The 1,111,997-nt window shown below is 40.2% G+C and overlaps 8 protein-coding genes across 17 annotated transcripts; 4 read left to right on the forward strand and 4 right to left on the reverse strand.

Moving 5' to 3' along the window:
• Positions 1–74,837: 74,837 nt before the first annotated feature.
• On the reverse strand, positions 74,838–81,767 carry LOC124607000 (probable prefoldin subunit 4). Its single transcript, XM_047139148.1, has 4 exons — positions 81,607–81,767; positions 81,370–81,474; positions 75,586–75,702; positions 74,838–75,504 (listed from the first exon to the last, which is right to left on the reverse strand). Exons 1-4 carry the CDS (start codon positions 81,637–81,639, stop codon positions 75,352–75,354), a joined length of 408 nt encoding a protein of 135 aa, XP_046995104.1. The 5' UTR covers positions 81,640–81,767; the 3' UTR covers positions 74,838–75,351.
• LOC124606999 (N-alpha-acetyltransferase 60) lies at positions 81,720–191,982 on the forward strand. 2 transcript variants are annotated; one of them, XM_047139147.1, is made up of 6 exons: positions 81,720–82,329; positions 82,404–82,512; positions 106,300–106,464; positions 130,774–131,000; positions 178,236–178,340; positions 190,761–191,982. In XM_047139147.1, exons 2-6 carry the CDS (start codon positions 82,438–82,440, stop codon positions 190,921–190,923), a joined length of 735 nt encoding a protein of 244 aa, XP_046995103.1. In that variant the 5' UTR covers positions 81,720–82,329; positions 82,404–82,437; the 3' UTR covers positions 190,924–191,982. The 2 variants fall into 2 exon arrangements, with proteins under 2 accessions (XP_046995103.1, XP_046995102.1); XM_047139146.1 differs by having other exon boundaries at positions 81,722–82,314; positions 190,761–191,976.
• Positions 191,983–341,743: 149,761 nt separating this feature from the next.
• LOC124605662 lies at positions 341,744–441,781 on the reverse strand. 3 transcript variants are annotated; one of them, XM_047137497.1, is made up of 8 exons: positions 441,480–441,781; positions 441,130–441,202; positions 438,041–441,035; positions 437,393–437,598; positions 405,687–405,862; positions 386,818–387,028; positions 384,352–384,495; positions 341,744–344,566 (listed from the first exon to the last, which is right to left on the reverse strand). In XM_047137497.1, exons 3-8 carry the CDS (start codon positions 440,832–440,834, stop codon positions 344,378–344,380), a joined length of 3,720 nt encoding a protein of 1,239 aa, XP_046993453.1. In that variant the 5' UTR covers positions 440,835–441,035; positions 441,130–441,202; positions 441,480–441,781; the 3' UTR covers positions 341,744–344,377. The 3 variants fall into 3 exon arrangements, with proteins under 3 accessions (XP_046993453.1, XP_046993454.1, XP_046993452.1); XM_047137498.1 differs by lacking the exon at positions 441,130–441,202; XM_047137496.1 differs by lacking the exon at positions 441,480–441,781 and having other exon boundaries at positions 441,130–441,323.
• LOC124605664 (U-scoloptoxin(11)-Sm2a-like) lies at positions 358,878–376,243 on the forward strand. Its single transcript, XM_047137504.1, has 4 exons — positions 358,878–359,108; positions 359,237–359,425; positions 363,983–364,201; positions 375,946–376,243. The coding sequence occupies exons 1-4, from the start codon at positions 358,893–358,895 to the stop codon at positions 376,135–376,137; spliced, it is 816 nt and encodes a 271-aa protein (XP_046993460.1). The 5' UTR covers positions 358,878–358,892; the 3' UTR covers positions 376,138–376,243.
• On the forward strand, positions 441,520–555,520 carry LOC124605665 (enoyl-CoA delta isomerase 2-like). Of its 2 annotated transcripts, none has more exons than XM_047137506.1 (7): positions 441,520–441,692; positions 442,545–442,739; positions 442,854–443,026; positions 496,742–496,862; positions 513,446–513,535; positions 544,697–544,837; positions 554,298–555,520. In XM_047137506.1, exons 2-7 carry the CDS (start codon positions 442,635–442,637, stop codon positions 554,451–554,453), a joined length of 786 nt encoding a protein of 261 aa, XP_046993462.1. In that variant the 5' UTR covers positions 441,520–441,692; positions 442,545–442,634; the 3' UTR covers positions 554,454–555,520. The 2 variants fall into 2 exon arrangements, with proteins under 2 accessions (XP_046993462.1, XP_046993461.1); XM_047137505.1 differs by lacking the exon at positions 441,520–441,692 and adding an exon at positions 441,709–442,329.
• Positions 555,521–555,560: 40 nt separating this feature from the next.
• On the reverse strand, positions 555,561–892,518 carry LOC124605663 (DNA repair and recombination protein RAD54B-like). 5 transcript variants are annotated; one of them, XM_047137499.1, is made up of 17 exons: positions 892,298–892,518; positions 876,447–876,675; positions 876,227–876,326; positions 847,656–847,751; positions 847,350–847,538; positions 756,478–756,680; positions 739,945–740,092; positions 722,782–722,946; positions 712,900–713,023; positions 704,180–704,385; positions 672,654–672,800; positions 672,381–672,533; positions 663,280–663,406; positions 631,277–631,436; positions 599,698–599,824; positions 590,608–590,841; positions 555,561–555,738 (listed from the first exon to the last, which is right to left on the reverse strand). In XM_047137499.1, exons 1-17 carry the CDS (start codon positions 892,395–892,397, stop codon positions 555,670–555,672), a joined length of 2,577 nt encoding a protein of 858 aa, XP_046993455.1. In that variant the 5' UTR covers positions 892,398–892,518; the 3' UTR covers positions 555,561–555,669. The 5 variants fall into 5 exon arrangements, 4 of the variants coding, with proteins under 4 accessions (XP_046993455.1, XP_046993458.1, XP_046993457.1 ...); XM_047137502.1 differs by lacking the exon at positions 722,782–722,946; XM_047137501.1 differs by lacking the exon at positions 672,654–672,800.
• A 51,645-nt stretch (positions 892,519–944,163) lies between these two features.
• LOC124605154 (ERI1 exoribonuclease 2-like) lies at positions 944,164–989,016 on the forward strand. The gene is made up of 5 exons (XM_047136635.1): positions 944,164–944,336; positions 944,631–945,055; positions 986,701–986,801; positions 986,876–987,058; positions 987,137–989,016. Exons 1-5 carry the CDS (start codon positions 944,305–944,307, stop codon positions 987,629–987,631), a joined length of 1,236 nt encoding a protein of 411 aa, XP_046992591.1. The 5' UTR covers positions 944,164–944,304; the 3' UTR covers positions 987,632–989,016.
• LOC124605155 (uncharacterized protein C16orf52 homolog B) lies at positions 988,731–1,063,205 on the reverse strand. Of its 2 annotated transcripts, none has more exons than XM_047136637.1 (3): positions 1,062,911–1,063,205; positions 1,052,612–1,052,824; positions 988,731–989,501 (listed from the first exon to the last, which is right to left on the reverse strand). In XM_047136637.1, exons 1-3 carry the CDS (start codon positions 1,063,011–1,063,013, stop codon positions 989,314–989,316), a joined length of 504 nt encoding a protein of 167 aa, XP_046992593.1. In that variant the 5' UTR covers positions 1,063,014–1,063,205; the 3' UTR covers positions 988,731–989,313. The 2 variants fall into 2 exon arrangements, with proteins under 2 accessions (XP_046992593.1, XP_046992592.1); XM_047136636.1 differs by having other exon boundaries at positions 1,062,905–1,063,205.
• Between the last annotated feature and the right edge of the window lie 48,792 nt (positions 1,063,206–1,111,997).

Below are 1,111,997 nucleotides of genomic sequence, written 5' to 3' on the forward strand. Positions count from 1 at the left end.
AAAAGAAAACGCCTACAGTCGTTCTCAAGGTATTATTTATTGTGTAGCTACAAGTTTCGGCGCTTCAAGTGCCATCTTCAGGCCTTAGTTGATGCTGAAGGGGTTATCACGATCCATTTATAGGCTGCATCAGTGGCCAACATAACTGGTTTACGCAGACCAAGCAATGTCAGCACTCCAACCATTAACTGCGGTTGATGGTTGGAGTGCTGAGATCACATTTACAGTTTGTTACCACTGATGCAGCGTATATATGGACAGTCAGTTCTTCACCATCGACTAAGGCCTGAAGATGGCGCATTGAAGCGCCGGAGTTGGTTGTTACATAAGAGATAAAATCATAAGGACGGCCGTAGGCGTTTCATTTTCTTACAGTTCATTTTGAGGGTCAACTGCCAGTTCCACAACAAATCATCAATCCTTTGCTGTTCTTCTTCTGTTCACTACATTTTCTGGCGTTCCAATGACAGCATCACCTGCGGAGCATCGCCCCAGTATCAGCTGTTATCCACTAGATTATTTATAGAGGGTGAACACGAACTCTAACGACAAAATTTCGGAGATGTTCGGGACATTTTATAAGTATTCTGGTAGAAGGAACATATCGTTTCCGGTAGCTCATTACAAGGTAATAATGTAGTTATGATGTATTCGGTTTGTTATCCCACTTACCTTTGTTTACGTGAAAAAATATACACAGCCGTGAGAAGCTCTGCAACAATAACTCACCTAACAGGTACAACACAAAACACATAGTAATAAACTGTGCCAGAAGTCATGGCATAGCAATACGCATATTTATAAATGGCGTTAGTATCGGGTACACAAGGTATAAAAGGACAGAGCACTGGCGGAATCGTCATTTGTACTCAGGTGACTCACTTGAAAAGGTTTCCGACGTGATTATGGACGCACGACGGGAATTAATAGACTTTGAATGAAGAATGGTCGTTGGAGTTAGACACATGGAACATTCCATTTAGGAAATCGTTAGGGGATTCAATATTCCAAGATGCACAGTGTCAATACTGTGCCGAGAACACCACATTTCAGGCATTACCTCTCACTACAGACAACGCAGTGGTCGACTGCCTTCACTTAACAATAGAGAGCAGCAGCGTTTGTGTAGAGTTTTCAGTGCTAAAAAACAAGCAACTCTTCTAGAAATAACCACAAAAATCGAAGTGGGACGTACGAAGGACGTATCCGTTAGGACAGTGCGCGAAATGTGTGGCGTTAATGGGCTGTGGCAGCAGACGACCGAAACGACTGCATTTGCTTTCCGTTAGTAAGAGCTGACGGCAGAGTTCGAGTGTGTCGCAGACCCCACGAAGCCATGCACTGAATTTGTCAACAAGGCACTGTGTAAGCTGGTGGTGGCTTCATAATGGTGTGGGTTGTGTTCACACGGTATGGAGTGGATCCTCTGTTGCAAATGAACTGATGATTGACTATAAATGTTCATGTTCGGCTACTTGGAAACCATTTGCAGCCATTCATGTGGACTTCATGTTCCCAAATAACGATGAAATTTTTATGGATGACGATGGGCCATGTCACCACTCCACAATTGTTGGCTCTGAGCACTATGGGACTTAACATCTGTGGTCATCAGTCCCCTAGAACTTAGAACTACTTAAACCTAACTAACCTAAAGACATCACACACATCCATGCCCGAGGCAGGATTCGAACCTGCGACCGTAGCAGTCGCGCGGTTCCGGACTGAACGCCTAGACTCCACAATTGTTCACGATTGATTTGAAGAACATTCCGGACAATTCTAGCAAATACTTTGACCCAAATCGCCCAGGGAGAGGTCAGTTCGCGCACAAAATCCTGCACCGACAACACTTTCGCAGTTACGGACAGCTATAGAGGTGGCATGGCTCAATATTTGTGCAGGGGACCTCCAACGACTTTTTGATATCATGCCTCGTCGAGTTGCTTCACTACACCGGCCAAAATGAAGACCGTCACGATATTAGGAGGTTTTCCATTACCTTCGTCACCTCGGTGTATATGAGTACACTGTGTTCATTAGTGGCCGTACAACATGCATCGAGTAAGCCGGAAGTTACTTTTACATCTGACGGTGCAAAAGGAGACGCATCCCTGTCTATGGTGCAAGATCGCTAGCAGCACACACATTTCTACCAACGCGGAGTAAAGCCGTCGGCACACGGACCGTGCAACCGAACGTTGAGCGTGCCGAGTTTCTGACGTCATAGCGTGGAGTAGCACGTTCGGGAGTCTTTCCGAACGTGCAGAGCAATATCTAGCGTGTCAGATATTCTGAGCGTGCGTCTGAGCTTTGACCAATGAGATGGCACAACGCCACCTACGTCACACGCACGCCGTCTCCCTTCAGTACAGAGTTGTGAGGCGCCATATTGGCACTCATTTCAAGCCTATACGTATATATGCCGTTTCTGGGCACTAGCAAATTGAGAATCACCGGAAAACCCGTAGTAAACTGTGTGATTCGTTCCAATAAAAAAATGATTAACATCATATTCGTGGCAAAAGAATTATTGTAACTTGCATATTATAAGAGTATGCCATTTGAAGGCAGCGACACACACTGAAAATCCACCCAAAACGCATTCTTCTTGGTACAATTTGTTATAATTAAATTTCAATTAGTAACATATCTACGATTAAGGTTTTCACCAAGTGTTAACATGCTATGATTGAGTGTCACTACTGTGTTGATGGTTTAGCGAAAAAAATTGCGTCAGTGATTCGCATGAAGTAGTAAGTTTGAGCAGAAGTTCGCGACTCGACAAGTCTAAATTTTTTTCATAACATTTGCGTTTTTATTACGTTCTGATACTTCATTATTAGTTGAATATCAGTATATACTATAATATTTGATTTTGTGTAAATATAAGTTCACCTTTTTTGAAGGGTGACTTTGTTCGGTTGGCTTCATTTATAGGACAGCTTGCGCTACTTGTATAAAGATATTTTGCTCCTTTTTCTTTTCCGCTTCGTAATTCACATGTTGCAAAGATTCCGCTATGGGTAGGAACAGTGATCAAGTAAGGATGACCTTGACGTTTTACTAAAATGTGGGAATGATGTCCTTATTAATTGGACATGGCACTTTCCTTTTCGTGGACGATGGAGCAAAATGTGCGTTTTCCTAGAGCTAACGTGGGAATTTTACTCGCGCCCGTTTATTAAACAGTGTGATTTACCAACTAGAAACCTCCCGCAACTGCCGCTGGAGTGCGTTGTGATCGCGTATACCACGTTGGGGACCACGTATCGTATGCACAAGTCGCATTATTTCTGAGCGTTCAGCAGCGTGTTGAATTTAGCACACTCAACGTTGGTGTTCGACAGCACGGCCCTAATGCCGATGGCTTAAGGCAGCCTGGACTGGGGAATGTGCCTCGGTCACTGGGATGTCTTCGGCTCTCACTGCAGGATATTCGATTCCAGGTGCCGCGAGGTGGAGCTCTCGGGGTAAGCCGAGGAGGCCGCTTACTCGTGGTAAGGCTACAGCCCGTCCCTCACGGCACTTGCACACGCTACCGGAAGACATGCGGCTGCTTCCGCCATATGGCTGCAACCTGTCTGCGATTACCTTCTCTCTGTTCCTCGCGAGCTACCATGGCTACCAACTTAGCTACCCTGCTCCCATTCTTTTTCGTACGAAGGTTCTCTGATAAATAACGCTTTCGCTTGTAATACACGTCGACAGTTGACAGCACGGACATGAAACGCGTGTAATGAAATTTTATGAAATGATAACCGCTAATCATTATAAGGTATTCACATAGCATCGAACTGTTCCACTCTCAGTTTCGAAATAACACAACATATTCAGTTCACTACATCTACGTAGAAACACTTCACTAATCGCAGATATAACACATGGTGAGGGGATAATACACTACTGGCGATTAAAATTGCCCACCAAGAAGAAATGCAGATGATAAACGGGTATTCATTGGACAAATATATTATACTAGAACTGACATGTGATTACATTTTCACGCAATTTGTGTGCTTAGATCCTGAAAAATCAGTACCCAGAACAACCACATCTGGCCGTAATAGCGGCTTTGATATGCCTGAGCATTGAGTCCAACAGGGCTTGGATGGCGTGTACAGGTACACGCCATCCATGCAGCTTCAAGACGATATCACACTTCATCAAGAGTAATGACTGGCGTATTGTGACGAGTCAGTTGCTCGGCCACCATTGACCAGACGTTTTCAATTGGTGAGAGATCTGGAGAATGTGCTGGGCAGGGAAGCGGTCGAACATTTTCTGTATTCAGAAAGGCCCGTACAGGACCTGCAGCATGCGGTCGTGCATTATCCTGCTGAAATGTAGTGTTTCGCAGGGATCGAATGTAGAGTAGAGCCACGGGTCGTAAAACATCTGAAATGTAACGTCCACTGTTCAAAGTGTCGTCAATGCGAACAAGAGGTGACCGAGATGTGTAACCAATGGCACCCCATACCATCATGCCGGGTGATACGCCAGTATGGCGATGACGAATACACGCTTCCAATGGGCGTTCACCGCGATGTCGCCAAACACGGATGCGACCATCATGATGCTGTAAACAGAACCTGGATTCATCCGAAAAAATGACGTTTTGCCATTCGTGCACCCAGGTTCGTCGCTGAGTACACCAACGCAGGCGCTCCTGTCTGTGACGCAGCGTCTAGGGTAACCGCAGCCATGGTCTCCGAGCTGATAGTCCATGCTACTGCAAACGTTGTCGAACTGTTCGTGCAGATGATTGTTGTCTTGCAAACGTCCCCATCTGTTGACTCAGGGATCGAGGGCGTGGCTGCACGATCCGTTACAGCCACGCGGGTATGATGCCTGTCATCTCGACCGCTAGTGATACGAGGCCGTTGGGATCCAGCTCGGCGTTCCGTATTACCCACCTGAACCCACCGATTCCATATTCTGCTAACAGTCATTGGATCTCGACCAACGCGAGCAACAATGTCGCGATATGATAAACCGCAATCGCGATAGGCTACAATCCGACCTTTATCAAAGTCGGAAACGTGATAGTACGCATTTCTCCTCCTTACACGAGGCATCACACCAACGTTTCATCAGGCAACGCCGGTCAACTGCTGTTTGTGTATGAGAAATCGGTTGGAGACTTTCCTCATGTCAGCACGTTGCAGGTGTCGCCACCTACGCCAAACTTGTGCGAATGCTCTGAAAAGCTAATCATTTGCATATCACAGCATCTTCTTCCGGTCGGCTAAATTTCGCGACTGTAGCACGTCATCTTCGTGGTGTAGCAATTTTAATGGCCAGTAGTGTAAATAGGTTGGATACTTCGAAATTGTGAGGCGTCCGTATTGACAATAACTTAAACTGGAAAAAGCACGTTTTGAAACTCCTAATATAACTTAGTTCATCACATTTGCGCTTGGTCATTACAAATCTTGCGGACGGAAATTAGTAAGTTGACATATTTTGCACATTTTTATTCAGTAATGTCAAATGGAATAATATTCTGGGGTAACTCATCTTTAAGAAAGAAAGTCTTCATTACGCAAAAATGTGCTGTAAGGATGATATGTAGTGCTCACCCACCATCGTCTTGCAGACATCTGTTTAAGGAGTTAGGCACCTGTGACCACAGATTAACATTGTATTTATTTCCTCATAAAGTTTGTTCTATATAATCCACTTTAGTTCAAAAGGAGCAATGATGTATATAATCAGAATATCAGAATAAACATTGCATTCATTACTCCACATTAATGTTGTCTTCAGCACGGCCAAGGGTACAAAGTCTGCAGCCAATATTTTTGATCACTCCTCAGTGATAAAAAATGTCTGACAGACAGAAAATTAAAATTAAAAAAAAAAACTGAAAATGTTTCTATTTGACAACTCCTATTCCATAGAATAATTTCTATTGTTATAATATCTAAAGGAGGTGGGATAGAAGTTACTAACTAATATCTATATTTTTTTTAAAATGTAAGCATGTAGCCACATTTACAAATTTATTTTTTGGACATAACATAACTCGCTCCACATCATTGCCATTTATCATGCAAATGATCCAGGGAATCTGAAACTAACTGGTTTTGGAACGCCCTTCCTATCAGCAGATGTTGTATGAATTCTCACAAATATATCATCGAAAGCTGTGAAAACAGTTCTGTGAATATGAGCATTGACGATAATGAACATAATGTTATCAGAATACACTGGCGTCCAAAATTATAGCAAGAAACCATTATTTCCCCACTCTACGTCAAACTCTCAATAGACGCCCGTACGATCGCGTTCTTCACAGAAGGTGGCATTCTGGTCAATGGACAATCACGCAAAAGATGACACCAGGGCACCTACCAAACGAGGTGTTTTTGTCGGGTAGTCCGTCATCCACAGTTGCTGCGTACACAGTCACAGACGGTGCAGTATAGCACAGAGAAGACGCCTACCAGACTCTGCGGTGGAAGGCCATAGGAAGAATGGAAGTAGGACAGTCGCAAGTGTGGTCCGATGACTTAACGTGAATCGTTCTGTTGTTTCTCGGATGCGGCAATAGTTTATACAGATGGAAACTGTATCCCAAAGACCAGAGCGGGGCCGACCATTTGTAACAACAGAAAGAGAGGACCGTTATTTGGCTGTGAGGGCATGACGGTATTGCCGAAGTACTGCACGGCAACTGGCATCTGACCCAACAGCATCAACTGGACGTGTTGCATCGAGACAAATGGTGTACAGGAGGCAGAAGTGGGCAGAGTGGTCTTTACTGTCAGAGACCTGCTTTAGGTGTACATCTGATGCGTCTTCACAGAAGGGAACGTCTAGAGTGGAGCCGTCAACATGCCACCTGAACAGTCAAACAGTGGGCCAATGCTCTTTCACAGATGAGTCCCGATTTGGTCTGTAGAGTGATTCTCGACGGATTCGCATCTGGAGAGAACGTGGAACTCAATTTTGCGACCCAGACATTGTGAAAATGGACCGAGATCAAGGAGGATCCCTAACGGTGTGGGTAGGGTTTACGTTCATCACATGAACACCTCTTCAAGACATTGTACAGATGGACTGGCAATGATTAACTACTGTCAGATATCGTGACGAGATCTTGGGACCTCATGTGTGGTTGTTGTGAGGTACTGTAGGCCCAGACTTTGTATTGATGGTCGATAATACACAAGTTCATAGAGCGCAGGTGGTTGATGTTTTCTTGGAAATGGAAGATAATATACCCCTGGCGTGGCCTGCTCGCTCTCTCGATTTGAATCCCATAGAGCATGTTTGGGATGCGCGGGGAGGTGGGTTGTATTGCATCAGCTTCCATCAACCACTCTCAATGACTAGCAAGCAGCTCTGCAGGACGATCAGGCATCGTTGCATCAACATGAGATTGATGACATCATTCAAAGCACACCCTATCTTGTCATGCCTGTATTGCTGCCAGAGGTGGTCACACCTCACACTGAGCACATTAACCAGTTGTCAGAATGTGTCTGCAAAACCGTTAAGTTGGAAAACACGAAGAGAATTTTTGTCTATTGTTATGTATGTAGCAGTTGTTTACATTTCTGTATTCTTTACGTTGTTTCTGCTTTAATATCATCTGTCTATATTTTTTTGTGGCAAAATAAACGCAATCGTGGAAAATTTTCGTTTGTTGTTTTAATTTTGGACACCAGTGCACAAATGATTTCTATGTATATTAGTCAACAATGATAACATAATTTTATCAAAATAAGAGCTGATATGTAAAAGTTCCCTAAATTTTTCGAGTGCATGTGGTTACGAGTACAGTAAAACACCATATGGTGCCTCCCACACAGCCTTCTATTATCAAAGTAGCAAATGCCTGTGAGCCAAGCTGTTTGGTTGCTGATTGGTGCTCATATTTTTACCGCCCTGTTTCCATGGGTTAGTGGTTTTGTGATAGCTGACTTGAGGGAACAATGTTTTTGTATAAAGTTCTATTTCGGGAAAACAGTTGCAGACTTGCACAAAATGTTGAAGCAAGTTTCGGAAAGAATGTTTTAGGTCAGACACGGACTTACGACAGGTGATTAAAAATACACTTGGACAGATGTTATTTACTGTACCAGTCGACAGCAGTTGGACAACCTTCGTGCTGCTCCACTCTACATTGTTGCCAAATTTATTCAAGACGATGGCCACAGATATGGCAACATTGCAGTGACATCATGGCTGGAAGTTCAAATTTTGGGGGGAAAACAGGTCAATTGGGCTACACCCACTATCCTAACGCCCTCCACTCGCCTCCCTGCCACCCCACTCCTCCCCCTCCCCTTATCTCCCCAAATTGGTGGGAAAAGGTCTCAGGCTGTGCTGGGCAGCCAGATAGGATGGATATAAGTCATTATTTTGTATGCATTCCTTATTTAGGAACAATTGAGTTGCCATAGAGGGTAGCTCCATCCAATGTCTTCACCATAAGTTCTGGAGTGCAACTGATCTAGTTCACAGCACTGCCACCAGAGGAAACTGTTGTCCCTCCCCCTCTTCCCTCCTTGACGTAATACAAGATGGCGGTCTGGGAAAATGGCGGGAAAAGGACTCAGCCTGTGTCTAACTGGTGGACTGGGAGGATGGACATAACTGTTTACTGTGTTCACAAGACAAGATGTCTATGCTGGACAAGGAGGAGTATATTAGCATCTGAGGACTGTGTCGATAGCAATGATATTTGATAAAGGCAAATATGCTTCATGAAATAATAATATGGGGCTAAGTTACGCATCCCAATTCATACTGATAAACGAGTGTGCTGCAACTGTAGATAATTCGATAAAAGTCCAGTCAGTCAGCCTTCTGAAGCAAAAGAAGCAAGATGTTAGTAGTGGGACAAAGGATGTATGGGGACACTCTGCATTGTTCCCAAATTTATTCAAGATGGCGGCGATTACGTCATACAAGATGCCGGGCTGTAAACTTCATAACAGTGCAGGGCATAATCCAAAATGGCGGGTTTGATGGGAAGTTTGAAATTTGGCAGGAAGATAGGTCAACTGGGCTACCTCCACTAACCTAACCCTCCAGAAAGAAATTGGCGCGAAATTCAAATTCCAGCACGATAATGCAACACACAACGAAAATAGCGGGAAAATAGACCAATTGGGCTACGTCCACTAACCTAATCCCCCAACCCCTAGAAAATGGCGGGAAGTTCAAGTTCCAACAGGGTAATGTCTCCGAAACTGTACTTCCCTTTATTATTATCATTTATTATCGTTTTCTATCATTTATTGTTATTATTTATTATTATTTATACCATGCACTTGTGTCCACTACGAGGTCCAGAGTCCAACTGTGTTAATTCGTACCCTTGCCACCAGAGAGCGCCGCCGTGACGTTAATCAAGATGGCAGACTTTGGTCGGGGAAAATAGGCCAATTGGGCTACCACCACTAACCTAACCCCCAGAAAACTTGCGCGAAATTTGTATTTTGGTGGGAAAATAGTTCAATTGTGCTATGTTCACTAACCTAACCATCCAGAAAAATTTTTCATCAAATTCAATTCCAACAGGATAATGGCTATAAAACCGTACTTTTTTTTATTATTGATTATCATTTATTATCTTCATTATGATTTATTATTATTTATTATTATTATTATTTATTATTAATTGCATCTAATTCAAATTCCAAAACGATAATGTCTATTTCCTATTATTATTATCATTTATTATTTATTCAAGATGTCCGATTTCGGCGGGAAGAAAGCCATTTGCGTTACATCCATAACAAAAATCTGTCACAAGTTCAAATTCCAAGTTCAAGTTTCAAGGAGTACTGTCATCACTTGTTCCCCAGCAGACTTAGTACACATCTTCGAGATGGCGACACCCAGTGCACTCGCCACTAAGTCCAGACGCCAACTGACTTAGTTCAAATCATCGCCAGCAGAGGAGGCTACCCCTGGCGCCACCGGTCAGCAGTAGCCCGCGCGCATGCCTCTGGTCCAGCGCCCGCTCGGATCATGCGGGTCCAGTGGCACAAACATGTTTTGCTCGTTCGAACCTGTCCATTCTGACGTCACAACGGTATGTTGTCCGTTCACCACGTGCATTCGGCCCTCTCACACGTTTTGCACCAAAATTGTACGCCCAAGAGTGGAATCTTCCCCAACGTCACACAACCGCAGGTCCACCACATGGCTTGCTCGACAAAGAATGCTCTCGCTAAGTTAACTGTCACAACGTCTATTCTCTCTCGAACGCGCTCGAGTTATAACCGGACATGCACCGCGCCGCCGCCCCACGGCCGTCTGATCGCTTACGCAACACACCCTCGTACGCCACCTCCATACACGTGTTGGACATAGTCTTCTGTAAATATGCAGACACCCACATCGTGCATCTAACCTATCAATTACCTAAGTACCTTATTCCATTTCAATTTTAATCATATTCAATAATTCAATTTACAATTTCATATAGGTATGCAAAGGTCATCAACTACATATTTTCAACTACTTTTCAAGGACCAGAGCGCCACCTCTTCCTAAGAACCCTCGCCGAGTTTGAATTATGGCAGTAGAGAAAGGTCACTTGCGCTTTCGCTACCAACCTAAGAAAATTGCGCGTTTAGAAAGAACACTTGTACTAACCTCAGCCACCCGACTGCCACTTCCTCCACTTCCGCCACTTCAGGCGCCAAGTATGAAATCTGCCAGTAAAACAAATCTCACTAGCGTTTTCGCTACCAACGTAAGAAAATTGTTGCAAACGAAGCTCACCACCACCACTACTTCCTAGGGGCAAGTGCTAAAAGGACTCAGCCTGCACTAGGCTGAGGAGGGAGGAAGGAATGTACTTTACATATTTCCGAGCAATTTATTTAGGGATGGATTATATGTATCAAGACCACATGCTCTGACATGCCCCACAGCATACAGACCTGCAAACCACTCCCACATAACTCATGTATACAGCTCTAACACACTCTTCCTAATTGTAAACCGTCAAAAATAACACATTGCACAGCCTACAGACATGCGAACCACTCATAAACAATGCACAGCATTTACGTCCATTTAGTCATACAACACCTAAATTGTCAAAATAATAATCCATGTAAAAGACTCTGCTTGCTAATTGTCAGCTGTTGCAATCATACACTAGCCTTTATTTAAACAATTAGAGGCAACACCACCAACTAGTGTATTCACCAATGAGTCCATAGCCCAGCTGATTTAGTTCATATCGATGCCACTAGAGGATGCAGTAGTGACGCAAGTACCACAATCTGAGATGGTGCCACCTAGTGTGCTCACCACAACCTCCAGACCCCAACTGTCTTAGTACATTTCCTCGCCGTCAGAGGACAACACAGTAACACCAACTGTCGCGGAAGTACAGTTATCCATGATGGCGGTAACAGGGTGTTCTCCACGAGATCTACGATGCTGTCATCTGTTTCGTGACGTAAATCAAGATCGTGAGGCAAAACGACTCAGTCTGCTCTGGGCTGCTGGAGGGAGTACAGAACGAGTTCACTCTATTTAGTTTCAAACATTCTCTTTAGCGATCGAATATACCCATCACATTGACACAAAACATCCACCCTCATGTGCTTGGCGTCACAATACACAGACTGCCGACATGCAAACAACTCCTACAGGGCCGCTCGTAAAATAACGCAACAGACACGCACAAGCACCCAACACCACAGCGTCTCCCCCGCGAAGTCACATGCCTGACAGCCCTCAAACTACACACGGGTCCCTGCTCGGCTTCCGTAAACATGAGGTGGCGACAGCCGCATTCATACGCCATGCTCGTGAAATTCCTATCCAAATACGAGCTCACCTAGACACAGCTCCTGGCGCAAACAGCCAGGGACGCACGCGCCACCAGACACAGCAGCCGTACACTGACGAAACTTGCATTCCTCTATACAGTCACCGTTATACTGTCATAGCACTCCAAAGGGCATTCACGCCGGTCTCATATTCGAGGCATCTCCAGGCGCTACTTGTCTATACCATTGAATGCAGAACAGCACAGTGTGTGTTGACACACACGCTCAACCGCACGTACCCAACCCCCCAACATGACCAACACAACACAGCCAAGTGCACACGCATAATTAAAAACTCATCTAACAACCTTCCCAATCTTATTCTTACGTCACATCACTTTATATATAAAAAAAATAGCCATCATGCTCTCAACATACGCAAATGTTCTCACCGCTCCTGTATCGCACCACAATCAATCGAGCATTCTCATTTGCTCTTATCGAATTTACAAGTCGAATTACTTACTCCGCAGGTATTGGAGCACCATACACCTTTTCTTTCTCGGACTTCTAGCAGTTATTTGGCAAAGATTGCTAAATTGGTCAAACAGTTCCTTCATCTATACATCTCCAACCTCTTCATTCTTTCTACCGACGCTACACTCAGTGGTAATAAACTATTTTACACTGATCACCATTTTGCATCAACAACTAAACATGCGAAATTTGTCTACAAGTCATCAAATACATACTATACTAGCAAGAATATTGGACCATCAAACCGATCTCCAACCAGGGAATATATCACCGAATCCCGTCTCGATCTAGTAAACATGCAATTCATTTCCCCAACCACACCAAATCACCCTCTTTACATCGGCGAACCAAAGTCACTCTCAGAACTGACGTTCAAAGACATGCTCCTCTCCCTTTGGCATAAACGCTCTGCTCATTCCGCTTTCTTGTTCGCTTTCTACAGTCATCTCCAGACTAGTCGATTACAAGAACACTATTTTCGCCATAATATTATACAATTTTCGCCGTACTTCTCGATATCAAGCGCACAGCACTAGCCACCCGATCACTAACGCAACATAATGCGCAAGAAATAGACAGTAAATTATTTCTCCAGAAACACCAGACTTCAGCAAGGTGCAGTGTGCTGTAAACCACTGACTAACAAGAAACAAGTAGAGTAAATTGGTATTCGCACTCTCGAATACCGAAGTCAGTGATCTAACAAATCTCACATGATCAATTTGTTTACAAACCAACTATGATCTTTCCCACGTCTAGAGAACAGGCAAACTTGTGTCCAACACACGACAATCCATATTCCCTCAACTAAATAAAGGCATCAAATGTGCAGAAGCAGTCGACCGAACAATTTACATGGGAGGGAATAACACTCCACCGCAAACGCACCATCTTCTCAAAGTTACACTTGATCACGAAAGCAGCCCAGCACGTACTTAGTTCTCTGTTCGGTCATCTAGAACAGAGTAAAGTTATCTATCATACATTCCTACACTCCAACAGGCCTGTGCATTCGGAAGAGCGCTACCATTAACGTGGGAACGCGAATCAATACCACCACATACTTTGCTTACGCGAACACATTCTAGAAAACGCCTCACATATTTCTTCTATCATTATACTTACAATTAAATCTTATGATCTAGGTCTCAACTGAATGGTAATCAGCAATGAGCGAAGTATTGGAAATACACTCTGTTGAATGTTGTGGCTCTGGAAATACCTGTACCTTCCTTAGCACCAGACATACTCTTCCCTTCGCTATCACAGAACCGGTACCCTAAGTCAGATCCACACCCTCCCTACAACAGCACATAGACATTTCCTTCACACAAACAGATACACTTTATAAACATGATCCTCAAATGCGGACATATCACACACTCACCTGATGAATTCTGAAAGTCATTCGGCTAAGGAACGCAGTATGTGACCGGTATTTGCAGCTCCCTCACGCCGCTAGATATTTATCCAGTATGTGTAATGCATTCTGTCTCGATACCATGTCAGTTGCTCCGTTGTATATCCACTGAGTTAAAGGTGATGACTGATTGAGAAGGGTCACAGCCACAAGTGAATCATATCTCGAAACGAGTCACTATTCTCGAACCTATATGCTACAGTAAAAATCCAACATGATCTTAGTCAGTCCCTAAACATCTTGCAACTGCTCCCATTTATATAGCTATGCGCATGTGATCATACCATTTTAAGTCGGAACTGAGCAGAAGTCGGACAAAGCCATATCCACCACCTTCTGCAGCCTGTCTAGAAACAGAGTGAACTGAGTTACTGCGACAGGACCGTGTTTTGACCATTCAGCGGAAATGCGAGCATTGTGGTGCGTTCCCAAACTACATACAAGTACTACAGATCCACGTCCATTCAAATCTATAAGCCCAACATCCTATCATAGTAATTCTCAACCCCCTCAGCAGACAAAAATTAACAACTATAAAAGCTCAAATAACTTCATCCGATATAGAACTTACATAGACGCTGTGTGGAAGCAAAGCTGCGTTGGGGGTCCAGCGCGGAGAGAGAGCCAGAGGCAGATAGAGGGAGACAGAGAGAGAGATTTCGCAATGCTTCCCAGAATAGCACAGCGTGCACCCCTTCAGGCATTGCTAACGGCATACTTCGCTCCTTACTGAATTTACCCCTCAAACTGCTGCTGCTACTGCTCCCTGTATCGAACAAACCTATAAAATACACACTTATTCATACACTACAGACGGTATTTTCAAGTGTCATCACCCTACTCTAGGAGAATGATCGTGTCCCACGTACTATACTGTACATTGCAAGAAACGCCCACAGTGGCCCTGTTTAGTTCTTTGAATCATTGTTTTATAACGCGCTTTGTACACTGCCAAACATTTCTTTTTTCCTCTCATTTCTTCGACCTCCATGTCAGATTCTAAACCGGCGTTAAGTCGCTCTGATCCACGACCTCTCACAGAAAACTAGACATCACACTATGTAAATTATATTCTTACCGTGGATATCATAACACTGAATTATTTTTAAATAAAACACACTTTCAACATAAGGAAACTAGTAGCGTTTGGCAGCGTTGTGGAGAGTTTCCAAACTACCGTGCGAAAGTCTTTCATGACCTCTACATTTAAGTTCATATGTCGCCGTGACAGAACAGATGATGTCTCGGCGATCCATTTCGAGTTATTGGTAATTTTGCACTCATGTACGCGATCGCTGTTTAGCTGCTAACAACCCCCAGAACTTGTCTCCCACCCACAAAACTTCTCCCCCAACTCAAACAAGCTATGTCCCTCAATCACTATGTGGTAACCGATGCGCGGATGTGATGGAAAATACACCTTCGATGTACTGTAATATTAAGCAACAGACTTGATAGTGTGAAGAATTTTACACTAAGTTCAGCACCGGCCATTGATGTGACAGCATCTCCCCCAATTTCAGTATCACAGTTAAACCACCCCTTTTACATCACTTTGCGAGTATGATTGCGAATGTGGGTAGATTACTGTTCAGTACGTGCATTCATTGGAGTCAGAGAGCATTCTCCCCGTCTTAGGGTAAAAGACCAACCTCACACAGTCATTGACCATCACACCCTGCAGCACCGCTAGAGAATTAATCTCCAAGGAGCAGAAGAAGAGCGCTACACTCCACGTCTCGTCGTGTAACTAGGACCTCCCGTCGGGTAGACCTTCGCCAGGTGCAAGCCTTTAGATTTGACGCCACTTCGGCGACTTGCGCGTCGAACCACGTCTCGTGAAGGAATATAGCTCTCCAAGCCCCAACCCATCCAAGTGCACGAGATTTCTCGAGATGTTACCATGTCGAGGAGCTTAGCACTCGTTATCGATGTATAGTAACAGATTTCAAAGCGACGCAATGTAGTAGCATACAGTTAAGAAGAACAACAAAAGACTTATTTTTATACGCGATGGAGTTCGAGACGAATTGAGTTGGATACATTTTTACCTAAATGAACGAAGCTATCAACTCTAAATTATTGTTCTAGAGTCTAGGATCTGTACTTGGAAGGTATTCATAAGATAGAGAATATAAATCGAAAACCTTTCACCCCTATCAGACATACATCCTTCTTCACATGCTGAACTATCTTATCGAATCGTAAAACATTTGCTGTTCATGATACGAGCGCAGTATAGCTTTGCAGAGACGTAAAGTGTTCACTTTGCACATCCGATCACAGTTCAAAAATTGTACGATGCCTGCATAAGGCCTACATAAAATGATACTTACTAGCGGGGGATATATCCTACAAGGAAACAGATAAACGCAAAGCAGCAGCGCGCGACATGTGAAAATTACAACTCATTCCATCACTAACTCTTGACACAGTGCATTAGTAGGGCAATGCGTACACAGCGATTGCAGCGCATCACAAGCTCTTACCGCTTAGTTATTTATGACCCTGAAGTCTCGATTTTTCACCCATGATGCGACAGGGGTGATCACATAAATGAAAGCTCATTTCGAGGAGTGTGTCAAGTTTCTTCACACATGATATGGAAGTCCTCTGATGAACGACAGGCTTACCGTTAACGATCGGAAGTAGACAGTGCTTTAAAACACATACAGAACACGTAGCTGTATACGAGTAGAATGCAGGCTATGTCACGTGACTGATGCATCTGGAATCACTGGTATCTCAATAGACATACAGTATAATGCACCCTCAATGGGAAAAAAATTGACTGTCTCGCTTATTTTTCCCTGATTCTCCTAGAGTAGGGTTGATGAAACTTTAAACTACCGTCTGTAGTGTATGAATAAGTGTGTATTTAATAGGTTTGTTCGATACAGGGAGCAGTAGCAGCAGCAGTTTGAGGGGTAAATTCAGTAAGGAGCGAAGTATGCCGTTAGCAATGCCTTAAGGGGTGCACGCTGTGCTATTCTAGGAAGCACTGTGAAATCTCTCTCTCTCTATCTCCCTCTCTCTGTCTCTGGCTCTCTCTCCGCGCTGGACCCCCAACGCAGCTTTGCGTCAACGCGCGAGTAATGGCGCCTACGTCAGTTCTATATTGGATGAAGTTATTTGAACTTCTATAGTTGTTAATTTTTGCCTGCTGAGGGGGTTGATAATAACATTGATAGGGTGTTGGGCTTATAGATTTGAATGGACGTGGACCTGTAGTACTTGTATGTAGTTTGGGAACGCACCACAATGCTCGCATTTCCGCCGAATGGTCAAAACACGGTCCTGTCGGCAGTAACTCAGTTCACTCTGTTTCTAGACAGGCTGCAGAAGGTGGTGGATATGGCTTTGTCCGACTTCTGCTCAGTTCCGACTTAAAATGGTATGATCACATGCGCAAAGCTGTATAAATGGGAGCAGTTGCAAGATGTTTAGGGACTGACTAAGATCATGTTGGATTTTTACTGTAGCATATAGGTTCGAGAATAGTGACTCGTTTCGAGATATGATTCACTTGTGGCTGTGACCCTTCTCAATTAGTCATCACCTTTAACTCAGTGGATATACAACGGAGCAACTGACATGGTATCAGGACAGAATGCATTACACATACTGGATAAATATCTAGCGGCGTGAGGGAGCTGCAAATACCGGTCACATACTGCGTTCCTTAGCCGAATGACTTTCAGAATTCATCATGAGTGTGCGTGATATGTCCGCATTTGAGGGTCATGTTTATAAAGTATATCTGTTTGTGTGAAGGAAATGTCTATGTGCTGTTGTAGGGAGGGTGTGGATCTGACTTAGGGTACCGGTACTGTGATAGCGAAGGGAAGAGTATGTCTGGTGCTAAGGAAGGTACAGGTATTTCCAGAGCCACAACATTCAACAGAGTGTATTTCCAATACTTCGCTCATTGCTGATTACCATTCAGTTGAGACCTAGATCATAAGATTTAATTGTAAGTATAATGATAGAAGAAATATGTGAGGCGTTTTCTAGAATGTGTTCGCGTAAGCAAAGTATGTGGTGGTATTGATTCGCGTTCCCACGTTAATGGTAGCACTCTTCCGAATGCACAGGCCTGTTGGAGTGTAGGAATGTATGATAGATAACTTTACTCTGTTCTAGATGACCGAACAGAGAACTAAGTACGTGCTGGGCTGCTTTCGTGATCAAGTGTAACTTTGAGAAGATGGTGCGTTTGCGGTGGAGTGTTATTCCCTCCCATGTAAATTGTTCGGTCGACTGCTTCTGCACATTTGATGCCTTTATTTAGTTGAGGGAATATGGATTGTCGTGTGTTGGACACAAGTTTGCCTGTTCTCTAGACGTGGGAAAGATCATAGTTGGTTTGTAAACAAATTGATCATGTGGGATCTGTTAGATCACTGACTTCGGTATTCGAGAGTGCAAATATCAGTTTACTTGTTCTAGTTAGTCAATGGTTTACAGCACACTGCACCTTGCTGAAGTCTGGTGTTTCTGGAGAAATAATTTACTGTCTATTTCTTGCGCATTATGTTGCGTTAGTGATCGGGTGGCTAGTGCTGTGCGCTTGATATCGAGAAGTACGGCGAAAATTGTATAATATTATGGCGAAAATAGTGTTCTTGTAATCGACTAGTCTGGAGATGACTGTAGAAAGCGAACAAGAAAGCGGAATGAGCAAAGCGTTTATGCCAAAGGGAGAGGAGCATGTCTTTGAACGTCAGTTCTGAGAGTGACTTTGGTTCGCCGATGTAAAGAGGGTGATTTGGTGTGGTTGGGGAAATGAATTGCATGTTTACTAGATCGAGACGGGATTCGGTGATATATTCCCTGGTTGGAGATCGGTTTGATGGTCCAATATTCTTGCTAGTATAGTATGTATTTGATGACTTGTAGACAAATTTCGCATGTTTAGTTGTTGATGCAAAATGGTGATCAGTGTAAAATAGTTTATTACCACTGAGTGTAGCGTCGGTAGAAAGAATGAAGAGGTTGGAGATGTATAGATGAAGGAACTGTTTGACCAATTTAGCAATCTTTGCCAAATAACTGCTGGAAGTCCGAGAAAGAAAAGGTGTATGGTGCTCCAATACCTGCGGAGTAAGTAATTCGACTTGTAAATTCGATAAGAGCAAATGAGAATGCTCGATTGATTGTGGTGCGATACAGGAGCGGTGAGAACATTTGCGTATGTTGAGAGCATGATGGCTATTTTTTTTTTTATATATGTAAAGTGATGTGACGTAAGAATACGATTGGGAAGGTTGTTAGATGAGTTTTTAATTATGCGTATGCACTTGGCTGTGTTGTGTCGGTCATGTTGGGGGGTGGGTACGTGCGGTTGAGCGTGTGTGTCAACACACTCTGCGCTGTTCTGCATTCAATGGTAAAGACAAGTAGCGCCTGGAGATGCCTCGAATATGAGACTGGCTTGAATGCCCTTTGGAGTGCTATGACAGTATAACGGTGACTGTATAGAGGAATGCAAGTTTCGTCAGTGTACGGCTGCTGTGTCTGGTGGCGCGTGCGTCCCTGGCTGTTTGCGCCAGGAGCTGTGTCTAGGTGAGCTCGTATTTGGATAGGAATTTCACGAGCATAGAGTATAAATGCGGCTGTCGCCACCTCATGTTTGCGGAAGCCGAGCAGGGACCCGTGTGTAGTTTGAGGGCTGTCAGGCATGTGACTTCGAGGGGAGAGGAAGTGGTGTTGGGTGCTTGTGCGCGTCTGTTGCGTTATTTTGCGTGCTGACCTGTAGGCTGTGCCATGCGTTATTTGGACGTTTTACGAGTACTGAGCGTGTACTGCATTATTTAGGAGCAGTTTGCTATTGTGTACTGAAATTAGGAGTTGTTTGCATGTCTGCAGACAGTGTATTGTGACGCCAAGCAAATGAGGGTGGATGTTTTGTATCAATGTGATGGGTATATTCGATCGCTAAAGAAAATGTTTGAAAGTAAATAGAGTGAACTCGTTCTTTACTCCCCCCAGCAGCCCAGGGCAGGCTGAGACGTTTTGCCTCACGATCTTGATTTACGTCACGAAACAGATGACAGCATCGTAGACCCCGTGGAGAACACTCTGTTACCGCCATCATGGGCAACTGTACTTCCGTTATCAGCTGGTGTTACTGTGTCGTTCTCTGATGGCGAGGAAATGTACTAAGATAGTTGGGGTCTGGAGCTTGTGGTGAACACACTAGGTGGCACCATCTTAGATTACGGTACTTGTATCACTACAGCGTCCTCTAGTGGACTCGATATGAACTAAATCAGCTGGGCTATGGACTCATTGCCGAATGCACCTGGTGGTGGTGTTGCCTCTAATTGTTATTTAAAGGCTGGTGTATGATTTCGACAGTTGACGATTAGCAAGCAGAGTCTTTTACATCGATTATTATTTTGACAATTTAGGAGTTGTTTGGCTAAATGGACGTAAATGCTGTGCATTGTTTATGAGTGGCTCGCATGTCTGTAGGCTGTGCAGTGTGTTATTTTTGATCGTTTACAATTTGGAAGAGTGTGTGTAGAGCTTTTTACATGAGTTATGTAAGAGTGGTTTGCAGGTCTGTATGCTGTGTGGCATGTCAGAGCGTGTGTTCTGTGATACATATACTCCATCCCTAAATTGCTCACAAATATATAAAGTACACTCCTTCCTCCCTCCATCAGCCTAGTGTGGGCTGAGTCCTTTTGCACCTGCCCCTAGGAAGTGGTGGTTGTGGTGGTGTGCTTCGTTTGCAACAATTTTCTTACGTTGGTAGCGAAAACGCAAGCGAGCTTTGTTTTACTGGCAGATTTCATACTTGGCGCCTGATCCTAGAAGGAAGTGGCAGTCGGGTGGCTGAGGTTAGTACAAGTGTCCTTTCTTTAGGCGCAATTTTCTTAGGTTGGTAGCGAAAGCGCAAGTGACCTTTCTCTACTGCCATAATTCAAACTCGGCGAGGGTTCCTAGGAGGAAGTGGCAGTCAGGTGGCTGAGGTTAGTACCAGTGTTCTTTCTTTGTGCGCAATATTGTTAGGTTGGTAGCGAAAGAGCAAGTGACTTTCCTTTACTGGCAGAATTCAAACTCGGTGAGGGTACTTAGGATGAGATGGCGGTCTGGTCCTTGAAAAGTAGTTGAAAGTATATAGTTGAAGACCTTTTTATACCTATATGAAATTGTAAATTGAATTATTTAATATTAAATTATCATGACATTCTTATTTGGGTTTTCGGGTTTCTTGGGGTGTTGCGATATGTACCAATATTCCACAACACCAGATTTATAAATTCCTGAAACAGTTCGCGTACATCAACAAAGGGTATCCATACACTGGGGATGGGAAGGAGAAAGGCCGCAGGTATTTCCAATGCGACACGAAGTGCCTAGCAGCTACCGTGTGACCATGTCATAAGTCAGCATGCTCCCTGGCCATACTGTAAGCTAGCATGTTGTCTCTCTTCCATTGGCACACGGAGACTCTGGGGTCGCATGTTTTGCGTCTTTCACTTCAGAAGACTGACTGACTAGCATGAATTGGGATGTGTAAATTAGCCCCATATTCATTATTTCATGAAGCGTATTAGTCTTCATCAAATAACACTGCTATCGACGCAGTCTTTAGATGCTAATATACTCCTCCTTGTCCAGCACAGATGTCTCGTCTTGTGAACACAGTAAACAGTTATGTCCATCTTCCCAGTCCACCAGTTAGTCACAGATTAGTCATAGACTGAGTCCTTTACTCGCCATTTTTTCCCAGACCGCCATCTTGGATTATGTCACAGGAGGGGAGAGGCAGAGTCCTCTGGTGGCAGTGCTGTGAACTCGGTCAGTTGGTCTCTGGACCTTATAGGGAACACGCTGGATGAGCTGCCATCTACGATGACTCAAATTGTTTAAATAAACAATGCATCCAAAATAAAGGCTTACAAGCGCCCTATCCAGCAGTCCAGCACAGACTGGGTCTTTTTCCCGCAAATTTCCAGATGGGGAGTGGAAGGGATGTTGGAGCTAGGGTGGAGGGGAGAGGAGAGGGTTAGGTTTGTGGAGGTAGCCCGATCGACCCATTTTCCCGCCAAAATTTGAACTTTCCATCATGATGTCATTGCAATGTTGCCACATCTATGGCTGCCATCTTCGATCCGCCATTTTGAATAAATATGACAACAATGCAGAGTGGGGCAGCAAGATGGTTCTCCCAATATTGTCAAATTTCAGCTGGTAAGGAAGCAGGAAAGTGCAGGAACTGTGGGATCTGATTTCACAAGATCTTACAAACATGATCTAAGATCTCCACAACACCTTGGAAATAAGTTGTGGTACACATGGACGTATTTTGCAGGATGAACTGTATAAGAGAATGCTTGTGACGATATTTGGGCAACAACTGCATCAAGACCATCAGAATCAACATTGAGTGGATGTCTACAGGGAACTTGAATAGCTTTTCCAAGACCACCTAAATTTTCTTTCAAAGTATGTGACTGGAGATAGGAATTCGGTTTATGGGTATGACCCTTAAACTATGCAGCAATAGTTGCAAAGAAAATGGGTGAAAACACTGAAGTCAAGAGTAACATCATGTCCTTGTTGATCTGTCATTTTATTTATGTCTTGATGGGATTGTTCACGAAGATTTCATCCCCTTTGATCAGACGATCAATGAATTATTCTGTTGCATTGTCCTCAGACGTTTGAGAGAGCATGTGGGATAAAAGTCAACAGATCCCCATCAGACTGTCAACAAAATTTTCCAGAGTGATATTCTACACTGAAGTGATAAAATTCAAGGGATACCTCCTAATATCATATTGGACCTTTTTTTATCCTGCTTAGTGCAGCACCCCGACGTGACATGGACTCAATAAGTCGTTGAAAGCCCGCTGCAGAAATATTGAGCTGTGCTGCCTTTATAGCAGCCCATGATTGCAAAAGTGCTGCCAGTGGAAGATTTTGTGCACTAACTGACCCCTCGCTTACGTCCCATAAATGTTAGATGGGATTCACGTCAGGCAATGTGGGCGACTAAATCATTCACTCAAAGTGTCGAGAATGTTCTCCAGACCAACAAACAATTGTATTCCACTGACATGACATTGTTGTTTGAGAACGTAAAGTTTATGAATGGCTGCAAATGGCCTCCAAATAGCTGAACATAACCATTTCCAGTCAATTATCGGTTCAGTTGGACCATTGTGGAGCCACCATCAGCTTTCACAGTACCTTGTTGACAACTTCGGCCCATGGCTACGTGTGATCTGCTGCACACTCGAACCCCACCATCAGTTCTTACCAACTGAGATCGAAACTCATCTGGCCAGGCCACGCTTTTCTAGTCATCTAGGTTCAACCGATATTGTCATGAACAGAGAGGTGCTGTGCAGTTAATGCCGTGCTGTTAGCAAAGCCAATCGCATCGGTCGTCTGCCGCCATAGCCCATTAACATCAAATTTCGCCGCACTGTAGTTATGGATACATTCATTGTATGTCCCACATTCATTTCTGCAGTTATTTCACGCAGTGTTGCTTTTCTGTTAACACTGACTGCTCTATGCAAACGCCACTGCTCCCTCTCATTAAGCGAAGGCCGTCGGCCACTGGGTTGTATGTGGTGAGAAGTGATGCCCGAAATTTGGTATTCTCAGCATACACTTGACACTGTGGATCTCGGAATACTGAAATCCCTAACAATTTCCGAAACCAGCTACCATTCTGCATTCGAAATCTGTTAATTTCCATGGTGCGGCCATAATTAAGTCGGAAACCTTTTCACATGAATCACCTGAGTACAGATGACAGCTCCGCCAATGCACTGCCCTTTTGTACCATGTGTACCCGATACTACCGCCATCTGTACATGTGTGTGTCGATATCTCATGACTTTTGTCACCTGAGCGTAAAGCTGCATATCTGCTGAGCGCAGCAGTGGTCAGTGGCGATGTGCACATTGCGCAGCTATACCTCAGATAGTCGATACCATTTTGCAGTCCCCAGCTGAGCCGCCTGGTCGAAATTGCTTTGCTGGAACCAAAGCAGAATGGTCTACCTTCCCATAGCAAAGAGATTTCACAGTGCTCTGCGATGGTAGTCCCGCTGAGCATGCGCGGCAAAAGTGAACAGCGAGATGCATCTTCTTCTTGCAGAATGCTACAAAACAGAAGAGGTGATCTGAAACGCAAAGCACAGAGACTACCACAACAAAAATATGCATAAGGATGCATGGAAGGAATAAGAACCGAAATGAAAAAGCATGTTTACTAGCTTCCTACAGTAACCACTTCCCGAAACTGGGGGTCTCTTTTTCTTATTTTTGGATCGATCATCGCATTTAATTATTCAAAATCATGCAGCGTCAATCGAGTAAAATTTTTAGTTGTATCTTATACCACCTCCTGCCCAAGTCTGATTCCAGAATCCATTCTTTGACAACACACTGTTCGTTTTGGTTTCCTATTGTTTGCCACGTTAAACATCATTATGAAGGCAGCCGCTGCACTTGTCGTGTTCATGGTGTCTCACATGCACTGAGTAACCAGTGATTAGCAGCAAACACCTGCAATGGAATGAAGCCGCATATCTATGAGAGTAGCTGCCACATGCGAAGGTGGACAGATGCGCTGTACACAAACCATCACATTGGGCAGCTGTGCTGTCTTTTTTTCTTAGGGTGTTTATAACTAATAGGGCATGCCCTCTACTAAGAATCTCTTCCAGTTTCAACAAAAGCACACCGGTTGTCCTAATAGTGTGGGAAGTGATCTGCATTTACACGCCCAGACATCGTTCTGCCAATCATAAGGTGAAAGCCAGTACACTGCCATCTTTTAGTTTGTAGACAAAGAATACGTCAAGTGCTAGAGGAGAAAATTCTGTAAGCCTTCCCTGTGTGCAGGAAGAGAGAGAGAGAGATTTCCTGTTGTCACTGTGGCAAACCTTTCGATGGCCTCCCCTTCTACAGTAATTTTGAGAAGTGTGTGAGTAGAAGTGAGTCGTCAATTTGGACGTGAACACGCAGCAGCAGTTCATGTCTCGTCATTGGAGAGTCGCTGTTCTGTGACCTGCTTCAGCTTGGCACTTCTTTAGCTGTTTTGCAGCAAGTGACGCGTTTAGCATTTCATAGTTTATGCACCGCATAGCTCACAATTTGCGGGTCTCTTTCACAACTTCTGATTGCCTGTTATCGTTAATTTTCTATCATACTGGGATCAAAAGTCGATGCTATCCAGTATACATCCATTCCGTGAATTGCCTAGACTTTGGAAAGTGATATGCGTCTCAGTTTATAGTCTTCCAGAGAACATTCAGGTGCCTTCCGCATGGATACAGTGTTCATAAATCTAGATATTATCGTGTTAGTAATTCACAAAAGTCTTAACGTTCTATGCATACTGCTACTTACATTTTGATGAAAGTAGTACTAGATCAATCCCACTTCAACTTGAACAATATTTATTGAGAGCAGATAAATTAGTATTTTTGAGAAAACTTTTTCTCTCACGATGTTCTGATGAGGCGAACCGTTTCCATTAAAAATAAATATCATCAGATGATCCTAGCTCACAGAATGCAGTCTCACTGTGACAGTGCTTCCAATGTAATACAGGTGCTATTATGAGAAACATTCTTTTTTTCTTTTAATCTGGAAAGAAAGCTGGGTGCATTTAATTATACAATGAAGCGCCGAAGAAACTGGTATAGGCATATGTATTCAAATACAGAGATATGTAAACAGGCAGAATACGGTGCTTTGGTCGGCAATGCCTATGTAAGACAAGAGTCTCGCGCAGTTGTTTTATCTGTTACTGCTACTACAATGGCAGGTTATCAAGATTTAAATGAGTCTGAACGTGGTGTCACTGTTGGCGCATGAGTGATGGAACACAGCATCTCAGAAGTAGCGATGAAGTGGGGATTTTCACATATGAGCATTTCACGAGTCTACCATATCAGGAATCTGGTAAAACATCAAATCTCCGACATCACTGAGGCCAGAAAAAGATCCTGCAAGAACGTGACCAACGACGACTGAAGAGAATCGTTCGATGTAAAAGATGAGCAACCCTTCTACAGATTGCTGCAGATTTCAATGCTGGGCCATCAACAAGTGTCAGCATGTGAACCAATCAACGTATCATCATCGATATGGGCTTTCGGAGCTGAAGGATCACTTTTGTACCCTTGACGACTGCATGACACAAAGCTTTACCCCTCGCCTGGGCCCGTCAAAATAGACATTGGGCTGTTGATATTGGAAACATGTTGCCTGGTCAGACGAGTCTCATTTCAAATTGTATTGAGTGGATGGATGTGTATGTTTATGGAGACAACCTCATGAATCCATGGACCTTGCGTGTCAGCAGGGGACTGTTGAAGCTGGTGGAGGCTCTATAATGGTGTGAGGCGTGTGCAGTCGGAGTGGTATGAGACCCAGGATACATCTAGATACTACTCTAACAAGTGACATGTACGTAAGCATCCTGTCTGAACACCTGCATACATTCATGTCCATTGTGCATTCCGACGGACTTGGTCAATTCTAGCAGAACAATCCGACACCCCACACATCCAGAATTGCTACAGAGTGGCTCCAGGGACACTCCTCTGAGTCTAAACAATTCTGCTGGCCACCACAGACATGAACTTTATTGAGCATATCTGGGATGCCTTGCAACTTGCTGTTCAGAAGAGATCTCCACCCCCTCGTACACGTATTGATTTATGGACAGCCCTGCAGGATTCATGGTGTCATTTCCCTCCCGCACTAATTCAGACATTAGTCGAGTCCATGCCACATCGTGTTGTGGCACTTCAGCGTAGTCGCAGGTGCCCTACAGGCAGGTGTACCAGTTTCTTTGGCTCTTCAGTGTTTGAATTGAAGTAAATCTTATTTCTTGGATAATGAAGCTTCAACTGCATTGGCACTTAGCAGCGTGAATGATTATCAATTTAACATTTGTGCGATTGTGTTGGGTTCTATATGAGTACAGAATCGCTTGGTTGGTCATTTGTGTTCAGTTTGCTAATGTCGCAGGCATTTTGCACAAACAACGGCTAAAAGCAGTCGACCCACACATAGTACAACAACCACAACAAAATACGTATACATTCAAGTTGAAGAGGTGTTATGCAACATCCGCACAGATCAAATGACGAAGAAACAGATAGACAGAACACGAAAAAAAGGAAAGTGAAAGGTGGTAAAGTGCATGCTTTTAGCTTAGCAATCGTCCTCAATGAAGCGGAGATTCAGAAGAAACAAAATGTGTTTCAGATTCCACGTTAAACTCCAGGTCGCCTTTCCCTAGTTGGATAACTGGCTAGGGAGATGAAAGTACATTTGCACCAGGACACTGACCCAAACAAAATTATTATTACAATAACCTCTGCCAAAAAATAAATAAATAAATAATTTAAAATAAAAACCACTATCCCAAACTGCAACTGAATAAAGAGGTTGTGCCTCTCTCAGACAAATCCATAACCAATTTTTGACTTTCTCTACTGATACATTCCAATATAAATACATCAACCAATACAGAGTGTTTGGAAGAAACGAACTACGATCATTACCAACATTTAAAGACTGTTAAAATGACTGTTGTTTAAATCAGAAGCAAAATAATGTTTACAATTTAATATTGTCATCAATCAACAACAAAAAAGGTAAAATATTTTTTTAAATAGTCCTAGAGGCATGGCAACACATTTTTAATTAGTCTAATACTTGCAAAAGTCTTACATAGTGGAAAAATTGGCCTCACTGTGCCATTGTCTAGCATTGCTCGTAGAGTACCAGTGTACGTTCTAGCCACCTTTAAATGACCTTTGGTGCCATATTACACCTAATTTAGTTGTGTATATCATATTCAAGGTCACTAATGACATGTGTCAGTGTCATCCAGGGGAAGGAGAGGAGAAGGTCAATCAATGGGTAACAAGCTCTATCCCATCCCACACTCCCCACCCCCATTTTGCTCTCATCCAATAGGAATCATTCGAGGTCTACACTCTGCAGTGTTAAGATCAGCCTCCCACCCTTTGATCAATTTTTTTAATAATTTGATCGCTGTCTGCACTTCGTGGACCACACTGCTTATAGCAAATTGCTCCCAAGACAGGATTCTGTAGTGAGTATAAAATAATGGGACATAGCATAATCTGCAAAACGTTAGTTCAGTGACACCAAGTGCAGTGGCCAAAAGTATACGAACAATCAAATGGCATCACATCAATATTATGCTAACATCGTACCGACATTACACCAGTGTCACACTGATGTAACATTATGCCAATGTCATTATTTCTCTCCATTCGAGACCTCTGTTCTGTAGTAAGATGTCAGTCGAGGGACCCCCTACAATCGTGCTGTTTTCCTCAGAATTTTTTAAAAAAATGATATTGTTATTGGACTATCACATCTCATAGGTAACATATCTGTAGAATGCTAGATGAGCGGTGTATTAGTTTTTTGTGATGATGTGTAATATGGCGCAAATACCCTGACAAATAGCGTATATTCAAACACATACACAGTAAATATTTCGATGCTTGATGTATATCACCTCTGTGCAGGAGATTGTTGTTTGCAACATATCCCAAGCACCACTCTGACCTTGGCATACACATTATTTTTTTGGCAGACATTGCATGACACTCATTTGATCTTGAAAGATGCGCCATCGGTGCCCTCCAGCACACACCAGCCTTGAAAAGCATGCCACACTCGATGCACTGGATGAGGTTGGAACTGGATAAAGAGAAAGCCGCTGCAGTGTGCGTTTCCTAGCAAGAGTGTTGCAGTGTCTCAGTGAGGAAAATAAATTTTGCATTAACAAAGAAAAGGTCCCCCCCACCCAATGAACCATGGACCTTGCCGTTGGTGGGGAGGGTTGTGTGCCCCAGCGATACAGATAGCCGTACCGTAGGTGCAACCACAACGGAGGGGTATCTGTTGAGAGGACAGACAAATGTGTGGTTCCTGAAGAGGGGCAGCAGCCTTTTCAGTAGTTACAGGGGCAACAGTCTGGATGATTGACTGATCTGTCCTTGTAACATTAACCAAAACGGCCTTGCTGTGCTGGTACTGCGAAAGGTTGAAAGCAAGGGGAAACTACAGCCGTAATTTTTCCCGAGGGCATGCGGCTTTACTGTGTGGTTAATGATGATGGCGTCCTCTTGGGTAAAATATTCCGGAGGTAAAATAGTCCGGGAGGGGACTACTCAAGAGGACGTCGTTATCAGGAGAAAGAAAACTAGCGTTCTACAGATCGGAGCGTGGAATGTCAGATCCCTTAATCGGGCAGGTAGGTTAGAAAATTTAAAAATGGAAATGGATAGGTTAAAGATACATATAGTGGGAATTAGTGAAGTTCGGTGGCAGGAGGAACAAGACTTTTGGTCAGGCGAATAAAGGGTTATAAATACAAAGTCAAATAGGGGTAATGCAGGAGTAGGTTTAATAATGAATAAAAAATAGGAATGCGGGTAAGCTACTACAAACAGCATAGTGAACACATTATTGTGGCCAAGATAGACATGAAGCCCACACCTACTACAGTAGTACAAGTTTATATGCCAACTAGCTCTGAAGATGACGAAGAAATTGAAGAAATGTATGACGAAATAAAAGAAATAATTCAGATAGTGAAGGGAGACGAAAATTTAATAGTCATGGGTGACTGGAATTCGGTAGTAGGAAAAGGGAGAGAAGGAAACGTAGTAGGTGAATATGGATTGGGGGTTAGAAATGAAAGAGGAAGCCGCCTGGTAGAATTTTGCACAGAGCATAACTTAATCATAGCTAACACTTGGTTCAAGAATCATAAAAGAAGGTTGTATACGTGGAAGAAGCCTGGAGATACTGACAGATTTCAGATAGATTATATAATGGTAAGACAGAGATTTAGGAACCAGGTTTTAAATTGTAAGACATTTCCAGGGGCAGATGTGGACTCTGACCACAATCTATTGGTTATGAACTGTAGATTAAAACTGAAGAAACTGCAAAAAGGTGGGAATTTAAGGAGATGGGATCTGGATAAACTGACTAAACCAGAGATTGTACAATGTTTCAGGGAGAGCGTAAGGAAACAAATGGCAGGAATGGTGGGAAAGAAATACAGTAGAAGAAGAATGGGTAGCTTTGAGGGATGAAGTAGTGAAGGCAGCAGAGGATCAAGTAGGTAAAAAGACGAGGGCTAGTAGAAATCCTTGGGTAACAGAAGAAATATTGAATTTGATTGATGAAAGGAGAAATTATAAAAATGCAGTAAATGAAGCAGGCAAAAGGGAATACAAACATCTCAAAAATGAGATCGACAGGAAGTGCAAAATGGCTAAGCAGGGATGGCTAGAGGATAAATGTAAGGATGTAGAGGCTTAACTCACTAGGGGTAAGATAGATACTGCCTACAGGAAAATTAAAGAGACCTTAGGAGAAAAGAGAACCACTTCTATGAATATTAAGAGCTCAGATGGAAACCCAGTTCTAAGCAAAGAAGGGAAAGCAGAAAGGTGGAGGGAGTATATAGAGGGTCTATACAAGGGCGATGTACTTGAGGACAATATTATAGAAATGGAAGAGGATGTAGATGAAGATGAAATGGGAGATAAGATACTGCGTGAAGAGTTTGACAGAGCACTGAAAGACCTGAGTCGAAACAAGGCCCCGGGAGTAGACAACATTCCATTGGAACTACTGACGGCCTTGGAAGAGCCAGTCCTGACCAAACTCTACCATCTGGTGAGCAAGATGTATGAGACAGGCGAAATACCCTCAGACTTCAAGAAGAATATAATAATTCCAATCCCAAAGAAAGCAGGTGTTGACAGATGTGAAAATTACCGGACTATCAGTTTAATAAGTCACGGCTGCAAAATACTAACACGAATTCTTTACAGATGAAGCCGATCTAGGGGAAGATCAGTTTGGATTCCGTAGAAATATTGGAACACGTGAGGCAATACTGACCCTACGACTTATCTTAGAAGCTAGATTAAGGAAAGGCAAACCTATGTTTCTAGCATTTATAGACTTAGAGAAAGCTTTTGACAATGTTTACTGGAATACTCTCTTTCAAATTCTGAAGGTGGCAGGGGTAAAATATAGGGAGCGAAAGGCTATTTACAATTTGTATAGAAACCAAACGGCAGTTATAAGAGTTGAGGGGCATGAAAGGGAAGCAGTGGTTGGGAAGGGAGTGAGACAGGGTTGTAGCCTCTCCCCGATGTTATTTAATCTGTATATTGAGCAAGCAGTGAAGGAAACAAAAGAAAAATTTGGAGTAGGTATTAAAATCCATGGAGAAGAAATAAAAACTTTAAGGTTTGCTGATGACATTGTAATTCTGTCAGAGACAGCAAAGGACTTGCAAGAGCAGTTGAACAGAATGGACAGTGTCTTGAAAGGAGGATATAAGATGAACATCAACAAAAGCAAAACGAGAATAATGGAATGTAGTCAAATTAAGTCGGGTGATGCTGAGGGTATTAGATTAGGAAATGAGACACTTAAAGTAGTAAAGGAGTTTTGCTATTTCGGGAGCAAAATAACAGATGATGGTCGAAGTAGAGAGGATATAAAATGTAGACTGGCAATGGGAAGGAAAGCGTTCCTGAAGAAGAGAAATTTGTTAACATCGAGTATAGATTTAAGTGTCAGGAAGTCGTTTCTGAAAGTATTTGTATGGAGTGTAGCCATGTATGGAAGTGAAAAATGGACGATAAATACTTTAGACAAGAAGAGAATAGAAGCTTTCTAAATGTGGTGCTACAGAAGAATGCTTGAGATTAGATGGGTAGATCACATAACTAATGAGGAGGTGTTGAAGAGGATTGGGGAGAAGAGAAGTTTGTGGCACAACTTGACTAGAAGAAGGGATCGATTGGTAGAACAAGTTCTGAGGCATCAAGGGATCACAAATTTAGCATTGGAGGGCAGCGTGGAGGGTAAAAATTGTAGAGGGAGACCAAGAGATGAATACACCAAGCAGATTCAGAAGGATGTAGGTTGCAGTAGGTACTGGGAGATGAAGAAGCTTGCACAGGATAGAGTAGCATGGAGAGCTGCATCAAACCGGTCTCATGACTTAAGACCACAACAACAACAACAACAATGAAAAGGTAATCAAAACCATAATTTCCCACCAAAGTTTTTAAAATGTTGCTAAAAAATATATTAACAGCTATCGATAAATCACAAATAATGCCATTTATGGTCAGTTACAGCTTAAACAAGAACACCTGCAGACATGTTAGCATGAAGGTAATGTCGGATTATAAATTTTATTGGTGATGTGTTCGAAAATCTGTGATATAGGGCATTGAAGTAATGTTACCCATATGTGAATGGAATCGTTTATGTAGTGTCTGAGTGTAGATTGCTGCTTTATTCCACAGAAACACCCTAATCCCCTTAGTGGTACTAGGTGACAATACTATCACAGTAGGAAACTTCTCACAAACAGTTCGACTATTTAATGAGAGATAGAGTACACTCAGCTACAGGAGCACACTTTTAATAATTTAATTTATTCCAGTTCGCCAAGCTGGTAGCTACATAAATATATATATATCTAAAAACTATATCTATATATATATATAGACACACACACAGGGTGGTCCACTGATCATGACCGGGCTAAATATCTCACGAAATAAGCGTCAAATGAAAAAACTACGAAGAACGAAACTCGTCTAGCTTGAAGGGGGAAACCAGATGTCGTTATGGTTGGCCCGCTAGATGGCGCTGCCATAGGTCAAATGGATATCAACTGCGTTTGTTAAATAGGTACCTACATTTTTATTACATACTCGTGTAGTACGTAAAGAAATATGATTGTTTTAGTTGGACCACTTTTTTTGCTTTGTGATAGATGGCACTGTAATAGTCACAAACGTATAAGTACAGGGTTGTTACAAACGATTGAAGCGATTTCACAGCTCTACAATAACTTTATTATTTGAGATATTTTCACAATGCTTTGCACACACATACAAAACTCAAGAAGTTTTTTTAGGCATTCGCAAATGTTCGATATGTGCCCCTTTAGTGATTCGGCAGACATCAAGCCGATAATCAAGTTCCTCCCACACTCAGCGCAGCATGTCCCCATCAATGAGTTTGAAAGCATCGTTGATGTGAGCTCGCAGTTCTGGCACGTTTATTGGTAGAGGAGGTTTAAACACTGAATCTTTCATATAACCCCACAGAAAGAAATCGCATGGGGTTAAGTCGGGAGAGCATGGAGGCCATGACATGAATTGCTGATCATGATCTCCATCACGACCGATCCATCGGTTTTCCAATCTCCTGTTTAAGAAATGCCGAACATCATGATGCAAGTGCAGTGGAGCACCATTCTGTTGAAAGATGAAGTCGGCGCTGTCGGTCTCCAGTTGTGACATGAGCCAATTTTCCAGCATGTCCAGATACACGGGTCCTGTAATGTTTTTTTCGCAGAAGAAAAAGGGGCCGTAAACTTTAAACCGTGAGATTGCACAAAACACGTTAACTTTTGGTGAATTGCGAATTTGCTGCACGAATGCGTGAGGATTCTCTACCGCCCAGATTCGCACATTGTGTCTGTTCACTTCACCATTAAGAAAAAATGTTGCTTCATCACTGAAAACAAGTTTCGCACTGAACGCTTCCTCTTCCATGAGCTGTTGCAACCGCGCCGAAAATTCAAAGCGTTTGACTTTGTCATCGGGTGTCAGGGCTTGTAGCAATTGTAAACGGTAAGGCTTCTGCTTTAGCCTTTTCTGTAAGATTTTCCAAACCGCCGGCTGTGGTACGTTTAGCTCCCTACTTGCTTTATTCGTCGACTTCCGCGGGCTACGTGTGAAACTTGCCCGCACGCGTTCAACCGTTTCTTCGCTCACTGCAGGCCGACCCGTTGATTTCCCCTTACAGAGGCATCCAGAAGCTTTAAACTGTGCATACCATCGCCGAATGTAGTTAGCAGTTGGTGGATCTTTGTTGAACTTCGTCCTGAAGTGTCGTTGCACTGTTATGACTGACTGATGTGAGTGCATTTCAAGCACGACATACGCTTTCTCGGCTCCTGTTGCCATTTTGTCTCACTGCGCTCTTGAGCGCTCTGGCGGCAGAAACCTGAAGTGCGGCTTCAGCCGAACAAAACTTTATGAGTTTTTCTACGTATCTGTAGTGTGTCGTGACCATATGTCAATGAATGGAGCTACATTGAATTTATGAAATTGCTTCAATCATTTGTAATAGCCCTGTACATGGTATCACATAACATTCCGCCAGTGCGGATGGTATTTGCTTCGTGATACAATATCCGTGTTGAAATGGACCGTTAACAGTTGCAGAAAAGGTCGATATCATGTTGATGTATGGCTATTGTGATCAAAATGCCCAACGGGTGTATGCTATGTATGCTACTTGGTATCCTGGATGACATCATTCAAGTGTCCGGACCGTTCGCCAGATAGTTACATTATTTAAGGAAACAGGAAGTATTCAGCCAAATGTGAAACGTCAACTCAACCATGACCTGCAGCAAATGATGATGCCCAAGTAGGTGTTTTAGCTGTAGCAGACAAATTGCACGAGAATCTGGAATCTCAAAAACGTCGGCGTTGAGAATGCTACATCAACATCGACTGCACCAGTACCATAATTCTATGCACCAGGAATTGCATGGTGATGACTTTGAACGTCGTGTACAGTTCTGCCACTGGCCACAAGAGAAATTACGGGAGGATGACAGATTTTTGCACACGTTCTATTTAGCAACGAAGCATCATTCAACAACAACTGTAATGTAAACCGACATAATATGCACTATTGGGCAACGGAAAATCCACGATGGCTGCGACAAGTGGAACATCAGCGATCTTGGCGGGTTACTGTAGGGTGCGGCATTATGGGAGGAAGGATAATTGGCCCCCATTTTATCAATGGCAATCTAAATGGTGCAATGTATGCTGATTTCCTACGTAATGTTCTACCAATGTTACTAGAAGATGTTTCACTGCATTACAGAGTGGCGATGTGCTTCCAACATGATGGATGTCCTGCACATAGCTCACGTGCAGTTGAAGCGGTATTGAATAGCATATTTCATTACACGTGGATTGGTCATCGAAGCACCATACCATGGCCCACACCTTCACCAGATCTGACGTCCCCAGATTTCTTCTTGTGGGGAAAGTTGAAGGATATTTGCTATTGTGATCCACCGAAAACGCCTGACAACCTGAGTCAGCGCATTGTCAATGTATGTGCAAACATTATGGAAGGCGAACCACTCACTGTTGAGAGGAATGTCGTTACATGTATTGCAAATGCACTGAGGTTGACTGACATCATTTTGAGCATTTATTGCATTAATGTGGTATTTACAGGTAATCACGCTGTAATAGAATGCGTTCTCAGAAATGATAAATTCACAAAGGTACATGTTTCACATTGGAACAACCGAAATAAAATGTTCAAACGTACCTACGTTCTGTATTTTAATTTAAAAAACCTACCTGTTACCAACTGTTCATCTAAAATTGTGAGTCATATGTGTGTGACTATTACAGCGCCATCTATCACAAAGCGGAAAAAGTGGTCCAACTAAAACATTCATATTTCTTTACGTACTACATGAATTTGTAATAAAAAATGGGGGTTCCTATTTAAAAAAAAAAAAAAAAACGCAGTTAATATGTGTTTGACCTATGGCAGCGCCATCTAGTGGGCCAACCATAGTGCCATCTGGTTTCCCCCTTCAAGCTAGACAAGTTTTGTTCTTTGTAGTTTTTTCATTTGACGCTTATTTCGTGAGATATTTGGCCCGGTCACGATCCGTGGACCACCCTGTATATATAATTTTCTATGAGAGAACATGGAGCAGACTGTTGGCATGCAAAACTCGTCACTCATCAGAAGAAACCATCGCTCAACTCTATGATTCGTTTTTCACATTGATGCAAGAAGAAGACAAAATTTGCAAACTATGTGTAGATGTAGAACTATCATCTTGCGTAAGTGTCTTCACCTTCATATACTGTGATATATGTAAGAGGTTATAAACAAAGAAGTGTAACTCTAAAAGCCTCCTGAATGCTCAGTAATTGTGTAGTTGTCACCATGACTGAGTTGATGAAGCAGCCCTGTCACAGTAGCCTCATGGTAACCGACTGGTCCTGCAATGATACTGGAAACCAGGAGAAGACAAGGAATATAATATATGTGCTTTGATTGTTGGGCCTTCTGATTATGGGAAGACTAATCTTGTTCTGTCATTGTTAATAAGAGATGGACGATCCTCTCCTAAATTGATTCAAAGAGCCAGCCCCTTCTAAGGAGTGAGTGATAGGTGATTCAGTAAAAAGAAGTGTTTCAAAATGTCTCTCTGGTGTCAGTAATTGGTCAGATGAAGACAGTACCCTAGGCCACAAACTTAAGAAAACATTTCCCAAGCTACAAAAAAATTTCTACAGACCATGTGCACGTGTGTATTTGTGTACCTTACTAATATATGCAGGTTCTCTCAACCATGATTCGATCAGCATGTAATTATTATGAAGGTGTTTTGGGAACTCAATTGGGAAACACATGAAGTGTTCTTTTCAAGGGACACTGTTGAGGAAATTTAGAGAATGGGCACTGCAGAACGATTCTACTGCTGCAAACATACATTTCATGTAAGGACAACAAAGATAACAGAAATTGGGGTTCTTATGGAGGCATATAGACAGTCGTTTTCCCTGGCTCTGTTTGCGAGTGCAGCAGGAAAGAAAATGACTGGTAGTGGTACACAGTACCCTCCGCCTCAAACTGTATGGTGGACTGTGGACTGTGTATATACATGAAGATGTAGAACACAGAAAATGATGGATGATCAGTTCTTCAAAATGCTGCATTAATGCAGAAAATACTTTGCAATATCTTATTTTCACTCTTGATTTGAAAAGAAAATCTCAAATTACAAATTCCCAATAAACGTTTATGTACTTTTGATGAGTTGCAACTTCTTATCCTTTGATATGGCATCGCACTTTGAACATGTTGTCAGTGATCATGTGACTAGGACGAGCTGCGGTCTTCAGCCAATGTGTGCACTGATCGGATAGCAAGTGACCTGGAAATAACCCCCTCCCCATGGTTCACAAGGATTGGATCATAAAGCACCTCAACGGTTCACCATTCCCCACCACTCCCCATCATTCTCGCGGATTGGATCACAAAACGACACAGGAATCACTCCCCACCCCGCGGTTCATATGGAGCAGACTGCAAAGAGACTTGAGTCACTCCACTGTCTGCGCTCTTGTTGTACGTGCATCTCGTGAGATCGTCATTATTCTCTCGTTCTCTTTGCACAAACTGTTAGTGCTAGAGGAAAAAATTGCAAAAACTAGAAAACTGTAGCAGCTATCAAAAATGTGTTGCAGTGTGATGTGCAGCGCCTCCGAGATTCATGAGCTGTTGTAGCTCTTCTGTTAACCAAGGTGCAGGTTTTTCCTTTAGGTTTCCAGTCTTTGGGGAAACATTCATTGAGTAATAGAGTTAATTCGTCAGTAAATGCATGGAGTTCTGCTGTTATGTCCAGGAATGGATTGGAATTCTTCTTTCAAATTATCCGTCGTGCCTCCACTGCCAGTTCAGGTACACTAATGCACTTAAAGCCTCTTTATCTTTCAACATGATCGAGTACCTGTTCATAATGCACAGCCTGTGGCAGAGTGGCTACATGATAATAACATCCCTGTAATGGATTGACCTGCACAGAGTCCTGACCAGAACACCCTTGGGACATTCTGGAACCCCAATTTCGTGCCAGGCCTCACCGACCGACATCGATACCTGTCCTCAGTGCAGCACTCCATGAGAATGGACTGCCACTCCCACACCTGACTGAACATATGCCTGCGAGAGTGGAAGCTGTCATCAGGGCTTAGGGTGGGCCAACACCATATTGAATTCTAGCATTAACGATGGAGGGCGCCACAAACTTTTAACTCATTTTCAGCCAGGTGTCCAGATACTTTTGATCATATAGTGTATATTCAACTTGTTTGTTTTCTTTTCCGTTGGATGTGTGTAGCAAGCTCGGTAATAAGTCAAAGAATTTGTATGCTTGTATTCCACTTCCTTATCAGTTATTTCTGTGATGTTTTGGGGCAGTAGAGTCTATATTTATGGAACTAGAGTGTATGTTCGGCTTCAGCCAGCCTTCCATATCCTATACAAGAATTATGTGGATGTCACATTTTGAAATATATGTTCGTTGAATTGACTTGAGAGTGACTGAACATTTACATGAGCCACATGGAGTACTGTACGTTTTGTTGCAGAAGACAGAAGAATATCGCTGGCAGATACATCTGACTTAGCTCTGGCTGGTCTGCATGCCCGGTAGTATAAAAGTACGAGGAATGCGCTGGGAGTGTCTGGGTTAGGGAAACAGTAGGTGGGAATGCAAGCGGGGCTGTGCAACCAAGGCTGGCTGATTATGCAGCAGTTGTGGGGCAAGGAAAGTGGAAGCATGGCAACGAGCCTCAGTACCAAGGGAGGGGACCATATGATCTTTCTCTCACCAATTTGATTCATATTGACAGGCTCTGTAAGGCATGACTTGGACTTCCAACAGATTTAAATAGGAAGGTGTAGATTTGTTTTCGAGAAAATCGAGTTTGAAGATTTTACGCGTACTTACATGCATCATATTGTCGAAAGTAATCATGGACTCTGCAGTTGAATGACTAAGCATTTATTTTCTTAAGCCGAGGTCTGTGGATCTAATTGCGCTGTCAGTAATTTTCCTTTTCTTTCTTTTCCTATTTTTTATCCCCACATAATTCTAACAATAGTTATGCGTGGTACACTGTGAAGTTGTACGGTGAGCAGGAACCGTTTACAAATGTAAACCAAGTTTATTTTGCAACAGACACAATGAAGAAACTGTCCACAAGCAAATATTCGACTTATGTCGCAATAATTACACAGGCCAACGAAAAAAAAAAATTTTTTTTAACTTTTTTACTTTGAGAACTGATCTTTATAGATATTTATGAGTTGAATCCAAATCTACCCTTAGTTTTTTTGTATTGCCCATAGTTTTTCGATCAATATGCTTTTTATTATATAGTATAAAAATCCTATGCTATATGCTAAACGGGGAAATTAATGAAATGCTTTGTTACAACATAAGCATGGTTTATATTTACAGTAAGCTACTTAAAACAATTATGTGTGTTAATGGAGGTTTCACTTGTCAGCTGGAATTGGTTTTTATTTTCTCTTTCTTTTTTATTTGAAGCTTCTTGTGTAGCTTTTTCTACTTCTCGGTGAAGTCCTCGTGAAAACTCTCCCCTTGCTCCTCACTAACATATCCCATATTGCCCAGGAAGTAATAAAGGAGACTGTTCAAAAAGTGAACATTTAGGCTCATTAAACGTCCTAAAGCTTTAAAATTCTTTAACGTTGTAGCTAAAATAGAAACATATTCTGGGTCTTTTTCATATCCTAGGAAATTTGTAACAACTTGCTTGAATGATACCCATGCTTCTTTCTCATTTAAGGTCATTGTGGATTCAAAGTTAACATTAAACGTCAATTTTCTAATGTCAGGTCTGACAAAGAAGGCTTCTTTTAGTTTAACTTCTGAAAGCTGTGGAAACTTTTGGCAGAGGTGCTTCAAACATGGTCCATCTTTAGACAAAGCCTTTTAAAACTGTTTCATTAGGCCTAACTTTATATGTAAAGGTGGTGGGAGCACGTTTTTTGGATCTACAAGGTTTTTGCTCCGAATGTTCTTCTTACCAGATTTTGAAGACTCCCTCACAGGCCAGTTCTATCTGCCTACTGTTCCATTCACGCAAGAAATATGGAAATTTGGTAAAGCCACCTTGTTGACTAAGAATCAGGCATGTTACTTTTAGATCGCCACATATCATTCAACCATGAGAGGAATAGCCTATTTCATTTAGCACTATTTCTAGGTTTTCATAGCTTTCTTTCATATGTACAGAATGTCCAACAGGTATAGATGGATACATGTTATCATTGTGTAATAAAACAGCCTTTTAACTAGTTTTAGATGAATCAATAAACAGCCTCCAGTCTTCCTTTTTGTATTCAAAACCAAACTCCTTCTCAGACTGGGAAAGTTGGATTCCCTTCCAGGTGGTAGTGTGATACTAAATTTTGCTTAATGTTTTGGTCTTTCAAAAAGGAGTTCTTCTTATGGCTGGTGAAATTACTGGCATTGTCAGAAAGTATTCCTGAAGGCTTTCCTATCCTAGGGATGCAGTCATTAGCAATGCATTTGATTATAGGAGCAGAAGTAGTGGTTTTCGTAGGATGCAATTTCACAGAGGGGAGGGGAGAGAGGGGGAGGGAAAGGGAGGGAGAGAGGGGGAGAGAGAGAGAGAGAGAGAGAGAGAGAGAGAGAGAGAGAGAGAGAGAGAAAGAGAGAGAGAGAGAGAGAGAGAGAGAGGTCTCATTACAATGTGAAGGCGCTCCAGAGTGCTACTCGCAGTGCACTGCTGATGCATGTCTGCCCACATCAACGTGGTTCTGCTGGTGGTACAACCGTAAGAAAAAATAAACAGTTTGACTTCTCCTGTCCTGGGTAATCCAGCCATAAAGTAGGTTACAGAACATGCTACAGACAAAATTTTAGAAGTATATCACCAGTATTTGAGGTTCCTTACAGTCACATAGTGTTGTTCATTTAACTAGTGCCAAAAAACAAGGACTGTCTTTTCATCATCATCAGTCAAGTAGTAGACAGCATGGCTGTATATCCATGTCACAGAATTCGTTTTTACTCTCAGAAAATGCACCTCATCCAGGAAGACGAGCAATTGTGCAATTATCTGGTCATGAGTCATAAGAGTGAGGAAAGCCAACATCCGGCACACCAAATGCCAGCCATCTTTCGCCGATATGCAAACAATTTGACAGTCATCTGTATCCATCACTCCCAGGTGACATACGGTGGAGAGCCCTTGAGATGAATTTGATGTAGGCAAGACGGAACACCTGCTTCCCATTAACCATTACGTATCAAGTGGACAGAATGTCAATATCATTGGTGGCTGTGCTGACCACCTACCACACAATGTGACACTCTATGTGTGGGTCCTTTCTTTCAGTCGCTTTCAGCGCCCTACTCAGTGGCAGATTGGTGTGCATCACCCTCGTTGATGTCAAGCATGTGGGCAATAGTGCAATGCCATGTGGGCAATAGTGCAATTCGGATGTAACTCAGTTCAAGGAAGAATTGACCAATGTAGAAGAAAGGCACTGGGATATCCAATAACAGCACTGGTGGAGAGACACACACACACACACACACACACACACAGAGAGAGAGAGAGAGAGAGAGAGAGAGAGAGAGAGAGAGAGAGAGAGAGAGAGATCAGTGCTGAGGTCTCCAGCAGCAGGCTTGTAAGACGGACAACATTGCCACATCTTCATATCAGAGCTTACAAATAGGTCCTTTACTCTGTCCTCAACATCAAAAAGCCCTAAGCCCTTCTGTCTCTCAGGAGGGTGAGGAAATCATAGTGGATCTTAAGAAATACGCCCATACGAAGTGCATTCAAGTTCTAAGGCCTCTGATTTTTTTTCTCCAGACTGGAAAGAGATAGAAACATGCGCATTGTTTTAAAATGAGGCCGCGTTCATTGTCAATACGTCCCAGAGATGGCAGTACCATACGGCAGATGGAATTTTACTGCCAGCGGCGAGAATGAGAACTGTTTTAAATACTTAAAATGGCGACGTTCTCCTTACTTGAACAGCGTGCAATCATTCGTTTTCTGAATTTGCGTGGTGTGAAACCAATTGAAATTCATTAACAGTTGAAGGACACATGTGGTGATGGAGTTATGGATGTGTCGAAAGTGCGTTAGTGGGTGTGACAGTTTAATGAAGGCAGAACATCGTGTGACCACAAACCGAAACAACCTCGGGCTCACACAAGCCAGTCTGACAACATGATCGAGAAAGTGGAGAGAATTGTTTTGGGGGATTGCTGAATGACTGTTGAACAGATCGCCTCCAGAGTTGGCATTTCTGTGGGTTCTGTGCACACAATCCTGCATGATGACCTGAAAATGTGAAAAGTGTCATCCAGGTGGCTGCCACGAATGCTGACGGACGACCACATGGCTGCCCGTGTGGCATGTTGCCAAGCAATGTTGACGCGCAACGACAACATGAATGGGACTTTCTTTTCGTCGGTTGTGACAATGGATGAGACGTGGATGCCATTTTTCAATCCAGAAACAAAGAGCCAGTCAGCTCAATGGAAGCACACAGATTCACCGCCCCAAAAAAAATTTCGGGTAACCGCCAGTGCTGAAAAAATGATGGTGTCCATGTTCTGGGACAGCGAGGGCGTAATCCTTACCCATTGCATTCCAAAGGGCACTACGGTAACAGGTGCATCCTACGAAAATGTTTTGAAGAACAAATTCCTTCCTGCACTGCAACAAAAACGTCCGGGAAGGGCTGCGCGTGTGCTGTTTCACCAAGAGAACGCACCCGCACACCGAGCTAACGTTGCGCAACAGTTTCTTTGTGATAACAACTTTGAAGTGATTCCTCATGCTCCCTACTCACCTGACCTGGCTCCTAGTGACTTTTGGCTTTTTCCAACAATGAAAGACATTCTCTGCGGCCGCACATTCACCAGCCGTGCTGCTATTGCCTCAGCGATTTTCCAGTGGTCAAAACAGACTCCTAAAGAAGCCTTCGCCGCTGCCATGGAATCATGGCGTCAGCGTTGTGAAAAATGTGTACGTCTGCAGGGCGATTACGTCGAGAAGTAACGCCAGTTTCATCGATTTCGGGTGAGCAGTTAATTAGAAAAAAAATTGGAGGCCTTAGAACTTGAATGCACCTCGTACTAACAAACGACCCTAAAGCCGCCAGCATGTGGTGGGACAGATGGTGGAATCAGAAGCATCAGAGCAACAGGGGGAATGCAAGATGGCAAATAGATGTTGGCATATCGTGTCCATTGCAGAATATCTAGAGTCCTAAGATGGCGATCAGTAAGCCCTGCTCTGATCTGGTTTAATATACACCTACAGTTGATGACTATTGAGCACAGAAGGTGGAGAAATGTATAGTGTCACTCGTAAGGTGACAACACACCCACTGGACAGACCCTTACCTGTAGACACAGCATGCAATTTTTGGACACTGAGACTACTGCCTGATGCATATCATAGGTCGCCAACCACACCAATGCTGCACTGACAGCATTACTGGCATGAAGGAGTAGTACTAGTTCTTCGACATAGGCATTGCAGCAAAAAGAGTGTCTGCCAAGTCTTATCCCTGCCATGCATTGTTGGAGGTCGCAGAGCAGTGGTTCCACAGCGAAGGCGTACAATATTTCTAAAAGAAGACAGTCCTGTCTCATGGAGTGCTGGCCATTGTAAACATCCTGGATGTCAACCCAATAAGATGATGGATCACTACCTCTACAATGGTATCTGAGTGCCGCAGTCAAAAACCCATGGTCAACCATATCAAAGGCCTGGCTGATGTTGAGGGAGGCCTAGACCACAGGCGTTTGGTGAGCCTTAGCAAGTGTAATCAGGTTGGGATACTGACAGACTGCAGTGCAATGCCTAGTCCTATGAAACAACATACTGGATCATCCCTGTGACGCGTGCTGCCAGCAGTCAAGGGAAAATCTTAATGTCACTGTTGAGTAAGGTCAAGGAGCGATAGTCACAGATCCTGAATCCATCTTCTGGTTTATATATATGTGTGTGATAAGTCCTTCAAGGAAGGCTCCAGAGAGCTGCTCTATGGGTCAGAATAGGTCATTGCAGATGTCCATCCAAGATAGCCCCAGCAATTGCTGGAAAACTAGTAAAACTCCAGAGGAAAGCCATCGGGTTCCAGTGACTTATGAATGGTTCCCATAAGTATAGCTTCAAGGACCTCTGCCTCCATTACATCTTCAATCAAATCTGTTATTGTAGCCAGGGGAATTGTGCCAAAAGTGAGTTAGACTTCCATGACCACCTCTAGGGGATGGTGATACTCCGAGTACAGCACAGTGTAGTGTCCCTGGAGGGCATTCCATGTATCACACTGAGTATCTAGGTGTCATCCATTGTCCTTCATGACAGTGTGGATCTATGCCCATTGCCAGCATTGTCTTTCTGCGATGATACGATACATAGATGTTCCCTACTGCCCCACTCTGTCTTGAGTGCATGCCCTGATGATCACCCCAACATGTGGTGGTATGTGAGGGTGGTGACCTCTGCCTTGATGTGATTCTCCATTGTCTGCCATGTGGGCCAATGCAGCAGTGTGGAACACTCCCATAGAATGCAGAAATAAAAGCCTGCAGAATGTTGCCTCCATGGCGGCATGTATCTACCATAGCCAAACAAGATCTTCTAGAGTGCAGGCTTGGTGCAGAGTATCCAACATGAGAGGCCATGCCACCAAGGGCGTGAGTTCCACATGTCCTCTGTTGGTCACTGACATATCAGAGAAGCAAAGTGAGCCAAATGCAACTACCATGGATCACAGCTGTGCCATACCCTGTGAAGGCCAAGGGTGATGGCTCAGATATAGGCTGCATAGTTGGAATATGCTATGGACCACATGTGGTGTCACCGCCAGACACCACACTTGCTAGGTGGTAGCCTTTAAATCGGCCGCAGTCCATTAGTATACGTCGGACCTGCGTGTCGCCACTATCAGCGAATTGCAGACCGAGCACCGCCACACAGCGGGTATAGTCTAGAGAGACTCCCTAGCACTCGACCCAGTTGTACAGCCGACTTTGCTAGTGATGGTTCACTGCCTACATAAGCTCTCATTTGCAGAGACGACAGTTTAGCATAGCCTTCAGCTACGTCTTTGGCTACGACCTAGCAAGGCGCCATATTCAGTTACTATGTATCCTGAACAGATAATATTGTGAATCATGTACCATCAAGAGCGACGTTCATCATTAATGGATTAAAGTTAAGTATCAAACTAATTATGTCCGCTTTCTGAATTATAATTCCTTGTCATGTTCCAGACCTCACGTCAGTATAGTCCTTCCCTCCTCACGCCAGCCTGTGTGAGCTAAAACGCGTGCATTTTGGTCTCCACTAGTAACACGGTGTTGGCTCTTCTGTCAACCCAACACCACACTTTGGCAGCTCTTGTCCCCCTGACAATGGAGCACGAGATGTAAACCCAGTCCTTATTGCTAAGATGAATAGCTAGTACAGTGCATGAAGCCATAATCATCACCATGAATGTTTTCCCATGAGTCCATGAGCTGGAGGTTAGGACAACTGTGGTAAGTTCTGCACATGGAGAGTGACGTGGTAACTCATCCTCGGGTGCTTGAGTGCAGTTCAAGTCCCATAACGAGAAGTGTGAATGCATCCTTGAAGAAGGTAGATCATCCATGACACCGACCTGATCCAGATGGTGCTTCGTTGTTTATGAGTCTGACCTCTAGGATAGTAAGAGCCATACCTCTGGTGTCAGGGAAATATTCATCTTCAGCAAATATACCTTCAGGAAGAAGGACCACTACTCCACTACCAGTGGCAGACACAAGCCATGTATCCCAATGATCCTGTGAAATCTTCGACACATACCTCCTGAAGGAGGCTAATGTCAATGTTCTTTGCACTGAGCATTTTTTGGTGTATGGCCAGTTTATAGCATGTAAAAATGTTATTGATATTAATAGTAAGTAGTTTGGTACAACATTTGCGGCCACCAGGGTCAGTTCTACCAAAGCTGCAGAAGCAGCCACTCTCACTGTGAAGGGATTTTGCTGGACACAGCTGAGGGGACACCTCACCCTCATCACCCATGTGGTACTCTGATTCATCCTTGGTCTCCCAAGAGTCAAATTTGACACTTGGTAGCTGCTAGAGAGTACTGTCAGTGGAGCACTCACATGCATACTCAGCAGCAGAAGTTGGTCCATTGGCGGCAGGTGCAGGTACTGTAACTGTCATGAGCTGTAAGAACGCGATGGGGCAGACGAGCCATCGCGTTAGGGAGGGTGGTAATTCTACCCAACACCTCAGTGTTAGAGTCCTTTGCATCATCTGAGGGCAGGTCATTGTCCTTTTCATACATTCGAAGAAGGCAGTCATCTGATGGTGTGCTCCGCCGCTTCTTGTATTTTTGCAGGGGCTGCTGTTAGCAAATGTGTGGTTCTGTGTCAGAGTGTGGTCAACAGTCATCTGGCACTGCCCACATGGGAGGGAGGGAAGCAGAATTGGGTACAACTCCTGACTCAGCATCCATCTTCTCAGGAAGGTCAGCCTGTGGGTGTGAGTGGTCATTTTCCTTGGGCAGTCCAGCCGAAGACAGTGTGAAAGGAGGCATGTGGTCTGCCATGCTATTATCGACTATTGACAGTGGCACAGTGTGTTGGTATTTGGCAAGAACATGTCACTTCCATAGCTGCTGCGTAGGTGAGGGGGAGAGCAGTGGGTGTCCTAGGAGCTGCAATGTCGCCAATTGCTCTGAAGCAGTCTGTACTGGATACATATCAAACAAAATGACCTTCCTGGCTAAAACTGGCACTAATAGGAAGCTGTCCATCATATATGACAATGCCCCTGCAGTACCCCATAACTAAGTAGGATGGCATGAGCTTTCTCAATTTGATCTTGATTTGCCACACATGGTTTAAGACATAATATGTCTCAACCATTTGTCTCTTTGGAGTCAAATGGCTTATCATGTTATCATAGGGTTTGAACACTGTCATCACACCACCTGGTGGAACTTTGAACTCAGAGTGCAGAGGCCAACACCTACATGACCTTAAGAGTAATTAAATTTGAGATCACGAGCATGTCTGTGCACAACATCTGTTCACATTTCATTTATCAGTTTCATTTAGAGGATGCTGCTAGTAACTGATACGTAGACCCCAGTGATATTTTGAAGTGCAATATGAAGATCATCCCGGACGGTCAAGTGCTCAAGGTCTTGCATGCCTGCTTGAAACAATATCTGAACTGTGGCCTGGTGGTACAAGTGTGCTATAGTGTTCTCAAAAGATAGATGCAATAAATTTGCTGTGGTGAGAAGGCAAACAGGAAACACTTGTGCACATGCTCTGCGTGACAGGTGGGACACAAACAAGATGTCCTTACCCCACCACTGCCTTAAGGCACAATGAATAAATTAATCATTCAGTATTGACAATTGTCAAAATAAATCAGTTGTTAGAAGTATGTGGGATGGTAACAAAAAATTAATAAAATAAAATAAAGTTGCTGGTGGGAAGATTCAATCAGCAGACCTCACTCTTCTGAAACAAAGTGCTTACATTTTCAACAGTGGACTCCAACTGCTAGTGGCCATACAAAACACTGTATAAATGCACATGTAAAATTTTCAAGCTCAGTTTGTTTCAAAAATGGTTGAGAGTTGCTTCTTGTTTGCATATGTTGAAGCCCTACTTGTGCCTTACACATCCAGTAAATATGAATCACATCAGTGGGGAAGTTTGTACTGTTCTCTTGTAAGAACGAAACGAATTTGTAAAAGGAAATTCAAAAGAATGGTAACAGAGAGTACTATTAATGTTAGTGGTGCTAATGACATCAATGATGTCATCATAAATGAGAAGAGAGAACTAAAGGCATACCTTTTACAGTGCTTAAAATATGAAGAAAGGCACACTGCAGAAAACATCTTAAACTGGATGAAGTCCATTACCACCTAATATAATTTCAGTGTCAGCAATCACAGCCATAATAAGGGACAATGTGTCAAATACAAAATTAGCTGCCACGCTTCAGAAACTTCCACACATCCCATGCATTGTAGATACTTTAAACCCAACTGTGCAACATGGAATTCAGAATACCATACAGAAAAACATTGATGAGTCAACAAAGCTGTCATGTTTTTCCAAGAACAGTTCCTTTGCTTTAAGCAATCTAGCTGAAATGCTAGAAGATTAAATGAAATGATTGAATAAAACTGAAACAAGATGCCCCAACCACGTGAAACTCTTACTTATGACATGCTGCAAAGATGTATTTTAAATGAAGATCCCATAATTGCTTGCCCCTCTGTTTTAGGCATGAAATTGATCACTTTAACTTGAAAGACAGAGACTGGTAGATAATACAACACGTTATAAAGATTCTCAGAGTTTCCGGTGAGGTAACTAAAGAGATGTCCTCACAGAAAAGAGTCTCAAAAATTAATCTTGGCAAGATTAAGGGAACAGCAACTGAAATATAGAATTTCCTCAAGAAATAGATTCATTGGTTAATAATTTGCTTGAGGGTTCTCAGAGTCGTTTAGGGTTATCTCCAGCAACTGTACTCAACCACCTCTTCCAAAGGCAAGGATTTGCAGATGACAGAGCATTCCAGGAGTTCTGCAAGAAGATTATTGGAGAAATGAAAGAGTTGGTTGTTCAGCAAGAACAAACACAGCTAAGTTCTCAACCAGTTACTACCGTGATACACGAGACTTCTTCCACCAGGGACAAGGTTAATGAAACTTCTAACTTATTCAGACAATGTGGGACAGTGTGGTACTGAGGTGCAAGACTCACACATTTCTCGCAGTTGACTTACTTATTGTGTGCAGCCGATTCTCTTCTCTGGGTAGTCAGCTACATCGATCTCCCAAAAGCTTCTACTCCAAAGACTCCAGTGGATTACAGGAATTTATTAAGCTACTTCTCTGTTCTTGAAATAATTTGTGTACTTGTGGAACATTTTCAGTTCATTAATGGTATATTTTCAACTCTCAACACAAAGCAACAATTACTCCTTTTCACATAAGTAAGTAAACTCTGGCAAGCCAATTGGTGTCCTTAAATGTGAGACTCGATAAAACACAAGTACAATATCATAGTAACAATCCAATAATTTATGGACATTACATGCATCCTGCCTCATGCAGAGCTAAGACATGAGTGAGATAAAAGTCTCTAGTACCAAGCGAGTCCAATACATGAATGTGCATAGAAATCTATATACAATTGTTCATTAGTCTTTTTTACAATCAACACAGACACTAACACACCAAAGAATATTACATAATTATTCCTTGGATTTTCATCACATCTTCAGTGGTACTGGCAGCAAACACTTGTCGTCGTCAGTGACTCGCCCCTCTTACAGTCTTCTAATAACAAACTTCCGACCTGCATATAGAAACAGGTGGATCAATAGAAATGTTCTCACTCTCCCACACTTGAACCTAAAATATCAGGTGTTCAAGACGGTTGAAGGCTGAGTGTTTCTAGAATTTACACCAAAATTCTTGAGGCACTACAAACTGTCAGTAAGCTCCAAGGAAGTTACGACTGGGGACATTTGGCAATTATCAAATTTAGAAAATATTTATCAAGGCATATTCTTCCAGAAACCCCAGTGAGCCCTTAAACTGGTGGCAAACAAGAAAATTGTGTACCCTACGCTATACAAATTGGCTCTGATAGTATTGCCATCATGTGAAAGCTGATGTCATGTATTTGAGTCAGGCATATTCCAGATTCCAAAGGAGTGAGTGAGAATGTGAATCTTTTTATTGAATCTGAACGGGACAATATGAATTTAAAACCTATTGACCAAATGCAAGTAGGAACCAATATGATGTTCAATGAAATTGTTAGCACATGTGGGGATTGCTGGAATCCCACACAGTACAGCTTTCTGGTGATTGTTAAAACAAGTAAATTGAGTGAAGATCAATACAGATGAAACTTCCTTGAGAGTCTGTTTACTGATGTGTAGCTATACCAGCATACTGTGGACTACACATGAATTCGCACGTGTGCTATATACTTGTTCCGTGGTCATGGAGCATATGCATCTATACATTGTCAGCAAAACTGAGGCAATCACCACAAAGTCTTACTGAGGCAGCAGCTAGAAAAGGTGAGATGTTCAATGTTGGAACTGAAGACTAATGGAGATGAGCAGATTTACCCACACAATAGATACAGAAGTTGCACCCCATCACCACCCGTAGTTTCACAGTATATCGACATCATACGCTAGCTTGAAAACAGTTTAGTATACAACATCTCCACAGTTTGACATGATATTATGGAGGTTTGTGAAATGGACTGCAGAATTCAAAACTATATGACTGCATGTTGGATTATTTTGCACCCCATAGGATTTGGGAATGTCCAAACTTCTGTAGGTGTCATATAGTCGATTTTGGAGTTTCTGAGTGTTCTTCCTCTCTTTTACTGCAAAAACAGGGATTTCTTATTTTCAACTGATTCAATGGATCCATATAAGAGGGTAATCCCAAAAGTAAGGTCTCCTATTTTTTTTATAAGTGCATAGACCTGTTTATTTCTACAATGGTTTACATCAGTTTACAGCTTGAACATTTAGCTATTTTTTGACATAATCACCATTTCTGTTGATGCATTTCTTTTGACGCTGTGGCAGTTTTTGTATGCCCATGTCATACCAGCTTGCTGCCATGCTGTTCAGAAAGTTATGAACCTCTGGTTTCACCTCGTCATCGGACCTGTGGAAGTGTAGGAAACCTCTGTTGATCCTTCCATTTTCCAATCATAACTCCCTTAGAGTACCGTGCAATTGTCTCTCCTCTCCCAAGTTTTGCTGATACAACGTCTTCGGGGGTATATTTCCTATTTAATTTCAGAGTACCTGTAGAAAGTGTTTCAGGTTTAACAGAGTTGCAGCTAAATGAAAACTGTTATAATAATTGTCCAAGTAAATGTGATAACCAACATGCAGCTTTTCTGCCATCAAATGCAAAACGACCTTTTCAGTGTGATCTTTTCCCCCCATATCTCCACTACATCCCGTGTACACAGCGCACTTATTTATGAAACCGTCTGGATTGTTGAGCATGTATATCTTAATGCCATATTTATTACGTTTGCTTGTTATGTATTGTCTAAATGACAATCTTCCCCTCCAAAGAATCATTGATTCATCTATTGATAAATCTCTTCCCGCGTAATACACTTGAGACATTCTCGTGTTAAAATAATCCAATATAGGTCATATCTTATATAAACGATTGTCTGGTTCTGAGTTTCCTGGAAGTGGATTTTTTTGTAAAATGCAGAGAGCATAATATGATCAAATACCAGTCTCAGCTTATACTCATCGCTATTCCTCTATTCTCAAACAGCGGTTCTTTCTTCCAGTAGTCTTGTAATCGCAGATATTTAATGTTACCCATATGTAACGAAACACCCAGGAAAACTAGTAATTCGCCTATACTTAGAGGTTTCCATTTACAGATCCTAGATCCCTCTTTTTTATTTTCGCTCAACAATATATTGACTGCGTTATTGTTCGTTTTATCAACTATAAGTTGCAATTTGTCTGTTACCAATAATCTGAAGAAATCCATAGGAGAATTGCCAACAGGATGAATTTGCAGAGCTTCTTTCTTCGTAAATGGGTGATACTGCAAATTATGTGGTTCTTTATGCCAGGACTCACCTGGATTATCTCCGTGTGACAGGTCGGGCTCTTTTTCATCATCAATTTCCACACAATCGTCTTGATCCGTATTGTCAGATTCAGAACTGTCATGAAACAGATTCAAAAGCTGTGCTTCCACCCTATCATCACTCTGCAATTCTTCTGCAGCCTCTAAATGACAATCTCTGTGGTATGCCTTGTCCTCACTAGACAGAAAATCATTGTCGTCTAGTACACCAAGTAACTGTTCCCCTGTCAACACTTTTCCTGCTCTTTTTCACTTTGGAAGGTCCAGGTGCCAGTTCATTAGCTGCCATTACGAACAATATACGTTCAATAACTGACCACACAAAAGAAAAGTTTATACGCTTTGATGCTGCAACTAGACTGAGTAATCCCACAGTGGGCGCGGACGCTTATGTCAGCTGCACTGATTTGTGGCTTGTTTTCATACTTATCAGCCTCAGCCGCAGCGAAAGTGTTAAACTAACTTACACTAACATCAACACACACACACCCATGCCTGAGGGAGGACTCGAACCTCTGATGGGGGGATGAATGTAATCTCAGCTTCTTTGTTTACAGACAATTGGTAAATTACAGTTGCTTTCAATTTGTGCAGCAAGGAAAGAGTAACTGGGGACATGTTTACTTTTTGAGGTGTGTTTATCTGTCTCTTACCGTATCTTGATATAGGATGTACAAGGAATTGACAGAGAACACTGGGGACCCCATTTCAGCAAGTATCTATAAAGATTCATACCCACTATGCCACAGTAAAAGAGCCAAAACCACTCCCATGATAAGAAAATGGCATAGTTTCTTGAACAGTTTAAACAAATAAACTAAGTTAAGTAGCACTTGCTAATGTCACAGAGTTTCCCAATGCATTCGGTGATGCTGAAAGTTGTAGCCAAATCACAGACGCTCATTTCTAGAAATGCATGAAAAAATCTGTACTCCAGATGCCAGGGAGGAAAGTACCAGCCCTTGCCCCCCCTCCCCCCCCCCCCCCCCCCTGCAGATCCCTCTAAGGTTGTGCTGTGAGAATCATAATGTGTGTCATTCACCTCAATACAGAGATGTGCACTGATGGAGCAAATGGTCTGTTTAATAATAATAATAATATCCACCAGTACATCAAAGCAATACAGCTACATCCAAACTTATATATACAACTACAGAAATCTGTAATTATTGATACTTGTTCAATTACCCGAAAGTTCCTAAATGCAATGTAACATATACCGTACATTTAAAAGGAAGTCACGCTTGATCAAGATCGCGTACTTTCCATTTTTAACCAGACATAACATCTGAGAAAGAAAAGAAATAATAATAATCAGTAACAAGTTTACATGGATATCATTTTGTCTATTGATCTGTTAGGCAATTTTGTAATACTTAATATAAAACATATCTGATGTCTGCTTAATCTGCAATACATTTACATGCATTGTAAGCTATTTTACTCTGCACTACCATAATATCTCATAATTATTTTCAAATTTTGAGAATATTCATTCACATCATACTGTGATATGAACATAAAATTTAATTGACTCCATGAATGTTATGTATACATTGATTATACTCAGGTAAATTTTCTTTTTTGTTCCTTTTATTTCATGGCTCTTTGTCTCTCACCAAATACCTCATTTTTCCTGGGGATGTGTACAGTTTGTTATAGGCTGACATAATAATATGCAGCGTTGTAGCAGCTGTGAGTTGTATTGTTTAAGCCTCACAGTAGTGGCTGGTGAACTCTCTCAGTGCATCTGTTACATGTAAGGTGGGGACGTTACAACAAACTAACTTTTTTCCTGTAAGTTTCTTTAAACTTCAGAAAAATTCGTTTACATGAACTTATTTTTCTGCATAGTCTCCTGAATGGGAAACACATTTTTCCCACTGGCTAGGCAGTTTCTTGATCACATTTTCATACAATTAATGTGGCTGTGACAACAGCCAGTTGCACACAAACACTTCAACAGCACCAATGTTGTCAAAACTATGTCCTCCGACTGCTTCCTTTAGTGGCCTAAAGAAATGAAAGTTGCAGAGCAACAGCTCCCAACTGCAAGGAGGATGTTCTAGTTTGATCCAGAACAATTCCTGAATTTTTTGTTGAGTTTGGGATCTAGTGTTGTCATGAAGCGAGATCACATGCTGCATTGGAAATGTGTGCCTTTTCTGATCATATACGTGTTTTGTGTTTTAAAAGCAAAAAAGACTCTTGCAAGAACTTCCCCCACAGAGAGACAGTTTTTGACTTTGATGGGTGCAGATTCATTCTTTTTGAACCCTTCCACCCTGCCCCCCCCCCTTTTTTTTTCTCCAATTCCAGAGAGTAATGGTGCACTTACATTTCATCACAGCTCACAATCCGGTGCAAAAGATATCCCCCTTCAGTTTGGTAAAGTGTCAGTAGCCATTTACTTACGTCAGGATGATGAAATCTGTGCTCTGTGGTGAGAAGATGAGGCACGCACCTTGTGTACAATTTCCAAAATCCAAGGTCATCAGTAACTGTTTCTCATCCTCTTAAAAACTGTTCGCGCTGTGTATACATTTGAGTCTTTCTCAGGGTGTTGTCCCCGAACTTTTCCACAAGTCTTGTCAAAATTTGGGACTGTATTACCCCCACTGTTGTACAGAACTTGACGAATGCATTGCACAACAGACAGCGGTACGTCATACTCTGACATTGCAACTCTTGACTGAAAGAATGGCATAGCAATGTTCTAACTGTGGAGAACAATCACTGGAAATGAAAGCAACAATAGGCAGAGATCACACCACTCTCTGTTTATAAAAGTTTCACAATACAAAAATTCTGGTTTATGTTTGATTCACCCCGGAATTACTTTGCATTTATGTCTGTCAGGCAGTCTGCTTTCATCTCTTTGCACGTCTGTATTATTTATAACTGTTCAGTTAGTTTATTCTAATCCCTTCCATATTTTCACTTTTCATCAGCATCTCTTTTTTCATATCTTCACTATTGGCACCCCTTTAAACTATGGTACCAGTATATGCGATACTTTATGGCATATCAATTCCAGCTTGACCTACTGTAAAACACAACACCCTAAATACATTTATTAAATACTTTGTCACTACAACATTGGCCTCATCTCCAAACTGTAATTTTTTTAGATTGACAGTATAACAAAAACTTGTCAGGGATTCCTATTTTCTCCAAGTTATATGTTACAATATGAGTGATGAAGTCGCACATCTGGTAAGATTCAGTTCAAGAAATCAGCTAATTTAGGATTCCCAGTAACAGTAACTCATTTCAAAATGTTGTTGTTGTTGTTGTTGTTGTTGTTGTGGTCTTCAGTCCTGAGACTGGTTTGACGCAGCTCTCCATGCTACTATATCCTGTGCAAGCTTCTTCATCTCCCAGTACCTACATCCTTCTGAATCTGTTTAGAGTATTCATCTCTTGGTCTCCCTCTACGATTTTTACCCTCCACGCTGCCCTCCAATACTAAATTGGTGATCATCCCTTGATGCCTCAGAACATGTCCTACCAACCGAACCCTTCTTCTAGTCAAGTTGTGCCACAAACTCCTCTTCTCACCAATCATATTCAATACCTCCTCATTAGTTATGTGATCTACCCATCTAATCTTCAGCATTCTTCTGTAGCACCACATTTCGAAAGCTTCTATTCTCTTCTTGTCCAAACTATTTATCGTCCATGTTTCACTTCCATACATGGCTACGCTCCATACAAATACTTTCAGAAACGACTTCCTGACACTTAAATCTATACTCGATGTTAACAAATTTCTCTTCTTCAGAAACGCTTTCCTTGCCATTGCCAGTCTAGATTTTATATCCTCTCTACTTTGACCATCATCAGTTATTTTGCTCCCCAAATAGCAAAACTCCTTTACTACTTTAAGTGTCTCATTTCCTAATCTAATTCCCTCAGCATCACCTGACTTAATTCGACTACATTCCATTATCCTCGTTTTGCTTTTCTTGATGTTCATCTTATACCCTCCTTTCATGACACTGTCCATTCTGTTCAACTGCTCTATTTCAAAATAATTACAGATATTCTCAGTATTATCAGTTTTGACAAAGACTATTTTAATCACATTAAAACAAAAAGATGAGACTGATCCATATCACAAATTTTTAAGTACAGGGTGATTATAATTAAAGTTAAACTTTCACATCGCTATAGAAATAATACCACTGGTCAGAATGGCATCAAATTGCAACGGAATATTGTCGGAGAGGGGGGAAATCGTATGGCTGAAGAAAAAGAATAGTGTGAAAATTGATCAATGTGTGTCAGAATACATGGATGGAAACGAAACACCTGTCATGCACACGACCCACTGAAGTTGATATAAACGTGCCAGGTAAATGGCTTTTCCTCCTTTCGCGTCTGCGATGTTCGCCATGACTGTCTCAATGTAGGATCACACACTGCTCGTAAAGCTGTATTACAAAAATATGACTATGCACACATTGCTCTGCAGAAGTTCTAGACACTGAAGGGTCTGAAAAAAGGCGTTGGTCCAATGACTGCCGAGGGTCAGGAGAAAACGATTTGCAAATTTGAAGAGACAGGTTCTTTTGGTGTGCAACCTGGTAGAGTGAGGAAATGAATTGATTCGACGTAGTGGAAGCAGGGGCCACAGCAATGCAGGAGGAGGTGAGTGGTGGTGTGCAAATGTGTAGTGCACGGAGAATTGCCCGAAAATTGGACTTACTCATGAGCACGGTGTGTAAAACCTTACGAAACATCCTTCTTTGATATCCATTCAAAATTACCCACGTGCACGAGTTGTTTCCTGTTGGCCTGCCAGCAAGAGGGACATCTGATTAGCATTTCTTGCTCCCATGGAAGTGGATAATGATTGGCCATGGAAGATTTTGTGGACAGATGAAGCCCACTTCCATCTGACAGAATATGTCAATACACAGAATTGTAGAAGATTGGCAACAGAAAATCCACACGCAAATCAACCAGTACTCACCCTGAAAATTTCCCTGTGTGGTGCGGGTTAAAGGCATCATTTATCATAGGGCCATAATTTTTTAAAATGATGCGTGCTTCCGGTCCTGTTACCTATAACGTCACTGGTAAGCGCTATGAGTGCCTTCTGGGCAACCACGTCATTCCAGCTCTCCAACAGTGCGGATGGGATCATTTTTATGCAAGATGGCGCACCTCCGCACATTGCAAATCTAGTTAAGCAGCTGCTGAAGCACCATTTCGGAAATACTAGAATTATCAGCCACCATTTCCCCACAGCCTGGCCGTCCCAATCACCTGATCTTTATCTGTGTGACTTCTGGCTGTTGGGCTATCTGAAAGATGTGTTCAGTGTTCCGATTGCAAACTTAGCTGCACTGAAGGCAAGCATTGCATAACACATTCTGAATGTGACTCCTGAAACACTTTGATCAGTTGTGGAACTTGCTGTTTCTTGATTTCAATTTGTTGCAGAAAAAGGAGGACAGCATATTGGACATGTTTTGCACCAGTCACATGGAAATTAATAATCCGATTTGATTTTGATTGATACTTTATATACAATTTTTGGCCTCAGGACAATTAGAAACCAATTTTTCCCATCCGATGCGATATGACCTTGCCATGGTGGATGGGCTTACGTAACTAACAGTACAACACCTGTACACCCATGCACATTGAGAAGTACAGTTTGTTTAACATCAAACTTGCACCTTAGGCATTGTTGTACGATTCATTTGTTATTTGTAGTCGACTCTTAAATTATGATGCTTACAGCGCCATCTATCGCTACAGTTTATAACTATTTAATTTTCTTCTGCTACACTTTTCCCCTTCTTCGATAATGTTCCGCTGAAATTTGATATCATTCTGACCAGTGGTGGTGTTTCTACAGCGGACTGAAAGTTTAACTTTAATTATAATTACGCTGTACTATGTATGAAGCGATCTACTTTCTGTACCACCAATAATAATTTTAAATCTTTTAAACATTGTTTTGCCACTTTTCCATTGTGCTCTAGGGCATCCTAAGACTTGAGAATTTAAGTAATCGGTCTTTTGACTGATTTGATGCTGGCCTCCCTCTTCTCGTATCTTGAGCTTATCTTTTAAGCTCCACGTAATTACTACATTCCACCTTCCAGTATAGCCTTAATCCATCCATTATAGTCTACTCTGCTGTCCCTATTATTTTCCTTTCTACTATTCCTCCTAGGACTAAGATAATCATTCCTTTTTGAGAGTCTTCCCCACTATATTCTTTTTAGTCATTACTGCATGTTATGCCTTACCTGTCTACTTACTATTTTAAATATTATTCAATAGTATCACTTTTAAATGCTTCCAGTTTCTTCTTCTTTGGATTTCTGATAGTCAACACTGAACTTCCATACATCACTGTGCTGCATGTGCCGACTTTTGGGAACTACTTCCATTTTCATATTAATGGCTGACAGCAGTGAGCCTTTTTTTTTTTTTATTGAAGAAAGCTTTCTTTGCCCGTGCCAATCTACTTTCGATACCTTTATTGCTTCAGCCATTCTGTGTACCCTTACTTCCTAGGTAAAAGAATTCTTCCACTACTGTGTTGTTTCCAGAAGTTACAGCAGCAGTTATTCTCCTTTTTATGATTCTTTGCATTGTTCATTATTAAGCCATTTTCTGAACTGAAAATGCTATCCATTCCTTTCAACAAGTCTAACATCTTACATCCCACCAGAAGAGCTATGACATCTGCAAACCTTAGCACTAACCTCTGTCCCTCTTACAGCATTATTATTCTCACAAACTCTTCATTCATCTCTTTAATTGCTTCAATATTTAACAATGCTACTTGGTTATGTTAATGTTTTGAATAGAGGGAGTTAGAAGGAAGTAGTCCTCAGTAATTTTCTTTCTAGTTTTGCCAAGCAATAAAATGTCTTCTTTGCAAAGATGCAACAACAGTTTGACAATCAGTCTTCGTCTTGGTTATGGAATTGTGCCATATTCAATAATATAATGCTTTCATGAGCTTACCAAAATGTTACTGAGCAGAAAAGCATAATCAATTGGGCTTTTGAGTTTTGTTACTGCCAGAGTTTAGAAAGCTGTACCCCACTTAAAAAATTCTCTGCCACGGAGCACAGGCAGGCTGTAGGCCTCTTCACTCTCATGCTTCCTACTACAAGTGAGGCCACTAGGGTGCCGCATTTTCAACAACATTGAAAGACTAGTTTTTAGCTACTCTGAAGAAATTGAACCCAAACAACCACCAATGCAAGACATAATAAATACTTACTTACAACTCCAGAAGTGGATCCAAATGATCACCTGTGTTCTAGCACTATTTTATACACTGAATGACATTATTACTTAAGCAACAAGAAAATAAGGCAGCCAATAAAGAATTACAGTATCACTTTAGTTCCTTCACTGTTGTTGCTAGCTAGAATCCAGTAAAAGTTTATTGTCTGCTTATTGTCTTCTTAGTGCTATGTTTGATAAGTTGATTCAAACAGACTCTCTACCTGCTAAACTTGTTGGAAGAAGCTGCATGAAGGAGCTAAAACTACAATGTTGGTAATGGTACTAAGGAATATTTTTGTAATTTTAAGTTCCACATATTTTGTACAAAGTTATTTGTATTTAGAAAACATGAACCAGGATTACTAAAATATGAGCAAATAATGTCCTCCAGAAATCTCTTTGCTTTTACTTTGGTAATTTTTTAAGGATGATGGTGGTGGTGATATTCTTCCTCTGCACACTTCTCCAAATGGCACCCACCTTTATCATTGAGACTAATATCTGTGTAATTATTGTAAACCCAAGAGATACAAATTGGAATAACTTAGTTTTAGTAGGAGTCTCGGAGAAGTCAGCCTGGTGAGTTGATGTCTGTATTTTCTCGCATCTACTGTTGCATGTGACCTCCATAAACTGCACTGGTAGTGATGGTGCCCCACTGGCTACTTCCACTCAACTTGGAAACCTTCTCTCAAAGATGCCTTTTGTGGGTACAGTTCCATCACTATGCCACCACTGAGAAACATGCTGATTGATGGTTCTGGTTCAGCTTTTTTCTTTAATAAATTAGCCCATGTGTAGTATGGTACATTTTTATATAAAATAAATCATTATAAACTTTACCATTTACAATTATAAAAAGTGCAAATGTTTAATACAATTAAAATAGGCTTGCTTTCCATCCTCTCACTTCCACCAATGGTATGTTTCTTGGGTTGAATGAAACTCTTCTCACTATTTTTGAGTATTTACTTACTAGACGCCATTACAGTTCTTGTAGAACCTTGTCTTTTTTCACCTGTCTCTACTCATCTCTGTCCATTACTTTCCTTCTCCAGTCCCTGACTTCCATTGCTTTGAGTGTGTCTTATACATCTTCAAGTGGCATTTTCCTGAGTTTTTGTCTCCTTCTGCCCTCGGGCTTACCTATACAGTTTAGTCAATAATCAGCCGCCTTTAGTGAATTAGCAGTCTAGTTAAAAGTTGATTAACTATCTTCAGTAAATTGATTCCTTAGGATGGATAGGATGTGTGACTGCTGTGTGCGGACGCAGGAGGAGCTGGCCACTGTTCGCGAACAGCTGAGCGTGTTGATGGCCGCGGTCAGCCATCTTCAGGCTGCTGCCTCGGAGTGTAGCGGTAGTGGGGAGTCTGGTGCGTCGCAAGGTACACCCCCAGGTGTTACATGCTTCACCTACTGTCCCTGCTGTCGAGACATCTTCGCGCGTACCAGGCGCGGTTGGGCCACCCTCTCCCCAAGGGGAGTGGCGGGTTCAGCGGCGTTCGCGGCGCACGAGGCGGAGGGTCAATGTGGAGTCGCCCGCTCTGCCTGTGAGTGGACATGTGGCTGCTCCTTCAGCAAGTTCCAAGCAGGCACACGGGGGGAGGGGTTTATTAGTTATTGGGAGCTCCAACGTTAGGCGGGTGATGGAGCCCCTTAGGGAAATAGCGGAAAGGTCGGGGAAGAAGGCCAGTGTTCACTCTGTCTGCTTGCCGGGGGGTCTCATCCAAGATGTGGAGGAGCCCCTACTGGCAGCGATAGAGAGCACTGGGTGCACCCGACTGCAAATTGTTGCTCATGTCGGCACCAATGACTCCTGCCGTCTGGGTTCAGAGGTCATCCTCAGTTCGTACAGGCGGTTGGCGGAATTTGTGAAGGCAGAAAGCCTTGCTCGCAGGGTGGAATCAGAGCTAACTATTTGTAGTATCGTTCCCAGAACCGATCGCGGTCCTCTGGTTTGGAGCCGAGTGGAAGGCTTAAACCAGAGGCTCAGACGATTCTGGGGAGATCTGGAGTACAAATTTCTCGACCTCCACTATCGGGTGGAGAAATGTAGGGTCCCCCTGAATAGGACAGGCGTGCACTACACGCCGGAAGCGACTACAAGGGCAGCGGAGTGCGTGTGGAGTGCACATGTGGGTTTTTTAGGTTAGAGAATTCCCTCTCTAGGCCCGACAACACGCCTCCTGAGACGCAGCAAGGTAGGAGTAGGCAGAATGCAACAGGGAATAACAATATTAATGTGCTAATAGTAAATTGCAGGAGCGTCTGTAGAAAGGTCCCAGAAATGCTCTCATTGATAAACGTTTCACAATGCCCATATAGTAACAGGGACAGAAAGTTGGCTGAAACCAGACGTAAACAGTAATGAAATCCTAAACTCAGATTGGAATGTATACCACAGAGACAGGCTGGACAGTGAAGGGAGAGGCGTGTTTATAGCGATAAGAAGTGCAATAGTATCGAAGGAAATTGACGGAGATCCGAAATGATTTGGGTAAAGGTCACGGTTAAAGCAGGCTCAGACATGGTAATTGGATGTCTCTACAGGCCCTCTGGTTCAGCAGCTGTTGTGGCTGAGCACCTGAAGGATAATTTGGACAATATTTCGAGTAAATTTCCTCACCATGTTATAGTTCTGGGTGGAGATTTTAATTTGCCGGATATAGACTGGGAGACTCAAATGTTCATAACGGGTGGCAGGGACAAAGAATCCAGTGAAATTTTTTTAAGTGCTTTATCTGAAAACTATCTTGAGCAGTTAAACAGAGAACCGACTCGTGGTGGTAACATATCAGACCTTCTGGTGACAAACAGACCCGAACTATTTGAAACAGTTAACGCAGAACAGGGAATCAGCGATCATAAAGTGGTTACGGCATTGATGATTTCAGCCGGAAATAGAAATATTAAAAAAGGTAGGAAGATTTTTCTGTTTAGCAAAAGTGACAAAAAGCAGATTACAGAATACCTGACGGCTCAACACAAAAGTTTTGTCTCAAGTACAGATAGTGTTGAGGATCAGTGGACAAAGTTCAAAACCATCGTACAATATGCGTTAGATGAGTATGTGCCAAGCAAGATCGTAAGAGATGGAAAAGAGCCACCGTGGTACAACAACCGAGTTAGAAAACTGCTGCGGAAGCAAAGGGAGCTTCACAGCAAACATAAACATAGCCAAAGCCTTGCAGACAAACAAAAATTACGCGAAGCGAAATGTAGTGTGAGGAGGGCTATGCGAGAGGCGTTCAATGAATTCGAAAGTAAAGTTCTACGTACTGACTTGGCAGAAAATTCTAAGAAATTTTGGTCTTATGTCAAAGCTGTAGGTGGATCAAAACAAAATGTCCAGACACACTGTGACCAAAATGGTACTGAAACAGAGGATGACAGACTAAAGGACGAAATACTAAATGTCTTTTTACAAAGCTGTTTCACAGAGGAAGACCGCACTGTAGTTCCTTCTCTAGATTGTTGCACAGATGACAAAATGGTAGGTATCGAAATACACGACAGAGGGATAGAGAAACAATTAAAATCGCTCAAAAGAGTAAAGGCCGCTAGACCTGATGGGATACCAGTTCGATTTTACACAGAGTATGCGAAGGAACTTGCCCCCCTTCTTGCAGCAGTGTACTGTAGGTCTCTAGAAGAGCGTAGCATTCCAAAGGATTGGAAAAGGGCACAGGTCATCCCTGTTTTCAAGAAGGGACATCGAACAGATGTGCAGAACTATAGACCTATATCTCTAACGTCAATCAGTTGTAGAATTTTGGAACACATATTATGTTCGAGTAGAATGACTTTTCTGGAGACTAGAAATTTACTCTGTAGGAATCGGCATGGGTTTCAAAAAAGATGGTCATGTGAAACCTAGCTCGCGCTATTCGTCCACGAGACTCAGTGGGCCATAGACACGGGTTCACAGGTAGATGCTGTGTTTATTGACTTCCGCAAGGCATTCGATACAGTTCCCCACAGTCATTTAATGAACGAAGTAAGAGCATATGGACTATCAGACCAATTGTGTGATTGGATTGAGGAGTTCCTAGATAACAGAACGCAGCATGTCATTCTCAATGGAGAGAAGTCTTCCGAAGTAAGAGTGATTTCAGGTGTGCCGCAGGGGAGTGTCATAGGACCGTTGCTATTCACAATATACATAAATGACCTGGTGGATGACATTGGAAGTTCACTGAGGCTTTTTGCAGATGATACTGTGGTGTATCGAGAGGTTGTAACAATGGAAAATTGTACTGAAATGCAGGAGTATCTGCAGCGAATTGACGCATGGTGCAGGGAATGGCAATTGAATCTCAATGTAGACAAGCGTAATGTGCTGCGAATACATAGAAAGATAGATCCCTTATCATTTAGCTACAAAATAGCAGGTCAGCAACTGGAAGCAGTTAATTCCATAAATTATCTGGGAGTACGCATTAGGAGTGATTTAAAATTGAATGATCATATAAAGTTGATCATCGGTAAAGCAGATGCCAGACTGACATTCATTGGAAGAATCCTAAGGAAATGCAATCTGAAAACAAAGGAAGTAGGTTACAGTACGCTTGTTCGCCCACTGCTTGAATACTGCTCAGAGGTGTGGGATCCGTACCAGATAGGGTTGATAGAAGAGATAGAGAAGATCCAACGGAGAGCAGTGCGCTTCGTTACAGGATCATTTAATAATCGCGGAAGCGTTACGGAGATGATAGACAAACTCCAGTGGAAGACTCTGCAGGAGAGACGCTCAGTAGCTCGGTACGGGCTTTTGTTAAAGTTTTGAGAACATACCTTCACTGAAGAGTCAAGCAGTATATTGCTCCCGCCTACGTATATCTCGCGAAGAGACCATGAGGATACAATCAGAGAGATTAGAGCCCACACAGAAGCATACCGACAATCCTCCTTTCCACGAACAATACGAGACTGGAATAGAAGGGAGAACCGATAGAGGTACTCAGGGTACCCTCCGCCACACACCGTCAGGTGGCTTGCGGAGTATGGATGTAGATGTAAACAATTTCTTTACACTCCAGGTTTCTGGCATTCTCTGTACATTACCAACTCTTCTTATTCTTCCTTGCTCAATTTTCACTACAATATCAATCTGTTCAAGATTGTGCTGGTGCTTATTCTCTAGCTCTCTTTCCCTTTCACTGCCCCATGTATCTTTCTCAAAATTTTCCTTTCTCATCTCAGCAGCCAGCCTTATTCCTTTGTAGTCATCATCTAGCCTTCCAATCAATATATTACTGTGTCTTAATATGGTCAGGTATGTATCGATTTTTATATTCCCACTAGTGCATTTCTGGAGTTCAATATATTCTGCAGGCGACAATAGCATTTATTTCACCTTGCTAACCTTTCTTGAATTTCTACTACAGTCCTATTATCTTCAGTTATTATTGAATATAGATATTTAAACCCTTCCACACACTTTTTATTGAAGTCTCTCTTCCACCCCTACCAGAATCCTCCATCGCATACTTTCGTTTGCCTAAATTCACTGGCAGTCCTTCTGCACTGCTCATTTTAATATGGCGTAATTATTCTTCAAAGCTCTGACACTCTTTGCAATCAGTGCTACATCACCAGCATTTGTCACAAACTGGACATATCGATAAAACAGTGTTCCCCCCGAGTTTTTTGGCATTTGAAAAATTACCTTCCCTAGGGCTACATTAAAGCTGCAGCATAGAGAGACATCTCTCTGTAGCAACACCTTCCCTACCCAGAGCTCTCCTAAAAGCTCTTGTTCTACTCTAAACATGCAAACTGTAGCTTGCATTGTCATTTGCATCATCCTCAATAATTTTAATGGTATTCTAAAATCTTTCATACTCTGGAGAAGTTTATTGTGTCTATACTGATGTATGTTTGTTTAAAATCAGTGTCAACTGATATAGTTGCTTTTCATAATCTCAGAATTTTCCTAGCAACTGCCTCAATCAAAATGTCTGGTCAACTGAATATCTATTTATCCCAAATCCAGCCCAAAAATGTTCCAGTATTCTTTCTACCCAGCATTCTAATCAAGAGGCTAAAAATCTTACTAAACACCTTATATGTTGATATTCTACCTCCATAGCACTTCCTCTGTAGCTACACAGATGATTCTTTTCTGAACCTCCACTTGATTTCCACATGCCCTTTCTTCCCTGTGCTTTTTCTTGTCTCGAGAATCTAATTTCTTCTTGTAGTCTTCCTGCTTTTCTATAATTTCAAAACTTCCTATACTGTGCTTCACTTTTCCTTTATTGTTTTTGTTCCTTGCAACATCTATCTTCTACATGTATGCGATCCACATTACGTAATGACCTGTCTCTCCGTCCACCCCTCTATGACTACTGACTTCCATAATGTCCAATGTGTGTCATTTATCTATAATTACACGATCTATTTGATTTCTTGTAACTCCATCAGGTGATACCCACGTGCACTTCTTAATATCTCTCCTTGGATGCCATGTGCTTATCAGCACCTCCATCCCAATGGCAGTCTAGCAGCCTTAGCCACTAATTTCATGGAGGCTATCTTTTCCTACTGTGTTTATATAAACTACTACTTTCCCTATTTTGCATTCAGATACTCAAGGATCGTTTATACATCATGCCTTTGTACTTTGCTGATTTCCAGGCTGGAGTGAAATCCACCCTCCTCCTCTTCATCTGCATCATCCACTGGGGCATAGGCACACATCGTAAATTATTATTATTATTATTATTATTATTATTATTTTAAGAAGCTCTAAATCTCTAAGAGCACAACCTATCACTCTTGTTGTTGTTGTTGTTGTTGGTGGTGGTGGTCTTCAGTCCTGAGACTGGTTTGATGCAGCTCTCCATGCTACTCTATCCTGTGCAAGCTTCATCTCCCAGTACTTACTGCAATCTGCATCCTTCTGAATCTGCTTAGTGTATTCATCTCTTGGTCTCCCTCTACGATTTTTACCAACCACCCTGCCCTCCAATGCTAAATTTGTGATCCCCTGATGCCTCAGAACATGTCCTAACAACCGGTCCCTTCTTCTAGTCAAGTTGTACCACAAACTCTGCTTCTCCCCAATTCTATTCAATACCTCCTCATTAGTTTTGTGATCAACCCATCTAATCTTCAGCATTCTTCTGTAACACCACATTTCGAAAGCTTCTATTCTCTTCTTGTCCAAATTATTTATCATCCATGTTTCACTTCCGAACATGGCTACACTCCATACAAAAACTTTCAGACACGACTTCTTGATACTTAAATCTATACTTGAAGTTAACAGTTTCTCTTCTTCAGAAACGCTTTCCTTGCCATTGCCAGTCTACATTTTATATCTTCTCTACTTTGAGCATCATCAGTTATTTTGCTCCCCAAATAGCAAAACTCATTTACTACTTTGAGCATCTCATTTCCTATTCTAAGTCTCGCAGCATCACCCAACTTAATTCGACTACATTCCATTATCCTCATTTTGCTTTTGTTGATGTTCATCTTATATCCTCCTTTCAAGACACTGTCCATTCTGTTCAACTGCTCATGCAAGTCCTTTGCTGTCTCTGACAGAATTACAAAGTAATCGGCGAACCTCAAAATTTTTACTTCTTCTCCATGGATTTTAATACCTACTTCGGATTTTTCTTTTGTTTCCTTTACTGCCTGCTCAATATACAGATTGAATAACATCGGGGAGAGGCTACAACCCTGTCTCACTCCCTTCCCAACTGCTGCTTCCCTTTCATGTCCCTCGACTCTTATAACTGCCATCTGGTTTCTGTACAAATTGTAAATAGCCTTTCGCTCCCTGTATTTTACCCCTGCCACCTTTAGAATTTGGAAGAGAGTATTCCAGTCAACATTGTCAAAACCTTTCTCTAAGTCTACAAATGCTAGAAACGTAGGTTCGCCTTCCCTTATCTTTCTTCTAAGATAAGTCGTAAGGTCAGCATTGCCCCACATGTTCCAATATTTCTACGGAATCCAAACTGATCTTCCCTGACGTCGGCTTCTACCAGTTTTTCCACTTGTCTGTAAAGAATTCGCATTAGTATTTTGCAGCTGTGACTTACTAAACTGATAGTTCGGTAATTTTCACATCTGTCAACACCTGCTTTCTTTGGGATTGGAATTATTATATTCTTCTTGAAGTCTGAGGGTATTTCGCCTGTTTCATACATCTTGCTCACCAGATGGTAGAGTTTTGTCAGGACTGGCTCTCCCAAGGCCGTCAGTAGTTCTAATGGAATGTTGTCTACTCCCGGGACCTTGTTTCGACTCGGGTCTTTCAGTGCTTTGTCAAATGTAGTATTGTATCTCTCATTTCATCTTGATCTACATCCTCTTCCATTTCCATAATATGGTCCTCAAGTACAATACCCTTGTATAGACCCTCTATATGCTCCTTCCACCTTTCTGCTTTCCCTTCTTTGCTTAGAACTGGGTTTCTATCTGAGCTCTTGATATTCATACAAGTGGCTCTCTTTTCTCCTAAGGTCTCTTTAATTTTCCTATAGGCAGTATCTACCTTGCCCCTAGTGAGATAAGCCTCTACATCCTTACATTTGTCCTCTAGCCATCCCTGCTTAGCCATTTTGCACTTCCTGTTGATCTCATTTTTGAGACGTTTGTATTCCTTTTTGCCTGCTTCATTTACTGCATTTTTATATTTACTCCTTTCATCAATTAAATTCAATATTTCTTCTGTTACCCAAGGATTTCTACTAGCCTTCATCATTTTACCTACTTGATCCTCTGCTGCCTTTAATACTTCAACCCTCAGAGCTACCCATTCTTCTTCTACTGTATCTCTTTCCCCCATTCCTGTCAATTGTTCCCTTATGCTCTCCCTGAAACACTGTACAACTTCTGGTTTAGTCAGTTTATCCAGGTCCCATCTCCTTAAATTCCCACCTTTTTGCAGTTTCTTCAGTTTTAATCTACAGTTCATAACCGATAGATTGTGGTCAGAATCCACATCTGCCCCTGGACATGTCTTACATTTTAAAACCTGGTTCCTAAATCTCTGTCTTACCATTAGATAATCTATCTGAAACCTTCTAGTATCTCCAGGCTACTTCCATGTATACAACCTTCTTTTACGATTCTCGAACCAAGTGTTCGCTATGATTAAGTTACGCTCTGTGCAATATTCTACCAGAGGCTTCTTCTTTCATTTCTTAGCCCCAATCCATATTCACCTACTATGTTTCCTTCTCTCCCTTTTCCTACTCTCGAATTGCAGTCACCCATGGCTATTAAATTTTCATCTCCCTTCACTACCTGAATAATTTCTTTTATCTCACCATACATTACATCAATTTCTTCATCATCTGCAGAGCTAGTTGGCATAAAAACTTGTACTACTGTAGTAGGCATGGGCTTCGTGTCTATTTTGGCCACAATAATGCATTCACTATGCTGTTTGTAGTAGCTTACCCGCATTCCTATTTTTTTTATTCATTATTAAACCTACTCCTGCATTACCCCTATTTGATTTTGTATTTATAACCCTGCATTCAACTTACCAAAAGTCTTGCTCCTCCTGCCACCGAACTTCACTAATTCCCACTATATGTAACTTTAACCTATCCATTTCCTGTTCTAAATTTTCTAACCTACCTGCCCGATTAAGGGATCTGACATTCCACGCTCAGATCCGTAGAACGCCAGTTTTCTTTCTCCTGATAATGATGTCCTCTTGAGTATTCCCCGCCAGGAGATCCGAATGGGGGACTATTTTACCTCCGGAATATTTTACCCAAGAGGACGCCATCGTCGTTTAACCATACAGTAAAGCTGCATGCCCTCAGGAAAAATTACGGCTGTAGTTTCCCCTTGCTTTCAGCCGTTCGCAGTACCAGCACAGCAAGGCTGTTTTGGTTAGTGTTAGAAGGCCAGATCAGTCAATCATCCAGACTGTTGCCCCTGCAACTACTGAAAAGGCTGCTGCCCCTCTTCAGGAACCATACGTTTATCTGGCCTCGTAACAGATACCCCTCCGTTGCAGTTGCACCTACGGTACTGCCATCTGTATCGCTGAGGCACGCAAGCCTCCCCACCAACGGCAAGGTCCATGACTCATGGGGGGAAACCTATCACTAACTGCTGTGAAACTAATAACATTTGACTTCACTAACCTACTAAGAAAGCCAGTTCTGTGATGGCCTGAATCCTCCTCCATTATACGTCAGTATACATTTCCCCCATGTAAGCATTCCTTGTCCTTCCCATCATATTTCCTGTACTGCCACACTACTTTCACTCTACACCAGTCCATGTTTTCTCTAATTTTTTGCAACTTTCCAGGTCTCTTGAAGTGTCCTCACTTTACTTTATATCCCTTTTCATCGCCAGGTCTCATCATCCTCCAACTCTTATCCTTCCACTGATTCCGTTTTAGGAGATGATGTTATTCGTATGCCCAGTCCCCAACTTGGATTACCAGACATTTTCAGACTTCTTCCATGGATGGGAGGGAGGGGTGGGGATGTGTTAATCCCCTAGGGAAGTTATTCCCCTAATGGGGTTGGCTTTCCTATACCTATAGAGTCGTTCCTGCTGCCCCATGTGAGACACCCTTGGTTTGGCTCCTCTGTCAAGGTCCATCCAGCTTTGAATACCCTGTCAGTAGCTATGCTACCAGTAGCATAGCCTTCAATTTTACTGGAGGATGCTGACACACTCACCCATCCCTGAAGGCCAGTACTGGAGCACTCTTCCTGTTGAGTTGATTGTATTTTATTCCCACCAGCTGTCGCATGCAACCTCCATTAGTTGCTACAGCAGGGTCAGTTACCTGCCAGCTGGCTCTGTCGGTCCATGCCTAGCTGCACTCAACGTTTACATACATATGTTGAACAAGACATGTCACAACTCACAAAAGCTGCCTTACATCATTCCTAGCATGAACTACCTTTTCTTGACTTTCCACTTTTGATATTGTCACTCGAATGTCGTAGATCATTTGTCTCTGTCTGTACTTAAACCCCACCCTATAAGGACTGTACACGTCTTAATCCACATTACACTGGCAGATGCTTTCTCCACATCTACAAATATTACAAAAGGTCTGGATTGTTCCTCCAGCACCTTTTTCCATCCTGACACTAAGCTCTTCTTCATCCATATGTCTAATTTTTATATATATTCTGGTCAACAGTTTGCAAGCTTGACTTGTTAGATTAATTGAAGGGGTTGATGGAAGAAAGTTATAACCCTTCATTTAGTAAGTATTAGTTTGATCACTTTATCTCTCGTGTTTTTAAATGCACATCATGCTGGTAACACACAGTTCCACATGCACCATCAGAAAATGCTGTTTATTTGGATGAATTGCTTTGTTTTATTGTCTTTATGTTCTTATCTTTGAATTTAACAAAATATATAACATGCAGTAAAGCTCTTGTGGGTCAGCATTTTCTTCCGTCGACACCTTCCATTGTCCCAACATTATTTACATTTATGGTACTATTATGTGCCTTCTGTGGCAATTTGCTAGCTTTTCTGGAAATCTGATAGTAACACACCTGTTTCATAGATTTTTATGCCAATCCAAATAACCAAGTTTATACACCTTCAAATGTATACATCAACACCCTATTTGTTTCTATTCAAATAATTTAATGCACTGACTGCATTACTGGAACATTTATTTCTTCCATTCTTCCACATTTTTCACCAACATCTAATAGGTTAACAGCTTCACATTTTATTTTTCTGAAGTTCTATTTAACCTTCCAGTACACTGTCAATTTTTCCTAAAACCACATTTTCCTCAGTACCTTAACATATGTTCCTCATTCATCCTAATTTAGCCTCTATTCTTCCTGTTAGTGCTCTATCTGGCCTCAATTGTTTCTTTGTTTACTATATTTGACTCTTCATCTACTGAAACACTACTAATACTTTTACTTAGGCCATTAGTCACTACCTCTGAGAACTTCCAATTCCCTATAATTTTGTCTTAAATTTTCTGCATTTGACTCCATTGTATACTCTTTCTTTATCCTCTTAATTGACAACAAACTGTTCACCAAAACTAAGTGCAGCACAGAGAAAAAGAGAAAATTTGAAATAATTGCAAAACTGAAATAATATTACGAAACTTTATTTGAAGCTCAGAATTATGTTGTACAGGACTGGAAATCACATCATTCAGGTGCTGTCCATTTTGAAGTATGTATTCAGTAAGTCATTGCCAAAAGTCCTGGATAGTACGGTTCAAAGTTTCAATTGGTGGTGGGTTCTTGTTCAGTCTGTCTCTTGAGCTGAGCAAGAGTTCTTACTGTAATGTGGAAAATGATACTCTTCGGAGGACCTCATTACAATGAGTCGCAAACAAAGGTCTGGAAACAATAGCGACCAGGTGGTACCATACTTTGAAACTGCATGATTCTCCCTCCCCCCTCAAAACTTTTACTGCTACTGTACATACTCTGGCAGTGTGTAGAGTGGCTCCATTCTGTGGAAAACAATAGCTGAATGTCAAGAAATACATTGAGTCTTTGTGCCAGACACCTCTCTAACAAGTTGATGTAAAGTTCTCACTCATCCTTGTCTTTAAAAGAAGAAGAAGTAGTAAGGGCCTTTCACAGTACAGCACAACACTGTATACTATACAGTAACTTTCCATTTCACAGTATACTTTTTCTTTATTCTCCTGAATTGCATTCATCTGTCCATCAGAACTACATTATGGTCAGCCCTCAACTGGCTATGTCTTTTTTAGAATTTTGTTTCCGTATCTTTAACCATGACGTAGTCCAGCTGACACATATCTGTGTCTCCTCGTCTTGCAATTTTGGAAGAGAGTGGTAATTTCAACCAGTTGAAAACTATTTTCAACCTCCTACTACACTTCATTAGTCCCTCATTTTCTCATCTAGCCTCTACTGTGATGTGGGCTTCTAAATCTGCACAGTCATAGTTGGTGTTAGCTTCATTTCAATCCTCAGAGGACTAATTCTGTCAGTGTGCTGATGGCAATTAGTCCTATCTTTCTACTCACATACTAACATTTTTTACATCACTCATTGATGCCATTATTGCCCTACAATTATCAGAACAGAAATATGTCCTCTTTCCATTTCACCTCAGTAAACCTGACCAAGCCTTGCTTTAGCCTGCTTAACTGTTTTCAGAACAACCAGTTTCCCTACATCATTCCTCCATGCTCACTCAGTGCTCTGTGGAGTATTTTCATTCTGTTGGGAATGTACACCAGAAACTATTTAGAATGGCGAAATTACCCTGAACATCACAGCAGGAGCTGCTGGAAATACTTAGTAAAAGGAATAGCAAGATTTTGTCCAGTCTTTGTTTGTCAGATAAAGATTCTCACTCCTAATCAACTGCATCACATCAATCCTCAACCTCCATATCTATTATGCTTGAAACCATAAGGCACATCATTTTCAAATCAGCTTTTTTTCACCCACGTAAAGCATATTACCCAATAAACACATTCCATCCATTAGCTCATCCTCAGAGAGGGAGAATGCATCTAGTTGCTGGATGTTCAATCTTACAATTTTGTCCACTTACCTGGATTGCATCCTTTGTAGAGTTTATTGTAGAAGAAAGCAATAAATAATTTCTACCCCTCTATGCAAATGCGACCCATTCTTCCCTGTATGACAGGTACGATACAGTCTGTGATGAAATTTACCCTTTTCAAGCATTATGTCCCCCTGTGCCTCAAGTAAAGCAGCACTACATGAACGCTAGTCAAAATATAATGTGATGACAATGCACATTTTACGAGAACTGATGTTAAGAGACCAATTTCATTTGATGGTTTCAATACCTTCTTTGTTTTACTTCATTTTTCGTGTATCTTCAGTGAAGTAACATATAAAAACATCTTCAATAAATGATCAATTCTTGGCATACTTCTATTACTTTTTCTTCTGTTTCATGCCTGTCAATTGATACTGAAATTAAATTACAGCTGGAATAGATCTTACAATAGAGTAATGACTTGTATAGAATAAAGCAGTATACCAACAATACATAATATGGGAAAGCATTATTTATCGAAGACCACAGCTGTAGGTTCCTTTCAGAACACAGACATAGTAATACCTGTTTGCTTTTGTTACGTAAAATTATTTCTTTATTTCATGTAAAAAGTAATAATACAAAATTTATAAGTTAACTCGTACCAGCAGAAATACATGTATAGAATTTGGTCAATGTCAATCCAAAGTCCATACCCAAGAAGGATAGGGCACATGTACTTCATTCCATTGTTTCTAGTCTCATGTTGTGCACATGCTCTCTGACATCATTTACGTGTACAGTGGAGCTGGCTCTCTTTGATGATTCCATAGAACATCAGGGCCTACTGTACAGCTATCACCAGCATAAGCGGATTAATAATTACAAACACTCAAAAGCATTGAAAGCATGCTGTTACGCAGTTCCCTTCTCTCTCTCTGCACATGCCAGATCAGAAGAATAACCTTTCAAAGCTCCTGTCATTGGCACTGGATTTTACCAATGTCCAAACACCCATTCAAATAACAGGTTTTTTGACTCCATTTTGCAGTCATATGTAACTAGAACAATACGGAGCCACTCAGTGTTCCACTGACAAAGCATAGCTTCAGAATGGCAGCTCACCCAGAGTTTGCACTCTTAATGACATCTCAATATTCACATCATGCATGTGCCATTCACCTTCACAGTGAAATTCTATTTCAAATCATCCTTGAGATCTAGGCATTTAAGGCTGTATCTCCAGTTCCTGAGACACAACTTTTAATAAATATCCATGGGGATTTTTAATGTAATTGGATAGTTTTTACACTGGCAGTTCTAAATGGACTGCTTATAATGCTAGCCTCCCTCTGGCAACTTTATTTTATATTGTTAACACAAAGCCAATTTCATTTTGCTTCTGACTAAATGAACCCTGAACAGCCAACCAATTGTATTTGAACATACTGACAGCATCCACAATTGAGACATCATATCACCTATGTTAACCTCCAAGCTCCTGGTGTATCGGTTTTACAGTCTTCAGGTCTTACAAAGTCTTTTTTCATGTTGAGTGTACTGAACCTCCCAGCAATCATGGGCTAATATGTGGCTCTGGAAAAGATTCAATTACCAACCAACAGCAACAAATTTTGCAGTCTTTTGGGTTATGAGGGCAAAAACTACTTTTACTTTTAGAGAAGGGTTAGTGGTATAATATAGGGTTCACTAATTCCATAACCATTCCATTAGCTCACGAAAGGATTATTAAGCATCAGGAAGATTTCTGGAAAACATGTCAACTTAAATAGCACCTGTAGACAGTGATCAGATAATGACTGACCATATTGCCAAGATAACCACCACCATAGGTCTGAAACAGCATCCCCTTGCCATCTTCTAATCACTGAGAGCAGGGAGTTGGACATATCGAGTCCTGTAACTGCCCCTCCCTTATGTGGAAGCTAATGGTGGTGTATCTGGTCAGTACCATTCAGAAACAGCCCCAGACCAAGATAATTCAGTATTTCTTGGTAGGGAGGATGCAGCATGTTAACTTGGATGGACAGTAATCATTGACAAATATAAGTGGCTTCAGGCATGCCATAGGGAAATGTGTTTGAACCCTTGTTGCTTACATTGTAAATTCATGACCTCACTGACAATATTAATAGTAGCTTCAGATTTTTACATATCATAAAGTTGCCTATAACAAAGAAAAACTCCAAACATACCCAGTTACACTGACAAGATTTCAAAGTTGTGCACAGATTGACAACAGATCTTAAATGTTCAGATATATAAAATTTTACATTTCACAAAACACAATAATGCTGTATCCTATAACTACAGTATCAATGAGTCACAGCTGCAATCAGCCAATTTTACATCTATCTGGGTATAACAGTGTTCAGGGATATGTAATGGAATTATCACATAGGCTCAGTCGTAGTTAAAGCAGGTAGCAGACTTTGGATATTGGGTAGGCTGTACTGGGTAAATGTAATAAATGTGCAAAGAGAATGCTTACAATTGGAGACTGATGCCAATTACCCATAAAAGCCTACTTACAAAGTTTCAAGAAACTAGTATTAAGTGAAGAATACAGTGATATTCTTCAGCCCTCTACATATTGGTCCTGTAGGGATTGTACAGAAAAGACGCACTGATAGATTTCAGCAGTTATTCTTCCTGCACTCCCTGTGTGGCTGGAATTGTAACAAATCCTATTGTGGTACCAAGCTACATAACCTCTGCCATGCACTTCACAGTGGTTTGCAAAAAATATACATAGATGCGGAAGTTAGTGAAGCATCAACTTTATCAACTTAACCCATGAAATGTGGCGATTCTCTCTCTCTCTCTCTCTCTCTCTCACACACACACACACACACACACACACACACACACACAGGGGGGAGAACAATGTCTAGTACAACACTGTGGCATTCAAACTAACTTTCAAGTTTATTTTTTAAGGTTACAGAAAAGGATGCAGAAATGTAATTAATATTGCAGGGTGTTCCAAGTATAAGTCAGCTATTTACACAGGTGGTTAAATCAACAGTATCAAACAAATGAATTTTCTAACATAGAATAACAATTCTTTGCAAATCAAAATTATTTAGCATAACAGGCACAGGTATGACAAATGTAACACTATTAAGCACTTATTATTCTAGCACATATTTTTCTAAAAATAAGAGTATATATGTGAAGCCCATTTGGAAGGTATCATGGACATCACTCCTCTCAGATGAAAAATTCAAATATAGCACATATTAAAATAAAGTGAAACAGTATTCATAATGTGAGAGGTAATTCATTTGTTTAATCATACATTGCAGTTCACACAGGAACTACAAAAAATGAAGCACAGTGTTCTTTTGAAACAAATATCTCCACGTATGACAGTGTAAAACAAGAAAATGTAAGTACAAACAATCTCTCACAGGGAATGGCTCAGTCATCATCTGCCTCAAGGTTTATGTGATTTCCAAATTTAGCATAAAGGTAAGTTTTCAGTTCACTCATTTGGTTTTTTATATTACTGCATTTATCCTCCAAATCCTTTGTTTCTGATAATATCTTGTTTTTGGCTTCCTCCAACATTTTCTGGAAATCATTGTAATATAAATAAATTCAAATAATAATAATTCAAAAAGTATAAAATATAGCTTATATTATTCTAAGTACCTCCGTTTGTTCAATATCTTGATTGATGAAAACTTCACCCATAAAATACGGAACAAATTCTGTTTGGTCCATTAGCGTCAATTCATCACATGCCTCCTCCAAATTCTTCAGCTGGTTCTGTAACAAAAACGTAAATTCGCATGCTATTAACTTGACAGTACACAGAAATTTAATGAACAAATGAAACTTCACAGAATTTTAGAGAAAAATATCTTTACCCAAAAATTCCCAATTTACAGCAGTATTCCAGAATGAGATTTTCACTCTGCAGCGGAGTGTGCACTGATATGAAACTTTCTGGCAGATTAAAACTGTGTGCCAGACTGAGACGAACTCGGGACCTTTGCCTTTCATAGGCAAGTGCTCTATCGTTTTACAGCAGTATTGTTTATGTTTGCATTACTCAGTAATCTCCACATCATCTAGATGGAGAACTAACTCCACTGAACGACTCCAAATGTCCATTTCTTCACACACACACACACACACACACACACACACACACACACACACACACACACACACACAACAAATTTTACAATATCCTTGTGGTTCCATTCCAGCAAATGGTAACTGAAAATAGTGATTAACTTATTAATATTACATTGTTGAGGTATTTTTACTATGTATATCCCGCAGGAAACTGAATCAGTTGCAACAATACCTAACACCCATCATCTGTTACACTGAAAGCATCTCTGCTGTTAAAACACATACATTTAGTGCCGAAAAGCCCACCCTATCTCCTGAAAACTTAATATTTCTTGTACTGTTGCATTGTCACATTTGTAATATGTGTGTCTGGTACAATGAGTGATAACATGCCGGAACTGGTACACAACATATCACTTCAAACACAAAGTATCTAAAAACGTATTTTGCTTTAAGTGAGAAGCAGATGCCCTTTCATGTGTTACCATCAGCAACTTGTACATTCACTATTTTTATCATCAGCAGTGGCAGATCTAAGCAAAATATGCCAACTTCGTTCAAATGAGTCTGCACTGGTTGAGGCACTTCCATTTGGAAACTGCAAGTACTTAAAGATTTTGGCTGATAAAACATTTAATTTATCAATTTTTACTACGTCTCACAGCACTGGTTTACATGGCAATGGATTAAATGAGTACAGTGTGTGAAAAAGCAAAATATATTTAATGAGCCCCCCCTCCCAACATCCAGATCACATTAGAGTTCAGAAATGATACAGCAGAAATTTTCGCTGGTGTTTTTTTTTTTCTTACACTAGTTTTGAGACGGTTGTTTTTGTTGTTCTCCAGGAACCTTCAGCATCCAATGTAATAGAGCCATATGCTGCAGAATCAAAAACTACTTTCTTTTGCATTCTAGTTTAACACTTGGGGGGGGGGTGGGGGGGGGATCTTTGGCTGGCATTGTAATCGTCTACTCTCAAAAAAAAAAAAAAAAAAAAAAAAAAAAATCATAAAAATATACAAGTACAAATAATACTGCATATGCACTTGATTCACGAATAACTTCAACAATGTCATTGTTTTAACTAGGCCTAAGCTAAATTTTACCATTAGAATTCAAAATGTTGTTTTTTTTAACTTCTTTACAGACACTATGCGCTATAAAAAGGTTTGCACCATAATCTGGTTGGCTTCAAGAGATTTGCATGCACTGGAAGCTCTTTTAACTAGCATTATCACAACAAAGTACGTATGCTGTGGCCTGGTGCAACATCAGGTGGTCAAAAACCTCTAGGCCTCCAATGACTGAACTATGTGGAACATCAGGTTACTTATGTAATGGCATGCTTCACCCACCATCATACGAGTTCATCGTATATGAGTTTTGTATCACAAGACCGAGGAGAGATACAGAAGTTCAAATGTGTGTGTGTGTGTGTGGGGGGGGGGGGGCAAGATTGCAGTGGCCCACAAGCCAGATAGATTTTACAACAATTACATATGACGAGGTCAATTTACAGAAATGTTAGTATTTGGTGGAAATAAAATGAAAGTACTTAAGATGATCACAATTCCGGTAAATCTATGAAATTTTCTGGCAAGGATCTCTGGATGATAAAGTATTCTCCTGCCAGGAGTCTTGATCAACAATGATTGGATAGAGGCTTGGCAAACCACGTGTATTAGCTTACTGTGACATGAACTTCCTTTTGGAGGAAACATGATTTCATGACAGATACATTCCACAGGAATTAAAAATTCCCAATTGAATGGATGTATCACTGGCAGCTACCAACACCTAATGAAACAAGAGCACTTCTGATAAACCACAAAATCTATTCAGTTTCAAAATCATGTTGAAGCGAAATTTCATAGTATTTCTAACATTCTCAATGGGATGGGTGAATCAGTAGCAGGTATCAACACTAAATCAGACAGAGCACTTATGATAAACCATAGCATCTATCTAGTTTCAAACAGGATGCCTTCATGTTCATAGAAAGAGACCTTCAAGAATTACATCAGACATGGATGAAAAGATTGTGTAGTAACACACTGCTAGTAAATACCAGTACCTCTCATTGAGTCCAGTCAAAAGTGGAACTAACCCAGCAAAGCCGAGCTACAAAATGTCCTTTCCAGTAATACAGAATGACTTGTAAAAAAAGAATGTATATTGACTGTAAAGAGGTGCAAAAATAGTTGAGAAATCAGTCATGGAAATGAACAATTTGTGACATAAGATCCAGCTTTACATAACCAACTGAGAGTATAGTACACGAGCATACCACCTTGACATGTAAAGGCTAGTCCACATGTAGCAAATGTATATGTCCAGCTCAGGGAAACAGTGGACCATATTCACAGACAGGAATGCGAGTTAAATTCTCAGGAAGGCATCCTGCATACCTTTACCTATAAGTGTGTTCTGCAATTACCAGAAAAATCATATGTAAGTGTTCCAAAGCTCTCTACACCAGTTCCAGAAATTGGTCACTTTTCCCCCATCCACTATGATGCAGAAAACGGTGTAGGGGAAACTAAATTAAATAACAAACTATCAGTCCCACAAATCCACTGTGAACCACCGAATCTGATACTGAAGTTCGGACTTTGTTGAGTGGAGATGTGTAAAATGTAAAGAAGAAAATATATCAGAAGTGGAACTGCTGTACATCACAAATGTGAATGACTTTCAAAGCTTTAATGACTTTCAAAGGAGAGAATGATAAAACCATACACTCCTCTACAACAAACACAATGTTGGTTGAAATACCCTCCAATTAACTTCAAATGGAACAACCTCTGTGCTAACGTCTTTTTAAAGATTTCAAGTGGAACCAACATCAAACCAGTTGCTTCAAATTTAGCAATAAAATACTTAAATGGATGCATCTCCATTAGTAACAATGTAATTGGATAATAACTGGTATTCCATGGAAACTGAAAGGCAACCCTGCCTCAAATGTTTTGATGTAACACCTATAAAAACTATTCCACACAATGGCATCCACCTTTTAGGTACAACACACAAATAAATGATAAAATTTTCACACAGGTCTTTAAGAGAGCACCCCGAAGCAATCCAAATCCATACTGATGGCTCCAACAACAACGACACTTGTGTTGATAAGCAAATTCTATATGGTGTCCAAGTAACCCTTCTGACTTTGTACAATTGCAATTCATTTGTAAAAGAGTAGCTGAACTTCAAGTATTGTGATCGTCAATGCATGACCACACAAACAGATTTGAAAAAGAAAGGAATTACATTGATGTTTGTGAATGAATCATCTGAATGCGGCATGGACTAGCAAGTTCCAGCCTGTTGTGCGTTGTTGCACAATTTCCAAATGCCCTGTCTTGTTCGAGAGGGTTTTTTCTAATCAATGTGCAATATATCGCAGCACACACAGGCGGAATGTGGTTTTCTGGTCTGAGGAAAATCCCTAAATGCCAATTTATTCCTGCTTCCCAGATCAAACTGCTTTTGTGTTTCTTTAGTCAGGTGTTAATGCTTCTTTTTGTACTCCCTATATACACCTGACAGCATGTCCAATGGATTTTATATACTCCTTTGGAGCAAGCAGCAGGTATAATTCCCTTGCAGTATTCAAACACTTGCAAGTCTTTCTTGTTAGTTTAAACCAGGTTGAAAACCTTTGATGATCCATAGGCCTGATTCACATATTTACTTAATGTCACAGGCCACCTCGTCATGTGATAAGGACAACAGCATTCGAAGTGTATCAAGTCAAAACTATAGCGCAGTTTTGCGTATTTGTTTTTATTTTGAATATTTGTACACATTTGTGCATCTTTTTCTGTTAACCAGCTCACAATTAACTAACACCTTCATTTGCTCATTTCCTACATCATTTCCCATATTTGTCCCAACACCATCCCTGCCACAATAGACCCCTGCCCTATCTTTCTGCACCCTATCCTCATTCCTTCACAACCTTATCTTCTCTTCCATCCAATTCACCACCTGGTCTTCCTCAACTCAGTGTGCTGCCTCCCTGGATGTTTACCACCTCCTCTCTGCTCCATCTACATCACTGTCCACAATAAACCCACCAACCACACACAATACCTGCATTCCAACAGCTGCCATCCCTTCTGCACTAAAAAATCCCTCCCATACAGCTGGTCAACCACAGATGGCATATCTGCAGAGAGAGCTCCCTTGCCCAGTATGCTGGGCAAAGGCCTTCACAGACAGGACACGGAATGGAAATGAGTCACAGACAAGCACAACAAGAGACTACTAAACAAGTAGCTTTCAGCCAGAAGGCCTTCTGAATGACACACACACACACACACACACACACACACACACACACACACACACACACACACACACACAATCACTGCCTCAATATTTATGGTATTTCCAAATTGCTTGTATATCAATTGTATACAGTGCAACAAATTTTTTATTAAATGCATCTTAAATGAAGGTTATTTGATCTCATATAATCAATGGACAATAACAATCTTGATAGCACGCAGAGCTGCATCAAACCAGTCTTCATACTGAAGATGACGACAAGAACAATATGTATCTAACTCCTTTCTATGCTAATGTTAACAAACTGAGGTCTTTGTAGACATCATTTTTGATCCTAGTGTTGCTTTTAACTATTTTTCATGAATAGAGAAGTATTGGCAATGACTAACGACATTACTGGATATTTGTATTGTGGGGTAGTAGTCAAAATGTGCACGTTTTTAAAAGGTATTTGCAGGATGTTCTTGAATTAACACCAGTTATAATTCTTATAACACACTTCTGCATTCTGAAAATAGGCCTACTATCCTTGTAACTTAAATTTTACGTTCCCAATATATTATTGAAATTACTGAAACTGTTGAATAACTAAGAACTGTATAGCCCACCTGGGTGTAAAAAACCGCGGCGCGCCCAGCTCCAATTTTGGAACAAGAGCAAGCAAATCATTGCTCCTCTATAACTACTAGAAGCAAAGTTTTATGACTGGGTCAAACTACTACAAACCTCATAAACAAAAGCAGATATTGTTTTGTCTGGATTCGGCAGTGGGTGATAAGTGAAATGATAAACTTGTTAAGCTGGAGAGAACTGCATCCACATAACTTCTAATATCAATTTTTGATGAAAAGCGTAAAAATTTGTAACTTTCTCAGTGTAATATAATCAACCATAGGAACTGTGTAGGATCGGTTCTTGGGTGACTGTAACATCAAGTATACATTTTCTAAAACCCAAAGATTGGTACAGGAAAGTGTGTGCCATTTACATGGAGCTTGAGGGAAAATTATCTAAATTATTTTTAGCATAATACTGTATGAATGCTATATGACCCACCTGCTTTGATTTTAGTTCATCCTTATAATCTTCGAGCCTTGCATTATGTCTTGCAAATTCATTTATCTTTTGCTGGTCGTCATACGAGATGTGAACGTCTGAATCCTAGAACGAAGGTAATATATGGAACTGTTATTAAACTGTTTCATGTCACACTACTAAATACGACATTGTACTTACTTAAGAAAGGACAAACAGTAAAAAGAAAGTATTTTGTCATCTATCAAACGGACGTACCGGCTGAAAAGTAGCCGAATTCGAGCTTGCCATTTCCCACGATTAATACGGACTTTAATTAAATCGTAAACACTACCACTACCGCCTCAACCACGGATTATGTGCCACAGAACAAAGATGTTCATAAAGAGAAGATGTCATATTTCCCCTTCGCACCAGAAAGAACGAAAGCCTTATTAGGCAACGGAAATATCGTTTTACCTGGGTTCTTCAATGGGCGATACTGAGATGGGCCATATTTATTAGTTTATGACAGACTTCTTTAGTTAAAGACAAACTTCTTTAAATTCGAATCAATTTATTAACGGTATCTCAAATCATTTACTACTGTCGCACTTGCAGGTTTTCGATGTTTATCTTATCTTTGATACCGTAGAATAGTGTCTTGAATGTTTGTATACAGTTTGTATTTATGTCACATCATCGGTATTAAACTGTTGATAAAAATTGTACCATTGGTTTGGAGTTGGCCTTGACAGTTTGTGAAAACGTTGATAATAATTTTAGACATTTAGGAAGTGATAGAAATGTTTCTCGGAATTCGAAGATGATGACATTTAAGGTTAATATATGTTGCTGCGATACTTAGTGCGTTCTAAATGTGATAAAATTGGAATCGGCAGTCGCAGAGCAGTTTAAAAAGAAAACTATGTGCAAAATAAAATATGCATAGCTGATAAATGGGCCGTTCATGGCCGGAATTAAGTGGTAAGACAGTTTAAGGTACGCAGATATCTCAAAAAATCTTCATTTTGTTTCGAGAAAATATTTTCTGATGTGATTAAAATTTGTTCAAGGTATGCTGGATATCCGTTAAATCAAAAATCCTGCATGACTAAACCGGTACCCCTTTGCAGTTTAACAAATCTTCAACTACGGTTTCTGTGTCCCACAGATCTTGATGAGGTTTGTATTATGCATATGTACATACATTTGTTTAGTGACAGTCTGGTGGTGAGTGTGTACCCAGGCACAAGTGTTGCCCCTTGAATGACTTATTTTTAATGTCACACAATGTAAAGTCCTGGATGAAATATCATATTTTTGTTACCTGGTGATGAATATAAACCAAAAAACTAACACTGAAAAAGTTATACTGTAATTTTGCTTTTTTTTGTATTGCTTTGAATAATACCACATGGATAAGCATCAAATCGTATTTCTTGCAGCTTTTGTTGAAGTCTAGAACTAAGAAAACAATTTGACACAGTTAATAACTAATAATAAAATAATTGTGATCTATGTTCCAATAATATAACCACATAGGAAGGTAATAGTGTATTAAGGAATGATTGTTGTATAGTTTCAGCCTCTATGACAGTGCATATTATTGTTAACAATGCCACTCCATTTGAGGTTTCTCTTGTTTCATATGCATTATTCTGAAAAAGAATGTCCTGAGAGAGACACAACATGTTTTACTAAAAAGTTTCCATCAGTGGCAGTATGAAACATATGTTTCATGTTCCTATAATTTGCTGATGATGCTTAGTAATAATATTCGCACAAAGTTGACACTCAGCTCGGTGACTGATGGGAGCGACTGTAAACGGTAAATGCCTTTACAGTCGCTCCCATCAGCCACAGCGCTGAGTGTCGACTTTGTTTGCATGTGTAGTACACATTATTTATACTTTAGGTTAATTCATAGTAAACACTATTTTTTTTTCAAGTGAGATGAACAGCATATTGCCAACCATTCATAAAATACTGTAGTATATTTCTGTGAGCAGTGACTGTATTAGGTGTCTCTCTAAGGTAAAATATTTGGAACTCATTATATGAAAGTTTCACATATAAGATTATTTACCCAATCTTGTTCGTTCCAGTTAAAAGTCAGAAATAAAAACTAATAATATTTGTGACGGAAGGAAAACACCCACTTTCCGAATGAAATGGAAACCGTTCTGTTGGACAAGCAAATTATATATATAAAGAATGCTTTGCATAAACTATACATGTGTTGATAAATCCAGATTTTTTTTCCTGCAACTTAATTTATATTTTTATGCTTTTGTCCTTTTTTTATTGAGCAGAGTAATGTTTGGGTTCCAGACAAACTATCTGCTTTTTGTGTATTCTATGTGTTTAATCCAGTAGAGTAGTTTCTGAATATTACTTTGCACTAACTGACGCAAATGGCTCCTCATGTCATTCATAGTATATTACAATTTTCTAAATTTGTATTTATTTTTGTGTAGGCCTATATTTATAGGCCTAAAGAAAAGGCTCGCCAGAATGCTAGTGTCACTTTTATTGGTATCTGTCACCACATTCCTTCAGTAGATATTCTGCCATCAGCAACCATATTTTTAAACATATTTTTTCCTGTATTGCACCAAAACTTCTACATACCAGTTTGCACTAATATTGTTTCAAGAAAATGAATAGGCTATGTTTATTAAGTATAGAAGGAAAATTCACTTGAGAAAACTATAAAATTACAAAGAGACGTAGTAGCTGGCTGGTACTTTCCTTCAGTATACCAAAGTCCAGTACTGCCAGTAGACACACATCAAAGTGGAAAAACTATTCTTATGTATCAGAACTATTGGTTCCTTCCTTAGGCAGCAAAGAGGAATAGGCTGGGAACATAAAAGGGCAGGTAACTCAGATCCCAGAATGAGAGGGACTCTGTTGTGAGAACAGGCAGACAAGCGAAAACAAAGTCTCTATATGTCCATTGCTTGCCTGGATTCGATTCCCGGCGGGGTCAGTGATTTTCTCTGCCTCGTGATGACTGGGTGTTGTGTGCTGTCCTTAGGTTAGTTAGGTTTAAGTAGTTCTAAGTTCTAGGGGACTGATGACCATAGATGTTAAGTCCTATAGTGCTCAGAGCCATTTGTCCATTGCTTCACAGATGGTTTTAAGACCTCGGCTGTCGGTACAGAATGTCAAATCAAACAACTTTCAGCCATCTCAATTTCCAAATTATCATTTTATTGGACTACCAGTTTCAGCAATATATTACATCATATTCAGGCCTCCAGACCGACGTGTAGGAAGATTCCCATCTCTGTTCCAGTCAAAATAGGGGCCAGCATTAAATGACTGTTATCCATAGTTTCTACTTGAGGCAGTGATCACTTCAAACATCTTGTACCAAGTCAGTGGTTTGCTAATTTGACATTCAGCAAAAACAAAGTTTCAGTTCAGCGACGGTATAACAACAGAGCAAGGAATAAAGGTGGATAAAGGAACAGAACTGAGAAGTGAAATGAGTAGTTCATTTAAAAACTGAAAAGATTATTTGGGAAGCAATGGGAGAGGGAAATGAAGATATAAAAGAAGTAAAGAAAGTAACTGAATAAATAAATAAAATATGTAATAATAATAGGAGGAGTTATGAGATTGTATGTTAACAGAGGTTATGTCAAGGATATGTTAGAGACCAAGCTATTATCTCTGAGGTTCAGTGAGCCTAGTATTGGCTGCAGGAACCAAATAGCCCATGTAACATTGTAAGCACTCAAGTCCCTGTAATTGTGTTGCAGAGCATGCCCAGTGACGGCATACTGAATGTCCCTAAAATGGACAATTCTTTGTTCACTCTGCACTCAATCAGTTCAGTAGTGATCTTTCCTATTTAAAATACTGTGCAGTGAACACATGTAAATTAGTAAACAACATGCATAGGTTCACATGTTCTGCCTTTCATATTGCACAATTTACCAGTGGTAATGCTGGAGAAAGTGGTAATGGATGGTGGGTGCATGGGACAGGTTTTACAATGTGAGAGACTGTAGGATAGAACCCTTCGGGTTGGGTAGTGGACTGGAATGTCATATGGTTAAAATGTATGTTACAGAGGTTAGGAGTGTGGCTGAAGGCTATAGTGGGTGGCTTGGAGAGGATATTTCAGTGAGAGGATCTCATTTTGAAGCCTGATTAGAGAAAATTGTAGCCTTGGTTGAGTAATATGTCGAAGCATTTGAGTCGTGGGTAGTTCTGGAGACACTTAAAAGTTATTTGGAACTGAGACTTTATTAATCAGAGAATTTTAGAGAAAGATACTGCCAGGAGATTTGTATGTGGATAAGATCTGTGAGGGCATTTTGGGAGATTAAAATCTGTATAAAGTATTTAGTGTAGGTGATGAGGAGGGACTCGTTGGTGAAGCAGATGTGTTTGTCACGGACTTCTGGACTGTGGGGAAGGGAGCATTTCTTGTGAAGGGATGGTAGCTGTCAAAGAGCAGTTGGTGTTGTTTATTTGTAGGCGATACATGAGATGAGATATTAACACCAAGTACAGGCTAAAGTGCGCATATGGTGTCAGCCGTTCTTCCACTGCATGTTACTGTTGGCAGCTTGTTTGTGTTGGCTACAGCTAATGGGGTGACAGCATATAGTAGCTAATGAGAATTGCTGAATCTAATGACTTGTTTTGGCAGAAGATATGAATTGACTATATTTGTTTTTGACATGGATAGGTTGAAGTTAGATATAGTGGGAATTAGTGAAGTTCGGTGGCAGGAGGAACAAGACTTCTGGTCAGGTGACTACAGGGTTATAAACACAAAATCAAATAGGGGTAATGTAGGAGTAGGTTTAATAATGAATAGGAAAATAGGAATGCGGGTAAGCTACTACAAACAGCATAGTGAACGCATTATTGTGGCCAAGATAGATACGAAGCCCACACCTACTACAGTAGTACAAGTTTATATGCCAACTAGCTCTGCAGATGACGAAGAAATTGAAGAAATGTATGATGAAATAAAAGAAATTATTCAGATTGTGAAGGAAGACGAAAATTTAATAGTCATGGGTGACTGGAATTCGAGTGTAGGAAAAGGGAGAGAAGGAAACATAGTAGGTGAATATGGATTGGGGCTAAGAAATGAAAGAGGAAGCCGCCTGGTAGAATTTTGCACAGAGCACAACATAATCATAACTAACACTTGGTTTAAGAATCATGAAAGAAGGTTGTATACATGGAAGAACCCTGGAGATACTAAAAGGTATCAGATAGATTATATAATGGTAAGACAGAGATTTAGGAACCAGGTTTTAAATTGTAAGACATTTCCAGGGGCAGATGTGGACTCTGACCACAATCTATTGGTTATGACCTGTGGATTAAAACTGAAGAAACTGCAAAAAGGTGGGAATTTAAGGAGATGAGACCTGGATAAACTGAAAGAACCAGAGGTTGTACATAGTTTCAGTGAGAGCATTAGGGAACAATTGACAGGAATGGGGGAAAGAAATACAGTAGAAGAAGAATGGGTAGCTTTGAGGGATGAAGTAGCGAAGGCAGCAGAGTATCACGTAGGTAAAAAGACGAGGGCTAGTAGAAATCGCTGGGTAACAGAAGAAATATTGAATTTAATTGATGAAAGGAGAAAATATAAAGATGCAGTAAATGAAGCAGGCAAAAAGGAATACAAACGTCTCAAAAATGAGATCGACAGGAAGTGCAAAATGGCTAAGCAGGGATGGCTAGAGGACAAATGTAAGGATGTAGAGGCCTATCTCACTAGGGGTAAGATAGATACTGCCTACAGGAAAATTAAAGAGACCTTTGGAGATAAGAGAACGACTTGTATGAATATCAAGAGCTCAGATGGCAACCCAGTTCTAAGCAAAGAAGGGAAAGCGGAAAGGTGGAAGGAGTATATAGAGGGTCTATACATGGGCGATGTACTTGAGGACAATATTATGGAAATGGAAGAGGATGTAGATGAAGATGAAATGGGAGATATGATACTGCGTGAAGAGTTTGACAGAGCACTGAAAGACCTGAGTCGAAACAAGGCCAGTCCTGACAAAACTCTACCATCTGGTGAGCAAGATGTATGAAACAGGCGAAATACCTTCAGACTTCAAGAAGAATATAATAATTGCAATCCCAAAGAAAGCAGGTGTTGACAGATGTGAAAATTACCGAACTATCAGTTTAATAAGTCACAGCTGCAAAATACTAATGCGAATTCTTTACAGAAGAATGGAAAAACTAGTAGAAGCCGACCTCGGGGAAGATCAGTTTGGATTCCGTAGAAATGTTGGAACACGTGAGGCAATACTGACCCTACGACTCATCTTAGAAGCTAGATTAAGGAAGGGCAAACCTACATTTCTAGCTTTTGTAGACTTAGAGAAAGCTTTTGACAATGTTGACTGGAATACTCTCTTTCAAATTCTAAAGGTGGCAGGGGTAAAATACAGGGAGTGAAAGGCTATTTACAATTCATACAGAAACCAGATGGCAGTTATAAGAGTCGAGGGACATGAAAGGGAAGCAGTGGTTGGGAAGGGAGTAAGACGGGGTTGTAGCCTCTCCCCGATGTTGTTCAATCTGTATATTGAGCAAGCAGTAAAGGAAACAAAAGAAAAATTCGGAGTAGGTATTAAAATTCATGGAGAAGAAATAAAAACTTTGAGGTTCGCCGATGACATTGTAATTCTGTCAGAGACAGCAAAGGACTTCGAAGAGCAGTTGAAAGGAATGGACAGTGTCATGAAAGGAGGGTATAAGATGAACATCAACAAAAGCAAGACGAGGATAATGGAATGTAGTTGAATTAAGTCAGATGTTGAGGGAATTAGATTATGAAATGAGACACTTAAAGTAGTAAAGGAGTTTTGCTATTTGGGGAGCAAAATAACTGATGATGGTCGAAGTAGAGAGGATATAAAATGTAGGCTGGCAATGGCAAGGAAAGCGTTTCTGAAGAAGAGAAATTTGTTAACATCCAGTATTGATTTAAGTGTCAGGAAGTCATTTCTGAAAGTATTTGTATGGAGTGTAGCCATGTATGGAAGTGAAACATGGACGATAAATAGTTTGGACAAGAAGAGAATAGAAGCTTTCGAAATGTGGTGCTACAGAAGAATGCTGAAGATGAGATGGGCAGATCAGATAACTAATGAGGAAGTATTGAATAGGATTGGGGAGAAGAGAAATTTGTGGCACAACTTGACCAGAAGAAGGGATTGGTTGGTAGGACATGTTCTGAGGCATCAAGGTATCACCAATTTAGTATTGGAGGGCAGCGTGGAGGGTAAAAATCGTAGAGGGAGACCAAGAGATGAATACACTAAGCAGATTCAGAAGGATGTAGGTTGCAGTAGGTACTGGGAGATGAAAAAGCTTGCACAGGATAGAGTAGCATGGAGAGCTGCATCAAACCAGTCTCAGGACTGAAGACCAGAACAACAACAACACATGGATACTACGAGATTAATGATTGTTGATCTGGCTATTATGGATTATCTACCTCTACATCTGTACTCTGCAAACCACTGTGAGGTGTATGGCAGAGAGTATATCCCATTGTATCAGCTATTAGGGTTTCATCCTGATCCATTCACATATGGAGCATGGATGAATGATTGTTTGAATGCCTCTGAGTCATGCAGTAATTATCCTTACCTTATCCTCATGATTCCTCTGTGAGTGATACATAGGGGGTTGTAGTATATCCATTGAGTAATCATTTAAAACCCATTCTTGATACTTCGTTAATAGACTTTCTCGGGATAGTTTATATCTGTCTTCAGGAATCTGCCATTTCAGTTCCTTCAGTATCTCTGTAACACTCTCCCATAGGTTAAACAAACCTGTGACCATTCATGCTGCCTTTCTCTGTATACATTCAGTATCCCCTGTTAGTCCTATCTTCACAATGTCCTGATCTCTGAGGTTATGATTAGGCAGTGTCCTAACTGTACAGTTTAAATTTATGAAATAATCTGTTATATATGACACCATTTCACACAATACATTCCATTATGCGTTCACGTAATGTCATACACTTGACATCATGATGACATTTGTGAAACACTATTTTCTGATTTGTTTTGCCATCTTGTCTGATTATGATTTGTCATATTCACTTCCCATCATTCATCACACTGACAGTTACCATCTGTAGCATGCAAGAGAAAAGCCGCTGACACCGCAAGTGCACTTTTACCTTGAGCTCAGTCCACTCTGTAGTGGAGCGGTCAGTGCTTCTGACAACAGGCCCGGATTCAGTTCCCAGCCAGGTCGGAGATTTTCTCCACTTGGTGTGTGTTTTGTTGTCCTCATCATCATTGACACACAATCACCCAATGTGGCGTCAACTGAAAAGACTTGCAGCTCAGCGACCAGACTTCCCCACATAGGGTCAGTGCCATACAGTCATTTCATTTTAGCCGAAGTACAGTGTTAATATTAAGTGCAGTTTTGGAGCTGCCTTATTATAAGATGCTGAAAAATGCTAATGCAAATTCTTTACAGACAAATGGAAAAACTGGTAGACCCCGAGCTTGTGGAAGATCAGTTTGGATTCTGTTGAAATGTTGGAACACGTGAGGCAATACTGACTCTACAACTTATCTTAGAAGTAAGATTAAGCAAAGGCAAACTTATGTTTCTAGCATTTGTAGACTTAGAGAAATGTTTTGACAATGTTGACTGGAATACTCTCTCTCAAATTCTGAGGTGGCAGGTGTAAAATACAGGGAGCGAAAGGCTATTTACAATTTGTACAGAAACCAGATGGCAATTATAAGAGTCGAGGGGCATGAAAGGGAAGCAGTAGTTGGAATGGGAGTGAGACAGGGTTGTAGCCCCTCTCCAATGTTATTGAATCTCTATACTGAGCAAGCAGTAAAGGAAACAAAAGAAAAGTTCAGAGTAGGAATTAAAATCCATGGAGAAGAAATAAAAACTTTGAGGTTCACCAGTGATATTGTAATTCTGTCAGAGACAGCACCGGACCTGGAAGAGCAGTTGAACGGGATGGATACTGTATTGAAAGGAGGATATAAGATGAACATCAACAAAAGCAAAATGAGGATAATGGAATGTAGTCGAATTAAATCAGGTGATGTTGAGGGAATTAGTTAGGAAATGAGACACGTAAAGTAGTACATGGGTTTTGCTATTTGGGGAGCAAAATAACTGATGATGGTCGAAGTAGAGAGGATATAAAATGTAGACTGGCAATGGCAAGGAAAGTGTTTCTGAAGAAGAGAAATTAGTTAACATCGAGTATAGATTTAAGTGTCAGGCCGTCTTTCCTGAAAGTATTTGTGTGGAGTGTAGCCGTGTATGGAAGTGAAACATGGACGATAAATAGTTTGGACAAGAAGAGAATAAAAGCATTCAAAATGTGGTGCTACCGAAGAGTGCTGAAGATTAGATGGGTAGATCACATAACTAATGAGGAAGTATTGAACAGGATTGGGGAGAAGAGAAGTTTGTGGCACAACTTGACCAGAAGACGGGATCGGTTGGTAGGACATGTTCTGAGGCATCAAGGGATCACCAATTTAGTATTGGAGGGCAGCGTGGAGGGTAAAAATCGTAGAGGGAGACCAAGAGATGAATACACTAAGTAGATTCAGAAGGATGTAGGTCACAGTAGGTACTTCGAGATGAAGAAGCTTGCACAGGATACAGTAGCATGGAGAGTTGCATCAAACTAGTCTCTGGGCTGAAGAACACAACAACAAGATGCTTCATTAGTATTTGATTATTTTCATTCTGCGAAGGAATTTGTATATGTTGTTGTATTGGCTCAGTGTCATTGTGTGAGCTCATTCTGCATGAAATCACCTTCTTTACCCTTTTCTGAAATATGCTTCATTTTTTAAATGTAGTACTTAGGTCTTTTCAACATTTCTCATAGCTATTTTAATACTCATTTTGACCTCTTCTAATGGTATTGTGCAAATTTAATTCACATAAGCTCTTGAGCCATTAGTAAAGAAACAGATGTAACAATATTGTTTTTGGAACTATTATTAACAAAGACATGGAGAAGGGAGGAGCTTAGGACTATTATAGAGATACTTTGTTATGCACCAGGAGGGTTTACAAAGCTGCTCTCTCTCTCTCTCTCTCTCTCTCTCTCTCTCTCTCTCTCTCTCTCTCTCTCTGTCTCTCTCTGTGGCGCAGTGGTTAGACACTGGACTCGCATTCGGGAGGACGACGGTTCAATCCCGCGTCCGGCCATCCTGATTTAGGTTTTCCGTGATTTCCCTAAATCACTCCAGGCAAATGCCGGGATGGTTCCTTTCAAAGGGCACGGCCGACTTCCTTCCCCGTCCTTCACTAAATCGATGAGACCGATGACCTCGCTGTCTGGTCTCCTTCCCCAAAACGACCATCCAATCTCTCTCTCTCTCTCTCTCTCTCTCTCTCTCTCTCTCTCTCTCTCTCTCTCTCTCTCTCTCTTTCTCTTTTTCTCACTTTCTCACTCTTTCACGAATTCTCACCATGTTAGCTTTTTACAGACTGCTATTCACTATTCATTGATCAAATAGTCTCCTTGCTATTTGTTTCCAGTTGATCACTATCTGTAATTTCTTTAAAAAGTGTTCTGTAAGAACTCGGCCTTTAAGATTGCAGAGACATGACATGCCTATAGGCTCAGCACCACTAGCCTTTGTATCAACAGGAAGATCAGCAGTGTACTACATGTGTCCAATAAGAAGGTATTAACCAAATTGGGAACATGAAATCAAGTGCCATCCGTATAATTTGTCGCAGTATGTAAGTCACACGTATTGCATATGTGTCCTAGAACAGAGTTCATCTGCTTCAAAAGAAGAGCTTTAAATGCCAAAATCTGGTCATATAACTACCACTTGTATGGTGAAGGTATGATGGTAAATGTGGATCAACATCCAAGAAGCACATTTCTACACATCTCCATGAAAATATGTAAATATCTCAGATATTCATAGAGTGTGTAACAGAGTTTGCTCTTTTTATGCTGAGGAAAGGTAAATACTAGTGCTGATGAGTAATATCCTATATGGGAGAACCTCATGTACCAAACCTCTCTAGAAACTTTCAACAAGACCAGTGTCACAATAGACATTCGGAGCACGTGCGAATACCTGTGTCAGCACCTGCACGTGTGTGTCTCTGTGTGTGTGTGTGTGTGTGTGTGTGTGTGTGTGTGTGTGTGTGTGTGTGGTGGTGGTGGTGGTGGTGGTGGTGGGGGGGGGGGGGGGGGGCTGGCTGTTGACATTCTGTCTTTTTCCCGTGTCCTTTTAAACATTCTTGAGTGTGAAGCCAGTGCTGACCCTCATTCCAGTGACCATGTGCTGATATAGATAAACATTCCAGATACTGAAATCCCTAAAAGAAAGCTATTAAAATGGGTTTTCAGCAGAACAAATCTGATGGTGTCTAACCACCTGGAAGGACTTAAACACTAAGGTAGTGTTCAGCACTGGGTAAATGACATTACAAATGTAATCCATTACACTGCTAAGTGCCGATGCACCTCTACCAAACAACTCAGTTAATCTTTTTTTTTTTTTTTTGGGGGGGGGGGGGGGGGCAGTCTGCCTGCTGAATGATGAATGTCTTCATACAATGAGAAATTCAGCAAGAATTTATTATTTGTAGATGATTTTTATTTCAGTCAATACTTCAGGGCCTTGAGTGACAGGTTTTTCAGTTTTTCAATTGTGGAAACATTTTGTGTCAATTGTAACCACACTTATCACATTTTAATGTTCTGCAGTTGCAATTACTATTATCTATTTCACCCATTTGGTGAGATTTCTGGGCCTCATATGTGGTGACACTTGTCCTGACTTCGACGTGTAAAGGAGATGTAGCTCGAGGTTATGATAGGACATACATGTTCCAGTTTTATAATGCATTTGCATGATCCATGTTGGATATATCATGCTTGGCATGTGTACTTTTCAACACAGACAGGAATTAGGCTCATCACATAAACTTATAAAACTAGCCTTACTTCAAACTTTCTTGTGGAAGTGGGAGGACACCACTTGCAATCTGTCTGCAAGAAATCTTATTTCTTGGATCATTGCATCAAATAATGTTTAATGCTCAAGTACATTAAGACTGTTTGCTTTATATAAAGTCTCTCCAGCATTTTATAGATCATATAATGTTAATGGAAAACAGATATTTCAAAATACATAGGTGTCTATCCTTTGTGCATCCATTCAGTTTCAGGTAAAATCAAATCAGTAAACTTTATTATTGTCATTTGCTGCTGGAATTCCATTCTTGGCCACAGCTTATTGATATACACATCGGGCCTTCCATTTCATGATCAGACCACAAGACAAAATTGAGAAAATTCATCACTCACAAACTCTTCATGGAGGGACATCTGTATCATTTCTTGCCTTATTTCTCAAGGACCTGGAAACAGGGACTGACAAGACCATTCCCCAAGAAGGGATCTGCCAAAAAACCCTCCAGCTACAGACCCAGCAATGTTTAAGACTTAAGAACATGTAGATCATGGTCAATTTACTAATCACTTAATCTGGGATAACTTTCTAGACAAATACCAATTAGGTATATGCAAAAAACTGCAGCATGACAACTGCTCTTACAAAAGTTCCGGTCGAACTGAAGCTAGCTACGGACACTCAAGAAGACAGCATTATTTGCTTTTTGGACTTTAGCAAAGCTTCCAACATTGTTCACTTGCAAAACACACAAGCCAGAATTTTTCTATAAGTAATGTACATTGATTCCACTCACACATTACATTCTGCCAATAGTGTCTACTGATCAGAGAAAAACAGTTACAGTGGAGAGAAGTAGCGTAAAGGACCCCATAAAGATCAGTACTAGGTCCATTACTTTTCTCATTATATCTTAATACTATGTCACTGATCTCTCCCTCTCTCTCATGACAAGTATCACTGATGACCTCAGTTATACGTGTGTGCAAGACCAACATATTTGCGCACAACCATCAAGCATGTCAAACTGATATAGCTGCCTTATCACAATGGGCACGGAATACAGGTTTGAAACTTAATCCATCAAAAATGCAAGCAGTTTTAGTAGCTTACAAAAGACCTAATACACCTCTGTTCAGAGAATCATTTCATCCTTAATAGTAAACAGAGCAGAAACAATTTTTTGCTCTGTGAAAAGAACTGGGGATAATTTTGGACCATCACTTATACTAGACAGAACCACCAACTGCTGTTTGTAAAAGGTGTCCAAATCTCTTCATGCACTCCATAAATGTAAAAAGGTATTTCCTCCTGAGCTTAAAAAGAAACCTGTAGAATCACTTGCGCCCCCAGTTCTTGAGTATAGTAATACTATTCTTCAAGAACTTTCCTATGAGAGCTCACACCAGACAAGACATTTGTGTATGATACATTTCTAATATTCATATTTTTGACTGTATTACTATTGCCTTTGAACTGTTATCGTGGCTGTGTGTCTTCATCTCCTTCTCCATCAATACTCTGCAAATCACATCTAAGTGCCTGGCGGGGGGTTCATAGAACTACCTTCACAATTCTCTATTATTCCAATCTTGTATAGCGGCTGAAAAGAATGAACACCTATATCTTTCCATACGAGCTCTGATTTCCCTTATTTTATCGTGGTGATCGTTCCTTCATATGTAGGTTGGTGTCAACGAAGTATTTTTGCATTCGGAGGAGAAAGTTGGTGATTGGAATTTCATGAGAAGAACGCCTTTCTTTTAATGATTTCCATCCCAAATCTTGTCTCATTCTGTGACAATCTCTTGCATATTTTGCAATAATACAAAACATGCTGCCTTTCTTAGAACTTTTTCGATGTACTTCGTCAGTCCTATCCAGTAAGGATCCCGCACCATGCAGCAGTATTCTAAAAGCGGATGGACAAGCATAGTGTAGTCAGTCTCCTTAGTAGGTCTGTTACATTTTCTAAGTGTCCTGCCAATAAAACGCAGTCTTTGGTTAGCCTTCCCCATAACATTTTCTGTGTGTTCCTTCCAATTTAAGTTGTTTGTAATTGTAAGACCTAGGTATTTAGTTGAATTTACGGCTTTTAGATTAGATTGATTTATCATGTAACCAAAGTTTAACGAGTTCCTTTTAGCACTCATGTGGATGACCTCACACTTTTCTTTATTTAGTGTCAACTGCCATTTTTCAAACCATTCCGATATTTCTTCTGAATCGTTTTGCAGTTTGTTTTGATCTTCTGATGACTTTATTAGTCGATGAACAACAGTGTCATCTGCAAACAACCAAAGACAGCTGCTCAGATTGTCTCCCAGATCATTTATATAGATAAGGAACAGCAAAGGGCCTGTAACACTACATTGTGGAATGCCAGAGATCACTTCTGTTTTACTCAATGACTTTCCATCAATTACTGCAAACTGTGACCTCTCTGACGGGAAATCACAAATCCAGTCACATGACTGAGACGATATTCAATAAGCACACAATTTCACTATGAGCCACTTGTGTGGTACAGTGTCAAAAGCCTTCCGGAAATCCAGAACTACAGAATCGATCTAAGATCCTTTGTCAATAGCGCTCAACACTTCATGTGAATAAATAGCTAGTTGTGTTTCACAGGAACAATGTTTTCTAAACCCATGTTGACTGTGTGTCAATAGACCGTTTTCTTCGAGATAATTCATAATGTTCGAACACAACATATGTTCTAAAATCCGGCTGCATATCAACGTTAACGATATGGGCCTGTAATTTAGTGGATTGCTCCTACTACCTTTCTTGAATATTGGTGGGACCTGTGCAACTTTCCAGTCTTTGGGTACGGGTCTTTCGTCGAGTGAACGATTGTATATGATTGTGAAGTATGGAGCTAATGCATCAACATACTCCGAAAGGAACCTAATTGATACGCAGCCTGGATCAGAAGACTTGCTTTTATTAAGTGATTTAAGTTGCTTCACTACTCCGAGGATATCTACTTCTATGTTACTTATGTTGGCAACTGTTCTTGATTCAAATTCTGGAATATTTACTTCGTCTTCTTTTGTGAAGGCATTTTAGAAGGCTGTGTTTAGTAACTCTGCTTTGGCAGCACTGTCTTTGACAGTATCTCCATTGATATCGCGCAGAGAAGGCATTGCTTGTTTCTTGCAGCTAACATACTTCGCACACAATCAGAATCTCTTTGGATTCCCTGCAAGGTTTCGAGACAAAGTTTCGTTGTGTGCAGTTAAGTGTAGATATCTTCTGTTTGCTCAGCTCTCTATTCACTCTTGGCTCTCCCTTTTTTGTACCTTCAGCCCTTAACATTACTATCTAAACATCATAGCAAAATTACTGATTTTCCACAAACAAAAGTTTTCTCTATACCACTACATAACACAGCTGTCTTCCAAAATCATTTTTTGCTAAGGGAACCCAAGTTTCAATCTATGTTCCTCAAAGAAATTACGCTCCTTTCCAACTTTGACATGTAATGTTCCACCTTCTATAACAACAGTTATCTCTTACACACACAAAATGTAAGTTAATGCTGATGAATAGGAAGAAAACTCCCATACTGTTCAAATACAGTATTAGTGGTATGCCATTTGAAATGTGTTAATTAAATATCTGGACGTAACATTGCAAAGTGATTTGAAATGGAATGAGGCATGTGAGGTCAATAGTAGGGAAGGCAAATGGTCAGCTTCTATTTATTGGGAGGATTTTATGGAAAGTGTTGCTTATCTGTAAAGGAGACTGCGTATAGAACATTAGTGTAACTCATTCTTGAATACTGCTCAAGTAGTTGGGTTCCTCACTGCATAGGATTAAAGGAAGACATCGAAGCAGTTCAGAGGTGTGCCACTAGATTTATTACTGGTGGGTGTGATCAACATGCGAAGTTTACGGAGATACTTTGTGAACTCAAATTGGAATCCCTGAAGGGAAAAAGACATCCTTTTAGCAGTCACTATTCAGAAAGTTTAAAGAACTGGCATTTGCAGCTGATTACAGAATGATTCCACTACTGCCAACTAATATTTTTCATAAAGATTGCAAGTAAAGATAAGAAAAAATAGTGCTCATACATAATTATATAGAAAGTTGTTTCTCCCTCACTCCATTTGCAAGTGGAACAAGACAGGGAATGAGTAGCAGTGGTACAGAGTAACCTCCGCCACGCACTGTTTGATGGCTTATGTGGTATGTATGTAAATACTTATCTGCAGCTCATTCTAGATAACCTCCTCCCTCACCAGTCTATCCCCTTGTCTTAGAGTGTTCTTTATTGAAACAGTCTGCTCTTTCTTAAGAGCTGCTGTTACTGTCAGTATCTCTGTCTTTTCAGGTTTCTTCTCTGTCCCTATCCCTTTGTCCAGATATATTAAACACGGCTTCAAAAGTGCTAAAGTAATTAATATTAGTGTTGTTATTAATGTCTGCTTATGTTATTATTATTATTATTATTATTGATGTTACGTGTGGTGGTCATTATAATAAGCCTCGTAAGAATATCTCAGAGGTACATAACTGAGCCACAAGTGTACATAAAAGTTGAATGTGTTTTGTAATAGTTTTTGAAAGACTCTGATCTGATCAGGCTAAATAAAACTGTTAATAAGTAAAAATAATCATGACATTCCTGCTTGTTGCCTGTGAGTAGAACTTACCTTCAGTAATTGTTCATAAATGGAGGGACTATTTGGGACCTGTGCTAAGTGTGACATAGTGGCTCTTGATTTGGACTAGTGTGTCTACTTGCAGGATAAGAAATGATTTAGGATTTGTTGGGGTAAGATTGTACTTGAGGCTACATTTTTACATTAATGTAGTTGTTTTCAATATCCATCATTTTCTCATGCCTATTTGTGTAGTGTCACTTTGCTTAGTCTTGTGACACAGGGTTGTCTTTCAGTTGACAACATGCTGTGATCTGGTAGATTAATACTTAACCATTAATTAGACATTTACTAAGGTACATCAAGAAATGACATGTGCAAGTCTCAAAATCGGACATAAGGTAAAGCTTTTAAAATGGTGGCTGCAGCTATTGTTATTATCAATCTAACTGATCAGTTTAAATTAGCATCACAGCTTGAAGGTTGTTTGATAGGTTATCCCTTTGCCCGTCACTGGTAGGGGTTGTATTAGACAGTTTTTAGCTGCTATTATCTTTATTGCAGATAGTTAAGTAACAACATCTCTTTAAGAATGTATGAAGCCACAATATTCTGACTTGGCTGGTGCACTTTATATCTTTTGGATTCAGTTTACTTAGTTTTGTATAGTATAATCCATGTTGTGTGGATCACACTTGTAGCTACTCGCTGTGATGTGAAATATGTCATTATGTGTAGAAATAAGGTACATTTCATTTTTGAAAATGTGGCTACATGCTAGCAATTTAAATAACTGGCTTTGTAAAACTTTTAATCTACACCAAAGTTTCATAATATAATTCAACCATACAGTGGAACTTCAATTTTACAGTCTCCGGTTTTACGTTTTTCGTGATTCTACACCGTAAATTGGTAGCCCCTGTGAAAAACCCACAAGATCAATGCTCAAAATTCCCCAATTTCACATTTCTTCCTGGTAAGGTTTAACTCAGTTGTAAATTCTTATTCGGTGTCCCGCTTGACTTCGTCCCATTTTCTTTCTGTTGATGTTTGATGTGGCACAAAAGACAGATGGTTCGCACCACAGGTGGTGGCAGAGTTATGGGAATATTTTAGGCTGTTGCGGAGAAGGGAAATGTGAGAGAGGAAATGCTAACATAATCCACAATTGGTATTGCCAACACAACTTGCAACATTTAGCTTCACCATACAGTTATGATACAACTACTGCTACGTTGCAGCAGTAGTGGAAAAACAAGACAGTCAATGCAAAGTGTTCTGGACCAAGCCAATATGGGATGAAGGGGCCCAGCTATCACCTTTTCTTATGCCCGTTATACGTCAGTCTCACCTTTTTGCATGTATTTTTGATGTACTGTATTCAGCATCAGTATCAATCGTCAACTTTTTAGATTTAAGCACCAAGTTTCAAAGAACATGCATGGTCATAATCGAGGAAATGTCACCCATTTCTTGCTAGTGAACTCTTATAGGCTGGCAACTTGTTAAGTCACCCAGTAGCCTGTGCAGCCACCACACCACTCTAACATATGTAAAATGAGATTGCCTGCTGGATGTGTGGAGAATGGGAGTGGCCCCTCCCTGATGGGAGTGCTGGTAGGGGTGAAAGCATTTTGTGAAGTCCTGAAAATACACTTTTTGAGCAGATGATGTGCTATGACAGAGATTTCACACAGAAACAGAACAAGGGTTTTGCGATAGCACATTTTAAAGACTATCATGTTCAAATCTGACCTGATACAGTGGCAACAACTATGTACACTATTCATGTATATACTTTGCACCACACACACCATAGATTGTAAAGAATGGCAGCAGTGATACAGGGCATGAAGCAAAACTGTAGCACCTAAGCTTTCTTTCAAATTTAGATTTTGCACAGTGTACAGAAATTCGCTGAGCTGACTTCTGATAAGCTTGTGACATCAATTGGGGAAGTAAACTCATTTTTTTTTAATGTTTCTGTTTCTCTCATAAAGCCTTAAATACCACTTTAACAGTGGTGAGCGTATGAAGTGCGGCGCGTAAGAAAAGTATTACACAATAACAGCAATGGTGACGATGTATGTCATTAGGCAGATGTCCACATTTCTGCTTATGGTTTAACCATTTAGCTGCTGAAGGTTTTTGATTTAATTCAATATGTTCATGAAGTTTTGCTTTTTCCTGGGTTAGCTTAATGGATGATCTCTCAAAAATACATGTTTTGAATGTACAATTTGTGGTCGTAGCATGTTGGAAAAACAGCTTAATTACCTTGTATGTGGATACCAATTTCAACTTTTTGATGAGTTTTTACTTGCTGTTTTACATTTGTGATTTTTTTAAGAACTGATGAAATTCATGACCACAAATTATTGTATAAACATTGTATATTAGATTTAATTTCCTTCACTTAGACAAATTTTATAAAAAGTATTGGATAGGATTGTGATTTTTAATCATATATTCAAAATTTCATGTGGTTTTGATCATATTTTGGGGGTTTTAACATTTCCCTTGATTCTGCAGTTCCCTCAATTTTGTGTTTTTTAAGTCTGCAACTAAGTTAAATACCGAATATGGACAAAACTAATCTGATATTTGATGTGCCAAGTAACAGAACTGTTGACATGAAAGGTGCTGAAACCGTAAATATAAAAACAAGTGGATATGAAAAAATGCACTACACTGTTGTACTTTCCATGTTTTGCTGATGGTACTAAACTTAATACAGTGATTATTTTCAAGCACAAAACAATGCCAGAATCTTCTGAAATACTGTCAGGTATTGGTGTTCACGTACATGACAAGGTTTGGGTGTATGAGGCTGGTTTGAAACTGGGATTAACAGAATGTGGGAGAGAAGGAAAAGTGCTTTATTGAAGAAGAGTTTTCTCCTTCTACTAGATGGTTTAACAGTCATCTGAAAAATTCTGTAAAAGAGAAGTTGAGACAGGGAAATACAGAGCTTGCTGTTATTCCGGGAGGACTGACTGCTCAATTGCAACCTCTTGATGCCTCAATAAATAAACCATTTAATATGTATTTGAAAAAGGAATAGAACAAATGGCTGATGGATGAAACCTGAGATGAATTCAAGCCTAAGGGAGATTTAAAATGATCTGCAATCAAATATGTATGTCAGTGGATAAAATAGTCATGTCTACAGTGAGAGATTGTTAAATCTATCAAGAAGTGTGGCGTAAATAATGCTCACAGTGGCCATGAAGACCATCTTATATATGAAGAGGACAACGATGATGATGAAGATAAGAAGAAGAAAGTTCAGATGATGGTTTTCAGGGATTTTAAAGGTCAGATTTGTTTTACAAACTAAGATTTCTTTTTATTTTATTTTTTACTGTGGCTTTGCAATCCAATAATAAAAAGGTAAAAATGTTATTTTTTAAAAAAATTCTTAAAAATTAAGGTGAAATTATTTAATTGGATACGTAAAAAATCTACTCACCAAGTGGCGGTAGAACACCCACATAAAAAACTGTTGTGACTGAAAATCTGATTCTTCAGGCAGAAGGGTTGAAGGGGAAGGGAGAAGGAAAAGGACTGGAGAGGTCTGGGAAAAGAGGTAGATTTTGAGAAAATCACCCAGAACCGCAGGTCAGGGGACACTTACCATACAGGATGAGAAGGAAAGACTGATTGTTGGGGACTGCATCGAACAAGATTTGAAAACCTGAGAGCTTAAAGGCAGAAGACAGAGTAATATGCAAGACAGAGATTACTACTAAAACATCGTGCCTGAGTTAGTAAGAGTGAGTAAGCTAAGTGCATTGTATGCAACAGAAGTGGGAGGGGGTGGTGAAAAATAGACAGGAAAGTCAATGAAAAATGCGGAATACTAAAATGGAGTGAAATAAAGAGTAGTTACAGTGAAGAAAAGCTGAGATGGAAGAAATTAATGTAAATTAAGACCAGATGGGCAGCAAGAACCAAGGACATGTTGTAGTGCTAGTTCCTACCTGCTGAGTTCTGAGTAACTAGTGTCTGGGGGAAGAATCCAGATGGCGTGTGTTGTGAAACAGGCACCAAGGTCACGAATATCATGTTGTAGAGCATCCTCTGCAACAGGATATTGTGAGCTGCCAGCATATACCCTCTGCCTGTCCGCCCCATTAGTTGAACGGTCTGCTTGTTGGAATGCCACGCACGGGGGCTCAGGTTTGATTCCTGGCTGGGGTGGAGATTGTCTCCCCTCAGGGATAGGGTGTTGTGTCGTCCTCATTATCATTTCATCCCCATTGTCGGCGTGCCAAGTCGCCCACCGTGGTGTCACACTCAATAAGACTTGCACTTCACGGCCGAACTTCCAGTCTGGGAACTCCCGGCCATTGATGTCATACACTCATTTCCATTTACCCTCTGCCTATGCCCATTCATCTTAATTGATAATTTGGTGGTAGTCATGCCGATGTAGAAGGCTGAACAGTGTTTACACACTAACTGGTATATGATGTGTTGTTTCGTAGGTGGCTCTCTCTTTAATAGTATATGTTTTGCCAGTTACAGGGCTATTATAGGTGGTGGTAGGAAGGTGCGCAGGGCAAGTCTTGCAGTGGGGATGGCCACAGGGTTAGAAGCCGTAGGCTAGGGAGATGGGTGCAGAAGGAACATAGGGTCTGACAAGAATATTGTGACGACTGGGAGTGTGACGGAAAGCTATTCTAAGTGCACACCATTGGTGACTCAGTATTATCCTGGTCTGGAATGTGTTAATCAGCTACTTTGACAGGGCCATGTTTTCCTAAAATCATGCTCTGAAATGAGGTCCATTCTGTCTGAAATTTTGCCCACCAAACACACACACACACACACACACACACACACACACACACACACACACACACACACAGAGAGAGAGAGAGAGAGAGAGAGAGAGAGATACATACATTCTGCCACCAAAGTATTTTGCCATTTTGTCACCCTTTTCAACTTCTCATTTGAGTGCATATGCAGTGCTCACATCTTAACTATGCAGTGTGTTGTTGGCTTTAGTGTTTTTATTAATTGTTTGGGATAGTAAATTATTTGTTCAACAGAATTTTGCAGAGGACAATTTGTGTAGCATATTATCAGCCAGTACCTTCAGTTACACTTTTAATAATCTAAATTCTAAAAATATTCTTCATACTATGCACTAGAACAATTATTGTCAAATGACTGTTTTGATATATCTATTTCCTCATGCTGTGATAGTCATTCACTTTTGTTGTTTTTAACACCTACAATTATTGGACCAGTTGTGTGTACAGTATATATATTATCTAGCAGATTACGTACATAGCTTCATGATGTTGTATACAGGTAACACTATTGTGTACAGGGAGATAACGTTGTTAGCAAATTATGAAAAATAGAGACTTCCAGGTGGTCAATGCTTACTGCACACATGGGCAGTTAATCGTCAATGTAAATAAACGTAGTGGGCACAAATAAACAAAAATATGTTGTATAGATTTACTCTAACATCAGTGATTAGTATCTGGAATCAGTCACAAGTGTCTAGGAGTTTCTGTCGATCACATCTTTGTATCCATGGGAAATTCAGAAGCCATACACAGATTCGTTGGAATACGTCTAAAGAAGTGTAATTTTCACACACTGAGGTTGCTTACAAAATTGTAATTTGACCATTCCATACTATTTTAGCTCAACCATTGTCCATTTTTGTAAGTCAAGAACTTTAGAATGATGAATAAATTGATTTTAATGTTTGTGTGTGTGTGTGTGTGTGTGTGTGTGTGTGTGTGTGTGTGTGTGTGTGTGTGGATGTGCATGTGGTTGAGTGGGGGTGGGGGAGGTGGAGGAAGGAAGAACTAGCCGTCACAGGAATGCTCAACAAACTGCAGTCGAAAATATTACAAGAAAATCATTGAGCTTTCCCAGGGAGGCTTAGCAACAAAATGCCGAGAGTGAACATTCCAAAACAAGTTAAGAAACTTACTCCAACTTTCAAATAATGTAATAATTATGATGATAAAATTAGAGAAATCCGTGGTTGGGCAGAGGGGTGTCAATAGTTGGGGATCTACATGCTTAATTGTAAATTTTCTTTTTAATACACAGCTGACCATTAAAATTGCAACACTGTACCATCTGCTTCGATATGCAAATGATTATCGTTTCAGCATAAGTGTATGAAGTGGTTAGGGCTAATGCATATAAGGCAAGATTACAAGTATTTCATTTAGATATTGCATTTGAATGTCAGTTGTTTGTGAGAACATCATGTTATGCCTTCTGTGAGAAGGAGATATGTCGATGAGCACATGTCAGAATCCAATAATGGCTGTATCATTGCCCATGGAGACTGCAGTTTGCCATTCCACCAAATTTCTGCTTGGATAGTTGGATTACATGACAGTCACACAAATATGGAATCAATGGGCACAGGAGGCCCATGCTGATTGCTGTGGGAGATCTCAATGGCCCCACAAGTACAGCTCTTGAGAAGACATACATATTGTCCACTTGGCCATGCAGGATCATACTGCCACATAACTTATTTAGAGACTCACTTGTTGCAAACAGAAAGTGCCATAACATCTGGAGCACCATGGACTGTCAGCATGACAACTGTTGTTGCAGCTTCCCATGATGTGGCAGCAGAGAAAGATGTACTGACAGTGGTGTGCACAACGATAATAGTGGACACAAGAATGGCATCACATTATCTTTTAAAATAAGCTCTGCTTCTGCATAACCATCAAGATGTATGTATGTGTCCATGTGAGGAGCTCCAAGGAGTATGAACGGCGACAAATTGCATTCGTTGTCATCATATAGTCCCAGCACCTGGCATGATAATTTGAGCTGCTATTGTGTACACAACATAATCACCTCTGTTTCACATAGCCAGCAATTTGGACAGCAGCCATTTCTGGTGTCCTAAGGGTGGTGGCTTTTGGCAATGTTGACTGGAATACTCTCTTTCAAATTCTAAAGGTGGCAAGCTCAGCTTGGCTCAATGCCTGCTTGGGTTTGAATGAGTGCTGCTGTCATAGGTGGCAGCTACGTGTACTAAGTTTTGCAACCTGTTTACCTCCAAATCAGCTACATATTTAATCATAGTTTCTACCTACTGCTTTGTTATTGGTCAGCAGTCCATATAGTGCAAACGAGGAGAAATTTTAGTACTAAATAAGGAACGTTGACAGCCGTAAGCAGTTCAACAACCTTTACTTTGCAAGAATGAACAGACAGTCATAGATATTAACAGTGAACGTGGATGTACAGTTATCAACAACGAAGGCTAAAAAAGGGACCTTCTAGAACAAAAATTCAATACTCACATATAACCAGTTATCCACCAACTGTATATTGAATGAAAGCGAAAACAAACTGAGCTAGTGAACGTAAGTTTGATTCAAATGGATCAAGGAGTTTGACTTAGCAGGGAAAACTCTCTCTCTCTCTCTCTCTCTCTCTCTCTCTCTCTCTCTCTCTCTCTCTATGTTAGTTCAGTACATCTGTTCTATCAATATTTCAATATTTAGATTTGCGTTAACACCAGATTCCAATATTGTTTTATTTATTAAGTAATAGATTGTCACAGAAATGTCTACTGTACTTAGAAATCAGTATTACTCTTTTATGAAATTACATTCACACAACAGGAATCCATAAATGAATTCATAATTACTGATTAAAATTATGTTTGCATATCCTGTAAAAAGGTATATCTATATTTATGTCGTTCTAGCTTTTGAAGATTTATATTTGCTTTAGTCTGTTAAAACATCTTTTATAATTATTTGTAAAGTAAATTTGTCACATTGGGTGTCATAGTGTTAATACTGAAAATGAGGGTATGAAGTGAACTACTAAATTATTCGAAAATCAGTAACATAGAAAATTAATGGTAACTTCTAGTTACTGTCTAATATAACATATTATTCTGCAGGAACCTCATGTGTACAGGACATACAAACTGTACTTTTTGCAAGTTGAGTACATTTTATAGCACTGGGGTGCAAGCTTGTGCTAATAGCCCTTAATCTTGTCATTCATGAATAGTAGCTGTATTTTTTTAAGTGTGTACTACAATTCTTTGATGGCTGCAGCTATTAAATAATGTTTGTAATCAGGATGTATATTTAAACTCCTTATTAAGTGGATGTGTTATTTATTTTACTTTAGTTTCATCACTAATGGCCCTTTCATTGATGGAATGTTAACCTTTAATTACCCATTTACTCTAGTTAAATGTAATGCAGTGCATTTGTTTAGAGATATACTGTTTTTTTAATTATTCCTAACCTTTTTTAATAACTGTCATGTGTTTGCCTTGGTATTTAAGCATTTAATGCTGTGTGGAGGGTTGTCCATATATGAGAATGGATGTTTTCTAAATGATTTTTGTCATGCAGGTGCGAACTCTGTGCCAGGATTGGTTTCCAATTGATTATCCCTATTCATGGTATGAGGATATCACTTCAAATCCAAGGTTTTATTCACTAGCAGCAGTTTATGATGGAATTATCATTGGCCTCATTGTGGCTGAAATAAAATCTTATTTCAAATTGAACCGAGAGGTAAGCAGATGTCGTGTATTATGATGTTGAGGTGCATACTCCTAAGGTAAGTCACTTTACTCCTGAGCTTAACAGAGTGAAGCTGTGCAACTTTAACAGAGTATGAAGGCTGGAAGCAGACATTCTAGACTTGCTGCTGTTTGCCGACAGGACCAAGCTTTTCACTGGTTAAGAAACGACTCTTGTACTCGGAAGAAATCGCGATTAAAGTTTTCTGAAAACACCAAATGCTCGAATGTTTCCGTAGCCAGATCAAGGCCAGCCGTGTTCTTGTCGAAATGAGTCAGTGACCTCAACATCATTGAGGTGTTAATTTTCAGGATGCTTGTGATGTGTGAAAAAGTAATTAATTAGCCAGAAGTGCCTTGAAATAATGCAGTAATCTCTGTGTGAAAGGTCTGAAAGTATTGCTATTAGTATTGCTGTGTAGCTCAGCTGATGTGTCTGAAATAATGTCTGCTAACACAAAGCAGGAAAAGGGGTAATCCACACCAGTTCAAAGGAAAATTGAAAACATAGTTCATCAACCATTCCTTACAGAAATTATCAGATTATCTAGATTCAAGAATTGAATATTCTTGTAAGCTTTAGCTACATGATCTTTTTCCTGGTAGCACTTTGATATAACTGAGGAAACATTGGCTTTACTTCTAATTTACTAGTATGCATTTAGCAAGCACAAGCACAAATCATATTTTGAAGTACAGTGGCAATTTATTGTTATAACAGAGCACAGACTAAGTTTTTACGCGGTGTCTATCTTGTTAATGTGCATTTTGATTTGTCCCACATCCTGAAGGTTCTCCTCCTTGAACCCACCTATGGAACATGATGAATGATAGCAGGTGACATCACTACCCATTTTCGAAAATAAGCTTACTATCCAACCTGTGTTTGCATCACTCTGTGTCCTCTCATCAGTGAAGTCATAATCTGGTTATATCAAAGGAAATGTATCATTGCTACAAGTAAATTGTTTGGTATATGTTGCAAGAAAGCTGAAGCAATTAACAAACATTACCACAAAAACATACAACACAACACATACAATTGCTGTCATTCCTCAGATGGAATGCTAGAAGCTAAATGGAATGAACTTCTAAAATCAACAAATAAGTATTGGAAAATTACAATGTATGATTGTAACAAAAATCATCATCATAGAACTGGAAATGAGAAAAGAAAGAAGAAGATTTTTGTTGTATGTGATTGTCGCTGTGCAATGTGGGTGCACCAAATTCAAAATGGCATTTTTAGAAACGAGGTACCTCGCTTCATAAACAACAACAAAATGCTGATCTTCATAAATTCATTTAACAAATCAGACAAAATTAATAAAGAATATTCCATCATGTGGATATAAATTGTGTCTGCAGTAGCAGCAGTAAAGAGGAAATCTTAAGAACTTAATTTGACTGATGCGTTCATTATATTTTATAGATCCCATCAAGAAGTAGAATCTTCAGGGATGTTAAACAAGTCAAAGTATGCATTAACAAAAGATAAGGAAACCACAGAAACTTAATCTGCATATTGTATTAGCAATAAACTATGACTCTATCACTCAGGGAATGGAAACCACTGAATTACAGGCACTTAAGATGTGTCGACGGAACCTGTAATCTGTAAGTGAAAATGTGTCATGATGATCACTCAATTGCAAAATTTTCCAGATTAGTCCCTCATTCGGATCTCTGGCCTGGGGTTTGCAAAGGAGAAAAAGATTGAATAACCTATAAAAGGGTAACAGTACATGACTTTCCAAACAACATACAGGAATTCAGCCAGGTAATATTGACAGCAACCGCCGATATTTCGGTGGGAGCACACCCTGCCACTTTCAAGGCAAACAGTAGAATCCAAGAATTGTGGAATGGAAGCTAGAAAATCTGAAAAGGGGACAGCAAAGGCTTAATCTAGATATAGTAGGGGTCAGTGAACTGTTTAATGGAAAGAAGACAAGTTTAGTGTCAATAGTCAAGGAGTGCAGCTGGTGACAATTGAAATGCATTAGTAGTAGTAACAACTGATTGTTTTTTAACCAAGAAACATAACTCAATACACATTTTGTGGCGACTAGTGTCCACATTACTTGAATACCAACTGAAAAGTCAAACCTTGATGTTGCCTGAAAGGTGCTCACAATGACAGGCTCAGTGAAAGCTGGTTGCTTAAGGACAATTAGCAATAGGGTCTCATGAAGCCATTGCCTCAAGAATGGTTGAGACGAAAGTCCTACACAGCCTTGAGCTTGCGGGCAGCTGAGCTGCAGGCTTAGGGATCCATGACCTCAGCAGTTTGGTCCCATAAAACCTTACCACAAATTTCCAAATTTTTGCCAGCAATGCATTGCACTCGAGGGCAGCTGATGGAAGGCCATTGAGTATTAAATGGCAAGTGTTCATGAAAGTAGTGAAGATAACTTGTTTAACGCTGCAGATGTGAGTGATGCTCAGCCCGGAGCATGCACGATCTACAGAGTTGTCGAACTATGGCCTAAATATCCACCAGCGGATGGATACTGGAATGGCGTTTTGCGAGCATGTAATTTCGCCTAGGAAAGTGGTGATCATGACTGCAGCACCATTTACTCTGATCTTCACACCACATATCGGTGAGGCTGGAGTTATCTGATACCTTAGAGGCAGCGTGAAACATGGTTGTTAACAGCCTGCAAATTTCATTGCTGCTTGCTGTTTACATGCAATTTCCTGAGGTAGTGTTACTTGTAAGACAGGTCATTTACAAAAGAGATGGTGGTGTCATCTGGGAGAGGATGTGGTACCTGCAGGGGGGAGACTCCACAAAGGTGTGGAAGCAGTTCTGAGAAAAGGGAAAGCAGGCTTTGTCGGCATACAGGAAAGATGAACCGGATGCGACATGCAGCTGATACTTTCCGTAGAATTTCGAAGAACGCACAACCTGAGGCGTAGGAAAACCCCCACAAGCAACAGAAGCAAAAGCTCACAGCTGAGAGGTGCCAATGTGGGCGCACATGTTGCCCACGACCGGAGGCATCTGATACAGGTGCCCAGGAAGGGGAGGTCCAGGACAAGAATCAGAGGAAGACATGCTGTGTCCAGGTGTAATGCCAGTTGAAAGACTGGGTGAAAATCAGAGGCACAGTGGTGTCAGTACAGGAATAAGACTATCTGGACTATATCATGTGAGCATTATCGAAGAACAGGTGGTCTCATGAGCAGCTGCAGGAGAACCCAGAGAAGTGGCCAACAGAGAGAGGTGCAGAGAACTAAACGTGTCACACTTGGATGGAACGTCATCCACATCTGGAAAGGAAACAGTGCAGAACGGTGGGGATACCAAAGGCATGGGTGTAGGCTCTGCGATCAAAGGGAAGGAAATTTGACACCAAGGGCAAAACTACAGCAGATGAGAACTTCTGGTGCTCAGGACAGAGAGAAGTGACCAGCAATCAGCACAGGCAAAGGACGGAGCAGCACTGTCACCACCAAACCAATGGGAGAAGCCCCCCAATAGAGAATGTGAACAGCAGATACCACAGACACAGAAGGTGAGGCAAAAGGAGAAGGAGGCACAGAAACCTGAGAAATGGGTGATTCGAGAAGAGAGGTGGTGCCAGGAGTTGGCAAGACAGGCCGCAGGACTGACCTGGGCAACCAGGCTGGCATCGGTGTCAACAGGGGTGGCCACAACAAGGCCAGTGTCATCCAAGACAGTTAGAAAGAGTGTTCTGAGGGTCTGTGAGAGGAGGATTGTCATTGGTGTTTACAGGGCTGGCATCGACCAGCCTGATGAAATGGCTGGCGTCAACAGGGCTGGTCACAACAGGGCCAGGGTTGGCTGGGACAACGATGAGAGGGACGGCAGCACTGAGGCAAGTGGCACAGGAGGCCATGCCAGCATATAAGAGGTGGCCACCACTGCGGTGGTGGCAGGTTGTTACACAGGCTCCCAACCAGCAGATCGCTTACCCATGGAGTTCTGTTTGAGTAGCTGCCATACCTTTTCCTGCTGTTGATGGTGTTGCACGTGCGTCTGTTCCAGACATTGCTGCTAAAATTCCAGAAACTGTTTGTTGATCATGACAAACTATCACACAAGTGAATGTCAGCCTCATCGACAGTTTAATGCCCGTGGCTGAGGGGTAACTGGCAACAGTTGTAGTGCACTGGTAGCTATAACAGCTGTTTATTTTCTAACTGAGAAACAACTTGGTACACAATTTCTGGCAAATAGTGTCACACTATTTTAATGCAAACTGAAAAGTCAAACATAGATGTCACCTATAAGATGCTCACAACAACAAGGTCCACGAATGCCATAGTCAGTGGTGAGCAGATTGGATTGCTTGTGGATGGTTAGCGATATATTCCAACAAGGCTGTGGGCTTGTGGGTGTTTCAGGCAAAAGTCCTGTGAGGTGTTGAACTTGAGAGCAGCTGAGATGTAGGTCCAGCACAGCATGACACACAAGAGCAGCTGGCAGAATCCCATTGGCACATTGCACTCAAGAACAGCTGATGGAAGTCCAGTAGGTATTGAATGGTAGGTACTCCCGGTGATAGTGAAGAGACTCCATTCAATGGGCTGCAGATGTGGCCAGTGCTGAGCCCAGTGTGTGGACTGACCGCAGAGCGGATGGATACTTGTGTGGCATTTAGCAGGCATGTGTCTTCGCATAAGAAAGTGGTGCATGTGACTGCAGTGCTGTTTACTTTGATCTGCAGGCTTCATATTGGTGAGGTTGGCTCTCCCTGATGCCATGGAGATGTGCAGCTTGATTGCAAATAAACTGTCGAATTGTGTTGATGTCTGCTGTTTACATACAATCTTCTGAGGTAGTGTTACTAGCAGGCCAGGGTGCAGCTACCAGCAGTATATGTTTGCAAGACTAGTGGCCTTATCACCAAGCAGCAGCCCTGCATACACAGTAGCAAAGATTTCTGGTCAGGGGAATATAGCATAATATAAACAACAGTGGAAATGTTGTAGTGAGAATGTTTCTCATGAATATGAAGGTAGGGCAGAGAATGAGGTACTGTGGCCATCTCAGTGATTTGATTATTGTCACCGTAATCTACAGAGGACCAATGCCAACAACAATAATTCGGATATAAATTCTGACATCACAAGGAGAAGCTGAAGAGAGATGGAGACACTGAATGTGTTATTCATTGTGTAAAGAGAGGTGAAAATCTAATGATCAAGGCTGACTGGAACACTGTAGTAGCAGAAGAAATGGGAGACAAAGTTACGGAGAATATGTCTTGGTAATAGTAAGGAGAGAGGAGAAAATTGAGTTCTGCAGTAAATTTCATCTAGTAATAACAAATCTACTGTTCAAAAATTACAAGAGGAGGAGGTATTTTGGAAAAGGCCTGTAGACATGGGAAGATTCTATTTGGATTACATTATGGTTAGACAGAGGTTCTGAAATTAGATATTGGATCGTAAAGGATGCTCAGAAGCAGATATGCATTCAGATCACATTTCAGTAATAATAAAGAGCAGACTGAAGTTTAAAAGAAATACCCAGAAGAATCAATGAAATGGAATACTGAAATATTAATGAGTGAGGACATGCAATTGAATTTTCTTAAGGCTGTAGATACTGTGGTAATGAGAACCGCAATCGACAATTTAGCTGAAAAGGAACTGACATCTTTAAAAATGTGGTGATCACCGACAAATGTAAGAACAAGTAAGGTAACAGTGAAGAAATATTGGGTAACACAACAAACTCTTTAATTGTTCAATGAGAGAAAAAAGTACAAAAATATTCAGGAAAAGACAGGATTACAAAAATGTCACTTTGGAATGAACTAAATAGGAAAAAGCACTGAAGATAAGGCAGAATGACTTCAGGAAAAAAGTGAAGACATAAAAATAAGAAATGTTTATTAGAGGGACTGATTTGGTGTTTAGAAAAGTCAAAACAACTTTCATTCAAATTAAAAGCAAATGTGTCAACATAAAGAGCACTACAGGACTTCCACTGTTAAATGCAGATGAGTTGAAACAGTACACTGACACTTCTACAAAGGGAATTTACATGCAAAACGTATGGGATACAGTATTAGAGTCAGTTTAACATGGCTTTGGAAGACTTGCAATCAAATAAGGTGGAAGGAATAGAGAACATTCATTCAGTTTTTCTAACTCACTGGGGAAGTGGGAACCAAATGACTGTTCATGTTGGTTTGTAAAATCTGTGAATCAGGAGATGTGCCATCATATTTTCGAAAAAATATTACCCACACAATCCTGAAAATAGCAAGCCCAGATAATTGAAAGAACTATAGCACAGTGAGCTTCACAGCTCATCCATCCAAGTTGCTGACAAAAATAATGTACTGAAGAGTGGAAAAGGAAATAGTGGTTCTGTTAGATGATGATCAGTTTGGCTTTAGTTGCCAGAGAGGCATCTCTGACATTGGGCTTGATAATGGAAAAATAACTTAAGAAAAATTAACCATCTTCTTCATAATATTTGTCAACCTAGAAAAAGTATTCCATGATGTAAAATTATCAAAATAGGTGCAAGCTATAGGGAAAGACAGGTAATCTGTAATATGACAAAAAAAAGGACTAAGAACAAAGTGCTAGAATTGGAAAGGGTATAAGATAGGGCTGTAATCCTTTGCCCCTACTGTATATGTTGAAGAAGCAACAATGGAAATAAAAGAAAGGGTCAGGAATGGTATTAAAATACAGAGTAAAAGTTTATCAATGATAAGATTCACTGACAACATTGCTACCTTCAGTGAAAGTGAGGAAGAATTACAAGACTTGTTAACTTGAATGAACATCCAATAACTACACACTATAGATTGAGAATAAAACAAATAAAGACAAAAGTAATGAGTGTCAGCAAATATGAGTTAGCAGTAGACTCAACATCAAAATTGGAGACAACAAAGTAGGCAAAGAGAAGGAATTTTTCTACTTTATAAGCAAAATAATATGACGGATGAAGCAAGGAGGATATAAACATCAGGCTTGTACTGACAAAGAAGGAATTCCTGGCCAAAAGAAGTCTACTAGTATCGAACATCAGCCTTAATTTGGGGAAGAAATTTCTGAGGCTGTACATCTGGCACTCAGCATTGTATGGAATTGAATCATGGGCTGTAGCTAAATTGGAAAAGAAGAGAATTGAAGCATTCAAGATGTGGTGGTGTAGAAGGATTTTGAAAATCATATGGACTGAAAAGTTAAAAGATGAGATGTTCCACAGAATTGACGAGGAGAAGGAGGTGTGGAAAGCATTGACAAAAAGAAGGGACTAGGTGATCAGACATGTGTTAAGACATCAAGAAATAACATCCACGGTGCTAGAGGGTAAAATTTGTAGGGGAAGACAGAGATTGGAATGTATCCAACAATAAATACTTAGTCATCAAATTAATTTCAAAGACATATATACTCCTTGATGCTATTCATACCTACACCAGCTAAATTTAATTATGAAACTTAGAAAGAAAGCTACCACTTTGAAAAAAGCTGCTGTCTCCTCAGCTGTATTGAAAGGTTGCCGTTTATCTGCTACTGGTAGCTTGATATTTATTTAACTACAGATTTTTTTTTCCACATAGAAAACATTTACTTACATTTGTAAATACTGAGTGCTATACACTATACAATGCTACTTGTCATTGAGCTTTATGACAAACACTTCTACTTGCCGTGTATTTTAATTTTCTGAACAAGTATGCATATTTGAAAGTTGATACATAGAATTAAAAACAAAGAATATTATAATTAAGTCAGTAGACATAATTATACTAGCCAAACGACACGATTGTTTTAACATAAATTTCAATATCTCTCACAAAAATAAGACAACATGCAAGAAAGTTCTGTTTGCTCAGATTTTGACACTGATAGAGGGAAAGAATCTCATCAGTCAGCAGTGTGTATCGACTTGATTTTACAGGGTGGCAAATGAAAAATGGTCCTGAGTGCTAGACTGCTCATTATCACCCACCAATTCAATTGTCATGTGTTGTTTCAAAGCTGTAGTGGTTACATTTTGTATTTTCAGTACAAAAGCTGTTGTGACTTGGTTAAGATGTGTACAGTAAATATCTCAGCAAGATTTTTTTCTCTTCAGAAAAGAATCATAGTAGGGACATACATGTCTACTGATTAACTTAATGAAATGAAGAACATTTTTGCAAAGAAGTTTCCTGGCCTTTCCAAACCAGCAAAGAGCAGTATACAGGATTCGGTAACAAAGTAGTGTACTACAGGGCCAATTGCAAAAGCAGAAAAGAATCATACCTCACCCATTCATACCTGCTGTGATTGTCAATATTTTAGCACAAATGATCCGGCGTCCAAAGAAGTCAACATGTGAACATTTCACCTAGGCCTTGTCAACATGTTTTACACCGCATTGGAATGAAGCCCCACAGAATGACAAGAGTCCAATAACTAAAGAAGAAAGATGAGGGAAAATGTGTGAACTACTATTTGTGGCTGTGTTAAATAATTGATATGAAATGTTGAATATGCTGCTGTATTTCATGAGTGATGAAGCATGGTTCCGTCTGACAGGACATAACTCCCAGAACACCAGAAAACAATCCCTATGTGATAAATCAGAAACCACTTCACAGTGAAAAACTTGTTTTGTGGTGTGCCGTGTCAGCAAGTTGGATTGTGGGTCCAATATTCTGTGAAACAGCAGTAAATACTGCTGTGTAAATGTGAATCTTTGAGGGATTTTATGCACAGTTGACCTCCCATGAATGTGCATATGATATCTTTCAACAGGGTGCGGCAACGTGTAACACTCCACATGAGTCAATCTCATGAATTAATGAAGGATTCACGGAAGAAAGGACTGTCAGCAAAGGATTGTGGCCACCATGTTCACGAGGCCTAAGAACTTGTGATTTTCATCTATGAGGCTGTCTCTAGGGAAAAGTGTACGCAAATAACTCAGTAATGTTAAAAGACTTAAGGACATTATTCGTAATGAAATTTTGAGAATTGATGCGGCAGAGTTGGGTAAAGTGTATATTAATGTATTAGGCTGCACACAAAAGTGCATTGACGTGCATGGAGGTTATTTCCAGCACCTCATGCAATGTAATGCAATGTAATGTAAAAGACAAGATCAGTTCAGAAAATACAGACCTTTGCATTAGCTTATTCATTATTTATTTATTACCTAATTATTACACACTTATATATTTGCCATTGTATCAGTCGATGGTGGGCAACAATTAGTGCATAATTGGCGAGCAGTCAGTACTTGGGGCAGGTTTTTCAGTGCCATCCCTTACAATATGGCTTCACTCTCAACTTCAGAGATTTTGCAAGCTAAATTAGCGTGCAGCAGCTTTTACAGCTACTTTCTGACAGATTAAAATCTGACAGTATAAGCAAACTGTGCTTGCATTTAGAAATTTCAAATCAGTTTTTCTTTCTTATTACTTGTGTTATCTGATCATTCCATTTGAGATCATTTTGAATAGTTACACCCAGTTACTTGACGGATGTTACCGCTTCCAAAGACTGGACATTTATTTTGTACTTGTACATTAATGGGGATTTTCATCTCGTTATACGCAGTAGGTTACACTTACTAATATTGAGAGATAACTGCCAGTCATTACACCATGCATTTATTTTCTGCAAATCCTCATTGACTTGTTCACAACTTTAGTGTGATACTATTTTCCTGTAGACTAGAGCATCATCGGCAAACAGTCTAATGCCGCTGTCAATACCATCAACCAGATTTTTTATGTAGATCGCAAAAAGCAGTGGACCTATTACGCTGCCCTGGTGCACACCTGAAGTTACGCTTGTTTCTGTTGAAGTCACCCCGTTCAGGATGACATACTGCTCCCTGTCCGTTAGAAAACTTCCTATCCAACCACATATGTCATCGGATAGACCATAAGCATGCACTTTTTGGAGCAAGTGAGAGTGCAGAACTGAGTCGAATGCCTTTCGAAAGTTGAGAAATATGGCATCGACATGGGAGCCGGTATCTAGAGCCTGTTGTATATCATGCACAAAGAGGACCAGCTGTGTCTCCCATGACCGCTGTTTCCTAAAACCATGCTGGTTTCTGCAGATGAGCTTCTCAGAGTCTAGAAAGGTCATTATGTCTGAACACAAAATATGTTCCATGATTCTACAACAAATCAATGTCAGTGAAATAGGCCGGTAATTATGTGCATCCAATTTTCTACCCTTTTTATAGATTTCTATGACCTGGGCCTTCTTCCAGTCCTGTGGAACTTTCCACTGTTACCTATAAGGTGCCAACAACAGCTGCTGAATTATGCTGTAGGCATTCATAGTTTCCCTGAACATCCCAACTACTGTGTCCTTTTCCATGGAAGAGTTCCACCTCACACAACAGTGACTCAGAACTGGGTTTACAATTATATATGAAGTCTTCACAGGTTGTCAGCTGAGTAGCATCATCGTCTCGTAGCGACGATGCTACTCGACTGACAACCCGTGAAGACTTCATGTATGAAATTCGCCGAGAAAGCCTGCACTCTCATTTGGGTTTACAATTGCTGCATGCCTCCAGTGTCTGTTCAGAACTCCAAATTCCTCCATTGTTGCCTCTGGTCAGGGAGACATTGCATCTGCCCCATGGCTTGTGTCCTGACCTCGAATTTGCCTCAATTTCTCCTTTGGTCTAAAAGATTCCGTTGACACCACAGTTTTTCGCCACCTGTTCTTGGCTAGCATCTGGGTTCAGAAGCAGTATTCATCGATGGTTTCATTTCTTGGTTTTAATGCCTTATCTTCATTGATCTTTTAATGACTTGTCTGTGCTGTCTTTTTTTCTGGGCTTTGTCTGTTGTTTTTTGTTTTATTAGTTACACTTAGGCTTTCCAGGATTTGCTTTTCAGCTCCTTCCTGTGACAGCTCCTCTTGGTTTGCCACTTAGTGGATGAAGGTACTGATAATCTTGCAGTTTAGTCCCTTTCACCCCAAACCAACCAACCATGTCTTGCAAATGACCTATTGTTCTCCGCTCACGTCTGGAGCAAGCTTGGTCTTTTAATTAACTTCTGATGGCTTTGTTTTCTGATAAGAGTGTGACAATTATAATGGATATTTTGCACATTTCAAAGAAGAGGCTGACAGGTATTTAGTTTTCTTTTCTCGTATCCATCTTCTTTCTTGTGAAGAAGAACAGTTGCAGCATTTATTTAAGGAATTTTTTCTTCTGCAGACTTTCTGAAGTAGTTTTGGTTGTTCCTTTCATGTTACTTTTCCTCTTGTTTTCATCATTTTCTATAGGTGTCTGTGTCAGCAGTTGACATGGATTGTCACATAGTCAAGGTGCATTTTCTTTATATGTGCGTAGAAGAAAAGAAGTTTTTAACTGTGTCTAAGAGCCGTACAACAAAAGATACAGAAAAGACTATACAATCCATAAAAAATAATGTGTAGTGCAGTGTGATAGAATGGAATGTTTGCCTAGGTAATAAAAGATTTTTCTAAGGAAATAACACATCCTCTGTCTGCAACAATAAATTAGTCATTAAATGGTCTTCTGAAATATGCCAAGGTGAAGCTATTATATAAAAAAAGCTTTGAAACAGAATTTGAAGAAGTTATTGCTCAATCTCTAATCTTCGTATCATTCTGTTTTTAAAGGTGTTCAAATCTTTTTTACTAACCAGATACAAATTCTCACACAAACGTCAATATTCATGTAAAAAGTTCAACTAGGCTTTCAGGAAGACAGTTTAATGATGCAAGCTATAAAGGAATAATAGAGAACACTGGCTGCTCTGTGGATAAATAAAAAACAATCACAGGAATTTTCTATGACATGGCAAAGGTATTTAATAGTGTGAATTGCACTACTGACCTAGAAGGCATGGAGTCAAGGGAAGTGCATTGGAGTGGATTAGGTACAATCTGCCATAAAGAAATCAAAGGGTAACTGTAGAAGTAGTCCTCCAAGGTTCAATTGTAGGCCCAGTTCTCTTGTTCTTGTATGTAAATGACTTACTTATTAATATAAATTCTTATTCAGTACTTTTCAAGGATGATGGCATAATGATCATCCTTTTTTAAAATTTATGTCAGAAGAACCAGTAAAAGAAACACAAAAAAATTGTATAGTGCATTAAACACCTTACTTAATGTAAAGACTTATAGGTAAAAATGCATAACATTACACTGTGAATGATCTAAAACAGGCAACCTCAATACCATTTGAAGCTATAGTAGATCTCTCTTGGTGCAGGATGTAGGACAGAGACAACAGCAGAGCAAGAGGTCAACGGTTTGCATTTCTCCACAATTGCAGTCTGTAACAATGACTGCAAATCCCCAGTTTGAGACCTATGAGGATCATTTGCAGATAGTATTTTCCACATGTCCATTCTCGCTTTGGATGGAGTAATCTGCAACATTTTGTTGGTTTTCATGAGGTTTTCCTGGGCCTCACCCTCTGGATGGTTGATACATAATCATTCAATGGTTAGCAGGGCTTGATGATTAGTTTCTTCTTTCCACACTGAAAGCAACTTCTTGACAGGTATCTGGGACAGTAGTACCTGCCAGATGATATACCTTGGAAAGTAGTGTAGGCTACAGAAATATAGTAATAAGCAGCAAATCTCATTCAGAGTTTGTTGACTTGTTGGATGTGTGCAAATCTGTACCCTGCAGGATGTGGATGTTATGCAATGAAGTATCAGTATAATAATACCAGTATTCTTAAAGTTCATGGGTAAGAGGCCCTTGTACTAACTGATATCTTGCAAGGATGTCATTTATTACTTCCTCTTTCAGCCTTGTGTTATGGCAGTACACCAGTTAAGGTTTGGTCAAGTGTGACACCTAAATATTGTGGATGTGGTGTAGCATCCAGATGTACTCCTTGACATGAGACACTCGTTTTTCTGTATATTTAAGATGGAAAGTACACCATTGGGTTGTAACTGTTTTGGTCGAAGTTGATTGTTATTGTAATAAACACCTATATTCTTTGAAGCACCAGTCATGTGACCTTCCACTTGACTTTGCTGGAGTTGCCAAAGCCAGATCATCTGCATAAAGAAAACTCCTGGTGTGCTCTTGAAGTGGCTGATCATTAGTATAGGTGTTAAAAAGGGCAGGGGCCAGTATGTTTCTTTGTCATCTGTTATGGAGTAATTCTTCAATGAATTTGATGCAATAGTAGTTCTTGGTAAGCTCACAGATCTCCTTCATCCATACATGATAACTGATAGCGTCGTGAGCACCTGTTGTGTCAATGAAAACTACACCCCTGTAGTATTGGTGTACTCAGCCAGTACAGTGCATCTGTACAGGTGTGTGTGTGTGTGGAGGGGGGGGGGGGGGGGGGGGTCATGCAGGAGTGCCACAAGTTCTTGAAATCAGGAAATTTCAAACATGTCAGGGAAATTTGAAAAAAAAAAGAAAAAAAACACACACACGCACACACTGGAAAAATTTTGTTTTTGTCTCAATATATGAAATGGTTTGTTTGCTGAAATGTCATGCATCGTCACTGGCTGGGCGCAGCTGAGAATATGCGCCACTTCTTTACCCCCTCATTGTTACTGCTTCTCTCCTACCTACCACTCCCCTCAGTCAGTGCTGTCAACACTTCTTGCAGCTAGCCTAGTAGCTGCCGACGACAGGCAGGGAGGCATAAGGAGTGGTTTGTTTGGATCTGATTCTCAGAGATTGTTGATGCAGCGGCCGGAGATGGTGGTGATGTGTGCATGACTTGTGTCTGAGTTATTGTGTAAATGTTTGTGTGCTCTCATTTTCGGACAAAGACTATGGCCAAAAATTTAGTTGTGACAGTCTGATTATCTTCTCTATGTGCCTGTCTGCAGCTCAGCAATCATCTTTACTGTGAGTTGCTACTCATCTTCATTAGTATTGATTACACAAGTTATCTGTTGCATAGATTGATCATGGCAGCCTCACTTCATTAACATGCTGTCTGTGACATGTGAATAGTTGGCCACATGAGTGGATTCCTGCAATGAGCCAAAACTGCAGGCCATATTTGCAGGTCAGGTATATCTTACGTATAGGGCCTGCCAATCTGAAGCCCATTGTTTCCCACTAATGTGCGGACCATGCCCGTCAGATGTAGTCTCATTGATCTGTCCGCAGGCCAGGTCTGTTTGTATGTGGCATAATGAGGTGGATTTTCATGGTTTATCTGTGGACCTATTACTGAGGTGCTCCACAGCGGGTCAGAGGCCGTGGGTGATAGGTTTCAGGAATTGTGACTGTCTCACTGCAAGTACATTGTACAGTGTGGTGTTTTATAGACATTTTATTTATTGTAGTACATTTTGACACTTCAAAAGGGGTTTATATATTAGAAAGTATGTATTATAAGAACAAGAAAATTTTGGCAGTTGCTGGCTGTTTGTACACTATATACTAATATATTTCTCGAAAGAAAAATCACACAATACCTGTAAAATAATAGACATAACACAGTGGGTTAAAACCGATAATAATGAACATAGTAGAACCAACATTTTATTGGCCGTCACATGTAGTGTTGGTTTACACAACTCTTCCCTGCCTTATACACTTCTTTCAAGAGGCCAATATTTTGGGCTTTATTGGTATCACACTGATAGCCAAAATTGGTGTTATATTTTTATTATATTTCACCTTAATCTTAAGTTCTCTAAAACATTTAGATGTGTTGTTTCATGTAAACAGATTAAAATTTAACTTTGAGACATTTATACCATTTGGCTTGCTTTCTCCACCTAAAAGCAATTCATTACAAAAGTTGTTGATGTTAGTACTTAAGATTTTTGCTCACACGGGGGAGAAATAGAGAAGTCCTTACACTTTTTGTCAACTTATGTTTTTACTTATCTTTGAGAGCTCACAATTTGTCAGGGAAAAATGCTAAAACTTGTCTGTAAATCAGGGAAATATCGCCGCGCGAGATTAGCCGAGCAGTCTTAAGGCGCCGCAGTCATGGACTGTGTGGCTGGTTCGAGTAGAGGTTCCCAGCGGAGGTTCGAGTCCTCCCTCGGGCATGGGTGTGTGTGTTTGTCCTTAGGATAATTTAGGTTAAGTAGTGTGTAAGCTTAGGGACTGATGACCTTAGCAGTTAAGTCCCATAAGATTTCACACACATCAGGGAAATATCAGGGAATTTCACATGGGGAAACTTGTGGCAACCCTGGTGTGTGTGTGTGTGTGTGTGTGTGTGTGTGTGTGTGTGTGTGTGTGTGTCTAGTGTAAAAGAAGATTTGCGAGAAAGCCAACATGTTTTCAGCTTGTGCCTGTTGACAAAGCAATGCCTCTAGTATTCAGCAAGTTTTTACCTTTTTCTCCTAAATTACTTATACCTGTAATAATGTGTGTTTTGAATGCATTTTGCATGCACTTGGTGTTATAATAAAAACCTAAAATGCACAATCTGCTTATTAGTGAATTACTGATGGCTCCACCAAGTACTGTAAGCCATTCAGCAATGTTCTTTCAAAGATTGTATATAAATGATATAATAGTGACATTGTGCTGCAGCTCTTAGCATCTGGTGGTGGTTTACCTTGCTTCAGAATGGATCACACATGTGATTTCCTCCAGATTTTTAGGAATGGCTTGTTTTGAGGTAGTTACTGTAGAGCTGAAGGATCTGTTTGTTGTCTTGCTTCCTTTCCGAAAAAAGTTAATTTGTTCATCTGTGTCATCAACATCAGCTCCATTGTCATTCTAGGTACTGTAAGTATCTGTGTGCAGTTCAGGTATGCTAAAGCTCTATATCAGTTCATTAGTTTCATCATGAACTATTTGACATACATTGCTGGATAAAGGCCTCCACATGACTTTTCTATGCATTATAGTGCTATATTATATAGTTAGAACTGTGATATTTTGGGCTTTATTGGTACCACACTGATAGCCAAAATTGGTGTTATATTTTTATTATATTTCACCTTAATCTTAAGTTCTCTAAAACATTTAGATGTGTTGTTTCATGTAAACAGATTAAAATTTAACTTTGAGAAAACCCTAGTTACGCAATTTAAGAATAAGTAATCAAGAACAAGTAAATTCTGAATTATTCATAAAAACGTGGAACTGCGGAAAACGGATTACAGCAAAGTTATCAGTGTATACCTCGAGAAACATCTATCATGGGGCCTACATACGTAATTTTTTTTAGAAAATAAACTAAACACTTCGATATTCACAATGTACTATTCAACATGACTACCAACAAGACCAAGAAACATAATGTACCATTATATTTGAATCAGTTGTAAGATATACAAAATTATTTTTTCAGATGAATTCAATTAATATATCATAAATACTCATGCTGTAGAAAAAATAATTAGAAACATGTAATCCAAACCTTTTAGATCCAAGTCATCTACTACTAAGAGATCAGAAATGCTGTTTCTCCATTGTACATTTTGATCTAATTAACATCATACATCAAAACACAAAATTTATGTGAAGATAAAATATTTCCATTGCAAATATATAAATAGTATTAAAAATTTCATGCTTTCAAGTCAGACATTAAAGCTGTGTGCTCAAACTTCATAATGCATGTATATGAAAATATATAACAAATTATAGGGATGAAATATCCAGTGTGTGGCATTAGGAATGCTGAAGAAGACACTACACAGTTTGTTATTATGAAGATGCCACTATTCCATGCAGGAATTTCTGGTTAATACTGTAATATTGTAAACAACATGTAATGTGCGTATTGTCTGCTGAAGTTCAAAATTTTGGTATTATTCTTGTGGTCTTCAGACGAAGACAGTTTTCATGCAGCTTTGTACACTTCTCTAATTTGTGAAAGTATCTAATCTAATAATAATAATTATTATTATTATTGTTGTTGTTATTAATTATTATTATTATTATTATTATTATTATTATTATTATTATCAGCCATCATCTTTATTTGTCCATAATATCATCATCATTTTTGTAGATTTACAATAATGGTATCATGCCATATAAAAGATGTACATCTTATACTATTTTATAAACACTTACCACCACTAATACACTGCAGTATGTAATGCAGCTCAGAAAACTTTGAGCGAATGTAAACACCTTTCAGTTAGCAACTGTTTCAGGTTGCCCTTAAAAAGATTGCCATGGAGTTGCTTTATGTTATTTGACAAACTATTAAAGAACTGACTTCCAGCTCCAAGTGGATTGTGTCCTATAGCTCTCTTCTTACTCAGTATCCTATGATAATCACACCTGGTCCTTGTGTTGCAACTGTAATGTCTATGTTCATTACACTTACTTCATAAGTCTCTTTTAAAGAAGATTATAGACTTGTGGGCAAACAGTGAATACATAGGCAGTGAACTATAATTTTCTGCATAAGTACTCATCTATCTGAACCTACTTACTGCAGTTAAAGCTTAAGCTTCATCACTGCCCCAAAATTTTATCTCCCCCCCCCCCCCCCCCCTCGCACGCACACACACTATTGTCCATTACCAAATTAGCCATTCCGCAGAGCCTCAGATTTGGAACTATTAACTTGAGTCAGCTTGTACTGCAAACCTATCTTCTAAGTTGCTGTATCAGTATTGGCGTGCATCTTCCTACATTTCTCTGGACTCACTAACTGATGGTTCAAATGGCTCTGAGCACTATGGGACTTAACTTCTGAGGTCATCAGTCCACTAGAACTTAGAACTACTTAAACTAACTAACGTAAGGACATCACACACATCCATGCCTGAGGCAGGATTCGTACCTGCGACCATAGCGGTCGCGGGGTTCCAGACTAGCGCCTAGAACCGCTCGGCCACTCCGGCCAGCCGCTAACTGATCTTCACCTTCTTCTGTAGATAATTTAGTTTACTATTTTGCAATCATGACTTATTAAACCCTTATGGTTCGGTAATACTCACACCTTACAGCGTGTGCCTTTTGGATAGCTTTGAAATCTGACAATATTTTGCTTATTTCATGTATAACATGTATCAGGTGGAACAGCTCTGTCATAGTTGGTTCTTCCAATGAACTTGATAACTCTTATTAAGATTTTTATTTTTATATGAATCTGTAACAAATGTTCCAATAGTTGTAGTAGTTTAGTAAGCTAATTAATAAAAAAAATTGATGAGCCTCTCTTGTTTATAGGAACCTGTAACAAGTGTTTCCAGTAGATGTACCAGAATATTGAACTTACCCTGTCACATATAACATTGTCTGAGCAAGACTTTTGTGGAGTATGCATAGATGAGAGAGAAATAACTCCTTAAGCAGAATTTAATAAAAATAAAATGAAACTTTTGTATCCATAGTTAAACGAGGTGGAGTGATCATCTACAGACATTCAAGAAATGAGTTGTTGTTGTTGTTGTGGTCTTCAGTCCTGAGACTGGTTTGATGCAGCTCTCCATGCTACTCTATCCTGTGCAAGCTTCTTCATCTCCCAGTACCTACTGCAATCTACATCCTTCTGAATCTGCTTAGTGTATTCATCTCTTGGTCTCCCTCTACGATTTTTATCCTCCACGCTGCCCTCCAATACTAAATTGGTGATCCCTTGATGCCTCAGAACATGTCCTACCAACCGATCCCGTCTTCTGGTCAAGTTGTGCCACAAACTTCTCTTCTCCCCAATCCTGTTCAATACTTCCTCATTAGTTATGTGATCTACCCATCTAATCTTCAGCACTCTTCGGTAGCACCACATTTTGAATGCTTTTATTCTCTTCTTGTCCAAACTATTTATCGTCCATGTTTCACTTCCATACATGGCTACACTCCATACAAATACTTTCAGAAATGACTTCCTGACAGTTAAATCTATACTCAATGTTAACAAATTTCTCTTCTTCAGAAACACTTTTCTTGCCATTGCCAGTCTACATTTTATATCCTCTCTACTTCGACCATCATCAGTTATTTTGCTCCCCAATGAGTAAAACGTCACATTTCAGAGTGTGCGCTGAAAAGTAATGCCTCCAATTTTTTTAAAATTCTATTCTGTAATGTTCATATGTCATACACATTACTTTGTCAACTTTCCTGATTTGCTGACACAAGTTGCAACCCTTTGCCGCTAGAGAGCTCTGAATTGTAGTGTGTAAAATGGTGGGGCACAGGTAGTGTGTAACATCACTATGTTGGTGCATGAGAAACATCATGCTGTAATCCCTCAGAAAACTGATAGCATGAATTTAAGAGTTTTTCCACAGATGGACACCCTCTTCTTCAGCCTGACAGTGCCAAACCACAAGCAAGCACATGTGACATCTGCAGTAATCTGACACATTGGGTTCACTGTCATTGATCATCCTCCATACAGTACTGACATGGCTCCATCCAATATTCATCTATTTCCATAACTTAAAGAACACCTTCAAGGACTTCACTTAGATAGTGATGAAATGGTACAAGCAGAGATGATGGTATGTCTCCACTAACAAAGGCAAACATTCTACAGTGATGCTATCAACGAAATGGTCTCTCATTGGGCAGTATGTGTTTGTTGTCAGCTAGACTATGTTGAGAAATAAATATCTAGACACGAAGGAAAAAGATATAAAATGTTAATAAAGTTTGTTTTATTTGAATAGCTTCAAGAGTTTTCATGTAAAAAAATTCAGAGGCATTACACCCTCGTACAAGGCTGTAGAAATTATATATAACTCGATATCCTTGACTATTTCTGTTCCACACCATCTTTGATGTAATACTGTGAAACACTGGCTACCTTTTATGGTGTACATTCACTTACTAGCATAGTAGTCTTGCTAGATCAGTAGTCTCATACTAGGTCCTTCTATTCTTACTGTGAGTCTTCTGAGATTTGGGCAGAGGTCGAATGCAGCATCTTAGAAAGACGCATAGAGTGTTACAGTTGCATGCAGTAAGTGGAAGAGAAGACAACATACTCTGGTTGCATCCGTAGTGCCATTTGTAGGAAGCCAATGAGCCCTGGAGAGAGCAAGGCTCACTGTTGTGTGCTGGCAGCCTCTTTAAATATACCTTCTTACACGGAGGTGTGAGTGTTGCATCTTGTGCAGTCAACAGAGGTACTGTTAGTATCATATCCCTCCCCCCCCCCCCCCCCCCCCCTCCCCCAACACAAAAAAATAATAATAAAACAAAAAATTTTGTCATCGCATAGTGTGGATTTGGGCAGTGACAATAGGTAAGCCTGTGGCATGGTGAAGCTGATGGAGTTGGTTGCAGCCCTATGGCGGATAGTGCCAACTAACTCTTGTCCCAACATTCTCCTTGTGAACCACCAGGAACATCTGCCAAAAAACTGGAGGTAGGCTGTCTATCCAACAGCACAGGTGATGCTGCTGAGCACAATGAAGGCTGTGAGGCTGATACAGGCTCAATGTCCATGACTGACACTGCTATGAATGGCAACAGATGTGATGGATGCAGCTATGGCTGTGTAGGTTGATAGAGGTCGACCTTCATGACAATGTCATCTGTTGACCCATGTGTCCTAACCTCAAGCCCTGGCATTGGCTGTGTGGCAGCAGTTTGGCACACAGAAAGTGATTCTCAAACATTAAAATCCATGGCAGAATCACAATAATCATGAAATCGAAGCTGGTTTTGGTATCGTCAGTGGGTGCTTGTTTTGCCATGAATGGTATAATGAGCTCGGCAAGTCCTGTTAGTGATGACACCTGATTTCCCATTGTGATGCTTGTTGTAAACATTATAGAAGACTTTGTCCTTCATGTGGAACTTCATTGCGAAGTTGGCCTTTGAAGCAGCGGTTAGAGGGTGAAACAGATGAAACGAAGTGCGATGACAGTGATCGTATCATAACCCTACTGGTGCAGCATGGTGAAAAGGCAGAGTGTAATAGGGGCTGAGAAACAATAAAAAGCACATACCCTGGCATGAGGTTTGGACATCTGAGCCCTGAAAGTACGGACAAAACATTTTGTTTCACCCTTCGGTTGAGGATAGAATGTAGTAATTTTGATATGTTGAATCCCATTTTGTTGGCAAAATTGTTGAAATTCCAATGAAGAAAACTAAGGGCCCCTGTCTGAAATGATTGATTGTGGCAAGCCTCCTAACAAAAGACAGAAACGAGTGCTTTTATAGTGCTAGTGCTAGTCGCTGTGTTAAGCAGAATGACAAATGGATGTCTATTGAATGTGTCAATGATAATTAGCCACCATGTGTTCTGGAAAGGACCAACAAAATCAGTGTGCATATGTTGCCAAGGACTATCAGGCCGATGCTAGTTGAAAATTTTTTGGCATGGTGCTGCCCGTGGCAGTGAGCAGTCTTCTCATCAGGACTGACCATGTACAATGCTAGCTACTTAATTTTAGTGATTCCCCAGTGTGCTATACATAAAAGTTTCAAAATAGTTTGCTGCAATGATATGAGAATCATGACTTGCATTTGTTCAGTAGGATTATGCAATGAAATCATGTTGTTGGAAAGAGAAAAGCCATTGCAATGAGCATGTTATTGGCATACTACTGTACCTGAAATTGATTTTGGACTTCAAGGCCAACCCATCCAAATGTAGTTCTTGAGCAGTTGTAGTGATTCATCACGTTCAGTAGCTGGGGGGGGGGGGGGGGGGGGGGGACAATCAATGGGTAAAGCTTGCAGTGCTTATGAATCGGTTGATCAATTTCAAGACAAGAAGCCTCCAATGCATAAAATTCTGGATCACATCCCATAGATAGGTGAGACAGTGTGCCTCCCGTTGCATGATGTGCTGTAGGGCAACAAATAATTTCATATTAATAACTGGAAAGAAGTAGTGACTAATTGCAGCTTTTGTGTTGTACAATCAGGTACTGCTTTTGTTGAATGAGCAGTCAATGGCTTAAGATCAGTCACAAGAAAAAAAATTTCTGGTACGTAGATACTGATGAAATTTTCTGCTGCCCTAAATAATTGCTAAGTCTTCCTTTTCCAGCTGACTGTAGTTGAGCTGTCTCTTAGCCATGTTTTGGCAGTGATCATTGATGCAGGCAGGCAGCTTGTTAACAGTCATGCCCACATAAAATGCCGCACAGTGGTTGCAGATAAATTGATAGAACATATGGCTGCTTTCAAAGTTGCTCGCACCTTTGATAAGGTAGGAAATACATGCGACAGTACTGGAATATATGGTAGTGGAAGAGTGTATGGGACAGGCGATGGATCTAGATCTATTACGATGATGTAAAATATGGAGCAAAGCATAGGGAGCAAAGGTGGAACAGGGATGGACAGAGGTGTTGCATAAATTGAATGGTTGGTGGAATACTACCATGTGAGGAATGGGGAGGACATTTCTCATTTCTGAGCACAGTGACAGGTAGTATACATAGAAGCCCTGGTAGAGAAAGTGATTCATTTGCTCCAGTTCTGGGTGGTACTCAGTGACCTGTCAGTCAGTATGTGGGAGATGGTGTGTGACTGGAGAGACACGGCATAGGTTGTTTTATCTGCACTGAGAAGCTGTCCCTCTCCAAATATTCCAAGGGTCTAGCCAAGGACGTCATAGACCAAAATCACCCTCCCTACTTTCTCCAGAAACAAATCTCCTGCACCATGTGTTATACCATTGTGTGCACATACTGAAACAGCAGGGACATAAATTGCAGACCATTATCAGCAACAACTTTGCACAGAAAACCATTCATGACATAGAATTTGGTAAAGACCAGCAGAGTGTATTCTGTGTTGTGGTTATTAGCACACTACTGAAACAGTAAAGTAAAATTAGTCCAGTTGTTCTGACTAACCTCCTCATTAACTTGACTCTTCATCAAAGCAGCTATTTTCTCAGGTTTGGGGAAAAAAATAATCACTGGCAGCCAAATCTGGTGAATGTGGAATTACTTGAAGAAATACAGCAACCAGCCACTTTTGGTTTAGCTTGATCTATGCCAAGACTTGTTTTGGGTCTTCACCTATCTTCTATTGGTTTAGTAACATTTTTGTCTTTATCACTACAGTGTTCTTGTCAATTATATTTTGTGTGCTGCACCTATCATTTGCTCTGTAACTTGTAGCTCCTTTTCTTTCATTTATATGCTTAGCACATACGCTTTTAACTTTATTGTTGCAGGATAGCATTCACCAAATGGCCAATTTATGTGTTTGTTAGCTTTGAAAAATAATTAAATTAAAGACTGAAAGACATTCTGGTTTAAGTAAAGCTATATAAAAAGTGCCTGGTAGCTGTATTTCTTCAAGTAATTTAATCCTCAGTCACAGAGCTCAACAAACATTGCCATGGCTTAGTCAATATGCTAAGGTTCTTCTTCATACAGGAATAAGAGCACTTTTGCAACAGTGATGTGCACATTATCATGAAGGAAGAGAAATTTCTTCTGAAAATTTAGTCTAAATAGCAACCTTTATTTTGACCATTAAATAATACTCAGCAGAGCTTATGGTACAACCCGTATTGTGGTAATCTATGAGCAACATACCTTTGGAATCTCAAAAGATAAACTGTTTTCACTTTTTGACACATTTTAGCCTTTTGTCACCATTTGTTATGACTGGTATTTTGTCTCTGACATTTAATGATGAATCCTAATTTTGCACAATGTTATGAAATATTGGGAACACATGTATGTTGTTTACAGACATAACCTTGCCACATAAAATCTTTATAGTGACCACAACTCCATGTAAAATGTGTCATATTGATTTTTTAATGTCCGGAGCAGTGAATGCAAAATCACACTTAAATTCAGCCACCAGCTGAAAATTCTTTACTGTTGAATCTACATCCTATTTTATATTCATGTGAGTTAAACACTGTAAAATGCAGTTCTTTATCACAGTAGGTAATTCAAATACATAAAAGATATTAGTACATGGTTGTTCACAAAATCACCACAAAAAGCAGATAAGCATACATCTCTGCAGCTTCAGAGAATTTCAGCTGGATATTTATACTTCCCTAAGCCATAATACTTTGGTCACGTGCTTGCTGTTTCTTTGTCAGGGCAAGAACTTTTAAAACATCACTTCTGTACCATGTGTATTGCATGTTATTTCATCTATAATCAGAGTGGAATAGTATATATCCTAAAGAAGAATGTATTTCTTTTCTAAGGTTGTAAAATCATGTGGATTTTTGGTTGTATTGACTACAGTGTATTAACTTTTAGCTGCTATTGAGTTGTTGTATGAATCTAAGCTTTTTATTTTTTCTCCAACCTAACACCTTGTTTCCAGACAAACAATAGTACCATAACCATTGAGACATGAAAATTTTATTTTTAATATTAGCTCCATGTAGCTTATATTTAAATCTAAGACAAGGAAAAAAGAAAATACGGCGAGAAAAATCAGACAACTTTAATTTAGTTTTGATGTTTTGCTGCAGGATCGTGGCATTCTGGCACAGTCATTTGGAAAACAGACAGAAGTGGGATACATTTTGAGTCTTGGCGTCAGCAAAGCTCATCGTCGTAATGGCATTGCATCGCTCCTGCTAGACAACCTCATTTCTCACCTTACAACACTGGAGCATTCAGATTGCAAGGCAATCTTCCTGCATGTGCTGACTACAAATTCAGCTGCCATTCACTTTTATGAGCATAGAAACTTCAGGTAAATCAGAAAATAATGCCTAACATTTCTTGCTGTAATGTCATATATCTGCTGCAATGCAAAGAGGTCCTTTTTTGTAGTTAAACAGTCAGTGGTGGTATTATAGATTGGCAGGTTTGTTAAATTTTCGCAAGTGATTGATGTGTCCAGTAAGAAAGAAACAGTCAATCCAAAACTGTTCCTCTCCTTTTTCATTCCTTCAACAGCTGTACATATACCCTACCCTTTTCCTTCATTATGATGAAGGAATGTTATAGTATTCGAAAGGCTCAAGACCCAGATGTATTTCTAAATTTGTGTATGTGATTCTGCTCGTTTTTGCTATGATTAACTACACACTCCTCTTTAGTATCACATATAGATAACAACAGTTTTTTTACTTTGATTTTCAAAACTGTTTGCATTGGCATTTAGTGAAGCGTTACAGGCAAGAATATATCTGGTAAATGATTACTGTCCAAAAGTTAGAAATAAATTAGTGTTACCAATAAATCAGTTACTCGAAATAGGAAAATTTGATTTAATTTTTTGAAAACTCATTTATCAAATTCCTAAGAAAATCAGACCTCTAAATTTTCAGCAAATTATCAGAATAAGAAAATGTGTATTTAGCAAGCTGTAAAATAGCGAGAATTAAAATTTTATATTTCTGTGTCTTCTTTAAGAACATTGGGAAAGAGGAAGATACACATGCATTTGCATTCACAAAATGTGGTTTGAATTTTTTGTTAGCCTCTACTTATTGAAATCTTAATATATGTCCATTTATCATACCACGAGAGTTGTGTATCACCTAAAAAAAATTTTATCAGAAGGCACAAACCAGTCTCCTTAGCCCCACAGCTGTCATTCACTTTTATGAGCATAGAAACTGAAGGTAAATCAGAAAATAATGCCTAACATTTCATGCTGTAATGACATATATCTGCTGCAGTGCAAAGAGGTCCTTTTTTTGTAGTCTCGGCAGTATAGGAAAAACAACAGATGCTGACAAACATTGCCAATCAAAAGGCTGCTGTACTGTAGTGAAGTATAAATTCGTCCAGAAAACATATGAAAAGTCAAAACAACTAGTATATGGTAACCCATTGTACCTGTGTCTCTGAAAACATTCAGTTTAAATGTACTGATGCCCATGTGTTACAAAGCTGCAGCCATCACCAGAAGATGGCCCTCAGTCGGCAGAGATCTAAATGTGATTATAATGCTACACAACCAAGGATTGTTGATCTTAAAAGAACAAAATACAGTGTCTTGCATGTATTTTAGTTTTGTAACGGTTGAGTATAAGATCACTTCTCCGAAGATATTTCACTACTGTAGGATTGTGGTAATAAAATTTTTCTCAGATAAAGGGTGCTGTAGATCTTGAATTTGAGAATCAAAATTTTCATCAGAGTCACTTAAGATTTTTATGTAGTTGTTGACTACATTGCTGAGTTGTTCAGAGATAACCATTAACTGCTCATTTCTGAGACACACATTAATTATTAAAGAAGTAAATTAATGTTTCCACTCTTAATTATGCTTTTACTCTGTTTAATTACTTATACTTAAATTTTGTATTTATTGTAATGTAAATCTCTCAGTTCGTTTTAACTCAAATACGTTATATAACCTTTCATATTAACCAATTGTCATAAGTTAATAAAACCAAAGATAACTTGATACCCCAAGTTGGCCATCATATTTAGACTCCAATTTTAATTCAAAACTGTTAATGTTTCACAAAATTTTACTTCTATTAGATAACTATGTATAATTTCAGGAAAAAGTTCTCCAGTAGTAATTCACTAGATAACCACTGAACAAGTTTTAACACTTCACAAAGTTTTATTTTGTGTTCTTTATATACTTGCTACTGACCATTTATTATTATGATATTTTAATTGACAGAGGCGTGTAATCAGACATGACTTAAGACATACTAAGCTTTATTGATACATCATTTTAGTAACATCTTATATATTAAATTTGTTTTAATACTCAACAATGTCTTGACATAGTTGGAAGCATCTCCTCACACTGTGTGGCTGTTGACTTGCCGAATGTTGGCCTGGCATCTAAAAGCCAGCAGAGCAGCACCAGAAGACATCCATTTGGTACTTGAAAGAAACTAAAAACATGCACTTTTGTAGCATTTGCAAAACACATTTAATGTAATAAAATTGGTAATCATTTACTGAACAAAAGAACATAACCTACTGTACTGTATATTATGAGGGTGGTAAAATTCATAGTAAAACGGCTTCCAAGTGTAGCTATCTTTGTTAGTAGAACATGTCAGACATCAGTAACCAGTAGTAGTTGGTAGCTATCATCCATTTGAATTGTGATTCATACCTCACCATCACCTTGCAAGCAGTTGCTGTAATTGTGCATTTGCCAGAGGATAATGATATGTATCCTTTAACCTACTATCTAACAGTGTTATAAAATAAAATAAAAATAAAATAAAGAACTTCTTTCTGAAATCAGATATGAACTCCAAACAACTTCTGGAGGTATTTCCCAGACAATGGCAGATCATTTTGCTAAGTCTAGTATTGCTGAACTTCTAGTCCCAGCATCCCATCACCACCATGCATCTGCAGAACGCAATGAATTGGATGTCAGTTACAGTGACTCAGTATCCTATAACTACGTAACTGAAACCCTTTTAGAACTAGGACGAGAAATTCTGCCTTATGCAAGACACTTTTTTTCTGTTTTGTTTCACCCAGACATGTTTCAGTACTTTTTGTGCTATCTTCAGTGGATTATTTTTTATTTTCTAACTGTAAAATTGTTGTTACATATTAACATTTAGTGAAGCTTTTGGTACATAATATTTACAATTACATAAGGCAGAATTCCTCTTCCTATTTTCATAGCAAGTATGGACATAACAAGAACAAGAACAAGAAGAACTGTAACACCACAAGATGATCCTTTTAGAACTATTTGATACAATGTTAGAGAAGGCAATAATTCATAGATGAGTTTGCAGTTCTTTTGTTCCTCCTCCTACACTGCAACAGTAATGTATCAGTTGCAACAACAATAACAACAGCAACAGCAGCAACAACAACAACAACAAATATCAAATTGGCTACAGCTCTGAGTGTTCATTTTAACCATTCTTTTTGTCTCTTTAATTTATGTCTTTGGGTCATTCCATGCCAAGTGGTCTAGAGGCTCCCACATGACCCTAATGGATTTTGATGAAATTTTGCATGAACATTCACACTTGTTCTCAATGAACACTGGTAAAGTTTCAGTTTCAGAAATTCAATACTTTCAGAGATACAGTCACTTGTTTAAGACCATAGCACAGCTTTCTATAGTGCGTCCTTGAATTTTCAGCAACTTTGAGATGAGATATCTCTGTAAGTATTTGCATGAAAGAAACAAAACTTGGCCATCTTATACAACTTTTAGAGCTCTTTAAAGTAAAATATTAAGAAAAGGATTTCTGAGCAATTTTCATATAGATAATTTGAAGCAAAGTTGGGCGAAAAAAATAGCTGTTTAAAAAAATGCGAAATTTATTTTTTATATCTCCAAAAGTAGTTGTGGGATGTACATGAAACTTTGCACACCATAACTCACCAACACAATGTCTTAGAATATAGAATTTCATTCTCCTATTGCTTTCCATTATTTCACAAATCTAGGGTAAAGTTGACGATTTTTCAAAAAGTGCTAAAAATGGGTATTTTTAGTCAAAATTTTCAAAAAAGTGTCCAAACTCTTCTAAACTATGGTCATTAGAAAGAGCATATTTTAAACAATCTAGAAAAGTGGATTTGGTTTTGCAATGCAAACATATAAGGCCCTAAAAAGTAGCATCATCAAAGAGGCGCACTGGAAGTTTGAACACATTTTTCTGGCACTCAAATTATACCTGAAATCTTTTATTTTGCCTTATACATGTTTATTAATGTCTGGGATAAGTGAAATAAGAAGTCCTGATGAATAGGACCTAACTTAAGTCCAAATAGCAAAAGAATAAAAATAGAAACAATGTTATTTCTTAATTGTCACCTCCCCCCCCCCCCCTACTATCTCTCTCTCTCTCTCTCTCTCTCTCTCTCTCTCTCTCTCTCTCTCTCTCTCTCTCACACACACACACACACACACACACACACACACACACACACACACAGTTATTATTAAGAATGAATGTAAATCGTAAAATTTATTTGCATAATCATCTAATTATTAGTTGCCTGTTTAATGAACAACACCAGCTTACTGATGGGAAAGAAGTGTATAAATGAGTTGCTATGGTCCATGGTGGCTTAACCACTGCTAGTTTCATTTCACCTGAGAAAACCAGCATTCCCATTGCCATAGGGGCCACGCCCAATAGCTTAGCAACAACAGCCACGGGTGGGTTTCTTTACCACAGGATCCCAAGCCTGATAGCAAAATTATTTAAGTGCCCTGTGTAAAATTAGAAGGCACTCTTGGGTTCCTTAGATTGTTTCCTCTAACCTATTTCAATTTTTGATATGCTACATTAATTTTCTGATGAATATCAAGAGGAATGGTGTTTTGCCGGCCAGACGAATTTACTGACGGAGCTGGAATAACTGCAATAATGTGGTGTTCCGGAACCCAGCAGTTGTCACTTCTTGGTGGCCAATAAAATGAATTTGCTGGACCATGTGGGTGCATAAAGTTTATTAATGCATCCCTTTGCTCTGTGGAGGTCTCACAGATATTCCCAATCCACGACACGTTTTCATAGATGTATGCAACATATTGTCCTGGTTGGAGAGCAGACATTAATATGCCTCCTTCATTACTGTGACCCATTTTAGCTAGAAAAGATGAGCAATCATATGAAACTCTGCTGACCTGAATTGTTGTTTCATCAATAGGTATAGAGTGATGATTTTCTCTAGTACCTGCTACAGTTTGGCCGAGTTTAAACCTCTCTTCTTGTGACACAATATTCTTTTGAATTTCATCTTTACTGACGAGAACAAATTTAATTCCATTAATGTTTTCAGAGCAGAAGTGAAACAGATCTAGGGGAGTAAGAATCTGTCCATTAAGTGGCCGTTGCAAGCTTGCTCTTGCTGCTAACCGCTTTGTTGTACCTCCCGTCCCATCACAAGGTGATTTCCCGTGACTAGTAGCAAAACAATTCCATTCAGCTGTCATTCCAAAATCACTCTTATGATAGCACAAATTTAGGAAATTCTTGAAATTTTTATATTGAGCACTGGGGCCATCACTGAAATAATGAATGTGGGATATCTGTGCAAACTGTGCTTTTATATATTTGATGAGCTCCTTGATAAAAACGTGAACTGTAATAGTGTCATGCCGCAAACAATTACTGATAATGCAAAAACTTAAAGATTCTACTTTCTCATTTTGACGAAAGTAGATAACAAATGGATGAATTGTTGCATGACTATTGTCCCAGTGGAAGCCTTGCACAGCATCCTGAATGATAAAAGAATAATTTTCTGCAAAATCCATTAGGACAACAAGCTCTTCGCCTTTCAGATGACATTTAAGGCCTTTAAGATGCAAGCTTTGATGCTTGGCAATGTAATGATGGTATGACAGACTCCATATTTTATTTTTTACATCTTCAATAAATTCATCCACTGCCATTTGCTTCGTGTCCAGTGTGGCCCGATCGGTATGTATCCGTTGCTTAAACACAATAACTTCCTGTGGCTCATGATCTAGGAAATAGCTGGTAATTTCAGATGCTATAGCTTCGGGCCCAGGACACCTTTCACAGCGATGTAGCATGCACTGTTTAGAGTTCAAACTGCAAACTGTGTTGCTGAGAATCTCCTTATAATTTTCACGTATACCAGCTCCACTAAGCATAAGCTTAACATTTTGGTGAATTGCACAGATGCAAACTGCGTGCATTCCAGCTGATCCTACTGTTACACACCATTTGGGTCTAAGTTCACAAAACTTTGAGAACCCTATTTCTGGACCATTTGTATTCTTATAGATAACATACATTTCCCATAAATTGCAAAGTAACAATCTTTTCTGCATGTATGTCTTTCTATCTGAAAGTCTAACTGAAATACTATCTTTTTTTCCAGGGCACACCCTACTATACTCATCATCTTAAAAAAAAATTTCGCACTCTACTAGCAACTTCTGCTGGTAATTTCCTGCTTTGCCTATTTTCGGAAAGTGCCAGAATGCCCTTCTCTGCCTTAAGCTTCCGAGCATTCTTCACCATTCTTTCGGACACGCCGAACTAGGCTGCTGTTTGTCTGACTGTCCAACTTACAGGTGCCAAGGTTAAAATTTGCAACTGTTCTTTATGAATTGCATTCTGCATCTTGGCTTCCAGTTCAGTCAGCAAATGTGCATAGTCGGCACAGTTTCCACATTCCTTAATTTCACTAGCATCTTCAATTTGTCGGTTTACTCCCATTGCATTTACAATTCTGTTTTTAATCACATGTGAGACTTTTGAATTTTCTTCTTCACATATTGGGCTTCTCTCTGTAGCTTACTGTTCTCTTCAGGGGTGAAATACCAATAGACAATAAGCTACTATTTAATTCTTCTTTTGGTGTAAAGTCCTCATCAGAATGTGATGATGAGGCTGATAAAGCTTTGTCCAAGAGTGTATTTAATGTAGTCCTGCAAGCCGGACAAATTTTCTGACCTGGCTTTGTTATTAACAAGCTTCTTCTTCAACATATCAGAAGCCTTATTAGCTGTTTCAGTATCAAGAGTGCGAATTCCTGCCTTAACATTATGATTCACCTTCCGAAAGGGATTGAAGCATTTTTTTTGTAACCTCTCATATTGTGTCAATAACAGGGCTTCATGGTGTAGGCAAACTTGAGAGGTATTGTCCAACTTTGCTTCAGAATGTCGGACCAACAACTCTTTTTCCCCATCACCAAAATCCACAAACCATTTTAAAGCAGCTTTTTTGGCAAAGAAAGTGACATGACACTTTGCTCCACTATCTCCTTGCCCAATTGAGCAGGAAGGTATGCTGTTCCCTTCTGCATCCATCTCTAATCAGTAACTAAATAATGTATTTGGCCTCTAAGTGCAAATTATAATCTGCTTAAATTTCAGACAAATTGCTACTGAATGAAATTATACACAATGTATAATACCAATGAAAAAATCTAATAAGAGATATATGTTATAAAATACACAATCAAAACAATTTTTTGTAAATTAGATTACAAACTTTGATGGTCTTATGAATCATTGAACAAGCCACACTCAGTCAAGAGAACCCACTCACTATGCTGGAAACACACCACTGAAATACTGATTGTTCAAACAAGCCTCACAATAATGAAACAATCTGATTGATAAAGTAATTGTTGCCATTATATTTTCTATAAACAGTGAATCTTGTGAATTTTCTCTGTGAAACTAGTGGTTGCGTATTTACCAAGGTAGTAGGCTACATTTAAGTGTGATTAAATACAAAACTAAAACTATCAGATGTTTAACCAACCAATTTCACGTGTTTCCCTAATAACTTTAAGACAAAAATTCACAGGTTACAACACCTAGGTATTAAAATGTCTGCAATATTGATTGGAAAATTTACATCACTTGATGCATGATTCAAGCAAACCGATTCTTTTTTGGAAACATGTTTTATACAATTGAATCCAAAAATTAGGTTTTCATTTTCCACTTGTAAATATTTACAATTTTGAGAAATACAAAAAATATGAAGCTATTATTCATTGAATTCTTTATTATCTCTCCATCTCTCTCCTCCTTTTTTTTTTTTTTTTTTTTATAAAAAAGGGCTACTTCTCATAGTTTTCAAGTTTTTCTGACAGTCTCATTGCGTATTTACCAGATCTTTTTATTTCAATTATTCAAGGCACTAATAAACACTTATTAGGCATAATAAAAGGTTTCAGGTATAATTTGAGTGCCAGAAAAATGTGTTCAAACTTCCAGTGCGCCTCTTTGATGATGCTACTTTTTAGGGCCTTATATGTTTGCATTGCAAAACCAAATCCACTTTTCTAGATTGTTTAGAATATGCTCTTTCTAATGACCATAGTTTAGAAGAGTTTGGAGAAAACACTTTTATGAAAAATTTGACTAAAAATACCCATTTTTAGCACTTTTTGAAAAATCGTCAACTTTACCCTCGATTTGTGAAATAATGGAAAGCAATAGGAGAATGAAATTTTATATTCTAAGACCTTGTGTTGGTGAGTTATGGTGTGCAAAGTTTCATGTACATCCCACAACTACTTTTGGAGATATAAAAAACTAAATTTCGCATTTTTTTTAAACAACTATTTTTTCGCCCAACTTTGCTTTAAATTATTTATATGAAAATTGCTCAGAAATCCTTTTCTTAATAATTTACTTTAAAGAGCTCTAAAAGTTGAATAAGATGGTCAAGTTTTGTTTCTTTCATGCAAATACTTACAGAGATATCTCATCTCAAAGTTGCTGAAATTTCAAGGATGCACTATTGGATGCTGTGCTATGGTCTTAAACAAGTGACTGTATCTCTGAAAGTATTGAATTTCTGAAACTGAAACCTTACCAGTGTTCATTGATAACATGTGTGAATGTTCATACAAAAGTTCATCAAAATCTATGATGGTCATGTGGGAACATTTCTCGATATTAGACCACTTGGCACGGAATGGCCCCTTTTGCAGATGATGAATACTGCCCTAACTTCCATAGATTTGAGAAAGTTTCTGGGTCTTAGTCTAACGGTTTGGACGACTTAAAAGTGTTGAAGTATGTATGCAAACTTCCACTTCTTTAACGAGATGACTTACTTGAGATGTTCGGCCGACCTTCCTCGCTGGTTAGCCTGCCGCTGCAAACCCTCTTTCTCTTCTTCTCTGAAGTATGTTGCTAGTTACAGGAATTTCTCAAGACTTTTGCTACTTATAAAAATAAGTATATGTATAAAGTTTCATTTGATTCAACCAATGATGTATATTTAAACTTCAGACATTTTACAAAATCCCACTCTTCACATAAATAAATACTGGTTAATAAGTCTCTTGTTTGTCCAAACGTCAGAAAGGAAGTTAATTTACATATAAGAGAAGGTTGGCTTAATAACCATGTCCATTCTCAACATGAATATTAATACACGTCTCCCCTTCACCAAGGAGAAGACAAAAGGTTTTTTTTTTTTTTTTCCCCCAACTATTCATGTTACTATAACAATGGTCGAAACACAATTAGAACAGAGTAGCAGAAACACTCCATGGTTCTTCTATCAACTTTCACTAAACTTCCATGGATCAACCGACAAGTACTTGTCGGTGCCGTTTGACCACTGCCTCTACATTCTACTCACGACTCATTTCTAACCTGCACACACAAAAACGTGACGAGCAGTAGGTAGGATTCCACTTTCTAGCACTCATATCTAAAATATTGTGTGTGTGGGATGGCAGAAGACCGAGTGGTTCTAGAATTTACACATAAATTCTCGAATTACTACATTAGGACCTAAACGCAAGGCACTGATCATGCAGGAATGCCTTGGTCTCAGGACTAGGGCAACAGATAGTGTTATGCTGCTTGAGTTTTGTAAAGCTTTTGTGCAATTGCTACTACGATGATGTGCTGAAAATTAATGCCTCTGAAATTTTTATGTGAAAATTCTTAAAGCTTTTTAAACAAAACAAACATTATTAACATTCTACATCTTTATTCTTCATGTCTACAGCCCTCTGACACTAGAGGGCTCCAAATTGTAGTGTATAACTTGGCTGTTTGTAATATAACTGGTCAGTGTGCGAGAAACATTGTGCTATAATTGAGTTTTGAATTCAGAATTTGTACACACACGGAGCACCCTTTCCTTCAGCACGACAATGTCAGACCGCACATGAGTACTGTGATATCTACAACAATCCAACACCTCTGGTTGACTGTCATCAATCATCCTCTGTACAGTCCCAACTCTGCCCCATCTGATTTTCATCTGTTTCCAAAACTTAAAGAAGGCAGATATTAGGTTGTGGCTCCATCAACAAAGCCAGACATTCTATAGTGATAGTATCAACAAATAAATCTGTCATTGGGAGAAATGTGTTCATTGCCAGGGTGACTGTTGAGAAATAAATCTGTAAAATGAAGAATAGAGATGTGGAATGTTAGTAATGTTTGTTTTACTTAAAGGAGTTTAGGACCAAACCATTACTCACCCATCACTTCAATTGATTTTCTGAAATCGCCCATAAGCAATGAACCCTATCGGCAGTCTCACAAGTTTGACCTAGTGGGACATCATGTGCAACAAATACCAACCCAACCTATGATGTAGCAAATTGCCACCATTTTTCCTGACAAGGTCAGCATTATTTTGGATTTATTGGGACTCAGTATAGGTAAAATTATTTGTTGTTATTAAGACAGCTACATAATGTTGCAGTGACGACTAATACTAAGTATGTCGCACTAGCCTTGGTAATATTTTGCCCTGTATATTTTGAAAAATGTGGCATCTGATACATCCTGGGAGACCAAAATGATTGCATGTAGTTGAAATTATAGTTTCCTAAGTACCTTAAACTCTACCATTAATGAACTTACAACCACAAAGTGATATTCGTCAAATGCCACTATGATAAATCACTCTGATTTTAATAACATCTTTCACAAGATACACCTGTGTGGACAGAGATCTTGGTTATGTGTGTGTGAGTTGTGCTTGTGTGAATCTGCATGTTTTTTTCTGCTTTAAAAGAAGGCCTCGTGGCCGAAAGCTCAAATGTGTAGCAGTCTTTTTGTTGTGCCTCTGTGCAACTCAGTGTCTCCTCTGTATGGCAAGTAGCACTCTATCCTTTCCATACTATTATAATATTTTTGCTGACTCTGCTGAATTAGAGATGTTTCTTGACCATACATTTTTTTCCCCCCACATTCAAAAATTAACTTGGGAATACTGGACCACTGCTTACTTTTTCTTCGAATTTAATACACTGGTTGATGTGGTGTTGAGTCATAGCAAATATTTCAAAATCTCCCTAATGCTCTATCTGTGTTGAACCTATGCTTTCTACTCAAAAGTTCTAAAACAAAAATCAGAGCAAATCTTACATGCTCCGCCACTTTTGTACCTACTATAAAGGAGCGGACTTTTCCACTTTTCAGACATTTCCTTAAAACCTCTGTCCAACTCTCCTATTATTACTTACCAGAATATTTCTCAGATTAAACTCAAAACCCATGTCAGCATTTAGATACTGCAAAATTCTTAGGTGTCTATATTGATGAGAATTTAAATTGGAAACTTTTTTTTTGAGACTACTAAAACAATTTAGTTCCGCCACATTTGCACTGTCTGCAGCTCATGGTCTAATGGGTTACGTTGCTTCCTCTGGATAATGGGGTCCCGGGTTCGATTCCCAGTCGCATTGGGGATTTTCTCTGCCCGGGGACTGCGTGTTTGTGTTGTCCTCATCATTTCATCATCATCATTTGTGACAGTGGATAGATTGGACTGTGAAAAAAAAATAGGCTATGAAAACGTTGGGACTTTGTATAGGTGCTGTTGACTGTGCAGTTGAGCGCCCCACAAACCGAACATCATCATCATCACATTTGCACTTAGAATTATTGCACATCTTGGGCGGAGACATATCAGTATCTTGACATACTTTGCCTATTTTCATTCAATAATTCCATATGGAGTAATGTTCTGGGTAACTCATCTTTAAGAAACAAAGTCTTTGTTTGACAAAAAATATGCTGTAAGAATAGTGATGGTGCTCACCTATGATCATCTTTTTGATATTTGTTTAAGGAGTTGAGCATTCTGACTACTGCTTGACAGTATATTTATTCTCTCAAGAAGTTGTAAATAATCCACTACAGTTACAAATGAACAATGAGGTTCATAATTACAATACCAGAAGGAAGAGTGACATTCGTTACTCCACATTAAGGTTGTCTTTAGTACAAAAAGGGGTGTACAGTCCTGCACCAAAAATTTTTGATCACTTACCCAGTGATATAAAATGTCTGACAGACAGCAAAGTAAAACTTGATAACAAACAGAAAGTTTCTGCTTGATAACTCCTTGTGTTCTGTAGAAGAATTTCTGTTATTGTATTACTGTAATGTGTAAAAGGTGGTAGGTAGGAATTAATAACTTACATCTGTAAATCCTTTTTCTTTTTGTAATAAAAAAAACCTTTGAAGTGTTCAGAGTGTAACTGTGTGCACAAATTATTTGCGCTGTGAGTATGAAATGACTCATTCCACATCATCATGATCTGTTGTGTAAAATTATCCATGGAACATGCTTTCAACTGATTTAGCATGACAGTAGTGCACAGCTCCACATGAATGCATTGAGTGACTTGACAGTCCCTCCTAACTCAAAGATAACAGTACATGGTTAACAGATATTTCTGAAACCATCGCATGGTTAATAGTTATCTCTGGAAAATATATGATAGTTATATTTACACTGGTATCAAAAATGGTTCCTGAAACAATTGAGGTTTCCATTGTGACCGTCTCTCTTTTGTACTTTAAGTACATTATCAGATCTTAAGTGGGCAACTGTTATTTCGAGCCATCCAGTCACATTAGGTGTTCCTTCCTTTTTTTCTATGTAGCATCTAAAAGTCATCCTCAATACCTTGTAGTGGGAGGCCTGTCTCAAGCATATGCTTGGCTACTACTGATGGCCCGTAGTTCCCCAGCCTGAAAGCATCTCTGTGATCTTTGTATCTAATTGAAAATGTACGCTCAGTTGTCCAATGTATCTTGCATCACATGAAAAACATTGTATCTCATACCCTCCCACTTCTTCCAATACACTGTACCTCTTCACAACATTGTGTTGTTAACTGTAGTTCACTAACTTTACACTTTAAAGTTAAATATGTCCCGAGTTTCTCTGAGATTTTACCATAATATGCCACTGTGAGAATCCTTATTTTATTCTTCACTTGTTCCACTTTTCTCCTCTTCTCCTCCTTTTTAATAAGACAGTTCACGATATCATAACTGTTGTTTACTGCTATCTGCTTAGCATTTTTTAACTCATTTAGTCTCTTGTCTGAACCCATTGGATAGTTTGCCACAGTGTGAACTAAACTTCTGAATGTAGCTTCTTCATATATACATATATGTGGGTGGCATTATTCATTTGGCATCGCTTCATCTGTTGTAGTAGGCTCTCTCAAGACATTAAAAGCATGCAAGTTCTCTTTGCTTATTACTTCTGAAACTAAAATTTGCACATGCTTACTGCAATTGTGCTATACAGTCAAGTCACTTTTCTCATGGAACTCATTAAATTTTCTAGAATTTTGTCAATATCTTCTTAAGTTCCTTCTACATCTACATCTACATTCATACTCCACAAGCCACCCAATGGTGTGTGGCGGAGGGCACTTTACGTGCCACTGTCATTACCTCCCTTTTCTGTTCCAGTCGCGTATGGTTCGCGGGAAGAACGACTGTCTGAAAGCCTCCATGCGCGCTCGAATCTCTCTAATTTTACATTCGTGAACTCCTCAGGAGGTATAAGTAGGAGGAAGCAATATATTCGATACCTCATCCAGAAACGCACCCTCTCGAAACCTGGCGAGCAAGCTACACTGCGATGCAGAGCGCCTCTCTTGCAGAGTCTGCCACTTGAGTTTATTAAACATCTCCATAACGCTATCACGGTTACCAAATAACCCTGTGACGAAACACGCCGCTCTTCTTTGGATCTTCTCTCTCTCCTCCGTCAACCCGATCTGGTACGGATCCCACACTGATGAGCAGTACTCAAGTATAGGTCGAACGAGTGTTTCGTAAGCCACCTCCTTTGTTGATGGACTACATTTTCTAAGGACTCTCCCAATGAATCTCAACCTGGTATCCGCCTTACCAACAATTAATTTTATATGATCATTCCACTTCAAATCGTTCCGCACGCATACTCCCAGATATTTTACAGAAGTAACTGCTACCAGTGTTTGTTCCGCTATCTTATAATCATACAATAAAGGATCCTTCTTTCTATGTATTCGCAATACATTACATTTGTCTATGTTAAGGGTCAGTTGCCACTCCCTGCACCAAGTGCCTATCCGCTGCAGATCTTCCTGCATTTCGCTACAATTTTCTAATGCTGCAACTTCTCTGTATACTACAGCATCATCCGCGAAAAGCCGCATGGAACTTCCGACACTATCTACTAGGTCATTTATATATATTGTGAAAAGCAATGGTCCCATAACACTCCCCTGTGGCACGCCAGAGGTTACTTGAACGTCTGTAGACGTCTCTCCATTGATAACAACATGCTGTGTTCTGTTTGCTAAAAATTCTTCAATCCAGCCACACAGCTGGTCTGATATTCCGTAGGCTGTTACTTTGTTTATCAGGCGACAGTGCGGAACTGTATCGAACGCCTTCCGGAAGTCAAGGAAAATAGCATCTACCTGGGAGCTTGTATCTAATATTTTCTGGGTCTCATGAACAAATAAAGCGAGTTGGGTCTCACACGATCGCTGTTTCCGGAATCCGTGTTGATTCCTACAGAGTAGATTCTGGGTTTCCAAAAACGACATGATATTCGAGCAGAAAACATGTTCTAAAATTCTACAACAGATCGACGTCAGAGATATAGGTCTATAGTTTTGCGCATCAGCTCGACGACCCTTCTTGAAGACTGGGACTACCTGTGCTCTTTTCCAATCATTTGGAACCTTCCGTTCCTCTAGAGACTTGCGGTACACGGCTGTTAGAAGGGGGGCAAGTTCTTTCGCGTACTCTGTGTAGAAACGAATTGGTATCCCGTCAGGTGCAGTGGACTTTCCTCTGTTGAGTGATTCCAGTTGCTTTTCTATTCCTTGGACGCTTATTTCGATGTCAGCCATTTTTCCGTTTGTGCGAGGATGTAGAGAAGGAACTGCAGTGCAGTATTCCTCTATGAAACAGCTTTGGAAAAAGGTGTTTAGTATTTCAGCTTTGCGCGTGTCATCCTCTGTTTCAATGCCATCATCATCCCGGAGTGTCTGGATATGCTGTTTCAAGCTGATTTAACGTAAGACCAGAACTTCCTAGGATTTTGTGTCAAGTCGGTACATAGAATTTTACTTTCGAATTCACTGAATGCTTCACGCATAGCCCTCCTTACACTAACTTTGACATCGTTTAGGTTCTGTTTGTCTGAGAGGTTTTGGCTGCGTTTAAACTTGGAGTGAAGCTCTCTTTGCTTTCGCAGTAGTTTCCTAACTTTGTTGTTGAACCACGGTGGGTTTTTCCTGTCCCACACAGTTTTACTCAGCACGTACCTGTCTAAAACGCATTTTACAATTGCCTTAAACTTTTTCCATAAACACTCAACATTGTCAGTGTCGGAACAGAAATTTTCGTTTTGATCTCTTAGGTAGTCTGAAATCTGCCTTCTATTACTCTTGCTAAACAGATAAACCTTCCTCCCTTTTTTTATATTCCTATTAACTTCCATATTCAGGGATGCTGCAACGGCCTTATGATCACTGATTCCCTGTTCTGCACTTACAGAGTCGAAAAGTTTGGGTCTGTTTGTTATCAGTAGGTCCAAGATGTTATCTCCACGAGTCAGTTCTTTGTTTAATTGCTCGAGGTAATTTTCGGATAGTGCACTCAGTATAATGTCACTCGATGCTCTGTCCCTACCACCCGTCCTAAACATCTGAGTGTCCCAGTCTATATCTGGTAAATTGAAATCTCCCCCCAGTATGCACACAGAGTGCAAAAGCATTTCGTTAACATTTTGTTTATAATAAATATGCTGAGAAAATTTTTGTGCAATGTATTCCAAATTTTCTCTCAGTTGTTCTGCCATTAATGCTGCTGAGTCGGGAGGTCAGTAAAAGGAGCCAATTATTAACCTAGCTCTGTTGTTGAGTGTAACCTCCACCCATAATATTTCACAGGAACTATCCACTTCTACTTCACTACAGGATAAGCTACTACTAACAGCGACAAACACACCACCACCAGTTGCATGCAATCTATCCTTTCTAAACACCGTCTGTGCCTTTGTAAAAATTTCGGCTGAATTTATCTCTACCTATAACGATTTCAGCTTCGGTGCTTTCTATCAGTGCTTGAAGTTCCGGTACTTTACCAATGCAGCTTCGACAGTTTACAATTACAATACCGATTGCTGCTTGGTTCCCGCATGTTGACTTTGCCCCACACCCTTTGAAGCTGTTGCCCTTTCTGTACTTGCCCAAGGCCATCTAACCTAAAAAACCGCCCAGTCCATGCCACACAACCCCTGCTACCCGTGTAGCTGCTTGCTGCGTGTAGTGGACTCCTGACCTATCCAGCGGAACGCGAAACCCCACCACCCTATGGTGCAAGTCGAGGAATCTGCAGCCCACACGGTCGCAGAACCGTCTCAGCCTCTGATTCAGACCCTCCACTCGGCTCTGTACCAAAGGTCGACAGTCAGTCCTGTCGACGATGCTGCAGATGGTGAGCTCTGCTTTCATCCCGCTAGCGAGACTGGCAGTCTTCACCAAATCAGATAGCCGTCGGAAGCCAGAGAGGATTTCCTCCGATCCATAGCGACACACATCATTGGTGCCGACATGAGCGACCACCTGCAGATGGGTGCACCCTGTACCCTTCATGGCATCCGGAAGGACCCTTTCCACATCTGGAATGACTCCCCCCGGTATGCACATGGAGTGCAAAAGCATTTCGTTAACATTTTGTTTATAATAAATAATTTTACCATTTATGAACTATCCAATTTTAAAACATTCTCTTCTAAATGGTGAATAAACATATCTACCATTGTGCCTGAAATGCTTGATCCCTTGACCAACCCATTTTTTCAGATGTAAAATTTGTTGTTAAATGACAAGTCATTTAATTTTGTGCTCATATGCAGCAGTTCTATAAACTCTTTTAGTCTCATGCCTCAACATGTTTGAAGAGATTATTTTTAAGTATCCCAATTGTCTCGTCCACCAGAATAGTACCATAGAAGTTCTTACTGTCGAGGTACATCAGTTGTGAGCCATGCGTAATTGAATTATCTTTAATTTCATTACTACACATCAAGTATGTTATACTACACACATCTTTTCTCTAGGAAACTGATAGAGCAATTTTGTTAACTTGTATGCTGGATTACCTCTTGCATTAATAGTAAGCTGTACCTCTTGCATTAATAGTCGGTCTTACGGGATGGTTACCTGTATGTACCTTTAATTGTGATCTTAGTTTAGGTGCAGTGGAATTCATAGTATGACAGATTTTCTTCTTGAAATACAAAACATGAAACACACATTTTTAAAAGCTAAATTTATTTCTTTTTGGAACTTATCAGTTGAGTCCTTCAGTGTTTTGGCAATGCCGTATTCTTCAAAAAATGCTAACATTTTCTCAATGTATCTCTGTGCATTCACAATTACTATGATTTTCCCTTTGTCTGCCTTTGTAGTAACTGCTTTTCCTTCCATTATCTTCTTGGCAATGGATCTGATAGAGTTATTAGATCCTTTCTACTTCTCTGATTAATCCTACGACATTTCTGTTTATGTAGTTTGGTGTCAGTAGCTTTTCACAGCTTGTGTCATGCATGTCCAACATGTTTTGTTACATTAGCTGCCATTTTAGCTAGAGAACCATTTATTTTGCCTATTTCTTATTAAATACTGGTTCAGTATTTAGTTTCAGGCCTCTGTTTAGCAGAATGCTTTCCTGTTCATTAAACATTATCTCAGTTTGGTTTGCTAATTTAGTATCTGCACAGGCATGACAGTGCTGCTTTACTACACGGTCAGTGTGGATACTTTGCAGGCCAACAGCGCCTCAATAATAACCGGGGAACAAAACCCTGTGAGAGGGAAACAAACTGGTAGTGCAAGTTGATCTACGGGAAGCAGAGAGTCTGAACCCACATAAAGACAAGCACAGGAAGAACTCAGTGCTTGGCTGACACAGATAGTTAACAGCTAAGCATGCAGCACATCACACGGTGCATGGGCACAGATGAGTTCCGCGGTGGTTGAATTCCGAGTAAGCACTGGACCGGCCATCCTGCTGCTGCCCACAGGTAAACAGCTCCACCTCCAGGTTTGCCCATATCACATGTCACAAGTGCCATCTGTGGCAGGTTTCCACACTAACCCACTGCACTACCCATGCTAGCTCATCTGCCTCCCCCTGAAAAGGGCACATGGTGCCAAAGATGACCAGTCTTGGGCCATGAACTTTGATGCAGAACATGAGAGGCCCCTGGAGTACCTGACAGCAGACCAACCACCACAGGAGGAAATATTGATATGAATGCTCTGTAAAAAGGGCTAAAGGGCACTTAGGCTGCAGTAAGGTGGGGAGGGGGAGGGGGGGGGGGGGGCTGGAATACCATCGTGACCCAACCTGCCATCCAGCAGGACAGCAACGGTGGTGTCCCAACAGGGCACAGCCTTAGCTGATTTACATGGCAAGTCAGCGGCTCACTACCAACACTCACCACTAGCAATTGGTGACATTTGTGGCCCATTACAACACCCAGTAGGTGCCGGCAGCCCAGGAGGAAAGCACAGTGGTCCATGGGATGCAACTCGGGGTGCAGCAAACAAATCCAGGGGACACTATGGCTGGCGCCCATGCAAACATTCCAATAATACATTGTCATATGAAGTGGCAGACAAACTCCCAGGAGACAAATCACCGACTGCTGTTGGATAAGAGAGTCTTGAGATCCCTCAGTTGCAAAAATAACTGACAATGCATGAATCTTGACAGTCAACAGTGTGGACAACTTGGCTATGTATGGGAAATTGAACAATGAATTGATCACCGACAACCACATGTGCACCCTGCCCACAAGGATGCTCCACGACCTCCCAAGGAGGAGACTGGCATGGTGGTGCAGCGTAGTTTACTGTACTAGATTCACAAGAATGTGCCAGATGTTCAATGTCGTGATTTATTGTCAGCCAACAGATGTTATATCACACCATTGTCTTCATACAAGTCATACTCCAGTGCTACACAAGCAGCAACTGGTGTATGCGAGGATGCAGTGCTGGGGAAATGACCACACAACAGCATTGATCCTACATGGCAAGCCTGATAACCCCTTGGATAGTGTTGAGCCAGGAGGGAAAACATATGGCACGCCTGATGCCCACTCAGAGAGACACACTCTGGCTAGCCTAGCTGGATGATCATCTAGGAAAATAGGTCAGCAGGTGTAGCGGTCATGACCTTGTATGCCGCCAGCAGAAAGTCTGACAGGGTTTGCTGCAAGGCATCATCTAACATGAACTCGAGAAAGAGCCTTCTGCCAGTCAGAACTCCAGATTGGGCCCCACTGATAGCTGTGATAGTGCATCATCATTCGCATTTGCATTCAACGGAGGTGTTTTATATCCGGGACCTGAGGAAGATATTGAAATGGCGGAAAGAATTCCATTAACAAATGTTAATCGTTCACGTAGCAGTAATGATATTCGAACAGTGCAAAGAGAGGATGCTGCTACTTGTATACGGTATGGAGATAATCCAACTTTCAACGATTTGGATACGAGTGGCGAAACAGTTGAATTTGAACGGGTGCCAGAATCAAGGCCAAAAGAAAGTAATATTGGCGTGCGACGGCGCCGCCCAAATAGACCACGAAATCGTGGTCGAGGTCACCAGAGGAGGGGGAGGGGGGGGGGGGGTAGTAAGGAATGTCATAACAACAGTTAGCGAGAAAGAGGGCCCACTGCTGCAACCAGTGTACAGTACTAACCAGCAGCTTATACCGAAACCTCCATGTGTCAGACACTCAGATGGATACCAAACGTTGTGTGTCAATAGAGTATCAACCAAAACACTGATTTTGTTTGGGCTGTGTGCTGTTGTCCAGTAGAACATGCGTAAACGGTAATTTAAAGTAACACCAGAACTACGGAGTATAGGAAACTGTGAGCAATTAACATGAAGAGCTGTGGTAGGTGAGTTGGTAGAGCGACAGAGCGTCATACTAGAGGTTCCAAGTTCTAAACCCACTGATATATTTTTTTTAACAGTTTAGGCATGAAATTGTGATATGGGAGAAAAATTTTCTGACTTGTGAAAGGACGTTTCTGAGTTTGTAGCAGTGCTCTTTTGGCAGCCTGCTTTTGCTGCGTTTCTTGAAAGTAGCAACATATAGTGTACATTTGTATAGATAACACCACACCATTCAACACAAATGTACTCTATAGGTTTGCTACTTTCAACTAACAAAATGAAAGCAGGCTACCAAAAGAACATCACTACAAACTCTGAAACGTCCTTTTACATGTCAGAAGAATTCTCTCTCTCTCTCTCTCTCTCTCTCTCTCTCTCTCTCTCTCGATATATATATAAGATCCTGTGACTTACCAAACGAGAAAGTGCTGATAGATAGACACAATAAAAAACATACAAAAACACATACAAATTTCAAGCTTTCGCAACCCAAGGTGGCTTCATCAGGAAAGAGGGAAGCAACCTTGGGTTGCAAAAGCTTGAAATTTGTGTGTGTGTTTGTGTGTTTTGTATTGTGTCTATCTACCAGTGCTTTCTCGTTTGGTAAGTCACAGCATCTTTTTTATATATATTTTTCCCACGTGGAATGTTTCCAAGTGGGTTTCGAACTTGAGACCTCTAGTACAACACTCTGTTGCTCTACCAATTCACCTATCGAACATCTTCATGTTGATGGCTCACAGGTACCCTTTTCCTGGACTCCATAGTTCTGGTGTAACTTTTAATTACCGTTTATGCATGTTCTACTGGATGACATCACATAGCATGAACTAAATTGGCATTTTAGTTGATACTCTATCCACACACGAGGCTTAGTACCGATCTGGAGGTTTGGGTGTTAGAACCAGGGCCAATTAAGGAAACCAACAGCTGGCAATTGAAGATGAGAAGGGGCGTTTTAGCCCCAAAAGTAATAGCTAGCATTTCTTTTTGCACCTCTGGATCATTATGCTATGCAGCTTTTTTGATGCCTAAGTGATGGACCATTCAGTGGGATCCAATGGGAGAGGATGGCACCAATGCCATACTGGGACATATCACAGGCCAGGGTTAAAAGCTTGCCCGACAAAAAGTAAGCCAGACAGGAAGCAGAGCACAGACACGGCTTGAGAGACTGGAAAGCATGTTGACAATCTCCAGACCAGACAAACTTAACACCCTGCTGGTGACGCCAGTTAAGAGGCTGGCAAATGTGCACAGCTGGGGGAATGAACTCAGCATAATACAAAATTGTACCCAGAAAAATATTGGAGTTCCTTCAGGTTCTAGTAGGTTGACAATGACCTTGATTTGGTTGTCAGGGAAAAGAATGTATTTACTAAGCACATAGCCCAAAAAAAACACCACTGGCGAGAAGAACCTGCTCGTCTCTGGACTGCAATGAAGATCATTCTCCAGGAGCCATTGGAAAACTGACCGAAGGTTTTGTAAATGCTCCTTCCAAGTAGGGTCTGTGACCCATATGTCATCTAGGTAGTTGAAGCAACAATGAGGTCCTGAATCAACAGCTCGAAATACTATTGGTAAATTCCAGGCGCAGATGAGATTTCAAAAGGCAAGTGATTAATTTGGTAAGCCCAAAGTGGGTTTTGAGGACCAGGAATATCCGAGAAACCACATCCAACAGGAGCTGTAGGTAACCACTGTGCAAGTCAATGCAGGAAAAAGACGCCCCCCCCCCCCTCCCCCTTTCCCCTCCCAGTGACTTCGCCAACCACTCTACCTGCCACAGAACAGGATATGAATCTGTGACACGTTGCACATTGACCGTCTGTTTAAAATTTTTGCAAATTCACACGGCACCATCAGGCTTCTGAATCATCACCATAGAGGTTGCCCAGTGACTCAACAAAATAGGAGAAACAATGCCCTGATACTGCCAACACTGCATTTCAGCCTTCACCGTGTCATGCAGGGTGAAGGGAGTGGTGCGAGAACTACAAAATTTGTGTGGTATTGCAGTGCCTGTGTTGTTCAGAAGTATGATGCAGTGTTCCTTTAGACACATATGCATGTATTTATCCTCTGACACTGGACAAGCAACTTTCAATTAAAGTGTCTCCCCTGTATGGGAATACACATAATGGATGTACGAGTGCATATTGTAGACACATGGTTGATGATATATGGAAGTTTGGATCTGGCCATGAAATGTGCTCGAATAGCTTAATGTTAAGGTGATCGCTTGCGATAAAGAGGAAATCCAGGTTTGAGTCATGGTCCACCATAAATTTTCATTGTCATCATTCCATTATACAGCTGATGGTTGTCCAGATTTGTAGCAGTGAATACATTTCATGACAAAATTCACATACCACCAGTGGCTTATGACACATGTGCCTCGAAATTTTCTGCTCAGCCCAAAGTGTTCTCAAACAGCTGACTGTAGAATCACAGTAATCAGTCCACGTAAAAAAGATAAGGATTTTTACACAAAATGCACTTTGTCAGTTATCTGGAAACCAGAAAGAGAAAACATATCAACCCCAAAGATATTTTGTGCCAGTGGCGAGATGACCACTAATAAGATAAGTTGTCATTCCACATTCTTATAATGCACAGAAATTAACAATTGCCATCGCGTAGGATTGCACTGTTCACTGTAAGACAGTACGTGGTTGAGCAGCTTTTGCAATTCTGTGCACCCCAAGAGCCTGTATGATTCAAATTTAATTAGGCTAGCTGTCACTCCTGTGTCTACTTGGAATTCAACCAACCATCCATCTAATGCCAAAGTGAGTAAAATATGGTGGGGTCGTATGCAGCCCCAGAGTACAGTGAACATACTGGGACATTCAACGACTGAATCATTGCCCATCAACTGTTTTGGACAGTTGCCAAATGACCTATTTGCTGCTGTACCCCACACATGGCCTACAAGTGCAGGCAGTTGGACCGAACATGCAAGAAATGACATTTGGGGCAGGGCTGCTGGCTCGCCCAGTGAGCAGAAGGAAAATGAGACAGATGATCCAAAAAATGCCACTGCTGGGGGCTATGATGTTGTGGCTGGTGCGAACCCACCGAGCTTGACAAGGTTGGGGACAGACAGTGCCATTAAGCCACTGCACTGACAACATCAAAACCAACTGGGATTCACTGTAGGGCACCAGGAGCTGTTTAGTATGCTCACTCAATTTAGCCACCTACCAGCTATCAGAAAGGACGCCCTTACCACAACTATGAGCCCTTGCAGTTCCACAGTTTGTTCAACATCTGATACGGAAGTTAGGATGAGATCAACGTCCTAGTCTGAACCTTCATATCAGTTGTTAACCTGACAGTGACAGCCCAAATTAGTGAGTCTGCAATATCTGATATAGAAGGTTAGGACAAGGTCAACATCCTAATCTGAACCTCCAGATAAGGAGTAAACCTGACGGTCACAGCCCAAATTAGCAAGTCTGCTTAAGAGGTAACACGTTTGGGACACTCAAAATGTCAGGAGTGTGAGGGTGGCATAGAAATCAGAACAGTAGGCACCTGGCCCTCCACCAGTGAGGCAAGGGTGCAAAGGAAGTTCACATTCTGAGTTATAAGTTCCTGCATCGGCTCCTCTTGCTGCTCCTTCTGTAGACACAACTGTTCGTGGCACCACTGCAGAAATGCTGGATCCATGCTGACCAAAGTGAACAGTAGGAAAAGGAGAGAAAATGCAGGGGTGTAACAGGCATAAGAATGTCCTTTGACACCACTTTAGTAGCTGCACTGGTGTGAGAACCCTGGTCCACTATATGGTCAGTGCGGATACTTCACGGACCGGTGGTGACTCCATAATATCTGGGAGACAGAACCCCATAGGAGGGAAATGAATGTGCTGTGCTAGTCAATCTATGCAAGTAGAGTCCAAAACTGCATAGAGAACACAGGAAGAACTCAGAGCATGGTTGGCAAGGACAGCTACTGCTGAAACACTTGGCACAACACATGGCACGATATGTAAGCACTGGTGTGCCCAACCTGTTCCCACTCACAGTTAAACACCTCTGCCCCGTACCACATGTTGCACGCACCCTGCACAGTCAGGTTTTCGCACTATTCTGCTATGCTACCCATGCCAATTTGTCTGCGTCGTGTCTTGATGTCTGCTGGTGGGTATACTAAAACTAATCTGGGATAGAAGTTAAAGTATTGAGGTTGCTCTACCATTGTCATCTTCCCAGTGAATTATCTTGCTTCATGATTTCCTTAAGAACTGTTTCTGCAAATAATTGTTAACTGAAGTTTAATAGCCACCAAATGCATTCATGCAGCTTATCTAATTTCAGCATAAGGTGTGTCCAGTGGGCTTCTTATTCTGTCTTTCTTACCTTAAAGGAGCTTAATTCCATGTGCATCCATAGTTTTTTCACTTTGGCAACAACTCATTGTTCCTTGCTCGACTTCTGACCACAGAAATTCAGTTTATGCAGCTAGATATATTAAAATGCTTGTGCAGACGAGCCATTAAAGTCTATATACTAATATAAAAACTTTAAATGCAAATTTTTAAAACCAGTTGGGTATATTAAACTTACTGGAGGATATGTTAAAAACATCTTTCCAGATTACAAATTTATAGTTGTACACCAACTGCTTTCACTACATCTACATCTACATCTACATTGATACTCCGCAAGCCACCCAACGGTGTGTGGCGGAGGGCACTTTACATGCCACTGTCATTACCTCCCTTTCCTGTTCCAGTCGCGTATGGTTCGCGGGAAGAACGACTGTCTGAAAGCCTCCGTGCACGCTCTAATCTCTCTAATTTTACATTCGTGATCTCCTCAGGAGGTATAAGTAGGAGGAAGCAATATATTCGATACCTCATCCAGAAACGCACCCTCTCGAAACCTGGCGAGCAAGCTACACCGCGATGCAGAGCGCCTCTCTTGCAGAGTCTGCCACTTGAGTTTATTAAACATCTCCGTAACGCTATCACGGTTACCAAATAACCCTGTGACGAAACGCGCCGCTCTTCTTTGGATCTTCTCTATCTCCTCCGTCAGACCGATCTGGTACGGATCCAACACTGATGAGCAATACTCAAGTATAGGTCGAACGAGTGTTTTGTAAGCCACCTCCTTTGTTGATGGACTACATTTTCTAAGCACTCTCCCAATGAATCTCAATCTGGTACCCGCCTTACCATCTCTCGAAGCCACCCATGAATTTTCTATTGTATTCCATTCAGCAGTTCTCTTTTGTCATTTCCTAATGCTGCCTTTGAAACTCTTTACAGGGTGCGGTTTGTTTCCACATTTGTAGATTCCATTTCATTAATTTCCTATCTTTCTGGAATTTTGCCACCTGTAGTGTATATTTCATAACTAATTAATTATGATCAGAGTCTTCATCTGCTCTTGGAAATGTTTTCCAGTTCAAAATCTGGTTTTCTAGGACTGTATCTTAGAATTATATAATCTATCTGAAACTTTCTGATGTCTGCAGGTCTCTTCCACATACACAGTTGTCATTCCTGATTATTTTGCAATGTGTTAGCAATTGTTAAATTTCTCTGTGCAAAATTCTTCTATGCAGCTTCCCCTTTCAATCATTTACCTCAGTCACATTCTACCAGTATTTTTCCTTCCCTTACTTTTTGCATTGTCACATTCTAGCCCCTACCCTATTAAATTTAGCTATACTGTATCCGAACATGGAAGCAGAATTGCAGCATGAGATGTCACAAATGCAGCAAAAGCCAGCATCATGCAGGTATTTGCAAAACAGTACTTCAGAAGACATAGAGTTTAATTTGAGTCCCAGTCCAGCTTAAGATTTTATTCTCTGATAAAATAGAACTGCCAGGGCTGGCCAAACAGTACACACAGCTCAGTGAATCTGTGGTTTCACTCTGCTTGGCAGTGCTCACAACAGTATCGCAAACTACTCAAACAGTCACTTAACTTTTGAATTGTGCTGGATGAGCGTCTGTGTGTGTGTGTGTGTGTGTGTGTGTGTGTAAGAGAGAAAGTGTAAAGTAAAACCAGTAGTCAAAGGCAAACATGTTTTTGAACCAGTACTATTTTATTTTATCATTAGGTACTATAATGATTTACCAAGTGAACTGCAAACCAGCATTGCAATCCCTCTTCTTGCAATTAAATAACTAGTATAAAAGTTATCAGTTTGAAAATAAGATCCGAAACAGAGAATAAAATTAACTAGATACTAAATGCTGAACAAATAAAAGGTAGATGATTAAACTGAATTGCAATCATGATTGTGAGAATAAATTTTGGCAGTAAGACTTGCTGTGTGACTAGTGCTAATAGACGTCAAAAGGTAGCTACATGACTGAAACCTCAAACCATTCATACAAGCTTAAACAAAGCATAGTAAGTACCCTGTTGTTCCATATTTTGCTGTGACCTCAATGCAGCTGTGTCCACAATCAATATTTTTACAAAAGCAATGTACCTTCAAACTAATGCAGACTCACCTTGATTGTTTGAAAAATTGGGATATGTTACAAAACACTCCTAGCACTCATGCAAGCTATTTTAAGAAACAGTCCAGTCAAAGTCCAGTTCATGCAGTGTCAAGAGTCCCACCAGTAACTGACTGAGTTCACAGAGTAAATCTATAAAACAAACCAAATGACTGATCGGCACGCACTTCCACTGCTTGAATTAAAACTGCCTCACACTGGCCATGGGCTCGCTTATAAAGAGGATTCGTCAGAGGGCATTCCTCGTGACAAATGTTTTCTGATTAGTGGTACTATGGTGGTCAACAGTAATGTTGTGCCAGTGATAGTTGGTTTCTGCAGTGAAATCAGGTGGTGCCACTCTACCATGTTTCATCACAGTCCATGGGCATCACTGTGGAAGGATGGGACAGGACAGGCTTGTTAGAAGTTGCATGATCTGCAACAGGAGCAAAGGGTAATCCAGGGACAGAGTATGAGGCAACTGCTGACGTAGGCAGTAGAAATGAATTTGAGTTTGATGGCGCCACAGAACGCCATGGATGAAACCATAGTGAGCAGCATTCATCGTGTGGATCCAGATTGGATGACATCCAAACTCACAGGCCAGCACTGGGATACCCCACCTGGAAGTTACAGGGCTCGCCGACGACATGTGCTGGCAGTGGGTGTAGTATGTCCAAGAGGACATGTCTGGCCACTCTGCCAGGCTGCAGCCTTCCATTGGGGTGGACTCGTAAATTCTCAAAAAACTATTGAGGATATGAAGTGCAATGGTACCCCTCAGTTCCTTGCAGAACTGGGCCTTGAAAGTGTGGATAAAGCATTTTGCATGACTTGGAGGCTGGGTGAAAGAGCGTGGTATGAAGGTGTTGAATCCCGTTACAGGCACAAAACTGTTCAAAGTCATGTGAGCTAAATGTGATCCCAGCATCTGAAGCCAAAGTGCATGGAGTACTTACAAGGACAAAAATGTTTCCCAAGGCCACAGTAGAAGGGCAGAAGTGACCTGGGACACGTAGAACACAAAAGACAAATGAGAAAAGGAATCTGTCACAGCCCACCACATGGAGCCCAAAAATGGGCTCACAGCTCTGCAGCATTGGGCCAGGGAGAACACTGCTGGGGAGGTGTATCTTGATGGGCCTTGCAAGCAGAACATTGACAGACAAAGTCCACAGTGTTGGAGATAGTACTAAGCCAGAATACTTGTTGCACCAAACTTTTCATTTATGATGTGGCCTAATGGACGATGTGCAGGAGGCGCAGCACTTGTGGCTGAAGAGAGTGAAGAATCAGGACACACCAGTGGTTTTCGCCTGAAACCCACAAGCATTTGAATTTTCCAGGACCATCAGAGGAGAAAACAAGGTCCAGGAGGTGCATCCAGCCACTTGTGTTGCACCAAGTAAGTGAGGCAGTGTAATGATGGGTCTTTGTCAGTGGTGGCTGCAACATTGTGTATGTTGAGGGAAAAGCTGAAATGGCTGAATCCAGATATCAATCAACCTGGAAACACACCAATTTGTGTTGGTCAAAATCTGGGTTGTGTCTCGTGAGGAATCAGGACAATGCATTCACATTCATGTGTAACACAGCTGTCTGATAGTGGATACAACAGTGGAAATTAGGCTAGTACAACACCCAGCACCTTGCATTGGTCCGCTGTGGTAAGCAATGCTTTGGGGAAAATATGGTGAGCACCAGTCAGTGGTCAGTGACAAGGTGAAATTTATGTACATAATAAAGGAATAATTTAAATTTATGGAGGACGTAGATGATTGCAAGGGCCTTCCATTCTGTTTGAGAGTAGTTTTGCTCGGGGGAGGGGGTTCTTATAAGCATATGCAGAGAGTACTCAGTTTCATCAGGGTGTCTGTTTATGGGACAGGGCTGTGCCAATTGTTGGGGGGTCAAATCAGCCACTAACACTTGCAGCAGATGGGGGGGGGGGGGGGGGGGGACATGTTTTGGGGCACAGTGCTGGGTTAAGACGAGTTTCAAAGCCTGGAAAACTTGTTGACAGTGAAATGACCATTCGAAACTTGCACTATCTCATATCTGGTTCAGTGCATAAAACAATTCGGATATGCGATGAAGCAGCCATAATAGTTAATCTTACCCAGAAACACTTGAAGGTCTTTTACGGTTTTGGTGGTTGCATATTGTGAATTGCTGGGCCATAATATTCCATTGCTTTGAGTCAATTGGCTGTTTGCACAGGTTGATTTGACTCCTTTTGCTGCCAGACTCTTGAACAAGAGCACAAACTGGTGAAGTGGCCATCTAGAGTTGCACCTGTAACTAAGGTATCATTGAAGTATGGGGGACAGTTTGGAATACTTAATAGAAATTTATCCATAAACCTCAGAATATAGCAGGGGCTGATGAGATTCATTAAGGCAACCAGCTATAATGATAGAGCCCATATGATGTATTGAGCAGTAGATAAGCATGTGATGCTGCATCCAAGGGAATTTGAAAATATGCTTCAAAGAAGTCGATTTCATTGAATAAAGTACTGTGGTCTAATTGTAGGAAGAGTTCGTTGAGGCTCAGACAGTGGTAAGTTTCCACTTCAGCTTGTGCACTTATTTTCATTATAAAGTCATCATTGAGTTTCAAATTCCCATTGGACTTCCACACTGCTACCAGTGGAGTAGCTCATTGAGTTTGTGAAATAGATGTTAATATATATTCAGTAGTGAAACTGTACAGTTCTATTTTGAGGATACCCTTAGATCGAGTGGCACTGTATGAACTTTGAAGAACTGCGGGGTAGGTGTTGCCTTAAGCATGATGTGAGCTTTTAAATCACTTGCCTTTCCAATCCAAGTGAGAAGATTTGACCACATTTTTCACAGGAAGTCCTTAGCATAGTGCAAAGTCCTTCAGATTGAATGGTATGTGCTGCTTCAGGAACTGTAAACCCAAAAGTGTGGAAAGAATGTACCTCAAAAACATTGTTCGCTTTGGGATCAGCTAGCTCAAGAAAATTTATTGAATGGGTGATTTCTTTTAAATGAGCAAAACTGAAATTTTTCCTAACAATCGCATGTGATGGGTCCATAGGCCCAAAGTTTCATCCCTGCAACATATCCTTCAGTTTTATAACCCACTGGCCTTAATCTTCACTAATCCCTGTCTTCTACCGGCCTATCCCCTTCCTTGCTCCTACTACATCGCTGCACACATCTTGTATCCCCCCAGTGCACACGCATGGTCCTTTCTCCTCTGTTTCTCTACACTCCTCATCCCCCTTCCCCCTCCTTCTCACTCTGCACAGCCTCTTGATGCTACATGTAGTAGCCCATTATCTTGTCCTCATCACATCCCTGCATGCTCCCTCAGGCAGCACTAGTGATCTTCCACCATACCTATCCTGCTATCCCTCTCCCTCCCCATCCCACACCTCTTCTGTAGCCCACTATCCACCCAGCAAAGATCACAGCTATCCTCAGAGGCAACCACATTCAGTCATTGGCACCCAGAGACAACAGTGGCCTTGTATGTGTGAGTTCCAAATGTGTGTGTGTTTTATTTTGTCTGCGTCTGATGAAGGACTTAGTAAAATAGCAAATAAACAAATAATATCTAGCAGTCTCTTTTCGTTGTGCCTGTCTGCCACTCAGAGCCTTATCTGTATGGTGAGTAGTGTGATAATCTGTCCTTTCAAATCTGTGAAAATATTCTTGGCAGTTCAACTTACTGTCGGATTCATTAGTGGCTCTAGTTTCTGTATCAGGTGATACCATTCAGGATTTCCTGACAAGAATATGACCCTCTGTCTTCTCATGTTGGAAATTTGGCAACCTGTAAAATCTAACTGCAATTTTTGCCAGTAAGTCTCCCATTCTTCACTTTTTCCATTAAATAATGGAAAAACCATAAACATGGATGGTATGGAAGACATATTTGCTATATTCACTAATGTTTGCACTGGCTCTAATATTGCTGTTGGTAGCACTTGATGGCCTTATGTGGTTTGAGTTAGTAGTCGTAGTTGTTCCATGATTGAAAAAAAAACTCACTTAAGAATGTTCAAAGTCTGATTTGCATATCACTTGTCTTGTATAGGTTATTTATACTCAGAACTAATGGAGAAACGCCCAGTTTATTTGATAAACTGAGATATGTTACAGAACCATCCTTGGAACTGTACAAGCAGCTTTAAGTAAGGAATCCCATAAAAATTCAGTTCATGCAATCTCGGAGTCACACAAGTAACTAACAGAGTCTGGAAAGTAAACACCCATAAACTAAACCAGTAGACCGATCAGCATGCACTTCCACAACTGGCTTGCACCATCTTCTGGTGACGAGTGCCATCTGGGTAGTGATGCAACAGCAGTTGACAGTAATTTTGCACCAGCTAATAGGTTTCCATACTGATGTTGGGTGGCGCCACTACAGATATTATGGCTGTCGTTTGTACTTTGTGATTATCATGATCAAGTACATGCATGGTGGTAGATGCCTAACCACACAGGGATCGCACTGTTGGAGCAGGAAACTCACCACACATGCCAAGGAATTTGTGCAGTCATGGCTGGGGCACAGGGACTCCGGCAAAGGTGTATTGGTCAAGTAACGGTTGCTGTGGGTGGGTGAGACCCATGGAGAGTGCCCTTGTTCGAAGTGGGTAGCACCATCGCAGAAGACTTGCACTTGAAGCAAATTAAACTTTCTTCTGCTTGTGGCCACACAGCTTCATTAGTCTCTTCAGATGGTAACACTTATTACAATGTAGAGAGATATGATTCCAGAGTGATTCCTTTCCTGACTACACCATGGGAGGGATATAAGGCTCAGAAACAAGGGGTGAAATGCTCCTCCCAGTACTTAGTTTGTTCTGTGACCAACAGGGATTCCCTTTTGCCCACAAACCCACGTTTCTTCGCTGAACACCTCGAGGACATTTTTTGGGGAAGTAGCAGCAATTTCAGAAATGAAAAGTGGCTCTTGATTAAAATGGCCTACCCTCCTCAGCCACAAGCATTCCTCACTGAGTGGGATGACATTCCTGTGAATATAACTCCCCACAACAGTATCAGTGTGGCACAGGGTATCATCTTAATCTTACATCTGACTGATGATGAGTTGTGTGCCAATTTGGAGTGACATGTTATGCATTTTGTCCATTATGTCCAATGGGTACCAGAGGACAATAGGATTGATACTGTAGCCATCATGTTGACCTATCAAGGTGACAGTACATAAATACGATATGAAGCATTATGTTCCTCCTACCATGCAGTGCTACAAATGCATGAGAATGGGCACATGTCCTCACATTGCAACATCAGCCCCCTCTGTAGGGATTGTGGATGGCAGTTGCACATGAAAGCTCCTTGTGCCCTTCCCCTGTCTGTATCACTTGCACCCATTTGTCTGCTACTGCTTTACTGCTTTCCCCAGACACCCTTTGGGGGTCATCGGCTCCCCACTCACCAGGGATGTCATCCCCAACACCCAGTTGAAGAAGCAACACCCTCCTCCAGCATCTCTTACCACGAAAGGGTCCTTCAGGACACTCCCTTCCCAGGATTTTGCTAATCAGCAACTGGATGCCAGCTAGTGGCAGAAGGAGCCACAGGTTACAGGTCATTCGACTTTGCATTCCCCCTCTGTCCAGAATCTGGGGCAGACAAGTCCTCCAGAAGAAGGTGGTTCCGGTAGACACCATGCCACTGAGCTCTACCTGTTCTGCCTCTTGTCTTTCTGTCTTTGAAGTGGCATCCCTGGTGGCCCCTGTGTCCCATACCCTCCTCCCCCCCCCCCCCCCACCACCACCACACACACACACACACACACACACACATCTTGGTTCAGAACCAACGTGTATTGATGCCGTATCTACGCAACTGGTGGCAGCAGGTGGCCTTGAGATGTGACCTGCCTCCTTGGTCCCTTCGTGCCCCCACAGGATATTGATAGCATGATCCTCCAGTGGAACTGTAGCAGTTTTTTCTGCCATATGGCTGAGCAATGTCATCTCTTGTGCATTTCCCTTTTTATTACATCACTCTTCAGGAAACTTGGTTCCCATCAGTGTGGATTCCTTCCATTCACAGCTATCAGGGCTATTTTAAGAATCAAATAGTGTTGGGCAGTGTTTACACTTACATTCTGTCTGCAGTGAACACATGCACTGTAGCTGTTGTGTGTGGATGTCTCTAGAATTTACCGTCTGTAATGTGTCTCTTCCTCCCCGCAGAATTTCCTAAGCTCCCCATCCTTCCTTATACTGGGTGATTTCAATGGCCACCAACCTTTGTGAGATGGAACGTTGATCACTGACTGCAGTAAAGCTGTTGGAAACTTGCTCACAGAGCTCTATCTTTGCCTCTTGGATACTAGTGTTCCCGCACACTTCATTGTGACATATGGGTTTTATTCAGCCATAGATCTTTGCATTTGCAGCTCATCCTTCTCTTGGAGAGTGCATGATGACCTGTGTGACAGCGATAATTTTCCGTTTGTCTTGACCCTCCCTTGATGTCACTCTCCTGGGTGCCACACAGATGGGTTCTGAACAGAACTGATCGGGATGCCTTCACCTCCTCCATCACCCTTACTACCCCACTATATGGAGGTATCGATGTGGCTATCCAGCTGCAGGGCATCTGACTTACCAATATCCTATTTCTTGGGACCTCCTTGTCAGAAGACAGTACCTTGGTGGACCCCAAAATCACTGGCCATTAGAGACCGAAGATGAGCTCTCCATCACCATAAACAACAGCCATTGATGGAGCACCGCCGGCCGAAGTGGCCGTGCGGTTAAAGGCGCTGCAGTCTGGAACCGCAAGACCGCTACGGTCGCAGGTTCGAATCCTGCCTGGGGCATGGATGTTTGTGATGTCCTTAGGTTAGTTAGGTTTAACTAGTTCTAAGTTCTAGGGGACTAATGACCTCAGCAGTTGAGTCCCATAGTGCTCAGAGCCATTTGAACCATTTGATGGAGCACCTCATTCCTTTAAACAGCTCTGTGCCTGCGTCTGTCACCTCACAAAACAACAGAAATGAAATGCTGGGAACAGTTTGTTGCTACCATTTGACAGTTTCGCCCCCCACCCCCCTCCTTCAAAGGTTTGGCCAAAAATTTGACACCTCCATGGACAGCAGTCCCCCACAGGTGTACCTGGTAGTCTACACTGACCCAGGCACTGTCACCAAAGATTTTGCTTTGCATTATGCTCGAGCCTCTGCATCTGAGAATTATCAGCCAGCATTTCGTATCCTCAAACAGCAGGTGGAACAAATTCACTTACCTTTCACTAAACGTCACCTAGAGCAATATCATGCTCTGTTCTATGAGTGAGAATTCATCAGTGGCCTAGGTCTTTGTTCCAACACAGTTACAGGTCCAGACTGCATCTGCAGCCTAATGCCCAAATACTTATTGGTGGATTGTCAACATCAAATCCTCGCTATTGTGAACTGTATCTGGAGGGCAGATGAGTTCCCATCTCAGTGGTGAGAAAGCATATTGTCTCTGTATTGAAACGGAGTAAACACTCACTTCAGATGGACAGCTATTGCCCAATTAGTCTCACTAATGTTCTGTATAAGCTGCTTGAATGTATGGTGAGCCAGCAGCTGTGTTGGTGCCTTGAGTCTCAGGGTCTTTCAGTTCCATCACAGGTCAATGTTTACCAAGGACTTCCTTCTGTTTATTGCTGCTGTCTTTGACTTTTGAAAGGCTTACAGCACCGCATGATGCCACCACATCTTCATTACCTTATGTGAGTTTAGTCTCTGAGGCCAACTCACAATTTTTATCAGGAACTTCTCGTCAGATCATACATTCTGGGATCAAGTTGTTGCTTTTCACAGTACCCCACATACACAAGAGAACTGGATCCCGCAGGGCACTGTATTGAGTGTGCTCCTTCTTTTAGTGGCTATCAATGGTCTAGCTGCAGCTCTGGGGTCTACAATGTCACCCCTCTTGTATGCCAACAATTTTCCCATTTACTGTTGTTCCTCAACTGTGGGTGTTGCTGAATGCCAACTGCAGGGTGCCATACAAAAGGCTCAGTCCTGGGCACTCACCCATGGCCTCCGGTTTTCAACTGCAAAGACGTATTGTGTAATTCTGTCGGGATCATACTGTCCGTCCACACCCATGACTCTACCTTGATGATACTCAGTGTGATGGAGTCATTGCTTTTTTGAGACTAGTCTTCACTGATCGACTGATGTGGCTTCCCCATCTTTGCCAACATAAGCAAACGTGCAGGTCACACTTTAATACTCTTTGATGCCTCAGTAACACTATCTGGGGCACTAATCACTATAAGTACTTGTGGCTCTACAGAGCTCTTATTCTGTCTGATCTAGTTTTTGGGAGCCTGGCTGGTGGCTCAGCACCACCTTCAGAACAGCGGATGCTAAACCCAATACACCATTGTGGGGTCCAGCTTGCAACAGGTGATTTTTGACTAGCCCTGCAAACAGCCTACTCATGGAGGTGGGGTCCACTACCTACGGCTCCAATGCCAACAAATGTTGCTCACCTGTGGGACACACGTTTGCTGCTCTCCTGAGCATCTGAACTACCATGCCCTTTTTCCTGGTGGGGAGATGCACCTCACACAATAGAGGCCCAGGGCTGGATTCACGATCACAGTTCGCATATAGGGTCTCTGCTCTGAAGTCTAGCTATTCCCACTTTCGTCTCTTATTAGGGAGCAATTGCATGCACCCTCATGGTGTGTACACCATTCTTGGATCTGTCTCGATCTGTCCTTTGGACCAGAAGACACTGTTAATCCCATTGTTTTTTGCTGCCTGGTATACACTGATGGCTCTATGGTCAATGGAAGAACCAGTTTTGCCTACACATGTGCAGTGAATTACACTCCCTGCTGAATAGATGCAATGTATTCACTGCAGAATTGGTGGCCATAGCCCAAGCCCTCAGTCACGTTCATTCTTACATAGGTGAGATGTTCTTAATCAGCAGTGACTCCCTGAGTAGGCTTCAGGCCATCAACCAGTGCTACCATCAACACCCATTGGCTGAGACTGTCCAGGATCTCCTTTGTGACCTCTACCAAGCTGAAGCGTCAGTTATGTTTTTATGGACCCCAGGTCAAACTGGGATACCAGGGAACAAACACGCTGACCAGTTGATGAAATTGGCTACAGGATGCTGACTTTGGAGGTGAGGGTACTAGAACTGGACCTTTGGTCGATAGTACACCATCAATTATTGGAGGCTTGGATCATGGATGAAGGGGGCCATGACCAAGTGGCAGTCTTCCCTTTGTGCTTCTGGCAGGGAAACTGTTGTTCTCTGTTGCCTCCACATTGGCCACATTCGTGTGACCCAGGGCCACATTCTCCAAAGTGAGGATCCTCTCCACTGCTGGTGTGGTGCCTGCCTGACAGTGGCCGTCTTCCTATGGGACTGCCTTAATTTGGTGATGAAATCTTGATGTTGCTGACACACTACCTCCTAAGCTAGCAGATGATGCCAAAGCAGCTGATCTGGTTTTACACTTTACCTGTAAAAGTGGTTTCTACTCTTCTCTGTGATGTAGGGCATATTAGCCTTGTCAGCCACTTGAGAAATTGGACGTGTGCTCTGTCACCTGCTCTGACTGAGGGGAACCAAGGCTGCCCTTGCTTGGTGGTCCAACCTGGCTCCTGTCCTTCCCAACTTTTTAATTCTTCGTATTCTTTCACATCTGTTGTTGGTTTACCGTCTTGTCATCATCATTCCATTTTCTGAGATTTTATCAACTTGTCCACACTGCTAGTTTTCTTGTGGTAATGGAGGGTCTGGAGCACTGGTCTGATGCAGAGGGTGTCTCCCATCATATGACATATCCCGAGGGCCTCCAGCTGCTTTCTGGATGTGGCATCTCTCCCACCTTCACCTTTTTATGCCTGTCTGACTTCTTCTTGCTTCTGTATCTTGAATTTCTTGATTCTCAGATGCAGTCAAGTTCATCAAGATTTGTCTTTTGTATCTTTCCTCTCTGGGGACTATTTCTGGCTTGACACATGAAGGATTTAAGGACCAATGACCTCATAGTTTGGTCCTTGTAACCCCATAAATCCATCCATTCAAAGATAACTCACCACCTGTTCGATAACATCTTTTACTACAGGATCCTTCAGTGAGTGGCATTGTTTGTGTCACTCAACATAATGACAGGAGCTGATGATGAGCAGAATTAAGTGGAATCCTAGCAGCACATACAGTAGTTGATTGCCAGATGCTGTCGCTTCTCTGTGCATATCGTGGTTGTTATTTGTACCACATCATTTATTAATGTCCTCCACAGTTGCCAATACATGTTTTTGATAAACAGATGGTCTAACATAATTCAAATCTTGCCAGTTATGATGAGCATTTACCGTGGTCTACACTAATTATTAAAACGCAAAACCATTTGTCAATTTGAACACACTAATCTCCAAATCTACTAGATGAATTTTCATGGGATTTTCACAGGTAACTAACTTGAGTGTAGCTTGGGGAAACATATAGGCTTTATTTGATCAAAATCAGATCATGAAGAAAAAAAGGTATCATGATTTACAGTTTTATCAAAAATCATTGTGTCTGTCAGTTTGAACACGCTAATCTTCAAAATTAGTTGATGAATTTTCATGGGATTTTCACAGGTAACAAGAGCGTAGCTTGAGCAATTTATAGCCTTTATTTCATCAAAATTGGAGCACAGGAAAAGAAGGTATCGTAATTTATAAAGTTTTATCTAAAATTTTCTGCTCAGCTTAGTATTTCAGATGTTTAATCATCACATGTAGTGCAGCAAAGAACCAGTAGATGGCACCCTTAGCTTCATTATACAGCAAAGTTCCAATAGATAGCCATCCTGATTTAGGTTTTCTGTGATTTCCCTAAATCACTCCAGGCAAATGCCAGGATGGTTCCTCTGAAAGGGCACGGCCGACTTCCTTCCCCATCCTTCCCTAATCCGATGAGACCGATGACCATGCTGTCTGGTCTCCTTCCCCAACAACCAACCAACCAACCATCCAATAGATAATGCTGTTAGTTTTTTTTAACTCAAGTACAGGGGGCTCATTCCATCTCAAATCATCTAACAGTCTGAAACTTGATATCTCAGATTTGGATGATTTTTTTTTTTTTTTTTTTCAGGTAATGTATCCACTAACACTAGTTTAAATTTGAAATTTCAAATTTTTCTGACCTTTGGTTTTTGAGTTGCAAGGGTTTAAAAATAAAAAAAACCTCTGTTTTTGATCAATCGATGATTGTTTTAAAATGCTGTAGCTCAAAAACTATACAACCTAGAGAGCTCGAACTTGCACCATTGTTTTCCTTTATAAATTCCCTTCAATTTCATATGTAACATGACTATGCTACCTAAATGTGAAAATTTTAAACTATTCCAAAAAAACACTTTTTGAAATTTCCAAAATACATACCCTCGGATTTCTTTATAAAAATTATGTGTGTTGTCCAGCCTAACTGACTATATGCATGCAAAATTTCAAGATGGGATCTGAATGGGTTCTTGTATAAAATAATATTTTACTACTGCAATACACACTAGTGAGGTGAAAAGCTGACTATTTCTATGCTATGAATACTAAGGTAGGCCTGCGTAATTCTAACAAGCTTAAATTATTATGTTAGCCTTTTTGTGCAACATTACCCGCTTATTGTTTGTTAATTCATTAAATGATATTTTAATGCGAGAATAAAATATATAAAAAATAATAACTTAAGAATCTTACGATTTTGTACGACATTCACTTTTTATTATAAAAAAACGTGAGATTTTCATATAGGTTTTCATATAGTTTTGGCCACTACCCCCCTTGATGTAAAGGGGAAACTACACTGCATCCTTTCATCATATATTATAAATGGGAGGAAAAACTAAAACATCTGCAGTATGTTTTCATATCAGATTGCCTGAAACATAATGCAGTCACTTTCTATGTATTCCAGAAAAAACTGCTAGGAATCATAAATCAAAACTTGCCTTTTGCACTTAAAAAGATTACTTACTTTTCTGATGGCAGCGCTGCACAATATAAAAATAAGAAAAACTTCCTTAATTTGTGTTTGCATAAAACTGATTTTGAAGTTGAGGCAGAGTGGGAGTTCTTTGCAACATCCCATGGCAAGAGCGCATGTGATGGCCTTGGCGGAACTGTTAAGCAACTAGCTGCTAAAGCTAGCTTACAAAGATCATATGAGCAACAAATCTTAACATCCAAATCACTTCATGTATTTGCCATGGAAAACATAAAAAAACATTGACTTTGAATATTGCACAACAGAGGACTATGAACTGATCAAAGAATACTTACTTCCTCAGTTTAATGACTCAAAAGCGATTGTGGGAACATAAAAGTTTCACTCATATAAACCCTGCACAGAGAGTCAAATTACTGTAAAGCCTTATCATTTTAGTCTGGATGAGTCTCTTGAATATGTGACAATACTGAACCAAATAACACCGTCACATATGGAAAACATTACTGCCAGTTTTGTGACAGTAGCATATGACGACTCGTGGTGGCTAGGATGCATTGGAGAAAAATACAATGACATGTACCGAATAAATTTTTTACACCCAAAGGGTCCATCCCAGTCTTTTTACTATCCACAACCAAGAGATGTATTAGATGTCCCAGGAAATACTCTTTTACAAACAGCAAATCCAACAACAGCTATGGGAAGAACCTACACTTTAAGTGCTAAAGAAATGAAGTTGTCTTCTCTTGCTTTGGAAAAATATCTTAAAAGATCATAAAAGAAGCATGTTTAAATTATGTTACATCTGCCCTCACTAAACACTAAGTTGTATAGATACAATGTGTATTAACTTTGTAAATACCAATTGGTATTAGAAATACAGTTCTATCCATGCAGATAACAAGTTAATCTTTTTCCCCAAGCGAAATTACTTATATGCCAATTTCTGATATAAGGAACTTGTTGTAAATGATCACAAATAACACTGGAAAAGCAAGAAAAACATAATCTCTGCCATTTGCAGTTAAGGATGAGGGTGAGTGGCTTTATTCAAAATTTTAACTTGTAGCACTTATATTACCAATTAAAATGTGTTCACTTCCTACTGATGCATAGTTAAAAGAATCATGAACATTAAATTAAAACAACATTATATCATTTAAATGGCGACGGAAACACTTTTCAAAAAAGACTGTATGTTACCTTACTAACACCAGCAAACTTCACTTTGTTAGCACAGCCTTGGACCACACTTGTTGTTGTTGTTGTTGTTGTTGTTGTTGTGGTCTTCAGTCCTGAGACTGGTTTGAAAGCAGCTCTCCATGCTACTGTATCCTGTGCAAGCTTCTTCATCTCCCAGTACCTACTGCAACCTACATCCATCTGAATCTGCTTAGTGTATTCATCTCTCGGTCTCCCCCTACGGTTTTTACCCTCCACGCTGCCCTCCAATACTAAATTGGTGATCCCTTGATGCCTCAATACATGTCCTACCAACCAATCCCTTCTTCTAGTCAAGTTGTGCCACAAACTCCTCTTCTCCCCAATCCTATTCAATACTTCCTCATCAGTTATGTGATCTACCCATCTAATCTTCAGCATTCTTCTGTAGCACAACATTTCAAAAGCTTCTATTCTCTTCTTGTCCAAACTATTTATCGTCCATGTTTCACTTCCATACATGGCTACACTCCATACAAATACTTTCAGAAATGACTTCCTGACACTTAAATCTATACTCGATGTTAACTAATTTCTCTTCTTCAGAAACGCTTTCCGTGCCATTGCCAGTCTACATTTTGTATCCTCTCTACTTCGACCATCATCAGTTATTTTGCTCCCCAAATAGCAAAATTCCTTTACTACTTTAAGTGTCTCATTTCCTAATCTAATTCCCTCAGCATCACCCGACTTGTAGAAGAACAAACATGGTATCAGCTGTGCGCAACTCAGGTCTGTTTAGTGCTAACACAGATATGACTACCAGAGTCTAGGAAACACACACAGCACTAGTGTGGCAAAAGGTAACTAGATGGTGTGCAATATCAGCCATAAGGAGCATTACATAAATATAAAATTATGCAAAACTTGTAAATTGAAATGCATTTATGGAAATCCTAAGAAATAAATAAAATAACAAAAGCATTCAAAATTACATAAAACCAAATACTTATTAAGCTGGCCATATGCGAAGCAAAATAGTAAATGATGGTAGCTTAATACATAATGAAGCAAGTATGCCATGAAGTCCCTCTAATGTGCAGTAAACTGCCAAAAATTTAAAGTGCATATACAGCACGTGCATTCAGTTACCAACAAATACAAACATCAAAGCACTAGAAACAGGGATTGTAATAAAATTTGCAGATCACAAACAGACATTAAAATGAAGAAATGTTGTTGTTGTTGTTGTTGTTGTTGTTGTGGTCTTCAGTCCAGAGACTGGTTTGATGCAGCTCTCCATGCTATTATATCCTGTGCAAGCTTCTTCATCTCCCAGCACCTACTGCAACTTACATTCTTCTGAATCTGATTAGTGTATTCATCTCTTGGTCTCACTCTATGATTTTTACCCTCCTTGCTGTCCTCCAATACTAAATTGGTGATCCCTTGATGCCTCAGAACATGTCCTACCAACTGATCCCTTCTTCTACTCAACTTGTCCCGTAATTCTATTCAGTACCTCCTCATTAGTTATGTTGTCTACTCATCTAATCTTCAACATTCTTCTGTAGCAGCACATTTCGAAAGCTTCTGTTCTCTTCTTGTCCGAACTATTTATCGACCATGTTTCACATGCATTCATGGCTACATTCCACACAAATACTTCAGAAACACTTTCCTTGTCACCGCCAGTCTTCATTTTATATCCTCTCTACTTTGACAATCATCAGTTATTTTGCTCCCAAAATATCAAAACTCATCTACTACTTTCAGTGTCTCATTTCTTAATCCAATTCCCTCAGCATCACCTGATTTAATTCGACTGCATTCCATTATCCTCATTTTGCTTTTGTTGATGTTCATCTTATATCCTTCATTCAAGACACTGTCCATCCCATTCAACTGCTCTTCCAGGTCCATTGCTGTCTCTGACAGAATTAGTGTCATTGGCGAACCTCAAAAGTTTTTATTTCTTTTCCATGGATTTTAATTCCTACTTTGAATTTATCTTTTGTTTCCTTTATTGCTTGCTCAGTATAAAGATTGAATAACATCGGAGATAAGCTACAACCCTGTCTCATTCCCTTTCCAACCACTGCTTCCCTTTCATGCCCCTCGACTCTTATAACTGCCATCTGGTTTCTGTACAAATTGTAAATAGCCTTTTGCTCCCTGTATTTTACACCTGCCACCTCAGAATTTGAGAGAGAGTATTCCAGTCAACATTGTCAAAAGCTTTCTCTAAGTCTACAAATGCTAGAAATGTAGGTTTGCCTTTCCTTAATCTGTCTTCTAAGATAAGTTGTAGGGTCAATATTGCCTCACATGTTCCAACATTTCTACGGAGTCCAAACTAATCTTCCCCGAGGTCGGCTTCAACCAGTTTTTCCATTTGTCTGTAAAGAATTCGTGTTAGTATTTTGCAGCTGTGACTTATTAAACTGATAGTTCACTAATTTTCACATCTGTCAACACCTGCTTTCTTTGGGATTGGAATTATTATATTCTTCTTGAAGTCTAAGGGTATTTTGCCTGTCCCACACATTTTGCTCACCAGATGATAGAATTTTGTCAGGGCTGGCTCTCCCAAGGCTATCAGTGGTTCCAATGGAATCTTGAAATATATATGTAAAAAAATAAGGTACTTACAATAAAATAAAGCCCTTAAAAATCCCATAGCAGTCCTTCCCCTAACTTCTCAATATACCAAAACAGTAATGTTAAAGACTACAGGCTCCTATGCAGATGATTTACTGTGGAAAAATCTATACCAAGCAATGAGGAGGTTAGAGGTTTAATAAAAATGCCCTCAGCAAAATCTAATGTTAGTGTAAAAATCAGTCCTAGTAATCAGAAAAATTGTAGTAATAAAGTTCTTTCTGTTTGCCATCAAAATATTCAGTCAATAACAAACAAAATTTTAGGTGTAGAGATTTTACTAAATATGGAACTCCACTTTATCACTGTTCTGCACATTACAGAACACTGGCTAAATATTGATCAAATTGTCTTTTTCTCTATGCCAGGGTAATCACTCCCAAATTATTTCTGTAGATACAGTTATAAAAATGGAGATACTGTGATGTTCATCAGTCAATGTCTAAAATATAAATCCATTAATAAGTATCAGAATCTCAATACAGAAAGAGACTTTAACCTGGTACTCATTGAATTCTGTGATACAAATACAGTTTTCGCGTGTATTTATCGCTCCCCAAATGGAAATTTTAACTCATTCCCAAATAAATCTTGAATAAGTACTAAACAGGCTCCATCTAGACAGAAAATCAATGTGCTGTGTTGGGACTTCAAAACTGATTTTCTTGGAAGCAACAAAAGAAAACATCTACTGCTCAGCCTCATAAACACTTTCACCTTAAAACTGACTATAACAACACCAACAAGAATTACAAAAACTACTGCCAATGCCCTGGACCAGATGTTTGTGAGTACAGACTGTTGTGCAAATTTGTAAGTAGAAGCCTTAGTGATCATAAAGATCAAGTTGTCACCCTCCAAAGCTACTTGCTCCCCACCCAGAACTGCAAAAGGACTGCAACAGCAAGAAGTTTCAGTACACATAATATAGAAACATTCAGTCCAATTTTATCAGGAGAAAGGCAGGGGGGAGTTTCCCAAATAGATGACACCAACAAAAGGTTCAAGAAATTCTCTAGTATCTTCAGTGATTACTAAGAAATTGCATTCCCTCTGAAAACACAAGTAATAAGAGGCACAACTCCAAAATATAAGAGATTGATAACAACAAGTATCAAAATCTTAAGTTCGAGGAAAAGAGAATTACTCAGATACTGGAAAAACAATAACATACTCCCACTTCTGAACAACCACATTCAGAAATACCTTCAAATTTACAAAACAGTGATATGCTAGGCAAAAAGAATGGCCAATGATAAGTTCATAACAGAGTCATCAAATAAAAACCAAGCAGTGTGGAAAGTAATAAAGAAGGAAGCAAATAAAGTGTCCCCTATTATGGAGAATATCACTCTGGACCATGAGAAGAAGAGAGTAATTGATCCCCAACACATCACACATCTTTTCGGGTGTTACTGTGCAGATATCAGATATCACAAATAATTTAAGAGTCAGTGTGAAAACAGTACCTAGAATAGAAATAGAAAAACAAAGTGCAGTCATGTTCCTTTTCAATCTATGTTTCTGGAATGACTCTACATGAAATCATCCACGTTGCATCAACTCTTAAGAAAATATCATCAGGAATTGATGGTATTCCTGATTGTGTCATATTGTGAACATTTCACTGCCTCTTGCAGATATATAGTCAATTCATCTTTTCTGTCAGGCACATTTCCAGACTGTTTAAAAATTGCTGCAGTGATTTCTGTTTATCAGAAAGGAGATAAATCAAATATAGAAAACTATAGACCAAATGCCTTATTAGCAAGCTTAAGTAAAGCCACAGAAAAAGTAATATATAATAGGCTAGTGAAATTTTGAGAGGAAAACAAAATTCTCACTGATACTCAGCATAGATTTAGAGAAAATAAATCAACAACTAGTGCCATCTATGATTTTATACATGATGAATGCAAACAATGGAAAAAAACAAAGTGGCACTGCAATTTGTTTACACTTAAGTAAAGCTCTAAGCATATGCCATTAAAGGCATTGCACTAAAATGGTTCACATTGTACTTGAAAAACAGAAAACAGAAAATAAAAATAAAACGTGAACTAAAGTAAAATACTAGAATATGTTTCCCAGATGCAGAAACTGAAAGAAAAGGAGCCCCTCAGGGATCCATTCTTAGGCCAAACATTTTTCTCCTCTATATAAACAATTTAATTTAGACCTAAACATTGAGTCACAAACAAATACTTTTTTCGCTGATGACTCAAGCCTCCTTATTACAAGAAACACCTCAAGTCACCTACAAGCAGCTTGAAAATAAAACTACAGCAAAGCTAAATAGATGGTTTGGAGGGAATAAAGTACTGATAAACACCAAAAAACAACATTCCTAAATTTGTGTGCATGCAACACCAGTGTGGCAATAAACTCCAACGACATTTCGTCTTCTCAGAAAAACTAAGTTTTTTGGCATATGTCTTCAAAATAACTTCAAATGGAATACACATATAAACAAAATAAATGGAACATTAAATAAAATATGTTATAATCAACATTTATCCTCTGCTAAAGCAAGTTTTAGCACTGTCTGAATTGCCTACTTTGCTCAATTCCATAGCATCCTACTGTATGGAATTGTATTCTGGGGTAACACACCACCTAGTTCACTCATTTGCTAACCCAGAAAAGAATTGTAAGAGCAATGCAGCAAGCTCAACAAACAGATTCTTGCAAACCCCTCTTTCAAAAGTTATCACCCCACCCACTTCCCTGTATGTACTACTAGACATCTGTAAGAATGTTAGAAAGAACTTAAAAGGCATAAATGAAGTATGTTAGAAAGAACTTGAAAGACATCAATGAAAATTTTAATATCCATGAACATAATACAAAGCAAAAGGAAAAGCTTCATAGCTAGTCAGTAATGACATCAGCCTACAAAACTTCCACAATAAACAGTGGTATACAAATTTGCAATAGTCTTCCACATAAGGGAAATATCTTATAATCATTCACACTCTTTTGTAAAACCTTCAGGGCAATCGTATTAGATCATTGCTTCCATTCAGTAGCAGTATGTTTGGAACATTTCAGATACAAGAGACTTGAGACAAGACAGTGCACCTACTACAAATAGTGCAAGCTCTTTTGCGGATAAGGCTCTACTGAAATAATACTGCATTTTTACTGTATTGTGCTACTGTTTTGTTTTGTGTTTGTTTGTGTCCCACAATCTCAAAAGATTTTTTGGATTAATGAATAAATAAATAAAAGTAATCCTGTCATGTGAAACCAACTAAAACAGAAAACAATGCATAGCATTGTACTAGCATTGTAAAAACCGGTAACATTGAATTGTAATCGACTTGATTTTTACTGATCAGTTGATTATTCAGCAAATTATCCTTATTCTGGAATAATTTTATTGATATTCTGCGCTAGGAAAATATGAATTTGTTAAATTTCTTTGTAATATGAGTATCTACTCATTATATTTTAATTTAGTTTTGTTTCTGAATTAAAATTTCTAGAAAGTGGTTGAGTCTTTCCGAATACACCAGAACAGCTAAAAGAGGGTTGGGTTGTTCGGGGGAAGAGACCAAACAGCGAGGTTATCGGTCTCATCAGATTAGGGAAGGACGGGGAAGGAAGTCGGCCGTGCCCTTTCAAAAGAACCATACTGGCATTTGCCTGGAGCAATTAAGGGAAATCACAGAAAACCTAAATCAGGATGGCCGGACGCGGAATTGAACCATCGTCCTCCTGAATGCAAGTCAGTGTGCTAACCACTGCGCCACCTCGCTCGGTAAACAGCTAAAAGACTTCAGGACTATGCGGTCTCAAGAATCCAATGAAGATCATGAGACAAAACTTATATGAGGCTCTAACTCACTTTTTGGAGACTTCTTCCGAAAGCGAGGTGCCACATAACTCTGATTGAGACCATCTTACATTATCTCACTCTTCAAAATACTTCAATCACAGAGGCTCAAAGTTACTTGCCTCCACTGTAGCATCATAGAAGCAAAAAATTTTAATGTGAAGTGGCACAGGCAAGTGAGTTTTAATATCCCGAATCCTGCTTATTCATAACAGTTTACCATTTTGCTTTAAACATGTAAAATTCCCAGTGAGCTTATGTTATACTGTGACCATAAACAAAGCACAAGGCCAGACAGTGTGTGTTGCTGGCATGGATCTTAGCTCAGTTTCCTTTCGCATGGCCAGCTCTTTGTGGCTCTCTCTCATTAGTGAAGCAAAGAAGCTCTTAGTTCATGTCCCCAATCATACTACATCAAACGTAGTATACAAAGAAGCTTTATAAATCAAAAATAAATTCCACGCATTCAAAGTTTCAGGCTCGGCTGTCAAAATATACCTGGGCAACAGCAGGGCTCTCAGCTAGTTGCAGTAATAAGATACATCTGTATGTGACGGTGATGTTGCTAACAATGTAGCATAAAAAGTTTAGCCGCTGAGAATGCTCTATCTGTTAGTTTATGCTCATTCAATTGAATGCAGAAAAATGAGCTACTTTGATAATTAGCTTTAGAGGTATGAAACTAAAGTTTCTCCTGGCTTATAAAATGTACAAGCAGCATAGAGAAATGCAGCCAGATGACATATTCGACAACTCCCAATATTTCAACCGGTGAGCATCCCATCATTTGCAAGGCACAAATGCAATGAGAGATCACTGTGCAAGAAAATTTACAGAGGGTTTTTTTTATCAGTAAGGACGTTATTAAAAGATTATTGAAGGTGGCACATTATGACGCTAACTTCAGTTGTGCACCTATTTGAATTTTGAAAAAGCGCCTTCATAATCTATATAATTTGGTTTTGGAAAACTATTACAGAAGGCACATGTAATCGTGATAAAATTTAAAGAAAAAAAATAATAGTCCCATTTCTCAGAGCAGTGTTCTTGATTCTTTAAATTTTGTTGTAATGTGATGCCATAAGCTGTATTCTGTTTTCTTTGTGTTTTGTTTTAAAAGAAACCTGTATGCTTTTCATGATAAAAGAAGATTGTATCACAGTGTTTCATATTATTTTTCAGGTTACATTCTTTTCTACCATATTATTATTCCATAAAGGGAAAGTGCAAAGATGGCTTTACATATGTACTATATATTAATGGAGGCCATCCACCATGGGGCATATAATATCCTTTTCCAAATGTGTACAGCTTTTTGAGTTTGAGAAGGTATTTTGTAATTATACTGTTGTACCTGAATAATTAAAGATATTTTATGTTTATAAAACTGTTTATTTTTCTTTGATCTTCACTTCAGTTGCCAATTCCCATCATTTTCTCTTTTATATCACTAGTATTCTTTTGTTTTTGCATATCTTATCCTCATCACATTGATTTTTTCCTCAGATGGTATATAGCTGCAGCATGATAAGAGTGAGCACACTATGTGGCATTTCCTGCTTTCTGATCTTTGATTTTCATTGTTTAGCCTGTGAAGCATTATATGCTCTCAAGTTTTGTCCCATAGAATAAATTTCAGTGAGAATTTGGTGGTACTAACCTGATAGATTATGCTCCTGTTGATATATATGTCTGCTCACGAGACATCATTGACTTAGAAGTGATACACTATGTGCCCAGTTGGAAAGCTTTTCGAATCTGATTTTACACGGGCTGCACCCTCACTTCACATGCAATTCAAATCTGGATTGCAAAGTACAAAATAAAGTGCTATTTGATATTTCACCTAAGAAACTGCCTCCATTTATTTATCATACTTGCACAACCTGTTTACATTGAGCATGCTTTGCAGCATTATTATATAATGCGGCATTATACATCCAAAGATATTATGAACCAATTTGAGTTCATTGCAGTTGTTTTTGTCATATATAGCGCTTTTTGTAACTTTTGATACATTTCTTTCAGCTCTCAAATTCTTTCACAAACTGTTTTGTTTTTGGTGCGGTCCAACTCTTCTCTGCCATTGTTCACATAGAGACATTCGTGCTTTCCTCATTATATACCTTTGTCTCAGATAAATAAGCAACATCAGGAAGAATTCTACTCTCTCATGTGTAGAAACTTTTCAGTAATGAATGACATTCAAAGTCATCATAATTTTAAAAATACTAAATTTAATGCCAACACTCTTGTCTCGTATATGGACTGACTGAAATTTCAAATAGTATGTTATTATTTCTGCATGCCAGTCATTACAAGTATGCACTGTCATAGAAATGCATTGTAGTAAACTCATAAGCAACTGACTTAATGTTCCTAGAGGCATGTAGCATCACTTTTTGATATGATGACAGCAGTGACAAAACATGGCATGGACTAGGAGACACTGAATATGTTGGCAAGCTGTCCCGATCCATGATTGCTGAACTACACCCAAAGTTCAACAGGGCTTATGTTCAAGTTACCTGGAGGGGGCATCTTACAAGCAACCACACACCCATGGAGTGGCACAATTTGGGTTCAGTGGTTCCTTGGGTTTGCTGAAGATACAGTCTCTTGAAGAGTGCTGTAAGTGAATAAAAGGATGTACAGGATCAGACAGTAGGTTGCTGTCTCATTCTTCAGTGAGAGATGATGGCAGGCATATCAGGGATTCCATTTTATGCTGTGCAAGTGCACCCCATGTAAGATTACTTCCCTACCCTGGAGAATGTTGCATTGTTGACAAGTGGAATGCATCTCACGTATAGTTTTCGACATACTTGTATTCTTTCATTGGAATGTACCTTCGTGTACTGGAACTCATCAGTTCAAGTGATATTTTCCATGCTTTGAACATCTGATGGTAACGGTCATGTGTCCTTGCAAATCACTATGGCTTGTGTTGTGCGGGAAGCAGAGGTACACACATTAGGCAGTGGCTTTACAGTGAGGAGATAATTCTGGATGTTGTGACAGCTCATGAATTGTTCAGCATTGAATGTTCAAATGAGTTACTGCACCATGACCCATATACTAGCTGTTACAATCTGTGATAACTGGTGGTGATTCCTGTCAGCATGATATTACTAATGGTAGTTGTCCTTAGCAGTGTTGGTTTTTCACAAATGTAGATACTTACAGTCCACCCTAGCATGGTGGTATTACATAGCTCAGTGCCTGCATAACTTTCAAGATGGTATTGCTCATGCAAAAAGTGTCCATGATGTGCTTACAGTCAATTGTATTTATCAGTGGCGGTCAGTTACCATTTACTAATATCACAATAAAATTATGCCATTTCTCTCTCTTTGAATGCGAACCACAAATCACACTAAAATTACATTGTTTCCCTTCAAATGTTTGCCGAAATCACAGTAATATTACACCATTTCTCTTCAAATGCAGGCTGGTATCCAAATCAAGTGGAAAAAAACATGTTTTGTAGCACTCCCTCCGTGAAAAAGTTTAAAGATGCTAATGTTTAATTATATCAATGAAAACAATCAGTTATTCATAAAATTATTTAATTGGGTAGGTAAAAAATCTACTCACCAAGTGGCAGTAGAACACACACATAAAAGACTGTTGTGATTGGCAAGCATTCGGAGTCAGTGGCTCCTTCTTCAGGCAGAAGGGTTGAAGCGGAAGGAAGAAGGATGAAGGAAAAGGACTGGAGAGGTTAGAGAAAGTGGTAGATTTTGGGACAGTCACTCATAACCATGCATCAGGGGAGACTTGCTGTAAGGGGTGAGAAGGAAAGACTGGTTGTTGGGGACTCAGGTTTTCAAATCTCATCTGATGCAGTCCCCAACAATAAGTCTTTCCTCCATATCCTGTACGGTAAGTCTCCCCTGACCTGCGGTTCTGGGTGACTTTCCCAAAATCTACCCCTTTTCCTAGACCTCTCCAGTCGTTTTCCTTCAACGTTTCTGCCTGAAGAAGGAGCCACTGGCTCCGAAAGTTTGCCAATGACAACAGTCTTTTACGTGTGTGTTCTGCCACCGCTTGATGTTTCATTATGTAAGGCATAGTTTTCTGTTGCAGAACCACAAAATGACTTCAGAATGGCTGAAAATAGCTGTGAACAAATAAACTTAAACCAGCAAAAATGGGAAATGCCATCTTCCTTTAGTATTAAAGTATTGTCTGTAGATGATCTGCTAAAGAGGCTCTTTCTCAGTAGATCGTAGGAGGAGAAAGTTAGGTAGATCTTCTCCATATGTAAATCTAATGACATAGGGTGCGGGACAAGGCTGACCGATTTGGCTCAAACTATGTGAACAGAAGCAAATAGATGCCCCTTTCAAGTTCCTAAAATGTTTTCCATGAATGGGCAATAGGAAAATGATTTACACTCTCTAAATATTTAGGCATAGAGTATGAGGAAATTTTTAACAGTAGGCAGAACGGCTCAGTAGCTAAGGGGTTAAGGACATGGATTGATAGTTCATTTGATGGAGTTTGATTCCCGCTGGTTCTACCAATTTTTTTTTTTTTTTTTTTTTCCTTTAATTTTATTTTATTACTCGCAATGTTCAATGACTCATTATGAAATTTTAATATATTTAAACACTTCAATTTATATAGAGTGAACAATAATAAAACTGAAAAATTGCAGGGACAGATTTCTGACTGGAAATGGAGTGGAAAAGGTTTTATGAACATGTGTCTGGAAATTTATCATTACCACAGTAGATGGCGCTGATGAATGACACTTCCTCTGACCACGTGCCTTGTGTTCCTTGTGTGTTACAGGTGGTAGGGATGGTAGCGATTGTCATACAGGATACGCATAATCATACTTTAGCTTACACCATATTAGGGGACCACTTGCCTGGAGCTTGCACTAGGGTACATCTCAGTATCCTGTTGAACGAAGTCCTCCAGATCTGGTATGCACAGTCCGCCTCCTTCTTGCATGTTCATCTCTCTGAAAGGACCCAAGATCACACAGATGCCCAAAACGGGCTTGAAATGTTATGGAATGTGTTTGGTGTCTTGGAGGGTACCTGTTGTGGTATAGCCGTGCTGCCTCTCAACTTTGTCCATGTGCTTAGCCATACACAAACACCATCTTGGTTTGTTCTCGACATGAATACAGGACCGTTCTGGTGCTCACCGTAAGCTGTGTCAATCACACAAATGTGCAACACATGAAGAACACATGGAACATGATCATTTGTCAGTGTAATCTATCATGCCAAAGATGCATTTCTGGACACATGTTCTTTTTCCTCCATTTCCAGTCATGAATCCATCCCTGCAGTGTGTTGGTTTTATTAATGTTCACCCTGTGTATGTAAAATTATTATATTCAATTTAGTTGCAGTTACTATCATTTTGAGGTCTGTAGGCCACCACATCGTAGCACATTGGTAAAATTTCTCTTGAGTTGCTACACATCCAAAATCCTGTATTTGAATGTCTTCTGTCAACCAGTAGATGGTCTGACTGTATCCTAATCACATGACGCACAGAGCTCTTCCATTCCCTGCATAAACAGGAGTCCTCTTTATTTAATTCAACAGCAGTCTCTAATTCAATTACTCAAGGGTGTAAATTCTCTGTTACAGAAGGAGTGCATTGCTTCCCATTTTTTACTTTTTCTCATAACTGGTATTGCTCTGTCCTCTAGAAGCTGTGACAAGTTCCTTAAGGTAAAAATTGCATTTAAACAATGCTTGTTACTGACAGTCAGTAAACCTCAAATTATTGCAGAATTTCCAGTAAAAAGTTACATAAAGGCATGATGAAAAACAATGGGCTGCAGATATCTTCAATTTGCATTGTGGAATGTATTGCATAGTTTCAAGCTTACCTATGCTTGACACATTTCTGAAAGAGAGTGACACTCAATATGGCATACTGCCTTCCAATTCATGTAATTTATTGTGCACTTTTTTGTCTGTCTTCCTTCATTTGCAACTGTCTTTGGGCTTTTGTGTCTTAGGTTGCTTTCATATTTTTATAGTAATAATGTATTTAAGTGTATATATAGCTAATAGGATAGGGTCTCATTAATATGTGTTTTGGTGGTAACTGATGAGAATGTTACAACTGTTGGCTAATTGCTTATCAATTTTTGGCACTGTAGCATACGAGGGTGGTTTGAAAAGTTCTCGGAACAGAATAGAATAAAAGTACTTACATCACTGAAACTTTTTTTATTTTTCAATGTAGTCTCCATGTCTCTTGGTCCAACAATATTCCAGTGCTTTGATCCCATCTCGAAAATGAGTTTCCTCCAGGCCTGCAAAGTAGTTGTCAACTCCAGCTATCAGTTCTTGTTTGAAGTGAATCTTTGTCCACCAAGAAAAATTTTCTGTTTTGGGAAGAGATGGAAGTCTGGCGGAGCCATATCAGGTGAGTAAGGTGGGTGTGGCAACAATTCATACCTTAGTTCGTGTAATTTTGCCATGGCTACGGCACGTGCATTTTTGATCCAGCATCAAGAGTCACGGCACTTATCTTGCAGATATTTTTTTCATTTATAATTCTTCAGTTAAAATGTGATATACCCTATCAGATGACATCTGGCAAGCATGAGCAATTTCACGCATTTTCAATTGACGATCCTCCATGACTATTTTGTGCACTTTTCCAATAATTTCTGGAGTAGTGACACATCTTAGCTGACCACTGCGTGGATCATGGCCAACCACAGTGTGGATCATCATCTAAGCTCTACCGACCAAATTTAAATTCTTTTGTCCACTTGGCAACAGTTGAATATGAAGGAGTAGAGTCCCCCAGTGTATTCTGGAAATCAGCATGAATTTCCTTTGCTTTCATACCTTTTTTTTACGAAGTACCTAATCACTGCTCGACTCTCGATATTTTTATTTTTTATTTTTATTTCCACCCCCCCCCCCCCCCCCCCCACCACCACCACCACCACCACCACCATCCTCACAAATCACTATGCGGAAACAACATCAGAGCAATGTCACTGCCACAGCTCTCTTTCAAGACCACTAACATGGCACGTGTTTACAGGCAACAGTCCAACGAATATCACGTGAACAACTCATTGTGCTAGTGCTGACCTCTCGTGGTGATTCCAAAATCTTTTCAAACCATCCTCGTAGTTTCATCTTAATACATGTAAGTGGAAAACATTAACTGAAGAAAAATTAATTTTTGCACCAATTAGTGTAGGGAAGATCATGATTGTCTTCAAAAGCACATAAAATGCTGCAACATAGATTGAGGTTGAATTTAGGAATCTGCTAGCAGTTGCAATCAACAAACTGAAAGAACTAGATAGTAATTTGTTGTAGAGGTTTAATAAGAACATACATGCTGCTTCGCATGGAAAGATCCATTGCAATTCTTATACCAAATAATAAACATCTGTGACCATACAGTTTCACTAAAGTGTGTCATGAGAATTACTGAGCTGAGCCTACAGAAATCAGAATATTCTCTTATGTAAACAGTGATGTGAAACACATAGGTGAAAAGAAATACTTTTTTTCTGAAAAGAAAATAAACGATGTAGAGGTAAAATTATTTATATTAAGAATGAAGTCACCTAATACCAAAGAGGAAATATATTTTTGTTATGACTCATCATCAAGTTTCTACTTAAGTAAATAAGATAAAGATAAATGATTTGCAAGTAGCATCTGTTAGTGTTAGTCACACTGAGTTTCCGGTATGTTACCAATCTGCTGAACGTCAAAAGCAACTTTGGGAGAGAGAGACAATAAAAAAAACTGCAGAAATGAGTGAAGTGGAAGAAACAGACAGCATTTTAAAATGAGATAGCAGATAAAAACATATATATTTCAGCCAGATGTAAGGTGCATGAAATATGCTTAATAAGGAAGAAATGGGAACTGAAGAAGCAGTTAAAGGATAAAGAAAGTGAAATTATTAATTAGACAAGGAAACTTCAAGAAAAAAAGAAAGAAAAGAAAAATTATTCAATGAAAGGCGGTGTTTAGAAGAAGATGTACAATGCCTGAAGTTCTAATTATGTGTTGTTTAGAGAAACAGTTGTAGAACAATTACAGGGGGCCAGTTTCATTAAAAGTAAAGTAAAGACCATTTCATGAAAATGTGTTCAAAAATTAGAATATGCTGTTTTCGAAATTCAGAAAAATCTTACTAAAGTAAATGAGAGAAATAAACAAGTTACACTCAATGTGAAAACTGAACATGTATCTCAAGTCGAAGGAGAAAAAATAGTGGCCATAAAGTGAATGTTTATCCCTATCTTCTAATTTATCATCTGCTTTCAGTATGTTCATTGGGGCAGTGGCACACTTCCTACCATGAACAAACAGAAGTGGCCTGTGGAATTGTACTCTTGCCAGGCAGTATAATGATTTTTCCAATGGTGTCAGAAGAATGGGCATGAGATTAATATAAAGAAATTGTGTTCAGAATAGGCAGGCAGTTATCTGCTCAAGCAAATAATACTACGGCAATGCATACACACTTGTAACTAGAAAAAGCAGTGAAGTCACTTCATTTGGGTTCAAAAATTATTAAGACCTGCTGTCAGGTCATGAATTTTCCTTAGTGCAGCAACATTTGGTACAGTTCACTTCAGAGGAAGACTGTAGTGGCTAGATACAATTAAGATAAAAAAATGCAAGATGGAGATGTCCCCCTGAAAGTTGTAAAACAATAACGAATACAATTGAACAACTTGTAATAGGAAAAAAATTGGTTAAAAACAAGCTGTAACTAATCAGATGCACACAAAACACATACAGAGCAAAGTGATCGGTGCTTTGTGTACCGGAAATGTGAGTAAATTTTGAGCAAGATGGTTGAGTGACAAAATTTTACAAAAACTATCCCTTCCCAAACATTTGTTATGGTTCTAAGAAATATTTTGTTATTCTGGATGTAACAATCAATAAGTTAGGAATAAAAATTACCCAAAGATTTTACAGAATTTACTGATGCATGGATGGTTAATAAAAGAAATTGCTTTAGACTGCACAAATAAAACAAGAAACAGTGAAATGGTATGAATAAAACTGTGTTATGAAAATTGTGGCTATTGTGTGCTAATCTACAGCTGTATCAAGTGAAAAGATTGAGTGTCTGTATGTTATGTAAGAATATTGTGACCCAGCTGGAAGATGTGCTAGTTTACATAGATCAAGGAACAATCACCAAAATAATTACTCAAAAAATTGTGTGTCGAAGGATATAGCATAGCTTGAGTTAGTAATAGAAAACAAACTCAGATACATAAATTATGTTTGAACATATATATTTGAAACTTACAAAGTGATGAATTAATTTAGTATAGAACAAGTAACATGAACGTTATTACCCAAGAGAGCCATCACCATCTGGAGGATGTATCAAGCTGTTAATAGGTATGTAAACAAGAAGTTGAACATTTTAGCTCAGCTTCCAAACTTTCTGTCCTCTCCCGCCCGTCTGTCAGTTTGACCAACGCCCAGTCTGCCAATGGCACTTCATCTCAGTTTGTCTGGTTATGATACCCCAAGCCATGTGGTTGGCGGCTATCTCAGTTGCCCCCTCCCCCCACCCCCCACCCCGCAACACACACACACACACAAACACACAAAACCCCCGCCCCCCTCCCTGCCCCCCCCTCTCTCTCTCTCTCTCTCTCTCTCTCTCTCTCTCTCTCTCTCATTGTATCAGTTGCTGTACTGATCTGAAATATAATGTATACTGTGGACAGTGACAAGACTACATTGCAACACAACTGTTTTTCACATGGTAGTTTTGTGCAGTGTTGATGTCGTCTCTGTATCAGTTACTTTAACTTTCCTGTAATTCTTGGAAACCAGTGAAGTACATGGCTATGACTGCATCATCTGTGCTGAAAATTTTAAGAATCCACATTAAAAGCTGCATGATTAAGGATAAACCACATGACATGACAATAAATTTCAGGATGTAAATGATAAAATATGTAAAAATTTAATAATAGTACAATCTTCTATTACACATGACCATTTTTTCTAAACTTAGGGACTTCTCTGCTTGATTCTTATATTTAACTATGCTCTTCCTCAGTAAATTGAATATTAGTTGGCCACACAGTAATTGATTCACAAATATATAGCAGTTATCAAGAAAAGTTGATTAATTTGAATGGTAAAAAAATGTAACTCTTGCCAGTATTAGATTTACTGTATTGTTGCATGTAGTATGTACTGGGTAGTTAGGTGCCCCCCCCCCCCCCATTAAATAGTTATCAAAATTCCAAGGCTCTGATTTAAATTTATTATGGTTTTCATAACTTATTTAAGCAAGACAATTAGTTTTTGGCAGTCGTACTGTAAACGAAGTTTGACACACCTCACAAGAAACACTTCTGTATGTAGACAGTATTTCCACTGTTTTCTCAGCAAAGCACATTTCTATTGAGAATGGCATAAGAATTTGATTGTTGGTGCCATTTAACCTAGGAACCCATATTTTACATTTATCTGTGCTACATAATCCCTTATCAGACCCATGAAATAATGATATTACTGAATTTGCCTTATAGAGAATTGCTTCAGTTGACACAAAATTAGCATATTAGCATTTAAGTGGCAAAACTTGTAGTCTGTATATCAGTGGTTAATTAGATTGCAAAATCAGGAGTACTACTGCTTTACGAGCCCCTTGTGACTACCCACTAGAATTAGGAAGATACAACTGAAGATTCGAAAGACATCAAACTTACACAATGTTGCCAAAGCAAGTGATACTGTAGAAATAGATGGATGTTGTCCAGAGAAGATTTCTTCAGTGAAAGAGCTTTGCTGTTATTATTTAAATGGAAGTGAAATATGTCTTTTTTTTAAGTGTGGGGAGTAGGGGACATATATAAAAAGGAACTAGAAGCATTTGAAATGTGGTGCAGAGGAAGGATGCTGAAAATGAAGTAAGCATGCAAAGTACAAAATGATAAATTACTACAAAACATGGGGAAATAAATCTATGAGACACTCTCTCCTGAAGTCACAATGGGTTAATAATTAACTTTCTGTGGGAAGGAATGGGGAAAAAAAATAAAAGAAAAAAACCTTATTGGAACAAGCTAAGATTAAAATGTTTAAAACAGATTATTGAAGTGGTATCAGCATTCTGATGTCCCTTATAGCACTTACAAACTTCACCTAATGATATGTTTAATTAACAAAATACAAGTATTTGCTTCTGGCACTTTGACCAAATATACAGCTAGTCTTAATAGGAGAAAACAATCATTGCATGTGAATAGAATTTTAAGTATGTTTCAATGAAGTATGGTGAAACTGCTGCTGTTATGCACAAATGATGCAGCAGACGGTGTCAATAACTCTTCAAAATTTGTGTTGAAATAGAGCCTTGATGCTATTGGAGTACAGTGTGAGGGATAATCTGCAGGGTCATGTAGCAGGTGAGATGACACAGTGGTTAAGGCACTGGATTCACATTCAGGAGGATCAGGTTGTCTTATCCCATGTGGCCATACTTATTAAACCCTCCATGATTTCACTAAATTGTATAAGACAAAGGCAAGAATGGTTCCTATGAAAAGGACACAGTGATTTCCTTTCCTATCCTTGTCCAATTTGAGCTTGTTATTTATCTCTGATGACTTCATCATCAATGAGATATTAAATTATATTCTTCTCCCCTTCCTTCTACAACCACTTACATTGATCAGATATTGCAGTGGACTATTAACAGAAAAACTGTATTTGGTGAAGTTCTTCAGAGGGACAGATAAACTGCCAACACAAAAGTGTATTTAATTGGTGAAGTTTTTCAGAGGAATAGATAAACTGCCAAGACTGTTACTTCAGAGCCCTTTGGGTAACCTATTTGTGAATGATATTCACCTGTCTTGATCCTTGCCAAGTTTGAATGACTGAGAAAGAGGTTTTTCAGGATACTTTTATAATTTGCGTGCATTTGCTTAGGGAAAAAAATGTTGAAATATGCTGAAACTTCAGTTGAATTCCTCATGCCACTCACCAGTGTCACAGAACAAAGCATGACTTCAACAAAGGGCTTTTTATTATGTAACTTTTTGTTCTAGGTTTGGATGTAAAAGAAATACTAACAAAGAGATAGAGGGGCTGGCCAGTACTTAGCTCAGTACAGCCGATAGATACACATAAAACAGAACTGAAAATTTACATTCCTAGCTTTCGGAACTTTGTTCCTTCATCAGGGAGGAGAGAGGGGAAAAAAGGGAAGAAGGGAAAGTGGATTCAGTTACTCACAACCCGGGTTATGAAGCAACAGGGAAAGGTAAACAGGGAGGGTAGCAAGGATGGAGGCATGGTTGTCAGAGGGAAGCCAAAGATATTCTTCCCTCTGACAACCATGCCTCCATCCTTGCTACCCTCCCTGTTTACCTTTCCCTGGTTGTCAGAGGGAAGCCAAAGATATTCTTCCCTCTGACAACCATGCCTCCATCCTTGCTACCCTCCCTGTTTACCTTTCCCTGTTGCTTCATAACCCGGGTTGTGAGTAACTGAATCCACTTTCCCTTCTTCCCTTTTTTCCCCTCTCTCCTCCCTGATGAAGGAACAAAGTTCCGAAAGCTAGGAATGTAAATTTTCAGTTCTGTTTTATGTGTATCTATCGGCTGTACTGAGCTGAGGTAAGTACTGGCCAGCCCCTCTATCTCTTTGTTAGTATTTGTTTCACATCTTATATGAGATTTTCCATTAATCATTTGGATGTAAAAGATAGCACAAGTGAATTTTCTCTGACCTATATGTTCAAGGGAGGGCAACAGGGTTCACAATTTAATACTACGAGCATCTACAATATAGATGTTGAAATATTGTTTATAAATTGAGAAGCTGGTTTTCAGAAAACAAATGACAAAAAAAATATTATTTTATTATTATTGAAAGACATTTTAGGGATTTTAATAACTACTTTTTGCCACCTCATAGTTATGTGCCATTGCACAAAAACCAGGCACTTGGACCAGAGAAAAACTTGATACTGAATCATTCACTTTGAATGCTCTTTTGTTCCTAAGCCTAACCAACAGGTTCTACTGATCAGTAAAGTGTCTTCAGTATCTCACTGTTGCATGTTGATTTCTCAGTTTTCACTAATGACTCAGTTCAGAGTAACAGTGCCAGCATTTCGTACATGTGTAGACACTTTGGGAGACCATTATTCAAGATATGTGGTCTAAATGCACTACTGAATAAATATACAGCATATAAGTCCACAATTAATGCCTTAAATTTCACACTCCATCTCTAGGTTCAGTTTTTCATGTTTACTCTATGTTTTTTGCTTGAGCCAAAAGATCTGGCCTTTCTTACGTTGTTGTGTACTGTAGACTTCCAATTATTTCTCTTTGTATCAACAGCTGCTATATTCATCCACTGCAGTGTATTTCACTTTTGAAGTAGCTTTCTGTGGAACAAAGTTGGAATCATGTTGTTTTAGCTTGTCAAATTTTGAATTATGTTAATGGTTTTTCCTTAATATATTACTTTTTGTAAAATGAGTACAATAGAAGACATGTATTTTCAGGACATACTTTTGGATGAAAGACTTGAGTGCTGTATGAAACACACACACACACACACACACACACACACACAGATATATGTGGTTGTAATTTAATTATTGATATCATATGTTTGAAGGTTCTAGATGTAAGAAACCATCTTTAAAGCTGTATATTTGTCCTTGACGTTGTTGCACTGACTACATGAAGCACTACTGCAGCATCGTGTACCGGTCCAATCCGTGCTCCTTTCCAGTGTGGTTGTGGCACAAGATGCAGGCAGCCCTGCAACGTGTGTGGCCTGGACTACGACGAGTTGTTGTACAGAATACAGCAGCAGTCTTCTCATTTTACAGCTAACACCTGTGCTTTCTCTGCAAAACAGAAGATGGTACTACTGGTTTCACAGACAATCCTGTGCTTAATATAGCTCTGAAAATATATTTGGAGCTAATAAACATTTTATTATATTTATGTAGGTCAATTTTATATGAAGTGTTGTATGATTAGAATTTATTCTACACCAAAAACTTGAAGTGCACAAATAGCAGGAGTTGTTTGATTTATTCTGCTCTTTTTCTTGCCCTCTGTTGTAGGTTCTTTTCAGATAATTAAAAGCTCTAAGTTAACGAAGTTTGATGTTTACAGGAGTAGAAAATGGGAAAGTTATACTACTTTAATATTTGCTCTCTATTATTTCAAGTGTTCTGCTGAATCTGAATTGGTCAGGATTATCAGCAGAACAGAGAATACCATGGTTAATACTGTGAATTAAATGATAAAACTTTCTCTAATAGTTGGAACTGTGATTAGTTTAAGAGAAAAATAAGTGAATGTAGGCATTGCTTTTTTATGACTAAGAATGGATTACTAAAGAAAGAGTACTGAAGAAACCACAGCTCAAAAATATAGAGTTGATCTGTGACACAGTTTGAAGTAAGCATGTTCTGTCTGCTTTCACCACTTCACTTTTATTATAAGGCAGAAGTCTACTACGTTATTGAAGGGTCTAGTCAAAACTTTTACAGTTTCTGGAAATTGACTTAGTATTTAATGGCAGTTTTTCATGTGGCCTTATCATGTTTAAAACTTTTTCTTGACAAATCGTTGATTCTATGAGGTATCAGAAGAGAAGTATTCAGTGTTCATGTAAAGACTGTATCTTGAGTATAAAGATGCACATTTAAGTTGAAAAGTGGATTACTGAGTTCTAATCTGCAGAAAAATAGAGTACTTGAATTTTTAAAAATAATGTTAGTTTTATGCTTACAAAGAAGAGCCCAAGAATGATTTAAATGTATTTGATTCCAAGAAATCATTTGGTATCTGTACTAGATGTTTCAGTTATAAATATGTTTTTATTACACATACCATGAAATAAAATTATCTTCAGCAGTACCTGGCATGTATATTGCAGAGAAACCAACACAATCCTGAAAGAAATTAGCAGTGAATATTAAAAATCAGAGGTTCAAATGAAAGCCTTAAATATCTGTTACCAAATAATTTATTACATACATAACTAATTTACTGTTACGCATTCATAAAATAATCCTTATGATGTGTAATGTATATATTACAGTCTTTGGAATTGGGTAGATACTGCTTGAGGAAGGTGTTTTGTCCACAGCTGTAATTACTCTCTAACCGTATTTTCACCCATTCTTTATCTGAAACATATTTTCCTCCAAATGCTTCTTTCAGCAGTAAAAGAAGAAAGAAATTGTAGATGTGGTTTTGTGGTGCGGTGAATGAAGCATACGTCGAATACACTCAGATTCTGTACGTTGTACAGTAGCAACTGTTAATGGACAGTAAGCACCAAAATATTCAATCTCAGAAGCTTACATTGTTAATTGCAATTAAACAGGAAGCCTTCATTAATTATCTGACATGTTACCAATAAATTTTCCTCTCTTGTCTATCAGAGATCCTGGTTATTTTCTATCATCCCAAAGGAAAACAGTCATCCAGTGACTTGTTTTCTGGCATAACCACTCATTATGCCTGTTCTGATCACAGATTTGTATCACTGAAATGATGCTTTTGAAGCTACTTTTGTAAGAAGTGACCATATTTCTATGCCTTTGTTGTTTCTGTGACTTCAACAACTCATGTCATCTCTTAGTGGGCATTTCCATTTCATGTGCTTTTAAAATTATTCTGCACATGTAAAGTTTTCATTCCACTTTCATATTTTCATTTAGATAAGAGAGAAAAGAATCACATGCCTCTAATTTGCAGAAAGACTTCTTGCTGTAGAAGTTTCTATTGTCATTCTTTTCTTCCTATTTTTAACAGATGAAAGTATACTATTAGCAAATTTGTTTTGGCTGCCACATAAAAAATTGACTTGAGTATTCATAATTCTTCATGAAGAAACTTATTTCGGCCTTGCTTTGTATTTGTTGATGACAGATGTGGTAGTGTGAACTGCAAACAAACATATTTTTGCACTTGGTTATCACCAAACTTCTTGAAGTGCCTGTCTTTCAAATTGTTTTATCAAAAGTAAGATAGTGGTTATGAATGGATGGATGTGGTATAAACACATTTACACACAAACTATGTTCACAAAAGGCCTCTAAAAAAGAAATTAGTTACTTACATAACTGTTGCTTGTCACGCACTGATTCAAAGAAACTATTAAATTTTATAAGAGCCATTAGACTTCCAGAGTTTACTAAAAGAAATTCTTTATGCTAATTGTTAGTCTTTTCTGATGCTATGTTGTGGATAGAAAAATGATGTCAAACTACATTCCATTTCTGTTGTAAATAGAAGTGTAGGTGGTGAGGAATCATATTTACAGAAAGTTACTGCCCCAACATTAATACAGCATATTAGGTCATCTAAAGAATTGAACTTCAGTTACATCCCACCGCCTTTTAGGAGTGACAGGAAAAATTGAAAGAAATTTACTTGTCAGTTGCAGCTCAAACAAAGCCAGGTGTAAAATTGAAGTGCCAGGTTTGCTAATTATTTAAACAATATGTACAGGACATGTCTACTTTAACATAACAGCCACTTATATCTATTTTTTATGTATATACTCTCCTTACCTTTTGTGTAAAAAAAATTCTCACTGTTCCCACTAACAGCAGTGACCATGTAGTTAGAAACTGAGAAAGTTTGATTTGTAGACGCTGACACAGAAAGCTTTTGGTCACAAAACGAACTCCATCTCAGCTGTACTCTAAAAAGAAGCAGCTTACTCAGACAACTGTTTCACATATTTTATTGTCCAAGTCCCATTAGTAACATTAGTGCATTATCTCGACACATATCTGGCAAAACAGTTCAATTTATGTTCATATATTATATAGGTAATGATCATATGATTGATTACTAAACTTGATCATTTGATACATCACAGTTCAAGCATACTTCAGATAGACAGGTCATTCCTAACCCACATTAGTAATATGGCAAGCTTTTGAAATGTAAACATCAGCTACAGTATACCCCAATACAGTCAGTCACCATAAATGAAACCACTGTTAATGAATTTTCACAGAGAATAGGAACTTAAGGCAAGTAAGTTTCTGACATCAGTTGCTAGATTAGCTTTTAAAGCTAGAAATTAGTTTAAATGAATTTCATTGAGTGCTGTATTCTTAGAGGAGAAAATCTAGGAACTTTATTAAAAATAATACTTAGAAATCAAATAGTTATTAAAGTTCACATTTTACTTACATTGTAAAAGGACTGAAATATTGAGAGAAATTCATAGCACAGCTGCACAGTTATGACTAAAACCCAAATGAGCCAGTGAGAAATAATCCATTGTCTTTCATGCATGCAGCTGGGATAGTATTGTTTCTTCTTGAGTTGTTCTTTTTTTTTCAGCTGATAACCTAACAGCCTTCTTCAAGAGGGTCACTGGAAGAATTTAAACCATTTGACACAATGTTGTGGAATGAACGAACAATAAAACTTTGTCTGGCTAAGGGTAAAGCAAGCCAGCACAGATGCTGCATATCCACAGTGCTTAAGAATTATGTAGTTGATTATTAAAAATGATGATATGTATAGAAATAACAAGCAGTGAAGACTCTGAACAATGATTCCTCTGAAAGTGCAGATATGAAATGAGTGGTTTTCATGATTTGTCAAGCTCATCTCAATTGAGCAGGTTGTCTGCTAATTGTATTTACACCACTTCATTGACCACAGAATTGCAATGAGTTGAAGGTGTGACCAGTATTTTGACTTTCCATAATCCATAGAAGGGTCAGTGTAAATACAATTGTATGCCACTGAAGACTTGTTTTGCTGTGGAAGGTGGGCATGTCAGTGGTGTTCAATGCACAATTCTTGTACAGTATGTACTGTTTTTCCTATGTACTTTTTACTACAGTGTCAATGAATTTCATATACATTTGCCTTTCTTGAAAGCAGATCATATTTCACAGATCCCAGACGAATTGCTGTCTTGACTGGTGGTAGGTAGCGCATGCCCACTTTATGCTGCTTCATCATTCTATCAATTTTTGAAGATACATTTCCCACATACAAAAGAAAGGCTTTAGATTGTAGGAAATAACTCTGCTTGTGAAAACACTAGATCAATCAAAAGAAGAGGAAGAAGAAAGAGGTGTAAAGTTTGTCCTCTTTCAACCATATTGGGGAAAGTCCAGAAAAAGCATAGACTGCTTCTCATCATATGGAACACTTTGAGTCATAGACAGGCACAATTAAAAGACTGCTACACATTTAAGCTTTCAGCCAAAAGGCCTTCTTCCAAAGCAGAAAATTCACACAAGCATAACTCATATACACAAGACCACGGCCTCAGCCACTCTGGCCGGACACAGTGATCATGTATGCGTGAACAGTGCTTCTGTGAGTGTGTGTGTGTGTGTTCTCTATTTTGAAAGAAGGCTGTTTGGCCCAAAGAGTAAATGTATAACAGTCTTTTAATTGCACCTATAAAGTCTCCTCTATATGCTGAGTAGCAATCTATCCTTTTCATGACATTGTTCTATGTGGGAAATGTTTCATGAAAAATTGCCAGAGTAATGAAAAAGCTTAAAGCGAATGTGACCCTCCTCTTGCCAACCAAGACGGCAGTTCTTCTGGGGTCTGCTTTTAAGAAAGGCAAGTATATGTGAAATTCCTTGTCATTGATGTTAATGGTGCATTGAACACCAGTGACACACCCACCTTCTAGAGTGTGACAAGTCTCCAGTGGCTTACAATTGTATTTACACTGACCCTTCCATGGATTACGGTAAAGTCAAGATCCTGGCCACACCTTCACCCCGGTGCGATTCTGTGATCAAGGAAGTAGTGGAAATACAATTAGCAGATAACTTGCTTAGTGGAGATGAGGAATTCCATCTCAATAAACGACAGAAACCACTCATTTTGCATCTGCAGTCTCAGAGGAATTATTGTTTGGAGTATTTGGAGCCTGGTACTTCAATACATGCTATCCTTTTTAGTAAACAACCATGTATTTCTTAAGAACTGTGTACCTACTGAATCTGTGTTTGCTTTGGTTTACTCTTAGACATAAAAAGTTTTTTTTTTGTTCTGTGATTGATTCTGTTGTTGCTGATTGCTGACAGTGTAATCTCTGTCACACACATCTTTACGCCACAGCACTGTATTGAGTGGTTTAAGTTCTGGCAGCATCTCATCTTATAAAGATGGCTGTAAGATTACCAGTCAAAATATCAGAAGAAGAAACAGCACTATTCCAGATGCTCGCCTGAAAGATGATGGAATAAGCCAGTCAGAGTAATTGTTTTAGCCAACAAACTGAGACAGTGATAGTAGTAGAAAAGTGTCTACAAAAAGCTAGAATGGTGTTGGAAATTACACAATTTTGTTTCTGTACTTTAACAAATTTGAGAAATTACTCCAATAAGTATTTTATTGAAAAAAGTTTTGTGTACAGTTGTACTCAAGTATATTTAGTATGTGCTCTGATGGTGTCCTTTTTTATGATAGATCATATGGTGAGAAGCTTATGCAACATGACCCTCAGTTGTATTAATATATATTGGCTTGCAGGGGTGTTCTTGTTTCCCCAGAACATGCAATGTGCTAAGTTCTCTGTGTCTTTGAAGCTGAAATGAAAACTAATCCATGGCAGAGCACTTCAAAATTTCATAGGCGTTGGCTATAGCATAAGAAGTCAGTTACAGCATTTGATATGAAATTTTCACACACATGAACTAAAAACATTAGATACAGGGCAAAGGGATAACGAAGAGATCTAGTACCCCAACATAAATGGAAGTATTGCATTCTGCATAACTTGTTGGAACTAAAATTGGGTCACTTCCTATTATTTTTCTGTCACCAATTATCTGCTTCCAGTGATTCCAATGTACAAAGTGAGGCATCTCACTTTTTCTCTTCAAATAACTTTTGACTCATTGATGATGTTTGTAATCTCTTTTCATCCGGATGAGTCACAACCAGCGGCTTGTGAAAGATAGACAACACATTTTTTTAAAGACATTAACTGTGTTATTTAGTGGGCCTGTGGTGTTTCTTTCTGTCATAACAGATTTTTTAGGTATTACAGAAAATTACAGATTAAATATATCTTTAAAATTAGGACGTTGAGCTGTTGTGATCATTTGAATGCTGTATAGTTCAGCAGTGTATGCTACTCTCCATGGAAATTTCATGTTCGACCACTAAACTTTGCAGAGGTTTAAACATTTTTGTGCTGAAGATAAGGATATATCTCTAAAACCCACTTGCAACAAACCATTAAAATCTTTGTAAAGTATAACACTCAGACATGACTTTGTGTCTCAGCTGGAAGTGCAGTTTTCTGTTCATATAAGCTAGAACTTCTGGTCACCAAGTCATTCAAACAGGTACATAATAGAACAAAAATCCAAACAAAAGAACTGTATCACTGAATTTGATATGTATACATATGCTATTCTAGTGAAAAAAAAATCACAATTTAAAAAAGAACTTTATGTCTGTAGTGTAGTGAATGATGAAATTATGAAAATGTGTCAATGTTGTGTTTCACGAGCCCTTAGTCTTATTTGTCTAGATGAAAAGAGATTACAGTTATCATTAATGAGTCAAAAGTTATGTGAGATAAAGAAAATTAGGCCCTTTACTCAGTATAAGCTGTTTCTAGCAACAGAGGTCTCATACGGATATTTCTCTGATTGGTCAGAACTGGACATTATTCACAATTGCTTTCTCCAAAGCTCCTTTCAAATGTTTTAATGTTAAAAATAATTCAAAGTAAAGAAAAGATTTTAACAATGGAGCACCTTCATTTACAAATAAAATCTGTAATAATGTTTCAGTACCATGAATCCCTCTGTAAATGACATTTTTCGTTTGGATGCAGTTCTTGAGCTGTTACCTCATAATCAATTTGTAGTTTAGAAACATTGCAGATGTTGTACATAAGCATTTTAAGCTATGGAGGTTTTAGTGACATATATTTAAAAAGAATTTAGGAAATTCTTCAATACAACAAAGCAAAAAAATTCTGTATGAATATCTGTGTAAAAAAAAAGATTGATCAGGTGACAAAAATCTACATAGAATATGTATACAAAAATCGGTTCTGCTGTCCCATTACCCACTTGTTTATTGTCATGGCATTGGTCGAAGTTCATTTCCTGTGTTATAAGGCAAAGAAGGCAGAAAGGGTGGGGGTAGTCTAGTTTTAGAATATGCGTTAAATGTTGCTTAGAAGCGTAATTTTCTTCATTGTTCAAAAGTTATGTTGAGATGGTGACTGACAGAAGCAAGATTGTTGAGATAAAAAATGGCATGTTATTAATTGAAAACAAATGAAGAGTAGTAATTTGTGTGTGCAAATATGGACAAGATTAGTCAGGAAGAAGAATTTGGCATATAAATAAAAGACAAAAACAGTTAAGAAGAAGTAAGATAATTATGACAGAGAGAAATATGATTTGTATAGTGTGAATATCTGTTTCGCTTATCAGTTTTACACTTCCTGTGTTAAGCAAGCAAGGCCTGTATGCGAGGCAAAAAAGTGGTGATGAAAATACTGGAACGTACTGAGCTTTTCAGATACTAGCAAATATACCTCAATAAAAGAGATAACTTGCTTGTGTTGTTACTTACATTTGTAATACATAATGTCATACATTATACTGTTTGTCATTTGCTTCCTTAAACTGATCTAATATTATGACATTGGATCATTAATGTTTTTCATCCCCCCTCCGGTAATCATCCACGCCCCACCCACCGCCCACCCCAAGCATACTGGTCTCACTTCTGAAAGAGCTAAAATCGACATGCTTTGCCTTGTATTTCCTAAAAAAAAAAAAAAAAAAAAAAAAAAAGGCAAAAATAATATATTTGCCACTGTCAGTGTGATATTAAGCCTAAATCTTCCTCGTAGTTACGACACCCCTCATTCTCATCACTGTAAGCAAATTTTTCATCATAATGGAATATCATTTTTTATCAGAGAAATCTTGCGTGATACAAAGACTGTTACTGTCATTTCCCACTGGCTGAAATCCACCCACATGTATTGGTAGCAGCAGGCTCCTTTGATGAAAACCAGAAGTGCTAAACTATTGTTAACAAGTTATCCACATTTTGTGTGTGTGTGTGGGGGGGGGGGGGGGGAAGGGGGGGGGGGGGAGAGAGAGAGAAACCAACATTGTTTTACTGTATTTAGCTTGGCTTTTGGCTCTACATTTTATGTACATTCTTCAATATGTACTATTTTTAATTTTTTATGGAAAACACACCGTCAGTGCAGCTATAGCAGTGCCTGAAGTAACAATCATGGCACTGTATTATAGCAGAATAAATTTAATAGCTGATTTTTCTGGCAGCTTTTGCAGATCGAGGATTGTAAAGGGGTTAGACTGCATATTTATTTTAAAACATTGCTGTTTGCAGTTCCAGAGATGGATAATAAGTGAGTCTGTTCAGTTATACAATGCATATTATTTGACTGGTGAATTCCTTGAAATCTATCTGGTTTGCCAAAAAAAGTGAGGAAATTCCTTTGAAATGACGGGGCTGTGCACTGTAGGTAAAAATTTGGTTCTGTAACACTAATGGTGATATTTTAATACAGAACGTACGTCTAGTCAAATTTAATGTTAAAAGATCAAGGTCGTGGTAGAAAATCAGATTTAGATTTGCAGACTTTAGTAACAAACATTATACATCTCAAGAGGGGTAAATATGTGTGACAAAACAGGTCACTAGTTGTCTTGCAGAGAAGCTAGAAAACTATAACAGGACACATCCCAAGATTGTTTAGCCTGTTTATTATCCAGTTCTGTCCAATGCTGAATGCTAACAGAGATGTAAACATTGTTCCTCAGTTTTGCCCTGACAGTTATTAACAACTGGTGTCTTCAGTGGAAGAAAAACTGCGCGGGGGGAAAAGTGAAGATAGGAATCTGAGAGTAATATGATAAATTATGGGAGAGAGGCCTATGAAGTGTCACACAGGTTTAGGGAATGCAATGACACAATAGGTGTGCTCTTCCCTTTAAGACCCAGGACACTTCTTTCCAAAGAACTATAACTGTACCAAAATAACAAAGAGCTTAACAGGCGATCACATCTGAACATCGCAGGGAGTTTTGTTGTTGGTCCATTTCTCCCCGTGCTCTCAATATGGTTGCTATAACAACAGTTGTGTAGTTTAGTAGTGAACCCATTCAGTCCTATGCTAACATTCATTGTTTAGTTTCCATTGCAAGATCATGATAACCTTATCACTTTTGTGTTAACTATCAGATATAGTTTCACACATTCTGTTAAGCAAATTAAATATTCTTCCATGGCAAAAATAAAGACAAATCACACTGAGAAAGTTACCAGCCACATATGCCATCTACAATTACTCTGCAGTAACCAATAGCAGAACAATATGTAACAGTGAACAGGAGATATACCGTGACCAAACTAGTTCTCTTGTTGTTTGTTGCTGTGGTAGTTGTTCCGTAAACAACTAGCTGTCATTCACTTTGTAATTCTGATCCAGGTATAACGGCAGCTATAATGTTCCAACATGTCATTTTGCATAAGTCCTTGCTTCTTCCATTTGCTATTTCTTCCCTCACTGTACAATTACAGATGCCCTTGAGTATAATGTCTTTTGTTTTAAAGCACTTGGCCTGTTGCCAGTATTCCATTAGTGAAACAGGACATGTTCATTGCTCTATTGATGCTTCTACATACCATTTAGTGGCACTTCCTTGGCTGTATAAAGCTGGTTCTTTTAGTACTACCTTACTTTTCCTTTCATATTTCTTCCACTAATACTACATTCTCTACATCAACAGACATCTTTCTCCCCCTGAATGATTAAGTGAACTGTCATAAAACAAAAAAGTTATGTTCAATTCGTATTCCAATAGTTCAGAATAGATTTACTGTAGCTCCTCTAAACAATACATTGTTTGAAGCCAAGTCTCATTATTTTTATCTTCAATACTTGTTTGACAGAGAAAATACATTGACACTAGTAAACTCACTTTCCATATGAAAAGGCAATGTGGCCTTTCTTTTTCAATCTGTCCTACCATTTTTCCTGTTACTTTATAACAGTCCCTTCCATAAAATCTGTTCATAGAACTGTTGGAATCTAAGAAAGTTGACATTTAGTGTCATAATTAATAATGATGATAGTGACAATAACGATAATAACTTTACAGGCATCAATTAATTTAAATTCAATAAGCTGAGGTAATTCAGTGTCTTCATCACTCATTTATGTGGCTATGAAATGAATAATAAACATGCATGATCCATTAAATTTCTGCTGTGCAGCTAAATGACTTCTCTCCTTTTTCTTTTTTTTTCCTTTTTCATCTTTGTCTTCTAATATTTTGGCTGTATACCTTCAGCCATCTTCATAGTGAGCCAGCAGACAGAAGCTACAATACTCATTCTGTTATTTTAAACCACAGATACACAAATGCCAAAGATGTTGATTGGCAGCAAAGAGAACGCATAAGTTGAATCCATGATGTGCTTCCAGAATTCAGTGGATCAGTCATTGCATCATGAAAATATGAAGATGCAAATTAACAGACATGTTTATTTGTTGTGAAAAATAGGAAATAGAGCAGCATTTGAGGGGAAAATCAGTCTTGAAATGGCTATCACATAAATTACTTAAGGAATTTTGATATTAATTAATTTTAACTGTGAATGAATGTTCCTACATTTGTAGCTCTTCGGAACTCTGTACACCATCCCAGCATTTCCTCTCCCTGCTGCAGATATACCCATACTCATCAAATATGTTGTCTTAGTTTGTAATTCTCAATCTAAATTTTTATTTTTGATTTGTGCGTAACTTGTTTTTTGTAACCTTAATGCCACTTATTTCTACTAACGTAACTAGAACAGACATTGTCTTTCAGTTTGGTGTAGAGATTCCTTCTTTAGGAAATGCTGTTAGATTGTTGATTCAGGAAAACTTTCCAAAACGCTGTGAGAAAGAAAAAAAACGTGTCCTGTTTATACCTTTCTTATTGTACTGGACACAGTGTTTGGTTCATTTATCCCTTACAGATTCCAGATTTTTCCCTGTGTTTTTGTTGCTCTTCTGATTCATAAAGTTCAAATTTATATAAGCTTTTTCGGGTACATTCTACTGTACGTTTAAAAATTATTTTGATAAATATATTACCTTATTTTATCTTAAATGATGTTTAATTTTTATTTTTTGATTGTTTTATGTAATTTTTTAGTGTGTTCAAACCTTATCGCAGTTATTTGTAAAGTATTTGTGTTGCATATGTGTAAACAGCTCATCAGTGATGAATGCATAAATGCAATAGTAATGTTAGAATGGAATTAGATAAAATTGTGTTTTAATTGTAGCACAAGTGAATTGTGGTGAGATATATAGTATCATATTGTAATGATTAAAAAGGTGAAACGGAAGCATCCACAAAAAGCAAAAACTGCCATTTTTATGATTGATTATATATGCCATAAAAAACATTGGGATGCTTATGAGGAACCTATGAAGAACTTGATTATAAATTAAGAGCTGTAGTGCTATAATAAATACTCATAGCAAATGTACTGTTTGTTTTTAAAATGTTTATGACATTTGTTATATGGGTTTTGAAGGAAAATTTATTATGCTGTTGTACATCCTGTTTTCAGGAAAGTGCCAAGATTTTGTGGTGATAATGTAGTACTGTTGTATATGAATTTCTTGACTGAGTGTTAGTGAAGAATTTTTATATTACATTTTCATATGACATATTGTAAATCTGTTATGCCAAAAATGTGGTGGTTGCGAACTGCCATGTTAATAAACAGATAAATGTTAAATAATGTGCTGTTTAATTTCAGATAAATATTACCCTCACCTTTCATTTGTGTTTCTATATCACAGTTCTCTCTCCAAAAGAAATTACATTTTAACTCACTTCATTTTCAGAAGTCTCACATTTTATGTTACTGAGGAAGTGTAAATCACTACCGTAAATACATAGTAAGCTGTATTGCATGAAAGCTTTGGAGCTCTGCTACACATGTCAAAGGGAGAAGGTTCAGAGTTATATGCATGAAACACGTGTAAAGGATATGTAAATGAAATGTTTTACAAAAAGAATAAAACAATGGAAAATCCAGGATGGAATGTAACAATATGAAAAGGATAGTTGTTACTTGCCATATAGCAGTGATGCTGAGTTGCAGATAGATCCAACAAAAAGACTATCAGAAAGTGAGCTTTCAGCCAACAAGGCCTTTGTCACACACACACACACACACACACACACACACACACACACACACACAACACCAGTCTCTGGCTGTCACCTTGTGCATGTGAGTTGTATTTGTGTGTGTGTGTGTGTTTTTTTTGTCTGTTCCTGACATGGGCCTTATTGGCCAATAGCGTACTTTCTGGCAGTCTTCTCATCTTTTTGTTATGCCTGTCTGCGACTCAGCATCTCTACTATATGGTGAGTGGCAACTATTCTTTTCATAATATTGTTACAAAAAGAATAGGTAAGTATGTCCAATAATTGTAGTGTCACTTAAAATTTAGGCATGACATACAGAAGTATATAATCTGTTACCAAATCCGAAATATGCAGACAAGCTTGAAAAGTTCTCACCCTAGCAGTGAAAGGCTGCATTTTCCAGTCAGAACTGGATCTTTTCTTATGTGATACCCTTCTAGGTCAATCCACTTTGTCCAAAGTAGTTCCAGTGAATACACTCTTGCCTTAACTTGTGCACTGGATTCGAAATGTTTTGTACCCACAATTTTTTGTAGATGAGGGAACAACGAAAATTAGGTGCCAAATCTGGTGAAAAGAGTTATGTTCCAACATTTTGTACTTCAAACCCCATAATTTCTGTCATCAAATGACTATTGTGAACAGGCATATTGTCCTTATGAAAGATGTTTTTTGCTTTGTAACTGAAGGCCCCTTTCACTTTTTTAATATTTTTTTTTTTTTTTTTATTTTTTTTTTTTTTTTTTTTTCACTCAGCTGTTCTAGAAGGCATGGCTGCCATTTGCCACCTATTGCTTTAATATTTGCTAGGTAGACAGAAAAGAATCCTTTCTTCACACAAGAAAATTATAGCCCTAGTACTTCTGACAGATGACATGGATTTCATCTTTTCCGTACAAAGCCACCAGCATCCATTCAGCATTTTCAGAGTAGTTTGATGTTTTAACAGATATACCTTTTGTTATCAAACATCCACTACCATTTTGTGCACGTTTTATGTGTTTCCATTTATGCTTGTAGTTCTGTAATGTCATTCATGTGTGTTGCTTTTAAGAGAAGCATGGGTGACTGTGACCTTGAAGACTACAGTAATTAGGGAGATCATAAGAAATCTAGATCAGAATGAGAAAATGCCTGCAATTACAAATGCCTGCAATTACAAATGCAGTATCTTCACCAATGTTCTCAGTTCTTCAAAATGAGATATCATATTTGCACGTTCTCTATAAACACAATTCAAAAAGTTGTGAAACTCATAATGTATCCCACAAAAATGAAATGTAAAGAGTGAATGATTATGTTAATTATTTCAGTGGTGGGACACATCACATTGACAACAGCAGACGTATAGTAATAACATGGAGCTCTAACTTTTTTGTATTAAAGGTAAAACTGAAACTCCTACTGCATCAATTAATATTGAAACACCTGAAAGCTCAAAATCATGAAGCAGTTAGGTGCAGAAGTCGTTAAAGGATGCAAAAGCTTGGTGATGCAGGACCATGATAATACTGAATTGCAATGCAACAAATGACTTGTATATTAATAGCAATGATAACTGAACCTCATAAAGAACATTAGCCCACAGGTTCGACTTGTAAAAATGTAAATGCACATTCGATAACAGGCTGAAGGATGTGGGCGTCACATCACCAAACTGACCAACAGGTTTAACTAGCTGAAATCATATGAATGGTTTACAGTTAGCAAGGCAGGTCAGGATCATAATGATTGCAGTAATAAATAAAACACAGTACATTTCTAGATATTGGGCATGTCAACAAAATAAATACATAACCTTCTCCTGTGCACATCCATTTGAGAGAGCCGACAAGCAGTAAAAGACAAGAGTTGAAGCAAGAGCACGTTGTACATCAGTTTTTTGAAAGCAGGTGATTCATGAATTTTACAGAAATTTCATTATGTATGTTAGGATGTATTCTCTACAGGATAATTACATCTTTGACTTTAACATATGTTATAACGATTCATTAAAATGCCTCCTTGAATGGTGGACACAAAGTTTACAATAGTTTGTTCTTGTCTGATTCACAAAGGGGCCAAGTATTTCTACATCTACACAGATACTCCGCAAGCCACTGCAAGGTGTGTGGCGTGGGGTACCCTGTACTACTATTTGTCATTTCCACTCCACGGATCCCAAACTCTTGAGCAGTTCTGCAGAATGGATTGCATTATAGATTGCACCAGCATCCTATATGCGGTCTCCTTTACAGGTGAACCACTCTTTCCTAAAAATTCTCCCAATAAATCAAAGTTGACCATTTGCCTCCCTACCACAGTTTTCACGTGCTCTTTCCACCTGATGTCGCTTTACGATGTTACACCCATATATGTTAACGACTTGCTTGAGTCAAGCCGGACACTAGTAATACTGTATCAGAACTTTACAAGTTTGTTTTTCCTACTCATCCACATTAACTTATATTTTTCCACATTTAGGGCTAGCTGCCATTTATCATACTAACTGGAAATTTTGTCAAAGTCATCTTGTATCTTCCTACAGTCACCTGCCCCCCCCCCCCTAATCTGCCAAATCATTTATGTATATAGAAAACAACAGCAGTCCCATCAGACTTCCCGGAGCACTCCTGACGATACCCTTGTCTATGATGAAAACTCATCGTCAAGGACAACATCCTGGGTTCTATTACTTGAGAAGTATTTCATGAGTTTTAGAATCAAAGAAACAAGACAAGAGCACTGATGTATGAATTCAGCATAAAATATAACATAGATATAATGTCAATTTGTTAGCATTCCTGAGGGAGTAGTTTTTGCGTGTTACATTTCTAACAAAAGCGTTTTCTGTATTTCTCAAAGAACCTTTGGTTGGTGCAGATTGCATATGTTATTAAATGCCTTTCTTGCATGACATTCACGTAAGCCATTGATCACAACAGATTACTCAACTCCTTAACAACACAATATTAAATGTCATAGCTTAGTGTTAATACCTGAAGTTTTAGCTGTGCTCAGGACTTTAATTAAATATTTGCTTCCCCATCTGGATGTAGTTGACAGGAAACACGAGACAACTGTGGTGGGGACCTCAGATGTTAACACATCACAAGTGACAGATATTATTGTTCATTAGAAAAAATGAGAAAAGCATACTACACTTCAGAGATATGTAGATTTCGAGTACTATTCTTCGAAAGACTGTTTCTCATAATATATGATTTACTAAATTGTCATGTTTTTTAACAATTTATGCTTTAGCAGTCAAAGTCCTTGTAGTTAATTTTTCTTTTAGAATAATAGCTTTATATTCTTTTAATCAATGTGATTATTTTGGAGTTCAGTTCAATTGTTTTTGTAAATACTGCCGTGTCACTGTGGTATGATACGCATGGTGATAATGGGAGTAAGATGACTACGGTTTCTTTCTTTTTATAATAATAAGTGTTAAAATTCATGAGATGCTGGATTGTAGGAATGACAGGATGTTTCTGTAGGCAATGACCTGGTGTGATGGACCAAAGGACTAGGTGCTGTCAGTGTTGTAAGTTATGGTAGGGCCCATCTTGGCAGCCAAGTTCCTGACAGAAAGGTCATCGACCAGAACAGTAGGCAGAAAGTGTCTGCTTGGTTCTGGTTCCATCTCAGAGTGGCCTCAGAGAGTTTTGTTATTATCATGTCACATGAAACAGGTGTACAACAGAATTACTATTACATAATGTATGACCTACATAGGTTGTACTGAAAGAAAATTCTTTGTTAACACACAAGCAAAATTTTTACACAAACAGAAATAGCAAGGATTAATCAAATACATTAGATGGGTCCATCCTTAGCATGGAGAGAACTTTTTTGTATTTTGCCTTCAAAGCATTCTCATTGTCCAATACACTACTAAAGTTTGTGATGAATGAGTTTCTAGAGCCAAAATCACTTTTTTAAATTAATGTCCACAAACAATAATGACAGTGTGCCCAGTATTTACAGCAGCAGTCAGGTCCGGTCCAAGTATTGTAGAACAGTTAGCCCCGCTACTGCATTGTTGTTCCTCCAGCACATCGAATATCTAAGTTCTTATGGTGTGCAAAAAGGCATTCCATATCACACAAGGAAAACTTCATCATCTTGCAGTACACCAGAAGTGGATAGCAGATTGTGGTGTTGATCTCAGGTGAAACCAAAATTTTGTGAGGGTTGCATTGGTGCTATAGTTTTTGTTGTTCATATTGTTGTGGTGACTTCTGCCACTGAATGTATCAGGATGACCAAATGTAGCAGGAAGACACCAAATGTAGTGGATGGGCGCCAGGAGGTGCCGTATTAAAACTCAGCGAGAACTTTCCAATTTTATTTATTTGCTTCCACTACAGTGCTCCATTCATCTCGGTCTGCGTCACATGGCCCCACAGTGCTGAGGCCACCGCCCCAGCAACCCAGTGCAACACGCTGCTGTGTGACAGCCTTGTAGGACCGCGTCATCAGGGCTGCGCTTGCAGCCGGCTCAGTGGTCTTCTTCCCCATTGACTCAGCGCTGCTCCACCGGGAGCCGCAGGCCGGCCCCGCTGCTGCTTCTTCCTCGCTGGCGTAGCTGAGAATGCGGCAGCAACGACCGCCCATGATCCGGCATCTGAATCTGCGGCCCTTGCCTTGGGAAGTCTCCTGCATGTGACGAGAGCCAAGATGACTGCCCGCGGTAGTGTGTCGAAGAGTGGCCCGCCCTGGCTGGCTGCAGACCCCGTGTCAGCCTCAGAGGGACAAACCAATGACCCGCTGTGGACTGGGACACTGACGTCCCATCTATTGCTGCGTGTAGCTTGGTGGTGTGGTGTGCCCCGCCATCCAGGAGAGCTGTCACACTTCAATGAATCTCGTTAGAAAATGGCACCTATTTATACTTGGCTGTGTGCCTCTGTTCTGCCAAGCACACCACTTCGCATCACGTATGCATAACACTTTGGCTGGGCAGTGGCCCTCTTCTGCCTGTGACTTGCACCATGGAAACTGCTGTGTGTGCCCTCTCCAGCAGTTCTACGCCCCTGTGGCCTCTATTTACCTTCACAACTGCTGGTATGCGTAACTTACTGCAATCCGGCCTGCACCTGGCTGTAACTCGTGCTCCGAATGTCACACAAAACTAACTTTCCCTATCCTAAATGGCGGTGACGCTACATTATTCCCCTCTTTGAAAAGACCCAGTCCCCGGGTCGTCCTTTAACTAACTCCTAAACTTGTTTGAATTGACACTTATGACATAATTACTTACTATTAGAAAACTTAGACGTGATCTAGTGCTCCTAAGCAAATGACATGAGGGGAAAAACATTTAAAAAATCCTTAATGGATTACCACTCTGGTGAACACTTGTTCAACCCCTTACCTACGCCCTCGGTATCCAGTCTACTGTGACTTAGACTACCCTTGGTTCCCTCTTGGAACTAGCTCTCTGCCTGATCAGAAAGAAAACAACACATAACAAAGTTAAGGCTGTGATGACACTTGGCACAGAGGTGCTCAAAATGACTGTTATTTGCCGTTGCCTTTCCCTATACTGAGCGACATGTTGCACAAGCTGTTCAGCTGATATGCGCCTCTCTTGCTTTAAAATGAACTGGTTTATGGATCTCAACAGATCTGGCTCCAGAGTTTGATTTAACAAGGTCAGATTCTGCCTTGGCAAAAACTCTAAAGTGACTTCGGGCCAGTACAGCTGTGGCTGCGTAACATTCAATTGTGTGACTCCTGAAACTTATGCTGGCAGGTGGAAGGTTGGTCCTATTATGTTACACTTAGTTCCATTGATTAAAATTCTGCTCCACTCAAGCTCTATACGTTTCACTTCCGTAAACATTCTTTGCTCAAAACAACCTGCTACTACTACCAAATTCTCATAGGTGGAGAAGATCCAATGCATCCCGACCCCTTGCAAGCTCCATTTTGGTTCCATGATGTCTCTTGGACATCCTATTCCTTTCCTCCTGGTTAAAAATAACTGCACCATGCACGTGTCCCATATTGACAGCTTCACAGATTTTCCTCCAACATTCACTAGTTTCGATCCAAACTCAACACCGATTGTGTGACTACTTTCATCCTTAAATTCACATCATATGAACTGGTGCAATAAACTCGACTTTCATGACCCTCCACTGTCGACAACTAAAAATTTAAACAGGGAATCGTATGACTCTGCCATAATTCAACACATATTTAATACAGCTTTGCCACAAAATTTACTCCGATATATTTATTTCTTGAGAACTGCATTTGATTTTTCCTCCAACAATACTCCACATACATCAGATGGTACATCTCCCTTTTCAGTGACCTGAGGACAGGTACCCCCCCCCCCCCCCCCCCCCCCCCATGAACCATGGATCTTGCTGTTGGTGGGGAGGCTTGCATGCCTCAGCGATACAGATAGTCGTACCGTAGGTGCAACCACAACGGAGGGGTATCTGTTGAGAGGCCAGACAAACGTGTGGTTCCTGAAGAGGGGCAGCAGCCTTTTCAGCAGTTGCAGGGGCAACAGTCTGGATCATTGACTGATCTGGCCTTGTAACACTAACCGAAACAGCCTTGCTGTGCTGGTACTGCGAACGGTTGAAAACAAGGGGAAACTACAGCCGTTATTTTTCCCGAGGGCATGCAGCTTTACTGTATGGTTAAATGATGATGGCGTCCTCTTGGGTAAAATATTCCGGAGGTAAAATAGTCCCCCATTCGGATCTCCTGGCGGGGACTACCCAAGAGGCCATCATTATCAGGAGAAGGAAAACTGGCGCTCTACGGATCTGAGCGTAGAATGTCAGATCCCTTAATCGGGCAGATAGGTTAGAAAATTTAGAACGGGAAATGGATAGGTTAAAGTTAGATATAGTGGGAATTAGTGAAGTTCGGTGGCAGGAGGAACAAGACTTCTGGTCAGGTGACACAGGGTTATAAACACAAAATCAAATAGGGGTAATGCAGGAGTAGGTTTAATAATGAATAGGAAAATAGGAGTGCGGGTAAGCTACTACAAACAGCATAGTGAATGCATTATAGTGGCCAAAATAGACACGAAGCCCATGCCTACAACAGTAGCACAAGTTTTTATGCCAACTATCTCTGCAGATGATGAAGAAATTGATGTAATGTATGGTGAGATAAAAGAAATTATTCAGGTAGTGAAGGGAGATGAAAATTTAATAGTCATGGGTGACTGGAATACAGTAGTAGGAAAAGGGAGAGAAGGAAACGTAGTAAGTGAATATGGACTGGGGCTAAGAAATGAAAGAGGAAGCCGCCTGGTAGAATTTTGCGCAGAGCACAACTTATCATAGCTAACACTTGGTTCAAGAATCATAAAAGAAGGTTGTATACATGAAAGAAGCCTGGAGATACTGACAGATTTCAGATAAATTATATAATGGTAAGACAGAGATTAGGAACCAGGTTTTAAATTGTAAGACATTTCCAGGGGCAGATGTGGACTCTGACCACAATCTATTGGTTATGAACTGTAGATTAAAACTGAAGGAACTTCAAAAAGGTGGGAATTTAAGGAGATGGGACCTGGATAAACTGACTGAACCAGAGGTTGTACAGAGTTTCAGGGAGAGCGTAGGGGAACAAATGGCAGGAATGGGGGAAAGAAATACAGTAGAGGAAGAATGAGTAGCTTTGAGTGATGAAGTAGTGAAGGCAGCAGAGGATCAAGTAGGTAAAAAGACGAGGGCTAGTAGAAATCCTTGGGTAACAGAAGAAATATTGAATTTAATTGATGAAAGGAGAAAATATAAAAATGCAGTAAATGAAGCAGGCAAAAAGGAATACAAATGTCTCAAAAATGAGATTGACAGGAAGTGCAAAATAGCTAAGCAGGGATGGCTAGAGGATAAATGTAAGGATGTAGAGGCTTATCTCACTAGGGGTAAGATAGATACTGCCTACAGGAAAATTAAAGAGACCTTTGGAGAAAAGAGAACCACTTGTATGAATATCAAGAGCACAGATGGAAACCCAGTTCTAAGCAAAGAAGGGAAAGCAGAAAGGTGGAAGGAGTATATAGAGGGTCTATACAAGGGCGATGTACTTCAGGACAATATTATGGAAAGGGAAGAGGATGTAGATGAAGATGAAATGGGAGATATGATACTGCGTGAAGAGTTTGACAGAGCACTGAAAGACCTAAGACGAAACAAGGCCCCGGGAGTAGACAACATTCCATTAGAACTACTGACGGCGTTGGGAGAGCCAGTCCTGACAAAGCTCTACCATCTGGTGAACAAGATGTATGAGACTGGCGAAATACCCTCAGACTTCAAGAAGAATGTAATAATTCCAATCCCAAAGAAAGCAGGTGTTGACAGATGTGAAAATTACTGAACTATCAGTTTAATAAGTCACGACTGCAAAATACTAACGCGAATTCTTTAGAGACGAATGGAAAAACTAGTAGAAGCCGACCTCGGGGAAGATCAGTTTGGATTATGTAGAAATATTGGACACGTGAGGCAATACTGACCATACGACTTATCTTAGAAGCTAGATTAAGGAAAGGCAAACCTACGTTTCTATCATTTGTAGACTTAGAGAAAGCTTTTGACAATGTTGACTGGAATACTCTCTTTCAAATTCTAAAGGTGACAGGGGTAAAATACAGGGAGCGAAAGGCTATTTACAATTTGTACAGAAACCAGATGGCAGTTATAAGAGTCGAAGGACATGAAAGGGAAGCAGTGGTTAGGAAGGTAGTGAGACAGGGTTGTAGCATCTCCCCGATGTTATTCAATCTGTATATTGAGCAAGCAGTAGAGGAAACAAAAGAAAAGTTTGGAGTAGGTATTAAAGTCCATGGAGAAGAAATAAAAACTTTGAGGTTCGCTGATGACATTGTAATTCTGTCAGAGACTGCAAAGGACTTCGAAGAGAAGTTGAACGGAATGGATAGTGTTTAGAAAGGAGGATATAAGATGAACATCAACAAAAGCAAAACGAGGATAATGGAATGTAGTCGAATTAAGTTGGGTGATGCTGAGGGAATTAGATTAGGAAATGAGACACTTAAAGTAGTAAAGGAGTTTTGCTATTTGGGGAGCAAAATAACTGATGATGGTCGAAGTAGAGAGGATATAAAATGTAGACTGGCAATGGCACGGAAAGCGTTTCTGAAGAAGAGAAATTTGTTAACATCGAGTATAAATGTAAGTGTCTGGAAGTCGTTTCTAGAAGTATTTGTATGGAGTGTAGCCATGTATGGAAGTGAAACATGGACGATAAATAGTTTAGACAAGAAGAGAATAGAAGCTTTCAAAATGTGGTGCTACAGAAGAATGCTGAAGATTAGATGGGTAGATCACATAACTAAAGAGGAGGTGTTGAATAGGATTGGGGAGAAGAGAAGTTTGTGGCATAACTTGACTAGAAGAAGGGATTGGTTGGTAGGACATGTTCTGAGGCATCAAGGGATCACCAATTTAGTATTGGAGGGCAGCGTAGAGGGTAAAAATCGTAGAGGGAGACCAAGAGATGAATACACCAAGCAGATTCAGAAGGATGCAGGTTGCAGTAGGTACTGGGAGATGAAGAAGCTTGCACAGGATAGAGTAGCATGGAGAGCTGCATCAAACCAGTCTCAGGATTGAAGACCACAACAACAATGAGGACAGGGATCACCATCACTCTTCCTCCCACTTCAAAAAGACTGCTGCCCCTAGCAGGCTCACAATACTCGAAAACACATATTAAATACAATGCCTAATTACTCTACACAAACCCAACGATACATGCCAAAAAAAACTACAAATATTCTACTAGTTTCTGGATCGCAAAGCTTATGGTACTTCATGCTGTACTCTATGTGCCTGGTTTTCTCTGCGCCTAGCACCTCTCTTCACTCTCTCTTTCTTCCTCTTTCCTTCCTGTGACATGCCTGGAATCACATCCCAGCAACCCTTAAATGACCGTAACCACCCAATGTGTACTATCGTCATTCTAGTTGGCAGCTGAAACTTAACATTAACGGGAGATGTGGTTTCAACAGCTTGGCATGGCCCTTGATACCTCGTGAGGAACTTCTTCGTTTTCCCTTTTTGCGTATAGGGGCTGGACAGCATTACCCATTGCCCCACTCTATACTGCAGTAAACTTCCTTTCCACTTTACTGCCTTTTCCTACCTTTCCAAAGCCTTCATATTCGCCTTTTGTACCCATTTCCAAACATCCTGAATTGTCCTAGCAAATTGACGTACAGATTCACCAGTCCTTCCTTTCTGTAGCTTCAGTAAATCAAATGGCGATGGCATTTTTCGCCCGTACACAACCTCATAGGGAGACAAACTGGTATTTGTATGGACTTTTGCATTGTATGCACATACTATATGCTTCAAATACTTGTCCCACGGATGGTGATGAGAATCCACATAAAAACTCAGCATCTTCCCGATTGTTCTGCGTACCCGTTCTGTCCTTCCGTTGGCCTCTGGATGCAACGCACTTGTCTTCAACTTCTTTACCTTCAACAATTTACATGGTTCCTTCATTAAATCTGACATGAAGTTGGTCCTTTGGTCAGTAATTATTGTCTCCGGCACACCAAACTTCAAAATCCAGTTGTTTACTAACGCTTGTGCGACCATTGCTGCCTGTTGATTTGGTATAGCCACCATCTCCACATACTTTGAAAAATGGTGTATTATTGTTCCCCAATGGTGTTTGCCTAAAAGGTCCTAAGACATCAATCCCCAGCAAAGAGAATGGATATGTAGCTTCCAGTAATTGTTGTAGCTGTATCTGTTTCCTGTTCAAATCTGTCTCTGTGCACATGGTATACAACTCTTGACATACTGATACACATCTGTTTTCCTACCTCTCCACCAATACCTCTCCACCACTCTCCTATTCATTGCTCTACACCCTCTACGACCAGATAACACGTGATCATGTGCTTCCTTTAAAACCTCATCCATCAATTTCGCTGGCACTGCTACCCTTGGCCCTAACTTTGCTTCCCTGTACAAAAGACCATCGTACATATTAAACTGTCACTGTGCCTGATAAAGTTTACACTCGCTGTCGGAATTCTGTAATTCTTGCCATACTGCTAGGTCGTAACCTATGACTTCTACTTTTTCGACCTTCCTACTTAGTGCATTCACATTACCGTGCTTCTTCCCAGGCTTGTGCACCAACTCGTAGTTGAATTCACTAAGCCTCACAGCCCACTGAGTGAGTCTAGTGGACGGATCCTTCAACCCCAACAACCACTTCAATGCAGCATGATCTGTCACTACCCAAAATCTTCTCCCATATAAATAACATTTAAAATATGTGATTCCATAGATTACACTAAGCATCTCCCTCTCAGTTGTTGTTTAATTCCTCTCTGCTGCATTCAACTGCCTATACACATAGGCTACAGGATGTTCTTTCCCATCAATTTCCTGACTAAGAACATACCCTAATGCTTGATTCAATGCATCGCATGCTAGTATAAACTCCTTTTCAAAATCTGGAAACACAAGAACCGGACTTGATGTTAACACTTCTTTCAGTTTGTCAAATGCTTTCTGACACTCTTCTGCCCACTCAAATTTTACACCCTTCTGTAACAATCATGTCAATGGCTGTGCTAAATCTGCAAAACCCTTCAAGAACTTTTGATAGAAATTGCAAATTCCGATGAATTACTGCACTTCCTTAACTGTTTTTGGTTCCCGAAAATCCCTTACAGCCTGTACCAACCTCAGATCTGTTCGCACTTTGTCCTTACTGATAATATGACCAAAATATTTTACTTCTTCTAATGCAAACTGACACTTCTCCAGGCTCAATGTCCAAGGAGCTGTTCTTAACCCCATAAAGACTTCCCTTACCCACTGTTTATGTTGCTCCATACTACTTCAAAACACTATAATGTCATCCAAATAGACCAGACACTGCTGTGGTTTCAAACCCCTCAAGTCACTGTCTAGCAATCTCTGAAACATTGCTGAAGCATTTTTCAAACCGAATGGCATTCTAATGTACTGGTAATGGCCTCCAGGTGTAGAGAAAGTGGTTTTTGGATGATCCTCTGGAGCCACCTCTAACTGGTGATAACCACTTGTCAAATCCATTGTAGAAAAGTACTGGCACTGTCCTAAGTGATCCAAAGTCTCCGATATGTTTGAAATGGGGCATGCGTCCATTACTGTCTTATTATTGAGGTATCGGTAGTCACAACAGAACCTGTATTTCTTAGTTCCGTCCGTAGATTTTTTAGGCACAATGACATTGCCCACTCCCCAGCAACTATTACTATGCTCTATTATACCGTCCACAAGCTGCTGATCAATGAAATCCTCCACAATCGGCTGCAAATACCTCGGTATTCTGTATGGTTTATGGTAAACAGGTGCTTCATTCCCTGTTGGTATCATATGTTGAACTAATGGAGTTGCTGGTAACGTCCCTTGTGGAAAAAAACAAATCCTTAAATTCCCACAATAATTCTTCTGTATGCTCTCTTTCTCCTGCTTTCAAATGTTTAATTTTGTCACGCAATGCAGTTCTGTTGGCAGTTAGTGGTTGATCGTTTTGCCTACCTCTCGAACACCAGTCTTCGTCATCTGGCACATCTAAATTTGCTACTAAAACTCCTTTCCTCAAATTCGCATCTACAGCACTAAAATTATCAATGTTCATGGGAACTACTAATGTGTCATTCCCCTCCTCTACATGTACAACACTACGTTTCATGAAACAACCCAATGGACCTAAAACTTCATTATCCTCCAATGGTTCAATAACGCATACTGTACCCACAGGTAGATTCGACTCCATTCTTATCCAAAGCAACTTCTTGGTGCCACTAGACACACACTCATGCGAATTAAGGCTTAATACTAATGTACATGGTTCAATTGGTTTGCTCATTATGTTGGACACCTCTTGCGACAGCTCTGCATTGACAACTATTTCCCCTAGCGGAAATAACATTCCACCAAATTCCACAGTTGGTTGTCCAAGGTCAATGTTGGCATGATGTTGATGCAAGGAATCTACTCCTAGGATCATGTCGTATCCCTCGTTTATGCATGGTACTACCTCAAATGCATGTATTAAATCGGAGTTTCCCTATGCAAAAGTCAACTGTCGCCGACCCCAAAGATGTGACCTCCTTATCCCCCACTCCATGCAACCTATAACGTGGTGAGTCTAGTTTCCTTCATCCCATTATATTCTTAGTAGCCACTGACACTTGCACCCCTGTGTCAAACAAAATCTTAAACTTTTTAGTTCCTACAGATCATACCACTGAACATTCCACCTCTGCATACATATTCGTAGCATTGAAATCAAACGGGAGCTCCCTTAGGTGGGTCTTGGGCCCCCTCTGTCGTTAAACAATTGTCCACCTCTCCTATCTTCACTCCTCCATCCTCCACACTGCTGATTTCCACCCTTTCCTCTATTCCTTGGTGACTGGGTACATTGCCTCTGCACATGTCCTGTACGACCACACTTAAAACTTTCACACCTGCTGTAAACACTGTTTGTCTCTCGCATGCCCCTGTTGCCATGTCTATTTCCTCACATTGAATTGCCACCTGAATGGCCTAATACAAATCATCCAGATTCCCTTCACGCACTTTCCATGACATATGCGCCGGTAACACTCCCAAAAATACATCGGCCTCCTGCAACAGAACACTATTTGCTTCATTGCTCTGACCCAACTTGTAAGTATACTCATTAATTTCCCCTATCCAGTCCGCAAGTTCCTCCACAATCTCCCCCTGTCTCTTTGTCATTGTATTTAACCTCTCTCTAAAGTACTGAGTGCTATTCTGTTTCTTGTACCCTTGTAAAAGCCCTTGCTTTAACTGCTTAAACTGTCCTGCCTTTCTTGAGGCCTCAGAACACCTTACATATGTCTTCACTTCACCCATTAATCTAATCTTGGCTACATGTAACAATTGTTCATCAGACCAACCATTAATCACCGCTGAAGTCTCCAAGTCCTCCTCAAATAAACACATATCCTCAGATGTCTTGCCAGAAAACGGAATAATCAGACTTGCGGCAGCTGGATCAATCTCCTGCACCCTAGACAACAACGACTGATCAGATGTGTTTCCCGCTCACTTCTAGATGTTAATTCATTTCTCAACTGTATATTGTGTGCTGTCAATTGTGCTATCTTTTCCATCAAAATCCACACCACTTCTGGTTCCGACACACCTTGTGTCATTTACTCTGCCATTGTGTTACTTTCATTCCCAGTTAGTCGTTTTGTTTCAGGATGAAGTATAAGAATAATCTGACTTCCTACAGCTCAGTATGATGATACTCAGAATCATCATAAACCAATACAAAAGTAATCAAATGCCACGAAAAAAAAAAAAAAAAAAAAAAAAAAAAAAAAAATCTTACTGCCCCAAATACACCAACACTTAGTCTGACAACAAAAAATACTATGCTCATGCAAAACATTTACGAAGTGGCTTTTGACACTTCATACTCAAAACACAAACAAAAAAGAAAACGTCCAACACTCAAAAGAACAATTTTGACAGCACTCACCACATCTTGTGACAGTACTGCAGCAGTTGACTCGAACGTCATACTGGACAGATGACGTCTGCTATTCTGACGCTAAATGTTGTGGTATCAAATGCCAAATGGGGTGTACTGAAACCCAGTAAGAACTTTCCAAATGATTTATTTGCTTCCACTACAGTGCTCCATTCACCTCACTCTGCGTCACAGGGCCCCGCATTGCTGAGGCCACCACCCCAGTGACCCAGTGCAACGCACTGCTGAGTGTCGGCCTTGTAGGACTGCGTCGTCATGGCTGTGCCTGCTGCTGGCTCAGTGGTCTTCTTTCCCGTTGACTCAGCGCTGCTCTTTTTGGAGCCATAGGCCAGTGCCGCTGCTGCTTCTTCCTCGCTGGCATAGCTGAGAATGCAGCAGCAATGACCGCCCATGATCCTGCATCCGAATCTGCAGCCCTCACCTTGGGAAGTCTCCGGCATGTGACGGGAGCCAAGACGACTGCCTGCGGTAGCAAGCTGAAGAGTGGCTCGCCCTGGCTGGCTGTGGATCACACGTTGGCCTCAGAGGGTCGGACCAACGACCCACCGTGGACTGGGACACTGGTGCCCCATATGTTTCTGCATGTAGCTCAGTGGTGTGATATGCCCTGCCGTCCAGGAGAGCTGTCACACTTCAATGAATCTCATTAGAAAACGGCACGTGTTTATACTCAGCTGTGTGCCTCTGTTTTGCCAAGCACACCACTTCCCATCACGTATGCATAACACTTAGGTTGGGCAGTGGCCCTCTTCTGCCTGTGATTTGCACCATGGAAACTGCTGTGTGCGCCCTCTCCAGCAGTTCTACACCTCTGTGGCCTCTATTTGCCTTCGCAACTGCTGGTATGTGTAACTTACTGCAATCTGGCCTGCACCTGGCTGTAATTTGTGCTCTGAATATCACACAAAACCAACTTTCCCTATCCTAAACAGTGGTGCCACTACAATATCGACACAACCCAACACAGTGCCAGTTTGATTGTGTCATAACTTTTCACATTGTTTGTTCATCATTGTCCGATATCTTCATCGTATATTCATTAACACAGTAACTTTTCAGAAAATGAGTTCACTGTATTATTTACAGTTCATGCTTTCATGTCACCCCATGGATCCCAAGTGGTTTTTGTTAAGCAAAGATAGGTAACACGTTTACAGAAAAATGTGTACATCCTTTTGTAGAAATCATAGCCATACTTCATTACAGAAATAAGTTTACAATCATAAAAATAGTTTTCTTTTGTACACCTCTGGTCTGATTTAATAAAATCCTGCATTGTGACAGAATCACACTGGCATAGGTCAGCCCGACATTGTCTTTTCATAGGACAAAATCAACTTTTGCATAGAGTATTCAGCTTGGCAAAACAAAGAGAAAAAAATGAAGAACATGTTCAAAGCTGAGCAGGACACATACTTAGGACTTGCGAGGAGCTACGATAGCTGTACTCATTCAAAGCCTGCTTACATGGCTAATGCTAATATATACATGGGTTTGAATGCCATTAACACTAAATTAATCTCCCATTGTTACCCAGTAGTAATATGATATGTTAGGGATTTTCAAATAATCGGTAATTAGGGCACATCCTTCTTGTGGCAAGCTTTTGTTTCATTTGTTCCAGAAGAATTGGAGAAACAGACAAAAAAGTAACCTACACACCTAAATATTCAGTATTACAAACTTCATATTAGACTATTCACACAGTGGAGAGTCTAGCCATGCAGATGTATAAATGTCATCCTTTCCTTTCCCAAACATATTCATGCTTCTCTCCAGAATTTCTTCCACTCCCTTAGGCCATCTGGTACTACAGCAACTGCATGTAGAATATCTGAATTAAAAACAGTCTTGGTTGCAACCAAGATTGTTTTTAATTCAAATATGCCACTCTTCCTTGGGATAGTGTCATTTTATTTCTATGGAAGAACCAGAAGTGGTAAATTTTCTTGGTCAGTTCATCAGTCAATGTATCTAACTTGTTGATCACCACAACATGTAGATTGACTTCTGTAGTGCACTGTCCATGCCCTTTGTAATGAATGTCCAAGTATAAAAGTACTAATCACATAGTATTCTTTCAGTTCATTGGTTATTTTGCTAAGACATGGCTATAAAAGTTTCTACAAACATCCCTGGTTAAATTAGTTTGTAGATCACAACTAATAATCAGTTAAGTACAAACACTTTACATAACATAAAAGGATTAATAATTCATGTAGGTACTTTTTGCGTCTTGATGGGTATATAACATCTTACTTTTATTGTTTTTGGGATAGACCAGGAGGTGATTTCCTTCACGTGGAACCCTGACTATTTTATAATTACCCATGTACAAAAGCTGTCATTTAGAATTTCTTTTGTGAAGAAGTGAAGGTTTTGGGCGAGTTTTCGAAAAGAAAACTTCCTCCTACCTGATATCTTTGCATTTGTCATAATTTCCCAACATAGTAGGCCTTTCTCAAGTGTACTTGTTTGGTGAATGTGACTAAGGCTTGTCATACCTTTTCTTCACAAGAACATACTTATCTCAGAAGATGTGGAAAGGGATCTGTCCAGTCACACTTCTCTTTTGTCTTGCATATTAGCTGGAGTGAACAGTGTGGAGTAAAGTGGCAAATTGTTTGCTGTCTGTTTGAATAACTAAATAGTCTGTCCAATGTGTCTGTTGACTATGTACATATGTTCATATAAATTTACTCAGCTCACAGAAAATTCTGGCTATGATGTTTCCTTCCAGGTAAAATTGTGATACTAGTATCTGTTTAATTTCATATGCATGTAGAAATTCTTCCATGCTTGACAAGTAAAATTTGATCCATTGTCTGCAGCAAGGCAGCAGGCTTGGCAATTGTAGGCATGAAATCATTTGTAATAATTCTTTTAATGATCAGACCCGCTGCAGTAGACATTGTAGCATGTTGTTGTTGTTGTTGTCTTCAGTCCTGAGACCGGTTTGATGCAGCTCTCCATGCTAATCTATCCTGTGCAAGCTCCTTCATCTCCCAGTACCTACTGCAACCTACATCCTTCTGAATCTGCTTAGTGTATTCATCTCTTGGTCTCCCTCTACAATTTTTACCCTCCACGCTGCCCTCCAATGCTAAATTTGTGATTCCTTGATGTCTCAGGACATGTCCTACCAACCTATCCCTTCTTCTAGTCAAGTTGTGCCACAAACTTCTCTTCTCCCAAATCCTATTCAACACCTCCTCATTAGTTACGTGATCTACCCACCTAATCTTCAACATTCTTCTGTAGCACCACATTTCAAAAGCTTCTATTCTCTTCTTGTCCAAACTATTTATTGTCCATGTTTCACTTCCCTACATGGCTACACTCCATACAAATACTTTCAGAAACGACTTCCTGACACTTAAATCTACACTCGATGTTAACAAATTTCTCTTCTTCAGAAACGCTTTCCTTGCCATTGCCAGTCTACATTTTATATCTTCTCTACTTCGACCATCATCAGTTACTTTGCTCCCCAAATAGCAAAACCCCTTTACTACTGTAAGTGTCTCATTTCCTAATGTAATTCCCTCAGCATCACATGACTTAATTCGACTACATTCCATTATCCTCGTTTTGCTTTTGTTGATGTTCATCTTATATCCTCCATTCAAGACAATGTCCATTCTGTTCAACTGCTCTTCCAAATCCTTTGCTGTCTCTGACAGAATTACAATGTCATCGGCGAACCTCAAAGTTTTTATTTCTTCTCCATCGATTTTAATACCTACTCCAAATTTTTCTTTTGTTTCCCTTACTGCTTGCTCAATATACAGATTGAATAACATTGGGGAGAAGCTACAACCCTGTCTCACTCCCTTCCCAACCACTGCTTCCCTTTCATGGCCCTCGAATCTTATAACTGCCATCTGGTTTCTGTACAAATTGTAAATAGCCTTTCGCTCCCTGTATTTTACCCCTGCCACCTTTAGAATTTGAAAGAGAGTACTCCAGTTAACATTGTCAAAAGCTTTCTCTAGAAACGTAGGTTTGCCTTTCCTTAATCTTTCTTCTAAGATAAGTCGTAAGATCAGTATTGCCTCACGTGTTCCAACATTTCTACGGAAACCAAACTGATCCTCCCCGAGGTCGGCTTCTACCAGTTTTTCCATTCGTTTTTTTTTTTTTTTTTTTTTTAATTCACTATTACACCTACTCCTGCATTACAGGGTTATAAATACAAAATCAAATAGAGGTAATGCAGGAGTAGGTTTAATAATGAATAAAAAATAGGCGTGCGGGTAAGCTGCTACAAACAGCATAGTGAATGCATTATTGTGGCCAAGATAGACACAAAGCCCACACCTACTGCAGTAGTACAAGTTTATATGCCAACTAGCTCTGCAGATGATGAAGAAATTGATGAAATGTATGATGAGATAAAAGAAATTATTCAGATAGTGAAGGGAGACGAAAATTTAATAGCCATGGGTGACTGGAATTTGAGTGCAGGAAAAGGGAGAGAAGGAAACATAGTAGGTGAATATGAATTGGGGCTAAGAAATGAAAGAGGAAGCCGCCTGGCAGAATTTTGCACAGAGCACAACTTAATCATAGCTAACACTTGGTTCAAGAATCATAAAAGAAGGTTGTATACATGGACGAACCCTGGAGGTACTGACAGATTTCAGATAGATTGTATAATGGTAAGACAGAGGTTTAGGAACCAGGTTTAAATTGTAAGACATTTCCAGGGGCAGATGTGGACTCTGACTGCAATCTATTGGTTATGAATCATAAAAGAAGGTTGTATACATGGAAGAAGCCTGGAGATACTGACAGATTTCAGATAGATTATATAATGGTAAGACAGAGATTTAGGAACCAGGTTTTAAATTGTAAGACATTTCCAGGGGCAGATGTGGACTCTGACCGCAATCTATTGGTTATGAACTGTAGATTAAAACTGAAGGAACTTCAAAAAGGTGGGAATTTAAGGAGATGGGACCTGGATAAACTGACTGAACCAGAGGTTGTACAGAGTTTCAGGGAGGGCGTAAGGGAACAAATGGCAGGAATGGGTGAAAGAAATACAGTAGAGGGAGAATGAGTAGCTTTGAGGGATGAAATAGTGAAGGCAGCAGAGGATCAAGTAGGTAAAAAGACGAGGGCTAGTAGAAATTCTTGGGTAACAGAAGAAACATTGAATTTAATTGATGAAAGGAGAAAACATAAAAATGCAGTAAATGAAGCAGGCAAAAAGGAATACAAATGTCTCAAAAATGAGATTGACAGGAAGTGCAAAATAGCTAAGCAGAGATGGCTAGAGGATAAATGTAAGGATGTAGAGGCTTATCTCACTAGGGGTAAGATAGATACTGCCTACAGGAAAATTAAAGAGACCTTTGGAGAAAGGAGAACCACTTGTGTGAATATCAAGAGCACAGATGGAAACCCAGTTCTAAGCAAAGAAGGGAAAGCAGAAAGGTGGAAGGAGTATATAGAGGGTCTATACAAGGGCGATGTACTTCAGGACAATATTATAGAAATGGAAGAGAATGTTGATGAAGATGAAATGGGAGATATGATACTGCGTGAAGAGTTTGACAGAGCACTGAAAGACCTAAGACGAAACAAGGCCCCGGGAGTAGACAACATTCCATTAGAATTACTGATGGCCTTGGGAGAGCCAGTCCTGACAAAACTCTACCATCTGGTGAACAAGATGAATGAGACAGGCGAAGTACCCTCAGATTTCAAGAAGAATATAATAATTCCAATCCCAAAGATAGCAGGTGTTGACAAATGTGAAAATTACTGAACTATCAGTTTAATAAGACACAGCTGCAAAATACTAACGCAAATTCTTTACAGATGAATGGAAAAACTGGTAGAAGCCGACCTCGGGGAAGAGCAGTTTGGATTCCGTAGAAATATTGGAACACGTGAGTCAATACTGACCTTATGACTTATCTTAGAAGAAAGATTAAGGAAAGGCAAACCTACGTTTCTAGCATTTGTAGACTTAGTGAAAGCTTTTGACAATGTTGACTGGAATACTCTCTTCCAAAATCTAAAGGTGGCAGGGGTAAAATACAGGGAGTGAAAGGCTATTTACAATTTGTACAGAAACCAGATGGCAGTTATAAGAGTCGAGGGGCATGGAAGGGAAGCAGTGGTTGGGAAGGGAGTGAGACAGGGCTGTAGCCTATCCCCAATATTATTCAATCTGTATAATGAGCAAGCAGTGAAGGAAACAAAAGAAAAGTTCGGAGTAGGTATTAAAATCCATGGAGAAGAAATAAAAACTTTGAGGTTCGCCGATGACATTGTAATTCTGTCAGAGACAGCAAAGGACTTGGAAGAGCAGTTGAACGGAGTGGACATTGTCTTGAAAGGAGGATATAAGATGAACATCACCAAAAGCAAAACGAGGATAATGGAATGTAGTCGAATTAAGTCATGTGATGCTGAGGGAATTACATTAGGAAATGAGACACTTACAGTAGTAAAGGGGTTTTGCTATTTGGGGAGCAAAATAACTGATGATGGTCGAAGGAGAGAAGATATAAAATGTAGGCTGGCAATGGCACGGAAAGCGTTTCTGAAGAAGAGAAATTTGTTAACATCGAGTGTAGATTTAAGTGTCAGGAAATCGCTTCTGAAACTATTTGTATGGAGTGTAGCCATGTATGGAAGTGAAACATGGATGATAAATAGTTTGGACAGGAAGAGAATAGAAGCTTTCGAAATGTGGTGCTACAGAAGAATGCTGAAGATTAGATGGGTAGTCACATAACTAAAGAGGAGGTATTTAATAGAACTGGGGAGAAGAGGAGTTTGTGGCACAACTTGACGAGAAGATGGGACCAGTGGGCATCAAGGGATCACAAATTTAGCATTGGAGGGCAGTGTGGAGGGTAAAAGTTGTAGAGGGAGACCAAGAGATGAATACACTAAGCAGATTCAGAAGGATGTAGGTTGCAGTAGGTACTGGGAGATGAAGAAACTTGCACAGGATAGGGTAGCACGGAGAGCTGCATCAAACCAGTCTCAGGACTGAAGACCACAACAACAACACTTTAACAGCATTTCTTTTGATTCTGCATGTTGCAATGAGGCAATAGTATTAGACTCAACAAGCTTATCTTTAACTTGCTTTTCATTATTCTCAACTGGACTACTGTGTGAAGGTGTGTTATCAGTATATATCGCCTTTGTCTTAAGAAACTTTCTTTAAGCCCCGGCAGTATTTGTGATGCTCTATATTTGTTTTTACTAAGTCAACTACAATATTACCTTAGCAAAAGATCTTGCTGAAAACCCAAGGAAATTCTGGTCTTATGTAAAATTGGTAAGCGTGACGAAGGCTTCCATCCAATCACTCACTGATCAGTCTGGCCTGGCAATGGAAGACAGAAAAATGAAAGCTGAAATTTTATATTTAGCATTTGAGAAATCTTTCACGCAGGAGGATCATACAAACATACCACCATTTGAGTCTTGTACAGATTCCCGTATGGAGGACATAGTGATAGACATCCCTGGGGTTGTGAAGCAGCTGAATGGGTTGAAAATAAATAAATTGCCAGGTCCTGATGAGATTCCAGTTTGGTTCTACAGAGAGTACTCTACTGCATTGGCTCCTTACTTAGCTTGCATTTATCATGAATCTCTTGCCCAACGTAAAGTCCCGAGTGACTGGAAAAAAGCGCAGGTGACGCCTGTATATAAGAAGGGTAGAAGGATGGATCCTCAAAATTACAGACCAGTATCCTTAACATCGGTTTGTTGAGGGATTCTCGAACATATTCTCAGTTCGAATATAATGAATTTCCTTGAGACAGAGGAGTTGCTGTCCATGCATCAGCACAGCTTTAGAAAGCATCGCTCCTGCGAAATGCAACTCGCCCTTTTTTCACATGATATCTTGCAAACCATGGATGAAGGGTATCATACGGATGCCATATTGGAAAGCATTTGACTCAGTGCCCCACTGCAGACTCCTAACTAAGGTACGAGCATATGGGATTGGTTCCCAAATATATGAGTGACTCGAAGACTTCTTAAGTAATAGAACCCAGTACGTTGTCTTCGACGGTGAGTGTTCATCGGAGGTGAGGGTATCATCTGGAGTGCCCCAGGGAAGTGTGGTAGGTCCACTATTGTTTTCTATCTACATAAATGATATTTTGGATAGGGTAGATAGCAATTTGCCACTGTTTGCTGATGATGCTGTGGTGTACGGGAAGGTGTCATCATTGAGTGACTGTAGGAGGATACAAGATGACTTGGACAGGATTTGTGATTGGTGTAAAGAATGGCAGATAACTATAAATATAGATAAATGTAAATTAATGCAGATGAATAGGAAAAAGAATCCCGTAATGTTTGAATACTCCATTAGTAGTGTAGCTTCATGAACTCAGGTGGGAGTCTCTGGAGGAAAGGAGGTGTTCTTTTCATGAATCGCTACTGAGGAAATTTATAGAACCAGCATTTGAGGCTGACTGCAGTACAATTTTACTGCCACCAACTTACATTTCACGGAAAGACCACAAAGATAAGATAAGAGAGATTAGGGCTCATACAGAGGCATATAGGCAGTTATTTATCCTTCGTTCTGTTTGGGAGTGGAACAGGGAGAGAAGATGCTAGTTGTGGTACGAGGTACCCTCCGCCACGCACTGTATGGTGGATTGCGGAGTATGTATGTAGATGTAGATGTAGATATTTTGGCTGTCAATGTTTAGAAAGCATTTGCTTGAGGAGAAGTTGATCACTGTGTCCTTCTTCCTTAGGAAATCAGTGCTGAAAATGCATTCACAACTAAGCACTAACTATTAGGAATAGGATTTTATAACTCCCATTTGCTATTTCAACTTCCACCTGCATTTGAATTTTGACATTTCATGACCTAACACCAATAGCTCCAATACCCCTACAATTTTGTACAGAAAACAGGGGAACTTTTTTGATCTGACGAATCTTATTAAATAAATTAGACAACATAATGTTCACCATAGCACCTGTATCTAAAACAAATATAGTGGGTATCTTCCCTACAATAAAGTGTACTGTGACTTGAACAATTGCTTCACTATGACCACTGCATTTGTAACTGTCATTAGTCAATTCTTCCCTAATGTCTTTGTTGTAGTAACATAATAAGTTTACTGGATTATATACTTTGCTCCTGGTCCACCATCCAACAACTTACTGTTTGTTATCAAGCATAGTTTGTTAAACTTATCACCTTAGGGTGGGGCTCTTCCACCACCAGAACAATGTTCACAGTGAGTTTATGTATTCGCCAGTCGTATTAATATTATAATTTGGTCCTGAAATTTCTTTTAAGTGTCATTTGTTGATGCTCCACTGATTATGTTTGTCATAGTCATGGTATTGTCCTACTCCTTAATGATGGCAACTGGTTTGGTATGTGTTACCATCCCTCCTTATTTTAATGAAATTTGGTGGGCTACATTGCTTCAGACCTAATTACTTCTTCCAAAGTGTCATTCTGAGGTGAAAGTTCAGCAGCGGAAGACTGCACTACGTGTGTCAGTTCTGAATATAATTTTTCTTTTCAGTTATTTGACATTTCTGATGACATACCTTCTGGTTTATATGATATAGCATCTGACTTAGTTAACACTTGATTTATGTTAGATGATATTTCCTTACACATAGATGACATTTCATCACATCGAGTGAACTTTACACTTATGGTAGGAGACATTTCGCTATTTTTAGTGGATATTTCATCTATGTTAGTCAATATTTCATCTAACTGAGTTGACATTTCATTACACATTTCATAATATTTAGTTTAAATTTCTTTACACTTAGCAGCTATTTCATTACATTTAAATGACATTTCATCACTTGCTTTAATGGAAATCTCACTAAAATTTTGTTATGTTCCAGGTAATTCATTTTCCATTTGTACAAACGTTTTGGATAATGCAGTAAATTGATCTGGTGTGAGAAAATGGGTTGGATTAATTATCTTGTTACCTGCTTCTGTTTCCATTGTGGTGGATTTTCCCGTCTTTCACTATAAGATATAACATGACAGAAATCACATAAGATTCATGTATTTCAGTTTAATATCAGCACAGTAATAATAATATTGTTGAGCAAGAACATTCTGTCATGAAACAATAAAGAAGCACTGTGCGATAACTTATGCTCACGACACTAAGTCAGCCATCTTGTACAAGTTAGATTTTTACTATTGTTAAAGCTCATTAACACAGAAATTTTAAAATATTCAAATTTCAAGCAAAATTTAGCCTTGAAGAACAGGTGTGCATAAAATCTACTCTACAAGCTGACAAAGAAGAATAAACAATGTTGTCTGTACCTTCTGTGTTAGCTCATAACGTTATTTTTGCCCATTTTATTTTTGAAAATTTAGTTTTCTATTGAATATTTCTTCAGTTACAGTTGTTTTTTAACTTCTTTAGTATTTTCTGGTTGTTCATCAGCTGCTTGTCAGTTTTTTCCTTACTTATACATTTTTAAGTATATGAAATAAATCCAAGAAAATTTACAACAATGTGATGACAATAAGGTTTACATGCAGTGTGCAAAAAAATTAACCCTCAAGCAGGTGCATCATTTTTCATAACACGTGTAAAGAATGTACCTCTTTATATTGGCACATAGAAGAAGGTGCAAGTAGATGAATGATGAACATTAACTTCACTTAACGAAGGTTTATTCAGCACTTGTACATACAAGAGTGCAGAGCGAACAGCCTCTGGCCAAAACACATACAGTATATATACAGCTACAGAACATTCCAGTAGAATGATTCTTGACATTTGTGGATACTCATAAAATGTATGCGAACCAAATATAGAAATTAAAATGGTATGGTCCAGGTGAGTTCTGAACTCATGACTCTCCATTCAACAGGTTAGTATCATAACCACTACACCATGGTACTACCTCCGCCTCTTCTGTGACATTGCTCCCTCCTTAAGAGAACAGTGTCTTGGTGTTACATTGTCCTAGTCCGGGAACGAGTCATCAGTCCTGCATACTCCGACTTCCAATGACTGATGCTCACCCTGACAGTGATCTTCTTAGAACTTCTATTGCCGTTTTTATTTATTTATTTATTTATTGTTCCATGGGATCACATTAAGGAGAAGTCTCCATGGTCATGGAACGAGTCAATACATGAAATTATAACGCGATTGTAGAAACAGATAAAATGAAATATAAGAAACATATTCAGTTGTAGATTGTAGAAACAGATAAAATGAAATATAAGAAACATATTCAGGTGACACGTCGTTAGTTTAAATAAAGAAAATCAAGAATGTAACACTGGAATTTGCTTAATTTTTTAGCTCTTCCAGGGGCTCCTCGACAGAATAGAAGCAGTGAGCCATGAGGAGACTTTTCAGTTTAGACTTAAAAGCGTTTGGGCTACTGCTAAGATTTTTGAGTTCTTGTGGTAGCTTATTGAAAATGGATGCAGCAGAATACTGCACTCCTTTCTGCACAAGAGTCAAGGAAGTGCATTCCACATGCAGATTTGATTTCTGCCTAGTATTAACTGAGTGAAAGCTGATAACTCTTGGGAATAAGCTAATATTGCTAACAACAAACAACATTACAGAAAATATATACTGTGAGGGCAATGTCAAAATTCCCAGACTATTGAATAGGTGTCGACAAGAGGTTTTCGAACTTACACCACACATAGCTCGAACAGCCCGTTTTTGAGCCAAAAACACCCTTTTTGAATCAGAAGAATTACCCCAAAAAATAATACCATATGACATAAGCGTATGAAAATATGCGAAGTAGACTACTTTCCGTGTTGAAATGTCACTTATTTCAGATACTGTTCTAATGGTAAATAAAGTGGCAGTTAGTTTCTGAACAAGATCCTGAACATGGGCTTTCCACAACAGCTTACTATCTATCCGTACGCCTAGGAACTTGAACTGTTCCATCTCGCTTATAACATGCCCATTCTGTCTGATTAAAATATCAGTTCTTGTTGAATTGTGAGTTAGAAACTGTAAAAACTGAGTCTTACTGTGATTTAGCATCAAATTATTTTCCACAAGCCATGAACTTATTTCATGAACTACATTATTTGATAATGTTTCAATATTACACACAAGATCCTTCACTACCAAGCTGGTGTCATCAGCAAACAGAAATATTTTTGAATCACCTGTAATACTAGAAGGCATATCATTTATATAAATAAGAAACTGCAGTGGCCCCAGCACCGATCCTTGGGGAACGCCCCATTTAACAGTGCCCCATTGGGACTGAACATCATTACCACTTTCAATATTGCGGAGAATTGCCTTCTGCTTTCTGTTCTTAAAGTAAGAGGCGAACCAATTGTAAGCTACTCCCCTTACTCCACAATGTTCCAACTTCTGCAGTAATATTTTGTGGTCAACACAGTCAAAAGCCTTCGTTAAATCAAAGAAAACACCTAAAGTTCGCAACCTTTTATTTAATCCGTCCAAAACCCCACAGAGAAAAGAGACTATAGCATTTTCAGTTGTTAAGCCATTTCTAAAACCAAACTGTACATTTGACAGCAAATTATGTGTATTTAAATGCTGCAGTAACCGTGTATATACAACCCTCTTGATAACTTTAGCAAACACCGATGGCATAGAAGTAGGTCTATAATTATCAACATTATCCCTGTCTCCCTTTTTATAAAGTGGCTTCACTACCGAGTACTTTAATCGGTCAGGAAACCGACCACTCCTAAAGGAAAAGCTACAGATATGGCTAAGTACTGGGCTAACATACATGGAACAATACTTCAGTATTCTGCTAGATACCCCGTCATATCCATGAGAGTTCTTGGTCTTTAGTGATTTAATTATTAACTCAATCTCCCTCTTGTCAGTATCATGGAGGAGCATTTCAGGTAACAGTCTCGGACACTTTTTTCTACAAGCGCTATATGATTCCCTGTTGGGACTAGGTTTCTATTTAGTTCACCTGCTATATTCAGAAAGTGATTATTAAATACTGTACATATATGCAACTTATCAGTAACATGGACATTCCCACTACGCACTGATTCTATATCCTCGACCTGTCTCTGCAGACCAGCCACTTCCTTTACGACTGACCATATGGTTTTAATTTTATCCTGAGACTTAGCTATTCTATCTGCATACCACATACTTTTTGCCTTCCTAACAACTTTTTTAAGCACCTTACAATACTGTTTGTAATGGGCTACTGCATTTAGATTGTGACTGTTTCTAACATTTTGATATAATTGCCACTTTGTTCTACAAGATATTCTTATACCTTTAGTCAGCCACCCAGGTTGCCTGTTTGTGCTAGTACCCTGTTTTGAACGTTCTAACGGAAAGCAACTTTCAAAGAGCATGAGAAAAGTCTTGAGGAAAGCATTATATTTATCGTCTACTGCATCAGCACTATAAACATCTTGCCACTCTTGTTCCTTGATAAGGTTTACAAAAGTCTCTACAGCAACTGGATCAGCTTTCCTAAAAAGTTGGTAACTATATTTAACATGTGTTGCAGCACAAAAATCTTTTAGACTTAAAATTTTTGCATCATGATCTGAAAGGCCATTCACCATTTTGCTAACAGAATGCCCTTCTAGTAATGACGAATGAACAAAAATATTGTCTATGGTTGTTCTAATGTCCCCTTGCACTCTCGTTGGAAAGAATATGGTTTGCATAAGATTATATGAATTAAGGAGGTCTACCAGCATCCTTTTCCTTGCACAATCACTTATACAATTTATATTGAAGTCACCACATATAACTAACTTTTTGTATTTCCTATAAAGTGAACCAAGAACCTCCTCTAGCTTTAGCAAAAATGTTGTGAAATCGGAGTCTGGGGATCTATAAATAACAACAGTAAGAAGTTTAGCTCCACTAAATTTAACCACACCTGCACAACATTCAAACACCTTTTCAGTGCAGTACTTTGAAACATCAATTGACTCAAATGGGATACCATTTTTCACATACATGGCTACTCCCCCACACCGCAAAGAGCTCCTAGAAAAGCTGCCAGCCAACCTGTATCCTGGTAAAGGAAGCCTCTGAATTATCTCCTTATTTAAGAAGTGTTCAGATATACCAATAATTTCAGAGTCAACATCTATAAGCAGTTCACTAACTTTATCTCTAATGCCTTGTATGTTTTGATGAAATATACTAATTCCCTCATTAATTGGATACCTAAGCTTTGTCGAAAGTGGTTTCTTTGTTAGAGAGACTTCCCTTAAGCAGGAATACCTGTCAGCTGACTTCAGTCTAAAAAAGGTACAGCTCTAACACCCACAACTACCGGAATTTTCCCATGAGTGATCCCACCACCCTCACCTATGCTGTCACCTATAAGCTTTGCCGACCTCCCCTTTCCATACCTGTTGAGGTGCAGGCCATGTCTAGTGAAACCCGTCCTGCTGATAGACTCCACCGACACCAATGAAATGTGACTCATGCCTTCTGTCATTAGCGCACCCCCAAGTCTCATGTTATTACGCCTGACGGCTGTATTAAGATGAGGCTGATCGTGACGCTGAAACAGTTCCACGAAATGCACATTCGTGTTGCCAGTCTGAGTGGCTATCTTTTCCAGGTCACCATCTATGTCATACTCCCCATTCCTATCAATACTATTAGCAGCCCCACCCACAATCACTACCTGATCCTCTTTTGTAAAATCCCTACATAACCCCCCTATGTTAAAAGTCACCTGAGCCAATCCTGCATTAGGCTTCACAATGCTGGTGACCTGGTACTCACTCCCCAAAACTTCCTGCAACTGCTGGCCTACACCTCTACCATGAGAACTACCTAACAGCAGAACCTTCTTCTTTCTCTTAGACTTTGCAACTGTCCTAGCCACCGTAACTGCTGAGGTCTGCTGCATACTTCCTACATCTACAGCTACTAGAGATTCCTCTCCACTAGACTCTGACAGTTGGTCATATCTATTACAAACACCAATAGTAAAACTATCTGAAAATCTCCTTCTCCTAGCAGATCTCTTTGTCACCTTTCCACTTGTTGCCTGTTGCTGGAGCTTTGAATTTACCCTGGGTGGCAGGATCCTTACAGGCCTTCATTCAAACGATGTGGACCGTATCTCTGATCTTTCGTCGTCTTGCATCAGGGTCGAAATCTTCCACTTCACAAGTAACATCAGACAACTGTCTTACAACCTTATAAGGTCCAAAGTAACGCATGAGGAGTTTCTCAGAGAGACCAACCTTCCGAACTAGAGTGAAGATCCAGACGAGGTCACCAGGCTGGTAAACAACAGGGCGGTGGCTCGCGTCATACCTTAGGCGATCGTTTTCTTGAGCCTGCAGCAAGCAGAGTTGAGCTAACTGACAAGCTTCCTCAGCTCTGGTTAATGCCTGGCTGATTTAGTCGTCATCCATGTCATCAGGATGTAGTGGAAACACAGTGTCCATCATTGTATTCACCCCACGTCCATGCACCAGGAAAAATAGCGTAAATCCTGTGGTGTCTTATTTGGTGGTGTTGTAAACAAACATCACAAAAGGTAGCACCTTGTTCCAGTTGCTCTGCTCAACATTGACGAACATTGATGGCATGTTGGCAAAGGTCTTATTAAGGCATTCAGTAAGCCCGTTAGTTTGTGGATGATAGGCAGTCGTCATGTGATGAGTAATGTTGCACTGACAGTTTATCTCTGTCACAAGATTCAATTGAAAAACTTTCCTTCAGTCTGTAATTATTGACCCTGGGGCATTGTGTTTTAATAAAATGTCTTCCCCGATGAATTTGCCTACCTTGGATGCTTCAACTGTTTTCACAGCTTTTGTAATGGCATAGAGTGTCAGATAATCAGTGCTATTGGCACTAGCAGACACGGAAAATCATCCGAGGAGGTCAGTCCCAACACGCTGGAAAGGCATTTTTGCTGATTTTTTTGGTATGAGTCGGCCAGGTTGTTTCTGAGGAACTGCCTTTCTCCTCTAGCACTCTCGACAGTGCGGCACATACAGATGGACACTCCTAAATAAACCTGGCCAGAAAAATATCTTGTGGATTCTATCGTAGGTCTTAATAAATCCGAAATGTCCAGTCTCAGGTGTGTCATGAATTTCCGTAGAACATCTAAGCACATGTGTTTAGGAATCACTGGTAGCCATCTCTTTCCAAACAGATCAAAGTTTTTCTTGCAAAGTAATCTGTTAGCTACCTTAAATTGTCCTTTCACATCCTCTGACCAATTTAAGGGAAGCATAATTTGAGATATCTTGGCGTCCTTCTTCTGCTCAGCAGAGAGATCCTGGATTGCAGTGAGACAGTCACTATCTTCATCAAAGTCTTTATGGTCTTGCACAGAGTTTCTTGATAGACAGTCAGCATCTTGGTGTTTTCTTCCACTTTCATACACTATGGTAATGTCATACTCTTGAAGACGTAGTGCCCACCTGGTGAGTTGTCCTGTTCGATTCTTAAAACCTGTGAACCAACAAAGTGAATGATGGTCTCTAACAACTGTGAATGGCCTTACACAGAGATACTGTCAAAATCTGCACATGACCCAGATCACAGCAAGACATTCTCTTTCCTTAGTTGAGTAGTTTCTCTCAGCTTTTGTAAATGTCCTAGAAGCATAAGCTATAACCTTCTCTTTTCCATCCGAAATTTGCACCAGAACAGCAATGATCCCATACCCGCTGGCATCTGTGTGTAGTTCTGTAGGTGCTCTCTCATCATACAGACCAAGTTCAGACTCACTCATCAGAGCTTTTCGCAGCACATCGAAAGAATCTTGTTGAGCACCACCCCAGATAAATTTAGCATCAGCTTGCAACAACTCTTGGCCTGGCTTTGACACAAAACCCTCTGATAAAACGACAGTAATAAGAATGTAATCCGTGGAAGCTTCTCACATCTGTAATACTTTTAGGAATAGGAAATTCCATTATAGATCTCACCTTTCCTGGGTCTGGCCACACACCTTTGTTTGACACAAGGTTTCCAAGTATTTTGATTTCTTTTGCTCCAAAGAGACACTTCCTTGGATTAAGTTTCAATCTGCCTTGTTGGAGACACTTAAGAATGGCCCTCGGTCTTTTTATCTATTCATCAAATGTCTCTGAGAACACTATAATGTCATCTAAATAACAAAGACAGATCGCCCACTTCAGGTGATGTAGAAGATTATCCATCATCTGTTCTAAAGTTGCTGGTGCATTACATAAAATGACCGGCATTACCTTAAACTCATACAGGCTCTTGGGGGTGATGAATGCAGTTTTCTCATGATCAGCCTCATCTACTTCGATTTGCCAGTATCCCGAGTACATGTCCATGGTTGAGAAAAACTTAGCCCCCTTCAGACAATCTAGTGTATCATTAGTTCATGGAAGAGGGTAAACGTCCTCTTTAGTTATCTTGTTAAGCTTCCTGTAATCAACACAAAAGTGCCAACTGCCATCCTTCTTCCTGACGAGGACCACTAGAGATGATCATGGGCTATGTGGAGGCTAAATGATGTCATTCTTCATCATTTTCTCTACCTCATAGTGAATTATTCAATGTTCCATTGCTGACACATGGTATGCTCTCTGGATTATTGGTTAATGGTCTCCAAGTGCTAATCCGGTGCTTCACTGTCGATTTGTCTAATTTGCTCTTCGCTGTGGATTGAAGCACTCAGAGAACTCTTGAAGAATGGCAAGTAGCTTCTTCTGTTGTTCCTTAGTGAGATCTGGTGGTAGTCAAGCTAGAAGATCTTGTCTCGTAGTGGTAGCGCTAATTCTGCCCACAGACTCAGCATGGGAGGTTTCTATGACGCTCAGCTGTTCTTCAATTAATGGCTCAGTGTTTGCTATGCACATGCATCTCGGAAGCATCTACAGCTCTTGGCGACAGTTAAGTATCCACAATTCACCGAATCCATTCTTAAATGAAACAACAGAGGCTGGGATGACCAAGTTATTCTTCAGTGGTATGCTTCTCTTACATTCCACTGCAAGATTCAGGGGTTGATGCATGGCATGACACATGACAGTTACATTTCTAGCACTGACTACAGGAATGATCACTTCATCCAGCATTCATAGTCTTCATACACTTGGTTCCCCATTTTCCTGTCCACAGTATCTCATCGAGCATAATCTTCAAGTGACCACAATCTATAATTGCCTGAGAAACTTTCAAAAAGTCCCATATGAGTATGACGTCATGACTACGCTCTCATAAGACGATGAATTCTAAGGCCTATATATGGCCACTTATACCCACACAAATGGTACGTCTTCCTGTAGGTTTACATATTTCCCATTAGTCACCTTCAGCAGAGATGTTTTGTTGTCGATGAATATTGTTTTCTGCAACTGGCGATGGTACATCTCCGAAATGACTGAATATGATGCTCCAGAGTCCACAAGAGCTTGGGCTGGAAGGCCATCTGTGAGGATATTGATGTAGTTTCCTATCATGTTTGTAGTGATCGATAGTGGAGGATTTTTCTCTTCGGTGGCCTCACCTCCAAGGAAGCTCGCCTTTAGTTTTCCAGGTTGCGGCATCTAGTTGATCAGCTGGAGCTTCTAAACGGCAATGGAGACCTTGATTGGCATATTGGGGAGTGTCCTCTCTAGCGGCTAGCTTGCGGTGATGGTGACCTACATCGTCCTGCACCCACATCTTCTTGTTCATCTCCATCATCGTGGAGTTGGCAGTGGCTAAGATTGGTCTGCTGTCTTCTGGTGCGAGCATCATCAAATATCCCCTGCCTTTCTCAACAATAGTGCACCATATGTCTCGGTCATCCACAGTGGAAACATACTGATTCGTTATCCTGGGTCCTCCAGAGGTCAGTCTTGCTTGGTGCCCAAACAGGTTCCTCATGCGGCATTGTAGGAACATAACTCTGCCTGGGTCTCAAATTTTTCACCATTTTAAAGGGAAATGAAGGACGAGAGATTGGGTTCAATGTCTGTTCAACTTCCTCCCTTATGACCTCTTGAAGTGTCTCAGGTTTTTGATCACTGTGCAATCCAAGTGCCTTCTGAACTTCCTCTCTCACTAACTGATGAAGAACACTTGTGAAATCGGTTGCTTCCTCCATCGCAGACATCGATACGACATTTGGAAGCCATTCAAACTTCTTGTGCATAATTCTTTTTTGATGCATTGTCTTGATATACGGGCACAATTTTATGAAGTCGTCTACTGTCAAAACCTCCTTCAGGAATAGGTCTTGATACATGTCCTCAGTAACACCCTTCATGAGATGTGTAACCTTATCTTCCTCCTTCATTCGAGAATCCACTATTTTACACAGCTCCAAGACGTCTTATATGTAGGATGCTTTAGTTTCTTCCGTACACTGTGCCCTGCACTTTAGTTTATCTTCAGCCTTGTACTTCCATCATTGTGTGTTGCCGAAATACTTGCCCAGTTCCATCTGGAATACTTCCCAACTTGTGAACTTCTCCTTGTTGTTCTCATACCAATGCTTGGAAGTGCCCTCCAAGTAGAAAAATACATTAGCCAAACACACGGTGTCATCCCATTTGTTAAATTTGGCTATATGCTAATATACCTTCCGCCACTTGTTTGGACCTTGGCCATCATCGCCAGAGAACCCGGAAGGATGTCTCAGGTGGTGGTACACAGTTGCTGTCATCTTAATGTCCTCTTTTTCTTCCCTCCCCTGTGATTGCATTCTGTTGAATATGACTTGAACTCCGTTTTCTCACCACGTAAACGGCAGCTCTGTAGTGGTCTGATGGGAGCCACTGTGTTGTTGATAGTGTGCGCTATCACAAGTTCCAGTACCCGATGCCTCCACCAGAATAATGTCTACTTAGATGAGTGACAAACACTAACTTCACTTAATGATAGTTTATTCAGCACTTGCACACAAGAGTGCAGAGCGAATTGCCTCTGGCCAAACCACATACAGTATATACAGGGTGGTCCATTGATCGTGACCGGGCCAAATATCTCACAAAATAAGCATCAAACAAAAAACTACAAAGAGCAAAAGTTATCTAGCTTGAAGTGGGAAACCGGATGGTGCTATGGTTGGCCCGTTAGATGGCACTGCCATATGTCAAACGGATATCAACTGCGTTTTTTTAAATAGGAACCCCCATTTTTTATTACATATTTCTGTAGTACGTAAAGAAATATGAGCATTTTAGTTGGACCACTTTTTTTGCTTCGTGGTAGATGGCGCTGTAATAGTCACAAGCATATGGCTCACAATTTTAGATGAACAGTTGTTAATAGATAGGTTTTTTAAATTAAAATACAGAACGTAGGTACATTTGAACATTTTATTTTGGTTGTTCCAATGTGATAGATGTACCTTTGTGAACTTATCATATCTGAGAACACATGCTGTTACAGTGTGATTACCTGTAAATACCACATTAACGCAATAATTGCTCAAAATGATGTCCGTCAGCCTCAATGCATTTGGCAATATGTGTAATGACATTCCTCTCAACAGCGAGTAGTTTGCCTCCCGTAATGTTCGCACATCCATTGACAATGCACTGATGCATGTTGTCAGGTATTGTCGGTGGATCATGATAGCAAATATCCTTCAACTTTCCCCACAGAAATAAATCCAGGGACGTCAGATCCGGTGACTGTGCGGGCCATGGTATGGTGCTTCGACAACCAATCCACCTGTCATGAATTATGCTGTTCAATACCACTTCAACCACACGCGAGTTACGTGCTGGACATCCATTATGTTGGAAGTGCGTCGCCATTCTGTAGTGATACATCTTGTAGTAACATCAGTAGAACATTACGTAGGAAATCAGCATACATTGCACCATTTAGATTGCCATCGATTAAATGGGGGCCAATTATCCTTCCTCCCATAATGCTGCACCATACATTAATGCACCAAGGTCGCTGATGTTCCACTTGTCACAGCCATCGTGGATTTTCCATTGCCCAATAGTGCATATTATACCGGTTTACGTTACTGCTGTTGGTGAATGATGCTTCATCGCTAAATAGAACCCGTGCAAAAAAATCTGTCATCATCCCGTAATTTCTCTTGAGCCCACTGGCAGAACTGTACACAACATTCAAAGTTGTCACTATGCCATTCCTGGTGCATAGAAGTATGGTACAGGTGGAATCGATGTTGATGTAGCATTCTCAACACTGATCTTTTTTGAGATTCCCGATTCTCATGCAGTTTGTCTGCTACTGACGTGCAGATTAGCTGTGACAGCAGCTAAAACACCTACTTGGGCATCATCATTTGTTGCAGCTCATGGCTGGTGTTTCACATGTGGCTGAACACTTCCTGTTTCCTTAAATAACATAACTATCTGGTGAATGGTCCGGACACTTGGATGATGTCGTCCAGGATACCAAGCAGCATACATAGCAAAAGCCCGTTGGGCATTTTGATCACAATAGCCATACATCAACACGATATCAACCTTTTCCGCAATTAGTAAATTGTGCATTTTATCATGGGTAATGTACGATAACTAGTATGGACAAGAAGAGAATAGAAGCTTTCGAAATGTGGTGCTACAGAAGAATGCTGAAGATAAGGTGGGTAGATCCATAACTAATGTGGAGGTATTGAATAGAATTGGGGAGAAGAGAAGTTTGTGGAACAACTTGACTAGAAGAAGGGATCGGTTGGTAGGACATGTTTTGAGGCATCAAGGGATTACAAATTTAGTATTGGAGGGCAGCGTGGAGGGTAAAAATCATAGAGGGAGACTAAGAGATGAATACACTAAGCAGATTCAGAAGGATGTAGGTTGCAGTAGGTACTGGGAGATGAAGAAGCTTGCACAGGATAGATTAGCATGGAGAGCTGCATCAAACCAGTCTCAGGACTGAAGACCACAACAACAACAACAATGTATCACAAAGCAAATACCATCCACACTGGTGGAATGTTATGCGATACCATGTACTTATACATTTGTAACTATTACAGCGCCATCTATCACAAAGCAAAAAAAGTGGTTCAACTAAAACAGTCATATTTCTTTACATACTACACGAATATGTAAAAAAAATGGGGGTTCCTATTTTAAAAAATGCAGTTGATATCGATTTGACCTATGGCAGCACCATCTAGCGGACCAACCATAGCGCCATCTGGTTTCCCCCTTCAAGCTAGATGAGTTTCGTTCTTTGTAGTTTTTTCATTTGATGATTATTTTGTGAGATATTTGGCCCAGTCACTATCAATGGACCACCCTGTATACAGCTACAGAACATTCCAGTACAATGATTCTTGACATTTGTCGATACTTCTAGAATGTTCGCAAACCGAATATAGAAATTAAAATGGTACAGTACAGGTAAGTTTTGAACTCACAACCCTCCATTCAACAGTTTAGTGTCATAACCACTGCACCACAGTACTACTCAGCTTGTTCTGTGACATTATTAGCAAAGTGAACACTAGCCAAATCTTAGTATAATCAAGCAATCACAAGATAAACTTACATTACATGGGATATTGTTTAATTAAATAGTAACAAAATAAAATTTCATTACATCACTCTGTAGCCATACACAATTGTTACCCCACATTAATGATGAACTCAAAGCATTAAACAGTGCAGTTGCATCATATCCTATCCAAAGGCTTATTTGATTCTAATTATCTCATTGACAACTGCCTCATTGTGTAATTGTGCTGCTAGCTTGTAATCTGGGTCATTTTCTTACACAGATCATAAATTTTTCTCACCCAGCTTTTTGTTTGTTTTATATAGCTGATGCTCACTTGCATGTATGAAAACACAATTTATCACTGTTGTTAAGTGAATCAGTAATGAAGGAATCAGTATGGGCTGTCAATTGTAAATCAACAATCGAATGGTATACGACAATGTTATTTGTGATTGGCATACTTTATACATAGGTGTACCCACTCGATGGTTAAAGATGTCCTGTCATGGTCACCACTATAATATATCAAAAAAAAAAAAAAGTAAAGAATGAAATTATGAATTTTTGAATGTTGATTATTTGAGTGGTGGGACACATCATATTAGTGACAACAGCAGTATATTAATGAGATGGAGTTGTAGCTTTTCTGTATTAAGGATAAAAATGAAACTTGTACTGCATCAGTTAATATTAAAATACTTGATAGCTCAAAATCTTTAAATAGTCAGGCACAATAGTTATTGTTGGAGAGTGGAAAAACTTGTTGATGCAGAACTGTGATAATATTAAATTGCAATGCAACAAATGATTTGCATGATAAAAGCAATGATAATTGGACATCATAAAGAACATTACACTTACAGGCTTGACTTGTGGAAATGTAAATGCACACTTGATAGTGCACTGATGGTGCATGACCATTGTGTCACCTAACTGACCATTTCGAACAGGCTTAATTAACTAAAATCATATAAATTGTTTACAATTAGTAGCATAGGATCATAATGATTGTAGTAATCAATAAAACAGAATACTTTTCTAAATATTGGGTGTATTAACAAAATAAATACAGAACTTACTGTGCATGTCCCTTCAAGAGAGTCAACAAGCAGTAAAATACAAGAGTTGAAGCCAGAGTAAGTCATACATTAATTTTTTTGTAAACAGGTGAGTCACAAATGACCACGGCCCTACTGCTATTGATTGCTTCCTTTACCAATGCCTGGCTGATTCCAAACCTCCAACCCACTTTCTGGTCACCATGAAGAATTATATTATCTGTCACAGTTACTTCTCCTATGAAGGTCTAACCTATAAACAAATCTGTGGCACAGCAATGGAAACCTACATGGCACAGTCCTATGCTTACCTATTCATGGGCTATCTAGAGGAATCCTTAACAATACAGGATCCCAAACCCTTCATTTGTTTTTGATTCATTTATAAGCTCTACGACCGCAGCGCCAGAGGAGGAGGAGATGGAGAAACAGCCGCAGCTCGAGGAACACGACCACACCACAACAAGTACACAGAAAAACAGGACACCAACACTCACGAATACAACCCGGACACCAACTCAACAACCCACATAACACACCCACTCACCACAGAGAATACACAGGCGCCCACAACTGCCACACGAACAGCCGACTCTCAGGCCAGCCCTCACCAAACGCCAACACTGGAACAAGCGGCTGCTAACACGACCAATAACTCGCAGGCCAACATGACCAACATTACGACAACATTCCAGAGAATAATTGAAACATTATTCCCCAGATGCACGACCACCGAAATAGTCACGAAGATTATGGGGTGTGTCTCACAACTCTTCATGCAGTTCATGTCGGGAACGCTCAACTGGACTAGCTTCCAAGCCACTATCACACCGCTTTTTACACTACTACATGGATAATACACCACAGCAGCCCCGAAATGCAGACTTAAACACAATCTCACAGATCCTGTTTTGGAATGCCAACGGGATCGCAAGCAAAAAAGCCGAGATGGCCGCGTTCATGGAGCGAAAGGGTATCCGAATCGCTCTTGTGAACGAAACACTGCTTACGCCTCGCAAACAACTAAACTTCCCAGGGTATTGCATCTATCGTACCAACCGAGCGGATGGCAGGAGGGGGGGGGGGGGGGGGGGGCAGCACGGCAATAATCATACACAGAGACATAGAACATACGAACATCGAGCTCCCAGCACTTGAAAGACTAGAGGCTACGGCCATCAGGGTCAAGTTCAACGGGGCCAACACCACACTGGTATCACTATACAACCCTCCTAAAAACATAGTAACACGTGATATCAGCACAGTACTCAACATAGCACTGCGGGTAATAGCCGCAGGAGACCTCAACGCAAAACACCCTGATTGGAACTCACGAATACGAACCTCCAACGGCAAGAAACTGTACAAACACGCACTAGGCCAAAACTACATTATACTTGGGCCAGACGTTCCCACGTTCATGCCTACACAGGCTCGACATAGGCCAGACGTGTTAGACATAGCCCTCATAAAGGGCATCACATGCACACTCAACCTAACGGTTGAAAACGATCTGGACTCGGACCACATGCCTGTAGTACTGCACATGGAAGAGACACTGCAGGACATCGAACCACGCAGGATGCTTAACTACAAGCGTGTGAATTGGACACTGTTCAAGGAAACGCTTGATAGTCGCATTCCTGACACTCACGAAATTAACAACACACAACAAATCAATGAGGCTGTGGAGGCTCTCACAACTGCCGTCCAAGACACAATGACTGACGCCATTCCATTTACAACACCAAGACAACACTCGACGGCCCTGCCCCAGGAAATCCTGGGCCTTATCTCAATGAGGAACCGCCTCAGGAGATACTGGCAGTGTACCAGGCGCCCGTTCTATAAACTGCACATCAACAGACTCCAGGGCATAATACGGAATAAAATACAAACATTCAGAAACGTGCAATGGGGACAGATACTCGCTGGGCTGGATACCGCACGTCCTGGCGTGTGGCAGCTGGCCAGACACTTCACCAGGGAGAATCATTACATTCCCATGTTACAAAGACCAGACAGCCCGGCCTACTCCGCGACGGAAAAGGCAGAGCTTATGGCCACAACACTTGCAGCGTCCTTCATGCCGAATCTGGTTCCTTCAGACCCAGCATTCACACTTGAAACGGACCAGGAGGTTACACGACTTGTAGCCCAGCCCTCGCGCAACGAAATAAGACGTACTAACACAAATGAAATCACATGGGCTATCAAGCACACCAACGCTAGAAAAGCCCCTGGGACTGATGGCATTCAAAACCGTGTCCTCCAGGAGTTCACGGATAAAGCTGTAGAATACATCACACACTTAACGAATGCCATCCTGACACACCAACACTTCCCTGACTTTTGGAAGGTGGCCAAGGTCCTGATGTTCAGGAAGCCAGGGAAAGACCACTCCCTCCCACAAAATTACCGACCCATCAGTCTGCTGTGTTTGCTCAGCAAGATTGTTGAGAAGGTAATACTGAAACGTATCACTGGGCATTGCATCGCCAACGACACCCTAAGACTGGAGCAATTCGGCTTTAGGAATCACCACTCGACAACACAACTCCTCTGCGTAGTCAAACATATAACACACGGCTACAACATGAACAAAGCCACAGGGGCCGTGTTCCTAGACATCGAAAAGGCTTTTGATCGTCTCTGGCACAACGGACTCATACGCAAACTAAGCGAAGCTGGTTTCCCAGACGGACTCGTACATCTCATACACTCATATCTCACGAACAGATGCTTCAACACTAACATGCAGGATAAACAATCATCACAACATGGTATCCAAACTGGAGTACCCCAAGGGAGCATCCTAGGGCCCATCTTGTTTAACCTGTACATTAATGACTTCCCAGCGACACAAAACACGACGTTAGCCGTCTACGCGGATGTCACAGCCATCCTCGCACAAGACTGGAAACCATCGAACATCAATTCACGAATACAGACAGCACTCAGAACAGCTGAGACTTGGTTGGAGTGATGGCGTATTAAAGTAAACGTCGACAAGTGTGAAGCAGTTCTGTTCACATGCAGACCGAAACTACTGCACAAACACCAACACTGTAGACCAATAACTCTACATACACGCCCAATACGTTTCCGAGAGAAAGTCATATACCTTGGTGTCTGGCTGGACCAGAAACTTACATGGGGGGACCACATCAAATACGTTGCCAACCGAGTACACGCGAGGCTCAAACAGCTCTACCCAATGCTCAACAGGGAAAGCACACTGAATAGGAGCGTGTCGAGGTCCTTATACATGACACTGATTAGACCTCTGATGACGTACACAGCTCCCGTCTGGGGATATGCAGCTCCCACACGACTGCGCTGCCTGCAGATCATACAGAACAAGGTGCTACGAATCATTAGCAATGCTCCACGCACCGTGGATCTTCACCATGAATACCGCCTTGATACCCTCAAGGAAGTATTCAAAAAACACGCCACACGACTATACAGGAACTCGAGACACTCGAACAATCCTTTCATCCTCACTCTGGGAAACTACGATCACAACCACAGGTGGAAACACAAGCGGCCAAAGACACTGCTAGCTAGGGCATAGCCACCTATGGTTAACTAACATACGCAAACAGCGACAAACGTCGGCAAGCCCCTGCATATCAGCAACACTGACTGGCAATTACCAGCTGCTATTAGTGCCGACCAACAGGCCACAGCAGGGACCCTGACGAGCTCACCCACAGATGCACAAACCATCTGCCAACATTCCCTCATACTGTGCCTCCAGTATATGACCTGTCGGACACAAGATCGATAACAAACCTAACTGTTGCAGGTTGCTGACGCTGAACGAGGACTCTGTACCAGCACCCAGCGCCAGCCGCCGAGCAGCACAAACGCACAACATCAAGGTATCGACATGCATGATACCCACTACTAACAAAGCCTATCCTTACACAACCTATCGCAGGTAGCAAGACAACCGCTACTGCTCTTGCCGCCCGACCTAACTTTCACAGAGGTTTTTTTCCCTTGGCTCTTGCCTTGGCACTTTTTTTCCTCTGCCCTTCAAACCGCTACCCTTCGTCAGATTTCGACCAATCTATCTCCAGATGAGCATGTATTAATGGTTAATCCTAACCAGATGTACGCAAACATCACAGTACCCATATCCTGCGACACCTCACTTTAGTGAATACTAACCCTTATGCAGAGATGGCAGTAGACCTTTTGTGTTGGCCATCATGCCGGTGTGGGCATGGAGGGGCTCCACCTCTTACTAAAAAAAAAAAAAGACTGTGTGTGAGAACACACTATCCACATTAGTCCGGAACCATAGCACCTTCCCCCAATTTTTTTTTTTTTTCTGGTCCTTCTCAGCCCAACAAACTACCTTCCTTGATGTTGATCTCCACCTCAAGGATGACTACATTGGTACCTCCACCCATATCAAATCTTCCAACCACCAACAGTACCACCACTTTGAAGGGTGCCATCTGTTCCACACCAAGACTTCCCTTCCATACAGCCTGTCCACCCATGGTCATCACAACTGCAATGAGGAGCCCCTCTCCAAACCTACCAAGGGTCTCACTGAGGCCTTCACAGAATGAAATTACCCTTCCAAACTTGTTCAGAAACAGATCTCCCATACCTTGTCTCCCCAGTCGCCTACCACCACCACTGTCTGGCCAAAAGGAGCACCACTCTCATGACTCAGTACCACCTAGAACTGGAGCAAGTGAATTAAATTCTCCACCAAGGTTTCCATTTCCTCTCACCATAACTTGCTGTGATGTTGTTGTTGTGTGGTCTTCAGTCCTGAGAGTGGTTTGATGCAGCTCTCCATGCTACTCTATCCTGTGCAAGCTTCTTCATCTCCCAGTACCTACTGCAACCTACATCCTTTTGAATCTGCTTAGTGTATTCATCTCTTGGTCTCCCTCTACGATTTTTACCCTCCACGCAGCCCTCCAATACTAAATTGGTGATCCCTTGATGCCTCCTACCAACCGATCCCTTCTTCTAGTGAAGTTGTGCCACAAACTCCTCTTCTCCCAAATTTTATTCAATACCTCCTCATTAGTTATGTGATCTACCCATCTAATCTTCAGCATTCTTCTGTAACACCACATTTTGAAAGCTTCTATTCTCTTCTTGTCCAAACTATTTATCGTCCACATTTCACTTCCGTACATGGCTACACTCCATACAAATACTTTCAGAAACGACTTCCTGGCACTTAAATCTATACTCAATATTAACAAATTTCTCTTCTTCAGAAATGCATTCCTTGCCATTGCCAGTTTACATTTTATATCCTCTCTACTTTGACCATCATCAGTTATTTTGCTCCCCAACGTGCTGTGATAATGGGGACATTATCCTCCCCACCCCTCTCGTGATGCACTATGCTCCCCACATCACCTACAAAATCCTTGTCCATCCCTACTCCATGCCTGCTCCAATTTCTGTACTTCATGGCTGATATCATTCCAATAGACCTAGATGCAATGCAAGATCTGTTCCATACATCCACTACTATCTACTCCCGTCCTGCCACAGGTGTCTCCTACCCCATCAGAGGCAAGGCCTCCCGTGAATGCAGCCATGTGATCTACCAACTTAAATGCAATTACTGTGGCACATTGTATGTGGGCAAGACAACTAACAAAACTGACTAAATGAATGGCCACCACCAAACTGTGGCCAAGAGAGAGCTGCTCAGCCCAATTATTGAGCATCCTGCCCTACACAGTGCGATTCACTTAAATGATTGCTTTGTCCCTTCTGGATTCTTCCTATCAACTAGCTTTTCTTAATTGTGCAATTGGGAACTCTCATTTCAACACATCCTTCATTCCCATAAGCCCTCTTGTCCTCAACCTCAGCTAGTCCCTATCCTCCAAATGCCTATACCGTTCCCTGCCTGCACTCCAGTACTGCACAGACCTATTCTGCCAGCATAACTACATAGTCCTTTCTGTTTTCTACTTCATTCCTTTCCTCTTTCCCTCTCCTCCTTCCCCTCACCCCCCCCCCCCCCCCTGTCCGCCCCCCACCCCACAGCACATCCAGTGCTGCACTTAGTAGCTCTATCCTGTCCCTACCACATCCCTGCATACTCCCACAAACAGCACTAACATTTTCTCCCAATTTTATCCTGCTATCACTCCACCTCTCCACCCCCAACTCTTACTTATTCACATTGCCAATCCCATCATCTAGATTGTTACTCACCTCAAATGTAGTTACAATTAGGCCTTAGCACTTCTGAAGTTGGGGCCCTAGTGCCAGGAAACAATAGTAGCCCTTTGTGTTTGTTTTGTGCTTTTGTGAATGTGTGTAAGTGTTCTATTTCTGAAGAAGGTCTTAGTCCACAAGCTGAATATTTCCAGCATTCTTATTCATTGTGCCTGTCTGCGACTCAGTGTCTCCTCTATGTGGTTAGTAGTAATCCAGTCTTCTTTCCATATTGATCTAATTCAGGCAAAATTGATTAATTCCAAAAAGATGTGCAGAATATTATATTTAGAGTGTCATTATACTTAAATCTGAGGAAATTAAATGGAGAATGTTATTGCTCAGATAACTGCATCAAAATACAAGTTGAAGTCTCTCTTGTCCAAACAGTAGACTTCAATTCCTTGTGAAACAGTTCAGTATATTTGATATTTCCTGATGTGTCAGCAAAACTGATTATTTCCAGAGTTTTGAGTTTTCATTCAGCACCAGATTTGAAAATCTAGAAATTAGTGCAGTAATTGGAGAATGGTAGATGAGGTGGCTTGGAAAAGGCCATAACCAGAAGTATTGGTTAAACTACCCTGCATGGCTTCCCCATCAATGAGACATGATTTTGTATATACTCATTTCCATTAAACACATGTACTCTCTCATTTGTTGACATTAAATTAACCTACAAATTGTTAATTATGAAGCATATGTTTAGCAATATACTGTAATTTAAATAATTGCAATATATTTGGTATTATAAGGAGACATTGCTCTAGCTACTGCTTTGTGTATCCTTTTCAATAATGACTTGCATTATGTGATCAAGGTTATATCACATTTTATAAAGGGAAGTGCCATTTTTTGACAGAGGGGAAGGGAGGAGGGTTGTCAAGGAGATGACTGGAAAGACGCTTTGTGGGACCTGTGCCATGCTACATGTGTTAAACATAACCAGAGATATGGAGCTCTGCTTGGGTGGACCTTGCATTTTCTGTGTTGCTCATGGGAAGAACATGAAGCCTAACTTACAGCAAGATGGGTGTTCAATAGGAGCACGTAACTGCGCAGTCCAGGGGAGAACACCAGAAGTTTCTTCTTAGAAATTAGTTCACAATGTAATACAAGCAATAAGCCTGCCCAGCTAGCCATGGGGTCTAACACACTGCTTCCCCAGCAGGAAGGTATGCAGGTCCCTGGCACAAATCCGCACAATGGACTAGTATCGAGATCCGGTGTGGTAGCCAGCCTGTGGATGGTTTTTAAGGCGGTTTTCCATCTACCTCAGCAAATGTGGGCTGGTTCCCCTTATTCTGCCTCAGTTACATTATGTTGGCAATTGCTGTGCAAACATTGTCTCCATGTACACGTACACCATCATTATTCTAACATGCAAACATTTGGGGTTACACTCATCTCTCCCAGGAGGGTCCACTGGAGGCCAAACTGCACAATAGCCCTGGGTTCAGAGTGGGGTGGCAGTGATGTGGGTGGACTCCTGTGGCCTGTTGTGGGGTTGTGAACCACTGAGGGCTATGGTGAGATGAAGCCTCTTCATTGTTTCTAGGTCCCTGGTTAAATACACACACAATATTCAAACAATACAAGCAATTACAGTAACATATACACAATGGTTTATAATTCTTAATGTGTTGGTAACCATAAAACATGTTCTTTTGTACATCTAAGAGGGACAGGGCAATTTAATCTATGACTAAAATGTCTTCTGATCACATCTTGATATCTAGTCTATTTGAACAATGTTCCATATCAAGATATGACTCTTGGCAGGTATTCCACAGTTGCTTGCCTTTGCAGCATGTTTAACATCAGTACAGCTGTTATGCTGAATAGAGATACAGTGAACATAGACGTATCTTAGCTTCTAATTGCACAGCGAGTTGAATGTTTTACAAATGTGTGAATGTTGTGATGACAATCATTTGCTGTGGAATTTAAGATGCAGACAATATATAAGGGTCATCCAAGGGAAAAAAAGTTGAGTTCTACAAAATAAGAAACACAATATTTACTGAAAAAAAAACAGTTCATTACATACATGAAGCTTCCTTCACTTCTCTACATATTCACCTCCTACATTTAAACATGGTCACAAGCTTCATAAATCCGGTATATCCCATATTATTCTATTCTGCCATCAGTTCATTGAGCCACATTGTCAGTGCATTCCCCACCTCTTCATCACTTTCATAACATTTACTGCCCAGAAACTCTTTACTGCCCAGAAACACTTACAGCTTTGGGAAAAAGTGGAAATTGATAGGAGGAAGGAGTGGACTATATGTGTATGAACAAACATTTTCCATGTGAACCAATCCTGACATTCTTGAGTTGTGGGAATAGTGTGATGGTAGGCATTGTTGTAAAGAAGTAAAATTCCTCCAGATAGCATTCCTCACCTCCGGCTTTGGATGACTTGCTGTAGTTTTGAGTCTCACAATGATGACTTGCATCAATTGTAGAGCCTTTTTGCATGAAAGCCACCAAAAGAAAATCTTTATGACCCCAAAAGAAGTTTGCCAAGATCCTTCATGTTGAGAGAGTTTGTTTGAATTTTCTCAGTTTTTTGGGCAATGAATGAGGATGCCATTCAAGTGACTGGCACTTGTGCTCTCAGGTGATGTGAGAGACTCATGTCTCATCACCATTCACAGTATGATCAAGAAGGGCATCCCCATCTGTATGATATCAGCCAAAAATGTCACTGCTGAGCCAATTGTCCGAGTTTTGTGTTGGTCACTTAGTTGCAGTGCTAACCATCATGCACAAATTTCATTGTACCCAAGATGTTACAATACAATTTCGCCAAGCAAAGAACAGGATATTCCTTGAAACACAATCTGCAATTCATCAAAAGTTATGTTCCTGTCTTGCATGATTCTGCTGCTTATGGTAGTCTTCGTGTTTCTGTGACCAGTGGTGACTGTCCAGAACTAGTTTCATCATGCACATTTGTTCATCCATTATTGAAAATTACGCACCATTTTTTTACATTTCTTTCATTTTTTGTGTTATCACCATACACTGCACTCAGTTGCTGGTAAGTTTCTACTGGTTTCATCTTTTGAGCATTCAAATAACACTCATTACTTCATGATCAGCAGGATTTTGTGTCATACAGTTCATGTTGACCAGACCACACACCAATTGCTCAAGGGTAGCTTCTTGGAACTTCACTCACAGTGTTATTTGCACAACTGTTATGGAAGCCAGTTCACCATGAAGAGAAAGAGGAGTGAACTGTGTGGCTGATATGTGCAAGCAGTCTTTTGTTGGAATACAGTGGCCACCTGGCTTAAGAAACTGACAGTAGAAGAGTATAACATAAGAATTCTGACGTTCATGACCATATACAATAAATTTTTAAGTGCAGGAGGTGATTATGTAGAGAAGTGAAGAAAGCTTCATGTATGTAGCAGACTTGTTTTTCCACTAAATATTGTGTTTTTCATTTTGTATAACGAAATGGTATTTTTCTGGATGATCCTTGTAGTAGGCAGTTTAAACATCCTGTTGACAGTGACAGGCAATTAAGATAAATTACAAGTAAACCTCATCAATATGTAGCACAGCCAGTATTTTTGGGGCACTACTGCGAAAACAGCAACCCTGCCGCAGCATCTGTGAGAAGGCTTATAAGTCAGTGGGAGCAAAACACTTTTATGTCAGTTGCAGCATCTGGCCTGTTTACACATCATGAGCCAAGCTGGGCTGAGCATCACACAACCAACAATACAGGGATAGAACAGGGCTACTGCAGAACCAATTGGCCAGTTTCCATTTCTTCAAACAATGGACCCTTTATACTGTATGTGTTAGAAGTGGTACATCAGTGCAATAAATGAGCACTTAACCAGTATAAAAATCCATCAATTACAGCCAAAGGGATCCAGTCTGGAAGCACCAACTGTGTGGAGAGGGCTACACAAGACAATGGGGTGATATGGTTCTGCAAGCAGTGACCATAAATTTGGCTCTTCACCACCATCAGTCCAATGGAGGCTCTGTGTACACCTCATTTGACTTGGTGCCTTCCCACTGGTGAGTCGCAGTATGATTCACATCAGCTAAGACAGACTTCTGCCCTGGTGGGCAGCCATTTGAGACCAGCGTGGTGTACAGTTTGCCCTCCTACGCTGGTGCAGTTGGGTGGATAGTCAGCTGCTGCAAATGAGAATGTTGTAGTTGATAGAAGAAGTAAAAAACTGTGTGAGATGTAAGGAGGATTTCAGAAATGCATGGACATTTGAGGAGTCAAAGCAGGGCCTCCAACAGTGCTTTATAAAACAAGTTAGCTCAAGGTTTTTCAGTGAGCAGTTAGGTTAAATAGCAAAGAAACACAGGCGACAGTGGAAAGTTTTGTTGGTAGAAAATGGAAAGTTAATGTACACACTTATGAGCTGGGGGATAGTGATGACACAAATAGGATTATGCTCCAAGAAGCAGAGCATAGGTCACCAGATGCCTTCCTGAGAGGCCTGCCACCTGACATGTCCAGTAGGATTCCAACAGATGTCCCAAAAGACCTGTACACTACCATCAGGTTGGCTATGGACTTAGAAGAAATGGATATAGCAACATGGGTGCACAATAAGCTTGGGGTGCTTTTCCACTGACATACCATGTCATGCGTATGGCTGATAGGGCATGTACAGAGGTAATATCATCGTCAGCCTCAATGTGAAAAATATGATAAGGTTGGACACTAGTGAAGGGGTTGTACATGCAATAGATGAAGCAGGCTAGAGGGAGGTAGACAAAAATTAAAGACAAGCAGAGGGGAAGTGAGGTGTAGTGGTAAGTGTCAGTGGCAAATGTGGACTCCATAGGAAGACAGCAATTAAACCTATTATGTTATAGTTTTTGTGGGGGTGGTCGGCATTGGTGTAAAATCATATATTCAACTGTACTGAGTTCTTCAGGTTGGGACAGAGAAATCTTAACAGTATGTAAACATATTGCCTCATATGAGTGGAGGTTACTATGCAATCCTGGATTACATTTTCTGTTCAAACATGATGCCAAAGTTAACGTTTGAAGCCATGTGGTGGAACTTAGAGGGAAATGTTTCAGCTAGAAGAAGCTGTCACCAGTGGAGTACACTCACAAAGCTTTCCTGCCTTCATCGAAAAATTTGTTAAACTGCAGACAGAAATGCTAAGGCTTCATTCATACGATATAGTGCCAGGAGGCATTGGGTAGCTGCTTTGGATGGGTTTAGAACCAAAGTTGCCTATTGAAATGTTGTGTGTATAAAATCACAAGGGGAAAATTATGAGTTGAACACATGACTTTGTTTTGTATGGAGAAGCATTTTACTTGTACAGGAGAGAGATGGTGGGAGAGTGTAGCCTTCAGTTTAGATAATTTTGGTGACAGTAAGGTGAATTTGACCAAGAGGCTGTTGATGGCAAATTTGGACATCCTAGATGCGGATGACTGGGACACATCATGTGTGAGCCATGGTCATACACAAACCACTATTAGAACTGTATTACATAGATGGTAGAGTGTCTAAGAGAGCAGAGAGAATAGAAATAGAAAAGATGTTACCAGAATTGGAGGATTTATTTCATCCCCAGGGTCCATCACCACCAATGCCCATAACACAACATGGCACAAAACACAGAATGAAGTACCAGTATATCAAAAACTGTATCAGATACATTGACATTTACAACCAATTATAGAGGAATTCATTATCCAGTAATTAGCCAACAGAATAACAGAAAAGAGCACTAGTCCATGGGAGGCAGCTGTCATGATCATACCCAAAAAATCAGTAGAGGGTTCAGAAAAGTATAGATTCTGTTGCAAATATCAACATCTAAATAATAAAACAATGAGAGATCCATACAAATACCAACATCAGAGGACCATCAATAACTTGGGGCAGTGCCAGTACTTCTCTAAGACAGATTTAAGGAATGGGTACTATCAGTAAAAGGTGGTCTCAGGTGACTGGCCAAAATTGGAATTCTCAGTTCTATAGAATAAAATATAATAGAATAGAATCTTTATTTGCCTTTCAATATGTTTTCCATACAATTGGCATCGTCAGGGTGTTCAATACATTTTTTTTTAATTACAATAATTATTATTGTACATAATTATACCTGTGCAGGGCAAGCAGATACCACGCTAAAGTAATATTGATAATACCACAATTATTCATTCACAATAGTAATAATAATAATAGTAATAATAATAATAATAATAATAATAATAATAATAATTACATATTGGATAACCACAGCGACTGCATAGAAGCGATGGAAAAAACAGATGCCTATAAATATCTAGGATACAGACAAAAAATAGGAATAGATAATACAAATATTAAAGAAGAACTAAAAGAAAAATATAGACAAAGACTAAAAAAATACTGAAAACAGAATTGACAGCAAGAAACAAGACAAAAACTATAAATACTTATGCTATACCAATATTGACCTACTCATTTGGAGTAGTGAAATGGAGTAACACAGACCTAGAAGCACTCAATACACTTACACGATCACAATGCCACAAATATAGAATACATCACATACATTCAGCAACTGAAAGATTCACATTAAGCAGAAAGGAAGGAGAAAGGGGATTTATCGACATAAAAAACCTACATTATGGACAGGTAGACAATTTAAGAAAATTCTTTATAGAACGAGCAGAAACTAGCAAAATACACAAAGTAATCACTCATATAAATACATTGGCTACACCACTGCAATTTCATAACCACTTCTACAACTCTTTAGATCACATAACATCAACAGATACGAAGAAAGTAAATTGGAAAAAGAAAACACTACATGGCAAGCACCCGTATCATCTAACACAGCCACACATCGATCAAGAGACATCCAGCACATGGCTAAGAAAAGGCAATATATACAGTGAGACAGAAGGATTCATGATTGAAATACAGGATCGAACAATAAACACTAGATATTACAGCAAGCATATTATTAAAGATCCCAATACCACAACAGATAAATGCAGACTTTGCAAACAACAAATAGAAACAGTAGATCACATCACAAGTGGATGTACAATACTAGCAAATACAAATACCCCAGAAGACATGACAATGTAGCAAAAATAATACATCAACAGCTTGCCTTACAACATAAACTTATAAAACAACATGTTCCCACATACAAGTATGCACCACAAAATGTACTGGAGAACGATGAATACAAATTATACTGGAACAGAACCATTATAACAGATAAAACAACACCACATAACAAACCTGACATCATACTCACCAATAAAAGGAAGAAATTAACACAACTAATTGAAATATCCATACCCAATACAACAAATATACAATAGAAAACAGGAGAAAAAATTGAAAAATACATCCAACTGGCTGAGGAAGTCAAGGACATGTGGCATCAGGATAAAGTTGACAATATACCAATTATACTATCAACTACAGGAGTCATACCACACAATATCCACCAGTACGTCAATGCAATACAGCTACATCCAAACTTATATATACAACTACAGAAATCTGTAATTATTGACACTTGTTCAATTACCCGAAAGTTCCTAAATGCAATGTAACATATGCCGTACAGTTAAAAGGAAGTCACGCTTGATCAAGGTCCGCGTCACCTTCCATTTTTAACCAGACATAACGTCTGAGACAAGAAAGAAATAATAATAATACATCATAAAAGTTAAATATACAATAGTATCAAGATATATTTATGGTACATCTTACGTATCCATGTAAAAAGTCTTTGCTGGTACATTACTGTCACAAACATATATGTAAAATTCACATGGCAGTTTTTTGTTTCATGTAGCATATCTCTTTTGTGTCACTGTTTAGAAACTCATCAAGTGAGTAATATGGCATACATTTGAGCCACACTTCTATTGTCTGCTTAAAGTTATTCATCATTAGTTTGCTCACAGCTTTTGGGTCATTACCAATACCAGAGGATGCCATTCAGGTTAAAAAAAGGCAGCAGCTAAAATTGAGCTTGATGATTGGGAAACTAAGACATTTGAAACCTGGATAATGTGTGGTGTACCTTGACAATATAATTGTGTACTTGAGGGATATGAAGAGCATACACAATGGTTAAAGGAAGTTTTCAAAACATTAGCCCTACATGCCACATATTAAACACTGAGAAGTGTCATTTTGCCCTGGAGGAAGCTAGTTAGTTGGGGCATATAATTAGTTAAGAAGGGGTAAAGAAGGATCCAAGGCTGATACAAGCAGTATGAGAGTTTCTAACTCCTAGAAAAAGCTAGGAGTTACAGTTATTTCTGGGATTGGCCAACTATTAAATGAAACTCGAGTAGGGCTGGGAGGAGGACATTAAAAATGGTGTTTGGGCCTGCAGACAACAGTAATATGTGAGAGCTGAATGGAACCATGCGTAAGATAAAGGAAGTTACAAAGAGTAACAAAGTAATGACAGAATGGCATACTACACAGTTTTCACTTTGGAAGAGGAAGTGCTAAACAATATAACTGCATTAAAAACAGAGTTAATGGACTATACAAAGGAAATTGTAAACACCATGAACTTAGACATGGGGTTATACACATCCAATTAGATTCAGTGGACACAAAAGTGACAATTGCAAGACTGTTAAAATCATTATCAGACAGCATATAGGATGCACATGTAGTAATGTCAGGTTTGCAGGTGGTCATTCGCCATGCAGTGCACAGTCAGCTAAGTCCAGGACTACTAATACCAGAGGAATATCTGTTTGCCTTAAAAAAAGGTGCACAAAGAGTTACCACCAGAGTTGGGACTCATCAAAAAGTCAAACAAAATGGAATCTTCCACAGTACTACCATATAGCAACAGTAGAAGTTAGGACAGACCAAGAACAACTCTAAGTGATAGTTCACACTGACTGCAAATGATCACTTGCAGTTTATGTGTTTCACCAGTAACCATCTCCCAGTAATGTAGGAAATATTAGAGAAATATGTGCAGGTAAGAACAGGGAAAATGTTTCTGATTTTGAAAGGTGGGGGTAGGCAAGTAGTAATGACAGCAGAGTAACTCCGGCACTGTCAGACAGAACAGATTACAGTGTGTCCAGTCAGGATAACCCAGACTGGCATGGACACATGTGAGTTTTGGTTGTTTCTAGGCAAACTGGACAATCATGGATGTCGACAGGACATATCGGTACCACAGCCCTATTCCCAACATGCAGGGCTGCACTGGATCTTCTCTGTGTACAATGCCACAATGCTGGTAGCAAATTGCTGCATGCAGGGTAGGGTTCAAGCTGACCAATAAAACAAGGAGGTACTGTATAAGTGTATACTGATGTTCAAGTGTGCTGAGTCTTTGCAGATCTGTCAAAGGCGGAAGGAGGCCAGGTCTACTGAAGAGTGGAGGTATGTAGTGCAGCCACTATTTTTTTGCGCACTACTATGAAAAGAGCAGCTCTGCCGCATCAGTTGCAAGAAGCCTTAGAGCCTGGCCAGTGGGAAACAAATCACTATCATGACAGTTACAACAACTAGCCTGTTCATACATCACAAGCTAGGCTGGGATGAGCATCACAATACCAATGACACAAGAAAAGGACAAGGTCACTGCAGGACTGGCTGGCTGATTCCCATTCACCACTGGAATGTGAATGAATTCAGTACTAACTGTGCTGTATGTTGCACTATTGCCTTGGTTGGAACTATTAGCCTAAGTCATTTGTTGGCTGTACTTCCTGGTTCCTTGTGGTGTGTCCTCCCTGTTTGCGGAAATGTCTATCTGGTCACAGTGGGGACAAGGAAGTGGTCAGAGAATCACTGTATGGAGCCACATGGAGAGGCGGCTACTTACTCGCTCTGGAGGAACTTTGGCACAAGTTGTGAATGTTTATGGGGCTGGACACACACACTGAGCAATGGTGAGCCTGCTGTATTGTGGATTCTGGAGGTGGAGCAGCCTGAACTTACAGCAGTGATTACTGCATGTCTAATCAAGTGAGATGCATGAAGTGAGTTCTTGTCATAATGCATGTATAATTTCAGATAAAAGTAAGTACTGTGATTTGGTGTGGCCATATCACCACTTTCTAGTTACCACTCAAAGACTGTGCTCAAAGATTAAATGAAATTCATGGATTTGGCCACACACTGTTTTCATGTGATTCTGTATCGAGATTGACTTTGTTATCCCTATATAGAATAATAGCATTCATCTTATCAATTTATATAGTTTATATGAATCTGACTGCTTGCTGCATTTTAATGTCATTCTATGGAGACATGCTTTGTATGAGTATGCCTTTTTGATGCACAGTTGGTTTGCTTAGAATTGTAGAGAGTGCTGCTATATTGTATGGCTGTGCTGAGGAGCCATAGTTTCCTGTTTCTGTTACTGAGTTGTTTCAGGGTAGTCTGTGACATTTCCTTTTATTTGTATGAGCTGACACAGACTGATGTTCCTATGTTGAATTATATGTTATGACAGAATGAGCACCTGGGATCCAACGGGCTATGGCAAGGAAGTTGCAGTAGTCCTCTGTGTTCTATGTGGATTCACATTTGGTACCAATCTGTTTGATAATAGATAAAATGAACATTTGTTTTCCAAAACACAGTTAAATTGAAATTTTATTCAATTTTGTATCAAACTACTGGTTGTCACTTTAAAGAATTTAACAAGAGAGTGTTTTTGTAAATATTTCATTTTTAAAACAGAGTAAAAATTGGAAGTTCTTGTTCTACTGGTTGTTAGGCTTATGCTTAAGTCCTTGTGATACTAAATGCAACAGAATTTCATTGAGTCAGAGGGTTTAAAGCATTTTACTGTCCTCTGTTTGATTTCAGTTATTAGGACAGGTTTATTGTTCCAGTAAAATTTCCGTTTTGTATTATTCTTGATTCAAGTTATTAATAAATGAATAAGTGTTCAAATATTAACCTGAACTCTATCAATGAATTCCACCCTTTTGTCCTGTCTGTCTAAGCCAGAACACTACATAGTGTAGGAGGATTAGAGTAGCTGACACTTGGTGTGTTTATATGATTGGGTTTATGAGGAACACACATTAAAGTTACACACACCTACAATGGGATATACCCTCTACCATGGACTTTGTAGTAGTTTGCAGAGTATGGACATATATGTAGATGTAGAGGTTAACAAATTCACTGCCACAAGGGAACCATGTTTCTCAGGAGTGGGGTCCTTACAGGCAAGGAGGGTGCAAGCCTCCACAGCTTTCATGACATCAACTCTGAAACAGACTTGCCTGGCAGGAAACCCATATCTGCTTTTTCTATGGCCTTACAATATTAAGTCTAATAGTACATGCAGGGGCCACTAGATCACAGTGTCATTTTGTTTCAGAACCCTATCTTCTTTGTGATGTGCTTCTGATGCATTGTTTTTATTGATATTAAGTTAGATGGCAGCAGTGGTACTGCTTCTGTAATCTTGGCATGTGGTTTCAAAAAAATGGTTCAAATGCTCTGAGCACTATGCGACTTAACTTCTGAGGTCATCAGTCGCCTAGAACTTAGAACTAATTAAACCTAACTAACCTAAGGACATCACACACATCCATGCCCGAGGCAGGATTCAAACCTGCGACCGTAGCGGTCGCTCGGTTCCAGACTGTAGCAACTAGAACCGCACGGCCACTCCGGCAGGCCATGTGGTTTCAGTTCACCACATAGTTTCCCTCTTTTTCAGTTCTACTGAAATATTCTTCTGTAAGCACACAACAGAGTGATTGTAATTGTTGGAAAGGCAGCTGAAGAATATCCAAGGTACCAGTAACTATTTGGCATTTTCTGAGTTATTCTTTATTATATCACCTGATAAATACCAAATTTATTTTCACACACTATTGCTTTGCTGCCTGTTGTATAGTAAATGGCACCTTCTAGTATCAAAAGTGGTGGGCTATGGAAGAAGTATGGGGCTGATACAAGCCCTAGTCCCTCTACTGGTAATCAGAGATAGAAAGATATATCTGATTTCTCAACAGATAATGACTATGTGCTCAGTGAAACTCCATCACACGTGGAACAGTTGTTGTGTGACAATGAAAGTGATGAGGAACTACAAAAAGATAATGAGCCATCCATTATACAACCTATTTTTCCTCATTTTCTAGGAGGAATCGAAGATAAAAATGGAAACAAAGTGGACTGCAGCACACTAACGAACATAAAATTCAAAAGTATGGAAACTTTTGAATATAATGGCCCAGGTTACCCCAAGAATTGGAATGACTTGTAACCTAGATAAGTTTTCAGGACTTTTACTGGGGATGATATGTTCAGGTTAATTGCTACTGAAATAAAAAGAAATGTCACACAGTTCTTGGCTACTAATCAGCCTCATAGTAAAGCAAGGGCTGAGGCTTGGAAAGACACAAACACTAAAGATATGCTGAAGTCCTTTGGCATGATTATGTACATGGTGCTAGTTCCCTACCCAGACACTACTGGCTACTGGAGCTCATGTGTCTTCTACAGTAGCAACTCAGTCACTAGAACTATATCCCACAATCAATGTCAGCTGATGATGAAACTTGTTGATTTAGATGACACTGAAACTGCAGGCAAAAGTGAATATGTATTCAGTTTCCAAAAACTCTTTGATATGGTCCAGAGTATGTGTTGCTCACAATAAGAATCAGGACAGATGCTAGCTGTGGACAAGTCAATGGAGCCTTTTGTAGGAATATATTTAAGCCTACAATCATTTTTGGTTATAATGCTGCAAAGCAAGCAATCAATGTTTCAGACCATATATCAAGTTATTTTTCATCATTGAGGAAAACAATAAGATAATACCATAAATTGGTATTCGAAATTATATTCAATACAGCAATAGTAAAATCCCACTTTTTGTTCAAAATATTTATCAAGACAAATATTCCTATCAGGGATTTTAGTCAATACACTGACTCCCAACCTAGCCTCTAAAAGAGTCAAAAAACATATCCTAGTAGAAATCATGGAGAAGGACAAGAAAATAGAAAAATCTGGGAAAGGTACAGAAGTTGCTACTTGAAGATTTTAACAGAGAAAGGGAGAGAAGGAGCACAGAAACTTGTAACAAAGATAACAACCTGTAAAGAATGTAATGCATTTGTTTGCATTTTCAAAAATTCACAATTTCTATGAAAAACAATTTTTATTCGTATTTTAATATTACCCATACTTGCAATACATTGTTTATTATACTGTATACATCTAATAAATAACATTCAATTGGATGTTTTCAGATAATTTACACCTTGTTTCTTTATCAGGTTATGTAAGAAAGTGGGGTAGCTGGTGTCCTCATGGTCCTCAATGCCAACTTCTTTGAAGGTCGTTCCACTTTTGAGCTGTGAGGATGCCAGCTATCTCACAGTTTAAGCTCTCTTTTGAAGCTTTCATACACCGGAGGTGCTCTTCATGACATTTAACACATTCAACATGTGGTTAGAAACGTAATAACATAAAAAAATTTCTGGTCTGTGGGGATCCCATTCCCAGCACCCTCATGGCAGGGAATGTGTTAAGAGGCACTAGCTATTACAAAAAGAGTGAAGGTGTCTTTTGTTTGTATTGTATGCTACTTCTCTTGAAAGTGGTATAGTAGTGGCTGTTACTAGCTGTGAACTGTCTAAGAATCTAGTGTCCTCAGTCTTTTCATAACATGAATTATATCCACAAAATTCAGTCAGTATTAAAAGAATATGCAAACATTGTCAAAATATAATCTACATTACACATGAATTGTCACCAACTTCAAGGTTTTCATTTTTCTGTGCCCACATAATTACTGAATTTAAATGATATAAAAAAACCTTTTTATGTAGTAATATTACGAACAGGAAAGCTGCTACTCACCACATAGTGGAGATGGTGAGTTGTAGATAGGTCACACTGCAGTGTGGCTTCAGTTGCAGTGTGAGCTGTGTTTGTGTTTGTGTGAATGTGTGTATGTCTACCATCTATTTTCAACAAAGGCTGAAAGAATTTCTGCTATATGGTGAGTAGCAACTTTCCTTTTCATAATATTGTTACATTCCATCCTGGATTGTGCATTGTTTAAAAACTTCTTTATGGGCAGTCACAAATGGAAAGTGTGCTTTATACCAATATTATGTGGCAGAGAGTGTTCCATACCAATGTTGTGTGGAAGAGGGTGCTTCATACCAATACCAGTTTGAGTGGTATGGGTGCTTCATACCTATGTTGCATAATAGAGGGAACTTCATACCAACAAGTGTAATAGAGGGAACTTCATACCAACATTGTGTGACAGAGGGTGCTTCTTACCATTGTTACAGGGATGATTGTGCTTCATACCAATGTTGCATGGGAGTGGGTGCTCAGCAGCAATGGATGTGTGGCAGAGAGTAGATCATAGCAATTTTATATGTCAGGTGGTGCTTCATGCCAGTGTGTGCTAGAGGATACTACGTACCACCTTGCTTGATACAGGGTACTTCATACAACATTGTGCAACAGAGGGTGCTCTGTACTGATTGTGCATAGCAGAAGGAGGTTTATACTAATTTTTCATGGCAGATTGTGCTATGCATCAGTGTAGCAGGACAGAGTGCATTTCTTACTCATGTTACATGCCCAAGGGTACTTCCTACCAGTGTTTCTTGGCAGAGGGTACTTTGGGCCAATGTCGCATGACAGAAGGTGTTTCATACAAGTTTTTTGCAATCTGGGTGTTTCATATAAATGTTTTGTGTCAGAGAGTGCTTCATTCCAATGCTGTCCTGCAGAGGGTGCTTCATACCAATGTTGCATGGCTGACAATGCTTCATGTCAGTGTTCTACATCTACAGCTACATACATACTCTGCAAACCATCATATGACATGTGGCAGAGGCTTTCTTTTGCCCTTATTAGTCATTTTGCTTCCTGTTCCACACACAAATAGAGCAAGGAAAAAATGACTGTCTATATGTCTCTGTAAGGACCCTAATTACTCCTATCTTATGTTTGTAGTCCTTATGCAAAATGAACATTGGCAGCAGTTGGATGGTTCTACAGTCAGCTTCAAATGCTGGTTCTATAGGTTTTCTCAATAGCATTCCTGAAAAGAACATTGCTTTCCCACCAAGGATTCCCATTTGCATTCCCGAATCATCACCATAATACTTCTTGCATGTTGATCAAACCTACTGGTAACAAATTTAGCAACCCATCTCTGAACTGCTTCAATGTCTTCCTTTAATTTGGCATGCCAGGAATCCCAAACACCAGAGCAGTTCTACGGAATGGATAACACTAGTGTTCTATATGCACTCTCCTTTACAGATGAACCACATTTTCCTAAAATTCTCCAAATAAACCAAAGTCAACTATTTGCCTTACCTACTACTGTCTGCATGTGCTCATTCTGTTTCATGTCACTTTGCAGTATTACATCTAGGTATTTAATCAATGCAACTGTGTCATGCAGCACATTACTAATGCTGTATTTTAACATTATGGGATTGTTTCTCCTACTCATCTGCTTAACTTGCATTTTTCTACATTTAGAGCTAGCTGCCATTCTTATGTCATTCAACAACAACACCTCTCATACACCTCAGCATCATCAGCAAATAGCTGCAGGTCGCTGCTCCCCCTGTCCATCAGATCAGTTACAGATCTAGAGAATAATATTGGTCCTACCACACTTCCCTGGGACGCTCCTAAGGGTACCCTTGTCTCTGACCACTCACCATCAAGAACTACATACTGGGTTCTATTAATCAAGAAGGCTTTGAGCCACTCACATACCTGGGAACCTATTCTGCATGCTCATACCTTCATAAACAGTCTGCAGTGGGGTACTGTGTCAAATACTTTTTGTAAATCTAGGAATATGGAATAACAAGGAATCTGTGTGTTGCCCTTCATCTATAGTTCACAGGATATCATGTGAGAAAAGGGAAAGCTGAGTTTTGCATGAGTGATGCTTTCTAAATCAGTGTTGATTTATCGATGGAAGCTTTTCCATTTCAAGGAAATTTATTACATTCAAACAAAGACTACATTCAAGAATTCCACTGCATACCCATGTTAAGATTATGGCTCTGTAATTTTGTAGGTCCAGTCTTCTACCCTTCATTTATAAAGAAGTCACTTGTGCTTTTACCAGTTGCTTGTGACTTGGCACTGGGTGAGAGATTCACAATAAACATAAGCTATGTAAGGGGCCAATACCATAGAGTACTCCCGTAAAACTGAATTGGAGTTCGATCTGGACCTTGCGACGTACTTGTTTTTGATTGTTTTAGTTGCTTCTTGATACCAGTAATGCCTACTACTATATCCTCCATACAAGAGTCCATGCAACAGTCAAATGATAATACATCTGTATGATGCTCCTGCATAAATGATTTCTTAAACACAAAATTTAAAACTCCAGCTTTCTTTTCACTCTCTTCTAATGCCACACCAAGCTGGTCAGTGAGTGACTGGACAAAAGCCTTCAACATAATTAGTGGTTTTACACAGGGCCAGAATTTTCTCAGGTTCTCAACAAGATCCTTTAGTAAGGTATGACGGTTGTAGTTATTGTATGCTTCATACATTAATCTTTTTACAAATCTCTGATAACTTTTGCGTGTCGTCATTTCCATGTTCTTTTTTGAACGGAGAGTGCAACAGTCTTTGCTTCCTCAGCAGTTTTCAAAATTTTATTGTTAAACCTTAATGACTCTCTTCCATCCTAAATCCACTTATTCTGCATGTATTTCTCCACAGCACCATTTAAAAACCGTTTAGACTTTGCCCATAATTCTTCTATGTCCACTGTACTGGAACTAAGGGATGTCATTTCATTGTCTAAGAGGGATGCTAACAACAGCATATTGCTCTTTCCAGCCAAAAATACCCTCCTAGCCTTCTTGATTGATTTATTAACTTTCATAACTCTTGTCGCTATGATGGCATCATGATTACTATATACTGACACTGCCAATAATGTTTGGCCTGTTTGTAGCTACAAGGTCTAAAATATTTCCATTCCATGTGGGCTGTCAATCTAGCTGCTCAAGACAGTTTCTCAAAAACATGTTCAAAATTACTTCATAAGACTGTCTGTCCATACCACCTGCAACAAATCCATAGACGCTCCAGTCCATACTCTGCAGGTTAAAGTCATCTCCATCAAACATTGCATGGTCTCAGTATTTTTGTGCTACTGACCACAGATTTTCTTCAAATGACTCTAAAACTGTCATAGCAGAATTGAGTGGCAAGTAAAACATCCAACAACGGACTTCATTGCATCTAGACCTGTCACAGGCATCCAGATAACTTCATTGTAACACTCTAAGTTGGCCTCAATTGAAACAATATTTTTATCAACTGCAATTAACACTTCCCTTCCTATGGCATCTAATCTGTCTTTCTGATACAATTCCATGATTCACTGAATATCTGTAAGCTTTTTACTTTGGCTTTCAGCCATCTCTCAATCTTGAGGATAATCTGAGTATCAGAAATTTCCTGGAGGGCAGTAAATTTGGGAAGTTTGTAATGAATACTTTGACAGTTTACAGATAAAATTTTGACAGCCAAAGTGCTGTGTGGTAAAGTGTGGTCATACCATGTTGCATGGCAGAGGGTGCTTCATACCATGTTGCATAGCAGAGGGTGCACTGCATCGATTGTGCAACGCAGACAGAGGATGCCTCGTACCAGTGTGGCATGATATGGAGTGCATACTACCATTGTTGCATGGCAAAGGGTTCTTCATGCCAATGGCATGTGACAGAGTGATTCATACCAGTGATCCATGGCACATGGTGCTTCATAGTGGAAAGTGTTTCATGCCATTGTTACTTGGCAGAGGATACTTCGTAATGTTGTTTCCTTCATGCCACCATTGTGTGGCAAAAGGTGCTGCATACTGATATTGCATCGCAGAAGGTGCTTTATATCAATGTTGCATCACAGAGGGTACTTCATATCAATTTTGATGACAGAAGGTGTATCATACAAATACTTAATGCCAGAGGATGCTTCCTAACATTTTACATAATGGAGGACACTCTGCATTGGCTGTGCATGGCATGGTATGCTTTTTACCAATTTTACTTGGCAGAAGGTGCTTTATACAATTGTTGCATGGCAGTAGAATGCATTCTACTGTCATTATGTAGCAAAGGTGGCTTTGTACAAACTCTGCGTACTGACATTACATGGCAGAGGGTGGACCCTATGGATGTTACGTGACACATGATGCTTCATACCTATATTGTGAGCAGAGGCCACTTTTTAGAGGGTGGATTATATCAATGCTTTGTGGTATAGGATGGTTTGCACTTACATTGTGTGGCAGCTGGTGCTTTGTGCCTATGTTGCTTCGTAGAGGGTGCACCTTACCAATTTTATGTGACACAATGGTATTTTGTAACCTTTTTTTGTGATGGAGACTCCTCTGTAGTGATTTTGCATTGTAGAAGCTGTTTCACACCGATTTTTCATGGTAGAGGGCCATTCTTATACACATCCAGAATAGCTTAATGTGATACTTCATTCTTTCAGTTTGTTACCAGTAAGATTCTGATACTGTAATATTTTTTGATTCTCTAGGAGAATACTGTGGATAAGTTACAGGAAATACAAGTTGACAATAATTTAATGTCGTTTAAATTTAGTGTAATGTGATTCATAAATTAAAAAGTGGCATATTCTGTGTAGAGATGCTTTCAAAACTCAGATTAAGACTGACTCAGTATCTTATTTTGGGATGTGTGTTATTGTTCTTGCATGTCTAATTTTTTTTTTCTAGCATCTTCAAGAAGAAGACAAGCAATAGGATTAGTCAGTATTGTATTGTATTGTATTTTATTGTACTGTTATTGGTCATGAAGTCTATAAAGCAGCTTATGCATAAAACATTGGGCAAGTGATGATGTAAATTTTTTCAAAGTTCTTGATGTCAGTATTTGCTTTTATGTTTTTGGGAAATTTGTTATAAAGTTTAACTTCCATGGGAAAAGTACTGTTTTGGTACAGGGATGTGTTGATTCGGGTCTTACAGATGTTTTTCTTTGTCTGGTAAAGTGATCATGAATATCACAGTTGTTTGCAATCTAGTGTCTCTACGTATTACATACATTTTAAAGAATGTAAGTATATCTATAATGCAGATACATGGTAAATGAGGAATACAAGAGATCTTAAACAATGACTTATATGAGTCTCTAGGTTTGCATCCAAACATGTTTCTAACGGCTCTTTTGTGCTGATTGTTGCTTTAGAGCTTCCCTAAAATGTGGTGTCATGCTTTAGATATGCACTCTTTACTGTTTTCTCTCAGCGGCAGGATTTTAGTGAGCAAAGGAAATAGCAGGCTGTGCTCAATTTTCTGTTAATGTATTCTGTATACTTATTCCATTTTGCATTACTTTGCAGTGATAATCCTAAGAATTTGATCTATTTATAGCAACTAAAATGGGATGTACATATCCTTCTTCAGAGCATTATGAAATTTTAGTGCAATAGTTCTTCCTAACTTTCCTTTTTAATAGAACTGCTATCTGCAAATATGGTGGTCTTATGAACATCTTCATTTCAGCTTAGATCTACAATAATGATGTCGGTTGAAGCAATGAATTACAATTTGTATCAGTGCCGGGATTCGAACCCAAGTCTCCTGTTTACTAGCCAGATGCATTTGGACTAGAGAACAAATTGGATATTTTTTGTCTAAGTGAACACTGGGCAACAGAGAGTTAACTTACAGCTATCAGATATGATAACTATAAAATAATAAATGGTTATGGTAGAAAAGTGCATAAAAGGGGTGGTGTGCATTGTATACTAACCAGTCACTCAGCCACTCCATCAGTAGGTTCAATCTAGACTATTTGTGTGACAAACAGAACTTCGATGCCACTGGTATAGTTAGTGACAATTTTCAGTTAGTGATAATAGCCTTATACAGATCACCTATCGATAACATTAGTGTATTTTTAGAAAAACTGGACATGCTGTTAGATGTATTTAGAAAGATAAAATGCTTACATTATGACATTGTAATAGGTGTAGATTTGAATGCAGATTTATTTATTTATTTATTTAGTTTTGGTTCTGTGACATCTTGTACAGAAATAGGACAAGTCATTAAAAGATACAGAAAGTTAAAAATTACACACACACAAAAACACACACACACACACACACACACACACACACACACACACACACACACACACATATACAGGGTGGGTCATTGATCGTGACCGGGCCAAATATCTCACAAAATAAGCGTCAAACAAAACAACTACAACGAACGAAACTTGTCTAGCTTGAAGGGGAAAACCGGATGACGCTATGGTTGGCCCGCTAGATAGCAGTGCCATAGGTAAAAGGGATATCAACTGCGTTTTTTTAAATAGGAACCCCCATTTTTTATTACATATTCGTGTAGTATGTAAAGAAATATGAATGTTTTTGTTGGACCACTTTTTTCACTTTGTGATAGATGGCACTGTAATAGTCACAAGCATATGGCTCACAATTTTAGATGAACAGTTGGTAACAGGTAGGTTTTTAAAACTAAAATACAGAACGTAGGTATGTTTGAACATTTTATTTCGGTTGTTCCAATGTGATACATGTCTGTTTGTGAACTTATCATATCTGAGAAAACATGCTGTTACAGTGTGATTACCTGTAAATACCACATTAATGCAATAAATGCTCAAAATGATGTCTGTCAGCCTCAATGCATTTGGCAATACATTTAACGACATTCCTCTCAACAGTGAGTAGTTTGTCTTCTGTAATGTTCGCACATGCATTGGCAATGTGCTGACGCATGTTGTCAGGCATTGTCAGTGCATCACTACAGCAAATATCCTTCAACTTTCCCCACATAAGGAAATCCAGGGACGACAGATCCGGTGAACGTGTTGGCCATGGTGTGGTGCTTTGACGACCAATACACCTGTCATGAAATATGCTATTCAATACCACTTCAACTGCATGCGAGCTACCTGCTGGACATCCATCATGTTGGAAGTACATTGCCATTCTGTCATGCAGTGAAACATCTTGTAGTAACATCAGTAGAACGTTACGTAGGAAATCAGCATAAATTGCACCATTTAGATTGCCATCGATAAAATGGGGGCCAATTATCCTTCCTCCCATAATGCTGCACCATACATTAATGCACCAAGGTCGCTGATGTTCCACTTGTCACAGCCATCGTGGATTTTCTGTTGCCCAATAGTGCGTATTATGCTGGTTTAGGTTACCGCTGTTGGTGAATGACACTCCATCGCTAAATAGAACGCATGCAAAAAATCTGTCACCATCCCATAATTTCTCTTGTGCCCAGTGGTAGAACTGTACACAACATACAGAGTCATCACCTTGCAATTCCTGGTGCATAGAAATATGGTTCGGGTGTAATTGATGTTGATGTAGCATTCTCAACACCGACATTTTTGAGATTCCCGATTCTCGCGCAATTTGTCTGGTACTGATGTGCGGATTAGCCACGACAGCAGCTAAAACACCTACTTGGGCATCATCATTTGTTGCAGCTCGTGGTTGACATTTCACATGTGGCTGAACACTTTCTGTTTCCTTAAGTAACTTAACTATCTGGTGAATGGTCCGGACATTTGGATGATGTCGTCCAGGATACCAAGCAGCATACATAGCACATGCCCACTGGGGATTTTGATCACATCAGCAAGATATTGACCTTTTCCACAATTAGTAAATGATCCATTTTAACACGTGTAATGTATCACGAAGCAAATACCATCCACACTGGCGGAATGTTATGTGATCCCACGTACTTTACATTTGTGACTATTACAGCACCATCTATCACAAGGCAAAGAAAGTGATCCAACTAAAACATTCATATTTCTTTATGTACTACATGAATGTGTAATACAAAATGGGGGTTCCTATTTTTAAAAATGCAGTTGGTATCCGTTTGATCTATGGCAGCACCATCTAGCGGGCCAACCATAGCACCATCTGGTTTCCCCCTTCTAGCTAGATGAGTTTCGTTCCTTGTAGTTTTTTCGTTTGATGCTTATTTCGTGAGATATTTGGCCCAGTCAATATCAATGGACCACCCTGTATATACACTCCTGGAAATTGAAATAAGAACACCGTGAATTCATTGTCCCAGGAAGGGGAAACTTTATTGACACATTCCTGGGGTCAGATACATCACATGATCACACTGACAGAACCACAGGCACATAGACACAGGCAACAGAGCATGCACAATGTCGGCACTAGTACAGTGTATATCCACCTTTCGCAGCAATGCAGGCTGCTTTTCTCCCATGGAGACGATCGTAGAGATTCTGGATGTAGTCCTGTGGAACGGCTTGCCATGCCATTTCCACCTGGCGCCTCATTTGGACCAGCGTTCGTGCTGGACATGCAGACCGCATGAGACGACGCTTCATCCAGTCCCAAACATGCTCAATGGGGGACAGATCCGGAGATCTTGCTGGCCAGGGTAGTTGACTTACACCTTCTAGAGCACGTTGGGTGGCACGGGATACATGCGGACGTCCATTGTCCAGTTGGAACAGCAAGTTCCCTTGCCGGTCTAGGAATGGTAGAACGATGGGTTCGATGACGGTTTGGATGTACCGTGCACTATTCAGTGTCCCCTCGACGATCACCAGTGGTGTACGGCCAGTGTAGGAGATAGCTCCCCACACCATGATGCCGGGTGTTGGCCCTGTGTGCCTCGGTCGTATGCAGTCCTGATTGTGGCGCTCACCTGCACGGCGCCAAACATGCATACGACCATCATTGGCACCAAGGCAGAAGTGACTCTCATCGCTGAAGACGACACGTCTCCATTCGTCCCTCCATTCACGCCTGTCGCGACACCACTGGAGGCGGGCTGCATGATGTTGGGGCGTGAGCGGAAGACGGCCTAACGGTGTGCGGGACCATAGCCCAGCTTCATGGAGACGGTTGCGAATGGTCCTCGCCGATACCCCAGGAGCAACAGTGTCCCTAATTTGCTGGGAAGTGGCGGTGCGGTCCCCTACGGCACTGTGTAGGATTCTACGGTCTTGGCGTGCATCCGTGCGTCGCTGCGGTCCGGTCCCAGGTCGACGGGCACATGCACCTTCCGCCGACCACTGGCGACAACATCGATGTACTGTGGGGACCTCACGCCCCACGTGTTGAGCAATTCGGCGGTACATCCACCCGGCCTCCCGCATGCCCACTATACGCCCTCGCTCAAAGTCCGTCAACTGCACATACGGTTCACATCCACGCTGTCGCGGCATGCTACCAGTGTTAAAGACTGCGATGGAGCTCCGTATGCCACGGCAAACTGGCTGACACTGACGGCGGCGGTGCACAAATGCTGCGCAGCTAGCGCCATTCGACGGCCAACACCGCGGGTCCTGGTGTGTTCGCTGTGCCGTGCGTGTGATCATTGCTTGTACAGCCCTCTCGCAGTGTCCGGAGCAAGTATGGTGGGTCTGACACACCGGTGTCAATGTGTTCTTTTTTCCATTTCCAGGAGTGTATATACAATAAGTTCAATACAGTGCTGTGGACTACAAATATTTACATTAATACAATGTTACATGTACAACTAGTACACTTTAATAAACAAATAATTGCCATAAATTGTTTATTAATCTAACATTATAAAATTCTGTTCATTCTGAAAGGTATTCATTTACAGAGTAGAAACTTTGGTCCATCAGAAATGATTTCAGCTTTTTTTTGAACAAGCTATCTTGCTTTACCAACTTGACGTTGTTAGGAAGTTTGTTATACAATTGTGTGCCTCTATGAAGGACACTCTTCTGCTGATGTTCTGGCATATGAGACATGAATGTTATTGCCATTTCTGGTTGTGTAATTGTGCACAGAGCTGTTCAGCTGATAGGCTTTGGAGATTATTAAATATTCTTTTACAAAGATTATGTTTCAAATATATATATATATAGGCATGGCAGGTTCAGTATCTTTAGAGTAGGAAAAAGAGAGCGACATGAACCTTGCTTCTTTATGTTACAGACAATTCTGATAGCTCATTTCTGGATTTTGAAAACAGATTGACTACAGGGTGCATTCGCCCAAAATATTATTCCATATTGGATTGCTGACTGGAAATGTGTGTTATATGCCTGTATTACTATTTCTCTATTACAGCTTGTGCTTAGTGCCCGTAGCATGTAACAGATTGATGATAGCTTGGTTGTAAGAGCTTTAATGTGTGTATTCCACTTGAGATCACTCTGCAAATTTTACAATTTTGTTGTTTATTTTCAATGCGTGTTCATTTTGTTGTTTATAGTGGGATATATGAAAGTTCATGGCCACCGTTTTCCCAGTGTTAATTATAAGTTTATTTTTTTCAAACCAGTGTGTTAACTCCAGCAATGATGTATCTGTAGTTAGTCGAAGCTCTTTTTGGTCTGACCCTGTAATCAAAATACTGGTATCATCTGCAAATAAAGTTTTCTGTTTGGCATGGACAGTGTCACTCAGGTCATCAATATACAAAAGAAAGAGGATAGGACTTAATGTTGGTCCTTGTGGCACACCATATTTGATGGTAATGTTTTCTGATGTGCATGTTGTTCTTCTTGAAATGTTTTCAGTTATTGTGTCTTGTTTGAGAACAACTTTTTGTTGCTGGCTAGTAAGATATGATCAAATCCATTCATTTTGAATACCTCTAATTCCCTTTCTTTCCAACTTACATAGTAGGATACCATGATCTAAAATGTCAAATGCTTTGGATAGGTCCAAGAATATTCCAGTAGCCATTTTGATGTAACAACAGCCAAACATAGTGTCACTGAGCTCAAAGATCTTCTAAGGCAGTACAATCTCCACTTTATCAATAACAGACCCCCAAGAGATGAAGCATGTCTTGACAATATCTTTGTCACTTTCAATACTACAGAAGAATCATGTGATGTGACAGTATTTCCATTCTCAGTTCATGATTCTGAATCATTAAATTACATAAGTAGGTTCTGTGCTGATAAGAGTAACATTGATAAGTCTGTCCCAAGACTGGTAATCACTAGATCAGTCACAAATGATAAAATTGACAGATTTTGTAACTCCCTTACTAACAGAGACTGGTTTGGTCAATGGTCTGGCAACAAAAATTATGGTCTATGTAAAGATCTGTCAGCAGAACTAATATTTGAAAGGTTTTTCAAAACATTTTTGAAAATAATTTAATGACTGCATTCCTATAAAGAAATGCAAAATAATTGACAGAGTCTCCAAAGGCAAGGGCATAAACAAACAAAACCCATGGTATACTGCACAACTAACAAATCTGAAAAACCAAGTTATGTTGTTGCACAGTATACATAAAAATCTGAAGACCGACCATGCCAGAAATGCCATGAAAGAAATAAAAAGAATCAGTACATGCCCTCAGAAATTCAATGCTTTCTTGATTAAATCAGTACGAGACGTAGGAAGTCCTATCACCAAACCTGTCATTAGCTCATCTGAGATTCTTTCAAAAAATGTCTGTAAACCACTAGTAAATACAAGTATGTTTACCTTCTCTGAGGTCACACCTAGTCTCATCCTAAAAATAGTTAAAAATCTGAAATCGTCTGAGAGTGTAGACATATATGACATTTCTTATAACATTCTAAAAAAGTAATAGATTGCATTGTGTATCCTTTAACATACTGCATAAATAAGTGTATGTATGATGGATATTTTCCTAATGAGCTAAAAGTGTCTAGGATAGTCCCAATATATAAAAAAGGAGTTATTGACTCACCTTCAAGTTACAAACCAATTTCCATAGTCCCAGCTCTCCCTAAAGTGTTTGAATGTGTAATATACCAACAGTTATCTGTGTACTTTGAAGATGCAGGAATAATTAGTGAATCACAGTCAACTGTTGATGCTATAGACTCAGTAGTCAAACAAATACATCAAGAGTTTGAGGGTAAGGGAATTGCTCAAGCCACCTTTTGTGATCTGAGTAAGGGTTTTGACTGTGTAGAGCGTAAAATACTCCTAGAAAAAATGGAGTACTACGGCATTCAAGGTAACAGCCTTAAACTGTCACAATCATACCTACAGGATTGCAAGCAAGCTGTTTATGTAGGTAAAGAAAAGTCCAGTATTGGATTAGTTAAAATAGGTGTACCACAGGGATCTTTACTGGGGCCTTTTATGTTTTTAATAATGATTAATGATCTGCCATCATTCATCAAGTCCATGACAGTATTATATGCAGATGATACAACTTTCCTTCATTGTACTAATGATTTCAGTAGCCACAAAGCTTGTGTCGCAGAGACAATGGCTCAAGCATCCTATTCATTTAAAGCAAATGTCTTCCTACTGAATGATAACAAAATGCAACAGATGGTTTTTAGTCTAAAAGAAAAGCCTCCATCAGAAGATCTTACTTGTGTTAAATTTTTAGGGTGTATATATAGATGAAAAATTGTCCTGGGGTCAACTTGTACAATATATTAGTGGTAAATTGTCTAGAGTGACGTATTTGCTATGGCGACTGGTATTATTTTATAGGAGAACTCGAGTTCATTGCATGACATCCTAATACCACAAAAGAAAACCACTAGGGTAATTACTGGATCTCCATAAAAATTACACTGCAAACCATTGTTCTGTGAACAAAAATCGTGACTGTAATAAACTTACATATTTACTATGTTTTACTCCACACAAAAAATAAGTTACCAGAAGCAAAATGTAGAGAAAATATACATTTATACAACACAAGAAGGAGCAGATGCATTTATACTGCTTCCACAGACTGTCAAAGTCACTTAACAGCTATGAACTGATGGGGCCCAAATTATTTAATAAGTGTCCACAATGTGTACAGGAACAACCTGAACAATCACTCAAACAAAAACTGTACAAATGGCTAGTTGCTCACCCATTCTATGACATAAATTATTATTTCAAATGTAATATAATTTTGTCGTATTAATGACATGGCTCTTGTTTTCTTTGAATTAACAGTTATATTGTATTATAAGCCTGATGTTTTCTATTGGTGTAATGGCTGAATGACAATAAAATTACTATTATTATTATTATTATTACTACTATTATTATACGGTTACTGTAGCTACCACAGTGGCATGGATTACCCTGGTATGTCTCCCTGCCTGGTACAAATTCCATCTTACACCTCAGCCCATTGCTATTCCCTTTCTAAACTCGCATCAGTATTGCAGAGGCTCTCAAGTATTAGAATAGCACCTTAGCAATGAGTAAAATGGGGTTAATCCTGCCTGTACCTCAAGCATAGATAAAGGTGAGAGTCAAATGTCTCAGGAAAACATCAACTGTATGTGATTAAGCTTAGATCATTGACCTGCAGAAGTAACAGAAAGGGACCCATTACTGATCCTTGGGGTACACCATACGTAATTAAACAGTACTTTGACAAGGGCTCAGAAACAGTTTTAAAGTTGGTATCAGTGTTCTTGGTGCTTACTACCTGCTTATGATTGATCAGGAAGAACTGATTCAACTCTCAGACAGATCTCAAGTACCATACTTTTCAGTTTCCAAAACATAATCTTATGATCCGCCATGAGGAAAGCTTTTGATAGGTCAATAAATGTTCCCACTGACTCATGTTTCTTGTCTGTTGGACTTAGTATATGGAATCAGAATCAGATAAATTGTTGATTTAGTCTACAGGGGAGTCATCAGCTTATAAAAATTACACACAGAATACAATATTTTTTATAATGTAGCTACAAAATCTGAATATCGTTCTTTATTCTGCTCAAATGGTCAGATCACTATTAAAAAATTCATCCACAGAATAATAGTATGTCTGTACAAGACTGCTACATTCACTCACTTTTTCCCTTTCAAAAATGTATGTCTTTTAGCCTGTTCCACATTTTCATTCCCATTTATTGTGGGGTTTGTGCAAGAAGGTTTACTCCATGTGTAGGAAGCATGACACTTTCATTGTTCCCAGTTTCAGATCTGTGCCACAAGTTATTTGGAAGAAATAATTCAGGATTATTATTTGTGAAAAGAATTATTTCATACAAATCTGATAAGGGAACATTTAGTATATTTAGGTCTCTTAATTGTGGCCTACAAGACTCTTTTGGTTTGCACTGCACGTTTTTCTGATACTTTTTTCTGCAAAGTTAATATTCTTGTCATGTTACTAGCATTTCGTCAAAAGGCAATACTGTATCTCATGATTGCCTGAAAGTAACTATGGCACACTCTTTCTTATGTCTATACCCGTTATATTGGCCACAAGTGACATAGCAAATGCCAGACTTTATTTATTTTCTAGATACTCAATATGTGAGGACCATGGCAGATTTCAGTCCATTTGCATTCATAAGAATTTAACATGTTCTGCTTTGTTTGGTCCCTTAATTCTGTGCATAAACTGAATATCAACCATTTTAGACTGTTCTGTCTTAAACTGTGTCAGCTGTGTTTTTTTAAATATTCTGTTTTAGGCCTTTTAGGTGGAGCCAGGCATCTAGGTTTTCTAGTTTTTGTGTCATTTTCAGGAATTGCTTCTACATTTTTATTTTCTATCAGTAGTGATGTCTCATCAGCAAATAAATCTGAATGATAATTTATATTTATGGTTAAGTCATAAATGTTTTAAAAATAGGAAGAGGGTGATACTAGAACTGAGCCTTGTGGTACCCCTTGTGAAATAGTTCTCCACTTTGATGGGGACTTTCCTTTGTTGATGTTGTGCCAACCCCCTGTTTTATTTCTGTCAGCTATGACTTACTCCACCATAAAGCACTACCCATAATTCCAAATTTTTATATTTTATACAACAGTAAGGAGTGGTTCATGCAGTCTGTTACTTTGGATAAGTTTCAGAAGATTTCCAGAGCTTTCTGTGTTTTGATTAAAGTGGAACTAACTGTATTCACAAATTAACTGATTGCATAAGTTGCACTTTTGCCATTTAGGGAATTAAATTGATATTATTAAAATTACATTGAATTTGAGACAGAGATTTTGAATTTAAATTGCAACAACCAGTTCAATTATCTTAGAAGACAAAGTAAGAAGTTAAACTGGATGGTAATTTCCCTTACCTTCTTTGGAGGCGTTTTTAAATTGTAGTTTCACTTTTGCATGTTTCAGAAAGTCTGGAAAGTAACCTTCTTCAAGTGACTGATTAACTGTTTTTGACTGTGTGTGTGCTATTGTATTTGAAGCTGCTGTAATGACTTTGGCAGGTATTTTGAGCCATTCCATTGAATTTATTTTTTAGGTTTAATATAATTTTTTAGCATCTTTTACCATTACTTTGTCAAATTTTCTTCATGCTGAAGCTAGTCATTGACATTCTAAAAAGTCTCACAGCCCTTCATACAAGAAAAGTAAAAAAAACCATCTAAAAAGACTTTTAATTCAAAATCCATTTTATTCTCTAGATGACTCATTTATCTTTATAAAAAGTGCTTTGAAGTATGTCAGCTTCTGGTAATTAGAAAGTGATCTAATAACAAAAAAATATTTGCAACACTGTTATTAGTATATTAACAAATGTAAAATGAATTAAAATGTAAAATAATAGTGTTGCATACAGATCTTCTGTTTTTAATGTGTAAACTGACATTTCCAGAAGAACAATCAGTGGGATGTCCTGAAACTGGTTATTTCTAGGGATTGTATTTGATTATTTGTTGTTGAATAATAATAATTGTTATTATTTAGACATTCAGTCTTGTTCTGACTTGAGCCGTATAAATGTATGTTATCTCAATAAGAGACTTTGTCAACATCATATTTTGGTGCAGTTATGAAGAAATCATTGAAATTTTTTGATATCTGCGCAGGATATACCAGTAAAATTATTTTGTCTTGTATCTATAGTTTAGAAATTTCCTAGTTGCTAGGTGGGATTCATGTTTGATAACTGTCTACCTGCCTTGAATTTATTTATGTGGTTTTTAATGTATTTAGTGTTTGGCATAACCTCACTACTTTCACAACCTTCCTAAACAGTTTTCTATATGATTTAACAAATTGCAGGGGTACACTCATAAATGGCAATTATTATTCACCTCTTATTTCTGAATCCATATTGATAATTACATAGGATTTTTATTTACCTATACCGCAATTATGTCAAACATAATTTTTCTAATATTATTGTAATGCAACAGGAAATTATGATTGGGATCCAGTTCATTACTTTATATCTCACACCAATTTTATGTACTGGAATTACTTTAGAGTTTTACATTACATTAGGAAAAGTTCATGTTTGAACTTGGCAGTCATGTAAGCCTGCAACTAGTGCAACTGGATTTCTAGAACTCTTTTTAAAGACTGTTGCTGCGGCACCATTAATGCTTTCAGATTTGGAGTCATTTAGTCCTTTTATTGATTTTGCTACTTCATTTATGTGACAATGGTGATGTACATTGACCTATTACAAGTACTGTTTTCTATTTATTGGACTGAATATTCTTATTTATCTCTGGCTTTATAATACTATCTATAACACCAGTGAAAAAGTTGCTAAATAAGGGAGATGTAACATACCAACTCAGTGAAGTGATATGTACACAGTATTTATAGTACCGACAAATGCTGGTTTGGTGATTATTCTATGTAGTTGCACCTCTACCTTGGAGAGATGGTGCTCTCCATGGAATAGCATACACTTTGACAATGGACTACATCATGAAAAGAAAAAATAGTATCTGATCTGAATCTCTCCAAGCATATATGATGCTTCCAAGGTTCTCAGGTGCCAACAGCCTTGTCGCAGTGGTAACACTGGTTCCCATCAGATCACCGAAGTTAAGTTCAGTCAGGTAAGGCTAGCACTTGGATGGATGACCATATGGTCTGCTGAGTGCTGTTAGCAAACAGGGTGCACTCAGCCTTGTGAGGCCAATTGAGGAGCTACTTGATGGGGAAGTAGCAGCTCCAGTCAGGAAAACTGACTTCGGCTGGGAGAGTGGTGTGCTGATTATATGCCCCTCTATATCCACATCCAGTGATGTCTTTGCTCTGAAGATGACACAGTGGCTGCTTGGTACCGTTGGGCCTTTGCGGTCTGTTCGGACAGAGTTAGTTAAGGTTCTCAGGTGCACTGCTGAATCCAGTAGTCAAAGGCCCACGATGTCAGCAAACAACCATTCCGCCACCATCAGGTGATGCTGATTGAATGATGCGTCTGCTGCGTGCTAGCTGTATTTATACCTATTGGTCCAGAGTTTGGACCTTGGCAGCCCGGTATCGTGCAGAGATTGGTATTGGCTCCCATGCCTTGCTCAGTTGGAAGCCTGTGTCCCTGTTGGTTAAATTATCAGTCACATGGATTTAAATTGCTTATTTGAAAATGCAGTTCCAGACTCCATCAGTGGTTGTCAGGACTTCTGTTTTCTGGTAATTCACTTTACGTCCATTTTTAATGAACTGTTTTGCTACTGCAAACTTATTGAGCACTAGTAAGCAGGTGTGGTGCTTATTTTCTGTGCATTGATCTCTGATTGTGTGGCTCATTAGCTCAATTTGGACAGTGGCACAGCTGTTATGTGACTCAACAAGTCTCCAATAGCAAGTTCTAGTTATAACTGATAAATTTTGGGACTGTCATTTCAAAGAAGAATCTGTGTGGCTAACAATTTAACCAAAAGGAACATGGGCTTCCAACTAAGCAAGGTATAGGAACTAATACTAAACTCCACCATGCAAAGCATGACATCCAGATGCGTGATATGGCAGGGACCTGCATGCTCCACTCCACCACTGAGCACAGCACAGGACCAGCAAGACCCAAACTGTAGGCCAGCAGGTATAAGTACCATCAGCATGCAGCAGTCACATCATTCCATCAGTACCATCTGATGATGGCAGAATGGATGTTCATCAAAATGTTGTGGGGCTTTGATGATTGGATCCAGCGGCACAGCTGAGAACCCTGGAAGCAAAGAAGAGTTAGTTTGGCTGGAGAGTCTGCTCTGAAGCCTGTTAGAGAATGGATGCTGAATTGTCTATAAATCTGTAGTACTTGATGTAATTGTCAAACCAAAATTGCAGACAGTTGTATATGGGATCTTCCAAAGCTGTATGTGTTGGAAGAATAGATGCACATCTTCAAAAAGTGACTTCAGTTATTTAGCAGCTGGATGGACATAGCTAACCATGATTTTCATTTCCACCACAGGAGACAAAGAACATGAAAAGAAGAATGAAGAATATCAACTGACCCTTAACATAGACAAATGTAATGTATTGCGAATACATAGAAAGAAGGATCCTTTATTGTATGATTATATGATAGCGGAACAAACACTGGTAGCAGTTACTTCTGTTAAATATCTGGGAGTATGCGTGCGGAACAATTTGAAGTGGAACGATCATATAAAATTAATTGTTGGTAAGGCGGGTACCAGGTTGGGATTCATTGGGAGAGTCCTTAGAAAATGTAGTCCATCAACAAAGAAGGTGGCTTACAAAACACTCGTTCGACCTATACTTGAGTATTGCTCATCAGTGTGGAATCCGTACCAGATCGGGTTGATGGAGGAGATAGAGAAGATCCAAAGAAGAGTGGTGCGTTTCGTCACAGGGTTATTTGGTAACCGTGATAGCGCTATGGAGATTTTTAACAAACTCAAGTGGCAGACTCTGCAAGAGAGCCGCTCTTCATCGCAGTGTAGCTTGCTCGCCAGGTTTCGAGAGGGTGCGTTTCTGGATGAGGTATCGAATATATTGCTTCCCCCTACTTATACCTCCTGAGGAGATCACGAATGTAAAATTAAAGAGATTAGAGCGCGCACGGAGGCTTTCAGACAGTCGTTCTTCCCGCGAACCATACGCGACTGGAACAGGAAAGGGAGGTAATGACAGTGGCACGTAAAGTGCCCTCCGCCACACACCGTTGGGTGGCTTGCGGAGTATAAATGTAAATTTAGATGTAGAAGAGGGGAAATGTACTCAAGATAAACAAGTCAGTAATTGAAGATCTGTACACCACAGTATTGGAATTATTAAATTATTACCTTAATCCCCCCCCTGAACATTTGTCAAATGCAGCAGGAAATATCCCAATGTGCTGACTACTTCAAAGGGGTTTGTTACTTTTCTATTTTCTTGTGATTATATTTTTATGTGATGCTCTGTTTTCACCACATTTTTTTAATAACCTTTCACATGCCCTTTGCTTTATTTGTTTAACACTCAACAGGGTGTGCTGTTGTAAAAAACTACAACAGCAGCAGTTTTTATGCCTGATTGATTCCTTAACCTTGAGCTATTGCGCCATTGCTGCCATGTATTCCATTGTCGATGTTTTCTTGACAATTTTAAAGTGGCTTTAGTTCATTTGGTCAGCTTTCTCACTTTGTTTTGTAAGCAATGGTGTGTCAAATGGGAAGCTTTGTTTTTGCTGTCAATACCCAGAGTAACATGTACTAAAAAGTTAACTATACTTGCTCCTTACATATATAAATGAATATAATAGAGGGAAACATTCCACGTGGGAAAAATATATCTAAAAACAAAGATGATGTGACTTACCGAACGAAAGTGCTGGCAGGTCGATAGACACACAAACAAACACAAACATACACACAAAATTCAAGCTTTCGCAACCAATGGTTGCTTCATCAGGAAAGAGGGAAGGAGAGGGAAAGATGAAAGGATGTGGGTTTTAAGGGAGAGGGTAAGGAGTCATTCCAATCCCGGGAGCGGAAAGACTTACCTTAGGGGGGAAAAAAGGACAGGTATACACTCGCGCACACACACACACACACACACACACACACACACACACACACACACACACACACATATCCATCCGCACATAGGGGGTATATACCAAACAAAAGCATTGGTACGTTGATAGAAACAATAAAAAACACAAACACACAAATTTCAAGCTTTTGCAACCCACGGTTGCATCATCAGGAAAGAGGGGAGGAGAGGGAAAGATGAAAAGGATGTGGGTTTTAAGGGAGAGGGTAAGGAGTCATTCCAATTCCGGGAGCGGAAAGACTTACCTTGGGGGGAAAAAGGGACAGGTTTACACTCACATACACACACATATCCATCTGCACATAACAGACACAAACAGACATATGTAAAGGCAACATATATATATGTATGTCCTTTTTTCCCCCTAAGCTAAGTCTTTCCGCTCCCGGGATTGGAGCAGAATTGGAATGACTCCTTGCCCTCTCCCTTAAAACCCACATCTTTCCATCTATCCCTCTCCTTCCACAAAATTCTAGCTTTCGCAACCAACGGTTGCTTCGACAGGAAAGAGGGAAGGAGAGGGAAAGACGAAAGGATGTGGGTTTTAAAGGAGTGGGTAAGGAGTCATTCCAGTCCCGAGAGCGGAAAGACTTACCTTAGGAGAAAAAAAGGACAGGTATACACTCACACACACACACATATCCATCCGCAAATATGCAGAAGATGATGATAAAGTCTACCCTTTTTTTCAGACTTGGAGGAAAATAAAGTAGATTTCAGTGATGAAAACAATGAATAGGGCCATAGCAGTAAATCTGAACTTGAAGATGAGGATGGTGATGATCCCAAAGAGACAGCAGATGTATGATGGTTATTTACTGAAAAGACAAAGTCTCATGTTGGTGTAAAAGCGAGTGTGCTAAAATATCAAAAACCAACGGATAAAAACATTGTACTAATTCTACCAGATCTGCAGAGAAATATGATGGGTATAACTGATGAAGTTAGTGCTGTTTTGAAAATAATTCATCTTGACTTTATTGATGAAATCATAAACTATACGAATACCTGCAAGATGCACATCAATTCTCAAACAAAAGAGGTAAGTTACAATAGGTTTCTGTTTTTTCTAAGCTGTATGCTGTTTGTTGCTACGGAAACGAGAAATGACAGGAGAAAAACTGATAAGTTTGCAATTCGTACGGTATTGGATCTTTTTGCTGCTAACTGCCAATGTTCTTACAGCTGATGAATTCACCACAATAGATGAAATGCTTCACCCCTGCAGCGACCACTGTAGAAGGATTCAGTACATACCCAGCCAACTGGCTAAATATGGGACAAAAATGTTTTCTCTGTGTGATGCAAAAACATTTTAATATCAGATATCTAATGCTCCTGAGGACATAGTGATAAGATATGTGGTGCCTATGCGCCTTTAGAAAATTCTAACAGGAACCTTACAACTGACAATTGGTACAATAGCTACCTCCTTTCTGAATATTTTCTGCAGAAGACTGTCAGTTGCATTGGTACAATGATGAAGAGCAGACGTGAAATTCTTCCAGAATTTCTCCCAAACAAAACAAAAGAAATTGGTAGTGCAATGTTTGGATTTAAGTAGGATCAGACCTTAGTTTCATTTGTTCCTTGTGAAAACTGTGCTATCACACTTCTGTCTGTTGTGCATGATATGGCGACAGTGTATGAAGAAACACACAAACCAGAAAACATAATTGAGTACAACATGAAAAAAGGTGGAGTTGACCTTGTAGCTAAAATGTGTACCTGATTTCAAGAATTACAAGGAGATGGCCATTCGCTACTTTTTAATTTTTCTGAACATTGCCGTAATTACTTCGCAAACAAATTGTCTGTGAAAGGCATTACAAAAGTGAATGTATGTCAGAAAAACTGGCTAAATTGTTATTTAAAGAACAAAAAGAGTGAAAATCCATTCTTGAGATTAAATGTAAAAACAAAGGATACTCTATAATCAACTGCCATGCACCCATAAACCAGGACAACAAAAATAACCCGGAGAAAGTTGAAGAATTTTGGGAGATACTTGAAATGGAACTGGATAGATGCTCAAAGAAGAACATAAAAATGTTAGTAGGCGATTTTAACGCACAAATAGGAAGGGAGAAAAAATACCATGGAACAGTAGGCCTCTTCCCAGGTCACAAAAGAACTTCAAAAAATGGAGAAAGGCTTATAGAGGTATGTAGGCATTTCAACTTGAAAATAATGACAACACATTTCAAAAAACTGAGCCGAAAAACTAAAACATGGAGATCACCAAATCCACTTCTCGGAGAATTCCAAATTGACCATGTGGCTATCTCACTTCATTGTCAAGAAGAAATTCAAAACACTAAAGTGCTGAAAAGCCTTGATGTTGATTCAGACCACTATTTGACTACGATTAAATTCAGACCACTCCCATTTCGAAAAGAGAAGAAAACCTTTTACAAAATTCCAAAATATAACACAGAAACGTTAAAAAATGAAGAAATTAAACAACGGTTTCAAAGAGCATTGCACAAAGATAGCGATGGCATATCCACAATAAATAAGGAAGCGGGATGGGAGGAGATCAAAAACGAAATAGTTGAAATAGCAAAAGAAAATTGTCTCGTGAAAAGAGTAAGAAGACATCCATGGTGGGACAATGAATGTGATGAGAACCTGGAGAAGAGACAGAAATTGTGGCAGAAATGGAACTCCACAAAAGATCCTCAAGATCTTGACAATTTTAAAATCCAGAGAAGAGAAACAGCTAAGCTTTTCCGTAATAAAAAAAGAAGACAATTTCAGGATAACCTAGAACAGATTGAGGAAGACTTTAAAAGAAATAATTCTAGAGATTTCTACAAAACTTTTAGAAAACAGCTAACCAAATACCAATCCCCAAATTTATGTTTTAAAGATGAAGAGAACAAGCTAGGTTTGACAAACAAGACTAATTGTGAAATATTAGCAAAATATTTCGAGAATCTACTAAATTGTGAACCACCCAAAGATAAAATGAGTTTTGAAAACCACCGAAATACTAATACCGAGTCAAAACCTCCAGACGCTGAAGAAATAAAACACATAATACACAGTCTAAAAAACAATAAAGCCCCAGGTGAAGACTACATAGTACCAGAAATCCTAAAAATAATGGATACCAACCTCCCACAAGTTTTGGAACATATGTTTAAGAAGATCTGGGACGAAGAAAGAATTCCTGAAGACTGGCAGTGTGCCCTGATACACCCACTACACAAAAAGGGGGATAAGATGAATGTTAATAATTATAGAGGGATCTCGCTACTACCAGTAGGATACAAAATTTTGTCAAGGAAATTACTTCAAATCGTGGAGCCAGTTCTGGATAAAAAAATAGGTGAATATCAAGCAGGTTTTAGACAAGGTAGATCCTGTGTTGAACAAATATTTAACCTGAAAACACTAATTCGTTACAGAATCTCAAGAGGCCAGAGATTTGCAATAGTATTTGTAGATTTCAAAAAAGCATACGACTCGGTAGATAGAGAAACATTACTGAAAGTATTGGAAGAATTTGGGGTCGATACGAAAACAATTCAAATTATCAAACAGACGCTAACAAACAGTAAGGCCAAAGTTAAATTTATGGGTGAAATTTCAAGGAAGTTCGAAATTAAAACAGGTGTTAGACAAGGTGATGGTTTATCCCCAATCCTCTTCAACTGCGTACTGGAAAAGATATTGAGAATATGGAAAGAAGAACTCAAAGGCACCAAGAATGACATCAGAATTGGAACAAAAAAAGAAAAAATAGAAGTGGACTGTTTAGCTTTTGCAGACGATCTGGCAATAATTACAGAAAACGAAGAAATAGCTCAGAACTACCTGGAGAAACTACAAGAAGTTTCGGCCAGAGCTGGACTGCAGATTTCATTTGAAAAAACCGTGTATATGTCTAATCATAGAAATAACAAGAAAAATCTTATTACTAAATACGGCAATATTAAGAGAGTAGAAAAATTTAAGTATTTAGGTGAAATAATTCAAGTGAATGGTTTAGACAAGAGTGCAAACCAGGCGAGAGCAAGGAAAATGGAATTTGCTTTTCAAAAAACCAAAGACATATATAACAAAAAAAACATTTCGATTCAAGCTAAATTAAGACATTATAAAACTGTCATTAGACCAGAATGCCTGTATGCATCGGAGTGCCTAACTCTTAACAAAAAGGGGGAAATAGAAAACATGGAAAAGAAAGAAAGGAAAATTTTGAGAAAAATATTAGGACCGAGAAAGATTGGAGAAGAGTACAAGCTAAAGAGTAATAAGGAAATATACAAAACTATTGAGAAAGTGAGTGAGGCAATGCGTAAACGCAGACTAACGTTTTATGGTCACCTGTCGAGGATGGATGGAAACAGACTAACAAGAAAAGTGTTTGAACATAGTAACAGGAACGAAAAAACCAACAATAAATGGATACAGATGGTGAAAAAGGATTTGGCCTATTTTAATGTCACCCGTGAGTCAGTCAGGGACAGGGAAAAGTTTAGACAAATAGTGAACGAAATTAAGTGTTTTCCAGAAGAAACGAAACTAAAGAATAATAACAGGAAATGGTCGGAAGAGCGGAGGAGGAACCACTCGAAAATGATGAGGAAATATTGGGAAGAGAGAAAAAAAGATCAAAAAGCCGGGCAAGTGAATTGTTGAACGTGGTCCAAAGATGGCCGAAATCGAAAGAAGAAGAAGAAAAAGAGTGAAAGTTTTTGTTATAAATATTGAAGATAGTAAATATGAACTGCTTTCTTCAGTAAATATAATAGTTTGTTTAAGGCAAGTTTGTTTTTACTGTCAAATGACCATGTTGTAAATTTTACAATGTGCGCCTGGTCATGTGACACAGTAGGCATGCCTGCTGGAGAGTTAATTACAAATGTATTCATTATTAGGAATTATTTTGCAGCTCTCATTACCCTCCTTAGAATTTATGGAATATCTTTAATAATTCGCATGTAACTAATGTGAGAAATTATTCAAGTTACATGTTTTATGTAGTAGTCTCTTCTTCTGGCATTAATCCCTTATTCCTCTTGTGATGCAATTACTTGAACCAGAATTGCCCCTTGTGGTTGTAGGCTGTCACCCCTGCAATTTTAAGAGATCCAACTTGTTGCTAATGGCTTTTAAATGGAGTATGAGGAGAGTGACTTACTTGTCCCACAATCACACAAAAAACTAAACTGTAGCCCACCTGTATCTGGTGTAACTGTAACCATTCACTAAAAAATTAACCACCAAAGTGGGTGAGTTTTAAAATTCTCTCCACTCATTCACATTGATGACACTGACAATTATACAGGCTCATTCACTCGAAAAAAAGTCATGGACAATTCAGCATTCCCAATACGAAAAAATATTTCCCTCAATGTGCTATTATACTCTTTATAATTTAACTTCACATATTTCTTGTTTATAGCTCTTTCATTACATGTTCACTTGACAGACTCAGCCTCACTACTGCTCTCATAAGCTCATCACAAACTCGTTGTGTTGGAACAACAATGAACTGACCTTCCACCCAGAAAAGGTGGGAAACTGCACAAAGCTCTAGAAGCTAAGGCTCACCTGTTGCTATGTAGTTCACTGACAATGATATTTACCTTGGTATCCTTACTGTAGCAGCAGTACCAATTAAGATAGGGAAAGTTAGTTTTGTGCAATATTCTGAGCACAAGTTACAGCCAGGTGCGGGCCGGATTGCAGTGAGTTACTCATACCAGCAGTTGCAAAGGCAAATAGAGGCCACAGGGGTGTAGAACTGTTGGAGAAGGCACACACATCAGTTTGCATGGTGCAAGTCACAGGCAGACTGGGGCCACTGGCCAACCTAAGTGTTAGGTGTATGTGATGCAAAGCAGCACCCTTGGCAAGACAGAGGCGCACAGCCAGTTATAAATAGGTGCTGTTTTCTAACGAGATTCATTCAAGTGTGGCAGCTCTCCTGGATGGATGGTGGAGTGTATCACACCACCAGCTTCACACAGCAACAGATGAGGCGCCAGCATCCCGGTCCACCGCGGGTTGTTGGTACGACCCTCTGAGGCCGACGCGGGGTCTGGAGACAGCCAGCAGTGGGCCACTCTTTGGCTCCTTACCATGGGCAGTTGTCTCAGCTCCTGACACATGACAATGACAGAGACATCCCAAGGTGAGGGCCGCAGATTCGGACACCGGATCACAGGTGCTTATTGGCGCCAAGGCCAAGGCCGGCATGACACAGCATTGTGTTTCACAGGCTGCTGGAGTGTTTACTCAGCATTGCGGGGCCCAGTGATGCAGACTGAGGTGAACGAGGACACTGTAGTTTGAAAAAAGAAATCATTTGGAAAGTTCTTGCTGAGTTTTAATACGGCACCTCCAGCAGCTTCCCCCCCCCCACCCGCCACCCCCCACCACCCCCACCACCCCCTCCACCCTCACCACCACCAGATACATCATTTGGTGTCAGACTAGCGCGGAAGTCATCTGTACAGTACGATGTTCGAGCCCACCGGTGAGTTTTGACCAGTTTTCTTTTGAGTATTGATTGGATGTTTTCTTGCCTTTTTGTGTTTTACGTGTATGGCTCCTGGCAAGCCACATGGTAGATGTTTTGTGTGGGTATAGTATTTATTGTTGTCAGAGTAAGTGTTAGTGTATTTTGGGCAGTAAGTGTTTTTTTTTTTTTTTTTTTTTTTTTTTTTTTTTTTTTTTTTTTTTTTTTTTTTTTCCCCTGATGGCATTTAATTACTTTTGTAATGGTTTGTGATGATATTGAGTCTGATGATACAGAGTTATAGGAAGTCAGGTTGTTCTTGTACTTAAATGTTTTGTTTTGGGACTAACTTTGAATGAAAGCACCACAATGGCAGAGTCAGGGACACGAGGTGTGACAGAACCAGAAGCGGTATGGATTTTGTTGGGAAAAGTAGCACAATTGACAGCAGACAACACACAGTTGAGAAATGAATTAACATCTAGAAATTAGCGGGAAATTGCATCGGATCAGTCGTTGTTGCCTAGGATGCTGCAGCAGAAGATTGATCCAGCTGCAGTGAGTTTGATTATTCCGTTTTCTGGCAAGGCATCTGAGGATGTGCGTTTGTTTGTAGAGGACTTGGAGACTTCAGTGGTGATGAATGGTTGGTCTGATGAGCAGTTGTTACATGTAGCCAAGATTAGATTTACAGGTGAAGTGAAGACTTATGTAAGGTGTTTTGAGGCCTTAAGGAAGGCAGGACAGTTTAAGCAGTTAAAGGAAGGGCTTTTACGAAGGTACAAGAAACAGAATAGCGCTCGGTACTTTAGGGAGAGGTTGAGTACAATGATGAAGAGACAGGGGGAGATAGTGGAGAAATTTGCAAACAGGATAAGGGAAATTAATGAGTATACTAAAGCGTTGGGTCAGAGTGATGAACTGAAGTGTTCTGTTGCAGGAGGCTGAGCAAAGGGCACTTGATGTATTTTTTAGAGGGTTACCGGCACATATGTCACGGAAAGTGCGTGAAGGGACTCTGAAAGATTTGCATTCGACCATTTAGCTGGCAATTCAGTGTGAGGAAATAGATGTGGTAACAGGGGTATGTGAGAGGCAAACAGTGTTTACAGCAGGTATAAAATGTTGTAAGTGTGGTCATACGGGACATGTGCAGAGGCAATGTACCCAGTCACCAGTCACGAATACGTGTGCAGAGATGGAATGTTCAGTGGTAGGATCCATGGTAACTAAAATGTTTAAGATTTTGTTGGACACAGGAGCGCAAGTGTCAGAGACTACTAAGAATATAATGGGATGAAGGAAGCTAGACCCACCATGTTGTAGGTTGCGTGGAGCGGTGGATAAGGAGGTCATGCCTTTGGGGTCAGTGACAGTTGACTTTTGAATACAGAAAGTCTGATTTAATGTATGCATGGAGGTAGTACCATGGGCAAGCGAGGGCTATGAAATGATCCTAGGAGTAGATTTCTTGCATCAACATCATGCCAAAATTGACCTTGGACAACGAACTGTGGAACTTGGTGGAATGTTATTTCAGATAGGGGAAATTGTTGTCAATGCAGAGCTGTGGCGAGCGGTTTTCGACGTAATGAACAAACCAACTGAACTGCTTACATTAGCACTAAGGCTTAATTCACATGAGTGTATGTCTAGTGGCACTGGGAAATCGCTTTGGGTAAGTGTGGAGTCAAATCTACCTGTGGGTACAGTATGTGTTATTGAACCATTGAAGGATAATGAAGTTTTGGGTCCACTGGGTTGTTTTGTGAAACATAGTGTTGTATGCATACAGGAGGGGAGCGATGGGCAAGTAGTTCATGTGAATGTGGATAATTTTAGCACTGCAGACGCGAATTTGAGGAAAGGAATTTTAGTAGCAAATTTGGATGTGCCAGATGACGAAGACTGGTGTTCAAGAGGTAGGCAAAGTGATTGACCACTAACTGCTGATAGAACAGCATTGCATGACAAAATTAAGCATTTGAAAGGAGGACGAAGAGAGCATATGGAAGAACTATTATGGGAATTTAACGATATGTTTTTCCACAAGGGCCATTACCAGCAATTCCATTAGTTCTACACAGGATAACAACAGGGAATGAAGCACCTGTTTACCATAAACCATACAGAATACAGAGGTATTTGCAGCTGATTGTGGAGGATTTCATTGATCAGCAGCTTGCAGATGGTATTATAGAGCATAGTAATAGTTGCTTGGGAGTGGGCATTGTCGTTGTGCCTAAATAATCTATGGATGGAACAAAGAAATACAGCTTCTGTTGTAACTACCAATACCTCAATAATAAGACAGTAATGGATGCATACCCCATTCCAAACATATCAGAGACTTTGGATCACTTATGACAGTGCCAGTACATTTCTACAATGGATTTGACAAATGGTTATCATCAGTTAGAGGTGGCTCCAGAGGATCATCCAAAAACTACTTTCGCTACATTTGGAGGCCATTACCAGTACATTAGAATGCCATTCGGTTTGAAAAATGCTTTGGCAACATTTCAGAGGTTCCTAGACAATGTCTTGAGGGGTCTGAAACCACGGCAGTGTCTGGTTTATTTGGATGACATTATAGTGTTTTCAAGTAGTATGGTGCAATGTAGACAGAGGTTAAGGGAAGTCTTTATGAGGTTAAGAGCAGCTCGTTAAACATTGAGCCTGGAGAAGTGTCATTTTGCATTAGAAGATGTAAAGTATTTGGGTCATATTATCAGTAAGGATGGAGTGTGAACAGATCCGAGGTTGGTACAGGCTGTAAGGGATTTTCGGGAACCAAAAACAGTTAAGGAAGTGCAGTCATTCATCAGAGTCTGCAATTTCTATCAAAAGTTCGTGAAGGGTTTTGCAGATTTAGCACAGCCATTGACGTGATTGCTATGGAAGGATGTGAAATTTAAGGATGAAAGTAGTCACACAATCACTGTTGGGTTTGGATAAAAAATTGTGAATGTTGGAGGAAAATCTGTGAAGCCACAAATATGGAACACGTGCACAGTGCAGTTATTTTTAGCCATGGGGAAAAGAATAGACTGTCCAAGGAACATCGTGGAACCAAAATTGAGCTTGCAACAGGTCAGAATGCATTGGATTTTCTCCACCTATGTTACTTTGGTAGTAGTAGCAAGTTGTTTTGAGTATTTTGTTTATTTCTCATGGTTTTAAGATGGCACTAGACCACATTTAAGTTTTCTAGTAGTAAGGAAATATGCCTAGGTGCTGACCCAAACAAGTTAAGGGCTGGGGACTGTGTCTTTCCGAAGGGGGGAATAATGTAGCGGCACGCCATTTAGGATAGAGAAAGTTAGTTTTGTGCAATATTCTGAGCATACCAGCAGTTGTGAAGGCAAATAGGGGCCACAGGGGTGTAGAACTGTTGGAGAAGGCACACACAGCAGTTTGCATGGTGCAAGTCACAGGCAGAAAGGGGCCACTGGCCAACCTAAGTGTTAGGTGTACGCGACGTGGCAGCTCTCCTGGATGACGGGGTGTATCACACCACCGGGCTACATACATCAACAGATGGTGTGCCAGCATCCCAGTCCACGGCGGGTCATTGGTTTGACCCTCTGAGGCCAACGCGGGGTCCACAGCCAGCCAGCAGCAGGCCACTCTTCGGCTCACTACCACAGGCAGTCGTCTCGGCTCCTGACACATGCCAGAGATGTCTTGAGGTGAGGGCCACAGATTCGGATACCGGATTGTGGGAGCCTTGTTGGCACCGCGACTTGGGCCACATTGGTGAGGATGCGCTGCGCAGGCATCTTGCGGTTGTCAGCTGGCTGTGCAGCGGCTCCCGTCAGAGCAGCATGGAACATCGAGGATGGTGCCCACTGAGTTGGCTGCTGGCACAGCCATCCTGACATCATCGGAACTCAGCGGATCAGCCAAGCGTTGCATTGTGCAGGCCACTGGGGTGCTTCCTCAGCATTGCGGGGCCGAGTGATGCAGACCGAGGTGAACAAGGACACTGTAGTTTGAAACAATAAATCATTTGGAATGTTCTCACCAAGTTTTAATACAGTACCTACTGCCACCTCCCACCACCACATTACATTTCCATGCCAAACTCTTTTGCAAAATGAAGTTTTGACAAATAACAGCTCAAAAATCCCATGACAGTTACAAACATCCCATTTTGATCAAAATACAACAATAGAAATAAAACACCCAATCAAATGTTTGTGGCTTTGCTACAATTTGAATCAGGACATCACTCCAACTCATTCATATTCTAAAATTTTACAGTAATTTACAACTTTGACTTGGATTTATTTATGTGACTGACATCCAGGCAGATATATGATTATACTGTAGATATCACACAAACAAAAAAAATTATCACACAAATTGGGTTCTTGAAGAGCATATGGGATGAGATAATCCACTGAAAAAACTCTGCAAATGTATTATAGTATATGAAACAAATAATGAGTGGTGTGTTTTTGTGCAATTATGTTCAAAACTATTAATTTAGATAAGTATTTACTGTACATATAGCACATCAAATGCAACTAAAACAGTGTTCAAAGTCTCTTCAGTAACATTTTAGAAAGCATATTGAGTGTGAATAATCAAGATTGTTGTTTGTTGTTGTGGTCTTCAGTCCTGAGACTGGTTTGATGCAGCTCTCCATGCTACTCTATCCTGTGCAAGCTTCTTCATCTCCCAGTACTTACTGCAACCTACATCCTTCTGAATCTGCTTAGTGTATTCATCTCTTGGTCTCCCTCTATGATTTTTACCCTCCACATTGCCCTCCAATGCTAAATTTGTGATCCCTTGATGCCTCAGAACATGTCCTACCAACCGGACCCTTCTTCTTGTTAAGTTGTGCCACAAACTCCTCTTCTCCCCAATTCTATGTAATACCTTTTCATTAGTTATGTGATCTACCCATCTAATCTTCAGCATTCTTCTGTAGCACCACATTATGAAAGCTTCTATTCTCTTCTTGCCCAAACTATATATCGTCCATGTTTCATTTGCATACATGGCTACACTCCATACAAATACTTTCAGAAATGACTTTTCTTGCCATTGCCAGTCTACATTTTATATCCTCTCTACTTCGACCATCATCAGTTATTTTGCTCCCCAAATAGCAAAACTCCTTTACTACTTTAAGTGTCTCATTTCCTAATCTAATTCCCTCAGCATCACCCAACTTAATTTGACTACATTCCATTATACTCGTTTTGCTTTTGTTGATGTTCATCTTATATCCTCCTTTCAAGACACTGTCCATTCCATTCAACTCCTCTTCCAAGTCCTTTGCTGTCTTTGACAGAATTACAATGTCATCGGCGAACCTCAAAGTTTTTATTTCTTCTCCATGGATTTTAATACCTACTCTGAATTTTTCTTTTGTTTCCTTTACTGCTTGCTCAGTATACAGATTGAATAACACCAGGGAGATGCTACAACCCTGTCTCACTCCCATCCCAACTGCTGCTTCCCTTTCATGTCCCTCGACTCTTATAACTGCCATCTGGTTTCTGTACAAATTGTAAATAGCCTTTCACTCCCTGTATTTTACTCCTGCCACCTTTAGAATTTGAAAGAGAGTATTCCAGTCAACATTGTCAAAAGCATTCTCTCTAAGTCTGCAAATGCTAGAAACGTAGGTTTGCCTTTCTTTAATATTTCTTCTAAGATAAGTCGTAAGGTCAGTATTGCCTCACGTGTTCCAATATTTCTACGGAATGCAAACTGATCTTCCAGGTTGGCTTCTACTAGTTTTTCCATTCGTCTGTAAAGAATTCGCGTTAGTATTTTGCAGATGTGGCTTATTAAACTGATTGTTTCGTAATTTTCACATCTGTCAACACCTGCTTTCTTTGGGATTGGAATAATTATATTCTTCTTGAAGTCTGAGGGTATTTTGCCTGTCTCATACATCTTGCTCACCAGATGGTAGAGTTCTGTCAGGAATGGCTCTCCCAAGGCCGTCAGTAGTCCTAATGGAATGTTGTCTACTCCCGGGGCCTTGTTTCGTCTTACGTCTTTCAGATCTCTGTCAAACTCTTCACACAGTATTGTATCTCCCATTTTGTCTTCATCTACATTCTCTTCCATTTCCAGAATACTGTCCTCAAGTACGTCACCCTTGTAAAGACCCTCTATATACTCCTTCCACCTTTCTGCTTTCCCTTCTTTGCTTAGAACTGGGTGTCCATCAACGCTCTTGATATTCATACAAGTGGTTCTTTTTTCTCCAAAGGTCTCTTTAATTTTCCTGTAGGTAGTATCTATCTTACCCCTAGAGAGATAAGCCTCTAAATCCTTACGTTTGTCCTCTAGCCATCCCTTTAGCCATTTTGCAGTTCCTGTCGATCTCATTTTTGAGATGTTTGTACTCCTTTTTGCCTGCTTCATTTACCACATTTTTATATTTTCTCCTTTTCTCCTTTCTAATCAAAGAGTAATGTAAACTATTGAACCTTACTACATTTAATCATACTTCCTGCAATATTATTCTATGAATTATAATGTGACATGTTTTGAGAATTATCTTGAGAACTGAATTACTAGATCTATTTGAGCATCAAAAAATGCTGAGCTTCCTCCCAATGACCAGTCACTTCAAAGTGATTAGTCATTAGTTAATTTTGTTATAATCCATGCTGTTGTTCATCAAATTATTAACTCTTTTCTATATTCTACCATGTGATTGCTGAGTGAAAATACACTCCTGGAAATGGAAAAAAGAACACATTGACACCGGTGTGTCAGACCCACCATACTTGCTCTGGACACTGCAAGAGGGCTGTACAAGCAATGATCACACGCACGGCACAGCGGACACACCAGGAACCGCGGTGTTGGCCGTCGAATGGCGCTAGCTGCGCAGCATTTGTGCACCGCCGCCGTCAGTGTCAGCCAGTTTGCCGTGGCATACGGAGCTCCATCGCAGTCTTTAACACTGGTAGCATGCCGCGACAGCGTGGACATGAACAGTATGTGCAGTTGACGGACTTTGAGCGAGGGCGTATAGTGGGCATGCGGGAGGCCGGGTGGACGTACCGCCAAATTGCTCAACACGTTGGGCGTGAGGTCTCCACAGTACATCGATGTTGTCGCCAGTGGTCGGCGGAAGGTGCACGTGCCCGTCGACCTGGGACCGGACCACAGCGATGCACGGATGCACGCCAAGACCGTAGGATCCTACGCAGTGCCGTAGGGGACCGCACCGCCACTTCCCAGCAAATTAGGGACACTGTTGCTCCTGGGGTATCGGCGAGGACCATTCACAACCGTCTCCATGAAGCTGGGCTACGGTCCCGCACACCGTTAGGCCGTCTTCCGCTCACGCCCCAACATCGTGCAGCCCGCCTCCAGTGGTGTCGCGACAGGCGTGAATGGAGGGACGAATGGAGACGTGTCGTCTTCAGCGATGAGAGTCGATTCTGCCTTGGTGCCAATGATGGTCGTATGCGTGTTTGGCGCCGTGCAGGTGAGCGCCACAATCAGGACTGCATACGACCGAGGCACACAGGGCCAACACCCGGCATCATGGTGTGGGGAGCGATCTCCTACACTGGCCGTACACCACTGGTGATCGTCGAGGGGACACTGAATAGTGCACGGTACATCCAAACCGTCATCGAACCCATCGTTCTACCATTCCTAGACCGGCAAGGGAACTTGCTGTTCCAACAGGACAATGCACGTCCGCATGTATCCCGTGCCACCCAACGTGCTCTAGAAGGTGTAAGTCAACTACCCTGGCCAGCAAGATCTCTGGATCTGTCCCCCATTGAGCATGTTTGGGACTGGATGAAGCGTTGTCTCACGCGGTCTGCACGTCCAGCACGAAAGCTGGTCCAACTGAGGCGCCAGGTGGAAATGGCATGGCAAGCCGTTCCACAGGACTACATCCAGCATCTCTACGATCGTCTCCATGGGAGAATAGCAGCCTGCATTGCTGCGAAAGGTGGATATACACTGTACTAGTGCCGACATCGTGCATGCTCTGTTGCCTGTGTCTATGTGCCTGTGGTTCTGTCAGTGTGATCATGTGATGTATCTGACCCCAGGAATGTGTCAATAAAGTTTCCCCTTCCTGGGACAATGAATTCACGGTGTTCTTATTTCAATTTCCAGGAGTGTAGAAAAACTATTCAGCTGCTACACACATATGCTTCTATCCTGAAGTCCGGTGCCATGGGGTCAAGTTTAATAGCAGAAATCAGGGAGGGACATTGCATATGGCTTTGCCATGACAGGACTTGTCTTGTCACAATTAGCCAATTTCATGGTATTTGATCACCACATGATGACTGTTGCCAAAAGGGGTGTTAATGTTAAATTGGTTTCCTGAACTTTGCAACAAAATTGGACGCATTTTCAATAGATTAACTAAATCAAAACAGTATTTCAGCATGGATGACAAGCAAATGTTATTAGGTGACATGGATTGTCTAGAACAAAATGACACAATTCCAAACAAGAACAATGTAGAAGATAGCACAGATAGCACAGCTGAACCAGGAGATGTGTAGTATTAAAGAGTAATGCAGAATTTATTTGAAAAGGATACAGATAATAGTAATGCAGAAGATGATCCACTGGGCACAGAGAAGATAAATTATGTAACTATAAAGCAGGACATAGTAGAAGGTGAGCAAAGCTGTTTATAGGGGGCAACTGCATATCCAACACAGGAAGTAAAGATAAAAGTGGAACCTGAAGTGAAACAAACTTGGGGATCATGTTTCAGACAATGAGTCAAACAATAACAGATACAGTGAATAGATCAATGAATGAATAGACAGGGTCAATAAATAGTTATGTAGGAACAATAAATGGGAAAATAGGTTCATTGAAAGAGGAAATGAATGGAAATATTGGATCACCGAAAGAAGAAGTGAAGGGAAAGGTAGGAATAATACATGAAAAAACAGATTTGGTAAACAAAAATATGGGTTGGGTTGTTTTGGGGGAGGAGACCAAACAGCAAGGTCATCAATCTCATCAGATCAGGGAAGAATGGGGAAGGAAGTTGGCCATGCCCTTTCAAAGGAACCATCCTGGCATTTGCCTGGAACGATTTAGGGAAATCATCGGAAACCTAAACCAGGATGGGCGGACATGGTATTGAATCATCGTCCTCTGGAATGCAAGTCCAGTGTGCTAACCACTGTGCCACCTTGCTCAGTAAACAAAAACATGGAAACATCATTAAAATCAATGAAGCGAAGAATAGGTGACTGCACAGAACATGTGAGTTTAGTTGATAATAATGTAGAACAGCTAAACAGTGAAATTAACAAGATTAAAGAAAGGTATATGATAGTAACTAAAGAAATAAAGACTGAACTACAGGAATCAGTGTCAAGTTTGGAAACTAAAATCATACTGAAACTAAAATGCAAGCAGTATCAGATGCAGTAGATGACAAATTGGCTGTAATAAAAGAGGATGTAGATTATAGGAATAAAATGTTAGCTTCATGTGTACATAAACAAATTTCTGAACTAAAAGTAAATGAGGTTGAAGAATTGAACAGTTACAGCAGAAATTGCTGAATGAGTTGAAGGTTTGGAAAACTTGGAGGGGTTAGCTACCATATATCCATTGGGGGGGGGGGGGGGATCATGTCATGCCCAAGAGGTAAAATACATCAAGTAACATTTATGGAATTTTGTAAGAAATTTATTCCCAAAGAACTTCCTGAGAAAGACAGAGTAATGATAGCAGATATCAAACTAAGTGGGGATGCTAGGAATTGGGTAAGTAAGGCCACAGATGACTTGAGATGTTAGAAGAGCTTATAAGCAAATTTGAACAGGAATTTTCTTCCCCAAGTAATCAAAATGAAATTTATCAGGATTTCTTGAATGCAGCTCCATTCAGACCAAGAGGTAACGACTACTGGACAGTATTGTGAAGACTTACATAGGAAAGTTAAACATGTAAATGGTCTTGTGTTTGAATAACACTTATTGCATGTGTTAGACAGAAAACTAACATTGAATGTACAAGGTACATTAGTTTCAGAAATTGTGATAGGAAAAATTTCTTGAGGAGAGTACATGAACTTGATGTGTGGAATAGGGACAATGAAAATACAGCCCCACAACAAGAACCAGAAGAGACAGCTCTGCTAACGGTATACTACACCTTCCACATCACTGGAAATGGGCTCTACACAATGCTGGTGACTACTTTGAAGGACAGTGCAAACATGTAACTCTTTTGTATCGGTTTTGAATAAATAGTTGCCACTATTTAAGTTCCAATCCCCGTAGTAACCATAATAATAACAGTGTAAATGGTCATAAACAAGAATATGGTGTGAGATCAATGAGAACCAATAGAGGTAGGAGAGACAGAAGAGCTTATGGAAGTGAGATAGTCACAATGGCAGACCACAACACGAGTTGGTAAACGAGGGTCCGCCACAATAAAGGGCCAAGCTGGAGTGGAACATAGGGGTAGGTGCCAACAACAGTATCAGGAGAACCAACATTATCAACAGAATAATTTTAATAACAATACACAGTACAATAGGCAGAGAATGAACTATTGTAAGAAAAGTAAGAATAATGAATGCCATCCTTCTTGCGAGAAAGATATAAATCAGTGGGGAAAAAAGAGAATGGGACTCTAAATTAAAGTGGATATGAAGTTTGCTGGAATTTTGTAGAGAAAAGGAGCCTGACAGATTTTATAAGTTCATAAAAGCAAATCAAGCAGATGTAGATGCTTCCTTGCCATTTTATGAGTGGGAGGAACAGAGTGACATTACCAATAATAAAAAGAGAATACCCAAAGGGGAGAAGATTGAGACTTACAGATCTATAGAGAAAGTAACTGGTAGTAGCACAGGAAAAGAAGTTGGAGAGGTAATTATAGAGAATAATTGCCATGGAAATACTAGTGAAAAGGAAGCATATAATTGGGTAAATGACTTACGCGGATAAGGTATAGGTGTAACTGAGTACAGAAAGGTAAAAGGAGAATACATGCAAAGAAGAAATGAGAAAATTGAATAAAGGGGTAATAATGAATTAGAGGAGAATATTGGGAATATTCTTGAAGCTTTTAGTGAGGAGTTGAAACCAGGAAGTTGCTCCAGTGATCAAAGTGATGATAATAAAACTAGTAGTGATGAGAGTGATGAGGAGGTAATAGAAATGATTGTTACTATTGGTACTATTGACATGTGTAGTGAGAGTGCACACAATAGGCAGGAAATGCAAGAGGAATCTTCAAGTAGGTATGATTCAAGTGAGAACCAGGATGATAATGATCTGGTTCAAACAGGTAATGAAAGTGTTGGGTCAGAAGGGCAAGAAATCAATAATGAATATGATCACGTTATAAGAGTAGGTGAGCCTAAGAAAGAACAGGACATATTATAGGACACCAAGAGGTCAGATTTAAGTGAAAGAGAAGGTCCCATAAATGTTGAACTAGAAAAATAAAGGGGTAATAATGAATTAGAGGAGAATATTGGGAATATTCTTGAAGCTTTTAGTGAGGAGTTGAAACCAGGAAGTTGCTCCAGTGATCAAAGTGATGATAATAAAACTAGTAGTGATGAGAGTGATGAGGAGGTAATAGAAATGATTGTTACTATTGGTACTATTGACATGTGTAGTGAGAGTGCACACAATAGGCAGGAAATGCAAGAGGAATCTTCAAGTAGGTATGATTCAAGTGAGAACCAGGATGATAATGATCTGGTTCAAACAGGTAATGAAAGTGTTGGGTCAGAAGGGCAAGAAATCAATAATGAATATGATCACGTTATAAGAGTAGGTGAGCCTAAGAAAGAACAGGACATATTATAGGACACCAAGAGGTCAGATTTAAGTGAAAGAGAAGGTCCCATAAATGTTGAACTAGAAATGCAAGTTTTTCTAATCAAGAAAGATAAGTCAAGAGGATGAAGATATGGCAGGTGATAGTGAAGATTCAGCAATGAGTTGAGCTGAAGCAGGTGAGACAAACAAGAAATACTCCAGAATGAGTTTGTCACAGAAGGGAAGAAAAAAACCAGATAAGAGTAATAAGGTAGTCCAAGGTATGTTAGTACAGTGGACTACTGAAGCTATTGAACAGGTTCTGCTAACAGAAGAGGAAGCTAGATCCTCAATTAGGTTAGGTCAACCTTTAATTAGTGTACAGTTATATGGTGTGAGTGAATAGGCGTTGCTAGATCCTGGTAGTGAAATAATATGTATTTCTGAAACCTTGTGGAAACACATAAGCAGTGAATATTAAATTCCGCAAATGTCTATATCTGGACTTGGGGTAGTGTGTGCCAAAGGAAAATTAAATAAACCTGCAAGGAAACAAATGCTTTGGCTTTTACAATTGGTAACTTAAGATGGAAAATGTATTGCTGGTAGTCCCTAATTTAAGTATAAACATTATTATAGGCTCAGGTTGGATTATATAAAATCAAGCAATTATTAATTGTGACAAAGAACCAATGACATTTAAGAGTTTAGGAATGGAAAACAAAGTGAATTTTGTAGGATGTGATGAAAGAGATAGCTGCAGGGCCATTTGGAGAATATTGTGAAGAGTGGAAGGAAGATAAAGTTGTAGAAAGTTATGACATATGGCTACACAAAGAGGAATTATTTCAACAGAAGGTGAATGAAATAACTGTGATTACTGAACAGCAGAAAGAGGAATTCTACAATTTATTAGTCAAAAACAAGTAAGTACCCTCTTCCAGAAAGGATATGATTTTGGTAGGAGAGGAAAAGTTAATAAATGAGCATATGGAAAAACAGATGTTGAAGCATGAGCAAAGGCATGAGGAAAAAGCAGAGATAGGAGACCTCATTTTGGTCAAATCCCACATGAAATCTAAAAAAATTACTTCAGAAATTTCTAAGTCTTTTTGTATATACAAAGGCCCATTTGAGATGGCTGACATACCTCATTGCAATTTGTATTGCCTAATTTTTCTTCACTCAAAAATAAAATATGGAATACATAACACAGAACTATGTAAAAACTACATATAAAGGATCCAAGATAGTGATGAAAGTTTTACACTAGGTACAAACAGTTACAGAAATGAGATGTAACATTTACATGAGTTAAGATGGTAGTTCATCTTGTGTGTGTTTCAGCAACCCATGATGAAATAGAGGGGCATATGTAATAAGAGAATGTCATATTAGAGTAATTGTCACAGGAAAGAGGGAGTTAAATTTTAAGTAGTGGCAACTCATTCCAAGCTGTGGATGCAAGGTGGAGAGAAGTGTATGCTCCTGACGTTTACCTGTGTGAAACATGAGTCACATTAGAGTAAGCTACCACCATTTGGTAGCAGCTGGACATATGAAACCATAGAGCAGCAAATGGCCTGCTGAGTGATGCCAACTAGTGGCTAAATATTGAAACTAATAAATTATTTCATATATTAATTGTGTATAAGTAGATACTTGTGATAATATTTGAATATGTGGAAATAGTAGTAACAGTAATCATCATTAAATTATGTGTATCAATAAATGTATTCAGAGAACCTGAAGTAAAGATAGTGTACTACATGGGGAACCCCCATTACTGAGAGAACTTGAGGTGTTGGTGCAGAGTATTCTGGCACAAAGTATCAGACTCTTATGGAAGTTTATCAGAGAAGTGGTAGAGACAAGGTGCTGTGAGTCAGTGTTGCTAACAAGTGAACTTTTGGATAAGTCAGAGCCTTACTTAATAGAGTTACATATTATTGGTTGGCACTTTTATCTACACAACTTTTTCTAAATTTAGTTGAGAGAACAGAGTTACGTATATGGACTATACATAAAAAAAAAATGTTATTGCCATACCTTGATTAAGGAATCTACAGTTTATGACACAGTATTCATATCTGACATTCAAATATTTACAGTTTGCGACACAGTCTAAGATATGAGATTACATATATTTCTAGATAGATGGTCTTCCATCATATGAGTGAACTAAATCTAGAAACTCATCTATTGAATATACAGGATTGTTTAGGAGCCATAATTTTAATTTCGTTTTTAGTTTTGTAATGGGCAATTTGGAGATATTAGGATGGAAGCAATTCAGGAGTTTTATGCCTGCATAGTGAGGGCTTTTCTCATGAAGTGTTGTTCTATGAGAGGTGATGAGGGGTCTCTCTTTACCTCTAGTGTTGTGATCGTGTATTTCTTTATTAAGTGTCTTGTTACTGTTTACTGCCATAATGATTATCTTCAGCACATACAGGTTATGAACAGTTAGTATTTTTAATTCTTTAAACAAATTTCTGGAGGACTTCCTGGCACATTTCTTTCCCATAATTCTAAGTGCTTTCTTTTGTAAGATAAGTACACTTTTCATATTACCTTTACTGCTGGATCCCCATACCTCTATCCCATAGCTTAGATGGGATTCAAATAGTGCAAAATATATTTGCCTCAGAGTAGTGATGTTAAAAAAAGGTTTCAGTTTTCTTAGGACATATATGGTAGTACATAGCTTTTTGCAGATATCATTCACATGATCAGACCAGTTGAACTCAGCATCAAGTGTCAGGCCAAGAAATTTGGTCGAGTATTGTTTTTTAATGTATTCATCACCCATTAAAATTTGGTTTTCATGAGTTTTTTGCCTCCGAAGATCAAATTCAATAGAGACGAATTAATTTGTGTTTAATTTTAGTTTGTTTTCATTAAAATACTGCAGAATTAAGCCTGCTTCAGTATTGGATTCCACTTCGAGCTGCGAATAGCTTGGATTGCAGCATATTAATGTAGTATCATCTGCATATAAGACAGCTGTTGCGCATGGTTTGTTTAGGACTGAATATCATTAACATAAATAATAAAAAGAAGTGGTCCTGATATTGACCCCTGTGGAATACCAAAATTTATGTCAGTGGTGTTTGATTTGTATCCTCCCTCTGTAGTGTTAATAGACACAAACTGCTTCCTATTTGTCAAGTAGGACCTCATCAGATTATGGGCAGTGCCTCGAATGCCATAGTTCCACAGTTTGTCCAGCAATATGGTCGTATCAACACAGTAAAATGCTTTTTGTAAGTCCAGAAAGATGCCACATACATGTTCTTTATTATCTATTGCTTGAGTGGCACCTTTGATTAATTTGGATGCTGCTGTAATGGTGGATGACCCCTTGACAAACCCATACTGCCCCTTAGAAATAACTTTTTTGCATATCAGGAAGTTCCAGATTCTTATGTATATTACTTTCTCAAAGATTTTGGATATTATTGGAATAACAGAAATGGGTCAAAAGTTTTCTACTACATTCCTGTTTCCTTTTTTAAAAATAGATCATCTTCCATATGAGAGTTGATAACTGTTGATAAAGGTGATGCAATTTTATGTATACATTTCTTAAGAGTGTCCAGATTAAGACCATCATATCCTGCTGCATGGGAATTCTTTAAGCTACCAGTACTCACTATTTTAATTATTTCTTCTTTACTTGTTGGCATCAAAAATATACTTCCTGACACTGGTGTTCCTCTGAATTTATATTTATGATTTTTAAGCTGATTGTTTATGCTGGAGCCAACAGAAGCAAAGTAATTGTTAAATAGATCTGCTATCTTATTCTGATCCGTTTCTATAGTGCCGTTTATCAGCAAGTGATTTTCAGTCGTATGTTTCCCAGATTTACCTATTTCTCTATTTACTAGTGACCATGATGTTTTGGAGATATTATTTGAGTCCTGAATGACACTTTCAAAATGTTTCTGTTTTTCTGAAATTAGGTGGTCTACATAGTATTTCTGATACTTTTTGAACTCTTCTTTTAATTTTTAATTGCTCAACTCATTTAACATAGCATACTCATACCATCTTAGTTTTTCTCTAGCCTCAGTGACTGAACTTTACATCCAGTTTCGGGTTACAGCATGTGACTGAATTCTCTTTTTTATTAATGGACAGGCTTGGTTATGAATGTAGAATAGTTCACTTGAGAATTTGCAATAACTATGAAGTATCGTTAGAACACTGTTCCAATCCACATTCCTTAGCATATTATTCAAATGAGTTATATTTTGGTCAGTATTCATCCTAATCAAGACTGCAGTGGTATGGACACATGAAGAGAATGGATGAGGGAAGAATTCCAAAGAGGATGTTTGATCTGCAACTGGAGGGGAAGAGGCCCAGGGGAAGACCAAGAGATAGATGGGTGAAGGGAGTGAAGGAATGTGTGACGAGAAGAGGAGAGAACTGGACGAAGGTGGAAGAGGGGGAATGGTGGAAAGACAGAACACGATGGAGAGGCTTGTGTTCCCGACAGACCCAGCCAATGGCTGGAAACTGTCCAAGATGATGATGATGATGATTCATCCTAATATATCTGTAGCAACTGTGTGTAGGAACCTTTTTTATGTGCATACTTAGTTCTACTGCACGGTGGTCTGACAAAGCACTTATAACAACAGAAGATGTAAGATCATAAAGACGAATACCAGTGATCATGTTATCTATTGCAGACTGGCATGTTTCAGTCTCCCAGGTTGCAGTGTTTATCAGGTATCTTACATTATATTCAAGCAGAGTATTCTTGAATAGTCTAGTGTGTAACTTATCTGCTAATACATTAATGCTGAAATTTCATATAATTACTAACTTGTCCAGGTGTGATATAAAAACATTCTCTATCATGTCACAAAACTTTGTTAAGAAAACTTCGAAGTTTCCACCTGGTGGTCTATATAAACATATAACATAACTTTCATCATTTGGTACCTTTATATGTGCTGCACATAATTCAATTGTTCCTTCTAATGAATATTTACTTACATTTACAGAATTAAAATCAAATGTGCTTTTTACATACATTGACACACCCCCACCTCTGATAGTAGATCTGCAAAACTTATTAGCTAGTACCATGTTTAGAGGTTTAAAAAGTTCTAATTTGGTGTCAGATAGCCAGTGTTCACTAATACCAAGCACATCAGGCATAGTTTCACTTACAAACACGTCTAATTGCTTATATTTCTTGCTCAAGCCCTGTACTTTCTGGTGGATTATTTTACAGTTGTAAATACCTTGTTGTAGATTTCTCTGCCTTACCAACGTAAATAAGGTCATATCTCTGTTTCTCTTGTGGGCTTCCTCCTCTTTCTGGTTTCCATTAAAAATCATTTAGATGGGATGGAGGCACTGGCTTCCATCTGCTATCACATATTCAACCAGTTGTGTGGTTTCAGGTACTACTGCACAACTTGGACAATGCATGGCTTCTTTATAAGCTTTGCTGTTAGAGGAAAATCAACTGCTTGCTATTACAACAAGTAATATATGTGGTTCCAGACAGTATAACAGCTTGGGAAGAGTGTAGCAATCTGCTGTTGGGTGCATGGCCAAGCTCGCTATGATAGCAACAGATTAAAGTATTCCTTTCATGTGTGATTGTGCCTGTAATGGATGCTACTAAGCTGCCATTATGTGCAGTATTATTTGTGCTAGTATTTCTTCAAATTGTGCAGCCAAGTTTTCTTCAGTTTGTGTGTTGTATATATTACTGAATAATAATTTTGTTCTAAAAGTTGTATCAATTTAATTACACTTTGAGAGTTATCTTGAGAAATGAATTACTAGATCTATTTGAGTGTTAAAAAATGCTGAGCTTTCTCCCCATGACCAGTCATTTCAAACTGATTAGTCATTAGTTAAGTCTGTTATAATTTGCACTATTGTTCATAAAATTACTAACTCTTTTCCAAATTCTACCATGTGATATCTGAGCAAAAGTAGTAAAACTATTCAGCTATTACGCACACATGGCCCTATCCTTTTCTGGTGCCACATGGTCAAGTTTCATAGCATTTATTTCAGGGAGGAGCATTGCAATTTTACCACTGCCAATTGGTTTGTCACTTAGTTTAAGCACTGTTTTGTCACTTACTTCATTACTATTCCCAGATGGTTTTGTGTCATTACCCATATTATTAACTGTTTCTTGAATGTTTTTCTCTGGTCATCTTTCATCCTTATATTGTGTCTTCCATTCTTTACAATTTAGAATGCTGTGTTTTGCCCCACAGAATTAGTTCCATGGCGGGGGCAAGCTGAAACTACAAGGGGCGTTTGAAAAGTCAGTGCGGAGTCCGAGAGATGGTACCACCTGCACATATCGAGATCATGTTCAGTTAGCAAGATCTTTGCAAAGAATACACACCAAGTTTCAGCCACATTGGTCTATTTCTTTGTGTTTGGCATTCGTGTGAATCAAGGAAGTTGAGTGATTGTCAAAAAATGGATGAAAAAGAATTTTGTGTGGTGATTAAACATTACTTTATGAAAGGCAAACACCTCAGGAGACTAAAGACAAACTTGATAAACATTACAGTGACACCTTCAATTAGAACAGTTTATAAGTGGTTTCAAAATTTTTGGAGTGGCCATATGGGCACAAGTGATGCTGAACGTTCTGGATGCCCTGTGGAGGTTATGACCATTACTTTACTCTATGTGTGGCGTAACATTTTTGTGCCACTGGGGCACTGTCTGTTCACCTCCACATTCTTGATTTTTATAGTTTGGGCTCCCGTTATTCCTCTCAATACTACAGCCTTCCTGCTGTGCTCTTTCTTCCATGTGTTTTAAAATCAGTTTTGCTTGCTTCTTTTTTGATCATAAGACTGTATGACATATCTCCATATCATGCCAGTACATTGTTCATGACCCCTCTTATTACAGGTTTCTTTCCCAATAGTGTGTCCAAATAGCTGTTTAATTCCAGTGACTTTTCTAACATGCCAACTAGTGACCCATACATCTGTCTATTGTATGCTCATAGTTTCAGCTCATCCTTGAACTCTTCTTGCATTTCCTGTGACCATTATTTCTCCATGGAAGCTTTTTCAAACTCATTGTACTTCATGCTGTCTAAATTCAGTGAATCTGCCCAGCTAGCTGCTCCTTTTTCCATTCGCCTCAGTGCAAAATCTACCTTTTCTGTGTCTGCCCATTTCTCAGGTATCACCCTTGTAAGCCTGAGCAAAAATGCCATTGGGTTTAGTCTTCCACCCAGTTGAAATCCCTGTCAAAAGCTTGTATTTCTTCCAATCCAGTTAATACTATGTTATTTACTCCTGAATTGAGGTTTTCAGCTTCTTCCTATGAAACATCCATTACAAAGTTGCTCAAGCCATTATTGTTATTTTTCACTGTGTTATAAATTATTGTTAATTCCATCTTGACCTTGGTGACCTCTGTCACACTTCTTTCACTACTTTCGGTTACCATTTTTGCTCCGTTTTCTTTTTTGCCTCTTTTTTTTTAGAGAGATTAGGTGTGTCCTTAGCCAGCTAACCTGTCACAACTGCCTCATCCTACAAGATTCTTTGTTCATGCATTGACTCCAGTCCTCACTTTTTTTATTTGCTCATTTCGCTTAGTGATGAATTCTGCTTGCTGAATTTTTACTGCCTCATTTCAGCCACCCACTTTTTCTATCTATTTATTAAGGTATCTAGTGTTTTCATCTATTTCTTTCAAGTAGAATATGTCCTCCTCCATCTTTCCCATTATTGTTGCTAAGAGCATCTGCATATGTAAATGATTTTGATATGTCTGTGTATGAACCTTTTCTATCTTATTGTCTCTCGCTCCTACTGTTTCATCTGTTAGATAAAACTCTTGTTACAGTAGTTCCTGGCATTTCCATGATCCTTGAATCTGCATCTACCTTCTTTATTTCTGCAACCATTTTATGTAACTCAACCTGCCTTGGCCAGTTCCTCCATGTTTTTTTATATCTTAGCCCTGTTACCCTGATTCTCACTTTCTGACATAGTATGTTAGTTTATTCACAGCACACATGCAAAATGCTCTCCTACTCAACAGTGCCTACATCAGCAATGCCACATGCAACCCACCATATCACTAAAGTTTTCTTGCGACACTTACACATTTATATGCTTGAGAACATAGCTCGCTATGCTGCTATCTTTGATATGTTGTGATTTGATGGTTTGCACAAGAGTCATCTGTCTTCTATTCTGCTTAATGATGGTTTTCACTGATTCACATGTATGACACTTCTCCTGCCTATGTCTGTAACCATTGTTATTTCTGCCTGTGGTGCTTAACCTACTGTTGGCTTTCATATGAAGTCTATTAAAAAAATCCTGGGACTTTGTCCACAAAATTTTTCTACATTTACCTTTTACTTATTGTGCATGGTTTCCATCAAAATACTCTCCTCCACAATTGATACACCACTCCCAATGCCATTTCCACTTCCAAAATCAGTCTTAGTACACCTCTTGCAGGATCTCACAAAGTGTTGTCCGTGAACTTTTTAATCTCATCTATCATTGCAAATCTTCATTCTTTCAACAGGGTTTTCAATTTCAGAAATAAAAAAAATTCTGCAGGGGCCAGGTCTGGAGAGTATGGAGGATGAGACGAGTATGGAGGATGAGGCAGCACAGTGATTTCATTTTTTGTGCGATAGTCATGCACCAATAGGGATGAATATGCAGGTGCGTTATCATGATGCAAGAACCATGAATTGTCTCACCACATTTCAGGTCATGTCCTTCTCACACTTTCTCACAGGTGTCTCAACATGTCCTGATAGTGCCATCGATTAATAGCTTGTCCCTGTGGCATGAATTAATGATGAACTAATCCTTAAAAGTCAAAGAAAACCACCAGCATGGCCTTGACATTTGACCTGACCTAATGACCTTTTTTTGGTCTTGGAGAACCTTTCCTGACCCATTGTGGAGACTGAACATTTGTCTCAGCATCATAAGCATGGACCCAGGTCTCATCACCAGTTATGATTTTCTTAAGGAACATCTCATTTTCATTTTTGTAATCTAAAAGCTTTTCACAGATTATGAGGCAAAGATCTTTCTGTTCTTGAATCATGAGCCAGGGATGAACTTAGCAGTAACACAATACGTTCCAAGATGCTGTGTCAGGATTTCATGACATGATCCGACTGAAATGTTACATTCTTCTACAATCTCTCAGACAGCCAGTCTTTGATTGGCATGAACAATTTTGTTGACATTCCTGAAAAGAGCGTCATTGGTAAACGTTGAAGGACTTCCTGAACTAAGGTCATCTTTAACTTCTGTCTCACCATTTTTAAACTGTGTGAACCATTTGTAGCACCAAGTATGGCTTAAGCACTCATCATCATAGGTAGTTTCATGCAAAATTTACTGCAGACACATTGCTCCTCTGACTCTGCCATCTCAAAATTCACAAAATTAACAACACAATGTTCTACTCAATACAGCACTGAACAATACCTAATAGGTATACAATAATGAAACTTCGGGCAGTTACACATTAAACAAAGGCATGTGCAGGGATGTCAATCACAATTTGCTCCATCACACCATTGGCACAAAATTATGAATGTTCCAGGATTTTCTAACAGACTTTGCAATCCAATACAGTTCCTTTCACTAATTTTTAAATTCAAAAATTGGACCATGGCACAGTATGCCTCTTTGTAAGCTCTAAAAGCCATAATTTTGAGAGATCTGACCATCTGATGGCTGGCAGTTGGGCTATGGAGAGAGAGACTTACTTCATCCATGGTTGCATAAAAAACTAAACTGCAGCCTAACTGTATTTGGCATAACTGTAATGATTTACTACCACATTACCCAGCAAAGAGAGTGAAGCTCCTCTGGAATAAAAGATTATGCCCTTTGACTTAATTTATTCATCTTCAAACAATGGAAAATATGCCTAACTAAATTGCACTCCTTCACTTTGATGCTTCTGAGAATTATAAAAGGTGATTCATTCCAAAAGAGCCACAAATGATTCAACATTCCTGTTCCAATCAAATATTTCCTTCAATGTGATGTTATACATTTTATAATTCATCCTCACAAATTTCTGATTCACATCTTTTTCATTACAGGTGTGCTCAACCAAGTCTGCTCCATAACTTCTCTCACATGCTCATTACTAACTCATCTGTTGTGATGACAGTGCGCTGACCCATCCCCCATAAAAGACAGAGACTGCAAAAGTTCTAGAGGCTTAGGTTCACCAGCTAAGGCCTGCTGCCAGCTAGTTCACTGGCATGGATAGTAATAATGGTATCCATCCATGGTTACAGTTTACAGCGAAAATGCAATCTGGAAATGATGGGTTAATATATAATTAACAGTGTTAAATTTACATAAAATAAAAATTGTTTGGGTGTCTGTGTGTGTGAATTTGTGTACTTTTGCTAGCAAAAGGCCAAGGGCTCAAAATCCAGTGTGAATGCTGTCTCCTATTACATGTCTTTGTGCTCCAAACATTGGTCCATTACATCGGAGTGATTGCCTTTCCCTTATTTTACATACTGATCCATCATTTAGGTCATTATTAAGGCCGGTTTTATTATCTTTCTTATAAAGTGGTCAGACAACAGGATAATTCAACCTGCCTGGAAATGTGCTGTGTGATACTGATATATAGCATATGTAACTGAATACATTGCATATAACGCAGGACGCAATTTTAGCAATTTATTTTAGTTATTTCAACCTCACAGGAGTTTACTTTTTCAGAATTAATTACATAATTAATTTCTTTTGCAGACCATGGATTAAATGTATTTTTGCTTTACATATATAACATTGCTTCTTACATGTGATCTATTGCTTCATCCCTTGAATTGTCCACATCAGTCTGAGGCAGCTATATCGCAGAAATGTGCAAATGATAGAACAGTAGTTCTCAGCCAGCACAAAGCAAGTGACACCTGGCTTCTATTGGTGCTTACATTTAGCAAAATTTTGGCAACAGTGTGGTGTTCATGTGCTCAAGACAGAAAAGACAGTGCAAGATGAACATTGGTGCTGTGCAGATGGAATTCCTTAGTGTGATTCTCCTACCTGCAGACTACATGGACTGACCTTAATGCAAGGTCCTCCCCACTGCATATGAGAAGTTAATTTGGGACTGTTCATTCATTTCATTATGTTGCATCTGTCTAGGACATGGCATTCTGGGTATCAAGCAGCAAGAATTTCCGTTTCATTTCAGACATGTATCCACCATTTTACCTCAATTCTACAATCAGGCGTTGTGCTCATAACAATTGGTGTGTACCCTCCAGACCTAGTGTTTGAGCCCACCGATGTGTGACAAGACTGAACTCCTTGTCTAATGGAATCCACTGCAGCCACATGATCATCACAAGAACAATTGGGTGTATCAGTTGCTATGGCTGGAGGAATGCAGTGATAGAAAACCATCTTAGTTCCTGCACAACCTATGGAGCCTTGCATAGTCCAACATGGTTCTGGACTCAGTGTTGTGTGCTATATGGTGCACAGCCTCCCAACTCAAGTGCAAGTGGTCATTGCCACACAGATAGAAATGCAGCTGGACGCCATTGTGGATTTGGCCAATCGGGTGGGTGACATGCCGGCAACAACACCTAATAATGCAGCCATGGCAGCCTATGACGCTGTAGTCCCAGCCCCATACACTTTCTCTCTACAGTGACATACACCTCCCATACTCCCCCTTCTTTTATGCTGACCTGTACCATCTAGTCCAGAATCTGGCTGCACAGGTAGCAGCACTAAGCACACAGGCCGAGTAGTTGGCACACAACCAGAGAGGACAGCAGGTTCAGAAGCAGCAGCAGATCCAATTACGAGTAACCCAATAGGCACAAACAGCAATGCACACTAGCCTTTCTAGTGGTACTGGTTGACAACAGAATAGCTGCTGAACAGATTTTGCTGATACCACACCCACTTTGGGAAATATGTGGAAAAGTGTCGCTCGCCCTATGCAAATGCCAGCTGCAACCAGACGTAGCTGCACCTGGCTGCAGTGCTACATCTAAGCATCTATTTTGTATTGGAATGGGCTGCCAGTGTGAAATACCTAATGGAGATAGTTCCTGACCTGACTATATTCCCGCGAACTATGCTGAGAGACCACAGGATAGCTGAGACTTTGTTTCTTGTGGTGCCTAGCAATACCACCAAAAAACTTATGGCATACATCATGGAGATTTGGACTAAGGCTATGCCACACAGTCACATGGGCATTCACTATGGCTGACATAAATGAGCCTAACCTGGGTGTGAGCTTCCTCAGCAGCTACAAGACACCAGCTCATATTGCAAAAATCCAGCTACTCGACTCAATGACAAGTTAAAAAATAGCAAGGCAGGTAGCTGTCTTCAGTGTGAAACTTGTGAAGTACACTGAACCATATGCCAACATTCTGGACAAATTTCCAGAACTCACTCGCCCACCTGGTGCATTGATGGACATTAAAATTTCGACGGTCGACAACATCATAACCATATCTAGTCCACCCACCTTGTGCCATGCATGCTAACCTGTGACCAATAGGCTCACCATAGTCAAGGCTGAGTTTGTGGCCATACTGTGTCAAAGCATTATTCAACCACTGAACTGACCATGGTCCTCCACCTCGCACTTAGTCCCCAAGAAAGACAATTCATGGTACTTATGTGGGAAGCACCGTGCCTTAGACGCACAAATACTGCTGGAACAAAATCTCATACCACACCTGCAGGATTTTAGCCATGCCTTGGTGGCTTAGTTATATTTGGTAAAATCAACTGCATGAAGGTGTTCACACAGATGCCAGTAGCACCTGCAGATCTTCATAAAGGAGCAATTAAAATGCTCTTTGAGCTTTTTGGCAGCATGTTCATGACATTTACTTTTTGGAATGCAGCTCAGAATGGTGGTGTTTCCTTGATGGCATGTTGTGATGCTTACTATGGTGCTTTGCATACTTTGACAACATCCTGGTGTTTTCAGTCACCTGATCTTCACTGTCGTCACCTAACAATAATCTTTTGACAGCTGAGTGAAGCTAGGGTCACCATTAACCCCTTGAAGTGCATATACAATGCCACTGAAATGGATTTTCTCAAGACTTTGATCACCCCTAATGGATCCTTGCTATTCCTGAAGAAGTAATAGGCAATTGTCAATATTCCACACCTACTGACGCATTAAGACTTATAGCACTAACTCAGCATGTTAAACTTTCATCAGCATTGTCTTTCTGATCCCACTGCTACCCAAGAATCTTTTACTGCAGCATCACACAGCTCCACCTTGAAAGGAAGGACTTCTATTATGTGAATGGACACACTGGAGAAGAATTTCACAGAGTCTAAACAGAGTATCACAGAAGCAATGCAGCTCACTCACCCAGTGCACTACACTGAATGAACTTGGTTGCAGATGTCAGGCACACTGCCATAGGTGCAGTGCTTGCTTCAACAACATGTCAGTGGTAGCTGGTAGCTCACAGAAGCTATCAGGGTCATAATGTGCTTGGAGTGCTTATGACCAGAAGTTGCCTGCACTATTTGAAGTGGTTAAATACTTCTGCCCATTTGTGGAAGCCCACCCCTTCATTATTTTCATCCACCACAAGCCCATCACTCACACATTTCAGAACAGCTGTACCTAGTGTTCATCACGCCAGTTCTGGGAGTTGAAGTTTGTGTCTCAGTTCTCCATGAACATCCACCATATTTCCAGAACTGACAATATCATTGCCAACCACATAGCCCTCTCTTTTGGCATTGTCTATCCTCTCTGAACTTTGAAGATGTTGTCGAATAGCAGGAGAGTTACGAGGAACTGGAACTATAGTCTGTTCAAATTTACTTTGAACTGACAGTTTGACAGGAGCAAGTGGAGATACAGAGCAGAGTTACCATGCCTTGCACAGAGCAAAAGCTTGGTCTTACTTTTCATCCAATTTGCTGAATCTTGAAAACTACTCAGTTTATAAACGTGGAGCTTGCATCAAAGTGTTCTGGAAGAGATGCATTATTTTTTTCATTTGAGTTGTATTTGCAGCAAGAAAATATTAAGAAAATATGTAGTTTACAAAAATGCATTTTCGGGGAAGTTATCAAATTTTTGAGATGCAGGAAATTTTTTTGTAATTGAAATTAAGTGAACACATTAAGCAAATGAAATCTTAAGGACACATCAAATTTTCATCTACTCCAAACTGGAACTCTGTAGAGTTTTCTAACACAAGACAATTTCAGTTAAATATGATCCACAATGGTCCACTCGTGCAACAAGTACTAAGTGGTCACCCATATGGCTTCATTATGAGAAATGGATCACTAGGTATGTAGTTAAACTGTCATGTCTGAAACTACACCATACCTATATAATATATGCACCTGATGATACATGATTTTTCAGTACAAATGAGCGGTAATGTCTAACCTCTCATGGGAATATACTAGAGCTGCAAGTGAGAGAAATAATGGACAAGGAACACTACTCTGTATGTCTGGCATATGGAAATTTGGGTTGGACAGGGGACATTCTCAAATAGCCAAAGTGGTTATGCTAGGTCACTGAGATGTACTGCAGCACAAGTCTGCAGTTAAGGAACACAAATTGTTTACTGCAGACATGACAAATACACGTCCATTTGTGGCACTGAATACTATGTTCACATTAGCAGGAATGAGACTTGACTGAGTGACAAATGCCGACACTGTCCTCTGTAGGCTGACATGGAACTGCGTCACATGTCTTTGTTCATGACCAAACTTTTGATACTATTGCAGATTCAGATAGGAGTCCAACAGAGCTCATCCCTCTTGCCCTGTGCAGCAGTTTTTGAAGAGCATGGCATACCAGTGATCCCTCAAACTACAGAAGGCATGTCTTACTCCTTCTTCTTCACTAGATCCAAACGTCCACCCTGGAACTGAGTACAGAGAAGTAATGCAACAGTGGGGTGGAGGACATAACACCAATATCATTGGGAGGGGTGAGGAGGGTGGGGGGTGGGGGTGGTAGGTGACAAAGCTGCAGTCCGTGCCAAGCATCCACCCCCACAGCAGCATTCACCAAGAGCATGGCGAGGAATGCTGATCAGATAACCAACCACAGGGCGTGCACTGGCATCCAGAGGTGCAGAGATGTACGTTGATGCTGATGGTTCACTGGAGATGGAGATGGGGCCACCTGTGGCATCTGGCTGGGTCACTGGGCATGACTTTTCTGCTGGTTGTGGTGCAAGCTGCTAGCATGGACATGGACATGGCTCCAGGTTGATCTCAAAAGGCATCTCTTACTGCAGAGATGACTGCCCTGCAGGAGGGGATGACTGTGACTGAGATGGAGGCTGTGACAGGCATTGGTGATGAACTGGGTCTGTGAACAAACAGAGGGCAGCAGAATCTCAAGAAAAGCCAAGGTGAAGTTGGTTTTGATGCAGCTGATGCAGGCCCTTCAGACTCTGTAAGGTGCAGGTCGAGTGGGGGTCAACACCTTTGACACCACATCATCTTCCCATTTCCAAAACTTGCCATAGTCATGAAAACAGGACAGGTTCCTGAGGACAAATCATGAAAATGGAGAGACAGTCTTGGATCCTCTGAGGTGCGTGCAGGAGACTAAGCAGGGTACTGTCACGATGTCCATGCAGTAGCTCCACTGGTGACTTGCCATCGCTGGGAAAGGAGTGGTATGCCAACAGAAACACCTTGAGGGCCTGTTCCCTTGCGTGGGTGGTTTGTATATTGTCCATCTGTGTTTTGAGTGTCCTAACAAACTATTCAGCCTCACCATTGCACTCTACATGAAAGTGTGCAGTGAGGATGTGGTTGATACCATTGTCTCTACAAAACAGTTCAGATTCCTGCAACACAAACTGAGGCCAGTTATCCAACACTATGACTTCTGGGGAGGGGTCACTCCATGTCAAATCAACAAATGAAAGTATGGTTTTCAACCTGAATCCCTTGGATTTATTTGAAATTAGATATGCATGTACCATACATAAACAGTAAAAACTAAACTCCATCCAAACAGGCCTTGGAAGGCCCCACGGAACTGACTGGCCACCATGTCATCCTCAGTCCACAGGCATCACTGGATGGGGATATGGAGGGGCATGTGGTCAGCAACCACTCTCCCAGCCATATGTCAGTTTACCAGACTTGAGCTGCTACTTCTCCATCAAGTAACTCCTCAGTTTACCTCATAAGGGCTGAGTGCGCCCTGCTTGCCAACAGTGCTCACCAGACTGGATGGCCCCCATCCAAGCGCTAGCCCAGCCCGACAGTGCTTAACTTTGGTGATCTGATGGGAACTGATGTTACCACTGCAGCAAGGCCGTTGGCTCATAAACAGTAACACAAAACTTTTTTTTGTGACAAAAGGTTACTGAGTAACCAGAGTTGACAAATATTTTAAAAAATCAAATTTTTGACTCACATAACAATAGTGATTTGTTCATAACTTGTGTTCTAATTATGCTAGACCAATGAAACTGAGTTCATTTGAAAGCTCTTTCGTACAAGGTAAAACAAAATTTTGAATGATAACATCATTATCAAATTTTGAAAAAATGTATTTTTAAAATTCTCAAACAAATATATGTTCAAGATACTGCTTTCCTTTTTACATTCGAAAAGTTCCAACTTGTCATGAGCATGATATCATAATCAGATGTAATTTTATACTTAAGTTGGTATTGTAAAACACCTTCAAAAATTAATTTATTTTAAATTCTAGGTCTACTTCTCATCATCTATGTGTTACTGCATCACTAAATCTGGACCTCGCCCACTGCTTGACTACTGCTCAGCAGTGTGAGATCTGTACCAGATAGGGTTGATAGAAGAGATAGAGAAGATCCAACGGAGAGCAGCGCGCTTCGTTACAGGATCATTTAGGAATCGCGAAAGCGTTACGGAGATGATAGATAAACTCCAGTGGAAGACTCTGCAGGAGAGATGCTCAGTAGCTCGGTACGGGCTTTTGTCAAAGTTTCGAGAACATACCTTCACCGAAGAGTCAAGCAGTATATTGCTCCCTCCTACATATATCTCGTGAAGAGACCATGAGGATAAAATCAGAGAGATTAGAGCCCACACAGAAGCATACCGAAAATCCTTCTTTCCACAAACAATATGAGACTGGAATAGAAGGGAGAACTGGTAGAGGAACTCAAGGTACCCTCCGCCACACACCGTCGTGTGGCTTGCGGAGTATGGATGTAGATGTAGATGTAGAATCTTTTACTTTTCTAGCCATGCAGTTAGTTACATTAAATTCAGCTTGAAGCTTCTTAACACTCCAGCTTTTATGCAAAATGATGAAAATTTCCATCTGTTTACTTCAAGATGTGCACATATGACATTTCTCTTTCAGCTGAATGATCATCTATGATTCTAAATGATCATCCCTTCATCAGAAGGCAGCAACAATATTTTTCTTTGGATTGCTGATGTTACTTTTATTAGTTCTTTCTTAGGATACTTTAGCTCACATAATGATTTTTTTCTTAATTGGCAATTCACCGACAGATCGCAATGAAACATTCCATGTTTATAGTGCTGCTCTTGCAGCAATGTCTTGTTCATCACTATAGCTTAACACTTTTTAGTTTGGCCTCATAATACACTAGATCATCATTGTTTTCTGTGCTAGACCTATCAGAAACTTCTACTCATGACTTTTTTTCTTCTGGCACTTGTCACACGCTTTCTAACTTAATGTTAGGAATCATCCATTGGGAAAGAGGATGCAGGTTTTTCTTTTGGTTGTTATGACCTTTTTCATTGAAAGGTTTACAACAGAAAGCTGAAAATTTACACATTATATGTCATTCTCAAATGAACAGTCTAATTTTTATGAAACTTTTTCAAAGTTCAGTGTATCTATGTTAATAGTTTGCATACATTAACTAAATTTTGTAAATTTGTGGTAAAATCTTATGGGACCAAACTGATTAGGTCATTGGTCCTAAGCTTACACATTACCTAATCTAACTTAAACTAACTTATGCTATGGACAACACACACATCCATACGTGAGGGAGGACTCGAATCTCTGATGGGGGGGAATACATTAAGAAGTTGTAGGCATATAAACTTCTACACTTTTGTGAGAATTGTACTAAAGTACCTCCAAGATAATTTCTGAACACAACATTTCAGAATTAATGACATTATTTCCCTTTGAAGGCTATGTCACAGCAAAAGAAAACATACATGCCATTTTCAACAACAGTTTACAACAGTTGCTTGCTGCTGAATAAATATTATCCAAGGACAAAATACCAAAGAAGTGGGTGATAGCCACATCAACCAATCATTTTCTATACAGTCTTTAAAATGAAGTACTTATATACATGTTTTAGATATCTACATTGATACTTTGCAATTAACTTTACAGCATATGATGGAGGGTACTCCATACCTCTATTAGTCATTTCCTTTCCTGTCCCACATGCAAATGGAACAAGGGAAAAATGACTGTTTATGTGCCTCCACATGAGCCCTAATTTCTCATATCTTATCTTTGTGATCCCTACGTGCAATGTATTTTGGAGGAAACAGAATTGTTCTGCAGTCAGCTTCAAATGCCAGTTCTTTAAATTTTCTCAATAGTTTTCCATGAAAAGAATGTCACCTTCCCTCCAGGATTCCCATCTGAGTTTCTGAAGCATCTCTGTAACACTCGTATGTTGTGCAAAACTACCAGTAACAAATCTAGCAGCCTGCCTCTGAGTTGCTTTGCTGTCTTCCTTTAATCCAACTGATCCCGAACACTCAAGCAGTACTTAAGAATAGGTAGCACTGGAGTCCTATATGTGTTCTCCTTTACAGGTGAACCATATTTTCCTAGAATTTTCCCAATAAACCAAAGTTAACCATTCATCTTTCCTACAATAATCCTCACATGCTTGTTCCATTTCATACCGTTTTGCAACATTATGCTAAAATATTTAAACAATGTGATTGTTTCAAGCAGGACACTACTAAAGCTGTGCCTGAACATTATGGATTTGGTTTTCCTACTCACCTGCATTAGCTTGCAATTTTTTTACGTTTAGAGCTATCTGCCATTCATCACATCAACTGGAAATTTTGTCTAAGTAATCTTGACCCTCCTACAGTCACTCGATGATGACGCCTTACTGTACACCAGAGCATCATCAACAAACAACTGCAGATTATTGCACATCCTGTCTTCCAAATCATTTATGTATATAGAGAATAATAGGAGTCCTATCACACTTCCGTGGAGCACTTATGACGTTTCCCTTGTCTTTTATGAACACTTGCCATCGAGGACAACATACTGGATGCTATAAGCTAAGAAGTGTTTGATCCAACCACATATCTGTGAACCTATTGCATATGCTCAAACCTTCCTCAACAGCCTGCAATGGTGCACTTTGTCAAATGCTTTCCAGAAAGCTAGAAATATGGAAGCTGCCTGTTGCCCTTCATCCACAGTTCTCATGCGAGAAAAGGGCAAGCTGAGCTTTGCATAAGTAATGCTTTCTAAAACCATGCTGATTCATGACATAAGCCTCTTGGTCTCAAGAAAATTTGTTATATTCAAACTGAGACTATATTCAAGGATTCTACAGCAAACCGATGTTAGGGATATTGTTCTGTAATTTTGTCGTGTAGTGATTTGAGAATTTCTGTGTAAACTCTAGAACCACTCAGCCTTCTACCATCTCAAACACACAATATTCTAGATATGAGTGTGGAATGGTAAAATCCTACCTACTGTGCATCACGTTTGTGTGTGCAGGTTTAAAATCAGTCGTGGGAAGAAAGTAGACGTGGCGGTCGAACATCACCAACAAGTACTTGTTGGGCAATCCACAGATGTGTTAGTGAGTGTGTATGGAAGAACCATGGAATCCATATGCAGCTTTGTGCTTTTTGTGTCACTGGCTGTTGTTTTGTGAAATAAGAACAGTTGAAAAAGTACTCATATGGACTCTTAACTCAGCCTTGTTGGAGCCAAGACGTTTTTTCAGTCTCCTTTTCTGAAAGTCATGGTGTCTAAGCAGACTTTCTTTCAAATGTAAATCAATTTGTTTCTAACATATGATTGTAAGAGAGACTTACTGAAGTTACATATTATGTTGAGAGTGAGAATTTTTATTGTGCTTGAAAGTCAAATACATTGTTGATTGACGAAATGTAAAGTTTGTACGGCTACTTGTTTAACTAGTAGAAAGAGGCTTGAAAGTTCCTGAACTTAGCGTTATTTGACAGAGAAGAAGTCAAGAGAGTTTCCAGCAGCCGGCTATCCAGTATAGAAGAGTGGCTGCAAACCCCAAGTAAGTCATCTTGTAAAGAAGTGGAATGTGGTTTGGGGAAATAAATCAGTATAACCCAGACCCACACTCACACTTTAAGTCATCAAAATGTTAGAGTGGGTCCCTTGTTTTGCCCTTCTTATACACAAGAGTCACCTGCACTTTTTTCCAATCACTTGGGACTTTGCACTGGGCTAGATATTCAAGATAAATGCAAGGTAAGTAGGGGCCAATGCTGCAGAGTACTATTTGGAGAACCAAATTGGGATTACATCCGGACTGGAAGGTCAAATGATGATATGTCTGTATGATTCTCCTGTGTTAACAATTTGTAGAACATGAAATTTAAAACTTCAGATTTCATTTTTCTGTCTTCAACTGCCACACCAGACTGGCCAACAAGTGACTGGATGGAAGCCTTAAACCCACTCAGTGATTTTACGTAGGACAAAAAATTTTTTGGGTTCTCTGCCAGATGGTGGTAGTGGTTGTACACTTTGTGCATATATCTTTTCACAAATGCATGAACCTCTACTAACTTTTGCTTGTCATCATTTGGACATTCTCTTTTGAATGAGAGTGCAACACCCTCTGCTTCCTCAGCATTTTCTGAATCTCATTATTAAACCATGGTGCATCTTTTCCAGTCTTAATCCACTTCTAGGCACATAATTCTCCAAAACCATGATTTACAGTCTGCTTAAACTTTGCTCATAATTCCTCTTTGTCCATCTTACTGAAACTAAGTAATCTCAGTAGACCATCTAAGTAAGATGTTAACAACTGCTTATTTGCTCTTTCTAGCAGAAACATTCTCCTAGTCTTCTTAACTGATTTAATAACTTCCATAACCATATATGCTATAATGGCATCATGATCACTGATCTCCATTTCTACACTGACATTGTTTGTAAGGTCCAGTCTATTTGTAGCTACAAGGCCTAAGACATTTCCATTGAGTGTAGGCTGCCAAACTAGTTCCTCAAGACAGTTTTCAGCAAACATGTTCAAAAGTACTTCACACAACTGTCTGTCTGTACCCCCTGTGATGAATACATAGACATTCCAGTCTCTACTCAGTAGGTTAAAGTTGTATTCAGCTAGTAATGCACAATATTGGTATTTATGTGCTACTGTCCACGACATTCTGTGAATAACTCTAGAACTGGCACAGCAGAATTGGACAGCTGGTAAAAACATCCAATAATTACCTTGGTTTCAACTACACCTGTTACACATGACCCACTAACTTCATTGTCACACCAACATCAACCTCAATAGGGACAATATTTATGTCAACTGTAATGATCACTCCCCCTCCTATGGCTTCTAATCTATCTTTCCAATATACATTCCATGACTAGCTAAATATCTCAGAGCTTTTCACTTTGGGTTTGAGCCAGCTCTTGGTCCCAAGAATAATATGAGCATGAGAAAAGGGCAGTAAATTCAGAAACTATGTTAGGAATACTTCAACAGTTTATTGATAAAATTTTGACAGTTGAAGTGTCTTTACTATGGACACAGTCTCATTTTCCTCGCAGCATATCGACTGAAAAGTGTTCATTAGGATACCTCAAATTACCACCTAGCCTAAAAAACCTGTGTGTGCTTTCCACAAATACTCTGCTACCTGAGTAGCTGGTTCCTTTGTGTAGTGTGCCCTGACCTATCAAGGGAAGTACTACAAATCCCCAACCAACAATTCATATCTAGAAATCTGTAGCCAAGACCATCACAGAGTTGATGAATCCTTTGGTAGAGATCCTCCACTTGGCTCCAAACCATAGGACCCTAATCAGCTCAGGGAACAATGCTGCAAATTGAGAGCTCTGTGTGCAGTCCATGTGTGAGGCCAGCAGCCTGCACCACTTCTGCCAGCTGCTTGTATGAACTGAGGATGGCCTCAGAACCAATGCGACAGGCATCATTAGTGCAGATGCCTGCATCCTGCATGCCAAAAGCCGCAGGCAAGGCCACCTCCATGTCTCAGATATGGCCCCCTAGCAGACATATTGAGACCACACTGACTTTCTTTCCAGTCCTGAATGCTGTCCACTAAGGAGCTCCATAACATGCCTAATATTGGACCTCCTGATAGCCAGTAAATGCCTCCCCACGTGTGCCTGCTCAGAACCTGCTGAGGGAATGGCCACCTGTCCTCTAACAGGGTCAATGGTCAAGGCCAGGTGACTAGTCTCCACACTGGCCCCCTGCCTTGAGTGAAGCAAATGCACTACCACCTTCTGCTTATTCTGGTGCAAGGTCAGATCCACTGCATTGGGTACACTAGGAGATGCCTTGTTAGCAGAGCCCATGGGCAAAACAAGCAACACCTGAGGTGTTCCATGTGATGTGCCAGATTCTCTGCAACTGCTACACCTGGAGTCAGCAGTCTGAAGGTGACTGACTGTAGCCATAAGTGCATTCAGGTGTTCACAAACTGTGGCCAGCTCCTCCTGCATCTGCACACACATCCTACTCATCCTAGCAAGAACAACTATAAAAGCAGACAGAATCCTAGATGCACAACTTGCTACCCTTGTGATGTGTCATCAATGGAAGCTGATGCCTCAATGAGCTATGCAGCTGGCTGTTCAGAATAAATGAAAACTGCGCTATAGATTACCCGAATTTACACTTGCAAAATGTCAGCTTACACCTCTTAAACCAGTCATTCCCAACCTTTCTGACACCATTAATCCTTGGTTTAATCAGATATTAACTAGCATCCCTCGCCCTTCTCTCCTATCACCATCAGCATTAGCACCTAACTGAACTTTAGAAAGAAAAAGAATTTGCTTTGAACACACTTATTTTTAAAATGTTGAAAGATATATTATATTATTTTTTGTAGGTGTTTTATTAAACCACAAACCAACAAGTCAATGAGGTGATTGATACAGCATGTTCTTAAAAGCCTTTTTTTATAGAATGCTGAAGCAATTCTCAGTGCATCGACAGTGCTACCCCAACTTCTTCTCAGAAACTCTCCACATTGGGACTAGACGCTTGTTACAAAACATGCTTCCTTTGCACCATTCCTCTCCATGGTAACACTTGCTTTGCCCATACACTGTGCCCCCGCATAAAAACAGTCAAGTTAAAAACATATGTACTTCAGGGGACCCTCGAGGTTGTCATGTTTTTATCTTAATGATGTGACCGACACAGCTATGGAATCAGGTCACTTTTCAGGAGCCAGTGCTCATTAATTAAGATGCGCAATGAAATTTAAGGAACACAATAAGTTATGGGACCCTGAACACTCATCTTGTGTGTGTCTCAACTAACTTTCAGTTAATTCTAAGTATGGATAAGTGTTTCATTAACTACAAAAGGGAAGTCAAGAGTAAACTATATTAATAGTTTATTCCACAACTGGAATGTTAAATTTTGAATGAATTAAACATTCATTATAAACAGTTCTGTAACAAGTAGTACATAGGCATTCACATTAATGACTATATCTAATTGTTGTCAACATTCTAAGGTCGATGGGAGCAGTAATTCGACTATGCCAATTTCTTATCATGATTATCCTATTGCAAAGTTAAACAAGTACACAGTGATTGCAAGATGACAGGATCAAGGCAAACATATTATTTGGGCAGATTGATGATAGACGGTTACCATTTAACATGCGTATCCAGCCCTACCATGCTGTCACTTCAGTGTATTTTTACCGGGGTCAGAGATGGCTGGTGTCAAGTTGTAATATCATCAACTCAAGGGGGGGGGGGGGGGGGGCTCCATCTTCTCTCTCCCCATCTATGGAGCCAAAGCATCCTCTAGATCTCTGTAAGCTAATTCTGTTTTCTCCCATCTCTGACAGTAGAGTCCTCACTTCTGAATGTCTAAAAATGCAACTCCTCTTGGCATGGTGACTCTTTTCATGCACATAAAATTTTCTGACCAATCACTGAATTTACCACCAACACTGGCCAACAGCATATTTTTGTAAGTTTTTCATCCTTACTACAGTGTCTTCATAAAACCATTCTCCCAATCACCTGCATTACCATCCCTCTCAACCTAAAAAGTGTGACTCAGTATCAATGTCACAGGCCATCTACCAATATAAGATTGTGCTTTTCCCACTGACATGTTTCCCCACGATGGGAAAACAAAAGGGAAAAATATGTCCCCCTCTCTTGGCATCATCTTGGTAGGCAACCAGCCTTGCAATAATGTCAAACTGAGTGGTGTTCTGGCTATGCTTTCTAAAGATGTTATCTGCCACTGGAGCCCATGCTTTTGCAAACTCTGAGATGCCAAAGCACTTCTCTGAAATCCCTCACAACACAAGGCAAGTTTTTCTCATTAACCTACAGGCACGTGATAGAGCTTGCAAGTTAGACTGGGGGAACAGTTAGTGGCTCCATCTCAGTGTACAAGTTTTGCCCATTGGCACTGGTGGTCATGATGAAGCACCTGTTGGTGGCTGCCCAACTGTTCACACAAAAGACTGTTCCTCCCCACTGCCCTGGCTGAGAGTTCACTGTCCCAAGGGACAACTCCCATTGCAGCCCTTCGTCTCTCCTCAGCACTCACTCTCCCCTGACAGCATCTTGTTTGCCTTAAAAAATAATTACTACAGCATACAGGTAATCCAGTCAGAATATACACTGAGGTGACAACATCATGGGATATTCCTAATATTGTATGAGACCTCCTTTTGCCCAGGATAGTGCAACAATTTGACATGGCATGGACTTAAAAAGTCACTGCAAGTTCCCTGCAGAAATATTGAACCATGCTGCCTCAGGGTGTATACGGGGACAAGGAAAAAAAAATTCCCGGATTATTCCTGGATTTTTCCTGCATATCCCGTTTAAAAAATATGCTTTATCCCAGGCGAAAATACACTATTTTCCTTGCTAAGTGACAGTAGGTTTTCCGTAAATTTTCCCTCGGACCTGTAAAACTTATCAATTCTTTGAATGGTTAACATTTTATACACACGCGTAGAACTTCCCGGGGAAAAAAAAGACGGTGGAGAGAAGTTTTGGAAAGACTTAATGGAAAAAAGAGAGAAGTTTTGGAAAGACCTTTGATTTGCAGCAACATATGCTGCATATTTTCGTATTGCGAAAGAACAAATTCGAATTGCACCAAACACAGTGCGTTAGTTTCCGGAGCATTGAAACCGAGGTTGCGATGTCTTTTCGTGAGCCAATCATACAGTATCTCATGCCACGTGATCTCGTCAGCCGATGATAGCAGATATTCAGAGCGTAAGAACGTGTTACAGTCAGCCAATAGCAAGATTGCTGGTTACGTAGTGCGAACACACAAAGAGAAAAAGTTAATGGTTTATATTAAAGTACATAGGATAGCTACAAGAAAAGCTAAGCTTTTACATGTAATATTGATCTTTTTTGGGGTGTGTTATACTTTAAGATACATCACACAAATGTGCCAGTAAATTTAAAATTATGACATAAATGTCTGGGCTTGGAATCCTTTAAGTGGCTGATCCTTAAACTGCTCAATTTTAAACGCTCTGTGATTTAGAAATCCATCTCACTTACTCACACGTAACGTAATTCATCTTGCGTAAAAAGAACCATCATTCGCAAGACTATCTGGAGACTGTTAGAAATAGGTTCGATTTACCAGTTACCAGTTGCAGAAAAGAGGCATTATTGCGCGTGAGCAGCTGCAGTGGTGTAGGAAGCCCACATGTAAATATGTATAAAGCACTAAGAGAGCTTACATTACAATATAAAAGAAACAGGGCATCAGAGGATACTCCCAAGAGCATCGGAATTTCGTAAACCATACTAAAATGCATAATTCAGCTTGAAGTGCACATTGGTTTTTTCCAGATTCACAATGAAGTAGGTCCATCTGATATTAAGTTTTTCAGTGTGGGTTTTGGGATGTAAATTTTCTTGGAGTACCAGTACTCTACGATCTCATTTTTATTTCTTTATTATGGCATAATGCCACACATGGCAGAAGATGATAACGTGCACTTGAAATTCAGTGAACAGTTGGAACTAACCAATACTGTGGAATGAAACTCTTCGTTTCAAATAAAATGATTGCCTCAGGTGAAAGATTAGCAAACTTGCAAAAATAACTTCATTGTTCTGCGAAGCGATTAATGCTCGACTGCTAATAACTTGGAAATAAAATAAAATTAGAAAGTTGAAACTAAAAATATATTTTTGCCCTTCGTAATTATGTGAATGTATTTTAATTCACTTGATAGAAATTCATTTTGTTTCCATTTGTTGTGGGAGCTGTAAACGTAGAGAAGCAGTGAAATCACTTAACGTAAACATGGGTCAGGTGGAGACTAATCCCCTCCACATTACAACTCAGACAACTCTGCGCATGGGCGAATCTGGCAGCTAGGGCGTGTAACAAAAAATTTTTTTGTTAGCATCTGGCTGCTTGCTGCTAATGCCTATACAGCTAACAGCCACACTTCAAGTAGCGGGAAGTGGAGAAGGTACTGCTCATATGCGGATCAACTGCGCATGGGCATCAGCCTGCTGGCGACTGGTCAAACGAACCAAATGTGATGTCATGCTCATAGCAAGCAGTTTATTGTTACGAAGAATTACATAGTCTTCACCCTACGGCCTTTGACAGAGTTTCGCTATTTGAAGACGCTTGTGCTTGCACGGTGTTTTGTTGTTGTAAATTGCGCATTTCCTTTGCCACTAAAGATTTATTTTTTCTCTCTCGTTTATATTTTATTGCTGCAGTATCATTCTCCAGTAGCAGGATATAGTAACATTCACTGCTAGATAATCAATTTTTACCAGTCAAAATTACAAAAATGTAACTGAAAGCTAAAACAATGAAAAATTCCCAGAATTCCGAAAAATTCCCGCATTTTTCCCGGTTATCTTCCAGATGAAAAAATTACCGGGTTTTTCCCGGATTTCTCGATTGTCCCGGGTCGTATACACCCTGTGTCTTTATAGCCATCCATAAGTGTGAAACATGTTGCCTATGCAGGATTTTGTGCATGAACTGACCTCTCAATTATGTCTCATAAATGCTCAATGGGATTCATGTCAGGTGATCTGGGTGGCCAAACAATTCACTCAAATTGTCCAAAATGTTCTTCAAACTAGTCATGAACAGTTCTGGGCTCATGATGTAGCACAATGGCACCCATAAAAATTCCATTGTTATTCGGGAATGTGAAATCTGTGAATGGTTGCAAATTGTCTCCAAGTAGCCAAACATAACTGTTTCCAACCAATGATTGGTTCAGTTGACTCAGAGAACCCAGTCCATCCCATTTACACACAGTCCACACCATTCTGGAGCCACCACTAGCTTGCACAGCGCCATGTGACAACTTGGGTCCACAGATTTGGGTCCTGTGCCACATTTGAACCATACTATCAGCTCTTACTAACTGAAATTGGAACTCATCTGACCAGACCCTCATGTTCTAGTCATCTAGGTTCAATGGAAATGGTCACATGCCCAGGAGAGGCACTACAGACAATGTTGTGCTGTTGGCAAAAGACATGTTGGTCATCTCCTGCCATAACCCATTAACACCAGATTTTGCTGCAGTGCCCTAACGGATACATTCACCCTATGTCACACATTGATTTATGTGGTTATTTGATGCAGTGTTGCTTGTCTGTTAGCACTGACAAATCTACCCTAACAAACGCCACTGCTGTCGGTCATTAAGTGAAGACCATAGGTACCGCGTTGTCCAAGACGAGATGATCTCGGAATATTGAATTCCCTGACAATTTCCAACATGGAATGTCCCATGTGTCTAGCTCCATCTACCATTCCACGTTCAAAGTCTGTTAATCCCTGTCATGTGCCCATAATCATGTTGGAAACCTTTTCACATGACTCACTTAAGTACAAATGACTGCTTGCCCAATAGACAGCCCTTTTATACGTCATGTACACGATACTACCACATCTGTTTATGTGCTTATTGCTATTCCATGATATTTGTCACCACAGTGTAAAAGCACAGAGAGTTACTATTGCCACTGCAATCACTTTCATATCCCTCTTTTAATTTCCAAGTACACCACTTAAGTTTAAGCTAATTTTTCCCATCACCTCTTACACAGATGAGAAGTGGTTAGCCATAATGGATAGCCACATATCGCAGTATACTTATTGTTGGTAAAGGACTTAATTGATGGACTCCTAACTTTCCAACTGACAAGAAGTGGAAGACTTCAGGACATCAGTTCTTTGTGTCCGACCACTGCCACTATTTGTAACTGTACACAAAGTACATGTATAATGAGTGGGCTATGTGAGGATGACATTGCTCATACATTTATTTCACAAGCTGTGGCCTGCACCACATTGTGACATGTGTTAATACTAATATCTGAAAACAATTGTAGTTCTGGTAACTTACCTAATTAGTATTACAGTCTTTTGAAGTAATGGTAATAAAAATGAGTTAATAACTTTCATGGCTCTTTTGTTTTCATCCCAGAGAAAAAATGTCATTTTACCCAACATGGGGTAAATTACTCCCAGATTGGGAACCACTGTCTTACATAGTAACAGGCACGAAATTTAATAAATATAATATAAAGAAAGGACAGGAAAACCTAAACAATTAACTTTCCACTCTGTAGATCCGTATCAGGCGAGAGCTTGAGACTCACTGATTTGCTCACTAAACAAACAGACGCTTGTCTTCAAAATAAAACAAATAAGCAACTATTGCAATACAGACTAAATGAATGTACACTTACAAAACACGAGACTAAACAGAAAAACATTGCATGAAATTTAATAAATACACTGCAAGGAAAAGACAGGGAAAAATAAACATTTAACTTCCCACTAAGTAAATCTCTATTGGGCGATGATTGATTTATTAATTTTAAGTTACTAATTTAGCAAGTGCTATGCTTTAAAACACAGTTATTTGTACAAAAAGTATGGTTTTGCAGACCACGTAATAAATCCAATTGTGATTCTGTAAAACTGTCACGGGTAGAAAACTAACAACAACAACAACAATAATAATAATAATAATTCACAATCTGAATGGCATTTAAGAGAACTGTAACAACCATAAAATTACTTTTGATAGTTATCCCATGTTTATTCCAAGTTGAAACTTTCAGAATGGGTAGAGAAAAATAAGAGTACCTCTGAAATATATATTTTTTGACACTTTTGACAAATAACACAGTTTTTCAAAATTCAGTAAATGCAATAATGATTTACAGAGAGAGAGAAAGAGAGAGAGAGAGAGAGAGAGAGAGAGAGAGAGAGAGAGAGAGAGAAGAGAGAATATTAATAAAACTGGCAAACTGAAGGGACAGATTCCTGACTGAAAATGGAGGAAAAAAGTTTCTATGAATATGTGTCCAGAAATGCATCACTGCCACGATAGATGGCACTGACAAATGAAAGTTCCTCCAACCACGTGCCATGTCTGCAGCTCACAGATGACAATTATGCAGAGTGATAAAGCCCGTTGTGGTAAAGGTTGCTTCATCAGTAAAGAGGACTCATGACAGAAATCTCACAATTATGGTGGTCTGGTGCAAAAACCACTGACAAAATCCTTCCCATAGAAGGAAATCTGCTGCTGATTCGTTGCAGGTGATAGGATAGTTAACAGTTGTCATTCAGAACACACATAATCGTACTTTGGTTTACACCACGTTGGCAGGCAACTTGCCTGGAGCTTGTATCACAGTTCATTTCAATATCCTGTAGAACCTGATGCTCCAAATCTGGGGTACTCATAGCCTGCACATTCATCTGCAAGACAGGACCCATGATCAAACAAACATCTAAAACGGGAATGAAGTGTTGTGTGATGTGGTTGGTGTCTCTGAGGGGGCTTGTTTTGGTAGAGCTGTGCTGCCTCTTGATCATTTCCATCTGCTTGGCTGTACACAAACACCATCCTGGCTTGTTCCTGACATGAATACCAGACCATCCTGCTGCTTACAGTAAGCTGCATCAGACACACAGCCTGCAACACACAGTAAGTGGGCAGAGAAGCTTTCATTCATCAGCACTATCTACTGTAGCAACGATGCATTTCTGGACACGTTCTTAGGACCTTTTTTCCTGCATTTACAGTCAGGAATCCGTCTCTGCAATTTGTCTGTTTTATTAGTGTGCACCCTGTAGATATATATTCAACTAATTGTGTTTTACACCATATGAATGCCCTTTAAAAGAGCTTTCAAATGAACTCAGTTTCATTGTTCTAGCTTAATTATAACACAAATACTCAGTATTGTTGCATAAAATAAAAAAAAATACAACTTGTTTAACGCTTTTGAGCACTGATTACTCAGGAAACTTTCATTAGAAAAATGCAAAAAAAAAAAAAAAAAAGTTTTGTGTTACTGTTTATGAATACCAAATGCAATTTCAAATACATCTAAAAGGATCAGCTGTAGCACTTGTTGATTTGACATGAAATATATCCAAACCTTCAATGTGGGAAGTTAATTTGGCACCATTCCATTCATCATGTCCACAAAAGACACAGCCCCCGTGGGTCATGCAGGAAGCAGGTTTTTTCCCTTTTTGGACAAGCATCCATCATATTGCCACAGTCATGTGGTTAGGCAATGTGTTTGTAAACATGGTGAATGTGCACCCTAGAGCACCAGTGTTTGAGCTCTGTGATGTGTAACGAGAGTAAACTATTTGTGCTGACAGCATTCACCGTGGCCACACGATCGTGAGTGTATTGACATTTACAAATGGAACTCATTTGTCAGTTGGCTATGTATAGATTTGTGACAAATATATATTTTTTTTCAAGAAGTCTCTTTCTCAGCTCTTAATACCATACTGTCACCATCACTATAGCCTCTCCTCTGAACATAGTGTGTCAATGCGGCAGTAAAACCAACTCATCACACAATCAAGTTGTAAGCAGTGATCAGCACATATTCCCATTTCAAGTCTCCAACTTCTTTCCACGGCATCATTACTAAATAATGAAAACATGTTGGTTTCCTGTCAGCTATCACTTATTACCTGGCTGTTGTCTTTAATAATAAAAGTATCACATCCCTTAATTGATCTTTCAATTTTTATTTTAATGATTCTCCTAAAAGATTTAATTTTACTGTCTGAATTGTTAATTTCAGATGTTATACTAAGGTCCTTTCAATTTTTAAAATAACATTCCTCCAGACAATACTGTATTGCTATTAATATGAAATCAGTCCTATCTCTCTGCTTGTCCTAAGTATCTTATGTAATTTTCTTTTCTTTACTCATGAAACTTTGATTTTCTGATCCATTATAAGTGCCATACTTCACTGTTTTCTTGGGAAAGCAGCTGTTGAATTTTGATATAAATACATTAGATTTAGAACTAACATCTGTCATGTAATGCTCATCACTCTAGTCATCTACCCATGACATTTCATATAACTTCTTGTTGTCTGTTCAGTAGTCACCTGAGCTGTTTCACATGATGCTACTTCATTGTGGTTAGTTGAATTATTAAGAATGGCTAGTTGGAAAAACATTTATATCACTGATTAATTATTCACCCACAAATACAATGTCTATTACTGTTCTGCTGTCCTGTGTAACTCTTAGAGAAAAATCAAGAACAGAACTCAGATTATATGTGTTAAGTAGCATTTCTAAACTGCCTCTTTTTTCTGAAAAAATATGAACTCAAAGTTACTTCATTCATAATTAAAAACATGCCTAAAATCTAGCAGAAATGAGTTTTTCCCATTATCTTTGATCCCAACTAATAGAAAACGGTAGGGTCATTCAGCCTTTTTTTGTTTTGTTTACGTAAATTTCCCAAACTTGTGTCAGTGCCAAACATCACATATCATACATCACTGGCATAAATAGGCATTTTAAGATTCCAATGGGCATTAATTCTTATCAAAACAATTGTCCAGGAGTACAAATATCGGATCTGTTGTATAAGAGGAGGAAGGAATGGAATTTGTTAAGAATTGTGCGATAAGTTGTTTCACTGTGAGGTATGCAGTGGGGAGATCAACTGGGAAATGAAAGAGGCTCTGCCTGGACTGCACCATATGCAATAGGAATTAATAATATTCATTAGCAAACAATCTCTGAAACACCAGTTACATCTGACTTGTATGAGGCACGTCTAATTAGGCAGGACTTTGGTTGTATTAACCCTAAACAAAATGGATCTTTTCTCACTAACTGAAAACGATTCCAATGGAATAGGTTTACAGTCTGGGAGCAAAAGCACCCAATCATGCTATTTACAAATATTTATTGAATGTTTTGAACGTCATTTTTCTTCTACTCATACTATTGTATTACTGCAGCCTTAATTTAATTTCATATGCCTTGTTACAAAGAAGTACCGCATTTGACAACGACTGTCTCTGTAATGTGCACTCATGAATCCAATTTAGTTCCGTGTCAAAATTTATACCATTGCAGCTGATCAGAACAAGTCTTACATCCCCAAGAATTGGCAGTACTCACAGCAAAACAATATGAGCAACTAAAATTAGTACACTACAACTGGCGTTTGGCTGAAATTGACTGGTTAAATAGGGTGTATGTAAATATTAGGCTATCCCATAGGTCAATCTGTTACCATGACCTTTATTTTGCATTCACATTCCTTGGTTTCACCAACTCACAACCAGATTGTCACCTTTCAACCTAACCTAGACCTAGGGCCACACTACAGATGGGACAGTCACTGCAACCAAATTGACTGATTTCACCTGAATGCCAGTTGTACCACATTCATTTTAGCAACTCATCAAGTAATAAAACATCCCCCTCTAATATGTTCTACCATTGTGTGGCCACACTACTTACACTGCCCCTGAGGTAAGAAGCTAGCTCTACTCAGTCTACAGCCAAATTCACAAACATCAATATTACTATCTCCGTAATTATTTTTGTTTATTACTGAGCTCGAAAACTACATTCTTAAGAAGCTCTTAATGTTAGTTGGCTATTTAGGATTTGAATAGTGGTTGTCAGTTTATATTATTATAAGATATGGCTGAGAACTGCAGGCTACACAAATACTTGTTTTGGGCTGCATGTGGCCTGCGGGCCGCAATTTGACAGTCATTCAGCCCCATTCTACATAACATCAGTACTACAGACTGAACATCAGAACCTGAAGCGTGACATAACATTCTGGGACTGAGAGGCACCATTTTTGTGCTTTCCATTGGCTGACAAAAGATACTCGTGAGGCAAAGTATTTAGTACGAAGCATCCAACATTTGGGAGATGTATGAAGGTCTGTGCAGATTGGAGTTTTACTAATCTTGTGCTAGTGGCAAAGAGGACTATGAGAGAGCGCTTCCACCTGCTGGGTGAAGTCGTCTTCTCTGTGATGCCGCAGATGGAGTTCATGGAGAGAATGTGTTCTTGATGATGGCAAAGAAATGCTTGCCCGAGAACAAATGATTTTGAAGTATATTTGTGCCAATTGTTATTGTCTTGATGGACTGTTGATAGACATACATTGTCTTGTATGAATGGAATACATGCAGATGTAGTTGATCTGTCATCATGTAGAATTGTATATTATAGGCAATATATTGACTTAAAACTATCTTAGTGTGTAATTGCAGAGGATACATCGAACAGAGAGAAATCTCTTTCAGCACCTTTCAACACAAAAGGAGAAGACAACTGGAAAGAGCTGATTCTTGGGTAACTGGGAACTTATTACCAGATCCCCTTTCAGCACAAGAAATACAATAACAGATGAATATATTGCAAGTACTTTGGATAATGAACCTACAAAAATTCTACAGATCGACTGATGAATTATTTTACCTACCAACACCTATCACTGTAATAGGAAAAGTAGAAGAAACACTTCCGTTGGTGACCTCAGTGAGGGACGCAAAAGAAGAAAGGTGCAAAGAAAGGGAGGAAAAGAAAATTTAAAGAAAAACTTCCATTGGTGACAACAGTGAGGGACACAAAAGAAGAAAAGGTGCAAAGAAAGGGAGGAAAAGAAAATTTAAATAATTTTTTTTATGAAATTAAGCAAAAAGATGTGTCATTGCTCGGGACAGTCGAAGTCAAGAACAGAAAGTCTAGCAGTGCACATGCAGTGTAGTTGGATTCAAATCAGAAAGCATTAATGAAGTCACCCATTCTGGTTGTAACTACAAATCTATCTATCAAATACACAAATACTGTCAACTGCTGAGGTCTTAACAGTATAACATACCAACAGAGTATGGTCGATATTAGCTCAAATGCTGCAGTCTTTACTGCACTTAACAAATACCTTTCACATTCTTTAATAACTTCGGTTGTTTTAATGAATATCTTATCTTCGCTTGCAGACTGAGCTGAAGCTTCAATTCTGGCGACTAAAAGGAAGAAATAGGCCTTAGTGGTACACTCCATAATCGCTCCAGAAATCACACAGTAAGTTTTCAAAACGCATATAGCCAACAAATTTGTTTCTGGGCAGCTGAGCTTATTTTAACGCACGATGAATTACTCACTTGATTTTAGTTGGAAAAAGGAATTTATCTATACTTAATGTCACTAGTGACATGATTGGCAGTGTTATACCGGTCAGCTGCCAACTTGTAACTACAAAAGGAAGAAACTGTTTGAATAACAGGAAGATACGAATTGTGGTTGTTCATAGCAACAATCAACCGTTACAACACTGTGCATGTTTACAGAGTAACAGACACACATTTGGAATTGAAACGGGGATTCGGAGAAAAGGAGTACCAAGTTTCCAGCAGCAGACGGCCCAGGTGGCAACATTTAAACTGGGCATGTGGTCTACGGTGCCACACAGTTACCCGTCACCTGCTATACCGCAGCAGTTTCAGCATCAGCCCACTGGAGCTTAACTCTGCGACACGTCAGGAGCGTGCTGGCAGGTCCACAGCAGTTCACTGCAGTACATTGGGTGAGATGTTCTAGTTACAAATCACGACATATGTTATCATTTGTTTGTAGTAATATTACTAAGAAGTGACATTAATAAGCTGTGTCTAGAATTAGACTTCAGTGCTGACTGTTACATAGTGGTGATTTCAGGATTGTGATATTGCTAATAGACTATGCCAGTTACCAAATGTAAAATGACAACTGAATCACTGGGAGATGATATGACAGATCTACTCGTGAAATACAGGGAGATGCTCAAAGCATAAGGGGACAATAATAATAATAAATTAGAGGAAACCCTTAAAGCACGGGAGGAAACAATAACTAATAAACTAGTGGAAACAATAAACGTGATTATGACACAGGGTACTAGGATTACTACTTTACAAAATGTCGTGAATAATAGCTGACTCCACAACATGTATAGCAAAAACTTTAACATGGCCACAATGAGGTGCAAAGTTAATTTTATTAAATTGATAGTCTGAATGGTTGGCACAAAAATGAGAAAAATAAAAGTAAATGAAATATAAAATCTTGCTTTTTTATACTCAGTGGATCCAGATGTGATGTCAGATAGAAGTGGCTTATGGTCGCTATGTAGTGCTTTGAGCACACCTAGCACAAATCTCTCACCAGTGCCACCATAGGTGCACATATCAACCAGTCACAGGACTCACAGCTACGCGTTTGTATACAATTGTGCAAGTATTCACTTCACTCTGACAAGACTGCATATGCATTTTCATGGACCACTCAACAGTGATTGTGCATCACACCACTAAAAATGCACTAGCAAATACACTGTACCATCAGACATTATTACAGCTACACACTGTGGGATTGTACACTTTGTTACAAATACTTCTAAATTCAATGTACCACGCCACAAGACTACAAAACCGCTCCCAAAATACTTAGTTTCTTCCTCAGTAACCACTTCACTTTAGACAGAGAAATCTTCTGTATCCAACAAGAAGGTTGATTCAGATGTTCTTTGCTTTTTATTTGTCATTTACATTGGGTTACACCATGAGTTCACAAATAATGTTTAATTTTTTTCTTCGTGTTATTATGGTATAAGTGACTGTGAATCATGTTATCTGTAAGAATGCTGAGGGCCAAACATATTCACAGGAAGGAATTTGCTACACCTGATGCAGTGATGGTGTTTAGCAATGGGAATATTAACAGGAAATGAGATATAGAACTATTGGGGTTCAAGCTAGGTGTCTCAAGTGTTCCACCATTAGGATCACGGATCACCTGACAACTGAAACTGCTGAGATGGCAATGGAAGAAAGTGGTAATATAGCCAGACAACAAAGAGGTATTACACAACACAGAGATATTAACACTTACGCGCCGACGCCCGTAACAATACGGGCGTGCGCGGCCTGCCCGAAAGTCTGGCGCCGGTAATTTTACGGGCGCGGGCTCTCGTTCTTCCCCTTCCTTCCTTTGTGTGTTCTTATGGCTCCCGCTTGTCTGGGAGGCGCTGCATGGACTGTACTTCGAGTATTGGTCACTAGATGGGACGGGCATGTTGTGGAAGGGTGTGGTTCCCTTTCCATTTGTCGTGTTTTGTAAGCGGCGATTTTTTCCCGCGTGGTCTCAGTAACGTCGACATGGCGTAGCGTGGCTTGACGGACGAAGAAATTGCTCGCGAGTTACAGCGTGATTTAGAAGAAAGTGATGTTGGTTTGTCAGAGGAAGATATTGTAGATGACTCTGACGATGATGTGGACTATGTTCAAGAAGAAGTTTCTGGCAGTTCAGGTAAAGAATTCTGACAACAAAACATGTATAATTTTTGTTCAGATTTTCACTGAAAAAACTCTCAGTACGTAATTATGATTTTATTTGCAAATACTACTCTTCTGATAGATTCAGAAGAGGAGAGCAGGTGTCCAAGCACTTCAGCAGCAAGTAATCCCGTCGATATTGTGCCTGAAGAAGGAGCGAGGCTCACAGCGAGGGGGAAGCTGAGACCTGCACGCCGCACCGATTCTGAGGAAGGTTGGACGACTACTGATCGTGCACCAGATATCAATCTATTCTCAGGACAATCCGGAATAGGCAGTGTTGTCAGTTTAGACCAGAACAGTGCACCTCTAGAATTTTTCTCATATTTCCTGACAGACAGTATGGTGAAACACATAAAGGAACAAACTAATCTGTATGCTCAAGAATGCATCAGGAAATTACGAAGCACAAATTCCCTTTCACCCATCTGCTCATTATCAAAGTGGAAAGGAGTTACACTTATGGAAATAAGGAAGTTTCTGGCAATTGTAGTCCATATGTGTGTAAGTGTGAGGCCACGTATACGAGAGCAATGGTCAAAGAACCCTGTTGTCTCGTGTAATTTCTGTCCAAACATCTTGAGCCATGACAGATTTCTTTCTATTTTGAGAAACTTCCACATTAGTGATAATTCCTTAGCTAAGAGGAAAGGAGAAACTGGCTATGACCCACTGCACAAGGTGAGACCCCTCCTAGATAATGTGTGTGCTAATTTCCAGTGTGCGTATGCACCATCTCAAAAAATTACAATAGATGAAGGCATGTGTAAATTTCGAGGTCGTGTGTATTTCAAACAGTACATGCCACAAAAACCAAATAAATATGGTATCAAACTGTACATGTTATCCGAATCTGACACAGGTTACATCTGGAATTTCTCTGTTTACGCGGGTGAAAGGTCTGACACAGTGACTCTGGTAAAGACATTGCTTGCAAATCTGCCAGGAAAAGGCTACACTTTGTTTACGGACAGATTCTACACAAGTCCAATACTTGCTTCCGAACTGGAAGCTGCAAAAACTGCTCTTGTGGGAACAACAAGAAAATCTCGGCAGGGATTGCCTCGTGCTATAAAAGATCCGAACCTTCAGTGAGGTGAACTTATTTTCAGGCGTAAAGGAAATATGTTAGCACTGTTGTGGAAGGACAAAAGAAATGTGCATATGATAAGTACAAGGCACACTGCTGAGATGGTCACTTTCACTGATCAGAGAGGAAGAGAGAAGTCAAAGCCAGCCTGTGTAGTGGACTACAATAAAAACAAGTTTGGTGTTGACTTATCAGATTAGCGATTGTCATACAGCGCATTTGAACATCGAACTGTGAAGTGGTGGAGAAAGTTGGCATTCCATGTTATACTAATGGTGATTGTAAATTCCTGCATATTATATAATAAGGAGGAGGAGGATATTAGTGTTTAACGTCCCGTCGACAACGAGGTCATTAGAGATGGAGCGCAAGCTCGTGTTAGGGAAGGATGGGGAAGGAAATTGGCCGTGCCCTTTCAAAGGAATCATCCCGGCATTTGCCTGAAGCGATTTAGGGAAATCACGGAAAACCTAAATCAGGATGGCCGGAGATGGGATTGAACCGTCGTCCTCCCGAATGCGAGTCCAGTATATAATAAGGTTACTGGAAAACACCTCACAACATCTCACTTCATGACAGTTATCTGTGCAGATCTTGCACAAAGCAAAGATCTTGAACCCCGACCTCGTCCATCTGGACTTCAAGACTATCAACTGGAAATCATTTCCTGGAAAAGATTGAGACAGAAGTAGGTAAGAAACAGAAACAAAAACAGTGTGTAGTGTGTTCTCTGAGAGGAAAAAAACTGACTGGAAAAGTGTGGCGAAAAGACACAAGCTACCAGTGTAGTGAATGTAAAGTAGCATTGTGCAAAATGCCATGCTTCAAAATTTACCGCACAAAGAGCAAAATTGCATCCTAAAATAGTTACAGGAAGTTAGTGTAGATAAGACATACTGTATCCATCATAATTACAATTTTTGTGTAAAATAAAAAAAAATCCTTCTAGAAAATACAGTGAATATACCTTTGACCAATTTTTCCTTTTTTCAAAAACAATGTTACAACAATAACGCTTGTCAAAAGTATGTATTAATTCAAGAGAAAGGTATTATATATGGTTTTAAACAAGAAAGTCTAGGTTTTTCAATAAGAGTAATTTTATTGCTATAACTGAAACTTTTCATGAGTCGTAGTAGTTTAAAATACGTTAAAATCAGCCAGGCTTTATGGTAGACACCTGCGCGCAATGGCTCAGGACCCAAAGTGTTAAGAGGAAATCTGGAGCTATAGATGATGACAAAGCCCATTAATCTGGAAAATGTTGAAATACTGGGGACTGATAGACAGATAAGCAATTCTTTAATTTTAAATGGTTTTTTCTACAACTTCCATTTCCTTTCAATACCTACACCTATCTCAAGGAAATTAATGACAATACTGTATTCAAAATTCACACACACATAAAGGGGTGACCTATATATATCTTGTGCAATAGGCATTTGACATCTGTAGAAATAACAGAAATATATGGCATATAAGCTGACAGTTTCATATAAATTCAGGTCCCAAATGTTAAAGCCTATTGAACAGATGCATTTAAAAATGCTTGCATTTAATAGTTAATCATGCCTGACAAAGATGAAGTTCATTTTTCTAGTGACAGGGTTATACAGATTTTGTAAACAAAGGCACAAGAGTGATTTTAGTTTTTTAAACAATTTGTGCAACAAGTAATTCAATATTTTTCACAGCAAACCTAAAAACATCTGAATAAAAATGAAAGCAAGTATTTTTATGTCCTACCACCAAATATTTTCCGTTTGTTTCTTATAGATTAACATACATACTTAATAATAATTACAGCACTACATTTCCATGGCAGTCCTCCCTTAAAAAGGGAACGTAGCAAGAGTATAGTCTTTAACTGTTCAACCTGTATATGGAAGAAGCAATGCAGGAAATCTAAGAACAGGTCAAGAGAGAGATTAAAATTCAGGATGAAAGCATACTAATGTTGGGATTCGCTTATGACAGCGCTGTCCTCTATGAAAGTGACTAAGAATTACTGGGCCTATTTAAAGTAATGAACAATCTACTGAGCACAGAATATGGATTGGAAGTAAGCAAAAGAAAGGCAACAGTACTGAGGAGTAGTAGAATTGAGATAAGCAACTTAATATCAAAATTGTGTATCACGTGGTAGATGATGATGTGAAGGAATTTTGCTTCCTTGGAAGCAAAATAACGGATGACAGATGAAACAAGGAGAATATACCACATGTAGAATTATGAAACCAGAATTTCCCTATAGATGGTGCTAGCCGTCAGTGTAGGGCTCATGAGACTGTGTCTGTAGTGCCATCCCGCATCCTGATGACAAATGTCAACACACAGTAATCCTTGTTCCATACGTCGCTATCGATTTCAAACCCGTAAACATGTCGAGTTTTGTGCCTGCGAACTACGATTTGTGGACAGCATTGGTTTTCTGTTATCATTTGAAGAAAACTGCTGCAGAATCGCACTGAATGCTTGTCGAAACTTTTGGCAAAATGCGTTTGGGAAAACACAGTGTTTCAAGTGGTTCAAAAAATTCAAAATTGGTGATATTTAAGTGAGAAATGATGAGCGTGGGAAACCACTGAAAATTTTAGAAGACAATGTATTGCCTTATTGAATGAAGATGATACTCAAACTCAACAAAAACACGCAGAACAATTGAATGTGATGCAGAAAGCCATTTTTCTAAATGTTAAAGCTATGGGAAAGGTGCAGAAAGTGGAAAATGAGTTCCACATGAACTGAATGAAGGACAGCAAGCAAGTTAAAAGACCACTTGTGAAATGCTGCTAGCCAGATACAAAAGTCGTTTCTCCATCGAATAGTAACAGGCGATGAAAAATGGATATATTTTGAGAATCTTAAGCGTCAAAAATCATGGGTGAATCCAGGCAAACCATTGACATCCACTGCAAGACCAAATGACTTTGGAAAGAAGACAATGCTCCCTGTTTGGTAGGATCAGAAAGGTGTCATCTATTATTAGTTGCTAAAACCAGGTGAAACTGTTAACACTGATCACTACCAGCAGCAAATGATCAATTTAAATCAAGCATTACGTGAAAAACAACTGAATCTGGAAAAGGCAACACAAAGTCATATTGCTCCATGATAACGCCCCATCACACACAGCAAAATGGGTCAGGGAAATGATTGAGGCACTCAGCTGGGAAATGCTAGGGCATGCGGCTTATTCTCCAGATTTGGCTCCATTCGATCATCATCTATTTGCATCCCTGGGACATGCTCTCACTGAAAAACGCTTCAATTTGTTTGAAAATGTACGAAGCTGGCTCGCTGACTGGTTCACTTCAAAAGAGAAACTGTTTGTTTTGGTTTGGCATTCATAGGCTGCCAGAGAGGTGGGAGAAATGTATAAATAGCAATGTAGATTATTATGAACAAAATATTGTGTATTAGTTTCAAACAACAGACATGTAATTATGCAACCAAATTACAGTTTCATACTTCTACACCTGGTAAGAAGCAGACAACCTCAGGCAAAGAAGCATTGGTCGTCAAGAAAAATCTATTAGTATGAAACATAGGTTTTATTTGAAAAAGAAATTTCTTAGAACATATGTCCGAAATACAGCACTGTAATTTATATCATGAAGGGTGGGAAAAGTGGAAAAGAAGAGAACTGAAGCATTCGAGATGTAGCATTACAAAAAGATGCTGATAATTAAGTGTACTAATAAGATAAGAAATGAGGATGATCTTCCAGAGTTAGCAAGCAAAGCAATATGTGGAAAACATTAACTAGAATGAAAAGGAAGTGCTACAAAAACAAGGAATAACTCCCATCTTATTACAGGGAGATGCAGAGAGCAAATATCATATGTATGACAGAAACTGGACTATATATAACACATAATTGAGGACACTGAATGAAACTGCTACTTTTGAGATGAAGGGATTGTCTCAGGATAGGAAATCATTGCATCAATCAGTTAGCACCCAACTAGAATTGTAGCAATGCTTGGTTAAATGATTATCTTGGCAGTCACATGGCAAAAATCTTTCTCATGACAACTCAGTACTTCACTTTGGTGTTGAACTAAAGGTTTTGAATTCAGTAACAGTTTAGTGCTTCAATTATTATTTTAGGCGGGTGCAAGGATTCTTGCACAAAATATTAATACGAGAGGTTTGTGAACAACAATTTTTTTATTATCTATGTGTTTGGTGACAAATACATACATAACAACATTTAAAAATATGTCCATGCGAAATGATCTAATGCAAAAGATTGGTCGTAGAAATCAATTTGGCATTAGTAATCACTAATATCATGAATAATAATATTTACATGGTGCATGTGCAGATTTACTGAATATTACCCTCTGAGACTAGCACAAAAACAGTCTATAATCACAAATAAGTGTCCATGAAGTTGCAAACACCCATGTGGTTGCGAATACTGCTGAAATCCTAGTTTTTAAACATATACCACTTCGCTGCTGTTAATACTTTGTATCATTGAAATATCAGAATGACATAAGACACACTTAACATATATCATTACCATGACTAACAATGTGCAGTCTCTCAACAACAGAAAGTAGTTTCACTATAATAACATGAGAAATAATACACAGAATCGATACAGAACTGAACAAAATAGATGAAAGCCCTGTACATTTAAAAGGTGCTCTGTAACAAATAACCATAAATTTTACAAACATCTTCCTGAATTTCAAGACAAAAAACATGTAACTAATGATATTAAATAAATGTTACACAGCAGAAAGAAAAGGATAAATAATTAAAAACCCTGATAACAGTGAACATAAGGAAAGAAAAGGAATGCAAACACTGGAATGTAATGACCAAATGAAGACCAAACATAGGTAATGCATCCACTATTTGTGTCATTGTCAACCTGATTAATATTATGTACTGTAAGTATCCTCAATAATTCATCTATTTTCATTCAGTTTGTAGCTTTCTGCTCTTGTTGATTTAGGACACAAATTTTTCTTGTGTGGTAACTAAAACTTGACAGAAGCAGGTTTCTGTTTGTAGGTTTTTGTCATACTGCACAGCAAGGTTTGTAACTGCTGTTACTGGTTTGCACACTGTACAATATTGAAATTATTCATAATGAACTCTCACGCAACACTACCATGTACTGATAAAAGTGCAATCGTCATACTAATACAGCAAAATCAAGAACAAAATACAGCTTTGTCCTCATGCATCACAGTTATAAATGAAATGAAGTGCTTCACATGGTTTAAAACACTTGAAAATTATAACTTATATTTATCTGATGTAGTACATCATTTCTTTTATAAATGTACAGGTACACATAATCTGGTGTTAAAAGTGTTTGGTGACAGTTAAATTTACATGGATTTTTTGGAATGTTTTCTGAGACTTCTAAAACCAATTCTATTTACATTATATGTGCAAAAATGATCTGGTTTTTGAATTAGAATTTTCAAATTGCAAACAACATGTCAGTTATATACAGTTACATATCACTTTCATAAACTGAAAAAAATAACATGTACTTGTATAATGTGAAAATATCACCACACTTCGTTTTTTCCATAATGTTCATCATTAAAAGATTACAGTTTTTAATAAGGCTCACATTTTACAAATTCTTTTTTTTTAGTTTAAACATATTCTACCACTCCAAATTTACATTACTCATCTGTGCAACAGCAGAGTAAATGATGAAGTACTTGCAAGTCACGACATTCATTGTAATATAATGCTTTCTTGAATGTTCATTCAATAAAATTTCAATAGCAATTCTGTCTGTGTGTGTGTGTGTGTGTGTGTGTGTGTGTGTGTGTGTGTGTGTGTGTGAGAGCACGCGTGTAGTTAGTGGAGAGGAAGGCGATATTCTGGCACTTTTGAAAATTTAATTTTAATTTCTTAAAGTGCACAGTGACAACCTTTAAACGAAAATAAGTAGATAAAAAAGGAGGAGGATGAACAGGAGTACTGTGTGCAAGGAAGTATGCACAGGTCAACATCTGATAATAAGTGCATATATGATTACTACTTAAGTGTAAACTTAAATGGTATGCATCTGTAACAAAATTATTATTTTGTGAACATCCACAACAATGAATATTTGTTTTCAACTTTGTAAAGTTGTACAAAAGTATAAAGAGATGAAATTATCAATTCTATACAATGCAAGAAAGCAGCAACTACAATCTATCACTGTCTCCACATGAACTATTTAGCTTTTCTTCGTAAACTGGATTAACACCGAATTCTTCTGAGCACAAAGGTGACATTGAAATGTCTTAACAATTATTCACCAACGTATCAACTGATCTTACGAAAATAAAGATTTCTGAGAGATCACCAACAACTACACTTTTACACATTACAAAACACTCAACTTCTTCAGCTTCAACTGTAACAATCAGAAATCATATAGAAAGAAAAATCTGCATTACAATCTTGGCCCCAGCATGAAAGTTCTGTTGATAAGAATGCCTTCAGTACTTAAACCATCTTTTTAACTGTTGTCATCTATGAAGGCATCTGTATAACCACACAGTACACCTGTATTCAGAAAACTTTAGAACAGAACGAAAGTGATGTATTATCTATCAATAATATCACAAATGTCACAAAGACCTAACAAAGTCATTACCATGCATCATGATGATCAGGTATTCCACCATTTCAAACCATAACAAACTGCCTATAAAAATAAAGCACACACTTACAACAATAAATAATTATTAGTGTTCAAAACAGGAATTTTCCTGTTGCCCTCTGGAGGACTCTGACCAGACAGCACTAATGGGACAAACCCAAGGCTAGAGGTCAGGATCAATGCGTTGTCTCTGCAAGCTGATTTCTTCATAAGCTTCCAGAAAATTACGAATATTATTCTGACATTCAGTTGTGCACCAATGCTGCACCAGTAAGTGTATTTCTGACTCAAGTGAAGCCTCTAACTTAGTTCGAAGGCCATGGCGTAAAAGTGCCTTTGTTGCTTCCATTGCCTATGATAAAACAGAAAAATATATTAACAACAATATAATGACATCTACAATGAAATTTAAAACAGTTGTAGTAGAATTTTTGTGGACAACTGACATATGTGAAGACATAAATTATGTTTGTTCTGACACAAGTTTGTCTAATGTTTTGTAGATTTATACACGTCATATTAACGCAATGGACACAAAACTGATATCCAATGTTATGTCATGCCTTTTTTAATTGGTCTTATATAACTTCGAGTTCATAGTGATGTTGAAGTGCAGTAGACAATGACCTCTTGGCCAACTGATAATAATCAAAAGCTAGTTCCCTTCCTCTAAACAATCGGCAGATGAGCTGACAGTGGTTAGCACACTGGCCTTGTAAAGGGGAAACACTTGCTTCGACATCTGCATTTAGGTTTTCTGTAGCTGCCTTAAATCATTTATGGCAAATGCTAGGGTTCCTTAAACACGACCACCACATATCTTCCCTATCTTCATTATTTCCAAGCTCTTACTCTGTGTAATGTTCTCATTGTGAACAGAATGGTAGGTTACACTTAAATTTTCCTTTGCAAGTTATGTGTTTAGTAATCAAGGTAGTGCCTGCTGTCTATATGCGAGAAGCCATAAAATGTCTATACTTTGTGACATACTGCGAACTGTGAAAATAAAAGTAATGAAATAATAATCAGTTCTGTAGCATATCAAGGTGAGAATTAGAGTAACTTCATAAACATTGTTAGTAGCAATCACAAAGGGTGTCTGTCTTCATTGTTTAACAATTAAATCTCATTACGTAATCATTACATCAGGATGTTCACTTGCATGATAGATGTCTGTGTGGTTGTATGCGTCTGAAACGATGTACTTAAACAAATGAAAGAGCAGTGGCTCAAAAACTAGTAATGTCTCTGTGCTGCTATCTGTTTCTGTGTGCTAGACATCAATTGGCTACAGGTCAATGTTTGCCTTGCCACACTTTATTTTCAATCCTGCTATTTCTTTTGTTGTAATAAAGTAGACCATTAAATTAATAGGTACCCTCTGAACACCACTGTGCATTTCTAACACAGATTAACAGAAAATGTCATTCCATTTTACCCCATCGTAGCTGTCATGTTCACAAAAGACTGAAGAAATACTATTTCCATGGTATCTCTTATCAATGGAATATTTATATTTGGATAAACATGGGATTACTCACCTATAATATAATTGGTAATGTTTCAAAATAGAACTAATTTGTGACATACAATACATGCTATACATATAGGTGTAGTGAGAGTTACCTAGTATAAACGAGCTATTAATCACTGGATAACAAATAGTCCAGTCAATGGAAGGAAAATCTGAGGAAAAACTTTCTGTAGTTGCAAATTTTTACACGATGGGAGAAGGAAGTGCCATGAACAATATAGCAAAAATCCTGACCGGTAACGTGTGGCCGAAGAATGGGAGCATTTAAAAGTTACTTTTTTATGCTTTTTGAGTAACTCAATAACCGCAGCCTCTGTCAAAAATGTTTCCCAGTGTTACATTAAGCTACATTAATTTCCCTAGAAATTTTTTTCTCTGTTTTCATGTTGCAGGGGATGGAGAAACCACAAATTACTAAACATAGTGTTTTGATCGTATAAAATTAATGTTTACTGTTCAATCAAATTGTTTATAACAAATATTAAATGTGTGTTTCACATCTGAGTGCAGTAGTGCCATATTTAGGGATAAACTGTGTTTTTTGGGTTTAATGGGGGTGGAGAGGGTGGTGGGAAGGAAGTGGGTGGGAGGGGGTGATGGGGAGGGGGTGGAGTGGGGATGGAGGGAAGAAGCATGAGGGTAGGTACATTGCTGAATTGTGGTTATGCATTTCCCTCCTTTATAGGTCTACAAACTGAAGAGAAGCAGGCGAGTCCCACCTCCCTCTACCTCACTATGTCACAGCAAGTGCCTACAGGGTGTTTAACAAATTTGCACTAACCCTTCTGCAGTGCACCTTATGATAACTGGCCACACGCTGTGCAATGTTCATTTTCCACAAGGTGTGTTAACACTACATGGAATACAGGTAAGAATTATTAATAATATTAATGCAAAGAACACATGTGGAAAGAATCTGTGTCAATCAGTGAAGACTTTTCTACACTGCTAGAGGGAAAATTTATTCTTAGTGATCCCATACAGCAACTGTAGCTTTCTTCCAGGAAAGGCATCCTCTCCCACGGCTGCTGCTCAATTTTCAGTTTACAGGCAGACTATACCTCTGCAGCATTTCTCGTCTACTTCTCTCATATACATAGACAAAATAACTTCACTGGGGTTGGATTCATACACTGGAGTTATTTTCTGTTTAAGTGAGTTGTTACGTTATTAAACTTAACTCCTGCAGCTGTAATACATCTACCATACTGAAGAGTTTAGCCCAAGTGCAACATGTTGTCAATATTTATTTGACAATGTTTATTTCATTGCCTCCACTATAAATAGATGCTCCATCCTTGCATCAGCTCAGGCTCTTCCGCAACAGACTTAGGTCACTTAGGTGTTACCCAACTTCAGATATTTCAATATAAGTCAAGCGATGGATTACAGCACATTACTGTTTTCGAACTGAACATGATCAAGCCCAGTCCATCAGCCACATTCACACCCACCTTGCAAGATACACTGTGGATGTGTGCTAAGTGGTTCACTCTGTGAGTTCCACTCTACAAGTCCAAGTGCTTTCTGAATGAAAGAGATTTGCATAGGCTACCAGTAACACAATTAACTGTGAGAGAAATGCAGTAACTTTCTGGTCATTAATTAATTCATCACTAAGTGCCTACAACATGATACATAGCCTCACAGTACACTGTCAACAATAAAGAGCAACAAGCTGTCATTTCGCAACTGACCTGAAACACGCTATAGTTGCTTCTAGTGATGTAGAGGGGTAGAGATAGTTTGAATTCACCTGTTCGCTATTCAGTTTGCAGGCCAACAAAAGAGGGAAGTGCATGACCACAATCCTGTGAACTACCTTCCACAATGCATCTGCATCTACATACATACTCAGCAACCCACCATGTGGTGCATGGTTCCTTTCAACGCTACAACTCATTTCTCTTCCTGCTCTTCTTGCAAATTGGCAAGGGAAATATGACTGTTCATCCGTACGACCCCTAATTCCTCATATCTTATGTTCATGGTCTTTATGCAAAATGTACACTGGTAGTAGTAGGATTGTTCTAGAGTCTGCAAAACATCAAATCTCTCAATTTCCTCAACAGCGTTCCTCGAAAAGGATGTTACCCTCTGTCCAAGGATTCGATTTGAGTCCCTGAAGTACCTCTGTAATACTTGCATGCTCATCGAGCCTACTGGTAACAAATCTACCATCCCATCTCTGAAATGCTTTGATGCTTTCCTTTAATCTGACTTGGTGGGAATCCTAAACACTCTAGCAGTACTCAAGAATGGGTTGCACTAGTGTTCTATACGTGGTCTCCTTTACAGATGAACCACACTTTCCTAAAATTCTTCCAATAAACCGAAGTCAGCCAGTCTCCTTCCCCACTACAATCCTTACATGCTCGTACAATTTCATATTGCTTTGCAACATTACACTCAGATATTTAATTGACATGACTTTGTGATGCAGCACACTGCTAATGTTGTGTGTGAACATTTTGGGATTGTTTTTTCTACTCATTTGCATTAACTTATATTTTTTTACATTTACAGCTAGCTGGCACTCATAAAACCACTTAGAAATTTTGTCAAATCATCTTGTACCTGGCTAACATCACTCAATGATGACATCTTCACAAACAACCCACCATTATCAGCAAACAACCGCAGATTGCTGCTCACTCTGTCTTTCACATCATTTATGTATAGGGAGGATAATAGCTATCCTATCACACTTCCCTAGGGCATGTCCCACAATATCTTTGTCTCTGATGAACACTCATCATTGAGGATAACGTACTGGGTACTATTACTTATGTAGTCTTTGGAGCCACTCACATATCTGGGACCCTATTCCACATGTTCATAACTTCATTATCAGTTTGCAGTGGGGCATCGAGTCAAACCTTTTCGTAAATCCAGGGATATGGAGTTTGTTTGTTCTGCAATGTCACTATGCTTTTCTACTGCTGAATATGCTTCTCCAGTCTGGTACAGGTCATCTCATGCCAGACAAGTAGACATTGCTCTCAACGAAACCTGCAGGTTGATCACAGGTTGCTTAAGACCTACCCCAACTGATAAGCTCTACTGCCTGGCTGGAATAGCGCACCATGGGTATGCAGAACAGTGGCTACCAACAAAGAGAGACTGAAAGTGGAACAGGACAGTGCCCATCCACTGCATGGACATAATCCACCACAGCAACGGCTGAGATCGCGAAAGAGCTTCCTGAGAACACCTGAGAAGCTCGCCATTTCATCAGAGAAGGCAAGGCTAGAGTTATGGAAGAAGTCAATGCCTCACATGCAGATGCCAGAAGCCGAAGAACTACCACCTGGACACAACAAGAGCTGGCTGGTGTGGAAATCTTTAAACAGATTACAATCAGGAGTTGGACGATCCAGAGACAATCTGAAGAGGTGGGGCTTCATAACAGAAGATGCATCCTGTGATAGTGGACAAGAACAAACCACAAGCCACATGCTCCAGTGCCTTTTGTGCCCTACATCCTGCACGAAGATTGATCTCCTGCAAGCCACTCCAAGCACGTCGGAGGTTGCAAAGTACTGGGCACATGTTAATATAAATACCATTTTTGTGTATATATACACAAAGATTCTGTAACTTACCAAACGAAAGCGTTGGTACGTTGATAGAGACAATAACAAACACACACACACACACACACACACACACACACACACAAATTTCAAGCTTTCGCAACCCACGGTTGCTTCATCAGGAAAGAAGGAAGGAGAGGGAAAGACGAAAGGATGTGGGTTTTAAGGGAGAGGGTAAGGAGTCATTACAATCCCGGGAGCAGAAAGACTTACCTTGGGGGGGGAAAGGGACATGTATACAATCACGCGCGCGCGCCCACACACACACACACACACACACACACACACACACACACACACACACACACATCCATCCATCCGCACATATTCAGACACAAGCAGACATATGTAAAGGCAAAGAGTTTGGGCAGAGATGTCAGTCGAGGTGGAAGTACAGAGGCAAAGATGTTATTGAATGACAGGTGAGGTAGTATCATAGGAGAAAACGGGAAGCTGAGTTTTGACTGAGCGATGCTTTCTAAAGCTAATGATTTGTGGACAGAAACTTTTCAGTCGGAAATTTGTTATATTCAAACTGCTAATAAGTTCAGGAATTCTGCAGTAAATTGATATTAAGAATATTGGTCTGTAATTTTGAACATCAATGGCCTTTAAATGCTCGCCCATCCCCATGTGTCCATAAGTCAAGATTTTTAGTATGTTGTTTGCACCACTCCCTCCTACCACCATACAAAAATTTGCAACAACATGGATTTTTCCTCCTATCTTTTTTTGTCTTAGTTGAATTGGCTAGAGATTAAAAATGTGAGTACCACCTGGCACCTGATTCTCATTTTTAAACATAAAGAGCAATTGCTGTAGAATAATCACCAAAGAGCTACGAAGCACTAATTTCACTATATACATTACATCCCCATTGGAAGACAGAAAAGGTACAATGGCCTGCTTAATTAATGTATTTGTCCAACACAAGACTATAATGAATATTCTTGCAGATGGATGGATGTCAATATCAAGAATCAGATACTGAATAAGAATAACAAGAAGTATTGTTGTTAAATATCAATACCTATGAGCATTAGGACGAAGTCCTTACCCATGAAATGAGCCCTAAAATGGAAGATGACATGATGCATATTCACAAAAGCATAGTTACACAACCAGACTGACTATATTCGTATGCTAAACAGGATGAAGAGTCTACTGTGATCTGGAATAGGAAGGCGGTGTTGAAAACTGTAAATCCACAACAAAGACTTTATTTAAAAGGCATAGAACTGCACTATGTGACACCCAGAAGCACTTTTATCAACTGAATCATGGAATATGCACTGATGCTTGCCTGTCAGGAGGCATTATCACCATAATACTTAATCACAAAAATATTTCCATACAAAAGCAAACTGAATGCACTTCACAGCAATGGAACCACTGGCTATCAAAATGTTGTACCACCTGATGAGCAAGTACAGCTACTTTTTGAGAAAAGTTGAAAACATATCGATTAGTTGAGTGGTATGCAACTTCTTGTTGTAATTATGATCTTAAGTCCAAAGACTAGTATAGTTCTATGTAGCTTTTCAGACTTGTCTATTCTGTACAAGTCTCTTCATCTCTCCGTAACTACTCTAACCAAGATCCATTTGAACCTATTAACTGCAGTAATGCCTTAGTCAATTTTTACAACCCACACTTCACTCCATCACCAAACTGAATATTCCTTGATGTCTCAGAATGAGCCCTATCAATCAATCCTTCTTCTAAATCAAGATATCCCAAATATTTTGTACTACTCATCTAATCCTCACCGTCCTTCTGTAACACAACATATCAGGAACTCCTATTCTCCTCTTGTCTGTACTGCTTACTTTTCAGATTTCATTTCTACAAAAGGCTATAATCTACACAAACAGCTTCAAAAGAAATTCCCTATTTAAATATTAACAAATTTCTATTTTTCAAAAACACTTTTTGTGCCATTTTTGATGGGTATTTTATATAGGGTGTTCAAAAAGTCTCTCCGCAGCGCTGTATGATTGTTAGCCGTGCGTGCCGTATGATTGTTCGCCTGCCTGGGTTTTTCAACAAAACAATAAACACACAACGATACTGCAGCGATGTTCTGTATCCATTCATAGGAAAACTTGTGTTAAAAGAAATACTGAACAGTTGTTTTCAACAAGATGGTGCAACCGCGCATACAGCTCGCGTTTCAATGTCACTGCTTGCTGATGTTTTTGGTGATCGCATAATTTCACACGGACTTTGGCCTCCATGATTGCCTGACCTAACACCACCTGACTTTTTCTTCTGGGGTGTAGCAAAAGCAACGGTCTATAAAAACCATCCAAAATCCATCGATTAATTGGAAACTTCAATATCCACTTTCACTGCTTCTGTTATAGAATAAATGTTACAGCTTGTGTTTGGAAACATGATTAGACAAATTTAATTGTGTATTCAACAACAGGGGGGACACTTTCAACATTTAATTTGAAAATTTGTAAGTAAAAATGAATATTCAATAAATTAATAACTTTTATTTCATTTAGCTTCATTTCGGTATATTTACTGCAGCATACAGCACGCGCAGCTAACAGTCATACGGCACTGCGAAGAGACTTTTTGAACACCCCGTATCTTCTCTACTTTGGGCATCATCAGTCATTTTTTTCTGTCCAAACAGCAAAGTAGAGTTGCTACATTTAGTATCTCATTTGCTAATCTAATTTAGTTCTCTCCAGCTTGCCAGATTTAATTAAAATACGTTCCATTACTATTGGTTTACTTTTATTGTTGTTCATCTTATAACCTCTTTTTCAAAACATTTTCCACTCTGTTTCACTGATCTTCAAGCCGTTTATCATATCTGACATAATTACAATGCCACTGGAAATCCTTAAAATTTTTTATATCTTCTCCATGAACTTCAATTCCTTTCCTAAATTTATCTTAGTATTCTTTTACTGATTATGCAGTGTATAAGCTGAATAACATGGGGGGGTAGGCTACTGTACTATTTCACTCCCTTTTCAACGACTGCCCCTTTTTCATATCCTTCGACTTTTATAACTGAAGTCTGGTTTCTGATCAAGCGTATACAGGTGTGTTATTTTTTATCTTCAAATAAAAAGTCGTTACTGTTTCAAACTAAAAAAAAGTTTTTTTCTGCACAGAATGAATGTAACATTGAAGTATTACATGACATAAAATTACAGCAACAAACGATGTCCATAGCAAGAGCTGTAGCAATGGTGCCAAGATGATTTTCTAGTACAAGCATGGAATTCATAATTTCCAACATCCCCACAAGGAGCAAAACCTCTCAGTATCTCACCCTCTTAGTCCAAATTCTTGTGTTACTTTATGACGACTAGTTCTTCACAACAGCTTTGTCATTACATTCTATTAGTGTTCCATTTGTTGAAATTTGCTCCAATCAATGAGTTTAGTGTGGCCTTTGTATCCAATTATCTTTGACAAGTCAACTGCACCTTTGTTGTCACACAACAGTTTAATTAGGCCCACTTTTAGCAAATGGGATATTTCTCTTCATAGCTATTGTAGGCAAAGTGCTTCCTGGCAGACAGAAGTTAATGCCAAGTAATCTGCATCAGTCACCTAGAATGTTACTGTTGGTATTTTTGCTGTTCCACAATACTGCTGCACCTTGTGCCACAAACAAGAATTTGGTGCTTTATTTCCTATCTTCTGCGTCCCTAGCCCAGTCAGGATCAATGAATCCTGTGATGTCATGATCCTCATCTTTGAATATTGTACTTCGACATTTTTAGTTCCCTCTAAATATTGTAGGACTGTTTTCACAGCTTGCCAGTAAGATATTCCTGGGTTATTATTAAACTGACTCACCACTCCAATTGCACATGAAAGAGCTAATCGTGCCTACATTAGGCTACGTATGACTTCCCTTCCTGAGATAAATCTTTATGGCAGCCCCTCCTCCCCCTCCTCCTCCCCCTCCCCCTCCCCCTCTGCAGTAATACTGGATGTTATGATTTAGCAGCGTGGATGCAAGATGCCAGCCAGCCTTGCATATTATATTTTTCTATAATCTGATTTATATAATGTGTGCTTCATCTACTACAGTCCACACTTGCGATCTTTTGTTAATCAGATCCACAGGCAACTGGACGTGGCTCCAATGTACTATTGTTTGAATTGTTTGTTTAGTTTCTCTTTAAAAGCAATTTTTTGTTGCAGGTTGTTCCAAAGGTCAGTATATCATCAACATAAATTGCTATGATCAATATGTCTCTTCCTCGATTTTTGTGGTAAATGCAGGGGTCAGCTGGTGACCTACTGAAATTTACACTGAGTAGAGCTTTATCCAGTTTGACATTCCAACAGTAACTTTTCTGTTTACATCCACAGACTGCTTTTTAAAGTTTTTTCATGCTTTTCTCTTTTACTGACCTGAGTTGAAACAAGGCTCCAGGAGTAGACAACATTCCATTAGAACTACTGACGGCCTTGGGAGAGCCAGTCCTGACAAAACTCTACCATCTGGTGAGCAAGATGTATGAGACAGGCGAAATACCCTCAGACTTCAAGAAGAATATAATAATTCCAATTCCAAAGAAAGCAGGTGTTGACAGATGTGAAAATTACCGAACTATCAGCTTAGTAAGTCACAGCTGAAAAATACTAACACAAATTCTTTACAGACGAATGGAAAAACTGGTAGAAGCCGACCTTGGGGAAGATCAGTTTGGATTCTGTGCAAATATTGGAACACGTGAGGCAATACTGACCCTATGACTTATCTTAAAAGAATGATTAAGGAAAGGCAAACCTACATTTGTAGCATTTGTAGACTTAGAGAAAGCTTTTGACAATGTTGACTGGAATAACTCTTTCAAATTCTAAAGGTAGCAGGGGTAAAATACAGGGAGCGAAAAGCTATTTACAATTTGTACAGAAACCAGATGGCAGTTATATGAGTCGAGAGGCATGAAAGGGAAGTAGTGGTTGGGAAGGGAGTGAGACAGGGTTGTAGCCTCTCCCCGATGTTATTCAATCTTTATATTGAGCAAGCAATGAAGGAAACAAAAGAAAAACTTGGAGTAGGTATTAAAATCCAGGGAGAAGAAATAAAAACTTTGAGGCTCACCGATGACATTGTAATTCTGTCAGAGACAGCAAAGGACTTGGAAGAGCAGTTGAACGGAATGGACATTGTCTTGAAAGGAGGATATAAGATGAACATCAACAAAAGCAAAATGAGTATAATGGAATGTAGTCGAATTAAGTCGGGTGATGGTGAGGGAATTAAATTAGCAAATGAGTCACTTAAAGTGGTAAAGGAGTTTTGCTATTTGGGGAGCAAAACAACTGATGATGGTCGAAGTAGAGAAGATATAATATGTAGACTGGCAATGGCAAGGAAAGTGTTTCTGAAGAAGAGGAACTTGTATGGAGTGTAGCCATGTATGGAAGTGAAACATGGACAATAAATAGTTTGGACAAGAAGAGAATAGAAGCTTTCGAAATGTGGTGCTACAGAAGAATGCTGAAGATTAGATGGGTAGATCACATAACTAATGATGAAGTATTGAATAGAATTGGGGAGAAGAGGAGTTTGTGGCACAACTCGACAAAAAGAAGGGACCAGTTAGTAGGACATGTTCTGAGGCATCAAGGGATCACAAATTTAGCATTGGAGGGCAGTGTGGGGGGGAGGGGTAAAAATCGTAGAGGGAGACCAAGAGATGAATACACTAAGCAGATTCAGAAGGATGTAGATTGCAGTAAGTACTGGGAGATGAAGAAGCTTGCACAGGATAGGGTAGCATGGAGAGCTGCATCAAACCAGTCTCAGGACTGAAGAACACAACAACAACATCTTTTACTGTTTTTCTCACATTGCCAAACATGGGAATTATAATATAAATTTCTTCTTTCAGGTTTCCTTGCAAAAGAACTGCACTTACATCACAATGATCAATGTCCAAGTAACATTTAACAGCTAGACTAAATAATTAAATGAGTGAATTGCATCATATCACCACTGCAATATGTTTCTTCAGATTCTAAACCTTTCACTTGTGCACATTTCTTACGAGCTAAAAGGGTGAAGCATTTGCCCTTGTAAGTCTCTTTTTGTCTTAAAAGATCCACATGGCATAAACAGTCTTTTTTTCTGCATGTAACTTTAATTCTTCTTGAATTGCATGAAACCATTTCTGTCGATCTTTAGATTGCAACACCTCTTCCAAAGTTGATGGTTTTGCTTCTTGTGAATCATTAGTGGGATAGTACACATAACTGTCCATCTTCTTTGGTCCTGGATTTGGGAACAGTACTTGTGGATATGGTCTGAAATCTTCTTTTATTCTGACTGAGCCCAGTTCTACTGAAATACTATTATACAACCTGGCATCCTTTGAGTCATCTTGTGCTACAGTGTTTTCTGATCCTGATGAAACTTCTTCCAACCCAGTTTGATTCTTCTCCTTATCTGCTAACAGAACAAATATTTTGTTTGGTCCCAATGAATGATTAGATGTTCCTAGCTTATTTATATGCTTTTCAATTGTTTCTCCTTTAAAGGGAACTTTTGGTTTTTATAAATCTTTGTTAAATGGGTGGAACAAACAATACACTTACTATCTTTGCAGTATCCATCGAGCATGCAATCAACACATTTTTTGTCCTATTTGTGCCTAATGGCTTTTAGTGTTTGGACAAAAGCTTTACTGCTGAATAATCTCAGATGTTGGATGTCAGATTATGGCATCATGTTCAAAGTTTTTGCTGATGATGCAAATCTAATACAATAAACTGCAATGGAGACTGCTTCTCCCCAAAATTTCATAGATAATTTCACATCATCCTACATATATTTTACCTTTTCCGAGATTGTTCTAATGTATCTCTCTGTTATACCATTTTGTTTGGGAGTGTGAGGTATTGTTTGATGTTTAGCTCCTTTGTTGTATAAGAATTTTGTTAGTCTCTCATTTATATATTCCTTTCCATTAGTAGTTCATAAGATACAAAATTCTTCACACGTGTGATTCCCTACAATCCTTCTAAAACTGCGAGTAATCTCAGGCACTTCATAGTTACTGCTGACAGTGCATAAAAGAATCTTTCTCAAAAAGTCAGTCAGTCAGAGCTATGAAATATTTTGCTCTCTGGTTGGTATAGTTTGTTGCACAAATCTGAATGTACTAATTCCAAAACTATTTTTGTTTTAAAAGTGGGATGCGGGAATGGAAGTCTGATTTGCTTGGATGTTCTAGGCAAGTAATGCATGGAGTGTAAACTGCTTCTTTATATCTGATGCCATTAGCCACAGCTTTTCATAATTCATCAGTGGCATCCAAGTGTAGGTAGCACAATAATCTGTCTCATAGCTGTGTGTCATTAGACAAGAAAGTACACTTTGCTTCAGCAGTGTGATCACTTAGTCGATCCAGTTTATGCGTTTTGTTGATTAATCATGCTGTGTCCACCAGTTTCTTCTCAGCATCACAAATGTGACAGCTTCTACCATCAAAAATGACCGTTCCGCTGCTTTGCTTGTGGAAAGTAGATTTGTACTCAATTGAGATGTGTAGTGCACAACCGTCACCTAATATTTGTGTGCTCTCTACCCACCAACGCTTCAATACGCATACAACATGTAAGTATTTGTTGTTAGTCATGAGTACTTGCAAACTGAATACTGACTCAGTGGGTCTAAAATCACACAAGTGATTCTACATATGTGCTGATGCCCTAGAATCTGTATACCAGGCTCGGTGTATAGCTTTGTTGACTCTGTCTTATACCTTGTTTCATTGATGACAGACTTTCTACTTCTTCTTACTGTGACAAATCTTAGCCATGTCTCCATATTTGTTGTGGTTATAACATCTCGAACCTCTGGGAACGTAGTGTGGGTTATTGCAGTCTATTTTACTTGCTTGAAGAGCAGATGAACAGTTCTGTAATATACTTGTCAAGAGTGTTTCCACCTATCCTATTCTTTGGATAAGTCCGGAGTCCTCAAAGATTTATTTTAATTCTTTCATGCTTCTTCTGCTGCTGCTATGTTCAGCAGATGCACATGAGTAGAAGGGTTAACTGATACGATTATTTTAGCCCCAGCAACACATATTTTAATCTCATCTGTGATCTCGTTTGTTATGCAAATACAGTTTTATAATCAACTGCCTCGTGATGCCATTGACTAAAAGACTAAAAGGAAGAGAATATTACAACAAATTAGTGCTGAAGGAACTTATAATTTTGGTGTTCTGTATCTGTCTCTTGAAGTGAACTTTTGTGACATACTAGAGACACACGTAGTTTTCTTTCCTTCAAGTAAGTTCCATTTTTGTGTAATACTGGTGAACTGGGTGGCCTTAGCCAATAATCTGTTGTTTTTTAATCCTTAAATAAAAAGCAGTTACAGTTTGAACTGTAAAAAAGGTTTATTTTAACAAAGAATAACTCTCACACATACTATTAAAAAACACCAAAGCACTGCCCATCCACAAAAAAGCCCTTAGCAACAGGTGTAAAAAGGACATCAAACATGATTTTCTAATAGAGGCATCATTTCTAATTAATGAGGTACTTGTCTGTTGCCATCTAACAACTTCTCACACAACTGTTCCAAATTTCTTTTACAGTATTGCACAGGAACGATTCAATATGGTTATATCCCTAAGTAAAAAGTGGATCAAAGAACTAGAATCAAAATCTGAGAGAACACACAATGTTGTACTGGGTAATTAGTGTTCATTAGAAATGAAGGCAGTAACTGTAAGGAAAGGTACAATGATTCAGATAAAGTTTACATTCAGTGTGATGTATAGCAATCACACTTTAAATTGCTATAAAATAATACGGACAAATCGCACAGTATTCCAATGTGGCAACTGAACTGAGCTTTTGATTTCCATCACATCAATTAAATATTTCATGGAAGTGGTATAAAGTGATAAGAAGTGAAACAAATGGTGTAGTGTATTACAAAGGATACTACAAACTAATATATACGTGGAATTTAAGATATGCTCCTGAAGTGGCAATAATAAATTACAACAAGGTGTGAGGTGGCAATAATAAATTACAACAAGGTGTTACAGAAGTGCCCTAATTACCTCAAAAGGTATTGTTGGAAACAATATAACAATTTTTTTTCACAAAATTCTAATGGATAAATTTTGAGATAGCACTATTCCAGAGAGGCTCCAAAAGAATTCTAGTGCCATTAACATATAAGAAGCTTTTGCTATCACAGCTCAAAGCACATACCTTTAGCTGATATATATTACAAACGGTAGTATTTCAGTGATTGCCATATTGATGACTAACAGGAATTTTTCTTCTATTTAAGTACGGCCTGTTGTCATCAACTATAACTTATCTGACTAGACATTAAAAGTACATATTACATTTTCTGCAAGTTTGTGTGTTTGATAATGACAGTGTTAAGATGGCTATTGTTAAAAACAAGTACAAAAAACCAACATGTTGCAACTAAATACCACAAATGAGGAACATTATCAATTAATGTGGAGAATGATAAAGTAGCATCAAAAAACAAAATACAGTCTGGAATCGTAATAAACATGTCGCTGGAGTTCGGAGATAAGGCTAATCAGTACTACAAGGAGCTTCAAGGGCAAACACATCTAAAGCCTTGCAGCAAAATGCTTAACGATACACATACTCAACTACTGTTGATTGTGTTTCTATTGATATCAATTTTAAATTTTACTCATTCAGTGCTTAGCAATATTAATGACAGTGATTCCAACGAAGTTGAAATAAGTTATCGTGGAAATGTATGTTCTCTCTCTCTCTCTCTCTCTCTCTCTCTCTCTCTCACACACACACACACACACACACACACACACACACAATGTTATTTTCATAATAATTGTAACAGCATGTTAATTGCTATTACTTTCAGAGCCGCAGTGAGAGGTCTTTGCCAATATGTGAATTAAATGTTGCTTGTAATATTGTGCACAAACGCTTTTGGTTTCCAATAAAAGTAGAAAGATTATGTCGCTGCCACAACACATTTCAATGCTCCCAACAATGGACTCAAACACCAGACAATTATACCACGATGCTCAGCAACCGTTCTCAGTTAAAGGTATGTAGAATATTACTCAGGAAGTATGCATATTTAATAAACATTTCTTGAGAAGAAACAAAGTTAACCTCTTAATTTTTCTGCATTATAAGCTTCAGTGGCTCAATACAAATGACACAGACACAAGCTGTACAATTTTTGTATTTCTTTACAACTATGTGTGATTTTAAAAATACAGGAACATATGTACTAAAAAATAAAAATGGGAATAATTTTATAACTAGCATATGCAAATTCTTTACATGATGGTTTTTATATTTTCAATTCTATAACTCTTTATGTTCAGTCTGCAGCTCTCTGAATGAACGCTTGTAGGAAAAAGCATTATTTTCAGTAGGAAGTATTCACATTCTTATCACGTAATACATTCATTTCTTTTCGATTTCTTTATGAACGCACACGATCTCCATAATAGCGGACAATAAATTTAAATAATACAAATCTCTGAATATTCTTCTAAATTGTCACAACTTTCCTGCAGTTTTTATTTCATAAGAGGGTCAATGATAAGTCTAACAATTGAACAACTTTTGTTCAGGTGCAGTTCTCCCAGACAAACATAATTTCCAAGACAACCACTTTGTCCGTAGAGTTTGCCGCAAATGTATTAATACTTTCTTTATGTTCTAACACCACAGTACATATTAATGCAGCACATTTTTCAGGCATTTCAGTAAATACACTCACATAAATTTTTAAAATTAAATTATGTACGCGCATTTCCAACTGTCTATAAATATCTTTAAGCCTGCAAATGTCTTTTAGAAGCAATTAAATTTCACGTGTGATACATCAGTGTCAAAAGCATTATAGGGATGGGGCAATACAATGAGAATCAATTAGGAACTTAATGATACACAAGTATGGACAGTAAGGACCTGTGGTTAGTTATTAAGGGCAATTTTCAAAAATTCAGAGTCATTTGTTTTTATGTCTTCTGATAAAGGTAGCCATACTTAATCAAAAAAAGGTCATTCCCGAATCAATCTCTCCATCACGCAAAGACTGTAATAGACAGATCCAAAACTGATCTCACGCAACAGTAACTGATGTGACAGTTAACACACAATAAACATTGGGAATTAAAGCTTACATTACCATAGGATCACACACTTGCCCGGAATAAGAGTAGTGGCCTATACACCTTGCTACTACACTGCTTGAAAATTAGATACTTTATTTGAACTGTTGTGCACCAATCACTACATTCATTAATATATAAATGACACTAAAGAGCAATATAATTAGCATTCAGAGACTTTTTTTGCCCACAAAAACAGTTTGCGCATAAAAGAGCATAGATAATACAGGGTTATTACAAATGATTGAAGCGATTTCACAGCTCTACAATAACTTTATTATTTGAGATATTTTCACAATGCTTTGCACACACATACAAAAACTCAAAACCCCACAGAAAGAAATCGCATGTGGTTAAGTCGGGAGAGCGTGGAGGCCATGACATGAATTGCTGATCATGATCTCCACCACGACCGACCCATCGGTTTTCCAATCTCCTGTTTAAGAAACGCCGAACATCATGATGGAAGTGCGGTGGAGCACCATCCTGTTGAAAGATGAAGTCGGCGCTGTCGGTCTCCAGTTGTGGCATGAGCCAATTTTCCAGCATGTCCAGATACACGTGTCCTGTAACGTTTTTTTCGCAGAAGAAAAAGGGGCCGTAAACTTTAAACCGTGAGATTGCACAAAACACGTTAACTTTTGGTGAATTGCGAATTTGCTGCACGAATGCGTGAGGATTCTCTACCGCCCAGATTCGCACATTGTGTCTGTTCACTTCACCATTAAGAAAAAAATGCTGCTTCATCACTGAAAACAAGTTTCGCACTGAACGCATCCTCTTCCATGAGCTGTTGCAACCGCGCCGAAAATTCAAAGCGTTTGACTTTGTCATCGGGTGTCAGGGCTTGTAGCAATCGTAAACGGTAAGGCTTCTGCTTTAGCCTTTTCCGTAAGATTTTCCAAACCGTTGGCTGTGGTACGTTTAGCTCCCCGCTTGCTTTATTCGTCGACTTCCGCAGGCTACGCATGAAACTTGCCCGCACGGGTTCAACCATTTCTTCGCTCACTGCAGACCGACCCGTTGATTTCCCCTTACAGAGGCATCCAGAAGCTTTAAACTGTGCATACCATCGCCGAACGGAGTTAGCAGTTGGTGGATCTTTGTTGAACTTCGTCCTGAAGTGTCGTTGCACTCTTATGACTGACTGATGTGAGCGCATTTCAAGCACGACATACGCTTTGCTTTCTCGGCTCCTGTCGCCATTTTGTCTCACTGTGCTCTCAAGCACTCTGGCAGCAGAAACCTGAAGTGCGGCTTCAGCCGAACAAAACTTTATGAGTTTTTCTACGTATCTGTAGTGTGTCGTGACCATATGTCAATGAATGGAGCTACAGTGAATTTATGAAATCGCTTCAATCATTTGTAATAGCCCTGTAAGAGGTAAAATAACAACATGAACATATACAATAGTTATATTATTAAATGGGCAATTTGGTAATAAAAAAATTACAACTGTGAAGAAAGAGGTGCCTCTTAAGCTGCATTCAATCATCATTAGGAACATCACAACTACGTCCTCCAAGGCGTGCAGCAGAGGGTATGAGATGGAGTTAAAAACAGTGATTGCTTGTCGTTTTCTGCAGTTGTGAAGAGCCATTTCACATGAAAAATATCATTTCTTGATGTGGTGCTTTGATCTTACAACTCAAGTATGTCATTTCCAAATGGTCAATACATCTTAATGTCCTGCACCTAGACCTTCATAAAGAACTACCCATGCAGTGAACTGGGAGCAGTGGTTTCCCTATACATTACTTTCTGGGTTAGTGGTGGACTAGAAAAAAGTGACACAGCAAGGAAAAGACACAAACAAGTGGAAAATAAAGGCAATATCAAGGAGGGATCTGCTGAAGTGAAAAAATGCAAGCAAACACAGTACCAATTAGTATACACTGAGACCAAATAACTGGTGGTAACCGTGTGTGTGTGTGTGTGTGTGTGTGTGTGTGTGTGTGTAAAAAAATCCGCTTTGAGAAGTTCTGAGGTGTTGATGTTTGGGAGAATATTAAAATAATGAGTATCGTAATGGGAAAGTATGTTCTGGCAAACTCATGCCATGTAGCAACTGATGTAAAACCATTTTTCAGCTTATTATGATGCCACTAAGAGCACTAAGCGGCTGCTGTGGGTGAATGGTGAATGGACAAAGATATTCTACATAGGTGATGCATGGAAACTTTTATCACAGCATACTCTTAAAACCAATAGCTGTGATCTCAGTGTATGTTTTACTATGCACTTTTGATTTTTCGTCCCAATATCAGTACCAAAGATCTCTGCAGACAGCAACCTCCTCCACGTGTGTTTGATTGCTGCAAACCTCCAGCCTCTACTTGGCTAACTGGTCCTGTTTAGTACTTCTACAGTTCCTTCCCACTTCTACTCTGAATGCTGTCATATAGTTTTTCTTTTCGTTTTCCTTCTCACTTCTGGTTTCTTGTGCCTTTTGTTTCTTCCTTCCCTGCAGCTGTTATTACTTTTCTTCTTCTTCTTCTTCTTCTTCCTCTTCCAGACATTTGAAAATTCCCTTCTTCAGGCATTCAACTAATAATTTATCAGCTTTAAGATTTCTTCTGTCGTTCAATTTCACTGTCTCCCTCTAGTCCTATCCTATTAAACCCACTTTAACCCAGCGTCCTGGATAGCTTTCCCAAGTACTTCTTGATTTTACTCCAATGCTTTCCAAATGAAAAAATCTCTGATTCTGAAATTTAAGATTTTTACAACTACAGCTGCTGCTGTTAGGCATGTAGCCAGTTTTTCTATTTATATTTAACAACTATAGAGTGTATAAAAATTTGATGAGTGTCCTGATGAATCAGTCATATCCGTAAACCATTATTATGGTAAATTAACTGTTTCAATATTCCTTTCTTCACACCATTTTAGTTTCCTGCATCTTTCATTTTCTGACTTGTCAATTTTTCGCTGTCCTCTGTCCCACCTCTGTTACATACAATCCACTTAGCTTTTCACTCTTATTAACTCGTGATGATGTTTTATCAGTAATCTCTGTCTTGTATATTACACTGTCTTTCACCTCTAAGCTCTCAGGTTTTCAAATCTCGTCTGGTGCAGTCCCCAAGAAGCAGTCTTTCCTTCTCAACCCATCTAGTAAGTCTCTCCTGACCTGGGGTTCTGGGTGATTTTTCTTAACTATACCCCTTTACCTAAGCCTCTCTAGTCCTTTTTCTTTACCCCTATTCCTTCTCCTTCAACTCTTCTGCCAGAAGAAGGAGCCACTGGCTCTGAAACCTTGTAAAAGTTAAATCCTTTTGTGCATGTGTTCCCCTGCCGCAGCTTGGTGAGTAGATTTTTTTGTCTATCTGTTTATATTATGTTATCAATAATTGATTAATTTCCTTGTTTCAATATTTAGTTCACTTTAGGACAATTCTCATATTATGAGTTGGCTACAAAATAAAACAAAAATTTGTTTGCCAATCCACAACAACTTATTTTAACCATTTCAGTTTTGTAACAACATCAGTGACCTGCAGAAATGTACAACATATGAACCTGCGATACAATTACAATCTGAAACAGCCACAATTCCACGGGGCAGATCTAAAAAGCCTCTAGTTCAGACAAAAGCTGTTGTAAAGTGCAATTGTCCAATGGGACGTTACTGGAAGAGGATCAATGCAGAGGCAGACAATGAAACTTCAACAACTGTTTACCAATGTGCTGACGTGAGTAACAAGAGACATAATAGTCCAAAACTATATGAACTGACTTTAATATTATTTGTCCTGCAACTCGCAGAAACCTGTTAGACAACCAAATGCTTCAAATATAAAGATGAAGTACTCATCACGCATAGAAAAAAAATTAATTCTTCCATCATATGAAGAAACTGCAGTGATATTTTCTACAAAGCATATAAAACTACTCAAGTTATTGAATTTTTTTCACGTAAGAACAATAATAGAATTATTGTAGAAATGAAAGGAGAAGCAAGAAACAGAAGAAAAAACAGAGATGATGAATGAATGGTTCCAAAATTTTATAGAATCTTGGTTGATTATTTCTTTCTAATGCAACCCACAGTCGTCCAAGCCTCCTTTCATACGCTTCATCCATTTTCTGCACTGCATGTAGTTACATCTATAACTGCACATTGAATATATATTCTGAGTGATTATTGTCATTGTTGTAGTTGTTGTTGGTGATGGTGTTGGGTGTAGTGGTGGTGTCTTCAGTCTTAAGACTGGTTTGACACAACTCTCCACACTGGTTTATCCTGTGCAAACCTCTTCATCTCTGCAGAACTATTTAAACTTACATTAGTTTGTACCCGATTACCACTGTTAAGCCATCGTCTCCCTCTATAATTTTTACCCCCTTTCTCTCCTACTTCCTGTCCCTCCATGACCAATCTTACTTTTCCTCAGGATTTTTTTGTCAACCAAACACTTTTTCAATCAAGTTGTACCATAAACTTCATTTTCCCCAATTTGATTCAGTAACACTTCCTCAATCACTTAATCTTCAGAATTCTCCTGTAGCACTTCATTAGTAATCATTAAAGTTATATCATTATTTTACGCTGGAGTATATGTTGAGTTCTGCATACAACTGTTGCTCAATAGCCTGCTGAGGCTGTATATAATGGTGTCTGAAGCATTACATTTCTGGCTTATACCAGAAATGTAATACTGATATTTGTGTTCTCAAAATGTTTCTAATACTAAGTTGTTTCTACATGATACAGTTACATTAATGTGACCACTGCATGTGTATTACATCAACATGCAATAACCACTCACAGATGGCAGGCGGCAGGACTAGCACTGAAGGATACATAAAGCATGTCAGGGGGATGGGGAAAACAGTGAACTATTTGTTGTAATGCAGAAATGATTTATTAGGCGTCTAAAAGGGCATGATCATTAGCTTTCAGGCCAAGAGTGGAATCATTTTCCGAAACAGATAAGTTTGTAAACTACTTGTGTGCCATCATGAATGAAGTGTACCATGCATGGCAAAATGGCACTTTCCAAAACTGGAAAACTGGTGACGACACAACTGTGGTGCACCACAGGTCATTGATGACAGGGCTGGATGACAGCTTTGGAGATATGCATGAGCAAACACGTGTGCAGCTGTTGAGTAACAGAATGCACAGGTAAATGAAGGGGCTACCAACAATGTCTGCTCAACAATCGTTCAGCGAACGTTGTTGCATATGGGCCTCCCCAGCAGGCACTTGCTTCATGCACTCATGCTGACTGCTGTTCATTCATGACAAGGGCTGGAATTTGCACACCAATACTGCAACTGGATGTCCACTGAGTGGCAACATGTGCATTTTTCAGATGAGATGCATTGTATGTGCCATCGGGCAGATGATCACTGGCGTGTAAGATATGAAACATCTAATGGCAAACACCCTGCAACAAGGGAGAGAACTTTATGGCCTGAGGAATGTTTTCATGGTATTCCTTGGGTGAGCCCATCATTTTTGATGCCACAATGGATCACCACAAATACACATTTATCCTTGGAGGCCATGCATTTTGTTTTTCGTTGGCATGATGACATCTCCCAGCAGGACAATACAACGTTTCACACAGCTCACAGTCTATGCCTGGTTTGAAGAGCACCAGAATGAGTTAACCTTACTTCCCTGGCCACCAACTCACCAGATTTAAATCCAATCGAGAATCTGTGAAACCATCTCGATCGGGCTGTATACCTCGTAGATTCTCCACTGAGAGTTCTAACGCAGCTGGTCATGTCACTGGAGCTGGCATGGTTCCACATCCCTGTTGGCACCTTCCAAAATGACAATGACTTTCTTCCTGCATGTATCACAGCAGTCCGCACTGCAATTGGTGGTTAGTCAGGCTTTTGACAGGTGGCCATATAAATGTGAGTGGACAGTGTGTTAACCTAAAAATTTGTAATTTTCTGTGGGATTTCCTATTTGTTCACTCTTCAATGCAAGGATGAAAATATGTTTGAGACCAAATTTGCCTTTTCAGCAACTTGATAAGAATCTCAAGACTTGGGAAACAATGTCAATTTATGCCTTCTGCTTAACTAAATAAATTACTTTAGTTGGGAATATTAAACTGGTTTCAAAAGGAGTCAATTCTACATCTGGCTTAGTTTTAACATATCTACTTTTAAAGCTAGTCAAGTTTAAAGTTTGCTAGCAGTCATACTTCTCAAATAAGTAAAATCACCCTTTTCCCGCAGTGGTTTATGCTACTTGAAACCAAATTAAGTGTGGCAATAATACATTACACTGTAACGTTGCCCTTTTTGCAAATACTTCCATAAGGCTAATACAACTACATTTCCATAAATCTGCTTCATTCCTGAGGTGACATTTCTAATTTCTTTCCTATGAATCCATCAACATTTGCAAGAAAAAGTTTGTTTGTGAAATGAGAAGTAAGGAACTGTTAGTTTCATTTCACCGTTAATAAAATTTACAAATGGTGTTTCAACTTACCATTTCATTTCATGTATTAGTATCTTTGACATATATTTGGCAAATAATTTTCTAAGTTTTGTAAATGTTTAAAACAAAAATGGAAAATTACATCCAGAAATTGAAAGATACGGTATAACCCTGCTTTTACATTACTGGGATTAAAATTCTCCCACCATTTACAACATCTTTTTACTGCTTCCATCAAATTTACAGTGTTCATAATTTTACTTGGCACCCATTTTTGCACCAATATATTTATAATTTTCCAACGATTTATGGTTTACGAAACAAAATACACAGAGAAAAAACTGACATAATTGACATAAAATGATGCTGGCATTGCACTGGCCTTCAAGCAGTTTTTACAAACATTACATGGTTAACTTTCTTGAGCCTGGGCATTCTACGTAGTAGATCTGAATTCGTAAATGTAGTAACAATTCATGGCACTAGTGCATTGTCCACTCAGCTTGAAGGCTAAAGAGAGTAACTGTTTAAATACAAGTCAGATGAAGGTGAAATTTCATATGAACATTCACTTGCTTCTTTTCACTACCAGCCTTAGCTATCAATGCTGTGTGCTACACAAAATTAAAAATAGTGAAATTACTGTAGCCACATTGTTTCAGTGTTGATTTCACCCAGCTATTATGATAATGATTTGTATATGTACTGCACACAGTATCATCTGCTAGCTCTTAAAGGCTGACTAGGTTGGCTGTGCTGACAAAAGTTTTGCTACAGACCAAGGCGAGTTAATTTCAACTGACACAGCTACTCCGTTCAACCAGAGCACAAAGAGTTAACTGTGTGTACTGTGTAACATTGTTTGTAGCCTTACATAACTGATCAAAGTGTTGGGTGTTAGCTATTTCTTTCAAGTAAAAATTTAGCACTTTCTGTTGCAGTTTTAAGAGGGAAAATATTATGAAGAGAGATAGGAAAATATTTTGATGGAAGAGAAGGTAAAAATTCTTGAAAGAATTGAAGTTTATTGCAGAGCTCACATTGTGTTAGTGCAGAGTTCAGTGGTGCCTCTGTCCACACTGAACTCAACAGTCAAAAACAAAGACGCCATTTTGGAAAGTGCATGTAACAGTGCCCAAATTAAAACAAATCCAATAAGTGTGAGTAAGACTTGCACACTAAGTGTTCCATACAAATTTAATTATGTATACAGTTCATCCATCCTAGGAATCGAGCATCTCGACAATTTCTGCCTGTTATCAATATTGGTAACCGGCAAGGTATCAGTCCTGGGAATTCCAAGACTTTAAAGATAGTTTCCAAGATCATTTTCAGATTTCTTCCCTTAATTGCACCATGGAACATTGCTTCTGACCACATTTCATGATTCTAGGTCAACTGGAAGTACCCTATAGTTTTTATGAATGAATTTGTATCAAAATAAGTGACATTAATGACTGCATCTTTTGACTGGACTGACTAAGAAGCTTAATTCTTTTATACCACCAACAGGACTGTTGAATGGTATGTGGCATAAATGGCCACACCTTTTGATTGAAATCACTTAGTAGCTTAAATTTTTTACTCCACCATCAGACTGCTGATCAGAGTATGTGACATACATTTGAATGTGATACATCAACCCATTCCTGAGAAAATGTGATACATCAGCCCATTCCTGAGAAAAAGGGAATCTTAACAGATGAACTGACAGGTAGATAGAGAACAAATGATTAAAAAAATATTTTTCTCGTGTGATATAAAATTACAAATTAACAATTTTCAGATTTTTTCCGTTTACTTTTACTGTGAATCTTTTCTGCTTTCCAAATTTCATGATTTCAGGTCAATGGAAAGTAGCCTACAGGTTTTCACGAGTGAGGGTTTGTGAGTGTCAAATATGTAGCATACTTGGCCATACTTTTTGATTGCAATCACTTTTGGTATAAAATCTAAAAGGTCAGGTACAGTCAGGGCACTGTGTTCAGCCACCAACATCACTTTCTTCAACACTTTAGCAGCAAAAATTGACAAAAAATGATGCATTTTGGAGAGATCTTTAATATGGTGAAACACTTAAACTGCATATTTCTGTAGTACACAAATATAAGTACGAAAACTGCCAAATAAGCACTTTAGCTTCACAAACATTAAATCAACATGGCAACTGCTCATTTTACTAATCTCTCTCTCTCTCTCTGTCTCCAAAAACATATCGTTTTTAGTGCAATTTAGTGTGCCTATGTGCAAGGAAATGTTAAATCAAAGGCTAAACAAAGGACCTAATTCAGAAAACTTTTACTAGATAATAAACAAGTTGCCAAGTTGCTGATGCATATTTTGTGTGTGTGTGTGTGTGTGTATATATATATAACTTTCACATATTAAATAGAGATTTCCCACCTTTTATGTTTTCCCCCATTTTAAACCATTTTCAATGTCCATTGAAAAGTGCATACATGGGGTTCGAGGGTAACTAGGTGTTTAAATATAAAAATGCTATACTTCGAAAGGGAAGAAAGACTGGTGTTACAGAGGGATCCCTACTGAAGTGTGGCTACAACAGATACATAAAATTCTAATAAATCTTGATTTTCTTTGAAGACTGAAAGTTATTCCCATAGGGCTTAAGGATGTCTCATAGAACAGCCACCTGCCCACGAACTTAATTATGTATGGCATTCACATAAAGTTTTCTTTAACGAGGCAACACAAGTGCCCAGTCAGATGAAGGCAGTTGTGGAGGGCTCTAAAATTGTCACATAAGACTTCAAGAAATGCTCAAAACAGATGATGAAAACATTAGGTTATTAGTGGTCAACTGTAGAAGCATTCACATGTGCCAGGGTTTAAATTACAACAGTACAATAGTTTGATAAAATAGAAAATGACAGCAGTGAGAAATGTATGATAAAGGACAGCCTATGTGGCCAGTATATCCATCAGCAGACAAACTTAAATCAACTGGGGACAAAACTAATAAATATGTGAAATAGTTCAGATAAACTTAATTATTAAGAGTAAGCTGAAAATTATGAAACTGTTCTACAAACTTTCTCTGAAAAGCATCTACAATGGATAGCTATGTTGCCCACTAATGATACCAACATATTAATTTGTAGGTTACAAACATATTAGGATGTTCACAAACACTGTATGTCTGTTATCAGACATTTCAAGAGCCAAAACCAGAAAAGGTAGTGATGTTGAAAGTTGTTGTCTGGAGCAAAATCAATGCTCTGACACATCCCAAAGATGTTCCATTAGTTTTAGGCTGGAACTCCAGACAGACCTTCCCATTTCTGGATTATTATTGCCCACAAACTGCATTATGACAGGGTGCATTTTCATGCTGATACAAACGATTATCCTCTCTGAACTGTTCCTCTACTGTACGCAGCGGACAATGGTGTTCATATCCTTCTGGATTTAGTGGTTTTTTTTTTTTTTTTAAAAGCATAATAAGAGGACCACACGCTAACCACAAAATACAAGTCCATACCATAAAACCTCTTTTTCCATACTTCACTGCTGGCACTAACAGGATGGCAAGTAACATTCTCCACTCATTCACTTACCCAAATCCTTTAATCAGATTGCCACAGGGTATAGCATGATTCACCAATCCAAATCACGTTTCCAGTCATTAACTGTACAGTGGAGCCGTCCTTTATACCACCTCAAGCATCGACTATAAATACTAGTGACTTGTGAGGAGTTGCTAGACCACTACATCCCATTCTTTTTAATTCTCTATGCTAAGTCATTGTTCTAGAAGGACTGTTAGTAGCACTTTGGAAACCATGAGTGATACCTTCCACTGATTTTATGCCATTTTTTACAATCACTCTTCACAACGCTTGATGGCCACAGTCTGTCAGTACATGAGGTCTCCCTGGTCTCGATTTAGATATGATTTTTTCTTCATTTTTCCACTTTACGATCGCATCACCAACAGCCGAACTGGGCAGCTTTAGAACCACTGAAATGTCCCTTATGGATTTGTTACTCAGGTGACATCAAACGACTAATCTATATCTGAAGTCGCAGAGCTCTCCTGACTGACCTATTCTGCTGTTTACAACTTCTCTACGGACACTACAACACTTTCTGTCTGCTATTTTACTTATGGGTTCACCTCTTGTGACATCTAGTAGTCAATTCTGCATTGTGTAGGGTCGTAAGAATACATCTGAACAAATAGTAAAGACTGAATCAGTGATGTGATGCACTTGTAGCAACAACAATCACCAAGATACAAACTAAAAATCATTTTTGAAAACTGGGTTCACAGTAAGTCATGCCACTTTTTAAATGTGAATTAGAATCATTCAGTGCAAGGTAAGTAACTTGCAGAGGAACTGTGCTAAAACTGAAGAAAATAGTCAAGCTCCACAAAAATAATGATTAGGATGATACAATTGATAACATATGATCAGTTGTAGGTATAGCAGTCTTCCATTCATTGACAGGATACTAGGAAAATGCAATGACACTAGAAAGGTGACTGCTTACTAAACACTCATGTGACCCATCCTAGAATACTGCTCAAGTGTTTGGGCTCCATACAAAAAATGACTAACAGGGGATATTGAATGCATACAAAGCAGGGTAGCAGAGATTATCAAAAGTTTGTTTGACCCATAGAAGAGTACTGCAGAAATGCCAACAAAACCTGAACTGCCACACACTTGAAAATAGATGTCAACAACTCCATGAAAGCCTACTTAGCAACCTTCAAGAAGTAGTATTAAATGAGGAATCTCAGAATGTACTACAACCCCTATTTATTGCGCCTGAAGACATGATCAAAATTATTACAGCATGCACAGAGGCAATATATAAGCAGGCATTCTTCGCGTGTTTGATATGTGAATGGAACAAGAAGAAAGTTCAATATGAGATACGATTGAGAGTACCCTTTGTTATGATTTTCACAGCAGTTTCCAGAGTATAGATGTATATGTCTGAAGAGATAAGCAGATGTTGACATAAAGTGGAACTGCACTTGTTACAATGTCCTTATAAGTTATTAGTGGCATAAAAATTATTCTTGCTGTGGCCATTGATGATGATGATTATGATGATGATGATGATGTGATGATGGGATCAAAACTAAACAAATACTGTAAAGCTGAGTTCTGTTTATGAATGCTCATTCCAGACTAAATACTGAAAAATGCTGCCTAGGCATCAATAGTACTGACACTAGAAAACCTTAAATCACTTAACAGAAATCCTACCAGATTTCTTTTGGAATTTACAAGCGAATTACATCACTCTTAACAATATTTTACTATATCTCCACTGTGTAGAGATATTTTCCAAGTGACGGGGACAGAGCACAACAGTTCATGCTTTTCTTGGGGAGAGGACTGAGAGGGAGGAGGGTGAAGAGGGATAGGACTGAGAGGGAGGAGGGTGAAGAGGGATAGGGATAGGGAGAGGCAGGGGGAGAGGGAGAGGGAGGGGGAGAGGGAGGGGGATAAGGAGGGGGAGAGGGAAGGAGGAGAGAGGGGGAGAGAGAGGGGAGAGGGAGGAGAGGGAGGAGAGGGTAAGGGTGAGCAGGATGGGGAGCGGGAAGGTGAGAAAGCAGAACTAATTCACTCTATGCTATTTACTTCCATCAATCGCAACCTTCTAGAATATATTTTGAGTTCTAACATAGTAATCTACCCTCAATATAACGAAATTTCTATGTGAATCAGCACTGATCCCAAAAGAATCTATTCTGCGACACCATGTCTGCACTCTTCACACAATATTAAAAAAGGAATGACTGCAATTAACTGGGGAATTAAATGATCATTTGTAATATTTAGCCAAGATTGTGACATGACTGAGAACTACTTGACCGGTAACTGAATCACATCTGAACTGTCATATAATACAGATAATGGGAAGAAAAATGCATAGAGGCATGAACAGGATTAATCCAACAGTCTTGGTTGTAGATACAGCAAATGCATAGAGGCATGAAGAGAATTGATCACACAGTCTTACAAGGGGAGGCCATGATGTTTGGAAAACGGATTTACTTCAAACTTCGAACACTCTTAGTACTCCATTGGGACAACAAAATGTGTAAACAGTAGTGCGTACTTCTCAAGTGTTATTGAGAAAATTGAAAGATAATTTCGGTCATCAAATATATACCTGTGCATTATCATTTTCACCATGAAGCGGCGGCAGCCGAGCGGTTAGCGTTCAAGCTCGTTCGTCACGAATGGGACTCAATTCATCGATTATGGGGCTTCATCAAATTATCTTGCGATTATCTCAATAATGCTTGAGAAGTGCACGCTACTGCTTACACATTTTATTGTCCTAATGGAGCGTATGAAGTTTGAAGTAAATTGTGACCTCCCTTTGTTAGTTGTAGATACAGCAAATAGATGGCTCAGAGAGAGAGAGAGAGAGAGAGAGAGAGAGAGAGAGAGAGAGAGAGAGAGAGAGAGAGAAACTGTGTTAGTTCAGTTTTATTTTACAGGTAGGACAATGTAACTGAAATGCTGCAATATCTGAAATGAAAGGTGCATGGATAATGAACGCCTAAATATATTATGCTAATTTACTTAAAATATTGTAAGAAAGGTTTTCCTGGCAAGTTTTGTAAATATTCTTAAACTTCCTGAATATGGTGGACAATTTCTCATATAGAGGACCCAAACAATCATTCCTTCTGCACTCCACCCGTGAATGGCAGAGGGCAATTTCTTTACCATATTGAGGCTTCCTCCACTTACAAACATGTCACAGTTAACATGCAGATTACTGTAAAGGGCACAAAAGTCATGGGAAAAAACATAGCACACCACAAAAGATTAGGCCCATACTCAATCTTTTAAGGCGTATTTCTCACTGAGGTGATGTGGTATGTGGTACAACACATTGTAATAAAGGTCGTGCAATGCAATGCTCATCTGTTCAGCACTTGTGTTCACACGGAAGTGATATGACAAGCAGCAAGACTACAGTAATTTTTAAATCGACCTGTGAATTAATAGTCATTTCCCATACATCAATCACAATGAAATTTTATCTAGCCTTCAAAATAACAATAGTTAACTTCTGTATGTTTCAGTACTGTATCTGACATAATTTTGGAGATATTCAAAATTAACTAAATTTTATAACTTCCCATTAAAAGGAATGTCTGCACATGTTAATATGTTTTTGTAAATAGATAAAAGGATACATCACAAATAATGGATATAGTTCAACTGCAATATCTCATAAGTTCTCTCAACACAAATGCAAATTCCACAAATTCTATTGAATGAGTCCAGACAGATTGTACTTTTTGGAGCAACTACTTTCAGCTACTTTTGACAAAGCAAGTCACAAACTTGTAACTTACTACTTCTCCTGCAGAGAAGCTACTCATTACAATACGTAATTTTGTGCAAGTGTTTGAGTGATATTAAAAATGCCGCTATGAAACATTTATTTTTGTACGACCACATTTGTGCTACTTTATTTAATGTGGATACAATAATAACAGCAACAACAGTTACATGTTGAAAAGCTACAACTATTAAATAACTTAATAAAATTCAGCTAGAGGTGTATTCATAAAAAAATGTTGCCAGATTTGAAGTGAGATCATATTTGAACAGTCATCCTGCATGAACAACATGTTGATTACACACAGCACAGAAAGAAATAGCAGGTGAAGATGTATTCCCAGTCTGTAAGCACACATGCATGTTAATGTTTCAGCTTGTATCAGCAGTAGACTAAAAAGAGAAACACGAGTCAGCTCCACATAGTAGGCGGCAACAGCTTCGCATGTGGTGCATTCTTGCCAACTTCGCTACAGACAACCTACAACATGTATCCTGTATTTACTCAAGACTGGAAAGAAATTTCGATGTGTTAGCTACACCTCATATGCAGAAATCTGTGACCTAAAATGTACCAATTATAAACTGGCCAGTGATTACATTCTTTATTGTAAACTTTTCAAAATGTAGTCAGTGAATTACTCATTTCAAAGTACTGCAAAAACTATGGACAATAGGGAAAAGAAAACCAGTTTATTAACAAGATGTCAAAAAAAATGATTCTTTTAACAATCAGTTTCTGTGGAACTGCATTAAAAATACTGCATAGTGGAGAACACACGCAAACCTAAAAACTGTGGTTTTTAACTTCTTATGCAAAAAGTAAAAGCTTTACTGAGAAACCACGTATAGAGACAGTTGTACCTCGGCTTCATTTACATACAACAACATTTTACAGACCACATCATACAACTTTAAATTTAGTTCTCCCTTTCCCTCCCTGCATGTCAAACAATACTGTTCTGTGGAGCAACCAGCACTCTGTGTTGTGCCAGACACGTGCTGGTGTTATATTGCTGTCTTTCCAGTGTGAACCAGTAAGTCACTTCAACTACATTTCTGTGTGTTCCATCAATGCAGGCTGCTTCTAAGTCATCACCTCAGTGGGAATTGTGTCTAACCAATTTCCAGTCCTTCCTTTCATTTCTTTTCAATCTGCCACAAGAGGGCAGTCTACATGTCCTACAAACTCTCCTAAGTTTCGCCACAATGGTCTTTATTTGAAGTCTACCATGCCAGTACCTACGTGTAATGAGTACTGAAGTGTATTATTTAATACTAAATGAACTTCAGAATACGTGCAGGCAATTCATACATTTGTGTACAGATGTATATGAAATTTGGACATTATCTGCAGTTCCCCAATGAGGCCCAAATCGGCTGACTGAGTAAGACTTAGAGATTTCTGTCTAATTAGTGCAACCAAATAAAAGAACAATAACTTCACTTAAAAACTCCATACAGTTTGTGGACTTGAATTACAAGATATTATTCATGCAAACCATATATAAAATATACACTTTGTGCAATAACATAATTTAGAGATTCTTTTCTTGTGGGATATTTGACTTCATTTGATACTTGAGCCACAAGGTGTTCTACCTATTAAAACATTAGTATAACTTCTTTTTGTGAGGAATAAGTTACTATTTTCTGATTTGATTTTCTCATTACACAGGCAAAGAAATGTGAAACCAACGAAATCTGTGGATATGCACGGGCTGATATGTACTCAATATATTACCAATGTTCCTGTCCTGCTGGAAACCTCTGCTTATTTGTGGATTACAACACCTACAATGTGACTGAACTATTCTACAGTGGAGCAGCATATCAAGCTCTATGCACTCCTTTTACAAACAACTTATAACATATTCATATAAAGTTCTTCATAAATGAGTGTATAAGTTTAAACTTCAAATTTACTATGTTTTAATTTTGTACGGGAAATTATAGACTATTTTCATATTGCCTCACTTCTCATTTTTATATATCTACAAAATCAATTAACAGAAAATATCCTAATTAAGACACAAAGTACAGAACACCCAAATTTAATTGAAATCATTTCAGAAGAATGAGAGTAATGTTACATGTAAATAGTGGTGCAGAAAAGATTGTAGACATAAGAAATTCTTCAGTTACCTTCACAAAAATACTGAATGATTTCTATCAGCTAATCCGATTGCAGAAGAAATGTTGTACCAACAACTAACTACTACTACTTCTACTGCCGCTGCTGCTGCTAAAGCACAAACATGCACACACATGAATGTGCCCTTACACACACACACACACACACACACACACACACACACACACACCAACATATTTTCTTTGCATAGTGGTTGTGGTCTGCTCCTACATAGTTATTTTCAGGTATAAACACTCTCTCCTTTTCATAATCTTGTTTTACATTAATTTGATACAGGCTTTGAAGCTGATTTTACACTCTACCTCATGCTATCAAAGATTTCAGAACTGTGAAACAAAACATCACATACATCAAAGTCAGACAAAATCATATACTTGTACAGGCATATAAAAAAAAATTAAATATATGGGAAAGTATAGTGTTCAGAAACAATGAAATTTTGGTGTGCCTTACAGGATAAACTGAGAAGTTGCTTGGAGTTGAACTGTGATACATTTTCTTCCTGTGATTTGCCTTGCCTTAGCCTCTGATGAACTTATCTGTTTCCAGGTTTATGATGTGACATTTATTTCATGTGTGTACTAAATTTTGTGTAGAGATAAATACTGAAGCTATCTACAATATAAATCTTTCTTATAAGCTACGGGCCACTCAGGAAAGTACAAAAAAATGAAAGAATAAATCAGACACCTGAATCAAAAAGAAACACAAGGGTCAGAATTGGAATTCAACAGCAGAAAGTAGGTAACAAGACTGCATAATATTTAATTTTATAACTGAAAGAAAGAGCTTAGATTCGAACAACTGACCTAAATTAGATGTAAGTGAAAGAAACAAAATGGGGAACTTAATAAAAGAAAAAAGTAGGCAAATAAAATAAAGAGAGAAGAAGAAAATGGTAAAATGTAATACCTCCCATGGCTGAAGGAACTGAGAACAAATTTTTTTGAGGGGTACAAAAGAAACTAGGATAAAAATTGAAGATTTTATGGATGCAATAGCCTTATGTCACTGGAGAGTTAGTTCCTATCAGTGGACAACAGTAGGGTGTAGAGCCAATGCAACGAATCAAGTACACAGCAAACACTCACATCTCTACTGTTATATTCTGCATAACCAAACATTTGAAAATGCAAGATGGCCTCGGTAGCCCAAAGACTGTGATTGTGTGTGTGAGTTGTGATTGTGAGCATGTGTATATTGTCTAATTCCAATGAAGGCATTTTTGGCCGAAAGTGTACTTGCTGACATTGTTTTTGTTGTGCCCATCTGGGACTGAGCATCTCCACTACATGGTGAGTAGCAAAAATCCTTTTCTAATACTGGTATATTCCGCAGCAAATTTAGGAAAATTATGAATTAATTTACTAGCTTCAAGCAGTTATCTGCAACTCTGTGTTCTTTAAATATTTGTCTTAGTAAAGTATTGCCCATAAACTGTAGATAACGTGACAGATTGCTCACGTTTTGGTAGTGTCATTAATGTTAGCCTTCTTTGCATATTTTAAGTAATTCATGACATAAGGAATACCACTATGGGACAACTGGACATGAACATCAATTGCAAAAAAGAATGTAATTATAATATATGCCATTTACGCAAATGGGAAACAGACTCACAATATTTAATCTGATCATAATAGTAAGACAGTGACTTTATAATTTCAACACGAATTAAAACTGACTTCTGCCATTTGAGAAGTGACACTGCAGAGAAACAAGTAAATTATTATGAGAGAGATTTCCTAGCCATTATTTACCTTCACAACACAAAATGTGTAGTACTGACAACACAAACCTATGAAAGTAAAGGCAGCATTAATATCTTGCTTTCGGAATTAGTACTTCCTTCCTTATGGAGTTGGAGAAGCTTAAAAATGAAGACCTGGTAACTTAGATCCCAGGACAAGAGGAACCCTTAGGTAGTGATGAAGAGGGAAGGGCAAAGATCCTCATCTACGCTCATCACTACAAGTGGGTTTCTCTCATATAGCGGTATGTGTGGCCTGCCCTTCCTTTGTACTGTTCCCAATGTATCCCTTCTCCTCCCTGAAGAAGACACTATTAGTTCTGAAAACTAGATAGTGTCAGTTTTATGTGCATCTACTAGCAGTTTTATACATTTTGTTGCCTCAAAGCAAACAATGACCAACAATTCCCTCTCATAATTCATTAGTTTTATTGGTCAAATTTTACTTTGATACAAACAAGTAAATCAAAGATCTAATCACCAAAGTGGCAGCAGAACACACACGTAAAAGACTGTTGTGATTGGCAAGCTTTCAGTGCCAGTGGATCCTTCTTCAGGCAGAAGGTTGAAGGGGAAGGAAGAAGGGTGAAGGAAAAGGACTAGAGAGGTCTAGGAAAAGGGGTAGATTTTGGGAAAGTTGCCCAGAACTGCGGATCAGGGGAAACTTACCATACGGGATGAGAAGGAAAGACTGATTGTTGGGGACTGCATTGGACGAGATTTGAAAACCTGAGAGCTTAAAGGTGGAAGACAGGATAATATGCAAGACAGAGATTACCACTACAACATCATGTACGAGTTAATAAGCGTAGGAAGCTAAGTGCATTGAACATAACAGAGATGGGAGGGGGCAGTGAAAAATATATGAGAAAGACAATGAAAGATGTAGAAAACTAAAATGGAGTGAAGCAAAGAGCAGTTACAGTGGAGAATGGCTGAGACGGAAGAAATTAACGTAAATTAAGGCCAGGTGGGTAGCAAAACCAAGGACATGTTGTAGTGGTAGTTCCCACCTGGGGAGTTCTGAGAAACTGGTGTCTGGGGGAAGAATCCAGGTGGCACTTGTGGTGAAACAGGGGCCGAGGTCATTGTCCTTCCCGTCTATTTTTCACTGCCCCCTCCTGTCTCTGTTATCCCAGATCACGTAAGAAACAGATTGCCCGATCGCTTGGTCTAGCAGGCAACCCTTGTCAGGGAACGGCCACCAGGCAGTGACAGCGTCACACCCTTACTTGTGGCACCAACCACTAGATGGCACTCTGTTCTGTGAAATATGTGACAACATCGTCCGAACATGTGCAGCTTTCCACCGTTTGGCATCTGAGAAGTACAGCTATTTCTGACATACCGGTGGTAGTGGATTGAGTCGTCATGCTGAGTGCCTGCGAATATATCAACTGTGGAAGGAGTAGACGAACAAATCCTGAACTAAAAATGTTCAGATTTCCCGACAAAGATAAAGAAAGGTTACGGAAGTGGATTTTAAATCCAGGTAAATCAATGAGTTAGTTATGAGTAAGAATTAATAAAGAGCCCTAAGCATTCGATCCCATCTAAATTTTGTTGACCTTATATTCTGATATAACGTGGCACCCCTTCCTTTATTTTTTTTTCGAAGATATCATTGTTAAGTGCGTACATGAAATTATATTTGTTTACAACTAAGAGTAATCAAATGCAAAATGTGATTATACTTAAGAACACTTACAGAAATACTTAGAAAGAAATCAAAATCTGTTTCTTAAACTTATTTACAGTCTCAATGTAAAAAATATATTGCCGTTATAACTCACATAATCCCTATACATACTCTATGCAAAATAAATAATTCTGTCGGTAATGTCAGGACGCGAAACCCACTGCTCAGTGCAGTTTGTCAGTAAACTAACTGATTATATTTCCAAGACGTTGAGAAGATTTTGAAAGCTTTATAGTGTTAACCTGCACATGGAGATCTTTTTTACCACCATAATCAGTATCAGAAGAGCTGTATAACAAAGAGGAAATAGAAGGCATGGAAGGCGAGTGTAAAACCAATGTGACTGCAATACAGTCTTCATTTCAACAGTAACTCGTGAGAAATATTTGTGTGTTACTTTTCATTTATTTCATTTCGCATATGATTGTGAGAAGTATCCCTACAGTAGAAATAAACTTGGTTTGTAGAATTACAGGAGCTAATCTACATTCTTCGATTGAAAACTCGGGAAAAACCACAGTCGATCATGAGCTACAGTCAGCTGTGTGACGAATGCATTTCGCGCGCAGCGCTCTAGCCGAACACAAATCAGCCTAATTCACGTCACCGAAGATACAGCGTTGCCAATTCCGTGACATGGACAGGTCAGTTAGCATTGTAGCATCGCCTGTGACATCTGTTGACCGATGGGAAAACTATTTTTACGGTTCCCTGTTCTGCCGTAAGGATGGTTTCTTACGTGATCTGGGCTGTTATGTACAATGCACTTAGCTTCCTACACTTATTAACTCATACATGATGTTTTAGTAGTAATCTCTGTCTTGCATATTATCCTGTCTTCCACCTTTAAGCTCTCAGGTTTTCAAACCTGTTCGTCTGATGCAGTCCCCAACAATCAATCTTCCCTTCTCATCCCATATGGTAAGTTTCCACTGACCCGCAGTTCTGGGCAACTTTCCCAAACTCTACCCCTTTTCCTAGACCTCTCTTGTCCTTTTCCTTCACCCTTCTTCCTTCCCCTTCAACCTTCTGCCTGAAGAAGGATCCACTGGCACTGAAAGCTTGCCAATCACAACAGTCTTTTACGTGTATGTTCTGCTGCCACTTGGTGATTAGATCTTTGATTTACTTGTTTGTATCGAAGTAAAATTTGACCAATAAAACTAATGAATTATGAGAGGGAATTGTTGGTCATTGTTTTCTTTGAGGCAACAAAATGTATAAAACTGCTAGTAGATGCACATAAAACTGACACTATCTAGTTTTCAGAACTAATAGTGTCTTCTTCAGGGAGGAGACGGGATACATTGGGTTCTGGGTGACTTTCCCAAAATCTACTCCTTTTGCTAGGCCTCTGCAGTTCTTTTCCTTCGCCCTTCTTCCTTTCTCTTCAACCCCTCTGCCTGTAGGTGGAGCCACTGGCTCCGAAAGGTTGCCAGCCACAATAGTCTTATGTGTGTGTTCTTCCGCCACTCAATGAGTATATTTTTATCTACACAATTACATAATTTTATCAATAACTGATTGTTTTTGTTGTTAAACAAGTAAATATTTGAGCACAAGTTGTATGTATTAAACCTAAAATAGAAAATAAAAATCACTTTAAATACACATTAAGTATATCTGTGTTAGGAAATTATTTCTACGCTGTAATTCAACTTCTGGAAAGATAAAACAATATGCTTTTTTAACACATTACAAACTACTACTCTATCATGCCAACTAAGGTCTTTGTAACAACTTCGGCTGAATAAAAATACTCAGTTGTGAAGTATGGTAAGTGCGTTCTTCAACACAGAAGGTCTTTGATGGGATTATAATACAGAAATCAGAGGCACATAGTACGCCAAATGGTACGTACAGCATAGCTGAAAAATTCATCCTCTTTTTCTAAGCTATCAAATTCTCCACTCTGAAGTACAGCACACGATTTCTACATTACAAGACCACTTCTACTTACTACCTACATCTACATCCACACCTACATCAATTCTTTGCAGTTCACCTTACAGCACCTAGCAGAGGGTACCCTGTACCACTACTAGCCATTTCCTTTCCTGTTCCACTCACAAATACAACAAGGAAAAAATGACTATCTATATGCCTCCGTATGAGCCCAAAATGAGCCCTAATTTCTCATATCTTATCTTCATGATCTTCACAAGCAATGTTTGTTGGAGGCAACAGGATCGTCCTGCAGTCAACTTCAAATGCCGGTTCTCAATATTTTCTTAATGGTGTTCCTCAACTATTCAACTAACTGCACTAATTTTCTGGTAAGTAGCAGGATGGGAGTGATGTGTCAAGCTCTCTACAAATTAAATCTCACTCCACAAGAATTAGTAAAATGCCATTCTAAAAGGAATACTGTGTGTGTGTGTGTGTGTGTGTGTGTGTGTGTGTGTGTGAGAGAGAGAGAGAGAGAGAGAGAGAGAGAGAGAGAGAGAGAGAGAGAGGAGGAGGGGGGGGGGGACGACGACTTTCATCTTACATCATTAGCAGTTCTATTCCACTATTTTGTGATGACTGTGTTATACAAAAATTCCAATGTAGTGCCAAACCACTGCGCAACCAAATATTTGAATCATCTTTTACTACATGTCTGTTCCATAAAATAAAACCTCATCATTAACACAGAATAAAGAATCCAATACAGCATTTTTCAAAAACTTGAAAATACTTAACTTCTCATAGATCCTGAATTAATCACATAGAAGGATTGATCTGAAAAGTGAATGGAGATTTTCACACAAGGAATTTCTTTGGAGACTTGATAATTTATTATGGACAATAACCATTCTCAATGAAAGTCATTTACTGTCTGATTAGTGGTTCTACATAACTAACATGATGTACGTAGTGTTTATGTCAAATTTTTGTCACTCTTTACAGTGTTCACCAACCGAGGTGGTATAATGGTTAAGGCACTGAATATTATTTCCAGAGAGGGGTATTCATACAAAAGACCAGTTATTCATGGTTTCCAAATGATTCCCTAAACTGTCCTATGCAGATGCCATTTTCTATGCCATTCATTTCCTTCCCCTTAACCTCTTAATTTTTTGGTAAATGATTCGATCTAAATGTTTCAAATGTGTAAATGTACTTCTTTCTTGGTGCCACTGTCAGGTACACTTCCACAACTCCTAATAAAAACAAATTTTTCATCTACAACCAATAGTCTGATATTTGTACCAAGGTCCTGTTGGAATTTTCTTGATCAGGTATTTTATGCACCTGTTGTGCTACCTTTGTTATGCATGTGTGTTATCTCTCTCTTCTTTAGTCTCTTAGAACTTATTTACAATGTACTGTGTACCTGATATTTGGATCAACATGTGTTAGAGAATTAGTGATTTTGACCATTAAATTTAATTATACAGTTATCGAATGCTGACCATTCATCTCCAGCGAAAATAAGAAAGAAAATACTGCAGCTGAAGCTGAATGAAAAGGACTTTAAATTTCATTTCGAGTAAAAACATTTATGTGTAAAAATTGCATTTGTAAACAAATGATGTTTGAAAATTAACTAACCTAAAAGATACAGAACCACAAATTGCTGGAGAAACAAAACGATTTAGCAGCCAAATATGACCAACAGATTCACAAGAGTCATAAATAGGGTATTATTCACCTAAAGGTATGTTTCCAAAACAGAAGTTCATGTGTTGTCCTACACTTTTCCCTTATTCATCATGGAAGGTTAAATGTGGAGTTTCAGTGTAGTGATTAAAATACAATGGAACAGAACAGTATGATGAAGACAACAGTGAACATACCACATCATATTTGCTGTACTGGCACTGCAGATATTCAATATCAAAAGACGAAGCAACCACATTTTCCAGATCTTTGCCATGAGCCTTTCCATTCCCCTGCACTTTAATCACTTGACTGAAATTCCACATTTGCAATTTGACAACAATAAGGGATGAACATATGACAACACAGCAATTTCTATTTTGAGAAATGTGACTGTAAGTACTGCAAATTTTGACATACAGTTTAACTTTTTTTCAAGATAAAATACCTCATTTATGACTTTTGTGAACCTGTTGGCCATAACTGTCTGTTACTCTGTATTGTATCTTCAGTGACTTGTGATTCTGTAGTCTTTAGATTAGCTAACCTGCAATCATTGATTGTGCACAAATGCAGAGTTTTACAGATAAATGATCTTCACAGGTCGTAGAACAGTAACACCTCATTTTAAAATTATTTTTATTCAGTTTTAGCCATTCAAGCTGTGGTACTTTCCCTGTTAGTCTCAGAATGAAGATGGCATCAAGAGTGACTGAAAAAAATTTAAAAGATTGCACGAGCCATATAGAACACTGATGCTCAGACGAGTTGTTAAAAATCATGAAGAAACACTATCTTGCAATTTCATTTAACAATAGATACTTAACAAAGGCAAGATCCTTTTGTTAAGATTGATTAAATTTGCAACACCTGGCACTGATGTACCAAAAATTACCTGGGTTGATTGAGCTGAAACCCCCCGAACAATAGGAATCAGCTCCTCTTGGAAACGATCAGGCCATAAAATGCGTGTCACCAGGCCGAAGTGCAAAGCTTCACTGGCTGTTATTCTGCGACACCCAAACAGCAGCTCACTTGTCTGAAAAAATTTATGAGATAGCATTAGAAACTGGATTCCTGCCCTTAGAAACTGTGTGTGTGTGTGTGTGTGTGTGTGTGTGTGTGTGTGTGTGTGGCAAGGGGATACCAGATCGGTATCAGTGTTGCTGCATGATAAAATTAACCAATAGAAAGTCAAGGTAGGAATAACAACAACATTATGAGCAGGACAGATTGCTACTCACCATAAAGATGACACACTGAGTTGCAGACATGCACGATGAAAAGACTGTTTACATGTAAGCTTTCGGCCAAAGCAATCTTCAGAAAAGAGAAACACATTTACATTCATACAAGCAACCACACCTCATACACGCCACCGCTACCTCTGGGCACTTCGGCCAGACTGCAGCAGAAACACATTGAATGTGAGCAAAAATCCAGGGCAGGGAGAAAAAAGGGGAAGTATAGCAGGGTACGAGTGGGGAAAGAGGAATCAGCGCTGCCGGGTGAAGCTTGCAGGAGAGACTAGAGGCGGCATACAGGGCTGCCAGATGCAGTGTCAGGAGGCTATGGGGAAGGGAGAGGAAGGGGAAAACATAGGGAGCAGAAAGGATAGGAGCAGAGACAGGGAAAAGACCACTTAATGCAGTGGCACAGAGCAGCACACAATGTGGGAGCGAGGAGGTGACTTGTGAGGAGGTGACTGGACAGAGGGGGCAGGAACAGTTGAGTGGAGGTGTAGGGACGGTTGTCATAGACTGAGGCCAGGAAGATTATGGGAGTGGAGAATGGATCTACAAAGTTCAGAAAAACTGGTAGTGGATTGGAGAGTCCAGATGGCCCAGGTTGTGAATCAGCCCTTGAAATCTATTTTGTTATGTACACCTGTTTGTTTTGGCATAGTTTGGTTCACTTTGCTCTTGGTCACAGTTTGGTGGTGCCCATTCATCCTGTATGGTGCCCAGGTGGTTAATGGTCATACCAACATAAAAAGGTGTGCAATGATTGCAGCAGAGCTAGTATATGACATGGATGCTTTCACAGGCTGCCCAACCTCTGGTGGAGTGGAAGGGTGGGAAAGATCTTGGGATGTATGTCCCTAATTTCAGGGCATGATGATAAATAGTCAAAGCCCTGAAGGATGTGGTAGTTATTCCAGCCCATGGTAGCATCGAGTGGTGATGGGGTCATTCCTCTGCAGCTGGTTCTTGGGGGTGGTGGGAGGATTGTAGTGTGGGAATATGGCATGGGGAATCTGTCTGTGGGCTGGGTCTCAGGGATAGTGTCTGTCTTTGAAGGCTTTTGAGAGATTTGCAGCGTACTAAGCAAGTAAGCTCCCGTCCCTGCTGATACACCATTCCCATGTGGCAAGCCTGTAAGGGGTAGATTTTTTTGTGTGGAGGGGATGACAGCTGTCGAAATGCAGGTACCATTGGCAATTGGTGGGTTTAATGTGGACAGAGGTATGGATGGAGCCATCAGAGAAGAGGAGGTCAATGTCCAGGAAGGTTGCACGCTCGGTTGAGCAGGCCCAAATGAACTGTATGGGAGAGAAGTGTTGTGGTTCTGAAGGAATGAAGATAGGATGTCCTGGCCCTGGGTCAAGATCATGAAGATATCATCAATGAACCTGAACCAGACCAGGGGTTTGTGTTGTTGGAGACTTCCTCTAGATGGCCCATAGACAGGTTGGCGTAAGAAGGTGCCATGCAGGTGCCCATGGCTGTGTCTTAGATTCGTTTGTATATCTTCCCTCCAAAGGATAACTAATTGTTTGTTAGAATAAATTAATAAGGTGTATGAGGAATGAGTTAGTGAGTTTAGAGTCTAAAGGATGTTGGGAGAGGTTCAACAGCGGCAAGACCATCATCATGAGGGATGTTGGTGTACAAGGAAGAGGTGTCAACAGTGAAGAAGTGTTGTCAACTGTGATTAGTAGGGATACAGGAGGTAAATGGGTGGGCATGATGAAGAATCAGTGAAGGAAGTGGTCGGTATCTTTAATGTGGGAGGCTAGATTTTGGGCCATGCGTCCTGTCAACAGGATGTGTGTGTTCTGCTGCCACTTAGTGAGTAGATTTCTTTATCTATTTAACTACATTATATTGTCAAAAACTGAGTGCATGTATACAGTAATAGACTAAACATTGCCAAGAAACCTTCTCTATAATGTTGGGAAAAGCTTTTATTTTACTAGGTCAGCACAGTCATTGTGAAGGGACAAACATTCTTATTCTGCTATTCAGTAATAAATTTCAAGAGAAGAAAATTTTTACACTTCTGCAGAAAAGTGACCAGTCACTCACTACTAACAGACAAAGTATGAAAATAATCTTAAAGTGAGTTAACTGTTACTTACCAAACAATTTCCAAACATGTATTGGAATGTCATTGTGGCTCCACCCTCAGGTACTTGTCCAAGTTTAGCATATGGTGTGTAGAATGTTGCTTTATCACTTGCAATCACCATGTCGAAAAAAGGTAGCATTGTTACACCTAAACCAACTGCTGCACCATTAACACCTGCTATAAGAGGTTTGTTGAAATGTGCTAATGTTCTAATAAAATCCCTGAAAATTAAAATTCAGTTTTGTAGTCAATGCAGAGGAAATAAGAAAATCTATTACAATGATTACAATCTACAATAGCCTTATTCGGTGTCATTAAAGTACACAGAAATACATAAGGCCGACACACTCAATGACAAGTCAATTAAATGCTATTTGTTTCATCACACTAAAGTGGAACTTCTATTTTACATTTTCCGATTTTACATTTTTTGCAATTCTACATCATAAATTCGTAGCCCTTATGAAAAATCCATAAGAGCAGTGCTAAAAATTCCCCGATTTTACGTTTCTTCCTAGTAATGTTTATCTCAAATCGAAGTTCTTACTTGACGCCTCACTTTACTTCACCCCGTTTTCTTCCTACTGATAACAGACCGACAGTTTGCTCCACAGGTGGTGGTGGAGTTGAGGGAATATTTTAGGTCATTGCAGAGAGGGGACATGTGAGGGAGAAAATGCTGACGTAATCCACAATTGGTATTGCCAACACAACTTGCAATGTTTTGCTTCACCATGCAATTAGGATACAATTACTGCTAGATCGCAGCAGCAATGGAAAAACAAGGCAGTTGGCACAAAGTGTTCCAGAGCACGAAGTATTGCATACCCAGCCAATGCGTGACGAAGGGGACCAGCTGTCATCTTTCCTTGCGCCAGTCTCATCTTTTGGCAAGTATTTCCAATTTACTGTATTCAGCAACAATATAAATCGTCATCCTTTTAAACTCAAAAATTGAGTCTCAAAGAATATGCTTGGTCATAATCAAGGAAACATTGACCATTTTCGGCTAGTGAACCTTTACTGGCTGGCGACTTGTTAAGTCACCCAACAGCCAGTGCAGGCATCACACCACACTAACGTAAAATGAGCTTGCCTGCTGGATGTGTGCAGAAGGGTAGTGGCCCTTTAATGATGGGAGTGCAGACAGGAGCGAAGGCATTCTGTGAAGTGCTGAAAATACACTTTTTGTGCACATGATTGCTTCGGCGGAGAAGCACATTTTGAAAACTTCTGTGTTCAAATCTGACACAACAGTCAGGATTAGGTATTTTGTGTATGGTAAATTTATTAATAGTGCATAACAATCTTTCATTCTGACAGCGTGTTAATTCTGTAAATATTAGCTGCTCCAGTTTACCGCATTGTATACATCTATTTCGACAGTCTCCTGACAAATTATCAGGGTAGTAAGCATTCGATTCAAACATTTTATGTTTTTATGTTATACTATCTGACATGTTCCACATCCACGAGAATAATCTCATTTCTTGGGTCTGTGGAACAAAAACTGAATCTAATCTAATTTAATCTCTACAGTTCCAAGAATTACATATACTACTCACATAAGTACTTTGCACCACACACTGTAGACAGTAAAGATTTGCAGCACTGAGAGCATGAAGTAAAACTCCAGTGCTGAGCTGTCTTCCAAATTTACACTTCACACATTGTGCAGAAATTCACTGATCTGACTTCTAATAAGCTTGTAACGTCAATTTGGGGAGTAAACTCATTTTTTTCACGTCTCTGTTTCTCTCGTCAAGCCTAAAATAACGTTTTGACGGTGGCAAGTACCTAAAGTGCGGCTCATAAGAAAAGCATTAAACAATAACAGGAATGGTGACGAATTTTGTCACCAAGCAGATGTCTGCATTTATGCTTAGCTGCTGCAATATTTTTGTTTTAATTCATGATGTTCATCAATATTTGCTAATTCTGGATGAGCACAAGAGAGAGATCCCTCAAAAATGCGTGTTTTGGTTTATAATCTATGGTCATATCATGTCAGAAAATAGCTCGATTACCTTGTACCCAGATACCAATCTCAGTTTTTTGACGAGTTTTTACTTGCTGTTACACTCTAATGAAATTCATTATCACAAATTATTGATAAACATGGTAATGTACTCTTAATTTACTTCACTTATACAGATTTTATACAATATATTGGAGATGACTGCGATTTTTAATCATATATGCCAATTACATGTGTTTTTGCTCAGATTTTGGGAGGTTTTAACATTTTCCTCAATTCTGCATTTTCCTCAGTTTTGTGGTTTTTAAGTCTGGACCGAACAAAAATGTAAAATAGCGGTTCCACTGTATTACTACATTATATAACCAAAAGTATTTGGACACCATCTGACAAGACTGTTGAAGAATACAATGGCATCTATTACATGGAACATGCAGACTACACTTGCATTCACAAGGAATTAAGACTATGGCATATTTAGCCTGTCAATATCAGCAACTAGTTACATTATCTGATAAGAACTATTAGCTAAAAATACAGGCCTTTTAGTTTTATTTATAAAAAAAACACAAAGATTAATATTTTCTGAAAAGCGATACAGACAAAAGATGTAAAAAGATAGATGACAATTTACAATTCCATTCTGCAAGTGTGATAAAATGTCTGTTTTATTTCTTCCTGTCAACAGTTTTGCCAGTCAATCTGCATTACTCCAACAGGATACCACATTTAAGAAGATAAGACAATATAAATTGTTGGTGAAGCTGGATCATTAAAATCACTGTGAAACATGTCTGCAAAAATATTTCAAACAAACAAGTATTGCTCTCTCTCTCTCTCTCTCTCTCTCTCTCTCTCTCTCTCTCTCACACACACACACACACACACACACACACATATATATATATATATATATATATATAAACACAGATGATGTGACTTACCGAACGAAAGTGCTGGCAGGTCGATAGACACACAAACATACACATGAAATTCAAGCTTTCGCAACGAACTGTTGCCTCATCAGGAAAGAGGGAAGGAGAGGGAAAGACGAAAGGATGTGGGTTTTAAGGGAGAGGGTAAGGAGTCATTCCAATCCCGGGAGTGGAAAGACTTACCTTAGAGGGAAAAAAGGACGGGTATACACTCGCACACACACACATATCCATCCACACATATACAGACACAAGCAGACATATTTAAAGACCACTTAAATAAGCTTGCTTTTCTTGTGCCAGATTATATATATAATCTGGCACAAGAAAAGCAAGCTTTTGTTCCATGGTGAAGCAGCTGAATCTTACCCATACATAACCAATAAGTCATAGGCACTATGTTACACAGTTAACAGTATGGAGAGACACTATAGTATTATACAAACATGAAAAGCTACATTAATTGTGATATGATGTACAATATTCATATGATAAATACTGAAGTTCTGAGAGCAAGCGATGCTAGTCTTTCACCACTTACTGCCACTGAAGAGCAGTCTGAGAATAAGTTCGCTCAATCGAAGAATATAGATTTAAATGAGCTGTTTTCTTTTAAATATGTTGTTAATGGAGTGGTATTCTGGGCATAGACATGTTACAGAAGTTAATTTTTACCATATATTCTTAAATGTATGCTTTATGCCAGATCAAAAGGCTCGAATTAATGCTATCTCTATTTCACAATATTATGAAAAGGATAGTTGCCAATCACTACATAGTGGAGCTGCTGGGGCACAGACAGACACAACAAAAAGACAGTCAAACAAAGCTTTTGGCCAAACAGGCCTTCATCAGAATAGACAACACACACACACACACACACACACACGACCACAGTTTCTTGCTGCTGAGGCCAGAATGTGAGCAGCAGCGCATGATGGCAGGGACGGGGTAGGAAGATGCCAGAATGGCATCCCTGTAAGTGAATTGTCAGTCTCAAGAGAAAAAAGTTGCACAGATTAGATCAGGGAAATAACTTCATTGAGAACCATGCAGATATTTTCATTCATCAAACAGATATTAACATACAGTAACTGTGACACAAGAGTTGCAATGCAATAGCAGCACCACTCATACAAGCCACAACAACAAACTAATCTTCTCCCTCCTTTTTTAGCCTGCCAGGCACTCACTAGTGTATATGCTGGTTTATTGGCTCTCCTTGAGAAAATAATTCTTTACAGGCAACAATTGCTGTCAAGAAATGAAACAGCACTGATTTCTGATCTCATTTTTTGTTTATTTTTTTGGGCTTGGTAAGTTAGAAATGTTATATGTGATTTCTATTTTTTTCCCATCTGCACTGCATTCTGTAATCTGCATTTTATCACTAGTAACGGGAGATTGCTTAAACTAGTGTCATCTTTAATCGATCAAGCCACACTTACTTCTTACAAAATAACATGTATATGAGAATAAATCATTACTCATCAAACAGAAGAGGTACAGAGTGACAGGAATAGAGAAATGACTATAAACTGCTAAGCTATAACAACTGATTTAATAGAACATCCATCAGACTTCTGGATTTACAACAAAAGCATAGTGTTCTCTATGTACTGTTGTAGCCCACCACATATACAGTATCTGTACAATGCTTAACATTAAAATTGCAAAACCAGGCATGACAACAAATGACTTCTTGTGTGTACACATTATGGAGGGAAGAATGCATGATCTAGTATATACACGACTTGGAGGCATAAAAGGTGTGAAATAAAGTATATGCAGCTGCCATCTCTGACAAAACAATGGTTCTAATCTGACTGGGCACTGAGTTGAACTGAGCTCGGTTGACACACAAATGTACATTATTCAGTGCTGCTTTACCTATATGCTAAGAGTTAATCGATAGGAATGGCTGGCGAATGATGCCACGATAGTCACTTAGTAACCTGTGATCAGTTGTTTTTAATGGGTAAGAAATCAAGAGAAAATGCTGACCAGGGCAACAGTCAAACACTCTCCGTATCAAGATATGTCGAAACAGCATGGGCAACATGCAGTATTGCAGTATCTTGTTGGAAGATAGTGTCATGGAGACCTCTAAGATAGGGTAAAACCACCAGTCTTAACATACCAAAAATGCAATACCAGCTTTCTAACACCAGTTATGTGAACCAGATGTGACAGCGGCATGTTCTCATTGGTATCTCATACCATCACACCAAATGCTGGGCCCATTTGATGATAAGAAATGGAATCTGGTAACATTAATTCTTTTTGAAGCTTTCACACAAGGAAACATTCATCAAAACTGCTGTATCCACTGACATTAATGGTGAATTTGTTCTGTGCATTGGACTCTTATTCAATAAATGTGATGTGTACCGCATCGCAACAAGAAAGCTGTACACACTGCTGGCTCTTATGCGGAAAGATGATGTGGTTCCACCAACATTGGTGATTGTGCTGACAAGCCATGGTGTTCCAAATAGCGTCACACTGTCTGTGTTGATCTTGTCTTCTTGTAAACAAGCCCATTTCCTGATTCATGGTTCATGATAGGGCTATACGATCCTGCATGGGTAAGCGAAAAATACGTTCATCTCCTTGGGCACTAGTCATGTGGGGCTATTGAAATCCTGCACAACATTGAGTATTGAACTGTTGAACCTTTCAATTACACATTCATGTACAGTCATAGGACTCAATTAATACGAACAGCAATATCGTGGAAACATAAACCACTGTGTCAACAGACCATGATTTTGCCACTGCCAAATTTTGACATATGCTGGTGGATGTTTCTATTTCTTACACATGGCATAACACTATCTTCTCAAAAACATACAACATTGAAATGTGATTGCTGAATGAGAAACTCACTGCATAAACTTTCTTTGTGTACATAATGTACATAGTATTGTTGCTATCTACTTCATGCAGTTGCACTGAAATCCTAATGATTTGCATACACAGTACAATTTCCTAAGAACAGAATTGCTTGGGACTAAAATAATATTCCAAATTGGACAAGTTTCCGGATTACACAAAATCACTAGGCCACATAAATTATGTCCAGTATCATGCACAAAAGCATAAATTGGTAATTATGCATATATTTACATACCTTCTTCACTCCCGCACAGTAAGATGTTCGTTTACTGTGTAGTCTACAACAGAACACTAGAAATTACATTAACTGGTAAATAATATGCCAATTCTGCATTTTTACTCTAAATTTGTTTATGGTTGTTGTACATACATATTATTCCTGTGTTTATTTGCTTTACATTTCACTTTTCTTGCCACATATCAAGGAGGTACACATATTTGACTTCCCTATTCAATTCCCCCTCCCCTTCCACTATACAACAGTTCCTACAGCTTTGGAGAATGTGTGTGCTACAAATTGCATAATATCGTTTATGCACACAATAGGTTCTTCAGGCATACCATATTAATTTTTCCAGGGACATCATTTTGCTTCACTACCTCTTCTTCTTCTTCTTATTCTTCCTTTTCTTCTTGATCATCTGTGTTGCAGCTTTCTGCTAAATCTGTTGTGAAGTAAAATGCGAGTGAGTTGACAGGAAGACAACGCTTTGAAGGTAGTCGTCAGCACTACATGAAATGTTTTGTATTTTAATTAACTCAGCGACATCATTGCTGCCATATTTTCTCGAGCTTTGATGGCCACAAAAGTGTCTTGTTCTTGACCTCCAATCTCACTTTATTGAAGCTTCTGGCATCATTTCTCTTATTGACAAGCTAATCCCACTTACTGCACCCAGGACAGAAACTGAGCATGTAAGAGCAAAAGCACTTTCGATTTCTTCAACACTCAATAATCACCTATAATGGGACTTGAATGTGTAAATAATCCCCTGATCCATGGGTTGTGCGAGGTTGGTTGAAACTGGCAGGGACCAAGTCAATTTCACTTTTGATCATTTGACTTTCGGGTAGCACATTCCATTGTCTAGGTAAAGGTGAAGTTGGAAATTTCTTTTTTTTTTTATTTAAAGATCCCATCCATTCTTCCATAAGACCACTCACCACCCACACCTTTTTATTGCTTCACCACATGACGGGAAGTGTACTGATGTCTATAGTTTTGTCACCTTTCGAATCACCAGTGGCTTGTCCATTTCACCTAACATGTTTCCACACAGCAGTACAGTGAGTCTTTCCTTCGGCATTTTTCTGTCAGTGCACTTTTCAGCTCTAATTGCTAGAGATTTTGAAGGCAGTACGTGATAGAACAGTCCCGTTTCATGGGCACGGGACACATCTTTTGGGTCATAATTTGCAATTAGGATGTACAGTATTGTATTCTGTTGCTACACTGCCCTGCACATCCTTGGTTTCCCCACACTTCATTCTACATGATGTAGTGCCTAGCTCTGAAACTGTCCAGCCAACCTGTGTATGTCTTAAGCTGCATATTTCCAAGCTATTTAGTGACTTTTAAAGCTTCACTCAGCAATATGTGGCCAGACATAGGTAAATTTTTTGCCCATGTGCTTATGAACCATTCTTACACTATCTTGTTAAAATTTTCATTTCCTGTCCACTTTACCTTTTTTTTCATTCGCCTTTTCCCTTTTGTCCATTGATCCAGTATCTTATACTTGTTTCAAAATGTCTGATAAATTTGTGTTTTACCTTATTTGAAATGCAACATAATTTCGTGCATGGAGAGTCTGTCTTTCTCACTCACCTAAATTCCTTTACTTTTTTCATTAAGTGTTAGTGAAACCTGCTTTTCTTTCAACATCATATTATCACTTATAAGTTCTACTAGTTAGTTGAAACTGGCAGAAAATAATGCAGGTAGTTCATTTCTTTGGAATGCTTGACCTTGCTGGGTAAAACCACTGTTTAACAGAACACCCACCTCTTAAGCTGTGCAGATTGCAGCAGTATTCGCGGGTGTGCAACAGTGTTGCAGTATGTGCCCGCATACATCAATAATTATGTAAAATGAGAAATGCCAATAAACAGAGCAATCATGAATGAACCATTTCCTTTGATTTACCAACATTGTGCTAACTTGTTTGCTGTTGTACAGAGCGGTGCATACTGATGTCCACACCCACATAGTCGTACCTCTTTTCTTAAATTTGTGCCATTCAATAGCACTGTCAGTGCTGTACATCTTTGTGTTAAAAGTCACCTCATTGTTGAGTCTAACTAAAGTATTCTGTAATACAATAGTAATGTAAAGTAATAGTACTGTATCAGCACTTTTCCACAATACACAATGAATTATTAATAAAAGTCTAACTAAAGTATTCTGTAATACAATAGTAATGTAAAGTAATAGTACTGTATCAGCACTTTTCCACATTACACAATGAATTATTAATAAAGTCTTATAATTTGGATTCTGTTTCCACGTAAAGACACATTCTGCTTCACACAAAAAGTTATCCTATAAAAGTATACTGAATGTGTTGGGGTTGAAACACTTGTGTGGTTTGGGCAGATTTCCGAATGATACATTTCCTGCTTTGATCAAGGTTTACAGTACAAGCATGCTGTCTTCATGGTGTTTTAATTTTAATGGACAGAAGCACAAAAATCAGAGTGTCTGTGGGATTTTGGTCCAAAATATAAACTTATACTGGGCAGACATGAGAAAGAAAAGAAAAGTGACTATAAATAGTTAATGTTTCGAGTGATGAAGCAAACTGTTCATTGTCGAAAGCTGGATACTTGTAAAATCGACCACTTTAAATATGCCACAAATTGAAACATGAAAGCTCAATCAATTATTATCAAACTACAACAAATTTTGGTACTTACCTGCACTGACAACCAGGGACAGAATGAGTCACCTACCAATATGTGAACAATGGTTTGTTAAATTTCTTTAAAACCTAATCTTTCTGTGGAAGTCAAATAAGAAAAACTTAAAACAGAATGGGAATGTGGTATGTCAAATATGTAATATTTGTGAACCATACAAAATTAAAGAAGGCAACAAGCAAGCTTCAGTACTCGACAAGGCAACATAGGATCAGGAAATGGTCTCCTGAAATCATAACGAAGCAAACTAACAGGAGCACAGAATATAACAAAAAGGTTATTACAGACAGGAAAAACAGAGGGGAAAAAAACAGTTATTCAGGAGAAGGGGCAGTGGCAAGGGGAGGTGGTTACAGGGGCTATAGCCCCCCCCCCCCCTCCAATGGAGTACGACATTACACTGGATAAAATTACTTCAGAAATCAGTGAATGTACTACTTCAACAGGTTCAATCTTTTTTTATAATTATGTAGCAATATAGGTTGCGATGTATTTCAAACACATTTTAACTAAGGAATAAGAGCAGCAAATAGCTTACTATCTAAACCAAAAAATATCATTTAACTAAAAATGGGCGTCTGATTATTCATTAATATACACTGGATGTATATTAATGTAGGAGTACCACTTACAATAATCAAGACAGATAAAAATGCTGGGTACGCCTACCCACACTCAAATTGCTGACCCCAGCCAAAAACTCGTCGCCAGACAGCTGGGTCAAATCGTATTATTTTCCCGGACACACACATTCTGTAGACACGTTTTTACCCTGAACTCCAAAACAGTTACCAAAACCTACTTTAAGCAACACCAAATTTTACCAATTTGTCGGTGGTGGACCTCATCTCACCTTCTATCAAGCGTATTCCATTCCCCCCCCCCCCCCCTCCCCCCTTGACCGCCTTCTAGAATCGTCCCTGTTCAGGAGAATACAAAGTGGGAAAGAGCATTTGTATAACGTATGTGGTACTACAAACAGAACAAGTTGGAGATGGTAGTTGGTATATCACCTGCTAAAAGTATATGCGCCAACTAGCAGATCTATACGACTAAGTGTACATAATAATTTCCAAACAGAGATAAAATTGTATGCATCTGCAAGTTGCATACCAATTTTGTACTACACAACTTTGCGCAAAGCAAACCCTAGGCTGGTTCTATGCATTCTTCGCAGTACCCTTCCTGTGCCATAGCTAGTCCAACAAAAGTATACAGCAGAGCTTCTGCAGACAGGGTATGGAAAACAGCAGGTAGAGTCGGAGAACTGAAGCTGTCGAGGTGAGTCACAAGTCATTGCACATGGATAGCTCAGTCAGTCAGGAAACTGTCTGCAAAGATACATGTTCCGATTTGAGACCCCGTCCAGCACACAATTTTTATCTGCTAGGAACTTCCACAACTATGAGGCTTGGTAGGTGTTACGTGCTGTTTCCAATGATAGACTGTGAAAACATTACTCACTCGTGTGGATTTGAGCTCACAGTAAATGACACATGCAAAACATTACATTAATACTCTGTGGTATCAGGATACACACATCTAGATTATTCTGCTCTGATCATACGTATAAAAAGTGACTGTCAGCTTCTCATCAACATACCTCAATTTTGAATATTGCTGAAAGCTCACAAGGAAAGCCATATAGATCCAGAGTATTATGAAACTTAGTAACTTGAACAAAAAAGTGTACACAACACTACTGAGTGAGTATGTTTACAAGTCTGAGAAAGAGATGAAATATTTAACTGTTTCTAACAGGATACCACTGGGTAACTCGCACCACAATACAGAACAGTATGTATGGAAAACATGTAGACAAATTCATTAATAGCTAATGTGAAATATATTTCTCTAATTCCTGGTCAGAGACTTCTAAAGTCCACGCAAAAAAGGGATCTTAGGATAAAACAGTTTATGACCAACGTTAGCTACGTAGCTGTGGAAATTAATGTGAGGTGGGGCATATATTTGCTGAGTGAGACAAGGTACAGTAATGAACCAAAACATTATGGCCACTTGCATCATAACTTGTTGGTCCACCTTTGGAATGCAATACAGTAGCAATTACATGTGGCACAGATTCGGTAAGTCCTTGAGTGTTTTCCACAGGTATGTGGCATCAGTATGGTACATCTATGGACATGGAGCACAATTCTGGTAAATTACAGGGCAGTGGTTTGTGAGAGCAGAAATTGTGCTCAAAATCATTCCAGACGTGTTGAGTTTGTTTCATACATGTGAATCTGGTGGCCAAACCATTAAAGTGAATACACTACAATCTTCTCAAACAACTGTAACACTATTCTGGCCTTGTAACATGAACAGTTACCATTCTGAAAGATGCCATCACCCTTGGGGAGACATAAAAAATAAAGGGGATGTACATAGTCCACAATGATGTTAATGTTGTCCACAGCTGTCACCATGCCTTTGGTTACTACCACAGGTGCCATAGAAGTATACAAAAATATTCTCCCCATTGGCCTGCACTGATAAAGCAGTGTGTGTTTCGAGCAGGTGTTTGCTGGACCATTACAAGGGCTTTGACCTGCTATAACAATAAACAAGATTCATCACTCAAGTGAAAGACACATTTTCATTGAGCCACAACACAATCTGGATAATCCCATGCCCACTGCAATTGTAATTGATGACACTAGGTCAACATGTGAACACAAAGGGGTCATATTCTGCAGAGGTCCATGATCAAAAAATGTATACTGAACAAAGTGCTCCAAAACATTTATTCCTACACCAGCATTGTACTCTGATGTCAGATCTGGCACAGATTGTTGTTGCCTATCCACGGAGTGGAAAAATCTGCAACCTTCACATTCTGTGATGAGACAGTGGACACTCAATTTGTGTCACCTACTTGTGATTCTACTATTGTTCAAACAATTTCTGTAGGTGCTCACAATAGTAGTATGTGAACAACTTTGTCATTTCCAAAATGCTCTTTTCCAGGCTGCTTGTCTTTCTATGTCGCTTATGTCACTGGATTTCACATTTGCAGCCCATATCATCATTACAACGATCCCTCTTTTACCTCTGCTCTACTATATATATATATATATATATATATATATATATATATATATATATATATGCTTGTGTCTGTGTGTGTGTGTGTGTGTGTGTGTGTGTGTGTGTGTGTGTGCGCGCGCGCGAGTGTATACCTGTCCTTTTTTCCCCCTAAGGTAAGTCTTTCCGCTCCCGGGATTGGAATGACTCCTTACCCTCTCCCTTAAAACCCACATCCTTTCGTCCTTCCCTCTTTCCTGATGAGGCAACCGTTGGTTGCGAAAGCTAGAATTTTGTGTGTATGTTTGTGTTTGTTTGTGTGCCTATCGACTTTCGTTCGGTAAGTCACCTCATCTTTGTTTTTATATATATTTTTTCCCACGTGGAATGTTTCCCTCTATTATATATATATATACAGTGATCTGTCTTGGGATTTTCACAGTACTTAATGTGAATTACACCTCCAGTAAACCAAAGTGTAAATGTCTAAACCTAAGTTAGAACAGAATTACTTTTGAATGCATTATGGGAACAGCAGTGATCAATGTCTTGTAAATAATTACTATTAAAAACAGTCTTGATCACGATTTATTTTACAAGGTGACTGGTTTCGACCACTACTGTGGTCATCTTCAGACCACAGTAGTGGTCGAAACCGGTCACCTTGTAAAATAAATCGTGATCAAGACTGTTTTTAATAGTAATTATTAACTAAGTTAGAACAGGATCAGACTTAATGTATTTCTTAGCACATAATTTTAAAGGAACTACAAATTATCAGTGTTGTAGGGCCATTGGTGTTCAAGATGTGCATCTATGGTCTGATGGGTAACACACAATAAATTTTCTTGAGATGGAAAAGCTTCTGTCCACAAATAAGCATCGGTTTCAGAAAGAATCATTCATGCAAAAATCAACATGCCCTTTTCTCACATGATATCCTGTGAACCATGGATGAAGGGCAACATGCAGATCCCATATTCCCAGATTTCCGGACAGCATTTGACACAGTGCCCCACTGCATACTTTTAACAAAGATATGATAGGACCCGTATTATTCTCCATATACATAAATGATTTGCTGGACAGGGCGTCCAGCAATCTGCGACTGTTTGCTGATGATGCTGGGTTGTACGGGAGGTGGTGTCACCGATTGACCTTATGATACAAGATAACGGACAGAATTTCTTGTTACTGCGATGAATGGCATCTTGCTCTAAATTTAGAAAACTATAAGTTGAATATAATAGAGGGAAACATTCCACGTGGGCAAAATATATCTAAAAACAAAGATGATGTGACTTACCAAACGAAAGCGCTGGCATGTTGATAGACACAAAAACAAACACAAACATACACACAAAATTCAAGCTTTCGCAACCAACGGTTGCTTCATCAGGAAAGAGGGAAGGAGAGGGAAAGACGAAAGGATGTGGGTTTTAAGGGAGAGGGTAAGGAGTCATTCCAATCCCGGGAGCGGAAAGACTTACCTTAGAGGGAAAAAAGGACATGGATACACTCGCACGCACGTACGCACACACACACACACACACACACACACACACACACACACACACACACATATCCATCCGCACATACACAGACACAAGCAGACATAGGTGTGTGTGTGGGGGGGGGGGAGGGGGGGGGGGCGCGAGTGTATCCCTGTCCTTTTCTACCCCTAAGGTAAGTTTTTCCGCTCCCGGGATTGGAATGACTCCTTACCCTCTCCCTTAAAACCCACACATCCTTTCGACTTTCCCTCTCCTTCCATCTTTCCTGATGAAGCAACAATTGGTTGCGAAAGATTGAATTTTGTGTTTATGTTTGTGTTTGTTTGTGTGTCTAACAACATGCCAGCGCTTTCGTTTGGTAAGTCACATCATCTTTGTTTTTAAAAATATAAGTTGATGCAGATTAGTGGGAAAAACAATCCCATACTGTTCGAATACGGCATTAGTAGTGTGTACTTGACACAGACACATCAGTTAAATATCTAGGTACAACACTACAAAACAGTATGAAATGGGACAAGATTAGATTAGATTAGTACTTGTTCCATAGATCATGAATATGACACTTCGTAATGACGTAGAAAGTGTCAGGTTAACAAAAGGTGTCTATACAAGATATTACTTTACACAAAACATTAAATGACACTTAATTTTTTTTTATTTTATTTATTTATTTATTTATTTATTTATTTATTTTTTTTTTTTTTTTTGTGGTCTGGGGAAATTACCCACTTACTACATCCAAAAATTCATCTAATGAGTAGAAGGAGTTGCCATTAAGAAAATCTTTTAATTTCCTGTTAAATGCTATATGGCTAGACTTTTGATGCTATTAGGTAAGTGACCAAAGACTTTTGTGGCAGCATAATTTACCCCCTTCTGAGCCAAAGTTAGGTTTAACCTTGAGTAGTGAAGATCATCCTTTCTCCTAGTGTTGTAGCCATGTACACTGCTATTACTTTTGAATTCGTTCAGATTGTTAATAACAAATTTCATAAGTGAATATATATATATTGTGAGGCTACAGTGAAGATCTCTAGCTCTTTAAATAAGTGTCTGCAGGATGATCTTGGATGAGCTCCAGCAATTATTCTGATTACACGCTTTTGTGCAATGATATTACATTACATTACATATTACTCAATGATGAGTTACCCCAGAATATGATGCCATACGAAAGCAGAGAATGAAAATAGGCGTGGTACGCTAATTTATTCAGATGTATATCGCCAAAATTTGCAATGACCCTAATAGCTTAAGTAGTTGAACTCAAACATTTCAGCAGATCCTCAGTGTGTTTTTTTCCAGTTCAACCCCTCATCAATGCATACACCCAGAAATTTTGAATATTCTACCTTAGCTACCGATTTCTGATCGAAGTCTATATTTATTAATGGTGTCATTCGTTTACTGTGTGGAAATGTATATACTGTGTTTTGTCAAAGTTTAATGAGAGCCCCTGTGCAGAGAACCACTTAATGATTTTCTGAAAAACATCGTTTACAATTTCACAAGTTAATTCTTGTCTGTTGGGTGTGATAGCTATACTTGTATCATCGACAAAAAGTACCAGCTTTGCATCTTCGTGAATATAGAATGGCAAGTCATTAATATATATTAAGAACAGCAGAGAACCCAAGACCAAACCTTGCGGCACCCCATTCTTGATTGTTCCCCAGTTTGAGAAATCACCAGTTTTTTGCATATTATGTGAACTGCTTACTTCAATTTTCTGCATTCTTACAGTTACGTATGATTTAAACCATTTGAGCACTGTCCCATTCATACCACAGTACTTGAGATTATCTAGAAGTATTTCATGATTTACACAATCAAAAGCCTTTGATAGATCACAAAAAATCCCAATGGGTGACTTCCGGTTACTCAGAGCATATAATATTTCATTAGTGAAAGTATATATAGCATTTTCCGTTGAAAACTCCTTCTGGAAACCAAACTGATATTTTGTTAAAACTTTATTTTTAGAAAGGTTTGAAGCTACTCTACAATACATTACTTTTTCAAGAATTTTGGATAAGACAGTCAGAAGTGAGAGTGGGCGGTAGTTGTTGACATCAGACGTATCCCCTTTTTTATGCAGTGGTTTAACAATGGCATACTTCAGTCTATCTGGGAAAATACCCTGCTTCAGAGAGCTATTACATATGTGGCTAAGAATACCTTATTTCTTGGGAACAAGCTTTTATTATCCTCCTGGAAATGCCACCAATTCCATGTGAGCGTTTATTCTTGAGAGAGTTTATTATCTTCCTAATTTCAGAAGGAGAGGCGGGTGGAATTTCAATTGTATCAAATGGTGTGGGTAAGGCCTCTCCCATTAACTGCCTTACTTCTTCTAATAAACATTTAGATCCTATTTTCTCTACAACATTTAAAAAATGATTATTAAAAATGTTTTCGACTTCTGGCTTGTTGTTTATCAAGTTTCCATTCGCTTTGATGGTGATGCCATCATCCAGTACTCATTTTTGCCCTGTCTCCCTTGTAATAATATTCTAAATTGTTTTGATTTTGTTATCAGAGGTATTAAACTCAGACATGATGCACATGCTTCTGGACTTTTAAATAACCTTTCTTAATGTAGCACAGTAGTTTTTATAATATTTGGCTGTTTCTGGGTTGTTACTCTTTCTTGTTGGATACAGTTCCCTTTTGTGGTCACAAGATATTTTTATTCCTTTAGTAAGCCAAGGTTTTTTGCGTGGTTTCTTATAATTAGATTTAACTACTTTCTTGGGGAAACAGTTTTCAAATTCTCTTACAAGTGTATCATGAAATAAGTTATATTTTAAATTATTGACAGATGTCAAATTGAAAGAACCGAGCAAGACTTCCTGGTCATTCTTCCTATTACACTCTTTCAGTGAATCAACACTGAAGTCCCCACAAATAATTTGCTTTCCCCTATCTGACAGATAGCACAACAAGGCAACCAAGTTTCCCAGGAATAAATGAAAGTTTCCTGAAGGGAACCTATATACTGTTACAATTATAAATGAGCCCTCCTTCAGCACATAAGGATAGTAGTAGGGGGACGAATGATTGAATTCAGTTTATTGGGAGAATTGTAGGAGGAGAGTGTGTTTAACTGTAAAGGTGACCACATAGAGAACACTACTGTGACCCATTCTTGAGTGCTGCTAGAGTGTTTTGTATCCACATAAGGTCAGTTTGCAGAAAGACAGTGAAGCAATTCAGAGGTGGGCTGCTAGAATTATTATCATTAGATTCAATTAAGATGTGGGTATTACAGAGATATTTTGAGAACTCAAATGGGAATCTCTGAAGGGAATACAATGATCTTTTCATGAAACACTACTGCAAAAATTTAGAGAAGCAGCATTTGAATTCAAATGCAGAATGAATCTACTGATATCAATGTACAAAAGAATGAAAAACATGGTAGAAGTGGATCTCCCGAAGGATCAGTTTAGATTCAGGAGAAATGCAGGAACACGCGAGGCAACACTGACCCTATGACTTATCTTAGAAGATAGGTTAAGGAAAAGCAAACCTACATTTGTAGCATTTGTACACTTAGAGAAAGCTTTTGACAATGTTGACTAGAATACTCCCTTTGAAAACCTGAAGGTAGCCAGGACAAAATACAGAGAGCAAAAAGTTATTTACAACCTGTACAGACACCAGATGGCAGGTATAAGAATCAAGGGACATGAAAGGGAAGGAGTAGTTGAGAAGGGAGTGAGACAGGGTTGTAGCCATTCTCCGATATATTCAATCTGCACGTTGAGCAAGCAGAAAAGAAAACCAAAAAAATTTAGAGTAGTAATTAAAGTCCACACAGAAAAAATAAAAATTCTGCCGACGAACTTGTAATTCTGTCAGAGACAGCAAAGGACTTAGAAGAGTAGCTGAACATACTGCTCAATGTCTTGAAAGGAGGACACAAGATGAATATCAACAAAATGCAAAACAAGGACAATAAAATGTAGTCGAATTAGAACATGTAACGTTGAGAAAATTAGTTTACGTAATGAGACTCTAAAAGTAGTAGATGAATTCTGCTACTTGCGCAGCAAATTAACTGTGATGGCAGAAGAAGAGAGGACCTAAAATGTTGACTGGCAATGGAAAGAAAAGTGGTTCTGGAGAAGAAAGACTTATTAACATTGAATATAAACTTAAGTGTTAGGAAGTCTTTTCTGAAAGTATTTGTATGGAGTGTAACCACGTATGAAAGTGAAACACGGATGATAAACAACTGAGACAAGAAGAAAATAGAAGCTTTTGAAATAGGGTGCAACAGAAGAATGATCAAGATTAGTTGAGTAGATCAGGTAACTAGTGAGGCAGTACTGAATAGAACTGGGGAGACAAGACATTTGTGGCACAACATAACGAAGAGTTGATTGGTTGATAGAATAAGTTTTGAGACATCAAGGGATCAACCAATTTAATACTGGAGGGATATGTGGGGGGCAAAAATCATAGAGGGAGACCAACAGATGAATACAGTAACCAGATTCAAATGGCTGATGATTGCCGTAATCATTCAGAGATGAAGAGGCTTACACAGGATAGAGTAGCATCAAGGGCTGTATCAAACCAACAACAATAAAAGTCCCTACACTCAAAATTACTTTTTTCACTCCAAGGTATGTAAACTTCTATTTCCACATAATAAAAACAATTTTGTAGTGGTATTTCATATTGCATTTAATTTAAATACTTCAAAAATGTTCAGCCATCAATGCGTGTTCAACTTCCACAAACAAACCAGGAAAACCTAGCTAAATTTTGACAAAATTTATAACACAAGGCTGTATTGGATTCTTTAACTGTACTACCAGTTCTAGTTACAAACCATCATTTGGTATGAAACTCAAACAAAAATAACTCATATTTTCACAATACATAAAATGTTTTTGTCTGAGTTTCGGCTTGTAACTGAAACTGGTAATACAATTAACGAACCCAATACAGCTTTATACTATGAATTTTGTGAACCCAAGAAAGTTTAGAATTCCATGAAAAATTACAATTTACCTCCTCCACCTTCCAACTCAAATCACACAATAATTTCAGGATATTGCCTCCACTGCTTCTAAACTGAGTTGAAAACCTGTACAGGAGAAAGTGTTGCACACACGAGGTGTGCCCGCCCCCCCCCCCCCCCCCCTTGCGCAAAGGAAAAAACCGCGCACGCACACGCGCACACACGCACACAGAGAGAGAGAGAGAGAGAGAGAGAGAGAGAGAGAGAGAGAGAGAGAGAGAGAGTTATTTTAAACCACAGTTCTCTGAACTGCTTCAAATTTTTGTCACAATATAAAATTAGATGTAACTCTGCTGTTTTTCTTTATATTAAGCTTGTAATATTAAATGCCAAGAGGATCAGAGAAAAAGTGTTCTATTTGGACCTAGCAGGCTGGAGAGACAAATGAGATAAGAGCATCCAAAACAATCCAGTGTATATTCAGACTTATGTCTCTTACCTGTTAACGTTCCAACATCTAATTCAGTTATATACAAGCAACATGCTTTTCTACAGTTCTCATTTTATTTTACTTATGAAATACTATATTTCTCCCCAAAATAAATAAACAGTCTATGCAATAATAATTACTTGATTGCAAAAGCAAATTCTTGTGCTACTGCCTTCCGCCGTTCTATGTTTGAAAGCAGCACACAGTGCAGATCAACACCTTGACAGAAGAGACCACCAGTCGATGTCAGCAGAACAGCTCGACAGGAATCATCTCGTTTCATTTGAGATAATGCACCACGTAATTCACGTAGAACCTACACAGAACAGGAAGAACAAGTATTTTTAATATACGGACATACAAACATAAAAATGTTAGCAACATTACATATCACTGACTTATTGTTCTCACAAATGGTCATATATCGATAGAAACACAAACAGACACATACATACACACAAAATTCAAGCTTTCGCAACAAACTGTTGCCTCATCAGGAAAGAGGAAAGGAGAGGGAAAGACGAAAGGAAGTGGGTTTTAAGGGAGAGGGTAAGGAGTCATTCCAATCCCGGGAGCGGAAAGACTTACCTTAGGGGGAAAAAAGGACGGGTATACACTCGCACACACACATATCCATCCACACATATACAGACACAAGCAGATGTCTGACATATATATGTCTGCTTGTGTCTGTATGTGTGAATGGATATGTGCGTGTGTGCGAGTGTATACCTGTCCTTTTTTCCCCCTAAGGTAAGTCTTTCCGCCCCCGGGATTGGAATGACTCCTTACCCTCTCCTTTAAAACCCACTTCCTTTCGTCTTCCCCTCTCCTTCCCTCTTTCCTGATGAGGCAACAGTTTGTTGCGAAAGCTTGAATTTTGTGTGTATGTTTGTGTTTGTTTGTGTGTCTATCGACCTGCCAGCGCTTTTGTTCGGTAAGTCACCTCATCTTTGTTTTTATATATAATTTTTCCCACGTGGAATGTTTCTTTCCATTATATATATATATATATATATATATATATATATATATATATATATATGAGTATCCTCCGGAGAAAGTTAATGACTAAGTTTTGGTAATTTAAGGTGTAAATTGTTTACACTCATCTTGAAGGCAGATATTCGTGAAAATTGAGCCAGAAGCAATATATATATCGGTCGGGCACACAGTTTTAATCTGCCACGAAGTTTAATAGCTAAAGTAAGTTAACAGATAAACTGGTCGTGGTTTGTCCAGCACATAATTGTACTTTTTTCCCCCGGTACATACTGTAACTAGCACATCATTTTTAGAATCACGTGACCAAAAGATTTTGAACACCATTTGCTGTTCACTCCAATGAGGCCAGCTGCATGTAATTAAAAGCACACACAATCCCCTTTCACAATTATTCCAGTGAGTATCCTCTGGAGAAAGTTAATGACTAAGTTTTGGTAATTTAAGGTGTAAATTGTTTACACTCATCTTGAAGGCAGATATTCATGAAAATTGAGCCAGAAGCAATCGACATTCTAGTTCATCCCAAACATGTCCGACAGGTTTTAGATCACTGCTCTGACCAGCAAATCCGCTTGATTTTCTCCTAATCACAATACAATGGTCCTTATATAAGGGACACATTTTAGAGAAGGTACAATTACAATCTATTTTCAAAATGTGGGAATCATATTGTAAGCTAAAACATTCTCCTAACAACTGCATTAATTCTGCCACCAAGTAATTAAAATGATGTTCACCTAAAATCACTAAAATTTATTCTCATCACAACACAATCCAGCAATTACTCACACCAGCCTTCTGCTGGGCCAAAATTTCCCATTTGAGTGCCATATAATATAACATGACTCAACACTCCACAAAACCTTCTTACACTGCTCCACAAACCATAATAGCAAGATATGATTCCTACTTTTAATTATTGCTCTCAAACAGGTATGGCAGATACTGAGATGGGCGCCTGTAGAATAGATAATCAACTGAAATCACTCAGTAGTGGAAAGGAATCTGGATCAGATGATATACCTGTGAGATTTTAAAGAGATTATGTGAAAATACTTGTTCCCCAAATGAAAAAAACTAAGAATACCAAATAACTGGGAAAAAGCACAGGTCACTGCAGTTTCTAAGTAGGGTTGTCACATTGAGGCACATACCTAATTGCTGACCTCAATCTGTTGTAAAATTATGGAACATGTACTATACTCATGTCTTATGACTTTTCTGCAGAATGTAAATGTCCTCTGCAAAAACCAAGATAGATTCCATAAACAGAGAGCTCGTGAAACAGACTGTTCTCTTCACCTATAAAATCCAGAACATTGCAGACAAAGGCATCCAGGTTGATACAATCTTCCTAGACTTTCGGAGGTCATTTCATACAGGTCTGTGGTGTCATTTATTGAACAAAATATGAAATTGTGGAGTACTGAACTTGATTTGTGACTGAATTCAGGACTTTATAAGCTGTGGTTCAATGAAAGAAGATTGCAATAGATGTTCAGAGATGAAGAACGTTGTGCTGCATAGCGTACCATCTGCACCAATGATGACAATGACAGATCCAGTACTGTTGCAGTTTGAAAATATTAAGAGTTTACAGTCAAAGAAGATTTGGGCAGCATATTACTTCCTTCCATATACTTCTCACACAAGACCACAATGAAAAATACCCATGCACCATTTGCAAACGTAAAGATGATGGGGGGGGGGGGGGGGGGGGGGGGTTGCCCACCACCACACATCATTAGTACTGGTGTAGATGTGTTTGCTTGGATAAAGTTGTAGTTAACTTATCAAAAGTACTATGAAGTTAGGCCCTTAGGTGGAGCTCTTGCAGGTCATCAACCATTACTTTTAACATCCTCATCAATCAACAGTAAGCCTAATGTTAAATGGATAAGAGGGCAGAAAGAAAAATATATATAAATTCATTTATCGATAGATTAGCAGATGTAAGTTAGGGCTTTGTGTACCTATGGGGTGGTCACAAACTGTCTGAAAAGTTTGTAAGGGTGTTGCAGGGTAGATTGCGCTGGAAAATAATTTTTAAGAAAAAAATCTGATATGTAGCACAGTTTCCAAATTAATTATCGTATTTACTCGAATCTAAGCCGCACTTTTTTCCGGTTTTTGTAATCCAAAAAACCGCCTGCGGCTTAGAATCGAGTGCAAAGTAAGCGGAAGTTCTGAAAAATGTTGGTAGGTGCCGCCACAAATGACTTCTGCCGTCGAATATATGTAGCGCTGCATAGGCATGCTTTGCAGGCACAAAGATAAATACTAGCGCCAAAATCTCCGCGTCAGTAAATAAATTAAAAAAAAAAAAAAAAAAAAGGGTGGAAGACAAGCCTTCTTCTCCACCCCGAGTTTCGACCACTGCATTTTATACATTATCCAACGAAGTAAATACAAATTCCGTATTGTTCATCTTCGAATGTAGCAGCTTTTCAATGCAGTACGAAAATCCGACTGGCAAGACTGTTTGGGATGTTTGTCAATATGGCCAACACTACGTTCTGAATTTATTCCTACCTGTGAGAAGAGATGGTTGCTAATAGGAACTTTTATGAATTGTGAATCACATACAGTATTCTCTTCGCCATAAGAATAATACGAATATTAACATTTTGCCGTGTATTCTTTCGTGTTTGCTGCTATCACATTTAAATCCTATCTGCCGAATAAATTACGAAACTAGGGTGAGACAACAGCAAACACGGAAGAATATACATATCATATCATGTTTATATTCGTATTATTCTTATGCCTAATAGTGATACAGGCAGAAATGAAGCACGACAATTGACTAGATTTTTAAATCTAAGATGACTAATTTCTGTGCAGAATGTAATGTACTAAAGAGGCGTCTGCAAAGATTTTCAAACGGAGAAAAATTTTCGCTAAACTCTCGTTCAGAACGTCTTCTATCAAAAGCAATATATTTTTTGGTTGTTGTTGATCATTATCAAAGAAAGCAGCAGTGTAAGTAACAACAAATAGCAGTCTCTTGCCATTGTTTTGCTAATGAAACAATTCCTCTCTTTTTTAATTGTAAGCAGCGGTAGCGCGCACGAAAACAAGCCATGCCGCGAGCAGGGACAGGCCGTAAACACTCATTATCAGAATGCGACAAACAATTCATGACACAGAACAGTAATGCATTTTCAGCTTAGAGTGACGTAAACACCTATAACAAACAGAACGGCACTTACCAGATCAAAGAAAAAGAAGCAATTAATTCAAACCAGACGAAGCACGTGAAAAAGGAAAGGTACCCGTATAGATACGGACAGAGCGCGTGACGCATAGCAATGGCTACCTAGTAAAGCTTAACTGCTAAGCTTCCGACTCCAGCCTACTGTAGCTGTATCGTCATTCATTCGACCTAAATTGTGTCTCATATTACAATGGACCAACTTTGTTTCGATTTGGAGGTGCGGCCTAAAACTTTTCTCTCCCCTTGAATTTCGAGTCTCAAATTTCAGGTGCGGCTTAGATTCGAGTGCGGCTTAGATTCGAGTAAATATGGTATCTCTAAAGTTGGTTGGTTGGGTCACTGTGTGCACAAATTAAAGTGGCCTGCCAGAGATGGTGTCGCCAAACGTGTTCTTTGTTCAGTATCCTAAAACCAAACAACAGAGTCATACATAAATTGGACATGGACAGTAGTAAGGATAAACGTAAGCCAAAGGCTGAGCATTCACATGCGCTGCCATCTATGGTATGGGAACAACTGCCACTACTTGCATCTGGTGGGCTGCTTGAAACTGCATGCACAATGGACTGATTGGCTAACTTCAATGCTAACTAACTCAGAAATGTTACTCCTATTTACTATTAATCAAAATTAGCCCTAAATATTAAAAATAAATATTGAAAACTGCAGAGATGGAGAGGAAACACACAGAATGAATAGAATATACAAAAATTCTTGTAAGCAGGTGGTCCAAGCTGGATGAAAATACTTTTACTTCCTGGCCTCAGTAATTGAGATGAAAAATAAAATCAAGCAAAATGACACATGCACATTGTCTTCGTGAACACTGTGGGAGTGATAGGTTAGGGGTTGTAAAATATTTCTAGATTCATCACGAAAGTGATGAATCTAAGTAGGTTTTCACATGATAGTTTGCATCTATCTCCGGCATCTGGCAGTTCACTTCTTTCAGCACCTTCATGACACTTTCCTATGGGTCAAATAAACCTGTGACAATTCGTGCTGCCTTTCTCTGTATACATTCAATATCCTTTGATAATCCCATTTTGTATGGGCTTCACAACCTTAAGCAATATTTTAGGATGAGTCATACGAGTGTTTTGTATGCAGTCTCCTTTGTAGACTGACTGCATTTCCCTAGTACAGGGCTTAACAACTAGCCGGTTTTGAGCGCGAGTACTCGCGTCTGCTCAGGCACGTGCTCGCGAGCAGCGGCAAGGTCCCGGAGAAGGGAGGGAGGGGAAATGCGCGCGAACGTTTGAATAGTCGCCGTTGTGTAACCCCAACCATGCTTTCGCAGTTCAACCCCCATTGGGAGGAATTGTATCTGTTTACAGAAAAAGTTGGTGTTGCAAAATGTTTAGTATGTCACTAAACGCTGAATTCTTTTAGGAAATTTAATTTGCAGCGACATTATATGTCGTACCACGCGAAAGACTACAGAAGTGGAAAATGTGATGGACCAGATCGTCCACAGGAAGTTATTAAAATTAAAAGGAAGCTATTCGAAGAAGATCTGGACGACGAAGAAAAATCAACTGAGGCAGCTCTCAGAGTGAGTTACAAAATTGCTTTCCTTTTAGCAAAATCCCTGCGGCCCTTCACTGATGGCGATTTAATAAAGGAATGTTTGGTAGTTGCAGCGGAACATTTGTGTCCATCTCAAGTTGAACAGTTTCGGATTGTGCCATTATCTAACATGACCATTATGCGTCGCATACAGGACATGGCAGACGACTTCCAGAGCCAGCTTGCAAATATCTGTAACGATTTTATGGTGTATTCTCTAGCTCTGGACGAAAGTGGTGATATCACTGAAACAGCGCAGCTTCCCATATTTATTAGAGGTGTTAATAGAGATTTTCAGGTGAGGGAGGAGCTCCTCGATGCAGTAGCCATTAAGAACACTACAACCGGAGGTGATATTTTATGTAGTGTTGAAGAAAGTGTTGAAAATATAGGATTGTCGTGGAATTCTTTAGTTTCAGTGTCTACAGACGGTGCACCAGCGATGACAGGGAAAAAATCCGGTTTAGTTGCGCTGTTGAAGGAGAAAATGCAAAAACTGACCGTGCCGAATGAAATAAGGGGCGTTCACTGTGTGATCCACCAGGAAAACATATGGGCAAAGAGTATCACTAAAAAATGTGATGATTGTTGTTGTTCGTACAACCAATTATATAAGGAAGCATGGGCTACAACACAGGCAATTTAAAAGCTTTCTTGGGGATGTAGAAAGCCAGTATGGTAGCCTGCCTTATTACAGCGAGGTCCGCTGGCTTAGTCGTGGCGAATTATTAATTCGATTTTTTTGCCTATTAGATGAGATAAATATGTTCATGGAAATAAATAACATGTGTGTTCCTGAATTGAAAGAGCCTTCATGGAAATATGACCTCGCGTTCTTAGCAGATTTAACTAGCCATCTGAATGCTTTGAACATTTCACTGCAAGGTAATGATCTGCTAATTACTCATTTCATAGATCGAATACGAGCTTTTAAAATGAAATTGACACTTTGGGTGAGTCAGCTGGAAACAGGAAATCTAGCTCATTTTCCTAAATTATCATGATGTTCACAAAGACTGTGAACGTTATTCACATAGTTTAGTTGACCTTAAGGAAGAATTTGATCAACGCTTTCAAGATCTGACAGCACTAGGCAGTGATTTTGATCTGTTCTCCTCTCCATATTCAGCGAAAGATTCGTCCTGAGCTGCAACTAGAAATTATTGACCTGCAGTGTGACAGAGAATACAGAGACAAATTTCAGAACAAGAAAAACATTTTGGATTCTACAGACACTTCCCTCAGGATAGATTTCCTCGTTTGCACAAACTGACGGCTACAATAATATATTTCCTCGTTTGCACAAACTGACGGCTACAATAATATCAATGTTCGGTTCCACATATGTTTGTGAACAACTGTTCTCTGCAATGAAATGTAACAAGACGCGCCTGAGAAACGCATTGCCTGATCGAAATTTAAACTGCACGCTGCGCCTACAATGCACAACAACAATTACTCCGAACATAGGCACAATTGTAAAGGGCAAAAAGTACAAGATAACCGAGAGTCCCACACTTCAGTGACACCTTTTATTGTGTAACAGTTCACAAATTAATACGAATGTGGAGGCATACACTAAGCTAATAAAATTATGTGGCACGTGTACATTCTCCTTTATTTGTTTCATTTGTCGCAGTAATAATCCGTGAGTGATATCCCTGCAGGTGGCCGCGGATTTACATTGACTGGCGGCAGCTTTTGTGTGCCCCACGTGACTCTCCACACTCTCCGCTCTGATCCGGTAGTGGGGGTAGCGTGCTCGCGCTGCTCCGTGCTTGCGCCTTGCTGCTCACAGCTTGCTCCGCGAGCACGTATGTTGTGAAGCCCTGCCCTAGTATTAAACAAATGAACTACATACAGACTGTCACTTGCTTTATCTACAACTGAGGCAATGTGATTGTTCCATTTCATACCCATACAAACTATTACACCCAGGTATTTTACGAGATTTTCGATTCCAATGGTGACTCGTTGATGTGATAGTCATAGGATACTACGTTTTATCATTTTGTGAAGTGCACAATTTTACATTTCTGAACATTTGATGCAAGTTGTCAGTTGTACCACAACGAAATCTTTTCAAGATCTGCTGAATATTTGTGCAGCTTCTTTCAGACAGCACTTCATTATAGAAAATGCGTCGTTGTGAAAAGTATGAGGTCTATCAATAGTGTCCGAAAGGTCATTACTACACGGTATGAACAAAAGGGCCAAACACACTTCCCTGGGGTATATTCGAAGTTACTTCTACATCTGTCGCTGGCTCTCCATCCAAGATAACATGCTGTGTCCTACAACCAAGAAATCCTCAATCTGGTCACAAATTTTGCTTCATATCAATATGATTATATGTTTGGTAATAAAGTGCAGATGTGGTATCAAGTTAAATATCTTTCAGAAATTGAGAAATACTGCAACTATCCAACTGCCTTGATTCATGACTTTCTATAAGTCATGTCAGAAAAGTGCAAGTTGGATTTCACAAGATCGCTGTTTTGGAAACCATGCTGACTGGTGTGGTAGAGGAAATTGTATTTGAGATACCTCATTAAATTTAAGCTCAGAATCTGTTCTAAGATTCTTCAACAAACTGATGCTAAGAATACTTGAGAGCAGTTTGTACATCACTTCTACTACCCTCCTTGTAGATGGGTGCCATCTGTGCTTTCTTTCAACTATTGGGCATGAGTGTGTGTGTGTGAGGAATTTGTGGTAGATTATAGTTGAAAGACAAAATTTGATGGAGATTCTATCGAGCCCTGGGACTTTGTTCAGTTATAATAATTTCAGTTGCTACTCAGTGCCAATGACACTAACATCTACTTCACTCATCTTTACAGTGGTGTGAGAAATAAACTGGGTCAATACTCCTGGGTCTTCCTTTGTAAAGGAACATTTGAAAACAGGTTAATAATTTCTGCTATGGCTTTGTTACCCTGAATTTCATTTCCTGTCTCATCTGTGAGTGACTGGACACTATATATGGTGCCACTAATAGCCTTCACACACAACCACATTTTTCTTGGGTTTTGTGAAAGATCTTTTGATAATATTCTGTTATGTTAGTCAGTGAAGACTTTGGTTTACTCCTACTAAGCAGTAGTCTCTGTTTCTTTAGAAGTTTACTTAGACGGACTGTATACCACGGAGAGTTCTGCCCATTATGAACTGCTCTGCTAGATAAATATCTATCCAGTGCATGGTCAACTATGTTTTAAAACCTGAATCATACTTTCTTAACATTCTCCTGTCCTAAGCTAAAAGCTTCAATTTCTCATTGAGAGATGACACTAATGCTTTTTTATCTAATTTACATAACATACAACTCTTGCTAGTTGTTTTAGTTGTCCTTTGAACTCTGTCTCCTGGTAACTGACACCAGTTTTAATGTGGACATCTTCAAAGAGGTCAGGTCTATTTGTTTCATTAAACCAAATAGATTTCCAACATGACTGCAGTTCCAAACTATCTGTTCTAGGCAGTTTTCAGAGGATGTGTTATCAAGCCCTCCACTAAAAAAACTGTAAATATCCCAACTGACTGTTGGATGATTTAAAGTGTCCTCTGGTGATTACAGTGCAACTGGGGAACTTAACGCATTATTGACGTGAGCCTGTTTCTAAAATTTTCAGTTACATCAAGAGCTTTCTGTACCTAATATTATGCAAGCTTCACTCACAATGATATTATACAAGCTGTGTTGAAGTTCTCTAAGTCAAAAACGTCTTATCTGTTACTCATTTACTTTCATTTTTAATAAGTGTTTAGAATCTGGAGCTTTCAATGATGCACTCAAAACTGTTACAGTTACACCAATCTACAAAAATGGGGGCTAAGCACATTCCTGAAAATTACAACCAGTTTCTGTTGTTCCAGTTTTCTCCGGAAGTTTTCAGGTCTATCATGTACAAGTGTCCACAGTTCATGGTCTCGCTTTCCGAGCAGGGGGTCGCAGGTTTGATTCCTGGCTAGGTCGGGGATTTTCATCTGCCCCGAGATGACTGGGTGTTGTGTCATTTTCATCATCATCATTCATCTCCATTATGGTTGGAGGAAGGCAACTGAAAACCACCTCCATTCAGACCTTGCCTAGTACGGCGGTGCGGGTCTCCCGCATCTTTCCCCTATGCTCTGTCAAGAAGCACGGGACTTCATTTCCATGTACAACCAGCCAAATAACTATTTCAAAAAGCATGATCCTGTCCCCAACAGTCAATCTGGATTCTAGCACTACTACTGCTATCACTGATGTTAACAGCACCTGAAAATAAAGATCTGGTATCTGTTGTATTTTTTCACCTGGCTAAAGACTTCGGCTCCATACCCTTTAACATCCTACTTGAAATTTTGTAGTTTTATGGCATACAGAACTCACTCTTAGCTGATACGAAGTACTATTTGAGCGACATGAGACGGTTTGTTCAGTTAAAAGCTTTGACTTGTGTATTGCACAGTTCAGTCCTCAGTCAATTTCTTTTCATTGTTGCAATTAATGAGTTACTTCCTCACATAGGCCAGGACTCAGAAACACTTTACGCAGATGAAATGACATTGCTCAATACACACAAAATCATCACCACATTGCATCAGGCAACACAGAAAAAACTGTAACTAGCGATGAATCAGTTTTATTCTGACAAACTACTTTATAGTCCCGATAATACACATGAACTAATTCTAGGATTAACTACTCATATATAAGCAAAATGCAAAACTATTAGACTTTCCTCCTGATTCCAAGAGAATAGCAGCAATTTGCCATCTCATGTGGAAACTGAGAGATGCAGTCACAAATGAATATCTTAAGATTGCATATACTGACCTCCTACAATCACACATCTCCTTTGGCAGATTTACTTGAGAATATTGCCCTTGTGTCACAGAAGGAAAAGGTAATCAGAATAAAAAGCAAGTGAGTTCTAAGGACCTCTGGCGTCCCATCTTTCTCAAGCTGGTAATACCAACCATTGTGAACAGAATTACTTTATGTCAAGAGCAGGACAAGTGAGCTCTAAACTTAAGAGAAAATACATCATCGCAATAACAGGGGCAAACCGGACTTTTGATACACTGAGATACAAACTGACAAATACAAGAAACTCACACAAAATAACATTTTTAAATTTTTTAATAAACTTCCAAAATCTTCTCAGTCCTTGCTTATAATAATTTTGAAGTTAAGATTTGTGGCTGAATACTAAAACACCAATTCTACAATCTAACAGTGCTACTTGAAACAAACAGTCAGCATTAACAGTTTTCTGAGATGACTCATTACAGCTGTCAGGAATATAAAGAATTTTGCATTTCCCATCAGGAGTAAGAATTTATTATTCATTTTCTACTGATTTTGGTTGTAGCGACAAACTTCACAAGAGGATTGCATCAATAAAAACTAACGAACAATGTGCACACAGCATAAAACAAATTAAGTACTTTAAAAAGCTGTACATTAGGTGGAAATGCAGTTCAACATTCTATTGGATGAATTGAAAACCACGAGACTCATAAAAGGTTTGCAGAACCATGTATAACAGGCCATGATCTCAATACTAGCACAAAATTATCTTCACAATGACTGCACAGAACACTCATTAAGGTGGTAACATGAGGACTAAACTCTGTTGATAAGAGTACATCAAAGAACTTATGAATGTGTGAGAAATCTACGAGCATGTGCTGAAAAGTGATGCCTCTGAATTTTTTAGGTGAAAACTCTTAAATCTTTTTAAATAAAACAAACATTATTAACATTCTACATCGAACAATGGAAACTCCAACAACATAGGTAAAGACAGCTTGTTAATTACTGCGAAGAAGACATGTTAAGTTGCAGACAGGCACAATTAAAAGATACTTACAAGAAGCTTTCGGCCCGAGATGCTGGACCTGGCGGTGCTGAGGACATGAGATGTGCTTCCTTGTGTGTATGAATGGTGTGTACATCTCTTTTACTGATGAAGGCTGTGGCTGAAAGCTTTATGTAAGTATCTTTTAATTGTGGCTATCTGCAACTTAACATGTCTTCTTTACAGCAAGTAGCAGTCTGTTCCTACAATTTTAACGTTCTACATCTTTAGAGTGTCACTGTCACTGTAGAATGTTTGACTTTGTTAATGGAGCCACAACCTCACCTCTGCTTGCATCACTTTATTACAACCAAAGTGAAGTCCTCGAAGGTGTTTAAGTTTTGGAAGCAGATGAAAATCAGATGGGATTGTGAGAGGGATGACTGAAGACAGTGAACCCAAGGTGTTGCAGATTGTACATGTCACAGCACTTGTTTGTGGTCTGGCATTGCCACAATGAAGGAGAGTGTGCTCCATCTGTGGGCAAACTCTTTGAATTTGAAACTCAATTACAGCATGCTTTTTCTCATGCACTGACGTAGTTATGTCACACACCACTTTCTGGTCTCCTAATAGTAACTCCACTGTTGTTTATTAAAACTTCAGTTTGGTCAGGAAGATCATTCCCAAGTACCACTTCTAAATTCATAGTGTCTCTAGAAACCACAAAAGTATCTGTTTCAATTTTCACATCATCAATTTCTTCTATGCCTGTCAAATACCTTTATGAAGAGATCAACTTTCTCCCAAATCATGTCAAGGCAACACCTGTATCTTGAAACCTTGGAGCATCCATAATCTCACGAACATGTTTTTCATAATAAATTGACAGCCACGGTCCATTAGCGCCATCACCTCTTAGTCAGTCACTTATTCATACATTTTAAAATTTATAGTTGTTAATATTCTTCTGAAAAATGTCTGCATTCATTGTTGCCTTTTGATTACTCCCTGCTATGGGCATTCAGATGAGACATGGCCAAATTCATTGTAACTGAAGCATCTCTTTCCCTTGCTCTTGTGGATGTAATCACTTGACCTTGACTGATACCACAACTGCAACACTTTTTGTTTGGATCCCAAGCTGCACTTTCTGCATTTCTGTTACCTGAGTCTTTAGCATCTTTCTTACTGGAGCTTCCAAAGCTTTCATTGCTGTAACTTTCGTTCTTTCTTTCAGCAATAACTTCACAGCTCTTTTGTCATACCTTATTTGTTCTCTTAAACTCTTCCACACTACCAGCACCATGAAGTAGAAGTTTTTTCCCTGAACCTTCTTTTACCCTCTCAATAATGTACCGAGTCATTATGAATATCACCAAGCAGTGGACTCCAACCCATTAAAAATGCTGCTTCTTCAAAGCCCATGATCCAGTTTTTAACTAGATATCAGTCACTGCCACTACATGACTTAAAGAGCACCCTTAACATCATGAAATAACAGAGGAAAATTAACCCTGGTCTTGAGAATGTGGTGAGAATTGTATTACATTTTTATCACCTGCTTCTAAATCAGGAACTTTTTCTGTCTTCTTTTTTGTCACTATCCACTTGGACTGCATCCTCTTCTTCATCACTATCCTCTTCACACACTATGTTGTCCTTAATTTTCACTGCAACTTTGGCAGTGTTGAGTAAATAACAACAAATTTCAGTAGTTATATCATTTTTTGTCCTGCTTTCTGCACACAACATATTGCAGATTGCTTGCACTTTCACTTCTGAAAAATATGCTTCAATAAATGACTTCTTAGCTTCAAGTTCATTGGATACTGATTGAAAAGTAAAACTAGAAAATCCTCTCAAGTGTTGTCAATTTCTTCTGTCATCTGAAACCTTTCTGAAAATTAACTTACATAGAGATTAACAGTTTTCACTGGTGCAGAGGTTATACCTTTATTTACTTTCTCAATTTTGCTCAACGCTCTATTTCTAGATTTTTTTTTCCTTTGTCAGCTATTTCTCCTTTCATCACAATGTTTAAAATTTCTTCTCGCATCTCTCTGTTACTATTAATTATTATTAAAAATATTAACAGAATCATCCATCAGTTCTTGGTAGAACAACATTATAATAAATGAAAAGCACCAGTTTGCTTTTAAAGACTATGCACTGTACGAGGTGTAGCTAGAAAAAAACCGGACTAGTACTGGTGAAACAATAAAACGAATGCAATAAGGCTGAAAGTCTCGTGGCCTGTCACGTGACTCTCGCTACGCCTACTGCTCGAGTTTCATCTGCCTCCTGCACTCAGGTTGCCCGCTGCGTCTGTTTTAAGTAGTTGACGTTTTGTCTGTGCGTCGGAAAATGTTGAGTGTACAGAAAGAACAGCGTGTTAACATCAAATTTTGTTTCAAACTAGGAAAATCTGCAAGTGAAACGTTTGTAATGTTACAACAAGTGTACGGCGATGATTGTTTATTGCGAACACAAGTGTTTGAGTGGTTTAAACGATTTAAAGATGGCCGCGAAGACACCAGTGATGACACTCGCACTGGCAGACCATTGTCAGCAAAAACTGATACAAACATTGAAAAAAATCGGTAAACTTGTTCGACAAGATCGCCGTTTAACAATCAGAGCAGCGTTTGAGTTAACAGGAGTTGACAAGGAAAGTGTTAGGCAGATTCTTCATGAAAGTTTCAACATGAACAAAGTGTGTTCAAAAATGGTTCCAAAGTGTCTCTCAATTGAACAGAAGGAACGCCAAAGAATGATTTGTTCTGATATCCTCGAAAACATTGAAAGAGATCCCACCTTCTTACAAAATCGATGCATTGGAAAACTCCTGGTTCTCGACGACAAAAAAAAAGCTCGAATGTCAAAATCAAAATTCAAGGCAATGATGATTGTTTTTTTTTTGACATCAAAGGGATTGTGCACATTGATTGGGTACCAGAGGGACAAACAGTGAATCAGCATTACTACATTAGCGTCCCGGGTACCCTACGTGAGCGAGTACGGAGAAAACGGAACGATTTGTGGAGAAAAAAGTCATGGATCCTTCACCAAGACAATGCCCCAGCTCACAGTGCATTGTCAGTGAAGGCGTTTTTGGCAAAACACAACATTCCCATCTTAGATCATCCACCCTACTCACCTGATTTGGCCCCCTGTGACTTTTTTCTTTTCCCTAAAGTCAAGTCAGCTTTGAAAGGAACTAGATTTGAGACTGTTGAAGCAGTAAAAGAAAAAGCGACGCAAATAATGTATGAACTTACCGAAAATGATCTGCAGCATTGCTATGAACAGTGGAAAATTCGTATGGAGCGGTGTAGAGACCGAGGAGGAGAGTACATTGAAGGAGATAACATGAAATTGTAAATAAATGTTTTTTCCAGCATCAGTCCGGTTTTTTTCTAGCCGCACCTCGTATGTATGTATGTATATTTTGTGTTCCTTCAGAGATGACAGACACACACCTACACACTCACGCAAAAGCAGCTCTCACACACGACTGCAGTCTCAGGCAACTGTGGCCACATTGCGAGCTGCAGCACCAGAGCACAATGGGAGTGGCGACTGGGTGGGGGTAAGGAGGAGGCTGGGGTGGGGAGGGATAGTAGGGTAGGGGTGGTGGACAGTGACATGCTGTTGGAGAGCACAAAGGGACGAGGTGGAAAGAGGGTAGGGCAGTTATGAGCAGTTGGGAGGTTAGACAGAGGGCAGGGGGGGGGGGGGGGGCAGCAGAAAGGGAGGGAAGTAAATAGACAGGGTGCACTCATCATGCAGTGGTGCTGCTGTTTGTAGTGTGGCCTCAGTTGTCTGAGACTGCAGTCATGTGTGTGAGAGCTGCATTTGCGCGAGTGTGTATGTGTGTGTCTGTTATCTAATTTTGACAATGGCCTGACTGGTGGAAGCTATATTAGTGTCAGTCTTTTTATTGTGCCTGTCTGCAACTCAGCATCTCCACTGTATAGTGAGTAGCAACTTCCTTTTCATAATGTTGTTACATTCCATCCCGGATTTTCCATTGTTTGATTAATGCTCTGCAGTTGCTAAATATATACTGGAATTGGGTATATATCCTAATTTCCTTCTCCTACCCCCTCTGTTCATTTCCTCCTACCCTCTCTCTAACCTTAAGCCTTGTTACTCTCATTGAGAACGAAACCTTGATTGGGAACTGAAGTTGCTTAAAATGAGTGGATTAATCGGTTGGGATCATTGGCATATTGGGTATGAGAAAGACCACTCCAGCAGCTGATTCTGTGAAGATAGTAGCTTCAATGAAATTATTTTGCATAGTTTCTATCTGCAAATGGGTAGGATTATAAAGTTTCAGGTGATTCATATTCCATACTGATATTCTAATCATATGCTGATACATATACAAATTTCTTATTTTATGTTAAAACGGATTGCGAGGAAGAAAAGAAAGCAGCACATTGTTGTGTTTACAATTTTTGTTGCTGAGCCCAAACCACCGTCATATGCGAATTCAGTAGTGTCAAGTGAGAGCTTGTTGGAGGGCAGAGTGGAGGGCTGTCATGTTTTCTGATGAAGCAGATTCTGCCTTAGTGCCAGTGATGGCCATGTGTTGACTAGGAAGACGCCAGTTAAGAGCCTGCAACCAACATGTCTGTGTGCTACACACACTGAACCTACACCTGGAGTTATGGTCTTGGTTGTGATTTTGTACAACAACAACATGACTCTTGTGGTTATCCCACATGTCCTGAGTGCAAATTCATACATACACAGGGTGATTCGACCTGCTGTGCTGCCATTCATGAACAGAATTTCAGGGGGTATTTTCCCAAAGGATACTGCTCCCCCACATACTGCTGCTGTAACCCAACCTGTTGTACAGCATGTTGAATGTACCTTGGCCTGCTCGATCACAAGACTTCTCTCCAACTGGGCACACACAAGACATCATCGGATGACACTCTAGTGTCTAGTGAAGGCACTGAGAAGCAGTTCATGTATTGGCCACTGATACATACAGCCAGCAGCCAAGAATTTCTGGATGATATTGTTGCTTTGTTCTAGTCAGCTCTACAGTTTGTATAAATTTTTAGTTGTTTAACAAACTTGATTGATGGGTTGGAGAGATATTTCTGCTAGTGCAGTTGAAATGCTGAATGGATACAGGGAAGAACTAGCAAGTGGAAGAAGACAGTATGAATGTGAATTGAGAATGCAAGGGAAGTTTCTTATTTCACAAAGAAATTCAGTAAATAATTTACAGCATAGCATGGTAGTTTTCTGGGTATGGACCATATCATATTGCAAAAAACTATCACTGATGAAACCAATGTTTCATCCACAATTGCAGAGCCTCCTCCTGGTTCTATTCTGTAGAGACAGAAGAAGGCCAATGTAACTGTGTCCAAAACGTTGTGTAAGCAGGCCTATCTGTAGGAAGGACACACTGCACGAGACGGAGGTCAAAAATAGTGTAATGCTGGCACCCATGCAGAACTAAGGCCAGACGAACCCTGTTGGTGGGAGTGGACCTATAAGGCATCACGAACCAGTGAAAAGTCTGCTTGGTCAACATCAATGATGACTGTAAGGCTTATCGCACCTTGGGCCTTGAAAATCTGAACCATCCACTCAGGCTCCACATTGGAGGAGGGCTACAGAGAGTACCGTCTGAACAGACTCATGAATCACAAATGGAAGTGGGCAAACTTGACAAAATTTAGGCACAGCAAAAGACTTCAGAGAAATGTGAGCTGTGTAGTTACAACACGCCTAAACATTTGTTCAAAAACTCCTTATATGAAGTGCACAGGGTGTCACAATCAGAAAAAGGCACTATGTCTGACACCAGATCAACTGGTCATCTACTATGAACCCAAAACTGTTAAGGTGCTTAAGCTGAAAATTTTAGTTGCAATAGGATAGTGCACTACCAAGAAGGTAGCATATGTGCAACATTTTTGTACTTACACCCAAACCTCCAGATGTCAGACACTCAGATGAGTACCAAACATTTTGTGTCGAAAGAGTATCAACCAAAATTTCAATTTAGTTCACACTATGTGCTGTCATCCAGTAGAACGAGCGTAAATGTTAATTAAAAGTAATACGATATCTACAGAGCACAGGAAAAGTATAACTGTAAGTAACTAACACATATAGCTTCCGGGGGGGAAGATGGTAGAGCATTAGATCGTCGTACCTTGGGTCCTGGGTTCATACCCAAATGAGGACAATTTTTTTTTTACTGTATTATGTGTGAAAATGTTATTTGGGCCTACTAATACTTCCCCACATGTGACGCAATTTTCCATTTATTCTACTGTTCCGATTGTTTATGTTTACTCTGTGAAACTACAAATGCACTAGCTGCTTCATCACGAGTGGTGTCTGTTCTGTCCCACACGTCCAATGCAACACAACACCTATCTTTACAAATGTACTCTATAGGTCTGCTACTTTCAGCTAACAACGTGAAAGCAGACTGACAAAAGAACATTTCTAAAAACTCTCGAAAAGTCAGCAAAACGATCTCCCATAAAATAGTTTCACGCATAAACCATTGTCATCTATGGGGTTTGAAGGCAGGACTGTTGGTACATCTCACACCCCACCAGCTCACCCACACGAAATGTACAAAACTATCACTCACAGATACACCGTTTCTGTGCTCCATTGTTCTGGTGTTACTGCTAATTACCATTTATGCATGTTCTACTGGACGACAGCACATAGTGTGAACTACGTTGGTGTTTTGGTTGATACTCTATATGCATACAACATTTGGTAATGATCTGAGTGTCTGACATCTGTAGGTTTGGGCGTTAGTCACCAGTGACAGTTCCCCAAGGAGAGGAATGGCACTGTGGCAGTAAGACAGAGCCCAGTGTCACGCTCGACCCAGTGAAGGCAATCAAGCCAGCTATGCAGAGGTTGGAAAAAATATGGAAACACCAAAAACACAACACAGTACCCTTTCTAATACAGTGTATGAAACCCATTGACATCCAAAACAGCTTCTAGTCATCTTGTAATAAATATATACAGGTCCTGTATGGTTTTCAAAGCAATCTTATACCATTTCTGCTGCAAAAAAAAAAGGGGGGGGGGGGCAAGTTCTGGTAACAATGATGAAGGTAGAGAACAACAACACAACCTTCTCTCCAAATCAGACCACAAAGACTCAATAATACTGAGATCTGATGACTGGAGTGACGGCGGGAGATTCATCCTCATGCTCACAAAATCAGTTCTGCACAATGTGAGCTGCGTGAACATGGGCCCTGTTGTCTTAGAACACAGTAACACTACTGGGAGCAAACACCTTACCATCGGATGCACCTGATCAGCCAAAAGGGTCATGTAATCCTTGGCAGTAATGCAATCTTGCAGAATAATTATGGAGCTCACAGAATGCCACAACGTGGCTGTGCAAATAAACACTGAATGCCCACCATGTTTCACCCTTGGGATGTAAAATTCAGCCAGCTCTGCAGCCATGATGGAATGGACAGCATTGTTCTCATGCTGTAACTGAGCATGCAGCTGGTAGGCCACTTGTTGACACACATAAACTAGATAACTGCTTGTTCAGCATATCCAGTACGATACAGGCACCAACTTCTGGTACGCCCACTGCCTCAATGAGGGTAGGGCTTAAGCTTCTTCGACGAGCGTGACATATGTCTCAATGCCAAGGGGGAAGGACGTTTCTGACACGCCCGATTAACACTACAAAAAAAAGTCATCTAGATGCCAAGGAGGGAGTAGAATAATTGATGTGCTTAAGTCTCTTATGAGATGTCAGTGACACAGAACTTGTGAACTTGAGTGAGAGTTAAGAGGATGAAGAGTCGGAATCATCACTTTACCGCTTCTCGTGACAGCGGCTAGCAATCTGAGAAACCTGACCTTAATTTGTAAAAGCATGTGAGCTGCTGAAGCAATGTAACAAGATTTAGCAATTTTAAATACTTTTCCATGATTATGACTGGACTTCGCCAAAGCTGTGACCTTCCTTATCAGGACCAAGGCACCCATGGCGAGTCAATGATTCTGCACATGAAACTTTACAGTTCTGGCACACGAAACTGCACTTGTGAGTGAGACCCTGCAAGCCTGCAGCCTTAATTGCACACGACTTTCAATGTTGTTTATGATACTGATTAAAATGGAACGTACCAGCAACACTGTGTCTCAGCTGACTGTTGTATTCGGTTAATATAGCACAGAGGTTACTGGAAGGCAATTCACTAGGGTCCAAAAGTGATTGCAATTTCTGCACCACTTTATAAACTAACTACCTTACAACAAAAGCTAAGTAATATCTGCTTACTAGAAATGCCATACGCAAAACAGTACAGCTCAAAATGGTGGAAACACACTCCCCTGCTTTCTGAATATTCACTGAGGGCAGCGAATGGCGATGGCGATGTAGCCATGACCAACGACTGACATGATTGGTGCTGCTCAGAAATGAACTGCAGGAGAACAGCCTGCCATTCCAGCTAAAGTTTTTACTGTTTTTGAGCTGCAAACTGCTGCTGCTAGGACAGCTGTTGCTGCCAACATTTCAGTCCATAACATATAAATGGGAGGCAAACAAGATAAGGCAAGAGCTCATCGCCACTAAAGTGTCAGTGGCGGGTAAAAATGTGTAAACTGTAAGCAAAGCCACGTTTGTCGTGAGTGGATTACTGAATAAGCACCACAAACAATAGCCAGAAAGTCGAGGTCCAAAGCTGAGTCAGTATCAGTCTAGGAGCTATGCATAATTGGAAACACCACATACGGTGTACGACACGAGACTAAGCTGTGGTGGCTTTCTTAGCCTGTGGCTGTCAGTGGCTCAGCCCATGTGACCCACTTTCCACGTCTCTGGCAGTGCTCCTCATTCATGAGCTGCAACACCACTGATCCACTATCGATACCCTCTATTGGACGGGATATTAATATGTTCAACATCTTAATACAATTCTCTTCTTACTAAGGCACAAGCTAACTGAAAAGCTTTTGATGGAATACTGTATTTGCACGAATATAGGCCATGTGCAACTACAGCCTGCACATAAACTTTTGACACCAGATTATAGTAAAAAGTAAATCTCAAATACAGGTCGCACTACTAAATTTACGAGAAAGTTCAGTTAGACATTAGTTTGAACAGCATTTCTCTCCCTCTCCTCCTTTAGTTCACATATAACTAAGAGTGACTCGTAACAAACACACACAATTATGACCCACTCTAACACTGCATGGTTCTCAGTATTATAATTTTCAGTACGCACATTCTGTGGTTTGCAGTTCAGATGAAACACTCAATACACCTCCAATTACAAAGTACTATTACTACATACTAGATACAGGCACTAAATTATGTTGGCAATTCTACATAACAATTGAGCAGTGCAGTGCAATAAAATTAAGCTTTGCATTCTGGGCCCATATGGAAATGAACAGCACGTCTCAGAAACAATTCGCCAGTGGAATTGAAGAGTTTCATATGTATGGGTCCACGATTTATGCAATGAAATAATCTATTTTTTTGTCACAGTACTACAACTGTACAAACACTGCCTCAAGCTTACAAACACAGTGTGATATCTTTTCAGCATTACTTGATCCAACTTCGACACAAAGTTCTTTATTTACACTCCCAAATTTCCCAAATAGGGAATGCACACGATGTTGAGCATTATGGATGATGGACAAAAATTGCCACCGTTGTGTTTTTTAATTGGAAAACCCTCCCCAAGGGAGAAAGCTTTCCAAATTATTGTAAGAGCTAGTGATATTACTTTGCGGTAACTTGTAGCGATATTAATTTGACCCCACAAGATACATGTACATGTCATTTTTAAAATGACAATTTACAATCTGAGGGGGGGGGGGGAATCTCTATGATAGGCCACACCATGGTTTTTCAAGCCAAAATGTAGAGAAAAGGTGCAGTCTACATTCGCGCAAATACACTAAATGCTCCTGAAATTTAGATATATTTTTACAAATACAGGAATTGTTTCTCATGGACAATTACTTAGATTAAAACCACAAAGAAGCCATTTTCCGTAATATAACCACTCTTGCATTCATAACAAACAATAGATGAACAGTCAGAATAGAAGTAAATCGCACATAAACGAGGCACTCTGAACTTCATTCTTCACACTGAACAACTAGTAAAGACAGTAATACTTTCAAAGGCAGTTCACACACAATCTTCTTGTCAAATGAAATTAAAAAATGAAGAAATCTTGAAAAGAAAAGAGGTCTAAATCGCCTTGTTGTTTTGCATGGTAACAAGGGCATTATCCATCAATTTTGTTACTGATTTGTCCTCCCAAACTTTCATTGCTGCTTTTCAAAGATCCATTTTCTGGCAAAGTGTTTGCCCAAATGCGTTCAGTGACAATGAGAAGAAATTCATGTGAGCAACAAATGAGCCATCTAGACTGCACAAACTGAGATATACTGGATAGGAATGCTGCACAGACACCATGCCAGCGTGTAGCACATGACGACTTGGAAAAATCGACTGGGTGGGGAGACAGAATAGTGGATGGGGAACCTGCAGGGAAAAGAGCGAGTGCAGGATGGATGAAGTTAGGGTCCTTGGGCAGGGGTGCAAATGGGTGTGGAGAAGGAGACTAGCGGAGATCGAGGCCAAGGAGGATTACAAGATCAGAGGATGTCATGCAAGAACAACAAGAACAAAAGGTTGGTTAGTTTCTGGGTGGTTGAAGGGACCAGACTACAAAGGCCACTGGTCCCTTGTTCCACAACCATTAATCCTACAAGGAATTTTTAAAAAAAAAAAAAAAAGAGCAACGGAGATGACAAGGGACAACACAGAACAAGAAAGACACAGACAAAGACCAGACAAAAGCAATTAAAAGCACACTGAGAGTGACGGTGGTTGGCTGAACATGGAAACAAAACAGGGAAAAGCCAAAAAAACGAACCTTTAGATCACACAATAAAAGCCCCATACATAAATAAAACTCAAAACTAAGTCTGCCATTGCAGCGTCATCCGATAAAAGTGAAGGGAGCGTATCAGGCAGTGCATATGTCTGCCTGAGCGGAGTTAAAAATGGACAGTCCAACAATATGTGGACCACCATCAGTTACGAACCACAGCGACAGAGAGATGGGTACTTGCTGTGCAATAAATATCCGTGCGTCAGCCAGGTGTGGCCAATGCATAGCCGTCAGAGGACAACAGAGTCCTTGCGAGAGGCCCGCAAGGAAGAGTGCCACACACTGGTAGTCTCCTTGACGACCCGTAGTTTGTTGGGTGAAGGCAGGGTGTGCCATTCATCACTCCAAGTACCAAGTAACTTGTGCTGCAAAACTGAATGGAGATCACACTCCAAAAGGCCGATCTCCAGGGCCAGTGCACTGACAGCCTGTTTGGCCAGCATGTCTACACGTTCATTTCCCAGGATGCCGACATGACCCAGGGTCCACACAACGGCCATGGAGCAGCCACAACGCGCTAGAGTATGGAGGGGCTCCTGGAGAGCCATCACCAGACTAGAGTGAGGAAAACACCAGTCAATAGCTCGCAAACCACTCAGGGAATAACTACAGATAACGAAGGGCTCACATGAGCAGGAGTGGATATACTCTAGGACGCGAGAGATGGTCACCAGCTCGGCAGTGAAAACACTGGAGCCAGCTGGCAATGAGCGTTGTTCAGAATGATCTGCTAGAGTAATGGCATAACCAACACGACCAGCAACCATCGAACCATCGGTATAGACCACGTCAAAGCCCTGAAATGCGGCAAGGACTGAAAAAAAAAAGGTGCAGCAGTGGGCCTCAGGAGGGACTGAGTCCTTTGGGCCCTGCGCCAAACCAAGCCGAAGGTATGGGTGAGGCACACACCACGGGGGTATATGTAGAGGAGCCCGGAAAAGAGTTAGAAGAGGGAAAAACTCAAGTCCAGAGAGAAAAGCCTGGATACAAACTGCGATTGTACACCCTGACTGGGGCCGCTATTCCGGGAGATGGATGACCGAGTTGGGGAACAGGAGATGGTAATTGGGATGCCCAGACAAGCTACAAACAAAGTGGCCAGCAGTCGTTCGCACCAGATCCGCAGTGGAGGGACACCAGCCTCCACAAGCATGCTGTTGTCAGGACTTGTCGGAAAGCTCCAGTTGCGAGTCGGATCCTGCTGTGGAGGATGGGGTCAAGCAACCGCAACGAGGAAGGCGAAGCCGAACCATAAGCCAGGCTCCCATAATCTAGATGGGACTGAATCAATGCCTGATACAGTTGTAGAAGGGTAGACCAATCAGCACCCCAGCAGGTGTGACTCAAACAACGAAGAGCATTAATATTCTGCCAGCATGTTTGTTTAAGCTGCTGAATATGGGGGTGCCAAGTCAACCAGGTATCAAAAAGCAATCCTAAAAGCCAATGCATCTCCACCACAACAAGAGGTTTGCTGTCAAGATAAAGCTATGGCTCAGGGTGAACAACGCAACGACAGGTTTTGGTGGCCGAAAACTGGAAGCCATGCGCTACAGCCCAAGACTGCGCCTTGCCGTAAGAACAAAACCCATATAAGTAATACAGAGAAATTGGTGCTGCGGGAAGGACCCAGATGGAACAACTTGTGAAGCAGCCATTGAAAGCTAGCATTTTGTGCCCAGCAGCATGTTCTACCACTGGTGGTCCACCCTGCTCGACAGCTTGGTAGTGGCCACTGATTTGAATGGACTGATGGTTGGTAGTCACATCCAAATAAAACACTACACAAAAAATTCAGCAAAGCTTGTACATAACATGAATGCTTTGACATCTTGTTCCACATCTGATAGGACAGGATAAGCCTGTGACAGGTCTACAGAAGGATGTGTCGGGTATGTGTATCAGGTAAATCCTGCGTCTGGGTCTTCCACAGTAATATGACCAATGTGGCAAGTGGATCTACATCTACATCTATACCTATACTCTGCAAACTACCATAAGGTGCATGGCAAAGGGTACATCCCATTGTACGAGTTATTAGTGTTTCTTCCTGTGCCATTCACGTATGGAGTGAGGAAAGAATGATTGTTTTGAATGCCTCTGTGCGTGCAGTAATTATTCTAATCTTATCCTTATGACCCCTGTGTGAGTGATACATAGGGGGTTGTAGTACATCCCTCGAGTAACCATTTATAGCTGTTTCTTGGAACTTTGTTAACAGACTTTCTCAGGATAGTTTACAACTGTCAAGAGTCTGCCATTTCAGTTCCTTCAGTATCTGTGTGACACTCTTCCATGGACTAAACAAACCTTTGACCATTCGTGCTGCCCTCCTCTGTATACGTTCAATATCCCCTGGTACGGGTCCAACACATTTGAGCAATATTCTAGGATGTGTCACATTTCTTTTTCTTTTGTAGACTGATTGTGCTTCCCCAGCATTCTATCAATAAACCAAAGTCTACCACCTGCTTTACCCACGACTGAGCCTAAGGGACCACGCCATTTCATATCACTACACAGTATTACACCTACGTATTTGTGTGATTCTGACAGTGACTCACTGATATTACAGTCGTAGGATACAACTTTTTTTTTGCTTTGTGAAGTGCAAAATTTTACATTTGTGAGCATTTAGAGCAAGTTGCCAACCTCCACACATCATGTTGAAAGAGAGAGTACCTCATTATAGGTAATTGCATCATCTGCATAATGCTTCATTTTACTATTAATATTATCTGTAAGGTGATTAATATAAAACATTAACAGCAAGTCTCCCAACATACTTCCCTTGGGCACATCCGAAGTTACTTCTACATCTGATGATGACTCTCCATCCAAGATAACATGCTGCATCCTCCCAACCAAAATGTACTCAATCCAGTCACAAATTTAACTTGATATCCCATATGATCAAACTTTTGTCAATAAGCATAACTGCAATACTGAGTCAAATGCTTTTTGGAAATAAAGCAACACTGCATCTACTTGGTTGCCTTAGTACAAAGCTTTCAATATGTCATGTGAGAAAAGTGTGAGTTGAGTTTCACATGATCGATGTTTTTGAAAACTGAGCTGGTTGGCATTGAGGTCATTCTGTTCATGATAACTCATTATGTTTGAGCTCAGAATACATTCTAAGATTCTACAAAAAATTGATGTCAAGGATATTGGACAGTAGTTTTGTGGACCACTTCTACCACACTTCTTGTAGACCAGTGTGACCTGTGCCTTTTTCCAAGAACTTGGCATAGTTTTATCTACGATAGCCTCTATTTGGGGCCTGGTGCCTTGTTCAATTTTAATGATTTCAGTTGTTTCTCAATATCACTGACACTAATACTTCTTTCATTCATCTTTTCAGTGGTACCAGGATTAAATTAGGACAATTCTCTTGGGTTTTCCCTTGTAAAGGAACACATTTGAAAACGGAGTTCAACATTTCAACTTTTGCTCAATTTCAGTTCCCATCTCATTCACTAGGGAGCAGTGGACACAACCTTCGGTGCCACTAATAATGTTTACATATGACCAGAATTTGTGAAATACCATTTGACAATATTCTGCTATGGTATTCATTGAAGGCACCACGCATCACTCTCCTGACAGCCGAATGTGTTTCATTCAGGATCTCTCTATCGATAGCCCTACACTTTGTTTCACACCTATTATGCTGCAATCTCTGTTTCTTTAAAAGTTTGTTTACAGTGACTATATACCTTCAGGATTCCCTCCCATTATGAACTGTTCTACAGGGTACACACCTATCCAGTGCATGGCCAACTATTCTTTTAAACTAGGGCCAGTGTTCCTCTACGTGCTCCTGACCTGCATGAAAGTTTCAAGTTCCTCATTGAGATATGGCAGTACTGTTTTTTTTTATTATTTTTTTAATCTAGTTTACTGAACATATACATCTTTCTGCTGGTTTTAGTTGTCCTTTGTACTTTGGTAATCATTGTTTCCACAACTGCATCATGGTCACCAATACCAGTTTCGATGAGGACATCCTCAAAGAGTCGGGTCTATTTGTTGCCATTATATCCAATATATTTCCTTCATGAGTAGTGTTCATGGCTATGTGTTATAGATAGTTTTCAGAGAAGGCATTTAAGAAAGTTTCACAGGAAGTCATCATGTCTGTCATTAGCAAAACTCTAATTTTCCCAATTAATCATGGGACGATTAGTCTCCACACCGATGGTTACAGTGCGAATAGGGAACTTACGTACAAGTGAACTGAGAGTTTCTCTGAAGTTTTTGGTAACATCAGGAGAGGAGTCTGGTGGGCGATAGAAGGATTCAATTATCATTTTATGCTTTCCCCTGATATTGAGTCTTGCCCAAACAAACTCACAAGCAGCTTCAATTTTTATCTCTGTGGATTTGAGTTTTTTGTCTATTGCAACAAATGTACCACCTCCATTTCCCATTTGGAGCTTCACTGCTTTTCATGAGCACTTCCAACTCTGGCATTTTGTTGCAAATGCTTTGGTAGTTTACCATTATGATTTTACTAATCTCACCTGTGGAAGGAATTTCTTTCGATCTTACACCGATACTTCTGGGTTTCCTACAGCTATTGTTACCTGGCCATAAGGCTGGTCTTCACCTTCTCTATCAGTCTCTGGAAGGACCCAAGAATGACTTTGAAGCCCAGATGACAGGCATCATTTGTTCCAAAGTGTGTCACAACCTGCAGCTGGTTGTAACCTTTTCCCTCAAAATGGCTGCTGGAATAGCTTCTTCAACATGGCGAAGGAGACCCCCACACATACACAATGAGTGCACCTGGTGTCCTTTCCTTTCCCTTGCTGCCATTTCCCTAAGTGGTATCATCATACACAGTTCGTTTGAACTACCGATGATTAATAGACCCCTAACCTTTTGCATTTACCTCTTCCTGACACCGGACAAAACAAGTTCCTCCACATCAGGTAAAGTTAGTCCCACTGGGTCAGTATCAGTGAAAGACAGCATTCTCAAACTTGTTAGTTAGAGGGACTGGTACAACATCCCGAGTCCTCCCTGGTCCCCTCCACCCTGTACAGGATGCCTAGCTCTACCACTGACACACCACTTGCAGTCAAGTAACGATAGAGCCCGTACTTTCTACAGAGGTGACAGGATACACAGAAGATAGTACTTGAGGTACCTCTGGTACAGGTATCAAAGGTACACGACTCTCAGGAGCTCTTCCAACACACTGATTCGCAGTAGCTGTCAACCGCTTGACAGTAGTCAGTTCAATTTCCAGCAGCTTACGAACGTCAACCAACTCACCCCATGTTTGACAACAGCATCCACAGTGGTGCTGCATTTTGGCTGGTGCAATGTATTACAAGGCAGTGAACAAAGGACTTTAAATCAAACCTGCTGATTATCTTAAATCTGTAGAGCTAGAAGTTGCTAATTCCCTGTAAGAATTGAAGCAGATACACAAAACGAGATTTATATTAAGGCAACACAAAAATTTGTGGTAAAAATCAGTAGTTTCCTAAAATGTTTCAATGTTAATTACAGTTGTCAGCACACAGGTGTAGTATAAGTTGTAATCAAAGCACTCTGGCATTTTACAATTTGAGCAGAGTATAGCTAAATTCCACCAAAATTTTGCAGGGATGATTTCTTTATGCAAGTATAATATATCTTTGGTTTCGAGAAAAAGATTTAAGTCATCATTCTCCAACAATCAGGAAATTTTCCAGTGGTCAGATTCAATTAAAAAGCCTTGAGAATCCTTTTTATTAACATAAAGAATTAAGCTGCAGCTATACATAGTATATTTAGTTGCTATCAGATGTTTTATCAAAGACTCAGAATGTAAACAATGTCTTCCTTGTGGAATGTTGCCTCTTTTACTTGCTACAAGTGAAGCCTGAAGCAGCATCTGCATGACTGGTATCACTGGAAACACTGATTGACTAGATCATCATTATTTTTCTAGTCAAACAATATGTCTATTAGGTATCAGAAACAATGTGTCCCAATCATTTCAGAAGCTTCACTGTTCACAGATAGTTTAATATCTGTCACAGTTATATTGCGCAATTAAATACGTACCACCACTACTAACTTCACTCAGTTTGTGACAACAACATGAGTCCATCATGTTATTTAGCAAATTTTGAACAATGCCATAATACATACAACATTGTTTGATATAACTATTTCTTTCATGAAACATACAATAATTATCTTCTAAGCCTATCAGCAACATTAACACCCTTTAGCAACCAAGGACTTAAGAAATATATCAATTTACGCATAAAACTTTCATCATAAAGAGTTATAGAAGGGTTAAAAATGAAGTGAACTGTTGTCAAGCAACAGAATCTAATATGGAAACTGGAAATAATGATGAAGTATTCTCCATATAGTATCAAAAGAACTAATCAGTACTGTTATGCATTGTTTCCAGTATCAATATTTTTAACTGCGGGAAACATATGAAACATTTCAAGATGAAAAAGAATTAACCAGCACATCTTTGAGTGAAGAATTATGAATTCCTTAAACAGTAATTACGACAGCTCAGTTTAGGTATAAATAGATGTTCGTTAAAACTGAGCAGCATTAATCAGAGACCGCCTGAAGATGGCACGAAGCCTGTCTGCTGAAATATTGTGGAGTAATTATAACATGACCCAGCCAGACACCCGAGAATTCTACAAGCTTTGGGAAAACTATCTGAACTCCAAGTACTTTCTCTCCAACAGTACTACCAACATCCAGATCAACCTATGTGCTAGAATATTGATTTTTCCAGGTATTCAACTGGTCCAAAATGCCATGTTTCTCAAACTACTTTAATGTGTTATAAGTGAGTGTCTTAGAAGTTCTTCCCAAAAGCATCAACAACTGCCTGGTCAAGCTGTACACCAGAAAACAATTTTTCTTGGTGTCTAACTAGGTGACAATTTCAATGTTTCAATGCCCTTTATTTCCATAAAGTTATCATCGTCAGTTGCTGTGAGTGAGTGTGTTGGTATTTCTACCTGTCTATCTGGAGTCCACTCAGTGAGCATGTTTAACATCATCATTTGTGACACTGGAAGAAGATGGTCTTCAAAATACAGTACAGAAAATGAGATCTCCCGACATCACTGGACACCTGTGAATGCCTTTTCTACTATATCACATTTCTGAATAAGTATAGTATCCTTTCTCCAGCTCAATATGGATTCCAGAAGGGGAAAACAAAGTTGTTTATAAATTTCTAGATACAACTATCACTCTCGTAGATAAGAAACAGCCAGCTGTGGGGTTGTTCCTTGACCTCACAAAGGCCTTCGATATTGTAAACCACAGAATACTATTACAAAAACTATATAACTATGGTATACAGGGTACTGCCTACAATTTGTTTGCAAGCTACCTACTAAACAGAAAACAGTATGGGCAGATATGTGAGGTCATCCCTCCAGGAAAATCCACAGTTTCATGTTCTTATATGCAAACCATAAAACATGGTGTCCATCAAGGATCAGTTTTGTGCCAGATCCTATTTCTCCTGTTCATTAATGATCTTTCCCTTCACCTACCGACTTGCAATACCTTCCTTTCTGCCGATGACATCAATATTCTGATATCTGACTCAGAAGAACGCATTGAAGCTGCAGTCAGCCAACATACAGCTCTACTGGATTCATGGCTTACAGCTAATAGGCTACTTCTTATTGCAAAAAAAGACTGTAGGCCTAACATTTCATACAGTTCAGAACAGAAATCCCACCATCCCGACTATACAAATAGGTGGAAATAGTATTGAACTGGAAAATGTAACTAAATTCCTTGGAATATCTATCTCTGACATTCTGAGTTGGAAAAGACACACTGACAGCTTAGCTACCAAGCTAAAAAAAGTATGTTTTATGCTTCTGTCAGTCAGGGAAGTGACACTTCTAAAAATCCTAATGTCAGGGTACCATGCTCTTTACCACTCTATGCTAACACATGGCCTCTGGGGCTCCAAAAGAAAGCTGTCAGGGTACTGTTATTTAAAAAGCAGAGAGGCTCATGTAAAAAGCTATTCTGAAAACTAGGTATTCTTCCACTTCCATTCCAGCACATATTAGAGATACTAAGTGTCACCAAGCTAAATATTGGTAGCCTACAGCAGAATCTGGACCATCACCAGCACAACACTAGAGGGAAATATTAGCTGACACAGTTTCCCCATTCCACTAAATTATATGTTTATAGTGTAGAATGCATGGGGATTAAACTATATAATCATCTACCACCAAATGTAAAAACATCAACAATCCAGCACATTTTAAAATAAGGCTTAAATTGACATTATTAAAATATTCTTTTTATAATGTACATGAATATTTTGAAAGTGATTTTTTCTATGTAATATATTTGCACACTTATCTTTCTGTACTATAATTTATCTTCAAAATGTAAATGTCAATAAGGCCTAACCGACCATTAAAAATTTATCTACTTGTCTGTACTCTTTATATTTATCTTGTTAATCTTAACTAATGTATAAATTATGTAATGCTTATCTGTACTTAATTTGATTTTAAATGTATCATCAAATTTTAATTTTAATTAGGCCTAGTTGATCTTAATTTGGAACAACTTGTGAGTATACTAATAATAATTATGTAATGCTTATCTGTACTTAATATGATTTTAAATGTATCATCAAATTTTAATTTGGCTTAGTTGACCTTAATTTTGAACAAATTGAGAGTATACTCATACTATATCTTGTAATCTATAACTATCATACAATTGCGTAAATCAAGTTGTATTTAATTTGGGATTACGTATTTTTAAATGCTTAACTAATATAATGACTTGTCCCATAATATGTAGTACTCTCTGTACACAAAATGACTCAGTGGATCAATAAAGAATGAATTAATGAATCATGTATCAATCATACAGGGGAGTAATCAGAAACTGCAAATTATATCTTGCATTAGTACAGTTCTAAGACTGGTTTCATAATTACACCGGAAATCCTGCTAACCTCAAATTGTCCATATATAGCTCAATTAGTAGCACTGCAACTTGTTGTATATAGCCTGACCCCAATGACAGAAAGACCCACCCAAATGGATTAGATTAACAACTGAAATGATCATACTATTTGGGCCAATATTTATTATTTCTGACAGCTCTGACCTACAGTAATAAGCAAGAAAGAAGTGAGTGATCAATGCAAATTACAAAGACAGATTCTGAAAAAAGTAGGCCCTTAGCTTTAATACTGTTTTGATTTAACAGTACACTTTTTTATACGTAGTAATATTCAGCACACCATTCAAACTCACCTGCAAGTTTAGTGCATTTTTCATTTTTGTTGATGCAGGGTTCATTATGATCTGAACAAGACCATTATAACGCCGAATGTTAAGTTCCCTATAGCTCACAGTACCAGCATTTTGACGAATGCTTGTTCTTGACTTAGCATGCTCATCATCTTTGCGCTTCTGTTTCTGAACATCATTCTCTAAAGTTTTCACCAGAGTGACATACGCTGGGGAAAAAATGTTTAAGTACAGTTTAAGTACACACTAACGAGCTGAGAATACTTTTAACACTAACATGTGAACATTTAAAATGAAGTAAAGTTTCCTCAGTACATCTGAATGTACATTTAATTTCAAACATTTAAATAAAAACTGCTCTTCATTTGCAGAGCTACAACAATTTTGCAGTGTATCACAAGCCACAGGCTACTACACAGTTACGAAACAATTTACTTAAGGTGAAAAGTACCAAGCAATATCTTTATTAAGAATATGAAGATATTATATTCCTTGAAACACGAAAAATTATGCTACACAGAATGGAGGATTAGACAATATAATGAGGATTTTATATTTCCTGAAAGACTAAACATTATACTACATACAATGGAGGATCAACAATAATTCAATTTATAGTCAATCAAAAATTAAGTCCAAAACAATACTTACAAGCAGCATTGGGACTCTGTGGATGTGAGCGGTTTGTATCTTTCTTCTGTGATGGATTTGGAGTACTTAGTTTGCTCCTTGCTACAACCTGAGTGTTTTGACCAGACGATGACACTTTGAGACTTTTATCTTCTGCTGCAAAAGCTGATGCAGCTTCAGCTAAACAAGTAGTGAGCTCTGCCTCTACATCAGTTGCTGAAACTGGTGATTTCTCAAGACTACTAGAGACCACTACTGGCATCCCAGTAACCTCTAATTTTTGTGTCCTGTCCTTTTTCTTTGCTTTCATTACACTGTTTTCTTCAGATAACTTAGCTGATTTTGGGAGTTTTTCTTTGTGGGAATTTTTCTGATGCATTTTTGTCACATCTGAATTGAATTTACTTTTATCAAGAGAAACATTTTTTGGTGCATTTGGCAAAAGAACTTCTTTTGATTCATGTTCTTTCTGTGATATGCTTGTCTTTAATCTTGGTAGTGTTTTACTATCTGCAATTCTAGTACTTGAAGTTTTAACAGATTTACTTGCACCTGTCACCTCCTTCTGAATACTAACAGTTCCATTAAATTCCTTCTCCTTTCCTTTCTTATCTTTATATGTCTGTAGAGGCTCTGCTTTTCTGATGAATATTGGAACACCCTTCTTACGAGCCTCTGCCCCTTGCTTTGAAATCGATTTAAGTTGAGATTCATAAACAACTTTTTTGCCACTTTGACCATCACTGGTACGTTCACTCTTATGTTGATTAATACCAGTATCACAACTAGTACGTGGTATCACAGTTGGGCTTGTGCTGCGACTGGAGAAATTACTGCTGGAAGAATGTCTACGAATTATTCTTGATGCCTCAGCCCGTAACTGCAATCGTGGTGGACATGGTAAAGACTGAGTTGGTGATGGGGGGTCAAAGTGAACAGTCGACGGAGGTGGTGACCGAAGAGTTTCACGAGATTCCATCCGTTTGGGTGGTGCCATTTTGCTGTCTGCACTCTGCTGGTGGTCTGATGCGCAAAGTAACTGCCTTTTTGCACGTAAGTTAACTGCCGGATTCTGCAAAGATTTCAGTCTCAGAACAGCATTCTTCACAAGGCGGGTTTTCAATAGAAGATTCTTCTTTTTCCACCGGGAAGAGTTCAGTTTCGGTTTTATTGGTTTTTTCAGATTGTTATTGGAAGAAACATCATTATCACAAACTGCAGACCTTCGTCTTGAGTCACCTAATTCTGCTTCATATAAAAGATTAATTGCACCTTCATCTATAAGTAATTTATCTACTTCACTTCTTCGGCACCGTTTCTTGGAACCAGATGAGGCATCTGGTAACTTTTGATCTTCCCCATTGTCTTTACTGATAACCCTACGGATATTTTTCTCAGAATTATCTGCCCTGTTTTTTAGATCAGACACTTCTGAAACTGGTGTATTATTCTCATTATTAGGAACAGCATTAGTTGAAATTGCGTCTTGTACGCTGGCTTTGTTTTTGTCAAGATGATTTTTTACATTTTCCACACTAGATTCTCTATGAAGTCCTTTTGCATCCACTTCTGAGGGCTTGTCAGAAAGGTCACATTTCGTATCTTGAACTGGTGACTGGCTCTCATTTATTTTCTCCATTTCTGCAGACGATTTCACAACTGACTCAATTACTTTAACAACATTTTCACTAATTTTTTTATCTGTTGAATTTAATTTCTTTGAGTCTTTTTGTAATTTTTTCACTTTGTTTCTATCAGCTCTTCCATTCTCAATGTTTTCTGATACATTCTTAGTAGATAGCTTTTTCTTTTTTACATTATCAGAGGCAATAACGACAGCTTTTCTTTTCCTGTTCTTTTTCTTCTTTAACTCTGCTACATCATTTTCCTTTGGTACCTTCTTTACTTCAGTTGTAACATTATGAGCATTGTTTTCAGTAAGTGCATCAATAGCAGGCTTCTTAACATTCTGCTTAGTTTTCTTTGGAGACTTTTCTTGCAATTTATCTGTTTTCTTCTTTCGTGGAGTTGTCTCAAATTCCATCAGTTGCTTCAAAGCAAGTTCTTTTTCAAGCAAAGGGTCCAACTTAGGAGGGGTTGTGAAATGATTTCCATTTGTAGGAACTGTAGAAGGAACTGTTCTTTGTAGTTGACACTGTGGTGTAGCTTTTATCTCGGGTATCCAGTTAGGGTCTACATCACCCTCAAGTATAGCAAGTAACTCCTTGTCATCAGCAATAACCTTTTGCTCTTGGGCAGAAGTATTCTTCTCTGATACAATATTACCTGATTTCATTGACAAATCAGTCTTTTGTAGAACACCAGTAGGTTGTGCTGCAGTGGCACCTGAACTAGATGATGATGGAGCAATATGATTTGCAAGTCTCTGCGTTAACTTAATAGCAAAAAAAATATCACCACCTTCTGGTGTGTCATGAACTGGATACTTTTTTAAAGATCGTTCGAGCAGTTCTTGTGCTAGTTCGTCCTGGGTCACAATCTGGCTTGTCAAATTTCTATATGGCACTTTTACACCCAGACGTGGCTTTTGGGGTTTTCTGCCTCGTGTAACTAAGTCTTCTGCAGGATTTTCAATATTCCGCCCCATTAAATGTGGAGGAATTGAAAAATTTGGTGTTGGAAGCGGCAAAGTTGCTGCGTCTCCATTTGCAATATTTTGAGAACCCGATTCCTGGGGCATCCTTATATCATTGGCTGATAACTGTACTGGCGAAATTGGTGTGCTATTTGGTACGTCAACAAATACTCCAACACTTACTGGTTTTTGTCCTGCGGTGTTAACAGTAGCTGCCATACTTGCATTTTCTTTCTTGTTTGAACACGGAGGTGATCTTGATGCACATAATACATTGATTAGGCATCTTGTGCAGCCTATAGTGTAGTGTCGCGTCGCAAAATGAAGAGCATTAGAATAAGAGAAAACGAAGTCTTTCCGTTTTCACACTTTCCTCTTGTTCACAGCTGATCAGTCCACTCTTTCATTATCGTGGCAAAGCTGCAAGGAAAATAAATGAAATACAGTAGTTGCTGATTGTATTGAAAACAACACAATATTCGTACGAACCGGTCACGTTGACGATAACACTCACTTTATCTGAGTAGCAAAAATATGTTTTGCGAACATTAATCAAGGTGTTTGTTGATGCACCTACCAAACCTATCCTAAACGAACAACAACAACAACATCAACAAACGAGTGTCGTCACGTGAAGACATCCTGCCAGAGTATTCACAAACGCAATCACTAGTACATTAAACTAGGACAGATGCGTTCGTATCTTCGACCCAAGAATAATATGTATGGCTGGCTGCATTCCAAAACACAAATTATCATTTCTTGTGAATACTCTATGCAAAACTCTCCTATTTTTCATAACGTAAAACCGAGAAATATTAAGTCAAAAACTCGTTTATATATTCAGACCAAAATTCTACATACCGAAGTATTGTTTATCCAAAATATCTACAGCAGAGAATGTAGCTGTTATTATACACGTGAATAGGATTCCACTTCCATGGTTCATTGAAAGTTTGAAGTGCAAACCGATCACAACATACCGCGACAGCGTGTGAGGTCGCTTCTGTCAAATACATTAATGACCGCGCGGGCATTATAAGTCACCATTATAGCACGAGGATACTTTATTTTATGGTAGGGGAATGTAACGTGTTCCATTAACACAAAATAGTAACAACTATTTCGTCATCTGTGTTCCCGGGGGTGCCAGTAATGCGGATATCATAAAAAAACACGTTTCTTCTCTCTAATGACTTAATTGAATAATATTCCTCATCCAAATTCCTATATGACTTTGTAAAACTATTCAGAGATAGAGTACATGGGAGCAACAAAGCAGAGATCCACTATCGATTTTACTGTAAACACGAAACATTTTAAAACCCATGCAAGAATATTACACTTTACTGCGGCAATAAGAAAGAAGACCGTGTAGTTCTACTATTCCGAATCTGTACTCAGAAAAATTTTATGATGTTTACTCTCATTCACTTCCTTTGCATTGAAAACTGTCAATGCAGTAAAAGTTATTTTAATTATTCTAGTATGCAGAAGGCGTAAATAATTCTGTTTACCCATGTCAAAGACACCGCCTTACACATGTTATTCGGACAATTCACGCCGATGAATCAGCAAAACATTGTATCTTATCATACTTCCAAATAAACAGTAATTAATTCAGCAATCTATACAATCAGACTCGGCGAGAACTTTGCCCAGGTTTATTGCACATCACATTTGTACCGACGTACGCCAACGCTACGTTCCGAGTGTAAGTTTTTTAAAACAAATTTTAGGGCAGGAAACGGTCGGGAAAATAAGCTTTTAAACTATACCAATTGGGTTCCACACGTCCTAGGTTTGGCTATAATTATTTTAAGGGATTACAAAAATATATTATTATGAATTATTTCTGAATCCTGGATTGAATTGTTCAAATCATTAAATGCAAAAACTAATGATACTTTTTTAAATTGTATTTTCCAGCACAGACCACACTGTGGCCAGAAAACCTTGTCACTCCTAGAAAAATAGAAATCAGTATATAACACCCAAAAAGATAACACTAGCTATAAAATGAGTAGTCAGTGGAAATTTGAGAATTTGGATGTAACTCAGAGGAAGGGCCTCTTAATCATAACAATAAATAGACCCAACAAGAAGAACGCGTTTTCACGAAAGGTCTGTTCACTGCAAATACTTCTTTGATACATAATAATCTGTATACAGTTAAAATATATTTCAAATAATATCTGTACTAACTCCTCATGTATTACTTGCTGTGGTTGATTTCAGATGTATGAAGGTGTAACACAGATTCTGAATGATGCAGCACTTAATGATGAAGTTTCAATAGTAGCTTTTACAGGTGCAGGAGATTACTATAGCAGTGGAAATGATCTGTCAGGATATTCAGATTACGAAGGTGCCGGTACTGGATTTAATGCAAAGACAACAGACACTGTGAAGTACGTATTACTTACTTAGTTCTACACACACACACACACATATATATATATATATATATATATATATATATATATATATATATATATATATATATATATAAAAACTGTAAGCACACTTTTATATTTGCTGTAGCTAACCAAGAAGGAATAGAAATATTTGTGTTCTAGTGGATTATTTTCTTTAATTGCTCATTGGTTTGGATTATGTCAAAACCACTGACTCAAAATCTGAAGCAATGATCGTTACCATTCAGCATTAGGGATAATGGACTTACAGGAAACAAACAAATAAATAAAACTAATATTAAATTTCATGTTTTCACATCATTAAATCCAGTTATTCTGTGAACATAATTAGAATAAATGGTTTATCCTAGGCTAGTTTTGGATGTGTGTCCCAAAATTATGAATGTTGTTCCACTCCCAGTGTTATCTTTGTACCTTTTTCTCCGTAATTCCTGCTGTTTCACAATGAGTAGTAATTCGAGAAAACCCAAAAATTTCAGATTGAACATCCACATGTACCCATTTGTTTTCGCATACTGTGATCCACAGATGACCATAAATACACCAGCTGTACACAATGCAGCTGTCAAGTCACATGAAATAAGATGCTTCATTCCACCCATTAGCAATGTGCAATGTAGTGTTGCAGGTAGTGCAGGAAAAAGAGGATTGGGGGGGGGGGGGGGGGTTTGCAGTAAGGGACTCTCTCTCTTCCACTGCTCCCAGCATCCCCACACCCCATAAAAAGTGCTGAGTCATCTACATCTACATGCATATTCTCACAAATGACTATGAGGCACACCGCTTAGGCTACATGGTATTGTACCACATGTTAATGTTTCTTCCACATCTTAATGTTCCTTCCCATTCAATTAGTATATGTAGAGCATGGGACGAATGTGTGCTTCAAGGCCTCTGTGTGCATTGTAGTTACCATAATTTAATTTTTATGATCCCTTGGAAGCAATATGTAGGTTTCAGAGGTGTATTCCTAGATGCTTCATTTAATAACGGTTCTTCAAACTTTGTAAATAGACTTTTGCAAAAAAATTGATGGCTGTCTCCAAGTGACAATAAAATCCATGACACTCTCCCTTGAGTCAAAAATACTTGTGAATGTTCATGCTGCTCTTCCTTGTATACATAAATATCACCTGTTATTCCTATTTGGTAAGGGTGTAGCCCACTTGAGCAATATTCTAAGATCAAAGACAAAAGTCATTTGTAAACAGTCTGCTTAGTAGACTGACTGCATTTCCCCAGTATTGTGTCAGTGAACTGAAGTCTGCCAATGTTCTTATTCACTACTGAGCCTATGTTATCATTCCATTCCATTTTGTGATAAGTGTACGAATTTATGTTTCTGGACATTTAAAGCAAATTGCCAATCCTTGTTCCACACAGAAATCTGATCAGGCAGAAAATTTGTGCAACCTTTTTTCAGATACTACTTCATTTTAGACAATGTGTAGCCTGCAGGATGTCTGAGGTACTATTAACACTGTCTGCCAGGTCATTAACATATAACATGAACAGCAAAGAGCTTGATAAGCTTCTCTGAGGAACACCTGATGTTATTTATACTTCTGTCAATGATTCCGCCTCTAAGATGACATGCTGAAGCACACTATGAAAAAATACTTAATCTAGTCAAAAGCTATGTTTGATGCTCCATATGATAGTACTTTTTATCATAAGCATTGGTGCGGCACTGAGTCAAATGTTTTACAGAAGCCAATTGCCTAGAAAAGTGCGAGTTGAGGTTTGTGTGACTGATGTTTTCAGAATCCTTGCTGGTTTGCACAGAGAAATTTATCTTTTTGAGATATTTCATTATATTTGAAATCAGAATATGTTCTTTGACCCAAGTGAGGTGGTACAATGGTTAGCCCATTGGACTTGCATTCATACACACGTGCCCGCCCATCTTGATTTAAGTTTTCCGTGATTTCTCTAATCACTTCAGGTGAATGCTGGGATGGTTCCATTGAAAAGGTATGGCAGATTTCCTTCTCCATTCTTCCTCAATCGAAGGTCGTGCTCCATCTCTATGACCTCATTCTCAATGGGACATTAAACACTAATCTCCTCTCCTCATCTTTTATGACTCTACAAGAAATGAATGTCAGTGTAATTGGACAGTAATTTTGTGGATCACTTCTGCTACACTTTTTTGACGTGTTCTTTCTTTTAATCACTAGGCACAGATGGTTGAGGGATATATGGTGTATTATGCTTAATATTGGAACTAAGTCATCTGCAACTTTTGTGTCTGACAGGAATTCCAATGCACCTGGAGCCTTGTTTAATTTAAGAGATTTCAGCTGTTTTTCAAAGCTACTGACACTACTATTTATATCACTCATCTTTTCAGCAGTGTGAGAATTAAAATGAGGCAGTACATTGTACCTTCTTTTGTAAAGAAACATTTGAAAAAGAGATTCAGCACTTCTGTTTTTGCTTTGCTACCCTCTGCCATGCACCATACAGTGGCTTGCGGAGTATCTATGTAGATGTAGAATTTCAGATCCTGTGTCATTTATGAGTATCTGAACACCACCTTTGGTGCCACTCTCAGACTTTATATATTACCGGAATTTATTTGGGTTTCAGGAATTGTCTTTCAGCAAGATTCTGCTATCATAGTCATTTGAGGCTTCACATATTGCTCTTCTGACAGTCACAAATATTTCATTCAGTATTTCTTTATCTATAGTTTTATGCTTTGTTTTACACCTATTATGCAGTAGTTATTGCTTCTTCAGAAGTTTCTTCATAATAATTGTATACCTTGGATGATTTGTCTCATCATGAACTAGGTGCATATCTATCCAGTCAACTATTCTCATAAATCTGAGTCACAGTTCCTGTACATGCTTCTGGCCAAAGATAATGCCTTGGGTTCCTCTTTGAGACATGGTATGATTATGTCTTTATCTAGCTTTATTTTAATTTTTTTCTAAGTATCTAAATATTTCTATATGTTTTAGTTGCCTTTGTACTGTAGTAATCATTGTTGCCATGACTACTTCATGGTTACTGATACCAGTTTCACAGTAGACAGCCCCAAAGAGATCAGATTTATTTGTTACCATTAGTCCTCAAAGATGTGTGTCATGACTGGGCTTCCAAAATGTGTGTTCTTAGCAGTTTTCAGGGAAGACTTTTAGTAACTTTTTGGAGCATATTTTGTCACCCTTGCCACTTACAAAATTGTAAGTGTCCCAGTCGATTGTTGGATAATTAAAGTTTCCTACTAACAGTATCTTCCCCAGAAGAACCATGGACCTTGCCGTTGGTTGGCAGGCTTGCATGCCTCAGCGATACAGATAGCCGTACCGTAGGTACAACCACAACGGAGGGGTATCTGTTGAGAGGACAGACAAATGTGTGGTTCCTGAAGAGGGGCAGCAGCCTTTTCAGTAGTTGCAGGGGCAACAGTCTGGATAATTGACTGATCTGGCCTTGTAACACTAACCAAAACGGCCTTGCTGTGCTGGTATTGTGAACGGCTAAAAGCAAGGGGAAACTACAGCCATAATTTTTCCCGAGGGCATGCAGCTTTACTGTATAGTTAAATGATGATGGCGTCCTCTTGGGTAAAATATTCCGGAGGTAAAATAGTTTAGAAGGATGTCGTTATCAGGAGAAAGAAAACTGGCGTTCTACGGATCGGAGCATTTAATGTCAGATCCTTTAATCGAACAGGTAGGTTAGAAAATTTAAAAAGGGAAATGGATAGGTTAAAGTTAGATATAGTGGGAATTAGTGAAGTTCGGTGGCAGGAAGAACAAGACTTTTGGCCAGGTGAATACAGGGTTATAAATACAAAATCATATAGGGGTAATGCAGGAGTCGGTTTAATAATGAATAAAAAAAATAGGAGTGCGGGTAAGCTACTACAAACAGCATAGTGAATGCCTTATTGTGGTCAAGATAGACACAAAGCCCATGCCTACTACAGTAGTACAAGTTTATATGCCAACTAGCTCTGCAGATGACGAAGAAATTGAAGAAATGTATGATGAAATAATCTATTGGTTATGAACTGTAGATTAAAACTGAAGAAACTGCAAAAAGGTGGGAATTTAAGGATATGGGACCTGGATAAACTGAAAGAACGAGAGGTTGTACAGAGTATCAGGGAGAGCATAAGGGAACAATTAACAGGAATGGGGGAAAGAAATACAGTAGAAGAAGAATGGGTAGCTTTGAGGGATGAAGTAGTGAAGGCAGCAGAGGATAAAGTAGGTAAAAAGACGAGGGCTAGTAGAAATCCTTGGGTAACAGAAGAAATATTGAATTTAATTAATGAAAGGAGAAACTATAAAAATGCAGTAAATGAAGCAGGCAAAAAGGAACACAAGCGTCTCAAAAATGAGATTGACAGGAAGTGCAAAATGGCTAAGCAGGGATGGCTAGAGAACAAATGTAAGGATGTAGAGGCTTATCTCACTAGGGGTAAGATAGATACTGCCTACAGGAAAATTAAAGAGACATTTGGAGAAAAGAGAACCACTTTTATGAATATCAAGAGCTCAGGTGGAAACCCAGTTCTAAGCAAAGAAGGGAAAGCAGAAAGGTGGAAGGAGTATATAGAGGGTCTATACAAGGCTGATGCACTTGAGGACAATATTATGGAGAAAGACCTGAGTCGAAACAAGGCCCCGGGAGTAGACAACATTCCATTAGACCTACTGACGGCCTTGGGAGAGCCAGTCCTGACAAAACTCTGCCATCTGGTGAGCAAGATGTATGAGACAGGCGAAATACCCTCAGACTTCAAGAAGAATATAATAATTCCAATCCCAAAGAAAGCAGGTGCTGACAGATATGAAAATTACTGAATGATCAGTTTAATAAGTCACAGCTGCAAAATACTAATGTGAATTCTTTACAGACGAATGGAAAAACTGGTAGAAGCCGACCTTGGGGAAGATCAGTTTGGATTCCGTAGAAATATTGGAACACGTGAGGCAATACTGACCCTACGACTTATCTTAGAAGCTAGATTAAGGAAAGACAAACCTACGTTTCTAGCATTTGTAGACTTAGAGAAAGCTTTTGACAATGTTGACTGGAATACTCTCTTTCAAATTCTGAAGGTGGCAGGTGTAAAATACAGGGAGCAAAAGGCTATTTACAATTTGTACAGAAACCAGATGGCAGTTATAAGAGTTGAGGGGCATGAAAGGGAAGCAGTGATTGGGAAGGGAGTGAGGCAGGGTTGTAGCCTCTCCCCGATGTTATTCAATCTGTATATTGAGCAAGCAGTGAAGGAAACAAAAGAAAAATTCGGAGTAGGTATTAAAATCCATGGAGATGTTCGCCGATGACATTGTAATTCTGTCAGAGACAGCAAAGGACTTGGAAGAGCAGTCGAAAGGAATGGACAGTGTCATGAAAGGAGGGTATAAGATGAACATCAACAAAAGCAAAACGAGGATAATGGAATGTAGTCGAATTAAGTCAGATGTTGAGGGAATTAGATTATGAAATGAGACACTTAAAGTAGTAAAGGAGTTTTGCTGTTTGGGGAGCAAAACAACTGATGATGGTCGAAGTAGAGAGGATATAAAATGTAGACTGGCAATGGCAAGGAAAGCGTTTCTGAAGAAGAGAAATTTGTTAACATCGAGTATAGATTTAAGGGTCAGGAAGTCGTTTCTGAAAGTAATTGTATGGAGTGTAGCCATGTATGGAAGTGAACCATGGACGATAACTAGTTTGGACAAGAAGAGAATAGAAGCTTTCGAAATGCTGAAGATTAGATGGGTAGACCATATAACTAATGAGGAGGTATTGAATAGGATTGGGGAGAAGAGAAGTTTATGGCACAACTTGACTAGAAGAAGGTATCGGCGGGTAGGATATGTTCTGAGTCATCAAGGGATCACCAATTTAGTATTGGAGGGCAGTGTGGAGGGTAAAAATCGTAGAGGGAGACCAAGAGATGAATACACTAAACAGATACAGAAGGATGTAGGTTGCAGTAGGTACTGGGAGATGAAGAAGCTTGCACAGGATAGAGTAGCATGGAGAGCTGCATCAAACCAGTCTCAGGAGAGAAGACCACAACAACAACAACAACTAACAGTATGTTGAGCGAACACATGTTTGAGTGAGGTGAGGTTTTCTCAATAGTTTTCAGTTGCACCAGGTGGTGAGTAGCCCATTTCTTATTAAGCTATCATTTCAATACACATTTATATTTATCTCAAAAACCTAACTGTCATTGATTCTGGCTTTTAACCATCTTCCTGCACATAGTAATATATGAGCACTGTTATTTGGGGGCTGCTTCAAACTCCGAAATTTTGCACCTATAGCATGATGCTTGTAGTTACAGCAGTAATGTATTATACATGAGAGAAAACTCATCTGCATCACAGCTACTGTAAATGAAACTAAAAAGCTTATTAGAAGGCAACAGTGACCACATATATGACTACACTGTCAACAAAGTACAGCTAAGTTATGCCCGTAAGTGGGTGTCTGTGAACTAGAAAAAGGGACTTAACAAAATGACCTGGTGTTACTTTCATACTATAAACAGTACTGAAACATACTAACAAAAGTTTAGATAAAATCCAAGTGGATTATCTTGTAAGAAAAAGAAAGCTCAAACAGCAAATCAAATTCACTCATGGTGTTACATAGTTCATATAATACAGGAGTACCTTTAGAAATGTGGAAGGAGTCAAGGTATAGATTAACAAATTTACATTTGTATCAACCGAGATCTATTTTCAATGTTCACTGCTACTTGTCATGCAGCTTACAAGAATCTCCAGTCATTGACTATAGATAATCAGACAGTTTGTAGCAGTAGTGGTTAATAAATTATGTTTTCAAGTTTCTTTTGAACTGTCAGGGATTCTGAATGCCTCATTCTATGTCAGACTGGAACTTGTTGAAGACTTTTACATGGGAATCTTGGCCAAAGAAAGCAATGTCTGGAATTAAGGTCTTCAGTCTGTAGCCTGTTTAATGCAGTTCTTCATGGAAGTCTATCCTGTGCAAGCCTCTTAGTCTCTGTATAATTATTACAATCCACAACCATTTGAACCCCCCCCCAGGGGGTCCACAACTCTTTTGTGGATACGTGCGTAGCGAGCACGGGACCCCGAGCTAATGTGGCCCTCCTTCCTTTCCGGGCTGCATACCTTCCTTTTCCGCATCCTTCCCTCTCCCCCATCTTCGCCCCTCCTCCCTTCACCTCTGGCTCTTTCCTTCCCTTTCTCCCCCTCTGGGAGTATGGTTTGTGCCTACGTCCGGAGACGGACGCTCGTAAATGTACCGCATTCTTCGCCATCTCTGCTTGTATGTCTTCATCCTTCCCTTGTCCTTCTCTTTTCCTTACCTCTTCTCTTTACCCTTTTCTCCACTGCGGCGTTTGAGACCTCTCCTCTTTCCTTTCCCTTTCTTTGTTTTTTCCTTTCCATTTCTCTTTCTTCCTCCCTGTGCGTGTCTGAAGGCCGACCCACGCAGTTTTGTGCGTAGCTGGTGACGGGGTAACGCGTAATTCCCCGCCCCGGGTAGACAGGTAGGACGCGTACGTACCCTCTGGTAACGGCTAGGCCCAGGGAGGGGTGATTACCCGAGCTGATACCTTCCGAATGTGCTGATTGGTCCCTCCGTCCGTTTGTCGGGAGTGTGACCTGAGGTGTGAACAATCACCTAAGGCAGGAGTGCCCTCAGAGAGGGCCCCCACAAGGGAGGAGCACGCCATCGGAGACACCGGTAATCATGGGGGATTCTTCCGCAATGGTTTCCTCACCTTCCACTATGTCTGCTCACAAGCGTAAATTCACTGAGACTCAGCCACAGACAGTTCTTCCATCGTTGCCACAGTTCCTTGTTGTTTCTCGGTCTGACGAAGGTCACGACTTCTCCACGGTCAACCCTTTCATTATTCAGAAAGGTGTCGGCACAATTGCAGGTCCTGTAAAGTCTTGTTCCAGGTTACGGAATGGCACCCTGTTGTTAGAAACAGTCAGTGCCCTCCAGACACAAAAATTGCTGCATACTTCTCTGCTCCACACCTTCCCTGTCCGGGTTGAAGCGCACCGCACTTTAAATTCCTCGCATGGAGTCGTTTATACACGCTCCCTCGATGGATTGTCTGACGAAGAAATTCAGCACTACCTGTCTGACCAGGGCGTAACGGCTGTTCATAGAGTTATGAAAAGGGTTGACACGAACATCATTCCAACCCGCACTGTCTTTTTGACATTTGACAAAGTTCAACTCCCATCGAAAATCAAAGCGGGCTATGAGATAATTTCCGTTCGCCCTTATGTCCCAACCCCTACGCATTGCTATCGGTGTCAGCGGTTCAATCACACCAGCCAGTCCTGTTCCAATCTGGCCAAATGTGTTACGTGTGGCAAGGATGCCCAGGAGGGTGCTTGTCCACCTCCATCCCCTCGCTGCATCAACTGTATGGGTGACCACGCTGCTTCCTCTCGAGATTGCCCCGTTTTTAAGGACGAAAAGCTCATCCAGGAACTCAGAGTGAAGGAAAAGGTGTCGACCTTTGCTTCTCGAAAATTATTCGCCAGTCGACAGCCCACCGTGCCTCAGACAGGAAAATAGAGCACTGTCCTTGCTTCTCCTCGGCCAACAAAGGAGGCGGCCACGCAGACTTGCGACCTCACCTTTAGTGCCACGGTCGTCAGATCGGCCAGCGCAAAGACCGCCCGTTCAATCTCACCACTTTCGCCTGCCCACTCTCTGGCTCACCCTTCGTTGGGTTCTGCTAAATCTTGAGCCCAAAAGTCAGACACCAAGACTTCGAAAAAAGAGCATACTCGTGAGGAGTTTTTACGTACCGCAACTTCCCAACCGTCAGTTCCTCCTTCATCTAAACATCATACTTCCAAGAAGGCTACAAAGAAACCCAGTTCCTCTCCTTCTCCGCCAAGGCGTGTCCCATCTACAGCACCACCTGGCGGAAATTGCCCTCGGCCGTCTTCTGTGTCGCCGAGGCGCACTGCTGGCGGCCGATCAACCGGCCAATCGCTGGTGGCAGGAGCTGCTCCTGACCAACCTATGGATCAGGATCTTCTGCCTTCGGCTGAATGCCATTCCATGCTGTTGGTCGCAAGCTCTGAGCAGTCGTTGAGTTGACAGCTACCTTGGTCACATTCCTCCATTTTCTGTTCACCCTATGTCCATTATCCACTGGAATATCCACGGTATTCGAGCCAATCGGGATGAATTGTCGATCCTCTTACGATCCTACTTGCCGGTCATCTTCTGTCTTCAGGAAACAAAGCTGCGTCCCCATGACCGCTTTGTTCTCCCTCATTTTCAGTCCGTCTGATATGATCTCCCCTCTGTTGAAGGCACTCCTGCACTTGGAGGACTCGTGATTCTTCTCCATGAAACTCTCCATTATCACCCAATCCATTTAAACACTTCCTTCCAAGCTGTCGCCGTCCGTCTTTCCCTTTCCGGATACACGTTCTTTCTTTGTACTGTATACATTCCATCGTCCACACCAATGGCACGAGCTGATCTCCTTCATCTTCTTGTTCAGCTTCCACCCCCATTTTGCTGGTTGGGGACTTCAATGCCCACCACCCGCTTTGAGGATCTCCACAGCCTTGTCCACATGGCTCACTATTGCTAGACGTCTTCCACCAAGCAGATCTAGTTTGCCTCAACACTGGGGTCCCTACATTTTTGTCTGCCACCACGACAAATTTGGACCTTGCGGTTGGTACTGTTCCGCTAGCTCGGCGCTTCGAATGGTTCGCCCTTGATGATACACACTCGAGTGACCACTTTCCATGTGTCCTTAGACTGCAGCCTCAACTGCCCCACATGCGCCCGTGACGCTGGAAGTTTGCCCAAGCTGATTGGACACTTTTTTCGTCTCTAGCGACATTCGATGACCGTAACTTTCCCAGCATCGTCGATGAGGTCACACATATTACCGACGTTATTCTTACAGCTGCGGAACATTCAATACCACGCACCTCCGAATTGCCCTGGCGCCCCCCAGTTCCTTGGTGGAACGAGGCATGCCGTGATGCAATACGTGAGCGGCAACGTGCTCTCCGCGTTTTTTGCCACCATCCTACTTTGGCCAACTGTATCCGCTATAAGCAGTTCCGAGCGCGATGCCGTCGTGTCATCCGCGATAGCAAGAAGGCAAGTTGGAAATTCTTTATTAGCTCATTTAACACCTTCACTACCTCCTCGGAAGTTTGGAGTCGGCTTCGACAGTTCTCAGGCGCGCCTAGTTTCTCCACGGTCTCTGGGCTCACTGTTGCGCATGACACATTAGTGGACCCCATCGCAATTTCTAACTCGTTGGGTCAGCACTTTGCTGAGATTTCGAGCTCTTCAAATTACCTGCCAGCGTTTCTCCCGAAGAAACGTGCAGCGGAAGTGCGACCTCTTGCTTTCTCCTCTCAAAATCGCGAAAGCTACAATACTGTTTTCTCCATGCGGGAACTCCAACATGCACTCTCTTCTTCTCACTCCTCCGCCCCAGGACCGGATGGTATCCACGTCCAAATGTTGCTGCATTTATCAACCCATAGTCTGCGTTACCCCCTTCGCCTTTATAATTGAATTGGGACCGACAGTACTTTTCCCAGACGATGGCGGGAAGCTATCGTCGTTCCTGTTCCGAAACCTGGAAAGGACAAACATCTCCCCTCTAGCTATCGCCCCATTTCTCTCACGAGTAGTGTCTGTAAGGTTTTGGAGCGTATGGTGAATTACCGTTTAGCGTGGTGGCTTTAATCCCGCAGTCTTTTAACACCTGCCCAATACGGATTCCGAAAGCATCATTCTGCAGTTGACCATCTTGTTGCTCTCTCCACTTATATCATGAACAATTTTCTCCGGAAACGCCAAACAGTAGCAATATTTTTTGATCTGGAGAGAGCATACGATACCTGTTGGAGGACAGGCATCCTCCGCACACTGTTCTCTTGGGGCTTTCGAGGTCGGCTGCCCCTTTTTCTTCGCGAATTTATGGCAGAGCGCACATTTAGAGTGCAGGTGAACACTACTCTCTCCCGTACTTTCTCCCAAGAAAACGGGGTACCCCAGGGCTCCGTGCTGAGTGTTGTACTGTTTGCCATTGCCATCAATCCAATTATGGATTGTCTCCTTCCTGATGTCTCGGGCTCCCTCTTTGTGGACGATTTTGTGATCTACTACAGCTCTCAACGGACCAGCCTTCTTGAACGACGTCTTCAAGGATGTCTCGATCGCCTCCACTCTTGGAGCATCGAAACCGGCTTCCGTTTTTCTCCCAGTAAGACAGTTTGAGTTAATTTTTGGCGACGTAAGGAGTTTCTTCCGCCCTCCTTACATATAAGTCCTGTCAACCTTCCGTTTTCCAACGTCGCTAAATTCTTGGGTCTTATGTTTGACAGAAAACTGTGCTGGTCCTCCCACGTTTCCTATCTTTGGGCTCACTGTCTGCGATCCCTTAACACCCTCCATGTCCTGAATGGTACCTCCTGGGGAGCGGACCAAGTGGTCCTTCTCCGCCTCTATCGCGCCTTAGTGCACTTGAAATTGGACTATGGAAGCATAGTCTACTCCTCTGCTCGGCCGTCTATTCTTCGGCGTCTCAACTCTATCCACCACCGTGGATTACGTTTAGTGTCTGGAGCTTTTTACACCAGCCCTGTGGAAAGCCTTTATGCTGAGACTGCTGAACCTCCGCTGTCCAATCGGTGAGCAGTCCTTCTGAGTCGTTATGCTAGCCATCTGTCTTCCATGCCTGCTAATACAGCCCATGCATGACCTTTTTTTCGACACCTCCTTTGATGTAGGGTATGCAGGCCGCCCCTCCTCCCTACTACCACCGGGAGTCTGCTTCCATCAACTGCTCCATTCTCTTTCCTTCCGCTTTCCTAAAACCTTCTTGACAACTTGGGGTACAGCACCGCCTTGGCTCCGTCCCCGGATCTGCCTGCTCCGTGACCTTTGTCGATTTCCCAAGGATGGTACCCCTTCACTTGTTTATCGTCGGGCATTTGCTGCTCTATGTGCACAAATGACGGACGCCACATTTATTTACACCGACGGCTCGAAAACATCGTTAGGTGTAGGGAGTGCCTATATTGTTGGCGACACCCCAAATCACTTTTGGCTTCCCGACCAGTGTTCGGTTTATAGTGCGGAGCTTTACGCTGTTCTCCAGGCTGTCCACTACATCTGCCGCCATCAGCGGATACAGTACTTTATCTGCTCAGATTCTCTCAGCTCTCTCCTCAGTCTCCAAGCTCTTTATCCTGTGCACCCTCTGGTCCACCGGATTCAGGACTGTCTGCGCTTGCTCCACCTGGGGGGCGTCTCCGTGGCGTTCCTCTGGCTCCCGGGACATGTTGGTATCTGTGGAAATGAGGCGGCCGATATTGCAGCCAAGGCTGCAGTCTCTCTTCCTCGACCAGCTATTCAATCGAGTCCCTTCGCCGATCTACAGAGCGTTTTATGTCGACGTGTTGTTCATTTATGGCACACGCATTGGTCGACACTTCCCCATAATAAATTGCGGGACGTGAAAGCTCTTCCTTGTGCTTGGACCTCTTCCTCCCGAACGCGTCGTCGGGAGGAGGTAATTTTAACTAGACTCCGGATAGGGCACTGTCTTTTTAGCCATCGACATCTTTTAAGCGGTGATCCTCCGCCACTCTGTCCCCACTGCTCCCAGCTGTGGACGGTAAGACACCTTTTAATTGAGTGCCCCTATTTTAATCCGTTAAGCTCCCGTCTACAGCTATCGCCTGATATATCGTCGATTTTAGCAGATGACACGCGCTCAGCCGACCACGTTCTCAAGTTTGTTAGTGCCAGTGAAATGACGTCAGTCATTTGAAGCTTTTTTTGGGGACAACCAACCCCTTTCTGTAGTGGATTTTTAAGCCTTCCTTCTGCTTATAGTTTCTCCAATTTTATGACTTTCATTCCCGTTGCTGCTGGTTTTCAATTTCGGTTTTTTACTGTTTCCTAAGTCACAGACCGGGCGCTAATGACCATAGCAGTTTTGCGGGAAAAAAAAAAAAAAAAAAAAAAAAAAAAACCATTTGAACCTCCTTTTGTATTCAAACACTTTGCACTGCCTCTACAACTTTCACCCTCCACACTTCCTTCCATTACCAAATTGATGTTCCTAGATGCCTCAGGATATGTCCTATCAACTGAAGTTACAAATTTGCTTTTTCCCCAATTAAATTCAGTACCTCTTCAATAGTTATTCAAACTACCTAACTAATCTTAAGCATTCTTCCATAGCACCACATTTCAAAAGCTTCTCTCCTTGTCTGAATTGTCTGTTGTCTATGTTTCACTTTCATAGAAGGCTGCACTCCAGGAAGGTACCATCAGACAAGACTACTAGACCTTAAGTTTATTTTAAATGTCAACAAATTTCTCTTTTCTTATTTATTGCTGATCTTCATTTTGTATCTTCACTACTTTTGCCATTTTTGGCCATAATCATTTCTTTTGTTGCTCAAATACCAAAAGATATCAATTACTTTTAGTGCCTCATTTCCTAATCTAATTCTCTCAGAACTGCTTGATTTAATCTGATTACATTCCATTACCATTATTTTACTTTTATTCATGTTCCTTTTACAGTCGCTGTTCAAGCCGCTATTTACATTTACATCTACATACACATTCCACAAGCCACTGTATGATGTGTGGTGGAGGGTATCTTGTACCACTACTAGTCATTTCCTTTCCTGTTCCACTCACAAGTAGAGTGAGGGGAAAACAACCATTTATACACTTCCTATGATCTCTAATTTCCCTTATTTCACGGTCCTTATGCAAAATGTATGTGGTGGCAGTATAATCATTTTGTAGCCAACTTCTGGTTCACTAAAGTTTCTCAATAGTGTTTTGTGGAAAGAACATCTTCTTCCCCCCCCCCCCCTCCCCCCCAGGAAATCCCATTTGACTTCATGAAACATTTCCATAACATATTTGCATTTTGATCAAATCTACCAGTAACAAATCTAGCAGACTGCCTCTGAATTGCTTTAATGTTTTCCATAAATCTGACCTGGTGGGGATTCCAAACACTCAAGCAGTACTGAGGAATGAGTCACAGTGGTCTTCTATATTCGGTCTCCTTTAGAATTGAACCACACTTTCCTAAAATTCTCCTCATGTACCAAAGTCGACTTTTTGCCATCCCAACTGCCGTCCTTACATGCTTCTTCCATTTCATACTGTTTTGCAATGTTATGCCTAGACATTTAATTGACATGGTTGTGTCAAGTGGCACACTGCAAATGTTCTATTTGAACGATATGGGATTGTTTCCTTCCTCAGCTGCATTAATTTACATTCTTCTGCATTTAGATCAGGCTGCCAGGGAACAGTATATGATTGTTTTCTCTCCTCATATGCATTGATTTACATGCTTCTACATTTAGATCAAGCTGCCGTTCATCACACGAACTAGAAATTTTGTCTAGTACACCTTGTACCATTCTACAGTCACTCAAATGACAACACTGACCTGTATACCACAGCGTCATGAGCAAACAGCTACAGATTGCTGCTCACCCTGTCCATCGATCATTTATGTCTACACAGAAGAATAGTAGTCTTATCACACTTCCTGATTTTCAGGGTAATGAGCGAGAAAAGGGTAAGTTGAATTTTGCACAGGCAATGTCCATATGTGGACAGATGCTTTTCTGTCTCAGAGAACTCTGATCAGTTCCTCTTCCCAGTCCTGTGCCATCTGTGACAGAATCACAATGTCCTTGGCGAACTACAAATTTTTATTTCTTTTCCCAGAATGTTAATTACCTTTCCAAATTTCTCCTTTATTTCCTTCACAGTTGGCTCAGTTTACAGATTGAATAACATTAGGGATAGACTACAATCCTGTCTCAGTCCCTATGAAACATGGCTTCTCCTACCTATCATCTGACTGTTATAGCTGCAGTCTGGTTCATGTGATAACTACGTGCTGAATCCCAGGTTTGGAATTGGCCTTAAGTTCACATCCAACAGAACACATTCATACTGTCACTAGCCTGTCCAGCAGTCTTCAGGTCTTGCATATGGCAAATAAAGGCAATACATTAAATATTCTTGAAGAAGTGGAGGTTATGAGTTCCCTGAGAATATACCCTCAGCAGTCAAGTTGCACTTATACATAACGGTTTATTAGCCAGTTTTTAGTGCATCAGTGTTTAATGATTGCTTATGCCAATGTTTAGTTGGGTCATGTATCATCCTGTTCCAATCCTTTGGTACATCAATGGATAGAATTTATTTACGTTTGTCACATCACGCTTTTTTGTAGCTTGGCTGTTTTACAAATTATCATTGTATGGTCAGAATAGTTGATTGACCCATTTTACACCCATTAACATGCTGTTTTTCTGTGGATAACATTGGCCCTTATAATAGTTTTTAAGAAATTTGTGTCAGTTTCAACACATTGTAAGGGATCAACCAGCTTTCCCATCAGCCTTGCCATCGTTCTAGATGCCTAGTTATACATGAATGCACACGAAACTCCTCTCCATGTCACTGTCACAGTTCTGTCTTGCCATGCAGCCTGTCATTACTCATCCAGAGCAACCGCTCGTGACAATAAGTGCAGCCTCTGCCATCTGGCTCTACAATGTGTTGCTTTCTGCTGACTGAGGTGTTTAAGTACAACGCAATACTCAGCCTTGTTTCGCTTCCTGTCAGCTTTTTGCTAAGTCTTAAAATAGTTTTGCATCGGATTTTTTGGGGAATGACCCACAATTTAACAATGAATAATGTGGGTCTTTGCCAGCATATTTTTCAAAACTTTTTAGGTAACTGAGGGATCGGTGTTGATTAATTTTAAATAATCCCATAGATGATCATACAGATTGTCCTACCATTAGCTCGTTAGTAGGAAGTTTTCATTTTAACTTTTGCTCTTTATAGGTGTCATGGGAGCATATCACGAAAGCATTCTATGTTATTTTATGCTATTGTGTAATTGATGTCCACTACATAGAAAAAAATTGCTAATAATGAACGCTGGATCATTCCATTCTCTTTTTTATCAGAACAAGACTTGATTTTGTGAGTGTGTTCATTGTATAAATCTTTTCATTTTTTATGTTTTCTTGACTTTTGACATGTATAACTCCATACAGACTGCACTTGATGACACAGCTATAATGCTGTGAAACTGGTCGTGCTTATAAATAAAGTACTTACATCTGAAGTGGTTTTTATCTTCAAAAAGTTGTAGATAACTTTTCGGTCCATGTATTTTATGCCTGCCACTTCCAAAGTTTCAAAGAGTGTAGTGCGATCAGCACTGTCAAAAACTTAGTATAAATATAGAAATATGATAAATGTAGGTCTGTCTTTCTTCAACCTATCTTCTAAGTTAAGGTATTGGGTTAGTATTTAATCACGTACTCCTACATTTCTCTGAAACTCAGAATGATCCTCCCCAAGGATTAGCCTCTAACAGTTTTTCCATTCTTCTGCAAATAACTCATGTAAACATACTGCACTCTTGACTTGTTAAACTGACGGCTTGGCAGTATTCATAACTGTCAGCACCTGCTTTCTTTGGAAACTGGAATTATTACATTCTTCCTGAAGTCTGAGGGTATTTCACCTATGCCATATATCTTGCACAGTAGTTAGAATAAATTTGTCATGGATGGCTTTCCAAATGATCTCATTAATTCTGAAGGAATGTTGTCTAATGTAGGGAGGCCTTGTTTTCACTAAGGTCTTTCAATACCCTGTCATATTCTTGTCACTGTACCATACCTCCCATGTCATCTCTACCTCAAGTTCGTTTCCCTTACATAGACCTCGTGTCTGTTCCTTCCACCTTCCAGCTTTACATTCTTTGCTTAGTATAGGCTTGCATCTGAGCTCTTAATATTCATACAGTAGCTTTTCTTTTCTCCAAAGGTCTCTGTAATTTTCCTAGAGGCAGGATCTACGTTTCCCCTAGTTATGCATGCTTATACAGCCTTACATGGGTCATCTACACATTCCTGCTTAGCCATTTTGCACTCCCTGTCAATCTAATTTTTTAGACATTAGTATTCCCTTTTGTCTGCTTTGTTCATTGCATTTTTATATTTTCTCACTTCATTACTTAAATTCAGTGCCTCCTCAGTTATTCTGGGATTTCTATTAGGCATTGTCTTTGTACCTATATGATCCTCTGCTGCTTTTCCTATTTCATCTCTCAAAGCTACCCATTTGACTTTTGCTGTATTTCTTTTCCCTGTTTCACTCCAATATTGCCTAATGCTCCTTCTAAAACTTTCAGCAGCAGGTCAGCAGGTGGTTTGTTCGATTTTTCTTGGTCCCATCTTTTGAACTTCCAACCATTTTGCAAATTCATTTTTAGCTTGTAGTTCATAACCAATAATTATGGTCAGAGTCTATATCTGAGAATGTCTTACAGTTTAATATTGGTTTCAGAAATCTCTCTTATCATTGTATGATTAATATGAAACTATCCTGTCTCCTCATGTCTCTTTCATACATACAACCTTCTTTCACAATTCTGAAATCCAGCCTCAGTGGTGATTAAATTATGCTCTGCACAAAATTCTACCAGGTGGCTTCCTCTCCTACTATTTTTCCTTGACTTCCATTTTTTACTATTAGATTCCATTGACTCATCACAGTTTCCTTTAACTAGCAGAATAATTTCTTGTATCTCATCATGCGTTCTGTCAATATTTTCATCATCTGCAGAGCTGGTTGATATATAAGGTTGTGCTACTGTGGTGGGTGTTGGTCTTGTTTATATCTTGGCTATGATAGTGTGTTGATTATGCTGTTTGTAGCAACTTAGCCACATTCCTATTTTTTTAATTCATTATTTGTCCTACTCCTGCGTTACTTGTATTTGATTTTGTACTTATAACCATGTTCTCACCTGATAAGAAGTCCTGTTCACCCTACCACTAAACTCCATGTAATCTCCACTGTATCTAAGTTCATCCTACCCATTTCCCTTTTTAAATTCTGTAACCTACCTACTCAATTAATACTTTGAAGACCAAGTCAGAGCATAAATCAGGGCACAACTTTGTGTTAAAACAACTGCTCCAGAGTATAGGTCAAACCTTGATTTTCTCGACGCATGAGCCACCTGCTGCTCAAAAACTGGACTAATTTCATTTGAGAACAATGTGCGGATGTCTGGCTACATGTCCCTTGACTGGTGCTGCCTTCTGTTGTCAATTTCTAGAATTATTTTGAAAAAAAAAAATAAAAAAAAATTACTGAATATAACAGCTCTTGTCGCAGATGACTAGGCCCATATGATCACTTTGACATAATTTCTTGTGTGTACCACTAGGTTACACTAAGCAGATTCAGAAGGATGTAGGTTGCAGTAGGTACTGGGAGATGAAGAAGCTTGCACAGGATAGAGTAGCATGGAGAGCTGCATCAAACCAGTCTCAGGACTGATGACCACAACAACAACAACAACAACAACAACTAGGTTGCAGTTTGCTGTAATGCTGTTACAAATATGTCATATTTGTTGAGTGAGCAACAAGAGGAAGAAGCTAGCTTAGCTCAAGAGGATGAAATTGCTCATTGACTCACCTCGCACTTTTTCCTTGGGAGGATAAATATACTTAGGCCCGGTATTCTTCCAAATGACCAGTCTCCAAAGTGTTGCGAAATCTAACATTCTATACTCCAACTTGTAGAAGACCAGTACTGTTTCTCCTGGAGATGACATCCTTTTGAGTAGTTCCCACCAGAAGATACCAATTTCGCCTCCAGAATATTTTACCCAAGAGAATGCCATCATAGAGAATACCATCATCATTAAGCAATACAGTAGAGCTGCATGCCCTCAAGGGGGGGAAGTCATGGCCATAGATTTCCCCTGCTTTTAACAGATACTCTGCCATTGTGGTTGGACACAGGGTATGTGTCTCTGTATCGTTGAAGCATGCAAGCCATCCTACCTTGGCAAGTTCTGTGTTTCATAAGGTTACACCAAAGACTACATGGATAAAATTTTATGGAATGTGTTAAGATTGTGTAACTTCACTTCAACTTATCATTTCTGTTATTTGCAAATAATAATATTGACGAATATATGTGTTAGGAAGTGGGTATAAGAATTCCAACATCTTTGTATTGGCCTCTTAAACATGTATATTTCATTCATCCACACTGTGTCTTCAGAGATGAGGAATGAGTGAAGTCGTACTTTACTAGGCACAAGCAGACACTGCAGACTGTACTAAGAACAATTTAAGATTATTGCTAATCTTATCATACTGATAATTATAGGAATTTCTTCTAAATTATTTTTTGGTTTTGTTTTTGTATCAATAGGAAACTTTGCTAAGAACATGAAAATTTATTTACCTTCAGCAAGCAAAACTCTTAAACCTGCTGATGACAACACGTAAAAGAGCAAGAAACTATTGTAGCTTTTGGAACTATTAATTCCTTCCTTGGTGAGGAAAGAAGGGTAGGTTGGGGAAGGTAAAAAGGATAGATGGTCACTCAGTGAGAGGGTACCCATCTGTTGTGAGGACAAGGGGAGACTTAGATGAACGGGGAGCCTCCTTGTACTCACAACAGGTGTACTTCCTTTCCAATGTTCTCCAGTCTATTGCACTTCTCTCACTGAGGAATGAATTGATAGTTTCAAAAGCTAAGCTAGTTTCTTTCTTTTTTTATGTATGTATATTAGCAGTGCTAAGGCTCATCTCGTTAAGGTAACTACTTGCTAACAATGCTGTCTCATAATTTTATTTATTTTTATGTATATTAGAAGAAATACAGCAGTTTGGGATGGGGAGGAGGGAAGGACCACTCCTCCTGCTCGTGTGATATATAGCTACTGTTTTTATTTAACATTTTAAACAAGGCTTTTATGTAGCTTCTTTCAGCTAACACATCAGCAGTCTGTATAAGGGCAAAGTCAAAACCTACTTAAGATTTACATTAGAGCTAAGCAAAATTCATGTTCTTGAGTCCAAATATTTTGATAAATTGTAGAAAGCATGTATAATGGGGTATTCTTTTAGTTTTTTTTGTAATATTTATGACTTTTCAGTTTCCTGTATCGGCAAGAACAGTTACATTTTCTGACCAAAATAAATGGCCTTTTGCAATCATGTGGCTATGATAGGACTGTGTGTGCACGCGCTCATGTGTGTGTGTGTGTGTGTGTGTGTGTGTGTCTATTGTTGGCGAAGGCCTTAATGGCCGAAAGCTTTAATTGTTAGAGTCTTTTTGTTATGCCTATCTGAGACTTAGTATCTCCGCTATATGGCAAATTGTGGTATAGTGGATATAAGTGAACTGCATCATAACATGTACACCAAGCATGGACTGCACTTAAACTATAAAGGAAAAAAGGTTTGCATATGATCATGTTAATGAAATAATTAAAGAAAGATTTGTACAGAAAAAAACTGTCTACAAGTTTCCTGTACATCCTGTGGGTTACAGTGAGGAAAGTAAACTGAACAAGAAAGAATAAAATAAAATGCAACTCTACAGTGATCTGAATTTAAAACAAAGGTATGTGATGCTGTAAATGTGACATGCAACTACCAAGCAGTGTATAAACCCGATCTAAAAATTTATCACCATGACGTACAATCCCCTTGTAATAAAACTGACAAAATTAACATACTATTCAACATACAAAAATATCCAAATTGATTTTATCTTCCTACTATTGCAAGAATAAGAGCAAATAGAATAGGGTGGCAATTTACATAAATGAAAATATGGATTTTACTACTATATCCAACTCAACAGGAATGAATGTTAGAAAGGACTATGAATTTACTGCTATAAAAATTATTAACTTTAACTTGGTTATTGCCATTGTTTCCTGATCACCATCTGGAAATTTTGAACTTTTTGTAGATAAGTTGGTGTTTCTGATGACAGAGTGATACCTGCCAGGTACCACCTTTACATCCTCTGCCCCCTTCCCGCCATCTCCAGCCAGCTGCATCTGGATGCAGACTTCATGCTGTAGTGGGTGAAGTTGATTGCTGATCCAAGGGCCTCGGTAGCATTGTGGCCAGCCCCAGAAGCCAATCTCTTCTGACGTGGCGACAGTGCCTCTTCATCTTTTTTAGTGATCATGATGGGAGTCAACCTCCATGTAGATTGCTGCTGTGCTTTAGTCGTGCTCAAGGCTGGATCCCAGGCCTTGCTTGATTGAAACTACTGTCCTTATGTATTAGTCTGTCATGCAGTCATATCTCTACAGCTTCTTTGAGATTACAATTGCAGAAGGCATTGGATTGTTGCAACAACTTGGTGTCATCATAATTTATGGTATGTTCATGGGAGAGCCACTGCTCTGCCACAGGGGACTATGTAGGCTAAACTTTTTCAGCGTGGCATTTATGCTTAGTGCATCTCTTCTGTTCTGTCCAGGTAGTCTGGCCTATATACATTGTTCCCCACTGGCGAGGACATCAGGGACTCCTGGTCTCCTGACCCAGGTAACCCTTGACTAATCCCAATAAGGCTTTCGTCTGAGCTGGTGGTGGAACATGTAGTTGATGCTGTGTTCCCAGCATATTCTTCCAATTTTTGCTGATGTGTTCCTGACATATGGTGTAATTGCTGTTGCAAATGCTTTGTCTTCATCTTCACTTCTTAAAGCACATGATATCTCACAGTTGCTGTAACTGATCATATGGAACATAGTCTGTAAGGGCTGCAGTTCATCTGCTTGACTGTCATGGTCCAAGATTTCACATGCTATGTGCACTAGTGTGCTTAGAACACATTATTGTTATCAAGGAGTATGACAGCTGTAAGCATACAAGTACAAATCTGTATGTTTCGGTTTATGGTAGATACTGTGTCCTAGTGCACCATCTGTTCTTCGCGTGATGAGTACATCAAGAAACAGGAGTTGATGGTTTTCTTCTATCTCCATTGTGAATCTGATGTTCTGCTCCAGCGAATTCATGTGTTGCTGGAAGTCTTGTAGGTCATGTCGTCCTTGTAGCCAGATTACAAATGTATTGTCTACAGATCAGTAAAAGCACAAGGTCTTGTAGCCTACTGACTTCAGAAACCTCCATAAACACATTGGCCATCACTGATGATAGTAGGTAGACCATTGCTACTTTATCTGTTTGTTCACAATATTCTCCATTGAATAGAAAGTAGTTGACATAAGCATAAATTCAAATTAGTACTGGTCCAAACTTTTCTCATATAAGGCTTCAGAAGACCCTTAGAGTTGCCCAATAAGGTCTTCTTGGCTCACTAGGAAGTTCTGGAACTGCTGGAGAAATGTGCCAAATTTTGTTTGTGGTGCTGGTATTTGCCCACAAAGGGGCTGACCATCACTGTCAGATGTTTGCTAATTCATATGTTGGTGCACCAGTGCTGCTAACAATTGGACAAAGAAGCATTTGTCCCTTATGGGCTTTCAGTAGATGGTCTTCCTCTTCAATTGATTAGTAGGATCAGATTCAATTCTCCTGTACCTGTCATCCTCCAATAGCTCGTACAGCACATACAGAAGAATTGAAGATGATCCTACCAACTGACTGAAGAGGAAGACCATCAAGCTCCTCCAATACACATTACAGACAAGAAGACAGTGAAGAAACTTCATTCATGACCAGGTGCATCACCTAAAGCCCACGAGGGAGAAATGCTCATTCATCCAATTGTTAGTAACATTGGTGCACCAGCATATGAATTAGCAAAACACCTACCAGCGATTTTTGGCCCCTTTTTAGGCAATGCCAGCACTGTATACGAAATTCAGCACATATAATCTAGCAGCTCCAGAAATTCTGACTGGGCCAAGTAGACCTCAATATGAGCTTCGATGTGGTATCTCTGTTTACAAGATTACGTCTAAAAAATTACTTAAGCCTCATATAAGAAAAGTTTGGACCCCCACTAATGAAACTGTTTGAATTGATGCTTAGGTTAATGTACTTTCTTTTTCATGGAAATTATTACTAACAGATGAAGCAGTTATGTGCTGTCCACTATCACCATTTGTGGCCAGTATGTTTATGAAGGCATTTGAAGAAGCAGCCCTGGAGCCAGCAGGCTACAAGCCCTGAATTCACTGGAGCAGAACATCAAATTCTTAATGGAAATAGAACAAAACCATGAACTCCCATTTCTGGATGTGCTCAACATGCAAATACCAGATGGCACACTAGGGCTCAGAGTGTATCATAAACCAACACGTGCAGTTTTGTACTTGCAAGCAGCTGTCATGCCCCTTGACAATGAGAAGGTGTCCTAAGCACACTAGTCCACAGAGCATGCAAAATCTCAGACCATGATAGTCTAGTAAATGAATTGTAGCACTCACAAGCCTTGTTCCATATGAACGGTTATGGCAACTGCCAGATACAACATGCATTAAGACTAAATAAGTTGAGACTACAGCCTGTTGAAGATAAAGTATTTGAAATGGTGGTAATTGCATATGTCAGTAAAACATAAGCAAAAATCCGATGAATGCTCTAGGAATACAACATCAAGAATGGAATGAGCATCTGAGGATTGTGAAAGGGAAGGTGAATGGTTGACTTCAGTTTATTGGGAGAATTTTGGGAAAGTGTTATTCATTTGTAAAGGAGACTGCATATATGACATCAGTGTGACCTGTTCTTGAGCGTTGCTTGAGTGTTTGGGATCCATAACAGGTCAGAATAAAGGGAGACATCAAAGCAATTCAAATATGGGCAGCTAAATTTGTTACTGGTAAGTTCGAACAACACGCAAGTGTTATGGAGATGCCACAGGAACTCTCATGGGAATCCTTGGAGGGAATGCTACATTGTTTTTGAGGAACACTGTTGTGAAAATTAAGAGAATGACATTTGAAGCTGACTGCAGAGCGATTCTACTGATGCTTAAATACATTTCCTGTAAGAATCAGGAAGATAAGATACAAGAAATTAGGGCTCATATGGAGGCATAGAGAGAGTAATTTTCCTCTCACTCTGTTTGCAAGTGGAACAGAAGAGGAAATGACTAGTAGTGATATAGGGAACCCCCATCATGCACTGTACTGTGGCTTGCAGAGTATGTATGTAGATGTAGAAGGGCATGTTCCACCCACCTGCCAAGATGATGGTCTTATTGGGAACAGTCAAGGATGACCTGGAATTATGGAAACCAGGAGTCTACTGATCCATCACCAGTGTGGAAAAATATGTGTAGACCAGACTATCTGGACAGTACAGGAGTGATGTACTGCATATAAATGCCACACTGAAACGTTCCACCAACAAAGTCTGCAATGGCAGAGCACTGCATCTCCCATGGCCATACCACAAATTATGATGACACCAAGTTGTTGCAGTAATCCAACACCTTCTGGGATAGTATTCTCAAAGAAGCTGTAGAGATTTGACAGCAAGACAGACAAATAAATAAGGACAGTGATTTTCAATCAAGTGAGGCCTGGGACGCAGCTTTGCATATGACCAAAACACAGCAGCAATCTGTGTGGAGGTCCCATTGTCACTACTGAAGTGGACGTAGAAGCATTGTCACCACACCAACGGAGGTCATCATCAGGCACCGGCTGCAGCGCTGCTGAGGACCTTGGATCGGCGCCTGACAATAGCACTTTCCCCACCACTGCACATGGTCCACATCCAGAAGCATCTGGCTGGAGACAGCAGGAGAGGAATATAAAGGCAGCTCAAAGCAGATGTCATTCAGTCATCAAAAACACTTGAAGAAGGCAAGAAGTCAGTTTGCCAAAATATCGCCCCTTTAGGATGACACCACCTGGCTAAATACCTGAGAGCTATTCAAGACTATCACAATGCTATCACAAGAAAATAAAAAAGGAACAAACTTCTTAAAAGTTGCCAAACAATTATTTCATGGGTGTTGCAGCTAAATGAAAAAATCAAACATAAATAAGAATGCCCAATACAATGGATATAAAAAAAAATGCATGTAGTAGGTCAGTGTACATCAGCACTGTCCCACAAGACAAAGTAGCAAAAGCAACAAAAGAACTAAAAACCTCCAACTTTTCAGGCATTGATGGCATTCCTGCAGCAGTCTATAAAGAAGAGTGCTCCAAATCTAGCTGAACTAGCTAAGCACTTATGTGACTGCTCACTTCAAGCAGGCACTTGATCATTGAAAACATCTAAGTATATTCCAATAATAAAAAATGTGAATAAGACAATGTAAATAACACAGAACTATCAAAATTTCCTCTTGGATATCAAATATTAGAAAAAGTTATGGAATTTGTAAATAAAAACAAAATCATATGTAATGAACAACACAGATGCAGAAATAAGAGAAAAATAACAACTGTCATTTATGAGTGCATCAGATGTATACTAAGATTGACAGACAAAAAACAAGAATCAACAGCAGGAGTTTTTATAGACCCATTGAAAGCTTTTGAAACGATGAATCATAAGATCCTGCTGACAAAGGTTGAAGAGTGTGGTATTTGACGTCAACCCAGCAATAGGATCAGTTCCTTCCTGAGCAGCTGCAAGCAAGCAGTGAACTTCGAGCACACCAATGTCAATCTAAGAACTATTTATGAACAATTGTTGGACTGTAAACTAATTGAATATGGTGTGGCCCAAGAGTCAGTTATCAAACACCCCTCTATACATTAATGACCTAAGCCTAAAAGTAGAAGCCCTAAAAGGATCATATTTGCAGATGACACCACAATTCTATTAAAAGGTGAAACTAAGGAAGAGTAACAGTGTTTAGTAAACACTGTCACAAAACAGTGTAGCAACTGGACACAGAATAATCAGCTTGTAATAAACAGAAAAAAATTGCACTAAAATTTCACAGTGCTCCAAGTGAGGATATGTCCATCCAACTTTTGTCTATCAATAATGAACCCATTGACAACAGTACAAAACCAAATTCATAGGGCTATGACTGCAAAGCAATTTAAAACAGAATAAACATGTAGAATACCTAAACACAAAATTGAGCAGGACCTGCTACCTTTCTTGCTCACTGAAACCCTGCTGTAGTGAGAAAACAGTAAAGAACACATTTCATGTCTGTTGTCAGTATAGCCTTAAACGTGGGAGTTACTTTTTTGGGGAAACTCTAAACCATCTATCAGCACATTCAAACTGCAAAAAAAAAGGGCCATTAGCATAATGTGTGGATGCAAACCTAGAGAGGCATGTAAAGCTTTGTTTAAGATCTGTGGTATTCCTCCTTTACCATGTATCTACATTATATTCTTTAAAATAAATGTAATAGATAAGGACAGTACATCACAAAAAACTGATATTCATGACCACTTTACCACACACAAAAAAACTTACAGGTGATCCAAATCAACACACCCTGTGCCAAAATGGTACTTTCTACATGGGAACTGAACATTACAACAGACTACCCAAAAACTATACAAGCAGTTACCGAGTTCAGAACCTTTGGAAAATCTTTAAAGTCATGTTTATAGATCCCTGCTTTTATCCTATTGAAGAATATTTGAATGTATGAAGTGTATTATTTGTAGTTTTAAATAAGTATGTATAGAAGTCACCTTTACATGTAGAATTATACCTGTCCAGTGTCTTGTGCATTAGCTCCTTTTATGGAGAACAGAACAAATAAAATACATTAAAATAAATACAATTTCTGCCATTAGCATGTTAATTATGAGGCAGAATTGCTGGGCAGTTCTTATCTTCAAGAAGGAAAATGTTTATTACTGGTGATAGAGACATGTAAAAGTAAGAATGACAACAATACCTTTATCTAATCATGTCTTCACAATTGGTGTTCTCTCTCATCCTGGGCCCAAGTGACCTGCCCTTCCTTCCCAAACTGTCCCAAACTATCCATTTCTCCTCCCTAAGGAAAGAAGTAACAGTACCAAAAGCTATGATAGTGTCATCATTTTTACTCTTATGTACACCTATCAGCACCGCTAAACATGTTGTCTCCTGAAGGAAGTACTGGCCAGCAATTCTGTTCCATAATTTGTTGGTAACATATTATACACTTTTGCACTAGAATATGAAACTAAATTCTGAACCCTACATATGAATACATTGTTTACATGGGAATTATTTTTACTTCAATATTGGCATTGTGAATTATATAGGTCATCCTAAATTTACTAATGTTAAGTAGCATACGGCCGGGAGAGCGATATGCTGACCACATGCTCCTCCATTTCCGCAGCCTGTGACGCCCGTGGGCTGAGGATGACAAGGCAGCCGATGGGTACTGTTTGGCCTTTGTGATCTGTTTGGGCAGAGTTTAGTTTAGTTTTTATTAACTATACATACTATTATGGAGTATATGTATTGGCATGTAAGTGTAACAATCCCCAGGTCACTGAAGAGGTTTCTGCAAGAGTTTTGGTTATCCTACTTTAGATGCTATCTTTACTGCACAATTCTGTAGAATAAATGCATTTTTGACCTTAATTGCATTGCATCGAAGATTATGCAATAACACAACACTGATGAAGTATTCAAATTATGCTGGCCCATCACATATGTATAGATACACATAAAAATGACAACAGTACCTTTGTCTAACCACATCCTCCCTATAGGGGGCATTCTGATCCTGGAGCCGGAGTGACATGCCCTTCCTTTTTAATCCATCCTAACCTATGAGAAGGATTTCTAAGGGCAAAGCAGATAGGAATGAAAATTTTGGTTAACTTATTCACGAGCTGGCGCCACCTCAGTTCATTATCTGTCTGGATGCCTATGAACTTCACATGTGGAGCCTCATACAGTTTGTACTTATTGTTCTCCATTTTTGATGCTTGTAATAACTTATTATTTGTTAGGAATGGGATAATATGAGTTTTTGTAAGGCTATCTGTTAGTTGTGAGTCTCTTCCATTGTTATCCTGGCTGTGTCTGGTATGGATATGTTTGGGGCCTTTATTATCAGTATAGTGGTATCATCAGCAAACATTGCAGTTTTTGAAGAATCGGCCAATATCCCAGGTAATTTTGTAGGACAAGAATATGACTAGTCCAAGCACTGAACCTTGTGGGGTGCTATATTTAACTTTTCCTTACTTCAAGTTTAGTTTTATTCCTGTCATATCATTTGTTAATGCGACCCTCTGTTTTCTGTTCTTAATATATGACACCATCCATGCCAGGAGAATACCTTTAGCTTTAGTTTCCCTTTTTGAAATGTATGAATCACACAATCAAAGGCCATGGCAAGATTAAAGAAAACAGGGTAATTTTTCGCATTTGATTTTGCCAGAACTGTGTTTGGGAGATCTACATCTACATCTACATTTATACTCCGCAAGCCACCCAATGGTGTGTGGCGGAGGGCACTTTACATGCCACTGTCATTACCTCCCTTTCCTGTTCCAGTCGTGTATGGTTCGCGTGAAGAACGACTGCCGGAAAGCCTCCGTGCACGCTCGAATCTCTCTAATTTTACATTCGTGATCTCCTCGGGAGGTATAAGTAGGGGGAAGCAATATATTCGATACCTCATCCAGAAACGCACCCTCTTGAAACCTGGACAGCAAGCTACACCGCGATGCAGAGTGCCTCCCTTGCAGAGTCTGCCACTTGAGTTTGCTAAACATCTCCGTAACGCTATCACGCTTACCAAATAACCCTGTGACGAAACGCGCCGCTCTTCTTTGGATCTTCTCTATCTCCTCCGTCAACCCAACCTGGTACGGATCCCACACTGATGAGCAATACTCAAGTATAGGTCGAACGAGAGTTTTGTAAGCCACCTCCTTTGTTGATAGATTACATTTTCTAAGGACTCTCCCAATGAATCTCAACCTGGCACCCGCCTTACCAACAATTGATTTTATATGATCATTCCACTTCAAATCATTCCGCACGCATACTCCCAGATATTTTACAGAAGTAACTGCTACCAGTGTTTGTTCCGCTATCATATAATCATACAATAAAGGATCCTTCTTCCTATGTATTCACAGTACATTACATTTGTCTATGTTAAGGGTCAGTTGCCACTCCCTGCACCAAGTGCCTATCTGCTGCAGATCTTCCTGCATTTCACTGCAATTTTCTAATGCTGCAACTTCTCTGTATACTACAGCATCATCAACGAAAAGCCGCATGGAACTTCCGACACTATCTACTAGGTCATTTATATATATAGTGAAAAGCAGTGGTCCCATAACACTACCCTGTGGCATGCCAGAGGTTACTTTAACATCTGTAGACATCTCTCAATTGAGAACAACATGCTGTGTTCTGTTTGCTAAAAACTCTTCAATCTAGCCACACAGCTGGTCTGATATTCCGTAGGCTCTTACTTTGTTTATCAGGCGACAGTGCGGAACTGTATCGAACGCCATCCAGAAGTCAAGGAAAATGGCATCTACCTGGGAGCCTGTATCTAATATTTTCTGGGTCTCCTGAACAAATAAAGCAAGTTGGGTCTCACACGATCGCTGTTTCCGGAATCCATGTTAATTCCTACAGAGTAGATTCTGGGTTTCCAGAAATGACATGATACACGAACTAAAAACATGTTCTAAAATTCTACAACAGATCAATGTCAGAGATATACATCTATAGTTTTGTGCATCTGCTCGACGACCCTTCTTGAACACTGGGGCTACCTGTGCTCTTCCAATCATTTGGAACCTTCCGTTCCTCTAGAGACTTGCGGTGCATGGCTGTTAGAAGGGGGGGCAAGTTCTTTCGCATACTCTGTGTAGCATCAAATTGGTATCGTGTCAGGTCCAGTGGACTTTCCTCTGTAGAGTGATTTCAGTTGATTTTCTATTCCTTGGACACTTATTTTGATGTCAGCCATTTTTTCATTTGTGCGAGGATTTAGAGAAGGAACTGCAGTGCGGTCTTCCTCTGTGAAACAGCTTTAGAAAAAGGTGTTTAGTATTTCAGCTTTACACATGTCATCCTCTGTTTCAATGCCATCATCATCCCAGAGTGTCTGGATATGCTGTTTTGAGCCACTTACTGATTTAATGTAAGACCAGAACTTCCTAGGATTTTCTGTCAAGTCGTTACATAGAATTTTACTTTCGAATTCACTGAACGCTTCACGCATAGCCCTCCTTACGCTAACTTTGACATTGTTTAGCTTCTGTTTGTCTGAGAGGTTTTGGCTGTGTTTGAACTTGCAGTGAAGCTCTCTTTGCTTTCGCAGTAGTTTCCTAACTTTGTTGCTGAACCATGGTGGGTTTTTCCCATCCCTCACAGTTTTACTCGGCACTTACCTGTCTAAAACGCATTTTACGATTGCCTTGAACTTTTTCCATAAACACTCAACGTTGTCAGTGTCGGAACAGAAATTTTCATTTTGATCTGTTAGGTAGTCTGAAATCTGCCTTCTGTTACTCTTGCTAAACAGATAAACCTTCCTCCCTTTTTTTATATTCCTATTTACTTCCATATTCAGGGATGCTGCAACAGCCTTATGATCACTGATTCCCTGTTCTGCGCTTACAGAGTCGAAAAGTTTGGGTCTGTTTGTTATCAATAGGTCCAAGATGTTATCTGCACGAGTCAGTTCTCTGTTTAATTGCTCGAGGTAATTTTCGGATAGTGCACTCAGTGTAATGTCACTCGATGCTCTGTCCCTACCACCTGTCCTAAACGTCTGAGTGTCCCAGTCTATATCTGGTAAATTGAAATCTCCACCTAAGACTATAACATGCTGAGAAAATGTATGTGAAATGTATTCCAGATTTTCTCTCAGTTGCTCTGCCACTGATGTTGCTGAGTTGGGAGGTCGGTAAAAGGAGCCAATTATTAACCTAGCTCAGTTGTTGAGTGTAACCTCCACCCATTAATTCACAGGAACTATCCACTTCTACTTCACTACAGGATAAACTACTACTAACAGCGACAAACAAGCCACTACCGGTTGCATGCAATCTATCCTTTCTAAACACCGTCTGTGCCTTTGTAAAAATTTCGGCAGGATTTATCTCTGGCTTCAGCCAGCTTTCCGTACTTATAACGATTTCAGCTTCGGTGCTTTCTATCAGCGCTTGAAGTTCCGGTACTTTACCAAGACAGCATCGACAGTTTACAATTACAATACACATTGCTGCTTGGTTCCTGCATGTCCTGACTTTGCCCCACACCCTTTGAGGCTGTTGCCCTTTCTGTACTTGCCCGAGGCCATCTAACCTAAAAAACTGCCAAGTCCACGCCACACAACCCCTGCTACCCATGTAGCCACCTGCTGTGTGTAGTGGACTCCTGACCTATCCAGCGGAACCCGAAACCTCACCACCCTATGGTGCGAGTCGAGGAATCTGCAGCCCACATGGTTGCAGAACTGTCTCAGCCTCTGATTCAGACCCTCCACTCGGCTCTGTACCAAAGGTCTGCAGTCATCCTGTCGATGCTGCAGATGGTGAGATCTGCTTTCATCGTACTTATGTTCCTATCTCAGTACAGCAGCCTTTACAGAGCTGCTGCTGTCAGCAAGGTGGTTAAATACTCTGTTGAAAGCTACCTTCTCAAAACCTTTTTGAACACAGGGAGAAGGGGAAAAAGTGTATAATTGGAGGCTGATTGCTTATTCCACTTTTTATATATAGATATTACTACCACATCCTCCTGCCTTTCACAAGGCATACTAAGGTAAATCAAGGGTGCTGCTGCCTAGTTAGTACAAGTTTTAGTCCCTTAGCTGAGATACTATCATAGTCAGAAGTATTACTACTGTTTACTGACCTGATGATCTTTGTGGTCTCTCTGATGGATGATTTGGCAAACTGACATCTTGTCTTTAGTAAATCTAATGGATCTGTTTTCAATGAGCAGTTTTTTGTCCCTGTGTTTTCAGCTAGTGTTCAGAAGATTTAATTCCGTTTTGTATGCAATGATTTGAATTTTAGTTCTAGGAGTTTTTGGAAAATCGTGGTTTGCACACTGCTATAGTGTCACATTATTAGACAAACAGTCTCAGCCAGAAACAGACCTTCCTCAAGGCATAATGTGCTATCAGTTACTCAGATGCATGATGAATCGTAACTATTAACAAGCATCATGCCATAAACAAACGTACTAAATCCAGTTTTAATAGTGGAGTACATACAGCACACAGTAGGTAATTAGGTAATGTGGCACAGCAAGGTATGACCTGTGCTTCGCCACATTACCTACTATGTGTGTATGTACTCCAGTATTATCGTTGAATTTAACATGTCAGTTTACGGCATGATACTTGTCAATAGTTCCAATTTGTCATGCATTTGAGTAATTGATGTCATGTTATACTTGAGATTGACCAATTTTATGTTTGAAAATGTTTGTTTAGTAAAGTTACAAGACACCTGAATGCAAACCATGATTTTCCAGAAAATTTTAGAACCTGTATATCTTTACCTCCCCAAAATATCAGTACCATCTGTCTCACTTGTACTGTCATCATCCTAGTTAATTTGTTTCATTTCTAATAATGTCCCAAAGTGCTTTCTATTTTGTTCTTAGAATTTTAAATTTTTTGTGCATAGTAGATACTGCATTGTGGAATTTAAGTAAATAATTTTGTAATATGCATGTGGCATTTCTTTAATTCTTTTATTCTTAAATAAAGCTATCTCTTTCTTGCGTAAGATACTCTGATCACATATGTTAGGGAACCTTGCTCTCAGCTTCCACTGATTTGTTCCTGACCAATTGCAAAGGAAAACTGGATTTATAATGTTTTTATTATGTCTACTGAGTGTCCCCTGCATATCCCTTCCCATTGTTCACTTTGTAAATTCTTTCTGACTAGTATGAGTGAGTAAACATTTACAGTTCTGTGGAACTGTATGTTTCTCTTTTAGTTGAACTTGCTTGATGATGAAGCTTTATTGCTACTGTTTGACCATCATGGTCAAGTAAACCATTTAGTAAGGGGCTCACATCTATTTTATAAAATCCTGGATGATTTAGAAATACAAAATCAATTGAAGTTACATTGTAAACTTCTGCCTTTGTTGGTCAGCAACTCTCAGTGCCCATATTCAAAATTATAAATGATGAAATCAATTTTGAAATCTCCACATTCAGTGATGTCCCAGTTATTCCTACTAACTCTTATTGATACCTTCTCTGACTGATTAATGGAATTCAATAAATTATCTGTTGACTGTTTGTACACTTTCAGAACAACTGTCATGTATGTTTGTGAATGAATAAATGTTTCTGTCTGCTTATGCATCAGATGCCATCTGCAGAATTTCAAACATCAAGTAAAATAAAGATATACATAGTTACACAACAAATTTACAGTATCTGAAATAAAGCACACATTGCGTTCTCTACACTAATGTACAATATACCAAAGCTGCTACTACTATCTACTATGACAAGAATGTACATGTTTCAGTCGCACTATTCAACTTCATATTCATTCAGTTCTAATTGAAATTCTTTAACATTACAGAATGGTGTTGATTTCAACATAAAACATTTCTGCAGTTTTGTCTATATACAGTGGAATGGTATTGAGCCATAGCTATTCCTGGTATACAGCTTGTAGCACATCATATAGTTGGTAGTTGTCATAGTTCTCCTTGATATGCAGTAAACACAATGGAATACATTACAATGACAGAGTCATAACTTTTCAGTTCTCTAAAGCTAAGTCTACTGTGGGCTCTGGAGCCATCATGTGTATATCTGTAGTGATCAAGATCAGCATCCACTGCATTTATGTTGTGTTGTGTGTTTGTTTTTGCTGTGGCTGCCAAAGCATTTACGCACCAGCTCTGTGTTTCTGCATCCACAATTCCATTTATTCTCTGACTTGATACTGCTACATTCACTAATGCCAGTAGCATACTGAGTTACAAAATCATTACTCTTAAAAAGAGACATTTATACGTGCATATAAAACTTCTCTCAACTGTGTTCTCCTAATAAGATATTTTCTTTCTGAGTCATTCTGAATACAGATGTTTTCCACAATATGCGGAAGTTATATTTCATGTATCAACCAGACTGAACATTATGACATTCATCTAGCTAAGTTGCCATCCTTTGATGACCTTACAAAATGGTACTATACATTGTATGGCTGTGCATCATTGCATAATAAGCAACTCTGAGAGCAAGTCTGATGCAAGCAAACACGCAGGTGTAGTTTCCTCAAGCAAATGTGCTCTTCCTAGTTGTCCATACCCCTTTTTCTGTATTTTATCCCAAGATAGTTTGGAATCAGTTGTTATGCCAAGGAGATTAGCAGCACTTACATTCTACTCCATTAAATGTTAAGATTTTATGTGATACATAGGCCCTGTATTTTTTTATGTATGTAGGGGAATTAGTATTATACCAGTCTACAAATTAAATAGTGGTTTGATCTACTGCATATGGAGGATGTCCACATCAAAACTGGTGACAGTGACCATGATGTGATTGTGCCAAAAATGATTACCAAAGTACAAAGGACAACTAAAACAAGCAGAAAGATATATACATTCAGTAAACTAGATGAAAAATCAGCAGTGTCATATCTCAATGAGGAACTTGAAACTTTCATCACACGGCAGGAGCACATAGAGGAACTGTAGTTCAAAAGAATAGTTGACCATGCACTGGATAGATACATACGCAGTAGAACAGAAACTCTTGTCAAATATAAAGCTGTTAGTGGCACTAAAGTTAGTGTCCACTGCTCCCTTGTGAATGAGACAGGAACTGATACTGAGGGTTGCAAAGCAAAAGCTAAATGCTTAACTCCATTTTCAAATCTTCGTTTACAGAGGAAAACCCAGGAGAATTGCCCAAAGATGAGGGAAATTAGTATTAATATTAGTGTCAGCAGTGTTGGGAAACAGCTGAAATCATTAAAATTGGACAAATCTCCAGGGAACGATGGAATCCTTATAAGATTCTATACTGAATTTGCAGCTGAGTTAGCACCTCTTCTAACTATAATCTATTGTAGATCCCTTGAACAAAAAACCATGCCCAGTTCTTTGAATAAAGCAGAGGTCAAACCATCCACTAAAAGAGTAGCAGAAGTGATCCACAAAACTACCATTGAATATCCTTGACATTGATTTGTTATATCATTTAACATACTCTGAGCACAAACATAATGTGGTATCTCAAACAGAATGATCTTCCCCATGCCAATCAGTAAGGATTCCAAAAACATTGATCATGTGAAACCCAACTCACACTTTACTCACATGACATTCTGAAAGCTTTGGATCAAGATAAGCAGGTAGATGCAGTATTTCTTGATTTCCAAAAAGCATTTGACTCAGTACCATACCTAAACTTATTATCAAAAGTATGATCATACGGGGTAGCAAGTGAAATTTGTGGCAGGCTTGATGACTTTTTCGTAAGGAGGATGCAGCATGTTATCTTGGATGGAGAGTCATTTTCAGCTGTGGAAGTATTACGGGTGTGCCCGAGGGAAGTGGGCTGGGACCCTTGCTGTTCATGTTGTTTATTAAGGACCTTATACACAATATTAACAGTATCCTTAGACTTTTTGCAGATGACGCAGTTATCTATAACAAAGTACTGTCTGAAAGAAGCCGTATAAATATTCAGTCAGATCTTGACAAGATTTCAAAGTGGTTAAAAAATTGTCAACTTGCTGTAAATGTTCCAAAATGTAAAACAGTGTGCTTCACAAAATGGAGAAAAAACATAGTATCCTATGACTATAATATCAATGAGTCACAGTTGGAATCAGCCAACTCATACAAATACCTGGGTGTAGCACTTTGTTGGGATATGAATTGGAATGACCACATAGGCTTAGTCATGGGTAAAGAAGGTAGACTTTGGTTTATTGGTACATTACTGGGGAAGTGGAATCAGTCTACAAAGGAGATCACAAACAAATCACTCATGCAGCCAATTCTAGAATATTGCTCAAATGTGTTGGATCCATACCAGATAGGACTAACGAGGGATACTAAACATATACAGAGAAGGGCCGCATGAATGGTCACTGGTTTGTTTCACCCATGGGAGAGTGTCACAGAGATGTTGAAGAAACTGAACAGACAGACTCTTGAAGATAGACGTAAACATTTCTGAGAAAGTCTACTAAAAAGATTCCAAGAACCAGCCTGAAATGATCATTCTAGGGATGTAATACAACCCCTTACATATCGCTCACATAGGGATCTTGAGGATAAGATTAGAATAATTTACGTCACCCACAGCGGCATTCAAACAGTCATTCTTCCCGCACTCCATACGTGAATGGAATGGGAGTAAACCGTAATAGCTAGTACAATGGGGCTTACCCTCTGCCACGCTCTTCACTATAGTTTGCAGAATATAGATGTAGAATGGAGGTATCTCATTATCATTACTGTTATGCAGACAGCAAAATCATGTGCAAAGAAATAGCTGGTCCTATTACGTTACATGGTAAGTCACGAAGATAAATAAAATTCAACTCATTATAGAACTTTGAAGGACACTTACTTTTGCTAGCAAGTGCTCAGACTTTAGCTATTAACTTCAAGCATATATATTCTACTATCATAAGAGTTCATCCATTTCTCCTTCTCTTGCCCCTTTTTTACTCCTCTCCCTCTCTCCCTTCCCTCCCGAACTTACCCTTCAGTTCCGTCCTCATCTCCTTTCCTCCCCTCCCCACCCCTCACCATCTCTCTACCACCTCATAAATGCTCTACTCTCTGAACTCCTTTTGTCTTGTCATGCAGATGCTGATTCATCTGTTGAAAGACCTACCTCGCACCAACCTACTACCCTCTCCTTGCCTGGTGCATCGTTCCCTATCCCCTCCCTCCCTCCGTCTACCAGGGCAACTTACCTCAATAATCAATAATCAATCATCAAAAGGTGGACCCACTGCGGCCATTGGTTTTAGCATCTGGGTGTCTTTGTGGTTGAATGTGTGTGAATGGATACTTTTTCTAGAGAAATACCAAGAGTTTGAAAGCTAGTGTAAATACTGTATCCTGTTGAGTGATTATATGGGCCACACATCAGTCAGCTATATGTTATGGTTCCCTTTCCTTTATTTTATACCTTTATTCAGCAGCATTTTCGTTATATATGTGTAAATGTAGCTTGCATAATAGCATTCGTAGGACAGTGTTGACAGTTTTTGATTTGTCAGTAAGTCTGCTTTAAAATTCTGATTTGTTTTCATCCTTATGCACTGAATCAAAAATGACAGAGCAGCTTTAGGTATGGCTAAATGGATTATCGCTGTAGATCCTGATTCTTTGAAGTATTTTGCAGTTTGGTTGTTTAGTACAACATCTATGAGGTCAAATCAGAAAGCCTTTGTCCCTATTTTTTATTAACCGAAATAAGGTACATACATGTAATTACAAATATATGCACTAATCTACATACCCTACACTATTTTTCCACATAATTTCCAAACTGGTTCAAACATTTGTCCTATTGCAAAACTAAATTTGAGATGCCCCAGTCGTAGAATTCATCTGGATGACTGTGGAACTTCTGTTTTGGCTTCAGCTTCGTAAGTAAATCACTATCCTGTCAGGAACTTCTTCAATGGACCAAAAATTTGTAAATCACCAGGGGAAAGGTCCAGGTTGTATGGTGTGTTGTCCAGATTCTCCCAGTGATATAACCTTAGCTTGGTGACAGTTCTGATTGCCATATGTGGCCTTGCATTGCTGTGGAGGATAAACATGTTGTCCACATCAAACATCTCTTGGCACTTCTTTCAGATGGCAGACCACAGACATGAAAGTGTGGAACAGTAACTGCCAGCTGCATCTTGTGGCATGAAATCCAGCAGGAGTAGTCCACAGTGATCGTAGAATACATTAAAATCACTCTCTGAACAGATGGCATTGAACAAAATTTCTTAACCACAGGCAAACCTGGATGTCTTCACACCTTCGATTCTGGCGTGAAATGCAATATTCACATTTCATCAGTAACAGTTCAGTCCAGGAAATTGTCACCTTCCTCGGCACACCATTGCAGATGATTCAGTGAAGCAATTATTTGCTTGTCTGTCATCATGTCATCCAGCTGCTTAGGCAACCATCAGCATGAAACTTTCTGGCACCCTAAGGAACTGTGAACAGTGTGATAAACACTTCATTACAAAACACCAAGCCCCTGTTCAGCTTTCACCATTGCATCCACACATGAAATGTTGTCACTCAGTGATGAATGTGGCCTCCTCAAAATCTCATGTCATGCAAATCCTCATGGTCTTTTGTGAACTCACACCACCACCACCACCTCACACTTCTCAAATCGAGACACTTTTCCCCATAATTGGGCTGCATTTCCCTGCAGATTTCAATGCAGTTTCATTCTTTTCTACACAGTAAAGAATCACATTTTATTGCACATATACCACAGAGCTGTGAAACACAACTTCCAAGGTCAACAACTGACGGCAGTGCCATGCTGTGGAGCTACTGTCAGATAAAGCCAGTCCATTTCAAGAAAGGTCCACCACTGGGAATGGATATGTTGACTTTGTGTTTACAGGCATAATTTGGCTTCAAAAACTTCTGACAGGCAACATAGACTGATAACTGCCACAACTTGAGATGCCACTTTTCTTATGAACTGGAATAACTCACAAATATTTAAGTGTTATTGGGAACTGGGCCTGCAGTATGCATTTATTCAGTGCATATGTAAGCAGCTTTACTAAATGAATTACACAGAGGTGACAAAAGTCATGGGATACCTCCTAATATTTTGTCAAACCTCCTTTTATCTGGCATAGAGCAGCAACTCGATGTGGCATGGACTCAACAAAGTCTTGCAAGTCCTCTGTGGAAATAGACCATGCTGCCTCTATAGCTGTCCGTAAGTGAGGAACTGTTGCCAGTGTGGGATTTTGTGCATTAACTGACCTCTCAATAATGCTGCTCCATAAATGTTCAATGGGACATGTCCGGGTGGCCAAACTATTCACTCAAACTGTCCAGAACGTTCTTCAAACCAGCTGTGAACAATTGTGGCCCGGTGACATGACACATTGTCTTACATAAAAGTTCCATAGTTGTTCGGAAACATGAAGTCCATGGATGGCTGCAAATGGTCTCCAAGCAGCCTAACATCCAGAGGATCTAGTCCTTTCCATGTAAATGCAGCCATGCCATTATGGAGCCATCACCAGCTTGCACAGCGCCTTGTTGAAAGCTTGAGTCAATAGCTTTGCAGGTTCTACACCAGACTCATACCCTACCATCAGCTCTTACCAATTGGGATCAGGACTCATCTGATCAGGCCATGGTTTTTCAATCATCTAGCATCCAACTGATATGGTCACAAGCCCAAGAAAGGCATTGTAGATTATGTCGTGCTGATAGCAAAGGCAGTCGTGTCATTCATCTGCTGCCATAGGCCATTAATGCCAAATTTTGCCACACTGTCCTAATGGATATGTTTGCTGTAAATCTCTCATTGATTTCTGTGGCTATTTCATGCAGTGTTGTTGTCTGTTATCACTGACAACTCTACACAAATGCTGCTGCTCGTAGGCGTTAAATGAAGGCTGTTGGCAAATGCATTGTCCATGGTGAGAAGTTAAGCCTGAGGTATGGTATTCTCAGCACACTGTTGACACCATAGATCATGGAGTACTGAATTACCTACTAATTTCCAAAATTGAGTGACCTATCCATCTAGCTCCAACTATCATTCTGTGTTCCAAGTCTATTAATTCCTGTTGTGCAGCCATAATCATGTTGGAAACCTTTTCACATGACTCACCTGATTACTGATGGCAGCGCTGCCAATGCACTGCCCTTTTATACTTTGTGTGCGCAATACTACTGCCATCTGTATATGTGCATATACACTAACCCATGACTTTTGTCATGTCAGTGTAATTCACATTTTAACATTGCTGAATTTAATCTACAAGCATCAGTAAGGTACTGAAGCCATTTTTCAATTTTTTTCAGCATTTTGAAAGCATCTTGCACATCAGTAAGCTAAAGTTAAAGATAATTTTTGGCTCTGCAATGTTTTACGAAAAGTGCTTATAGTCTACAATTATGTTGTGAGAGTTGCATGACAGTCTTGTTACCTCATGGCTGGTTGGACAGCTGATACACATAAGGCTTCTGCTCCGATTACCTGAAAAAATGATTAGGTCATTCATGAAGCGTTGTGGACCGAATGGAATCATCAAGTTGGATGGAAATCTGAAAACATACCATCAGTCAGTCACGCCAAAATAATATCAGAAAGCACATTTTCCAGTCTCTTATCACCAGAAGAGTACAGTTAATTGTATTACTGCTTAGGTTTATAATGCCACAGTCCTTTTTACACATACACCACCGAATTCTTGTGGTCTGTATCTAGAATCTGCCATCTCTTTCTACCCCCTTTTCCCCTCCACAGAATCAATCAGCATGGTTGATTCCAGGTATCTGCTAAACAAAAGTTATTACATGTATGTAGTAATTCCTCTTACTTCTTACACTTTAGGCTAATCGACAACCATTGTTACTAGTAGCAGTGTTATCATTCTGATGCTGGAGCAATTTGCTCATATGATTGTTTATTATTATTATTATTATTATTATTATAATGATTGTTCCCCTTTAGGAGAGCGATTGAACTTGAGTTCATAATTTCATCTTCGGATGTTTTTCTTCTTTGCTTCCCAAAACCTCCTCCTCCTCTCAGAATGCTCCTTCTTCCGTTCCTCTGTCCATTTTTTACCAGGCTGACGTGATGTTCTTTCCCCAAACTTCACACTTGTGATTTTATGCCGGCACTCGGTGCGATCTTCGAGATTTTTTATGTTGATCTGCTGTAGATCCCTCTGGACTTCTTTCAGCCATTCCGTGCCACATTTACTCCTTGTTATAATATTGAATAATTTCTTTGCTGTTCTGGAGTCTTCCATCCTGTAGATGTGTGTATAAAATTTGGCTCAGCGCTTTCTGATTTCATCTGTTACTATGTTGATCTTCCTATAGAGCTCGTTTTGTGGTCTCTTCATCCAAATGCCATTTTTGTTGATTGGACCGTAAATTTTTCTTTCCTGCTTTTCTATTTCCTTAATTTTAGAATGACCATCAATCACCATTGTTTCAGCTGCATAGATTGCTTCTGGAAGAATCACTGTTGTATACTGCCTTAATTTTGCGTCTGTCGAAATGCACTTCTTGTTGTAATGCGTCCATGTTAGCTTGTAGGCTTTCTGGAGCTTGGTGATTCTTTGTTCATTGGCAATTCGGTTTAATCCTGAGGACTGTATAGTTTCACCGAGGTATTTAAAATGGCAGACTTGTGCACTTTTACCATATTTTGTTATTAAAGGGGATTTATTTTCTGGCTGCCTTTCCATATATTGGGTTTTTTCATAAGATATCTGTAGTCCGGTTTTTTGTGAAATTTCATGTAGTTTTTCCACTGCGTGAATCGCTTCTGTTCTGTTATTGGTGATAATTGCAATATCGTCAGCGAAAGCAAGGCACTTGACTTTAATTCGGTTCTCTTTCTTGATACCAATTTGGATACCCTTTACGTGAGGTTCCCATTCCCTGATTATCTTTTCTAGAACAATATTGAAAAGGATTGGGGATAGTCCGTCCCCGAATTCTTGTGGTGTGTATCTAGAATCTGCCATCTCTTTCTACCCCCTTTTCCCCTCCACAGAATCAATCAGCATGGTTGATTCCAGGTATCTGCTAAACAAAAGTTATTACATGTATGTAGTAATTCCTCTTACTTCGTACACTTTAGGCTAATCGACAACCATTGTTACTAGTAGCAGTGTTATCATTCTGATGCTGGAGCAATTTGCTCATATGATTGTTTATTATTATTATTATTATTATTATTATAATGATTGTTCCCCTTTAGGAGAGCGATTGAACTTGAGTTCATAATTTCATCTTCGGATGTTTTTCTTCTTTGCTTCCCAAAACCTCCTCCTCCTCTCAGAATGCTCCTTCTTCCGTTCCTCTGTCCATTTTTTACCAGGCTGACGTGATGTTCTTTCCCCAAACTTCACACTTGTGATTTTATGCCGGCACTCGGTGCGATCTTCGAGATTTTTTATGTTGATCTGCTGTAGATCCCTCTGGACTTCTTTCAGCCATTCCGTGCCACATTTACTCCTTGTTATAATATTGAATAATTTCTTTGCTGTTCTGGAGTCTTCCATCCTGTAGATGTGTGTATAAAATTTGGCTCAGCGCTTTCTGATTTCATCTGTTACTATGTTGATCTTCCTATAGAGCTCGTTTTGTGGTCTCTTCATCCAAATGCCATTTTTGTTGATTGGACCGTAAATTTTTCTTTCCTGCTTTTCTATTTCCTTAATTTTAGAATGACCATCAATCACCATTGTTTCAGCTGCATAGATTGCTTCTGGAAGAATCACTGTTGTATACTGCCTTAATTTTGCGTCTGTCGAAATGCACTTCTTGTTGTAATGCGTCCATGTTAGCTTGTAGGCTTTCTGGAGCTTGGTGATTCTTTGTTCATTGGCAATTCGGTTTAATCCTGAGGACTGTATAGTTTCACCGAGGTATTTAAAATGGCAGACTTGTGCACTTTTACCATATTTTGTAATTAAAGGGGATTTATTTTCTGGCTGCCTTTCCATATATTGGGTTTTTTCATAAGATATCTGTAGTCCGGTTTTTTGTGAAATTTCATGTAGTTTTTCCACTGCGTGAATCGCTTCTGTTCTGTTATTGGTGATAATTGCAATATCGTCAGCGAAAGCAAGGCACTTGACTTTAATTCGGTTCTCTTTCTTGATACCAATTTGGATACCCTTTACGTGAGGTTCCCATTCCCTGATTATCTTTTCTAGAACAACATTGAAAAGGATTGGGGATAGTCCGTCCCCCTGTCGGACTCCAGATTTGATTTCAAAGGGTTCCGATACTTCGCCCATGAATTTCACTTTGGCAGTTGTTCCTGTAAGTGTCCGTTCTGTGATTTTTCGTGTCTTTCGGTCAATCCCAAATTCTTCCATGATTTTAAACAGGGTTCCATGGTCCACTGAATCATATGCTTTCCTGAAGTCAATGAATGTAACTACTGTGTTTCTGCATTTCCTCATTTGTAATATTGTCTTTAAGCACCAGATCTGTTCCGCACATGACCGTCCTTTTCTGAATCCGGCCTGGTATTCACCAATTATTGTATCTGCTTGGGATTCTATCCTGTTTAAAAGCGCTTTGGAAAGGATTTTGTAAGCGACTGGGAGCAGGGAAATTCCTCCGTAATTGTTCATGTCTGTCTTGTCGCCCTTTTTGTGTAGCGGGTGAATTAGAGTGCATTTCCAGTCCTCTGGTATCTGCTCCGTTATCCATATGTCTGATATTATATGGTGTAATTTCTGCATAAGTATAGGATCGTTTAGTTTCCAGAACTCAGCAATGATCCCATCTTCTCCTGGTGCTTTGTTATTTTTCAACTGCTTGACTACCTCCATAATTTCTTCAAGATCCGGGGCATGTGAGTCTGTGTGTGTGAATACTGGAGAAGAGAAGACAAGTTTTTCTTGGGGTGGTTCGCAGTTGAGGAGGGAACTGAAATATTGGGCTAAGATTTTGCAGTTATTTTTCGTGTTGGTTTCCAAAGAGCCATCGGGTTTCTTGAAGCACAAGCTAGGCGCTTGGTATCCCTTTAAGTTTTCTCTGAAAGTCTTATAAAAATTTCTTGTATTATTTTTGATGAAATCCTGCTGGATTTCAGAGAGTCTGTTGTTGTCATATCCCCGTTTTTCTTTTCTAATAATTTTTGAGGTCTGTTTTTGGGTTTTAAGAAAGTTCTCCCAGTTTTCTTCAGTTTTGTGATTGTTTTATTATTATTATTATTATTATTCCCATTCCCATTTGGGCCCTACTGGATCACATGACATGCAACAATGGGATTTTTTGGACTTTTGTTTTAGCTTTCTTATGTGCCTATATTACTTTCATTCATTTAAAATTGGATCTTTTTCAATGATCAGACCCCACTGTTCTGGTCTTGTTGGGGTTTCCTGCAGGCTAACTGCACAGTTATGGATTTTATGCCTAAAATTATTTCTGTGTGTTATGTCAAATTGTTTTATCCCTGCTTCCTTCAGGTTTTCTTTACTGACTGAGCCATTATATTGTTTCAATTTTTTCCTTACTGTGAGTTTTGTAGAATTCCACACCCTGTCTAGTTAATCTGGTTGGTTCCATTCTTTCAACATTCCCATAGGATTTTAGCCTCCTTATTTCCGTATCTGAATACATGTTGGTATACTTTTCCATTTCTTTGCTCTTGATCTGTAAGTCCCCTTTTTAGTGTAATTTGGATCTAACGGTTTCCTGATTATTTTGTATGCTCTCTTTTAGAGCTCTTCCATGCACTGTAGTGACTCAGTTTGGGGTGTATTTTTTGTTGTAGATTCTTTCTTAAGCCTGAAAGTTGTATTTGTTTTGTGACAGTGAATTTGGTAACCAATATTTTCCAGGTGAATTTCCTGCATCATTTCACCTAAATATTTGAAGTGAGAAACACTCTAAAATGCGTGTATTTAGTTTTTAGAATTTTGGTTCCAGCTGCTGCTAGACATTTGTTTTGTTTTTGCAAATGATATTTGGAGCCCTACTCTATCTGCTGTTTCTGTAAGACTATATTTTTTGTTTTTATGCTGTTTGACTGTTCCAACATAGATTTGCCATGCCATCTACAGAAGATAAGCAGTCTACCCTTCATGAATTTTAAGCTCCAATTTTAGTTTCTGCCACTTTTGAATTACATTTTCTAAGAGACATTTGAAAAGCAATGGAGGAGTTTCACTACTGTTTTGAATTCAAAATGTTCCAAAATTTCTCCCCTGAATTTTACCATACATTATGGAATTTATGGTGAAATTTTTTTCTCTGGGCTCAGGAGAATTTAGAAGGTTTTTTAAAAAATTGCAAAGTTGTCTGCCAATTGGCCCTTTTCCTCCTTGAAACAAAGATCTTGTTTTACAAGTTTTATAAAAGTCCAGACTTTTATTTGAAGTCATCTTCAGATTCACAGAATTAACTTTTCTTATACTGACTTTTTGTTTGTCTGACTAATTAATTTTCAAGTTTCTTTTCTAGTTGCCAGGAACATGCAGTGCATTTTCTGACTTTTTATTACTGTACATTTTGAACGCCTTGTGTTGGGATTTTACTTCCTGTTCACAATCTTCACTCCATCAAGGCCTTTTTCTGCATTTGTAAAAGAATTTGGTTTTGGTTAGGTTTGATAAGCTCATGTTTGTGTTGTTCCACATTTTATGCTTGCATTTTGCCCAGTTCATTTTCAAAGAGCACTGGTTGGATTTTACTAATATTAAATTTTGGCATTACCAGCCAGTTCCATATTGGAGCAAATATTGATGCAGATCACTTGTAATTTAGATGAAAATAAATTTAAAACCCCCAAAATTTGCACCTTTGTATACTTGAAGATTGCTGTATATATATATGTGTGTGTGTGTGTGTGTGTGTGTGTGTGTGTGTGTGTGTGTGTGTGTGTGTGTTTAATGGGTTGACATAAATTTGTGACTGAAAATTTCTAGGCAGTTCTACCAGTCTTTTTCCATTTTGATTGATGCATCTGTCCAGAAGTAAGTCACCAGTTGTTTTCCAGAATTTTCTGACTTTCCCTTACTGGACATTAAAATTGCCCAATAGGATTTTCATGTGATTTTGTGGAGTTTCAGACATTGTATTTTCTACCATCTCCCATGACTTATTTACTTTTCCTGGGTCTGCTTTATTTCCTTGGTTATCGGTAATATGTGCATTAATTATTATGTGCATTTTATTTTTAGATTTCAACGAAATTGTCATTAATCAGTTGTCCACAGGCTTTACTTTGATTATGGAATGAAGAATGTCATGTGATCTGAGAATGGAATCCTATATTGGGGTATATTTTCAAGGATTTTTTTGCATGTGTTAATTTTGAACAATTTTGATTTTTTCATCTGATGGACTTGATTTTTACATGGCTAAAATTTTAATTTTTTGTATCTGAAGTGTTTCTCCAGACTTTCCTGGCTTTAGAAGAAGTTAATGTTGACTGTGGCGAAGCAAGTTTTGATTTTGGTCTTGAGTTGACTACAGGACTCAAATTTCCTCTTATCTGGGGTATAATGTCTCAGCCTAGTCTCTCCACAATCTGACAAAATTATTGTATCATTGATGGCATGGAATGTTTACCTCCTGAGATGATTTTGTGATTACTAAAATAATTTTTGAAGTCATGGTAGGAATAGAGTGGTCCACCTTATTCTAATGAAAATAGTCAGTCATGATCAGAAATGATGTTTTAATTCATTACTGGCAACAAGTTTCAGTCTTAGAATGAGACCATATGGCAATTGGATTTTTGTAAATTTTTATATTTATCTTGCGTGGAGCTCAGAACTGAAATATCAATGATGTAAAACAGTTCGATGCAACTCTAGAAAATTCTCAAGAAAATTGACTTTCAAGTTTTCTGAGCATCTTTAATACCTTAAAGCAATGTCTATTTTTTGACAGGCAGAACAGCTCCGTGATACGGTGCTCACTAGCGACATTAGGGTCGTCGTTTTGATCCCTGATCAATGCCTATTTTTAAACAAAGGCGCATGTCCTGTGAGCATTTCTGTGAAGCATATAATACATAAAAATGGAAAAAATAAGTAGGGCTCAAAACCAGTGATCACTGATTTGACTCTTGTTTCAAATATTCCCCCCCCCCCCCCCCCCCCCCACACACACACCATTCAATTCAAATACCTTTTCATTTAAATATAAAATTCATGAGACTAATTAACACATGCCATTACCATGTTTATGGGTGGGAAATGCAGATCATCTTATTGCTAAATACGTGTCACACACAAAAATATGGTTTTCATTGCAAATACAAATTCTTAACTACCAATCTTTTATGAAAAATTGTTAATGAAGACTGTTTAAATTTAAAAAATAGCAATTAATTTTTTAGATCTTTGTGTACTTTATGCTTCACTGACATGCTCGTGGAACACGCATCATCATCATCATCAGTGTTCTGCCCTAGGGGAAGTCTTCACTTATAGCTGTCCATGTCGTCCTGTCATTTGCTACCCTCTTCATTTTCTCATCATTGTTTCCTATCCTTATACCATCCACCATGTCCTTTTCTTCTTCCATTCACAATTGCTTCCATTGCATCCATTAGTAAACAATCACTTCTCATCCAGTATCTAAGCCAACTGTTTCCTCTCCTCTCTTCCCCCATTCTTCTCAGCACCACCTCATTTCTCACTTTGTCTACTCATTTTATGCATACTATTCTCCTCCAAATCCACATCTCAAATGCTTCTATTCTTCTTTTTTCCTCTTACCTTAGTGTCCTTGTCTCAGCTCTGTTTAATGCCGCAATTCATATGAAGTACTTCACCTGTCTATTTCTCAAGTCCTTGTCCATGCATCCACATAGAAGCCTCCTCTTACATTAAATGCCTCCTTGACTATTGCCATAAGTTTTCACATCCTTATTACATCTCATGTTGTCCATAATAACGGTTCCCAGGTATCTGAAAAGCATTAGCCTGTTCTATATCTTCCTGCCCTGACTATATAGATCTTCTTACTTTTCTTCCACTTATCACCATACATTTTGTCTCCTTGTTATTAATTCTCATTCCAAATTCCTCACGGGTCTTATTTAATTGTTTAGCACTCCAATTGTAGTTCTTTCATGCTCTCCCAGCAACATCATATCACATGCAAATCAAATAAATTCCATCCTCTTACTGCCAACCCACACTCCTCCATTTTGTTTTAAACATTTCCGAATAATATGCTCCAAATATATGTAAAACAGTGTTGGGAAGAGACAGTAGCGTTGCCTCACTTCTGATGCCATTGTACTTTCCTCTATCATCCCATTCCCAACCTGTACTTGTGTTTTCTGGTGAAGGTATAAGTATTAAATCAGTCCTCTATCTCTCCAGTGGATACCATTCCTCCTTAGAATGTCCATTAATTTATTCCACTGTTCTCTGTCAAAGGCTTTCTCCAAGTCAATGAAAACAGTACAAACTTCTCTTCTTCTTTCAATGTATCTCACACCTATAATTCTCAGTAGTCCAATTGCACCTCTTGTACCTTTTTCTCTTCTAAATCCATACTGTTCCTGTGCATACTTTTTTCCGGTCTTCCATGAAGTCTTCCATTTATCACCATTTAAAAAGGAATGAGTCTTTCCTTCTCACCCAGCCCCATAAAGTCTCCCTTGATGTGGTGTTTTGGGTGACTTTTCTGAACTGTACCCCTTTCCCTAGACCTCTCCAGTCCTTTTCCGTCATCCCTCTTTCTTCCCCTTCAACTCTTCTGTCGGAAAAAGGAGCCACTGGTTCCACAAGCTTGTAAAAAGTTAAACCTTTCTGTGTGTGTGTGTGTGTGTGTGTGTGTGTGTGTGTGTGTGTGTGTGTGTGTGTCTGTGTCTGTGTCTGTGTGTGTGTGTGTGTGTGTGTGTGTGTGTGTGTGTTTTCTGTTGCCACCGCTTGGTGAGTAGATCTTTTATTTATCCATTTCTGTTGTCAATAACTGATTATTTTCATTAATGATAAAAACTTTTGTTGCATGAGAAATCAAACTTATAGCTCTAAAATCCTCACATTTCTTGGCATTCCTTTTCATCTCTGTTGTTGTTACTGCTGAGAGAGTTATCCGGCCATTCGCCTTTTTCATATGTATTATTACGTAGATATGGTAACCCTTTCATACCACTACTCACATGTCTCTTAAACAATTCTGCTGGTAATCCATCAATTCCACTTACTTTATCATTCGTCTCTCTTAAAGCCCTTAATACTTCTCCTTCCAAGACACAGTATCCTTTGTCTTCTTCTATAATTCTAGTGTCCTCTTCTAATTCAATATCGTTTGGGTCTTGATCAGCCTCATATAGGCACTATACATATTCTTGCTACCTTCCCAATGCTTCCTCTGATTTTTGAACCATAGTACAATCACTTCTTTCTATTCCCATACTTATCCTGCTTTTCTTTGCTTCAGAGACTAGGTTAGCAGCTAATCTTTTCATAAATCGCATTTTTCTTCCTTTTCTAGTTTCTCTATTTCATTACAGCCCTTTTTCATCCATCTTTTTCTCGCCTGTGCTGTTTCTCTCTTTAATTCATTATTCAGCTTTTGTCCACTCTTTTTCCATCCTCATTTCCTACTGTCTTTTATTTCCTAATTTCTTCCATTTTATGTGGCATTGTCTTTATTACCCGTTCTTCCCACAGAACCCTTAAGGTTTCGTCATTCTCTTCCATTTCTTGTTTGTTCTCTCTCCATTGGGCACTTTTGTCACATTTTGACATAAATGTTTTCTCCTACTCAGCATCCTTACCTTCTTCCTTTATTTTCTCTAGGTAAAATTTCTCTTTTAGTTTTCTTCCTCTCATTCTCTTCAATCTTACTGGCAAGTCCCCAATGACCAAGTTGTATTCTGAATCTATGTCTGCTCCAGGGTATGCTCTGGCATTCTTTAGGTAGTTTTTGTACTTATTATGATACACTACTGGCCATTAAAATTGCTACACCAATAAGAAATGCAGATGATAAACGGGTATTCATTGGACAAATATGTTATACTAGAACTGACATGTGATTATATTTTCACGCAATTTGAGTGTAGATTCTGAGAAATCAATAACCAGAACAACCACCTCTGGTCATAATAACGGCCTTGATATGCCTGGGCATTGAGTCAAACAGAGCTTGGATAGTGTGTACAGGTACAGCTGCCCATGCAGCTTCAACACGATACCACAGTTCGTCAAGAGTAGTGACTGACGTATTGTGACAAGCCAGTTGCTCGGCCACCATTAACCAGACGTTTTCAATTGGTGAGAGATCTGGAGAAAGTGCTGGCCAGGGCAGCAGTCCAACATTTTCTGTATCCAGAAAGGCCCGTACAGGACTTGCAACATGCGGTCGTGCATTATCCTGCTGAAATGTAGGGTTTTGCAGGGATCGAATGAAGGGTAGAGCCACAGGTCGTAACACTTCTGAAATGTAACGTAAACTGTTCAAAGTGCCGTCAATGCGAACAAGAGGTGACTGAGACGTGTAACCAATGGCACCCCATACCATCACGCCAGGTGATACGCCAGTAATGCGATGACAAATACATGCTTCCAATGTGCGTTCACCGCGATGTCGTCAAACACAGATGTGACCATCATGATGCTGTAAACAGAAGCTGGATTCATCCCAAAAAATGACGTTTTGCCATTCGTGCACCCAGTTTTGTCATTGAATACACTATTGCAGGTGCTCCTGTCTGAGATGCAGGGTCAAGGATAACCGCAGCCATGGTCTCCGAGCTGATAGTCCATGCTGCTGCAAATGTCATTGAACTGTTCATGCAGATGGTTGTTGTCTTGCAAACGTCCCCATCTGTTGACTCAGGGATTGAGACGTGGCTGCACGATCCGTTACAGCCATGCCGATAAGATGCCTGTCATCTCAACTGCTAGTGATACAAGGCCATTGGGATTCAGCACGGCATTCCGTATTACCCTCCTGAACCCACCGACTCCATATGCTGCTAACAGTCATTGGATCTCAACCAACGCGAGCAGCAATGTCGCGAAACGATAAACTGCAATCGCGATAGGCCACAATCCGACCTTTATCAAAGTCGGAAACGTGATGGTACGCATTTCTCTTCCTTACATGAGGCATCACAACATTTCACCAGCCAACGCTGGTCAACTGCTGTTTGTGTATGAGAAATCGGTTGGAAACTTTGCTCATGTCAGCATGTTATAAGTGTCGCCACCGGCGCCAACCTTGTGTGAATGCTCTGAAAAGCTAATCATTTGCATATCGCAGCATTGTCTTCCTGTTGGTTAAATTTAGTGTCTGAAACACATCATCTTCGTGGTGTAGCAATTTTAATGGCCAGTTGTGTATAATCAGTTTCGTATTTGTCATCATTTGACCTAGACACCCATGTATATCTTTGTCTTCTGTGGTGTTCCGTGTGTTTCCAATAACAAGAGAATATTCTCAGCAGAAATTAACCAGCCCTTCTCCCCCATCATTTCTGTTTCCCAGCCCAAATCTTCCAACCACTCCCTCTCCTACCATTTAGTTCAAATCCCTCATTACAATGATGCAGGCATTTCTTTTTTTCTTTATCCATAATTTCTTCAATCTTTCCGTAATATTCCTCCACTTCATCATCAGTGAGTGACTTGTCTTGTTTATTTATTTTAAAATGACATCCCTCTTCTCATCTCCTAATGTCATCATCATCATCATCATCATCATCAGTCTTTCATCTATGTACTCCACTTTCAATACGTTATTCATCAGCCACTTTTCTATCATAATTGCCATGTCATAGCTGCCAATCTTCTCCCTGCCCGAGCAAAACAATTTGTACTCTCCACTATCCAACTCTCCTTAACTCCCCCTTATAATTTCACATGTACCTAATACATACAGTTTATTCCTCATAATTTCCTGTTTGGCATTTTCCAGCTTGCCAGCCTGCAATAATGTGAACACCTTTGATGGTTCCTATCTTTAACTTCCCTGCTCTCTTTCTACTCTCTTTCCCCTTTCCTTTTTCATCCTCCTCCAGCAACTCTGTATTTGATCTCGATGTAATCCCCTTCCGGAGATATGATTAAGGGGAAGTTTTGTCTCACCCATACTATCTGTTTCCTGGGGGAAAGTAATGTGGTAGTATCCTGTTGCTTTCCATATAGGTAGATGGTTGCCCAGCCACATTCAGCTGCTCAGTATGAGTCAGACTATAGTGATTCGAGAATTTCTGTGTAAATTCTAGAACCACTCAGCCTTCTACCATCTTGAACACATGATATTCTAGATACGAGTGTGGGATAGTAAAATCCTACCTACTGCATGTCACATGTTTGTGTGTGCAAGTTTAAAGTCAGTCGCGAGAAGAAAGTAGACACAGCAGTCGAACGACACTGACAAGTACTTGTTGGACAATCCATAGATGTTTTAGAGGAAGAACCATGGAGTTTTTATGCAGATCTGTGCCTATTGTGTCATTGACTATTGTTATGTGAAAGGAGAACAGTTGAAAAAGTGATCTTGTGAACTCTCAATCCAGCCTTGGTAGAAGCAAGACCTTTTTTATGATTCGTGTGATGTAGAGTCATGGTTATTAAGCCAACTCTTTTATAAATGTAATTAAATTTGTTTCTGACGTTGGACGGAGCGAGTGACTTACAGGAAGTCATATATGTATGTGGAAAGTGAGAATTTTATTATGTATGGAGTACAAATATATCGTTGGTTGACAAAAAGTAAAGTTTGTGTATCTACTTATTTCACAAGTACAGAGAGAGGCTTAATTATTCCTGTACTTAGCGTCATCCTACGGAGAAGAAGTTAAGAGAGTTTTCCAGCAGCCAGCTAGCCAGCCAAGAAGATCGGCTGCAAATCTCAAGTAAGTCACCTCATATAAAAGAAATGGGAAGTTTGTAGGTCTACTTCTCGCTCTAAATCACTATCAAAACTGTTAGAAGACACTAGTTGTATCCACTTCTCTGTGAATAGATTCTATGGTTTTCCTGTTCTGTCCTCAATGCCATACCAAAGTCCACCTTCTTGGGTCAATAGAAAAGAAAACAGAAGCAGCCTGACACAAGTAAGTGGAAGTAATGTTAGACTTAGCTAAGGGCCCATGTGTTTGCCATCTACATTCTCCCCAGAAGGGAGCCCCCTAGGGAGACAACTTTTTGTCTGGTCTCTCATCTACTGACAATCTGGCATGGGTGACCCTACAGGGAGCATAGCTTCCACCAGCATAGCTCAGTGGATCATTGAGGCACACAACTTTGCAATCAACGTCAAGGTGGTAGTTCATGGGGAGCATCATTTTTTTAAAAGGTACCACGGCTGAGAATCGAACCAGGACCATCCATGAGACAGATGAGCATTCTATCACAGAGCCACGTGGCCTGTTGAAAATATGACCTTTCGTATATCAAAAAACACTTGGAAAACTTAAGAAAGTCGATTTTTTTATAAATGTTTGAGCTACAATGAACTGCTTTGGGGGATTGATATTTGAGTTCCAAATTTCAATTACCATAAATATAAAAAAATTACAAAAAATTGGTAGTAGATGATCTTCAGACCAGTGGGTGACAGCATTGATGACACATGTGAATGATGAGCAGAACTGTTGTATGCGCCAGGAGACACCAGTCATCAACTGAGCCCACCAAAATATACAACAGCTCTGCTAATTTTCTATGCTTGTCACCAATGGAGTCATCCATTAGTTTGCAGATGGTCAATTGAGACTGTTAGTTTGCAGATGGTCAATTGAGACTGAAACCAGTCACCAGTAACAAACTAAAATAATGACTTTTATGATCATGACTGATTATTTTCATTAGATTTCTAAAACGCTCAGTTATTGTACTTGTTCATGTTATTATAAATGATGCAGTCTGTGAATGGTACAAAATTACATCCAATGTATTTTAGATATGTAACAATTGAAAGTGGCTTTGGAAAGCAAAGACAATGTATCACATGGGTAATCTGTCAGCTAGAAGACATCTATTCTACACAGATGTTTCTTGAATACATGTATCATGTTTGCTGTGACATGATTATGCTGCAGTCAATGGAAATTTTAGCTGTAGAGATTGTTTTAAGGAACTAGGTATGTGTGCCTATAATAAAGATTTAATTACAAATTGCAGTTCCTGCTGCCCTTTCACTTTACATTGGTTTTCTTCTTGCAGTTATTTTTTGCTGTGTCTTGGTTGCAGGAATATGGTTACAGCATTCATTGATTTCCCAAAAATATTGGTAGCTGTAGTGAATGGTCCTGCCATTGGTATTGCAGTAACTAAGTTGGGCCTGTGTGATGTTGTATTTGCGTCTGAAAAGGTATGAAATATTACAGTTACAGTGTGGGTTTTTCTGATTTGTTGTTAGGTGAGGGAATGCTGAAGCAAAAAAGACAAAAAGACAAATACAAATGAAATTTGAGAAAAATCACAGTAGTTGTTGAACATTTTTCACTAAATGAGTATCATTTATGTGTCATGCAAATAAAAACCCTCCACTGTCCTATGTATGTACATTGAATATTTTATAATTGTGGTAGTTTTTATTGTTCACTTGTTTAGTTTAATTTTTGGTGGGTTCACATTAATCTTAAAGTGACATCCAAACCATCCAGTAACAGTTAACTAAAGCTTGGTGACTCCAGAAAAATAAAATATCATCTTCATGGTGATGAAAATCCCCCCCATGAACCATAGACCTTGCCGTTGGTGGGGACGCTTGCGTGCCTCAGTGACACAGATAGCCGTACCGTAGGTGCAACCACAACGGAGGGGTATCTGTTGAGAGGCCAGACAAACGTATGGTTCCTGAAGAGGGGCAGCATCCTTTTCAGTAGTTGCAGGGGCAACAGTCTGGATGATTGACTGATCTGGCCTTGTAACACTAACCAAAACGGCCTTGCTGTGCTGGTACTGCGAACAGCTGAAAGCAAGGGGAAACTACGGCCATAATTTTTTCCCGAGGGCATGCAGCTTTACTGTATGGATAAATAATGATGGCGTCCTCTTGGGTAAAATATTCCGGAGGTAAAATAGTCCCCCATTCGGATCTCTGGGCGGGGACTACTCAGGACATCGTTAGCAGGAGAAAGAAAACTGGCGTTCTACGGATCGGAGTGTGGAATGTCAGATCCCTTAATCGGGCAGGTAGGTTAGAAAATTTTAAAAGGGAAATGGATAGGTTAAAGTTGGATATAGTGGGAATTAGTGAAGTTTGGTGGCAGGAGGAACAAGACTTTTGGTCAGGTGAATACAGGGTTATAAATACAAAATCAAATAGGGGTAATGCAGGAGTAGGTTTAATAATGAATAAAAAAATAGGAGTGCGGGTAAGCTACTACAAACAGCATAGTGAACGTATTATAGTGGCCAAGATAGACACGAAGCCCATGCCCACTACAGTAGTGGATACCTCAAGGGAAAATTCACATCCTGCACAACCACACAGACAGGTATATCAGTTCAGCAGCAGTTTGGGAAAACCCAGAACATGTCATGGTAATTGACTGTAGGAAATGTATCCAGAGCCATTTGTGACAAAATTACTAAACTATCTCTCTGTTTGCCACTATTTTCCTCACAACGGAAAATGCATTATGGCTCTTTAGTTGTAAAAGCTTGCACCAGCGTTGTATTTTCAATTTGTAATGTTTCTTTCCCTTGTTAGACTGTAAATTCCCACTCAGCCTCAGAAATGTAAATTAAATCAGTGCATTTTCTTTCTTTTGATTATTTGTGTTTTCTTTTTTCCCAACCACTTAACAAGAATTTGCATCAGTAAAATAAATTTATATTTATCATGTTGTTAATTGCATGAGAACATTTTTGTTGTTAACATGTTTTTAATTTTAACAAGAGACACTGATGACTACATACCCCCTATCTGAAATTTGCAATGTTCTTTTGTTGGTTTTTAAATTCATGAATTTTAGTTTCAGTAGTTCTATTGTAACTAACTATCTGATTATAGTGATTCTACCTACTTCTTGTTGTTGTTGTGGTCTTCAGTCAATTTGTAATGTTTCTTTCCCTTGTTAGACTGTAAATTCCCACTCAGCCTCAGAAATGTAAATTAAATCAGTGCATTTTCTTTCTTTTGATTATTTGTGTTTTCTTTTTTCCCAACCACTTAACAAGAATTTGCATCAGTAAAATAAATTTATATTTATCATGTTGTTAATTGCGTGAGAACATTTTTGTTGTTAACATGTTTTTAATTTTAACAAGAGACACTGATGACTACATACCCCCTATCTGAAATTTGCAATGTTCTTTTGTTGGTTTTTAAATTCATGAATTTTAGTTTCAGTAGTTCTATTGTAACTAACTATCTGATTATAGTGATTCTACCTACTTCTTGTTGTTGTTGTGGTCTTCAGTCCAGAGACTGGTTTGATGCAGCTCTCCATGCTACCCTATCCTGTGCAAGCTTTTTCATCTCTAAGTAGCTACTGCAACCTACATCCTTCTGAATCTGCTTAGTGTATTCATCTCTTGGTCTCCCTCTACGATTTTTTCCCTCCATGCTGCCCTCCAATACTAAAATGGTGATCCCTTGATGCCTCAGAACATGTCCTATCAATCGATCCCTTCTTCTAGTCAAGTTGTGCCACAAATTCCTCTTCTCCCCAGTTATATTCAGGTCTTCATCATTAGTTATGTGATCTATCCATCTAATCTCCAGCATTCTTCTGTAGCACTACATTTCGAAAGCTTCTATTCTCTTCATGTCTAAACTATTTATCGTCCATGTTTCACTTCCAAACATGGCTACACTCCATACAAATACTTTTTTTCAGGAAAGACTTCCTGACACTTAAATCTATACTCGATGTTAACAACTTTCTCTTCTTCAGAAACACTTTCCTTGCCATTGCCAGTCTACATTTTATATCCTCTCTACTTCGACCATCATCACTTAAAATTTATTAATTTCACTAAATGTTAAGAAAATATTAAAGCTAATAATCTCATGTTTCAAATTAGACTACAGCACTGCAATGTAAACAAAACTGCTTAAACTAAAAAAAATTTCTCTAACTTCACCATTTTAAATAGTTAACTAGAAGTCCAATTTTTTAACCAAGCTTCACTTTAATCAGATGGATAATTTGATAGTGCCATTATCCCCCACAAAACCTATTGCTCCATTGTCATCTCATTTGACAATGTTAACAAAACTGACAAAATTTTCCTTCACGAAATATAAAACATTTTCAGTGAAATACTCTTCATGATTTTGAATTGTTAATAAAGCTGTAATGTGTATTTTCAAGTGAGTTTTGCCAAGAACATGAACTGACAAGCCAAATCTTACTCATTACAGTTGATTAGAGAGTAATGTTTTGGTTGAATAAGTGTTATGTGTAGGCATTGTTTAACACAAATGTAACTATTTGATTATTTTTACATAATTAAACAGTCAAAAAGGATGATCACATCACACCAGTCAAAATTGACAACTACTAAAAATGTGAATATGGTTCATAATCAACATGTATCTGAATGTTACGTGCCTGGCACAAAATAATATTTAAACCCTCGTACAAACTATACTCTCTTGGTTAAGTACAATGTAGATTGTAGATACCTTTTATATGGTGGTAACTTCACTGTATTTGGATGTTAATAACAACAATTTTACAACTGAGTTGAGATTTATTTTGTAAGACACTGTGCTTTTTTTTCTTCCAGTCTTTCCTATTCAATAAACGTAATATGAGGTGCACTAGTTTTGCTTTAGTACCCTAAGTTTCAATTTCCGTGTTTTCGGGAGTGTCTAGACATTGTAAAGGCTGTGGGAGCAGGACCTAGGTGATCCTGCACATCTGCAGAACTGCTCCTCCTAGTTAATTATTCTTTCATTCTAGTTTTGGGTCTGTTTTTGCCTGTTTCTGTGCCTGTGCCCTTGTTGGGGTCTATCTAGCCACCACCATGGTAGTCTTTCCTACTGACCTTTTGGTTTCCAGGTGTGCAATTTACCACTAGACCAAGAGGCCCTCTTTCTAACTATCCTCTTCTCCTTTATCAACCTTTTAATAGCAGAACTGCTTTGGCTATGTACTTCTGCACTCCTTCTGTACATAGCTGTTTAATGGTTTTTATCACTTCAGATAACAAAATTGATGCTACATTGAGGGTTGCACTCTCTTCTCAATTGTTTCATTAGTACAGTACAATATTGTCAATACATGTCAGACCACATCTCTAAAAGCCACACATTTGCAAAGATGGTCAAGACTCTGATATTATAATTTGATAGTCTATTATCCCCCACAAAAACTATTGTTCCATTTTCATCTCGTTTCACAGTGTTATCGAAACTGACAAAATGTTTCTTCATGAAATATAAAACCTTTTCAGTGAAAATACTCCTCGTAATTTTGTAATGTTAATAAAGCTATAATGTCTATTTTCAGGTTAGTTTCACAAAAAAAGAAACTGACAAACCAAAAACTTACTCATTACAATTTGAAATACTATCTGTTGATTAGAGATCAGTGTGTTTGGTTGAATAAAGCTTTACACATAGGTGTTGTTATAAAGTAACACAACTGTAACTATTTGATTCTTTTTATGTAATTAAACATTCAGACAGAACATTCATATCACACCAGCCAATGTCAACAACTACTAAAATGTGAATATGGTTTGTAATCATGTGTATCTTAATTCTACCTGCCTGGCACAAAATAATACTTAAACTCTCATGCAAACTATACTCTCTTGGTTAAGTACAATGTAGGTTGTAGACGCCTATTATACAGTGATAACTTAAGTATATTTGGATATTAATTTTTCAGTTGAGTTGAGATTTATTTTGTAAGGTGCTGTGCTTCTTTCATCCACCCTTTTCTGTTCAATAAAAGTAATATGAATTGCACTGCTTTTGCTTTAGTACCCTAAGTTTCAATTTATGTCATCCAAGAGTGTCTAGACATTGGTAAAGGCTGTTGGAGTAGGACCTTGGTGATCCTGCACCTCTGTCAGAACTGCTCCTCCTAGTTAATTGTTCTTTCTCTCTATTTTTGGGTCATTTCTTGCCTGTTTCTGTGCCATGCCCTTGTTGGGGCCTATCTAGGCACTGTCATAGTAAGCTCTGCTAGTGACCTTTTGGTTTCCATGTGTGCAGTTTACCACTAGAAAAAGAGACCCAATAGTCCGTTTAAAAAATGAAGGAGCATTGCAAAATATTACTTAAATGAACTATATTGTCAAAAAAAATATTGAATGAAATATTAAATATGCCATTGTGCTGTTTCTCAGCACAAATCAAGTGTGCCCTGCACTCAACTATCTTTCCAGCTATCCTCTTCTCCTTTCCCAAGCCTTTAACAGCAGAACTGCTTTGGCTATGTACTTCTGCACTCCTTCTTCATGTAGCTGTTTAATGTTTTTCATCAATTCAGATAGCAAAATTGATGCTACATCAAGGGTAGCATTCTCAACTCCAGTGATTCGTTAGTGTAGTACAATCTCGTTAATACACACCACACCGCATCTCCGAAAGCCACACATTTGCAAAGATGGGGAATGATTCAAACATTATAATTTTTTATGTAAATGATTCAATGAGTTTGAATCAGTGTCCTGCCTCAAAAACTAAATTTGATAATTATGCACAGTATTCAGCTAGAAAATATTCACAAAAAAATTTATTCGTACTATCATAACATCAAGTGGAAGGTCTCAACAAAAAGCTTAGTTGACTCTGTGACATTCTTGGCTGCAGATTTCTTGAACTGCATTATTGTGTGGGGAATTGTAGGACTCCTCTTGATAAACCAGGAATGAACTATACAAAGGAAACAGCTACTTGGGTATCAGTGTACCTGTGGAGTTCACATGGTGTTTTCATTAGGCTAGGTGGTGGTTTGAGGTACTCTGAAGAACTCTCATCAGACGACATGCAGCCAGACAACATAAAGACAGTGAAATCAATCTGCTCTTTGTGGCATCTCCAACAAGTGTTGTAGTGCTTTGAGAATTTCGGTGCAAATTCTAGAACCACTCTGCCTTCCACCATCTTGAACACACTATATTTTAGATGTGAGTTGGAGATAGGAACCCTATCTTCTGCGCATCATCTGTCTGTGTGTGCAGGTCTGAAGTTTATCGTGAGAAGACTGTAGACACGGCAGTCGAATGGCTCCAACAAGCACTTGTTGGTTGGTACATGGAAGTCATAATGAAGCACACGGCAGAATCAAGGAACTTCTGTGTTGTTCTGTGCTGTTTTGTAACTGTGACTATTGTTAGTGACGAAAGAACAATTGAGTGGAAAAAGATTTTTAGTAACTTTTAACTTGAACTTGCTAGAGGCAAGACAGGTGTATGATTTCTTTATAATAGAATCGTGGTTAGCAAGCCAACTCTGTTGTAAATGTAACCGTGTTTCTAACATTTAGACACGCGAGGAGACTTACTTAACCGTATTTATCCATGTGGAGATTAAGATTTGTAAAAGTTTGATGTCCAAATATACGTCGTTAAGTGAAACAAAAGAAACTGTGTACATCTACTTATTTCTATAAGCAGAAAGAGTCTTGAGAAATTCCTGTTCCCAGCAATATACTGCAGAGAAGAAGAGAAAGGGATGTTTCAAGAGAAAGGGAGTTTGCAACAGCAGGCTAATCAGCAAAGAAAGTCGGCTGACCATCTCAAGTAAGTCGTATTGTTAAAAAAGTTGTAGTTTGCACACATACTTCACCACTTCAAGTCGTCCAAAATGTTAGAACATGGCAACGAGTGAAAAAGGACTCAAAAAACAGGAATTATAAGACCAAAAAATGAGAAAAGTGGATGTTGTATGTTGCCATAGCAACTAAATCAAACATGATAAAGAATTTGCTCAGAGACTTCGGGACATGCCCAAGTATTCAAAAGAGAAACAATTTGAATTGAGGTATAGTGAAGAAGATTCCATTGTGTTTCTCTAAGAAGAAATATGCCAAGATCACTTTGACTAAGAAGATCTGGTGCAGGGAGAGGATAGCTCTCACACAAATCAAGGGGCCGCAGACGCGGAAACCAACATCCAACACCGCCGACACCAGTTCCTGTTATCCGGTGCTGACCTGCTTCCCCTTCCACTCACCAATGCTTAAGCGGTAACCAATGACCGATGCCACCGGCACCGTGCTGTTCACTGGTGCTGATTACACATCTGCTCATTGATGCAGCCCAAATTCTACACCGGGTGAGCGTAAAACAGAACTTTATTGTTTAAATACAATGTGGTATAAACTGAAGCATGAACTATATTAGTGTAGTTATTATACTTAAAGTTAATTTTTAAATGCTCACAAGGTCCAAAGTGGGTAAAAATATGAATAACAAACAGCAAGTTGGGGAAACTTCAGAACCAGTCATGGCTATGAGAATTACAAAAGAAGGACCTGACTGGTCTGAGTTAGTAAATCTAATTAAAACTCAATTAAAAGAGACTCTAAGTGAAGATTTAGTGTAATGAATTCTCGATTAGATGATCAAAGTAAAACTTTAAATGCCAATTTAGATGACCAGAGTCAGCAGTCAAATGCTGAGAATGAAACTCCAAGGAAAGAAATAGGTTTGATACATTCTAGTTTAAATGCTCAGAGTGAAGTTCTAAATAACCAGAGTGAAACCTTGAATAGTCAAGCAACAAATCTAGGTTTGTTAAATGCCAAAGTTGACACACAGAGCAAAGAATTTAGTAATCTGTGCAAAGGCATGGATGTTTTAAAGACTGAATTCGACACCCTAAATGGTAAAGTAGAAAATTTGAAATTAGAATTAAAGAAAGAACTGACTGATTCTTTAAGCGATCATGTAAATCAAATGTTTACTGACTTCAATCAAAACCAGAAGGATAATTTACAGGATCTGACAAAAAGATTAGAACTGAATATTGAGGAGAAATGTAATAGTATAGAATCAGAGATTAATGAAAAGTTAGGATCATTGGAGGATGTATGTAATGCTAAGTTTAATGCTGTAAAGCAGGGATGGCATACTTTGAAAGCGAGCATTGATAAGCATAGTGAATTAACGCCTGTCATTCAATCGTAAATTACATGTGTAAGTACACGAGTAGAAAGTGTAGAAAGAAGCTTCAAGGGAAGATAGCAAGCTCTAATATCATAAATGTAAGTAGTCTGGAGGAACAGGTAGAAGAAATTATAGATCAGAAAGTCACTGAGAGAATAACATCCAGGAATACATCGCCTATGGCTTCTTCCGAACTTACTGATACCAGGAAGGGCATAGACAAACTCTGGAGAGAAATCAAACATAACCAGGAACAAGTAGAAAAATGAGAAGCTTCACCCAATGTTGTGTTGACTAGTGAAGTAGTTACTGATTTGCAATGGGGAGCGAATTCAGGGTTATTGAGACAATTCCCTAAATTCGAGCCCGACGGAGAGGTACATCCGACTCATATTTTGAAAAGATTCAACAAAGCCTTGCCGAAGAACTGGGAAGATTCTAAAAAGATTAAATTTTCTGTGGGGTACCTTTTAGGGGAAGCCTCAGAATGGGGTACTGTAAATATTGAGAACTTTTCTTCATGGGGAGATTTCCAGAAGAAATTTAAAGAGAAATATTGGTCTGCCAGAGCACAAGAAAAGTTAATATCAGATGAATGGGACTTGGGTGGAGTCATATATTCCCCAGGGACGTTAATGTTCTATGTTAATAGGGAGAGTGACGACCATCAGATCCCGAGTTGTTTTCAGTGTTTCTTCCAAAATAGTCATCCTGCACCAAATTCCTTGCAAATCTTAAACTATTCTGTCATCTATTTATAAAATCTTAAACTATCTTGTAATCTTTACTTGGTAAACTGGATATGACAATAAAACAAATACCGATTTAGATGAAATAAATGGAATAAGAATATTATGTTTGTGAAAAATATAATATAATGTGACGAACTGAATGACTGTTATACTGTAGTGTATAATTTTCTACTTTGTATAAAATATTTTATACTTTATATCTAAAAACAAAGATGATGTGACTTACCAAACAAAAGCGCTGGCAGGTCGATAGACACACAAACAAACACAAACATACACACAAAATTCAAGCTTTCGCAACCAACGGTTTCTTCATCAGGAAAGAGGGAAGGAGAGGGAAAGATGAAAGGATGTGGGTTTTAAGGGAGAGGGTAAGGAGTCATTCCAATCCCGGGAGTGGAAAGACTTACCTTAGGGGGGAAAAAGGACAGGTATACACTCGCACACACACCCATATCCAACCGCACATACACAGACACAAGCAGACATTTATAAAGGCAAAGAGTTTCGGCAGAGATGTCAGTCGAGGCAGAAGTACAGAGGCAAAGATGTTGTTGAAAGACAGGTGAGGTATGAGTGGCGGCAACTTGAAATTAGTGGAGGTTGAGGCCTGGTGGATAACGAGAAGAGAGGATATACTGAAGGGCAAGTTCCCATCTCCGGAGTTCTGACAGGTTGGTGTTAGTGGGAAGTATCCAGATAACCCGGACGGTGTAACACTGTGCCACGATGTGCTGGCCGTGCACCAAGGCATGTTTAGCCACAGGGTGATCTTCATTACCAACAAACACTGTCTGTCTGTGTCCATTCATGCGAATGGACAGTTTGTTGCTGGTCATTCCCACATAGAAAGCTTCACAGTGTAGGCAGGTCAGTTGGTAAATCACGTGGGTGCTTTCACACGTGACTCTGCCTTTGATCGTGTACACCTTCCGGGTTACAGGACTGGAGTAGGTGGTGGTGGGAGGGTGCATGGGACAGGTTTTACACCGGGGGCGGTTACAAGGGTAGGAGCCAGAGGGTAGGGAAGGTGGTTTGGGGATTTCATAGGGATGAACTAAGAGGTTACGAAGGTTAGGTGGATGGCGGAAAGACACTCTTGGTGGAGTGGGGAGGATTTCATAAAGGAAGGATCTCATTTCAGGGCAGGATTTGAGGAAGTCTTATCCCTGCTGGAGAGCACATTCAGAGTCTGATCCAGTCCCGGGAAGTATCCTGTCACAAGTGGGGCACTTTTGGGGTTCTTCTGTGAGAGGTTCTGGGTTTAGGGGATGAGGAAGTGGCTCTACCTATTTGCTTCTGTACCATGTCGGGAGGGTAGTTGCGGGATGTGAAAGCTGTTTTCAGGTTGTTGGTGTAATGGTTCAGGGTTTCAGGAATGGAGCAGATTCGTTTGCCACGAAGACCTAGGCTGTAGGGAAGGGACCGTTTGATGTGGAATGGGTGGCAGCTGTCATAATGGAGGTACTGTTGCTTGTTGGTGGATTTGATGTGGACGGACGTGTGAAGCTGGCCATTGGACAGATGGAGGTCAACGTCAAGGAAAGTAGCATGGGATTTGGAGTAGGACCAGGTGAATCTGATGGAACCAAAGGAATGGAGGTTGGAGAGGAAATTCTGGAGTTCTTCTTCACTGTACGGACGTGTGAAGATGGACGTGCGGAGATGGGAACGTGCCCTTCAGTACATCCTCTCTTCTCGTTATCCGCCAGGCCTCAACCTCCGCTAATTTCAAGTTGCCGCCGCTCATACCTCACCTGTCTTTCAACAACATCTTTGCCTCTGTACTTCTGCCTCAACTGACATCTCTGCCAAAACTCTTTGCCTTTACAAATGTCTGCTTGTGTCTGTGTATGTGCGGTTGGATATGGGTGTGTGTGCGAGTGTATACCTGTCCTTTTTTTCCCCCTAAGGTAAGTCTTTCCGCTCCCGGGATTGGAATGACTCCTTACCCTCTCCCTTAAAACCCACATCCTTTCGTCTTTCCCTCTCCTTCCCTCTTTCCTGATGAAGCAACCGTTGGTTGCGAAAGCTTGAATTTTGTGTGTATGTTTGTGTTTGTTTGTGTGTCTATCGACCTGCCAGCACTTTCGTTTGGTAAGTCACATCGTCTTTGTTTTTAGATATATTTTTCCCATGTGGAATGTTTCCCTCTATTATATCCATATTTTATACTTTTTATGAGATGTGATGTAAATGGGAGGGTTTGTATCAATTTTGAAAGGGGGTGGATACTGTAGATCATGATTTACACCAACCGATAAATCTTGGCTAACACAAGACACACATCTCACCTTTCAGACAACCCTCGCAAACAAGTGTGATTGTTTCTTCACTATTTGCCATTTCCATAGGGTTGCTAAGATTTCCTTTGGGGGCCTCAAGGGTGAAGATGGGAATGTCTGTTCTGTAGGAGATGATTCACACACACACACACACACACACACACACACACACACACACACTGAACTATGATGATTCTACATCGAGTGTACATAAGAAGAAGGCATGAGTAATGAAAGAGAACTCAAGCAGGATTGGAGTTAATCGTGATGCTTATTTAAGAAAAGTCAGTGTAGCAAATTCTCTGATAAGTTGATGAATAGTAGGATAGTTCGACTTGGATTATAGGTAGATATAGTATATACTAAGGATATAGGAGTTGAGAAGTAGAGGAGGACTCCAGGGATTAAATGACGTATTATAAAAGTGAATGTGAAGTGTAAAATAGATTCATAGCTTTACCAGAAAATACTTAATTATAGTATACATAGAAATGTATACTAGAGTAATGAACCATGAGGCCTACTCTGAAAGGATAAAGGGGGCATACCCAGCATTTGCTAAGTAAATAGGACAGGCATACCTACATGGAGATAGGACGACATGTGGCCTGAAAAAAGTAAATTACTCATGTGTCATAAACACCTGAAATTTATGATTGAAAAGAAAAGAAATGTATACTATTGAAATGTGAATTTTTATTATGTGTGATATTAATGTACATAATGATTGTATAAAATATCTAGAACCACCCGGCCTTCCACCTCTCAAACACGATATTTTAGATGTGAGTGGGAGAAAGGAACCCTATCTACTGCGCGTCACCTGTCTGTGTATGCAGGTCCGAAGTTTAGCATGAGAAAACTGTAGACATGGCAGTCGAATGACGCCGACAAGTACTTGTCATTCAATCCATGAAAGTCATAATGAAGCACATGGCAGAATCAAGGAACTTCTGTGTTGTTCTGTGCTGTTTTGTAACTGTGACTATTGTTAGTGATGAAAGAACAATTGAGTGGAAAAAGATTTTTAGTACTTTTAACTTGAACTTGCCAGGGGCAAGAGAGGTGTATGATTTCTGTATAATAGACTCGTGGTTAGCAAGCCAACTCTGTTGTAAATGTAACTGTGTTTCTAACATTTGAGGAGACTTACTTAACAGTATTTATTCATGTGGAGAGTGAGATTTGTAAAAGTTTGATGTTTAAATATACATCGTTAAGTGAAGCAAAAGAAACTGTGTATGTCTACTTATAGAAATAAGTAGAAAGAGTCTTGAGAAATTCCTGTTCCCAGCAATATACTACAGAGAAGAAGAGAAAGGGAGTTTGCCGCAGCAGGCTAACCAGCTAGGAAAGTCAGCTGACCATATCAAGTAAGTCGTATCGTTAAAGAAGTGAAGTTTGCACACATACTTCGCCACTTCAAGTCGTCCAAAACGGTAGATTTTTCAGTCTGGAATCAAGTTGAATGGAGTAGAATTGTCTTCAGTGATGTGTCTCACTATGAACTGAGCCCCAATGACCAGCAAAGACATATCTGGAGATACCTCAGACCGTGGTGGGATACCAACCTCACTGTCACTCACCATACAGTCCAAAACCAGTAGTGATGGTCTGGGATACCATTTCTATTCATAGCAGGACATCTTTGGTTGTCATTCCTAACACTATTACAGCAAAGCAGTATGTCTCATACAAATGTGTGAGGACTGTGGTAGGGAAGAGAAATGTTTGACTTTGGTTTATTGGGAGAATTTTAGGAAAGTGTGGTTCACCTTTAAAGGAGACCACATATATGACACTAGGGTGACCCATTCTTGAGTACTGCTCCAATTTTTGGGATCCATACCAGGTGGGATTAAAGGAAGACATTGAACTGTTTCAGAGGTGGGCTGCTGGATTTGTTCCTGGCAGGTCTGAACAACACACAAGAAACACAATGCCCCAGGAGCTCGAATGGGAATCTCTGGAGGGAAGATGACATTCTTTTCAAGGAAGGCTATTGAGAAAATTTGTAGAACCAGCATTTTAAGGTGTCTGCTGAATGATTCTACTATTGCCAAAATACATCTTGCATAAGTACTGCAAAGATAAGATAAAAGAAATTAGGGCTCAGGCGGAGGCATATGGACAGTCATTTTGCCCTTGCTCTATTTGCAAGTGGAATATGAAAGAAAATGACCAGCAGAGGTACAGGATACCCTCTGCCAAGCACTGTATGGTGACTTGCAGAGTATTTATGTAGATGTACATGATTTGGGCAGCTATATTGTGGTACTCTGCAAGATCTCATTACTGCCAAGGATTATGTGATCATTTTGGCTATTCAGGTCCATCCCATGGTACAGTGTTTGTTTCCCAATGGTGATGCTGTGCTCCAAGATGGCAGGTCCTCTGTTCACACAGCATGTATCATCCTTGACTCTTTTTGTTAGCAGGAAGATAAATTGTTGCATCTCCTCGGGCCCCCACTGTCATCAGATCTCAATATTATTGAGTCTTTGTTGTCTACTTTGGAGAGAAGGGCATGCGGTCGCTATCCATCTCCATCATCATTACCTGAACTTTTCATTATTTGGCAGGAAGAATGGTGTAAGGTTCCCTTGAAACCAAGCAGGACCTGTATTTATCCATTTTGTGATGACTGGAAGTTGTTTTGAGGGTCAGTGGTTTCCTACATCGTATTAGGCATGGCAGTGTGTTGCATTTGTAATGTTTCTGTATTTTTGTCCCCCCCCCCCCCCCCCCCCCCCCCCCCCCACTCCACGCCCATATGTTTGGAGCACTGTGACAGAAGGAAATGATAAGGTAATGATAGTAGGTATCTTCATTTAGTTAACAAAAGCATTTGATTGTGTGGGCAATGCTATACTATTACACCGGTTTGATCATTATGGAATTAGTACAAGGCTTACCAATTGTTCATTCCATCAATAAGAAGCAGCAGCTTATTCTTCAGTATCATCGATTCACTCAACCATAATTCATAGATCTCATCTAGAACCACCTCCAGGGATTTACAATAAGTCAAGATGTATGTTAACATAAGACAAAAATCATGGAAACTTAATCTGTATGCCGTATTAACAGAAAACTATTACTGCACTGCTTAATGCTATTCATGCTTATCCATTTAAATTTAATAAAAGATTAGTAATAAAGCTGCTACTTTGAAAAAAAACCGCTGCCTCATCAGTTTTACTGTACAGCTGCCATTTATCTGCTATTGTTAACTTAATATTTTCTTCACATGATACTTTTTAAAAGAAAATATTTACTTACATCTATAAACAATGATTCTTATTTACAAAACATTACTACTTTTCAAACTGCTTTATGACAAACACTACTGCTGGTTGATTAACTTCTCTTTGTTGAGGTTCAGATTTATATAGCATTTTTCAAAGAATGTCATATTCAATAATTTTTTCGATTTCAAGGCCAAAATTGCAATTGTGAAATAAATAATTTCTACAGATAATGGTTAATATGATGGCCTGTAGAAAAATAAAACTTCCACTTGCGATGTAGCTAACAAAACTTTCCAACCCCTGAACCTAAATATTCAAATAAAGAAGTAGGTTTTTCATTTTCTTTTGAAATGGTAGAGATTCCCAATTTTCTGCTTTATGTTAGAGGGGAGCTTGTTGAATGTCCTACCACCAAAGTATATAACTCCATTCTGAACACTTGACCAGGGGGAAAAGTCTACATGAAAATTATTTTTGCATCTGTGTATATCACAGTTCAGCTGTTATTTTCATGGGATAACAATGATACTGTGTTATATACTTCTGCATATTTACAATTTAAGAAAATTTTGTCACAAACTAAAACTACTCATATTAAAAACTTAAATGCACTGTATTGATGTTCCACAATAATATTTTTTTATACTTCATTATGAACTGCCTTTCACCTATCGTCAGGTAACTTAAGACTTTTCACATAGCCCATACAATGTAAGTGAGAGTTTATAGCTGAGCAAAGATTGTTTTTCTAAATATGTGACCTTTTACAACCAAATATCTATACAAAAACACAAGCATAATGAAATTTACAAAGAAGCTGTAAACAAATAAATCTTATACTTCTTTATACTCAAAGATTAAAAGTATAATAATGCACATGCCAGCTGGCCGCTGTGGCTGAGCGGTTCTAGGTGCTTCAGTCTGGAACTGCGCTGCTGCCACAGTCGCAGGTTCGAATCCTGCCTCGGGCATGGATGTGTGTGATGTCCTTAGGTTAGTTAGGTTTAAGTAGTTCTAACTCTAGGGGACTGATGACCTCAGATGTTAAGTCTCATAGTGCTTAGAGCCATTTGAACCATTCTTTTCACATGCTAAAAATTGTACACAAGTTAGTACTGGCATAGACTACTATAGTTGGAGTCATGAACTATGGTGGTCGATTTTAGGCCTGTTCTGTGCACCTGCATCATAGATTCTCTGACAGCCCAGTGATGTGCTGTGAATGTTGTAGCTGATGTGAGCATTAAACATGACTGTAGCCAGTTATTTAGTGAATTTTTATTCCATTTGTTGTGAGTTGTCACCATTGTTGGTGGTGGTAAGTGACAAATCCTACATAAGCAAGCAAAAGACACACTGTGCAGGATACATGCTTTCATCAAGTTCAAAGAATGTGTATGAGTGTACTGCAACTGTCGCTTGGAACCAGCAACAATGCAGTCCCTGCTGTGCCTTGACCTGCACAAACTGCCATTGCTCGTGAATCGGACTACAGGTTGTAAGGGCAAAATAACGGATTAATTTGATTATCAGCCCAAGAAAGGGGGGGTTGGGGGAGGCAGAGGGGAGGAAAGAGTCAATGGAAAATTGTGATTTGGGGGGGTTGGGTTGGGTTGGGTTGTTTGGAGAAGCAGACCAGACATCGAGGTTATCGGCCTCATCAGATTAGGGACGGACGGGGAAAGAAGACGGCCGTGCCCTTTCAAAGGAACCATCCTGGCATTTGCCTGGAGTGATTTAGGGAAATCACGAAAAATGTAAATCAGGATGGCCGGACGCGGGATTGAACCGTCGTCCTCCCGAATGCGAGTCCAGTGTGCTAACCACTGCGCCACCTCGCTCAGTTTGTGATTGGGGGACAACTATACTATTTACAATAAGTATGCTATCTTATAATGACCAAAAATATTAACTGGCTGTTACTACTTCAGTAAAGGTGAGTAATAGAACAATATCTGATCAGTGGGGATTAAGTCAGGATTCACTGATTGGTGTTCACTGATAGCCAAAAGCTAGTTCATAATGAACTGTAAAATCAATATTATTGTGGAACATCAGTATCATATATTTAAGTTTTTAATATGTCTCTGTTCCTCCAAGTGTTGTCAGAATAATCCACAAATGTTAAAACTAGTCATTAATTTTGCATTAGAACAATTAAACCAGCCTCTGAAAGTGGTACATGCTCATAGGTTTCATTTTTTACTTTTGTGTATATAATGCTCCTCAGATGTTATACTGTATGATTCCTAAGTAAGTTGCTCTTTTGATCTTCTTCCCCCTTGTAAACACTTTGTAGGTATATTTGGAACTTTTGTTTTTGTGAAGTCTCATCCACCTACAAAATAAGACACTTAGAGCGACACACTGCTTTTAGTGAAAAACTTATGCAAATGTTCATTGATCAAGTAATGGTGCTGTGATTTCACAATCAAATTGAAACTGCTTCAAAACCACCAATTTTTTTATTCCAGCATTTGGCTTCATAAAAGATATAATTTATTATTGTCTACCAGTTATATGTTAAGCATTTATCATATTTATAAGATAGTATGAATAACAATCTGTTAAAAACAATTTCAGGCAACATTTCGTACTCCATTTACTATCTTAGGGCTGTGTGCAGAAGGCTGCTCAACATACACATTTCCTCGAATTATGGGCACATCGAAGGTAAGCTGATTTGTGTACTTAAGACACTTTTAGAATCTTTATTTTTCAATAATTTATTTGTATACTTGCAACATCTCTGTGCATATCTAACAGCAGCAGCAGAAGAAGAAGAACACTTCTCTTGCAGTACAGAAAGCCACATCCATTCTTTTCTTGTCAGGCTATAGTTCTGTACTGAAGCCTAACTTGTATTTTACTTATACCAGGACTTTGAAATAATAACAGTAAGATACACTGAACAACAGCATTCCTGTACAATATGCTCATTTCGATTATTCATCATGAGAAGGGAATGGGGAAGATGGTGGTCATGACATCCTGTTAGGAATGTTACTAGTATATGTCTTGCATGATTTGAAAAATGACATGTCAGAATAGCTGGATCAGGTAAAATCTTATGCTATCCTTACAATAACAACACAATATGAATTCTGCTCACAGTAATATAATGCTAATGCAACAATCACAGTTAAATGAGAGATTGGTAAATAATAAATCTTCCACTAGACCTTAAAAATAGCTGTTTGCCACTGATCATTAATTAAGAGGTTCCTTCATTCATCAAGCTGCATAGGGTCCATCCAGAATAAAAACATTCTGGGATGAGGAACATATAAAGCTATACAATAACAAAAGACATGGAAATCACAGAAACCAAATCTGTAAACTATATCAACAAACTATCGTTACAGTGCTTAATGTTTGTCACACTTATTCTAACTAAATTTAATAAATTAAATTACGAAAAAAGTTGTTATTTTGAAGAAAGCTGTTGCCTCTGCAGTTATAATACAGAGCTGCTATTTATCTGTGTTTCTTCAGATTCTCCCAATGTACTCGTGTCGGAATAGTTCATGGGTGAACAGCTGGAAGTCGGTGTTCAATGGGCACAACATTTCAGCAAATGACCTATCTCTGCTGTTCCTCCACCTGCCCCCAAAGCCAGTTTGATGTCTGGTATCTCATTTCTCTGCTTGACTGTTCTATTAGTGGGGCCCCATGCCTTATAAGGATGTACCCACTACACAGTTTATCAGCAGTTTTCCACTTCAACTCTCAATAGATCCTGTAATGACACAGTCACAGTCATTGTCGTTTGTGTCAGAACCTGGGTGTGGTCATAATCTATTCCTTTTAACTGTGTCAGGCAATGTCTATGACTGCTGATTTGTTAGGCTGCTGCAGTCTGATGTGCCACTGATGTTTTTGGTAGTGATCTGCAACAGTATGCCTTTTCTAACCTATGTATGTCTTACCACATGGCTAGGGTACCTGATAGACCCTGGATTATCATAGACCAGTGTTGTCTTTCTCACTACCAAGCAGTGCTATGTTTTGGCTGATCTTAACTTGGAATTTCCAGAGACTTCATCCTATCTTCCCGGATAATGTGCCACAAAAAGGAATAAATGCAATGACTGTATCCTCCTGAGCATCATCTTCTGGTTCCACTGATTGTAGAGACGTTATAGGACATGTACTAACGGTATAGGGCATAAGGCTCTCTGAATCTGTAACTCCTTGTAGCCACACTTCTGGAAAATTGCTCTCAGATGTTCAAGTTGTGGTTGATACTTTTTTTGTCAGAGAGGTTGCAAGCTCTATGTACCAAAGTTTTGAGCACACCATTCATCTAAGCCAGGTGATGGCAGCTGTCTACATGTCATTATAGCACAGTGTGCATCTTCTTCCAGTATGTGCTGTAGCCCAAAGTGACATCCACTCTTCTTTTAACCAGAGCATCCGCAGAGAGGACCACACCATAGTAAAATTAATGTTCTGGTGTATGGAACTGTAGTTTATAAGGAAGTCATTCAGCTTATGTTGCCATATGAGAAAAGTGTCCTGTACATACCAGAAGAAACAGGTAGGTTTTCATTTGTCCGATTCCAGTGCTTCCTTCTCAAAATATTCCATATACATATTGGTGACAGCTAGTGAAAGTGGGTCCCTAGTGACTCCTACTTCAGTCTGCTCGTAGTAGCAAGTGTTGAAAATTTTGACGTCAATATGTGCTTAAAAAGGTTGGTCATCACTACATCAAATATCTGGCGAATAAGTTCTAAGGATTCTCATAAAGTCACTCTGGTAAAATGAGAAAGTATGTTGGTATTGTTAAGCATAAAGTTTTTAAGGCTACTTACAAAATCCACAGAGTTGAAAATGTATTGTGAACACTCCCGACATAAGGGTTAAGCAAGTCCTTGAGGTACTTAGCGAGTTGGTATGTCGGAGCACCAACGTTGATGATGGGGTTGGGGACATGAAGGAACCCCATCCTTGTGAATCTTCAGCAGTCATAAAGTCTTGGTGGAGTTTATGCCATCTGTCTTAGCTTCTTAACAAACCTGTCTGGCAAGCTGAATTCAATGAGAAGCGCCATGGTCTTCCTAACTCTTGGTAGAGTAAGTGTCGATATTCAGGTATGCACTGTCTTCTAGCAGGCCCCACATTTTCTCTATGTAATCATGGTGAGATAGGACCACAGTTGAATTGCCCTTGTTGGTTGGTAAGACCACAAAATCAGGATCTTCTCTTAGTTTCCTTATGGCTGCCCCCGCAGATGTTTGATTTCATAGGTTTCATCTCTATGACAGCACAACAGGTCTTGTGACATATTTCAGCAGCTGCATCGGGGAGAAGTCATGCAGCTACCTGTTTCACTGAGTAAGTGCTGCAAATTTAGGAGTGGGTGCCAAATTGAGTCCTTTCATAAGAACTGACACCACATCCTCATCCAATTACTTGGCCGTGAGATTGATAGTCTTGCAGGTGACATCATAAGGTTTCCTGTCTTAGTATATGCTCAAATTTCAGTGTTTGACATCCAGTGGCCATCCTTTGCACAGAGTCCATGTGACACCATCAATCTAGTCCCATGACCTAGAACTGTACTGGCTAGTCATCTGTAGATGTAATTTGAAAAGTTCTTTGTCACTTAGTCCAGACACCAGCAAGTAAAGTTGACTCTCTCCTGTCCCCATGTTTCTTTGTTCATCTGACTGCTGCTGAGTTTATGTGATGTGTAACTTTGTCGAAGTTCAGTACTACATGTTCTTCATGGCATCTCATAAGAAATGCGAATGCACTCAGCAAATGGCTTCTCCAGTTGTGCGTCTTGTCAAGACTTTTCATGCCACAATACATCTTCCCGTAGAGGTATGTGATGTGATTCCGGTGATTCTCCCAGTGTACTTCATGTTGAAAGAGTTCACAAGTGAATTGCCAGATGTCAGGGTCTAACAGGCACACTATTTCAGCAAATGACCACATTGCCATCATCAGGTGTGCTGATGAACTGACTGATAGGGGGCCAGTGCCATGCTTTTACCTCTTCCCATTTTCCCTCTGATTGGCTACTCCATCTGCCATCCATGCCCAGCATGCCGCATCCCTAACCCCACTCCTCTCGTCAACACAATGTTCCATCCTACGTTCATGTCCAGATGCATGTGCTGCCCCTGAAGTCAGTTCGATGTCTGGTATCTCATTTCTCTTCTGGAGCATTATAATAGCAGGATCCTATGCCTTACCAAGGATGTACCCACCATCACAATTCATCAGCGGTGCCCTTATTCAGATCTCAATAGATTGCTTAATGACACAGTCCCAGAAACTGGACATGTGTGTTAGAAACTTGGTGGGGTCATAATCCATTCCATGTAATTCTGTCAGGCAATGTTCTGCAACTGCCGACTTATTAGGCTGTTGCAATCTGGTGTACCATTGGTGTTTCTGGCACCAATCTGTGACAGTATGCACCATCCGACCTATGTATGCCTTACCACACCAGCAGGGTGTGATTTCCATAGAGCAATATAGTCTTTCACACTGCCAAACAGTGCACGAGTTTTGGCTGGTAGACCAATGACTGTCTTCACTTGGTTTTTCTAGGGAATTCCTATCTTCCCAGATAATGCACCACAAGCAGGAATAAATGCGGTGGCCGCATCCTTTAGAGAATTCTCTTTTGGTTGTGCTGGCTGTACAGAGGTTGTAGGACATAAGATTCTTAGCCATTCTTCTGAAAAACTGCTCTCAGATATTCACGTTCTTGTTTAGTTCTTTCGTTGTCAGAGAGAGTGTGAGCCCTATTCGTCTGCCTGTGGTAGCAAAATATTTACTTGATTACAATGGTATTTTTCAAAGGAAATCCTTAATCTTGAAATACTGGGTCCTTTTTATAGTACTTACTTGGCAGCTAAAGACTGTGGTCAAGTGTGTGTATCTTGTGTAATTTCAGTGAAGGTGCTTTTGCCTGTAAGCTTATTTATATGACAGTCATTTTTTTGTGCCTATCTGCAACTTAGCATCTCCGTTTATATGGTCAGAAGCATTTATCCTTTTCATAATATTGCTTTATACATGCAATTAAATTTCAGTTGTAAAATTTTCCACCAGAATTGTGCAAGACAGTACATCTTAATAGACAACATTTTTGTAAATGACAGTGCAGTAAGCAAAGCTCATATTTATCCAGTTTTAAATGGGTTATAAGACAAATGTCCAATTACCCATAATAGAGAAGATGGTTATTCAAATTAAGTGTAGAGTAGTTAATGATTTTATAACAGACACCTCTAGATGCAACCTGCAATCAGCTGACATGAGATAGGCAAGGAGTTGCATGCAAACTCTAAATTTATTGCATTTCTCCAAGTTAATCATCTGTCAGGAATTTCTTTGTAGCATGTATCAGTGCTTAAGGACAACATTTTGAGCACTTAAAATGACAGTCATAAAAAGGAACACATGAATCATACCTGAGTTTCACATCTGCTTATGTGTGGTAAGTGGAAGAGATATTAGTGGGACTACTTCTCCCTGGTATGAGACAATGGTTTGCAGTGCTGTTATTTTGTTAACATGTGATCAATTTCCACAAGAGTTATGCCACTGAAGTCCTCTTTGAATTTCCTTGCAAATATTACAAAATAATATACAGTCCATTTTTAATAAAGAAAAAGGAGAAACATGTTGGTGTCATAATGCAGCAGATCTACTCAGATGGCACAGTTTGCAACTAATAATTTAAATCTATTCTGATGTCACAAATTGAGACTAATATTCTTTGCGCATGAACTGAGTTGCCTGAAAATAATATGCTTAACAGCATCAATGAATCAATGTATTTTAGATAAATAAGTTTAATTGTATCACAGATGATGATGGTGGACAATAATTTCACTAAGAGGGAATCTGCAGTAAATCAAGATGTGCTTTACATGAGAATCCCCCCTCTTGTTGTTGTTGTTGTGGTCTTCAGTCCTGAGACTGGTTTGATGCAGCTCTCCATGCTACTCTATCCTGTACAAGCCTCTTCGTCTCCCAGTACCTATCGCAACCTACATCCTTCTGAATCTGCTTAGTGTATTCATCTCTTGGTCTCCCTCTACGATTTTTACCCTCCACACTGCCCTCCAATACTAAATTGGTGATCCCTTGATGCCTCAGAACATGTCCTACCAACCGATCCCTTCTTCTAGTCAAGTTGTGCCACAAACTTCTCTTCTCCACAATCCTATTCAATACTTCCTCATTAGTTATGTGATCTACCCATCTAATCTTCAGCATTCTTCTGTAGCACCACATTTCAAAAGCTTCTATTCTCTTCTTGTCCAAACTTTTTAATGTCCATGTTTCACTTCCATACATGGCTACACTCCATACAAATACTTTCAGAAATGACTTCCTCACACTTAAATCTATACTCAATGTTAACAAATTTTTCTTCTTCAGAAACGCTTTCCTTGCCATAGCCAGTCTACATGTTATATCCTCTCTACTTCGACCATCATCAGTTATTTTGCTCCCCAAATAGCAAAACTCCTATACTAGTTTAAGTGTCTCATTTCCTAATCTAATTCCCTCAGCATCACCCAACTTAATTCGACTACATTCCATTATCCTCGTTTTGCATTTGTTGATGTTCATCTTATATCCTCCTTTCAAGACACTATTCATTCCGTTCAACTGCTCTTCCAAGTCCTTTGCTGTCTCTGATACAATTACAATGTCATCGGCGAACCTCAAAGTTTTTATTTCTTCTCCATGGATTTTAATACCTACTCCGAATTTTTCTTTTGTTTCCTTCACTGCTTGCTCATTATACAGATTGAATAATATCGGGGATAGGCTACAGCCCTGTCTCACTCCCTTCCCAACCACTGTTTCCCTTCCATGCCCCTCGACTCTTATAACTGCCATCTGGTTTCTGTACAAATTGTAAATAGCCTTTCACTCCCTGTATTTTACCCCTGCCACCTTCAGAATTTCAAAGAGAGTGTTCCAGTCAACATTGTCAAAAGCTTTCTCTAAGTCTACAAATGCCAGAAACGTAGGTTTGCCCTTCCTTAATCTAGCTTCTAAGATGAGTCGTAGGGTCAGTATTGCCTCACGTGTTCCAACATTTCTACGGAATCCAAACTGATCTTCCCCGAGGTCGGCTTCTACTAGTTTTTCCATTCTTCTGTAAAGAATTCGCATTAGTATTTTGCAGCTGTGACTTATTAAACTGATAGTTCGGTAATTTTCACATCTGTCAACACCTGCTTTCTTTGGGATTGGAATTATTATATTCTTCTTGAAGTCTGAGGGTATTTCGCCTGTTTCATACATCTTGCTCACCAGATGGTAGAGTTTTGTCAGGACTGGCTCTCCCAAGGCCGTCAGTAGTTCCAATGGAATGTTGTCTACTCCGGGGGCCTTGTTTCGACTCAGGTCTTTCAGTGCTCTGTCAAACTCTTCACGCAGTATCGTATCTCCCATTTCATCTTCATCTACATATTGTTCCATTTCCATAATATTGTCCTCAAGTACATTGCCCTTGTATAGGCCTATATACTCCTTCCACCTTTCTGCTTTCCCTTCTTTGCTTAGAACTGGGTTTCCATCTGAGCTCTTGATGTTCATGCAAGTGGTTCTCTTATCTCCAAAGGTCTCTTTAATTTTCCTGTAGGCAGTATCTATCTTACCCCTAGTGAGATAAGCCTCTACATCCTTACATTTGTCCTCTAGCCATCCCTGCTTAGCCATTTTGCACTTCCTGTCGATCTCATTTTTGAGACGTTTGTATTCCTTTTTGCCTGCTTCATTTAATGCATTTTTATATTTTCTCCTTTCATCAATTACATTCAATATACCTTCTATTACCCAAGGATTTCTACTAGCCGTTGTCTTTTTACCTACTTGATCCTCTGCTGCCTACACTACTTCATCCCTCAAAGCTACCCATTCTTCTTCTACTGCATTTCTTTCCCCCATTCCTGTCAATTGTTCCCTTATGCTCTCCCGGAAACTCTGTACAACCTCTGGTACTTTCAGTTTATCCAGGTCCCATCTCCTTAAATTCCCACCTTTTTGCAGTTTCTTCAGTTTTAATCTACATGTCAGAGTCCACATCTGCCCTGGAAATGTCTTACAATTTAAAACCTGGTTCCTAAATCTCTGCCTTACCATTAGATAATCTATCTGAAACCTGTCAGTATCTCCAGGCTTCTTCCATGTATACAACCTTCTTTTATGATTCTTGAACCAAGTGTTAGCTATGATTAAGTTGTGCTCTGTGCAAAATTCTACCATGCGGCTTCCTCTTTCATTTCTTAGCCCCAATCCATATTTATCTACTACGTTTCCTTCTCTCCATTTTCCTACTACCGAATTCCAGTCACCCATGACTATTAAATGTTTGTCATCCTTCACTATCTGAATAATTTCTCTTATTTCATCATACATTTCTTCAATTTCTTCGTCATCTGCAGAGCTAGTTGGCATATAAACTTGTACTACTGTAGTAGGTGTGGGCTTTGTATCTATCTTGGCCACAATAATGCGTTCACTATGCTGTTTGTAGTAGCTTACCTGCATTCCTATTTTCCTATTCGTTATTAAACCTACTCCTGCATTACCCCTATTTGATTTTGTGTTTATAACTCTGTAGTCACCTGACCAGAAGTCTTGTTCCTCCTGCCACCGAACTTCAGTAATTCCCACTATATCTAACTTTAACCTATCCATTTCCCTTTTAAAATTTTCTAACCTACCTGCCCAATTAAGGGATCTGACATTCCACGCTCCGATCCGTAGAACGCCAGTTTTCTTTGTCCTGATAACGACGTCCTCTTGAGTAGTCCCCGCCCGGAGATCTGAATGGGGGACTATTTTACCTCTGGAATATTTTACCCAAGAGGACGCCATCATCATTTAACCATACAGTAAAGCTGCATGCTCTCGGGAAAAATTACGGCCGTAGTTTCCCCTTGCTTTCAGCCGTTCGCAGTACCAGCACAGCAAGGTCGTTTTGGTTAGTGTTACAAGGCCAGATCAGTCAATCATACAGACTGTTGCCTCTGCAACTACTGAAAAGGCTGCTGCCCCTCTTCAGGAACCACACGTTTGTCTGGCCTCCAACAGATACCCCTCCGTTGTGGTTGCACCTACGATACGGCCATCTGTTTCGCTGAGGCACGCAAGACTCCCCACCAACGGCAAGGTCCATGGTTCCCTCTATCCTCAAAAATCTCAGGGCCTTCTATATCTACATAATACCCCACAGTCTTTTTCTGGACACTGAGAGGATTAGCATATGACCAAAGTTTCTTGAGGTGTTGAGAGAGTTTCTGAGATAATATTTTGCTATGGTAGTTATTGAAGGTTTCACTCACCGTTCTTCTGGTAGCTGAGTGCATTTCAGTTAACATTTTCATATATGTATATTTGTGCTTTATTTTATACCAGTTGTGTAATAGGTGCTGTTTCTTAAGAACTTTGTTGATATTGTCTTTATATCAAAGGGGATCTCTACTATATTTAATGTTTCTTAAGAAACTGACAATGAAACAGTTGCTCACTAAATTTTATATTTCCATTCTGGGTAGGATCCCAAGCTGGGTAGGATCCCAAGCTATTTGTTCTGAGTAATTTTCAGAACAAGTGTTTATTACTTTTTTGCAGGAAGTTTTCTTTCATCTGCCATTTATGAAGTTGTAATTTCCCCAGTCAGTTGTGGGACGATTAAAACTTCCAGTTTTATCATGAGTTGGAAACCTGCACACTAGGAAACAGATGTTTTCTCTGGATTTATTAGTTACTTCTGCAGCTGACTCTGATGACTGATGGACCCACCTATAACTTTTATTCCACTTGTCATTGTTACCTGCATCCACAGTGTTATATATACAGGGTGACACGCAGGAGATGGACGGTTTTTAATGAAATAATACTCAGCCAACTTTAAAATTAATGCATGTTTATTTACACAAAATCATAGCTCATTATTTTCCATTGTAGTTAACAAAGTTATTTGTAAAAAATAACATCGTCAAGGTGATGTCCATCATTTCAAATGCATGACTCATGTGTCTTCTCAAAATCCTCCATCATTTCTTGAATGTTTGCATTCTTCAACTTGTCCAAATTTCATTGTTTGTAGTTATAGATACAGTTCTTAAGGTACCCCCACAGAAAAAAGTCACATACTGACAAGTCGGGAGACCTGGAAGGCCAAGGAACATTGCCAAAAAGTGAGATAATCCAGCCAGGAAACATGCGTCTAAGAACTGTCATTGAAGTGGTTGCAGTGTGTGATGTTGTCCCATCCTGCTGGAACCAAACACATTTTAAAGGGATTCACTGTCTTCTTAGTTCTGGTTTCAAGAATGTTTCAAGCATACGAATGTAACGAACCGAATTAACAGTAACTGTGGCCCCATGCTCTTCAAGAAAATAAGGTCCAATAATGCCAACAGAGCCAAGAGCACACCAGACTGTTACTTTTTCTGAGTGTGGAGGACGCTGGTGGATAAGGTGTGGATGCTCTGGAGCCCAGTAACGTAGGTTTTGCTTATTCATGGTCCTATTTAAATGATAATGAGCTTTATCGCACATCAACAAAATTTCATTTTCATTCAATCCCAAAATCACTTGCATTCTGTAAGCAAAGTCTTCTCGTACAGCAAAATCAATTTCCTTAAGTTGTTGGACAATGAGCATTTTGTAGGGATGGAATTTTAATTCTTTATGCAAAATTCATCTAACACCACCGCGCCCTCAGTACTACGCAGTTCAAAACCGTCCATCTCCCATGTGTCACCCTGTACTTATCTTGAACCTCATGTTCAAAAATCAGTGACAGATTGATCTGTGGAGATTGACAGGATATGGTTTTTGAGGTTGAAGCACTAGCCAGAAACCACTGATCATGAGAATCAATGCCACAACATTGCTTGATGTGATAGCAGTTAAACAGCACTGTGTCTTAAAACTGAGGAGGCAACATCCTCACTAATTTAATCAATTAAACTTAGAAGCCATGGGCATGAACAGCACTAGTGACAGTTTATTGTTTATGCAGTTACTGTGCTGTCTTTATGCCAATGTATACCTTGCTTGTCCTCATCCCTGAAGGTTCTCATTCCTGATGAAAACAATGGTACATGATTAATGGATGAATGAAAATAACATTGAAAAAAATATCATATTGACAAAATGGAATATGTGACTGCTTATCTTTTAGTGCCTGAAGTCTAGCTGCAGTAGCCAACTAGTGTGCTGTCCTTTCCATTCTTGCATGCTACCCTAACAATTATGCATTATGACAGAAATACAGTGCAACTTAAACATCAGTGTGAACTTCAAGTGCATTGTCGTTGTTGTTGTTGTTGAGACCTTCAGCCCAGAGACTAGTTTGATGCAGCTTTCTACGCTAGGCTATCCTGTACAGACTTCTTCATCACTTTACCCTACATCCATCTGAACCTGCTTACTGTAGTCAAGCTTTGGTCTCCCTCTACAATTTTTACCCCCTCTGTTCCTGAAATGACAATTCCTTGATGCCTTGGGATGAGTTCTATCAACTGATCTCTTCTTTTTTAATCAATCTGTGCAATAATTTTCTTTCCTCCCCTATTGGATTCAGTGCCTATTCATTAGTCATCTGAACCATCCACTTAATTTTCAGTATGCTTCTGTAGCTTCAAATATCAAAAGTTTACATTACCTTCTTTTCTGAAATGTTTGTGCATGTTTCACTTCCATGCAAGGCTACACTCCCAACCTTCACAAAACACTTCCAAATACTTAAATTTATGTTTGATGTTAACAAATTTTACTTTTTCAGGAATGCTTTTCTTTTTATTGTCAGTCTGCATTTTATATTTTGTATATTTCAACAATTGTCAGTTATTTTGCCACCCAAATAGCATAATTTGTACACTACTTTCAGTCTCTCCTTTCTTAATCAGACGATATCAGCATCACATTATTCAATAAGACTAAGTTTCATTGGCCTTATTTTACTTTTGTTGATATTTGTTGTAAGTTTACAGATACACTGGTTAATATTTCAAGGGTTTTGTGAAACATATATACCCTCTGCAGTTAGTATAATTGAATCATTCATAATTGGTGTCAGTATAACTGAAATGTTCATAACTGGCATTCAGCTAAGGTTAAGCAGCCTTATTATCATTAGATAAGGTATTGAGGTGATTCTGGGTTTCTTGGGGTTGGATTTTTACATTTGAGATGTTCCTGGGGCATCGTGTGGCAACAAAAGACACCCTTTTGGTGAGTTTCAATGAAAGCAAGTAGTCACTCAGAGTCTGCACGGCCACACTTCACATCATGGAGCTCCTCCCTGGTGAAGTTCTATGGTATTTGTCAACACAGATCTAGTAATGAAGAACAAAGAAAAGAGAAGAATCTGATGACAGAAATATGTCAGATGAGATGTTCTTGTGAAATGACTAAGTTTTAATCTGAGTTGTAAATTGAGTTTGATTTAGAGTCTGGCCAACAAACCAGACTGTGTCCAGTGTACCTACTGTGTACTTCTTCATAGTAAAAGTAGCTTTACATGATAAACAGCTGGTAGAAATGGAGGTTCCGTTTGGTATGAGATAAAAGCGTATCTCAAGATGGTGGAAACCCTCACATTGCCTTGTGACCTCTTCTTCAATATACTATTCATGCCATTCAAATGATCTTCCAGGTTCTTTGCTGTCTCTTACAGAATTACAATGTTATCAGCAAACATTTTTTTTTGTTTTTGCTTGTCTAATTATTGTTGTTATTCAATAATTCATTTGTTTAATATATCCACATCATAATGTATAATATATCTGCATCATAATGTACCTATGATCAGCTCCCTGGCAAGTGTCAGCTGCAGTGTTCACAAGCAGTCTCACATCATTGGTTGTTTCCATGTGACATGATTGCAGCTATACTGCCCTCGTGGGAGCAAGCTGCAACCAGAATGTGAAGCCTGAGCATCCATATCAATTTTCTCAAAGTGGTTGGCCCGGCCAGATGCAAGATGCCAACGGCACAGCTTGGCCCAGCCTGCAGGGAAGTGGGAGCGAGCTGCAACCAGAATGTGAAGCCTTGAGCATCCATATCAGTTTTCTCAAAGTGATTGGCCTGGCCAGATGCAAGATGCCAATGGCACAGCTTGGCCCAGCCTGCAGGGGAGTAAATGCCAGACATGGTGGTGATGAGGACAACGGTTCACAGTCCGAAAGTGCTCAACGTCCATCGACTGTGTGTGGAGGCGGTCACTGGTATTGGTGGGAGCTGGAAGTGGCATAGGGCAGGGAAGCTGTTCTGCCACCTTGAGCTCCAGTCACTGGTCATTATCAACCACCCGTTGATGCCTAACATAAAGGCTGAAGTAGTAGCAGTAGCGTGGAGGTTATTGGGCGGGCTTGGTGCTGGCATGGTTGCATGAGTTAAGCCCAGTCAGTGCTGAGATTAGTGAGGGAGGGCAGTACGTTTCATTGTGGCCAGAGCAGATTTTGTTGCCTGACTAAATGGCACTGGCCGACCACTACCTCAAACATTTGTGCCCCCGCCCCCCCCCCCCCCCCCCCCTCTTATTGCTGACAATGATGCCTTTGATCCACTCAGAGCCCCAGCCAAAAATGTGAGCACAGACATGAGGCCCAACGGTAATACGGCTGTGTGTTTCATCGGTTGCCCCACTAAGCCGGGCACAGCAGATCAAAGAGAGTACAGGGTCTGCGACCATGTAAAATTTTGGCTGGACTGTGTCTGTTTATTATGGTGGACCAGTATGTGGAGACAAAACTGGTGAGTTCTTTCCCAGTGTCAGTTGTCATCATCATCTTGTGCACCTGCATTTTGAAGGTCTTCAACATCCACTCCGATTCTGAATTGGACACAGGATGGAAAGGGGCATTGGTCAGGTGCTCGATACCATTGTGTCTATAAAAACCATGGAATGCAAGTGCCATGAATTGAGGGTTGTTGTTGGAAACCAGAGTGGAAGGTCCCCCCTGAACTGGAGATATGATAGACAGGGCACAGACAGTAGCTGAAATCCATGCCCCAAATGGAAAGTTAGAGAGGGCATCAATAACCAGAAACCACATTATTTCCTAAATCTATATACATACCTTACCAGGGATGGTAATATGCATACTTTGCCAGGGATGGTCATTGTGTGGGGAAAGTTTGAAACACTATGCTGAGGCTTACTGATTGTGGGCGCAGGCCTGGCAGTTCCGAACAGTGTGTTCTATGGTGGCATCAACACCAGCTGTTGCTGCTCTGTTGCCTTCATTCTGCACAATCCCCTTTGTACAATGTGGAGGAGCTTCAATATCTTGGGGCAGAGCATAGGAGGAACTACCATACAGCATTGAGACTCATCCATAACTAACAAGATAGCACGCTCAGTAACATAACACCGGAGCTATAATTAAACACAAGTGGGCCAATTTGAGTCTTTGTCCGCAGTCAGTTCGGCCAACCCCACTGTAGAGCAGATGACACTCCGGAGTAGCAAATCATGGCCTGTTTCTGCTGCTACTTTGCGTGCTGTAAATGAGAATTTGTAAAGGGTGTGTTGCTGATTTGCATCTAAGGAAAAAGACAGTGCTTCATGCAAACTCTTCATCTGAGTTGCACGGCAAATGGGGAAGTGTGTCAGCATATGAGTGCTGTGTGGTGGGCCAATAATGGATCTCACAGGTATTGTTATTCAGAAACAGTGCCCACAGAAAGTTTCAAATGGGGACTGAACAATGAAATGAGGGACATGTGATTATTGATCAAATGAAACTTAGTACCATAGGGATCCACATGAAACTTCCTGGTACCCTTTCATATGAAAGCTAATGCCTCTTTCTCAATTGGTGAATTATTCCTCTGTGCTGCATGTAGTGATTTTGATGCAATTGCAGTGAGCTGTTCCGTGCCATAGGCATATTTGTGTGGTCAGTACAACAACACAATGCCACAATCTGATGCATTAATGGCAAGTGTTAAATAAATGCCCAGAAGAAATGCTGCTAAACAGGGAGCCAATATAAGGTACTTTCGAAATTGCAAGACAGCCTTCTGACATGCCTCTAACAATACAAATTTAACACCTTTTTACACAATTGATTAAGCAGGTGGGAAACTGGCCCACATTGAGAATAAACTTTGCATAATAGTGTACTTTGCTGAAGAATGACTCTAGTTCTTGCAATATTCTTAGGTGCTGCTGAGTTATTGTGTCCACAGGCTCCTGTGTGGGTGTGAGCCATTCCTTACTCTACAAGGGGTGATCAGTACGTAATACGACCTTTTTTTTTTTTTTTTTTTTTTTTTTTTTTTTTTTTTTTTTTTTTTTTTTTTTTTTTTTTTTTTGTCAAAGCAGGTCACTTTTATTCAGGATTCCAACACATCATATTATTCCCCACTTTCATAGCTACAAATCACCATTTTTCAATGTAATCTCCATTCAGTGCAAAGGCCTTACACCACCTTACAGGGATGGCCTGTATACCCAGTACCCAGATGGTATCACTCTACTGGTCAACGTTAGATCCAACATCTTGCTGCATCAATCACCTCCCCATTATCGAGATACTGCTCCCTGCAGAGAGCAACCTACATTGGGCCAAACATATGGACGTCGGTAAGCAAGAGATGTGGGCACACTTTTCAGTACCCCAACTGGTGGATAAGTGTGTCAGCACTACCAACAGAGATGTCCCATTGAGCAGCAACGTATTTGTTTGTGATCCATGAATCATCTCAAATGAGAGTTTCCGCACGATTCAACATTGTAGGAGTCACAGCTATGCATGGCCGGCCAGCATACGCAAGATCATACAGGTTTGTGCGACCTCATTGTGATGGTGATAGACACCTCACCCAATGACTCACCATGCTTCTGTTCACTGCCAGGTCTCTGTAGACATTCTGCAAGAGCCTATGAATATCTGCAATGCTCAGGTTTTCCATCAAAAGAAACTCAATGACAGTTCTCTGCTTGGAATGTGCCTCCATTGCAGACGCCATTTTGAAGGCTGCAACTTATTGTAACTTCATGAAACTATAGGGTCTGAAGTCTCAATATTTCACAATGTCCCATAACCAATTCCACATTTTTTCAACTGAAATTGTCTAAAAAAAAAAAAAGGTGTTGCATTACTTATTGAACACCCCTAATTGTATGTGACCAGGAACTTCACACTCGTCTCAAAGAAACTACATTTATCGAGGTGACAACACAAACTACTGGCTTGGAGTCACTTGAAGAACATCTGTATATTGTGCAGGTGCTACTCCTGCGTGACTCCCGTAACTAGCAAGTCATCTAAATAGTGAACATGGTTGGGGATACATTGGATGAGTTGCTCAAGGTAACTCTGAAATATTGTGGTAGTGCTTTTTACCACATATAGCAACCTGTTGTAACGATAAATGCCGAACAGCATATTACTTACTAAAAATTTCGTCTAGTCATCTACAGGTTGTTGAAAATAGATGCTAGTGAATTGTATTGTAGAAAAATAATGGCTCTCTGCTAGTTTTGCCGACAGATCCCCCAGCTGAGGAATAGGTTACATTTTGGCAGTTGCTTCAGCAGTAACGGTAGACTTAAAATCGTCACAAATTCTAAATGATCCATTTGGCTTCTCAGCTACAATCATGGGCGTTGTCCACTGCCTGGACAACACTGGTGATTTGACTTCCATACTTTGTTGGTTGATTTGGGGGGAGGGGACCAAACCATACTTTGTAATCTATCCAGTTAAGCTTTAACTTGATCACACATGACAAAATGCATTGTATGTGCTGTATATACATTACATGAATACTCTGAAATTCACAACTTAAGTGCTGACACAGGGTTCATCAAACCACTTTGAGACTGCCACTCGAACTGTTCCACTTTCGAACATCGTGTGGGAGAAATGAACACTTTAATATTTCCATGTGATCTCTGATTTCTCATTCTATTACAATGATAATTTTTACCTATGTAGGTTGGTACCAACAAAATATTTTTGCATTCTAAGAAGAATTTCGTGTAAAGATCTTGGCACAACGAAAAATGCCTTAACTCTACAAAACTTAGGCACTGCTGATTGCTTTAAGGATATACGGGCTTGGAAACCTGTTGCACAACCTAATGTAAGTTTAAACAGCTGCTTATATTGCATACATAATGTATCACATTCTGTGAACAGTATCATAGTTGATACAAGGTTCACTTAGTCTTGACTTTGAAAACCAGAAAGCACATAAGCAACCAAGCCAAACATTTTAGTTGTTGGCCAAGAATTGATTAACAGCAGGGTCAGTTGCCGAGCTCAGTTTTTATAGTTAGCTTGGATTACGATGTGGCCCTATTATGGGATCGAATGAACATTGCACATCACCATTCAGTGCTGTGGGTGCTACAGCCAATGTGCCGGTATATGTCCATATTAATCAAAGACATGGCCACGCCTATGTCAAAATGGAAATCTGCCATTGTCCCATTAATTTCCAGCTGCAACAAAAGCTTGTGCATCCTCTCCACTGCTGCTTTGGGCAATGGCAAGATAGCATTCAGTGTGCTGATGGTTGTTGTTGTTATTGTTGTTGCTCCTGCTGCTGCTGCTGCTGCTGCTGCTGTTGTCGTCATCATCCTTGTCACAGCTGGTTAGGGCAGGTACTTGCTAGATGCCACTGTTTGCAGCATGCAAAACAGGTGACATCATGGAAAGGACAGTGATAACATTGATGTTGTGGTCTACAATCTGGACACAATTTGATAGTATGAACTTTTCAGGGACCTTTCAATAATGATGGGGAGGAAATTGGTGCATGAGCCTCCGCTCACTTTGGGACACAGCAATGGCAAACACAGTGCTTTTGGTTTTGCGTGTCTATCAAAGATGGGGTGATGGATTCCCAACTAATGAATCCCATGTTGCCAGACTACTGGATGAATGGATGCTTGGTAAATCAGATGATGACACAGATAGGATGTCATGAACACAAAAGCAGCTAATTCAGCTGCTGCTGCTGCTGCTACTACTACTACTACTACTACTAATAATAATACTAATACTAATATTAGTAATAATACGAGGTGTGGCTAGAAAAAAACTGGACTAGTACTGGTGAAACAATAAAACAAATGCAATAAGGCTGAAAGTCGCGTGGCCTGTCACGTGACTCTCGCTCCGCCTACTGCTCGAGTTTCATCTGCCTCCTGCACTCAGTCTGCCCGTGGCGTCTGTTTTAAGTAGTTGACGTTTTGTCTGTGCGTCGGAAAATGTTGAGTGTACAGAAAGAAAAGCGTGTTAACATCAAATTTTGTTTCAAACTAGGAAAATCTGCAAGTGAAACGTTTGTAATGTTACAACAAGTGTACGGCGATGATTGTTTATCGCGAACACAATTGTTTGAGTGGTTTAAACGATTTAAAGATGGCCACGAAGACACCAGTGATGACACTCGCACTGGCAGACCATTGTCAGCAAAAACTGATGCAAACATTGAAAAAATCGGTAAACTTGTTCGACAAGTTCGCCGTTTAACAATCAGAGCAGTGTCTGAGTTAACAGGAGTTGACAAGGAAAGTGTTGGGCAAATTCTTCATGAAAGTTTCAACATGAACAAAGTGTGTTCAAAAATGGTTCCAAAGTGTCCCACAATTGAACAGAAGGAACGCCGAAGAATGATTTGTTCTGACATCCTGGAAAACATTGAAAGTGATCCCACCTTCTTACAAAATGTTATTACTTGCGATGAATCGTGGTTTTTTACTTACGATCCCGAAACTAAACGCCAATCGATGCATTGGAAAACTCCTGGTTCCCCACGACAAAAAAAGCACGAATGTCAAAATCGAAATTCAAGGCAATGATGATTGTTTTTTTTGACATCAAAGGGATTGTGCACATTGATTGGGTACCAGAGGGACAAACAGTGAATCAGCATTACTACATTAGCGTCCTGGCTACTCTACGTGAGCGAGTACGGAGAAAACAGAACGATTTGTGGAGAAAAAAGTCATGGATCCTTCACCAAGACAATGCCCCAGCTCACAGTGCGTTGTCAGTGAAGACGTTTTTGGCAAAACACAACATTCCCATCTTAGATCATCCACCCTACTCACCTGATTTGGCCCCCTGTGACTTTTTTCTTTTCCCTAAAGTCAAGTCAGCTTTGAAAGGAACTAGATTTGTGACTGTTGAAGCAGTAAAAGAAAAAGCGACGGAAGTAATGCATGGACTTACCGAAAATGATTTGCAGCATTGCTATTAACAGTGGAAAATTCGTATGGAGCGGTGTAGAGACCGAGGAGGAGAGTACATTGAAGGAGATAACATGAAATTGTAAATAATTGTAAATAAGTGTTTTTTCCAGCATCAGTCCGGTTTTTTTCTAGCCGCACCTCGTAAAAGCTATGACTACTACTACATTGTTGAACACACTGATTAAACTCAAGCCTAGTTCTAACTGCGTATATTTGGTGACCATAATAGTCAGTCAGCAAGCCAGAAATTCAGAACAATTTAAACTACCGGGGCACAAGAATTGGCTCATTTTTTGCACCATTTTGAACAATTTATTAAACAGTAAGAACCCACCAGATCCAGGGTCAGTTATTGGATTTGCCTTGCAGTGAACAACAGAACCATATAAACTAACCTCCCAACTCTTCTTAGCATCATCAAAGTGAATTACTGTGGAGGAAAAGGTGAGTAAACTGTAGCTACAGACTGCTGTTGTTGGTTTTGCAGTAGTTATAACAGAAATTTCTGCTGTTGGAAATCCCATTGCAGTTCTTGCTGCTGCTGGAATTTTACTTCTTCCACAACTTTAGAAACTCAGGATCCATGCTGTACTGGGAGAGTTGTACAGAGACAAAGTTCTCATTCCCACTTTCCTGTCCTGCTCTGAGTAAGTAGAATACCAGTTATAATCATTCACACTGGCAGTAACGCAAAGACTAGTGGTATAAATAGGTGGTTCCTGAAGTTTATCACAGCAGAGTTCACAAAGTGAACCACTAACCAAAAAGACCTCCAAAGCCTACAAAATTTGTCTCAAACATATACAAACTGTCCAGAGAGCAATCCAGATCAAAATGTTATATAGGCATGGTTATACTGTACTGATCACTACTGTGTACTGAAGGTTTCAATGACTAGCTAGCAAAGGACTCACTGGCAAGCTGCAGCCAGAGTATAAGTCCAAATATCTCTGATTTTTGTTCCGTATCAACCTCGGGTTGTGTGGTACTGGATTGGATTGTGCAATTGGAATCACTGCCAGATACTAAAACTTCCAGGTGTGTGCTACTCCAACTACAAAGTCAGAAGAAGATACTAGACTAGCACCTCTCTCTCTCTCTCTCTCTCTCTCTCTCTCTCTCTCTCTCTCTCTCTCTCTTTCTCTCCCCCTCCCTGTGTGTGTGTGTGTGTGTGTGTGTGTGTGTGTGTGTGTGTGTCATGGCACAGTTTGTTGTAAGAATTCATTTTCATGTAAGAGATGAAAATATGTTTCAGTTTATGTCTCATAAGTTTTACAATTTCTTTCTTAACACAGATGATCCCATGCATGCATTGAATTTATACAGATATAGATGCCATATCACTCAAAAATTGGAATAGGTTCCTGAAATATATCATGCTTTCAAAAAAGAAGTAACTGCCATGAATTCTTTCTTCTCTTGAAGCTTTAAGTTTCTCTTATTTCTTGAGATAAATTAATAATAGTAATAACAACAATGACCAACATAAACATGAGGTGCAGTGGAGGAGCTCTGTGCATCAAATATTAATGTCAACAGACATACTAAAACCATATTTTGCTGGCAAACAAGATTTGTGTTTTACTCTGGTGACAGTCTGTGTCTGAAACCTAAGTGTTTTCCAAATGAATTAATTTGCCAGGGTGTGTACTCTGATATAATTTTTTTTGTGTATTGGACGTAAATATGTAGATGTGTACAACAACATGTTGTGAAGCTTACAGATATATTTGTAAATGGAAAGTGTTGTTATAACTTGCAGTATAACAATCCTCTGCTGAAGACGTGTATGTGGTGAATATGGTCTCAGTAAGATATATTATATTGTTGGCATTGGCTACTGTTGATACTTATTTTAGTAAGAGAATATTGCCTGAAATGGACAGTGTTATTTAGGGCTTCTTGAACAATCTCAGACAAATAGATCTTGCCGAGAGGATTATTTTTTTCGGGCTGTCCATAAACTTTGACATTTATTACAGCTATTCGCTTTTGCTTGTAGCTCATCATGCAGACAGATTAGTTTAGAGGCATAATCAATATTGCTATCCAAACTATCATAGTTGCCACTGGAAAGAATTTGTAAATATTACTGTTTTTTAACAAATTCATCACAGACCAATAGGTCACTGACAGATGACATAATCAACATAACAACATTCAAGGTAGACACATTGAACAAATTCTTAAAAGTTTCCACATAGATCTTATGCCGGGTGGTTATAATTCAAGTGTAGCTACTCACAGAGGTCCAATGTGGGCCATAATTATCATATGACATGAAACTTGGCAGGTGTGCTAATGCCTTAATGTGTAATCGATTTAATCTGGAAAAAAATTAGTTCCAATTTTGGCCACCAGATGCAAATCTGGTGCTGTGAATGCGAGAAAATCATATAGAAATATTTCTATATACAATAGATTAGGAACAGGACATGAGCAGAAAAGGTCTAACAAGTGAGAAAGGTGTAATGTTGATTTTATTATTAACTGCAACTAACACAATCCGTTCAGTATAAGCACTGGAGACATTGACAGGATGCTGAATCTGGAAAATGACATGGTCAAACTTGTTTGCGGCAGTTCCGGTGGACTCTGAGCAATATATTCCTGCATACTGGCCTTCAGATAAGGTAGAGACCAAACATTTCCTGGTAAACGCATACTTTTAGATATCCCCAGAGCCAAAAGTCACATGGATTCATATCATGTGATCTTGCAGGCATCTGGAAAATTTCTTGAGATAACACATTTGTGAAGGGATGCATTATGCAGCTCTTTCAATGGGAAAGTGACATGAGGTGCTCCCCCATCTTGCATGAAAACAGTGGTTTCCACAAAGTTGTGCCCCTCCAAAGTAGGAATCACATGCTGAAAAAGGAGGTCTCGATAACATACTCACATCACAGTACACCTGACAGGCTCTCTGGGTGTATTCTCTTCAAAGAAGAATGGACCAAGAATAAATATGTTTGTGAACCCACACAACGCAATCACATATGGTGAATGCAATGGCTCTTCATGCACAACACACAGTTTAACAGTGCCCCAAATCTGGCAGTTGTGTGTATTCACTGTACACACTGTAGTATAAAATGACTCATGACTTAAAAGAATATTGTTCAGCCACATCATCAACTTCAATCCATGCCAGAAACTAAAGAGCAAATTCAGAACATTGCTGCAGATCATGAGGTTTCAACTGCTGCACTGTCTGGATCTTGTATGGGTACCAGAGTAACAGAGATCACAAAACTTTCCATACTGTTGACTATGGGATGGACAATTCTTGTGATACTGCATGGAGCACTAGCACTATCTGTGGCATGTGCTGCATGATCAGTTACAGCAACAGTCACCTCATTAATAACTTCCATTGGGATAGAACACCTTCCTCTTCCAAATACCACACCAAGCTCACCCAAGTTTTCGAATTTTATTATCATCATCTTTAAACCATTTAATGACATTGGGCCTCTCCTTGGACCTTTCAGTCAGTGATAATCTCTCAATGCAGCACTGTAATTACTACCATTCACACAAAACAGTTTCACTAACAGCACATAGTCTCTCTTCTTGATAGCCATACCATTCACTCAGGTGAGTGTATAGTGCCACGTTTGCACCTGGTGGCCAACATTTAAAATAATTCTTTTACAGTGGAAATTGGTTCTGCATTAACCCATTGGCGTACCTATCAGTTTTGTAGCCATGCGATAATTAAAGCCCACACTGGACCTGAGAAGCTGCACGTTAATTATAACTGCCCAGTACTGAAGAATGACTTATGCTGTGTACTGATCTAATCTGGCATCAGATGATGATTGTTGATTACTATTGCTTCTCTCTTCATCATTGCACACCCCTTCTATGACCCCGTCACACACTCCAGCTATCATTACTACTCCTTGTCCAAGTCTGATGTGATTTGAGGTGATTAATGCTGGAAGACAGAAACAAAAGTGGTCTTAGCCCTCTGTTGCCTACACTGAAACTATTTACTGTGTGGCTTCACTCCCTGTGATTCTAGTACAGCCAACTGGTACCCTTAAAAAGTATTAGGAGGCTGTTTATTAGTTCCTTATTAGACACTATTTCTTCAAGCTTTAATGTCGCGAATATTCTGTATGTTTTGACCTCCAGAGCTTTGCACTGGAAGATCAGGTGTGGTGTGGTTTCATCCTCATCACCACATAGTGTACACTTAGGGCCTACTTCCTCTATATCCACCAAGTGTAGATGTTTCTTAAAGTTCATATGACAAGTCATTAGTCCTCCCATGAATTTAATGCATCTCTTGTTCAAGTCCAGGATTACAGTACTTCTCTTGCAACAAGGCTTTGGCTTCATTATTTATTTTTGGATTATTGTCCAATGTTATATGTGCTGCCTCCTGGTCCAGCAACGTAGTTTTGATTTCACCATTGTCTTAGTGATGATTAGTACTGCACGTTCCAGTCCAATAAATGGAGTTGTCCTACCTGTCCTGATCAGTCTATCAACTTGTTTGTTGCAACTAATTCTTGAGTGGCGAGGGAGCCACAGCAGGTTTATCTTGTTGCAGGGACTTACAGGAGATTTCAGAGCTTCTGGGGTGCCTGGATAAATGTAGATGCTATGATCCTTGTAGCACATATACAAATTCTCCTCCTTGCATATTCTAATAGCAGATATTTCTGCCTGCTCGCTAGTCTAGGCCTTAACGACCATTTACTCCATTCCCAGCATCTTCATCTGTTTTCTACTCATCAGTAAACTAGAATATGACTCCTAAATGGTTTTGTGGTATATTCTTCTACTGCTCACTTCGTCCAGTTGTTACAATTAAAGGTCTATTGAAGCAGTTGGAAGTTATCATATGGTCAGCCAGCATATCCCCAACCATTCCTACATTTACTATGCTCACTATATTCGTGTGAGATTCAGGATATCCTATAGGAATCCACTTATTTCCATGCCCCTGCTTCTGTCTCCATTGAACCCAGAGGTGTAATGGAGGCATATCCAGCGTGGTCTCCATGCCAGCTGTGGGTGCACTGTTAATTATTCCTGTTATGACTATGCAGGCCAATTTCTGTACCCTACCAAGCTTCTTAGCAGCCATTTTCCATTCCACTTTATTCCACAGTACTGTAGTCAAAAATTGCAGTAGGGCTTATTACAGTGGTGTACACACAGTACATATTCCATGGATTTAGACCTCAGTTTTTACCACAAGACCCACAAATCATTCTAATGTTCACAAGTGGACCTTTTGCCTTGGAACATTTATTCTTTTATGGGGTGTCCATGATAGTCTTGAAATCTGCTGGTAGAGTTTTGTCATGGAGCTTGACATTCCACTGTGTGTGCTGAAGATGTTTCCTCTTAAATGGTATTACAACAGTTTTCTTGGGACTGACAATTAGATCCTGTTTTCTGCAATAGTTATCCACAATGTGCAACACACATTATGCCATCATTCTAACAGTACTATCAATTTTTTTCACATATTACTATGACTACATTGTTTGTATATCCTTGGCATCCGTGGCATCTAGTATTTATCTCTTCAATGAGTTCATTCATTAGAAAACCTCTCCTTGTGGAAGCCATCTGGTAGTGTTGATCACTATTTTCTCATTCTTCAAGGTGGCTTTTACTTTTCTTCTACTTAGTATGGTCTTAATTCAGCTTCATGTGGTGGTCTCAATGCCATGCTCTTCTGCATTTCTAACCATGGATTCAAGGTCGTCTAGCTACAAGTCACCTCATTATCCAGGAAGACATGATATTCCTGGTTGATAAGCATGTTGGTTTAAGTGCAGAGGAACCTCAGTTAATGTCTTATCCCTAATGTGTACATTAACAAGTTTTTCTAAAGTCTTTAGAAGAAATGAGGACAGAATGATCAGTCTCATATCCTCTATGATCAGTTCTTCCTGGCTTTGGAATGAGAACTATCCTTACTATTCCTGTTACTATGCTGACCCTAAACAGTCTACACAGGACCTAATTAAACATTCTCCAGTTGGTTGCAGTAGAGCTGGAAAGAAACCATGTAAACCATGTGGGCCTGGTGGCTTGAATGGCTGAAACGTTCTCATCACCCACTGGATTGTTTTTGAAATCATTACTTTCACTGGTGGATCCCCAATTTTCTCTTTAACTACCTGTAAACCTGTGTCTCTCAGGGACTGACTTCTAGTTTGTGTTATCTGCCAGAGCACAGTGAGGGAAGTGGGTCTTGAGTAGTACATCCAGCATCTCATTTGTTGTCCTCCTTCCTTAGAGTACCTCCTGGACTAGCTGGTACTTTAGTGAGGATTTATGAAGTCTAACACAAGTACCTGTGCCTTCCACTTCTTCACAGAATACCTTACAGGATGACAGCTTCGTTTGTTTGATCACAAGACTGTTTTTGACTTGCACACATGTCTCAATGACATTGCATAGTACATCATAAAATATAGACACTGCAAAATAGTATTACATGCCTAGACAGGCCCCGACAATAATAGTGCGGGATTCAAAGTAAGTGCTTGAGTGCAGGATGTGGACACATGGTGACGTATGAAGTATACTGAAACATTGGTGCATACTCTTGCGTAAGGCGGCTTACTAGTGTAATTTTTCCACTGCCAGAAGCTCTATGTCATGCCACTAAGTTAAAACCCTTTGCCGGTACACAGCATATAGTTTAGATCAGTGCCTTCTAGTTTGCATACTTACCTCATGCATTAGCTTTTGGGTTAAGCAGAGTTTCTGGGAACAAGTATCTGTAGATACATCTACTTCAGTAGAGAAATTTATTTCTATTTAGAAGCTTGCCATCTCAGGGTGTAGTGAGGAATCTGCAGGGCAGTTTTTAGTGTTTCTCCATTCTCCTCATTATATTTTGCATACATTCCAAATTTCAGTAGCACCATTTGAGATCTTATATCAATTTTTTACACACAACAATATGGCTACGGACTGTGCTAATTGTGAGTGGACACAAGGAGAAATGGCCGCTGTCCATAAACAGCTGGAAGCTGCATTGACTACTGTTGACATGCTTCTGGCTAACGTTCATTGTTGTGGCAACATCGGAGCACTGGTGACGAGACCTGCAACACATTTGATGGTACTGGAATCCCCTGTGGTGACCCAGGTGTCACTGCATCTTCTGATATGCAACATCTGACCGGTCCAGCCTTGCTCAAGAGTAGGTGCACACAGTGGTGGATTCACATGACACTGGGAAGAAGACGGAAGACGAAAGAGGTATGGGATGCCTGTTCTGTTGGGCCATAGGCTTATTTTCCTGCCCAGTCCAGACAAATGCAGAGGGTGGGTATGCTTGTCATTGGGAGCTCCAATGTTAGGTGGGTGGTGGAGTCTCTCAGGGAAATAGCAGGCTAGGCAGGAAAGAATGGCAGTGTGCACTTAGTATGTTTGCAGGGGGGGGGGGGGGGGGGGGGGAGCATTATCCATGATGTGAAGGAGGCCCTGACGGCGTGCAACCAGCTGCATATAGCAGCACATGTCAGTGTGTGAATGATGCTTGCCGCATGGGTTCTGAGGGCATCCTTGCCTTCTTATGTCTTATGGCAGATTGCTGATTTGGCAAAGGCAACTACCACTGCATTTGGGGTGCAGGCTAAGCTGTCTATCTGTAGCATCATACCCAGGGTTGATCTCGGTCCTCTGGTTTGGAGCAGAGTGGAAGGTCTAAACCAGAGGCTCAGACAAATATGCGATGGTATTGGACGTGAATTTCTCGACATCTTCCATAGGATGCAGGACTGTTGGATTCCCTTAATAGGTCAGGCATGCACTACATGCAGGAAGTGGTTACTAGGTTAGCAGAGTATGAGTGGCATGTACATGGGGCTTTTTTGGGTTAGAGAAACCCTCCCTTGGGATCAAAGATGATTTGCCTGATAAATTTGCCAAAATGTCCTCAGAGAATGTTTGTTGTTGCAGATCAGAGATAGGAAAGGTTAGTATGACTTTAGCAGACTCCAAGAGCATCCAAGGAAAGGTCCCAGAATTAGTATTGCTTACTGAAGGTTATAACACTGAGACAGTATTAGGAACAGAAAGTTGGTTGAAACAGGATGTTAATGACAATGAAATCCTACATTCAGATTGGAATATTTATTGAAGGATAGATTAGTTGCCAATGGTGGTGGCATGTTTATTGCAGTAAAGAATTCTATACAATGTAGCGAGGGTATCACGGATTCAGATTGTGAATTAATCTGAGTGAAGTTAAGTATCAAATATCTGTCAAAAATGGTAATCAGATGCTTTTATAGACTACCTTGACCAGGAGCTGTAATGGCAGAGCACTTTAGACAGAACTTGCATTGTAATAGGGGGTGACTTCAACTTGCCAGGTATAGATTGGGAGTTTCATGCTATCAAAACTGGTGCCACAGACAGGGATTAATCTGACATTGTTCTGGATGTCTTGTCCAAAAATTACTTTGAGCATATAGAGAACCAACCCGTGAGGGTAACGTCTTAGACCTCCTGGCAACAAACAGACCTGAAATTATTGAATCAGTCAACATAGAGGGAAGTATCAGTGATCAAAAGGCTGTGATAGCATCTTTGATAACAGATCTTATAAAGAATGTTAAGAAAAGTTGACGAGGACGAAGATGTTGAGAACAAATGGAAAAAATTCAGAGGCATTGCGCAATATGCCCTAGACAAGTATGTTCCAAGTAAGGAATTAAGGGATGTGAAAGACCTACCATAGTTTAATAGCTGTATTAGAAAACTGCTGTGTAAACAAAGAAAACTTCACCTCAGATTCAATAGAAGTAAAAACATAGTTGACAAACAAAAGCTGAACAAAGTGAAAATGAGCATAGGATGAGCAATGAGAAAAGTGTTCAGTGACTTTGAAAGTAAAACATTGTCTATCAATCTGAGTAAAAGCCCTAAGAGGTTTTGATTGTATTTAAAATCAGTAAGTGGGTCAAATCATCTGTTCATGCACTCAGTGACCATACTGCCTCCGAAACGGAAGATAACAGAGAGAACGCCAAAATACTGAATTCCATGTTCAGAAATTGTTTCACCAAGGGAGATCTTAACACGGCCTCTTTTCAATCATCATACGAACGTTAAAATGCCAGATATTGAGATAACCAATTACGGAATAGAAAACAACTACAATTGTTTAGTAGTGGAAAGGTGTCGTGACCAGATTTTACAAAGTTTACACAAAAGAACTTGCTCCCCTTGTGGCAGTAATTTATCATAGATCACTTGAGCAATGAAGGAGACCTGGAAGGGTTGTAGGATAGAGGCACACAATTATAGACCAATACTGTTGATGTCAATCTGCTGTAGAACATGTTTTATGCTCAAGAATTATGATGTTTTTTGGAGAATGAAAATCTCCTCTATAAAAAACAACATGGATTCTGCAAACAGAGATCCTGCGAGACTCAGTTCGCTCTGTTCCTCCGTGAGATCCAGAGCGTTATAGACAACCGCACTCAGGTTGATGCCATGTTCCTTGACTTCAGGAAGGCATTTGAGTACAAAGTGTCAGATGCTCTTAAAGCTGTTCACAGATTATGTGGTTGTCTATAACAAAGTACCAATGCCAGAAGATAGTAACGATTTGCAGAATGACCTCCAGAGAACTGATGAATGGTGCAGGCTCTGGCAGTTGATCCTGAACATAAATAAACGTAACATGTTGCGCATATATAGGAAACTATTGATGACAAACCCCTGGAAACGGTATCTATCAAATGTATGGGAGTAACTATCCAGAGTGACCTTAAGTGGAGCGACTGCATAAAACAAATAGAGGGAAAAGCAGATGCCAGACTCAGATTCATATGAAGAATCTTAAGGAAATGTAACTCATCCACGAGGGAAGTGGCTTATAAGATGCTTGTTCGACCAGTTCTTGAGTACTGTTCATCTACTTGAGATCCCTACCAGGTACGACTGACAGAAGAATAGAGAAGATCCAATGAAGAGTGGCTGTTTCGTCATGAGATCATTTAGCTGGCGCAAGAGTGTTATGGAGATACTCAACAAACTCCTCTAGCAGATGTTACAAGAGACGTGTTGTGAATCACAGAGAGATTTACTATTGAAATTTTGAGAGAGCACTTTCCAGGAAGAGTCAGGAACCATATTACTTCCCCCACCCTCCACCCCACATGTGTCTCGCATAATGACCACAAGAAGAAAATTCGAGAAATTAGAGCTAATATGGAGGCTTACTAACAGTCATTCTTCGCACACACTACTTGTGAGCAGAACAGGGTTGGAAGGCTCAGTTAATGGTACAAAAAAGTACCCTCCACCATTAGGTAGCTTGCAGAGTATGATGTAGAAGTACACAGATATTCAAAAATAGTATTATATCAATTACTTCTTCCTTTCTTCTGTTCCTGAAGATAGGTTCCCTACCCCTGTTTAAGATTTCCAAATTATTTTCTGGTATAAATTTGAGTATGTGCTCACCTCTGTTGTTGATGTTGCTGCTTCCCCACACAGGGTTGTGGGCATTGGCATTACAACCAGCCAGCAATTATTCAGTCTACTGTGAGCAGCTGTCTACTAGCGTCCTCATCTCCTGGGAAGTAATAGTCCTCATAAGGAAGGTAAGTTGAGGTCAATACAGTTCCCATGTGCTTCCTTCCTCATGTTGTTTCAGCCTGGTCGTCACTAAGTCCCCAGAAAAGAAGTCAGCCAATGGCATGAATGAAATTTCATTCTTAATATGGACATATGTTCTAGAGTTCTTTAGGTTTCTAGATTAAATCAATTTACCTCCAGTTCCTCCAACACCTGAAACGCCCTTTTTGTATTGATAGGGTTCCTGGATCAGGGCCACCACCATTTCCTACCTCCCCTGGAGATGACTCAGGGTGGCAGTTGCCCCTTTACTGTGTTGCTGGTTTACCTGTAACACTTGCTGCTTCCAACTTGCCACCATGGCTGCTTCCAGTGTCGTTGATTATCCTAATGGCAACCTGCGAGAGCCATAAGCACAATTTCAGGACCAGTTCTTGTATTGGCATCAGGGATTTTTCACTGAATACTGGTAAACATCCAGTCCTGTGTTGAGACCCTTCAGTTCTGCACTGTACTTTCTCAAACAATCTTAGGTGGGGCGTCTTTAAGAAGTTTCAGTATTCAAATTTATATCTTTGCAATCTTCAACAGCTCAGCCACTGTCTTGGCCAACAGCTTCTCCTCCTACTGCAGAGTTACCTTGGACATCATCTCCTTAAACCAATTCACTATTTCTATCCCTTCACAGACAAAGATATGAGCAGCATTGTCGAACACACACACCTGGATTTGGGTTCTGGACTTGCATCCTCCACAAACTTCTCAAAGAAATCCACCTGCCCCAAGGTTATATTCATCAGCGGATATCCCTGTTGGATAACTGCCATCCTAAAAGCTGAGACGCAGTGCTACAAGTCTGTTTCCCTATTTCTTGCCTTTGCTTTTTCTGGATCCAGTTATCCTGAGAAAAGGGAACAGTAGACTCCTCTTATATTTTCTTGTTTCCTGTCTTAAGAGATAGAAGGGGGTCTGATTACTGCATTAACTCTGAGACAGTTTGTTTTTGAGGTTTTCAGTCCAAGACTTTTTTATTTCTTCCATTTATGTTTAGGAAGCCACTCTTAGCTTCCTTTTCTATTTGTTTGTTGAGAAGTTTCCTCCTGTGAACCTGGGACCAGGATTTGATCTTGACCTATTCCAACTCCTCAGCAATTGTTTCCTCTTCTTGGACTGGTCTGTTGCCCGATACAACTGCAGTAACAGCTTCCATGTGATCCAACCCAATGCTTTGGTGTTTGAGGCCTCATGAAGTCCCTCAGCTTTTGTTTTGTTTTCCGTGTTGTCCATTTTGGTCCATGCAGTGTAGGACTAATCACTCAGGGAGCTTACCTGGTACCCTCAGGCAACTTTAATGACACCTCTTCCTATGTGCCACACACACCTTGCCATGGAATTGGGGGAAGACTGTGGGAGTGGATATGGGAGAGATGGAGGTTGTGGGACATTCTTTGTATGCTTCATCCACTGAGGCCTGCTGGCATGGGAGACTATGCTAGTAGCTGCATAGCCGTAAGCTTCATGCGAACATACAAACCTCTCTGCCGGTATGGTTAGTTCTTGAACGAGGTGATGTCCTCAGGAGAGATGTCAAAGTTTAACTCCAGAAAAATGGTGGAATGATTCCTCGGAAAGTGCACAGTCAAATTTCTTCTCCATCCTTCCCAAATTTGAGCTTGTGCACCGTCTCTGAAGACCTTATTGCCAATGGTATGTTAAACCATTGCCTTCCTTCCTTCCTGGCACAGGATGAAATGTATGATATAAAACTTGCTTATTAAGTTCATTCTCATGATTTAAGGAAATGGAAATGTTTCACTTAGTTCATCAACAGTGCTGGAAGCTAACGGCGAACCAAAGGAAACAGTAGGAACTACTATACCAATTATACTGTTGGCAAGACATGAGATTTTAGAGATATTGTGGATTTCTTCATAATATTCTGACCACAAATTATGTACTTTTGAGCAAACATATCTAGTTGATTAGGTATCATACAGTGATCATCTTGTCTCTCTCGTTTTTTCTTCCAGGCTGGGAGTATGCTTTATTTCAATTACCAGATGGACGCGAAGGAAGCATACACTTGTGGCTTAGTCAGCCATTTATTCAAAACAAATGATCTGCCAAATGTACTACAGAAACTGGAAGAAGCCTCCACTTTGCCTGTCAAGGTGACGTATTCTGTTAACACTGACACTGGAAAGATCATTATGATTTTGAAGCCCCACAAAATTCAGTCATTTTAGTGATAAAAAGCTAGTTTACAAATAATGGCTAGATCAAAGCTTGACTTAAGTGCATGTGTAGTTGCTGAAGTGATATTGCACACTTGTTTGCAGTTAGTAATAACATTACAGGAACAAGGACAACAATGGGCTTTATATTGTGGTAATATATTTAATATTTCATAAAAAAGCAGTGACACATTTTACATTAGTTTAGAGAATGCAAAATTACTGAATGTGTTACTTTATTTTACTTTGAAGTTTCCATTCACTTTAATACCAGTGTAGCAAACTCAACTTACTCTAATCCAAATTTCTTCTGTACTGGCAGTGAATACAAGCACAGTAAACAACATCTTTCACTGAAGATATTTGCTAAGTTGATATTTATGTACCTAATGAACATTTATATATATAATACACCTGTTTATTTCATAGATAATGTCATGGAAAGGATATCCTTCTCTAGATCTCTTCCTAAGAACACAAACCTTTCAGCAAGAGAAAGGACATCCACACACAGCCTTATCCTTTTCATGATGTTGTTGTTATGCCAACCTGGACTTTCCAGTGTTTCATCTCATAAACAAACACCATGGACAGTCAGTTTGGATAATATTAAATTATTTGTATAGATGAATTTCGTCACAATGGACAAGTGTGGAAACAGATGTGGCTGGTTCTTGGCACTGTTGTAGTTGTACCTGATACTTCACAATAATGGGGAATGAGCTAATGAGTGATCTTAAAACTCAAAGCTGATCTGGTAGCAGTATGGGCAGATTTTGAACAGATGAGAGCTGCAGCTGAGGAAACCAGTATTAGGAACAGGGTAGGTGACAGGAATATGTGAAAACCTGGCAACTCATGCAAAAAGTTTAAGAGATGCTGAAAGTATACTGGCTGTGGTCTAAACATTTCCAGCTGCTTCAGCTCTCTGGAGAATGTAGAAAATAGCATGCAGACAAACAAAGGGATTCAAGAACAGTGCAAATTAAGTCTAAGCAGTTCCTACCAAGTTGTCATGGGCAGAGAATGTCAGAATTCATACTGAGCTCACTGGATAGTGAATATGTGGTAATTAAGAACCTTTAAGCAAAGTGTTGGACTCAGAAATATCACATTTGATTTAGGCTATTTAAGGAAATATTTTTGTAAAGAAGATACATAGTGAATATTGGGCAGATTGTTAACACCACGGACAGTAAACTCAGCTACCCAATTGAGGATGACATCAGGCACATCACTGAGAATGCTCCTCTCACTAATCTGAAGCTTATACATTCTTTGAGCAATATGACATGCCCTGGATAAAACACTGTTGAACTTATAAAGAAGGGGCTTCAGGAGTTACTCAGCAGCATGAGATGATCACACATGGGTGGCTACTTTCTATCACCACTCACTCTGCAACACTGCACACAAGGTCTATGTCTGAATGTTTCCAGTGTTAAGTTATTTGCATGCATGATTTCTAGAAGCACGTACATCCAGAATACTGCATGTCAAATCCCTGTGATTTTTAATGTTTTCACTATGGCCTGTTGTAGGATACAGGCTTCTAAAGAGAAGGAGGTGCTGAATAGCTGTTGACATAATAGCAACAATTAATGATTTTTTTTAATGCTTCAACTTTTACGGCACAAAGGGTAAAAATTGTCAACAGTTATTGAGCCCCTTGGTCTTTTTGGAAGCCTGTATCTGTCTGCAGCTCAGTGCCTCCCCTATATGATGAGTAGCAATGTAGTCTTTCTATATTGTTGTTTATCAATACTATTGTTCTAATGCATTTATTTGCCACGTGACCATATTTTTGTAAGTAATTTTCAATAAATAGAAGTTTATCGGAACAAAGTCAAAGTTTCTGTTTTACTTCTGTACATGAAAGAGTTAAGAAATTTATCAGAAATCTAAATATGCTGCAGATGAATCCAACTGTATTAAACACTGTATCACCTTTCTTCACCTTGAAATACCCCCCCCCCCTCTCCCCTTTATAAATGCCCTTTTTTGCATTGTAAATGTATTTTGCCATTTTCGGAAAATAACTGTAGAATTTTATGGTACTTGTGGCAGTTGATTGTTAACTGTTCCTTAGAGCTTGTTTCCCTTTTACATAGTGATTTCTATTTGTTATACTAAAAACTTTATTTGTATATCTGTGCCACTGTTAAGTTTTAACTTTGTTCATTTAGAAGAAAACTGGACAAAGTATTAAAAGTATATATTTAAAAAATAGTGAAATTATTCAGCAGCATTGTCTGCTTTATAAATATCTTTCCACAAGTGTTCTCTACACACTATAATAGAATGACTCATTATGCTTTTGTTACATATTATTTCACTTTTATGATCTCAACATGACTTCTCAGAATGCTTAATTTACAATACATGACAAGTCAGGGCCAGATAAACCATTTACTATCTGTTTTACATAAAATTCACTGCAGGTGTTTGTATCTAACTTGAAGAAGTTGTCAGTTGTGGGACAGTGACAAATTATGGTCAGACAAGTAACTTAGCATTTTGTTTCACATGTCGCTATATTGTTCAAAGCAAATGTTTTGGTCTAAGTAGTAGTGTCAATTACTGTCGCAGTATGATATCTAATTCTCATTGTAAATTTTACCATGGAAAATAATCTGAAGCTGCATAAAGCCGCAAGCTGTGTACATACAAAGTGGTGTAGCGGCATCACTGGTTGGCATGCTGCTGGTTACCAGTATTTATCATTTCTAGAAGGTTCTCAAAATTTCTTATGTTTGTAATGTTTGAACATTCTGGAATATTTGACGTTTGTGTAACTGCACTCTGTGATGAGGGGTTCAGTTTCTGACTGGACGTTAGTCCTTCCAATGCTACAAGTTGTTCTTCACTGATGATCCTGCTTTCGTATTTGGACTCTAGTGTGGTTACAAAATGACATTGTTTGGTGAAGATGCTGCATATTTCAAAACATTTATATCACTGTGGCTCCAATTACATAATGTACAGGAACCAGGAAACATGACATGTTTGGCAAATGCATACTTTTATTTGGATGGCACAGCCCAGCACTGAATCAAGTACAACCAAGAAAAGTGCAACAGCTGCGATAAATTCCAGCCCAAGGTGAAGAAAATATTTGGCAAAAATCAGTAGCACCCACTTACCAGAAGAACAATTGAAGAAGGTGACCCAACATTATGGGAAACTGACAGTTCTACATATAGAATGTTTTAGCCCTACACCATATTGCAAATGCTAATGAGACAGAAGATGACAAAATGTCACACTTCATGAAAGGATTTGCAGGATACATGTACCATGCCCTTGTGTGTCATAGCAGAGGTACTGAAGTGATGCCAGCACACTATGAAAATGCAGCAGAAAAGAGTTAAATGAAAGAGGTCTGACTGATTACCGAATGTGGTCCCTATGTCAGTTACGGAAGATCACTACGGCCTCGCCTCTCTCATGTGTCAGGTAGTAAGAGAAGAGAGTCAGCAGTTTATGGCAGCCATCAGTGTCATATCAAATACACAAGAGACAGCAGTCACGAATGTCAGCCCCACCTGTCAGGGAGTAATGGAGGATCTCGAAGAAGAGGTGCATCCATGTTTAGCACCCATCTCTGCCACCAGTCGAATGTGCCAGAACAAGGGACTCAGCCAAATCGGACTTATGTCACAGCTAACAAACAACAGACCACCCCCTGACCGACTAAAGGTAAAACAAAATCCTCTACCAAGTGTAATGCTCTGCAAATAACAGACATTTGGAGGACAGCACGTTGGTATGTTTCCACTGGACCCATACAGTATTGCAGGGAAAGAAGACAAGTTTTTGAAGAGCACTAAACCACCAGACCATCACAACAGTTCTATTTACATCAATCAATTGTAGATGATTATAGTCAACCTGTGGAGTGAACCCCATCACTGTACCCTGGACAAAGTTGCTCCCCAACCATTTCCCATTGCCATACAGAGGTACCCCCACTCACCTAACAGCCAAATTCTGGAAAACTAAGTGATGTGACCACCTGTGGAGGTGAGACCATCATAGATAATGGCACACAGATGTGTCACAAAATCATGAGAAATGAAATCATTGTTGCACACCATTGACACCCTAGAGTGCTTGAGAAGAGCAAATTGTTTCTTAGCTGTGGATCAAGGTTGACGTGGGTGACTGGCAAAAGACTGCTTTTGTAACTCCAAACAGACCATATGAGTTTAAAGTTATGCCATTTGGACTGTGTAACCCTCCAGTTACTTCTAAGCTATGTTGACAACCTGTTTGGTCACCTTGAATGGATGACGTGTTTTGCTATCTGGATGACATTGTTGGTGTTTTTTTAAGACATTTGAAGAATATCCACCCCCACCTGATAACTGTGTGAGTTGTGTTCAGATGGCAGGTCTACACCTGGAATGGAAAAAGTGCTTCCCTGCTGCCTAAGAAACAAAAATTTTGGGGGCACTTAGTGAATGATGTCAGAGTCCCTTTCAAACCAGAGAAAATAAGACCAGTCACATATTTTTAGACATCAGCACATTCATGATGTGAGAAGTTTTCTTGGCACTTGTTTGTACTATCAATGATTCATAAAGGACCTGCATACCTCGGCACATCAGCTACGGGAGATGCTAAATTTTCTCCAAACAAGGTGCAGGAAATATCTGCCCTTGTTCTTCAGGAGGTGCTAACATCTTCTCCAGTTCTAGCATTGTATGATGAGAATGCTGAGACAGAAATTCACATTGATGCCAGCAATTATGGGATAGGTGTAGCTCTGGTACAAATCCAGGAATGTGCTGATAAAGCTGATAGCTTATGCTTCCTGAAAACTCTCCAAGCCCAAGAGGAACAACTCTACAACTGAAAAAGAGTGCCTTGCAGTTCTTTGGGCTATCAGCAGGTTCCTACTCTATTTATTTGGCAAACCATTAATTTTTGTCTTGGATTATCATTCCCTTACAAAGAAATCATGAGTAGAATAAATTCACTGATAAATAAAAATCTAATCTTGTTTGTCTTAAGTGTAGTACCATACTGTATTAAGGTTCTGCTAATTGTGAGCAACACCCATCCATGAGCTGTCAGTTATTTTATTTTAGTATTGTCTCCTTATGCCCTCCCTGTATCAAAATCACCAGTTATCCTATGTCATGTGCACTATTTGACTGTGCATCAAATAATCTATGTTTTGTTTGAATTTATATTTTCTGTTGTTATGTTTCTGAGGCAGAGATGAGAAAAATAATCTTGGCATTTGCCTAGATGGATGTGGAATAGTGTCCACACACATGTAGCTAGTACTTTGCACATTAAATTATACAGGCACATCATGAAGTTGATTATATTTTTAGGAAATTACAAAACTTTTTTCTGCCTATTTTTGCTCTGTGTTCAGGCACATGTGCATTGTAGCTTTATCATACAGAGTATTTCCAAATAGAATTATTTCAAGCATACATCCTTCTGCCCCTGCTCCCCCTTTCCACAGTTAATAGTTTTGGAGACCCAGGTCCAGATCTATCCACAGTACTGAGGTAGAGAATTTCAAGTGTTATTTTACTGGGGGTGTAGCGAGTAACTCATTTCCACCTAAATCAACTCATGTCAAATTAACACATTCATGGTTGTGTTAACAAATTAATAGCTTCAGAATAGGAAGAAATCACTACTATTGCGCTGCACGGTCAATAAGAACAAGTTATTTATGTTCCTAATGAAAGATTTCTAATAAAATCTAATGTATATACTTTAACACCAGTAATGTAACTTGATATCATCTTGAATATTTCTCTTCAGTTTTTAGAGCATATCTAACCAGAAAGTTTAGCCACTTTTCCCATGCAGGTGATTAACAAAGTTGAAGATGAAGGCATCAAACAATAAAGTTATTTTGCCTATGTAAATTTGATAATGTCTTATAGCAAAATAACCTCAAACAATTCTTTATCAAGGAAAGTACAGTTCATTAATCAGAACATCTAATATTGCAACTTCCATTCTCAGACATCTTGTATGCAATTTGGCATAATGGTAAAAATCTTACAGTGCATTTATTCCATAATGAAGTTTGTTGTAAACATTAATCAGTCCAAAAACATCTACACTATTCAAAAATTTTATACAAAACAAAGATATTACTTATATTATTCATATTAAGGAAAAATGAGACCACTTACAAAGTGATCAAAATGAAGTAGAAGATAATAACACAACTTCAAACAAACATGAAATCCGGTACCAACTGCACTAAAATTATGACATGTATAGAGAAAAAACACATGAAAAGTAAGCTGTTCAACAGATTTTTTTTTTTCTTTTCAACCGAGTTCACTGCTGTCAAGGTACCAACTGTATGTTGTTCCATGCTAATTAGCATCCTACTAGGATGTTCCATCAACAATCAACACAAAGCCATAAAAATATTGCAAAGTTACAGTGGCACAGTCCACAACAAACCTAAGAGCTTTTTCAATTACAATGTGGTCTATAATTGAAAAGCTACCCATCTTTGGAATGAAATACATCACTGATTCTGCATATCAAGTATCCGACAGTTTGTTAGAAGGTTTGTGGAGTACGTGGCATTAGATGTCTATGCACAGGTCATGTAATTCACTTAGGTAACAGTCCACTGATTTGTATACATTGATGGCTCCTGATAACAACTCAGATGGGTTCCATAGGATGTACATCAGGTGAATTTGGTCTCCGAGACATCAAATTGAGTTAACTTATAATGCTCCTCGAACGACTGTAGCACAGTTCTGGCTGTGAGACATGGACTGTTATACTGCTGAAAGGTGACATTGCCTTCAGGGAAGACATCAAGCATTAAGGGATGCAGATGGTTTGCAGCTGTCAGCTTGTCTTAGATTACTACCGTAGGTCCCATGCAAGTGCAGGAGAATATCTCCCATAGCATAATGCTGCTTCCACCAGCCTGCACCCATGGTGTGCTGCACATTTTGAGCTGCCATTCACCTTGGTGACAGCATTTGTGAAGATGACCATTGACCTATTGTAGCAAAACTGTGATTCAGACGAAGAGCCAACATGTTTCCATTGATCAATGGTTGAATCCCAATGGTCCTGTGCCCACTGCAGTCATAACTGACAATGTCATTGGGTGAACATGTGAGGAGCTCCATGGGTTACAATGAACAATGAATGGTGTGCTCCAAAACAATTGTGCCTGCCACGAGCACTGTGCTCTTTCAGAAGAGATGCCCCAGATCACCATCTATCCTATTTTAGAGAACAAACAAGCCTCTGAACTCCACGTTCTGTGAAGAGTCGTGGACATCCAACCATTCAGTACCCTGTGGTAGTTTCACTGTCCTACTTCTTTCCGTAGATGCTTATGACAGTAGCACATGAACATTCAACCAACTTCACCATTTTTGAGATACTCATTCACACACTGTGTAATAATAATCTCTCCTTTGTCAAAGTCACTTGTCTCAATAGATTTCCCCATTTGCAGCCCATATCTTTGCTAGGGTGATCCACTGGCTGTGTCTGCTCTGCTTACATACTTTTGTTACCACATCATGTGCCCACAACGTCACGAGGCGGCATCGCAGTGGGCAGTGGTCATAATGTTTTGGCTTATCAGTTTAAGTATTTTTGTGGAGAAACAAAAACATTCCCATTACAATTGTCCTGTAGTTCTTCGTCTGCTAGCACAACTGTGATCACTGGCTATTGTAAAATCATTGTCATTAATGGAGTAATATGGGGAGGCATGGGGTCAGGGATAGAGGTGGAATGTGCCATGGGTGAGTTCACTGTGGCACAGTCAAGGAAAGTTGGGTGAAGCAAATGATGAAGCTGAGGTGCAAGTTCAGTAAGAAACAAGGATATAGATAAGAGAGTTAGTGTAGACTGATGAGAGAAAATGGGGATGGGGATATGGGCGGAGGCGGGTATGAGATAGGGGTTCATGGAGACTGATGACAAGAGAAATTTGGGGCCACAAAATGTTTGGTCTGGACAAGTCTCATGTGTGTAATGATCAACACTTGGCCACAATTTGTCAGTAGCTATTCATTCTGGTAGATATTGACCACTTGTCAAGCTCAGATAAAAGGCTGTGCAGATGTTACAACAGTGTTGGTATTTGACATTACTGCTTACACAGATGGCATTGACATACCACAACAATTGTTCAAAAGCTCAACAACATTTTCAGCCTCATTTATGTGCCTGTTAACTACTCAACACCTCAACTCTAGGGTGAGTGGTTACCTTCATGCCTTTCATTACTTTTATTTACTACTGCATACTATGATACACATGAAGTTTATTAATGAGAAAGCACTATTTCATGCACGATATGTTATGAGCCTGGGAAATAATGAACCAGATGAATTCAGTGTTGCTAGACTTTTTTAAAAGTTTTTCATTCCATACTACACTGCACGTTCATTAAGAAAAAGGATATTTAACCAGGTTTGTAAATTAATTCAAACTTCTTGGCAGCTAGAATGCATCGTGTTATCTTACATATAAGTAATTTTGTATGTGCCTCTATGGAAGTGTGATAGAGCCATTACTATTCATGATACAACAGTATTGTTCACAGTTTCAGGCTATTGTAGAAGACAAAAGCTGATATAAACAACACTAAAATGTCCAGTCATGTCTTGACAAAATACCAGTCTGGAACAGTAATTGGCAATCAGCCCACAGTGTAGATAAATGTTATGTTGTGCAACTCATGAAATGTAAAAATGTGGCAGCCTTTGATTACAGGAATAATGAGTTACAACTGGCATCCGTTGTGTCATACAAATACCTGGCAGTACAAGTGTGTGGGAATAATGAACTGCAATGATCACAAAGGTTCAGTTGTAGGTAAAGTAATGGTAGGCTTTAGTTTATTGATAAAATACTGGGAAATTCATGTTTGTTTCTGAACAAGCTCAGGAACTTAAATGTTCAAGTTCTTGCTGATGATGTGATATATCTTAATACATCTGTATGTATGCCTGAATTTTATCTTCTCCGTGCTCTAGCTTTCCTTCATGCTGCAATAATAATCACAACTTATCCTGTGTCACAAGTCAAATGCGGTTGTTTAAAAGCAACCAGCAGTTGGTTCAATTCCCTTCTCATTCCTTGAAATAAATACAAAGAAAAATATAAATTATAATAGGTTCATACACTATGAAAACTTTGGGATCTCATTTTCTGGACAATGTTTCACAGTCCACATTGTCATTTTCCTCCACAGACACAAAATCATATGCCAAGAATTAGTTTTAATGTTTGTGTGGGTCTTGCTCATTTTATTATCTTTCCCACATTTGAAAATGTGAGATATTCAACGAATACAATATTTATATTTTATTTTATATGCTGTGAACTAAGTTTGCAGGACTGTTTAATTCTTTTTTTACAGTCACTAATGGCAAATAAGAAACTCATGCGGAAATGGGATCAAGATGCTTTGCACAGAGCAAATGAACTTGAAAGTCAGCAGCTAGAGGAGCGAATAGCATCTGAAGATTGTGTTAATGCGATAATCAAATTTATGCAATCTCGAAATAAGCTCTAAATAGTATTTTCTGTTGATCACATGGCTAGAGCTGTCTTGGTACTCAATTCTGTTACATCACTCTGACAATGCATCACATATAAATATTATCCTCCAGCTATAACAATGATCATGCTGTTAACATAAAAATAGGACTAAATAAGTGCCTTGTTGCAGTCTTGCCTTACATCACTCTGATAATGTATCGTGTCGTGGCTAGGGTATTCATTAAATGAGCAGCTTGTGACCTCTTTTTTTAAAATAAGAGCTATGCACACTTACATCACTCTGATATTACATAACACAACACGGGTCACTGTGAAAGGGTCCGCTTGTTATAACCATTTCAAATGTGGTGTGTGTAGAAAGTTCAATTAATGTGCAATGTAACATCATTTAAGTCTGTTGTCTCCCTACCTTTCATTTTATTATTAATACTATTTTTATTTTGATGAATTAGTATCTCATCATCTTATGATCAAATCACTTCCTTTCATAGCATGCTGTTTACAGAATATATTCATTAATTTGTCTTGCATTAGCAACAGGACTACCTGATCATTGCAAACAAAACAACACAATTACCATGATGCAAACAAAACACATGCCTGTACAAAAATAACACCTTTCTAATGCAAATTAGTTATCATGCTGAAAAAAACTTTGAATATTGTTGTAAAAATGGAAAAATTGTGCTGCAGCCTACATAGTATTCTCATTAATGATACAAATGTAATGGGTAGTCTTATAATCACACAGTATATAACATGCTCCAAGTCAAAAAAATTGTGTCAAAACATTAGCAGACACAAAATTTTATCAAGCTGCATAACAGAACAGTAAAAACAGACTATAAATTTAGTTTACATTTACAGCTATTATAGTGGGATAACATTTAGTTGATTCTATGTATAATTATTTGTATACAAAAAGATTATAACAGACCATCACATTTTGTTTTATATGTCGCAATATTTACATGTACATGATATATCTATGCAGTTGTTTGATTCTCACCTAATACTGTAAGATGATTTCCATATGATTTGTATTTTACACTATGTAAATAAATATATAATATTATGCAACCATTTTTTTTATTTTGTTTGTATTTACATGTATCTAATATAATCAACCAGTTACAGAAAATATTATCTTTTTTACAAAACTGTCTGTTTGAAATTATATACAATCTTAAATCAACAAAAGAATATGCTTAACTGTACAACATCACACTTCAGTCAACCACTGTTGATGTTTTAAAAATGTATGTTATGCTGCCAGCAACATCCAGCAATCCCAGATCCTATATATATATATAAAAAGAGAGAAAGAAAGAATTCATACATTAAACTTTAAGGTAGACCAAACCAAATAAAACTATGATTCAAGTGTCTAACTTATAACAACACAACCAAATGTACATACATCTTTTACTGTATCAAATGGAAAATTCAACTGTGAAAATTGTTTGAATGATCAGCCAGCACTTACCTTCAGGAGATGCAATTTCTATTCATGCCAATAGTAGGAAATGCAATACTGGAAAGTCATGGGTGGAATAGATCTAATGAAAGGAATGGAGGTACTGAGCAGTCAATAGGCACATAAGCAAAGATCAAAAATTTATTAAGTTGCTGAACAATGATCATTCAGAGCTATTCAATACAAAACACTCACAGACAAACACACCTACATAGTATTTGTTGGCTACATTGTTCAAGCACTGGAGTTTGACTAGTGAGAGGACAGGTGTCAGGTGGAGAGGGCAGGAGAGATGGAAGGAAGGCTGATGGCTAGGAGGGAGAGAAAAAAAATTGAATGGGATAGGAATGTGGCATAGTGCACTTGCCCTGGTGCAGACAAGAGAAGTTGCGTGTGATACATGATGAAATGGAGGAGTCTACTGGCAGAAGAAAAGGGAGACAGAACAAAGGAAAATTGAGAGTACAAAGCCAAAATTTTGAGTGCAGATTAATGAGATGAAATGGAAGGCAGGGGGACAGAGGTGGAGGTGGGTGTGGGTGTGGGACAAGAGCTAGTGAAGACTGAGCTCAGGATGGCTGTGGAATCAAAACATGTTGTAAGGGAATGACTGAGCTCAGGATGGCTGTGGAATCAAAACATGTTGTAAGGAAAATTCCCATCTACATAATTCAGACTTTTTGCCACACTTTGGTGCGAGGCATTCATTCAGGTTAACAGCTGGTTAGTGGTCATGCCCACATAAAAGACTGCACACAGGTTACAGCAGAGTTAGTATATGAATGGCAGTTTTCACAGGTGGTTCTGTCTCTCATAAGGCATGATATGCCTATGACAGAACTGGAATAGGATGTACTGGATGTGTGTCTTATATAGATCCTGCATCTCAAACTTCCACAGTGTTTGACGCATGTGGCAGTAAATTGGGAGTATGTGTAGCACAATGGTGGACCAGGATGTTTAGCAGGTTGCTCATGTGGCAAGAAACCATTTTGGGAGAGACAGGATGAATATTCCTCACTTTCAGACTTGATGATAGATTATCGAAGCTGTAGATAAGGGCTTATTTAAGTTGGTTGGGTGGGGGGAGTGTCAGTCCTTTGAGGTGGTTCATGGGGGTGTTTGTAATATTTGGGCCATCTGTGGATATGGCATGGAAGATCTGTTTGTGGATTAGGTTTCAAGAGTAGTGCCTGTCTGTAAAAGCCTTGCATAAGACCTTCAACATACTGGGCAATGGAATGTTCATCGCTGTATATATGCCATCCACATGTGGACAGACTGTACAGGAATGGAAATTCTGCTGATGGTTGGTGGGTTTTTTGTGGACAGAGGTTTTGATGGAGCTATCTGAGTGGTGGAGATCAGCATTTAGGTAGGTGACGTGACGTGCTGTGCTGAATGTGACCAGGTGAAGCGGATAGGAGAGAAGGGTGTGATGCTGCAAAGAGAGAACAGAGAATCTTGGCTCTGGGTCCAGCTCATTAAGACATCATTGTGTTTGAACCAGACAAGATGTTTCTAATCTCAGATGGATGGGAAGTTTTGCTCTAGATAGGCCATACAGAGGTAGGCCTCTGAGGGTGTCGTGTGAAGGCTCATGGCTGTGCCATTGATTTGTTTGAATAACCTCCCCTTGAAGGAGATTTGGTTATTGGTAAGGACGTACTCTACACACAATATAACTTGTCACTTTTCTGGGTGTGAAGGAATCGGTGGAGGTCAGATGACTTCAGAGGATAAAAAATTATATCTGTTTAGGCAACAGTTAAAAGAAAAACCAGGAAATCACATAAGGGCTGTGAATGCTGTGTTATTACAGAAAACACCCAAATAATATATGATAGCAGTCAGATCGCCGATGTATTTAATAATCACTTCTATGAAGTAGCTCAGAAGATTGGCGTGAACATTTCAAAGGATGAAGCAATAGAGTATATGTAAGAAGCAATGCCACATGCACACAGGCAAACCACAATTACTACATGCTCTGCCAAAGAAATTAAGAATTTAATGAACTCTCTCAAAACCAAACATTCTCACACAGCTGGTAATATCTCACATAAAATACTAAAATCCTGTCCTTGACATATATTGAAGGCACTGAGTGAAATACACAGTAAATCACTATCAAAGGGAACATTTCCAGATGGACTGAAAGATGCTACTGACAGAACACTTTACAAGAAAGCTAATAAGTGAGAGATTAATAATTACTGACAAGGCTCAATGCTTACCTCCTTCTCAACGGCACTGGAAAAGAATGTGTATGCAAGAACTGTAACACACCTCTCTTGAAATTAGATACTTAAGCAGTCTCAGTTCGTATTTTAAAAGTGTCCCTCCACAGAACATGCTATTTTTGTATTCACAAATAAAATAATACAAAATTTAAGTCACAAAATATTGCCCGGTGGTGTTTTTTGTGACTTGCCAAAAGCATTTCATTATACTTTGCAGCATTCTCACAGAGAACCTCAAATACTGTTGTTTCACAGATCTTGCTTGTAACTGGCTTTATCATATCTAAATTACAGGACACAATGTGCTGTATTAAGAAACATAGTGAAACAGCATCTTGAAAATGGAGAGATAATCACTACTGGTGTACCACATGATCAATATTCAGTACACTCTTGTTCTTGCCACATATACATGATCTACATCATATATCCAACAAGCAGAAATAATTCTCTTTGTTGATATTGGAGTGATTTCAACACTTGAAAATGTAAATAATATTTTTTTTGAAAATTAATAACTGCTTCTTTGTGGAGGGACTGTTACTGAATTTAGATTAAACATTCCACTTGCGATACAGTACTGCACAAGCCTTGATCATACAATTAGAAATAACGCATGAGAGGTAATCAATAAACGAAACAGAATATTCTGATGCCTTAGATGTTTATACTAACAAGAGTATGAACTGGAAGTCACATGTTATGGATCTTCTCAATTTTTCTAAATTTACCTTTTATACTATGGATAATATCAGATTTTGGAGACAAAATTGTCAAAAAAGTTGAATTTTCCTACTTTCATTTACTATTGTCTTGTTTTTGTTGTGTTCATCAGTCCAAAAACTGGTTTGATGCAGCTTAACACACTAGTCTACCCAGTGCAAGCCTCATCGTCTATGAATAACTACTGCAACCTAAATCCATTCCACTTGTACACAGCTATTTAAAATATTGGGCACTCGAACAACACCTTCTCAATGCACTTTGTCCCATTTGAATTTATTTGTCAATGGGCAATCACAGCTTGAAACCAACAGTAACACTCATAAATACAAAAGGAGAAACGTTTTACACTATCCATCACTCAGCTTTAGTGTAGCACAGAAAGGAGTGAGATATTCAGCCATTACAATCTTTGACCACATACCTAGTAATGTAAAAATTTTACAGATAATAGAATTAACTTCATAAAAATGGCTCTGAGCACTATGGGACTTAACTTCTAAGGTCATCAGTCCCCTAGAACTTAGAACTACTTAAACCTAACTAACCTAAGGACATCACACACATCCATGCCCGAGGCAGGATTCGAACCTGCGACCGTAGCAATTAACTTCATAAACAAACTGAAATCATATTTGCTTGACAGCTCCTACTCCATAGAAGAATTTCTGCATGTGTAATGCTATGGTGTGAGGGAGTCACATTTAACAAAGGAAGATAGATACTCCATGAAATGAAAGGGAAGTTGTTAATCAGCAGTAAGTTGTTATATTTTCCACTGAAAAAGTGAATTACAATTGTTAAATTGCCTCATTTTGCATCATAGCAATTTGTTGCAATTATTATCCACGAACATGCAAATAACTAACTTTCTACCCCCTTATAAATTGATACACCCAGGTTTTTGTACAAGTTTGAAGATTTGATTTGTGACCCATTGATAATATAGCCATATGATCCTGGAAAGTATGGAGGATGAGGTAGCACAGTGATTTAGTTTCTTGTACAACAGTCACACACCAACAGTGTTGAATGTGCGGGCGCATTATCGTGATGCAAGAGCCATCAATTGTCTCACCACATTTCAGGCTGTTTTCCTTATCACATTTTCTTGCAGGCATTGCCACACATCCCGACAGTACCATCAATTAACAGTTCGTCCTTGCGGCATGAACTGATGATGAACTAATCCTTCAGAGTCAAACAAAATTATCAGCATGACTTTGACATTTGACCTGACCTGACGAGCATTTTTTGGTCTTGGAGAACTTTTCCGGAACCACTGAGAAGACTGAACCTTGATCTCGACATCGCAACCATAAACCCATGTCTCATCACCAGTTATGATTCTCTTAAGAAGCATCTCATTCTCTTTTGTGTGATGCAAAAGCTCTTCACAGATTGCGAGGCAAAGGTCTTTCTGGTCTTGACTCATGAGCCGTAGGCCAACTGAAATGTTAATTCTTCTGCAATCTCTCAGACAGTCTTTGACTGGCACACACAATTTCATTGACATTCCTGACATGAGTGTCGTTGGTAGACGTCATAGGGTGTCCCGAACGAGTACCATCTCGAACTTCTTTCCAGCCATTTTTAAACCATGTGAACCATTCATAACACTATGCACGGCTTAACACTGTAGGCTTCCTGTATCATTTGGTATGTCTCTATAGAGGTTTTCTTGTGTTTAATGCAAAATTTAATGCAAACACATTGCTCCTCTAACACTGACATCTTGAAATTCAAACTGTGTGACATAACATTCTTCTCAATACAACACTTAACAATAACCAACAGACATACAATAATGAACCTTCCGGCAGTTGCATATTAAACACAGGTGTGCGCAGGAATGCCAACCAATTTTTTCTTCAACACACCATTGACACAAAATTACAGATGTTTCAGAATTTTTTGAACAGACTTTATAAACTGGGGAGTACCTTGTATCTCTCAGTAAAGGAACATTTGAAATTGGAGTTAATATAATAGAAGAAAACATTCCACGTGGGAAAAATTATATATATATATAAACAAAGATGAGGTGACTTACCGAACAAAAGCGCTGGCAGGTTGATAGACACACAAACAAACACAAACATACACACAAAATTCAAGCTTCTTCTGCAATCTCTCAGACAGTCTTTGACTGGCACACACAATTTCATTGACATTCCTGATGTCTGCTTGTGTCTGTATGTGTGGATGGATATGTGCGTGTGTGCGAGTGTATAACTGTCCTTTTTTCCCCCTAAGGTAAGTCTTTCCGCTCCCGGGATTGGAATGACTCCTTACCCTCTCCCTTAAAACCCACTTCCTTTCGTCTTCCCCTCTCCTTCCCTCTTTCCTGATGAGGCAACAGTTTGTTGCGAAAGCTTGAATTTTGTGTGTATGTTTGTGTTTGTTTGTGTGTCTATCGACCTGCCAGCGCTTTCGTTCGGTAAGTCACCTCATCTTTGTTTTTATATGAAATTGGAGTTAGGCACTTTTAGTTTGCTACTGGCACTTTTAGTTTGCTACTCTCAATTTCTACTCCTGTGCCAACTATGAGTGTCTGAACATTAACGTTGGTGCCACTGACAGCCTTTATATGTAAACAGAATTTCTTGGGTTTTCAAAAATGTAAACTCCAGGTTGGAATATCAACAATGTAAGGAAAAGATAGATTGCTACGTACTGTGAAGATAACATATTAAGTTGTGGGCAGGCACAATTAATAAGCACTTATACAATGGCTTTCAGGCGCAGCCTGCATAAAAAAGAAAGAAACACATACACATTCATTCACACAAGCGAGCACATCTCACACACACCTGACCACCATCTCCAGCAGCTTGGACCAGAATGCAACTGTCACATGGAATGGAAGCAGCAATTTGGAGAGGGTGGGGAAGGGGAAGGAATATCAGCATATGGGCATGGGGGGAGGGGCAGGGGAGAAGAGCACTGTCTGGTGGAGTGTACAGGGACTAGACTGCCAATGGGCACAGTGTTGGGAGGCTGGGATGGGAGAGCGGAATGAAGTGAAAAAGGAGAGGAGTGGAGAAAGATGGACAGATACATTGGCAAGGGTGACACACAAAGAGGATGGGAGATGAGAATAGGGAGGAGATGATACAACAGAGGGGTTGCAAACTATTGGGTGGGTGTGGGGATAGTATGTTATGGTAGGTTGAGCCTGGGCTAAGTGTGGGATTGGAGTATGTGTAGCAATGATAGCTCCCATCTGAGCAGTTCAGAAAAACTGGTGGTGAAGGGGAGGACCCAGATGGCTTGGGCAGTGAAAAAGCCACTGAAATCAACCACGTTATATCCAGCTGAATGTCATGCCACAGGTTGGTCTACTTCACTCTTGGTCACAGTTCGGCAGTGGCCATTCATCCTGGTATACAGCTGGTTAGTAGTAACACCCATATAAAAAGCTGTGCAATGACTGCTTTATGCAATGATTGCAGCAGAACTGGAATATGACATGGCTGCTTTCACAGGTGGCCCAGTCTCTGGTGGGGTAGCATCAGCCTGAGACAGTAATGGAATAGGAATTGCTGGGTGGGTGGATAGGGCAGGTTTGGCACCTGTGTCTTGCACAGGAATATGATCCTTATGGCAAGGGGTTGGGATTGGGAGTGGCATAGGTATGGACTAGGATGTTGTGGAAGTTGGGTGGGCAACAGAACACCACTTTAGATGAGGTGGGGAAGATTTTGGGTAGGATGTCCCTTTTTTCAGGGAATGATTGTAGGCAATCAAAGCCCCAGAAAAGGATGTGGTTCAGTTGTTCCAATCTGTGGTGGTATTAGGTGATGAAGGGGGCACTCCTTTGTGGGTGTTTCTTGGGGCTGATGGGAGCATTGGGGATGTGATGGGAAATTGTATGAGGACTCTGTTTGTGGACTAGGTGTGGGGGATAGTGCCTGACTGTGAAGGCCTTCATGAGACCCTCAGCATAGTGACTAAGTGAGTTCTTGTCACTGCAGATATATCGTCCCCAGGTGGCCAGGCTGTGTAGGAGGGATTTTTTGGTGTGGAATGCAGGTATTATTGGTGGCTTTTGGGTTTAATGTGGACAGGGTGTGGATGGACCCATTCAGAGAGGAGGAGGTCAATGTCCAGGAAGATAGCATGTTGGGTCAACGAGGACCAGGTGAAGTGGATGGGAGAGAATGTGTTGAGTTTGTGAAGAAAAGAAGATAGGGTGTTTTGGCCCTGTGTCCAGATTATGAAGATATCATCTATGAACCTGAATCACTCTAGGGGTTTGAAGTTTTTGGAGGCTTGGAAGGACTCCTACCCATAAACAGGCTGGTACAGGAAGGTGCCATATGGTTGTCCATTGCTCTCCTCCACCAACAGCTTTTCTGAACTGTGCAGATGGAAGTTATTCCTATAACACATTCTCTTCTCATGAAATTATCCCATCCTCAACCTAAGGTAACATACTGTCCCCACATCCTCCACCCAACAGTTTCCAACCCATATGTGGTATCACCTCCTCCCTATCCTCCTCTCTCACTCCCTTTGTGTGTCACCCTTGCAATGCAATACAACAGTGATTCTGCATGGTAGGAATTAGACAGGTCCCTAGTAGGTTTACAGAGGTATATGGCACCAGATGTCTAAGCACAGGTGATACAACTCCCATAAATTACAGGCAGGTGGTTTGTCAGATGTAGAACAGAGTCTGATAGTGTCCCAGATGTGTTCCATTAGAGGTGAATTTGATAGCCAAGACATCAATGTTAGTTACTCTCACACTCCTCAAATCACTTTAGCTTGTTTCTGGCATTGTAGAAAGACAGTTATCCTTCTGTAACATGCCATCATCATCAAGGAAGATGTCAAACATGTAGGCATGCATGTGGTCCATAATAATATTAATGTAGTTAACATTTATTTGTTTATTTATTTACATGTCAAGTTCCATAGGACCAAATTGAGGAGCAAATCTCCAAGGTCATGGAACGTGTCAGTATATGAAATTACAACATAAAAGCAATAACAGATAAAAATAAATGTTTATGAAACCGAAAAAAGTCAGTCCATAAGTTTAAGTTAACACAATCAACAATGCAACAAGAATCAGCTTAATTTTTCAAGGAACTCCTTGACAGGATAGAAGGAGTGACCCGTGAGAAAACTCTTCAGTTTTGATTTGAAGGCATGTGGATTACTGCTAAGATTTTTGAATTCAAGTGGTAGCTTATTGAAAATGGATGCAGCAGTATACTGCACACCTTTCTGCACAAGGGTTAAGGAAGTCTGATCCAAATGCAGGTTTGATTTCTGCCGAGTATTAACTGAGTGAAAGCTGCTTATTCTTGGGAATATGCTAATATTGTTAACAAGAAATGACAGTAAGGAATATACATATATATTGAGAGGCCAATGTCAAAACACCCAGACTCGTGAACAGGGGTCGACAAGAGGTTCGTGAACTTACACCACTTATTGCCTGAACCGCCCGTTTCTGAGTCAAAAATATCCTTTTAGAATGGGAAGAGTTACCCCAAAATATAATACCAAATGATATAAGTGATTAAAAATAAGCAAAGTAGACTAATTTTCATGTCAAATGATCACTCACTTCAGATATCATTCAAGTAGTAAAAACGGCAGTATTAAGTCTCTAACAAGATCCTGAACGTGGATTTTCCACGAGAGCTTACTATCTATCTGAACACCTAGAAATTTGAACTGTTCAGTTTCACTAATCATATGCCCATTCTGTGAAATTAAATTGTCAGGTTTTGTTGAATTGTGTGTTAGAAACTGTAAAAACCTAGTGTTACTGTGATTTAGTGTTAGTTTATTGTCTACAAGCCATGAACTCCACTATTTGAAACCGAGCCAATGTTGCACACAACATCCTGTACTACCAAGCTAATGTCATCAGCAAACAATATTTTAAGAGTTACCCGTAATAGTAGAGGGCGTATCATATATATAAATAAGGAACAGGAGTGGCCCCAATACTGATTCCCTGGGGGCACCCCACACTTGACCATACCCCACTCAGACCCCACATCACAGCCATTCTCAACATTGTGAATAATGACCTTTTGCTGTTTGTTGCTAAAGTAAGAGGTGAACCAACTGTGAGCTACTCCCTGTATTCTGTAATGGTCCAACTTCTGGAGCAATATTTTGTGATCAACACAATCAAATGCCTTAGTTAAATCAAAAAATATGCCAAGCATTCGAAACATTTTGTTTAAACCATCCAGATCCTCACAGAGGAAAGAGATTATAGCACTTTCAGTTGTTAAACGACTTCTAAAGCCAAACTGTACATCTGATAGCAAAATCGTGTGATATAAAATGATCAATTATCCTTACATACACAGCCTTTTCAATAACTTTTGCAAACACTGATGGCATAGAAATAGGTCTAAAATTATCTACATTATCCCTATCCCCCTTTTTTATAGTGGCTTTACTACTAAGTACTTTGATCGTTCAGGGAACTGACCATTCCTAAAAGAAAAATTACAAATATGGCTAAATACAGGTTAACATGTGCAGCACAGTACTGTAATATTCTGCTAGGCACTCCATCATAACCATGAGAGTCCTTAGTATTCAGTGATTTAATTATTGACTCAATCTCCCCTTTGTCTGTATCACTGAGGAGTATTTCAGACATCAATCTCGGAAAGGCATTTGCCAAGAAAGTCATATGATTCCCTGTAGAAGCCAAATTTTTATTTAATTCACCAGCAATGCTCATAAAATGATTGTTATATACTGTACATATTTCTGATTGATCAGTAACAGAAATATTTTTACTGCGATCTGACTTTATATTGTCGACCTTGTGCTGCTGACCAGACGCTTCCTTCACAGCTGATCATATGGCTTTAATTTTATCCTGTGAATTAGCTACTCTATTTGCATACCACATACTCTTTGCCTTCCTAATAACATTTTTAAGCACCTTACGATATTGATGTAATGGGCAACTGTACCTTGATTGTGACTACTTCTAACATTTTGATATAATTCCTACTATGCTCTACAAGATATCCTTATCCCACTAGTTAGCCACCTGGGCTGCCTATTACTGCTAGTACACCATTTAGAATGTTCTAATGGAAAGCAACTCTCAAAGAGTATGAGAAATATGTTGAGGAAAGCATTATATTTGTCACCTATGTTATCGGCACTATAAACATTCTGCCACACTTGTCCCTTGACAAGGTTTAGAAAACTCTCTATTGCTGTTGGATTAACTTTCCTACATAGTTTGTGATTAAATGTGACATTTGTTTCAGTACTAAAGCATTTTAGTGTTAAAATTTGTGCACTATGGTCTGAAAGACCATTCACCCTTTTACTAACAGAATGCCTATCCAGTAATGAACAATGAATAAAAATATTGTCTATGGCTGCGCTACTGTTCCCCTGCACCCTCGTTGGAAAAAACACAATCTGCATCAGATCATATGAATTTATGAGATCTAGCAACATCCTTTTTCTTGCACCATCATATACAAAATTTATATTGAAGTCACCACATACAACTAATTTGTGGTACTTCCTACAAAGTGAATCAAGAACCCTCTCCAGCTTGAGCAGAAATGCTCTGAAGTCAGAGTTAGGGGACCTATAAAAAACAACAATTTGAAATTTAGTTTCACTAAATTCAACTGCCCCTGCACAACATCTGTCATAATTCCTTGATTACTAATACAGATCCTATGGAAGCCCAGCTGAATGTCCCCCATAATATTGCCCCCATCACTCTGCACCCATGGGGTGGTACATGTTTCTAGCAGCTATTGCCCTGGATGATAGCATATCTGGATATGACCATCAACTTGTAAGAGAACCACGATTCATCCAACCAGGTGACACATTTCCCTTGATCCATGGTTCAATCTCAGTGATTCCATGCCCACTGCAATCATAACTGACAATGTCTTTAGATGAAAGTAGCAACACATAGAAGTCATCTGCTGCAAAGACCCTAGTTCAAAAATGCGTGCCAAATGTTGTGCTCAAAAACACTTGTGCCTGTGGCGACAATGTACTCTGTTATCAGATCTGCCACAGATTGCTGCCCATCCCGCTTTACATAATGCACCAGCCTCCAGCATCTGTGTTCCATGGTGACATCCCATGTGACATCACCTACTCACTGTTTTGTCAGCTTTGAACCACTTTCTATAGATGCTCATGATAGTAGCAGATGAGCAGTCAACCAGCTTTACTTTTTCAGATACGCTCATTCCTAAACACTAGGCCATACCAATCAGCCCTTTGTTAAAGTCACTGATGTCCATAAATTTCCCCGTTTGTGGCCTGCAATGTTGCTAGAATGATTCCCCATTCATCGCTTTTCTGCTTATCTACTTTCCCTACTGCAGCACACATCTGCAGTGCCATCAGGCAGCATTCAGTCTCATGGTGAGCAGTGGTCATTATATTTTGGCTTTCGATACATCTATCCAGTGCACGATCAGTTGTTCAAGACCTCATGCATTGCCCTCTTGACAACCAAGTATGTTTGATTCAGTGTCTCTCTATCTGTAGCACCATGTCTGCTTTTACACCTATTATGCAGTAGTCACTTCTTTAGAAATTTCTTTACAGTGACTGTATACCAGGGACAGTCCATCCCATTATGAACTGTTCTACTTGTAAATATCTATCCAGCACATGATCAGCCATTCTTTTAAATTTGAGCCACAGTTCTTCTACATACTCCTGCTCACAGTTAAATGTTTCAAGTTCTTCTTTGAGATATGAGATGGCTGTCTCTTTATCTAGCTTACTGAATGTACAAATATTCATACTTGTTTTAGCTAATCTTTGTACTTTATCAATCATTGTTGCTACAGCTGCTTCAATGTCACTGATACCTTTCAATGAGGACATCCTCACAGAAGTAATGCCTGTGTTTTGCCAACAGATCCAATGTATTTGCATAATAAGTGGGCTTGTGAATTATGTGCTATGTGTAGTTTTCAGAGGATGAATTTAGTAATGTTTTGCTTGATATTTTGTCCCACCCACCACTTAGAAAACTGTAATTCGCCCAGTCCTCCAGCAATGACAGTATGACTGACAAACATATGAATACATCCTAATGCAATTAGTTTTGCCCTGAAGTTCTCAGTTGCATCCAGCGTCGATCTTTAAAAAAAATGCCCAGCCTGGATGCTGAGTATTGCAAAAGCAATATCAGATTCAGTTTCAGTTTCTGCCTTGGTAGATTTGAGTATATTGTCTACTGGACAAATACACCATCTCCATTTCCCAACAGTCTATCCTTTTGATACACACTTAGATTTACCCCAAAAATCTCACTGTTGTCAAATCTGAGTTCTAGCCCGCTTCCTACACTTTATGTTATAGGAGTTCCACTGTTTTTAGTAAGGCTTCAAACTCTGAGGCTTTTCATGAAAGCTTCAGCAGCTGATAAGTACGACTTTAATCATTTTATCTGTGGAGGCTGTTTTTTTAGTCTTACAATAACACTTCGAGATTTCCTACAGCTATCTGGGTTGAATTGGTAGTCACCTAGTGTAAAACTCCCTTGCGTGCATTCTACACAGTCAGTCACTTGAGTAGCAGTCTCTCATATGCATTGCACCCAACATTTCTCAATCCTATGCAAGTCTTGGAAGTCACAGCCTAGTTTTTCACAAAATCTTTTGAGTTTCCAGTTCAAGCCTTCTACTTGTCTTACATCAGAGAGCCCCAGCCAGTTCAGGGAACAATACAGAAAATTGTGAGCTTTGTTGAAACAGCGTGAGCATGAGTAGTCTTCTTAACCCCCTCTGGCATTCATGTGAATGACTGACAAGTGACCTCTGATACAAGACAAAAGCCGTTGTTCATTTCTATGAGTGCTACAAACAGTAGTTTGTTGCACTTTCTTCGTTCAATGACTGCCAGAACCGTCTCTGCAATGTGTTTAAAGAGACCGCCAAGAAAACATGGAGTGCAAAAACTGATCATTTCTATTTCTTGCCGCCATTTCCCTTAGGGGTGCCATTATTTGCTGTATGTTTGAACTACCAACAATTAACATACACCTATTCTTTTGCACTTGCTTTCTGCTAACACACATCATTGCAAGTGAAGTGCTTTGGCACTTTTATTAAATAGATGCTGTTATCACTTATTGATAGCTTAATATTTGCTTGATTACTTTTTCTTTTTTTTTCAAATAGTCCTGCTTACAGTACATTACTACTTGACATACAGATTTACAAAGAACACTCTTACTTACCATGTAACTAAGAAGAATTTCCCATCCTTAAGTCTAGATATTCAGGTAATGTGTAGGAAGAATAACAATCAATCTTTCCGTCTCATCCCATCCAGTAAGGTTCCCCCGACCTGGGGTGACTTTTCCAAACTCTTTTTTTAAACCCCACCAGTCATTTTCCTTCACTCCACTTACTTCCCCTTCAATCCTTCAGTCAGAAGGAGGAGCCACTGGCTCTGAATGATATCTTTTATATGTGTGTTCTCCTGCCACTGCTTGGTGAGTAGATTTTTTTATCTAGCCACTTACATTATATTTTAAAAGTTGGTTATTTTCATTGATTAATTATCTGGTAGGGTTTTTCAATTCTTGTTTTATGTTAGATGGAAGCTTTTGAATGACTTTCCACTGAAACAGACAAATCTACTCTGAACCCTAAACAAGAAGCCAAACTCTACATGCAAATTATTTTTGTATCTTGTATTTTGATGAGTCACAGCTCAGGTAAAACTGATTTTTACTGTTAGTGCAAAACATAATTAAGGAATAAACATACTAGGAAGTGGGTGTAAGAATTACAAGACCTTCAGATTGTACAGTTGTCCATTTTACACAATATTCTTACTGTTCACTTCTACTTCAGATGCATCAACCCAGAAGACAATTCCATAAGCTAACAAGGAGAGAAAATACACGAAATAAGATCAAAAAACTTGTCCCTGTGTCAACACAATATTAGATATGTGTGAGAGCAAATTTCGTTGAATTAAGCTCCTTGATTTGTTTACCTATGTACTGATTTTAAGGAATTTTACACACATAGATTTCTACTTTTGATGGTAGTAGATCTTTCCTGATTCTTTGAATCCACATAATATGAATGTGAATGAAATTAACTTAAAACTGTTTGCTGTGAACCAGCTATCATATGAGATGCATTGGGCCATGCTGAGTTTGGATCTTTGATTAGCATACAAACCATCCTTTGAAGTCATTGGAAAAGCATTCTGATAGGTTAAGATTAAGAGTGAGCTGTGTACCAGTCCTCTTAGGGACACACATTTTATTTTACCTCTTGTGAGGTTAGTTTCATTCCAGTGACACAATTTTGTCAATGTGGCATTATTCTTTCTGTCATGCAGTTAAAAATCCATCCATGTAAAAGAGACATCTTAAATCCTATAACATTACAGCCCTCCCCACCAATTCTTTACAGAAAGGTCCCAGAACTGCTCTCATTAATAAATGGCCACAATGCCCATATAGTACTAGGGACAGAAAGTTGGCTGAAACCAGACATAAACAGTAATGAAATCCTAAACTCAGATTGGAATGTATACCACAGAGACAGGTTGGACAGTGAAGGGGGAGGCGTGTTTATAGCGTTAAGAAGTGCAATAGTATCGAAGGAAATTGACGGAGATCTGAAATGTGATATAATTTGGGTGAAGGTCACGGTTAAAGCAGGCTCAGACATGGTAATTGGATGTCTCTATAGGCCCCCTGGTTCAGCAGCTGTTGTGGCTGAGCACCTGAAGGATAATTTGGAAAATATTTCGAGTAGATTTCCCCACCATGTTATAGCTCTGGGTGGAGATTTTAATTTGCCGGATATAGACTGGGAAACTCAAACGTTCATAACGGGTGGCAGGGACAAAGAATCCAGAAGTGCTTTATCTGAAAACTACCTTGAGCAGTTAAACAGAGAACCGACTCGTGGAGATAACATATTAGACCTTCTGGTGACAAACAGACCCGAACTATTTGAAACAGTTAACGCAGAACAGGGAATCAGCGATCATAAAGCGGTTACTGCATCGATGATTTCAGCCGTAAATATAAATATTAAAAAAGGTAGGAAGATTTTTCTGTTTAGCAAAAGTGACAAAAAGCAGATTACAGAGTACCTGACGGCTCAACACAAAAATTTTGTCTCAAATACAGATAGTTTTGAGGATCAGTGGACAAAGTTCAAAACGATCGTACAATACGCGTTAGATGAGTATGTGCCACACAAGATCGTAAGAGATGGAACAGAGCCACCATGGTACAACAACCTAGTTAGAAAACTTCTGCGGAAGCAAAGGGAACTTCACAGCAAACATAAACATAGCCAAAGCCTTGCAGACAAACAAAAATTACGCGAAGCGAAATGTAGTGTGAGGAGGGCTATGCGAGAGGCGTTCAATGAATTCGAAAGTAAAGTTCTGTGTACTTACTTGGCAGAAAATCCTAAGAAATTTTGGTCTTATGTCAAAGCGGAAGGTGGATCAAAACAAAATGTCCAGACACTCTGTGACCAAAATGGTACTGAAACAGAGGATGACAGACTAAAGGCCGAAATACTAAATGACTTTTTCCAAAGCTGTTTCACAGAGGAAGACTGCACTGTAGTTCCTTCTCTAGATTGTCACACAGATGACAAAATGGTAGATATCGAAATAGACGACAGAGGGATAGAAAAACAATTAAAATCGCTCAAAAGAGAAAAGGCCGCTGGACCTGATGGGATACCAGTTCATTTTTACACAGAGCACGCGAAGGAACTTGCCCCCCTTCTTGCAGTGGTGTACCATAGGTCTCTAGAAGAGTGTAGCATTCCAAAGGATTGGAAAAGGGCACAAGTCATCCCCGTCTTCAAGAAGGGACGTCGAACAGATGTGCAGAACTATAGACCTATATCTCTTACATCGATCAGTTGTAGAATTTTGGAACACATATTATGTTCGAGTATAGTGACTTTTCTGGAGACCAGAAATCTACTCTGTAGGAATCAGCATGGGTTTTGAAAAAGACGGTCGTGTGAAACCCAGCTCGCGCTATTCGTCCACGAGACTCAGAGGGCCATAGACACGGGTTCACAGGTAGATGCCGTGTTTCTTGACTTCCGCAAGGCATTCGATACAGTTCCTCACAGTCGTTTAATGAACAAAGTAAGCATATGGACTATCAGACCAATTGTGTGATTGGATTGAAGAGTTCCTAGATAACAGAACGCAGCATGTCATTCTGAATGGAGAGAAGTCTTCCGAAGTAAGAGTGATTTCAAGTGTGCCGCAGGGGAGTGTCGTAGGACCGTTGCTATTCACAATACACATTAATGACCTTGTGGATGACATCGGAAGTTCACTGAGGCTTTTTGCAGATGATGCTGTGATGTATCGAGAGGTTGTAACAATGGAAAATTGTACTGAAATGCAGGAGGATCTGCAGTGAATTGACGCATGGTGCAGGGAATGGCAATTGAATCTCAATGTAGACAAGAGTAATGTGCTGTGAATACATAAAAGATAGATCCCTTATCATTTAGCTACAAAATAGCAGGTCAGTAACTGGAAGCAGTTAATTCCATAAATTATCTAGGAGTACGCATTAGGAGTGATTTAAAATGGAATGATCATATAAAGTTGATCGTTGGTAAAGCAGATGCCAGACTGAGATTCATTGGAAGAATCCTAAGGAAATGCAATCTGAAAACAAAGGAAGTAGGTTACAGTACGCTTGTTCGCCCACTGCTTGAATACTGCTCAGCAGTGTGGGATCCGTACCGGATAGGGTTGATAGAAGAGATAGAGAAGATCCAACGGAGAGCAGCGCACTTTGTTACAGGATCATTTAGTAATCGCGAAAGCGTTACGGAGATGATAGATAAACTCCAGTGGAAGACTCTGCAGGAGAGACGCTCAGTAGCTCGGTACGGGCTTTTGTCAAAGTTTCGAGAAAATACCTTCACTGAAGAGTCAAGCAGTATATTGCTCCTTCCTATGTATATCTCGCGAAGAGACCATGAGGATAAAATCAGAGAGATTAGAGCCCACACAGAAGCATACCGGCAATCCTTATTTCCATGAACAATACAAGACTGGAATAGAAGGGAGAACTGGTAGAGGTACTCAAGGTACCCTCTGCCACACACCGTCGGGTGTCTTGCGGAGTATGGGTGTAGATGTAGATGCAAATGTAGATGTAGAACTAAATTCTCATGTACAATACTGCTTACGATGTCTAATTACTTTACAAATGGGTTAATATGTTGAATATTTGGTTTTAATTATGTAAAACCTTTATGGCTGAAGAAGCAAAACTCTAAGTATGTTGATTTTATTAGTTTTCCACTATTCACCCATAAATTAATGAATAAGTCAAAACCAAAACTGGTAAACCAAATGTGACAACTCTTTTTGTATGCTGACGCAAGACCTTTTTAAGTCTGCTGGAAATCGCTAAATGCTCTAATTATCAAACAATGGATGAATAGAGTGTGGGTAATTTGCTAGTTTTTCACATATCTCAATGTTTAAGATGTCATATCTGTATCTACATTACACACTCCACACATAACATATGGTGCAGGGTAAGGGTACCTTGTAACACCAGAAGTCATTTCTTTCCCTGTTCCACTTGCAATTGGAGAGAAGGAAAAACGACTGCCTGTGTATTACCAAACAAGCCATAAATTCTCTTATCTTGTATTTGAGGTCCTTATGTACAATGTATGTTGGTAGCAGTAGAAGCGCTCTGCAGTCAGCTGCAAATGCTGGTTCTCTAAATACTGTCAATAGTGTTTCATGAAAAGAATGCTTTTTTTCTCCCCAGGAATTTCCATTTCAGTTCACAAAGCCCCTGTGTGATACTCATGTGTTGATTGAACCCTGTAATGCTTCAATGTCTCCTTTAATCTGATCTGGTGGGGATCCCAAACACTCAAGCAGTACTTAAGAATGGGTCCCACTAGTGTTCTGTATGTGGTCTCCTTTGTAGATTGCCTACACTTTCCTAAAACTATCCAAATAAACCGAAGTTGACCATTCACATTCCCAACTACTGTCCTTACATGCTCATTCTGCTTCATATTGCTTTGCAATGTTTCATCTAGATACATGATTGACATGAATGTGTCAAGCAGCACACCACTAATATTGTATTTGAACATTATAGAATTATTTTTCCTACCCATCTGCATTAACTTACATTTTTCTACACTTAGGGCAAGCTGAGATTCAGCACAGCAAACAGAAATTCTGTCTAAGTTCTCCTGTATTCTTATACAGCCAATCAAAAATGATACTTTCCCATATACTACGTATTATCATCAGCAAACAATCACAGATTCCTGCTTACTCCATACATCATATCATTTATGTATATGGAGAACAAGAGTGGCCCTGTCACATATCACTGGGGCACTCCTGATAATATCCTTGTTTCTGATGAATGTTCACTGTCCAGGACAACATACCAGGTTCTGTAACTTAAGAAGTCTTCGAGCCACTCACATATCTGGGAAACTGTTCTGTATGCTTGAACCTTTGCTAACAGCCTGATGTGGGGCACAGTTTGAAACACTTTCTGGAAATCTAGGAATATGGAATCTGTCATTTTCCCTTCTCCTATGGTATGAGAAAAGGGCAAGCTGAGTTTCACACATGCAATGTTTTCTAAATCTATGCTGATTTGTTGACAAAAGCTTTTCTGTCTCAAGGAAATTTATTATATTTGAACCTAGAATATGTTCAAGAATTCTGCAGCAAACTAATTTTAAGGATATTGGTCAGTAATTTTCCGAACTTGTTCTTTTGCCCTTCTACTAAACAAGAGTCACTCGAACTTTTTTCCAGTCGCTTGGGACTTTGCACTGGGCAAGATATGAACAATAAATGTAAGCTAAGTAAATCCAAATTGAGATTCCATCTGGATCTGGCAACTTATTTGTTTTCAACTCTTTCAGTTGCTTCTCTACACCAGGAACGCCTGTTACTCAATACAAGAATCTGTGCAACAGTCCAATGATGGCATGTTTGTACATCCTCCTGCATGAATGATTTCTTGAGTGCAAACTTTTAAAACTTCATTTTTTCTTTATTGTCTTCTGTTGCCACGTCAGACTGTTGACAAGTAGGACCAGAATTTTCTCAGATACTCAGGAGGACCTTTTGCTAAGTATGACAATGGAAGTTTTTGCATGCTTTGAGCACTGATGGTTTTTATAAATGCAGGAATTTCTACTAACTATTACCTGTCAACATATCAGTGTTGTTTTTGGACCAGGTATGCAATAATCTCTGCTTCCTCAGCATTTTCTAAAATTTTTTTTCTTTTTTTTTTTTTTCTTTTGTTGCCATTAAATCATTTAGTAAACACAGACTTCTCCATAACACATTTTACAAACATTTCAAACTTTGCCCATAATTCTCTATGTCCACCATGTCGGAACTAATGGATGTCCACCCATTGTCTAAGTAGTTTGCTACCAACTGCTTATCTGCTCTTTCCAGCATAAACACTGTCATAGCCTTCTTGTTGGATTTATTAACTTTAGTAAACACTGTCACTTTGATGATATCATAATCAATAATCTTTGTCTCTTATACTACAATGTTTACAAGGTCAGGCATGTTTGTAACTATAAGGCCTAAAGTATTTCCATTTCCAACTATGTGCCATACGATGATATAAATTTGGAGGTACACTTAGTGGAATGTGGAGATACTGCAAGCAAAATGTCTTGTGAAAAGCGGTAGTAAAGAAGTAATAGATTAAAATGTCTTGTTTGATGCTGGATTCTGACTGCATGAACAGTGAAAGTGTTGTAAGGAATAAACATTTTTCCTTTCATTACTTAGTGGGGATGATAGTGAGAGAAAGTTTTGAGAAGACTTGAAATTATGTGTAGCATTTGTTGGAAGTCACACAGTGCTCTCATTCTCAAATAATGGATGAATACAGTCTGAGTAATTCGTGTGTTGTGAGTTAAGCTGGTGCAAGGCATATACACAATGTCTAACTTTATTATTTGACTTACTGTGACAAACCTTTAGATCATAGTCCAATTTCCCAAAAACTTTTGAAAAGACTGAAAGTAATGAAATATATCTATAATTAGAGGTGGTTTGCTTTTGTTCAGTTTTATGCATGGTTGTAACTATGGCATATTTAGTCTGTTGATAAATATGTCCTGCACCAGCATTTAATGCTCTGCCAAAGACACCATCACAGTCAGCAGAATCATTACTTTTCACTAACGCGATGATTACAATAAACTTCTTAGGGGACGAGTTTTTAAACTAATGTTAGTTGACAGTGCATGCAGTGTCTGCTGAAGAATATTAAACGCATCTGTGTTTGGTTGATTATTAGTGAGTGCATTCACTGTTCGATACCAATGAGAGAAAGTAATGGCTCAATACCCAGTGGTTAAGAGTAAATCTTATCCTATTTGTTTGAACGATATTGTGATAAAAGAAAAATCTCTAATGTCAGTATCTGCAGGTCCACTTTAAGATGATCATGTAAAATACTATACAAAATACTAATAATGCTTTCTCTATATAAATAGAGACAAATCCCTTATTTCTATTTTCGTAACACTTAGTTACTACTTGGCAAGGTGAGCTGGTAATCTGGCTGAAGTAGGAGCTAACTTGCATCACATGGCCAGGTACAGTCAAGCTGCAGTTCAAAATAGTGCATGATGTTACATCACATTGTCTAGCAAGTAATGCGATCAGAAAAAGCGACCATAGAAAATACCTTCACAGGAAGTGGTGACAACTTGCTGTTAACATCATTAGTTTTACTAACAGTGAGAATGGGAAAAGTGTGGTAATGCCAACAGAGAAAGCAATGGAAGGTGCAAGCGAATGATGACAAGCAAAAGTTAAGAATGTCAACGGCGTGCAAATTATTGAATGAGGAACACTATGCAGAGTGAAGTAGGATTCAAATATCTGCTCCACAGCAGGACATGTAGAATGCACACAATAAATATTTCACTGATGATATAGATAAATATATTATTAGACAGCAATTGTTGTGATATTATGAAAACACAAGGAACACCATTTTTGAAAAAGCTTCATAGCTTTTGTCACACAGAACTAGGGTGCTGGGCTAGTAAAGAAAAACTTTTTTTCATCCATGGGATTTAATTTTAAAAGGTGCCAGAATGAACAAGTCATTTGATGCAGATGAAAGAACATACTTGCGAAAAGAGCATAGTACATCAGATTTTTTATGAAAAAATGAAGCATAAAAATTAATGTGGCCAATGATTTACTATTTATCATACACATTACATTGTGAATAAATTGTTCAAAGAGTATTATCAAACAACAGTTCGAGGTAATATTTCGTTGTTATGAATGCAGATTTTCATTTCATGCTCGCTTCTCCTCTACAACTGCAGCAAGAACACTTTGGACTGTTATGTAGAAATGGACATAAAAAAGATGTACAGTAGAGACAAGGAAAGCTGAACAACTGGCATTAATAAGGAGCACCACCTTCCCCTTTTTATTCCACTGACAAAATTACGGAAAAAGGCTCCTTACCTAATGCTGCCATATGATCTAGACCTGCCAAGCATCTCATTTCCTAACCTAAAAATATAATGGCTGATGTTTTTGCTGCTATTAAATAAATGTTGTGAGTTACCCTGCGCACTGCAAGTCTCTCCTTATAATGTTGATTCAGTGGCTTGCTCATCAATTTCACTGCTTTAGCCAAAAACACTAACCTCTCAACCACACAGACAGTTTGCTTCTGATGCTGTTCTGACATAATAAGACTTGAAAGGCCAAAAAAGGATGTGTGATTACTACTAAAGGAAAGATAATGCTATGGACAAAGAAACTGAAAATATAAGAAAATCGGACACACAGAGTTAGCATTACCATCAACGACTAACACACTAGATGATGAATCAACAGACACCATTGTGTAAAATAGTGACATCATGGGTGAAGGTAGTTCTACAGATTCTGCCTGTGAAGCATTGTGAGCAGCAAAGGACAGAAATATTGTATGTTCTGTTGCTGTTCTTGTCCTAAATGAGCTCTTCATTCACTGGAATGTAAAGACTTGTTGAGCATGCCATTACTCAACTTGTAACAATACTGAAGTGTCCGCCACTGCTACCTCACATCCCATCTTCTTGGGCTTAAACATAATGGTGCTGCCATAGTGGACAGATAACCAGTCCACTTCGCCACATAATACTGTCAGTATTTCTGTTGAATATCACACTCAACTGTAGGTAAAGAGAAGCAGTGTTGGCATCCATTACTTTATTTGTGTAAACTGTGAACAGCATCAATCATGACATGTTATGTTGCTTTAAAGAATATTTCCACATATGCTCTAACATGGAATACAGAAACAACATTGATTAATCAAGAAAAGAGCAAAATCCTTCAAGGACTTCACTAATAAAGGCAGAGATTTTCTGCGTTAAATGTAGTTTATGAAAAGCTAGTAGGTATCCTAAATTCAAAATATATAGTCCACTATCATCTATGAAGATGAAGAAGATAAATTTATCCAGATGTATCTTAAACGCATTATATTCAGCATGTAAATGGTCAGTGTGTTGCCTTCTTCCCCACTGAGATGATCTACTGTAATAGTAAAGCTGATATGTTCAATATCATAACAAGAGGTTGTAGTTATGATCCACAAAAGGGCACATAGCTGTAGAGCTATCTGATACACACACTTTCAAAATTGGGAGCTCTCTAGTTATGGTGCATGTTTTGTGTGTGTGTGTGTGGGGGGGGGGGGGGGGGGGGTTGTGCACATGCGCTCTTATTTTTTATTTTCCACTGTTACCAAACTATGCACTAATGTGAACTGTTGTGTTGCAGCAAGACATAACGAGGAGTGTATCTCCTATGTAACATTGTTTGGTTTATCTTGCCTTGGTTAATGACAGACATTACCAGGACAATTTTCAAGGCTCTGTTATAGCAGAATCCCAGGCTGTCTTACAATTAATGATATGACTTTCATGTTCATATATGCTGCTGAAGGAATATTTAGAAGGGATACACTAGCGAAATGAAACTGACAGTGCAAGGTAAATTAAACAGGGCATTGAAAGACCTAAGGTGAAACGAGGCCCTTTGAGAAAACAACATTCAGAATAATAATAATAATAATAATAATAATAATAATAATAATACCCCTGTATTCCTTTGGGAGAGCAGCCATGACAAAATTATTACTCTACTCCATCTGGTGTGCTGGATGTACACGACACATAAAATACCTTAAGACTTCATGAATAATGTGATAGTTCAAATTATAAAGAATGTAGCTGCTGAGAGGTCCGCGGTGCCAGTGTGGCCTTGTTCTCTTATGCTTCTAGTGATGGTTCAGTTATTAGAACAGCAGTAGCAGTAGCAGTAACAACATCAACATCAATTTAAACAGCAACAATGGCAGCTTCAGCTACAACAGCAACAGCAGGTTGAACAGCAACTACAGCAGTTTGAGCTACAACAGCAGCAATTAGATTTTATTCATCAGTTTTATTCTTCAGTTAGAGCATAGCAGAGTGCCATAGTCAATCCACAACCGCTCTTGGAACACCAACCAGCAACCCCATCATTTCCATCGTTCGAAAAGGCAAAAGACGATGGCGACTCTCACGTGATGTTTACAGCTATATCTCACAGTGTTCCAGGTAGTGTACCCGTCTTTCCAAAAGTCTTTTATCATCATCTTGGATTTAGCCTGAAAAATTTCATTTGCTTCAAAAACTTGCATGTTGAAGCAGCCAGTGACATTGTCATTTTCTGAAATGTGTGAGTTGCTCAGTGTTTATTACCTGAAGCAAACCCATGTAATTACTTCCTGGATGGAGTTCCACAGATGCCAAAAGAAACAACACCAGTCCTATCAGATGTGTTTGGCTGACCTCCACAGTTTAAGTAGGAAGTGCAAATTTATTTGTGCTTGTTGTCAACATTCCTATACATACACTCCAACATGCAATGTCACTGTCTGTTCTGCTCTGAAGAGCGAGGTATGTTGAAAGGCTTTGTAGTTCGAAGATCTGATAGTAGAGGTGGTTTTGGCTATAACTTAGGCATTTGAATTGTCTCAGGCTGCAAGGGAACAGTTTGAGGATGTCATGGAGATCATGTTTGTGCATACAGTTCCACAGCAACAGCATTATTCAACCTGGTCATGCTCATCGGATTCCGGCCATTCGCTGTTGGACAGTGGCCATCTTCCAATACAGGTTCCCCTTGTGTCCTGATTGTTTCCATGGGAAGGGCCATAGTCACTGTCCCCACTGGCAGGCACAGTGCATGGCCTGTCATAAACACGGCCATACAGCAGCTGCTTGCCTTAGCTGCCCACGCAGCTGTCCTCGGTCATGGATGTGGAGTTTACAGATGTCTGTAGTGTTCTGGCAGCGCATGGCCAGCAACTCAGCATTCCCTGCAAGATTTATATTACGCTGTGCATTAAGCTATAGCCATTCTGTTTGCAGGTTGATAACAGGGCCATTGGGTCCCTCGTGAATCTTGAAACCCACCACCACTTGGATGGACCAGCTCTTTCCTAAATTGATCGTTGTTTGGACAGTTGTTCATGCAGTTGATGATCAACATTGTGTATCAGCTTGTCATGAGGGCGATCACGTTTTTGGGAGTGACAATGCAACATCAGAAAACATTTCTGATCTCGACACATTCATGTTTCACGTTCAGGATTCTATGTTTCTTGTTTCCCTCTGCATTCTGTTCCAGATATTGGATGAGCTCTGGCACAAGTTCAGGTCTCTGTTTTTGCCTCGACTACACACTGCAGAGGACAACAAGGCTCATATAATGCTTAAACCTACAGCCATTCCTACGTTTTGTCATGTTTATCTACCCCTTCTGTCCTGCGACCAGATGTCAAGGTCAAATTGGATGGATTGCAAGACATGGGAATCACTGAACCAGTTCATTATAGCCAGTAGGCTATGCATCTGGTGGCAATTCATAAGCCTACAGGGGTGCTTCATTTGTGCTGGGATTTTAAGTCCACGATTAACGCCCAATCAATAGTCGATTTCTACCACATTCCACGAACCACCGAAATTCTCGTGAAGCTGGGTGGTGATGAGTGTTGTTTAACAGTTGACTTGGGGAAGGTGTAGCTGAGGTCTTGTCTCAATTCTACCTCCAAATAAATCAACGTCATTAACACTCTCTTCAATTATACCATTATACATGCCTGCCTTTCGGCATTGCAACTGCCCCTGCCATTTTTCAGATCCTTAGAACACCTCACACAAAATGTCCAACGCTGCACAAACTATCTAGATGACATCATTGTCACTGGTCGCTCACAGCAGGAACATCTCACTAACCTTTGTATATGTTTACTAAGCTGCAAGTGGTGGTCTTGGAGTTGTTGGAAGTGCAATCTGCAAATGCTGAAATTTTTTCACAGGGAAGTCGAATACCTGGATCACCTTATTTTGAATCATGGCATCAAATCTATGGAACAGCATGTGGCAGAGATTTCCAACCATTCTCTACCACGGAACCTGGTTGGTTGATTTGGGGGAGGGGACCAAAGAGCGATGTCATGGGTCCCATAGGATTAGGGAAGAGTGAGTAAGGAAGTCAGCCATGCCCTTTCAAAGGAACAATCTCAGCATTTGCCAAGTGATTTAGGGAACTCACAGAAAACCTAAATCAGGATGTCTGCGCATGGGATTGAACTATCATCGTTCCAAATGTGGGTCCAGTGTGCTAATAACAGCACCACCTCACTCAGTCACACAACCTGAAGGAACTCCAGTCGTTTCTGAGTAAAGTAACTTGTTATTTAAAATTTCTCCACAGTGTGATGGATATCATGCATCTACTCAACAACCTGTGTAAAAAAGGTTGCTCCTTTCATTTGGTTGAAGGACTGTGACAGAGCAGCATAAAGTCGCTACTCAATTCACTGGTCCAAGTTGGCACTTTTACACCAGATTTGGGACAGTCTTGGTTCAGGAAAATGCTGACAGTTCAGAACAGCCTATCATGTATGTCTCAAAGATGTTGACAGCTGCATAACACAATTATTCTGAAATCAAAAAGGAGGCTTTGGCCATTATGTATGCAGCCTGAAAGTTCTACATCTTCAACTATGGCAACAAATTTCATCTCATCACCGATCATAAGCCGCATGTGGCATTTTTTGGCTCTTGTTCGCACCTTTGTGGCAGGATTGGTCTCCAGCATTGAGCTTTGTTTTGGAGTGTGTGTCACTATGAGAGTCACTATAGATTGACAGCACAGCATACAAATGTGGCTGTGGTTTTTGCACTTGCCAATGGGACCTGACCCAGCCTTCAACAAGGCTGAGTTGTCTGTTTTCAAATCAATGATCATTTGCAGCAAGTGGTGGATTGACTTCCAGTGATGGTGTATTGGATAGTCCAGGCCACCTGTCAAATCCTGTGCTCTATCAGGTGACGCAGTTTGTATGTGGTGGCTGGCATGAGCATTTGCCTGCCAAGGTGTCTGGTCTGCTCTACAATTATTTCCTCCTCCATCATCAGCTGGCAGTCAACAATGGCGCAATTCTCCTCAACACCGACACAGACAACCTCGTGTCATTGTCCCTTGCATACTCAGTCTCCTATACCATGGGCACTGGAACATGACATGCCTCAAGGTCCTTGCACGGCGATTTGTCTACTGGCCTGGCATTGATTCTGAAATTGAGAAGATTGTTTGTGAGGACTTGTGCTACATGGCCCAAGTCCAGACAGCAGTGGGACCACACCCAGATTGACTTTGCAGACACTTTCTGTAACACCATGTGGTTCATGACAGTTGATGTACTGTCCAGTTATCCTTATGTCATGCGCCTGCATTCTACCATGGCAGAAGCTACTCTACAGGCTCTCACTTAGGTTTCCATGATCGAAGGGCTGCTCCAGACAATTGTCTCTGATAATGGGCCACAGATCACTTCGGCACTGATCCAGACTTTCTGTACCCACAATCGTATTATAAACCTTACTTCTGAAACATTGTACCTGCACTCGAATGGGGAGGCGGAGTGTATGGTGTGTACATTTAAGACTCAGTTAAATGTATGGCTGATTCATGAGCAGACTCAGCATTGCCTCTGTTTCTCAGCACCTACAGGACCACCCTGCTGAATGGCCACAGCCCAGCAGAATCCTCCATGACGATCAGCTCCAGATGTTGCTTCATATGCTCTGCTTCACACCATGACCTGATGTGTGTTAGTGTCAGTTGAATTATGCTCCAGGCAACCAAATCTGGGCATGTACTTTGGGTCGGCAACCTGAGTGGGCGCCGATAATGGTGTGTGCAATGTTATAGTCAGCGGAAGCTCATGGTGAATGCCAGCGGGGTTGCCCCTCTTTTGCGTACCAGAACCAGCTGCATCCTCAGTGTGGTCCTAAAACACCCCGTCTGCAGCTGTCAGTGAGGAACACTCCTGTGAGTGTAGCCCCACACTTGGCACATGGCACCTGGCACTACGGGTGTGCCCTGGTTGATGTGCTTTTGGACGACAGTGATGTCAGGATACCGGTGTCTGATGGCAGCTGCCTAGATGCCACCCTTCAGCAGGAGCACTGAGCGGCCCATTCCCCATCGTTTCAACCTCTTTCCATCACTACCAACACCACATCTCCTGCATCATCACCATCTGCGGGGTCTTTACTGTGCATGGCTTGCTACCATTTGGGCCCCTTCGAGTTGTATGCCCTGATGGGCCAGAGACAACTGGCCCCCAGTCTCAAAACAATAATGGTTGCAGACGAGCCAGTGGTGATGAGTACCATTGACTTTCAGCTGATATTGACATATGGCCACTACAGTTGGGTCATCTAGGTGGACCATCTGGCCTCCTTGGCCATGACAGCCCGTCGTCGACGAGCCCACATGGTTTGTCCTCCACTTTCATTCACCAATGCCTGCTGCACCAGCTCCCCGGAGGAGGCGAGGGATGTGGTTGTGTGCCACCATATGCTGCCACCATGTTCGCAACATTCTCAGTTGGTGCCACCCCTGAGAAGGCAATATAGGGGCACCTGCATCACGCGATGACAGCCCCTGATGCCAGATGAGTGTTCCACCTATACACCACCAGTGTGGTCTTGCTCACTTGTGCTTCAGCCATGTCAAGCAGAGGTTTCACTCTGAGACTTGGACATTTACATTTAATTGTAGGCTGAACATTACTCGTGATCAGATTTGACCTGAACTTGTATTCTTCAGTTAGTGTTCTTTCATGCTTGTGTGATTCTGGTTCTTGGCTCACTGCTGCTGTTTATATTTGTGTGTTGTTCTTGTCAATAAAAGACTGTAGATACTACAGCAAATGTCCATGGATTTGCTTTCCCCTTTCACTAATGTCATAGCATTCCTCCCACTGTCTTCTGTTGTTCTCCCCACATACTTGAAACTTTTCACTTTTTTTCGTGCTTGCCTTGTAATACATGTTCAGATATCCATTGCTTCTCTCTTTTTATTCCTTGTTGTGACTATCACTTCACACTTCTTTGCATCATTCCACCACTTGTTCCCATATATTTAGCCTTTCTTGTACCTCTCCTCCTCCTCCCATTTCCCCACAGTATTAAATCAACTGCAAACACCACTGCTGTCATATTATCTCCATTTGCACTGCCCCTCCTGTCATCCACAACATTGACTGAGCAACCTTTACCCAGCTTGGGTGATTACCAGGATACTTCATAAAACATGACATCAGAATTGGTTAGTCAGAATCCTTTTTCACAAACTCCAAGTTTAAACGCTGCCAAAACCTCTCAGACAAACAGAAGCTAAACGATGTCAAAGTTAGCGTAAGGAGGGCTATGCGTGAAGCGTTCATTGAATTCGAAAGTAAAATTCTATGTACCGACTTGACAGAAAATCCTAGGAAGTTCTGGTCTTACGTTAAATCAGTAAGTGGCTCGAAACAGCATATCCAGACACTACGGGATGATGATGGCATTGAAACAGAGGATGACACACGTAAAGCTGAAATACTAAACACCTTTTTCCAAAGCTGTTTCACAGAGGAAGACCGCACTGCAGTTCCTTATCTAAATCCTCGCACAAACGAAAAAATGGCTGACATTGAAATAAGTGTCCAAGGAATAGAAAAGCAACTGGAATCACTCAATAGAGGAAAGTCCACTGGACCTGACGGGATACCAATTCGATTCTACACAGAGTACGCGAAAGAACTTGCCCCCCTTCTAACAGCCGTGTACCGCAAGTCTCTAGAGGAACGGAGGGTTCCAAATGATTGGAAAAGAGCACAGATAGTCCCAGTCTTCAAGAAGGGTCGTCGAGCAGATGCGCAAAACTATAGACCTATATCTCTTACGTCGATCTCTTGTAGAATTTTAGAACATGTTTTTTGCTCGCGTATCATGTCATTTCTGGAAACCCAGAATCTACTATGTAGGAATCAACATGGATTCCGGAAACAGCGATCGTGTGAGACCCAACTCGCCTTATTTGTTCATGAGACTCAGAAAATATTAGATACAGGCTCCCAGGTAGATGCTATTTTTCTTGACTTCCGGAAGGCGTTCGATACAGTTCCGCACTGTCGCCTGATAAACAAAGTAAGAGCCTACGGAATATCAGACCAGCTGTGTGGCTGGATTGAAGAGTTTTTAGCAAACAGAACACAGCATGTTGTTATCAATGGAGAGACGTCTACAGACGTTATAGTAACCTCTGGCGTGCCACAGGGGAGTGTTATGGGACCATTGCTTTTCACAATATATATAAATGACTTAGTAGATAGTGTCGGAAGTTCCATGCGGCTTTTCGCGGATGATGCTGTAGTATACAGAGAAGTTGCTGCATTAGAAAATTGTAGCGAAATACAGGAAGATCTGCAGCGGATAGGCACTTGGTGCAGGGAGTGGCAACTGACCCTTAACATAGACAAATGTAATGTATTGCGAATACATAGAAAGAAGGATCCTTTATTGTATGATTATATGATAGCGGAACAAACACTGGTAGCAGTTACTTCTGTAAAATATCTGGGAGTATGCGTACGGAACGATTTGAAGTGGAATGATCATATAAAACTAATTGTTGGTAAGGCGGGTACCAGGTTGAGATTCATTGGGAGAGTGCTTAGAAAATGTAGTCCATCAACAAAGGAGGTGGCTTACAAAACACTCGTTCGACCTATACTTGAGTATTGCTCATCAGTGTGGGATCCGTACCAGGTCGGGTTGACGGAGGAGATAGAGAAGATCCAAAGAAGAGCGGCGCGTTTCGTCACTGGGTTATTTGGTAACCGTGATAGCGTTACGGAGATGTTTAATAAACTCAAGTGGCAGACTCTGCAAGAGAGGCGCTCTGCATCGCGGTGTAGCTTGCTCGCCAGGTTTTGAGAGGGTGCGTTTCTGGATGAGGTATCGAATATATTGCTTCCCCCTACTTATACTTCCCGAGGAGATCACGAATGTAAAATTAGAGAGATTAGAGCGCGCACGGAGGCTTTCAGACAGTCGTTCTTCCCGCGAACCATACGCGACTGGAACAGGAAAGGGAGGTAATGACAGTGGCACGTAAAGTGCCCTCCGCCACACACCGTTGGGTGGCTTGCGGAGTATCAATGTAGATGTAGATGTAGACAAAGTAACACCAAATATCTAAATGCCTGACGCCAAAAACAGCATGAAGATTTTAGACATAAGGGTCATTCACACATATGTACTATGCTTTTACATATATTGAGAACAGCACTGTCATATGAAAGTGAATATTTTCAAGTTTTCTATTACTTTGCTTAATTAAACACTAAATTTTAGTCACACTAAAAGTTTTCTACTTTTCCAACAATTCTATGTTCTATTCTGGAAGTTTCCATCACATCTATATATATTACAAGATAAAAGCCCCCAACCTGGTTTTTCTGTCTATGTGTAAAGCATAATTTCAGGAACTTGATATGGTTTCCATTAACAAACAGACTTATTCTTGGGGAAGGTCTGCTATGCAAGACAAGTTGTCCAGCTGTAGATACTTAGTATCACCTGTATGAAGCAGGCATGGGTTGCTAGTAACTTCTACTTTGCAATAACTGTGTTGTGCTTTTCTACAGCAATGTGTAATCTCCAATGTTGCTGATTTTTAATAAGTTGTTTGCCTGGCTTACGACTTCATCTCCAGTGAAGGTGTCCAGTACTAATACCTTCTACAGATTTCTACACAACAAATGGTGACATTTTTAGAATGTACTCTTGTGGTGTTTTACAACAATACCTTCATTCTTGTATAATGGCTTTGTTCTGGTATTATTTCTGATCTTTGATCAGTCCTCATGTTATGGATCTGATCAAGGCTGCCATTACTTTTTTGCTGAAGTGACCACCATAATGTGTGATGTTGTTTATTTCAGTGAGTGTTGATCTTTGTTTAACCACTTAGGTTGTGGGAATAGTTTAAACAGCCTCTTTTCATTCTTCTCCTGTCTGGTCAAGCCATGTAGGTCCTTGGCATCAAATGTGGTTAAGATATATCTTAATAAATCAAACCTGCAATGGGAGGACTGGTTGCAGCTTCCATACACTTTGTGAGATACACAAAATCAGAAAGAAATTCCACCTTACCCAGGACTTAGTTTGTTTATTTTTGCGTTAGTTGAAGATATTTCTTCCCTTTCTATGCTATCGTTAGCAATTTTTTTTAAATTGTTATTCTGTCTCGTATAACACTGTTATTTTATGCTGGTAATTTTATCAATACCAAGACGGGCTGTATATGTATGGTACATAAAAATCTATCTACACGAAACAACTGATACTGTTATATGAGACAGAACAATAAACAAAAATCCACTGAATACACAGTGAGTAGAAGGAAAGGTACATACTTTGAAAGGTGATTCTGAACAAAAACCTTAATATGGACATGTGCCTATTCTGAATGGTGTCCAAGACAGAACATATTTAACATCACTTTTGTACATTTTTCTTGAATAACTCAAAAACCACACCCTCCAGGGAAACGTGTCACAGTACAAAATTACACTACATTAAATTTCATGCAAAAAATGGTTCTATTAACTTCTTCTCTAAGGCTAATAGTTTGCACAAAGAGAGCACAAGAATATCGAAAATCTAACTCAACAAGAATATTGAAAATCTAGCTCAACACGCATGCGCTGTAGCTTACGTAGTTTGTGTGGGCCATACCCTACCATTACAAGTTTCTAGCCATGATGGAACAGTCATTTATTTAAACATTTATTTATCATGTTCTGCGGGACCACTTCAGCCAAAGCTAATTGGTCACTGAATGAATCAGTTTGTAGTTTACAGAATGCAAATTAGAAAATTTATAAACAAAAAACTGAAGAATTAATAAAACACAAAAAACAGAGAATACCTGCATAAATAACAAATTACAGAGAAAAGTTATCAACTACTGTGAGAAACTCCTATGCATAATAGAAGTAGTGTGTCACAAGGAGACATTTCCACTTGGATTTTAGAATATGGGGTTTATCAATCAATTTCTTCAGTTCTACTGGAAACCTATTCAAAATAAAACATGCTGAACGATGTGTACCTTTCTGTGCAATGCTTAAGAAAGTGTTATCCAAGGATATATCATCTTCCCATCTAGTGTTCTTTGAATGAATGTTGCTGTTTCTGTTGAATTAGTCAATATTCTGCACAACAAAACCCACGACAAAATGAATACATGGACAAGAACAGCAGAGTTAGAATACTTAGGCATCTGAACAATGGCCTACACGAAGTTTGAGAACTAACACTGCAGGTAAGTTTGACTGCTTATTTCTGAGCTAAAAATATTCTTGATGAGTGCAGAGTGTTGTCACAAAAATAACATAATACAAAATAATAGAATGAAAGGAAGCAAAGTAAACGAGGTTTTGTGCTTCAGTACCAGAGGCAGTGAAGATAATTCCTATGGTGAAGGTAGTAGCATTCAGTTTCTGCATTAGATGTTTAATGTGATACTCTCATGATAGCCTTCCATCTACATTCACAGCTCTAAGAATTTAAAATGGTCAACTTCTCTGACTGTCTGACCGTCTTTGGAAATTAAAATTTCATTTTCACAAGAGTTCCATGTCCAAAACTTTATGCATTACATTTTGTTCAAGTTAAGTGTTAATCTGTTATCTGAAAGCCATGTTATGGTGTTAATGACTACCCTATTAGCTACATCATTTATATTACGTTCTCTTCCCTGTTTGATGAGACTGAATGACAAGCTTCTGCTTTCCACTTGATCATAAAATCCCATAATGTTACGACTTATGCATAATATTTTATTATCTACATAATAAAATGCTTTTGTTAATTCAAAGAAAATTCCGACTGTCCTCAACCTACCACTTACTCTTATTAATGCCTCATGCTCAAAAGAATAAATAGTATTTTCTGTGAATACACCGTTCTAGAAACCTGACTGAGAATCTGGCAGCAAACTATTTGTACTGAGATGTGCCATTACTCTCTTATATATTACTTTATCAAAATATTTAGAAAACACTGAAAGCAAAGGCATTGGCTGGTAATTGTCTATGTTCACCCATTCAAACTTTTCATAAAGTGGCTTCACTAATAAGTATTTCAATCTGTAAGGAAAGTGGCCACACCTGTAAGGTATATTATGCCGGTAACGAAATGCAGAACTAACATAGATGCACTGATCTTCATAATCCTACTTGAAATTTCATCTTACCAACAAGAGTCTTTACTTTTTAATGAGATAATAACTGATTCAGTTTCATCTCTTCTTGTTTCCTATAGCTCCACGTGACGTAGGTGTCTCAGAACACCAGCTTTGAAGTGTTTTACATATTAACTTGTACCAATAAAATTTTGATTTAACTTGTTAACAATTTATATGAAGTGATTATTAAATATTTTGCATAGTTCTGGTACATCACTAACCATTTCTTTGCTTTGCAGATTGAAATATTAGCATGATGATATAGAAAAACAACCAATTTCAATTTTTTTCGTGGTTCACTAAGCGTATTATTGTCTAAAATATTTCATAAGAACCTGCATTCATTTTACTATTGGCCAAAAGTAGTGTTCCGAACTAAAAGCAGAAAAAAATCACAACAGATCTCCAAATCCTCTGAATTTTACCATCATGAGAACACACTCTAATAAATAGCTTCACAAGCATCTGTCAAATACAGATATGATTATCTGAGAACCATATCATGTACTATGACTTCTCTCTTCACCAATCTTCTTCAAATGTTACACAGATCAATAACAGCATCTTTGGTTGCTCTACACAATATTGTACATTCTTTCTTGTGATTAGTCTTCTTACCAGCAGAACAACAATTAAAAACAATGCTTATTGTCAACATGTGTTCTATCTCACAATAACATCACAAACAACTTTTTGGACATGTAATTCCTATGGAATCACTCTCATGGACTGACAGAACTATTCTTTTTTGTTTCATTCTGACAGAAAACAGACCGATGAACTTTATGCATCGTTCTTAGACTTACACACCCTTGGAAGTATAGCCTGATGTCACACAGAGCACGACAAATGAAATGTTGAGGGACTTTTGGATACATAATGTAAAGAATGAGAAAAGAATTTCTTAATTTCTTTTGCACTTTAAAATTGGAAACTGTTTATAACATTAATATAAAACATATAAAACATGATGAAAACTGTGTACAGTACATTTAAATTCCTACCTCTAGGAAGCCTGATCTGAATGGTGCTCTATGGTGTTCCCAATGAAGCAGCTGATTCATGCGTTGGTGAGGGTGTGTGGAATTTAACTGAACAGAACCCAGCTGTGATGGTCTATTGTCTACTTCAGATCTGCAGGTCTCAAATTGCTCACGTGGTTGGCCATTTATGTCACATGTACATTCCAATAACTTATGAGTGAGACAGATTTCATTTTCATCATATGACAGTAGGTCCTGGAGGAAAAATGTGTATTAGAACTACTAGAAGTGAACCACATCAACATGCGGTGACTTTTCTATGTCTACAGAAACTTCACTTACAGAAAGTACAAATAATTTGCAGATAAAAATTCCTCTCCCTCTCCCCAGATTTTTTGATGGTTACATAAAGAATTAATATCAAAGGCTTTTGTTTGCAGAAACAGTATTCAGAAATTACCTGTGACCAAAACAGGTTGCTATGTGCAAATGTGGGGAAAAAAATAACTACACAGAAGATTTCCAGGCTCATGTTGACGATATGTAGTGGCTATATGCAAGTAAACGTATGCCAAATTTGTTCATAAACTTCACTAACTTATCTGGCAAAACCTGAAGGAAGTACCTACAATAAGTTTCACAAGTGTTCACTTGTTCACTAACTGAAACTTTTTTTTTGTATTTTGGACCCAATGTGCTTTTTCTAGACAAAGCAGCTCCATGAAATCTCTAAAATCTGATCATTTCATGAATGAACTATTTAGTTTTTATTTTTATTTTTACAACCAGTAGGTTATGGGCTACAGATAAATAGCAATAGCTTTGTAAAAATTGGTTTGCGTGAAAACAGAACTTAACTTTTCAATTCCTTGCAGCATTACCTGTACATCATTTGATTTTCTGTACACATCGAAAAGTCACTCTGTACATATAGTTAACAAAAAACTTTATAATCAATATACAAATAATTCTACCAATTATCTAGTAGATAATGTTAGCAAAGAGATTTATTTACCTTCAGATATTATTTATTAATCAAGTGTTGTGTTTTTTTTTTTTTTCCTCCAAATAACAAGGAAGACGGAAATAATTAAAGATAACAATAGAACAAAGTGACTGCATATTGAGGCATTGATTATAATGAGCCAAAAAGCGTAATTCAGATATTTTTACTATTTGGTATGACACTATTGCCAGCATTTATCTTTTAGCTACACTTATGGTACTTATGGTATATTTATAAGAAGAAAATAATGAAAATAAAGAAAAAATTAAAATTATGAAATTTACTGCAGTTTGCACTGTTTTACAGGAAAGTTTTGTGTCATCTCCTGTGTAACAGCCATGTCATCTGATCTCATCATAGCTCTCACACTGTGATCATCTGGTAATATTCAGTCACTTGGGTTAGTACTTCATTTCATATGATTATATATGTTTTACGTAGTGAAACGTTGACAGGGGCTGTACATTTTGTGTGTAGATGCCGGTGGAATTGGTCACTTTCTGGAAACAACAAAAAACTGCATTGGCTGTGGGCTACAGGCTTGAGGCTGCTGTCTTGGACTGCAGTAGCAAAGTGAAACCTTGAACAAAGTATCAAAGTCTGTGGCACTTCTGATACCTCAAGTATCACCTGGCCTCACTGATGTTGCGTCTGAGTTGTATGTCTTCACCCAAAGTTGAATGGCAGGCTGTAGCTGTGTCACAAATCTCTGGGCGAAATGCAAATGAGGGTATTGGCCATGAAGTTGCCCCCTTTCACCTGAACAACAGTTATGAGGTGCTATCTGCTGTTGAGAATAAATTGGAGATAACATGGGCATCGAACAGATCCTCTGGAGAGGTCTGGGTAAGTATAGAGGATGAGTACAGTACTAAGTATCAGTTCCATCAGTAGGCAGGCAGTAGAATACTTCAGTGAAATAGTTGGCATTTCAGGTAAGAAGTCTCTTGTGCACTACTGTGTTCCCCATGGGGTCCCTTTTGATATATGGAAACAGTTCTGCCAATGGATAGTGAGTACACTGGCAAATTATGACTCATGTCATCATGCATAACATTTGCTGCCTGGATTGACAGGCAATCCTCAATTCCTTTACATAGCGTGCTTCAGTAATGAAGACAGCTAAGTTCATATGTAATGTGGAAGCACATCTCTTGATTTACAGTATTGTTCTCAGAACCAATTGAGGTCCTCTGGTTTGGATTCAAAAAGAGGGTTTAAACTGGAAGTTCAGCAGAATCTGGAGTGGTCATGGATGCAGATTCCCGGCCACTGGAGGCCACATAAAGTAGATATCTTAGGTGTTGTGAAACAACTCAAATCACTTAAGAAAGGCAAATCTTTCGCTCCAGATGGTATATCAATCAGGTTCCTCTCAGAGTATGCAGACACAATAGCGCCGTTCTTAGCAATCATATACAACTGCTCAATTGACGAAAGGTCTGTTCCTAAAGACTGTAAAGTAGCACAGGTCACACCAATATTCAAGAAAGGAAATGGGAGTAATCCATTGAATTACAGACCCATATTACTGACCTCAATTTGCAGTAGGATTTTGGAGCATATACTGTACTCGAACATTATGAATCACCTTGAAGAAAATGACTTATTAATACATAACCTACATGGATTCAGAAAATATCGTTCTTGTGCAACACAGCTAGCTCTTTATTCCTATGAAGTAATGAGTGCTGTCGACAAGAGATCTCAGATCGATACCATATTCCTAGATTTCCAGAAGACTTTTGATACCGTTCCTCACAATCCACTATCAATCAAATTGCGTGCATATGGAGTATCATCTCAGTTGTGTGACTGGATTCGTGATTTCTTCTCAGAGAGGTCAAAGTTCGTAGTGATAGACAGTAAATCATCGAATAGAACAGAAGTGATATCTGGCGTTCCGCAAGGTAGTGTCATAGGCCTCTGATTTATATAAATGATCTAGGTGATAATCTGAGCAGCCCCCTTAGATTGTTTGCAGATGATGCTGTAATTTACCATCTAGTAAAATCATCAGACGATCAATTCCATCTGCTGTTCCTCATTTATATAAATGATCTAGGTGATAATCTGAGCAGCCTCCGCTGAAATTTACCATCTCGTAAAATCATTAGACAATCAATTCCAATTACAAAATGATCTAGAGAGAATTTCTATATGGTGCGAAAAGTGGCAATTGGCGCTAAACAAAAAAAAGTGCGAGATAATCCACATGGGAACTAAAAGAAATCCAATAAATTTTGGGTATACGATAAATCGCACAAATCTAAGGGCTGTCAATTCGACTAAATCCTAGGAATTACAAACGAGCAACTTAAATTGGAAAGACCACATAGATAATATTGTGGAGAAGGCGAAACAAAGACGGCGCTTTGTTGACAAAACACTTAGAAGATGCGACAAACCCACTAAAGAGACAGCCCACATTACACTTGTCTGTCCTCTGCTGGAATATTGCCTTGTGGTATGGGATCCTTACCAGTTGGATTGATGCAGGACATCAAAAAAGTGCAAAGAAGGGTGGCTAATTCTGTGTTATCGTGCAATAGGGGTGAGAGTGTCACTGATATGATCTGCGAGTTGGGGTGACAGTCACTAAAACAAAGGCGGTTTTCTTTGCGGCGAGATCTATTTACGAAATTTCAATTATCAACTTTCTCTTCCGAATGCGTAAATATTTTGTTGACACCCTCCTATGTAGGAAGAAATGATCATCATAATAAAATAAGAGAAATCAGAGCTTGAACGGAAAGATTCAGGTGTTCCTTTTTCCCACACTCCATTCGAGAGTAGAGAAGTAGTATGAAAATGGTTCGATGAACCCTTTGCCAGGCGCTTAAGTGTGAACTGCAGAGTAACCAAGTAGATGTAGATGCCACCTGTGGGAGGTGTGTGCGAGGCACGGTCTCCTCCACACCATCTGACTGTGACTGACGCACAGAACAGCACTGACTGACTTTCTCTGTGTTATTCTAGTTTGTACCATGCTCATCAATTATGTTGTGTCTTGTGGAGTCCCGAGAGGCTATTTTCGCTATCGACCAGAGGTTATGAATAAAGTTATATTTTTGTGTCTTGGATCAGTTTTGTGTATTACTTGGTTATTACAGAACTGGCAACGAGGATGGGATTCAACTGTGTAGTAACCAAGTATTACGCAAAACTGATCCAAGTCACAAAAATATAGTTTATTCATAACCTCTGAATTATAATGATAACAGCCTCTTGGGACTACACAAGACACATCACAACTGATGTGCACAATACAAACTAGAATAACATACAGAGAGTCAATCAGTGCTGTTCCACCCACACATGGGCATGAGTCACAGACGCAGATGGTGCAGTGGAGACCGTGTGTGTGCACGCCTCCTGCAGGCAGGCTTGGGCAGGTACAATTGTCGGCCGACTCAAGTGCACAAGCACAGCAGCACCACATTCGGCACAGTTACACTCACACATACTAGTTGTAGGATACAGCGATTCGTTCTTGCATATCACAAATAGAAAATATTAAAATGATATTATAAGGGGGTGCCCTGAAAAGTAATGTCACTGAATTTCTTATATATAAAGCTTTTTAAATAAAGCAAACTTTATTAACCTTCTACATCTTCATTCTTCATGTCTACATATTTATTTCTCAACATAGTCATCCTGATGATGAACACATTTTTCCCAAAGAGAGACCAGTTTGTTGATACCATCACTGTAGAATGTCTGACTTTGTTGACAGAGCCATAACCTCGCCCCTGCTTGCACTGTTTCATCACTATTACAGCAAAGCCCTCTAAGCAGTTCTTTTGAGTTTTGGAAACAGATAAAAATCTGTTGGGGACATGGTGGAGAATGATCAATGATAGTGAACCCAAATCATAGGATTGTCGCACATGTTCCAGAGCTAAGGTGTGGTCTGGCATTGTCATGCCGAAGGAGTGAGTGAGTCACATCCGGATTATAGCACACTGATTGTCATGCACCGATGTAGTTATGACTGACACACTCTCTCTCTCTCACACACACACACACACACACACACACACACACACACACACACAAAATTCAGAGCCCTCTATCAGCAGAGGGTTGCAAGTACTTAGATACAAAGAATAAAGATGTAAAATGTTAATAACGTTTGTTTTATCTGAAAACTTTTAAGAGTTTTCACACAAAAATTTTGGAGGCTTTCCTTTTCAGCATGCTTGCATAATTAACTTCATGAGCATCAATGGTAAGGTCTAGAAATTAATCTCACTAATTAATGAAGATAATGATCACACAGTATTTAGAAGAGAAAGATGGCTGTAAATGGAAGTGAATAACTTAAAGTCTTATTTTCTAACTGGAATACAACACTGTCAATGGTGGTGACATTTATCACTGCAAAAAGAGAGAGAGAGATCATACCTAGTGACATTATTACAGATTCTGAACACAGTAACTGGATACCTTTTGTAGATTATCTACTGAAAAAATTGCAATGGCAAGGAACTTGGATGTCACATACAAATATATTCATCATGCTATGATAATAAGGCAAGATTTCAAATTATAATATTACAAAGAAATGCAATGGGTGGCCATCAATTATGCTCAGAAGACGAATGCCTAATATTGCTGCTAGACACATTAAAAAGTGAAGTAACTACTTCTAGCTTTTGATGCTATTAGTCCCTGCCTCAGGGAAGAAAGTGAGGTGGTTGGAGAAGGATATAGAAGAGGGTCAGGTCACTCAAACCCCAGGTTGAGAAGGACTCACCTTTTATGGGGACAGTGGGAAAAAACTAAATACCATATGAGCAATGCCATGAATCACATGCCGCTTCCCTCAAAAGGGATGTAGTCATTCACTGATGCAGAGATTTAACAAACACCTTCACATTATTGGACTATCTTTGGAGAATGTCCTAGCAATAGCAATCATATGCAATATCCACGGGATTATAAACTACCAATACCACAGATATAGCTAAAATACAATAAAAATGGTGTGTGTACGATCATGCAACTGATGTGTAATCAGTCATTGTCATTTTCTGCCATAGCACTTGTGAAATATATGATTCTGAGACAAGTAACACTGTCAAAGAAACCAAGCAGCCACTCCTCCTTAGTGTCATTATTAACAAGTAGTATTAAGGAAGAATATTCACAACAATATTCACAGGTGCCCTAGTTATGTCCTGAATGTTAGCAAGAACCGATTTGTAGAAATTGCCAGCAACATTTCACCATTGGCAGTAGTGTATCAGAGCTGACCATAGCACACACCGGCAGTTCAGTCACAGTGTGGTTCATTCCTATGTCCAAACAAGCACCAAGCACACTGATACTGAAACTATCACTGAACAATATTCCAACATACTTTCAGACCGATATAGGAGCACAATTATTTTTAATCAACGGTAAAAAAAAGTAAAGTCATCAACTGTCTACCAATGCAAAGAACACACAGGCAATTGGTCATATACAATAATGGACAGTTCCCAGTAATTGCCATATCACCATGTCTATCATGTATAAGAATGTTAGTAGGAATTTAATGATTCATGGGGCAGCATTTCCACTGACTTGAAATACAAACTACTCAAATATGTTTCACACCACCCTCATTACTTAATCATTTGTGCTTTTCTACAGTGAGTAGTCTGTCTCAGTACTACTCTCACCACATGAAGCCACTATGTACAGCCACCTGTGTAATGGTTATGAAAATAAAACTGCATTTCAGTATGTATCTTGCAGCGATCACTCGTGAACCAAACCCAACTGATGATCTCTTATGAGTTACAATAAACCAAGGAAAATGCAACAGTACTGCATACTGCCTTTTCAGAGGCAGCTGGGAGAACTTCATCGACTTTGACTCTACACAACTACTTGCACGAACAATCTGGCTTCTAGGTGTCCATTGTAAACAATGGTACAAATTCCTCAACACCCTGGTTTGTGAAAGTGGAACATCTGGAATATGGTATCTGAATCAATAGCATCAGGTTCTTTTCACCAAGGAGGGCAAGATTTGCCTGGCGCCTTTTGATCATCATAGAAGAGCATGGAAGTGACCAGATATCAATGCACATCTCAGAAATGCATTCTGCAAGGAGGTGGGTCAGTCATGTTTCGGACCAGTATCATATACATATGCCTGTCATCATTATTAAAAATAATATGAGTACTATGCAGTACTGGGACAGGATCCTCCAATGGATTGTCCAACCTTAAGTCAATATTTCAGCAATAGGATCATCTTTCAAGATAATAATGCACATCATGCCCATCCTATCAACATCTGCCTCCATCGGGCGCTAAAGACTACACTGTTGAGCGCCCATAACACCATATCCATCCATCCATCCATCTGCCTCCATGAGACAGGACTGAACTAGTTTTTTAAAAAACAAAAAATAAAATAAAAATAAACAGTCTTCAGCACAAGAAAACTTTATTTTTATGGTTACCAGTTTTGGTCAGTTACTGACCATCTTCACACATTATATCATATTGGTAGGTGGTAGTGGTGAACAGAGCGGGCGCTGCCAACTCCACAAATGTCAACTGCTCACCACACTGACGCTCATGGAGTTTGTAATGCCTGCCGCCACCTTTCAACATGGTATGAGGACTGAAGGTGGTCAGTAACTGACCAAAATCAGTAGTAACAAAAAAAAAAAAAGTTTCTTGCAGTCGAGACTGTTTATGTTCATTTTAAAATACTAAGAAAACCTGCTGTTCTCCATGAGAAATGTTCTCAAAAATTACTCAACTGGACTGCACAGCCTGCACAATCTGCTGATATGAACTCAAAAGGATGCACTTGGGACCAGTTGAAAGTTTCAGCGCGCTTCAGCAGCAATATTTCACCCATCTGGTGAACAGCTTGCCAAAGAAGATCCAAGTATAGTACAATGCATGCAGCAGAGGAACATATTATTGTGCAGCAAATTTTGATGTCATAGATACAAAGATGTGTACTTTCACAACTGCCTTGGGTTATTTTGATTATTATTTTGCTTTTATTTCAAAGTTAATTTTTCTTTTAGTTTTATGAGACTTACTCATTTATGATGCCCTTGGATCTAAGCCCACAGAAACCCAAGTCGTGGAAAAAATTTTAAGTGGTTTATTTGGGTTACACCTTTTACAGTTTTCAGGTTCCAAACCAAAAACTGAGTCAACCTATCTTGTTTACACTCCATTTTCTGACTTTGACTCATCATAAAAAGAATATGTACCCATGCTTGAACCTGTTCTAGAATGTAAAAAACATTTTCCCTGCACATAATGCAACAAGTGTCAGCTCCTCCTTGCTTTTGCAGGGCTCGCCTCATTTCTTTCTCTGGAGAGAAGATGTGAAAGAAAAGTGAGACCAACTACACAACTAAAAGAACACCATGCCAGTTTCTTCTAGCCAATGAGTTGTGTGCATGGTGATTACAAATAAAGCAAGTTCTGCAATGGATATATGTGGCAATTTGAAAGTGACATTGTGTAATCTTATATACGTGCATTTCCAGTACCATGCCAAGAATAACTATTGGCAAAACTATCTGGTGACTAGTAGTTTATCACTGGGGCACCACTACAGGTACCCTTAGATAAGGAATAAATAAAACTTTGTGATACTAAAATACAGCATTCAGATTGTGCCAATACAACTGCCTTCCATTTGGCATGGCAAGTGACCAGAAATATTCAGTGGTATGTAGAAGAATTAATACATGTAGCACAATGTTCTGCACACAATGCCAGTACTCTGATTTCAAGAAGAATGCCAGTAAAAATTATTTGAACAAAGTAACTATTATACCACAAATTCAGGGCTTGGCTTTTCATATTGGTTATGATTTGTTTTCAAAATTTTCACATATGACTTGCCCACCTATTCCTCCCATTTTGATGAGTGTAGATCCATTCCTTGATGATCTCAGAGGAGTTATTGTTTACAGCAGCAAAGAAGGCTGCTATATGAAATATTGCCCTGGGGAAATGAGGAGGCAAAGGGTAGAAGTAGAGTGAAGGAGGACAACAATCATGACTCAAGTGATAAATAAAAACTTATTTTGATAATGACATACAATGATATGAATATTAACACAAACCTTAAGTTCTTCTTTAGACAGGCGAATGGTACTATTGTTCTGTGGATCTACAACTGTACCACTTAGATCAGTCTTGCTTATTTGGCGTTGGAAGATTTTTTCTTCTATTGTACCCACGGAAAGCAGCCTAAGAAAAGAAAAAAGAAAAGGATGGTATAGTGAGAGACGAATGTATATTCACCATAACATAATATAAAGCACACACACTGACAAACATCTACCTCTACAACAACATGTGGCATGAGAAAAAGTGTATAATCTGTAAGTGTTATCAATTAATTTACATGTTGAACTTTTTTATTTATTACAAAATTATCTCTTGCCATTGCACTTGGTTCAGAATGCATGGTAAATCTAGGCATGTTTTTCACTGGATACTACAACAACAACACCAACAACAATAACCCACTACAAGTATATGGGGAGACTTACAAGTGACATGTAATGCAAATTTTCACAAACCTTAACAATACATTGTCCATACTTGATCATATCTTGTAATCACCTCTTCATTTCTCTCAACAAATTGTCATCCTTTTTTCACAACAAGATTCACATCTTTAACATTTATCTGAGTGGTATAAAGTTACTTGGACACCTTGAGAACACTTCAAATCACAGGCAGAAAAACCTCCGCGAATATAATTCAAACACATGCTTATTTATTTAATAAATGACATTGAAATTGGTGACAGAAAGCTGTGACATTACATTAGTTAGCTCAGATTAGATTACTTATTCATTCCATAGACCCACAAAAGAGGGGATCCTCCAGGGTGCGGAACATGTCGGATAAACACATTACAAAAATGTAATTAGAAAAGCTTGAGTTTCATTAATTTTAATGATCCTCAGTCAACAAACAGTAAAATTATGTACATGAATCAAAATTAAACTTCTAATAGTTACAGGTTTAATACTTACATTTGCTTTCATTAAATCCATCATTCACACAGTAGCTAGTTACTTGGCTATTACAACCAAGTATTGTCAAAAATTGAAGTAAATTATTCATTTCAATGACCCTCAGTTAAGAACAGTCAAATTATGTACAAGATTTAAAATTAAACTTCCACTATTTACAGACTTAAGACTTACATCTGCTTTCCATACATCCACCATTCACACAGTAGGTAGTTAGTTGGCTGTTACAACCAAGTATTGTCAAAAATTAAAGTATAATAAATTTTCATTAAAATGGTCTGCTGCACTTTTTAAGAAATTCATGGATGGAATAGAAGGAGTTGGCCACCAAAAATTCTTTTAAATTATGTTTAAATTGTGTCTTGTCTGAAACTAAACTCTTAATTGTTGCTGGTAACTTACTGAAAATATGCGCTGCTGAATACTGGACTCCTTTTTGGGCAAGAGTAAGTGATTTTAAATCTTTATGTATATTGTTCTTATTCCTAGTATTGATACTGTGTACTAAGCAGTTAGTTGGAAAAAGAGGTGTATTATTTACAACAAACTTCATTAAGGAATAAATACACTGAGAAGCTGTGATCAGTATGCCCAATTCTTTGAATAGGTTTCAACATGATGTTCTTGGATTTACACTACACGTTACTCTTATTATACACTTCTGTATTCTAAAAATTTTTTCTTGGTTTGTGGAGTTACCCCAAAATATGATACCATATGACATAATGGAGTGAAAATAAGTAAAATATGCCAGTTTTTTTATATTTATATCTCCTATGTCTGACATCATTCGCATTGCAAACACAGACTTGTTTAGGCGCTTTAGCAGTTCGTTAGTATGTCGCTCCCAACTGAATTTATTATCAAGTTGTAATCCCAAGAATTTCACACTCTTAACTTCTACTATTTCCATGTCATCATATTTTATACACACACTAGAAGGAAATCTCTTGGAAGTTCTGAACTGCATATAGTGGGTCTTTTCAAAGTTTAATGACAGTGAATTGGCTATGAACCACTTACTATTTATTTATTTATTTATTTTGTTTACTAATGTCAGTAAAAATTTTATTAGCTGCCCTTTCTAAATTTATATTTGATTTACTATTTATTGCAATGTTTGCATCATCTGTAAATAAGACAAACTCGGCATCTGGTAATTTAACAGATGACAGGTCATTAACCAAAATACATTTCCTATTTTTGTCAAGCAACATCACCTAAAAAGCTAATTACAAGAAACAAATCCTCCCTCTGTTGCTATAAATAAATACAAGTCTCTCAAGCATAATATGCTAACCATGAATGCAATCCTTTCACCTTACTTTTGCTGGCACTCATCCCTGAGCTCCAAGACAGTGAAAGTTGCACAGAGCTAACTGCAAATTTTGAAATCTAATGATTTAGAAATTTGAAAACTTCCATGAGGTGTCTCCAAACTATTCTGCTTCAAAATTGTTGCATGACTTCTACTCACTTTCCACTTTTTTTTATTTGTCATTTCTCTACTCGAGGTGGCAATTTGAAGAACTCATAACTGTCTTGAATAAAATATGAATCCCATAGATTCTTTTACTAGATATAGTCTCCTAATGTTCCTTACCAATTTCTTCAACTTTATTGGCAGCAGTATTGGTCACACTAACTTGTCTGTCTTGTTGATAATTCTATACATGCAATGCGTCCAGTAGTTTGCTTTGAATATTTTATGTGCCTCACTTTCTACACTTTACTGTTAGCTTTTATTATAAAGCTTGGAGGTTTCCAAATCAATCCTTTAAAGACGGGAGTTTTTCCCCATGCACTATTATATAAGATAACAGTGTAGGCTGAAGCAATGAATTAAAATTTGTACCAGTGCTGGGATTCGAACTCAGGGCTCCTGCTTACTAGGTAGATCCACCATCCATTGCATCACACTGGTGCTATGGCTACCACAGCTGCATGGACTACCGTAGTACATCTCCCTATGATAAAGGTGGAACTCAATATGTTTCAGGAATATCAACTGTATATGATTAATTTAAGATACTTATATAATTGTTAGCAAACTTTGATCACATTTGAGTCTTCTATTAAAGTATTTCAATTTTACCACCTAAGGCTATAAGTCTAGCTGCCTTCAAACCGTTAACTGCATCAGTGCTGAAAAACAGAGATACACTTACTACCCACTATCTCCTAGATAACTGCTTTATTGTATACTACATTTCTGTTGCTGCTCCAAACTAATGTTTGCACTTATCCTAATATCCTCAACTGTGGCCACTACAACGCAAGTTTTTCTCCAGGCCTTGTAACTTCTGGCAAGCACACTAGTGTTGATTTCTAGTCCATTTCACATAAATAATACAAACAACAGTGTCAAACATTGGGGTGCCTCCATAATCTTCTATAACAAACATCAGGTGTGAAACAAATCCTACTCTCTTCAGTAAAGAGCACCACATACCAGTGATCCAGAGTCAATTCAGGTCCCCCTTTGTCCCCTGGTTACACATCAGTGATGGGGTGAGGAAAAGGAGGGTGGAGAGAGGGGCTACATTGTTGTTCATAAAAGAATGCCAAAGCCTTCGTATGCAGATGGCTGTGTACTGTCAGGTCAACACAGCCCTTCCTGCTGCCTCCTCCTCAGGGTACCGATGAGAAATAATTTGTAGCTAAGGGACATCAGCTGGTGTTGTTGAACATAGATGACCAATAAAAAGCAGATCCATGTTTTATGTCTTATGATACCAAATGAATGTTAAAATTACATCAGTTGGTGTAAACTAATTCGGTGGGCAACTTCTTATGCTGAGAGCTCTTCTTACTGTAAAGTGACAATTTGTACTTGGTCTTAAAAAAGAACTATCCAATCTGATATGTCAAAATCTGCCCTGAAATTTTTTATACAGGAAGAATACACTGAAAGAAATACAATGTAATTAGCAGTTGCCTTTGTGGTATCGTTAAGTGTTAACAACGGAGATAAAACTAAACTAATTTTCTTTTTGTGACAGTCTTTTTGTTGTGCCTATGTGCAACGCAGCATCTCCGCTATGTGGTGAGTAGCAACTTTCCTTTCCATAATATTATTACATTCCATCTGGGATTTTCTATTGTTTGACCCAATTTTCTTTTGGTTTTCTTAGTACACTGAAGGAAAAAAAATTGACACACTAAGAAGGAGTTGTGCAACATAAACAAAAGTTGGTAGGTCTGTTTCTATAGTTGAAAGATGATGTTTCACACCAGTCACATAAGAGTGGTGCTAGCAGTGCCACTATGAGGATGCAAATCAGGTTTGCTTTGAATATGTGCTGTAACAGTCATGAGCATTAGTTACCTTTGAAATAGAACATCATGAGTTGATGTTACTCTAAAATACCTTTAAGACAACAAAGACACCATTATCAACACCTCACTGAGTTTGAACATAATAAGACAACAATAAATTGGATGTTTCATCCACGATACTGCAGAAAGACTTGGCTGGGACGCAGGCAATGTACATGACTGCTGTCAGCAGTCATCACAAGAATGTACAGTCACAAGAAGACTGAGCTGTGGATGGCCTCGTGGCACTACCAAGAGGGAAGACCACCTTGAAGCCCATCAAACTGCATATGCAGCAGCAATCTGAGCAGCAGGTGGCACTACAGATCTCACTTGAGGGCAGGGTGGAGGTATGTTATGTTTTCTGGTGAAAGATGTTTCTGCCTAGGTGCCAGTGATGGGCATGTGTTGGTTGGAAGGAGGCCAGTTGATGGCCTGCAGCCAACCTCCATGCGTGCCAGATGCACTGGACCTACACCTGGAGTTACGGTCTCAGGTGTAATTTCACAAGACAGCAGGAGCACTCTTATGGTTACCCCATGCACCCTGACTACAAATTTGTATGTCAGTCTGGTGATTCAACCTGTTGTGCTGCCATTCATTAACAGCATTCCACGGGGTGTTTTCCAACAGGGTAATGGTCACCCACATACTGCTCTTGTAACCCAATATGCTCTACAGGGTGTTGAATCTTGCCTTGGCCTGCTCAATCACAACAACCATCTCCAATTGAGCATATATGGGACATCATCAGTAAACAATTTCAGTGTCACCCACAAACAGCATTACTGTCCTTGCACTAACCCGATATTCAGAGAATCAATCAAAATCTGTAAAATTAGACAGGCTATTTTCTGGGTTGGCAGTCTATATCAATGTATAGCGATGTTCCACATGATAAAGTACTTTTATATTGCCTGATAATTGTAAACAAGAGAACAATACACAATATGTAGTTCACCAGAGCCATCATATTTATTTCGAAAACTGGATGTTAGATTTGTCCACTTAACTTCCAGCACTAACTGCAACACTTCAAGAAAATAATTTCAATCAGAAGAGGTGAGAGTGTTGAAATAACAAGGTGAGCAAGATTAAATAACAGGAATTCTTAGCTCCTGATTGAACTTTACTTCGCCACCTGATACCACAGTAAAGAACCAGTGGAACATAGTATGTGGCATGCATCAACAACAACCAAAAATAAATATGGCTGGGAGTAAGGAAATTTTACAAAGAACAAGAACAGCAACCAGAAATTTGAAAGGATAGGTGAATTTTGAGTACATATATTTGCAGGAATTGATAAACAGCTGAAATTAAGCTGTAGTGTAAAATCAATTGCTAACACTGTGAATCAAGAATATTTGAAGAGGTTTGGGTAGAGTGAGAGTGAGAGTGAGAGTGAGAGAGAGAGAGAGAGAGAGAGAGAGAGAGAGAGAGAGAGTGTGTGTGTGTGTGTGTGTGTGAGTGTGAGTGTGTGTGTGTGTGTGTGTGTGTGTTTGGATCTTATGGGTGCTCAACAGCAAGGTCATCAGCACACTTACACTCATTAAAGCCAAAGAATGTGGATCAAATGTAAAAAAAATCATCATGTACTCATCCTCTCACTACAATCCCACTCACACTGACCACACAATCGCTATCTCATGAGCGCTAAAACAACTTAGAAAGAGGGAAAGTATGTATACATGAAATTAAAACACAAGTAAAATGACAAAGGAGCTAAAAGAAAAGCACAAGGAAATGTCACTGGCTGACCCAATTTTTTTTTTTTTTTTTTTTTTTTTTTTTTTTTTTTTTTTTTTTTTTGGAGGGGTGGGGGGTGGGGGGGAGCCAGTCACCCTGTTAACACATTAAAACCATCTCCCTAAAATCTTGGCCAGAACATTGGACAATTCACAAAGCTTTAAAAATTGAATCACATTTGTTTGAATGTCACTTAAAGGGCAGATCCAGTGGCAAATCCAAGTGATCTAATAAAATGTGGCACACAGTGATCTGTACACCATAAGCAACACACATTGTAGGGTCCTCTCGCCAGTGCAAGAAGCCATGCATGATGGGTTTGTGGCCTGTGCAAAGATGTGTAAGGAGGACCTTGTGCCATCGACATGGCTGGAAGGAGGTACACCATGGCTGCATTGCCAGCAACTTGTCTTCCCATCAATGCATGACCTTATACCTCAACAGTGAGGTGAGAGCCTGCAGGGGGATGGCATACTGAAATAACTTGAGGTTCACGACACACCTCCTTGGCTGCTAGATTCGCCTCTTCATTCCGTGCAATACCCATGTTCCCTGGTACCCAGCAGGAAGATACCTCCTTCCTCCATTGTTGTATATGGAGGGGGGAGATCCTCGATATTCTGGACTTTATCTGTTGGGCACAAACATTGTAGAGAGTGAACGGCAATCAGAGAATCAGTACAGACAATAAATTTATCCCTGGAAGAATTGTCTTATCTGCTCCAGTGCCCACAAGATTGCATGTAATTCTGTATTGCAGAGAGTAAATTCTTGAGGCAGTTGAACCTTGAGGACATGATCTGGAAAAACAGCAGAGCAATCAACAGAGCCCCGCCCCCCTGTTTAGACCCATCCATAAGGAAAGTTACATAATTGTGGTGCTCATATAAAAGGTAATACAATCTCTCTTATACTGCACTAAATCTAAAATTATTCTTGGCCTCTGCAGTAACCAGGGCAGCAGATGGTTAAAACTCTGCATTTGTGGTTGTAGTTGCTCCACTCCAAGTGACGCCAGCACATGCTGCACTCGAATCCCAAATGGCCTTGCTGCTCGTGGACAATGAGAGAAAAGGGGGATGAGCAATTTTAGGTATGCAGGTGAATTTGGAGCTTCGAATTGTAAGTGGCAGTTCTCCAGCCTCAGCACAGAGACTGGGTATGGGACTGGTCCTTATAGCATACTTGGCTAGCCTAATCCCTTATTGGTGGACAGTGTCAGTGATCTTCAAATAAGAAGGCCTCACCGATCTGTGTACTGTGCACCCGTTGTCTAACCATGATAGCTCTATAAAACTGGAGCATATGTACCCTGTCTGCTCCCCAAGACCTATTGCTACGGCACTTTATGATGTTCAGTGCCTTCAGGGTTCTGGCTTTCAAGTGTCTCAGGTACAGCAACCATGACATTTTGGGGTAAAACATGAGATCCAGGAATCTCACCAAGTCTCTAAAATATAGAATGGTGTCCCTCGTATGCAAGTCAGGTAAATTACAAATACGATGAGAATGATTAAAATGAACACACACACACTAACCTGCACAAAACTGAAAACCCATCTTTGCAGTCCCCCCCTGTAAGCTCCCCAATGCAAGCTGTAACTGATGGCTCACTGGCGCAACACTGGAGGAGGAGTAGAAAATAGCAAAACCATCCACAAATAAGGAGCACTGTACAGGGCTCCTTACCGTAGACATGATACTGTTTATGACTATGGCAAAGAGGGTAACACTTAAAACACTGCCCTGGGGGACACCATTATTCTGCTAAAAACAATATCACCAACTCGGATTCTAAAAACCCGCTGGGACAGGATAGACAGTATGAAGATGGGGAGGTGGCACAAAAGCCTCATTGATGCAGTTGTGCAAGAATACTGTGTCTCCACATAGTATTGCAGGCTTTATTAGTATTAAAGAATATGCTAATACACTGATTTTTATGCAGGAAAGCCCGCTGAATAGCTGCCACTAGCAGGAAAAGGTTGTTGATAGTGGCAACGAAACACCAGATCATGGCTTGCATTGCCAGTAGTTTTTGTGAAATGTTCTGCCAGTGCCTGAGCAATGTCCTGGGGCATTGCCTGGAGACATAACTGTTTCAGTATTGCTGCTATTGATAAATGACTGTGATTATCAGAAATCCTCCAGATGGCTTCCCATACTTTTGTAGAACAGGTGGAACAATTAATGGAGTTCAGGAACTGTGCTCTATTTAATGGAACTCTGCCAGGAACTGTTGCTCTATTTAATTATGTGTCGAGTCTTGGCTCTTGCAACTCAAAAGGCTGTGACATTGTCCGCTATTGGGCGGCATTTCAACCAGCGAACAGCCGCATGCCTGTCCTGGGTCACTGAATGGCACTCATCAGTCCACCAGGGTACAGTTTGCCTCCTAAGATGACCAGAAGACTTGGGAATGGATAAGTCGGCGGCATAATGGATCACTCGTGTGATGTGGTCCAATCATTTTTGGCCGCAGTCGCGGTGTTCGAACCCAGCCAGATGGCTGAACAGCATCCAGTTAGCCACGCTAATAATCAATTTTGGTGGCTGCTCTTCAGGTAAAACTCCATCCAGTAGCTGCAGAGCAGGAAATGGTCACTATAATTAAGGTCATCAATGACTTTCCATTGAACAAAGTCTACGAGGGCTGGCGAGCAGAAGGAGAGGTCAATGTCTGACAATGACCCAATAGTAGCACAGCTCATGAGATGACATGAGGCTCTCCTAAACCTGACTATTAAGGCAAGTCGAGGTTGAGCCCCACGAAACATGAAGGGTGTTGAAGGCTCCCAGTATGAGAAATGGTCGGGATAGTTGTTCTATAAGATCTGTGAGTGCCTTAGAGTCTACTGACTCTTCCAGAGGTAAATACAATGAGTAAAGAGTGATCCTCTGACACACATGAACTTCAACAGCAACTGAGCAACTGCTTGCAGGTCAGTAGCGGGGGAGAGGGGAGGGGGGGGGGGGGGGGATGCAGATGAGTGGTGCAAATTGGTGATAAACATGGCGACTCCTTCCTTGGCTCTTCCCCTGTTAGGTCATCTTTGTGGCATAGCATACAGCCCCCTATTGCACAGGGGCATTAGTATCTTTAAAATTTGTTTCTTGTAAACACAAGCACAAAGGTCATGCCTGTGCTAGGAGTTTCAATTCATCCACATGAGTCCAGAACCCAATCAAATTCCACTGTAGTATGGAAGCCATTTCATCAGTGTGGTTTTAAATTACCCCTTTCTTTGCATCAGGGAGGTGAAACACTTGTAAAGTGGGGGGGGGGGGGGGGGGGGGAGTGGAGGGGCTGGGGGCTGCCTGGATCCGAGACATGTAACACCATGATGTCATTCTCATCAGTTAGACATGCCAGAACAACATCTGATGGCACCTGGGACAGCTTTTGACCCATGTGTTTTAATCCTTTCCCTGAACCCTGTCCCTTTGAGGATGGGTGGATGGGGGGAGGGGGGGAAGGACACTGAGTGGCACTCTGCTTTTCATGTGCCTTCTTTATGCTCACTTCGGAACTGTTGGTGGTCCTTTCTGTTGCAGTTGCTTAGATTGCTTTGTTCTTACTCGCTTTGCCTTTGCATGTACACATGCAATTAGAAGTGCTTGTGGTGGATAGTGGCACACTGGACATTGTCTGCACTAAAGCATCCACCTTGGGAACTGGGAACAGATTTCTGTACCATGCAAGAATACAAAGTGGCAAAGACAGAAGGTTTCATTCCCTTATATTCTTCTTTTGGCTTCAGCATAAGGGATTCACTTGATCACTTCCATTTTCTGTATTTTGCACTCATCGGCAAAATCAGGGCAGTTTCGGGTCCACTCTGGGTGGCTCGCAGAGCAGTTGACGCAGATCGCTGGAGACAGGCAGTCAGTCCCCAGCGTCATGGGCTGCTTTTCCGCATTTCCTGCAGGTCGCTTCATCTCCACAACTCTTGTTTGCATGGCCAAAATGCTGTCATTAATTGCACCACATGTGGTTTGGTATGTAAGGTCTTACTGTAAGTCAAATAAACCCTGCCATAAAATGTTCAGGCAGCATTGTAGAGCTGACTGTGAAAATGAAAGTGTCAGTCTTTTCAGTTTCTCCATTAGTCCTCCACATTCGCTGCTCCACATCCATTATTCCCTGGTATGCCAATTCTTGTTTCAGATCCGCTATGTCCATATCCATAATATCATGGCATGTGACCACACCCTTGCTTGAGTTGAGAGAGGTGTGCATCTTAGCAATGATATCACAGTCACCCAATTTCTGTGATTTCTCGAGATGTTCCATCTGCTTTGAACAGTTATTTTGACCAACAATGAGCATTACACAGCCATTTAATAGATTTTAAAGGGCCAACAAGACCTTTCAAGCCTTTATGGATACAGACGGAAGACACTTTTTCAAATGTCCCCCCTTCCTCTTTATCATCAGAAAAACATCATTGTTTATGACTCCATTGGCCCTGTTACTTAAGTTCAAATGATTCTTATTATCAGGAGGGCTAGCCTCTCTCTGTTCTTTTGGATGAATTGGTGTGAATACATCCAGGCAGTACACCCATATACTGGAAAGAGAAGCTGAAGATTTCGATGGTTCCATCTCGGTCCCACAAGCAGCTGGGGAAATGAGAGTCCACTCAGATAGAGCCCCACGTGCCGAGTAAGCCTTATACAACTGAGGTGTGGCAGGTTCCCCAGAGGCTGCCCGCTAACGATTCTTCCACCTCAACAGCTGTGCACCTCATTGCTTCGTAGCTCATCTTGAGATTCAATTTTTTTTTTTTTTTATAGAGCTTTTTACTATCCACACAATCTGAGCAGTCAGGGCAAGATTCCCGTTCCCTGTGACACACAATGTTCCACCACCACACCGCATGGTGGCCCCTGAAACATGCCTAGAGCATAAAGTGACAGAGGACTGGCAGCACTTCCCAGTCCCCAGCTCAGGAAGCCCAGGGTTGCCAAGCCCATTCCCAGCAAATGAATGCTGAGCCCTCGAGGAAGTTTGGGTAGCCAATGAACAATTATTAAAGCGTTTGATTGAAATTACAATGGAGAAGAAAATAACTAGTACACTGGTTGGAAGATTTCAATAATGACTACAAAGAGCTTTGATTGTAATAACCCCATGACCAGTCTACGACAGCAGTTGTGGATCGCAGTTGCAGCTTATCAACCTGCAGTGGGAGAAGTGTCTACAGCACACACACTTTTGGCAATACAGCACGACCTACCACACCTGTCAGCAACTAGTTGTTCCAAGATTTTCATGAGCTATATACAATCCAAGCTGATTAGTTTCCAAAAGTTTTTTGGTACTAGTGTTAGCGTTATGCAGTAAACCAAAAGCTTAAAGGAATATTCTCTGTTGGTTAGTCATGAATGTCCTAGTAACATAGACGACACAATTAGTTTCATGAAAGATTTATTTGCAAAGTGTGAGACGATACACCCAGATTCAATCTTGACTCAGAATGCACTGAAGTCTCTGTTCAGTCCAAAGATAAACCTCCTTTCACTCGCCAACAGAAGATGTTGCTATAACAACACCACAGAGTGCCCCCTCAAAGTGCACGTGAGTGACCCGGCCTGCACAGGTGTGTATGACCAGTTGTGTCATGGCTGGCTGTACTGCAGGATACAGCTGGACTATTTCTTGGAGCTGAGTTGTGCGTGATGCCAATGCTGAGAGCTGGTAGGGAAGCAAGTGGCACAGGAGGTGCCTGGTGTGCTCTTACATTGACACAGATGGCATGTCTGGGGGCATGGGGAGAGACGTCAGAGGGGCTGTCTCTACAGCAGGAGGCCCCCCCCCCCCCCCCCCCCCCCCAATCAGGAGACAGTGGTTTATGTGGCCGTCGTGGGAGGACTGTTAGGCAGTCAGTGCTCAGAACACCATCTGTAGAAAGGTGAGATGATATGGAAGCATAGCTGATGTCCCTGGGGAGGGTGTAAGTGTTGATGAGGTGTCCAACGCATGCAACATCATCGTCAAATGCAAGCGTGTCATTGTTGCAAGCCGTGAGGCAGAGATCATTAAGGGCAAGCTTGATAGTGAAGTCATCTGGTTTGAAGTTGCTGAGGTCTAAGGGGATGGTGACAGGATGTGATTTATTGGGGTCTGCCATCTGTGTGTTGGGTGGTGATTAATACTCGTCGACATTGTTAGTACAGCCATGGTTGATATTCTTGTTGAGAACCCAAGCTGGTTTCCAGCGATGAATCAAGATGGTTGTTAGTTTGTCATTAATCAAGAGTGTTGAATACAGGTTTGTCTCTTTTAAGAACTCTGAAGGAGTCTGAGTACTGAGGCTGCAAAGGCAGCATCATTGTGTAGTCCCACAGCACGACATGTTAACAGTTTGCAAATGCTTTATGTACGAAGACTCTAAGTGATACGAATGAGGGGCTGGGCTGGTACTTGGATATGTCAGATGTGATCCTTTAATCGCTGAACTATTGCAGGTAAATCTGAGTGTTCATGGCATTGTGCAGATAGGGTAAACTGGTGGGAAGAACGAGTGATTTGACATAAAGTACACAGTGAATGATGCCTGCAGGTCTTGTTGAAGGCTGTTCTGACAGCAAGAAGTACCAAAGGTAGCACTTCAGTCCACAATCTGCTGTGACAAATATAGGCTGCTTTGAGGATCTAGTGTCACCACTCGACTAAGCCTTTATTCTGATGGTAATATGCTGTGATGCGGTTACACTTGAAACTGCAGAAGTTGCACAGGGAAGTGAAGAGTGCTGATTCAAACTGGTGGCTTTGGTCTGTGGTAATCGTATCTGGTGTGCCAAATCTTGCAATCCTAGTCTCTACAAAGGCATGGGCCGTAGATTCTGCTGTGATGTCTTTAAGTGGACTCTGCCTATCATTGACATCCTCCAACTACAGGAGGAGGCCAATAAAGTTGACATGAACATGGTGGAAGTAAGCTTTGGTGATATCAATACTGTGTGTGTGTGTGTGTGTGTGTGTGTGTGTGTGTGTGTGTGTGTGTGTGTGTGTGCATAGCTTCCGACCTTACTGCACTGGCATGGTGTGCGTGCTTTTGCCCATGTCCCACCTGATGTTGGGGATTTGAAGCTTTCCATTATAAGACAAAATGTGGCACTGACATTAGATTGGGAGAAAATGCGAAGTCAGTCAAAAAATTTTTATCGCATTGTTAGCGGCACTAGTGGCAGGATCCTGTTACAGGAGATGATGTAGGCTCCGAGATGATGTGTCATTCAATAAATAAGCCTGTGTAGTGTTGTTGTACATCTGTTTTGCAATGTACCCACAATTACATTGGTCGATGGCTAGTTTCTTGTAGTCGAAGCAGAAGGAGACTGTACTGACTCGTGATAAATAGTCAGCAATGAGACTGCCTGCTCCTTGCAGGTGATGTATACCTGTCATGTACTGGGCAATAAGGTTCAGGTGATGGTAGCAACAAGAGTTTACATCTTCTGATGAGTGCCAAATGGCCTTGATGAGCGGTTTCTGATCTGTTAACACTACAGCATGATGGCCTTCAATATCTTCATGAAATTATTTCACAGATTCACAAATAGTGAGGAGTTCTCTGTCAAAAGCTGACCATTTTGACTGAGAGGGTGCTAGTTTTCACAAGAAGAAACGACGGGGATGTGTCTCTCCACTGACTGGCTGTTGTAGTATGATCTCAACGGTGGTGATTATTGTGTCCTTGATGAAAGATAGTTGAGTGTGAGGAATGGAGCGTGACAATGTGCCTGAGGCAATCTTCTGTGCATTCAAATGTGTCTTTCATTGCAGTGGTCCAGTCAAGCTTTCTTTGTCCTTGTTTGTTGGAACCTGCTTGTGTGTCAGTTGAGGTGCTTGTAGCACTGCTGCTTGGGACATTCAAAATTCCAAGAAAGCAATGGACTTTTTGATAATTCTGAGGAAGTGGAAGCTGTCTTATGGTGTCAGCCCTTTCTGGCATAGGTTCGATGCCCGTGGCGCTACCTAGGTGGTTGAGAAAGGTAACTTCCATTTTCCTTAATTTGGTCATGGTCTTGTTGATCACTGATCACTACACCACCATCACTAACAGTGGTGAGAATTTGTTCAAGGCGTCGGTCATGGTTTTCAGGGCTAGTCGAAGTTGAGGATGTCATCTAGATATGCATAGCAGTATCCAACTGGAAAAGAATGCCACTGATGAAGTACTGCCATGTCTGGGCAGTATTTTTTAGCCCATACAACATGAAAATGTATTAAAAGAGCCCAAACTATGTTATAATCACAGTTTTCATGATGTCATCTTTATGCATGGGCATTTGTACATGAGCCACTTTGTGGTGAATTATAGTGAAAATGGTTGTGTCTGCTAGCAAGTCCTTAAAAGTCTTGTATGTTTGGCACTGCGTAGCTGTCATGCAATGTAAGGATGTTGAGGACATTGCAGTTGCCACACAAGTGTAAGTTCCGTTTTTTTATTTTATTTTATTTTTCAGTACTATTTTGGCTGGTTACACTCACAGGCTGTCAAATGGGCAGATAATGCCAGGTTGCAACATTTCATCAATTGCCACCTTAGCAGAGTGTAAGTTAGGTGGGGCTAGGCAGCACACTTTGTGATGTACAGGCAGTTCGGCTGTTGTTATGATATGATGCACTGTGTCGTTATGTATCCCACATTCCTATGCTTCTGTGGTGGTTAGTATGCAGAGAGGGTCTACGTCACGAGCACCTTGCAGCGAGGGGAGGCATAGTGCGTGGTATTTACCTCAATGTCGCAATGTGTTTTCAGCACCACTGATCGTACAGTAGTTAAGAGTGTAGGCAGGGGGGCGTGATTGTTCAAAGTGGGCAGTGTCATATGTGCTATCTTGTGCCCATGTGCTATCACCGACTGTTTACTCAATGCGTTGTAGAAGAGACGCGTTCACGGTAAGAGGTGCACTGATGGGTGTATGGCAGTCATTGTAGAAACGAGGTGTCACACATAGTTCCTACACCATCACGACACAATCTTCAAGTGTGTCAATGTAAGCAGAGTCATCATCATGACATCAGAGTGGACAGTGTGCTTTGTCGTAGACGGATGGGGTTGTCAGGGCAAACAGCCCTTAGATGCAGTGTCCCGTATCATGGTGCAGGATTGAGGCATGTTGGATATCTGGTGAGAGGTAGAAATGATGGAAGAAGTCAGTTCCAATTACCAGCTCCATGACTTTGATGGTGTGAAAGGTCCATGCAAACTGATGTTGAGGCGACAACTGTAGGGTGCATGTCATGGAACTGAGATCATGATCTGCGTATTATTAGCCGACTGGAGTTGTAGCGCAGACATTTTGTTGAGTGTTGATGTGTTCTCCAGTGATATGAGACTAATGATGAATTCAGTGACCACCAAAAAGTGCTTTCTTCATTTAAGGTCCAAGATATACAGTCAACCTCCCAGTTGTGTGGATGAGGAAGTCTGTATTTGTGTGACCTGTAGCAGCTGTTGGCTGCTTAGCATCCCTGTGCAAGCCAATGTGCCTAAGGAAGCCCGCATTTGAAGTTTGGGAACCCACAGTGGAGAATACGGCAGCTGGGTGCATTGTCAGCAAACTGGGCTTGGTACCCATAGTTTTGTGACCTTGAGGGGGTTGTGATATTCAGAACAGTGGTGGTCATTGCGGGAGTTGTGCTGGATGCTGCCTGTTGGTCGGTGGCCAGGCTTAGTGCAGTGAAGCAGCTGTCAGCTCTCCTTGCCTGTACTTGGGGCGGCTGGGTTGCAGCATGTAGGGATGTCCCTGTGTCTTTGGAATTTATATGGTGACTGTGCTGTAGTAACACACACATCATGTCTGCTAGGACCAAATGTTTCTCTAACAGTTCAGCTTCATGTATCATCATCGTCAGTTGTAGTTGCAGAGGGAGTTTAATGATCCAAAGAGTACATTAGGTGGTATTCGGCATAAAGTTAACATCCAGCATAGACTCGAGTAATTGTCAAAGTTCTGACGGCATCATGTCATCCAATTGCTCATCACAAATTGCATGTTTCAGCTGCTACTTGAGTGTGATAAACCAGGTGGTGTTGTTGAGGATGCTCAATGAAGTAAATATGCATTTCATAGTGGGAAACCATAGAACAGGCTGTACAGGTCTGAAAGCAGGCAGGTTCATGAGCGAGTTGAGATTTTAGGGTACATAGAGGCTTTGTCTCATCAGTTCTGCTGTCAGACAACCAAGGATTGGTGACGAAACAGCAGATGAGTACAAAAATAGAAGAATTACGAGTAGTGAATTGAATGATTTGTTATTCAGAAAATACAGGGAACAGCCACAAAGGAAGATTTTTTAAAAAAACTAATTAATGCAAAGTTATGAATAAAGGTACATATAAATATTTATCAATGTATATACACTACTTGCTTGAATATAATCCTTTAGAGACTTATTATTCCAAGGGTGCATCAAAACCAGTCTCAGGACTGAAGACCACAACAACATATTCCAAGGCATGTTTCATCAGCTATGTCTCTTATACTGTACAGTGAAACTGCATTTTTGAAAGAACTGCCAGTAGATAGGCAAGTGCATCTCACTGAATTATTTTGTTTCTTGGTAATGGGCGTCCATAGACATTAATCCAACAGGGCTGGGGGCAGGTGGTGGTGGTGGTGGTGGTGGTGGTGGAGGAGGAGGAGGAGGCAGGTGGGAGTGCCTATGAATGAGGAAATCAATATATGGGGGAGAACCATTTCCAGCAATGCATCAAATGTTGGACCATTAACACACAAAAAGTTAAAATTCCCTCCACCCCTCACTTTCAAACTCAATTCTCTCAATAAGTTTTTGTGAGTGATCTTTGACACTCCTTGAATCAATTTTTCATTCACCTTCTTTTTCTGCTTGCAACAAAGTACAGCAATTATCACAGCAGCAAATGACAAAATATTGTCTCTATTGAGGTCAAAGTTGAGTGTGACAGTGATGTCAACTGGTCGCGTGTGACGTGTGTAGGTGAAATCAAGTAAATTGTTGGATGTTTTCACCGCCACCCAATTCTGCAGTGACACTTCTAGAGTCATTCAAAGAAAGTCTAAGGTCAATAGTGCGTAAATACCCAGATCATACAGTACTAGTTGGAGGCAACTTTAACCTCCTAAGTATAGAATGGGATGTCTATGGATTCACTACAGGGGGTACAGACAGACAGTCACGCAAAATACTTTTGAACACATTTTTTGAAAATTGTCTTCAGCATCTAGCTCACCAGTCCACACACAACGGAAATATTTTAGACCCTGTAGCTACAAACAGGCCAGACCTTATTGACAATGTCAGTATAGAAACGGAGATTACCAATCATGATGTTATAGCAACCATGATTACAAAAGTCAATGAATCAGTCAAGAAGGCTAGGAGAGTGTTTCTGGTAGATACAGCAGATAAGCAGTCATTAGCATCTTACTTAGACAGTGAACTGGCATCATTTAGTTCCAATAAGATGGATGTTGAAGAATTATGGCCAAAGTTTAAGCAACTGTAAATTAAGGTCTGGGGAGTTATGTGCCTCGTAAGTGGATAAAGGATGAAAAGTCCACCACAGTTTAGTGACAAAATTCAGCGGATGCTGAGGAAGCAGAGGCTGTTGCACTCTCAGTTCAAATGGGAATGCACAAATGATGCAAGCAAAGGTTAGTAGAGATTCATGTGTCTGTGAAAAGATCTGTGTGTGAAGCATTTAACAACTATCACCATCACACCTTAGCAGAAGATCTGGCAGAGAACTACAGAAAATTCTGGCCATATGTCAAATCACTAAGTGGGTCTAAAGCTTCCATTTAGTCTCTTGTTGACCAGTCTGGTGTGGCAGTTGAAGACAGCAAAATGAAAGTCGAAGTTTTAAATTTCATGTTCAATACATCGTTTACACTACAGAATCATACAAACATATCATCATTTGACCATCAGTCAGACTCCCATGTGGACGACATAGTAATAAGTATACCTGCCATAGAGAAACAACTGAAAGACTTGAAAGGAAATAAATCACCAGGTCTGGATGAAATCCCAGTTCGATTTTACAAAGACTATTCTACGGCATTCCGCCCCTTACCTAGCTTCCATCTCTCACCCAGCACAAAGTCCCAAGTGACTGGAAAAAAGCGCAGGTGACTCCTGTGTATAAAAAGGGTAAAAGAACAGACCCGCAAAGTTACAGACCAATGTCCCTAATGTCTATTTGCTGAATAATCCTTGAACATATTCTCAGTTTTAACATAATAAACTTTCATGTGACTGAGAAGCTTACATCCCAAATCAGCATTGTTTTACAAAGCATCACTCGTGCAAAACTTAGCTTGCCCCTTTCTTACGATATATTGAGAACTTTGGATGAAGGACAACAGGAAGAAACCATATTTCTAGATTTCCGGAAAGCATTTGACACAGTGACCCACTGCAGGGTTTTAATGAAGGTATGAGCATATGGAATAAGTTCACAGATATGTGAGTTACTTGAAGACTTCTTATTAAATAATAGAACCCAGTATGCTATTCTCGTTGGTGAGTATTCATCAGAGACAAAGGTATTGTCAGAAGTGCTCAAGGGAAATATGATAGGACCGCTGTTGTTCTCTATATACATAAATGATTTGGCAGACAGGTTGGGCATCAACCTGTCGTTGTTTGTTTGCTGATGATGCCGTGGTGTGCGGTTAGGTGTTGAAGTTGAGTGATTGAAGGAAGATACAAGATGACTTAGACAGAATTTCCAGTTGGTGTGATGAATGGCAGCTAGCCCTAAATGTGGAACAGTTAAGTTAATGCAGATGAGTAGGAAGATAAAACCTGTAATATTCGGATACAGTATTACTAGTGTCCTGCTTGACACAATCAAGTCATATAAATATTTGGGTGTAATGTTGCTGAGCAATATGAGGTGGAATGAGCATGTGATAACTGTGGTGTGGGAGGCGAACGGTCAACTTTGGTTTATTTGGAGAATTTTAGGAAAGAGTGGTTCACCTGTACAGGTGACCACATATAGGACACTGGTGCGACCGATTATTGAGTATTGCTTGAGTGTTTGGGATCCGTGTCAGGTCGGATTGAAGGAAGACATCGAAGCAATTCATGGGCAGGCTGTGGGTTCTAACAACACATACATGTTACGGAGATGCTTTGGGAACTCAAATGGGAATACCCGGAGGGAATGCGACCTTTTTTTTTCTTCGAGGAACACTATTGAGAATATTTAGAGAATTGGTATTTGAAGCTGCCTGCTGAACAATTCTACTGACATCAAAATACATTGAGTGTAAGGATCATGAAGATAAGAAATGAGAAATTAGGGCTCATATAGAGGCACATAGATAGTCAATTTTCCCTTGCTCTATCTGTGAGTGGAACACGAAAGGAAATGACAAGTAGTGGTACAGAGTACCCTCTGAAATGCACCATATTGTGGCTTATGGAGTATTGATGTAGATGTAGATCTTTATTGTCCAACATTTCAAAATACAGTATTATTGTACAGTATAATTGACAATATTTTCATCAGTTTATAGAGAATGTCAATAACACTGTGCAATACTATTGGGCATAAAAGGGTCAACTTAGGATACTTATAGATGTGATCTAACAAAATTATCTAAACAAAAATTTATTGCCGAGGACACTCAGGCATTTGTCCCTTTTTTGTGATTACTAATACCAAAGAAAACTACAAAGGTGGGGGAATTAACCATGAACGTTTTCTTACATTATTTTTAATTTATCAGAGAGCTCCAGAATGAGATTTTCGCTCTGCAGTGGAGTGTGCGCTGATATGAAACTTCCTGGCAGATTAAAACTGTGTGCCAGACCAAGACTCGAACTTGAGACCTTTGCCTTTTGTGTGCAAGTGCTCTACCATCTGAGCTACCCAAACACAACTCACAACCCATCCTCACAGCTTCAATTCTGCCAGTAGCTCATCTCCTACCATACAGACTTCGCAGAAGCTCTTCTGCAAACCAAAGTAAATGAGAAAAAACATTAAAATACACAGTCTCTCAGGAGGAATGGTCAATAATCAGGGATATGAAAAAAATGATCATTCAAAACAAGGGGTGTAGTAAATGTAGGCTCTAAAATGAATACCTTAAAGAGCTATGAACCAAAGCAATAAAAACTGTCCAGTAAACATGGGCTCTAAAATGCATACCTTACAAGCTATGAGCAGTTGTTCAACAGAAGAGGTGTGTTTCACAGTAATGAAGATGAACAAGAGCTCATAGCTCTTAAGGTATGCATGTTAGAACCTACATTTTATCAATGTTCTTTCTTGTTTTGGTCCATAATACCTTCTCTATAAATATTCAAAACAAAGAGCTTGCAGTAAAAGAGATTTGTTCCAAAATACTGAAGATGAAGAAGTGCATTTTAGAGCTGATGTTTGCCAGACATTTTTGCTTTGGATCATTGTTCATTGCATATCCCTTAATATTGACCTTGTATGTTATATTTGAAAAGTCTGGTAATTTTATCAAAAAAGGAAAATGTTGATAAAATAGCCACTGCAATAATTTCAGTACAAAGTGTCAAGTATGAAACTTCTTGGCAGATTAAAACTGTGTGCCGGGCCGAGACTCGAACTCAGGACCTTTGCCTTTCGCAGGCAAGTGCTCTACCAACTGAGCTACCCAAGCACGACTCATGCCCCGTCCTCACAGCTTTAGTTCCGCCAGTACCTTGTCTCCTACCTTCCAAACTTTACAGAAGCTCTCCTGCGAACCCTGCAGAACTAGCACTCCTGAAAGAAAGGATATTGCGGAGACATGGCTTAGCCACAGCCTGGGGGATGTTTCCAGAATGAGATTTTCACTCTGCAGCAGAGTGTGCGCTGATATATATCAAGAATTTACAAAACTGATCACTGCTGAGACCATGAGACTAATTGAAGTCTCTTGAGTCCTGGGTCAGAGGCAATGGGGTTAGTAGTCAGTGAGCCTGACTTTAGTTTGCACATTACAGAGAATTATTTTGAATAAACAAAGAACATTACAAAAGGAATTGAGCTGCCATAAGACTTATTTTTGCTAAGCAAAGTCCTTGCTATCACATAAAAAATAAGGAATAATACAAAAAATATTGTCTCAGGGCTTCTGCAGTGATGTATAAATATGACCAAGAACCACCACCACCTCTGATTCACCAATTAAGATAAGTAAATTTCACAATTTCCTACTCCAAAACTTTTTTATCATTTTGCTTGAACCAGAATATTATGATGTGAATATTGCAAATAATTAATTTTTTACCAAAAATTTTGACTTTATTTTCGTCTACACAGTGAGCAGGAGTGTTACACAGTCATGCACCTGTTCTCAACAGATGAACAGATTGATGGCGCTAAAGGGACTAAACTATGACGTCACTGGTCCTTAATCCTTTGTGTGTCAAGCCGCGAATAGTCCCCAGAGAGAAAGTACACAAAAGATAAATCCCAAAGGACTTAATTGTGTGCAAGAGTCAAGAAAGGCAAGAGACAGATGCAAGTAGAAGTGAGACAGGTGTAAAAAGGTGAAGATGAGAGAGTTGCCCCACCCAGAAAGCAGCTGGAGGTCCACGGGACACATTATTTGACCAGAGCAATGGTGGCTGTTGTGTAAGAGCACAAGTGCATGTGAACAACCTAACTTTTGACACTTTGCAGATTTATTGGTTGTTTTTCTTCGAACGCTGTTAAGCATAATATAGACGTGTTAATCTAAAATACAGGGCACTACATCTACTGCGCTATGCAACATTGTTACTCCTGCAGACTTTGTGAAACTTGGCATCAGGCTCGTGAGCACACCTTCTGTTGTGCTCATTTTAAGGAGTTCCTGCACACGTGATACCGGCATGACCTACCTGCCTTGTGGCCAAATACAAATAGATTTTATAAACAATGGCATGATTCATGGCATGCACAGCTAGCCCTTACTACTCAACTACATTTTTACGCCAATGCCACCAGGTGGTAGCACACTGCAGCAGACTTTTATCCTCATTTGCATGGCATAAATCCCACTAGATGGTAGAACACTCCTCAGATATGCCTATTCACTCACTATACAGTAAAATTAGATCAAACATCAGTATACGTTATAATTATACTGACAAAAAAACCTATTTTGTGGGATGCATATGGTTCTCCATTTGAGGCTCTGAGAACCATAAATCACATCACCATTGATTGTGAGACTGAACCATTAATTCATGCTTCTGACATCTGTTGATCTTATGGTAGGTCAGGTTTACCTGTGCTGTAGACCCACATTATGTACATGGACATTCAGGCATATCAACAAGTGCCAGCATGAATATGAAGAACAGAAGAGCAGAGATGGCTGTGAGACAATGTCAGCCAACAGCTCGCTGACTATGACTGCACCACAACAGGAGTGGCCTCTACAAGAAGAGAATATAAGAGCTACTCCTGACAGCCTTGGCTGCACAGTACTAGACCATCTCTAGGAGAGCACTAAAATAACAGTTATTAGTGATCCAATGCTTGTATGGACATAGTATACTGAGAAAGACACTGAATGTTTGCTGGTCACCCATCGCCTGCGACATGTTCTTGTAATAGAAACTTAATTATAGTCTATCTTCTTTATTGTAATAAAAACTATTAATGTGCTTTACTTGAATAGTTGTATAGCATTCCGAGAATACGCCATATTTTAGGCATCCTATATGAGACGAGTGGGCAGGACTCCACAGTCTCACTGGTTTCTCTGATATTCACTTAAATGAGGGATCGACGACGGTATGCCTTGGGCCCTTATGGTTCTCAGCGCCTCATCTGTATTCGAGTCAAGAGACCATGTTGGTAGATAGTACTACTTGAATTTAATCATTTCCACAAATGACAGTTTGTGTTTGGAGTTGGTTGTTTATTGTGCACAAATTGGCTTTTGTGTGCAGTGTCAACATGAACTCTGTTGAGTCTGTTTTATACACTAACGAGAAAGAAAATTACCAGGAAAAGTTAGCCAAAAAGGAATTATGGCATTCCAGGCCAGCTCCATTGACTGAGAAAGTGACAAAATCAAATAAGCGTGACTACAAGTGAACATTTAACAAAGAAGTGTATAATACGTGTAAGCTGTTTGGGTGAAATGAAAGAATGTCTGATTTTCAGCCTGGAAGTTAATTCGTTAACTAATACACATGGTAGGGATGTTGTACATTTGTCCAAAAAAATAAACAAGCACAAAAACTCTAACTTACACAAGAATGTAAAAGGAGAATAGCAAGTAGTTATTTTTTTCTTACCCTAAACCGTACTTAATTATGCACAAAACAACAAAATTCCACAAAAACAATTGGTTCTTTTTTCAGTTTATCCATATTATTATTTTATTATTATTATTATTATTATTACCACCATTATTTTTATTAGTAGTGGTAGTTGCATAAATACACTCCTGGAAATTGAAATAAGAACACCGTGAATTCTTTGTCCCTGGAAGGGGAAACTTTATTGTCACATTCCTGGGGTCAGATACATCACATGATCACACTGACAGACCCACAGGCACATAGACACAGGCAACAGAGCATGCACAATGTCGGCACCAGTACAGTGTATATCCACCTTTCGCAGCAATGCAGGCTGCTATTCTCCCATGGAGACGATCGTAGAGATGCTGGATGCAGTCCTGTGGAACGGCTTGCCATGCCATTTCCACCTGGCGCCTCAGTTGGACCAGCGTTCGTGCTGGACGTGCAGACTGCGTGAGACGACGCTTCATCCAGTCCCAAACATGCTCAAAGGGGGACAGATCCGGAGATCTTGCTGGCCAGGGTAGTTGACTTACACCTTCTAGAGCACGTTGGGTAGCACGGGATACATGCGGACGTGCATTGTCCTGTTGGAACAGCAAGTTCCCTTGCCGGTCTAGGAATGGTAGAACGATGGGTTCGATGACGGTTTGGATGTACCGTGCACTATTCAGTGTCCCCTCGACGATCACCAGTGGTGTACGGCCAGTGTAGGAGATCGCTCCCCACACCATGATGCCGGGTGTTGGCCCTGTGTGCCTCGGTCGTATGCAGTCCTGATTGTGGCGCTCACCTGCACGGCGCCAAACACGCATACGACCATCATTGGCACCAAGGCAGAAGCGACTCTCATCTCTGAAGACGACACGTCTCCATTCGTCCCTCCATTCACGCCTGTCGCGACACCACTGGAGGCGGGCTGCACGATGTTGGGGCGTGAGCGGAAGACGGCCTAACGGTGTGCGGGACCGTAGCCCAGCTTCATGGAGACGGTTGCGAATGGTCCTCGCCGATACCCCAGGAGCAACAGTGTCCCTAATTTGCTGGGAAGTGGCGGTGCGGTCCCCTACGGCACTGCGTAGGATCCGACGGTCTTGGCGTGCATACGTGCGTCGCTGCAGTCCGGTCCCAGGTCGACGGGCACGTGCACCTTCCACCGACCACTGGCGACAACATCGATGTACTGTGGAGACCTCACGCCCCACGTGTTGAGCAATTCGGCGGTACGTCCACCCGGCCTCCCGCATGCCCACTATACGACCTCGCTCAAAGTCCGTCAACTGCACATATGGTTCACGTGCACGCTGTCGCGGCATGCTACCAGTGTTAAAGACTGCGATGGAGCTCCGTATGCCACGGCAAACTGGCTGACACTGACGGCGGCGGTGCACAAATGCTGCGCAGCTAGCGCCATTCGACGGCCAAAACCGCGGTTCCTGGTGTGTCCGCTGTGCCGTGCGTGTGATCATTGCTTGTACAGCCCTCTCGCAGTGTCCGGAGCAAGTATGGTGGGTCTGACACACCGGTGTCAATGTGTTCTTTTTTCCATTTCCAGGAGTGTATGTTGATAAGCATAACTGTTATACAGCAGATGCTACTAATTTCATACTCTCACATGCATCTGAAGCAATAAATTTGTCAACACCCAATGTATACTCACGAGCAGCCACTGTACAGTGACACACTCTTTGCATATGATTGGTGCTTCCACACTCAACTGTGCCACAACAAACTAACTACAAGGTAAAAGCTCAGACAAGAGAGCAATGACCTTGAGTGTAAACTAATGACAAATGTAAAAGAATACAAGGAATTAAAAAGGTGGGAAGGGCAGGACCCAGGTTGGACCACCGAACAAGAGGAACCATGTGCCTCTTGGGCTGGAGCAGGTGATGTGACACCCCTCCAATCCCTCAACTGGCTGATGAGGCTAATGTGCCCTATGTCACAGAGAAGAGTAAAAACCACTTTCACATATAAAACATAAAAAGCCAAATCAACCACTTTGGCATCATCCACTAGAACCAGAGGTAGCGTGTCTGCAAGTTTAAGGTTTCACTGTAAGGCGGCCAATTTTGAGCAGTTCAGTAAGGTGTGGGCCACCATGAGACAGGTACCATGCCAACAGTGGGGTGGATCCTCACATCGGAGGGTGTGACCATGTGTCAACCAAGTGCAGCCAAAGTGAAGCCGACAGATTCCCTGCGAGAAGCGTAAAGGGAAGACTGCCACATGGCTGTGGTCTCCTTTACGGTTTGCAGTTTATTCGGAGAAACCAAGGCACACCAATCCACATCACATTCCAAGTCAACAATTTTCAGCACTGAGTACACCAAAAGTCTTGTTCCGGTGCCCCCATCTCCATAGTTGGCCTCCTGGCAGCCAATTTGGCCAGCAAAGACAACCGACCATCCAGGGTAGTGGAGGTCATACAGGAGATCCTGATTAGTCACAACCAGTCGTTGTCAAGGGTAGAAATGGTCAACAGCCAGAAGACTTCTCAAGAAGTTACTGCCGATTAAGCTTGACACACCAGTGAAACAACAAATGTGGCTAAGGGCTCAAGCAATGGCCACCAATTGTGCAGTGAATACACTGCATCCATTCAGCAGGGAGCTTAGTCCACTGCATCTCAGACATGTTTAGACAAAACCGGGTCAACCCTGACCATAGAGCCATCAGTGTATACCACATCTGAGCCTGGAAAAGCGTCAAGGACATCTAAGGAACAGGTGGTGAAAAACCATAGTCTTTGAGTCTTTTGGTCATAAGGAAAGGTCAAGGCAGATCTGAGGACAGGGTACGTCATGGGGGCGCAGAAAATGTCTACCTGACAGAAGGCGACAGTGGAGAAAGAAAGAGCTCAGAGCAGAGACTCAGTTGTGGGAGGCAGATTTCCCTACCGAAGGACATGGTAGTTCAGATGCTCAGTGGAACAACAAATGTATATTGCATACTTGAGCAACAGTTGTTGGTGCTTGATCTGTAGAGGAGGGACACCAGCCTCTGCGAATATGCTGTTCACAGGGCTAGTCCAAAAGGACCAGTTACAAGTCGGACCCCACAATTGAGTATTGGGTCAATCACCCACAATGCTGAAGGTGATGGTGAGCCATATATCAGGTTCCCATAATCAGGATGTGACAGGACAAGAGCTTTGTAGAGCAGGAAAAGTGAAGAGCGGTCTGTACCTCAACTAGTGTCACTGAGGCAGCGAAGAGTATTAATGTTTTCTTAAGTTGGCAAAGAGGGGAAAGCCAGATCAACTGGGCATGGAAGACCAATTCCAAAAAAGGATAAGACTCCATCAATTGAGCATTTGATCCTCAAAGTAGAGTTCTGGTTGTGGATGGACAGTCTGACAGTAATAGAAGTGTGTAACATGTCTTGGCAGTGGAAAACCAGAAGCCACCTGTGAGAGCTCGTGACTGCATCTTTCATATGGCACTCAGCAGTCAGCATTCAGCAGTACCCATAGCTGAGGAGCAAACATATACGCAAAAGTTGTCAGTATACAAGGAGGGTTACACTGTAGATCCCACAGCTGCAGCTGGGCAATTGATAGCCACTAGAGAAAGGGGCACATTCAATACAGAGCCCTGTGCAACCCCATTCTCTTGTATGTATGGAGTACTGTGGGAAGCATCAATTTGAACCCATAAAGTATGATGAGACGAGAAGTTTGAGAGCAAAATCGGGAGTTTGCTCCAGAGACTCCTCTCATGGAGGGTAGCGACGATGTGGTGACTCCATGTGGTGTCACAAACCCTATGTAACTCAAAGATGACAGTGATAAGATGCTGATGCCAGACAAAAGCTGACTGCATAGCAGATTCCACACAGCCCATATTGTCAGCAATAGAACTTCCTCGCTGAGATGGAAATTCACCCCAACTCCGGATATGGATAAAAATAGCAAAGATGTCATGTTGGCAATCCACTGACAAGGGTTTGAGCATTTGGCTGTGGATGCAGTCTGGCCCTGAAACCGTGTCAGAGCAAAGCGCTATGGCACTGAGGAATTCCAACTCACTGAATGCAGCATTATGAGGTTTCAGGTGAGATGTAGTAAATGGTACAAGAATGTCAACAATATTAGGAAAAGGGTAGGCTGCTACTCACCACAAAGATGACCAACTGAGTTGCAGACAGACAAGACAAAAACATTGTTACACATTATAGCTTTTGGCCAAAGCCTTCTTCAGCAAAGAAAACACACACACACACACACACACACACACACACACACACACATTCACACAAGCAAGCACGCCTCATATGCACATCACCACTACCACCAGCAGCTCTGACCCAAATGCAGATTATGTGAATAGCAATCTGGAGTGGGGCAGGAAAGGGGGATGGATAGCAGAGTACAGGGGAGGGAGAGAAGAATGCTAATGGACGGGACCTGCAGAGAATAGAGACTGCCAGGTGTAGTGATGGGAGTTAGGGTGTACGGGAATAATGGGGAGTGGAAAAGGAGACAAGTAGAATAGGATAGGAGCAGGGAAGGGGAAAGGACGAGTAGGTACATTGGCAGAGGATGGCACACAACGAGGGAGAGGGAAGGTGTTGAACAATATGAGGAAAAAGACAGATTGCAGGTCAATGTAAAGATGACCCACTGAGTTGCAAAAAGGCACAAAGAAAAGACTGTTACACATTAAAATTGTAAAGAAAGTTGCTCTATCCACTGTTAGAGGACACAGAATGCAGGCTGATAATTCTCAGATGCAAAGGCTTGAGCCTGGTATTGGTGTCTTCGCCCAATCCTAAGAACGAGGGGTACATGGTTCAATGGGAGCAAAGTATGACTCCAAGTAGACTCTTTTCTGTCATTTTATTATGTGGTGGACCTGGGCACGGAGCTGTTTAAAGGCAATAAGTTGCACCATTGACGGATGTCACTTATGGTGCTGGACGGCCTACCTGGGATCTCTTACGGCCACAGCAATTACGAGAGTCCTGTCCTCTGACAGGAGGGGGGCTCCCAAGAAAGAGGGGGTCACTGAGTCTGCTGCCGATAGAATGGCTGTTGTTGTGCTTTGGACAACTGCATTGATACTTCCACATGGCAGGGTGTGAAGGGTAGTGGCAGTGGTGAAAGTATCCCAGTCAGCTTTGGAGAGAGCCCATCTGTGTGGACAACCAGGCAAGAAACACTGATGGAGGGACAAAACGATAGGAAAATGATCACTGTTCCACAGATTATTATGTACTCTCCAAAGGATGGAAGGGAAAAGACTTGGGCTGCAAACAGAAAGGTCAATGGCTGGAAAAGACCCATACACCACAATGAAGTGTCCAGGAACACCAGTATTTAAGAAGCAAAGATCGACCTCTGCAAGAAAGTTTCTGACAGCTTTACCATGGCCACTGGTCATAGTTCCACCCCATAAAGGGTTGCAGCCATTGAAATAATCCAATATGAGGAAGGGTGGGTGGAATTGAGAAAACACTGAAGACAATACGTTATGGGACTCTTCACTGTCGGGAAGGATATATACATATTACAGATGGTGAATTCCCCGAGATGTCTTCACATGAACAGTCACAGTCTCCAAAGGTGTGTTGAGTGAAAGGTGTTTCCTGCAGACAGGCTTCGGAATGTATGCACAAACTCCCCCCAATGCTCTTTCATAGTCAGTTCGATTCTTAAAATAGCCCCAATAGCCTTTGAGGGAAGAGGTCCACACTGCTTGGAAACAGGTTTCCAGGAGGGTAATGCAAAGAAACCGGGCAGGCGGGGAAAAAAAAAAAAGGTTCCATAGTTCGGACAAGTGGCAGAAAAAAGTGCTACAGTTTCATCAGGGCTCGCACTATTAGTATCCCGTAGGCCCATGAAGGGACCAAGGAGGCAAGTCATATCTCAGTGCCACTTGCTGGCACCACCATCAATACACATTTGTTCAGAATCAGGGTACCTGGACGCAAGGGGGAGGGGGGGGGGGGGGTCTGGGACCATGGGACCATAAGAGCCAACAGTAATGCTGCCTCAGATACAGAGGTGCAACATGCGGGGTCTTGCAGTTATCAGGACCGTCAGAATCTACCTCTTTTTGGAAAACTACTTCTTGTACTTAGACGATTTATGCTTTTGTAACAGAGGAGGAATGTAAAGTCCTATGACCTGGAACAAGTGGCTTCTTCAGCCACCAGCTGGCATCCAGTTGCAGGTTAGTAGAGTCTTGTGAAGGAAGCATTCCAAGGGAAGCCTTTCTCATCAGGGGTGCTGGATGGCGTGTTGTTCTCCGGCTGGGGTTGGGGACTGATGTCCCAGGAGCATAGGGAGTCAACGCTCCCAAAGGGGAAGTGTGAGAAAAGGTAGGAGGAGGACCCTCAACCACCAGGGGATTGGGTACAGTCGGCTGGCCCTGAGAACTACACGACACAGACGGTGATGGTATAGTCACTAAAGTAGACATCATTGTAGCAGTAGCATATGTCATTATCATATGCGTAGGATATGCCTGTTCATATGTGAGATGATCAAGGGTCTTGTATTCCTGGATTTTCTGATATACAGAGGGAGTGGCCTCGCCACAATTGGCACAAATGGAACAAGGGCCACAAGGAGCATTCTTGTGCAACCGATGGCCACAATCCCTAGAGACTGAGCTGACATTGCAACGTGAAAACGTGTCCAAATTGCTTTCATCTTAGCACCACATGGGAGGAGGAAAATAAGGTTTGACACCACAGCGATTCATCATCACCATGACCTTCAGACAACAAATCACCTTCAAAGGCCAAGAAGAGGGCTTGAGTATAAAGTCTTTTGGTCCCCACTGGACAAGACAGACAAAACGCACACCTCTTCACCTCAAATTAGCATGCAACTTGTCATCAGTCCGTAAAAGGAGTTTTCAGTGTAAAATGATACTTTGTACCGTACTCAAGTCTTTTATGGGGGGTTACAGTGACAGGAATATCATCCAACTTGTCTCAGGTGAGCAGCACTCATGACCGAGTGGGGGAGGCCATTTTATGTGGAATGGAGCCACTTTTCGTTTTTGAAATTGCTGCCACTTCCTCAAACCTGTTCAAGGAAGAACTATGGCTTTGTAGTCAAAAAAGGAATCCTTGTCCTTCCTAGAACAAACCTCATATTTGGGGGAGAATTTCTCGCCTTGCCTCTGAACCCTATGTTCCTCCCATGGTGTAGCCAGGCAAGGGTACATTTTGGGGCCATACCTCTCTGCATTGTAATAGGTCTTAGCTTCAGAAGAGACTGCTGTGGTCACACAGCCACCGGCAGAAGGAAGTCTAATTCGCTTCATGTGCAAATCTTCCACCCTAGTACCAACTACTACAAACAGGGCCTCACCCCACGGGTGCCGCCCAGCCACAGCAACAGTTACATGGCCAGTAAACCATTGCCTGGAATCCCCATGCCCCAGTCTTGATGGGCATACTCCTTGGCTTGCATGGAGAGTTTCCAGCTCATGCACCAACAGTGTAATCCCTGCATCACCACGAAGCTACCACCGTGCAGATACTTGATGACCTTCCCCTATCCCCCCCCCCCCCCCCCCCCACCCACACACACACACACAATGGAATGGCTACCATGCTAGGTTTTGGACTCTGTAGCAAGAAAGAGTGGTGCAAAGATAGAAAGGCACAAATGTGGAATATATGCCACAATGGTTGACCTTCTCTGCACAATAAGCACTTCTATAAAATTTAGAGAAGTATCAAGTCAAACCCAATAAGGGGACCATATAATCAATAATGAAAAGCTGTAGAAGGCCAGACAGTAAAAAAACAAGTGTCCGGAATGCAAACTATATCCCAGCACAGTCGGCACCAACACCATCCAATGCACGGATAGAGAGGGAAAAAGAATGTTAGACAGACAGATAGACCTGCACTATGGTAAGGGAAGCAGTTCTGTAAGGGCTGGGGCCCTGTGGTGGTCAGGCATGCACTCACAAAAGAGATGTGAGCCCCCAGGGAAGGGGGAAGGGGTTGTTCTCAACAGATGAAAGATTCCTTTGTGGCTGCCTTTTCAGCCACTGTCCCTATCCCTATATCTTGTTCCATTTGTTTTTGCTGTCTTCCCAATCCGTGACATTTAGTTAGTTACTCGTATTTTACCTTTCCATTTCTTTTTACATTTTGAAGCATCTATTGTCTTTCAGCCAGATCAAACTTTTGAGGTTTTCCAAACCTTTCTAAATTTGTGTGTGTGTGTGTGTGTGTGTGTGTGTGTGTGTGTTTGAGAGAGAGAGAGAGAGAGAGAGAGAGAGAGAGAGAGAGAGAGAGAGAGCGCTTGTAAAATAGAACACACAAATTCACACTCACCTATAAATAAACACAGGTTTTGATTGACCATCTCTCCAAATTCGTGACATTGCCTGTAGGTCCGTGGCTGGATTCCAGTCCGAATCGAAGAGAATAAGACGTGATGCGCCCGTAAGATTGAGACCAATTCCACCAGCACGAGCACTTAAAAGGAAGATAACTAAAGAATGGGATTATTATTAGAAACAAAAAAATTTGGAGGAAACAAATTTAGAATTATGTCTTAAATTCTACACTATACTTTTTTACTAATCAGCTAAGATCCATATGTGCTAGATATTCACAATAATACTTATGGTGGCTCAAGTTATTATTACTCACTGAAGGCTACCCTAAAGCTTTTCAGAATTATGGACAAGCACATGACACATTTGTTTACTCAGTATCTTTTTTTCTGAAAAGCAGTACCCACCTTTTGGTGACAACCAAAATGTTATAGTATACAAATTAAATAACTTGCTAACATACTTAAACTGGAAAAAGCACATTTTGGAGCTCTTTAACATTCACATTGACAGTTTTGCATATTTTCATTCAATTATGTCCTATGGAATAAAATAATGTTCTTGGTAACTCATCATTAAGAAATTCTATGCTGCTCAAAAATATTCTGCAAAAATAATACGTGCTGCTCACCCACCAGCTTCTTGCAAACAAGACATCTGTTTAAGGAGTTGGGCATTCTGACTTCAGCTTTACAGAATATTTATTCTCTAGTGTGTTTTGTTGTAAATGATTGACTGCAGTTCAAAAGGAACAATATTGTACATAATTACAATACCAGAAGGAAAATGACATTCATTACTACATATCAAGGTTGTCTTAAGCAGAAAAGGAGTGCACAATACCACAATTAAAATTGTTGATAACACACTCGGAGATATAAAATGTCTGACAGACAGCAAAGTGAAATCTGAAAACAAACTGAAAAAGTTTCTCTTGAAAACTCCTGTTCTATAGAAGAATTTCTATTATTGTAATGTGTAAAAGGTCTTGGGCAGGAAATACTAACTCACATGGGCACACGTAACTAAAAAGAAGAAGCAAAAAACAACTAGAAATGTTCAGCATGTAGTCATATTTACACATTAATTTGCAAGGAATGTCAAATGTCTTATTTGACATCATTATGATTTATTGTGTAAATGATCCATACAATATGAAACTAATTAACAAACTACTTTTTCTCTGCATCATTAATCTTCTGACTAGTTTGATGTAGCCCACCACGAATTCCTATCCTGTACCTCATTCTTCAGTTCGGAGTAGCAGTTGCACCCCTATGTCACCAACTATTTGTTGGATGTATTCCAATTTCTGCCTTACCCTACAGTTTTTACCCTCTACAGAGTCCTCTCGGACCATGGAGATTAATACCTGATGCCTTAACACATCTCCCATCTCCTGCCCCTTCTTCTGATTAGCATTTTCCACACATTCCTTTCTTCACCGATTCTGTGGAGAACCTCCTCAGTCATTATCTTATCACTCCACCTAATTTTCAACATCCTTTGGTAGCATCACACCTCAAATGCCTTGATTCTCATCTCTTTCAGTTTTCCCACTGTCCATGATTCACTATCATACGATGTTGTGCTCCTAACATACATTCTCAGAAATTTCTTCCTCAAATTAAGACCTATATTTGACACCGGAGACTTCCATTGGACACGAATGACCTATTTGACTGTACTAGCTTGCTTTTTATGTCCTCCTTGCTTCATCCATGATGGGTAATTTGCTTCCAAGTTAGCAGAATTCCTTAACTTCACCTAATTGGTTACCACCAATTCTGTCGTTAAGTTTCTAGCTATTATTATTTCTGCTGCTTCTCATTACCTTCATTGTCTTTTTCTGGTTTACTTTCAATCCACATCCGTATCCATTAAACTGTTCATTCCATTTGACAAATCCCGTAATTCTTCTTCACCTTCATTGAGGGTAGAAATGTCATCAGCAAGTCATCACTGATACCCTTTCACCTGAATTTTAATCCTACTCTTGAACCTTTCTTTATTTCCATCACTGCTTCCTTGTTGTATACAGGGTGTTACAACAAAAAGGTATGGCCAAACTTTCAGGAAACATTCCTCACACACAAAGAAAGAAAATATGTTATGTGGACATGTGTCCAGAAATGCTTACTTTCCATGTTGGAGCTCATTTTATTACTTCTCTTCAAATCACATTAATCATGGAATGGAAACATTGTTACAGGAAATGTTCAAAATGTCCTCCGTTAGCAAGGATACATGCATCAACCCTCCATCGCATGGAATCCCTGATGCGCTGATGCAGCCCTGGAGAATGGCATATTGTATCCCAGCCGTCCACAATACGAGCACGAAGAGTCTCTTCATTTGGTACTGGGGTTGCGTAGACAAGAGCTTTCAAATGCCCCCATAAATGAAAGTCAAGAGGGTTGAGGTCAGGAGAGTGTGGAGGCCATGGAATTGGTCTACCTCTACCAAACCATCGGTCACCGAATCAGTTGTTGAGAAGCGTACGAACACTTCGACTGAAATGTGCAGGAGCTCCATCGTGCATGAACCACATGTTGTGTCATACTTGTAAAGGCACATATTCTAGCAGCACAGGTAGAGTATCCCGTATGAAATCATGATAACATGCTCCATTGAGCATAGGTGGAAGCACATGGGGCCCAATCAAGACATCACCAACAATGCCTGCCCAAACGTTCACAGAAAAATCTGTGTTGATGACGTGATTGCACAATTGCGTGTGGATTCTCTTCAGCCCACACATGTTGATTGTGAAAATTTACAACTTGATCACGTTGAAATGAGGCCTCATCCGTAAAGAGAACATTTGCACTGAAATGAGGATTGACACATTGTTGGATGAACCATTCGCAGAAGTGTACCCGTGGAGGCCAATCAGCTGCTGATAGTGCCTGCACACACTGTACATGGTACGGAAACAACTGGTTCTCCCGTAGCAGTCTCCATACAGTGACGTGGTCAACATTACCTAGTACAGCGGCAACTTCTCTGACACTGACATTAGGGTTATCGTCAACTGCATGAAGAATTGCCTCGTCCATTGCAGGTGTCCTCGTCGTTCTAGGTCTTCCCCAGTTGCGAGTCATAGGCTAAAATGTTCCATGCTCCCTAGGACGCCGATCAATTGCTTCGAACGTCTTCCTGTCGGGACACCTTCGTACTGGAAATCTGTCTCGACACAAACGTACCGCGCCACTGCTATTGCCCCGTGCTAATCCATACATCAAATGGGCATCTTCCAACTCCGCATTTGTAAACATTGCACTGACTGCAAAACCACGTTCATGATGAACACTAACCTGTTGATGCTACGTACTGATGTGCTTGATGCTAGTACTGTAGAGCAATGAGTCGCATGTCAACGCAAGCACCGAAGTCAACATTACCGTCCTTCAATTGGGCCGACTGGCGGTGAATCGAGGAAGTACAGTACATACTAACGAAACTAAAATGAGCTCTAACACGGAAATTAAGCGTTTCCGGACACATGTCCACATAACATCTTTTCCTTATTTGTGTGTGAGGAATGTTTCCTGAGAGTTTGGCCGTACCTTTTTGTAACACCATTTAGATTAAATAGTTGGGGAAAAAGGCTGTATCCCTGTCTTACACCTTTTTCAATCCGGGCACTTATTTCTTGGTCTTTTGACTTTATAGTTCTCTCTTGGTTCTTGTACATATTGTATATAACCAATCTTTCATTGTAGCTTATTCCTATTTTTCTCAGAATTTCAAACATTTTGCACCATTTCACACTGTTAATGTTTTTTCTATAGCGACAAATCCTAAGAAGACATCTTTACTTTTCTTCAATCTTGTTTCGATTATCAAGTGCAAAGTCAGAAATGTATCTCAGGAGCCTTTACCTTTCCTAAGGCCAGACTGATCATTATCTAATAGATACTCAATGTTCTTTTCCATTCATCTGTATATTATCCTTGCCAGCAACTTGGATGCATGAAATGTTAAGCTCATAATGCAGTTGTTTTCACAGTCTGATGGTATGTTGCCAGTCTCATAGATTCTACACACCACCTTGCATAGCCATTTGGTTTCCATTTCCTCCAATGATTTTAGATATTCCATTATAATGTTATGTGTCCCTTCTGCTTTACGTGATCTCAAGTCTTCCTGAGCTCTTTTAAATTGTGACTCCACTACTGGATCCCCTATGTCTTCCTTATCAACTTCACATTGTTGTTCTATCACATCATCAGACAATTCCTCCCTCTCATAGAAGCCTTCAATGTACTCTTTCCACCTATCCACTGTTTTTTCTGCATTTAACATTGGAATTCCCATTGCATTCTTAATGTTACCACCTTTGCTTTTAATTTCACCCAAGGTTGTTTTGACTTTTTTATATTCTGAGTCAGTCCTCCTGACGATCATTTATTGTCAATTTCTTCTCTTTGGGTCAGTGTGAATGGTCGTAGGTTTGTTTGACCTGTGGGACTGTGTCAAAGAGTACCGAAGGAACAGAATCGGAAGACTCTTGAAGATAGATGTAAATTATCCCAAGAAAATCTTAACAAAGTTTCAAGAACAGGCTTTAAATAATGATTCTAGGGATTTACTACAACTCCCTACATACTGCTCAAGTAGGGATTGTGAGGATAAGATAAGAATAATTACTGCACACACAGAGGCATTCAGTCAGTCATTCTTCCTATGCTCCATACATGAATGGAACAGGGAAAAAACCTAATAACTGGTACAATGGGATGTATCCTCTGCCATGCACTTCACAGTGGTTTGCAAAGTAGAGATGTAGATGTAGGTTTTTCCTGCGGCCATTTGGTCTTGGCTGCCCTGCACTTCCTATTTATTTCATTCCTAAGTGATTTATATTGCAGTATTCCTGCCCCTCCCTGAAAATATTTATATCACCTCCTTTTGTCAATGAATTGAAGTATTTCTTCTGTAATACCAAGATTTCTGCTGGATTACCTTCCTTGTACCTACATCTGACTGTCCAACATCCATAACGACCCTTTCTAGAGATGTCCACTCCTCTTCAACTGGACTGCCTATTGTGATATTCCTTATTGCAGTATCTGCATCCTTAGTGAACTTACAACATATGTCATCATTCCTGAGTATTTTAGTAACCCAATTATTTTCACAATGATTTTTCCATATGATTATCTACTTTCATCATTACTAAATTTTTATCCCAGTCTGTTTCTGCTCCTGGGCATGCCTAGAATCCAATATCTGATTTTGGAATCTCATACTTACTAAAAATCTTATATTGAGTTTAATACTTGTAACAAGTTCTTGCAAAGTATGAGTTTAATTACAAGTGGGGAAAGAGGTTAATGGAGGTCAAAATTAATGCCAGCCCAAAGGTAGCCTAAAGCAGTTTAGTCTAAATGGGGAAAAACCTGCATAATACGGGAGAGGCATGAGGTATGGAGGTGTATTGCAATGCAACATTGTAGCTTGAAAACTAAAAATCGTAAGTTTGTGGAAACTATGGTAAACAGTAGCATAAAGTGGGACTTAAGGAAGAGAATGATAAATATATTCATACACAGAACAGTGTAACATAAAAAATTAAAAACACATACACTAAGGTTTGTGATGGAAGCAACTCCCAGAAGGAATCGCCCAAATGAATACAAAGTCAGAGAATACATAGAACAAAGCACCAGAAATTGTGATTAATGTTGTGCATAGATGGTATGCATGTAGACCCATTAGCACCATCTTTTGTGTCAGCTTGAATATCAGTATACCACAAAGAACAATCAACAAAAGCTAGCAAATGAAATGAAATGAAGCAGCAACATGAAAACAAGTATCGGTATTCATTATTGACGTCAAATGGCACAATATCAGCTTGTGAGTGAGTTTGAATGGGACAGATTGGTCGCCAGAAAAAGGATTTGGCACACTACAACATTTGAGTCGATAACGACCAGGCTGCTACAACAGTGAAGTATGTGAGGAAGCTGTGGGTAGAAAAAGTATCATGCACAGTGGTTATTGAGTACTGTACCACACAATGTAACCACTTCATAGTCTGACTACAATGTTGCCTCCAAGGGCGAACTGGACCAAGCACAGGTTGGCTTATTCATGAAATGAGATAAATAGTCATAGTACAGGTTTGAGTTGCAGTCTCTCAAATAGAATTTCAGTTCTAATATTAATTTAACTTTGCTTGACTTTTATGGTGACATTCTTTTTAGTGATTTTTGAAATGCCTTGAAGGAATAATGTCTCTCTTAATCAAAACAATTAAAATGTTATTTTCTAACTAACGGTCTCCAGACTTCGATATTTAAAAGATACAGGTTGCTGATCTGAAAGGACACACATTATAATACTAGACCGCTAATAAAATGTTAGTCAACAGCCATTACCTCTTGTAAATTATCTTTGCACTGACTGCTGCGAAATACTAATGCAAATTGATTATGACAGAAGCAATTAGGTTCAGTGTACTGTTGTTTTAAATAAAACAGCAATACTTTTGATGAATTACTTTATCAACCAAATAATTGTACAGCATCTGACAGATTATGCTATGCCATTCTTCTCCAAATTCTAACAGAGAGAACAAAAGAATAATAACTGAAAGTTTTTGTCTTTTGTTTTAGAAATAAAAATTATCCGATGTATTATCTCTTATGCCTATCACACATACATAAATTAATTCTTTGCAGCTACTCAGTATATTTACAACACATAGAATTTTTCTTTTCCCTTAAAAGATCTATTACAACCACTTGACCCACAGTGCTGGATCTATGGAACCACTTGCTATGTAAATCACGCCTCAGTGGAAGGCTCAGGTACAACATTTGACCAATCAGTGCATCCTGCTACAGTTTTATCATAGGTTTATCCTACCGATCAGAGACAGGACCACCTCTGAAACTAGTCTTATTGTATACCAGGCTTGCTGCATATTCTGCTTAGCACTTCATGTGAGCATGACTACCAATCAGCTGTTCCCCAAATGCATGGCCACCACCTGATTGCGGTCAAGGGTAGAGCTGACCAATCAGTGGCACAATACGGTGCTGAGCCGAACCTGTTCAGTTTCAATGGCAGCTTCACAACTCATATCATTTGGATCCATCCTCCCAACACTAGCTTCTCTGAGCTACGTACTACTACTACTTGGGTACAACACAGTTTATAATCAATGAAAATAATCAACTTTAGAAAATAAAATGTAACTGGGTGGATTGAAAAAATCTACTGACCTGGCAGCAGTAGGAGAATACAAATATAAAGCTATTTAAATCTGCAAGCTTTTGGGGACAGTGACTCTTTCAGCTGGCAGACAGGTTGAAGGGGAAGGAAGAGGGATGAAGGAAAAGGACTCATGAGGTTCAGGAAATGGGGGAGTTCGCAAAAGTCAGCCAGAATCCCGAGTCAGGTGAGACTTACTGGATGGTATGAGAAGCAAAGCTTCCCTTTAACCTTTCTGCCAGAAGAAGGATGTACTGGTTCCGAAAACTTGCAAATTTGAATATCTTTATATCTACATCTACATCTACATTTATACTCCGCAAGCCACCCAACGGTGTGTGGTGGAGGGCACTTTACGTGCCACTGTCATTACCTCTCTTTCCTGTTCCAGTCGCGTATGGTTCGCGGGAAGAACGACTGTCTGAAAGCCTCCGTGCGCGCTCTAATCTCTCTAATTTTACATTCGTGATCTCCTCGGGAGGTATAAGTAGGGGGAAGCAATATATTCGATACCTCATCCAGAAACGCACCCTCTCGAAACCTGGCGAGCAAGCTACATCGCGATGCAGAGCGCCTCTCTTGCAGAGTCTGCCACTTGAGTTTATTAAACATCGCCGTAACGCTATCACAGTTACCAAATAACCCTGTGACGAAATGTGCCGCTCTTCTTTGGATCTTCTCTATCTCCTCCGTCTAACCGATCTGGTACGGATCCCACACTGATGAGCAATACTCAAGTATAGGTCGAACGAGTGTTTTGTAAGCCACCTCCTTTGTTGATGGACTACATTTTATGAGCACTCTCCCAATGAATCTCAACCTGGTACCCGCCTTACCAACAATTAATTTTATATGATCATTCCACTTCAAATCGTTCCGCACGCATAATCCCAGATATTTTACAGAAGTAACTGCTACCAGTGTTTGTTCCGCTATCATATAATCATACAATAAAGGATCCTTCTTTCTATGTATTCGCAATACATTACATTTGTCTATGTTAAGGGTCAGTTGCCACTCCCTGCACCAAGTGCCTATCCGCTGCAGATCTTCCTGCATTTCGCTACAATTTTCTAATGCTGCAACTTCTCTGTATACTACAGCATCATCCGCGAAAAGCCGCATGGAACTTCCGACACTATCTACTAGGTGTGTATTCTCCTGACGCCACTAGGCTAGTAGATTTTTTTGTGTCTCCAATTACACTACGGTTTATGATCACTCGCACAGGCAGTGACACAAAGTCTGATGAAACAAACACGCAGTTCCTGTGGTCAATGACAGTGGCGTTCACAACGTGAATGCTTAACCAGAAGCAAAGTTGAGAGCATAGTGAGAGTTGTAAATGTGTGCAAGACAGTCCACAAGAAGTGACCTGAACAAAATCATAAACATAGGCAAGAGTTGTAAGTGTGTGCAAGACAGTACACAGGAAGTGATGTGAACAAAATCATAAACATAAGCAAGGTCAATCACTCTATTAATTCTCCTCCTCCTCATCATCATCATCAACATCAACATCATCATCATATGTCTGCTGTATGTGCTGTCATTCATCACATCAGCCAGGATCTAAAACCTCTTCCCTCTTTGTCTCCTCTTCCCTTCCACGTTCTGCTCTAAGACTCTTTTCATATGCCCCTCTTTCTTTCTTAATGTACGTCCACTTGCTTCTTTTTATTACATTCTGGAAATGCCTTTCCTCTCCCACTCTTCTCAGTACCTCCTCACTTTTCACTCCATCCATCCAATTTATTCTTTTCAGCCTCCATTATATCAACATCTCAAAACCCTCCACCCTTGCTCTATTTTCCTTTCTCTGTGTCCATGTTTCAGCACCATACAGGAGAACACTCCATTCAAAACAAGTCTCAAATCTTTATCCATAATCTTAAATAAAATTCTCCTCTTCTTACAAAATGCATCTTTTACCATTGCTATCATTTTGTGTTGATCAGCACTTTGAGGTTTGTGCATGTGAACTTCAGCTAGATAATGTAGTATTGATATTAGCAACAGTGTACAGGGCCCCATTAGGAGACTGGGAGCTATTCATAAAAGAGGTTGACTCCCTACTATGCTGTCTATCAGACAAAAAGAAGAAGTTGTTAATCTGTGGTGATTTCAATGTTAACTTTCTAAGCAATTCTGATAGGAATAGTGAACTAGAAGTGTTGTTAACAACATATAACTTAGGATCAGTAATCAATTTCCCTACACGTATAGCTCAGGACAGTAGTACTCTAATAGATAATGTATTTGTACAGCAAGAGGATGTAGAACGAACACAGGCTTTCCCTGTGGTAAGTGGATTATCTGACCATGATGCACAACTGATTAACTTACAAAACCTAACAGGGTGTACACTTCAGAAACCATTAAGTAAAAGTGTGAGGGTGCTCAACCCGGTATCTATAGATCACTTCAGAGAAAGTTTAGGAAATGTAAACTGGGAAGATGTATATAATGAGCCAAGTGCTAATGATAAATGTAGCGTATTTCTTGATAAATTTATATCCCTTTTTGAACAATGTCTTCCAAAGAAAATTACTAAATGTAACACCAAAACTTTTCAAAGAAACCTTGGATTACTACAGATATTAAAGTGTCTTCAGAAAGAAAAAGAAAACTGTATGAGACAGCAAGAACTAGTAAAAATCCAGAAGTAGTTTTACACTATAAAAATTATTGTAACATACTGAGAAAAGTCGTAAGGAAATCAAGAAATATGTATGTTAGAGAAGAAATTAACAACTCCAGCAATAAAATCAAATCAATATGGAATGTTGTTAGAAGGGAGACAGGAAAAGTAACCACTGGGGTAGGTAGTATTCCTGTTAAGGAGAATGAGACCATCTTAACCAACAGTACACAAGTAGCCAATGTATTTAACAATCACTTCTTAAGTGTAGGAGAAAAAAATTGGTGAGAATGGTTCAAAAGAAAAAGGCAGGCAGTACATGGAAGAGTCAGTTTTGAAAAATTTTAGTCAGATTAAGTTTCATCTAACAACCTCTTGTGAAATAAGGAAAATTATTAAATCTTTGAAAAATAAATGTTCTGCTGGAGTAGATGACATCTCTAACAAGTTATTAAAACAATGTGGAGCAATTACAGCTGACGTTTTGAGTCACATATGTAATGCATCACTGACTCAGGGTATTTTTCCAGACAGGTTAAAATATGCCATTGTCAGGCCTCTCTACAAAAAGGGGGAAACCACAGATGTCAATAATAACCAAACAGTATCCTTGCTTACAAGATCTCCAAAAATCTTTGAGAAAGTACTGTACTCAAGAGTGGTTAGCCATCTCAACAGTAATGGGATACTTAGTAAATCACAGTTTGGATTTCAGAAATGCTGTTCCACTGAGACAGCAATATACAATTTCACTGTCCACATAATAGAGTCTTTAAATAGTAAAGTGTCACCAGTAGGAACATTCTGTGACTTATCCAAAGTGAACCATGACATTATGTTAGAGAAATTACAATTCTATGGTACAAATGGAACAGCATATGAGTGGTTTAAGTCGTATCTACAGAACAGGAAGCAAAAAGTCTCTTTATATGCTTCAAGTGATTCAAAGGAGTTTGCGACTTCATCTAACTGGGGTGAAATTACATTAGGTGTTCCACAAGGTTTGATCATGGGTCCCCTCCTGTTCTCGATATATGTGAATGACCACCCTTCTTGTGTGAAATGAGATGCTGAACTGACACTGTTTGCTGATGATACAAGCATAATTATTAATCCAGTAAAAGAAAGTCCAATAGAAAATGATACAAATAAGGTCTTTGGAAAAGTTATTAATTGGTTTTCTGCAAATGGGCTTGCTCTGAACTTTGAAGAGGAAAAAAAAAAATAAAATAAAATAAAATAAAATAAATAAATAAATAAATAAAACACAGTACAGCCAATTTTCTGCTGCAAAAAGTATAATTCCTTCGATAAACATAACACATCAAAAGGTGTCAGTAGCCAGGATAGAGCATATTAAGTTTTTTTGGGTGTACATATAGATGAGAATCTTAACTGGAAAACTCATGTTTTGGATCTCCTAAAGGGACTAGGTTCGGCAACTTTTGCAATCGGAATAATTGCCAATTCTGAGGATGTAGAAATTAGTAACCTAACATACTTTGCATACTTCCACTCTCTGATGTCATACGGAATAATATTCTGGGGCAACTCAACACTTAGGCAGTATTCACTGCTCGAAAGAAAGTACACTCCTGGAAATGGAAAAAAGAATACATTGACACCGGTGTGTCAGACCCACCATACTCGCTCCGGACTCTGCGAGAGGGCTGTACAAGCAATGATCACACACACGGCACAGCGGACACACCAGGAACCGCGGTGTTGGCCGTCGAATGGCGCTAGCTGCGCAGCATTTGTGCACCGCCGCCGTCAGTGTCAGCCAGTTTGCCGTGGCATACGGAGCTCCATCGCAGTCTTTAACACTGGTAGCATGCCGCGACAGCGTGGACGTGAACCGTATGTGCAGTTGACGGACTTTGAGCGAGGGCGTATAGTGGGCATGCGGGAGGCCGGGTGGACGTACCGCCGAATAGCTCAACACGTGGGGCGTGAGGTCTCCACAGTACATCGATGTTGTCGCCAGTGGTCGGCGGAAGGTGCATGTGGCCGTCGACCTGGGACCGGACTGCAGCGACGCACGTATGCACGCCAAGACCGTAGGATCCTACGCAGTACCGTAGGGGACCGCACCGCCACTTCCCAGCAAATTAGGGACACTGTTGCTCCTGGGGTATCGGCGAGGACCATTCGCAACCGTCTCCATGAAGCTGGGCTACGGTCCCGCACACCGTTAGGCCGTCTTCCGCTCACGCCCCAACATCGCGCAGCCCGCCTCCAGTGGTGTCGCGACAGGCGTGAATGGAGGGACGAATGGAGATGTGTCGTCTTCAGCGATGAGAGTCGCTTCTGCCTTGGTGCCAATGATGGTCGTATGCGTGTTTGGCACCGTGCAGGTGAGCGCCACAATCAGGACTGCATACAACCGAGGCACACAGGGCCAACACCCGGCATCATGGTGTGGGGAGCGATCTCCTACACTGGCCATACACCACTGGTGATCGTCGAGGAGACACTGAATAGTGCACGGTACATCCAAACCGTCATCGAACCCATCGTTCTACCATTCCTAGACCGGCAAGGGAACTTGCTGTTCCAACAGGACAATGCACGTCCGCATGTATCCCGTGCCACCCAACGTGCTCTAGAAGGTGTAAGTCAACTACCCTGGCCAGCAAGATCTCCGGATCTGTCCCCCATTGAGCATGTTTGGGACTGGATGAAGCGTCGTCTCACGCGGTCTGCACGTCCAGCACGAACGCTGGTCCAACTGAGGCGCCAGGTGGAAATGGCATGGCAAGCCGTTCCACAGGACTACATCCAGCATCTCTACGATCGTCTCCATGGGAGAATAGCAGCCTGCATTGCTGCGAAAAGTGGATATACACTGTACTAGTGCCGACATTGTGCATGCTCTGTTGCCTGTGTCTATGTGCCTGTGGTTCTGTCAGTGTGATCATGTGATGTATCTGACCCCAGGAATGTGTCAATAAAGTTTCCCCTTCCTGGGACAATGAATTCACGGTGTTCTTATTTCAATTTCCAGGAGTGTAGTTAGAATAATGTGTGGGGTTCATAGTCGCACATCTTGTAGGCATCTGTTTAAAAGGTTAGGAATTCTTACAACTGCTTCACAGTACATTTACTCAGTAATGAAAATTTTTCTCAACAACACGGACGAGTTTAAAATCAACAGCGACATTCATTATTACAATACCAGAAAAAAGAAAGACCTACACTATCCTTTACTTAACCTATCTTTGGCACAGAAAGAGGTAAAATATGCTGCTATAAAACTTTTTGATAAATTGCCAGATGAAATAAAATGTCTGACAGACAGCAGTAATAGTTTCAAAAACAAATTGAAATCATACCTCCTTGTCAACTCCTTCTATACCGTTGATGAATTCTTGAATATGAGTAAATAAATCTGGAGATATAATATATGCATTTTGTGCCATTTAAGGGAATGGGATAGATAATAGAAATATTTAGGTATAACACTATTATGAAGAAGAAGAAAAAAACCTTGTTTCCTGTGCGCATTTGACACGTTCCACATCATAACGGTTTTCCGTGCTATTGATCAATGGAACACGTACTGAAGGAGATGGTAATCCATGTCAGGGCAAACTCTTCAATTTCGAAATTCAACTGCAGCAGGCTGTTTCTCATGCACCGGCACAGTTACATTACACACTGCATTTCAGAGCCCTCTAGCGGCTGAGGGCTGCAAATAAAATGTAGAAATGAAGAACAGAGATTTAGGATGTTAATAATATTTGCAATATGTAAAAAGCTTTTGAAGTTCAGAGACATTACTTTTCAGCATGCACTCGAATACATACTATAAAGGGCACCATATGGTGTATGGTGGAGGGTACCATGTATCACTGCTTGTCATTTCCATTCCTATTTAACTTGCAAATGATGCAGGGGAAAAACTAATGTCTGTACACCTCCATACGAGCCGTAATTTCTCTAGTGTTGTTTTTGTGGCCCTTATGTGCAACGTTTGTTGGCAATAGTAGAATCATTGTCCTATCTAGTAAGCAGCATCGAGCGAAATCAGGGCATATCAGCCGGCATCATCAATGGGGAATCATCGGTACAATACAGACACACACAACAGGGATGACAGACAACACAGTCCACACAGCGAAATACCAGGACAAGAGAGCAAAACCAAATTGGACACCAAGATGTAGTAACTATCACCATAGCAATGGTGAACAGCTAAATGATCACAATCACTGTCAGAACACAACTGTGGTCTGAGCCCCAGCTTAATAGGACCTCCATGAGTGCTGATAGGCCAGTGCAATGGGTTTGGCCCGCGTGTAGTGCTGTGGTGGCAACAGTAGCGCTCACAGATTACAGGGACGCCGCCTAGCAGCTGTCATCTATGTCCATGCCTTCTGGTGGGCTGTCAAAATTGTCAGATTGGTGTACCAGATCCAATAAATTTCCTCAACAGTGTTTCAAGAAAACAACATTATCTTCCCTCCAGGGCATTGTTTTAATGTCTTCTTTTAAAATCCAACCTACTGGGGAACTCAAACGCTAGAGCAGTAGTCAAAAATAGTTCACGAATTGTTCTATATGCTGTATCCTTTGTAGGTGAGCTACTCTTTCCTACAACTCTCCCAATAAACCAAAGTTGACCACTCACCTTCTCTACTAATGTCCTTATATGTTTGTACCATTTCATATTGCTTTGCAAGGTATTTAATAGACATGTCAAGCAGCACACCACTAACACGGTTTTCAAACATTAAAGAATTGTTTTTCCTACTCATTTTCATTAAAGATTTTCCTGCATTTAGAGCAAGCTGCCACACATCACACCAACAGAAATTTTTGTAAGTCATCCTGCAACATTCTACAGTCACTGTATAAAGATACTTTCCCATATACTAGAGCGCCATCAGCAAACAGTTGCCGATTGCTGCTCACCCTGTTTATCAGAAAATTTATGTATATAAAGGACAACAGTGGTCTTATCACACTTCCCTGAGGTACCCACGATGACACCCTTGTTTCTGATAAACACTCAACATCAATAACAATGTGCTGTGTTCTATTGCTTAAGAAGCCTTCAACCGACTTTCATATTGGGAACCTAGTCGGTATGGTCAGACCTTTGTTAACTGTCTGTGCTGGAGCACTTTCCAGAAATCTAGTAATACGGTGTCTGCCTATTGCCTTTCATCCATAGTTCACAGGATATCACATGAAGAAAAGAGCCAGCTGAATTTTCCACAAGCAATGCTACCTAGACCCGTATGAGTGCTAAAGCGCTGCTTCCTGGACTTGGGTAGGCGCGCCGGCCCCGGGTCGAATCTGCCCAGCGGATTAACGACGAAGGCCAGTGTGCCAACCATTCTGGATGTGGTTTTAGGTGGTTTTCCACACCCCAGTAGGTGAATACTGGGCTGGTGCCCATGTCCCATCTCAGTTAAAGGATTCGCAGACATTTGAAACACGTTCACACTATTTCATGATTTACACTAGACGAAGATAGGTAGGGTACACTGATTCCGTCCCATGGAGAATGGGGTGGTGGCAGGAAGGGCATCCGGCCACCCCTTAAAATTAACCATGCCAAATCCAATTGTGATAATGCCGAATCTGCGAAAACTGTGGGACAAAGGCACTAGGGAAAGAAGAAGAATGCTATCTAGACCTGTGTTGATTTGTGGACAGAAACTTCTCTGTCTCAAGGAAATTTATTAGTTTTGAACCTATAATATGTTCAAGAATTCTGCAGCACACGGATGTTAAGATTATGGATCTACAATTTTGTGGGTCCAATCTAGTACCCTTGATCTATACAGGAGTCACCTACACTTTTTCCCAGTTGCTTGTGTCTTTGCACTGGGCAAGAGATTTGCGATAAATATAAGCTAAGTAAGGGGCCAATGCCATAAAGTATACTGTATAAAATTGAACTGGAATGCCATCTATATCTTGCGACTTACTTGTTTTCAACTGTTTCAGTTGCTTCTCCACACCAAAGAAGCCTATTTCTATGTCCTCCATGCGAGAGTCTTTGCAACCATCAAACAATGGTATGTCTGTACAATCTTGCTGAATGAATGATTTCTTACACAAAATTTAAAACTCTAGCTTTCTTTTTCCTGCTTCTATTGCCACACCAGACAGTCAACAAGAGACTGGATAAAAGACTTCAACCCGCTTAACACTTCGGCTGCCGGCCATGTAAACTGTGCCATTTCTTAGAATGCCAGCGTTTTTTGCTAATATTGTACATTTGTTTTACAGAAAACTAGCCTACATTTTGTTGTGGTACTAACTTTTTATGAAAGCTGGCATCTTCTTCTTCCTGAAAATGTATATACAGCTTCTTTGATCGTTTGGTTTTTTTTTCCTTATATTTTTAATGATTGTAAGGTTTTATAAAATATACAAAAGTTTACAGAAATGAAAAACATGTTTTGCTGACATTTTATTCCTCACAATCTGTGGTTTTACATCCATTAACAGAAAACTGGTATCCTAAGTCCATAATTATTATAAATTGTTACATAAAAGATTCACAAAGTACAATGTTTTTTTGTGTCATATATTCTGAAAAATGGTTCTTGGCACATTGTGAGTCTGCACTCTCTGCACTGGTATGTCGTGTCTCTTCTTGTAGACTTTCCTATTTCCTTTTTTCCTTTTGCTGAGCACACTTTGCACATTCTCTGGATTCTTCCTTTACCTGGTGGAGGTGCTTTAATGTAGATAGTCTACTTAGGTGTCTCCCAACAGATCATGGTCTGAGAGTGTCTTCACATATTGTTAGTTCTGCACATAATACCTTCACAAATTTAGACAAAGATATCTTCTTACTCTTTACCTTATTGTGAAGAATGCATGCATTCACCAAACACATAAGGAAACAATGAAATGCAAGTTATGCAAGTTTTCTCGACCATTTCACTGTTCTGTGTTCAAAAGCCCCATACGACATCCTCTGATCAGATAGATCAACCCCAATCTTTTTGTTACTGTACTCCACAACACAGGCAGGGATGTCTGGTGCTTAGCATGTATACATTTCTTTTATCTTTCCAGCATACTGCTAAAACATTCCCATTCCTACAGAAAATCTGCTCATCTCTTTGTATGCTAGGTGATTTCAGTGCCTGAAGCATTCCCCTCCTGTTCTTCATAATAGTTCCAACAAGGCCTGTCTTCTCATTTTCTAATTCTCTTGCAAGAATAGGGCTTGTATAAAAACAATCAGTAAATCATGTATGCCCCTTACCTGCTAGGGTGCCAAGTAGAGTTTTCACAATGTCAACCACAACATTGCTTTGGCCACAGAAAATCTGGAAATTCCAAATATAATCAGAGTTAGACTCTGAGAGCATATATAATTTCATGCCATATTTGCCAGGTTTTTGTGGCATATACTGCTTGAAATAAATTCTGCCTCTAAATTTACACATGCCTTCATCAACCGTTATGTCTTGGTCAGGAAGGTACACCTGCTGAAACCGTAAAAGGATGGTTTCAACCAGAGGGTGGACTTTGTGTAATGGATCGTACCCAGGTACACCTCTCTTGATTTCCAATGAATTATCATTCAAATGGAAGTATGACATAATCTGTAGGAATCTGTTTCTGGTCAACAGATTTGGGCAGTAGTTGCAAGACACACAAGGATCTTGGCTCCAATGATCTTGTATAAGGGGCTTTTGGCTGATGCTCATGTGGAAAATTACAGCCAGGAATTTTTTTTACTTCCACTAAAGTGACACTGTCCAACCAAACATCCTGCATGCAGGAGTGAGCCGACCTGCACTTGTCAGTTGCCTTAGCTTCTGTATGGCATAAAGAGTTGTCTGCTTTTTGAAATGAGCAAGAAGGTCCCTGTCCATGAAGTATGAAAAGAAATCCAGAACTGAAGAGTTGGCATTTAATTCACATAAATCTGTGACACCATGGTTCCCACTAAAAATGTCTATACTTGGTAAACAGTCTATATCAGTCCACTCCTCTGTAGACCCAGTACGATCTCTTGCTGTGCCACCCCTTTGGCTTGGCCTCCTTTCACTGTCATCAGGACGGATATTTTGTGGTTCTACATCCATAATAGAATCACATTCATTCTCTCTGGTAACCGCCTGCTGCGCTGCTAGCTGTAACTCTGTGCCACTCATCCCTGGCACAACCTACTACCCTGGTTTTTACTTTTTACTATCAGTTTACTGACTGGTTTGATGTGGCCCACCATGAATTCCTCTTCTGAGCCAACCTTTTCATCTCAGAGTAGCACTTGCAACTTACATCCTTAATTATTTGCAGGATGAATTCCACTCTTTGTCTCCCCCTACAGTTTTTACTCTCTACAGCTCCCCCTAGTGCCATGGAAGTTTTCCCTGATGTCTTAAAAGGTTTCCTGTCATCCTGTCCCTTCCTCTCATCAGTATTTTCCATATATTCCACTCTTCACCGATTCTGTGGAGAATGTCGCCATTCCCTCCCTTTCAACCCAGCTAATTTTCAATATTTTTCTAAAGCATCATGTCTCAAATGCTTCGATACACTTCTGTTCCAGTTTTCCAGCAGTCCATGTGTCACTACCATACTATACTGTGCTCCAGATGTACATTCTCAGAAATTTCTTCCTCAGATTATGGCCTTGATACTAGTAACTTCTCTTGGCCAGGAATGCCCTTTTTTGCAGTGGTAGTCTGCTTTTTATGTCCTCCTTGCTCCATCCATCATGGTTTATTTTGCTGTCTAGATAGCAGAATTCCTTGACTTCATCTACTTCATAATCCCCATGTTTGATGTTTTGTTTCTCGCTGTTCTTATTTCTGCTTTCTTTCATTACTTTCATCTTTCTCCAATTTACTTTCAATTTATATTCTGTACTTATTAGACTGTTCATTTCATTCCACAGATCCTGTAATTCTTCTTCACTTTTACTGAGGATAACAATGGCACCAGTGAATGTTATGACTGATATCATTTCACCTTGAATTCTAAACCTACTCTTGAACCTTTCTTTTATTTCTGTCACTGCTTCTTCAATGTATACATTGAAGAGTAGGGGCAAAAGACTACATCCCTGCCTTACACCCTTTTAATCCAACCACTTCATTCTTAGTCCCCCACTCTTACTGTTCCCTTTTGGTTCTTGTATGTACCTGTCTTTCCCTGCTGCTTACCTCTCCTTTGCTCAAAATTTCAAACATCTTGCACCATTTTACACAATCAAATGCTTTTTCCAGGACAACAAATTCTGTGAGCAAGTCTTTATTTTTCTTAAGTCTTGCTTCCATTATCAACTGCAACATCAGAAGTGCCTCTCTGGTGCCTTCACTTTTCCTAAAGTCAAACTGATCATCATCCAACAGTTCCTCTATTTTCTTTGCCATTATTCTGTGTATTATTCTTGTCATCAACCCACATGCATGAACTGTTAAGCTGATTGTTGGCCCTTTCTGTCTTCAGAATTGTGTGCATGATGTTTAACCCAAAGTCTGATGGTATATTGCCGGTCTCATACATTCAATGCACTAAAGTGTTAATCGTTTTGTTGCCACCTCCTCCAACAGTTTTAGAAATTCTGATGGAATTATTTATGCCTTCTGCCTTACGTGATCTTGAGTCCTCCAAAACCCTCTCAAGTCCTGACAGTAATACTGGATTTCCTATCTCTTTCCGATCTGCTCCTGTTTCTTCTTCGATCACGTCATCAGACAAGTTTTTCCCCTCATAGAGGCCTTCCATATACTCTTTCCACCTATCTGCTCTCTCCTCTGTATTTAACAGTGACACTCCCATTGCACTCTTAATGCTACTGCCCCTGCTTTAATTTCACCAAAGGTTGTTCTGACTTCCCTATATGCTGACTCAGTTCTTCTGAAAGTCATTTCTTTTTCAATTTTAACACTTTTTTCAGGCAGCTATTTTGCCTTAGCTTCCACAAATTTTCTGTTTATTTCAGTTCTAAATGACTTGTATCTTTGTATTCCTGTTGTACTTACTTTTTTTGTCAGTCAGCCGAAGTATTTCTTCTGTTACCCATGATTTCTTCCCAGTTATCTTCCTTGTACCTATGGTTTTCTTTCCAGCTTCTGTAATTGCCCTTTTTAGAAATGTCCATTCCTAGTCAAATGAACTCTCTCTTGACCTAATAATTATTGCAGTATCTACAATCGATGGTCGAAGTAGAGAAGATATAAAATGTAGACTGACAATGGGGAGGAAAGTGTTTCTGAAGAAGAGAAATTTGTTAACATCGAGTATAGATTGAAATGTCAGGAAGTCGTTTCTGAAAGTATTTGTTTTGAGTGTAGCCATGTATGGAAGTGAAACATGGACGATAAGTAGTTTAGACAAGAAGAGGATAGAACCTTTCGAAATGTGGTGCTACAGAAGAATGCTGAAGATTAGATGGGTAGATCACATAACTAATGAGGAGGTGTTGAATAGGATTGGGGAGAAGAGAAGTTTGTGGCACAACTTGACTAGAAGAAGGGATCGGTTGGTAGGACATGTTCTGAGGCATCAAGGGATCACCAATTTAGTATCGGAGGGCAGCGTGGAGGGTAAAAATCGTAGAGGGAGACCAAGAGATGAATACACCAAGCAGATTCAGAAGGATGTAGGTTGCAGTAGGTACTGGGAGATGAAGAAGCTTGCACAGGATACAGTAGCATGGAGAGCTGCATCAAACCAGTCTCAGGACTGAAGACCATAACAACAACAACAACAACAACAACAACAACAACATCTACGATCCCAGAGAACTTTAAGCATATATCTTCATTCCTTCGTATTTCCATATCTCGCTTCTTTGCAAGTTGTTTCTTCCTGACTAGTCTCTTAAGCTTTAGCATACTCTTCATCATTAGTAAATTATGATCTGCATCCATATTTTCTCGTGGGTATACCTTACAATTCAATATGAGGGTGGTTTGAAAAGTTCTCGAAACGGAATAGAAAAAAAGTATTTACATCACTGATTTTTATTTTTTATTTTTCAATGTAGTCTCCTTGTAGATTAATGCACTTGGACCAACGATGTTCCAGTGCCTTGATCCCATCTCAAAGATGAGTTTCCTTGAGGCCTGCAAAATAGCGATCAATTCTTCGTTTGAAGTGAATCTTCATCCGCCAAGAAAAATTTTCAGTTCTGGAATGAGATGGAAGTCTGACGGAGCCATATCAGGTGAATAAGGTGGGTGTGGAAACAGTTCATATCTTAGTTCATGTGATTTTGCCAAGGCGATGTCACATGCGTGCGGCCACGCATTGTCTTGATGGAAGATGACTTTCTACCTTGCTAAATCTGGCCTTTTATCGTGTATCTTTTGTTGCAATTTGTCCAGGAGGTAAGCATAGTATTCTCCTGTAATTGTTTGCCCAATGGGGAGATAATCCACAAACAGAATCCCCTTTGCATCCCAGAACACTGATGCCATGACCTTTCCTGCCATAGGAATTGTCTTTGCTTTCTTTGGTGGCGGAGAAGCAGCATGTTTCCACTGCTTTGATTATTGTTTTGTCACTGGGGTATAGTAGCATACCAAAGTTTCATCTATGGTCATAAATCGGCATAAAAAATCTTGTTTGTTCCTCCTAAAATGGGCCAAACATTGTTCCAATATGTCCATTCTCATGCATTTTTGATCCAGCGTCAAGAGTCGTGGCACCCATCTTGCAAATAATCTTTTCATTTCTAATTCTTCATTTAAAATGTGATATGCCCATTCAGATGACATCTGGAAAGCACGGGCAATTTCACGCACTTTCAATCAGTGATCCTCCATGACCATTTTGTGCACTTTTGCAATGATTTCTGGAGTAGTGACACATCTTGGTCGACCACTGTGCAGATTTTCACCTAAGTTCTCCTGACCAAATTGTCTACTTTGCAAGAGTTGAATATGAAGGAGCAGAGTCCCCAGTGTATTCTGGAAATCGGCATGAATGTTCTTTGCTTTCATACCTTTCTTTACAAAGTACTTAATCCCTGCCTGAATCTCGATTTTTTCCCTCTTTTCCATTATGCGGGAGCAACTGCAGAGCCATGTCACCGCCACAGCTCTCTTCCAAGAGCACTGACATGGCATGTGTTTACAGGCAACAGTCCAATGAATGTCATGTGAACAACTCGTTGCACTAGCACTGACCTCTCATAGTGATCCCAAGAACTTTTAAAACCACCCTCGTATCTGATATTCCAATCTCTGACTGAACATGATTCAATCTAAATGAAATCTTCCTTTACCTCTCAGCCTTTTACAAATATACCTCTTCCTTTTGTGTTTCTTGAACAGAGTATTCACTGTTACTAGCTGAAATTTATTGCAGAACTCAATTAGCCTTTCTCCTTTCTCATTCCTACTACCAAGCCCTTATTTCCCCATAAACCTTTCTTCTAATCCTTCCCCTACAACTGGATTCCAAAACCAATGACCATTAGGTTTACACCAATCCTAAGTGAGCAACCAAGTGGGCCGCTACTTATGAGCCCATGGACTTGGAGTCGCTCTCATCATCCAAGACTCTTCAAGTCCTGGATGTACTACAGGAGGAATCTACTTCTGACACACTGCTCCACCACGCCACAGTTTCAAGCTAGGTCATCTGAGTTGGCCGGGCCATATGAGCTGGCACTGCTCAATCCTTCAGTGGGGAGCTCAGCCATCCCCTTACACTATTCCATGGTGGCAACATCACAAACCTGGATATTATTGGTCTTATATGCCGATTTCAGGGGGATGAGGTATAGTATCCCAACATACAGAGTATCGGCAGCAAAACACATCTCACTATGACAACTGCTACCAGTTACTGCAACGGATAGAACTGGTGTGTTACACGGGTCCAGCCTCTCTCACGGAGCTATGGCAGCAAGTCATCCATTCCTTTATTGTGCCATGCTGTATGAAGTACTCAGACTATCTTATACCACTGTGACTTCAATGACCCTGTTTATTCTGCGTCGGGAATTGTGCTGTTCTGAGATCATCTTATCATCAAATCTAAAACCACCTTGCTTAGTTTCTGGACTCCTTAGTTTCACTACTATTTCACATTCAGAGGACAGCTTATGACGACTATTGCTCTGTTTACAGTTTACACTTTTGCCCTGGACACGGACAGAAAAAACGGTTAACAATAAGACGGTATCAGCTGTGTTAAGCTGACATTGTAACTAAAAATGTATGTGCCATACCGTGCCTGTGCTCTTAGATAGAAGGTCGAGCCAACTCTGTTGTATTACAGACTAACACCTTGTGGAGTAGTAGATCACATCCTGTTTGTTGCTATTTTTCACCATAATTGAGAATTCAAGGAGGCTGTGTCACTGATTAGCATGCAGGGCAAAACACAGCACTTCATACCCATAAAACTCTGCATCTGGGCCACATGGCAAGTGAGAAACTGCACCTGTGTGTGAGTGCTGCATGGTGGGCCTACAATGGATATCATAGATATAATTACTAAGGAACAACAGCCACTATTGCAACTGTTGCACTGTGTTATCATGAAGTTTCAAGCAGGAACTGAATAGTGAAATAGGGGCTTGCAATTAGCTATTAGGTAAAGCTTTGCACCATAGAGACAAAGTGAAACTTCTTGACACCAACACATCTTTCTCTATTTTTAAGTAATTCTGTTGTGCTAAATTGACTGTTTGAGATGTAAATACAATGGACTGTTTTGTGGCAGTGGCCTATTTGTTGGACCGACTCATCACAGCCGCAATCAGAGGCATTGGTGCCTAGTATTAAACATTTACTGGATTGAATGTTGCTAAACTTGGGCAATATTTAAGTTGCAAGAAATCTATCTGGCATACCTCTGACAACATGAATTCAATTCATTTGTACCAAGTGGAAATTTGAAAGCCCACCATTTACGGCACACAACGCTCTTGATGAAAGTGGTGCCATCACGCACCTGTTGTCATAGCCTGAGACCTATGGCAGAGAGGAATGGGGTTTTTCCTCTCACGGTGTCCAATGGTGTGAAGCTTGCTGGTAGTATTGGTCACATTTGGTAATTGTGTGATTTTTTATGCCTGGTGCCAGCAAGATGTGGAGATTATTTGAGTAGATATCTAGTGGCAGCTTTTTGATCATGCCACTGGTTGCAGCAAAGTGATGTGATATACCATCTGGTACTTTGCTAAAAGGCAGCTGTGCTTTGAGTGTTCTGGCTCGGAGGTTGGATGGCGGTCATCCAGACAAGGCTTCCTACAGTATCAACTGGAAAGCCAACATTGTGTAGTTTTGCATATGATTTAGTGTGCACCCTGAGCAATTCATATCACAGATTTAGAAACTAGATTTCGTTTCTGCTTGATTGTTGCTATCTGGGAGACTTTTATGTATGCTCTGTGTGTGAAACTGTTGAGGAGACTACGAACTACACCTGCTGGCTATTACCCTATCCTGTGAGTGGTATTTCTAGAATTGAATGTTGTGGAATTAACAGAAGACATGTGCTGACTTCGTTACTGGAGGAGTGCACTATTAGTGGAGGCAGTCGAGTGAGGTCGAGCGAATCTGGATGCTATCAAGAGGATATGACTCTTAAGTCTGCTGTGTTTTATTGTTTTAAGCATTGGTTCACCACTGTTGTGAGCGGCTGGCTGAGTTGAAATTTGTGAGTTCACTGCGCCCTTCTAGAGTCAGACTACAGGAATTGTGAAATGAACCCTGTCATTTTCGACCACGTGCCACAAAGGGCGCAGATGCACCATGAGATGAGGAAACTCACAAGCATCTATTATCTATTGAGAGCTAAGCGGTGTAGTGTACGAGTGAGGCAGACAAGAACCCATATCATAGGGAAACCCAACAGAAGTCGTTTGTGGCCAAGGAGATGTAGCAGTGTTAAATATGGCGGACCTAAGATCGGCCATAAAGGGAAACATTCATGAAAACTATTTAATTCTGTAATATTGCAGGGAATCAAGACACAGTAATTTTAATCTGCCACACTCCATAAATTTTCATGGTGATCCCAATAAAACTTGAATATTGATCATATCTATAATAGTTTAGGATTTACTGTTAAAGTGAAATTAACAAGTTTTGTAACAAACACCTGAATGATAAAATCTGAACAGTTTGGTCAATCTTAACGATCGACATTTCATATAGAAGTTCATCATTAAAATGACAAACACTGTAAATATCAACTCTGCAACTTTATTTGTTTAAAAGATATAGTAAATTTAATCATCAGTATTTACAGTTAAGCATCAGAGCATCATTTCCTCCACACAAAACACATTGAACAATGACAGTACGACACCTTACTGAATCATTAGGTAACAGAATATTTGTTGTAAAGTTTAGAGCATAATAGTTATTTTTGTTCTTTATTTATTTATCTATAAGCACATTGGTGCAAGGCTACTGGCCATAGTATTCAAAGCTAAGAAGGAAGTTGTATAGGTTTTATGTAAAAGAATTTAACGTTTATTATGTAATGGATATTATTGTTACTTTATTTAGATCGTGAAAGTGCTCAAGCTTTGATTATTTAAATATGTTAAGATGTAAAATGATGTAGAATAAGCTGTAGCCAATCAGATGGATGGCTTCAAGAAAGGGAACTGCCCTAGTCAGTTGAGAGAGGATATTCGGTGGGCAGGAAACACGGCCGCGGACAGGCAGAGGGAGTGCTGGTACAGTTGCAAAAATGGACAGTTTGGCTGCAGACAGTTCAGCAAAGAGTACAGTTCGGATGCAGACATGAAAGCAGATGGCCGGTCGGTCTTAGGCAGCTAGGAAGTGAAACGACTTAGAAAATTTTGCGTTGTGGGGTATCACAGGACTTATTCTCTGAGCGGTGAGCAGCTGCGCACCTGGTGTGAACTCTCATTTTTCATATACGTAACTTGTATTTCGCGATGAGATTGTGAATGATCAAACAGTGTCAAAATGGATATGCCCTCGAGTGTAACAGTAACTCTAAATACGACTATCTTCGCTATTAGTTTTCTTTCTGAATAAACATTACTCTAACCAAACCGCAACTGTGTGGCCTACGTCATTTATGGGTTGTTAATTTAGTTCCTGATATTATTATTACTGTTATTATATGTTATGTTAACTTTGTATTTTGCAAACTTGTCATCAGCCAGACAATTTAACCAAAGGGTCACAAGTGACTTATTTAGGCATGTAATGCAACTTGTGCGGTTCAACCTCTAGATGAATTTGGGCCAAGACATTTCGATGAAGACGAACTGCATGTGAGCCCGAACATCTCTGGGATGTTAGCTCGCTACTTGCTGGCCTCTTTAAGGTTAAATAATCTCATGCTCAAGCTACCTTGTTTGTATGGACCAATAATGCGAGCTGTGTCAGAAATAGAATCCAAGTGAATTTTGAGTTCTACACATACACCTACATTTACAAGTTCTACCTCTACATTTACATCTACATAGATACTCTGCAAGCCCCACCATAAGGTACATGGTGGAGGATACCCTGCACCACTATTAGTCATTTCGTTTCCTGTTCCACTCGCAAACAGAGCTTGGGAAAAAAAGACTGTCTACATGCCTCCATACGAGCCCTAACTTCTTGTATCTTATCCTTGTGGTCCTTACGCACAATGTAGGTTGCTGGCAATAGAATCATTTGGCAGTCAGCTTCAAAGAGTGAGTCTCTAAATTTACTGAACAGTGTTCATCAAAAAACATGTTATCTTCCCTCCAGGGATTTCCATTTGAGTTCCTGAAGCATCTCTATAACACTTACGTTTGATCTGAACCTACCGGTAACAAATCTAACAGCCTGCCTCTGAAGTGCTTCAATGTCCTCCTTTAATCTGACCTGCACAGATCCCAAACACTCGAGCAGTGTTCAAGAATGGGTCACACTAGTTTCTCCCAATAAACCAAAGTCAACAATTTATCTTCCATAGCACAAGTCTTCATACATTCATTTCATTTCATTTAGCTTTGCAATGATACATCCAGATATTTAAGTGGCAGTACAGTACTAATGCTGTATCCAAACATTACAGGTTTGTTTTTCCAACTCATCTGCACTATGAACCTTTATTATTTCACTGCTCAAACTTGTATCCCTGGAATGCATGCACTTTTGATATACTTAATATGTTTCACTGATCAGCACCAGGTTTGCTCAATTGTTTCATTGTACATAACTGAGGTAAGCTTGTATTAGTGGCTTAAGTTGGATTTAGTACACATACTGGTCCTCTATAATCAACTATAACTGCAAGTGGAGCATTGCAGTTTGCCTGTTGTTGTTACTGTGTACGCTGCTACTGCACAATCACGGTGTTCATTGCCTTGCCAGGCATATGTGTCTTATTCTACGATTAGCAAAGTCAATGATAAATTAGGCTTACTTCCCTGCCTCTGGTCATCTACTGCCATATGCTGGGACTACCTTCTGTTAATCTGGCTACTCCTTGCCTAGTGATGAGGGGCTATCCCATGCCAAGAACTAAGATCTATATTAAGCTCTGGCTAGTTCCAGTTGAAGAACTGGTTAGCATCCATTAGTTATAAGTCATGACATCTCACAGGGGCTACTGCATTAGTTTAACTGACATTATAGACTTCAGGACTAGATAGATTCAAAGAGTGATCTATATGGACATTAGTTTATGTGTAGCTGAATTAGTGGCCACCAACCTGTCCATGCTAGAAATGATCACCGCTAACTTGGGGTTTGTTAGTATATGTGTGTGACCCAACCCAGTGAACTGTAATGCCCTTCACAGCTAAACTGGTACGTTCAGTTCACCTATCAAAGAGTTCACTTAATATATAAGCCAGCCAAGCATTACTGACTGTAAATGTTTTAACTTCATGTGGCATCACCGAATCGAGAATTATAAACGTGTTGTTTCATTAGTATTACAAAAATAACTGTTTATGTCTTTAACAATTTTTAAAATCAAGCATTAACAAGTCTTGCAAGAATTTATCATGTTTACGCAAGTTAGGGAATTTACAAGTTTGGTCAATTTATTGTTTTATTTGTTGCATTTGTGAAGGGCCAACCTGCCAGCCAGCTATGCCAATAGAGGCAGATAGTGCTTGAAACCTAGCATATTACTCATTTAGCTTTCTGTTACAGAGTGAGGTTGTTTCTGTTCCAATTACTTTGGCCCCAAGTGCTCTGATGGTCTTGCTGTTCTTGACATCAACATCACATTGTCCAAATGGCCTCCTTCCAGGGACATCATGGGGTCATGATCCACGACCTCAAATTCTTTTGCAATTGTAATTTTGAAGACATAAAGCTAAGAAAGAAAGGAAACTAACAAAGAAACTTTGAGTCACCGCAATCTACTCTCAATAGAAAAACCCCAGCATTTCCCTTCTAAATCCCATTACGCTGGGTAGTGGGACACCTTTTTTACACAAATGATTAAGAAGGTAGGCAATTTGTGCCCTAGTCACAATACCAATGTATTTTCAATAACAAGTATTACCAAGGAGGGTCTTCATGCAAAAAAATGTTAACTGTTGTTGGCTCGTATTAACTATAGACTGGAATGAGGTACTAATGTGTAAGTAGGGTCCAGAACTCGAAGATATCATTTAGCACACTCTTAGAAATACCAACACACTTTCAGTTTCATGCACTACTAAGTAGGCAAATTACATTAATTAATGGTGATTTTTACTCATATCCCACTTCTTAGGGAGGTATTGATGAATTAGCAGGACCCTGAACTAAATAATCTTGAATAAGGCATTCCATCAATTTTTGACAAAGTAATATAATTGGATAGATAAAAAATATACTGACCAAGTGGCAGCAGACACACACATCCCGTCTGGTAAGTCTCCACTGACCTGCGGTTCTGTCTGACTTTCCCGAAAGCTACCCTTCTCCTAGACCTTTTACTTCACCCCACTTCCTTCCCCTTCAACCCTTCAGCCTGAAGAAGGAGACATTGGCTCCGAAAGCTTGCCTAATTATAACCTTCTTTTATGTTTGTGTTCTGCCACTGCTTGGTGAGTAGATTTCTTTTAACTATTCAATTATATTATTTTGTCGAATATGACATTCATTGTGAAAAGTCACATCTACTATTGAGACTTAAATTTATGGATTAAATTTAACCACAAGATTTAAACTTTTATGGAATCTGGTAAGACACTACACCAAAAATAGTAAGTATTTTTTCAAAATTTTAAATATAATGTACCTGACTAGATTGCAAAAGGTGTCACAAAGTACTGTTAATCCTCCCCCCAGCACTGTGAGGGTTAATGGTAGACTTTAAATCATGAAATGAAAACAAATTCTAATTCATTCATTTGGCTTCTTAACTAGCTCCAAGGGCATTGCTCATTGGCTTAATGATACTGTGGCTGTGAGTAGCACATGCGATGTATGGGAGCATTCAAATGGGTGTGTGACTTAACACCTCAACTAATCGTTAAATTATTTTCTTTATTCCTTAAATTACTCACTGCCAGGAAAGCCACATTTAACATCACAAATAAAGTACTGCAGAACTGGACAAAACCAATTTTGTATTAGTGATGACTGAAGAAACAAAAATGATACAGTGCTAATGACATTTCCTTTGCACAGATGGAGATAACGGAAACAAGAGGGCTGCACTGGAGGGGGGGAGTGGGGGGGGGGGGGGGGGATGAGACAAACTGCAGTATCGTAATATACTCTATGGCTCAAAAAAGGATTCGTCTGAAAGTTTGCAAAGTTCTGTCTTGATTGTGTGTCTTCTGATGACTCAACACTTCCAATGTTTGGTGAGTTGTTTGTTTAATCCTTAAACCATTTACATCTGGACTTCCTATACTACATCCACATAATTGCTGGATGTTAAAAATGTTCTCCAATTGTTATATCATGGCTGGCAGATAAACATACTAACTAATCAATGTTTATCTGCAGTTCTTTGTTACTTCTGTCAATGAATGGTAAATAGTGTAAGGATTCAAATATAACAAGGAGACCACCTAGCAGTCGGATTTTTGTAATTTTTTTTTATATTGATGGTACCTAAGTTCAGAAATGAAATATCAGTCACCCAAGGCTATTTCACATTGAAAATTTTCAAGGAATTTTAATTCACTAAAATTAAGATAGTTTTCGAGACGCTGGAGACTGATAATTGGGAATCAGTGGGTCATTGGTTTGAATCTTGCTATTGTCTTTTTCTTTATATTTTTTTTATTCAATTAAAATACCCACATCATTTACATATAAAATTCATCAAATATATGTTAATGAACACTTATTAATCATCACTCGTTGTCAAAATGGAAATCTTTTTGTTTCTAATTACATGTTGCATGGATTTCAAATATACATTCTTCACTATAAATAATTTGTAGAAGAGCATTTAAATTTTAAAAATTACAACTTTATTAAAAATCTTTTGTAAACTATGGTAATTAACAATTTACACTTGCAATGGGAATGGAATTTTGTGATGGATGTGTAACTAGACACAAGAAAATGTGCAGTTTTCATTACAATAGACTATAAAATACGTGCTGATTAGCATATATCTGACGAATTTAATAATTAAATGATATAGGGGACACCACCTTATTGTAGGCACCTTCAGTGCCTGGCAGGAGGGCTTTCATGCTTCGATGAGGTTGAGAGCTGTGCCGGTGGTAACCGGAGTGGTCTCAACTATGGAACCAGATGAAGTGTGTCCCACATCACAAGGTAGGGGGGAATCTATAGGCTAAGTTGTCAATCACTCTAGGAGAGCCAACACCGAAATGAAAGTCCGGTTCTCCATGTTGGGAGTTGAGCGCAGGGTTGATACACCTGCCTTGTAAAAATTCTATTATCGTGTATAATTCAACAAGGAATGCCACATTGCCACTACGAAAACTAACTGTGTTAGGAAGCAGGAATGTGGATTTTAGGTGCTTATATAAAATCTCTCTGAGTCTGAGAATGGTGGAGAACTACGCTGGAGAGGGCAGAATGGAGGAAACTTGTTGATGAGACTAAAACCCACTCAGAATTTTAATGCCATGAGGGGAAGAAGGAGAAGGAGAAGGAGAAGGAGAAGGAGAAGGAGAAGGAGAAGAAGAAGAAGAAGAAGAAGAACAACAACAACAACAACAACAAGAGGTATTCGAATGGGAAAGAAAGACCACACTGAGATTCAAATTAGCATTCCACTGGTTACTTGATTACCACTGTTCAATACTACTGGGTGAGCCATGTCACCCGTCTTGAAGACTACCTTAATTTTAGTGAATTATGGCTCCTTGGAAAACTTCAAATTCAATTTTCTCGATAATTTTTAAGAACTGCATCAAACTGCTTTCGGCCATTGGTATTTCAGTTGTTAACTTCACATACCACATAAACAAAAAAAATTACAAAAATCCAATTGCCAGGTGTTCTCCTTGTAAGTTTTAATCATATTTTGGTAGTCACTCCTGCAGTTTTGGTGCCGCAGGTAGCTCTAATTTACACCACAGATGATTTAAGCTGATTTTATACTACAAAAAAACATCACATTAATTAATAACTAAGAAACTAATTTGATAAGCATAAGGTTGTCCCATGCTCTCAATTTTGCATTTTAGCCAACATTCAATACCTAATATTAAATGAATCCTGTTGACTTGCGCAGATTCTTCGAAGTCTGGCATTTGTCTGTGAATGCTACAATAGTTCATTACTAATGTTTCCACATTTTCATGTCAGGTTTCATCCTAGGGGTCTAACATGAGTATTTAGAAGAACTCTATGATTATTTGTTTCCAAAAGATACATATAACATTTTTACACATTCAACACAATGTTCATTTATTCGTTAATTTATCCCGACTACTAGATACATAATGGATGATGTTTGATATTATCAATCATTAAAGTTAGTATACATAATTATTGTTACCTTTTGCTCTCTGGAATTGTTAAATGAACACTAAGTTAGTGATTTACAGATCTAAATATTTTTTTTATAAAGACAGAGAAAGAGATTCAATAAAATTAAAGGAATTGTAACAAATTGGCGTTAAAGGAATTGTAACAAATTGGCGTTGGGTTACCATATTGAAACTATCAATGCAAAACTACAAGTTTTGATGTTCTATTTCGAAGTATGCAAACCCTTCAGTTGAAGATTAGTAACATGGACACAGCAATGACAAAAAATTAAATTTAAGTACTCACAGTATTTTGAAGATGCGCTATTGAAATTGTCAACAACTGTCTGACGCTGACTACAAGCTGTAGATCCATCCAATCGACAATATTTGTAGCCATAGTTTTCACACAGCTGTGCCATTAGATCTAATGTCTGTAACATGATACAACCATGAGTTGATCCACTTAGAGTCAGAAAAAATGTAACAAGCATTAAAATATAAGGTTTCGAATATATTGGTCTTTTCACATCTGGTTATCTTGCATGTTTGTTTTGTTGTGGTTCCTAATTAATGATATATAAGTGCTGGTCAGTTGTCAAAAGTGTGTCAATTACAAAGAATTATCTTTTGCAGCAGGTATAAGACCATTACGTGTAGCAAAGTGACAATTAAGAATAAATACTAAAACAGTTGTATTGTCTGTTCATTTTTAATACAAAACATTCTCAGGAAACAAGCAAAGCTGATGATAATGCAATCTAATTATTGAATCTTAAGTCAGGCAGTGTAACCAGAGAGACAACAATTGTGGATTAAAAATGAAGCACAAAACGAAATGCAGGGGTTATTAATATTGTAACTCATTGTACTCATAGGTAAAAGCACTTGAAAGAAGATATTAAATAATTTCTGTAATAAGTAGTATTAAGAGCTGACCTTTAGTAAGATGTTCATCCTCTATTGAGAACAACATTAGAGTAAGTTGGTGTCAGATTACAGGATAATTTATACTTTGTTTGTTTTTCTTAATGCTTTACCAAGAGCCAATATAATTTATATGTTTGTATAAAAATAAATAAATATATAAATAAGTGGATGTAACCATTTATGAAGCAGAAATAGATATTGTTGCATTATCATCTAATTTTTTTATGAGCAAACTACAAGCTCAGATTCTCTGAATGTTATATTTGGGACTTGATGTGTTAGATTAGGAACACATTTGTTGTATGAAATATAAGTGTGTTTTAATTAACTCTTAACTGTCATAAGTAATGATTTAAATAGTTTAGTCAACCTTTTCACTTTTTTAAACTCACTATATTGATTTTCAGTTTTATGATAACTAAGCAAAAATAAAGTTTATTCATGGAAAAAAGTTGTCATAACCGATATTTTTGCTTTTCCCAGATTTTCAATAAAAAAGGCAAATTATACAGCTATCAGGGTTTTGTGTGTGTGACATATGAAAGTTCATTATAAAAAAGGTACATTCCTTTCTTGAATGACAAAATATTCTTTCAAACAATGGAAAATCCAGAACGGAATGTAACAATACCAGAGAAGAAAAGTTGCTATTCACCATATAGCGGAGATGCTGAGTCGCAAGAAGGCACAACAAAAAGATTCACACAATTACAGCTTTCGGCCATTGAGGCCTTTGTCAGCAGTAGACACACACACACACACACACACACACACACACACACACACACACACACACACACACAACTTGCACACACGTTTGCAATCTCAGAGAGATGAGACCGTAGATCTTTCAGCACTTTATCTCACCTACCTTTACCATAAAATTACAAACAATTGTAACAATTTAAAAACTCTGATAGTGCAAAACAGGACAGCTTTTTTTTTTTCAAATAATTACTGAAAAAAAAATTATTTTGGTAGTTTATGTAGATGCTGATTGGCGCACAGATCAATTATCATAACAACAGCAGAGGCCACCACAGCGTGTTCTACTTTCTTCTACTTTGAAACATTTATTTTTTATTCTTATGAGCCTTTCCCATGAACCATGGTCCTTGCCGTTGATAGGGAGGCTTGCGTGCATCAGCGATACAGATAGCCGTACCGTAGGTGCAACCACAACAGAGGGTTATCTGTTAAGAGCCCAGACAAACGTGTGATTCCTGAAGAGGACAGCAGCCGTTTCAGTAGCTGCGGGGGGAACAATCTGGATGACTGGCTCATCTGGCTTTGTAACATCAATCAAAACGGCTTAGCTGTGCTGGTTCTGTAAATGGTTGGAAGGAAGGGGAAACTACATCCATAATTTTTCCCGAGGGTATGCAGCTTTACTGTATGGTTAAATGATGATGGCGTTCACTGTGGTAAAATATTCCAGAGGTAAAATAGCCACCATTCAGATCTCCGGGCAGGGACTACTCATGAGGACACCATTATCAGGAGAAAGAAAACTGGCTCTCTACAGATCAGAGCATGGAAAGTCAGATCCCTTAATTGGGCAGGTAGGTTAGAAAATTTAAAAAGGGAAATGGATAGGTTAAAGTCAGATATAGTGGGAATTAGTGAAGTTCAGTGGGAAGAGGGACAAGAATTCTGGTCAGGTGAATACAGGGTTATAAATACAAAATCAAATTGGGGGTAATGCAGGAGTAGGTTTAATAATGAATAAAACAGCAGGAGCATGGGTAAGCTACTACGAACAGCATAGTGAACACATTATTGTAGCCACGACAGACACGAAGCCCACACCTACTACAGTAGTACAAGTTTATATGCCAACTAGCCCCGCTGATGGCGAAGAGATTGAAGAAATGTACGATGAAATAGTAAGTTATTCAGACAGTGAAGGGAGACAAAAATTTAATAGTCATGGGGGACTGGAATTCGATAGTAGGAAAAGGAAGAGAAGGAAAAGTAATAGGTGAATATGGGATGGGAGTAAGGAATGAAAGAGGAAGCTGCCTGGTAGAATTTTGCACAGAGGAAAACTTAATCGTAGCTAACACCTGGTTTAAGAATCATGAAAGAAGGTTGTATACATGGAAGAGGCCTGGAGACACTGGGAGGTTTCAGATAGAGTATATAATGGTAAGACAGAGATTTAGGAACCACATTTTAAATTGTAAGACACTCCCAAGGGCAGATGTGGACTCTGACCACAATCTGTTAGTTATGAACTGTAGATTAAAACTGAAGAAACTGAAAAATGGCTGGAATTTAAGAAGATAGGACTTGGATAAACTGAAAGAACTAGAGGTTCTAGAGAGTTTCAGAGAGAGCATTAGGGGTCAATTGACAAAAACGGGGAAAGAAATACAGCAGAAGAAGAATGGGTAGCTTTGAGAAATGAAATAGTGAAGCATCAGAGGATCAAGTAGGTAAAAAGATGAGGGCCAGTAGAAATCCTTGGGTAAGAGAAGAGATATTGAATTTAATTAATGAAAAGAGAAAATATAAGAATGTAGTATATGAAGCAGTCAAAAAGGAATACAAACGTCTCAAAAAATGAGATCAACAAGAAGTGCAACATGGCTAAGCAGAGATGGCTAGAGGACACATTTAAGGATGTAGAGGCATATATCACTAGGGGTAAGACATATACCGTCTAGAGGAAAATTAAAGAGACCTTTGGAGAAAAGAGATCCACTTCCATGAATATCAAGAGCTCAGACAGAAAACCAGTTCTAAGCAAAGAAGGGAAAACAGAAAGGTGGAAGGAGTATACAGAGGGTCTGTACAAGGGCGATGTACTTGATGGCAATATTAGAGAAATGGAAGAGGACATAGATGAAGATGAAATGGGAGATACAATATTGCGTGAAGAGTTTGACAGAGCACTGAAGGACCTAATTCGAAACAAGGCCTCGGGAGTAGACAACACTCCATCAGAACTACTGATAGCGTTGGGAGAGCCAGTGCTGGCAAAACTCTACCATCTGATGAGCAAAATGTATAAGATGGGCAAAATACCATCAAACTTCAAGAAGAATATAATAATTCCAATCCCAAAGAAAGCGGGTGTAGACAGGTGTGAAAATTACCGAACTATCAGTTTAATAGGCCACGGCTGCAAAATACTAACACGAATTCTTTGCAGACGAATGGAAATCTGGTAGAAGCTGACCGTAGGGAAGATTAGTTTGGATTCAGTAGAAATGTTGGAACACGTGAAGCAATACTGACCCTATGACTTATATTAGAAGATGGATTAAGGAAAGGCAAACCTATGTCTCTAGCATTTGTAGATTTAGAGAAAGCTTTTGACGATGTTCACTGGAATCCTCTCTTTCAATACAGGGACCGAAAAGCTGTTAACAATTTGTACAGAAACCAGATGGCAGTTATAAGAATCGAAGGCAAGAAAGGGAAGCAGTGGTTGGGAAGAGAGTGAGACAGGTTTGTAGCCTATCCCCAATGTTATTCAATCTGTATATTGAGCAAGCAATGAAGGAAACAAAAGAAAAATTTGGAGCAGGAATTAACATCCATGGAGAAGAAATAAAAACTTTGAGGTTTGCCAATGACATTGTAATTCTGTCAGAGACAGCGAAGGACCTGGAAGAGCAGTTGAACAAAATGGACAGTGTCTTGAAAGAAGCATACAAGATGAACCACAACAAAAGCAAAATGAGGATAATGGGATGCAGTTGAATTAAATCAGATGATGCTGAGGGAATTACATTAGCAAATGAGACACTTAAAGTAGTAGATGAGTTTTGGTATTTGGGAAACAAAATAACTGATGATGGTCAAAGTAGAGTGGATATAAAATGTAGAATGGCTATGGCGAGGAAAGCGTTTCTGAAGAAGAGAAATTTTTTTGACATTGAGTATAGATTTAAGAGTCATGAAGTTTTTTTCTGAAAGTATTTGTATAGAGTTTAGCCATGTATGGAAGCGAAACATGGACGATAAATACTTTAGACAAGAAGAGAATAGATGCTTTCGAAATGTGGCACTACAGAAGAATGCTGAAGATTAGATGGGTAGATTACTTAACTAATGAGGATGTACTGAATAGAATTGGGGAGAAAGGAATTTGTGGCACAACTTGACTAGAAGAAGGGATCAGTTGGTAGCACATGTTCTGAGACATCATGGGATCACAAATTTAGTACTGGAGGGCAGTGTGGAGGGTAAAAATCATAGAGGAAGATCAAGACACTAAGCAGATTCAGAAGGATGTAGGTTGCAGTAGTTACTTGGAGATGAAAATGCTTGCAAGGATAGATTAGCATGGATGGCTGCATCAAACCAGTCTCTGGACGGAAGACGACGACGACAACAACAACAACAACAACAACAACAACAACATTCTTATGTGATACATCACCTGCATAGAACTCTTGCAGATCTGACGAAGACAAAGAGGAAACCTGTCACTGAGTTCTAATCCTACTTTAATATTCTCCACACAAAGTGCAGTGAAAATTTTTGTGAGTGCAAATAAAATTTTGCTATGACTGATCTTATCACCATTGCGCATTCAAACTGTATCACACTGCTTATTAGAAATTTTGGGGAAGGATTTCTGTTTCAAGCAGAATACAAGGATCGCTATTTTGATAATTTGTAAATAACTTTGCCCCTATAAGTGAGCACAACACTTAGGGCATCATTTCACAGCAACAGCAACCAAGTTATACCTTCATTTATTTCCTTTGTTATTTGGCAGGTACTTTTTCCACAAATTGAGAAGTATTTTCTTAAAGTGAGTTCATTACTTAGTTATTGCATTCTGTTGGATTTAATTTATTTTGTATTTCTTTGTTTTAACTCTTGTAGCTCTTGGGCACCCAGCAGTAGTCAATTAACATTGCAGAATATGTACACTGAGGAATGGAAACATTATGATCATCTCCTTAATAGTGCGTTGGCCCACCTTTGGAATGCAACACAAAGGTTATTTTGTAGGATACAGGTTTGACAAGCCCTTGATAAGTTTCCAAAGATATGTGGCACCAGATGTCTATGCACTGATCACCAAATTCCAAAAAATTACAGGTCAGTGGTTGGTAGTCATGGAGCTGGTGCCTGATAGAATTCCAAATGTGTTCAACCAGATTAAGGTCAGGTGAATGTATTGGCATTACATCACCGCACATTCACTATTGTGCTCTTCAAACCAATGTAAAACAATTCTGGCCTTGTGACACAGACACTTATCCTTGTCGAAGCACCACCACCATCAGGGAAGACTTCACACGTTAAGAAATGCAGGTGGCCCACAGTACATTCATGTAGACCAAAATTGTCTTGGTGCCTTTGATTATCACCTCAGGTCACATGGAAGCCCAACTGAATGTCTCCAATAGCATAATACTGTCCCCATCAGTCTGCATCCATGGCAAAGGGCATTTTTCGAGCAGCCATTCACCTGAATGATGACAGATCTGGACACTGTCATTGACTTAGTGAACAAAAAACATATCACTCCCATCAGGCACAAATTTCCATTGATACACAATGTAATCTCAATGACCTTTGCCAACTGCAATCATAATGAATGATGTCATTGGGTCAACATGAGAAAATATAAGTGTCATCTGCTGCAGAGCCCCATGTGGAACAATGTGTCTTGAACGGTGTGGTCTGAAATACTTGTGCCAGCACCAGCACTGTACACTGTCATCAGATCTGCACGTATTGCTGCCTATCCTGTTTTACAGAGGGGGCAAGAGTTCAATCGCCATGTACTGTGATGAGGCATGGACATCCAAGACAGTACTAGCTGACCAGTTTTGTCATCACCATGAAGCTCATTTCCGAGCACCAGGCCATAGCAACATGCTATCTATCAAAGTCAGCTATGTCAGTGTATTTCCCCATTTGCAGCCCGCATTGTTGACAGAATGATTCCCTATTTGTCTCCACTTACATTCTTTCCTTACCATATCATGCCACGTGGCAGTAATCAATCTCGCATTGGGCAGTGGTCATAATGTTTTGGCTCATTAGTGCAATTGTGAGATCTATCTTAAATCATTATACCAACAGGAAAATGTTGATTTTCTCTCTCAACTTGCTATTGGGGCCAATCCCAATTCAACACTTAAGGAATTATATGTTTCCAGTAGGACAGAAAGGTCATGCACCCCCTAAATGATTTTCTTATTACATGTGATACTGTGGCACATACTCGACTAGAGTATCCTTCCTAAGCTGGAGAACTGATTAATTCAACTGCAGGTAGTCTGAGCACTTAACCACTATGGTCAATGATGTCTCATAAAATTATATCACCCTCCAGCACAGACTAGCACTGGTCGCTGGTATTTCATTACTAAAAACACACAAAAGGCACCATCATGCTGTCATCTCTCGATGCCTGTGTAGACAGGTCTTGGTGCTGCTCTATCACAGCCACTGGTAGCTAACATAAATGAATGCCCTTGTTAGGCAGTGTGCATACTGATTAAATATCAACACTGAAGCCTAACACCTGGTAAAAGCATGTTCATGATATGTAACTTGGCAGGTGAAATCTCCTCAGTCATTTGCACTGTGGCGCACAAAATGTTGGAGCACTTTAATATTCATTTCATGGGGTTTATCCCTAATATCATGAAACTTCAATTATAGATACAAATAACAGAAATAATTTTGTTAATGAAATGTTAATTGAGGCCCTAATAAAAAATGTTGCACCTGAAGACCTTCCATGCACAATCATAACCGACAATTTGCAATTTGGCACAACTAATATTCATCGGTTTTCAAAATGTATTGTATCCAAATGGCATGACCACATGACAATGGTTCCAATTAATACTCAATTCAGCATCAGTCTTAAAGGATGGTAAAAACTTTCACAATAGCATTGTCCAAGGTCATGCAAGATTTTAACTTTCAGGGCCACCTTCACATTGTTTCTCAAGACATACCGGACAGCGCTGGTAGGAGGTAATAACCCGGCAGAAATCCTCCAAGGACAGTCACACTGCCCCCTGACCCCCACCCTCCCCATCATGGTGTTTGGTACAACTTTCAAAACCCTCAGGTGAAATTTCATGGCATTATGTGCAGTAGTTGAATTTAGGCAGCAGTATAACGTCGTACAATGTGTGAATGCTTAGAATCTAGTACTGTGCAGTGACTTCCTGCAAAACAAGGTTTGTCACCACACAAAATTCATGCTGGGTTCATAAATATGTATGATGATTTTCCTCCTCCAATTTCCACCACAAAGAATTGGACTGCCAATTGTAAACAAGGCTGTGAAAGTGTTCAACGTAATCTGAGTGAATGATGTCTGAAAATTGCAAACACAACCAATATCAAATTAAAATGTGCACAATATGATCTCGGAAGATCAGTGTATGAAAATTCATGAAATTGTCACAATTTTAAAGACTTCAAAACAATATTTTGACTACATTTTGCATGTAGAATTGCACATAATAAAGTTTTGTGCAAGATGGGTGGCACACCACCTCATGGTGGATCAAAAATGAATTCACATGACAACTCCCAAACAGAATTTGGCAGATTTTTGTAAAAAAAAAAAAAAAAAAAAAAAAAAAAAAAGACTGCAAAAGCAAATCGGGTAAGAGAAGGAATTTATATTTGAAGGTAGATAATGAACTGATCAAAGAAAGCACCAAAATTGCAGGCACATTTAACAGTTTTTTACTGTCAGTAGCAGACAAGTTTGGTTTGAGTACTAGATAGCCTACAAAGACAAAGAAAAGCCCACCAAAGCACATCTGATGAAATTCAAATTCATCCTATGTATCCAAAACAAGCTTTCAGAGTAATCTACCCTCTTGATACTAAATATTCACCTGGTCATGATGAAATCTATAGTGCAATAATTCAACTTAATAACATAAATTACAGGAAAACTCAAACAAGAAAACTTACGAATTCATGAGATGAACTTGCTGACCAGTTCATACTTTTAGGAGGTGAAAAATGCAGTAATGTCAACAGAAAGACATAAAAACACCTAGCTTTTGAAACTAATAATTCCTTCATCAGGGAAAAGAGAGGGATAGGTTGGGGAAGGTCAAAAAGAAAGGACAGGTCACTCAGACCGCAGGTTGAGACAGACCCACCCATAGGGGGATGAATGCTTCAGTACATCATTGTTCCTAGGTTTTTATTCCATAGTTAACAAGAGTTTCACATTTGAAAACGATTTGAGTAGGTAAAAAAATTCAGTTTGGATTCAATGTCAACTAGATGTCACATAACTTGCTTTCTTCTAAAAGGAAGAATATGGAACACATTACCTCCAATACAACCTCTAGTAAGGCAACGGTGTGTTCACATCAAACTTACCTACTGTAACTTACCAATACAATAAAATGTACATATTGTGCTATTCCTCGTGCTCTTATTTACATACTCATGAAACACCTGATTGTTCAACAATGGTAGAAGGTAACAATTATGTTATGAGGAAATTAAATATACCTGTGTATAGTATGACACAAACACCACACGCTCCTTAGTTTGCCTCAAATATTGAAGAAGACGTAAGACAATAATAAGCTTTCCAGAGTTTCTTGGACATGTTTCAAGTATTTCGGATGACAACATATGCATCAGTTTCATTTCAAGCTCTTCCTAGAATAAATTAAAATAAAATAGGTAATAATAATAATAATAATAATAATAATAATAAGTGCCACCATTGTCATATAAACAAGTGTGTCCCAACATCACAGAACAAGGTACAAGCCTCACCTCTATGACACTAGACTTAATAAGCACTGGATGATTGCAAACTTTCTTAAGTAAAGTAATAATATTGAGGTGCGGAACTGATTCCAGAGAAATTAAGTTTTCTTTCCGTGAGTCCCAGTAATCAATCACTGCTCTGTACATACTGATCTGAAACACGTTTTTAAAGTCACTGATTAACACCAATTAAAGATCTTAAAGTACTTTGTAGTAGAAATGATGAGTCATGTAGTCACTGTTGGCAGAATTAAAAAATTGCTATCGTTCATACTGTTTAAGTTACTTTACAAATCTTATTTAAAAACTCGAGTTGCCAGATCCTCCGTTTTTTCCAGATTTATGTGTTCTTTTTTTTCCTATCTCTTTTTTCGTCTGGTTTAGGTATGCTATTTTTTCTTTCCTTCTTGTCTTTTAAGTTCATGTTCCTATAAACAATTTCCGGAATTTCAGAAGAACTTTAAATGCTAGGGAACCATAATGTTCTTGTTTGCATGGATATATGTATAATAAATGATTGTGGGCTCATATTTATGCATTGGTAACACAACCAGTCACTTCTTGAGAATAAATACATAGCGACTAGCATGAGACTAAAGTCTGTGCACTTAGTGCAGGAGTATTGTCCTTATTCTGATTGAGACTCATCGGTACAATTTGGTAGGCTTCATGACTGTAACATATTTTTTTCAACAGCTGACATCCGTAGCAATCTAACAGTTACTTTTAGTACAAAGTAATGGTAGTAGGTGTCCATTTGTAGCAAAAGTGGTACAAAGATACCCTGACTGATAAACATTTATCTTGACTGATTGTAAGTATAGTAGCAACAATAATGAGGGAGTCGTTTCCATTTTTTTTTAATTACCATATCTACCTGAATGTAAGATGGATTGAAGGCTTACTAAGACAACACAAAGCAGTGGTTAGGTAAAATAAAGTAACACATATAAATAATAATAAACACGGTAAAACATAAATCATTTCACATAACACTTTCATGCTATGTTTTTTCTTTCTTATCTCCTTTTCTGGAAAAACTTACATCCAAAGCTATTCAGTGTGTAATAGTAACACCTTTTCCTATTTCTGAGCTCCATCTTACTTGCCACAGGGGGATACTGATTCAGTTGTTCACGGTAGCAAAATGGAAACCAGACATTGCAGTTGTGGTCCTGATATCAAGCTGATAATGTGTGTAGTGTTACATTATGAAACAATGTGTATATAGTGTATGCAGTGTGTCTACATCTACATCTACATCTACATCTACACTCTGCAAACCAGTGTAAGGTGCATTACAGAGGGTATGTCCCTTTGTACCAATTATTAGGGTTTCTTCCTGTTCCATTCACATACGGAGCACAAGAAGAATTGTTGTCTGACTGCCTCTATGCATCCAGTAATTATTCTAGTCTCATTCTCACGATCCCTATCTGAGTGATAAGTAGGGGATTGATGTATATCCCTAGCGTAATCATTTAAAGCTGGTTATTGAAACTTCAGTGATAGACTTTCTTGGGACAGTTTATTTATGTCTGTCTTCAAGAGCCTTCCAGTTCAGTTCCCTCAGTATCTCTGTGAAATTCTCCCACACATTAAACAAATCTGTGACCACTCATGCTGCCCTTCACTGTATACATTAAATATCCCCTGTTAGTCCAATCTGGTATGGGTCCCACACACCTGAGCAATATTCTAGAACCAGTCATACGAGTGATTTGTTTGTAATCTCTTTTGCAGACTGATTGCACTTCCCCAGTATTCTACCAATAAGCCAAAGGCTACCACCTGCTTTACCCACAACTGAACCAATGTGATCATTCCATTCCCTGTGCTGTGACTAGTAGTGAAAAATGGATGAACAGAGTAGCCCTAGCCTAATACATTATTAGATAGCTTCTTTGTAAACAGTATTGAACACTATGAATAAACTGGATAAGGTAGCACTTTTTTGAACAGATTGGCCTTGCTTTCAGAAGGGAGGTGGCTTCATTCTTCAGCTGGCCATACTGATTTGGTGTCTCATGGTTTCCGTAAATGTGTGTGTATAAGAATTACATTATTTATGTTTTTCTTCAATTATAATAATAAGACATGTCTAATACCCTTGTAAAAGTAATCTACAGATGAATAAAACTACTGCTGCTTCTGCATCTGCTGCTGCTACTACTACTACTACTACTGCTACTACAAGTACTATAACCTTGATTGAAAATGATATCCTTTTTTAAGAGGTTTCTTCAGAATTTTTATTCTTAATTTATTCTGACTAATCAATATAAAGTATCTGTCTAAAAAAGTTATCGTTATATCTACTATCAACTTATCCCTTTTATTAGTTGTCTACTTCTGATAATACGAGGAGAAATAAAATAAACAAAAAGAAATGGTTTAAGTTAATTATTATTTTTCACTTCCTTTATTGATTACTATATAAGTCAGTCATCTGTCGTGTCACTATCTCTAACAATAGTAGTAGTAGTAGTAGTAGTAGTAACAGATCAAGTAGTAATAATAATAATATGTAGTTGTAGTAGTAGTAGTAGTGATGATGAAGTAATAATAACAATATGTAGTTGTAGTAGTAGTAGTAGTAGTAATAATAATAATAATAATAATTATTATTATTATTATTATTATTATTATTCTAATGGTAACAGATGCAGACAGATGGGGTATGCAAATCCTTTCACAACAGAGTAAGGATCCACTGGTTCAGCATGGATATTGGCAGTTATTTTCACTTTCATAATGAATTTAAGGAAAAATCCTTGTATTATAGTCACGTAAATAAAGTAATTGGTGTGTGTGTGTGTGTGTGTGTGTGTGTGTGTGAGAGAGAGAGAGAGAGAGAGAGAGAGAGAGAGAGAGAGAGAGAAAAGGGGGGGGGGTAGAGGCATGGAGAGAGGGGGGGAGGGGGGGAGGGAGAGGGAGAGAGAGAGAGGGAGGGAGAGGGAGAGGGAGAGGGAGAGAGAGAGAGAGAGAGAGAGAGAGAGAGAGAGAGAGAGAGAGAGAGAGAGAGATCCTTACAATCAGTTGGCACCATGATCTCATGGTATTTCCTGATGAGCTGAAGTAATACAAAAGTCTCAAGTTTTCAAACAGGTGAGGTCATAAAAAATGTATGAAGTTTCAATGAGTGTCAATGAACATTTGTAACCTAAGGTTTGGGGATAAAGGTTATAAAAACAGTATTTTGTTGTTTCAGAAAACCAGATATATTCTCCTTAGACTGAAACATAATGCTGAACACAGTTTGAATGAATCTCGTATCTTCAATTTTGAAAAGACTAGTGTGATGTGCAGGCCGAGTGGTCACTGGGACAACATGATAAACAAACAATTTAAATTAGGACCAGTAACGGCTTCATAAACAGAGGCAGTGGCTGTATTTGAGATCCAATTCTTGTCACAACACACTTTTTTTCAAATGCACAAGTAAAACAATGAGAATATATTTATGCATATAAAAAGTAATTATTACAAAAAGAAATTATATGTTTATTTCAAGCAATTTCCATCACAAATTTTTCTTATGAATTAAATCATACACTAAGCCAAATTCTCTGATTTCCAAGTATCCTGTTTTGTAAATCTATGAATATGGTTTTAAGATCTGCTCCTGGGATAAACAAAACATAGTGGTAAGAATAAATAATAACTACAAGTGTATTATATGAAATCAACTATTTACAGTAGTACCTGAACTCTCTTCATTATGAAACATGAAACTTTTTATTAGACATTTTGTAGTCACTAGAGAACAAAAGAAAATAATTTTTATTAGACATTTTGTAGTCACTAGAGAACAAAAGAAAATAATTTAAATCCTTATATACTAGAAAAATAAAATTAGGAATAACTGCAATAGGGGAAAGAAAGATAATTCAGCAGGAACTTAAAATTTCTCAGGCTCAAGAGATATGAAACATTACCTTGGTCAAACAAGAAGGCAATGAGATTCAAAGACAAGGCAAAAACATGATGGACTGAAATAATCATTACATATCATCTAAATAAGTAAATCATTTCACGACAAAAATGAGACACATGCCAGTTTCTGTTTTTCCTACTGCACTTTGTGAGGGAAACAATGGGGCCATATTGTCAATGCAAGTTTGTCTTTAAACAATGGAAAAACCCGGGTGGAATGTAACAATATTATGAAAAGGATAGTTGCTACTCACCAAATAGTGGAGAAGCTGAATCACAGATAGGTCACACAACAAGCTTTCGGCCAACAAGATCTTTGTCAAAAATAGATAACAACAGTTAACAGACACACACATCCACACACTCACGTGAATGCAACTCCCACACACATTACCATAGTCTCTCACAGTTGAAGCCTGACTATGAACAGCAGTGCATGAGGGAGAGGCAACTGGGTGGGGTAAGGAAGATGATGATGATGAGGATGATGTTTGGTTTGTGGGGCACTCAACTTCACAGTTATCAGTGCCTGTACAAATTCCCAATCTTTGCTCAGTCAAATCTCGCCACTTTCATGAATGATGATGAAATGATGAGGACAACACGAACACCCAGTCATCTTGAGGCAGGTTAAAATCCCTGACTCCGCCGTAAAATGAACCTGGGACCCCGTGCTTGGGAAGTGAGGACACGAATGCAAGACCACGAGCTGCGGACGGGGTAAGGAAGAGGCTGGGATGGAGAGGGGGAGGGATAGCAGAATAAGAATGGGGGGACAGTAAATTGCTGCTGCGGGAGTGTGCAGGGGCGAGATGGAGAGAGGGTTGGGCAGTACAGTCGGGAGAGTAGACGGAGGGCGGAGAGGTGGAGAGGGGGAGAAGTTAAAAGTCTGGGTGCATTTGTGCAATGGAGGGCTGCATAGTGCTGAAATGGGAACACGGAAGGGGCTAAATGGGCAACGACAGTGTCTAACGAAGATAGAGGTCAGGGGGTTTTGGGAACATAGGATATATTGCAGGGAGAGTTCTCACCTGTGCAATTCAGAAAAGCTGGTGTTAGGTGGGAAGGTTCCAGATGGCACAGGCTGTGAAGCAGTCATTGAAATTAAGAACTTCGTGTTGGGTGGCATGCTCATCAACAGGGTGATACAGTTGATTTTTGACCACAGTTTGTTGGTGGCCACTCTTGCAGACAGACAACTTGTTGGTTGTCATGCTCATGTAGAATGCAGCACAGTGGTTGCAGCTTAGCTTGTTGATCACATGACTGGTTTCACAGGACTGCTGTTGATGGGATAGATGATGTTTGTGACCAGAATGGAGTAGTTGGTGGTGGTGGGGGGGGGGGATGTATGGGACAGGTCTTGGATCTATATCTATAGCAGAGATGTGAGCCATGAGGCACAGGGTTGGAAGCATGGTTTGTGTAGGGATGGATGAAGATATTGTGTAAGTTCGGTGGGTGGCAGAACGCCATTGTGTGGAGTGTGGGAAGGTTACTGGGTAGGACATTCCTCATTTCAGGCCATGACAAGAGGAAGTGAACAGGGCATGACAAGAGGAAGTTGAAACCATGGCAGGGACTGTAATTCAGATGCTTCAGTCCTGGGTGGACTGAGTCACAAGTGGAATGCTCCTCTGTGACTGGACGGTGGGGCTTCAGAATGTGGTGGGTGACTGGAAAGATAAGGCACAGGAGAGCCATTATCATACAAGTTTGGGGGGGGGGGGGGGGGGGGGGGGGATGATTACAGTCTGTAAACGCCTCAGTCAGCCCTTGATGTGTTCTGAGAGGGACCACTCATCACTGCAGTCCGCACGAACAGCCTCCAACAAACTGTGGCCGAAAAACAACTGGATCACCCTGTTGCTGAGCACGCTGTCCAACATGATGTACTAAATTTCATTGACTGCTTCACAGCCTGTGCCATCTGGATCCTTCCCACCAACACTAGCTTTTCTGAATCGTGCAGGTGGAAACTCTCCCTGCAATAGATCCTATGTTCCTGTACCCCTCCTGGTCTCAACCTCTGTTAGACAGTCCTTTTCTGTTTTCTGCTACCCCCCCCCCCCCCCCCCCCCCAATCACATCACTCCGTTTAACCTCCCGAATGTACCTAGCTGCCCTACACTCTCTCTCTCTCTCTCTTCCCTGCACATTCCTGCAGCAGCACTTTACCATCCCCCACCCTTACCATCTCCACCCCAGCTCTTCCTTCTCTTCCTTACCCCCACCCAGTTGCCTCTCCCATCTTGCACTACTGTTCATAGCCAAGCTTCAGCTACCAGAGTCTGTGGTCTTGTGTGTGTGAGTTCCATTTGCTTTTGTGTGTGTGTGTGTGTGTGATGTCTATTTTTGACAAAGGCCTTGTTGGTCGAAAGCTTCTTTTTTTTTTTTTTTTTTTTTTTTTTTTTTTTTTTTTTTTTTTTTTTTTTTGCCTATCTGTGACTCAGTGTCTCCACTATATGGTGAGTACCATCTGTCCTTGTCATAATATTGTTACAAGTTTGCCTTTAGGTACTCATCAACATGATAAAATGTGAGTTTTATTAGTAATTACTTTGCATTATTGCTAAAAACGTTTTACTTGTTTTTAATGGATAGGGGTCATCTGAAGAGTAGGGTGCTCATATTTCTCACTCTATCATATTTTAATAACTTTTTGATAAAATAGTGTTTCTAGAATATAAATACAAGGCACTGAAAATATATTTAGTTCTTTCAATATAAGTTTGACAGTTGACTATTATTATTATTATAAGCCTCTTTTGCATTAGGAAACTATTCTTGTGAATAGCTCCCAGAAAACAATGCCATGTGCAATCACTGAATGTGCAAATCCATGGTACAAGTTTTCATAGTGTCTATATCACATGGTTGTCTGAGGATTCTGAAAGCATAATAAAGACTGCTCAGTTCTCTTTGCAGTGTGCTATCAACCTGCACTCCGAAAAATCTTATCTTTTGTTCATTCCATCTCAGGTGGTCTAGAGGATCCCATGTGACCATCTCTGATTGCAAATTTGCTAAATTATCAAGGAAAGATATACAAATTTCTAGCTCAACAATTTTAATACTTTGTGAGTTGGAATCTCATAAGTAAAGGGCAATAAAATATTGTGAGACAGTCGAGTGGGAAAAATCTCTAAAAAGATCATTTGACATGTAATTACACCTCTGTTATTTATTCAATTTCATTGCCATCAATTTTTACGAATCACATATAGGCAGGATGGATGGAAGAGCATATGAACTTCCCTGCTTGTACTTAGCAGCAGTTCCTTCTTTTGCTTCCTGCATAGAACCCATTTGGATGAGTCACTTAATTTTGTATTTCAGTTGAGCAGTCGAGTTAGACTGAGAGAACAAATCTGTGTTTGTCTGCAAGTGAAACAAAATAAGTATTTACAAGGCTTAATGGGAGGCCACTGATAAAAAGTAGAAAAAAATGCTGAGCCTTCTGGGACACCGATGCTTACTGGGGCTTTTCGGAGTCAATTTCTTTGAATTCCCAGGTTCTGATTCCTACTATTTGGTTTCAGATGGTGAGATATCATTGAAGCCACTGAATTGTTATATCTCTGATGCCACCTGAGTTTTAATTCTTAAGCAACCATGAGCAATTAACATGATCAAAAGCTTTACTTTGGCCAATGAAAAGTCCAAAAGGAAGTTCCTTTTGACTGAAAGATCTAAGAATGTGGTCAGTGAAACCTAAAAGTGCACTGTTAACAATGCCACTTTTATTAAATACATACTGGTAACTGGTCAGTGCTTTTATTTTGTCGAGAAAAACTATTATCAGAGTGTAGATGACATTTTGAATTATCTTATATACAGGATGTAAATGGTACACGCTACAAAAAAAAAACTGTTAGTACAATACAAGTAATTCATTTAAAACATGTAGTTTGTCCATTTCCTCTGGTTGTCCCAGAAAAAAAAAACAGTTCGTCTCAGGCAACATTTTTGAACAAGTAGACACCAAACAGTGCACCAGGATTAGGCAGGACCTGTGTAAACATTATGTACAGTAGACTGGTAGAATTCATTAAATAGGATCAAAATACTACGGAGTGCCTACTGTGCCCCACCTCCAACACAGGTGCACTCATTTAAGCAATCATTTGATGTTCTTTACAGCTGCGCTTACTAACATTGTTAGCATGAGTTGCAAACATATAGGCAACCAAGGCCTGCATGTTTGAGTCATTGTAATATGCCAATCGTCAACACTCGTAGAGTTACCTGTGCAAACGTTACTGCAACTCTGTTAAATGTTAGGATGGAAAGGAGATTTACTGCCAATCAACCATGAGATATTCATTAATTTATGGCAAGGCAAAAGGTATTGCGAGTGCAGCTGTACAAATTTATCTGGAACACTTGCCACAATGAAGACTTCCTGCATGATCAAAATTTGCTGCCATTCGCCAAAGGTTTGCATCATCATAATTCTCTACTTTTACTCAATTCATTCATGGTGGAGTACAGTAGTGATCTTTACCTTTCTGCATTTATTATGCATGCAAATCATATTGCCTGTTCTGATATGCTTTCTTTTATTATTACATAAATCATGACAGAATACAACTTATGAGTATGTATTTAATATGCATAGAGAGAAACTGGCACTTCATTGCCCCGTGCGGAAGGGAGAGGCCCTCAACATGAAGAAAGTACACTGGAAGCTGAGGAACAAATTCTGGACCACATCCACGAAGATCCTAATCGGAGTACTAGAAGCACTATCCACCAAGTGGGTGTATCACACACTGTCATTCATCACACTTGGAAAGAAGAGTGTCTGTGGCCTTACCACATTCACCATGTATAAGTATTGGAAGAACAAGATTTTCCTTGTGACAAGGACGCTCACAGTGATTTTTGTTACAAAGTGTGCAGCAGGATTCTGTAAAAAAAAATGATTGTTACAGACAAAGTGTGTTTCACTCACGACAGAATAAATGTGGAGCGTAGAAAATCTGCACCAAGCAATTGCAACATATTATCAGTGTCCCTTTTGCATAAATATATGGGAAAGTATAATTGATAATTACATTATTGGGGCTTAAGTTTTACCTGCACAATTGACTGGCAACAATTACCAAACATTTATAGAGGGAACATGGCTACCATCCGTGATGGTGCTCCACCCACATTGATCACAGGGTACGAAGGCTTTTGAATAGATAATTTCCAGGATGATAGACGGGACATTTTGGTTCCGCATTTATGGCCAGCTTGCTGTTCTGATTTAAATACACTGGATTTTTGCTATTGCGGCAATATGAAGGAACTTTTTAACGCTTAGCAAGTAAATAATGTGGATAGACTTACACAGAGGATTTTCGATGTTGCCAATACCATAAAGGCAAATGTGCATGTGTGTGAACGAACGCTATGAAACTGGGTTTGTCACAATGAAGCATGCGTGGAATTGAATGGTGGCCATTTTGAAAACTTATTACAGTTTCGGTGTAAAGGAAACAAAGTAATGTGGGTTTCATTTTTGTTACAGTATTGTTCTACGAAATGGAAACAATCTGAATTTAATTTCATTATGGTACTGTTGTCAAAAAAGGAAATAGATGTTTGTAATTAATGCACAACAAATTACATGGTAACTGATTTTGTACTAAGAAAAACACATTTTATTTGATGCTAGCTTTTCTTTACTGCCACTACCTTTGTTGTGGTAATATTGTAAAAGAGAAAACATCTGGTTGTACTTCATTGTTCACACAAAACGAATTACACGTTCTTGACAACTCAATGACTTTTTACATGGCTTGTTTCGGTAACACCTGACCGCCATGCCACATCATTGTACATGTCCAATGTTTACATTTCTCTGGTTCGTTCATTACTTTTATCTGACTGCCACAGTGACGTTGTTAATACACAAACATGGTCATGTACTGTCAACTGATAATAGAAACAGAAATGCATCTACTATCATTCCTACAAATATTTGTTTTTTAGGAATACAAAAACAAAGAATGTTATACAACAATATTTCATTAGACTTTTTTGTCAAGCACACCGAGATGAACCACCTGTATAATTTGGCAGCTTATACTGTTTACACCCTGTATAGCTAGGAGAATGGAAACTGAGCCATAATTGTTTATATTATGGCTGTCCCCATTCTTGAAGACCGAGATTATCTTTGAGGTCTTTAATACTTCTGGGTATATCCTCCAATTATTAAACTGTTTATCACATTACACAGATTGGACTCATGATTTTTAATACCTCTTGTTCAGCTACTGAGTGTAGGTAATGCAAACATCTACTGCTGAGAGTAAAGTTTTGAACAAATACTGGAGCAGTGATTCATGACAACAGATTATCAGGGAAAATACAATAATACTAGCTAATAACGTGCTTATCTGTTTAGCATCTGAAACTTTTGTTGCATTTAGTTGTAGGTATTCACGAGCACCCACTTGGTGTTCGTTCCTTTGGTGTTTTTGACACCTACCACCTATATGAGTTTACTATATACTGATAGTTTCAGATTCCTAACCACTGTGCAACTCTGCATTCCTCACTTCAGCAAACATTGCCACAGGTGAAAGAAATGATAATTGACAGATACAACTCCTAGGCTTCACTGGGGATTGAACATGACGTGGCTGGGTTAGAACCCAGGACTATGGACGCTTTTGATTACTGGTCAAAGATGCTACCCCTAGACCATGAATTTCAACAAAGCTGTGTGCCAGACTGGGACTCAAACCTGGAACCCTGACTTCAGCTCTACCAAATGAGCTACCCACGCACTACCTACAATACAAAAATGTACATATGTATGTACACTGATGAGCCAAGACATTATGACCACCGCTTAATAGCTTGTTTGTCCATCTTGGAACAAAATACATCACTGATTCTGCCTATCAGGGATCCGACAGTTTGTTGGTAGATTGGTGGAGGTATGTGGCATTACATGTCTATGGACAGGTCATGGAATTCGTGTAAATATTGGGTAGCTGATATACAAATGCAGTGATGGTGCCCTAGCGATCCAGATGGATTCCACAGGAATTACAAAAGACAAATGTGGTCACCAATACATCAATGCGAGTTCACTATAATGCTCCTCAAACCACTGTGGTATGGTTCTGGCTCAGAGACCCGGACAATTCTACTGCTGAAAGATGACATCGCTGTTGGAGAAAACATCAAGCATGAAGGGGTACAGGTGACACACAATGTGTCTTTGAATATACTCTGTTCATCATAAGAATAAACCTGATGTAAACATTATGCCATGATTCTTCCGTGTTTGCTTGAATCTCACTGGATTTTGTTTCTCGTGCAGCAGAACCAAAGTTGTGATCAGTACAGTCAAGTACGATCATAAGAATATGTTTTATGCTGTTTCACTCACATAGATTGAGTGATGATGGGTGGGACAACAGCTTTACTGCTGCACTAAAATTGGACAGCATTGGCCAACCAGCGGCCCATCTAGCCTGCAATGATGGTGAGCAGTTGCAGTTCAGACGTAAAATGAGACAGGCAAAGAAAAATTATAGTTTTGAATGTTATTTAGACTTCCAGAAGGCTTTTGATACCATTCCTCACAAGCGACTATTAATCAAATTGCATGCATATGGAGTATCGACTCAGTTGTGTGAATGAATTCGTGATTTCCTCTCAGAGGGGTCACAGTTCATAGTGATAGACGGTAAATCATCGAGTAGAACGGAAGTGATATCTGGCGCTCCGCAAGGTAGTGTCATAGGCCCTCTGCTGTTCCTGACCTACATAAATGATCTAGATGATAATCTGAGCAGCACCCTTAGATTGTTTGCAGATGACACTGTAATTTACTATCTAGTAAAATCATCAGACGATCAATTCCAATTACAAAATGATCTAGAGAGAATTTCTGTATGGTGCGAAAAGTGGCAATTGGCGCTACAGAAAGAAAACTGTGACGTCATCCACATGGGTACTAAAATGAATCCGATAAATTTTGGGTATACGATAAATTGCACAAATCTAAGGGCTGTCAATTCGACTAAATACCTAGGAATTACAATTACGAGCAACTTAAATTGGAAAGACCACATGGATAATATTGTGGGGAAGGCAAAACAAAGACTGTGCTTTGTTGTCAGAACAATTGGAAGATGCGACAAACCCACTAAAGCGACAGCCTACATTACACTTATCCATCCTCTGTTGGAATACCGCTGCGCAGTGTGGGATCCTTAAGAGGTAGGATTGATGGAGGACATCGAAAAAGTGCAAAGAAGGGCAGCTCGTTTCATGTTATCGTGCAATAGTGGTGAGAGTGTCACTGATATGATACGTGAGTTGGGATGGCAGTCACTGGAACAAAGGCGGTTTTCTTTGCAGTGAGATCTATTTACGAAATTTCAATCGCCAACTTTCTCTTCTGAATGCGAAAATATTTTGTTGATACCCACCTACATAGGGAGAAAAATAAAATAAGAGAAATCAGAGCTCGAATGGAAAGATTTAGGTGTTCTTTTTTCCCACGCGCCATTTGAGATTGAAATGGTAGAGAAGCAGTATGAAAATGATTTGATGAACCCTCTGCAGAGTTACCATGTAGGCGTAGATGTAGATGTTGGTTTTTAAAGAGAATGAAATAATATTCTGCAAAACTCCAGCACTACCAAGCACTTCTTAGGTGACCCGACAGAAAGCATAAAATGCTCTCGTTCTCACTTGACGTAGTATTATAATCACAAAAAGAGTGATGAAAACTCCTCTTGTTATTTCTCAGGCCAAATCCCTTAACTTGGCTCCAGATCAGTTCTGTTGGGTTCACACTGTAATGGTACAGTAGCAAATGTAAAAATGCAGCACTTGTATGGTGTGCTTGATGCTGTGAAAATGATTGTTTCCCATGTTTCTACGACACATTATTTTTCACGTTTCTACGACACATCTGTGGTGTAAAACAATGAACATAGTCCAAATAAAAAGAATTTAGTTTCCCCTTTTTGTCTTACAAAATTAAATTCTTATGTTTCCTTAATTTAAGCAACCTTTGTAAACAGTCTTTCATAAAATAACAATAATTGAGAATTTATATTTGAAATGAAAACAGGAATTTCGCATGCAATATGTAATTAAAAACAAGAAGACATGCATTATTTTAAAAAAATGATGATAAATTTTACAATTATGAGATGCAGGTAATTCAAATTGAATGAGAAAAAAAATTGACTCACGCAAGACTTGAACTAGAGAACCGTGTGCTGCAATAACTCACGAAGCCTTGGAAAATCTAAAAGCTGATTATTTCTGCAAATTTATGACAAACATTAAGAAGAACCTCTTTCTCAGCACTTTTTAATCATGTTCCATACGCATGTTTCATTACCGAACAGGACGCTGCCTCAGCCATTTTCATACTGCATATTAACAGTGCGACAATCAGAGCACAACAGTGCAGAGGCTGTGACTGTACATGCTTTTTGAAATAAAAACTACATAAGCAAAGTGTAACTAAGAAAAACGTTGATGGCTGTTACTACATTTGAATATCTTAAAGTTTCATTTAACGTAACTTAGTAATAATGTATCTAATACATAAGTAGGACCTACTTCCAAGAGCGTAACACCGCCAGTGTATGTGTGCTATGGCTTCTGACCAATCACAGAGATTGTGTTTGTTTGCATCAGGTTTATTCTTATGATGACTAGAGTATAGTACCACAGGTCCCATGTAAGCACAGGAGCATGTCTTCCATAGCATAATACTGCTCCCACCAGCAAGCATCCACGGTGCACTGCATGTTTCAAGCCACAGCTCACCTAATGATGGCATTTGTGGAGACGATCGTCAACCCAGTATAGCAAAACGGTGATTCACCCGAAGAGCCAACACATTTTCCATTGATCAACGGTCAAATTCTGATGGTCCCATACCCATTGCAATTGTAGCTGACGATGTCGCTGGGGCAACATGTGAACACGTAGGCGTGGTCTGTTGCAGAGTCCCATGTTCAACAATGTACGATGAATGGTGTTCTCCAAAACATTTGTGCTTGCACAAGCATTGTGTTCTTTTGGCAGAGATACTACAGATCACCATCTATCTTACTTTGCAGAGAAGACAAGCCTCCAAACCCCACGTTCTGTGAAGAGTCGTAGATGTCCAATCATTTAGCACCTAGTGGTAGTTTCAGGGTTCCCCTACCTCTTTCCATAGATGTTTACGACAGCAGTGTGTTAACGTTCAACCAGCTTCACTGTTTTTGAGATACTCATTCACAGGCTCTGCATAATAAGAATCTGCCCTTTGTCAAAGTCATTTATCTTAATGGATTTCTCCATCTGCAGCCCATATCTTTGCTAGGATGATACCCCATCCTTGTCAGCTCCGCCCACAAACTGTTTTTACTGTGTCACATGCCCGCAACACCACCAGGCAGCATCCAACTTCATCATGGCCAGTGGTCATAATGTTTTGATTTATCAGTGTATGCATGTATGTATGTATGTATGGATGGATGGATGGATGTATGTACGTATGTAGGTAAGTACATTCCACATCTCCTAAATCATTTGATTGCTTAAGCCAACCTGGTACCCATATCTCTTACTGCTGAACAGAAGCACTGTGGGGATAAGAACCATCTACCTTCCATAAGAGTAGGGTCAGAGGTTAAAAGTGAGTAACATAGAAGCATAACTCAGGAATGACTAGAACAGTTTCAGTCACATATATTTCTATAACAATATTGGGGGGGCGGGGGGGGGGGGGGGGGGGTAATATACCCTTTCCATCCTTAGGAGAGAGGGTGCAGGTGAGTAGCCACGACATGTATAGAAATATTATGTAATGAATGAGTTTAGTTTCTTAGTTCTAGTTTTGTGTCTTTCCAGGTTCATTGATGACAGTTCCAATGACATTTCATGCCTGGGGTGTGAGACAAGGTGCAAAACAGTATCATGTTAGCATATTTATGTAATGTTGGAAGTAATTTTTACAAAACTAGGTGCATGTAACACGTGCTATATTGGAAAAACTACTGTAACAAAAAGAGTGTCCTAAAACCTTTCCTCAGGTTCAGATGAAACTGCAAAGCAAAAATTCAGTACACTTACAGAGGAGATGCGTAAAAATGTGTGTGAAGTATTTCATGCCCTTTCAGGATAGCAGCAGGATCACATCGACTTCTTGCCATGATATTTTGGCTGACAGCCATTCAGCCATCTTATGGTTAGTGTTTTGCACTGCAGACTGCTATAGTTGGAGTCACAAATGATGGTCGTCGAGTTTAGGCTTGTTCTGCACACCTACATCAAGCATTCTACAACAGCCAATGAGCGTTCAGTAGTGTTCTGAGTGCTCTGCTCTGAATTACATAGCGAACGCGAACATTAAACGTTATCATAGCGAATTGTTCAGTGAATTTTTGTTCCATTTGTTGTGAGCTGTCATTGCTGGTGTTGGTGGTAAGTGATACATTCCGCCTAAGGAAGCGAGAGACTTAATTTGCAGCATATATGCTTTCTTCAGGTGGATGGCAGAAGCATGCAGCTGTCGCTTGGAATCATCAACAACGCAATCCTCATCCATGCTTCAACAAGTGCCAACTACCACAGTTTGTGGAACGCACTATAGTTCCCGTCACTAACTTTATACCAAATATTGGCATGGAGATGCATGCACAAAGGCAGCCGCTACATGAGCAACCTCTGTTGAGTTTCACACCCTCTTGAAATATTGCTCCATCTATGGTGCGAAACACATCAGAGGTTGCACATGTGGCAGCTGCCTTAGCACATGCGTCTCCTTGCCAGTTTTTGCTACAAAGTTAGCAAAGGGAATTAGCAATCTTCAGTGTAAAAAACGCACCTGAAGATGACTGAATGGTTGTCAGCCAAAGTATAGTGGTAAGAAGTAGATGTCAGACAGCTGCAACCCCAAAACTTCCTGGAATACTCTTTACACTGGGATAATTTCAAGACACACATGTGTGAAGCACGTTAAATATATGTGGAATGCATGCAATGTATATGCACACAGGTGAAGCAGCAAGCATTAAGTCAGTAAGTAAAAACCCAAGTCAAAGGAAACCAGATGGGGATCAAGGTTTAACCTGATTGGCCATGCTGAGACTCAAGTTAGATTCGGTGTCCCCCCCCCCCCCCCCCTTCCACTCTCCGTCCACCCTACTACCCTTGTAGCTCTCGGCAGAGGTGTATCAACCCTGGCACAAATCTTTTTGACAATGTACCCTCAATAATATGGGTGCTAGGAGTGTCTTACTGTCACAGTATTTTTTTTCTCAGATAGCAAGTTATATGTGCACCTAATATTATATAAAAATTACTTCTGATGCTACATAAATATGCTAATATGTTACTGTTTTGCACTCTGTCCCAAACCCTAGGGGGCGAAATGTCATTGGAACTGTCACCAATGTGCCTAGAGACACACAAAACTAAAACTAAGTCAGCGTTATAGAATATTTTTAAACGTTAAGGTTTCTCATGAGAACTCCCATCCCTTGTGATGGAAAGGGTGTACTTCCCCCACTTTTCAACAAGCTTGCATTGCTGCCAATCTGCAAACTTTATACAAGGTGACTTTTAGACATGTATGGAAATATCACCTGCAGCAGACACGGCGAATTTACACATCAAAATTCCTATTCCTTTTTTCCAACCATTTAGTCAATAATTAACATTAAAGGTTTTTGTTTATTGCAATGATTGTTGGAAACCACATGTGGCTGAAAATGGCAGTCCCACGGGAAGGTCAAAACAAGCAGCAAGTATTACACTTCCTTTCCTCAAGGAAAAGTATGTCAAATCAAATCAAAGACATCTGTCAAGTAACATTCCAGCTAAGCTTGAAGGAAGTATGATTTTTCCAAAGTTTAAGACCCTATTTCATTTGGTTTACAACTGGAACATTTTGTCCATTTTGCTACAAAAATGCTTCATTTCAAGCAGCTTCACACAATATTTATAATAAGGCTATTTTACATTTGAACCCTGAGTTCTTTGGACTTTTGTTTGTGAGCCACAGAAAAGCAGCAATAGTTCCGTATGTATTAGTTCGGTGAAAATGGTACTGAATTTTGAGATTCCTATCAGCATTACCTGTGTGTCATTTCACTTTCCATACACATCAAAAAGTCACCCTGTACGCGGAAGTGACGAAAGCTTGGGACATCTCCAAACATTGTTTTGGATCTCCTTTTGCCAGCATAATGAAGCAACTCGATATAGTGTGGACTCAACAAGCAAGTCCCCTGCAGAAATATTGAGCCATTCTGCCTCTACTGCCATCTGTGATTGCAAAAGTGTTGCTGGTGCAGGATTTTGTGTACTATCTGACTTCTTGATTATGTACCATAAATGTTTGACTGGATTCATGTTGGGTGATCTGGGTGGCCAAATCATTTGCTCAAATTGTCCATAATGCACTTCAAACCAATCATGAACAACTGTGGCCCAGTCAGATGGTGCATAGTCATCCATAAAAATTGTTTGGGAACAGGATGCTGGAAATGGTCTCCAAGCAGCCGAACATAAGCATTTCCATGCGATGGTTGGTTCAGTTGGACCACAGAACCCAGGCCATTCCACATAAACACAGCCCATACCATTATGGAGCCACCACCAGCTTGCAAAGTGCCTTGTTGACAACTTGGGTCCATGGCTTTTTGAGTTGGTTGGTTGGTCTGGTTTGGAGAGTCAAGGGGCCAAACTACAGTATCATCAGTCCCTTTTTCCTCATGCAAACAGGTCTCGGGATAAAACCTTTCACAAAAGGAGTTGGGGAAAATAAAAAAAAGGCATAAAACTAACTGGGAACCACAATTAAAGAGAAATCAAAAACAGCAAACAAAAAAGGGAAAACATACACAAAAAAGGAAAAAAGCAGTGAAAGGTATTAAAGTAATATAGCAGGTGGCCTGGGCTGGCTGATCACAAGAATATAAAAGGATGAGCCAGCCACTCTCCATCACACTAAAATCTCCAGCCTAAAAATGCAAGGCTAAAGAAACACAAACAGAGAAAAGACGAACATCAAGGTGAACAAATAGCAAAGAAAGAGTGAGGAAGAGTTAAAAAAACCGAGAGGTTAAAGGCCTGGGAGAGAAAGCCGGACTCCCACCCTTAGATTGAGTGATAAAAACTTCATGGCGGTCCTTACCACGTTCTAGCACTGGAACGACTATACTTTCTCACCATTGTGACAGGAACTCACCATCACTGCAGAATTATTTGAAGACAGCAACAATGTAGCCCTGGTAAACTGCTGACATATGTTTAATCACTTGTGGATAGATGCAGTCTGGTCCAGGGGATGTGTCAAGACAATCGGCAAGGGCACCGAGAAATTCCCACTCACTGAAGAGAGCATTATATGGCTTAGGGTGGCATGGAGCAAAAAATAGGTATTCTTGTTCCACCCACTGTTTCAGGAGATGAAAGGTGGGGTGGTAATCCTCAGACGCAGAGGTGTGAGCAATACGCTCAGCAAGACACTCTACGATTGCATCTGGGTCAGTGTATATAACCACATGTGTGGAAATCCCAGGTATACCTGCAGGAGTCTGATGTCTGTAAAGGTGTCTTAGCTTAATCCAAACCTGGGAAGAAGAGGTTGGTGTTCCGAAGGTACAGCCGTATTGTACCCAACATTTCTGCTTCTGTCATTTGATGAGTTGACAGACCCGAGCCAGGAGTCATTTGAAGACAATATGGTGCTCCAGGGACGGGTGCCGCTTATGACATTGGAGGGCCCGCCTATGGTCTTGAATGGCGTCTGTGATTTCTGGTAACCACAAAGACTCTGTCTTCTGCCGGGAGCAACCTGACAAACACGGGATGGCCAATTCAGCTGCAGCAGAAATGGTGGTAGTAATGTTCTATGTCACCGCATCGATGTTGCCATGCAATGGAGCTCCAATGGTGGTGGCAGAGATGAAAGCACAAAAGTCAGTCTTGCTAAGGGCCCAGCCACTCTGAGCAAGCATCCTGGTGAGTGACACTGGGGAAGGGACAAGAGGAGCAGAAAGTGGTCACTACCACACAAGTTGTCATGAGTTCTCCATTGGATAGATGGTAGGAGGTCATAATTGGAAATGGAGAGATCAATGGCCAAGTACATGCCATGTGCCACACTGATATGAGTTGATGATGATGATGATGATGATGATGATTGATTTGTGGGGGACAACTGCACAGTCATCAGTGCCCATACAAAGTCCCAATTTTTTCACACACCAATGTATTACGCAGTCCAATCTAGCCATATCACAAATAATGATGATGATGATGATGATGATGATAAAATGATGAGGACAACACAAACACCCAGTCCCTGGGCAGAGAAAATCCTCAACCCGGCCAGGAAGAGAACCAGGGATCCTGTGATCCAGAGGCAGCAACGCTAGCCACTAGACCATGAACTGTGGACACTGAAATGAGTGGAGGCACCTGTATTTAGGAGGCAAAGGTTGAGTTGAGTTAGCAGATCCTTGACATCTTTACCGCAGCCAGTAATCTTGGTTCAACCCCAAAAAGGGTTATGGGTGTTAAAACCATCCAGAAGTAGAAAAGGATGGGGAGTTAGGAAATAAGTACACCCAATATATGGTGTAGCACTTCACCATCTGGAGGAAGTTGACGTTGCAGGTGGTAATTTCCTGTGTTGTCCTCACCCTGACACCCATAGCTTCTAAAGGTGTTTGAAGAGGCACAGATTCACTACATACAGGGGTAAGGACATAAATACGGACTCCACCTGACATCTTGTTACAGTCGGTATGAATTTTGTAGTACCACTGATAGCCATGAAGTTCGGGGGTCCGCAGTGCAGGAAACCAGGTTTCCTGAAGGGCAATGGAAAAAGCAGGTGTAATGTTTAAGAGTTGTCATAATTCAGCCAGGTTGGAGAAAAAACTGTCGCAATTCCACTGGAGGATGACATTCCCTATGGTCTGGGTAGGCATGAAGGGACCAAGGAGGTTGTTTATGCCTCAGGGTCAGCTGTTACACTGGTTGAGTGCTCGTGTCCAGTACCACTGCATCTGAGGCATCATCGAGATCTAGGTCCTCAGGGAACGCTACAATCTCCACCCCATCCTCAGACGTGGAAGTGTTAAAGCGGTGGTGTGGGGGCCATCAGAGTCTCCCATTTCTTAATAGACTACTTCTTTGTCTGTTGGCCCTCTCGTCACTCTTTAGGGGCTTGCTGGGAGGGCTTCTGTAAAGTAGCTTCAGAGACAGAGGAAGACAGTGAAGCCCTTCAGAATCAGAAGCTAATGGCTCCTCTTCAGTGCAAGAGGAGCTGGATTGGGGGAGGGGGGGGAGGTGGTAAGAGAGGGGGAGGCTGGAAGGGGGCAAGTGGGGGACAGGGACCGATGTCCCTGGCGTTTGTTGGGGGCAGTGCTCTGAAAGTAGAACCTTTCAGTCAACAGGGGGGATGCAGACAGGCAGCCCTGAGAGCCCACTGGAGAAGACTTAAGCAAATTAAGGGAATTATAAATATACTGAAAAACAAGAGCCTATGTGGTGTTGATGGAGTCAATAACAGAATTTTGAAGTGTTGTTCTAATTTAATAAGTGAAGTCCTTAGTGATATATGTAATGCTTCGCTGGCACAGGGAATTTTTCCAGACAGATTGAAATACGCAACTGTCAAACCTCTTCATAAGAAAGCGGACAAGAGTGACTTAAATAATTATAGACCAATCTCATTGCTGACTTCATTTTCTAAAATATTTGAAAAAGTTATGTATTTAAGAGTAGTCTCACATTTAAGTGAAAATAATTTAATCAGCATGTCACAATTTGGATTCTGGAAGGTTTCCTTGACTGAGAATGCTACCTACACATTTACTCATCAAATAGTACAAGTCATAAATAACAAATTATTGCCTGTTGGTATTTTTTGTGATCTTTCAAAGGCATTTGACTGTATGGATCGTGTCACATTCTTAGAAAAACTCAGGTTTTATGGAATTGAAGGCCATACACACAGCTGGTTTGAATCATACTTAACAAACAGAAAGCAAAAAGTTGTGCTGAATAACACAAATAATGTTGGGAGGGTGGTAAATTCTAGTGAATGGGGAGTTATCACAAAGGGAGTCCCACGGGTTTCAATTTTGGGTCATCTGCTGTTCCTTATTCATGAGAATGACCACTCACTTAACCTTCAGCAAGCAAAACTAGTACTTTGTGCAGACGACATGGGTGTAATAGTAAATCCCATTCCAGAAAAGTGGTTCTCAGAAAATGGACTCTCCCTTAATTTTGAAAAAACTCACTACATTCAGTTCTGTACATCGAATAGAGTCATACCGACAATTAGTGTAGCATATGAACAGGGCTCAGTTAACAGGGTAGATTTCTCCAAATTTTTGGGTGTTCACATTGATGACAACTTGAACTGGAAGAAACATATTACTGAGCTTCTCAAACAATTAAGTTCTGCTTCTTTTGCTCTTCGTATAATCACTAATCTTGGTAATAAACAGATCAGCCTCCTAACGTACTTTGCGTATTTCCACTCAATAATGTCTTATGGAATAGTTTTCTGAGGTACCTCACCACTTAGACATAAAGTATTGATTGCACAAAAGAGAGCAGTGAGAATATTTAGTGGTGTTCACTGGAAGACATCATGTAGGTACCTATTCAAGGAGTTAGGTACTTTAACTGCAGAGAGTACATGTATTCACTTCTGAAATTCGTTATAAATAATCCATCTCAATTCGCGAAGAACAGTGATGTTCATACGTACAACACTAGAGGAAAAAATGACCTTTCCTATCTATTATTGAAGCTGTCAGTTGCCCAAAAAGGAGTACAATATTCAGCAACAAAAATCTTTGATCATTTGCCCAACGAAGTAAAGTGTCTGGCAGGTATCAGAACAAGTTTTAAATCTAGCTTAAAATCATTTATTTTGGATAACTCCTCCTATACCGTGGACAAGTTTCTGTTTCAGAACTAGTAATAAAAAAATAAAAATAAAAATAATTGTACCTCTAAATGTAGTTGAATGTGTAGAACTAAAAATTTCAGTAATATTAATATTAGCACTATTCATGTGTGTATATACAGGGTGGTCCATCTGAAGTTTTGGATGAGATTATCTCGAAAACTATACATCAGGTAAAAATAGTGGGTAAGATAAGTTTGTAAGCTCAAAGGGGGACATCAAATGATAATACACGTGATCTCCAGCCCCCGCCCCCTTGGTTGGGGCAGGGGGGCAACTTTTAAATCTTAAATGGAAACACCCATTTTTTATTGCAGATTCGGATTCTCCAAAAAAAGTAATCAAGTTTTCTCTGAAACATTTTTTAAACCATTGCCAGATGGCACTGAAATCATGAAAGACAGTAAAATTGGGGAAGAACTATGATTTATTTACAATTATCAGAGAAAGACGCACCAAATTGATAAAAAATGTGCACCAATTCATTCGTTACGCCAAATTACGCTATTTTTGTACATAATGTACTGTATCCTACTTTTAGTGTTACCCAGGAACAGCAACAAGGACATAGTAGAATGATGTTCCCATGGAGTGCTTCATTAGCGTGAGTCCCCTTGCCTCTCACATGTTGGGGTGCTTCATTAGTGTGAGTCCTCTTGCCTCTCACATGTTGGGGTGCTTCATTAGTGTGAGTCCCCTTGCCTCTCACAATTTGAGGTGTTTAATCAATGAAATTAGCCACAAGGAAATTGTTCAAAATTATCCCCATTTGCTTCAATGCATAAAGTCAATCGTCTGCGAAAGTTGTCCACAGTTTTGAGCAGCGCATCCCATGGTATGGCTGCACGTGCTATTCAAATGTATTGCTCCATATTGTTTTGGGTTGTGGGCTGCCTATCATAAACAATATTTTTTAAATAACCCCACAAGAAAAAAAAATCAGGAGATGTTAGGTCTGGTGAATGCAGAGACTACTGAATTGGCCCACCGCATGCTATCCACCGACCAGGGTACTGTAAATTTAAAACATTCCGCACATTTTTAGCATAATGGTGAGCTGCTCCATACTGTTGGAACACATTTCTTGCCTAGTTTCTAAATCAACATCTTCCATTAGCTACAACAAATCATCATGGAGAAGTTGTAAATAAGATTCTCCAGTAACATTTTGGTCAAAAAATACGGTCCTATCAAGTAACCGTTTAAAATTCCACACCAGGCCATTAACGACCATTTGTGTTGATTGTCAACAGATCTGTGCCAGTGTGGATTGACAGGGGACCAATAATGACAATCATGACGATTTAATTCATCGTTGTTTTTGAATGTGGGTTCATTGGTGAACATAAGGTATCTAAAAAAAAAATCATTGTCACCTCTTATCATTTCCAAGACCCATTGGCAGAAATGCAAGTGTATTTGCATATCTTTCGGCGTTAATGCCTGTGTCAGTGTGATATGATACGCATGATATTTATGTGCCTTCAAAATCCTCAAAACAGTTGATTTCTGTATTCCAGTTTGTCTCTGAATCGCACGACTACTCATTTTGGGATCCAGTTGAACACAGGCAAGAACAGTAAGGGTACAAGCATCATTTTCATTGTATTCTCGATGACGAGGCGGACGGTGCATGTATCCATTTCGAGCTCGTTGAGTGCAATTTCGAATAGTGTTTTCACTTGGATGTCATCTGTTTGGGAAACAATCAGCATACAATTGCACAGCTGCAGCATAATTGTTATGGCATTCACCTAAAATTAACATCTTATCAACAATATCTGTAGGAGGATAGTGAGTCATGTTTCACTAAAGAATAATTTACTTTTGTCAGTTGATGTTTAGAGTTCACAATCTGAAAGTGAAGTGACGTCTGATCGCATTGCACCGACCTTTATACCGAGCCATAGTTCGCAGTTTGACCATGGTAGCGCCACAGTCGGGTGAGTAATGCAATTGTGAAGAGTTCCCTAACGTGATTTTAATACCATTCCGCCTCCCTGCATCAAAAACTGTGGTGAATAGGATTCATTTTGTAAAAAAAATAGCTTAATTTGGCGTAATGAAAAAATTGGTGCACATTTTGTATCAATTTGATGCGTCCTTCTCAAATCATTCTAAATAATTCAGAGTTCTTCCCCAATTTTAATTTTTCTTGATTTCAGTGCCATCTGGCAGCGGTTTAAAAAAATGTTTCAGACAAAACTTCATTACCTTTTTATGGAGAATCTGAATCTGCAATAAAAAATGGGTGTTTCCATTTAAGATTTAAAAGTTGCCCCCCTGTCCCAGCCAAGGGGGCGGGGGCTGTAGGTCACGTGTATTATCATTTGATGTCCCCCTTTGAGCTTACAAACTTGTCTTACCCACTATTTTTAACTGATGTATAGTTTTCGAGATAATCTCATCCAAAACTTCAGATTGACCACCCTGTATATCTTGTAATCTGACTTGTTCCACATCATATTGATAAAATAATTGTGAAAATGATCTACGGAACATGACATAACTAAACTAAACTAAACTAAACTATACCATCACCAATGAGGGCAAAATCGTCATGGCGGCAGCATAAGACGACAACAATCGGGCAGGGTTCAACTTTTTGTATTTGAACTTAGCCTCTCGGTAAGGTAGCCTGTCCAGGATCTTGTATTCCATAATTTTACTCTCGTTTTGGAGTACCGTACAGTATAGCGAGCACGGGGATTGGTACTCTCTATAGCGGACACACATAGAAGGAGGGATACATGGAGTATTCAGATATAGTGGACGTCCACAATTTCAATATATGGTGCTGGAATTGCACTGGGAGGACATGTGCTCAAATTTCCAGTACTTAAAGCACCGCGTAGGGGGAGAGATGTGTGGTTTTATGTCACATTGGTATACCACCACCTTGACCTTTTCAGGTAACGAATCACCCTCAAAGGCCAAGAATGAGGTACCAGTGGCAACCGTATTATCCTTAGGTCCCCTACACACATGAAGTGAACATCACATCATTCTAAATTTGTATGTAGTTCATCGTTGGACTACAACAGGTCATGATGAAAAATAATTCCCTCAACCATGTTGAGGCTTTTGTGGGGAGTGACTGAAATGGGAAAATCACCCAGCCTGTCACAGACGAGTAATGCTCGTGGCAGGGCTGAGGACGCTGTGAGAATAAGGACTGACCCACTGCGCATTTTGGACAGTGCTGTCAGTTCACCACCTCCAGGTGGTCAACAAAAAATCAAGGCATTGTAGCCAGAAAAGTGTTCCAATCAGTTCTGTTGCACTCTAAATAATGAAGTAAATATGGCGCTCTTCTTTCTGTGTCCTAGTCCCTCCCATGATGTAGCTAGGGAGGGGAATGATTTGGGGTCATATTTCTCAGCATTAAATTTAACTTTCCCTTTCTTAGAGACTGCTGGGGCCATTCAGTCCCCTAGAACAGATGACTTGGTCCGCTTCATTTTTGAGGAATCCATTCTGATGCCATGCGCTCCGATCAGGGGCTCTCCCCAAGAGTGCCACCCAGCCACAGCAAAGGCCCCCTGGCACAATAGCTGTTGCCGAGAGTCCTGACCCCCAAGACAACAGGTATCTCCTCCTTTGCATACATGGGGAGGCTGCGGTTCAGGAATTAGCAATGTAGTCAGGGGGCTGCGAACAAGAGGGTACATGACGACCCCTCCACATTGGCATGATGGACTGGCTACCATACTGGATACCTGGTGCGGGAAATTCAATATTGTCATGGGAGCAAAAGAGGACACAGGATAAGCATGGAGATTATGCACCCCGTAAGATGTCCTTGCCCAAATAGGTGGAGTTGCAGTGCCATGACAATATTATGTGCAGAATATCATAATGCACAAGCGATATATGATGCACCATGTAATACGTCCTTCCCCAAATGGCCTGCACTTCGAAATAACTTGGACAGTGGAGAGCTCAAACCTTAAGCGTGGACTATAACATAAACATATTAGGCCATACAGTGGGAGATTCCTGTCAGGTGCCCCGTATGACAGGCAGGAATACCTCGGGCCTATTCCAACCTCGAACCCAGAAGTAGGGGGGTGGGGGGTGGGGGGGTGGGGGTAGGGGGGGGTGGACTTAGGGATTTAGTGGAGTCTGATACTCAAATCCTACCATCAGCTCTTACCAACTGAGATCGGGACTCATCTCACCAGGCCATGATTTTCCAGTCATCTAGGGTCCAACCAATATGATCATGAGACCAGGAGAGGTGCTGCAGGCAATGTCATGCTGTTAACAAAGGCACTCACATTGGCCTTCTGCAGCCATAGTCCATAAACACCAAATTTTGCTCACTGTCTTAACTGACATGTTCATTGTACATCCCACATTTATTTCTGTGGTTATTTCATGCATTGTTGCTTGTCTGTTAGCACTGACAACTTTATAAAAATGCTGCTTCTCTTGGTCATTAAGTGAAGTCCATCGGACACTGCATTGTCTGTGGTGAAAGTTAAGACCTTAAATTTGGTATTCTTGGCACATTCTTAACATCGTGGGTCTCAGAATATTGAATTCCCCAACGATATCTGAAATGGAATGTCCTGTGCATCTAGCTGTGACTACCATTCCATATTCAAAATCTATTAATTCCTGTCATTTGGCCATAATCACATTGCAACCCTTTTCACATGAATCACCTGAGTACAAATGACAGCTCCCCCAACGCACTGCCCTTTTATACCTTGTGTATGCAATACTATCATCATCTGTATATGTGCATATCCCTACACCAAGACTTTTGTCACATCAGTGTATATAGCTGGTGTATAATGTTAACAATCTATATAGATATAATAGAGGGAAACATTCCACGTGGGAAAAATATATCTAAAAACAAAGATGATGTGACTTACCGGACGAAAGCGCTGGCAGGTCGATAGACACACAAACAAACACACAAAATTCAAGCTTCTACGTCTACATCTACATTTATACTCCGCAAGCCACCCAATGGTGTGTGGCGGAGGGCAATTTACGTGCCACTGTCATTACCTCTCTTTCCTGTTCCAGTCGCGTATGGTTCGCGGGAAGAACGACTGTCTGAAAGCCTCCGTGCGTGCTTTAATCTTTCTAATTTTACATTCTTGATCTCCTCGGGAGGTATAAGTAGGGGGAAGCAATATATTCGATACCTCATCCAGAAACGCACCCTCTCGAAACCTCGCGAGCAAGCTACACCGCGATGCAGAGCGCCTCTCTTGCAGAGTCTGCCACTTGAGTTTGTTAAACATCTCCATAACGCTATCACGGTTACCAAATAACCCTGTGACGAAACGCGCTGCTCTTCTTTGGATCTTCTCTATCTCCTCCGTCAACCCGACCTGGTACGGATCCCACACTGATGAGCAATACTCAAGTATAGGTCGAACGAGTGTTTTGTAAGCCACCTCCTTTGTTGATGGACTACATTTTCTAAGGACTCTCCCAATGAATCTCAACCTGGTACCCGCCTTACCAACAATTGATTTTATATGATCATTCCACTTCAAATCGTTCCGCACGCATACTCCCAGATATTTTACAGAAGTAACTGCTACCAGTATTTGTTCCGCTATCATATAATCATACAATAAAGGATCCTTCTTTCTATGTATTCGCAATACATTACATTTGTCTATGTTAAGGGTCAGTTGCCACTCCCTGCACCAAGTGCCTATCCGCTGCAGATCTTCCTGCATTTCGCTACAATTTTCTAATGCTGCAACTTCTCTGTATACTACAGCATCATCCGCGAAAAGCCGCATGGAACTTCCGACACTATCTACAAGGTCATTTATATATACTGTGAAAAGCAATGGTCCCATAACACTCCCCTGTGGCACGCCAGAGGTTACTTTAACGTCTGTAGACGTCTCTCCATTGATAACAAAATGCTGTGCTCTGTTTGCTAAAAACTTTTCAATCCAGCCACACAGCTGGTCTGATATTCCATAGGCTCTTACTTTGTTTATCAGGCGACAGTGCGGAACTGTATCGAACGCCTTCTGGAAGTCAAGAAAAATATCATCTACCTGGGAGCCTGTATCTAATATTTTCTGGGTCTCATGAACAAATAAAGCGAGTTGGGTCTCACACGATTGCTGTTTCCGGAATCCATGTTGATTCCTACATAGTAGATTCTGGGTTTCCAAAAACGACATGATACTAGAGCAAAAAACATGTTCTAAAATTCTACAACAGATTGACGTCAGAGATATAGGTCTATAGTTTTGCGCATCTGCTCGACGACCCTTCTTGAAGACTGGGACTACCTGTGATCTTTTCCAATCATTTGGAACCTTCCGTTCCTCTAGAGACTTGCGATACACGGCTGTTAGAAGGGGCCAAGTTCTTTCGCGTACTCTGTGTAGAATCGAATTGGTATCCTGTCAGGTCCAGTGGACTTTCCTCTGTAGAGTGATTTCAGTTGATTTTCTATTCCTTGGACACTTATTTTGATGTCAGCCATTTTTTCATTTGTGCGAGGATTTAGAGAAGGAACTGCAGTGTGGTCTTCCTCTGTGAAACAGCTTTAGAAAAAGGTGTTTAGTATTTCAGCTTTACACATGTCATCCTCTGTTTCAATGCCATCATCATCCCAGAGTGTCTGGATATGCTGTTTTGAGCCACTTACTGATTTAATGTAAGACCAGAACTTCCTAGGATTTTCTGTCAAGTCGTTACATAGAATTTTACTTTCGAATTCACTGAACGCTTCACGCATAGCCCTCCTTACACTAACTTTGACATCGTTTAGCTTCTGTTTGTCTGAGAGGTTTTGGCTGTGTTTAAACTTGCAGTGAAGCTCTCTTTGCTTTCGCAGTAGTTTCCTAACTTTGTTGCTGAACTATGGTTGGTTTTTCCCATCCTTCACAGTTTTACTCGGCACGTACCTGTCTAAAATGCATTTTACGATTGCCTTGAACTTTTTCCATAAACACTCAGCATTGTCAGTGTCGGAACAGAAATTTTTGTTTTGATCTGTTAGGTAGTCTGAAATCTGCCTTGTATTACTCTTGCTAAACAGATAAACCTTCCTCCCTTTTTTTATATTCCTATTAACTTCCATATTCAGGGATGCTGCAACGGCCTTATGATCACTGATTCCCTGTTCTGCACATACAAAGTCGAAAAGTTCGGGTCTGTTTGTTATCAGTAGGTCCAAGATGTTATCTCCACGAGTTGGTTCTCTGTTTAATTGCTCGAGGTAATTTTCGGATAGTGCACTCAGTATAATGTCACTCGATGCTCTGTCCCTACCACCTGTCCTAAACATCTGAGTGTCCCAGTCTATATCTGGTAAATTGAAATCTCCACCTAAGACTATAACATGCGAGAAAATTTATGTGAAATGTATTCCAAATTTTCTCTCAGTTGCTCTGCCACTAATGCTGCTGAGTCGGGAGGTCGGTAAAAGGAGCCAATTATTAACCTAGCTCGGTTGCTGACTGTAACCTCCACCCATAATAATTCACATGAACTATCCACTTCTACTTCACTACAGGATAAGCTACTACTAACAGCGACTAACACTCCACCACCGGTTGCATGCAATCTATCCTTTCTAAACACTGTCTGTACCTTTGTAAAAATTTCGGCAGAATTTATCTCTGGCTTCAGCCAGCTTTCTGTACCTATAACCATTTCAGCTTCGGTGCTTTCTATCAGCGCTTGAAGTTCCGGTACTTTAGCAATGCAGCTTCGACAGTTTACAATTACAATACCAATTGCTGCTTGGTCCCCGCATGTCCTGACTTTGTCCCGCACCCGTTGAGGCTGTTGCCCTTTCTGTACTTGCCCAAGGCCATCTAACCTAAAAAACCGCCCACCCCACGCCACACATCCCCTGCTACCCGTGTAGCCGCTTGTTGCATGTAGTGGACTCCTGACCTATCCAGCGGAACCCGAAACCCCACCACCCTATGGCACAAGTCGAGGAATCTGCAGCCCACACGGTCGCAGAACCATCTCAGCCTCTGATTCAGACCCTCCACTCGGCTCTGTACCAAAGGTCTGCAATCAGTCCTGTCGACGATGCTGCAGATGGTGAGCTCTGCTTTCGTCCCGCTAGCAAGACTGGCAGTCTTCACCAAATCAGATAGCCGCCGGAAGCCAGAGAGGATTTCCTCCGATCCATAGCGACACACATCATTGGTGCCGACATGAGCGACCACCTGCAGATGGGTGCACCCTGTACCCTTCATGGCATCCGGGAGGACCCTTTCCACATCTGGAATGACTCCCCCCAGTATGCACACGGAGTGCACATTGGTTTTCTTCCCCTCTTTTGCTGCCATATCCTTAAGGGGCCCCATTACGCGCCTGACGTTGGAACTCCCAACTACCAGTAAGCCCACCCTCTGCGACCGCCCAGATCTTGCAGACTGAGGGGCAACCTCTGGAACAGGACAAGCAGCCATGTCAGGCCGAAGATCAGTATCAGCCTGAGACAGAGCCTGAAACCGGTTCGTCAGACAAACAGGAGAGGCCTTCCGTTCAGCCCTCCGGAACGTCTTTCGCCCCCTGCCACACCTTGAGACGATCTCCCACTCTACCACAGGTGAGGGATCAGCCTCAATGCGGGCAGTATCCTGGGCAACCACAGTCGTAGTCCAATCGGGGGATGCGTGGGACGAGCTGGCCGTCCCCGACAAACCCCCATCCGGACCCCCACAGTGACGCCCATTGGCAACAGCCTCAAGCTGTGTGACCGAAACCAACACTGCCTGAAGCTGGGCGGGAAGGGATGCCAACTCAGCCTGCATCCGAACACAGCAGTTGCAGTCCCTATCCATGCTAAAAACTGTTGTGCAAAGAACGTCTGAACTAATCTACAGAGAGCGCAAACAAATTGACACAAAATTTAAACGGTTATTAAAATACAAGATTGCCTAGTAAATGCAGTAATGCTGCTACTTGCGCACTGCTGACACACTGCTCGGCAGCGGAAGGAGACTACGTGATTTTACACTATTCAGGTACTAAAACGCGATGTTACAACTCTCAAATACTATAATACGCCCAAAATTTATGAATTAAACAATGCAAGTACCAAAAACACGCAAAGAAATTAAGAATTAAAATATGTAACAAATGAGTGAGCTAGGAGTATACGACTTGCTGCTGCAGCTGCTTATCAAATGGTGGCAGGGAGCACACTGACTGACCAACCGACACTGGCCGTTCAAAACAAAAACAGAAGACAGATGACTACGCAAATTTACACTATTCAGGTACTAAAACCCGATGCTAAAACTCTCAAATACTATAATACACCTGAAATTTATGAATTAAACAATGCAAGTACCAAAAACATGCAAAGAAATTAAGAATTAAACTATGTAACAAATGAGTGAGCTAGGAGTATACGACTTGCTGCTGCAGCTACTTATTCAACGGTGGCAGGGAGCACACTCTTTCGCAACCAACGGTTGCTTCATCAGGAAAGAGGGAAGGATGTGGGTTTTAAGGGAGAGGGTAAGGAGTCATTCCAATCCCGGTAGTGGAAAGACTTACCTTAGGGGGAAAAAAGGACAAGTATACACACACACACACACACCCCTATATACTCATAATATGTTGGAGTACTCACAAAAAGGAACAAAGAACAAACCTGTAGTTGAGACAGGCAGCAGAAAAGAACCAGTTCATGTTTTATTGGCAAAATTTTGTCTATCAGATCCTGTGTGCGGCGTAGGATGAACCAACTGGTTTTATGGTTCAACTCGGCAGCACGTTGTTCACCATGCAGACGGATTTCAGTGCCTGCTTCTGGCTGCCTAGAGGCAACAATTGGAGCTTCATAGATCTTCCTAAAATCTAAAAATGATGATGAACAGTCAAAATACATGATTTGAAGTGAAATCACATAATCAGGGACCATTATGAAGTATAAGTATTTAATACACAAGTAAGCCAACAATACGCAAGACAGCAGAACAAAAGTTTACAGCATTTTTTAAATCTCATGTACCTGAGAGAAAATATTGATTGTTTCTTTAGATTTAAGTTACTGGTAGTGTATCAATATGAGAACTGAATTTTAAGAAAGTTAGAAGTCATTCTCAGATGCAAAGAGTCTGTTAGCAAAGTTTCAATCGAAACTCAGTAGACAATGTGCAAAAACAGCAATTGTGTAAAAAAAGCATATGTGTAAAGGGAATGAGTTTATGGCTACGACAAGTCTCTGGTAATGGGGTCAAAACATTGAGAAGAGTTCTTCTGTGTCATAATTATTCTGTGGTAACTGTGGTAGCATTGGTGGTGGGGGTGGTGAAATGATGGAGACCAGATATCTGTGACTAATTGTTCAAAGCCAAATGCATTTGTAAGAAAAGGCAATTAAGAGTTGTACCTGTGACTAGATATCTTCGAGGAAAAATGGTAGCCAAATGAAACCACTCAGGTAGTATGGTAACTCTGTAACTAAAATAACTGATATAATTTTGAGGACTATGTTTAAGTTCTTATGAATTTTCATCATGGGGGAAATGGGGTGATACAAAAATAATTTACATAATAAACTTAACATATTCTCTGAGGCGACCAAACAAAACTCAAGTAATTCGACTGAAAATAGTTCTATTGAGAATGCATAATGTAAGGCACCAAATATAGAATGAAAAGAACACAAAAAAACAAAAATAGAGTGAAATATACCATTCCAAAGCATTCAAAAATAAAGGATGTCGGTGCACTTAATTAATTATCTATGAAAACATGGGTGTTAGACAATATCTATGATTGTCTTCATCAGGAAAGCAACTGACTCAAAAAAGTAAAAGGATCACACAAATGTAGAGATTACATTTGTGTCCATGATGATGATGATGATTGGTTTGTGGGGTGCTCAATAGCGCAGTCATCAGCACCTGTACAAAGTCTCAATTTTTACACAGTCCAATTTTTACACACTCCAATCTAGCCCATCACAAATGATGATGATGATGATGATGATGATGACAACACAAACACCTAGTTCCCAGGCAGCAAAAATCCCCAATCGGGCAGGGAATCGAATCCGGGACCCCATGATCTAGAGGCAGCAACGCTAGCCATTAGACCACGAGCTGAGGTGTGTGTGTGTGTGTGTGTGTGTGTGTGTGTGTGTGTGTGTGTGTGTGTGTGTGTGTGGGCGCGCGCGTGCGTGCGTGCGTGCAATGTCCTTGCTTCCATCATGATGTGGACCATATATATACAGGGTGTTCAAAAAATCTCTGGGTTACTTCCCTTCAAGTGGACTCTCCCACCACTCCACTGTTTCATTTATCTCAGCCAGTGTCAGTAGTATCGTTGGTGTGTGTCGTTACAGGTTGAAGTGAACGTTTCAGTTTAGTTCCTTTGTTGGTTTGTTTCATTTCTGTCACTGTTAACATGCTAACCATTGAAGAACGTGTGTTTTTAGTCAAACAAGTGTTCAAAGCTGGCGGTAAATACACAGTTTCAGTTCATCAAACATTTAATTCAGTTTTCCCAGAGACAACACTCCCACATCACGATACTGTGCGAGATTTGATTAACAAATTTCGAAGTATGGGTTCAGTGACAGATGCACCGAGAAGTGGTCATCTTAGCGTTTTGTCTGAGGATAAACTACTCAATATTTCCAATAACATCCCCATGAGTCTGAACAAGTCAGTAAGAAAACTCGCCAAGGAAATCGATGTTAGTGTCGGAACAGTCCACACAGCTGTAAGGAAAAAAATTAGAACTTTTCCCATACAAAGTGACAGTTGTGCAAGAACTGAAAAATACTAATCATGGCAAGAGACTGCATTATTGTCAATGGTTCAAAAATTTCATTCAACAAAATGGAAAGGATATTCTTAATGAAACGTTTTTCACTGATGAGGCGTGGTTTCATTTATCCAGGTACATGAACTCGCAAAATTCAGGTATGTGGAGTACTGCAAATGCATTGTGTATTCATGAGGAACCACTTCATTCTGTGAAAGCAGGAATTTGGATTGGAATTTCTAAACATCGGATTGTGGGTCCCATATTTTTCAAGGAAACAATAAACACACAATGATACTGCAGTGATAGTCTGTATCCATTCACAGGAGAACTTGTATTAAGTGAAATACTGAATGGTTATTTTCAACAAGATGGTGCAAACGCACATACAGCTCATGTTTCAATGTCACTGCTTGCTGATGTTTTCGGTGATTGCCTAACCTACCACCTGACTTTTTCTTCTGGGGTGCAGCGAAAGCAACTCTCTCTAAAAACCATCCAAAATCAATCAATGGATTTAAAACTGCAATATCCACTTTCACTGCTTCTGTCAAAAGAAATGTTACAGTTTGTGTTTGGAAACATGATTAGACGAATTGAATTGTGTATTCAACAACAGGGGGGACACTTTCAACATTTAATGTGAAAATTTGTAAGTAAAAATGAATATTCAATAAATTAATAACTTGTATTTCACTGAGTTTCAATTCGGTATATTCACTGCGGCATATGGCATGCACAGCTAACAATCATACGGCACTGTGGAAAGACTTTTTGAACATCCCGTATTTATTAAAATCATTAGACACATTTTGATTTCCACAGACTCTTTGGTAATTGAGGTTCAGTATTTTGAAGCTTGTAATAAAAGTAATGGAGATCAGAAATTCATGCCCTAATTATTATCAGGTTTGATTGTTCCAATTTCATGAATAGTACAAACACACAGCAACAATAATAAAGCAACACAACTGCAAGACTGGAAATGCACCAAACTCATAATCATCAGTGTTGAACATGCCAGCATGGAAGCTCAAACAGAGGGAATAGTGTACCTATCACTGGCAAAATTCACTTAAATCTAGGAAATCAATATACATTCAGCATTTAGCATGGACTGGACAAAGTTGGTAGCACTGGGTGAAATGGCAACACTGTTTCTGTTAGTCACCTGCTGCACCTATTCTCAAAGGGTGGTAAAAAAACAGGATGCAGTGTGTTTGTTCTATGGGATACAACTCAATGAACATTCAGTATAAAAGTGTAAAGAGCAATAAGGAAACAGAATTGGCAATTTTTGTAGTGTATTTGTTGCACATTTGAACAAGAAAAGATAATTATCAACTATTGTGACATAAATAATAGCTGATGAAGAAACTTATATTCAACAATATGGAAAAAATAGATTGCTACTCCCCACATAGAGCAGGCATCAAGATGTCGCAGGCATGTACAATGAAAAATAATACAGACAAATTAAAGTTTTTTGACAAAGTCACAGTCATAGTGGTCTTTGGTGCCTGGAGACAATAGCCATGGGCATGCAGGTTGTTGGTGTGTGAATATGTGAGAGTTTTCTTCTGAGAAAGGACTTTATCCAAAAGCCTGAATATTTCAGTGTGACTGGAATTTGGTGGTAGGAAGAAGAGTAGGCAAACTAGTAAGCGAATATGGACTAGGAAAAAGGAATGACAGGTGGAATTCTGCACAGAGTATAATTTAATCATTGCTAATACCTGGTTTCAGAATCCTGAAAGAAGACTGTATGTGTGAAAGAGACCTGGAGACACAATAAGGTTTCACATAGATTACATAATGGCAAGTCAGAGACTTCAAAACTGCATTTTAAACTGCAAAAATATTTGCAGGGGCATAACTTAACATCATAATTAATTGGTTATGAGCTGCAGATTAAAACTACAAAAACTGCATGGAAGGAGGCAATTAATGATATGGGACCTGTATAAGTTAAAAGAACCGTAGGTTGTTGGGAATTTTGTATGTATCATTAGGCAACAATTGGAACAGGGGGAAGGGGTACAATAGAAGATGCTTTGGGTTGCTTTGAGACATAAAATACTGAAGGTAGCAAAGACTGCAGTAGCTAAAAAGACAAAACTTAGTAGAAATCCTTGGATAACATACAATATATATAATATAAAAATGCACCAAATTAAGCAGGTGAAAGGGAATACTGATGTCCAAAAAATGAGACTGATAAAGAGATAAAATACAGCATATGTGCTCAAAAAAATTTAACCATACTTGCATGCCTGAGATTTGATTATGTACTTCATGCAATTTTTGTTCAGCTAAATATTGAATTTGTTTTAAATCACTATTTACTTCCCTAAATTGTTCATTAACCTGACTGTGAACCAAATCATACTGTTCAAGTTCTCCATCATTTGACTCCCTCTTAAAGCACATTTTGTCATATGTAATTGCAAAGTTTGATCATTTATCTCTATTTTATTATGCTCAAGATTAGTGTTAACTCATTTTATTTCCGATTTAATTGAAAATCCTGCTATTGGATACCATCATTTAAATCAGTCTTAGTTTCTTTTAACTCTGTAGAGAATTTATACTTGCATTCTATGATTTAATACTTCCATTCATTTAATCTAGTTTAATGTTTAAATGTTCGCTAAAACTTCTAAACCATTCAGGGATGTTAGCCTCCAGGCTTCTGGTCAAACAGGCATTCAATGATAAAGATGATAACATTTAACTAGTCTAAATCGACTATTCACAATTACAGTGTTGAATGTCCTACAACAGTACCAATAAACCCTCAAACTGCTCATAATACTCACATTGCACACAACACTACCACCAAAATTTTCTCAAAAGGATTGGCTGAAAGCAATATAGACACAGCTCACTGAAATGCTTGCACTATTCTCATTGTTGCAATGGTAACGTGTCACAGTGACGATGTACTAGGCACACTGTGTTGCTGAAGGTGGGTGTTTGGATTCAGTATCCCATGGTGGATGGGATGATCCAGAGATGGAATAGCAATCAGCCAAGCGGGATGTCAGAGAAATATGAGCAATGTCGTTACACAATCTGTGGCTGCTAACGTCTATCTTCCAACTTACGCACTTTTAAAAATTCCTCTTGTCAGAAATGGAGTTAATAAATTTAACATTGGCTCCCCAAACAATTAATTCCTGTTACTTTCTTCAAGTGCAGAGCTAATATTAGCTTCACACTGCCACAAAGCTAGTTGTCGATCTTGTTGCCCAGCACGATTATCATCTGTTTAATGAAAATTTTCAATGTCGGCTTTAATTTCTTTTTATTATTTCTTGTCAGTTTTCTCTCCAGTACAGAACTGTCTCATTTTCCTTTCAATTGGTGGCTCAGTTCTTCAGAAAGGTGGAGATGGATGACAGGGACATTCAGTATACTGTTGCCATTCTTATGTTGCATCGAAATTTGCACTTCATGGTATTGCACTGGTCCCTCCCTCCAGCTCAAAAAGAAAGGCTGTACGAGGAAGAGACAGAAGTGATTAGTGACACTATTTCAGCATTATTGGCTGTACGAGCAAGAGACAGAAGTGATTAGTGACACTATTTCAGCATTATTCTGTAAAGGTTTGTATCCATCTTCACTGCAGCACAGTCCCAAAACTGCCACAATGCCTGGAATATTAATTTCTCAAGAAAGGCTACAAGCCAAAAAAATCCCAAGACAAGTACTCACTTTTAAAGTCATAATATTTCCCGTCATGCCAGGCAATGTTAATCTGCACAGAATTCTGTAGTTAATAAATGCCTCTATACAGATTCCAGGAGGGGACACACACACACACACACACACACACACACACACACACACACACACCATTGCATTTTGGTGCCTCTGATTGTACAGTAACTTTTGGAGTATCTATGTAGATGTAGATTACTGAGAAATAGTAGCACAATTCAGATCCGTGGGAAAGCCAGCTATAACAACACTACTACACCTGGTGTACAAGGAATGTATATGACATTGGTGAAATACTCTCAAGTCTTTAGGAAGAATGTAACAATTCCAGTTTCCTATGAAGGCAGGTGCTGACAGCTGTGAATATTCTTGAACTACCACTTTAAAAAGTCACGGTTGACAAATATTGATCCTAATTATTTGCTTAATAATGGAAAAACTGGGTGAAGCCAACTCACGGGAGATCAGTACGAGATCTGGAGAAATGGAGGGACATGTGAGGCAATATTGAACCTATGTCTTATGTTAGAAGGTAGGCTAAAGAAACGTAAACTTATAGCATTTGCAGATATAGAGAACATGTTTGACAATGTTGGCTGGAATACACTATTTGAAAATCTTAATGTATCAGGGATAATATACAGGGAGCAAAAAGTTATCCACAACTTGTACAGAAACAAGACTGTAGTTACAATGGTCAAAGGACATGAAAGGCAAGCAGTAGTTGAGAAGTGAATGATACAGTGCTGTAATCTATCCTAGATGTTACTCAGACCATAAATAGAGCAAACTCTGAATGAAACAAAGGAGAAAAAGTATTAAAATTCAGGGAGGAAAAATAAAAATTTGGGAGTTCTGCCAATGACCTAATTCATCAGATACGGTGAAGGAGTTTGAAAGTAGTTGTTTTAAAAGTATGTTATAAAATGATCAATAAATCCATAATAATATTATAAATGTGAAAGTAACTCTGTTTGTTACACTTTCATGATTAAACTGCTGAACAAATTTTGATAAAATTTGGTATGGAGATAGCCTGAATACTGAGGAAGAACATAGGTCACTTCAGAATGTTTGTTGTACAACATATTTACTGATTTGAAGAATATAACATAGAATATGGAACAATAATTACTCTTTGAAAAAGCCATTTCTTCTTTCACTTTTGAACTTTTATCATATTTTTTGAAAATGGTTTTACTGGATGGTATGTTTCTACATATGATTCAACATAATCAATACAATGCTTAGTCAATTCTCAATATGTTTAATACATACTTCCATAATAATATGAATGTTATTAACTGCAAAAGTAACTCACTCTGCTGTGTTTTCGCAACTCTACCGCAGAACTGATTTCAATGATATTTGGTACGGAGATGCCTTGAACTCTGAGCAAGACTATAGGATACTTTAGAAAGTTATATCTTATTTCTCAATTGGTGTATGTAAGTGGCATGTAGAAGATACTAGTGCTGTGGTCGGCAGCTCTTAGTGTCTATATACCATTCTGAGAACAGTTCAGATCCAATGTTCCTGTGAGAGAGTTTTATGATATTAAGTTCTTACACCACCTGGCAGTGCTGGAGAGTTTTGGTGAAGATACAACAATAAAACAGGATGGTATGCCCAAAAACCATAGTTAAAACAGTTACTATAAGCCTCACAAACTTGTGTCCGATTTAGTGCATAGTTCTAAAGAGCTCAAGCTACGAAAGTTACTTGACTCTATCAAACCTCAGAGCAATCTCATGTCTGCCAGAACTTGCATGCAGAATGTCAGGCGGCATTAAGTGCTACAGATACATTAGGACAGTCACAAGCCCGTCACATTTTAGACGCTGAGCATCATGCATCTCTTATAGCTTCCAAAATGTTTAAAGACTCACAACAAAAGTAATCATTTAAACGCTGTATGACTAATACAGAGTTGTACCTTCACATTTGGACTGTGGGAGGCTTTTGGTGAGGCAGTGTTTGATTATGATCTATTGACTGAATATGTTGATCATAAATTAGCCATAATAGGGAGATTGATCAAAAATGTAATGAATCAAGGCATTTTTAAATACAGTTAGAAAATATAATGTGATGTGACATACAGAAAATAACAGACACAGATACCTTGTAAAATTACTAGCTCGCTTACTCACCATAACTCATCATAACAAAACTACAGATACGTGAGCGAATCAGCGGGTAACAGCTAGTGTAAAATAAAAGTAACGGGATGTAACCAAATTAAATGAGGCTATGCTGAGGGAATTAGATTAGGAAATGGCATACAAGAAGTAGTAGACAAATTTTGCTACTTGGGCAACAAAATAACTGACAATGGCTGAAATAGAGATAATATATTTCTGAAAAATATAAATTGCAGAGTTAGGAAGCCTTTTATGAAATTATGTGTGTAGAATGCAGCCTTGTACCAAAGTGAAACATGGAAAAAATCAGTTCAGATACAAATAGAATAGATGATTTTGAAATATGGTGCTACAGACAAATGTTGAAGATTAGATGTAAAGATTGAATAACTATTCAGGAAGTAATGAATCAAATTGGGGAGAATGTAAATTTATGATATAGCTTGACTAAAGGGTTTTGTTTAATAATTCACATCTTGGTGTCAAGGATTCATCAGTTTGGTAATAGAAGGAAGAGTTGAGGGCAAGAATTGTGGAGGGAGACCAAGGGATGAATACAGCAAGCAGCTTCAAATGCAGATAGGCTGCAGCAGGTACACAGAGATGAAGAGGTCTGCTCAGGATAGATTTGCTTGAAGAGCTTCATCAAACCTGTCTTCAGACTGAAGACTACAACAATAATAATGGCTTAAAATTTCCCACCATCCAACCCAAAATAACTTGTATTTACCTGACAATGGGCCAAGTACTCCAGGATTTACAAAATTAACTAGGGTATAAAACTCTTGAAGGTCATTCTGTACTGGAGTTCCTGTAAGCAGTATTCGTCTCTTGCATTGCAACTTTGATAACATCTGCAAGAAAAGTGTGACATTAACAACTAAGTTTGTGAAGTACATTTTTAAGAATTTTAAGCACCTAAAATAACATCTCAATTCCAACAATAACTTAATAATTCAGAAAAACTTCAAGTTTCAGCAGGTATGGTGTCATGGTCACTTACTGGTATGCCTGTACATCCAGTTTGCACCACTACCACAATCTCTGTACAATTATATTCTTGACAGCATCAATTTGTGTTGGGCAACTATCACTATCTAACAAAGTTTCTTCCCAGATATCTATATATATCTACATTTACATCAGCACTCACAAGCCACCAAATACTGTGCAGGTGGAGCACATTGTGCTACCACTGTCAATTCCTTCACTCCTGTTCCCATCATGTAGCCTCTGTACAAGGTCAGCTATCCCTAACTTTACTTTCATGGTCTGTTTTGAGGTATACACTGGAGAAAGCTACATATCAGTTGACTCTTTTAAAAATAAAAAAAAAAAATAAAAAACTTGTAACAAAACATGCTGATACTGCTCTTCTTTATACCCCCATCTGACTGTCTCTATTAAATACTATCTGTCAGGGGGTTCTTACTGATGCACAATACTCAAACATACAAGGGTTCAGTGAGCAGCTTCCTCCTTTGGCAAGCCACATTTACTGATGCTTCTTCCAAAGAATCTTAGTTTGACAACTGCCTTACTGTGATTAGTTTTATGTGACAGTTCCACTTTATATCACTCCATACACATACTTCTAGATACTCTATGGCTGTGACTGCTTCCAACAATTGTCCAGCAATCATGTAACCAAGCAATAACAGGTCTTTTGCCCTATTTATGTACAGTTGTTATGTTTGTTTATGTTAAGGGTCAACTGCCAATCCCTTTACAAAGTGTGAATCTCTGTAGTCTTCATTCATTTTGTACAGTTTCTAGTGTTATGTCTTCTCTGTAGGCAACAGCATTATCCAAGAGCAGCCACATTGAACTTCCTCTGTTATACACTAGGTTAATCATATACAATGAACATTAATAGCCCTATAACACTCCATTAGGCTACGCCCAAAGTTACTTTTACATCTGGAAGATTGTTCTCCATTAAGAATATGTCAAGTTCTATTTACTAAGAACTCTGAAATTGAATCACAAAACTTATCTGGCATACATTCATATTTTATTCACTAGGCAATAGTACAGAACTGTCCTGAAGGCCTTCTGGAAGTCAAGGAACATCATATCAATCATTGCCAGTATATACTGCTTTCTGCGGATGAACAGGTTGAGCTGGGTTTCAAATTATTTTTGTTTGTAGAACCCATGTTGATTCATACAGAAGAGACTATTGGTCTCCAGAAAGATCATATGTGAGCGTAAAATGTGTTCCAGAACTCTACAATGAACTGGCCCAATACAGGTCTATAGTTGAGTAGTGTCAGCTTGATGATCCTTCTTTAAAATGGAATGAAATGTATTTTTGCAGAAATTTCTGCCAACTGAGGACTGGGGTGAAACTGCTTCCAAATATTTGATAGAATAATAAGTGAAAAGGGAAACACATCCCACATACAACACACCATTTCATCTCACTTTAATTTCCTGCCAAGAAAGCATTAAAACAGAGCTCTATATCTTATTTTTTAAAATATGCCATAGATTTTAGTGACAAATATAACAGAGATATTTATACAGATGAGATAGTTAACGAAATAGCTGCTTTCAAATTCCAGTAGAATGAGATGACGGAGAGCACTAAGTCAAATTCTCATTCGGATATCTAGGAACACTTTTTTTTTTTTTTTAATGAAGTAGGGGTTACAAGCTGGTTATCCAAACATCAAAATAGCTTTGAGGATATTTATGACAATTACAATGCAGTTTCATCAAATTAAAGATGATAAAAAAAGCTACAGAAGGATGAGTACAGGTGAAGCAGACTCTTAAATTGAACAATCTTGATAAAATACAACATATCGCTAAATTTCACTCCAATGTTATTATCAATGAGTTTGCTGCACTCAAAGCAAGGAAATGGAAGGTACAGTTATAATAAGAACAGAATTCTTGTAAAGGAATGTGTTTTCAGCACTTGATTACAGCCCTTTTCATTTTACTTTCTGTTAATGGTTCCTAGATTATTAATAATTTAATAGGAGCAAATAAAATCTGTTCTTTATAGTACACCATGATAAAATCAATGTAAAATAGCTGCCACAAACAAAAAGACATAGATTTTGTTTTACTCTCAGTTCTTTTAGAAAGTTTGTATAATTTATTTACTGCCATGGCACATTTAATTTGTTGAGTGCAATATTTCTCACCTATAGGACTCATTTAAATAATATTTTTCAATAATACTTCATTTTTATTAAATCTACATTAACATTACAAAATCCAACATACAATATCTGTACAGAACAAATTGCAGGAAGACAGATTTCTCCTACTGAAATTAGAAAAATAATAAATTCACTCAGAAGTAAAAGCTCACATGGAACTGATGGCAATTCTAAAAGATTGTCCCAACAGATAAGTAGGAATCTCAGCCACATATGTATTGGCTCACTGAAACCGGTCATTTTTCCAAATGAACTCAAATATGATTTTGTTAAACCATTGCATAAAAAAGGGGCTAGATCTGATGCTAAGAACTACTGCCCAATCTCACTTTTGCCACCTTTATCCAAAATTCTTGAAAAAGTAGTGTATTCAAGAGTATCATCAATATTTATAAAAATGAAGTACCAACAAAATGTCAGTTTGGTTTTTTTTTTTTTTTTTCATTTCATCCAAAATTCTTGAAAAAGTAATGTATCCAAGAGTATCATCAATATTTATAAAAATGAAGTACCAACAAAATGTCAGTTTGGTTTTCAGAAAAGCTTTTCAACAAAAAATGCTATATATGCTTTCAATGATCATACATTAAATGGTTTGAATAACCAAACATCGCCCATTGGGACATTTTGTGATCTCTCAAAGAATTTTGACTGAGTGAATCATTAAATTCTTCTAGATAAGCTTAAGAATTATGGTATGAGTGGGACAGTGCACAAATGGTTTAATGCATATTTAACTGGAAGAATGCAGAAGGTTGAAACTAACAGTACAGATAGTCTGCAAAAATCAGCAGAGTCCTCTGCCTGGGGAGGTACCAAGAATGGTGTCCAACAGGGTTCAGTCCTGGTTTATTATTCTTAAAATATATTAATGAGTTGCCATTCTATATTCATGAAGATGCAAAGCTAGTTCTTTTTGCTGATGATACAAGTATAGTAATCACACTCAACAAACAAGAACCAGCTGAGGAAATTGTAAATAATGTCTTTCAGAAAATTATTAAATGGTTCTCTGCAAATGGACGCTCAGCAAATTTTGAGAAAACATAGTATATACAATTCTGTATAGTAAATCGCTTAACACCGTTGATAAATATAGTCTATGAACAGAGGTCTGTCACTAAGGCAGAGTATTCAAAATTTCTGAGTGTGTGTATTGATGAAAAATTGAATTGGAAGAAACACATTGATGATCTGCTGAAATGGTTAGGTTCAGCTACTTATGCTGTTGGGGTATTGCAAATTTTGGTGATAAACATATCAGTAAATTAGCCTACTATGCCTACTTTCACTCACTGCTTTCATATGGAACCATATTTTGGGATAATTCATCATTGAGAGAAAAAGTATTCATTGCACAAAGGTGTGTAATCTGAATAATAGCTGGAGTCCATCCAAGATCACCTCACAAAAGTGTGTAATCAGAATAATAGCTGGAGCCCATCCAAGATCACCTACAGACATTTATTTAAGGAACATGATATTAACAGTACCTTCACAATACATACATTCACTTGTGATATTTGTTATTAATGAGCCTTCCCAATTCAAAAAAAAAAAATAGCAATGTGCATAGCTACAACTCTAGCTCTTCATTATTCTGGGTTAAATCTGACTTTGGCACAAAAAAGGATGAACTGGCTGCCACAAAAGACTTTGTTCATTTGTCAAATACCATTAAAAGTCTGACAGATAGCCAACCAGCATGTAAAAACAAATAAAAAGACACTCTGAAAGACAACTCCTTCTACTCAATAGATGTTTTTTTTTTAGACATGAAGTAATAACTGCATAAAAATCTATTATTTAATTAATTATACTGTGTAAAGAAAACTTTTGTTAAACTGATATTTTCCACACCATTATGAAATGTCATATTCATAATCTACGGAACAAGTATTCATGTAATGTAATGGGGGACGGGTGGGGGGGATTCAGCTTTGGTTGTTCTGCCAGTATCACATTGTACGGCTCTGGCTATGGGCCACACCTGACTGGCCCCAAACATGATGAAGATGTGGAGACAGGTGGGCAAGGAAGAAAGAGAGAGACAGCAGGGTTCACTGGTGTGCAGGGAAAGAGGGGTTTGTGTGAGCTGGTCCATCCGCAAGGCCTGCCAGAGGTAGCCCTAAGCTATGGTATGGCAAGGGGTGAGGTGGAGAAAGGCAAACAGCTTGGCCATGTCACTGTGACTGCACATTTAGGAGCCAGGGTGTGGAGCAAGTGCAGGTCGCTTGAAGGAGTAAGAAAGCGCAGCAGTAAGGCTGGGCCCAGCTACAGGCAAACTGACATTATGTGCCTGTAATCGACAGTGGAAACTGAGCCTGTTTACCTCTGGTCTCTGCCGCTTTTACTATACCAAAATCATTTCATACTCAGACTTTCTGATATAATACTGAAAAAAACACAAAAAATATAATTATATCACAAAATTTTTGATGGGGCTGGGCCACTCTAGCCATTACGAACGAGCTGCCCCTGACTTTATTATTATTATTTTTATTTCTTTCTTGTCTCAGACGTTATATCTGGTTAAAAATGGAAGGTGACGCAGACCTTGATCAAGTGTGACTTCCTTTTAACTGCATAGTATATGTTACATTGCATTTAGGAACTTTCGGGTAATTGAACAAGTGTCAATAATTACAGATTTCTGTAGTTGTATATATAAGTTTGGATGTAGCTGTATTGCATTGATGTACAGGTGGATATTGTGTGGTATGACTCCTGTAGTTGATAGTATAATTGGTATGATGTCAACTTTATCCTGATGCCACATGTCTTTGACTTCCTCAGCCAGTTGGATGTATTTTTCAATTTTTTCTCCTGTTTTCTTTTGTATATTTGTTGTATTGGGTATGGATATTTCGATTAGTTGTGTTAATTTCTTCTTTTTATTGGTGAGTATGATGTCAGGTTTGTTATGTGGTGTTGTTTTATCTGTTTTAATGGTTCTGTTCCAGTATAATTTGTATTCATCATTCTCCAGTACATTTTGTGGTGCATACTTGTATGTGGGAACATGTTGTTTTATAAGTTTATGTTGTAAGGCAAGCTGTTGATGTATTATTTTTGCTACATTGTCATGTCTTTTGGGGTATTCTGTATTTGCTAGTATCGTACATCCACTTGTGATGTGATCTACTGTTTCTATTTGTTGTTTGCAAAGTCTGCATTTATCTGTTGTGGTATTGGGATCTTTAATAATATGCTTGCTGTAATATTTGGTGTTTATTGTTCGATCCTGTATTTCAATCATGAATCCTTCTGTCTCACTGTGTATATTGCTTTTTCTTAGCCATGTGCTGGATGTGTCTTGATCGATGTGTGGCTGTGTTAGATGATACGGGTGCTTGCCATGTAGTGTTTTCTTTTTCCAATTTACTTTCTTCGTATCTGTTGATGTTATGTGATCTAAAGAGTTGTAGAAGTGGTTATGAAATTGCAGTGGTGTAGCCAATGTATTTATATGAGTGATTGCTTTGTGTATTTTGCTAGTTTCTGCTCGTTCTATAAAGAATTTTCTTAAATTGTCTACCTGTCCATAATGTAGTCAATATAATGGAAGGAAACATTCCACGTGGGAAAAATTATATATAAAAAAAACAAAAACAAAGATGAGGTGACTTACCGAACAAAAGCGCTGGCAGGTCGATAGACACACAAACAAACACAAAAACACACACACAAAATTCAAGCTTTCGCAACAAACTGTTGCCTCATCAGGAAAGAGGGAAGGAGAGGGGAAGACGAAAGGAAGTGGGTTTTAAGGGAGAGGGTAAGGAGTCATTCCAATCCCGGGAGCGGAAAGACTTACCTTAGGGGGAAAAAAGGACAGGTATACACTCGCACACACGCACATATCCATCCACACATACAGACACAAGCAGACATATTTAAAGACCAATATGTCTGCTTGTGTCTGTATGTGTGGATGGATATGTGCGTGTGTGCGAGTGTATACCTGTCCTTTTTTCCCCCTAAGGTAAGTCTTTCCGCTCCCGGGATTGGAATGACTCCTTACCCTCTCCCTTAAAACCCACTTCCTTTCGTCTTCCCCTCTCCTTCCCTCTTTCCTGATGAGGCAACAGTTTGTTGCGAAAGCTTGAATTTTGTGTGTGTGTTTTTGTGTTTGTTTGTGTGTCTATCGACCTGCCAGCGCTTTTGTTCGGTAAGTCACCTCATCTTTGTTTTTGTTTTTTTTATATATAATGTCCATAATGTAGGTTTTTTATGTCGATAAATCCCCTTCCTCCTTCCTTTCTGCTTAATGTGAATCTTTCAGTTGCTGAATGTATGCGATGTATTCTATATTTGTGGCATTGTGATCGTGTAAGTGTACTGAGTGCTTCTAGGTCTTTGTTACTCCATTTCACTACTCCAAATGAGTAGGTCAATATTGGTATAGCATAAGTATTTATAGCTTTTGTCTTGTTTCTTGCTGTCAATTCTGTTTTTAGTATTTTTGTTAGTCTTTGTCTATATTTTTTCTTTTAATAGTTGTATTATCTATTCCTATTTTTTGTCTGTATCCTAGATATTTATAGGCATTTGTTTTTTCCATCGCTTCTATGCAGTCGCTGTGGTTATCCAATATGTAATCTTCTTGTTTAGTGTGTTTTCCCTTGACTATGCTATTTTCCTTACATTTGTCTGTTCCAAAAGCCATATTTATATCATTGCTGAATACTTCTGTTATCTTTAGTAATTGGTTGAGTTGTTGATTTGTTGCTGCCAGTAGTTTTAGATCATCCATGTATAGCAGATGTGTGATTTTGTGTGGGTATGTTCCAGTAATATTGTATCCATAATTTTTATTATTTAGCATGTTGGATAGTGGGTTCAGAGCAAGTCAGAACCAGAAAGGACTTAATGAGTCTCCTTGGTATATTCCACACTTAATCTGTATTGGCTGTGATGTGATATTATTTGAATTTGTTTGGATATTAAGTGTGGTTTTCCAATTTTTCATTACTATGTTTAGGAACTGTATCAATTTAGGATCTACATTATATATTTCCAATATTTGTAGTAACCATGAGTGGGGTACACTATCAAAAGCTTTTTGGTAATCAATGTATGCATAGTGTAGCGACCTTTGTTTAGTTTTAGCTTGATATGTCACCTCTGCATCTACACTCCTGGAAATTGAAATAAGAACACCGTGAATTCATTGTCCCAGGAAGGGGAAACTTTATTGACACATTCCTGGGGTCAGATACATCACATGATCACACTGACAGAACCACAGGCACATAGACACAGGCAACAGAGCATGCACAATGTCGGCACTAGTACAGTGTATATCCACCTTTCGCAGCAATGCAGGCTGCTATTCTTCCATGGAGACGATCGTAGAGATGCTGGATGTAGTCCTGTGGAACGGCTTGCCATGCCATTTCCACCTGGCGCCTCAGTTGGACCAGCGTTCGTGCTGGACGTGCAGACCGCGTGAGACGACGCTTCATCCAGTCCCAAACATGCTCAATGGGGGACAGATCCGGAGATCTTGCTGGCCAGGGCAGTTGACTTACACCTTCTAGAGCACGTTGGGTGGCACGGGATACATGTGGACGTGCATTGTCCTGTTGGAACAGCAAGTTCCCTTGCCGGTCTAGGAATGGTAGAACGATGGGTTCGATGACGGTTTGGATGTACCGTGCACTATTCAGTGTCCCCTCGACGATCACCAGTGGTGTATGGCCAGTGTAGGAGGTCGCTCCCCACACCGTGATGCCGGGTGTTGGCCCTGTGTGCCTCGGTCGTATGCAGTCCTGATTGTGGCGCTCACCTGCACGGCGCCAAACACGCATACGACCATCATTGGCACCAAGGCAGAATCGACTCTCATCGCTGAAGACGACACGTCTCCATTCGTCCCTCCATTCACGCCTGTCGCGACACCACTGGAGGCGGGCTGCACGATGTTGGGGCGTGAGCGGAAGACGGCCTAACGGTGTGCGGGACCGTAGCCCAGCTTCATGGAGACGGTTGCGAATGGTCCTCGCCGATACCCCAGGAGCAACAGTGTCCCCAATTTGCTGGGAAGTGGCGGTGCGGTCCCCTACGGCACTGCGTAGGATCCTACTGTCTTGGCGTGCATCCGTGCGTCGCTGCGGTCCGGTCCCAGGTCGACGGGCACGTGCACCTTCCGCCGACCACTGGCGACAACATCGATGTACTGTGGAGACCTCACGCCCCACGTGTTGAGCAATTCGGCGGTACGTCCACCCGGCCTCCCGCATGCCCACTATACGCCCTCGCTCAAAGTCCGTCAACTGCACATACGGTTCACGTCCACGCTGTCGCGGCATGCTACCAGTGTTAAAGATTGCGATGGAGCTCCGTATGCCACGGCAAACTGGCTGACACTGACGGCGGCGGTGCACAAATGCTGCGCAGCTAGCGCCATTCGACGGCCAACACCGCGGTTCCTGGTGTGTCCGCTGTGCCGTGCGTGTGATCATTGCTTGTACAGCCCTCTCGCAGTGTCCGGAGCAAGTATGGTGGGTCTGACACACCGGTGTCAATGTGTTCTTTTTTCCATTTCCAGGAGTGTATTATCAGTTGCTCTTTACATCCTCGTGCTCCTTTGCAACAGACTTTTTGTTCTTCATTTATAATTTTGTTCTGTGTTGTATGTGTCATTAATTTCTGTGTAATGACTGAAGTTAATATTTTGTATATTGTTGGTAGGCATGTTATGGGGTGATATTTAGCTGGGTTTGCTGTGTCTGCTTGATCTTTAGGTTTCCAATAAGTTATTCCATGTGTAAGTGTATCAGGGAATGTGTATGGGTCTGCAATGTAACTGTTAAATAATTTAGTTAGATGTGAATGTGATGAGGTGAATTTCTTTAGCCAGAAATTTGCTATTTTATCTTTTCCAGGGGCTTTCCAATTGTGAGTAGAATTAATTGCTTGGGTGACTTCATGTTACAAAATTATCACTTCAGGCATTTATGGTATCATCTTGTATGTATCTGTTGCTGCTTGTATCCACCGTGCGTGCCTGTTGTGTTGTACCGGGTTTGACCATATGTTGCTCCAGAAGCGTTCCATGTCTGTTATGTTTGGTGGATTGTCTATTTTAATGTGTGTGTTATCTATTGTCTGGTAAAATTTCATTCGGTTTGTTTTGAATTTTTGGTTTTGTTTCTTTCTATTTTCACTTTTTTTATATCTTCTAAGTCGTTTGACCAATGCTTGTAATTTCTGCTTCTTTTCACCTAATTGCTCTATCACTTCTTGTTGTGAGATTTTATTATTATTATTACTATTATTACTATTATTATTAAATGAAATATTTCAATTGTTGAAGCAGAACTGAGTATTAGTACACTCTCGCTGTTACATTGGTTTTCCTTGCTTATGATACACACTAACCAAATATATTTTATGTTGGTTATTACACCAATAACAAAAATCATACTTACCACATATATTTTAATGGTACTGTTTTTTAAACGATGGCCTTCATCACAAATGAGCAGGTCAAACTCATATTTTTCAATGTCATCATAGTATCTTGAAAACATTTCATAAGAAATTAGCATAACATTAGCATTTGCATTATTTTTGAAATCAGCTGGTTTATTCTTCTGTAAAAGAAAGAGAATGTCATTTTATTTAGTGCATTTATGTGATACCTAAAAACCAGCACAGTCTGCAGAAAATCTGAGGCAGATTAGACTGCTAGGGAGAATAATGTTGTGTGCATGGTCACATGTTAGTGTTGTTCTTGTTGATTATATCAGTACACAGGATTATAATAGACATGACCTTCACCTCAATAGGAAAGGGGAAGTAAAACTGATCAGGTTAATAGCAGAAAAAATAAGAGGGGAGATACAGCCACAATTGGCAACAATATTAGTTGTTACGGGTGTCGGGGCAACTTCCTCTTTAGGGTATGGAGGACAGAGAGGAACCAAGTTTTAAGACAAGTTAGAACTGAAACAAACAACCAGTTTGAGAAAGAAACCAAAAAGCATAATTTTAACAGGTTGTACCTGTAAACATAATTGTTAGCTGACAATTTTCAGCAGCCAGTAGATATTTTATTTCCACACAATTATACTTTTATCAATGCAAAATGTTAACTACCTTTATGAAATCAGAATATTCAAGTACTGAGGAATAAACTGAATGAACTTCTTAGTTTCACTGATGAATTACAGTCATTAAAGCCAGTTCACATATCCTGCCTCTCCAATACATATGTTACATATTATAGGATTTAGGTTAACATTTCATTTCTGTAGAGGGAGGAGGAGTTTGTTACATACAAAAATAATATTTCACAGTATGTTACAGATTATGTGTTGGCTCAACTAATCACAGATGAATTACAGCAATGTGTAAACTTAGAAGTTATGGAAATGTATAGCCTAACGTTACATGATGTAAATGCCTTGGGTGTATATTGTTATAGGGAAAGGAAGACCTGGGAGAAAGCAAGAAGCAGCCATGCCTGATCAAACCAGAGATACTTGCATAACCACACTGTGAGCAGCATAGATCCAGTGCAGGCAGCTGGAGCACGCCACTATTCCACATCATGACATCTGAATTCAATAATCTTACATTGTTAAAAGTCGTCTAAGGCTATTCATTTATTTAAGTTAATTGTTCTGATATGATTCAATATGGTTGTAAGAGTAGGGCAGTTCTCGATAGAGACAAGAGAGTTTTGCGTGCACACACTGCTTTGTACAAGTCGGGTTGCAGAGGTACTGTGTTGGGAAGTTGAACCTGAGAGTTGACTTGCTGGTGATATTCAGTGTTCAGTCACCATAAATCACGAATTAGGTGATGTTTTCCTAAGCTCATTATAAAGGGAGAGTGTTCAAGTTAGATCCTGTGCAGCTTTTAAAAGCAACTAGGGCATAGTTACTTGATTTAAATCCTAAAGAAATTTAGACAAGAAGTGTTATTATTCACAAGCTGCCTGTAGTGGTGTTGAAAGTTTGAGTATTACTTATTTGGAGTTGATTTCCTTTCCAGTTCTGTTCCAGCTAGTGCCCTGTTGTGAAGACTCTCGTAGGGATAGATGATTCAATTATTTGGCAATTTTGGTACATGGTACCTGTGAGATCAAAAGACAACTCAATGCGCTGAATTTGTTGTGAGGTAGTGACAGCTGACTCATTGTGCTGAATTTGGTAAGCAAGCACTAAATAAGTTGTCCTGGAACTTGTTGGTTTTGTGGTACCATATAATTAGCCCACTAGTAAACAAGATCTGGATTCACTAGTTAAGTACTATTTTACCTAAAGCAACCATTAATCTGCATGATGAATACTATTAGTACCCACTTTGTCTGCGGCAAGTGTCCAATCAACAAAATAACTGAGGAAGAGATTTTAGGGGAGATGCCAATGCCTGAAGAGGCTAAGCTCTGATTAATCCTGTTTTATTTAGGGCTCAAAGTGGCAGTGGCAATTTAATGGTTATTTTTTATTTTTTTCTTCTAGATTTTAGACCATTGAAGTAACAGGTTTGGGAACATATGGGCACTTTTACACAGCGATGCACTATCCATACGTTGATAATCTATTAAACAAACCATATTTGATGAGGACCTTCTAAAAAAAAGAAAAAACAAATTGCAATCAAAGAGATAATCAATTACATTGTGGCAACTCCTTCCATCGCCTCCACCTGTTCCAGCAGATGACAGGCTGCGCAGACTGGAAATCAGACCCCCAACACCCCCACTGGTTACTTCCACTAGAGGGAGAGCTTAGACAGCCATGCTTTCCAGACACCACCCACACAAAACCGTTGCACGAGCAGTCTCTTGTTCTGCTCTGGCGAGGCAACACCTCCTCGCCATGTAGCCACCTGCACAAAGCCACGTGGCTTGCATCACTGTCTGCTGCGTTTCACAAGGGTATGATCGAACAGCAGAATTCTTACCCCGTGTTCAGTGTCTATGTTCTGTCACACTTTGTTTAACAAGTGGAGTGATACCACATTATTCTGCACTGCCTTCCCAAGCTGAGTCCACTCGAGGTGCTTCTATTGACTACAGGCGTACAGAGCCTGATGCCAGTTGCCTGGTCTGTCCTCCCAGTATCAGCAATTGGAATACTGCATGCAGCGTAGTGTGACTAGTGCAGTAAGTGCAGTGCGCACCAGGAGTATCAGGTGGGTCTATTATGATTCCATCCCGGGTGTTTTGGCACCCCCTTTGCTACCAAACATGTCTCTGAAGTGGGTTTTCCCAAACCACCAGATCACACTGAACAAAGGCTGTAAGCCATTCATGGTTCGCCCTATCCAGACTCCATCCCCAGCAAGGGCCCTCCATGATTAATAGGTATTAACTTGTTGAATTTTGCTATAGTTGTTAGCTTTTAGGAACAGTGTCTCAGAACCAGTCCACACAGCTCTTCCAGCATGCCCTATTATTTATTTTCATCTTCCTTAATTAGTGGATCGCTTAGGTATGTATGCCCCTTAGGAGTATAGAAGGGAACCTAAATCATTCCACGACTGGTGGCTCCCTCTAAACCAAACTACCAAGTCTCATTGCTGAAACACACTGGTTTTTCATTTTTATTATTTCAATTAGCACATCCCATGTGGTCGCAAAATCAGTTCCCATTAAGTCGACCAGATGCACCCCGCTCACACCCCCACCTGCCCCTTGCCTTCTCCACTCCTCCCTCACCACTTCACATACACCATCTTCCCACATGCATCACCACACCCTTCTGCATATGCTCTCCCTCTGTGTGCACCACTGCTCCCCTCCCTCATCCTCCCTGTGGCCCTAAGCATACACTATCCCTCCACACCATTCCCACAGCTGACAGCTGCGCGCCAAGACAACTCAAAATGTTACCATGAGGCATACTGAACACTCCTTCCCACAACACACACAGCAAAGTTTGTATTTTGTGGTCCAAACCGTATGTGTCCTGCCTACCTTCTTCTCCGAAATATTGCTTGTTAGCACCACCCTGCATTTAGCGACACACTGCCCACATTGTTAAGTCATAGTGTCACTGCCACACCTTCCCACCCCTATGGTGGTCACGCCCAACAGGTTCTATGCCCAGTTACCCATTCCGCCCCACCTACAAGCGCTTCGGAGGTGTCACAACTCTGCAGACAACTGTCAGCACTACAGAACCATTTGACTCAGCTGACCAATGTTTGGGATCATTGTCGGCCAGCTCAACCCAACAACTGCCGCTCAAGTTATGGCAGCTACACTAAACTAAAAGAACCAATCATATCCAGCTACGTACCCTCAGAATGCAATGGGCACGTAATTTGTTATCATCTGAGCCATGCAACAAAATGCACCCATCCTGGTTGCTGTTTCACATCTGAGCACTCTTGGAACCATACATCGTCCTAGAAGGCCTGCTCCTAAACTGCTGGCTTGTGTGCCTTTCCGCCCCCATACAGGCTGCCCTGGCCTCATATGCTCATCTATCGTTAGAGTGATGCAGCGGTATTGGCCAATAAACTGTTCAAAATCCTGAACTCCTTCCCCACTTCCTCTGGAGCGTGGAGCACTGGCTACCACCTCGTGGCTCTGGCCGGCCATTCGCCCATCCCTGCTACCCTTCCCCAAGACACCATGTGCGCAATGTCATTTTCACTACCTGCCGATAATGATCATCTGATCTATATGCAGACGCCAGACCTCTACCAGATTCTGACACGCCTGAGCTCCAAGATTGCAGCACTTACCACCAGCGTCGTCCGCCTAAACCTCACACACTCACTGTCAGCACTGACCACCCTCACACACACGATGCTGGCCCAGGCGAAAACAGCTGCCCCTGCCAGCATGGTTCTAACTGCCCCCATGACAACCATTGTGAACTAGGCACCTCTTGCTGGTACCACGAGAGGTTTGGAAAGCAAGAAGGCAACCAACTGCAGACATCTGTGCTTCTGGTCTCCAAACCCTGGCAGCAACTGGCAGTAGGCACGCCCCATTGCTGTAGCAATTCACAGTGCTATTCATATGGGTCTTGAATGACACTAGCCCCCCTATCCACTACCTCATCAACACTGGCCCCAACTTATCCACATTCACTTGCAAACTACTCTTAAATCTTGGGCCCTGTTCTTCCCTCCACATCACCACCAACAACAACTTAGCCACTCCTACTTACGGTTGTCTGCTCGATCTAGGTTTCCAGCATGAACTCCCATGGATCTTCACGAATGCAGATGTTATTGACCCCATTGTGGGCACTGACTTCCTCAGTCATTACAGCATATTGGCAGACACAGCAAAATACTGTTTAGCTGATGGTACCTCCAGCTCCTACCCCGTCATGTGCTTTGCCATGAAACAGCTGGCAGTTTCAGGCCATATGCTCAGCTCCTTGCAGAATTCCTAATCCTCATCCAGCCATCCAGTATCCCAGCACGACGCTGTGCATTAGACTGTCATTACCCATACCCACCCCTGCCCTCTCACAAGTGCAAAATCATACAAAACTCGTTCAAAGAGGTACTCACCGCCAGTATACTTTGCCCTTCCATAAGACCCTGGACTTCAGCTCTTCACCTCACAATTACTGTCAACTCAACACCCGAACCATCCCTAACCACTATCTGGTCCCACTCCTCTCCACCTACAATAGCGTCATCTCAGGAGCTAACATCTTCAGTAAGATAAACTGCGCTACAGCCTACACAGTGCCGCACAAAGGTGGTATCGAAATGTGGACAACATCCTCTGTGGTGTTTTGCCTACCTACATGATATACTCTACTCCAGAGACCCTACTGAACATCACTGACACCTATGCGAAATTTTTTCCCACCTACAGAAAGCTGGAGTGATCTCTAACATGGAAAAATGCGTTTTCGGGGTGAGCGAGGTCAAATTCCTCAGACACTTAATCTCTGCCGCCATCCCCTGCCGTCTCCCAAGACAGTACAGGCAGTAGCGGGCTTTCCATGCCCTATTACCTTCAAAGACCTCCGGTGTGTCTTTGGCATGGTCATCTTTCTCCATCACCCTCTAAAGGATGCCATTGCCACTCAAGAGCCCCTCACTACATCACTCTGTGGTGATATAAACACAGGCAACAAGCTGGTCCCTTGTACAAAAAAAAAAAACGGGCCTCAACAATGCGGTCCTTTTTGCCCACCCCCACCCTAATGCCCACCTCAGAATAGTGGCAGACATGAGGCCAGACAGCTACTGGGACCATCCGACACAATACGTGGACAATATCTGGCAGCTGCTTGCCTTCTTTTCGTGCAAGCTCTCTGACGCACGATGCAAATGGGGCACATGTGACCACAAACTGCTCACCGTCCGCTATTTCCTATCTTCTGTCGAGGGACGTATCTTTATGATGTTCACAGGCCACCACCCCCTAACCTCTGGTTTTTACAGGAAAGACATAGACCAGATCTCACCAAGACAGTTTAGGCTACAGGAGTATATCACACAATTCACTACCAATACTTGGCATGTTGCCGGCATCGATACCATTGTGGCAGATTACCTTAGTCATTCCCGCACCACCGCCCAGCCCTTGGACTACAATGCCCTGGCTGCTGCTCGAAAGGGGGAACCAGACCTAGCCCATACTCTGCAGAATGTGGAGTCTTGCCTCAACCTCCAGTTAAGATCCATAGCCAGCTCTGACCATAAGATCTTCTGTGATGTCTTCATGGATCCTTAACAACCTGGTGGTTCCAATGATCCTCCCCCCCCCCCCCCCACCCCTCCCACCTTCCGAAAACTGGCATTTGAGCACATCCACAGCCTCACACATCCAGGCACCCACACTTCCACCACTCTCAAGAAACAACCCTTCGCCTGGCTGGGCATCCAAGGTTGGACAGCACATTCACTAACCTGGTGCTGCCTTCCCACCACACAACACCAGTTCACGCATGTTCACCTCGACATTGTCAGACCACTACCCTCCTCCAATGGATATCAATACCTGCTCACAATTATTGACATGTTTACTCAATGGTCAGAGGCCATCCCTATCCCTAACATTTCAGCTGAAACTGTGGCTATAGTTTTTGTCCAGACCTGAATGTCCCGCTTCAGTTACCCATGTAACATTACTACAGATCATTGGCAACAGTTCATCTCGGCCATCTTCCGATCTTTGACAGCCATCTGCGGCTCCCATTTCCACCATACCACTAGCCCCCCCCCCTCCCCCACAGCTAATGGCATGGTGGAGCAGTTCCACCACACACTTAAAGCTGCCCTCATGATATTGTTCTGAATGGTCTGCAGCCATAACCCTGGTATTTCTATGCCTGCAGATCACACACAAAACCGACCTGGGAACATCTGCTGCTGAGCTGGTATACAGACTGCCACTTACCATTCCTAGCGATTTTTGGGAAGCGACCCCACTCCCTCCTGACAGTACCATCTCAAGTTCCGTGCACCAGGTCTAGGGCTTCATAGCCCAGTTGCGACCTACATCTCAGCAACGTCATGGTGAGCACCATATCTTCATCCACCATCCACCATGACCTCACAGCTTGCACAAACATCATGCTTTGGGTGGATGCATACCACCTGCCACTTCACCCTCAATATTAAGGCCTGCACTTGATGTTGCGATGTGGAGACAAGGCATTCACGGCTTATCTGAAACGGGTCACAACAACAGTCTCCATAGAAAGACTCAAGCTGGCCTACATCCTAGAGCCTCCTCCAGCCAATGAGTATAGCACCATCAAGGTGCAGCTGTCCCCACCTACCATCAACCCCAGACGCAGCACCATCATCACTGTGCCCAATACGACACAGGCCAATACCATCCCCTCCACTATTTCCGATGTGCCACTGACTGACACCACCCCTGATGCTGTGTTCAACACACCACCAGCCTATGCCATCTCTGATCCACCTCCAACCGACTACATGACTGACACATGCCCCAGTGCCTGGGACACTGAAGTCAGCACTGCATTACCCTTTTCACAGCCTCCAGCCAACGCAGACAGTGTCCCACACCCAAAGGCGCCCACTACTCCCACCAGTGTGTCGTCACCACTGCCACCAGCACCTGTGCCATTGGAGAATCAACAACACTTCATATGCTCCCAACGCAGAGTGCTACCATGTCTTTCAGCGCCACTTTCCGGAGTTGTGGCCCCTCAAGGTAATTCTATTGACTACAGTCGTACAAAACCTGATGCCTGTTTCATCCTCTCAGTATCAGCACTTGGAATACTGTGTGTAGTGTAGTGCAATAATTAGTGTTGTGAAGTGCAGTGCACCCCAGGAGTAGTATGCAGGTTTATTAGTATTCCATCCTGGACGTTTTGGGATCTCGTTTGCCACCTAGCGTACCCCTGAATCGGATTTTTTTCGTTCTGCCTGATGACACTGAACAAAGGCTGTAAGCCATTCATGGTCTGCCCTGTCCAGAGACTCCATCCTGATGAGGGCCTTCCTTGATTAAGGGGTATTAACTTGTTGAATTTTACTGTAGTTGGCAGGTTTTAGGAGTAGGATCTCAGAACCAGCCCTTGTAGCTCTTCCAGCACACCACATTATTTACTGTCATCTTCCTTAATTAGTGCACCACTTACGTATGTATGCCCCTTAGGGGTACAGAAAGGAACCTAAATCATTTCTTCAACATCATTTCAAAAACCTAAACTAAATTATAAAAAAAGAAAGTACAAAAATAAATAAATGAATGAATGATATTTGCTAAATATTTTAGTGTTCACGATTTAGCTCGCTTTCAGCAATAGTCTTAAAGTTCAGCAGCAAAAAAATTACTAATGTCACATGTCAGAATGAGGGAAGGAGGGACCTGATGTTATGGTTTGGTAATTTATTCTGACACAGGGCCAAGACTGGTAAAGTTAAACTCTTTAGATTTTTTGGACTATTACGAGAAGTGTAGATCACAGACCATGGTGGTTAGTCATTGATAGTTTAATTCTTTATCAGCTGTGTCCATGAGTTTGTTTATAAACCATTATGATTCTCCACATGACAAGCTGCCACAGCCATCAAAAACTGTCATACATTTAGGAACGTGGACATTCATAAATTCTGCTTTGAGCAGCTTTTGGAAGCATTTATGCTGTTAGTAAAATTTCATAAATTCTAGTCAAGCTGACAAGGCAAGTGCAGCAGCACTCAGCAGCAGTTTGTTTGTAAACAGTATTTAGTTTAGTCTTTTTCTCACATGGTTCTATGAAAAAGTGAAGAGCGTCTGTCTTTTTTTCTGTGTTAAGTAGTGTTTATAAACACAATTGCACAGACACAATTTGGTTAAATATGGATAGGGACTGTGCCTGTTGTGGACACATGCAGGGCGAACTGGACAGTGTCTGGAAACAGATGCAAGCTGTGTTTGCCATGGTTGACAGGCTTCAGGCTGCTGCCCTGGACTGCAGTGGCATTTAGGCATCTGAGAAAACACCCAGGGCACATCTGGTGCCTATATCCTTGTCTGATATCCTTCATGTTGCAATGTCTTCCAGTACAGCAACCTGGCTAGTCCAAAGTCACGTAACTGTGAATGACAAACATTGGTGCTGTCAGGAATTTCTGGCTTGAAGGCAAAAGTATGTACTGGCCACACGGCTGTCCTCTTAAACCTTAAATACAACACACTGATAAAAGTACATCTATCTGAGCCAGCACAAGACACTCCATCTATTAGGACTGGGGCATACCTTCCTGATAGTTCCAGAGACTGGGACTGCTGGTCATTGGGCTGGGGTTGGGTTGGGTTGTTGGGGGAAGAGACCAAACAGCGTGGTCATCAGTCTCATCGGATTAGGGAAGGACGGGAAAGGAAGTCAGCCGTGCCCTTTCAAAGGAACCATCCCAGCATTTGCCTGGAGCAATTTAGGGAAATCACGAAAAACCTAAATCAGGATGGCCGGATGCGGGATTGAACCGTCGCCTTCCCGAATGCGAGTCCAGTGTGCTAATCACTGCGCCACCTCGTTTGGTTGATCATTGGGGTCTCCCAAGGATAGGTGGGTGATGGAGCCCCTTACAGAAATAGTAGACAGGTCAGGAAGGAAGGCCAATGTCCACTCAGTATACCTGGAAAAAAAAGGGGGGAGGGAGGGATATGTAGATAGGAGGAGGCACTGCCAACGTTGCAGAAGACTATGAAAAGACTATGAACTGTGACTCATGACAGCATGAATGATGCCTGTATTGCATTCAAAGGTTATCTTTAGTTCCTAGAAGTAGCATGTAGCAATGGTGAAAACAGATAAGCTTCTAGGCTTGCACATCGGGTGGAAACTGAAATAGCATTCTATAGCATCATTTCCAGAACCTATCACAACCCTCTGGTTTCGAGCCAAGTGGAGGGCTTAAACCAAGGCCACAGACAATTCTGCAACAGAATTCATACATTACCTGACACCTGTATGTAATGCAGAATTGATGACTTGATGTCACAAGAGGCAGATCTGCAAGTATAAGAGGAGCAGGAAGAATTGTGTTGTCAGTAGAGAAGTAGTAACAGCAGAAAGGGTCGGTCAGGAAAGTACAGTGATTTCGAATGTAGACTATTCATTGGATGTGACCTGAGTTATAAATTCATCAGGGATAATTCAAACTTTTGGCATCTCAAACTTTCAAAAACTACCCAAGATGTCTTTTCACGTGACTGTGAAGTGGAAATGTGAAGGAAAAGCCACAGCTAAACTAAGACCAGGAAGACTTCATATACTGGAGAACAGGAACCATCAAGCATTCATTGTTAAGGGGAGTGGGAAAAAATAGCATGTAATCAGCAGATGGAATCATTCATGAGAGTTAAAGTGCTAGCAGCAGTCCAGCTAGCACAATGACTGCATATGGAGTAAAAAGAATGGTGTACAATGGTCAAGCAGCTCCTCACAGGCCACAGAATTCTATTAAATACGTGGAAAGTTGTCAGACAGTTGAGATTATCATGAAATACCAGATTTCACGTATATTTTCACTGATTTTCTTTATCAGTTCATTGCTGACTACATAGGGATGTTCACTTCTATTGTTATTACCATGCACTTTTATCCTTCCGTTCTTAAACAAAGAACACTATCAACACTTCCTGGCAGATCAAAACTGTGTGCCAGACTGGGACTCAAAACTCAGACCTGCAAAGTGCAGAGTGAAAATTCATTCTAGGAATGCTACTGATGTTTAAAATCTTCACTCATTACATTCGGTCTATATATAGCACAAATTTTGTGATGAATGTAAAGAGTCTTGAGATTATTTTGCCACTAAAAATATTATTACAGAACAGATTTCATATTTAGTGGAATTTTCTAATGCAAGTACAATTTCTAGCAGCTTGTGCAGGAAAATGAGGATCAATGTGACTTTCTTGCTAGCACAGCTCTAGGCACACTGATCTACTGCATGTGTCAGTGTAGTAAGTTTTCCATGCCCACTACTACTTCCTATGCTACATGAAAATCAAATTTATATTCCAGATAGCCCTTGTAAATTATAGTATGAGTGCAAAAGGTAGCCTTTCATTAAGTACAAATGTTATTGGTAGTTAAGGAATCAGTTTGCAATTTTACTGTGTGCCTTTGATTACTTGCAACCTTCATTGTAATATCAACTACATAATTACTAGCACAGCATAGAATAATAAGTAGCTATAGCTTTTAATCATTCTTGCTGCATTGCACAAAGCAGCTACACTCATAAGCCAAAACATTAGGACCACCCGTTTAATAGCTTGTTTGTCTGTCTTTGGAACGACATACGTCACTGATTCTGCATATCAGGGATCCAACAGTTTGTTGTTGGGTTTGTGGAGGTATGGAGCATTAGATATCTACACACAAGACACGTAATTCACGTAAATAAAGGGCCACTGATTTGTGTACACAGTTATGGTACCCGATAACGACCCATACAATTAACATCAGGTGAATTTGGTTGCCAAGATATCTATGTGAGTTCACTATAATGCTCCTCAAATCACTAAAGCATGGTTCTGGCTCCAAGACGTGGACACTTATACTGCTGAAAGACAACATCACCATCGGGGAAAACATCAAGCACAAAGGGATGCAGGTGGTTCACATTTGTCAGCATGTCTTCAATTACTGTCACAGGTGCCATGAAAGCGCAGGAGAATGTCTCTCATAGTGTAATACTCTCTCACTAGCCTGTATGCATGGTGCACTGCATGTTTCGAGCCACCATTCACCTTGATGACAGCATTTGTGGAGATGACCAGTGACCTAATGTAGCAAAAATTTGATTTGCCACGTTTCCAAAAATTGATGGTCCCATGCCAATTGCAATCATAACTGACAATGTCACTGGATCAACAAGTGAACACATTAGAGTGGTCTGCTGTGGAGCTCCATTTTCAACAATGTATAATGAATGGTGTGCTGTGAAACATTTGTGCATGCACCAGCATTGTGCTCTTTCTGCAGAGATACCACAGATCACCTATCCTACTTTACAGAGCAGACTAGCCTATTAACCCCATATTTTGTGAAGACTCATGGACGTCCAACCATTTACCAGCTGAGGAGTGGGGGGGGGGGGGGGGGGGGGGGGGTGTCCACTGTCCTCCTACATCTTTCCATAGACACTCATGACAGTAGCATGTGAACATTTGACCAGCTCTGCCATTTTTGAGATACCTAGTCACAGGTTCTGTGTCCTAATAATCTGCCCTTTGTCAAAGTTGCTTATCTCAATGGATTTACCCAGTTACAGCACGTACCTTTGCTAGGGTGATCCTCCATCTATGTCTGGTCCACTTACATACTTTCTTTACTGCAACACCACCTGGTGGCATGCAATGTCGCTGTAGTCGGTGGTCATAATGTTTTGGCACAGCAGTGTATTTGTGCTGATTACAATGTATGGTGCTGACAACATTTCACTCCACTGTCACACCTATGTTCAGTACTACAGTCTCTATACTGGTTTCATTATTGCAGCTTCATAACTTTACTTCCTAAAAGAACATAGGTCCATCTGACTACAGATGGTAGATCTAGTAAACATTCCAGCATGGAGTTTGTAATGCGGCAGCCTGAAATCTTATTTCTGTAGGTTTTTTTTTTTTTTTTTTTTTTTTTATGGAAACAGTAGTTTCGTAATGTCAGTTACCAAGATAAGATTCTGTGAATAAATTAGCAACTAGAAATTTCCTTCCTCAGTTCTTACAAATAATCAGTTTCTAAATTTTGTATTACAACAGGCATCTGTAGTAAATTAATTTAGGTGAAACATGTCCGTATTCTTTTATCAACCAAACTGTATATCTGAATTCTCACAGACTTGTAAATGTTAACTGTAATTACATTTATTCAGCCATGCCTGTACACTTTTGTCTGGTACACATAGATGAGCACCTCAGCCCGTTGCGCATATAGTGTGTTATGTGGTATGTCTCAACTGCTGCTGATAAGTATCTTAGTTGGTCACCATTAATGTATTTTATGAAGACTTGGAATGAAAAATTTGACATACATTATTTAATTTGCACACTTGACACCCTACATGCATGAAGAACCAAAAATTAAACTGAACTGCACTGAAGTGTGATTTTTTAAGTCACCATGACCATTACAAAGAATGTACAAACAATTAACATACTGCTGTAAGTTATGCCAGTATTTTGAGAGATGTTTTGTAAATCAACAAAAAGTCAATTATGAAAACAGTTTCTATCATCAATATTTTACATTGTTTTGTAGCAGAATGTTGCAAGTTGCCAGTGATATACACTCAGTAACCTCGAAGGCAGAACTGAGATAACAATTCTTAGATGGGAAGAATCTAATGGACTAAACCACAAAGAAATACTCCTTTCAGTCAAACAGGGTAAGGGCCCTAAAATGGAATTAGTTCCCAGTTGGATGATGCCTGATAGCTTGATACATGTCTCTTTCCTAATAACACCCTTTGTTTCCTGCCAGGGATATAAGATTTGAACCATTTTGCAGCATTTCCTGTTACACTATAATATTCTAATTTACTTAAAAGGATATTGTGATTTATACAGTCAAATGTCTTTGACAGATCACAAAATATACCAGTTGCCTGCAATTTTTTGTCTAATGAATTAAGCACATTTTCACTGTAAGTGTAGATAGCCTTCTCAATATCAGAACCCTTTAGAAGTCCGAACTGTGACTTTGACGGTATGTTATTTGAGATAAGATGGTTATAAAGCCGATTGTACATTACTTTCTATAAAATTTTTGAGAATGCTGGCAAAAGTGAAACTGGATGGAAATTTGATGCTATTTCTTTATCTCCCTTCTTAAACAGTGGCTTAACTTCAGCATATTTCAACTGTTCTGACTAAATTGTGCTAGCACTGCAGCTTAAATGCATGAGATGAGATATGAATGTGGCACTGGCAAGCTTCTTCTGGCTGCAGGAAGTGTACAACAACATTGAGGAGTGTATTTGGAGAAGAGATATAGAACAGAAGAACAGGGTATGGTTGCACCATAAGTGAATTTAAGGTCATGGGACATGGGTATAGATGGATGTGTGGCAAAGGCTAACAGAGACTGGGGTCAGGAGGAGTATGGGATTAAATTATGTTTAATAAGAACAACTCTCATATACGTAATTCAGAGAAGCTGGTATTGGGATGAAGGAATCCAGTTGGTGCAGCCTGTGAACCAGGCATTGAAATTGAAAATGTTGTGCCCAGCAGCATGTTCCACCAGTGGAGAGTCAACTCCACTCTTGGCCACAGACTGTTGAGTGGACAATTGGTTGGTGGTCATGTCCATGTAAAATGCTATGCAGAAATTACAGGACAGCTGCCACATGAGCTTTCACAGGGCCTCTGCCTCTGAAAGATAAAATAATCCTTATGGGAATGCAGTAGGATGTGCTAGGTGGGTGAATTGGGCAGGTCTTGAAACTGGCTCTTTGTGGGCAAGTGTTCCATCCATGTGTCAAAGGGCTGGGAGTGTGTGTGGCATATGGACGGACTATAAGATTGAGTGTGCAGTGGAATACTAGTCAGAGAGGTGAGAAGGAGTGCAAGTAGGTTGTTCCTCATTTCTGGGCATGATGATAAATATTTGAAGCACCAATGAAGGATATACTTCAGCTGTACCAGTCCAGGGTGATACTGGATGATTTGGAGGCAACTCCTTTTACAGTCAGTTTCTGGGGTAGTTGTACAATTATGAATTCATATGGAGGCATCACAACAAATTGGTCTTGGTTTGGGAGTGTAATGCCTGCACGTGATGGCACTGGTAAAACCTGCAGTGTACTGGGCAAGAATTGTTCATCACTGCAGATGCACTACCACTGAGGTGCCAGACTATACACAAGTGACCTTCTGGCATGGGCAGGGTGTCAGTTAACAAAACGTAGGAACTGAATATGGTATGGTTAGTGGACTTGATATTGGCAAAGGTTTGGATGGGGCTATCACAGAGGTGGAGACCAGTGTCCAAGAAGGTGTCACACTGGGGTGACGAGGACCAAGTGCAGTAGATGGAAAAGAAGGTGCTGATGTTGTGGAAGAATGTGGTTTCAGTGTTTTGGCCCTGGGCCCAAATTTTGAAGATATCATCAGTGATCCTGCGCCAGCCAAAATCCTGAATTACTTGGTGTTTCAGGTTCACTGATGGTATCTTCAAGATGGATAACAATTGAAAATATCCCACTTACACAGACTCAGGGCCCACTAGAAACAACACAAATTTTTAAGAGAAAATTCGCTTGATAACAGGAGCTAAGTAAGAAACTCCCTGACAGATTAAAACTGTGTGCCGGACCGAGACTCAAACTCAGCACCTTTGCCTTTTGTGGGCAAGTGCTCCACCATCTGAGCTACCAAGTACAGCTCACTGCCAGAAGTAAGGCTGTGAGGACGGGGCGCGAGCCATGATTGGGTAGCTCAGATGGCAGAGAACTTGCCCACAAAAGGCAAAGGTTCCGAGTTTGAGCCTTGGTCCGGCACACAGTTTTAATCTGTCAGGAAGTTTCATATCAGCACACATGCCGCTGCAGAGTGAAAATCTCATTCTAGGAACTAAGTATCTAAAAAGAATCAACAATGCAGCAAACATATGTGCCAGAAAAAAATTAAAAAAACATACATGTTGAAACGGAATATGTGAGGAAGCATTAACAGAAACAGCGTACACAAAGTAAACATGGAAATATTGTGGAAATAGGGAATACTATGAACAATTTCAACAACATGGAAAGATAACAACACTGATACTAAGGATGTTAAAAGAGCTTTGAAAAAGTCGCAGATGACAAAAGCAAGATCATGACCAAAAAAACTTCTAAAATTTCTAGCTGATCTGCGACAGTAAATTAACAGAATATCAAGCACAAAGCACCAACCTGTGAGAAACTTGCAAAACATTTTGATCATCTTTTGAACTGCCTGCTATCAAAGTACAGAATGTAATTTCCAGGGGCTCATGAAAATCTAAAAGAGGATATGACACCCTCTGCTGATAAAATTAAGGACACAATTAGAACTCTAAAAAATAATAATGTCAGCAGTAAAGATGTGGATATAAAAAACTGCAAATCTGCCTCAGAGCAGAAATTCAATTTAGGATTAATAATTTGTTGATGATTACTGAACTCCAAAGAAACAGTCATATACATCTGGCTATGTTGACAGGGAAACCTCACAGGGAGAGGAGCAGCAAATATACAGTGATGTAGGATAAAATCCCAGGATCTCACCTTACAGCAATTCACTGTGGTAGCCCCTTATTTGCAGGTAACTGATGAAAAAAAATTTGGAATTTTATGTGAAGCTCAATAACATCAAAAAAGTCACATTATGCACACTGTTTGTGTGGTGTAGTGGATAGGATAAGAGGTTCACATACAGGAGTTTGTGGGTTTGAATCTCACCAGATGCAGAAATTTTTTTCATTTTTAAATCTTTATCAAAATGACTTTGATCACTATTTTTACTCAGTTAATTGGTTTAAATATAATGTTTTATTTCGATTTCTTATCCACATCATTTTAATCACCATATGAACTTTTCCATTTGTTTCAATTTTTCTTTCTATCATTCTTTTACAATTAGAATTTTTGTGAATATGAATTTAATTATATTTATGTATTATAATATTCAATTATTTGAAAATTCCAATATCAGTTCAAAAACAAGGGATGTAGAAAAAGATAGACGCAGTTATAGAATAAATGTCTTACAGATGGACGGACTCCATAAGGAAATATAATAGGTTTCAAATGGATCCAATAGAAGAAAAATGAATACAATGAAATGATGAAGGAATACTGAATGAAAAACAATAGAGACTGAAAAATTAACACTGGCACATGGTTACTGGAATACTCCAATGAGATGATTATTTAATGTTTGACATGATGATGGAGACTATTTTTGTGTCTAAATGTTGCAGTTCTGAAGCAAGCTGATAACCTAAGGATTTTAAAATTAGATGAAGAATTAATAGCTATGTGACATCAAACACAAACCTCTGCACTGCTGTTCAACTAAAATAAGCTAAATTTTTAAAATGTGTGTAGATTGTTACGGGCCAAACAAACAACAATTACAGTTTGAAAGTGTACAGAAAATTATAAAACAAGTAATAATTAGCAGTTAAAATCATTCAATAAATTGTTACCTGATTAACAATAAATGTATGGATTTTTCCTCTTCCTAACCATTGTTGGAATTCCTTTTCCCAATTCCCAACTAAACTGCTTGGTGTTACAATCAAAGCATTCCGAATAATAGGCCTTCCACCATATGGGCCTTGCTTTAACAATGTCCTGTAAGAAAATATAATTATTTATCCCTTGTATGAGGCATTTCACTGAGTATTAATTCTTCCATACCACAAGCTCAGAACATCCACATCATCCTCAAATGAAGCACAACATGAGGAATATGTCTCTTTCCTTTTATTTTATTGCTCCTGATAGCACTCTTACTCATAAGAACGCAGTTGTATTGGAAGCAAACATCGTCTATAGCACAGTTGGGCAACTGGATGCCAGCAATCAGTTTGAATCTGAGCCATGAAAGAAATTTGTGGGGAGTGACACACACACACACACACACACACACACACACACAAAGAGAAAGAGAAAGAGAGATAGTGGGAGGGAGCAAGGAATGGGGATGGGAGGTTCACATAGTTCTCTGCTCAGACATATTTTTAGATATTTCCATACTAATATTAGCACGTAATTCTTGACCATTGTGGATGTATTAGAACATCGCAACTTTTGTAACTGGAGATACTTTATAATGAACTAAATGGAGGAATCAGGTTCGATTCCAGGTACTGTCAGAGATATTTCCTTGGTGGGAGGACTAGTAAAAGGTGCACTCAGCCTCATTAGACCACCTGGGGAGCTACTTGACCTATTACTAGTAGTTCCAATATCAGGCAACCTGACAAAAGGAGAGTGGTATGCTGACCAAATGTCCCTCCAAACTGGGCCAGATTGGCCCGTCTAGGACCAGAATGCAGAACTTTACCTTTTATAATGAATTAGCTGCAACCAGTTGCTTTTATAGATGTCCAGTATTTGTCATGACATTTCAAGATGCCAGGCATCTCATCTTCAGATGTTTGCATTTATTTATTTGTCCTGAATATTGTTTAGTTACTAACAGCACTGCAGAATTTTGCAATAAAGTTTTCTAAGACAGATACTGAAAAATATCAAAAGCAAAGAAACAATGTTCACTACACATAAGTAAATGCAAACATCCGAGGACTGGGTTAACATAACATGAATGTAATCTTGAAAAAAAGAGTTTTGAGGCATAAGTTGTTGGCGTGTCTGATTGGGAAAGGGATGCCATCCATATTGCATTACCCCATGAATATTAATAACACAGATACTATAGTTTTGACTTTATGTGACAGGAGGACTGCTGTTGTGTCATGTGACAAAGCTGCCTGCGAGGTTAAATAAATATAGGCAAATCAGGCCCACAGGTCACCAAAAGTTGCCCATGGCTAATATACAGTCACAAAAAAGTTACAAATACAAGCACCCAGTCCAGTCTTTTGGGGTGACTAGATCCCTATATTGGAACACTTTTCTAGAAGAATGGCCAAACTGTGATTATTGACATGCCAATAAATCAGCTGACACCTACCATATGATCAGAGAACAGGGTCATCGGTAGGTCTGTAATACACTGTAAAAGATCTTTTACCAAAGCTTTTTTATAAAGTTTTTGACACTCTACTAAGCGTACTTTTATCGTATCTTATTCAGGGTAGCCAGAAACGGTCTGAAGAGCTTATAAGGATGTCGCAGTAAGCCAAATAATCCATTGCATGAGCAAGTTCAAACAGTCCACCAGATACAATTTGTGTCAGTTGCTCTCATATCGTAGATAACAGTGCACGAGACTGTTCAGCGCTTGGTTACGGTTTTATCCTTACTACCGGCCCATGCCCAATATTTGTATTACTCTGCTGCTCAGTTTTAGGAAACCGAAGGAGGAACACAAAGAACATGTTTGGCCATAGCATCTCTGGCAGGTTACTTGAATTTTCATGTGAATCAGCCTGATTGGCTAACTTACTTACACTTACACACACACACACACACACACACACACACACACACACACACACACACCACTATACAACAACAATGCACTAATCAATCTGAAATTTGAGCTAATATAACATCTTAGACCAGATTGGACACCACATTTAAATTGTTTGAAACTTTATAACAACATTTCCAAAGTCACAAGTTGGCTAAGTTACAGAGGTAATGCAAAGATGATTAATATCCAAGGTAATCGGCTTTTTCCTAGAGCACAGCCGACAAGCTTGTGGGCAGATGGATGAAAAATGAGACAGCAAATATTTCTGTAAGAACTGTTGTAAAGAGTGAAGTTATAAATAAAATTCCTTTAATGTAATGATCTATACAAATTATGTATCATTGTCTTGATTTCCTTTGGGATCCCCTCTTATTTTAAGTATTAATCATATTTAATGGGTTGGGAACTTAACATAATTATTTTCTTTCACATTAGCAAACGTTTCTGTTTAAACTTTTTGAATTTCCTCAGAAACCTTAGTACCACCATTTACAGAAATGTTTCAGGACAATCATGTACAACAAAATTTATAAAACTCTAATACATAAAAAATTATTAGTAGCAGACAGTATGATTTCAAAACAGTTTTGAAAGATGATATACCAGAAATAACCAATCGGAAATTATTACCATACAGTATTTTGTGACATAAGGCTCATAAAAATAAAGTAAAATTATTATGGAATAGCAGACAAAGAAGGTTCAGGGTTTTTCACCTCATCTGCATGATAAAGCATTTTATATCAGTTCCATCTCAATCACATACTAAGAGGCACTCAAAAATTTGAAACAATCACATATAACATACCGCAAACGGGGTGATTTCGGACGGTTTTGTCATTATTTCGATTGTAATTTTCGTATATATTGTTAGATTAAATTGATTATTATGGAAGTGGTAGGGTATATGTGTAACAAATAAAATATCCCAGAACCAGAAAGTGTATGTGTAGGTATATTTATCTGAGGCAGCTGAATAAAGTGTCCGAAGTCACCCCATGGATTGGGGTGATTTCGGACACATGTGTTTTTTAAATCTCTGTCTGATGTTACAGTATATAGAGGGTGAATTCAGACAGTTACTGCCTTTTTTTTTAAATTCTACATGCTTTATATTTGATTTTGGTGACATTTTACACATTTTAGGTAGCCCTTTGTTACGAATAAGTATTACGGAATGATGGTTTCATCATAGTTGATCATGTTGCTAGGTGGGAGATTTTCCAGCTTTGCGTTGATATTGGAGAAACACATCTTAAATGTCTCTTTGTTCACTTCTGCACGAGCTCATTTAATATTTTCACTTAAGCGAACAGAAAGATCTTCTGACTGTCGTTTGAGGAATAAATGCACCCATTCTTCTCCTGGCAAATTATTATGAAATTTCTTCTCTTTTTGGCCAGATTTATCAAGGTAGCCTTTAACTAAATATCTAATACTCAATTTAGCGAAAGGAAATCCCCAATGTGCAGCCCTCAATATACCTTGCTTCAACATTTCTTCTTCTTCTTCTTCTTCTTTATTTAGCGCTGGCTATCCTCACATTTTTTTCGGATGTGCATCCTGCACTTTATTTTGTAGGGTTGATTTACATATACCATACAAATCACATACTTTTTTGTATGATAATTTACCACTCTGAATATCATGAACAGCTTTATCTAAAAGTTCCGGGTCATAATTACACCATACTGTAGCACCTCTCCTGCTCTTATACGTTCTTGGCATTGTCTGAAATCACCCCACACAGTACACAGTTTTACAAAAACCATCGTTATTTTATAACCTTGCATGAGAAACTCGGCAAACTTGTACAGAAATTGTCTCAATGCTGTTAGCTACGCAGCACGTTGACAATTACGGTTACAATGACTTCCCACTTTACGCAACAATAGAAACTTTCCACTTTATGATAATGCATGGATTTTTAACACTGAGACTGTTCGTCAGTTATTCACCTGGGGAAACAATTGACGCAAAGTTGTGGAAAGTGATAAATGCAATCTTGTGCTTAAAATAACTGGCACACGGACGTTAAAATAAATAACTCTTTGTTTCTATGCAGTGGCAAAGAGCAAATAAGCCATGCTGTCTGAATTCGCCACGGTGTCCAAAAATCACCCCGTTTGACGGTACCACAATGCCTTATTCTGGATCATTCACTGTTTCTGATACCCATAATTGATCATCTATTTGCTTTGTCAAAAGATGGAAATTTTATCCTTTGTGCAGATCATACAAGTATAAGAAAGAAACATGGTACCAGCGATACAGATAGCAAACCGTAGGTGAAACCACAACGGAGGGGCATCTGTTGAGAGGCCAGACAAACATGTGGTTCCTGAAGAGGGGCAGCTGCCTTTTCAGTTGTTGCAGGGGCAACAGTCTGGATGATTGAATGATCTGGCCTTGTAACACTAACCAAAACAGCCTTGCTGTGCTGGTACTGCGAACGGCTGAAAGCAAGGGGAAACTACAGCCGTAATTTTTCCCGAGGGCATGCAGCTTTACTGTATGATTACATGATGATGGCGTTCTCTTGGGTAAAATATTCCGGAGGTAAAACAGTCCCCCAATTTGGATCTCCGGGCAGGGACTACTCAGGGGGACGTCGTTATCAGGAGAAAGAAAACTGGCATTCTACGGATTGGAGCGTGGAATGTCAGATGCCTTAATCGGGCAGGTACATTAGAGAATTTAACAAGGGAAATGGATAGGTTAAAGTTAGATATAGTGGGTATTAGTGAAGTTCGGTGGCAGGAGGAACAAGACTTTTGGTCAGGCGAATACAGGGTAATAAATACAAAATCAAATAGGGTTAATGCAGGAGTAGGTTTAATAATGAATAAAAAAAATAGGAGTGTGGGTAAGCTACTACAAACAGCATAGTGAACGCATTATTGTGGCCAAGATAGACACGAAGCCCACGCCTACACAGTAGTACAAGTTCATATGCCAACTAGCTCTGCAGATGACGAAGAAATTGAAGAAATGTATGATGAAATAAAAGAAACTATTCAGATAGTGAAGGGAGACGAAAAGTTAATAGTCATGGGTGACTGGAATTCGGTAGTAGCAAAAGGGAGAGAAGGAAATGTAGTAGGTGAGTATGGATTGGGGGGAAGAAATGAAAGAGGAAGCTGTCTGGTAGAATTTTGCACAGAGCACAACTTAATCATAGCTAACACTTGGTTCAAGAATCATAAAAGGAGGTTGTATACATGGAAGAAGCCTGGAGATACTAAAAGGTATCAGATAGATTATATAATGGTAAGACAGAGATTTAGGAACAAGGTTTTAAATTGTAAGACATTCCCAGGGGCAGATGTGGACTCTGACCACAATCTATTGGTTATGAACTGTAGATTAAAACTGAAGAAACTGCAAAAAGGTGGGAATTTAAGGAGATGGGACCTGGATAAACTGAAAGAACCAGAGGTTGTACAGAGTTTCAAGGAGAGCATAAGGGAACAACTGATAGGAATGGGGGAAAGAAATACAGTAGAAGAAGAATGGGTAGCTTTGAGGGATGAAGTAGTGAAGGCAGCAGAGGATAAAGTAGGTAAAAAGACGAGGGCTAGTAGAAATCCTTGGGTAACAGAAGAAATATTGAACTTAATTGATGAAAGGAGGAAATATAAAAATGCAGTAAATGAAGCAGGCAAAAAAGAATACAAACTTCTCAAAAATGAGATCAACAGGAAGTGGAAATGGCTAAGCAGGGATGGCTAGAGGACAAATGTAAGGACGTGAGGGTTGTCTCACCAGGGGTAAGATAGATACCGCCTACAGGAAAATTAAGGAGACCTTTGGAGAAAAGAGAACCACTTGTATGAATAGCAAGAGCTCAGATGGAACCCCAGTTCTAAGCAAAGAAGAGAAAGCAGAAAGGTGGAAGGAGTATATAGAGGGTCTATACAAGGGCAATGTAATTGAGGACAATATTATGGAAATGGAAGAGGATGTAGATGAAGATGAAATGGGAGATATGATGCTGCGTGAAGAGTTTGACAGAGCACTGAAAGATCTGAGTCGAAACAAGACCCCGGGAGTAGACAACATTCCATTAGAACTACTGACAGCCTTGGGAGAGCCAGTCCTGACAAAACTCTACCATCTGGTGAGCAAGATATATGAGACAGGCAAAATACCCTCAAACTTCAAGAAGAATATAATAACTCCAATCCCAAAGAAAGCAGGTGTTGACAGATGTGAAAATTACCGAACTATCAGTTTAATAAGTCACAGCTGCAAAATACTAACGCAAATTATTTACAGACAAATGGAAAAACTAATAGAAGCCGACCTCGGGGAAGATCAGTTTGGATTCCGTAGAAATATTGGAATACGTGAGGCAATACTGACCCTACGACTTATCTTAGAAGCTATATTAAGGAAAGGCAAACCTACATTTCTAGTATTTGTAGACTTAGAGAAAGCTTTTGACAACGTTGACTGGAATACTCTCTTCCAAATTCTGAAGATGGCAGGGGTAAAAAACAGGGAGCGAAGGGCTATTTACAATTTGCACAGAAACCAGATGGCAGTTATAAGAGTCGAGGGACACGAAAGGGAAGCAGTGGTTGGGAAGGGAGTGAGACAGGGTTGTAGCCTCTCCCCGATGTTATTCAATTTGTATATTGAGCAAGCAGTGAAGGAAACAAAAGAAAAATTCGGAGTAGATATTAAAATCCATGGAGAAGAAATAAATATTTTGAGATTTGCCAATGACATTGTAATTCTGTCAGAGACAGCAAAGGACTTGGAAGAGCAGTTGAACGGAATGGACAGTGTCTCGAAAGGAGGATATAAGATTAACATCAACAAAAGCAAAACGAGGATAATGGAATGTAATCGAATTAAGTCGGATGATGCTGAGGGTATTAGATTAGAAAATGAGACACTTAAAGTAGTAAAGGAGTTTTGCTATTTGGGGAGCAAAATAACTGATGGTGGTCGAAATAGAGAGGACATAAAATGTAGACTGGCAATGGCAAGGAAAGCGTTTCTGAAGAAGAGAAATTTGTTAACATGGAGTATACATTTAAGTGTCAGGAAGTCGTTTCTGAAAGTATTTGTATGGAGTGTAGCCACGTATGGAAGTGAAACATGGACGATAAATAGTTCGGACAAGAAGAGAAAAGAAGCTTTCGAAATATGGCGGTACAGAAGAATGCTGAAGATTAGATGGGTAGATCACACAACTAATGAGGAGGTATTGAATAGAATTGGGGAGAAGAGGAGTTTGTGGCACAACTTGACTAGAAGAAGGGATCGGTTGGTAGGACATGTTCTGAGACATCGAGGGATCACCAATTTAGTATTGGAGGAGGGGGAGATCAAGAGATGAATACACTAAACAGATTCAGAAGGATGTAGGTTGCAGTAGATGAAGAAGCTTGCACAGGATAGAGAAGCATGGAGAGCTGCATCAAACCAGTCTCAGGACTGAAGACCACAACAACAACAACAACAACAACAGTACATTCATAAAATTCAATTTAGTGCCCATTGTAGAACTCCACAAACCATAGTGTCACTATCCAGTCTTTTAGAAAAAAAAAGTAGTGAGAAAGCCCACAAAGTATTGCATTAGCAGCTGCATAGCATACACATAAGGGGATTGTAAGATAAAGCTAGCACGATCAGTGGAAAACTGCAGTATGCAGCAGTAATAACTGTAGTGGACGGGTCAGTGTCATCACACCAGGTATAGTCTCTTGTTATGGGTAGTCTGAAGAGGTGCCAGGTCTTAGTGAAACAAATGCACTTCTGATCAATATAAGTATGTCTGAATTTTGAGACAGAAACTTTCTCATCACCAGAGTAAAGCAGCACCACCACTTCGCCAGGTCCACGCCGGACATCAAGACAACTGGGCATCACCACCAGAAGCCGTGGGTTCGAGAGAAGGCTATGTCTGCCACCACCAGCACAAAGTTCCACACAGGACTTAGTGCCATGGCACATCGAACCTGCATCTGCACCTGCTGCTGCCAACACTGAATTCCCTTGCCCAGCATTTAGTGCCACAATGCCAGCCACCATGCAATTCCTGCCATAGTGCAGTGGGTTGAATCCCATGGACAGCTGTCTCAGCGGCACTGAAGTGGATGCGCGCAGAGGCCAGGGGCCAGTCCAGGTGCCATTCCTGATGGAGAAGTAGCACACCACTGAAGATGTGACCATGGCATACAGAGACTGCTGTCTGCCCATCGGCCTGCCATCAGCAACACAGCATCATTGCAGCAGGGCAGAAGCCACTGCTTGTACATCAGCAATGGCCAGGATCAACAGAGTGATGTGGGTTCTGCCTCGCCTCGCCATGCCATGATGAAGCATGTACAAAGACCAAGTAAAGCCTTCTTTACTGTGAGCAACGTCTCCATTGGATCCTCCAGCCCATAAGAGCCACCACTCACCCCTCCAAGTGCAGCTACCCTCTTCATAGCTATTGAAATTCTCCATTCAAACAATGGAATGGAAGATGTAGATAGTGTTTAATCTTTGAGATCGTACAAACATCAGAACAACAGGAAAATCCATACCCTAGAATTAATGAACCACATTAGTTCAGCTAACTCAAACAATGGGAAATCTGAGATGGAATAACAACAATAGGAAACACACACACACACATATTTGTAGACATTCAGTTAAAACTTGTGGCTCTTGTCGTCTCTAGGCACTGAGGCCTGCCTGCAGTGTGCAGCAACCTTGGCTGTGATGGGCAGAGGGGTACCGGTCTGGTGTGGAGAGGCAAGAGGCAAGAGGCAAGAGGCAAGAGGCAAGAGGCAAGAGGCAAGAGGCAAGAGGGAGAGGGAGAGGGAGAGGGAGAGGGAGAGGGAGAGGGAGAGGGAGAGGGAGAGGGAGAGGGAGAGGGAGAGGGGTGGCAGCAGAATGGTGGGGGAATATGCTGTTGTACTGTCTGTGGAAGTGACAGTATGATGCGCTGCTAGGTGCAACACAGGGACGCTGTGCTGGGGCTGAAGAGGGGGAGAAAGGGGGGGGGGGGGGTGGTTGCAGGCTATCATCCTGCTACAGGCTATCATCCTGCTACCCTTTTGGTTTGAATATTGTTTCAACTTCATATAAGCTTTATATATTATGTCACTTTAATCAGCCCCACTCTCACAAAATTTTTTATAACCTAATGTGGGCCAGGTTATCAGAATACCATTTCAAATGAAACACAAATTCTCCACATGGAACTGCTCTAACATGAAGTGATTTGAAAGAAATAGAGCGAATCCAAATTCTGATATGGTGTTTCTGAACGGACTCCACAGATATCGTTTCATGCTGTGACAATATTAAGGAATCACTTGATCAATAATAATCTCAGAGGGATCAAGACACAAGTCACACCAAGTCACTGATTTCATCCCCATTGATCTGATTCATTTCAGTGAATTTAGTTCAATTAAATTAATTCATTCACACCTCCATTTTCCACTTTATTATTCCTACTGCTCAGTTTTCAAATATGATAGCTCTGGGTGTCCTCAAGTTTAAATGAACCACACACCAACACAAAGAGTTTCGCAAATTATTTGTAAAATCACTAAACTGTTTTCACTGAAATGTGATGAATTATTTTATATATCAAGAAGCATCTATGTCCCACAAAACTCACCAAAACAGTTTGTAGCCCTCTCATGCCTTCCAGTTGGTCTTTATTAGATCAGAAATCTCTTTCTTAATACCCTTTTACCCACAGGAAATCACAACATATAGCCATCTGTGTAATGAACATATAGCCATCTGTGTAATGAACATATAGCCATCTGTGTAATGAACATATAGCCATCTGTGTAATGAACATATAGCCATCTGTGTAATGAAGATGCAATCCCAGTTCAGTAGAGCACAAATTACTCCAAATGAAAATAGGACAAAGTGACTTACAAAGAGTGTAAACAGTAAGGTCACTTCTGTAAGTTTCTCTTGAATAACTTGAAAACCATGGCCTCTAGCAAAAATGTATCCCAGCAAAAAATTAAACTACATTAAATTTCCTACAAAATAGGTCCTATACATTTTTTTCCATACTTTGCACAAAGACAGAAAGAGGGAGGGGGGGGGGAGGGGGGAGAGGGAGAGGGAGTGGGAGAGGGAGTGGGAGAGGGGGAGAGAGAGAGAGAGAGAGAGAGAGAGAGAGAGAGAGAGAGAGAGAGAGAGGATTAAAAATCTCATGTGACATGCAAGCGCTGCAGCTTAGGTGGATTTTCTAGGCCAATTTAAGGTAGCTTCCCGACTTGATAGATCCCGAATGTCCTATATCAAATTATTTGTCTCAACTTCCACTACACCTCTGCAGTATTTTGTAAACAGTTATCGATTACAACACATATATATTGTCAAGTCTGTCAATGTGCCTTCATGAATCGTCTCAGACCTGGACAACGCAAACATTGTTGCTTTATGCCGAGAAGGGCTGTCAGAACAGAAAGTTGTCACAGTATTGATATACACCACAGTTACATTAGTTGTATATTCAGTCTCTTTCATACAACACAGAAGACCGAAAATATGCCTTGTAGTCATCCCCCGTACTCAACATCACATAAGGACGAGCACTAGCTATCACGTAAGGATGACCAATAGCTACAAATTATAGCTCTCCGGTACCTTGAGACAACTGTAACAATTGTACACTGACTTTTTGGAGGCCAAACACACTGTCAAAATTTCAACGATGAGGTTGTCTTTCAAGATGATAATTCATACATTCACTGCTCTCATCTCATGACAAATCATCTTCCAGAAGGCAGGAATCAACTAAATGGATGTGTAGCAATGTCTCAACCAAACTGTGGACAGCATGCCAAGGAAGATGATCCAAGCACGTTACTGTGTGTAGGGTGATACAACATATATTTCACAGTGAAGTTAGCCCAAATATGTTCACAGTATATGGATGGGTAAAAAGAAAAGCTTTTTCTCTATTATTATACCTAAAGAAGACATTCAGTCTTTCCAGTCTTCTTGATGTCTAACATCTTCAATACAGAATGAGATTTTCACTCTGCAACAGAGTGTGCGCTGATATGAAACTTTGTGGCAGATTAAAACTGAGTGCCGGACCGCGACTCGAACTCGGGACCTTTGCCTTTCGCGGGCAAGTGCTGTGCCATCTGAGCTACCCAAGCATGACTCATGCCCCATCCTCACAGCTTTACTTCTGCCAGTACCTCGTCTCCTACTTTCCAAACTTCACAGAAGCAGCAGAAGATTTTCTGTTCTGTTCTCTTCATGAAATACAGGTCAGTTAAATTGGAGTGGGGGAGCCAAGATGTCGCAACATTTTGAACTGTCATTGTAGACTATAATTAAATTGTGTTGCTCATCTACAACATTGTGGGGGAAAAAAATTCAAAGTTACAGGATATTTCAAATTAAAAACAGTTCTGGGTCTCTTGACAAGTTGTAATGCGGTAGAATCAGATAGTACCTGCTGATCTGACTGATTCAATGTCAATATGAATAACCAATACCACAGTAGTGTATTCTCATTGCACATTGTGTGCACTGTTTAACTTGTGTATTCACATGCTTACCACTAAATGGACTTTATTTCAGTTTACATTTGGTATTTATATAAGTCTCAATCCCCAGTACGATATTAGTATTACACAAATTAGTAAATTTTACCACATTTTTGCATTATCGTCATCTCTAAGTAATGGTGTCGAATCTTAATGAATTTCTACACCAAAAGTTATGTATGCTGTGGAATACAATTTACACACAGGCACAACATTATGTCAGCATTAAATTTTCAACTGTAATTTGTAAGTAATTTAAACATTAGTTAAGAACACTGTTACAAAAAGTAAGCCAGAATAATTTCTCACCAAGCTTGTAAAATACTCTGAAATATTTTATGAGTAAAGCATATCTATAATATAAAGTAATTTATAATGTATCTAACTTTTCCCAATATTATCATCTTTAATTGTAAAGCAATCAAAATCATGTGTTCAGTAATGCAGAGTGATGTAATTGGTTACTGGAATGTTATTTAAGATGTTGTCATAGCAACCACATGGATTCAGTTTAGTTCAGTCTTTGTGCCAGTCTTAGGTCAGTCTTTGTGGAGTGCAGTGTATACCAGTTTGTAGTGAAATTCTTCAGTTTTTTTCAGTAAACTGAAAGATTATAGACAAAAAGGTGTCACCCACATTATTTAGTAGTGCACTACAACCTGGGGAAACCAGTCCAGACTACAAAAAGTTTTAAATGCATTGAAGTGAATTTACTCCAACCATAGATAGGTTAAAATCAAACTTAAGTTATGTAGCTACAGGTGAATTAGAAAGTGAAGACATCATTCTATTCCACTCATGCCATTAAATACTGATACACTCCACTCCCAACTCTAAAAGACAGTTTGTCACACAGACCACAAAGAGCATCACTACTCACACATTACCACTACACTGCATTTTAAAACTTTTGTAACAATTCTTTATGATGGTAAGGTGATATTTAAAGTAATTTTCATTTCGATTTGAAAAATTTATTTTGGTTTTTCTGTTCATGTCAGATTTGTGTACAAATCACATCTTAAGTTTTAAGTGAAATAACTTTTTCTTCTAACAGGGAATTTTTTTAATTGCATTAAAACATATTTTGTAACTTTGTATAGAATCAATACACAATGCATTAGTGTTGGCAATGATGCATGCTCCCTTAAAAATGCTAATAATTATTAGAACACACACAACTGACAATTTAATTTCTTCATTGCATCATGTTTTTCTGAATGGTGCAAAACTTCTCCTCCTTGTTTATTTGTGTCATCAGTGCCATCTCTCTTTAGCATAAAACAGAAGTCAGCCACTCTGTTTGCATTCCTCTTCCCTAGTACCTCTTTTCCACCTTCTTGATGTCCTGATGGAACCATCATCGTTGGTCTTCACTGATATCACCAAGGTTTGCAGGAAACAAATAGGTAAGTAAACACAGAAAATGAAGCTTCACACTCATGTTAGAACCAAATTTCACAAAACTCTGTAACATTGTTTTAAGCATGATTTTATAATTTAGGAGTTTACTGTGGCCAAAAAGTTGGAGATTAGTACTTTAAACAAAACCCAAGTCTTTTTTCCACTGGATTCACCGCACTTCCAAACAAATTGTCTTTCAATAAATTTCTGATCTGCAGATCTACAAAGATCCCTTCTTTAAGTATCTGATATGATAGATTAGCTTAGATTAGATTAGATTCAGTTTTCATTTCATAGACCCAAAAAATGAGATGATTCTTGTGGGTGTGGAACATGGCAGATGCCTATTGGAAGCCTTGTTACTAAGTACAGAAAGCTTTTTACCAGTGACAGAATGGGTAACAAGATGTGCAGGACTCGTCTCGTCTAAAAAATACAGCCCTACAATAAATGATGCTGTCAGCCTGCACAATAGTTACCTTTAAAGAATGAATTGGTACCAGCTGATGTGAGTGCAGATTTTCTGTTGCCCACATTCTGCAATTCTGCGTATTGACGTGTCCTTGGATATGGAAATGGGGTTAATCTGTCCACAAAATTTCCATGGCTGTTCATTGTATTCTTGTGACATGGTATTAGGCTAATTTACTTTAATTTATAATACAGATGCTATACTCAACTTCCAGTCAAAAAGTTCACCAAGAGGTCACTGTGATTTTAATAGTGAGCCAACAAAATGCCCTACAAGAAATTATGTAGGGATGTATAGATAGTGGTTGCTCTTACTTGCACAATGCAATATGAGTCTTGCTACCTTAAATGCTTAGAGTGTTTTCTGTTTCAGGACTGACAGTCAAACAAGACAGCAGTAAAAGTAGCCATTTCAGACCAGCTTGCAGTACAATTCTTTGTAGTTAGTAAGCAGATGTACCAATCTTTAGTAATTTTATATCATTAGATTATCAGATCTCAAAGAAGTATTGGCCAATGAGACACATTTAACTCCGTTGCAGTTGTTCCTTTAGAGACAGCTAGAAGAAAAGTGTATGTCAGATCATCAGATGATTTGCAGACAGTAGGAGCAGTCTATGAATAGAATGGCCAATATAGTGCAGGGAATCACTCAAGAGCTTCGTAATCCATGAGAAATATTTATCTGAAATGCTGGTGCTTCTGACAAAATAAAAAATCCCAAGAAAAGCATTATATCTACCAGGCAACCATTATATTTAACTTATGACTTATTTATATGGTTATTTAAACTAGTTGTCACTTGACAGGTAGCAAGCCACAAGGCTCCTGCCACCAGTACACCAATGGGCCACTGGCACTGTCAGCTTCCACTGCGTTGCCACTTCCACTGTGCTGCGCTGCTTGAAGCCTTATGCCATCCAGCCCTTAGTGAGCCACTGTAGTAAGAGATTTGGGTGACTTTCAGCTTCATGTCCCTCACAATGTGTGACGAAAGTAGTCAAAAGAGGGCAGACCAAGGCTGCAAACTCCTAGGAAACTTCCAAAAAGTGCTGGTCATGGCATGGTTATACACAGTCAAGTTGTGTGAATTCGTGTGTTCTATGAGGAAGTATTTTGAGAGAGAGAGTAATGCAGGAACACGTCTACTTCATTTGAATCAAGTGGTGTAGTGAACTTCAGATGCTCTAAAAATCAATGAACAATCAGTTATAAGAATCTGCAAGGAGAAATTTGCGAAACAAGAATCAGGTGAGTCATCTAAACTGGAGACACCTGGGAAGAAGAGGTGCCACTACAAGAGGGTCACAAATGTCAGCTCTTTTCAGAAAGATGAAATTCATCATCAGATCTATGCATATTATTCAGGGAATGAGTATCCAACACTCAAAATGCTACACACTACCCTTGCAACACTGGACCTACTTCAGGGTAGTAGATTGTCCTTTTTATGATATGGTTTGAAGACATTGTGCTTCAAAACTTAACAAAAACGTCAAAAATTGTCATGGATAACACTTCATGTCATTTGGTTATACAAGATAAGATGTCCGCAAAGGCAACAAAGAAAAACAACAGTGTTTACTGGCTAGAGAAACTTAAAAGATATGATTTGACAGTAATTTAACAAGGACACAGCTAGTAGAAGTTGTGTCACAACACAAGCCAAAGAAGCCAGTTTACATTATGGATTAAACAGCAAAAAAATAAGGGCATTAAGTTCTAAGATTGCCTCCCAACCATTGCAACTTCAATGCAACAGAACTGATTTGGACTCAGGTTAGTCATCATATTGCTGCAGAAAATAAAAAATTTAGGTTGACCAAAGACGAACGGCTTCTGAAGGAGGCAGTTGAAAAAGTGAGATGAGACGAATGGCAGAAGGCATACAGAAAGCATGGAACAAGGAAGGTGCACTACAGCAGTGTGTCTAAGACTACACAATATCTGCTACTACGTGCAGTAACACTGATAGTTACACTGACTCTGACTCTGAATTTAGTAGTGTTTTCCAACTGTCTAATTAGTATGTAGTATATTGCATACTTTAATGAACATCTTACTTCCATTAAACCTTGTGTTTGTGACTTGAGATCGACCAATTTCTCTTTCCTGCTGCGAGACTAAGGAATATTGTTCAGCCACCTACCGTTATCTCCTTAAGGTACATTAGACTGCATTTTAAATATATTTCATTTTGTGTAGACATCAAAATGTTATTTCACACATGTAACAGTTTTCTAGATACGCAATGATAAGAAGGAAACTTTTCCAGACATGATAATTTTTTTCATATCAATAACCAACGTAGCACTGGCCCTAACTAAAATTGAGAAAAGATTTTTGATGTGCTTGAAGATACCACTAATAGTGATACTATATGTAAATTTCAGAATTTTTACATTATTTTTGTAGAGATAAAGACTTTAAACTTCATACTTGTTATGAGTTAAATATTGACACGACTGCATAAATACGCCACTTTCAGAAGCATATATATAGGACATATAGTGCAGTATGAGAATTTTAAGATTTGTTGCTGAGCAAGATATTTTAGTCATCAACAGGGAAAATAAATAAATAAACAAAAAGTACTGTTGTGCGAGGATTAGTTTTTGAAGTATGACATGATAAGTCTGAAGCTGTTTATGAATGGGAAAATTTAACGTTTCAAAAAATTTCAATGTAACGCTTTTCCCTAATCAAAATTAAGAACACAGTTTTGACATGCTGAAAAACACTACAGAGATCCACATCGCATGTGAATTATATTTTTCACTTGATTTTTGTAGGAGATAGGGGCCTGAAAGTGATTTTCTATCAGTGTGGAGAATGAAGCACAGCGACAGCTGGCTGTAGAATGGACTTGATGCGACAATACCACAACTTTGGAGCTTAAACATCACATGGGAACTAGTTTAAATCAGACAATACATCACATTAATAGTGAAATATTCTTTTTAGATAATTATGTATACAACAATCATTAATTATCACTTTAAGAACGTGCATTTGAAGTAAACAGTGGAACAATAAATTACAGCAGTTCAAAACCCATCACCAAGGGGGTCAATGCTAATAATTGACAGTACAATACTAGCATATTCAAAATACTGCTAAGAACATATTTGGAATGCTTTTTCCAAACTTACCAAACAAGTGTAACACACTGTAGTGTCTTCCCCAGTCCCATCTCATCTGCCAATATTGCTCCAGAATAGTTCGGTTGTCTCATTTCAAGCATACATTCATACAAAAATATTATGCCAGTTCTTTGATGAGGGCGAAGGACTTTGGCAAGACATGGATCAATTACTACCTCCACAAGAGGCAAATGTTCTGGATTCATCTTCCACTACACAGAGACATAATCAGTAATTATTAGAAAAGATAAAGGAAGCAAGATTCAACAAAAGGGAACACACATGTAACATTGTCAATTCTGTTTCTTTATCACTGGCAATTTCCAACAACATGAGATAATACAAAAACATTTTTGCAATTAGGTATATCATTTCTCTATCATGATTTGCTAAATGCAGCACACAAACCTTACACTACATTTCCAAAAAAATTAAAACGATATACCGACAAAAATAAGCATTACACTATGGTAAAGGAGTACCATTGCTGTAAACCAAAAAGCAATGTGTAATACTACTTAGAGAAAAAGAACGGTTGTTCATTTAGAGCAGCTAACCTTGAGAGACCTATATTGTGGCCATGTCTCCACAATTACCATATGTTGTGATTACATCAAGAGCAGTGTGACTTCACTCTGCATTATACATGAAACAAACAAATATTTTCTACGAATTTTTAGCCCTGACAGGCAACCATCAATTGCCCTCATTAGATTGCAGTCTAAATGTTCCGTGGTAGTGCTGCTTGTGGGACCCTGCATGGACCTTCTGCTGGATACAAAGGTGACCTGCCAGGTGCAGCACCACAAGACAGTACAGTGAGTAGGGGAGGGCTGAGAAGGGGAAAGGGCTATGACAGAGAATGGGTTGGGGGGGAGGGGGGGGTGTAGAAGTCGTGTGTGAGGCTGGAGTGGAAGAAGGGAAGGGGGTATACGTAAGTGGTGACAGAGACTATTGAAGGTTGAGGCCAGGGCGTGACAGTGGTGTTATGGTAACGAAGGTTTATGTTCTAGGGAAAGTTCTCACAGGCACAAATCATAAAATCTAGAGTTTATTTGGAAGAATTCAGATAGCACATGCTGTGAAGTACTTATTGGAGTCAACCATACCATGCTGGGTGGCATGTTTGGCAACTAGATAGTTCAGCTGTCTCTTAGCTGGCCATTCATGCATTTATCTCTTTGTATTACCCAGGTTTTCAAAGTCATGTAATGACTTTCAACCTCCGATATGGAGTTATCATATGTAAGTGAAGATCTTGATGACATATTGGAAGAACTTGCTGCAGACGAAGAAGAACTGAACTGTGTTGGTGATTCATTGGACAAAATCCAGTGGAACAAACAGTCATTTATGTTCAACGGAAAAGGTGGGCTTCTGATGGATTTGCCATCTGATATTAGTGTAGGTGAAGTGCTTTTGCTATTCTTAGATTACAAAGTGATAAGCCTTTTAACACATGTAAGGATATTTGACATCTTTGACAGTGATACATTTGTTGAGTACAGATGATAAGTTTTGTGACCTCTTGGTGTAATCCTAGAGAAACTAGCTGTGTGTCACCATATGGTTTTATGTTTTCCATTGTTATATAAAGCATCACAAACATTAAATAAAACACTCACCATTCATCTAAACATATACTTCACAAATTGCTAATATTTCTCAGCACGTCTTACAAATATCCACAAAAATGGGACAGAATTACTGGCTTTGAAGTTATGATTTGGCCTGAATAGTCTTCTATGGTACTAAAAACCTTGCAGCTACTTCAGGGTATAGTTCAGAGTTTTTGTTTATGGCCAAATGATGTTGGCAGTACCAAAAACTTCATAAAGAAAATAAAAGGGATCTTGTTAGAAAGACTTTGACCTTCATTTTCATATGGTCAGTATTGTGCAGGAACATTTACACTAGTTTTAAAGTTGTGTTGTAAAGATAACAACTCGTTATCGCAACAATATTGAAAGGCTAGGTTACTATTTAACACACTGCGGAAGCACTGACTTGCAGACAGGCACGATGAAAAAGACTGCTAAAATATTTATGCTTTCAGACAAAGTCCTTCTTCAATAGAAGACTGACACAGCTTCACAACTCTCACAATCACGGCCACAATCTCAGTGCACTAGAATCGGGCTCTAGCACCCGGAAACAGTGGCCATGCACGTGCGTATATTTCCTACCCTTTTAATGTTTTACCATTCTATTTTCATTGCGCCTGTCTGTGATTCAATGCTTCCTTCATATGGTGAGAAGCACTCTATCCTTTCCATTTATATGATAATCCATCCAGGACTTTCCATTGTTTAACTTGTTATAGCATTTATCAGTGACAAATTAAGAATATTCTCAATGCAGTTTATAAATAATTTAGCACGTTATATATATGTTATATATATACCCCCCATGAACCATGGACCTTGCAGCTGGTGGGGAGGCTTGCATGCCTCAACGATACAACCACAACGGAGGGGTATTTGTTGAGAGGCCAGACAAACGTGTGGTTCCTGAAGAGGGGCAGCACCCTTTTCAGTAGTTGCAGGGGCAACAGTCTGGATGATTGACTGATCTGGCCTTGTAACACTAACCAAAACGGCCTTGCTGTTGTGGTACTGCGAACGGCTGAAAGCAAGGGGAAACTACAGCCGTAATTTTTCCCGAGGGCATGCAGCTTTACTGTATGGTTAAATGATGATGGTGTCCTCTTGGGTAAAATATTCCGGAGGTAAAATAGTCCCCCATTCGGATCTCCGGGCGGGGACTACTCAAGAGGACGTCATTATCAGGAGAAAGAAAACTGGCATTCTACGGATTGGGGCGTGGAATGTTAGATCCCTTAATCGGGCAGGTACGTTAGAAAATTTAAAAAGGGAAATGGATAGGTTAAAGTTAGATATAGTGGGAATTAGTGAAGTTCGGTGGCAGGAGGAACAAGACTTTTGGTCAGGTGAATACAGGGTTATAAATACAAGATCAAATAGGGGTAATGCAGGAGTAGGTTTAATAATGAATAAAAAAGTATGAGTGTGGGTAAGCTACTACAAACAGCATAGTGAACGTATTATAGTGGCCAAGATAGACACGAAGCCCATGCCTACTACAGTAGTACAAGTTTGTATGCCAACTAGCTCTGCAGATGACGAGGAAATTGAAGAAATGTATGACGAGATAAAAGAAATTATTCAGGTAGTGAAGGGAGACGAAAATTTAATAGTCATGGGTGACTGGAATTCGAGAGTAGGAAAAGGGAGAGAAGGAAATGTAGTAGGTGAATATGGATTGGGGGGAAGAAATGAAAGAGGAAGCCGTCTGGTAGAATTTTGCACAGAGCACAACTTAATCATAGCTAACACTTGGTTCAAGAATCATAAAAGGAGGTTGTATACATGGAAGAAGCCTGGAGATACTAAAAGGTATCAGATAGATTATATAATGGTAAGACAGAGATTTAGGAACAAGGTTTTAAATTGTAAGACATTCCCAGGGGCAGATGTGGACTCTGACCACAATCTATTGGTTATGAACTGTAGATAAAAACTGATGAAACTGCAAAAAGGTGGGAATTTAAGAAGATGGGACCTGGATAAACTGAAAGAACCAGAGGTTGTACAGAGTTTCAGGAACAGCATAAGGGAACAATTGACAGGAATGGGGGAAGGAAATACAGTAGAAGACGAATCGATAGCTCTGAGGAATGAAGTAGTGAAGGCAGCAGAGGATCAAGTAGGTAAAAAGATGAGGGCTAGTAGAAATCCTTGGGTAACAGAAGAAATATTGAATTTAATTGATGAAAGGACAAAATATAAAAATGCAGTAAATGAAGCAGGCAAAAAGGAATGCAAACATCTCTAAAATGAGATCGACAGAAAGTGCAAAATGGCTAAGCAGGCATGGCTAAAGGACAAATGTAAGGATGTAGAGGCTTATCTCACTAGGGGTAAGATAGATACTGCCTACAGAAAATTAAAGAGACCTTTGGAGAAAAGAGAACCACTTGTATAATTCAACAGCTTAGATGGAAACCCAGTTCTAAGCAAAGAGGGGAAAGCAGAAAGGTGGAAGGAGTATACAGAGGGTATATACAAGGGCGATGTACTTGAGGACAATATCATGGAAATGGAAAAAGATGTAAATGAAGATGACATGGGAGATACAATACTGCGTGAAGAGTTTGACTGAGCACTGAAAGATCTGAGTCGAAACAAGGCCCCGGGAGTAGACAACATTCCATTAGAACTACTGACGCATTGGGAGAGCCAGTCCTGACAAAACTCTACCATCTGGTGAGCAAGATGTACGAACCAGGCGAAATACCCTCAGACTTCAAGAAGAATATAAGAAGGGAGAAGAAATAAAACTTTGAGGTTTACCGATGACATTGTAATTCTGTCAGAGGCAGCAAAGGACTTGGAAGAGCAGTTGAACGGAATGGACAGTGTCTTGAATGGAGGATATAAGATGAACATCAACAAAAGCAAAACGAGGATAATGGAATGTAGTCGAATTAAGTCAGGTGATGCTGAGGGAATTAGATTAGGAAAAGAGACACCTAAAGTAGTAAAGGAGTTTTGCCATTTGGGGAGCAAAATAACTGATGATGGTCAAAGTAGAGAGGATATAAAATGTAGACTGGCAATGACAAGGAAAGTGTCTCTGAAGAAGAGAAATTTGTTAACATTGAGTATAGATTTAAGTGTCAGGAAGTAGTTTCTGAAAGTATTTGTATGGTTTGTAGCCATGTATGGAAGTGAAACATGGACAATAAATAGTTTGGACAAGAAGAAAATAGAAGCTTTCAAAATGTGGTGCTACAGAAGAATGTTGAACATTAGGTGGGTAGATCACGTAACTAATGAGGAGGTATTGAATAGGATTGGGGAGAAGAGAAGTTTGTGGCACAACTTGACTAGAAGAAGGGATCAGTTGGTAGGACATGTCCTGAGTCATCAACGGATCACAAATTTAGCATTGGAGGGCAGGGTGGAGGGTAAAAATCGTAGAGGAAGACCAAGAGATGAATACACTAAGCAGATTCAGAAGGATGTAGGTTGCAGTGGGTACCGGGAGATGAAGGAGCTTGCACAGGATACATGGGCATGGAGAGCTGCATCAAACCAGTCTCAGGACTGAAGACCACAACAACAACAACAACAACAACAACATGTTATATTGATATCTGTTCACTAAACATACTGTGTATACAGACATCATAATAATGACATTGTCAATAATAGAAAAAAATAAATTGCAGCAACAGCTACAGTGGTAGAGTATAAGAACAAGCTTCATACTAACACAATACAATCAACTTACTGCTCCATTGACAATGCCAAACCAACACAAGAGAGCAGGTCATAAATGTAGCTGACACTATAGCAGAAGCAGTCACTGTTCATGTACTGCTGGAAAAAGGACCCTTCAAGACTTCTCCACAGATTACAATCTTCAACTTTATTTTTTCAAATATATCCTGCCTGTTTTCTTATTTCATTTATCTGTCTTTCAGTACGTTATTGTTGACGCTGTTTCTTATAACAAGGGTTGCCCAGAAAGTAATGCACTGCATTTTTTTCTTCAATAATTCTTCACTAAACATAATGAGAATTACACATAGGAAAGAAGATGTTTTATCTACACATCCTATTTTACCACATAATTTCCACCCCGATCTATGGCCTTCCTCCAGTGCGAAATGAGAGCATGTATGCCCTGTCAGTAACAATCCTTGTCCTGATGGCAGAGCGAGTGCTTCATTTTGTAAATCACCTCCTCATCGTACTCAAAACGTCTTCCATGAATGGCATCCTTTAACAGCCCAACCAAGTGGAAGTCTGAGGGGGCCTGGTCAGGTGCTTCAGCCGGGGATGGTCTCCCCGACCACTGCAAATCATGGAGCTCTGCCGAACTGCCTTCTGATGACCTCGCCCTCTGTGCCAAGCGACTGACTGTACTTCTGTCGACAGGAGATGTTCCACAGACTTTGCACAAGTGTTTGTGAATATTCCCCAGAGTTTCTGTCTCTGCAGAGAGAAATTCAATGACGGCAGATTGCTTGTAATGTATGTCAGCTGTAGATGCCATCTTGAAACTGTCCTGCAGCTACACTACCTGTTGAGAGTGCCGGAAACTTGGCACGTTCACACAGGAGACTTCAAATAACACATAAGTAATGTTTTGCATTCGTAGCATTGTTTTCAGCTGAGAAAAAAATTGCAGTGCATTACTTTCTGGGCAACTCTCATACACAGACTCGAGCAAAGAATGTTGTTAGTTCACATTCTGTCAGCTCACCTGAAAACATGTCAAGTAAATTTCAGTTTCAGAACTCTCATTATGATATTCTCATTTCATCTCTCTCTCTAACCAATTTGTCTTCCTGTCACATTTCATTATTCAATTTGTTTTTCTTCTGTTTTCCACATTCAAAATAAGAATTCTCATAATTTGGATGGTTGAACATTTAAGGTTAAAATGACAACTGTGTGTTGTTTACAGCCTTTCTGTTTGAGACACACTAGCTATTTACCTTTGCATGTACCATTCAACTGAGTACATCAGTTCATTAGTTTTCAGTTGCAAAATGCATGTGAATTTTTTGAGTGATTTAAGACCATCACAATAATCATACATCATCATTTTGGTCTTACTGAAGTAGTTTAAAGATCAACTCTCATCCTTAGTCCATGGTGCTTAATGGTTCTGTATAGACACACTCCTACACTTTAAACCAATAAAATATTGTCATCCACCAACCAAAAGTTGACTAGAGAATATCCAATGTAGTGAATACAAATTATGTGGAATGAAGGCATTTTGCTTAACACTTCTTTTTAAATTTCCACTCCTTCAGTGTGCTCTAATCCAAATCATTAGAGTTAATGAAAATGTTGCTTAACATACGAGGGTTGCCTCAAGTTTCCTCAAGTGAAATTCCCTGATATTTCCCTATTTCCTGACAAGTTTTACCATTCTTACCTGACAAATTTTGAGATCTCAAGGGTAAGTAAAATCATAAGTGACAAAGAAATGTAAGGACTTATGTATTTCTCCCCCGTTATGTTTTGTTTTGTTTTAGGACATAAAAACAACTACGGTCATACGCGCCAGGGACTTGGAGAAAGGTCTATAAAATACGCAATACAGAAATGAAGGTCCAGAACTAAAAATTAAATGGCCTTTGCCACATTGCTACAATGGATAAAAAGTAAAATGGAGTCAATAGCTCACGCGTCATTCGCTAAAACGGCCAATAACTCAGATGGCAAACTCAAACAGGAACATAACTGGTCAGCAATAGGGCATTCCGTCAGGAAATGGCAGACAGTTAAATGCTGGGCACAATGTGCACAAAGTGGTGGGGGAGCGGCACTTAACAAATGGCAATGGCTAAAAAGGCAGTGCCCAATACGCAACCTAGTTAAAATGACCTCCTCATGGCGGAAGAGGCGAGAGGAGGTCATCCAAGCCACTGAGAGAGACTTAATAACTCAGAGGTTGTTCCCATGAAGGGAAGACCAGTGGTGATGCCAAAGTCACACCACCTCTTGACAGATGGCAATACAGAGATCACTGGAGGGAATGTAAGAACTAGTGGGCTGAGGTACGAGGACTGCAGCCTTGGCAGCAGTGTCAGTAGCCTCGTTTCCTGTCAGACCGACATGACTAGGAACCCACGTAAACGTCACGGTGGCTCCATCAAGAGTGAGCAAGTGCAAGCTTTCCTGGAGCCATTGCACTAAGAGATAGACAGTGTACAATTGACAGAGGCTCTGTAGGGTGCTGAGAGAGTTTGAACAGATGACACAGTTGAAAAGCCTGTGTCGCCGGCTGTACTCTGTGGCCTGATATAGGGTAAAGAGCTCGGCTGTAAATACTGAGCAGTGTGCCGGAAGCGATACCAAAAAATGAGGGTGCCAACGATGGAGGAACACCCGACACCACGGTCAGTGTACACATAGGTACTATCGCAAATTCCATGTGAAGGTTGTGAAACTATAGGCGAAGGAGCAATGCTGGTGTAGGGTCCTTAGGAAGTGAATGAAGGCCAAGGTGAACACGCGTCGCCATGCAAAGCCAAGGTGGGGAAGTGTCCACACCCAACAGGAAAGTTGCAGGGAGTGTGAGGTTCATCTGCCAGAGCAAGAGCCAAAAGCTAAATACAGGAGGTAACAGAGAAGAGGGACACACCCCATACTGGCGATCAAAGGAATCATGGAAGGAGACGGCATAGGATGGGTGGCCATGCATGGCAGACAAATGGCATGCATATCTGCTGAGGAGGCAGTCACAGCAGTAGTTCAGCAGCTAATTGCATACAGACTCTCAACCGGGCTAGTGTAAAAGGCGCCAGTGGCCAAACAGATGCCACGATGGTCGATAGTATTGAGACAGCATAATAGGTATGGACATGTAGATGCATAAACAAAGCATCCATAGTCTAGTTTCGAACAGACAAGGGACCAGTACAAAATGGGGAGTGTGGTTCGATCTGCACCCCAGGAAGTACCACTGAGCATGCGTAGGACATTGAGGGACTGCATACAGCAGGCTGCCAGGTAAGACATGTGGGAGGATGAACAGAGTTTCCTATTGAGTGTGAGACCCAGGAATTTCATATTTTCAATGAAAAGAAGAGCAACAGGCCCAAGATGTACCAATGGTGGGAGAAACCAATTGCGCCACCAGAAGCTCATACAAACAGTTTTGTCATTGGAAAAATGAAAGCCACTGTCGATGCTCCATGATTAAAGACAATCGAGACATTGCTGAAGACACCAATCAATGAGACAGGTTCATGAAGGACTGCAATAGTGCACAAAATCGTCAACAAAAAGAGAGCCGGGGATGGCCAGTGGGAGACAGGTCATTATAGGGTTAATGCTGATGGCAAAGAAGACGACACTCAGGACAGAACCCTGAGGCACACGGTTTTCCTGGATAAAGATGTCCGACAAGGCAGAACCCAAACGTACTTTGAAAACTTGGTCTTTCAAAAATTCCTCAAGGAAACGGGATAGAAAGCCATGGAAGACCCACATGTAGAGTACAAAGGATACCAGTTGTCCAGCAGGTGCCGTAGACTTTCTCCAAATGGAAAAACACGGCCACAGTCTGGGATTTCCACAGAAAACCATTAATGCCACAGGTGTGCAAAGTGACAAGATGGTCAACTACAGAACAGCGCACTCAAAATCTACACTGTGCAGTGGTTAGTAAATTGCGAGACTTGAGCCACCATACCAGCCAGGCAAGAATCACGTGTTCCATCAGCTTGCAAACACAGCTGGTGAGAGAGATGGAACGGTAGCTAGAAGGAAGGTGTTTGTACTTACCGGGCTTGGGTATGGATACGACAGTGGCTTCCCACCAGTGTCTGGGAAACTTACCCTTTGCCCAGATGTGCCGCACGAGATTAGCCGAGCAGTCTAAGGCGCTGCAGTCATGGACTGTGCGGCTGGTCCCGGCGGAGGTTCGAGTCCTCCCTTGGGCATGGGTGTGTGTGTTTGTCCTTAGGATAATTTAAGTTAAGTAGTGTGTAAGCTTAGGGACTGATGACCTTAGCAGTTAAGCCCCATAAGATTTCACACACATTTGAACATTTTTTCTGCCCAGATGCAGTTGTACATATTAAGCACAAAGTGCTTGCTAGCATCACAAAGGTGCTGCAACATCTGAAAGTGAACAGTGTCTGGCCCTTGGGCAGAGGATCTGGATGAAGTGACAGCATGCTCTAGCTCCCTCATAGTAAATGTGGCATTGTAACACTCAAGATTCTGAGAAGATACGCCTCCACTCGCTTCCGATGGGGAAAGGCAGGGTGATAGTGGGAGGAGCTCAAAATTTCCGCAAAATGGTGGCCCAAGGTGTTGCAGATAGCAATAAGGTCGATGATGGCATTGTCTGCTACTGTCAGGCCAGGAACTGGGGAATGGATCTTGGTACCAGAGAGCCATCAGAGGTTGGCCCACACGACGGAAGAAGGGGTGGAACTGTTAAAAAAACTAGTGAATAAAATCCAACTATCTTTTTTGTTATCCTGAAGGACACGACGACACTTGCATACATCTGTTTATAATGAGTGCAGCTTGCCGCCTTAGGATGATGGTTAAAAATGCAGAGAGTGCGGATTGTGTCATGGCACGCCTCATTCCAACAAGGGACTGTGAGGTCATGTGGTAAAGAGGAAGTACAAGGAATGGAACATTTTGCGGCAGTAAATAATGTTTGTAAGATATTCCACCTGGTCATCACAACTGGGGAAATTGTGTTCGTTGAAGGGGAAGGGGGGAGTAAAGCCTCCAGTCAGCCTTAGTAAGCTGTGATTTGGGTGTGCACAGAGGTGAGGTAGGAGTAAGAAAATGGATATCACATGGGAAATGGTCGCTCGAGTAGGTGACAGAAAGAACAGACCACTCAAGACAATGGGCAGTGCAGAAGGATAGGTCCAAATGGGATAGGGTGCGAGGAGTCTGAAAGGAATGTGGGTGCTCCAGTGTTAACGCAGAAAAGGTTAAGTTCATTAAGGATGTCAGCCACGAGGGCACCTCTTGGACAGGTTCTGGGAGAACCCGAAATGGGATGAAGGGCAGCAGGAATGGGTGAAGTAGCTGCCTAATAAGCTGGAGGAAGTCAGCCCTGGTAACATCGAATGATGAAGGGATGTAAATGTACAAAGGGAAAAGGTCAAGTGAGGAAGGAAAATGCAAACAGCAACAGCTTGAAGATGGCTAGTCAGGGAGATTGGTTGACTATGAGCATCATCCCGTATGAGCAGCATGACTCCCCCATGAGATGGAATGCCAACCTGAGGCGGAAGATCAAAATGGACAGGAGGAAATGCAAAATCTCAAAGCGGTTGTGAGGACGTCACTTTGTTTCTTGCAATTCTAAAAGCGGCTGTAAATCCTCTTCGTTGGATTTATGGCCATGAACGTACCATTGGAAGTGTCACGATGAGGAAAAAATGAGTTGGCGTCTCCTCAGTGGCTGCAAAGTGCCAGTCTGCGAAGACTCGCTGTTACAATACACCGAGACAGGAGCAGCCTGCTCCATGAGGTCCACAAAAGTATCGGCTTTCTGCTGTCGGTCTGTGGAGTCCAACACAGAAAAACGGTTGGTGGTGCACACCAGCGACATGGAGGCAGGCCAGGCAAAGGTACCACATGGCGACACCATCAAAAAACAATCTTCAAGTCGGCAGAGGAGAAAACTGTTTGCCTATGTTGGACTTCTTCGAGCCTTTCTGGTTAGCAGAGGAAGGCTCAGGTGTTGGTTGGCTGGAGGGTCGTAAGAAGTCTTCATGGGAGCATTCCTTCTACTCTTTCTGGCCTGCCTGTTATGTAGCTGGTGACTTCGCCCTGTGAGGCAAGAGTTTGATAGCTTGTTGCACAGCAGGATACGGGGACTGTGATCCTACCATGACACTGGGCAATTTTGCAACCTCAGAGCTGAATATGAGGTTTTTTTTGTGTGTGTGTGTGTGTGTGTGTGTGTGTGTGTGTGTGTGTGTGTGTGCGCGCGCGCGTGTGTGCGTGTCCTTCTAGAATTCAGGGTTTACAACTAGCCAATAACTTGCAAGCGAGTGGGTAAGGAACATTTTCCTTTACCCAGACCTCCTGAAAGCCCGCTCATCAAGATACATGGGACAATCTCAAGAGAAAGGCGCATGGTCACCACTGCAGTTGATACAGCAGGGAAGATGAGGTGGACAATCGCCCTCGTGCGCATTCCTACCACAGATTACACATTTGGCCTGGTGTTGACAAGACATTCGAGTGGGGTTGAAATGATGACATTGGTAGAAGTGCATCAGGTTTGGAATGTACAGTTAGACTGAAACAACCTCATAGTGTACTTTGATCTTTGACAGAAGTAACACTCTATCGAAGGAGAGAAAGAGAGTGCATGTGGGCACTAAGGAGGCATCTACCTTTTTCAACACACGATGGACAGCAGTGACACCCTGATCAGAGAGGTATGTTTCGATTCTGGCCTCGGTCAGACCTTCAAGCAGCCTTGTGTAAATAACACAATGGGATGAATTCAGTGTTTGATGGGCCTCGACACGAAACAATAGCCTTAGCGAAGTGAAGTGGCAAGCAGTTGTTGTGCTTGAGAACCAGAAGTAGTCTCCAAAAGCAATGTGCCATTCCATAAACAAGAGCAGGATTTCACAGGGCCAGCAACTGCATCAACACCTTTCTGAATAATAATTGGATTTACCATTGCAAAGGACTGATAATCTTCACTATGTGAAACCGGAGGAACCGTGGTGCAGCTGGGAGGATCTCTGAATCGTTAGCCTCATTCCATTTATATTTTGTAGATGTTGATTGTGAAGATGATTGGCTCATTGCGAGAAAATCCCCAACAACTGCCAATGTCTCTGATGACAGGCTCCTTCCAACTGGGGTCCCCCTTCAGAAGGGGGTATACCCACCTTAGGTGTTTATTCACACCTCAGGTGATACATCCCGAACACCTGACAGAGGGGGTAAGTGCGAAACTTACCTGTCGAACCAGGGCTAGGAATCACGTGTTACCCAGTCACCTGTTACATGTCAGATGCATGGGGCTGCCTTCAGGAGTGCACAGGGAGGAAGAAGAAAAAAGGGGAACCTCAAACGGTGAAGTGGAGGAAGGATAGGAGAAAGTGAACAAAGAAAGGAAAAAGATAGGAAAAAGGAAGGAAAAACAGTGGTGAGATTGTTGTTATGTCAGCTACAGACAGTGCAGAACATTCCCAAAAACATCCCAGACATGTTCCCCAAGGGAGGGGGAAAAGAACAGAAGAGCAGCAAGAGGATAGACATGCAGCATGGAAGGGAAAAGATGTTGCAAAGGCTGGGGCCCCATGGTAGATTTCTCCCCTATGTGAGCAAAAATCTTAAGTACTAACATCAACATCTTTTGTGATGAACTGTTTTTAGATGGAGAAAGCAAGGCAAATGGTATGTGTGTTCCATTAAGATCACTGTTGTTATTTTATTCCAATAAAACTAAACACATTTGTCACAAAAATACACTTTTCCTTGGAGTCACAAGACAGATTTAAAATACCTTCACTAATTTCAGGAACAACCTTAGAAAAAAGTAGGTCTCTTGAAAGAAGTGTAAAAGGCAGGGAAGAGTTGTGTAACCCAACACTATGGCTGGCCACCAATAAAATTTTGGTTCTACTATGTTCATCATTGTCGGTTATTAGTCACGGTGTTATGTCTATTATTTTACATGTATTGTGTGATTTTTCTTTTGAGAAATATGTGAGTATATAGCATACAAACTGCCAGCAACTGCCACAGTTTTCTTGTTCTTATCACCCATACTTTCTAATATATAAATTATTTTTGAAGTGCCAAAATGTACTAGAATAAATAAAATGTCTACAAAATGCTGCACTGTCCAATTTACTTGCAGGGAGACAGTCACAATTCCTGAAATCCATCACCTGTGGCCTCTGGCCTGCCAAGAAGCACCGCAGTCCTGGGTCCTTGGATAAACCCCGAAAATCTGCCGCATGATTCCACACACAAACAGACCCAGACTGCAGGCAGATCGGTGAGACTAGATCTGATGGCCAGAGCTTACACATTAGTAGGAAATGATGGGCTTCAGATTGACAGGCCCAATCTATTAGAGACACCCACAGAAATGGCCTGTGGTTTTGGCCCATCGTGGAAGTCCATTTGTGTGACCAGCTATTCATGTGTCACAGACACCATGTTGATGAAATGAGACCAATGAGACTTTTCCAGCTCTCTCTCTCTCTCTCTCTCTCTTTCCAAATTTCCTTGATTTCCTTGTCACGTTTGAAATTCCCTTTTTTCCAGAATTTGTGGCAACTCTGCATACGTACACATACAGTTCTGAGTCCACATTTCTCATGTAGTCTTGGCACAGAAAGTCAAGATTGTGATACATTGGAGTATATTAAAGACACATCCAGCTGACTTTGTTGTGACTTTTAATATAGGGCAGGCACTTGTAAACAAAAAAAAGCTTTAATTCTGCTTGGATCGAGTCCCAAGGATATTATTACTGGTAAATAGATATATCAACTATGAACTGTACGTTTTCCCCCTTGTCTCTCAGAGTTTGAATCCTGTGACTATAGTAATAAGAGCAATGTTAAACAGTATTATAAATGTTAACTCTGTCACACTGTTCAGAGAATCTACAGAATGAACAATGGGGAAGAAGTTTACAAGGGTATACTGCATATGAGAAAAGTAATTATTTCCTAAACATATTCTTAGTGTAAACATATTCTTACGACACTATGAATTCAATTTACCTTTACAGCCGGTCAGAGACAATTACAGTGGAATACAAAAGAAAAGATTGTTAACATTTGGCATCAAATTATCTCGTGTCAGAAAGAGTGTCCAATTTAATACACACAATTAGCTCTAATCAAGACTTAAATGGGCATTAAAATCAATATTACAGATTTCTTCACCATGTTATACAAGAAAGCAAAAGCTAAAGCATTACACAAAAATTCAAAACTTCAAAAACAAAGCAAAGGAAATTTCAAGTATTATTAGGCATAAAGCATATAAACTTGGCAAAGCAAATGATGTTAAACGCCCTGATGATGACAGCAGTGAGACAGATAATGATGAATTCAATTAACTGGGGACTAAATTCGATAACTTCTCTGTAAAGGTAGCTACAATACCGGAACAAATAATGGACCATCAAAAACCTATAAATTAGATATATTTAGGAAGCATTTCCAACTTAACTGTTAGAGAGAGAAAAAAATCATAAGTCACTGTTGACAGCAATTCTTCTTGTAATGACGGCATTTCAAACAAAGTATGAGGAACTTCAAAAAGAAAGTTACATATCTAGTCTCATGCTAAGCCCAATGCACAACAAAAGTGGTGCACTGTCAAAAGAGAGTATACGTTCAAATTTTTCTGCAGATACAGTCCTACTGTCGTATGGATAACAGACACATCACAGTGTGGGAACGAAACAGAGTAGCAACTAGAAATATGCTCCAAAGTTGAAGTACAATTCATGAGAGCGAAACATCTAAACTGCAAACAGACTGACCATGAATTGTGGTGGTATATGGACTAAATGCAATGTTATGTCCAGCTCTAGTGAAATGATGCCAACAATTTGACCAAGGCTGCACAGACTTGATTGACACCAATCAGAAAGAAAGGCCATTGACGTCAACCACACACAAAAATGCCCGGGCAATTGAGGAACTAATTCAAAAGAATCAGTCCCTTGTTTACCAGTCTGGTGTGGTTGTTGAAGATAGTAAAACGAAAGCTGAAGTTTCAAATTTCACATTCAAGAAATCAGTCACACAGGAGAACCGTGCAAACATGCTGTCTTTTGATCATTGGGCAGGCTCCTGTATGGACAACATAGTAATAAGCATACCTGGCATAGAGAAAAAACTGAAGGTTTGAATGCAACTAAATCACCAGGTTTGGATGGAATCACACTTCGATTTTGGAAAGAGTGCTCTACGACATTGGCCCCTTACCTAGCTTGCATTTATTGTGAATCTCTCACCCAGTGCAAAGTCCCAAGTGACTGGAAAAAAGTACAGGTGGCTCCAGTATACAGGAAAGGTAAAAGAACAGACCCGAAAAATTACAGACCAATATCCCTAACTTCTATTTGCTGCAGAATCCTTGAACATATTCTTAGTTCAAATATAATAAACTTTCTTGAGGCTGAGAAGCTTATGTGCATGAATCATAACGTGTGAAACTCAGCTTGCCCTTTTCTGATACTAAAATGTAAACTTTCACGGCCGGAAATATCATGTCCATTATACGAGGGCAGTTCAATAAGTAATGCAACACACTATTTTTCTGAAACGGGGGTTGTTTTATTCAGCATTGAAATACACCAGGTTATTCCCCAATCTTTTAGCTACACAACACTATTTTTCAACGTAATGTCCATTCAATGCTACGGCCTTACACCACCTTGAAATGAGGGCCTGTATGCCTGCACGGTACCATTCCACTGGTCGATGTCGGAGCCAACGTCGTACTGCATCAATAACTTCATCATCATCCGCGTAGTGCGTCCTTCATTGGGCCAAACATATGGAAATCCGACGGTGCGAGATCGGGGCTGTAGGGTGCATGAGGAAGAACAGTCCACTGAAGTTTTGTGAGCTCCTCTCGGGTGCGAAGACTTGCGTGAGGTCTTGCGTTGTCATGAAGAAGGAGAAGTTCGTTCAGATTTTTGTGCCTACGAACACGCTGAAGTCATTTCTTCAATTTCTGAAGAGTAGCACAATACACTTCAGAGTTGATCGTTTGACCATGGGGAAGGACATCGAACAGAATAACCATGACTTTACCAGCTGAGGGTATGGCTTTAAACTTTTTCTTGGTAGGGGAGTGGGTGTGGCGCCACTCCATTGATTGCCATTTTGTTTCAGGTTCGAAGTGATGAACCCATGTTTCATCGCCTGTAACAATCTTTGACAAGAAATTGTCACCCTCAGCCACATGACGAGCAAGCAATTCTGCACACATGGTTCTCCTTTGCTCTGTATGGTGTTCGGTTGGACAACGAGGGACCCAGCGGGAACAAATCTTTGAATATCCCAACTGGTGAACAATTGTGACAGCACTACCAACAGAGATGTCAAGTTGAGCACTGAGTTGTTTGATCGTGATCCGTCAATCATCTCGAACGAGTGTGTTCGCACGCTCCGCCATTGCAGGAGTCACAGCTGTGCACGGCCGGCCCGCACGCGGGAGATCAGACAGTCTTGCTTGACCTTGCGGCGATGATGACACACGCTTTACCCAACGACTCACCGTGCTTTTGTCCACTGCCAGATCACTGTAGACATTCTGCAAGCGCCTATGAATATCTGAGATGCCCTGGTTTTCCGCCAAAAGAAACTCGATCACTGCCCGTTGTTTGCAACGCACATCCATTACAGACGCCTTTTTAACAGCTCCGTACAGCACTGCCACCTGTCGGAAGTCAATGAAACTATACAAGACAAAGCGGGAACGTTTCAAAATATTCCACAAGAAATTTCCGGTTTTTTCAGCCAAAATTGGCCGAGAAAAAAAATGTGTTGCATTACTTATTGAACTGCCCTCGTAATTATCCGGGCTGTTATGCCGTGGTCGGTTGATGAATTTTGTGGTGATTCCCAACGTTTCGTCTCCGACTGCAGGAGACATCTTCAAGGGGGTCCGTAGCTTGATGGAAGGTCCAACACACACACTGGCTCGCTACTGACTGCCGCTAAATTCCGTGTCCGCGAACCCCCGCGCCGCGGCGTGACGTCACGTATTTTGAAAACGTCAGTGCAATTGGCCGCTGTCCGTCGCCGTCGATCGCCGTTGCCATCACCCAGTAGTGGACGAGTGGTACACATCTTCTTTAACACCGGCATCCATATACCGTTTAATTTGACGCCCTCCTCCTTTCGGTTGAAATTATTTGGGTGTTTAGCGATTTCGATTGCCTCCCTGTATAGCCTTTCGTAGTATCCGCTCGTGGCCGCTAGTACTTGCGTCTCCTCGAAACGAATATTGTGGTTCCCTGGCTGGAAAGCATGCTCCGCAACAGCTGATCGTTCCGTTTCTCCTCTTCTACAATTTCCCTTGTGCTCTTCTAAACGTTTAGAAACAGTTCTTTTGGTGGTACGCACATAAACATCACCACAGCTGCACGGGATCCTATACACTCCAGATTTTTCCAATGGTTTGCGAGTGTCCTTGGCAGGCCTAAGGTATTCCTGTATCTTCCTGGTGGGCTTGTATATTACGGTTTATTTCGGCGGACGAATATCCGTTCTTCGTTAGTGCATTGTGGAGATGTTCCATCTCAGTGTCAAGCAACTCAGGTTCACAAATATTTCTAGCTCTGTCCGCTAACGTCTTGATAACACCCCGCTTCTGTTGTGGGTACTGGTTCGCAGCCACGCAGAAATCATACTGACGTACAGGCTACTGCAGAATCTAAGGTTTTCCTGCCGTTTGTTAAAAATGTAACGGAAAGAATAGGGAGGATCTTCACGAAGCGGAATATTACCGTAATTTACAAGCCCACCAGGAAGATACAGGAATACCTTAGGCCTGCCAAGGACGCTCGCAAACCATTGGAAAAATCTGGAGTGTATAGGATCCCATGCAGCTGTGGTGATGTTTATGTGGGTACTACCAAAAGAACTGTTTCTAAACGTTTGGAAGAGCACAAGCGAAATTGTAGAAGAGGAGAAACGGAACGATCAGCTGTTGCGGAGCATGCTTTCCAGCCAGGGAACCACAATATTCGTTTCGAGGAGACGCAAGTACTAGCGGCCACGAGCGGATACTACGAAAGGCTATACAGGGAGGCAATCGAAATCGCTTAACACCCAAATAATTTCAACCGAAAGGAGGAGGGCGTCAAATTAAACGGTATATGGATGCCGGTGTTAAAGAAGATGTGTACCACTCGTCCACTACTGGGTGATGGCAACGGCGATCGACGGCGACGGACAACAGCCAATTGCACTGACGTTTTCAAAACACGTGACGTCACGCCGCGGCGCGGGGGCTCGCAGACACGGAATTTAGCGGCAGTCAGTAGCGAGCCAGTGTGTGTGTTGGACCTTCCATCAAGCTACGGACCCCCTTGAAGATGTCTCCCGCAGTCGGAGACGAAACGTTGGGAATCACCACAAAATTCATCAACCGACCACGGCATAACAGCCCGGATAATTATAATGGACATGATATTTCCGGCCGTGAAAGTTTACATTTTAGTATCAGACGCCTCTACGGGGAGGAGATGTCAAGAGAAGTGCGACGCCTGGAAGGACTCCAGAAGAAGAGAGTGCAGCTTTTGTGTTCCCTCACATTCCTGTCTCATTGCAGAGCCGTCGGCGTTATACCGAAGTTTCTGAAGATAAAGCGACTGTCTATTCGGGAAAGGCACAACGCATTTTCAAACGGACTGAGGAGGCCTTACTACGAGAGCGCATTCAGCAGACCCGACGGGACTTGGCAAGCACAAACTGTAAGTTAATGTCTCTGCATATTATGATCAGTAATAAACTGTGCAGCGGTGACTGGGATAAAATTGATAGACTACTGCATGATACCATGGGGAAGCGTATGTTGACGACGTCTAGTAGACAGAAGAAGAAGTTTGATAATTTGCTACCTAATCAGACTGTTCGGCATTTAGACATTTCCCGGACCGTTATCAATTTGTCCAAACATTCGTTATCTGACGATGAGACATCTGTGCTTGCCAAGGGAGGAAATTTTGCTGTTAGTCCGCGTTTTGTGCCCACGGAAGAAATTATAGCCAATGTAGAAGCAGGAATTCGCAGTGTAGATTCTGTAACAGCTGAAGAAATCCGTATAGAAACAGTGAGAATATTAGCCAATGCAAAACCGCCGAAAAGTAATATAACTGTGGGTGAGAGAAGAGCTTTAAAACTCCTGAATGACAACGATAGTATTTTGGTTCTCCCAGCTGACAAAGGAAGCGCAACGGTGGTTATGGATGTGGCCGACTATCAGAGAAAAATTACGGATCTACTGGATCCGCAAGCATATAGGAAGCTGAATAAGGACCCCACTAACAACGTTCTCAGAACTGTGTCGCGGTTAATAAAAAAGGCCTCCACTGAAGAGAGTGTACAGAAAGGTCTCTGCAGTTCGGTTGCGCTACCACCGAGGCTTTATGGATTGCCCAAAATTCATAAAGAAAATGTTCCGTTAAGACCGATACTAAGTGCCATTGGTTCGCCCACCTACTCGTTAGCCAAGTTTTTGACTACGCTGTTAAAACCACATGTGGGCCGTTCGGACTCGTACATAAAGAATTCGACACATTTCATCAGCAGATTGAATGTCCGCCCCAGTAGCTGAGTGGTCAGCGTGACGGCTTGCCGTCCTCTGGGCCCGGGTTCGATTCCCGGCTGGGTCGGAGATTTTCTCCGCTCAGGGACTGGGTGTTGTGTTGTGTTCATCATCATTTCATCCCCATCCGGCGTGCAGGTCGCCCAATGTGGCGCCGAATGTAATAAGACCTGCGATATGGCGGCCGGACCTGCCCCGCGAGGGGCCTCCCGGCCAATGACGCCAAACGCTCATCATCATCATCATCAGCAGATTGAATGGCATAGTGGTCCAGCCGGAGGACATATTGATCAGCTTCGGTGTGGTATCGCTGTTTATCATGGTTCCACTTAATGATGTATTGGAACAGCTGGATTGAATTTTTCCTGTCGATATTTTAGAGCTGTTTAAGTGTTGTTTGACGACCACATACTTCAAGTGGAATGAACAGTTTTATGAGCAAACGGATGGCGTGGCTATGGGAAGCCCCCTAAGTCCCGTAATTGCAAACTTCTTTATGGAGAAATTCGAAGAACAGGCCTTAGGTACTGCCAGCAAGAAACCAAATGTATGGTTCCGATACGTGGATGACACGTTTGTGTTGTGGAGACATGGTAGGGAGGAACTAAGCCGGTTCCACGAACATCTGAACAGTATAAACTCAAGAATTCAGTTTACAATGGAGGAGGAGGTAGACGGCAAACTACATTTCCTCGATGTGCTTGTGTTTAGAAACGAAAATGGTAGTTTGGGCCACTCAGTGTACCGCAAACCCACGCACACGGACCGTTACTTGCACCGGGATTCGAACCACCACCCACAACAGAAGCGGGGTGTTATCAAGACGTTAGCGGACAGAGCTAGAAATATTTGTGAACCTGAGTTGCTCGACGCTGAGGTGGAACATCTCCACAATGCACAAACGAAGAACGGATATTCGTCCGCCGAAATAAAACGTGCGTTGAGGCAGCCATGCAGATATCATACTGACGTACAGGCTACTGCAAAATCTAAGGTTTTCCTGCCGTTTGTTAAAAATGTAACGGAAAGAATAGGGAGGATCTTCACGAAGCGGAATATTACCGTAATTTACAAGCCCACCAGGAAGATACAGGAATACCTTAGGCCTGCCAAGGACGTTCGCAAACCATTGGAAAAATCTGGAGTGTATAGGATCCCATGCAGCTGTGGTGATGTTTATGTGGGTACTACCAAAAGAACTGTTTCTAAACGTTTGGAAGAGCACAAGCGAAATTGTAGAAGAGGAGAAACGGAACGATCAGCTGTTGCGGAGCATGCTTTCCAGCCAGGGAACCACAATATTCGTTTCGAGGAGACGCAAGTACTAGCGGCCACGAGCGGATACTACGAAAGGCTATACAGGGAGGCAATCGAAATCGCTTAACACCCAAATAATTTCAACCGAAAGGAGGAGGGCGTCAAATTAAACGGTATATGGATGTCGGTGTTAAAGAAGATGTGTACCACTCGTCCACTACTGGGTGATGGCAACGGCGATCGACGGCGACGGACAACAGCCAATTGCACTGACGTTTTCAATACACGTGATGTCACGCCACGGCGCGGGGGCGCGCGGACACGGAATTTAGCGGCAGTCAGTAGCGAGCCAGTGTGTGTGTTGGACCTTCCATCAAGCTACGGACCCCCTTGAAGATGTCTCCCGCAGTCGGAGACGAAATGTTGGGAATCACCACAGAATTCATCAACCGACCACGGCATAACAGCCCGGATAATTATAATGGACTTGCCCTTTTCTCACATGATATACTGAGATCTATGGATGAAGGCCAACAGGCAGATTCCAGATTTCTAGATTTCCAGAAATCTGAAATGCGGTGCCCCACTGTTTAACGAAGGTACGAGCATATGGAATAAGTTCGCAGGTACGACAGTGGCTCGAAGACTTCTTAAATAGTATAACCCAGTATGTTGTCCTCGACAGCGAGTGTTCATAAGAGACAAAGGGTACAGTCAGGAGTGCCCCACGAAAGTGTGATAGGACTGGTGTTGTTCTCTACATACATAAATGATTTGGCTGACAGAGTGAGCAGCAATCTGTGATTGTTTGCTGATGATGCCATGGTGTTGAAGTTGAGTGACTGTAGGAGGATACAAGACAACTTAGACACAACTTCCAGTTCGTGTGATGAATGGTAGCTAGCCCTAAATGTGGAAAAATGTAAGTTAATGCACATGAGTAGGAAGATCAAACCTGTAACGTTCGGATACAGTATTACTACTGTCCTGCTTGACGCTGCCATGCTATTTAAATAGCTGGGCCATAATGTTGCAAAGCGGTATGAGGTGGAACGAGCTTGTGAGTACTGTGGTAGGGAAGGTGAATGATCGACTTCAGTTTATTGGGAGAATTTTAGGAAAGAGTGGTTCACATATATAGGAGACCGCATTCTTGGGTACTGCTTGAGTGTTTGGGATCCATATCAGGTTGGCTTGTAGGGTGACAGCAACACAATGCGGAGGGTGCTAGGTTTATTACTAGTAGGTTAAATAACACGTAAGTGTTATGGAGATGTTACTGGAACTCAAATGGGAATCCATAGAGGGAAGGCGATGTTCCTTCTGAAAATACTATTGAGAAAATTCAAAGAACCGGCATTTGAAGGTGACTACTGAATGATTCTTCCCCCGTCAACATACATTGTGCGTAAGGAGCACGAAGATAAGAGACAAGAAATTAAGGCTCAAACAGAAGCATACAGGCAATTGTTTTTCTGTTGCTCTATTTGCAAGTGGAATAGGAAAGGAGCTGATAGTAGTGGTAAAGAGTACCCTCTGCCACGCACTGTATGGTGGCTTGCAGCGTATCTATGTAGATGTGGATGTAAAACCGCAGATTTTCCAGTGATAAGGTCATTGACACAATGGTTATCAAATGGCTCCAAGACAAAGGAACAGATTTGTATAATTTTGTTTACAGAAACTTGGTGACTAAGCTGAATAATAGTGTCATGTATCTGCATCACTTTGAAGTTTAGTGCAGCATTCAATAAAAGTCACTTGGTCTGTCATAATGATACTTTTTGTAAGTCCCCTTGTACTAGAATCTTCTGATTGACTTACCATTGTAATCAATCAAAGAATTGAGATGTATTTCATAAAAGATTAAAATATGTGTAGTGACCTGTTCTGAAGTTTTGTCCTCGCAAACGTTCAGTGGCCCATAAACGTTCCACGCAGTTGTAGTTGTTCTCTGGTTTACTTTTCTGTTGGTTATTCCATGGTTTACATTGTTAATGCATTCATGTTTTTTATAATTGTAAAATGCTATCAATCATGTTTGGGAATAAATATCTTTTTTTTCTGTTACCCATGTATTTAGTGACCCTAAACGACAACAACATGTCTGCAGCATCTTCAATACTTCGCTCAGCTTTGCAACATTGACAGCTTCGCCTGCTCATTCCCACATGAGAATGAACAACTCACCAGTCACATTTGAAACAGCTGCCAGCAATGCAGTTAACAAGGTGATGATAAATCCCCGCCATCTGGCAACATAATCCTATATTATGGTTTGTCCAGCTAAAAAGTCAGTTCATCATATCAGCCGATGAGACTAAATACAGGTATGTGGTTGGAGTGCTCATGGAGGATCTAGTACCCGAAGTCCAGGATGTTCTAGCAATACCACCAGATAAGGAATGATATGCATTGATTAAAAACAGATTGATCACATGCTTGCCAAAATCAGAAGCAAAACATCGAGAGAAGCTTTTGTGTACCGAGGCGCTCAGAGATCACACTCCATCAATATTTCTTAAGTCGTTTTCACACACAAGCAATTAACACTGTAAGTGATAATGTGTTATGGAAGATATGGTTGACCCATTTGCAGTCAGACACCCAAAAATTCTCACAGTGAGTGCAGGCAATTTAAGCACACTAGCACAAATGGCTGACAAAATAACTGAAATGTATCCTGCATCAAGTGTGTCAACATTGACATCACAGCAAGAAACGGTGACGTTAGCCTCACTGCAATTACAATGACAGAATTGACCACACAGGTAGGTGGATTAAAAACCATGCACAGCTGTCTACAGCCATGCTGAGGTCGTAATTGATCGCCGTTATCACAGAACTTATGTTGGTACCACAGGAAGTTTGGTAACAATGCGCCAAAGTGTACGCCACCTTGCAACTGGAAGCTCGAATCTGACACTGTAGCAGCGACAACTTCTATTGCAAACATGTGCTGACTTTGTGTGATGGACCGTGATACAAAACTACAATACTTGGTTGATATAGAGAAAAAGTGTCAGTATAACAAGCAAACCGCCTGTGCTGGGGCTGTGACTATTGTTGTCTATTTGCCGTTAATGACTCCAATATTAGAACATATAGTCGAATAACATTATTCCTTAACTTGGGACTATGTCATGTGTGTGAATGGAAAATTTACAGTCAGATATATCACGGCCTATTATCACAGCAGATTTTTTTGTTCTTCTACAACTTACTGCCAGATCTGTGATGTCAGCAATTAATAAATTTGACTACCAGTCTGCAAGCACCAGGGAAAGTCTCTTGTGTCACCCCACTAGCAGTGCACACAGTCACAGGTGGTACGCCGAACATATGGTTACAGAAACGATACCTTGAGATCACTCAGCGGTCGGCCACACACCCACAGGTCAAGCACACAACCATTCACCACATTTTTACCGTGCCAGGGTCGCCAACTCATGCACAGCTTAGACATTTGACACCAGAAAAGCTAAAAGTGGTAAAACAGGAGTTTCGCAGCATGCTATCGCAGGGTACTGTAGAGTTTCTAGTACCAGAGTTTCTAGTACCAGTTGGGGAGCCCGATTCATGCTGTGCCTAAAAAGAAGAACGGATGGAGCCCCAGCGAAGACTATCACCAACTCAATGCAAGGACATCCCAGAACAGTACCCAGTCCCACACACAGAAGGTCATATAGTGACATGTTCTGATGTTTTGTCCTCGCAAATGCACAGTGGCACACAAGCGATCCACGCACTAGCAGTTTCAGACTGTGTTGATGGAGTTCTTTAGTTTACTTTTCTGTTGGTTATTCCATGCATCATACTGTGCATGCATTCATGCTTGTATAATTGTAAGCTGTTATTTAATGCATGTGGGAATAAATATTTTTTTCTTCTCCATTACCCACATATGCAACAGTAACTGCCATTTAAGGAAGTGGAGATAAGCAGATGACCTCTAATTACTGACCCATCTCCCTCCTTCACATGTTCTCATAAAATTTTGAGAAGTAATGAAACAGAATATTGCACCACCTTTATGAAATCAGCTTTTTACCCTTAGAGGCAGAAATCTATCATATGACAGACCAAGGAAAGCACGTCCTCACTAGGAAACAACACAAACAATTTAAGTTATTCAAAATTGTAACACACAGTTATAAAATTTCTCTACCATCTTATTTTATTCTGCATTTTCTGACCCATGTTTTGAGTTAAGTAACATATAACTATTTATACATCTCAGATGTAGAAGTAACTTCAGGTGTGCCGCAGGGAAGTACGTTGGGAGAGTTGCTGTTCATGTTGTATATTAATGACCATGCAGATTAGGGATATGAAATGGAATGATCACATAGGCTCAGTTGTGGGTAAAGCAGGTGGCAGACTTCGGACTACTGGAAGAATACTGGGGAAGTGCAATCAGCCTACAATGGAAATTGCTCACACATCACTCGTGTGAACCGTTCTAGAATATTACTGAAATGTATAGGACTCAAGCCAAATAGGATTAACAAGGGATACTGAATGCATACACAGAAGACCAGGACAAATCGTCACAGGTTTGTACAACCTGTAGGAGAGTGTTCCAGTGATGGTGAAGAAACTGAATTGGCAGACTCTTGAAGATAGATGTAAACTATCCAGAGAAAGTCTACTAACCAAGTTTCAAGAACCACCTTTAAATGAATACTCCAAGTACATACTACAAACATAGGGATCATGAATAGTGGCAACTACGAGGGTTACTTCAAAAGAAATGCACACCATTTTTGTAAAAATACAGTTTTCATTCTGCATATGTGAAAGTTTTAGTGTGTAGATACATCCTTCTCGCTTATTTTCAAACTTAGTTCAACCTGTTCCCATGAGTGGCACCGTCACAGCATGTCTTCAAGATGGTTGCTACACTTGACGTTCGTCAGAAGCAACGTGCTGTCATAGAATTCCTGTGCTGTGAAAATGAGACAGTGGGAAACATCCACAAAAGGTTGAAAAAGGTGTATGGAGATGCTGCTGTCGATCGCAGTACAGTTAGTCGGTGGGCAAGCAGGTTAAGTGATGAACACGGGAACGGCAATATTGAGGATTGTCCTCGTAACGGCAGGCCTCGTACTGCACACGTTGTAGACAATATGCAGAGAGTTACCGAATTGGTGACTGCTGACAAACACATCACAGTGAATGAATTGTCATGCTACATTGGGATAGGGGAAGGAAGTGTTTGCAGAATACTGAAAGTATTGGCTTTAAAAAAGGTTTGTGCCAGGTGGGTTCCCAGGATGTTGACAGTGGCTCACAAAGAAACAAGAAAAACGGTATGCAGCGAACTTTTGGAACAGTGCGAGAATGATAGAGATGAATTTCTTGGAAGAATTGTTACAGGTGATGAAACATGGCTCCATCATTTTTCACCAGAGACAAAGAGGCAATCAATGGAGGGGCATCATGCAAATTCACCCACGAAAAAAAAATTCGGAACCACACCTTCTGCTGGAAAAGTTATGGCTACGGTGTTTTTCGATTCCGAAGGACTCTTGCTTGTGAACATCTTGCCAAGTGGAACCACCATAAATTCTGATGCATATGTGAAGACAGTGAAGAAACTTCAAGCTTGACTGAGTCATTACCAACCACATCGGAAAAAGCAGGATGTTTTGCTGTTGCACGACAATGCACGGCCACGTGTCAGTCAATAAACTATGGTAGCGATCACAAAACTCGGATGGACAACACTGAAACACCCGCCTTACAGTCCTGACCTGCCTCCATGTGACTATCATCTCTTTGGGAAGCTGAAAGACTCTCTTCATGGAACAAGGTTTGAAGATGATGACTCCCTTGTGCACGCAGCCAAACAGTGGCTCCAACAGGATGGTCCAGAATTTTACCGGGCGGGTATACAGATGCTAGTTCCAAGATAGCGTAAGGCAGTTGAGAGGGATGTAAATTATGTGGAGAAATGAAAATATTGTTCCTAAAGGATGTATCTACACACTAAAACTTTCAAATGTGTAGAATAAAAGATGGATTTTTAAAAAAATAGTGTGCATTACTTTTGGAGTTACCCTCATATTTATTTACAGCTCATACAAAATAGATATGTGTCACAAGGTTTTACTGACCTTCACTGTAGTCACCAGCATAGTATATAACCCGTTACCAGTGATATGGAAGTCGTAGGATACCCTTAGCAGTGCCAGTTGTGTCGAGAGTTCGAGCAGTGCGGTCTATTGCCAAACGAATTTGTAGCTTCTATGAAGCAAATTCCGTGAAGTGTTTCCTTCAGTTTAGAAATTGGATTGAACTCACGAGGACTTAAGTCAGGGGAGCGCAGTAGGTGGTATAGCACTTTCCAGCCCTATCAGTCAAATAAATGAGTAGCAGCTTGCACTGTATGTGCTTGAGCATTGTAATGCAAAATGATGGTCAAGTCCTGCAGAAAGTGTCATCACTTCTATCTCTAAGCTGGTCGTAGGTTGTGTTCCACGAATGAACAGCTAATGGGGCTGATGGCTGTGATTGTGAGGCAGAAGGTGCTTGGGATAAGAATGCAGTACAAGCACCTGCGCCAATTAACAGTGCTCATGCAGTGCACTATGACAATGACATGATGGAGTGGATCATGAGGGGGAGGAAGGGGGAGGGAGGGGGAGGGAGGGGGAGGGAGGGGGAGGGAGGGAGGGAGGGGGGGCGTGGCAAAAAGGCACGGAAGACTGTGGGGAAAGAGTGTATGGGTGCAGGATGAGTGGGGTTATGGTACTGAGGCAGGGGAGGAGATGGACATGGGGCAGAGGCCTCGTGGAGATAAGGCAAAGAGGATTGTAGGATTAAAGGATGTGTTGCAAATGACTTAGATGGGAGTTGCCCTTACAATACATCCTTTGAGCCAATATTCTTCCTGGCCTCAGCACCACTAGCCCCTGCCCTACACCCACCATGCCATGCCCCACGACCATAATTTCACTTAGTCTTCCCTTTCTCTGTTCTGTCTCACTCTCCCAACCCACTCCTCTGCAGTTTCCGCACTTCCGGTACAGTAAACTCAGCCCGCACAAGACAGTTAGGTGTGTGTGTGTGTGTGTGTGTGTGGGGTGTTTTTTTTTTTTTTTTTTTTTTTTTTTTTTTTTTTGGGGGGGGGGGGGGGGGGGGGGGAGTGGGAGGGGTTAGGCACAAGGTGGTGTCCGTGCTCATATATGTATGGGTGCCCTCAAACAAACAAAATCTGTGAGTCTTGTTTACGTGACTTTTGACAAGTCACTGTCTCTACCATTCAGTGAGTTGCTAATTTTACAACATAAATTTTGCAAATTTACACAGTAGGTTCTACAGAGGAATTAGTGGATGGAATAGGAATTGGTTGTCAATAAATCCTTTACACTCTTAAGACTGAATTTTATTAGTAGTTAAACTGGTGGTAACTTATTGAAAATATATTCCTGAATAGTTGACCCCCTTTTAGACTACTGCAGTAAAGTAAGTTTCTTTAAATTTTTTTCTTTAAATATTTATGTAGTATATTATTACTTCTGGTGTTGATTCCATGAACTAGGTTTGCAAAAGAGATATTGTCAGTTTTCCCATGTGTAGATGATGCTACTTGTTCTGCAACTGATGCTCAATTAATGAAAAGCCACTCCAGTTCCTCTTTTTAGAAAGTTAGTAAGTTCACACGACAGGTTTCGTCCCTTATATTAGACCATTACCAAGTGAATCTGAAAGTGCCACATATTAATACATAATATGATTGGCATATAGATATTTTAGTTTTTTTATTATAGGAATTGAGAGAGAATGTTTTATATGTACAGTACAAGTGCAGAAATAATATACACTTTATGTTATGCTGTAGAGAAGCAACACCAAATGTAAAAACGGTAAAGCCAAGTGGATTTTAAAAAGTTTCATGCCCAATAACACCACAAGAAAATATGCATGTCTTTATTATAAAAACATGCAAACCAAAAAACTGCAATGTCAAATATAAAAACATTACAGTCAAGTGGATTTAAAAAAGTCTCACACCCAATGACAACATGAGAAAATGTGCACGTTATAATTACAAAAAAAACGCAAACAGAAAAACTGTTAACACGCTTTAGCTTAAAAGAGTTGCGTTCTGACATGTTTCAGAATTGTAACTGCCTGTTTTTAAAAATAAAAACTGAAAGTAATTGTTTGGAATTAATATAAGTGCAAAATAGTTGCAATGGACATGGTGTCCAAGTCAACCCTAAGGCAACGACCTCTAATGAGTAAAATTATTTCATTAAAGAAGATACTGAGACACTGTTTCCGATAAATTTTATTACAAAATAAATGTATTATGAAGCAGCAATTTGTATCTCCAGTTCATTAAACAGGCCTCTGTAGAAAGTTCTTGAGTTCACACCACAAATAACTCATATTACACTTTTTGGACTCTGTGAAAATTTTAGCTTAGCTTGGCTTGATGAGTTACCCCATAAAATGATCCTGTATGACACTATGAATGGAAGGAAGCGAATGAAGTCAGATTTTTTTTATTTTTACAGCCACATTGCAAATAAAGAATTGTTTCACACTTTATCAATTCTGGGGTATGTTCCTCCCATTTATTATCAAGTTGCAACCCAAGAATTTAACCCTGTGAACATCATCTGTCTGCTTATCATATTTTAAGCATACACTGGGAGAAACCTCTTCTAAGTTCTGAACTGTGTATAGGGTGTCTTTTCAGATGTTAGTCACAAGGAACTGACAAGGAAAAATTCACTAATAGCCCTGAAAATTTCATTAACTGATATTTTTAAAACTATACTTGATTTCCTATTTATTTCCATGTTTGTACCATTTGCAAATAAAACAAACTTGGAATTTGTTAGATGTCATTGATAAAAGGTCTTTAATAACCACAAGAAGAAATAAGGATCTGGAGATGGAACCTCGAAGAAGTAAGGATCCAGAGATGGAACCTTGTTGGGCACCACATGTAATTAGTTCTCAGTTGGATGATGTCTCATAGCTTAACACTTAATATTTGTGTGTTCCCCTTAACATACATACAGTGAAGTGACTAAAGTCATGGAATACCTCCTAATATTGTGTCGAACCACCTTCTGCTCAACACAGGGCTGCAACTCGACATGGCATGGACTCAACAAGTCCTTGCAAGTCCCCTGCAGAAATATTGAGCCATGCTGACTCTATAGCCATGTATAATTGCAAAAGCGTTGCCAGTGCAGGATTTTCTACACAAACTGACCTCTCAATTATGTCCCATAAATGTTCAATGGAATACATATCAGGGAATTTCAGTGGCCAAATCATTCATTCAAACTGTCCAGAATGTTCTTCAAACCAATTGTGAACAATTGTGGCTCCATGATATGGCACATTGTCATCCATAAAAATTCCATTTTAGTTTAAGAAAATGACATCCATGAATGGCTAAAAAATGGTTTATAAGTAGCCGAACATTCAGAGGACCCAATACATTCTGTGCAAACACAGCTCACACAATTATGGAGCCACTACCAGCCTGCAAGTTGACAACTTGGGTCCATGGCTTTGTGGGGTCTGCGCCACACATGAGCTCATACCAACTAAACTAAGGACTCATCTAACCAGGAAATGGTTCTACAGTCATCTAGGGTCCAACCAATATGGTCTGGATTCCAGCAGAGGCACTGCAGGCGATGTTGTGCTGTTAGCAAAGGCACTTGCATCACTCATCTACTGCCACAGCCCATTAAAGCCAAATTTTGCCACACTGTCCTAATGGATGCGTTTGTCATATGACCCACATTGCTTTCTGGGATTATTTGATGCAGCACTGCTTGTCTGTCAGTACTAACAACTCTACACAAACGCTGCTGTTTTTGGTTGTTAAGGGAAGGCTGTCGACCATTGTGTCATCTGTGGGGAGAGGTAATGCCTGTGATTTTGTATTCCCAGCACACTCTTGACACTGTGGATCAAAGAATATTGATTTCCCTAATGATTCCTGGAATGGAATGGTCCATGTGTCTAGCTTAAACTACCATTACATGTTCAAAGTGTGTTAATTCCCACTGTGCAGCCATAATCATGTCGGAAACAGTTTCACATGAATCACCTGAGTACAAATGGCAGCTCCATCAATGCAATGTCATTTTATACCTTGTGTACGCGATACTACCACCACCTTTATATGTGCATATCACTATCCTATGATTTTTGTCACCTCAGTGCATGTAAAGTATAAATAATCTCAAAGTCATACCTATATTTGTCAGTGTGAGTAGACTGAAAATAATCAAAATCTGAAGTTTTGCAGTTGCCTGCATTTTAGCATGTGATCTCCCCATTCCAGAGAAAGGGGACTGAGTTCAAGAGATAGTGCATGGATCCACAGTAATTCCTTCGCGTGTTTTGGCAGCAATTTCAGTTTCTTTCAACCTTTGCATTTCCACATGCCCAGGTACCCAGCAGCATGAGACTTCTTCCCCATACTATTGTTTCTGTAGCTTAAGTAGTATATTTCCTTAATATGTGGGACTATTCTCTCTACTGGGTATATTGCCGTGAAAATTCCAGCCACAAAATTCACTATGGAAACAATACCACAGGCTGGGGCTAAGCCACAATATCCTTTCTTCCAGGAGTGCTAGTCCTGCAAGTTTCGCAGGAGAAGTTCTGTGAAGTTTAGAAGGTAGGAGATCAGGTATTGGCAGAAGTAAAGCTGTGAGGAAGGGTTGTGAGGTGTGCTTGGATAGCTTAGTCAATAAACATAGATACCAGAAAGATAGTTTATCACTGCTACTTTGAGTCAGTTATTCGTTATGGCATAATCTTCTGGGGAAATTCAGCAAATGTCACTAGGCTCCTAGTATTACAAAAGAAAGTAATTAGAAACATGTGTGTTGCAAAAAAACGGGAATCCTGTCGACCACTGTTAAAAAATTTAAGAGTACTATCTATCCCCTCACTTTACATATATGAGATGGTGGTGTTCCTATATAGAAATCAACATACACTAGACAATTTCCGTTTTGACCACAACTACAGCACTCGCCACAGAGATAACTTCAAACTTCCAACACATCGTTTAAAACTTTATGCCCAAACGCCAGAGTATATGGGGTTAAAAATTTTCAATAAAATAAAAGGCAGTAATATATTTAAAATGGAGATTGGTTCACTGAAAAGATTGCTCTTTACTCTCCTGGTGGAAAAGTGTTATTATTCTGTCGATGAATTCATTGAGGACAGCTTCACAATCTGAACACAGGGATTGTAATACATTTATTATTTTATGTACATGTGTAGCTGTAACTTAGAAATGTAAAATATAATGTAAACTTTTGTAGTTCTCTTAAAAAAGTGAAAAAAGTTTCTTTTGTAAACCTTGACATGTCTCCTGTACATCAAATCAAATGATTTGAAAATTGTATGTAATGAGATGAATAAACCACATAACATAACATAACATAACAGCACATGCGCAAGGGTTCTGAAGCAGAGGAGATATTTATTCCTTTGATCACTCTTCATCTGCTCCATTGTCCTTAAAATTGCTTACAGCTCAGTATCAAAAACAAATTCAGTTGAGCAGTAAATCCCTAAAGCACTATAAGATAAAATGACCGACTGTACAATGCATCCCGTGTTAAGAGGCATTCATGTAAATTACATTTTTATTTCATGCCATTTAAATAGTGAAAAATATAATTAAGAGTTATAGTCTTCTTACAGAACTATTAAAAAAACTCTGTCCAAACAGTCCACAAAGGCCCAATGGTAACAACCAGCCACAATGTCATCCTCAGCTCACAGGCATCACTGGATGTGGATTGGAGGGGCATGTGGCTAGTACACTGCTCTCCTGGCCGTATGTCAGTTTATGAGATCAGAGCCATTATTTCTCAGTCAAGTAACTCAGTCTGACAGTTAACCAATGCGGCAAGGCCTCAACTTTAAAATCAGCATAGACCTCATCAATAACTTGTCAGTGACCCACTACAACCCCATGATGAGGGGTTTTAATTTGCCCTTACAAAGTTACTCTTTTGCTTGCATGTCCTCTTTTGTTACCCACCAACATCTTCACAACAGAGTTGAATATTTTGCTATTCAGCGGTTACGAGATCTAGACTGCCCTTTGGACAAACACTGGACTATGATTAACTGTCTTCTGATGGGATAATTTAGCTCTCCACATTTACACTGAGGCTAGTGATGGGACCAATTCAGTTGGTTTCAGGGATATATGATGATTGCTTCTCTGCATGAATTAAGGAATTCACCTTCAGTCCAAATTCTGTAAAAAAGAATGTGAAGATGTTCCTTTGAAGTAGTACATAAATTATTTAATATTTCATACTGCATTCCATCTAGGCCTGTAGCTGTACTGTGAGCCACAACCAACGCATGTTCCAACTCCCATTCAATGAAGAGTCAGTAATTTTACTCTTCACAGTTTAATGCACAAAAATTCTAACTGTATTTTTAAGTCAACTCTCTGTGTGAAAAGTGTGTAGTGTATAGGCTTGCATTTGCATGTTTGTTTGTGATAGTACCTGGCCATTAACAAGGCTATTGCATGTGATTTTAGCTGTAAGGACACTATTACTCAGTATTACCAAAGCAAATGATATCCTTCTTTTTCAAATTATCTTACTCACTGACTCCCACAGTTTTTTTTTTTTTTTCTGAAACAACTGACAGACTTTAGCAACTCTTGCCATGGTTTCTTTTACTATCTCATTATATGCCCAGCTCTTGCAAGGTGAAATGCTGTGAGGTTTTCACTGTTGGTCTATGTTAGAATCTTCATATGTTCTTCCACCTTTCCCTGAGCAATGCATGACATTTATCATTCCATCCGCAGGCTATTGGTCTGGGGATTGTCTCCACATTTTGGAACGTATGCTCCTGCAACCTCACGGATAACCATTATGAAATTATCCATCATGAACTAGATACTATCGTTTTATCCAAATACAGTGACTTGGCTGTATAGATCCCAGTTAAATTTGTGGATGTCTGTCTTATTGGGTGGACAAGGGACTTCAGCTGATGAATATATATGGGAAAAAGTACCATCACAGCTGTATCTTGAAAATGTCTTTATTCTTTCACATGACTAGTTTCAGCGGCACATTACCGCTAGCCTCAAGACCACTACCAAAAGAGTATTTGATTTCCTTGGAGCATTTACTGTGGGATCCATGTTACTAGCATACGTGGGATACCTTTCATCAGGAGTATAAACTCGATACTGAGTTGTCTGGTACATGCAATTGCATCGGCCTTTGCTCCAGTCTTTGTTGAAAATAGACACACACACACACACACACTCAGTAATCTTGTGCATGCGTGAGTGTTTTCGACAGAGGTCTTGTTGGCTGAAAGCTCATTTTGTGGCAGTCTTTTTGCTATGCCTTTTTGCGACTCAGCATCTCTGCTATGTTGTGAGTAGCAACTATCTCTATCATTCTATTGTAACAAGTACTTTATATATCTATTACTTATACTATGGGATTGCCAGTAAATAATGCCCTTGCATACCTGAGACTAGCCTCTACAAAGAACTTCAGTTACACAAATATGGCACTCACTTAGCCAAAAGAAATAACAAAAAAAAAAGAAAAATCGTTAAAAGCAGAGTTATAGTATTCATGATTAAGTATCAACAAGGTTAATTAAAGGCTAGTCTTGTGAATTTAGAATATTCTTCAGTTATTTGGCAACCAGTCTTTTACCAATGGAACACTTGCTGACTGGCTGAAGCTTGCTGGCATTAAACCTCTGTTCAAGAAAGGGGTTAAAGAAATGCCATCAAATTACAGAATAATTTCACTTTTACCACTGCCAATTCCAGCAATACACAGCCCTCATTCCTTATCTTTTTACTTCTCTCCTTTTCCACTATCCCCCCCCCCCCCCTCACCGTCTCTCTGCTGCCATCTGTCTAATCTCCTGATTGCAAATAGCTGCCCTACCCTCTTTCCACATCGTCCCTGCATGTTCCCCAACAGCACATCACTGTCCGCCAGCCCGACCTTACTATCACTTCCCCTCCCTACCCCAGCCTCCTCCTTACCCCCACCTAGTCGCCACTCCCATTAGGCACTGGTGCTGCTGCTCACAGTGTGGTGTGTTGAATCATATTATTTTTTTCTTTTGTTCTTTTCTTTTTATATGTGTAAGCTATATGCAAACTGAATGACTTATATATTGCAACAAAGATAAATTAACAAGTTCTTTTGTGGCAAAGATAATGTTTTGACACATATGCACAACAAAAAGGAAGAAGAAATATGCTCTTCAATTTATTAATTCCTGTATCTTCGCCTGTTTGTTTCTATAAGTGGTAGCGGGCAGACGTACGATTAGAACCACTGTACCATTACTGTTTCAAAATATGTATTTCAAATGTACATTAAAAAGTGTTTCTAAAAGTTACTAGGAAAGCAAAGTTTATTCATACATTCACAATGACCACACCTGTCTGTCAATCATTTTGCCCGCCACCGAGATCCTGAATCAGAAGGTTCGGAGCAGACAAGAAAATTTGCGCTAGCAATGATGGAGCGATCTTGCATCGGCATTGTTATAATCAGGACTACACACAGTGGAATAAATGTGAAGCAGTACATAACTCAAATTATGAATATTGATCTTAAATGTATTGATACTGAAGATCTGTTGATATTGGTACCAGTTAAAGTTCACCCAGGATATATATACAGATTTATAAATTACTATCCAATTTCTTTCAACTATTCTTTCCAATTTTTTTTTTTTTTTTTTTTTTTTCAATCATTCAAAAAGCAATTACTAATCACCTTCCATTATTTGCCCATTCACATATTCCACTATTTAGTGGCCTCAGTTGCCTGAGACTGCAGTCGTGTGTGTCAGTTGTGCTTGCGTGAGTGTGTATACGTGCGTTTGTTGTCTAATTTTGATGAAGGTCTGACTGGCCGAAAGCTATATTTGTGACAGTCTTTTTGTTCTGCCTATCTGCGACTAAGCTTCTCCACTATATGGTGCGTGGCAACTTTCCTTTTCACAATATTGTTACATTCCATCTTGGATTTTCCATAGTTTGTTTAATTGATATGTTCAAAATGGTATGGGGACTGTTTAAATACAGAAAGATTTTGAAAAGAAGTGGTTACGTGATTTCATAGTTAGTGGGCAGTAAACACTTTCTTCTATTATCACAGCACTTTCCTGCAGATGTTGAAGAAGTTAAACATAGCTACGAGTGGCACTGCATAACAGGACTACAACTTCAAGGAGTGGCCCAAGTGCAGAAAGAGAAGTTTTAAAGGTTAAGGTAATTACGAACATACGACTGACGGATCACATTCACTGAATTGGTACGCTGGTGAAGTACTCGTCGGCAGTGAATGCCAGCAATTACATTCCACACAGTTTGGTTATCTGAAGGATTCCAATATTGAGAAGGCTATTGACACATAGTGTGAATGTACTTAATTCTTTAGGTAGTAAACAGGGTTAGAATTTTTAGATGTGCACCTTTTTTAGGATAAATTAAAGATCTTGCAAAGAAACCACAACGCAAAATTTTGCCTCTAGTTGCCAAAAGAGACATTTTTCATGCCCTTTTCCTTTTTCTGGGATCTTTATCCCTTTTTTACCTCCAAAAACGCCCGTAACCCCCGTTTTTGCCTTTATTCTTGTAATGTAGCTTTTCAGTAATCTCCTTGAGCGGAATGACTTTTGTGTATAATTCCATTTGTATATGGTTTCGAATCAATATAAAATATTTAACTTTCAATTGATGTGTTCTCAGCCTGCGGTGAAATTGTAAATAATATGCCTACTTCTTTCAGTACATGCAAGACTGAAAGCACACCTGCTACAATGGAAAATAATTGTGTGTTGGAAAAATCCTCTTCCTCTCACTTCATCGGTTTAAACAGCCTGCAACAATGCAAATGACAATGAGTGTATTTCATTCTATCCTTTTAATTTCTCCAGAATCAGTGGCCTGCTGTTCGTGAATATAAATTTGTTACTAAATGTTATCAATATAATAGAAGGAAACATTCCACGTGGGAAAAATTATATATAAAATCAAAGATGAGGTGACTTACCGAACGAAAGCGCTGGCAGGTCGATAGACACACAAACAAACACAAACATACACACAAAATTCAAGCTTTCGCAACAAACTGTTGCCTCATCAGGAAAGAGGGAAGGAGAGGGGAAGACGAAAGGAAGTGGGTTTTAAGGGAGAGGGTGAGGAGTCATTCCAATCCCGGGAGCGGAAAGACTTACCTTAGGGGGAAAAAAGGACAGGTATACACTCGCACACACGCACATATCCATCCACACATACAGACACAAGCAGACATATTTAAATATGTCTGCTTGTGTCTGTATGTGTGGATGGATATGTGCGTGTGTGCGAGTGTATACCTGTCCTTTTTTCCCCCTAAGGTAAGTCTTTCCGCTCCCGGGATTGGAATGACTCCTCACCCTCTCCCTTAAAACCCACTTTGTTACTAAATGGGTGTATAACTAGATTTTGCCATGCCAAAGGTGTTAAGTGCTTGATTTTTTTTTTGTTCTGGCTCACGAATTCAAACAAGACTCCATAGAAACTGACAAACTGTTAGGCAATCTATAATTTGTGATTCAGGAATTTTGTTAGATGAAAGACACCAGTGAGATTGCATCAAACTACACAGTTCCAGCTCCAAGCATCAAAAGAACTAGACTTTTCAAATAAACAAGTCACAGCAACCTCTTTTTAAAAAAAAGCATTTGAACAGTGTTCTTCAAAAAGCCAAAATTTGAAGTCAGTCAACATTGAGAAAGATGTTAACGCCCAATGAGAGTACTTTAAGAAAAAACTACATGGAGCCTGTTTACCAAGAAACCATATACGGAATCAAGGAGAAAGTATCGGACTGTGATGTTTAGCAGAGAAGAAAGTCAATACCATGTGTTAAAAAGGTATGAGCTGCAGAAAGACAACATCAGTGCAGTAATGTAATCAATCATGAAATTCTGTCAAAAACTGTGGCCTAGTGGTATTGAGCTTGGGAAAGTTCTTATAGTTATTGACCAGGCTCCACACATGGTTTCCAGTCTTACCCGATTAAAACCCATGGTGCCTAAGTTAAAAGCACATGAGATGCTTGGTCCATACTCTTCACAATGCTTGTAAGCCCATAAGGAACAAATATGACTTCACAAATCAATTCATCTCAGCCCTGAAGAAGATTCTACTGAAAGCTACAGGGAAACTGCTGGTCTGCCCCTTCCCAATTTCCCAGTCATTACTCACAGGGGATCTTGGATTGAGCATGCTGCTATGCTCTGTGATAATTTTGACTAGCTTAAAGAGTTTGCGCTTTCTTTGAATCCATCCGACACTGGTGCAATTTCCAAGGCACAGTAACTTCTGCTACCAGAGAAAATACATGGTTATTTTGTGCTCAAAGTTACAAATACCTGACTGCAGCTATAAATTGATTAGAAGAACCAGGTCTTGAAAATTCATATCAGGTGAAAAGGAGAGAAAGGATGTCAGTATAAGAGACCAATGAATTAAGCTATCAGACATCATCAGACTGGTATCCCACAAATGCCCATCTCACGGCCATTGCTTTTTCTTGTATACTTCTTGACAGTTACACTGCAACACACAGAGTTTGTTTTGTTTGCAGATGTTCTTAATATATATTAATGACTTGCCACTCTATATTCATGAAGATGCAAAGTTAGTTCTTTTTGCTGATGATACAAGTATAGTAATCACACCCAAAAAGCAAGAATCAGCTAAGGAAATTGCAAACAATGTCTTTCAGAAAATTATTAAGTGGTTCTCTGTACAGTAAATGGCATAACACCATTGATATGAACAGAAGCCTGTTGCTAAGGCAGAATACTCAAAATTTCTCAGTGTGTGCATTGATAAGAAATTGAATTGGAAGAAACACATCGATGATCTGCTGAAATGGTTAGGTTCAGCTACTTACGCTATTAGGGTTACCGCAAATTTTGGTGATAAACATATCAGTAAATTATCCTACTATGCCTATTTTCATTCACTACTTTCATATGGCATCATATTTAGGGGCAATTCGTCATTAAGAGAGAAAGTATTCATTGCACAAAAGTGTGTAATCAGAATAATAGCTGGAGCCCACCCAAGATCACCTTGCAGACATTCATTTAAGGAACTCGGGATATTCACAGTACCTTCGCAATACAAATATTCACTTATGAAATTTGTCATTAAAACAGCGAAGTGCATAGCTACAACACTAGAAGAAAGGATGATATTCACTATTCATGATTAAATCTCACTTTGGCACAGAAAGGGGTGAATTATGCTGCAACAAAAATCTTTAGTCATTTGCCAAATCATATTAAAAGTCTGACAGATAGCCAACCAACATTTAAAAGCAAATTAAAAGAATTTCTGAATGACAACTCCTCCTACTCAATAGATGAATTCTTAGATATGAAGTAGTAACTGTAAAAAGAAATTAATTAATTAATTAAATATTTTGTGTAAAAAAAACTTATGTTAAAGTGACATGTTCCACATCATTACAAAATGTCATATTCATGATCTATGGAACAAGGATTAATGTATGTATGTATGTATGTATGATGACACAAATATTGCAATAAATTGCAAGTTGACCATAGTTTCAGAAAGAGCTGCTAATGACATTTTCATGCATATTAATTAATGGTTTATAGCAAAGTTACAGTCATTAAACTTTGAAAAGTCTTACTACATGTAGTTAGAACAATTGAGAGGTTTCCACCCAGCATGTGCATAAAGTATGAAGAAGTACACGTAGGAGAGTTTGACAGCGTTAACTTCTTGGAATTACAACTTGACAATAAATTAACTTGGGAGGAACATACGACAGAACTGGTGAAATGCCTGAACAAATCCTTATTTGCAATGCGAATGTCACCATACCTAGGTTACACAAGAACAAAAAATCTGGCACACTTTGCTTACTTATGTACATTCCAGAGTCACATGGTATCATATCTGGGGTAACTCATCACACCAAACAAAATTTTTCAAAGTCCAAAAGCAAGTAATACGCATTCTAGTATTTGTGGTGTGAATTCACAAATGTCCTACAGAAGCCCTTTTTAGGAACTTGGTACACCAACAACATTAGAGTCTTGATAGTTCAAGTTGAAAATGACTGGGACCACCTTGAACTACTGAAAACTTGGACTATTGAAATTTATGTGGGGGGAAAAAAATAAAATGTTGAAAAGAATACAGGCATAAAAATATGAAATTTATTAAAATTAAGAGCTTACATAAGCATATACTGGCAGAATAAATGTTTTAATGCAAGTCTGGTAACAATTTACTTCATGAAATAATGTTGGCATGTCTTTGGTGAAGCTGTAATGTTTCCAAGTGGCAATATCATGCCACCCCCTGAAGAAAGGGTGCCAGTTGGTGTTGCCTCAGGCTGTTGTTCCACATAGATCACAGCAGCCTCAAGTACTGCGCAGCCATTAGTGTGTCACATCATTGGTACAGTCTCACACAGCTTGCTACAGCCCTCTCCTGTCTCACAGTGTGTTGGTGATTTAACAGAGTCAATTACAGAAGGATGTAACTTCCAACTATTCAGCTGAATTCAACCACTCAGTTATCTCCACATTTTCTGGCTATTCAGAGCCTGGCAACCTTTTTGTGAAACCACACAATGGGTTATAATCCTCATCGTCAAAATCTTCAGTTTCGTGTTAGGCTTCTTTTCCTGTAGAATTTTTCTCCATGACTTAGAAATTGTATCCGACTTCATCTTTCTCCAAGGTTCACTGATCCAGTACACATCCTTCACAGTCACTTTCTTTAAAGTCCCTACAATGCTTTAATTGTGTTCTGAATATAAGACAGACTGTAGCCATTTCCAAAGATACATTTTCTTCAGGCATTCCAGGGTGTCCGGATATACTGAATGAATCCAGCTAGTAATGTTTGGTGGGAGAAACAAGGTGCAGATCCTGTTGCACTGCAATTCTTCTACACTTGGATGTGAGGATGCATTATCCATCGGCAAAACAGCTTTGCATGGTAACCCCTTTCTATTAGTAACTAATTTCACTCCAGTAAAAATGATTTCAAACACCAGTTCTTAAGTATGTCCTGATTTGTCCAGGCATTATTCTTACATGTGTAGTTACCAGAGGAGTTGACACGGTTACATTCTTGAATGCTCTTGGCTTGGTAAACTTCCCACTCAGAAATAGTTTTAGCTCGCGGGGTCCAGTGGCAGCTGAATCTGCCTTAACTTTGAGCCATTCTTTACTTTGTGTGTCAAGGAGCATTTCTTCCTTCATGAGGAGTAAGTGTTTTTGTCAGCAACATTTGGAAATTTACGCAAGATTTATCGCAGTTGTAACTTTGTTCATTAGATAAGTTTTCTTCACTAAGAGTTTTTTTAACTTTATAATAAATTCAGAAACTGCCTCACTTACGAGAGTGTTTTTCCCTGTGTACATCTAGTTGACGCTCCCCATCTCTCTTCTTCCACTTGTCGAACCAGCCCACATAAAGAGAGACATTGTCATCTCCTCCCTGTAGCTGGTTTCTAAATAAACAAGGTTTTCTCCTGCAAGATTGGACCAGAAATCAGAGCCGCCTCCTGTCTTTGATGGATAAATCACTTATTTTTTTCAAACTATGACTTCTTTATAGTTTTTCGGTTAGTACATTGTGCGTGGAGCCAATTTTTCTGGGCTTCCTGTTGAGGTACCAATCACATGAGCAAGGGAATATCTGATGTTTATGTTCAAGTGAAATGGAACATGTGAGAAACAGAAGAGAGATTTATCAAAAACAAAAAATTGTTACTGGATGTAATAAGGGAAAAACTGCTATTCATCTTTCTGACCAGATGAGTACTTATAGCAGTCTCCTCTGGAGACAGTAAAATAGTACGAAAAGTTAGCATCTGATTGCTTATTGAACACAGTAGTTGTGAATGCATTATATGCATTCCAAGACATGATTGGACACAAAATGTCACCCTATATATTTTGAAAACAGTTTGAAGATGTGCTCACAAGTTATTCACATGAAGAAACTAGAGTTTCATGAAGAAGCGCACACCAGTTGGACAAAAAGGGAGGAAAGGTGTATGAAGCATGTAGGTATTGTTCTGAATGTTACAAGACAAACACAAAAACATTCAGGTGCAATGCAGCTAGAAAACTAACAAACTTCATACAAATTGCAACATTTTTCAAATCTTTTTACTGCTGTTCCCATGCATTGATGCCATCCAAATTAAAAGTACACTGTCAGTCCAAGTCCAGCAGGACTGATGACAAGCTTAAAGTGTTAAGAGATTTTTCAGAGCATTTTTTTTGAAGAAAACTGTTCCAATTTCAGTTGGTTTCTTCATCAGTCACAAACAGTAACTTCGCCAATGCCGTATTTGAGAGCAAGTTATCTTTTTGGTTCTCCTTCATTAAGTCATTTCAATGCTTCTGACTTAACATCACAGGCATAGATTTCCTTTTCCTTGTTATGGCACTCATTTTTAGGTATACAAACAAAAACAGTCATAAAAGAAAATGAAACGCAGTATTGTATTGTACCAAGAACGACAACTGAAATGAAACTGAAAAAGTACTTAAACCTTAAAAAAAAATAACAAACTTAGTCGAGAAGACTGTTACAGTGGAACTTCTGAAATTGTCTGTACAAAAAATAAAAATAGAGCTAAAATTTATCGTTGAGGAAATCTGGAAAACAGAAAAAATTCAACGAGAGTTGGCGGTAGCCTCAATATATCCACTACATAAGAAATGCAATAAACAAGATTCTAAAAGCTACAAAGGAATTTCTTTGCTGCAAAATATTTTCCAAGATTTTACTAAACAGAGGAGAAACAACATTGGGTTAATATCAAAGTGGTTTTAGGAAGGACAGATCATGTCCTTAACAAAAATTTAATCTGAAGTCAATCATGTGCCACAGATTACCGAGTTCAATAGAAACTGTAGTAGTGTTTGTCGACTTCAAAAAGGCATTTGATTCTGCTGACAGAAAAATTGTAGGTAAAACAATCTGAGAATTTGGTGTAAAGTTTAATTGAATCTTTTAAAAGGAATAGCCATCAGGACTGCCTTAACAGTTTCTGCAGAAAATCAATTTTTTTTTAAAGCATTAAAAATGTGCCAAAATTTCTGAAAACACATATTGGCTAAATTGAAATAGTTAAAAAATTTAAAAATCTTGGGGAGACAAATCAAGAACATTATTTGAAAAACTGCTGCTACAGAGGAAATGAAACATAAAACCAAAAGGGCAGTTACTGCCTGCAGAAGAAATCGAGAAACGGAGGAAGGTGCCAGGCAAGGGAGGCACGTGCAAAGGAGTAACCCAAACTAACTGTGGGCAAATGAAATGCAACACACTGACTGCAGACTAACAACAGACCAGAACAAGAACAACAACCTACACGACAATGAGGTGCTACGCAAAGCCTCTGCTACAACGATGTCAAAAAAGGCCAAAAGCAGCAAAAAGATAAATCCAAGAAGTGACCAACGAGAATAACCAGGTGACAAGCAAGGTACTTATCAAGCAGTCCTAGTACTGTGAAGAGAAATCCGACATTATTAAGTGCAAACACTGAACTGACCAGTTGGGCACTGCGTGGCCGCCTATGTACTGACTGTGTGGAACACTACTGGCTGCTGTACTCACATAGATCTCTATGTGCAATCAGAGCACTGCACAGCTGTGGTGTCCCCTAATGACCATCGAAGTCTATCTCCTCTGGCAAGCTTTCAACCTCCGTGGTGCCCAATACCAGACATATGGTATAATAAAAGACTTTTACACCAAAATATGCTTGTCCAAAAATGGGAAATTAAGGCATTACAACACAGTAGTGAAGCCAGAATGTCTATATGCAAGTGAATGTATAATATTAAACTATAATTTAGATGAATTAGAAGTACTAGAAAGGCGAATCATTTGGAAAATACTAGACCCACAACAACCTTGTAAGGTTGTTATGTAGTAATGATGAAATTTATCAAAACACAGAAAACATATCGGAAGTTGTGAGAAAAAAGATTGGTATGTTTTGGACATTTACATCAAATGCAAGAAATTAGATCAACCAAAAAGATCTTCAAATATTTGTTTGTACTAAGTCAACAACAAGCTAGATCCATGAAGTAAAAAAGAAATTAGAAAATAATAATATAAAAGCTGAAGAAACAACTGGCAGAGTTTAGGGGAAAAGTATTGAATATGGAAGGATTCTAAGGTAGGAGAGAGAGAGAAAATCTGGTCTGAAGTGATCAGATGGCAGCTTGCATACACACATGCTGTATTCACGCAAAAAGAGAGAAAAAGAGAGAGAGAGAGAGAGAGAGAGAGAGAGAGAGAGAGAGAGAGAGAGAGAGAAAATTACACCAATAAAAGCAGCATGTGCACGAATGGTACTGATCAAATCAGGAAGTTAAACCATCATGTAAGTAGTCTTCAGCTAACAATTAATGTTCTAATGAATGATATGAAAAAACTTAAACGTGAAAAGTGGGCCATTCCATGTCAAATGTCCTAGAATAAAAAATGCTTCCCACTTGACCATCTCAGATTTGGTTCAAAACTTGTTTTTGTACACATATGTATGTGTTGGGTCAATAAGCAAAATTTTGGCTCAATTGAGCTAGGGACACCTTAGTGGACCCATACCAAGTCACTAAGCACATGGTGTGAAGAATTCAGATGACTTTATTTAACTTTGTGCCTCTTATGTGATATCTATCACTTTGAATTTTTGCATCCTAGTACATCTTTTGTTGCTGAATGCAGCTAAAGCATTCTAATTCTTTGGAAATCACTGTCAATTATGCTACTTGATCTGAAAGTGCCTTGTAAAATCTGCCGTGGAAGATTCAGGCCCTACTTTAACACCCTTGACTATAAGTGAAAGGCAGCTAGAACCTTGCTTTTTTTTTGCTGCTAGCCAACAACCAGGTACTCACTATACTACACCAGTATTAGCATTTATAAGTAAATAGTTCTGATTTTATTGATGCTTGTCTCAAGTGTCAAATTGAAAATTGTTAATTTCTAGCACTTTTCAAGATCAGTTTTCTATATTACCATCAACTCCAATCTTTTTATTGACACCAGTGAAAAGAGCACATTTCTTGCTACAAGGGACTTGAAAAAGTGGAACGGTAATTTTCTAAGTATGGCATTTGAAATAGATTAAAGAAGCCTTAGCTATTAAACTTACCGTATTGGCAGCTGTTGAGCAGGAGAATGTCAAGGCACTTGTGATCTGATTTGTTAGTACAAATTATTTGCAGCATGTTATTTTCGTTCCTCTGAAGTGCAGGTACAACTATTTCATAACACAAGGCATGGGTTCCACAAATTACTGTAAATTGAGATGCAAATATTGCTGTTTTATGACACAGGACATAGATTCCAGAAACTTCTGGAAATTCAATATGTTGGTATGAATGTTATATAACAGATTCCAGAAACTTCTTGAAATTTGATATGCAGGTATGACTGTTTTACAACAGGGCATAGGTTCTGGAAATTTCTGGATATCTGATATGGAGGTATGACTGTTTTATAAAACAAGGCATGGATTCCAGAAACTTATATGCAGGTACAACAGTTTTATAACAAGGCACTAGAAACTTTTGGAGTTTTCTGTAATGTTCTAGAATGTTCTCCAGTATTCTCATTTTATACATTCACACTATATAAGATGTAATTTGATTTGGGTATCATTCATGTTTTTATGTAAATTGTCAATTACTGTATCAATTGTACTTATTACCTTTGAGTGTGTACCTTGCAGCTTCCTTCAGTCCATTGTTGAATCATTGCTGAAGTCACAACTTCTTATGGCTTCAAACAATGGAAATATGGGCCAAGAGCAGTGCACCATTGGACAAATCAACAAGTCTGTGTGTATTTTAACTAAGTTCGCCAAGGACAAAAGGCCTCCTGAAGTCAATTAGTGACCTCTCTGAAGGACTGGAATTTCCTGATTCAACAAGTTGGATTTCAGCTTGATTGTGATGACAAAATATGTTTACATCATAAACAACAAAGATCTGCATCCTATTGATGTTGCAACAGCCACCTTTTTGAAACAACTTACAACAGTTGATGTTCAACCTGGATAGAAGCTTTGCCCTGCTTGCAGAGTTGACACCAATGCAAAAAAGGCCAAGCCATTGCCATCATCAGATTCTGATGAAGATGATGCTACAGTTGCTTCGGACAGCTTGAACTCTAGCTTGACAGAAATTGGTGTGTCACCACTAAAATTTCAGCACATTTCAAACCACGACTCTAGTGGATATGCGAAGCAAAAGATAAGGCAAGTCACAATGGTGGTGGCTACCAAAATTGCTGAAATTTGTGGGCTTAAAGCAGATGATGTCATAGAACTGCAACCAGGTCAAGAATGCCATGATTGCTCTTCATACAAAGTGCTCATCAGTGAAATTAAAGCAAAGCTGGAGATGTCAGCTTCTGAGAAAATTCAGATTTCAACTTTGGCCCCTAGCAGTTGGAGCATTAAAAAACAATGGAAGAATTCAACATGTCTGAGTGAATGGTGAAAACTGCAGAAAGCTGAAGGAAAACAAAGGCGTATTAGCAAAACCATCCAAAGTGAGGAAAGGCTTTGCAAGAAGATATTAAGGAAAGTGTAGCAAAATCCTATGACAGTGATGAAGTCAGCCGAATTCGTCTGTAAAGAATTCGTGTTAGTATTTTGCAGCTGTGACTTATTAAACTGATAGTTCGGTAATTTTCACATCTGTCAACACCTGCTTTCTTTGGGATTGGAATTATTATATTCTTCTTGAAGTCTGAGGGTATTTCGCCTGTTTCATACATCTTGCTCACCAGATGGTAGAGTTTTGTCAGGACTGGCTCTCCCAGGGCCGTCAGTAGTTCCAATGGAATGTTGTCTACTCCGGGGGCCTTGTTTCGACTCAGGTCTTTCAGTGCTCTGTCAAACTCTTCACGCAGTATTGTATCTCCCATTTCATCTTCATCTGCATCCTCTTCCATTAAGATATGTGAACACAAAATAAGTAGTCTCACATATGTGGATGACTTAGATGTGATGGCAGATTCAATTGAAAGTTTGCAAAGTAATATTTCAGAGCTAGATCAGAAATGTAAGGACTATGGTATGAAGACTAGCATCTCCAAAACGAAAGTAATGTCAGTGGGAAAGAGATATAAACAGACTGAGTGCCAAATAGGAGGAACAAAGTTAGAACAGGTGGATGATTTCAAGTACTTAGGATGCATATTCTCACAGGATGGCAACATAGTGAAAGAACTGGAAGCAAGGTGCAGCAAAGCTAATGCAGTGAGCGCTCAGCAATGATCTACTCTCTTCTGCAAGAAGGAAGTCAGTACCAAGACTAAGTTATCTGTACACCGTTCAATCTTTCGACCAACTTTGTTGTGTGGGAGCGAAAGCTGGGTGGATTCAGGTTACCTCATCACTAAGGTTGAGGTTACGGAGATGAAAGTAGCTAGGATGATTGCAGGTACTCGTAGATGGGAACAATGGCATGAGGGTGTCCACAATGAGGAAATCAAAGTAAAACTAGGAATGAACTCTATAGATGTAGCAGTCAGGGCGAACAGGCTTAGATGGTGGGGTCATGTTACACACATAGGAGAAGCAAGGTTACCCGGGAGACTCATGGGTTCAGCAGTAGAAGTAGGAGGAGTCAGGGTAGACCAAGGAGAAGGTACCTGGATTCGGTTAAGAATGATTTTGAAGTAATAAGCTTGACATCAGAAGAGGCACCAATGTTAGCACTGAATTGGGGATCATGGAGGAATTTTATAAGGGGGACTATGCTCTAGACTGAACGCTGAAAGGCATAATCAATCTTAAATGATGATGATGATGATACACTTTTTTTATTCCTCACTCTTTTGGCTACAGAACCTTATTTGTCACCATAATCTCCATTCACTGTGATGGCCTTACACCATTCTACTGAGAGGGCCTGTATGGCCACACGGTACCACTTTACTGGTTGACATCAGAGCCAACATCTTGCTGCATCAATAACCTCCTCCTCATCATCCACATACTGCTTCTCGTGGAGTGCATCCCTCATTGGGCCCAACAAATGGCAGTCGGAAAGTGCGAGATTCAGGCTGTATGGTCCAACGAAGTTTTGTGAGCTCCTCTCCAGTGTGCAGACTTGTGTGAAGCATTGCAATGTCATGGAGAAAGAGAAGATTGATTGCATATTTGTGGCTGTAAACACATTGAAGTCGTTTCTTCAATTTCCTGTGGGCAGCACAATATACTTCAGAGTTGATCGTTGCACCATGAGGGATGACACCAATCAGAATAACCACTTCAGAGGTCCAGAAGACCATTGTCATTACTTTATCAATGGACGGTATAGCTTTGAACATTTTCTTCTGAGGAGAGAGAGTGCGGGACCACCCCATGGATTGCCATTTTGTTTCTGGTTCGAAGCAATGAACCCGTGTTTTATTGAATGTGACTATGTTCGACAAAAAACTGGCATGATCAGCCTCGTAATGCAAAAGTAATTCCTTATAGGCAGTCATTTGTTGCTCTTTATGGTCTTCTGTTATGCAGCAAGAAACCCAGTGGCCACACGTCTGTGAGTACCTCAAATGGTGGATGAGTGTGTCAGCGCTACCAACTAAAATGTCAAGTTGAGCAGCGGGGTGTCTGATTCTGATGTAATCATGACATTGAATGAGAGAGTCTGCACATTCCAACATTGCAGAAGTGACAGCTGGGTGCACCCGGCCAGCACGTGGAATATCAGACAGGTTTGTGCGACCTTGTTGTGATGATGACAGCCACCTTGCCCAGTGACTCACCATGTTTTTGTTCACTTCCAGGTTTTCTTTGAAATTCTGTAAGTGCCTAAGAATATCTGTGATGCTCTGGTTTTCCACCAAAATAAACTCAATGTATGAAAACATGCTTCTAATGCATCCCTGTTAAGACACCAGTTTGAAGTCTATGTATAGTGCCACAATCTATCAGAACTTCACGAAACTATGGGGGCTGAAAAGTGAATATTCCACGAGGTCCCACAGCAGATTCCACATTTTTTTCAACCAAGGAAAAAAATTATGGCATTACTTATTGAATGCCCCTTGTATGAGGCCTGAACAATCAGTGTTACTCTTACCTTAATTCTGTTTTCATACAGATGATCCTTCTGTGTAGGCAATACAAGCATAGTAACTCAAGACGTGACAAATTGCTTCAAGTGAGTTTCTTGTAAGGCAAGGCAATAGCTTAATTTCCTTCAATAAGTTCCAGCCATTCACATTGTTACATTTTAGACTTTGGTGAAACAAGTCCTTACTTTCCTATATGATTCTTTTTGGTGAAGTGTTCTGGAGACATAAGGGGTGGGGGAGGGAGGGTGTTATTAATTCATATGATCATATCAACTTTCATGACATGCTCATCCAACTTGGATAAAATTGTCCCTGGCTTGTTCTCTCCTGAAGTCTTGGGTTCCTGTTGTGGAAACTTGTGTTGGGAAGGAATAGCAATTTTGCTACGTATGCCAAGTTATGTCTTTGAGACTACTTTCTGCAAATTGTTAGCCACTTCTACACCTGGAGCCTCAGACTGTGCGGAGGCCTTCCTTAAAAATGAGGCAAAAAATGCCAGGAAAGCTAGAGGTTGTAGAGCCTTGGAGTCTTTGTAGGGCATTCACATTATTACTTTTTGTTCTTCGACTTTCCTGTCCTTCACACACAAAGGGCCACTGCTACCTCAAAGCAGGTGTTCACCCGAACAATTTATGTACATTTCTACAGACACTTTCATGCCCATCTTTCCCATAGCTAACACAAGTTGCCTTATCTTTATGTGCTACTGCAGTGCAGCCATACCTCTGACATTTATAACATTACATTGGATTTACGTAAGGTCTTATATTTGGACAGGTGAAGTCAACTTGGGTAGATTCAGGAAGTAATGATGGCTCAAACATTACAATCAAAGTGGTAGTATTCTGTAGTTTGCCTTTGACTAATTCATTATTTTTACCTCTGACTTTTTAACTCCCACTGATTCTGTAATTTTGCTGTGTCCATATCAATGGTATGTTTCCATCTTAACAACAGGAGAGGGGAGCTGCGGGGGGAAGGTGCTTGAGATTGCCACACATCCTATTGGGATTCAATTACACCTTTTAACAGAGATTTGGCCCAGCTTCACAATCCAGGCAGTCAAGACAAGATTCTCATTCTCCAAGACATAATATTCCACTATCTAGCCTCGTGGTGGCTGCTGAAGCATACCGAGAGCTTACAATGTAAAAAGGACTGGTGGCATTTACCAGTCTCACTCTAGAAATGCTGGGTTAGCCGAACCCTTACTCCAACAAAAGCTCAAGTTTTTGAAGGTACTTGTAATTTTTAATGATCCAGGGCCTGTCAAATGTCACAGTCATGGTATTTTTTGGGCTCTCCTCCCACCCCCCATCCCACATACATACATACGTTTTCCATAGGTTGCTCTGCCTCTGCAAATGATTTTTGTGCATCAAAATGTTTACAGTAGTACACAATATTCAAAATATAAGGTCATACCTTGAAAGGTATAAAACGGACATAGTTAATTCTTGCAACACAGGAAGTTCAATGGCAATGATGAGAGTCACTTTTTCTTTCCTCTCACCATTTCCATTTTCATAATGTTGCATATGCATGAAGCACTCCTTCCTACTCCAATTTCTGCTTTCATATTTATTTATTTATTTATTTATTTATTTATTCATTTATTAGATCTTTACATCTTACACCATCTTTGCTAAAATTAAGGGTGTTGCACAGTTCTACTACAGTTGATTATTCTTCTAATAATTACTTTTTAAGAAAAGCAATAGATTGTTGGACTATGCTGTTAAAGTTAATAAGAAATCTACTTAAAGAATCAATTTGTGAATTTTGGAAGTTTCACATCTTTATTTATATCCAAAACTACCTTCTCCAGCACTTGACAGGTAATTTTACAATTCATAACATCTATAGTAAGAGTGCTCTGAAAATGTAATTCTCTTGTTTTTTCTTCTGGTTGTATTTTAATATCCACCAGACGTCTATGTTCTCCTGTGGACGTTTTTCCTATTTCGTTTAGTAAGACCCCTGGAGTCACCACAAGCAGATAGCAAAATGTATGTCAACAAACACATGCTTACCTGAGAAAGAATTGAATGAGCAAACCTTAGGCATGCCATTCTGAGAACCCTGCAGCAGTCACATGTAAGAATTATAAGGTCCCAGAAAATTTACAGGTCAGCTGATGATTCCTATGTTTCTAAGCATTATCATAAGTGCTACCCAAAATTTTCACGAAATTCTTGGTAAATTTATGTCATCCGTTTTAGAATGTGAGTTCTCTGAATTTTGGAACACAATGTCTTTTTTACGGTGTCTTTCACATTTGTAAGCCCATCTTCCCACCCCACCCCCCCTCCCACCCCTCCTCCCCTCTCTCTCTCTCTCTCTCTCTCTCTCTCTCTCTCTCTCTCTCTCTCTCTCGCATTAATCCAATTTGGTATAGATCCCAGACTAATGAACAATACTTAGGACTTTCAAACAATGGAAAATCCAGGATGGATTGTAACAGTATTATGAGAAGAAAAGTAGCTACTGACTATACAGTGGAGATGCTGAGTCACAGATAGGTACAACAAAAAGACTCTCCCAATTAAAGCTTTCAGCCATTGGCCTTCGTCAACAACACACACGCACACGCACACACACACACACACGCACACGCACACACACATGCACGACTGCAGTCTCGGGCAACTGAAACCACACTGCAAGCAGCATCACCAGTGCATGGCATGGTGGGGTAGGAGGTAGTCACCACTCTTCTCTTGCTCTTGCACTGGTACTGCTGCTAACAGTGTGGTTTCAGTTGTCTGAGACCACAGATACGTGTGTGTGTGTGTGTGTGTGTGTGTGTGTGTGTGTGTGTGTGGTATTGTTGACGAAGGCCAATGGCTGAAAGTTTTAGTTGTGAGAGTCTTTTTGTTGTGCCTATCTGAATCTCCACTACATGGTGAGTAGCTACTTTCCTTCTCATAATATTGATATTTGGGACTTTGTCAGACAAAGAATGTGCTTTCATTATTAGTCAGTTACGCTTCTACAACTTTCTTGTGACAAGTCTCCACCTGGTATCTGCCTTTACCACAACTAAACTTATGAAGCTTTAAGCAGCACTTTTAGGCAATTACTGGTTATTTGGCAAATAAATATTAAATACAGACATGAGTGTATAACACAATTCAGTGAGTGCCGCAGCTTGTGTAATGAATGCATGCACAATGTTATTTGACATTCTTGCACTGTCAGCAGTGACCACAATTTACCAAAACACCTGCCACTTGCTTGATGCATTGCATCCAGTACTATGGTCAAGACAGTGCTTCACTGCTCTAAATATATAGACTACAGTTCCCTCCTCACTCCTGTTTGTCTCTATGGCTTATTCCCAGGAATCACCATTCTGACTAACAGATAGAATGATTCACGAGGATGTGAGCAAAAAATATATTCCATAAAACAAAAATATTTTTCATTAGTGAGAGAGAGTTTAGTTCTACGTATCTTTCCTGGTGCCCCTTTTACATGGTAATAAGCTGTAACCTTTTTAAATATATATTAGTTCATTACTTACTACCGGTAGTTCCTAGACTAAGATCAGTTTTAGCAGGAATTTAATATAAAATGTAAAAAGTACTTTTAAGAGGAGTAAGTATTCTGAAACTGATCTAAAAATGACATTTTCCAATTATTATCTCTAAGTAATATATGACCCCTCCTGAACATTTTGATGTATCATTGGTCAAATAATTCCAGCTGGAAGTAAACTTTTTATCAATTCATAGTTAATGGCCAAACAAAATAAAAATCAGTTGTTCTGACTTACCTAACTATCTCTATCTCTGGAAGTATTCAAGCTATGGGACTGTAGTTTTCAGCTATTTATTGTTTGATTTTATGTTCATGTTAATAGATCAAATGCATTGTGTAAGCAGAACTGGTGGAATTCCAAATGCATCTACTGCTTTGTTAAGTGTTGAATTGTAAACATAATAAACTATAAATGAAGACTTACACACACACACACACACACACACACACACACACACACACACACACACACACACAGAGAGAGAGAGAGAGAGAGAGAGAGAGAGAGAGAGAGAGAGAGAGAACATTAATTACTCCCACATCATTGTGGAATGGCAATATGATACAATCCATATAATACATAAGAAATGAAATGAGCACTGATGACATCCCCATACATGATCTTTGTACACCGGGTGCTGATTCACAGTGCCGTAAAGCTCAGGCAGCAGGTACAAATGAATAATTTAGGCACAAAACATCATGCCACCTGCAGTGATGGAAGTTATTAAACAAGTGTATTGATAATTAGATCAACCTGACCTATTTCCAAATGTATTCATTGTTGAAAGCAAAACCTGAATGAGTCTTTCGATAATGTCATTTTGACACACATTCCAAAACATGTGTTTGTAGGAAAGAAAACTCTATATCTGGATGTTTGTGCTGCTATGATAATGTTTAATGATGGTAACAAGGGATGAATTAGGGTACTAGAGCAACTTGAAAGCACTACAGGAGGTAACAAGCTTCAAGCCTTCCAGTGAATGCATTGACTTGGACTCATGAAAGCCCAGCATGCAGCAGAAGAAACGAAGCAAGAGGCAGGAATAAGAGGAAGCGTACAGACTTGCAGAATGGTGTCAAGACCAGGATACAGACAATGCTGACATGGTCCTGGCTGTTTCCAAGAGCTGCCATCCCTCCATATATGAGTTGACATCATTTGCAACTTTGAACCTGATTTTCTGAAAATGAATTCTTTAAAAATATTTGAATCATTATCTCATGAACTATTACTTAATTTCACACTTTGTTAACTCTTGATATACTGCAGCTTCTAAACCACCAAACTACAATCTACCTCTCATGTGGTTTTTTTCCTTAGAGATGGAAAAAGTGGGGTTTTTAAAGAAAAAAATCGGAACATAATTTTAAAAATTTGTAACCAATTAATTATTTGTCTCTCTATGTTCTGCACCCAGTTCAGTAAACACAAAAGGAGTTATACAATACTTCCTAAGAATTTCACATCTCTGTCTATCTGCATATCTGAAAGAATTGGTCATTAATAGTGTAGTTTTAAGTCTGTGGGTATAGCGTGTACATACTTCCCTGAAGTTCGATGGGTTTCCTTTTATCAGTTCTTTGATCAATTCCTCATTAAGTTATTTGTATCTCTGACACTTTCACTTCTAAGCAGTGACTGAAAACAGGAGTGGTGCTGCAATATCTTATAGTGGAGTAACTTCAGAAGACACAATTTATTATTTTAGCCTTCATTTTATCACCTTCCGTTTTGGTACCATCTTCAAGACCACATTTACCCTGCTAGTAGCACTGGTGTCAGCATGACCCCTCAGAATCAATTGCATCCAATGATATTTCATTCATTTTTGTATTTATAAAAGATTAAAATTTATTCATGGTTTCTTCAATGAATACCACTGAGGTCAATATGACCCCAGTTTAAATTGTTTGTTTGTTTGTTTCTCGAATGCATCCTTTATTAATATGGAATGGCAGTTGTTACGTTGAACAGCTGTAACATAAGATTTTATTTTAGATCGTTAAAGTACTGCCAATTTATCCCACGTAAACTGATTTTGAACTTTATGACCCCAGTGGTACTCAATAAAACAAAGAGTTGTGATAGTAGGAGGGCTTAACTGTAGGTTCCCTACAACAGCCTCGATAAGTCAGGTTGAAGGATAGTAAGGGCATACCATCTTCAAAATGACTATGCCTAGTCCCCAAGTATTCCAGATGTCGTGAATCACAGTACAGCAGCGATTAGCAGTCTAACCACACTTTATTTCATAGTCACAGAACATACAATACAACATGCCAAAGATACACTGTCCTAAGAGTAAACAAACAGTCTCTCACTTGCCCAAAGTACATCACTCTGTGACATCCTCCCCACCCTGGTCGACCTCCAAAGGTACGGCCAGCTGCACAGGACGACAAATGATGTGACCTTCTGGTGTCCGGAGTATTATCGTCCTTACCCTGCCGTCTCTTCCTGGTAGTACCTTTTCTATCCTGGCCTTCTTCCACATGTCGCAGACGAAGGTCCTCTTGGATCAGCACAATGTCGCCAGGGTGAAAGGGGATGATTCGTCCCGATGGGCGTTTAACTTCATGGTAGTTCTGGAGTTCCAATACGTATTCTTTAATCCAACTGTTCCAAAAACTGTCAAGGAGTTGCTGTCTCAGTTGGAATTCCTTTGTTAAATTCGTGCTTGCTGAAGGCTCTGGTCCCATCAGAATAGTCGTAAGTTTTTCTCCCATCAGAAAACGGGAAGGTGTGAGTGCATCACAATCATCTCCTGGTGTGATGGGCCTGGAGTTCACCATGGCTTCAATACTGATCAAGGTGGTGGTCAGTTGGGAAAGAATGGTGGGCATTATAAAGTGTTGCCTACGGAAGGTATTGGGACTCGCCAAGCTCACTGAGGAACAACTGAACACCACCTTGATCAGCATTGAAGCCGCGGTGAACTCCAGGCCCATCACAATCATCTCCTGGTTTGATGGGCCTGGATTTCACCATGGCTTCAATAATGACCAAGGTGGTGTTCAGTTGTTCCTCAGTGAGCTTTGCGAGTCCCAATACCTTCCATAGGCAACGCTTTATAGTGCCCACCATTCTTTCCCACCATCCTCCCCACCAAGCTGCCCGGCAGACAATGAATTTTCAAGTAATACCGTGGTGGGCGAGGAGCTCATAAGTTTTTGTGGTGATTAATGTCTTCCAAAGTTGGGCTAGTTCCATATTCGTGGCGTGAAATGTTTTCGCGTTATCTGTATATATCGTGTGGGGTAGTCCGCGTCTTCTGGAGAATCGCTGAAGTGCCATAAGAAACTTGTCCGTTGACAAGTCCATACAGAGTTTGAGGTGTACAGCTCGTGTGGTAGCACATGTGAAAAGAGTGATATATGACCTGTGCTTTTCCTTCCCCACTTTGATGAATAGTGGGCCAGCAAAGTCTGTTGCGCGGCAAAAGTAACACAATAGTCTGGTCCCAACTACTGCCACTAAAAGTTCGAGTCGAAGCAATGTCACCTTCTTAATAGGAGCAAGTCTGTTCTTGCTACAGGCTAAATGGGGTATGTCATCATCATCTAAGACAGTACGAATGTACAAAGCTGCTCCATATGCCTTTTCCGAGGCGTCACAGAATACGTGCAGCCGAGAGTCTCTTCCATGAGCTGTAGCTATCCATTTAGGGACACGTATATGTGACAATGAAGATAAGCTAGATATCCAAGTGTGCCATCGTGCCCGTAAGTCCCAGGGCATCAGTTTATCCCAGTCAATTCCTCGACACCATGTGTCCTGGAATAACAATTTCCCAACAAGAGAAACAGTCCGACTGGGTCATAGAATTTAGCCGTACATTGTAAAATGAGTCGTTTGGTGGCTGGCTCTTCTGACGACCTCCTGATGATTTCGCTAGGATCGATACACAAGTAGTCACCTGCAGTGTTCCAGTCTACGCCTAAAACTTGAGTCTGGGTGTGAAGTTCTCGCCCTTCTGCTCTCCAGATAGCTTTGAGTTGTTCACAGGTGGTAGCCCATTTTGATAAGGGGAGACTGAACAATTTCATTAGGGTTACAAGTTCATAGTATATAGTTATCACCAAATTATCACCTTCTACTGAGATCACAAAGTCGTCCATGTATGCAGTCTTGTTTATAAGTGGCGCTACGGTGGAAAATAGTGTCATACACTTGTCGGCATGTTCTCTTAGTGTTGCAGAAACTAAAAATGGGCTGCAGGTCAGGCCGAATGGGAGTCTGTTAAAACGATATTCTGTTAGTTCATCCGTCATTTGAATATTTCCTGTTTGATCTTGGCTAATTTTGAATCAGAAGAATCTGGTCAAGTCTTTGTCCTTTTCGTTCAAGGTTAATTGAAGGAAAGCTTGTGTGATGTCCGTGACGATACATCTACATCTACATTTACATTTATACCCCGCAAGCCACCCAACGGTGTGTGGCGGATGGCACTTTACGTGCCACTGTCATTACCTCCCTTTCCTGTTCCAGTCGCGTATGGTTTGCAGGAAGAACGACTGCCGGAAAGCCTCCGTGCGCGCTTGAATCTCTCTAATTTTACATTCGTGATCTCCTCGAGAGGTATAAGTAGGGGGAAGCAATATATTCGATACCTCATCCAGAAACACACCCTCTCGAAACCTGGACAGCAAGCTACACCGCGATGCAGAGTGCCTTTCTTGCAGAGTCTGCCACTTGAATTTGCTAAACATCTCCATAATGCTATCACGCTTACCAAATAATCCTGTGACGAAATGCGCCGCTCTTCTTTGGATCTTCTCTATCTCCTCCGTCAACCCGACCTGGTACGGATCCCACACTGATGAGCAATACTCAAGTATAGGTCGAACAAGTGTTTTGTAAGCCACCTCCTTTGTTGATAGGCTACATTTTCTAAGGACTCTCCCAATGAATCTCAACCTGATATCCGCCTTACCAACAATTAATTTTATGTGATCATTCCACTTCAAATCGTTCCGCATGCATACTCCCAGATATTTTATAGAAGTAACTCCTACCAGTGTTTGTTCCGCTATCATATAATCATACAGTAAAGAATCCTTCTTTCTATGTAATCGCAATACATTACATCTGTCTATGTTAAGGGTCAGTTGCCACTCCCTGCACCAAGTGCCTATCCGCTGCAGATCTTCCTGCATTTCGCTGCAACTTTCTAATGCTGCAACTTCTCTGTATACTACAGCATCATCCGCAAAAAGCCGCATGGAACTTCCGACACTTTCTACTAGGTCATTTATATATATTGTGAAAAGCAATGGTACCATAACACTCCCCTGTGGCACGCCAGATAGCCATAGAATATCGTCTGAAACGCAGTAAAATTTCCAGAATCTCTGGTAATAGGTTCGGTCCTATTCTAATACCTCATTCAGAGAAGGAGCATTGTTTTCATGAGATGAAGCGTTAAAGACTATTCTCCACTTAGTGGTTCCGTATTTGTCCTTCCTCATTGCATGAAGAGGGAGATAAAATAGCTCCTTTCCTGAGAGTGGGGTGGGAGCGACCTCTACCTGCCCCTTCGTAATGTAGTCTAGCATAAGATCGAAATACATTTGCTTAAAGGTCTTTTGACGTTGAAATCTTTCCCCAAGGTGCTTGAATCATTTTTCCGCGATCGGTCTGTTACTCGAAAGCAATGTATGTTGTCTTTTGGGAAGTGTAACCACTGCTCGACGATCCTTTATAGAGGAAGATGCTCTAAACTCTTGTAAAAGTCTCGTATCCTTGTTGTTCACAGGTAGATCCCAATCGGCAGTAATCTCAATAGTTTCCAAGTCCTAAAAGCGTCTGAAATCGTTGTCCGAGGGCAGAGGAGATAGGTCAGTCTGAGCAAAATTTACCATGGTTGCATGCACACAGGCTTGTGACTTGTTAACACTAAGTATCCAGCCAAACAGAGAAGGAACTAACATTAAGGTTTCAGAGATGCGTATGGGCGAATTGTGCTTCACTATCTTCCAATAAAAATCGCCTCCTACAAGAATCTCCACAGGAAGATCTTCTGTTGAATCGGTTTTCGGATCTGCTAGCGTAATCTTATGGGCATCTGGTAAACTCTTTATATGTTGTGGAACCAAAGGCTGGTGAGAAATAATGTGAGTACTTTCGAAGGCAGTAGGTGGCACTGAAGAATTCTGCCAAAGCCCCTTCATATTAAACTGAACAAGCCTGCGGTGGCATGGGCGTGTAGGGTTTGATTCAAAGGAACAAATAGTTAATTCTTGTCGGTCTACCATTTGCAGTTTAAGATCATCAATCAGTGATTTTGCTATGAAGCTGGACAGACTACCTGCGTCCAGTAGACATCGCATTGTCGTGCTCAATTCTGTAGGTCCTGAGACGCATACTTGAGCTGTCTGAAGGTACGTGTATCCGTGGGGAGCGACCAATACCTTTCCCACGGAAGTAACGTCTGTCTCACCCGCAGGACTCCTAATATCCTTTCATTCCTCACACATGGACTTACAATGCAGTCTTTTACAGTTAACACACCGAGCCTTTTCTTTCTTTTTGCAATTTGACACTTTGTGACCACGTTGAAGACAAAGAAAGCATCTATTTGCTAGTTTCAATTTATCTATTCGATCATTAACGCATACGATCTTCTTACAGTTTTGCGCCCAATGACCGCAAGATACGCAGAATGGTTCCTTTACGTTGATATCCTTCGGAGTTGATCTTTTAGAATTCGCGTGTACGTGAAGTGAGGACGCTGTGGGAAGGTTAGTAGAAGTGCTGGAAAATTCACCATGTACCTTCTGCATGGTAAGCGCCCCGTCGACTTCCTCGTTCAGAAACTCCATCATTTGCTAAGTGTCCCCTCCAGATATTCCCGTACGCTTGGCGTGAATTATCCAGCGGCAGCATATGTCATCCGGAAAAGCGCGTAAAATTTTCGGCGGTGGACTCGGCCATATCCGTTCACGTCTTCCCCAAGTGCCCGGAGAGCTTGAATACATCGCTGGCATTCAATGAATATTGAATTAAGTTCCTGTGGGGTGGACAGCTGAATTGGTTTTATGGCTTTGAGATAATCTAAGTGGGCTTGAATTACAGGATCCTTGTTGCCATAAAGTGCTTGGAGAATCCTCTTCGTTTCTGCGTACGTCTCTGCCGTCACCGCAATACCGTCCACTAAATGCTTTGGTTCTCCCGAGAGATAGCTGCGAAGAAAGATATGTTTATTAATTGTAGTTTCCGTCAGATCGTTGTCAACCGAGTGCTCAAACTGCTCCCAGAATCGTGACCATGTCTCGATATCGCCTGAAAAAGGCTCAAACTTGATCGGCGGAAGTTTTACTGAAGCTGTGGGAACACTCATTGTTACAGATTGCACCAGCAGATTGTCGGGTATATTTACGTCTGCTACCGATTTCGCAAGCTGTTTCTCTATAACGTGAGACAATCGAGAAATTGTGAGTTTCACAGTGTCTATATAATCTTTGCATTTAAGATCATCATCTTCGTACTCGTCATCGTCTAACAATTCGTGAATATCCTCATCTAATTTAACGAGGCGATTCAAAACGCTTCCCAATCTGTCATTGTAATATTTATAATCCGCAATTTCCAATGTATCTGACAACCTTGCAGCTTTCGCTATGAATCGCATAATGTTTGCTCTCTCTCTCATACATTTTCTCTTTAGAGAGTGTAATTGTGCTTCTGGTTTGTGGTCTGGCATGTCCATTCCGTCCGATTACTCCAAAGTTTAAAGTAGTGTCGGCTAGCGATCAGCTAGTCCTAGTAAGGCATTAGTGACGTGCGTACAAAATTCGTGTTTCACAACGGCAATCGTGGAAATTGTCTCCCGGGTTTCGGCACCAAATTCTTGTTGTGAATCACAGTAGAGTAGCGATTAGCAGTCTGACCATACTTTATTTCATATTCACAGAACATACAATACAACATGTCAAAGATACACTGTTCTAAGAGTAAACAAACAGTCTCTCACTTGCCCGAAGTTCATCACTCTGTGACACCAGAATACAAATTAGCCTCCAATGACAACATTATCTTAAGTACTTAATACTAACATACTTCCGAAACCTTTATAGGTAAGTTGTAAACCACCCACGACATTTTTCAGCGGAAGATGATCCATTCACTTAATGTGATTCTTAATCAATTTTATGAAGTTCAAATAATAAAGTGCTCTCATTGCTGATTTGCTGCATGTGTCAGCATTCCTCATGGCAAATGGCTGAAAGCAACATCAAATGACTGGCATCCCCTTCATTGATATAGCATCAGTAGTTCTTTCTTACCACTGATTTTAGAACTGCCCAAAAGACAGTACTTCAATTGACATAGACTGCATAATTCGTTAGTTAGTTACATGTTCTACAGGTCATTTGAACACTTATTTTATTGAAATGATGTGGAACGAGTCTTTATAGGAGAGATGTATACATGTTTTGTGTTAATATTAATGAACACCCTATATTTTAGTCATACTCATGCAACTACACTTCAAAACTTTCTCTTTTATTTTCTTTTACAGACTACCAGTTTTTAAATAGAAATTCATCCATGGAATAGGAGTTGTCCAGGAGAAGTGATTTTAGATTAGATTTAAAATTTACTTTGCTACCTGTCAGACATTTTATGTTATTGGGTGAATGAGACACTGGGAGCTTCACCAACGAGTAATAGAACTCCTTTTTTCTACTAGTGTTGTACGCGTGAACATGACTATTCTCCTCAAATTGTGACGGACTCTTTATGATGAATTTCATTAGCAAACATAATGTATTGTGACAGTGCAATTAAAATTCCAAACTCCCTGAGGAAGTACCTATATTATAACCATGGGTGAACACGGCATATTCTTACTGCTCACTTTTATGCAGTCAATACTTTCTCAGTTATGAGTTACTCCAGAATATTATTTCATAATATGTTAGGAGGTTAATCAATTTGTTTCCAAGACTAGTAGTTATACAAAGAGAAAAGGTAGCTGAACTTCATTGTTTGAGAAGCTCAGTACAGTGGAACCTCGCTTAGTGAGCATAGTTCATTCCAGAATCTTACTTGTAGAGCAAAATACTCGTTAAATGAAACAATTTATCCCCTATAAAATAATGTAAAATACAATAATTCATTCCATGCAGAAATAGTACTATAAGTTTTACCTTATTCATGCCATTTATTCAAAGGAAATTATACATGCAATATTATGTACTTTATTATTCACAATAGATAATTAATTTTTTTACTAGGAAGCTACATATAGTCATTTGTTTCTGCCAATGCTTCAACACATGGCAAAAATTCGGCACTGCATTATCGTCAAATTTGTAGCGCACGTAGTCACTGCTTTATTGGGTCATGATTTTCAATGTATGATGCAATCAATTCCCACACTTTCAGCATTTCTCTTACTGTGCCAGAGGATTGCTGCTTTGTTGTTATGGCCTACTACTAATACTACTACTACTACTACTACTACAAAGAACTCATCTCCACAACTTTCCGCTGTGAAACACACTGCACCTCCATAAGCTCTATGCTGGTCATTTCTTGGCTGTGATCTTCCACAAGCTCATTTATATCACTGTTATCCACTTCTAGCCAATTGCTCTCAGCCGAAGACACAGTCTCCCACGCTCTTGGCCAAAGACGCTATCTCATTGACTGCAGGCTCCACAGGTACTAACTCAAATGCCTCAGAGCGGCATTCAAAAACGCACTCTGGCCAAAGCTTCTTCCAAACAGAAGTGAGGGTTCTCTTGGTAATCCCTTCCCATGCCTTTACTATCATCTTGATGCACGCAATGATGTTGAAGTGATATTTCCAAAACTCTTTGAAAGTGGGATCGGTAGCTTCAGTCAACTCAAGCAATGCTCAATGAGCGCTATAGTGCAGAGCTTCTTAAAGTTAGAAATAATCTGCCGGCCCATAGGCTGAATTAACAGAGTGGTGTTGGGAGGCATGAATTGGATCTTGATGAATCCAAATTCTTCAAGGAGGTGGTCTTGTAGGCTTGGAGAATGGGCAGGAGTATTGTCCACAACACGTAAGACACTGAGCAGCAGATTCATCTCAAGCAAATATTTTTTCACAGAAGGACCAAACACTTCATTGATCCAACCACAAAAAAGATCACGTATCACTCAAGCCTTGTTGTTGGACCTCCACATCATGTTTAACCTGCTCTTCTGGACTGAACATTTCTTGAAGGCTTGTGGAGTTTCTGAATGGTAAATAAGCACTGGTTTAATTTTCAGCTCACTGCTTGCACTGTCACAGAATAGCAGTGTGAAACAGCCTTTCATTGGCCTGTGACCGGGCAATGCATTCTCACCCGCTGTTATAAAGATACACTTCGGTATCTTTTTCCAGACTAGACCCATCTTGTCACAATTAAAAACCTGTTGTGGTGGATAACCCTCCGAATCTACGAGCATCTCGGAGATGACGATGAAGTTCTCTGCTGTCTTTGTGTCAGAGCTGGCCACTTCGCTGTGCCTCACAATGCTGTGGATGCCAGTTAGTCTCTTAAACTTCTTGAACCATCCATGGCTTCCCTTAAACACTTCTTCGGCCACTTATGATCCTGGCGTCATCTTAACAAGGTCAGCGAAAATCATTCTAGTCTTCTCACAAACGATGTTCTTGTTAATAGTGTCAACTTGCAATTGCTTTATATTTATCCATATACGGAACAACCTTTTGACATTGTACAGAATACGAAACCGTTGTTTAGATACTCTTGTCGTTCCCTTTGAAGCATATATCTTCTTAATCTTATCCTTGTTCTTGAGGAGAGTGCAAATAGTTGATGTAGACCAAGTTCATATGTGTGCTAAATCAGCAATGCTCACACCATGTTAGCATTTTTCAAAGATTTTTAATTTCATTTCCAAGGTCAGTTTGCTTCTCTTATGGTCGCCATTTAGTGGCTTTATCTTCAATGACATTTTTACAAGGGTTATTGAAATCTGCACACAAAGAAACACTGCATGAACACAAGTTTAGAAAAATGTGTGATCACAATCTGCACTAAGATGGTAGCAGAAAGAGTGCTAAACCCATACTGCAGTACATATTAAAGACATTGTTCATATGCCACTGCTGACAATGAAAGGTGTTCATATTGTTGAACGTTTCCCCATATACGCGGGAACAGCTGGTGACATCACACTAAATCGTCATAAATTATAATGCGAAACATTGCTAAATTAAGTGACCTTTTTTTTTATTTATTTATTTATTTTTTTTACAATCCGTTTTGCTTGTTATGCGAATTACATGTTATGGGAGGTGATCATTAAGGGGGGTGTAATGGATTTTGGTCCAAAAAATCGATTTTTTTTTATATATTATTTTCTTCATCTACACAGTTTAATCTATGTTGTGTGTGAATTTTGTCGTGTCAGCAGTTTTAGAAATGCCTTTAAATTGTTAAACTGATTAACCATGCACTGGCGGCCACTCCCACCTTTTCCGAAATTTGGGAAACTGCTTGCTTCAGCAGAATTTTTGTCAGTGTGAAGGCTATTTTCTTTTGATATCTTTGGCTAACATCTATATCTTTGCCTGAAAACTTTCTTGCATGTGGTTTGTTTACATTTTGTCAATACTAACACATACTAGTAGGTGGATGGTTGAATTCACAAACCTGTACATGGAAGTCAAGATTTAAGCATAACGGGTGGTGGAAAACCTATGCTTAGGAAACAGAGGTTTCATGGAAATCAGTTTACCAACAAAAAAGAGGAAGCAGCTCGAAATGAAGAACACAAGCTCTCAGCTTCAGCATCGAAACTTGGGATAGGAGAATTGTACAGGTGCGGGAATGATGTTTACATGGATTCCACTGAATTCAGACTTATTGATATAGAGCTTCTCTGTCAGGCTATAAAGTTTTCATGTTCATGTGTTAGCTGTAAAAATACAGAATGCATTACTGTTACTGAAGAAAGAAGAGTGGGAATAGCTTTTGATTTTATATTTATTTGTAATTCGTGTGGCTATGAATTTTCATTTTCCTCCTCCAAAAAAACTGACACTGGTACCTATGAAAGCAATTTTAGGTTAGCACATGCTTTGAGCTGCCTTGGACAGGGCAGGGAAGGAGGTAATTTATTGTGTGGTTTTCTGAACATGCCTCCACCTTGTGAAAGATTTGGAAAAAAATACATAAAGAAATGTGTTTGAAAAAATAAATAAACGTCTGATGATGTATGTGATACTGCCAAAGTTTCTATGAAGAAAGCAGTGGAGGAATTGGTGGAAATAAACCAAAAAGAAATAGATCCTAGGATAGATATTCATGACAGTGAATCTCCTAAAAATGTTACTGACTTGTTTGTGTCTGTAGATGGAACATAGATGGAGTTGCATCTGTTATTGGTATTGATTCAGGTAAAGGTTTAGATGCAGAAATTACGTCTAAAAACTGCCACCAGTGTGCAACAAGGAAAATGTCCAACAATGAAGACAGTGAGAAACTGTGGCAAGAAAAGCATGCAGCACCATGCTCTAAAAATTATATTGGCTCAAGTGGGAGCATGGAGGCTGCTGCAGACAGAGGCGAGATCAACGACAGAGGCCAGGCCAACGACAGAGGCCAGGCCAACGACAGAGGCCAGGCCAACGACAGAGGCCAGGCCAACGACAGAGGCCAGGCCAACGACAGAGGCCAGGCCAACGACAGAGGCCAGGCCAACGACAGAGGCCAGGCCAACGACAGAGGCCAGGCCAACGACAGAGGCCAGGCCAACGACAGAGGCCAGGCCAACGACAGAGGCCAGGCCAACGACAGAGGCCAGGCCAACGACAGAGGCCAGGCCAACGACAGAGGCCAGGCCAACGACAGAGGCCAGGCCAACGACAGAGGCCAGGCCAACGACAGAGGCCAGGCCAACGACAGAGGCCAGGCCAACGACAGAGGCCAGGCCAACGACAGAGGCCAGGCCAACGACAGAGGCCAGGCCAACGACAGAGGCCAGGCCAACGACAGAGGCCAGGCCAACGACAGAGGCCAGGCCAACGACAGAGGCCAGGCCAACGACAGAGGCCAGGCCAACGACAGAGGCCAGGCCAACGACAGAGGCCAGGCCAACGACAGAGGCCAGGCCAACGACAGAGGCCAGGCCAACGACAGAGGCCAGGCCAACGACAGAGGCCAGGCCAACGACAGAGGCCAGGCCAACGACAGAGGCCAGGCCAACGACAGAGGCCAGGCCAACGACAGAGGCCAGGCCAACGACAGAGGCCAGGCCAACGACAGAGGCCAGGCCAACGACAGAGGCCAGGCCAACGACAGAGGCCAGGCCAACGACAGAGGCCAGGCCAACGACAGAGGCCAGGCCAACGACAGAGGCCAGGCCAACGACAGAGGCCAGGCCAACGACAGAGGCCAGGCCAACGACAGAGGCCAGGCCAACGACAGAGGCCAGGCCAACGACAGAGGCCAGGCCAACGACAGAGGCCAGGCCAACGACAGAGGCCAGGCCAACGACAGAGGCCAGGCCAACGACAGAGGCCAGGCCAACGACAGAGGCCAGGCCAACGACAGAGGCCAGGCCAACGACAGAGGCCAGGCCAACGACAGAGGCCAGGCCAACGACAGAGGCCAGGCCAACGACAGAGGCCAGGCCAACGACAGAGGCCAGGCCAACGACAGAGGCCAGGCCAACGACAGAGGCCAGGCCAACGACAGAGGCCAGGCCAACGACAGAGGCCAGGCCAACGACAGAGGCCAGGCCAACGACAGAGGCCAGGCCAACGACAGAGGCCAGGCCAACGACAGAGGCCAGGCCAACGACAGAGGCCAGGCCAACGACAGAGGCCAGGCCAACGACAGAGGCCAGGCCAACGACAGAGGCCAGGCCAACGACAGAGGCCAGGCCAACGACAGAGGCCAGGCCAACGACAGAGGCCAGGCCAACGACAGAGGCCAGGCCAACGACAGAGGCCAGGCCAACGACAGAGGCCAGGCCAACGACAGAGGCCAGGCCAACGACAGAGGCCAGGCCAACGACAGAGGCCAGGCCAACGACAGAGGCCAGGCCAACGACAGAGGCCAGGCCAACGAGGCCAACGACAGAGGCGAGGCCAACGACAGAGGCGAGGCCAACGACAGAGGCGAGGCCAACGACAGAGGCGAGGCCAACGACAGAGGCGAGGCCAACGACAGAGGCGAGGCCAACGACAGAGGCGAGGCCAACGACAGAGGCGAGGCCAACGACAGAGGCGAGGCCAACGACAGAGGCGAGGCCAACGACAGAGGCGAGGCCAACGACAGAGGCGAGGCCAACGACAGAGGCGAGGCCAACGACAGAGGCGAGGCCAACGACAGAGGCGAGGCCAACGACAGAGGCGAGGCCAACGACAGAGGCGAGGCCAACGACAGAGCAGGCCAACGACAAGGCGAGGCCAACGACAGAGGCGAGGCCAACGACAGAGGCGGAGGCCAACGACAGAGGCGAGGCCAACGACAGAGGCGAGGCCAACGACAGAGGCGAGGCCAACGACAGAGGCGAGGCCAACGACAGAGGCGAGGCCAACGACAGAGGCGAGGCCAACGACAGAGCGAGGCGCAACGACAGAGGCGAGGCCAACGACAGAGGCGAGGCCAACGACAGAGGCGAGGCCAACGACAGAGGCGAGGCCAACGACAGAGGCGAGGCCAACGACAGAGGCGAGGCCAACGACAGAGGCGAGGCCAACGACAGAGGCCGAGGCCAACGACAGAGGCCAGGCCAACGACAGAGGCCAGGCCAACGACAGAGGCAGGCCAACGACAGAGGCCAGGCCAACGACAGAGGCCAGGCCAACGACAGAGGCCAGGCCAACGACAGAGGCCAGGCCAACGACAGAGGCCAGGCCAACGACAGAGGCCAGGCCAACGACAGAGGCCAGGCCAACGACAGAGGCCAGGCCAACGACAGAGGCCAGGCCAACGACAGAGGCCAGGCCAACGACAGAGGCCAGGCCAACGACAGAGGCCAGGCCAACGACAGAGGCCAGGCCAACGACAGAGGCCAGGCCAACGACAGAGGCCAGGCCAACGACAGAGGCCAGGCCAACGACAGAGGCCAGGGCCAACGACAGAGGCCAGGCCAACGACAGAGGCCAGGCCAACGACAGAGGCCAGGCCAACGACAGAGGCCAGGCCAACGACAGAGGCCAGGCCAACGACAGAGGCCAGGCCAACGACAGAGGCCAGGCCAACGACAGAGGCCAGGCCAACGACAGAGGCCAGGCCAACGACAGAGGGCCAGGCCAACGACAGAGGCCAGGCCAACGACAGAGGCCAGGCCAACGACAGAGGCCAGGCCAACGACAGAGGCCAGGCCAACGACAGAGGCCAGGCCAACGACAGAGGCCAGGCCAACGACAGAGGCCAGGCCAACGACAGAGGCCAGGCCAACGACAGAGGCCAGGCCAACGACAGAGGCCAGGCCAACGACAGAGGCCAGGCCAACGACAGAGGCCAGGCCAACGACAGAGGCCAGGCCAACGACAGAGGCCAGGCCAACGACAGAGGCCAGGCCAACGACAGAGGCCAGGCCAACGACAGAGGCCCAGGCCAGCCAACGACAGAGGCCAGGCCAACGACAGAGGCCAGGCCAACGACAGAGGCCAGGCCCACACGACAGAGGCCAGGCCAACGACAGAGGCCAGGCCAACGACAGAGGCCAGGCCAACGACAGAGGCCAGGCCAACGACAGAGGCCAGGCCAACGACAGAGGCCAGGCCAACGACAGACGGCCAGGCCAACGACAGAGGCCAGGCCAACGACAGAGGCCAGGCCAACGACAGAGGCCAGGCCAACGACAGAGGCCAGGCCCAACGACAGAGGCCAGGCCAACGACAGAGGCCAGGCCAACGACAGAGGCCAGGCCAACGACAGAGGCCAGGCCAACGACAGAGGCCAGGCCAACGACAGAGGCCAGGCCAACGACAGAGGCCAGGCCAACGACAGAGGCCAGGCCAACGACAGAGGCCAGGCCAACGACAGAGGCCAGGCCAACGACAGAGGCCAGGCCAACGACAGAGGCCAGGCCAACGACAGAGGCCAGGCCAACGACAGAGGCCAGGCCAACGACAGAGGCCAGGCCAACGACAGAGGCCAGGCCAACGACAGAGGCCAGGCCAACGACAGAGGCCAGGCCAACGACAGAGGCCAGGCCAACGACAGAGGCCAGGCCAACGACAGAGGCCAGGCCAACGACAGAGGCCAGGCCAACGACAGAGGCCAGGCCAACGACAGAGGCCAGGCCAACGACAGAGGCCAGGCCAACGACAGAGGCCAGGCCAACGACAGAGGCCAGGCCAACGACAGAGGCCAGGCCAACGACAGAGGCCAGGCCAACGACAGAGGCCAGGCCAACGACAGAGGCCAGGCCAACGACAGAGGCCAGGCCAACGACAGAGGCCAGGCCAACGACAGAGGCCAGGCCAACGACAGAGGCCAGGCCAACGACAGAGGCCAGGCCAACGACAGAGGCCAGGCCAACGACAGAGGCCAGGCCAACGACAGAGGCCAGGCCAACGACAGAGGCCAGGCCAACGACAGAGGCCAGGCCAACGACAGAGGCCAGGCCAACGACAGAGGCCAGGCCAACGACAGAGGCCAGGCCAACGACAGAGGCCAGGCCAACGACAGAGGCCAGGCCAACGACAGAGGCCAGGCCAACGACAGAGGCCAGGCCAACGACAGAGGCCAGGCCAACGACAGAGGCCAGGCCAACGACAGAGGCCAGGCCAACGACAGAGGCCAGGCCAACGACAGAGGCCAGGCCAACGACAGAGGCCAGGCCAACGACAGAGGCCAGGCCAACGACAGAGGCCAGGCCAACGACAGAGGCCAGGCCAACGACAGAGGCCAGGCCAACGACAGAGGCCAGGCCAACGACAGAGGCCAGGCCAACGACAGAGGCCAGGCCAACGACAGAGGCCAGGCCAACGACAGAGGCCAGGCCAACGACAGAGGCCAGGCCAACGACAGAGGCCAGGCCAACGACAGAGGCCAGGCCAACGACAGAGGCCAGGCCAACGACAGAGGCCAGGCCAACGACAGAGGCGAGGCCAACGACAGAGGCGAGGCCAACGACAGAGGCGAGGCCAACGACAGAGGCGAGGCCAACGACAGAGGCGAGGCCAACGACAGAGGCCGAGGCCAACGACAGAGGCCGAGGCCAACGACAGAGGCGAGGCCAACGACAGAGGCGAGGCCAACGACAGAGGCGAGGCCAACGACAGAGGCGAGGCCAACGACAGAGGCGAGGCCAACGACAGAGGCGAGGCCAACGACAGAGGCGAGGCCAACGACAGAGGCGAGGCCAACGACAGAGGCGAGGCCAACGACAGAGGCGAGGCCAACGACAGAGGCGAGGCCAACGACAGAGGCGAGGCCAACGACAGAGGCGAGGCCAACGACAGAGGCGAGGCCAACGACAGAGGCGAGGCCAACGACAGAGGCGAGGCCAACGACAGAGGCGAGGCCAACGACAGAGGCGAGGCCAACGACAGAGGCGAGGCCAACGACAGAGGCGAGGCCAACGACAGAGGCGAGGCCAACGACAGAGGCGAGGCCAACGACAGAGGCGAGGCCAACGACAGAGGCGAGGCCAACGACAGAGGCGAGGCCAACGACAGAGGCGAGGCCAACGACAGAGGCGAGGCCAACGACAGAGGCGAGGCCAACGACAGAGGCGAGGCCAACGACAGAGGCGAGGCCAACGACAGAGGCGAGGCCAACGACAGAGGCGAGGCCAACGACAGAGGCGAGGCCAACGACAGAGGCCAGGCCAACGACAGAGGCGAGGCCAACGACAGAGGCCAGGCCAACGACAGAGGCCAGGCCAACGACAGAGGCCAGGCCAACGACAGAGGCCAGGCCAACGACAGAGGCGAGGCCAACGACAGAGGCGAGGCCAACGACAGAGGCGAGGCCAACGACAGAGGCGAGGCCAACGACAGAGGCGAGGCCAACGACAGAGGCGAGGCCAACGACAGAGGCGAGGCCAACGACAGAGGCGAGGCCAACGACAGAGGCGAGGCCAACGACAGAGGCGAGGCCAACGACAGAGGCGAGGCCAACGACAGAGGCGAGGCCAACGACAGAGGCGAGGCCAACGACAGAGGCGAGGCCAACGACAGAGGCGAGGCCAACGACAGAGGCGAGGCCAACGACAGAGGCGAGGCCAACGACAGAGGCGAGGCCAACGACAGAGGCGAGGCCAACGACAGAGGCGAGGCCAACGACAGAGGCGAGGCCAACGACAGAGGCGAGGCCAACGACAGAGGCGAGGCCAACGACAGAGGCGAGGCCAACGACAGAGGCGAGGCCAACGACAGAGGCGAGGCCAACGACAGAGGCGAGGCCAACGACAGAGGCGAGGCCAACGACAGAGGCGAGGCCAACGACAGAGGCGAGGCCAACGACAGAGGCGAGGCCAACGACAGAGGCGAGGCCAACGACAGAGGCGAGGCCAACGACAGAGGCGAGGCCAACGACAGAGGCGAGGCCAACGACAGAGGCGAGGCCAACGACAGAGGCGAGGCCAACGACAGAGGCGAGGCCAACGACAGAGGCGAGGCCAACGACAGAGGCGAGGCCAACGACAGAGGCGAGGCCAACGACAGAGGCGAGGCCAACGACAGAGGCGAGGCCAACGACAGAGGCGAGGCCAACGACAGAGGCGAGGCCAACGACAGAGGCGAGGCCAACGACAGAGGCGAGGCCAACGACAGAGGCGAGGCCAACGACAGAGGCGAGGCCAACGACAGAGGCGAGGCCAACGACAGAGGCGAGGCCAACGACAGAGGCGAGGCCAACGACAGAGGCGAGGCCAACGACAGAGGCGAGGCCAACGACAGAGGCGAGGCCAACGACAGAGGCGAGGCCAACGACAGAGGCGAGGCCAACGACAGAGGCGAGGCCAACGACAGAGGCGAGGCCAACGACAGAGGCGAGGCCAACGACAGAGGCGAGGCCAACGACAGAGGCGAGGCCAACGACAGAGGCGAGGCCAACGACAGAGGCGAGGCCAACGACAGAGGCGAGGCCAACGACAGAGGCGAGGCCAACGACAGAGGCGAGGCCAACGACAGAGGCGAGGCCAACGACAGAGGCGAGGCCAACGACAGAGGCGAGGCCAACGACAGAGGCGAGGCCAACGACAGAGGCGAGGCCAACGACAGAGGCGAGGCCAACGACAGAGGCGAGGCCAACGACAGAGGCGAGGCCAACGACAGAGGCGAGGCCAACGACAGAGGCGAGGCCAACGACAGAGGCGAGGCCAACGACAGAGGCGAGGCCAACGACAGAGGCGAGGCCAACGACAGAGGCGAGGCCAACGACAGAGGCGAGGCCAACGACAGAGGCGAGGCCAACGACAGAGGCGAGGCCAACGACAGAGGCGAGGCCAACGACAGAGGCGAGGCCAACGACAGAGGCGAGGCCAACGACAGAGGCGAGGCCAACGACAGAGGCGAGGCCAACGACAGAGGCGAGGCCAACGACAGAGGCGAGGCCAACGACAGAGGCGAGGCCAACGACAGAGGCGAGGCCAACGACAGAGGCGAGGCCAACGACAGAGGCGAGGCCAACGACAGAGGCGAGGCCAACGACAGAGGCGAGGCCAACGACAGAGGCGAGGCCAACGACAGAGGCGAGGCCAACGACAGAGGCGAGGCCAACGACAGAGGCGAGGCCAACGACAGAGGCGAGGCCAACGACAGAGGCGAGGCCAACGACAGAGGCGAGGCCAACGACAGAGGCGAGGCCAACGACAGAGGCGAGGCCAACGACAGAGGCGAGGCCAACGACAGAGGCGAGGCCAACGACAGAGGCGAGGCCAACGACAGAGGCGAGGCCAACGACAGAGGCGAGGCCAACGACAGAGGCGAGGCCAACGACAGAGGCGAGGCCAACGACAGAGGCGAGGCCAACGACAGAGGCGAGGCCAACGACAGAGGCGAGGCCAACGACAGAGGCGAGGCCAACGACAGAGGCGAGGCCAACGACAGAGGCGAGGCCAACGACAGAGGCGAGGCCAACGACAGAGGCGAGGCCAACGACAGAGGCGAGGCCAACGACAGAGGCGAGGCCAACGACAGAGGCGAGGCCAACGACAGAGGCGAGGCCAACGACAGAGGCGAGGCCAACGACAGAGGCGAGGCCAACGACAGAGGCGAGACCAACGACAGAAGCGAGATCAACAACAGAAATGATATCCACAACAGAACCTGCTATGAATGCAATTAAGCCCACATTCAGGTTTCTTGCAAACCCTGATTTATTGAGGAAGTGTCTTCATGGAAAGATACAAAATGCAAATGAAAGCCTCAATAATTTAATTTGGATTAGATGCTCAAAAAGGACATTCTGTGGGCTTGAAGTACTCAAAATATATGATGCAGTTTTACATTAAAATAACGGAAATAACAGCAGAATTGAAGTGCCAAAGAGAGTTGGTAAAGATCCTGGTGTGTTTACAACAAAAGCATTTTACACCATGGACGAGAGCAGGGTCAAGAAAGCTAACAGATCAGTGTCTTACCTGCAATTACAGGCCAGGAAGACTCGAAGAGAAGAGAAAAGAAACTTAGAGGATGAGGAGTATCAATATGGAGGATTTTAAAATTGAGGTAAGCTTATTACATGTAGAAGTATGAGAAGAAAATCTTTGAACCTCATTTTCTTTGCTTTACATTTTTTACATTATTAGAAGCCTTTTCTCAAAAAGTATACGCAATAATGCTATGAAATTTTCAGGAACTGTTCACAACATGTTGCTGTCTCCCTGGGACTAAAAAATAAGAGATCCTGCAATTACATTCTGATTTTTAGATGATTGTATGTAGGAAAAGAAGTTAATTTTAGATGTGCAAAATTAAAAACTGTTAATAATACAATTTGTACGATAAATAATAACTTCAGGTCAGTGGTCTTATAACCTTCTCAGGACACTGCAATAAAATTTTCCGATTAATTGCATGATTAGAATTTGAGCCATAGCTCTTCATAAAAAAGATAATAAAAAAATTAAAAATTAAAATTTCTGGCACAATATTAATCCCGCATATTTTACTATAATTTTCTGTTAAAATACAGCTCTTTTGATTTACACATGCACAATTCTAGATGTAATCATTAATAAATATGCTTTTTTAAATAAATGTTTACATTTTCCATTACATCCCTCCCTTAAGTGAGGTTCCACTGTAAAGTACTTCTTCCAGTTACAATTTTCATCAACATGTGCACCCAAAAATTTGGTGCACTGTACTCTATCTACAGACTCCTGCTATAATTTCTTCCCTTGCACTCACATATCCACACGGAAGAACAAAAGATGTATTCCATAAGTCATTTTATTGTTCAAACACATCAAGCATAATTATACAGCGGCTAAAGTAACAGTACAGAGAACCATGCCCAGTTGTTTGACAGGAAAACAAAAACTGAAGCAATCACTCAGGAATCACATTAAAATCTTCTACCTAGGAAATTATTTAGAAGTGTGGATACCAAACAAAATTCTAAAACAGAAACCCCATCTGATTTGTTGTCTCCTAAAATAGAAGATGGTCAGATGGTAAGCTGGTTTCAGCCCTCACATTTTGGTGTAAAACACATTCCATTAAAATGTGGTGTAAGATATCTGCACACCACATGCACTGTCTGTTGCTGGATCACCCCAATGGGGGAGGAATTCATGCCTCAGAGGACAGTGTGCCATCCAGAGTACTTCTTACCTCTGCAGTGGATGGAAGGATGAATGCCATGGCTGTATTGTTTGTTTCAATGGCTGCAGCTTCTTGTTTCTCAGTCCTAACCATTCCTCCTTCCAAAGACACATGACACTGTGCCATAATGGCAAGGTAACTGCATGTACGGGAGCAGTACATTCAGAAATTATATTTTCCAAGTAGGTACTTTTAGCTGCTTTTTATTCCTATGTGCCCTATATGCCTTTTATTCCTATGTGCCCTCACACCCCCCCAACAGAATGACACTTCCTTGCCTTGTATCTATCAGAAAGGGTGTCACAGAGCATCTGAATGTATTTTTCTGAGTGTCGTATGCTATGGATGTATTAGGTAAGCAAGTCTTGGGAAGATATTCTGGAGAACACAAAAAAAGCACAGCTGATGGTATTCCACTGCTTAGGCTGATCAATGTAAACTACAACACAGCTGCAGTTCTCAGATAAAATTCTGTAAATCAATTCAGAAACATAGCCTCAGCTATAATTCTTTTCGTGCATTAATAAATCTAAAATTGAAAATTGTTGTGTACCAAGCAATACATACACAAGAAATACCTGTGAGAAGCCATCAAAACAAACCCCCACACACACACACACACACACACACACACACACACACACTCGCCTGACATCTCTCAGTTTCAGGCAGCAGCCTCCAGATGACGCTCACAAACCCGGACCTCTTCCTGCTTCCATCCCACCTCCTTCAGCATGTCACATACATCCACCAACAGTGTGGATAACTGCCATAGGAATCACTGTCAACTGTAGACTACACTGCTTCTGCCTTGTGCTGGCAGACATGCAAATTCTTCTGTCAAAAGGACCAAAACACATCATGCCACTGATGCAGACAGTTGCACACCAGCAGTTAGACAGTCCAGCTCACTGCCTGCAGCCCGCTTAGAATAGTACTCTGAATACCTTCCAACTTAGCAGTTGCTATTTATGGAGAACTAGAGTCATTAGCAGAGTGTCTCCACATTACCTTCAGTTAGAGTGACAATATCATAGCCGGCCGAAGTGGCCGTGCGGTTAAAGGCGCTGCAGTCTGGAACCGCAAGACCGGTACGGTCGCAGGTTCGAATCCTGCCTCGGGCATAGATGTTTGTGATGTCCTTAGGTTAGTTAGGTTTAACTAGTTCTAAGTTCTAGGGGACTAATGACCTCAGCAGTTGAGTCCCATAGTGCTCAGAGCCATTTTTTTGAGAATATCATAGACTACCTAGCTATCATTGTTTTAGGTTTAGGACATCAACTGCCACGCATGGATCTGTGTCAAAGTTAAGTATCATGCTCTTAATCAATGTTATTTTTATTTCCTATTGTACTGCCATATTTCTGTTATAGTGCCACGCTGTCAGAAGTGTTTAATTACCACAGCATGCAATAGCCTCTTTAAGGAACTATAGTAGGGAAACTCTTTTCTGCTACTGTGGATGTGTGGGCTGAATTAATAGCAACATTCAGATACTACATTCACAACATTTTGATGACGGGTACTAATTTTAAAAAATTGGTAATTTTCACCAGTCAACATTTTGGCAACATCAAGAAACTGATTTTCGACAATTTTTTATGAACAATCAACATTTCGGTGATGAGAGAAAACTGTAAATTGTTGATCAGTGCACACCTATAGCATTCTCATAACCAATATTGGGAGACAAGTAAAACAAAAGTATACCGGAAAAAAGGGAACAGGAACTAAGCAGGAAAATTGTTATTTGATTTGTTGTTGTTGTTGTTGTCTTCAGTCCTGAGACTGGTTTGATGCAGCTCTCCATGCTGCTCTATCTTGTTCAAGCTGCTTCATCTCCCAGTACCTACTGCAATCTACATCCTTCTGAATCTGCTGTGTGTATTCATCTCTTGGTCTCCCTCTACGATTTTTACCCTTCACACTGCCCTCCAATACTAAATTGGTAATCCCTTGATGCCTCGGAACATGTCCTACCAACCGATCAATTCTTCTAGTCAAGTTGTGCCACAAACTCCTCTTCTCCCCAATTCTATTCAATACCTCATCATTAGTTATATGATCTACCCATCTAATCTTCAGCATTCTTCTGTAGCACCACATTTCGAAAGCTTCTATTCTGTTTTTGTCTAAACTATTAATCGTCCATGTTTCACTTCTATACATGGCTACACTCCATACAAATACTTTCAGAAATGACTTCCCGACACAAATCTATACGCGATGTTAACAAATCTCTCTTCTTCAGAAACGCTTTCCTTGCCATTGCCAGTCTACATTTTATATCCTCTCTACTTCGACCATCATGAGTTATTTAGCTCTCCGAATAGTAAAACTCCTTTACTACTTTAGGCGTCTCATTTCCTAATCTAATACCCTCAGCATAACCCTATTTAATTCGACTACAATCCATTACCCTTGTTTTGCTTTTGTTCCCTTTCATGTCCCTCGACTCTTCTAACTGCCATCTGGTTTCTGTACAAATTGTAAATAGCCTTTCGCTCCCTGTATTTTACCCCTGCCACCTTCAGAATTTGAAAGAGAGTATTCCAATCAACATTGTCAAAAGCTTTCTCTAAGTCTACACATGCTAGAAACTTAGGCTTGCCTTTCCTTAATCTATTCTCAAAATACTAATGCAAATTCTTTACAGATGAATGGAAAAACTGGTAGAAGCCGACCTCGGGGAAGATCAGTTTGGATTCCGTAGAAATGTTGGAACACGTGAGGCAATACTGACCCTACGACTTATCTTAGAAAATGGATAAGGAAACGCAAACCTACGTTTCTAGCATTTGTAGACTTAGAGAAAGCTTTTGACAATGTTGACTGGAATACTCTTTTTCAAATTCTGAAGGTGGCAGGGGTAAAACTCAGAGAGCGAAAGGTTATTTACCATTTGTACAGAAACCAGATTGCAGTTAGAAGAGTCGAGGGACATGAAAGGGAAGCAGCGGTTGGGAAGGGAGTGAGACAGGGTTGTAGCTTTCCCCGATGTTATTCAATCTGTATACTGAGCAAGCAGTAAAGGAAACAAAAGAAAAATTTGGAGTAGGAATTAAAATCCATGGAGAAGAAATAAAAACTTTGAGGTTCGCCGATGGCATTGTAATTCTGTCAGAGACAGCAAAGGACCTGGAAGAGCAGCTGAACGGAATGGACAGTGTCTTGAAAGGAGGATATAAGATGAACATCAAAAAAAGCAAAACGAGGATAACGGAATGTAGTCGAATTAAGTTGGGTGATGCTGAGGGAATTAGATTAGGAAATGAGACACTTAAAGTAGTATACGAGTTTTGCTATTTGGGGAGCAAAATAACTGATGACGGTCGAAGTAGAGAGGATACAAAATGTAGACTGGTAATTTGAAAAAGAGAAATTTGTTAACAGTGAGTAGAGATTTAAGTATCAGGAAGTTGTTCTGAAAGTAATTGTATGGAGTGTAACCATGTATGGAAGTGAAACGTCGACGATAAATAGTTTGGACAAGAAGAGAATAGAAGCTTTCGAAATGTGGTGCTACAGAAGAATGTTGAAGATTAGATGGGTAGATCACATAACTAATGATGAAGTATTGAATAGAATTGGAAAGCAGAGGGGTTTGTGGCACAACTTGACAAAAAGAAGGGACCGGTTGGTAGGACATATTCTGAGGCATCAAGGGATCACCAATTTAGTATTGGAGGACAGTGTGGAGGGTAAAAATCATTGCGGGAGACCAACAGATGAATACAAAAAAGAATACACTAAGCAGATTAAGAAGGATGTAGGTTGCAGTAGGTACTGGGAGATGAAGAAGCGTGCACAGGATAGAGTAGCATGGAGAGCTGCATCAAACCAATCTCAGGACTGAAGACCACAACAACAATATGATACCTTCTAGTATCTCCAGGCTTCTTCCATGTATACAACATTCTTTCAAGATTCTTGAACCACGTGTTAGCTATGATTAAGTTATGCGCTGTGCAAAATTCTACCAGGCGGCTTCCTCTTTCAATTCTTACCCCCAATCCATATTCACCTACTACGTTTCCTTCTCTTCCTTTCCCTACTATCAAATTCCATTCACCCATGACAATTAAATTTTCTTCTCCTTTCACTGTCTGAATAATTTCTTTTATCTCATCATACATTTCATCAATCTCTTCCTCATCTGCAGAGCTAGTTGGCATATAAACTTATACTACCGTAGTAGGCATGGGCTTCGTGTCTATCTTGGCCACAATAAGGCGTTCACTATGCTGTTTATAGTAGCTTACCCGCACTCCTAGTTTTTTATTCATTATTAAACCTACTCCTGCATTACCCCTATTTGATTTTGTATTTATAACCCAGTATCCACCTGACCAAAAGTCTTGTTCCTCCTGCCACCGAACTTCACTAATTCCCACTATATCTAACTTTAACCTATCCATTTCCCTTTTTAAATTTTCTAACATTCCTCTCCCCAATCTGTAGAACGCCAGTTTTCTTTCTCCTTGATGCCAAATGTCTTACAACATACGATCCGAGCGAACTGCTCACATTTGCTGCAGATGCTTCAGACAATAGCATGAACACCATTCTGTCACATTAACATCATAGTTTTGAATGACCAACTGCATTCGCTTGAAAGACTCTGACAGTGACACAAAGACATTATAGTCAAATTGAGCAATGGGCTCTTGCACTTGGTGGGGGCTCTTGCACTTACATCTGCAGTCATGGAATTTCATGATTACATTTATGGACATAACTTTATACTCCTCATTGAGCTTAACCTTTAGTGGCTATATTTGGACTAAGCAATACTGTTCCTATACAAACAACACACCTGCAGTACTCAGTGCTACATCAGTCAAATTATGATTATGAAATTATATTCAGGTCCACAGCACTAAATGACAATGCAGACTCACTTTCACATTTTCCAATAGGTCTATACAAAAAATTTGACTCACCAGCTGATGTTCGTTCTTCAGTAGATATTAGTAGTGGAAAACAAAGGAAAATTTCCCAGTAAACTCCAATTTAATTGACAAACATGTGCCTGAAGATCCTGTTTTGACTAAGATCAAACAGTCTATTCAGAGTGGCCTAATGATAAGAAGTTACTTAGTCAACCACAGATTAAATCTTATTGGAATATGAGGCATACACTTACACTTTACAAATGTGTTGCTCTGGTACATTTGGAATCAGGCATAGTACAAGGGGTTATTCCTGGAGTGCTTAAATCTAAGGTACTACAAATGCTGCATCAATGGCATTGGGACATAGTTTGTACCAAACACACTGCAAGGCAGCATTGTTACGTGAAGAATATTGATAAGTGCGTTGAAACGATGTTGGTTAAATGGCACTTATGTCAAAGATGCCAGTCAGCTTCGCCTTGACAATATTGCCTGTGGCTACAGGCAGCAGAACCCTGGTCATGTCTGCATACTGATTTTGTAAGACCATTCTCTGAAGCTACTGGGTCATCTTCATGGACATTTTCTCTGAATTTCCATTTGTAACACGGATGTCATTGATATCTTGAACGAAGACTATCCAGGCTTCATCAAATGTCTCCTCTATTGCAGGAATACCGAAACCTATTGTCACTGACAATGGCACACAATTTTCTTCTCAGACATTTAAAACAATTTTGTGAAACCAATGACATTTCACACTTCCGAACTGCACTGTTTCATCCTGAGGCTAATAGATTTGTTAAATGATTTGTATGAACTTCCAAGTCCACCATGATGAAGCTGGTTCGACAGTACCAAAATGACAATGGTTTATTGATCTTCGTACCTTAGTGCAGAGCTACTCCACCAAATGCACAATCTGCAACAGATAACGTCCATGAAAGACCACATCGAACACTATTGCCAATTTTAAAACCACTTATGCACCCACAATCCGAGTTTCGACAATAGTTGAAGCACAGGTTTCAAACTGAATGAACTGGGACTCATTTCAATGTTCAAGTATGGAATAAGAAAGACATGAGTACCAGGCATAGTCTTCGAGCAGCTCACCAATGCTGTGTTCAAGATAAATGTTCACATGGAATCACAATTTGCCATAATAATCAAAGCATGTCACGTCATACTCACATGCATATAGGAAAGAACTCTAGGCTATTTTCCTTTACATAACTTGAAGGAATATATGCAGCCAGCCATGTGAGCGACTGTCCAACACAGCTGGCAGCCGCCATCAGTGTCTTTAGTGGTAGGCCCCCGTTGCATACAGCCTGCAAGAGGACGTCATGCCACCCATCTCATACCAGCCTAAGGACATTGAAATGGCAAATGCTTGACTGGCTGCCCACTCAGTGCAGTTTTCCCACGGTGCCATAGCCAAAGGCCAAGGGGGGGGGGGGGGGGGGGGGGGGGGGGCAGGGTCAACATACAAGCTTCCACCAAATACAAATGTCTGTAAGCAGGGAAGCAGAACACTAATTAAACCAGCTGGCTTCATCTGTGCCCCCCCGGCACTCCGGGAAGGGATGTTAAAAAACATGTACATAACAAATGTCGCCAACCACACATGCACAACCACTCATCCAATGTCTCTCAATTCTGGGAAGCAACCCCCAGATGGTGCTCACAAACCTGAAGCTCATCCTCCATCCACCCCACTTCCTTCAGCGCATTGCATATGTCCACTAATTGTGTGGACAGCCGCCACAGGGATTGCTGTCAGCTGTGGACTACATTGCTTCTGCCTTGTACTGGTGAACATGCAAATCCACCCTTGTTTACGGAGAACTACAACCATTAACGCAAAGTCCACACATTACATTCAGTCATAGTAACAATATCGGGCGCCCCACAAACCAATAATAATCATCATCATGGTAGCAATATCACACACTGCCAAGAGACGCAAAGTTATTTAGATATCACAGTTTAGATTTAGGATATCAGGTACCACACATCACTTGTACCAAAGTTAAGTTCAATTTTGTAACATACTCTTAATAAGCGTTATTTATTATATTTTACTGTGTTGCCACATATCTGTAATAGTGCCATCCTGTGAGACTTGTGTTTGATAATCACACTGTGCAATGGCTAGCTGCAAGAAACTATAGCAGGGAAACACTTCTCAGCTACTGTGGATGTTTGGGCTCAATTAAAAGTCGCATTCAGTTACTTCGACAAAAACAATTCTGGGACTCCTTATAAACCAAGGCAGTGAACGACTCCGTCCACGATGAAGCACAGAAATAAGATACACATTAAGAGCCACTAGATCTGGCTGTATATGAATCCTGAATGGCCTCATTGCTTGTAGTCTGTTTCTGAAGAGACCCTCCATTGGAAAGTGAGCAACAATTTGGAATGTCGTTGACTGTGGGGTCAAGAGTAGGCTGCTGACACGTGTCGCACAATGCAGATCTGCCGCCTGATGATCAGTATTGGCTCACCAGTCTCAACAAACTATATGCTTTCATTGCCAACTGAATGCCATCATGGTAAAAAGCTGGCCTAACTGAGCTGTAAATCGTGCATCCAAATTGAAGGCAGGATCACACAAATGCCTTGTAAAACTGGAACAGACATGTTCAGTCTGCTCACCATGACCTGTAGCTGAAGCATATTAAAATATTCAATGCTTTAGGCCCCTGACATTTATATTCAGCAGATGTGGTTATCAACTAAATGCAGGACCCATAAACACCACTTAAATTTTAAAATTTAGAACAGTATCCCTTATTTTAAGAACAGGCATGTTAAAGGGGTGATGTGGATGACTAGACTTTGGTTGACCACATGTTGTAGCACCTTCCCTACACAGCTAGTGAGAGCCACAGTGTGATAACTACTGGACAACATAGGTCCTTCCCTGGCTTCAGAAAGAGTACTAAAATCACCTCTCTCCGGTCAATCAAATTTTATTAAAAAAGGATAGGACGACTTCCTTTGAATTCTGTTTGTGGCATCTTAACATACTGTACGGAACTTGATCCTTAGTAGGTGCAGTCTCCTTGGCCTGAGATAATTCACACTCAAGTTCCCACATAGAAGAGGGTAGATGTAATTTTCAGTGTTGTTTGAAAGGAAATTCCAGTCACCACTCTCCACGAATGCCCAACTGCAGCAGAATGCTGGATCCTGGCATTCAGTGGCAGAGATCAAACTGAAGTACTTTGCCATTGCCTGTGTGATGTATCCAGGTGTAGATAGGAGACAATGAAGTCTTAGTACAGCAATTAGAGATGCTCTGATACATTTGCCATATATCCTCCTTAAGGCTTCCCATTCCTTTGAAGAGCTAGTCGAATGATTTATAGAGTCTAGAAACACTCGCCATGACTAATTCGCGCTCTGATTCTTCTTCATTCCTTTTCATTCGTGATCTTAAGGGCTGCAATGTTTGTAGCAGATGGTTGGCGTTTGAATTGTCACTAAATCATCTATCTAAGCCTGAATGCATATCATCATTCCACCATTGGATATGTCACTAAGTCGGCCTGAGGTCTTTTGGATGGATAAATCAGTAGCACAGTGGATCATGCTGGTAACGTAATCCACCCAGTTTTTCATTTCTCAGTGTTCAAAAACAGCTAGAGGACCCAATTTGCCGTGCTACGCATCCACCATAGTGAGTTCCTTTTAGAGACCACTCTGAGAGATGGAGCCACACAGCAAAGTGGTCACTTGAATTCAATTCATGGATCACTTCCCACTGAGCAGTATCTATATGGGTTGGAGAACAAAAGCAAAGTCTACAGTGGAGAAGGTCCCACTGCAGTTCTAAAGTGTGTGCTACTACCAGAGTTAAGAAGGCATTACTCTTTTGACATAATGAGGATTTCAACAAGTCAAACCTTGGGGCATGTCAATGCAGATCACCATAGCATATTGTGTGAATTAAAATCCCTTACAAATAGGAATGGTTGGGGGAGTTGTGAAATCAGGTCAGAAAGAGCCTCCCTATCCAAAATATCTTGGGTGGCAGATAGACATTACAAATTGTAATGTTGAATGGAATAAGCTCTTTGATAGCAACTGACTAGCTTTTCTGGAAGGGATATAAGTGGAATGGTAATTGTTCTTCACAAAGACAGTCACTCTGTCTTTAGCCCTGTCCCCACGGAAGTCATCTTTTTTGGTGGTGTCTGTAACCTCTGAGCATAGGGGTGTCGGTATGTTTAAAATATGTTTCCTGTTAACACAGGTAGAGGTATGTCCCGTGAGCCAACAGTTCCAGCTCCTCTACACGTGTTCTGAAACCATTCTTGATTCATTGGACCACAGAAGTTATTTATCAGTGAGATATATGTCTTCCCTACCTCTTCTGCATATAAGAGAACCCTCTTCAGAAGGGGGAGAACTGAGAGGCCTTGAAGGTTCATTTATGCAGACCTCAAAGTATATGTTCAACTCATCCTCATTTGAGCATTTTTATATCTTATGCTCAGCTTTTTTATGGTATGCTTCACCTTAATCTTCATCTTCTGATTTAATGAAACCAATTTGAGCCAAGGCAAACTGTTTTTCAGCCACTGTCCTTCCAATGTGGTATCTACGGCAGGAGCTGAAGCACTGCTTATCACTGGAGTTTATGTCAAAACAGCATCAGTTTCATCCACTTTTTTGCTTCTGCAAGTGCCTTTGCAAGTGTATTTTTTGGTGTCAGAAGCCATAGGCAATGTGCATGTGTGGAAACACTTTTTGATGCTTCTTCAGAAGTGCTGCAGTAAACAAAGTTGTGAGTGTTTTGAGTTGAAGAGATTTTTACACCACCTCCACTTCAGTGTGTGGTAAGTGCTTAGTCATCTTCAGTTCCTGGATTTTCTTACCTTCCTTTACCATTATGTACACACTGCTCCATGCTGGATGTGGACCTCAGCAACCGACACAGAAATCATGGGGGGGCTACACATACTCCCTTAGATGGGGACAACCAATACCACACTTACTGCACACAGCCTGACCTTTATACCCCGTAATAGGGTGCCTAGATTTTCAGCATGTAGAACAAACACCTCATGGGGTAGTGGAAGTATGGTCTGACTTTACGTCTTATAAATCAAACTTTAATACAATCTGGAAAAACCAGCGAATCAAATGCCATGTAAATGATTCTGATTTCTTCAGAGTTCCATTCACGAGTTGCATTACATTTCACACTTCAATGATCCCTTCATCAGTCCATTGCTCTGTAGTGTCGATATCTATGATGTTACTGCATGTTACCACTCCCTGACTATCGTGCAGTTCAATTATGGCAGAATACTTGTCCAACAGTCTTTAATTCTGGAGGTTGGTGGCTTCCTTGTTTCTATCAGTAATGTTCCACTACATAACATCTTAATAGATTTTGGGGTTCCAGCAAAACCATCAAGACTTTTCTGGATATAGAAGGGTGATACCTTTTCAAACATACCATCTGCTCTTTGAATCACAAGAAAAGCAACTTGACACACTGGGTGTGTACTGTTGTGATAAATCACTTTAATTTTAGAGGAAGCTTGCTCAGGAGAGCTACCCTCCCATACTCTATTTGTAGGGTGGATGTTTTTACTGCCCAATGGACCACCCAAACCACTGGGTGCAAGTATTTGAGAAGTCACAGATGCCACAGTGTTCCCACAAGCAGCTGGGTAATCCTTATACAACCAAGTCACAGCATGGCACCCTAGGGTTTCCCCACTAGTGGCTTATCCACCTCAACAGCCACCCCTAGCACATCTTGATGTTAAGGGTTTTTTTTTATAGAGGTTTAAATCATTCTCACAACCCTAGGTGGCTAAGCCAAGATCCATGTTCACTGAGATTCAGAACATTCCACCACTGTGCTACATCGTGGTCACTGAAGCATGCCAGAACTTACAAAGACAGAGGACTAATGGTGCTCACCAGTCCATGGTTCACCAAGCTCGTACCCAGCAAATGAATACTGAGCTATCTGAGGTGCTTGCCACTTTGAATGAGACAGGGGGTCACATAAAAAATACCAAGGACATGGTGAGCATTCCCCCTCTGGCTCGGCATCATTCACACCTGACAGCACCTGATTTCTTTGGAGTCGGAATTATTACATTTTTCTTGAAATCTGGGATTATTTCCTGTCGCACATCTTGCATACTAGGTGGAATAGTATTATCATGGCTGGTTCCCCCAATGATCTCAATAATTCTAAGAGAAAGTAGTCTACTGCAGGAACCTTGCTTTGACTTTGGTCTTTCAGTGCTCTGTCAAATTCTTCTTGTAATTTCTGATCTGCCATTTCATCATCTTTTTCTCCAATGTTGTCTTGAAGTTCGTTTCCCTTTTATAGCACTTCTAGAGATTTCTTCCGAATTTTAGCTTTCCCTTCTTTGCTTAGTACTCGCTTGCCATCTGAGCCCTATGATATTCAGATAATTACTTCCCTTTTCTCCAAAGATATCTTAAGTTGTCCTATAGACAGTATCTATATTCTCAATAGACCTGCGTGATTCTACAGCCTTGCATTTTAATTCTCTATCCATACCTGCTTAGCTATTTTACTCTTTCTATCAGTCTCATTTTTTAAACTATTCTATTTCCTTTTGGCTGCTTCATTTGCTGCATTTTCGTCTCTTGTCAATCAAATTCAATATCTTGTCTAATATCCAATGATTTCTAGTGGGCTTTACCCTCTTGCCTATTTTATTCTCTGCTGTCTTGACTTTTTCCATGTCTTAAAGCTACATATTTGCCTTGATTACATTCCTTTCCCTTGTTTTGGGCCAATGTTAATTCTGAAACTCTAAACACTCTCTGATTCTTTTAATTTATGCAGGTCTTATCTTCTTAACTATTAACCTTTCTACAATTTCAACAGTCCATAATTAAATTATGGTCACAGTCCAAATCTGATTCAGGAAATGTTTTGCAGTTTAGAATCTGATTCTGAAACCTCTGTCTTACCATTATATAATCTATATGAAACTCTCCCATATCTTGGGGTCTTTTGCACATATATAACCTTCTCTCGTGATTCTTAAGCCAAGTGTTACCATTTATTAATTTACTGTTTGTGTAAAATTCCACCAGGAAGATTACCTCCTCATTCCTTTCTCACAGGCCTTGTTTTGTTACTCTTCCTTCTCTTCCTTTTCCTATCAAATTACACAAATATTTGTCTCCCTTAACTATCTGAATAACTTCATACATTCCTTCAACCTTTTCATTGTATGTGGTGCTAGTTCATATATAAACCAGTGCTACTGTGGTGGGATTTGACACACACACACACACACACACACACACACACACGCACACACACACACATTGGAAATGAAAATGTCACAAAGTTGAATGGCTTGTCCCATTTTCATTCATTAATGGCTTATGGTATATTCTGGGTTAATTTCGTATATATCCAAAGACTTTTTCCAAAATAATTACCATACTTATCACACTGTCACCTAAACTGGGAGGCAGATAACCCTGAAATTCTAATATTGTTCTCCCATCAAGGCACAGCCTAATAAAATGGCACACCATGGCTAACACACTCTACTGGGTCTTCCCATATGAATAGATGTCAATGTGTTATCTGGCAATGTCTTATGTAAAGCTTCGTAATGTGACTTTCATCCAACAACACTACTAAAAGGAGATTCATGGGCTTGGTCAACATTATTTTATTGTCATCATCTATCTACTCCGGCCACAGGTCTCCCCTAGTCACGCACGGGCTTTCTATTTCTATGTACTCTGCAAGTAATATTACTGTGTGTAGCAGAGGGTACATCATTTCATCCTCTCATTCTATTTGCTGAGGGTGCACAGGAATAAAAATGGGCAATATCCGACCGTAAATTCCACAGCTTCTCCTATTTTATCCTTGTGATCCTTATGTAAAATATGAGCATAAACATACGAATTACTATTTTTGGCTAACCTTGGGCTCTGCTCTTCACTTAGTTAACTCAGTCCACATATGTATTTACCTCTTTAAGAGATCCGATTCTGGCACATGTGCTACCAACAGTATCCAGCCTGTCTTTCCAATATATTTTTACTTCCTAGACAGTGTGTCAATAACATACATATTTGTATAAAGTTGTTTTGCCCCATTTTATCACACACATGCTGGGACATTTCCGCCTACCCCAATACAGCCCATCAAACTAAAAAACATCACCTTTACTTGAAATGAGGAGTATTTGAGGATGTCTTGAATGTTCTGGATGGTTCTGTCTGCTGGTTATGTTTGTTGTATAAATTGCTGAACATTACAAGAATTGGAGCAGGAAGTTTGCTTGACAGAGATGTCTGAAGTACTGTAGGATCACCGTTAAATCTTTCAGTTCTGTGTCATGAATAACGAACAAATTAAAGACACACATCATATGGATACAACAAAAGGATATTGCAACATACCCTAACTTGTTCACTATTTTAGAAGCTTGTGTGTACATCACAGTAAAATCACTTTTTAAAAAGTATTAGCAACATACACACAAAATCATCAATAGGTATATAAGATTTATCAAACAGAGTATATGCTACAATCATACTGTCTCTTCCACGCAGACACAATGGTGGTCTATCCAATAAATGTTTCATAGACTATGTGTTCACTTTTTAAATATTTCAAGAGTGGAAGGCCTTCGTAGATGTCAAACAGTTGACAGTAAAATACTCAATTCTTTAAAAAAATTTCTTTGCTGACATAAAAATTGTACAGCCATAATCAAGTCATGCTCAAACAACTGCCTTGAAGAACATCAGAAAGACATGACCTCTCAGTTTATCATGCCCATCGTCTGAGGCCCTTAGGTTTTTCTGTTCATTGAGCAATCTCTGACATCAGGTAATTGACTGCCAAGTTAGTTTGTTGTCAAAAATAAAGCACAGGAATAATATAGTATTTTTAACATTTGGTACAGCATCCTACATTTTCGTCATGTTTAACTGACAAATAACTGTTGAAAAGTGGAGTATTAGCATTCCCTAAATACAAAGAAACAGTAAGTTGTTGTGAGACAGATCGTTTCTGTACAAGGGTTGGATCAGCACTTCTACATTGGTCTTCATGAGGTGCTTTTAGACTAGCAGGGAAGTGGGATTGTGCATGTTATCATCATGCGTAACAGATCAGCACATCTGCAAATCCTTGGTAACAATTTCATGCACAATAGTCTTGTCTAAATCCACATTCTCAGCTGTCATTGAACATTTTAATCGACAGCTAGTACTGTAAACAGCTATTGTGGACAGAGCTCGTTTTCCTTCTCCTCAGCTTCTCTTTGAGCCTCTTGTGTTATCATGTAATCCATTTGTGGTAACAGGAGGAGACAGTAACTGCTTTCCTCCATACATGTGTGTACTGGACTCTGCTCCAGATTTTCTTCGAAGTTTAAAAATGGTTCTTTCTTCCTTTTGTTGACACAGTTGTATCATCCTGCTATACTAGCTATCACCAGGTTTTGATGCTGTGTCATTATATGCTACAAAGACAAGAGTCCATCACTGACACACACACACACACACACACACACACACACACACACACACACACACACAGAGAGAGAGAGAGAGAGAGAGAGAGAGAGAGATACAAGACCAGACTTCAGTATTGTTAGAGGTTATGTCCAATCTACTACTCTTTGCCTCAACCTTACAACATCAAAAGTGAGGTTTTGGTTACAGAGAGGTTTTATAGATATTAGATGAACTGGAGGTTAGCAAATACAGTATTAATGCCAAGGTTCACTAAAATCTGGGTAAGAAGATCTGTCCCTGATCTGTGTTGCACAAATTTTCGTATGTGACACACACCCATCTTTTCTGTGAATCGTTCATCAGCCACATCCATTTTGACCCCAATTCCATTAATTTAGCATATCACAGTCACATTGCACAGGTGTCTTGAATAACATTTTCTTGTATGTTGTAAGTAACTGTATCCTAGCTGCTGCATGCATACTGTGGCATCCATGGACATGAGTGCGTGACATTTAAAGTAAACATTGTCAAGAGACTGTCAGTAATGGGTTAGTAAGCAGTCTGTAGTAAGAATTTTTCACAGCACGCATGTAAACTAAAAAGAACTACAGTATCCAAGGTGTTGATATGAAATGACCACAACAGTGAAGGATTCATACAGCTATGTTGTGAGAAAATATTAAGAACCAGAAGTTGATAGTGCAGACATGATGAACAAATGGAACATCATGAAGAATTTACGTACTTTGTCTAAGTGAGTAATATAGAAGTGATTACAGGAAACTTAAGAACAAGAACATATACAATTCAATTCTGGTGGATCTCCTAACACAGCTCACGCCTTTGTGAATCAAAAGCTACACAAGTGTTAGGAATTATACACTGTTGCACTGAACAAACGATAACTATTACTGGAAAAATTGTTAACTTAAATTCCAGAAACTAAACTGCTCATTAGCATACTGATTTGCTTAATGTCCAAGTTTGAAGAGACAGTTACATAAAGTTTTCAGTCAGCTTTGTTATTGAGTATGGAGGGTAGTTACAATTTTATCTGTTCCCTTAATGCCTACCATAAACAATGCTATAACAGAATTGCAATATGTAAATGCACAAACACCAATGCTTCAAATCAATCATTATACAAAACATAGGAACTCCAGATCGGAAAATCAACAATATAAGGAAAAGACAGATTGATACTAAGCGTAAAAATGACACACGGAGCTGCAGACAGGCACAATGAAAAGACACTTACACATTAACTATTGGCCAAAGCCTTAGTCAAAATAGGAAAAACACACACATTCATTCACACAAGCAAGCACACATCACGTACACATAACTGCCATGTCTGGCAGCTCAGACCAGAATGCAGCTGCCATGAAGAACCAAAAATAAAACTTCTTAGGTAGTTTAGTATAGCTTTGTAAAGGTCGAATTGTGTCTACTGAAGGTCCATAAAACTATTTTGTTTGCAGTTTTTGGTGCCAATTTCATGCAACTTTATCTACAATGACAAATGCTGTTTCATGAACTTTATTTTATGATTTGTTATGCTGAAGTGTTTCTGTCTAGACTCTATAGGTATAATTACAGAGATTCGTGATTTACTACGGATAATATTTTTTGAAATTATTTTATGAAAAAATAACTACTGTTTCATTTTCATCAACACATTATTTATAATTACATCACTTAAACAATATAATTGTTCAGTTAAGAAGATTACAAATGTTTAAAACAGTTATTAATAATTAAATGTGAGATGAACTCTTACTAGACAATGTTATGATTAAGAATTTGGAACTTTAATCACGTGAACTGCTTACAAATTTAAGAATTCTGTACTAACCCGATGCTCATCTGGGGGACTTGGCATAACCAAGGGCCTATAATTTTGACCACAAAAATTTGAGGGTTTTTTATGCAGAATAGGTATGTCTTTTCTTGCTTTTTTTGTAGGCTTTTGATCACTCTGCCTGTCTGGCGTTCTTTTACTGGACACACTGATAGAGTCAGTTATTTTCACTTCATCCACAATCTGCACACAGTAAAAAGAATATTACTTTATTGAGACTTAATATTCATGGCAAATGATAAAATATCAGCATACAAAAAGAGGAGAAAATTCAACAAAAAATGTTCAAAAGCCCCTTACCTCAGCCTCTTTTCCACCAAGAAGCAAACGTGTACCATCTTCAAATGAGGACACCTTTACATTTGAAGACTGGCCTAGAATTTTTCCACCAACATCCTACAAGGAATCGGTAACAATGAAACAGTAGAATAAAGAAATAAAAGAGTTAAAAGGAGCAGCTCAATTTCACCTCTCAGGTTTACTCACCACGACTGATGAATAGTAAGCTTCCAGGTGTTCAGTCAAACTGTTGTTTCCACTTTCTGCACAATATTTTGATGACCAACCTAGCTGTCCTCTTCTGATGCTGTGAGATTTTCTATTAGGTGTATTTGCTGCCTGGACTGGTTGAGGTCCAGATAGCGAGTACACAAAATAGCAAAACTCGCAGCACCTAAAGAAGGTGGCTGGATCGGTCGTCAAAATACTGTGCAGAAAATGGAAACAACTCGGCCGAACATCCGGAAGCTCACTATTAGCAGCTCAATTAATCTGTCAAAAAATATTGATCAATGAAATGTATAATCCTTGTAAACATCGAAGCAACATAGACTTGAGTTTTCTGTTACAATCAGTTTCATACGATAGAAGGTACAGTTGAATAATTTTTGCTTTTAAAGCCAATTTTAGTTCATTTGTGACAATAGTAATATACTTACACGTGGCATTTGATGTGGACAGAGATTTTATTTGGCTATCAGGTGTGTGGAAGTTGACATCCAAAGCGTAACTTGGTGAGCTAATAGAGACAAAGTGAAATGGATGCAAGGCTGGAGGGAGGGAGGGCTGAAGGCCATACCAAGGCCTTCACAGCAGGCACTACCCACCCTTACTCCACCCCTGACATTACCTCCCCTCCCCCCCCCCCCCCCCTCTCAAACTTCAAACTTCAGTACAAATCATTTTCACAACAAATCCTTTCATACTCCTAACATAACTCACTAACAGAATACAAAAAGGGCACAAACATTAGTCAGTATCACCTTCAGACTAAAGAATCGAATTGCACCTTTGATGAGGGTTCTGACTAACTTTTACAGTGCTCTGAAAAACCTTCCCAACTCTCTCAAAGTAGTATTCCGTTGCCCATCAAATTTATGAAATATCCTGGTGCAACCTTATGCCACTCATGCTTCCACCACTTGTCACAAGTCATTGTTATCCATGTGAAAGGTCCAGTTGCCAGATCTGTCACTGGTACCTACATCCTACCCCTTCGGGGTAAAGTCACACATAAAAGCAGCTACATTATATACTGACTCTAATGCACAGCCTTCTATGTGAGCAGACCACAAACCAGCTGAACACTCATATGAACAGCTGCTAGCTGCTGCCAAATTGTAACCATGAGCAATGTTGACCACACACTAGCAGGACACATTGTTGAAATGACATGTCTCTCTTCACCAGCTGTCTCTTTTAGATCCTTTGCTTTTTCTCCCCCATCAGCTTCTATGAATTGTGTATGTGGGAACTGCCCCCTTCAACTTCTTAGCTCTCTTATCAATCTCAGTTAGTTCCTAACATCAGTCCACTTGCACCCCTGTTCCCACAGCTCCATCCCTCACCCACCACTATTCCTCCTCCAAACAGTTTCTTATTTCTCACATTACTTGAATTTAGTTTGATTTATGTTTCTACATGTCTATAAATCTTCAATTCCTTTTTTTCTTTTTTTTAATGCCTATCCTACTCCATCTTACCTTATGCAACATAGTCAGTCGGTCGGTCAGTCAGTCAGTCAGTCAGTGCTCTCTCTCTCTCTCTCTCTCTCTCTCTCTCTCTCTCTCTCTCTCTCTCTCTCTCTCTCTCTCTCTCAGTGGTGTGTGTGTGTGTGTGTGTGTGTGTGTGTGTGTGTGTGTGTGTGTGTGTTTTCTAAAGAATAATACAAAATCATAAGATGAACTATTTCAATTCTTGTTTGGGCACCTGTCTCCTGCCCAATTCCTCACTAAATGGTGTATGGTTATCTTAACTCAGTCCATTTTTTAAATACAGTAGAAACCCTATTTAACATCTTTCTAGGGGCCACAATTTTTTAACGTTAAATGGGGGTTTACTTTAAATCGAGGTTTCGATAGAAAGCAAACCTTTTCCGGAACTCTTTGCCTGTATTGACATGAATTGCACCAACACACATAATTCACAAAAAAACAGCAATAAAACAACGATATACCTACCCTACACACTATACTGCAATTACAACTTTTTCTGTAGCACTAATACAGTAGTCAAAGATTGTAGTTTCCCAGCACACTACAGAATTAAAACATCCACAAAATACTTACACAATTACAATAATATAATAAATCGAGTTACTTTTCCTATATACAACACATATTTACACAACTTCCACAGTGCTTAATTTTTTGAAATACCTGTAATCAAAAATGGTTGTGTCTGCTTTTTAACACTGTTGGATTTTAGGTTCTAAATGACCATCTCCAATTGATTTACTCTGTCTATTACAGGGTTTTCCACTTTAAATGCTGTGACAAATCCGAACAATGTCTACGCTGGCAGTAGCTTCACTGAAGGACAGTGTTTGCATTTTTTCATGCCTAACATCATTGTCTTCTTCGATATCTTCATCATTCTGCTTTACTTCATCTTTGCAGATTTCCTCAACATCTCGGATGCATGTAGTGATGCCATCATCATCACAAGCCACAAATTCATCATAAATGAGGGGTAAATTGTTGGATACCTGCACGCAATCATGTATGTCCACTACTGCTTCGCCACCATCTTTGTCACGAGTGCTCATTTCATTAAATACAGCCTTATGAAAGCAATTTGAGATGGTTTCCTTAGTTACCATTTTCCAAGCTCCTGTGAGCACATACATTGCTTGCAGGATGTTCAATTTAAGCACTTCATTCCTATCAATAAAGGCAAGTGCCTTAAGAACAAGAGCTTTCCAATACTTGCTTTTCAGGCTATGAATAATCCATAGATCCTGGGCTGGAGTCCGATAGTGCAATTTGCAGGAAAGAAATGCACTTTCACATTCTGCAGAAATCCTAAGTCTGTTGGATGAGCAAGACACTTGTCCATAAAGAGAACGACCCTCCTGTTTCTAGCACCCATTCGTGTATTAAAAGCTTGCAAGAACTTTTTGAACAAGTCTGCACTCATCCAAGCACTTTTGTTGCTATAATACTTACATAGCAGCATAGCACTGCTCTTAAAGCAACGTGGTTTGTGGAACTTTCTAGTTACTATGGGATCCAGCTAGTCACTGCTATCTTCATTGCTGCATAAGAGAACAGTAGTAATTCTCTGCTGGCTTATTCTTCCTCCATGGCATGCTTTTTCTTTAACACTTAAGGTTTCAGAGGGCACGAGTTGGTAACACAGGCCTGTTTCATCCACACTGTACACATCCCAAGATTCGAAACCTTCCATGGGGGGTGGCAGTACCTCTTCTTTCCAGTGTTCAACACTTTCATCACTAACTGCAGCACTCTCTCCACATACTGCCCTGCAAGTTATCCCATAGCGTTTTATGAACCTATCCAGCCAACCATTCGAAGCTTTGAATTCTGTTAGCCCAAGTTTCCCTGATATCGTATACGGAGCAAGTGCTCCACTGAACCACTCCATTAGCTTCGATTCCATTTCTTCACACCGCGACTTTTTAAAAAATTTTCTCTGCTTTGCTTTTGAACTGCACTGCGTTTCTTGATCCAGAATCTTCTCCTTATTCTCCAATATTCCTGACAATGAGGACTGTGCAAGTCCCAGGCGTCGAGCCATTTCACTTACAGGCACATTTGCAACTCCCTCCACTTCCCGAATCAAGTTCATTTTCTCCGCGTCAGATAGAGTTTTTCTTTTTGCTACCGTAGTCAACTTCACTACAACAACAAATGTGAGTGAACAAACTGATATACAGCTGGATTCTCTATGCAATACACAATAATACATGAACTGATGCAAACTTGCGTAAACTGACGCTACACAGTAATGCTGCAACGAACGTTCAGACTCGGACAGAGCTCGGCCGCATACAAGCATGCAAAGCGGCGTGAGTGTTAGCACGCTGTACACTGTTAGTCTTCAGCCACGGTTGGCTAAGTTCGAGCTTGCTTGTGCATGTACCGAGGAATCAATATGGAAGATGATAGATCATATCCAATATAAATGATGGGGTTCATAGGTTCTTAAAGCCCATATTACATGATGCTTGCATTTGGAGGCAAAGCCTACGGAAGTTCCGAAAAATCCCACTAGAAACTGCTGCAAATACTGTAGTTACTATATTTACCTGATTGTAAGCCGACCTCGGATGCAAGCCGCGCCCCAGAAGTGAGACTCGGAGTAAAAAAAGTAAATAAATAAATAAATTTTACCCCGATTTCAAGCCGCACTAAAAAGTGAAAGATATGGCTCATCATATTCTCGCAGAAGAAGCTGAGTAGCACCATGGTGTGGTGGTTATGATACAAAACTGTTAAATGGAGGGACACGAGTTCAAAACTCACCTGGACTGTATAATTGTAATTTCTACATTTGGTTCGAGTACATTCTAGAAGTATCCACAAATGTCAAGAATCATTGTACTGGAATGTTCTGTAGCTGTATATATACTGTATGTGTTCTGGCCGGAGGCAGTTCGTTCCGTGCTCTTGTATGTGCAAGTGCTGAATAAACCTTCGTTAAGTGACGACCTGAATATTGGAACTTGTGATAGCGCACATTATTGATGACACAGTGGCTCCAATCAGGCCACGACAGAGCCGCCGTTTATGTTGTGAGAAACCCGAGTTCAAGCCATATTCAACAGATCACAATCTACTGGAGACAGAAGAAGACGACGTTATGATGACAGCAACTGTGTGCCACTACATGAGACATCCTTCCAGGTTCTCTGATGACGATGGCCAAGATCCAAACAAGTAGCTGAGGGTATATGAGCGTATAGCCAAATGTAACAAATGGAATGACACCGTGTGTTTGGCTAACTTATTTTTCTATTTGGAGGGCACTGCCAAGTAATGGTATGAGAACGAGGAGAAGTTCACAAGCTGGGAAGTATTCCAGGCGGAACTGTGCAAGTATTTTGGCGACACAATGACAGAAGTGCAAGGCTGAAGATAAATTAAAGTGCAGGGCACAGCGTCCAGGACAAACTACAGCTTCCTACATTCAAGACGTCTTGGAGCTGTGCAAAATAGTGGATCCTAGAATGAAGGAGGAAGATAAGGTTGCACATCTCATGAAGGGTGTTGCTGAGGACACGTAGCAAGCCCTACTCCTGCAGGAGGTTTTGACAGTAGACAACTTCATAAAATGGTGCCAGTATATCAAAACATTGCATCAAAAAAGAATTTTAGGCAAGAAGTTTGAACAGATTCCAAACATCGTATCGATGTCTGTGATGGAGGAAGCAACTGATTTCACAAATGTTCTTCCTCGGATAGTGAGAGAGGAAGTTCAGAAGGCACTTGGATTGCACGGTGAGAAAAAAGCCGAGACGCTTCAAGAGGTCATAAGGGAGGAAGTCGAACAGACATTGAACCCAACCTCTTGTCCTTCATTTCCATTTAAAATGGCAAAAACGTCGAGACCCATACACAGTTATGTCCCTACAATGCTGCATGAGGAACCTGTTTGGGCACCAAGGAAGATTGATGTCTGGAGGACCCAGGATAACCAACCAGTATGTTTCCACTACGGACGACCGGGACATGTGGTGCGCTATTGTCGAGAAAGGTGGCGGATATTTGATGACACCTGCGCCAGAAGACAGCAACCGATCTTAGCTGACGCCAACTCTGGGATGACAAAGATGAACGAGAAGATGTGGGTGCAGGATGACGTAGATACCATCGCCACAAGCTAGCCGCTGGAGAGGATGCACCCCAACATGCCGATCAAGGTCTCACTGCTGTTTAGAAGCTCCAGCCGATCACCTAGCTGCCACAACCTGGAAAACTAATAGTTGCTGTTGACCTGTAGGCTTTGGTTTAACATCAAAAGTGTCTACATTCTTGTAAACTGGTAGTCGACTCCTCCTTGAATATCTTCTGCGACGGTAAGGCATGGCTGTGTGTACGCTGCGGCTGCCTCGAGTCGAATGAACATGCTGTTGCCTCACGAGCGAGACTGGGCCCCCTCGAGCAGATGTGGCTACTGATAAGAACGCTCCAGCCAATCAGCGCACAGCAGAAGGGCGTCGCCGCAACCGGTAGCGAGCAATAACTGCGGATCGCGCTCTGTTAAAACTAGAGCGCGATCCTCCCAGCTCTGGTGGCAGCGAGTGGAACTCGTTTCAAGGTTACCCACCATGCAAGGCGTTGCGTCACTACACCACACTGCGGATCGCGCTCTGTTAAAACTAGAGCGCGATCCTACCAGCTCTGGTGGCAGCAAGTGGAACTCGTTTCAAGGTCACCCGCCATCCAAGGCATTGCGTCACTACAGCAACAGCATGGTTGTGTGCTGTAGTGACGCAACACCTTGGAAGGCGGGTGGCCTTGAAACGAGTTCCACTCGCTGCCACCAGAGCTGGGAGGATTGCGCTCTAGTTTTAACAGAGCGCGATCCGCAGTTATTGCTTGCTTCCGGTTGTGGCTACGGCCTTCTGCTGCGCGCTGATTGGCTGGAACGTTCTTATCAGTAGCCACATCCGCTCGAGGGGGCCCAGTCTCGCTCGTGAGGCAACAGCATGTTCATTCGACTCGAGGCAGCCGCAGCGTACACACAGCCATGCCTTACCATCGCAGAGGATTTTCAAGGAGGAGTCGACTACCAGTTTACAAGAATGTAGACACTTTTGATGTTACACCAAAGCCTACAGGACAACAGCAACTATTAGGAGGACCTATTACTTTTGCATGGCTGTGTGCTGTAGTGACGCAACGGCTTGGAAGTCGGGTGACCTTGAAACGAGTTCCACTCGCTGCCACCAGAGCTGGGAGGATCGCGCTCTAGTTTTAACAGAGCGCGATCCGCCATTATTGCTCGCTTCCGGTTGCGGCGACACCCTTCTGCTGCGCGGTGATTGGCTGGAGCGTTCTTATCAGTAGCCACATCCACTTGAGGGGGCCCAGTCTCGCTCGTGAGGCAACAGCATGTTCATTCGACTCGAGGCAGCCGCAGCGTACACACAGCCATGCCTTACCGTCGCAGAAGATATTCAAGGAGGAGTCGACTACCAGTTTACAAGAATGTAGACACTTTTGATGTTACACCAAAGCCTACAGGATAACAGCAACTATTAGGAGGACCTATTACTTTTGTAGGGTGTAAGATTAATTTTTCCTGCACTACTACAGAGGTAGTTGGTGGTAATTCATGGTTGACTCTTGCCATAGTACGAGGAGGAGACACACCATTAGGAGGACTTGAGAGCTATAATGAGAGAGATATTATAGAGTTTCGTACATTTTCTCTAAGTGTACAGCCTAATAAGAGTTATTGTGCATGTATTGTAACGACAGACAAACCATTCTCCTTATATACCAAGAACAGGAGGAAGATTAATGCAAATGAAAGACTTAATGTATGGTGTAAGATAGTTTGAGTTTTAGAAGGAGTTATTGATGATCCTCCGCCATTAAGCACTACCAAAACGATAGGAAACTTACATCGATATCCTCATGGATGGCCAACCAGCCCAAGCTATTGTGGACTCAGGAGCATCATACTCAGTCATTTCGGAGAAGTACCGTCGCTAGTTGCAGAAAACTGTATTCATCGACAACAAAACATCTCTGTTGAAGGTGGCTAATGGGAAATATGTAAAACCTACTGGAAGATGTACCATTCATGTACCCACATGTGGCCATTCACAGCCCTTAGAATTCACTGTCTTACAAGAGTGTAGTCATGACTTCATTCTCGGATGGGACTCTTTGAAAGCTTCTCAGGCAATTATAGATTGTGGTCCCTCGAAGATTATGCTAGACGAGATGAGATACTGTGGACAGGAGGATTCACACCCGAGTGTGTGGAGACTACGACTGCTGGATGAAGTGATCATTCCTGTGGTCAGTGCTAGAAAGGTAACTGTCATGTGTATGTCATGCATCAAACCAGGATGTTGTAGCTGAATGTAAGAGAAGAGTACCACTGGAGAATAACTTGGTCATCCGAGCCTCTGACGTCTCATTTAAGAACGGGTTCGGTGAATTGTGGATACTTAACTGTCACCAAGAACCGCAGATCCTTCCAAGATGCATGTGCCTAGCAAACCCTGAGCCGTTAATTGCAAAACAGCTGTGCATCACAGAAATCTCCCATGCAGAGTCTGTGAGCAAAATTAGCGCTAACACTACGAGACAAGATCTTCTAGCTCGACTATCACCAAATCTCACTAAGAAACAACAGAAGAAGCTACTTGCCATTCTTCAAGAGTTCTCTGAAATCTTCAGTCCACAGGTGAAGAGCAAATCAGACAAATCGATACTGAAGCACTGGATTTGCAGTGGAGACCCATCAACCAATAAGCCAGAGAGCATATCGTGTGCCACGACAAGGTAGAGAAAATGATTAAGAATGACATCAGTCAGCATTCGCAGAGCCCATGGTCATAACCAGTGGTCCTCGCCAGGAAGAAGGATGGCAGTTGGCACTTTTGTGTTGATTACAGGGAGCTTAATAAGACAACTAAAAAGGATGTTTACCCTCTTCTACGAATTGAGGATACACTAGATTGTCTGAACGGGGCTAAGTTTTTCTCAACCATGGACATGTACTTGAGATACTGGCAAATCGAAGTAGATGAGGCTGATCGTGAGAAAACTGCATTCATCACCCCTGCGGGCCTGTACGAGTTTAAGGTAATGCCGTTTGGTTTGTGTAATGTACCAGCAACTTTTGAAGGGATGATGGATGATCTTCTACGTCACCTGAAGTGGATGATGTGTCTGTTATTTAAATGACATTATAGTGTTCTCAGAGACATTTGATGAACATATAAAAAGACTGAGCGCCGCTCTTAAGTGTTTCCAACAAGGCGGACTGAAACTCAATCCAACAAAGTATCTCTTTGGCGCAAAAGAAATCAAAATACTTGGACAACTTGTGTCAAATGAAGGTGTGCAGCCAGACCCAGAAAAGGTGAGATCTATAACGGAATTTCCTATTCCTAAAAGTATTAGAGATGTGAGAAGCTTCCTCGGATTAAGTTCTTATTACCGTCGTTTTATCAAAGACTTTCTTATCAAAGGCAGGCCACTCCAAGAGTTGTTAAAAGCTGATGCTAAATTTATCTGGGGTGGCGGTCAACAACATTCTTTCAATGCGCTGCAAAAAACTCTGATGACTGACCCTGTACTCAGTCTGTATGATAAGAGAGCACCTACAGAACTACACACAGATGCTTGTGGGTATGGAATCAGTGCTGTTCTGGTACAAATTTCGGATGGAAAAGAGAAGATCATGGCCTATGTTTCTACGACACTTACAAAAGCCGAGAGAAACTACTCAACTACAGACAGAGACTGTCTTGCTGTGATCTCGGTCATGTGCAAATTTCGACAGTAACTCTATGGAAGGCCATTCACAGTTATTACGGACTATCGCTCACTTTGTTGGTTGACAGGTCTTAAGGATCCAACAGGACGACTCGCCAGGTGGGCACTACGTCTTCAAGAGTATGACATTACCATAGTGTACCAATGTGGGAGAAAACATCAAGATGCCGACTGTCTCTCAAGAAACCCTGTACAAGGCCATCAAGACTTTCATGAAGACAGTGACTGTCTCGCTGCACTCCAGGATCTCTCTGCTGAGCAGAAGGACGCCAAGATATCTCAAATTGTGATTGCCTTAAATCGGTCAGAGGATGTGAAAGGACAATTTCAGGTAGTTAATGGATTTTTCCAGAATGAGATTTTCACTCTGCAGTGGAGTGTACGGTGATATGAAACTTCCTGGCAGATTAAAACTGTGTGCCCGACCGAGACTCGAACTCGGGACCTTTGCCTTTCGCGGGCAAGTGCTCTACCAACTGAGCTACCGAAGCACGACTCACGCCCGGTACCCACAGCTTTACTTCTGCCAGTATCTCGTCTCCTACCTTCCAAACTTTACAGAAGCTCTCCTGCGAACCTTGCAGAACTAGCACTCCTGAAAGAAAGGATATTGCAGAGACATGGCTTAGCCACAGCCTGGGGGATGTTTCCAGAATGAGATTTTCACTCTGCAGTGGAGTGTGCGCAGATATGAAACTTCCTGGCAGATTAAAACTGTGTGCCCGACCGAGACTCGAACTCGGGACCTGTGCCTTTCGCGGGCAAGTGCTCCCGAGTTCGAGTCTCGGTCAGGCACACAGTTTTAATCTGCCAGGAAGTTTCAGTTAATGGATTGCTTTGCAAGAAAAACTTTGATCCATTTGGAAAGAGGTGGCTACCAGTGATTCCTAAACACATGCGCTTAGATGTTCTACAGAAATTCCATGACACACCTGACGCCGGACATTTAGGATTTATTAAGACATACAATAGAATCCGCAAGAGATTTTTCTGGCCAGGTTTATTTAGGAGTCTCCGTCACTATGTGTCGCACTGTCGTGAGTGCCAGAGGAGAAAAGCAGTTCCTCAGAAACCACCTGGCCGACATACCAATTTCACCAACTGAAACGCCTTTCCAGAGTGTTGGGATTGACCTCCACATCTGCTAGTGGCATTAGATGGATTATTGTTTGTACTGATTATCTGACACTCTATGCCATTACAAAAGCCGTGAAAATAGTTGAAGCATCCGAGGTAGCCAAATTCATCATGGAAGACATTTTATTAAAACACAATGCCTCAGGGTCAATAATTACAGACTGAGGGAAAGTTTTTCAATCGAATCTTGTGATAGAGATAAACCATCAGTGCAACATTACTCATCACATGACGAGTGCCTACCACCGCCAAACTAACGGGCTTACTGAATGCCTTAAGAAGACCTTGGCCAAGATGCAATCAATGTTCGTCAAGGTTGAGCAGAGCAACTGGGATGAGGTGCTACCTTTCGTGACGTTTGCCTACAACACCGCCAAACAAGACACCACATGATTTATGCCATTTCTCCTGGTGCATGGGCGTGAGGAGACTACGACAATGGACACTGTGTTTCCGTTACATCCTGATGACGTGGACGATGACTACATTGGCCAGGTGTTAAGCAGAGCTGAGGAACCTCGACAGTTAGCTCAACTCCGCATGCTGCAGGCTCAAGAAAGCGGTCACCGAAGGTATGCCCTGTTGTCTACCAGCCTGGTGACCTCGTCTGGATCTTCACTCCTGTTTGGAAGGTTGGTCTCTCTGAGAAGCTCCTCAGGCACTAGTTTGGACCTTATAAGGTTGTAACAGTTGTCTGATGTTACTTATGAAGTTGAAGATTTCAACCCCGACACAAGACGATGAAAGATCAGAGATACGGTAAATGTCCTTCCAATGAAGCCCTACAAGGATCCTGCAACCCAGGGTAAACTCGAAGCTGCAGCGACAGGCAGCAAAGGTGACAAAGAGTGTAGTGGCAAAAGAAGTTCTATGAAGATCTCTGACAGGGCGAACATCAGTCATTGGGAGTCGAAGTATGCAGGACCGACGACTTGTTCCCAGACTAGGAGGCTTAACACCGAGACGCTGTTCTCTTAAGGAGGGAGAAATGTCGCAGAAGAAGCTGAGTAGCACCGTGGTGTAGTGGTTATGATTCTAAACTGTTAAATGGAGGGTTGTGAGTTCAAAACTCACCTGAACTGTACAATTTTAATTTCTATATTCAGTTCGAGTACATTCTAGAAGTATCCACAAATGTCAAGAATCATTGTACTGGAATGTTCTGTAGCTGTATATATACTGTATGTGTTCTGGCCAGAGGCAGTTCACTCTGCACTCTTGTATGTGCAAGAGCTGAATAAACCTGCGTTAAGTGAAGTTAGTGTTCGTCATTCAGCTATTACACCTTCTTCTATGTGACAATATGATGGATAGAGTATTAAGTGGCCCTACTTCTCAGGGATTTGGGACACTTAAAATTACAATTACATCACAAAACACTGACAACAGTGAAAATTCACAATATCTATCAAAATACAGTGTTCCAGATCTACACACACGTGAGCTGTGAGCAGTGACGTTGCAGGTGAGCTCGCTGCACTGCATACCAGAACACAGTCGTGATTTTTTTATGTTTTATTATCAATGCTAGCAACTCCTTGTCACTACTTTCGTACAAAGCATCATCCTCTGTGCCATCAAGTGCATTAGAAATACAATATTTTTTAAATGCGTGACAAACAGTTTCACTTGGGAGACATTTCCAAGATTGAGTAATGCACATACACACTTGAGACAAGCTTACACAGTTAACATGTCCTGTAGGTGTTAATTGCCTATCTTCTTTCATTAGGCACTGTGCATACATATTTTTCTGCTTGTCCATAAAAGGTTTGTTTAAACAATCATTTTCCACAGCAGGTGTATAGTGACCTGCGTACGAATCTAACACAAGCATACGTGGCAAACCTAGCAAGGTACCAGGACGACGTTGCCAGACATGTCTGATCCACTCACTCAAACCATGTCCTCCATGAACCAGCCAATTTCATTAGCAAGTATAATAACATCTTTAGGAAACACTTCGGACTTCAGTAAAGTCTTCCGTGTGAAATGAATGAAGGCAGTTTATGGCCGTCAGCTGTACAAACCAGCATGAATTTCCGGTGCGCAGTTTGATGATGTAGCACTGAAATGCAACGAGTTTTTCCACATATTTTTCAGGCCCAATTGCAGCTCCCTTTAAAATCCTACATTTTCTGATGTGCTTTTACTTGAATTATTTCTGCAGTTACAGGTAAGCACTGTCGCTGCTTCCTCACAAAGTCATTCACTACGACTTCCAGCTCATAGTGGCGGCCACGTTTTGGTCCAGAAAATGCTTTTCTGTTGCTGGAACAAGCTGAAAGTTGTTACTTTTGCTGTCTCCATGTCTTACTGAAGTTCAAAAGCAGACTAAAACAAATGTTTTTGTGAACACTGCTACCATTAGCTGGAGTTGTCGAAATGTAAAGCCACGCTTGCCAAGTTTCTTCAAAATGTCCGTTGTGATGGTGTATATGTAAAGATTTTTTTTTAATTGCTATGAATATTTGAAAAATTGCTAAATTCGCCCATGATAAAAAATACCTTAACATTCATTACTTGAAACTAACAAAATGGCTTCTCTGGCAGCTTCTAGTGGCAAAAAGCAGAAATAAAGGTCACAAGCGCTTACGGCGCCAACTAGCAGCATTTTTTGGAACTTCTTACGCTTTGCACTCTAATGTAAGCTGCAGGCGGTTTCATGGATTCCGAAAACCGGAGAAACAAGTGTGGCTTGCATTCGGGCTGCAAAAGCCACTTTTGTATTATTTAATATTCCTAACACTAAATGCAGATTTTGCTGTAATGCGAATTACATTAAATCGAATATAAAATTGCACTGCACTTATGGAATAATTTTCGGGACTTGAAATTTCTTCCGTTAAATGCAGGTTTACACTAAATCGAGGTCACACAAAATCGGGGGTTATACTGTGCCACTCAAAATTTCCAGTATCACATCAATACAAACATTATGTAGAACTGATAAATCAACTTCATCCAGAGGTATCCACAAGGATCTTTTAGTTTTTATACGTACATATCTTGTTATTACATTTTCGCTTCACTGTTAGTCATCACAAATAAAGTTATTATATGTGGTGTCAAGGCTTTCCTGGCATATATGCTGCTTCCAAGGTTCCCGGACATACTGCTAAATCAAACGGTTGAAGGTCCATGATATTTCGGTGAATAACCGTTCTGCCATTATCAGAAGGTGCTGATGGAATGATGTGTCTGCTGCACACTGGAGGTATTTATTGCCTACTGGTCCAGAGTTCAGACCTCGCCGGCCCTGGGTCGTGCTCAGTGATGGGAGGCGTGCTGCTGTAGTGATAAAGGAGAGTCTCAGCTGCTTCTGCCTGCTGCCCTGTTGCTTCTCGAATCCAGATGTGTTCTGATTTGATGGGCCTTAGCACTGGCTCCCATGCCTTGCTTAGTTGAAAGCCTGTGCACCTGTTGATTAAACTATCAACCACACATATTTCAAATGCTTCTTTGAAAACAGAGTCACAAAGTTATTGGTGGCAGTCAGGGCTTTCATTTCCTAGTAATTCATTTTATGTCCATTTCCAATGCAGTGTTATACTACTGCAGGCTTGTTGGGCTGCAGTAAGCAGGTGTGGTGCTCATGTTCTGTACATCAAACTTCATTTGTGCATATCATTTGTCCAGTATGTCTTTCCACATTCACATGGAAGTTTGTACTCCCTTGCACTGAAAAAGGACAAAATATGAACTGCCAACAAACGAAAGTCATGGCTACCAGTGATAAATTTTGGGACTCCATTTTCAAAGAAGCGATTGAAATCTGTGTGACTGATAATTTAATCAAGAGGACACAGGCTTCCAACTGAGCAACACATGGCAGCCAACTCTGAACACAACATCTCGTAGCGATATGCCACAGGGATGGCTGGCAGAAGGCAAGTGAGCTTGGCACAGGGCTGACGAATCCCGAACTTTGGACTGGCAGGAACAAATACTGCCAGTACACACCAGACACATCATTCCATCAGCACCACCCAATGGTAGTGGAATAGTTATTTGTCGAAATATCATGGACCTCTGATGATTGGATCCAACAGTACACCCAAGAACTTTGGAAGCAAAGCTATCACAGTAATTGCGATACACAAAAGCAGAATACCAGAAATAAAAATAACTCCCATGTGAACTGTGAGTTTCTGGCTACAGTAGAAAGCAAAGTTCTTTATTATAAAACATTTTTTTAACAAGCAGCCCACAAATATAAGAGAGGCAACTGAGACTCAAAATTTATATCTATTGTAAGTTTATTTTATCAAAACAAAATTAAAACATTGGTGTCAGTCACTTTTTACGTTCTTCCATGATGTGTTTTGAGATACAATTCATCTTCATGTATATCAGTTGTTTAAATCTTTATTTCTTTTCCTGGATAGAGCCAGATGCCTGCCTTATATTTCATTTCACAACAAACTAGTTGTTAAGAGCCACTTGTTACTATAATATGGTAACAAAGTCTTGCATTATAAATTATAACAAAGGTACTTGCAAGATGTTCTAGCAAAAAGCACACTGCAATGGTTGCAATGTCAATGTTGCCACTGATCTCTAAGCCAGATATTATAATCAGATTCAGACAGGCCTTTATAAAAAAAAATGCAAAATGGTGAAGTGGTATGCATTCCAAAATATGAGAGTGAGGCAGCTGAGTGTGCTGTCTTTCAACTAACACTTCTTTTTAAGCTGTTTAATATTTAGTACCCATGTCAGTCCAACATCAAATGAATCCCAAAAAGTAACATGAGCAGTTCATTATGAACATAAAGTTCTGAATGTGGATGAACAATTCTACATTGGCAGAAATACATAACACAATCTGGGATCAGAAAATTTGAAGCCTTATGTGAGGGCCTACAGTTGCACTTTCCCTATACCACCTTGTACCTAGCAATCAGCAACACTCATGATTGAAAAACTGAAGTGAGCACAAGTCACTGATGTATAGGAATAGTGAGATCATAGGTCCCGTAGCTTCTGTAAACAAGTTGATCACTGGCAGAGAAAGGATCACACTCAGCACTGATCCCTGTGGGACTATATTCTCCCAAGTAGAAGTAACCAACAGAAAATTCCAGATAAAAATTAGATGAGGGCATCTCAAACCACACTCAAACAGTGTCATACGAATGTGATAACCTCATGAGCTGCCACAGGCCTCTTCTAAGTCAAAGGTGATAGTGACTCCAAGCAAATTAAGGGGACAGTTGCGGATCAGCCCTCATGGAATCCACACTGGCAGTTCAACAAAATATCCTTCATATCAAGAGACCGAAACACCGGTTCATCAGTCATTCATAGAGTTTAAATGGTACTTTGGTGAGGCTGAAGGGTCTATAGCTGTCCATCCCATACAAGAGTTTACATGGTTTCAAATCGAACAATTGTGCTTTTCCCCCACTGGGTCGTAAACTAATCCTCATACCAGATATAACTGAAAACTTTAAGCATCCTCTTAAAAGATCAATGCTGTATCATTACTTTTACCTTTCCACGTGAAACATTCCTTTCAAAAACCAAAATAAAACCATCAGAGTCCATTTCAGCCCCTGTTAGATAAGGCGGACAAAGGGATACACTGTCATTCGGGGTTTGTGTACAGTTCTTTGTCTTCAGTGTGAGGTTAAGATGGATAAATAAGACCTTGGGCTCTTCGCAGGATATTGTGAGGAGTAATGATGACAGGAAAATTACCGAACTTCTCACAGGTCTGGCCTCCAAAAGTGAAGTAATGTACCCTAATCCTATACCACATTACTTACATTCATTCCAGAAACATGCATTCACCGTAGCCAAACTGCAATCCCACATACTTTTCCTCCAGTCCTGCTTCATCTTTGGAATTACCCCTAAAGGACTTACCTTAAAAGTTCCCATCTCTGGGTGCAATCCCTCCTTCCACCAGTCTCTCCTGGACTTCCAGAACCTTCAATCCTTAGCCCTTACACAACCTGTCCTGAATCTCTACACTACTTCATGTAACCACCACTCCCTACAGCTCCTATCTCTCTTCAAAGTTCTCCACCTCTCAAACCCCTGCTTGGAGAACACACTCAGAAACATCATCCTAGAAGCCAGCTGTAAACTTGAGTTCCATGCCACACGCCACCTGAAAAAACTATCCACAGTGCTAGTGCAACACCTAAGAAGTGGGGTCCCTCTCCCTATCCCTCAGAAACACCAACCACAACAGCACCTTCAACAAACCCCCCCTCATAGCCAACAAACCTACCCTAGTCACCCCACTCAATCTCCCAATGCCAGGACATACCCCACACAGACCAAATCTCAACTATAACCACAGTCAAATGCCACATATCACCAGTCCCAATTCAGTTCTAAACCATTCATCCAGATCCCTCTCTCCTCCAGAGACATCTGTTCTATCAAAAGGCTTAACCTTTAGCCCAATGCCTAAATTCAACCACAATGCCCTGGTTAAAGATCTCCTCTCATTCACCTGGAACCTCAACTGGAAATATCACTTCACCACCCAAAAACAGCCCCCAAATACTAGACCCAGTGTTGAACCCTGTCTAGAGCAGTTCCGACTGCCTTCTCAAAGGGATCCTCCTACCCTCCCCCAAAACCATCCCTTGCAGACATTTCAGGAATTCCTCACATCCAGTGTAGCCTCCCAATCCTCCTTGAACATCCCGATAACCCCCAGCATCACCCCAGTTGAATCCCGTGCCATTAAGGAGCTGAAAACAGACTGCTCTATTGTCATCCTCCCGGCGGATTAACGTTCCACAACTGTGGTACTTGACCGTGTGGAGTATGTGGCAGAAGGACTGCATCAACTCTCAGACACCTCAACCTACAAAGCTGTTACCCAGGATCCCATTCCCTCCATCCAGACTGAGCTGCAGAAAATCCTAAAAATCCAAGGTCCCTCACAAGGCCTCACAACAGCTTCCATAGACCTACTCACTCCACCTGAGCCACGTACCCCTACCTTCCACCTATCACCCAAAATCCACAAAGAGGACCATCCTGGCCATCCCACCGTGGCAGGCTTCAAAGCCCCAACAGAACGTATCTCAGCTCTGGTAGGCCAATACCTCCAACCTATCACCCGCAGACTCCCATCCTACATCAACGACACAAACCACTTCCTAGAACACTTCAAATCCATTCCCACTCCCCTCCCACCTGAAACCTTTCTTGTCACCATGGATGCTACATACCTTTACACAAACATCCCACATACCCATGGTCTCTCTGCCCTTGAACCCTACCTCTCCCAACGCCCACCCGAAGATCTTCCAAAAACTTCATTCCTTATCACACTTACCAACTTCATCCTCACCCATAATTCCTTCACTTTTGAAGGCCAGACCTACAAAAAAATCAGGGGAATGGCCATGGGAACCAGGATGGCTCCGTCCTATGCCAACCTCTTCATGGGCCGCATGGAAGAGGCTTTCCTGAAGATCCAACAGCTGCTTCCCCTGGCCTGGTATAGGTTTATAGATGACATCTTTGTGGTCTAGACTCCTGAATTTCCTCCATAACCTCAACTCATTTTCGAATCTGAATTTCACCTGGTCCTTCTCCAAAACCCAAGCCACCTTCCTGGATGTTGACCTTGATCTTGTTGAAGCTCACACATCCACACCTCTGTCCACATCAAACCCACAAACAAACAACAGTACCTTCACTTTGATAGCTGCCATCCATTCCACATCAAACGCTCCCTTCCCTACAGCCTAGGTATTCATGGCAAACGTATCTGCTCCAATGACGAATCTCTCAACAATTACACCAATAACCTGACCAGTGCTTTCCTCTCCCGCAACTATCCTGCAGACCTTGTCCACAAACAGATCTCCCGAGAAATACATTCCTCCCTGTCCAACCATAATGTTCCTACCCCCAGACCACATAGAAGCATCCCCCTTGTCACCCAATATTATCCTGGCCTCAAATACATAAACAAATTACTCCGCCAGGGATATGACTTTCTCAAGTCAAGCCCTGAAATGAGATCATCCCTGGACAATATTCTCCCCACACCACGCAGAGTTGCCTTTCGTCACCCCCTAACTTCCGTAACATCCTTGTCAAACCCTACAATATTCCCAGACCACCTTCTCTACCCAGTGGGTCCTACAACTGTAACCGACCCCGCTCCAAAACTTGCCCCATGCATCCCCCCACAACCAACTACTCCAGCCCCGCTACTGGTAAAACATACACAATTCAAGGCAGGGCCACATGTGAAACATGTAATTTATCAGCTGACATGCCTGCACTGCACAGCCTTTTACATTGGTATGATGACAACTGAACTGGCTGAACACATGAACGGGCACAGAAACTGTCCACATAGGAGACATCCAATACCCAGTTGCAGAACATGCCCTCCAGCATAATTCTAGGGACCTAGGAGCCTGCTACACCATATGTGCCATTTGGCTTCTCCCACCCAACACCAGTCCCTCGGAACTGCGCAGATGGGAACTTGCACTCGAAGACATCCTTTCATCCCACCGTCCCCCTGGACTGAACCTACGTTAACCAACCTCACTCCCATTTACTCGTCAGTCTTCTCCTCTTTCCCTTTCCTCTTTAGCCATTCACGCATATTTTCAGCCTACATAGTTGTGTTTATCTTTATACTATATACCTCTTCACTTCTATATGCATCCTCTTTGGTTTGAAGCTGGCACAATACTTACAGTAGAATATCTTTGGCTTCCCTCTGACACCCATGCCTACATCTTTGCTACCCTCCCTGTTTACCTTTCCCCTGTTGCTTCATAACCTGGGTTGTCAGTAACTGAATCCACTTTCTCTTTCCCTTTATTTCCCCCTCTCCCCTCCCTGACAAAGGAACAAAGTTCCGAAAGCTCGGATAAAAATTTTCTGTTCTGTTTTGTGTATCTATTGGCTGTACTGAGCTGTGGTAAGTACTGGCCAGCCCCTCTATCTCTTTGTTAAGCCGTCGGCACACGGACCGAGCATCCGAACGTTGAGCGTTGAGCGTGCCCAGTTTCTGACGTCATAGCGTAGAATAGCACGTTCGGGAGTCTTTCCGAACATGCAGAGCAATATCTGTCATGTCAGATATTCTGAGCGTGCGTCTGAGCATTGACTAATGAGGTGACACATCGCCACCTACGTCACACGCACGTCGTCTCTCTTCACTACAGAGTTGTGAGGCGCCATATTGGCATTCATTTCAAGCCTATATGTATATATGCCGTTTCTGAGCACCAGAAAATTGAGAATCACTGGAAAACCCGTTGTTAACTGTGCGATCCGTTCCAATAAAATAATGAGAAACATCGTATTCATGGCGAACGAATTATCGTAACTTGCGTATTATGAGAGTAGGCTATTTGAGGGCAGCGACACGCTGAAGATCCACCCAAAACGCATTGCTCTTGGTACAATTTGTTAAAATTAAATTTCTATTAGTGATTATCTACGATTAAGGTTTCAGCAAGCAGTAAGATACTACCAGTAGAACAACTGGATTGTCGTTCGTTTAGCATAATGAGTAGAATCACTGACTTATAGTGAGTTAACTGTTGGGGCGGTAGTTCGCTTCTAGACACTTCCAGATTTTTTTTTCCTAACATTCGCGTTTTTATTAGGTTCTGATACTTTATTATTAGTTTAATATAAGTATAGACTATAATATTTGATGTTATGTAAAGTTCACCTTTTTTTGAGCGGTGACTGTTCGATTGACTTAATCTACTAGACAGCTTGCGCTACTTGTATAAAGATATTTTGCTCCTTTTTCTTTTACGCTTCGTAATTCACATGTTGCAAAGATTCTGCAAGTGAGTAGGAACAGTGATCAAGTAAGACTGACCTTGGGGTTTTACTAAAATGTGGGAATGATGAAATAATAAACATTATTTATTATTCTTATGCGGAGAAGTATTCCAAATTTGTACCGCACTGTTTGTAATGGAAGTTTTATAAGCCTGTGTCCTTATTGATTGGACATAGTACCTTCCTTTTCGTAGACGATGGAGGAAATGTGTGTTGTAATAGAGCTAACGTGGGAATTGAGTAAACAGTGTGATTTACGAGCTAGAAACATCCCTCAACTGCCGCTGGAGTGCGTTGCGATCGCGTATACCACGTTGGGGCCAACGTACCGTATGCACAAGTCGCATCGTTGCTGAGTGTTCAGCAGTACGTTGAACTTGGCACGCTCAACGTTAACGTTAGAGAGCACGGTCCGTGTGCCGACGGCTTTAGTATTTGTTTCCCATCTTTATATGAAATTTTCCATTAATCATTTAATGTAAAAACTAATTCCTCTGTATTTCTGTTTATAACAATGTTAATAATATTTCACACTTACAAATATTATCCATGTATGTTTTGTAATAGTGGTGATATTATTCATCTAAAGGTCTGGATATGTGGTGTAAAACATCACTTTTGCAAAGTGATATGTTATCCAATGTCTGCCGATGATTATTGCAACATTTCAGAGTGTATTTTTAGTTAAGTAGTTTGGAATTGCAAATTGCTTGGAAGTTTCGTTACTGTTTGTGGATGTAAACGAGTACAGATGGATGTCGCATGTCTACCATGCAGAACGATGAGGGCAGCTGTATTACATTCTGTGATATCTCCTGGCTCAGAAGTTATTCCAGGCTATCGTGCCCCTACTTGAAAAAATGGGTTGTGCCATCATACAAATGGGCACACCATGTCAATAGGGCTGATGTCGTGGAAGACAGCAACTTTTAGTTAGCTGTTTGATTAGTACAAAACTGTCATTCGTTAAATTCATAATAGATGTAATGTCATTAAGAATATGTGAACACTAACATTATAAGAAACGTTCCCATATGTACATCAATTGTAAGTTGTTGTGGTCTTCAGTCCAGAGACTGATTTGATGCAGCTCTCCAAGCTACTCTATCCTGTGCAAGCTTCTTCATCTCCAAGTACTTACTGCAACCAACATCCTTCTGAATCTGCTTAGTGTATTCACCTCTTGGTCTCCCTCTATGATTTTTATCCTCCACACTGCCCTCCAATATTGAATTGGTAATCCATTGATGCCTCAGAACATGTCCTACCAACTGATCCCTTCTTCTAGTCAAGTTGTGCCACAAATTCCTCTTCTCCCCATTTCTATTCAGTACCTCCTCATTAGTTACGTGATCTACCCATCTAATCTTCAGCATTCTTCTGTAGCACCACATTTCGAAAGCTCCTATTCTCTTCTTGTCTTTACTATTATCATCCATGTTCCGCTTCCACATGTGGCTACACTCCATACAAATATTTTCAGAAAAGACTTCCTGACAGTTAAATTTATACTCGATTTTAACAAACTTCTCTTCTTCAGGAGCGATTTCCTTGACACTGTCAATCTACATTTTATATCCTCTCAGCTTCAACCATCATCAGTTTTTTTTTTTTTTGTTTCTCCAATAGCAAAACTCATTTACTTACTTTAAGTGTCTCATTTCCCAACCTAATTCCCTCAGCATCACCTGATTTAATTAAACTACATTCCATTATCCTCATTTTGCTATTGTTGATTTTCATCTTATACCCTCCTTTCAAGACACTGTCCATTTCATTCAACTGCTCTTCCAGGTCCTTAGCTGTCTCTGACAGAATTACAATGTCATCAGGGGTGAGGCTACAACCCTGTCTCACTCCCATCCCAACCACTGCTTGCCTTTCATGCCCCTCAATTCTTATAACTGCCATCTGGTTTCAAGGCAAATTGTAAATAGCCTTTTGCTCCCTGTATTTGACACCTGCCACCTTCAGAATTTGAAACAGAGTATTCCAGTCAACACTGTCAAAAGCTTTCTCTAAGTCTGCAAATGGCTTTCCTTAATCTATCTTCTAAGATAAGTCGTAGGGTCAGTATTGCCTCACATGTTCCAACATTTCTACGGAATCAAAACTGATCTTACCCGAGCCTGGCTTCTACCAGTTTTTCCATTCGACTGTAAACAATTCATGTTAGTATTTTACAGCCACGACTTATTAAACTGATAGTTTGGTAATTTTCACACCTGTCAACACTTGCTTTCTTTGGTATTTGAATTATTATATTCTTCTTGAAGTCTGAGGGTATTTCGCCTATCTCATACATCTTGTTCACCAAGTGGTAGAGTTTTGTCACGGCTGGCTCTCCCAAGGCTATCAGTAGTTCTAATGGAATGTTGTCTACTCCCGGGGTCTTGTTTCAATTTAGTAGGTATTTCAGTGTTCTGTCAAACTCTTCACGCAGTATCATATCTCCCATTTCATCTTCATCTTAATCCTCTTCCATTTCCATAATATCATTTCAAGTACATCGGCCTTGTATAGACCCTGTGTATAATCCTTCCACCTTTTTGCTTTCCCTTCTTCGCTTAGTACTGGTTTTCCATCTGAGCTCTTGACATTCATACAAGTGGTTCTCTTTTCTTCAAAGGTCTCTTTAATTTTCCTGTAGGCAGTATCTATCTTACCCCTAGTGAGATAAGCCTCTACATCCTTATATTTGTCCTCTAGCCATCCTTGCTTAGCCATTTTGCACTTCCTGTCGATCTCATTTTTGAGACATTTGTATTCCTTTTTGCCTGCTTCATTTACTGTATTCTTATACTTTCTCCTTTCATCAATTAAATTCAATTTCTCTTCTGTTACCCAAGGATTTCTACTAGCCCTCGTCTTTTTACCTACTTGATCCTCTGCTGCTTTCATTATTTCCATCTCTCAAACCTACCCATTCTTCTTCTACTGTTTTTTTTCTTTCCACCATTCTTGTCAATCGCTCCCTAATGCTCTCTCTGAAATCTCTACAACCTTTGGTTCTTTCAGCTGATCCAGGTCCCATTTCCTTAAATTCCTGCCTTTTTTGCAGTTTCTTCAGTTTTAATCTACAGTTCATAACCAATAGATTGTGGTCAGAGTCCACATCTGCCCCTGGAAGTGGTCTTACAATTTAAAACTGTGGTTCCTAAATCTCTGTCTTACCATTATACAGAGAGGTCCAAAAAATGTATCCACTGTTTAAAAGTCCATAACTTACTAATTAACTGACAGAGTTGTCTCATTTTTGGAGAAAGTGTAGCTTAAAGTCCAACTTAATTATATCACTGTAGGTGTTCGAAATGGTCACCATTAACATCCACACACAAACGATGCCGCCAAACTGCAGCACGAACTACTGACTGCAACGTGTACATGAATGTACAATGGATTCTCGAAGTTCATCCAATGTGCGTGGCTTTTGTCGATAAACGACGTCCTTTAGTGTTCCCCACAGGTAAAAGTCCAGAGGAGTTAGGTCTGGGGAACGTGGTGGATACTCCACAGCACCTCTACGGCCTATCCATCTTTCTGGTAGATTTTCATCGCGATACGCCCTAACACGACTTTGGTAGTGGGCTGGCGCATCATCTTGTTGAAAGTAAACTCTTCCGTCTCTATACAAGTCTCAGATGGCAGGTAAAATGGATGTCTGAAGCTTCTGAAGGAACACCTCACCGGTAACTGTGCTGTCAAAGAATGGCCCAATCAAGCCCCGGTAAGACAACCCGCACCACACATTTACTCCTGGCAAATTCAAAGCTTTGTCTACATGGACATTCGGATTTTCAGTGGCCCAGTAGATGCAATTGTGGCAATTTACTGTACCACTGAGTTTGAACTGTGCCTCACCAGACCACACAATCATCTCTGCAAACTCTTCATTGTTGCGCACCGTGTTAGTAAACCACTCGCAGTACTCCATTCTATGATCTGGGTCGTCCTCGTTCATTGCATGTAGCATTCGTGGGATGTAGCACTTCCACTTTGCTGTCTTCAAAATTCACTCAACACTTGAGTGACGCACTCCAGTTTCACGGGCACACTGTCTCACGGACTTCTGTGGTGAGCAAATGAATTGTTGTAATACATGACGGGAGTTAGTTGGACTTGTTACTGCTACAGGTCGTCCAGATTGTTGTGTGTACATCTTTAACACAGCCTTCGGCTTCATTTTGCCATTGCCGTTGAACCTCATTAATGTTTTCGTACTTAAAATACCACTTCAAAACTGACTTCCTTTCATCGAATGTAAGCCTTGCGCCAGCCATGTTTACTCGAGTAACTATGTGCAACTAAGAACAAAACACTGACTACCTGGTCAACTGTCATCTGACAAAACAAACCAACGCTATGGAACGCTTGTGTGGCAATTGCCGGGACTACAAACTATTGCAATACCAAAGATGAGACAACTCCATCAATTAGTTTGCCACATATGGACTTTTAAACAGTGGATACATTTTTTTGGACCCCTCTGTATAATCTATCTGAAATCTTCCAGTGTCTCCAGGCTTCTTCCACCTATAAAACCTTCTTTCATGATTCTTAAACCAAGTGTTAGCTACGATTAAGTTATGCTCTGTGCAAAATTCTACCAGGCGGCTTCCTCATACATTCCTTACCCCCATTCCATATTCACCCACTACTTTTCCTTCTCTTCCTTTTCCGACTATCAAATTCCAGTCATCCATAACTATTCACTATCTGAATAATTTCTTTTATCTCATCATATATTTCTTCAATCCCTATGTCATCTGTGGAGCTAGTTGGCATATAAACTTCTACTATTGTGATAGGTGTGGGCTTCATGTCTATCTTGGCGACACTAATGCGTTCACTATGCTGTTCGTAGTATGTTACCCGCGCTCCTATTATTTTTATACATTATGAAACCTACTCCTGCATTACCCCCTATTTGATTTTGTATTTATAACTCTGTATTCACCTGACCAGAAGTCTTGTTCCTCCTGCTACCAAACTTCACTAATTTCCACTATATCGTTAATCAATCCTTTTCCCTGTTTAAATTTTCTAACCTGCCTGACCAATTGAGGAATCGGGCATTCCATGCTCTGATCCGCAGAATGCCAATTTTGTTTCTCCTGATAACAACATCCTCCTGAATAGTCCTCGCCCGGAGATCCGAATGGGGGACTATTTTACCTCCGGAATATTTTACCCATGAGGATGCCATAATCATTTAACCATACAGTAAAGCTGCATCCCCTCGGAAAAAATTACAGCTGTAGTTTCCCCTTGATTTCAGGCGTTCACAGTACCACCAGCACAGCAAGGCCATTTTGGTTAATGTTACATGGTCAGATCAGTCAATCGTCCAGACTGTTGCCCCTGCAACTACTGAAAAGGCTGCTGCCCATTTTCAGATTGTATAGAAGAAGCAATACAATGTTCCAGAAGAAGTGCTTTCTATTATTTAGTAGAAGGCTGATAATTTATCAAAACTTCCAGTCCAGACTCCAGCAAGCAACAACAATGATGAAGAAGCCCACATCACTGCTAACTTTGTCTGAACATTACTTCAAGAAGCATCAGTTCAAAATTTAAGAGTTACAGCACTTGTAATCTGAACATATGCATTTTTCACACAAATGAATGTTGTCAGACTTCAGCTCAAGAACAGCTCCCAGCTGCAGCAGAGTTCATCTGGTGGAATGGTCATTGACAGGAATTCCAGCATTCCAAGAAGACAGACGCTTAATGCTTGGCATGCATGGGAAGCAGCAGCTCACACATCAGATGTGTGATCCTCTGTTGTAGGGAGGCACTACTCAAAAGGTACATAATGACACCACCAATTATGATTGGCTACCTCACTGACTTTTATGCACATAAATTGCAGTAAGTAGTTCTTGTGTGCAGATCTTTATACCTTTAAGCAGTTGGTGCTATTTAAGGTGTTCTCTGCCAGTCAGTTCACACTATAGAAAAAAATTTGAAAGTGGAAGTCAAACCTAAAAGGTGTTTAAAAAAACCTTCACTCAAAAAGCTTACGTAAAATAATGATGTAAAAGAAGACAGCCAAAACTACATCAAAAACTGTTACCCTGGGAAGAACAGTCTGAGATGGAGGACTAGCACAACAACGGAAGTAGGTGCTGTAATAGCTTGGGATTCCATGCTTGCCACGCATGTACTCATGAAATAGTCATAAGCTCCCGTGGGAGGTAGTCACTGGAGTGCAAGTTGTCTACCACACTCCAGTGGACAGAATATGTGTCAGCTGGAGAGCAGATTAAGATGTAAATGGTGCAGAATGAGCATGCCACTGTGCTGAAATGGGTTATTCTTTCTGTAATTCTTTCTCTAATCATAAGAGTGTGTTGAGACCTTCCAGCTCCTAGGGTAAGTGTAGTTACAGGTCCGAAAAGCATTTAAGAGCACTGAAATATATTTGCAGATTTTTGTAACTGTGGAATGCTGTAGAAAAATAAATTCTTATGATCAAATAGTAGGTTCCAATATCATTCACTTGTCAGATGCAATGATAGGTTTTAAAGGGGCATCATTTCAAGCTGTGTAAACATTCCCTTCCTCCTCCCCCCCCCCCCCCAACCTCACACACACACACACACACACACACACACACACACACACACACATTTTCCACTACGTTCTTAGACAACTGTAGGTGTATGCTATTGTAGCTCATCATAATCCAGGTGACCTTTTTCTGTGCTCTGAGCATCTAATGGCTGTCTCTCTAAACTCATGTGATATGCAGAGAGCAGAGGCATATAAGTAAGGTGGTGGTTCCTGTACCACAGAATGAGGACATGGTTTTAGGTGATTACCATCGTCCAACACTGGCCTGGCACGTGATTTGTTGGAATACTGTCCCTCAATCTCTGAGGAGTGCCCCATGTGTCAGGCACCCACAATCTGACCATGATCAAATGTACTGGTAGGGCTTGCTTGTCTTTCTGCAAAGGAATGTCACACAATACATTAGAGCCATTCCATTCAACATGGTAACAGGGGTACTCGGTCTCCAACTACATTGACTTCTCTATTTCAATTGCTCTGAAGTATAAAATACTGACTGCCATCAAAGGTGCCCACACTTCCCTTCTTACCTCATGGGAACATTCTGATTAAAACTGGTTAGTTACTAGGGGTAGATCTTATGTTGATACAAGCATCCTCAGGAAGGCTGCTCTGCTGTAACATCTTCACAGGTTGAAATCAAACAATAGAAAATCAGGCATGTGATTTCAGTTGCCTGAGACTGCATTCGTGTATGTGAGTTGTATGTGAGTTGCATTTGTGTGTGTGTGTGTGTGTGTGTGTGTGTGTGTGTGTGTGCGCGTCTTCTATTGACGAAGGCCTTACAGGCCGAAAGCTTTATCAGTGACAGTCTTTTTGTTGTGCTTATCTGTGACTCAGCATGTCTCCTATATGGTAACAACTTTTCTTTTCATAATCTTGATTGGCTGGTTATTGAAATGCACCAATAGTACGCACTTCCTGCTGGTAGTTGGTTTAACGGAAGATTCTGAAGCATCCGTACCATTCCCTCTCGTGAACAGTTACAGAAATGAGAGTTGTCTCAGGTAGAGCCCCACAAAATTGAATAAGATTAATTCAAAAGGGGTATAGCACGTGCAGCAGTGATTTACCCCACCACTAAGTAGCTCATCTTGGAGCTGACCCCCTTTATTTTACCTTTCTCAGAATTTGGATGGTTCAGCCAATATTTCCATTTTCTACAAGACACAACACTACACTGATTTTCTGAAAAGTAGGCACAGAAGCATGCCTAGAACATTCAGTCATAAAGGACTGGGAGAGTTTACTAGTCTACCAGTTAAAAAAACAGGTTACCAAACTGTGTATGCAATGAAGACTGATTCTCCTGAGATACTAGCCTTATGCCCAGTGGAACATGGGGGAGCAAGAGTAGGAAGACACAGAAGCATAGACAGCCTAGTATATATGTAACAAAGTATTCTGAAAAATAATCCTCAGCCACAGATGTACATACACTACTGAACAAACACTGGAAGACAACAAATGTGACAACATTGGTTTTTGTCACTAGTATTGAATTAACAAATGGCATTGAATAACAAAGTAAACATATTCTGAAAATCAATGATCACAAAATAAAGCGAAAAAAAGTGTCAGATTTATTTATACCTTTAAAATAACTGTCTTCCCTTCCACTTCCAGAACACCATCACCCTCCCAAACTTTGTGCTTTCGTGTTGACTGTTTTGCCCAAACGACATTGAATACCCTGAAGGAAAATTAGTAATTCTTTTTATTTTTATTATTAAGCGAAAATGACATTGAAAATTATGAAATAATTTCAATAGTACTAGCTGTAGAAAACTAAAAAAAGGAAGAATGTAAATACCTTTTCTCAGGGTCATTTACTAAGACAGCATCTTTATTTTCTCCTTGTATTGCTTCTTGTGAAATTTTCACGTGCCCCAGGACACCTGATTTCACATTACAGCTCTCTTCTGGCAGTGTGCCACTACCAGAAACACAATGCCTTTGTTCAGTATCTGCTGCCTTATTTTTTGCAAAAATAAGGTCCAGAAGTGAATCAGTATCACGTGATTTATTTGGGAAATCTGATCCTAAATTATGAACAAAAAAGAGGCTATTTCATTACAGAAATTACTCGTTTACATGTACACACACACACACACACACACACACACACACACACACACACACACACACACACACAGAAGGAAGAAGGGGGGAGGAGAAGTGGTAGTGAGAGGGAGGGATGAAAGGGACGAGGGGGGGGGGGGGGGGAGTGAGAGGGAGGGATGAAAGGGACAAGGGGGGGGAGTGAGAGGGAGGGATGAAAGGGACGAGGGGGGATGAAAGGGACGAGGGCGGCATGAAAGGGACCGGAAGGGGGGGTGAGAGGGATGGGGGGGAGAGAGAGAGAGAGGGACGGGGGGGGGGGGGGGGGGGGATAAGGGACGAGGGGGGGAGTGAGAGGGACGAGGGGGGGAGTGAGAGGGACGAGGGGGGGGGGAGTGAGAGGGACGAGGGTGGGGGGAGTGAGAGGGACGAGGATGGGGGGGAGTGAGAGGGACGAGGATGGGGGGGAGTGAGAGGGACGAGGATGGGGGGGAGTGAGAGGGACGAGGATGGGGGGGAGTGAGAGGGACGAGGATGGGGGGGAGTGAGAGGGACGAGGATGGGGGGGAGTGAGAGGGACGAGGATGGGGGGGAGTGAGAGGGACGAGGATGGGGGGGAGTGAGAGGGACGAGGATGGGGGGGAGTGAGAGGGACGAGGGGGGGGGAGTGAGAGGGACGAGGGGGGGGAGTGAGAGGGACGAGGGGGGGGTGAGAGGGACGAGGGGGGGGAGTGAGAGGGACGAGGGGGGGGTGAGAGGGACGAGGGGGGGGAGTGAGAGGGACGAGGGGGGGGGGGGGAGTGAGAGTGACGAGGGGGGGGGGGAGTGAGAGGGACGAGGGGGGGGGAGTGAGAGAGGGACGAGGGGGGGGAGTGAGAGAGGGACGAGGGGGGGGAGTGAGAGAGGGACGAGGGGGGGGGAGTGAGAGAGGGACGAGGGGGGGGAGTGAGAGAGGGACGAGGGGGGGGGGGAGTGAGAGAGGGACGAGGGGGGGGAGTGAGAGAGGGACGAGGGGGGGGAGTGAGAGAGGGACGAGGGGGGGGAGTGAGAGAGGGACGAGGGGGGGGAGTGAGAGAGGGACCAGGGGGAGTGAGAGAGGGACCAGGGGGAGTGAGAGAGGGACCAGGGGGAGTGAGAGAGGGACCAGGGGGAGTGAGAGAGGGACCAGGGGGAGTGAGAGAGGGACCAGGGGGAGTGAGAGAGGGACCAGGGGGAGTGAGAGAGGGACCAGGGGGAGAGAGAGAGGGACCAGGGGGAGAGAGAGAGGGACGAGTGGGAGAGAGAGAGGGACGAGTGGGAGAGAGAGAGGGACGAGTGGGAGAGAGAGAGAGAGGGACGAGTGGGAGAGAGAGAGAGGGACGAGTGGGAGAGAGAGAGGGAGGGAGGAGGGGGAGTGTTGGGAAGAGGTAGATGGGCAAAGAGCTAGAGGGGAAGGGGGGGAAGGGGAGGGGAGGGGAAAGGAGGAAGGGGGACGGGGCAGAGGGAGGGGGACGGGGCAGAGGGAGGGGGACGGGGCAGAGGGAGGGGGACAGGGCAGAGGGAGGGGGACGGGGCAGAGGGAGGGGGACGGGGCAGAGGGAGGGGGACGGGGCAGAGGGAGGGGGACGGGGCAGAGGGAGGGGGACGGGGCAGAGGGAGGGATTGGATGGTTGATTGGTTTCTGGTATAAAGGGACCAAACCACAGGAACATCAGTCCGTTTTTCCTGATGCAAGCAAGACTCAAGGTACAAAAACACCCAAAGTACGTTTGAGAATGTAAAAGGGGGAAAAGGATGGGGAAATACATCTAAAAAGAAAACGATTGGAACAAACAAAAAATGGGGAAATGTACACCACATGGAAAAGTAGAAGAAGATATTAAAACCATAGAGCAGATGGTCTGGGCTGGCTGATCACAATAATAAAAAGAGGATGAACCAGCCACTCTGCAACACATTAAAATGTCTACCCCAAGAAGACAAGGCAAGGTGAACACATGTAGGGAAAAGATGACCACCAAGACAGACAAATGCAAAGAAAGAGCGACAGAGTTAAAATGGAAGGAGGGTGGCAGCCTCGGAGAGAAGGCTAAATGCTATCCACATCAAGCGGGTATTTGCCTGGTTTGAGCACTGGAATGATGGTGCTCTCTCACCATTGCGATGGAAAGATGCCATCGCAGCAGATCCTCTTGAAGATGACGAGGAGATGTCACTTGTAGTCAGACGAGAGATGTTTGATCCTCTGACTGTGGATATAACTGGACCAGGAGCTGAAATCAATGTGCAAGGACGCTAAGAAGCTCTCACTCTGTAACTGGAGTGTTATGGGGTTCACTGTGACTTTTAGTGAACGGGAGAGCTCTCCTTCCCATCCACCGTTTGAGGGTGCAAAATGCTGGGGGATAATTCTCCAATGCTCCAGTACAGTGCTCAGTAAAGTGCTCGGCAATTGTGTTTGCATTGGCAGATAACACGCCATTGATGTTAATGCCAGTGACACCTGTTGGGGTCTGGTACCCACAAACACATCTGGTCTTCATCCAGAATTGGGAAGGTGAAGTATCGCACCCAATGGTCAAGACGTACGTCTCCCAGCATTCTTGTTTCCGTGGTTTTATAAGCTGGCGAACAAAGGCATGGAGCTATTCTATTAGGTGATCTAGGGAGGGGTGCTACTTATGTCACTGTATATCTCGAGAATACTCTTTAATGGTCTCAGCAATTTCTGGCAACCACCAAGGTACTGACTTTCGCCTGGAGTAGCATAAAGAACAAGGGACTGTGTTTTGTGCCCCAGAAACGATCATTCTAGTGACCTGCTCAACTACCACATCTATGGTACCATGTGGGGGAGATTCAGCAGTGACAGCAGAGGTGAAAACTTCCCAGTCTGCCATGTTTAAAGTCCACCTTGGTAGACATCTGGGGGAATGGCACTTGGGGAGTGACAGCAAGATGGGAAGTGGTCACCACCACACAAGTCATCGTGGGCTCTCCAGTGGACAGATTAGAGAAGTCCTGGGCTGTAGAGGGATAAATCAATGGCCGAGTAAGTGCCATGAGCCACACTGAAATGTGTGGGGGCCCCAGTATTCAAGAGACGTTTAAGAGGCAAAGGTCGAGTTAAGACAGGAAAGTTTTGACATCTCTACCTCAGCCAGTATGCACAGTGCCACCCCACAAGGGGTTATGGGCATTAAAATCTCCCAAAAGTAGGAAAGGTCAATGATCAATCAGTGCAGCCAATGCGTAGACACTAACTCTACCTGATACACTATTATAGTCACTACGGTTCTTCTAACATCTCCTACAGACGGGAAGGGTAGGGGTTTGCATTGCTGGGAACCAGGTTTCCTGGAGGGAAATGCAGAGAGCAGGTGTAAAGCTTAACAGTTGCCATAGCTAAGCCAGGTGGTGGAAAAAACCGCAGCAATTCCACTGGAGGATGACATTATCGTGAGGCTGGGAAGGCATGAAGCGCACAAGGAAGCAGGTTACGCCTCAGGGTCACCTGCTGCCACCAACTATTTGTATCCCTTCCTATTGTGGATGAGGCACGAGCGAGATCCAGGTCCTCAGGGGACGCTGAGATCTCCACCTCATCCACAGGTGCAGAATCTGCAGGAAGTGGTGATGCTGGAGCCACTGGAGGGTCCTTTTTCTTAGCAGACTCCTTTGTTTACTTTACTTCTCACTTTTCTTTAGAGGGTGGCTGGGAGGACTTCTCCAAAGTAGCTTCAGGCACTGAGGAAGACTGTAAAACTCTTCGTCCAGCAGCTTTTGGCTCCTTTAGCCACTGGCGAGTGTCCACTGTGTCATTAGTAGAGACCTTGGGAGAGAGGGTCCCAAGGGACCCCTTCCGCAAGAGAGGAGCTGGAGGAGGCTGTTGCTTCTCTGGCTGGGGGAGAGGAGGGGGGGGGGGACCAATGTCATCTGCGTTTGGGGGGGGGGGAGGGGAGACTGCTCCTGAAGTATCAATGGAAGGAGATTTTTCCCCTATCACCAAGGCGGCAGATGTATTCTGGAGGCCCGGAGAGCCCACTGTAGCGGCACAAGAGTGTGGTACGACTGTTACCTGTGACGGCGATGCTACTGTAGCTGCAGCATATGTGGACGTCAACCGAACAGGGTATAACTTCAAATTTACATTTAGCCTCTTGGTAAGTCAATCAGTCCAGGGTCTTGTACTCCATGATTTTGTGCTCCATTTGGTGTACTGCGCAGTCAGGCGAGCAGGGAGAGTGCTGCTCTCCACAGTTGATACACGTGAGAGGTGAAGCATGCAGAGTATCTGGGTGCAGTGGATGTTCGCAGTCTTGACATGTGGCGCTAGTAGTGCAGTGAGAAGACGTGCCCCAATATCCAGCACTTACAGCACCGCATAGGGGGAGGGACACGTGTGTGTGTGTGTGTGTGTGTGTGTGTGGTTTGAGGTTTTCAGGCGCTAAACAGTGTGGTCATCAGCGCCCAAACGCATAGAAACAGGAACACATGCAGTGAAGGGATGAAGACGGACAGCGAACAAGGAGAACGGCTAAAAGACACAAACCTGACGCAGTTACAAATCCTCACATACAGAGGCAAAACAAGAGGAGAAGAAACGCACTAAAAAAGGAAACACAAGGAAAAGAGAACAGAAATCCAAGTGAAACAAGTAGGTAATCGTGACTGGCGGACCTCTAACCTAAAGCCTGGGTGAGCCAGTAACCCAGCAGCACATTAAAATCCTCTCCCTAAAATCCGAGGCAACAAATTGGACAGGGCACAAAACCGTAAGACCTTAACCACAGTCGTTGCGTCGTCTTGCAAAATAGAGGGCAAATCCGGTGGCAAGGAAACCACCGCCCTCTGGTCAGAGAATAAAGGACAGTCAAGTAAAATGTGGCGGACAGTTATCTGGATGCCACAAGCACTGCAGACTGGGGGGTCCTCCCGCCGGAGTAAAAAACCGTGCGTTAAGGGACTGTGCCCGATGCGGAGGCGAGTGAGGAGAACCTCATCCCACCTGCATGACTGGTAGGACGTACCCCATGGCCGCATGGTGGCCTTGACCAAACGCAGCTTATTTTCACCGACTGCCAGCCACTCCTCTTCCCACTGACGCATAACACGAAAACGCAAAAGGGAGGTAACAGCATGGAGGGGGACGGTACATTCAACAACGTGAGGGGGGGAACATGCATCTTCAGCAGCGACATCCGCCAGTTCGTTTCCCCATAACCCACGTGCCCCGGTACCCAGCAGAAAGAAACCTCCTTCCCCTGCCGTTGCAGGTGGAGTAGGGCATCATGGATGTTCAGGACGACCGTATCCGCTGGGTACAAGCGTTGCATGGTCTGAAGGGCACTCAGGGAGTCAGAACAGATGAGAAACTTAAGACTGGGAACACATCTCATCTGCTCCAATGCCCGCAAGATCGCAAACAATTCGGCATCAAAGATGGTAAATGCTGCAGGAAGCCGTAACTTGACGACTCGATCAGGGAAAACAACAGCACAACCAACAAAGTCCCCCTGTTTAGAGCCATCCGTAAATACTGGTACATGGTCGGCAAGCTGGTTTAAAATATCGTAAAATAAGGAGGTAAAAACAAACGCAGGAGTGCAGCTCCTCCGGTACTCTGACAAGTCTAAAAGGACGCTGGGCCTCTGGAGCAACCAGGGAGGCAGGCGGGTAAAACCCTGGAGTTGGGGTGCCACACGCTCCACACCAAGGGACTCAAGCAAATATGGTTTATCAGCACAGTTGTAAACCATCACCTTAACCTTTCTGGCGATGAATCACCCTCTAAGGACAAGATGAAAGCACTGGTAGCAACCCTGTTGTCTTTTCCCTGTAAATGCGCCAGATTAAATGAACACCCTGCCATTCTAGATTGGTGCAGAGTGTATCATCAGATTGCAAGAGGAGGTCACGATGGAAAATAATCCTATGGACCATGTTGAGGCTTTTATGGGGAGAGGTGGAAAAAGGAATATCACCCAGCCAGTCACATGCAACTAACGCCTGGGACTGGGATGGGGATGCTTTCTGAATCAAGACTGCACCACCTCTGATCTTTGACAGGGCTGTCACTGCCCCAAACATATAATCAAGATGTTCAACAAAAAAATTGAGGCTTCGTAGGTAGCAATTCTGCTACAGACTAAATATCAAGACGAATATCGCTCTCTTCTTTCTGTAGCCCTAGCTTCCTCTCATGGTGTAGCGAGTGATGGAAACAATTTAGGGTCGTATCTTTCAGCATTGTACTCTATCTTGCCCATCTTATAGACTGCTGGCAACGTACGGTCACTAGCAAGAGATGACTTAGTCCGCTTCACTGCGGGTCATCCACCCTGATGCCACCCACTCCAATCAGGGGCTCTCCCCACATGTACCACCCAGCCACAGCAAAGGCAACCTGGTATGATGGCCATTCCCGGGAGTCCTGATGCCCCAGGAAGACAGGCATCTACTCCTTGGCATATGTGGCAAGTTTACAGCTCAGGCATCAGCAGTGTGATCCCTGTGTTGTCAGGGGGCTATAACCAAATGGGTACATGATGGCCCCACCGCAAAGGACTGACTACCATGATGGTTATTGGGTGCAGAGAAATCCAATATTGTCATGGGGGCAATAGAGGACAGGAGACAACGGAAGCAGATGACATACCCTCGCCGAAATAGCTGAATTGCAGGTGGAGATGCAAAGCTATGACAAGTGGTTCATGAGATCAAATCCAGGGGCACTACAGATAACTCACACACCACGTAGTGCATCCTTTCACATAAGCCTGCAATGGATTGATGGGGTAGAGGGAGGGAGGAAGGGAGGGGACAGAGGGAGGGATCGAGGGAGGGGACAGAGGGAGGGAGGGGGGAGGGGGGAGGGAGGGGGGAGGGAGGGGGAGGGAGGGGGGAGGGGGGGGGGGGCAGAGGGAGGGACAGGGTGAGAGTGTGTTATGTTGTGGGAAGCAGGGAACTGGGAACAGCATGTATGGGAAGCTCAATGTCAAGACAGGAGAGCGAAAAGACGGGGAAGCAAAGTGGCAAAAGAGGGTAGGATGGGGGTAAGGATAGGACAACTGAGGATGCGGATAAAAGTGTATCCAGAATGAATCTTTCACTATTCAGCAAAGTGTCTGCTTTTCTGGAACTCCATACCAATTATAAGTGTGTGACACACCAGGACTTGAATCTGGAATTTAACCTTACTTTTGTTTTGTTTTGGTTTTAGGGCACAAAACTGCTATGGTCATTAGCGCCCGGTCTGTGACTTAGGAAAAGGTAAGAAACGAAAATGGAAACCAGCAGCAATGGGAACGAAACTCAAAAAATTGGAGAAACTAAAAACAGAAGGAAAGCTTAAAAAACCACTACAGAAAGGGGTTGGTTGTCCCCAAAAAGAGCTTCAAATGACTGACGTCATCTCACTGGCACTAATAAACTCGAGAACGCGATCGGCTGAGTGCATGTCATCTGCTAAAATGGGGCGGGGGGGGGGGGGGGGGGGGGGGTCTTAACATGGGGGAGACGACGAGGAGGAGGAGGAGAAATAGAAATCATGGACAAAGCAAGGCTAAGCCCCACCAAACCCACCTGAGAGCGGACAGTGGGCAGACAATGGCTTGAAGCCATGAAAAGAATAGAATAGTAGCAGTGAGCAGGGGAAGAGCAGATAGTGATGGCATACAAAAATAGGAGGTGTGACAGCGAAATCTAAAGGGGAAGGGATCGCAGCATCAATCAGAAGACTATCGACAGGGCTAGTGCAAAAGGCACCAGTGACTAAACAAATACCACAATGGCGAACTGGGTCCAGGAGTGCGTAAGGGGCAGCTGATCCATAAACTTGACAACCTCAGTCCGGGCGGGACAGAACAAATGCCCAGTAAAGGCAGAGAAGCGTTGAATGATCTGCACCCCTAGATCAACCCCAGAACAGGGTTGACCAATGGTCCGGCAGAGGCCACAAGTCCATTAATAGCGATGAGAAAAAGGAGAACAGTTAATATGGAGCCCTGCAGAATGCCAGACTCCTGGGTCCACAGAGAGCTAAGAAGAGTGCCTATCCAAACTCTGAATAATCAATGGGACAGGAACTGATGAATAAAAATCATGAGGGCGACCCGAAGCCCCCACTCATGGAGCATAAGAGTGATGTCATGGCACCAAGTTGTCTTGCAGAGCTTATGAAGATTAAAGGAAACATGACTAGCTGGCAGCACTGAGGAAATGCCTGCCGAACTGCAGATTCCAATCAAAGCAGATGATCGATCAGAGGCCGTCCCTCCCGAAGGAAGCACTGGTAAGGAGACAAAAGATCCTGAGATTCAAGGATCCAATTGAGCCACCATCTGTTCTATTAACTTGCAAGGGACATTGGTTTGAATGACTGGCCAGTAACTATCAAGGGACAACAGATGCTTGCCAGACAACAGATGCTTGCCAGGCTTAAGGACAGGAACCAAAATACTGTCTCTCCACTGAGAGGGGAAAATGACTTGGAGCCAAATATTGTTAAACACGAGGAGGAGATATTAATACTGTCGAGGATTGAGGTGTTGAAGCAATTGGTTATGGACGGAATCAGGGCAGGAGCTGAATAGTGCAAAGAAGGGAGAGCCAGAAGAAGCTCCCATTCAGTAAAAGGTTCATTGCAGGATTCCGCCTGACAAGGGGTAAAACATAAGCGGGAACTTTCCGGAGGAGGAAGGCAGCTGGATAGGAGGTTGATGCCAATAATGTCACAAAATGTGTCATAAGGTGCTCCGTGAGAACTGGCAGATCTTTACAAATCCCATCTGGAAAGGCAAGGCCCATAATGGAAGACTGCCGTTGGCACCTATGACAAAGGGACAGAAGAACCTGAAGAGGAGACAAAGCATTTCCAACACACCATCTTGCTCCGTTTCATTAAGTAACAAGCTTTGGGGTGAAGAAAGTCATGGCTTTGGGGCGAAGATGTTTAAATGTCATAAGACCAGTGAAGGACGGGGGCCGCTTAAGATGTTGTAAGGCACGACGACAATTACAGATTGCAGTGGCAGAGGCTGTGGTCCACCGTAGAAGTGGCTAATGGTGAATGGGGCCCATTGAGTGGAGAATGGCAATGCTGGCAGCACGGATTATCTTATTGGACAGATCACGTACGACTTCATCAATACAACCTGCCAAAAAAGATGTGAACATGACCTGGGAGGTATTGAGGCCAGTCGGCACAACGAATAGCCCAGCAGGGTACCCAAGTCATGATCAATGTCATTGGCCTCAGCTGCCAGAGACAGTAGTCATGTGATGTTAGTTACATGTGCATGAATGTGTGAGTATTTTGTTTCATGCAGAAGAAGAGCTTTTGGCCAAAAGCTTATCTTGTGAGCAGTCTTTCTGTAGTGCTCGTCTCTGATTCAACATCTCCACCATATGCTGAGTAGCAATGTATCCTTTTCATATATTTTCATTATTCCATCCTGGATTTCATATTGTCTGTTTTTACTACTAATCAAAATGTACAAGGTCCCAGGCGGCCTTTGGGATGGGAAAATGTTCCTAAACATGGAACAATCAGCAATGACCAACAGCATGATGATGCATAAAATATTGAAAACCACTGCATTAAATACACAATGTGAATCTACAGGTCATGTGGCCTGTAACAGATGTGTAATGATGACCTCTCCATTAGCAAACAAATCCACATTAGTTCCTCATTGGAATTTCTACAAGGGAACTGCCAACAGGGCATGACCATAAGAGAAAAAATAAATTGAAAAAACAATGACATTCTAAAAGCAGATGCGAGAAATATTTGAAGTCTGGATGTGGTAGAAAATATGAGAAAGTAAATTCAAAGCTTAATTTGGGTACAGCACTAGACAGTGACAAGAAATGGAAAAATTAGATTTATAGTCAGATGAATATAGGGTAATGCCTTGAACTGCAGAAAATGGTATAACAGTAAAATTTCTTATGAATAAGAAGGTAGGGCAAAGAGTGAGTCACTGAAAGCAGTTGAGTTATGTGAGTATTACCATCAAAATTGTCAGCAAACCAATGGCAACAACAATAGTTCAGGTACACAAGCCAAAATAACAAGCATGAAATGAAGAGGTAAGATAGCTTATGAAGGTGCTGTATGAGTAACTCGGTGAGGAAAGGGAGATAATAATCTAATAATCATGGAAAACTAGAACAGTAATAGAGTAGAAAACAGACTTATGGGAGCACAAGGACTTTGTGCTAGAAAGGAGAAAGGTTCTGAAGTCTGTAATGAATTTCAGCCAGAAAAAGCAAAGATACTGTTAAAGAATCACAAGAGGTGCAGGTATACTTGGAAAAGGCCCATGTTAGTGGGAAGATATAAGGTGGGTTACATCATGGTCATACAAAGATTCCAGAATCAGATATTTGATTATAAGGCATATTCAGGAACAAATATAGCCTCAGATCTCAATTTACTAACAACAAAAAGTAGATTGAGTTTCAGAAAATTACCAGGAAGTATCTATTTGTAAAGAAATCAGATACTGAAGTAGTGAGGAATGATGAGATGTCTTTTGAGATTTCTGAGGCTGTAGATACTGTTATAACCATTACTATAGTAGGTAGTTCAGTTGTAGATGAACAGACAAGCCTAAAAAGAGCAGTCACAAACATGGAACAAACTAGTGTAAGTACAAAGAGGGTAACTGCACAAAAGACTTATGTAACAGAAGAACTACTTCAAATTATTAAAAAAGTAAAGTAGGCCTAATACAATGGGAAGCCAAAGTGAAATGGCTACACATAAAATATGAAGAAATCAAAAAGGAAATGGCCATAAAAAGACCAGATTCATCACATAGAAACGCCAAAACAACTTTTGGTAAATTAAAAAGCAAAGGTGTCAACATTATGAGGGAGGGAGGGAGGGAGGGAGAGAGAGAAAGAGAGAGTGCAGATGGGTGACAAGATTAATTTGAGGACCTCTACAAGAGGAAGCAACAGTCTGTGCAGGTGATAGAAGAAACATGCGGTACATTGGAGGGTATAGAGAATCCAGTATTAGAGTCAGTGAGACGTGTGATCAAATACAGCAGAAAAGACACAAGACATTCCTTCAGAAATTCTAAAATCATTGGACCAAAGGAAAAGTAAATTAGTACTCAAGTTATTGTGTATAAACTATGAGCCTAGAGACATACCATCACATTTTTAAAAACATATCATCCACAAAAAAGGGTAGATAGATGTGAAAATTATCAAACAAGAATGGGAAAGTAAATGAGGTATTGTTACATGATCAGTTTGGCTTTGGGAAATCTACATTAGGCACCAGAAAGGCAGTTCTGATGTATTTTATAGCGTAAGCAAAACTTTAGTAAAACGAAAGCATCGTCATAGGATTTGTCAACAGAAAAAGTGTGTGGCAACGTAAAGTACATACAAGCTATTGGGAAAGACAGGTAATACATGCAACAGAGCAATAAGTATCAACAATCATGAACAAAGTGCTCAGATTGAAATGGGGCATACAGCAGGGATGCAGTCTCTTCCCTACTGATCAGTCTGCACACTGAAAAAGCAATGAAGGAAATAAGAGAAAGGTTCAGCAGTGGGATTAACATTTAGGCTTGAATGAGCACAGAATATGGACTAAGAGTAAACTGAAGAAAGATTTAAGTAGGCCTACAGAGAAAAATCAAAAATGAGACTAGTACTAAACCTATCAAAACTGGGGACCACATAGACAAAATGAAGGAATTCTGCCATCTTTGAAGCAAAGTAACACATGATGGATGAAGCAAGGACGACACAAGAAACCTACTACTATCAAACATATGCCTTAATATAAGAAACTAATTTCTGAGAATGTGTGTGGGTTGCACAACACAGTATGGAAATGAATTGTGGACCATTGGGAAATTGGAAAAAAAGAGAATTGAAGAATTGGAGATGTGTTACAGACAGATGCTGAAAATTAAGAGGACTTAGATGACAACAAATTAGGATCTTCTCCACAAAATCAGCAAAAAATGTATATGTGGAAAACAATGCCTAGAAGAAGGGACTAGATAATAGGACATTTTAAGACAAGAGGGCACAACTTCCATGGTGCTACACTGGACTTACATTAATAATAATAATAATAATAATAATAATAATATTTTATTGTCGTTAAGCTTACAGAAGCAATAGACAACGTCAAATTACAAAATATAAACAAAATTATATGCAGGAGTTATAAGTACAATATTACAATAGTTTTATAAATAGTCAATAGACAGGAGATACAATATATAAAGTGAGGTAGTACAACCAAATCAATCACAATGTTCCAGTACAAAATACAGAAAAAAGTCAGAATACAGAATACCAAGACAGGAAAACATATTATATACAAAGAAATATTACATCAGATTATAATAACTGCTCTTTGCAACTGTGCAAAGAAAAACAGATTAATGGTTATTACTAGCTACTAACAAGTAGGTAACGAGAACTGCTAATGAAATAATTAATACAGTATATCGGGAACAGCCAAAGTTTATAATATTAGCCTATTTGTTTTTGACTGCAATCAAGAAATTCACCAAGAGAGTAAAAAGGATGCTCGACCAGCCACTCATACAGCTTTGGCTTGATCTTTTCAACAGGACGATCGAATTTACAAAGAGAAAATTTATTGCAACATTTGGAACCTATTACATGATAGCTTTTTAAATACTTAGTTAAACATCGAAAAGGTACATCATTGTGTTTCCTGTTTCTCCTATTACACGAATGTATATTTTCTCTTAATTTCTGGTTTGGTAAATTGTTCATATATATATATAAAAAATAGAGGGAAACATTCCACGCGGGAAAAATATATTTAAAAACAAAGATGATGTGAATTACCATTCGAAAGCGCTGGCAGGTCGATAGAAACACAAACAGACACATACATACACACAAAATTGAAGCTTTCGCAACAAACTGTTGCCTCATCAGGAAAGAGGGAAGGAGAGGGAAAGACGAAAGGAAGTGGGTTTTAAGGGAGAGGGTAAGGAGTCATTCCAATCCCGGGAGCGGAAAGACTTACCTTAGGGGGAAAAAAGGACGGGTATACACTCGCGCACACACACACACACACACGTCTGCTTGTGTCTGTATATGTGTGGATGGATATGTGTGTGTGTGCGCGCAAGTGTATACCCGTCCTTTTTTCCCCCTAAGGTAAGTCTTTCCGCTCCCGGGATTGGAATGACTCCTTACCCTCTCCCTTAAAACCCACTTCCTTCCGTCTTTCCCTATTTCCTGATAAGGCAACAGTTTGTTGCGAAAGCTTCAATTATATATATATGGAGAGAGAGAGAGACAGAGAGAGAGAGAGAGAGAGAGAGAGAGAGAGAGAGAGAGAGAGAGAGAGTAGTAAACCATAAGAAATAATGCTCTGAAAGAAGGCAAAATATGCTGATCTAATATACTGATCTGATACACAACCTTTTAATCTTCTCAACAAACACTACTCTAGAAAGCCTAGCAGATATATAGTTAATATGGTAATTCCAATTAAGTTTACTATCTAAATATATACCAAGAAATTTAACATTATTTGAAACATTCAGAAATAAGGTATCTCTTAAGCTGAAAAACATTAACTGTGTTTTATTTTCATTTAATAAAAAACTGTTTGGTCTGGACCATTTTGATGCTTCACTGATGGTATTTTCTGTTATTTTTTTAACAATTCAATGTCAGTGTCACTGTTGATAAAGATTGTATCGTCAGCATATAATATTCAATGGGAACTTACATTAGATGGTAAATCACTAATCATAATCAGAAAAAGCAGTGGGCCAAGCACTGAGCCCTGAGGCACACCACACGGGACATCGGCTACATTGGATCTATCTTCATTAATACAAACAATCTGTTTACGGTGCTCCAAAAAAGACCCAAGAATACCCAAGCCACTGTTTTGAAAACCTACAATCTCTAATTTATGTAGAAGTGGTTCACACAATCAAATGCTTTACTCAGATCACAAAAGGTGACCAGAGTAAACTCCTTATCTCCGAATACCTGGAGAACCTTTTTAACGAGCGAATCAATAGCATGAGTGGTCAATCTATTTTTCCTAAAACCAAACTGCTCATTCGAAATAATAGAATTATTATCTAGAAAGTTACACATTGGTTATACATAACAGTTTCTAATACTTTAGAAAAAGCAGGAGAACGACAGTTCAAACCCGCGTCCGGCCATCCTGATTCAGGTTTTCCGTGATTTTCCTAAACTGCTTCAGGCAAATGCCGGGATGGTTCCTTTGAAATGGTATGGACATCTTTCTTCGCCATCCCTATCTAACCCAATGACCTCGCTCTTAGGTCCCTTCCCCCAAATCAACCAACCAACCTTCCATAGTACTAGAGCGAGCCACCAAGGGCATAATGGGCAGAGACTGGAAAGTATCCACTAAATAACTGAAGACATTGGAGTGAGATGCTCTCCAAGCCCCAAATGCATACTTAATATGATTCAACATTAATGGATATCAATGATAGGATTCACTGTTAACATCGCCACCATCAGAGAAAGCAAGAAAAAAAATAACAATCCAATGAGCACACAATACAAACTAAGAGTATACAAAAGGAAGGCTGAATACTGATAAGTGACGACTTTAGGAATGTACTACAGTCCCCTAAATACCACTCCCAAAAGGACCACAATGGCAACACCATGCTATCAAATGGACGGAGGCATTTAAACAATGATTTTTCTCCTGCTCCATGCTTGAATGGAACGAGAAGAAATCCCAATATTAAAAGAGCATTTAGTAAGGCCATTCAAATTTACTGACACCTTAATAATAGTCTAATTATTCACACAAGCAAGCAGAGCATCATATTCTTCATTCAACATTCCCAAAAGAAGGTAATCAGGTGAACTGAGTGTTTCTGAACTTCCGATAACTTACTGAAGAACGTATTGGGTACGTTTCTTACACGGAAAACTTACATTTCAAGCTCTGCCCATAAATTCATAATTACACGATTCTAAAATTTGCAGTTGGGCAATATTGTCACTGAGATATATGGGAGTGATAACATAAGAGGATATGAACTGGATTCTTATCTCTGTTACAACTAAAGTAAAATTTCAGTATAGTTCACTTCATTGGTAGCACAACCCGACTGAAAAAAAAAAATTGTCTACTGAAACAATTTTTGCAACTGTTCTAGGATACTCATTCCGACATTCTGCGAAGTATTTGACAGTCAACTTTCACACATTCGCATAAGGCGTCTTGTTGAAGCACGTATGGCATTGAAATAGCCGCTAAGTTCTGCAAGTGAAAACTCATTAAGCGAAGGGAGAGTGTGTAATGATTTGCTTGTACGCAAGTGCGCTGAATATGAATGAACCTTGTAGATGTGAGTGGGATTGTAGATGTGATTCGTTTACAACATACGTTATCACGTTTTTTAGGTACATATATCACATTAACGCTTCGCTAAGTGCCAATCTTTACGTAAACAGTTAATAGACATACAAATAACACATTAACACCTAGTGGAAGATAACATGCGAAATATAAAAACATGTGTACTTGGCCCTATAGTTAAATGTGTTCGTTTGCGACTTTTCAATCAATTCTCCTTTCCTACTCACCCAAGTTTCTAACAGAAGCTTGGGGAAAATCCGCTTTGTTCACGTTACCTGCCGCTCCACCCACACTGTATTTTACAGACGGTGCGGCCGAGCGTCTCATTCTTTATTATTGCTCTATTAACAGCACTTCAAATGTACTTCAGGATAACACACGATAATTAAACATAACCACATTGCCTACTTCTATTCGAACTTGTTTTACCCGCGCACCAAAGTGACATCAAAACATACTAAATCAGAAGCAAAGATGTTGTAATACTCGTCAGGTCATTACAGTCTGTGGTAGCACAGGCAAGACAGTGGTATCACGGAAGGATCTGTCTACGTAAATATCTCCACAAACATCTGTGCATAAGTTGCCGCAAATCTCGACACTCACCATCTGTCGATAAAGCAACGAACTTTCAGTGACAAGCGGCTATTCTATCGCGGATAATATTTCAGTTCACGACAGTTAAATTCATGAAATTCTTCTGTGGTCTATGTGGTATCGTCCGAGGAGCGGGGTGTCAAAGCAAGGTTGGTACATTGCAAGGAAACACAGGAAAGTATAGTCGCTGTGTGCTACATCAACGAATGAACAACACCGACGTAGCCATGCCTTTTAGGGCTTCGCTACACCCCCCGTAATCGATGGTTTACTTGTGGTTGAGCAGAGGAACGCTCGCTAAACAGGTGACGGTTGAGCTAGCGATGTCGAGACATGTTGACATGCTAGCGTTCGCGGCCGAGGCAGCCAGCCAGCCTGGCCGCTTCGGAGCCGACCGATCGCCCACCAGCCGGGCTTGACCCACCTTCGGCCCCATCGCCCGATTCCTGCGAAGTTACTGGACCTAAATTCGAAGGTGGATGCTTCTTCTGATAATTATCGTTACCATTATTTCAGTTGCCCTGGTGTACTCTAGCTAAGTAGGCGTCATGTCTTTTAAATTATTATTACTATTCCTTTTGTAATTATGATTTTCACTTTGGTGTACGCTCTTGCAACAGTCTTTATTTAAGGCATCAAGTGCGTCCACAAAGAAAAATAATTCTTATACTATTTTCCACGCCCTACATAATATATCTTTCCTCGCGTAAATGGGTAATCGTCTTATTAAAATTCTCACTAATCCCTCTTCTTCCATTGGCTTATCTAAGTACTTCGCCCATGTTAAATGCCACTCGAAGTGCTTTCTCATTGTTCCACACGTATTATTGTAATACTTTGAGTCCCACAAATGAGATAACAGTTTTTCCTGCGCACTAGCGGACCAGTATTTTTCCTTAAATTTCTTCTGGAAGTCTCCCAAAGAAGAAAAGGTTCAAATGGCTCTGAGCACTTTGGACTTAACTTCTGAGGTCATCAGTCCCCTAGAACTTACAGCTACTTAAACCTAACTAACCTAAGGACATCACACACATCCATGCCCAAGGGAGGATTCGAACCTGCGACCGTAGCTGTCGCGCGGTACCAGACTGTAGCGCCTAGAACTGCTCGGTCACCCCAGCCGGCAAGAAGAAAAGTTCTCGATATTTACAGTACTCCACTCTGAGGGTTCCCTCAAAAGGTACCCCACAGCAAATTCAATTTTCTTAGAATCTTACCAGTTCTTTGGCAAGACCTGGTTGAACTTTCCAAATATGTGTTGGGTGTACATCCCTGTCCAGCTTAAACTTAGGGAATTGCCTGTATAATCCTGACTTGGCCCCCCATTGTAGATAAGTCATCACTTCACTAGTCAATACCACATTAGGAGAAGTCGTCCTATTGCCTACTTTATATGGATAAGTTTAAATTCTTTCCACAAGTCATCTATAACCTTTCGGGTATCTGAAAGTTAAGAAGAAACAATAGGCGACACGTTCCCAGATGTTATTCTCTCAGTGACTTTTCGATCTATAATTCCTTCAAATTGTTCCTCCTGACTACTTATATGTACTGTATCAGAGTTGGTTATTCTCTCTTGGAAACTTCTTTCTGCATTTTCTACTTGTGTATTAACGCCTGTAATTTGCAATTGGATTATTTGTATTAATTCACTAGTCTTATCGATGCTCCCTTTTAAAGTATGCAGTCTCTGTCTTACAGCATCAAACTTAACATTACACACATTTTCAAATGATCCTAACCTTCCACTAAGTTCAGACTCCATTTTATTACATTTATCTTCAATACTAAATTCTAACTCTTATATCAAATCCTGAATTTGATCATTCTGTTTCTCACTAAAGTCAGTGAACAGTTGGTTTACATGGAGGTTTAAAGAGTTAGTTACTTCATTCTTTAATTCTAATTTCAAAACCTGTACTTTATTACTTAAATCGTCAAATTCGGTCTTTAAAGCGCCTTTGCTTTCGCATAGACTACCAAATTCTTTGCTTTGCGATTCTACTTTGGCATTTAACAAATTTAATTGAGAATTTACTGAGTTTAGTTCTCTACTTAAGGTTTCATTTAATTCCTTACTTAAAGTAGCATTTTGAGCAGATACAGTTGCATTTATTATTTTGAGCTTGTTTACTAATTTTCATAGCCATGCCTGGTTATGACATTTCTCCAATTTGCTGTTCGTGATCCATATTCTTATGATACTTAGACCTAGTAATCATTCAAATAAAGTCAACTCAGAGTATAATTACTACACCAATAAATGTCACTCTACTGTTGGTATCACTTCTTGCTAAGCTACTAAAGTTCTATTTTGCGCTCACCCAGCATAGAATTCTCGCAACGCCTATGAGCGGACGTGTAATGAGCACCAGTGAACAGCAACTGGTGCTGGCGGCGTCGGGTGTTGTTTCTGTTTCGGCATCGCCGCAATGTGTGTGACATCTGTGTGCTCGTACCCCTGGATCTTCTTAGTTGAATTATTCTCGTCGTATCTCTTCTTAATCTAATACGTCGAGGTCTTCTTTCCGTTCTTTTAACGTTATTTCTTCGTTACGTCTTCAATTTTGTTGCATAGTTTACCGCAGGGAAACATTTAGAGTTAACCGTGGCAGGCTGGGGAACAGCGAAGGGAAGCGACAATAGGCAGCTTAGGGCGGCTGAAGCTCTGAGAAAGTGGTAATGCGGCGCGGCCTCCAGCCGCCTTAAGATGAGTGACAGTGAGTGGGTGGTTGACCCCATGCTGGTATACCAGGAAACCGACGGAGAACTTGTACACCTGTTCATAAATGCCTGTCGTCCCATATTCTGTGAAACATGCGCCAAAGCTGCGCAAAGCTACGGTGGAGCGGTCAACAGAGGTCAAAATATGCATGTTCGTGACTATAGCAACTTCACGCTGAATTCATGGTCCGCAGAGCCTGAAGTAAATCAGGTGAAGAGCGATAGCATGAAATACGCCGGCCTCCGATGGGAATGTAGGACCAAGGAATTTGAAGTACTCTCCTGGGAGTCAGAATTCCGGAAAAATTGGTGTTTGTGCAGACGCTAACCTTGATAGGTGGCCTGGGGGGAGCTAAATAGAAGAACTTGAGAGGAAGGGAAATGTTGTGGGAATTTCTTCACTTCGCAGAGCAGGCATTGGTCAGCAGTGGGAAGCGACGCATAATTAACGCGACTTGCGCTGCAATTGGCGTAAGTGATTTTGCTGGAGGGGAAACCGAGGCAAAGAGCGGACTGACAGAAGTCTCAGTAGAGATGTTCCGTTCCCAGCTTGCCTAGAGTGCGGACGTGGTGTTCTTTACTCAGCTTGCCTGAGAAAGAGTGGGCATCTCTGCAGTTTAGGACTTAGCAAATGGAACGATTGAGCTTGGAGATAGAAAGTTTTGGTTCAGCTATGTACTGAGCAAGATAGCTAGGAGTGAATAGACAAGTGCAGCCTTGCAGCACCAAGAGGTCGGCCGACGTCCACACAACGACGCCGCTCCGCCACGCTGTATTCGGTGATATTGCGCCCGCTCTGGCCACTGATTAATTTGTTGGATCACGTCGGCAAAGTTTCCACGAGGGTTTCCTGGGCCGTGTATTGTAGAATTCTTCTCGCACTTTGCATTATGCCTGGGTCAGTCGATAGGAACTACTTTTGAGTTATCGCGCTTTACTCTGGTGTTCAATAGCTGAATATAACATCAATGTGCACCCCTTTTTAATTAAAAGTGATCAATTCTGAATAAATTAATGTCAACACTGCCACCACAGTTCAATCAGGAGTCACAGGGCCATATTACTTTTTTACGTTATCCGATATTGCGGCAGTTTTGCACACTCTGTTGATCTGTTAGTCAATTAGTTGGGGTGAACAAACGCCAAAACCAGCTAAGTGATGGGTGGGGTGTTACAATCTTTGTAGACAGATATACGGAAAAATGTCATATCAGAAAACCAGTAGTAAATGGGCTATTTAATCATTACATCCAGCATCTCCTGTAAAATGTTGAAATCTGTCAGCATAAAAAAATATATTAAATCTGAGTACAGCAGAGTAATAAATAACTCAAAAGTTGAGAAATTCAGGAAACTGCTCAAAGATGTGAACGGGATAGATGTTTACATTAATTCTGACTGAAAAGTAACTCAAATGACACAGAAGCTAAAAATGAACCATGGATTACACAAGAAATAAAGACATCATGTGGGACAAAAAGGAGACTGCGTCTACTATGCAGGAACAGCTCTGATGTTAGCATTGCAATGAATTACAAAGAATACTGCAAAATATTGAAGCCAGTAGTTCAGAAATCGAAGCAGCTTTGTTATGAGAAAAAGATAATTACATTGGGCAACAAAATAAAAACTGTATGGGATGTAGTGAAGACAGGGACAGGTGGGGTCAAAAAGGAAGAGGAACAGAGAGCTCTGAAAATAAATGAAACTTTGGTAACAAGTGGATATAGTGTTGCAAACCTCTTAAAAAAGTACTTTATTTCTGTTACTGACAGCTTGGGATTATCAGGTTCGGTGAACAGTGCAATGGAGTGTCTGAGACCAGTCTTTAAAAGTAATTTCAGTAAAACGGAAATGACACTCACCTCTCCCAAAGAAGTAGCATCCATCATAAAAAACTTAAAATCTAAGTATTCTAGTGCGCACGATAACATATCAACTAAGTTAATCTAAGAGTGTTAATATGAGTTGAGTTCTAATTTGTTATTTGTGTAATCAATCTCAGTGGAACACTTCCAAACTGGCAAAAATATGCCAAAGTTAAGCCTCTTTTCAAGAAGGGGGATAAAGAGATACCATCAAAATATAGACAAATGTCACTTTTGCCCGCTTTCTAAAAAATGTTTGAAAAAGTTTGAAAGTGTCTCCTTAAGCATCTGACTGCAAATAATATAGTGTCCAAGATACATTTTGTGTTTCTTAAGGGTTATGACATAGAGTAAGCTATTTACATTTACAGTGAGAATGTACTTCATTCATTAGATAATAAATTAGAGGCTACTGGCATCTTCTGTGACTTGACAAAAGCCTTTGACTGTGTGAACCACAGCAATCTTTTAAGTAAATTAGAATGTTATGGTGTCACTGGCAATGCTGCAAAACGGTTTGAGTCTAATCTAACTAACAGGAAACAAAGGACGTCATTGTAGAGTAGCTGTGCAGTAAGCAGTCAGTCTTCATCTGGTTTGGAATTAATTATATGTGGTGTACCTCAAGGTTCCATCGTGGGTCCTTTGCTTTTTATTGTGTACATTAATGAGTTCGCTTTGCTTGCAGGTGATACAAACATTGCAATAAGTAACAAGTCAAGTACCGATTTAGAAATAGTTCCTAATGAGAGTCTCACTGACATTAATAAATGGTTTAAAGCTAATCCACTGTCATTATTTTTTAAAAGGCCCACTATATGTAGTTCAGTTCAGAACCTGTAAGAGATTTCCTTCCAGCATATATATAATGTATGACGCCATGCAGATCGAAGAGGTTCACAGTGTTATGTTTCTGGGATTACAACTCGATAATAAATTCAGTTGGGAAGGGCATACCACAGAATTGCTTAAGTGTCTAAACCAGTCTGTATTTGCAGTGAGAATGATGTCAGATGCAGGAGATACAAGTATCAAAAAACTTACATCTTTTGCTTACTTTCATTCTATTATGTCATACGGGACCATATTCTGGTGTAGCTCATCAAACTGAACAAAAGCTTTTAGCATGCAAAAGAGTGTAATAAGAAGCATTTGTGGTGTAAATTCAAGAACATCATGTAGAAACCTGTTCAAGGAACTTCGTACTCTAAAACCTGCTTCCCAGTATATTTATTCCTTAATGAAATTTGTTACAAGTAAAATATCTCTATTTCCAATCAATAGCTCAATACGTAGTATCAATAGGATTGGGGAGAAGAGAAGTTTGTGGCACAACTTGACCAGAAGAAGGGATCAGTTGGTAGGACATGTTCTGAGGCATCAAGGGATCACCAATTTAGTATTGGAGGGCAGCATGGAGGGTAAAAATCGTAGAGGGAGACCAAGAGATGAATACACTAAGCAGATTCAGAAGGATGTAGGTTGCAGTAGGTACTGGGAGATGAAGAAGCTTGCACAGGATAGAGTAGCATGGAGAGCTGCATCAAACCAGTCTCAGGACTGAAGACCACAACAACAACAACATAGTATCAATACTAGGAATAAGAACAGTCTACATAAAGACCTAAAATCACTTACCTTGGTCCACAAAGGGGTCCAATATTAGGAACACACTTTTTCAATAAATTGCCAGCAACCATTAAAAAAACAGTTTAAACATATTTTGAAAGACTTATTGACAGGCAACTTCTTCTACTCTATAAGCATTCTATTAAAAATTATCTATCTTGAAAGAGGCATTTCCTGCTCTGTAGGTGAATATCTTAACAGGGACTGTTAGACCAACTTAAGTAAAAATTCTGTTAGATTCCAGTATTGACAGCACTTGGCCGCAAAAGTCAAGATTAGGTATTTTTTGTATGATAAATTCATTAAAAGTGCATAACAATGTTTCATGCTGACAGCTTATTAATTCTGTAAATATTAACAGTTCCAGTTTACTGTAATGTATTCACCTATTTTGACAGTCTCGTGATAAATCACCAAGATAGTAAGTATTTTATTCAAAAGTTTTATGTTTTTTATGTTATACCTTCTGACATGTAACACACCCATAAGAATCATCTCGATTTTTTGGGTCTATGGAATGAAAACTGAATCTAATCTAATCTCTTCTAATCCAGATGATAGTATTCCACTATAGCTATCATCCCTGAAAGCTGCGTATCTGTATCTTTTATATGTTTCATTATGCAAATGTTTGACAAAACATTGTATTCATCATAAGTACATAGCTAATGAATACAGCATGAACACCTATATATGTGTGATTATTTAATGAACAGTTAACTATTTTGCAGTAACTTTATTGAAATGTTTACTGCAAGTGCTATTAAAATCTGTGCTAATTTGAAAGTGGTCAGTCACATCTGTTAGTGGACACCACGATTGTAAAGAGAACCAAAAGAAACTTCTGTCAAAAAGGCATAAGCAATTTTTTAAATAGTAAATAACGACAATCTGTTGTCATTTATCGTAAGCGCACCTGCAGAAGGCTATTATATTATTTATTTATGGGAAAACCTTTATTTATAATTATTGTAAATTATATGAGTGTGACAAAACGTTCATAACATTTCTTTATTTAAATATTGTTGTAACATATTGGTTAAATGCGAGAATGTGGTCAACATGAATCAGATAATTTCTGTAGAGCTTAAGGACGTAGTGTTTTTGGTGGGGACAGCCATAAGCAAATGGAGAAGCAGACAGCAACAGAACATTATGGGAGACAAGTGGAAACTGGGATTTTTAGAGTAACAAGCTCAAGGAAGTGATTCTGGACACTTGGTGGTGAGTTCTGGAAGGCAGACCTGGCTACAGCAATATGCGCAATTCCTTCATATAGGTGATTGTTTCTGGTGGTGAATGGCCACTACAATACTCTAACTTTTGAAGGGTCTCTATATTTAGAGAGGTCTGACTGTGCTCCAGAGTAGGACTCTATCTTTTGCTGCTTGATGTACGGAACTGAGAATAGACAGAGTATAAGTTACTATTCTTCACATCACATGTGTTAATTTGTGAATCATCATGTTGCACTATGAACTATTTTGTGCTGGTGAACCTTTTGTGTATAGTGATCTTGAAATGGACTTAGTTTTTGCGCGTCTTTGACAACTATTTCGTTTGGGGATTTTGCTGCCATTCTCATAATCCTCTCAATGTAACTTTACTGCATTTGGTAATGATATTTTTTGTCTGCATTGTAACTGGCTATCGTAGAACCATTACCATTTTTTCGAGATGTCCTTCCTTGTTATTCAATATTCTGTTGTCTTCATCAATTACAGACATAACAATAGAACCTTTTTATTAAATTATTTGTTTATATTTATTTTATATTTCCTTATATTTTATTAACTCACAATTCCAGCCAATGCACCGACTATTTGACTGCATAATCTCAGTTATAGGTAATCATTTGCAGGGAATTAGCTGCAGGGCATGAAAACAGACAAGCACTGCTCAATCCTATGATTATATGGAGCTAGTCTTTTTAAACATAGCAGTGCATACTGCAGTACCTGAAGTACGAGTAACCACAGGTAAAGACACAACTGGTTTACTCATATGGACTGCTATTTAGGAAAGGCAACTCAGCAGCCATAGCTGTTAGGTACTGTTGCAGTCTGCGATGTAGCTTTGTACAGAAGTGAAAGTGGATGATAAAAAGTTCAGACAATAAGAGAATAGAAGTTTTCGAAATATGTTGCTAAAGAAGAATGGTTAAAATTGAATGGGTAGACCAAGTAACTTGTGAGGAAGTACTGAATCGAATTGGGGACAAAAGAAATTTGTGGCATGTCTCAACTAAAAGAAGGGATCTATTGATATGTAGTGGCCCTGACGGTTTTTTGGTGATTCTTGGGAGCCTAGTGCCAAACATTGCAGAAATCAGGGGCTGCAGGGCACAGTATGTCAGCATATCACTTACAGCAGCAAGGCTGTTTATTCATTCAAAGATGGGCCATGTTTGGCACCACATTCTGTCGATACAGCAGAAAGACATTGTCTCAATAGGCCAAATCAGGCAGCTACTCATCTTCAAGGCATGAAATTATTGTCCTTGATGCGATCCAAAGTGGCACAACACCATAACAACTGAGCTACTGACCTGTATATACACTCGCTGATATCAGTTAAGGGATGAAGGGATGATCAGTCATACAGTCCCTACTGGGACGAGAGAGCTACACTGCATGATGAGAAGCATGGATTAGCTGGAAACCACCATCATTTCAGATCTTCACTATCAAGGGGTCCTCTCCTGGTGATGATTCCTCTAATGGGACTTACAGCTATACTAGTGAGGGAGCCTCTTCCTGGCCCACTGCAGAATCAGCAAGCTCCTGCCAGGGGGAGCAGCAGAATGACTCCAGGGCAGTACCACCACTACATTGGTGCAAATGCAATGGCATCTCATGCCACCCTTCATCGAGACAAAACATTTCACCAAGAGGCAAGCTTCCACTGCCGCTTTCCACAAATTTGCAGCGATGCTGACTCCATCAGTTCGCCACGCTGCTTACCATTTTGGGTCATATGTTGCAAAGCAGGGCATTGGTGTCAACAATCGTGAGCACATGTCACAACTGCTGTCAACACACTTCACCCAATGACTGACTGTGTGCCAAGAGGGTGGTATGGGGTGCTACACCACAGTGTCCATTTGTAGCTACAAGAGTCATAATAAAGAACTTCTCTTGTTACTACTGTTTCACTGAAGCCTCCACCAGCCAGCATCCTCACCTTGACCCTGGCTGCTGATCACCCTGACACAAGAAGTAGCGCAACATTCTCAGGTCTACTTCAGTTGCTGTCAGAAGTACTGGGTTCGTCTTCAGTGGACATCAGATGATCTGACCTGGACACAGCATTACGCTGCAGCTGCAGCAAGTAGTACAATCACTGTGGGCTGATTGAGAAAACTGTTGTTCTACTTGTAGCTGTGAAAGAGATGGATCTAGAAGAGAAGTACATCATTCTTCGAGAGCTACTTTGTTTCGGCCAGTGGAGCCAACTGATGTATCGAAGTTTCACAGTAATTGTAAAGAAGACTGTTTACAGCCTGTTAGATGTGCATGGTGTTACATACTATGGCATAGTGCACGAAATGTGGAACCTGTATCGGTAATATTTTGGACTTGCCACTGGTAGAGATATACAGCCAGGTAAAGTATGAAATGTAGGTGGTTGATGATAAGGCATAAATTATAAGTAGGCTGTAATTCTTAGTGTGTGAATAGTTGTTAATGTGGGCAATATATATTGTGTTGCGAATAGTAGTTAAAGGCCCAGCTACTACCAGCACCAATTTTAGTAGAGAATGTAGCACAGTTAAGAGGAGATAAGTCGTTGTAAGAGAGACAAGTGGCGGCTAGGGATGAACAGTTAGCATCTGTACTGCCATTTGTACCAAAGTGGCTCTAGTTTCCACTGTGTTGACAACATCATATTCTGCTAGGGCAGGTAATGATGTGGTGTCTTTTTTTGGAGGATCAGAAGACATTGGGAGAGATATCTAGGTGCTGGGTAGTCAGTTATTTCAGATGACAAAATTGCGATTGGAAGGTGAGGAAAAGATTCTTGCTAGATGTATAGAGACGTTAAGATAATCATAAACATTTGAGCAATTGAGGCAGAACCTCTTGCAGCAATAAAGGGAGCAAAACAGTGCTAGGTTCTTTCAGTAGCAATTGAGCACATTTACGAAACAACACAGGCAAATGGTAAAGGAGTCTGCAGACGCAATACATTAAGTTAACGGACAGACATTAAGAGTCAGGTCAGAATTATGAAACGAATAACGTAATACTGAAGGAAACCGACTAAAGAGCACTCGATGCATTCTTTGGATGTCAGTCACCTCACAATCGAGAGAAGTGCAGACAGGCATCCCAGTTAGATCATTATTCTTCTATTATATTAGCAACAGAATTTTAAAAAACTGATAGAGGAACTGATGTAAGTGATAAACGCAGCGTACTTTCCAATAATATAAAATGATAGAAATGTGGTAAATCAGACTCATTGAGACAGACAGTCGGCAGCGTCAGTGCAGTAGGAAGTATGGTTATCAGCAGTGAAAGGGCGATAGGGGTAAACAAGGAGATAATGGGCAGATGTTAAACACCAAAGAGAAACTCTAATCTGCCGAGCGGCGTTTTCATTAAATTTTACTGATATGGATACTTTTGCAGAGTTGGAATATGCTGTAGTAGTAAGTGTGAAGAACACAAAACTTTTGTTGGACACAAGGACTCATATGTTAGTAGCGAGTAGAAACCTTGTGAGTCGGAAACGATTGAACCCGCTTTGCTGTAAGTTGTATGGGATAAGAGATAGTGATATGACAGCTATTAGATTGGTTGAATTAAGTTTTCAAATCGAGGAGGTTCAGTTTGAAAAAATGTGTGTAAGTGAGACCTCTTGTGACGGTTATTGTATGACCTTAGAATTGGACTTTTGGAGTGAGTATCATGCCACAACTGACCTTCGACACCATGTAGTGAAATACAGTGGGACAACATTTCACCTAGAGGAAACAGTCATCGGTGAAATGCTATCCAAGAGGTGTCTGTCTTAAGGAACACACCATCTAAGCTGCACACCAGAGCAGTAAGGCTTGATCTGCATGATATCATGGCTGAGGGCTCAGGAAAGTCTTTTTGGTGAGTGTAGAACCGCACATACCAGTTGCCATATTGTGTTTGGTAAAACTACTAAAAGAAAACATTATATTGGATAAATGAAACGATCGTATGGCATTGTTGGTCGGAAGGCCCCATGCGGTGGACTTCGTCCGCCGTATTGCAAGTCTTCTTTCATTGACACCACATCGGCGACTTGCAAGTCAGTGACGATGAAGGACACACAACACCCAGTTCCCTGCCAGGAATCGAACCCGGGTGCCCTGCGTGGTAGTCGGTGATGCTACCACTACACTGCGAAGTTGGACTATTATATTGGATATTTTGCGACGTTTTGTTAGAAGGAGCAATGTATGCGTACGACAGGGAGATGGCAGAGAGTGGTTCTTGTGAATCTAGATAATTTTAGCTACCAGGAAAAAAGTTAATGGAGGGAATAGTTACAGCGAATTTAGTAACCATCGAGGATGGAATGTGAGACATGCACAGCCCCACGACACTGCTGGAATTGCATTACGTATGAAAATAGTTCATCCACAAGAGACAGAAAGAGAGAAAAAGGAGAAGTTTTTTACTTAAGTTTGAGGATTTGTTTTTTCCTCAATGGCCTTTATTGACAACATCTGCAATGCATCAGATGCTGACAGGAAATGGTGGAGAGGAAGGAAGGAAGATGTAGACCAATATGTGGGGAATTGTATGCAGAGTAAACAGAGAGCAGATGTGAATAATAAACAAATGTTACTGCTGCTATTACCAGAGGCTACAAACCCTTTTGAAATAACTGGGATGGAGATCTTAAGTCCGTTTAACTGAACTCTTGCAGGGAACCGTTTTGTGCTGGCAATTATTGATCGTTTTTTTCGATCTGTGGCAATGATCGTAATCTCTAATCAGCAGGCAGCGGAGCAAACCATGGTCGACAATTAGTCAGTGAAGTTTTGTGTGCTGGAGAACACAATCACATACCAAGTGTCAAATTTCATACATGACTGAACGAAACAGTTTTGTATGTTGCTATTGATGCAGATGTCAAGAACTAGTCCACTACCACACAGACTAATGGTAGAATGGGGAGCATGTGTCTGTTTATATTATCAGTAAATTTATGCTAACAAAAGCAAGAGATATGATGATTTCAGAAGACGAGGATACTGATTTGATAATGACAGCCTCAAGATTTCGGTGTTGAAAGAGGGAAAGGATTACAGTGTCCCTGACCAGAATAATCCATACCAATAAAAATATATGCAAGTTACAATTGTTCCTAGGCGAAGAAGATGGAGAAGGGTATCCAAGGGACGTTGTGAAGCCCAAATCTTACTTCCAGCAGACATAATTGCACTGGACTTACACGTTATACGACGCCGTAGTAGTAGTGGTGAACAACTACGAGCGGAGTAGACTCCCATGGGTAGACACATCCTCTGCTTCCACTCTCTGTTCATCTCTTTCTCCCCCTTCCCTCTGTCCTCCTACTCCACTTCACATTCTCTGTCCATCTCCTCCTGCCACTCCCTCCCTGTCCATCTCCTCCTCCTCCCCCTCAACTTCTCTTTCCAGCTCCTCCTCCCTTCTCTCTGTGCCATGCAGTGATATAATTTTGTAGGTACATTCAATGGAATACTATCTGACAAATGTGTTGGGAATAGAGTCATGTTGATAGTACAACGTTAATGTTGTTTTAAGGAGGTGACACTCTTTCTCTTTTGGTTAGAGTTACTTCCGTTTTTCATATGCTTTTGTTTTTTTGTTTGTCCTTTGTGTGCAGTATTGTTGTCTGCCACTCAGTGTAAGCTGTTGCATATTTAACTCTGTAGAGACAGACTTATTATTGAGCTTCATTTACTTCACCCAGTTACAGGTTGTGAGCCCATGAGCTCACGCCTGTTTTTCATGTAGTTGCAGAGATTTCTCTTGGTGGTACTGCGACCTGCAGAAAATTTGACATTACCAGCATAGTGTTGGTGTGGCGCGTTGTAACAGTCTATGCATCAGAGTTTACTTGTCTGGAGGGAACCACAGGGCGGTGTGGAAATTATAAATGGACGTGATATTCAGAAGAAAGGGTTTTGTGGATATTGTCAATGACATAGTTATAAAACCTCTGAAGGATAAAGTAGCTGAGGAAAAACTTGTATGGAAAAGGACGCTGAATCACAGGAACTTTTTGTGACATGCATGGAGATAACGCCACTCACTCATCTATTTTCGTGCACAATGTCAGCTGGCATGTGGGCTGAACTGACGACCTAGTATGAGAAAGAGCCCACGGTAGCATTCACCTACTTCAGCAAAAGTTTTTTTCGCTTCAATTTGGTGTGACTGTGCGTACAGTTACGTTGAAAATAGAATAAATCAACACCAAATTGAAGCAAACAGGTGAACCACTTTCAGAGAAAACGATTAAAGCCAAGGTGTTGATTTCATTGCCAGGGAGATATAAACATTTCCATTCTGTAATGGGTCCATCCCCGTCGAGAAGCAAATACTTAATGACTTAACTTCAAGACTGCTCATTCACAAAGAAAGAAACTATCAGTCTGATCAGCCAGAGGTACTGGTAGCTTCGGCCATTGCAAGCAGTCAGCTAAAAATTACCTGTCACACTTGTGGTAAGGAGGCCCATTTTGCAAAGGACTGTAAAAATAAAGAGAAGAGACAAACGAGAAGCTGCAATTATTGTAAGTAAAGAAGTCATTTGAAGTCAAATTACAGGTTGTTGAAGTCTAAGGAAGGGAAAAAAGCTCAGGATGTAAATACCTTTATGCATATCAGTCAAGCAGTTGACATAGAAGATTTGTGGTTTATGTATACAGGTGCTAGCTAGCATATATGCAGTAAGAGAGAATTCGTAAAGAAACTATCAATGTGTGAAGCTCAACGAAAATTATGTTGGGTGACAGTAAACATCTTGATGTGACTGGGCATGGTACTGGTGAACTATATGGATGGAACAGTGTTAAATTTATCAAATCAGATCTTAGTTAAGTACTTTTTTGTAGGAAACAACTTGGACAAAGGTACATGTTTAGTGCCCAACAAGGAACAATGTGAATTCTTGAACAGTAAAGGTGAAGTTCACACATTATCCAAATGTGCCAATAAAATGTATTGTATGTTGTTTTCCTTAAATGAAACACAATCAGAGTTGTCAACCGTTACTCTGATGTGTACAAGTAAAACACACTCTATGGTTGACAATTATCACACTAGTGACTTTTTCATCAGACAGTATTGATAGTAGTCTGGAAAATATGCTAAACATGCTGAAAACTTGATTGTTTGGCATAAAAAATTTTGCCATCAGAACATTACAAATGTGAGAGAGATATTGTCGCAAAAAGGAGTGGACATCATTGACAATTTTGTGACTTGTGAAGAATGTTTGGTGGATAAACAACATTGCTTGCCTGTCTCCATCAGTTCGTCAAGAGCTAATGCCCCACCTGAATTGGTACATACAGGCATGTGCAGACCTATGCAAATGCATTCACTTGGAGAAACGAGATATTTTTTGCTTTTGAAGAATGACTACTCGGATTATCCCAAAGTATTCTGTATGAAACAGACCGATGACCTTAAAGGTCTGACTAGGAATTTTGTTACAAAAGCTGAGACAGAAATTGGTCTGAAAGTTAATTTCTAAGGAGTGATAACGGACTCAAGTTTATGAATACCGACTTTAGGTACTTTTTCAGTGAGAATGGCATAACCCATCAAAGAGGCCCCAGAATCAGGTGCTATTTGTTGTGATGAAAAGAACACATATAATATTTCAGTACCAGAGAGGCAGAAAGAAGAAAACAAAAGTGAGTTTAGGGAAGAACAAGAAATCAATGAAAACAAAGAAAACAGAGAAGTTTATTTTGAGGATTCAGAGGAAAATTTAGCTGACAAGGATGAGAGGACATACATTTGAGACCCAGGAGGAATATTCAGTGCCCAAATTACTTAGAGGATTGTGCCTTGGGCCTGTTGACGGGGGTGAATGATGATGATCCCAGCACCTACACTCCTCAAAACTATATGTAAATGACCTAAAGACATTGACTTGTTACTGAATGTGAGCACAGTTGTATAGATTATTTTCAACTCTGTCTAATATGTGTAATTTTATTTCTATGGGGTAAACTCTTAATCTCTTTTACAAATGTCTGAAAAATCGTATATATCGGTGCTTTTATGTAAATACCAAATACTTTGTAAACACCCATGTATATACTGGCATATCCAATATCACTACCAAAAATGATTCAAGGATGAAGAAATAAATGAAGCAATATCTTGTAGTGATACTGAAAATCTGAAAGATGCTATAGCAAGAGAGCTGCATGCCCTTGGAGAAACTAACACATGGGATTATGTTAGTAAATTGAATTATTGTAATATTATTGACACAAAGTGTGTTTTTAGGCAAAAAAGAGAAGAGAAAGGTAATGTTGTTTCTTACAAAGCTCATCTTGCAGCTAAAGGTTTCCAACAGAGATTGACTTATTCAGAGATATACAGTCCAGTAGCAAAATTACCTTCAGTGAGATTTTTTCTGGTTTTTTGTAATGAGAATAGCTTTCCTATCAATCAACTGGATGTTTGTAATGCTTTTCTCTGTGGAGAGATAGTTGCAGACTTTTATGTAAATTACCTACACGATGTTGAAATAAAATGAATGATATAGTTTCTATACTTAAAAAGGCTCTGTACAGTTTAAAAGACTCACCCAAAAACAGGGATGTTAAATTACACACAGTAATAACTCGCTTAGGATTTGTGGCAAGTGATTTTTTAGTTTTGCGTGTATATAAAGATACTTATTTGGTTACATTGACAATCTGAAGATAGCGCCAACTTCCCAGAGTCAAATTGGTAATTTAAAGCTTTTATTAAGTGATAACATTAAAATGAAGGTTTTAGGCCTGATTAGGAATGATGTGGGAATGAATATTATCCAAAGTGTAATGGAGCGTATTATTACTATTTGTCAAAGTTCCTGTCTTGAAAAAGTGTTAAAAGTTTTTAGTATGTTTGAATGTAGTTCTTGTTTCAACTCCCATGGAGGAAAATTTTGATCAGAGTGTGTTAAAAAGAGAAAAATCTGAAAATGAAGACAATGAAAAAGATATGAAAAATGAATAGGGTCTCTATGTATTCATGCTAGGTTCCAGACCAGATATTTGTGTAGCAATAATTATTCTAAACAGGTACTAATCATGTGCAAATCCAGATTCAATGAGTGTTTTAAAACGTGTATTGCATTATATTAAAGAAGCCTAAAACTGAGTCTGTTATATGTTAGGGATAAAAATTGTACTCTTCCTGTAATTGGTTACGTTAACTCTGGTTGTATTGGTGATAGAATTGATAGAAAGTACACAGATTGTTACCTTTTCAAGGTTTTGGGTTGTTTTGTTTCGAGGGGACCCAAGAAGCAACCTACAGTACCTCTGCCATCAACAGAATCAGAATTTGTTCCGTAAAGTGTGGCGACTAGCAAAGCCTGTTGGCTCAGTAGTTTGTATTGCAGTCTTTCTGGCAGTCAAAGAGCTGCCATGCTCTATGAAGACGATATTCCAGTAACAAGCCTTTGCAAAAACCCTACTTCCATCATAAAGTAAACAGCATAGATGTTAAAATTTTATTTGTGACGGAGAAAGTTTTTACAAAGGAGTTGTGTTAAAGCATATTAATACAAATGAGCAACAAGATGATGAAGCAAGTAGGTAAAACAAAATCTGAAAAATTTAGAACCTTGCTAGGACTTACTTAAAGCCTGTAATCTAGTTTTTATAACATCTATAATTAAAGTTGATGGAGGGTGTTAGTGGAACAACATTAATGTTGTTTTAAGGAGGCAACACAGCTTTGCTTCTTGTTGCTGCTAACTTCTGTTTTTCTGATGCTATTTTTTATATACTCTTGAGTTTGTTATTGTCACTCGCTATGAAGTGTAAGCTACTATATATTTAAATAAACTCTGTACATACAGATTTATTATTCAGCTCCATTTACTGTGTCTAATTCCAATTTAGTGTCAAAGAAGTAAGAAATTCAAATGTCAGGCACGATGTGGCAGTTTTCCTGCATGAACAGCCAAAATGTAGTAAGCAATAACTTTTTTTCGTTTCAGCTTTTGTAGAGGCTGTAGGCGAGAAGAAGTTTCTTATGGGTTTGAATTACATATAAATTTTGTTGCAAACAACTAAGTGCTCTCATTCTCAGATATTGTAGCGCACATAGTAGTTATACAGGGTTATTACAAATGATTGAAGCGATTTCACAGCTCTACAATAACTTTGTTATTTGAGATATTTTCACAATGCTTTGCACACACATACAAAAACTCAAAAAGCCTTTTAGGCATTCACAAATGTTCGATATGTGCCCCTTTAGTGATTCGGCAGACATCAAGCCGATAATCAAGTTCCTCTCACACTCGGCGCAGCATGTCCCCATCAGTGAGTTCGAAAGCATCGTTGATGCGAGCTCGCAGTTCTGGCACGTCTCTAGGTAGAGGAGGTTTAAACACTGAATCTTTCACATAAACCCACAGAAAGAAATCGCATGGGGTTAAGTCGGGAGAGCGTGGAGGCCATGACATGAATTGCTGATCATGATCTCCACCATGACCAATCCATCGGTTTTCCAATCTCCTGTTTAAGAAATGCCGAACATCATGATGGAAGTGCGGTGGAGCACCATCGTGTTGAAAGATGAAGTCGGCGCTGTCGGTCTCCAGTTGTGGCATGAGCCAATTTTCCAGCATGTCCAGATACACGTGTCATGTAACGTTTTTTTCGCAGAAGAAAAAGGGTCCGTAAACTTTAAACCATGAGATTGCACAAAACACGTTAACTTTTGGTGAATTGCGAATTTGCTGCACGAATGCGTGAGGATTCTCTACCGCCCAGATTCGCACATTGTGTCTGTTCACTTCACCATTAAGAAAAAATGTTGCTTCCATCACTGAAAACAAGTTTCGCACTGAACGCATCCTCTTCCATGAGCTGTTGCAACCGCGCCGAAAATTCAAAGCGTTTGACTTTGTCATCGGGTGTCAGGGCTTGTAGCAATTGTAAACGGTAAGGCTTCTGCTTTAGCCTTCTCCGTAAGATTTTCCAAACCGTCGGCTGTGGTACGTTTAGCTCCCTGCTTGTTTTATTCGTCGACTTCCGCGGGCTACGCGTGAAACTTGCCCGCACCCTTTCAACCGTTTCTTCGCTCACTGCAGGCCGACCCGTTGATTTCCCCTTACAGAGGCATCCAGAAGCTTTAAACTGCGCATACCATCGCCGAATGGAGTTAGCATTTGGTGGATCTTGGTTGAACTTCGTCCTGAAGTGTCGTGCACTGTTATGACTGACTGATGTGAGTGCATTTCAAGCACGACATACGCTTTCTCGGCTCCTGTCACCATTTTGTCTCACTGCGCTCTCGAGCGCTCTGGCGGCAGAAACCTGAAGTGCGGCTTCAGCCGAAAAAAACTTTATGGGTTTTTCTATGTATCTGTTGTGTGTCGTGACCATATGTCAATGAATGGAGTTACAGTGAATTTATGAAATCGCTTCAATCATTTGTAATAGCCCTGTACATTATGCACTGTGTACATTACACAACAAATAGTCTAGAAGTGTGGATTAAATTTACTGAAGATTTATGAGCATCGTATTTATTATGTTGAATCATGTTACATAGCTCATATCAATCAAAAAATCATTTTCACATATATGACAATGTTCAATAGTCAAAAAGTAAATAGATTTTTCAAAGAGTGAATATTTTTCCCTAAATCATTTAGTATTCTTCAAATTAATAGGTATTTTTCACTACACACTTTCTAAATTAGCCAGTGTTCTTCCTCAGTTTTCAAGTTATCTCATTATCAAATTTCATCGAAATCGTTTCAGTGTATTATTTATAACAAATTTGAGCATAATGCATGATACGACAGTTTTTCAGTTACCACAACACTACCTGCAAACGTGAAGTCATTCTGACGTCAAACAGCATCATTGCTAGCAGAAACTGCTATCACCTTTCATTAGCTTTCAACATGGGCTTCTCTCACATGGGTAAGAGCTCTCACGTGTCCTTAGTGGCAGAAATATTCTGACTGGAAGTGCCATTTGTTTGCAGGTGAGATGATTGTTACCTGTGATATATTTGTGACAAGGAAGAATGTCAATGTGACTGCTCATTGTTTCACTCACAGCAGTTTAAACTGTCCTCCTAGGTCCCTGCCTAGCCACACACTCGAAATTCACCACATATTTAGAAATAAACAGCGAAATATTTATTCCATCTTTTGTTCTCTAACCAGACAAAATTGATAAATGACATCGAATATTGCAGAACATACTTGTATTATGCACAAGAGTGTGTTACCAACACTAAGATCAATATATATATATAAGCATGTAAACCCATATCCTTCGACTCCATAAATGACAACATTATCCATTATGCTAGAGCTGATTCATGAGCCATATGTCTTAGGTTTTGGTTATCATAGTATCTTTTGAAGGCTTAGATCATTGATGTGTTATTAACTGATAGTTAATGATAAGGGTGGTGTGTTTATGAGACATTTTCAATGCGTTGTTGCCTTAAAACGGTATACTGCAAATTATAACACAAACCAGCTGAATATGCCAAAATAAATACGGCACCTGCTGCATCAGTTGTCGATATCGCGGTGGGCCTCGTGTTACTGCGCATGTAAAATTTTTTGTTTATTTATAGACACAATCACATGTTTATGACACAGTCATAACCGGTTTCGGCCATACAATGACCATCTTCAGATGCTAAAGGCGGCATAGAGTGAACACAGGTTCATGCGTTGTCAAAGCATTAACCTGTGTTCAGTGTATGCTTCTTTAGCATCTGAAGATGGTCATTGTATGGCCAAAACCGGTTATGACTGTATCATAAACATGTGATTGTGCCTATAAATAAACAAAAAAAACTTAACAAGAGAATCAATCAAGAAATCCATATACAAAATGTCGTTCTTTTCCAAAACATACTGTGCATTGCACTAAAATGACCTCACAATTGTTGGAAGTATTGTGAGACGAGTGTTACCTCAGTTTTCCACGTGTCTCAGTGTTTATGACATCACATATCCTGAACTATGTGTCACACAATAAAATGATTTTGCAGGTTCATTCAGTGGCATATGTGAACACTGTCTGAAAATTGTGTTTCAGATGCAGTTAATGGTAAAAAAGTAGTAAATTAAAATGTTATGCCTGATGCTAAAATAAACAGCGAAAATGTAGTAAGCGATAAACTTCTTTTTCCTTTCATCATTATGTCATTATGTTGGGGGAGTGGCAGCGAGAAAAAGTTTCGGAAAGGTCCGAAATTACGAGGGAAAGTCAATTATTATCTGCAATTTAGTTATATTTTTGTTTACTTTGGTAGTACTGTCGTTTACGTTGATGATGCATGCTTTGTTTATTTGTTGTTATATCTTTCCAATTTTCAAGCTGCTAGGTTAGTTTCGTTATCGGTGCTGTGCTGTTAATCATGGCTGCTTCGCTGTCTGTTTGCACCAAGGAAGAGCAACATTCGGTGATCCGTTTTTTGTGCTCGAAAGGCGTATCAGGGGCCAAAATTCCTCGAAGACTTCCGGTACAGTACAGAAACAGTGTTTTGCCACAATGGAGTGTCTACAGATGGATTGAAAAGTTCCGAAGTGGTTGCACAAGTGTTACACACGATGAAGGATCTGGACGACCGTTTACCACCACAAATGAAGAAACCATTGAGCATTCACGTTAAATGATTCTCTTAGACAGACGATTAACTGTTGATGAAGTGGCACATCGTCTGCAGATTAGTCACGGTTCTACCTACGCAATCATCCACAGCAGACTTGGGCTTGTGCAAGATGGGTCCCAAAACAACTCACACTGTTGCATAAACAAACACCATTGGCTACCAGCAAAAAACATTTGGATCGCTATGGTAACGAAGGGTACAACTTCTTAGACGGGATCATTACTGATGACGGAATATGGATCCATCATTACGAGCCAGAGAGTAAACGGCGGACTATGGAATGGAAACATCCAAGTTCGCCATGCAAGAAAAAGTTCAAGACCCAACCTTCCGCAGGAAAACTGATGCTTACAGTTTTTTTGGGTCGCACAAGGTCCAGTACTGGAACATTATGGGGAAAGGCACACAACAATAAACAGTGTATGTTAAAGTGAGATGCTTACTGCCAGGGTAAAACCCACAATTCGAAGCAAACGCCGAGGATTGCTGTCAAATGGTGTTGTGTTGTTGCACGACAATGCCTGTTTGCATACTGCAGCCCACACTGCTGAAACGGTCCAGAAACTCAAATTTGAGGAACTAGCTCATCCTCTATATAGTCCCGATCTTGCCCTTCAGACTATCACTTGTTTGGTCTACTTACCCAGGCATTAAGGGGCCGTCGATTTGCTTGGTACCAAGCAGTGGAAGAAGCGGTGCATTTCTGGCTTGCAGCTCAACTGAGAACCTTCTTTTATGAGGGCATCAGGAAGCTTGTACAACGATAGACCAAGTGCATTGAAACACAAGGAGACTATGTCGAAAAATGATGTTCTTGAAAGTTTCCTATTTGATTATAATAAAATTTTATAACTACTTTGCAGATAATAATTGACTGATCCTCGCATATGTAAAGTTTGTTGCAAGTCACTGTTTGCTCTCAGTCTCAAATGCTAGTTGATAAAATCTGATTATTTGCACTTCATGGCCTGCACATCTTTTCCAGCATCACCCCATCCCTTAGATAGGTAGGTGCTTCTCACCCCAGCAGCGATTCTTTCCAGGCAGTAAGTGATATGTGTACCAAATCTGGTTGAAATTGGCCAGTGCTTTCAGAGGAGATGTGGAACATATATAAATACATTTTTATAATACGTGTGAATATAATTTTTTGATCAGATTTTGATGAAATATAGCCTATACGGTGGTTTTAGCTGCGCTGATGTTACCGGTGAAAACCCCATAAAAATCCATCTAATAGTTTTGGAAATTAGTGTGTTCAGACAGACAGACATGAAGTATTAGTAAAACACCAAATCACAATATCTTTTTTTCGTGATCGGAATTTGATGAGCTAATCCATATACAGTGTCCCAAACCATGCTCAAGTTTGCAGCAAAAACCCCATGAAAATTCCTTTAGATGTTTTGGAGATCTGCACATTCAAAGACAAACAGACAGTAACGATGGTTTCACAGATTTATCATTAGTATATGTGCAATTCATTTGTAATTACGTTGACTTAAACAAAAGTTTAAATTTAAAGATTTCTGTATTGTCGTCCTTGTTCCCCTTCTGGTGAAACAAAGTAATTACTAATTACATTTCCTATTTCCCTAGCTGACAGTGGCGAAATATGTATGTTCATTTATTCTAATGGTACATTTGCCTTGGTCCATCTGTCTTTGTGTCATTCCCTTTCCGGACTGTTTTTGTACCAGTATTGAATACACAAAACTTTTGTAAGTTTGAGAAAACCTCCCATTAAATGGCAAACTTGGCAGGTACTTGCAACAAGATGAAACAAAGTGTTTTAATTACCTTGTGGAAGCTTAGAAACACAGTTCTGCTCGAGTTTGTTAGGATACAATTCAGAATTTCAAGATTCCATGGTGTGTTTATGTGGGATACATTACTCAACACTATGACGAAATCTGGAGAATGAGGAATTATGAATTTAGATGTTGCTGAGAGACTAGAAACCCACTGGGTGGACTAGGTTCTGGGATTTTTTCTCTGTACTTTGGAACTGTGAATATATCTCTCGACCACTTTGGGAGGTATGATTTCTCAAATTCTGTCTTGTGTTATGAGACCTGGATCAAATCGCCGACGTTAAATTTGTCATTACGTGGATCAATCATATTAATACGATGGTACACCGCATACACGAATCCATTATCATAAACTTCCATTGGTCTCATTTTTATTGTGCTATGTTTGGTTCGATTATACCATGCCATTATTTCTGGGAGGATATCTGTCCCATTGTATGAGCCATGAGGATTAAAGCCCATCTACATTTGACCTTTTTTGTTCCGTTCAGAGATTCCACGATTCTCGTCTTCAGGAGGGTGAATGTTCAATAGTGATGTATTTCATACCGCTGCATCATAGTCTTTAAATACCTATTGTAAAACTCTCCATTGTGATCAGTTTGGGGGTTGCCCAAGCACTGATTCGTCCTGGTCTGCAATAAATGCTCAGACACTTCCGTGACATTTCTCCCTGTTTTTATTTTAACAGTTAATGCTCAGGCAGATTTGAAGTTTGTGTCAATTGCCATTAAAATATATTTGAATCGATTATTCTTATGTGAATATTCCATCATTACTACAAGATCAACCTGCCATAAGTAATCTAAATCTTTAATTATAACATGCCTACAAGTGTAAGTTTTGTATGCTGGTTTGTGCAATTCTTGAACAACTGTCTTCATACTTATTCGATCATACCTGTCTCTCCAAGCTCTGAAATTATTGAGACAACCTTATTCGAACGAGTAGCATTGCCTGCAGCAGCTGATGCCATGAGCAGTCAAGCTGATTTGTTGGCTCATTTCGGCTCTTTATACTGATGGGGCTGATTGTTGGTTCTTTTATGCTGAATTTCAATTTCACTGTTATAGCGATCGTCTAATATTAATGGTATTATGTGTTTTGCACTGCTTTGGATTACTGCTTCCCTTTCAACAACGGTCATTTGTAGCATCTTACCACACATCTCTGGATCTTTGTGTGAAAATTTTACTGTTTTTGAGGATTTTTTTTTAAAAAACGAGGTTCAGAAGACCTGGTGTTCTTTGACATTTCCTGTCTCCTACTGGTATTGTACGACATCGAGTATTGTCTGTTATAGAATTGCTGAGACGGTTAATGAAACTGACAGTAGCATCATCGTCGTCGTTGTGCAATTGCACTGAGAATTCATTGAGAGAATCAGTAACACGTTTAAAGGTTTCTCTCAGAGCCTGCTCTCGGACCAATATTCTAACCTTCACAGCCGTAACTTCTCTTGAACAGCCTTCTGTGCAGCAATGATCTTATGCTTAGGTGACATCTTTTTAAATAGTAAGCGGACTGCTTCACAGGCTGTAACTTACATATATTTCGCTTAACCTTTGCTGTTCAGTTATATACTTTCTCTTCAGTTCCTTTAGCTTTCAAACATGAGTTGTCTGCTTTGTTTCTCAGAATGAGCCAGATGTGTGACTTTTGTTCCTTAACCCTAGCGTCTAAATTGTTGATCAATCTCCGAAGGGTCTGGGCATACACCTCTAGTTCCTTAACTTTACTGAAATTTTCTGTCTATGTACAGATGCATTCTTTGTCTATGCACGCATATCCTGTTGGGCGGAGTGCCTAACAGACATACGAACTTGTCCATGGTGCAATGTACAGTAACATACACGTTACTTTTTTCACAGCTATATACAGGGTGGTCCATTGATCGTGACCAGGCAAAATATCTCACGAAATAAGCGTCAAACGAAAAAACTACAAAGAACGAAACTTGTCTAGCTTGAAGGGGGAAACCAGATGGCGCTATGGTTGGCCTGCTAGATGGTGCTGCCATAGGTCAAACGGATATCACCTGCGTTTTTTTTTAGATAGGAAGCCCCATTTTTTTATTACATATTCGTGAAGTATGTAAAGAAATATGAATGTTTTAGTTGGACCACTTTCTTCGCTTTGTGATAGATGGCTCTGTAATAGTCACAAACATATGGCTCACAATTTTAGATGAACAGGTGGTAACAGGTAGGTTTTTTAAATTGAAATAGAGAACATAGGTAGGTTTGAACATTTTATGTCGACTGTTCCAATTTGATACATGTACCTTTGTGATAATTGAACAAGGGAACCTCCCCATCGCACCCCCCTCAGATTTAGTTATAAGTTGGCACAGTGGATAGGCCTTGAAAAACTGTACACAGATCAATCGAGAAAACAGGAAGAAGTTATGTGGAACTATGAAAAAATAAGCAAAATATACAAACTGAGTAGTCCATGCGCAAGATAGACAACATCAAGGAACGTATGAGATCAGGATCGGCGTGGTCCCGTGGTTAGCGTGAGCAGCTGCGGAACAAGCGGTTGTTAGTTCAAATCTTCCCTGGAGCGAAAATTTTAATTTTTTATTTTCAGACAATTATCAAGGTTCAGGCACTCACACATAATCAACTTCGCTCTCCAAAATTCCAGGACATGTTCAGATTTGCTTGGACATATGCAGGATTTGACTGTCTACACATGGAAAAATTTGAAAACGTTAAAAACATATGTTTTGACAGAGCACAGGGAAAACTGTGCGACTGTGAAACTTGCATTCATTTGTTGCAGTTTATGTGACAAACTTTTATGTTTTCATCACTTTTTATCACATCCACAAGAAAACCTAAATCGGGCAAGGTAGAAGAATCTTTTTACCCATTCGCCAAGTTAGGTGGGTCGACAACATATTCCTGTCATGTGACGCACATGCCGTCACCAGTGTCGTATAGAATATATCAGACGTGTTTTTCCGTGGAGGAATCGGTTGATCTATGACCTTGTGATCAAATGTTTTCCGTTCCCATGGGAGAGGCACGTCCTTCTGTCTACTAATCCCACGGTGCGGTCGCAAAACACAGACACTAAACTTATTACAATGAACAGAGACGTCAATGAACGAACGGAGAGATCATAACTTTGTGAAAATAAAGAAAGTAAACTTTTCACTCGACGGAAGACTTGAACCAAGGACCTCTTGTTCCGCAGCTGCTCACGCTAACCGCAGGACCAAGGCGCTCCTGAGCTGACGCTGTCCTTGATGTTGCCTATCATGCACATGGACTACTCAGTTTGTATATTTTGCTTATTTTTTTCATAGTTCCACACAACTTCTTCCTATTTTCTCGATTGATCCGTGTTCAGTTTTTCAAGGCCTATCCACTGTGCCAACTTACAACTAAATCTGAGGGGAGTGCGATGGGGAGGTTCCCTTGTGAGAATGCATACTGTTACAGCGTGATTACCACATTAATGCAATAAATGCTCAAAATGATGTCCGTCAACCTCAATGCATTTGGCAATACGTGTAACGACATTCCTCTCAACAGTTAGTAGTTCGCCTTATGTAATGTTCACACATGCATTGACAATGCACTGATGCATGTTTTCAGGCGTTGTCGGTGGATCACGATAGCAAATATCCTTCAACTTTCCCCACAGAAAGGAATACAATGACATCAGATCTGGTGAACATGCAGACCATGGTATGGTGCTTCGACGACCAATCCACCTGTCATACCCTATTCAATACTGCTTCAACTGCACGCGAGCTATGTGCTGGATATCCATCATGTTGGAAGTACATCGTCATTCTGTCATGCAGTGAGACATCTTGTAGTAACATCGGTAGTACATTATGTAGGAAATCAGCATACATTGCACCATTTAGATTGCCATCGATAAAATGGGGGCCAGTTATCCTTCCTCCCATAACGCCGCACCATACACTAATTCGCCAAGGTCACTGATGTTCCACTTGCCGCAGCCATCGTTGATTTTCCGTTGCCCAATAGTGCATATTATGCCGGTTTACGTTACCGCTGTTGGTGAATGACGCTTCGTCGCTAAATAGAACGCATGCAAAAAAATCTGTCATCGTCCCGTAATTTCTCTTGTGCCCAGTGGCAGAACTGTCGCCGTTCAATTCCTAGTGCATAGAAATATGGTACGGGTGCAATCGATGTTGATGTAGCATTCTCAACAGCAACGTTTTTGAGATTCCCGATTCTCGCGCAATTTATCTGCTACTGATGTGCAGATTAACCGCGACAGCAGCTAAAACACCTACTTGGGCATCATCATTTGTTGCAGGTTGTGGTTGACGTTTCACAAGTGGCTGAACACTTCCTTTTCCTTAAATAACGTAACTATCCGGCGAACGGTCCGGACACTTGGATGATGTCGTCCAGGATACCGAGCAGCATGCATATCACACGCCCTTTGGGCATTTTGATCACAATAGCCATACATCAACACGATATCGACCTTTTCCGCAATTGGTAAACGGTCCGTTTTAAGATGGGTAATGTATCACGAAGCAAATGCCGTCCGCACTGGCGGAATGTTACGTGATACCACGTACTTATGCATTTGTGACTATTACAGCGCCATATATCACAAATCGAAGAAAGTGGTCCAACTAAAACATTCATATTTCTTAATGTACTACACGAATATGTAATAAAAAATGTGGGTTCCAATTTAAAAAAAAAAGGCAGTTGATATCCGTTTGACCTATGGCAAAGCCATCTAGTGGGCCAACCATAGCGCCATCTGGTTTCTCCCTTCAAGCTAGACAAGTTTCGGTCTTTATAGATTTTTCGTTTGACGCTTATTTCGTGAGATATTTGGCCTGGTCATGATCAATGGACCACTGGACCACTGGAAATTCAGTGTATGGCTACCTTCATTCAGTTTTATTGATTGATCAATAACGAGAAACCTATACTCTATGTGATTCCAGCAATCTTGACATGTCTTCACTAAATCATTGAATGATGTGTTGGGCCATATGTGCGCCTGGTAAATATGTTTTAAATTCAAACAGTCCTGTTTGAAAGCTTTAGTGAGATTTGCATTATCCCTAACCATCTCTTTCGGAATTGTGGAATATGTCTGACTTAAATAAAATACCTCAACACCCATATGCAGACCAAAATAGAAATATCACAGAATTTGATTCTGGTTTTCCACAGCAACATCGTCAAATACGAATACTGTGTTTAGTTTTGCTTTATCTGTCGTGGGGATTAGACTGGTTTGACTAAATTTCATGTATGTTACACCATCTAAACCCTGCAGTATCTTTTTCAGTAGCTGGTACTTTGGTTGCACTTTTGAAAATACTCATACATGCTCAAAGTAGACTCCATCTGGGTCAGTTAGTAGTGATATGAGAAAATTTGTCTTTGCAGTGTTGGATGAACCTACAATTGTAGCTCGTAAATTACTGGATCGGATTATCCCATACATCGTCTTCTTCCAGTCTTCTTCCACACCAACACAGGACTTCCAAAAAAGTTCTGATACTTCACCCACCCTGACATGATACCGACTACATCAGGTCTTTAGTGAGCAATGGGCTCTTATAAAAGAATGAATGCTTGTAATAATAATAATATGTGTAGCCACTATAGCGCAATCATCTTGCCCAAGGAGCTATAATGGCTATACCTTACATTATATAACGACAGGGTAGTTAAATAGGAAAAACAAAGATTTGCGATAACATATTTTTCCTTTGAGATCAGCAGTGGTATACATTAGTAAGAATTCACTGGTTCAGTCTTCACAACAGTACAGTATTTTGCAAATAGAGATTTCGTGCATTTTTCTCAAACACAAGGGTGTTTCTTTAGCTTCTTTTTTTGACACCATATTGCTGCATTGTTCTAAATCATCTTCATACACACTATTGATATGAAGCTACTACTTAATATCCTTGTATGCAGTTTGATCATATGGCAGCCCACAGTTCAATCTTTCAAACATAAGGGATAACACCATCCATAGACCAAACAGTTTTTAATGGTGGAGTGTTGCAGGTAAAAGGATCAACTTCCAGATCTCACCATGAGTGTCATGCTGTCGTATGGTGATGTTGCAGGTAGTGTCAGGCTAGCACAGTAAATGTCCGGTGATGGAGAATACTCAGAGGTCATCTGTTGGTTGATGTAGAGTTCTGCATTATACAGTTAATCCCATTCCAACTCGTAAACCGCACTTTAGCGCTTCTCGATTCATTTTCTATCTACACACAACATGCCCGTGACTTTCTACTGATGTTTCTATACGAATATTTAAGCGCTTTGAACGGCTGGTTTCTCATCCACCACATCATCATTCTGACCTTGCAGTAACATTAGAATGTTCTGGGATATTGTGCGTGTCAGATGCCAGTGCTGACCTGCACCATTTGGTGTAGAACGCCCAGCACATTTCTGCTGATAATCAGGGACTGAATGGATGTCTTCATTATACAAATCAATGAGCACAATGGACAATAGTTTGTTTCTGCTACAGCAAGCTGGTCAGGTGCAGTACAGAATCGCGCAGTGCTGCTGCCACTGGTGTCCCTGAAATGCCAGAGGCCTCTACAGGTCTTGACAAGCTGATGGTGGCTGCTACTGGACCAGACATGTTGAAGGTCGTTGCCAATCTGGACACGCAGTGATCTAATGAACATATAAGAGGAAACAGTAACCATCCACAGACAAAGACATAGAGTCGAACAAAGAATTGAGACTTGATAAAGAAGAGGAGGAACTGCTATATGTGGAATAGCAGCTAAGACATACAATGGGTGCTTACTTTTACGCACCTTGTGTGATGTGGTGGTAGATGATGATGTCAGCTGCTGCTGACGCTTCATGGTTCTTCCACTGACTGACTGTGACTGAGATTCCATCTATCTTATGTCCCCCTGACATAATGATCATATGATCGGGTATACCAATTTTCAGGTGGTGGTGAGGAGGGGGGGGGGGGAGTAGAATTGGTCCCCTAGGAAAAAATCCATTTCAAGCACTCTCTGTGGCAGTTTTGTAAACGAGCTCTGTCAAGGCCCATACATCATGATGAAGACCTTCGATTCTTTTGGATCTCTCTGCCTGTGGTAGGGAATAGGACGAAGCTGTCTCCTGGAGTGTGGGTCAACCCTGTGTGTAGGCCTGTCTCCCTACCAGTGTGTGGGAATAGGAGAAGCAGCTCCCTGCACATCTGCCCTGTGGTCGGTACAAAGATGTGATCAGTAGGTTTGTTTCAGCAGATATGGGTGGCGGTGGCGGAGAAGGGTGATTGTGTACTCATATTTCGGTGCATACAAGATTTTAGATATATGACGACCGTTTTTCCCGCAAATTACTCTATTCCATACAGTCAGTCAATCTGATGAGATATTTCCCACGAAATATACAAGTGACCAATCGAAAAAACATCAGTATTTTCAGGGATCCGATGGGTTGTGTGAGTGATGCCATAAGGTTTTAGTCCTAACTATGCCAGTATCCACCTTTCTGGTGTGAGGTGATGCTATAAGAGTGAAGGTACCAAACTTGAGGTATTTCACACCAAGGAAGAGCCTTGTCTCCTGCAAACTGATTAAATAAAGAAAATGCAGAAATACACTCCTGGAAATGGAAAAAAGAACACATTGACACCGGTGTGTCAGACCCACCATACTTGCTCCGGACACTGCAAGAGGGCTGTACAAGCAATGATCACACGCACGGCACAGCGGACACACCAGGAACCGCGGTGTTGGCCGTCGAATGGCGCTAGCTGCGCAGCATTTGTGCACCGCCGCCATCAGTGTCAGCCAGTTTGCCGTGGCATACGGAGCTCCATCGCAGTCTTTAACACTGGTAGCATGCCGCGACAGCGTGGACGTGAACCGTATGTGCAGTTGACGGACTTTGAGCGAGGGCGTATAGTGGGCATGCGGGAGGCCGGGTGGACGTACCGCCGAATTGCTCAACACGTGGGGCGTGAGGTCTCCACAGTACATCGATGTTGTCGCCAGTGGTCGGCGGAAGGTGCACGTGCCCGTCGACCTGGGACCGGACCGCAGCGATGCACGGATGCACGCCAAGACTGTAGGATCCTACGCAGTGCCGTAGGGGACCGCACCGCCACTTCCCAGCAAATTAGGGACACTGTTGCTCCTGGGGTATCGGCGAGGACCATTCGCAACCGTCTCCATGAAGCTGGGCTACCGTCCCGCACACCGTCAGGCCGTCTTCCGCTCACGCCCCAACATCATGCAGCCCGCCTCCAGTGGTGTCGCGACAGGCGAGAATGGAGGGACGAATGGAGACGTGTCGTCTTCAGCGATGAGAGTCGCTACTGCCTTGGTGCCAATCATGGTCGTATGCGTGTTTGGCGCCGTGCAGGTGAGCGCCACAATCAGGACTGCATACGACCGAGGCACACAGGGCCAACACCCGGCATCATGGTGTGGGGAGCGATCTCCTACACTGGCCGTACACCACTGGTGATCGTCGAGGGGACACTGAATAGTGCACGGTACATCCAAACCGTCATCGAACCCATCGTTCTACCATTCCTAGACCGGCAAGGGAACTTGCTGTTCCAACAGGACAATGCACGTCCGCATGTATCCCGTGCCACCCAACGTGCTCTAGAAGGTGTAAGTCAACTACCCTGGCCAGCAAGATCTCCGGATCTGTCCCCCATTGAGAATGTTTGGGACTGGATGAAGCGTCGTCTCACGCGGTCTGCACGTCCAGCACGAACGCTGGTCCAACTGAGGCGCCAGGTGGAAATGGCATGGCAAGCCGTTCCACAGGACTACATCCAGCATCTCTACAATCGTCTCCATGGGAGAATAGCAGCCTGCATTGCAGCGAAAGGTGGATATACACTGTACTAGTGCCGACATTGTGCATGCTCTGTTGCCTGAGTCTATGTGCCTGTGGTTCTGTCAGTGTGATCATGTGATGTATCTGACCCCAGGAATGTGTCAATAAAGTTTCCCCTTCCTGGGACAATGAATTCACGGTGTTCTTATTTCAATTTCCAGGAGTGTATATTATTGATATTGATTTGTATTTTGTGTCGTAAGATTCTGCCTTTTCAGCGCAAATTGAGTCAGTTTCAAGGTGGGTAAGTTGTGGGGGGAGGTGTGAGAGGGGAGGGAGGGGTTGGGGATTTTCCAGGAGAGGGAGAGGTGGCTCAGAACTGGACAAGTGTCCTTTTCCCAGAGGTGTGGGGGTGGGAAAGAAGAAAGGACAGGTGATGGAATGGGGGTGGGGGTTTCTCAGAAGGAATGATTATCAATAGGGGATCATAAATCAGTCATCAGGGGATTGGAAACCAGGTAGCAAAACAGTAGGTTATTGGGGGGTAGGAAAGGGTGGTGATTTTATTGATGACTTTAATTGATTAGCATAGCAATTTGATATCAAAAGTCTGCCTGGAAACGTTTTGCACTACTACTGCTGGGATCAACAGGCGCAAGACGAGTTTGTGAATCACAAGAATTTATTGGTAAATGCTCCCATTTTTTTCTCATCCTGATTTAAGTAGGGGTTTCTATTTGATGACAGACAGCCGTTTAATGGTCTTGGGGTGATGCTGTTCCAGAAGGATGTGATCCTTCCACATGGAAAGCCATATCATTTGCATGACATGTGCTATCTTGCTGTGAAAGAAACTGTCCTGTAACAGAGCTTGAGGCTCTCGCGGTAGTCTGGGCGTTTACCGAATTGATCTACTTTTTATATGGCAGGAATATTCACAGATCACTATGCTCTACAGTTTCTGATGTCGGCAAAATCGACTCTTGTAAGATTGGCAAACTGGGCATTATAGCTTCAGAGGTATCGATACACGATTGAATATACTCCACAAGAAAAGAATATGATTGCAGATGCACTCTCATGGGCATCTATAGGATTAGTACATGGAAGAGATGGAAATCTGGGGGAGAGTACTTTCGGTATTCTCTACAGTTGCGTTCGAAAACTTTATTGCCATGTGCTTACAACATGTTCGTCATGGACAAAAAAAGAATTGATACTGAGAGGTGTAAAGGAAAGGTGAGAAGATAGGAACCAAGTGGTTATTCGACAGTATTGTATGGTGAAGGTTAATATTCTTTTCAGAAGACGAAATCTATAAGACTTGACATGGTTATTAATGATACCAGCAGAAATGGTGAATAAGTTAGTTTGGTACAACCAGCTGAGTTAAGGTTATTTTGGGGCAAGAAAGTGCTACCAAAAACTGCGTGAGACATCCTATTTCAATAACAAGTCGGAATTAATACAGTGTACTATTAGAGAGCGCAAACTTTGTCAAAGGGCCAAGCCCTCCACTACCTCATTTGCGGCACCTATCTGTCCAGTCATTCCAAGTAAATTGCGAGATATTGCTGCAGTCGACCTTTATGGGTTAATAACACATACCAACTCAGGTTTCTCATATGTTTTTGTAACAGTGGAGCTGACTTCCAAGTACGCGTGTTTCATCCCACTGAGGAGGGCAATAGGGAAGATGGTTGCTGTGGCATTCAGCAATAACTTCTTGTATGAGGTCAGCCTGGTGAGGCGAGTTATCTTCGATTAAGGACCGCAATTCCAGTCACAACATTTGTTGCAGATGCTGAGAATGGGAAAGATGAAACTAAGTTTTATCTCATAATTTCATCCCACTTCAAACCCCTTTGTATGCCTAATAATAAAACTGGGTAAATTATGGACATTGTATTGTCATCGGAAACACAATATGTGGGATGTACATTCAGTGTGTATATGTGGACAAGGAAAAAAAATTCCTGGATTTTTCCCGGATTTCCGGTTAAAAATACACTTTCTCCTGGATGAAAACACACTTTTTCCGTGTTATTAAGTGTCGGTATATTTTCCCTCGGAACTGTAAAACGTATCAATCATTTGAATGGCTACGTTTTTATACATGGGCATAGAATTTCCCAGCACTTTAGAAAACGAAACTCAGGGAAGAAAACTCCTTTTGGAAAGATTTTTGATGTTCAGCAACATGTACGCTGCATATTTTCGTATTACGAAAGTGTAAATTCGAATTCCACCAAACACCACATGCTTCTTTCCCAACCATTGTAATCGAGATTGCGATGCACTTTTGTAAGCCAGTCATAGCTCATGTCATGAGATCCTGCCAGCCAATGACAATGGATATTCAGACCACAGGACACATGATGTACTCAGCTAATAGCAACACCACTGTTAAGTAGTGCGGATACACAAACAGGAAGAGTTAATGTTTTAAATTAATATACATAGTGTTACCACAGGAAAAGCAAACCTTTCACATATAACATTGGTCTCTAAGGTTAATAAGTTGCAAGAGAAGCTAAGCTTTCACATATAATGTTGATATTTTTTGTGCATGTTACACTTCAAAATATAGCACACAAATGTGCAAATAAAATTTTTAGCCGAGTCCAGTGACTTGTCCTCAAAGTTTTCCACAAATAAATTAGCTACAGCAGAGGAGAGAGAGCTTCCCATAGCACTACATCAATTTGCTCATAATAACGACATGAATGATTTTCTGGGGTCGAAATACTTCTAAATGGCTCATCACCAAACGCTCTGTGATTTAAGAAATTCATCGTACATTCTTGCACATAGTTCAACTTGCGTAAAAGGAAATTTACTTTGAAAGTAAGGCTTTTCAAACCACCATTTGCAATATTTTCCCACAAGAGCACATTCGTATGTCCAGATTCCCAATGAAGTAGGCCTCGATCTGATATTAAGCTTTTCAGTTGGGTTTCAGGATGTAAATTTTCTTGGAGTACTAGTACTGTATAAACTCATTTTTGATTCTTTATTGTGGCATAATGCCATAAGTGCTAGAAGATGAAAATGTGCACTTGAAATGCAGCGAGCAGTTGAAATTAGCTAATAGTGTGGAACTAAACACTTTGTTTCAAACACATTGACTGACTCAGAGTAAAAGATTAATAAAAACCAAATTTCTTTAGCAAACCTACAAAAATAACTTCATTGTTCTACAAGGCGATTAATCCACAGCTATCAGAAAAGTGGAAATAAAATGAAATCTGAAATTAATAACTTATATTAATTAGCCTTTCATAATTATGTGAACGTATTTTAATTCACTTGAAGCTGCCGGCCACAGAAATCCATTTTATTTTCATTTGACATGAAAGTAGAAAACGAAGAGGAAACAGCAAAATCACTAAATGTAAACATGGGTCACATGGAGACTACACACTTCCACACTATAACTTAGACTGCTCTGCGCATCAGCCTCGGATCTACGATATTTCCGAACTGGGGCAATCCTAAGATAGTGGCGCCCCCCCCCCCCCCCCCCCTCCGAGCTCAGCTCCATCCATCGAGCGTTTGAGATACGGCGTCAAAAATTTGAAAAAATCGAATTTTCAAAAATATATTCATTTTGTAGTGCACATCTGAAGAGCCTGATACATAAAACGTATATGTTCAAGGAAATGTAAGGCATGTTATTTGGTCTTAATTGTACCAGAGTGCAGTGCCACCCCGCTTCACACAGCACCGCACATCACTGTATTTCGCTCCGTGGAACTGAAATGTGTATATTTTGTACTGATTGCCATCAAACTATATTCACGACAGTGGAAATTAAAATGTCCTGCGGTGCCTGTCCTGCTCCCAGTCGCCTGGTTTGACATTCTTCCCCTCTAAAAAAAAAAACTCGTAATTAATACTGGATGGTATTATTTGCAATCTGGAGAACAAGAACTCTTCAGAAAATTTGCACTCTTTATTGCCTGTTAGCTAAGAACTTTCTGTTTTGGGTGACATAAAATTAAATATAGCATACATAAAATAAGTAAAATGAGACAAGCAATACAGTACCCATTTCTTCAATTCTTAGCTTCTAGCATTGTTTTCTCTAATCTTGTTACAGCTTTACATAGCGTGCTTTCCTTTCTGCGAAAGAATCTATTACCTCATCAAAATTCGTCAAACATTTTGTTAAATGAAAAATACAAATATCGCTGTCTAATACTGCGCGAGGTGTTAATACGAATAGTAGCCAAGGCTGGTATGGTTTCCCGATCTGATTACGTCTATTTTGTCAGTGTCTGCTAGATAAAAAAATAGGACTTTCTAACGCTGCAGAAATTGTAACACAAACCAAATAAAAAAGGTTGTTTTGGCCCAAATGGTCATTTTTATAATGTTGTTGTTGTTGTGGTCTTCAGTCCTGAGACTGGTTTGATGCAGCTCTCCATGCTACTCTATCCTGTGCAAGCTTTTTCATCTCCCAGTACTTACTGCAACCTACATCCTTCTGAATCTGCTTAGTGTATTCATCTCTTGGTCTCCCTCTACGATTTTTACCCTCCACGCTGCCCTCCAATACTAAATTGGTGATCCCTTGATGCCTCAGAACATGTCCTACCAACCGATCCCTTCTTCTGGTCAAGTTGTGCCACAAACTTCTCTTCTCCCCAATCCTATTCAATACTTCCTCATTAGTTATGTGATCTACCCATCTAATCTTCAGCATTCTTCTGTAGCACCACATTTCGAAAGCTTCTATTCTCTTCTTGTCCAAACTATTTATCGTCCATGTTTCACTTCCATACATGGCTACACTCCATACGAATACTTTCATAAATGACTTCCTGACACTTAAATCAATACTGGATGTTAACAAATTTCTCTTCTTCAGAAACGCTTTCCTTGCCATTGCCAGCCTACATTTTATATCCTCTCTACTTCGACCATCATCAGTTATTTTGCTCCCCAAATAGCAAAACTCCTTTACTACTTTAAGTGTCTCATTTCCTAATCTAATTCCCTCAGCATCACCCGACTTAATTAGACTACATTCCATTATCCTTGTTTTGCTTTTGTTGATGTTCATCTTATATCCTCCTTTCAAGACACTGTCCATTCCGTTCAACTGCTCTTCCAAGTCCTTTGCGGTCTCTGACAGAATTACAATGTCATCGGTGAACCTCAAAGTTTTTATTTCTTCTCCATGGATTTTAATACCTACTCCAAATTTTTCTTTTGTTTCCTTCACTGATTGCTCAACATACAGATTGAATATCATCGGCGAGAAGCTACAACCCTGTCTCACTTCCTTCCCAACCACTGCTTCCCTTTCATGTCCCTCGACTCTTATAACTGCCATCTGGTTTCTGTACAAATTGTAAATAGCCTTTCGCTCCCTGTATTTTACTCCTGCCACCTTTAGAATTTGAAAGAGAGTATTCCAGTAAACATTGTCAAAAGCTTTCTCTAAGTCTACAAATGCTAGAAACGTAGGTTTGCCTTTCCTTAATCTTTCTTCTAAGATAAGTCGTAAGGTCAGTATTGCCTCACGTGTTCCAGTGTTTCTACGGAATCCAAACTGATCTTCCCCGAGGTTGGCTTCTACTAGTTTTTCCATTCGTCTGTAAAGAATACGTGTTAGTATTTTGCAGCTGTGACTTATTAAGCTGATAGTTCGGTAATTTTCACATCTGTCAACACCTGCTTTCTTTGGGATTGGAATTATTATATTCTTCTTGAAGTCTGAGGGTATTTCGCCTGTTTCATACATCTTGCTCACCAGATGGTAGAGTTTTGTCAGGACTGGCTCTCCCACGGCCGTCAGTAGTTCCAATGGAATATTGTCTACTCCGGGGGCCTTGTTTCGACTCAGGTCTTTCAGTGCTCTGTCAAACTCTTCACGCAGTATCATATCTCCCATTTCATCTTCATCTACATCCTCTTCCATTTCCATAATATTGTCCTCATGTACATCGCCCTTGTATAGACCCTCTATATACTCCTTCCACCTTTCTGCTTTCCCTTCTTTGCTTAGAACTGGGTTTCCATCTGAGCTCTTGATATTCATACAAGTCGTTCTCTTATCTCCAAAGGTCTCTTTAATTTTCCTGTAGGCGGTATCTATCTTACCCCTAGTGAGATAGGCCTCTACATCCTTACATTTGTCCTCTAGCCATCCCTGCTTAGCCATTTTGCACTTCCTGTCGATCTCATTTTTGAGACGTTTGTATTCCTTTTTGCCTGTTTCACTTACTGCATTTTTATATTTTCTCCTTTCATCAATTGAATTCAGTATTTCTTCTGTTACCCAAGGATTTCTACTAGCCCTCGTCTTTTTACCTACTTGATCCTCTGCTGCCTTCACTACTTCATCCCTCAAAGCTACCCATTCTTCTTCTACTGTATTTATTTCCCCCATTCCTGTCAATTGCTCCCTTATGCTCTCCCTGAATCTCTGTACAACCTCTGGTTCTTTTAGTTTATCCAGGTCCCATCTCCTTAAATTCCCACCTTTTTGCAGTTTCTTCAGTTTTAATCTACAGGTCATAACCAATAGATTGTGGTCAGAGTCCACATCTGCCCCTGGAAATGTCTTACAATTTAAAACCTGGTTCCTAAATCTCTGTCTTACCATTATATAATCTATCTGATACCTTTTAGTATCTCCAGGGTTCTTCCACGTATACAACCTTCTTTCATGATTCTTAAACCAAGTGTTAGTTATGATTATGTTGTGCTCTGTGCAAAATTCGACCAGGCGGCTTCCTCTTTCATTTCTGTCCCCCAATCCATATTCACCTACTATGTTTCCTTCTCTCCCTTTTCCTACACTCGAATTCCAGTCACCCATGACTATTAAATTTTCGTCTCCCTTCACAATCTGAATAATTTCTTTTATTTCATCATACATTTCTTCAATTTCTTCGTCATCTGCAGAGCTAGTTGGCATATAAACTTGTACTACTGTAGTAGGCGTGGGCTTCGTATCTATCTTGGCCACAATAATGCGTTCACTATGCTGTTTGTAGTAGCTTACCCGCACTCCTATTTTCCTATTCATTATTAAACCTACTCCTGCATTACCCCTATTTGATTTTGTGTTTATAACCCTGTAGTCACCTGACCAGAAGTCTTGTTCCTCCTGCCACCGAACTTCACTAATTCCCACTATATCTAACTTCAACCTATCCATTTCCCTTTTTAAATTTTCTAACCTACCTGCCCGATTAAGGGATCTGACATTCCACGCTCCGATCCGTAGAACGCCAGTTTTCTTTCTCCTGATAACGACATCCTCTTGAGTAGTCCCCGCCCGGAGATCCGAATGGGGGACTATTTTACCTCCGGAATATTTTACCCAAGAGGACGCCATCATCATGTAATCATACAGTAAAGCTGCATGCCCTCGGGAAAAATTACGGCCATAGTTTCCCCTTGCTTTCAGCCGTTCGCAGTACCAGCACAGCAAGGCCGTTTTGGTTATTGTTACAAGGCCAGATCAGTCAATCATCCAGACTGTTGCCCTTGCAACTACTGAAAAGGCTGCTGCCCCTCTTCAGGAACCACACGTTTGTCTGGCCTCTCAACAGATACCCCTCCGTTGTGGTTGCACCTACGGTACGGCTATCTGTATCGCTGAGGCACGCAAGCCTCCCCACCAACGGCAAGGTCCATGGTTCATGGGGGGGATTTTTATAATATGACAGAATAAAGTTCACAAAGGCCAACATAAAATGCCTATTAGGCCTACTACAAGCAAAAAGCTTTATGTTAGAAAATAGTTTCACAATTCATTCATATGCTCAAGTTTCTCGAGTATGAGATTGAAAATTAGTAGTTCGAGATTTTTATATAAATTTGGAACCTTCATATGCTTCCATAATTTTTGTGGTGTCCCCGATTCTTCTCCTTCCTCTCTCTAACAAACAATCTTGTCATGACTAATTCTGGAACTATTCCTGCCTTTGTCAAAACTTATTCCCTGGTTAACTGCACTAACCCTGGCAAAATCACCAGTTTAGTTATACGTGATTATTCTCCACTTAGGCATTGTTATGTTCGTACAAACCATTTTCCGCGCTACTTCCAGAATAGAATTTAAGTGGCTGCTAGACGGGGACTGTACAACTGGCCCTTACTAGTGTAGCGATTTGGACCAAAAATTTCTGACAAAATTTCATTTTCCTGGATTCACAGAGAAGATAATACGTAATCTTTCTTACCTGTTATTCCTGTTAGACGTTTATTTCCTCTCTGGTAGTTTGAATCAATGGATATCGCTAGTAATTATAACAACGCTGATCATTCACAAACCCAATCTACAACATAATCAGACAGCGATTGGTGTTCATTTGCTCAGCTTTACTCCACGCCGATTGTATAGCCCGGTCCCCTTTTACCTACAGGAAAGTTTATTTCTAAATGCTACGAGGATTCCCCTGACACAGACATCATGTACACTATGCATGCATTAAAAAATCAACTTACGTTTTTTTTTTTTTTTTTTTTTTTTTTTTTTTTTTACTATTGGACCAAACTGCTGATGTCATCGGTCCCTAGGCTTACACACTACTTAATCTAACTTAAACTAACTTACGCTAAGGACAACGCATACACCTGTGCCTGAGGGAGGATTTGAACCTCCAATGGGGGGAGCCACGTGATCCGTGACAAGTCGCCTCAGGCAGCATGGCTACCCCCTACGGCTTATGATTCATTCAGAAATCAACTTACAGAGTGTGTATCAAAACCAACAGATATGCGCATCTAAGTCATATGAGTAATTAATAGACCAATGTGCGCTGGATGCTAGGCACTTTGTGAAACAAGGTATTTTCTGCTCAAGAATATGAATTTAGCGCACCCGCTACCCACCCTCATGTATCCGGGCCCGCTGCGCATGCGTGAATCTGGCAGCTTGGGTGCGGCAGCAAAATTTTTCCTGGTTGCATGCAGCTGCTTGCTGCGACTGTTTAAACAGCCAACAGCCACATTTCTGTAGCCAGAACGGGAGAAGGTACTACTCATATGCCACTCAACTGCGCATGCACATGAGCCCACTTGTAATTCCTAAAATGAATCTAATGTAAACAGTTGTGATGTCATGCTCATCAGAGGCAATTTGTTGTTATGAAGCATTGCGCAGTCTTCCTAAAGCCATTGACGCGTATTTGCTGTTGGCGAACGCTTGTATGAGCACTGTGTTTTGTTGTTGTATATGGCACATTTCCTTTGCAATTTATCTTTTATTTTGGTTTCTTTCCTCGTTCACATTTTATTGTTGCAGTATTATTCTGCACTAGATGGATACAGTTATATCCTTTGTTAGAGTATCGATTCTTACCAGCCCAAATTACAAATATTTGATTGAAAACTAAAACAACGAAAAATTCCCGGAATTCTAAAAAATTCCCGGGGTTTTCCCCAGATGAAAAAATTCCTGGGTTTTTCCTGGATCTCCCGGTTGTCGCGGGTCGTATACACCCTGACATTTCAATCCATTCCAAGTTATTATGAACGAACTGCCAAATGCGTCCACGATGTTGTCTCCCAGCTTAGTTCTGAAAATAAGAATCCTCCCAGTAGGATATTAGAAATTGTACCCTGGCCAATGGAACCAAGACTCCAGCGCAAGGCTATCACTGAAGTGGCATTAAACAATGTTAAACATGCAGCTGAGATGAAATGGAAATCCTCTCAAAAGAAAATAAGGAATGTTGAGTTTTGTGTCAGTCAAAAGGTCCTTGTCTGCTCCCGTAAACTCTCACATAACAGGAATGGAATATGTAAAAAATTCTTTAATCTTTTCAGTGGTCCATAGAAAGTATGTCGCATTCCACATCACAAAGCGCTGGTGGTCGAGACTCTCCAATCATACAAATCACGGGGAATGCATCACATCTCAAATGTCAAGCCGCTCATCGAGTGAATGAGACGTTGACAGTAAGTGGTAATGGGTATATGGGAATATGTGGTATATATGTACTGTTGCCTTGTCTTATGTAAAGTTGACAATATGTTGTAAATAATCAATGCATTTGTGTCTGAAATACGTGATGATTAAGTCCTTCTATGGGAAAGAGTAAGTCAAAGTGTCCTCTGGATTAAGAAAGTTGGCCATTGTAGCTTAAATGGAAATTTTTCATAATCAAAGTGTTGTAAACAAGTAATAAAGAACGAGATTTTCACTCTGCAGCAGAGTGTGCACTGGCAGATTAAAACTGTGTGCTGGACCGAGACTCGAACTCGGGACCTTTGCCATTCATGGGCAAGTGCTCTACCAACTGAGCTACCCAAGCAAGACTCACACCTCGTCCTCACAGCTTTACTTCCGCCAATACCTCGTCTCCTACTTTCCAAACTGGCGGAAGAAAAGCTGTGAGGACGGGGTGTGAGTCATGCTTAGGTAGCACAGTTGGTAGAGCCTTGCCCGTAAAAGGCAAAGGTCCCGAGTTCGAGTCTCGGTCCGGCACACTGTTTTAATCTGCCATGAAGTTTCAAATAATAAAGAGTTTATAACATCCAGGGATAGGTTTTCGCCTCGTTAACGTGTGTGCCATAATTCGATTGTGTCGATCACTGGAATGATGTTCTAGGTATCAAGTACCTTCTTGCGACATGTGGAAGATCACAAGAAGGTGCCATTTCGAATGTGGGAAAGACATGGAGCGACATGCAAGACATGATGAACTAAAAAAAAAAGAAAATTTATTTTTCGGTAGTAATAGAACTGTTTAGTTGTGGCGTATGTTGTGATACATATTTATGTTGCTGTAGTAATAGAAAACAGTATGGAATGTAATTAGTCACGTGTTTGTGTAACTGTCACATCACTGGAGGTGTAGACTGTATGTGTAGTTTAATAGTAACATCACATACACTACGTGAGATTATGTCCCATTTGGTTTATGAATGAATGTGGACTCTAGCAATCGACATTTTTATTGTGTCATTATTTTAATGAGTACTCTGATTAAGCAAGTAAATGTTTCTCTCTTGTTATTTAATTCAGTTACAAAGCATTATTGATGCATAATTTTTTAAAATGTTGTGAGACCCATATTTTAAAGTCTGTGGGGAAAGTCAGTGTGGATTATTCAAATTAAGAGTAGATTTAAAATCAAGTTAGATTACAAACCCGTCTTGAACAGTGTTTTCAGGAGGAAACCAAATGTATTTTATAATTTGTCTCTGTAAATGTACTACAATCTGTATTTGTCTGTGCGTCCAGTATTCAGCAAGGATGCAAACACTATGATTCTGTGTGCTCACAGAAGCCATCGGGGAGTATCATCAGCTGCAGAGCAAGATGGGGAGTTCCAGCCATTTGAAAGGAGCCAGCCAATAGGTCGGGTGAATGGCTTTTTGAGGGAGGCAGCAGGGAGAGTGCCAACCCCCAATCTCTCCTGATGTCAGACTGCCGCCAACTGAGCCAGCCACAGCTCAGCAGATCTGATGGAGTCAGCGACCTCGAGTACAATGTCTGGGCAGCGAGGCCCGACTGTCACGCCTGTCAATCACTGAGGGAACTGCGAGAAGATATAAAAACATTTACGAGTAGTGCATAAGTAAGACCTGCAGGCGACAAGCGGTTGCAACACATTGTGAGCCGTCCTTGTACAACCATCCCATTGCAACATCAAGTGGCAGGTCTGGCTCACAGAGGGAGTCGGGCATTGCAGTGCTGCATGACATACACAGGCAGAAGAAAATGAAGAATCCATACACCGAGGATGGTGTGATATAAAGAATGGATCTCATTGTTTTATTCGCTGACAACGCCATCCCACATGATGGATTGCAGCAACGTCAAGGAGGCTGTCTAATCCTCAGTCTGGGTAGGGCATTGTTGTGTTGCTTGAAACACATAGATGGAAGAAGATGAAGAAAGGGTAAATCTAGGGAGTCTGCCAACCATTGTGGCTGTCAGCATTCCACTCACTGGCAATACCACACTACTACACGATGTCACCTGGGTGAGTCCGTGTGCTCATCACCAACTGGTCAACTATGGCAACAGGGCAATGGGATTGCTGTCATCCAGTCCATGTGGACAACAGCCACCTACTATTGCCTGGCGTGCCACTGTGTCCTGCAATGTGCCCACATATGCAATACAATATGGTGTTGACATGAGCCACAACAAGACTGTTGGAGGGACTTTAGAGGCAAGTAGGTGACGTATGTCCCAGTTGAACAGCCATTAGTCGCTGACAGCAGTACATCAAGTTCCACATGGAAGTCCACCCGAATGTCCCCATCCCGATAGCGTTTGTTTATCTGACAGGTGCTCCAAAGTGCTATGAATGTAGAGTGAATCTAGTGTGTTCTCTCTACAGTAGAACCGAAAATTATTCGTGTAATTGTTTTTGTATTGCAGTTTTCTATTGTAACCGAGGAACTTTATTCCACAAGTTTAATTGGGTCATTGTTAGATGAAAAAGAGAGAAACAGAGTGAAAGAGATTTGCGTGCAAATGATAAATCTTTTCCATCGAAAATTTCTCTTCTTCATTCCTCCTCCATGTTACCACAGATGACATGTTACTAATCTCATTTGCACTAAGATTGCAATACATGCGAGGTGCCTATTTGCTTCCACCTCCCTGAGTGGAATGCATAAGTTCTAATTAATGTTCACCAACCTGCAGTCTTCTATAGCTGTTGTCCCCTGCACAGAAAACAGCACGTAGGTCGTGAATCCATTATCTTGAGGGTGTAATAATCTCCTAGTGAGGAACTGATATTGTATGAATAATGAAATTTTCAATTACTTTGTTTATACAGAATGCTACTCACTTTTTATGATCAGAATATGAGAAACTGCACCATTATATTCCACGTTAAGAATCTCAAATCGTTGTAATTCTTCTGAGATTCATAAAAATAAATAAAACAATGAACTGCCTATTTGTGTAGTTACCATCAAATTGTTTTCAGTTACGTGTACAAAAGCCGTGAGGAGCAGCCATGCGGTCAGAGGTGCCTTGTCATGGTTCGTGCAGCTCCCACTGTCAGAGGTTCGACTCCTGCCTCGAGCATGGATGTGTGTGTGTACTTAGCGTAAGTTAGTTTAAGTTAGATTAAGTAGTGTGTAAGCCTAGGGACTGATGACCTTAGCAGTTTGGTCCCATGGGTACTTACCGCAAATTTCCGATTTAGACATGTACCAACAACTATATACTGCTAATTAAGTTCTCAATCGATGCCGACCGAGGCAGACAACATGTCTGTCTTCCAAGACTGCCGAACTAGCTCTCACTTTGCCCCTCATCCAATTTAGACGCGATCCACAGATCTCCAAAGTGCTTCTTCTGTCTTTTCGTTTAGCAACTGCTTACTATTCTGCTGGTAATTAACACATCTGAAATAATAGAATGATAGGCTACTATTGAGAGATGCTTTTAGATGAAATTCAAGTAAATACAGTATTCAGTTTTCCTGATGTTAATAATAGAAGATTATCATTTTGGCGCGCAACTTCCGAACTTAGCAGCCAATCGTGGAGAAGGACCACAATTTAGTCTGTATTTCTCACAATACCCATACTGAAAAAACTATTTGTCATCGGTACCTCATACCACATTACATCATCTTGCCACTGCTGTCTTCTCAACTGCTCTAAGAAGATCTTCTTGTAGCCAAATATGGTGGCTGTAAAGCCAGAAATGTTACATGTCCCCCTCCCGAGATTTTCAAAAATGGGTAGGTTCTCGCAGACAACAATCAGTTTGGGAAATAGGAAAACTTTTATTCAAGCTTTTACAAATTTTTCAGCTATCATGTCTTAAGGGCCATAACATTTCAGTATAACTGTGATTCGCTATTGTTTTCCAAAATTTGAATTTGCTTTGTATTTTTCATTCTCAAATTATAAATTGATTTATACAGTCATAGACTTAATTATTTTGTGATGAGGAAAAACTAATTTTTACCCTCAATAAATTCGTGTATAACCTTATATCTCAAAATCATTAATCTTTATTTACACTTTACATACTACTTACACTTATTCTTTAAATAGTAAAGATTTTCAGAGCAGCATTATTCTGCGCATTTATATTGTTGATAGCCTTTTTTTAATTTTCAATCTATTATTTCTGCTAGAATATTCTACAGCAGTCCGCTATCTGCTAACCAAGTTTCAATCAATCATAAATTTTACATTTCCGTTAAGTTACTATTGGCTCATTGCCATCCATTAAATTCAATGTATCTCTAATTCTCTAACACTAGCATCTAATAAGTTGATCAGTCTCAGAAGGGTCTGGGTATACACCTCTAGTTCCTTATCATTACGTTCGAGAGACTGAAATTTTCTGTCTATGTATAGATGCATTCTCTGTCTATGCATGCCTATCCTCTGGGGCTGAGTGCCTAACACAGGTCCGAACTTGTCCATGGTGCAATGTACACTAACAAACACATTATTTTTTTCGCACCCATATATAACGAAAATCTGGGCAGTTCAGTCTTCAGACTTATTGATTGATCAATAATGGGAAACCTGTTGTGGTGTAACGACAAGCGCCACAACGAAGAAGAAGAAGGCAAGACCAGAGAAGGCACTGAGGCGACGTCAGCGAATGGCCCGCTGACAGTGACAGCGCTACGACAGGAGCGAACTCTGCAAGAAGTGTAAATATACGCCACTCCTGCTAGCCACAGCCGCACATTAGTGGACAGGATTTGCAGAGTATTAGCACGGCCTAGCAGAGAGTGGTACCACCATTTAGTTTCACCCACGAACTGTGAGTCAATCTTACATGAACATTGTGTATAGTAACGACTCGGATTTATGTTGCATGTTGCCCATCGTTGTGACACCTGTGTACATTCAAGTTATGTATTGTCGACCTGCTTTATTGAAATAAAACTACTACTGTTATTTGCTTGATTTGTTGTATAGCATTCTGAGAACGCAGCATCCTTTAGGTACACTATACGGGACGAATGAGCAAGACCTAACAACTGGCGACGAGTATCCGCCGAACTCGGTGCCTGACAGCTACGCCATTTCGTGTATATTGTGCTGGCGCCTTAGTTGTCTCTTGTCTTTACTTTGCAGGGGTGCTTAATTCCTTTACCAGTATCTTGTCGTTTTTGCCAATCAATTTTTTCAGGTGGGTGTTGCAGAAAATCTCTTTGTAAGTATTTTTCTCTTTTTGTTGCATTTTTGTCTTCCAACATGCCCCCTCCCCTCCCCACCTGCCCTGCCCCATGCTCAGGCGCCACAGCAGCAAGTGTTAGATGCAACACAGCTAATGCAGATATTCCAGTTTCAGACGCAGCAAATATATCGACTGCTCAACTCGGTGCAGCAGCTACTGGCCAATGCTGCGCGCCCGACAGAGGAAGCACTACCTACTACAGTTGCTATACCACCTTTTTGACAGTCTTGTGAACAAGAAGAAGAATGGCTCAAGTAGCTGCACCAGTTCGATGTCCATGCTAGCTCATAGCGTCCCAGGTATTGTGAAACTTCCATATCTATTATCTCCAGTAGAAAATGCAGTGTTCAATTAATTCAAAAACTCTTTCCTAACAGCTCTCTGAGTGAACTTGCGCACAACGACGTGGTAGCGTCACTAACTATTATGACCAAGTGAATGTGGTAGCAGTTAGGTATCAATTCTGTATTTGCAAAAAACTGTGTGAACGAACTTATCGACAGTGGGCAACAGATTTGCAGGGTATGGCAAAGAAATGCATATTTAAATGTGATTGAGGGCTTTATATTCAGATGTTATGTTGCGTGATACAATTGTGTACAATGTAACTGATGTGAAACTCAGGGAATAAATTTTGAAACAATCCGATCCATCATTTCAGCAGGTAGTGCAAATTCTAGATCAATACAATTCCAGTGCCTTATCGGCTCATACGTTTGAGCAGCTAGCTATTTGTCAGGTTGAGTCCCTTACTCACGATCGCCCCATTCTGCAGTGGCGGCAAAGGAAAGTTACTAACGAGGAAACGGAAATTGGTACTCTTGCCCCAGTGGATCAAGATCCTTGTGTTAGTTCATAAAAAATCGCAAGGGAATCTGGTATGAGCCAGAGTAGTGTTGTTTGTGTTCTTCATCGCCATAAATATAATCCTTACCATATCAGTCTCCACCATGAATTAACTGGTACGTATTGTATGCATCGCATTGAATTCTGCTGATGGGCTCAACTTCAGATTCAGAGGGATGACACATTATTAATTTCATTTTATTTACTGGCGAGGCTACATGCACAAACCATGGAAATATTAATCTGCATAACACCAAAAATCCATATTGGCTGCAGCAAGTTGCACACCAAAACCATGGTCAGTGAATGTATGGTGTGGGATTCTGGAGGACAAAATTATAGACCCTTATTTCATTGAAGGAAATCTTAATGGTAGGAAGTACACCACATTACTGCAAGAAACATTAGATCTGCTATTGGAAGAAATACCTTTAGGAACATGGAACAGAATGTGGTATCAACACAATGGGTGTCTGGCACATTTTTCGCTGATGGCTAGAAATGAGTTGGATTGGAGCGGAGGAGATGTTTCGTGGCCGGTTCGTTCGCCAGACTTGAAGCCTCTGGATTTTTTCTTGTGGGGATTCGTAAAAGACATTGTTTATAAAGACATTCCAAATACACCTAAAGATATGCGAGAGAGAATTGTCAGAGCATGTGCTTCGATAAGTGCCGAAGTGATAAAGGAATACCACTCAATCCATGATAAGAAGATTGCAGCACTGCATTGATACCAATGGTCATCACTTCAAACACCTTATGTAAATGGACGTTCATGCCACCTTTGCGACCTTCAAAGTTCTTACTGTTTACATATCAATTTGTTTCGATAGCTACTATCAGAAAATAGGTACCGAACTATAGCATCCCATTTAAAAAAACAAAGTTGACCTTCATATCTTTGAAGCGATCCCACCTAGCAACAAAAAACCAACATCATATTATGGCCCCCGTTGTCCCATGCAACTTTTGTCCCACATACTTTTCAGCTCCTATCATACTTTCGGAGTAATTAGAGGTGGCAATAGTTAGTGGCTCAGCCTGTATAACTGGGGAAGCATAACTTTTTTTTTACAGGCTTCAGTGAATAATGTTAGGTGGGAGACTGCTGTTGCCATAAAGCATTGATGGCCCTATGATGCTAATATTGTCACCAAAAGGCGGAGATTTGTTCGGACACTGCTGTGGCGTTTAGAAAAAGTGGATTCCCAATAGAGAATGCAGTTGAGCAATATTTTTTGTTACTGCGTTATGTGGTTGAGCGAAATTTGGACAGTACTCTTTTATCAAGACGTTTTGCAACACGAAAAACTGATGTTTTATCTAAAACAGATAACGCTGTTAATGCAAATGGTGCACATAACTGGTGTGGTTTTTCGATTTGATTAACTCTATTATGGCACTGTCCTTACCACTACTGGAGAAATTTTAACACATGCCAGGTAAACAAGACTAATTTTGTACGAATCATTATTTTAATGTGCCTGATTTACATAAATAACGCGATTTAATTCACGAAGTGCTCAAATCAAATGCATGCTAGGAAACACAAAAATAGTCGCACCTGTCCGTCACATGCTCCAGGCTTTCATATACAATACTGAAAAGACGTAGGTACGGCTTCCTTTGATAAGTGTTATCAATTCGTCTCACGTTCTTCTCTTTCCTCATTCTCATGAACAGTTCAGCCAAATCTCGTCGCCACTGTCTGTATCTATCACTTTTCCTGCCATCTTGAAAACTTATTGCCCAGTTAAGCTCGCTAACCGGCCAGAAATCCCAGTTAAGTTATCTCGAGTTTTTTCCCCGTTTCGGACTTATTCGGGGTTTGTACAACGTGCTATTACGAGAATAACTTCACTGGCTGCTAACCAGAGATTGTACAACCGGGCCTTAGACGACAAAGAGAAAACAAACAAGGTTGGCGCCAGTGTGTGGTTCGTGCATCGACTTTCTCCCAATGTCCTTTTATGTTTTATAAAGCACGGAAAGTACTGGTTGAGAATAACGAATTATATTGGAATGAAGTACGGCTCACTGATAGGCAGAAGTACTGCATCGTCGACAGATGCACAAACAATAGGTACAGAGCTTTGCAAGCTTTCAGAATCAAATTTCTTTCGCAAGCTGTAGGAGAAACAAGCACACAAACACACACACACACACACACACACACACACAGATGAATGCTTACATGCACACACCTGTCTCCCTACATCGTGCCGACTGCCAGCTCTTTCCTGGCCCGCGGTGAGTGTACTGGGGTGAAGTGGGTGTGCAGGGTGGGATGGGGTGACGGTAGAGAGTGGTGGGAGGCAGGGAGGGGTTGTGGGGAAAATTCCAGTGGGTTGTGGGAGGGTGGGGAGCCGTCCGTGGGCTAGCTGTGGGTGCAAGAAGACGAGGCAGGTAGCAGATAGCTGAGCATGCGATGTCACAGACTAAGGCATGAGATGGCAGCACACAACTAGCTGACAGATACTGGGCGAGGGTAATGGGAAACACACACACAAACACGTGTTATTAGGTGGGAGGGTGGGGGGGCAGCAAATTATCTTAGTTAGACCAGGGATGTTACGGGAGTGAAGGATGTACTGTAAGGATAGCTCTTGTCTGCTCAGCTCTGAAAAGCTGGTGGTGGGGGGAAGGATCCAGATGGCGCAGTTCATGAAGCAGCTATTGAAAACTCGCATGTTGTGCTCTGCTGCATTTTGTGCCACTTGGTGGTCCATCTTGTTTTTGGTAACAGTCTGAAAGTGGCCATTCATTCTAGTAGACAAGTGGTTGGTTGTCATACCAATGTAAAATGCGGTGCAGTGATTGCAGCAGAACTGCTGTATAACATAGCTACTTTCACAAGAGGCCCGCCTTCTGATCGGGTAGTATATGCCTGTGACAGGACTGGATTAGGAGCTGCTGGGTGGGTGGATAGGGCATGTCTTGCATCTGAGTCTTCCACAAAGATACGATCCCTGTGGCAGGAGACGGGGGTGGGAGTGGCATAGGGATGGACTAGGATATTGTGAAGGTTGGGTGGGAGCTAGAACACTTGTTTAGGAGGTGATGGAAGTATCTTGGGTATGATGTCCTTCATTTCAGGGCATGTGGATAGATAATCAAAGCCCTGATGAAGGATGTGGTTCAGCCATTCCAGTCCTGGATGGTATTGGGTGACAAGGGGGTTGCTTCTTTGTGGTTGATTCTTGGGATGGATGTGAAATTTGTGGTAAGTTTCTATGGGACCAAACTGCAGCTGTCGAAGTGCAGGTACTATTGATGATCGGTGGGTTTTATGCTGTCTGAGGTGTTGATGGAGCCATCTGAGAGGGAGAGATCGAATCTAGGAAGGTGGCACAATTGGTGGAGGAGGACCAGGTGAAGTGTTTGGGAGAGAATTTCGTTTTGAAAGCTAGCAAGGCTCTGTACCTTTTGTTTGTGTGTCTGTCGACAATGCTGCGCTTCTGCCTTTCTGTGAGTCGTCTCATTATTCCTAAATAATTCGTCCTTTAATGTTTGGTCAAAATAAAGATAAGCAATGTAGTCGTACCTGTATCGTCACCAACGTTGGTTCTAATGCTATTTTATTGATGCGTAAATCGAATGAACACTGTTAGCGCCAACGTTGACCCTAATGTGTGGACCCTGTCTAAATGCGGTCTTGTATGACTTCTAGTGTGAATCGACCAGTGAGTTCAATACTACTGACGTATTGAGCTCGATGTCACTAGAATCGACCTCCAGTGAGATGATCGATAAGACACATTTCGACTACAGTAGTATCGATATTTTTATGCCGCACTAGGTTTTGAAAGTAAGTGTCAAGTGACTTTTACGATGAATGTAAATAACGCCGATTACTAAATGTGTATAATGATTCGAGATTGCCGTCGTCATCAGCAAAGTACGCCACGTATTGCAGAATATGAATCACGAGTTAATTAAGCAACTTGCTCGGTGAGTATGGTTCATCAGGGTACACGTTTTTAATTGAGTATGGTTCATCAGGGTACACGTTTTTAATTATGTAGAACATTTTATGGAATGAAACTAATTGTAAATTCAGCATACGGTGATTGTGCACATCGCAGCATTTGACAGAGTACAAGGGAATAAAAGTTGTTTAAAATGAACTTTTCTAATCAGTTTTGCATTTATGTTGGAGTAGGTGTGTGAAGTTTGGGAAGTGAAGTGTGCCAGTTGCTTGTTGCCGTAGGCCTACTAATGTTTTTTTCCTGTAATTTTTTTTAGGAAGCATGGGTGCTTGGAGAGGGTTCCTATTGGTTCCTCAGCAAGTAAAGCTGCACTGCAGAAACCAGATCAAATGTTTGATTATGTGATAGTCATTGATTTTGAATCAACATGTTGGGACAATGAGGACAAGTTTAAATATCAGCCAGAAGTTATTGAATTTCCAGCAGTCTTGCTCAATACTAAGAGTGGAGCAATTGAAGATGAATTTCAGCAGTATGTTATGCCTACCGAGAATCCTAAACTTTCACGTTTCTGCCGAACTTTTACTGGAATTAAACAAGAACAAGTTGATGCAGGAGTGCCTCTTGCAACATGTTTGCTTCTTTTTTCTCGATGGATAAAGAAAATTACGGAGGAGAAATCGCTTATTTTCCACAAGAAAGACAGCATTCATAAGTCGTGTACATTTGTAACGTGGTCTGGTGAGAACAAAAAATTGCATTAAGTTGTTTCTGTTAAAGAATTATTTTTTTAGGACTATAAGAGAGCATGGTTGTATTTACAAGTCACTATTGTTAATTTCCCAACAACTTTGTGTGGCTGTTGTTGGGATAAATTTTACATTGGTAATTATAGATTTCACAATGATGGAAATCATGAGTCAAGGTGTAAATTCATTCTTGTCTTGTACAGTTTCCCTGCACTTACAGGGTCAGCTTTGAACCCAATACTCTCCTTCTGTGGTCTTACAACCAACTCTGTGTTGCTTCTCAAGCCATATCTTCAACTTAGCAGTGGGAGCTATTTGTCATACAAACTTTCTACAAGCCACATCAACAATTATTAATAGTCTGCCATGCGGAACCTTAACATGCTGTATGGGATAACAATATAATTAATAGAAAATCTTTCAGTATGCTAAGTAGTCTCCAGACATAATCACAGTTGCTTTTATGTTTATCAACTGGTGCAAGTTAATACACTCTATGCTGTTAACAGTGGCTTAAATCCTTAAATCTAGGAAGGTAATTGGTTTGCTGGGTCATTGGTATGTGTTATGTATTGTCTTTTGAATCTAGAAAGGTTTACACTGGAACACAGAATTCCATTATGAATTCTAGAATGAGGTATGTAGTTTAAACAGAAATTATTTTTATACTTTATAAATCTCACACCATCGTAAATTGATTTTATTACTTACGACAGTACCGGTTCAATAGTAAAGGTAGTGAGCAAAGTGTGAAGGCCTAATATTTCAATTATCTTGGAAGACGACTCTGCAGTATGTGTTTTTGTGCAGTTATTCATTTTAGCTGCACTTGCCCCATAGGATTACAGAGAAAGAGAATGTATACAGTAAGATAGCACTGTCATACCCTGCACTGCAGATGGAAACTCCAGCCATTCAGTATTCCAATGATCTACATCCACAGTGTACTCTCCTTTCTGTCTCTTTGTTTCATCACGTCCACTCTCTCAAACCCATTCCTCCATTTCACTGTGTGCCACACACAACTTCCTATGCATCGCCAGTACCAAATTTCTGTCATATTGAATTCTTGTATGCCACTTGAACTTCTCAATATTTTAGAGAGGCAACTTTTGAAGCTTAATCTGAAACCCATATTAAAGTAAAGTATCACACAATTGCTTAGTATTGTTTGTGATTGACGGATATGTAACCAAATAAATTAGCAGGGAAAGTGGTACTGTGAAAAAAGTTGCTGCTTCTTCAGATATGGACAAATAAGTGCTGTTTGTCTCCTGGCAGCTTAATCTTTACATAAATACTGGTATTTTTCAACGAAAATAGATACATCTGAAAGTAGAGGGTTGTGTGCAGTATACTACTAGTAGTGCAATATCTCAGAAACAAACTAGACATTCTACAAATATTCATAGAGGAACACTTGTCACATGTACTAGTAATAACGGAACATGGGCTAAAATGCAGTGAAATAATATAATATAGATTAGTAGGTTACATACTTGCAATTAATTATTGTAGGCAAAACCATAAAGGTTGTGGTGTGGCAGTTTATGTTAATAAGGATATAGAAGCTAAAAAGAATTCCTTTCTTGAACACCACACCAAAGAAGGATCAATTGAAATGACAGGTATTGTGCTCCACAGTAATGATCTTAAGTTACCAAAGCATAAAGTGATTGGAGTATATAGGCCACCAAATGCTGATGTAATGCTGTTTATGGATAAACTTTGTAATGTTATTGGTCAGGCCAGTTCTAATGACCTTACTATATTAGGTGACTTTAATATAGATGCAAACTCAAATAGTATAGTAAACTTGAAACTCAGTGATGTACTGATCTCATACAATTTTGTAAATATAGTGAACTCTGACGCCAGAGTGACGGACACATGTTTCACTGGAATAGATTATGTTATAATCAACAAAGATGTTATAAATAAGGTAAATTACAGTAACTGCAATTTTCTTTATTCTGACCACTTCTGTCAGGTGGTAGAATATAACAGTTCAGTTGTGCCTAAAATAACAAAAATTGTGCTACGGAAACGAATGCTGAATACCTCAAGTATTAATGCTCTTAAAGACAAACTAGCGAATGAGAAATGGGATTCTGTGTACCAGGTAAAAGGGTCGGATGAGAAATGGAATGATTCTACTCAACATTACTGCATCATTGTTGTCCAGTCAGAGAAATCCAGAAGGTAGTTAAACACTGTCAAAATGGAAGTAATCCTAGACTAAAACTCCCAACAAATCTGATTATGCTCAGGCAGCAAGTACATGATCTAAACCGGATTTATAAAGCTACTACTATGCAGGTTTTCAAGGAAAAATACAATAGGGCTAAGCAAACTTTTAAAACTGAAATTGTTAACCTAAGGAAGCACATTGACAGCAAAACAATAGAACAGTCTGACAACATAAGCAACGCATCTTGGAAACTAATTGACAAATACTGAAAAGGTCCCAACGAGATGAACATGGAACCACTCAGCATAAGACATGATGGTAACATTATAAAAGACCCAGATACTATATGTAATATTTTTGTAACTACTACATTTCTGGTGAGAAATCAACCCATATTATAGATTCACAGGTAGAGACCTGATGCCATCTCACCCAGTGTACCGAATTTGAATTTGTGGAAGTGAATGAGGAGGTGGTTTGCAGGGCAATATACATGCTAAAGAAAAAATTTTCATCTGGATGGGATGGTATATCCAGTGCTATTACTAAAGCATGCTTAAAAGAAATCTCTAAACCACTTACTCACCTGATTAATTGCAGTGTTAGAGAAAACATGTATCCAACAGTTCTAAAAATGAGTGTAGTGAAACCAGTGTATAAAAAGGGAAGTAAGGAAGATGTCTCCAACTATAGACCGATATAATTAATTCTCACTTTTAGTAAGATATCCAAAAGCATTATCCTTTCTCAGCTAAGTGCCTTTTTCACAATACATAAACTGCTTGTAGATTCGCAGCATGGCTTCAGAAAAGAGCTAAGTACAGCCACAGCAGTTACACAGTTCATCCATGAAGTTTACTGTCTGTTGGACTAGAAGATGCAGACTGCAGGTATATTTTTGGACCTGACAAGAGCATTTGATACGGTAAACCATGGGGTACTTCTTAAAAAGCTAAAATCTTATAGTATTGGGGATCAAGCCGTGAATCTTCTAACTACATACCTGCTGAATCGTAAGCAAAGCACTAAATTGTCATACAAACTAGATAATAAAATCATGAACTCCCAGTCCACCAGTTAACCTGTATTACAATGTGTACCACAGGGCTCAATCCTTGGACCCTTTCTCTTCCTTATTTATATTAACGACATTCCACAACCCATTAATTCCCATATTGTAAGCTATGCAGATGACTATGGGAGTGAATCTAATGAGCTAGAATCTCTTGCTACTAGTGGTGCAACAGAAGTAACAAAATATTTCAATGATCAGGGACTCAAGGTGAATATCACCAAATCTCAAGTACTGACATTTAAAACAGGCAGTTCTCACCGCAACAATACGAATAGTGTGTGTAATATCTCTGCAACAGAAAATGGTAACTGTAAATTCCTGGGTGTGTATGTTGATGAAAATTTGCGGTGGACATACCATATTAATTTCATATGCACCGAGCGAGGTGGTGCAGTGGTTAGACACTGGACTCGCATTCGGGAGGACGACGGTTCAATCCCGTGTCCGGCCATCCTGATTTAGGTTTTCCGTGATTTCCCTAAATCGCTCCAGGCAAATGCCGGGATGGTTCCTTTCAAAGGGCACGGCCGACTTCCTTCCCCGTCCTTCCCTAATCCGATGAGACCGATGACCTCGCTGTCTGGTCTCCTTCCCCAAACCAACCAACCAACCAATTTCATATGCAGAAAAGTCAGTACTGCCATATATCTCCTCAGCCAGCTCGCAAAGATAGTTCCTAGCCAAGCACTGAAATTAGTATATTATGGAACACTTTATGCCTTTCTCAATTACGAAATTGAACTGTGGGGCTGTGCAGCTGATGTACATTTAAAAAGAACACTACTAGAAAAGAGCAATAAGACATATACATGGAATGGGACATAGAGATTCATGTCGTAAAGTGTTTGTGCAGCACAAATATCTTACAATATATTCTCTGTTCATCTTCAAAATAGTTGTATTTTTTATAAGTCAACCAACAGAGGCCATCAAGGGCAGTGATGTACATGACCACAACACTAGAACAAAGTGTAACTATTTCTGTAACAGAACAACGTTAACAATGACAGACAGAGTCCATATATCAGTGGTTTGATTTGGTATAACAAGCTACCAAACTCTCTAAGAACGTACATGGGAAATGTTTTTAAAACAAAATTAAAATCTTTTCTAATAGAAAAATGTTTACATTCTTTCAACGAATTTTAAGATAGTGATTGTAACATGAGGCATTAGCATATCAGTTGTGATGTGATAAATGTAAAAAATAGACATAATAAGCAACAGCTACAGAATATAGTGTATTTTATAAGTGTAAATATAACCATAGTATTAAGTCTGACGTTTGCAAAAGCCATCATTACGATGGCTCCATGCAAAGAAAATGTAAATAAATAAATAAATAAATAATGTAGCCTTACAGTGAATGCTGCTACTTGTCATGTACATGACAGAAATTCTGCATCACCTGAATATGCTGGTGATTGACATTGGCTTTGACTTGGTTAGCTGTTGATCTAAGGTAAATTTGAAGGAGATAGTTTGGCTGTGGTTGGACGAAGTTAACAAATCTAATTTTGTTTATGCATATTAGACTTCAATGCCCGGGATTTTAATGATTTCCTGGGTCAAAGAAGAATGAGATAATTTGTAGGAAAATTGGTGACAGGTATATTTTTAACTTCATGTGGACTTCATCCCCTCCCATGAACTGTGGACCTTGCCTTGGGAGGGATGGGTTGCGTACCTCTACACTTCAGATAGCCGTACACAACCTAAGGTGCAACTGCATCTGAGGGGCATCTGTTGAGAGGCCAGACAAACATGGTTCCTGAGGAAGGGCAACAGCCTTTTCATTAGTTACAGGGACAACATCTGGATGTTTGACTTATATTGTCTTGTAATTTCAACCAATATGGTCTTGCTGTGCTGGTACTGCAAACAACTGATAGCAAGGGGAAACTACAGCTGCACTGTACTGTATGTTTAAATAACATTCCAGAGGTAAAATAGCCCTCATTCGGATCTCCTGGTGGGTACTATTCAGGATGATGTCGTCATCAGGAGAAATGGAACTGAGGTTCTACAGATCAGAGCCGGGTATGTTAGATCCCTTACTCGGGCAGGTAGGTTCGAAAGTTTATAAAGGGAAGTGGATAGGTTGAAGTTAGATGTAGTGGGAATGATTGAAGTTGGGTGGAAGGAGGAACAGGACTTCTGATGAATACAGGGTTATAATAACAAAATGAAATAAGGGTAATGCAGGAGTGGGTTTAATAATGAATAAGAAATTTGGAATATGGTTAAGCTAATATGAACTTAGTGTAGCCAAGATAGAACAAAGCCCACACCCACCACAGTATTGCAGGTTTATATGCCAATTATCTCCACACATGTTGAAGAGGTTGAAGAAATGTATGATGAGATAAAAGAAATTATTCAGATAGTTAAGGAAGATGAGAATTTAATGGTGATGGGAGACTGGAGTTCAATAGTAGGAAAAGGAAGAGGAGAAGAAAAAAAGAAATAGGTGATTATGGACTGGGGGAAAGGCCCAAAAGAGGAAGCTGCCTGGTAGAATTTTGCATCGAGCGTAATTTAATCATCGCTAACACTTGGTTTAAGAATCTTGAAAGAAGGGTGCATACATGGAAGAGACTTGGAGACATCAGAAGGATACAGATTGATTGTATATAGAAATTTGACAGCCAAATTTTAAATTGTAAGATGTTTCCAAGGGCAAATGTGGACTCTGACCACAATTTATTGATTATGAAACTGTAGATTGAAACCGAAAAATTTCAAAAAGGAAGGAAATTAGGGAGATGGGATCTGGAAAAGTTGAAAGAACCAGAGGTTGTTGAGAGTTTCAGAGAGAGCATTAGGCAACGGTTGAAGAGAACAGTAGAAGACGAATGAGCAGCTTTGAGAAATGAAATAGAGAAGGCAGCTGAGGAGCAAATGTGCAAAAAGACAAGACCTAATACAAATCCTTGAATAACACAGGAGATATTGAAACTAGTTGATGAAAGAAGAAAATATAAAAATGAAGCAGGTGAAAGGGAGTACAAATCTCTAAAAGATGAGATTGACTAGGGGTGCAAAATGGCTAACAGGAATAGCCAAAGGACAAATCTAACGATTTGGAAGTGCATATCACCAGCGGAGAGATAGATATCACCTACAGGAAAACTGAAGAGACCTTTGGAGAGAAGAGAAGTAGCTATATGAATATCAAGAGATCATGTGGAAAACCAGTCCTAACCTAAGAAGGGAAAGCTGAAAGGTGGAAGAAGTATGTAGAGGGTTTATGCAAGGGGATCAACTTGCAGACATTATTATAGAAGTGCAAGAGGACATAGATGAAGTTTAGAAGGGAGATAAGATACTGCAAGAATAATTTGTTAGAGCACTGATAGACCAATTCAAAACAAGACCGTGGGAGTAGACAACATTCCGTCAGGACTACTAATAGCTTTGGGAGAACTAGCTATATAAGAAAAGGGATCAAATAGTACGTGAAAATTATTTTTGGATCTTGTTTTTTAATAGTGCAAATTAGTCTCCTGCTGGGCACTAAGAAATTATAGCCATAGTGTCTAGTTCTAATTGCAAAATGTGAGTCTTTACCTGTTCAGGACATACGTCTATTCTCTGCTGGAAAGCCATTGTATGCCTATACATTATCTTCTCAAATGTGTTTGGTATAACTGTCTTTAGACCCTGTGTTAATATGCTTGTCCTTAGCAAAAACTGGTTTTTTGAATTGTTGTTTGAAGTCTTTGGAAGCTCATTAATTAGGCTAAGAACTAAAGTTACCTGCACTGAACCTTGTGGGACACCATATTTTATGTTCATTCTTTGTATTCCTGTGCTGCAGTTTTTATTTTTTTCCCCAGTGCACCCCTCTGCATTCTATTATCTTTAACAGTTTAACCTTTTTGTTTTTGAATAATAATTGGTTTATGTAATTGGAAGCTTTAGTGATCTCATGGAATTTACCAATATGAATTTGTTTTTGTTTAGTTCTGTCAGTACTTCATTTGTGATGTTATATTTGGCTTTCTGGACAGTGAATAATTTAAGATGTACGAGGGTGAGTCAAATAAAAACCTTAACTTTGTAATAACGAATTGAAATTTCGTGCCATTGTCCTGCAAGTTGGTAAGCGTGCTACAAACAGCGTGCAGAATGGCCTGTAGATGGCAGCATAGTGCAGATGCACACCTACCATCACAGTATCAGTATAAAGATGGCCGCCCCACTTGCGACTTACACCAGGGAAGAACAGTGTTCTGTTATTTGGTTTTTGCGTAGTGAAGGTGTGAAACCTATTGAAATTCATCAACGAATGAAGGTTCAGTATGGTGATGCATGTTTGTCACAGCAGCAAGTCTACGAGTAGAGTAGGAAATTGGCAAATGGTGTGACTTCAGTGGAAGATGCTCCTCATCCAGGTCAGGCACAAGAAGTTGTGACTCCACAGAACATTGCAGCAGTTGAAGCCATAGTGAAGGAAAACCTCCAAGTGACACTGAATGGCATTGCAGCTTGTTTTCAGATTAGTCATGGGCCAGCACACCACCCTGTGCATGATGTGCTCCAATTTCACAAAGTGTCTGCAAGATGGGTGCCAAGACAGCTGACTCCTGAAATTAGAGAACGACGTGTTGATGCTTGTGAAGAACTACTTCAGCACTTTGAATGAGAAGGTGAGGGCTTCCTTGTAAGAATCGTTACTGGCGACGAAACCTTGGTTCACTTCCACCAACTGGAAACGAAGAGAGTGAGCAAGGAATGGCTTCCTCATCACCAAGTGATTTCCATATGTTTGGACCACTCAAAGACGCAATGGGAGGAAAGAAGTTCCGTTCTGATGAAGAGGTATGCCAAGTGGTGCATGAGTGGTTGCGCGAACTACCAAAAGAATTTTTTCCTAAAGGAATTTATGCACTTTGTAAGTGCTGGAGGACTTGCATTGAGCATGGGGGAGATTATGTTGAAAAGTGATGCAGCTTTGTACCACTTCTGCGCAATAAATAATATTTAAAAAAATATTTAAGGTTTTCATTTGACTCACCCTCGTAAACGTAACCACCCACCAAATAAATTTGTTTATGTTGGGATCCACCTTTAGCAAAACTCATTTTTTTCTTCTTTCATTCAGACATGTTTTGCTGAAGTTACAGCATCATCAGTGTGTTTTTATGTTCCTTACTACCTGTACTTATAAAGGGTGAGTCAAAAATGACTGTAGAACTTTGGAATGACAGGATGTTTTTTAGATAACTTACAGAACCGGTAGATGTCTTTTTTAGCAAACAACCTCAAATTTCACATATGTGTCAAGTGTTACTTTGGTTCAGTGTGACTACCATTTGTGATGCGGCAAACATCCAGCCAGTAATCAGTTTCTTCCCAAACTCATTGCAGCAAATTGGGTGTAGCTTGTGCAATGGCAGCGTAGACTAGATTTTTCAGGTCAGCTAAATTGTTTGGCAGGGGAGGAATATACACACAGTCTTCAATGAAACCCCAGAAAAAGAAATTCAGTGGTCTCAAGTCTGGGGAGTGAGGTGGCCAATCCACTGACTTGGGAAGTGATTATTGAGGAAACCTCGAACTTCTATAAGGAAATGAGGTGTTGCATCATCTTGCTGGTAATAAAACAGCTAATCTTGGTCATCTGCATCGATTTGGGAATTAAAAAGTTTTCAGGCATTCCCAGATACACAATACCTGTGACAGTTTTCTCCACGAAGAAGAAAGGGCCGTACACTTTCAATTTGCTAAGTGCACAAAACGCATTAACTTTGGGGCTGTGATGAACATGTTCGAGGGTTGCACATAGATTTTTCACTGCAGTTTCTGCGGTTATGGGTGTTTACCATGTCACTGATATAAAATGTTGACTCATCGCGGAAGATTATTGTGTTCAGGAAGGTCTCATCATCCTCTATGCGATGCAACATTTCCCCACTGATTTTCCCATCACTTAAGTGCTGTGCTATGCCATTGTGAATCTGAATGGTTTCAAGTGTAAATATCTATACAGTACTCGCCAACCAGTCTTTTGTGGAATGCCAGTCTTGTGAGGCACATGTTGTACCAGTTTTTGTAGATTGCAGGCAAAGCTCTCCATAACCTGTTCGACATAATCGTCAACATGGGGTCATCCCAGTAATTTATCATGTCACAGTGAATGACCCGTCTCAACAAAGTTCCTGTGCAAAAGTAAATTGTAGGCCCGCTTGGAGGTTGTTTAGCGTATCTGGGGCAAAATATATGCCAAACAGTTTTTACAGAGTTCGTTTCATGAAACCAAAACACACAGCAAGCACACTCCGCACCAGTGAAAATAGCCATTTTAACTGTTCACTGTGCTGGCACTCCTGGTGGTGGAATGGGGAACTGATGCACTATGTGAATCAAACTTGAGGTTGTTTGCTACAAAAATGACACATCTACCGATTCTGTAAGTTATCTCAATAATTTTTTATATTTTTCCAAAGTTGTAAATTTATTTTTGACTCACTCTGTATAAATTTGAGTTCTTAAGAAAATATTCACAAATTTTGAGACAAACTAACTTTTTTCACACACACACACACACACACACACACACACCTTGTAACCACATGCTGTGAAAAATTTTGGAACTGTAATGTTCTGGTTAGGCCTGATATTAATTAATTCCGTGTGGAACTTTTGTGTGGATTTCTTTTACTTTGACTATGGCTTTCTGTATTCGGTAGTTTATTTCAGTTATTAGTTTTCTTGGGGGTGCGGGGGGGGGGGGGGGGGGGGGCTGCTGTTGCACTTAAGAATGTTTGTCAGTGTCTGTGTCTGTTGGTGTGTGTTTCATGTCCAAAATGTGTTCAGTGAATGTAGAATGACAGTTGTTGCCTTTTAGTGCTCTTCTGTGTACCAGATATTGAAATTTCTGCCTCTCTAATTTAAATTTATTTGCCGTCCTGACAGATCAGTTGGTAAATACCAGATGTTTTGTTTGTTTGTGTGCGTCTTTGTACTGGCTGCCCTTAGTTTTCTCTGTATATAATTTTTGTTTTGTAGGCCATTTTTAGTCTTGTTTTATTTTTTAAAGTATGTTGCCCATTCTTTGGGCTGCTTTGTTGTTTTACATGTGCCTTTGCTTGTTGTTATGGATGAGGGTCATTACATGTCACATCGCCTAATTTTGGAAAATTTTCCTGCTTGACCATCACTGATTTTGCTGAAATTGTATGCGAACATTTGCACATGGGCCCAGTGTACCTCGATGAAGTTTAAAATTCAGTGAAGCAATACTGGCCGAGATAAAGACATTTGTTTGACACCATATACAACTTTGTGCACAGTGCGTGTGGATTTCTGGGGCTTTGGGCAGTTATATCTCGGCCATTGTTTGAAAGAAATGAAATTTGGCCATCTTGAACAACTTTATGTGCTCTCTTAAGAATAATAATTAACAGAATTCCATAAGCGATATTCAGCCATAAATTTTTAGGCAAAAATCACCTTTAAAAAACTGGCATGCTTGGAAAAATATTGAAGTCTGACTTTCTGTCCCTCAGAAACTAAAGGTATTATGAACATGGAACTTAGCATGTAGTAACATGACAAGATAAGGTTTTCAGATATAACGTTTTATTTATGTAACTTTTACAGTACTTAATAAATTAAGTGCAAAGTTAAAGATTTTGTAAAGGGGTCAATCAGTAAGGCGTACAATACTATTTGGAGACACAGTATTCTCACACAATTGCATCAATGAGGCTTTCATGGCCACCTCACCATCTTCATAAGGTCTTCCCTGTCTCAGCAGTTTTTTGGAACCCAAGTTGGTGACATGCTTTATGATTGTTTTGAGCAGGAGAATGGTGTCCATCAGGGCAGTGTTTTAAGTGTTGCCCTCTTTGCCATAGCCATAAACAGTATCACATCTGTGGTAAGAATTCCTTTACAGTGTACCTTATTTGTGGACGATTTTGCTGTTTCCAGTTTCTCCTCCAGTGTTTCAACAGTAAGCCATCAGTTGCAACTTACACTGTGGAGGTTAGAGGAGTGAGCTTCAAAGACAGGTTTTCAGTTTTCTGTATGTGTGTGTGTGTTCGTTTTAATTGTTCTCATTGTGTTTTTAATTTTCCTTATTTGCATATGAGGGACACCATCCTACATTTCAGAGACTCAGTGAGGCTTCTGGGCCTCATTTTTGACTCCATGTTGTCATGGTTGCTGCACCTTAAAGCCAGAATGTTAACGCATTGAACATAATGAAGTGCCTTGGCCACAGGTCTTGGGGAGTGGACAGGGTGCGTATGCTCCAGTTATATAGGGCTTTCATGCATACAAGGCTGGACTATGGGTGCACACTGTATGGATCGGCAAAGCCTTCTTATTTGAAGATCATTGCCACTGTCCATCATGTGGGGATTTGGCTTGCTACAGGTGCTAATAGGATGATTCCCATACTCAGTCTCTGTGTTGAATCTGGGAACTGCCACTCATCATCTGGCGACAGCTCCTCATGGTAGGTCAGGCATGTAAGTTCCTCGCATCTCAGTGAGTGAGGTGGTGCAGTGGTTAGCACACTGGGCTCCCATTCAGGATGATGACGGTTCAAACCCACATCCGTCCATCCTGATTTAGGGTTTCCGTGATTTCCCTAAATCGCTTCAGGTAAATGCTGGGATGGTTCCTTTGAAAGGGCACGACCGACTTCCTTCCCCATCCTTTCCTAATCCAATGGGACCAATAACCTCACTGTTTGGTCCCCTTCCCCAGATCGGCCAACCAACCTCACATCTCTGACTTCACCTGCATACCATACTGTTGCTCATCCACCTCTGGAACACCTTTTCTCTAACTGTCTATGAGAAACAACACCGTTTGAGATCCACATGCAATGTGTGCTGGTGTCACTCGGTGCAGAGCAAGTACTACCCCAAATCCAGGGTTTTAACCATCTGCCATGCTGGTTACTGCAGAGGCCCAGAGTAATTTCAGATTTGGTGCAGTGCGGGAGAGATCGCACTCCTGCTTCTGTTTTTCATGTGATATTTTCTGAAATTTTATTTGAACACCACGACTATGTAGTTGTCTTTACGGATGGGTCCAAACAGGCCTCAGTTGATTACTCTGTTGTTTTTCCAGTTTGTGTCCTCAAGGTCCAACGATCTCAAGACTTTATTGTCTTTGACACAAGATTATATGCAATCTTATGGGCACTGGAGCAATGAGACGTTTTTCCTGTGCTAAGTTAGTTATTTGTTTCGATTCACTGAGTGCCCTTCACTCTCTTGAAATGTCTTTACCCAGCAGATAAAGTAGTCCAGAGTATCCAGGATGCGTTCCTCCATCCAAAATGACTGGGGAAGGAGGTTTCTTCCTGCTGCGTACCAGGGCACATGGGTATTGCAGGAATGAAAGGTTGGATGTAGCAGCCAAGGAGATATGTTGTGATCCTCAGCTGTTTCAGTATGTCATCCTCCTGCATGCTACAGCCTTGCTGTTGAGCATGACAGACAATAAACCCCGTCAAGGAAAGCCCACAACACAACATTGGTCTACCTCCTTCCAGCCATGTCAATGGGACAAGGCCCTCCTTACTCATCTTCGCATAGGACACATTCCTATGGTGCATGGCTTCTTGCTCCAGCAAGAGGAAACTTCAGTGTGACTGGCTCACCCTGTGTTTTTTGTAAGCAGTCAGCAAGTCACATTTTCCTGTGCCTTTCCTTTAGTTCCTCTGTCATTTTGCTTTTGTTTTAATCTCCTGCATAGCACATTTTAGTATTTTTTCATCCTCGTAATGTGCATTTTAACATTTTCACCATTTTATCAATGTTTGTTTCTTTTAATGTTGGACTGTTGAGTTCCCTAAGTTCCGCACATGCACTCTTGTGAAACGAAGGCATCTTGCTATGACAAAAGTGGTCTTCATGGAAATGGTCTATTAGGTGCTTGTTGGCATATCTCATATGCTTTTCCACATAAACACCTTAATATTGCATTAAGTATGTAGCAGTTAAATATATGAGGGGCATTTGAAAAGTCCTTGCAAAAATAAAAACTACTTACGTGTTTGGGGTAAACCTTTTTTATTTTTCGACATAGTCTCCTTTTAGACTTATACACTTCGACCGACGCTGTTCTAATTTGTTGATTCCTTCCGAATAATAGGAATTGTCCAAGTCTGTAAAATAGCTATTAGTTGCTACAGTCACGTCCTTGTTTGAATAAAATCTTTGTCCCGCCAGCCATTTCTTCAAATTGGGAAACAAATAGTAGTCCGTGGGAGCCAAGTCTGGAGAATAGGGGGGGTTGAAACAAGTTGGAATCCTATTTCCAATAATTTTGCAACCACAACTGCTGAGGTGTGTGCTGGTGCATTGTTTGTGATGGGAAAGGACTTTTTAGCAGTTCAATTGCTGGCATTTTTCTTGCAGCTCGGTTTTCAAACTGTCCAATAACGATAAATAATATGCACCTGTAATAGTTTTACCCTTTCCCAGATAGTTGATGAGGATTATCCCTTGTGAATGCCAAAAGACAGTCGCCATAACCTTTCTGGCCGATGAATGATCTTCGCATTTTTGGTGCAGGTTCTCCCTTTTTAACCCATTGTTGGATTGTTGTTTGGTGTCAGGAGTATAGTAGTATATCCATGTCTCATCCACAGAGACGAAATGACGCTTAATGTCCTGCGGATTCTTCCTGAACAGCTGCAAACCATCCTTGCAACACCTCACACAATTTTTGGTCGAGGGTGAGCAATCGCGGAACCTATCTTGTGGATAGCTTTATCATGTCCAAATGTTTATGCAAATTATCGTTTACCCATTCATTCGAGATGCCCACAGCACTACCAGTCTCACACACCTCAACTCTTCTGTCATCCATCACCATATCATGGATTTTATCAATGATTTCTGAAGTTGTAACCTCCACAGGGCGTCCAGAACGTTCAGCATCACTTGTACCCATATGGCCACTCCAAAAATTTTGAAACCACTTATAAACTGTTCTAATCGAAGGTTCAGAGTCACTTTAATGTTTATCAAGCTTCTCTTTAGTCTCCTGAGGCTTTTTGCCTTTCATAAAGTAATATTTAATCACCACACGAAATTATTTTCCATCCATTTTTGACAATGACTTGACTTCCTTGATTCGCACGAATGCCAAACACAAAGAAATAGACCAGTATGGCTGAAACTTGGTGTGGGTTCTTTCCAAAGATGCTACTAACTAAACAAGACCTTGATACTTGCCGGTGGTGCCATCTCTCGGACTTTGCACTGACTTTTCAAATGCCCCTTGTAGAATTTTATTATGTCAATGTGTTTTTGGGGGAATTCAATTGATGGATAAGTAAAGTTAGAATCAAGAAGTCCTAGTGGAAGCTGTGAGTTGGTAGCCCCAAACCCCACTGGCTGGAGACTGGAAATTACATGAACTAATGTGAACAAACTATGGGATAAAGAAGAGCCAGGACATATGAATATCTTTAACATCATCCTGGTCTGTTGAATGTTTGAAGAGTCAAGATGCCATACTTGCCACTGCTATTTTGAAGTCAGCCCCTGCGCCTTGTGCACACTCTGTTGTGGATTGCGTCATAGAGCTTCCATCCCACTGGTCTGACATTCATCATACCTAGCTGGGAGCATGAGGTGTAAGTGATGCCTTGCACCTACCATCCCAGAACTTGTCGCTGCTTGCCTCTGCACCACCGACCCGTTCCAAGAGGTGGTAATCCTCTGCCTCTTTATTAGCCTTGTCCCACTGTAGACTAGAAGTTATAATCCTGTATAACACGTACATCCATCGTTACCCAGGCAATATGTCATAAAAGGAGTTTGCTCTCTGAGCAATTGGTCGATATTTGTTCTTTCTCAGATACATACTCGTTGCAAAAAATTTGTTTATACTCATTTCATATTGTTAATACATGAACTTGCCAACATCAATACTTCATTGCCTGATATGCCATATTTCCATGTCAGTTTCATAATACTTTCTCTTAGGATTTTCTATACACAGAAGCATATTTTAAATGGCATGTTCTCACGAGCCTGGTGCCTATTATCACTTAATTGGTCAAGCCCCTTAGCCATAAATTAACTGCCTACAAAATAATTATCCTATAAATTCAGTCCAAACTCTCCATTTTATCAATACAGTATAATTGTCTATATGTGATTTTTTATCTCAGTAGTCCAAGTGTTCTGGGTCAATCCTTGGTCAGTCGTAGGATTTTTATTTGTCGCTTATCACTTCTTTCACCTTTGGCAAAGTAAGTTAATGTAAAAAGAAAAAAGAAAAAAAGAAAGAAAAGAAAAGGGCTGAGTTGCACTGTGATCCAGAGTTCACATTAAACTGAGGTCCTCTTATAACTGGCTGGTGCAGTCAGTTCAAGTGTTGGAGGGAAGCAACAGCAGGACCATGCCTAGTAAAGCACTGCAGTGTTCAAACCAACCTTTAGTTTGATATGATAGCTTGAACTTACCTATGTTAGATGGCTTAACAGACAAGTGACCCTAATATTAGGCTCTGAGCATGTCTTATATCATGCTTTATTAGGTCGTACTCATAGTTTAGATAATGGTCACAATTTAGTGTTAGGGTTTTATGTTTATCACATTTCATCTGGGTTAAGATTCAGGTTGCTTTATGACTAAATGTAAGAAATATTTAAGGAGTTGTGGTAGAAGATTTCAATACCATGGCTGTCAAGATACACAGTTTTCCCCTACTCCATAGCTTAATAAATATATATCAAGAGTGAACTGTGGAATGATAATCTACACATGGAAACTTAAGAAAGCTGCAATGTTACCTATAGCACACTGATGCAGCACAGAAACACGTAACAGAAAACAGCATTCACACTAGCTTTCGAGCACCTGCTCTTTTCCCAGTAAAAATAAACCCACACAACCACTCCATGTGGCTGGGGTAGTGTGCATCTGTGTGGTTGTGTATATGAATTTGTTTACTTTTGCTAGAAAAAGTGAAAGATCTTGAAAGATTGTGTGGATGTTTCCTGTTACATGTTTCTGTGCCCCACCATCAGTCTACTACAGGTAAGTGGTTGCCTTTCCCTTACGTTACATATTGCCCCATCCAGGAATTCACATATTGTTAATGCAATGTTAGTACTATCCTCTTTCATTACAATTATATGCTTGATGATCTTTAAATTTTCATCTATCACTATTTTGTCCAGAAAGCAGGAAACTGTGAAGCAGATTTTGCCATCAAAAAGACCTTGCTTTTCCTTCTATGCTTGTTTGCTTAATTCCTTTGCAAATTTCCACATTGAAAACTATATGTCTGAAGCAAATCCTTGTTGCCATGTAAATCAGAGTGAAATTAACCTACCTATAAAAACATTTCTCAACTTCACTGTCTTGTCCTAGTTTCCTCCTTTTTCTGTCCAATACCACGTCACATTCAACTGTGTTTAGAAAACTTCTAAGTTGATTCTCTTTTTTCATCCATTGTGATTGTTCCTTCAGGTACACCACACTGACATGCTAGATTTAGTTTTTGTCACAATTCTTCCCACAATCAATAATTTTTAGTTTTTCACTCACAAAATATGCTTCTTTGTTACTGTGAAATTGTACCAAGTGCGTGGAAATCTAGACTGAATACTGCACGGTGTATATTATGGTTGTGCTCATTTTGGTTATTGCAAAGCATTTTTATGTTGTCACTTTGTTGACTGATCTATATGCCAAGAATTGTGCATTTTTCAAGTACGAAGCATGAGGGCTCCACACAACGCTTATGATACCAGGCAGCCATTGCTGTGATTGGATGGCAGGTGATCTATAATGAAGATGATGAAATTTTCTCACACTGGAGGTAGCAAGATCCCAGCAGTCTCAGCAGAGGAAATAGATCATTTCAGTATAGTATGATCTGACTCTCCCCTCCCCTGCTAAGCCATGAGGAAAGTAAATTCAAAATAAATGGTGAGAAATAGTCTCCTCAGTATCAGGTTTGTACATTAACTGATGACGAGACCTTTATGACATTTAATCCATTGTTTTTTGATGAACAAATCAGCTAAGTAACATAAATTAACAAAAGGTGGCTTCAGCTCTGTTGTGAGCGAAATGGCGACTCTTTACCGAGTAACAAGCATTGCTTCTGTGTGAGAAGCTTGGTGACAATCCCATTATCATCACTCTTCACAATTGCCTCAACATGAAACAGGTGTAATTTTCAATTGTGACATCACATTGCAACAGAGAGTAATTTTGGCTTTCAAAGGGGACATAATAAAAGCAGTGATGTACCATTGTGATGTTAAGTCATAAAATCCAGTGCTGTAATATTTTTTTTTTTTTTTAGTGGGGGTCCTCATGCGGGAGAAATGTCCCATCTGTGGAGACTGCAGATGGCTGCTGGATTGAAACACTGTTTGACTGACTGCCAATGTGTGTCAACTGCAGAGTGCAGCTTTGCTATTAGTCTTTGAATTCTGAAAAAAGAAAGAAATATACAGCAGTGCAAAACTTATGACCACCTTATATATTTTGAAGAAAAGAAAATATGTGAACCTCTACATCCATTTCAAATGACAACATACTTCGCAAACACAGTAATTAGAGCTGTCTATCATGAGAGTGAAAACACCAACATTTCCGTCAATGTCAGGTCCTTGTGAATGACTAAAAACATCTGTTTGTAAGGGGGCAGGATACCCGCAACCCCTCCCCCCCCCCCCCCTCCAATCCTTTTGGAGGCTTTGATTCACCACCTCTGGAAGAAAATAGCCCTACTCAACTGTATGTCCCAAGTTGCATTGTATCTGTGGTTGGCAGCTAGCAACCAATATTCCTCTATCCTCTTAGATGACAACCTACCCACTGACTATAAAGTTATTGCAGAACACTTCGCTTGAGCATCTGCAGATGGTAACTACTCACTCGTCTTTTTTCTACTTGAAAGGAGGGTGGAGAATAAAATCCTGTCCTCCACTGCGTCTCTCAAAACATATAACACTCCAATCCAGTGAATGGGAACACTACAGCACAACACTGTAACCTGATCGAATTCACAGTCAAATGCTACATCATCTGTCTGTGGCTTACTGACATACACTGATATGATGTGAGGGTGAGTTCCCAACTTGGAGCGACGGGGTGTTACACACCCAACCCCCTGCCCCCAATTCGGTGCTTCAAGTGTTTGAAATTCGGACACGTCTTCATGTTGCATCTGTAGAGATTGTGGAAAAGTACTGCAAGGAAATGCTCCCCAAATTTTTGTTAACTATGGGAAGTGCCATTCTCCCCGTTCACCAGATAGCACTGATTTCCAGAGTGAGATGATTCTACATGAATACAAGACTCTGGACAAATTAACTTATCAAGAGGCCAAAAAGAAGTAAGGATATCAACAATGTAGGAAAAGACAGATTGAATGCTACCTACAGTAAAGAAGACACATCAAGTTGCAGACGGTCACAATTAAGACACTTACATAAAGCTCTTGGCCAGAACCTTCATCAGCAAAAGAGAAAGACATGCCATTCATACAAACAAGCAAGTACACGGCATGCACACTTGAGTGCCAATTCCAGCATCTCGGGCTGGAATGCCGAGAAGAACTAAGAGCAGTTGCACCCAGCATGTACAACGTCAAATGCTACCCCCTTTGGTGACCTTACTTCTGCCTGGTACCCCTCCTGCCGTGGCCCCTCAGGGCCACTCAACTGTGCCTGTCCCCATGATGGATGGGGGCTGCCCTCTTGCTGCCTCCCCAACATCTCCTTTGGGATTTATGGCTCCCTGCTTCCTAGTCAGAGATGAATTACCTTCCTCTGGCTTCTCTTGCGAGGAAGGGGTCTCTCAGGGCACTTCCTTCCAAAGGTTTCTGCCGGTGTAGAACCAGGCACCAGCTAGTGGCTGAAGGAGCCACAGGTTGCTGGTTGCAGGGCTTCACAATCATCATCTTCACCTGAAACTGAGTCAGAGAAGCCCTCGCAATCATCAAAATCCTCCATGAAGAGGAAAGAGAAGAAAAAGTCCTCCAAGGAGGAGGACATTCCAGTGGCCCCCACACCACCAGATTCTGCCTGTTCCACTCCTGTAGCTGGGGTGGAGATTCTGGTTGCCTCTGAGGCCCCAGTTTGTGGCATGTAATAGAACCCAGAACCTATGGATATTGATGCCATAACCCCTCATTAAATGGCAGCAGGTGACCATAAGGCATAATTTGACTCCTTGTTCCCTTTGTGGCCTCCCAGTACATCAATAACATTATTCTCTAGTGGAATTGTAGCAGTTTGTTTCACCACCTGGCTAAGCTGTGACATCTTTTAACTGCTTCCCCTACCTACTGTGTTGTCCTTCAGGGGACTTGGTTTCCACATCGCAGTCCTGGCTCTTCGTGGATACTGGGGATGTAAGAATCGTGCTACCTACAACAGGATATTGAGCAGTTTGCACATATGTCCTAGACATTCTAAATAGCGAACTTGTGCCTCTTATATCTCTGGAGGTTGTAGCTGTTTGGATAAGAGCATTTCAGGATATTACCATCTGAAATGTTTACCTCATTCCCGATGTTGACGTGTCTCAGAGCATATCATTTGTATTGGTTTCTCAGCTCTCCACACCGTTCCTAATCTTGGGTGGTTTCAATGTTCATAGCCCTTTGTGGGGGCGGAACCACAATCACTGGCCACAGTAAAACCTCGAAAACTTACTGGCATAACTTGACTTTTGCCTCTTGAGTACTGGTACCCTCACATACTTCAGTGTGGTGCACAGAAATTTCTTGGCCATTGATCTTTCCATTTGCTTCCTTTGTCTTCTCTCATCCATCCACTGTAGAGTTCATAATTACCTCTATGGTAATGACCATTTCCTGATCTTCCTGTCCCTCCCTCAGCTTCAATCCTCTGGATGCCTGCTCAGATGGGCTCTTAACAGTGCTGACTGGGGTGCTTTCACCTCTAGTGCTTTCACCTCTGCTGTTGTCCTTGGCTCCCCACCACAGGGAGCTATCAATGACGCAGTATCGAATACAATTACAGCCATTCTTTCAGCAGCTGATTTAGTAATCCCCTGTACGTCGGGCCCACCCAGATGGATGACAGTACCGTGGTGGTCATCAGAAATCGTCATTAGAGATCATAGGTGGGCTCTCCAGGACCATACGGGCATTCATCGATGGAGCACCACATTGTCTTTAAACGGCTCTGTTCCGGTGTCTCCCACCTTGTAAAACAATTCTGAGAATTCTGGGAATGGTACATTTCAACTACTGGACAACGTTCCTCTCTTTTGCAGGTTTGGGCTAAGATCAGATGTCTCTATGGACACTAGACACCTGCAGGTGTACTTGGTATTACCGTGAATGGCACTGTCTACCGAGATGCCATCACCAAATATTTTGCTCTTCATTATGCTAAAGCCTCAACATCTGAGAATTATCAACCTGCCTTTTGTGTTCTAAAACAATGGGTGGAGCACTAGCAATTATCTTTTACCACACACCACCTGGAGTCATATAATACTCCATTCCGTGTGTGGGAATACATCATTGTTCTAGCCTACTGCCTTTATACAGCCCCACTAGGCTGAACTGCATCCACAACCAACCAGCGGATTGTCGGCATCATATTCTTGCCATCTTTAACCACATCTGGAGCAAGGATGAGTTCCCATCGCACTCAGGGGCTAAGCATTGATTTGCTGGGTACAGGGTTGGCGACCCTGCAGTACCTGAGCTGGGATCTGGTAAGTGCCACCAGTCCCCTGTCACCGTAAGCTCTGGGCATGCTTCAGCAACCACCTTGTGGCGCAGCGGTGGAACGTTGTGTGTCTCAGGGAACAGGGATCTTGGCTTGACAGCCTGTATCCCGAGGACAGCTGATGGGATGCATGGCTCTTGAGGTGGAACAGTCGTTAGTGGGCAACCTCTGGGAAACCTGCTGCACCTCAGTTGTATAAGGCTTACTCAGGCACACTGGGCTCTGTCTGAGTGGACCCTTATTTTCCTAGCTGCTCGTGGGACCCTCCTAGCAGGAAGGGTGTACCGCCTGGGAGTATTCACACCCATTCATCCAAAAGAATGAGAGAGGCTAGTCTTCCTGACAATTAGAATACTTTGGACTGCAGTAACAGGGCTTATGGAGCCATGAATAACAATGTTTTTCTGGTGCTAAAGAGGAAGGAGGGGACATTTGGAAAAGGGTCACCCTTTTATATCTGTAAGGGTTTGGAAGGCCTTGCTGGAACATTGAAATCTATAAAACTATTGCGTAATGGCTCATTGTTGGTCAAAACTAACAGGTCAAAGCAGGCAGACCATCTTATGAAATCACATGAAACTGGGTGACTATGATGATATTGTTGAGATGCATACCTCTCTCAACTCCAGTAAGTGTGCTGTCACATGCCAAAGTATCATGGACATGGACATAGCAGAACTGAAGCGAGAATGGGCATCCCAAGGGATAGTCAGTTTGGAGCAGCAAATGCGCAGGAATAATAGAGCAACTGAAAAGATTGCCACTTGCATTGTCACATTTAATTCTGAGACAGTACCTGAACATCTTATGGTGGGGTTCCTTCGACTTAATGTTCGGCCTTATGTTCCAAACCCTATGTGGTGCTATAAATGCCAGCATTTTGGCCATACAGCCGTGAGTTGTGGAGGTGAAGCAGGAACTGTGGAATAGCTGCTCATGATGCTGGGACTGACTGCCCGTCTCCTGCAATTTGCATCAACTGCTCTGGGAACCGTCCATTCTGGAGCCGAGACTGCCCTGTTTTTGCTGAAGAATGCAAAATACAGGAGATGAAAGTGACCAAGCGGATCCCCTATGCCAAAGCCAAAAAGAATATAAAGTGAAGAAACCCCCCTGTCTTTGCCACCCTATATTCTTCCATGGTTCTGAAACCTATTCCCAAGGCGGACATTTCGACACAGACGATGCCTAGTGTGTCTGTACCCACCACAAGCACCTGTACTTGCATGTGTACATGTTGAGGGAAAAAAAGAGTAAGGACAAAGCAATCCAGCCAGCTGCACCAGGAAAGACCAACAACAGTTTCGCAGCGAGCATCCAGAAGGTACAAGAAAAGCATAATGCCTCATGAGGGAGCTCGAATCAGCACTGACTGAGATTCATGACACAGCACCTGATCATGACCAAATCCGGTACTGCATGCTTTGACATTTGCCAGCAGGATCAAAGGAAATCCTCCTTGAATGTTTTAACCTGATATGGCAGACAGGCAACTTTCCCAACTCGTGGAGGGAGGCAATTCTGATCCTTCTCCTCAAGCCAGGAAAGGACTGCACATGTCCCAGTAGTTATTGGAATATCACTGTGTAGGAAAGACCCTGGAGCGAATGGTTAACCATTGTGTGGTCTGTTTGTTAGAGACCAGGCAACTCCTTAGCCACTCGCAGTGTGGATTTCAAAGATTTCCGTCTACTGTCGACAATCTGACCCTCCTAGAGGTAGCTATTCAGCAAGCTTTACTCTGTAAGCATCACGGTAGCGGCATATTGTTCGATATCAGTAAGGCTTCCGATACTACTTGGAGACACTGTATTCTCACACAACTGCATCAATGGGGCTTTCTTGGACACCTCTCCATCTTCATACAGTCTTTCCTGTCTCAGCGGTTTTTTAGGACCCGAGTTGGTGAAACACTGTCTATACGATTTGAGCAGGAGAATAGTGTTCCTGAGGGCAGTGTTTTAAGTGTTACCCTCTTTGCCATAGCCATCAACAGTATCGCATCTATGGTAAGGAGCCCTGTACTGTGCTGATTATTTGTAGACGATTTTGCTGTTTTCTGTTCATCCTCCAGTGTTGCAACAGTGGGCCATCAGTTGCAACTTACAGTGTGGGGGTTAGAGGAGTGGGCTGCAAAGAAGGGTTTTCGGTTTTCTGCAGATAAGTGTGTGTGTGTGTGTGTGTGTGTGTGTGTGTGTTCATTCATTTTAATCATTCTCATCGTCTTTTTAATTTGCCTGCCTTGAATATGGGGGACACCATCCTACATTTTATAGGCACAGTGTTGTTTCTGGGCCTCATTTTTGACTCCCAATTGTCGTGGTTACCACACCTGCGAGACCTGAAAGCCAGAGCACTGAAGGCACTGATCATCAAGGCACTGATCATCATCAAGTGCCTTTGCCACAGTTGTTGGGGAGTGGACAGGGTGCGCCTCCTTCAGTTTTATAGGGCTTTTGTGCATTCACATCTGGACTATGGTTGCACTGTGTCGGGATCAGCGAGGCGCTCTTACTTGCGTATCATTAACGCTGTCCATCATGAGGGGATTCGGATGCCCACGGGTGCTTATCAGACCAGTCCCGTGCCTAGCATCTGCACCGAGGTGGGGGAACTGCCACTTACCATCTAGCGCCAGCTCCTCATGATGTGTCAGCCATCTAAGTTCCCTGCAGCTCCAACTTCACCAGCACACCATACTGTTGCTCGTTTTCTCCAATCATCCAAGAGTCACGATGCCATTTGGGATCTGCGTGCAGCATATGCTGGAGTCAGTGTGGAGGAAGTACGAGCCCAAATCCAGTGTTTTAATCTCCTGTTGCCCAGGTTACTGGAGAGGCCCAGAGTGATTTTAGATTTGGTGTGGTACAGAAGACATAGCCTTTCTGCTTCTGTTTTTAATGAGATATTCTCTGATATTTTATCTGAGCACCACGATCGTGTGGCTGTTTTTACAGATGGGTCTAAGTGTCTAAGCAGGGGGCTCTGTTGGTTGCTCCGTTGTTTCCACAGATCATGTCCTCTAGGTCAGACTGCCTGCAGAATTTGTCATCTTCGGTGCAGAATTATATGTGATCTAATGAGCACTGGAGCAGATGAGACATTCTCCTAGTTTTAGATTTCTCATCTGCTTAGATTCTCTGAGTGCCCTTTACTCTCTCCAACAGTAACTCCTCCTACAACTAAGACGACTGGGAAAGGATGTGTCTTTCTGCTGGGTACCTGGGCTCATTGGAATTGTGGGGAATGAAAGGCGGATTGAGGAGTCAATGTGGTACGTCATGATCCTCTGGTATTTCGGTGTGCTATCCCCGCAATCTATCACCTCTCCAGCTAATTAGGCTTTTCTATATGACCGTGTACTTAACGTCTCTAATCTGTGAGGAAAATGCATCTACATGGAAGGATAATGCAAAACTGAGAGGAGATGACGACGTTATAACCGAATGGCCACAGCTCAGTACTTTAGCAATGATGATTAGAAACAAAGTTCAGCTAACTTTATAAATTTTTATTACGTAAACCAATTTTTAATTAACAGTAGTTAGTGGAAAATTTGGAAAAAAGGTTTTTAAAGTGTGTCATTAAGGAAAATAACCAATGGTCGCCAGTTACTCACCAGAAAGAATATAATTAAATTGAAATCGAACTTCATACTCATAAGCAATCTTAAGAAAGAATAGTTGCTGGCGTCATGACATAGAAACAGTATCTAATGCTCACTTTCAAGTACTTCACACTGCACATGTCACAGTAGTCAGATAATAATCAAATAGCAAACACATACAACATCTTGTATTAATTTTCAAAGATCAATTAAAGTGAGGTTGTTTACTGGCTGCGGACAAAAACTTTTTGTTACACATTACTCACTGTAATACTGACTGTCATAATTGTAGCAAGTAGAAAGATTGTTTGAATTTACTCATTGGTATGGACTGTCATTTACCTAGCAGTTCCTCTGATATTTCTTTGTAAAAAAAGTTATAAATTATGCCACAAGCTATAAGTTAGAAACTGTGCTTTGACAGTGAAATTCAGTGTCCAAATTACTGCCATTTTTTTATTACGAAAGTTACTCTTTTTTTTCAAATAATAATTAATACTGGCTTTTGCATCATTCTGTTTCTGACAACATTCATACTACAGCCAAAGATTTCGTTATTACATAATTGTCCAAAAACTGGAAAAATTTTCAGTTCATTTTCTGATTATCTCAATTTGCACAAAGGGATAGGATGGATACTACTTGGATAAGTTTACGTGACAATATGCATGAAACGAATGTTATTTAAGCAATAAAATTCCAACTACACTGGTCAGCCTATTACACTTCTAGTTTTAAGAAGTCAAGATCTTGCTTCATTTTGTGATGCCATTGGTTTATCAAGCAGCTTCATTTAGCGGTAAAACAGGCCACAGGTTGATCTTCTTGCCATACCATAGCCAATAACAATGGCCCACAGTACTCTTTGTGTTATGTGAATTACTCTTGCTGCATTTGTACAGTGCCCAATAAATGCCATACACATAGCTTGCCCACATTAAACATCCATTTCAGTTTTCACTGCTCCACACTTTGGACACAGACTTTTTCTCTCTGCACTTTAGCATAGTCATACCGGCGAATTCACACAACCAACCACAGCAACAGTCTCCTCGTGACTCCGAACTGCTACTTTCTTGGTGCACTCACATTCCCAATGATAATGCATTTACAATTTATTATACTCTTTGACAATAGCTTTTCCCTGAGTAGGCCAGCATGTCTACTTACAAAATGTTAACATTCCACGCTTATTTTCTTTCTTAAATAACAAATAGCATTTTTAACTTGACAACATATTTATGATTAATATTCAGCAAAATTAATAAAACAAACTTTGTAAAACACGTAGAAAATGTATGATCATCCACAGAGTTGTGGTGTTATAATGTGTCTAAGGGAAGACGATTGGTTGGCAGTGACCAATAACAAATTCCATGTCATCAAGCCCACAGCTCGACCGTGGAGTACTTTCTTCCAGCCATGTTGGCGGGATGAGGTCCTTCTTACTCTTCTTCGCATAGGCTACAGCCCTATGACTCATGGATTCTTACTTGGCGAGAGGACCCTCCAGTGTGTGGTGCTTGTGGCTTGCAGATCACAGAGTGCCACATTTTATTGGACTGCATTTCATCTGCCGACCAGCAGACTGCGGCGCATTTGCCAGTGGATTTGCTGTCTATTTTATGAAATGATCAAACAAGTGTGGTTAGGGTTTTTAAGTTTTGTGACTTGTCCAATGTTTTTAACAAGATTTTTAGGGAGATGTTCTTAATGTGTCAAAGGGTGGATGGCTCACCCTAGGTTTTTGTAAGTGATCAGCCAGTCACATTTCCCTGTGCTTTTCTTTTAGTTCTTTTGTGTTTTGTTTTTTCTGTGATTTAATTTCTTGATTAGCTCTCTTCCCTCTTAATTGGTTTTAATGCATGTGATACGGAGTGACTGTGTGGTCATTTTGATTGCATGCATGTACAACACTTTTAGTTCAGCTCCACATTCGTTTGTTTTTATAAGTGTAAGGGCGCTGATGACCTCGCCGTTGTACTGCCATCAGATCAAAACACACACACACACACACACACATACACACACACACACAGTGTTCCCATCCCAATAGCGAGAAAGTATGATCGCCCCAGTTAAGCACTCTCTGGAGATGGACAGTTATAACCCATTAAGTCTCACCAGTGTTCTCTGTAAGTTGCTTGAACGCACGGTGAGCTGGTGGCTATGTTGGCTCCTTGAGTCTTAGGGTCTTCTGGCTCCATCCCAGGGTGGTTTTCGCCGAGGGCTTTGCACTACTGATAATCTGGTTTACCTGGAGTCTGCCATCTGAACAGACTTTGCCAGATGTCAACACCTTATAGCAGTCTTCTTCGACCTGCAAAAGCCTTATGACATCACATTCGTGCTGCCTTACCCGAGTTGGGTCTCAGAGTGTGTTCCCAATTTTTATCCATAATTTCCCATTACACCATACGTTCCAGGTTCGAGTTGGTGCTTCGCACAGTACCCCCTGCAACCCCCCCCCCGGTCCCACATCTGTGAGAATGGGGTCCTGCAGGGCTCTGTACTCAGTGTCCTTCTCCGCAGTTTCATCCTCTTCGTATGCTCACAACTTTTGCCTCTGCTGTTGCTCCTCAAATGTGGGTGTTGCTGAATGTCAACTGCAAGGTGCCAAATGAAAGGCGCAGGTATGGGTCCTCACCCATGGCTTTTGGTTTTCAGCCTCCAAGACTTGTGTTACGATCTTCTGTTGACATTATACCATTCACCCACAATCAGACCTTACCTTGACGACAACCTACTCAATGTGATGGAGACTTTTAGGACTGGTCTTCAGTTCTCAGTTGACATGGATTCCCCATCTTCACCAGCTTGAGCGAAAATGCTGGCTCAACCTTAATACACTTTGCTGCCTGAGTAACATCAGCGGGGGTGCAGATCGCACTACTCTTCTGCAGCTTTATAAAGCCCTGATAAAATCCTTCTTGATTATGGGAGACTGTCATACAGTTTGTCATCGCCCTCAGTATTGCAGATACTGGATCCGATACACCACTGCAGGGTTTGCTTTGCAACAGGAGCCTGTTAAACTGGACCTATGAATAGCTTACTCGTGGAGCCAGTGGTCCCTTCATTGCGGATCAGGTGCCACTACCACCACCTTGTCAGTTAGCTACCCACGTTCGCGGGTTCTCTAAGTATCCAAACTACTATCTTCTCTTCCCAAACATGGAAATCCGCCTACCACAACAGCAGCCCATATCAGGGATTATGATCGCAGTCCACGTCTCATCCGTCCTCTTTGACCTTCAGTTCTTTACTCTTCCACCTCTCCTCTGGGCCCACTCACGTACACCTCCGTGATGCAGCCCTTGTCTTGAACTGTCACAAAGTCCAAAAGACTTGGCCCCTCCCGAGGCCCTCCGCTGCCAATTTTTCTCCATCCATGATGCCTCCCAAGTTTCAGAAGTAGTGTATACTGATGGCTCGATGTTTGCTGGTCATGGGGACTTTGCTTATACTCGGACAATACATGCTGAACCGTGTTCCTTACCAGATAGCTGTAGTGTTTTCACAGTGGAGTTGGTAACAATCTGTCATGCTCTTGAGCATGTACATTCCTGCACTGGTGAGTCCTTTCTCATCTGCAGTGACTCCTTGAGCCATTTGCAAGCTCTTGACCAGTGTTATCCTCGCCATCTCTTGGTCATTGCTATCCAGGATTCCCTGTACGCTGTTGAACAATGCGGATGCTCAGTGACCTTCACCTGGACCCCGGGCCACATCAGGATTCTGGAGAATGAACTCATTGATAGCTTGGGCAAACTGGCTAACAGTAAACCGACTCTTCAGATCGGTACTCTGGAAACAGATCTTCGGTTGGTATTCACCCTCAAGTTTTAGGAATTTGGAATACACAATGGCTCACTATGACTGATTAAGGAGGTTACGAATCTGTGGAGGTCCTCCCTGGAGGCCTCTCGCAAGGATTCCACCACCCGTAGCTGGCTCAACATTGGCCATGCCTAGCTGACTTGTGGTCATCTTCTCCACATGAGGATCCACCCCACTGTCATTGTAGTTCCCATTTGGCTGGATTATCCCAACCTAGCTGTCCTGCAGCGGCCTCTTAATCTTCTTGACTCACTACTCCTAGCGTCAGGATACAAAGCCTCAACGGCTGACTTAGTTTTACATTACATTTCTGAAGGGGACTTTTCCCACTATGTTTATGAGAGGGCCATTTAACCTTTTTGGCCCACTGAGGGGTTGGCAGAACAATCTGTTGCCTTCTGTACCCAGACCGGGTAGCAGCTGTCTGGGCTTGGTCATCCAGCCCAGTCCTCCCCCTACCTGCTCTTTTACTCTTCTTCCCCACTCTTGCGTGGTCTGTTGAAATTGGTCATTTTTCGTCTCTGTGTAATTCGCTTTCCCTGTCCCTGTTGCTGTCTTTCCTAGGCACTTTCTGAGTGGAGCACCCCTCTGATAAGTGGTTGGGGTGGGGGATGTATGCTTTCCAGGGCTTCCAGCTGCTCCCTAGATGGGGCACCTTGCCCAACTTCCTTCCTCTGCCTGCCCCCCCCCCCCCCCCCCCCCCCCCGCCCGTCTCAGTGTCGTTGACCTTTGGTAGACCTTGGGGTTTTGGGGTTTTCTTCCTCTCATTTCTGCATGACAGGCGATCTCTGATCTACAGTCACATAGACCTGTCTGTTCAAGGTAAAGGGGACTGATGACCTAGTGGTTTGGTCCCTTTAATCGTCCAAACAACCAACCAACAAAAACCCAGCCATGGTGCGTACCTTACCTTACCTAAACTGATCCTTTGCACTAAATAAAGTAGCTGACCCATCTGTGTTTTGATGTTTGTTCTTGTCAGTTCTTGGTGAATTACTTTTTTCACAAGTCATCTGTACTGACAGCTAGAAGGTCGACTTTCACATCAGCTCTGCTTTCACATGTTCTTGAGGCAACATAAACAACACTCCATAGCGGTCATTGTCCAAATTGTCTGTCATAGCTGCACTTGAACTCTCAGGGATTTCCTAACCTACAATGACACTTTTTAAATGAACTACAGACCATAAACTAATGCTATCTTTAGAAACTTTGTACACAAATTTCTTTCAGAGTTCCATGGTACTGGGAGTTAAGATTGCATTCCTCTGGACACCAAAACATCAAGATTCTGGGAATAAGCTTGCTTATTAAAAGGCTATGAGGCAGTGAAGTTGAAATCTATGAAGGTGGGGACAATGGGATCAAGTTTGCAGTTGACACTGAATATTCTGCTGTTTGTAATCTGGAACAGGAAACACCACACTATTGCGAGGAGCAATAAAAGGATCTAGGTCTTCCCTCCACCATTCCTGAAAGGAAGCTAAAATACTACTATATGTGGCTGGCTCCTGGTCACACTGTCAGGCGAGAGGATCAACCCCATTGTCAGTGGTTAATAACCTTTACTGTGCCCATACTTTGTTGCTTTATGGAGAACACTGAAGATTGAGGACTAATTACCTCCACTGTTAAGTAACAACACTCAAGAAGTGGATTAGATGTTACATTTTATTGGAGAGAGTGATTTATGTACCCTTATTTGAGGTTTGTCATTGTTGTCTCATAATTTCTTCTTACCATTCTGTGACACGACCATTCTCCCAATATTCTACAGTTACTGCAGGGTGGCCGCCACTCGGAAGCAGAAGCTGATCATCTGCAAGACAACCCCAGAGGAGTCCAACTGTTTTCAAGCAGTATGCTTCCACCATTTCACTGTAAATGGTTGCAGTACATTTGCTCTATTTCTTTTCTGGCTCTGTGTCTAAGATGGCACTGCAAAAGACCAAATTGTTAAAGGAATATGGGACTGAGGACTTGCTGTTTAGGCCCTTTTAACTCCACTGTTGGTGTGTGTAGCAATGACTGAAAGATTAAACTTGACATAGTAGTTAATGGAGCCTATGTGTACGAACATTAAATACAAACTTTGATACAAATGTAAGAAAAGTTGTACCTGTTACACTGACAAAAGGTGATTTTAAGATGTAGAAAATAGCATTGCTGCTAAGAGTTGAAGCTATTCAACATGATAGTTCATTTGAACACCACAGTGCTTTACTAGGAATGGTTCTCTTGGAGGTGGTATGCTGTTGCCTTTCTACCTTTATACTTGTGCAGCCAGTTACAGAGGGACCTACAGTTTAATGTGGGCCTGAATTACAATTCTGAGATATCTGAAGTATATGATAACAATGAACAGGCTACAAACATTCCTAAAAAAACCGATGGCACTGCTCTTATTTTTTATTTTTGCTGTTAAGTAGATGTCTCACACAGCAATGTTGGCAGTAATATTTAATGCATAACCACAGAACGCACAAAATATCAAACAAAATATGCCTTAATCTCAAAAGCTTACAAGATATTTGCCATAGCAGTAAATATAGTTGTCCACCATGCAATAAAGAGACAAAGCCATTATTCAAAATAATATGAGATGTATGCACCTCTGATCACTGACTGTGTAGTGAATTGTTACTTGCACTTTGCAGTAAAGGCATCTCAGCTGTTTTTCATGATAAAATTCATTTGCTTCAGCAAACGCCTAAAAAAAGTAAAATAATATTGGAGTTGTAGTGGCAGCAAAATGGGTTGCACGTGATGCATCTATGCTCTGTCACTGTAAATCTGCAAGACATATGCTCGTGCAGTATGCTGCCTTACAAGGCTGTTTATGTCTCAAAAAGCGCCATTTGATGGTCATAAAGCTTTGAAAAACGTGGTAAACTGCACAACAAAATATGATTAAACCATAATTAAACCACGAAAGACAACAAATGGCTTGTTTTATATTGTAAAGGAAAAGTGCCCTTGCTGGCACTATCCTTTTTATCAAATTTAAACCTAATAGATTGTATAAATAACTTACATGTACAGCTTGTCCACAGCTAATGGGCAATTGATGGTACTATTATTGAAGAGATAAATTAACAGTTCATTTACTGAAAAATGGTTTCACCACTTACAGTGCAGCTGCAGTGAATAGCTAAAGTGATGTATCCTCAGTTTGAATCGAACACCATTTCACCTTATTCATAAAACAAGTAAAGCTACTTGAGAATTTCAAAAGTGGCACCTGGAGGGGTAGGAAGAGTCTTGCAAGGGAATGATTCAATACAACATGTCGATACCTACCCTGAAATTTTTTACAAAGGAAGAGTACACTGAAAGATATGCACCGGCAAAATTTTAGTTGTTAAGGCACACTTCAAGTATATCTTTTAAAAATGTTAAAGTTATTCATTCTTTCTCCACAAAGAAACAATTATAACAGTGGTTTTACAGCCCTTCTTGCCTAGAGTAAAATTGGCGATCAAGCAGACAACCGTGACGAAGATGTAGCACAAAGTCCAGAGTACACGCATGCAAGTTTCAAGCACTTAACTGTAACAAAAATGTCTCAAATAGTTAATTTTTTGAGTAACTTGCATTTCATATTGACAGCTAAACTGTTGCACATGTAATTGTTACACACAACCAGCTGAAGGAAAATCAAGGTAGAGTATGATGTTACGTTACAGAGAACTTCCATCAATTAGTACTTTAATTTGTATTACATTAAATATTTTACAAAAATGCCTGTAGCACAGTTCTTATAACTTAGGAATAATGTATATTTCATTAACAATGAAACAGTCCTTAGTTTATTCCCTGCAGTCTTCACAAAAATGACATGTCTATTGGATGACAAAAAACAAACATTTTCCTTACACCAGCCACAACTGATAAAAGAAAAATTAATGAATTCAGGTGCTTCACAGTAATTACTAGTTTTATTCAGACACAACTGGAATGGAGTAAGAAATGACCGTGGCCACTGTTTTGCGTATTGTGCTGTGTATCAGGCATACTTGTCAAATTCGTAAAATGTGGTGATGCAAACGGACAAGGCATAAGTGACTAAAGTTTAATAACACTGTTCCATTGATAGACCTGAAATGACAAAGAGCTAACAGAAATTATACTGCCCAGCAGATTCCTGAGAAATGCTTAACGCTATTGGATTTTATTTATTTATTTATTTATTTTTTAATCAAGAGTCTAAATCGCACTTTTAGTTGTGGGTGGAATCTGAATTATGTTAAGTCTTTTTATTGTCCTCTTCAAGACGGGAGTGTTGTTATGTCCAGGACAAGAATCCAACAAAGGAAATGGATTATTTTCTGCAAATGGTGAGAAGACATTTCGGATGTAACATTCAAAAGTATTCTCTCCCATTGCCATCCAGATTATGCAATTTTTGAAAGTAAACAGTATTTTTTTTTTTTTGTCCTAATGTTCCTGAAGATAGATGTAATATTGCAGAAACAATAATCCACTGATACTTATCACCAGCATTGTTGCACACAAATGTGTCACAGTATTCGTTGACTGCACAAGCAACTCTACTTATAATTTAGAGTGCCCAGTCTCGCAGATCTCCTTTGGTAATGGTGCATTGACTCTCACGAGGAATACTAAATTTTTCAAGTAGTATTTCTTTCACACTGTAATGAGTTGCATATTTTGTACTTCATGTAAATCTTCCCTCCATTTATACAATTCATGTACAGATTTTGCTAAATGAAACCGACTTTGCACACTGATTTTGTATAACTGTTTCCTCCCTCCCTTGTTTAACTAAAAAAATTTTCCCTTTTCTTTGTGACTGAAAGCTATTGCTGTACATGTTTCCTTTGGGCTTGGAAGGTACTCTACTTTTGTTTTGCACTTTAATTAGCACAACAGTCATCATTCAAACCTCAATTCTTGGAATAGTTATTTCCAGTTCCCTTCAACGTTTCCACAATTGCTACCAAAATGTTGTTATCATTCGAAAGAATGTTCAAGAAATTAAACAATCGAAAAACCAGGCTGGAATGTAACAAATTGTGAAAAAGAAAGTTGCTAGTCACCATATAGCTGAGATATGAAAATGGCATTTGTTCTTTCATTTAAGGCTAACCGACTGATGACCTTCTTCAGTGTGGATGCACACGATTTGCCTGAACTCTTACGGGACTCGGGGGGGATTGTCTGCCGCGAGTAATCGGTATAATGGCAGGGGCACTATGAATATAGTGTGTGAACTGTAAGTTGAGAATGTGGGTCTCACGGGGAGCGTGCCAGCGATAAATCCCTGCAGTCGCACTATCCTCTGTGCCCTCGGTGGCGTGTAAGCAGGAGATCCCGGGTTCGAGTCCCGGTCAGGGCACACCTTTTCAACTGTCCCCGTTGATCTATACAAACACCAGTCAGCAGCTAATGGTATTGATTTAATTGTAATTTCATACAGCGGAGATGTTGAGTCGCAGATAGGCACAACAAAAAGACTGTCCAAATAATAGCTTTCGGCCTGGAGCCTCCGTCAGAATTACATGGTAAACACACACATACACACTCACGCAAATGCAACTAACACACACATGACTGCAGTCTCAGGCAACTGAGGCCACACTACAAGCAGCAGCATCAGTGCATGATGGGAGTGGCGATTGGGTGGGGGTGATGAGGAGGCTGGGGCCAGTCGCCACTCCCATCATGCGCCAGTGCTGCTGCTCGCAGTGTGGCCTCAGTTGCCTGAGACTGCAGTCATGTTGTGATAAAGCAAGCTGGAATATTTTTACTTCCGCTCGTTTTGCCACCTGCCTCTTTAAAATTCATTTTTTTCACTTTTAACTACAGCAGAGTCCGGTAATCCGAACGTTCGGGTAATCCGAACGTTCGGTTAATCCGAACGTTCGGTTAATCCGAACGTTCGGTTAATCCGAACGTTCGGTTAATCCGAACATGAAAAATGTTAGCCTAAGTATGGAAAAGTGTGGTAAACTGCTGTGCATACACATTATTTTAATTAACACAGTACAGTAAATATGTATTAGAAAAATTGGCAAGAAAACATTATGTTTAAACAATGCACAACAATGAAAGAAAAGCTGTCAAACTTACTAAAATACAGTGGACATTTTATCCCTACTTTTAGATGACAAAAACTCTGTCATTGCTTTTTGACGCATAGTTGGCGCATAGTTGTGCCATCATCTCATAAACATCAATCAGCAGGTGTAGCAGTGGGCTGTTGCTCCAAATAACGTAGCGTGAGGTCAAGGGCGACTGCTGTGTCACTGTGTGGCACCAGCTCTCCTTTGCCGCTTTCAGGCTCATTGTCACTTCTCACAGCAGTCCACTTCTTCCTGCTCTTGACTCACAGCAGCAACTAAATCAGCATCAGTAAGGTTCTCCACACATGCCCCATCCACTCACCTATGTCTCCTTCACTAACTTCTTCACATCCTGGGATTGTCTGTATCATTTGTAGTAGATTCTCCTCTTCATTTTCAACTAGGTTGTCCTGAAATTCAAGAGATGTACACAGTTCTCTCCACGATTTTCTCAGAGTATTTTCTGAAATATTCTGCCATACCTAAGCGGCCCCATAAACAACATCCTTCACATTGGTCTTTTTTATTTTGTCCACTAAAGGGATGCTATCATCTTGGATCAGCAATCTTAAAAATTGTTTTCTGTAAATCAGTTTTAATGTTTGCAGTATGCCCTGGTTCATCGGCTGTGGAATGGTGTAACATTCAGCGGCAATAACTTCACCAAAATTTCTCCATAACATAATTTCTCAGTGCTGGGGTGAGATGGCGTGTTATAAATAAAAAGGATTGTACAGGGAGACAAACGGTTTTCCTTAGAAAACCGTTGAACGGAAGGAACAAACTGGCCGTGAAAGCATTCTGTGAACAATTTACCATCCGTCCATGCTTTTTTCTGGTTGCGATAATATACGGGCAGGGACTTCATGTTGCAGTTTTTAAAAGCTCTGGGCCTATCAGATTTGCCGATCAGCACTGAAGGCAGCTTGTGACTACCAGCAGCATTGCTACACGCTAATAAAGTCACACAATCTTTGCACATTTTAAAACCAGGAGCATGGTCTTCTGCTTTTGATGCCAGGCTTTTTGTTGGCAATGCCCTAAAATTAAGGACAATCTCATCAGTGTTATTAATTTGTTGGGAAGAATACTTTCCCTCTCTTATCATTTTTTCAAACTCACCAAAGTATTCCTTCGCTGCATCATGATCAGAAGAATGCTTTTCTCCAAGCAATTGGTAGCTAACGGATTCCATGACGTGTTTTTTATCTGTCCAACCAACTCGTACTCACACTAAAAGACTTATCACCATTCATTAACTTGTTCAGGTAAACAGCCTTCTCCTGAACCAGTGCTCCACTCAAAAGAAAAGAGCTTCATCCACTTTATCGTACTGGGATTGTTTCAAAGTCTGCTGAACTTCGAGTTGCCAGTTTAGATACATTTTCACCATTGTCTATCCACTTCAAAGCATTCAGTTTTTCTTTGAGAGTTAACATTGTATGTTTCCGTTTACTCATGATGAAAATACGTACACCACTACATCTGAAAGAAAACAATACAACTGTTATGCATGCCAGTGATTGATAACCAACATAACCAGGCACTTTGCGAGCCAACTGGCAGTGCACTGACCTCAGACACTACAAAGTTCTCAACAGTGCTCAAAAACAAGGGCACGGAGTGAGAGTGAGCCATTGTTCCCATTTGTTACGATGGTGTACCTATATATCTGCTTGGTATACTTCATTCTAGAAACTCGTCACCATAATTCTGGTTAATCCAAACAAATCGTTAATCTGAACAAGGTCTGGTCCCAATTAGTTCGGATTAATGGGACTCTAGTGTAATTACCATTAACATATGTGAGTATAATCTGCATTTTGTTGAAAGAGAAAGGGTGACTCTCAGTTTTAAAGAATATAACACCAGATCTAATTTTTCCTTAGTTTATATATAAAAACAAAGATGAGGTGACTTACCGAACAAAAGCGCTGGCAGGTCGATAGACACACAAACATACACACAAAATTCAAGCTTTAGCAACAAACTGTTGCCTCATCAGGAAAGAGGGAAGGAGAGGGGAAGACGAAAGGAAGTGGGTTTTAAGGGAGAGGGTAAGGAGTCATTCCAATCCCGGGAGCGGAAAGACTTGCCTTAGGGGGAAAAAAGGACAGGTATACACTCGCACACACGCACATATCCATCCACACATACAGACACAAGCAGACATATATATAAGGGCCCAATTTTTGGTCCCGAGACAGTCAGTCCACGGCCGAGTTCCAGATGAGAAACCTGTGTTGGTTAGAACAACAATAATGCATCAACTTAACTGTGAAATAAGTGTAACACAGTTAGGCCATGTGTTGTCCTTAGTTTTATGTATGTAATTGATTTTCTAATTTATTTTGACTATTCCTAGTTAGTATCTTTTGTTATAGGGTGAAATCAGTAATTGTTTCGTAACTTAAATTCTATTGTTGACTTATAAACAATGTTCTGTACTAATTACAAACATATGGAAGATGAATACTAGTAATCTTAAAGAATCTATTTGGCTCTATTTGAAAATATGTCAGCAAAGCCAGCCCTTAATTAATTCCAAAGTAATTAACAGGTTTGTTCAAAGTATTGTTTGCATACTTATATTTGTTAATTTCATGATTTAAACAAATAATTCAGCCTAACTCTTGTGGTAAAAGAAACTGTTAAAAAGACAGAATTTTTTGATGTATTCAATTAATCGAATGAGTTAAGTTTTAATTGTAATGTCTGTAAATTAAACATCAAACAATGTGAAGTGTCAGTACCTTTTATTGTGAGGATATATAAGGGCCCAATTTTTGGTCCCGAGACAGTCAGTCCACGGCCGAGTTCCAGATGAGAAACCTGTGTTGGTTAGAACAACAATAATGCATCAACTTAACTGTGAAATAAGTGTAACACAGTTAGGCCATGTGTTAAAACAATAACAGTGTCTGTTTCATACATGCATGATTATTCCGAAAGAACTGTGGACTATGTGGTTATGTTTTTTACTGCTTGTAGATGTTCAACAGTAAACTATTATAGCAGTATGTGGATGTTCACCTGCAACCTATTAATGAGGCTTATTGAAAGTTAAACAATATGCACTGGCCATATACCTGTGTAATATTGGGGTTGTAAACAGTAAAAGACTGTGAAACGCAACTGTGCACCTGTCAGCTACATCATTTACAGTAGACAGTACTGCACTTCCACCCCCTATTTTTTCAGCTAGTACATTGACACCGAGGACAACAAACGAAGAATTAAAGGAGGAGAACTATCACAATGTGTGTTAGAGTTGCATTTGCGTGAATGTGTTTCTGTGTGTCTGCCGTCTAATTCTGACAAATGTTCAAGAAAGTAACATATGTAGGTCTTCGTAGGTGATTTCAATTGCATAACACATTCTTTGTATTTCACCTTGACATAGCTGAAAACATTAATTGGGTTCCACATTACTGTAAAACTCTGGAACCTGCACAAAGAAAGATGCTATTAGCAAGCATATACAAAAAAATCACAAAGAAAGTTAATTTGGTTTTATTTCCATTGTTAACACTAAGTGATACTGCAAAGGCAACTGCTAATTATTATGGAAATTAAATGAGTTGCAAATTCAAGTGAGCAGTTACTGTGAATGATCGTGTCAGAGAAACTATCAGTGGAAACAAATTTGCTTTACAACTTATGATTGCATTGTGCCTGGATTATCTTTTTATCAATGTACCATCAATCAGTGATATGTGCCTGCCATGTTGGCGTGCGCCTTCTGTAGCTGTGGCAGGGCATACATTTCTCTAGCCACCTGGTGAGTCATGAATTTGACAAATTTCACTATTAAAAAAAAAAAAAATACTTGTGGTATGTCTTGGCAGTTGAAATTTTGATATTGTGTTTCTTTCAGTGTATTCTTCCAGTATACAAAATTTCAGGGCAGGTTTTGACATGTTGGATTGGACAGTTCCCTTGTCAGTTGGCAGAAACTGGAACACACCTGGCAAACAATACATGTAACAGGTGACAGACTATTTATTGTAAATTAATGATTGGCTTGTTATGTAAAAAAATACTTTCATGTAAACATTAGGTCAGTGCAATTTGTTCAAAGATTTTATAGTGACTAATTCCATTCCTGGACTGTAGTTCTGGAAGTTCTGCAAAATATCCTTCTATGGCTGCCACAAATTATATATTGGACATAAAATGTTTCACAGCCGTAAATTACTTTTCATTTGGGGATTAAGCTGAAGCTGGAAGGCTGCCAGATTTAGTGACTAGGGTGGATACCAAATTTTCCAGTGCCAAAGTACTTTTGTAGACTGGGTGCATTGTCCCAGTTAAATATGATTTGTTTGCACTTCAGACCTTTTAACAGGCCATTTCTCTCCAAATGATTTTCGTAAAATTCAATTACTGGTTCACTTTTTTTTTAGTAACCTACTAGAACAACTTCATTTGCATTTCAGAAAACATAGGGCATAACTGTTCCTGGTGACTGAATGTAACGACAACTTTTTTTGAGTTATAACCACTTTCTAATAGACAACTGCCATTTTATTTGGAGTGTAAATGGGTGGAACTGCATCTCTTTCACAAAAACAAATGTGTAACAGTTACCATCTGTATTCTGTAAAATGTTATAGCAATATAAAAAAAATCCAAACACTGCAGAGAAAATTTGCTTTTGATCTGACTTCTGGCTGTTTTTATTTTGATTGTGTTGTTTTTATGTCACGGTAGTTTCATAAGGCTTATTCTTTCATTCTCTGCTGTTCTTGAATCTAAACCCACAATATTCACAGATATACAAGCGACGCAAAAATTATTTAGTAATTTGCCAAAGATTTGATGTAATTGGAAATACTGCCACTAATGTCAGAGTACTGATTTCATTATACAACTGCTTATTCATTTATTTTTTTATGAGCCTTTGAGTACCAAAGAGCTGCAAATACTGTGATTAGTGCTACAGACAGGATGTCTGTTTACTCACTGGCAATGTACACTACCAGAGTAACGTTGTGTGACAGGCTTATGGATTAACCTTTGTACAGCTGAGTTTCATAAATTATTATATGTATAAACGTGAATGTAGAAAATGATAGGGCTGGTAGACTGGGTCATAACAAGGGTATTTCACATGTCATTGAACAGCATCACAGGCCGCCAAGAAGCCGATTGCCAGATCCACATAGTTTTACTGCCATCCACAAGTCCCTACAAGAGACAGGTTCACTTGAGGTATTTTTCCACTGGAATATTATCGTAACGGCACAATGTGCATTCAAGGCCTACTTCAAAACCCGGTGTATTCATTTTGTGTTAACAGGTACAAAGGCCTGACACAGTCATCAATGCACTGTGCATAAATAAGGCTTGAAGAGAAGGCATCAGCACTGCTGCTGCCTCCTCACACCTTCAACAAGCTCACGGTGTGTTGCATGAGAAATGGGTGTAAGCAATTCCACAATTTGGCAGTGTGGCATGGTGATTTGCACCTCTACTGCCTTCAAAAGGTTCAAGCCATTAACCCAGACAATTTTCCAAGTTGAACTGAATTCTGTCAGTTGTTTTTGCAAAGGTGTGCTATTCAATTAGATCGTGTACTTTTTACAGATGCACAAAGCCACAATCAACAAATGCAGGCCCAGGAAAATCCGCACGCCATCTTTGTTCGTAGTCACCAAGATCGCTGCTGTCAACATTTGGGCCAGCTGGGTAGGTGATAATCTGGTCAGTCCGTACATGTCCCCTCGGCAACTGAACACAAATATGTAATATTTACACAAGAAATTCTATTAGAGTTGGTGGATCATGTTCCATTCAACGTGCAATAGCGAATGCAGTACCAACACGATGGTGCACCTGCACACTTTACATATACGGTGTGAATTCGTTTCAATGAAACCTTTGGTGAGAATGCCAGCCCAAAACAGCAGGGAACCTCCACCTTGCTGCACTTGTTGGACAGTGTGTCTAAGGCGTTCAGCCTGACCGGGTTGCCTCCAAACAGGTCTCCGACAATTGTCTTGTTGAAGGCATATGACACATCGTTGAAGAGAACATGATGCCAATCTGGAGCAGTCCATTTGGTATGTTGTTGGGCCCATCTGCACCGCACTGCAAGGTGTTGTGATTGCAAAGATGGACCTCACCATGGACGTCAGGATTGAAGTTGTGCATCATGCAGCCTATTGCGTACAGTTTGAGTCTAAACACAGTGTCCTGTGGCTGCAAGAAAAGCATTATGCAGCATGGTGGGGTAGCTGTCAGGGTTCCTCCGAGCAGTAATCTGTAGGTAGTGGTCATCCACTGTAATACTTGACCTTGGGCGGCCTGAGCGAGGCATGTCATCAACAGTTTCTGTCTCTCTGTATCTCCTCCATGTTCGACCAACATCACTTTGGTTCACTCCGAACCGCTTGGACACTTCCTCTGTTGAGAGCCTTCTCCTGGCACAAAGTAACAATGCAGATGTGATCAAACCGCGGTATTGACCGTCTAGGCATGATTGAACTACAGACAACACGAGCCGTGTATCTCCTTCCCGGTAGAATGACTGGAACTGATCGGCTGTCGGACCCTCCTCCGTCTAATAGGCGCTCCTCATGCATGGTTGCTTACATCTTTGGGCAGGTTGAGTGATGTCTCTGAACAGTCAAAGGGACTCTGTCTGTGATACAATATCCACTTTCACCGTTTGTCTTCAGGAGTTCTGGGAACCGGGGTGATGCAAAACTTGTTTTGATGTGTGCATAAGGCAAAAGAGTGAAGGACTATTTATATAATGATGAGGTATTGTATATAAAAGGAATTGAGCTGTAATGCAAAACACTGGAAATTGTGCATTAACAAATTTTTACCCGTGTCACAGAAGTTAACTGATGTACAATATTAGTCTGTCGAATACATCAAATATAAAGCTTTTTTGAAACTCTTGCATTAACTATTCAGTTCTGTCTTGAATACACAATTGTATGCAATGGGAGTTGGAGGAGGGGGGAGGATGATGATGATGGTTTTGTTGTTAGCTTGCATTCAGTTTCTGATCTATTTTGGTTGTGTACTTGTGTGTATATGTAGCCATGCCACATGAAAATGTAATCATATTCAGCACAGTATCTTACATAATGTTAATTTGATTTTCAGACTGGGATTTATCTACATGTTTAGACAATGAGTGCAGAAGAAAAAATTTACTAAAGCCTGAAATATTAAATCAATGGATTGATCTACGTGCTACTTACAAGGTATTTAAGGAGCTCTCCTGCTTTATTACTATATGTTGTACAAAATTCAATACACGTAATGTCTATGATTTCAGGCATTTTACAAGCGTCAGCCTAAGGGTTTGAATGGCGCAATGTCAGAAGTTGGGCTACAATTTAAAGGGCGCCAGCATTCTGGTATTTCTGATGCCCGGAATACTGCTGCACTTGTGCACCACTTGGTTAAAGATGGGGCAATCCTGAGTATTACAAAAGTTCTTCAAGCAACCCTGCATACTGTAAGGAATCAGTGAAATTCATGCAATGCATTTTTTGAAAATAAAAATTTTATTCTTTATAAAACTCTCTTTTTACAGAATTATAAGAGTGTCCTTACAGGCAGTGATGTACAAACAAAGTATTCCATACATGATTCAGTGACAAGGAAAGGAATGGTTCCACAACATCAGAGTGATACACCTGTTTCATCACGGCAGAGAAAAATATCAGATTATCAAGGAACAGTGGGGAAAATGGTGAAAGGTTCTTTGTGGCACAACATGACTTTAGCTAAAGGAAATACAAATTCAAGGGACCAAGTCATATTAAAGAACTGTACCATGTTGGGGGAGCGTACTCCTCTTCAAGTTATAAATCGTCCTGCATCTGACAGAACACAATCTCCCAAGCAAAAACCGGGTGTAAGCAACAGGGCAACACCACCTTTATGTAACTGTGGCAGAAGAGCATTACGCAGGATAGTGTCAATGCTTGGACCCAATCAGGGCCGTTCTTTCTTCATTTGCTCTCACAGAAGAACACTTGGTACAACTCGAAAATCTGGTTGTGGTTATTTCAAATGGGTACAATGATTTTTGCTTGTGACAAATGTTCAGATATATTTTCCTTTGCATTATTTTTAAAAGGGTACAATATCTGTTGCCTTAGTTTTGGAAAGGCAATTAGAAAGTCAGGATTAAATCTTCTCACAGCTTAAGGCAAGTGTCCACTAATTAATAACTTCTGCAAGTGCTTGCTGAGGTGTTTACATTAGAACAAAAACTTGTGCAATTTTACTACTGCAGCTTCAAGTTAATTTCAGGAACTTGCGGAAGTGTTTAAAAAACAGAGGAGCTGTCACCGTTGTTGTTAAATAAAATCATTACAACAAGAAAATTAAGAAAACGATCTAGAAACATTACTAAATGACAAAGTTTGACGAATTCACTCAGATCAAAAACTTGCAGGGAATGTTGTAACCCAGCTCGTGTCTATTGGAGGCAACAAAATATACAAAAACGGGATTAAAAATGTGGCAAGCTGTATCATCAGAGATGACCTTTTAATTACTCTTCAATTTTTGCAAGCAGTATTTATTGTAAGAGTATTGTAACTGTTATTAAATGTTACTGTGAACAATCGGCTAAAATTTAAAGACACCGGTACTCCCATTCTGGTGAAATAAAGTAAATGCCACTCATGGATTAGGCTTAGCTTGTGAGAGCTGATGCACACCTTTATTGTAATTCGCTTTAGACTGTTACAAAAGTGCATTTTTTGTTTTGGAATTCATAACAAAAACACTTGTGGCATACTACAATAAAATGTGCAAAATATTCTGTTTTAATTCAAAAGAAGTCACAACACCCCGTGTCATAAATAAAATCTGTGAGTCAGCACTTTGTCACTTTTTATGCTGGGAAAAGTGTAAGTAGTATCAATAGGAGAATTCATTTCAGGAAACTGAAATTACAAGGAGACAGAATGGATGGCCAGTACTGACAATACAAGCAGATACATTATTTGTAAGTTTACTTTCCTCCTTAGGTGGCTTCAAAGGTTAGGATTCATGTTTTTATCTGGTTTTAAATGAATGTATTGTCAGTGCTGGAAATTCATCTCCTGGAGGTAAGTACTGTCCTACCAATTCTGTTTCCTTGTAAGTATAGAAAAATGTACATATCATGCAAATACTTTAATAGAAATAATAAAATATGAATTTATTTAAAGCAGTGGTCAGTTAACATCTGTGTTCCATTTTCTTTCTTCAAAAGCTAATAATACATGTTCTAATTTGCCACATTGATGTTATTTATCGTAGAATAACAATTTAATATGGAATTTCTCCTGTTGTGTAACACAGCTAAAAATTCAGGATACTTATGGTTGTACATTTAAGCTGTAAATTAAGAAAAGTGATTAAATAATTCTTTGTATTTTTGTTAACATTCAATAAATTGAAAGATCTGTGGACCAATGAAACAGTCTTGACCTATCACCCCTCCTCCAAAGTTTAAGTGAAAAAAATGTCTAACCATGTTTAATATAATATACTAGTTCAAATGAAGTCTTAATGTTCTATAAGGTATACAATCATGTCTAAAATAACTAGACATTTATAAAATTGTAAAATACTGAATTCTGTGCATTTTTGTGAAATATGAAGCTACATGATTGTACAGAATCTACTTTAAGACAGTTTCTAATGAAACCTTATTTTGAACAACTTGTACAGTGACAAGTATTCCCACTATAGTCTTTGTGTAGCACAATATCAAAAATGTGGCAAGCACACTTTTCCAGCAAACAGTTCTGAGATTACGGTGATCCACAGAGCTAATACAAATAAGATGTACGAAACTCCTACTTGGTGACTGTGTGGTAGCTGATATGGCTGCCCACCAATTTCATCAACACTGAATCCCATTGGGAAGATGACAGCAGCGAGGCAGAACAGAACCACTGAAAATATAGGATTTACATGAGAATACAAAATCTGAGGCAATACTCACTTTAATGAGTGCATTTATTTTAAGAATATCTCAAATGATTTACACATAAGATTTTTAGTGTCAAAAGAACAAAACAGCTTTATCCTATCAATTTCAATCTTTCTGCTGGGATGTGATTATCAAGATAATTCTTAACTATTGTTTTGACAATTTTTGTCCATTACAATGTTTAAATCTATAAAAAATTAATTTGTGCAGAGAACATTTCAGAATGATGTCATCTTTTACAATTCATGATGACTGAAAAGACCATCACGAAGCATTTTCTGTGTCTGTGAAGAGTACAGATAGACTGGTGTGCAAATGTTAACGACAAAAGTAACTTTTGCATGATGTGTCACTGCCAAGTAACTTAGCTTGATGAATCTTGGACCATATGTACAAAAAAATGCTACAATATTTCACAGGAGGGAACTGAAAGAAATACACAATGATACAAACAGAAATGACACTTTTATTGAAAAACAATAACTACATGATGGTTGCCTGGGGATTACAAAAGGCAGGACATGGATCTTAATTTGGTGTGTGATCACCATGCATGGCAATGCTGCATGCTTTGCAGTGTGCTTCCATACTTGGCATAAAATTGGTAAGCAGTTCTTGTGGTAGTGCATTCCACTTTTTCAGCATCATTGGCGTATATGAACATGCTCTAATACGTCTCCCTGATGCATCCTGCAAATGCTAAATTGGATTTAAGTTGGAGGAAAAGACAGGCCAGTCCATTTGCCGAATATCCTCTTGTTCCAAGAGCTCCAACTGCTTAGCTTGATGCAGTTACTCATAATATTCTATAATAACGAAGTTAGGACCAAATAAACAGCTGAAAAGACACACATGGGGATATGCAGTGTCACAATAACTTTTACTGATGAGTATACCATGTTCAAAGATTTGGAGGCCAGAATGCTCATGCAATATTATACCTCTCCACTCCATGCAGTCAGTGGCAGCTGGTCATCATTTGCTAATTTGCACATGGTCAATATCACAATAAAATTATTCCACTTTGCTTCAAATGCAAGTTGAAAATCCCGCCATTTCTCTTTGAATGTATGTTGATATACAAATAAAATGAGCTAAAACTTGTTGTGTAGCACAGTCTCCACAATAACTAGAAACCAATGTCTAGTGTTGAAATGACAATCAACTGATAGAAGTGACGCAGCTGCCTGTTCTCTACTGTACATGCTCCGTTGTGACTTCATCTTTTTGTGTGTTCTACATTGCTCAGGTCAGGATTTTTCTTTGAAGTTGCATGTAGTTTATTGTGCAAGTATAGAATATGATGATGATTCAAAGAACTGTTGTGAATGCTTTGTGGGCAAGTGACAAAGCACAGACTGGTAATATGTAAACCTGGATTCGATTCTTGCTGATACTAACATTTTATTTTATTCCTTGCAATGTTAAATTATTAGTTACATAGTTTAAAAATAATAGTTCAGTTTACATATGTATAATTAATATATTCGATTCAGTTACAATTAATGCCCTTGAAAGTAAAAAGGCTATAGGCTAGGTGGTGATAAAACAAGTATATGAGGAAATTTAGTAGGAAAGTGTTTTCTGTAGGTGATCTGCTAGAGAGGCCTTTTCCAGTAGACCTTTAGAGGAGTAAATGAGAAAGAGTTAGGCAGGTGTACATCAAATGTAAATCTGAGAGAAGCATACAATGAGGCTTACTGATTTGGCTTACTTAACACTGGAAATTTCAAAATACTTGGAAAATATTTTGATCAGCTTCTTAATTTCCCAGAACCAATCCATAAGCTTGAATACTCGAAACACTCATAAAAATCAAGAAGAAGATTTATCCCCAATTATCAAAGAAATTTAAGAAGTTATTAAAACCTTATAAAGCTAGTGGAGAAGACTATAACAGAACTTTTGAAATGGTCTCCACGAAAAATTAAAAAAAAAAAGAACTAAAATTAAACTTTAAGAAGACTTGGAAAACAGAAAAACTCGGAGGAGAGCAGAAGGTGGCCATGATACATCTACTACATTAGAAAGGCAATAAACAACAAGCTAACATTAGAGGAATTTCTTTGCAACCAGTTGCATATAAGATACTTTCCAAGATTATACTAAACTGAGTAGAAACAACACTGGAGAGTTATTTAGGTGAATATCATGGTGGTTTTAGAGAGGGCCGATCATGTTCTGAACAAATATTTAATTTGAGATCAATCATGTGTCACAGATTACCAAGGTCACTATTTTTCTTTATAATTGCGTGTAGTTTCAAAGCACCTTTGTCAGCACTCCACCATGGGCGAGTGGTCTAAGACACAGACCGATAATTTGCAGACCCAGTCAATTCCCGCAGATGCAAAATTTTTTATCGCAATTTTAAATTATTAGTTATACAATTTAACTATCTTAACAGTTATATCTACATAAATAAAATTAATGTATTCAATTACTACCAATGTAAATCAAAAGCCTATACGCCATCACATTGTAGCTTATAATTTTGCACAAGGCATCCTTAACACTACTTCACCTGTGTAGTCATTCGAGACTTTCTGTGTAAATTCTAGAACCACTCAGCCTTTTACCATCTCGAACACACGATATTCTACATACGATTGTGCTGTCTGGCAGTCCATAGGTGTGTTAGTGTGTAGTGAGGAACCATGGAGTTTACGTGCCGCTCTGTGCTTATTGTGACATGGACTATTGTTATGTGAAACAAGAACAGTTGAAAAAGTACTCCTGTAGACGCTTGACTCAGCCTTGGTGAAGGCAAGACGTATTTTCGGATTCATTTTGAGAAAATCATGGTAGTCAAGCCAACTTTCTTTTAACTGTAACTCATTTTGTTTCTAATGTTCGACAGTATGAGGTACTTACAAAAAGTTGCAAATGTATGTTGAAAGTGTGAATTATGTATTGCATGAAAGTCAAATACTGATGAAAAGGAAAGTTTGTATGTCTACTTTCACACTTAAAGACATCACAAAAAGTTAGAACGTGGCAACCTGTGTGAAAGGACCGAAAAAACAGGAATTTTCTGTCAAAAACGAGAAAGGAAGCTGCTGTGTGTCGCCATAGCAACCAAACATAATACGAGAAGGGATTTACTCTGAGACATTGGAATATGTTGAAGTATCTAATGGAGCAAAATTTGAATGAAAAATGGTGAAGACATGAAAAATTCACAACAATAAAAAACCAAAGATGATTTCGACGTCATTGTCTAAGAAGAAATACGCATAGAACGCTTCAGCCAAGAAGATCCAGTGCAGGGAGTATACAGGTCTCACAAAAGTCGTGGGGACGCAGTCGCGGAAACCAATGTACATCCGACGCCGCCAGCACCAGCTGCTGTTCACTGGTGCTGACCACCCTCGCACATCGCTCACCTACGCTATGAGAATTCTACGCCGGGTGAGCGTGAAACAAAACTTGGTAATTTCCAAGAATCAGTGCCTATCGAAATCGCGGGGTCCAAATGATACATACTGACCGTGCGATCCTAAATCGATCACGCGACTCTGGTGGTGGACGTTATGAGTATGTTTACGGTTGTCACTACAGCAATGGCAAAAGAAGACCGTTACAAGAATACGTGTAATAACAAAGGAGATGACTTACCTGACTCGTCGTAAGTGTTGTCGTCATGTGAAAGTTCATGTGATGGGTACGCTACGGGAACAATTTCCTTTTTTCCATTAATTCGTGGAGGTATGTAATTTAGAGCAACTAAGGGAATGACGGAAAACGGATAAAAATGACGATCACAAATAATTGATCATAACGTGCGTCACCACAGTCGCATGATAAATTTACAATCGCACGTTCAGTATGTATCGTTTGGACCCCACGACTTCGATAAGCAATCATTCTTGGAAATTACCCAAAACTTTATTACTTTAGCGCGAAGTGATACAAGATACTTTTGAGTGAAATTTGTGTTATCATATTTAAAGTTAGTTTTAGATTAGATTTACTTTCATTCCAACTGATCCGTGAGGAGGTCCTCCAGGATGTAGAACATGTCAGAAAAACAACAATACATGACAAATATTTACAACTAAAACAAAGAAGCTAATGTACCATTCCACAGGTCCCAAGTGGAATGATCATTTTTTAATTACCACTATATGAAAGAGTCATTTTACAAATACTAATGCACTGAATTTAAAATAAAAAAGTTTATTTATTTATCTATAAGGTAATAAACGTGTAATACAACTACTATAATACTTATTCACAGTGCACACATATTGCACTGAAATACTGCAGAAGTATATATATTCCCGGATTTCCCGACTAAAAATACACTTTCTCCCAGATGAAAACGCACCTTTTCCGTGTTAAGTGACAGTATATTTTCCCTCGGAACTGTAAAACTTATAAATCCTTTGAATATGTTTTTATACACAGTCGTAGAATTTCCCCGCACTTTAGAGAACGAAACTCATTTTGGAAAGATTTTTGATGAGCAGCAATATGTACGATGCATATTTTCGTATTGCGAAAGTATAAATTCGAATTCAACCAAAACCCTGCATGTTGCTTTCCGAACCATTGTAATCGAGATTGCGATGCGTTCTGTAAGCCAGTCATAGCTCATGTCGCGGGATCAAATGGTTCAAATGGCTCTGAGCACTATGGGACTTAACTTCTGAGGTCATCAGTCCCCTAGAACTTAGAACTACTTAAACCTAACTAACCTAAGGACATCACACACATCCATGCCCGAGGCAGGATTCGAACCAGCGACCGTTAGCAGTCCCGCGGTTCCGGGTCACGGGATCCCGCCAGCCGATGACAGCGGATATTCAGACCACAGGACACGTGATACAGTCAGCTAATAGCAACATCAGTGTTAAGTAGCACAGATACACAAACAGGAAAAGTTAATGTTTTAAATTAATACACAGTGTTGCTGAAACAAAAGCAAAGCTTTCATATGTAATATTGGTCTCTAGGGTTGATAAGCTGCAAGAGAAGCTAAGCTTTCACATATAATGTTGATATTTTTTGCGCGTGTTATATCTTAAACTGAATCACACAAATGTGCCAGTAAAATTTTTAGCAGAGTCCAGTGACTTGTCCTCGCAGTTTTCCACAAATAAATTAGCTTCCGCAGAGGAGAGAGAGCTTCCCGTAGCACTACATCAATTTGCTCAAAATAACGACATTAATATCTGATCTTCTGGGCTCGACTTCCAAATGGCTCGTCATCAAAAGCTCTGTGATTTAAGAAATTCATCGTACATTCTACCATATAGTTCAACTTGCGTAAAAGGTAATTTACTTTGAAAGTAACGCTTTTCAAACCACCATTCGCAATATTTTCCCGCGACTTGTTACAAAAATGTTTGTTTCAGTAGTCGTCGTCAGACAGCGCAAGATAACAGGCACCACCGCGCTTTGGCAGCTGATATGACGCAGGAAGCCCGTATGTTCGTACGTGTAAAACATTAAAAGACCTTACATTATGAATAAAAGAAAAAAGACATCAGAGGATACTCCAAGAGCATCAGATTTTCATAAACCATACTAAAATGGCACATTTAAAGTGCATACTTAACGAGCACATTCGTATGTCCAGATTCCCAATCAAGTAGGCCTCGACCTGATGTTAAGCTTTTCAGTGGGGTTTCGGGATGTAAATTGTCTGAGTACCAGTACTGTATTAAATCATTTTTGATTCTTTATTATGGTTTAATGCCATACGTGCTAGAACACGGGTCACATGGAGGCTACACACTTCCTCACTGTAACTCAGACTGCTCTGAGCATCAGCTCCAGATCTACGATATTTCTGAACCGGGGCAATACTAAGATAGTGGCGCCGGTTAGGCGTTTTTATGTTCGTGCAAACCATTTTCCGTGCTACTTGCAGAATAGAACTTAAGCGGCTGCTAGACGGGGACTGTACAACTGGCCCTTACTAGTGTAGCGATCTGGCCAAAAGATTTCACACAAAATTTCATTTTCCTGGATACACCGAGAAGATAATACGTAATCTTTCTTACCTGTTATTCCTGTTAGTCGTTTATTTCCAATCTGGTAGTCTGAATCTTTGAATTTCTCTAGTAATCATAACAACGCTGATCATTCACAAACCCAATCAACAACAATCAGACAGCGATTGGCGTTCATTTGCTCGGCTTTACTCCACTCCGATTGTATAGCCCGGTCCCCTTTTGCCTGCAGGAAAGTTTATTTCTAGATGCAACGAGGATTCCCCTGACGGAGACATCATGTACACTATGCATGCATTCAAAAATCAACTTATGATATTTTTTTTTATTTTTACTATTGGACCAAACTGCTGATGTCATCGGTCCCTACGCTTACACGCTACTTAATCTAACTTACGCTAAGGACAGCACGTACACCCATGCTCGAGGGAGGTCCGAACCTCCGACGGAGGGAGCCGTGTGAACCGTGACAAGTTGCATGAGACAGCACGGCTACCCCGCGCGGCTTATGATTCATTCAGAAATCAACTTACAGAGTGTGTTCAAAATCCAACAGGGATGCGCATAAAAATCATATCAGTAATTGACAGGCCAACGTGCGCTGGATGCTAGGCGCTTTGTGAAACAAGGTTTTTTCTGCTCAAGAATATGAATTTGGCGCACCCCCCCCCCCCCCCCCCCCCAAGGACATATATCCGGGACCGCTGCGCATGCGTGAATCTGGCAGCTTGGGCGCGGCAGTAAAATTTTCCTCGGTTGCTGCTTGCTGCGACTGCTTACACAGCCAACAGCCACATTTCTGTAGCCAGAAACAGAAGGTACTACCCCAGATCACGTGATCTGGGGTACTACTCATACGCCACTCAACTGCGCATGCCCTCTCTTAACTGCTACAACGAATCTAATGTAAACAGCTGTGACGTCACGCTCATCGGAGGCAATTTGTTGTTATGAAGCCTGGCACAGTCTTCCTAACGCCTTTGACACATTTTGCTGTTGGCAAACGCTTGTATGAACACTGTGTTTTGTTGTTGTATATGGCACATTTCCTTTGCAATTTATGTTTTGTTTTCTTTTTTTTCTCGTTCACGTTTTATTGTTGCAGTATTATTCTGCAGTAGTGAGATACAGTAATATCCTTTGTTAGAGTATCGAGTCTTACCAGTAAAAATTACAAAAATTTAACTGTAAACTAAAACAATGGAAAATTCCCGTAATTCTAAAAAAATCCCAGGGTTTTCCCAGTTTTGTCCCGGATGAAAAAATTCTCGGGTTTTTCCCGGATCTCCCGGTTGTCCCGGGTCGTATACGCCCTGATATCACTGGTTGGAGAGCCTCAAGACCCAGCTATGGTCATGAAAATTAGCAAAGAAGTGCCTGACTGTGCTGAGTTGATAAATTTAATCAAAGTTCAAAGTCCAACTCTAAGTAAAGAACTAGGTTTGGTAAATTCTTAATTAAATGCTCTGAGTCTTACGTTAAACTCATTAGATTCGCAATTAAATACCCAGAGTGGGGCTTTAAATGCTCAGAGGGAAACTCTCAATATTCAGACATCAAATTTACGTTTTTTAAGCGCCTAAGTAGACTCTCAAAGTAAAGAATTTAGTAATCTATGCAAAGGCATGGGTGCTTTGAAGACTGAATTTGACGCTATAAGTACTAAAGTAGAGAATTTAAAAATAGATTTAAAGAACAAGTTGACAAATTCTTTAACCACTCATATAAATCATATGTTTGCTGATCTTAGTCAGAAACAGAATGACAATTTGCAAGATTTACCAAAAAGGTTATAACTGGACACTGAGAGCAAATCTAACAATGTAGAATCAGAACTTATTGAAAAGTTAGGATCTTTTCAAAATGTGTACAATATTAAGTATAATGATGTAAAGCATGGATTGTATACTTTGCAAAGAGGGTGTAGATAAGCAGAATGAGTTAATGCCGATCATTCAGTTGCAAATTACAGGTGTCAGTACACAAGTAGATAATGTAGAACGGAATTTCAAAGAGAAAATAGCCGACTGTGATATTATAAATGTAATTAGTTTGGAGGAACAATTTGGAGAAATTATAGACCGAAAAGTTACCAAGAGAATAATGTCCGGTAACATCTCACTTATTCCTTCTTCTGAACTTAATGATACCAGGAAGGGTATAAACGACCTGTAGAAAGAGATTAAGCTTATCCAGGATAAAAAAAAAGAGTATCTTCACCTAACATTGCTGTAACTAGTGGAGCTGTGACTGATTTACAATGGGGAGCTAATTCAGAGTTATCTGGACAATTCTCTAAATTTAAGCCAGACCCATTTCTTAAAAAGGTTTAACCAAGCATTACCAAAAAATTGGGAAAGTTCTAAGAAGATTAAATTTGCTGGGGGGTATCTTCTAGGGGAAGCCTCAAAATAGGGTACAGAATTTTTCCTCTTGGAAAGACTTTCAAAAGAAATTTAAAGAGAAATACTGGTCTGCCAGTGCTCAAGAAAAGTTGATATCAGATCCATGACACCTGGGCGGAGTCTCCTATCCCCCAGGGACATTAACATTCAGAGTTAACGGGTGGAGTAACGACAGTCAGATCCCAAGTTGTTTTCGGTCTTTCTTCCAAATAGTTTGCTGCACCAAATTCATTTAAAATGTAGAACTATACTGTAATCTTATTGTTTAAAAAAACTGGATATGACCATAAAACCGAGACCGATGTGATGTCTAGATGAAATAAATTTAATAGAGCATTATATTTGTGGAAAATATAATATGATATGACTAACTGAACAATTGTTATACTGAAGTGTATAGCTTTTCTATTTTGTTTAGAGTATTTTATACCTTTTATGAGATGTAATGCAGATGGGAGGGTTTGTATAAATTTTGAAAGGGGTGGGTATGATAGCTAAAAGCTTGATTTACAAGAACAGATAAATCATGTCTAACACACATCACACGTTTCAAACAACCCTCACAAACAAGTGTGCCTGATTCGTCTTCGTTTGCCATTTCCATAGGGTTGCTAGGATTTACTTCAGAGATCTCAAAGGGTGAAGGTGGGACAAGTTCTGTAGGAGACAATTTAACACCAAACCTCCTCTGGCATCTCACTCAAGTACCTGAGAGGTAGGGATCCTGGGGAAGGCAAGTGGGAAGGGTTTCCTGTCTTTGGGGGTATCTTCTTTCTCTTGATCCTAGCAACCATGTCTATTTTTTCCTTTCATATTTCTCATCTTGAGGACCGGTCTATCTTTTCCCTCTTTCCATATTCATAAACTTCTATCGCTAAAGTCCTTCCTTATTTCCATGGTCACTAATAACCTACATCTTATTTTTAGATAAGAAGGCCGAAGAATCAGACTACACGAACACACATCCACATATACACAAATATACACGTCTATGTAAACAGTAAATTATATAAGACAAAGCCTGTCACGATGAGAGAACCACCAGGTGTTGTAGGGGGAAAGGTGTGTACACAGGGAATTATGTGCACATATATAGGAAGTTATGACAGTTCTACATCGAATATACATAAGAAGAGGTACACATGCATAACAAACAACAATAAAGTAGTAATAAGTAATGGATAAATAAGAGAGAGGCATGAGCAAAGGAATAAAACGAAAGTAGGAGTAGAATTAGTCAGGTTGATCACTAAGCAACGTCAGTGCAATAAAAACTCTGATGAATTAAAGGATAGTGGGACGTAAGTAGTATATATAGACATAATATCTATTAAAACTATAAATATTGATAAGTAGAGGAGGACTCTAGGGAGTGAATGATATATTAAAGAATGAATGCGAAGTTTAAAATAGATTTATAGCTTTACATACATAGAAATGTATATTAGGGTAATGAACTGTGAGGCCTACTCAGAAAGGATAAGGGGCGTACCCGGCATTAACTAAGCATAAAGGGCAGACATACCTACGTGGAGATAGGACTATCTGTGGCCTAAAAAATAGAGATGTTTTGTAAGGCGTGTACTTACCAGAATGGAAAGAGGAAATGCTCTCATTAGGTCAAACCACAAGCAAGGAATAGGTGCTGATCCTAGGAGAAATGGACAGTATCTTGACAAAACTCACAAATTTTATAGGAATTATTGTGGAAAGTGTAAATTCTATGAGCGACTAGCATTATTATGTTTCGTGGAAGAAAATGATCACTTTCATTTCTACTCAGAGTTCCTCCAAGCTACAACTAACAAAAATGTACATACTAGGAAAAAGTAGTACAAAAAGATAAGAACAGAAAATACATTACACCTGAAGTTTTGGATTGAAAAAGGAAATAAAGAAAAGAAAAAGTCTTCACACACAGGAGTGTATACTGTTAAGATATGAAATGTTATTATGAGTGATATTACTTGCATAATGATTGTGTATAAAACATCGCATGTTCGATCTGGGTGGGAGGGGAGGGGGGAGGAGATATGTAGTGATTGGAGAACTTCTGTGTAAATTCTAGAACCACTCAGCCTTGTACCGTCTCGAACACACGACATTCTGGATATGAGTGTGGGATGGTAAAATCCTACCTTCTGTGTGTCACATGTCTATGTGTGCAGATTTAAAATCAGTCGCGAGAAGAAGGTACACGCAGCGGTCGAACGGCACTGATTAGTACCTGTCGGACAGTTCATAGATGTGTTAGTGAGTGTCTAGTGAAGAACCATGGAGTTTACATGCCACTCTGTGCTTATTGTGTCATTGACTATTGCTATGTGAAACAAGAACCGTTGGAAAAGTACTCTTGTAGACTCTTGACTCTAAGAAAGTCATGGTAGTCAAGCCAACTTTCTTTCAACTGTAACTCATTTTGTTTCTAACGTTCAACAGTACGAGGTACTTACAGAAAGTTGCAGAGGTATGTTGAAAGTTTGAATTATATTATGCATCTTTCATAATTCCCTTTGGTAGTATACTATAGCATTACTGTCCAGAAATGATCCAAAATTCACTGAGCTATGTTACTTGGCAGTGACATATCATGTGACAGTTAGTTTCAGACTTAAGTTTTGCACAACCAGTGTATATTGGAAACCCATAATTTGGCATTTTCATATACAATGGGGTGAGTTTGTACCATACACACAGCCTAAGCATCTATCATGCTTCTGGTGTAGGCTAGCTTGTCTACACCAATAGTTAAGTAATTTCTTACTAGTTTTTACTTTGAGATGGATTTCTCTTACAATCAATTTTATATTGTGAATTACCAACTTCACAATTTTATATAGGTATGTGTAACCTTCAGTTCCAACAATCAGAGTACTGATATGTTTCCATTTAGAACCACTTCATGCCTGTTCAATTTACGAGTTACTTTGTAACACATTAAACTACGCACATACATTTGTTGTTACAGGACACCCTCCAAGAGACACAATATACAGAGAATTATACTGAATTTCCAATCACAGGTGTCAGAATCAAAGGAGCAACAGGCAAACTTAGCACGCTAATTAACAGACAAGCTTTGATAACATTCACCATAAGAACACTAGTTTTGAACAGGGATGTTTGGCAACGAATAACTTAAATAAACACGTATTTTTAGTTCTGGATTGGATTATGAAAGCAAATAAAGCAAATGCTATTTGTAGTTGGGGAAAGATCGACTTATTGTTTGTTGAACCAAGGACTTCTAACATTAAAGAAACAAAATGAAATATGATGTTTAATGAAAACTGTAGTAATCAGATATTAGGAGTAGAGATTATGGATGATAGCAATTATTTTGATGAGGATGAGGGTTTTTGTGATGATAATGTTGTAAATGATTCTTATGCACACCTTGTTACTGAAGAAAGTAATGCAGCTAATAAGCGTGCAACAGAAAGATGGCTTAAAAATATTTTTATGGGAGTTTTGTGACATTCTTAGTGAAAGCTAGGTAGGGTGAAGGATTACCTATGTAAGTTGAAATTAGTAAATTGTGATCCATTTCTTACAAAAGCATAGAGTATACCAATTTGCAAAAGAAAAAAAGTGCAAAGGGAGCTCCAGAGGGTACATAAGTGGAGGACAGCAGAAAGCAGTCAGTACAATAACTCACTGGTTGTTGTATCCAAGAGAGATGGAAGTGTCAGACTACAATTGGACTCTGGGTATTTAAATAAATTATTAGAACATGAGAACAATCACCCAGAAAGCATGGAAGAGCTCTTGAATAAATTTGATAGAGCTTAATTTTTTTACCAGTTTAGACTACACTTATGTGTTGCATCGGATTACATTTCAGACTGAATCTAGAAAATACACTGCATTTCTTTATAATGGCATATCATTTCAATACAGTGTTGCACCTTTTACCTTTTGGACTTAATGTTTCTGTTGCTGAGTTGATAAGAGTTTGGACCATGTCTTGGGAAGCGAGTTACAGTCGTAATTAGTCATTTATGTTGATAAAATTTTAATACCAAATAAAACACGGTGGAAATATTTAGAAACATTGAGAGAAGTAGCGAAGAAATTTAGAGAAGAATTATGACTCTGAAGCTGGAAAAATGTACATTTGCTGTGAAACAATTGAATTTCCTTGGGCACATTACAAGTGAGGAGGGGATTCTACCTAATAATGACAAGTTTTTGGCTCTTACAGAATTCCCAAAGCCAAAATCAAAAAAGAAAGTCAGATCATTATGTAATTTTTATTGGAAGTATGTCAAAACACAAGCACTTAATGCACCTTGTTTACATAACTTATCAAATAAAAATAGTATATGACAGTGGATTAGTGCCTATCAAGCAAGTTTTGATGAAATTAAACATCAGTTATGCAACAGTGAGATATCACACAGATCACATTTGTCTTTATCATTTTATTTGATGACAGGCAGTGGTGATTATGGACTGGGAGCTCATTTAGTTCAAGAGATGTTAATTAGTGGGACAACTGAACACCATAATATACGTTTTGCTTGCAGAACATTACAAAAACATGAAAGAAATTACATCACTACAGAAAAGGAATTAGTACCAGGATTCAAGAAATTTAGAAATAAATTATTTGGGAACAAAGTAATTGTATATACAAGCCACAAAGTCTTATGTTATTCCTATTCAAGAATGAAAATTATATCACAGTAAATTATGAGATTGGCAGCATATCTATAACAGTTTGATTGCACAGCATAGTACATCAAAGTAAAACAGAATATACTTATGGACACATTATCTAGACTACAGAGGGGAGGGTCGGGGTGGAAATGGGAATGACAATGAAGAAAGCAATTAGAATTTCAAAATGATGTACATCAAAGGTATTATATTAAGGAAGAAAATGAGATTACTACAATTTGTGAACAACTAAGGAGAAATCGGAATCATGATGATGAATGGAAGGTGGTAAAAAGTTATTTAGGTAAAAGGAGAGAAGGAAACGTAGTAGGTGAATATGGATTGGGGCTAAGAAATGAAAGAGGACACCGCCTGGTAGAATTTTGCACAGAGCATAACCTAATCATAGCTAACACTTGGTTCAAGAATCATAAAAGAAGGTTGTATACATGGAAGAAGTCTGGAGATACTGACAGGTTTCAGATAGATTATATAATGGTAAGACAGAGATTTAGGAACCAGGTTTTAAATTGTAAGACATTTCCAGGGGCAGGTGGACTCTGACCACAATCTATTGGTTATGAACTTTAGATTAAAACTGAAGAAACTGCAAAAAGGTGGGAAATTAAGGAGATGGGACCTGGATAAACAGACTAAACCAGAGGTTGTACAGAGTTTCAGGGAGAGCATAAAGGAACAACTGACAGGAATGGGGGAAAGAAATACAGTAGAAGAAGGATGGGTAGCTCTGAGGGATGGAATAGTGAAGGCAGCAGAGGATCAAGTAGGTAAATAGACGAGGGCTAGTAGAAATCCTTGGGTAACAGAAGAAATACTGAATTTAATTGATGAAAGGAGAAAATATAATAATGCAGTAAATGAAGCAGGCAAAAAGGAATACAAACGTCTCAAAAATGAGATCGACAGGAAGTGCAAAATGGCTAAGTAGGGATGGTTAGAGGACAAATGTAAGGATGTAGAGGCTTATCTCACTAGAGGTAAGATAGATACTGGCTACAGGAAAATTAAAGAGACCTTTGGAGAAAAGAGACCCACTTGTATGAATATCAAGACCTCAGATGGAAACCCAATTGTAAGCAAAGAAGAGAAAGCAGAAAGGTGGAAGGAGTATATAGAGGGACTATACAAGGGTGACGTACTTGAGGACAATATTATGGAAATGGAAGAGGATGTAGATGAAGATGAAATGGGAGATACGATACTGTGTGGAGAGTTTGACAGAGCACTGAAAGACCTGAGTCGAAACAAGGCCCCGGGAGTAGACAACATTCCATTAGAACTACTGACGGCCTAGGGAGAGCCAGTCCTGACGAAGCTCTACGATCTGGTGAGCAAGATGTATGAGACAGGCGAAATAACCTCAGACTTCAAGAAGAATATAATAATTCCAATCCCAAAGAAAGCAGGTGCTGAAAGATGTGAAAATTACCAAACAATCAGTTTAATAAGTCACGGATGCAAAATACTAACGCAAATTCTTTACAGACGAATGGAAAAACTGGTAGAAGCCGACCTCGGGGAAGATCAGTTAGGATTCCGTAGAAATATTGGAACATGTAAGGCAATACTGACCCTACGACTTATCTTAGAAGCTAGATTAAGGAAAGGCAAACCTACGTTTCTAGCATTTGTAGACTTAGAGAAAGCTTTTGACAATGTTGACTGGAATCCTCTCTTTCAAATTCTGAAGGTGGCAAGGGTAAAATACAGGGAGTGAAAGTCTATTTACAATTTGTACAGAAACCAGATGGCAGTTATAAGAGTCGAGGGACATGAAAGGGAAGCAGTGGTTGGGAAGGGAGTGAGACAGGGTTGTAGCTTCTCCCCGATGATATTCAATCTGTATGTTGAGCAAGCAGTGAAGGAAACAAAAGAAAAATTTGGAGTAGGTATTAAAATCCTTGGAGAAGAAATAAAAACTTTGAGGTTTGCTGATGACATTGTAATTCTGTCAGAGACAGCAAAGGACTTGGAAGAACAGTTGAACGGAATGGACAGTGCCTTGAAAGGAGGGTATAAGATGAACATCAACAAAAGCAAAACGAGGATAGTGGAATGTAGTCGAATTAAATCGGGTGATGCTGAGGGAATTAGATCAAGGACACTTAAAGTAGTAAAGGAGTTTTGCTATTTGGGAAGCAAAATAACTGATGATGCTCGAAGTAGAGAGGATATAAAATGTAGACTGGCAATGGCAAGAAAAGCGTTTCTGAAGAAGAGAAATTTGTTAACATCGAGTATAGATTTAAGTGTCAGGAAGTCATTTCTGAAAGTATTTGTATGGAGTGTAGCCATGCATGGAAGTGAAACATGGATGATAAATAGTTTGGACAGGAAGAGAATAGGAGCTTTCGAAATGTGGTGCTACAAAAAAATGCTGAAGATTAGATGGGTAGATCACATAACTAATGAGGAGGTGTTGAATAGGATTGGGGAGAAGAGAAGTTTGTGGCACAACTTGACCAGAAGAAGGGATCGGATGGTAGGACATGCTCTGAGGCATCAAGGGATCACAAATTTAGCATTGGAGGGCAGTGTGGAGGGTAAAAATCGTAGAGGGAGACCAAGAGATAAATACACTATGCAGATTCAGAAGGATGTAGGTTGCAGTAAGTACTGGGAGATGAAGAAGTTTGCACAGGATAGGGTAGCATGGAGAGCTGCATCAAACCAGTCTCAGGACTGAAGACCACAACAACAACAACAACAACAACAACAGGTAAAAGGAGGGATATGATAAAGTCAAACAGTACTATCAGGTATATAAAGGAATTTTGTTTAGAAAATGCAACATAGATTCAGATAGTTGGAAAGTCTGCTGGCTGGAGCAACACAGACACCCTTATTAAATACATACAACAGAGCTTGACTCACAGTGACACTACAAAATGTATTCAGAAAATCCAGGGAAAGGTCTATTTTAACAATATTACAAGGACAGTACAGAAATGCGTAGTTTCTTGTGACAGATGTCAAATGGTCAAGACTACAAATCAAACACACTGAGGTTTAAAGCAAAACATTAAACCAAAAAACAATCAGAACACATTGCAATGGTTTTATCTGGGCAACTGCCTCATTCAAAAGAAAGTTATACTTCATTTGTAATGGTAGGTTTATTTTCGAAACTAGTTAAACTTTATCCTTTGAGAAAGGCAAATAGTAAGAAGATTATTCATAATATCACTCAAGATTTCTTTCAAACGGTGGGTGCACCAAAAGCTAGTTTGCCAGATAATGATAGCCAGTTCAAATCAAACGTTTGGAAAGATTTTGTTAGAGAAAGGAATATAAAGCACATACACCCTATGAAGAACATTATGGAAGAAACCTGCCAATTTATTAAACAAACTGATTAATTATCCTGTTTGTACAGAACTGTCTGATGAAAGACAAGGTGTGGTAAGGAAAAACATACGATTATGTCACAGTACGAAAAAGCAGACATGACAGAAATTTGAACGCTACACAATTTAGAGTGGGAGATTTGGTAATGACAAAAATTATGAGAAATGTAAGGCTATAAATAGAGAGGTCAATTTTTAAATTTTTTTTTATAGGACTATTTGAAATTTTAGAAGTTCTGCATCCTGATGCTTACAGACTTATTTATCCTATGTCAGAAACTGTTTGGACACGGGAACATTATGCAACTGAAACCATGCCATCAGTAATGGTTCGAAAATTGAAATTTATCCCTCAGAGGGATACACACACTGTGTATTATGCGCATGACATTTGTTTCTTCAGCTATATTTTGTTACAGAACATCCTCTGAAGAGCCATTTAAGCTCTGGATATGCATATAAAATATTGTCAAACATTCGAATATTGCAATTGGATACTAATTACTATGGGAATTACACAGTAATCAATTATAGATGTTACTCTGAATGTGGTGAATGTTTTTAGGCCGCAGAGAGGACAGTGTCATCTTCTATGAAGAGTGTTCTTTTGTTTCGGGTCATAACAGTATGCCATGATTCATTAGCAGGTAAGACCCTGGACAGGAAATTTCGATCACTTAGAACTCTTGTTTGGAATTTAGTGCACACCTGCACCCACTGGTCTCATTGGTTGACATTTAACAGATGAGAAACGAGCTACACTTTAATCAATTTCCCATTCGATTCATCAGATAGAACTGTTTGACATGGTCCTGTACAAAATTCCAGTGATTTCACAAACATCATGTGTTGTCTGCCTTTTCTTGTGGATTGCTTCACACATTTCCAAAGCGGTTTCCGAAGTTGTGCGTGATGACTGCCAGCGCATGTTTTTGTCATCCTCTGCAAATTCTCAGCCATCTTTAAATCACTTAAACCAATGAAATGTTCTTGCTTGGCTCAAAGCTTGCTCATGAAAGCCTCCCTTAGCGAGTTTCAGCTGCAGTTTTGTGGAGCTTAAAACTTATTGGAGATACTCATTCCTTCAAATCAGTTGTTTATAAATTCACATACACACTACATGGTGTAAAGAAACCAACAACAACAATGTTGTAGAACTCTCAGGTGTCTGGCTGGGTCATGTATTAACTACTGCACGATATTTTGGCAAACAGGTTCTTTTGTCATCTTAAAGTGTTCATGATGACTGCTGCTCCACTCCTGTCAGCACCCTATATAATGTTCACACTGATGCATTCAAAGTGAAGTCATGTGGCAGCCTGTCAGTTACACAACACAACTAGAGGTGCCTAGTGATGGAAGTTTGTACTGTGATTCTTTATGGTGCAATATTCAAATCCACGAGAATTTTGGGATGCACCTTATGCTAATAACTGCTCTGAACATGGGAGATCAAAGACAATTTCACACATTTGCCTCTGAAACATAGTATTGCAGCTTAATAACTTTAACAAAGAATTGTGATAGACAATCTTTGTTTGACAAATTAAAAAAGAGAGAGAGAGAGAGAGAGAGAGAGAGAGAGAGAGAGGGAGGCTAATTAGGATTTACACTGACAAGGCCCTAGGCAATGGAGAGCATAAGATTTCATGGGGAATGCAATCAGTGGTGTCCTTCCTGAAAAGAGCATTCACCTTAAGCAGTTTAGGATAATCACTGTAAAGCTACAATCAGTAAAAACTTTTATAGGGTTCCAGCCTCTGGAATGGTTAAATTTGCATAAGCTTTTAATCAAGTATTCCTCAGTCACTGTCAGGTGGTGATTTTGACTGCCATGTGGTTGATGGCCTTGTCCTTACGCAGTTGTGGCAATGATGATGATATCAATGGTGGTTAGTTCGCAGCAAATGAGGCAATATTTCCATCCCACAAGTGCCTCACCTACTTCAATATTGCAGGCTGTACTGAGCTGCACACTTCTATCTCTAATGAGGGTGTCTGCCAGTATTTTAATTTCAATCCCTTCATGAGCGAGGACCAATGACATCACAATAGCAAATATCTATATAACAAGGAGGCTACTGACCACACAGCAGTCAGCTGACACTTGATAATGTCTGCGAAATACTTGTCTAAACTTCTCAGAAATTTAAAGGTTTAAATAATTCAAGTTGCTGCAAGACCCTGCATTTGTATATAACATAAATCAGTATGGCTGATTGGAATGTGAGCCCTGTTCTTTCCAATTTAAGTCCAGTACTTTAACCAATGTGCCCAATTGTTCAATCAATAAATTTAAATTGCTTTATCTATGGAACAGATAAATAATTACATTAACTGATGAATTATGTTACATAATGAAAGACCAAACTCAGCATATTTGTACCAGACCAGATTTTTTTTTTTTTTTTTTTTTTTAATATTTGTAGTGTCCCTAGCTGTGGGCAAACCTTAAATATTTAAAAAGTGTGAAGTAATCCAATAAATAATTTTGAAGGAAGATTAGAGTTTCACACCACGTCCAGGTGCACATCAACTGCTCCAAAGAACTTGCTCAGAGTGTGAACACATTAAAACCACAACAAAGAGAACTGTTATTTTGTTATGACCAGTATAAGACTGTGTGGGATGAAGATATTCTGATGTATACGTTACAATTACAAATTATCTTCCTCAGGGTGAAGAATTTTATATTTGTTGTGATATCTTGTTTCTCTCTCCACTAAGCAATTACTGTCTGGAGATGTTTGTGACCAGAAGTGTATTATCACTACTGCTCTTTCGTCCATTTTAAGGCTTTTCCATCCAAATAAGACATTTTAAATGGCATCTGATATGTGTGGACAGTAAATGATTAATTATGAGCCTGATCTTCGCATACTACATGAGCTCCGTTACTGCCTTAAAATAATCTGCCTGAATTCTTTCATTCACACATGTATGGAGTTTTTATCCCTAATAGCAAAGTTATTAGTAGTTAGTGTGGAGAGTGTAAGTAATACTCATCATAAGGCCTAGATATTTACACAAAAATATGAATAGAAATTTGCCAATATCTCTGAATAGACTTTCAGTACCAATAAAGCCACTTCATAGTAATAGGATGAACCAACCATCCCAAAAAAATTAAATCTCTGCCCAGCTGACATGCGGAGCAGTTCCAATTCCACATTAAGGTAAAAAAAACTGCAATTGTCCTATTACCATCCAAAATATATGGTAACAACAAAAACAATCAATTATTTACAAAGTTATTTAATCAGATAGATAAAAAAATTTACTCACCAAGTGGCGGCAGAATACACACATGAAAGACGGTTGTATATGGTATGTTACATATAGTAAGTTATTTGGTAGGCCAATTGTTTCTCCCCTGCCAGCATATAAAAGAACAGGATGTAAAAATTAGGTGCACTTTGAGAACTACTGTACAAGCTGAACACACCAGGGGATCATCTTGTCAGAGGAGATTATACACTGAAGAGAGAAAAAAACTGGTACATCTGTCTAATATCACGTAGGGCCTCCACGAGCACACAGAAGTGCTGCAGTACATCGTGGCATGGATTTGTTTAATGTCTGAAGTGGTGCTGGAGTGAACTGACACCATGAATCCTGCAGGGCTGTCCATTAAATCTGTAAGAATACGAAGAGGTGGAGACCTCTTCTGAACAGCATGTTGCAAGGCATCCCAGATATGCTCAATAATGTTTATGTCTGGGGAGTTTGGTGACCTGCGGAAGTGTTTAAACTCAGAAGAGTGTTCCTGGAGCCACTATGTACCAATTTTGGATGTGTGGTGTATCAAATTGTCCTGCTTGAATTGCCCAAGTCCGTCAGAGCGCACAATGGACATGAATACAAGCAGGTGATCAGACAGGATGCTTACGTGCATGTCACCTGTCAGAGTCGTATCTAGATGTATCAGGGGCCCCATATCACTGCATATGCCCCACACCATTACAGAGCTTCCACCAGCTGGAACGGTCCATGGATTCATGAGGTTGCCTCCATACCCACACATCAGTCCGCATGATACAAGTTGAAATGAGATTTGTTCAACCAGGCAACATGTTTCCATTCATCGAGAGTCCAATGTCGGTGTTGACAGCCCCAGTCAAGGCAAAATTCTTTGTGTTATGCAGTCATCAAGGGTAAACAAGTGGGCCTTCGGTTACAAAAGGCTGTACCAATGATGTTTCACTGAATGGTTTGCATGCTGACACTTTAAGGCCCAGCACTGAAATCTGCAGCAATTTATGGAAGGGTTACACTTATGTCACGTTGAATAATTCTCTTCAGTCATCATTGGTCCGGTTCTTGCAGGATCTTTTTCCGGCCGCAGCGATGTCAGAGATTTGATGTTTTACCAAACTGTTGATGCTCTCACAGTACAGTTGTGAAATGCTCATACGGAAAAATCCCCATTTTGTCGCTACCTCGGAGATGCTGTGTCCCCATCACTCGTGTGCCGACTATAACACCACATTCAAACTCACTTAAATCTTGATAACCTGCCAATATAGCAGCAATAACCATTCTAACATGAGCTGTCTTATACAAGCGTTGCCAACCGCAGTGCTGTATTCTGCCCGTGTACGTATTCCTGTATTTGAATACGCAAGCCTATACAGGTTTCTTTGGCACTTCAGTGTACATGTCAGTGCATAAAGTTCTACAAGGAGGCATGTGAGAACTACTACATCCCTCTGATGAGCCTGGGAGAAAGTGCACCATGGTCAGCTCATTGACTATAGTTTTTTGGCACTTTATGTAAGTTTCTCTCCCATTCAGACATCAAACTTTGTGTCTGTAACGAGACACTAAAGTGAGCAGCTGAGTCGTCCAGTGCTGCTTGGGCACCTGTATCTGCTATCTTGTTTTCCTCAGTTCCCTTGTGTCCGGCATCCAGCAGAGTTCTATCATTTTCTGCTGTCTTTGTAGGAGAAGGATAGTGTTTTGCATTGTCTAGACAAATTTTTCTACTGTGTACATTCACTGGACTGCTTCTAACAGCAGCTAGGTGACTGAGCAGATAGAAACTTTTCACTATCTTAACATATCTTGTTCAAGTCTATTCTTGATCACCCATAGCTAGCAGGCAGATTATAATGACATGATGAGGGGGAAAACAATAGAATACTTGACATTGCCCTCTCCCCCCTTGCTTAGACACATCAGTAAGCACTATAAAATGCCAATACAGATAAAAAGCTACAAAAAACCTTTTTACAGAAACAATAAATTGGATGATTATCTTGCTGTACCCCAGCATGTCCAAGTCTAGTCCAGGACTGATAATTATCAGTCATGCAGGATATTCACTACATCCGTCTATAAAGACTGAAATGTCTGCTACATGAAGTTCCTCTCAGTATTCTTTTGTTCAGGTGGAAAATTCCTTTTTTGCCAAATTTCTGTTGCAACAATCACACAGTCATATTACTGCCACAAGACAACTGGCATTGACCAAACTTTACATGTTTATCACACTATGAGAAGCAGCCAGAGGAAATTTGTGTGTTGGTGCAGAGACTAGGTATGGACTGATTTTAGTAACCCATTGTGACCGGTCTAATGCTCTTATGTAGAATAACATCCAAGATCTATAAATGTGAATGGTGTAGCTGATCTTCACATTATGCAATGAAAGTCAATCATTTTCCAAATGAAAGTTCTATAAAATGAGAGGAGACTGTATCATTTACACATTTATTGTTCACCATTACAGATTTATTACTTAAGAAACTAAAATACACCATACGAATCACATTTCCTCCAATAATAATATATTTATATATGAATTGACTGGGAGAAAGGAATGGAAGAGGAAGACAACTGGTAGAATTTTGCACAGAGCACAATTTAACCACAGCGAACACTTGGTTCAAGAATCATGAGAGAAGGTTGTATACATGGAGCCACTGGAATGTTTCAGATTGATTATATAAGGGTTACACATAGATTTAGGAACCAGATTTTAAATTGCAAGACATTTTCAGGGGCAGATGTGGACTCTGACCACAATTTATTGATTATGAACTGCAGATTAAAACTGAAGGAACTGCAAAAAGGCAATAATTTAAGGAGATGGGACCTGGATAAACTGAAAGAATGAGAGATTGTAGAAGATTTCAGAGGGAGCATTAGGAAAAGATTGAAAAGAACAGGGGAAAGAAATACAATAGAAGAAGAATGGGTAGCTTTCAGAGATGAAATAGTGAATGGAGCAGAGGATCAAGTAGATAAAAATACAAGGCCTAGTAGAAATCCTTGGGTAAGACAAGAGATATCAAATTTAACTGATGAAAGGAGAAAATTTAAAAAACACAATAAATTACGCGGGCAAAAGTGGACACAAACATCAAAAAATGAGATCAACAGGAAGTGCAAAATGGCTAAGCAGGAATGTCCAGAGAATAAATTTAAGAATGCAGAAGCGTATATCACTGGGGTAAGATAGATACTGAGTACAGGAAAATTTAAGAGACCTTTTGAGAAAAGAGAATCACCTGTACGAATGTCAAGAGCTCAGATGGTAAACCAACCCTAAGAAAAGCAGAAAGGTGGAAGGAGTATATAGAGGATCTATACACAAGTAAGATGTACTTGAGTGCAATATTATGGAAATGGAAGAGGTCAAAGACAAAGATGAGAGGAGAGATATGATACTGCATGAATAATTTGACAAAGCACTAAAATACTTAAGTCGAAACAAGGTCCCCAGGAATAGACAACATTCCGTTAGAGCTACTGATAGCCTTGGGAGAGCCAGCAATGACAAAACTCTTCCATCTGGTGAGCAAGATGTATGAGACAGGCAAAATACTCTCAGACTACAAGAATAATATAATAATCCCAATTACAAAGAAAGCAGGTGCTGAAAGGTGTGAAAATTACCGAACTATCAGTTCAATATGTCATGGCTGCAAAATACTAATACGAATCCTTTACAGAAGAATGGAAAAACTGATGGTAAAAGCTGACCTTAAGAAAGATCAGTTTGGATTCCGGAGACATGTAGGAACACGTGAGGCAATACTGACCCTATGACTTCTCACAAAAGATAGGCTAAGGAAAGTCAAACCTATGCTTATAGTATTTATAGACACAGAGAAAGCTTTTGATGCTATTGACTGGAACACTCTCTTTCAAATTCTAAAGGTGGCAGGGGTATTCATGGAACTTAATTAATGCAACTAGTTCTAGTATTACAAAACTACAATGAAACCCATAACCAATACCAAACTACTGTTAGCACTACAGAAATTGCTCTCTTTTTGTTCATTTATTTTAAAGTATTTAACATGTAGATGATTGGATCTGCTACCGGAACTGCCCTATTATCCCGGTTAACAGGCATTGTCTGCTGGAGTCCTTGGGCATCGGGCACAATGTCAGCAGCATTTCCACTATAACAAGCAATTCCACAATTCACTGTTACGTCTTCGAATCCACGCTTCCATGGTCACCTGAACCAACACAACCTACATTCTTCAGAAACCATTTCATTCTGTGGTTGCAGACCTCAGTTGTTCTCTCTCCACCCACAGAGTATGTTGTCTAGCTGGGATGGCAGCATGCTGACATGTGGTTGAATGCCTCATAAAATCTTCCTTGGCCCTCCTGGATACTGCAGCTCCAGTATTGTCCAAGATGCACCACGCTAACTTGCTCCTCAGTGATACTTTGGAATCAACTTTCTTAATGAAACTTCCTGGCAGATTAAAACTGTGTGCCCGACCGAGACTCGAACTCGGGACCTTTGCCTTTCGCGGGCAAGTGCTCTACCATCTGAGCTACCGAAGCACGACTCACGCCCGGTACTCACAGGCAAAGGTCCCGAGTTCGAGTCTCGGTCGGGCACACAGTTTTAATCTGCCAGGAAGTTTCATATCAGCGCACACTCCGATGCAGAGTGAAAATCTCATTCTGGAACTTTCTTAATAATCACAATATCCACGGGTGTACTGCTGGTCTACAGTGTCCAACGGGCACAATATTTCGGCGATCATACATGTCGCCATCATCAGGTGAACTGACGGACTGAGCTCCTGTGAACATGCCGGTACGGAGATCCGTATGCTATGGCTGCTCAGGGGGAACTGGGTTCAGTTGCGGCGGCGGCAATTTAAATACCCTCCGCCCGCGGCGCACTCCCTCCGCCGTCCGCGCCACGGTCACGCGGTGGAACAGATTGTGATGGCGTCTGAGATGACTTCAGTGTGATGGCTCTGTCTGCCATGGTCGTCACAACTATACGTTTGCTCGATTTACTCTAGATTAACCCAATCGCTGGTTTCCAAGCCTTGCTAAGATTATAGCCACAGTCACGGTTTATGAGGTCGTCATTGGTGCGAATTTCGATGGCCTCTCTAACAACGCTGTCCCAGTATCTCGACATCTGTACGAGAATCCTCGTGCGTTCATACTCCATAGCATGATTTTCCAACAAACAATGTTCAGCGACCACCGACTTGCTCGGATACATCAGTCGAGTGTGCCTCTGGTGTTCACGGCATCAATCCTCGACGGTACGTATCTCAGATGTTCCAATTCCTGGGGTAGACTCTCTGCGTCAGAGATAGTGCGCGCCCTATGTACTAGAGTTTTAAGCACCCCATTCCTCTGTGAAGGGTGGTGGCAGCTGTCTGCGTGCAAATACAGATCAGTGTGCGTTGTCTTCCGATACACCCCCAGATGTATCCGGGCAAGTCGGCGGTCGCTGAACATTGTTTGTCGGAAAATCATGCTAAGGAGTATGAATGCACAAGGATTCTGGTACAGACGTCGAGATGCTGGGACAGCGTTGTTAGAGAGGCCATCGAAATACCCACCAATGACGACTTCATAAACCGTGACTGTGGCTATAATCTTAGCAAGGCTTGGGAACCAGCAATTGGGTTAATCAAGAGTAAATCGAGCAAACGTATAGTTGTGACGACCACGGCGGACAGAGCCATCACACCGACGTCATCTCAGACGCCGTCGCAATCTGTTCCACCGCGTGACTGTGGCGCGGAGTGCGGATGGCGGAGGGAGTGCGCCGCAGGCAGAGGGTATTTAAATCGGCCGCCGCCGCGACTGAACCCAGTTCCCCCTGAGCAGCCATAGCGTACGAATCTCCGTACCGGCATGTTCACAGGAGCTCAGTCCATCAATTCACCTGATGATGGCGACATGTATGATTGCCGAAATATTGTGCCCGTTGGACACTGTAGACCGGCAGTACACCCGTGGATATTTTGATTATCAAATACACCAGAAGAAAGTCAAGAATCACAACTTTTTTAATGCTTGATGGCCAGTACCCGACATGACTTTGTAGAATGTGCAGTCCCACAATTAGTGCCTATCAGTGCCCACAGTGCCCCAGGTGCAACTATCGTTCATCTGTCTTTTCATTTTGTATAGATATGGAGTGTACAAGCCATGACCAGTTAGGTTATGTATCAGTCTACTCAACAGGTTTATAAATCTCATTTTTAGTCTCTACCTAATATTAGTGAGTAATTCGCAGGTTCTCCTGACTGTGTGAAGTGTCTAGTTCATTTTGCTACAGTTATAATATAAAATCTTTCATTAACTTTATCGTATTGGTCTCAGATCCAAGATCATTTGATTGCCTTTCTTTAACCAATGGACAGCTCCCCTTTTCCTAATTTTCAAGTCCAATGGGCATATACCTAGAATTATTAACAAAGCATCAATCAGGATAGTGCAGCAGGCATTCATTAATCTTAGCAGTGTTCCTCGCTGAACTCTCCTCATTAATGAGCTGCAATCTATGAACCAAAATGTTCGCATCATATCCTATGACTGATGCTAATACAGACTGATGGTATTCTCTCATTGTTTTCAAGCGAAGCTGAAACTGTCTCTTTGTAATGGTTAAAATTTTGTTCAACATGGCTGTAGCTATCCTGCTTGTCTCCTTTATATAATCTGCGAAGTTGACATCTGTCCAGGAGTACCCATAGATACACTCCTGGAAATTGAAATAAGAACACCGTGAATTCATTGTCCCAGGAAGGGGAAACTTTATTGACACATTCCTGGGGTCCTGACAGAACCACAGGCACATAGACACAGGCAACAGAGCATGCACAATGTCGGCACTAGTACAGTGTATATCCACCTTTCGCAGCAATGCAGGCTGCTATTCTGCCATGGAGACGATCGTAGAGATGCTGGATGTAGTCCTGTGGAACGGCTTGCCATGCCATTTCCACCTGGCGCCTCAGTTGGACCAGCGTTCGTGCTGGACGTGCAGACCGCGTGAGACGACGCTTCATCCAGTCACAAACATGCTCAATGGGGGACAGATCCGGAGATCTTGCTGGTCAGGGTAGTTGACTTACACCTTCTAGAGCACGTTGGGTGGCACGGGATACATGCGGACGTGCATTGTCCTGTTGGAACAGCAAGTTCCCTTGCCGGTCTAGGAATGGTAGAACGATGGGTTCGATGACGGTTTGGATGTACCGTGCACTATTCAGTGTCCCCTCGACGATCACCAGTGGTGTACGGCCAGTGTAGGAGATCGCTCCCCACACCATGATGCCGGGTGTTGGCCCTGTGTGCCTCGGTCGTATGCAGTCCTGATTGTGGCGCTCACCTGCACGGTGCCAAACACGCATACGACCATCATTGGCACCAAGGCAGAAGCGACTCTCATCGCTGAAGACGACACGTCTCCATTCGTCCCTCCATTCACGCCTGTCGCGATACCACTGGAGGCGGGCTGCACGATGTTGGGGCGTGAGCGGAAGACGGCCTAACGGTGTGCGGGACCGTAGCCCAGCTTCATGGAGACGGCTGCGAATGGTCCTCGCCGATACCCCAGGAGCAACAGTGTCCCTAATTTGCTGGGAAGTGGCGGTGCGGTCCCCTACGGCACTGCGTAGGATCCTACAGTCTTGGCGTGCATCCGTGCGTCGCTGCGGTCCGGTCCCAGGTCGACGGGCACGTGCACCTTCCGCCGACCACTGGCGACAACATCGATGTACTGTGGAGACCTCACGCCCCACGTGTTGAGCAATTCGGCGGTACGTCCACCCGGCCTCCCGCATGCCCACTATACGCCCTCGCTCAAAGTCCGTCAACTGCACATACGGTTCACGTCCACGCTGTCGCGGCATGCTACCAGTGTTAAAGACTGCGATGGAGCTCCGTATGCCACGGCAAACTGGCTGACACTGACGGCGGCGGTGCACAAATGCTGCGCAGCTAGCGCCATTCGACGGCCAACACCGCGGTTCCTGGTGTGTCCGCTGTGCCGTGCGTGTGATCATTGCTTGTACAGCCCTCTCGCAGTGTCCGGAGCAAGTATGGTGGGTCTGACACACCGGTGTCAATGTGTTCTTTTTTCCATTTCCAGGAGTGTATCTCGCTACCGCACTACTGCTAATCTTTACACCATTTCATTTTATTTTAGGGTCTCCTGCTATGTTCCCTTTCTGCAGGAAATGTGTAGTTTTGTGAGGTGCCTACTTGATGTAATAATTTTGTTCTACATGACAGTACCTTTCCCGTGAGTCTTCTCTATATGATCTGCACAGTTGTGACATCTTTAAAAGAAATACCCCTAGATATCTTGTTACAGCGTGGCTTCTAATCATTACACCATTTAATTTTATTTTAGGGTGTCTTTCTACTTTCCTTTCCAGCAGGAGAGGCATTGTTCTGTGTGCTAGGAACAATTTGACACTTTGACTCCATCCTTCAAGTTCGTGGAGTGCTGCATTACATTTGCCTTCCATAATCCTTACAGAATTCCCACTTACAACAAATGGCAAATGCTACCAGATTGTTTACATTACTGTTGTCATGTAACTTCTGTAGTATGGGCTCCAATTCCACATCCCAAAACTCTGATCCACACATTGATCCCTGCAGCCTTCTGTCATCATCTTCGTTATTTCCTAGGGAGAATGTTTAAACAGCAAATTAGTCTCTAGGATTTGGGTATTACGGGATCCGTATCTTGATCTTTACCAATTATCACTACATCAGCATTCTTCTTTGGTGCTGGGACTCTTCCTTGCAAGAGACGCTCACCATACAGTTCAAGCAAAAAAATATCTAACCAACAATATTAGCGATAAAACAGATGGCTACTCACCATAAAGATGACACACTGCATTGCACACAGGCAAAACAAAAAGACTGTTACCAAGCCAGAAGTATTGCCTGGTGGTGGTGGTGGTGATAGTGGTGGTGGTGGTGTGGGGGCCGAGAAGAGGGGGGGGGGGGGGGGGGAGAAAAACAAGTGGGAGCAAAATAGGAAAGGAGCTGGGAAGGGAAGAGGAGAGGTGGGTGCATTAGCAGAGGGTAGCACACAAAGAGGGTGAGGGACTGTGAGAAGAGAGCAGGTGAAAGGATGAGGAGGCAGAAACTGTTAGGTGGAGGATGTGGGGACAGATAGTTCCCATAGGTTGAGGCCTGGATAATTTTGGGAGTGGAGAATGTATTGTGAGAACAACTTCTAGCTGTGCTTCTCAGAAAAGCTGGTGGTTGAAGGGAGGATCCGAATTGCCCATGTTGTGAAGCAGCCATTGGAATCAAGCATGTTATGTTCAGCTGCATTGTGTGCCACAGGATGGTCTACTTTATTCTGGGTCACAGTTTCACAGTGACCATTCATCTAGATGGACAGCAGGTTGGTAGTTAAACCAGCATAAAAAGCTGTGCAGTGGTTGCAACAGAGCTGGTATACAAGATGACTGCTTTTGCAGGAATAAGATAAACCTGTGACAGGACTGGAATAGGAAGATCTTTGGGTGGATTGGGCAGGTCTTTCACCTGGATTTTTCACAGTGATGTAATCCCTCTGGCTATGGGTTGGTATTGGGAGTGACATAGGATGTAATAGAACGTTGTGGAGATTGAATGGGTGACAGAACACCACTTCAGGATGGGTGGAAAGGATATTGTGTAGGATGCCCCACATTTCAGGGCATCACAATAGGTAATCCAAGTCCTGGCAAAGAATGTAGTTCAGTTGTTCCAGTTGGGGTGGTACTGGGTGATGAAGGGGGCACTCTTTTGTAGCTTTTGACACAGCTCAGTGAGCCCTGAGCAGCTGCTGGTGAAGTATCAGTGCAGCAGCAGTGCAGTAGCAAGTCGCATATTTAGCTTTCATATTTGTTTTGTAGTTTGGTTCTTAATTTCTTTCCGAGTGTTTGTGCACTTGCATATTTAATTACATAAAATCCCTGCATATTCTCATATTTGATAGCTGTAGAGTATAAATTCACAGTGTCGTTAGATATTTAGCAGTAGGATGGATAGGGTGTGTGCGTGCTGTGTGCGGGCACAGGAGGAACTGGCCGCAGTTCGCGAGCAGCTGAGCGTGCTGTTGGCCACGGTCAGCCGCCTTCAGGCTGCTGCCTCGAGGTGCAGCGATGGCGGAGGGTTTGGCACGTCGTTTGAGACACCCCAGGTGTCGCTTGCTGTGTCCGCTGACTCAGCCGCCGAGGCACCGTCTATTGTACCTGGTGCGTTGGGTTCGCCTTCACCACAGGGCGAGTGGCGGACTGCAACGCGTTCGTGTCGCTCGAGGCAGTGGGCCAATGTGGAGGCTGGCCAACTGGCCTCGCCCGTTCATCCTGTCACTGGGCAAGTGGCCGCTCCTTCAGCAGGGTCCGAACAGGCACACAGGGGCAAAGGTTTGCTGGTTATTGGGAGCTTCAACATTAGGCGGTGATGGAGCCCTTTAGGGAAACAGCGTACAGGGCTAGAAATAAATCCAACGTGCACTCGGTTTGCCTGCTGGGGGGCCTGTGGAGGTGACCTTGCCTGCGGCTATCGAGCGTACGGAGTGCAGTTGACTGCAAGTAGTTGCTCACGTTGGCACCAATGATGCCTGTCGCTTGGCTTCTGAGGCGATCCTCAGTTTGTACAGGTGGCTGGCGGATTTGGTGAAGACCGCTGCCCTCGCATGTGGGGTGCAAGCAGAGCTCTCTATTTGCAGCGTCATTCCCAGAGTGGAATCAGGATCCTTTGGTTTGCAGCCGAGTGGAGGGTCTCAACTAGAAGCTTCGTTGACTCTGTGACGGTCTTGGCTGCAGATTTCTAGACTTGCGCCTATTGGGTGGGGAATTGTAGGACGTCCCTAGATAGGTCAGGGGTGCACTACACAAAGGAAGCGGCTACTCGAGTAGCAGAGTACTTGTGGCGTGCACATGGGTTTTTTTTAGGCTAGGCAGGAGAGCGAGGTGTCCTGATGAACATTCACCAGTTGACGTGCAGGCAGGGAAATCAGGACGCGCTCAGTGTAAAGACACTTCAGCTATCAAGATATTAGCAGTAAATTTTCAGAGTGTTCGGAATAAAGTTCCTGAAATTACTGCCCTCCAGGAAGTGCGTGGCGCGCAAATTATTCTCGGGACTGAGACCTGGCTGAACCCTGAGATAGGAAGTTCTGAAATATTTAGTGAGTGTTGGAATGTGTATCAGAAAGACAGATTAGACACCGTAGGAGGTGGTGTCTTCATTGCAGTTGACAAATATATTGTGTCTACTGAGGTCGAAGTAAAGTGTTATTGTGAAGTTATCTGGACACATTTAACAGGGCTAGGGGAAATAAAATTAATTGTGGGGTGTTATTACTGGCCACCAGGTCCCACCGTGACAGTTCTAGAATCATTCAGAGGGAGTCTACATTCTGTATCGCAGAAGTACCCGGATCATGCTATATTAGTCGGAGGTGACTTCAACCTACCTAGTATAGACTGGGATGTCTATGGATTCATTACAGGTGGTACAGACAAGCCGTCGTGTGAATTACTTTTGAACACATTAACCAAAAACTGTCTTGAGCAGCTAAATCGACAGCCAACGTGTAATGGAAATATTTTAGATCTGGTAGCCACGAACAGACCAGACCTCATCGACGGTGTCAGTGTTGACACAGGGATTAGTGATCATGATGTTGTCATTACGACTATGGTTAAGAAATTTAAAAAGTCGGTCAAGAAGGCTAGGACAGTTTTCTTACTAGAAAGAGCAGATAAGCAGTTCTTAGCATCCCACTTAGTAAATGAATCGACTTCATTTACTTCCGGTACGATGGATGTGGAAGAATTACGGGCAAATTTTAAACACATTGTAAACCACGCATTGGACAAGTATGTGCCGAAAAAGTGGGTTATGGATGGAAAAGACCCACTGTGGTTTAACAGTGCAATTTGGAGAATGCTCAGGAAGCAAAGGCAGTTGCACTCGCGGTACAAGAAAGATAGGGAGAATGAAGACAGGCAAAAGTTAGTAGAGATTCGTACTGCTGTAAAAAGAGCGATGCACAAAGCATTCAACCACTACCACCGTCATACCTTAGCAAAAGATCTTGCTGAAAACCCAAGGAAATTCTGGTCTTACGTAAAATCGGTAAGCAGGTCAAAGGCTTCCATGCAGTCACTCACTGATCAGTCTGGCCTGGCAATGGAAGACAGCAAAATGAAACCTGAAATTTTAAATTTAGCATTTGAGAAATCTTTCACACAGGAGGATCGTACAAACATACCGCCGGTTGAGTCTCGTACAGATTCCCATATGGAGGACATAGTAACAGACATCCCTGGGGTTGTGAAGTAGCTGAATGGGTTGAAAATAAATAAATAGCCAGGTCCTGATGATGGGATTCCAACTCGGTTTTACAGAGAGTACTCTACTGCATTGGCTCCTTACTTAGCTTGCATTTATCGTGAATCTCTTGCCCAACATAAAGTCCCAAGCGACTGGAAAAAAGCACAGGTGACGCCTGTATATAAGAAGGGTAGAAGGACGGATCCTCAAAATTACAGACCAATATCTTTAACATCAGTTTGTTGCAGAATTCTCGGACATATTCTCAGCTCGAATATAATGAATTTCCTTGAGACAGAGAAGTTGCTGTCCATGCATCAGCATGGCTTTAGAAAGAATCACTCCTGCGGAACGCAACTCACCCTTTTTTCACATGATATCTTGCGAACCATGGATGAAGGGTATCAGACGGATGCCATATTCCTTGACTTCCGGAAAGCGTTTGACTCGGTGCCCCACTGCAGACTCCTAACTAAGGTACGAGCATATGGGATTAGTTCCCAAGTATGTGAGTGGCTCGAAGACTTCTTAAGTAATAGAACCCAGTACGTTGTCCTCGATGGTGAGTGTTCATCGGAGGTGTGGGTATCGTCTGGAGTGCCCCAGGGAAGTGTGGTAGGTTCGCTGTTGTTTTCTATCTACATAAATGATCTTTTGGATAGGGTGGATAGCAATGTACGGCTGTTTGCTGATGATGCTGTGGTGTATGGGAAGGTGCCGTCGTTGAGTGACTGTAGGAGGATACAAGATGACTTGGACAGGATTTGTGATTGGTGTAAAGAATGGCAGCTAACTCTAAATATAGATAAATGTAAATTAATGCAGATGAATAGGAAAAAGAATCCTGTAATGTTTGAATACTCCATTAGCAGTGTAGCGCTTGACACAGTCACATCGATTAAATATTTGGGCGTAACATTGCAGAGCGATATGAAGTGGGACAAGCATGTAATGGCAGTTGTGGGGAAGGCAGATAGTCGTCTTCGGTTCATTGGTAGAATTTTGGGAAGATGTGGTTCATCTGTAAAGGAGACCACTTATAAAACACTAATACGACCTATTCTTGCGTATCGCTCGAGTGTTTGGGATCCATATCAGGTCGGATTGAGGGAGGACACAGAAGCAATTCAGAGGCAGGCTGCTAGATTTGTTACTGGTAGGTTTGATCATCACGCGAGTGTTACGAAAATGTTTCAGGAAATCGAGTGGGAGTCTCTATAGGGAAGGAGGCGTTCTTCTAGTGAATCGCTACTGAGGAAACTTAGAAAACCAGCATTTGAGGCTCACTGCAGTAGAATCTTACTGCCGCCGACTTACATTTCGCGGAAAGACCACAGAGATAAGATAAGAGAGATTAGGACTCGTATGGAGGCACATGGGCAGTCATTTTTCCCTCGTTCTGTTTGGGAGTGGAACAGGGAGAGAAGATGCTAGTTGTGGTACAAGGTACCCTCCGCCACGCACCGTATGGTGGATTGCGGAGTATGTATGTAAATGTAGATGTAGATGTAGATGGCTCTTGGGGTGATGGGAGGACTTTGCAGACCAGGTTTGAGGGAGAATGCCTGTCTGTGAACAGCTTGGTGAGACCTTCAGCATACTGGAAAAAGTAGTTCTTGTCACTGTGGATACAGTGCCCATGGGTGGCAAGGCTGTACTGGAGGGATTTTTTGTTGTGGAATGGGTATCAAACAGCAAGGTCATCGGTCCCATCAGATTAGGGAAGGATGGGGAAGGAAGTCGGCCATGTTGTCTCACAGGAACCATTGTGGCATTTAACTGAAGTGATTTAGGGAAATCACAGAAAACCTAAACCAGGGCAGCCGGACACGGGTTTGAACTGTCATTTTCCAGAGTCCGAGTTCAGCGTGCTAACCACTACACCACCTCACTTGGTGACACCATACGTCACAAACGGCTTGAAATCAAATTGCATGGTCATACAATATCGTCTCAGTTACATAAATGGATTTGTGATTTCCTGTCAGGGAGATAACAATTCATTGTGACTGACTGAGCTATTGGGCATTGAGGGACTAGATCCTTTCAGTTGCTGTTGTTGTTGTTGTTGTGGCCTTCAGTTCTGAGACTGGTTTGATGCAGCTCTCCATGCTACTCTATCCTGTGCAAGCTTCTTCATCCCCCAGTACTTACTGCAACCTACATCCTTCTGAATCTGCTTAGTGTATTCATCTCTTGGTCTCCCTCTACAATTTTTACCCTCCACACTGCCCTCCAATGCTAAATTTGTGATCCCCTGATGCCTCAGAGCATGTCCTACCAACCGATCCCTTCTTCTGGTCAAGTTGTGCCACAAACTTCTCTTCTCCCGAATCCTATTCAACACCTCCTCATTAGTTATGTGATCTACCCATCTAATCTTCAGCATTTTTCTGTAGCACCATGTTTCGAAAGCTTCTATTCTCTTCTTGTCCAAACTATTTATTGTCCATGTTTCACTTCCATACATGGCTACATTCCATGCAAATACTTTCAGAAACGACTTCCTGACACTTAAATCTATACTCAATGTTAACAAATTTCTCTTCTTCAGAAACGTTTTCCTTGCCATTGCCAGTCTACATTTTATATCCTCTCTACTTCGAGCATCATCAGTTATTTTGCTTCCCAAATAGCAAAACTCCTTTACTACTTTAAGTGTCCTTGATCTAATTCCCTCAGCATCACCCGATTTAATTCGACTACATTCTACTATCCTCGTTTTGCTTTTGTTGATGTTCATCTTATACCCTCCTTTCAAGGCACTGTCCAATCCGTTCAACTGCTCTTCCAAGTCCTTTGCGGTCTCTGACAGAATTACAATGTCATCGGTGAACCTCAAAGTTTTTATTTCTTCTCCATGGATTTTAATACCTACTCCAAATTTTTCTTTTGTTTCCTTCACTGATTGCTCAACATACAGATTGAATATCATCGGCGAGAAGCTACAACCCTGTCTCACTTCCTTCCCAACCACTGCTTCCCTTTCATGTCCCTCGACTCTTATAACTGCCATCTGGTTTCTGTACAAATTGTAAATAGCCTTTCACTCCCTGTATTTTACCCCTGCCACCTTTAGAATTTGACAGAGAGTATTCCAGTCAACATTGTCAAAAGCTTTCTCTAAGTCTACAAATGCTTGAAACATAGGTTTGCCTTTCCTTAATCTTTCTTCTAAGTCGTAAGGTCAGTATTGCCTCACGTGTTCCAACATTTCTACGGAATCCAAACTGATCTTCCCCGAAGTCGGCTTCTACCAGTTTTTCCATTCGTCTGTAAAGAATTCACGTTAGTATTTTGCAGCTATGAATTATTAAACTGATAGTTCGGTAATTTTCAAATCTGTCAACACCTGCTTTATTTGGGATTGGAATTATTATATTCTTCTTGAAGTCTGAGGTTATTTCGCCTGTCTCATACATCTTGCTCACCAGATCGTAGAGCTTCGTCAGGACTGGCTCTCCCTAGGCCGTCAGTAGTTCTAATGGAATGTTGTCTACTCCTGGGGCCTTGTTTCGACTCAGGTCTTTCAGTGCTCTATCAAACTCTTCATGCAGTATCGTATCTCCCATTTCATCTTCATCTATATCTTCTTCCATTTCCATAATATTGTCCTCAAGTACATTGCCCTTGTATAGACCCTCTATATACTCCTTCCACCTTTCTGCTTTCCCTTCTTTGCTTAGAATTGGGTTTCCATCCACGCTCTTGATATTCATAAAAGTGGTTCTCTTTTCTCCAAAGGTCTCTTTAATTTTCCTGTAGGCAGTATCTATCTTACCTCTAGTGAGTAAGCCTCTACATCCTTACATTTGTCCTCTAACCATCCCTACTTAGCCATTTTGCACTTCCTGTCGATCTCATTTTTGAGACGTTTGTATTCCTTTTTGCCTGCTTCATTTACTGCATTTTTTTTATTTTCTCCTTTCATCAATTAAATTCAATGTTTCTTTTGTTACCCAAGGATTTCTACTAGCCCTCGTCTTTTTACCTACTTGATCCTCTGCTGCCTTCACTACTCCATCCCTCAGAGCTACCCATCCTTCTTCTACTGTATTTCTTTCCCCCATTTCTGTCAATTGTTCCCTTATGCTCTCCCTGAAACTGTACAACCTCTGGTTTAGTCAGTTTATCCAGGTCCCATCTCCTTAAATACCCACCTTTTTGCAGTTTCTTCTGATTTAATCTACAGTTCATAACCAACAGATTGTGGTCAGAGTCCACATCTGCCCCTGGAAATGTCTTACAATTTAAAACCTGGTTCCTAAATCTCTGTCTTACCATCATATAATCTATCTGAAACCTGTCAGTATCTCCAGGATTCTTCTATGTATACAACCTTCTTTTATGATTCTTGAACCAAGTGTTAGCTATGATTAAGTTATGCTCTGTGCAAAATTCTACCTTTCAGTAGGGGTATAATAATCATCTACGGTGGGGTGTCTAGGACTGTTGGGTTTGTGAATTTTGGGGAGCATGTAGAAGGTGGGTGAGTGGGATGACATAGGGGTGAAGAGAGACATGGATTCAGGGGAGAGGTTCCGGGAAGGCACCAAGACAGGGACTGGAGGCAGAGTATATAGGTGGACACATCAAACAATTGGAAGAGTCCTTCTGCCACTCATCATGAGAGTAGTGGAACCTTTCTCTTTGAAGTGAAGGTATACAAACAAATCTGTGGCATAGCCGTGGGTACCCATATGGCAGCCTCCTATGCCAATCTGTTTGTAGGCCATCTAAAGGACACTTTCCTAACCTGCCAAAACCACAAACCCCAGGTCTGGTTCAAATTCACTGAAGATATCTTCACAATCTGGACTCAGGGCCATGGCACTCTATCTTTATGCTTTGACAACCTGAACACATTCTCTCCCATCTGCTTCACCTGGTCCTCCTCAACCCAGCGTGCCACCTTCCAAGGCATTGATTCCTCTTCTCCGATGGTCCCAGTTGCACCTCAGTCCCGGTTCAACCTACCAACCACCAACAGTGTCTGCATTTTAATAGCTGCTGCTCCTTCCACACCAAAAAATCCCTCCTCTACAGCCTTGCCACCCAGGGATGGCATATACGCAGTGACAAGAACTCCTTTTACTGAAGGTCTTTGCAGACAGGCACTATTCCATGGACCAAGCAGATTTCTCGCGCAAGTCTTGGCCAATCCACCCACCCAGCACTTCCTATTCTAGTCCTGTCACAGGTTTATGTCACCCAATCAAAAGCCAGGTCACGCCTGAAAGCACAACACGCAACTGAACATGATTGATTTCAACGGCCGCTTCACAACTCAGGTGATTATTATTGTGCCCTTTGGTGTTGTGTGCAGTATTTCCATAGCATTTTTTATCTGGTTTACATTGTAGTTTGCTATCTGCAGGGGGGCTAAAGACTGTGGATGGGTTTGACTCACTCCAGTATGTCCTTGGTATTGGATTCTGAAATTTACGTCTATTAGACTTACTTAAAGTACACTGCCCAACACGACATCCTTCATTTCAATGACTGCTTCACAACCTGTGCCATATGGATGCTTCCCATCAACACCAGCTTTTCTGAATTGCACACATGGAAACTTTACCTGCATTATATCCTATGTTCCCGTAACCCACCTGGCCTCAACCTTCGCTAGTCATTGTCCTCAGTCATCCAGCCTCCATCTTGTTCCCATTCCAGCACTACACAGCCCTCATTTCACCATTGCACCCAGTCTGTTTACTTCTCTCCTTTGCCACTAAATTCCCCACTCCCCACCTCTCCCCTGCCCTCTGTCTAACCTCATGACTGTACATAGCTGCCCTAACCTCTTTCCAGCTCGTCCCTGTGCACTCCTCCACTATATGGTGAATGGCAACTTTCCTTTTCATAATATTGTTAAGTTAGTTTGATATATTTCCTATCAAAGTTTGTGGTATGTATGTCATTTCTCACAAACCAGAGACAGGAGTATGCCCTTATAAACGTATTTAAGTTTGCAAGCTTTCGGAGCCAGTAGCTCTTTTTTTTTGGCATAAGGGTTGAAGGGGAAGGCAGAGGGGTGAAGGAAAACAACTGGTGAGATTTCGGAAAAGGGGTACTGTTCAGAAAAGTCACCCAGAACCCCGAGTGTGGGGAGACTTACCAGATGGGACTTTCCTCAAGAACCAGCTACAAAGGAATGCCCCCTTCATCACTCATTGCCAATCCCAGACTGGAACAACTGAACCAAAATATTTGTCAGGGCTTTGATTACTTATTATTATGCTATGAAAAGAGGGAAATCATATCCAAAATCCTTTCCACCTCTCCTAAACTGGTGTGCCATTGCCCAAACAACCTCCACAACATCCTCGTCCATCCCTATGCAATTCCCAATCACAACCACATTCTCCAGTCCCAAAATTATCCCGTACTCTCCCTATACCCTACATCCAACAGTTTCTGCCCCTCTGTCCTGTCACCTCCTTCCTATTCATGTCCTCTCACTCTCTCTTCGTACACCCCTCTGCAAAGCACCCACCTTTCTTTCCCCTTCCCTGCTCTTTTCCTTTTCTGCTCCCCATTCCCCGTCCTCCTCCCCTCCATGCCCCACAGCCTCCTGATGCTGTGTTGGCCGTCTTGTAGCATCTCCTTCTAGTCCCTACAAGCTCTGCCAGACGGAGTTCTTCGCTCTCCCCACCCACACCCTGCTATACCACCCTCTTCCCTGCCCCTCCAGATTGCTGGATCTGTCCAGCATGACAGCTGCATTCTGGTCCAAGCTGCAGAAGATGGTAGTCACATGTGTGTGAGGTGTGCTTGCTTGTGAGAATGAATGAGTGAGAGAGAATGTGTGTGTGTGTGTGTGTGTGTGTGTGTGTGTGTGTGTGTAAAGGGGGGAGTGTGCATGCATCTGTGTTTCCTTTTCTGAAGATGGCTTCAGCTGAAAGCTAGATGTGTACCACGTCTTTTCATTGTGCCGGTCTGCAACTCAATGTGGCACCTTTATAATGAGTGCCAATCTATCTTTTTCCTTCTACTGTTGATGCACAGGTACAAACATGTGTAGCAAATATATCAAGTAAACTTAACACATTATAAAAGTACATGACAATAATATTTGCATACCGCTTTGCACACTGCACATATCCTAAGAACAAAAATCCACTCCAGAAAAATGAAACTACAAGTGCATACACAGCCACGCATTTATAAAATTAACTGTAATGATTCAAAAATTCTATATAAGTCAAACGAATGTAAATTTCAAGATCTGGTATCGAGAATATACAAGAGCAGTGGTCTCTATACTAACTAGATGTAAATATTCTGTCTTTGACCATAGCATTTATCCATGCCATCTCAGGACTGTTTGTTTACATCGTCCACCATCTTTTAGTTACGTAGAAAGTTTCTCTTGCTGTTAACAAAGTGTATGTTGTGATTGTAAAATGGTTATTTCTTGCTCTGCATACAACTGTACGAACCAGTGGAGCAAGGAAAGTGATTCAACTTTCCACAGGTAATAACCGAATGTCAAGAAATGAAAACAATCTCATAAATATCTTGGTCGTTGCCTTGCATGATACAATGTGTCTTCTGCTTTGGACAGGTTTCCTTTGCAAAAAGGTGATTTGCTGAAACAGCAGGTCATTGCACTAAATGCAAAGGTTTCACGCCTACAAGGGCTAGTTTCTTGTGTGGAGATCACTTTTTGGAAGAAGATTATTTAGTAAGGCCTGGTACTTCGAGAAGGCATCTCAAGCCTGATGCAGTGCCATCGCAGTTTGCATTTCTGACGCATTCAATGTCCAAGGAAAAGCAACCACGGCGACAGATTAGAATAACAACTGTACAGTCTACTGTAGAAACTCATGATTATATTGAACAGGTTAGTCACTTCACATAAACATTGCTTTTGTTTTCAAATAAACATGTTTTCTCATAAGTACTTACCAAACTTTGTTTCATGCCTGAACTATTTGTATTCTGTTCTTGTTTCAGTTTTCTCAGAGTTGCGAGACATCTAAGGAATGTGGATCTCAAACACAAATAGAAATGATTGACAAGGCCACTGACACATGCAATTTTTTACAAGATGTTGTGGAGGCACTGAGAAGAAAAATCAACAGTCTGCAGGAAAAAATTAGGAGAAGAGAGAAGAAAAGCTATTCAATGAAAGACGTCATAAATGCTCTGAAAGAGAAGGGCCATCTAACAGAGAAGCTGCATGAATTCCTGAATCAACAAACAGGGACTCAGGAGGAATTAGTGTGCAATTTGTTGAATAACAGTGTCATCCAAAGGAAACAGGTACAAAACAGACATTAAAATGTTTGCAATGATTGACTATTTTTATTCTCCTAAGACATATGAATATTTACAGACATTAATGCCTCTGCCTCACAAATCACTGATTTCTCGTTGGGCACAGACTGTGAATTGTGATCCTGGTTTTTTAAGTGATGTGTTCAGGTACTTTTGAGTTTAACCATCCAGCGAGGACTGAATTTAAAGATTCTAGCCTCATAATAGACAGTAATGCAACAGGTTTTGTAGATTTTGGAGGAGAAGTTGAACACTCAAAAGAAGTGAAAGAAGCTTCAGAGGCATTAGTTTTTATGCTTGTGTCCATAAAAGGTAAATTTAAGTGTCCTGTAGCATATTTTTAGTGAATGGCTTTGATGGTAGTATGCAGGCAAAGTTAGTAAACACTGCTCTGGAGAGGCTAAGCAATTCAGGCATCAGAATTTGGGCAGTCACTTGTGATGGCACAAGGACAAAAATAAGAACTCTTCGTTCACTGGGGTGCAGTATTAATTTTCATCAAAAAGTTTTTTCCTCCTCAGTTCCTTCACCCAGTTTCAAACCATCAAACCGCAATGTTCATTGCATTTTGGATAAGTATCATTTAGCGAAACTTGCTCGAAATGCATTGGCAGAAGTAGGTGTTATAGAGTCTATAAATGGAATATTAAGTGGCAGTACTTAAAAGAACTAAATGAGCTGCAAATTGAGGAAGGCATGACATTTTCTAACAAGTTGTCAGGACAACATATTAATTATGTTAATGAAAAAAATGAATGTCAGCTTAGCAGTTCAACCACTCAGTTCTAGTGTTGCAGATACTATAGATTTTTTGAGAAGAGCTGACAATCCTAGATTCATTGATAGTGAGGCAACAGTAGAGTTTTTGAGATTCATAGACAGAATTTTTGACTTCTTTAACTCCAGAAATCCTCTAGCTTCAGGATATACAACCAGCCTGAAACTTGGTAATCAGGCATATTGGCTTACTATTTTTCATCAGACAGAATTTTATATAAGAAGTTTAAAAGTAAATGGTGTTTCTCTCCTGCAGCACCCAAGAAATACTTTTGCCTTTGGCATAATTTTGAACATGCATTTGATTAAAGCCATTGCACTGGAAATAATGACTAAGGAAAATTCTCCTCTGCAATATTTGTTGACATATAAGTTTTCCCATAATCATATTGAACTCTTCTTCTCATGTGCAAGATCCAGATGGGGTTGGAATAACGACCCAAATTCATACAGTTGAAGTGTGCTATGCGTTAGTTGCTTTTAGGCAGTAATGTTAGCACTTGGGGGAAACTGTGCAAATTTTAACATGTTTTCAATTGTACCTGTAGGACTGTATGATTTCCGATCACAAAAGCTTCCTCTTGCAGATGATGATGATGATTCTTATATCTTTGTAGATGAAGTAGAAAAATGGTGCTCACTTATTGAAGAGGGTACTCTGTTTTCCACATACAAGCAGATTATTTTGTACTACATTGCAGGGTATGTTGCCCTCACAATTTCAAAACAAGTTACATGTAAGGACTGCCTCTACATTCTTAGGCCACATGTTGTTTGTAATGATGCAACATATGCACTTCTCAGTACTGCAGAAAAGAGCTCATTCACAAACTTTGTAAGCCAAGGCAAGCTTATTGAAACAAGTAATGCTGTATACTCTGTGGTGGAGCACTCAGAAAAACTGTTTCAAATGTTTGTTGTCAATGGTGACATGAGGCAAAAGCATTTAATTAGTAAGATTGTCATGTGTGTCCTTAAAAAATCTGTGTACTATTCAGTCCCTCAACTTGACCATGACTTTAATAATGAATGCGGAATTGAAGATTTACATGAGACATAGCTTTTACGTAAGATTGCATCCAGGTACATTCAGGTGCGGCTGAAAATATATGGGAAAAGGTTTTCAGCTGAGAAAATAGGTCACAATACAACTAGTGTAAGACAAAAACTCAGTAAGATTGTTTTATTCAGTAATGTGTGATGTTGTGCCTATAACATTGCAGCAGTGGTGAAAAATATATGGAAATGACAAAAACAAATTTCATATTTTTTGTTTCAATGTGTTTGTGTTCTCATTTCATTATCCTTGCTCATGCTTAATGTTTACAGTATTCATCATTTTACAAATGATAAAAAAGTACATAGACATATGAAGGTGTTCCTTGGGACATTACAATCAGGGTAGCTTTTAACTGATCATGGTATCTTTGTATCAATTGCTATTTTTGTTTCAAATGGCTGGTGTTCCACTTGTTTGTATTATTTTGTACAAAATGTAACGTTTTTATTACCTCTGTGACTCATTCAAATGTCTTTCCACCAACCCTAAAAACTCTTACGCTTGTGATTTTTCTTTAATTGCTTTGACTGTGAAGTAAGCTTCTGACAGTGATTTAAGGTGAACACTGCCAGGTTGATACAAATATCTTGATATTAAAAAGTAAATCTGGAAACTGAATCAACAGTTTTTACATCTTATTAACACCCGATTTCCTTTTGTTGTGATGTAAACTTATCCAGAACATTAGATATGGGAAAAATACTTTTTAAGACTACAGTTACCCAAAATGACTGAGTAATTTTGTACCAGCATTAAAATTGAAATTTTACTCCATGAGAGCGTCTCTAGTACATATTTCCCCATTGTCAAGCACACCTTAGCAATACGTGCGAAATTTTAGTGTGTGTTGTGATGAAGATTGTGTGTGCAGTACTTTCAAAAAGATGGAAAAAAGTGGTGCAAAGTAATCCAGATTGACTGAACCGTTTATATATGTTAGTTCTCAGTTAGATATGGACTTTAAAAATCGTTTCTGAAGAAGAGAAATTTGTTAACATCGAGTATAGATTTAAGTGTCACGAAGTCGTTTCTGAAAGTATTTGTATGGAGTGTAGCCATGTATGGAAGTGAAACATGGACAATAACCAGTTTGGACAAGAAGAGAATAGAAGCTTTCGAAATGTGGTGCTACAGAAGAATGCTGAAGGTAAGGTGGGTAGATCACATAACTAATGAGGAGGTATTGAATAGAATTTGGGAGAAGAGAAGTTTGTGGCACAACTTGACCAGAAGAAGGGATCGGTTGGTAGGACATGCTCTGAGGCATCAGGGGATCACAAATTTAGCATTGGAGGGCAATGTGGAGGGTAAAAATTGTAGAGGGAGACCAAGACATGAATACACTAAGCAGATTCAGAAGGATGTAGGTTGCAGTAGGTACTGGGAGATGAAGAAGCTTGCACAGGATAGAGTAGCATGGAGAGCTGCATCAAACCAGTCTCAGGACTGAAGACCACAACAACAACAACAACATGCACTTTAAACTAACTGATTTCATTGAAAATTCCATGTTGACACATGTGAATTAGTTCAGTAAAAGAAGAGAACAATTTTCGTGTCAGTGTCACACATAATTTTGATTGTTTCATACAGTGCCTGACAATAATCAGCATATTGTTGTCGATATCCAAATTCACGTTTAAATTAACCCCATTATGTTTTTTTCCGACGCCAAAGATGATGTCACCACTGATAAGTACATTACATATGTGAATAAAACTGTTCTTACACCTGGGAAAAATATTGTTTCGCTTTTAGGTACTTTATGATATTACAGTAGACTTTAGTGTTCATTAGCATAAAACAAAATTTGTAGTTCGTTGCTTTAATGTTAACGTAGTTAGTCTTATCATTGTCAAGAATGTAGATACTTTCGAACGAAAATGAGTGCCGCCTTTCTAACTGAAATATCACATCCAATTTCTTGCCTAACTGCAATATGGTGGCGCTAACAGACTACGGCGCACTGAGACAGCCTAAGTTCGCCATCCAGTTAGTATAGAGATCACTGTACAAGAGTGAGTCAAACGCATCCACAATCTTCAACCACATGCAGACAGCAAACCACAATGTAAACCAAATCAAAAATGCAATGGAAATTCTGCAAACAACACCAAAGGGCCAAATAATGAACTTCTTAGAACAAATACAAATCTACACACACACACACACACACACACACACACACACACACACACACACACACACAAACAAACAAACAAACAAACAAACAAACACACACACAAACAAAACAAAAATTATATTGACCATTTTACTGAAATTATAGAACACAATCCTCCTCAGAGGACACTGCCTTACAACAGCACTGTCCGTGCAGACGAGGAAGTTTGTGTGCTCTGGATCCTGAGGGCTACGCCGGCAGTAACTTAGCTACCAGTAGGGTCACCCATGCCAGATTGGCCGAGGGGGAGGAGCCATACAAAGTGTGTCCCACAACAGCCCACTGGTCCTTTTCACCTATCCCGAGCTTGTCCTTACCCTGTCCTTTTCCTGCCATCTCAAATCATAATAAAGGGTAGGGGGACTCTTAGGCATAGGGAAGCCAGCCACCCTAGGGGAGTAAACCCTTAAAAGAAAATCGGGCAAGTCTGGAGGCTCTTAGGTGGCAGCCCTACAACCAGACTAGGGAGCTGTGGGCCAATCACCGGCACTCCCAAAAACAAATGATTAAAGAAACAGCAGAAAAGAACAGCCGGACGGACTCAAATATGACGACCTTTGGCATGAAAAGGACAATGAAAATATGTTTCTGGAATATTAGAACATTGAGAGAAGCCAGCAGACTGAAATAGGTTACAAAGGAGACGACGAGTTACAGGATGGCCATTATCAGACTTAGTAAGGTGAGATGGCTAGATTTTGGAGAAATCCAAACATAAGATGGATATACCTTTTTATACTCTGGACCTGCTGGAGAGGATGCAGAGCACAGAAATGGAGTTGGACTTTTGTTAACCAAAGGAATGGAAAGGAAAGGAATGGAAACCGGTTTCAGGAAGACTGCTAACAGCACGTTTTAAGACAAACATTCAAAATATCACAGTCATCCAATGCTATGCTCCTACAGAAACCTCAGATACTGAACTGAAAAAAAGAGTTTTACCTCTCCTTAAGTGACACCATTAAAAGTACCAGTAAGAGAGACATCTTGATTATTATGGGAAACCTAAATGCAATAGTCGGAAAGAACAATGAAGGCCTAGAGCATGTAAAGGGAGTCTATGGTATCGGAGAAATGGATGAAAATGGGGATATGTTTTCAAATTTCTGTGGAAGTCACAATTTGGTGATTGGAGGTACATTATTCCCACACAAGAATTGCCATATGGTTACATGGGTATACCCTGATCACAGAACGGAAAACCAAATTGATCATATAGCGCTAAGCAAAAAATTTAGAAAGTCTCTGATGAACGTGAGAAATAAATGTGGGACTGATGTTGGCAGTGATCACCTTGTTGCAAATTTTAGACTAAAAATCATGGCTAAACAAGAAGCTTTCTGTATTGAGCTAAGGAACCACTCCAAGAGCAGGAAAATGATGAAAATAGTGTTGATGATACATGGACTCAGATTAAGGACATCTATTGGAATGCGAGCAAACAGGTCCTTGGCTTTAAAAACAATTTGAAGAAATATTCGGTGTCTGAGTTTACATGGAATTTGAACAGCTGTAGGAAGGAGATTAAGGCAAAATTAAATATGAGTAAAACAAGACAGCAGAAAACTCAAATGCAAGCTGAGTATGCAGCTACTGACGCTCCAGAGGAGTGTGGGGAATGATAAGAGAAAGTGGATGGATGAGCAAGCTCTGAGAGCAGAGACAGCTTCAGCAAGGGGTGATGCAAAAGAACTGTACCGCATCACTAGAATGTTGTCCAAAAAATGGTTTCAACAAGAACAGACCTGTGAAAAGCAAGGAGGGTACTGTTGACGACAGAAGAAGACCAACTTAGAAGACGGAGAGAACATTTTCTGAAGCCTTAAACAGAGAGCAACCTGAAGAGAGGGAGAGGCAATGGAATTTTCCAGATGCCAGTGACAGAATCAATGTAAACAAATCTACTAAGACTGAAATTAAAATTGTCTCTCAAACAGATAAAGAACGGGAAGGCTCCAGAAATGAATAATATTGCACCTGAGGTGCTAAAAGTAGACACTGACACCACTGTAAATCTACTGCATCCTCTCAGACAGGTCACAGTTCGTAGTGATAGATGGTAAATCATCGAGTGGAACAGAAGTGATATCTGGCATTCTGTAAGGTAGTGTCATAGGCCCTCTGATGTTACTGACTTACATAAATGACCTAGGTGATAATCTGAGCAGCCCCCTTAGATTATTTGCAGATGACACTGTAATTTACCATCTAATAAAATCATCAGACGATCAATTCAAATTACAAAATGATCCAGAGAGAATTTCTGTATGGTGCGAAAAGTGGCAATTGGCACTAAACAAAGAAAAGTGCGAGGTCATCCACATAGGTACTAAAAGAAATCCATTAAATTTTGGGTATAGGATAAATCACACAAATGTAAGGACTGTCAATTCGACTTAATACCTAGGAATTACAATTACGAGCAACTTAAATTGGAATGACCACTTAGATAATATTGTGGGGAAGGCGAAAAAAAGACTGCGCATTGTTGGCAGAACACTTAGAAGATATGACAAACCCACTAAAGAGACAGGCTACATTACACTTGTCCATTCTCTGTTGGAATATTGCTGTGTGGTGTGGGATCCTTACCAGGTGGAGTTGACAGAGGACATTGAAAGAGTGCAAAGAAGGGCAGCTTGTTTCGTGTTATCACGCAATCACTGATATGATACAAGAGTTGTGGTGGCAGTCACTGAAACAAAGGCGGTTTTCTTTGTGGTGAGATCTATTTACGAAATTTCAATCACCAACTTTCTCCTATCAAGGACTCAGTCAAGGCACGACTGAGAAAAGAGCAAGCTGGGTTTAGAGAGCACAGAAGTTGTGTCGATCTCATGAACACACTGTGTATAATACTTGAGCAGAGTGCAGAATGACAGAACACACTTTACCTTACATTTACTGATTTTGAAAAGGCATTTGACTCTCTTAATAGGAGAGAGCTGTGGCATACCCTTAAGAATATGGAATACTATCAAAGATAATAAATATTATTAAAACCATGTATGATGGATATGAATGTAGGGTGCTACACAATGGGAAACTTACTGAGTCTATCCAAACAAATGCTGGGGTGAGGCAGGGATGTATTCTGTCACCTACCTTGTTCTTGTTGGTACTGGGCAGTGTAATGAAAAGATTAGAAGAAGAGGTATTCAGTGAAGAATGCAAGATAGGCTTGAAGACCTTGACTTTGCGACGATATCTGTCTGCTCTTGCAAAGATATCGTGACATGGAAGAAAAGTTGGAAAGACTGAAAGAGGAAGCAGAAATTGCAGGACTTAAAATAAATGTTCAGAAAACCAAGGAAATGAGAATGCAGTCTGAAAAACAAATGAAGCTAACAGTGTATGGAAAGGAATTGGGACAAGTAGACTCCTTTATCTAGGAAGTACCTTCTGTAAAGATGGAGGGGCCGAGGAGGATATTAAGAGTCGGATATGGAAGGCAAATGGAGCCTCTGTACAACTGTCCCCGGTCTGGCATAATAAGAACATCTCGAAATGAACCAAGCTGCACTTGTTCAATAGCAACGTAAAGTCAGTCCTCCTGTATAGTTGCGAAACATGGAAGGTAACAAACATGATTGTAAACCAGCTGCAAGTCTTCATAAACCGGTGTCTTCAGCAAATTATAAATGAGAGGTGGCCAGATGTTATATCAAATGACAAATTATGGGAGATGACAAACCAGCGACCAATCTGTGAAAAGAAAAGGAAACAAAATGGAGGTGGATTGGTCACACAATACGCAAACAACAAGGATCTGTTGAAAAGGCAGCACTGGATTGGAACCCAAAAGGAAAATGTAGACGTGGCTGCCCGAAGAAGACATGGAAAATAATGGTGGAAGAAGCTCTGAAAGCTGGTAAAACATGGAGTGGAGTGAAATGTTTGGCTGCCAACAGAACAAGATGGAAGGTCTTTACTGCTGCCCTATGATACAACAGTAACAGGAAATAAGTAAGTCAAGTCATAGAACACAATAATGGATAAAACAAAATTATAGGCAAAGACAATACCACTGAATGTTAGCAAAGGTTTTACTATTGTCACATACAACTCTGTAGACGAATAATCAATTACGCAACCATATAACATTGCTGACTTCGCTATCAACTGAAGTTGGGAAATGTACAAAAAATATTAAATAGGTCTTAGCAAATATTGCTCATCAAGAAATTTCACTGTTGTGACATTACATATCTACAATGTTGTCTGTGCTGCACCTACAATATGCAGCAGTACAAGGTATTAGACAGTGGCATTGTTAATAACATGTTATGGAAGTAAGTACTATGAGAAATATATACAAAACTGTTGTTAGTTACAAAGAGGCACAGATATATGCCCTGACAACATCATATGTTTGCTGATAGCTTGATAATATCCACGGAACTGAAATAAGTGAATAGCACCAAGAAATAACATCGCAATAAAATGTCTCTGAATATAGCAATGTTTTGGCTTACTAGACATATAATGTAGTACGTTGGCAGGGATCCCATTAGGTCTGAAGATTTTTTCTTTTTCAGTATCGAAATTACTTGCCTAATGAGTGAATAGGTACACTAAGCTTCCTTGACGTTTTGTTTGGGTCTTATGTGCACATTTTCTGTGGTATCTTGAATTCCTCTTCCAGAGATGGTGTAGACTATGACATTGTGATCACTCAGTGTCACTCCACTCCCAATCTTCTAGCCTTCCACATGGTGTGCTGCTGCACTATTTGCTTGAGAAACTTCTATGTTTGACAATTCTCTCTGAGTATAATGTCCATATAATGGAAGGAAACATTCCACGTGGGAAAAATTATATATAAAAACAAAGATGAGGTGACTTACCGAACAAAAGCGCTGGCAGGTCGATAGATACACAAACAAACACAAACATACACACAAAATTCAAGCTTTCGCAACAAACTGTTGCCTCATCAGGAAAGAGGGAAGGAGAGGGGAAGACGAAAGGAAGTGGGTTTTAAGGGAGAGGGTAAGGAGTCATTCCAATCCCGGGAGCGGAAAGACTTACCTGTCCTTTTTTCCCACTAAGGTAAGTCTTTCCGCTCCCGGGATTGGAATGACTCCTTACCCTCTCCCTTAAAACCCACTTCCTTTCGTCTTCCCCTCTCCTTCCCTCTTTCCTGATGAGGCAACAGTTTGTTGCGAAAGCTTGAATTTTGTGTGTATGTTTGTGTTTGTTTGTGTATCTATCGACCTGCCAGCGCTTTTGTTCGGTAAGTCACCTCATCTTTGTTTTTATATATGAGTATAATGTCCTTCATCCTTAGCAGATACTAGTAGCTCTCTTCACTAAATTGAAATTACATGAAAACCAGGATGGAACTCTTCTTTGCAGTTAACATTTCCACACAGATTACATGTTTTGAACAATACTGCACTATTTTTTTCACTGTTATGTCCATTTTAAATACTATCATTACTGCCATAGGACGTTACCCTTGGGCAACTACCAGTATTTGGGCAATTACTGACACACTGGGGACCCTTCCTCCCACAGTATATGATTCTTGGAGACATAATTACATTTAATTTCAACTCTTGTGCCACTCTTCTAGCCTAATGCTTGCACTGGCCCTTCTCAGGGCTTTAAGCTGTCCTAATTTTTATTTCCAACTGACCATTCTTGTCTGTAATCCCATGCTATACGACCATGTGTCATCACAAAGTGCTTGTATAACATATTTAAGGAAAATAACTCATTTCTTCTGGCAGAAACCTGTTTCAGTAATTTCTTCCATTTTCCCACTTCCGTTGGGAGACTGTTTAACACGAGAGGCTTCTGGCTACGAAATTAGGTACGGGAAAAGTGATATGCTCTCCTTTTGGGTAGATATTACTTACCAGATGTCTTAATGCCACAGTAAGTGTCACTGGCCCTTCCAGCCTAGTGAGTTGCATCACACACACTGCGCTTTCATAAATCTGCCATGTTCCAGTCTATGTTGTATTGATAATTTTTCTGTAGTAGACATTTCTTTCCTGTAAGAACTGGCTCTGAGTCTCATACTATTTTTGTTGAACATTCATATCCTTCATTGGCAAATCATCTCACTTCTGTAGGCAGTGCAGTATTTTCCTGTCATGTTCTACATACAACTACACCGTTTCTACCACCAAGTCCTGCTTGCCTGTATTATATGTCACTACTTCATCCGTCTGTAATCTTACTTCTTTGTTATACCACATAGTTCTGAATTTTCACCAAAAACTTCTTTCCTGCTTTCTTGTAAGTGCATGAAGCCTTACTTTAGGCTGTGTGCGTGCCCTTTTCTTTGGTGCTTACTGCTTACTTTTTGCTATGAATTCCATACTCTTTCATTGTCCCTCCTCTTCCCCCATGGTGATTTATGTTTTTTTACCTGCCCTTTTCTATGGTGCTTACTACTTACTTTTTGCCACGAATTCCTTGCTCTTTCATTGTCCCTCCTCTTCCCCCATGGTGATTTATGTTTTTTTACTTAGATGGCACTTGACTTCATGTGTTATAGGACACCTACCCATATCCATTTGTAAAACCTGCCTTGTTAGGAAGGTTCGATAAGTGTGATATTAACTCTGTTCCCCATGAACTTTTTACTCCTACATTTATGTGGCACACACCTTGCTGCGTTGGTTGACTGATTTATCTGAGAGTAGAGGACCAAACAGGGAAATCATCGGTCCCATTGGATTAGGGAAGGATGGGGAAGGAAGTCAGCTGTGCCCTTCAAAGGCATTTGCCTGAAGAGATGTAGGGATCTAATGGAAAACCTAAATCAGGATGGCCGGACATGGATTGGAGCCATTGTCCTTGTGAATGCAAGCCCAGTGTGCTAACCACTGCGCCGCCTTGCTCAGTCTGCTTCTTTCTTTGATTTTATTATAGTCTTTTCTGATATGGCCTTCTTCCACACAGTGTCCACAAATTGCTAATTGTTCATCATAATGTTTTGCCAGATGACCAAGGTCTTGGCATTGAGTGCACATCCTCACTAATAGGCAGTCCGTCACTGAAACCAAACAAAATCCAAGATATATTTTTTGTTGTTGAGAGCTCCTCTGACCTCAGCACTAATTTCATTCACTCATTTCAATAACGTGATGGCCCACTTTTCTTCACACTGGTGCTGTCCTGAATCACACTGTAAAGCCGCTTTCTTTGGTCATTTTCATCTTCATCTTCAAGGTTCTGCGTGTGTATTGCATCTTTTAGTGTCTTTGCATCTGTAACCTCTGGGATGTCATGCAGTAACATAAAGGTCTCTTTTTCTTAGGCTGTTCACATAACAGTGTCTCTTGCACATTTTTGTTGTTCATTATCTTTTCTGGATGACAACATTATTGGTTCGCTTTATCATCTTTATTGAAATTTTTTCTTTGGTGTGGTTTCTTAATATTATTAATTTTTGTTGCACTATCTTTCCCTCTTCGTTTGGTCATGACTTTTATGAATAAAGTATTTTGTGGTACAGTTTGTGCTACTGCAATTTCAGCAGCAGAAACTGTTTTGGCTGTTCTTCTATTAAGTGGCATTAAAAGCACTGCACTTACAGACATTTCCTCTTGTAAATAATAGATTTCAGCAATCAGTCGTCCTTTTTAAATTTTATTGGCTGATCTACATTTCAGCTAGAAACTAGCCATTCTCAATGCATTATAATTTTTGATCAATGCATGTAATGCCTGTTGGTCGGGATTCATCCACAGATCATAGAATGGCTAGTTTCTAGCAGAAATCTAGATCTGCCAATAAAATTTAAAAAGGACGACTGATAGCTGAAATCTACGAGGGTTGTTTTTTAAGTAAGGGCCGTTTTTATTTTTAAAAAAAGATACAAATACTTTCGTAAAAAAAAACCTTTAATTTTCTGATTCCACACACTTTTACCTATTTTTCTACATAGTTGCCTTGTTTATTTAAGCACTTGTCATACCGTACAACTAAGTTTTCAATTCCCTCTTCAAAGAATTCAGCCGCCTGCTCCGACAGCCAAGAGTTCACGGCCGCTTTCACTTCATCGTCGTCCCTGAAGCGCTGCCCGCCAAGGTGGTGTTTCAGGTACCGGAAAAGGTGAAAATCGCTAGGAGCAAGGTCGGGGCTGTATGGTGCATGGTCCAAAACTTCCCAGCCAAAAGAATCAATCTTTTGAGAGGTGTGAGGCCTAGCGTTATCGTGCAGGAGCAAAACTCCTTTTGTCAGCATACTGCGCCTTTTGTTTTGAATTGCTCTGCGGAGCTTCTTTAGAGTTGCACAGTAGGCATCTGAGTTGATTGTCGTTCCTCGCGGCATAAAGTCCACTGGCAAAACACCGCGCCGGTCCCAGAACACAGTTGCCATAATCTCGCGCTTTGACAGCGTCTGTTTGGCTTTGACCTTGACGGGTGAGGTTGTGTGTCGCCATTCCATCGATTGTCGCTTGCTTTCGGGAGTGATATGGGATACCCATGTTTCATCTTCAGTGACAATTTGACTCAACATGTCATCCCCTTCTTCCTCGTAATGAATCAAAAAGTCCAATGAAGTGGCAAATCTCTTCCCTTTGTGGTCCTCTCTGAGGAGTCTGGGTACCCACCGAGAACACAGTTTCTTAAAGTTTAGGTTTTCAGACACAATTTTGTACAAAACCGATCTTGAAACTTGTGGAAATTCCAAAGAAAGAGTCGAAATTGTGAATCCTCTGTCCTCACGAATCTTTGTTTCGACTGCAGCCACCAAATCATCAGTGATCACAGAGGGCCGGCCTGAGCGTTCTTCGTCATGGACGTTTTGATGGCCATTTTTAAACTCTCTAACCCATTGATGCACTTTACCTTCACTCACTGCATTCAAGCCATAAACTTCTGTTAACCGACGATGAATTTCTGCAGCTGATAGGCTTCTCGAGGTCAAAAAACGTATCACTGACCCTATCTCACACGGGGCGGGCGATTCAATAATCGTAAACATTATAAAGTAGCACAGCGATGTGTACACGTCAGCTACAGAGCTGCAACTTGCATCAGTGTGAACGGGAAGGATGCCGGCAAGTGGCGCGGTGGCTTGTTGCGGCGTCCGCGCGAACTATGGGACTATATGCGCGAACGGCCCTTACTTAAAAAACAACCCTCGTATTATTTACAAGTCAATGTAACAGTCGCTGAGTGCAACAGCCTTCTGAATGGAAGGTAACCTGGTACATTTTCTCTGTTTTTCTGATTTTTTTGTTTTTTATAGTTGTTCCAAGCTGCTAATTAACACTGCCTGCTCTATCACTCATTGCAATGTTTTCTTCTTTAATTCCACTTTTAATTTGCTTGTTCTTGTCTGTGTCATCTTTGTCCTCAAAATGCATTTTCAATAAATACCATCCACTCTTCATACCGCTGTTGTATATTCACCACTTCTCTAATTGTTGCCATTTTCCCTTTGGCATTATCATTTAAATGCTGTGTAAGCTGCTGCCCTTTCTTTCCAGTTATCAGATATCTAACATGCTACAGTGCATGGCCTTCCCATGTTAAGCTGCACTACTGACTTTCATCATTTTCTGCTCAGTCACCAGAACAAGAATTGTACGTGTCAGGTGTGGCTCGCTTCATGCCAGCCACGGCTGGTCAGGACAGCAGAGCAATTGGAAGCGGCGGAAGCAGCAGCAGCAGCAGCAGCAGGCACCTGATGCAGCACTGTTGTCTGTGTGCCTCTCCTTGGCTGATGTAGTGCACACACCAAGGTGCACTCTGCACCAATGGATGAATGATGGTGCCTCCAAGCTGCTAGCAACTGATCACACTTCAAATATTCACCCACCTTATTTACACTTAATGTCTCTTCCGGAAAATGAGAACTTGGATGAGTGACACTTCAACTATTTGTGGGTGCATGCACCACTTGCCAATAATTACAATTGCCATGTGGAAACACCATTTGAACACAGAGCCAATGTCAAGAAACAACCGACATGACAGCCCTCTTGCCTGCAAATCAGAGACTGAATCAATCTGCATTTCACTTTCGCCACTGAGATGTTTTAACATGCTCAGATCATTCACACACCTACATTCTGCAGCATACAGACAGAGCAGGCACCAAAACCTCTTGGCAAACAAAGGCTGGGCCAAGAACCTCAAAGAATTTAAAATTCAGAATGGTGTCCTTCATCTGAAGTTCTGGTAAATTAAGAGCACAATGTGGATGCTTAAAGTACAGATATAAAAGTGCTTTCACTGGAGAATTTGAAACAGGTTATTTCAAACCAAGGCTTCCAGCCATTTAGGGGTTAGCATATCCTGGTGAGTCGTAGTGGTTTAGAGACTGAAAGAAGAACAAGACACAAAAAATTTATTCACATATTATGGATGTTGGACTGATCTCACTGTTGGAGGAGGAGGAAGATGCCAGATCGAGAATAGGGAATTTTAACGCTTTGAGCTGTCTGGGGCAGTCTGCTACTCTCAATTTACTCCCAATGGTAATGGAATCTGGACTGTACATCATAAGCAGATGTGAAATCATAAAAGTGATTGATTCACCATCATTCAATATGCCAAACATTAGGCAAGAGGTTATATTCTGTGATTCCGTCATAATTAGGCCAAATAGTGGCAAAGCCTAATAGAACATTATGTGCATTAATGTCTTCCAATACAGGAAATGCAATGGCAGAATCGTCTTTCGTGTTTAGCTGAAGCTGTACTACCCATGGTTCTTGTGGAGTGCACACTGAGCATTGCCTGTTCACCATACATCAATGACATGGTCATGTAATGGAATCTGTAGCACAATCTTGGATTGAGAAGGGAATTGGCTGAGCCCTTTCAAAGGAACCACCCTTTAATTCACCTTAGGTGATTTAGAGAAATCATGAAAAGTGTAAATGTGGGTGGCTGGTAGGAATCTGAATGCTGCCCTTAACATTGCTGTAAGCTGTGCCACACGCAATATGGAGTAGCAGTTAGTATCATTAACTGTCATGCTGCAGGTCGCTAGTTCAAATCCAGTAACCAGAATTTCTTATGTTTGCATATTGTTATGCTTGAATATTCTATGCCTGTGTTGAATAGCAGCACTATCCATCTGGGAGGCAGTCGTGTTCTGTGTGTGTGTTTGTGTTCCTAATAACTGTACTTCCAGTGCTAAGTGTTGTACTTCACTGATGGCTCTGCTTTTGGAATTGGAGTTGGCCCTGGTTATGATGTGGCATTGTTTGGTGGAGATGATAGGTTTTTTAAAATGTGTACATCACTGTGGCCTCAATTACACATGTAAGAACTGTCGCTTTCAAGGATAGGAGCCGAAATACAAGCTTTACATCACTACTAAGGTCTGTATAGTCAGGAGACAAATGGATTCCAAACCAGCAGTAATACAGCTGCATGTAAGGCATCCATTATTGTTTTCTGAAGACACTGTCAGGACCCAACAAAATGGCTGAAAGAATTTGACTGTGCCACTAAATAGAAAAGATGGGATGACATGATGTGTTTGGCAAACATTCACTTTTTCTTGGATGGCACAGCCCAACAGCACTTCGAGATCAATGAAAATAACCTTGATAGCTGGAACAAACTCCAGGCCAAACTGAATGAAATATTTGGTGACAAGCAGCAGCCAGTCCACTTAACTGAAGAACTGGATCCATCATCACGGGGAAGCAACAGTCTTACATGCAGAATGTTTTTGCCCTATAGCACTCTGTGAACCCACAAGATGACAAAATTTCACACTTGATGTTAGGTGCAGAAGACATGTACCAATCTCTTCTGATGAAGGGTGTCATAACAACTAAGGAATTCAAGTGATGCAAGGACATCAAAGAAATGCAATTAAGAGGGGTCTGATGAAAGGGGTACAACTGACTACTGAATGTGGTCCGTGTCAGCTGTGGAAATCCACTGTAACCTTGCCTTGCCTCTCCTAGGCACCAGACAGTAAGAGAAGGGATACAGCAATTTACAACAGCCATAAACATTGGACCAAGTATGCAAGAGAGAGAAGCTGTCACTATCAAGCCCATACATTAGGAGGTAATAGAGAATCTTGAAGAAGAGCTGTATCAAATTTCAGCAAATGTCTCAGTCATCAGTCAAACATGCCCTGAAGAATGGATTCAAACAACCTGGACTTCCATTGCAGCCATCAAACAACAAACCAGCATCCAACCAATGCAGGTACAACCAACTTCTCTGCAAGGTATATCGCCCTGCAAAAGAACAGACATTTGGAGGGTAGAGGACGACACACCTGTGTTTCCACTGTTGATCTGCTGGACATGTTGTACACTACTCCAGAAAAAGAAGAGAAGTATTTAATGACTATTGCAGCACCACTACAACAGTCCTGTTCAAACCAGTGAACATCTGATGATTATAGATCACCTCTGGAACAAAGCTCATCATCATACTCTGGATGAGGACAATCCTCAAGATGCCATAGCTGTTCCCAGTCACCATACAGGAAAACTAAGTGAGGTATAAAGGTAAAGCCACCATAGATGAAAAATCTCCATGGGCGACAGTTATCAAGATGTCAGGAAATCTCACCAAAACTGTTGACGGCCAACCTGTCCAGGTTCTAGTCAAGTCAGTGGCTTCCTATTCTGTCATTTCCAATGCTTATCATTACATGCTAAGGAATACTATGTTCCATGATATGAAAGACATTGTGCTGAAGGTCACAAATTAGAAATATGTTTAGCCAACAGGAACAAGTATTGGGAGAATCGCTGTCAAGGACAGAACAGAGTCCTACAAATTTGTTGTTTTAACAGAATGTAGTTATGTTATTCTTGGATGGGACTTTTTGCAGGCATCTCAAGCAGTCACAAGATTGTGTAAGATTAAAACTCCACATTGACAAAGGTATTCCAACAAGCCCACATATGAAATATTGCTCTGGGCAGTCGTTTGTTGTTAAAGATGATGTTATCCTCACCATCACAATGACAAGAGTTCCAGTAGTCAACCTAGGTGCTCAGTTGAACTTTGAAGCTTGTAATGAGCTGCCCTGATGTCAAGGAAACATATATAGGTTAACATATGAAGTGATTTTAAAGTTTTACCATTTGAAGTATATAAGTGCTTACTAATTTATCACAACTTACATCATCATCATCATCATTTTGTTGTTGGAAATGCTTGTGGACACTTTCGAAAAGTTTACCTATTGTTTCAACTACCGCAGGTAATAATGCAATGCATATTAACTGAAAAGAACAGATATTTGCACTTTTTTCCTTTCTTTTCTGTACTATAATCCGTTTTCATTATGAGCCAAATGAGTGTCTATGCTGCCAACTTAGCTGGCATAAGGAGAGGCATCTAACAACCACCAGTTTAGGTCATCAGTTTACTGAAGCTCCCACCAGAGGGGAATTAATGTCATCCAAAATAATCATAAAATTAGTAAGCAGCACCATTGCTGTCAAAGAACCATAATTAAAAATAAGAGAGATTTTCTTACAAAAGAATGTCAAATACAAAGTCTAGGATTATGATGCTTTATAAGCACCAAAAGTGCAGAGATGTCCTCTGTGTCCTCTACATGCAACTACAGTCCTGAGGCACAGATCAACAGTAGAAGCTCCTTGCTAAGGAAACTGAAGGCCCGCTTGATGATCGTGAAGCTTTAATGGGAGAGGCTATCATCAATGCTCATCACAGTGATGAGGATGTTACAGCATGACCCACATGTGAGGTTCTTCCAGTGCTATAGCACAAAAGGACCACTGGTAAGACCTAGATCTAGATCTAGGATACTGTAGTCAGCTCCAGTGAGAGGAAGAGGAAGTAATGCTGTGATCTGTTCCATATACAATGTGGAGTAGCAGTCAGCACCGCTAGCACGCATGCCATGTGCCACCAGTTCACATTCAATCACCAGTGAATATCTATAATTTAGAATTTCTAGAATGATCTTGAAATTTCTTATGCTTGTAAAGTTTGCATACTCTGGAATATTTTATGTTTGCTTAAATAGCAGCACTCTCCATCCAGAATATCATTCTGTTGTCTGTCCATCATAACCGTTCTTTCAGTACTAAGTGTTGGGCTTCACTGGACTTGGACTTGGTAGTGATTACAAAATGACAATATGAACCCAGTGTCTTATCACTGTGCCACCTTGCTTGGTGATGGTGTTTTGGACTAGGGTAGAAGACTTAACAGTTTGTTAATGTATTTCTAATTCTATCGCTGAACCCCCCCCCCCCCCCCCCCAATCACCAACAGTTATCACCCATGTTTCGAAGACATGGAAAACACACACACACACACACACACACACACACCACTGTGCACCAGCACTCACACAAACACAACTCTCACACACATATGACCACAGTCTCTCTCAGCTGGAGTGAGTGTGTGTGTGTGTGTGTGTGTGTGTGTGTGTGTGTGTGTGTGTGAGAGAGAGAGAGAGAGAGAGAGAGAGAGAGAGAGAGAGAGAGAGAGAGAGAGAGAGCATCTCCACTATATGGTGAGTAGCAACTAACTTTTTCATAATATTGATAAAAAGAATGTCTTATTTCCAAGCTTAGTTTTTTTCCACATATTTGTTTGAATGTATGACAACTAGGACTGAATCCCCTTACATTAATCTTATGATAATAATGTAGTTAAAAGTGATAAAATTAAATTATAAAAATATCATCACACATGAAAATATACCAGTTCCCTAAAAACTGAGATCACACACATTTGAAAATCAATTTCTTCATCAGTTCTAAAGCTTCTAAACAAAATGAGAAAATAAGCAAGGAAAGATCTATAACAGTAGGGCATAAAAATGTCTGGCTGATCACTGACCCATACATGGATGAATCAACCACTTTGCAACACACTAAAACATCCAACATAAAATCCTCGGCTGTAGCCCGGACAAAAAATTAATAATAATAATAATTTATAAGGTTTACCACTTTTCTCTTGCTGTAAGCTACAAAAGACAGCTGCCCTCTTATCAGAATATAAAATGCACTCGACTGAAATACAACATACTGAAATGAGTATACTGGGGGCACTTCTAGCAGCTGGACCTTCCTATCAGAATAAAAAAGGAAGGAGGAGGCTGGAAGGAAGAATGTCACAGATAGTGAGTTAATTTCAGCCTGCAGCCTGTTATCCTCTTCCAGCCATAATTCTTCCAGTGTGTACATGAACTTAGGCTTATCATTGTGTTTGGTCTGTATCAAATGGCACGTTGTTCCATTTTGTCACCCTCACTTGCCTCAATAGCTGTCATATTAGTTCGCTCATTTCATCTTATTCCTGTGTGCCTCAGTACGCAATAGAATACTACTTCTTTCCCGTCCTGTTGTAGCAGATGAAGAGTGTTTTGTATATTTGGGATGATTTTCTCTGCTATGTCTGAAGAAGGGAGCAGATGAGAAACATCACATGGTCTTTTCTCATCTGCTCCATTGCCTTCTGAATGTAGAAGTCAACATGATACACCATAAACACATCTAGTAGGGTGAGTTCGAAGATCAAAGACTGCTACTGAGTAACCAAAGAATCCTCCCTGTTTGTACTGACATACATACTCTGTTAATATTGGGATACACATCTAATAGGTCATGAAACAAATATCTATGAAAATCACAGTTAGAGTAACTTGTTTTCTAAAAGTAATAAAATTTAAAATAATTCTGGGCCTCTTAGGAATGTAAGGCTGTGATTTATTACAATTTTGGTGTGAAACATTAATATTTGCCACACACATATTTCTAATAGGTGTTTTTTTTTGCAGAGTCCCAACAGCTGCTTTGCACACATACAATTAGTGATAAGTAGCTCCACAGGTCCTCACGCAAGTGTGTACTATTTATTTATTATAATTGAATATCGAATGCAGAAAACTGGTACAGCAGCCTTTGAATAGCCAATAGCCTTAATGCTACTGCAGACTGTAATTTCTAAATAAATAACTATATTTGTAATGAAACATGACATTTCAATGTTGCCTACTAAACACTGTGTGATTACCCAGAATACTTTTCCTCTTGTTCTCTTGGAGGCAACCTTACAGTGTCCAGAGATTTTGATCTGGTTTAAAATTAGTAAGTGAGGTGTTTTGGATACTTAATATGTAATTAATACAAAATTAATAAATGTAAAAGGGAAAATCTAAAATGATTAATTAACTGCAGAAAATATAAAATAAGTAGGGACTTCAAAAAGTAAGTTACACATGTTGTCCTATGCTAAGAGCATTGTGCAACATATTCCGGATTTCCTGTAGACATAGCTCTGCTGCTGTACAAGTAACAGGGCATCACAGTATGCATTCAAAATGGGGCGGCAACTGTAAATGTTCTCCAATATGAAGTACGCGGGACAGTACAATTCCTGTGGATAAATGGTCCAAATTGCACACAAATTCACCTTAAAATTCTGCTGGTGAGATATGGAATAAATGCAATGTAGCATCCACCCATAGTGGAATAGTGCCAACAATTAGGCAATGTCCCCACTGACATGACTGATACTGACTGACAAGTCCAGATCTTTTGCCATGTGACGTCCACCTTGTCAGCAAGCAGGAAGAACATGTGGGAAGAAAGAGATTTTCCAAAGATGAGGATATTCAAATGGTGGTTCTCAAATGACTCCACGACCAAGGAACATGTTTCTATCATTGAGGAACTGAATAGGTGGAACATTCAGGCCATTCTATATGAAGACTTTGAGACTACCCAGAAAACAGTTTGTTGTATCTCCTCAATAAAAGTTATTTGGCCTGCCAAAATAGTGTGTAACTTACTTTTTGAGGTCCGTCATAATAAAAATCTAATGACAATGTTACTTAATTCTTTTTTCCAACTTCCTCCAACACTTCAGGTTGTGATCACGGAAAGTGGGTGCCCAGAGACAGCCAGCCATATGCAGATGGTTAGATGTGTTCACAATTTCTTCCCAAACATAGAGTGCAGGGGATTAAAATACATGGAGCCCTTCAGGAGACTTACTCATTGTTAAACTGGACACAGATGATGATCATCTTACCACATACATGGTTGATGTGGTTTTTTTCTTTCTTAGGGTTCTGCATATAGCACTCTGGGTTACATTTCAAGACTGTACTTGCCAAAGCTGATTTGTGTCCCTGCAACCACCATGATCTGCCATGAGAGGCCCTCTTGGCAGCCAGTTACAAACAATGTCTTTGGAAGTCCTCAGACTGTGTCATCTTCATTTCATGTTTTATTATTATTATTATTATTATTATTATTTATGCACAGGATTCACAGATGTTTCTTCTTCCCACAGTCTTGCTCGTACTATTGGGACTAGCTCTTGTGAGGCAGCTGCCTAGGGTTCTGTTTTTGTTGCTCCAATTAGCCTTTCCGCTTGGTAGATTTCTCATCCCCTCAAATAAACTCTTGCACATTTCTGGGAGGAATTCCAACTATAATCCGCCACTACTGAGTGTCTATTATCCTCCTACACCACATGATCCAGAGATCCTTCACAACCACACTCGTATGTTTTGCTTGGTCTTCAGTTTATACTTTGCAGCTAGCTCGAGCAAGATCTGTGTCCAGTTTAACAATGAGTAAGTCTCCTGAAGGGCTCCATGTATTTTAATCCCCTGCACTTCATGTTTGGGAAGAAATTGTGAACACATCTAACCACTGTTGCTTTGTCGCAGTGATAAAGCCATTCTTGCTGAATCTGAAATTTAGTTTCTTATTTAACTGATACATATTAGCATATCATTTTCTTCACTCTTTGGACATCTCCCTCTTCTTAACGAGGTTTGTTCATCTGAGGTACTCTGTGGAGAGAGAGTTAAAATCTTCCATGGCCCACTCATTCCACTGGTAACTGCTTATTTAGATTTCTTGAGGGCCATTCTGTTTCCATAACATACACACAAGTTATCTTACATTGCGCACCTGCAAAAACTTTAATCATTCATTATGCGGACAGTGCCACAGAGGTTGCCCATCAACACTATGTTACCTTTAACAACCATTCAACCTATTGGCACAGATCTCACCTTGAGGAGGTTACTGGAGTATACCTAGAGATTACAGTTACAGAGGACTGGTGGCACTCACTAGCCCACAGGTTACAAACCCTGGGTTCTTTTAGATGCTTGCCTTTTGGCAAACCCAGTAGGTATATGTTACATATCTAATCCCATGTATCTGATGAGCATTACTACCCAGTTTTATACGTGTCTCAAGGATAAGGGTGTGACACACCAATGATATCTGCTTGTATGAATCCAATGCTACATCCACAACTCCAGGATCAGAGCAATGGTAAATTAGAGCGAGCACAATCAATTTTGGAAATGTCTGAAGTTTATATAACCTTTTTCTTGCACATTTTCAGTGTCTGGTGATCACACAAGCCAGTTAAACATGTGCTAGTATTTGGATTGGATGGACCAAATTTTAATTCTTATGTGAGCATTACAGCTAGTGAACAAACTCTTAATTTTTCAGTGCTGTAGCACGATATTGTTCCTTAACATTCTAAATGTATATCGTAACAATACCAATATCCAGATGTACTAACAATAATTACAATGCTGTAATAGTGTAGGTACAACAGACAATACAGAAAGTTACATTAATATATGAAGACAGCTAAACTGCTTTGTTGACATGTGCTTTTGAAGCACAAGTGGTTCATTGTTTGCTTACACACCCATGAAATAAGAAAATCGTGACTCAACTTGTTGAACAAGTACTGGCTAAGACTCTCACAACATCCACATAATTTTAATCATATCCATTCCCTTCTAAATGGATAACTGTAACTAACTACTCATAAAAATAAAAATGGTTGTAACTTACTTGCTGTGAAACCAACCCATCTTGCATATGGTACAACATTCCTGTCCCAGTGAGATGATATTAAGAGAATTATAGTAGTTGTGATACATATACACCCAACAAAGATGCAGACGAGTGCAAGTAGCCATTCAGGTTGCAGATCTGGTGTGAAACAGGTAGGTTGTCTGTTGTACAGTGTCATACATGTCCACATGAGACCCAAACGCGTGTCGCCTGGATACAAAAACAAAATAAGTGATAAAATATTCTGTCATTCATGAAATTTACGACCTATCACAGCAATCTCTATCTATAAACTTGCAATTTTCTTGCATGCAAAATGAAAAGGTCTCTATTGTGAAAGCATAAATTTACTTTTTCCTTTATCAACAATCAAATGCACACATAATAATCAACTACAGAGTTATTTTTCCTCTGTTTACTACAATCAAAATGCAATGAATCAAATGCCAAACATGATCTACACTAATACCTGAATAACATAACACATGCTTGTAACAATACATGATACATGCTTTACATAACAAAGTTACACTAAATAAGTCATCTCCATATTTCTTCTACAATTATTTTATACAGAGTGATTCAGGGGGAATGCCACATAATTTGAGAGGTGATTCTACATGTGAAAGTAAACTGCAAAGTCCTATGGACATGTGTCTGATTTTCAATTATTACAGAACTGGAGGAGGCTGAAGACTACACATAGTCATGAATGATTATGAAAACAAGTGTTAATATTACTTGCCAAAAAGGTGATGGACAGAATAATGGTAGAACAGATGACTAATCCATCCTATAAGAGGTGTTCAAAAATCTCCCACCAATCTCAATGCATTGGAGGGTGTGTTGCACTCAAATATAATCTCAGCAGTCTTTTAACACAAGCAACAGCATCGGTGATGTGAGCAACAACTTCTTCACAGCTATCCACCTTCGTAGAGTATTCATCCCCCTCCAACCAGCCACATAAACAATAGTCTAATGGAGTTAGATCAGGCCAGTTAATGGGTCTGCACAGGCTGCATGTGAAATGGGTACAAGGCCTCAGAATGTACTGTACACCATCGTGTTTGTAGAATATCGAGCTGACAGCTAATGTGCCCGAAATAACTCGGTACCCTCATAATACTTTCAGTTCAGTTCAGGTACATTTTCATTTCCACAAGTTTCACATAAGCGTAAAAACTCTTGCAAGTCAACTGTGTTGATAACCATTACATACTATTAAGTTTAATTACAATGTGGTGGGTTTAATAACCACCAGAAATTCAAAGACAGGTCTTGCTTCTAGCAAGTCTAACACCAAGATTAAGTATGTGTGTCTAGACAAATCCTGTTTCAATTGTCTATAACAATTACAATTATTCGACCACCAAGGAATAACACATAATTACTCCTTGTACTTTCCATATTGGTTCTATCGGCAAACACTTGTCGGCGTCGCTCGTGTGAAGCATCTCCTATCCTCCCAAGACCAACGTCCATCCTGCACACACAGACGCATTGCGCAGTAAATAGGCTCTCTCTCACACTTATCTTTAAAATATGGCATGTTCGAGGCGGCAGAAGGTCGAGTGGTTCCAGAATTTACGCGTAAATTCTCGAATCACTACAAACTGTTGCCTTGGTGCAACATCACAATGCTGCCTTCTGTTGGAAAACTCCCACACTTCTTGCACATGGATTAGCCATATCTCGCCTTTATTCTGTTGACTACAGTGCCTGCACTGCATTTTGGTAAGTAATATTCACACTTGTCTTCATAATCATTCAAGGATGTGTGTAGTCATCAACCTGCTCCAGTTCCGTAACAACTGAAAATTGGACACATGTTCATAGGACTTTGCAGTTTATTTTCATATGCAGAATCAAATAACAAATTACAAGACATTCCTCCTGAATCACTCTCAATGTGCATACCATCTCAGTGTTTTTTTTGTTTTTCTTCTCAGATGGGTCAACTAAGAACCACATGAGAATTTCAGTTCCTTATTCACTGTTCTGTTCTTTTCTTCCATTACTCTTTCACCTGTTCATTCTGTTTTTTCTTCATCTTCCGACTACTTCAGACCAGTTTTATTCCCTCTCCTACTTTGGAATCCTTCCACATTCGGTACTTTTCTTCCTTAATAATTCTGTCAGTAGTTTCTTCAGATTTTATATTTTTTTCTAAATGTTATTTTATTCCACCTATCCAATTTGATGTTGACTTCTTATCTCACAAATATTTGAAGAGCTTTTTGGTTATTCTACTGTCTTGCATTCAATATAAATGTCCAAAAAATACCAGGTTTCTTTTCCTCATTAATTCTGATGTTTTCTATGTTTCAATAAATTCTATCAGTACTATGTAATTTTCAACCTTCCATAGTTTTTTCACTGGCCTAATATTTTCCTATTCTGTCACCTTTCTAATATTTCTAATTGATGTAAATTACAGTTTAATGCTAGACATTCACTTGCATGTAGATGTTCTGGCTTCACTATTCTAATGTAATGCCTTCTTTTTGCATTTTGAGCATACATTTCTTGTTGTCTTTTGTTATACCAAATGCCCTTTTCATTCTATTTATCCTTTCCTCTATAGCAGCTATTTCCAAACCATTTTCTTGGATTATCTCCCAAAGACATTAAAAATTTTTAGCTTCTTTAATTTGCTCACAATCTGTTACAAGAAATTTCAGTGAATGTTTAACGTTTGTGAAACATTTATTTCTGCTGCAGAAATTCTGAAGCCAATCCTACTGGCTATTTCTTCTAAAAGATTAATTTATACTACAGTATATGCCACATTTTCAGAAAATATAGCAAAGTCATCTGCATATGAGAGGCAGTTTATTCCAATACTTTTGTTCGCTCTTTGCATCTTATTGGTGAAGACTTATATTCAATCAGTTTTTCATTCCAAATTCTCTATTTCTCCTACAACACAGTCAAAAAAGAACTGGAGACAGACCACCACCTTGCCACACACCTGTGTTTAGGTATTTCACAGGACTGAGAAATTTCTCTCATAAATTTCACTTTCAATACAGTGTCTATATGTGTTTCACAAATTAGATTTGCTAAGTTAAACTTTGCACTTAATTCTCAGTTTATTGTATCTATAGTTTATCAATGGAATCAAAGGCCTTTTTGAAATTGAGAAATATTACTACAAGATCTTTTGAATTCAGTAATCTGTGGCGAATCATCAACTTCAAATTACATATTTGTTCAGAACATTATCGGCCCCTTCTAAAACTGCTCTGATATGCACCTAAATGGCTGTCCAGTGTCATTTCTACTCTGTTTAGCAAAAACCTGGAAAATATTTTATATTTAACTGGTAGAAAGGAAATTCCTACACAGTTGTTAACAACTTGTTTATTGCTTTTTGTTATGTAGTGGATATATCAAGGCTACCCTCCAGAGAGAGAGAGAGAGAGAGAGAGAGAGAGAGAGAGAGAGAGTGAGTGTTTAATATGGCTTCAGTCTGCCCTTAAATATCTGGTCAAAGTGACAGTTTCTTTCTTTTCCAAAAGTTTCCTCATTATCTGCAAGTTCCATCTTTTCAAAATATCTTAGTTCTTCTATTTACCATTGCTGTTTTGTTTCTCTGCTGACAAAATTGACCACAGTACTCAATTTTTTCACTATTTTTATTTTTTCCATTTTCTCTCTCTTAAACGTTCTTAATTTATTTCATTCCATCATATTTTATATTTGATGGACCCAAAATGTTTTCTGTGCAGATTTTTTTTTTTTTTTTTTTTTTTTTTTACACGATTCTGGTCATTTGCCATGTTCAATTTTGTCTTGATACTCCTGGACTGATTCTTTTGTTATAATAAGAATTTGTATACTCTACTTTATTAGTTTTTTTATTTTAGTTATATTTTATTAGGTGGGAGCTCAACGTCAATATTAGGGAGGTAATTATCAGAATAAAATTTACCATTCCTTATTACTTTCACATTCTTCATTCCCTTTTTTTTTTTTTTTTTTTTTTTTCTTTTTTGAGAAACAGCTACACGATCTAACAAAAATGTTTTTTTTTATCTATCTGGTGCAATACTTAAATGCAAAAAATACAGTTAAAAATAAAAAAAGATAATTAATCTATTTGTCTTGGCCGTTCAGTATTGTTTATTTTTCGCTACAAGGTGTACATTTTTATGATAAATGTCATTCAAACATTTAAAGCATAAATTCATCTTGCACCATGCACATAATAACACAAATGAGGAATTTCAGGGCTCTAATTATTTAGTGGATCGCAAGAAATTCTTTTCTATCAATTACTTCACCAGGGTGAATGGTTGCAGAGAGCGATGCCTGGTAGTCTAAACTACAGAGCCCTATGGATGGTTTCAAAAAGTCAACCCCACCCTTGGGGACGTATCCTTGTGGGTTGCCAGAAATGCAGGTGGCTGCATCGCATGTCATTAAATAGCAGATGTAAAAACTTTCACAGACTGCTAAAAATAGGCATACTACATCAAACTGACCAGACTGGCATCATGAGATGTTTACAACATATTCAGTTGAGACATCATGCATGCACATAATACTGAGTAGATGAAAAAGGGAGATGGAAACATATCAGTTATGTTTTTCATTAAAATGCAAGACCGGCATTTGGAAGTACTGCACAAGTGTTAACAATTTCAAACTGAAGTTATTCTGAACATTTTCCTACATGGATGATACTCAAACAAACTTACAGTTTTATCTCATATTTACAAGACAGAGAAGTGTTTAGTGAGTTCAACGTTGAACTCAACGTCCATTTCATGGTACTGTATCCCCAGAATGCACCTATGCAATGCCATAAGCCGTAAGGTGCTTACTGTGCGTTCCTGCAGCTCTCTGTCTGTTACATCGACTAACATCAGGAAATCGACAGAAACAGGCTGGCAGCCACACATACATGACAGGTCATTTTTAACCGAACATCCAGCAGCTGCCACAATCCATTTGGCACCAGCCTCGAGCAGCCCATCTATCAGAGTTCACAATCAGCTGTCGCTCAAACTCCACATTGACAAAAGGCTGAACATCCATTGATAAATCACACGAACTATCCACTTGTTCTCTACCATTCCTTACATCAATACATTTTTTTCTTTTATTTGATCTAATTGCATGAATATTACATGTACGACTATTAAACAAATCGATAATATTCTTATTCAAGCAGAGAATCTTAAATTTTTATTGTTCACCATGTCAATTCAATGCACCTCTCAACCTGACCCTCTCAGATTTCTTTCAGATTTGGTGCAGTCAGTGACCCAGATAAGAGATGGAAAAATACAAATTTTCAGAAGTGTATTACAGCTGTGAAGAAAGTTACAGGTCTAGAAAGTTCAGAATTTGTGCTAAATTTACATGCGTGTGTCACAACATAAATGACTGTAATTCTGATTCTAATTCAGTTGAAGCAATGAAAATGGTCCCATTGGAAAGCTAATGAATAGACCTTTACATTGATACACCAAATGGCAGGCCTCTGAGAATTTTCATACTAAGGGTCATTGACCTTGACCTTTGATCTTGTATATCTCAAAACACCCCATATTCATTTTTTTTGAAAAAAAAAATATATTTAATTGCTCCAGTATCTTACTATAAATATGGTAAACGTCAAGATGGCACACGAAAGGCATCGTGCACAAAACATTATGCAGTATCCAGTTTTTTCTGTAACACCAGCCAAAAGCAGTTACTTTTATTCAGACCAGTTCTTTAATATTTCTAGCTGTGAACAGGCAATGAGAGAAATTTTTATTTCAAACAATCAACATTAGCCTGTTTTAGTGAACAGCCAATCAGACAGATTTTTATTTCAACCAGTCAACATTAGCCTATTTTAGTGAACAGCCAATCAGAGAGACTCTTATTTCAACTAGTCACCATTAGTCCACTGATCTCTATATATTATGCAAATATTGTTGCATATGTTTTATGGCTGTGGCTTGTTTAACAAAGTGCAGTGTAAATGTATTGTAAAGTAATATTCAGTAAAAAATTGATTTCAAGTCAAAATTGTACTGTTGCAATCTGTTTAGGGAAGAACATCATGCATGAGTGCAGAAGAATTCAAGGAATGTTGAGGAGTGGATGATAAACAAATATACTGCTAGGCAGAAAAATCTGCAATAAATGTACAAAAAAATAAAAAAAATAAAATAAAATAAAAAATATTAAAAAAATCGCAAAACCCAACAATCACTTCAAATGTTGCCTCAGTTATGCCAGGTACTTCCAGAGAAGATTTAAGTGAAGATGAAGTAGCATCAGATTTGGCACTCGATGCTTTAAATAGTAGCCTTCAGTGTTTAGGTGAATCTCCTGTGAAGAAAAAGAGGCTCCAGAGTGAGAAAAAGTACCTAAAGCAAAAACTGAAAAAAAATAGCCTCAGTGTTGGAGCATACTTATGTGGCACAACCGGAAAAGGAAGAGAGTGAAAATGGAGAAAGTGAAATTATCACCCAGCTGAAAGATAAGTTCCACAATTCGGACCGTATGTGCAACAAAACACAAATTCTAACTGTATTTCCAAAGAGTTGGAGTATAAGGAAAACTACGAAAGAATTTTCTGGTTCAGATTACAAGGTACAGAGAGCAAAACAAGTAGTGGCAGAACATGGTATATTAGTGACACCAAATCCAAAGTCAGGTAAGACATATGTGAGAAAACTGTTCAGTGCGTGTGTGATTTTTACTGTGATCATGACGTGAGCCGTATGATGCCACGAAGAATAACTGTGTCTGTGAAAGAAAATGGAATTACAGTACATAAACAAAAGCAGCTAGTGTTGCACAACCTTAAGGAACTGTATGCATATTTCAAAAATAAATACCTAGATATAAATAATAGATTCTCCAAATTTTGCGAGTTGCAGCCAAAGTACTATGTTCTTGTCAATGCCAGTGGAACCTATGCTGTTTGTGTGTGTGCCTTGCAGCAGAATTTCAAGTTAACGATTGAAGGTTGTAAACTTACAGCGCTAACAAAGAATGACGAACACACATTACCATCATACAAGCACTGTGTAGCATTTGTTACATGCAATCCTGCAGTACCAGCATGTTTCTTAGGTTCGTGTCCCAATTGTCCAGGTGTGACAAGACTGACTGATTATCTGTATGGTCTGTTTGGTAAGAACTGCATTGACGAAATTGCATATAAGTGTTCGTGAACTACAGGCAGGGTAGTTCTAGAGGCTATAACAAAGTCAACAGATGATTTCATTGAGGTGTTTGCATTAAGGTTGCAACAGCTCATACCGCACTCATTTATCTCCCAGCAGCAGTCACATTTCTGTAAAATCACTAAAGAAGGTCTCAAAGTACATGAGTTTCTTATTCTTTGTGACTTTGCAGAAAATTACTCCCTCACCATTCAGGATGAGGTACAAGGATTCCACTGGAATAATTCACAGGCTACAATTCATCCATTGGTAGCTTACTACAGAGACTCAAGCACGAATGAAATATGACATGTATCATACATGGAAATATTTGACTGCCTTAAGCATGATGCAGTGTGTGTTTATTCTTTCCACACAAATTTCATCAATTTCTTAAAATGTCAGTTTTCAAATTCAAAGCACATTATTACTTTTCGGATGGATGTGCTGCCCAATACAAAAACACAAAAAACTGTATGAGTCTGTCCTACCATCAAGAAGATTTTGATGTCGCAGCAGAATGACATTTTTTTTGCTACAGCACATGGTAAAGAACCTTGTGATGGGATAGCAGGGACTGTAAAAAGATTAGCAAGACTTGCCAGCCTCAAGTGACCTTACAAAAATCATATTTTGACATCACGACAATTTTTTGAGTGGTGCAAGGAAACTATTCCTTCATGTGTCTCCCATTATACATCAGTTTCCTATTATGATGAAGATACAGCCAAGATGAAACAAAGTTTCAAAAATATAAGGACGATTCCAGGTACCCATAAGCTTCATCGCGTAATACATGTTAACAAAGGTTTAATAAAGGCAAAGACATATTCTGCTGCTTTAGGGAGTAGAGAAAAGTCACTGATTGTTATGGTGAACAAAATGCTGTAAACAAATATACATGGATTTGTTGCCTGCATGTATGACAGTCAATGGTGGGTAGCATATGTCTTACAAACATGTGAAGAAACAGATGAAGTAAAGGTCAACTTGCATCCACATGGACCATCTTAGTCATGTGTGTTTCCTGCCAAACCGGACACTTACATCATCAGAAAATGTGACATTATCACAAGAGGGGATCCAGTGACACCAATTGGAAGGACATACTGTCTCTCTGCTTCAGATGTGGTGAAAATTAACAACTTAGTTGGAGAATCGTGAGGAGATATCTAATAACTTTTCATTGCCTTTTCATTACAACTGTAATTTAAATAATTCATAATACCACTATAATAATGTAATCCATATTTTTGTACAATATTACTTATAGATTGAACTTTATCATAATTTGTGTTTCATATATGTGTGTTCCCTTCTTCATTTCGGTAGAGTACTGATGCTGACAAATTTTTTTTGTGCATGATGCCTTTCATGTGCCATCCTGATATTTACCATATTTATAGTAACACGGGAGCAATTAAATATTTTTTTTTTTTCAAAAAGACTGAAGATGGGGTGTTTTGAGATGTTTAAGGTGAAAGGTCAATGTCAATGACCCGTAGTATGAAAATTCTCAAAAACTTGCCATGTGGCATATCAATGTAAAGGTGTATTAGTTAGCTTTCCAAAGGTACCATTTTCATTATTGTAACTGAATTAGAACCAGAATTAGTCATTTATGTTGTGACAGACGCAAGTAAATTTCGCACTAATTCCAAACTTTACAGCCGTATAACTTTCTTCACAGTTGTAACACACACCAGCAAATTGGTATTTTTCCATCTCTTATTTGGGTCATTGAATGCATCAAATTTTAAAGAAATCCGAGATGGTCAGGTTGAAAATGTTATTTTACTGCATTGAATTGACATTGTTTCTTGGGGGACTTGGGGACTACTATCAAGTACTGCATTTCCTGAAAAGGAGAACTTCCACCTTTTGTTTTCATCTGAACAGGTTTTCTAAACAACTGAAAATTTTGCCACACATTAAACCAGTTTCTATTACAACGTTATCACACAGTGGTCTCTTACATCAAAAGCTAGTCTTATTTCACACTGAATTTTATTTCTTATGAAAGATGGGTAAGAGAGAGAATTCCAACCAACATGTTGATTGATTCCAAAATGTGTGAAAATTCCGAAAACTATCTTCAATAAAATCAGCACCTACAAAGGTAAGATTTTTTTCTTAACTTGAATGAACTGATATGGAACCTGTGTGATGTTTTGTCATTCTCCTGAGTTCAGCATCTCAATTATCATAGGGGGGATGCTGACTCAGTATTTTAGATGTACTGAGGACATGGGATAAAGACGTGCATGGGGTATAATTGTTTGTTTATGGCCCTGGAGCCAGTTTTTCAAACAGACTGGATGAAATGTAAGGGGCATTTCCATGATCAAGGAGTCACCAGCAGGTGTCCTTACTGTGTACAACAATGAAGAAGGAGCTATGTTTTATATAAGTTGCCTGAAGCAAAATGTGTACATCAAAGGACAGTGTATAACAGTGGCAAGCCGAATGAGGCAGTGCAGCTGTTAAGGCACAGACCTAATAATCGGACGGACGGAATTTGCTCTGTCCAGCCATTCTGATTCAGGCATCCTAAATCATTTAAGGCAATAATTTTACTATGACGACAAACCTATAACCCGGTGATATTTAAGCAAAGCAAATCAAATCAAATGTACTGTTATTCGGTTATTTAAGTAAACCAAATGTACTGTTATTCGATTATCAGTCGAGTAATTGTTTACAACGCTATTTACGAGATAGAGACGACCTTATAACAGCTATCCAGACTAATTTCAGCCACCGAGTACTGCATATACGTAAACTAGCAATTCACTCCTTCTGTCTACTCGCACTTTTGTCTTAATTTTTTCCGAGAGTGCTGGAGACGACATATAATAGACATGCACTTGGTGTAACATCAACTATGAAAAAGTCTAACAGAGTAAACAGATTACTTGTTCACTAAGCGAAGCATTAAAGCATTCGATAATGTTTAACAGACATGCAACACCTCATGCTATGGGCGAATAGTTTACTAATTACAAACGTCGTTAATAAATGTAAAATTTTCACCGCGGTACCTTTCACTGCAGAGTATGACATATCATAACAGCAAATTCTGCACAGGGGTGAGAAATTAATTTTTACTAACTTGTACCTCCAACTTCCGTTGTAATCCAATCAGGCATAGCCAAGCTTACTATTGCAAATATATCAGCTGCTAAAAACAAGGTTCCCGAAATGAGTGTCAGCTTATCCATGTTGCTGTCTGTGTAGATCACAGGGTTAATAAATCAAAAGAAAATAAAAATCAGCTGAGCAGATTCAGTCGAACACATATGTCACAAAAGTCATAACAAGCTTTCAAGCAACAACATCTGTCACCTAAGCTGTCATTCTCAAACATCATGGACGATAAAGCGAGGTTTACATGCGCAAAAAAAGTGTCGCCACAGCTAGTGGCATACTGCAGATGCAACGATATTGTATGTGTGAACTCACCATTCTACCTCCATGGAACTCACAGTTTTCATTGGCGTAACTTAAGCGACGCAACTTTTGTCATGACACAAGAATTTCAAATTCGTTTTAATTTGTTACGCCACTTTCCTTCAGCCACTGTTTCCTGGCCGCCGTAGTTCGAACTACGAGTCCTTGTTGCAGCTATCGTGGAGTAATTGCTGCTGTATTACATTCGATTTCAGTGTGTTTTCGTTTTATTACTGAAAAAAATCAAAACGCTGGTTGGCAATTACACTTTCGCAGCTTGTGGCAATACAAGAACAACAACCTATCTTTAGATTTCTGTAAGTGTGTGCCTGTACGTGTGTGTGTGTGTGTGTGCAATATTTGCAAGTCATGCTGCGGGCCTATCCCATAATCCTGAAAGATTTTTAGATGAATAAATAAGTAAACTCAATATGTCACAAAAAACTTCGTAATTTAAGAGACCAAGCACTGTACAAATTGTAGATTACAAGAGTAAAATAGCCCCCACGTGTGATATGGCAGCTGTTAGACTAAAAATTAGTTATTCTAAATGCCTAGATCAACGAAAAGATTAAGATTCTAAAATCCTAGAAGAGTGACATCTCTGCAGATGATATTTATACATGCCAGCTGTTGGTTAGTTTGCCAGAGCAGACAGTATTTTCGTCTTTGAGTGTTATTTCTTATGAAAATGTATTTTTGGCCCTGATTTATCTTTGATTACATAAAGGCCCGTCCACACGCAACGATCTGTCTGCGCAAATGTCTGCGCACATCACATCTGCGCAGACAGATCGTTGCGTGTGAACAGAAGATTTGCACCAACCTGAGGTGTGTGCAAAACTGGAAGTTGGAGTTGGAGGTTTGAGCGAAACCTCTCAAATCTGTCGGTTCAAACCACATCTGCGCAGACAAGTTGGAGCGTGTGGACAGGAGATCGTGGCAAATCTGGCGCGAAACAGCTGTTTGCTCAGTCTAGTGTTTGTATTTGTGTGCACAGGGCATTAAAATGGCTGATACTCGTCAGTGTTCTCGAGAGTTTGTAAGTGAATTCATTGAAATATACAGAAACCACCCATGTTTGTGGAAGATTAAAAGTAAAGAATATAGTGACCGAGACAAAAAGACAGCTGTATACAATGCTCTAATTGAAAAATTGCGGGCAGTTGGCGCCTCGGCAAACAGAGAAACGGTAATAAAAAAATAATTTCGTTGCGAACTGGCGAAATTATTTGCGGATGGATGTCGAAACTTATAATTATCTCTTAAAGCATGTAACCCCTCATATTATGAGAAAAATACTTGTATGAGAAGGGAAATTTCTCCTCATGAACGCCTGATTCCTAGCAACAGGAAGGAGCTACAATGATTTGGAATTTTCATCTGCAATATCGAAACAAGCATTGAGTGAAATAATACCCAACACATGTAAAGCTAGTTACGCTTTCCTGAAAGATGAGTTCATGAAGGCAAGTCAAGTAAATTAGTCTGTCAGCGAACTGTTTACCGATAAGAGTTATCCAAAGTTCAGAAATCTGGAAGATCTGGTGTAGGAGTAGATCAAGTATACCAGCCAACGTTATGGTATTTTGATCTACTTGGCTTTCTTAGTGATCAAGAAACGCCAAGACCAAGCAGGAGTACAATTGAAGATGAAATTGGAGTGCCAATGTGCGAGGAAATGGAACACGAGGTTATGTAAAACAAAACAGGTTCGCCCTGCAACTCTCGCAGTAAATTTACGTGACAAAACTGCTTTCGCTTTAGCAGCCACTGTCTGCACCATTTTGACCGCTTTCTCTGTTTCCTGCGGTTGGTCTGAATGTTTTTTGCAACACAAGTTGCGAACACAGACCACAACAGAACTTCCTCCATTTCTATTTTTCAAAATAACTAAATTAAATTTTGACGTTTTCGGGGAGCGTAGTCACTTGCCACTGATATTTCTTTTCTACACCGACAGATGTCGGGCGAGTAGTAGATTGGGGTTTGTGTCGTGTGAACACACCACATTTGCAGCGATCTTTTGCATGTACAGACATCTGCGCCGATGTCTGCGCAGACAGATCGTTGCGTGTGGACCGGGCTTAAGATTAGATGTACCTCCCAATTGATCCATAGTGAGGAGATCCTCTAGGATATGGAAGATACTAGAAAACAAGAATTCACAATAAGTACTTATAAAGTAAGAACAAATATGCTACTGTAGCTTCCATAAATCCCCAATGAAATCGCCGTTGTGGATGTGGAATCAATAAAAAAATAGCTTATTTACATTTAAAAGTATATAAAACTTGTCACCAAAAATAAAGTGTTCAACACAGACTGTACACAATATTCACATTATGCAATACTATTAACAACATTCATGCATCAATTGGTTCTGTTAAGAAATTAATCAATGGAGTAGTTGGCCACCAATAAGTTCTTTAGACTCTTTCTCAAACTGAACTTTAATATTAGTTAAACTTTTATTGGGAGCTGGCATGTTATTTAAAATTTTTATTGCTGTATACTGGACACCTTTCTGATCCAAACGAAGTGACTTTAAATCCTTGTGCAAGTTTTTCTTACTTCTAGTGTTGATTCCACGAACTGACATCTTTGTTTGAAAAAAAAAACAGATACATTTTTAATGATAAATTTCAATAAGGAATAAATATATTGAGAAACAGTACTTAGTATCTCCAGTACCTTAAACAGTCCTCTGCAGAACGTTCTCAAGTTGACATCGCAAATAATTCGTATTGCACTTGGAAAACTTTAGTTTAGATGAGCTGCTTCAGAAAATAATCCTGTATGACATTATGGAAAGAAATTAAGCATAGTATGCTAATCATTTTGTTTCTATATCGCCTATGTCTGACAAAATTTGCATAACAAATAGAGATTTGTTTAGGCACTTCAGAAGTTCTATGGTATTTTCCTTCTAGTTAAATTTATTATCAAATGGTAATCCCAAAAATTTAACACTGTCAAATTCTTCTATCTGCATGTTGTCACGTTTTAGGTATATACTGACGGAAAGCCATTTACAAGTTCTGAACTGCATATAGTATGTTTTTTTAAGGGTCAGTGACAGAGAACTGGCTTAGAACCATTTATTACTGTCCATAAAAATTTCATTTGCCTACGTTTCTAAAGCTTCACTTGATTTGCTACTTATTGCACTGTGAAATTGTAGCAATTAAGTTAAAATTCTTGTCTGTTGTATACTTTATCTTCGCATTGTATAGATCACCAAATGGAAATTTTGAATTATGTAAATTAATGTCCAAGCAAGAGCATATAAATGCTATATTATTAGGGGATATTAAAGTCAACACATTACAAGATTCCCAAGAAAGAAAACGCTTAAAAGACTGTATCTATTCTTATGGCGCAAAAGATCTGTTGGGAGGCATACCCACTAGAATCACTGCAACTAGTATAAGCTCTATAGACCATGTTATTACTAATTGTGAAAATATTGCCACAGCTGCTGTTGTAAATGGTCACATCTCTGACCATCTAGGCCAGCTAGTAGTGCTAAAGGAGATCCTTGTATAAAGCCAAAGAAAATTTATGAATACAAAAGGAATATCTCTGTTGTCAACGTTACCAAACTGAGAAAGAGCCTCAGTCATGACTCTTGGCATGTAGTATTTCAAGGCGAAGGAGTAAATAATAAATGGGATGCTTTTCTAGATATGTTATCTTATCATCTAAATAATACTATTCCCGACAGAAAGATAAATATTAATAAGAATAAGGCAAGACAGTCAAGGCCCGTGGAATTTGATAATACTGCCAAAGAACTGAAAGAAAAAATGTATATGACACAAAGAGAGACCAAAAACAATTAGCACAGGGATAAATACAAACAATACGAGTACCAGTTTCGTAAGCAAGTTAAGAGATTGAAGGCTGAAAAGATTAACTCGAAAATACAAAATTCAGATTGTATCTCCAAGACCTGCTGGTCAATAGTAAATGAAATAAGAGACAGAAAAACAAAACTAAAAGGTAATATCAGCATAGAGATATCTAATAACAATATTGATGTCACCAATCCTCAAGAGATCAGTAACATTTTAATCACTATTTCGTAGACATCATAGAGTCTGACTTTTGTACCACAGATAAAGTACCTGTTGAAAGTCTTGCTGAGGACAATTCTGAAGCTAAACAACTCCATGAACTTGAAATCAAGGATATTTTGCAGCTCATCAGAGAATGTAAAAACAAAAAATCCGCTGGATGGGATGAAATTTCTCCATTTTTACTTAAACAGTGTGAAACAATCTATCGTATCGCTTGGTGCATCTAATAAATTGTGTCTTACAAGAAGGAGTGTTCCCTGACATAATAAAATTAGCCATTGTTAAACCTCTCTACAAAAAAGATGATAAACAACTAGTAGAAAATTACAGACCACTCGCCTTAACTTCCGTTTTTAGCAAGTAAATAAAAAAAATAATTCTGAAATATATGTTAGAGCATTATAATAAGCAGAACATCCTGGGAGATTTTCAGCATGGTTATGAAGTGGTCATAGCACCATGACTGCAACACTTCAATTTATGTTGAAAGCTCTTGACGAAATTGATGAAGGCATGCAAGTAGCTGGAGTTTTCCTAGACCTATAAAAGGCTTTTGATAGGGTTGATCATAAGGTACTTCTGTCAAAACTGGCCAGAGATGGCATAAGTGGAAAATTATTGCACCTCACCACATCATATTTAAAAAACAGAAGACAGTGTACCTCAATCTCACACAATAGTGGAGAAACATTAAAAAGTTATACATCAAGGGTCAGGAGTATTTAATTTGTGTGCCTCAGGGATCGATAATTGGTCCCTTCCTTTTTATATGTTATGTCAATGACTTCCCAAAGATAGTAAAAAATGATACCTTCATCACAATGTATGCAGATGACACTTCAGGCCTTTGTTGGGGAAATGATATCCTTAATGTCGGCATAGAGGTAAAAAAAATTATAGATATTGCAAAGGAAAAGTTTGAAAATGGCAATCTAAAAGTCAACTTACAAAAAACAAATATAATCCCCTTCAATGTTGGTGATTTGCAAACTACAAAAAACAAATATAATCCCCTTCAATGCTGGTGCTTTGCAAACTTGTATTGATTCTCAAGATTGCAATAGCGTAGGGAAAATATGCAGTGAGTGTAAAGTCCTAGGTATATGCATAGATAGCAAACTACTATTGACACAACAAATTGACATTATATGTGCAAGGCTACCATCTAGCCTGCATGTTTAAAGAAGAATAGCTCCATATGTCAATACCCAAACAATGAGGATGATGTATTTTGGTTTAATACATCCATTTCTAGCATATGGTCTTGCAGTGTGGGGCGGGGCTTCCAAAACTCATGTAGACCGAGTATTTAAACTCCAGAAAAGATCTTTGAAAATATTAGGCAAAAAAGATGCTCGAACATCATGTAAGGAATTGTTTATAGAATTTAAAAATCTGACTCTCTATTCGATGTATATTGTCCTTTCTTTCAGGAGTACTAGTTCTGCAAGGTTTGCAGGAGAGCTTCTGTAAAGTTTGGAAGGTAGGAGACGAGGTACTGGCAGAAGTAAAGCTGTGAGTACCGGGCGTGAGTCGTGCTTCGGTAGCTCAGAGGATAGAGAACTTGCCCGCGAAAGGCAAAGGTCCCGAGTTCGAGTCTTGGTCGGGCACACAGTTTTAATCTGCCAGGAAGTTTCATTCGATGTATATGTTTGAAACAATAGTATTAACTGTTGAAGATAAGAAACATACCTGTCATAATGCAGAAATTCATGATCACAATACTAGACAAGTACAATATTACCATATGATACACAGAAGACTGAAAAAAACTGCAAACAGTCCATATATTCATTCCATGTAGGCTTTCACGGCCGGCATCCTTATCAGTAAACTCTTCCGGGCTAAGTTGCCGTGGTCGATCTGTAGAACTTCTTCTCCCTGACGTTTCGTTCTCAACTGCGGAGAACATCTTCCGAGGTGAGTCGACGACTGGCTGCTAGGAGCTGGGGCCGCCGCTTATATAGAGATCGTAGGGGGCGCCACCACACGTCACATGGCGTCGATGTGCAGCTATCTCTGGCTATCGTCTGTTCTCTCGATTGCAGGCAATCGATTGTCACGTGATTGATGCAACGTCGACCGCCATATCTTATCCAATTTTAATCCTTCTTCTTTACGATTAAAATTGTATTGATGTTTGTGGATTTCAATTGCCTCTCTATACATACGTGTATAATAGTGCGACGTCCTCGCTAGCACGCTGGTTTCACCAAATTTTATGTCGTGATCTCCATCCTTAAAAACATGTTCCGCTACTGCCGATTTGTCGATATGTCCCAAGCGACAGTTTCTTTTGTGCTCCGTCAACCGTGTATTGATGCTTCTTTTGGTAGTTCCTATGTAAACCCTGCCGCAACTACACGGAATTTTATATACCCCTGGGGTGGCTAGGGGGTGACGAGCATCTTTTGTTGATCTTAGGCATTCACTAATTTTCTTAGTAGGCCTAAAAATGGTCTCTACCTGAAACTTGGCTAGTACTTTTCCAATGCGATCCGTGATATTATGGATGAACGGAAGAAATACTTTTCCAGCTGATGGTTGTTGCTGTCTCCCATTTTTAGGCATTTTTCTATTTGGGTGAAGTGCTCGATTAATCTCGTTTTTTGTATAACCATTTTTCGCAAAGGCCATTCGTAAATGATTTAGTTCTTCTTGTAAGTAGCCTGGTTCACAAATATTATTGGCCCTATCCACTAGTGTTTTTATAACCCCCCTCTTTTGCCTAGGGTGGTGGTTTGAGTTCTTATGGAGGTAGCGATCGGTATGTGTACCTTTCCTGTAGACCTTATGGCCTAAGGTCCCATCCGCCCGTTTGATAACTGATACATCCAAGAAGTTAAGTTGTCCATTCTTCTCCTTCTCCATAGTAAATTTAATCTTTGGGTTGATGCTATTTAAGTGTACCAGAAAATCATTCAAGTCTTCTTCCTCATGATTCCATATTACAAAGGTATCATCCACATACCGATACCACTTCGAGGGGCTTTTTTTGGCCGACTGCAATGCTTGATGTTCAAAATATTCCATGAATAAATTCGCAATTGCGGGACTTAGGGGGCTTCCCATGGCTACCCCATCGATCTGTTCATAAAATTCACCATTATACTGAAAATAGGTTGAGGATAGACAGTGTTGGAACAAGGCTACTATATCAGTAGGGAACATATTGGCTATATGGGAGAGAGCTTCATCAACTGGAACCATCGTGAACAAAGACACTATATCAAAACTGACAAGTATGTCATTAGGACCGACAGTAATTTCCCTCAATTTCTCAATGAAGTGTAGAGAGTTTTTAATATGACTCTCAGTTTTGCCTATGTGAGGTTGTTACCAAAGATACATAAACCTGATGTTCCTTTGAGACCAATAGTCAGCGCAATTGGAGCTCCTACCCAAGAACTAGCCAGACACCTTGCCTCTTTGTTACAACCTCACATAGGCAAAACTGAGAGTCATATTAAAAACTCTCTACACTTCATTGAGAAATTGAGGGAAATTACTGTCGGTCCTAATGACATACTTGTCAGTTTTGATATAGTGTCTTTGTTCACGATGGTTCCAGTTGATGAAGCTCTCTCCCATATAGCCAATATGTTCCCTACTGATATAGTAGCCTTGTTCCAACACTGTCTATCCTCAACCTATTTTCAGTATAATGGTGAATTTTATGAACAGATCGATGGGGTAGCCATGGGAAGCCCCCTAAGTCCCGCAATTGCGAATTTATTCATGGAATATTTTGAACATCAAGCATTGCAGTCGGCCAAAAAAAGCCCCTCGAAGTGGTATCGGTATGTGGATGATACCTTTGTAATATGGAATCATGAGGAAGAAGACTTGAATGATTTTCTGGTACACTTAAATAGCATCAACCCAAAGATTAAATTTACTATGGAGAAGGAGAAGAATGGACAACTTAACTTCTTGGATGTATCAGTTATCAAACGGGCGGATGGGACCTTAGGCCATAAGGTCTACAGGAAAGGTACACATACCGATCGCTACCTCCATAAGAACTCAAACCACCACCCTAGGCAAAAGAGGGGGGTTATAAAAACACTAGTGGATAGGGCCAATAATATTTGTGAACCAGGCTACTTACAAGAAGAACTAAATCATTTACGAATGGCCTTTGCGAAAAATGGTTATACAAAAAACGAGATTAATCGAGCACTTCACCCAAATAGAAAAATGCCTAAAAATGGGAGACAGCAACAACCATCAGCTGGAAAAGTATTTCTTCCGTTCATCCATAATATCACGGATCGCATTGGAAAAGTACTAGCCAAGTTTCAGGTAGAGACCATTTTTAGGCCTACTAAGAAAATTAGTGAATGCCTAAGATCAACAAAAGATGCTCGTCACCCCCTAGCCACCCCAGGGGTATATAAAATTCCGTGTAGTTGCGGCAGGGTTTACATAGGAACTACCAAAAGAAGCATCAATACACGGTTGACGGAGCACAAAAGAAACTGTCGCTTGGGACATATCGACAAATCGGCAGTAGCGGAACATGTTTTTAAGGATGGAGATCACGACATAAAATTTGGTGAAACCAGCGTGCTAGCGAGGACGTCGCACTATTATACACGTATGTATAGAGAGGCAATTGAAATCCACAAACATCAATACAATTTTAATCGTAAAGAAGAAGGATTAAAATTGGATAAGATATGGCGGTCGACGTTGCATCAATCACGTGACAATCGATTGCCTGCAATCGAGAGAACAGACGATAGCCAGAGATAGCTGCACATCGACGCCATGTGACGTGTGGTGGCGCCCCCTACGATCTCTATATAAGCGGCGGCCCCAGCTCCTAGCAGCCAGTCGTCGACTCACCTCGGAAGATGTTCTCCGCAGTTGAGAACGAAACGTCAGGGAGAAGAAGTTCTACAGATCGACCACGGCAACTTAGCCCGGAAGAGTTTACTGATAAGGACGCCGGCCGTGAAAGCCTACATGGAATGATTCGACGCCTCTACGGGGAGGAAATGTCAACTAGGGTACGACGACTGGAGAACCTACGCAAGAAGAAAGGTCAACAACTTTGCTCACTCACTTTTCTGCTACGCTGTCGTGATACCGGTATAGTTCCCAAGTTTTTAAAAGTGAGAAGAATGTTTCATTCGCCACAAGCTAACCGTATTTATTCTCGTATGGAACTGGCATTACTACGTGAGCGGATACATCAGACACGACGAGGACTGGCGGTATGTGATGGCCAACTGCTAAATCTTCATTTACTTATTAGCAATACTATGCAGTTTTGTCATTGGAACAAAGTGGACAGTTTAACATTTAGATCTATGGAGATTAGTGCAGAAGTGTCTTCCAATAGGCAGAAGGACAAGTTTGATCGTCTACAAGAGGGTCGACAGGAAACAGCGATTCCAAACAATTCCCAAACGGTTATTAATTTATCGGAAAAAGAATTGTCTAAGGAAGAACTTTCTGTTCTGTCTAAAGGAGGGAATTTTGCAATAACTCCATCCAAGATTCCTGTGGAGGACATTATTGCTAATATAGAGGCAGGAATTCGTCAGTTACCATCATATTCTGCTGATGAAATTAGAATGGAAACCTCCAGGATATTACGCAAAGCTAAGCCACCCAGCAGCAATCTGTCTCAAGGGGAAAGGAAGGCATTGCGGGAGATCAATGCAGACAAGAATGTTATTATAGTTGCCGCTGACAAGGGAAATGTTACTGTTTTAATGAATACTGAGGATTATCACAAGAAGATCAGTGATCTCCTGGAACCCAGCACATACAAGAAGTTGAAAAAGGATCCCACAACGAATGTGCTGAATGCCACCAAGCGTCTGATAAAACAGTCTTCAATTCCTACAGAAGTTAAAAAGTATCTTTGTGAAACGGAGGCTTATCCTCCGAGATTATATGGGTTACCAAAGATACATAAACCTGATGTTCCTTTGAGACCAATAGTCAGCGCAATTGGAGCTCCTACCCAAGAACTAGCCAGACACCTTGCCTCTTTGTTACAACCTCACATAGGCAAAACTGAGAGTCATATTAAAAACTCTCTACACTTCATTGAGAAATTGAGGGAAATTACTGTCGGTCCTAATGACATACTTGTCAGTTTTGATATGGTGTCTTTGTTCACGATGGTTCCAGTTGATGAAGCTCTCTCCCATATAGCCAATATGTTCCCTACTGATATAGTAGCCTTGTTCCAACACTGTCTATCCTCAACCTATTTTCAGTATAATGGTGAATTTTATGAACAGATCGATGGGGTAGCCATGGGAAGCCCCCTAAGTCCCGCAATTGCGAATTTATTCATGGAATATTTTGAACATCAAGCATTGCAGTCGGCCAAAAAAAGCCCCTCGAAGTGGTATCGGTATGTGGATGATACCTTTGTAATATGGAATCATGAGGAAGAAGACTTGAATGATTTTCTGGTACACTTAAATAGCATCAACCCAAAGATTAAATTTACTATGGAGAAGGAGAAGAATGGACAACTTAACTTCTTGGATGTATCAGTTATCAAACGGGCGGATGGGACCTTAGGCCATAAGGTCTACAGGAAAGGTACACATACCGATCGCTACCTCCATAAGAACTCAAACCACCACCCTAGGCAAAAGAGGGGGGTTATAAAAACACTAGTGGATAGGGCCAATAATATTTGTGAACCAGGCTACTTACAAGAAGAACTAAATCATTTACGAATGGCCTTTGCGAAAAATGGTTATACAAAAAACGAGATTAATCGAGCACTTCACCCAAATAGAAAAATGCCTAAAAATGGGAGACAGCAACAACCATCAGCTGGAAAAGTATTTCTTCCGTTCATCCATAATATCACGGATCGCATTGGAAAAGTACTAGCCAAGTTTCAGGTAGAGACCATTTTTAGGCCTACTAAGAAAATTAGTGAATGCCTAAGATCAACAAAAGATGCTCGTCACCCCCTAGCCACCCCAGGGGTATATAAAATTCCGTGTAGTTGCGGCAGGGTTTACATAGGAACTACCAAAAGAAGCATCAATACACGGTTGACGGAGCACAAAAGAAACTGTCGCTTGGGACATATCGACAAATCGGCAGTAGCGGAACATGTTTTTAAGGATGGAGATCACGACATAAAATTTGGTGAAACCAGCGTGCTAGCGAGGACGTCGCACTATTATACACGTATGTATAGAGAGGCAATTGAAATCCACAAACATCAATACAATTTTAATCGTAAAGAAGAAGGATTAAAATTGGATAAGATATGGCGGTCGACGTTGCATCAATCACGTGACAATCGATTGCCTGCAATCGAGAGAACAGACGATAGCCAGAGATAGCTGCACATCGACGCCATGTGACGTGTGGTGGCGCCCCCTACGATCTCTATATAAGCGGCGGCCCCAGCTCCTAGCAGCCAGTCGTCGACTCACCTCGGAAGATGTTCTCCGCAGTTGAGAACGAAACGTCAGGGAGAAGAAGTTCTACAGATCGACCACGGCAACTTAGCCCGGAAGAGTTTACTGATAAGTCCATATATTCATGGAGAAAAATACTTCAATGCACTGCCAAATGAACTGAATGTAATAACTGGAGAGACATTCAAAAAACATCTAAAATTGTAGCTCATTGAGGAGTGCTTCTATAGCCTACTGTAGAAACTAAAATCTAAAGCATTATTATTATGTCAAATAATTTGGACTACATTTTTAAGTTCCTATTATAAAGTAAAATTAGATTGTATACTGTTGTATTGTACTACCAATTGCCATGCATGTAATTACATGTTTCACGCAAATAAATTACAAAAATTGCAGTGTTTGTATCCTCTGCAAGCAAAAGGAACTTGGTATCTGGTAATGCTACTGATGAAAGGTGATTGATTTGCACAAGAAAAAGTAAGGGACCCAAGATGGGGGCATCAGTTACATGATGTCAGATTGCTTAATACAGATCTCTTTCTCATTGAAGTCCTTTGTTTCCTGTCAGAGGTATAGGATTTGAATCACTTTGGCCATTATACCATAATATTCTAATTTGTTGAAATTTTGAGAGCATTGTATTTCGTATGAGACGGCGGTAAAGTGCATCATGTGGAATATACACTATGTCAAAAAAGTGTCCGGACACATGGCTGAAAATCACAAGTTCAGAAAGCCGTCCATCAGTAATGCTGGAATTCATTATATTGTTGGCCCACCCTTAGCGTTGATGACAGCTTCCACTCACGCAGGCATACGTTTAATCAGCCGTTGTAAGCTTTCTTGGGGAATGGAAGCCCATTCTTCTTGGAGTGCTGTACTGAGGAGTGATATCGATGTCGGTTGAAGAGGCCTGGCACGAAGTTGGCGTTCCAAAACATCCAAAAGATGTTCTATAGGAGACAGGTCAGGACTCTGTGTAGGCTAGTCCATTACAGGGATGTTGTTGCCGTGTAACCACTCCATCACAGGCCGTGTGCAAGCCCTATCCATAAAAAACACACCACCATAACACCACCGCCTCGGAATTTTACTGTTGGCATTAAACACGCTGGCAGATGATATTCGCCATACCCACACTCTGCCGTCTGATCGCCACATTGTGTACCATGATTCGTCACTCCACACAACGTTTTTCCACTGTTCTGTGGTCCAATGTTTACGCTCCTTACACCAAGCGAGGCATCACTTGGCATTTACCGGCGTGATATGTGGCTTCTGAGCATCTGCTCGACCATGAAATCCAAGTTTTCTCACCATGTGCCTAACTGTCATTGTACTTTCAGTAGATCCTGATGCAATTTAGAATCCCTGTGTGATGGTCCGGATAGATGTCTGCCTATTACACAGTATGACCCTCTTCAACTGTCGGCGGTCTCTGTCCATCAACAGACGAGGTCGGCCTCTATGCTTTTGTGGTGTATGTTTCCCTTCACGTTTCCACTTCACTATCACATTGGAAACAGTGGACCTAAGGATGTTTAGCAGCGTGGAAATCTCGCGTACAGACGTATTTTACAAGTGACACCCTATCACCTGACTACATTCGAAGTCTGTGAGTTTCATGGAGTGCCCAATTCTGCTCTCTCACGATGTCTAATGACTACTGAGGTCCCTGATATGGAGTACCTGGCAGTAGATGGCAGCACAATGCACCTAATGTGAAAAACGTTTGTTTTTGGGGCGGCTGGATACTTTTGATCACGTAGTGTAACGGACCTCTCTGGTGCTATTGTACGCTCTGAGTTTTATTTGTGTAATATAATGCTCCTTGGTTGTTTTGTTCAATGTATTTTACCTGGAAGTGCAAATACAGTTAGTGGCACCAAATGTCTTTTTCTCACTATTACTTACTCAACTGTGTCGGCTCTAATAGGTTATGGTCCCAGCGATGCATTTGGAATAAGCATATCCATAATATAGTAGTGAGAAAGTTTTGTAGAAGTTCCAAGTAGCGCACTTGTGTGAAGTACGAGTTATCCTTACAAGAAGAAAGCAACTCTTTTGTATTATTCTTCGGTATTATTCTTTACGTTAAGAAAGACCAAAGTTACCGTTAAAATGAGTGCAGCACAAATTCAGCAGATTGAAAGACATATAGATTGCAAAGACTATGCAATTTGAAAATTTGCGATAGAAGTGTATTTGCATTTGGACGACCTATGGGATGTGGAGGATGGGACAATGAAATCTACAGATTATAATTATTCAAGTAAGGGTAGGAAAGCAAAATGAAAGTTGATATTACTGGTTGACACAGTGAATTATGTTCACATTGAAAAAGCTGCGACACCAAAAGCGGTCTGGGACATATTACGAAGTGCATTTGGGGATGGAGGTCTTACAAGGAAAGTAGGATTATTATGCAAGTTAATTACCACTAACTGGACAAATGCAAGAGTGTAGATGAATACGTGAACAAAATAATAGCCATGTCGAACCAACTGAGAAACATTGGGTTTGAGATCGCTGACGAATGGATAGGGACACTGTTGGCAGGACTGCCCGAAAGGTTCGCTATGGGGTTGGGAAGCTCAGGTATACCGATCATCGGCAACAGTGATAAAATGGAAATCCTACAGGTTGTAAAGAGTACTTCAAGCTGTCATGTATTGGTGAAGGAAGCTGCATCTGCTCCTTATTCAGAAAACGAAAGGAAGAAATAAGTGAGGTGCTGTAGATGTCAGAAGAAGGGGCATATTGAATCTCAGTGCAGAGAAAAAGTCAGCCCAAGGTCAGACATGCAGCAAGAAAGGTGTGTTGCTGATAGCCCAGAGAGAGGGACCAATAATAATGGTAAGGCACTCTCAAGTTTTTATTCTTTTGGAGATGTGGGTAATTGTCAACTGGAATGGATTTTAGGCTCAGGTGCATCTGTGCACACTGTCACAAAAGAAGCTGAGTAGGACCATGGTGTAGTGGTTATGATACTAAGCTGCTGCATGGAGGGCCATGAGTTCAAAACTCACCTAGACTGTACTATTTTAATTTATATATTGGGATATTATAGAAGTATCCACAAATGTCAAGAATCATTGTACTGGAATGTTCTGTAGTTGTATATGTACTGTATGTGCTCTGGCCAGAGCCCGTTCACTCCGCACTCTTGTATGTGAAAGTGCTGAATAAAACTTCGTTAAGTGAAGTTAGTGTTCGTCATGCATTTAATTACACCTTCTTCTACGTGACATAATTCTGGTGGAGCCGCCGAGTATTGGAACTTGTGACAGCGCACATTATCGACGACACGGTGGCTCGCACCATGCCACAACAGAGCCGCCGTTCACGTAACGAGAAACCAGAGTTCGAGGCATATTCAACAGATCGCGATCTATCGCAGACTGAAGAAGAAGCGGACGTTACAATGACAGCAACTGTATGCCACAATATGAGACTTCCTCCCGGGTACTCTGATGACGATGGCCAAGATCTCAACAAGTGGTTGAAGGTATATGAGCGTATAGCCAAATTTAACACTTGGGATGGCACCGTGTGTTTGGCTAACGTAATTTTCTACTTGGAGGGCACTGCCAAGTAATAGTATGAGAACGAGGAGACGTTCGCAAGCTGGAAAGTATTCCAGTTGGAGCTGCGCAAGTATTTCGGCGACACACAACGACAGAAGCGGAAGGCTAAAGATAAATTAAAGTGCAGGGCATAGCGTCCAGGAGAAACTACTGCATCCTATATTCAAGATGTCTTGGAGCTGTGTAAAATAGTGGATCCTAGAATGAAGGAGGAAGATACGGTTGCTCATGAAGGGTGTTGCTGAGGACATGTATCAAGCACTACTCCTGAAGAAGGTTTCGACAGCAGACGACTTCATAAAATGGTGCCAGTATATCGAGACAATGCATCAGAAAAGAATTATACGCAAGAAGTTTGAACGGATTCCAAACGTCGTATCGATGTCTGTGATAAAGGAAGCAACTGATTTCACAAGTGTTCTTCCTCAGATAGTGAGAGAGGAAGTTCAGAAGGCATGGCGAGCAAACAACTGAGACGCTTTAAGAGGTCATAAGGGAGGAAGTCGAACAGACATTGAACCCAATCTCTCGTCCTTCATTTCCCTTTAAAACGGTGAAAAAGTCGAGATCCAGGCGAAGTTACGTTCCTACAATGCCACATGAGGAACTGGTTTGGGTACCAAGGAAGATTGATGTCTGGAGGACCCAGGATAACCAACCAGTATGTTTCCACTGCGTATTATTCTAGAAAACGCGAAAGGAACATAAAGTAGGGTTACGATCGTATTCTTGCATACATTTTAGTGCAGTAAAACTTATATAATCTCATTTAATTGTTCTATTCCGTTCCAGAAAGTTAAGAAAAGCGTATCCCTTTGTTGTTTGACTCTTATTTTGCGAAACACAGGGTAAATTTTAAATTTCGGTATCTGGAAACTTTGTACAACCGTTAGTAGCTTTGTTGACATACAGCTGCGACGAGGCCAAATTTTGTAAATGTGTTTTTCTTCTTCTTTTCGGTAATCTAACTTATTGTCACTAAAGTAAGTTTGTTTACATACAATTGAGACTAGACCTAATCTTTCGTAAACGTGTTTTCTTGTTTTTCTGTAATTTAATTTGACTTATTCTCGCTAAAGTAAGATTTTTACCGTAAGTGAAAAGTGCCTGACGTGCCTTAGAATTGTTAGCTCCGGGGTTTGGTGTGATGGGTGCAGTAGATTTTTCCATTCGGGTGACTGTAGTGGCGTGGGAAATGGGGAAGTGGATCAGACCCATCAGTGATTCTGTAGGATATGCAATAGAGATAGGAAAATAGTGGAACAGGAGGGGAAAATTGCTGCCCATCAGGCACAGTTAGAGCAGGCTAGGGAAGATCTGAACAGGTTAAGGAGGGAGAAGGGTAAAGAGAGGTGGGAACAGGAGTAACAGACCTAGAACTTTGCCAGGCAGCTTTGTGGGGAATGTGAAGAATAAGTTTGACCTGTTGCTTCAGTTAGAAGCTGATGAGCCTCAGACAGAGATAGGTGCAAGGAGGGAACTACAAACTTTCAGTAGAAAATTGAAAAAGAATGTAGGGAAGTCAGCAAAGAAAAAGAAAGTTCTGTTGTTAGGTAGTTCACATGCCAGAGGTGTAGGCCTACTTTTGCAGGACCAGTTAGGATCAGAATACCAGGTCATAAATTTTTTTAAACCAAATGCTGGTCTGGGTCAGGTGACAGAGGATTTAGGTTCACTCTGTAAAGATTTTACCAAGGAAGACTCCGTGGTTAATCTGGGTGGGCTGGGCAATAGTATTGAAGAGATCCTGGGTACAATATAGAGTGTGACCTGACAAAGATTGCATCAGCAACGAGACATACCAGTGTTGAGTTAGTGTCTGTTCTCAGGATGCCATGACCGACGTCTTTAAATTCTTCTGTCGGGAGTGTTAATTTGGAGTAGGAACAGCTGCTTGGGTCGGGTGCGTTGTCACATATTGGTTTGGTTACTGTTGATTCTCACAGCAGGTGGGATTATACTACACATGGCCTACACCTCAAAAGGAAAGGGAAGGGTAAACTGGCTGGGCTAATAGTAGGAAATATAAGGGTGGGGGAGGCACTGCCATGAGTGGTACCAGTGGTCTTAGGTGTTGGAGCAGCACCTTCTTTAGGGTATGTACGACAGAACGAAGTCAAGTTCTGAGAGAAGTAAAGATTGAAACGAACCTTCAGTTTGATAAAGAAATCTAACAGCATAAGCCTGGCACATTGGATCAGCGAACACAGCTATTGGTTAAAAATTTACAGCAATCAGCAGAAATTTTATTTCCACCCGATTTCATCTCGGTAAATGTGAAATGCCAACTATCTTTAGTGCATCGAAATATTCGAGGGCTTAGAAGTAAAATTAATGAACTACTTATGTGCATTGATGAATCAGAGTCATCGAACCTAGTTATAATCTGCCTCTCTGAACATCATGTGACCACTGATATAGATATGTTAAACCTTACAGAATTTAAGGTAGCCTCCTACTTCTGTAGACAAAAGATGGAGAAAGGAGCTTAGAGCAGCACTTAGAAGCATGTGCAACAGAGATAGAATTTCATAATAGTTCATTTATAATAGTAGCCATATACAGAGCACCTTCAGGAAATTTCAACCTGTTTATAAACGGTCTTGAAGATTTATTATCTCATCTAAAATTTAAAAAAAACAAAGAACTAGTGGTTGCTGATGATTTTAATATAGATGTCCTGAAAAACACTGTCAATGAACAGTTACTAAAATCAATTACATTGTCATTCAATTTAATTTCTACTGTAAATTTCCCAACTAGGGTTTACAAATGTTCTAAGACTGCCATTGATAATATATTTACAGACAATTCTAGGCAACTAAGCCACATTATGAAACCAGTAGTAAATAGGTTATCTGGCCATGACATGCAACACCTAACATTAAATTTTGAAAACTGTTATGGTAAAACATCTATCAGAACTGAGTACAGAAGGCCAATAAAACAGTCAAAAACTGAGAAATTTAGGAGATTGCTGAAAGAAATTAACTATATGGATGTTTACAGCATCCAAGACACAAATGGAATATACAAAACATTCGTTAATAAATTAGCAGCACCTTATTTGAAAATTGTTTTCCCCTGAACGTAACTCAGATTAAGCAGAAGTCTAATAAGGAATCGTGGATCACACAAGGGATAAAGATATCATGTGAGACAAAAATGAAACTCTATCTGATACGTAGGGACACCTTTAATACTAGCATTATAGCTCATTACAAAAATTAGTGCAAAATATTGAAGAAGGTTATCCAGAAATCTAAACACCTGCATTACGAGAAGAAGATAAATACAAGCAGCAATAAAATAAAAACAATATGGGATATAGTTAAGTCAGAGACAGGTAGGATCAGAAGTGAGGAGGAACAAATAGCTCTAAAAATAAATGAAACCCTCTTAAGAAACGCATGTTGCATCGCAAACCATTTAAACAAGTATTTTGTCTCTGTTACTGATAGCATGGGGTTGTCAGGTTCCGTAAATAGTGCAATGGAATATCTGAGACCAGTGCACACAAGCAATCTCAGTAAAATGGAATTGACACTTACTTCACCCAAAGAAATAAAATCCATCATAAATTCCTTGAAATCAAAGCATTCTAGTGGTTATGATAACATATCAACAAAGTTAATAAAAGATTGTTCATGTGAGCTTTGTCATATCTTAAGTTATCTATGTAATCAATCACTTATCAAAGGAACATTCCCGGACTGGCTTAAATATACTGAAGTTATACCTCTCCACAAGAAAGAGGATAAAGAAATGCCGTCAAATGATCGACCGATCTCACTTTTCCCAGCTTTTTCAAAAATCTTTGAAAAGGTTATGTTCAAACGTCTACTTAAGCACCTTAGTGGAAACAACATACTGTCAAAGTCACAGTTTGGGTTTCTTAAGGGTTCTGATATTGAGAAAGCTATTTACACTTACAGCAAAAATGTCCTTAATTCATTGCACAACAAATTAGAGGCAACTGGCATATTCTGTGACCTTTCAAAGGCGTTTGACTGTGTGAATCACAGCATTCTTTTAGGTAAATTAAAATATTATGGCGTCACTGATAGAGCTGCAAAGTGGTTTCAGTCATATCTTACTAATAGAAAACAAAGGGTGTCTGTATGTAACACTTCAGCAGCAGGCAATCAGACATCATCTGACTGGAAACAAATTACGTGTGGTGTTCCCCACGGTTCCATACTAGGTGCACTACTGTTTTTTGTGTATATTAATGACCTGTCATCTGTTACATTCCGAGATGCCAAGTTTGTCTTATTTGCAGATGATACAAACATTGCAATAAATAGTAAATCAAATGTAAATTTAGAAAGGGCAGCTAATCAAATTTTTACTTACATTAATAAGTGGTTCATTGCCAATTCACTGTCATTACACTTTGAAAAGACTCACTATATGCAGTTCAGAACTTCCAAGAGATTTCCTTCTGGTGTTTGTATAAAATATGATGACATGGAAATAGGAGAAGTTGAGAATGTAAAATTCTTGGTATTACAACTTGATAATAAATTCAGTTGGGAACAACATACTAACAAACTGCTAAAGCGCCTAAACAAGTCTGTGTTTGGAATGCGAATGATGTCAGACATAGGAGATATAAATATAAAATACTGGCATATTTTGCTTATTTTCACTATATTATGTCATATGGTATCATATTTTGGGGTAACTCCTCAAACAGAGAAAAGGTTTTACAGTACAGAAGCGTATAATAAGAGTAATGAGTAGTGTAGATCCAAGAACATCATGTCGAAATCTATTCAAAGAATTGGGCATATTAACCACAGCTTCTCAGTATATTTATTCCTTTAATGAAGTTTGTTGTAAATAATACATCTCTTTTTCCAACTAACCGTTTAGTACACAGTATCAATACTAGGAATAAAAACAATATACATAAAGATTTAAAATCACTTACTCTTGCCCAAAAAGGAGTCCAGTATTCAGCAACGCATATTTTCAAGAAGTTGCCAGCAGCCATTAAGAGTTTAGTTTCAGACAAGGCACAATTTAAACATAATTTAAAAAAATTTTTGGTGGACAACCCCTTCTATTCCATCCATGAGTTTCTCAGCAAGTGCAGTAGACCGTTTTAATGAAAATTTATTATACTTTAATTTTTGACAGTACTTGGTTGTAATAACCAAGAAACTAGCAAATGTCTGAATGCTGGATTTAATGAAAGCAGATGTAAATATTAAACCTGTAAATATTAGAAGTTTAAATTTAAATCATGTACATAATTTTACTGTTTATTGACTGAGGATCATTAAAAATAATGAAACTCAGGTTTTTCTAATTAGATTTTTGTAACGTGTTCATCTGACATGTTCCACACCCAGGAGGATTCCCTCTTTTATGGGTCTATGGAATGAATAATTAATCTAATCTAATCTAACGACCAGGACATGTGCTGCGCAATTGTCGACAAAGGCGTCGGATATTTGATGACATCTGCGCCAGAAGACAGCAGACCGATCTTAGCTGACGCCAACTCTGGAACGACGAAGATGAACAAGAAGATGTGGGTGCAGGACGACGTAAGTCACCATCGCCACAAGCCAGCCGCTTTAGAGAACGCTCTGCAACACGCCGATCAAGGTCTCCATCGCCGTTTTGAAGCTCTAGCCGATCACCTAGCCGCTGCAATCAGGAAAACTAAAGGGTGCGACCTTCCTTGGAAGTGATGCCGCCGAATAGAAAAATTCTCCGCCATCGATCACTACAAAAATGATATGAAACTACGTTGATATCCTCATGGATGGCCAACCAGCTCAAGCTCTTGTGGACTCTGGAGCATCATATTCACTCATTTCGGAGAAGCACCGTCGCCAGTTACAGAAAACTGTATTCGTCGACAGCAAAACATCTCTGCTGAAGGTGGCTAATGGGAAATATGTAAAACCCTCAGGTAGATGTACCATTCGTGTGGGTATAGCCCTTAGAATTCATCATCTTACACGAGTCATGATGTTATTCTCGGATGGGTCTTTTTGAAAGTTTCTCAAGCAATTATAGATTGTGGTCGCTCGAAGATGAGATACTGTGGACAGGAAGCTGCGCATCCGAGTGTGTGCAGACTATGTGTGCTGGATGAAGTGATCATTCCTGTGGTCAGTGCTAGAAAGGTAACTGTCATGTGTATGTCATGCATCAACTCACAGACCTTGTAGTGGAATGTAAGAGAAGCGTATCACTGGAGAATAACTTGGTCATCCCAGCCTCTGTCTTCTTGTTTAAGAACGGATTTGGTGAATTGTGGATAGTTAACTGTCGCCGAGAACTACAGAACCTTCCAAGATGCATGTGCATAGTAAACCCTGAGCCGTTAATTGCAGAACAGCTGAGCGTCATAGAAACTGCCCATGCTGAGTCTGTGGGCGGAATTAGCGCTACCACTACGAGACAAGCTCTTCTAGCACGACTATGGCCAAATCTCACTAAGGAACAACATAAGAAGTTACTTGCTATTCTTCAAGGGTTCTCTGAATTCTTGAATACATAGGTGAAGAGCAAATTAGACAAATCGACGGTGAAGCACCGGATTAGCACTGGAGATCATCAACCAATAAGCCAGAGAGCATACCGTGTGTCAGCAATGGAACGTCGAATAATTCGCGACGAGGTACAGAAAAAGAGAATGACATCATTCAGCCTTTGCAGAGCCCATGGTCGTGACCAGTGGTCCTCGTCAGGAAGAAGGATGGCTGTTGGAGCTTTTGTGTTGATTACAGAAAGCTTAATAAGATAAGTAAAAAGGACGTTTACCCTCTTCAACGAATTGATGATACACTAGATTGTCTGAAGGGGGGCTAAGTTTTTCTCAACCATGGACATGTACTTGGGATACAGGCAAATCAATGTAGATGAGGCTGATCGTGGGAAAACTGCATTCATCACCCCTGACGGCCTGTATGAGTTTAAGGTAATGCCGTTTGGTTTGTGTAAATCACCAGCTACTTTTGAAGTGATGATGGATAATCTTCTACGCCTCCTGAAGTATGCGATGTGTCTATGTTATTTGGATGACATTATAGTCTTCTCAGAGACATTTGATGAACATATAAAACGATTGAGCGCCACTCTTATGTGTCTCCAACAAAGCAGACTGAAACTTAATCCAAGAAAGTGGTTCTTTGGAGCAAGAGAAATTAAAATACTTGGATACCTTGTGTCAAACAAAGGTGTGCAGCCAGACCCAGAAAAGGTGAGAGCTATAACGGAATTTCCTATTCCTACAAATATTAGAGATGTGAGAAGCTTTCTAGGATTATGTTCTTATTACCATCGTTTTATCAAAGACTTTCGTATCAAAGCCAGGCCACTCCAAGAGTTGTTAAAAGCTGATGCTAAATTTATCTGGGATGGTGCTCGACAAGATTCTTTCGATGTGCTGCGAAAAGCTATGTCGACTGACCCTGTACTTGGTCTGTGTGATGAGAGAGCACCTACGGAACTACACACAGATGCCAGTGGGTATGGGATCGGTGCTGTTCTGGTACAAATTTCGGATGGAAAAGAGAAGGTTATAGCCTATGCTTCTAGAACACTTACAAAAGCCGAGAGAAACTAGTCAGCTACAGAAAGAGAATGTCTTGCTGTTATCTGGGTCATGTGCAAATTTCGACAGTATGTCTATGGTAGGCCTTTCACAGTTGTTACGGACCATCACTCACTTTGCTGGTTGACAGGTCTTAAGGATCCAACAGGACGACTAGCTCGGTGGGCACTACATCTTCAAGAGTATGACATTAACATAGTGTACAAAAGTGGAAGAAAACACCAAGATGCTGACTGTCTCTCAAGAAACCCTGTGCAAGACCATCAAGACTTTGATGAAGATAGTGACCATCTCGTTGCACTCCAGGATCTCTCTGCTGAGCAGAAGAAGGACGTCTTAAATCAGTCAGAAGATGTGAAAGGACAATTTAAGGTAGTTAATGGATTACTTTGATCCGTCTGGGAAGAGGTGGCTTCCAGTGATTCCTAAAGATGTGTGCTTAGATGTTCTACAGAAATTCCATGACACACCTGAGACCGGACATCTAGGATTTATTAAAGGCAAACGATCGGATCCGCAAGAGGTTTTCCTGGCCAGGTTTATTTAAGAGTGTCCATCACTATGTGTCGCACTGTCGAGAGTGCCAGAGGAGAAACGCAGTTCCTCAGAAACCACCTGGCCGACTCATACAAATTCCACCATTCGAAACGCCTTTCCAGCGTGTTGGGATTGACCTTCTGGGACCATTTCCAACGTCTCCTAGTGGCAATAGATGGATTATTGTTTGCACTGATTGTCTGACACGCTGTGAAAACAGCTGAAGCATTCAAGGTAACCAAATTCATCGTAGAAGACATTTTATTAAAACAAAGTGCGCCATGGCCGTTAATTACGGATCAAGGGAAGGTTTTTAAATCGAATCTTGCGACAGAGATAAGCCGTCGGTGCAACATTACTCATCACGTGACGACTGCAAACCATCTGCAAACTAACAGGGTTACTGAATGCCTTAGTAAGACCATGGACGACATGCTATCAATGTTCGTCAGCATTGAGCAGAGCAACTGGGATGAGGTGATACCTTCCGTGATGTTTGCGTACAACACTGCTGAACAAGACACCACAGGATTAATGCCATTTTTCTGGTGCATGGGCGTGAGGCGATTACGACGATGGACAATGTGTTTCCGTTACAGTCTGATGACGTGGACGACGGCTACATCGGCCAGGTGTTAACCAGAGCTGAGGAAACTCGGCAGTTAGCTCAAGTCCGCACGCTGTAAGCTAAGGAAACCATCGCCGAAGGTATGACACGAGCCACCGCCCTGTTGTCTGCCAGCCTGGTAACCTCGTCTGGATCTTCACTCCTGTTTTGAAAGTTGGTCTATCTGAGATGCTCTCTCATGCGCTGTTTTGGACCTTATAAGGTTATAAGACAGTTACTTATGAAGTGGAAGATTTCGACCTCGACACAAGACGATGAATGATCAGAGATATGGTCCACATCCTTCGAATGAAGCCCTGCAAGGATCCTGCAATCCAGGGTAAATTCGAAGCCCCAGCGACAGGCAACAAGCGGAAAGGCGACGAAGAACGTAGCGGGAAAAGAAGTTGTAAGAAGATCACCGCCAGGGCGAGCATCAGTCATCGGGAGTTGGAGTATGCAGGACCAATGACTCGTTCCCGGACTAGAACAATGTAACACCTAGGCGCTATTCATTTAAGGAGGGAGCAATGTCACAGAAGCAGCTAAGTAGCACCGTAGTGTAGTGGTTATGATATTGAACTGTTGCATGGAGGATTGTGAGTTCAAAACTCAGCGGGACTGCACAATTTTTATTTCTATATTCGGTACTAGTGCGTTCTAGATATATACACAAGTGTCAAGAATCATTGTAGTGGACTTTGTGCTCTTGTATGTGCAAGTGCTGAATAAACCTTTGTTAAGTTAGTGTTCGTCATTCACCTAATTACACCTGATCTTCTATGTGTTAAAGACAATTCTCTTCTTTATGATGTTAAAGATAAGCTTCATATGGGAATATCTACTGTTGATGGCGGCAAGCTCCAATGTCATTTGGCTGGGAAACTAGACCTACTTGTAAGTGTAAGTGGTGAGCCGAATGTGGTTACAGCACTTGATGCTCATTATGTAAAAAATGTTGTGACTAACCTACTGTAGGTGAAATTGTCAAGAAAGAAAATACAATCACTTTTTACATGCATGGGCAAGAGTAATCAACGAAAATGGTGAAGTTATAACTACATCAAGTAACAAAAAAGGTCTTTTTTTTAAAGTTGGATACCATTGACAGTACACATAAAAATGTTAGTTATTCAGTAAGCTCAGTGGAAGGTTTTTTATGGCACTGCAGACTTTAACACCTAAACAGAAACTGTATGTCTTTAATAAGGGATATGGTAAAGGGAATACAGAATTATAGTGTATCCAAGGACCCTTGCGAGACATTCATAAAAGGAAAACAGGCGAGGCTACCTTTTAAGACCAGTAAAAGCAAATCTGCAGAGGTCTCACAGTTCATCTATACAGATGTATGTGACCTGACAGAGTGCAAATTCATAGGTGGGAATTATTATTTGCTGTTTACTGATGATTATTCACAATATACACGTTTATTTTCTTAGTTCCAAAGACCAAGGGAGTAACACTTTTGAGGAATATCGTAATGTGGTCCAAAGTGGACAGGAAAGAAGATTAAGATCATCAGGTCTCATAACAGGAGAGAATATATTAACCAGAAATTGAAGACATTTTTGACAAAAATGGGAATCAGACATCAAACTACCATAAGGTAGAGCCCAACTCAAAATGGGGTTGCTGAGAGGGCTAATAGGACCATTGTCGAAAAAGCAAGGAGCATGATAACTGATGCTGGATTATCAAACGATTTTTGGGCAGAGGCAGTATTAACGGCCATATATTTGAACAATAGATCACCTACAAAAGCATTAAGGAATAGAGCCCCCTATGAGATACGGGTAGGAAGGAAACCTGACCTAAGCAATATAAGAGTTTTTGGTTGTGATGCAATGGCACACATTCCAAAACAGCTGAGAGGAAAATGTGACCCAAAAGGCAAAAACTATAATTTTGTAGGCTATTGTGAGAATTCAAAGGGCTACCGATTAATGGATCCATTGAATAACATGATAGTTACGAACAGAGATGACGTATTCTTTGAAAATGGAAAGGTCTCTGAAGTGGACGAGACTGCTAAGTTAACTGCACCTAGTTCTTAGAGTGAAACCTTATGTGAAGAAAGAGAAAGTGGAGAACAGGAAGAGGAGAGTCATAAGCAAATCGAGACTATTTATGATGACAATGAATTTGAGGACGAACAAAATGAAGAGAACAATGTAAGGCGTTCTTCTCACATATCAAAACCGAAAGAATATCCGGATTTTGAGATATATGCAGCCCAGTCTTTTAATGATGAACCAGTAACAACAGAAAAAGAAGTGAGTGGCCCGAACTCTCAAGAATGGAAGAAGTGATAGAGAGAGAATTGCAATCTTTATCTTAGAACGAAACCTTTGAATGAGTAAATACGCTAGCAGATAAGAAACCGTTAAAGGCAACATAGGTATTCACTTTGAAGAGCCCCGAAAATTCATCACCAAGACATAAAGCACGATTTGTAATAAAAGGATATTCGCAAAAATAAGGGGTAGATCAAATTTCACACGTAGTCAAGTATGCCTCATCGAGATATCTTTCAGCCTTGGCAGCAAAACGAAATTTAACAATTCATCATATAGATGTAAGAACAGCGTATTTAAATGAAAAATTGGAGGAGGAGTTATATGTCATTCCACCAAGAGAAGTTCATGAAAACTAGATTGCAAAGGGAAACGATTTGGCATATATGAAAAAGTATTTGTGGACTTAAACAGAGTGGACATTGCTGGAATCTGCATCTACATAAAACTATAATAAATATGAATACGAAACAATCTAAGGTAGATCCCAGTATATACTATAAAAGGGGAAGAGAAGGGATAATAATAATGGAAATATGAGTGAACGACTTCTTTATCCTGACTTAAAATGAAAGCCAAATGAGAATGTTTAAGAAACAGCTGCAAACCAAGTTTAAGGTATATGATTTGGGAGAAGTCAAACGTTATTTAGGTATGCAGACCATTACTGTGCCAATGGAAGTAGGAGTGAAGTTAATTATAAATGAGACAGTTGTGGAATGTGATAAGAATGTTCCATATTTAGAGGCAGTAGGCAGTCTCAAACGTCATAGCTTGACATATCTTCTGCCACCAACACAGTGAGCAGATGTTCCAGATACCCAAAGGAAAAACACTGGAAAGATGTGAAAAGGATATTCGGATATCTAAGAGGAGCTTCAAACGACAAATTAAGATACCATAGAGAAGGTAATGCAAAACTAAAAGGCTACAGCCATGCGGGCTGGGGGGGAGGGGGGCGATGAATTGGGAGATAAGCACTCCACTACTGGCTACTGCTTTAAATTAATGGGGGGCCTCATTTCATGGTTTTGTCAAAAGCAATAAACTATTGCACTGAGTACTGTAGGTGTCGAGTATATCTTACACCACACAGGAAGCATTGTGGCGAAGAACATTAATATGTGAAATAGAACCCAATTTAATCGTGGAACCTATAACGATCTTCTGTGACAATAAAGGATCCATTAACCTAGCTAAAAATTATGTCACTAGTGCTAGGCCAAAACAGATTTATATAGGGCACCATTTCATTCAGGACCACATAGAGAATATCGCCATGGATTACCTACACACAGAAGCTGACATGACAAAACCATTGGACAAAGAGAAGTTTGAAAAGATTGTGGGGCTATTTGGTTTATCTAATGAAGACAAAGCACAAAATATATGTTCAGAGAGGTGTGTTAAAATTGTGTGAACACTATATTTCGTGTAAGATGGCAGTAAAGTGCATCTTGTGAAATATAATAGACCTCTCTGGTGGTATTTTACGTTCTGAGTTTTATGTGTGTAGTATAATGTTCCTTGGTTGTTGTGTTCGATGTATTTTACCTGGAAGTGCACTAAGGTCTTTTTCTCACTATTACTTATTCAACAGTGTCGACTCTAATATAATTTACTTAAAAGGATATTGTGATTTACATAGTGAATCACAAAATATACCAATAACCTGTAATTTATTCTCTGATGAATGAAGTACATTCTCACTGTAGTGTAGATAGTCTTCTCACTCTCTTAACCCTTTAGAAATCATAATAGTCACTTGGATAATATTTTATTTGCGTTCACATGGTTAAGATGAATGTAGCCAAAGCGAAATTAATGATATTTCTCTATCTCCTTTCTTATGCATAGACATTGATAAAAGACTAGTTACACAAATAACTTATGGTTTCTCTAAGATCAGAGACACAATGTTTTCAACTTTTTGATATCTTATCACAGCCACTAGAATTTTTTGGTGTTAAGGATTTCATGGTGAACATTACTTCTAATTGTGTTGTGAGGATCATACTCATATTATTGAAGTTATTTGTGTTGACTGGTCTGATATTTACCATGACAGCATCTACTGAAGCTGACTAATCCATCTTTTCATTAAAAGTTATGAAGTGCTTCTTGAAGAGTTCAGCAACAATGCACACATGTGGTTCTACTAGTCCCCTTACTATATCCTATATTGTCTTTATTTTGTTATTGAATTGACTATCCCTTTCTGATAATGCAATTTCTATAATGTCCATATTACTACTTTCAATATTTTGCAGGATGTTTTGTAAGGATCTCTAACATTTTCATCAGAGCTATTTCTGACTGATATATATGTTGTCTTTTTATCTTACAGGATATGTTTATTCTTTGAGTAACTCCTGGCTTCTTATGGACTATGGTATTATCTGGGTCAGTTCTCGGGTAGAACAATTTCAAATAAACTAAGGACATTATTAACAGAAGTATTGTATTTCTCATTCATGCTATGAGCATTGCACACTTCACTCCAATAAATATCTTTGAGGAGTTTCCTAAAACAATCAATTTTTGGCTTACTGACTACCTGCTTGAACTCAGATTTAGTAGATTTTATATCCTAATCAATATTACCATTTAGTAAAAGGAACTGCATGTCATGGGATGGGAGACTACTTATAATTAGTATTACAATTTTGTTTATTAAACATTTCTGTAAAGATACTATCAATGCCCATCTTTTAGCACGAAGCTGTTCCAGCTAGAAAGTTAACAGTATGAATTAAGTTGGATGGCAATGCTATTGACAGCAGTAAGTTGTTACTGGAACAGTTTTCTAGAGAATCTACACTAAAATCACCAACAACCACTAATTCTTTCTTTTTTGCCCTTAAACAGGCCAGCAGAGCTTCTAACTGATTTATGAACAGATTAAAATTACCTGATGGTATTCAGTGTACGTTTACTATTATGAATTATTTATTATGAACTTCTACTTCTATTGGGCCTGTTTCCAAATGCTGCTCTAAGCAAAGCTAACTTACATCCTGCAACACTTAACACACCTATACCGGTGGTCACAAGATGTTCAGAGAGCCAGAGTATGTCAACTGAGTTGGATGACCCTAATCCATCAACGCAGATATGAAGTTCATTAATTTTACTTCTTAGTCCTCAAATATTCTGATGCACTAAGGATAGTTGGCATTTCACATTGTCTGAGATAAAACTGGGTGGAAATAAAAATTCTGCCGATTGATGAGAATTTTTGACCAACAGCTGTGTTTGCTGGTCCATGGTTCCTAACCTCTCTTAGCCCTGAGTGCAGTCAGATATTAGATAGTACCCTCTCCCCCACATTATCACCAACTTTAGCACCTAACTAAACTGTAGAACAAAAATTTTCTTGGAATAGATTTATTTTTAAAATGATGACAGCCAAATAATATTTAGTGTGCATGTGTGTGTGTGTGCATTATACCTACTGTCTGTAAATCACTTGACTGCTGCCGTCCGTACTTCGGAACTGGTGGAACTTAGGCGACTTCAGGTTGTTAATGCTATGTGTCTAACCACTGCAATAATGATAATAATAATAATAATAACACTGACTACAGCACTAGAGTAGCCCTTATGTGGTTAATGCTGTGTTGTGCTGTCAATTAATTCATTTATTTGTCTCAAAGCGAGTAATGAAGCATTTTCAGGACTACTGCATGGAAGTAACATGGAGGAGACATTTTTTTCAGCTACCTAGATTTTGTTGTGTATATGTCTCACTTTTATCATCAGCGATGTACAGGACAGAGCACAACATACGTGTGTAGAGAGCAGACTATGTGAGGAACCTGTACCTCCACCGCATTCGTGGTACTAAGTGAGAAAAAGTGATTACTGATAACTTACATAGTCAGTATTACAAAATTGTGACAAATAGTAATGATATTTTTTAAAATAATATAGTTTTGTGTCTGAAACAGAATCGAATCGTTTAGTATTGACCCTCCAAGAAATTTTCTTTGCCTCTCAGGAAGTAACCACCCCAAATTGGGAACCACTGACCTAGAGACTGGGTGGGGTTCACTATCCTTGTGCTGTTGCTCGTATGCTCAGAATAGATCTGTCATTGATACCGTCAAAATAAATATCATGTGGTACTTAATAATATGAATGTCGCAGTCTTCTTGAGACAGTGTGAAGAGTATTCCATGTGTAAAAAAATTCGAATTTGATTTACAAATAATGAGAATGCCAGAATAATCGTTGACATACATCATCACTTGCAAATGACTTTTTTAGCCTCGAGAGCCGTTTGTAGGGGGAGCCACGGCAACCCACATGCATGAAGGAGCTCCCTGCCATAAAATCTCGCATATATTTTATTCATAACGGTATTCTCATCTGCAATTCTACCGACCTTTATGTTTAGTCTGCTGCACCATTACGTGGCCGAGTGTGATATGAAACAATGTAGATTTTGTTCTGGCGTAACCACAAGCGCCTGAACGAAGATGAAGAAGGCAAGAGAAGAGAAACTGGTGAAACGACGTCGGCCAATGGTGCTCTGATTAGGACTGTAACACGACAGGAGCGGCCTCTACAAGAGGAGAATGTAAGCGCCGTTCCTGCCTGCCTCGGCCGCTCAGTATTGGCTCAGTATGCGGACAGTAGTCGCAGAGTCGTAGACCGGCACTCACAGAACAGTTAGTAGTGATCCACAAACTGTGTGTCAAACTAGCGTGAAAACTGTATATAGCAAAGTACTCGGATTTATGTTGTACGTCCCCCATCGCCCGCGATACCATTGTTTTTTTAAAGTTAAATATTGTCAGTCTGATCATTTTCAATTATGACTATTAACGAGATTTTGCTTGAATTGTTGTATAGCATCCCTAGAACGCAGCATCCTTTAGGCACACTATACGAGGCGAGTGGGCAGGTCCCCACAGATTTAACAATCACTGTTCCTTTATTGTCACATGATTCATAAGCAGTTTCACTGTTCTCTTTCCTACAGAGTACTTCGACCTATACTACAGTCAAGCCAGTCCACCAATCTTATTTCCGTAACTTCCATGCACAGGCACAAGGCTTACTACCTAACAAGGAGTGTTACTAGGTTTGGTCAACTGGCTCATCATCCCGAGGCTCCCAGGAATAACATAGGCCACTGGCACAGAAAAGAAAGAAACGGGAAAACTAGGAGTAATTAACATCAGCGATAGACCAGAATGAATGATTTTGGTGCATATTGTAGCAACTCTAGATTACTACAGGAGGAGGTCCAACGGACACTACGACATACACAAATTATTGGAACTTTATTAAAACTTCTCCAAGGCAAATACTTCACTTTGGAGACAATTATAGTCCTCATAGATGACGTGTATTCGTTACTATCACTGAAATTATAGCATTTAGCACTCAGTTTGTTCCAGAATAATAGTTTAACATCAGATATAATTGTCTACAATGTTATATAAAGTTCTGAATAACTGTTCTATTAGCACAGAGCCGGATCCATGCTAAGACGACACTGTTGGCTTTAGTGATGATTACAAGGGGTCACTGATTATATGAGAATGTGCAGTGCAGCACTACTCTCAGACGTAGATAACTTCACAGTTATTGGAGTGTAAGGAAACACATGGGAGTGTATCAAAGTTGTTGTCTCTGACTCGTTTATGCATCTGGCAGCGTTTGTCATTATTTGTGGTGCTGTCATGAGGTACCGACTTTTGCGTGAAGCCTCATTCTGTGAATGACACCACACCCCTCCTCCCCAAACCTCCACCTTGTCTTCGTGTAGTGTTGCGTTGCATGACGACGCGGGAGGAGTCCTAAATGTGGGCATAAACCGTAGTAGTTGAGCGCCTCAGAGAGAACCTGCAGAACGTCGTGAAGAAGTTTCGTGATCATACTATTGTAATAGGGGGAGACTTCAATCTACCAGGTATAGAATGGGATAGTCACACAATCAGAACTGGAGCCAGGGACAGAGACTCTTGTGACATTATCCTGACTGCCTTGTCCGAGAATTACTTCGAGCAGATAGTTAGAGAACCAACTCGTGAAGCTAACGTTTTAGACCTCATAGCGGCAAATAGACCGGAACTTTTCGACTCCGTGAATGTAGAAGAGGGTATCAGTGATCATAAGTCAGTGGTTGCATCAATGACTACAAGTGTAATAAGAAATGCCAAGAAAGGAAGGAAAATATATTTGCTTAACAAGAGTGATAGGGCACAAATCGCAGAATATCTGAGTGACCACCATCAAACGTTCATTTCTGAGGAAGAGGATGTGGAACAAAAATGGAAAAAATTCAGAAGCATCGTCCAGTACGCCTTAGATAAGTTCGTACCGACTAAGGTCCAAAGCGAGGGGAAAGATCCACCGTGGTATAACAATCATGTACGAAAGGTACTACGGAAACAAAGAAAGCTTCATCATAGGTTTAAGAGTAGTCGAATCATAGCTGATAAGGAAAAGCTGAACGAAGCGAAAAAGAGCGTAAAGAGAGCAATGAGAGAAGCATTCAACGAATTCGAACATAAAACATTGGCAAACAATCTAAACAAGAACCCTAAAAAGTTTTGGTCATATGTAAAATCGGTAAGCGGATCTAAATCCCCTATTCAGTCACTCGTTGACCACGATGGCACCGAAACAGAGGACGACCGAAGAAAGGCAGAAATACTGAATTCAGTGTTCCGAAACTGTTTCACTGCGGAAAATCGTAACACGGTCCCTGACTTCAGCCGTCGCACGGACGCCAAAATGGAAAATATTGAAATAAACGATATCGGAATCGAAAAACAACTGCTATCACTTAGTAGCGGAAAAGCATCCGGACCAGACGAGATACCCTTAAGATTCTACAGTGATTATGCTAAAGAACTTGCCCCCTTTCTATCAGCAATTTATCGTAGATCGCTGGAAGAACGTAAAGTACCTAGCGACTGGAAGAAAGCGCAGGTCGTTCCCATTTTCAAGAAGGGTCATAAATCAGATGCGAATAGTTATAGGCCTATTTCGCTTACGTCAATCTGTTGTAGAATAATGGAACATGTTTTGTGTTCTCGTATTATGATGTTCTTAGATAATACAAATCTCCTTCATCATAACCAACATGGATTCCGCAAACAGAGATCATGTGAAACTCAGCTCGCCCTATTTGCCCAAGAAATGCACAGTGCCGTAGACACTGGCGAGCAGATTGATGCCGTATTCCTGGACTTCAGGAAGGCATTTGATACGGTTCCGCACTTACGTTTAGTGAAAAAAATACGAGCTTACGGAATATCGGACCAGGTTTGTGATTGGATTCAGGATTTCCTAGAAGAAAGAACACAACATGTCATTCTTAACGGTTCAAAATCTGCAGATGTAGAGGTAATTTCGGGAGTACCGCAGGGAAGCGTGATAGGACCTTTATTGTTTACAATATACATAAATGACTTAGTTGACAACATCGGTAGCTCCGTGAGGCTATTTGCAGATGACACGGTTGTCTACAAGAAAGTAGCAACATCAGAAGACTCGTACGTACTCCAGGAGGACCTGCAGAGGATTAATGCATGGTGCGACAGCTGGCAGCTTTCCCTAAACGTAGATAAATGTAATATAATGCGCATACATAGGGGCAGAAATCCATTCCAGTACGATTATGCCATAGGTGGTAAATCATTGGAAGCGGTAACGACCGTAAAATACTTAGGAGTTACTATCCGGAGCGATCTGAAGTGGAATGATCACATAAAACAAATAGTGGGAAAAGCAGGCGCCAGGTTGAGATTCATAGGAAGAATTCTAAGAAAATGTGACTCATCGACGAAAGAAGTAACTTACAAAACGCTTGTTCGTCCGATTCTTGAGTATTGCTCATCAGTATGGGACCCTTACCAGGTTGGATTAATAGAAGAGATAGACATGATCCAGCGAAAAGCAGCGCGATTCGTCATGGGGACATTTAGTCAGCGCGAGAGCGTTACGGAGATGCTGAACAAGCTCCAGTGGCGGACACTTCAAGAAAGGCGTTACGCAATACGGAGAGGTTTATTATCGCAATTACGAGAGAGCACATTCCGGGAAGAGATGGGCAACATATTACTACCGCCCACATATATCTCGCGTAATGATCACAACGAAAAGATCCGAGAAATTAGAGCAAATACGGAGACATACAAGCAGTCGTTCTTCCCACGCACAATTCGTGAATGGAACAGGGAAGGGGGGATCAGATAGTGGTACAATAAGTACCCTCCGCCACACACCGTAAGGTGGCTCGCGGAGTATAGATGTAGATGTAGATGTAGAAATGGGAGACGATGGCGTAACTATAGCCAGGTTTCGTCAGGCATGAATTTCTTACATGGGCATACTCCCACCATCACTCACGTAAGTTAACTTATTGTGGAAACGTCCAACATGCACACTGTCATGCCAATTTATGCATAAGTTACAAAAATTGAAAGCCATTCTACTTTCTTGCACGATGTAACTCCCCCCCCCCACCACCTATGACCTTCAGTAACTGCCAGTAACTGGGTCTGCTCTCATTCTACTCTGGTTTATTGGACCTCACAGATCTAGAGTCGTGTGTTTATTTATGTGAAAAGTTATCAGAATAATAGGCTTAGTCTTCAACAGTGGCAAAACTGTTCTTAAACAGGAACAACATTTTAACATTCAGCAACATTCTACAGTCACCTATTTGAGATAGAATAACACATCATTGTTTGCAGTGAGGAAATGGATGAAGAGGTATTGTAACTGAGAGTATACGAGGATGTTCATATTACTGTAGAACAGTCAATATTGAGAAAGTATTTTTTAATTCAGTGAAATTATGATAGTTTTTTGCTTTAGTTATTGAGTGGAAATATTACAGTGAAAATGAAATTTATTTGCGGCGTCAGACATTTGAAACTACTCTTGGATCTCATTAAAATCATTTGCAAATATAACAATGTTCATATTATCGCTGTCATTGAGTAATAACTGTTCTGCACAGTAGTACAAAGTTTGGTTACAAAATTAAGTACTGCACCAGTAAAACAAACGTATATTTACAACACCAGTGACCTATCAGAACTTTGGCTAACCCTAAAAATTAAAACGAGCTGAAACGTTGAGACAAGAATATTACTTTACGATGTACCTTCAATGTCCTGTAGATAACATGAAAATTTATAAACAGTGCTCTTTGGAAAGCAATATTGCTATGACTCCAGATGTCAGATATTTCTGTGTCACTTGTAATTTAATGCGAGTTGAAATTTTGTCTTACATATGTGCATCAGACTTTCGTACAGAGCCAGAATATCGCTCAAAACGATTTCAAAATTGGTTTTACTCGTTCGAAAATAGTTTTCTAAACGGTATCCTTGGCAGATAACTCCCTTACTACCATACTGGATGTTCCCAAATGATCCTAAGAGATGTCCATTTCAATACTCAACATTTGTATGTCCAATGTCTGTTCTTCAACGTTGCTATAAGCACTGAGGCTAAAAGCTACTAGACTCACAAACATAGAATTTCCTCGTCACCATTTTGAAAGTCGCTAGTGTACATGTAAGAGGTGGGGGGATGCGCATGTAAGAAATTCGTGCCTTTCGAAGCCCAGTCTGTCACAGATGGCAGCTCCTTGTCTGCATTCTGGTTTTCACATTGCACATTGCACTGTTGATAACAGTCATCATGCATACTGTTCTTGTGAACCATAAGCTCTTTATTCTCACAAAGTAATGTTGCTATCCATAGGGGATCTCAAATTGATTCCAAGAGGCTTTTCACAACATTCGGCAAAAGCTGCTTATAAACAAGTTATGTGCCTCTGGAGTATCACTCCAGTAGTGCTACTGGATTCGCAATTTTCTGTCGGAAAGATCACAGTTCATAGTAATTATAGTCTGCTGTTATGGAGACACTCTGTACGTAGTAAGGAGGCGTTAATGCTCCAAAAAAAGCTGTCAGGATCATTGCATCAAGTAAAAACCAGGAGCGCTACAAACCTATATTTACTAGGTAAGGGATAATGACAGTATTCAGCCAATATGTGTTTCTATGCCTCAGCAATGTAAAGGAAAACCAAGGTGATTTCATGATGAGGCATGGTATTCATAATCATGACACCCGCAACACTAGGAACACTGAAGTACCTAGGTGTCGACTGCCTGGAATGCAAGACTGTTTTTCTGGTGGTAGCCCTAAAAATGTTCATCACACTAGACCGAGAAGTGCAGTCTCTACCACTATGACTGTTCCAAAGGACAATTGCACACGACTTGAAAGAACAACCAATATAGTCTAATGGAGAATTTTTCAGTATTGACGAAAGTGAATGGACAAAATAATATTGTCTTAGTATGTTATATCTGCCCTTATTGCGAATACTTTTCTGTATGTTGTATAAAATTGTGACCAAATCTTATATAATTAACTCTGACACAGTCTGTCCAGTCTGGTAAATGATACAGACCTAGTAATAAAGTAATAAAGAAATAAAGTCATTGAGTAAAACAGAATTAATATCTGACATTCCCATATGCACTTTGCTGTTCCGAATTCATATAAACGCTTTAGGAAGAAATCCGAGAAGCCATCTTAATTGTTTGCAGATGATGCTGTCATCCACCATTTAGTAATGACATCCGGTCAAATCTAAGTGCAAAATGATTCTGATAAGATATCTATATGGTGCGAAAAATGGCAATTGACCTTCAATAATGAAAGTTATGAGGTCGTTCAGATGAATACTAAAAGGAATCTGTTACATGATAAATCACATATCTAAAGGGTGTCCATTTAACTATATAATTCTGACAATTTAAATTGAAACAATCACATATATAATGTTTTGAGGAATTCAAAGCAAAGACAGCATTTTATTGGCAGAATACTTAGAAGATGCAACAGATCTCTTGAAGAGAGTGCCTGCACTATGCTTGTCTGTCCTCTGCTAGAGTACTGCTGTACAGTATGCGATCCTTAACAGATTGTATTGATGGAGGGCATACAAAAAGTCCAAAGGAAGGGCAGCTCGTTTTATATTATTGCGAAATAGGGGACAGGGTGTCACGGATGTGATATGTGAGTTGGAGTGGAAATCATTAAAACAAAACCGTTTTCGTTGCGGAGTGATCTTTTCATGAACTTTCAACCTCCAATGTTCTCCTCCAAGTGCAAAAATATTTTGTTGTCCCTCAACTACATAGGGAGAAATGATCATTGTAATAAAATAAGAGATTCAGAGCTCGTGGGAAGATTTAAGTGTTCGTTTTTTCCACAAGCTGTTAGAGAGTGGAATGGTAGAGAAATAGTGTGAAAGTGGGTTAATAAACCATCCACCAGGCACTTAGGTGCGAACTGCAGACAAGTCATGTAGACAGAGACTTATTTCAGAAAGGTGTTGGCTATGCTTTGGTGGTTTCGACTTATTCTTCAAGGACTGTCACACTTTTGTGTTGTTTTAGATACAGTAAATATTCAGTTTTAAAATGGCATTAGATATTTTATCGACATGAGAGCATATATGAGGAGTCGGTAAAGCTCCCAAGAAGTGTGTCAGCTGTTGCCATTTTCGACGATGACTCAACGCTATAGATGTGCAAAAGGAGACACAATGTCCAAAGAAATACAGCAGATTGAAAAATTCGCCTGCGAAGAAATTTGGAGGACCTACAAATCGTAACAAGGACTATTTTAGAACGTGACAAAATCTTTGACCTCGGAAATGGTGGGCTGATCAAGGGAGAGGAAAATGCGTAAAATGACGAGACTTATCTCGCTAAAGAAGTCAAGGTCAAAGCAAAAGAAAGAAGACAGCTAATTCTATTGTTTGACACAAGCCTTGCAGAACCGCCAAAGAGATTTGAGATAAGCAGAATAAGATTTATAATGGTCTCTCAGCCGAAAACAATGATCTGATTAGACACCAATTTCGTAACATTGTGTGGAATACATTTGGTGGTGTACAAGGACACTCAGCCAAGTTAGATTAAGTACAAACCCTTCTTTCTCTGTTAGACAAACCTGTCGACAAATGTGATCTCTGTGCACAATTTTTGCAAACTTTTCCCAAAGAGGTCGATTACATTTATATTACGTGGTACAATTTACCTGCTGGACCAAAAACATGGACTAAGTTACAAAAACGGTGTTTAAATTGTGAATGGGGAATAAAAAATTGTAATGGTGAAAGTTTTTCTACAGTTGAAAATCGTGAGTAAAGAACAACAACAAGGGGCCAATGGATCCTTATCTGAAGTAGATATATCAAAAACATCTCTTTGTGTGGCAAAGTAGGTAGCTTATGAAAACAGTGTTTAATTCAATGTAAGGAAAAGAGTCATTCATCAAATGAGTACCAGTGTAGGCAAAGGAAAAGATTGTGCTATATTGTCAACTAATGTAACATCAGTGGGAAGTTAAAGAGGTTGTCGCGGTACAGATACTTCAAGAGGAAAGTTTTAACGGGAGAGGCAACAATTTATTTTCTTTTTTTGCAGATGTGAACACAGTAGACTGTGACAACTGACACATTGTCAACTGGTGTGATACATTACATATCAGATCAATGCGATTGATACACTACATATGAACAATTGGAAACTTCAAGGAAGCTTGATAGTTCCACAAATGGTGTACGAATTGAAGCATTTGGTGCAGATCGAATTCACGTAGGTCAATGAACAGAAATGGATGGTGATATTTTGAATGTGTTTGGTTTTACCCAGACAGATTATGTAAATTACATTGTGTTAAGAACATCAAACAAAAAGGAATAAATCAGATATTTAAAAATTATGGCAAAATGTGGGTATTTTTTAAAAACAAAATTGTAATTGCTGTTGCTACATCCAGTGTCGAAAATGAGCTTTATCGTTAGGTTATGAAGGTTGTTCATAAAAAAAAGTCATGTGTTCTACATCTACATCTATACACTGTGAACCACTACGAAGTGCATGACGGAGGGTACTTCTCACCGGCAATTATTAGGCATTTCTCCCATTCCATTCACGTGTTGAGCACAGAAAGTATGGTTCTTTAAATGCCTCTGTGTGTGCTGCAATAAATCTAATCTCGTCCTCACGATCCCCATGGGAGCAATATGTAAGGGGTTATAGTAAATTGCTAAAGTCATCACGTAAAGCCATTTCTTTAAACTTTATTAGTAGATTTTCTCAGGAGAGTTTCCACGTGTCTTCAAGTGTCCACCAGTTCAGATCCTCATCATATCTGTTACAGCGTAAAGTCAAGCGCTGGAAACCCAGTCAGGAACGATAGAGAAAAGATGGCTGTGAGAAGACGTCAGCCAATTGCATGCCGACTGACCCCTCTCCAGGACGACAACGCGACAGCAGCGGCCCCTGAGCAAAGAGGGCACAAGTGCCATGCCCAACTGGTGTGGCCCAGTTGATGAGTAGCTTCAAGACTAGTGACTTAGACAGAAGCATCAACGCTTGTTACTTCGCTTGTACACTCTATGTAACTCAGACTTATGATTGTTAATACTGAACAAGTTTGTTTATTTTGTATGTCGCCCTTTGCTTGAGACACACGGAGTTACGTATTGTCTCTTTTCATTTTGTAATACTCTCAGATGTCTTACATGATTGATTTGTAAGCAATCTCCTTTGTAGACTGATAGCACCTCCCCAGTATTCTACCAATAAACTGAAGTCTGCTACCTGCTTTACTCATAATTGAGCCTGTGTGGTCGTTCCATTTCATGCCTCTACTAAGTGTTTCGCACAAGTATTTTTCTCGTTTTGTGAAGTGCGCAGTTTCACACTTCTGAATAGCAAATTACCAATCTTTGCACCACTTAGAAATTTTTTCAAAGTGTGACTTTATATTTGTACAGCTTCTTCAGACTGTACTGCGCTGTAGATAACTGCACCATCTGCAAAAAGTCTGAGGTTACTATTAATATTGTCTGGAATGTCGTTAACATACATCATGAACACCAAGGGTCCCAACACACTTCCCTGGGATACATCTGAAGCTACTTCTAAATCTGTCAGTGACTCTCTATCCAAGATAAGATGCTGCATCGTCCTTACCAAGGAATCCTCAGTCTAGTCAGAAATTTCGTCTGATACTGCATTCGACCATACGTTTGATAGGAATCGCTGGTGTGGCACTGAGCCAAATGCTTTTCGAAATCGAGAATTACAGCATCTACCTACCTAGTTGATCCATGGCTTTCAGAAAGGCATGTGAGAAAAAAAAATAGTTGGCTTTCACCTGATCTATGTTTTCGAAATCCATACAGGTTGGCATGCAGGAGGTCGTTGTGTTCGAGATACCTCATTATGTTTCAGCTCAGAATATGTTTATATCGAAGAATCATACAACTAACCTTTCCAGTGAAAATATGATTTAGTCGTTTTCCCACTTCATTTTTCTGAGCTATGTACCTTATGGTAAACTAGAACTATATTCCCTTTTCTTCAAAGAATTTCGTAATTTCACTTGAAATGTATTCACAACAATTGCCATAACTACATCTTGTGATGTTATAATGAGCAGTAACCATTCCACAGTATATGTTAAAATGATGAAACACTTCTTATTTTGATTGAAGATTATAAGCTACTGTAAAGTGAGTATAATCATCAGTGATAGTCACTATACAGGGTGGTCCATTGATAGTGACTAGGCCAAATATCTCACGAAATAAGCGTCAAACGAAAAAACTACAAAGAACGAAACTTGTCTAGCTTGAAGGGGAAAACCAGATGGCGCGATGACTGGCCCGCTAGACGGCGCTGCTATAGGTCTAACGGATATCAAGTGCGTTTTTTAAAATAAGAACCCCCATTTTTTTAATTACATATCCATGTAGTACATAAAGAAATATAAATGTTTTAGTCGGACCATTTTTTTCGCTTTGTGATAGATGGTGCTGTAATAGTCACAAACATGTGGCTCACAATTTTAGACAAACAGTTGATAACAGGTAGGTTTTTTAAATTAAAATAGAGAACGTAGGTACGTTTGATTATTTTATTTCGGCTGTTCCAATGTGATACATGTACATATGTGAACTTATCATTTCTGTGAACGCATGCTATTACAGCGTGATTACCTGTAAATACAACATTAATGCAATAAATGCTCAAAATGATGTCCATCAACCTCAATGCATTTGGTAATACTTGTAAGGACATTCCTCTCAACAGGGGGTAGTTCTCCTTCTGTAATGTTCGCACATGCATTGACAATGCGCTGACGCATGTTGTCAGGTGTTGTCGGTGGATCATGATAGCAAATATCCTTCAACTTTCCCAACAAAAAGAGTTCCTGGGACGTCAGATCCAGTGAACGTGCGGGCCAAGGTATGGTGCTTCGACGACCAATCCACCTGTCATGAAATATGTTATTGAATGCCGCTTCAAACACATGCGAGCTATGTGCCAGACATCCATTATGTTGGAAGTACATCGCGATTCTGTCATGCAGTGAAACATCTTGTAGTAACATAGGTATAACATTACGTAGGAAATCAGCATACATCGCACCATTTAGATTGCCTTCGATAAAATGGGGGCGTATTATCCTCCCTCCCACAATGCCGCACCGTATATTAACCTGGCAAGGTCGCTTGTCGCAGCCACCGTGGATTGTCCGTGCATATTATGCCGGTTTACGTTACCGCTGTTGATGAATGACGCTTCGTTGCTAAATAGAAAGCGTGCAAGAAATCTGTCATCGTCCCGTAATTTCTCTTGTGCCCAGTGGCAGAACTGTACACGACGTTCAAAGTCGTCGCCATGCAATTCCTGGTGCATAGAAATACAGTACGGGTGCAATCGATGTTGATGTAGCATTCTCAACAGCGACGTTTTTGAGATTCCCGATTCTCGCGCAATTTGTCTGCTACTGATGTGCATATTAACCGCGACAGCAGCTAAAACACCTACTTGGGCATCACCATTTGTTGCAGGTTGTGGTTGACGTTTCGCAAGTGGCTGAACACTTCCTTTTTCCTTAAATAACGTAACTATCCGGCGAACGGTCCGGACACTTGGATGATGTCGTCCAGGATACCGAGCAGCATACGTATCACACTCCCGTTGGGCATTTTGATGACAATAGCCATACATCAGCACGATACCGACCTTTTTCGCAATTGGTAAACGGTCCATTTTAACACGGGTAATGTATCACGAAGCAAATACCGTCCGCACTGGCGGAAATGTTCGTGATACCACATACGTATGCATTTGTGACTACTACAGCGCCACATATCACAAAGCAAAGAAAGTGGTCCAACTAAAACATTCATATTTCTTTACGTACTACACTAATATGTAATAAAAATGGGGTTTCCTATTTAAAAAAAACGCAGTTGATATCCGTTTGACCTATGGCAGCGCCATCTAACAGGCCAACCATAGCGCCATCTGGTTCCCCCCTTCAAGCTAGACGAGTTTTGTTCTTTGTAGTTTTTTCGTTTGATGCTTATTTTGTGAGATATTTGGCCCAGTCACTATCAATGGACCACCCTGTATATGTCTTTGCATCAAAAGAAATGGGCTTACACATTACTCGGTATCTGTTTAAATGGTTGTTTGGGTCAAAAGAGGGATTGAATATGTGGTCATTCTAGCAATGGAAATTCCAGGAAGGAATGTAAAAATATTATGAAAAAAGTTAGTTGCTACTCAACATAAAACGGAGATGCTGGGTCGCAGATAGGCACAACAAAAGCACTGTCAGAAAGTGAGCTTTCAGCCAACATGACTTTATTTGTAAATAGACAACATACACACAAACACACACTAATGCAAATGCAACATATATGCAAATGACCACAGTTTCTGGCATTTGATCCCAGACTGTGAGCAGCAGCAGCATCTCCCACCATGTGTTACCGCTTTGGTCATGTGTGTGTAAGTTTGCGTTTGTGTGAGTGTGTATGTGTTGTCTAATTTCTAAGAGTGCCTTGTTGGCTGAAAGCTCACATTCTGACAGTCTTTTTGTTGTGCCTGTTTGCAACTCAGCATCGTCGTTATATCGTAAGTACCAGCTATCCTTTTCATAATACTGATGTGGTAATTCTTTTGTTTATCCTCCATGAAGGTCAAACATTTATTTATGGGTTTAGACAACTTTACTTTGTCCATTCCCTCTGCTAGATAATGAAGTTTTTTGTATTTTCGATGTTCAGATGTCCTAAGAGTTTACCGATAACTCTACACCACTGGTAAGAAATACAAGCACTGTGCACAGACGTCTTAGTTATTTTGAACAAAAGGGTAAACATGCCTGAATATTTTCTGTGAGATGCAGCTCTAACTTTACTAACCCTTTCTAATTTAACCTACTGAATTTTCAAAAACAATGCAGTATCCCGCCATTCGTAGCTCACACTGAAAATAAATTGTTTAATGAACATGACACTGAAAAAATATCTTTTCTTTTAATTTGAAATTTCTACGTGGAAACAATGGTTTCAGCTTCAACCTCTTCAGTATTTATAGCAAACAAAATGTATGGTATCTTATGCTCGTTGCCCTGAGGAGAACAAAATTTATTCACATGAAATTACGAATGGTGCAATGAATTAAGACTTTTATGATTCTTGAAAGACACTTATAAAAATGTACAGAAAAATATTTATCATTCAACATAATTGAATTGAAAACAATATCGATTTATTATGTATAGTATTCTCTGATTTACCTTAAAAATATTAATGACTCTGAAACGATTGAATGATTTTATGTAATTACTTACTCTGGCCTTGATCTTGCATAAGAACAGTGTGGTTCTAGAATTTACGCAGAATTTCTCGAAGCACTACCAAAGCACCAATTGCCCAGTGGAGAACAATATTTATTCATAAGGAATTACGAACAGTGCAATAAATTAAGGCTTTTATGATTCTTAAAAGATGTACAACGAAATGTACTGAAAAAACATTTATCATTCAACATAATTATATTTAAAAACAATATCAGCTTACTAGGTATATTATTCATTCTTCTATGTTAAAAATGTTAATAACTGTGAAACAGTCGAGTGATTTTATGTAGTTACTTATTCTGCCCTTAATGTTGGATGAGGAGAGACATGCAAGGCTTTAATATCAAAACGTGCAATATGGCGCAAGCCTATGATTGATTAATGTTGGTCATTTGCACAGCTGCAATGTCTTATTTGAATATTGCTGGTAATAAACGTCATAGACCTGCGGCTATGTTTACAAAGTTTGCATTTTAATTATATTATTTAATTTCAGCGTCATTTTAATTTGTTTCCAAAGATTAATAGCAGTTTTCATTTAATTATTTTGGTTGCCACATTATGGCTCTCTTTTATATCAGCTACATAAATGCACAGAAATTAACTTACTCCAAATTGACCATTGATAAACATAAACACACAATAATAGTTCTCTGTGGGAACCCATGAAATTGAAGCAGTATTAATTTCAATGAAACTGAAATGAAAAAAAGTATCTGAGATATTTTGTCAACATACAAGCTAGTATGGTACTTCACTGCTCTGTACATGTTTCATACTGCAGGCATTAAACCTTCAAATAATACTTCACACCCCTCTGTACGTGTTGCATACTGCAGACATTAAACCTTCAAATAATATTTTCATGAAAAAAGACTGTGTAATTTTCTTGTGATAAGTTGTGTTGCCACTTTAGTGTGTGTGGCATCATTTTATGTGTAACTATACATACATGTACCTGCAAATCATACATTTAATGAACTGCATATGTACTCATGATTAAAGCACATCACTAGTAATACAGAACATAACACGACTATATAAATATTAAAAACAAAAAACCTGTTTTGGCAATCTATTTTCTACTGGATTACCCAGTTCTTTCTCGGGCATCAAAGGAACGGATACATTAACTAAATGTTCTGTTGTCCCAAGTGTAAAAACCACTCTACTTTTCATTCTGAATATTTTCAATGACAGCACGGAAAGAAACATTTTTTTCACTTTTTCCTATCTCTTGCACATTTTCGCTCTTTCTGCTACTTCTGCGATTTTTGCTACTTTTGCAATTAACGCGATTTCTGTGATGTACTCGATTTCTGCCACTTCTGCAAATTCTGTGCGTTAGCGATTTCTGCGATTTATCACCATGGATGCTACACTGTCATTAGTCGTATGTAAGAAATGAACTGTGTCAACACAATCAATATATATGTTCTCGCCTGTGTAGGCGTTTACTTGTCGGGACCTTAGGTTAAAGTTTCAGTAACCCAACTAACGAAAAGTTACCTGAAATGGTGCTATTAATATTTCTTCCTCAGTGGTTACATGATATTCATCTCAACGAAACAGTCAGTTACATGATATTCATCTCAGCGAAATAATCAGTAGTAAATATATTTTACTGATTTCTTCCCTTGGCTTTAATTTAATATTAATGAAAGAAGTGTGAAAACATTGATGGAATGTTGTTGAAAATCGTAGTACTAATTACCACACAGTACTGCACGAGTTCATATTTAGAATACGGATTCTAACCAAGCAGTTACATTCTCAGGTATCTGAAACACATTTTTGCTCACTCGATACAGCGATAATTCAAAATATCATTGACAGCAGAATTGGTGAAAGGAGCCACAGTGTCTTTATGCCATCGTTGTTACAATTAACGTTAGTTTATAAGTTTGTGAATACTCTTATTGACATCATTTAAGCAAAATGTGAAACATCATCCCTCACTCAACTGCTTTCGTTACCAGAAATATTAGCAGTTGTATAATGCAATCTATATTGCTGGTAATTTGTAGCAATATAAAAGTTTAATAATCATCGTGATTTTGTAGATTCAGTTCTCATTGCGATTAATTGGTGCTCTATGTACTATCCACGTCTAAATAAGATAACTGTTCATATTCAATAAGACTCTTGAAGAACTCGCATCATAAAAGAGCCATAGTTCATAACATAAGGGTGCAATATGAGTATTGGTACAGTGTAAGAAAAATGAAAAATGAAAATCCCGTTCTCACCTTGTTTCTGCCATGTAGTTCGTGATAAAGACTTGTTAGAGAGTGATATGGACCCATCCACCCATCTCGCCATGAAATGTTGGCTATGCTGACAGGCTGACCTGTAGCATATCCCAAGTCCGAGCCTAGGTTGAAAAGTTGCGTGTTTTAAGGTTGATGATGTGCAAGTGAATACAGTGGAAAGTAGTGACCTTACAGTTAAAAGTTGACATCAGGAATAATATTAAAGCAATATTTGAATATACAGATTGACGTTTAGCTGCTTGTTTCACTATTGGACAAAATATATGTCTTGTGGATACAGTTGTTTAGCATTTGGTAAAAGTTACACCAGCTTGCATTTTTAGTTTATGAATGATATATGTTTGTAATACACATCAAAATGCTCATTGGAGCTTTGTCCATTATCTAATATGTTTTCTGAAATTACCCTGCAGTAATGAAAAGTGTGTTTAAATATGTCACGAAAATTCCAGGCTAAGCTATAGGTCACTCTATTAGCACAACTTTTACTCAGTACTCACATTCGTTGTCTGCACCAATTCTCAACCGAGCATGAAATTCAGTAGAACGAGAAACCAGTCCAAAGTCGCAAATTTTACTTTTTTATTAACTAGATGATTAGTTTGGAGGCAATCCCCATTTTCAAATCATCTTAACATAGTCGAAAATGGTTTCTGAAGATGTGAAAGCTATGTCAAAAATGTGCAATGAATAATTACAGCACATATATATCTGCCATTTTCTACTCGTTACAAAGATTTGATAATGGGTCTCGGCCCGAAACTAGTCATTGAGTAAATAAAACAGTAAAATTTGAAACTTTGGAGTGACCCGCAGCTACTCCAGCATGCTGGAAGCTCGAGTATAAAATTTTTCTGAAAGCATATTAGCTTCTTCGTTCATTTCTTCCACCGTAAGTAGGTAACACATCCATATCGTGACACACAGTACATACATACGTCAGCAGATGGCAGATAGCATCTAATGTTAGCTGCACTTTTTAGTAGCTGGTTGTGACTTCTAATCACTTTTAATCGCTAGTTCCGACTTGTCACAGAAATCGCTATAGGACTCCATAGCATGCCTCTTTGCAAAGAAAACAGTAGTATGAACTTTGGCCTTCAGATGTGACACATTGTTAGATGTTAACTGCACTTTCTACTTGCTACTTGCGACTGTCACTGAAATCGCAGCTAGACTCAGTAGCATGACATGAGGTTCACAGAAAGAATACAAACTTCAGCCAACAGATGGCACATGCTGCTGCAAGTCAGCCGCGTGGGGTTAGCCGTGTGGTCTGAGGCGCTGCAGTCATGGACTGTGCTGGTGGTCCTGGCGGAGGTTCGACTCCTCCTCGGGCATGGGTGTGTGTTTGTCCTTAGGATAATTTAGGTTAAGTAGTGTGTAAGCTTAGGGACTGATAACTTTAGCAGTTAAGTCCCATAAGATTTCACACACATTTGAACATTTTTTTGGTACAAGTCAAATGCTACTTGCGACTTCTAGTTGGCACTGAAACCACAGCCAGATTATGTAAAATTGTTATCATGATATCTTTGAGTTCTCGATCACTGTGATTTGTAAGAGATATGTGATTTACTACTCACCCCTGACCCTACCAATGTGCATGTCCATGCACAGATCGTCATTTTTCGTTTAGTTGTGGTTTTAGTCGTTAATATCTGTTGTTTTTTGTTCATTATTTGTTATAAAATTGCTTCTTTTCGTTATGTCAATTGTTAAAATTTATAATAAATGATGAAAGATTAATGGAAGCTGTGAGGCATCGGTCTTAATCGTATGATAAGAGCATACTAAATTACTTACCTTATACTATATTTATAAAGTAGATTTTTATGCATATGTGTATGATATTTAATATTTTACAATGAAATCTGTACAATACAGCCAAAACTTGAAGTAAAAAAAGTATTGTGGATAGAATCAGACTGAGCAGTAGATGGAATTTATTTGTATATGTTCAGGCATTTGTAACGTTTCATAAAGAAATGGCCTGAAACCTTCAGACACTGCAAGTTGTTTGTGTCAACATGTGCTTGTGACAGCCTTGTTTATTATTAAATAGCTGTCTGGATTGTGTGCGAAGCAGTTTTTCAGTCATCAGTGGTCAATGTTTATATGGTTTACGTCGTTTCACTAGCTAACCCCAGTACGAATAAGGCACTTGAACTATTAAAAACCAAACATAAGACATAAAGGAAACCCATCAGTCTTGAAAATAACGGATTTTTGAGGGAGATATGACTATGGAAAAAAAAGCACTGAACTAACAACGAAACTTAACCTTAAACAAATCAATTTTTCATGGAATCTGATGGCAGCTCATAACACTGCGTTTCTTCTAGTAATTCTGTGTGCTGCTTGATGTAACAAATAAAAAGCTGATGCTTCGACTTTCTAAAATATAAAATGAAGATTGCTCTTTCTCGAGCTCATTGTGTAATGCGTGAAATTCCCTCTCTCTATCACGTAGTGAAATATTTTGGACCCACATTTTTTGTGTTGTTTTGCACTCTGTCTTCCTTCTGTAATATACAAGCTCTTCTGCAAATCATTTGAGTCCAATAAATGTTATTTTCGTATAAATGTTGACTCAAATATTTAGGTACTCTTTGTCCACCATAAATTGACCGGCGAGGTGG

This window comes from Schistocerca americana, chromosome 3 (assembly GCF_021461395.2).
Source record: "Schistocerca americana isolate TAMUIC-IGC-003095 chromosome 3, iqSchAmer2.1, whole genome shotgun sequence".
Classification (NCBI taxonomy): domain Eukaryota; kingdom Metazoa; phylum Arthropoda; class Insecta; order Orthoptera; family Acrididae; genus Schistocerca; species Schistocerca americana.

What these genes read in the sequence shown, in the direction of transcription:
- LOC124607000 (XM_047139148.1), bottom strand. Translation starts at nt 81,639, where the DNA reads ATGGCAAGCTCGAATTCGGCTACTTTTCAGCCG. An exon ending in ATGAACTAAAATCAAAGCAG is followed by an intron (nt 75,703 to 81,369) that starts GTGGGTCATATA and finishes TTTTTGTTACAG; the next exon opens with AACCAGCTGAAGAATTTGGA. An exon ending in AAGATATTGAACAAACGGAG is followed by an intron (nt 75,505 to 75,585) that starts GTACTTAGAATA and finishes AATGATTTCCAG; the next exon opens with AAAATGTTGGAGGAAGCCAA.
- LOC124606999 (XM_047139146.1), top strand. An exon ending in GTCCCACAGATCTTGATGAG is followed by an intron (nt 82,513 to 106,299) that starts GTTTGTATTATG and finishes TTTGTCATGCAG; the next exon opens with GTGCGAACTCTGTGCCAGGA. An exon ending in TATGAGCATAGAAACTTCAG is followed by an intron (nt 131,001 to 178,235) that starts GTAAATCAGAAA and finishes ATTATTTTTCAG; the next exon opens with GTTACATTCTTTTCTACCAT.
- LOC124605664 (XM_047137504.1), top strand. Translation starts at nt 358,893, where the DNA reads ATGTCGCTGGAGTTCGGAGATAAGGCTAATCAGTACTACAAGGAGCTT. An exon ending in AAATAAGTTATCGTGGAAAT is followed by an intron (nt 359,109 to 359,236) that starts GTATGTTCTCTC and finishes TATTACTTTCAG; the next exon opens with AGCCGCAGTGAGAGGTCTTT. An exon ending in CTGTTTACCAATGTGCTGAC is followed by an intron (nt 364,202 to 375,945) that starts GTGAGTAACAAG and finishes CTCATTACACAG; the next exon opens with GCAAAGAAATGTGAAACCAA.
- LOC124605662 (XM_047137498.1), bottom strand. Translation starts at nt 440,834, where the DNA reads ATGGCAGCTACTGTTAACACCGCAGGACAAAAACCAGTAAGTGTTGGA. An exon ending in ACAGAGTCCCAATGCTGCTT is followed by an intron (nt 437,599 to 438,040) that starts GTAAGTATTGTT and finishes TTTTTTCCCCAG; the next exon opens with CGTATGTCACTCTGGTGAAA. An exon ending in GAATTTGCTTTTGCAATCAA is followed by an intron (nt 387,029 to 405,686) that starts GTAATTATTATT and finishes TTTAATTTTCAG; the next exon opens with GGATTTTATTAGAACATTAG.
- LOC124605665 (XM_047137506.1), top strand. Translation starts at nt 442,635, where the DNA reads ATGAGTAGTCAGTGGAAATTTGAGAATTTGGATGTAACTCAGAGGAAG. An exon ending in AGAACGCGTTTTCACGAAAG is followed by an intron (nt 442,740 to 442,853) that starts GTCTGTTCACTG and finishes GGTTGATTTCAG; the next exon opens with ATGTATGAAGGTGTAACACA. An exon ending in AAGACAACAGACACTGTGAA is followed by an intron (nt 443,027 to 496,741) that starts GTACGTATTACT and finishes TCTTGGTTGCAG; the next exon opens with GAATATGGTTACAGCATTCA.
- LOC124605663 (XM_047137499.1), bottom strand. Translation starts at nt 892,397, where the DNA reads ATGAGACGCTCGGCCGCACCGTCTGTAAAATACAGTGTGGGTGGAGCG. An exon ending in TTGGTGGAAAAGAGGCTGAG is followed by an intron (nt 847,539 to 847,655) that starts GTAAGGGGCTTT and finishes TACTGTGTGCAG; the next exon opens with ATTGTGGATGAAGTGAAAAT. An exon ending in TGTCTAAAGAAGAACTTAAG is followed by an intron (nt 590,842 to 599,697) that starts GTTTGTGTTAAT and finishes TTTTTCCTCCAG; the next exon opens with GACCTACTGTCATATGATGA.
- LOC124605154 (XM_047136635.1), top strand. Translation starts at nt 944,305, where the DNA reads ATGAATCACGAGTTAATTAAGCAACTTGCTCG. An exon ending in TACATTTGTAACGTGGTCTG is followed by an intron (nt 945,056 to 986,700) that starts GTGAGAACAAAA and finishes TTTGATTTTCAG; the next exon opens with ACTGGGATTTATCTACATGT. An exon ending in TTCAAGCAACCCTGCATACT is followed by an intron (nt 987,059 to 987,136) that starts GTAAGGAATCAG and finishes CTCTTTTTACAG; the next exon opens with AATTATAAGAGTGTCCTTAC.
- LOC124605155 (XM_047136636.1), bottom strand. Translation starts at nt 1,063,013, where the DNA reads ATGGATAAGCTGACACTCATTTCGGGAACCTTGTTTTTAGCAGCTGAT. An exon ending in AACGGAAGTTGGAGGTACAA is followed by an intron (nt 1,052,825 to 1,062,904) that starts GTTAGTAAAAAT and finishes TTTTGTATCCAG; the next exon opens with GCGACACGCGTTTGGGTCTC. An exon ending in ATGGGTTGGTTTCACAGCAA is followed by an intron (nt 989,502 to 1,052,611) that starts GTAAGTTACAAC and finishes CTATATTTTCAG; the next exon opens with TGGTTCTGTTCTGCCTCGCT.